Below are 1,153,433 nucleotides of genomic sequence, written 5' to 3'. Positions count from 1 at the left end.
CCAGTTCAGTCCACCCCACTCCAATCCAATTCACCCCGCTCCACACCAATCCAATCCACCGTACTCCACACCAATCTAATCCACCCACTCTGATCCAATTCATCCCACTCAGAACAATCCACCCACTCCACTCCTATCTACCCTATTCCAATCCAATCCACCCCAACTCAATCTACCCCAGCTCAATCCAGTCCACCCCAGTCAAACCAATCCACCACTCTACTCCAATCCACCCCACTCTACCCCAATCCACCCCAATCCAATCCAAAACACCACTGTTCAGTCCACCCCACCCCACCCACTCAATCCAATCCACTCTAGTCCATCCCATTTCAATTAAAATCATGTTAATCCATCCCACTCCAATTCAATACAATCCACCTTAATCCAAACCAATCCATACCACTTCAATCAATCAGTCAATCAATCAATCAATCAGTGATTTGTAAAGAGGGGCTAATCACCCGTAGGGTCTCAAGGCACTGTTTGCAGGTGTGCTGCTCAGTTGAAGAGCCAGGTCTTGAGGTCCTTCCGGAACTGCTTAAGTGATGTGGTCTGCCTGGGTTTATGAGGTAGCGTGTTCCACGTCCGGGCTGTGAGATAGAAGAAGGATCTTCCTCCTGCTGTGCTTTTCTGCATCTTAAGAACGGCTGCGAAGGTGAGCTGGTCTGTTGGGTACGTGGAATGCGAGGGGGTGGTTCAGGTATGCCGGTCCAATGCTGTGTAGTGCTTTGCAGGTGTGGATCAGGAGTTTTATGTGATGCGCTTGTTGACTGGGAGCCAGTGTAGGTCTCCGAGGTGGGAGGAGATGTGGCTCTGTTGCGGGGATATCCAGGATGAATCTGGCTGCTGTATTCTGGACTCTTTGTAATCTTGATTGTAGTTTCTTGGTGATGCTGGCATAGAGTGCATTGCCGTAGTCCAGTCTGCTAGTGACAAGTGCGTGGGTGACTGTCTTCTTTGTGTCAGAGAGGATGCACTTGAAGATCTTTCGAAGGAGTCAGAATGTGTGGAAGTGAATCTAGTCCACTCCTCTCCAGTTTGTCCCACCCCAATTCAATCCAGTCAGCCCCACTCCAATCCACCCCACTCCACTCCACTCTAGTCCAATCCACCCCACTCTAGTCCAATCCACCCACACTACCCAATCCACCCCACCACAATCCAGTTCATCCACACAACTCCAGGCCAATCAACTCCACAATCCACTCCTGTCCAATCCACACCCCTCCAGTGTGGACCACCCCACTCCCATCCAATAAATCTAATTCACCCTACCCCAGTCCACACCATTCCTCCCCACCCCAGTCTAGTCTACCCCTCTCCAATTCACCCCACTCAAAACCACCCCAATCCAATCCACCCCACCCTAGTGCTATCACTTCAGTCCAAATCACATGCCTAATCCAATCTAATCACCTCACTCCAATCCATCTCACCCCATTTCAATCCACCCCACTCCAATCCACCTGTCTCCATTCAATCCACCCCACTCTACTCCAATCCAATCCACCCCGCTCTACTCTAATCTACCCCACAATCTCAGTCCAATCCAACTCATTCCACCCAGTTCCAGTCCCTGCTACTCCACCCTACTACACTCTCTGCCACTGAACCATTAAATTCTACTCTCCTCCACTCAGTTCTATGACACTCTACTCACCCTACTCCACTCTACAACACTCTACTCCCAATCTCCCCTCTACCACACTCCATGTCACTAACTTTTAGCTATACTGAACAGCAGCCACACTGATGAACAACATGGCAAAAACACATTGCCAAAGCCAATTGCTCTTGTATAGGTGAGACCTACTGGCCTTGCCAATGCTTGTTTCTTTTTTTCAAGATGGTCTTTGCCTGGCAACTGTGTGTGTCTTTCCTCTTTGCTTTTGTTTGAACCTCAGTTCCCGTCTGTGTCTTCTTTGTTGTTTCCTTGCTTACTGGCAGCAAATTCCATAAGACATCAATTTTTATTTTCTGTTGCTACTTACTTTTCAATCTTTCTCACTTACCTCTAATAGCATGTTATGTTATGGTATGTTATGTTATGTTATGTTATGTTACGTTATGTAATGTGGATTCCCAAAGAGTGCTTATCACCTGAGGGGTAGCCAGGCGCTGGAGTAGATGAGCAGGCTGATCGGGCTCCCAGTTGAACAGCCCCATCCTTAGTTTCTTTCAGAACTCGAGTAGCGATGGGGAGGTCATGATGTGATGTGGAAGGTTGATCCAGGATTTGGTGACAATGTAGGTAAAAGAGAGTCCTCCTGAATTGCTTCTGTCGGTGCATCGTGTCTGCTGAAGATAGAGTGTGGTTAAGCACAGTTGCCTGGTGGTTTGGTGGAAGTTAAGCAGTGGTTGATGTAGGCAGGTCTGGAGTTGTGGAGGGTTTTGTTTGCATGGCTGGAGCAGTTTGAATTGGCAGCGCTTCTGAATTGGTATCCAGTGTAGCAGTCTGAGATAGGGTGCGATGTGAGTGCTGTGGAGGATGTTGAGGATGCTGGTGGCTGCGTTCTGAGTGATTTGAAGTCTGTGTATGAGTTGATTTATGATGCCTATGTAGAGTGTGTTGCCATAGTCCATTCTGCTGGCCTGGGTGACCTTGTGTCTGGTGTTAGTAGGTAGCCATTTGAATATCTTCCAGGGCATGCACGGGATGAACACACAGAAGATGATGGTGTTCACCTGTTGAATATCATCAGTCTGTTGTCCAAGATGATCCGAAGGTTTTTAGTGGGGTCAGTGGGACTGGGAGTGGGCTTGGGACACAGGTTGGTTGGCCACCAGCAGGAGAGCCATGGATATCTCTTGTTCCTGAAGATCAGGACTTTTATTAGTGTTGAGTTTTAGGAAGTTGTGTTTCATCCTGTTTGCTACGTCTGACATGCAGGGGTGTATTTGGTCCTTGTGGTGTGGCTGCTGTCGCTCCATTAATCATGCAACCAGTATATTCACCAGTTTGGCTAAGCAAACCCTTAGCCTCCAGGCGATGAGATGCAATAAATACAGTGAATGTCAGATAATATGAAGCTATCTAGATTTCTAATTCCAGTAGAAGGTATTGAAATATGGTTGTCTAATGCCTTTGAACTACAGGTCGTGAACGAGGGCGCAGAGGATCACGTTTCCAATGTTTTTCCATTGCTCTTTATTTCCTCTGTTTCCGCAAGGCCTGATTCCTGGTGCTTGTCAAATATACAAGTTCTAATACACCTAGGATTCAGAGAGGGTTGGGCCTATCTGCTTGGTTGACAATCATATCTAGGGTCTTGAGACCCTACTGGTTCTAATTATAGAGTTAATGGCTGGTATTGTAAAAGCATGCCCACTCATATAAATGTGCAGAACTCAAAATGTGTTGCCTTTGTTTTCAAAGATGTGCATTAAAAGAGCTAGTTTTTACACCAAAGTTTCCTTTTAAGGAATCCTGTCTTGCTGAGCTATGTGAGTGGACTTGGCTCGGCTGGATAACCGTGGAGTCACTTGGCAATATGATGACAATACACAAGCAGGTGGGCAGGGTCTGTGTGGTTTAGCCTGTGTGTTCAACCCCTCTGAGACCCATTAGCCAGTGTTGATTGAGTAAGTACTTCCAAAGAGCTCCTGGACATGATGTGGCTGTCACTTTCACTGTAACTGAGTATTCAATTTTAATTATAGGCTAGAAGGTAATCACCCAAAGTAAACAGGATCAGGTGTCAAATGTAAATAATGTCAAAGAAAATGTAACACAGAAAAGTGACTGTGCAAAACGGCAAATGTTTTTTTCCCCTTAAGTTCCTGATTTTTTTGAAACCATACCAACCTCCGTGAACTTCACAAAATGTGTAAAGCAAAGCAACTAGCAGGAGGAAGCACCTGTTACAAACAGATTTGCAGGAGATTGCAGCAAACAACAGCTTTAAGTGGTAATTGTTCACGAAACTTCAATAAAATGTCTTGTAAAAGCTTTTTTGTACTTCTTTCACAAGTGATAAGTATACTTTGCAAAGTGCATGACATTTGAAATTTAACAACCATTGCCATGCTTGTGGGGGAAGTTTAAACAACCTTTGCCCATCCCTAGTGGCCAGACAGACATTTGCTTGCAATGTCTTCGTATTCAGTTCTTGAGGATACAGAAAGCTGCCATGAATCTCCTTATCCAAAGCCGATCACCAATCCTGAGTTGTGCGCAGCAGAATCAGGGCAGTAAGTGGAGTGGACATTTCACAGGTTTCTCCCCTGCACAAGTGTCACCAGGTAAGACATTGCAGAACTTGTGTGGGAACTACATCAAGTATTCTGACTTGTGCAATTCAGACTGGGGAAAAACTATGTATTAACCGGTTAGCTCCCATTCCGAGGGGCAGAACTGTGAATGTAATACCACAGCTTGTGAGTACTGAACCCTGGGCGCCTTGTTACCACCACAATAAAGGGCCACATGTAAGGAGGCCCAAAAAACTAGAACGGGCAGCTTTCCATCCAGCTGAGGTAAGCGCTTCATGCCTTCTTGAGTAAGGTTGCAATGAGGGGTTTCTGGAAGCTGTAAGGTTAGAATAAAACACAGGGTGCTTTCTGCTCTGAGGCTGAACCCAGAGAAGTGAATTAAAACCAGCAGAGACAATGCGGTGGGAACGCTGCTCCCTTTGAGCATGGTGGAAGCCACCCCTTGCCGGTCTGCTCCTGTGTTTTTCCATAAATCCTCTCCCAGCAGGAGAGAGGGTGATGGGAGCTACAATTTGAGCAACACCAGGATCCCGTCAAGGAGGAGAGATGCTGTGTCAACGTTGAGCAACTCTGGGTAAATAAACTGCAAAGGGAAAAGCACAAACAATTGAAAATCAACACAAAATGAGCCCTGCTGCCAGGACCGCCGCCATGCATCAGAGAAGGCCTGAGTTTGAGAGCAGCTCACATGCTTTCCCATCAAGCACTGGTATGTAATGAAAGATTACAGAAGCATACGTAATTCTTTGTTAGTGGATATAGCTGCGTTTTGCCAGATGTAAATTAAATCCTAAACATGACTGTGGGCCAGCAGAGTCTTGGCACTCATTCCCAGAGCAATGATGTATGGGTCCCAAGAGAAAAGTAATTTGGCTAATGCTTCGGTTCCCCTTCCTCCCTTTAGTGTGTTTTAAGGGACTGCAAACTAGTACCATTTGGTTGATGACAATCTTTGCAAAGGTTAACCAGATCATTCAGTTTTTCTAAGGTGGGTTAGGCCAGTTGGATCAGCTGAAGTGAACTAAGACCACAAATCCCAGAATTCACACACGTTTATCAAATGGAAGGTCAGGATTTGAAAACTGATCTAATACCAATATGGATCCTGGCCGGCAGCCCTATAAGAGGCATTTACCATAAACTAACTGATATAAAGCCAAATGGTCACCTTACAATATTCGTAAAACCTGACAATGTAGCCGGGCAGTGACCTCTGCGGCTTTGAGCTGGAATGGCTACTCATTCATATGATTTCAAGTTAATGTGAGTACTCCTAAACTGTTAGAGTGGATTTAAGAAAGCATCAAATGTCCGCAATCCGAGTAAATACCAAACTGTCTGGAAATATAATATAATCATCTCAAGGAATAATTAACCATAATGACAAGAAGGGTACATTTAATTTCTGAATCATTCATTCCTGTACCTGACCGGTTTAAATTGCACTAAATATACTTGTTATACTATGTATCATTGTGGGACAGACACCCCACTTGACGAACAACTAATTCAGATCATTGTTAAGAGTTCACTATAAAGGGGTCTTTCCCCCAAAAGTCCACGCACGTATGTATACCAAGACTCATATGTATGGCTATGTGATTGATACAAGCCATCCTGCATTAACTGAACTGTGCCCAGAAGGAGGGAAGTGCGTCACTTCCTTCTTCAGTCCACACAGAGGGTGTGTCTTGGAGTGGATTTTCTCGGCGCGGGTATGATTGACGTGCCTGCAGGAGGATGATTGGATGTGTCTCATAGAGGAAGCACTTGCATATGGAAGACCAGAGTCCAAGGTCCAGCAGGTTGCTATAGAAAGGACTTGTGTTGCACTCGAGGGACATCTAGTATTAGCCTAAAAACCTGCATCTTTCACCGGGAAGGATTAATTGCGCTTTTTAAGAGCATGCACATGTGATTGCCAATGTTTCTTCAAAGAAAGCGAGCCCTATTGCGGTTTTTAGAAATACCAACTTTGGATGTGTTTTCTAATCATGTTCCATGATCTCATACAACAAAAGGTAGTTATTTATTTTGAAAGAAGTATAACAGTTTTGAATACTTATAATACCCATGTTAAGGATAATAGTTATATTCCAGTTCAGAGTTCCTTCAGAACTTCAAGAGCTGGCAACAGAGGTGCTCTGAAGGTATATCGTGTAATTGAAGGCATTATACTCTGTAGCAAGATTGATACGATATTTAAATATCTTTAGATGTCAGCACTCAACCAGATGAAGTCAGTGCCCAGGTGAATTTTGAGTCAGAGTGGTGGTATCCAATGTCTTCGGTTTCTCTCTCCTCCTGTCCCCGTTTCCCCATGTCCTGAACTAACCAACATATTTTCTTGTGTGTGGTTGACTGTGGATTTGGAGAGACAGGGAAGCATCCATCTCTAAACAGGATTAGCGCTTTCTGAAAAAAAATGCAGGTTACTAGGGAGCTGATCACTTTTCATTGACTAGGGATGGCACATACTTTACAAGTAAACAGGTGGTTTGCTTTACTAATTCTCAGTAAACTCTCTGCTCCAGTTTCACATTTGGATGTAAATTAACCAGTAGGAGTTAAGACATGAAATGTACAGGGCAACTGGCCACTGCGGAGCAGGGCCCAGCAGGGCTGATTGAAATGCCAAGCTGGTGGCAATGTCACAGGGCCCACGCTGGGCATACCTCGTGAGCAGAAAGTACCTGTACGCGTTGCTAAGCGGACTTGGCATGAGTCTGCCAGATCACCTTGGCGCCAATTTAAAGAACACACTTTTTCCTACTACAAGCTGTATACACTTTTGTAATACGGCACAGATGGTGTTTCACAGGCAGCACATCACCTCCTTGCACTGAGAACAAACACGCACACACGCACACACGCACACCCGCACACATTCGCGTTCCACCCATCCCCCCGGGCTCTCAGGGTCTAAAGATAGAAAGCCAGCAAACGAGCCTGTCCAGGGAGACGGGGTGATGTGCCAAAAAGCATGAATGAGTGCAGAGGGGCCCCGCTGCAGATGAGGAATGCAGAAGGAATGCTGTTTTAGCATCCACTGTCAGCCCCTGAAGCGGATGTGGGCAGCAGACCTGCTGTAATCTGCAACAGCTGGAAGTGTTCTTTATGGGCTTTTTTTTTTTACAAAACAGCTGAAAGCATTGCCTAATTTTGCTTCTTTTTTTTGTTGAAAAAGTGAGAAATGCAGTCCAGGAAGTTTGGCAGCAGAAAATGTCACGAACATTGGCCGCAAAGACCACCAGCAGCATGGCGGTGCAAGAAGACAACTTTACCTATGTCCTGGTTAGTTATGACATGATACTCATATTTTGATGTCCTAATTTATAGCATTTTTTTGCTAAAAAAATTATATCCACACAGGCCAGCTATCAAAAATAAGGCGATCAAAGGCTCCACTCTTTTAGGGCAGACATGAGTTGCAGTGTCAAGGACAAGGGCTTAGCTATCATTTGTGCAGCAGGTGCAGTGGCACCAGAGCCCAGAGATTACAGGGGCACATTTCACTTAAATTTGGCTACTTTAACATACCCAAACAGAAGTCAGAAGAAGAAGGGTGATGTCCTTTGTTTGTGTGTCAGCTCCAGCCTCTCTTCTTACACCACTGGCAAGCGGACTGACTAAGCAGTGCCCCCACCACCAAGACATTTGTAATCAAATTTCAAGGTGTGTAATGTTTTACGTACAGAGTTCAACATACTTCAACTTCTAAGGCTGATAAAAGTAGTTTCAAGGGGACATAAATACAATGGTAAGGGTTAGCAGGAGGGGAACAAGTGCCTTCCAATCAGAAAGGTTAGCCTGAGACACTGTGACCAGCCTTTAAGTAGTAGACGCTAGTTAGGCTTTCCCCTAAAAAGTTACTACAGGGCCCCCAGGCCAGACCAATTCTACATGATCTCTGCTTGCATCAAAGCCCTTTCAGACCTTTCCCGACCCTAAAATCCTATCACCCTGCATTAAGTTCCTCTGATATCAAGCAATTATACAAGCAACTCTGCTAGTCTTGACATCCAGAGCTTCTTTGCTGGCATTCAAACACTTCTGCCGCACATACACCTCATCTGCCCTTCAACTTGCCTTCAAAGCTTCACAGACCATTTATCTGGCACGGAAGCTAACACGTCTGACCTCGGTTCTCAGTGCTAACACAGTTGGAAATCACAGTCCTTTGTTACTCACAGTCCCACTGTAGGGAATCCCAGCCAATCTATTAGCACCTTCCCTGATTTCTGCTTCTCATTGTCTTCTTCTGATCCTGTGCTCCACTTTGCTCACTACTACATCCCTATAAGACATTGATTATCTTTGCTGAATTCAGTCCTTTGAGATTCTCAACTCCTTTAGACCATCCATCATAGATCACAACTCTTTCACTTATTCACCTTCGGACTCCTCTGCCAGGTGTCAATCCTCCTGACCCTATCCACCGTTATACCTCTGTGCTTGCATCAGACAGCATCTGCTGTCGCTCAGAGCGCAGAGTGTGACAGTATTGGCCTTTTATCTATGCTCTGATTTTTCAGTCCATACTTACCATCAGCCCTTTAAGTAGGCTGAAAAGGTGGGGTTACCAGGGTTGGACTCCTAAACGGTATTACTAAGAACCATTTACATGAGGGACATTCTAGATCATGTGTCGGAAAATTGATCAGGTCATCTCCTCCTCATGATCTTCTCCCTGGTCCTCCTGATCCCTCTATGTTTCCTGGTCTTGGTCCTCCTCCTGGTCCTCCTTTTCTGGGTTGTTCAGGTCCTCTTGGTCCTCTACCCAATGTGCTGGTTTCTTGAATCTAGTGCCCCGAGCTCTAGCCCTTCAGGCCCGGGTCTTCCTTGCCCCCCTCGTTCCTAGCACTCCTTGGTCCTGACCTTTCCTTGTAATTATCCATCCTGGTCCTCCTGGTCACATTTCACTTTGTACTAACACTATTTGTTTACCCTCCTCATCCTGGTCCTGCTGGTCTGCTGGGTCCTCCTCTACATGGCCATTTCTTGTATTGGACATCCTGGGTCTGGCAATACTAACCTTCTTTGTCTGGGCCACCCTGAGTCTCTTGGTCCTTTTTCTTGTCCTCCAGGTCCACCTGGTACTTCACTTGTCCCATTGAGCATGGTCAGCCTGGTAGTGGCCTTCTCCTCTGTCCTTCCTGCTGTAGTTGTCTTGGTCCTCCTGAGTCTCCTCACCCTAGTCCTGATACACCAGGTCCTAGTTGTCTGCTCCACTCGGTACGGAGGTCTTTGTCCCCTTGGTTATGATCCTCCTAGACCTCTTCTAGTCTTGCTTATCAATATAGTTCTTCTACTTCTTCTCATTTTGGTCCTTGGTCCTAATGGCCCTAGTCTACCTGCTTTACACAGTCCTATAAAGACCATCTAGTCATGATACTCCTGGCCCAGTAATTGCAAGCCTTCTTGCTACTTGTCATCCTGTTTCTGTGCTGTTTCCTTAGACCTGATCTTCCCTGTTCCAGTTATCCTGTTCCTCCTCTCATCTATCCTGGTGTTAAATACTCAGCTTGGTCCTCCTGGCTCCTACCATACTAGTCCTTCCCCCCTTGTCCAGGTCCTCATTTTCCTCCTCACCCTAGTCCTCCTTATCCTGCCTGCTATTGGTCTTGAACCTCCTGGGCTCCTTAGCTATGGTCCCACAGGAGCTCCTTACCATGATCCTCTTAGCTCTTGACCTTCTTGCGCTCGTTGTTTGGGCCTCTGTTCTTGATCTTCAAGGTTGTGCTCTCTTAGTCTTCCTCACCCTGGTTCTGGACTACCTAGCCCAGGGCCCAGATTTTTCATACTTTCACACAATGCAACTCAGCAAGACACCTTGCTACACTGGGGAGATAAAGAGGGCAGGAATGCGCCATATTTAACATTATATGACACATTCTTGTCCTCTCCTTGCGCTGCTATACAATGTGCTACCTAGCACCAATAAAGGCACTAGTGCACCTTTGGCTTAAGGGGGACTGCGTTGTAGGCAGAATTGTTTTTTATGCAGGAAGGGGCAGCTTCCTGCACATAATCAATTCTCAGAGGAATTTTCCTTTTTGTAAGTGTGCTGCAGAAAGCAGCACACCTAGAAAGAGAAAACGATGAAGAGAAATAAAAGTATTTAAAAAAAAAAAAAAGTATTTCTCCTTGTTGCGCCTCCCTGGGAAGACGTTGCATTGTAACGCATTCCAACGTTTACCTGTGTTGGTAAATCTGGGAATGCAACAAAGTCCATGGTTGGATGCATGGGAACACCCACATTCCCAGCGTTCCCAGGGCAGAGTAACGCAAGGCAACAACTTGCAATGACTTGCACTACTCGAAATATACCAAACCACGCATTTTCATTATGGTTCTCCTGATACTGGCCATCTTGGGTCTGTCTGATTTGCTACTCCTGGCTCTGGTCCTTCTTGTCGCCCAGGTCAGAGCTCTCAGACCCACTTAGCCCTTATCAGCCTGCTGGTCCAAGGCCTCCTGGACTTCCTGGCCCTGGTCCTTCTGGCACTGGTCCTCCATGTCCTGATTCCCCTTTTCCACATCCTCCTGATCCTCCTCACCCTGGTCTAGTACCCCTTGTTCTGTTTCTCCTGCTCCTGCTCCATCTCCGTTTGTTCCTGGTTGTTAGAAATGGGTCTCTAGTTGGCAGTAGGTTTACACACTGTCCAAGTAGGGACCCTCACTCTGGCCAGGGTAAGGGAGACATACACCTAGGATAACTCCTGCTCACCCCCTTGGTAGCTTGGCACAAGCAGTCAGGCTTCTCTCAGAAGCAAATTGTAAAGTGTTTGTACACATACACACACACACACAGAGTAACACAGTGAAAACAGCACAAAAGTAATTCACACCAGTTTAGAAAAATAGCCAATATTTATCTAAGTTAAACAAGACCAAAATGACAAAAATCTAACATACACAAGAACAGATATCAATGTTTAATGTTAAAAGAGTCTTAATCAATAGGAATTAATGGTTGTGTTGTTTTAGCACAAAGTACCTGGTATGCACAAAAATAAAGCCGCAGGAGAGGTGATGCATCAGAAAAGCAAGTAATGCATTGATTCCTTACTCGCAAGTGAGGATGTGTTGATTCTTTCCCCGCTGGGTAGGAGATGCGTCGATTCTTTCCCTGCAGGACAACAATGTGTTGCTTTCCAACAATGTAGCCTCGGTTCCTTACTCTGATGTGAAAATTTGATGATGTGTGAAAAACCCAGCCGCACAGCAACCATGGATCTTCGCTCAAGCAGGCGATGCGTCTATTTCACCAGTTCTGCGTCTAATTTTCAGCTGCAGTGTAGGCGCTGCATCCAGTTTTCTGCCACAACGGCCGTGGTGTGTGAATTTTTCTGTAGGTCACCAGCTCCCACTTCCAAGGGCCCAGGGACTGGATTTGGCACCACTTGGCAAGTCAGGACTCTCAGCATGAGAGCACATGAAGTCTTTGATGTCCCTGACTTCACAACAGGGGACATGCTCATTCAAGTCCTTGGAGAACCTTGGAAAACAGGAGGTCGAAAGCAAATTCCAGTTCTTTCACTCCCAGGGCAGAACTAGCAGAAGGAGTTATTAAGGCAGCCATAGAACACACTTCAAAGTGTTTCTTCGTAAATTTACTGTTATGCTATTTACTATACTGATAAGAGGAGAGTATACCTGCTCTGTTATTTTCCTAATTTTGTTACCAGCAGGGACAATAAAATACTGTCATGCCTGTATAAATCCGGACAGATGGGAAATCAATGTTCAATAGAAGCATTAGTGTTTCTCTACCTAGTTTACTTCCTGCACATGCCCTACAGCACTGTGCTCCGTAACACCAATTACCTTACGGTAGTGCCACTTCCACAATAGCTCAGACACCACATTTCTCTCTGTACTCTATCAGGCCTGGACTGGCCATTAATCTCATCGGGACCTTCCCTGGTGGACTGGGGCTTTTGGAAGATGTTACTTTAAGTCCTATTTTGCAGTCCCCCCACTGCAAAATAGCCACCAACCTGCTATTGCCTGGAGTCCATTTTTTGTTCATGTCTCGCTAAATAAAAAACTTTCCCATTCATCTGGCTGGTGGTTAAGTAGTACATAATCTAAATAGTAGAGGTTATGTACTATTTTGCCGGCCGCTGAGTAAATAGCACATACTTCGTACTATTTAGCTAACGGGCAGACAAACAGCCACTTCCTCTGTAAATAGTCTTTCTCTTACATCAGTGGTCCTTGTCTGTGCCACCTGAAACTGGTGGTCTCTAGTGTCTTGAGGTCACCTCAACTTCAAACAAGCACTATGCACTTCTCATACTTGCATTTCATTCTACTTTTGACTACCAGGGTATGCCCACTTTTGGTTTGAACCTTAGCAGGATATGCATTGGTTGAACCAGTGCTGCTGAACGTCAGGCACTCCCATGATGTCATTTTTTCTTTTATTAGCTCCTAAATACAAAGGTGCCTCCTAATTTTGAAAAGCACTATAGATGTGACTGGAACCCCAGCAGAAGTGAAAACATCAATAGGAAGAAACAATATATTTTAGTTTTGAAAAAAGTGTGCGTCCCCTTTATCACTTGGACATTTAAAGATTGTAAAGTGGCAGGCAGTGATCTTGTGCAGATATTGCTTAGCCTTGGACGGAAATGCTTGCATAACACAAGCCAGATTTATTTCCATGTCGGTTGTCAAAATGAAACTTTGAGGCGATTCATAAAGCAAAACAGACATATTCATTGCCAGCGAAGTCACAAGGCAGTTTACCAAGAAAGGAGGTTCTGTTACCACTTTACGATCACGCTGGCAGCCTCACAAAATCTAATTTTTTTAGTGGCTTTAGCAGCGCTAGCTTCGAGGAAGTGACTCAGCGTGAATCTTCACACAGGTTCGTGTTAAAAAATCACACCACTAGTTTATGTAACAAAGTTTAGCTAGAGTTCTGGCTGTTATGCTCATGCGTGGCCCTTATATGTTTGGGCTACTTACGTAATTAAAGACACTGAATTAAAAGAAAGTATAGTCCGGCACATAGCCACTGAAGAGAAACTGTGTGGCCTTTTTCTTTGGGCACCTGTCCAGGTTAATGCCTACCCTTTCTCTAAGTCATTTCTGGAGAGTGGCTTGTTAGTGTGCAGCAAAGATGCCCAAAATTCAGTCTTTCTCACACTGCTGTACCTACACATTGTGCCTTGATTAGTCTGTTGCAAGCCAGCTCGCCTTGGGCAACTGGGGAGTGCACAGTTCCTGATGGTGTGTCGTCCTGCCAGGAGTACAGGGCAAAGTTAAGTAGACTCGGTCCACCCTGGGTGGCATGGCAGGCTTGCCTGAAGAAGCCTGGTGGTGTGAGCACAGACCATACTCTACCAGGGCAGCTAAGTGTCAGGTGGTGATTTGTGGGTTTCTCTTCCTTAAACATAACACAAAAGCCATCAACCAAGCAAAGTGAAGAGCCCACCTTGGGTCATGGCTGTGATCCAACAGAGGTCATGGTGATTCTCCGATCCCGAATGCAAACTTGTGGTAGGGTCCAACTTTGCATGGTACTTTTGGCTTCTGTGTGACCACCAAATGACGGTCCAGGTTCTTTAGGCAAAACACTATCACAGAGTCCCCTGGGACTGGTATCAAGCAGTTCACGCCCTTTGCATACTGCTCCCAAACAGATCCAACCACAGTCTTTCTCTTGCAGCCCTGACAGGTTTCCCAGGTACCTGCATGAAGTGCTGCTCCGGTCCAGGGTTGGGCCTTGACTTCTGGGACTTGTGATCTTGGTTATTACAGTATAAAAGAAGACTACATGTCCCAGAATTCAGAGGGAAAACTTGAAGCGGAGCAGCACATCACCTGGGAAACTTGGCAGCTGTTCTCCTGCATGTAGAGGTGGAAGTGTCTAGTTAGGAGAGACAAAAAAACAAAAGCACAGAACTGGGAGAGGTGGCTCTCCTTACCTACCACTTAACTTGGTTTTAGTAATACCTTTGGGAAAGAATGGAACAGGAATGGGACAGGGATATTCCCTACACTGCTCTTTCCTATCCGATCAAATCTGGTGCTGATCAAAGGACCTCAGAAGTCCTAAGGAAAAGGCTTGCAATTTATAATGCTGCCTGGACTGCTTTACAATCTTGCATTCTAGGTTCCACTTTTTTGAAGAAGCTCAAAATGGCTTACTGTTTGGCCACAGCCACATTTAACAAACACACTCCATGCACAGTCTTCTGCACACATAACGGTCATACACATGTATAATCTATGTACCAAATAATTGGTTTGACTGGCAGAGCTGCAGCTGACTGGTAGATCAATTTAAAAACATAAGAAGCTTGTAGGTGACTCTTTTTGCCAATAAACAGGTAAAAAGGCCAGTCCTTCCATTATAATCTGGAGGAGGGCAATGTACATGATGTGCGGCTTCAGACCAGAGAATCCTGCTCTTGCTCGCATCCTGTATCATAAGGAATCTTCAACGCACACACAGTTGTTCCGTGGGCTGAAGCAAAAAGTGACATAAACTGCTATGGGGAAATTGAGGCAAGATTGCATGCTCTCCAGAGCTGTGCATGGGAACTTTCAATCCCACCAAAAGCAGACAACTCCAAGTCAGAAAGTACCACATCTGTGTTCATGTAGGACAGAGTTAGTGTTGATCTTAAATAATGTGGAGGGGGAGCCTTTATATATACACAGTCCTTAGCAGTTGGGTAGCCACCCATTGCAAATGAGTACAAGTGCTTAATATTTTCAACTAAGAGTGTCTCACCTTAGATGGGTTTCTGGGAAGAGCAGGTCTTACCCACCAATCAGAATGCCCCATGGGAGCTGATGAATGAGGCTGAAACAAAGTCTACTGGGTGTATTATACATTGTGCTCCGGGGGTGCAAAGGGCATGTGCACCTGCATTGTGCCCCAGGGCCCAATTACAGAAGGGGTCACAGATACTTAAGAAACTCCTTCTGTAATACTGATAGCACTCATGCACATGTAGCACCAGAGCAATCCTTAAAGGACATTCCCTCATTTTCATGTGAGCTTGGCCCAAAGCAAATGAGGGAATCTCTTTGTCTCTGCACTCGTAAGCGCAAAGGCGATCAGGCCCTTAGGAGACACACTCAAAGTGTGCCACAAAAGGGTTCTGCTCTGTCTGTGCACCTCATAAAGGCAGACCTCTGGTGGCATAAAAGGGAGTCCCACAAGAAATCCAACTGCAGGCTGGTGAACTCTCTCTCTCCACCTTTCTACAGGGGAATATCTGTCCCCTCTTTAAAGGGCAGAAGGGTGCCGCCTGCACAGTGAAACATGGAGTGGCTAATTGAAGCAGCTGTTTCATATCTTGCTGAAGATGCTGCCTTTAGCGCTGCCCCAAGTTTGTGCATTCATTGTAATCGGGCTCACTGTCCAGTTTTTCGTCCAGCATACCTGCTTAAAGGTGTACTATGGGCAAATATGAGTAATGCGGCCAAAACATAATTCATCCCCAGATGTCTGCCAATGTGGGAAAACTTGTGTATAACCCTCAGACAGCACCTGCAGTCACTTGAAGCAGGGGGTTTGTGATTATTTTTAAATTTTATTTTTAACCAGAGGTGCAACAAAAGTGATTACAAAAAGATTTTATTCTGCACTTTTTCCAATTCTAAAGATCATGGTTACAAAACCTATGCACATAATATTGCCAAACATCCATGGTCATAAGAAACCAGGTCCCTGGAGTTAATTTGGATGTCTTCAGGTATCACCCAGAGTGCAGCCACTTCACGCCAACAAACTGATTTCTTACACAAGATAGGATATGGGCAAAGGAATTGAGGGGGTTACTATCTTGACAATACAAGATGGGGGGGACAAATTGAGGTTCTCTTCAATCTTAGGGTACACCATGGGGTATTAGCAGTAGATTTGCAGTTTGGGCATCACTTGGAATCTGGTTTGCTGAAACTGTGCTAAAATAGGAAGCCTTTGAAGGAACCTCCAAATAAAAGGGAAAACTGTGGGTCTGAGACAGGTAGACAAATGGTTTGGCATTTTTTCACTTACTGTAGGGATAGTGTTCTGATACCCAAAACAGTTCTTGCAGCTTCTGTGGTGACAATAGAAGGAACTGTGTTCTTACTGGATTTATGAACTGTTACCATGGTTCAGTAGACACATGCTTTAGAGAGGGAGAGAGAAGAGAGAGTTAAAGCTCTACTGGTTTGGTCCCTGTAGACATAACAATAGATTTAATTACATATGAAGTCTTCTTGAAGTGCTGTACACAGTTATAGTCTAATTCACCAAATGCTAGTCACAAGGCTGAGATTCATAATGTGTATACCCCAAGAATGTGACTTGGACCACAGAAAACTCTATTTTCCAGTTCACATTGACAACTAGAGTTTTGTTGAGAGCCAGTAGGGAGATGCAAGGGCTTTGATAATGCTGAGCTCATCATACTCACCAATAATTCATTTTTAAGTGCACTCATTTAGTGTTTGGGAGAACCACTAACAAACGTACAGTTCATCTCCCTCATTTACAGTTAAGGATTCTGGTAAAGGAGCTTCAGTGGACAAAAATGACCATTGGACTGGTGATTGGACTACTAAAGGAACAACAGGGTCACAGTGGTTTCAATGTTTCTTCCTACCTAGTTTTACCATGCAAGACATGGCAGTCTTGGGTAGAGATGATAAACCAAGGCCAAGGCACAACGGTAGAAAGCTCCTGGAGCATCAGGGCCTCCTGCAATGCACCTGCCTCGCTTGCAGATGCACTGTAGTTATAGAGGTCATAGCCAGACAGGTGGGCATCTCTGAATACAACTTGAGATAATTCGCCAGAAGCTAAATGAGCCCCTTAGTTCTTATTTACTTCTCACCTTGAGCCTGGCGATGCCAGTAGACCCCTCACTATCTGGATAATAGAACACCATGTAAGAGAAAAGACCTTTAGGGTTCAACCCCCTAACATGCATGTTCTTCTTTTCTACCCATAATTAAAGGGTGGTAAAGGCAGAATGAATAATTCTGCAAATGCACTGACATAGAAGATCAGTGATAGTAGACCTCTAACTCACCCACTTGTGGGTACTGAGGAACATATAAGATGAAAAACCTTTAAGGAGCCATCCTCAGAAATGCATGAGGAATATATCAAAGTATCAGTCCACCCACATACTGGGCCTTGCAGTGATGAGAGGGGTCTAACGTGACCTTCCTCGGCTTTGTACATTTCCTACACATGGCCACACCAGGCATAGAAGAATGATGGGCTCATGTGTACATGTTTGTGAGCATATATGTTTTTAGCGGCACAGTCGAACTGACCGATTATAGAGAGAAGTAAAGAAGTGATCGCTGCTATGTTAGAGTTAATCTTAGGTACTGATAATTACACTGGACCCCATTCCACGCCATTGTCAGCCACTACCGACGTACCAACTTTATGCCAATTTGCCTTTGTTCTTCTGCATTGTCCAACTATAACTGCCAGGCTTCATCCACTGAACAGGAACAAGAGCAACTGGTTCCAGCCTTGTTGGGCTTCATCAGTAAGGAGCAGTATGATCTAATTACACTAAGCATGGAACCCACATCTGGACTGCTGCAGCAACATCTTTCAATTGTCTCACCCAGAAAAAGGCCTTCATGCATGTTGGAAGTGTCTTTGGTAGACGATGAAGCAGATTTCTGGATAGAATGTGGGTTTGGAAATGGGATCTCAGTGGCAGACTACTAAAGTTGTCAGCATGATAGTTACACTATAAATTACAACTAGGCTAGCTTCAGATAGCAAGGAGAACCAGTAATCATGGACACGTCAAAGAATGCAGTAACCTCATCTATACTAAGTCGCTCAATAGGAGACAACCAATGAATGGGATTTACCCCTTTAAGAACCAAAAAGAGAAACAAACCTTATTCAATGTCATCAATCAATCTACTTAATCTGTTAGGGAAGAACAATCAAAGCACTCAAGAAGTGCAATATCAGGCATAAATTACCACAATACTGAGGGGAAGAGAGCACACATCTTGGGACAGTGGTGTGCCCCTAAAATTATATACCTCCAACATAACAAACAGGACCAGTTAAGCCACAGCTACGTTCACAGCTTTAGCGCGGCACCTGTAAACCACATGAAAAAAAAGACACCAGCTTCATCAACCTACATTAAATAATTTATGTAATTTCTGAGATCCTGACATGGGATGTTTGGGGTCACTATGGCACAATCTTAAATCATCTGCATGAATAATGCCTACCTAGACTTCCTGCATTAGTAAATTTAACGAGCCAGCGCCCATGATACCTTGTGCCCTGATCTCCACTGTGCTTCAACTGGCCTGGCCATGTTTTCCCACCCTTAAATACCCCATGAACCTCATTTTGGCCTCTAGACAAAGCAACTGCTCCCTTCGGCTATCCATTGTCTACACCTTGGTCAGGAGGATGAAAGCCAAAGGCTAAATGCACTCCTCTTGAGCACTAGCCATTTTCTGCGGTTACTACTTGGACCTGGAACATCAGTTCAGGGTCGGACTCCCCAAAAGGGCAATCAGGCAATGCCTGATGGGCTGGTCTGAAAGGTCGGTGGGCGGGTTGTTTTTTGGCTGTTTGTGGGCCTTTCTATCGCCTGCTGGGCCAATTTTTATCATTGATTTCCCTGATAGTACAACAAAACATTGCCTGCAGCAATATCACAGCAATGCAGACTCCTATACACTTATACCTTTACAAGGTCAGAACTGCCCCAAAACATGGATCAATTTTTAGCTGTCTGATTTATTAACGAGGGCTACTTTTATTTTGATCCCCGGGCCTATTTTCTGTCCTAGTCCGACCCTGACCATTTTGTAAAACGAATATATATTCAGCGATGCAATTCACACTCTGCCCTTGCAAATAAATATAAAACAATATTACCGTCCAGCAACCTAAAATTTGAACAAATGTACGCAGACCCCCCAGTTGGTTATCAATGTAAACTTACAGTTAGATTACAAAACTCACGGCAAGAAAAAGAGGATACAATAGTTTAGAATCCCACACTGGCGTTTGCCATATCTTCTTACTCATTTGTCTTTTTATTGTGTCTTTATTCGATACATCTTTTCAGAGTGAAAAACATACATTTTTTAAAACTTGTTGCCATGATTTTGTATATTTGAAAAATAAACCTTCACTGATGTTCCTCATAAAAAGAGATACAGCCTTACAAATGAAAACATATTAAGAATGATTGATAATACTGCAAGTCGATAATATAGTTCTTATTTAAGACACTAGTTATGATGTCGCAGGTCGAACAGTATGAAGACCACTGAAGCGTTATTTCGTTAATGGTAAGTGGTTTATTTTTAGTTATACGGGAAGTATGGTATATTTAACACAACCACAAGTCTTATTGTCCTTCTACGTCGCTTTTGTTCTTCTTTCGTGTCTTTTCCCCCAGGTTCGTGACTGTTTGTTCTTGCTTCTTATTTTACAGGTGACTCATCTGCCTTGCTCGCTCGTCGGAGTCCAGGGTGGTGCCGGAAATAGAAGGGAAAAACGCTAAGGTAAGTATTGAGGGTTTAATAGGGGTTCTTCCCTTCCTCTTATCACTGGACTGGGAGGTGGTACACACAACAGGAGGGGGTTGGTTCCGGTGGGGAGTGGTTTAGGGAATAGTGTGAACACATCTATCCTTAGTGTAGGAATAAGTGACCCTGGTGAGCTAATGATAGTGCCCTTCCCTCTACCTCCCTTTCCAACCCTCCTCTATGACCCCTCCCCAGTCCCCTTTCCTCCAATTTCCCTCCTTTTTGTCCAAAAGGACCGTACCTTGTTTAGCCACGACCCTCCAGGGTCGTGGCTGGCTTGGTCGTGTTCCTCCTGCTGGTCTCCTGGTTCCAGGCTCTGGAGCTCTTCTGTTCTCGCTCCCTCCTCCAGCTCCTCTTCTACTTCTCTCCGGGTCCTCTGTCCCTCCTCGTTCTTCTTGTGCCTCCTTGTCTCCGGGTTCCTCTCTCCCTCCTCTCGTCCCAGCGCGTCTCCCTCTTGTGTGTCGGCAACCCGGGAAACTGACGTCGTTTCCCGGGCAACGCTGTCCCGCCTGCCGCTCTCGGGCCGCGTCTCCCTGGCAACGGGAGAACTCGGAAATGACGTATCGGCATCGGCCGATACGTCATCCGCCTCGCTCGTAGCCGGGATCGCCCGGCTACATACCTCTCCCCATGAAAGGTCCTGCTCGAGGACCGTAGCAGCGTCTGGGAAGCGAGATAAATAGTCAGCCGGGGCCTGTAGGCGACCTGGGATGTGACGGACCTGAAAGGAAAATGGTTGCAGTTCAAGGAACCATCGTAAAATCCGAGCATTGGTATCCTTATGGGCAGATAACCACGTGAGGGGAGCATGATCCGTAAAAAGTATGAAGGGTCGGCCTAGAAGGTAATATTGTAAGGTATCCACAGCCCATTTTATGGCCAGACATTCTTTTTCAATGGTCGGATAGTGTTGTTCCCGGGGAAACAGCTTCCTACTGACGTAGACAACCGGATGATCCCTACCTTCCCCGTCGGGTTGGGCCAATACTCCCCCTAAACCCACATCCGAGGCATCAGTATAGAGATGGAAAGGTTTCGAAAAATCCGGGCACCGGAGTATCGGGTCTTTGGTCAGGAAGGATTTTAGTTGGTCAAAGCTGGTTTTCTGTTGCTCCGAAAAGGGGGCTAGCCTATTAGGATGGGATTTAGACAGAAGGTCCGTGAGAGGGGCGGCCAATGTAGAATAATCAGGTATGAATCTTCTATAGTAGCCTACTAATCCTAAGAAGGATCGCAACTCTTTCTTTGTTGTCGGTTTAGGTGCATTTAGTATGGCCTCTACTTTTTTTGTTTGAGGTTTGAGGTTCCCTTGACTAATTTTGTAGCCCAAGTATGATATGTCGGGTGTTCCTATGACGCACTTTTTAGGATTGGCAGTTAATCCTGCGGTGATAAGAGTGTGGAAAACCTGGTGTAAATGTTTTAGATGATCATTCCAGGTTTCACTAAAAATCACTACATCGTCTAGGTAGGCTGCTGCAAAAGACTGGAAGGGATTTAGGAGTTTATCCATTAACCTCTGGAATGTAGCTGGTGCTCCATGGAGACCAAATGGTAGCACAGTGAACTGATAGAGACCGGACTGGGTGGCGAACGCTGTTTTCTCTTTATCCTCTGTGGCTAAGGGAATCTGCCAATACCCTTTTGTCAAATCTACGGTAGTCATATATTTGGCTTTTCCTAGTTTCCCTAATACGTCATCAACTCTGGGTATAGGATATGTGTCGAACATGGAGTTTTCGTTAAGCTTCCTGAAATCAATACAGAATCTAATAGTACCATTGGGTTTTGGCACCAAAACAACCGGGGAGCACCAGGGACTATTTGACGGTTCAATCACCCCTTGTGCTAACATTTTCTGTATTTCAGCCTCCATAATCTGCTTCCTCGCCTTAGGAATACGATACGGCCGTAACCTCACAATTTTCCCTGGTATGGTTCTTATTTTATGGGTTGTCAAGGTGGTTTTACCTGGCAATGCTGAAAACAACTCTCGGAAGTGATCTAGTAAGCCGCATACCTGCTCCTGTTCTGCTTTTGTTAAGGTTTCGTTTACTGGGGGTAGATCTTCCCCGCTGCTGTGTTCGGTTGGACAGAACTCAATATTTGGCTTATTATTTGGACATAGGAATCCTGCCAACACGCTGGCAGTGTTCGAGGGGTTTGGTTCTTCCCATTTTTTAAGGAGATTTATGTGATAAATCTGTGATTTCTGGTGAGTGTTCGATAATTCAACCAGGTAGGTAACCGGAGATACTGCTCTTATTATCTTATAGGGACCCTGCCATTTGGCGATTAGTTTTTGTTCTGTGGTTGGACGCATTATTAAAACCTGATCTCCTGGTTGTAAAACCCTTAACTTGCTCCCTCGGTCATAATATTGTTTTTGAATGCTTTGAGCTTGTTCCATATTTACTTTGACCGTGTCCCATAGACCTTGTAGCTGTGACCTTAAATTGTGGGCATACTCTAGAAGGGGCCTTCCCCCTTCTTCTGCCTCTTCTTCCCATGTTTCGATGGCCATGTCAAGAAGAGATCTCGGCTGTCTTCCGAACACCAGCTCGAATGGGCTGTGACCTGTAGAGGACTGTTCATGTGTTCGAATAGCGTATAATACTAAGGGTAATTTTTGATCCCAGTCTCTCCCTGACTCTTCCATCACTTTTTTCAATAGGGTTTTTATTGTTCGGTTATACCGTTCCACTAGTCCATCCGTCTGTGGATGATATACCGAGGTACGTATTTGGGAAATACCTAAGGTCTTACATATTTGCTTCATGAGAGTGGACATAAAAGGAGTCCCCTGGTCGGTGAGTATTTCATGCGGGAACCCGACTCGGGAAAAAATGTTTATCATTGCCTGGGCCACTGTCTTAGTTGTCATACTTTTTAAGGGAACGGCCTCAGGGTATCGTGTGGCATAGTCAACCATGACTAGGATATACGTACGGCCCTTTGTGGATGGTACTAGAGGTCCAATCAGGTCCATTCCTATCCTACTGAAGGGGATGTCTATGATGGGTAGGGGCATCAGAGGTGCTTTCTTAGGTCTGCCGGGTTCAGTGAGTTGGCATCTGGGACATTGGGAACAATATTTACGTATGTGAGCAAACACCCCCGGCCAATAGAACCGTCTAAGAAGATATTCTTCTGTTTTTTCCCTCCCATAATGACCTCCCCCGGGTTGACAATGTGCCATCGTTAGGACCTGATTTCTATAATGCTCGGGTACCACTAATTGTTGTTTATGTTCTCCGGTAGCAGTAGTGGTTATCCGATATAAGAGGTTTTTCTTAATGAGGAAGTAGGGACCCACCTCTTCGGTTTCTTCTTCTCTGGCCGACTTCCAGGCGTGGGCGAGAGAAGGATCTATTCTTTGCTGATGGGGGAAACTGACAGGGACTTCATGTGTTTCTGCAATAACGCCTGTGTTCGATCCTGATCTCTCTTTTCCCAAGTAATTCAACTTTTCCATTCGTTTCTCCCTGCGTGATAACTTCCTTCGGATTGTGGGGCTTTCTATACTGCTTTCGGAAAAAGGAGCGTCTCTCCACCAATCCTGTGTCAGTTTAGGCTGTCGAACATAATCTAGTATGTCTTGGAAATGTTCATAATCAGTTCCAATGATACACTCCTCAATCAGATTGGATATTATACCCATCGGTAAGACATCCTGATGTTTTCCCCATTCTACTGTGACGTCATATAAAGGGTATTGTTCCTTATCTCCGTGTATGCAACATATATTCACCCATTGTTCTGTTCGGTCATTTACTATGGGGACTATGTCTTTTCTCACCACCGACTGGCTACACCCTGAGTCAATAAGGGCCCATAATGGTTTCCCGTTGACTTTCAGAAGCTGTTTAAACTTCTGGTGACCTCTTCCGCTACACAATACCCGTCGCCTAGTAACTCCGATTTCCATTGGCTCACTACTATCCTGTTTCCTGGGACACATCCGGGCAATGTGGCCCCATTCCCCACAACTGTAACATTGGGGTCCTGCTACCGGTGGAGGGTTAGGAAACTGGGGAGGTGCTGGTTCCTCCGAAAAGGTTCTTGGCGTAATTTTAGGATTGGAAGGTCCTGGCTTTAGGCTGGGTCGGGTTGGCATATTTCTCACATCGGTGGAGCGATGATAAGCACAAGCTAGATCGATTGCCATGTCAGTAGTCACCTTTGGGTGTTGACGGATCCAGTGCTTAGTGGTGGTAGGCAGGGACTCTAAATATTGTTCAAGGACAATTGTTCGAATCACTTCCTCCCTACTATTTCCGGAAGAACCCAACCATTTTACGGTCAAATCCTTTACCCGATAATAAAAGGTTCGGGGATCTTCATTCGGTCCCCATTTGATTTTTCTAAATTTAACCCTATAGTATTCCGTGTCATGTCCCACACGTTCTAAGATACTAGTCTTTATCTCTTGGTATGGCGTGGTTCCACCCGGGTTTGCTGCTTGATATGCTGCTTGTAATATCCCCGTAAGTAAGGGGGCGACATACTGACCCCATCTATCCTCTGGCCATTGGGCGGATGATGCGACTCTCTCAAAATTAGTAAAAAAGGCTTCGGGGTCTTCTCCGTCTTGATATTTCTGTAACACGGAGCTTGGGACATTGGGATGCACTTTACTACTAGCAATAGTCTCAGTCAATTTTTTCATGGCCGTCTCATGGACCAGTTGATTATTCGCAAGGATGGTCGCCTGACTTTTCAGAGCCGACTGTAATGCTTCCCTGTCCTCTTTAGCTTCTCGCTGGTGGGCCTCCCACACTAATTGGAGATGACGTTGGCCCTCGGCCAATTGCTTTATCATATCCTCCAATGATGGTTTGTCACTCATTGTGATACTGTTCGATTACTGCGAGGAGGCCACACAGGTAATATCCCACATCTGACACCACTGTCGCAGGTCGAACAGTATGAAGACCACTGAAGCGTTATTTTGTTAATGGTAAGTGGTTTATTTTTAGTTATACAGGAAGTATGGTATATTTAACACAACCACAAGTCTTATTGTCCTTCTACGTCGCTTTTGTTCTTCTTTCGTGTCTTTTCCCCCAGGTTCGTGACTGTATGTTCTTGCTTCTTATTTTACAGGTGACTCATCTGCCTTGCTCGCTCGTCGGAGTCCAGGGTGGTGCCGGAAATAGAAGGGAAAAACGCTAAGGTAAGTATTGAGGGTTTAATAGGGGTTCTTCCCTTCCTCTTATCACTGGACTGGGTGGTGGTACACACAACAGGAGGGGGTTGGTGCCGGTGGGGAGTGGTTTAGGGAATAGTGTGAACACATCTATCCTTAGTGTAGGAATAAGTGACCCTGGTGAGCTAATGATAGTGCCCTTTCCTCTATCTCCCTTTCCAACCCTCCTCTATGACCCCTCCCCAGTCCCCTTTCCTCCAATTTCCCTCCTTTTTGTCCAAAAGGACCGTACCTTGTTTAGCCACGACCCTCCAGGGTCGTGGCTGGCTTGGTCGTGTTCCTCCTGCTGGTCTCCTGGTTCCAGGCTCTGGAGCTCTTCTGTTCTCGCTCCCTCCTCCAGCTCCTCTTCTACTTCTCTCTGGGTCCTCTGTCCCTCCTCGTACTTCTTGTGCCTCCTTGTCTCCGTGTTCCTCTCTCCCTCCTCTCGTCCCAGCGCGTCTCCCTCTTGTGTGTCGGCAGCCCGGGAAACTGACGTCGTTTCCCGGGCAACGCTGTCCCGCCTGCCGCTCTCGGGCCGCGTCTCCCTGGCAACGGGAGAACGCCGAAATGACGTATCGGCCTCGGCCGATACGTCATCCGCCTCGCTCGTAGCCGGGATCGCCCGGCTACATATGATTTAATAGAAAGTGGGTTAACTATTATTATTTTTTGTATTTTTCACATCACTCTGTGGCTTATCAATACATTTTCCTTATGATGTGTGTGAGAAATTAAGTTGTTGGTTGACTGGGAGTTAGCACTGGTCAAGCAGCAACCTTAATCCTTTTCTCAACCCCTGGTAGCTTGGCACAGAGCAGTCAGGCCTAACATAGAAGCAAGGTGTAAAGTAGTTGTGCAAGACTTCAAACAGTGATAAAGTGAAAACACCACACAAAGTTTCCCACACCAAGTTGGATAAATAAAACTTTCTTTAATAAATAAAACAAGACCAAAATTACAAACATCCAATCAGTAGAACCGGAAATATTCAAATTGAAAGATTTTAGAAAAACAGCACTAAAAACCACCAAGCGTCAAATATGGTTATCTAATTGCGCTAGACCGGGACAAAGGCACATGTTCAGCCCGACTGCTATGGAGTGTGAGCCCGATACAGGGATCCAGTTAGGCCCCCTCAATAGAGTAACTTAAATCCTGGTTTGCGAAGCATTTCAAGTATCCACATCGAAGATGCGTCGCACAGCTGAAGTGATGCTTTGGCTCCGAGATGCAGCAAGGCTGTGATACGAGGGCCTGCATCATTGTCAAGGATCTTGTCGACAAGGCTTTTAATGCAAAGTCTGGCGTCGTGGATGAGACATGCAGTCAGGGTGAAGTGTCGGCTTCGATTAGCTGGGAGGCTGCAATGTGGAGTCCAGCGTCATCGCTGAGGCTGACATTGATGAGGAATGCAAGCGCCAGCACCAAGGATGCATAGCGTAGCGGCAGATCTGATGGAGCTGCAATGGCATTGCGGGTCTTTGCAACGGGTGCCTCTGAAGTAGATAGAAGCGTCTAGAGACATGCCTTTGAAGTGCACAGGTGTCCTGCCTTCCTAGACCTGGCTCCTGACTAACTACAACGTGTATACAGCCCTTTGTGTAGCAAGAGAACACAGCCTACTTGTGTAAGTGGGGCTGGGCCCAGATCCTCTCTCCCATCCTGCCAGAGACAGCCCATCCAGTCACACCTAAGCTCCCCGTAGTGTGTGGCTGTCTAGGAGGAATACACAAAACCCAACTGTCAGCTGCACCCAGTCATGTAACACAGAGACAGGCTGCAGGCACTAAATGGCTAAGGCAAGAAAATATCAACTTTCTACAAGTGCAAAAAGACAGATGATTGACAGAATGCTGAATAAAGTCAAACAGCCACCCCAAGTCAGAGATCTGGGCCTGAATCCAGCATTTTTGTGGTCACCAGTCATTCTAGTTTTCACCCAGCCATATGTAAATCAGTCTTTATCCTGCTCATGGATGAGCAATGCATGAGGAGCTAGTGGGTGTAGTACAGCAACATTGACTCAGAGACAAAATGACAGACAAACCTCTTTTTGCCCATTATCGGGCCGAATATGGGAATTAGTGCAATAACATTGAATATATTCATTAAGCAGGGAGCAGCATGGTCATACGTCTACAGAGGAGGGCAGTTTGCATCAAGGCTGATATTTGTTTTTGCATCCAGACTGGCAAAGCAGGAGATTGTTAACCTTATCTAACTGCCAATGAGCCTTATAAAAATAATATGGGAAGCTGTTGTGAATAAATCATCGTTTGTGTTCAGTGGACGTCAGAGGGTAGCAATCCTGCTGAGTCATGACTGCCCCTCGGTCCATCCAATGTCATGTGTCAATATGTGCAACGTCCTCGCCCTTGAGCTCAGGACTCCTTTAACTGGTCCTTGCTTACCACATGTTCACCGAACCCCTTAAAAGATCCACAGAAAGTGCCCCCCAATTCTCATTTTCAGCGAGTGAGGTACAGTAGCCAGCTAAAAAGAGGTCTTCGTTTCCACTGACTCGTTTCCCAAAAGAGCCATGAGCCCCGACCGCTATTCATCCACAACCACAAGATGTTTCTGACTTGATCACGCAGACATCAGATCGGCGCGTGGAACCGCGTCATGCTTTCTGCTCGTGCAGATGGAACTCGTTATGCAGAGGCCAATCTCTCATTGTATCAGCGCAGCAACATAACAAGCATTAAGCACACAAACCACGCATATACAAGCAGGCCTGGCTATTGGCTGGGCCCTCTCCCTGGAAAAGCTTTTTAAATAACCTTATCTCAGGGCCTCTTTTGAAGGAGAACAGACGTTCGAGTTGGCACCCAGACAGTGCAAGTAAACTGCTACAGTAGATGCACATCATGCAATAACTATAAATATTGCATTACCATAAGGGATAAAAATACTACAATTCACGGGGAAAAATACAGAGGCAGAGAGCAAAGCGCTCAGCAACAGAGACAGTGTGCTTAGCTGAACACATTACAACACAAATTGCCCGGAGGTCCATCTTTTAGGCGAATGGCCCGTTTTGTAGAGGAAAACTAATAGTTTGTGGTTCCCTCCCTTATTTCATCTCCATCGCCTTATTGCTGTTTTTAGTGTTCTCAGGAGTTAGTTGTTGTTTCATATTGGTGGTTTATCAAAGGACCGAGTTGTCCCAAGTCAGTTGACTGTAGACATCTACAGACAGCAGCATGGGTTACAGAGGCATCCTTCATTCACCCTGAAAGATGTCCACAGTATCATGGTTCATCCACCAGTGGAAAACAAACACAGCACTTCAGGCAAGCCTAAAAGTCTGGCATGCTTTTAATGCAAAAACAGAGAGTACACACGCAAAACAAGCTGCAACAACTGCTATTTCAATGGAGCTTCCAACCTCAGTGTAATTGGAGCCTATAATACTAAAATCGATACATTCTGAACACACTTTTATGAATTTTGTTTCTCAATACAAGTGAATAGAACCTAGAGCATGTGATTGAAACTGTTACAATAAGAAACTACATGATGAATAGAAAGCAGTACCTTCTCACTAGCACTGACTCCACCACTTTCCACAATTCACATTTTGTGATGCCAATCCTCAAAATTAGGTGATGCTTATTACATGGTGCATTAAGTGTGCAGTAGTAAAATAGTGAATAAAATGGCTACTGCATACTGGAATTATATGAACCTTAGCAGACATACTACACTTAAGGCCTTATTACGAGTCTGGCGGTCCAAGGACTGCCAGACTTGCGGTGGTGGTCAGACCACCGAACTCCAGGCGGTCTGACCCCCACATTATAATCCTGCCCATAGGACCACCAGGGGAACACCATCACAGCAGGTACATGGTATATGACGGGGTGACAGAAGTCGGCAGTCAGACTTGTGGTCAGCCACGGCGGAGCTGAACTAAGTGCCACTGTGCTGATCATGACTCCTGTTTTCACCAGCTTTTCCATGTAAACGACAAAAAGAGGGGAAATATTGTGTCAAGAACTAACTAGAAAAGACTGTTGAATAACACCAATACGTTTTTTTAAATGCACCAAGTAATATATGGTTACTTTGATGTTATTGTCAATGCATCGTTCAGTAAATATGACATTAAACAAGCAACCACATTTAGATCCAAAATCACCCTTAGTAAAACAGGAGTGTGAAAAAGACCTATAAGGCCAAATATCATGTTATGTCCAAAAAACACACTTAGGTGCAAAATGATTCTTGATATAACATCAACAGGAATGTGGCAACATTTTTAGTGGTGAAAATCACAATTCATTGCACAAATGCTGTTAAATGCAAAGATGTAACATCAATAAGAGTGTTTAGTTATTTAAAGTTCCCAAAACACATTTATGATCAAAAATTAAATTTAGGTGCACAAACATGTGAAACGTCCGGAGGTCAGGAGAAGTGGACCATTGTCAGGATTTTATGATTACTTGGACGGACCATGATGCTCTAAAATGCTCGTCTTCTAGCTAACTCTGACTCTGCTTGCTTCAATAGTACAGAGTTTTGCAATAACTAGTGAACAGGAGGGAGATCTGAAATCACAGAGAAGGGTATGGTTAATAAATGCTGAGCTGTTAACAAGTGATTTAAAGTTCAAGTTTTTCACTCAAATACTCTGTTATCTCTGACTGATGGACCGAGTAGATATGGTTTGCAGCTTGCTGAACTAGTTTTTTCTGCAAAGGAACATAAACAACATCAAGTATTGAACAGTTCACTAAATAGAAGTTGGAAACACCAATCATACTTAGGTAACATAACCTACCACCCAGTAACTTTGGCTTGTTGATGTCACAAGCCACTTATCATTACCATCACACTGATGTACTCTGAGTTGAAATGTACCACATATTAGACTGTTCTTTTTTCATTCATGGGTCTGTAACTGACCTCTAAATGTGTACTCTGTTCTTTCAGTCACAGGTGTTGTTGATTACACATTCACACATTGATTGCTGTTGTATCTTTCTCAGAGTACTTTAAATAACTCTCAAATGTTCACTGGTCATTATCTTCATCCTATTTTCGCAATTCATGACGTATGTCCCAAAGATCAATGATCTTTAACCTTCATGTTAGTTCTCTCTTTTAGCATTAAATATCCAGGGAATGCTCCAGGTATCTTTTTTGCTATCTGCAGCTCAGAGTTTCATAACACAACAAAGATGTTTGTCCTAGATGCTCCTGCCACGATTTGATTGAATTCTGTGCAGGGAAACATGCTGTGGGCACACCAATGGAGTACTGAAGGCATGACTGAGCCAAGTTTGTCAGTGGCCATCTGCCCCACCCACTGTGGCACCACAGCCCCCTACTTTGCACAAACACTCCTCTACCTCATACTGCGCCAGGGCCTTCCCGGGATGGATGACTCAACCTTTCTTCTGCCCCTTGTGCCATTTCTCCTGCACCTCCCCAAACAACACACACAACACACACAACACAACCTGAAGACCCCTAGTCACACCCCTTACTCACATGGTCCTGCTCAACACCCACTTTCTGGTCAAGCCATTAAAGTTTCGGCCATCATGGACTACCTCTTCCCTGACGCGCTCTTTCTTCCAAAAACCTGACTCAACACCACTACTGCACTGGACATGCCTATCACCAAAGCCCCTGGCTACAAAACAATCAAACACATCAGAGCTAAAAAACCCAGAGGTGGCATAGTCATCTTTTACAGCGAAAGCATCACCTGCACTGCCACCTCGGCTGAATTCAACAGCTGACTGGAATATTTGACCATCAAGATCAACATTCTGCTTCGAGACACAACTTTTCACCTAGAGGACCATTCAGACACCAGTTCTGCCATCCTGCTATTTCATTTCAGGAATCTTGGTGGGCACCCCAACCCCTTTGTTCTTGACTGATGACCACCTAATCAAATTCAACATCCACCTACTCAATCAGACTAAGCCCTCTACAATTCAAAGCTCTTGATGGCAATGGAAGAGGATCAATGGCAACAACTGGAACTCTAAACTCCTTGCTCACAGCACACCCCAGCCACCAACCTCACCCTTGCTATCTCCAGCTTCAGTGATTGGATAACCACCTTCACAGACTCCCTGGCCCAATCCAAACCAAATCTAAACCCTGGACAATGCCTGATGCTAGCTGGTACACCAAAGACCTCCAACTCACAAACCAGACGCACCCTCGGTATCTCTAACTTCACAGACTCATCTATAACTCCACTATAACCATTTTCACGAACTCATCTCTCTTCTACCTAGCCTGCTATAGTCCTAGAAAAATAGTCCTCTCACCTTTCCTGCTATAGTAAGAATAGCTTTACCCTTGACTTCTCTCAGTCAGCATTCAGAGTCAACCACAGTACTGAGACAGCACTTATCACCATTGCAGCTAACTACACCTCTTCACCAACAAGGGAGACAAGGCTGTTCTCATCCTTCTGGACCCCTCTGTAGCCTTTGACACCTTCTCCGACTTATCCTCATTCAGAGTCGTCAGGAGGCTGGAATCCAGTCAGCCTCACTCTCTTCCATTCTGATGCTACCAAGCTGGTCTGCGGAGTTTCACTGAGTTTCTCCCTATGCACCAGCCTATTCAATGTCTACATGGCTCTACTCGCTTCAATTGTTAGAGCCTGCAGCCTCAGCATCATCTCATACCCAGATGACACACAGCTCATACTCTCTCTCTCTCCCTCTCAGAAGATACTCCCACCTAAAAATCCAACTTCATAACATGCATATCTGGCATTGGAGACTGAATGAAAAGTAGCTGGGTCAAGGTGAACAGCAATAAAAAAGGTATGGTACTGTTCGGGAACCACACCTCTCTATGGGCCCTGGCATTTTTTCCCTGCACCCTATGACCACCACTCATCCCACCTGTGCTGCGAGGAACCTGGGTATCATATTCAACAGCCAAATCTGCATGGTCACCCAACTCAACATAATAGAAGCAACATCCTTCCACACCGTCAAAATGCTCAGAAAATCTTGAAATAGGTTTCACTGGAAAACCCCTTGACAGTAACTCAATCTCTCATCAACAGCAAACTACACTATGGCAACATCCTTTACGTATGCATCTGTGCCAAACTCACTAACAGACTTCAAGTAGTTCATAGCAGCTGATAGACTCATATTCAAGCTTCTGCTACGAGCCCACATCTCCAAACACCTCATAAATCTTCACTAGCTCCCCATCTAGAAACATGCTACCTTCAAACTACTCACCCTCACCTACAAGGCACTTCACAACGTAGGCCCTGCCTACCTCAACAACTGCATCCAGTTCCACACCCCAGCCAGGCACCCCAGATTGACTGGACGGCTCCCAGTTCACACCTCCAGCATCCAACGCACTAAAATGGGAGGACATGACTTTCCCACATCATCCCTAACACCTGGAGCATGCTCGCCTTCATCATCTGAGCAGCCTACTCCCTCCTAGAATTCAGAAGAAAGCTAAGGGCCTGGCCTTTCAACAAAGCTACTCTCAGACACCTTAGTTTTCATCTTGCAGGGCACCTAGATACCCTACCAGGTGGATAATACGCCATACAAATCGCTAAAACGTAACATAACATAACCATCCTAGAAGAATTCCTTTTCCAGTCACCGATTTCATAATGTATAACTGCGCAATACACCAGCGGGGCTGCTACAAAGTGAGAAAGGCACTTCGAGCAAGAATGGCTGAATGAGGCTGACCCAAAGACCACTCACTGCACCTTTGTGTATTTATAACATGAGGGCTGGCAAAATCTATAGCTGCCTGGAGCCAGACCTAAACAACATTTGGTTTCCCGTGAAAAACGCTTCAAACTCGTTGAAGTCTCCAAACTAAATAATAACGAAACCTGTGATGGGAACCCTGTCATATTCCAGCAAACACGACGCAATGCACATATCAAATGTAACTACTTTGTTTGCAAACATGTTTGCTGAATATTAATGTGGAATATATTAGCATTGTTTTATCAGTAGTATTTTCGCTTGTTATTTTTTTTAGAGCTAGTAAATTATCCCCAGGCAGCTCTTCTTCCAAATCCACGGTGCACTTGGGCCACGACTTGAAACACTTTGGGTCACTAATGTTCTTCCCTCGCCCTTTCTTCCTGAGAATCCTGCTAAAACTGGCTTGCGAAGACCACATGACCCATCAATCAACCTGCGGGGATTGTCTGGCATGTAAATTGCAAAATTATCAACACCCCATCACCAGAACATTCCATTAAGTGCACAGTTCAATCCCCAAATACATTTCCCAAACACTCGAACCACCAACTTGCTTAATGTGGAAAAATGACTTGTTATAGACATGACCTGACTTAAGTACATGTGGCGAACATGTGTACTACTATGAGCCTGTGTGCCATGGGGATTGCGAAATTTGACAAATTAAGAAATTAAATGGTTAACGCGGTTCACTTTGATCCAAGCTGCCACAACACTTCATTCCAACCCTTTGAACGAATCTAAAAAAAGCAACAAGCAAACCCGAGACTCCAGTGTTTTTTAATGTCTTGGCGCACACTGGGGCTGTTTGCAAGATGTTTAGTGTGAATGTAACACATAGATCCTGTGATCTGTGTGGGCTGCCCGCAGCAGCCCAAAAGTCGCATCACACCAGAACCTCCAAAATAAACCAATTTACGTGTGTATTTATGGGAGGTTTGCGCCATGCTTGCACCATGCACTAAGTCATATTTTTGAAGCTACCCAGAGCCATTTTGCATGGCTTTGAACATTTTCAAAAATATGCAATAAGGCAAAGCAGCGCGAATTGCTGCGTTGCCTTACTCTGCACTAAGGAGGTATTCCATGGGCGAGGCGTGCATGTTCCCAGGAAACTCCCATGGGTTTGTATGCATTCCTAGATTTACCAACCCCGGTAAACCTGGAAGTGCACCAAAAACCTACGCCTCCTTCGGTCTGGTAAAAGAAGGAAAAATAATTGTTTTTCTCCTTGTTCTTTCCTCTTTCTGTGTGTGCTGCATTTTGCAGCACACATAGCGAAAAAGCCTCCCTGGATTGTTTTTGTGCAGGAAAGTGCCCTTTCTTGCACTAAAACAATCCTACATGCCCTGCAGGCATCCTTGCGCTATGGTGCACGGGTGCCTACGTTGGCACTAGGCCACCAAAAGGTATAGGGAGCATAGGGAGAAAGGACCGGTATGTGTGTATTGGATAAGTACAAACAAATACAAATGATGGACAGAATGTCGAACCAATCAAACATTCATCCCCAGTCACAGATCTGGGTTTAATCCATTAATTCTTTTGCTCACCATGCCACCCCAGTTTGGACCCAGCCATATGCAAATCAGTCTTGACCCTGTTCTCCATGGGAACAGTCCAGACACATCTTCCCTGGACTGGAAACAAGCATCCTGAGACCTGTTTCATGGTATCACCCTTCATCAGCCAAGCTAGTTCGAATCCAGTGGCATAGTGAGCCCGGGACCCACGTCTGGGCATACCCGGCGCATATAAGGAGACAAACGCAAACAAACGCAAATGATGGATGGAATGTGGAACCAATCAAACATTCACCCCAGTCCCAAATCGCTATGTATGAATGTTTTGCAACTGAATTACGGTTGCAATACTTTACTTTTTTTTTACAGCCATCTCAAAGGAGTAGGTAACCATTTGAAAATGGAAGCAGTTCCATGAGACCCTTTCCTCTTTGAGAATATTCAACAAAATATTTTTTCAGAGCAGTAAGTGGTCCCCTGGACCACTGCCTACTCTTAAAAATGAAACAGAAAAGTTCTGGTTTTTAAACGCATCCTGTTTTCCTTATAGGAAAACAGGCTCAATTTGTTTTAATCAAAGGATATTGCTTTATTTAACAGCAATCACAGTCATGCTGGTCTGCCGGCCCCAGCATTCCGCCATCCCTGTGAAGGCTGAGATTCCTAATGGGTTGCAAACTGTGACCTACCTCATTAATATTAATGAGGTAGGTCGATTTGTGACCCATTAGAAATCGCTATTTACGACATGCACATTTTTGTACATTAAGAACTGCAATTTTCTAATTGCGAATCAGTAACAATTCTCAATTAGTAACTCACAATTCCTACATTTTGTACATATGACCCTTGGTATCAAATCACCACTTTCCTCTGCTACTAGTCACTTAAAGCAACAACTATTGGCCAAGTCACTACGCCGGGTCTTGTGTGCCAGCCTTTTGACTTTGTCAATGCTTGAGTAGGCATGTTTTTTGGAAAACTTCATTTTTGGGGTAGCTGCTGGACACTCACCATTATATAAAAAAATAAAAACATTGGTGAAAAGCAAAAAATATCTTTTTGTTTTCAAAATTTAAGCATTGCCATGATTGCTCGTGGCACTGAATTGAACTGCATTGGGTGTGGTGCTCCTTGAGAAACAGTGTGTTGTCATGACTTACACTGAATTTAACCATATGACACAATGCCATATGCTATAGGGTGTAGAAGAAAAAGTGAATGGCCGAAAAAGAGGCCAATGGATGAAAATGGTTGGTCTCAAACCCCTATAAGTAGATGTATTATATGTCATCATTTTAGTAAAGTCAAAATGTCTTGGCCAATGAGAGCCTTAACAAGCAGGGACATGGCAGAGGTATACCTAAATTGGACTGGTGCCATGAGATGACATCCCACGCACAACATGGTGACTTTACTACGATAATGCATGTGTGATTACCTATAGTAGTAGCAAGCTGGCCCTATCCTGGTGCCTGCTCACAGAGGGTGAATTCATTTTTCCTTACAGTGTGTATGTTGTGTGGCAGAGGTGACAGCATGTATGAGTTGAAGGACACAATGACTGATGCAAAGAATACAGAAAGTTTCTTCTCATCTCTCTCCTGAAGAACAAAGGCCACTCAGCTGTGTTATCACAGTCGCATTGCAGCTGTCACTTTGCAGGTGATTATATGTATCGAGGGCTCCTTGCCTTAAAGTAGTCAAGAGTCAGATGCACACCAGGGCTTGTACACAACATCACATCAGACCCCAAAACTAATCTGTTAGAGTGCCAAATATACAAAATAATAAATAATAATAATATTATTCACACCTTTGTTTTCCATCATACCAATGTCATAGGGCCATCCTGCATCCAATACACTCCTAAGGGTCTCTAGGCACACTATCATACCCTGAATGGGCACTTCAAAAGGTGTGTCCTAGTGGCCTCTACATTACATGTACCACAACCTCTCCAGAGTATATCCAATATGTGTCCATAATTCCTCTTCCCTATTCAGACCTATGGGTATCTAAGTGGGCAATTCAATAATAAAACTGACTAATTGTCTGAGCTTTTTAATTCTGTCCCCTCCTCTTTCATCTCTGCCGATTTGATTTAGGAAAAAAAATCGAAGTAGATTTCTATTGCTATTGTGCTCTGTCTGAAAATGCCTTGCCACTGGGCAAGTCATATTGTGGTTGATTATTGAACATATGTGCTCCAGCACCCTTTTCTTAGCTGGATGCACTGTGCTCCCTGTGTATTTGTTGTTACAAGGACAGATCAAGCTGTAAATCACATACTCTGATGTACAGTTTGGTGATAGGTTTCTTCACCCTTCTTCCTGGGACATCATAGTCTTTCACTTTTACATCTTTCTTATGTGCTTTACAGTGTGTTCATGGAATGCTCTTGAAGAAATACTCCACTGCCTTCAGTCTCAAGTCATGAAAGATGCATGTATAGAGACTTGTTATGTCTAAGGTATTCAGAAGGAAATTGCATTCCTATTGAATTACCTCAAAGATTCTCATGAAGTCAGTTGTGCCCTTGACATATGAGCTTAAGTATTTTACAAAATGAAAGAGAAAAGAGTCAACAAAATTAGAGGCATTTTCCAATAGACTTCCTTGAGAAGATACAATGGGACGCCCTGGTGGAGCTCTTGCATTCTTATGAATTTTGGGTATATGGTAAAAGGAAGAAATACGTTGATACCCTACCCTCAAGAACTGATACTCTCAGAATCGAAAGTTCCTCAGTTTCTCCAGTAATTTAACAAATCATAGAAGACTGTTACACTTTCTGGTCCCTGGTAATGGGTTGATAACATGTTGTATCGCCAAGCTGTCTTAGTTTTTTTTTTTAAATATTGTTCCTTAGTTTGCAGTACAATGTTGCCCCCCCCCTTGTCTGACGGCTTGATAACTATTGCCTTGTTGTTTTTGAGGGACAGTACTGCTTGCCACTGTTCTGTCGTAATTCTGTGTTTCTGTTTGCCCCCTTTTCCCGTTTTGCTGATTCATTAGTCTTTCCACGACCTGTATGACTGCCTCATGGAAGCAGTCAATAGCGTTGTGGAGTGTTTTAGGGATTCATTGGGAGTTCACTTTGAAGTTGTTTTTTCCACCCCACTGTGAATTACCAACATTCTCCATAATGTTCATAGTTTCATCCATGGTTTCTCCCATTTCTTATAGTGCTAACTCCTCCAATTCCAGAAGTGTTCGCAAAGCCTGTAAATCCTCCCTGGTCAAAATGTCTGTAGGTTCAGACGTATTGCCCTCTATTCCAGAGACCCTCTTGGGATGTAAGGCATGTACCTTCATGAACTTCAATTTTCTCACATATCAATATACATCAATTCATGTTTGGGTACTGTTCAATTCCTAGACGCCCTCAGATCACATGTAATGGGGTGCCCATTCAGGGCAGAATAGTAGATGTCAAATCGTGATTATGGGTGATTTGGATGATATGAATGGAAGAGATCTAGAATGTAATGTATGATTTCCAATGACGCCCTAGGATGCTTGGCAGTGCATCGGATGTAGGATGGCCTTATGACATAGGCATTACGCACAATTTGCGAGATATCTATTAATTGGATATTTATCTTTTTTTTTTGGTCACCCATAGAAATATTGAACAGAAGAATTAAATTGTATTTGTTGCAAATTGCATTTCTGGGGTAGCCCAGCTGGTTAATGAAAAAAAGAAGCATAGGTATGGGACGGAGGTAGGCATTGTCTTCATGTTCTTTGAGCGAATGTGCACACTGGTCCAACTCAAATCTAGCCATACATGTGAATAAATAATGGGGGCTGGTTAAGTCAGACACTAAGCGTATGATGTTCCTCTAGCTTTAGCCATTTTTTTCTGCAAAGCATGACGATAATGTGAAAGTTCTATTGTGGCCTACTCAGTCAGGGAAGTAGGGTTTGTCCTCAAACTCAGGGGGTTTGCTCAGAAGTTGGTCAGCTCACGCACTTGAGTCTGAATGTTGTTGTGTCCCTCCTCCTCCTCCTGTGCTTTTTTAAGGAACAGTGTGTCATGACTCCATCTTGTGCCCTATGTGCTTTAGGTTTTACTCATCGGGCTCATGTCATCCTTCCCCTGTGGTGCTTCCCTGCCCTGAGCACTTCAAGCCGTCCTTTCCTTGTGGCGCCTTCCTGTCTTGAGCACTCCATGGTCACCTTCCCAGGAAGCTTGAAACATTGACCCTCCTGTTCTGTTGCTCAGCACGTTTAGTCTGGTTTGCACCTGCAGATTATCACATTTTTTTTAGAACAAGTTACGCTAGCCACTGTGACCCACTGAACTGTACTATCATGCACTTGGGGTTCTGTTATACTTGTTAATTGTTTCCAATTACCGTTTGCACCTGCAAGGCCGCATATCCGTTGTATATAAACATGTGATGTTACCCTAGGTTCCATGCTTACACGTGGGATATGTGCCTTCTGGGACACTCTTTTCTTCCAGCATGAATACCCCAACTGAACCTGCATCGGAGCTTGGTCTTGTTCCAGTCCTGCAGAAGCAACGTCACTGCATTCACCTCCTGAGTTGCCAGGAACGTACAGAGCTCTAGCCTTCAAAGCCTTCTTGATGATCCTGTGATCCTGGCTTCTCTGATGCTTCTAGTGTCTTCCTTCATGATTTATAATTCCACCTCCTCTTGATTGTCTTGCACCGAGACTCCTGTCATCTTCGGATTTCAGTTAAAGTATTAGACAAGGCTAAGTACTTTCCACTCAGGTTAGTGCATACTAATCCACAGCTTAGCATAAATTTCAAAGACTGATTCCTAAGAAGGTGTGAGTACATTTTTGGACATTCGACATTGTTTCAGTAACCCCCATAAAAGGCGCTCTGGGCATTATTGTATTAAAACTCAAAGTTTGCCACTGTGTTTCTTGGCAAATTGTATCTATACTCCCCAGTATTTTGGAAGAAACTGCGAGAGCTTAAAGTTGTATTCAAGTTTGAATCAGAACCTGAACCTTATATGTTCCGGAGTGCCAGAAAATCACCGGTTTATTCTTTAAATGGTTTCTGCTCTCTCTCATGTAATACTTATGATGTTTTCTGTAAGTGTACATATAGTATAAACAATTGATAGATCATCTGGAATCGAGAACCTATGGGTAACTTTGCCTTTTGTTGTTTTTAGTGTTACATGCCTGTATAAAGATACCAAGGACCACTGAGTCCTGATCCTACTCAGCAGTGTATAAGACAACTGCCCAGTCCCCTTCAAGGAAGCAAGTTAATCTTTTCTTGTTTATCCCTTCCCCCTTCGCTTTGGAGGCAGTGGGTGAATAAGGGGTGATCTTCCCTTTGTTCAGTCCCTGTCTCAGTGGGATTTCAGTCCCATCATTGTCTCCACGATTGGAACCAAGTGAGTGCATGACACAGTGTAATCTTGTGGTATGAAGTGTTTGTTCATTTTATTCATGGTCAATCCCTCCCTATTTGAGGCAAAAGACTCGTCCTTCTGAGTGTGAAAACTCTTCCAGCTACACAGAACACACAATCCGCAGACATACTGGCTCCTGGACAAGCCAGATACTTTATTGCCTGCCTCTGAGCTCTGGCCATTGGCACATTTTCCCCTCCCAATAGACCAATGGGTTTTGATCCTTGTAGACCTCTTTTGGGTCATCCAGATAGACTTCAACCATCTTCTGACTAGTCACTTGTGCTGCCAATGCTCTGCTTCTGTTGCCTCCGCCTCTACACTTAACATAGGCGATGCCGCTTGAAACCAAGCCATTGCAGAAGTTGAGCATGAGTCTTCTGTTTCCGGTGTTGTTGTTTCCGGTGGTGTTGTTGCTGGTGTTCCTGATGTTGGCTTTGTGAGACAACAGGACTTTCCCTCCTGGAGGTTTTAGGCTGCATGTCAGACCTTCTCCCTGGGCCTCTAGCTTCCAGCCATTCTTCTTCCAGGTCTCTCACTTTCTCCACAATCCACGTCTTGTATACTAAAACATCCCCTTCTGAGAAAGGAATGAAAGTGGCTAGTATTTTTTTGTACCATGGATCAATTATTGTGGCACAGTTGTATTCTTTGGAGGACACAATGGGGGTGATTCTAACCCTGACGGGCGGCGGAGGCCGCCCGCCAGAGTTCCCCCCTCCAGAACACCGCTCCGCGGTCATAAGACCGCTGCAGTGATTCTGGCTTTTGCACTGGGCTGGCGGGCGGCCCCCAAAAGGCCGCCCGCCCGCCCGCCCAGTGCAAAAGAGCCTTCCCACGAGGACGCCGGCTCAGAATTGAGCCGGCGGAGTGGGAAGGTGCGACGGGTGCAGTGGCACCCGTCGCGTATTTCAGTGTCTGCAATGCAGACACTGAAATACAATGTGGGGCCCTCTTACGGGGGCCCCTGCAGTGCCCATGCCATTGGCACTGCAGGGGCCCCCAGGGGCCCCACGACAACCCATACCGCCATCCTGTTCCTGGCGGGAGAACCGCCAGGAACAGGATGGCGGTGTGAGCTGTCAGAATCCCCCATGGCGGCGCAGCAAGCTGCGCCGCCATGGGGGATTCCCAGGGCAGCGGAAAACCGGCGGGAGACCGCCGGTTTTCCACTTCTGACCACGGCAAAACCGCCGCGGTCAGAATGCCCTGCGGGGCACCGCCAGCCTGTTGGCGGTGCTCCCGCCGACCCTGGCCTCGGCGGTAAGGAACCGCCGGGGTCAGAATCAGGCCCAATATCTCTTTGCAGCCTTGGATTAACAGCAAAGTGAAGGATTAAGCTCTCATCCAACTCATACATTTCTTCATTCACACTGATGAACTTTTGTGACACCTTCACCTATTTTAACTGGTCCTGATGCAACAACAGGATAGTTTGACTCATCGTACTGTCCTCTGTGCTGACTTCCCATGTGAAAACCTCAAAAGGAAGTAGCATGTGCGTCCCTACTCTTTGAAGGGCATAGTCAGTGATTGGTCTACACTGATCAATCAGACGCTGCAACATGTAGTAGGTCAAGTTCCAATGCATTGGCATCTTGTGTGTGAGGATTTTAACCAGTACTTTATTAGCACCCTGAATGGTCCTCAACCTCTTCTGGGTTTTAAAACAATGACTGAAATGAGTGCAGATTACTCTGCAAGTGGCCAGTATGTTGCTGACTATGTCTTCCTTCAGGTTAATGCAATGTGCCAAACACAGGACCCTGGAATATCCACCATATGCCATGGCCTTGAGTTTATTATTGCCATTGTCTGCGGCAACAAATCCATTTCTGAGACCCCAGGGTCGCAGCCATTCAACCATCTTGCTGTTAAAGTCTTCCAAGATGTTTGCAGCTTTACGGGATTTCTTCATGGCGAACATTGCTGCTGTTGCATGCCGCCGAATACTGTTAAAAGTTTCTTCAGTGCCAAGACCTATAGCTAGCTTTTTGCTTAACCCCAACAAAAGAGAACCAGTGTGCAGTGATACACATGTAATCAGTTGTTTGACAACTGGTCTACATGTCTGTTGTCAGGTGGGTAGTGTGAAAAGTACTCTGTTGTAAAGCTTGTCCAGCCAATTGTAGCACATCGTGATGGAGCACTGGAAAAGCAACTTCCACAAAAAAAGGTAGGAGGTCCAGCACTAACATTTTACCCAGATTCCTGCTGTACAATTGTGCCATTGGGTGGTTGCGTTCGTAGGACCCCTCCTGCCTAAACATGCCCTTAATAGTAGCTTGGATTGTTTTTTTGTGTGGTGTTACTGATGTAGGAGACTTCCGGAGAGAACCAGGAGGTTGGAGACTCAATGTGTGTCTTGGGGGAATCACTGCATGCGGTGGTGTCTCCATCTGAGTCTTGTACAATTTGGAGGTTGCTGATGTGGGTGATGCTGGCACACTGCTGGGGATAGGGCTGCCTTGTGTGAAGCTGTCACCCTCTTCTTCCTCATCACCTCCCACAATGATCGGAGCTGATTCCCCTCTTTCATCGCCACCACATGCTATTTTTTTAAGGTGCTTTTCCCAGAGGATTGCGTAATGTTTTTTCATATGGGTCATTTGGCTTCCAGTAGTTTAGTCTATAGTGTGAACCAGGTCTATCACAAACACTAGCATAGCAAATGGAGCATATTGCAATGTTATCCACCTGCTTGCTAATCATAAAGAAGTCCCAAACTAGGGAAGAGAATATTTTCAATGTGTCACTGCCAATGCCTGGAGAACTATAGGTAGGTGGGTGTGTCGATTGCACCTGTTCAGTGCTACTTCCACTGAGGTAGTGGTGAATGCAGGTCTCAGCAGGAGACTTGCAAATATGGAAGCTGGCAGTGGTGGTGGTAGTGCAACCAGTGTCACATCACTGAGATGGTTGAATAGGGGAGTGGACAATCTCAGTTTCCTCTGAGCCAGCTTCCATACTGACATTCACTTTCCAAAATTCCAAATCTTTCAGAATTTTAGCTTTTCCCTCGTCTTTTGTGCCAGGTTTCAGACTCGCCCAGGCTCCAGTCCTTGTCCAGGTCATCAGAAGGGCGGTTTGGAAATGATGCTGGAGTACCCTTTCTTTTTGTTGCTGGAGATCGTGAAGCCAGTGGCTCATGAACAGCTACATCTTGCTTAGCAGGAAGCTCAAACTCCTGTTCTGCTCCTACTTCAGGAAGAACTGTGGCTGGCTGCAGCTCCTGCTGTCTACTTTGCTCAGTTTCCCGTGACAATTGGGTACTTTGCGGCTGAGACAAATCCAATTCCGACTCACTGCTCGTCACCAAGAATGCAATGGCTGCCTGGCTGAGAAATATGGGCTTGGGCTTAGGTTGGGGTGGTCATGCTGTTGATGCGGGAGTGCTGCTCCAAACTTGCTGTCCAGAGAATGGTGCAGCAAGCACACCACATGTCCTGAGAAAGGTGGAGGGCGGCACACCAGTGTTGGCAATCTGCTTCTTCTCCACCTCACTGGCCACTTTCTTGGCAAGAAAACCGTTCTTTGTGGTCATCTTCAAGCTCTGTCAGTTGGCACAGCAGAAGCAGGTAGAGAAGGACTGAGGTGGTGTGGTGCTGGCCTTCTGTCAAGCACTACTGTGGGTGATGATGTCTCTTGTGCACCTAAGAGCATTTAAACAAGAAAATAATTAGTGAAATGTGGCATTTTTGCAGTTTGAATTATTCATACAGACAATATAATTTAGTGAGATTTTTCCAAATAATTAACAATTGTGTATCATTGACCGTTGTAATTCAAACTACAACATAATGTTTCACATTAAAAAATGAGTTTATTGTGCATCTACTTTGACCCCTGCAGCAGCAAATGGAATAATCCTTAAAAAAGTGAATACCGGAGTTCGCATATGGCCTGGGACACCTATGGCAGGCTGGCTGGGGGCACAGGCCAGAGAAAAATGGAATAATCCTTAAAAAGGTGAATGCTGGTGTGCGCCTATGGCCTGAGAGACCTATGGCAGGCTTGGGGTGGATACCTGGGTTAAATGGAATAATCCTTAAAAAGGTGAATGCTGATGAGTATGCCTATGGCCTAACAGACCTATAGTAGGCTGAGGTGTAGGCAGGGAAAATTGAATAATCCTTAAAAAAAAGTGAATGTTGGTGTGCGCCTATGGGCTAAGACACCTATGGCAGGTTGTGGGTGCAGGCCAGGAAAAATTGAATAATCCTTAAAAAGTTGAATGCTGGTGAGGGCGCCTATGGCCTAAGAGACCTATAGCAGGTTGTGGGAGCAGGCCAGGAAAAAATGGAATAATCCTTAAAAAGGTGAATGCTGGTGTGTGCCTATTGCCTAAGAAACCTATGGCAGGCAGGGCTGCAGGCCAGGAAAAAATGGAATAATCCTTAAAAAGGTGAATGCTGGTGTGTGCCTATTGCCTAAGAGACCTATGGCAGGCAGGGCTGCAGGCCAGGAAAAAATTGAATAATCCTTAAAAAGTTGAAAGCTGGTTTGCGCCTGTAGCCTAAGAGACCTATGGCAGACTTGGGGTGCTGGGGAAATTTGAATAATATAAAAAAAGTAATGGATGGTGTCTCGCTAGGGACTATGAGAAATCATTTGGGAGGCAAGGAGGTGCAGGGGAAAAATGCACATAATATTATAATATTATATTAAAACTGTACATACATACTGCAATGATCCTCAAGCAGGTTAAACTGATATCAGGGAAGAAAGTAAAAGAATGAATATAAAACAAAAACACATGTCACTCTTCAATGTACCTGGCACATGGATTTGAAAGCTGGAAAGAAAGGATTTAGCAGACTTGCCACATGTTCAAAGTTCAAACACCAACAAGCAAGGAGGCATGAACAACAAAGGACACATTCTGGCCTATGGCAAAAGCACACTGGCACACAAAATGGCCCCTGGCCACATGGTCAAACAACAAGCAAAGAGACATGGATAACAAAGAACACACGCAGGCCTATGGCTGACTATTCAAAATGGCAACCGGCCATATTGTCAAACAACAAGCAAGGAGACAACAAAGAACACACCCAGGTCTATGACTACATAAAAAGACCACCTATGCAAACACAGACACAGTCTTACACACACATACACACACACACAAAAACACACACACTGGCCAGGAAAAGGAGGCATGCAAACAACGACTAAAACACTGCCATTAATTTAGCAATACCCAAAAATAAAAATAAGTCAGCTCTAAACATTTTACAACACACATTCTCCCAAGGCATCAATTAAAAAAATGTGACTTCACCAAAATAAAATATACATTTTGCAGAAAGTACATGATTTATTCCAATGCCATCCCTGGCCTAAATCATAAATGTTTTAAAACAACATATACCACAGACACAGTTGTTTCATTTACACAATGGTATTCCCATATACCTACTGGTGATGTCACAAAAACAAAGTCCTTAAAAATCCAATAGTATATATGCAGCAGGAATTGCAGACAAAGAGAGTGGTCCTTTCACCTCGAAATCCAAATAAAAAATGACCAGGAGATGGACAAAGCAGTGGGAGGAGCAGTCTGGTCAGTAAGAGGAAGTTTGTTCCAGTAGAATATCAACTTCAAAAGGTATATTTGAGTTGATTTAGCTGCTTCCTGAGTAGAAATTCTACTCGAGAAGCAGCTATGGCTACTCGTGATCACAGTGTCACAAAATGGCGCCAGAAGGCTCCATGGCAACTGAAAATTGTGCTAGCCGCTGACAAATCTCACATGCAAACGCGCAATACAGTAGCCTCGCTTTGCTCATGTGGCCTACATATGGGTGATAACTGTAAGACAAATAGCAGCAATTTAATTTTCCTCATAAGTGTAATTCCACTGGAAGATTCTCTAATGAAGAAATGACTCCTGTCTTGCTGTCCTGTACTTATAAGTTTAGTGTATAGGAAGTGCATTTGTTATAGCGCTTCTGTTGATACATAGCTAACTTTTTCTTCTTTTGTACTGTTGTCACAAAGAAAATAACTTGGTGTTAATGGACATCTCTCCATATTGAATGGATGTCTCAAATGCCTTAGGAGGTGTAGTGGTTGCATGTCTTCAAAGGTGGTAATTTAAGTCTATACTGCTCTGAGTCTGGGTCAGGGAAAAGGCTTCCGTGTTAATGTGTGCATTCATTTTCAAACTGTGGATTTGCACGGAGCAGTGAGGCTAAGATAAGTTAAATAAAAAGCCTTTTGAGATTATAAAAGCCTTTCACCAGTCCTATATTTGACATTGCACCACCTTTTGTCACTTGTTTTGCCTGATTTGGGCAGACTTACGTCACTACGTGAACCCTGTGCCACATGAGCTCTGCAAACCCTTGTGAAATAATGTGCAGTTTCAGTAGGAAAGCAAGTTTGCAGGGCACAGTCCTGCATGCAAGAAAGGACTTTCCGAACTTCCAAGGTGCTTTTTTAACTCTCTTCTTCTCCTGCTTTGCCTCTTCTCTTTGGTTCAATTCATATGTGCAGGCAGACCTGTTCCCAGTTTAATGGCCATCTTTTGCCTCAAAAGAGACACCTCTCTTATTAGCCAGTTCATACATCCTGTTGTTCTTCAAGATTCCTAATAAGGGCAAAGCTTGTTCTCTCAGCACTCATCTCTATACTTTTGCAGATATAGTATCTCAGTGCTTAATTTGAGCAAGTGGTTTCCGGTGTTCGGCGCTGGCACTTAATTATGACAGCCCACCGCATGGTGGAGCTGTTTGTCTAATTTTGTGATTAGCACAACAGTTCTCTAATTACTCAATATGCAATAGAAGTGACTAACACCTGCCACCCAAAGCTATAAAGAATAGCTTGGGCCACAGGTATTAGTTATGTTTAATGTATATTAAAAGTTTGAATTGTCATACTTGTAGAAGTGTGATGGTTAGTACTTGTGTTGGTTCTGTCACTGGCAGTGCTGGCAAGGGAAATGGGTGGTGCAAGCAGCAATGGCCTCCTGACAAGGGACCCGGCACTTACTGTTTTACAAATTAAGCACTTATCTTCATCATATATCTCAGGCTGCGCATACTCACCAATAACACAAGCTGCTATTGAGAATGTTAACTGAATAATATTAGCCCTGCTTGATGCTGCACAGTGTAAATCCCTCACAGTAGGTGTTCATGTGGGGGCAAAATGGACTGCAGCTGCTTCAGAATACTTATTTCTATTACTGATGTTGAAATTGATTTCAAGATTCTGATACCTGTTTACCGTTGCACAACATGAGTCACAGCCTCTTCGGTGCCAAGTAGCTCTCTTTAGTGGCAAGAAAATAATTTATGAAACGCCCTAACCAGAGAGTCTACCAGAGGCCCAACAATGATATGGCTGCATGCACCAGTAATGCAGGCATCACTGTAAGTGATGAGTCTCCATTAAAGCTTGGTGTGCAACAATGTTGCTTAGGAAAGATGTGGGATGGGGCTCCCTTGTTACTTATTGTTAAGTTGTGTAGAGTAGTTGAGGGCACATGTTGGTAAGAATAGAAAATTTGCTAGCAGTTGCAACTAGAATTTTAGATTCTATAAAGGACACGAGGGGAGGATTATGCTTTTCAAACTTTTCTACTCCAAATATAGCAGCCAATGAAACAACAATATAACAGTAAACACACTACATTTCCCACGAGGCTTTGAACCACCATACCATCACATACAAAATAGAGAGGCACCATCTTAACTGCCTCTCTCTTTTTGCGAAAAAACACAGTCCAAGGAAGAAGAAAATCATGTCCAATAAATTAAAGAGCGGAAAGCGAGCAGTTGCCGAACGGCTGCGTCAGCTGGTGGCTGGAACTCTGCAGACAACCTGAAAAGGAAACCTGCAATAGAACATAGACTCACACCAACATTAAGCAGCTCAAATCGCACATTCTGTATTACATGCATTACATGCATAAAAACAGTGTGGCTATAATAAGTATATACATAAGTGAGGCACTATAGACAGGCACTTATCTTGACTGCGGAGCAGCTAAGAAAGAGGCAGTTAAGATGGTGCCTCTCTATTTTGGATGTCATGCCAACAGACTATTGGTGGGTTGATTAGAGGCATAGTTCAAAGCCTGATGGGAAATGTAGTGTGTTTACAGTTTTACTATTTTTTCATTGCCTGCTATATTTAGAGAAGTAAAGTTTGAGAAGTATAATCGGAGTCTCTGGTCCTGACAAAGAATCTATAATGAAAGATGCAAGTCAGTGAGCAGGATGTTCAGCCTGCATGTGTGCTAGGCAGGTTAATTTCCTTATGTATATTGAAAGCCGACAGACCTTAAAGGGGTAAGATGTCAGATAAGCAAAGAGCACTTCAAAGTGTGTCCTTGTGTGATTGTCCATGTGTGCACATGTGTGTGAGTGTGAATGCTTGTTGAAAAGCCATATTCAGTCTTTAAAATCACACGTGTACAAATACTGTCATTTTCCTGCCAGTTATAAACAAGTGAGGGGGGTTTCATCCAACATCAGAAGAGGCCCTTCAATAAAAATTGAATGTTGCATCACATGCATTGGGAGTGGACCAGCACGGTGTCAAGAACCAAGCCTGTGATCTTGCTGCAATGGTCAAAAATCATAAAGAGTCTTGTAGTAGCAGCACCAATTGCTTCGTGAGAGTTATCTTGAAAAACACAACTAACAGATGCTTCTGTGTCCGAAATAACAGCCACCATCCATCCCAGACCATACACCTGACTCGTTCTAGAAATCCCCTTGCAACTTTTATTTTTGGAAGAACTTTGGATTACAAAACAAGGGAGCATCCTTGGATGGTGTCAACTTTTGAGCCCGAGGTTGGTGCAGTCCAAGTTAGCACCTCATAACATCACCACATCCACACACTCCATTGTGAACTGTAGTGTGGACAGCAGGTTGCTTACCCAACTGTGTTCATCTCTATTATTTTGTTGGTATCATGTGTATGTGACTCATTTTTTGCTCTACCATTTCTTGTCTTCACCCTCTGATTTTATCATGTCACCAAAGTCATGCCCAACTTTTGTCTGAGGTTGAACACATTTTTTCAGAAAGATTCTACCTTCTTTCCTGCTCTTTAGAGAGTGACAGAGACAGGAGTCTGTGTTCTCTCTGGGTTGAACTATGATAACACCCATCTACCAAGGTCTGCCAGAGGTTTCGATGAAAACAAATGCAGCAGATTCAGACCTTGGCTGTGAAACAAGTGCTGATGCTTCCGAACTCTGACTATGTATCTGAGGTAAGACAGTCCCTGCACTCACAGTCCCCATACAACGAGCTAGTTAAATATGAAGACCCACTTTTATGTCTAAATTGGTGGTTTCTTTTGCTGCTTCTATACTTCTGCATCCTAGTTCTTGGGAAATCCATGTGCTGGGACCCATCTCTGGCCCTAGTTAGTTCCAGAAAGACCTGATGACTGTTGATACGTTGCCCCTGTTGGGGCTACTCACTCTTTACTCCTTGGCTACTATTTAGTATCACCTCTCTGTTTTAATCTGGCCGAGTGTGTTTTGTTTCTCTAGAGCAACACACACTTTAAAATGAAAGAAACAAACAAACAAACTAAGAATGAAAGAAAGAAGAAGAATGATGAATAAAATGATCAATGAAATATTAAATATTGATATATTTGGCCCTCTGTTTTGTTTTCTACAACAATAGTGCATTTTAAAACGAAAGAAAGAAGAAATAAAGAAATATAAAGAAAGAAAAATAATGATGGAGAAAGTCAACAACTCTCTTAAACCACGACTGATCAGTCTCCAGTGGATATTGAAATGGTATTGTAAAAATAAAAATGCAACCAATCAGGAAAGTGGAAAGCGATCCCATCTGTGCAATAAACTGATACAGCGAAAGACTAGATTTTATCATTTAACTAACTTTAAACATTGTAGGGGCATCAGGGACATTTACTCAGTTCTAAGTGTTTGTGATGTCAGAGGTTGTTATGTGCTGTCAAAGTACTGTTATAAAAATAGTTGCACTTAATGAACGCAGAAGTAATTGTATATACCAGGAAATAATGCCAATAAGTGAAGCAGCGCTGTAGTCCAGAGTATGTAGACAGCCGGTGTAAGGAAATGCCTCCTTGGCATGGTTACCCCCTGACTTTTTGCCTTTGCTGATGCTATGTTTTGAATTGAAAGTGTGCTGAGGCCTGCTAACCAGGCCCCAGCACCAGTGTTCTTTCCCTAACCTGTACTTTTGATTCCACAATTGGCACACCCTGGCATCCAGATAAGCCCCTTGTAAGTGGTACCCCTGGTACCAAGGGCCCTGATGCCAAGGAAGGTCTCTAAGGGCTGCAGCATATCTTATGCCACCCTGGAGACCCCTCACTCAGCACAGACACCCTGCTTGCCAGCTTGTGTGTGCTGGTGAGAACAAAACGAGTAAGTCGACATGGCATTCCCCTCAGGGTGCCATGCCAGCCTCTCACTGCCTATGCAGGTATAGATAAGTCACCCCTCTAGCAGGCCTTACAGCCCTAAGGCAGGGTGCACTATACCATAGGTGAGGGCACCAGTGCATGAGCACTGTGCCCCTACAGTGTCTAAGCAATACCTTCGACATTGTAAGTGCAGGGTAGCCATAAGAGTATATGGTCTGGGAGTCTGTTTTACACGAACTCCACAGCACCATAATGGCTACACTGAAAACTGGGAAGTTTGGTATCAAACTTCTCAGCACAATAAATGCACACGGATACCAGTGTACATTTTATTGTAAAATACACCCCAGAGGGCACCTTAGAGGTGCCCCCTGAAACCTTAACCAACTATCTGTGTAGGCTGACTGGTTCCAACAGCCTGCCACACTAGAGACATGTTGCTGGCCCCATGGGGAGAGTGCCTTTGTCACTCTGAGGCCAGTAACAAAGCCTGCACTGGGTGGAGATGCTAACACCTCCCCAAGGCAGGATCTGTCACACCTGGCGGTGAGCCTCAAAGGCTCACCCCTTTGTGCCAGCACCGCAGGACACTCCAGCTAGTGGAGTTGCCCGTCCCCTCCGGCCCCGGCCCCCACTTTTGGCGGCAAGGCCGGAGAAAATAATGAGAAAAACAAGGAGGAGTCACTGGCCAGTCAGGACAGCCCCTAAGGTGTCCTGAGCTGAAGTGACTCCAACTTTTAGAAATCCTCCATCTTGCAGATGGAGGATTCCACCAATAGGATTAGGGATGTGACCCCCTCCCCTTGGGAGGAGGCACAAAGAGGGTGTACTCACCCTCAGGGCTAGTAGCCATTGGCTACTAACCCCCCAGACCTAAACACGCCCTTAAATTTAGTATTTAAGGGCTCCCCTGAACCTAAGAATTTAGATTCCTGCAACTTACCGAAGAAGAAGACTGCTGAGCTGAAAACCCCTGCAGAAGAAGAAAGAAGACACCAACTGCTTTGGCCCCAGTCCTACCGGCCTGTCTCCTGCCTTCTAAAGAACCCTGCTCCAGCGACGCTTTCTCCAGGACCAGCGACCTCTGAATCCTCAGAGGACTGCCCTGCTTCCAAGAGACCAAGAAACTCCCGAGGACAGCGGCACTGCTCCAAAAGAACTGCGACTTTGTTTCAAGGAGCAGATTTAAAGACCCCTGCAACTCCCCGCAAGAAGCGTGAGACTTGCAACACTGCACCTGGCGACCCCGACTCGACTGGTGGAGAACCAACACCTCAGGGAGGACCCTCCGGCGACTCCGAGTCCGTGAGTAACCAAAGTTGTCCCCCCTGAGCCCCCACAGCGACGCCTGCAGAGGGAATCCCGAGGCTCCCCCTGACCGCGACTGCCTGAACTCCATTTCCCGACGGCTGGAAACGACCCTGCACCGCAGCCCCCAGCACCTAAAGGAACGGAACTCCTGTGCAGGAGTGACCCCCAGGAAGCCCTCTCCCTTGCCCAGGTGGTGGCTACCCCGAGGAGCCCCCCCCTTGCCTGCCTGCAACGCTGAAGAGATCCCTTGATCTCTCTTTGATTTCCATTGAAAACCCGACGCTTGTTTCTACACTGCACCCGGCCGCCCCAGTGCCGCTGAGGGTGTACTTTTTGTGTGGACTTGTGTCCCCCCCGGTGCCCTACAAAACCCCCCTGGTCTGCCCTCCGAAGACGCGGGTATTTACCTGCTGGCAGACCGGAACCGGGGCACCCCCTTCTCTCCATTGAAGCCTATGCGTTTTGGGCACCTCTTTGACCTCTGCACCTGACCGGCCCTGAGCTGCTGGTGTGATAACTTTGGGGTTGCTCTGAACCCCCAACGGTGGGCTACTTTGGACCCAAACCTGAGACTTGTAAGTGATTTACTTACCTGACAAAAACTAACAAAAACTTACCTCCCCAGGAACTGTGAAAATTGCAGTGTCCACTTTTAAAACAGCATATTGTGTTGTATGTGAAAAGTATACATGCTAATGCAATGATTCAAAGTTCCTAAAGTACTTACCTGCAATACCTTTCAAATGAGATATTACATGTAGAATTTGAACCTGTGGTTCTTAAAATAAACTAAGAAAAGATATTTTTCAATAACAAAACCTATTGGCTGGATTTGTCTCTGAGTGTGTGTTCCTCATTTATTGCCTGTGTGTATGTACAACAAATGCTTAACACTACTCCTTTGATAAGCCTACTGCTCGACCACACTACCACAAAATAGAGCATTAGTATTATCTCTTTTTGCCACTATCTTACCTCTAAGGGGAACCCTTGGACTCTGTGCATGCTATTCCTTACTTTGAAATAGCACATACAGAGCCAACTTCCTACAGCCGGCACCAATGCCGCTGATCCAGCATCAAACTCCTCACTGCATGAACTGGTGAGTGGAGGTATACAAAACCTACACAGGGCTCCGCTGCCTTTGGCTAGGTCTGTGCTTTACAAATACCACCTACATACAAATACAAGCCAAGTAAGCCTCATGCAGTGCACCTGGTTCACCTCTGGGTGCAAGGAGAGGGAGCTGGGTAAGCTTTTTATAGCTGGAGAACGTCCATTAATACAAAGTAATTCACACTAGGGAATGTGCATGTGCAAAAGGAACAAGGTCATGTAGGCATGTGTCGGTGGTATGAATTTACTATTTCTGTTCCTTATTCAAATTGTGCTGTTTCAGACTTGGCTTGTGGTTTAGCTGTTGAAGCCAAGATGCAAGTTCTGATTTGTTTTTGTCATATTATAGTTCATCTTGCCCACCTCTACTGATGAGTGTCTTTGCTGTCAGGAAAGAGAAAGAGTCGATAAGGTCTGGTGAAGGAATTAGAACTAAACCGATCAATGGGTTTGTTCTAATTTGCTTAATAAATGTGTTTTCCAATTGGTCAACAGTCAACCTGTTCGAGTGCTTCCTGTATGAAACAGGCACTTTAAAGGCAAAGGTGGAGCAGAGAGGATACCTGCCAACGTGGTATGCATTACGATTTGTACTCTGTAAGTTTTACAATTGTGGAATATCTGCGCCAGTTACAGTTTTAACAGAAGCGTAGCCTGCATGCCTCGGGTCTTGGAACAAGAAAGGACAGTTGCCCCTTTGACTGTTTTGGGGTAGTAAAACAGAGCAAAGACAGGGTTCAGTGGGTCCCTTGGGGCACAAGGCCCCAGTGCTACTGCAGCTGCTGCACCAATGAAACCTATGCTCCTGTTTATTAAAATTGTACAATCTGTTGTTGCTCAGTTACACCAAGAAAAAAACTAAAACACAATGACTTAGATTTGCTAGCCAGAAAATGAGCTACGCCGTCATGGGCAAATGCCAAATGTCATGACTGCATCCTAAAAAAAGTCAGACTATGTTGCCAATCAGAGGAAAATCTGTTTTGGAATGATTAACTTGGCAAAATGCATCAACATTGAGTCACCAAAGGATCTCAGTTGGAGCATGAGAAGGAAGATATCTGCTGGTTATATCTTTGTCAATCAACACATCAGAGAGGCAGCTTCGATATGACTGCATGTAATAAGGTTTCTGTTGGTCAAATCTGAAAAGCTGGTGAAACCGAGCTCCCTGCGGCTCCACCTCCAATTTGAACAGCAGTGAGGATAAGATCACTTCTTGCAGAGCGCTAAAGGGTAAGTGGGCAGCGTAAGGATGAACCGTCCCATGATTGTATGGCAACGTCGTACCCAATGGCGAATGTAGCAGGGACAACTTAATATCGGTCACACGTAATATGTAAGTATGTATTTATATATGGACTTTTACACCATAAATCTTGCTATAAAGCAACGAAGAACTGCACATTGGTGGAACTGGTTACAATGGTAAAGGGTTGAACATAATCTTGTCACACTTGCCCTTAAGGATCTGTGTTGGTTTCCTATTTAAGGAATACCTCAGTTCAGACTTTGGGTCTTGCCACAAGGCATTTATTGTGATGCACCACAACAGCTATCCAAGATTTTCCAGCCCTTCCAGCCACTAGGGGTCTGTGGTTATCCAACTGCAACCTCCTTGTGAGCCAGATGTATAGATACAAATGATTTAGAGGCAGATCATGAGTAATGGTCCTGACTGAAAGACGACCTTCCAATACTCCTGAGAAACAAAAAATATTTGTTGATGTTTCAAAGAGTCTTGAAAACTAGAAACTATCCCTGCCGCTACCAAGTGAGCCAGTAGTGGATCCTCGGGAAGGTCAGTTGGCTAAATCCAAACCCACCATTGATGCCAAACCCAGTTCACTGCATGCCTTTCTTCATCTATGGCAAGTCTTTTCCATCTAATCCTCAGTGGTCCCTTGGAATATCTCATTGTAATAGGACAAATTCCCATCTTATTTTTACATAATATGGGTCTTGTCGCTGAATGGGATATTCCATCACCAACGTGGTGGATGTCCCATCATCTGTATTAAAGGTACATTATACGCCATGGCCTTACTTCTTGTCATTGCAACATTTTTTTATTCTCATCCAAAATGTTTTGAGTCTACCCTCAGCTGTCTGACATGTTATTAACACTTTTGCAACACTCACAGGCGAATCACTATGAACAATCATTCTGCTGGCTAAAAATGGAATTAAATATTACTTAAAAAAATAACTGCTATACAAGTAGACCAACCAAGCAATGGGGTGGAGGGTAGAACTTTGCAGCAACATGAAGACAACCAATAATTCCATGTTCTCTGAACTGACTTGAGGTGAATTGAGTTGCTACTTGTAAAGTGCAATAAACACCCAAAAGCATCTTGGCACTTACTCAATAAGAGAGAGGTAAAAAAGGGAAAACCATCCCAATAAATGAGTCTTAAGTGCCTTTCTAAAGATGAGATGGTCTACAATTTTATGTATGCAAAGCAGAGTGCGGTCCAAAGAAAGAAAGCAATAAAGGTGAATGAATATCTCCAATATCAATATATTTTAATACGAGGAAACAACAGAATGAGGGAGGACTTAAAATTGAGTGATAACTTAAGCAAGTGTCTTGGAAGCAGACACTGCATCTGCATGAGGACTATATCATAATAAACTCTGCGGCCTAGATACAATGCCCTATTTTGGATCCTTTTCGTAACTGGCAACCAGTATGGTGAGCCTCTGAAACCCTATCAAATTTCCTGAAATTCATGACGTCATACTGCCACACCATGCTCACCTTGAAGTTTGCTTGTATTAGATTCTAGCTGAGATAATATGCATTTGCATAGTCTAACAAGGAGATGATGCTTGAACTGACAACACAGGTTTTCAAGTGGCAAGGAAATACAGCAAGGGCTTTCTTCAATATTTTCATTTGAAAGTAATAGGGTAACACACAGGCACAGACTTGAGGGGTCCAGACAAAAACGAGTCTCCTTTACCTTATCTGCAGGAGTGGTCAGCTCTCCCAAACAGGTAGGCTAAAGGTCAGTCGACAACAGAGATTCCTTATCTGAACTGTAATTGAGAGTTACATAGAGTGGTATTTATATTGAGAGACTGATGCATATGCCTGAAGACAGATAAGGAGTGAGGACAGACAGGCAGTCAGAAAATTGGATGGATGGATGGATGGATGCACGGGCAAATGGATGGGGGGACAGACAGGTGATTACAAGAGATATTTCATGACGAATTATTTTTATTCATTTATGCCTCCATAAAACCCTGCTTTAGGTTATAGTATGAAATACAAATATGTAGATTTTTTTTACCTCATTACTATATTGTTGTCGTTGCCTACCTACATAGTATTTTAAGTAGAGTTCCCCTATCCTTACACCATCCTATTCATAAAATAAATGCTAAATAAACATGACTGAAGAAGATGGAATAGGTTTGAAGTGTCCTAGGTGAAAACGTGGGCAAAGAGGGGGTGTTCAGACTCAACTGTGGCCCTGAAATGATCCAAAATACATAATTAGCATTTCCAACAAGCAATTTAGAAAAAAAACGCAATACACTTCTACACTTCTTTTCTTTGAGCAGCTGGATCCGGACTGCGAGCAAAAGAACGCAGTGCCATAAATAGTTATACTGAATGGATTAATCAGTACGTACAACAACATCCTGCACACCTAGGGCAGCATGCCTTCAGCATTTAAAAGTGTTGTCTGCCACAGCAATGAAGAATGGCCTTGGACTTTATAAAAAGAGCTAGAGAAAATGTTTTCGCAACTTGATGTAATCCCTCTGCTTATCTGAAGTTTAAAAACGCTTACAGTGTCACCCAGAAAAACTCCCCTGGCCTCCTGGTACACATCAGTGAATAAAAAACTGGGATAACAAAATGGAGTGCTTGGAGCAACTCGCCTCCATCTTGGATGGCTCAAATTTGTTAAGTCAGCTTAATATGCAAGAGTGAATTAATTCAGTACTACACTGCCCCATGTGATCTGCAGTTTAGGTTGACTTCCTTGGAACTCAGAAATTGGTGTTGGTGTACATACTTGGCCCAATGACATGAACCTTGATGGCCTCAAACCCAACTTTCACCAAATGCCAAGTCACTTGGATTCACCCTGGACACCAGCCTCACCCGCAAGGAACACATTGCCAAAAAACAAAAACACAGCCTGGTGCCGTCTCTCTCCAGTAAAGAAAGTCACACCATTTCTTCCAGAACACATCTTCAGAACTGATGTTCAAGCTCCTATATTCTCGCAGCTGGATGGTGGTAATGCCCTACTATGGCCTACCACACTGGCACCCTTTAGAGGCATCCTACATGCCGCACCATGTCTCATTCAGGGCCTGAAAAACTATGATCATATCTCCCTCATCCTGATAGAACTCTATTTGCCCCATTTGCTTTCCAGTTCATCTTCAAAACCAGTTGCATTATTTATAAAGCTATCACAACCAGGACCCTGTTTATTTTACAGGCATTTATCAATCAATCAATCACATTTATAAAGCGCGCTACTCACCCGTAAGGGTCTCAAGGCGCTGGGAGGGGGGGGGGGGGGTCAGTGCTCGAAGAGCCAGGTCTTGAGCTGCCTTCTGAAGTGGAAGTGGTCTTGTATGGCGCGAAGGTGGCTGGGAAGAGAGTTCCAGGTCTTCGCTGCTAGGTAAGAGAAGGACCTACCTCCGGCGGTGGCTTTGCGAATGCGAGGTACGGCTGCCAGGGCTTGTCCGGTCGAGCGTAGGGTGCGAGGAGGAGTGTAGAAGGAGATGCGGTGGTTGATGAGTTTTGGTCCGAGGTTGTGCAGGGCTTTGTGTGCGTGAGTGAGGAGTCTGAAGGTGATCCTCTTGTTGACTGGGAGCCAGTGGAGTTTCTTCAGGTGTCCGGAGATGTGGTGGTGGCGGGGTATGTTCAGGATGAGTCGTGCGGCAGCGTTCTGGATTCGTTGAAGTTTCCTCTGCAGCTTGATGGTGATGCCGGCGTGCAGAGCGTTCCCATAGTCCAAGCGACTGGTGACGAGGGCGTGGGTGACGGTCTTCCTGGTGTCGGTGGGGATCCAGCGGAAGATCTTGCGGAGCATGCGGAGGGTGTTGAAGCATGCTGAGGTCACCGAGTTGACCTGTCTGGTCATGGAGAGGGAAGAGTCCAGGATGAAACCGAGGTTGCGTGCGTGGTCGGTGGGTTGGGGAGTGCTGCCTAGGGCGGGAGGCCACCAGGAGTCGTCCCAGGCGGTAGGTGTAGGGCCGAGGATGAGGACCTCCGTCTTCTCTGTATTCAGTTTAAGCCGGCTGTCTGTCATCCAGTTCGCTACCTCCTTCATGCCTTCGTGTAGTCTGGTTCTTGCTGAGGTGGGGTTGTTGGTGAGGGATAGGATGAGCTGGGTGTCGTCTGCGTAGGATATGAGGTCGAGTCCGTGTTTGCGTGCGATGTTCGCCAGGGGGGTCATGTAGATGTTGAAGAGGGTGGGGCTGAGGGAGGATCCCTGGGGGACGCCGCAGATGATCTCCGTAGCTGTGGATCTGAAGGGGGGGAGGCGGACTCTCTGAGTTCTTCCGGAGAGGAAGGAGGTGATCCATTCCAGGGCCTTGCCTCTGATGCCGGCGTTGCTGAGGCGACGTATCAGGGTACGGTGGCAGACCGTGTCGAATGCTGCAGAGAGGTCCAGGAGTATGAGGGCCACGGTTTCTCCTTTGTCGGTCAGGGATCTGATGTTGTCCGTGGCTGCGATGAGGGCGGTCTCGGTGCTGTGGTTAGCTCTGAAGCCGAACTGTGAGGGGTCGAGTGAGTCGTTGGTTTCCAGGGCGGTGGTGAGTTGAGCGTTGACGATTTTCTCAATCACTTTGGCGGGGAACGGTAGGAGCGAGATGGGCCGGAAGTTTTTGAGTTCGGTGGGGTCTGCTGTTGGTTTCTTTAGGAGGGCATTCAGTTCGGCGTGCTTCCAGTTCTCCGGGAAGGTGGCGGTGGAAAAAGATGTGTTGATGACGTCTCGGAGGTGGGGTGCGATGATGTTGTCGGCTTTGTTGAAGATGTGGTGCGGGCAGGGGTCGGATGGTGATCCTGAGTGGATGGAGTTCATGACGCGGGTGGTTTCCTCAGTGGAGGTTGGGTTCCAGGTGTGGATGGTGGTGTTGTCGGTGGCGGGTTCCGGTGGAGGGCTCGTGTTGGTTGTGGTGAAGCTGTTGTAGATGTCGGTGATCTTGTGGTGGAAGAAGGCTGCGAGGGAGTCGCAGAGGTCCTGTGAGGGAGGGATGGAGTTGTTTTCGGCGTCGGGGTTGGAGAGCTCTTTGACGATGCCAAATAGTTCCTTGCTGTTGTGGGCATTGCTGTCTAGTCTGTTCTGGAAGGCTGATTTTCGTGCTGCGCGGAGGAGTTGGTGGTGTTTGCGGGTGGCGTTTTTGAGGGCAGACATGTTCTCGTCGGTCTGGTTGAGGCGCCAAGTCTTCTCGAGGGTGCGGCATTCTTTTTTTGAGTCCTTGAGGTCGGGGGTAAACCAGGAGTTTTTCTTGTGGCTGTTTCTGTTTGCTTGGGTCTTCAGGGGGGCCAGGAGGTTGGCGCAGTCCGAGATCCAGCTCGTGAGGTTGTTGGCGGCTTCGTTGGGGTCTGTAGTGCTGGTGGGTGGGTTCTGAGAGAGGGTCGATGCGAGTTGTTCCGAGGAGATTCGGTTCCACTGTCTTCTTGGTGGTTGTTGGGCGTGGTGGTGTACGTTGGTCTTCTTGAAACTGAAGTGGACACAGCTGTGGTCTGTCCAGGGGAGTACGGTGGTGTGGCTGAAAGAGATGTGTTTGCTGGAGGAGAAGATGGGGTCGAGCGTGTGTCCGGTGTAGTGGGTGGGGGTGTTGACTAGTTGTTTCAGTCCCAGGTTGGCGAGGTTGTCCAATAAGGCGGTGGTGTTGTTGTCGGTGCGATTCTCCAGGTGGAAGTTGAGGTCCCCTAGGAGGATGTAGTTGGTGGACGGGAGTGCGTGTGGGCTGATGAAGTCTGCGATGTCTTCGCTGAACTTTGTGCGTGGTCCTGGTGGTCTGTATATGAGGGTGCCTCTGAGGGTGGTCTTGGGGTCGCTGTTGATTGAGAAGTGGAGGTGCTCGGCGTCGGGCAGTGAGTTGTCGGTGTAGGTTGCGATGCTGATGGAGCTCTTGTGGGCGATGGCGATGCCTCCTCCGGTGCGGTTGGTGCGGTCTTTCCTGATGATTTTGTAGCCGTCGGGGATGGCTATGGCGATGTCGGGTGCCGAGGAGGGGTTCATCCAGGTCTCGGTGAGGAAGGCGATGTCCGGGTTTGTAGAGTCGATGAGGTTCCACAGTTCGATGGCGTGCCTGTGGACGGATCTGGTGTTGACCAGGATGCAGTCGAGGTTGTTTCCGGGCGAGTCGTTCCTGTTGGGTGTGGTGTGAGTTCGTAGGCAGGTGAAATGGCAGTTGTGGCAGGTGAAGGGTCCGTGGGTCCGCTTCGGGGTGGCGCGGCAGCAGCCCGGCGTGCGGCCGGGGTTGAGAGCGGTGAGGACGGCGGAGTTGTGGGTCAGGCGGGGGAGGTGGGTGTCGCGGGGGCCAGGTGTTGTGGCGCTAGGCGCGGTCCAGGCGTGGATGGGCGCAAACGGGCTTGCCTTAGGCGCGCCCGCTGCGCGCGTCCGCTGCGCGGCCTCGCAGCGGCCGCCATTTAAGGGTAGCCGGGGAGGAGGGGTCAGCTGGGAGGTGGGAGGCGGGTGGGCAGGGGAAACTGGAGGCGGGAAAAGGAGCGGCGAGGAGGCCTGGAGGCCTGGGGATAAGAAAAGGCGGCAAAAAAAGGCGGCAAAAGAACGGCGAGAAGGCCTAGTAAAACTCTAAAAGGGAGGGGCTGAGAGTGAGGAAGAACGGCGGGAGGGGGCACACGGCACTCAGGGGGACTCGGGGCACTCAGGGGCACACGCACGGGATACACGGGAAAAAAGAGGATTCCAGTCAGTCCGTCAACACAAGCACTCGGGGTACACGGGTAAAGAAGGAGCACACTCACACACACTCACAGGAGGAGAGACGGTGAGGAGGGCAGTCGGGGACTGGTGGCGCTGCGTGAGCAGGGGAGCGACCTACCCGAGGGTCAGTGGTCGCTACCTCTGCCTCGCAGCGGCCGCCATTTAAGGGTAGCCGGGGAGGAGGGGTCAGCTGGGAGGCGGGAGGCGGGCGGGCGGGGGAAACTGGAGGCGGGAAAAGGAGCGGCGAGGAGGCCTGGAGGCCTGGGGATAAGAAAAGGCGGCAAAAAAGGCGGCAAAAGAACGGCGAGAAGGCCTAGTAAAACTCTAAAAGGGAGGGGCTGAGAGTGAGGAAGAACGGCGAGAGGGGGCACACGGCACTCAGGGGGACTCAGGGGCACTCAGGGGCACACGCACGGGATACACGGGAAAAAACAGGATTCCAGTCAGTCCGTCAACACAAGCACTCGGGGTACACGGGTAAAGAAGGAGCACACTCACAGGAGGAGAGACGGTGAGGATGGCAGTCGGGGACTGGTGGCGCTGCGTGAGCAGGGGAGCGACCTACCCGAGGGTCAGTGGTCGCTACCTCTGCCTCGCAGCGGCCGCCATTTAAGGGTAGCCGGGGAGGAGGGGTCAGCTGGGAGGCGGGAGGCGGGTGGGCGGGGGAAACTGGAGGCGGGAAAAGGAGCGGCGAGGAGGCCTGGAGGCCTGGGGATAAGAAAAGGCGGCAAAAAAAGGCGGCAAAAGAACGGCGAGAAGGCCTAGTAAAACTCTAAAAGGGAGGGGCTGAGAGTGAGGAAGAACGGCGGGAGGGGGCACACGGCACTCATGGGGACTCAGGGGCACTCAGGGGCACACGCACGGGATACACGGGGAAAAAGAGGATTCCAGTCAGTCCGTCAACACAAGCACTCAGGGTACACGGGTAAAGAAGGAGCACACTCACACACACTCACAGGAGGAGAGACGGTGAGGAGGGCAGTCGGGGACTGGTGGCGCTGTGTGAGCAGGGGAGCGACCTACCCGAGGGTCACTGGTCGCTACCTCTGCCTCGCAGCGGCCGCCATTTAAGGGTAGCCGGGGAGGAGGGGTCAGCTGGGAGGCGGGAGGCGGGAGGCGGGGGTCGGGGGAAACTGGAGGCGGGAAAAGGAGCGGCGAGGAGGCCTGGAGGCCTGGGGATAAGAAAAGGCGGCAAAAAAGGCGGCAAAAGAACGGCGAGAAGGCCTAGTAAAACTCTAAAAGGGAGGGGCTGAGAGTGAGGAAGAACGGCGGGAGGGGGCACACGGCACTCAGGGGGACTCAGGGGCACTCAGGGGCACACGCACGGGATAAACGGGAAAAAAGAGGATTCCAGTCAGTCCGTCAACACAGGCACTCGGGGTACACGGGTAAAGAAGGAGCACACTCACAAAAACTCACAGGAGGAGAGACGGTGAGGAGGGCAGTCGGGGACTGGTGGCGCTGCGTGAGCAGGGGATCGACCTACCCGAGGGTCAGTGGTCGCTACCTCTGCCTCGCAGCGGCCGCCATTTAAGGGTAGCCGGGGAGGAGGGGTCAGCTGGGAGGCAGGAGGCGGGCGGGCGGGAGAAACTGGAGGCGGGAAAAGGAGCGGCGAGGAGGCCTGGAGGCCTGGGGATAAGAAAAGGCGGCAAAAAAAGGCGGCAAAAGAACGGCGAGAAGGCCTAGTAAAACTCTAAAAGGGAGGGGCTGAGAGTGAGGAAGAACGGCGGGAGGGGGCACACGGCACTCAGGGGGACTCGGGGGCACTCAGGGGCACACGCACGGGATACACGGGAAAAAAGAGGATTCCAGTCAGTCCGTCAACACAAGCACTCGGGGTACACGGGTAAAGAAGGAGCACACTCACACACACTCACAGGAGGAGAGACGGTGAGGAGGGCAGTCGGGGACTGGTGGCGCTGCGTGAGCAGGGGAGCGACCTACCCGAGGGTCAGTGGTCGCTACCTCTGCCTCGCAGCGGCCGCCATTTAAGGGTAGCCGGGGAGGAGGGGTCAGCTGGGAGGCGGGAGGCGGGCGGGCGGGGGAAACTGGAGGCGGGAAAAGGAGCGGCGAGGAGGCCTGGAGGCCTGGGGATAAGAAAAGGCGGCAAAAAAAGGCGGCAAAAGAACGGCGAGAAGGCCTAGTAAAACTCTAAAAGGGAGGGGCTGAGAGTGAGGAAGAACGGCGAGAGGGGGCACACAGCACTCAGGGGGACTCAGGGGCACTCAGGGGCACACGCACGGGATACACGGGAAAAAAGAGGATTCCAGTCACTCTGTCAACACAAGCACTCGGGGTACACGGGTAAAGAAGGAGCACACTCACAGGAGGAGAGACGGTGAGGATGGCAGTCGGGGACTGGTGGCGCTGCGTGAGCAGGGGAGCGACCTACCCGAGGGTCAGTGGTCGCTACCTCTGCCTCGCAGCGGCCGCCATTTAAGGGTAGCCGGGGAGGAGGGGTCAGCTGGGAGGCGGGAGGCGGGAGGCGGGCGGGCGGGGGAAACTGGAGGCGGGAAAAGGAGCGACGAGGAGGCCTGGAGGCCTGGGGATAAGAAAAGGCGGCAAAAAAAGGCGGCAAAAGAACGGCGAGAAGGCCTAGTAAAACTCTAAAAGGGAGGGGCTGAGAGTGAGGAAGAACGGCGGGAGGGGGCACACGGCACTCAGGGGGACTCAGGGGCACTCAGGGGCACACGCACGGGATACACGGGGAAAAAGAGGATTCCAGTCAGTCCGTCAACACAAGCACTCAGGGTACACGGGTAAAGAAGGAGCACACTCACACACACTCACAGGAGGAGAGACGGTGAGGAGGGCAGTCGGGGACTGGTGGCGCTGTGTGAGCAGGGGAGCGACCTACCCGAGGGTCAGTGGTCGCTACCTCTGCCTCGCAGCGGCCGCCATTTAAGGGTAGCCGGGGAGGAGGGGTCAGCTGGGAGGCAGGAGGCGGGCGGGCGGGGGAAACTGGAGGCGGAAAAGGAGCGGCGAGGAGGCCTGGAGGCCTGGGGATAAGAAAAGGCGGCAAAAAAAGGCGGCTAAAGAACGGCGAGAAGGCCTAGTAAAACTCTAAAAGGGAGGGGCTGAGAGTGAGGAAGAACGGCGGGAGGGGGCACACGGCACTCAGGGGGACTCAGGGGCACTCAGGGGCACACGCACGGGATACACGGGAAAAAGGAGGATTCCAGTCAGTCCGTCAACACAAGCACTCCGGGTACACGGGTAAAGAAGGAGCACACTCACACACACTCACAGGAGGAGAGACGGTGAGGAGGGCAGTCGGGGACTAGTGGCGCTGCGTGAGCAGGGGAGCGACCTACCCGAGGGTCAGTGGTCACTACCTCTGCCTCGCAGCGGCTGCCATTTAAGGGTAGCCGGGGAGGAGGGGTCAGCTGGGAGGCGGGAGGCGGGCGGGCGGGGGAAACTGGAGGCGGGAAAAGGAGCGGCGAGGAGGCCTGGAGGCTTGGGGATAAGAAAAGGCGGCAAAAAAAGGCGGCAAAAGAACGGCGAGAAGGCCTAGTAAAACTCTAAAAGGGAGGGGCTGAGAGTGAGGAAGAACGGCGGGAGGGGGCACACGGCACTCAGGGGGACTCAGGGGCACTCAGGGGCACACGCACGGGATACACGGGAAAAAAGAGGATTCCAGTCAGTCCGTCAACACAAGCACTCGGGGTACACGGGTAAAGAAGGAGCACACTCACACACACTCACAGGAGGAGAGACGGTGAGGAGGGCAGTCGGGGACTGGTGGCGCTGCGTGAGCAGGGGAGCGAACTACCCTTGCATACATACCTAATCTTGCAGACAATCGCACCACCTCAGACCGCAGATTAAGAAATAAAAAAAATAAAAAAACAGGGCAGCAGGCCTTTTCCACCTATGCACCTAGAACCTGAAACAACATCTCCATTCCCCAAAGACTGCCCTAACGCTGAGCCAATTAAGGAAAGGGTTAAAGAATCACCTCTTTAAAGAACACTACATCACGATGCATTAGCTGTCCACTATCCAGCTTCCTCTCCTCTTACTCGTTGCCCTTATGCCTGTCTTTAATGATGTACGGTGCTCCACTGCCTTTTGGCTAGGTTCACGCTTTAGAAATACCAAACACATATGTTAATGTACAAAGCTGCAAAGTCCTAGACCTCACAAATACATTTTAAAACTTTGCAAACCACAAAGCAGGTGAAGTGCCAAAAACAGGACAGGTAAAGGACCCTGCAACTGTAGGGGGAACATTCCTCCTGCTGCGTAAGCCCTCAGGTGTGCTACTCGGAAGTTGACTACCTTTGTATGGAAACAGCGCCATGAATCCTGCCTCTCCCTGCTCTCCAGTGCCCTTTCCAGCTGAACCCATGAGTCAGGGTTTTCAGTAGCATTCAAAAGACATGACATAGTGGGCAAGTGGCACCAGCCTTGAGCGACTGCAGGCACACACAAAAGCCCTAAGTGACAGCAGACAAACACAAAAGTCCTGAGTGACAACAGGCAAACACAATTCCTTGCAGTCTCATATTTCCCCCCGCCCACCATGTTTGATGGGAGATCCAGCTGCAGGGAACATGAGGGACGCAAGTCGGACAATGCCTCGAGAAGCATCGATGAACCTTGCACCTCTTTGTGAAATGCTAAATTCACCTCCTCGCCAGACTTTGGAGGTTACTCCGTCCACCCATGGTTCTAACGCAAGATTTGTGACTAAAGCAAACAACACATCGTGGTTCTTGACTAATCTTTTCATATTCCTGTGCAGGAAAGTTCAAACATGCATAGCTTATGCAGTACTGTGTAGCACTGTCCCAAAAACAATCACATACTCCTTCATACCCTAGTTTCTGTGATCGGTCTCAATTGGACCCCATGCATCAGGCAGTTCTAAATAATGCACCCGATGTTCCAGACCGTCTTACTACAGTGAAAAGCAAACACTGCAAGCCAATGGGTTTGACTTTTGCATCTGGAAAATGTTTTCCTAATACCCACTGTCACACACAAAACAAGTTCAGCATGGGCAGCAATACAGACAGCAGTCGGTACAAAGGCGAAGGCTAGAAACTGTACATGGCTATCTGCTGGTGTGTTTGCACAAGTGCCTGTATGCCCGTCAGTCTGTGCAGTTGCTACCTGCTTTTCAGAATGCTTACTTGCCTGCAAATCTGTTTGTCTTTGTGCCAGGATGTCCCCATGGCTGTCATGTGCATTACCTGTAGGTGTGTTAGTCTGTTTGTTCATGGATGCCAACAAAGAGAGGGATAGGGAGGTTAAAGGTCCAGTGTACGTTCTCCCAGTAAGACTAGTCAATAACAACAGGGTACACTGTTCCATGCATCTAGGGGGACATTAAATGTTCAGGAGCAAGAGCCCTCACACATCCAGATGGATGTCATGCTTCATCATCGGGAAGCTCCTCATCAGAACGGCGGTGCAATATCTGACGGGCTCCCCTTTCGGGGGCTCTTTACTGGAGATCTTTTAGAGGTGGCTGCCGTTGTGGTCGTAATGGTCAGACACTCGTTATAGCAGGAGAGTAGATAGATTAAAATTGATTAGCAACCCCACAGCAATCTGCTTTAATAGCTATATCAAGAGGTTGCGACCAAGATTAAAAAACGTACAGAAAGTGGAGAATGAGGTTCATGCTCAACCACTTTAGCAAGGCCTGGAGATCTGGGAAATTGTCACCTGACCCCTAAGGTCTGGTCAACATATTTCGCGTAATGTGGTCGTGAAAGATCCTCTAACGCTTCATCAGGACCTACAATCAAAAAAACTTCTCCTGACTGTATGGTAAATGAAGGAGAGACTATCTATTGTATATATGAAATTATATAACAGTCACTTACATTTGAGTAAACTGTCTTGTCAAAAAATGAATCAAAAAAGGTCGCCCTAGAAGATAATAAATACACAGTAAGAAAACAAAATACACGGTTAAATGACCATAACACCCGTGGTAAATCCGTGAGCTATGTGGTGATCAACTGGTGAGTAAAACATCTGCTTACCATCCCTCTTCTTGTGGGGGGGCCCTTGGGGAATAACATGGTCCAGGAAGTCACTTCTAATGGAGATTAGACATCACATATAGAGTTAGTGCAGTATGTGTTGTAATTAGACTCAAGGTGGTATTCTATATACTGTTCCAGTCTGCAGTACTGTGTGAGTAATGGCAATCTACCTGATTACATAATGCCCAAAACTAACAAACTCCTAATAGCCTTTGCACATACATCATATCCAAAACGCATCAGTAATATACACTCGGCTGTCAGAGCCCGTGTGTCTGGGTGGATAATACCAAACCCCTGCCCCCAAGCGTATATAAAGATGACTAAAAAGAAGTCTGAGGGAGATAACCTAAATGCCGCCATCTACAGGATAGTGAAAAGAAGCCCTGTATTGGGAAGACATGTGAGTGCGGCACAGGCGCTGTCGGGCATCTAAAAATTAGCATAGGACCGAATAATTTAAAGTATAAACAAACGGAATGTTGGTTGCAGCGACCTAATATTAAGGTACTGAAACCAACATTCAAAATTTCAGTACAACCCCTCGTCACTTACTTGAGACTCGGCGGTGGTGGTCGCTGCAACCTACCCGCGACGTGCTCTCCCCGAACAACAAAGTTCGGGAAAGCACTCAAAATATTTAAAGCGCGACGCGGGGGCTACGTTCCTCCGCGTCACATGGTGACTTTGTAGTCGAAATAGAGAGAGGACTAGGCATCCCAGCATCGACAAAGTATGGGAAGCAGCCATGTCACATAGTGCGGGCGGCCATATTGGAGTATGTAACAGTAATTATGTATACAAGAAAACAAGTGAAAAAATAAGTCAAAAGGATCAAAATAAGGATAATAGCCTGACAGTCATAAAAAGAATTTATCTATGTCATGGTAAAAAATATATATTTCCATGATGTGGCTAAGAATATGGCTAACAGTAGACATAAAGTAACAAGTTTAAGGAGACTCGAGATTAAAATGAAAGTGAGGTAATACTGTCATGAGGGGTATTACCGGGACAGTGACACCCATGGAATATCATCGTTCAAACTATTAATATTAGTGTGGAGTTTAAATACCCACCGTTGTTCTAGTATGAACAGCGAGTGAGAGGAATTGTTAACAAATCTAGGGGACTCCAAAATCACCCAGCGTAAGTCGTCTGGTCTGTGGGGTATCTCCAAGAAGTGGGCACATAATTTTGTAGTGACACGTCCACATCTGATGTTGCTTCTATGTTCATTAATCCGTATTTTGACGAGTCTGGAGGTCATCCCAATGTACCGAAGACCACAAGGGCATGTAATCATGTAAATGCAGTTCTTAGTGTTACAATTAGAGTGTTTCGTCAGGTTCCATTGACCTATCGGGCCAAGTCAAGAGTCTTGACAAGGCCAGTCAAAGAACAAACAATACACTGTCCACAAGGATAATGCCCTGCCACAGGGGGAAGTTTCCAGAGCGTCGACTGTGTCTGGACTGTGTTTTTGGGACGTGTGCGTATTATCAAGTCCTTAATGTTCTGGGATCGTCTAAAAGCAAATAAAGGTCTGGGGATTGAATACCCCCCGCTAGTGAGGATTGTCCATCTCTTCATAATGAGACTTTTGATCTTATTTGATAGAGGAGTGAAGGTGGTCACACATGTCAACATCTTATTGGTGTCCCTTGTATTTGGTGAGAGTAAGGCTTCACGATTATTATTCCTCGCTCTCTTGCGGGCTCGTTTGACAACGTCCTGGGGATAGTTGCGTGCTAACAATTTGGTTTGGAGATCGTTAGCTTGTGTATTGTACACATGTGCTGAACTACAATTGCGTCGTAATCTCAAAAATTGGCCAAATGGCAAATTATCGCGTAAAGATTTAGGGTGATGACTGTCATATGTCAAAAGGCTATTACGATCAGTAGGTTTGTGATATGTGCTAGTGGTTAGTTTGCCATTCTGAATAGTGATCAATAGATCCAAGAAACTGATCTCCTTGGTCGACACTGTAGATGTAAATTTCAGAAAGGGGTTGAGAGTGTTAACCCAATCTGTAAAAATTGCAGCAGTAGTAAGCGAGCCGTGCCATACTACCAGAATGTCATCGATGTAACGACGCCATAGTTTGATGTTGGCAGAAAACGGATTGGTAGTTGGTAAAATGAATTGTTTCTCAAAATTGTACATATACAGGCATGCCAAACTGGGAGAAAAAGTGCTTCCCATGCAGGTACCCCTAATCTGGTGGTAAAATTGCTCTTCAAACTGAAAGAAATGTTCTGTCATTGCCAAAGTGGCACACTACATAATAAATGGGACAGGTGATGTGAGATTATCACTATTGTCCTGGAGTGTAGTTTCCACTACCTGCAGTGTCGCGTCCTGTGGTATGTTTGTGTACAGTGCCTCGACATCCAGAGTAATTAAACCATGAACATCAACTGTGTCATTGATCAATTCAATCAAATTTAATACATCCTTGGTATCTTGTAAGTAGGTGGAAGATTTCTTCACCAACGGTTGTAGGAAATGATCTCAGAAAACGGACAATGGTTCTAATAAAGATCCAATGCCAGACACAATCGGCCGTCCCGGAGGTGGCAAGATACCCTTGTGGATCTTGGGGAGGCAGTAAAAGTATGGAACTTTGGGGTGAGGAGTGTCCAGAAAGGCCGCCTCTTTTGGAGAGATCCACGCGTTGTTGGTCGCTTCTATAATCATTGACCTAATCTGGGATTGGAATCTAGGAGTAGGGTCCCTAGTGATTTTAGCGTAATAGGTATTATCGCTCAACAACCGTAGACACTCCCGCCGGTAGTCTTCGTGTTAATTATCACTATGGCCCCTCCCTTGTCTGCCTGTTTAATAACAATAGAAGTATACTCAGCCAACGTCCCTAAAGCTTTCCTTTCGGTTGTGGAAATATTTAGAAAGGGGCGTTTCGGATGTACCGTTGCCAGGTCAGTTAAGACCGCTTTCTCAAAGGCTAGAACTTCGCATGGGATGGCTGAGGGAGGTGGAATGAACGTCGATTTAGGTCTTAGTCCGGAGTCTGTCTGGATACTGTCAGATGATGTGTCTGAAAAGTAAAATTGTAACCTTATTTTACGGAAAAATTGTGAGAGTTCACAATTAAGTCTGAAAAAATCTTCAGTCGGTGTAGGAACAAATCCAAGACCTCGGTTGAGCACCCTGGTTTCAATCTCTGTGAGATGTGTAGTAGAAAGATTTAATACTAGGTCCTCAGAGGTTGGTTTTTGCCCTGACTTCTGGTAATCATCTGAGGTTCCTCTGTGGCCCATTGTACTCGTCTGCCTCTGCCTCTTCTTCTGCCTCTTCCTCTGCCCCGGCCTCTGCCTAAAAAAGGCATATAAGGCATCATAGGGTGAGGTTGGTAGAAGGGGTAGGGTGGCTGCCAGGGCATGTGTTGGTTAACGGGAAAAGGGGGGTAGTTATAGAACGGTTGGACGGGTGTATTCTCGTCTGTGCTCCATCCATCTGAGGACGAGCTATTACTATTCTTCTGTGATTTTTTGAAAGAGGATTGAGATTCATCTGAAGAGCGGGACTGCACATCTGTCTCAAAATCCTCTTGGATGTAGGGATACACTTTTTCTCTACTGAATCTGGTGATATCCTTCTGAAGTTTCGAAATCTTCTGGTTGGTCAAAAAGTCTTTGGTTTCATTGAGTTCTGAGTTAATCTCAGCCAACCGACTTTTGAACGCAGCCAGAGTCACAGTGGTTTTCAAAGTGCCCTCCAGGGAGTTAATTTGAATGGAAATAGAATCCGCCAGACGTCTGGAAGTGTTCATAATAAGGACTAGCCAGTCTCTTGTACATTTCCAGGCCATCTGTGCCCAGTCTTTCCTAAACGCTAGGTCTTGAAGAGCCAGTCTCTTGTACATTTCCAGGCGATCTGTGCCCAGTCTTTCCTAAACGCTAGGTCTTGAAGAATGGATGCCTTCAGGGCTACTTTCATTAGGACACCTGTTTGCGACCATCCAGTCTTTATCCATCTTCAGTACATGTGTACCTATATGAATGTTCCCCGTGGCGCACATGAGTATGTGTGTTTTCTGTGTAAATTATCTGTTTATCTGTGGGTTGCCTATGTTCTTCAATGCCTGCATGTGCAATGTCTCAGGATGCAGAGTGCTTGGTATCTGGGCAGACATTGGAGCTGGCAAATGAACATGTGCCTGGCAGCACACAATCTATTCGAGAGCCAGTGTAAGGAACATGTCTCAGAACTACTGATTCCACACTAGTAAGGTCGTCAGACTCTGTAAGTTTTATTTTGGGTCAATCATTAAACACTTTTCTAAATTTAAATACAGCATTCACAATAGTAGAAAATAAATGTGAAAGCTTGTTTAGCATTTTATCAGAGGTTCTTGACTTTATTAACAGTGCATGCAAACAATGTGCTGGAACCTGCCCAAAGCCACGTGGATGAAATGGAGTTGCTGGCTGATACCCTTCTCAAGCAGCAACCACAATTCTTTTCAGGGAGAAATCACAAGCAATCTCTAAATTAACCTATGCTTACTCCTCGGGTAGCTTGGCACAGACCAAAGGCAATGTGTAAGGTATTTGTTCAATAATTAGCAGTAACACAAACCAAACACGCCACAAACAGATCCCAAACCAGTTCAGAAAAATAGAGACATTTTTAATAAATAAAACAAGGCAAAAAATATACAAATCCAATCAGTAGAAAGATTTTAGTAAAAATAGTGCCAAAAGGTGTAAAGACAGGACAGGGACAAACTCATAAGTTCACGCTGACTTTGATGGAGCATGGGCCGACTAGGAGGATGTAGTTAGGCCTGTTGAACGGAGTACCTTATATCCAGGTTTGTAGTGTGTTGTGAGAATCCGCATCAAAGAAGCATTGTGCAGCTGAAGTGATGTGCTGATTCTGTGATGTGGCAAGGCTGCAGTGCGAGGTCCTGTGGTGTCATGGAGGATCCCATTGATGAGGGTTTGTGATGCAAAGTTTGGTGTTGAGGATACATCACGCAGTCGCGTCCAAGGAACAGCACTGCTGCGAGGCGGAGTCAGGTGTTGTCGTCGGGTCTGCCGTTGATGAGACATGCGAGGTCCTGCACTGAGGATGTGTTGCGCAGCGATGGTTCTGATGTGGTGATGTGCTGTGATTAGGATCATGGTGACTATTCTGATCCACACAGCAGCGGAGATGCACCGGTTCTGCTTGAGGTTGCACCGTGCAGTAGACGAGATGTGTTGGTTCTGCTGGATCCACAGAGGCTGGCAGAGGACATTAAGTCCACTTCTGAGGGTCCAGAACTGGGGTGGCACCACTTGGCATGGTAGACTCACAGATAAGAGAGTCCAGGTGCAAATGCAAGGTTGTTGGAAGCCTCTTGTGTCCCTGAGGCTTCAGATCAGGAGGCCAGCCAACTAGCCTTAGGAATCACTTTGTGGTACTGGGTCCTTTTCACCCAGCCAAGAGGGCAGCAGGCAGCAGATCAGCACAGCCCAGCAGCAGCACAGCAAGGCAGTAGTCCAACAGGGCAGCAGTCCAGCAAAGTGTCAGTCTTTCAGCAGGACAGCAGTCCTTCTTTCTGGCAGAGTATTCACTGGTCCCGAGTGTGTACTGAAGAGTTGGTGTGTGAGAACAAGTATTTATGTCCAGTTGTGCTTTTGAAATCCCCAGATATCTGGCCTTCCCTGTCCTGGTTCCAGACTACAGGGGGTGTCCAGGACACAGCATAGTCAATCAATCAACGCATTTGTATAGCACAGCACTATCACGCCTAAGGGAATCTGGGCGCTGAGGGTGCCATGTCTCCATCGAAGAGCCATGTCCTGAGTCTCCTTCTGAAATCCACCAAGGAGGGAGCTTGCCTGAGGTGGAGGTGCAGGGTGTTCCAGAACTGGACTGTCATGTAGGAGAAGGAGAGGTTCCCACTGCAGGTGCGATGGATGCGGGGAATGTGTGCTAGGTTGAGCGTGGAGGAGCGCAGTTGTATTTCAGGGATGTGGAAGCTCAGTCGGTGATTGATGTAGGTTGCCCCTTGGTTATATAGAGCCTTGTACACTAGTGCAAGGATCTTGAACTGGCATCTCTTTTGGATCAGGAGCCAGTGGAGGTCTCTGAGGAGAGGGATGATGCTGGAGCATTTGGGAGGTGAGGGCTGAGTCTGTCTGCGGTGTTCTGTAAAGTCTGGAGTCTTTTGAACAGTTGGATAGAAGTTCTGACATACATAGCATTGCCGTAGTTGAGATGGCTGGTGACCAGTGTTTGCGTGCCAATATTTCTGGTGTCGGTAGGATTCCATTTGAAAATTCAGGGGAACATTCGGAGGATATGGAAGCAGGAGGAGGCGACTGAGTTTATTTGTTGATTCATGTACAGTTGTCTGTTGATGATGCAGAGGTTTTGTGCATGGTCTGATGGAGTGGGTATTGGACTGAGTTCTGCTGGCCACCAGCTACGGACCCATATGGAGGTGTTCCTCCTGAATATCAAGACTTCCATTCTGTCAGTATTTAGGCCCTGATTTATACTTTTTTTGCGCTGCATTTGCGTAATTTGTTGACGCAAAAAGGGCGCAAAATTATAAAATACAATTATATTTTGTAAGTTTGTGCCACTTTTGCATCAAAAAATTATGCAAATGCAAAAAAAAGTAGAAATCAGGGCCTTAGTTAGAGGCAGCTGTCTTTCATCCATGTTGCTACGGTGGTCATGCTGTGTATTCAGGAGTAAGTGGGAATCTTCCCAGCTCCTCCCTCCCATGCAGCCAGTGATGGCCAATCCAGGCACACCTAAGCTCCCTATTGTGTGTGACTGTCTAGGAAGACCATCAAAGCCCACCTGTCAACAACAACCAGCCATGTGACCCAGGGACAGGCAAAAGGCACTAAATGGCTAAGGCATGAAAATGAAAGTGGCATTTCCAAAATTGTAATTTAAAATCCAACTTCAACATAAGTTAGGATTTTTCATTATAATTCTAAAAACATCAATTATGAACTGTTTGCCTGTTCCCATTCGGAACTTACAGCTTATTAAATGTAATAAGGTAACTCCAATGTTTTCCTATGGGAGAGGTAAGCCATGTAGTAGTGTAAAATAACTTTGAGTATTTCACTATCAGGACATATAAAAAATAAAAATACATGTCCTATTTTTAAGTGCACTGCACCCTGACCTCTGGGCTGTCCACAGTCTACCATAGGGGTAACTTATATGTATTACGAAAGAAGGTTTGGGCCTGGCAAAAGGATTAAGTTTAAAACTGCATACACAGGCTCCAGTGGCAGCCTGGAACATGTTTAAAGGGCTACGTAAGTGGTTGGCACAATCAGTACTGCAGGACCACTAGTAGAATTTAATTTACAGGCTGGGAGACTACAACGGTTTGGCATGGTGCAGAGGAAGAGAGTAAGGAATACGTAGGGCATAATAGATGTTGTAGCAGGGGTTGGGGGGGAGGCAACAAAGCTCTTGATATAAGATGAATTTGTGGCTTGAAGATAGCTCATGAGATCATTATTGACTACTTAATAGAAACCAAAGAGGGTTGGTGTCCCAGATTTTTCTCCACCTGCACAGACAGGTGTGCATTTGGAACCTGAAGGAGAGGATGGTAGAAGAGGTCCATGCTCCCAGCAGTATGCAGCAGGAGGGAAAGAGCGGAGTAGGTAGAGGGAATGAAAGGCTGACTGGATGGTGTTACTGAAAAGGTAAAATGAGCTGGAGCTGGGAGGCGATGCTAGGTCATAGTAAGTTTGGTAAAGTTGTGCTTGGATTGAAATAAATGACTCTTTATTTTTGTATAAGTGTGTTCAAGGTATTTCAGTTTATTTGGAGTTTTTGTAAACTGCTGGTAAAAGTGGCCTCAGACCACTTTCAAGGGAGATTAAATGAGTGGTCATTGCAAAACAGTCCTAGAGGAGTAAGTTTATAACCAAATATACCATATCAGTGTTAAAACCTTGAAGAGTCCAAGAGCTCAAGTGAGAAGGATATAGGAAAAATCTAACATAGTTAGAAGAAATGGAAAGGATCATCCAGAAGCCAAAGTGAAAAGAGTACTTTTTTCAGTATATTCTTAGTTTGAGGTAATCATTTTATAGTTTTTGCTGGGCAGTGAGTTCCAGAGGGAGGAAAGTTGAGACCTGGAAGTGGAAGGATCGACCATCAAACATCCTATATTAGAATGGTCTGATCAAGAGTGAGTCCACGTTGGCAAGGGGGATATAAAACCTCTGGTTGGTTGGTAGGGAAGGATTTATGGTATGCTTTACCACAAAGGACGCAGGTGAGTATAAAGTATAAAGGGATGTTTATTGTACAAGCACACTGTAATGCAAGGAGCCACCTCTCGTACAGATGCTTCCAACTGACACTAGCGGAACACCTGCTGTGTGGATCAGAGGTGGAACCTGGTAAATACATTCTGTTACAACATTCTACTGATAACTCGAATACAGAACATAACATATTACCTCTTTTTTTCAAACACAACAAAAAACAGAATAATAAGCTAAACTAATACCATAATAATTGCAAAGACTAATATAGAGAAAATAGAACCATACCCTAATTCAGTGTCCCCGATACTGAAATGAAATATAATACATTGAGAAAACTCTTGCATATCATGTGTAGACCAACGTAGACCCATATCAATTAGCTCACCTTCTGACTCCTCAATAGGTTGGATAGTACGCTCCATTCCTTTACCGGTGTGTATAGGGGTCTTTCCCTGGACTTTTACTACCTTGGCTATGTTCCACCAATGCCCACCCTCCACATATTTTCTTCACCAGCACTGGGTCACCATAACTGTCATCTCCTTTATTTACAAAAGTACTGTTCTTCACATGTACCAAATCACCGGGGCAGATGCACATTATTCTTGTGGACTTTTTGATGTCACACATTCTCTTCATTAACTCTTCTCCACACAACACCTTATTCAACATATTTGATTTTATCTACACAATTTGTTCTTTCTCTCTTTACTGATTTGGATAGCCAGGCCAGTTATAGAATAGAAGTGGATTTATATCCTCTTGGTGGTTCAAATAGGGCTACCTTTGTGAGAGATTGTGGTTGTGTGCAGTAAAACTATAACATGTATTTCACTACTTCTTTTGTGTCATAGTTGCTTTCTCATCCACTACCTTCCAATGTGCCTCATTGCATGCTTTGTTTACCATTATTTCTACTAGTGCTATAAAACAACTCTCTTTATCTTCTTCCTGTTCTCTAGTATACATGTCACTGACCAGTAATCTTGACAATAAATCTGCCCTCACATTATCTTTACCAGAGATGTGTTTAACCTGTACATCACACTGTAATATTGTAGTTAGACAAGCAATCCGTGGTGTGGTGTACTTAATTTTGTCTCCACTCAATATATACACAAGTGGTTTGTGAACTTTTTGTATAACAAACCTTCTTCCCCACACATAACTTCTGAATTTTTCACTTGCCCTGTGACATGCTAACAACTCTTTTTCAATGACAGAATAATTCAGTTCTGAATCACGGAGCACCCTTGATGCATAGCTGATAGTAACTTCTCCGTCCAAGGTATTGTGAGTCAGGATGGCTCCCAACCCATATTTCCCAGCGTCTACAGTGATGGTGCACATTAAATGTGGATCATAGGCACTCAAAGCGCTGGCGTCTGTCATCTTTGTCTTAACTAAGTTAATGTGACCTGGCAGCTTTTATCCCACACAAATGAAAACTTGTTTTTTGAAATATTGGTCAAATTTCTCATTTTCTTGGCATACCCAGGAATAAATCTGGCATAAGGTTTGCATAGACCAATAAAATAATGAAATTCATCTTTGTTTTTTAGGGCTGGTGCACTTCACCACTGCCTTGACTAGACCAGGTCTGCGGCTAATACCATTACTAAAAATATTATGAACCGAAAATTCAATATTTCTTTTTCAGGATTCACATTTTTCCTTTTTCAAAACTACATTTTTCTCAAAGATGTTAAGTACTGATCTGAGAACTTTATCATGATTTCCCAAATGTTTGGCGAAAATCACGACATCATCTAGAAATACAAGAACACCCAGAATCTTTTCCAACAATTGCTGCATGATACGCTGAAACACTGAGGACTCTAATGCCGATCCAAACGGCATTCTGAAGAACTGAAAAGTTCCGAAAGGTAAATTGAATGCTATGCAATGCCTTGATCCCATCCTCATCGCCAATCTATGGTGTACTTTACCACAAAGGACCGGGATGAGTAGTAAGCATAAAGAGAGGTACAGGATAACGCAAGGAGCCATCTCTGCTGTCGTCCAGACGCTTCCAACTCACACTAGTGAGCATCAAAGGTGCAACCTGATATCTACAGTCTCTTACAACATTCTACCAGTAACCCCAATACATAACAGAACAATTAGCTATGAAAGGTTGTTTGCTGCATGGCCATGTAGAGCCTTTTGAATTATGTGAGGGTTTTGAAGGACTCAAAACTGAGTGCTGGGGCGATGCGGATCTGCCGTTTCAGGGCATACTGTGAGTGAACTGCAACATTTTGAAAACTCTGGAGGTCCATGAGCAGCCCTGCTCTGCTTAGTTTCTCAGGTTCATGCGGGACGTGCTGCTGCTCCAGTCCAAGTTTTTTCTTTGAATTCTGGGCCTGGATCTTTTTCATAAAACAGGACTATAAGTCCCGGAATTGAAAGAACCTGGGGCTGAAGCAGCATGGAAAACCTGATAGCTATGCAGGAGAAAAGTGAGTATGCCTATTTACAGGCCGTAGCAGTATTTAAAGTGAGACATCATCATAACGAGGATGATGGTGACTGGCTGGCAGCAGTGCTGCAGGACCCTTTTCAGCAGCTGACGGGAGTGGGCATCCAGCTTAGATACTGCATTGATCCGGAGGATGAAGGATATTTCCACCGAAAATCATGCCCAGATTGAGGGAAGTGCAGATGATCCCTGTCGAAAAGTAAATGGAATAGCTCGATTCCCTGAGCCCAGGAGTAGGATTTCAGTTTCGTTGCACTGAAAGCAAAGCCAATTGTTGTGCATCTACCTGTGATCCTAGGGAGAGGCGGAAGTGAGTGACACCCGCATACACCAATGGAGTGACGAGACGTCGTGTTTATTCTCATGGGTTGAAATGGGTGGTTGAAAGGGGGTTTCAATCATCTGATAAGGAGGCCAAATATTGTTGAAAGATTTTGGACATAAGCCAGTTTGCTTAAGCAATTACCCTGGGCAGTGCAAACCAGCATTAGATCAAATAAGAGCGGATCGGCTCATGTTTTCAAGAAATATCGTAAAGCATTGTCAGTGCTAAATAAATCATGAATACACACAAAATTTTGAAACCATCTGTAACACTTATGCTCTATTGTTTGAATACTCCCCCAAATTAGTGGTGCTTTTGAAATTTTTTATTTCTTCCTAGAAAATGCCCATGACCTCACCACCTCTTTGACTTGCTGTTGGATAAAGAACAATTTTACAGTAATTGGAACTAGGGCTTACTCATAAAGGCTGCCTTCTGTTATGTACATTAAATATATGTGATGCTGGCAGGTTACCCAGCATCATGCAGGCTAATATTCAGAGGTGAATACGAAAGCCCGTCAACAAAAGGAAAGCGCAGACAGGCAATCTCCCCATTATTCTTTTTTGATGTGGATGCCTAAGTACAGTACTCATTCCGTGGACTAAAATCATCTCTTGGGAGCTCACGTTCCCAAAACCTGAACAAACTGTAGTAGCAGAACTTCAGGCAAAATATAACTTTATCAAGGAAGTCCTCACTTCCCTGCTAATCAACAAAACATTTTTGGACTTTTATTGTAATTTGCTACCACCTTATGGTGGTTTCACACAGTTCCTGCCTTAACCTGCATTGTAGAAGATTTGGCCATGAGCGTCAAGGATGAGTAGTTTATTCTGTCCTGGTTTCTCCTCTTCATTATGAAATGTGTAGTATTGCTTTCCCCCACTTTAACTGCAGGATTACAAGTAGCAGAATGCAAAGATATAAACAGACAGAATTTGGCAACTTGAGAGCTCTGTTGGCCTTGGAAGGTAATAGTCAGCTTTTCTCCATTATAAAGGATGGCAGAAGCCACTCAGGTTTATGAAGGGCTTTCACAACTTTTTGAATTTTTTGCCACTAAGATTTCGATTCTAGGACCAGACATATATTGTGGCGCCCCGTTGCTGGCAGACTCACCCTGAGCTCTAGTCAGATTTACCACATTACCCTGATCCTCAGGGAATTCCACGGTTTCCCTTAAAGGTCAGACTGATTTTCAAGCTAACCTGCATCACTCCCAAGGCTGTCCCACTCACAAGCCTCTGGAGATTGCCGGTGGGCCTTCCACCTCTGTTGGTCCAGGAGGACCCAGAAGACAAACATTGTTGAGATTGGAAAGGCCCAGCTCCAACACTAAACAAGTTCGCAGTCAATCCATCCGAGGTGGGGAGACTACAATCTGGAAAAGTCTGCCTCTCGATCTTCGTGGTGAACCTAAAACGCTCCTCTTCTGGGTATGGGTTCTCTCTCTTTTTCCCATCGTCTTTCCTGTATGAGGGGAGATGGGATGGTTCCTCGCACTTGCTACCCCAGACTCTTTTTATACAGTGACACATAGTGACACCGAGATCCAGTCTTACTAAGGGAACGAGAATAAGAGGAAATTTTTGCTATTCCCGCTTTCCCAGTTGGAGCACAGCTGTCCACCAAACCCATTTTAGAGGTGTCTAAAAGGTGGACATCACTACCCCTTTGCCCTTCGTTCATTAGCTGGGAAGTCTGATAAATTTATTAGACCATCTTAAGGCAGAACTGTGGCACTATCCGGCAAGGCCATATACTTGGCTTAAAGTCTTTAGATGGATATTGTTTTCTCCAGGCAAAGGTTGTAATTTATGCATTTGCAAAACACCTATTTTCACAAATAGGTTCTTCTTGGTCACTGAGTCCTACCTTTTGCCTTCTTCAAACAAACTTTTCTACTTGCATAAGATGTCCGAACCTTGACCGCTCAGCCGACAAGATGCTTTAGCAAGTTAAGCTCTTTCTGTGTGTAACCTAAAAATCAATTCTCCAAGGCCAGCTGAGTCTTTCTTTCTTCCAAGGTCAATATATTGACTACCACGAACACAGGTAGTAAGAAAGCCTGTTACTTGCGTTGCTTACAAATGGTAAACCTCCTGCATTAATTGCTACAAAGCATGTTTTATTATTATCAATGTGTCCCATCTGGAATCAGTCAGTGTAGTTGGCTGGTCAATCACCAAATCAATTAACAATGTCTGCAACTCAGACTTTTCCATTGAGGTGGCTTGAGGTAAATACATGCTTTTAAAATAGGTTGGCCTTTTTAATTTTTGAAAATGTGAGGTATCTCCTTTAAGGCATTCCCCTCTATTGAAAGATTTGTCTTTCAGATACACTAGCACTGATTTTCGCTAATTTAAGGCTGTCATAAACCAGCAAGATGTACCTGATTTACATAAGGTTTTGTCATGGTTTAAGACAGTCTTAAAACTATTCTGCCTGGCTCAAGCAAATTTTAAGTCAATGATTTTCTTGCTTAAAACAGCTTAACACTCTGTTAAACTTGGTAAAATCCAGCCTAATTAAATGTGTTTCCTGGAGTAAGACTGTCTTAAGACAGTCTTACATCAAGGAAAATATTCAGCAAATCTGACCCAAAGGGCCTCATTACAACTTCGGAGGAGGGTGTTAATCCGTCCCAAATGTGACAGAAATACCACCCGCCGAATTACGAGTCCATTATATCCTATGGAACTCGTAATACGGTGGGCAGGATACCTGTCACATTTGGGACGGATTAACAGCCTCCTCCAAAGTTGTAATCAGGCCCTTAGTGTTTTCACTGCCAAAGGCATCTTCAGTCCAACACTAATGGTTCCAGAAGGTACTGGCTCCAACGGTCCCCAGGATGTGCACCTCAGAACTCAAGGTTGATGAAGCGAGATCATCAGCCCTTTCAGATGACTTGCCGTAAAAAGCACTTTGTAATTGTTTTCAATCTTTTCTCCAATCAACTGTCTCCAGAAGGCCGCTCATGAAGATGGGCAGAGGTGTGAGCATTAAGGCAGTTCTGCCATCACACTGTCCTCACGACACCAAGTTACAAGTCTTGGTCTCTGTTTAGAGAAACAAATGCGCTCCAGTAATATTTTTACTTACCTTCCATTGATCAAGGGGACTTAGTTTATTAGTGATCATAATTTGTAACTAAAATTCAGTTCAATTTAAAACATTAGTTTATTGAAATCATAGTCATTTAAACTTACAACAGAAAGATACATAAAAGCTTCATTCATACAATGTCACTTAGCAAAAACACCCTAACTAATATCATTTTTAATAGCTAATACAAAAACCCTGCTGAACATATGACACCTAAAAACTGCATAGAGAATCAAAAGTTCATTGCTTCCCATGTTTTATCTACGCCATATTTCATTAAATCTACATCTATCGCTATACAAAAGTAAACAATCTAATAACGTGGAAACTCAGGTCGGGCATGGAATGGATTCAGGCCTAGATGGAATTTCAAAACTGTCTGCCTCATTTCAGGATTTGGGAAAGCAGAAGTATACTAGAAGACTATTTCTCTCCTCCATAGATCCCACAACGGAGTTGCAGATAGCTTCAAAAATAAATAGCTAGAATTCCTTTCTTTGGAGACTTCTTCACTCCTTCTTTGTATTTCTGGATTTATGGATTAAATCTGTTTATTATATTTTAAACGTAGAAACATACAAAAACAGCACATCGTAGGACAGAAGATAAAATGTATCACCGTAAAAAAGACTCAAAATCCACAAACAGAAGTCCCATCAATAAACCTCAACGCCTTGCCCACAGGGACCTCAGCACCAGCCCACTCTGTGGGGTCCAGTGATCAGGCTGACCAAGCCCAGAAGTCTTTCAGATTGCAAGTCCCGCAGATGAGAACCATGCTAACCCAGAAATAAAACAAACCAACAATGCTTCCCCTCCAGCGCCCATGTCGTTCTCCTGTCACGCCCCTCCTCTACCCCTCCCCACACCCAGTCCCAGCCCCCCAAAGTATCTCTCCACACAGCACTCTGAGCAAAATCAAATCAGTCTCAAAACTCTCAAATAAGCCGGGCATGTCACCTCAGTGAATTCTGCAGATAGGATCTGAAGGAATGGCTTCCATAATCCACTCACTTCTCCCATCCGCTGCTGGGAGGCCAGGGTGAGTTTCTCCATAACAAGGATAAACCACAGCTTCTGGAACCATGAGAGGCGCGTCGGGATCCTGTCTGTACCCCACAGAGCTAAAATCAGCTGCAAGGCTGCGTTAAGTGCCAAGGCCATCTGTCTCCCTTTTAGCGATCTCAAGGGAAAAACAAGAGGATTGGGCAACCCCAACAAGATATACAATGGGAATCTAGGGATCCTAGTATGGAATGCCTTATCAATGTCATCTATGTTTTCCCAATACCAATGAAGCTTGGGACAATACCAAAGTAAAGGCACTAGTGTGCCTGTGGTTCCACACCCCCTCCAGCGGAGGTCAGACTTAACATGGTCTCATGTTTGTATCCGCGCTGGAGTGTAATACCAGTAGGAGGCCACTTTATATGCTGTCTCAGTCCCTGCAGCATTATAGGCTGTGTGGTGTATTCTATAGAATATGCTATCCCACTCCTCATCTGAAATTTCCCTCTCCAGCTCCCTCTCCCATCTCAACTGTCCCCGTGACTTAGGCGGACGCTTCTCCCCCTGCAGGAGCCTATAAAGTATTAAATAACTCTTTTACCATCCTTCTTTAGCAACAGCCATTTCTCGATCAGTGTAAGTGGCCTATCTATTAATGCTCTGTTTGCTGGCAGGAGAGCCCAGTGCCGTATCTGCTAATACATCAGCCTATCTGCCTCCAGCAAACCATACGTCTCCCGCATCTGATCAAAGGACAACACCCCTTGTTCATCAAAAAGGCATCCCACCCTCTTGCAACCCCCCCTCATGCCAGCGCCTCAGGCCTTCCAGACGAAGTCCGGGCTCAAAGTCAGGATTCGCGCCTATGGGGGTCATCGGGGACGGAAAAGACGTCAGCCCCAACCGACAGGCCACCGCGTCCCATATGCGTAATGTTGCACCCGTAATCGGGGAAGAATACAGACCTCCGGCCATGTGCCGACGTTAGAGCCAGGGCTCCTTCCATGTATGAGAGCCCGCCACCGCCTGGTCCATAAAGCACCAGTGTTTCTCAGTGAGTGGGCGACTCCACTCTAAAAGAAAGTGCAGCTGCGTCACCTGAAAATATCGCAAAAGACAGGGAATCGCCAGCCCCCCGCTCTTAGGACGATATAACACCTGTTGTGGAAGACGCGCCGGACGACCCTCCCATACAAATCTCAAAACCGCCGCTTGAAGAGTGGCTATCGTCCGAGGAGGTGGAGTCAACAGAAGCACCTGAAACACATACAGTATACACGGCAGGATGGTCATCTTCACCGCCGCCACCCTACCCAGCCAAGACAGCTTGTGTCTCCCCCACGACTCCAGATCCCGTTGCACCTCACGGACCAACTTTGTGTAATTCAAGCTCGCCGTCTTTGCAGCAGAAGTCGCTAATTCAACCCCTAGACGTGAAGACGACCAAAGGAAGGGATATCTAGCTCTCAAGTCTTCCTCATGATCCGAGCTTACCGACAAACTAAGGACCTGAGATTTCTGCATGTTCACCCGAAATCCCGAAACCTGGCTAAACTCGGTTAATATCTCCATAAGCGCTGGTAACGAAGTCGCAGGCTCCGCAAGAGTAAGGATCACATCATCTGCATACAGGGTAATGAGATGGTGGTCTCTGCCAAATTTCACACCAAAAACCAAGGGGCTGTCCCACAAACGCTGTGCGAGGGGCTCCATATATAGCGCAAACAAAAGGGGAGAGAGCGGGCATCCCTGTCTAGTCCCGCGCCTGACCAGAAACGGCAAGGAAAGCACCCCATTAACTCGAACCGCCGCCCTGGGAGACCGATAGGCGCATCGGATCCAAGACCTAAAACCAGGGCCCAACCCGAAACGCCCCAGCACCCGAAAGAGGTATGGCCAGTGAACCCTGTCAAACGCCTTTTCCGCATCAATAGAGAGAAAAAGCGCTTCCCTTCGAGAACGATCCATTTTATCTAACAAATGCAGAAGCCACTTCGTGTTGTCACTACATTGACGGTTTGGGATAAAACCTGACTGATCCGGGTCAAAAAGACCCGGCATGTAAAAATTAAGACGGCAAGCTAAGATCCCAGTGAATAACTTGGCGTCTATATTCAAGAGCGAGATCGGCCTATATGAAGCACACTCCTCCGGGTCCTTACCCGGCTTATGGATAACAGCAATGGTGGCGTCCAACATACTAGGCGTCAGTGCTCCCAATGCCTTGAAGGAATTGAAGAGCTGCACCAGGAGCGGGGCGAGTTCCACACAGAAAGTCTTATAGAATAGTGCCGTAAACCCATTGGGGCCAGGGGACTTCCCGACCTTTAGGCGAGAAATCGCCGATAGAACCTCTTTCAACCGTATCGGTTGGTCCAGCAGCGACGCCCCTTTCTCACAAAGAGGGGTAATTGCTACACCCTCTAAAAAAGAATCCGGGGCTACACTGTCCCCCTCATCCGCCGTGTATAACCCCCGATAAAACTCCGCAAAAGCCTCTGCGATCTGGTCACTCGGGCTGGCCTCCTTTCCGGAAGAGGAACGGATCAATTTTATCGCCGACGCCGCATGTTGCACTCGCAGCCGGTGCGCCAAGAGCTTTCCGCACCTATTGCTCCCAATGGAATATTTATGCTTAAGTCGTACTACCGCGTATTCCGCCCTATCCCAATCCAGCCGCCTCAACTGTTGCCTCACCCTCTCTAGTTCCCGCCAGATTCTAGGCACACCTGTAGATTTATGGGAACGCTCCAGTACAGCCACCTTCTGCTCCAGCTCCTCCCTTATCTCTCTCCTTGCCTTATTCTCCCTCGCAGACAGCGCTATCATCTCGCCCCGTACTACCGCCTTCAAAGCTTCCCACACAGTTGCCAAAGCAGTGCTACCATTGTCATTAAAGCTAAAATAATCCATGATCGCGCGCCGGACCGACTCCACCACCGTCTCGCTCTGGAGCAAAGAATCCCTAAAGCGCCAGCTCGGGAACCCACCCGACCCACCTCAGTAGTAACTTCTACAGTAATCGGAGCATGATCAGTCAAGACCCTAGGGGGCATATTTATACTCCGTTTGCGCCGAATTTGCGTCGTTTTTTTCGACGCAAATTAGACGCAAAACTAACTCCATATTTATACTTTGGCGTTAGACGCATCTAGCGCCAAAGTTCATGGAGTTAGCGTCATTTTTTTGCGTGAACACCTTCCTTGCGTTAATGATATGCAAGGTAGGCGTTCCCGTCTTAAAAAATGACTCCGATGCTATTGCGTCGGATTTATACTCCCGGGCAAAAATGATGCCCGGGAGTTGGCGGGACTAAAAAACCCGCATTTGCGCCGGATTTTAGCGCCTGGGTCAGGGCAGGCGTTAAGGGACCTGTGGGCTCAGAATGAGCCCAGTGGTGCCCTCCCAAGCCCCCAGGGACACCCCCTGCCACCCTTGCCCACCCCAGGAGGACACCCAAGGATGGAGGGACCCACCCCAGGGAAGAAAAGGTAAGTTGTGGTAAGTATTATATATTTTTTTTTTGGGGCATAGGGGGGCCTGATTTGTGCCCCCCTACATACCACTATGCCCAATGACCATGCCCAGGGGACAGAAGTCCCCTGGGCATGGCCATTGGGCAAGGGGGCATGACTCCTGTCTTTGCTAAGACAGGAGTCATGTTAATGGGGGTTGGGCGGCAAAAAAAAATGGCGCAAATCGGGTTAAGACGGTTATTTTGCCTCAGCCTGACTTACCCCATTTTAGGACGCCCAAATGCCATTTTTCCCTACGCCGGCGCTGCCTGGTGTACGTGGTTTTTTTTCACGTACACCAGGCAGCGCCGGTCTGCTAACGCCGGCTAACGCCATTCAATAAATACGGCGCCCACATTGCGCTTCAGAATGGCGTTAGCCGCCGCTAATTTTTTTGGCGCAAAACTGCGTTAGCGCAGTTTTGCATCAAAAAGTATAAATATGGACCTAGGTTCCATCGTGGCTTCCCTAACCCGGGACAGGAACTCCTGTGATGCCAGAAAGAGATCAAGCTGTGCGTAAGTCTTGGTCGCCGCTGAGTAAAAGGAGTAATCCCGAAGCGTGGGATGCGACTTCCTCCACACATCCTCCAACCCACATTCAGACAGCCACTGACGCCCCAACTCCGATAGCGCCCCTGCCTGCCCATAGCGTTGCCCCGAACGGTCGAGCTTGTTATCCATTACCAGGTTAAAATCCCCAGAATAGCACTACCCGGTGAGCTAAGTATCGGGGAACCCGCCTGTCTCAGGAAGGCCTCCTGTTGAGCGTTCGGAGCAGAAAGCGAAGCAATAGTAAAAGAGAAGGCTCCAAGTCTAAACCTAATAGCCAGAAACCTGCCTTGCACTTCATGCACTTTCCCCACTACCTCCTCAGCAAAGGTCCTCGAAAGCAATATTGCCACCCCTGCGCGCTTCGTAGTTGCTGCTGACTAAAATTGTATAGGGAACCCCCCGAACGCATGCGAAATATGTCTTTATGCAATAAGTGTGTCTCTTTTAGCAAACAAATGTGACTCCCAGACACCTCTAAAGCCGACAGTATCGCTAAGCGCTTGGTCAGACTGTTAAGCCCACGGACATTCAAACTAAAACACTTGACTGTCATACATCACAGAGGAAAGGCTACCCGGAGGGGGGAGTTCCACGGGGGGACCGCGACCTAGAGCAGCATCCCAGCCACCCCAAATCACATGACCCTCCCATTTTGACCTCTAGTAACCAGACAAGGAGGGAAGCATACCAACATATAACCAGTACGCACAACAGGTGCTCATAACAAAACAGTCCTCTCACACACATCCCAAAGAGGAAAAGTTTCAGCAGGGCCGTAGTACCACTCCAATCCATCCACCAAGTCCATCGACTCCGCCGCCCAGGCCCCACACAAACAGTCGTAGGCCCGTGATATGTGACCCTTATCTGTCCAGCAATATTCGCCGCTCCTCGCTTAGGCACTTGTCCCAGCTGCCACGCTGCTCACAGCCGATTGACGTTCCGAGATCTGCTCCAACGCAGTAGGACACTGCTGTCTCCTCCCTCTTTCCTTCCGTCTACAGCACGGACGACTCCTGCCACCCGGGACCAGCTTCGAGTCCGGATCCAGGAAATCCCCCTCCAATCCCAGGATCCGGCCCACCTCCGATATAGACTTCGACTGGTGAAGCTGGTCCTCCCAGTGGAAAACAAGGCGAAACGGGTGACCCCAGCAGTAGGACACAGCATGTGCGCGCAAGTACTCTGTAATAGGCTTAAACTTGCGCCGACGTTGCAGAGTCCGAACCGAGAGGTCCTGGTATACTTGGAGCTGATGACCTCTAAAGTGAATCTGCGGGAGATTGCGTGCCCGTTGCAATATGTTTTCTTTCAGCCCAAAGTTATGGACACATGCCAAGATATCCGGAGGGCGATCTCCAGCTCCACCAGCTCGGCCCACACGATGGACTCTATCCAGGACGATCTCCCGGGACTCCTCCAGGCCAAGGACCGAGCGGAACAACGCTACTACAAAGTCTCCAATGTCCTCCTTCTCGGCCCCGATTGGCGCCCCTCGAATGCGAATATTATGTCTGCACGACTGATTCTCCAAGTCCTACACCGCGATCTGAAGGAGGTCCTGCTGCTCCCGCAAGTGTATAACCTCCTGCTGCAGATCTGCCACCTCCTCACCGCGGGCAGTTTCTCCATCCTCCACCTGCGCCACCCACTCACCCAGGGATGCATGCTTGTTCCGCAATTCCTTCACCTCATGAGAGATATCTTTGCGGAGTTCCTGCAGGTCGCTGCGAAGCGATTCAAACAAGGAGGTAAGGAAGCCTTTCGTAACTGGGGCTGTCTCGTCCTCTGCTCTCTCCCTCCCTACCTCGGGAGACCTCACGGACGGCAGCTCCTCAGGGGCCCCTCCCGGGCCCGGAAGCCCCCCAGTCAGCATGTCTCTTACCATCCGGTCCCGTTTGGGTTTGGACGCCGCCATCATCTCAGCTCTCTTGCTGCAGATGCTCAAATGTCTCAACCAGGCCTTTTCACGTCGTCGACGGGGGCCTTACTCTCCTGTCTTCCGACCCCTACCATCAGCCGTTAGCCTTTCACTGTTGGGCCCCTTGTGGGCTTCCTCCAACGCACGGCCCACTTCCTCTAGAAATGAAGGGTACCGCAGGCCGCCCGATCCACAGTCCAGTGGCCCAGAATCACTATGCCACTGCAGGCTCCTCCGCAGTAGCACCCAGCGGCCCGAAAGCGTCCTCGCCCGCTCCCTGTCACCTCTGGGACCCGGTCCGCAGTCCAGGCAAGTATAGGATAGCTGCCGCCCAGGCCCCAGCACTCGGCTCACCACCGGGCTCGCGCCGCGGGCCCCTCCTCCTCGCAGAGCTGCTTCTCCCTCCACTGGCACTGCCGCGGCCCCGCACCTCGGCACGGACCGCGGCCCTCCGCACCCAGCAACGGCACGGCTCCTCGTGGTCCCGGCCTCTGGTGCCTCCAGTCCTCTCGGGACCCCTGTTCCCCAGAACACTGGGCGACGCAGCAGGGCTCCATCGGGCCTTCAAATCGGGGGCCGTAAATCAGCTTCAGGGGCCTGGGCGGTGAAGCTCGGACCAACGCGTTTGCTCACGCCGCCATCTTGGCTCGTATTTCTGGATTTAAAAGCTGTTCTGGAAATGTTAAAATTAAACAATCTTGAGAGAGATTCTCTGCAATTCTTTCAAAACTCTTACGAGCCCATTTTAACTAACTTTCTTGAACCTTCTATCTACAATAAAATGTAATCTTATCATCTACTGACATTAGTAGTCTATTCTAAAATCGTAATGTTAACCTCATTGAAATATGATACCAAGATGTCAGTCCTTTTCCCATTTGTATCGCCTGAAATATATAAGCTTTAGGCAAATTCAATACATTTTTCGAGAACTCTCTTTCAATACCTTCCCAATTCAGCATCCTAAATTTTGGTCCGATATATAAGAGTTTTGTTTGAACCATTGCTTCAAAAGTAGTAGACAGCGGCACTAAATCAGGAGCCTGGTTATTGCTGGCAAAGCACTTGACCTCATCATATCAAGCTGGCATTTCCAGCTTAACTTTTCTGTAAATTGCATACCTAAATCTCAGTAGGAGTTATCCAATCAACCTTTGTCTTACCAAGATAACAGTTTAAACCAATCTTCCTATATTCAAAACCATTATGTTTTTTTTCTCCATAATAACCTTTAGCTGTTTCAATTCACAATACATATGGAGGCATCCAACTTTCTCTGCAGACCTATTTGTGTCATGTTCGTTATTGCGAGATCGCCTGCACAGAGTAGACATGGGACCCTGGATACTTCCCATCTTAGGAGAAAAATAGGTGGCCCATGGCAAGACTGTTGTCAGATCTCTTATATAAAGTGTAAAAAAACATTGGAGCCAACACACAGCCTTGCCACAACCCATTTCTTATCTCTATCTTCTCAGATGGGGTGCAGTTGAGATCCAGCTTCACTCTCCCCACTTTCTCCTATGCAGCTCCTTCATCATACTTAATAAGCCACTAATTATTGTATCTAAAATGTCCATGGCTGGAAATATGGTGTCCTGATGAGATGGAGCTACCCGACAGCCCTAATAAATAGACCATTTTCTTTCCTTGATTCCTCCACTCCTCATTTGCTTGGCATACTTCAGAAGGCTCTGACCGCCCTCAGGTCTATGGCTTCTTAATTTAGCAGGGACACATTTTGCACATAATGAAATTGAAACTTGGGAGCCAGCTGAGAAAATCATAGAAGAGTTTTACACAGAAAATAATAATACGTGTCTCACTTAAAATATATCCACCAGGAACATCAAGTGCCTAGAATAATTTGACCACTCCAAGAAAAGAAGACAGACGTACTGTTTCATCTCTGTGGAAGGAAGCATCTGATTGAGGAAGAGACCTTAAGCAAGTGCAAATTAATTTTTGAACCTGCTGTCAAATTCTAACTTCTTGCATGGATGAGCTGGTGGACAAAGCGGTTGTTAGCCAATTACAAACATTCAATTCAATAAATGATTAGACAGCATGTAATTGAGCTTTAGGTCTAATCATAGCATCCCCCAAGGTCCAGCTTTGTCACCTATGTTATTTAACTGGTAGATCTTACAGTGGCCTCATTATTAATATCTGTTGGATAGTTTTTGGAGTTACAACAGCAACACCAATTTGGCTATCAAACTATTTCCAGATGATCAGAATATTTCTTGCATGAACTCAATGGATGAAAGGAAGGGCAACACCATTCTTAAATGTGTTCATTCAAAAAAAGAGACTGAGAATGTGGTGGTCAAAGTACACTGTGTTTCTTGGCCCAATGAGATCTGCTTTATTGTCCTGGGAGATTTCCCAAAGCCTACCTCATTAGTAAAATATAAACTAAGTGAGTAGAAATAGATCAGGTTCTGGGCTCGGAAATGCAAGTGACAAAAGAAGTACAAGTAAAGAGTTTTTTTAATCCTAAAATTATCTGCCATTTTTTAAACTTCCATCACAGATTTCAGGTGGTCTTTGGTGATGTCTAGATTAGATTACTCAAGCTGTGGCTTTTGATCTGCCATAATATCTGTCATAGACTGCAAAATACAGCAACCTGTATTGTGTGGATGCTGGGGGGTAGAAATGTGTGCGCCCAGCGCTAGTGTTATTTCATTGGCTCTCTGAACAAAGATGATCATGTTCAAGTTCCTTCTTTGCAGAGAAGTATAATTGGCATTACCTTCAGGAGATCTCTGAGATCAGTGAATACAGTGCTAGAGGTTGTACTCTGAAATATAAGACAAAGACGGTGTGGCCGTGTCATCTAAGACCTAGATTGATTTTGTGGATACTAAGGCCTAGATTGGTTTTATACTGAATCAGATAATAGATAGGAATAATTTCTATCACTTGTATAGACTTCTACTTCATTTTGTGTCATACATGTGTGTGGATTTGCTCCTACAGACAAGAAGCACCTTTAGGATCATGGTTGTGCTATACAGATTAGTCTAATGTAACATCACAGAACAGAATAGAAAATAATGTTTGCAGTCACCCACCATCATGGCTTAGTGAGTTAAGATCTGTCTTCTGATATTTGTGTACGCTGTGAAATCAAATCATTAACATTTATAAAGCGCGCTACTCACCCGTGCGGGTCTCAAGGCCCTAGGGGAAAGAGGGGGTTACTGCTGCTCGAAAAGCCAGATTTTTAGGAGTCTCCGGAAAGCGGAGTGGTCCTGGGTGGTCCTGAGGCTGGTGGGGAGGGAGTTCCAGGTCTTGGCCGCCAGGAAGGAGAAAGATCTCCCACCCGCCGTGGAGTGGCGGATGCGAGGGACGGCAGCGAGAGCGAGGCCAGAGGGACGGAGGAGGTGGGTGGGGACGTAGAAGCTGAGGTGTCGGTTGAGGTATTCCGGTCCCTTGTTGTGGAGGGCTTTGTGTGCGTGGGTGAGAAGTCGAAAGGTGATCCTTTTGCTGACTGGGAGCCAATGCAGGTGTCTCAGGTGTGCGGAGATGTGGCTGTTGCAGGGTACGTCGAGGATGAGGCGGGCCGAGGCGTTTTGAATGCGTTGCAGGCGATTTTGGAGTTTGGCTGTGGTCCCAGCGTAGAGGGTGTTGCCGTAGTCCAGGCGGCTCGTGACGAGGGAATGGGTCACGGTTTTTCTAATGTCGGCGGGGATCCAGCGGAAGATCTTGCGGAGCATGCAGAGGGTGAGGAAGCAGGCGGAGGACACGGCGTTGACTTGCTTGGTCATGGTGAGAAGAGGGTCCAAGATGAAGCCGAGGTTGCGGGCGTGGTCTGTGGGGGTCGGTGCGGTGCCGAGGGCCGTGGTCCACCAGGAGTCGTCCCAGGCGGACGGGGTGTTGCCGCGGATGAGGACTTCCGTTTTTTCAGAGTTCAGCTTTAGGCGGCTGAGCCTCATCCAATCTGCGACGACCTTCATACCCTCTTGTAGGTTGGTCTTGGCGCTGGCGGGGTCCTTGGTGAGGGAGAGTATAAGTTGGGTGTCGTCGGCGTAGCAGGTGATGATGATGTTGTGCTTGCGTACGATGTTGGCGAGGGGGCTCATGTAGACATTGAAGAGTGTCGGGCTGAGTGATGAGCCTTGAGGTACGCCGCAGATAATCTCGGTGGGTTCTGAGCGAAACGGAGGGAGGTAAACTCTTTGGGAACGGTTTGAGAGGAAGGAGGCGATCCAGTCCAGGGCCTGGCCTTGGATCCCGATGGAGCGGAGGCAGGTGATTAGGGTGCGGTGACAGACGGTGTCGAAGGCAGCCGAGAGGTCGAGGAGAATGAGGGCGACTGTTTCACGTTGTCCATCAGGGATATGATGTCGTCTGTGACTGAGATGAGGGCGGTTTCCGTGCTGTGGTTGGTTCGGAATCCGGTTTGTGAAGGGTCAAGCAGGTTGTTGTTTTCCAGGAAGGTGGTCAGCTGTTTGTTGACGGTCTTCTCTATTACCTTGGCTGGGAAAGGCAGGAGAGAGATGGGGCGGAAGTTTTTCAGGTCGCTCGGGTCAGCCGTAGGTTTCTTTAGTAGGGCGTTGACTTCGGCGTGTTTCCAGCATTCGGGGAAGGTAGCAGAAGAAAAAGAAGAGTTGATGACGGCCTGGAGGTGCGGGGCGATGATGTCGTCGGCTTTGTCAAAGATGAAGTGAGGGCAGGGGTCCGAAGGGGCGTCGGAATGGATAGAGTTCATGGTGGATTTGGTTTCTTCAGTGTTGATGTGGGTCCAGTTGTTGAGGGTGATGGCCGGGGGTGCGGGTTCGGTGGTGTTAGGTTGGGTCTGGTGTCCGAAGCTGCCGTGGAGGTCGCTGATCTTGCGATGGAAGAAGGTGGCGAGGGATTCGCACAAATCCTGTGAGGGCGTGACGGCGTTGGCGTTGGGGTTGGAGAACTCCTTGACGATGCTGAAGAGTTCTCTGCTGTTGTGGCTGTTTTTGTCCAGTCTGTCGGTGAAAAAGTTCCTTTTAGCTGCGCGGATCAGGTGGTGGTGTTCACGGGTAGCGTTCTTGAGGGCGGTCATGTTGTCAGCGGTGTGGTCCTTGCGCCAGGCCTTCTCGAGGGCGCGACAGGTTTTCTTTGATTCTTTGAGGGTGTCAGAGAACCAGAGAGGTTTTTTGGTGTTGGTCTGTCGATGCGTGCGTTTGAGGGGAGCAAGGTTGTCTGCGCAGTTGGAGATCCAGTTTGTGAGGCTGAGGGCTGCGTCGTTGGGGTCGGTGGTGAGGGTGGGTTGGTTGGCGGAGAGTGCGGAGAAGAGTTGCTCTTCGGGGATCTTGTTCCACTGTCGACGAGGGATGGCTTGAGTGCAGAGGTGGCGGGTCTCGCGTCGGAATGTGAAGTGGACACAGCTGTGGTCGGTCCAGTGTAGAGCGGAGGTGTGGCTGAAGAAGATGTGTTTGCTGGCGGAGAAGATAGGGTCGAGCGTGTGTCCGGCTATGTGTGTGGCGGTGTTCACCAGTTGTTTGAAGCCGAGGTTGGCGAGGTTGTCGAGCAGGGTGGTGGTGTTGGGGTCGTTGTTTTGTTCCAGATGAAAGTTGAGGTCGCCTAGAAGGATGTAGTCCGGTGAGGCGAGGGCGTGCGGGGAGATGAAGTCAGCGATGGCGTCGCTGAAAGGGGCGCGCGGTCCGGGAGGACGGTAGACGAGGGATCCTCTGAGGGTGGTCCTCGGTTCGGTGCGAATCTGAAAATGCAGGTGTTCAGCGTCGAGGGGGGTGTCTTCGGTGGAGGTGGTGACGCTGATGGAGTCTTTGAAGACGATGGCGATACCTCCTCCAACTTGGTTGGTGCAGTCTTTTCTGGAGATCTTGTAGCCTTCGGGGATGGCGGTGAGAATGTCTGGAGCAGAGGAGGCGTTCATCCAGGTCTCCGTGATGAAGGCGACGTCCGGTGCTGTGGAGTCCAGGAGGTCCCAGAGTTCAACGGCGTGCTTGTGGACGGAACGAGCGTTGACCAGGATGCACTTGATGTGGTTGATGGCGCGTGGGCTTGTAGTCGTGGTAGTTGCGTGGTGGAAGATGCGTTTGCAGGAGTTGCAGGCGAAGGGTCCACGGGTGCGTTTGGGGTGAGCTTGGAAGCAGGTGTTGGAGCGCCCTGGGTTGAGGGCGTGGAGGGTGGTGGGGTCGTAGCGGATCAGCGGGGCTTGGGAGAGCTGGGGACCAGGGGTCGTGGCGCTGGGCGCGGGCCAGGTGCGGACGGGCGCAGACGGGCTTGCCTCTGGCGCACCTCCGGCGTGCCAGCGGCGCGGTCGCGCAGCGGCCGCCATATGAGGTAGGAGGGGGAGGGAGGGGTCAGCTGGGGGCGAATGGGAGCTGGGGGGCGGGGGCGTGCAGGAGGTCGCGGCGGGAAAGCGCGAGGGAGGGGGGACAGGTAGAGTGAGAAGAGCTGGGGGAGGGGGGTTTAAGGGTGGAGGGGGGTGAGTGTTAGGAGGTTTAGGAGATTAGGGAGAGAGATAGGGTTGTGAAGATAGGGGAGGGGGGGTTGTAGAGGTGGGTGAGGGTGAGAGGTAGAGTGAGAGGATAGGAAGATAGGTAATAGAGGGGGTGGCGGGAAGGGGGGGAGAGATAGAGAAATAGATAGAGAAAAATAGATAGATAGAGAAAACGATAGAGAAATAGATAGATAGAGAGATAGGTAGATAGGAAGAGGTGGAGAGTGAGGGAGTTAGATAGTGGGATAGAGAGACAGAGAGATAGGTAGATAGGAGGAGTGAGGGAGGTAGATAGCGAACGGGTTAGATAGGGGTGATAGAGAGGGGGAGGCGAGTGAGGGAGGGGGATGAGGCAGGAGCAGGAGGGCAGGCGCGGGGAGAAGAAGACGGAGGAGGCAGAAGAGCCGAAGGCAGAAGATAGAAGACAGAAGACAGAAGACAGAAGAGCAGAAGACCAGAAGAACAGAAGAACCGAAGACCGGAAGAACAGAAGAACAGAAGAACAGAAGAACAGAGGACCGGAAGAACAGAAGAGCAGGAGACCAGAAGATCACAGAAGAGCAGAAGATCACAGAAGAGCAGAAGATCACAGATGAAGATACGGAAGACGAGGAACAGAAGGCAGAAGACAGGCAGAAGACCTCAGAAGAAGATGAAGAAGAAGAAAGGCGACAGGAGAGGCAGAGAAGCACACAGAAGAAGAGAGAAGACGGGGAGAAGAGTACAGAAGAAGATTACAGACGAGGAGCAAGGAGGAAGAACAGAGAAGAGGAAAAGAAGAAAAGAAGCAGGAGCAGGAGAGAGGGTGAGTAGCGCGGGGCAGGGCGAGGGGCTGGGAGGTAGGGGGTACTTACTGTGCGGTGGGTCTCAGGAACCTGGAGGAGCTGGAGGAGCTGCAGCGGCAGGGGGAGCGAACTACCCCAGCAAGGGCATCTCAGCACCTCACGTTTCTGAAATCAATAGACTGACTACCCAAATTAAGTTGGATAGCATACCTCTTCTATAAAAATACCAGGTTATGTTAAGTCTGTTGTTATCATGGATTTTCAAAGTATGCAAGAGACACTGCCATTCATATCTGCAGCCTGCATGTTACCCAAAAGTCTCTGCAGAAGAGGACAAACCCACTATACCAGTCCAGCATCATGGAAGGTCATTATATTATCCATACTCCACTTCTGTTACCATGGTCTGGATCTCAGCCATTAAATAAATTCCTGGGCTCCTATCTTCTGCAACCTCCCCTTGATTGTCCAGTTTACAAACGTGATCTCCAGCTGATATTGCCCCAGAACTACTGAAGTTTTAAAGACACCAGCGTTTAGGTATATGTATTGAATTCCAACCAGACAGAACATAATCATAGAGAATACACAGATGGGTAGTAAGGGTGAAAGGCGCCGCACATCTGAGCAATAAAACAGTTGTACCGAGACAAGTAGTCAAAGTGAAAGCAGGGTCTGGTGCAGCCTGGCCCAGTGCCTTACTACCCGGTAGGCACAAAGAAGGGTAACAAAATACCCATAGACAAATTAGAACGAGATGGCCACAGCACACAGAGTATAAAGTTCAATGGTGTGACAGGGAAAATCTTCCTGAAAGTATATTTGTTGAAATGTAAAGTAGACTGGAGTCCAAGTTCTTGTTTTGCAGATGTAGCCTTTAATTGTAGATATCAAAGATCATTGTGTCATCAACGAGATACAGCCAACTCGTGTTTCGTCACACAAGTGACTTCCTCAAGGCTGGGCCGTCAGGCCAAAGTGGAAAGTAACAAAGGTAAGTGGAGCGGGAGCCTCGTGTTCAGTTAGCTGGGCTAATTACTAATTACTAATTACTACCCCATTACTACGTTCCGCTTACTTCGTGCCACGTTCCTCGAACTTCAGGTTTCTTTGACCAGAGACTTATCAGGGTCCATTACTACCATTGTCCTCCTCTTACTTATTCACTACCTACCCAGGTACACTAGTGACAGATCGACTCATAGAAGCTACAATTGACCTCTGGAGCCCAGCTAACTGAACACGAGGCTCCCGCTCCACTTACCTTTGTTACTTTCCACTTTGGCCTGACGGCCCAGCCTTGAGGAAGTCACTTGTGTGACGAAACACGTGTTGGCTGTATCTCGTTGATGACACAATGATCTTTGATGTCTACAATTAAAGGCTACATCTGCAAAACAAGAACTTGGACTCCAGTCTACTTTACATTTCAACAAATATACTTTCAGGAAGATTTTCCCTGTCACACCATTGAACTTTATACTCTGTGTGCTGTGGCCATCTCGTTCTAATTTGGCTATGAATTCCAACCAGGGCAGTCTATCCTGAACACCTATTGTTGTTTCGTCATTCCATGTCTTCAAGCAAATTTGGCTCCAGTTAATTCCTTTTCTTTCAAACATTATTGTTATCAGGTATGTCTGATCAACTAGTTGAATGGAAGCAGACCAATCCTACAACCCAACAGTGCATCACATTGTCAAATGAAAGCTCCGTACTAGAAACGTGGTGTATTTATCAAACCAATGAGGGACTGACAATGACCATTTTAAGAGGAAGCACTACGCCCTCCCTGTAATACAGTGTGAAAAACAAAAGATATGGCTCACTCAAGACAAATGATGCTTAAGGACCCAAGAGTATCCATTAGGCTTCCTGACATAACATTACAGTTAAGTGGTGTTGATTATCAGTTAAACGAACATGGAGCCCACATTCACAATTAGTGGTATGGTTCATCATTGGGCCTGCTCCCACATGGGAATGGACATCCACATCAAGTGTATTAGGTGACTGACAAGCGTGGATCCTTATCCATCTGGCTCAACTATCTATTCGCTTACTGCTTATGACTGTAGCCATTGACCTATAGTACCCACAATGCTTGTGAAAAAAGACCTTTAACACCTAAATTGTGTGTGAGTGCGTAATCTAATCTACACCCCTTCCTTCAAAGTAAATATTGTAGGCCATGGCACTGTGCTCTGCAAAAGTGACAATATGTTTTTGCCATGTTTTTAAAAAAGATTGCTTAAAACGTTTCTGAAGCGCGCTGATCCCCCCAAGAGGGGGCTTCCAGGCATCTATGTTATGTTATGCCAAGTAGGTTATATGCATTCATCAATCCTTATGAATAGTCAGATGATTATTCTACCTCAGCATGTAAAGTAACTATGTTTTTGGAAAAAAAAGTTTATTGCTTGATTCTGGAAACCTGGTTGTGCAGATTGTGTCATATTCTTCAACCTCTGTCCTTTTGATGGGATAGTGCTCCCGCTCCTTTGGACAGATAGAAGTTTCAAGGTGTCACCCACCCCCATACACCCCAGTACCATTGCTGAGCACTTCAGTCTTCTTGCTGCCCAAGGACTGCTTTTAAGACTTCAGGATCTGAGAATTCCAGCCCTTGAAGCAGCCTTCCTAGCACTGCCAAACTCCCTTCCATCCCAAAAGGAGCCTGCATGGATTTCCCAGTGTCCTGATTGGCCAATTTGTCACAGCAGAGATCCCAACAAGCAGTAATAAGAAAGAAGTATTGGATAAAGTCCCTCCTATTCTGAATCCTAAGGATATTGCAAGCAATGGAGGTGTTCTGTGACTATATACAGGAATGTGACAGATGGTCTGGTTCATTTATAAGGTCGTGGAACTCCAAGGTAACATGTAGTATCCATATAATGTACAGCGGGCTGCACTTTATTCCTTATAATACATTGACAAGTAATAACCCTTCCCAAAAATCACTTAAATTCTTAATGTGGTGATCTTTCATATAAAAGAGATAGGATGTTTGTAAGTATGAAAAATAGAATTAGAATCTCTATTGGAAAATTAAACACACCAAAAAGAAGTTAGATAATGGCTGCGAAAAATATTTGACTCTGTTTTATATGTCACATTTCAAAAAATCCTGTAGAACATAATGTGCAAAAACAAACGTAAAGCTTATCACTGTTCATGTAGAAAAATAGAGCAGAATAAGGAATGCAACCTTGTGGTTTGTGTTCGTAAAGGGCAGCTTTAATGTTGCTCCTTGTCCTGGCTGCTGACTCTGTCAGCAGGCATTGTGACGTCACAACTCAACTGTAATAATGTATTACAGTTGAGCAGCTATGTCATTTCTTTATTACATGGGACTAGAGAAGGCACAAGCCTCATGTAATGCTTAAATTAGAGAAGGGCATTTATACAGGGATTGCAGGCTCCCATTTAATATAATGGTAATTATGAGAGGATGCCACGGCCAACTCTGAATCAGCCTGAGTCGCCACTTTCAATTACCATTCTCCTTAGCCCGTCGACGTAGACAGTGAATCAGCTGGCCGGTTAGGCTACCACACCTGCAGCCATTGGATAGAAAGGAAATTGTAAATTTATGAACATAAGCAAGATAAATCAAATATTTTAACTACGTTTAGACCAAAGCGAAAGCCTCCCGTGTAAACACGCACATGCTGCACCATTTTCATTTATTCCGTTTTTATGTTTGCCCAGGGACAGGCTGAATTACGTTTCAATATTGGTCTGAAGCTGGTCCCGCTCCAGACCTTCCTATTTAGTGCGTAATCATTTTTATCTGCGTGTCCCACTCGTTCCTGTTTCTACTTACTTTCCAGTGGTTCAATTTCTCTCAAATTAAAGTCTGTCCAGACACTTCATCAGAAGAGATGATTACACTTTGCACTAACCACGAGGGACCGCAGTTCCTCGTCGGAGTGAGAAGGGGAGGCGGCCTGCCAACTCCGACAGCTGCATGTGTGCACCCCCGGAGGGAGCTGAGCGATGCAGCGCGAGGCCTGCCCGGTGCTCGGTCATGCTGTGTCTTGCCCATTGAGATAACTGTATTTTCCTGTTGAACGTTCCAGTAGACTAGTACACAATGGTTTGGTTGGATTCAGTTGTTGGCATGTGAGTTTTGGGATCATTTATTTTTATTGTAGCAATTAATTTACAATTTATTTTTCTGATATTAAACACTATAGTGGGTTTAGCAAAGAACCAAATTAGATGTCTGTGGACAATCTGGTCATGCTTTCAGCATTTTGGGCCTCGCAAGGGGTGTGGAAAGCATTATACAAGTGACCATACGATATCTTCCAAGATGCTTGATGGGTTTTGCACCCCTGTTGAATGCAATCTCTTAGAGTTGAGTGGGACCGTGAGAAGGGTCGCCCTGTGAGCAGTGTGTGGCCTCAGTCCACATGGGATGCTATTAAAGTATGCCCAGTGCACACTTTTTCTGAAGGCAGGTAGAGAGAAGTGCCCAAAAAACAAAAATGAGCCTGTCTGTTTTTTATGGACTAACCCTCTATACTACAAAGAAAACCCTAATTGTTCTTGTATAACCCTCACCTACCGGGTTTCCTCTTGGTGGACCGCTTGACCATTGGGTCTATCCCGCTCCGCTATGGAACGAGGTGTGCTACACCCTACAAATTGCATTGGAGCACTTATCAAGGTTTTCTACAGAAGAGAGATAAGAGCGGGAGGGCTTGTGTGGATAGCCTCCAACCTCGCCTTTGGGACCTTATAAGTGTTTAGCTTGAGCTATTGGTTTTGCCAATGTTTGTAAGATATATTTTACAGCATTGTGCCTGGTATGCAGCAATGCAGTAATGAAACACCTATTTTTGACGACTAAAGAAATATCACTGTAAGCGCAATAAAAACATTCCTCATCTTGTAATAAGAGTTTAACTCATGTTAGCGCGTCAGAACCTTGGTAAGTAAACTTACAAGGGGACACGGCTAGGCCCATGAACCTTTTGACCATGTTCGGGGACTTCCCAGCACAAGATATCTTTTGACATCACTAATCAATATGTCAATAACTCAATCAATGTTCGCAATACCTAATCAACAAGTTAGTCAATAACATTTAATAAGGATCAATGAAGCGAACACACCATGACCTTTCAGTCATGAATAACCACACCAATTTAGTTAAGAGTTAGAATATTTGTTTCCCTCTTAGTTACAATCTGATATCACCTCCGTTAATCTCATTAGCAACTCATATCATTAGTAACTCTTCAAACCTTGTAATTAGAACACAATTTATCGAATGTATAGAGAATATACGCTCAGCATTAACATATCATTAGTAAGAAACTGCTTAACAAAGTCTCAGTTGTGTAAGGTTCAACAAAGCAAGAATTCAGTCATTTGTCTATTTGCGTCAGATATTAGTGAACACCTTAAGTAAACTCGAATTAGCATCAGCATGTTGGGCTTCATGCAAAATAATTTAGAAAACACAAATTTGGAAAACATCTAACTATGGCTTCTATCAAAAGAGCAGTTGGTACCTAGAAAGGAAAGGCAAACAGACAATTACAATCATCATCAGATAGTTACCCCTCCAGCGAATCAGCAAGCAGCGTTGGTCTTCGTCCTCAGGACATCAGTCGATTCACCATCAGCAAGGATAGGGCGGGGCAAAGTCTCAGTATGCCATAGTTAAAGAATAAGGCTCTTCCCTCGTGAGGAGGACAAGTAAGCATCAGGTAAAGATTCGATAGAAGATAGCTAAAGTATCAGAAGGATAAACAGCAAAGTCTCAAAAGAATAATGGCAAAGTATGGCTAATAATGGCTCGGTGGAATGGCAAGGAATGGCGAAGAATGGCTGATTTCTCCTCGGGTCATGCGGTTATATAAAAACTGTCAAACTAGCCCTAAATTCCCCATTGGATAATATTTGGTGCATCATTATTACTGTCCAATAATTCTCCACGCACCTCACTAGAATTTCCCACAAAACACAGTTCCCATGTAGTTGATTGGCTCCTGTAATTGACGTCTTCATCGGTTGGAATGTCAGGTAAGAAAAGTTACACTTTACGCTCCAGTAAGTAGTCCCATTGTTTTCTCTTATTTCAGGCAGCCTTGCACCTGTTACGAATTACACTGTTGCATTCAGCAAGAATGTCTCCTTGAGCAAGTCGGGACCCATGAGAAAGAATTTACTACAGATACACACACATCTCTAGCTTCTGGAAAAGTACAGCATCGTGTCCTTCAAGAAAGCAGCACATCGCACGGTAGAAAAACACAATTTAATATGAGACCAGGCAGCTAGGCCCAGACCCTCGCTAACTAAGGCCTAGTGATTAATTTAACAAAACCCTAATACATGACTCTAATTATAATATGCTAATACAAATCCATACATTAGTACATTATTAATTCATCATTAATAAGTTTCATTAGTCTTCGTATACATTGGTGGCCACTCCCCATGGGCACATTTCAGACGGGTGCATTATTTTCTACGTTAACACAGTTTCTATGTAACTTCATTCCACAATATATTGCAAGCTTTTCATGTTAATATTAATTTTAAAGGTCACACTCCAACAATCCCTCCTCTGATGACTCTTGTCATCACACAAACCTTTCCCCTCGAATTTTACATTCTAAAATTCCTTCATTTCAATTTCCTCTCTGAATCGTTCCCCCTGTGATTTTGCCCTGAATAATTTTTCCCTTCGTTTTTCCTCCCTCCTCTTATTATTTTTCGCCATTTTCAATTTTATTCTTTTACTAATTTTACATGACACCCATAATCCAAATGAGCAAGCTATAACAATCAATATTCCCTGTATTATTTTCGCCAATATACCATGCCAAATACTACTAAACCAACTCCCCACTGAATCAAGTCCTTTCCCAACCTTTTCCCAAACACCTGGCTCTTTCAGTTCCTTCAAATCCGTACTATCCCTAGTTAAGTTAGTAAGCATACTTCTAATCTCATTACTATTGTCCGGTGTGTAAGCACAGCAATGTCGCTCATTAAGCATCCTACAACCTCCGTCATTTTTCGCTAAAAGAATTTCTAAAGCAAGCCTGTTCTGAAGCGTCATAGCCCTCTCCGCAGCAAGTTCAGTATCCATCAGGAGTATAGCCCCTGAAAAGTTTGTCAGTATGTTGTCCACAATAGTAGACAACTTTTGAATCTTTATGGAGTTTAAGTTAACTCCCACTGAAGGAATTATCTCCCCAAATATGTCTACTACTACACCAGCAGCAGTCTCTCTCTTTTGTCTCGTACGATGTAATTCAGACAATTTCTGAAACCTTTTCAAATCCTCAAGTTGATATATCTTTGGGAAAACTATCCCCAAATAACATGTCCCATACCATCCCTTTGGAAGACGGTAATAAGCATTAAGTCCACATATATAATAGATCCCAGGGACCGCTGGATCCTGTCCATTTAACATGAACGGCCACTTACTCTGAAACAAAAACACATGCTTACACTCACTCTTTCCCACAAACACATTGTCATAATATGACTTTGGCCTAGATATGCAAAGCTTACCTACGTGTAGTGCATCTAAAGCTAACTTCCCTTGTTCCCTGATTGCACTGTAACCCTCACTACTAGCAAAAGCTCGCTGCTGCAATCCTTTCTCCAAGTTACCCTTCAATGGCCTTCTTCTGTCTTCCGTGTGATCTAGAAAGCTTTTCTCTACAGGTGTAAGCAAACATGTCAAATTATTGCTGTGTGCATAAGATGTACTAATTGTTAATGTCGCCTCAAGGAATCCCTTAACTAACTTTATGCTATAATATTTAGCTACACTACTTAAATCCTCTATGACAGGCACATAAGAAAACACGAGGTCATGGTTGGAGTAAAAATACTGAATCTCTTCCTGGTTATAGAATTGTGTTAGTAACAGACTACAACTTATCCCATATGTTAATGGCAGACTATGATAGGTAACCCACTCTTGTACTGAAACAGGAATCTGTGGACACACATAACAATCTTTCGCTTCCATTGTGTCAACATACTCACTCAGCAAGCGATAGAAAACATTAGTTGATAATTCCCCTTTTGCGTTAGTTCCCTCATGCAAATATTTTGTATCCTGTTCGAACCTCTCCCAAGCGATCATCTTGCAACTCTCCCTCACTTAGATCTTCTCTCCTTGTTGTATCAACCTCTTCCTCTATTGCATCTTAGATGACCACTTTTACCTTCTTCACTTGCAATTCTGGCCACTTATCTCCCTTCAGTGTCTCTCTGGCCTTTGATCTTTCCAGTGTCATCCCTTTGCCCTCCTCTGACTCTATGGTGTTTTCTCTTGATGGACCTGCAATTTGCTCAGGAGGAGTTTGGACACTCTGACTCTCTTCCGCCTCAACTCCTTTGACTTCTGGGTCTGTCAGGGGCACTAGCTCATTTCCATATTCGTCTGTTTCTGGGAGAACATGTTGAGATAGGCTCACCATCACCCCTCTGGGTCTCTTCTCCTTCGTCTCTTACTGGAGTGACCAAGCCGTCCTCAAAGGGCTCTCCTTCTGTCTCAGTTCCCCTTCGATCACTCGCCGGCCCTGAGACTTCCTTCTTTGTTGTTGGTACTTCAACAACTCAACTTCCTCATCAGTTGGACAAGTCACCTTTTTTGTGTGACTAGCTTGGATCCAATTTGGAATTCCTGCACACTTTACAGCAGTAGTAGTAGTTAGTATTACTTGATATGGCCCCTTCCAGCGTGGCTCCAAACACGAGTTCCTTACGTGTTTCTTGATGACAACCCAGTCACCAGCTTTCAGGTTGTGTCCTGGATCATTTATCGGTGGCAGGGTGGTAGCTTCCACCTGGTGAGAAAAAGAGCGGACCACGTCAACCAGACCCTTGTAGTAGTCCAACACCATATCATCCGTGATATTCACAAGCGCATTCGCAGGCACTGCGGGCAGTCTCATAGCTCGGCCCATGAGAATCTCATGAGGAGACAGTCCTGTTTTCTTGTTAGGTGTATTTCTCATTGACATTAGCACCAAAGGCAACGCATCGAGCCATTTCAAATTCGTGGCTGCACACATCTTTGCCATTCTCGACTTCAGGGTACCATTCATCTGCTCCACTAGTCCTGATGCTTCAGGGCGGTAACTGCAATGCAACTTCTGCTCAATGTTCATTGCTGCACACCATAGCTTAACCACCTTGTTGTTGAAGTGACTTCCTCTATCAGATTCTAAAGAGATCGGAAACCCGAAACGTGGTATTAATTCCCTAAGCAGCATCTTCGCTACCGTGAGACTGTCATTACTACGTGTAGGGTATGCTTCAATCCAGTGACTAAAGATACACACAATCACCAACACGTATCTCAAACCTCCACACACAGGCATCTCAATAAAATCCAGTTGCATTCTGCTAAATGGACCTCCTGCTCTCCCAATGTGGCTCAAATTCACCACTTTCCCTTTCCCCGCATTCATCTGTTGACAGATGATACACCTGTGACAAATCACTTCTGCAGCTTGTCTGAACTTCGGGTTAAACCAGTCAATTTTGAACAACCTGATCATGGCATCTCTCCCAATATGTGCTTGACCATGGTAAAACCTTGCAAATTGTGACAGGAGACTGTTTGGCAAAACCATTTTCCCTTCATCTGAAACCTACAAGTCATCAGGTCTTTGTACACATTGCATCCTAACCCACGAACGCTTCTCATCTTTGCTGGCACGTCCCTGCAACAATCTTAATTCTTCTAACGTGTCATTCACCCTTAATGCGTAACCTGTACATGTCTCATTTTCTGTATCAGGTAACAATTCCCACTGATCCTTAAACGATATACAGTTCAGTGCGCAAAACCTTGCGACTTGATTGGCATATCCATTTCCCATTGAAACAAAGTCTTGTGATTTCAAATGAGCACTGCATTTCACCACGGCAATTTCATGAGGTAACTGAATCGCGCGCAACAACTCCTTAATCCTTTCACCATTTTTCACGGGAGAACCAGAGGAAGTCAAGAAACCCCTCTGTGACCATAGTTGGCCAAAATCATGGACAATTCCGAATCCGTATCTGCTATCAGTATAGATAGTAACTCTCAGCTGGGCAGAAGCATGGCAGGCTCTAGTAAGAGCAACCAATTCAGCCACTTGAGCAGAATACACTCTCTCAAGCCAAGGCGCTTCCAGGATACCAGAGATCGTACATACAGCGTATCCGGCTCTCAGCACTCCTACTGAGTCTCTTAAGCATGAGCCATCGACAAAGATAATTTGGTCATTTTCTTCCAATTGGGTATCTTCAATATCAGGCCTCAGTTTGGTGCACATTTCTGTTACCTCAAGACAATCATGTTCTACATCTTCAACACCTTCAACCTCTGTGTTTTCATTTGGAAGCAAAGTTGCCGGGTTCAACACTGTACATCTTTTCAACGTTACATTTGGTGACCCCAGAATAATCGTTTCATATTTCGTCAATCTTGCATTTGTCATGTGTTGCGTTTTGATGCGGGTTAACAGGGTCTCAACTGAGTGAGGGACCATGACTGTTAAAGGATGTCCCATCACTTTGCCTTCACACTGTGTAAGGCTTTGACCAACTGCTGCTACTGCACGCAGACAAACCGGTAATGCTGCTGCAACTGGGTCCAAAGTAGCTGACAAATATGCTACTGGTCGGTTTACACCTCCATGGACCTGTGTGAGGACAGACAAAGAACATCCATCACGTTCATGACAAAACAGAACAAAAGGATTCATGTAATCAGGCATACCTAAAGCTGGAGCCCTGCACATGCTCTCCCTCAATTCAGTAAACGCCTTCATTTCCTTTTCTGACAGCGTTATGACATCTGGCCCGTCCTTAACTGTCAGTCTCACCAATGGCTTGGAGATGACTGAGAAATTCGGGATCCACTGACGACAGTAGCCCACCATTCCCAGAAACATCCTAACATCTCTCCGTGTTGTTGGGGGATTCATCTGTAACAATGCGGTTACTCTTTCCCTGGATAACTTCCTCATGCCTTTCTCAATTTGATGACCCAAGTACTTCACCTCTTTCTGGCAATATTGCAACTTCTTTGGGGACACCTTGTCCCGTTCTTTCCTAGATGATTCAGCAAGGCAATCGAATCATACTTGCACTCATCCCTTGTTTTGGATGTGATCAACAGATCATCAATGTACTGCACTAGAGTCGACTGAAAAGGCAATTCCACTGACTCCAAATCCTTTTTCAGTATCTAATTGAATATGGAGGGTTATTCCGAAAACCCTTGAGGAATTCGACACCAATTGTAGACCTTGTCCAAGAATTTGAAACTGAAGAGAAATTGACTGTCCTCATGAAGAGGCACAGAAAAGAATGCTTGGGACAAATCAATTAGTGTGAACCACTCTGCATCAAATGGAAACTGGAACATAATGACAGCTGGATTTGACACCACTGGGCAACATTTCACCACTATGTCATTAATCTTTCTCAAGTCTTGAACAATGCGAACCTTCCCACAAGGCTTTCTCAGCCCCATTATTGGTGAGTTACATGGACTGCTCATCACCTCCTTCAAGACTCCCTGTTTCACAAAATCTGCAATTAATTGCGCCACATTTATAACAACATCTTGCGCCATGTGGTACTGCGAAACCTGGGGGAACACAGCATTTGGCTTTACATTGACTTTAACTGGTTCTACTCCTTTTATCAGTCCTACTTCTTTTCCTGTCAAGTCCCACACTTTCCCTTGGACTGTCCCCTGCAAGTCTGCTGGAAGATCAGTCACTGTGAACATTGGGAAGAAGTTAATCAGAGGATACTCCTCATCTGTGGTCTCCGTTTCAGGGTCTGAAATCTGCTCCTCATCTCCTTCATCGTCACTATTTGTCTGAACCTCAATCCCCTCATTGGAACATGTGATCGAACACCTTGTCTTGCACAGTAAATCTCTTCCCATTAGGGACACGGCACTCGAATCGTAAACCACAAACCTGTGCAAACCCTGGAAAGTGCCAAGCTTAACCTGTACCGGATCTGTAATCGGGTTAGTCAGGAGATGGTTTGCCACTCCTACTACCTTGACTGTACGTACCTAAAGAGGCAGTTTCGGAACCTCTGCGCTTTTGACTGTAGAGCGTGTAGCTCCTGTGTCAACCAAGAATGAAACCTTGTGACCCATTACCTTCCCCTGAACATAGGGCCCCTTCTGATCTACTTCTAGGGATGCTGCCAGCCTACACTCCTCACTATCTGAACCCTCATCCGACCATTCATCGTTTATTCCATTCTCACCACGCAATGGGAACTGTTGCACTGTGTTATTTTGACCCATTCTTTGACCTGTGACCTGTTTAGGAAGCATCGCCTGTTGCTGTTCCATTGGCGCTAAGGGCACTTGCATTTGCTGTCTAGGTACCATGGGAACCTGCTGTTGCATTTGTTGCATCTGCATCGGCTGTACGCGTGGCATCTGTATCTGCTGCATGGGCTGGAGACCAATCATCTGAATCATGTTATTCTGAAAGTTCGGATTAGGACCTCTCAGCCTTGGTCCCTTCACATTTTGAAATGCACTGACATCATTGCTTTGTTGAGCAACACCCTCCTGCACCATCATCGAGCACTCCCTCTTCCAATGTCTGACGCCCCAGCCAGCATGACAGGGGGTGACATCTTCTTCATCCCCTGTACATCGTTTTGAACTACTATAGTGCTTAAGTCTGTGCTCCTGTTCACAAAACCTCCTTGACCTCTGCCCCTCACTTGTGCCTGAAACGTCCCATTTCCTTGCAGCTGTTGCACCATCTGTTGTAGACAACCTCCCTGCATCCCTGACTGTGCTGCCTTAATTTGCATCACCATCACTTTCTCCTTCAGCTTCCTCTGCTTCAACTCAATCTCTTCACTACAGTACTTTGCGTACTGCAACACCTCATCAATCAGCTTTGCTTACCAACAGATCAAGTGATTTTTAATCATCTGACTAATCTCAGGTCTCAACCCTTCAACAAATCTGAACACAAGGTGATTCATGTCCTTCGCCTCAACAACCTCTGTACCGCTGTAGTGCTTGAACGCTTTCAACGCTTTCAACAACCTCTCATAATAGGCATGTATCGACTCCTTGGCTTCCTGTGCTGTCTGATCAATCTTTTGCCAATCAATATTCTGCAGCGAAACTCTCTGTATCAAGAACTCAATCACCTTATAGTAGTATTTCATCACCTCAGGAGACGGTGCTCCTGTGACTCTATCTCTTGCCGATTCCGCAGCCAGTCAATCCACACTTCTCTTGCGTTCGAGCCACAAATCAGCTGGAACTATGATCTCAAAGACAGTATTCAGGTCTTCTCCGAGACATTTCGCAAGCTTCATAAACCTGTCTGTCTGCTGATACCATTCTATTAGTTTCTCCCTCAGCCTGGGAAAGTCATTTGTGAATGACAGATTATCACCGCTTGTTCACGGCACATGGACAAGAACCCCTCCGGCTGTTTCTCTCATTGGTAACATTTTTACCGCACCCGCATCCTGTGGGGCTTTTGCTGGCTGCTCTACACAGTCACTCTTCCTCTTGTTTCTTTTCTTCGCCCATATACCTTCCCACTTCTCTAAGACTCCCCAAACTTGTGCACTCTGCAGTATCTCCTTGAGGTGTGCCTTCATCCCAGTAGACCTCATGTGTTCAAAATCCTTAGGCTCAAAGTCTAACCTGTAACTCCTCTTCAGATGTTTAGTACTTTCTAAGTCTATTCCATATTTATCGGCCAAATTTGCCAACCTCTGGTGCACCCTGCTCACTTCTTTGGTTAATTTTGGACACAAATACCTAAATTCTGCTTCCGTGTATGATTCTAACCTGTTTACTCCCATGCTCCCTTCGACAAGTTCATTTGCCTCCATGCCCAACCTCACAAAATTGAGGTACTCTCCCCCTTCTGACCTTCCTGCCGCTTCAGGATTAGACTGTGGTGAATTTAACTTGTCTAACCAATCGTTCAGCTGTTGCTCAGTTAAACCTTATAAGGAGATATTCCCAGCCTGCACTATCGGTGTTTGCGGTATATTTGTACTCAAGATCTGCGGAGTCAGCAGTCCCAAACCTGATTGTCTCATGGTACCTGGAGGAGCCCCAATCGGACTGAAGTCTAACAGAGACCTAGATCTTTTGAATGTCGATTCCACTGGAGTCATCCCTTGGGAGCTCCCTACGAACCCTCCTCTTGTCATCTCTTGAGTCATTACCCCTTGATCACATACACTGGGCTTCGCCTGCGCATACAATGGTACTGGTGGACCAACTGTAATGGCCAAAGATATGGCGGCTGGCGTCTGCCTGTTTGCCAAAACCTGTGGAGCATTAACTCCCATATTCTGGTTCATTACTGGTGCCATGGCAGACTGCGGTCCTGTGGCCGAAGTGTAATTCGGAATCATTTGCTGCTGCACCTGGGGCAGTAAAGGTGGAGTTGGATCAGTCTGATTCAGCTTTGGTCTCACATGTGCCGGATCTGACTGTTCCATCAGATTCGTCGTAGTCTCTAATATTGGGACATCAGGGTAAAGTCTCTGAACCTGTGGTGGCTGTAGCTGAATCAGAACTGGTGTTGAGACAGGAGTAACCTGTACCGGATTCATTGTCACCTTGTTCTGAGTCGAACTTGCAGGACATGTACTAGTACTCGGTCTATTGTCATCTATTGCATATGGCGGCGGTCGGTCATTTAGTAACTGATTGAGGAACTAAATGATTGAGCCCTGGTCATCCATCTCTGACCAGGGCTTCTTAGCCTCTTTGTCTTTTGAGGAACTTTTGTCAGTCTTACAAGTTGCTTTTCCCCCTTTGTTTCCACCTTCTTGCGCTATTGCTGGGAACATCCTAATTCCATCTATTGTTTCTCTCCTCCAAAATCTCTGTGCCCTATCCCACCTAGCCTCGCTAGTGTTTTTTCTGCTTTCCTCATTCTCCTCTCAAATTTCTGTTGCTGTTGTCGTATTGCCATCAGTTCCCAAATTGCTAGCGCCTCAAACTGTGCTGGCCTCGGAGGTGGCTTTAGCTCATTTAGCACCCTCCACAAATTTTCCAAAACCCTTATATTGAACGTTCCGTGCTCCGGAAACGCCAAACACCCCTCTTTCTCTATCGCTTTGCACCATTGCTTTAGCGAAAGGCATGGCGCGACACCCCTCTCCTCCATTACGGCATAAGCCGGTGTATCCTCTGGCAATGTAGCCTCCCCTACACTCGCAGTAATGTATGTATCTCCCCTCAAGGCGCTCTTTAAAGCCTTGAAAAAGTTCATTTTTGCGTCTTTTATTTTGTTCACAATCGAATCAAGAAGTTACTTTGATTCCCAGAACTCTCTTCACCTACCTTCTCAACCAATTGCCTCTCACGGAAGGCTGCCAATCTGTGCGCGACCCTTCTCACTAACCGACCTATCCCAGCGCGGCTCCAATGACGTCACACACACACTGCGGCTAACAAAGTCTTGCGGCTTGACTTCCTCACTCTCTCGATTCACACAAAAACTAATGCAATATATTGCGAGCACCAACAAAACTCAAATTTGCCGGTTTACTACAGGAAAGGGTAACACAATCGCTTCAGAACTTTGGAGAGATTTTGCTTAGCCTTGGCCGCTACTCTCTCCTTCTCAGATCCTGCACTCGCAAGCAAAATTTGACCCGCAAATTCTACTCTCGACTTGTCAATGGGTCGTTCTAGTGCACTTTAGAACTCACCAAATCTCCATCGAAGTTTTCATTCACTCACTTTGACTCACACTCGACTCGTCAATTCCACCACGACCTATTAAACCGCGCAAATTGCAACATAAACCAAGTGTCTCATACACTTTTCAATATACTCCGGAGTCTTAGACCACGCAGGGTCCGTACATCACTGTAGGAAGTTGACTCTGTATGTGCTATTTCAAAGTAAGGAATAGCATGCACAGAGTCCAAGGGTTCCCCTTAGAGGTAAAATAGTGGTAAAAAGAGATAATACTAATGCTCTATTTTGTAGTAGTGTGGTCGAGCAGTAGGCTTATCCAAGGAGTAGTGTTAAGCATTTGTTGTACATACACAAGACAATAAATGAGGTACACACACTCAGAGACAAATCCAGCCAATAGGTTTTGTATAGAAAAAATATCTTTTCTTAGTTTATTTTAAGAACCACAGGTTCAAATTTAACATGTAATATCTTGTTTGAAAGGTATTGCAGGTAAGTACATTAGGAACTTTGAATCATTTCAATTGCATGTATACTTTTCAAGTTATTCACAAATAGCTATTTTAAAAGTGGACACAGTGCAATTTTCACAGTTCCTGGGGGAGGTAAGTTTTTGTTAGTTTTACCAGGTAAGTAGGACACTTACAGGGTTCAGTTCTTGGTCCAAGGTAGCCCACCGTTGGGGGTTCAGAGCAACCCCAAAGTTACCACACCAGCAGCTCAGGGCCGGTCAGGTGCAGAGTTCAAAGTGGTGCCCAAAACGCATAGGCTTCAATGGAGAGAAGGGGGTGCCCCGGTTCCAGTCTGCCAGCAGGTAAGTACCCGCGTCTTCGGAGGGCAGACCAGGGGGGTTTTGTAGGGCACCGGGGGGGACACAAGCCCACACAGAAATTTCACCCTCAGCGGCGCGGGGGCGGCCGGGTGCAGTGTTAGAACAAGCGTCGGGTTTGCAATGGAAGTCAATGAGAGATCAAGGGATCTCTTCAGCGTTGCAGGCAGGTAAGGGGGGGCTTCCTCGGGGAAACCTCCACTTGGGCAATGGAGAGGGACTCCTGGGGGTCACTTCTGCAGTGAAAGTCCGGTCCTTCAGGTCCTGGGGGCTGCGGGTACAGGGTCTTTTCCAGGCGTCGGGACTTAGGTTTCAGAGAGTTGCGGTCAGGGGAAGCCTCGGGATTCCCTCTGCAGGCGGCGCTGTGGGGGCTCAGGGGGGACAGGTTTTGGTACTCACAGTCGTAGAGTAGTCAGGGGGTCCTCCCTGAGGTGTTGGTTCTCCACCAGCCGAGTCAGGGTCGCCGGGTGCAGTGTTGCAAGTCTCACGCTTCTTGCGGGGAGATTGCAGGGTTCTTTAAAGCTGCTCCTTTGGATAAAGTTGCAGTCTTTTTGGAGCAGGTCCGCTGTCCTCGGGAGTTTCTTGTCGTCGTCGAAGCAGGGCAGTCCTCAGAGGATTTAGAGGTCGCTGGTCCCTTTGGAAGGCGTCGCTGGAGCAGAGTTCTTTGGAAGGCAGGAGACAGGCCGGTGAGTTTCTGGAGCCAAGGCAGTTGTTGTCTTCTGGTCTTCCTCTGCAGGGGTTTTCAGCTAGGCAGTCCTTCTTCTTGTTGTTGCAGGAATCTCAATTCTTAGGTTCAGGGAAGCCCTTAAATACTAAATTTAAGGGCGTGTTTAGGTCTGGGGGGTTAGTAGCCAATGGCTACTAGCCCTGAGGGTGAGTACACCCTCTTTGTGCCTCCTCCCAAGGGGAGGGGGTCACATCCCTAATCCTATTGGGGGAATCCTCCATCTGCAAGATGGAGGATTTCTAAAAGTTAGAGTCACCTCAGCTCAGGACACCTTAGGGGCTGTCCTGACTGGCCAGTGACTCCTCCTTGTTATTCTCATTATTTTCTCCGGCCTTGCCGCCAAAAGTGGGGGCCGGAGGGGGCGGGCAACTCCACTAGCTGGAGTGTCCTGCGGGGCTGTGACAAAGGGGTGAGCCTTTGAGGCTCACCGCCAGGTGTTACAGCTCCTGCCTGGGGGAGGTGTTAGCATCCCCACCCAGTGCAGGCTTTGTTACTGGCCTCAGAGTGACAAAGGCACTCTCCCCATGGGGCCAGTAACATGTCTCTAGTGTGGCAGGCTGCTGGAACCAGTCAGCCTACACAGATAGTCGGTTAAGTTTCAGGGGGCACCTCTAAGGTGCCCTCTGTGGTGTATTTTACAATAAAATGTACACTGGCATCAGTGTGCATTTATTGTGCTGAGAAGTTTGATACCAAACTTCCCAGTTTTCAGTGTAGCCATTATGGTGCTGTGGAGTTCGTGTAAAACAGACTCCCAGACCATATACTCTTATGGCTACCCTGCACTTACAATGTCTAAGGTTTTGCTTAGACACTGTAGGGGCACAGTGCTCATGCACTGGTACCCTCACCTATGGTATAGTGCACCCTGCCTTAGGGCTGTAAGGCCTGCTAGAGGGGTGTCTTACTTATACTGCATAGGCAGTGAGAGGCTGGCATGGCACCCTGAGGGGAGTGCCATGTTGACTTACTCATTTTGCTCTCACTAGCACACACAAGCTGGTAGGCAGTGTGTCTGTGCTGAGTGAGGGGTCTCCTAGGGTGGCATAATACATGCTGCAGCCCTTAGAGACCTTCCCTGGCATCAGGGCCCTTGGTACCAGAGGTACCAGTTATAAGGGACTTATCTGGATGCCAGGGTGTGCCAATTGTGGAATCAATGGTACATTTTAGGTGAAAGAACACTGGTGCTGGGGCCTAGTTAGCAGGGTCCCAGCACACTTCTCAGTCAAGCCAGCATCAGTATCCGGCAAAAAGTGGGGGGTAACTGCCACAGGGAGCCATTTCTTTACAATCACCAACAACCATGTGGACAATTTTTTAGCACAAAGCGCCACATTCACATGAAGTTCGCCGGGTTCCCTACTCTCATACTGTGGAGTACGCAAACTCCTACTAAAACATCATCATTTGGCCTAAATCCTCACAAACTTCACAATTCACCTGCGGTATGCATAAGCTGTGCAAGCGCAACTCTACTTAACTCACACTATCACTAGAACGCCGAGAAAACACCCAAATTCACTTCAGCAGGCTCCGAGATTCCGGGAAAGTCATTCGGGACTCAGGGGCACATCATCTCTCCAATTTGCATCATCGAAAAACAATAATTTTCCCAACACCCAATTTTCTGATACACCTTGCTTACTTCCAAACTACGCTTATCAATTTCTACCAGACCTTCAGACCTTTTGAACCAACAATCTTATCAAACAGTGGTCCCTTGTCGTAGGGCCCAAAAGGGCCAAACCATTACCTCTGCTACCAAAAACTGTTAGCGCGTCAGAACCTTGATAAGTAAACTTACAAGGGGACACGCCTAGGCCGATGAACCTTTTGACCATGTTCAGGGACTTCCCAGCACGAGATATGTTTTGACATCACAAATCAATATATCAATGACTCAATCAATACTCGCAATACCTAATCAACAAGTTAGTCAATAACATTTAATAAGGATCAATGAAGCTAACACACCATGACCTTTCAGTCATGAATAACCACACCAATTTAGTTGAGTTAGAATATTTATTTTCCTATTAGTTACAATCTAATATCATCTCCGTAAATCTCATTAGCAACTCATCTCATTAGTAACTCTTCAAACCTGGTAATAAGAACACAATTTATCAAATGTATAGAGAATATACGCTCAGCATTAACATATCATTAGTAAGAAACAGTTTAGCAAAGTCTCAGTTGTGTAGGATTCAACAAACCAAGAATTCAGTCATTTGTCTATTTGCGTCAGATGTTAGTGAACACCTTAACTAACCTCGAATTAGCATCAGCATGTTGGGCTTCATGCAAAACAATTTAGCAAACACAAATTTGGAAAACATCTAACTATGGCTTCTATTAAAAGAGCAGTTGGTACCTAGAAAGGAAAGGCAAACAGACAATTACCATCAGATAGTTACCCCTCCAGCGAATCAGCAAGCAGCGTCGGTCTTCGTCCTCAGGACATCAGTCGATTCACCATCAGCAAGGATAGGACGGGGCAAAGTCTCAGCATGGCATAGCTAAAGAATAAGGCCCTTCCCTCATAAGGAGGAGAAGTAAGCATCAGGTAAAGATTCGATAGAAGATGGCTAAAGTATCAGAAGGATAAACAGCAAAGTCTCAAAAGAATAATGGCAAAGTATGGCTAATAATGGCTCGGTGGAATGGCAAGGAATGGCGAAGAATGGCTGATTTCTCCTCGGGTCATGCGGTTATATCAAAACTGTTGAACTAGCCCTAAATTCCACATTGGATAATATTTGGTGCATCATTATCTCTGTCCAATAATTCTCCAAGCATCTCACTAGAATTTCCCACAAAACACAGTTCTCATGTAGTTGATTGGCTCCTGTAATTGACGTCTTCACCGGTTGGAATGTCAGGTAAGAAAAGTTACACTTTACGCTCCAGTCAGTAGTCCCCTTGTTTTCCCTGATTTCAGTCAGCCTTGCACCTGTTACGAATTACACTGTTGCATTCATCAAGAATGTCTCCTTGGGCAAGTCGGGTCCCATGAAAAATAATTTACTACGGCTACACACACATCTCTAGCTTCTGGAAACGTACAGCGTTGTGTCCTTCAGGAAAGCAGCACATCGCACGTTAGAAAAACACAGTTTAATATGAGACCAGGCAGCTAGGCCCAGACCCTCGCTAACTAAGGCCTAGTGATTAATTTAACAAAACCCTAACACATGACTCTAATTATAATATGCTAATACAAATCCATACATTAGTACATTATTAATTCATCATTAATAAGTTTCATTAATCTTCGTATACATTGATGGCCACTCCCCGTGGGCACATTTCAGACGTGTGCAATATTTTCTACGTTAACACAGTTTCTATGTAACTTCATTACACAATATATTGCAAGCTTTTCATGTTAATATTAATTTTAAAGGTCACACTCCAACACTCACCACCAGCCTCGGCCTCTGAATCACCATGGGCCAGAAAGAAATGAAGGTCCCAACAACGTGGGGTCTGAATGGCCAGGAAGAGACCGAATCACACCTGTCACTGACAGGGAGTTAAACTATGTTCCAACCCACTACGCTTAACAGTCACAGACCAGACACGGAATCAAGATGTTCATTGCTGGCACTGCAGGATTTGAAAACCTTTGATCAAGGCTTGTATCGATTAATCCAAGCCTAACTACCTACTGTTGACAGACGCTAACATGCATGTTCCCCTCTCACCTTCTGAGAAAGTGACCTGTTACTAAGTCTTTTTCTGAGGATGGAGAAGTAAAGATCTATGGGCATGCAGATTGCAATTCTCATCTGGACACCGCCGACCAATCAGGAAAACTCCTTAAAGTAAAGTGATTTTTGCCTGATTGGACAGAATCACTTTATAGCAGGGGCACTCTACTCCACATCTTAAATCTCGTAACAAAGCAATCTTGCCAAGTGTCTGCAGTATGGAAAAAAACACATAACCTAAACACCACTCACCTGCCCCTTGAATGCTTCCAGACCTTTCTCTGTGTTCCTACAACTGCCGCAGCAGCCCACCTTGACTCCATCTTTCTTCAGGACTCCTCCACGCCCCTGCCACCTACCCCCATCACAGCCTGGCCTCAACTACACAAAGCACACACCTATTGGTCCACACCAGCCAGCTGACTCGCGGGATAAGCGCATGTGGATGACTGCTTTCTTTTTCACAAGACCTTGACGTCACTTCCTCATTTCACAGATATGGGAAGCATGGCAATAAAAGAGAAAAGAGACACAGGCCATATTTATTACCTGTCTAAACAATTTACTCTGTCACTGTTTCGAACACATAGAATAAAACTGCTTCTACCGCAGCGGTCATCTTCAGAAAGGCATGCATTTAGTTATCCACTTAGTAGAAAGCAATTAACCTTGTGTCGATGATGTCTAGGAGCGAATTGGATATGCCAGTGCCCATCTTAGAAATAATAATCAGCTGACGTATTGAAGAATGGACCTCATTAAGTATACACACATGCTGACATGATGAGGTGATATGTCAGAGCCTATTACAGACATTTTGGAGAGAAATGTTGTGTTTATGTTTCATGCAACATCCATAAAAATGGTTCTTTTAGATCCAAACAGGACCTAACATACGAGAAATGGGAGGATGTCACAGAGATTATTTGCAGCAATATTAGTGAGTTGCTGCTGTGTTACAATATTAAAAACACATGTAACTATCCCTGGATATTAGATGTAAATACATTTAGAATCTGGATGAGTGCACCTGTATACTGTGAGTGACTTGGCCATAGAAGGCCAGGTGAAATTTGATCATAAATTTAAAGCTGTTCTGAACAAAGGGCCCCAAAATACATTTGGTCCAGGTCCACGAAAATTCTTTAGATGTCCCTGAACCAGGGACGCATTCCTAAGAAAAATATTGGGTTCCTGCACTTGCCTTATTTTTTTATATGCATTCGGTACTGAATGTATGCCGTATTCCACTGAAAATGCACACATACATCGCATCACTAACAGAATTTAAATTATAATCATGTTTAGTACCAAATTCCATGGTATTCCTTTAGTCTAGGATGTGTGAAACGCTGAGTTTCAACCTGTAATTTGCAAGATACAGAGACACCTTAACAAGAGGCACAAACTGCAACCCGATAAGCTATCTAACCCTGATTTATCTAATTGGATTACTTCCACAAGCTGGCCGATCGATGTCTAATAGAAAAGCAGTGATTACTGTATTTCTGTGCTTTAAGGTAAGCGTAGGTCTGCATTTGACCTACAGCGAGAACCAGAATTTAAAAAAATCATAACAGACTCGGGAGAGAAGCGCAGGATATGAGACACTGTTGGATAAGTGCAACTATAAGCAGCGTGGGCTCTCTCAAGGCCTTAACAATCTTTGTTTAACGTGATCTCTATTAGTAACACTCCGGGAACAGAAATGGTGGAGCTCAGCTGACATGATGAACATTCATGCACAAGTGCTTTGCAACAGCTTCCCTACATGTGTATTGCCAATGCATTTGTCTATAGCAACAGTTTTGTTTTCAGCATTCCTGTATTTAATACAAAACACCCTCACTCCAAAACGAACATGAAGCATGGCACCGAGCCGCGAGGAGAAAGGATCGCGGATCAGATTAAAGGGAAAACTGAAACCAGAGGGGAAGAGGGAGGCAGACCCATCACATGCTGGAACAGGAGGAAGTGTGACATAGTGTGATGGCCAACAAAAAATGTTCTCTTAGTGAAAGCTCCTTGGGCGGGAACTTAGCACGCAAAGGAGCGACATTCAGCACAATGCATCAATAAAAGTGAAGCATTTAAGACAAGCACAACAAAGAACGAATGGCAAGATTGGGTGTGATTAAAGCCCCTATACTGAACACAGCATGTCTTGCAGAGACACCGCATGCGCTGCTTAGGCTCAACCTAAAAATAGGGTAAAAGAAAAGTGTAAGTGTAAGTGTTAATGTACCTGCCTTTTTAGTGTCTGGTCAACATGTTTCAAGCCACCCCTTGGCTTTCAGTCAGGGCAGTAGTTCTGACTCCCTTATACCACTCCATTCAAAGTAACACATAGCCGCACAGCCTCTGCATGCTGATGGATATCAAAATGTATACCACACCTACTTGGTATTACTCTTTAATAACCTGAAATGTAAAAGGGGAGAGTTAGTCTGTCAGAGCATTTCGCAAAGCTTTAAAATCTACTCACTTTTTATACTTATAAATTTTTTAAAGATACCTCAATGTGAACGATGCAGTGGGAAAAAGTGCATAAAGTGGGCACTTCTAATGAAACCTATAAATGTCAACAAACACACAACACAGAGCACAAAACATTACATACATAAATAGTGCAAAATTCTTAAGTCATGACATCCCAATTATGGCGACATGGTAGTAGGAGCATAAGGCACCTCAACAGCTGTGTGAATGAGCAACAGGGACCTGGGCCACGCTGCGAAAAGGCAATGACATTGGGGCAAAATGATGTGAGCTTTATGGAAGCCATTTCACCTGATAAAAATTTCTAAGCATTTGTTGTCAGGATTTTAGAGAGGTATTTGCAGCAACATTGTGCAGAAAGAGCTTGCAAGCGCATTCATCGAGACAGCTTGCATCATTTCAGCAAGCTGGCTTTCCTATAAAAAGAAGCGTCCGACAATGTGGAAAGCAGACATCTTGGAAGGGTGAGATGACAATGTTTGTCACAGAGCCCAAACGCGTGTAGAAAGAAAAGGCGATGCAGGCGATGGACATCTTGCAATGCTGTTCACCCAAGGTAGTGGAACTTGTGTTGCTCCAGTGAACACATTAGTAATAGACACACTGGTGTGTCTGCCAGGAATAGTTGCAACCTTTTAAGGAAAAGATGAAGCAACATTGGCAATGGGAAGACCTTGATGCATGTCAGAAATAAGTGCAATGTTTTTAATAGCAGAAGAAGCAGAGGTGATGAACACAACTACTAGCCTGTTGTGAAGACCTAATTAAAAAATATATTGTTGCATGTCCTGGACACAGTGATGGGCACACTGTAGAGCTTATTTCAGTATAATTTTCAGGTGTGTACAACAGTGATAGGCACACTGCAGAGCCTATCTCAGTATACTTTTCAGGTGCCTTCAACAGTGATAGGCACACTTTAGAGGTTTTTCTACAGACTAGTCCTTTTGCAGTTGTGAACTTTAATTTAAACATTTTGAAATGCCATTTAAAACATCTGTGGATAACTGGAATATTTGGGTGGAAGTCACTTGGTGTAGCAAAGTTTTATTGGTTCTAGAATGCAGAATATGACACCACTGGTGTTTTTTTTTAAATACAGCTGGCAAATCTGTTCTTAGGTGGAGCGAGTGAAAGAATGTTTTTGGAGATGATGGCAGGGTTTATGAGACAAAGGGAGAGCTGAACGAAAATATTCATCATTATTACATAGTTTAGGTGCCAAAGGGCAAGATGTTCTAGAAAATTTACCAGAATCGAGTAAAGATGAAATAAGGAACTTGAATGAATTTGAGATCTGTATATGTAAATTAGATTTATATTATCTTCCTGAAGTAAGCACAATGCTGGAGAGTTTTCACTTTGGGCTCAGGGGAGTAATGAAACTGTGGAGGAATACATAACGAGTTTGAGGAAGTTAGCTTGTTCTTGTAAATTTGAGAATGCCACCGAAGAAAGGATTTGTCTAATAGGGAGAAAATAAGAGAAGAACTGTGATCAAAAGGCAAACCACCTCTAGAAGTTATAGTGGTTGCAAAGAGGGTTGAGCACATGATCAAGTGTGTTAGTGAGTTGCAAAAGGATAAAAACAATATGTGTATTGATGGGAGGAAAGTTAATAAAGTTGTGGGTGGAGATAAGGAAAAAAGTAGAAGCGGGACAGAAGGACAATTTTAAAGGTGTATGTTTTAGATGTGGAAACCAAAGGCACATGACTGATGCAAAGGAATGCCCTGCTATTCTGGGAATTTTCAATGGATGGAAAGAAAAATATATTCTTTAATACGTTGTATAATCAAAATGAGGAGGGAGCCCAACAAGGAGATGAAAGGAATGGGTGTCTGATGAGGCAATTTTTCACTTCAAATATGAGAATGAGGTCACCCAAGCCAAAAGGTGTTGATTGATAGACGAGAACTTTCAATAAACTTTAATGAATCTTCTGATTTGTCTATCATTACCAAGGATACTTTTGAAAGTATTTCAGCAAATACGTCAAGATGAATAACATAGATGTTAGACCAGAGGGTTTTGGAGAGACACCAATAAAAATGTTGGGTTACTTTAAATCATGTGTAGAGTTGCACGACAGGTATTTGGTGGGAAAAATGTATGCGTTTACTAAACCAAATGATTTGTTTATGTGCCTGCACCAAAAACGATTAGATGTTACCATAATCCTAATCCTTATCCTTAGGTGCAAGTGCAAGAAATATGTGATACAAAATGAATTTTCGAAAAGGATTTCTCACATATTTTCAGAAAAGGATCGGATTGCTTGAAGGGGTAAAAGTGTAAGCTAAGACTGTGTAACAATGTGCAACCTTTAGTAGATGAGATGTGTACTGCTAAGTGTACCAAAGACTGCGTGTAGTGAGTTGAAGCGATTGCAGGACAACGGTGTAATTGAGCCAGAGTGTTGATTTAGGAGCTCTGAATTGCGAAGTGATTGCGGATAAGCAGCCCCTGCCAAATATTGATGAAATTATTACAATTCTTGCCAGAGTAAAGTATTTTACAACACTGGATTTGACTTCAGCATAACACCAAATCAACCTGAAGGAGAGTAGCCAAAATTTAACAGGATTCATAAAAACCATGGGCGTATTGAAATTTAAGAGAATGTCTCTTGGGCTAATATCAGCTTCTTCTATATTTCAGAGAGTGATGACTCATCTGTTGGGTGATATCTGCGAGGTGAGGTGTTATCAAGATGGCATGTTATTTTATGATGAGAATGGGTTAGTACAGGATATAAGAGTGAAGAGACTTCTGGAGAGGTTGTCGTGGAGAGGTTGTCTAATGCGGGGTTGACTTTGAAAATAGAAAAATGCTAATTTGATGTGGAGGAAGTGAACTATTTAGGTAATTAGGTTTCAGGGGCTCACATCCTACTAAAAAAAGAACTGATGGATACAATCTCAAGGATGAAGGTACCCAGAAACAAAAAACAATTAATGTTGTTCCTAGGCTCAGTAGAATTCTATGGAAATGTATAATATATTATGGGCCTATGTTGAGTAGTTTAAGAAGATTACTATGGAAAAAAAAGGACTTCAAATGAGAAGATGCATGTCAATGTGAGTTTGAAAAGTTAAGAGAAGAAGTAAAGGTTGCTCCTTGTTTACAACTTTTGTGCCTGGAAAGGACACCAATATTTTAACAGATGCTAGGGGAAAAGGGTTAGGGGCAGTGTCATTGCAACGTAAAAATGGGACATAAAGACTTGTGCATCATAGATTGTACATCAAGATGCCCAAAAGGTTCAGAGACAAATTACTTTGTTACAGAAGAAAAAGCTTTGGCCATTAATTGGCCGTTGAAAAAGTTCAGGAATTTGATTTGAGAAATACATTTTAAAGTGTGCTCGGATCACAAGCTTTTGAAAGAGGTGTTTATGAGAAAGGGTTTGGATACTACCTCCACAAGAACAAATAGGTGGGTGATTTCTCTACACGATTTCTGTTTCATTGTGGAGTATATTCCAGGAATTAATAATAACCCAGCAGATTGTTTATCTAGGGTGGTGAATGTGGGTGACGAATGAGGATTGTGAAGATAATGAGAAGAATAAAGATGAGTGTGTAAATGTATGTGAGGTTACGCTTGGTGTCATTAGTGCAGAGGATTGGAGAACAGAGGATTGTATAAGGTAATGGAATTGGTAAAACTGGGAAAGTTGCAATGATATATAAAACATGGAGCATGGTAAAGAATAAATTGGCAATGCATATAGCTCTGTTAGTGAGAGGCTGAAACTGGCTCCCTTACATGGGAGGATGTTTGTTTTGGCACAGGAAGGCCAGATGGGTATTGGTAAACCTAAAGGGAGAATTTGGATGGATTTTTGTTGGAATGGTATTGATTCAGAAGCTGAGTGTTTAATAAAAGATTGGGTAGTTTGTAATAGTTGTGACAAAAATATGCAAACCAGATATGTGCCAGTGTGTGTTGTGCTTTACCTACTTTTCTGTGGCAAGAATTAGCAGTAGATCTGGTAGGGCCAATGGGAGACGAGTATAAATGCTATATTAATTTGTGTTGGTTGACCTGTTTTCTAGGTAAGTTGAAGCTGCAAGTGTAAGGGATGTCATGTCTAGTACAATAATTAGGTTTTTGTGACCCTTTATTCCTGATCCATACGACCGACAATTTTAACGACCTCCTCCTCTTTCTGTGGATGGCCATCCTGAATATGAAGCACAGGAAATCTGTGATTCTCGATATACTCGGAACAAACTGCAGCTTTTGATCCACTGGAAGGGTTATCGCCTCAGTGACTGCTCTTGGGAGGATGCCTCCTCCATTCATGCCCCCCGATTGGTTCGCCTTTTTTATTCCCATCACCCTGACAAGCCTGGGGCCCCAGGGAGGGGACCTACTGTGACGCTGTGCTTAATCGCAGCGTCTCTGTTTACTACCGTAGTCGGACTGCGCCTCCGGTTGTCCTGCTTTTGCGATACGTGCCAGGAAGCATTTTTTTATGCTCCTGGTCGCGTCATTCTTACCTGTCCTTGGAATAATTTTCTTTCCTGTCGGTGGTGGACTCCTTCCTTTTTTCTTTTTCTTCTTTTCTTCTGTTTTTTCTGTGCTCTTGTCTTTTTCTTATTTTTGGTCTCAATGCTGTTTTCTTGCAGGGATCCATGTTGTCTTGTTCTGTTCCTTTTTCCCAGCATGCCTTTTTTCTCTTATACTGCTACTTTTTTCCATTCTTTTCTATAAGCCTTTTCCCAATCCAAGATGGTGTTGTTTCCTTTTCCTGTATTGTCACTTCCTGTCTTCCTGTATACAGGTCACTCAGTCCTGATCTGCTTTGCGTTGCAAACACTTCCTCTTGGTGGGGATCTTCGCTCCTGTTCGTCGTTTGTTTTCCAGTTCCTGCTCCTCTGATTGTGAATTTTTCTTCTTTTTTCCAGCATTCATTCCTGTTATTTTCCTCTGTTTCAGTAGTTCCTGTTTTAGAGGTTTTTTCCTCTGGGACTCCTTCTGGAGGGTAAGGTCTGCCTTGGTGTTTCTCTGTCAAGCAGCATTGTGGCTACTAGAAAGGGTCTCCCCTATCTTGGTCTATCCAGAACCAGCAGAAGACCGGGTGCTCTTTCAAACCCTTCCATCAAAGGTGAGAAGAATTGTGCAGATGTGACAGTTTTTGGGTGAGGTTTTTAAAACGGAGAGCTAGCCATTAAGTATTTTGTTGGACAATGGTCCACAGTTTTGTTTGAGCACAATGTATTTCAAACAGTGTGTTATCATGCATAAGAGAAGCTTCATCTATCAACCAGAGACAAATGGTTTGGTGGAGAGAATGAATAAGTCAGCAAAGGCTAATAATCTAAGTTGGAGTACATGTTACAAGAGCACATTATGGTGTGTTGTGTGTCACTTCTCTCGACAACAGAAAAATCTAATTTTGAGATATTTAAATTGAGGTCTCCCTGTACTAAAATGTGTCTAGGTTGGGTGAAGTAGAACAAGGTGTTAAAAGAAAGGGACTTAGAGGAGGGGGAGAGGAATGAACAAGATAAACAAGTTAAAACTTTGATAGAATTCAAATGTGACCAATGTGGAAATAGATTAGGGTGATTGCATTAAGGTGAAAGCTCCAATGATATGTCACAACTAGCCAAAATTCACGAAGGGTATGAAATTGATTAAAGTTTTTAAATGTGTCATAAAGTTGAGTGATAGTTGAATATGTAACAAAAACCAGGTAGGAAAATCTATCTCTCTCTCTCTGGAAAGGAAAGTGCAGAGAATTAGGCAAAGAAAATATGGGAAAGAAAGGAGAAGGAACTTGTTGATTCTTATGAGGGATTTGATGATTGGCAGAACAAAAATCTCCTGTTTTCTCAAGTGTCTATTTTAAAGATTAAAGTGTTTATTGTCTCATCATAAATCCCTTGCCTGATTGTTGCATTTTCCAATCAGAATTTGGTGTTGTAAGTTTATGTTCTACAAGGCTTTGCCTTCTGTGTTTGTTATAATGAGGCAGAAGTGTGAGGTTCTGCTCCTATGTTCTGGCAGTCATGGAATGTCTGTAATAGAATGTATAGGAATGAGATGTTGAGAGTTGATTGCCAGTGGCAGGGTACACTGAAGGCAAATTGGATGAGATGGCACAATACATCATGCTGACAAAGCTGTTTGTGTTGTGGTTTATGATGAAAACTCAGCATCACAATGAGGGTACTACTAAAGGTAAAAGCCCATCATTTTATGCATGTGGCATAACTGTCAGTTTGGACAATTTGGCTATCTTTTAACTAACTTTGTTTCATTTTCAGAAGTGACTAAAACAAAGCTACAGAAGTCATGTTAGGTCATTATATGATGCAGTTAGGTTTTGGAATTTTTTTTGTGAGGTACAATGGGTTGGAAATGAGCCCTTGTGCCATGTATGGAAAACAATACAAAAGTGCTAAAGATTTTTGGCATGGGAGAGGCATGTAATAAATATATCAAATGTAAATGTGAGGGAGGATAGGGGTTGGTCATCATTGAGATGCACACAGACGTTAACCCATAATGTATCAATTACTTGACAAGATGATTTAGTGAGTCACATACTATAAGGTGATTTGTACATCATGAGTTAGGAGCCCACAAACTCATTCTCCTGAGAATGGTAATTTGATTACTATTGAATTGGGTAATTAGAACATCTGCTAGTTAAAGAACTTAGGGCCTGATTTATATCTTGGGGAAGGGAAATACTGTATTACGGTCTGATTATATCCTATAGAGATCGTAATACAGCAGACACGATATCCGTCATGTTTGTGACAGAGTTTTCCATCTACCAAGATCTAAATCAGGCCCTTAGAAATGACAGAATGGCTATATAAAAAGCAAAGCTACTATTATGGAAGACATAGCAAAGATCAGGGTAAAATATGAATTAGACATTAGGGCTTCCTGACAATGCTAAATGGCAGGGAGCCTCTAAACCTAGTAATACAGTCTCCCACAATGGATATTCCAAATTAGTGTGCTAGAAGTACCATCACCAATCATGGATGACTCCCCATTTCATGTAACTGATGTAATAATTTGGAAAGAAACAGTACTATAGAAGTTGTAGCAATTTTTTTTGCACACAGGGCACTAGTGACCACTTTTATAGAATAACAGAGTGAAAATGAATGAGCGCAAAGTGTGCTATTTAGGTTATAGCTAGGTAGTGCCTACTTGCAGTTTATTAAAATGATAACTTGTTTCTATATTGGCCTTAATACCACAGTTTATCATAGTATAAGCACCGTCATTAGTTCTCAATTTATCTACCTCAGAAGGATATGGCGCTAAGTTAGCCTTGCTAGAATTGGACTTTGTGATTGGTAAGCAAATAAAGTAATAACAGCAAGCACTTAACTCACTGAGCTGCCCAGGTGGATGGAACCTCCAAGTACTCAGCCTTCACCTGGTCTGGGATGTGCTCTTTGATATAGTAGATCAGAGATCTGATCTCATTCCACCTTAAATGTTTAGATACACAGCCGACTAATCGGAATATGTTGGCTGAGTTGAGATTAATTTAAACATAGAGATTAATTTTAATGCTACTCCATTGAATACGGAAAACATTATCACACATTCTTGTCAGAACTTAAAGATGAGCTGTAGGAGATGTTAACACGGAACAGTAGGTGACTTAAAAATATTATAAATTATATCAAAAAGCCAAAAGGCTTGATTTGAGAGGTAGTGTCTTCGAGAAGGTAGCCATTGGAACTCTAGGGTGTTGCCAAGTCCGCCTCACACTGTGAAAGTGAGGGAGCGACTGAATTTCTACATAGATCAGTGAACTCTACTAGACGTCTGGAGCTCAATCAGTTTCCTGCTGTCAGGAAACACCATCTTTATCCCAGACGGATTTGTGCGGTATGAATGTGGTCTTCAAAAACAATGATTACTAAGGATTCGATAAGAAATCAACTTTATCATTATGATTGGTCAAATGGATGGTCAAGGCCTTTAAAATTTAGAATACTGCAGGTTCTGGTGCATATTGGTAATCAGAGAGAACAGTAAAACAATACACCCTGTGCATTGCAGTATGACACACACAGTGATAGTTGACAACAGGTGTGTCAGTCGTCAATGAAACAAGAAATAGCACCCCAGTTGTTTGGTGGTTCAGTGTCAGTACCCCTCGGGGGGCCTTGGATGGGGGGGAAGATGGGAATGTGGCATAACGGCCTGAGTTGCCGACCTCGGAGCAGGGGTGGCAGCTTGTCTCGGCGTCAGCCCAACATCCTGTGATTCTGAGCAAATCACTCAAGATCCCTGTACCCACACTGCAGAGCCTTCAGACCCTCGCGGGGGATTTGCCACACCTTACAAATTCTAGATTTACTCAAGGCAAACATTTTCAAAGAACATGTCGGCAGGTCCTATGAGTTCAGCCCACTGGAGGTAAGTTCAGCCTGTGGCATCAGTGTACAGGTCTTCATCAGAACAAAGGGGAATGTGGAAAAGCAGGCCTCCAACGTGCTTGAAAATGTTAAGCTCTAATTTTAAGCCCAAATAAAAAGCGATTGCATATCAGGCCACACAAATAAATGTAATCCTCCTGCAACACCACTTTTCCCAGCGTCTGGAAATCAATTCAAAGAGAGGAACCATGCATGAGTCAGGTGGAAGAATCTAACTTATCTTCAAGAAAACACGTTTTTTGAATGGCAGCATGGTTATTTTCTGATATGACAAAATAAGACACAGACCACATCACATATCACATTAGCAGTTACAGCAGGGATTTTATGTATTTTTTAAGAGGTAGAGCCAGTGCTCCTCACACATGAGGCAAGAGCTTGTGGAGTGTAAAATCCACTTTTATTCCTTGTACATGCGGATGGACGCATAGATGACTGGGTGTGTTGATGTGACTTTGAATCAACAACATCCATCATGTCATCCATACGGCCCCTGATAGAGCAAACCGTACTAATAATTTACCTGTGTTCGGACGCTCTTTAGGCCGATGAATCTTTTGACTTAGTGGGAACTCTCTGTACTCTTAATCGATCAATCTCATCAAATCGATAATCAATAACGAACATAAGCAACCCCTTGGACGACATAACACTTTACAATTAATCCAGAATACATTTCGGCGAACCCTGACCTTTCAGTCAGGAATAACCACACCAGTTTATTGCGAAGTTAGTGAATTTATTTCCCTATATTAACAAAGCTAGCACAATATAAATGTGTCTCAACACCAAATGATAAACATATATGAACATTAATAGCTGTCCATAACGTCGAAACAAGTGCAATCTATGTAGCATTTGAATCACAAGGCATTCGATAATGGCAATGCAAAGCACTAATACGATAATCTGTAATGGGCTAATTGCGTACATTTAGTCAGCATAACAAGATCTCAAATTGCATCGTACGACATATGGAATCCTCGTCTAACCTCAAATTAGCATCGGCATGTGGGACTTCATGCAAAAACAATTTAGCAACATTAATTTAGAAAACTCCTAGCTAGGGCCCTTATCAAAATCAGCAGTTGGTTACCTAAAAGAAACACAATGCAATTTTACAATTTTCCTTTCATATTTACCAATTACGATCAGCATACAAGGAAGTCTTCGTCTCACAGGTACCGTTCTTCGGTCCTCATAGGACAGGACAAAGGGGCGGGGTGGACGGGGCAACTGCCTCACGGCGGCAAGGTAAAACTACTACTTCATGCAAAGGGATCAAATCAAAGTTAAAGTCCCTAGGGCAAGAATCATTAAAGTCTCTTTCTCTCGATTAGAGAAAGCATCAAAGTCTCTTTCAAAATGGCGTCGCAGCAAAGTGGGCCATAATAGCTACGAAGTCTGCAAAATGGCGGGTATCGAGCTGGTAATGGCTACCTTCTTCTCGTGCACCTGGTTTTTATAGACAACAGTTCGAATCCAGTAGGGTCTCCATTGGAGGGTTCATAGGTTAGCTTCAAATTGTCCAATCAAAAACGACAGTTCTCAAGCTTTTACTTAAGCATACATTATCCTTGGAGATGGGTACGCAAATCGCAACATTGTCTCCCAATTAGCTCACTTTCAGAGCCTCCATTGTCCGCACCTGCAAGTCGACCTTGAATTAAAGAGAAAATATGCCAAGCTGGCACTAACTTTAAGATAAGCATGTGAACAGCTTCTGTGGAAAAGTACAGCTTCAAGCAGAAATACACGTTTATTAGCACAGTGGAAAAATACGAGCATCTAAACCGTGAGACCGGGCAACTAGGCCAAAGCCTCCGCTAAAGTAATGCTAAGCTAAAGCATTTCAAACAAGCAAATCGTAGCACACGTTTATGATTATATCGGATTAGTGCAATTCTAATACACCACGTTATATAAAGCACGCGTATAAATGATGGCAAACTACTCTGAGGGCACATTTTGTCCCCGTACAATCTTAATTAGTTCGGTTAATGTCACACATGATTATTTCAGCACTATGTTTAAGCGTTAATAAATCAAAACCTTCATTTTCTGCTTCATCAATCCCTCCTCTGATGACTACTTGTCATCACACAAATTTAGCTCACAAATTTTATTCCATTAAAATTCTGTCAGTTCCCTCTTCCTTTTAGTTCCCCTAGTTTGCGCTTTGTATTCTTCTGCCATTCTTTTCATAATTTTCTCCTCCTTTCTTCTTTTTATTCTTTCCATAATCATTATTATTCCCCTTTTTATTCCCCATATTCCAAATACACAAATTATTAATATTAATATTCCTTCTATTATTTTCAATAATATTCCATTCCAAATTCCCCCAATCCAATGTCCCACTGAAGCTATTCCCTTTCCAACCTTCTCCCACACTCCTGGTTCTTTCAGTTCTTTCAAATCTGCACTTTCTTTTGTTAGATTAGCAAGCATAGTTTTAATCTTCACACTATTATCCGGTATATAGGTACAACAATGACGTGCACCAATCATTTTGCAAACGCCTCCATCCTTTGCTAAAAGAATGTCTAAAGCAAGCCTATTTTGAAGAGTCATAGCTCTTTCCGCTGCAAGTTCAGCATCTATCAGGATTATAGCACCTGAAAACTTTGTCAACATGTTATCCACTATAGTAGACAACTTTCTTATTTTGATGGAATTCAACACAACTCCTAATGAAGGAATCATGGCTCCAAATATATCACCTACCACAGCAGCTGCGGTCTCTCTTTTCTGGATACGATGGGATCCAGATGTCTTTTGAATCATCGATACGTCGTCCAGTTGATAAACCTTTGGGAACACTATACCCAAATAACATCTTCCCCACCATCCCTTTGGAAGACGATAATAGGCGTTATGCCCACAAATGTAATATACCCCTGGAATGACAGGGTCAAGTCCGTTCATCATGAATGTCCATTTGGCCTTAAAAATAAACGTATGTTTGCATTCACTCGCTCCTACAAAAATGTTGTCATAATAAGATTCTCCTCGGTATATACAAAATTTCCCTACATGCCAAGCATCTAAAGCAATTTTCCCCTGTGTCTTTATAGCAGCAAAATCATAGTTATCTACTGAAGTCCTCTTATGTAGCTCCTTCTCTAATTTCGCCTTCATCTGTGCCCTTCTATCATCTGTGCGATCTAAAAAGCTTATTTCTACAGCAGAAACTGAGCAAGTAAGGTTCCCCCTATGAGCATGAGCCGTCTCAAAGGGTAGCATTGGCTCGAAAAATTCCCTCATAATTTTATAATCCCAATATTTTGCAGTCTGGCTTAGCTGCGCTATTATAGGAACATAAGCAAAGGTAACATCATAATTCGAGTAAAAATACTGTATGTTAGATTGACCATAAAACCTAGACATTACTATACTACATGTAATCCCATATGTAAGAGGCATGTGGTGATAAGTCACCCCTTCCTTTACTGATGTCGGTATCTGTGTACACACATAACAATCTTTCGCATCCATAGTTTCAACATACTCTGTTAGTAAGCGATAGAAAACGTTATACGAAAGCTCTTTCTTATCATGCAAGAGTCTCTCATCCAGTGCCAGCCTTTTCAATGCGGTTAGTTCAGTGACAGTAACAGGAGCAATAGTAGAAGCAGCAATAGTCTCATTCTCATCCTTTCCATGCATTCCAAACACAATTGCCATTATTATTATTACACATGTAATTACCAAGCCTATACACACATATTTACAATATTTCTTTCTATTGTTTTGCGTCATGATCTGTATAGAATCAGAGAGCTAGAAGCACTTATAAATGAAACTATTTTAGCAATTCAGTTACAAAGCTGAGCGAGCACAATGTTCACACCGTTTTCTTCAAAAGGCCAGTCACTTATCGGTTAGCAGCATTTGTCTCAATTCGGCAATAACTCAATCTTTATCAGTTTAGCAAATGTCTCATCCGGTTTAGCAATGTCTCAGCTGGTTGTTTCTTTCACGTTATATTGTAGCGAGCATTTATTACCCTTTCAATCAACAGAGTCTATGAAACTTTTCTTTTCTATTGGTATCTCTTCTTCTTCTTCGTTCTCGATGCTTAGAGATACAAACTCGTCTGTCCAATCATCATTGACTGCATATGCCCATTCGGGACCGGAATACCTTCTGTTCGGTATCCTTTTCCTTTTCAATTTTGCTTCTCTTCTCGACTCTGCTTCGCTGGTACTTTCCTCTTTTGTCAAGTCCTTTTCTTCACTTGACGATTGTTCCACAACAGTCACTTCCTTTCTTTTCTCTTTCACTTTTGGTCTCCCTCCTTCGTTCGAACTTTCTTTACCCTTTTCTTTTATTGGTGAGATACTTAGTCTCCTCTTTGCACCATGTCCATTTGATGGACCTGCGATCTTTTCTGTAGAGGTTTGAACTCTTTCGTTCTGCTCTTCCTTGTCCCCACCTTCAGGGTAATCGGTCACGTTTTCTTTTTCTTTTTCTGTATCGTCTGTTTCTGGGAAAGCCCTCCTCTGATCCGGCTCTCCTGCCTTTTCACCTTTTTCGAGCCCTTCGTCACCGTTACTTTCGTCAGGCTCTGTATCACTTTCAGCTGCTTCAGGTTCTTTGTCACCTTCAGCTGCTTCAGGCTTTTTGCTACCCTCAGCTGCTTCAGGCTCTTTGTCACCTGCAGCTTCTTCGTCGCTGTCTGAACTTTCTCCTTGGTCTTCCCCAAGTGAGTCAGACTCTTCGTTCTCCAATAATATCTCCTTTTCTCCTGCTGCTGCTTGTTCGCTTTCAGTTCGCTTTTGTTCTGTCTCAGCACTCGGCACTGTTTTATCAGGCACTGGCACTTTCAGCGCTTCAACTTCCTCATCGGTGGGACACAACACCTTCTTTGTGTGACTGGCGTGAATCCAGTTGGGAACCCCCGCACACTTCACAGCGGTAGTTGTCGTCAGGATCACTTGGAAAGGGCCTTTCCAACGGGGTTCCAGACACGACTTTCTCACGTGCTTCTTTACCACGACCCAGTCATCTGCTTTCAGTGCGTGTCCTGGACCTTGGATCGGTGGCAAGGTGGTTGCTTCCACCTGGTGAGAGAAAGAGCGACCCACGTCAGCCAGACCTTTGCAGTAGTCTAACACCATATCATCTGTAATATTCAAAAGCATGTTTGCGGGAACTGCAGGAAGTCTCATAGCCCTGCCCATGAGAATTTCGTGCGGAGACAATCCAGTTTTTCTATCAGGAGTATTTCTCATTGACATTAGCACTAAGGGCAATGCGTCAGGCCATTTCAAATTTGTCGATGCACATATTTTTGCCATTCTCGATTTCAGCGTACCATTCATCTGCTCCACCAGTCCTGATGCTTCAGGGCGATAGCTACAATGCAGCTTTTGTTCAATGTTCAGTGCTTCGCAGAGTAACTTTATCACCTCGTTATTGAAGTGACTTCCCCTATCTGATTCTAAAGAGATCGGGAATCCGAAACGTGGTATTAACTCCCTCAACAATAGCTTGGCAACTGTAAGGCTGTCATTTCTACGTGTGGAGTATGCCTCAATCCAGTGACTAAAAATGCACACGATCACCAACACATATCTTAAACCTCCATGCACAGGCATCTCAATGAAGTCCATCTGCATACGGCTAAAAGGTCCGCTTGCCCTACCAATGTGACTCACGTTCACAACTGTTCCCTTTCCTGGGTTCATCTGCTGGCAAGTGACACATCGATGGCAAACTGCTTCTGCAGCTTGACGAAATCTGGGGTTAAACCAATCAGTTTTGAACAATCTTATCATGGCATCTCTCCCTAGGTGAGCTTGCCCATGATAGAACCGCGCAAGCTGTGATAAGAGACTATTTGGCAAAACAAATTTTCCCTCATGTGAAACCCATAACTCATCTTGTCTCTTTATACATTGTGATTTAATCCAGGAATCTCTTTCATCCTCCCTGACATTATTTTGTAATGCTTTTAGTTCCTCTATTGTATCTACGACCTTCAAGGCAAATGCTTCAGCTGGTTCCAGTTCTGGCTCACTTATTGTATTCCAATCATCCCTTAGTAATATACAGTTCAAGGCGCAGAATCTTGCGACTTGATCCGCATATGCATTTCCTAGAGACACATAGTCCTGTCCTTTCGTGTGAGCACTACACTTTACCACTGCAACTTCGGCTGGCACTTGAATGGCATGTAACAATTCCCTTATTCTTTCCCCGTTCTTCACTGGGGATCCTGAAGAAGTCAGGAAACCTCTCTGTGACCATAGTTGTCCAAAGTCATGCACAATCCCAAACCTGTACTGACTATCAGTGTAAATGGTGACTTTCATCAATGCAGACAGTTGACATGCTCTTGTAAGGGCTACAAGTTCTGCTACTTGGGCAGAATAGACTCCTTGAAGCCATCCCGCTTCCAAGACACCTGTTACAGTACATACAGCATATCCTGCTTTCAAAATCCCCATCCCATCTCTTAGACATGAACCATCAACAAAAAGAATTTGGTCATTTTCATCAAGCTTGGTATCCTTGATGTCCGGTCGGGGTTTTGTGCAAAATTCAGTCACCTGAAGGCAGTCATGCTCGACGTCTTCAACGTTCTCAATTTCAGCATTTTCTCCAGGAAGCAAGGTAGCTGGATTCAACGTAGTGCACCTTTTCAGCTGCACATTCGGTGAGCCCAGAATTATCGTTTCATACCTTGTGAGTCTTGCTCCAGTCATGTGCTGCGTTCGGGAGCGGGTCAAAAGTATCTCAACTGAGTGAGGGACCATGACTGTTACTGGGTGTCCCATCACTATTCCTTCACTCTGAGTGAGGCTAATACCAACTGCTGCTACGGCGCGCAAACACCCTGGGAGTGCTCCTGCAACCGGATCCAAAGTAGCTGAAAAATACGCTACTGGTCTGTTTACGCCACCATGGGCTTGGGTCAAGACAGACAAAGAACATGCATCACGTTCATGACAAAACAGTGTGAAAGGCTTCGTGTAATCAGGCATACCTAAAGCTGGAGCCCTGCACATGCATTCCTTCAGTTCAACAAAAGCATCCATCTCATCTCCTTTCAGCTCAATTTCATCCAAGGCATCCTTCTGGGTCAATTTCAGTAGGGGCTTTGCTAGAGACGAGAAGTTGGGAATCCACTGGCGACAATATCCCACCATTCCCAAAAACTTCCTCACCTCCTTCCTTGTCTTAGGTGGACTCATTTGGAGTATACTTGTAATTCTTTCCTTCATTATTCTCCGTGACCCTTTCTCTATTTGGTGACCCAAGTATTTCACTTTCTTCTGACAGAACTGTAACTTGGAAGGAGACACTTTATGTCCATTCCTTCCCAAATGATTCAACAGAGCAATGGTATCAGCTGTGCAGTTGCTTTCTGTCTTTGATGCAACCAGTAAGTCATCAATGTACTGTACTAGGGTTGACTCGAATGGCAATTCTAGTTCTTCCAAATCTTTCTTTAGAATTTGATTGAATATTGACGGTGACTCAGAAAACCCTTGAGGAATTCGACACCAACTGTATACTCTGTCTAGGAATTTGAAACAAAAGAGGAATTGGCTGTCCTCATGAAGAGGCACAGAAAAGAATGCTTGTGACAAGTCGATGACTGAAAACCATTCAGCATCGCAAGGAACTTGAAACATTATCACAGCTGGATTCGGTACTACTGGGCAGCACTTTATTATGATGTCATTTATTTTCCTCAAATCCTGCACGAGTCGGACTTTCCCACTTGGCTTTATTAGTCCCATTATCGGTGAATTACATGGGCTGCTTAACACTTCTTTCAGTACCCCTTGTTTTACAAATTCGTCAATGAGTTGAGCAACTTTCATGAGGGTATCTTGTGGCATGTGGTATTGTGGGGTCTGGGGAAAGATCGCATTGGGGTTTACCATCACTTTTACTGGTTCCACTCCTTTCATCAATCCCACCTCTTTCCCTGTCATGTCCCACACTTCCTTTCCGACTGTTTCCCGTAATTCTGCTGGGATATCTTCTTCAGTTATCATCGGGAAGAGACAAATTAGAGGATACTCTTCGTCAACCGTTTCCATCTCATCCCCCTCTACACTGTCCTCTTCTTCCCCATCACTGCTCGTCTGTATTGTTATCCCTTCGTTTGAACACATGATCGAACAACCCAATTTGCACAACAGGTCTCTCCCTAACAGTGCTATCGGGCTTGAGTCACATACCACAAACTGATGTACCCCTTGATAGTTACCGATGCTGACTGGTACCGGATCTGTGATTGGGTTCGTCAGATGTCTGTTTGCTACTCCCACCACTTGAACTGTCCTCCCTGAGAGTGGCAAATTTGGTACTTCACTGCTCTTAACAGTTGAACGCGTGGCTCCCGTGTCAACCAAGAATGAGACACGGTGACCCATTACTCTTCCCTCTACGTACGGACCCCTTTGATCAACTTCCAAGGATGCCGCAAGCACACAATCTCCTTCTTCTCCTGAACTTTCACTCTCCCATACGTTGTTTATTCCACTCTCACTGTGTAATGGGAACTGTTGTACGGTACCATTTGTACTCATTACCTGACCCGTTACCTGCGGAGGAACCATCACTTGCTGCTGACTCATTGGTGCCAAGGGTATTTGCATTTGCTGATTAGGTACCATAGGTAACTGCTGTTGCATCGGCTGCATTTGCGTCATCTGCATACGGGGCATCTGCACCTGCTGCGGCTGCATAGGTTGTAATCCCTGCAATTGATTTACAGTCTGAAAATTTGGGTTTGGACCTCTCAATTTCGGTCCCCTCATTGTCTGAAATGCATTGACATCGTTGTTTTGCTGACCAACACCTACACCTGCACCTGCACCTACACCTGCACCTACACCTGCACCTTCCTGCACCACCATCGGGCACTCGCGTTTCCAATGACCGACGATTCCGCACACGTGACACGGCATCACCTTCTTCATTGCCTGCACACCCGTCACAACAGTGTTCAAATCCGGACCATTATTCACAAAACCTCCTCTGCCTCTACCTCTGGCCTGTGGCTGAAACGCCATGTTTCCCTGCAACTGCAACTGCTGTTGCGGTATCTGCTGTGGGAATCCTTGCATCCCTTGCAAACCTTGCAAACCTGTTTGAGCTGCCTTAAGCTGCATCATCATCACCTTCTCTTTCAGCTTTTTCTGTTTTACTTCAATTTCGTCGCTACAGTATTTCGCATAAGTCAAGACCTCATCAATCGGTTTAGACTGCCAACAAATCAAATGCGACTTTATCATTTGGCTTATTTCTGGTCTCAGCCCTTCCACAAATCTGAACACAAAATGGAGCATGTCCTTCGCCTCTATTGTTTCCGTGCCACTGTAATTCTTGAACGCCTTCAACAACCTCTCATAGTAACTATGAATCGATTCTTTAGCCTCTTGGGCAGTTCGATCAATTTTCTGCCAATCCACATTTTTCGCGGCAACCTTCGTCTTCAAATGCTCAATCACCTTATAGTACAAGCTCATCACCAAAGGTGATGGTGCACCTGTCTCCCTGTCTCTCTCTGGTTCACTTGTCGGCCAACCTACAGCTCTTTTGCAATCCTCCCACAAATCTGCCGGAACCACAATCTCAAACAGAGTGTTCAGGTCTTCCCAGAGACATTTTGCAAGCTTCACAAACCTATCAGTCTGCTGATACCATTCAATTGGTTTCTCTCTTAATTTGGGAAAGTCGTCCGTAAAGGACTGAATGTCGCTTCTGTGCCATGGTACATGTACTAATTTTCCTCCTGCTGTCTCCCTCATTGGTAACATTGTTACTGTATGACTACTCTGCGGTCTTTTCTCATTGTGTTCTGTAGCACTGTCCCTCCTCTTGTCCTTCCTCTTTACCCACCTGCTTTCCCATTTGTCTAAGCACCTCCACACTTGTGCACTCTGCAATAATTCTCTAAGGTGTGCCTTCATGCCTGCTGATCTCATGTGTTCAAAATCTGTAGTCCCAAAATCCAACCTATAGCTCCTGCTCAAGTGTTTCGTCTTGCCTATGTCAATCCCGTTTCTGTCCGCTACTTCCTGCAAACTTTTATGTACCTTGTTTACTTCTTTCGTGATCTTTGGACATAGATACCTCAGCTCCTCTTCCGTGTAGGACTCTAACCTGTTCACACCCATATTCCCTTCCACCAATTCTTGTGCTTCCATGTTCAGCCTCATCCTATTCAGGTACTCTTCTCCTTTCCCACTGCCTGAACTTTGTGTGGAATTTAGACTGTTGAACCACTGGGTTAGCTGTTGCGCATTTACTCCCATCAGTGTAGCATTCACATCGACTGCCATCGATGGCTGCGGCAGCTTTTCAGTGTTCGATGTGAGAGGTATTATCAGTGGGGGGCTCGACCTCACCAGTGTTGACTGAGCACATATGGGACTAAACTCCATCAAGGATCCAGACCCATTTGGCTGAGTCGCTATCGGAGTTATCCCTGGAGTGTTTTCTATGCACCTTCTTTCTGTCCCATTCTGCAGCATTGATCCCTGACTGCTCAGACCCGAATTAGGCTGACTATACAGAGGTACCGCTGGACCTACGGTAATGGGCAAGGATATCGCGTCTGGGTTCTGTCCATTCCCCATGTTCTGTGGCATGTTCATTCCCACACCATGGGTCATCACTGCCGGCATGCCCATCTGGCTCCCCGTCATTTGAACATGTGCATTTCCTCCCTGCATCTGCTTTTGAGGCATCAAAAACTGAGTTGATTCAGCTTGTGCCATTGTTTGGTCGTAACCATTCTGTACTCCCCTTACGGTTGAATCTAGAATCATTCCTGCGCTATTGTCACTGCTGTAGTACCCTGGCATCTGCGGCTGATAATTTTCTGCTGGTTTCAACACGGGCACATCTGGATATATTCTCCTAACCTGCGGTATCTGCGGGGTGAACAGCAGACTCGGGTCCTTTGGTCCCGATGATGCTCCTGAACTCTGAGTTTCATTGTTCTGTACCGGTGCCGGAGGGGCAGAACTGGTACTCGGACCTTGTCCATTCTCTGCATAAGGCGGTGGACGGTCGTTCAGCAATTCCATTATTAACTCCTCATCTTCTAACTCCTCTTCTCTTCTCAACTTTTCCTCGTCCTCTCTATCCTTGGGACACTTTCTGTCTGTCTTGCAGGTAGCTTTCTTCCCTGTCTCCTCTCCTTCCTTAGTAATTGCGGGAAACAATTTTATCCCCTGCAATACATCTGACCTCCACACCTTCTGTGCATTATCCCACCTAGCATCCGCTAGTGTCTTCTCTACCTTCCTCATTCTGGTCTCGAACTTCTTCTGCTGTTGCTGTCTGGCCATTAGTTCCCAAATTGCTAGAGCCTCAAACTGTGCTGGCCTTGGAGGCACCTTCATGTCGTACATCGTAAATCTCAAATTCTCTAAAATCTTTATATTGAAAGTCCCATATATTGGGAACGCTACGCTCCCATGTTTCTCTGTCAACTTGTGCCATTGCTTTAGCCAAAGACACGGAGCTACCCCTTTCTCTTCCATCACAATGTAAGCTGGTGTACCCTCGGGCGGCGTCTCTTCTCCTACGCTCGCTTTAATGTAAGACTCCCCCTTCATCGCGCTCCTAAATGCTTTAAGGAATTTCATTTTCTCGTCTTTTATTTCACAAAGTTTATAATCAATAGGTAACTTTAATTCCACACAATTTGTAATCAATAGGTGACTTTAATTCCCGGAATACTCTTCACCTGCCTTTCCCCTTCCAATCGAGTCCCACGGACTGCGTCCAATCCGTGCGCGACCCTTCTCTCCAACCAACCTATCCCAGCGCGGCTCTTAGTGACGTCACACTCACACACACTGCGGCTGACAAAGCCTCGCGACTAGTCTTCCTTCACCCACCTCCTCTCGTAACAACTTCTTGCATATATTGCGAGCTACCAAAAAAATAAAACAGATCTGTCGGTTTACTACAGGAAGGGTAACACAATCGCTTCAGGACCTTAGGGACCTTTCACTAGCCTCGGGACTTTTCACTAGCCTCTGGCCGCTATTCCGTCTTTCTCAGTCCCCACATTCGCAAGCAAATCTGACACGCAGACCTACTCTCAACTTGTCAATGATCTGTTCTAGTGCACTTAGAATCTTGTCAAAGCCCGAAGTCGAAGTTTCTTTCACTCCTTAACACACGTACCGACTTGTTGACCACGCCCGATCAACCTACTAAACCGCCCAGACCACAACATGGATCAACATACTCCGGAGTCTCTTGACCTCGCAGGGCCCGTCTCAACAACAACAACCACGTGGACCTTTTTATGCACAAAGCACCAGACGCACATGAAGTTCGACGACTTCCCTACTCTCACACTCGGAGCCGCACCTCCGATATCTCTATGAAGTTCGACGACTTCACTACTTCTACACTCGGAGTCGCACCTCCGCTATCCTCAAAAAGAAAATCCTCACAACCTTTTCACACACCCTGCGGCGATAAGCTGTGCAAGCGCAAAACCCTAACTTCACTCATACCATCACTAATACCGCCAACGCTGATTCCACACCTCCGTTCTCTCCATTCGCAAGCTCCGAGATCCCGGGAAAGTCGCGGTGGACCTAGCCCATCATCATCTTGTCAATCAGTTTTATCCAAGAAAAATCTAATTCAACTTCTCGAATGGGGTCTCAAGATGCGTAACCGTTAATTCGACACCATGTACTTTAATAGTACAGGGTCCCAAAAGACGGAACCGTCCTCTGCTACCATCTACTGTTAGAGCGAACCGTACTAATAATTTACCTGTGTTCGGACGCTCTTTAGGCCGATGAATCTTTTGACTTAGTGGGAACTCTCTGTACTCTTAATCGATCAATCTCATCAAATCGATAATCAATAACGAACATAAGCAACCCCTTGGACGACATAACACTTTACAATTAATCCAGAATACATTTCGGCGAACCCTGACCTTTCAGTCAGGAATAACCACACCAGTTTATTGCGAAGTTAGTGAATTTATTTCCCTATATTAACAAAGCTAGCACAATATAAATGTGTCTCAACACCAAATGATAAACATATATGAACATTAATAGCTGTCCATAACGTCGAAACAAGTGCAATCTATGTAGCATTTGAATCACAAGGCATTCGATAATGGCAATGCAAAGCACTAATACGATAATCTGTAATGGGCTAATTGCGTACATTTAGTCAGCATAACAAGATCTCAAATTGCATCGTGCGACATATGGAATCCTCGTCTAACCTCAAATTAGCATCGGCATGTGGGACTTCATGCAAAAACAATTTAGCAACATTAATTTAGAAAACTCCTAGCTAGGGCCCTTATCAAAATCAGCAGTTGGTTACCTAAAAGAAACACAATGCAATTTTACAATTTTCCTTTCATATTTACCAATTACGATCAGCATACAAGGAAGTCTTCGTCTCACAGGTACCGTTCTTCGGTCCTCATAGGACGGGACAAAGGGGCGGGGTGGACGGGGCAACTGCCTCACGGCGGCAAGGTAAAACTACTACTTCATGCAAAGGGATCAAATCAAAGTTAAAGTCCCTAGGGCAAGAATCATTAAAGTCTCTTTCTCTCGATTAGAGAAAGCATCAAAGTCTCTTTCAAAATGGCGTCGCAGCAAAGTGGGCCATAATAGCTACGAAGTCTGCAAAATGGCGGGTATCGAGCTGGTAATGGCTACCTTCTTCTCGTGCACCTGGTTTTTATAGACAACAGTTCGAATCCAGTAGGGTCTCCATTGGAGGGTTCATAGGTGAGCTTCAAATTGTCCAATCAAAAACGACAGTTCTCAAGCTTTTACTTAAGCATACATTATCCTTGGAGATGGGTACGCAAATCGCAACATTGTCTCCCAATTAGCTCACTTTCAGAGCCTCCATTGTCCGCACCTGCAAGTCGACCTTGAATTAAAGAGAAAATATGCCAAGCTGGCACTAACTTTAAGATAAGCATGTGAACAGCTTCTGTGGAAAAGTACAGCTTCAAGCAGAAATACACGTTTATTAGCACAGTGGAAAAATACGAGCATCTAAACCGTGAGACCGGGCAACTAGGCCAAAGCCTCCGCTAAAGTAATGCTAAGCTAAAGCATTTCAAACAAGCAAATCGTAGCACACGTTTATGATTATATCGGATTAGTGCAATTCTAATACACCACGTTATATAAAGCACGCGTATAAATGATGGCAAACTACTCTGAGGGCACATTTTGTCCCCGTACAATCTTAATTAGTTCGGTTAATGTCACACATGATTATTTCAGCACTACGTTTAAGCGTTAATAAATCAAAACCTTCATTTTCTGCTTCATCACCCCCCACACAGGTTTTGTATTGACATTTCCCTGCACTTTACTGGGACAGCACATCTGTAGCAACCACTCCCCGGAGCCCTTTAGCTACTTTAGCTGCCCCATCCACCCAGCTATGAGCAATAGATTGGACCTGGAAACTAACAGCTGCCTGCCCCGCCTGTCAGCATCAGAGGGAAGCTTGTCTGGACCAGTGAAGAGTTGGCAGGAAGCCCAAGACATTTTCACAGAATCATTTTTGGAGCATCTCATGATACATAGGTGATGCTGATTGGACATGTAGGTGAACGCGCGACAAGATCTTACCTAGAATCCATCAGTACCTCACTGAATAGAAACACCACTGAGTTTTGGTTTTCCCTTCATACATTAATTTCAATAGGAAAATACACACTTTGATTCTGGAGCAGTATTAAAATGCCTGGAGGTTAGATTATGCACTCGATCTTCTATTATTTAAAACATAGCAATCTCTGTGCACTCTTCACTCTGACACGATTCAGTATGTTCCGGATTTTTTCAGGCAGACTCAAATGAGTGGGTTGAAAAAGTCCTAAGTTTGATGGCTGGCCCAGGACAAGCCTTTTAGGGATGGCAGACTTCCACAGAGAAGGTGGGGTCAAGGAGCCTGCCAGTCAGGGGTGCCAAAATGCAAACCCAGTGATCAGGCAGCCACTGAGTTCAATCGAGCAGTTCCTGCAGGCAGTGTCATCTAAGTTCCCATCCTAGGTTGCCCTGAAACCTTAAAAAATACCCCTCACTAGACGGTCTGAAAGGGTAATAAGGAAATGTCAGTGACTCATTGCACTGGCTGTAATTTTTCTCTTCTATAGAGAAGTTTAACTTGCTGCTACCCACCCACACTGACTAAAAAGCAGGACAACTGGAATTATGGCGCAGGAGAGGGACAAATTATGTGGCGAGGGTCAGTAAATTATGTGGCAAGAAAAGGCAAATTATGCAGGATAATGCGGCAAAATGTGTAATAGTATTACTTAATGATTTCAGCATTTTTAAACTTGGTAATACTGTCTGGGAATTGGTTGCACCTCATTAGTACCAGTTTAACACCTAAATATAGCAATAAGCAACAGGAAGGTAACCAGCCCAGCTATACAAAGGACCTTACATGACGCGGCAAGATGTGTCGCCATATTTTTAGTAACTTTTGAACTGTTTGATTTAGAAACATTTTTTGGGGTAAAATCAGCAGAAATGCAGCAGATGATGGCTTATGTGGCAAATGTGGCAAATCTCTAATTAGGTGAAAATCGCCGCTGACGCACAATCACATAATTCCAGTGGCCCGGCTAACAAGTCCCAAAGCTGGCAGAATGACGTGTGCTGGACAGCACTTGAGATGCGGGAATTTGAGTAAAGTGGAAAGTCAGTGTATGTGAGTACAGGCCCTGATGCATGGCAGTACGTCCGTGAGGCTTCATTTAAACCCCATAGGCTGGTAAAACAACTCTCCAGGTGAAAGCCACAGCCTGTAAAAACAACCATTAGACGTCATACCACACACTTTGGGAAGGATAAAACCATGAGCGTGCTGTGATGAGGGCACATTCTGAACCAGTTCCCGGAAGATTCCGTCCGTGTTTTCGGGCAGTAGACATGCGTGGGTCAGTACGTGTCCACTGGTGGGTTTTATTCACCAATAAAGAGCGCCACGGTCTGTGGGGTGCACAGCGATTGCATTTATTTGCCCCTAATATAGCTTCTGGGGCGCCTGCTCTTCCGAGGTTTCTTTACGCCTTTCCATGCCCCCTGATTAAGCGTGGGCAGCAGCAGCTGTTAAAGTTCTGTGCTTTGCTTTTTACGACAGCAAATCCCCCTCCATGAAAAAAGGCATTTTTTGAACACTGCACAGTGTAATAGGACCACGCTGGGAATTCACGGCTAACTGTAACATTTTCCCACCCTCCCTCCCTGAAAGTCTTCCTTGATATGATAAACTGGGTTCTTGAGACAACTGTTTAGACAAAGTGAGGGTCCCGGTAAATCGGGAATGCACCAGTGACCATCTACAGAAACCATCTATGCAGACTGGGCAGGTTTGAATTTCCATTGAAAATGCATTTTTGCGTTTGGTTAAATGTTTGCAGCAGTTGTATTAATCTGCATAACATTTGACACTTGCTCACCACATTTTCCTACATGTCTGCATGTCAAGTTTCCAGCAAATCCCACCAGAAGGGGAAAAGTTCAGAAGTCCTACACTAATGGGATTGCCTTGCTGTGTAGTTAAGTATCAAGCTAGAACACATTTGTAAAGTGAAATGTGGGGGTCATATATATAATTCACTTCTTTCCATTCATCTACGTGAAATATTTCCCCAAAAATGTGGCCACCAAAGAAAATGCATGCTTAATTTAGTGAACAATGTCAGGATGGTTTCGAGTTTTAAGGGGGATGAGTAATAATACAATAGGGTAAGTTAACATTGTACTTGGCCTTAAGTTAGACTCTGGGCCGTAGAGAAACCTTCTTGTAATGTTGCAAATCAATGGAGTCGTTTTTGGAAAATCCTTAAAAGTAGGATAAATATGTGTAAAGATGTATTGTCCTCATCTCAGCTTTGATGAGCCACATCCAAAATTCACAGGTTAAATGAAGCTTCTGATTAAAAGTTACTAGTGGAACCTCTACTGATACCTGAGGCTAGGAGGACCTCTTTGGTGACCACATCTTTGGTTTCTCTTGATCAGTCATCCCCACATTTTATGAAAATACTTTTGAGCAACGAAGAATGCACTTGCACAGACGGAGAAGATTGGAGGGGAAAAGCTTCAGAGAAGCACCAACAGTATTATGACGGACGTGCCACCTACTTGTACCCTTAATATGAACTTACTAGTCAGTGTCCTGTGCCTATGTGCTTGATGCACCTAGAGCACAGGCTGTGATAAATGTATACTGTGCATAGGGCTTGCGTGTATGTTATCTGCAGGGTAATATACAGCTAGAGTATACCTAATTATGCAGATAATACCTGTAATTTCCCAGTACACATAGTGAAAGGCCACAGGCGCAGTCCTGTGGGAACCACTTAGATACTGCGGATGGGGCCTACTCCAAGCAATTGGTGCACACAGTGAGCACTACTGCTGTATTTGTGTTTGATATGTTTCTGTTGCAATTAAAATCCTTTTCAGTAAAGTGCTCCCCTTTAACTTGAAGCTAAATTTGTGCTATACCAAAAAAGTCACATCAGACACCATAACAAAGATGGTTGCAGTCATGTTATAAGAGATCAATAGGGAATAAACACACATCTTCCTTTCACGCCAATATGAGATAGCAGACTTTCCCTCGAGAGATTAATCAAATGAAAACATCTTTTTGCCTAGGGCAAAAAAAATCCTTTCATCTCAAACAAAAGAACAGCCAAACTTTGTTTCTGTGCCAGGAGCCTCGTTTTTCTTGTTCGTATTCGGGCAGATCAGGAGGTGGCTTCTTGGGATGAGGCCAAAGAGTTGATGGACCAATAATCTTGATCTTCAGCAACAGGGTCATTACATAAGTTGCAATAACACCTCGATGCTCCTCATTTGCTGTAGGGCTTTGATTGGGCCACATAGCATTCAGATTGCCACATTTTAGGTCTGGCTACAGATAGCTTTGTAAAGACAGGTGTAGCAGCCTCTCACGCCCCTTAGAATAGCTTTCTGCCAAAGATCATGTTTTCAACGCAAATAAGACATGAAGCAGGGCATTAATTCAATACTTCCCCATCAGCCGGTGCTCGCTTTGGTTCAGCCACCGTCAGCCATTGCTCCCTGGATTGTTCGCAGAGGAGTGTTGCACAGCTGTACATTCTGTATTGGTAATCGGTAAAGATTCTGTCTCAGTATCGCAGACGGTAGAAGTGCCGCTAGTTGAGCAATCTCTTGGCCAGTGGGGCAGGTCATGGAGACCAAATGCCAGCATTTATTTGTTTTATAAAAATGAGAAATTTCCTCAGGGTCCTGCTCACTAAACTCTGAGTCTCCAGAGATCATGAAAGGGAGCCTTTTTTTCTTCAAATTACCAGACTCTAATCACCCATCTACTTCCTGTCTGCTCTGCCACTAGTGAATTGAAAATGATCATTGACCAAAGGTGTTGATCTTTTATTGTACTTGCTCCAAAGGGAGTGAGCCTTGACCTTGTTTGAGCAGCCTGGTTCCAGTTTAACAGCTTGTGTTCAGGGTCCCATTGGTTTGGGTCAACTGAGCAGAATCCAATCTCACCTGTGCTTGCTTCTGGGCCCCATAAACCACAGGCTAAGAGGAGCGGGTGGGGTAATGTTAAAGGGGGCCCTATTCATTCCAAGGTCAATGAATATCTTGGCTGATTTCACGGTTGCAATTTACTTCCCTCAGGTTGCAATTTTACTTTTACTGTCTTTTGTGCAAGTTGATGGCTTACTAGGTCTGTTGCTGAGTTAGCACCAGGATGCTCTTTTCTGAGGGGCAGTGTGCTGTATAACTATCTCTTATCATCACATATACGTAGGTTGATCTTGAACTTTAAATAAAAGAAAACCCTCATATGTGGATGTTCAAGACTGTTGTCTCTGCCATTCTCCAGTTCTACCCTTAAATTTGAATTTTAGTTGACCTGCCAATCATTGGACGGAAATGCTACACCTGGGCTAAGCTGGCCTTGTGTATAGTGCACCGGCCTTGCATAGCCACCCTAACCCCAACCCCAGGGGCTGCCATCACCTCTTCTAGTGCTTTGGGTGGATGCTACAGTGGTTCTGCCTATGCTGTGTACCTGCACTTGGTAGTGTGAGAAACTTGAAATGGTTTAATTTGTGGTTGGTAGAGGGAAGCTTGCACAGCAGCTGTTTGGTCTACGCTTCTAACACTATGAGAAACTTGAAATGATTTAGTTTTGAAGTAACATCTTCGTCAAATGAAGCTTTCCCTAATTCAAGAGTATCTTACATCCCTGCTGCCCATGCATAACAGAAGTGCACCTGTATGTGAGAAACTGTCTCTCATAATGTACATAGTGTGCATGTTATGTTTGTGAGCAAAGCTTTCAATGCTCACATACAATGGACATGTCCACTTGGGCTCTAAGTTCCTGCATCTTTCATTAGAAATGGGGACAGCACTTTTTAGGTCTTGCCTACCAGACAGTGCAAGCTGTCTACTGGTGAAAAGACATATCAGCAGCTGACAGTGGACTTAGAATCCATTCATTGCTTACAACTGGTTATCTTTACTGTCATGCTCATTTTCTTGCTTTCAGTCATGAGCTTCTATGGCATTTCCTTCCTCTTCTTTTGTTTGTCCCTACCTGTATCATTCCACTGTTTGTTTTTGAAGGACAATTTTTTTCTTTTGGGTTAAGCACTCCATGAGACTGCACGTTTCTAGCTGTCTCCCTCATGTACTTCTCTCCCCCGCCAGCACTTAACGTTGGCTTATGTCACCCATGTCCTTCTTGACTGTTCCATCCATGTTGTGTGTCTTGTGTACCCCCATTACTGTCTCATCTCTGTGCTTCTTTCTCCCCTCTCCACATTGCTCTTTTACCTGTTGATGTGCCCATCACCTTCACAGTGTTGCGTCTGCCCCCCACTCTTCATGTTGCTTCCCACCACAACACCCTGCATGTTGTTTCTCCCCACCCACGCCCTTCATTTTCTTCTCCCAACCATATTCTTTCCGATGCATCTCCCACAGTATTCTTTGTTATGCTTCTTCCACCTGTGCCCTCTGTGTTGCTCTTCCCACCTGCATTAAAGAAAAGCTACATAGTTTTTTTTTTATTTACTGATCCAACTCAGTTAATAAAAAAGTGCTTCCATGACTTTGTAGGTGCAAGCATGTGTAGTGCACGTGCCTGAAAAATGATGCAGCTGCCCATCATACCTCCTTTGCTTTGTTTGATTTCCCTAGCAATGCTGCTCATCATCAGTCATGCTGCACAGCATGCCTAAAAAACATTAGCAATGCCAATAGGTTCCAAAGGCAAAACCTATTAACTTTGCAAATGCTTTTTATTAGAAAGTGGGAGGCAAGTATTTCTTGACAGGACTGGAACACTTTTTTTCAATAAGAGTATTGGCACGTGTGGCCTGCAGGCTGTTTTTTGCGAGCGAGGGCCTGTTTGCTGCTGTCTGTGCTGTACACATATGCCCTTAGTGCAGCTTGGCAGGCGCTGTTCTGTGTATGTACATTCCGATGCTGCATCTGTCAGTGCCAAGAAGCTTGCGTGGTGTGTAGCCTTTTTCTATGTGGGGGAGCTTGCACAGCTGTTGCATAACTGTATGAAGTCCGCGTGTGTGCGTGCGTCCCTCCGTGTCGGCGTGCGTGCGTCAGTGTCCATCTGTGTGCCTCCGTGCGTGAGTGTGTGTGTTACTTGCGCTCTGAATTCAATGTGGCTACATTCATGATTTGTATTGTAACTGATTTGAACACACATGTTTCGTCTTCCGTAACCTGCAGTTTATAGGTGTATGCGAAAGTTTGCCTTACTTCTGCCTATATTCACTTGTTTTTTTATTGTATGTGATGTTGGAGATGATTCAAAACTTCTTCCACGTATATTAAATTCTGTACGGGTTTATGTAGCGAACAAGGAAAAAATGCAATATCACCATGGAAAGCCACATTCTATAGCACTGAGCACTTTATGCTAGCCCAGAAATCAAAACTCAGATTTCTATTGAGAAGAGTATACAATGGCTTTGAAAATGATATAAAAAAATACACTTCCAGGCGCTGAGTTAGTCATTTGTGAATTTTCGCTTAGCAGTGCCAAACCAGAGAGTGAGACTAAATACATCAGAAGCAAGGGAGCCATACAGTTTCTGTATGACATTGGACAACATGGAACAGCAAAATTCCAATAAAACATGGGATTTGCTGGTACAGTGCTTTTAAAGCAAATTTCATGCAAGTCCAAAGTGAGCTGCTGAATACTGCATATGTGCATGTGTGCTTCAGATGTGTTTGCACTGACCCAGGCATTCCTGTTCTGTTAGCTATACCTGCTGCTAGCTGCCACTGCGGTGCCTGTTTTGTGAAGGAGTGAAATGTGCACTTCTGTGCCTGTTCTCTGTGTCAGGGAAGCTTGCAGCGCTGCTACCCTCCATCTGTTAGGGGGAAGCATGAATTGCTTCTTACTGTATGTGTGCCACATATAATAGAAGCTAGCTTTGCCAGTACTCAGGCTGTACTTCTTATGTCTGGCAGATGCTAGAATTGCTGCCCACCCTTCTTCTTCTGTATGCACAGACAGGTTTGCCGGGATGCTGACTACTCTGTACAGTGAGCGTTGTAAGCTGCACTTGCTGTTTTTGTACACTAGGAGCATGACACCCGGCCTCTATGCGCTGTGCTGTATCTGTATTGTGAAGGAGAGAAGGATGCACTGCTGTACCTGTCCTGTGTCATGGACACTTCTGCTGTGCTCCTCTACTTGTGTGTGAGGTTTGCATTGTTAATTCCTGATCTATACATTCAGCACAGATGCCACACGCTCTGCCGTTCTCATGCTGTACATGCTGTGTGAGAAGGGGCTCTGCGCTACAGCTGCCTGGTCTCTATGGGGTAGGCTTGAGCTGTTGTTGATGCGCACCTGTTCTGTGTTAAATGTTCTTCACTACCATACAGCAGCTGGACTGAGAAAGTTCTTTCTCTTGCTTCAAGTCCCCTTGCTTTCTGTGCACAGACTTGGCTCACATCCTTCACTCCAAGCCTCACCCCTGCTGGTCCCGTTGTGATGTCACCGCTGCAGAAGGGTCACGACTGTCGCTCATCCTGGATGCTCTATGCTCTATTCTGCAGGCTGGTGGTTGGTGGGGAATGATGTGAAGCCTTTGACCTGGCCCCTATCCATCCAACATTTGAAGCAGCCAAGAAGCATCTCTGAGATGGCGATCTGCTGATACTGGTTACTCTGCCTTCATTGATGTGCACCCTGAATAGCAACACCAGCATATAAATGGTGTTAGACCTGACAGGCTTAGAGTGGTCATCCTCCAACTTTTTGCCTGCCTCCCTCCACTTTTCTGACACTGTTTTTGCTGGTTTTAGGACTCTGAGCACTTTACCATTGCTAACCAGTGCTAAAGTACATAAGCTCTCAACCTTAAACATGGTAACATTGGTTTATTCCCAATTGGCATATGTGATGTATTTGTAAGTCCCTCGTAAAGTGCACTACATGTGCCCAGGGCCTGTAAACGGAATGCTACTAGTGGGTCTGCTGCACTGGTTGTGCCACCCACATAAGAAGCCCCTTAACCATTCCTCAGGCCTGCCATTGCAAGGCCTGTGTGTGCACTTTCACTGTCACTTCAACTTGGCATTTAAAAGTTCTTGCCAAGCCTTAATCTCCCCTTGTTCTACATATAAGTCACCCTAAGGTAGGCCCTAGGTAACCCATAGGGCAGGGTGCTATGTAGATATAAGGCAGGATATGTACATGTGTGTTTTATATGTCCTGGTAGCGAAAAACTCCTAAATTCGTTTTCCACTACTGTGAGGCTTCCTCCTTTCATAGGATCACATTGGGACTACCCTCACATACTGTTTGAGTAGTAGATTCTGATCAGAAAGGGGTAGCCAGTCAAATTTAGTATGGCCAGAATGTTAATAAAAATCCTGCTTAGTGGTGAGGTTGGATTTTATATTACTATTTTAGAAATGCCACTTTTAGAAAGTGAGCATTTCTTTGCACTTAAAATCCATCTGTAGCTTACAGCCTGTCTCTAATCAACGTCTGGGCTGGGCTGGTTGACAGCTTCCTCGTGCATTTCACCCAGACAACCACAAACACAGGACACTCAGTCACACCTGCACTCATCTGCATACTGAATGGGCCTTGCTGGGCTGGAAGGATGCAGGGCCTGACACTTACATTTCAAAGGCTAGTGGCCTGCCCTCACACAATCGACTGCAAACCCCCTACTGGGACCCTGGCAGACAGACCTGTACTGAAAGGGGACCTTGTGCACTTCAAAACCACTCTTTGAAGTCTCCCCTACTTCAAAGCATTTTTGGGTATGTAAACTGGGTCCCTGTCCCCACCAACTCAGACACTTCTGGACCTGAACCTGCAACCTGTAAAGAGGAACTGCCTGGCTGCCCAAAGGACTCATCTGGACTGCTTTGCTGAGGAGGACTGCTGCCCTGCTGTTGCCCTGTTGCCCTGTTGCCCTCTAAATTAGCTGAAAAGTGCTCTCCAAGGTCTTGGATTGAGCTTGCCTCCTGTTTTCTGAAGTCTCAGGGCCAAAAAGACTTAATCTCTTCAGGAAGCTCCTTGAGTGCTGAAAATCGACACACAGCCTGCCGGAAACGAGGCACAGCCGTCTTACGACCGAGAAATCGCTGCACAGCCGAACCAGAACAACACAGCCTGGCTTCCCGAGTGAAGATTCGACGCAGCGCCTGACTTGCAACAGAAAATTTGAAACACAGCTCTACCGGATCGACGCAAAGCCAAACCGGAACTGACACAGCTGTCTCCCCGAGTGGAAAATTGAGGCAGTGCCTGCCGTACAACAGAAAATTCAACGCATCGCCTTTCTGGCTTGACATCTTCCAGGGCACCCAGGATATCCCTGCATCGTCCCTAGGCATCAAAAGGATCCCCGCATCGCCGTGAGGAACCAAGACTACGCGCCAAAAAAACATGCAAGCCTCTTGCAGCATGGAAGAAACAATGCATCATCTGTGCTGCATCGGGAAATCCGATGCACACCCTATTTTTCCACGCATCTCCTCCTCTGGGTTCTCTGTGCATATTATTTTTGATGCAAACCAGGTACTTTCTGTAATCAAGAGACAACTGTTGATTTCAAAGATTTATAACTCTTTTTAAACCTGCAAAAGTGATAGTTCAACTTTGCTTATTGAATCTTTATCATTTTGACCCTATTTTAACCAGATAAATATCCTATATTTTTCTAAACCTGTGTGGTGTATTTTTGTGGTGTTTTCACTGTGTTACTGTAGGATTTATTTCACAAATACTTTGCAGATTGCCTTCTAAGTTAAACCTGACTGCTCAGTGCCAAGCTACCAGAGGGTGGGCACAGGATAATTTGGAAAATGTGTGACTTATCCTGACTAGGTTTGTGGTCCCTACTTGGACAAGGGTGTATACCTCTGCCAACTAGAGACCCCATTTCCTACAGATGGCACACAATACTGACGACAGAATATCAAAAATAGAATATTTGAGAGGTTAGTCTGGACTTTCTATACATAAGTTCACATATAAGTACCTTGGCAATATATATATTTTCAGGTTATGCAGATGTGAAGTTAGGAATACTAAATCTATACTTCCAGTATGCACTCACTTTTCAATATTTTATCCCTCAATATTCTGCCATCGAAATTCTTGTACCACAATATTCTGGAGTTGATAGTGAGTAGTGCAATCCCCCCCATGATTTACCATGGTCTAATCGCTGCACTTTCGTGAGGTTGTCAAAAGGACCTCTTTTTTCTGAAAAAATCTACAAAAGAACAAAGACCACTGTTGTGAGTGTATTTTCCAAACCTGTTTTGTAATTAAGTCGACTGAAGTGAGGAGAGGGAGAAGTAACAGAATCCCGAGATGCCTCCAAAGATGAAATAGACCTGTTGCAGTGGACTATCCAGTGTGTGCAGGCCCTTCTTTCTTTTGGTTATGGACAGTCAAGTCGGGCAGTAACCCCATATTCTGGGTGACCTCATCACTTTAATAATTCCCTCTTGTACCCCAGACTCCCTGGCTCCTGTAACCACTAAATTCTGGTGTCTTTCTCCTCTGCCGCTCCTAGGTGTGTACTCAAGAGTCTGTTCCTGGCTGACTCTAGCAAGACAATTGTTGGAGTCAATAGGCCTGCCTTTAGTGTGCTAATGTATGCAAACTACATTTGTGCATGACCGTGTTTCATTGAATTTAAGCATAAATGCCAGAACTGGTGGCTTTGTCAGGGCTTATTGGAAGCACATTCACATTAGGCAGCCACTGTCACAGAATTCCTGATTTTACAAGTGTGTTAAGTAGGGAATATTGATGAAGCAGATGTGTCTTCAAATATCGTTGCTCCAATTCCCGGACCAAGATCTTCATGACCATGGAAGGAAATGCTTCACTGAGTACTTGTAGGTTATGTGTGACGGTCTTGTCTCTGCATGACAGCCAGTCTCTCACAAGTGAGAGGACATCACTTCAAGTCTGCACTTTCTGCTAGAGGAGTTGATGCTCCGCCTAGAGCTTAGAAACCAAAATGTCTGCTGAGAGAGGAAAAAGTGTGCCTGGCCTCTATGGAAAAAAGACTATCCGCTGGAGAAGCCGAGCATGTTCCTGGCATGGTAAATAGCAGAGAGAGACAGAAAGACTGCCAGGAGGTGGAGCCACAAGTGAACAGAGTGTGGGAGATGTCCACCCAGTCTCCTTAAATGGTTCCCAGCATGAACTGCATCACAACGACTACAGAAAGCAAGCAACAAATAGGACTAGCAGTCTGCTATGACTGAAAGATTGGTACTGCACCTGCCGCTGGCACAGCCTGATGTGCACACCATCATCAGCCCTGGAGCCTGCAACTGCCGAACTGATCTGGGAGGACGCGGTGTAGCCCGAAGGCCACACCTGCCCTTCTGTTCCCAGCCAAGGGAGGTGGCAACTGCTGAAGTCAAGAAGCTGTCAGGGAATGGCACTGAAATGAAACCTCCAGAAGTCTTAAAGTTCCCAGCAAGACCACAGACATGGCCCTGACAATTCTGGAGGAGGCACCGCTGGACGAGGACCGCTGCACTTATCTGCTCCGTAGCTGCCGGGACACCAGCTAGTGCAAGCATGTAACATAAGAACATACGTGCAAACGAGAGACTGGAAAGTATCCACATCCAACCACTTTCCAGTCTCTTGTTTGCACTTATGTCCAGTATCAATATTTTTAAATGCACAAGATATACTACCAGTATTCCTTGTGAGATTAGAAAGTACTCTGATTTATGGTTATCTAGGAAAAATAAACGATTAAATGTACATTGTATGTTTGTGCAATGTAAAAGTGCAAGTGCAGTGTACTAAGTATGATATCTTCTCATATTTTGTATCTGCTGTTCAAAACATTTGCTCCACACCCGCTACTAATTTTGTCGGTCTTCCCTCTCCATCTCCTCCTCTTAAGAGGAAAACATCTCAGATTGTATCCAGGGTAGAAATGTGTCTTGGAAATTTTGGGATTGCCATAACAATCTATGGCACAATTGGCTTAGAACGCCCAATGTCTGCATCTGGGAACAGTTTATTTTAAAGTCTTTATATACCAAACTGACGTAACATTACATCTATCTGTGAGTAAATCGATTTGTGAATTTAAAGTGATGGTCTGTAAATACATAACATGAAGTTGTATTACAAATCAACACATTTGTCTCTTTGAGCTAAACTTAGGGGAGTAAGTTGCTTTGGAAATCTGGTCCCAAGTCTTTCGTTTCTTCCCACACCAGGTTGCCCTTTATGTGTCTGAGCAGGATCCCAGTGGAGACCAAGCCCTAGGAGGCTTCTGTCCGGTGAGCCCTGGCTCCTTGCAAGGCTAAGGCTAGAGAGCTTCTTAAGGAAGTACCTGACTAGGCCTTACCCTGATTAATGCAGATGCTTTCTCGCACCTGCTCTTATAGTCACTCTCCAAGTACAAAATCTTTGCACTCCCATTGGCCTTGTAGGAAAATGATGCTACTAGTTCTCCCCGCTAAGCCCATGGGTGGCCTAGGAAACTGTCAAGTTGAAGAACGTAAAAATAAAAGATAATTGCAATGAGTTGCCTTTGAAAAGCAACCAAGCTCCTTTAGAGTGTCCTAACAAAGGGCTTCATTTAAAGTCTGGCGGGCCCCGGCCAGCTTGACGCGATGGTCTCCTCTTCCGTGGTACAGGAACCCCTTCCGTATTTGGAGATTCCCTGCTGCCTGGCGGAGATCTCTGTGCCTTCAGTGGAATCATCGCTGCGCTGGCTCCTTCGAAGGCACTGATACGGCACACACTGGGCAAAGTTTTTTGTTCTGCAATATGACGTGAAAAACAATGGAATAGAATGCTGCCTAAAATAATTCTCATAGATTGATTCAAGCACATCCATCCGTCACTTCTTTCTGTTTGAGGAAATATACTACTCCGTCGTGAATACCTTTGGAGTACGCGTGTGTTATGGTTTTGATTAGATACCCTATGAAATAATTATATAACAGGAACGACCGGGGTTTGTTGATATTATTGGGGATCGTAATCAAGCTACAGCTGTACGCCTGATGCGAGAGCTTCGCCTCTTAGAAGGTGTGACTGTACTTCACAGGCTTTCTGAAATAATTTGGTCTGTGCCTGGCACTTGGGGAACTCCACGCTTGACTTTTCGGAGTGTGATCCGCATTTCAGAAGTGCTTCCTGAATGTCAGAGTTTCGTTTTGAAATGCCGAGAACTTCACAGAGATCTGGGCTTGTGAGACTCTTAAGGGTAATTACCGATGTCAGATTCCCAGCAGTTCCCGCCATTTGCATCTTTGCCTGTTGTGGGAAGGACTTCTGTAGTAGCACTGCAAAGAACTTTAAAAGGAGGAGCCATGTTGAGCATCTTTTCGACTTTTCATCCTTACAATCTGTTTGGCTTGAACTCAGGCACCACTTTTCATACCTGTCACGCTGTTTGAAGAATAGAGCCTCTTTTCTGGCGTTAAATCGGGTGTAACAGCTGATGGCTTGTTTACATCAGGCTGCAGAATCTCATGATGCAATGCATGTGATAATGTTTGAGTGTCTGTTTCTATGTACGGGGCACAGCTTGCGATCCACAGTGTTCACTTCTGGGAAGCCTCAGCTACAAAGTCGTCAACTGTGTTTATAAGTACAGACTCACATACTCGTGACCTATGGAACCCAAGGCCACGTAATATTTTTACCCTAAACCATGTAATTGTGTACTATTTAATAGCAATCTCGCTCCTCCCTAAGCGACATTATTTCTCCTGTGAGCAGACCCGCCAAGTATCACGCATCTCACGTTAGAATAACGCATTTCCGGTCATTACCTCAATGGTTGAGATTGTCACACAAGTCCTGAAGTGCGGCAAAATCTTCTTGTTCCAGTTTCTCACTTTGCTTGGTAAGCTCTGAGTAGTGTTTATCAAAGGCCACAAGATGGTGCTAATGTACAATGGGATGTATAGGATTCTTGATATATTACAATATTTATATGGTTCCCGATTCATCGCTTGATTTTGCTTGCAAGAAAGTGTCACTCATAGTCGTTGAAATGTCACTCAGATTTACACTGAAATTATGAAAATGTCACACATAGCAATCTGAAATCTTGGTGGCTATGTGTGAGCTTCAGTGCAGTCATATTTCAGTTTTTAGGGGCAATGTCCCCCTCCCCCTTAGTTGTGGCACCCAAAATGGCTGCCTAGCTTACAGCTGAACCGCTTTGATAGACACAACATAACTGAGAGTGTTTGCAAGTTGTATAACTGAATCACTTAGAAATATAAAGGCATGTAGAAATATAGATCCCCCAACAGAAACATAAAGCCACAGTGGGCATATGAGCATGGTATGTACCCCCAATGCATCAGTCGTGGCATCACTCCACTCTTATACTGACTTGAATATCTTTGGCGTAGGGTGGGAACTGCCTGTATGCATCCACAAAACGAGTCATACACTCAATTTTCCATATAGATCTAACTGCAAACAACACTCTTTCAACTGTGCACCCGAGGGAACTTAGGAACTCTGTAAGTTGTAGCGCTTCAGTGACCGCCTTTGAAATGAAGCGCTATGCAAGTGATATAGAGGGAGTAGGGCCCAGATTTACTAACAAGTGGCGCAGCACAGTAAGCAAGGTTGCTGCTCTGCATCACCCGGAGAGAGCAGTAATATCTTCAAAGAAATGGCACCGTTCTGCTCAGTCCATGTGCTGGCATACTTTGTTCTAACCAGCGCCAACACAGGCACCCTTGCTCCATAGTACAAGGGTGTCTACGATGTTGTCACAAGGGAGTTTTTGCAGAGGAAGGAGGAGTACCTACCTGCACAAAAACTATCCTTTGAGGCTATTTCCTCTTTGCATGTGTGCTGCGCAATGCAGCACACATGCAAAGAGGATATTACAATGATTTATAAAGATATACCTCCTCATTACGCCAACCTCAGACAGGCACATCATTTTGGCGAACATCCAAGTCTTTGTAGATTTGAGTTTGCATTGGAATCCATAGGTGAATGCACAGGGACACCCAGGAACCTCTTATAGAATGCCTACTCGACGCATAGTAAGGCAAAGCAGCGCAATGGACTGTGTTGCATTACATTTTATTTTTACACAACAATGCAAATTGCCCTTTGTGTTGCTTTGTAAATACAAAAAGGACTTTGCATCGGGTCTGCAATAAAATCCTGATGCAAAACCTTTGTAAATTTGGGTCTAGGTGCTTAGCAATCGGAAAGCATATTAGGCCTTGTAAAAGGCATGGAAACCGCAGTATCAAAAGCCATATAATATAAAAGCAAAATCCAAAAACTATGCAGACTCTGCTTTATGGGTGCTACTGCCACCTTAGTCAACTTATTTGTGGATGAAAGGGTTTGAACACTCTGGCAGCAGGCGCATCTCATGCACATGTAATTTTAACTTTAAGAAACTGCCCAGAGGGAAAAAGTCACCGTCGCATGAGCTCTTACTTGGCACTCAACAAGCATATCAGGTGCTTTTCGGAATGCATCCACAGACCCTACTGGCTCTGGCAGCAAGCTCCAAGGATCTCTGCAGACTGTCTCGAATCTTCCTTGGTCACATACAAGTAACTTAATGATGCCATGAGTAAGGCTCTAAATTCTCAAGATGAATCGTGTTCAATGGCATGTGACTAATGGCTGTGGCATTTTTATGTGGTTTCTTACCACGTATAGTGAACTAAGGGCCAAATTTACTAACCTTCAGCACAACACAGCACAGCAACCAAAATTACTGCAGTGCACTGCATTTCATCAAAGGGAGAGAGGAACAACTGCACCATATCTACTAAGATATGGCACTGTTGTCCTCTCTCTTGGAGCTGCCACACTTCAGGCTGCCATGCGCTAATGCAGGCATCCTTGTATCATACTGAAGGGTATGTCTGTCATGTTGAGTATACGTTTTGTACTGGAAGGCTACCTTGTAATATTGATGTCAGCAGACCCCCACTGGGGAAATTATTCTAACACGACTGGTGCAAAGGTGCTAAACTATGTCCTTAAATCCAGTTTTAAAAACAAATCTTTGCAGGTATTCCCAAGCAAGAATTCGGGTGAACCTTCCAGTATTTTCGCTGCTGTTTTTTTAACTTCACAAAGCCATTTCAATAGAGAATGTGCTCACTATACAGGATTGTTCACAATAAACCCACGTGTGTATGTCTTTCCCACATACATTGAGGAATATGGACATGGCCTATTGGCCAGAGCTGGCAACTTTGGAAGTAGGGAAATAGTTTTGAGTTCCCACGTTGGCTCAAGATCCTTTGATTTTAGACAAATCATTAATTATTCTGTGCTTAAAAAAAATGAACCTGCTGTTGTGTAATGTAATCTCGTGCTCATATATTGTTATTAAGGAGAAGGGAGGGCACGCAGGCCCCCCTCCCTGACCCCATCCCATGGTCTTTGTTTGAAAATAGTGGGGGCGCAAGGCCACCTTCCCCTTATTTTTAAATAAAGGTCTCATGGGATGGGGTCCCTGGGGCCCCTGCTGGCTCGAGAAGGGAATCACGAGCCCCCTCTCCTTCATTTTTTTTAAAACTCCCCAGCGGAAGGGGTCCTGTGGGCCACTTGTGGCTCGGGACCAGGGCTGCATGCCTTCCTTCACTTATTTAAAAAATATATCCTTGGGGGTTGGGGTGCATGTGGCCTGGATAGGCTCAGGGAAGGAGGCTGCACCTGGGGTATATATGAGCGTCCTGGGTGGGCACCGGGACACCTACAGTAAACACTGAAAAAAAAGTGAATACTAAATGACAGGCAGGAGCCAATCAATTATAATCCATTGCTCCTAGGAAGGAGTGCCTCATAATGCCCTGCAGGGACTTTATTTTTTTATATTTTTTTGAGCCTGGTGGTGCCCCTAAGATAGAGAGGGGAATCACCAAGCCTTTTTTATATGTTGATGAGGGCTGCAGGGAGTCCAGCACCATTTAAAAAAAGAATAGTAAATCTCCTGGGTCACTAAATCCATGTCCCAAGGAGAACTTATCATATTTTTTAAAAGCACTCCTAGCTGGAGCTTTGTGCTCCTCAGTTGGAGCGCAAGGTCTTCTTGTGCTTGTGCTTATAATTATATTTTGGGCCTAAAAAGTTTAAAAGAAAAACTTAGAGACATTAAAAAAAGTCTCTATTTCATTATTACTTTTTTTCACTCACAAAATGTAGTACTGGAAATTATGTAAAAAGATAAAAACTTAAACAAAATATTAAACATGTTTATAATAAACACTATTAATAAACATTTCATTGAGTGAATTATTAAAATACACATTTGATTACAAATATTGGTGATTTTTGCAGAAGGATGATAGATCTGCTTTATATATATTGATATTCTCAGCCTTCCATAAAACCAGTAGGCCCTCTTTTATATTTTAGGGCCTGATTATGACCTTGGTGGGATACTCCGTCACAACGTTGTGACGGATATCCCGCCCACCAAACTACAGGTTCCATTATATCCTATGGAACTTGTAAAACGGCGGGCGGGACATCCGTCACATTTGTAACGGAGTATCCCATCCGCCAAGTTCGTAATCAGGGCCTTAGTGTTGCAGGAGACTGTGCGAAGCGGGGGTTGGCTTTATGTATGGTAATAAACCATTACTTTAGGTTTTTTTTAAAACACACAAAAAGAAACAAAAGTTAAGGGACATTATCGTTAGGTGAAAATTTCAGTGACAAAGTAAGGTTTTAAACTCAAAAAGTCACTGAAATTCACCAATTATAGTAATTTCTAGTACCTATTACTTGTGCCCTAATATAACTATAAATGGCGTCCTCACCATGCACAGCTAAGTACCCCACATGTTAAATCACTCATGATATGTTCATCATTGATAAAATCGCTGCAACATTTGAAATGACATCATTGATGACAAGACTGCATGGCAGAGGCTCAAGCCATACTTACCTAAGGGCACGAGTTATAGTTACTAGGGATATCTATTATTTGTGAATTTTAGTGTATATTTTTTAATTTAAAATATTACGCTGTCACTGAAATTTTCACCTAACTATAACACCACTTTAACCTTTGCTTTTTTCTGTTGAATATGTACACATGGTAAAGCTAGGTGGCTCGCGAAAGTTCATCGCTCTAAAAATTGGGTCTTGACTTGCACTGATCTAGAGGGTTTGCACTCTGCAAAAAACTTGAGAGTAGGCTGCAAACTTCCTGTGTTCTGCTGGAGATCTGTCGTGCATCATACCAACATGTCCCCTGAGCGCAGCAGTGTCTGTTACAGATACGATTATGAAGTATCAGAGTAAATGAAATACCCCGAGGCTGCGTTTTCTGGGCCAGAAGAGGTCTCGAAAGTAAAACACGGGATTTGCAGCTACATCTGGGCCCAGTTTATGCTCCATCCCGAGGGATTTTAACACCCAATCACTAAGAATATGAGCCTTGTATATCCAGTATAAGGCTTTCTCCTCATGCTATAACGAGATGTGATATGGCTGTATGATATAATTAAAAGCAGAAAGTGCCAGGGGGTCTGACAGAACACAGCACACATACATTAGAGTATTTATTTATCTGGAATTTTTATGGAGCGCGAACTCAGCCCTTGTGGACCTCGCAGAACTTTCTAGTCCCCGCAAATGTTTCCAAAGAACCACAATTTACAAAAAAATGCTTGAAGACATAGCAATGCTACAGAGGAAGGGGATTACAATAATGCAGCAATGCCACAACAGAATCAAATGTGTTTTTTTTCGCCTGATGTGGGCTAGTAAGGCATTCCATGGGCTCAGCAGACATGGGCAGGAGTGGAATGGAGAGTGATTGTGAAAGGGATGGTGTACAACGGTGCACAATGCACAACAGGAACTAGATGTGAAGGGGATTACAATAATGCAGCAATGCCACAACAGAATCAAATGTGTTTTTTTTCGCCTGATGTGGGCTAGTAAGGCATTCTACGGGTTCAGCAGACATGGGCAGACGTGGAATGGAGCGTGATTGTGAAAGGGATGGTGTACAACGGTGCACAATGCACAACAAGAACTAGATGTAAATCTAAATCAAAGAGACACTGCCCCATGTCAGGAGTCTCAGGTATCGTTTCCTTTGTTTTTTGCTCATAGGACATCTTATGATAGTGATGTGACTTTTGTTTTTTGTTCATCTAGTGCTACAAAGGTGCAGTGCAAGCAGTTTCACGGCGCCCTTAGTTACTGTCGAAGTATGTAGAAATGATAAAACCAAGAAGTGTTTTGATAGTCATAGTAAACAAAGTGAGCATCGTGCCCTAACAAATATATATGCGCTAGTGGCACATAAAGGACGCAAACGGCCATGAAAGGCATCTCCCATATGTAGCTGAGGTGCAGAGCATCTCTATATAGGTGAGGTACATAGGACTAGGGACTCACTGAGGGGAGGGTGAGCTTCAGACCGAAGGTCCTCTGAGTGCAAAATGCTTAACCTGGAGTCTTGTGAGCGCACAAGTGCTGCGAGGTATGGCCGATTACGGGAACTAGACTCATTTTAGGACAGAGTTAGGCTCTAATGGAAGTTATCTGCGGAAACCATGCATTTCCCCCTCCCTACATGTGCTTTAGTTCTGACCTTCTGCTAAGAGGCCTCAGAATGATTCCCTAAAATTAGGATGACGATGTCACTTCAGGTCATTATATACACCCCTTCCAGTCCTGAGCGCTTCACCTAAAAAACATTATTTTCAGTTGTGTCAGTCAAATTTTTTCAATGGAAGGAAAACAAGACAAAAAAGTCCAGAATGCATGAGATTGTCCAATGAAAGTCTTGAAATGAAAACTTTGGGCCTTATTACGATTTCAGCGAACGGAAAAGCCCATCCCCTGAAATCCCGACGGGGAGGTTGCTGCCATTATGGCTGCCTCCCCACCGGGCCAATTATGAGCTTCCCGCTGGGTCAGCAGGCGGAAATCTCAGTTTCTGCCCGCTGGCCCAGTGGGAAAAAGCCTACAGCATTGTCTCCGGCTCATAATAGAGCCGGGGGCAATGCTGTAGTGCGAGGGATGCATCAGCATCCTCACAATGTTCACTGCCTGCAAAGGAGACAGTGAACTTTGTAAAGGTGCTGGCCGGGGGGGCCTGCACTGCCCATGCTAAGTGCATGGGTAGTGCAGGGGCCCCCATGGGGCCGCTTGCACCTGTTCTCCACCAGCCTTTTCCATGACAGTGCTATCACCATGAAATGGCTGGTGGAGAACAAAGTCGTAATCCATAGGGCAATGCTGCTTACAGCGCTGCCCTGGCAGATTAGGACCGCCAAGACCACCAGATCACCGGAACGACTAATCCTGGCGGTGCTGGCAGTCCGACCACGGTGCAACCGCCACAGTTGTAATATGGGGCTCAGACCGCTGCGTCCAACTGCCACCGTGAACCTGGCGGTCATGACCGCCAGATTCGTAATGAGGCCCAGTGTCTGCAATGACTCTGAGTGACGTGTTCGTCTTACTCTAAACTTATCAGTTGATAAATCAGCCTTCTAAGGAACCATGGTACAAGTTGTTAGGAATTCTGTCTGTGGCAATTTGTAATAACCGGAAACAAAAAGAGAAAAATGCTGTCCACTAGTAAAATCTAAACTACCAGGTTACAGCTGATGAAAAGATGACCACACCTGGTAAGGAACCTTTACATATGCTAAAGCCCGGTTGGATTTTATTTACCCTTGCAAAGATTTTCACTTGAAAGCAATTATGCAAGCATCTATTTTATGCAAAGCCCATGCCAAGAAAAGTGTGCCAAGTGCATAGCGGTAACTAGGTCACAGGAACACACCAAACACATGTTCATGCAGGTGTACTCATGTTCCCTCATTGTTCACAGTTACCCTTGTTTTGGATTACTTTTGAGTCCACCTTGTGGTATTGTAGTGTCTTCTGTAGTTGAGGTGCTGATGTCAAGATGAAGAATAATTTTTCACTGATCAATCTCAATATTTTATTAAATATCTTTACAAGTAGTAACCAAAACCAAGTAGGTCGAATCCAAATTCTGCACTCATTAGTGTGGTGCATGGAATGAATGCTATATAGGCAGGGATACTCACCTGAGTGAAGCCCTGATGAAGGCCCATGATCTGACTGGGCATGAAATAAGGCAGAAGCATTTTGGCGAGACAAAGGTGGATGGATAATTCATTGTAATTCAACCAACAGCAATGTTTAATGGTTTTATGCAGATCTAGGGTACCCAACTATTAAAAGGGATTCCTGAAGGGCATTCCTTAAGAAGTTTTTTTTTTTTTTATAGATAACTCTGGATACCTGCGATTATCCAGTGCAATTTATCTGAAATCCCGACAAGTGGTTGCGTCTGCCAAGATGATATTCACCTCCCATGGCTTGTGGAGGTAGTGGGGAAGCATGCCACAGTAATCGGTGGGTGAGGTGACTGGGGTAATCATTTACTTCTTTCATTGACCCTTGCACCTTTGACATGGTATGTTTTAAAGGGGAGGTTGTGCTTGGGTCCTTTATCCTCTCGCTCTAGTGCTTAGTTTGAATGCACACGCGACAACGCAATACTCCTGAACACCTAGAATTTAGATGCAATGTGCCCTTTTTTATTTGTTGAATGCAAGACTATAGGTGGTCAGATGCAAATGAAGTTCAGGTGTCTTTGGTTTTGTATTTATAAACCTAAAGTGACTTTAATCCATTAGTTGGACATAGGACTACAGAGAACCATTTAAAAACAATTAAATATAATACATTTATTTTGTGTATTTGTTTTAGCCAAGTGTGGCTGGTGATCTTCCATTTAAAAACAATTAAATATAATACATTTATTTTGTGTATTTGTTTTAGCCAAGTGTGGCTGGTGATCTTCAATTGTGGTGGGAAGTAATACGCCAATTTCCAGCGAGCCACCCACTCTTGTTTTAGGTGGGTTTGAAGGAAGGCCTGCAGGTTTCACACTTTGAGGACAATTTGAAATCAGCTTAGTCTCATATTATATTTTAAAGTAAACTTTTCATATACATTTGCTAAAAAGGCATGGGCTCTGAATGTGCCCTGATGCAATAATTTAGTAACTTCATGGTGTTCCATGGAAGCTTCCCACTTCTTAGGAGCTGATCCCATTTTTGTGAGTTTGCTGTGTGATGCTGTATACGTTCAGAATCACTTTCAGTGAGCTGTTGCCAGCATTTTGTCATGGTTGCTAAGCATATGCCATAGGGATCCCCCTTATGCCAATAATTACATACAATAGGCCATCGCAAGAATTTTTCTATTGATGATGTCCATATACAATAGGTGCATCATGTGTCAAAAATGCCTCCAATATGAAAGAACCATCATTTTCTCGTGGGGCCTTCAATTCTTTTATATGCCATAGTTGCCCTCTTTTATACCAATCATTTTCTCTGACATGCCAGAAGCAACATTTTGCATCAGTATCAGTATGCCGAGACCTGCTTATTTCTATGGGTATATCTAACCTACCCTTTGCCTCAAGCATACATTCTTATGCAACAAATTATCCCCAATATGCCAGGACTAGTATGTTGCTGGGGGTAGCTCCATTAGCCAAGAATTACCTCAAGTATAGCATTACCTGCAGCAGACTTGCAAGCATGACACACACTCACAGACATACTCCCATTCATACTCAGTCACTTACCTTCACTAGCACATTCAAGCCTGCTCACTCTCCCTTCATCACTCTCACTCTTACACACACACTCTGTCACTCATTGGTATACACATGCCCCACTCCACAAACATGCCTACATACCTAGACTCTCTCCTTCTCTCACACTCACGCTCTCAAATGCTCATACTTTCTCACACACTGTCTCTCATTCTTGCTCTCTCTCATACACTCATTGATTCTCACTCAAACAGCACAAACTCACTCTTTCTCACACCACCTAATTCACTCAAACTCACTCACACTACCTCACTCATTCTCACTCCCTCCCTCTTAATCACCCTCTCCTACACTGTGACTCAATTATTCTCACTCACACTCACTTTCATTCATCCTCTCACTCTCACTTACACACTCACTCTCAATAAGTGTCACTGATAAAAACTTCACTCACTCAGTCTCACTCATTCTCACTCACTCTAACATTCTCACAGACACTCACTCACACACTCACTGTTCGTCTCTTGCTCATGTCTTCTAAGCCGCTCACATGCACCCTCACTCACTCCCTCTTACTCACTCCCTCCCACTGTCTCACTCAACCTCTAATTCTCAACCCCATACACTTTCACTCATTCTCTCTCTCTTGCTATCAGTGACTAAAACTCACTCTCACAAGCACAGTAAATCACACGCACTCATTCATTCTCAGTTATTCTCACCCAATTTCACATTAAAGAAAACTCACACACAGTCTCATAAACTCATTCACACTTACACCGAGCAAATCATGTTTTTGCTTGCTTTGATCCTTCTAATGGTGACGCCTCCATTTTAGGTGCAGGACAGGAATCCAGTGCTTGGCATAAGAACCAGCAAGACACGAGTTGCTTGCTGCAGAGGAGGAGCCAGACACCAAAGCAGGGGTAGGGGGTAAGGGTGCCAGCTTCTGATAGGGGCTGGAAGCACAGCCCCCATCAGGAGGTGGGACACGGATTGGGACCCCATCCCTTCTGCTCTGGGTGGATTCACTTTGGACATAATGATGAATTTATGAGCCCTCGGACGGTCCATTGCTAATAGATATGCTGCACTGTCTGCTGCATGCATCATACGTCTGCTAAGTAATATAGCCTTTGCCCGTTAGAGGGGATGTAAGTTTAGTACACCCCCACCACTTGCAGTGTGTTGCTTTTTTAAACAGATGAACTGTGACTGTGCTCCCTCAGCACCCTCCTTCTGTGGCTTTCATCAGGATCTTGGAGAGCGGAGAGACCAAGAGAGCTGTGTTTGTCAAAATAACAAATATTGTGGTTTTGTGAACACATTCAAATGAGCAGTTCGGGCGGAGCCTATGGGAAATAATGGGCAGCTCGCAGGGCACTGCCCTAACGCCCCTGTTGATAAGTGGCCACTGGTTCCAGCATAAATCCAGCTCCTGGGAAAAGTGGAGCATTATTTAAGCCGTATTTATACTTTTTTAGCGCCGCTTTTTGACGCAAAAACGGCGCAAACTTACAAAAGACAATTGTATTTTGCAAGTTTGCGCCGTTTTTGCGTCAAAAAGTGACGCAAATGCGGCGCTAAAAAAGTATTACATTGATGCAGAAAAATCTCAAACATGTGGTGCGCAACATACAACTTTGGGTTGTGAAAACAAAGTCATAGAAGGGCCCCCAAAAGGCTTAAGGTACCACTGCATGAATAATACCACCCGGCGGGAATGAAAGGAAGCCAATACCCTGAATACATCAGGAGAATAAGTTCCTGGTTTTCTTCAAGGGGAAATGTGAAGACTAAAGTAGTCCATTTACAAGCTTACCATCCAAAAGAGGACAACCCCTCATCCGTCTGACCCAAGAGTGCCTACGTCAACAGACCCTAACTTTAGGACTCGTCTCCATTCCTGTTGCTCTCTACCTGAGGTTCCAATAGCCAGAACACTAGAGGAATGTTGACCCAGGTCCCTGGTCCCTGGTGCTGCTCTCCAACAAAACCACAGTCAGCCTTCTACTTATATCTAAGGCATCAACGTACATGCCCATGAACGTAAAGACCTAATGTATCATCCACATTCCTCAAATCAATCCCTCTATTTTCACAGCAAATGCCTTGCCACCTAAGAATATTTTTGTGTTTCGAGGAATGTATTAATCTGTCACAAAGTAAAATGACCATTTGGTTTGATTTTTGGAATCCTGTCCTATTATTGTTAGAGTAGTGGGATTCTGTTTGCGACTCCTACCAAAAAGGCTGGGAATATAGTGGTAAAGGCCTGCGGTGGAAGCAGATCTCATGTATGCATTCACGTTCACAAAACTTGTTATTTCTTATTGCAGCTGTCGTCCCTTAAAAGGGAAAGGGCCGCAATAAAAAAAAAGCTGGCAAAAAGGGAAGGGCATTGGAGAGAGCATGTGGTGGTCTTCTGGACCGCTTTGTGTTCACCCTCAAAGCCCAAACCCACATCCACAAAGCAGAAGCTGTCCCTCTACTACTGATTCCACTTTATGAATGTCCTACCACATCCTTTGGTATCTGCAGTGACAGCCAAAAAATATGAGTACTTTCCCATTTCACATCCCTTCTGCTTCTGAATTGCAAGTTGTTGCAACACAGGGTCTCACATGATCTGAAAATAGGCCCGGGCACCAACATAAAAGTGGCCCCACCTTAGCAAATCTAGTAATTAAAGAAAGTGGCCCATGTTTGTGAATCAGTGCAGGTATGAACTTGTGCTGTACTGGTGTTTTGTAAGGTATGCAACCCTGCATGCGTTTGTGATTGCTGCAGGCAATGTTTGTGGTAACATCAGGGAAATCAACAGTAAAAAACTGTCCCAAGAGATCATGAAACAGACCCACAAACAGCCCAAAAAAATGCCCACACACTAATGTGACAGACCAACCCTTTGGGCACTGCCAGATTGCCCTATCATCCACTCCGACCCTGTTTGAATGACAATAGTGCGAGGGGCACAGACATTTGTCACTTGAAATGTACCTTTTCACTAGGCCTGACTGACCATTTATTCCATTGGGCATTTTTCCAGGGGGCTCGAGCCATTGGAGACAGGTTATTAATGGCCTGTGGGCGCTGCTGGTGCTTCTGTTACTTTGTCTTCAGCCAGCCAAGGCAGTGCTTAATTTGTGCTTGTTGTTTCTGGTGCAGAGCACCAGCACTTATTTTTGAGGACCAGCACTTATTTTTCTGCCTCAAGCATTTACTGCGAGCAAAAGACTCATGGGAAAAACAGAGGAAGAGTAAAACGAAAAAGCATCACAGTGGGAGAAAGAAGAAAGCTTGAGCTGAAGGGGCAGGGAGTGGCTGTAAATGGATTGAAGAGGCCCTAGATGGCTTTGGGATTACTCTGCCTCAGTATTCCGTGCTCGCACATTTAATTGCAGCAGCCGCTTGTTCAGGAGGAGGGCCTTGGGCACTGGCACATTTTTATTTACAAATTAAGCACTGAGACAAGGATAGTTATAGCAGGTAGGGGCGCTGAGAGAGAGAAAGAGGGAGAATGAGAGAGATAGAGAGAAAGGAATGGATGGAATGGGTGGAGTTGCAGGGGAAGCAAGCAGGGCAGGTTTGAACATTTTTGCCAGGGCTGCTTTTGGTTCACTATCTGGCGCCACTTTTGGACACTGAAGCTTGGGGTTTTACGTCAGCAAATCTATGACTTTGCAAATCACCCCGTAGCATCCCCAGCTCCGAAGGCACCAATCAAAAGCATGGGATACTCTAACAAAACACTGAATACAAAACGTTCAACACGTTGCATGTCCACAGGTTAAGCGTGCTCACAGGCTCCTCAAACATTTTATGGAATATCATTTTTGTAAGCAAATTGCAGGTAGGGTGAAGTTGACAGGCTGCACCACTGACAAGTTTGCCTGCTTGCAGAAGCTTAAAGCATATTAAGGTAGTAACTTCGGCCCTATGAAGACCACATGGTCACGAATATTAACTTTGATTAGTTGTATTTTTAAGGTTTAAGGCGAAAACTTATTTCCTTTTTGTGTATGTGGAACTGAGACGTGGGTGCAGTTTCAATCACTAGATACACGAGTTTTGAAAGAGGAAACTCCAGACAGTGAAATGCAGAGTTAATGCAGTTTGCAACTGCAGAAAGTAGCTCGTTGATTGCCCTTGCTCCATCATCACCCAATGAAAAAATAAAACAAGCACTTTTTAATGTGTAACCCAAATCTATACATGTAAAAATTGAAGGAAATCGATATCCTACAGCCATCCTTTAGTCAGTCACAATGATGTCGCAAAAATGAATCTGTTCCCCGTCCCACTGGTTAAAATATGTATGAATCCAGCCACAAATATGTTCTATCCTCTGGTTCCCAGGACTGTAGACAGGAGCCACAACAGCTGGCGCACCCTCCCCCCATCTTACGGGACTCTGAGAGTTAATCGGAGCAGCAGCTGAATGTCTCAACTCCATTCCTCCATTTAAGAAACAGAAAGAAAAAAATGATTTTCCCAAGTGCTGCTTGAAACGGCAGCAGGTGAAACAGCTGGAGGGCTAACACGGCCAAGTTGAGGCCACCGTGAACTCTGATGGGCGCCTTGCAGCATCCTACTGAATACTGGAGACATGGTGAACCCTGGTGCTGGGCTGTGTGGGGGCTGCCTCAGGATCAGGGGGGCCTTGCAGCATCCTACTGAATACTGGAGACATGGTGAACCCTGGTGCTGGGCGGTGTGGGGGCTGCCTCAGGATCAGGGGGGCCTTGCAGCATCCTAATGAATACTGGAGACATGGTGAACCCTGGTGCTGGACAGCGTGGGGGCTGCCTCAGGATCAGGGGGGCCTTGCAGCATCCTAATGAATACTGGAGACATGATGAACTCTGGTGCTGGGCGGCGTGGGGGCTGCCTCGGGGTCAGGGGGCCTTGCAGCATCCTAATGAATACTGGAGACATGATGAACTCTGGTGCTGGGCGGCGTGGGGGTTGCCTCGGGGTCAGGGGGGCCTTGCAGCATCCTACTGAATACTGGAGACATAGTGAACTCTGGTGCTGGGCGGCGTGGGGGCTGCCTCGGGGTCAGGGGGGCCTTGCAGCATCCTACTGAATACTGGAGACATGGTGAACCCTGGTGCTGGGCTGTGTGGGGGCTGCCTCTGGGTGAGGGGGCCTTGCAGCATCCTAATGAATACTGGAGACATGATGAACTCTGATGCTGGGCGGCGTGGGGGCTGCCTCGGGGTCAGGGGGGCCTTGCAGCATCCTACTGAATACTGGAGACATGGTGAACCCTGGTGCTGGGCTGTGTGGGGGCTGCCTCTGGGTGAGGGGGTCCTTGCAGCATCCTAATGAATACTGGAGACATGATGAACTCTGGTGCTGGGCGGCGTGGGGGCTGCCTCGGGGTGAGGGGGGCCTTGCAGCATCCTACTGAATACTGGAGACATGGTGAACTCTGGTGCTGGACAGCGTGGGGGCTGCCTCGGGGTGAGGGGGGCCTTGCAGCATCCTACTGAATACTGGAGACATGGTGAACTCTGGTGCTGGGCGGCGTGGGGGCTGCCTCGGGGTCAGGGGGGCCTTGCAGCATCCTAATGAATACTGGAGACATGATGAACTCTGGTGCTGGGCTGCGTAGGGGCTGCCTCGGGGTCAGGGGGGCCTTGCACCATCCTACTGAATACTGGAGACATGGTGAACTCTGGTGCTGGGCTGTGTGGGGGCTGCCTCGGGGGTGAGGGGGCCTTGCAGCATCCTAATGAATACTGGAGACTTGGTGAACTCTGGTGCTGGGCTGTGTGGGGGCTGCCTCAGGATCAGGGGGGCCTTGCAGCATCCTACTGAATACTGGAGACATGGTGAACTCTGGTGCTGGGCTGTGTGGGGGCTGCCTCAGGATCAGGGGGGCCTTGCAGCATCCTAATGAATACTGGAGACATGGAGAACTCTGATGCTGGGCGGCGTGGGGGCTGCCTCGGGGTGTGGGGGGCCTTGCAGCACCCTACTGAATACTGGAGACATGGTGAACTCTGGTGCTGGGCGGTGTGGGGGCTGCCTCGGGGTGAGGGGTGCCCCGCAGCATCCTAATGAATACTGGAGACTTGGTGAACTCTGGTGCTGGGCGGCGTGGGGGCTGCCTCGGGGTGAGGGGGGCCCCGCAGCATCCTCCTGAATACCGGAGACTTGGTGAACCCTAGTGCTGGGCTGTCTGGGGGCTGCCTCGGGGTGAGGGGGGCCTTGCAGAATGACTTGCAGGCTGTGTTTAAGACTGGGAGGAGGCTGAAGAGAACAAGAAGAGAAACAAAAATAAGGAAATGTGTTTGCTGAAAAGTGGTCTCTAACCCCCTTTTTTAAATGATTTTAACAAACCAGCAAATATGTGAGAAACATTTGGCGAGACTTGCGGGAGCTACACGAGGTGATATGAGTGACCGGTCCTCCATCTGTCCCCGGAATATTTTCTTTGTATGACTCGTAAGACTGAAATCCCCCTTGTGCACGGATCTCTTTTGGCAAATCGGGCAAGATTAGTAACTAAACTGAAAGCTTGAATCTAATAAAAAGGACATTTGATGGCCAATCAGAATTCCTTAATGCCAGCAATACAGTGCAGGAACCCTGGCATGTGACAAAATAAACATGCTTTCATTTGATGCTTTCCTTCTAGGTATGGCTTGGTAGCTGGACGGTCAGCCATGGCCCTTCCACCTGGTGAAGGGAGGTTAGAAAGCGAGGAAGAGAAGGGAGAGAGGGGCTCCTGTTTAGACTCGTGAAGACATACAAAAGTCCAAAGACCAAAGACCCTGTTTCTCATATTCCAGATAAGCCTTCACAACACGCACTCCCCACAAATAATCAGTGTAGACATGCTCAAGCAGCACAGCCACATACACTACATTCACATGTGAACTATATCTTTCAATTTCCTTTACCATCACTCCCACACCTCGCACAGGACGGATGTTATACATTATGGTGATTAAGGCTCGCATATTGCGGACTCCATCACCACACATCATCCAGGTGCAGTCTTTGTTTAAAAAAACATGGCTCGTCACACCTCTGCACACATCCTTGACATCCTAATCCACAGAGACAGTAAATTGATCTCTACGGAACTACTCTCCAGCCATGTATCCGCCCGGCCTACCCCATAGGAGTGGTTCATTGAGCAGGTCTTTACTTGCAAACGTTTCCAGTGGTTAGTGGTGTAGGACATCTAGAATCCTTACTATGCACATTACCTGGAATTGCTTGCTGAGTAACACCCACGCTTTCAAAAGGGCTTACTAATGTATTAAAACAAGAGCCTACCAGGTGCATGACAGAACTTAACATTCTAGTGTTTGCTGATTCTTCGAGTTGCACTGGTCACGTCACTCCAGCTTGTAATGACAGAGCCTGTGAAAATGTTATGTTATGTTTTGTTAAGTCATGTTATGTTGTGGTATGTTATCCGTGTTTTAATAGCATGCTAATCACCAGTGAGGGTTTCCAGGTGCACTGGAGCAGATGTGTTAGGCAAGCCCTGGGGGTTTACTTGAAAAGCCAGGTCTTCAGCTTCTTGTGAAAGTCAAGAAGAGAGAAGGAGGCTTTGATGTGCTTTGGTAGGTCATTCCTGGCTTTACTGGCCAGGCACGAGAAGGCGTAGCCCCCTGCTCTGGTGTATGCATGGTGTGTGTGCTAGTAGAGGTGTCTGGAAGGTTGGTGGAAGTAAATGTGGCTGTCCTGGTAGGCAGGGCCACAGTTGTGGAGAACTTTGTAGGTGGGGTGAGGAGTTTAAAGTGTGCACGTGTGTGTATCGGGAGCCATCAGAGTTCCCTAAAGTGTGGTGTGATGTGGACTCAGTGTGGGAGGCTGAGAATTAATCTGGTTTTGTGTTTTAGACAGTCTGCAGTCTTCTGGTGAGTTGGTTTATAATACTAGTTTATAAAGTGTGTTTCCATAGTCTAATCTGCAGGTAATGAGGGTTTGGGATAGAGTTTTTCTGGTGTTTCCTGGTAGCCACGTGAAGTTTCCTTCAGCATCCACAGTGTGTTTAATTAGGCCGAGACCACTGTGTTGACTTGGGTGGTCATGTCCAATTTGTTATCTATGATGATTCCTACAGTTTATTGCTAACAAGGAGGGCGTGGGGTGTGTACAAGGTCTGTGGGCCATCAGGTGGGTTTCAATGGCAAGGCATTCATCCCAAAGACTACCCATTAGGTCTTGTCCAAGTTCAATTGGAGGAAATTGGATTTCATTCAGGTGGCTACTTCTGTCATGCATGTACTGAACTTGTTCCTGATGTTGGATGCTTTGTCCAAGAGGAACAGCATCAGCAGCAGTTTGCTCCTCAGCGCAAATTAATTTTCTTGCTTCAAGTTTATATTTCCTCCATCATGAAAATATGTGTGCTTATGAGTGACATCACGATGGAATGCTGGGTGTGGAATCACTGAATTTTGAGAAAGAGACAGGTGGTTTTTTTACTGGAAAGCAGAAAGGCTGCCCTGCTATATGATCTGTTGAGACCTTCTTACCTATAAGATACCAGTGTAACCCTTTTTAAAAGTATTTAAAAACGGTTTTTTAAGTATGATCTTTGGTCCACCTTATGCCTATCGTCACCCTAGGTGCCCACTCTTATATGCTGAGTTGGTCCAGGGAAGTGCTATGTCAGCAAAACACCTGGTGGAGAGGGGAACTCTACAATTATCGCATTGTGGATAGGTAATAGGGATTCATTTTGGTGTTACTGACAAGTTTCCCACTGCTGACAAAAGACTGGCAGTGAGGTACAATGGATGAAACTTAGAATGAATAAGGTGACTGAATAAGCTACAAAAGTTTAAAGGCCCTACACATTAGCTAAAGTATGATAGGGACATACAAGAGTCTTAAAAATAGCCTTCAGTTTTGGGAGGATCAATCTGTCACTAAAAGGGTATTTTTTCTATTAAAAATTACACCTAATTAGGAAATCTCCAACAATACCATTGGGATATTTGGCAGATGTTATTAAGAACAAGGAATTAATCCTGACTTTCTGCTTCGGGGCAGAAAGTCTATTTTCTGTTGTGTTACAGAATGTGCAACACACAGTGCTTAATTTGTGCTTGTTTGCGGTGCAGGGCACTGGTACTTATTTTTGAGGGCTGGCACTTATTTTTCTGCCTCAAGCATTTACTGTGAGCAAAAGACACATATGGGAAAGATGGAGCAAGGGAAAAACAAAAAAAGTCACAATCGGAGAAAGCATAAAGCTGCAAGAGTGAGCTGAAGGGGCAGGGAGTGGCTGTAAATTGATTGAAGAGGCCCGAGATGGCTTCAGAATTACGGTACCTGAGTATTCTGTATTCGCACATTTAATTGCAGCAGCCGCATGTTTAAGAGAGGGCTTTGGGCACCAGCATGTTTCTATTTTACAAATTAAGCACTGGTAACACAACAGTAAGGCCCTTATTCTTGTGATTTTTAGTTATTACGGAGTTCCAAAATGGGGTGTCCTCTTAACCCCCATTGATTGACTAGGTAAGCAACTTGCATATTATGGTTTCGGGAGGTATTTACTACAGTAACAAAAGAACGATTTCTGAAGTGTATTTATAATTTCTTAATTGCTTTTCGAAGTAGACCTCAAAAGGTAAATCATACCTCATCACAACAAGACCAATCATCCACTTCTATAACATATTCTTCTGTGAACTTAACATCTCAAGGGTTGCCTTTTCCATGTCCGAAATAATTGTCCTTGATCACCCGGATACCATACATTTCAAGAAATCATTCTAAAGACAACAATATAGATCTTGCCTTCGTCACCAATACAAACTATTGCATGCATAAATGTACTATTTCATAAGAACTACCAGGTAAGATCTCTGCATCATATTCTCCACAACTACTCCGTAGAAACTCCTCAACATGATCTCTGACATCTTTTTGGCCCCACGGCGATGCTGACACTCTCCAAATCATGTTCAGCCCTGAAATCCAACATCACTCTCACAACCACATTACATTGTTCACCTTAAAACCTAAGCTTTAGACTCTGCATATAGTAAAGAACAAACCAACAGCAAACAAAACATCCTCAACTAGTAAGAGATGGCACAAAACCCAAACTCTTGATGACTTCTGAAAACTGAAACTCAGTGGCTCTCTCTTTCTCTGTGTGTGTATATATATATATATATATATATATATATCACACACGTACAGAGAAAGCACAAAGATACACACCCACACATGAATCTCATCACCACAGCCAAAGTTGTAGTCTACTGTTAAAGAAACATCTGACTTTATTAAACAGGCAGATATCAAAAAATATATTTGCCACAGGGAAATAAGAAAATCCAATCAATAAAACGTCAACTTTAATATAATAATCCTGTAACACCTCATGTTATAATACACTCGCCTGATGCAAGACACCCTCCTTTCCTGATGCTGAAGATAGAAATAAGGGCCAGATGTACAAAGGCCTTTTGTGTTTCTTAACAGGCTGAATCGCAATTGTGGCCCATTAAGAAATATAAAACAGCCTTTTCCTAAATACACAAAGCCCTTAAGGGAATTGCAAAATGTGATTTCGACCATATAGAAATCACATTTTGTGATTCCCTAAATAGGAAATCTCAAATAAGGATTTCCTATTTGTGATTTCTTGGAGCATGTACTAAGGATTTACTAAATGCAAATTGGACATTTAGGAAAAGCAATTGCCATCGACTTCAAGTCGATAGTAACCATTTGCAATTTAAAAAAAAGCATTCAAAAATGCTTTTTTTAAAGTGCAATAAAGCGTGTGCTTTACATGTACACCACTTGTTTCGGGATACAGCAAGGAGGGCCTCAGGCTGAACTTCACTCTTCCTTTAGAAACTATTCATTCGTATGGGTACCAAAGGTATAGTATTTCCTAATTTGCGATTTCCCACTAGGAAATCGCAAATTATGTATTTCCTAATTTGCGATTTCCTGCTAGGAAATCGCAAATTAGGAAATGCTAAACCTTTGGTACCCATAAGAATGAATAGTTTGGTATTACCTAAATAACGATGTCCTAATAGCGATTCCTGCACTGTAGGGCTCGCTATTAGGGAATCTTTATTTTTTATATATCATTTTGTGTTTCCTAAATAACGATTTCTAAGGAGTCGCTATTTAGGAAATGCAAAATAAGTATTTCGTACATCTGTCCCCAAGTCTTTTCAGTCTTTATTGGTTGTAGAGGTGATCCCCATTCATCATGAATGTGATGGTCCCTGGTCTTAGTATGAGTAAGACTGAAGCATTATCCACGTGTTTTTGTAATAGGGCGAACCAAGTTACTTTGTCATTGCTCAAGACACGCTTGTTCCTCCTCCCAACAATGCACCCCAGGATTGTGGGACTTGAATGGGGTGGCCGTGTACAGATAGACACAGCAGCAAGGGAGTTTGGCTGAACATGTAGATCCAATCCAACATTTTCCCCGATGCCCATTACCTTTTGTGCTGCTGCTCCTAAAAGCGCAGCCGGGTACTAAGGAAATTAAACAGAATTGTCTGCACAGGTAGAATCCCAAGGGAGAGTGTTGGGTTGGACATAGAAGTATTTAAAGAGTGGCTAGAAAGGCTGTGGCCTTGTAACCGTTGACCTAAGCACCCACATCATCCATGTACCCGTCCGCCCACAAGCTGGTCTCATTTTGTTTCCGATGTAAGATTAAAACAATTTATATTAAGAGGTGTTAGCAAAATAAATTTTCATCATGAACCGGTTGACATGAATATGGCCCTTTTGTGGACTGGAATTATTGCAAGACACCTTCAATATGAATCTGGGGTTGGCTTGAGGAGATGGTTGATGTGTCATCCTTCCCCTACTAGGTCTACCCTGGATTTGTTTACAAAGCTCAGATACTGGTTGGTAAAGATACGGTTGTGGTTGGCCGCTGGGAGGTTATCAACTAACAGCAAGGATCTGGTGTGATTGTTGCTGGAGTAATTTTGTGTTTTGTTTGAATTATGCCACGGTGATGTGAAACAATGTGTAGTGTCCCAATATTAATTCGAATCTGGTGTCTTAACATGTACAAAAATGTTTTTTTTTCTTGCCACTTGTCATTGAAGGGTATTAAAGACAGCTAAGGCATTAATAATTGCGTGTTAGGTATGCTTTGTATTTGTAAAATCATGCCTGCGTGCACATACCAGAGGTGATAAGTGTTTTCTATCCATACTGCCCACTTTGCTTGCTGCTTATTTTGTGGCATCATTGTTTCTTTGCCAGAGGACCTGATTCTTCAGGGGTTTGCTCCGTTTAAAAAGATAGAGAAAAATGGCTTTATTTTGTCACAGCTGGGTAAAGCTGACAAAGAATCTAGGGTGCTAGAAATTGCCCAGGGCCATACAATGTCCTTTATTCGTTTTCTGATAAATCTCGTCCCCCAGTATACTTAGATTTTCTAAGGAAGATCATCAACTAATTCATGAGTCAGTATGACATCTAATTTTCATAGAAGCTGTAGAATCCGCCTCTAAGTGCCCACTGGGTTTTCTCACTAGTGACAGAATAAAGTCATAGAGTTGAGGGATTTCAACATTTCTGTCTGCATCAACAGTTGAAAATGGAGACAGCACATCTTCCTTTGAACACTCTGTTTCCAAACCTATACCCCTACATGTGGTCCCATTCTCTCAATGTTGGGCAAATGCATAACGCAGAGCATTAGCATTGATATTAATACATTTGGTACACCTTTTAGGTGGGAGCATATTTGAAAGACCTGATCAGATCATAGACATTATGTTGTAAACCTCTGACTCATGCTCTTGGGAAGTTATTAATTTGCTTTGTTATACTTGGGTTTGCCTTAAATTGAACATTGTGTTGCCCATACCATAGCAAATCCTGATTTGGATAAAGACGTGGAGGCGAGTGTTATCCTGCCGAGGCATCCCCCAGTAACCCGAAGCCCCCTGGTTATATTTGTTATGGTTTTCTTTCAGGCCTGTCAGTGGCTACTTCTGTTTGGAGCGATTTGTAGCGGTGGGAAGAAGTCAGCTGTTTGCTGTTACATATTGACTGATCTTTCTTCATGCTTCTGGTTTTTGTTTCCTTTGATTGCCGAGCACTTTGGAACGATGACTTGCTCACTGCAGGGGAGCATATTATATATAACCTGGGACTGCATAGCTTTGGATCAGTACAATTTAGGTTTCATTGATGCATTTCTCACATAACCCGAAGAAAGCGTACTTTTTCTTCTTGCTGGATTAATAAAAGCATAAAGAGAGAGAGAGCATAACATTCACCGCGGTGTCTTTAACAAAACCAGAACTTGAATTTGCAAAAAGTAAAAAAATATGCAGTAAGATTTTTTTTTTAAAAAAGTGTTTGATAAAAATCAGCATTAAAAGAGCAGAGGTGCCAAATGCCATATTTATTTCTCACAAGCACGTGATCGGGAAAAGATCAATAAAAATGAAACTGTCTCGAAGACAAAGTTTGGCCCTAACTATTCAACATTTTCGGGGACGGGGCATTCATATTGCTGCCAGTTGCAACCACGATTTTGTGACTTACAACCCAATAAAAACTCGTGAAGGGTTATTTTCCTGTCCAACCTATTCGGGGGAATTTTGGAAAACTGATACAGACTGCAGTCTTATTTGAGTCAGGCATTTTTGCGGTTTGCAGCCGTCAGACCTCATGAGTGGCTGCGGATCACAAATTATAACCAAGATGTGAGATTGTGCTTTATATCTGGATGACAATTGAGACCAGCAGGCCTGGAACAGCTTCCTCTACAGTGTGTTACGCTGTCGCCGTTACCGGTGGCATTGCCTGGACCAGCCTCCAGCTGTGATTCACTAGCAGGTGGAATGGGGGGCTGTGAGCCTCAGATTTTCTGACAATCAAGTTGGCATATGTTGTTTAAATAAATTATATGACAAGCAAGGTGCATGAGAGGGGCCAATGGGGCATTGGAAAGGAGAGGAATGCGGATTGGTAGGAGTACCAAGAGAGAAAACACAATATGTTGAAAAATAACTGATATTTTTTGCCTTTAAAAACAGATGGGATGTGTGGGCGTAGTTGTCTGTGTATGTAAAAATTCCTGGTGAAATACGACTGACATCTCACAATAACGGAATGAAAGCATCTGTATCCAACTATTAACAAAAAATACATTTGTTAGGAGGGGTGTTACACCCCACACACCCCTCTGAAGCCACGCCTCTGTTCACTGGGGCTGGTAGCGCGGGGCCTGGTAGCGCGCAGGTGATAGAGCGGTCCGTACTAGTAATTTTTACCTGTATTCGGACGCTCTTTAGGCCGATGAATCTTTTGACTAAGTGGGACTCTCCGTACTCTTAATCGGTCACCTTAATCAAATCAATAATCAATAACGAACATAAGCAATACCTTGATCAACATAACACTTAACAATTAATCCAGAATACATTTCGGCGAACCCTGACCTTTCAGTCAGGAATAACCACACCAGTTTATTGCAAACTTAGTAAATTTATTTCCCTATATTAACAAAGCTAGCACAATATAAATGTGTCTCAACACCAAATGATAAACGTAAATGAACATTAATAGCTGTCCATAGCGGCGAAACAAGTGCAATCTATGCAGCATTTGAATCACAAGGCATTCGATAATAGCAATGCAAATCACTAATACTATAATCTGTAATGAACTAATTGCATACATTTAGTCAGCATAACAAGGTCTCAAATTGCATCGTGCAACAAAAGGAATCCTCGTCTAACCTCAAATTAGCATCGGCATGTGGGGCTTCATGCGAAAACAATTTAGCAACATTAATTTAGAAAAACTCCTAACTAGGGATCTTGTCAAAAATCAGCAGTTGGTTACCTAAAAGAAACACAATGCAATTTTACAATTTTCCTTTCATATTTACCAATTACGATCAGCATATAAGGAAGTCTTCGTCTCACAGGTACCGTTTCTCGATCAGCATGGGTACCGTTTCGATCGGCATGGGACGGGGCAAAGGGGCAGGGGTGGATGGGGCAATTGCCTCACGGCGGCAAGGTAAAACTACTACTTCATGCAAAGGATCAAATCAAAGTTAAAGTCTCTAGGGCAAGAATCATTTAAAGTCTCTTTCTCTCGATTAGAGAAAGCATCAAAGTCTCTTTCAAAATGGCGTCGCAGCAAAGTGGGCCATAATAGCTACGAAGTCTGCAAAATGGCGGGTATCGAGCTGGTAATGGCTACTTTCTTCTCGTGCACCTGATTTTTATAGACAACAGTTCAAATCCAGTAGGGTCTTCCATTGGAGGGTTCATAGGTTAGCTTCAAATTGTCCAATCAAAAACGACAGTTCTCAAGCTTTTACTTAAGCATACATTATCCTTGGAGATGGGTACGCAAGTTGCAACATTTTATACCAATTAGCTCACTTTCAGAGCCTCCATTGTCCGCACCTGCAAATCGACCTTGGAGTAGAGAGAAAATATGCCAGGCTGGCACGAAACTTTAAGATAAGCATGTGAACGATCTCAGTGGAAAAGTACAGCTTCAAGCAGAAATACACGTTTAATAGCACATTGGAAAAATACGAGCATCTAAACCGTGAGACCAGGCAACTAGGCCAAAGCCTCCGCTAAAGTAATGCTAAGCTAAAGCATTTCAAACAGGCAAATCGTAGCACACGTTTATGATTATGTCGGATTAGTGCAATTCTAATACATCACGTTATATAAAGCACGCTTATAAATGTTGGCGAACTACTCTAAGGGCACATTTGGTCCCCGTACAATCTTTATTAGTTCGGTTAAAGTCACACATGATTATTGCAGTACTACGTTTAAGCGCTAATAAATCAAAACCTTCATTTTCTGCTTCATCAATCCCTCCTCTGATGACTACTTGTCATCACACCAAATCATGCCCACAAATTTTATTCCATTAAAATTCTGTCAGTTCTCTTTTCCTTTTAATTCCCCTAGTTTGCGCTTTGTATTCTTCTGCCATTCTTTTCATTATTTTCTCCTCCTTCCTTCTTTTAATTCTTTCCATAATCATTATTATTCCCCTTTTTATTCCCCAAATTCCAAATACACAAATTATAACTATTAAAATTCCCTCTATTATTTTTAGCAATATTCCATTCCAAATTCCCCCAATCCAATGTCCCACTGAAGCAAGTCCTTTTCCAACCTTCTCCCACACTCCTGGTTCTTTCAATTCCTTCAAATCTGCACTTTCTTTTGTTAGATTAGCAAGCATAGTTTTAATTTTCACACTATTGTCGGGAATATAAGTACAACAGTGTCATGCACCAAGCATTTTGCAAACGCCACCATCCTTTGCTAAAAGAATGTCTAAAGCAAGCCTATTTTGAAGAGTCATAGCTCTTTCCGCTGCAAGTTCAGCATCTATCAGGATTATAGCACCTGAAAACTTTGTCAACATGTTATCCACTATAGTAGACAACTTTCTTATTTTGATGGAATTCAGCACAACTCCCAATGAAGGAATCATGGCTCCAAATATATCTCCTACCACAGCAGCTGCGGTCTCTCTTTTCTGGATACAATGGGATCCAGATGTCTTTTGAATTATCGATAGGTCATCCAGCTGATAAACCTTTGGGAACACTATACCCAAATAACATCTCCCCCACCATCCCTTTGGAAGACGATAATAGGCATTATACCCACAAATGTAATATACACCTGGAATGACAGGGTCAAGTCCGTTCATCATGAATGTCCATTTGGCCTTAAAAATAAACGTGTGTTTACACTCACTCGCTCCTACAAAAATGTTGTCATAATAAGATTCACCTCGATATACTGTATACAAAATTTCCCTACATGCCAAGCATCTAAAGCTATTCTCCCTTGTGTCTTTATTGCAGCAAAATCATAATTATCTACTGAAGTCCTCTTATGTAGTTCTTTCTCTAATTTCGCATTCATTTGTGCCCTTCTATCATCTGTGCGATCTAAAAAGCTTATTTCTACTGCAGAGAGCGAGCAGGTAAGGTTTTCCCTATGAGCGTGAGCCGTTTCAAAAGGTAACATTGGCTCGAAAAATTCCCTCATTATTTTAGCATCCCAATCTTTAGCAATCTGACTTAGCTGCGCTATTATAGGAACATATGCAAAGGTAACATCATAATTTGAGTAAAAATACTGTATGTTAGTTTGACCATAAATCTAGACATTACTATACTACATGTAATCCCGTATGTAAGAGGCATGTGGTGATAAGTCACCCCTTCCTTTACTGATGTCGGTATCTGTGTACACACATAACAATCCTTCGCATCCATAGTCTCAACATATTCTGTTAATAAGCGATAGAAAACATTATACGAAAGCTCCTTCTTATCATGCAAGAGCCTCTCATCTATTTCTAGTCTTTTCAATGCAGTTAGTTCAGTGACAGTGACAGGAGCAAAAGTAGAAGCATCAATCCTCTCATTCTCACCCTTACCATGCATTCCGAGTACAATTGCCATTATTATTAGTACACATGCAATTATTAAGCCTATACACACATATTTACAATATTTCTTTCTACTGTTTTGCGTCATGATCTGTATAGAATCAGAGAGCTAGAAGCACCTATAAAGAAACTGTTTAGCAATTCAGTTACAAAGCTGAACGAGCGCAATGTTCACACCGTCTTCTTCAAGAGGCCAGTCACTTATCGGTTAGCAGCATTTGTCTCAATTCGGCAATAACTCAGTCTTTATCAGTTTAGCAAATGTCTCATCCGGTTTAGCAATGTCTTAGCTGGTTTTAGCACTTTATATTGTAGCAGGCAATGTCATTTATCACCCTTTCAATCAACACTGTCCATAAAACTTTTCTTTTCTATTGGTATCTCTTCCTCTTCGTTCTCGATGCTTAGAGATACAAACTCGTCAGTCCAATCGTCATTGACTACATATGCCCATTCAGGACCGGAATATCTTCTGTTCGGTATCCTTTTCCTTTTCAATTTTGCTTCTCTTTTCGATTCTGCCTCGCTGGTACTTTCCTCTTTTGTCAAGTCTTTTTCGTCGCTTGAGGTTGGTACCACGACAGACACTTCCTTTCTTTTCTCTTTCACTTTTGGCCTTTCTCCGTCGTTCAAACCTTCTCCAGTCCTTTGTTTTACTGGTGATATACTTAGTCTCCTCTTTGCACCATGTCCATTCGTTGGACCTGCGACCTTTTCTGTAGAAGTTTGAACTGTTTCGCTCTGTTCTGCCTTGTCCCCTCCTTCTGGGGAATCAATCACGTTCTCCCTTTCTTTTTCGGTATCGTCTGCTTCTGGGAAAGCCCTCCTCTGATCAGGCTCTCCTGCTTTTTCACCTTTTTCGAGCCCTTCGTCACCGTTACTTTCGTCAGGCTCTGTATCACTTTCAGCTGCTTCAGGTTCCTTGTCACTCTCAGCTGCTTCAGGCTTTTTGCTACCCTCAGCTGCTTCAGGCTCTTTGTCACCTTCAGCTTCTTCGTCGCTGTCTGAACTTTCTCCTTGGTCTTCCCCAAGTGAGTCGGACTCTTCGTCCTCCAATAATATCCCTCTCTCTCCTGCTTCTGCCTGTTCGCTTTCAGTTCGGTTTTGTTCTGTTTCAGCACTCAGCACTGTTTTATCAGGCACTGGCAGTTTTAGCGCTTCAACTTCCTCATCTGTGGGACACAACACCTTCTTTGTGTGACTGGCGTGGATCCAGTTGGGAACCCCCGCACACTTCACAGCGGTAGTTGTCGTCAGGATCACTTGGAAAGGGCCTTTCCAACAGGGTTCCAGACACGACTTCCTCACGTGCTTCTTTACCACGACCCAGTCACCTGCATTCTGTGCGTGTCCTGGACCTTGGATCGGTGGCAAGGTGGTTGCTTCCACCTGGTGAGAGAAAGAGCGAACCACGTCAGCCAGACCCTTGCAGTAGTCTAACACCATATCATCTGTAATATTCAAAAGTGCGTTTGCGGGAACTGCAGGAAGCCTCATAGCCCTGCCCATGAGAATTTCGTGCGGAGACAATCCAGTCTTTCTATCAGGGGTGTTTCTCATTGACATTAGCACCAAGGGCAATGCGTCAGGCCATTTCAAATTTGTCGATGCACATATTTTCGCCATTCTTGATTTCAGTGTACCATTCATCTGCTCCACCAATCCTGATGCTTCAGGGCGATAGCTACAATGCAGTTTTTGCTCAATGTTCAGCGCTTCGCAAAGTAACTTTATCACCTCGTTATTGAAGTGACTTCCCCTATCTGATTCTAAAGAGATCGGGAATCCGAAACGTGGTATCAACTCTCTCAACAATAGCTTTGCAACTGTAAGGCTGTCATTTCTACGTGTGGGGTATGCCTCAATCCAATGACTAAAAATGCACACAATCACCAACACGTACTTCAGACCTCCATGCACAGGCATCTCAATGAAGTCCATCTGCATACGACTAAAAGGCCCGCTTGCCCTACCAATGTGGCTCGCGTTCACAACTGTTCCCTTTCCTGGGTTCATCTGCTGGCAAGTGACACATCGATGGCAAACTGCTTCTGCAGCTTGACGAAATCTGGGGTTAAACCAATCAGTTTTGAACAATCTTATCATGGCATCTCTCCCTAGGTGAGCTTGCCCATGATAGAACCGCGCAAGCTGTGATAAGAGACTGTTTGGCAAAACAAATTTTCCCTCATTTGAAACCCATAACTCATCTGGTCTCTTCATACATTGTGATTTAATCCAGGAATCTCTTTCGTCCTCCCTGACGTTATTCTGCAATGCTTTTAGTTCATCTATTGTATCTACGACCTTTAAGGCAAATGCTTCAGCTGGTTCGAGTTCTGGTTCACTTATCGAATTCCATTCATCCCTGAGCAATATACAGTTCAAGGCACAAAATCTTGCGACTTGATCCGCATATGCATTTCCCAGAGAAACATAGTCCTGTCCTTTCGTATGAGCACTACACTTTACCACAGCAACTTCGGCTGGCACTTGAATGGCGTGTAACAATTCCCTTATTCTCTCCCCGTTTTTCACTGGGGATCCTGAAGAAGTCAGGAAACCTCTCTGTGACCATAGTTGTCCAAAGTCATGCACAATCCCAAACCCGTATTGACTATCAGTGTAAATGGTGACTTTCATCAATGCAGACAGTTGACATGCTCTTGTAAGGGCTACAAGTTCTGCTACCTGTGCAGAATAGACTCCTTGAAGCCATCCCGCTTCCAAGACACCTGTTACAGTACATACAGCATATCCTGCTTTCAAAATCCCCATCCCGTCTCTTAGACATGAACCATCAACAAAAAGAATTTGGTCATTTTCATCAAGTTTAGTATCCTTAATGTCCGGTCAAGGTTTTGTGCAAAATTCAGTCACCTGAAGGCAGTCATGCTCGACGTCTTCAGCGTTCTCAATTTCAGCATTTTCTCCAGGGAGCAAGGTTGCTGGATTCAACGTAGTGCACCTTTTCAGCTGCACGTTCGGTGAGCCCAGAATTATCGTTTCATACCTTGTGAGTCTTGCTCCGGTCATGTGTTGCGTTCGGGAGCGGGTCAAAAGTATCTCAACTGAGTGAGGGACCATGACTGTTACTGGGTGTCCCATCACTATTCCTTCACTCTGAGTAAGGCTGATACCAACTGCTGCTACGGCGCGCAAACACCCTGGGAGTGCTGCTGCGACCGGATCCAAAGTGGCTGAAAAATACGCTACTGGTCTGTTTACGCCACCATGGGCTTGAGTCAAGACAAAGAACATGCATCACTTTCATGACAAAACAATGTGAAAGGCTTTGTGTAGTCAGGCATACCTAAAGCTGGAGCCCTGCACATGCACTCTTTCAATTCAACAAAACCATCCATCTCATCTCCTTTCAGTTCAATTTGATCCAAGGCATCCTTCTGGGTCAGTTTCAGTAAAGGCTTTGCTAGGGTCGAGAAGTTGGGAATCCACTGGCGACAGTAGCCCACCATTCCCAAAAACTTCCTCACCTCCCTCCTTGTCTTTGGTGGACTCATTTGAAGTACACTTGTTATTCTTTCCTTCATAATTCTCCTTGACCCTTTCTCTATCTGGTGACCCAAGTATTTCACTTTCTTCTGACAGCCACTTTCTGTCTTTGATGCAACCAGTAAGTCATCAATGTACTGTACTAGGGTTGACTCGAATGGCAATTCTAATGCTTCCAAATCTTTCTTTAGAATCTGATTGAAGATTGACGGTGACTCAGAAAACCCTTGAGGAATTCGACACCAACTGTATACTCTGTCTAGGAATTTGAAACAAAAGAGAAATTGGCTGTCCTCATGAAGAGGCACCGAGAAGAACGCTTGTGACAAATCGATGACTGAGAACCATTCGGCATCGCAAGGGACTTGAAACATTATCACAGCTGGATTTGGTACGACAGGGCAGCACTTGACTATGATGTCATTTATTTTTCTCAAGTCCTGCACAAGTCGGACCTTTCCACTTGGCTTTATTAGTCCCATTATTGGTGAATTACATGGACTGTTTAACACTTCTTTCAGTACTCCCTGCTTTACAAATTCGTCAATAAGTTGAGCAACTTTCATGAGGGTATCTTGTGCCATGTGGTATTGTGGGGTCTGGGGAAAGATTGCATTGGGCTTTACAGTCACTTTCACTGGTTCCACTCCTTTCATCAATCCCACCTCTTTCCCTGTCATATCCCACACTTCCTTTCCGACTGTTTCCCGTAATTCAGCTGGAATATCTTCTTCAGTTATCATCGGGAAAAGACAAATCAGAGGATATTCTTCATCGACAGTTTCCATCTCATCCCCCTCTACACTGTCCTCTTCTTCCCCATCACTGCTCGTCTGGATTGTTATTCCCTCGTTCGAACACATGATCGAACAACCCAATTTGCACAATAGGTCTCTTCCTAACAGTGCTATCGGGCTTGAGTCACATATCACAAACTGATGCACCCCTTGATAGTTACCGATGCTAACTGGTACCGGATCTGTTATGGGGTTCGTCAGGTGCCTGTTTGCTACTCCCACCACTTGAACTGTCCTCCCTGAGAGTGGCAAATTTGGTACTTCACTGCTCTTAACAGTTGAACGTGTGGCTCCTGTGTCAACCAAGAATGAGACACGATGACCCATTACTCTTCCCTCTACGTACGGACCCTTTTGATCAACTTCCAAGGATGCTGAAAGCACACAATCTCCTTCTTCTTCTGAACTTTCACTCTCCCATACATTGTTTATTCCACTCTCACTGTGTAATGGGAACTGTTGTACTGTGCCATTTGTACTCATTACCTGACCCGAGACCTGTGGAGGAACCATCACTTGCTGCTGACTCATTGGTGCCAAAGGTATTTGCATTTGCTGATTAGGTACCATGGGTAACTGCTGTTGCATCGGCTGCATTTGCGTCATCTGCATACGGGGCATCTGCATCTGCTGCGGCTGCATGGGCTGTAACCCCTGCAACTGATTTACGGTCTGGAAATTTGGGTTTGGACTTCTCATTTTCGGTCCCCTCATTGTCTGAAATGCATTGACATCATTGTTTTGCTGACCAACACCTGCACCTGCACCTGCACCTTCCTGCACCACCATCGGGCACTCGCGTTTCCAATGACCTACAATTCCGCACACGTGACACGGCATCACCTTCTTCATTGCCTGCACACCCGTCACAACAGTGTTCAAATCCGGACCATTATTCACAAAACCTCCTCTGCCTCTGCCTCTGGCCTGTGGCTGAAACGCCATGTTTCCCTGCAACTGCGGCTGCGGTTGCGGTACCTGCTGTTGGAACCCTTGCATCCCTTGCAAACCCTGCAGACCTGTCTGAGCTGCTTTAAGTTGCATCATCATCACCTTCTCTTTCAGCTTTTTCTGTTTCACCTCAATTTCGTCGCTACAGTATTTCGCATAATTCAACACCTCATCAATCGGTTTCGACTGCCAACAAATCAAATGCGACTTTATCATCTGGCTTATCTCTGGTCTCAGCCCTTCCACAAATCTAAATACAAAATGAAGCATGTCCTTCGCCTCTATTGTCTCTGTGCCACTGTAGTTCTTAAACGCCTTCAACAACCTCTCATAGTAACTATGAATCGACTCTTTAGCCTCTTGGGCAGTTCGATCGATCTTCTGCCAATCCACATTTTTCGCGGCAACCTTCGTCTTCAGGTGCTCAATCACCTTATAGTACAGGCTCATCACCATAGGTGATGGTGCACCCGTCTCCCTGTCTCTTTCTGGTTCACTTGTCGGCCAACCTACAGCTCTTTTGCAATCCTCCCACAAATCTGCTGGAACTACAATCTCAAAGAGAGTGTTCAGGTCTTCCCAGAGACATTTTGCAAGCTTCACAAACCTATCAGTCTGCTGATACCATTCGATCGGCTTCTCTCTCAGTTTGGGAAAATCATCCGTAAATGACTGAATGTCGCTTCTGTGCCATGGTACATGTATTAATTTTCCCCCTGCTGTCTCCCTCATTGGCAACATAGTTACTGCCTCGCTACTCTGTGGTCTTTTCTCGTTGAGCTCTGTAGCACTGTCCCTCCTCTTTTCCTTCCTCTTTACCCATCTGCTTTCCCACTTGTCTAAGCACCTCCACACTTGTGCACTCTGCAGCAGTTCTCTAAGGTGCGCCTTCATGCCTGCTGACCTCATGTGTTCAAAATCTGTAGTCCCAAAATCCAACCTATAGCTCCTGCTCAAGTGTTTCATCTTGTCTATATCAACCCCGTTTTTGTCAGCTACCTCCTGCAAGCTTTTGTGTACCTTGTTCACTTCTTTTGTTATCCTGGGACATAGATACCTCAGCTCTTCTTCCGAGTAGGACTCTAACCTATTCACACCCATAGTCCCTTCCACCAATTCCTGTGCTTCCATGTTCAACCTCATCCTATTCATATAATCTTCTCCCTTCCCACTGTCTGAGCTTTGTGTGGAATTCAAACTGTTGAACCACTGTGTCAGCTGTTGCGCATTCAACCCCATCAGTGTAGCGTTCACATCGACTGCCATTGATGGTTGCGGCAACTTTTCAGTATTCGATGTTAGAGGTATTATCAGTGGGGGACTCGACCTCACCAGTGTCGACTGAGCACATATGGGACTAAACTCCATCAAGGTCCCAGATCCTGTTGGCTGAGCCGCTATCGGAGTTATCCCTGGAGTGTTTTCTATGCACCTCCTCTCTGTCCCATTCTGCAGCATTGATCCCTGACCGCTCATACCTAGATTAGGCTGACTGTACAAAGGTACCGGCGGACCTACAGTAATGGGTAGGGATATCGCATCTGGGTTCTGTCCATTTCCCATGTTCTGAGGCATGTTCATTCCCACACCATGGGTCATCATTGCCGGCATGCCCATCTGACTCCCCGTCATTTGAGCATGTGCGTTTCCCCCCTGCATCTGCTTCTGAGGCATCAAAAACTGAGTTGATTCAGCTTGTGTCAATGTCTGGTTGTGACCATTCCGTACTCCCATTGCGGCTGGATCTAGAATCATTCCCGTACTATTGTCGCTGCTGTAGTACCCTGGCATCTGCAGCTGATAATTTTCTGCTGGTTTCAACATGGGCACATCTGGATATATTCTCCTAACCTGCGGTATCTGCGGGGTGAACAGTAAACTCGGGTCCTTAGATCCCGATGATGCTCCTGAACTCTGGGTTTCACTGTTCTGTACCGGTGCCGGAGGGGCAGAACTGGTACTTGGACCTTGTCCATTCTCCGCATAAGGTGGTGGACGTCGTTCAGCAATTGCATTATTAACTCCTCATCCTCTAACTCCTCTTCTCTTCTCAACTTTTCCTCGTCCTCTCTATCCTTGGGACACCTTCTGTTTGTCTTACAGGTAGCTTTCTTACCTGTCTCCTCTTCTTCCTTAGTAATTGCGGGAAACAATTTTATCCCCTGCAATACATCTGACCTCCACACCTTCTGTGCATTATCCCACCTAGCGTCCGCTAGTGTCTTTTCTACCTTCCTTATCCTGTTCTCGAACTTATTTTGCTGCTGCTGTCTAGCCATTAGTTCCCAAATCGCTAGAGCCTCAAACTGTGCTGGCCTTGGAGGCACCCTCATGTCGTACATCGTGAATCTCAAATTCTCTAGAATCCTTATATTGAATGTCCCGTGGATCGGGAATGCTACGCTCCCATGTTTCTCTGTCAACTTGTGCCATTGCTTTAGCCAAAGGCACGGAGCTACCCCCTTTTCCTCCATTACAATGTAAGCTGGTGTGCCTTCGGGCGGCGTTTCCTCTCCTACGCTCGCTTTAATGTAAGACTCCCCCTTCATCGCACTCCTAAATGCTTTAAAGAATTTCATTTTCTCGTCTTTTATTTCACAAAGTTTGTAATCAATAGGTGACTTTAATTCCCGGAATACTCTTCGCTTGCCTTTCCCCTTCCAATCGAGTCCCACGGACTGCGTCCAATCCGTGCGCGACCCTTCTCTGCAACCAACCTATCCCAGCGCGGCTCCTAGTGACGTCACACTCACACACACTGCGGCTGACAAAGCCTCGCGGCTAGTCCTCCTTCACTCACCTCTTTTCGTAACAACTTTTTGCATGTATCGCGAGCTACCAAAAATAAAACAGATCTGTCGGTTTACTACAGGAAGGGTAACACAGTCGCTTCAGGACCTTAGGGACTTTTCACTAGCCTCGGCCGCTATTCCGTCTTTCTCGGTCCCCACGTTCGCAAGCAAATCTGACCCGCAGACTGCTCTCAACTTGTCAATGATCTATTCTAGTGCACTTAGAATCTTGTCAAAGCCCGAAGTCGAAGTTTCTTTCACTCCCTTAACACACGTACCGACTCGTTGACCACGCCCGATCAACCTACTAAACCGCCCAGACCACAACATAGATCAACATACTCCGGAGTCTCTTGACCTCGCAGGGCCCGTCTCAACAACAACAACCACGTGGACCTTTTTATGCACAAAGCGCCACACGCACATGAAGTTCGACGACTTCCCTACTCTCACACTCGGAGCCGCACCTCCGCTATTTCTATGAAGTTTGACGACTTCTCTACTTCTACACTCGGAGTCGCACCTCCGCTATCCTCTAAAAAAAGAAAAATCCTCGCAACCTTTTCACACACCCTGCGGCAATAAGCTGTGCAAGCGCAAAACCCTAACTTCACTCATACCATCACTAATACCGCCAACGCTGATTCCACACCTCCATTCTGTTCATTCGCAAGCTCCGAGATCCCGGGAAAGTCGCGGTGGACCTAGCCCATCATCATTCTGTCATTCTATTTTATCCCAAAAAAAAAAAAATCTAATTCAACTTCTCGAGTGGGGTCTCAAAATGCGTAACCGTTAATTCAACACCATGTACTTTAAGAGTACAGGGTCCCAAAAGACGAAACCGTCCTCTGCTACCATCTACTGATAGAGCGGTCCGTACTAGTAATTTTTACCTGTATTCGGACGCTCTTTAGGCCGATGAATCTTTTGACTAAGTGGGACTCTCCGTACTCTTAATCGGTCACCTTAATCAAATCAATAATCAATAACGAACATAAGCAATACCTTGATCAACATAACACTTAACAATTAATCCAGAATACATTTCGGCGAACCCTGACCTTTCAGTCAGGAATAACCACACCAGTTTATTGCAAACTTAGTAAATTTATTTCCCTATATTAACAAAGCTAGCACAATATAAATGTGTCTCAACACCAAATGATAAACGTAAATGAACATTAATAGCTGTCCATAGCGGCGAAACAAGTGCAATCTATGCAGCATTTGAATCACAAGGCATTCGATAATAGCAATGCAAATCACTAATACTATAATCTGTAATGAACTAATTGCATACATTTAGTCAGCATAACAAGGTCTCAAATTGCATCATGCAACAAAAGGAATCCTCGTCTAACCTCAAATTAGCATCGGCATGTGGGGCTTCATGCGAAAACAATTTAGCAACATTAATTTAGAAAAACTCCTAACTAGGGATCTTGTCAAAAATCAGCAGTTGGTTACCTAAAAGAAACACAATGCAATTTTACAATTTTCCTTTCATATTTACCAATTACGATCAGCATATAAGGAAGTCTTCGTCTCACAGGTACCGTTTCTCGATCAGCATGGGTACCGTTTCGATCGGCATGGGACGGGGCAAAGGGGCAGGGGTGGACGGGGCAATTGCCTCACGGCGGCAAGGTAAAACTACTACTTCATGCAAAGGATCAAATCAAAGTTAAAGTCTCTAGGGCAAGAATCATTTAAAGTCTCTTTCTCTCGATTAGAGAAAGCATCAAAGTCTCTTTCAAAATGGCGTCGCAGCAAAGTGGGCCATAATAGCTACGAAGTCTGCAAAATGGCGGGTATCGAGCTGGTAATGGCTACTTTCTTCTCGTGCACCTGATTTTTATAGACAACAGTTCAAATCCAGTAGGGTCTTCCATTGGAGGGTTCATAGGTTAGCTTCAAATTGTCCAATCAAAAACGACAGTTCTCAAGCTTTTACTTAAGCATACATTATCCTTGGAGATGGGTACGCAAGTTGCAACATTTTATACCAATTAGCTCACTTTCAGAGCCTCCATTGTCCGCACCTGCAAATCGACCTTGGAGTAAAGAGAAAATATGCCAGGCTGGCACGAAACTTTAGGATAAGCATGTGAACGATCTCAGTGGAAAAGTACAGCTTCAAGCAGAAATACACGTTTAATAGCACATTGGAAAAATACGAGCATCTAAACCGTGAGACCAGGCAACTAGGCCAAAGCCTCCGCTAAAGTAATGCTAAGCTAAAGCATTTCAAACAGGCAAATCGTAGCACACATTTATGATTATGTCGGATTAGTGCAATTCTAATACATCACGTTATATAAAGCACGCTTATAAATGTTGGCGAACTACTGTAAGGGCACATTTGGTCCCCGTACAATCTTTATTAGTTCGGTTAAAGTCACACATGATTATTGCAGTACTACGTTTAAGCGCTAATAAATCAAAACCTTCATTTTCTGCTTCATCACAGGCTTCTTGTTAGTGCTGGAAGGTACGGGAATACCACCAAATCTCAGTTCCAAATGCTAGGCCGCCAGGGAAACACGCTGAATCTGTCCTGGAACATATAAACTGAACGGGAGCACCCCAAATGTCCTGCGAATTTGGGATTAATAAGGACAAATACTAACAATTGTTCACATGAAAATCATTTCAGTGAATTAAGCCGTGAGACAGCATAGTTACTGCAGTATAATATCATAATAATAATGATCATTTGGTTTTCCTTAAGAATTGTGAATTTATTCAAGTTACAAAACACATCTTTGAACACATATTGGGAAGTGCAAGGTTACTCCCATGTGAGCAACAACCATAACCAATAAAAAGTGAGACAATGAGTGACATGGTATATTGGTAAGCAAAATAACCCTATGATTTTTTTAAACAAATATTTATGTAGTTTCAGGTTTACAACCATAAGAAACAGAGCAGCACTTATAACTTCAGTTACACTGCACACTGAGCTCTTGGAGGCCCATATCCTTAGAAGAACAATTAATGCATAGGAGACAAACAACCTGGAACATCCAAGGCACTCCGATTTTCTTCGTCAATCACTCTAGGTACATCGGACCTCAGTCAGTTACGCCCATACTCTCATCACTCGATGACATGTCTCCGTTGGCCACAAATCTTTCTGCTAGGGCCTCCCAAACTACCAGGTCATCCCACAACTTGTCATCCCTCCAGCCGTATTTCATATGAAGCTCCTCAGCTAAAGACAATTCCATCACATCCCTAACTTAGTACTCCCCTGATGGAGCAAGTCTCCCTATCCATGTTATTGCCAGTATTTCTCAAGTATTTATAAGCATCCTATGTCCCTTAGATCTGCTAACAGACTAATCCTATGTCCTTTAGGCTCGCCTTGATCGCCACAACAGCCGACATCAGAACCCTTCTCGACCGCGGAGAAAAAGTAACCCTAATCCTCCTCGACCTCTCAGAGGCTTTCGACACCGTATCCCACCACACACTCATACCAGGCTCCACCACCTCAGAATTCAGAATAATGCACTCAAATGGATCCACTCCTTCCTCACAGGTTGCACCCAAAGAATCCACCTTCCTCCTTTTACCTCAGAACATAAGAACATAATCTGCAGCATTCCCCAGGGATCCTCGTTCAGCGTTACCCTTTTTAACACCTGCATGGTGCCTCTGCAGACATCGTATGTAGCCACACACTCAAAATCATCTCATACATCGATGAGGCACAACTCATCCTATCACGCCACCCAGAGAGCCAACTTCCACAATGCCATGAGCAACGTGGCCGAGTGGATGAGAACCAACTGACTGAAACTGAACGTGGACAAGACTGAAGTAATCATCTTCAGAAACAACCCATCCCACTGGCACAACATTTGGTGGCCCACCGCCCTAGGACAACCCATCTACCCTGAGGGACTGTGCCTGCAACCTAGGCATCATCATCAACAGCAAATGCATCTTCAAGAGACAGATAAACACAGTAGCCGCCTCCTGTTTCCTCTTCCTCATGCTACAAAAGATTTTCAGATGGATACCCGTGGACACTCGAAGAACAGTAACCCAAGCCCTAATCACCAGCATACTTGACTACGGAAACACATTCTACGTCAGAACCACCACCCACCTCTTCAACTGTCACCAAACTGGACAGAACTCCACAGCAAGACTCATCCTGTATCTTCCTAAATGCACCAGCGTCACTCCAAACTTCATAAGTCTAAACTGGCTGCCAGTACACAAGAGATGTCAATTCAAGGCCCTGACCCTCACCTTCAAAGCACTCCATAACATCAAACACAAATATATTAACCACCAGCTGACCTTCCTTCAACTTACCAGAAAACTCTGATCAACCTCCCTTGCCTTCGCACACATCCCACCAAAGGTTGGAACGATTTTGCCCTCCACCTTCGAACAACACACTCCCTTCCCGATTTCAGGAAGTATCTCAAGACTTTGTTCTACAATGAGAGGCAATCAGTATGCAGCATCACCCCCCAGCACCTGGATACCCTCGGGGTGATAAGTTGCGCTCAGCAAATACTGATTGACTGATTGATTGGTAACATTCCCCAACAACTAATACTCGGGTCAAGGGTACCCTGCAGTCCGGTGGCTTGTGGGAGCCTATCAACCACCCATACCCAGAAGTCCTGAACCAGTGGGCAAGCCCAAGCCATATGCAGGAATCCGGCCCCTCCAGAAAACTCATAGGGTGGCCATGCATCCAATCGGGTCAGTGACACCCAAAGTAAAGCTGGGGTCATCAAGTAGGTGAGATGAAGGAAGTTATAATGAACCTTTGTGAAGCAGGCGTTACTTGATACATTTCTCGCCAGGATACTCACCTAAGCCCAATCTGCATCCATCAGGGAAGCACCTAAGCATTCTCCCAGTGTAGACAAGCGCATGCAGGACTGGTGGCACCATCCGTAACCACACCTTTATTCAGCTGTGACATCAAATGATGGCCGACCCACAAGTCAGCAAGGTCCCCAATGTGTCCGATGCCACAGAAGTGGTGGAAAACATCATCCAAGTCTGCCTGGCAAGGTCAGCCAGACCAACATAGTGTAGAAAGTAACCAGGCCACACCTCAAACTCTGCATGGGCATCCTCAAAGGAAATAAAATGTTCAGTAGGGTACAAATCCTTCAGTAATCTACAGCCCCCATCCCACAAGGCCTGGAAGGCCAAGCTGGCCTCCATGCATCAGACCTAGACAAGAATCCACACCGGCAAATGCAGATGGAAGGGCACCCTCTAAAGTACAATCATCACCAGCCTCTGCCACATACAAGCAGTCTGTCTGACCATGTATGGTAAGGCATTTGATATGCCTACCCCCTCCCACAACAACACTGGCAGCTCAGCACTGTTCACCAACCTCACTAGTAGTCTTTTTTCTCAGTTGTTGCTGTCCACCATCCAGTGGGCTGTGTGCTGCATCAGAGCAGCAAAATAATAATACTCCAAGCGTGGCACCTCCAAGCAACCATCCTTGTACCTACCCTTCATGGTGTCCAGGGCCACCCTAGGGCATCTGTTGGCACAGACAAGCGATTGAGTTTTGTGTCCAGTTCCCTGAACACTTTTGAGGGTAAAAGGCACAATGAGTTTTGAATGGTATACAGACACCTCAACCGGAGCACCATCTTAAAAATGGCTATTCTGCCCATTAATGACAGCATGTTCCAAAAGGACATGACAAGCGCATCGAGCTGATCACCCTTCTGACACTAAGCCGTAATAGTTTCTCCTTCATGTGTGAGACCAGTCCTCCCAGATATCAGAAGTGGTCCAACTCCCAGCTGAGCCCATTGCGGGCAGGCGCTCCACAGGGGTTCTGACCAGCGCAAGCAGTGGGCAAAGTAGAGATTTCTTACAATTAACTGGTAGGCCCGACACTTCCCTAAACTCATCCAGCAGATGCAGCAGAATACTAAGAGATTCCCTGAGCGTTCTAATATAAAACATGACATTGTCTGCGTATAGCAATAGAATGTGCTAAGTCGCTCCCAGTTCTATGCCCCACCCATGCAATTCCCAGGGACCCCAGCATGCAAAGGGCTCAATTGCCAGGGCACATAAAAAAGGGCACAGCGGACAACCCTGCCAAGTCACCCTGCACAATTACTGGCTGTCAAATAGAGACTTCCCCAGCAGAACCCTTGCACTAGTGTCAGTGTAAAGTAGTTGGATCCAAGCATGAAACCGTGCCCCAAACCACATGGCCTGCAGAATTTCAAGTAGGTACCCCAAATCCACAGTGTTGAAAACCTTCTCTAGGGCTACAGATACTAGTGCTATTTCCTCGCAACTCCCTTCAACCTCACAGAGAACGTGTCAGGCATTGCAGGTTCATCTTGGTACTATGACTTGGTATGAACCCCCCACGTGTCCTTATGTACCAGCCCATTCATCACAGGGTTCATACGGTTGACAAATAGCATACATAAGATTTTGACATTAGAAATGATCATGGTGGGAAGCCAATATGCATTCGGGTCAACCCTATCCCCTTCCGGTTTGGGCAACATACAGATGATTTCCCCTCTCATAGTGGGTGGCAGCACTCTTTTCTCCTGTGTTCAAGGATGACCTTGATCAGGCCCTGTGTAAGGGCAGCCGAAAACTCTTGATAGGACTCTGACTGGAATCTGTCACGCTACGGGTCTTAGACAGAGGGAGCATCTGCAGGACAAAGCCCAGCTCTTCCAGTATAAGATCCGAGTTCAACTCTGCTCCTAATTAGCTATAACTGGGCAAGAAATACTCATGTCCGGTCTATCATGAGCCTTGGGTCCCCACTAAACACTACCTCCAGGTACTGCTGAAATGTAGCCACAATGGCTATCCCCAAGCACACAATTAAGCCTTCAGCTGTAACCAAATGGGATATCGGGTAGCAGAAACTTCCCTGCGCAATATCTAAGCCAACAACTTGTCCGACATGTCACCCTCTCAATGCAACCTATGACAATACCGTGTGTACTTGTCAAGCCTATCCCAGGTTTCTGTTATAAGCTGTCTCGCCTCCGCCTCTTCCCTGCATGGTATCGGGTCAACCAAATCCTGCACCTGGTCCAGCAAGACCGGCCTCCTCCACCTGAAGTTCCATCTGCAACTGCTGTCACACCCCACAGGTCAGCTCCCTGTTACTGATAAAATGGTCTCTTCAGGACTGAGGATTGCCAGGGAAAACCAATGAGGTAGATATGGAAAGAATAAGACTGGGAAGCCTGCCAAGATATATGTCAAGAAAGAGGGAAAAGGAATAATACCTACTTAAACCATGAAATTAATTTAGAGTTAGGGTAGAAGTAAAATAATATGAGATAAGTGATGGCACCCACCAAGTGAAAGCACCAATAACAACACAGACTGTGTTTTATAAGTAGAATAATCTCACAATTCCTACAGCAAACGAATGGTCGTTATTATTATGTTATAATACTACAACAACTCTGTTGTCTCACTGCATAATTCATTGAAATGAATTTGTCTTGGTGTCATTTTCCGCACAAGGACATAATTCAGTACTGCCCGCATGTTGTCTTCCTTCCATTTTGAGCAGCACCTGCAGGCAGCAAGGGGGCTTTCTTATTTTAACATCCAGCAGGGCCCAAAACAAAGGCCTAATTAAACAAGCATTTGCAATGCAATGGGTCTCGTGTTTGCTCAAGATAGACCTATTAGCATTGTAAACTCCTAACCAGACTTTTCTTACCACATAAATTGAAAATGAAAAGTAAAACAGTTTCACATAACTAACCAGACTTTTCTTCTCATATAAACTAAAAAGTAAACATTTCACATAAGCGAGCCAATGGCCACCTTCAGCACAAAGCAGACACACAAAGGGAAATAAAAGTTCGCTTGCAGCGAAACCTATCGGCAAAAGTGCAATTATCCACGTAACCGTCAAAAGTGTAATTACCTATGTAACAGGAACAATGTGATGCAAGGTGCTCGACTACTGCCCAGTGAGATCGCACTGCAAAATAAAGAGAAAAATTAGTCCAGAAACCAGACTGAAAACATTGAGCCTTGTATGTTTTCAGTAGTTGGTTAATGCGCTGGAGGAGGGCTAAACACCAGAAAAGGCATGACGTATGCATGCCTTTCACTAATGAAAGCAAGCGAATTTTAAAAGGCAAGCTCATGAACCAATGAAAGTGACTGACGTGACATGGGTGTGGTTAGAAGCCCAAAGAGAGATAACAACAGGGGACGGAGCGCTTTGCGCTAGCCCCTAAAAAGCAATCAGCCCTCTCTTTGTTCGAGTTTCATCCTGGCTGGAAGCCATCTGGGGCCTAACACCTAGGCGCCAAAGCAATGAAAGGAAATAAAGGCTCACAGCTTGTTATCACTTCACAAGCACTTAACCAAAACTTTAGAGTTTATTAGGGTTTTATTAAAGTTTTTTACTTTGTTCATCTCTCTATATATAAGAGATATGCTTGCAATGTAAGAATGCAAGATTTGTCTGTATGAGTAATTATACCAATAATCTTTTAAAAATACTTTTATAACGCTACTGATTCCAGTGTACTGAGAGAAACGCATAGCCAGGGTATAAAACGTAAAGCAGTGTTTGTGGTTGTCTCTACTAATAAAACTATGGACCTGATCTAGATCTTGGCGGGTATACCGCCATCCTGCTGCGGCAGCGGTCCATGTATTCCATCAAGTCGGCAGAGTTCCGGCAGCCGTATTTAGATGTATTGCAGATGAACTACCAACTGCCACGATGGAGTGCTCTTCCTAGCCGTAAGGCTGGCGGGCTCTTGCTGACCATATTTAGATGTTACAGTTCTGCAGGCGGTGTACTTTCAGCATATTGCTAACGGAGTGAGCCTTTAGCAGGAGCCAATGTACAGTGTACAATGGCAGTGGCTATGGAAAAGAGGGAAGTTACACACACCCCATGTATTTTAACCATATGTGTCTACCTGCATAAAACACTACACAACACACTACATACACACCATGATCCTTTGTAATTCCACCACAACACAACATTTACATGCAGGAAATACACAATGTCATACATTCTAAACACAATATGCACACACTATTGATACTGCACCCACATACAAGACAACCACATCTACCAACACAATGACACACTCATCTACACAAAAGCAGAACTACACACATTACAAAAATGACCACAACTAAGCACTCACATGAATGTTGCACACAGCAACACAACACACAAGCAAACATAGACAGCAAACATCAGAATCACATGCATGTGGCACACATACAGGCACAACAACATCACCCTCTCCACCCTCTCCAGCTACTGCTACCTCAACAAGCCAGTCAAACCCCACCACTCTCAAGTAAAAGCTTAAAGCTGCCAGATATGTGCCGAATGAGTTCCTATTCACGAGGAGAACACCTCTGGACTATAAATGTAAGACATGTGAAGGGCAACAGAGCCAGGGGAAATTGTACCATCCAAACATTCTTCACTGTCACATCTGAGCTACATTGCCAAAATAATATGCAAAAGAGTAGGAGTTCATGTCTGATGACCTGAGTCCAGCTTTCACACAGTGTGTTCCACATTGTTTATTGCAGTACAATTAGCTGTGTAATTGGAATAAGATTGTTGTTCCAGTGATATGAATATACTGACTCGCACTCACAATTGGAAGCACAACATTCACTCACAGATCCAATTTCAAAGTGCACACCTATACATAGTTTACAATTGTGATGTTATTTTTATTTTGGCACAAGTATTCATTTGATAATTGTAGGAGGCTGGCCTGGCTTACAGTGGGTACCTTGTGGTACTTACACCCTGTGCCAGGTCCATTTATCGCTTATTAGTAGAATAGAGGTAACAGCATAGGCTGTTAGAGGTATCTATGGCAAAGCAGCTTAGGCTGAACTAGGAGACATGCAAAGCTCCTACTATACCACTTATATCATATAGCACAATGTCATAAGAAAACACAATACTCAGAGTTACTAAAAATAAAGGTGCTTTATTTTAATGACAATATGCCAAACGTATCTCAGAGGATACCCTCACTTAGGAGGTAAGTAATATACACAAATTATATGTACACAAACCCAAAACAGGTAAGTAACAGTAAGACAAGTAGTACAAACAATGTAGAATCACAATAGGATGCAATAGGTAGACATAGGTCTAGGGGCAACACAAACCATATACTACAAAAGTGGAATGTGAATCACAAATGGACCCCAGACCTATGGGAGGTTGTAGAGGGTCGCTGGGACTGTAAGAAAACAGTAAGGGTGTCCAAAATACCCCACCCCAAGACCCTGAAAAGTAGGAGTAAAGTTACCCTACTACCCCAGAAAGACAGAATAGTCGTGATAGGGGATTCTGCAAGAACCACAAGCACCAGCAAAACACTGAAGACGGATTCCTGGACCTGAGGACCTGTAAAGGAAGGGGGCCAAGTCCAAGAGTCACAAAAGTGTCCGGGGGGGCAGGAGCCCACTAAACCCCAGATGAAGGTGCAAAGGGGCTGCCTCTGGGTGGAAGAAGCCAAAGATTCTGTAACCACGAAAAGGGCTAGGAACTTCTCCTTTGGAAGGGAGATGTCTTACGGCGTGTTGGAGGTTGCAGAAGTGTATCCAGGCAGAAATACCGCAAACAGGCCTTGCTAGCTGCAAGAGTTGTGGTTGAGGATTTTGGGTGCTGCTGGGGACCAGGGAGGACCAGGATGTCGCCCCTTGGAGGAGGAGACAGAGGGGGCACTCAGCAACTCAGAGAGCCCCCACAGAAGCAGGCAGCACCCGCAGAAGTACCAGAACAGGCACTTAGAAGATCTGAGGACAGTGGTTGACTCAGAGTCACAAAGGAGGGTCCCACGATGTCAGAGTCCAACTCAGAAAGTTGGACAATGCAGGACAAAGTGCTGGGGACCCAGGCTAGGCTGTGCACAAAGGAAGTCCTGGAAAAGTGCACAGAAGCCGGAGCAGCTGCAAATCACGCAGTACACAGGTTTGCTGTCTGGCGTTAGAGGTAAGGACTTACCTCCACCAAATTTGGACAGAAGGGCCACTGGACTGTGGGAGACACTTGGACCCAGCTCCTGTGTTCCAGGGACCACGCCTGTCAGGATGAGAGGGGACCCAGAGGACCGGTGATGCAGATGTTTGGTGCCTGCATTGGCAGGGGGAAGATTCCATTGACCCACAGGAGATTTCTTCTTGGCTTCCAGTGCAGGGTGAAGGCAGACAGCCCTCAGAGCATGCACCACCAGGAAACAGTCGAGAAAGCCGGCAGGATGAGGCGCTATAATGTTGCTGGTAGTCGTCTTGCTACTTTCTCTCTCAGAGGAAATCCTTTGTTCTGCCTTCCTGGGACTGGGCTGCCCAGGCCCCAGGGGGGCAGAAACCTGTCTGAGGGGTTGGCAGCAGCAGCAGCTGCAGTGGAGACCCCAGAAAGGCAGTTTGGCAGTACCCAGGTTCTGTGCTAGAGACCTGGGGATGCATGGAATTGTCCCCCCAATACCAGAATGGTATTGGGGGGCACAATTCCTTGATCCTAGACATGTTACATGGCCATGTTCAGAGTTACCATGGTAACGCTACATATAAGTATTGACCTATATGTAGTGCACGCGTGTAATGGTGTCCCTGCACTCACAAAGTCTGGGGAATTTGCCCTGAACAATGTGGGGGCACCTTGGATAGTGCCAGGGTGCCCTCACACTTAGTAACTTTGCACCTAACCTTCACTAAGTGAGGGTTAGACATATAGGTAACTTATAAGTTACTTAAGTGCAGTGTAAAATGGCTGTGAAATAACGTGGACGTCATTTCACTCAGGCTGCAGTAGCATTCCTGTGTAAGAACTGTCTGAGCTCCCTATGGGTGGCAAAAGAAATGCTGCAGCCCATAGGGATTTCCTGGAACCCCAATACCCTGGGTACCTAGGTACCATATACTAGGGAATTATAAGGGTGTTCCAGTCTGCCAATCAGAATTGGTAAAATTAGTCACTAGCCTGCAGTGACAATTTTAAAAGTAAAGAGAGAGCATAAACACTGAGGTTATGGTTAGCAGAGCCTCAGTGATACAGTTAGGAACCACACAGGGAACACATATAGGCCACAAACTTATGAGCACTGGGGTCCTGGCTAGCAGGATCCCAGTGAGACAGTAAAAACACCCTGACATATACTCACAAACTGGCCAAAAGTGGGTGTAACAAGGCTAGAAAGAGGCTACCTTCCTACAGTAATAAATACAGCAAAATAAAAATTGTGTATGTCATCAAATTATTTAAGGTGCGTCTCTAATAATGTCTGGCACGCGTTTTACAGATATATGCATGGCACAATTCGTTTTTAAAAAAATATAACTGTGACATGTACATTACTGCACTGCTTCCAAGCTATTGTTACGTGACCAAACAATGTTCACTAGTGATATGATATGCTGACCTTCGAGTTCGGCAATGAGAGATTCCTGTTTCCTTTGTGGTCCATTGGCAGCAGCAACAGCAGTTCTTGTTTAGTCAGGTCCAGTCAAAAACAGAAATAGAAATGGAAAAAAGTTGTTTTTTAGCTCATTCCCCTTCCAATCTGACAGCTCAGGTGTGGCGGTAACACAGCCACAGTTGCCTTGGCGGGCACGCACATTTGCTTGATGAGAAAAGTGGCTAAGGTCCTGCCACTATATTAATTTGCACCGTCGACGCAGGTGGAGATTTTTGGTGAAGTCGGCAGGACGCAGGCACGAAATTGCCTATGGCACAAAAACATCTAAATACGATAAGGAGATCTGCCAAGACAGCTTACGGGAAATCCAACAAAAAAGCAACAGCGGAATTGATTTCACCAAGATCTTAGTCAAGCCGTATATAGCTTCCCAAAGAAGCAATCCTTCATCTCAATCTGAGAATGACAACAGATTGAGAAGTAAGCAATAAGGATCTCGACCCATGATTTACAGTTTTTATCGAGCTCCCTGAAGCTGATAAATAGATGACTGTGCTATATCAGAAGGCTTGACATTTATGAACTGGAAGTTTTATGATCTCAGGGTCAAAAGAAGGAGCCCACTTACCTATGTAAAAAAAAAAAAAAACATACAAATCTATGATCTGCATTTTAAACGATGTTCTTTGCAGTAGGCATATTAACCTTCTATGCCACTTTACGAGTCAAAACGTTGGCTAGACAAAGCACAGAACTCTCCCAGAACAGTGTGAACCTCTCGACTTATCTTACCGCTAGTAAAATCCCCTGAAAATTGCTAGGTACACAATGGTCTCACCAACAGGTCACTTAACCCTGTAAGATATTTTAAAATACGTCCTCTTTTTGGCTAATTAAGTTATCTAGAAAAGATCTACTGACACATATGTCCTTGTTGCCGAATTGTTTGCAACCTACAAGTAGACTGTCAGACTCGGCTTTCCAAGGTCCGTACCTCGTGACCCCACCCCCTTTCCTCTGCCACACCTTGACCCTCAATTAATGGTTTTCTGGAGTACGTTTTTTCCAGTTCCAGCATGGCTTCTTGTGGTTACCGGCCCCACAATACCATTGACAGCGTGTGCAATGGGCAAAAGGAGCAATGTCCGTATTAAACTGTTGACCATTTCCAAATCTTCCCTTATCCTTGGAAAGTATGGATAAATACAGCAATGCTTGGGCTACATTTTTTGGAGTTTTAAAGAGCATTGTTCCATAACAAAATCGTGATAAATTTTCTGGAGAAACACTTTACAGTGAGTTATTTAGATTTAGCCTGCTATTACAGATGTTACAACGGATATAACTTTGAATTAATAAATTACATTTATGAAATATTCCCTCACACTGTCCTAGCATGAAAACAAACAGTTGTTCCACCTGTCTCTTTATTATGTGTTCCCTTTATAATTCACCGACATGTATAGAGAAAAAAACATATATTATACTGGTCTAATCTTCTATGAATTTTATCTCAAGGACCTTTCCAAGTGAGAGCCCGTATCATGTTAATGACTGATGTCTTTGATATTTTGCTGTGGGACCTGTTATTTTGCATTAAAAGCTAGTTGGACTTTAGGCTTCCAGGTGTGTTGTATTTTATTTTTAGCAATATAATTATTTGCGCAAGACCCTCGGGATAGGGTATAGCAAATGGTTACAGGATGTCACTCCTGTCATGGTATTCAGTATTTCTTTTGCAGATAAAGTGTCACAATTCAGTCATTGCCTCTTAGATTTGCTCCTTTAGAGTCAGGGAAGTGTGGTAGTGATAATCCAATGAAGCTCACTTTTTCAAAGAACTTGTCAAATTCCTCCTCATTTATTGCAGACTTATCACATTTAATCAAGTGAAAGGGGCGTTTGGCACTCTAATGAAAGAGTTGTTTAGCGTGATTTTTGGAAGCACTGATGAGCCATTTGTGTTTTTCCTAATGAATCAGAGTTACTAGTGAGTTTAAATACCAAATGCTTGGTGTCATACGTAAAGATGTCCTGTCAAAACAGGTGGAAAGATGCAGCATTGTCGGCATGACAACATGAAACAAAACTATACTAAAATATGAGCGAGAATCCCTCACAGTGAGTGGCACTTGGCAGGTGTGGAATGTCCGTGGCGTCAGAAAGCGGTGATTGCAACCCAGGAAAGGGAAGTGGTTAATCAAACCGTGAACTGGCTCAAGGCCACAGTTCAAAACAGCAAGCAGTTCTGATGTCCAGAAATTGAACCACTAGATAACACGGTGGAAATGTCAAGGACGAATGGTTTGCGTGCTGATGTAAGGGGCAAGGCACTATTTATTAAAGTATTTTGTGAGTGTGGCCTGACATAAAAGGTATTACAGTGGTGTACATTTTACCACAACAAGGCAAAACAGCGAGGACTAGGTATCAAGTAAGAGAGGAACGTAAAAGAACAAGTCCTTCAGAGTAACTCCTCAAAAGAGTGCAAACACTTTGTAGTAGGTAAAAAGTGAGAGTAAGAGGCTGCTGTCTTACTATAGTGAATTTCAATGTGTTTGGATGTTGGAGGAAAAAACCTAGGGCTAGATTTACAAGGTCCTAGCGCCTCCTTGAGCCACATTATTGTCACTATTTTACGCTACTGTGGCTCAACGAGGCAAAAATCGCTCCCCCATATTTTCAAAGTGGTGCAATGCATGCATTGCATCACTTTGCAACCCCTTGCACACATTATGCCTGTGCCACGCATAATCTATGCGAGGGGGTGTTCCAGCATTAGGAGACCTACATACATGGCACAATCAAATCTGCAAGATTTCATTGCATCATTTTTGGCGTCATTTTTAAAGCCTGCTCAAAGCCGCGTTAAAAGGAAGCACCCATTGAAATCAATGGGCCTCATTGCACTTTGCTGCACTAGCATAATAAATGTTGACACTAGTGTAGCAAAGTGCCACAATAGCATCAGAAATGTAGACGTTATTGGCCTAACCTGCACCAATGTGCACTGTATTGTGAATACGCGCACCCATGGTGTCATTAGGTGGCTTGGGGGGGGTGCAAGAAATCTGGAGCATCAGTACTGATGCGCCAGATTCCTGTAAATCTGGGCCACAATTTGGAGGTTTGGATTTAATAGTTTTTGAGAAACATACAACCTTTGGTGTTTGTTGAGCAATTACATCATTGTATGGTCACAACTTGGTAAAGGTACTTTATTTTTAATGTATGCATTTGAAATGTATGTTGAAGAACGTGTACAGCCATGTTCAGAGTGCGCTGTGAAAAAAACATAATTTCACTGCAAAGCACACTTCCTTGAACTTCAAAGAGTAAAAATATTTGTGGCCTTTGCTCAATCTCATTCGGCAGCAACATTTAAACATTTAAAAGTGTATAAAGTATTTGCTGGAGAATTCTCTAGACAAGCAGGATTTTGTTTGTAAGTTATATTCCTCCAGTAGGGGCAGCTGGAGATTTATCCAGCAAATATTAACAGATGTACTTAACCCGCCTTTCATAAACTTTGCAAACTTAGTGAAGTTGAAAAAGTTTGTATAACTTAAAAAAGAACCAAATTGTCGGAGTAGTTAATTTTTTACATCTTCACACTCCCTGGGGCTTATTAACAAGCTCCGTGGGCAGGGCAGCGATGTGCCACAAGGAAAGGGCAAAAATGCACCACAGCTACAAGATAGGGCACATATCTGTCCTCACCCCCGTGCAAGGATGCCTGCGTAGCACACAAGATTGTTTTTGTGCAAGAAGGGACATCGCCCTGCACAAAAACAATCCATGGAGACATTCTCCCCTTTCTATGTGTACTGCAGAATGCAGAACACATAGAAAGAAAATAAAATATATTTCTCCTTCTTGTGCCTCCCCTGGCGAGGCGTAAGACCAGATACACAGATCCTTTTAAATCCTTGTAAATCTGGGAATGAGTCAAAACCCATGGGTGTTGCATGGGAAACCCCATCGCAACACCCATGGGACACTGACACAGCATTAGGCAATGCAGCAATAGCGCTGCGTTTCCTTGCACCAATATCTACAAGACCATGAAAAGCCATGCAAAGTGGCTTTGCATGGCATTGTACATATAGGCCTGCACTATGGGCTGCCAGTGAGCTGCAAAAAGTGACGCACTGGTGGCGCACAGGGCGTGTAAATAAGCTCCCCATATGTAAGTGACTTAAAGGATTTTGAGGTAAATACTTGAAGTCAGAGTAGACACAATTAGTCTTTTTTTGTTTTTACTAGTCACGCGGCACACCAGATGACTAATTTAAGGGGCAATGGGCCAACCTAACAAGAAGAGAGTTACCACTATTTAGATGCAAGTGACAGAGAAAGTGTAGTCATGCAGCTGTAGACATGATGTTGAGCTCAGGTTTTTTAAGACATTGGAGGTGGCATGAGGTTTTTTGGTGATTCTGGCTGCATGAGCTTGTATATTCAGATTTTCATCGGTTTTATAGGTCAGGGTCTTGGCTTAAGATGCAAGAGTTGGTATACTTCCAAAACATTTACATTCTTGAATCCACAGCAACAATTTTGTTTTCTGGGATTTAATTTAACACAAAGATTTACCACCCGATTTTCTATGCTGGAAAGGAAAAATGTTAGTTCATCAATGTTAGACAGGGATGACTCATGGGCCCAGATTTAGTAAATCGTCATGAGCTCAGTGCTGCAGCGAAAAATGCTGAGCTGAGCTGCGCTGCGCGAGAAGGAGAGGGCAGGAGAGTGCCATACAGGAATATAGAACTCTCCTCCTCCCTCCCCAGTGCTGGCAAGGAAATCTGCAGCCTTGAGCGACGAACACGCCTTTGCACCATAGTGCAGGAGTGTCTGTCTGAATCTAGCATAGGTTTTGTACTGAAAGGATAGCCTTCCATAACACAGTACCATGCTTAGACTAACTTTAAAACTTTTCCAACTTTGTATGTGTGGTGTACAGTGAAGCACACATGCAAAGTCAGAAAAGAAAGGAGAAATAAAACCATTTCTCCATGATAGCGCCTAGTTGGAATGGGCGCTGTTTTTTGATGCAAAACCCTGTCTCCTTTTTTTAGTAAACAGGGTTTTGAGTCAAAAACCTTGGGTGGTTGCTCAGGAACACCCATGCACTACCTGTGCAATGCCCTCTTGGCTCTAAGTAATGGAAAGCAGTGCACAAATTTTACAGTGCAAAACAAGTAAATCGATAAGAAAAGATTTTGCATTAATTTGTGTCACTTTTGTGACGCAAACACGGTGCAAAATCTTAGTAAATATACCATTTGGAGCTCTAACTAGGAACCATCTGCATATTGATGAACAGTCTGTGGACTCCATAACTGAAGTCAGAAAAAACATTAAAAAGCAGACATCAGCAGTGACCTTTCTTGCAAACCTTTTGTCATTATCAGAACTTTCCCCCACCTGCTTCACCCAGTATCCGCCAATTTCAAAATTGAACGCACTATTGGCCCTTCCATCATGATATTCAGTTAATTGTTTCAAAATGGATAATATTTATTAATTTATGTATTTATTCATTTATATTTTTGTATTTGAATTTTATTTTTTGCATTCAAACAGGGCCCAGGACAGTTGAGGGGCAAAATCACTTTATAAAGTCAAGTCGACATAACCATCTAATTAGAGGAGCTGGGGTGCATAACTAAAGGAACAAGTCAACACACTGGTGTAAATTAACAAGATAAGGCATAGCTAGATGGTAACATATGAGCGATGCACAGCAGACAGAAGGAGACAGATATTGTAAATACACCAGTGTCACTAGATAGTCACAGGGCTGAAAGTATTCAGCCGAGTGAAAGCTGTACGGAGGAAAGCCAACACTACAGTCCAGATAACTTAAATGACAGCTGAGTGAGGTGGTAGACTGTAAGTGATGCATTATATGTGTGAGAAGAGCACAAAAACAAATCAGCACAATAATCTTAGCTAAACAGAATAACTGCAAAGTTACATGCCAGTAGGTGAGCAATGAATTCTGAAGGTGGTATATTGTGCACAATTAATAGGTGGCTCAGACACAAGGAAATATGAAATTAAAAGACACACATTGATGCATTTTTCTTAGTCAGGGAGACATGGGGAAGAGCCCAGGGCTGGCCCCTCCATTAGGGAAGAGGAGCGCCACCCACACTGCTGCCAGCACTGCCGCAAAGGTGACAAATGAGATGGTAATAAAATACATTTATTACTACTTTATTTTTCCCTTTCCCCAGACAAGCCCTGTATGGGGGGTGGGGCCACTACTGCTAACTGGCAGCAGGGGAGTGGTGCTCACTCCCCCACTTCACAATGCGCATGTCATTTTGGCCTGCTGTCTTGCGATGGCCCGCCTGGCATGCACAGTCTAAACCTCTCCACCCAGCTGTCTAAGCTGTGTGGAGAGCAGGCAGAGGCCCCCCATTGCCTCCAGAAGCGTCAAGGCAGTCAGCTCCAGCCAATCCCGGCACTGCTATCATGCAGCTGAACATTATCAATAGCCTGGGAGCAGTATCTGGATTGGTGTGAAGAATTCTATTACAGAAGTCAGAGCACTGAGGGATTCACAAGGACCAGAGGAGGCGAGGCAGCGGAGGTAAGTGCATATTTATTTTTCATCTTTATTTTCCAATTTTATTTTGTTATCAGCCTCACACTCAATGCCAGAGCCGTCAGTCGTGGTTCCACATGTGGGATGTACCCTAAGTATTTGGTTTGTTGCCGTCACTGGAAGAGCCTCTGTTAGCTGGGAGGTGATGGAGGACACAGTCTTGGTCAGACTGGCAACAAAATAACCAAAATAAAAGTGGGCCCTATTATTGAATTAGGTAGCTAAAAAGTGGTCCGTGTTTGCCAATTCGAGCAGTTTTGAACTCATGAAGACACGCTCTAGCAGTATTTATAAAGATATGGAAGACTGCATGGATTTCAGCTTGCTGCAGGCAGTGTTTGTGTTTTAATATCTGGGAAATAAACAGTAAAAACAAGTTTTTCTATTCTCCCATGGAGACAACCTCGCAATAGGAACTGAGGAAATTAGAATCTCCTTACATAGTTGATCTAGAAACTTGTGAACCACATGCAATGAATAGTGGAGAATAATGAATTGTGCACATTCTTCAATGACTTTCTTTTTTACCCAAAGATGGTTTGCGCTTGACTCCACAACAGTGTGGGTCTAGGTTACCAAATGGTATTCACCTGGTCATTGACATAAGGAGACATACCGTGCATGTGAGGTTGAAACATGTTGTCAATGCCACCCAGGGGCCAAGACCACCCGAGGCACAATCAGGGGGGCTCCGTTAAGGAGTCCAATAAATTGGTTCCGTGCACCATTATTACCTCTAGGGTTTCCATTCCTCCGTCACACCCCAAAAATACCAGGAACCAAAATAACTTGCTTTAAAATAACTCCTCCTGATTTTATCTCCACCATATCTGTGGACTGGTGCTTTTTTTCAACCAAATCCCTCCCTTCTAGACAAAAGGAACTATATTATTGGTAACTAGGGAGGTACTTTTTCTTGGCTTTTCTGCGTACTGTGGTCCAACCTCCCTTAGTTTCATTGACCCAACCCCTTTCCTTGACTTTTCATTTATCTCATCTACTGGGGATCACTTTGAGTAGCATTTAAGCCCATCATTTCCTCTCACTTGAGCCATTCTAGATAGAGACTAGCCATATGCAAATCAGTCTTGCTCATGCTGCAATAGTAGCAGTCCAGCCTCGCAGGCCCAGTCCCCTCTTTATGGGAATGCAATCAACAATTGGGAACGGAACGAGTTTGGAGCTATCTTCATCGCATAAACCCTTTACTATATCTGCTTCAAACAGGAACAGGCATCACCGGAGGGTGGCATTGTGTGGCCTTTTAGGGGCCTATGGGTATTTGGTGCCATATTCAGCATATTGCTTGAGTTTCATAGGTAAACAATATCTGTGTGTTTGGATGATAACTCATAGAGTAAGGACTGGTAGAGGAAGGCAGACAAGGAGGTAATGAGCGTTCCTGCCACCCACAGGTTTTTCAGGATCGCGCCACAGACAGCATGAGCGAACCTATGTCCTCAGTTCTGTAGCTGGCAGTGATATGCTCTCTAAAAAATTCCACTTTCTACATACACTCCAAAAAAAGTAAATCAGTCAATATGCATTAGTGCCCATGCCTCTTGTTTAAATCATAACATAACAACAAAGTGGGGTCTGTTGGCTTAGTGGACTAAGGCATCCACTGTAGGAAGCTGTGTTCACCTCATAGTCACAGGTTCAAATCCTGCCCCCCTCAGCCTTTCATCCAAAATTCTGAGGTCGATAAAATGGATTGAGTTGGGTAACAATAAATATCTGTTATTCAGCGCCTAGATACCTAAGGGTTATGTGTGCTTTACAAATAAGCATGATATGTTATAACATGTTACTCTGTTTAGGACGTATTGTTTGGTTTGCACCGGTGCATCATAAGGCTTGCCCTTAGCATGGCATACACTATACTAGCTGAAGGATGGCAGAGCTACTTAAAAACAAGTTATTATTACTAAAGGGGCAAAACAGAATGCAGTGGAGCTCGGCTAACAAGCACCCTGTCACTGTTGAAACTCTGAAGGACACAAACTGCACTTATACCAGCCAGTGTGGGAGGAGTTGGAAGTGTAGTGCATCCTTAAGTGAAGAAATCAACCACAGTGTGTTGCTTTGGGCGAACCGGATGTTTTCGTGGTAAGCTTGCTTACTTCCGCCACAGCACTTGGCTTATGTTGGTCAGCACAAATCGCAGAGTATAGCAGTCTCAAGCCATACCCAGTAACCCATATTCTGAATGTTAATTCCACAAACAGCTATTTTGGTTCAGACCTCCATAAAAGCCGCATGCCACTCCTGGGAAAAAACATTCCGGAGCCATGCAACCTTCAGGTGACAACATAACCAAGCCCCCTCGTAATTGAATCTGGGCCTGCCCCTCAGTGCCGGGAAGTTGTAAAGGTCAGGCCCCCACAAGGCTGCTTTGAAAACAGCTAGAAATACAGGCATATATTTAAGTGAAAGAAAAAAAATAAGTGAGTTTGAGGCAAACAAGCTTCATTTCCCGGTAGTTGGCTGCACTGGCCACAAAAGCCCGTGCTGCATGAGAACTTACAGGAATACAGCTCATATGTTGCCTATTAAAACTTTTTAGAAAGCTAACTCACTCTGCCTGTCCCATTTTGTTTAAATTCTGGGATTTCTGAGTATTTATTATTTTTTTATATGAAATGAGACCAGCTCATCCTGTCTCCCGTGACAGGGTGTTTTGGCTTGGTAGGCAACATGATTCTGTGGTTATGATATCCAGGCCATATAAAATTAGACGGAAATATTTCCATGGCTGTTAGTGAGGAATAAAAGCAAATTCAAACCGTATGTTTTGCTGCTTGGCACTCTTTTCTACTTCTTCCTAAGTTGTGAAAGGAATAGTTTCACTGTTTCTTACTCGCAGAGCGGGAAGTTGCAAAGGTCATTCCTCTAGAAAGTGTTATTTAGTTTAGAGAATATGAAAATAGTGAGCAAAAACTTTGTAAAAAATACCTTTAGAAGAATTCTTTCTTAGAACATTTTATCCAAGGAAATTCTTGCAGATGTCTCTTGGAAGTGACGATGGACACATTTGAGAAATTCATCAAACTTTGTGAAATGTAACCAACCCTTAGGATTATGCTCCTGACTCCTCCCAGACTGCTGGGGCCTGGTCAGTTGTAGATGATGAGAGATGTTATGTTATGTCTCCTTCTATGGCGCTATAACCACCCGTGAGGGTATCCACCATCATCGTAAATGGAAGCTGCAAGGATAAATTGGACCATATTGGGTATTCACTGTGCTCCCAGTTTGGGAGGATGGTGAAGTTTTGGGGACAGTTTTGCAGATGAGGTGGGACACCAGCAAGGGGACCACATTGGAGGCACTTGAGGAGGGATCGAGGGGGTGCAGTTTGCCTGTGGGTACTCTGTGGATATGTGGAAGAACAGTGAGGCGTAGTGTATATGTGGAAGAACAGTGGGGCATCTGTTTGGCAGGGGCCATGTTTTCTGCAGGCCAAGTGTGCTTCTTTCCCAATTGTGGGTGGGAGTCTACTATTTTTTCCATGCTGTCGGGATCTCGCCCACCCCTTTGGAATATGTTGTTCCCTCAAGGCTGTAAAGGCTGAGGCCAGCCTCTTCACTATCTTGTGGAGCTCTGGTGGGGGAGAAGACTGGATTGGGTGGGGCTCTGGTTGAAGGATTGGGGATATGGTGATGCGGAGAGAGTGGCACCTGTGTCTTGCAGGGAGAGAAGGATTACGGAACTGCCAACACTCAGTGGCGAAAGCCAGTCGAACATTTTTGAGTTCTTGAATAGCACAATGACAGCGTCACTGGAAAGTATGTGGCATGTCCTGTGGCCCAATAGTTACATTATTGCTTGGGGAAACTAAGAGCCTGTGAAGCGTAGCAATGGGCATGATCTGGAGGTCCTGTTGATCTCACTTCACTTCTTCTGAAATGAAAGATAGCATGGATCCCCTGAAAGGCCTCAGGTGGCTCATTGGGGGGTTGCTGGCACTAGTGTTTTACATTTCTTGCTGTTGGCGCCCCCAGGGCTTCAGTTTGGTACCAACAGATCTTTAAAAGTTATAATGCACCCAACACCCCTCCTCTTCATTTACTGGATCTGGGTGGATTTACACGCTCTGCATGTTTTCATGCTATGATATCCCCTCTGGTATATATTTGGTATCCTAGGGAGTTACAGACAGGGTGTTAAGTCGATATTTGGGATTTGATATCCCCATATTGCTGCAGGAAAGTATTAACAGCTTTACTTTGGAGGGAAGAAAACAAACCAAGGGAAAAGTCGGAAAAAGAGAAGCAGAGGTGCTTTGTGGATCAAGCGATCACAGGGATGAGCATCTGCAAGATGGTTGGTGATAGAGGTGACATTGAATGGGGGCTGTAGTCATCAGCCCATCTCCATGTCTCCATGAGGGGGGTCTGGGATCGAGTTGCCACAAAGACAGACTTGACATCCTTTTTATTACCCTTCACCCCTATATTAGGGAACCCCTAAACTTCAGTTTCACAGTTGAAGAAAATTGAGTTGAAGCACACAGAGAGATGAGGATGGGCGATCTTTTTGTAGGGAATAGCATTTAATCATTTGCTACGTTAAGGAGGGAATGGGGTCTAGCCGAGACAGAGAGCTTTCAATATTGCCTGATACACCACTGGGTTATACACCGTTCCATTAGACCTCATGCTAGGCACCGACTTACAGAATTAAAAAAATGGCTGCTTTTGAAAGAAAGAAATACAAGACTAGTCAGAACTCAGAAATGCATGATTTCTTAGTGAGCCTCACCAAGATGAAGAAAACCACAGGTTAAAAAACGGTGGAAGTTGATTTTGAATGTTCGTTAATGAAAGGCGACATAGAGGAAGTATTTCTTAATGGATACCAGAAGCGTTTCGTGGACAGAGGCAATGGTTAACATGACCACACTGTGGGCAAGTTTCAAGGGTAGTATCTACAGAAACCAGAGGAATGCTTTAGGGGTTGTGGGAATCCAGGCACTTTAGTGTACTCCCTTTGGCGCTGTTCAAAACGTCACAATTACAGGACAGCAGTTATTACGCAATGGATTATATGATTCTTGTAGACATGGTCCACTCTTGAGCCTACAGAGCAGTTCAACATTTCCTCTATTTTCTGTATGAGGAAAACATGTGTTCTTGGCTTCATCTGTGGCTCAACAGACTATCACGAATCTCTGGGGGAAAACCAGGGTTCTGGATTTAAGACATTGGATATAAAGCCTATCTCTTCTCAGAAAATAAGAACATTTCTTACTACTCACTTGATTGCAAACCAGAGGCCTATTTAAACACCTGGACGCCTTTTCGCAACCATCTATCTCCAACATTTTAGGCACTTACATCCCCCCTTACTTAATTAACTAAGAACCAGACTGCCAGAGCGTGTTGAGCTACTATCAAGTGGGTTCAGGGCACAGGACAACATTGAACTATAAGAAAACATGGGGGGGATGCCTTTCAGTATAGCCCTGGTTCTTTTTTTGTTCTTTTATGTTAAGCTTCCCTCTGGTTTTGAAACTTGAAGAGGAGAAGACTGGGGTAATTTAAGTAGGGTTGTTACCTTATAGATATTCAGATTGTTCCTCGCTGGCCTCTGGAAGAAAGCATGCATTAAATTTAAATATAAAAAGATTTGATCCAAACTCCCAGGGAGATTAACTTTCACCTTCTCTCAGACTCAATTCACCACATGCTTCGCTGGGGTTGTTACCCCAACAGGGTAGACTGGGACAGAAAATAGGGTTTGGCTGGGACAGAACTAAGCCCACCAAAATAAAAAAGATAAAAGTGTCCCTCTTAGTGAATCAGAGACCTAAAAACGTGGCCCAACACCTGCAAATCAGCTTAGTTTTGAACTTGTAAAGTCAGGCTGTATATGCTTTTTGCAATATAAAGGAAACTGCACGCTTATGTGCTTGCTGCAAGCAATATTTATGGTGATATCATGGGAAAACTGTCCCATTAGACCATAACACAGGCCTACAAAAAGCCATGAACCCAGCCCACATACTGATCAGTTATAACAGCCCCTTGCCACTGTCAGAATGCTTTATACATGTCAAGGTGCCCAAATCTTCAACGAAAGAAGATCCTTGCAAGCTCATCTGCCACCTGGCTCTCGGAAACCATTCCATTAATTTCTGGAGTAGCTAAGGAAGGTCAGGGGGAAAGGGGAAGGAGATAGAGACGAGACTGCTCTTGGTCCTCTGCGGGTATTCCTTCTTGTCTGGTCTGTTTTTGCTCTGCTTGAAACATTCTGTCCTTCTGTCCTTCTTCTCATAAGAATTCTCTATTTTCTTTGAAGAGTACTATTATAATGCACACACACACATAGATATATATATATTTATTTATATAATGCTGATGTATACATACACATATCACCTCTTACTAAAATAACTTTCAATTGCTTAACAAATACTCCAAGACCAAAGAGACTTTGCCCCTCTTCTGGAAATGTGCCTGGTGACCATAACTATTTACAGTTAAATATTTCAGTCTTTCAAGTTCAGGAATTCCAGTACTAAATAATTTGACTGGGTGTTGGAGTATTATCATGTCCAACTGCTGAGACAAGTCCAAAGGAACTGGATGCTCTCACCTTCTGAATAACTGCACATAAGCACGCTTTCCAAAAAGCCTTGACCAAGAGGGCTTACCTTGTACCAGAAGCAAAGGACTCGAGACAAAGAAATTTGAAACAACAGATATGCAAGACTGAATGAGGATTGACTTTAAAAACTCTGAAATGATTTTGTGTGACCAAGAGATGTTGCTCATTCCGACGCAGAACTTAATGAAAGTGCATAGTAATTAGCTTGAACAAAGTATAACGAAATGTTGCTCCTAACCCATGGTTCTTTTAGAAGCAATCCATTGGTCATCTTGGGGGGTTTCTGATCTATATCTCTTCCATAGGGACGTCCATGGAACCAGGCCAACATATTTTCAGATTTCATAGACTTTTTTACCTTGTTTTCCATACGTAGAGGCAAAACTATACATACAATTTTTGTTTCTGGAATTATGAGTTGTGCCTCGACTGGATGAACTCATGATTCAGTCTGGATGCACGACAAGGCTTCAGCTTTTCCGTTCTTATTTCTGGAATAATACGTTGCAACAAAGTCGAAGAGAGTGAAATAAATTGACTATTGTAGTTATCATGGAGTTAATGTTTTAGCAGATTTGAGGAATAAAAGATTTTTATCACCACTGATGACTGTGACTACATGCGTTCCTCTTAATAGTGAATGTCTCTATTCTTGAAAGGCATTCCTGATGGTCAATAATTATTTTCTGCTATTTTATAATTCATTTCTGTGGAGGTTAACTTTCTTGATTGGCAGGATATTGAACGCAGTTAGCCTGTTACTTTATGACATAGGGATAGTACTCCCACATTTGTTTGGTCTGAAACACCTTCTTCTAGAAAAATGATGCTACTTGATCTGGATGGAGTAATATTGGTGTGGTGGTAGGGGCCATTTTCCAAAAATGAAAAGCTTGCTCTGCCTAGCCTGACCATTCAAAATTAACACCTTTCTTGAGGAGCCTAGTGATTGGCACAATTCAATTCACTGAGAAAATGATTGAATGTATGGTCTATAGATATTGACAAGGCCATTAAAACTCTGGACTTCCTTTATGTTTGTAAGTGATGACCATTCTACAAAATTCTACAACTGCCTTGACCTTATCCACATCCATAGTGACACCCTTCATAGACAGGACAAACCACTGGAGCTCAAAAGTTCTCATACTTAAGGAACACTTGTCCATTTTTACATATGCACTATTTGTATGCAGTCTTTCCAATATAATTTTAACATGTTCCATATTGGCTTTGGAGAGATCAAGAAAATCAAGATATCGTTTAAGTACATGACTGCTATTTTATCAGTCAGATCACCCATGATGTCATTGATGAAATGCTGAAAAGCAGCTGGCACATTACAAGGTCATAGTACATCACTTGATATTTAAACGAACCATATTACATCTGGAAGGCTGTCATCCATTCATTCCCTCACTCTTATGAGATGATAAGTACCTCTTAGGTAGAGTCTCACATAAATCTGAGGCATTCCTAATTTGGTTGAGCAATACTGAAATCAAGGATATGGGAAATTGGGGCCAGATGTAGCAAAGGTTTTACCCATTCTGTGTCTATGGGAAAAACTGTTCGTACATATGGCCCTTGAATCTTGACTGTTACTTGGTTGGATAATCTATACTCTTCCTCAACTCACCTTTCTCCTTGAGTATGAAACATAGTGGTCAAGAAACTAGTGACTAGGAGGGTCTTATGATTCCATTTGCCATGTATTTGTCAAAGATTTACTTCATATACTGATTCTCGGCTTTAGTTAAAGTGCAAATTCTACTACAGGGCAATTTTGCTCCTGACTCCAATTCGATCTTGAAATCATAGGTGAGATGTGGATACAGCATTTCAGCTTCCACTTCACTAAAAACGTATTGGTACAATTGTACTCTGAGGGTAACTCAGCAGTATTAATCATACCAACCAAAGAATGTCCTTTAGAAAGTAGAGCAGCTGGAGAAGGCACTGATCATACTTATCAACACAGACTTGTGTGGACACTTCCTACTTGTTATTAATGATGATCCCCAGATCCCTGCTGTAGTAGGTTGGGATAGGTTAGCTGGTCACCAGGTGAAGTCCCAGGGTGAAGTGGTTTTCCCAAAGATTACTACTTCTGGTTTGTCTTTGTTGAGCTTGAGATAGTTGGACTTAATCGAAGTAGTGACCTTGGTCATGCAGGCAGTAAACTTGTTTGTTGTTTTGAGTGATCTGTCCGAGAAGCACAGTATAAGTTGTGTGTCATCAGTGTATGAGAGGATGTTCATGTTGTGAGTGTGGATTATGTTGTGGAGTCATATATGTCTTGAAGAGGATAATGCTTCCATTCAGAGGTGTAAGGAGTTAGGCTGACCATTTGAGTGCTTTCTGTGAAAAAGAAGCAGATCAAGCAGAGAGTGGGTCATGGAATACCGATCTCATGTAGACATCTGCTGAGAATGGGGTTTGATACGTGTCAATGGCCACTGAAGGTCCAAAAGGATGAGAGCCACTGTCTCGCCTCTGTCCAGGATTATGTGGATTTTGTCTTTTGCAGCGATGACTGCTGTTTCCATGCTTCAGTTTGGGTTTGTATATGGACTGTGTGACGTCTAGGAGCTAGTGGTTGACAAGGTGGTTAGTGAGGTGTCTGTTGAAGGGTTTCTCTAAATCCTTGGCTGTTTATGGTAGTAGGGAGATGGCTGCGTAGTTGTTAAGCTTGATTAGGTCTGCCAAGAGTTTCTTGGCAAGGGTGGTTACTGTGGTGTGATCCAATCTTCTGGGAAGGTGGCTGAGCCGATGGAGGGGAGTCCTTTGATGAAGGTGTGTTGGGGCAGTGATCTGACGGGGGCTCTGGAGTGGATGGACACATTGGTACTGTCAGTTTCATCAGTGGTGATGGCAGGCCACGTGGTCACAGCCCGTTCTTTGTTTGAGACACGGAAACCTTCTGCAAGGTCAAAGAAGTCTGGTTGCAAGTCGAAGTTGCTGTATGTGGTTGTAATCTTGTCGCAGAAGAAGTCTGATAGATTTTTGGAGAGGTCTTGATAGAGGTGATGTTGTTGGACGTGACTAGAGGCATGGTGTACTCTTTCACGATGGTCAATATTTCCTTGCTGTTGTTGATGTGAGTGTTGATGCGGTCTTTGAGGGCTGTGTACTTGGTCTTCCAGATTTTGCTGCTTGCAGAGCCTCAGGGCGTATTTGAACATGTCTTTGTCTGTGTGGCTCACTGTCACCTTGTGCACCAGTTTCTTACAGTGTCATTACATTAGCCTGAGTTCTTCTGTGTATCAGCTGGCTTGTATTTATGCTCTTGCTGTTTTGCCACATCTGGGGGTGGTGGGTGGACAGGGAGCGGCCTGGAAGAAGGGCACAGGTGAGGAGAGGAGAGGAGTGTGGAGGAGGGAAGTGGTAGCTGAGGAGTAGGGGAGCAGAAACAGTGGGGAAACGCCACCTAAGGTTAAGGAAAATAGCAGAAAAGAAGTGAATAATAGAAGAAAGTCAAAAAACAATAAGGAGACAAATAAGGCAGAGAGAATAGCACAAAAAGAGAAGGCGATGACAATGAAATTAAAAAGACAAAGAGAAGGGCACAAAAACAAATAGTAATAGCAATGAAATGGCAAAACAGATAATGGCAGAACGAACACTGAGAAAATAAACAGTGGCAAAGACAGATAATTAGGTGGCAGAACAAGCAATGCAGAATGAACAAAAAACAAATGTTGGTACAGACAAACAGTGAAATGGCAAAAACAGATAAGCCTGAATGAGAGAGAATTAGAGAAAGAGCGAGAGCTAGAGAGAAACAGGAATGAAAGGAGTTGGTCCGAAAGGGCTTTACTTAGACAGAGGTCAAGGCACACATAAATTGTAAGGGGTTCAGACATTCACCTGCTTTTAGGGCCAGATGTATCAAGCGTTTTTGCATTCGCAAGTGGTGCGAATGGCCGTTTGCGAATGCGAAAATGCCTTTCAGTATGTATGAAAGGCATTCGCTATGCAATTTTAAGGAATCGCTAAAATAGCGATTCCTTAAAGTTGCGAGCCCGTTTAGAGAATCGCAAACTGCGATTCGCTAAATAAGAAATTGCAAATAAGGAATCCTTATTGGTGATTTCTTAAGCACATGTATCAAGCTTTTCCTTAATGCAAATTGGGCTTTAAGGAATCGCAATTACCACCAAGTATAACTTGATTGTAACCATGTGCAAATTTTAAAAATGCATTAAGAAATATTTTTTGGGGGTGCAGCAGAGGGGGCCTTAGGCCCCTAGCACCCTGGGTTTTTGCACTTCTAACTGGAATTCGCAATTTGGGAAATGAAAAAAATTCGCAAATATGGGCCTACAGGCCCATCGGTGCGAATGTGCTCAGAATCGCTATTTGCCATTCTATAATAGCATTTGCGATTTTTAAGAAATCGCTACTACCGAATCGCAAATATGATGCATAACATTTTGCAAATCAGAAATAGTGATTTCTTAAAAATCGCTATTAGAGAATTGCAAAGTGGTTTCTTCATACATCTGGCCCTTAGTCTCTCTCTAAAAACCAGATATATTAGAGCCAAAATCTTTGTAGGTCTGTTGGGTACTTGGACTAAGGCATTTTTAATTCAGCACATAATCCCCTGTAGAAAAGTGCTATTCTGTTGGTCTCTGGCAAATCAGTTTCAGCTATTAGTTTATTGACTTACCAAATAAGCAACTACAGGGAAAACGGTCGGGAAGAATAAATGGAGAATGACAGAAAAGTCAATTGAATGAGGATTAATGTTCAAAACTGCTTGCTTTCACACAGAACCATCTGAAGGGCGCAGTGGTTCCCATGCATGCTGACGATATTGTTGGGAAGAAATATTGCAAGAAGGATCTTCCAGAGGCAAGCCACTTGAAGTGCTACTGATGCTCACGTCTTTCATCTGCACCTCCCTGGATTTCTAGTAGGATTCAATTCTTTCTTTTTATAATCTAGTCTATGGCTGAGCACATTACATCTAAACACCACTGAAAGCCAGCTACATTTCCTCATGACAGAAGGGCAGTTCGATGTGATTCCCCCAGGCTGGGCAGGAATTGCTTTCCTGTCAGCCTCCATCAGGAACGGTTGTATAGTTTTTACCTGAGCGTGTGTTGCACATTATACAGATTTCAGGGAGAGTAATAGTCGGTGAGGGGGCGAGTGCTGAAGATTGGGAGCCTCATGTTCTCAAGTTCACCTTATCTTTACTACTCAATCTGTAGCTGTCCATAATTCCTTTAAATGAAAACATAATGTAGGACAGGCTGAAGCTGCAAATGGTATTGCTTGTACTGTAACAAGCTCATCAAGGGGGCTAGGGGTGCTTTCTGTTCCCCTGACCTGGAAGGCAATCTCTGATAGCAGAGCAAAACAAAGAACCTGGATCCTTGACCCCTCTCTACTGAGAAGGCCACACACTCTCAATTTAAATCAATTATGAATGGCCGTCCACCTTCATTTTAACCCCATAGCTTGAGGAACTTCTCTATGTTTTATTTGTTAAGTATTTGCACATTTAATGTTGTGACTTATGCAAAAGAGCAGTTTCTGCTTCACAGCAAAGTGAAATTATAGGATTTAGTTTCAGGGCATGATCAAATGGTAACAGTATGTGGCATAATGATGTTTAGAATGGAACAGCGTCACACCGTTGGAACAGGCTTCATTTCTTGCACCGCAGTTGGCAGATTAAGGGTTGGTGGAATTCAATATTTTCTGTGTTTTGGCAAACAGCGCTTTTTTAACACATTTAATTTATGAAGCTTTAATTGGAAAGTGTTGCTGAGGAATATCAAATGTCCGATCCAATACAAATTTGCAAAGCTGTGTAACAGTGTGCGAGGGCTTTAGTTGAAAGGTGTTTATTAGTTTTTGTGTGTGTTTGTTTGAGTCTTTGCTGGCTGCAAGCGGTGCCATGAAAGTAATCTCTTTTCGCTTGCCTCCAATCCCTAAACTCTGTTCCTGCGGTCCGCATAGACGTCATAGAGGGGTCGCCAGTGATTGCAGCTGCGACCCCTGACTTGCTCCCTGCGACCATTGGGGATTACTTTGCGTCCCCTGGCCTCGGGGTGGCAAAATCAGTGCCTTAACAGTGAATAATTGTATATAATTCACTATTAATGTACTAAAAACTGGAGGTAAGTAAAAATATTGTTAAACGTGTGTTGTGTGCTTGCTTGCGGGTGAGATTGTTGGAGTGTGACCTTTAGAATTAATATTAACATGAAAAGCTTGCAATATAATGTATAATGAAGCTGCATGGAAAATGCATCAACGTAGAAAATAATACACATGTTTGAAATGTGCCCACGGGGAGTGGCCACCAATGTATATGAAGACTAATGAAATTTATTAATGATGAATTAATAATGTACTAATGTATGAATTTGTATTAACATATCATAATTAGAGATAGGTATTTGGGTTTTGTTAACAAAGTTACTAGGCCTTAGTTAGCAAGGGTCTGGGCCTAGCTGCCTGGTCTCATATTAAATTGTGTTTTTCTAACGTGCAATGTGCTTTTTTTCCTGAAGGACACAAAGCTGTACTTTTCCAGAAGCTAGATATGTGTGTGTAGCCGTAGTAAATTCTTTCTCAGGGGACCCGACTTGCTCAAGGAGACATTCTTGCTGAATGCAACAGTGTAATTCGTAACAGGTGCAAGGCCCCCTAGACTAGGAGAAGACAATGGGACTACTGACTGGAGCGTAAAGTGTAACTCTTCTTACCTGACATTCCACCCGATGAAGATGTCAATTACAGGAGCCAATCAACTCTATGAGAACTGTGTTTTGTGGAAAATTCTAGTAAGGTGCGTGGAGAATTATTGGACAGAGACAATGATGCACCAAAATTGATCCAATAGGGAACTAAGGGCTAGTTCGACTGTTTTGACATAACCGCAGGACCCGAGAAGACATCAGCCATTATTAGCCATATTCAGCCATTATTGTGACACTTTTGCCATTATTCTGACATTATGTCTTAAGCCATTCTTTGCCATTAATCTTTGAGACTTTGCTGTTCTGATACTTTAACCATCCTCAACCCATTCCTTACCTGATACTTACTTCTCCTCCATATGAGGGAGGTGCCTTATTCTTAGCTATGCCATACTGAGACTTTGCCATGTCCTATCTTTGCTGACGGTGAATCGACTGATGTCCTGAGGACGAAGACTGATGCTGCTTGCTGATTCGTTGGAGGGGTAACTATCTGATGATAATTGTAATTGTCTGCTTGCCTTTTCTTTCTAGGTACCAACTGCTCTTTTGATAGAGGCCATAGTTAGATGTCTTCCAAATTTGTGTTTGCTAAATTGTTTTGCATGAAGTCCAACATGCTGATGCTAATTTGAGGTTAGTTAAGGCGTTCACTAAAATCTGACGCAAATAGACAAATGACTGAAATCTTGCTTTGTTGAATCACGTATCATTGCAACTCGCTAAACTGTTTCTTACTAATGACATGTTAATGCAGGTCGTATACTTCGATTAATTGTGTTTTACTTACAAGTCTGAAGAGTTACTAATGAGATTGATTGCTAATGAGATTAACGGAGATGATATTAGATTGTAACAAATAGGGAAATAAATATTCTGATTCTTAACTAAACTGGTGTGGTTATTCATGACTGAAAGGTCATGGTGTGTTCACTTTATTGACTTATATTAAATATTATTGATTATCTAGTTGGTTAGTTACTAAGAGATTGATTAGGTTATTGAGATATTGATTGTGATACCAGAAAGATACCTCGTACTGGGAAGTCTCCGAACGTGGTCAAAAGGTTCATTGGCCTAGGCGTGTCTCCTTGTAAGTTTACTTATCAAGGTTCTGACGCGCTATCAAGAGTGTCCTTGTGAGACAGAGGGAGTATTTATATTCAAGCATCTGTGTATGTGAGCATGTGTGTGTGAGTGAAAGTGACAGGCACTGATAAGAGTGAAATTAAATGTCAGTGAGTATGAGTGAATCAGAGTGAATAAAAATGAAGGAGTAATGGTAAGAGTAAGTGCAAGTCAGTGTGAGTGAGTAGCTGTGAGTTAATCAGTGTAAGAATGAGAGACACTGAGAAAGTGTATGACTGAGTGAAGAGGATGAAAATGAAAGAGTGCAGGTGAGTGAGAATGATGGAGTAATAATGAGTAGGTGAAAATGAGTGTGAGTTATTAAACCAGCATGAGTGAGAATGTGGTGGGCTTGCAAGTCTGCTTGTAGCCTTTGTAAAATACTGGTGATGGCAAACTGGAGGCAATTATTAACAGACAGGGTCTGGACATACTAGAGATAATATAGCCTTTTAGATCACGCTCGCGTCGAAGGCGAGGGCCTTTAACAAGGGAGCAGGACTTTAATGCCAGTATAGTCCAGATATGGACAGCTATAAGGCTAGGAGAACATTCTGCCATTAGAGGGCAGACTGTTCTAATAAATAAAAAAAAGTTCTCACATAGTCCGGGGAATTGAAATTCCCTTGGGCTCTGTGAGGCCTTTGTTCACAGCAACAGTTGTGAACGAAAACATTGGAATATTGGAGCTCCTGGCTTCTTCCGCCCTTTAGAAGGCCGGAGCACTTCATTGTTTTCAATGGAGCTCCCAACAGTCCAATTTTCTAATATTTAATATATGGGACATCCATGACAAAAGGCTGGAGAAGGCATACTGATGGTAATTCTGGAAATGGGACACCCATGGCAAAATGCTTGCACTAGCACACTGGAAATAATTCTTAGCTTAAAGGATGACAGCTGTGGCATAAAGGATGGGGACACACATGAAAAAATGACGGTCCCATCATACTAGAGGTAAATTGTGACATAGGGGTCAACCATTGTACAGGGATAGCATTAATAGCAAAATTCCAGAACTGGCATATTATTTGTGATTGTAGGCATATGGGGGCACCCATGGTAAATTTGGGGAAAAAAGGGCTCAACTTCAGTGGTAAGTCAGGTTTTACTGACTTGACACACTATGAAAGGACGTATATATTTACCAAGTGCACTTTCATAGCAACATTTGCTTTAAAATGTGCTATTTGACCCATCTTTTCAAAATGTTCTTGGGATGAGAACTCCTTACTCCTGAACCTATTCAAAAGAGCTCTAGGTCGTTTGCTTGGCTCAGTACAATTTAGGGCAAGTATTGTATTACACATATAGGTATATCCAAAACAGATTTTTTTTTGTATTTTTATATTAATTATACAGTTATAATGTAACTTCAGTGAATGTCAATTATTGTGATGTCATCCGGGTCAAGGTTAAGTCACATCATTTCCTGGGAAGATTCAGGGACATAGGTCATATGATGTCACTTCCTTTGATGCCAATAAGGTCAAAGGGTGTGTGATGTCACTTCCGCTATAACTTGCATTTTGGTGATTCAACGTCTATGGCCATTTGTTGTGTCTCCCCAACACCTACATCCTGCAACACCACCAAGTTGTTATTTGTCGCTCACATCCATTTGTCTTTGTAGTGATCGTAGTGATTGTGTAATTCGTCCAGAAAGTGTATGGGCCTTTTTTAAAGTTTGGTGAACAGGGTACTCCATCAAAACATGGTGGATGGCCCATCCCCACCCATAGTTTAACTGCCATTGATCATAGTGTATTTGCAATACGGAGACATCCTACACATTTTTGATGTAGTGCTCTGTACACCAAACTCTGAATAAGGTGTTATAGTATTCCCTTAAGAAAATAATTGGAATGGAGAATGCCCATTCTCTGGTGCATTGACAAAGTCTGTGAGGGCCTGATTCATAAACTGGACTTTGCAGTATGTTTCGTTTTACTATAATACGTGCTACAAAGTGCAAATCACAAACAATGTGTAGAGGTTTACATCTCTGCACTCCCTATACTTATTTGCGCAGATTTCCCCACCCTAATTGCAGAGTCTCCAGGTGTGGAAAACTCTGCACACATTAGTTAAACTGCACATGTAGTTTGTCAATACCTAACAGTAGTAAATTTTAATCGTGTAAGTTTACGTTTGTGAGTCAGGACCCGAGTGTTTGCTGACTGTGTTAGACATCTATGTTTTTTCTCCATTGCGCTCTATTGTGCTCTTGTAATTGTGAAATGGATATTCTTTTTTGGTCAATGCTGTTGGGAGAGATCTATTATTGGTTACCCGGAGTATCTGTGCTGTGTTGGATGGATGTTGGATGGATGTGAGCCAGACCTATCTTCAACCTCCCACATAGGACTCACATCATACCACACCTCAGGGAACTACACTGGCTTCCGATACACAACCATTTCCAATTCAAATTCCTCAGACACACTTTCAAAGAAGTACAAAACTCAAGCCCCATCTACCTGAACAGTTGCATCTTCTTGCACCAACCACCCAGACACCTGCGCTCCTCAGGACTGCTGCTCACACACATTCCCCATATACACAGAACCAGATTAAGAGGACGTGGGTTCTCTTACATCGCTCCAATAGTGCATAAGACCTCCCACACCACATCAGAGCCCCTCCTCTCTTATTGAAATCCATAAGAAGCTAAAGAGCTGGCTTTTCAATGAACCGTTTCATCCCTCTCCAACTATATGCACAAGTTATACCAAGGCTCTGCCACACTACTAACCCTCCTTGTGGACCCCCGATATGAGAACCTCACAAACACATTGAATGCTATTATGCGAAAAGACTTGCATTTGCACTTTACTTTAAAACTGCACCTCTCAATCTTTGAGGAGGTGAAGGCCTAAAATCTCCTGCAGGCCTAAAATATCCTGCAGGGAGTTGGTGTACAGAGAGGACCTATTGCCCTGGTTCATATGTGCAGTAGATAAGTGCACTACAGAGCCGTAGGCAATTTACCTGGGAAGCGTGAGCTATGTTGGCCAAAGGGACAAAGGTTGGCTACACTTCCAACTGATTATTATATTGTTACCTGCACCCCATATTTAAAAAACAAAGTGAGAATATCAAGACCCTAATTTAAATATGCACAACAAAAGAAAATTCAAAATGTGAAAGGTTTGGCAAATTAATCTTGAGGCGGTAGCAAATTGCACAATAATGAATTACTTTAAACAACTTAATGCCTTTGAAATTTTGTTACTGAGAGACCCATCTTTACATTGTGATACATTTATCAGAGCAATAGTTTTCTTGCCCGTAGTGGCACTTCGAATATGAAATGCTTTTTAATGTTACGTTTATCTGATCCATTAACAACAGAGTTGATCAAGGGCACTTACTAGTGCATGGGGAGCATAAAGACTAAATACAACTAACCCCTGGTTCTGATGCATCTGTCAACTCAATCTGTCGTGTGGATTCTTCAACTAAAGTTGGGGCAAACACTTCTGCTAGTCAGACGCTTGTAAGAACTTCTTAGGGAAATCATTACGGGGTCCTCAAAAGGTTGGGAGCTAAGGGGGTGATTCTAACTTTGGCGGGCGGCGGAGGCCGCCCGCCAAAGTTCCCCCAACAGAATACCGCTACGCGGTCAGAAGACCGCCGCGGTTATTCTGTGTTTCCCGCTGGGCAGAAGGCCGCCCGCCAGCCCAGCGGGAAACCCCTTCCCACGAGGAAGCCGGCTCCGAATGGAGCCGGCGGAGTGGGAAGGGTGCGACAGGTGCAGTAGCACCCGTCGCGATTTTCAGTGTCTGCTATGCAGACACTGAAAATCCTTTGGGGGCCCTCTTACGGGGGCCCCTGCAGTGCCCATGCCATTGGCATGGGCACTGCAGGGGCCCCCAGGGGCCCCAGGACACCCCTCACCGCCATCCTGTTCCTGGTGGTCACGACCGCCAGGAACAGGATGGCGGTGAGGGGGTCGGAATCCCCATGGCGGCGCAGGAGGATTCCTCAGGGCAGCGGAAAACCGTCGGGAGACCGCCGGTTTTCCGTTTCTGACTGCGGCCATACCGCCGCGGTCAGAATGCCCTTGGGAGCACCGCCAGCCTGTTGGCGGTGCTCCCGCGGTCGTTGACCCTGGCGGTCAATGACCGCCAGGGTCAGAATGACCCCCTAAGTGTTTTTTCTCCCTCTTGACTGACCTTTCTCGAAAGTTCAGATAGTAAACTTCCATTACTGTACCCATCAAAATTACAAAGACGTCCATTATAATTTTGATGGGTCAGTAATGGAAGTTTGCTATCTGCACTTTCAAAAAAAGTCAGTCAAAAGAGAGAAAATCCAATTAGCAAACAACCTCTTGACTGTATCACGGCTTGATGATTTACCATTTCAAAGGAGCCTGAAACATCAAATGAAATCAGTTACCTGACCTTAGCCCCTGATGCTTCACTCACTCAAAGATGTCCAATAGTTTTTGATCAGTATTATTTCTTTGATGTGAGCAAAACTGACTCTGTCTATATCAGGTGTTTTATTCAGTAATGTTAATTCAAGCACCACACACCGTTCACAATATCCACAAAATTAAATATTTATTTGGTGGATAGTATGTTTATTCAGTGGTTTGAAAAGGTTCCTTTTAAACATAGACAACGATTATATAAAGTACAAAATAAATAAAATCGGTATAGCAGCAGTGATAAGAATGTGGAAAACATAAAAAGATTTCCTATCTCATACAAAGTATCCTTAAATCTTTTTTATAACACAAAAAAATAATAAGGTACAAAAACTTTCCCTTTTTTATGCAAAATATAAATGTCCCCCGGCAGCGAATCAGATAGTTAAAAAAGTGGCCCACATTTGTAAACTGGGTGTAGTAATGATCCTGTATAGACATGCTGTATAGGTGTTTTGCAAGGTATGCAAAACTGAATGCATTTGTGCTTGATATAAGGAAGGTTTGTAGTAATATCTCGGAAAATAAACAGTAAAAATCCGTTAAAAAAACCACAAAACAATCCCACAAACAGCCACAAATGGTCCGCACATTGACCTGTCCGGCTCATGGCCTGTTGGGAAATGTAGGTTGTTGTCTCAGTGTCATCACATAGTGTGTTCTCCACATGCACAAATCATCTCTCAAGATAGCATTAATACTCTGCTTGGAGAAGTAGCCTCTCTCCTCCTTAAACAGACACAGTACGAGCAGATTTGGAGTATTGCTGCCCATGCGCACCCAGTCTTAAGCATGAAGAATAGACGCAAGTTCCCATGATCCCTACCTTTGGCCAAACCCCTTCCAATTAATCAAAAATAATTGCAAGTTTTGTTTTCAAAGTCTTCCATCTAAAATTTACTGTACATCATACTCATTTTCGACAATCACCTGAACTGCCATAGGATGTGAATCAAGACATGTTTTTGCAGAACAGTGTTTCAAAAAAGATACTTGAAAAAACAGGTGGATTTTCATTGACTGAGGCCATTTTAATCTGGCAGTGGCTGGATTCACAATCTGTTAAATTATAAATGGACACCTAAATTTAAGTTGCCACTTAAAGATTCTTTCAAATGCAAATGTGTTGTGAGTTGCCATGCCTTCTCGCCTACAACTTACTGAGGTGCTAGACTTCTTATTCTATCAGCGTATAATTTATAGGCATCCTTAGCTTAACAAATGCTTTCTGTGCTGATTTCTGAATGTCTATCTACTCAGGTAATTGTTCTTGAATGGTAAAAACTGATGTAGCCAGGGACAGATCCAAAGGAAATATGTAGGGATGATGGTAATATATACAAAAGATAGGTAATATTTCATTACATGAATGTTGCATGTTCTTGTATGTTAACTCTTTTAATCACTAAGTTTTGCTCTAGTCCTATTCTAATAGCAAAGCTTCATACGTCAAATGCTATGCAACACGCTGATTCAATGTTTTAGTTTGCACATTCATCTGAGGATGGTAAATGATGAACAGATGAACTTCCATATCTAGCTCTTTGCGCATGGCAGACCAGGATTTTGACATTAATTGAGAGTGTCTGTCAGGCAATCTAATAATGTATTGTCCAAAAATCTGTGCTGACTCCATAGAAGTAGATACCCCAGGCGAGAATATGAAATGATCAATCTTAGTAAGATAGTCTGCAAGTGCTAGAATTACTGTGCAACCTTTGTGTTTAGGCACCTCTATAATAAAATGCATTGACACTCTGTTAGAAATGGGGTCTTTGGTTGACAGTCAGGTTACCCCCTGCTCAAGCAAGGACCCTCACTCTAGTCAGGGTAAAAAAGAATCACCCTCAGCTAACCCCTGCTTACCCCCTTGGTAGCTTGGCAGAGTAGTAGGCTTAACTTCAGAGCGCTAGGTGTAAAGTATTTGTACCAACACACACAGTAACTTAATGAAAACACTACAAAATGACACAACACCGGTTTAGAAAAATAGGAAATATTTATCTAAACGAAACAAGACCAAAACGACAAAAATCCGACATACACAAGTCAAGTTATGAATTTTTAAAGATTAAACTCAAAAATAGCGCTGAGAAACAAAAATGCTTCGATGAGATGTTAACACGGCGTCGTGACGGAGTCGTTCCCAACAAGCCGACACCAGCGGCGCCGGACACGGAGTCGCGTAGACCCCCAAGTACAGTACCTTTGGTGAAGAATGAAAACAAGCCGATGCGCAAAATCGTGGATCGCTGCGTCTGTGCGAAACGTTGAATCCGTGCACTTCGAGCGGCGTCGGTCACGACGTGGTGCGGCGACTTCCACGGAGTCGCGGACTTCAGTGGGGCTGCAGCGGCGTCGGGCCTGGGAAGAGCGTCGCGTTCCAGCGAAGGAGTGCGGTGTCGGGTACAGGCGGCGTTACCGGATTCAGCAGCGGCGTCGGTCCGGAGTCGTCCAAAGTCGATTTCCTTGGATTTCCACCAGCTTTTATTTCAAGGACCCAGGGACTGGATAGGGCACCACTTGTCAGAGCAGGAGTCTCTCCAGAGACTCCAGGTGCTGGCAGAGAGAAGTCTTTGCTGTCCCTGAGACTTCAAACAACAGGAGGCAAGCTCTAACTCAAGCCCTTGGAGATTTCTTCACAAGATGGAAGGCACACAAAGTCCAGTCTTTGCCCTCTTACTCTGGCAGAAGCAGCACTGCAGGAAAGCTCCACAAAGCACAGTCACAGGCAGGGCAGCACTTCTTCCTCAGCTATCAGCTCTTCTCCAGGCAGAGGTTCCTCTTGGTTCCAGAAGTGTTTCTAAAGTCTGTAGATTTGGGTGCCCTTCTTATACCCATTTTAGTCTTTGAAGTCACCTTTCTTCAAAGGGGACTCACACCTACTTGTGAAATCCTGCCTTGCCCAGGCATGGCCTCAGACACACACCAGGAGGTTGGAGCCGGCATTGTCAGAGGCAGGCACAGTCCTTTCAGATGAGAGTGACCATTCCACCCCTCCCTCCTAGCAGAGATGGCTAATCAGGAAATGCAGGTTACACCCCAGCCCCCTTTGTGTCACTGTCTAGTGTGAGATGAAAAACAACCCAACTGTCAAACTGACCCAGACAGGGAATCCACAAACAAGGCAGAGTCACAGAATGGTTTAAGCAAGAAAATGCTCACTTTCTAAAAGTGGCATTTTCAAACGCACAATCTTAAAATCAACTTTACTAAAAGATGTATTTTTAAATTGTGAGTTCAGGGACCCCAAACTCCACATGTCCAACTACTCTCTAGGGGAATCTACACTTTAATCATATTTAAAGGTAGCCCCCATGTTATCCTAGGAGAGAGACAGGCCTTGCAACAGTGAAAAACGAAGTTGGCAGTATTTCACTGTCAGGACATATAAACCACATTACTATATGTCCTACCTTATCCATACACTGCACCCTGCTCTTGGGGCTACATAGGGCCTACCTTAGGGGTGCCTTACATGTAAGAAAAGGTAAGGTTTAGGCCTGGCAAGTGGGTACACTTGCCAAGTCGAATTTACAGTGTACAAATACACACACAGACACTGCAGTGGCAGGTCTGAGACATGATTACAGGGTTACTTGTGTGGGTGGCACAACCAGTGCTGCAGGCCCACTAGTAACATTTGATTTACAGGCCCTGGGCACCTCTAGTGCACTTTACTAGGGACTTACTAGTAAATCAAATATGCCAATCATGGATAAACCAATCACATACAATTTTACACAGAGAGCATATGCACTTTAGCACTGGTTAGCAGTGGTAAAGTGCTCAGAGCTAAAAAAACAACAGCAACAGGTCAGACAAAATAGGAGGCAGGAGGCAAAAAGATTGGGGATGACCCTGCATAAGCAAAAAAGTCCAACACGACCCCCTACCAGCCTAAAGCCAGGGGAGAACAATCAATACCTTGATGTACTTCCCTGATTGGGGCGATAGAACAAGGATACAGGCCCACAACAGCAGGGACATGTTCCAGTTCTACGCCTTCCTGACTCCAGTTGGATCCCTCTGTCCATACTCTCAGGGCCCACTAAGCCAAACCATGGGGAACCCTTCTCCACATCTGCAGACACCATCTGTGCAGCACCTAACTTTACTTTGCTCACAGATGTATCCCAATGGGCAGATAGTACCACCAGGGCCAACACATTGGTATTGCCCACTCCACCCCCGGGGTGTGACTCTCGTCCCCCCCCCAGGGGCAACTCTGTCCACCAGGACAGCAAGCCACGGTGACCCCCGGACAACTATCAGGGATGAGAGCCCGACCTCAGGCCTCTCCAACCACTGTGACTGCTGAGAGTGGGGGGCGGTAGCCCCAGGTGCCTGGCACCCTTTGACCACTCTCTCTTCCACCAGGTCAGTGATGACAACCTGACCCTGGTCCTCCCCTCTGGGGCTCTGTACCCTCCCTGCAGAAGCGTCACCCCCAGAGTCAAAAACTGTCAGGGTTCTTGTAGAAGCAGTCCTGCACAATTCTTCCACCAGTGCAGGGCTGTTAACCTGCAACTGGTCCGCCAACCTGGGGTCTGTACCTTCAGGTTGGACTAGGGCCAGGGGTGAGGCTTCCCTCCCCCTGCCCTCCCTTCTGGGGTCCTGCAACCCCCAACTAGGAGTGGCCCCCTCAGAAGACAACATGGGATGGGCACTGTTAGCGGTAGCACCTTCCTCCAGGTCAGGGGGGACACCCTGAACCTGATCCTCCAGTCCAGGGTCTGTACCCACAGACTGGACCACCGCCTGGCAACCCAGGACTTTCTGGGGGGAATACCTACCCACCACCAGGTCAGAGTTTACCCTCTGAACCTGGTCATCCAACCCAGAGTCACCACCCTGCAGTTGAACCATTGCCTGGCACACCAGGACTTCTAGGGGGGCACACTTACCACCCTTAAGGGACACACCGTCCCCAAGGGCCACACAAGAGTCTGGCTGGCGCAGGTCTCCTGACCTCTGCCCATCTGACAGAGTCTGGATTCCCCCCAACCCAGAAATGGTCTCACCAAGGTCATTCATGGGGGGCTCTGCTCTCAGAGCTGACCCCTGACCCTCCAGGTTATCCACTGGGGTCCGCAACCCCCTCTCAACCCTCTGTCTGGACTTCTGCACCCCCTCACTAGGAGTGGTACTGCCAGACACCTGAACTGGTGGGACGCTGGCTACAGCCGCCCCCCCAAGTTCTCTTGACACTGTGGGGTCTCCCCCAACAGATGGCCCTATGGTACAGGCTAGGCTTCCCTCCTGGTGTTCCCTCATGGAACCCTCCAGGACCTGGGACCAGATCTCGGGCACCTTGGGCCTCAACCCATCCCCATTCCCTCTCCTCTGGGACTGGACATGGGGTCCCTCACCCATCCCACTACACTGGGACATACCTGGGACACTACAATCCTTCCCTACCTCACCTGGTTGGGAACTACCTAGACCACTCCTCTCAGGAGCACCCCCAAATGCCTCTTCAGACTCTCTGGTACTCACCCAGAAGTCTACCTCCATTGTAAGCTCCCTGGGGTCAGAGAACTCACACTCCACCTGGTGTTGGCGTAGCTCTGGAAAATAAGAACTAGACATATGCTCTCCAGCAATTACATCACTCAGCCCCACACATGAATTAACCAAAGTACCCTTCACCCAACCATCCAGTGACTCTGCTTTGAAAAAGCACCCCACATCACCCTCCTGAGACTGGTGAGACAGTACCTGACTGTCCCTGACACTCAACCCACACTCTTCTGGGATGTCTTCACACTCCATAACCAGGACTTCTACCTGGGGGGAACCCCGCTCCCTGTCACTCTCACCTAGAGTCAGTAGTAGAGTGTCCCTCCCACTAGTAGGAATATGACTCCCCATGCCAGTTCCCCAATCCACCTCAGGGACCCTGTGCATCACTGGAGCTACCTCATACCCCTGAACCTCCTGGCGTGTGCTAACTTCCTCCTTCAAGTAGGGCACCACATCTCTGGGCATGTGCACTTCTTCAGCAGCACTGGATATAAAATTGTTGCTGCCACCATTCCAGCTGGACTCAGCCCTTATGACTTCCAGCTCCTTCATTTTGAGCTCATAAGCCCAAATCCTCTTTTTGATCTCTAAGTCCCTCCTCCTTTCTTCCAACTCCTTCTCCCTTTGCATCCTCAACTCCTTGAACTTCAACCGGCGAGCCCTCTCTGCCTGTCTGTCCTGTAACTCTTCAGGAGTCAGACCCTTGGATGACACCCTGCTACCCCTCCAGGGGACCCTCCCCCCAGGCGTAACAGGTACCTCCACTACACCACTGTGTATCCTCTGCACTTCCCCACCCACATTCTCCTCCTCTGTGTGCCCTCCAGCCTCCTTGACTGTCTCCCAGGCCCTCTGTGCCTTTTGCAGCTCCCCCTCCCTGGTGGAGCTCTCAGTGGGACAGTCAAGATCTTTAAGGAACTGTTTCAATTGAGCAACTGAGTACTCCTTCAGTTTCTCTATTTCAAACACAGCTCCAGCTGTTGCATCTCCATATTGAGACATGATGGTCACAAGTGCAAAGTTCCAAAGGCAGAAAATAAGTTCCCAATGAAGTAAAAAGAATCCGTCAAGGGATCAGCAAAATCATGGAAGTAGAACAAAAAGGAGTTCTTAAGAGAAAAAGCAAAAGATCACCAAACAAGTAGTATGTGGTCACGTAGTGGTCTGCACTCAAAATAGTAGTGTACACTTATTTACTGTATGTCAAGTACAAATACAAGTCCAAATCCCACCGCTGCCACCAATGTTAGAAATGGGGTCTTTGGTTGACAGTCAGGTTACCCCCTGTTCAAGCAAGGACCCTCACTCTAGTCAGGGTAAAAGAGAATCACCCTCAGCTAACCCCTGCTTACCCCCTTGGTAGCTTGGCAGAGCAGTAGGCTTAACTTCAGAGCTCTAGGTGTAAAGTATTTGTACCAAAACACAGTAACTTAATGAAAACACTACAAAATGACACAACACTGGCTTAGAAAAATAGGAAATATTTATCTAAACAAAACAAGACCAAAACGACAAAAATCCGACATACACAAGTCAAGTTATGAATTTTTAAAGATTAAACTCAAAAATAGCGCTTAGAAACAAAAATGCTTCGATGAGATGTTAACACGGCGTCGTGACGGAGTCGTTCCCAACAAGCCGACACCAGCGGCGCCGGACATGGTGTCGCGTAGACCCCCAAGTACAGAACCTTTGGTGAAGAATGAAAACAAGCTGATGCGCAAAGTCGGGGATCGCGGCGTCTGTGCGAAACGTTGAATCCGTGCACTGCGAGCGGCGTCGGGCCTGCGAAGAGCGTCGCGTTCCAGCGAAAGAGTGCGGCATCGGGTACAGGCGGCGTCACCGGATTCAGCAGCGGCGTCGGTCCGAAGTCGATTTCCTTGGATTTCCACCAGCTTTTCTTTCAAGGGCCCAGGGACTGGATAGGGCACCACTTGTCAGAGCAGGAGTCTCTCCAGAGACTCCAGGTGCTGGCAGAGAGAAGTCTTTGCTGTCCCTGAGACTTCAAACTACAGGAGGCAAGCTCTAACTCAAGCCCTTAGAGATTTCTTCACAAGATGGAAGGCACACAAAGTCCAGTCTTTGCCCTCTTACTCTGGCAGAAGCAGCACTGAAGGAAAGCTCCACAAAGCACAGTCACAGGCAGGGCAGCACTTCTTCCTCAGCTATCAGCTCTTCTCCAGGCAGAGATTCCTCTTGGTTCCAGAAGTGTTTCTAAAGTCTGTAGATTTCTGTGCCCTTCTTATACCCATTTTAGTCTTTGAAGTCACCTTTCTTCAAAGGGGACTCACACCTACTTGTGAACTCCTGCCTTGCCCAGGCAATGCCTCAGACACACACCAGGGGGTTGGAGCCGGCATTGTCAGAGGCAGGCACAGTCCTTTCAGATGAGAGTGACCACTCCACCCCTCCCTCCTAGCAGAGATGGCTAATCAGGAAATGCAGGTTACACCCCAGCCCCCTTTGTGTCACTGTCTAGTTTGAGATGAAAAACAACCCAACTGTCAAACTGACCCACACATGGAATCCACAAACAAGGCAGAGTCACAGAATGGTTTAAGCAAGAAAATGCTCACTTTCTAAAAGTGGCATTTTCAAACGCACAATCTTAAAATCAACTTTACTAAAAGATGTATTTTTAAATTGTGAGTTCAGGGACCCCAAACTCCACATGTCCATCTACTCTCTAGGGGAATCTACACTTTAATCATATTTAAAGTTAGCCCCCATGTTATCCTATGAGAGAGACAGGCCTTGCAACAGTGAAAAACGAAGTTGGCAGTATTTCACTGTCAGGACATATAAACCACATTACTATATGTCCTACCTTATCCATACACTGCACCCTGCCCTTGGGGCTACCTAGGGCCTACCTTAGGGGTGCCTTACATGTAAGAAAAGGGAAGGTTTAGGCCTGGCAAGTGGGTACACTTGCCAAGTCGAATTTACAGTGTAAAAATACACACACAGACACTGCAGTGGCAGGTCTGAGACATGATTGCAGGGTTACTTGTGTGGGTGGCACAACCAATGCTGCAGGCCCACTAGTAGCATTTGATTTACAGGCCCTGGGCACCTCTAGTGCACTTTACTAGGGACTTACTAGTAAATCAAATATGCCAATCATGGATAAACCAATCACATACAATTTTACACAGAGAGCATATGCACTTTAGCACTGGTTAGCAGTGGTAAAGTGCTCAGAGCTAAAAAACCAACAGCAACAGGTCAGACAAAATAGGAGGCAGGAGGCAAAAAGATTGGGGATAGCCCTGCATAAGCAAAAAAGTCCAACACACTCTATATCAAACTTCTGGTGGAACAGGCAAGGGCCTCGACAAACACTCTGCTGTACTAAGCAATACTTAATCTGAGCACAAATTGAACATGTTTGTACATACCTCTTAACCTCAGTGTGAACAGACTTTGCCACAGAAAAATACCTCCTTAGTTCTATAATTTTAGCTATTCCAGAACATCCTAAAACCTTCAAATTATAAAGCCAATTCACAAATAGTTGTCTGCCCTGAACTCAAGGTAAGTATATCGCTTTCTCATGGTACAAGATTTGATATTTTTCATTATAAAGGTTCATTTCTATCTATCAGCACTCCAATTTGCCTCATTTACACTTAAATATTACAAAACAAAACTAAAGTCACCTCAGACTGATCTTCAGTCATAGGTTAGCTGAAAAAGTGTAACTGATTAAGAAATAATGCAAACTTCTTTGGGTGTCGAGAAACCTTCCTGCAAGTGCTACTGGTAAGATTGAAGTTACTACTGAACAGCGATGTGTAAAATACTTGCACCCCTGCAAAGTCACACAAAGTGTTGTAAAATGCATTGGTAGTTACATTTCAGCTCAAAAGATATGTTGCGCTGGAAAGGTTCCATTTCTTTCAGTGCAAAAAGTGCTTTCAACAGCTTTGTGTCACTCTTCTTTTGCCTTTACAGAGTAAAAATTCAAATTCATGCAAGCAGAGCCAAATGTACTTAAATAGTCAGTCCACACTTTGCTAAAAAACCAATGGCTTCTCAAAGCAGAAACTAAAAAGTAGAAACTTTTTCATTTCTTTAAAAACACATTAATTGCATCAGTTCATGGTAGCGCTCTATGTTTGTCTAGAAATATGAATTTTTACTTGAAGGGTATGATTCCAAAACAAATCAACAGTTAGAAAGTGCCCATTACTTTGTGAGGCTGCCTGTCACACAACACACCTTTAAGGCGGCCAGATAACAGCAGCAGCAAGCCAGTCTTTATAGAAACAGCTCTGTTCTGTGATCGTCCGAAAGCACAACACAGAGCAGAAAATGTGGTTGTTGCACTCCATTGTGTTAAAAACTTAGTACAACTGCCCCTTGCTGTATCTTAAAGGATTTGCTCAGAATGCTCAAGAAGCAGTGTTCTTGGAGTCTGTGGGCAAAGGCACTTGGCTAGCGTCTTCCTTCTCTGGTTTTAACACAGTACATATCTTTTATTTCACTGCAGGTTAATTCTGAGTTTATCACCTTTTTCTCTGCCTATACTAAACTGACCTCCTGTTGTAATTTAGGGTCTCATTTAGAGATTGCCAGGTGGCCCGCCGTCTGCCAGGGTGGGGAAGGTCATTACTTTTCACCACCATAGCAGACTACCGCCGGCCATGGTCTATCTATCGCCTTGAGGCTTCTTACAAGTTGTGGTTGTAATTTTACTTTTTTCTGTTAGTGTCTGGCAGTCCCAAACAGAAAAAAACATCTGACCATCTGCTCAAAATAGTGGAGCCACCGGTGTACACTTTTCACCTGTGGGGGGCACTGCAAAGAGACACGAGAGTCTGCATAACTCTCAGTTAGAGAGTGGAGAGACCATCAGTTTGGAAGACAGGGTACTTCACCACATTTGTGGAAAAGTATCCTGTCTACCAAATTGTCGATAACTTCTAACATATGAGACTGAGGCCCTCATTTTGACCTCGCCAGTGCAGGCGGTTTTCCACGCAGCGTATTATGACTGCTGGCAGCCCTCCGTCCTTTTTCGGAAAGAGAGTCACCAGCAGCCATACTGGCGGTCGGCGGGGAATTGGAGGCTGCTCCACCTCCACCGCCCCGTCATCAGAACACCACCCACCGAATCACGTCGCATGATTCGGTGTGGCGGTTTCTGGTGATGGGTGCTGGCGGCGGAGCAGCCCCCATGGATCCCGTTCCCTCCCGGAGGATCAACGGACAAGGAAAGTTGATCGTCTGTTAGGGGAGGGAGGTGGGGGGGGTGTTGTGTGTTGTGTGTGTGCATGGGGGTGTGCGTGTGAGTATGTAGAGGAGGTGTGTGAGTGCGTGTATGCATGCGGGGGTGTTGTGTGTATGGGAAATGTGTGCGGGTCAGTATGTGTGCATGTCTGTCTGCATGTGTGCGGGTATGTGTTGTAGTGTATGTGTGCATGTAGGGGTGTGTGTATGTGCATGTTGGAGGTGGGGAGGGGGTGTGCGTATGTGCATGTTGGGGGCGGGGGTGGGGAGGTGGGTCCTGCCACCTTTGGGGGGTGGCAGGGGAGTGGGGGTTGGAGGAGACCACTTTCAGTGCCAGGGAAGGAATTCCCTGGCACTTATAGTGCCTACCGCCATGGATTTCATGGCGGTTCCAAACCACCCGAAATCCATGGCGGTATGCAGGGTCCTGATACCGCCGGCGGTCTGGTGATGGCCGCCGGGCTAGAGACTGAAGTCTCCAGCCCAGCGGTCCTCACCGCCCTGGCGGTCGGAGTGGAGAAGTGGCGAATGACCATGGCGGTAACCGCCATGGTCATAATTCCATGTTTTTTTCCCGCCGGCCTGTTGGCGGTAATACCGCCACTGCTCCCCCATCCGCCAGGGTCATAATGAGGGCCTTAGTAATATCAGAAAGCATCAATTTGTCAGACAGCACTAACCATGTACTCGAGATCCAAAAGAAGTGATGCATTATTCTGTTTCTTACTACATCCACCACTGACCACATACACATGAATATGAGGGCCAGTGCTAGAAATGGGGAAGGGGAGATGGAATAAAAAAGAAAACAGAGAAACCAGAATTTGTCGCTCTTACTTGACACTTCTTCTGGGTACTGAACTCTGAAAGATGCAGTGGGTTGTCTAAAGGCAGTTAGAGATATATTTCATCACCCCAGGTCCAGTTAGGTGCTACTCAAACCTCTACTGAATTCATAATGCACGTCCAGCTAAGGTTTGAGAACACATTAACTTGGTCAGTGGCTTCGTAACTGTGTACAGTGCTGTATTCAAATATTAATGGAACTGATGACCCCACCTTGTCCAGTCAGTAACTAACACTAGACAACAATTAGTGAGTTACAGGTTATGTGGCTAAAAGACAGATGTATGTCAGATAGTTAATCACCGGGCTAAGCAACCTGCTTCAGGCTTCCTTAGACCTGTGCCATTTATCTAAATCTATAAGAAGCAGCAATATCACTCCCAAAATAAAATGTGCACCATCTAAGAGTTGGTACCAGCATCTTCAATATTTTTTTTTACAATCCGATCATTATCACAAGCATTGCTTGACCAAGCTACCTTTGCTGGACATTGCATCCACGTTGCAAATCATCCATAAAGTACATGTTTACAGCATTTGGGAGAGCTGGATACATTTCACAGCATGTGATGTACTAGTTTGACCCGAGAGAAAAGGGCTTCTCTACAAACAATCTTGATGAGCTAAGCAAACACCGGAACACAATGCAAAACCAAAGCCTGACTGGACAAAGGTAAACACTGTAAAGATTCTTTGATGGCAGGCAAGAGAAAGAAAGAACTTCATCAAAGACCGCAAATGGAAGATCTCCAACGGGATTGCCCCAGTTTCAGACTTGAGCGATAGGAGTTGGTCATCACCCCAGATCTGGTGACCACACTTTGTAATATTGTAGCCAATCACCACAATTACATTTGTAGACAGGCTTCTTTTCAATCTATAATTTTTTCAAATGCTTAAGAAACATTGTAACAAAATGCATTTTTTGTTGCAACCATAAGAAGATGTGTCACAGACCGAGAAACAATTTAGAGAATCGGGTTCAGACCCTTGCACACTAATTTGCCTTGAAGGGGCACTGTGATATGCCAAACTAGTATAATGAGAAAGATTACCATTTCTACAGTAATTATTCCACCTTGGCTGATTCTTAGAGTCTATCTAGTTGAAATGAGGTGGGATTCTAGTCCTCCCACCCCCAGAATGCAGCTTGGAATGCCGCCGTGTTGGTACCAGTGATACATTGCAGGTGTAAAATCCCCAAACATCAGGGCACGGCAACACCAGATTCTATATTTGGCCTTTTCTAGTGAAGCTCTTGTAGGCTATAATAACAGACCTGTACATGTGTTTCTGCAGGTATGATCTAGCAATTTATTAGCATGTCACCAATCTCCAAATCAGACTGCGCCTAAGGACAGAGACAAAAACACATAACATAGACAGTAAATTGGAAAGCCACAAACCCCAACATGATCTCTACTACAGGATGAACAAATGCTGTATTTAGTCAAATTCGTGCAACTGTGAATGCTCTCCTCAAAATCATTCATTAGCAATCTTTGCTGAGGTTTTCAAAGGGCTGTGTTTGCCAATGATAGGCTATCCTGACCTTGACTGCACATAAGAGGCAGCAGTCCTTAGGCTGTATATAGAATACAAGCCCACACTACACAGAGTATGGTGCAGGAAGTGACCAGTGTTTCCTGTGTCCTTCAGCACCAGATACAGGGTCCTGTGCCAGATCTGATATCAGGCAAGTAATCAGAGGGGCTCTTGCAGCACCTGGGTCAATCTCACACAGCTGACTCTGGTGGAGGACAGATAGGGGGGTGGGGAAGGTAAAACCTAGTTAACAAGCTTTATTATAGCATCACCCACCCTAACATGTTACCTCCCTGAGCTAACCAAGATCTGGAAAAGAGTTTGGATTGCAGATCATACCTGTGAAAATGCTGTCAACAATGTTACTTGTGACCTTTTTTGCTGTGACCTAAAATGCACCAGGAAGCATGCATGTCATTTGCTGATTACGACCACACACAGCGCAAAGCCCTCCTGCCGCGGGCCCGCCACCAGTACTGAAGGCGGGATCACAACTAAGGATTTCTTGCTTCCAGTTTGCTAACCTCAAGACCACGCCTAACGCAAACAATTCAATTATTTTCAATTAAATGAGAGATTTGGATCAGATTTAGATCCCTTATTTCTGTGCGGCTTCTAGGTGTATAATTCAGCGCGCCTCGCCCAGGCATGGGCTTAGCTCTCAAAAACGGAGAAAGCAGCTTTGTGTGTGTCCATAAAGACTGCATTGTGTTGTAAGCACCTTCTAATTTCAGACACTTTCTGCACTGGAGTGGAGGATCTAGGGCTGTGTATGTTTGCACTAATTCGTACCCATTTGCAGTATCCTCCTCCTGTGAGTCAGAGCCTGCTTCCCTTCCTCCTGCCCAGGCCCCCATCCTCTCTCTGCTTGCCCTGTGATTACCACCCTGCAGAGGGACTGTTAGCATTCCACCAAGGGTGCCATTTACTCTAAGCACAACACTGATTAACGGTTTGTGATGTCCAAAGGAAGCCTGCAATTAGGCCTTGGCACAGTTGCGATGGGCTGCATGTCAACACAGCCATGATGCAAAGGAGGACAGAAGCAGAAGCTTAACGCGCCCATTCAGGAGCCACCAGAAGGAGCTGAGGTCTGAGCACTGAAGCCAGGAGACCTCTGGGAAACCAAGCAGTACAAACTGGAACACACAGTACGTCATCGTGGCTTCTTCAGAAAGGTCACGGGCTTCAGTGCTGCGGCTGCACATTCCTCTCCACAGCAGATCACCAAGAAAAGAGAATGAATGTGAGCTACAGATCACATGGGTGGGAAGTTCTGGCTTCCCTCTGTATGCCTTAGTTCACATAATTATTTTATAATTGTATTTGTCTATGTTTTTTATATCGTGTTGACCGATGGTCCCATCAAAGCACTAAAGGGTCGGGGCAGAGGGGAGGCAGAGCAGTTTTGATGCATGTACATCAATAAAAAAGAGTCTGTATTCATTGTGTCAGAAAGGAAGCAGATCAAAGTCCTGCCCACTACATACCCCACGAAGACATGCATTGTTTTGTGTTGTTCATCTTATTAATTAGGTGTATTTCGTATGCAACATTAAAGCATCTGATTAGCTAGTCAGATATTTACTTTGCAAAGACAGAGATTGATATAATCAAACAAATGATGTACATTCATTGCTTAATTTGTAAAATTAATAAATAAATAATGAACTGTGCCCATTTTCCACCACTGCAGCTATTCAGAACCACCTCAAGAGCTGAGAATGCCTTCTACTGCCAGGGTCTATTAGACCACAGTAGCTGTCCACATCCACCTCTGAAGCAACCCACTCCCACCGCTGGGCGCTTCAGACCCTCAAACCGACTCTATTGGCACCAGGTGTCGACATCGTTGCTGCAGGCAATTCCAAGCCATCACCACCCTCCCTATGATGAAGGGTACCTTACCATTGCTCTCAAGGACTGATCGCCCCACTGAGCCTCATTCACTGTGTACAATCGTTGGCAGAAGACAGCTTACCCAGCACATCATCAGCATCATTATGAAGATAAGCTTCATACCTCTTTTTCTCATCCTAAGGTGGCAGGAATGGCATGGCAATCAACAGGATTTTTAGGTCTTGCGTGCTCAGCACGTGCTGTGAGATGTATTGTTTACTATTCAGTGGACTTACAACCCGCCCAAAGCATACCATTGGTTGATTTAATTGTCAGCCACATCTGCAATTTTTCAGTTGCTTAGCTCCCGTAAGCTTACCGTCCTTTCTTGTGTTAGCTCCTCCCTGCAGCATGGACTAAGTGTGTGTGTTCTTCCTTGTCGTTTTTGCAACATGCTGTTTTACAAAGTGCTCTGTTTTTTAAAATAAGTGTTTCAGTATTGTTCCTGGATGTGCAATATACTTCCTACTACCGGCATACATCTTCCTATTTATGTTGAGTTCTGCTGTCTCTTCCAACTCTTTAGTAATCAACACTTACAGCTGTATTACTCTACACCAATTTACTATATGATACTCAAATCTATGCCTCTCCACTCCCCTCTACGCCACTCCACTCTAAACCACTCCTCTCTATGCCACTCTGAGTCACTCTACTCCACATCACTCTATGCCACTCCACACCACACTACTCTCTGCAACTCTACACCACTCTATACCACTCCACTCTACTCAACGCAACTCCACTCTATGCCATACCACTCTACACCACTCTATGCCACTCCACTCTACGTCAGTCTACTCTATGCCACTCAACGCTACTTTAATCCACTCTATGCCACTCCACTGTACTGTATGCCACACCACTCTACACCATACTACTCGATTCTACACTACTCCACTCCATACCACTCCTATCTATGTCACTCCAAACTATGTCTCTCTACTCTACATCACTGTATATCATGCCACTCCAGCCCACACAATCCCACTGTATGGCACTCTATGCCACCCCACTCCACTCCATCTCATTCTACTCTATGCCCCTTTTCTTTACGCTGCTGTACTCTACGTCACGTTATGCTATGTCACTCCCCTATGCTCTAGGACACTCTACTCTATGCCACTCTACTATATGCCACTCCACTCTATGCTACTCCACTCTATGCCACTCCACCCTATGCCACTCTATTTCACTATGTGCCACTCCATGGCACTCTACTCCACTCTACTCTGCTCTGCTCCACTCCACTCCACTATGCTCTACGCCACTCCACCCCACTCTATGCCACTCCACTCTACAGCATTGCATTTTACTCTAGGCCAATATACTCTATGTAACTCTCCATCACTCTACTCTACACCTCTACACTCTACACAATGCCATCCCACTCAACTCTATGCCACTCTACTGAATGCAGCTCTATGCAACTGCACTCTACACCACTCCATTTCATGACACTTGCGTGCCATTCCACTATACGCTGCTCCACTCTGTGCCACCCTACTCTACACTACTCCACTCCACACAATGCCATTCTACAACACTACACTCAAAACTACTCTATTCTACTCTATGCCACAGCATGCCACTCGACGCCACTCTGCTCTACATCACGCTACTCTACGCTCTACTCTATGCTACTCTACTCTACACCACTCCACTCTATGTCACTCTACTCTACACCACTCCACTCTATGCCACTCTACGTCACATTATACAGTTCTACACTATGCCACTCTACTCCATTCCACTCCATTTAACACTACTCCACTAAATGCCACACCACTCTGCGTCACTCCATGCCACTCTGCGCCACTCTACTCTACACCACTCTACTCTATGCCACTTTACTCCATTCCACTCCAATACATGCATTTTACTCTAGACCACTCCACTCTATGCCACTCTTCTATATGCTACTATATGCCACTCCACTCCAGCTTATGTCAATCTACTACACTCTACTCAACTCCACTCTATGCCACTCCATGTCACTAGATGCCACTTCACTCCACTTTACGCCACTCCACCATAAGCCACTCTACAGCACTCTATGCCACTATACATCACTCATCTCTACACCAGCCAAATGTATCCCACTGTACTCCAGGGTACTCCACACTATACCACTCCACTCTATGTTACTCCAATCTACAGCAATCTACTCCTGCCACTCTATGTCACTCCAATCTATGCCATGCCACTTCACGCTAAGCACTCTACTGTACTCAACACCAATCCCCTCTATGCCACTCCACTCTATGGCACTCTTGTCTATGCCACTCTGCTCTACACAAGTTCACTCCACTCAACTCAATGCCACTCCTCTCTATGCCACTCTACTCTACGTCACTCAACTCTATGCCACTCTACTGTACATTACTCTACTCTATGCCACTCTATTCTACACCACCCTATGCCACCCCACTCTATTCCATACTACCCAACACCACTCTACTCCACGCCACTTCCCTCTACGCCACTCTACACCATTCTACACCATTCTACCCTACTATTTTCTAGGCCACTCTCCTCCATGCCAACCTAGTCTATGCCACACTACTGACTTTTAACTATGTTAACAGCAGCCACACTGCTTACAACGTGGCTAAAAGGCTTTGGCAAAGTCAATAACTTCAACACCTGTGAGAGCTACTGGCTTTGCTAATGGTTGTTCATTCATACAGAGATTCTATTAATGACAATGATGTATTTATTGTGTAGTTAGTTAATATGAATTCAACAAACAAAATCAATAATACATATCATTTTGAATACTAGAACCATAAAACATGAAGTCCCAATGGAGCATCTATTGATGTGGGGCCAAAGCATGGAGGCCGCTCATCGTGAAAGAAGTCTCACCCACCTAAAGGAAGACTGCAGTCCACAAAGGTGATGCAGAGAAGTCAGGATCCTGGCAGAAATCAATGACTACCCAGAACTGAACAACCTCTGACCTCATTGCCAGCTTTAGGGCAGTGCCACTGGTACGGCCGCACTGGGAGCTGACCTAGAGGGCGGTACTGACGGAGGAAGTTGAGGGGGTTGCATTTAGCACAAAGTTACTATTTAAAAGCACCTGATGGTGAAAAGTCCTTGTGTCCAGCTTTCAGGCAGCAATACCAGTGCCAAGTTAACTCTTGTGGGTAAAGTTCTTGCTAAAAAGAGAGATCTGAATTTTGTCCAGTGGTAGTTTTAACTCAACATAAAGGAGCATAGAAGGTTACCATGTCTGCCGAAAAGAACAGATCTGTATTTTATGTGAATAGCTGAGTTGATTAGCCTTTACCAGAGCTGTAAAACAAATAAAATGTATGTGAGAGAGGGGCTATGGGGAGATGAGGGCCCCTTTTGCCGGTAGATAGTGAGTGAATTAGAGGCAGAGTTTATGGGGGAGATCGCCAAAAAACACTGTCGCACTGGGCTCCACCAGTGCTAAAGCCAACCCTGCTCTTATCCATTTTTACATTTAATTGAAAGAAAGTTAATATATCAAAATACAAATAGGTTAATTGCATTACGTAATTGCATTACAACTACATATAATTTTTAAATAGTTATAATTTAAATCCCACTTCTTGATCTTCATTTTCACTGCAGTGGGTCACTGTCAGTCTTAGGCAGCAGGTGGCAGAGAGGGGGTCTGCAGCTGGTGCTTGTAGGCTGTACTGCTAAGTCGGGGCAATGTCTGCATATTTTACCAGGTGTGGTGAGGTCCCCTCCCCTGACTGCGGCCAATTGCCGATGCTGGCACATTAATGCTTGTTTTAATGATCATTCTTAATGTGCTGGGCAGTACTACCCGTGTAGACAGTCCTCTTCACCCATCTATCTGCTTTGCTGAGCTGTGCATGCACAATCAGTGGGAACATTTGCAGTGGTTGGGACTGTTCTGTCAGGGTCTTGAGTCCAAACAGAATCCAGCCCCCAGTCTGAAGAAAGGTGGGGCAGGCTAATCTCCAGCCACTTGGATGGGCTGTTGGCTCAGATAGACCAGTCACATGGCAGCTGGTTGCAAGTGGGTTGCATAGGTCAGGTCATCATGGTAGCCAGGACAAGAGGGCAACTGAACAGCTGGCAGAGAAGTACCACAGCACGGTCTGCGTCCTAAAGGCAATACTATGCATGGGCTGCGCCCAGAACCCAGCCCACTGAACATACATTAACAGTGCGATGAGCCCTTACAGCCAATGCAAACCATCATGGGATGAGCAACAACTATGTGTCATTTCACAATGGTGAAGTGAGGTTACATAAAGTCATTTGCAGTGGTGCATCAACAAGAATGGCACTGGGTGTGGCAGGACAAACCCAGTGCCCAGTGCTTGATTTGTAAATAAAAACGTGCCGGTGCTCAAAGCTCTCCTCTGAAAAACGCGGTTGCTGCAATTAAATGTGCGAGCACGGAATACTGAGGCAGAGTAAACCTGAAGACATCTCGGGCCTCTTTAATCTATTTACAGACACTCCCTGCCACTCCAGCTCACTCTCGCAGCTTTCTGCTTTCTAACTTTGTGACGTTTTTTCGCTTTTCTCTTCCTCTGTCTTTCCCGTATGTGTCTTTTTCTACAAGAGCTCACAGCAAATGCTTGAGGCAGAAGGACAAGCCCCGGCCCGCAAAAATAAGTGCCGGTGCTCAGCAACAAGCACAAATTAAGCACTGCCAGTGCCAAGAAATAAATGGCCACAATTATGCACTAATGTTAATAACGATGCGCTCAGATGATGGGAGGAAGTGCCTGTGGCAGTGGTTAAGAAGAGACACAAAGCTGCTTTCTCTATGGTTGATTTACATGCTGGGTCATTCTTGTGCTTTATCATCAATCCTCTGGAGGCTGCCCACTAACTTTCTTGAAATGTTTCTGGATAAGCCGGGAGTCATACTACAAAACATTCTGCGCAGTGAAACACTACTATGCGGAATACATTTCACATGATTTTATATTTGTTTCTTTCCCAGATTACAGCAGTTCATGAGCCCAAATATCACCACAAGCAGTGTACGATACTCACGTGGTAGACGCAGAAAACACTTTTAGCTGAATTGTGGTTTCCGTGTGGTGGGGTTGGCCGGTCATTGCTTTGGGCATTCCCGTCCCTAACCACAGTGTCGTCCCTCTCATTTATAGAGCTTGGGATTCCCCCCAAGTGGCTTGCAAAAGTGCATCAGGGGCCTCCATTTCTGGGCAAACCCAGCTCAACTGGCGTTTACCATACTTAGGGGCATATTTATACTCAGCGCTGAATTAGCGTCATTTATTTACACTAATTCACTGCAAAGTTAACTCTATATGTATATTTTGACACTAGACACATCTAACATCAAAATATTGGAGTGAAAGTCTTTTTTTGGATGCATGAAACCACCTTGTGTCAATGAGATGCAAGGTGGGCATTCCCGTCCAAAAAATGACTCAAAGCCCCTAGCACCTTATTTATCCTCCTGTGCAAAAAAGGTGCACAAGGGCAGGTGGTCCTAAATAATGGTGCTAAGCCTGGTTAGCGCCATTATTTAAAGTCTGGGTCAGGGCAGGCATTAAGGGACCTGTGGACCCATTTCCATGGTCAAACACCATGGAATGGGTCCACAGGTGCCCACCCCAAGCCCCAGGAACACCCCCACCCACATCAGAGGGACTTAACAGGACACAACACAACAGGATGGGGGACCCCATCCCAGGTGAGTAAGGTAAGTATAGGTAGGTATATCTTCAAAATGTTTCAAAGTGCCATTGGGGGCCCTGACTTGGGGCCCCCTGCATGGCACTGTGTGCAATGTGCATGAAATACTGCCACCTCCACCCGGCTAGCGTCTTTTTTTATGATGCTAGCCCAAGCTTAGTGCTGGCTTGCACCATTCCTTAAATATGGCCCCCAGCTGGCGCTGTAGAATGGCACCAGCTGGTGCTAAACTTTTTAATGCAAAACTGTGTTAGTGCAGTTTTTAATCAAAAAAGTATGAATATGAACCTTAATGTTTTCTTAACTGGCCTCCAGCCAGGGCATCCTGGTGAAGGGGAGATAGGATAAGGGAATCTTACTATGGTGTTTTCCCTGTTTAGGCATCTTAGGGCCATAAATTGCCCACGGTAAAACTACTTCTTCACTCACCTGTAGCCATCCTTCCATTCGCTCCTCTTCATGTTCTATCCCATAGCAGCATCCACATTCCCAGCAAAGGTTATCGAGAAAACCGTCAACACTCAACTGACAACCTTCCTCGAAACCAACGAATCACTCAACCCCTCGCAGTTCGGTTTCAGGGCCAACCACAGCACCGAGACCGCCCTCATCGCAGCCACGGACGACATCAGTTCCTTGACCGACAAGGGAGAGACTGTGGCCCTCATACTCCTTGACCTCTCCGCAGCCTTCGACACGGTATGCCACCGCACCCTGATACAGCGCCTCAACAACGCCGGCATCCGAGGCAAGGCCTTGGACTGGATCATCTCGTTCCTCACCGGAAGAACTCAGAGAGTCCGCCTCCCCCCCTTCAGATCAACAGCTACCGAGGTCATCTGCAGCGTTCCACAAGGATCCTTCCTCAGCCCCACCCTCTTCAACATCTACATGACGCCCCTGGCAAACATCACACGCAAACACGGACTCAACCTCATCTCCTACACAGACGACACTCAACTCATCCTCTCCCTCACCAACGACCCTTCCTCTGCTAGAACCAGACTACACGAAGGAATTAAGGAAGTAGCGGACTGGATGACGGACAGCCGGCTTAAACTCAACACCGACAAGACAGAAGTCCTCATCCTAGGCCCTACTCCCACCGCATGGGACGACTCCTGGTGGCCCCCGCCCTAGGCAGCACTCCCCAACCCACCGACCACGCCCGCAACCTGGGCTTCATCCTGGACTCCTCCCTCTCCATGACCAGACAAGTCAACGCGGTCACATCGGCATGCTTCAACACCCTTCGCATGCTCCGCAAGATCTTCCGCTGGATCCCCACCGACACAAGGAAGACCGTCACCCACGCCCTCGCCACCAGCCGCCTGGACTACGGCAACTCCCTCTACGCCGGCACCACGATCAAACTACAGAAGAAACTCCAACGAATCCAGAACGCCGCTGCACGCCTCATCCTGGACGTCCCGAGCCACCACCACATCTCCGGACACCTGAAAAAGCTTCACTGGCTCCCAGTCAGCAAGAGGATCACGTTCAGACTCCTCACCCACGCACACAAAGCCCTTCACAACCAAGGACCCAAACTCATCAACCACCGGGTCTCCTTCTACGTACCCACCCGCACCCTGCGATCGACCGGACAAGCCCTGGCAGCCGTCCCCCGCATCCGCAAAGCCACCGCCAGAGGCAAATCTTTTTCTTACCTCGCAGCGAAGACCTGGAACTCTCTCCCCATCCATCTCCGCTCAACACAGGACCACCTCTCCTTCAGAAGGCAGCTCAAGACCTGGTTGTTCGAGCAATAACCCCCTCCCCCCCAGCGTCTTGAGACCCTTTCGGGTGAGTAGCGCGCTTTATAAATGCCAATGATTGACATTGATAGATTAAGCCTGATTGCCTCTGGGTGAATTTACTGATCCCTAGGCCCACTACTGTGATGTCTGCGGTTATTCCTGGGTCATGCCATCTCTGCATCTGGGTTGGTCCCACAGACCAACTAATGTGGGGTCTCTGGATTGTGCCATTTCTGTTAGAACTGATAGCCTTAAGGGGGTCTTCCCCAACCTTTTGCCTGCCTCCCTCCCTTTTTCTCTCGCCTTAACATGAAAAAATGGCTCATACCCAATTGGCATATTTAATTTACTGATAAGTCCTGAGCAAAGAGCACTACATGTGCCAAAGGCCTGTAAATTAAATGCCATTACTGGGCCTGCTGCACTGGTTGTGCCACTCCAATTAGTAGCCCTTAACCATGTCTCAGGCTTGCCATTGTAGAGCCTGTGTGGGTCACTTTGACTTGGTATTTAAAACCTCTTGCCAAACCTTAAACTCCCCTTTTATTACATATCATTCACCCCTTAGGCTCTGGGTAGCCCACAGGGCAAGGTGCTATGAAAGTAAAAGGCAGGACATGTACTTGTAAGTTTTACTTGTCCTGGTAGTGAAAGACACCCTAAGTAATTTTTCACTACTGTAAGGCCTGCTCCCCTCCTAGGCCAGCATTGGGAATTCATTAATATACTTTTAAGCTGTAATTCCTGATTAGAAAGGAGTAGCTGCATCATGTTTCCTACCTATGGAAGGGCAATGATCAATCCTCTTTACTGGTAAAGTCAAATTTAACATTACTATTTTCGAAATGCCATTTTTAAAAAGTGGGCATTTTCCTACTGTCTGTGCCTTACAGCCTGTCTCCAATCCACGTTTGGGCTGGATGACTGTTACACTTTGTGGATTCCCTCCAGACAGCCACAAGCACAGGAAGGCTAGGTGTGGCTGAGTACCCATCTACATACATCTGCATTCTTTTGGCTCTTCCTGGGCAGGAAGGAGGAAGGGGCTCACAATTACACTTCAAAGGGAAGTAGCCTGACCCCACACAAAGGACTGATTATCCCCCACAGATAGCCTGGCAGATAGGACTGGGTAGAAAGAGATACTGGTGCACTTCAAAGTTCAAACTTTTGTTAGGTCTACCCCACTTCACAATCATATTTGGGTATACTTAAGAAACTCTATGTGCCTTTGGAGCGGGCGGTCTTTCAGCGCCCAACCTGGATCATTATTATTTGGCCTCCAAGCTCCAGTGGGTGTCCAGATGGCTGGCTGGACTGCATGTTTCCGACACAGCAACTACAGCAGGTCTCTTATGCGATTGATGCACCTGTTCCACCCGCTCACCCACTCGGCTCCTCTGGAGGAGCTCCTCCTCCAAGTGGCCCACCGCTGTTACCGCAGGTCCCTGCAGCTCACAAAGGGGTTTATCCCGTTTGCCCCGGCCTTGGCATTATTGGGCACACCTCGTGGCCTTGGAGCCACGTCTGAGGCCGAACTCCGGGCGTGGCAGGCTGTGGATCTGCACACACTGGGAGATCTGTACAGTGATGGTACGCTAATTGCGTTTCCCACCCTGGTTGCTGATGCGGGCCTCCCGGTTGGACAGTTTCTGTTGTATAACTCACAATTGCGATCTTTATCGAGCAGGTGGGGAGACCTAACGACTGCTCCCCCAACCCATCTATTAATACAATATATACAGGTTATGGGAAGGAGCAGACATCTGATCAGGTGGTTCACGGAAGCACTCCGAACTCACATGTTACAAGAGCATGGTACTCTGCGTACTGCTTGGGAGAGAGAATCGAACACGCCCTTCACGGACCTGCAATGGAGGTCTGTCCTCTTCAGCCACACCACCATCCCCAGCAATGCCAGATTTCAACTCATACAATTCTACATTATTTATAGGGCATACCTTACGCCAGCTCGCATTAACAGGTACTTCCTCCGTTGTGATGCAGCCTGTCCTCGATGTAAACTGTTAGACGTGGATATATTACACATGCTATGGTCCTGCCCTTCCCTGCACAACTATTGGGGAGCTGTAGTCGCTTGTTTACCAACATGCACATAATGCACACTACCACCCACCTGGGAGACCTGCGTGCTGGGCTTATTTCCTAGAGGTCCGCGTCACAGGGTTACCGCATGATTTTTAGATCTGGGATTTATAACAGCCAAGCGACTGATAACTCGCAGATGGAGGGCTGTTGAGGCACCGTCTGTATCAGCCTGGAAGCAATTCATTTTTTATTTGGGCGGGAGCCTAGGGAGTGGCGCTGGGGCGGGAGGACATGCTTGGTCTGTGCAAATACCCTCTTTCAGGTGGCTGGAAAGTGATGTTGTCACTCTTACAAACCCCTGAGACTGACCCGACCCAGCCGGGACGGCCTAGCGTTTCAGGTGACCTAGCGACTATTGAAAACTGGTGGCAGCATGAAAGGGTCACTGACACGCACACCATTTAGTGCACTAGAATTCTCAACTAATCACCTGGAACAGAGTAGACACTAGGCACCAGGATTTCAACCACGGCTCACAGCATGCAATTATACCCCCATAATATTGAGGGAACCCCATGCACGCGCAGGCACAGTAATACTGCCATTGAATATTTACAGATAAGGTACTCCATTGTTTAAGACTGTTACTGTTCTTTATTTGTTATTATTCCAGGATTAGCATTTATATGTGAATGTGCCATTGTCAGTACAGTTAACCGGAAAGGCAAAAGAGCGATGGGATGACTGGTGCCTTGTGTTCAGTCCCAGAGGCCCATTTAACTTCTGTGCGACTCGCTGACTCAGTTTGCTTTTGCTGATGGTACAATGTGGTATACGAGTCCGGATGAATAATACATTCTCCTTGTTGTGATCGTTATATATCTACTAATCACTGTTGGTAAGCCTCGCAAGTCGGTACATTGTATAACAGCTATATTTGTCAACTGCGTTACTGTAGGAAGGTAGCCTCTTTTTAGCCTTGTTACCCCCACTTTTGGCCTGTTTATGAGTATATGTCAGGGTGTTTTTACTGTCTCCCTGGGATCCTGCTAGCCAGGGCCCAGTGCTCATAGTGAAAACCCTATGTTGTCAGTGTGTTTGATATGTGTCACTGGAATCCTGCTAGCCAGGACCCCAATGCACATAAGATTGTGGCCTATATGTGTTCTCTGTGTGGTGCCTAACTGTATCACTGAGGCTCTGCTAACCAGAACCCCAGTATTTATGCTCTCTCTGCTTTCTAAAATTGTCACTGCAGGCTAGTGACTAATTTGACCAATTCTCATTTGGCACACTGGTACACCCATATAATTCCCTTGTATATGGTACCTAGGTACCCAGGGTATTGGGGTTCCAGGAGATCCCTATGGGCTGCAGCATTTCTTTTGCCACCCATAGGGAGCTCAGACAATTCTTACACTGGACTGCTCTGAGTGGCCAGTGCCAGCAGGTGTCGTCAGAGACCCCCTCTGATAGGTTCTTACCTCTCTTGGTAGCCAAACCTCCTTTCTTGGTAGCCAAACCTCCTTTTCTGGCTATTTAGGGTCTCTCCCCTGGGGTATTCTTCAGATAACGAATGCAAGAGCTCACCAGAGTTCCTCTCCACTTCCCTCTTCGACTTCTGCCAAGGATCAACCGCTGACTGCTCGAGGACACCTGCAAAACCGCAACAAAGTAGCAAGACGACTACCAGCAACATTGTAGCGCCTCATCCTGCCGGCTTTCTCGACTGTTTCCTGGTGGTGCATGCTCTGGGGGCTGTCTACCTTCACCCTGCACTGGAAGCCAAGAAGAAATCTCTGGTGGGTCGACGGAATCTTCCCCCTGCTAACGCAGGCACCAAAAGACTGCATCATTGGTCCTCTGGGTCCCCTCTCATCCTGATGAGCATGATCCCTGGAACACAGGAGCTGGATCCAAGTGACCCCAGAGTCCAGTGATCCTTCAGTCCAAGTTTGGTGGAGGTAAGTCCTTGCCTCCCCAAGCTAGACTGCAAATCTGTGTACTGCGTGATTTGCAGCTGCTCCGGCTTCTGTGCACTTCTCCAAGGATTCCTTTGTGCACAGCTTAGCCTGGGTCCCCAGCACTCCGTCCTGCAGTGCTCAACCCTCTGAGTTGGACTCTGACGTCGTGGGACCCTCCTTTTGTGACTCCAGTTAGAGCAATCTTCTAAGTGCCTGCTCCAGTATTTCTGCGGGTGCTGCCTGCTTCTGCGGGGGCTCTCTGAGTTGCTGAGTGCCCCCTCTGTCTCCTCCCCCAAGGGGCGACATCCTGGTCCTTCCTGGTCCCCAGCAGCACCCAAAAACCTCCACTGCGACCCTTGCAGCTAGCAAGGCTTGTTGGCGGTATTTCTGCGTAGAAATACTTCTGCAACACCCAGCACGCAGTGGGACATCTTCCATCCAAAGGAGAAGTTCCTAGCCCTTTTTGTTGTTGCAGAATCTTTGGCTTCTTCCACCAGAGGCAGCCCTTTTGCATCTTCATCTGGGGTTTCCGGGGCTCTGCCCCCCCTGGACACTATCGCGACTCTTGGACTTGGTCCCCTTGCCTTGCAGGTCCTCAGGTCCAGGAATCCGTCTTCAGTGCTTTGCTGGTGTTTGTGGTTCTTGCAGAATCCCTCTATCACAACTATTGTGTCCTTTTGTGGTAGAAGGGGAACTTTATTCCTACTTTTCTGGGTCTTGGGGTGGGGTATCTTGGACACCCTGACTGTTTTCTTACACTTCCAGCGACCCTCTACAAGCTCCCATAGGTCTGGGGTCCATTAGTGATTCGCATTCCACTTTTGGAGCATATGGTTTATGTTGCCCCTAGACCTATGATCACCTATTGCATCCTTTTGTGATTCTACATTGTTTGCACTACTTTTCTCACTGTTACTTACATGTTTTGGGTTTGTGTACATAGAACTTGTGTATATTACTAACCGTCTAACTGAGGGTACTCACTGAGATACTTTTGGTATATTGTCATAAAAATAAAGTACCTTTATTTTTAGTAACTCTGAGTATTGTGCTTTCTTATGATAGTTGTGCTATATGATATAAGTGGTGTAGTAGGAGCTTTGCATGTCTCCTAGTTCAGCCTAAGCTGCTTTGCCATAGCTACCTTCTATCAGCCTAAGCTGCTAGAAACACCTCTATTCCACTAATAAGGGATAACTGGACCTGGCACAGGGTGTAAGTACCACAAGGTACCCACTATAAGCCAGGCCAGCCTCCTACAGTTACTATTAGAATTGAATTAAATTGTTCTGGTGTATTTGAAAAGATAATAATAAAAAGATTCCTGAAAAAAAAAAACATATTTGGGTATACGTACTGGGTCTCTGGCCCCACCAAATCAAACACTTCTGGACCCACAACTGGACTCTGTCAGTAGAACTGCTGTGCTGTTACAAGGGCTATTACTTTGTTGATCTGCTGAACTGGAAGGACTGCTTTTATGTTATTCTACCCTGATGCATGCTGCTCTCTGACCCTGCTGAGGAAGAGTTGGACTCTGCCTTGCATCACAAGTCATCTCCAAGAGCTTGTTGGCTTACCTCCTGTTGCTTGAGACTCAGGGACATCAAAGTCTCTATCCCTGCTCCTGTACCTGGTTCCCTGGAAGTGGACCCAGAGACTTGCATCACAGAAATCAACACATCTCTTGTCCACGTGGTGCAGAACCAGTGCATCAACCCAGTTGCAGGAGAAAATCAACGCACAGCTCTCTGAACCCCTGCATAGCCTTGAGAGCCCGATGCATCGGATGTGCTTCACCGCCGCAGTAGTCTCCAGAGACCGACACATCCTTCGACTGCGTAGGAAAACCTGGTGTATCACACCTTGGAACCAACACATCTCGGTTACAGCACTTGTCTTTAGAACCAATGCATCGTCATCACAGAGTGGCACAGATTGAGGCATCTCATCGCAGATCTCGCTGATACAACCAGGAAAGGTACTTTGTTCCTCTGACTTGCATGGATCCTGTAGCAGGTCTGTGCTCCATTGCAGTCAGCCCAAACTTTGACTTTGCGCCCGTCCAGCGTGACCTAAAGTAACCCCCTAGAGAACTATTTGATTCCAAAATCTATTCTGCATTTATTCTTTAAAAATTCATACTTGGCATCTACCCAATGGATTTTTGACATTCTAGTCTTAATTTATTGATAAAGTCATAACCTATGTTTCTAACCTAGTGTGGAGCCTTTCTGTGGTGTGTTCACTGTATTACTGTATGAGTTATTGAACAAATACTTTACACATTGCCTTCTGAGTTAAGCCTGTCTGCTCTGTGCCGAGCTACCCGATGGCAAACACAGGATAATTTAGACTGTGATGTGACTTACCATGACTAGGATTGTGGTCCTTACTTGGAGAGGGTGCATACCTCTGCTGACCAGAGCCCCAATTTCTAACATTGGTGATCAGCGGTAAGGATAGGACTTGTGTTTGTGCAGTGCCATACAACAGCTAGGTATACACTAACCATCTACATTTAAGACCATTTCGATTTGTTCTTCTGCATTTTTCCCTGCTTTCCCTGCTTTGCATTTTTGATATAGCAAGTCTCTGGTTGGCCCTGCAAATGGAGCTGGCCAAGCTGGAGGGTTATGCAGTTAACCAGTTGAAAGACTTTTGTAAGGAGATGGGGGTACCTGCCCAAGGAACCACCAAGAAGATGGAATTTCAAATGGCGCTGAGGGTCTGGGCAAAGGCCCGTTCCCAAGAGAATGATGAGTTGGAGGAGCCTGTGGATGGCTCTTCCGAGGAGTTACCTGCAGCAGTTGAAGGGGGCACCCCTGGATTTGTGCTTCCTGTGAGAGCAGGAAGCAATATCTCCAATCATAGCCTGTCCCCAGAGGAGTGGAGAGAGAATTTGAGCTGCAGTTGGGAAAATTGAGAATGGAGGCTGAGGACGGTAAGGCTGAGGCTGTAAGAGCCTTAGGTGAGAAGAAACTCATGAACTGAGTCTAAAAGAGCTAGAACTCAAGGCCAGGCAGGCAGAATCCAGCAGTGATGGTGGCAACATACATGCATTACCTGAAGGAGATAAGAAGGTTTGTATGTCAAAGGATTTGGTGCCCCATTATGTGATGGGAGATGACAGTGATAAGTGGTTTTCTGCTAATGAACTTGTACTGAAGGTACACAGGGTTCCTAAGGAACACTAGGGAGTGGGTGTGTAAACACATGCTGGGTTAGAAAATGTAATCATGAGAGAGCACATGCTCAGTATATGTTTTACAAAGTTGAGCCAGCATCTAGTTGCCAGTAAGCCGACTGACCCTAGGAAGCTTGCTGAGGCCTCTGGGCTAGCACCAGAGTGTCCAAAAAGATATCTGGGTGGGCACCCACAAAGGTAGGCAGAGTTCTCAACAGAAAAAGAGGGGGAGAAAAACATAGAAATAAAGAGTTCTCTAAAGGCCCCAAGAATAGTTCTTAAGGGAGTAATGGTAAGCAGTCCCAGTCCGACTCTAAGAAACAAAAGTTCTTTGACCATAAGACAGGGAGGATTGTACCCCAATGCACAGAGTGCTATAAGTTTGGTCGGACTCCAAATGTCTCAAGAGGGCACAGCCCCCCACTGTTGGGCAGACACTGGGGTTGGAGAGTGTAGCGCTCGGGGAGGAGGTATTCCCAGCTTGTTTTGGGGAACAGATAGAGGAAAATCTAGTGTCCCTGGGGGATAGAGAAATGATGCCAAAACTTAACATGCATGCAAATACTTCCAAGTATAGGCTGTGCATTACCATTAATGGGCAATGTGGGACACAGGAGGGAGCATGGCAACTGCCAAATGTCATCTGGTGTCTGCAAACACATTCCACCAAGTCATAGTCACCAACAATCATGAGAGCCATCTACTGGTGGCTCTTGTTCCCTTTCAGTAGTGGTTGGGGCCTCAGGTTCTCTGAAAGGTGCTGTGAGCCCTGTCATACCTGTAAATTATCTGTTAGGCAATGACCTGAAGCACACTACCTGGAGGGAGGTAGAGCTCAGGTCTCATTTGGAGATGGTGGGATTGCCTGAGTGGTTCTGCATGACCACACAAGCCATGGCTGGAAGTCTGGAACAATGGCCCAGACAGCTGCCAAGGAGAAGGGTAAGGGGCGCAGGAAGTTCCAGCAGTAGAAGTTGATGAGTTCCCTAAGAAGGAGGCTCACGAGCCAACTGGGGAAGACACTGCAGCCCCTGGAGACTTTACTCAGCTTGCCAGCTGGCAGGTTGAAGTGGGCCTACCAGGAAGGAATTCTGCCAAGCGGAGAAGGAGTGTCTCACTCTTAAGGGCTTGAGGCACCAGGCTGCAGCCCATGCAGCAGGTGAAGCATCAGGAGCTCGCCTAATCTACTGGGAGAACAATCTCCTTTACAGTGAGCCTAAGGTTCCTGGTGCTGGGACAGCCCATGTTCTGGTGGTCCCTCAATGCTACCAATCCTTCCTACTAGGTCTGGCTCACAACACACACCTGGCAGGACATTTAGAGCAAGGCAAGACCTTCGCCAGGTTTATCTCCCACTTTTACTGGCCCCAAATGAAGACAGCTTCAGATGCCTTCTGCATGTCCTATCTCACCTGCCAGGCCAGTGGTAAATCAGGGAAAAAGCACTAAGCTCCCTGATCCCACTACCTGTCATTACCCTCCCCCCCCTTTGTAAGGGTGGGCATCAACATAATTGGATCTTTAGACCCCAAGACAGCTCTAGGCAACAGGGTTGTCTTGGTCTTGAGGGACCATGCCAACAGCTACCCAGAAGCAATCCCTCTGAAGTCAGTGACGGCACTTCTTGCAGCAAGAGCTCTAATGGGGATCTTTACCCGTGTTGGGCTCCCCCAGGAGGTAGTTTCAGATAAAGGCACTAACTTCCTGTCAGCGTACATGAAGTTCATGTAAGAAGAGTGTGGTGTAACTTAACAAGTTCACCACCACTTATTACCCCCATACCAAAGGTCTGGTTGAAAGATTAAACAAGATCTTGAATGGCATAATTACAGGCCTGCCTGAGCCCATGAGGCGTACATGGGACTTCCTCTTGCCATTCCTTCTCTTTGCATACAGGGAGGTGCCACAAAAAGGAGTAGGGTTCAGGCCCTTTGAACTCCTCTATGGACACCCTGTTAGGGGACCTCTTATCCTTGTCAAGGAGAGGGGGGGGGGAATGCCCCAAGAAACCCCCCAGGACATGGTCTGCTACATGCTGGCTTTTTGCAACCAGATGCACCGCTTCCGGTAAAAGCCTAAAAGCAACCTAGAAGCCAGCCAAGAGGTGAAACTCTGGTACAACCAGAAGACCACACTGGTGGAGTTTCAGCCTGGCCAGAAGGTGTGGCTCATTGAACCAGTAGGACTCTGAGCTCTCCCGGACCTCTGGACTGGCCCATATGAGATCAAGGAGCAGAAGGGGGAGGCCACCTACCCGGCGGACCTCCAGACCTCTAGGATCTCCCTAAGGGTGCTCCACATGAACAGATTGAAGACTCACTTTGAGAGGTCAGAAGTGAACATTTTCATAGAGGCAGATGAGGGAGTGGAAGAGTAGTGTAAACCTCTCCCCGACCTCCTCTCTGCACAGGAATACAATGGGTCAATGGAGGGTGTCCACCTCTCTATCGCCCTAACCCCAGAGCAGCAAGGTGACTGTAACCACTTGTTGGGGCAGTTTACCTCACAGTTCTCACTCATCCCTAGACTCACACATCTGTGCTTCCATTGCATTAATACAGGAGACAGTCTGTTGGGGAAAACATTTACAACCCTCCCCGGAGAGATGAGAGAAAAACACCAGATACAGCAGCTATGTGGCAACAGATGAAATGTATTTGTAGGTGTCAGGGCTTGCTGGCCAGCAAGGATGAAGGCAGTGGGCACAATGATGCTCTCCTTAAGCTGCCAGAGTGCAGCCTTTTTATACAAAAAGCAGCAGCATCGGAAACCAAAGGAGGCTCACTGCCAAACATGGGCAAACATATGGAATTTGATTTGTAGGTGAAGCAAAATTAGCAGCAGGCACAGTGCTAAATATAACATATAGAAAATGTCATACAAGCAAAACATAAGAAACAGGTGTACAGTTTACCCAGGAAAAGGAAGTTATGACCTTGCTTGTGGAGTTTCCCTATCTAGCTCGGCGTGGATAGCACTGTCTGGTTGAAAGATTCAACAAGATTTTGAATGGCATAATTATGGGCCTGCCTGAGCCCAAGAGGCGTACATGGGACTTCCTCTTGCCATTCTTTCTCTTTGCATACAGGGAGGTGCCACAAAAAGGAGTAGGGTTCAGTCCCTTTAAACTCCACTATGGACACCCTGTTAGGGGACCTCTTAGCCTTGTCAAGTAGAGGAGGGAGAAAGCCCCCAAGAAACCCCATGGTCCTATACTTAAAAACCTTGCTAGATAAACAGACATTTGCGGTGAGCAAATCTAGAGCGTTGCTGGTGTTGCAGGATGCTCCTTACTAGAGCTGCTCTCCACCTAAACTTGGGAACTACCCAGAGTTCTGTTTTCTTTTTTGCATAATGTATGTGTCACTCTAATCGCTTTGTTTTGAAGATTATGAGCACTAATGGGTTCATTTTGAAAACTGACAACATTTTAGACAAATATATATGTGATACTCCTCAGATAACTTTTAGAAGGAGTAGATCGTTGAAGGGCAGTCAGTGTCATAATATGATTACTACTGATTGTAAGGTGGATGATCAGTGCAAACGTTTTTTCTGTTGCATGCAGTGCAAGACATTCGTGAGCAGTTATAAATGTACCTCGGTTAAGATCCCAGGATATGAAAGAACTTTCAATATAAAGGGTCTTTACAATTGCAATACCATGTTTTATATATATTCTCTGGTTTGCCCGTGTGATAAATGGTATGTTGGGAGTACGATTCATAGGGCTAAGAAGCGTATGCTTGAACACAAGCGAGCAATACGCAACAATAACCAACAATATCCGGTGGCCAGACATTTTGTTGAGATATATTTTAAAAAGGACAAATTTCAGAAATTTGTGGTACTAGATGATATTACCTCTGCTATTCGAGGGGGAGACAAGGAATGGATATTGAGAACCCTAGAATCCAAATATATTTTGAATTTCAATATTTTACGGCCTAGGGCTTTGAATTCAAGCGAAGAGTTAAGTGTGCATACTGGTTAAATTAAGTAAACTACAACTCCTTGAACAAGTTTTAAATTTTTACTCATGGAGATAATCAGTGTGAGTTTTTAACTGTCACATTTTTTTACGTTAACATTTGGTGAATGGCACGCATAGTTTATTTAGCACTTTTATTGATTGCTGTCCCATGCTTGTATGATGTGGATATGAACATTTCTCTGAGTGACATTATCATCTATTTAAACATGGGGCAGTTTGCTAGCAGAGATGCGAACATGCAGGCTACCTGACCAGTGGAAATACAATTGGCCTTGGAAACTTAATTTATGTGGGAAATATTAATGAGGAGTTAATAATGAAGTTGTGCATTACTAGAACGTGGTTAATTATGGTAACTATGAGTGGAAAATAGGATCCACTGGGGCAGTGATAACATTTTCTAGTTGTAATTGTATGCACGCAATACTTCATTATAATATGCCTATATATATTATATATAATATTGTTTGTATTGTAAACATTTTGTTGGGATTGAGGTTGCAAATACTCTGCAGCAGAAAGCGTGATAGCCATCAACGGGTTGGAGTATGTGTTCAGATAGAGCAAATATGTGAATTTTATATTGTTTTGGATATTGCTTTGGACAGAAAATAATCATGTGGTGAAGTTGATGATGATTATAATATTTGTATATATTTATTGGTTCATGCATATATGAACTTAATGAGTAGGATAATTAGATAACCATGTTAACTAGTACATGTCCAAAATCCGCTCCAAGATGGCAACCATGTTCTCAGGGATTTTCAAGGCGATTAATATTGTTGCCCTTCTTTTATGTTTAACGTACTTTGGGTCACTATTTGGTTAAAAAAATTGTGGCGAAATTTCCCCCTTACCGTGATAAGGCTACTGCTGAAACACATTGGTTGAGGATCGTCTGTGTGGAATAAAATCCTGTTCATTCTGCACCACGAGTGTCCGGGAAGTTCTTTGTTAAGGATAAGGACTATTGGTGGATACGAGGGCTGGTGGATACTATTGGTGTCCGGTGATGAAAAAAGGCCTCCGAAACTGTGGACTGGGTATTGGATATATATATATATTCACTTATAAAAGTGAAAAGGTTACAGGGAGGTTATAGTTAGGCTCACATTTTAAACGTGTGAAACCATAGACTCGTGCCCTAAGGTAAGTATAACTCACGCCCCGCCATGCACAGTTTTTTCAACAAACATTTTACTGCAAATATTGATATTATGAATGATGTCACGTGACCAAGGCTGCTGTGTCAGTCGAAACGCGTTGTGTGTAGATTAAACTGATCTTTTTTTGTTCCTGAAACCCGAGTGTGCGAGTATTATATCTTTTTTCCTTTTGCTTAACTAATTACCGGCTTGCTCGTACCGGTTCTCGCACCACCCCTTTGGGCTGATTGAGATCTTATTTCGAGCATTTTTGAAGTTATATATATATATATATAAAATAAAAGAATATGGAAATTTAATTATGATTGTATTTTCACCATGAATAGATTGTTTGTAAAATCACGTAATTCTGAAAATCTGTATTTAATTTAACATTTGTTTAACTACAACTCCCAGCATGCACTATATGAGCTTAATATATTCCACTATAAAAGGAACTTGCTTTGTTAATTGTTTGTTGAACTTGACAAAGACCATCCGGTCGAAACGCGTTGTTCTGTTCTTTTTTGTTTCAAATAAAATTCAAGAATTATTTTCACCCTGGTGGAGTGCACGGCTAAATTTTTGATGCAACATTTACTTTTGGGCTGGTTCACCCAGAGCTGTAGCACCGGTACTCGTTGAGCGCGGCGCCTTTCATCGAACCGCGTTGCAGTCTGACATTGTTGATTTATGGCGGTACGCGCCCGGCAATTGTAATTGAAGGAGAAAAACAAAGGAATTCAACACAAGCGCGGCACGGCGCGGAAGCCAGCGTTCCGATTCGGAGTCGGAGGACGCCGGAAAGGGGATTGCTGAGCCGAAGGTAAGCCCGAGCATTGTGTTGTTGTCTCAAAGAAAAGTGAAGTATTGCCGTTACAGCCCCGAGCTAACGCTATTCAATTAAACGGGGCCACCGAGGTTTGGTTAACAATTCTATTGAAAAGCTTTGAAACATTAAGATAAAGATCTCTGTATCCTGCTCACGATAATGGAGGAGAGGAAAGTAAAAAGAGCTGCGACTGCAGCTAAAATGTTTGACACGACTATAACGGAAGAACAATCGATATTAGGTGATGTAAATTCAAGAAAGGAGCCTTCTTTAAAACACCAATTTTTTGAACTGGAAAAATATTACAAAAAGGAAATCAACAAAAGTTGGGAAATGTTATCGTTAGAAAAATATATCGAGGTTAAAAGGATTCCAAGGGGCTTACGCATATTTTTAATGCCAACTTATACTGGAATCAAACCTGAACTGTTGACAGAGTGGGCAGAAAATAACACACGATGTTCCCTCAACATGATGAGAATATTAATTAGGCATGCCAAATTGGACTTGGAAGAAACAAATGTTAAGATCAAAGAACTGGAGGATGTGTTGAATAATCAAAATGAAAAAAAATGGGCAAACCACCTTGCAACAAGCGATGGAAACTCGCTTGAATAATTATGAAGATGAAATCCAGCAGAGAAAAAAGAGTAAATTTTTAAGAGATGAAAAGGATTATAAGTTTGGAAGAGTATATACATTTGCGAAAAGATTTGATAAATTGAAACAAGAATCAAGGGTCACTAGAGGACAATCAAACTACAGTGGAGAGGAAACCTCGACTGAATCCGAAGTAGAACTCAGTGAAGGGGAGGGCACAGATAACAGTAATACCACTTTTTTAGAGGAAATGCAGGTACTTTACCTGGATCAAAAGTTATTAAGAGGAAGAGGCAGAATCAGAGGACGGGGGTATGGAAACAAACAAAATCTGGCAAGATCAGTAAAAGACAAACAAGAAGAGCCAAAAGAAACAGGCAAAAGACAATACTCTCTCAGAAGTTGGAGAAAATAACAAAACTCCCGAATCTAGTAGTCAATCTTTCGAACTATGAACTAACGTATCTTGAGTTACAAACATTAAACAAAGGTTTATCTTTCTGCCCTGAAATTCATCATAACTTGGTGGACACTCGTATTGATATTTACAAATTCATTAGGAAACTAAAATTACTAAAATTCCACACACAACAAAGGAAGAAAGTACCACCTGCTCCTGAAGACAGTACTACTAAGGAATTGGAGGAACCCCCACTTAAAATTGATCAAGTAATAGATCTTAAAACTCTATTTGATTTGACACATAACTTACAAGATGAGGACTACACGGAAATGGAAGTATTACAGCACTTAGATATAAATACTAAATGTCATAAACCATCTGGCTTAAAAGAAAAATCAAAGTTTTGTCCTATACTTTCACCAGGCAATAAAATTGACTTATATTTGGAATTAGTTGTAGAAGATTTGGAACGCCTTCAAAACAAAAGTTCATTGAATAAAATAGAAAATCTGACTAAGAAAGAGCGGCTGGCATTAAAAAATTTGAAGGCTAATAACAAAATTATAATAAAACCAGCAGACAAAGGAGGTAATATTGTTATTTTAAATACATCTGATTATATGAGGGAAGCTTATAGACAATTGAAGAATCCAGCTGAATACAAGAAATTGATGAAAAATCCTATAAAGAATATGACTAATATGTTACATACAAAATTAGGCAGATGGCATCAACAATTGCTACTTGAACAGGAAGAATATATGTATTTGAAAAAGGAGAATCCAACAATACCCACAATATACTTTTTGCCGAAAATTCACAAATCTTTGACATTGCCACCTGGCAGGCCGATAGTATCGGCATGCGATTCATTATTTGAAAGAGTCTCTAATTATGTAGATGTTTATTTAGCTCCAATTGTTAAGACACTTAGCTCTTACATTAAGGACTCTGGAGATCTTTTGAAAATATTATTAGATCTAGATTGGCATGAAAGTTATCTCTTGGTGACAATTGATGTGATCTCACTTTATACTTCCATCAATCATACAACTGGTTTAAATGCTTGTGAATATTTTTTGAATCAGCGTAATATCTCAGAATTGGAACATTCAAAAATGCTACTTGATATGATCGAGATGTGCTTAAAGAATAATATTTTCATATTTAACCATGAGATATACCATCAATTATGCGGTACAGCCATGGGCATCTCCTTTTCTCCGAATTATGCCAACCTAGTGATGGGTTGGTGGGAAAGGGAAATAGCATGGAACAAACAAAATGAGGAATTTGCTGAGAAAGCATTACTATGGGTTCGTTTCATAGATGACCTTTTTATAATTTGGAATGGATCAAAAGGTGAATTTATGCAGTATTTCAATATTCTGAATAACAATGAAGTTGGTCTAAAATTCACTTATGAAACTAGTAAAACATCTATAAATTTTTTAGATATTACTATCTACGTTGAGAATAACAAGATTGAAACTACGGTGTACCGGAAGGAGACCGCTTGTAATAGTGTACTACATGGTAAAAGCTTTCATCCCAAACATTTAGTAAATAGTATCCCCTTTGGGGAATTTATTAGAATGAAGAGAAATTGTTCTCATGATAGAGATCTACTAACAAAATTGGATGAAACATATGAGAGATTTAAAACTCGAGGATATAATGAGAAGATCCTTAAGAGTAATATGAGTATTATTCAATCTAAAAAACGTGAGGAATTTTTATTTAACAAAAGAAAAGGAGAATCTGAAGAAAAAGTGCGAATGATTATGCAATACACCAAGGAAAGCACATTAATTAAAAATATTCTGTGCAAACATTGGGGAATAATAGGCAAGGATTCGGATTTGGGACCCATAATAGGTTCGAAACCCTTGTTCTCATACAAAAAGGCACCCAGCATTAAGGATATATTGGTTAAAAGTCATTTTGTGTTAGAAAAAGATAGTAATTGGCTTGAGGTAGAGAACAAGGGCTTCGTCAAATGTAATTCATGTAAAGCATGCAAAATAGGGCAATCAATGAAAAAAATCAATTTACCGAATGGGCAGGAATGGTCTATAAAACATAAAATTACATGTGAAACGAAATATGTAATTTACATAATAGAATGTCATTGTGGTCTAAAGTATATAGGAAGTACAATTTGTGCACTTAAAAAAAGAATCCTTGAACATATTAGAGCTATTACCCATAAGGATTATACATATGCGACAGCCAGACATTTACAGACACATACATCGAATGATTGGAGGACACTGAGATATTATGGTATAGATCACATCCCAGATCATGAAAGAGGAGGGGACCGAGTTAGAAAGTTAAGACAATTAGAATCGAAGTTCATAATTCGAATGAAAACTAAGGCCCCTTTAGGGATGAATAATGATGAGGAACTTTATGTTCATTTATGAATACATAACTTAAGCAGCTTACATGAACTGTGACAGTGAAATCTCTGATCGGCTAAACTCCTAAATAACAACTATCCGAAATCATCATTGTGAGCATTGGATACAAATTAAATTTGATCTCTTTTGTTTTTAGAGCAAGTTCTAATTTATATGAAACTAGTTAAACAATAATAAAACATTTTTATAATAGTATTACTGGAACAATTGAGTTAAAATATCAGTATAGAGTTAATGAAGGTAACAGGGGAAATATGAGATTGAAATTATATATAAATGAAGTAAGTTTGCAAGATATTTAACTTTAAAAATAAAAATAAAAGAATATGGAAATTTAATTATGATTGTATTTTCACCATGAATAGATTGTTTGTAAAATCACGTAATTCTGAAAATCTGTATTTAATTTAACATTTGTTTAACTACAACTCCCAGCATGCACTATATGAGCTTAATATATTCCACTATAAAAGGAACTTGCTTTGTTAATTGTTTGTTGAACTTGACAAAGACCATCCGGTCAAAACGCGTTGTTCTGTTCTTTTTTGCTTCAAATAAAATTCAAGAATTATTTTCACCCTGGTGGAGTGCACGGCTAAATTTTTGATGCAACATTTACTTTTGGGCTGGTTCACCCAGAGCTGTAGCACCGGTACTCGTTGAGCACGGCACCTTTCATCGAACCGCGTTGCTGTCTGATATATATAGATATATATATATACATATAGCATGAAACCTAACAATAAAGAGCACAGCTTTGGATGGTCTTCCATGGTGCTGAGATAAAATGCTTATAGTGGCACACCGATACACAATACGATGGAATCAATATTCAAACAATACATAATGATATAGTAGTATTGAATGCATCTATATGCTATATGTCAATAGCCATTAACTCAAAAATCTCTCTGTCCTTCCTCTACTTCCTGCTGTATTCTACAATATCTGTGTGCTAATTCCTGCACCGTTGGAGGTAGAACTTTAACTTCAGAAATTCAAAGGGTGCCCTTATTACAGAATTGTTGTCCCATGGAACAACAGCACTGAAGACAACACAGAAGTATGGCTATGGTTATAAAGATACCTAATGATAGAAGTAGGCTGTTCAACCATCCTGTTGGTAGCCAGGACCATAGCCAGGACCAATCCCCTGAATCAGTCATTTCCTCTGCTCCTCTGAATATTTGAACTGCCTGCTTAATTTGTGCTACATCCCTTGCTATATTTTTGCTTCTATTCACAAAATGGCAGGAAGAAGAATTCAGTAGAACACACAGTCCTCCATGTTGAAATGTTAGAAGGTTAAGTGCAATTCTATGTTGAATAGTCATGGTCGCTACAGAATTAATTTCCACCTGCAACTCTTGAAGTGCATCTTTTTTGGCACTAAATGCTATGGCTAACTCAGAAGACATGTTAACAAGGGGCAGTTCTAAATCATATCCAGGAATTAATATGCTCATTAGCTCAAAAAATAAACCTTGCCTAGTCTACAGAATAGGGGCATGTATATCTCTTTTATACCTATGAGCGAAACTTCCCACATGTCATGGCTCATTTTCTACAATGCTCTATATGATCGAAACGTTTGATGTAAGATAAGAAATAGCACACATACCTTCCCAGTGTCAAGGAAGCACCGTGTATGCTGTTGTGCCACAAATAAAACACATACATCCCTGTAATTGTGTGTCCAGTGTGTGATATTTACCAAGGTGAAGGCCTAACCCTCTCAGGGAAAGTGTTTTGAAGTTGGCCGCACCATTTGTAGTCAACCTAAGCTGAATTTATAAGTGTAACATTAGCCTATGGTGCCATGTAAGAGCAGCGAGCAGACCATAAGGGATGTTCTAATAATTTAGAAATCATCTTTGGTGCTATAGCGTAATCATTCTCCATCTCAATCATTGGGTCATATATGAGATCATAAGGTGTTATCAACAATGTCTCCCCTTCTATAATGATGTTCCAGGAATGTAAAATATAATTGACTTGTTTCCCGTGCACCTCAGCAGTCCAGTTCCTACTCATTAACTGTCTGTCCCTCATATTCCATTTACCCATAGTATTATCAAATTCCAATATGTTAGGACGCTTGCTACTTGATATATATCCTAAGTATATCCTCCAATTGGTTCAGAACTCCACCGCCAGAGTGGTTCTCATTCTCCCACGGCGGATATCAGTTAGAGAGAGCCTCAAGCATTTACATTGGCTGCCGGTGGCTCAGCGCATTCTTTTAAATTGCTCTGTTTAACATATAAGGCAGCTCATGGGATTGGACCACGTTATCTTACTACCAGGCTTCGCTGGTATGTGCCTAAGAGAAACTTGAGGTCTTCTCAAGCTTATCGGATTCAGGTCCCTCGAACCTTTAAAGCCAAATGGGGTGACAAAGCCTTTACTGTGGCTGCAGCCAGAAGTTGGAACCTGCTCCCTTTGAACATCGGGCAAGAACCCTGTTATTTGAAATTTAGGAAATTGGTAAAAACATGGATCTTTCCTCGATAATATTATTCCCTGGTATCTTATGGCCTGTGTTCGGTATTTCCTTTTCCTTTCTTTTGTTTACTCTTTAATTCTTATCTGTTTTCTAGGTAGTGTCCCTATATTGCAGCTTTCCTTTTATGCTCTCTCCTCCTAGCGCTTCGATGCTCTATTGAGTAGGAATGCGCTTTATAAATTATGGCATACATACATACAGACATACATACAAGTATCAGGAAGCTGCGTTACACCCTGAAACCTGATGCTTAATACATACAGGAAATGCATTGTCCTGGGATTGTGTTCCATCACAGGTGACACTTGGTATTGGGCCTGAATATTTGGCAGTAAGGTACATCATGGGTGCCATCCTATCCTTCCTTCTCAACAATCCCATGTTACATTCAATATAAGGCATACTCACCCTTGCTTGTATTTTTGTATAGGCAAAGGTGCATCATAATGTCCAAAAGGGTCGCTGGGGTGTCTGGATAGCCCTCTACAGACCCAGCAATCTCCAAGACTTAAAACTTGGGCTACTTTCTCATGGACTGCTATGCAGGGATGGTCTGGTGGAGGTCATTACACAGATAGCACACACATAAATAAGGGACTAAAAAATATTGTTTGTACTACACAGTGCATTCTTTTCCGAATGTGATATATATTGATATGGAATGTCTTTTCATCCCTCAGTTTTAGGACACTCTCTCTAAGTGTCAGCAATGGAAAGGCACGCAGTGTGCTGTTATCTGCTTCTCCTGGTCCGCAGTCGTTTTGTTTAGGGGTGATTTCATGGACCTGCCCTGCAATGTCCTCATCAGACTATTTTTCTGCAGGTGCAGACCAAACACCTTTCTTTGAGACTTTTTTGCATGCTTCACTCAAAAGCATCAGTTGGTGTCACCATCCCTGGGACACTGGATGACAGGCCCTCAGCATGGCTCCTGGAAGTGGTCAAGTCTGTGTTCCTCTTTTCTGATACGTCGTGCAGCTCCTCCAGTGGCAGATGTTCATCAGTTACTGGAGCTTCTGTCTCCTGGCACAGCACTGCATCTTGTCCCATGAATCCACTCAGGACATCCCTCTATTTTGAGTCCACATTGCCAGGAGCACTAGGTGTGGTCCCATCCACCTAGAAGTAAGAGAAACATCTTATATTTTTCTCACCATTACCATGTCTTCAGCTTTAAAAAGATGTGTGGGCTCTGAGGACGAATGGGGCAAAGCTTCCTTCACCTGGAGATGATGACGCCTCAAGACTGCTGGCAACTGTACAGCATACTCAGAAATGTTTTCATCAGTCCACAGTAGTGAGTTTTGGGACAGTGTGAGAGGTGATCTCACCCTCACCGACATAGGCCACCCCATCAGTACCTCCTGGGGGGACACTAAAAGTAGAGTATCAGGCCATTTAAGGCCAGTTGCATCAGTTGTCTTTGCTAATCGAATTTTTTACTGTGGAGTTCATCTGTTCCACATGGCCTCAGCTTTGGGGGTGGTAAGGTGCATGCAGTTTCCACTCTATTCCCAGACAGTCACACCTCTTTTGCATAACTGCAGCCACAAACTCACCCCCTCAGTCGCTATTTATGCCCTGGGGGATCCCAAACTTGGGAATGATGTCTCTCACTAAGCACACACAACAGTTGCTCCATCATTCTTCCTTGTGGTAAATGCTTCCACCCATTTCCACACACACAAGCAAATATTTCAATCTATTCACTGGGAGCATATATGCAAAGTCAACCTGCAAGTTGGTGAAGAAACCCTGTAGTACTGGCAAATGATCATGTATGGCAGGGGATCGACTCTTAGAATGTTGGGCACAGACAGGACATTGGGAAGAGAATTGATGCATGATTCTTCCTTGTGGAAAACGCTTCCACCCATTTTGAAAACCGATGCACACAAACAAGCAAATATTTCAATCTATTCACTGGGGGCATATATGCAAAGTCAACCTGCATGTTGGTAAAGAGATCCTGTAGTACTGGCAAGTGATCATGTGTGGCAGGGGATCGACTCTTAGAATGTTGGGCACAGACAAGATATTGGGAAACGAATTGTGCAGTGAATGCTGTTATCCCCGGTGCAAACCATTGCTGTATAATTTTATCCCTCCTTGTGCTATATGTGTGGGTCCATGCACAAAACCTGGTAAGAGGAAAGAACATACTGTGTGGAGCCACAGGCCTTCCATCCCGGTGAACCCACAATCCCTCTTCATTTTGTTTAAATCCAGCATCAATCCACACTCTTTCCTCATCTGGTGGTGCAGACCATTGTGCTTCCTTCACACCAGCTAGCAACAATTGTCTTTGAATGAACTGAATTTTCGGTATATATTTGGCCACTGAAGGCACTCTCTGCACTGGCTGTAACATACTCTCTCTTCCTGCAGTGTCAGCCATGGCATAACTGCTGGCTATCTCAGGATTCATTCCTATATGGCCTTAGCATTTTATTACCACTATCCTCAGGGGTAGTAGTATTGCTTTTAACAAGTTCTTTACTAAAGGACCATTTTGAATGGGACTCCCTGCTGCTGTATAACACCACGATATTGCCACAGTTGACCAAAATCATGAACAACTCCAAAAGTATAACCCGAATCAGTGTAAATGTTAACAGTTTACCCTTTGGCTAGGATGCATGCTCTTGTTAGAGCATGCAGCTCCGCTTGCTGGGCAGACACGTCAGGTGGCAGAACTGCACTTTCGACTATGGTGTCAACTGTTGTAATAGCATAACCTGCTCTGCAATCAGTGTCAGTTAGTCTGCTGGAGGAGCCATCAGTGTACCACTCATAGTCTAACTTTTCTAATGGTGTTTGATGTAAATCTGGTCTTGGTGTGGTGCATGTATCTACAACCTCAACACAGTCACGGTCTAGGGTCTCATCAGAATCACCTATTGCAGCTGCTGTGGCCACCACTCTCAAACAAGCCAGATGTCCAGTCACTGCTGAAGGAAAAGTCACAGACTAGTATGCCACTGGTCTTTTTCCAGAGCCATGCTGCTGTGTCAGCACATTCCATTTACAATGCCATTTTGCACTGACACATAGAGATGGAAGGGCAGTTTGTAACCAGACAGTCCCAATGCTGGTTCAATACATAATGGCTCTCATGACATTGGCGGTAAGTCCTGCTTACCACCATGCCGACTGCCACCAACATACCGCCGCTGCGGCGGTTTACCGCTACCCATATCATGACCCACACATAGCAATCCGTCACTATAAAGACACACACACAAGTCCACCAGCCCAAAGGTCTGTGATAAACTGGCGATATCCAAACCCACACCGTTACGCCAACAGAACTAAGCCCATCACATTATGACCCATGAATCATCAAAATACACACACTCAAACAAAATAACACTACATTGAACAATTCAAACTACACACACCCCTGCCCCTGAAGAAGTAGAACCACCCCGCAACGGTCTCTGCGATCCAGGCAGAATTGGGAGAATCTGCCTGCCATGTACAATGTCAAATACAAAACTGTCACTGCAAAGTGAAGTTACAGTGTCTTACCTGTGTGTCACTGGAAGTACTGTCTTATAATAGCTGTTCTGTTGTCCTCATCCTCATCCTCTGCCTCCTCATCTTCACTGTCCACAAGGTCCACTACTGCCACACGCCCATCTCCAGCCTCATCCTCCTGCAGAAAAGGCACCTGGCGTCTCAAGACAAGGTTTTGCAACACGCAGCATGCCACGATTATCTGGCACACCTTCTTGGGTGAGCAGTACAGGGACCCACTTGTTAGATGGAGGCAACAAAACCTGGCCTTCAGGGGGCCAAATGTCCCCTCTATTATTCTCCTTTTTCACCCATGTGCCTCATTGTAACGTTCCTCTGCCCTTGTCCTGGGATTCCTCACAGGGGTCAGGAGCCATGAGAGGTTGGGGTAACCAGAGTCACCTGCAAATATCGAAGGACAACTGTTAGACACACACTAACCCGTAGGGCCCACACCATACCCATAGACCAACATACACTGGGTGGGAACCAGGGATCACCTATTATTCACACCCGGTGCCTCTGGAGTTGAGCCATTACATATGGGATGCTGCTATCCCTCAGGATATAGGCATAATGCACAGAGCCAGGATACTTTGCATTGACATGGGAGATGTACTGGTCCGCAAGTCGCACTATCTGCACATTCATCGAGTGAAAGCTCTTTCGATTTCTGAACACTTGTTCATTTCTCTGGGGGGGGGGGGCAAATGCAATATGTGCGCCATCAATAGCCCCAATAATGTTGGGGATATGTCCCATTGCATAGAAGTCACCTTTAACTGTGGCCAAATCCTCCACCTGGGGGAAAACAATGCAGCTGCGCATGTGTTTAATCAGGGCAGACAACACTCTGGTCAGCACTATTGAGAACATTGGCTGAGACATCCCCGCTGCCAAGCCCACTGTCACTTGGAAGGAGCCACTTGCCAAGAAATGGAGTTCCGATAGAACTTGCACAAGAGGGGGGATCCCGGTGGTCTGACAGATAGCAGATATCAGGTAAGGCTCCAATTGGGCACACAGCTCTGTGATTGTGGCCCTTTCCAGTCTATAGGTAAGGATGATGTGCCTGTCCTCCATTGTTGCCAAGTCCACCAGGGGTCTATACACAGGGGTTGTCTCCATCTCCTACTCATCCGCAGTGGTTGTAATCTAGGGGGACAAAACGGGGAGCAGCTGGTCAGTACACCACATTTACAAACACTACACTGCATTGCATGTTGTGACTGTGACAGTATGTTGTTGTTGTATAGGTCCAAATGGGGCCTATGTGTACTGTGACACAGTTAGGTGCCCTAGCCTGCCCCCCCTGAAATGGCGTCCACCTCTCCTGTGTGGATGGACATGTGGAAATGATGTAAGGCCGCTGACGTTGAGCGCCGTTGCGGGAGGCGATCGAGTACCGGTGTGCAACTCCTCATTGGTTGTCATTAGTCCCTTTGGGTTACAGTGGCCAATGGTGATGAACGCCCGTGGTGATGGTACGCACCGCCGCGGACGGGACCGCCATTTTCTATCTGTTCACTCACTTGCTACCTGACCTTCAACAGGAGAGGACCTACACTGCAAGTGCAGCTGTGACCTGTGTCTGCAACCGACTATGGCTCGTGTCACTGGGGAAAGGGCCCCTGTGTTCACCGCTGTGGTGTTGGAGAGACTGGTGGATGGGGTCCTACCCCAGTACCGAATGCTTTATGGGTCTCCAGACCAACAGATGAGTACACTGTGAGCACGATGCAAGGGGCATGGATGCATGGAGTGCTGTGTGTGAGGGCCTCATGTGGGGGGGTTGGTGGAAGGGTTTTGGGCAGCGTGCTGCATGTATGGTGTGCAATGTCTGTGCGTAAGGGGATGTGAGGGCTATGGTGGGCCATGAGTGTAACAGACCGGACGGTATGACTGATACCTTTTTCTCTGTTTCTTCTTCTGCAGGTCAGCGCCCATCAGAAAAAGGGTATATGGCGTGCCATCGCCAAGGACGTGCGGACCCTGGGGGTCTACAGCAGACAGAGCACCCACTGTCGGAAACAGTGGGAGGACCTGAGACGCTGGGCAAGGAAGACGACAGAGGCCCAGCTGCGGATGGCCTCCCAACGAGGAAGGGGTGTCCGTCGAACCCTGACCCCCCTGATGGCCCACATACTAGCGGTGGCCTATCCGGAGCTACATGGGTGCTTGAGGGCATCACAGCAGCCACAAGGGGGTGAGTACAGTTTCCCAATATACTACTTGCGCGTGGTGGGGTGGTCTCCAGGTGGGGGATGTGGGCCTGTGGGTGCCCCTAGGCTAAGCCGGACATTGCAGGGTAGGTCCCATGTTGGGCAGGGTATGATGTGAACCACCTCCAACCAAGCTAGTAGGCATCCACTACTGGGCAAGTGTCTGTGAGTGTCAGGTATGCGGCTATTGCCGTTAGGTATTCCTGTCCATGGGCTGGTGACTAGCATTGTGACTGGGAGTTCATTGCCTAGTGCGTAGGGCTGCTTCCTGTGTGTGTGTGTGTGTGTGTGTTGTGTACACCAACGGTGGTGTTGTTGCTGCCATTGACCAAGTGTTTTCTTTGTCTCTTCCCCCCCTTTTTGTTTTGTGACCCTGTTCTTGTGTGTGTTAGCATCATCTGGTGGAGGAGCAGAGGCACCGGCGACAGAGGGAGCTGCATCCCACAGGGCCCATGAGGCCGAATCCACCGACGATGAGTGCACCAGTGGGATGGAGGGCGAGGGGAGCACCACATTGGAGACAGGAGGGGACAGTTCTGACAGAGATAGCTCCTCCGATAGAAGCTACCTGCTGGTGGCGGACACCTGTGTGCCCACCCCAACTACAGGTACAGCCGCCACCCCCATACCAGCACTGCCCTCCCAGCAGCTCCTCAGCGAGTTTCCCGTGCCCGCTCACCCAGGAGGGTGGGCATCTCCTTCACCACAGGCACCTGAGGCCCTGACTAGTCAGCCCTGCTGCCCTGAGTGAGGAGGCCATTGACCTCCTGCGATCCATCTCTGTTGGGAAGTCAACCATAGTGAATGCCATCCAGGGGATGGCAGGCCATTTGCAACAACAAATGCATTCCTTGAGGGCCTTCACTCTGGCATGGTGGCCCAAGAGAGATCAATCCAGGCTCTGGCCTCCTCCCTGATGGCAGCCATTGTCCATGTCTTTAGCCTCCCCCGATCCAACTCCCTCTACCCAGTCCCATTCCCCTCAACCCCAACCTATCCCAAGCACACATTCAGACCAGCATGCACCCAAGCAACACACAGGAGTGGCTCAGGCAAACACAAGCACCACACATCACCCCACAGGCACTCACACAAACACCATCTAGATGCAGACATACCAACATTCACTGCCTCCACTGTGTCCCACTCCTCCTTCATCACCCTCCCAGTAGTGTCTCCACTCACACCTGCATGCACTACATCCTCATCCACCACCCCATCACCATCACGCCTCTCACTAAACACCCCTCACTGACAGTCACCACCCCCACATCCATGCACACATCCCCTCTGTCCTCTCCCACCGTGTCTGTGCCCCCTCCTCCCAAAGTACACAAACGTAAGCACTCAGACACCCAACAGCCATCCACCTCACAACAGTATCCAGCCCATGCACCTGCACCCAAACACAGCAGACAGACACCTCCTACAACCACACCCTCTTCCTCCACTCCCAAACCTTCACCCTCTTCCCGCCCCAGTGTCCCTAAGAACTTTTCCTCTCCACCATTCCCTACCCATCCCCCCGTCCTTCACGTCGGACCAGGGTGGTCAGAACCCAGGCGAGCACCTCATCCACCCAGTCCACGGCCACAGTAGTGTCGGCAGCTACGGCAGCTACTGCAGGTGTGAGAGTCTCCAGGGAACCAGCCATCAGCACTGACAGTGTGCCTGCACCAGCTGCCAAGGGGAAGGGCAAGGAGGCACCACCAGCTGACAAGGGGAAGGGCAAGGAGGCACCACCAGCTGGGAAAGTGAAGGGCAAGGGGCCTGCACCTGCAGGCAGGAAGGACAGGAGGCCTGGTGCTGGGACCAATTCTGAGCCCCCACCACCAACCATGGCGGTTCAGCCATCCAAGGCTGCAGGGGAAGGGCTGGAGCCTCCCCCACCACTCCCTGCACCGCCACCAGCACCACTGCCAGCAGCAGCAGCCCTAGTGGGTAGCCGTCTGAGGCTGCAGGGGAACGGCTGAAGCCTCCCCCCACCACTGGCTTCCCCGACACCAGCACCACCATCAGCACCGCCACCATCACTGCCACCAGCACCACTTCCAGCAGCAGCAGCCCCAGTGGGCAGCTGTCCAAGGCTGCAGGGGAAGGGCTGGAGCTTCCCCCCACCACTGCCTGCACTGCCACCAGCACCCCTGCCAGTAGCAGAAGCCCCAGTGGGAAGCCGTCCGAGGCTGCAGGGGAAGGGCTGGAACCTCCCCCACCACTGGCATCCCCGACACCAGCACTGCCACCAGCACCACCACCAGCACCACTGCCAGCAGCAGCCCCTGTGGGCAGCCAACCGAGGCTGCAGGGCAAGGGCTGGAGCCTCCCCCTACCATTGGCATCCCCGACACCAACACCACCACTGCCACTACTGAGCAGCTGTCACCGCCGGCGGGCAGTGTGTAGTCCTGCCTCCATGAGCTGTAGTACGTCCTGGATCCTGCAAATCCTGTAAGTGTGACACCCAGGTGAGAGACTGTGACCTTGCACTCCCCAAGTGCTGCATCACAGGGCACAAGGCCTCCTCCAGAACCAGTGGAGAAGCCATCCACTCACCCCCTACTTGCCAGGATGAAGCACACTGGGTACAAGGCCCCCTCCAGAACCAGTGGAGAAGCCATTCACTCACCCCCTCCTTGCCAGGATGAAGCACACTGGGCACAATGCCCCCTCCAGAACCGCCCAGAGACTGTGGCTTTGCACTCCCCAGGACCAAGCAGTGGGCAAACCACCCACTTGAGAGACTGTGGCTTTGCACTCCCCAGGACCAAGCAGTGGGCAAACCACCCACTTGAGAGACTGTGGCTTTGCACTCCCCAGGACATCGCACAGGGCATGTAGCCCCCTCCAGGACCAGTTGTGATGTACCATCTTCCGGCTGAGGTGCCCCCCAATTCCCCGTTCCCCTGAGGAGCCTGTGTATTTTCGACCTGATGCCCTGCAGTGTTCTCTCTGTGTTGTAGCAGCAGTAAAGTGGGGCCTTGGCCTATGTGATGTGGCCCTGTGGCCCGCGTACATTGAGGACTGGGCAGTGTCCCTCCATTTGTATATATGTATATACTGTTTTGATTTTGAAGCACGATTTTCTAGTATTTTATCTTATTACACTCACTTTAATCAATTCCGTTTGTCCTTGCATTATTCCTGAGGGGTATGGGGTGTATATGTAATATTACTGCATCTGTTTGTGTGTATGGTGTTGGGGGTGGGGGTGGGGGTGTTGCGTGTGTGTCACTCTCTTTTTCTACCCCCTCCCTTGCGTGCTAGGCGGCAGTACTCACCGTGGTCGTCTTCACCAGCGTTGCTGTTCGTACTGCATGAGGAGGTATACAAGCATGGGGAAGAGGTGTAACTCGGGCTGCATGGCGTTGTGGTTCTTCCTTGAGTCTCCAGAGTTGAGTCCTTTGCCTTCTGTGTACTGTTTCCACTGTGCTTTTGATGTCGTTGGTACCGCACCGGAAAAGGTGGTGGAAAGGCTTGTTGTAATACAGTGGGCGGTACATTATCTTTTGCCTGGCTATTGGCAGTTACCGCCGCGGTGCTTGTTGCTACTGCCATGGCTGTCTGTGTGTTAAAGTGGCTGTCTGTGTGGGTGGTTTCTGCCGTGGTCATAATTCCATTTTTTTTACCGCCGGCCTGTTGGCGGTATTACCGCTGCTTTATCACTGACCGCCAGGATTGTAATGAGGGACGATGTCTCTTTCAGTTTCTTGATACAGTCTGCCAGTTCATTAGTCCATACAATGTTGTTGGATTAATCTTTTAGTGTACATTGTCTCAGGATGGCATCATAGGATTTGTACTCAGATATCCACTGACGGCAGTAGTTCATTATCCTTAGGAAGGCAATCATTCCTTTCTTGGTGGAAAGGAGCTGCATTCTCTGAATCATTTCTATTCTGTCAGGTGATATACGGTGTGTACATTTGGATATCACATAACCCAGGTAAGTAACCTCTTTTTGGCAGCACTTGAATTTGGACAATGAGCTTTGTGTCCTCTGTCCTGGAGGTGGTTTAGCAGAGCTACAGTGTCTTTTCCACAGACTTCAAGTGTCTGCGCATAGACCGTGTGACTCTCTGTGAAGCCTTGAGATAATCATGTGAAATTGTACCAGGTATCCTTTAGCATGAAGGCAAAGAGGAGCTCACTCTCTGGTTGGACTCTAATGCTGAAAAATGCAGAGGAGAGATCTATGATCAAAAAGTACTCTGCCTTTATAGGTATAGAAGATAATATAGTATTGGAGTCAGGCACAACAGGTGCTAAAGGAACCACAATGTTGTTCATCTGGCATAAATCCTGTACAAACCTATATTGTCCAGTATTGACCTTGGGCAGTAGGATAATAGGACTATTACAGGGGCTAGTGGCAATGCTGATTTTTCCACCTTAATGAAGAGAGCTGCCAAGATGTTGGATTTGCATTTATTCTTTAAAAATTCATACTTCGAGCCAAGATGGCGGCGGTGTATTAGCGCCTCTGCAGAGCTCCGTCGTTGGCTGCAGGCCAAAAGCAGCCACAGAGACGGTCGGATCTTGCGGTTCCACGCTGAGCCACGGGAGACTCCAGAGAAGCTGGTGTGGTTCTTTGAGGTCCCACGGGGGACAAGTGGAAGGCCTGGTGGACCCGGACGGAGCTGCTGCGCCATAAACAAGATGGTGGCCACGGCTCCGAGGTGCGGATAGTCATAGACGGACTCGTGTGGAGAAGAGCGGCGCTCTGACCCAGTGAGGCGGGGAGACCCCCAGATGAGGGGAGATAAGAGCTGTGGTTGGCCCCAGAGGGCTGAAAGGAAGTGGTGGAAAGCCCCGACCCACCTTCCCTCCCCCGGATCGGAACCAACGAGCGGCGTGAGCAGTTGGGTGTGGCCTGCATCCTTTCAGAGACGAAGAGGATCGAGATCGGCGGGGTACCCCAGGGAGACGGAGTGGTCCTGCATATTGCAACAGTCAGGTCGGGGTGTGATTTGGCCCATAGAGGGAGCGGACAACTGGAAGTGGAGACCCTGCAGATATGCAGGATGGCGTGAGCTGAGTGAGGATCAGGCCGGTTGGTGCAGAAAGCAGCTGTACCTTGCGAGACCAGGTGTGCGTAGGGAGAGAGGCCCTATTTCTTAGGGTTGACACTGCAGAACACGCAGATGAGAGCTGGGCCTCCCTGGATGTCGGTTGGGAAAGGAGAGACCGTGGTTGGCAGCTGGACCTTGGAGGCCCGGGGAAGGGAGCTGGAGCCTTGGCACTGATGGCAGGGCCCTGGGCCAACACAGATGGGGTGCCCAACACGGCCGATCGAGCGGTGGGCTGGGACGGGAGAATGTGGCAACCCAAAAGCAGAGCAAGAAGGACAGCAACTTGAGAGATCTCTTCGCTAAAACCCTGGCGAAGAAGCAGGATCTCACACGCGAGCTGGGCTTAGATCCCAGAGGTAGCAGCAGTGAAGGGACGGTAGATGAGAATGCCAACCCAGTGACAAAAGCCTTTATGGAACAACTATTTGGGACTCTTCGAGAGGATCTTGCTGCCCTCAGGAAGGAGCTAGCTATGACACCTAAGTAACTGAAGGGAGAGGTGACGCAGCTGGGCCAAAGAGTGGATAAAGTGGAAAGCACCTGCGATAGACAGGAGAAAGACCTGGACCTCTACCGGCAGGAGATCAACACTTTAGAAGACAGCAACCGGGACCTGCAGCATAGGCTTGAGGACTTGGAGAATAGGTCCGGACAGGCCAACGTTTGAATACGAGGAGTTCCGTCTCAGGCTATCGTGGGCCCTTTGGAGAGATTTGTAATCCGTCTGTTTAAACATGTGGCGCCGGCACTCGATGACCAAGATATAATATTGGATCGTACACATCGAACTGGGCATCCCTCTCAGTCTCCAGGCCAGCTGCAAGATATTCTCAACTGCCTTCACTATTATAAGCAGAAGGAAAAAATTCTGACTGCGGACCGGGACAAGAATGCCATAGACTTTGAGGGTCTTAAGTTATATCTGTTTCAAGATCTCTCATCACAGACACTGCAGCGCTGACGCGCCTTACGGCCTGTCGGGATCCTACTTCAGGGATAGGGTACACGCTATAAATGAAGCCACCCTTTCCGTTTCCAATTTGTGTGGTAGAACGAGCTGTGCAATATACGTTCAGGTACAGAGGTGAAAGCCCTCCTGGGCATGGACTTGAGTTTGAGAGATAGCCCATCTGGGGAAACAACGGACTCCTTGCGGGGGTATCAAGAGCACCAGGGGCAAGCAGTTCGACAACAGAAGAAGAAACCCCCTAAACCATCGGAGAGAGAGAGTAAGAAAGAATGAGAGGACTTGCTCCGTCGGTTGTGTCACCAGGAGGGCCCACCGGACACAGGACATGGAACCTAGCAGTTCGTCAGTGCTGGCCAGTGAGGAGCCCATAATGACACCGACTGAGGCCACCCTGTCTTAGGGTTGAGATTTCTGAGTGTGCTTTACATTCTGAGAGGGGGTGCCACGTGAAAGCTGCAATAATGGTGACTAAAGGGAGACGGCGGAGCTCCTAAGGCGGAAATGATGTCTGGGACAGTGAAGACTTGGTACACACGAGTGTATCCTCCTGATGGTCTCTACATAGTTCCCAGGCGGGGAACGAACTGTGTTTACTGTGTTTTAATATGTTGGTTAGTTGTTAGTTTGACTTTGATTCCCGTGCCTTAGTTTCTAATGCTAGGCGAAGCAGCGTTAAAGGCAGGATCATTGGGTAATAGAAGAGTGCTTCATAGGCGCACAGGAGCTATCTCCTCAGCCACATATATCGGTTAAAGTACCTAGGTGGTCATTACAACCCTGGCGGACGGTGTTAAAGCTGCGGTAAGACCACCAACAGGCCGGCGGTAAACAAATTGGAATTACGACCGTGGCAGAAATCGCGACTGCCACGGCGGTACAAACAAACAGCTTGGCGGTCACCACCAACAGACAGGCGGAGGACAAAGTACCACCCATAGTATCACAACCTACCAATCCGCCACCTTTTCCGGGGCGGATTCACCGCAGACAAAAACACGGCGGAAACAGGACCTCGAAGGGAAAACGCTCACCTCTACACACCCCACGAGGAATCAGGACACCATGGAACCAGAGCTGCAGATCCTGCCAGCCCTTATCTTCTTGCTCCTCTACCAGGAGCACGAACGCCGGCGGCGAAGACCACGGTTAGTACTGCACCTACGACACAGGGGAGGGAAAAAACAGGGACACACACATGCAACACGCAACACCCCCACCCTCACCCACGACAACACACACACAAATACATCATGATACATTATAGTTACACCCCCCAACCCCCCCCGGAAGAATGCAAAGACCAAAGAAAATGAGTGTAATATATTAAAATGCAGTACGCAAAAATATACATATACATATATCACTATAAATGAAATATACACCAAGAATAGTAGTCCAGGTAGTGCTCCATTGAAGTCCGTGGAACACTGGGCCCACACGGTATGGGCGAGGCCCACACAAGATCCCCGATCATGACAGAGAGAACACTGCAGGGGCATCAGATAGCAATAAAACAGGCACCTCAGGGGGAGGGAAAGGGGGGGCACCTCAGCCGGTTGAGTGCACGACACCAAATCCACGATGGGGCCACATGCCCTCTGTTCAATCCTGGGGAGTGCAAAGCCACAGTCTCTCAAGTCTCTACAGTGGGTGGTTTGCCCACTGTTCAATCCTGGAGAGTGCAAAGCCACAGCACTCAAGACTCTACAGTGGGTGGGTTGCCCACTCTTCAATCCTGGGGAGTGCAAAGCCACAGTCTCTTAAGTGGTTGACCGTCTCCACTGGTTCTGGAGGGGGCTTGGTGCCCAGAGTGCTTCATCCTGCCAAGGACTGAGGTAGTGGATGGATCTCCCCACTGGTTCTGGAGGGGGCTCGGTGCCCAGAGTGCTTCATCCTGCTCGTGACGGACTCAGTAGCGTCTTCCCCTTGGTGCTCTTGGGCCAGCGGTGCAGGTGGCGGCGGTGCCCTGTTCAGCGATGCTTGTGGCGGCGGTGCCCTGTTCAGCGGTGCTTGTGGCGGCGGTGCCCTGTTCAGCGGTGCTTGTGGTGGCGGGGTCCTTTGCAGTGACTCAGCTGCTGGTGGTCCTTCATGGCCCACCGGTGCTGGCGGTCCTGTCTGGCCCAGCGGGGCTGGTGCTGGCGGTCCTGTCTGACGTCCTCTGGCCCAGCAGGGCTGGTGCTGGTGGTCCTCTCTGGCCCAGCGGGGCTGGTGCTGGCAGTCCTGTCTGGCCCAGCGGGTCCTGTCTGGCCCAGCGGGCTGGTGCTGGAGATCCTGTCTGGCCCAGCAGGGCTGGTGCTGGCGGTCCTGTCTGGCCCAGCAGGGCTGGTGCTGGCAGTCCTGTCTGGCCCAGCGGGGCTGGTGCTGGCAGTCCTGTCTGGTCCAGCGGGGCTGGTGGTGGTGGCCTCTTGGGCAGCAGGGCAGGTGCTGGCGGTGTCCTCTTGGGCAGCAGGGCAGGTGCTGGTGGTGGCCTCTTGGGCAGCAGGGCAGGTGCTGGCGGTGGCCTCTTGGGCAGCAGGGCGGGTGCTGGCGGTGGCCTCTTGGGCAGCAGGGCAGGTGCTGGCAGTGGTCTCTTGGGCAGCAGGGCAGGTGCTGGCCTCCTGGGCAGCGGGGATGATGGCGGTGGCCTCCTGGGCAGCGGGGATGATGGCGGTGGGCTCCTGGGCAGCGGGGAGGATGGCAGAGGCCTCCTGGGCAGCGGGGATGATGGCGGTCTTCTCCACCGTGCTGCTCTTCCCAGACCTGCTGACTTTCTTGTGGCCCTTCCCCACCTTGGAAGGTGTCGCAGCTGACTCCACATTCCCACCTGTACTCCTAGGAGCGGCTTTGGTGGCTGGAGTCTTCCTCCTCTCCCCCGGGCACTGGCCAACTTTTGATGCTTCACAGGTGGGGGACTGTCCATGCTGTGGCTCCGTGCCACACTGGCTGCCCTGGTGGCCGGTGCACTCCAGATTCCGGTGACTACAGGCAACACTGGTCCCGGAGATGTTGTGGCTGAGGTGCTAGGTTGGGACCTGGAGAGTCGGGCCCTAGGAGACGGTCGGGGTGGGGGAGGTGTGGGAAAGAGGTCAAGGTTGGACAGGAAAAGTTTTTGGGAAACACTGGGACGGGTAGCTGGAGGGGGTTTGGGAGTGAAGGAAGAGGTTGTGGTTGTAGGAGGTGTTCGTTTGGTGACTTTGGGTGAAGGTGCATGCGCTGGAGGCTGTTGTGAGGTGGATGGCTGTTGGGTGGGTGTGTGCCTGCATTTGTGTATCATGGGAGGTGGCATCACAGACACACTGGGAGAGGACACAGGGGACGTGTGAATGGCAGTGGGGTGGGGGTGGGGGTGGTGACTGCACGTGAGCGGGGTGTGGTGGTGTGTGTGCTGGTGATGGCAGTAGTGGCTGTAGAAGTAGTGCATGCAGGTGTGAGTGTAGACGAGACTGGGAGGGAGGAGGGAGACGAGGAGGAGGGGGACACAGTGGAGGCAGTGGATGTTGGTGTGTCTGCATGTGTGTGATGCTTGCGTGAGTGCCTGTGGGATGTGTGGTGCTTATGTTTGCCTGAGCTTCCCTTGTGTGTTGAGGTGTGTGTATGCTGGTCTGAAGGTGTGCTTGGGATAGGCTGAGGTAGAGGGGATTGGGTCTGGGTGGAGGAAGTTGGAGGGGGAGGCTAGACACAGGGACAATGGCTGCCATCAGTGCTGAGGCCAGAGTCTGAAAAGCTCGCTGGAGGGCCGCCTGACCAGAATGAATGCCCTCCAGGAATGTAATTGTTTGCTGCAACTGCCTTTCTACACCCTGGATGGCATTCAAAATGGTAGACTGCCCAACAGTGAGGGACCTGAGGAGGTCAATGGCCTCCTCACTGAGGGCAGCAGGGTTGACTGGGACAGGGCCTGAGGTGCCTGGAGCAAAGGTGATGCCCACCCTCCTGGGTGAGCGGGCACGGGGCAAAGGCTGAGGGGCTGCTGGGAGGGCGCTCACTGGTAGGGGGGGTGGCGGCTGTACCTGTAGATGCGGGGGGCACAGATGTTGCCGCCACCACAAGGGAGCTCCCATCAGAGGACGAGTCTGTGTCACTGTTGTCAGCTCCTGCCCCCGCCGTGGAGCTCCCCTCACCCTCCATCCCACTGGTGAACTCTGAGTCCGTAGTGTCACCCCCCAGGGCCATGTGGGATGCAGCTCCCTCCTGCTCCAGTGCCACTGCTCCTCCGCCTGATGATGCTAATGCACACAAGAACAGGGAGACCACAAAAAGGGGGGGACAACAGAAGACAGACATGTTGAGTGCATGCATTACCGCTACCGTTGGCGGACACGACAGACACAGAAGCCCCCTGCACTACGCCGTGCACTTGGCCTCCACTGTTCAATCCCTGGGACATGGCCTACCAGGCTATGGACGACATCTGCGCACATGGATGACACAGGAGCCTGACTAGGTGTACTTGGCACTGTACACCGGTGGGGTGGGGTGCCACAGGCTCTGCCAGAACAAGGGGACCTTGCCTCCTAAACTCACCCTGGCCTAGGGAAACCCGCAGCCCACCTCCCCCACCTCAGACACCTCCACTGCGCACAAAATCAGCAGAATGAGAGTGTACTCACCCCCATGTGGCTGCTGTGATGCCCCCAAGCGCCCATCCAACTCCGGGTAGGCCACCACCAGGATCCTGAACATCAGGGGGGGTCATGGTGCGACGGGCATCCCTCCCAGGTTGGGAGGCCATCCCCAGCTGGGCCTCCGCCAACTTCTTGCTCCAGCGGCAAATGTCCTCCCATCTCTTACGGCAGTGGGTGCTCCGTCTGTGGTAGACCCCCAGGGTCCGGACGTCCTTGGCGATGGCACGCCAAATATCTTTTTTCTGGTGGGCGCTGACCGACATGAATTGTACAGGAGGAAAAGAAAAGTTATTACCAAATGCAGCGTCACAGTCATTGGCTCCCATCCCTACCCTTGCCATGATGCACATGCACTCACCGTCGTTTCATGCACGCCTCAATCTCCCCCCCCCATCTTTCATCCACCCCACTCCACACAGGCATAGCCCATACAGCATGCTCCCAGTGTATTTACCTGTTTGTCTGGAGGACCGTAGAGTAGCGTGTACTGGGGGAGGACCCCATCTATGAGTTTCTCCAACTCCTCCGATGTAAGGGCAGGGGCCCTTTCCCCAGTCGCACGAGCCATTGTCTCTTCCAGACCGAGGTCACAGCAGCACTTGCAGTGCAGGTCCTCCCCTATCGAAGATCAGGTATCGAGTGATTAAACAGATAGAAAATGGCGGTCACGTCCGCGGCGGTGCGTACCGTCACCACTGGCGTACATCGTCATTGGCTCCTGGGACCCATAGGGTCCAATGTTAACCAATGCACCATTGCGCTGCAGTCTTTGACCGCCTACCGCGACGGTGTACAACGCCAGTGCAGTTACCTCACATCTCATTGTCCCACTTTACAAGTCAGGCAGCCGCCATTTCAGGGGTCCACATAGCTTAATTTTTAACTGCGTCACACATACCTAGGCCTAGCCTCAACACACATACAGGCCAATTTTCGGATTATGATTCGTGTTCTGTGTAAGCAGTGGGTACGTACCTCTGAGTTGTTTGACTCTGTGCTCGCTGTTGTCCTTCATAGGCACCGTCCGCTGGGACATGTGAGGAGATGGCGGCATCATCCGGTGTACAGACCGCTGGTGGACCTGTCGACAATGGAGGAAAGACATGTGATCATCACCTACAGGCTTGACCGTGCCACAATCCAGGAACTGTGTGCCCAGCTGGAGCCAGACCTGATGTCAGCTATCCGCCATCCCACAGGAATGCCCCCTCAAGTGCAGGTGCTGTAAGTACTCCATTTCCTTGCAAGTGGGTCATTTCAAACAACAGTTGCCATAGCATCAGGGATGTCCCAGCCTATGTTTTCTAACGTGTTGTCCAGAGTGTTGTCTGCCCTGCTGAAACACATACGGAGCTACATTGTTTTCCCTCAGGTGGAGGATTTGCCTACAGTGAAAGGAGACTTCTATGCCCTGGGACATATCCCAAACATCATAGGTGCCATTGATAGGACCCATGTGGCTTTGGTACCCCCCGCAGGAGTGAACAGGTATACAGAAACCGGAAGAGTTATCATTCCATGAATGTGAGATTGGTGTGTTTGGCACACCAGTACACATCCCATGTTAATGCCAAGTTCCCTGGCTCAGTGCATGACGCCTACATCCTGCGGAATAGCAGCATCCCTTATGTGATGGGTCAACTCCAGAGGCACCGTGTGTGGCTAATAGGTGAGCACCTGGAAGCAATTCAGTGGGAATGGTTGTCTGGTTCTGGGGATATCCCTACAGGTTAGTGTGTGTCTAACAGGTGTCCCTTGCCATTTGCAGGGGACTCTGGTTACCCCAACCTGTCATGGCTACTGACCCCAGTGAGGAATCCCAGGACAAGGGCAGAGGAACGCTACAATGAGGCCCATGGGCGAACTCGGTGGATAATAGAGCATACCTTCGGGCTCCTGAAGGCCAGGTTCAGGTGCCTCCATATGACAGGTGGATCCCTATTCTACTCACCAAAGAAGGTGTGCCAGATCATCGTGGCCTGCTGTATGTGTCACAACTTAGCTTTGCGACGACAGGTGCCTTTTCTGCAGGAGCATCGTCCAGATGGCGGTGTTGTTGCAGCTGTGGAGCCTGTGGACAGTGAAGACGAGGAAGCAGAAGAAGAGGACATGGACAACAGGAACTCTGTGATCCTGCAATATTTCTAGTGAGACACAGGTAATACAAACCTGCCTACTACATGTACTTTAACACTACTACCTCTCTACTGTCTGTCGTTTTCACCCAGTGTATGGTCACTGAGTTTTCACTTTCCCTTACGATTTCACAGATGTGTGTCCCACAGTGTGACATCTGCTTTGTTTCCTCATACACTGGAGCTGTGTGACATAGGTATGTTGACTTTACAATTGAAAGAGCATTTTGCCACTTTAATTGCTAATACACTATTCCAAAATCACAGACTGACTCCAGATTGTTTTGTGCTTCAAGGGTGTTTATTTAAGTGCTCAATATTGGAGGGGGTTGTAAAATGGTGAGGGGTGATGGTGGAGGAATGTCCATGGCAGAGTCCAGTCTATTAGTCTCACAGGTGCATTGCCCAAATGGGCATAGGAAGTGGAGCTGGGGCAGTTTGAGTATGGACATGGTGACAAAGTGGGACAGAAGGATGACATTCAGGGTGGTCTCATTTCTTGGCGGGGGTCTTGGCATCGTTCTCTGTCTTAGTCCTGGATCTCTGGGACCGTTTGCGGGGTGGTTCTCCCTCTGTAGGGGGTGGGGTGCCGGTGTGGTGGTCCTGTAGCGGTGCCGTTCATCGTCCATGCTAGTGTCGGGGGCCCCTTGTTGTGCCACAGTGTCCCTCCTGGTGTTGAGTACTTCCTTCAGCACCCCTATGATGGTGCCGAGGGTGAAATTAATGGCTCTGAGTTCCTCCCTGAAGCCCAAATACTGTTACTCCTGCAGGCGCTGGGTCTCCTGAAACTTGGCCAGTACCGTTGCCATCGTCTCCTGGGAGTGGTGGTAGGCTCCCATGATGGAGGAGAGGGCCTCGTGGAGAGTGGGTTCCCTTGGCATGTCCTCCCCTTGTTGCACACCAGCCCTCCCAGTTCCCCTGTGTTCCTGGACCTCCGTACCCTGGACCGTGTGCCCACTACCACTGCCCCCAGGTCCCTGTTGTTGTTGGGGTGGTGGATTAGCCTGGGTTCCCTGTAGTGGTGGACCCACTGCTGGTTGACGTGTCCTGGGGACAGAGGCATGGGCCCGCTGGGTGGGTGCTGTGCTGGTGTTTCCAGAGGGGGGAAGCTCTGTAGTGGCCTGTGACTGTGTAAGGGGAACCGACTGTCCCGAGATCCCCGATGGGCCGGGCTGGTCATCTAGATCCAGTTGGACAGAGCTGCTGTCATCAATGTGGGCCTCTTCTGTTGGTGGTGTGGACATGTGTGGACCCTCCTGTCACGGTGACGTTGGGTAGGGGTCCTGCAGGGGTATAGAAGGATGTTTATTACATCTGTGTGTGCCATGGTGTGCAATAGGTGAGTGTCCGTGTACCCCAGTGCTTGCATTCCTGTGTAGGACCTTGTGTGATGATGGTTTAGGGGGGTGTATGGGTATGTGCAGTGGGCATCCTTTGGTGATGGGTGTCCATGCTTTGTTGTTGCATGAAGGGCTTGGTGTTGGGATGGGTGGGTTGTGATAGTGGGACATTTGTGTGGAGTAGGAGTGATGGGGGTGAGGGTGGGGGTATGTGATGGCATGCAAGTAGGGTGGGGGATGTAATAGTAAAGCTTTGACTTACCAGAGTCCATTCCTCCATCTACTCCTGCGAGGCCCTCAGGATGCAGAATCGCCAAGACCTGCTCCTCCCATGTTGTTAGTTGTGGGGGAGGAGGTGGGGGTCCGCCGCCAGTCCGCTGAACCGCAAGGTGGTGTCTTGAGACCACGGAACGCACCTTCCCCCGTAGGTCGTTCCACTTCTTCCTGATGTCATCCCTATTTCTTGGGTGCTGTCCCACTGCGTTCACCCTGTCCACGATTCTTCGCCATAGCTCCATCTTCCTAGTTATGGAGGTGTGCTGCACCTGTGATCCGAATAGCTGTGGCTCTACCCGGACGATTTCCTCCACCATGACCCTGAGCTCCTCCTCAGAGAACCTGGGGTGTCTTTGCCGTGCCATGGTGTGGTGTGGGTGATGTGTGGGATCGTGTGTATAGTGATAAGTGGGGTGATATTTAGTGGTGTGTTGTGTGAGGTGCGTGGAAGTTCTGTGGGTGATGGTATTGTGTGCCTGTGGATGCTTGGTAGTTGTTTGTGGTGTCTCTCTCTGGCCTTCGTTCGGGATTTTGGTCATAGGGGTTTGTGGGTGATGTGGGTGTGTGTTTTATATTGTATTGGGTGTGTGGGAGTGGTGTGTATATGTGTATCAGGTGTGTGTATTTTGAATTGTCCAATTTGGCTATGTTTTGTAGATGTTTGTGTATTTTGAGCGCAGCGGTGTGTACCCCCAATGGAATACCGCGGTTGAAAGACCGCCGCGTGGATTCGTGTGTCGTGATAGTGTGGGTGTATTTCTGTTGGTGTGACAGTGGAGGTTTTGTTTTCGCCAGTTTATCACTGACCTTTGGTGTGGGGGACTTGTGTGGGTGTCTGAATTTTGGTGGATTCCGTGCTGTGGGTCATAATAGCTGTGGCAGAATTCCGCGGCCGCGGCAGTGTGTTGGCGGTCTTCTGCACGGCGGTATGCTGCTTTTATCGCCAATGTTGTAATGAGGGCCTTAGTCTTAATGTCAGGGGTCTCAACTCCCCGGTGAAGCGGCAGGCACTAGTAGCGATGCTGAGGGAGGCCAAGGGGGACATATTCTTGCTCCAAGAGGTACACTTGCTGAGATCAGATTGGTAGAAGCTGAGAACACAATGGTTTGATAGACAATATCATTCTTCTGGGCCGGGGAGAAGGGCGGGAGTGGCCATCCTGCTAGCTACACATTTCCCAGGGAAGCTATTAGGCGTGCAGGCTGAGATGAATGGACGACTCATTTCCTTGTGCATAAATATCAATGGGAGTGCTATTACTATTGCCTGCATACACGGCCCTAATGAACACCAAGAGGAGTTTTTGAGGGAGGCCATTGGGCGGGTGCTGGCTACGACGGATGCGGATGCTCTCATAGAAGGGGATTTTAACTTAGTCCCTGACACCCATGTAGATAGGTCAGCGCAGCGAAGTGGACAGGTGGGGCTTTCTCTGTGGGTTTTCAAAAGTGGTTGGAGGAAGGGGGAATGACGGATGTTTGGCGTGCATAGAATCCAACCCTGCCGGTGTATACGTTTTTTTCGGCTGCACACCAGACCTTTGCGAGACTTGACCTCTTTTTGGCCTCCCGGGGCCTGCTGCATGCAATTACACACTTAGGGACTGGGGTGGCGTCTTTGTTCGATCACGCTCCGATCACAGAAAGCCTTACACTTGCGGGCCCGGGTATAAGACTGGCTATGGTGGCTAAATACAAAGCTCCTTGCTGATGAGGGAATACATAAAAAAATAAGGGATACAATTGCATCATATTTAAGCATTAATGATACACTGGAGATTGCGGTGGGGACGGTCTGGGAGGCGCTGAAGACGGTGGTCAGGGGGCAGTGTATAGCTATTGCAGCTCGTGCCAATGCTTTGCGGAAGGATAAGAGGCGGCAGCTAGAGGATCAGATAAGAGAGCTGGAAGGGCAGCATGGGGCTATTGGTGCACAGAGAATGAAGCGTCAGTTGATGGTGTTGCGTAAACAGTTGAAAGCAATAGATATGGATGGGTGGAATTCGCTCTTCTGCGCACTAAACAGATTTACTATGCTGGGGCAATTATGCAGGGTGGCTTCTGGCTCACCGGCTTAGCGCTCAGATGTCACATCGCCGGATAAACTCAATACAGACAAGAGAGGGAGTGATCACTACAGATGAAGAGCTGATCTTGAAAGAATTTGAGATATTCTATGCCTCTTTATATACTGCAGAGATCCCAGATGAGAGGGCAATAGCGAGATACTTAGATGAGATACCCTTGCCCCAAGTGCCTAATATGCTAGCCAGTGAGTTAGACAAGGATATTACTCCCTGCGACGGTCCTAGAGGCTATCAGGTGGCTTCGAGTGGGGAAGGCGCCAGGACAGGACGGGTTCAAATTCTACAAGATTTTTGGTGAGCTCCTTCCTCCGGTGCTGGTGAGGCTGTTCAAGGGCTTTGCCTCTGCCGGATTGATGTCCCAGTCAATGCGTACGGGAACTATTGCGGTTGTCTGGAAGCCTGGCAAAGACCCAACTCTGTGCATCGTACCAACCGATCACATTATTGAATGTGGATGCTAAACTCTTTTCTGGCATCTTGGCGCACAGGCTGGGCCCCTATATGCAGGGCCTAATAGACCAGAATCAAACCGGGTTCATTCCAGAGAGGCACTGTCACTTTCTACATAAGGTACAAAGGGCCTGTAGCCCCTCGATATTGCTTCCTATCGATGCAGAGAAGACCTTCGACCAGGTGCATTGGAGTTTTTTATTTTCTGTACTACCTCAGTACAGTTTGGGCCCGAGATTTTGTGACTGGGTGCGGAGCAATTATCGTCTCCCCCAGGCCCAGGTGAGTGTGAATGGTGGACTTTCAGAGATTTTCTCTATTGCCAGGGGGACTAAGCAGGGCTGCCCTCTCTCGCTAATGTTGTATGCGCTGTATATGGATCCCTTCGCGGAGGGAATCATCCTGAACAACTAGGTCTAAACCACTACTTGCCTGAACCACTACTGCTAAACAACTAAAAAGTCTCTACAACTAAGTACTGAACAACTACTGTCTAAACAACAATTGTGCCTGAATAACAATTGCCTGAACAACTAATTTTAAGGTAAGGTTTTCTCTTTGGTTTTTATAGTTTATTAGTTGTTTAGAATATATATCAAAGTTAGTTGTTCAGGCTATTGTTATTCAGGCACAATTGTTGTTTAGACAGTAGTTGTTCAGTACTTAGTTGTAGAGACTTTTTAGTTGTTTAGCAGTAGTGGTTTAGGCTATAGTTGTTTAGGACCTAGTTGTTCTGTCACATATTCCTTCGCGGAACATATTCGGCAAAATCAGGACATCAGGGGCATCCCAATGGGGGGCAGATCCCATAAAACAGAGTTGTACGCTGATGATGTGCTGCTTTATCTGACGGAACCGAGGACTTCCCTTGTGACAGTGGTGAATGAGTTGCAGGCTTTTGGAGAGGTGGCAGGCTTTAAAACTAACCTGTGTAAATCCTCCATTCTTAATTTGACGGTGTCAGAGAAGGACGTCAAGGACGTGAGACTCCTCTTGCCTTTTGTTTGGGCCTTGCAGGAAATGGAATACTTGGGCTTGCAGATACGTCCCACGCCGGTGGCTATAACGTAACGTAACTATACTGCCCTGCTTGGCGAGGCGCCGGAGGCTCTGGCCCGGTGGAGGGGATTTGGCCTTTCGTGGCTGGGGCGTACTGCAGAGGTGAAGATGACTCTTTTGGCTAAAGTGCTATACATCATGCGAGTTGTAGCACTACAGCCCCCCCTGGGCGTCTTAGAGGCAATGCAAAGGTTGATATGGGATTTCATATGGGCAGGCAAGAAAGCGCAAATGTCAAAGGAACAGGCCTACCTGCCGCAGTCAGAGGGGGGGGCTGAGAGTTCCATATTTATTGGGGTACTATCAGACTGCCCAACTGTGATACTTGGTGGAATGGTCTCGTACAAGTACTGAAAAATACTGGTGTTTCATTGACCAGGCAGTTGCGGGGATTCATATTTGGAAGGTCCCCTGGCTGACGAGGGTGTGTCATCCGAGACAAGAATATGTTCCCCTGGTCCTGCGAGCAACTATGGAAGTGTGGGATAAAGTACTAACGCGTAAGGCCCCGTCCTCACCCATGTCCCCGCAAACACCAATTATTGGACCCCCAGACTTCCCCCCTGCACTCATGTGGTCTGCCTACCAATCGTGACATAACTCCAATTGTAAAAGGGTGGGGGATCTATTTGAAACGCACGGGATCTTGGAGTTTCCCCAACTAAAGGAGACTTACGGTCTTTCAAAGGAGGCCTACTGGCAGTACTTGGCTATCAGACACTGGGTATTATCCCTGGTGGTAAGACCCCACAAGGCTCGGCCCCTCTTTCCCTTTGAGCGCTGGCTGTTGACGCGCTCGTCAGATAAGAAACTTATCTCAGATATTTATGGCTTCCTATTGGAGCAACCAGATCTCCTCCGGACTTCGGCGAGGCAGCGGTGGGAGGTCGAATGTGGGCGGGCCTTTACTGATAAGGAATGGCAGGATGTACTGCACTGAGCGCACGTAATGGCCTGTAATATGAATACTAAGGAATTTCTTTTGAAAATAGTGCACTACTGGTATTACACTCCGGCGTGGGTGGCTGGCTGGCGGACAGTCACCACAGACATTTGCTGGTGGGGGTGTGGCCTAAGGGGCAAAGTCCACATTTGGCTGCCTTCTAGGAGACCGTACTGGACGCTATCGACAGAATGTATGACACTGAAGTGCCCCGTTTCCCCAGGTATGTTTTACTGGGGCTTCCAAACCCACAGGCCTACCCTCTCAAGGGTAGGGCCATTACACTTGCGATTGGAGCTGCCACACAGCTACTTTTAGCTAGATGGGGCTCAGAGTTAGTGCCCGTCCTGGGGATGGAAAAATTGACGGGAATGGCCATGGGATCCCTACCCCAGTTTGATAAGGTATGGGGGCCCTGTCTCTCCTACCTTTCAGATGAGTTCAGGGAGCTGACGTGCCCGCGCTATTTGCAAGTGCTGCGTTTGATGAGCTTTGCCACAGCCCCGGGGAGAGGGAAAGTTGCGACTTGAGTTGGAGAAGGCCAGTGTGAAGGGGGAGAGAGTGAACAGGTGATAATGCAGGATATGGGAATGGTACGGGGAGGCATGGTATCTTGTTATGAGTTTTTATTCAATTTAATCCACCGGCCAGTAGTTGTAGGTGGAAATGTTGTACATGATAAAATGTCTATAAAACAGATGCAATCCTAAAAAGTCATACTTGAATTCTACACAATGGAGTTTTGTTGTTCTGGTCTTAATTTATTAATAAAATCATAACCTATTTTTCTAACCTGGTGTGGAGTCTTTGTGAGCTGTTTTTTAACTGTCTTACTGTGTGTATGAGGTATTGCACAAATACTTTACACATTGCCTTCTAATTTAAGCCTACCTGCTCTATGCCAAGCTACCCAATGGCCAGTACAGGATAATTTAAATTGTGTTGAGATGTACCCTGACTACTTGGAAAGGGTGCATACCTCTGCCAACTAGAGACCCACATTCTAACAATATCCATTTCTGGGTTGACCTCATAGAACCATTACTGTAGTTTTTCTACCTTTCCTTGGAGTGTGCCATTTCCGCTTTTTGGTGAACAACATAGGCCTCTCCGTGTGCAGTAGGGTTGGCCCCACAAGCCACTACTTTTGTGTCTCTGATTATCCTTGAGTCATACCTTCCCTGCTTTTGGGATGGGCTCACAGACCCAGTACTGGAGATTCTCTTGTTATCTTTGGATTGTGCCATTTACATTTCTGCAGAACAAAAGAAATAAACAGCTCTTGCCCAACCATGCACAACAGAGTGCCTTCTGACACAACCATTCACAAAGCACCCAAGGCCTTGCAAGACGTATGAAAGGTGAAATACAAATACATTAAATTATGTTTTATTCATCTATGCTAGATAAGGTGGATTTATCCACTCCGAAGTCACAGCTTTGAACACCTCCATCACGTCAAGGCTGTTCTTTGGAAATAATATGTACTTGGACCTACTTATTTGGACCAGAACCATTTACAGGAGTGCCAGATCGCTGCCACTCACTCTTGACTCAAACTGAGAAGATTATCTCCTATCACTCCCCTTTCCTTAGCTGGCTCCCCATTTATAAGCTTGTTTCCTTAAAGTCCTTAAGTAGTGTTTATAGAGCTTCCGCTGCGATGGCCCATCCTTTTGGAGAACTAAATATGAAACATGTCCCTTCATGTCACTTGTGTTCTTATACTGATTTATTGCTCAAAATTTCCATCTTCTCAAGAGCTACATTCGCAGTCAACTCTTTGGGCCTCCAGACCAACAGGTGAGTACATCATGGGCACGATGGAGGTTGCATGGAGTTGTGTGTGCTAGCAGCGTGTCAGCTGGGTGGAGGTATGCCTGGTGGTAGTGTACATGGTGGGTGCCGGGTGATGTGTGTGCGCCAATGGAGATGGAAATGGTATTTGTGGGCCATATGTGTGACAGGCTGCATTGTATGGTTAATGGTGTCCTCCTGTCTGTATTACCTCTGCAGTGCAGCGCCCATCAGAAGAAGGGATTGTCGTGTGCCATCTCCAAGGACGTGCAGACCCTGGGGGTCTATTGCAGGCAGAGCACACACTGTAGGAAAAGGTGGGAAGATCTGAGACGCTGAGCCCCGAAGACTGCAGAAGCCCAGCTGGGGACGGCCTCCCAACAAGGGCAGGGTGCCCGTCGAAACCTACCCCCCCCGATGGCCCACATACTGGCGGTGGCCTACCCAGAGCTGGATGGGCACTTGAGGGCAACACAACAGCCAATAGGGTGTGAGTACAGTGAGTATGACAACAATAATTGTTGGCTGGCAATGCCAGCTCAGCTATTGTTGTGTGCTCCAGCTCAAGGTAAATGGGTTTATAGCAAAATTTGGTAACCTAGATAGCTTGCATTCCATGTCGGACAGGGCTTAGTGGGTCCCAGGAGGAGTGCAGTTGGCGGTGGTTGGCTCTAATCTTGCTGTGGAACCTAGCCAATGGAATGCCAGTGCAATGCATAGTGTACAATCCTGATCCCTGTGTGTGATGGTAATCTGTACGCCAACTGTGGTGTTGGTTCTGTAATTGATCTAGTGCTCCCTTTCTCCCCCACCCCCCCCTATTTTCTTCTGTCATCCTGCCCAGGTGTGCATTAGCATCATCAGCAGAGGATCAGGGGCCCCAGCGACTAAGGGAGCTGGATCCCACAGGACCCAGGAGGCAGAGTCCATCGACGCCGAGGGGACCAGTGGGACAGAGGATGAGGGGAACACCACGACGGAGACAAGAGGGGACAACACTGACTCCGATCCTTTCTCTGATGGAAGCTCCCTGGTGGTGGCGGACACCTCTGGAACCACCTCAGCTAAAGGTACAGCCGCCACCCCCCGTACCAGCACCGCCCTCCCAGTATTCCCCCACTGAGTTGCCCGTGCCCGCTCACCCAGGAGGGTGGGCATCTACTTCGCCCCGGGCACCTCAGGCCTTGCCCCAGTGAGCCATGCGGCCCTCAGTGAGGAGGCTATTGATCTCCTGCGATCCATCTCTATGGGGCAGTCTACCATTGTGAATGCCATCCAGGGGCTGGCATCCCAGATGCAGCAATGCGATGCATACCTGGAGGGCATCCACAGTGGTTTGGTGGCCCTACAGAGGTCGTTTCAGGCTCTGGCCCCCTCTCTGATGGCAGCCAGTGCCCCTGTTCCTACCGTCCCCACTCCAACTACCACTTCCCAGTCCCAGTCCCAGTCTCCTCAAACCCATCCCAGGCACAGATACAGACAAGCATGCACACAAAACATCACACAAGAGTAGCACAGTCAAACACAGGCAGCACACTTCAGGCCACAAGCACTCACACAAACAACAGACAGTTGCACACACAAGCACATCCACTGCCTCCACTGTCACCCCTCCTCCTCCTCCCTCACAGTCAAAGCCGCACTCAAACTTGCATGCACTGCATCAACAGCTACCATCACCATCACCACATCAAGCAGCAAACACACCTTACTTGCAGACACCTCCACAACACACATCCACGAGTCCCCTTTGTCCTCTCCCACCCTCTCCGCCCACCTCCTAAGGGACACAAACGCATGCACTCAGACACCCACCTCACACATGCACACTGTCCATTCAACTGCACCCAAGTCCAGCAGACGTACACCTCCGACAACAACTGCTCCACTCCCATCCCACATCCCTCCCCAACACCCCTAAGAAGCTTTTCCTTGCACGTCTTGACCTCTTCCCTTCCCCTCCCCCCCGACCTGTCCGTAAAAGCAGGGTCCCAGCCCAGCACCTCAGCCAAACAATCTGCCACTGCTCCCATCAAATCATCAGCTGCTGGCACAAAGGGGCCCCAGAGTGTGACGGCTGCCACTCCTAATGAGAGCACACCTTCGGCTCAGAAAGGGAGGACTAGGGTGGTGAAAAGCAAGGGACAGGAAACGGGACAGTGGAGGCAACTTCTAGTCCTGGAGACAAGGACACAAGTGACATGTCAAAGGCCAAGGAGACCGGTCACAAAAGGGAACAGATGGATCCCTCTCCACCACCAAAGATTGCCAAAGATCCCCCTCCAACAGCAAAGAAAGGGAAGGTTCCCACTCAACCACCAATGAAAGGAAAGATTCCCACTCAACCACCAACGAAAAGGAAGGTTTCCACTCAACCAATTAAAGGAAGGGTTCCCACTCAACCACTAATGAAAGGGAAGGTTCCCACTCAAACACCAATGAAAGGCAAGAGGCCCACTCCACCAGCAGAGGGCAAGGAGCCCTCACCTCCAGCACAGGCACAGCAGCCCACACCTCCAGCACAGGAGCCCTCACCTCCAGCACAGGCACAACAGTCCTCACCTCCAGCAGAGGCACAGGAGCTCTCACCTACAGCACAGGCACAGCAGCCCTCACCTCCAGCTGAGGCACATGAGCCCTCACCTCCAGCAGAGGGCATGTAGGCCACCCTACAAGGACTGTTGTACAAGGAGCCACCTCCTGAACCAGTGGGCAAGTTTCCCACTTCAGAGACTGTAGCCGTGCACTCCCCATCAAAGACAGATGGGCATGGAGCCCCCTCCAGAACCAGTAGGCAAGTTCCCCACTTCAGAGACTGTGGCCTTGCACTCCCCACCAAAGACCGATGGGCATGGAGCCCCCACTTCAGCTGAGGTTACCTCCGCCCCTCCCCCTGAGGTGCCTGCCTATTTCCAACATGATGCCCCTGAACAGTGGATTCCGGAGTGTGTCAGGAGTCAAGTTGGGCGTTGGACTGTGCCCTGTGCCCATGTGGCCCTTTTGTACTTTGGACTGGCCATTGGCCCATTCTGAACATTGTTGCCTGCATTTATATTCGAATGGACAATATGGTGGCTGTTTGCATCACATTACAGTGTTTGTTGATAATCATTGTGGTCCTTGTTTCATTTTGACTTGTGTCCTGTGACACTGGTTTAACTCTGCAGCTGGTTCTGTGTATGGTGTGTGTGAATGGTGTGTGTTGTGCGTGTGTGTTTGTCACTCTCCTTTTCCTCCCTCCCTCCCTTGTGTGCTAGGTGGCTGTACTCACCGTCATCGTCTTCGTCGATGTTGGTGTTCCAGGAGGGCCATGGCGTAGAAGAGCATTGGGAAGAGTTGACGTTCCTGTTCCATGGCAGCGGCGGAATCCTTTGGGTACTTGTTGATGAGTCTTTCCTTTTCTGTGTTCTGTTTCCGCCAGACTTTTGATGGCGTTGGTACCGCCCCAGAAATCCTGGCGGTTTGCTGTGTCATAATATGGTGGGCGGTACCTTGTCTTCCGCCTGGCTGTTGATGGCTACCCCCATGGTCAGTGGTGTTAACGCCCTGGCGGTTGCTGTGGTACATTGGCTATCTATGCGAGGGATCACTCCCATGGTCATAATTTGGCCATAATTACTGCCAGCCTTTTGGCTGTATTACCGCCACTTTAACAGTCATCGCCAATGTCATAATGACCACCTATATGTCTCATTGGTTCACTGGGAAAAGTTAAGTCCAAAGCCTTAGGTCTGACCTGTTGATTATAAAACGTTATGGCAAAGGCAGTAGGCCTGGTTTATGTATTGGAAAAAGCATTTGTTAAAGCCAAGGTTTTAGACCAGCATTTTGTTACATGGAATCCACAGATTGTAGTAGCAGGCAATAATTTTAGTGTTGGCCTTCCCATTGACAACCCTGCAAATCAGAGCTTTTCAGTGTGATAATCCTTATAGCCCTTTTTAAGAGGAGGTATGCAGTGTCAGCCAGTTGCAATTTTGTCTGTAGTTGTAGTTTTGTAACTGTAAGTGTAATGGTTGCCAGCTAATGTGCATTTCGGTAGGCCTATGTAGGTTATGTTGTGAAAAGTATGTGCTAAAGGCGAAATGCTTTTAGGGTGGATAGTCATTACATTGTGTCAAAGCCTGTAATCAGGAGTTTTGTCATAGAGCATCTCCCAGTTTACCATAGTAAAGCAGGGTTTCTGGTGTTGGTGACAGACTCCAACAAACAATCGGGACAGAAGATGTACACTGCAAATTAGGCAATTTAGGAAGGATTTTATATTGATTTTCCAGCAGTAATTTTGGAAATATTAGTTACTTCACTTTAGTAAACCTAATGGCTGCACTGTCGGAAAGCTTAGGGCCTGATTTAGAGTTTGGCAGACAGGTTACTCCATCACAAATGTGACGGATATCATGTCCGCTGTATTACGATCTCCATCGGCTATTATGGGATCGTAATACGGCAGACAGGATATCCGTCACATTTGTGACAGCGCAATCCCCTCTGCCGAACTCTAAATCAGGCACTTACACTCCCAAGAGTAGGTCTTAGTTAGTTATGCCGACAAGCTATGATGAAGGCCGCAGGACTGACTGTTCATAGGGAAAAGGCATTTGAGATGGCATTGGTATGATCTGTTTATTATGAAAAGTGACAACAAAGGCAGTAAGTCTGATTTGTTTAACATAAAGTGCATATGTTATAAGACCACTGGCCTTTAAGGGTGGTTTGCTGCTACTCAATGTTAATGCCAGGAGATGGCTCGATTTACATGAAATCTCACAGAAAACCTATGTAGACAGGGATGTTGATTAACCCCATCCACAAGCCCTAGGGGTAGAAGAGGTACACTGTAATAATTCTTGCTGGAATCTCTTTCAAAGGCCTAGCAGGCTTATTTGGCTGTTGTTAGAAATGGGGTCTCTAGTCGACAGTCAGTTTACACCCTGTTCAAGTAGGGACCCTCACTCTAGTCAGGGTAAGGGAGTCACACACCAAAGGTAATCCCTGCCAACCCCCTCAGTGACTTGGCACAAGCAGTCAGGCTTATCTCAAAGGCAATGTTTAAAGTATTTGAGCAAACACAGACAGTAACACAGTGAACACACCACAAAAAGACTTCACACCAGTTTAGAAAAATAGCCAATATCTAGCTAAATCAAACAAGACAAAAATGACAAAAATCCAACATACTCAATTAAAGATATCAATCTTTAAAGTTAAAATAGAGTCTTAGGCCCATATTTATACTTTTTTACCGCTGCATTTGCCAAATTTTTTGATGCAAAAGGGCGCAAAATTACAAAATACAACTGTATTTTGTAAGTTTGCGCCACTTTTGCGTCAAAAAATTATGCAAATGTGGCGGTAAAAAAGTATAGCTATGGGCCTTAATCCATAGAATCAATGGACATGTTGCTTTTGTATATAATACCTGGTATGTGTCAAAAATAAAGCTGCAAGCGAGGGGATGCGTCAGAAAAGCAAGAGATGTGTTGATTCCTTACTTGCAAGTGATGCCGTGCATCGATTCTTTCCTCGCCAGGTTGGTGATGCGACGATTCTTTACCCACAGGAGAACGATGGGTCAATTTCCGGACAAGCAGCCTCGGGTCCGTGAGGTGATGTTGAAGATTTGACGCCCAGAGACGATGCATGAAAAATCCAGATGCACTGCAGCAAATGATACATGCAGGCGATGTGTCAATTTCGCAGCCGCTAGACAGCTGGTGTGTCGATTTTTCATCAGCAGTGCAGGCGCTGCATGGACTTTTCTGTTGCAACCGCTCTGGTGCATGGATTTTCTCTCAGATTACCAGCTACCACTTCTGAAGCCCAGGGACTGGATTTGGCACCACTTAGCAAGTCAGGACTCTCAGCAGAATCAATCAATCAGCATTTATAAATCACTGCTTATAACCTCGGGTTCTCAAGGCGCTAGCTGGGGGACGCGGTTCAGAGCCAGGTCTTGAGGTCCTTCCTGAACTGACCCAACAAAGGGGACTGACTGAGGTGGAGAGGTATTGTGTTCCAGGCCTGTACGGCAAGGTAGGAGAAAGATCTTCCTCCGGCTGTGTTCTTCCTGATCCTGGGGATGGTGGCGAGGGCCAGTTGAACAGAGGGGAGTTGCCAGGAGGGTGTGTAGAAGGAGAGGCGGTGGTTGAGGTAGGCAGGTCCGATGTTGTGAAGGGCCTTGTATGCATGTGTCAGGAGCTTGAAAGTGATGGGTTTGTTGACGGGGAGCCAGTGTAGGTCTCTCAGGTGGGTGGAGATGTGGCTGTGGCGGGGGATGTCCAGAATCAGTCTGACCATGGCGTTCTGTATTCTCTGCAGTCTAGTTTGGAGTTTTTTGTTGATTCCTGCACAGAGAGGGTTGCCGTAGTCAAGTTTACTGCTGACGAATGCGTGAGTGACTGTCCGTCTTGCGGCAATGGGTATCCACTTGAAGATCTTCCGGAGTAGGCGGAGAGTGTGAAAGCATGCGGATGAGACAGTGCTGACTTGGCAGATCATGGAAAGTGACGAGTCGAGAATGATGCTGAGGTTGTGTGCACAGTCGAAAGGAGAGGGGGCAGTTTCGAGGGTGCTAGGCCAGCAGGAGTCATCCCATGCAGTGGTGGTGAGGTCCAGGATGAGGATCTCTGTCTTGTCCGAATTGAGCTTGAGGTAGCTGTCTCTCATCCAGTTGGCGAATGCCTTCATTCCATTGAGAAAGTTCTCTTTGGCTGGTAATGGTTTGTTGGTGAGGAGGAGAATGAGCTGTGTGTCGTCAGCGTATAAGACAATGTTGAGCCTGTGGTGTCTGAAAAATTTTGGTGAGTGGGGTCATACAGAGGATGAAGAGTGTGGGGCTCAGGGAGGATCCCTGGGACACTCCGCATCTGGTTCCTGTTGCATCGAAGTGAAGGGTGAAGTCTGACTCTCTGGGTTCGGCTGGTGAGGAAGGATCAGATCCACTCCAGGGCTTTGACGCAGATGCCAGCGTCATGTAGTCAGGTGCACAAGGTGGTGTGGGAGATTGTGTTGAAGGCGGCGGAGAGGTCGAGGTGGATGAGGGCTGCTGTCATGCCATGGTCCAGTAGAGAGTGGATGTCATCCATTGCTGCTAGGAGTGCGGTTTCAATGCCGTGGTCACTCCTGAATCTGGTCTGGGAGGGGTCGAGGATGTGGTTGGTCTCAATGAAGTCAGTGAGCTGTATGTTAATCGCTTTCTCAATTACCTTGACTGGAAAAGAGAGCAGTGAGATCGGCCTATAGTTTTTCAGATCCATTTGGCGTGCGGGGGGCTTCTTTAGAAGGGGATTTATCTCTGCGTGTTTCCAGGTGTCAGGGAAGGTGGCGGTCTCAATGGAGCGGTTGATGGTGCGCATAGTTCGAGTGCGACAGTGGTGACGGCTTGATTAAAGATGTGGTGGGGCATGGGTCCGAGGATGCCCCAGAGTGGATGGTGTTCATGAGCTTCAGGGTACCTTCCAGGGTAAGGAGGGTCCAGTGGTTCATGATTGGTTGGTGGCTGGAGTCCATGGTGTTGCTGGTTTCCTTTGGTAGCAAATCCCTCATAGATGTCTTGTATCTTCCAATGGAAGAAGGTGGCAAGGCGGTTGCAGAGGTCTTGGGAGGGTGGGATGTTGGTGGAGTTTCTGCCAGGTTTTGTGAATTCCTTGACTATGGTGAAGAGTTTCTAGCTGCTCTGATGAGTCGCTGGTGTGTTGTGACACTGCCCTTTAAGGCTTTGTGGTCTGTTGGGCTTTTACTGCTTCTCCACTTTCTCTCAAGTCGTCTGCATGTGATCTTGGATTCTTGGAGGTCAGGGAGAACCAGTTGAGTCTCTTGTTGTGTTGCTTGCAGGCGGGTTTCCTTAGGGGGGGCTAGGGTGTTGGCGCAGTCGGTGATCCATTGATGGAGGTTGTGGGCTGAGGCGTTGGTGTCTGTGGTGTCAGGTGGTGGGGAGTGGCTAAGAGTGGTGGTAAGCTGGGCTTCGTTGACTTTGGTCCAGTTCCTGCGAGGGGGGCAGTGTGCGTGGTGCCGTTCGACTGTCTGAGTGACGGCGAAGTGGACACAGTGGTGATCGGTCCAGTGGAGTTCGGAGGTGTGTGAGAAGGCGTTGTGGTTTCCAGCAGAGAAGATGGGGTCGAGAGTGCGTCCTGCTGAGTGCATAGGGAGGTTGACCAGTTGCTAGAGTCCGAGGGTAGCAAGGTTGTCCTTTAGGGTTGAGGTGTTTGAGTCGCTGTGGTTGTTGAGGCTGAAGTTGAGGTCGCTGAGGAGTACGAAGTCCGGTGAGGTGAGGGCATGGGGAGCGATGAAATCGGCCAGGGCTTCGCAGAAGGGTGGGCGGGGTACACAGGGTTTGTAGATCAGAATGCCATGGAGTGTGGTATTTGGATGTGTCTGGATCTGAAAGTGCAGGTGTTTGACGACAGGGGTCTAGACACCGACCCTGGTCGTGAGGTGGAGTGAGTGTTTGTGTACGATGGAGACACCTCCTCCTGGTTGGTTCACGCGGTCTTGATGTATGATTTTATACCAGTCAGGGATGGCAGTGGTGATGCCCAGTACTGAGGAGGTGATGATCCAGGTCTCAGTAAAGAAGGCAGCGTAGGGGCCGTGGAGTTGAGGAGGTCCCAAACTTCTATTGGGTACTTGATGAGGAAGCGGGTGTTGAGTAGTATGCATCTGAGGTGTCCGGGTGGTCCAGCGAAGGGGAGGTTTAGAGTGCATGTACAGGTGAAGGTACAGTTGCGGCAGGAGAATGGGGCGAGGCACAATGGCAGGCAGCGAAGCCTCCAGAGTTCAGAACGTGCAGGGTGCGTGCGTTGTAATGATGGGTGGTGCGAGAACCAGGGTCCATGGTGCTGGGCGCGGTCCGGGCACAGACGGGCTTGCCTTTGGTGCACCAGTGGCGCAGCCGCACAGCAGCCACCATTAAAAAGGAGAGGGAGGGGTTGCTCAGTTGGAAGGCAGAGTGCGGGAAACCCAGCTCTGTGAGGGGGGCAGTGTTGCAGGGGCAGCAGTGGCAGGGGAGCGCAGGGATTGCCAAGGGTGGTGAGAAAGGGGAAAAACAATGGAAAAAGCACAAAAAGAAAGTAATGTAAAAAGAAAGGCAAAAAGAGCAAAAGTGAAAATAGAGAAAGGCAAAAAGGCAGAAGGCAGCAGACAGACAGAAGGTCACAACTGGCCAGCAGGAGAGAGGCAAAGGCGGGTGCCTGCAGGTGGAGGAGGGCCTCGAACACCTCAGAGCCGCCCCATCACCGCGCAGCGGCCACCATTAAGAAGGGGGAGGGAGGTGGGAGATGTCTCTCAGCTGGAAGATGGTGCTGGGAAGGGGGCAGGCCACAGAGGCAGCAGTGGCAGGAAAGCACTGGTATCACCGATGGCAGCGAGAAAGGGGAAAATCAATGGAAAGAGAGTGGAAAGACGCACAAAAAGGTAAGTAAAGTGGCATTTTCAAACTTACAATCTAAAAATCAACTTCACAAAAAGACGTATTTTTAAATTGTGAGTTCAGAGACCCCCAAACTCCATATCTGTATCTGCTCCAAATTGGAAATTATACTTAAAGGATATTTTAAGGCAATCTCAATGTTATCCTATGGGAGAGATTGGCCTTGCAATGGTGAAAATCGAATTTGGCAGTATTTCAGTATCAGGACATGTAAAACACACCAGTACTTGTCCTACCTTTTAAATACACTGTGCCCCACCCATGGGGCTACCTTGGGCCTACCTTAGGGGTGCCTTACATGTACCAAAAGGGACGGTTTGGGCCTGGCAAGGTCGACATGGCAGTTTAAAACTGCACACACAGACACTGCAATTGCAGGTCTGAGACATGTTTACAGGGCTACTCATGTGGGAGGCACAATCAGTGCTGCAGGCCCACTAGTAGCATTTGGTTTACAGGCCCTGTCCACACATAGTGCACTTTACTAGGGGCTTAATGGTAAATCAAATATACCAATCATTATAAACCAATCACCAATACAATCTTAGACAGAGAGGATATGCACTTTAACACTGGTTTGCAGTGGTAAAGTGCCCAGAGTCCTAAAGCCAACATAAATAGGTCAGAAAAAATAGGAGGAAGGAGGCAAAAGGTTTGGGGATGACCCTGCATCCATCAATGGATCCTCGACTGCGCCAACACCTTAGCCCCACTCAAGAAACCCACCGCCAACCAAGGAAAGAAAAAACCAGCCTGGTTCACAGACGAACTGACCGCCTCCAAAAGCCTCTGCCAGAAGCTCAAGAAGAAGTGGATCTTAGAGCGACACCCGACAACCTCGCCTCCCTCAAAAACGCCAACCGTGAACACCACCAACGGATCCGAGTCGCCAAGCGCGCCCACTTCACTGAACGCATCAACAACAACGCCCACGACTGCAAAGAACTCTTCGGCATCGTGAAGGAACTCTCAAACCCCAACGCCAACTCCAACGACATCCCGCCCTCCCAGAAACTCTGCGACGACCTCTCCACCTTCTTCCACCAGAAAATCACAACCATCCACGACAGCTTCAACGCAACTCCGCCGCCAGACCCCACCCCTGACATCTCCACAGACACCTGCCGCCTCACCGCCTGGACCCACGTGGACGACACCGAAACAATAACAACCATGAACACCATCCACTCATGCTCCCCCACGGACCCATGCCCTCATCACGTGTTCAACAAAGCCAACGCCATCATCCCCCCTAAACTCCGCGAGATCATCAACCTCTCCTTCGACTCCGCCACCTTCCAAGGCAGCTGGAAACACGCAGAAATCCAACCCCTCCTCAAGAAACCCAAGGCTGACCCCAACGACCTCAAAAACTTCCGACCGATCTCTCTCCTCCCTTTTCCAGCAAAAGTCATCAAGAAGATCGTCAACACACAGCTCGCCCACTTCCTCGAAGACAACTCCATCCTAGACCCCTCTCAATCCGGTTTCAGACGAAACCACAGCACCAAGACTGCTCTCCTCGCCGCCACAGATGACATCAGAACCCAAATGGACAATGGCGAAACCTCGGCCCTCATCCTCCTCGACCTATCAGCCGCTTTTGACACAGTCTGCCACTGCACCCTACTGACCCGCCTCCATGGAGCCGGCATCCAGGATAAAGCCCTCAACTGGATCTCATCCTTCCTCACCGACAGAACCCAGAGAGTCCGACTCTCCTCTTTCCGCTCCAAAGCCACCAACCTCATCTGCGGCGTCCCCCAAGGATCCTCCCTCAGCCCTACGTTGTTCAACGTCTACATGACCCCCCTCGCCAATCTGGCCCGCCAACATCACCTCAGCATCATCTCCTACGCCGACGACACCCAGCTCGTCCTCTCCCTGACCAAAGACCCACTCACCGCCAAAACCAACCTCCACGAGGGACTGAAAGCCATCGCCGAGTGGATGAACGACAGCCGCCTGAAGCTCAACTCCGACAAGACGGAAGTCCTCATCCTCGGGCGCACCCCTTCGGCCTGGAACGACTCCTGGTGGCCCACCGATTTCGGACCCCCACCCACCCCAGCCAGCCACGCAAGAAACCTCGGCTTCATCCTGGACTCAGCCCTCACCATGTCCAAACAGGTCAGCGCCATCTCCTCTTCCTGCTTCAACACCCTTCGAATGCTCCGCAGAATTTTCAAGTGGATCCCAACAGGAACCAGAAAGACGGTGACCCAAGCCCTCGTCAGTAGCAGACTTGACTACGGCAACGCACTCTACACAGGCATCCCAACAAAAGACATCAAACGACTCCAGCGTATCCAAAATGCATCCGCCCGCCTGATCCTTGACATACCCCGCCGATGTCACATCTCCCCTCACCTGAAGGACCTCCACTGGCTCCCCGTGGACAAGAGGATCACCTTTAAACTCCTCACCCACGCTCACAAGGCTCTACACAACACCGGACCTACCTACCTCAACTCCAGACTCAACTTTTACGCCCCCACTCGTCAACTCCGCTCTGCCAATCTCGCCCTCGCCATCGTCCCCAGGATCCAGCGCAAGACCGCCGGCGGCAGATCCTTCTCCTTCCTCGCCGCCAAGACCTGGAACTCTCTCCCCACCTCACTGCGCCAAACCCAGGACCTCCTCGCCTTCAGGAGACTCCTCAAGACCTGGCTCTTCGACCGCTAACAGCTCACCCTCCCCCCCCCCCCACCAGCGCCTCGAAACCCTGACGGGTACATAGTGCGCTTTACAAATGTTATGATTGATTGATTGATTGATTGCAAAAAGGGTCTGGTCCAAAAGCTGCCATTTACACTCTGCTTCAATCCATGAAAGCATGGATAGAGAAATGGGCGAGTCCACTTCATCCATTGGCTCTCTTGCCATGTGAGTGACAACATTTGTCTGATTGCATGTGCACGCGCTTCTGAAAATGTTGGTGCTTCAATGTAGATCTGTTAGGCCTCCTTTAATAGCTCACCATCCATTTTTTTCACTTCTTTTCTTCTCCTCTTTTTATTTTCAATTTTAGAGCATGCTACTGTTCCTTAGACATTGCTAACAACATCAATGCTTCCCAAATCTCAGAAGAGACTCAACTTTGCATCAAGATCTTAGCTCTACATACACCACCTAAAACCTGCCTCACTACCTTCTCAAGTCAACAAAAATTGAATTTCTTTATCATAGTCACTGCAATCAAACAACAGCAAATCAAAGGCTAGATGTACTTATCCTCAACAGCTTCTCAATTCAATTTACCAGCAGACCGAAGACATCAAGTTTTCTATTAAACAACAACCTCAGCTTCTGAAACATCAACCATAAGACTAAGATCAGATGGTACCACCTGATCTTGCTCCACACATTTGAGACCATCCAAATCGAAGCCATCTTCAAAATAGCCAGTCAGCCTCTGGCTCTAACATACTTCTCTGTACAGCTGACTAACATACCAGAATACCACTAACCGCTTTGAAGCATTTTGTGTACAGTAGCTCTTCTAATCAAGGAACAGGATCACGCCCACCCAAAATGAGATTTACTGGCTCTCACTTTCAGTCTGCATTACCTTCAAGACCTGCTTCATCCTCCATAAGGCAGTCTGAGGGAGGAGCCAAAATAATGCAATACCGACTACTTTGAATAATGTCTTAAATGGCAATAAGCAAGTGAAGTATGAGGTCACTCCAAGGAATATTGAAAAACAATTCCAGGCAATGCCTTTTTTATTTAATAGGCGTTTAATATGCTTTATGGCCTTCTTTACATCTTTCCATCACCTTCTATTGATCCATCCTTCTAACCTGCAAACTTTACTTCAAACTTCCCTTGCTTCCTCATTACTTTCAATCCATCCACTCTTGAATACTTCCTTCTATTCTTCTCCATCGTTCCATCAATCCTTACTTCCATTGTGGCATCTTTCCTGTCATCTTTCCATTGTAACATCCTTTCTTCCACCTCTTCTTCCATGCTGTCATGTATCCTATTGTCTTTCCTTATATTGGTCTGTCTTTCTTTACATTCCCTTCCTTCCCACTTAACTTTCATTTTTTATCCCATCCTGCCACCTCTACTTTCATCTCGTTTCTATCCTACTTCTATCCTTGTATCTTTCCTGCCATCCTTACTTCCTTCTGTCTTTGCCTTCATCCCCCTCGTTCCCTCCATGGCCCTTATATTGTGTTCACTCCATTCGCCTCTGTCACTTTTTTCTTTACCAGTTTTATAATTTTCCAATCTTTCTTCACTGTGCTTAACTTTTCTGGAAAATCTCATCCCACAGGGCTGCAATTCTGTCTATAATGTAATTTTGTATTTATTAGCTTGTGAGTGAGACCTGTGATCAATTATCAAAGTCAAGAACATCCATAAATAATATTTCAGTGGACTCATAGTTAACCCCCGCTGCAGCTGTGGAAGCGGGTGGTTGAAAATGCCCTTGAGGCAGTCCACAATGGGACTACACTCTAAGTGCCCTCCAAGATTAAATGTTTCCGTGCATCAAGCATCTCCCACATTGCTAATGAATAAGGGATTGCACCCCAGTAGATATCAGACAGGCATTCACCCATCTCCACTTCCTTGAGGTCCAGAAGCCTTGTCTCTTTAGACAACAACTCATCAATCGCTGACTGTTGAGCATCCTTAGTACATTCCTCTCTCCACCCACTACCTCCTGTAAACTGCCCTGTTCTGCGACCTGTGTGCTTCCTCTGTTCAGCACTTTGTTGGTTTTTAGGTTTGTGCTATAAAAATCTCACAACTAATGATAGGTCTGACAGAAGGAGCAGTTCAAGTGGCTGGTGGCCCTGACTGTGGAAAGGATTGCCGGTAGGACAGGAAGGTTACTAGCAATGTTTGGGTAGGCACCTTCAGGGCCAAAGGAGTTGTTTGGTTTTCTCTACACAGTGGGTGAGGTATATATACGTATTTGTTTGCTGTTTACGATGTTTTATAGTTTTTATGGCAACATACCTAGGCTGTTATATGTTGTAAATTATGTTCAGCATCAGATATACCAGCAGACTTTGCTCAATGTTAGGGAGTATCTATGAGTTCCTAACCACCTTTTTAATGACGAGATAGTTTATGTATCAGAGAGAGAAGGTTGAAAGAGAAAGAGAAAGAGAATGGGCGAGAGAGAGAAGGTCTGCATGGAAGAGGAGACAGGCAGAAAACATGGGTGCTTTCCAGTCTTATTGCCGCAGTTTTGTTTTTGGACTTTAGCTTTATCATAAAACTGTGTTGCCAGCTGGGCTGTGTCCATTCGCATTAGCCTTGGGCACCTGTTGCTGGATCGCCTGACTTTGGACGACATTAATTAATGTTGCTTCTCTTGGCAGCACTCGAAGGGGTTTCCCAACTCTATTGTAGCCAGTTATCTAAAGGGAAAAGAGCTGTAGACATTGCTTGTTCTCAGTGTACTTGTGGGATGTGGGCAGCACTTGCATGAGGGTGCCCTCTACTGAGATGAAATTATACTTCCAAAGGACATCTGATCAAGGACAAGTTACAGGGTAACCAATACCACAAAGTAATGTTTGATTGGTGGGACTCATGGGTTTACAGAGAGTGCAGTGCCTTTATAACCATAGGGCTGAAAAAAATGTATGCACAGATGTTGCAATTCTTTCTATGCATGCTGTCCCTTCTAATGGAGTCACAAGCTCACAAGTACTGCGCCAACTTTTCTTACATCTCTACCATTACACTGACTTAAATGACCCAGAATCTAAATTAGCTTGGGAAAGTTAGTTGTTGCATTTGTTCCATTTAATATGTAAGCAGTAGAAATGCAAAAGTGGTTAACAGCCATCCATGTGATGATGTGATGATGTATATCATAGCGAAACTCTCTGCTGCACAAGTTTGCTATTGAAATAGGAAAATGCAATAAAAAGGATTTAAAAAACTTTTTTCCCATCTCCGACATTACCCCCAAGCAGAATTTACAGCGCCTATTTGGCGTCAAGCCTTGCGAAAACAGTGATTTTCAGGCCAATTTCTGATAGATGTTGTATGTTTCTGTATACCTGTGGAAGTGTATGATGAAACGTCTTGGAGTGTTTAGATATGGGTAAGAGGATAAGTCATCTTCCCAGAACAGAGAGTTTTTTAGGGTCGAGCGAATTGCTCTGTCCCTGGTGTAATCTCTCTATGGGCTTTTAACCATGCTTATCAGTTTAGTTGGTTCGTGGGCTTCCCTTTTAAACTTAGCTTCATTTCATTAGTGAAAGACATGCATACATCATGCCTTTTCCGGTGTTTAGCCCTCCTCGAGCGCACTGGCCAACTACTGAAAACATACGAGGCTCCATGTTTTCTGTATTGTTTCTGGACTACTTTTTCTCTTTATTTCGCAGGCAGCGTGATCTCGCTGGGCAGTAGTCGCACACTTTGCATGACATCGACCCTGTTACATGGATAATTGCAGTTTTGCCAGTTACATGGATAATTGCACTTCTGCCGATACGTTTCACTGCGAGCGAACTTCTGTTTCCTTTTGTGTGTCTTCATCACGCTTCATGGTGGCCGTGGGCTCACTTATCTGAAACTGTTTTACTTTTCAGTTTATGTGGCAAGAAAAGTAGGAGTTTAAAACGCGAATAGCTCTAACTCGAGCAAACGTGAGATCCGTTGCACTGCAAATGCTTGTTTACCTTGCATTGAGAGGCCAGAAGTTGTTTTTTTCTTTAATGGTGACTCTGAGGCCATTTATCTATATGTCAAATAGAGTTTGCCAGAAGAGGTCCCTCGTCTCTCACCTTGTTCCTGTTTAAAGAAACCTGTCTTGGTGTTATTTATTTATTTTCACTCTTTATCCTCTTTTGTTGAGTATTCCTTTTATTATATCGTATATTTGGCCTCGATGTATCTTCAAAGAGTTGTCCTACAAGTCCTCAACTGAATAGACCTCATAAGAAATGGCTTGGTAACTGGCGCAAATGTTTGTTTGCTCTGCTGCTGAGTCAAAATTTATTGGGTTCGATAGATACCACCCAATTACAAGTTTTTGAAAATGTTGTTGATTTCCACACCAAAATCCCAATGCTCCTGTAAATATCAGGCATTTATCCACCCATACCTACCAGCAGGTATTATAACTCAATAGTGCGATGTGTGCGGTAACACCAGTTACCGCACACATCACGGTTAACCGCGGTGCTCATAATGAGGGCCAAAGTCTTTTTGCAAGTCAATAAGGCATTTATTATTCTGTATTCAATAGTTGGAAGGCCTACAGTTGGAAAAGCATCCAATTTGACTTTGGTGGAAAAATCTCTTTATCATTGATATTTGGCATTATTATTTTATTTACAAAGCCACAAAGCAGATTTTCGCAGGGTGCTGTTTAAGTGGATAGCACCTATTTTCAAGTTGCTGCTTATGTGGATACATTTGCAACCTTTGGGGCCAGGGCTCCTTGTTTTTGTGTATCAGTGCAATAAGCACCTAGACCATCAGCTGGGAATTGACCTGAGCTGAGTACCAGATTGAATCAATTAAATATTGCTGAATGTAGTGTGGGAGCTAATGTGTTTGACCGTTGTGTTGAATATGGGTTGGCAAGGTGTCTTTCTTCCTACGTTCTGCGAGTGGGTGTTGTCTGTCTGACATTCTACAATCTTTCATTTTGCTTTTCTTCTGTATCTGAGCTTAGCAGTAGGTTGTGTGCATTTGCACAGCTTCATTTGCTTGCAGATTCAAATGAAGTGATTCTGGTTCCGATTCTGCACAATTTAATTGTCCCAGGTCGTTTTCTCTGGAGATGTTTTCCCAATATCAAGGGGTTTGCTGTCTCATTTTGCTCAGCTGTCAGGATGTTGAAGTGAAACGATTAGCAGCTTTTGTCTGAAGGGGTATGGAGTGTTGATGTTCAATTTTCTATATTGATGAATAATGAGTGTTGCTATCGTTCTGTAGTACAAGCCTTATTGGGGACATTCTTGTGCACTTTCAGTGCTTGTTTATGGAATGGCAACAGCATGTTTTCTACTAGTCTACTGTTCCATTTGGTGTGGCCCAGGATCTTGGAAAGGCTCCAATTATGTTCTTGCTGCATCCGTCCAGACTGGAGACTGCCTGGCTTGTAATGCTTCAGAAACCCACTCTGCCTCCTAACCCCTGTGCTGTCCATCACTTCCTCCTGAGGCCTCAATCTAGCTGAGACTGGACATCACCTGGCTGCAGCTCACCATTCAGGCTGTCCTTGCTGCATCCGTCCAGACTGGAGACTGCCTGGCTTGTAATGATTCACAAACCCACTCTGTCTCCTAACCCCTGTGCTGTCCATCACTTCCTCCTGAGGCGTCAATCTAGCTGAGACTGGACATCACCCGGCTGCAGATCCCCAGGCAGGCTTGTTCTTGCTGCATCCGTCCAGACTGGAGACTGCCTGGCTTGTAATACTTCACAAACCCACTCTGTCTCCTAACCCCTGTGCTGTCCATCACTTCCTCCTGAGACGTCACTCTAGCTGAGACTGGACATCACCAGGCTGCAGCTCACCATTCAGGCTGTTCTTGCTGCATCAGCCCATGCTGGAGACTGTCTGGCTTGGGATGCTTCAGAATCCCTCCCTGTGTCTCTATACCCATATAGTTTGTCGCTTCCGCACACCAACCCAGCTGAGACCTGGGCATCACCTGGCTGCAGCTCACCAGGCAGGCTGTTCTTGCTGCATCAGCCAATGCTGGCGACTATCTGACTTGGGATGCTTCAGAATACCTCTGTGTCTTCATCCTCGTGTCTATCGGTTCCTATTGCTGAGATATGGGCATCACCTGGCTGCAGCTCACCAGTGGAATCAGAGCAGTGAGGCTTGAGGCGCATATTCAAAGGTGTCGTCACCTGGCAAGGGCCCACAAGCAAAGCCTGGGTCTTCTAAAGATCGTATTCTTTATACAGTTCCTCTTCTTACTAAATACAGCCCCTATTTGCCTTGTTGGGCAGGTCCGCCCTATATAATTAAGCTAAGGCCCATATCTATACTCTTTTTGCGCCGCATTTGCGCCATTTTTTGACGCAAAAGCGGCGTAAGTTACAAATTGTAGGTGTACTTTGTAAGTTTGCGCCGAATTTGCGTCAAAAAATGACGCAAATGCGGCGCAAAAAAAGTATAAATATTGGCCTAAGGGCCATATGTACTAAAGCATTTTCCCATAGACACAGAATGTATAAAATCCTTTGGTACATCTGACCCTAAGTCCCTTAAGCAACTCACAATATATTTCCTCGGCCTCAAATAGCGGCCATTTTTATGAGATCCCAGGTTCCACCTACGAAATGTCCCCTTGTCGCAAAATAGCGCTTAAGTAGGTAGACCGACTAGAGTGAGGCCTTTTCGTAACACTCCCGTGTCTGCAGCCCGCGCGCCAGCAGACTATCTCACGTCCCAGCACTGAAACATCATCGCATATCGAGTTCCAGAAGGGGATTTTTTCTTGAGACCTGCCCTAGAGGGTGAAAACAAAGTCATTGCTATGAACAAAGCAAATAACAAGGCAAATTGATAGAACCTGGTTCAGAAAGATCCTTATCAGTGCAAAGGCACGTTTACTGGAAGGAGAGCACGCACGCCACCAGAAGAAAGACTGCTGTGATTTGTGTGCGTTACTGCATGAATACCAGGGAGGGCGCACTCTTTCTGGGAGGAGAATGGATGTCTCCATTCAGAGCACTAACTGGCTTATGTTACATTAGGAACTAGTTAGGAATGTACCTACTTATTTACTTTTGTAAAAACACACTTCTTACGTATGGACTGCTTATGAATGTACTTCTGTATATACTTCTTATGTATGTATCCATATTTGTATGCACTTGTCTCATGGATGTACATATGCATATAGGTGTATTTACTTCCCATAGATGTATTTTGTACGTGTGTACATATGTATACTCTTCTTATGTATGTATGTATGTCTAAACATATATGTCTAGGTGCTTATATATGCACACGAACATGTTTTTTTACTGACGCACTGATTTTTCGCATTTGCATGTACTTTTTATGTATTCCACATCGAAGTACTGACTTATGTACATACAGATATCCTTAGGTGCATAGTTCTTATGATGTGATTCGTATATGTGCACGCATGTGTGCCCATTTTCTTCTATATGTGTATTTATATGTATGGAGGCATTTTAGGGTATTTATAAATATGTTTGGACTTCATATGGATGTAACGGTTTCATATGTAGCTAATAATTCGTTCGCGTGCTTGTATGTAAGTGTGCATTTGATGTGTCGGCAATTTTTATAGGCAGTGTAAATTAACTAGTGCTCCCTTGGCCCTGGCGGTAAAAGCGTATATTTTCTGTTATGAAATATGTATGCATGTATGTACTACGCACTGTTTATATATGTATGTACTTCCTATGCAAGTAGCTTTCATGCACAATGTTCAACCATGAGTAGAATGATGGCTCTGCGACAGAAAGCTATAACCTGATACACAAACTGTTCTTGCTGGTGATAGAGCGGAACGTGGTAACAATTTACCTGCGTTCGGACGCTCTCTAGGTCGATGAATCTTTTGACTAAGTGGGAACTCTCTGTAGTCTTGATCGATCAATCACCTTATATCGATAATCAATAACGAACATAAGCAACACCTTGAACAACATAACACTTAACAATTAGTCCAGAATACATTTCGGCGAACCCTGACCTTTCAGCCAGGAATAACCACACCAGTTTATTGCAAAGTTAGTGAATTTATTTCCCTATATTAACAAAGCTAGCACAATATAAATGTGTCTCAACACCAAATGATAAACATAAATGAACATTAATAGCTGTCCATATCGTCGAAACAAGTGTAATCTATGTAGCATTTGAATCACAAGGCATTCGATAGTGGCAATGCAAAGCACTAATACGATAATCTGTAATGGGCTAATTGCGTACATTTAGTCAGCATAACAAGATCTCCAATTGCATCGTGCGACATATGGAATCCTCATCTAACCTCAAATTAGCATCAGCATGTGGGACTTCATGCAAAAACAATTTGGCAACATCAATTTAGTAAACTCCTAGCTAGGGTCCTTATCAAAATCAGCAGTTGGTTACCTAAAAGAAACACAATGCAATTTTACAATTTCCTTTCATAATTACCAATTCTAATCAGCAATCAATGAAGTCTTCGTCTCACAGGTATCGTTTCTCGATCAGCATGGGTCGGGACAAAGGGGCAGGGGTGAACGGGGCAATTGCCTCACGGCGGCAAGATAGGAATACTACTTCATGCAAAGGGCAAATCAAAGTTAAAGTCTCTAGGGCAAGAATCATTAAAGTCTCTTTCTCTCGACTAGAGAAAGCATCAAAATCTCTCAAAATGGCGTCGCAGCAAAATGGGTCATAGTAGCTACGAAGTCAAAATGGCGGGATGTCCGAAGATAGAGAGAGAGCTCCCCTCTCGTGCACCTGGGTTTTATAGACAACAGTTCAAGTCCAGTAGGGTCTCCATTGGAGGGTTCATAGGTTAGCTTCAAATTGACCAATCAAAAACGACAGTTCTCAAGCTTTTACTTAAGCATACATTATCCTTGGAGATGGGTACACAAGTTGCAACATTGTTTCTCGATTAGCTTACTCTCAGAGGCTCCATTGTCCGCACCTGCAAGCCGACCTTGAATTTAAGAGAAAATATGCCATGCTGGCACCAACTTTAAGATAAGCATGTGAGCAGTTTCTGTGGAAAAATACAGCTTCAAGCAGAAATACACGTTTAATAGCACAGTGGAAAAATACGAACATCTAAACCGTGAGACCAGGCAACTAGGCCAAAGCCTCTGCTAAAGTAATGCTAAGCTAAGGCATTTCAAATAAGCAAATCGTAGCACACGTTTATGATTATGTCGGATTAGTGCAATTCTAATACACCACGTTATATAAAGCACGCATATAAATGATGGCAAACTACTCTGAGGGCACATTTTGTCCCCGTACAATCTTTATTAGTTCGGTTAATATCACACATGATTGTTTCACACTACGTTTATGTGTTAATAAATCAAAACCTTCATTTTCTGCTTCATCAATTCCTCCTCTGATGACTACTTGTCATCACACAAATTTAGCCCACAAATTTTATCCCATTAAAATTCTGTCAGCTCCCTTTTCCTTTTAGTTCCCCTAGTTTGCGCTTTGTATTCTTCTGCCATCCTTTTCATTATTTTCTCCTCCTTTCTTCTTTTAATTTTCTCCATAATCATTATTATTCCCCTTTTTATTCCCCAAATTCCAAATACACAAATTATCACTATTAATATTCCCTCTATTATTTTCAATAATATTCCATTCCAAATTCCCCCAATCCAATGCCCCACTGAAGCAAGTCCCTTTCCAACCCAACCTTCTCCCACACTCCTGGTTCCTTCAGTTCTTTCAAATCTGCACTTTCTTTTGTTAGATTAGCAAGCATAGTTTTAATCTTCACACTATTATCAGGTATATAGGTGCAGCAGTGACGTGCACCAATCATTTTGCAAACGCCTCCATCCTTTGCTAAAAGAATGTCGAAAGCAAGCCTATTTTGAAGAGTCATAGCTCTTTCCGCTGCAAGTTCAGCATCCATCAGGATTATAGCACCTGAAAATTTTGTCAACATGTTATCCACTATAGTAGACAACTTTCTTATTTTGATGGAATTCAGCACAACTCCCAATGAAGGAATCATGGCTCCAAATATATCACCTACCACAGCAGCTGCGGTCTCTCTTTTCTGGATACGATGGGATCCAGATGTCTTTTGAATCATCGATACGTCATCCAGCTGATAAACCTTTGGAAACACTATACCCAAATAACATCTTCCCCACCATCCCTTTGGAAGACGATAATAGGCATTATGCCCACAAATGTAATACAATCCCTGGAATGACAGGGTCAAGTCCGTCCATCATGAATGTCCATTTGGCCTTAAAGATAAACGTATGTTTGCATTCACTCGCTCCTACAAAAATGTTGTCATAGTAAGATTCACCTCGATATATACAAAATTTCCCTACATGCCAAGCATCTAAAGCAATTTTTCCTTGTGTCTTTATAGCAGCAAAGTCATAATTATCTACTGAAGTCCTCTTATGCAGTTCTTTTTCTAATTTCGCCTTCATTTGAGCCCTTCTATCATCTGTGCGATCTAAAAAGCTTATTTCTACAGCAGAGACGGAGCACGTAAGGTTCTCCCTATGAGCATGAGCCGTTTCAAAAGGTTGCATTGGCTCAAAAAAATCCCTCATAATTTTGTAATCCCAATATTTTGCAGTCTCGCTTAGCTGCGCTATTATAGGAACATAAGCAAAGGTAACATCATAATTTGAGAAAAAATACTGTATGTTAGCTTGACCATAAAACCTAGACATTACTATATTACATGTAATCCCGTATGTAAGAGGCATGTGGTGATAAGTCACCCCTTCCTTTACTGATGTCGGTATCTGTGTACACACATAACAATCTTTCGCATCCATAGTCTCAACATATTCTGTTAGTAAGCGATAGAAAACGTTATACGAAAGCTCTTTCTTATCATGCAAGAGCCTCTCATCCATTGCTAGTCTTTTCAATGGTGTTAGTTCAGTGACAGTAACAGGAACAATAGTAGAAGCAGCAATAGTCTCATTCTCACCCTTTCCATGCATCCCAAACACAATTGCCATTATTATTAGTACACATGTTAGTACCAAGCCTATACAAACGTATTTACAATACTTCTTTCTATTGTTTTGCATCATGATCTGTATAGAATCAGAGAGCTAGAAGCACTTATAAATGAAACTACTTAGCAATTCAGTTACAAAGCTTGAACGAGCACAATGTTCACACCGTCTTCTTCAAAAAGGCCAGTCACTTATCGGTTAGCAGCATTTGTCTCAATTCGGTTTAGCAATGTCTCATCTGGTTGTTTGTCTCACGTTAGATTGCAGCAAGCAATACCATTCACTACCTTTTCAATCAACAGAGTCTATGAAACTTTTCTTTTCTATTGGTATCTCTTCTTCTTCTTCGTTCTCGATGCTTAGAGATACAAACTCATCAGTCCAATCATCATTTACCGCATATGCCCATTCAGGACCGGAATACCTCTTGTTTGGTATCCTTTTCCTCTTCAATTTTGCTTCTCTCTTTGATTCTGCTTCGCTGGCACTCTCCTCCATCGCCAAGTCCTTTTCCTCACTTGACGATTGTTCCACGACAGTCACTTCTTTTCTTTTCTCTTTCACTTTCGGCCTTCCTCCTTCGTTCAAACCTTCTTTACCCTTTTCTTTTATCGGTGAGATACTTAGTCTTCTTTTTGCACCGTGTCCGTTTGATGGACCTGCGATCCTTTCTGTAGAGGTTTGAGCTTTTTCGTTCTGCTCTTCTTTGTCCCCACCTTCAGGGGAATCAGTCACGTTTTCCTTCTCTTTTTCTGTATCGTCTGTTTCTGGGAAAGCCACCTTCTGCTCAGGCTCTCCTGCCTTCTCACTCTCTTCGAGCCCTTCGTCACCGTTACTTTCTTCAGGCTCTGTATCACTTTCAGCTGCTTCAGGTTCCTTGTCACCTTCAGCTGCTTCAGGCTTTTTGCTACCCTCGGCTGCCTCAGGTTCTTTGTCACCTGCAGCTTCGTCGTCGCTGTCTGAACTTTCTCCTTGGTCTTCCCCAAGTGAGTCGGACTCTTCGTTCTCCAATAATATCTCTTTTTCTCCTGCTGTTGCTTGTTCGCTTTCAGTTCGCTTTTGTTCTGTCCCAGCACTCGGCACCGTTTTATCAGGCACTGGTAGTTTCAGCGCTTCAACTTCCTCATCTGTGGGACACAGCACCTTCTTTGTATGACTGCCGTGAATCCAGTTGGGAACCCCCGCGCACTTCACAGCGGTAGTTGTCATCAGGATCACTTGGAAAGGGCCTTTCCAACGGGGTTCCAGACACGACTTCCTCACGTGCTTCTTTATCACGACCCAGTCACCTGCTTTCAGGGCGTGTCCTGGACCTTGGATCGGTGGCAAGGTGGTCGCTTCCACCTGGTGAGAGAAAGAGCGAACCACGTCAGCCAGACCTTTGCAGTAGTCTAACACCATATCATCTGTAATATTCAAAAGCATGTTTGCGGGAACTGCAGGAAGTCTCATAGCCCTGCCCATGAGAATTTCGTGCGGAGACAATCCAGTTTTTCTATCCGGAGTGTTTCTCATTGACATTAGCACTAAGGGCAATGCGTCAGGCCATTTCAAATTTGTTGATGCACATATTTTTGCCATTCTCGATTTCAGCGTACCATTCATCTGCTCCACCAGTCCTGATGCTTCAGGGCGATAGCTACAGTGCAGCTTTTGCTCAATGTTCAGTGCTTCGCAAAGTAACTTCATCACCTCGTTATTGAAGTGACTTCCCCTATCTGATTCTAAAGAGATCGGGAATCCGAAACGTGGTATTAACTCCCTCAATAATAGCTTGGCAACTGTAAGACTGTCATTTCTACGTGTGGGGTATGCCTCAATCCAATGACTAAAAATGCACACAATCACCAACATATATCTTAAACCTCCATGTACAGGCATCTCAATGAAGTCCATCTGCATACGGCTAAAAGGACCACTAGCCCTACCAATGTGGCTCGCGTTCACAACTGTTCCCTTTCCTGGGTTCATCTGTTGGCAAGTGACACATCGATGGCAAACTGCTTCCGCAGCTTGGCGAAATCTGGGGTTAAACCAATCAGTTTTGAACAATCTTATCATGGCATCTCTCCCTAGGTGAGCTTGCCCATGATAGAACCGCGCAAGCTGTGATAAGAGACTATTTGGCAGAACAAATTTTCCCTCATGTGAAACCCATAGCTCGTCTTGTTTCTTTATACATTGTGATTTAATCCAGGAATCTCTTTCATCCTCCCTGACATTATTCTGTAGTGCTTTTAGTTCTTCTATTGTATCTACGACCTTCAAGGCAAATGCTTCAGCTGGTTCGAGTTCTGGTTCACTTATTGTATTCCAATCATCCCTTAACAATATACAGTTCAAGGCACAAAATCTTGCGACTTGATCTGCATAGGCATTTCCCAGAGACACATAATCCTGTCCTTTCGTGTGAGCACTGCACTTTACCACTGCAACTTCAGCTGGCACTTGAATGGCATGTAACAACTCCCTTATTCTCTCCCCATTTTTCACTGGGGATCCTGAAGAAGTCAGGAAACCTCTCTGTGACCATAGTTGTCCAAAGTCATGCACAATCCCAAACCCGTATTGGCTATCAGTGTAAATGGTGACTTTCATCAATGCAGACAATTGACATGCTCTAGTAAGGGCTACAAGTTCTGCTACTTGTGCAGAATAGACTCCTTGAAGCCATCCCGCTTCCAAGACCCCTGTTACAGTACATACAGCATATCCTGCTTTCAAAATTCCCACCCCATCTCTTAGACATGAACCATCAACAAAAAGAATTTGGTCATTTTCATCAAGTTTTGTATCCTTGATGTCTGGTCGGGGTTTTGTGCAAAATTCAGTCACCTGAAGGCAGTCATGCTCGACGTCTTCAGCGTTCTCAATTTCAGCATGTTCTCCAGGAAGCAAGGTAGCTGGGTTCAATGTGGTGCACCTTTTCAGCTGCACATTCGGTGAGCCCAGAATAGTCGTTTCATACCTTGTGAGTCTTGCTCCAGTCATGTGCTGCGTTCGGGAGCGGGTCAAAAGTATCTCAACTGAGTGAGGGACCATGACTGTTACTGGGTGTCCCATCACTATTCCTTCACTCTGAGTGAGGCTGATACCAACTGCTGCTACGGCGCGCAAACACCCTGGGAGTGCTGCTGCAACCGGATCCAGAGTAGCTGAAAAATACGCTACTGGTCTGTTTACGCCACCATGGGCTTGAGTCAAGACAGACAAAGAACATGCATCACGTTCATGACAAAACAATGTGAAAGGCTTCGTGTAATCAGGCATACCTAAAGCTGGAGCCCTACACATGCACTCCTTTAATTCAACAAAAGCATCCATCTCATCCCCTTTCAGTTCGATCTGATCCAAGGCATCCTTCTGGGTCAATTTCAGTAAAGGCTTTGCTAGAGACGAGAAGTTGGGAATCCACTGGCGACAGTATCCCACCATTCCCAAAAACTTCCTCACCTCCTTCCTTGTCTTTGGTGGACTCATTTGAAGTACACTTGTAATTCTTTCCTTCATTATTTTCCGTGACCCTTTCTCTATCTGGTGACCCAAGTATTTCACTTTCTTCTGACAGAACTGCAGTTTGGAAGGAGACACTTTATGTCCATTCTCTCCCAAATGGTTCAACAGAGCAATGGTATCGGCTGTGCAGCCACTTTCTGTCTTTGATGCAACCAGTAAGTCATCAATGTACTGTACTAGGGTTGACTTGAATGGCAACTCTAACTCTTCCAAATCTTTCTTTAGGACTTGATTGAATATCGACGGTGACTCAGAGAACCCTTGAGGAATTCGACACCAACTATATACTCTGTCTAGGAATTTGAAACAAAAGAGGAATTGGCTATCCTCATGAAGAGGCACAGAAAAGAATGCTTGTGACAAATCGATGACTGAGAACCACTCAGCTTCGCAAGGGATCTGAAACATTATCACAGCCGGATTCGGTACGACAGGGCAGCACTTGATTATGATGTCATTTATTTTTCTCAAATCTTGTACAAGTCGGACTTTCCCACTTGGCTTCATTAGTCCCATTATCGGTGAATTACATGGGCTGCTCAATACTTCTTTCAGTACTCCCTGCTTCACGAATTCGTCGATAAGTTGGGCAACTTTCATGAGGGTATCTTGTGGCATGTGGTATTGTGGGGTCTGGGGAAAGATCGCATTGGGCTTTACCATCACTTTTACTGGTTCTACTCCTTTCATCAATCCCACCTCTTTCCCTGTCATGTCCCACACTTCCTTTCCGACTGTTTCCCGTAATTCTGCTGGGATATCTTCTTCAGTTATCATTGGTAAGAGACAGATCAGAGGATACTCTTCGTCAACTGTTTCTATTTCATCGCCCTCTACACTGTCCTCTTCTTCCCCATCACTGCTCGTCTGTATTGTTATTCCCTCGTTCGAGCACATTATCGAACAACCCAATTTGCACAATAGGTCTCTTCCTAACAGTGCAATCGGGCTTGAGTCACATACCACAAACTGATGTACCCCTTGATAGTTACCAATGTTGACTGGTATCGGATCTGTTATTGGGTTCGTCAGATGCCTGTTTGCTACTCCCACCACTTGAACTGTCCTCCCTGAGAGTGGCAAATTTGGTACTTCACTGCTCTTAACAGTTGAACGTGTGGCTCCCGTGTCAACCAGAAATGAGACGCGATGACCCATTACTCTTCCCTCTATGTACGGACCCCTTTGATCAACTTCTAGAGATGCCGCAAGCACACAATCTCCTTCCTCTTCTGAGCTTTCACTCTCCCATACATTGTTTATTCCACTCTCACTGTGTAATGGGAACTGTTGTACTGTGCCGTTCGTACTCATTACCTGACCCGTTACCTGTGGAGGAACCATCACTTGCTGCTGACTCATTGGTGCCAAAGGTATTTGCATTTGCTGATTAGGTACCAAAGGTAACTGCTGTTGCATCGGCTGCATTTGCGTCATCTGCACACGGGGCATCTGCATCTGCTGCGGCTGCATAGGTTGTAATCCCTGCAATTGATTTATGGTCTGAAAATTTGAGTTTGGACCTCTCATTTTCGGTCCTCTCATTGTCTGAAATGCATTGACATCATTGTTTTGCTGACCAACACCTACACCTGCACCTGCACCTTCCTGCACCACCATCGGGCACTCGCGTTTCCAATGACCTACGTTTCCGCACGCATGACACGGCATCACTTTCTTCATTGCCTGCACACCTGTCACAACAGTGTTCAAATCCGGACCATTATTCACAAAACCTCCTCTACCTCTGCCTCTGCCCTGTGGCTGAAACGCCATGTTTCCTTGCAACTGCGGCTGCTGTTGCTGAAACACCATGCCTCCCTGCAACTGCGGCTGCTGTTGCGGTACCTGCTGTTGGAACCCTTGCATCCCTGGCAACCATTGCAGTCCTTGCAGACCTTGTAAGCCTGTCTGAGCCGCCTTAAGCTGCATCATCATCACCTTCTCTTTCAGCTTTTTCTGTTTCACCTCAATTTCGTCGCTACAGTATTTCGCATAAGTCAAGACTTCATCAATCGGTTTCGACTGCCAGCAGATCAAATGTGATTTTATCATCTGACTTATCTCTGGTCTCAGCCCTTCCACAAATCTGAACACAAAATGAAGCATATCTTTCGCCTCGATTGCTTCCGTGCCACTGTAATTCTTGAACGCCTTCAACAACCTCTCATAGTAACTATGAATCGATTCTTTAGCCTCTTGGGCAGTTCGATCAATTTTCTGCCAATCCACATTTTTCGCGGCAACCTTCGTCTTCAAATGTTCAATCACCTTATAGTACAGACACATCACCATAGGTGATGGTGCACCTGTCTCTCTGTCTCTCTCTGGTTCACTTGTCGGCCAACCTACAGCTCTTTTGCAATCCTCCCACAAATCTGCCGGAACCACAATCTCGAATAAAGTGTTCAGGTCTTCCCAGAGACATTTTGCAAGCTTCACAAACCTATCAGTCTGTTGATACCATTCGATCGGCTTCTCCCTCAGTTTGGGAAAATCATTCGTAAATGACTGAATATCGCTCCTGTGCCATGGTACATGTACTAATTTTCCCCCTGCTGTCTCCCTCATTGGTAACATGGTTACTGTTTCGCTGCTCTGCGGTCTTTTCTCATTGTGCTCTGTGGCACTGTCCCTCCTCTTATCCTTCCTCTTTACCCATCTGCTTTCCCACTTGTCTAAGCACCTCCACACTTGGGCACTCTGCAACAATTCTCTAAGGTGTGCCTTCATGCCTGCTGATCTCATGTGTTCAAAATCTGTGGTCCCAAAATCCAACCTATAGCTCCTGCTCAAGTGTTTCGTCTTGCCTATGTCAATTCCGTTCCTGTCTGCTACTTCCTGTAAACTTTTATGCACCTTGTTTACTTCTTTCGTGATCTTTGGACATAGATACCTCAACTCCTCTTCCGTGTAGGATTCTAACCTGTTCACACCCATATTCCCTTCCACCAATTCTTGTGCTTCCATGTTCAGCCTCATCCTGCTCAAGTAATCGTCTCCCTTCCCACTGTCTGAACTTCGTGTGGAATTTAGGCTGTTGAACCACTGTGTCAGCTGTTGCGCATTTACCCCCATCAGTGTAGCATTCACATCGACTGCCATCGATGGTTGCGGCAACTTTTCAGTGTTCGATGTTAATGGTATTATCAGTGGGGGGCTCGACCTCACCAGTGTTGATTGAGCGCATACGGGACTAAACTCCATCAAGGATCCGGGTCCAGTTTGCTGAGCCGCTATCGGAGTTATCCCTGGAGTATTTTCTATGCACCTTCTTTCTGTCCCATTCTGCAGCATTGGTCCCTGACTGCTCATACCTAAGTTAGGCTGACTATACAAAGGTACCACTGGACCTACGGTAATGGGCAGTGATATCGCATCTGGATTTTGTCCATTTCCCATATTCTGAGGCATGTTCATCCCCATATTATGGGCCATCATTGCTGGCATGCCCATCTGACTCCCCGTCATTTGAGCATGAACATTTCCTCCCTGCATCTGCTTTTGAGGCATCATAAACTGAGTTGATTCAGCTTGTGCCATTGTTGGGTTGTAACCATTCTGTACGCCCCTTACGGTTGGATCTAGAATCATTCCTCCACTATTATCACTGTTGTAGTACCCTGGCATCTGCGGCTGATAATTTTCTGCTGGTTTCAACACGGGCACATCTGGATACATTCTCCTGACCTGTGGTATCTGTGGGGTGAGCAGTAAGCTCGGATCCTTAGATCCCGATGGTGCTCCTGGATTCTGCGTTTCACTGTTCTGTACCGATGCCGGAGGGGCAGAACTGGTACTTGGACCTTGTCCGTTCTCTGCATAAGGTGGTGGACGGTCGTTCAGCAATTGCATTATCAACTCCTCATCCTCTAACTCCTCTTCTCTTCTCAACTTTTCCTCGTTCTCTCTATCCTTGGAACATTTCCTGTCTGTCTTACAGGTAGCTTTCTTACCTGTCTCCTCTTCATCCTTAGTAATTGCTGGGAACAATTTTATTCCCTGCAATACATCTGACCTCCACACCTTCTGCGCATTATCCCACCTAGCATCCGCTAGTGTCTTTTCTACCTTCCTCATCCTTGTTTCGAACTTGTTTTTCTGTTGCTGTCTAGCCATGAGTTCCCAAATGGCTAGAGCCTCAAACTGTGCTGGCCTTGGAGGCACCTTCATGTCATACATCGTGAATCTCAAATTCTCTAGGACCCTTATATTGAATGTCCCATGTATCGGGAATGCTACGCTCCCATGTTTCTCTGTCCACTTGTGCCATTGCTTTAGCCAAAGGCACGGAGCTACCCCCTTTTCTTCCATCACAATGTAAGCTGGTGTACCCTCGGGCGGCGTCTCCTCTCCTACGCTCGCTTTGATGTAAGACTCCCCTTTCATCGCGCTCCTAAATGCTTTAAGGAATTTCATTTTCTCGTCTTTTAATTCACAAATTTTACAATCAATAGTTCACTGTTATTCCACAAAATTTGTAATCAATAGCTTACTTTAATTCCCGGAATACTCTTTGCTTGCCTTTCCCCTTCCAATCGAGTCCCACGGACTGCGTCCAATCCGTGCGCGACCCTTCTCTCCAACCAACCTATCCCAGCGCGGCTCTTAGTGACGTCACACCCACACACACTGCGGCTGACAAAGCCTCGCGGCTAGTCCTCCTTCACTCAGTTCCTCCCGTAACAACTTTTTGCATGTATCGCGAGCTACCAAAAATTAAAACAGACCTGTCGGTTTACTACAGGAAGGGTAACGTAATCGCTTCAGGACCTTAGGGACTTTTCACTAACCTCGGCCACTATTCGATCTCTTTCACCAGCCTCGGCCGCTATTCCGTCTTTCTCAGTCCCCACATTCGCAAGCAAATCTGACCCGCAGACCTACTCTCAACTTGTCAATGATCTGTTCTAGTGCACTTAGAATCTTGTCAAAGCCCGAAGTCGAAGTTTCTTTCACTCCCTAACACACGTACCCACTCGTTGACCACGCCCGATCAACCTACTAAACCGCCCAGACCACAACATGGATCAACATACTCCGGAGTCTCTTGACCTCGCAGGGCCCGTCTCAACAACAACAACCACGTGGACCTTTTTATGCACAAAGCGCCAGACGCACAGGAAGTTCGACGACTTCCCTACTCTCACACTCGGAGCCGCACCTCCGCTAACTCTATGAAGTTCGACGACTTCTCTAGTTCTACACTCGGAGTCGCACCTCCGCTATCCTTAAAAGAAAATCCTCGCAACCTTTTCACACACCCTGCGGCAATAAGCTGTGCAAGCGCAAAACCCTAACTTCACTCATACCATCACTAGTACCGCCAACGCTGTTTCCACATCTCCTTTCTCTCCATTCGCAAGCTTCGAGATCCCGGGAAAGTCGCGGTGGACCTAGCCCATCATCATCTTGTCAATTATTTTCATCCAAGAAAAATCTAATTCAACTTCCCGAATGAGGCCTCAAAATGCGTAACCGTTAATTCAACACCATGTACTCTACTGATACAGGGTCCCAAAAGACAAAACCGTCCTCTGCTACCATCTACTGATAGAGCGGAACGTGGTAACAATTTACCTGCGTTCGGACGCTCTCTAGGTCGATGAATCTTTTGACTAAGTGGGAACTCTCTGTAGTCTTGATCGATCAATCACCTTATATCGATAATCAATAACGAACATAAGCAACACCTTGAACAACATAACACTTAACAATTAATCCAGAATACATTTCGGCGAACCCTGACCTTTCAGCCAGGAATAACCACACCAGTTTATTGCAAAGTTAGTGAATTTATTTCCCTAGATTAACAAAGCTAGCACAATATAAATGTGTCTCAACACCAAATGATAAACATAAATGAACATTAATAGCTGTCCATATCGTCGAAACAAGTGTAATCTATGTAGCATTTGAATCACAAGGCATTCGATAGTGGCAATGCAAAGCACTAATACGATAATCTGTAATGGGCTAATTGCGTACATTTAGTCAGCATAACAAGATCTCCAATTGCATCGTGCGACATATGGAATCCTCATCTAACCTCAAATTAGCATCAGCATGTGGGACTTCATGCAAAAACAATTTGGCAACATCAATTTAGTAAACTCCTAGCTAGGGTCCTTATCAAAATCAGCAGTTGGTTACCTAAAAGAAACACAATGCAATTTTACAATTTCCTTTCATAATTACCAATTCTAATCAGCAATCAATGAAGTCTTCGTCTCACAGGTATCGTTTCTCGATCAGCATGGGTCGGGACAAAGGGGCAGGGGTGAACGGGGCAATTGCCTCACGGCGGCAAGATAGGAATACTACTTCATGCAAAGGGCAAATCAAAGTTAAAGTCTCTAGGGCAAGAATCATTAAAGTCTCTTTCTCTCGACTAGAGAAAGCATCAAAATCTCTCAAAATGGCGTCGCAGCAAAATGGGTCATAGTAGCTACGAAGTCAAAATGGCGGGATGTCCGAAGATAGAGAGAGAGCTCCCCTCTCGTGCACCTGGGCTTTATAGACAACAGTTCAAGTCCAGTAGGGTCTCCATTGGAGGGTTCATAGGTTAGCTTCAAATTGACCAATCAAAAACGACAGTTCTCAAGCTTTTACTTAAGCATACATTATCCTTGGAGATGGGTACACAAGTTGCAACATTGTTTCTCGATTAGCTTACTCTCAGAGGCTCCATTGTCCGCACCTGCAAGCCGACCTTGAATTTAAGAGAAAATATGCCATGCTGGCACCAACTTTAAGATAAGCATGTGAGCAGTTTCTGTGGAAAAATACAGCTTCAAGCAGAAATACACGTTTAATAGCACAGTGGAAAAATACGAACATCTAAACCGTGAGACCAGGCAACTAGGCCAAAGCCTCTGCTAAAGTAATGCTAAGCTAAGGCATTTCAAATAAGCAAATCGTAGCACACGTTTATGATTATGTCGGATTAGTGCAATTCTAATACACCACGTTATATAAAGCACGCATATAAATGATGGCAAACTACTCTGAGGGCACATTTTGTCCCCGTACAATCTTTATTAGTTCGGTTAATATCACACATGATTGTTTCACACTACGTTTATGTGTTAATAAATCAAAACCTTCATTTTCTGCTTCATCACTGGCAAGCTCTTCTTAGCACTAAAAGCTAACTGGTCAAACCAAGAGGGGCACATAACACTTGCTAGAATGAGCAGACCGTCATCAGCTTACATTTGACAAAAGTTTTCTACTATTTTTTTGTATCACAGTTCCTTATTAATATTTTTTTTCAAAATTACATAACTAATGAATAACCTTCAAAAACCTTCACAAAAACAGAAACTTTTTTTGTCAAGAATAAAACATGCAATAGAAGTAAATAAAGTACAGTGAAAAAAAAAAAAAACAAGGAAAAAAAAAAAAAAAAAAAAGAAATTTAGTACCAATATCATAGTTTCATACATTGACAGATGAGTGACAAAACATGAAAATATGTTTAAAAAGACTATACGATGCCATGCTGGGGTGCTATTCAAGGTCACAGCGTGCTCATACTCTACAAGACTAAGCTACCAGGGGTCTGGTTCCAGTGGGGAGAACTCTGGGTTAGAGAAGGAGGAGGAAACTCAGTCGCATTTATTTTCTTGTAAAATATAAACAAGGAGTCAATAAACGCACTATCTCCGCACACGTATAGTATGCTGAATAAATTATAGAAAATAAAGAAAGGAACTCTGGCATGTTTCCACTTTGGGTGCAATTCACCCAAAGTGGAAACATCACATATTCACCATAAAACACATTTATAATATACCATATGAATTAGCGTTCTTACCACTAGCATTTCAGGAAAAATATTTAATGTGTATGGCTGAGATAAACATATGTGCCTACCTGGAATGGAGAAACTTGGGTAGAAAAGTTACGTGTCCCTCTCATAGGTCAGGAAGTTGGTCAACGTAGATTTCTACTGGGTGGGTCTTCTCGAGTTTGACATTCTTGAGCTGAATCTTTAGGACAGGGGTAGACTTTTGTTGGCTTTTACTCACAGTGAGAACTACAATACCTGGGGATGTGTGTACGTAAAACTCAGCATCGATGAATAATAGCTTTTAGTTCATATAGGATGGAAGAGAACCAGAGGAGATGATAGACAACACAGACCAGGCTGCAAGAGGTGGCTGCTGGCAGGAAGGGCTGGTGGGGCAGCGTGCGGAGAGCGTGGGGGGGGGGGGCAAATTAAAAAAAACAAAAAAAAAATGCTGCGCTGCTTGGGTGCTTCTGCCTTCTTCTCCTCTCCACCCATTTCAGACGTTTCATTCATGCTGTTACACAGCATGAAAGACGTGCCAGAATTGGCCTGAGCGGGCTGAAATGCTGCTCAGGTACGGAGTGGGAGTCTGCACTTGGTCTCCACCCAGCTGTGAAACACAGCTGGGTGGAGAGATCTAAGTGCGCATGTTAGTTTGGCAGGCTTCGTACAGGCAGCAAAACCAACATGCGCACTTGGAATGCACCTAGCACTCCTTCAATCCCCTCCGACCCCCTGTGACGTGGAGAATGCTGGCCCGCGACACCCTCCCTAAGAGGAAAATTAAAATGATAATAAAATTGCTTTTATTATCATTTTATTTTTCTGCTCCCTGCTTCCTCCTTTCAGCAGGGGGGGCGCCGCTCCTCTGCCGTAATGAGGGGACACCCCTGCAGACTGCATCCCTGAGTCCCTGCATTTGCAGCTCAGCTTTATGAAGTCAAGGCATAGATGGTGAAGGAAGTTGACTTGGGACATTGGGCTAGTGGTAATATTCTTGCAGAGGAGCCTATTTTTGTGTTAGGCGGACATGTTACTCTGTCATAACCCGCCTGCCAAACTCTAAATCGGGCCCTAAGTAAGAGAAATAAGCATGCAGATCATGAACGATAAAACATTTATTATTTGACTTATAGGACAAATGCCCGCTTATATACACAATCTAAAATCTTTTCCTACCCCTGATACTATATACAGCGTCCCTCTCAATAGCTGGGTGTGACCTTCATACATACCATGACACACAGCTTTAAACTACCTCCAGTGGCAACTGAGCCTTAAAATTATCACCCAGACTCAAAATTCCAGCTGACCAATTACTAAATTGTTTCTACTGGATCCAGTTGATGGCATGTGGATTTTGGTCACCTAATGAACTCATATGTACAAAATGCCAACTAAACCTACTTGCTTCCACAGTGGTTATGGGGTCTAATGCCGGTCCTAGATTTAGTTTGAATAGTCTGCTTAGCTAGTAAATGGTCCCTAATTTTCTCGCAGGAGACACTTATTTCAGTATACAAAGACTCACATGCTGTAGTCTGATTCAGAGGAAGCAATTGGTGAAATTAACTTTTCTCCATGGTCCTCGCAGTTAAACTCACAAGCACATTTTCCATTCATCAATCACCCAATTCAAGTTCATTCAGACAGGCATCATTCACTCAAACCCACAGAAAACACATCTGATTCACAAACTTTTTTGCATTCAGGCAGTGCCTGATGGTCTGATCTGACAAGTCAGTGTATGTGCTGGGCTTTTTTGGTTATTTGTGGGCCTTTGTATCGCCTTCGGTTTTTACTGTTGATTTCCCTGATATTAAAACAAAAATTGCCTTCAGCAAGTTCAAATCCATGCAGTCTTCCATACCTTGCAAAACACCTACACAGTGTGCTGTTACACGTTCAAAACTGCCACGCTTTGCAGACATGGGCCACTTTTTTACCTTTCTAATTCACTAATGGGGGCCACTTTTAATATGGTGCTCAGGCATATTTTCTGTCCCATTCCGACCCTGTTTGTACCATTTAATTATTAAAACAAATTGCCTTTTTATTCGAGAAAAAACACTTTCGTAAATGACTAAAGGTAGTTTTCACACTTGTGAAAAGATGACCCTAGGATTCTCTTGTGAAGTAAATGTACTCTCAAGGGTGGGGCGCGGATTTCAAGGCTGGGAATGCACTGAAAGTCTGTCTCTAATCACAAATGTACATGGTTTATAGTATTCACAAACGTTTTACTGACCCCGTTCACAACACAGAAAAGGTTAGAGATTCACTCCAGGCAGAAGTAAATCTCTTTATAAAAGAGCACAAGAGTGTATGTGAGATGAACACAGCAGCTGGCGATGCGAGTTTCCGACACCCATCTGCACACATGCAGATGCTCATGGCCTCCTGCCCTCCTACATCACTGCCACCAAACATAGCCCCTGCTCGCGCAGCCTCCTGCTCGTCTCTGCCGCTTGGCCCTTTACAACAAACTGCTGAACACTGCTCCTTCATCACCTGGCCCTGTGACAACCCCACCTCAGCTCAGCCTCATGCAGAAATGCCCCAGGCGCATCTACACTACCGGCCGCTATCTGCACATCGGACTGTTTGCGTGGTGCCCCAGCCACTAAGGGCCGGCCTGGCTGTCTTATTACACGGGGTGCACTGCGGGGAAACACGCGCGCCTCCTATTCCTCCCCCTCCCAAAAGCCAGCAGGACCTCCAGATGAGAGTGCTTTCCACAGGCTAGAGGGATGGGTAGAAAAGGAAAGGATTGCTCTTCATGCTCATGGGGCCACAAAGTGCTCTTCACGCGCTGCACTGAAAAGTGAGAGTGGAGCACTCTTCACGCTCCTGAGCCAAAATCAAGCGCTCTTCACGTGCCGAGGCCCCGAGAGAGCTCTCCACATGCTCCATCCGAGCCAGGGGCAATCTCCTTCTGCCCAGCTGTAGGACACAGCCCAAGGGCAGCGTAAGTGGAGGGGAGACCGGGGGCACTCAAGCCAGCTCCTGAGGATCAATGGGGGAACTCAGGGCAGAGGTTAAGAATAAGTGACTGTCCCTCTGGGGCTTTTCAGACCCCAGGTCAGCACATCCTAAGTCAGTCCAGTGGCGGTTCCTTGCAGTGTCCCAGTCGCCCTCCAGCAGCATCTGGTTCCAAGTCCATCAGTGTCCTAAAAAGTGTACTTATACTCATTTTGCACAGTCTCCATAAAGGGGGTTTGGAGGTTCTGATAACGCGTCCAGCCCTTATAAATTACCTGTACCTGGACACGTTGGAGGTCGGTGAATCTTTTAACCAAGTCGGGCTCTCCTCATCCTCAATAGTCGAGTCACTCAAATCAATAATCAATAACTGTTGTAATCGGTAGTCAGTACTCAATTAATAGATCAATACAACACATCAGAAATCAATAACAGTTGGTATTTCGGCGCACCATGACCTTTCAGTCATGAATAACCACACCAGTTTATTAAAAGTTCGTGAATTTATTTCCCTATATTAACAAAGCTAGCACGATATATATATGTCTCAAGACCAATTGATATATGTATATGAACATTACTAGCTGTCCATAACGGCGGAAGAAACGCAATCTACGCAAAATCTGAATGATGATACACTCTGTTATAGCAATGCAAATCACCAATGTGACTAACTGTATTTGACTAATTGCATACATTCGGTCAGCATAACAAGATTTAAATTCTTCATGATACATTGAATGAAAACCTCGACTAACCTCTAATTAGCATTGGCATGTGGGACTTCATGCAAAACGAATTTAGTCAACACAAATTTGGAAAACTTCTAGCTAGGATCCTATCAAAATTAGCAGTTGGTACCTAAAAGGAAAAACACAATGCATAATACATTTATCCTTTCATATTTACCAAATACAATCAGCATTCAAGAAAAGTCTTCGTCCTTCAGGTACCGGTTGATCAGCATGGGGCAAATTTCAAAGGGGCAAAGTTAAGGGCAAAGTTCCTTGCAGCGGCAAGGAGAATAGGGCAAAGTTACTGCATGGGCAAGACGGGGGCAAATCAAAGTTAAAGTCTCTAGGGTGAGAATTCTTAAAGTCTCTTTCTCTCAGATAGAGAAAAGGGCATCAGGGTGTCGTCCAAAATGGAGTCTGGCATCAGGCTTCAAACTGGCATCGAAGAAAATGGCTGACTTCTCTTTGTCCGGTGGGTTTAAGTAAGAAAACATTCCAAATTCTGTAGGGTCTTCCATTGGAGGGTTCATAGGTTGGCTTCAAATTGTCCAATCAAAATTGTCTTTTACTAGCGCCCATTTATGCATACACTGTCCTTGGCGCCTTGGAACACAAATTGTATCATGGTTTGCTAATTATTTTACTATCTGTACCTTCATTGTCCGCACCTGCAGAGACTGACCTTGTATCAAAGGGGATGTAACCGGCCTAGCACGAAACCTTGGAGATAAGTGTACCAGCCAGTTTCTACTGGAAAAATACAACTTCAAGCAAGAATATATGTTTCATTAGTTCAAGGAAAAATCACGCAGTTAGAATTTGAAACCAAGCAACTAGGCCAAAGCCTGTACTAAATTTAAGCTAAGCAAAACGGTTTTCAAACAGGAAATCATGGCATACATTTGCGATTATGACGGATTAGTACATTTTTAATACTTCATGATTAATAAAGCTCGTTTATAATGATGGCGAACTACCCCGAGGGCACAATTTCCCTCGTACATTATTTCGTTAATTCAAAATCACACTTCAATATATATGTCGGTTACACGGTGTACATGAATATATGTCGAACCTTCTTTTTCTGCGTCATCAATCCCTCCTCTGATGACTAATTATGTCATCACATCAAATCTACCCACAAATTTTATTCCATTAAAATTCTGTATAGTAATTTGGCACTTCAGTCAATTCCCTTTTTCTTTTAGTCCCTTTTGACTTCTCCCTATAAATTTCCACCATTTTGTTCTCTATTTTCTCTTCTCTTTTTCTTTTGTTCCTTGCTTTTAACATTTTGAAAGCTTTCCATGTTCCCCAAGAACCTAATAGACAAATTAATATTATCAATATTCCCTTTACTATTTTTAGTAACAATCCGTTCCAAACGTTGCTGAGCCAATTTCCCACAGAAGCAAATCCTTTTCCAACTTTCTCCCAAACTCCGGGTTCTTTCAATTCCTTTAAATCTACACTTTCTCTAGTTAAATTTGTAAGCATCGTTCTAATTTTTCCACTGTTGTCGGGTATATATGTACAACAGTGACGCGTGCCAAGCATTTTGCAAACGCCGCCATCCTTTGCTAAAAGAATGTCTAAGGCAAGCCGATTTTGAAGAGTCATAGCTCTTTCTGCAGCGAGTTCAGCATCCATCAGGATTATAGCTCCCGAAAACTTTGTCAACATGTTATCCACAATAGTAGACAACTTTCGTATTTTGATTGAATTCAATATGACTCCTACTGAAGGAATCATAGCTCCAAATATATCTCCTACCACACCAGCAGCTGTCTCCCTTTTCTGAATACGATGTGATTCAGACAGCCTTGGAAATTTCTTTAAGTCATCTAGTTGGTAAACCTTTGGGAACAATATTCCCAAATAACACCTCCCATACCATCCTTTAGGAAGACGATAATAAGCGTTGAGTCCACAAATATAATATACTCCAGGAATAACTGGGTCTTGTCCATTCAGCATGAACGTCCATTTTTGTTGAAATGCGTATGTGTGTTTACATTCACTCGTTCCCACAAAAACTGTGTCATAATATGATGGAAATCTATGTATACAAAATCTTCCCACATGCAATGTATCTAAAGCTATTTTCCCTTGTGTCTTTATTGCGGCAAAAGCATAATTATCTACAGACGTCCTTTCGTGCAATTCCTTCTCTAACTTCTCCTTCATTTAGTTCTTTCTGTCGTCAGTGCGGTCTAAAAATTCTATTTCTACAGGTGAAAGCAAGCATGTAAGGTTCTCCCTATGTGCGTGAGTTGTGTGGAAAGGTGACATTGGTTCGAAAAATTCCCTCATTAATGTGGCAGACCAATCTCTAGCTATCTTACTTAAGTACCCTACTATGGGGACATATGCAAAAGTAACATCGTAATTAGTATAGAAATAATGAATGTCTCTTTGAGCATAAAATCTGGAAGCTACTATACTACATGTAATTCCATACGTAAGAGGCATGCTGTGATACGTTACCCCTTCCACTACTGAGGTAGGTATTTGTGTACACACATAACAATCTTTCGCATCCATGGTCTCAACATACTCACTCAATAAGCGATAGAAAACGTTAGATGAAAGTTCCTTCTTATCATGCAAGTGTCTCTCGTCTTGCTCGAGTCTCTTCAGAGCTGTTAGTTCAGTAATGATAATAGGTTTAGAAGTAGAAGCATCATTCGTCTCACTCTCGCTTTTACCATGCATTCCAAGAACTATTGCTACAATTATTAGTATGCATGAGGTCAGTAAGCCTATACACATGTATTTACAATACTTCATTTTACGCCCCTGTGTAGTGAAGCTAGTCATGATCTGTATAGAATCAGAAAGCTGAAGACACTTTATCAAAGCGTTTTTTTTTTTTTTTTTTTTTCTTAGTTGCAGGTATTTACAAAGCTGAACGAGTTCAATGTTCACACAGTTTCTTTAGCAGCTTAGTCTCTTATCGGTTAGCAGCGTTGTCTCAAAATCGGTTTCAAAGTCAATCAAGTTAGCAATGTCTTAGCCGGTTGAAAAGTCAATCAGGTTAGCAATGTCAAGTTAGCAATGTCTTAGCCGGTTAAAAAAATCAATCAAGCGATCAATGGTTTCAATCAACAGAGTCCATAAAGTTTTTATTTCCAAAATTAAGTTCTGCCTCTTCGTTCTCAAGGCTGAGGGATACGAATTCGTCTGACCAATCGTTATTGGCTACGTATGCCCACTCCGGACCGGAATACCTCCTGCTCGGTTTCCTTTTTCTTTTCAGTTTTGCATCTCTCTTTGATTCTTTCTCACTGGTACTTTCCTCTTTGGCCAAGTCCTTTTCTTCACTTGGTGTTGGTACCACGACAGACACTTCCTTTCTTTTCTCTTTCACTCTTGGCCCTTCACTGTCGTTCAACGTTTCTCTAGTTCTTAGTTTTACTGGTGATATGCTCGGTCTTCTCTTTGCACTGTGTCCACTTGATGGACCTGCGATCTCTTCTGAAGAAGTTTGAACAGTTTCGTTCTGTTCTGCCTTGTCCCCTCCTTCTGGGGAGTCAATCAGGTTTTTCTTTTCCTTTTCTGTATCGTCTGCTTCTGGGAAAGCCCTCCTCTGATCAGGCTCTCCTGCTTCTTCACCTCTTTCGAGCCCTTTGTCACCGTTACTTTCTTCAGGCTCTTTGTCACTTTCGGCTGCTTCAGGCTCTTTGTCACCTTCAGCTGCTTTGTCGCTGTCTGAGGCTCCTCCTTGGTCTTCCCCAAGTGAATCAGTTGCTTCGTCCTCAGAGAATATTTCTCCCTCCTCTATTTCTGCCTGTTCGCTTCTAGTTCTGGTTTGCTCTGCCTCAGCGCTCGGTACTTTGTTATCAGGCACTGGTAACTTCAGCGCTTCAACTTCCTCATCTGTGGGACACAACACCCTCTTTGTGTGACTGGCGTGAATCCAGTTGGGAACTCCCGCACACTTCACAGCGGTGGTAGTCGTCAGATTCACTTGGAAAGGTCCTTTCCAACGGGGTTCCAAACACGACTTCCTCACGTGCTTCTTTATCACGACCCAGTCACCTGCTTTCAGGGTGTGTCCTGGACCTTGGATCGGTGGCAAGGTGGTTGCCTCCACCTGGTGAGAGAAAGATCAAACCACATCAGCTAGACCTTTGCAGTAGTCTAACACCATATCATCTGTAATATTCAAAAGCGCATTTGCAGGAACTGCTGGAAGTCTCATAGCTCTGCCCATGAGAATCTCGTGTGGGGACAGTCCAGTCTTTCTGTCAGGGGTGTTTCTCATTGACATTAGTACCAAAGGCAATGCGTCAGGCCATTTCAAATTTGTTGATGCACATATTTTCGCCATTCTCGATTTCAATGTGCCATTCATTTGCTCCACTAGACCTGATGCTTCAGGGCGGTAGCTACAATGCAGCTTTTGCTCAATGTTCAGTGCTGCACAAAGCAATTTTATTACTTCATTATTGAAGTGACTTCCCCTATCTGATTCTAAAGAGATCGGGAATCCGAAACGTGGTATTAACTCTCTCAAGAGTAGTTTTGCAAATGTGAGACTGTCATTTCTGCGTGTAGGGTATGCTTCAATCCAGTGACTAAAAATGCACACAACCACCAACACATACTTCAAGCCTCCATGCACAGGCATCTCAATGAAGTCCATTTGCATCCTGCTGAATGGACCCCCTGCTCTTCCAATGTGGCTCAAATTTACTACTGTTCCCTTCCCTGCGTTCATCTGTTGGCAAATAACGCAACGGTGGCAAACTGCTTCAGCAACTTGACGGAATTTAGGGTTAAACCAATCAGTTTTGAACAACCTAATCATGGCATCCCTCCCAAGATGAGCTTGTCCATGGTAAAATCTGGCTATCTGTGTCAAAAGGCTATTTGGAAGAACGAATTTCCCTTCACTTGAAACCCATAATTCATCTAGTCTCTTTACACATTGTGATTTGGTCCAAGAAAGTTTCTCATCCTCACTAACATCATTCTGTAGGGATTTCAATTCGTCCATCGTATCTATCACCTTTAGGGCAAATATTTCGCTTGGTTCGAGTTCTGGTTCACTTATCAAATTCCATTCATCCCTAAGCAATATACAGTTCAATGCGCAAAACCTTGCGACTTGATCCGCATATCCATTTCCCAGAGAAACATAATCTTGTCCCTTCGAATGTGCACTGCATTTTACCACTGCTACTTCTCCTGGTAATTGAATGGCATGTAACAATTCTTTTATTCTTTTGCCATTTTTCACTGGCGACCCTGAAGAGGTCATGAAGCCTCTCTGTGACCACAATTGTCCGAAATCATGCACTATTCCAAACCCGTACTGGCTGTCAGTGTAAATGGTACCTTTCATCAATGCAGAAAGTTGGCAAGCTCTAGTAAGGACTACCAATTCTGCTACCTGTGCAGAGTAAACTCCTTGAAGCCAAGATGCTTCCAAAACACCTGTTACTGTGCATACAGCGTATCCTGCTTTCAATACACCCAGTGCATCTCTTAAACATGAACCATCAACAAAAATAATTTGATCATTTTCTTCCAATCGGGTATCTTTGATATCAGGTCTTGGTTTGGTGCAAAATTCGGTCACCTGAAGACAGTCGTGCTCGATGTCTTCAGCGTTCTCAATTTCAGCATTTTCACTGGGAAATAAGGTTGCTGGATTCAACGTAGTGCACCTTTTCAGCTGCACATTAGGTGATCCCAGAATTATGGTTTTGTACCTTGCGAGTCTAGCACCAGTCATGTGCTGTGTTCGGGAACGTGTCAAAAGTATCTCAACTGAGTGAGGGACCATGACTGTTAAAGGGTGTCCCATCACTATTCCTTCACTCTGAGTGAGGCTGATACCAACTGCGGCTACGGCGCGCAAGCACCCTGGCAGTGCTGCTGCGACCGGATCCAAAGTAGCTGAAAAATATGCTATTGGTCTGTTTACGCCACCATGGGCTTGGGTCAAGACAGACAAGGAACATGCATCACGTTCATGACAAAACAATGTGAAAGGCTTTGTGTAGTCAGGCATACCTAAAGCTGGAGCCCTGCACATGCATTCCTTCAATTCAATAAAAGCATCCATCTCTTCTCCTTTCAGCTCAATTTCATCCAATGCATCCTTCTGGGTCAGTTTCAGCAAAGGTTTTGCTAGGGTTGAGAAGTTGGGAATCCATTGGCGACAGTAGCTCACCATTCCCAAAATCTTCCTCACCTCCCTCCTCGTCTTTGGGGGACTCATTTGAAGTACACTTGTTATTCTTTCCTTCATAATTTTTCGTGACCCTTTTTCTATTTGGTGACCCAAATATTTCACTTTCTTCTGACAGAACTGTAATTTTGAAGGAGACACCTTGTGTCCGTTCCTTCCCAAATGGTTCAATAGAGCAATGGTGTCGGCTGTGCAGTCACTTTCTGTCTTGGATGCAATCAGTAAGTCGTCAATGTACTGTACTAGGGTTGACTCGAATGGCAACTCTAACGCTTCCAAGTCTTTCTTTAGAATCTGATTGAAAATTGACGGTGACTCCGAAAACCCTTGAGGAATTCGACACCAACTGTAGACTCTGTCTAAAAATTTGAAACAAAAGAGAAATTGGCTGTCCTCATGAAGAGGTACCGAAAAGAATGCTTGTGACAAGTCGATGACTGAGAACCACTCGGCATCGCAAGGGACTTGAAACATTATCACAGCTGGATTTGGCACTACAGGGCAGCATTTAATTATGATGTCATTTATTTTCCTCAAGTCCTGCACAATTCAGACCTTTCCACTTGGCTTTATTAGTCCCATGATTGGTGAATTACATGGACTGCTTAACACTTCTTTCAGTACTCCCTGTTTTACAAACTCGTCAATGAGTTGGGCGACTTTCATGAGGGTGTCTTGTGCCATATGGTACTGTGGGATCTGGGGAAAGGTCACATTGGGTTTTACAGTCACTTTCACTGGTTCCACTCCTTTCACCAATCCCACCTCTTTTCCTGTAATATCCCACACTTCTTTTCCGACTGTTTCCTGTAACTCAGCTGGAATATCTGCTTCAGTGATCATCGGAAAAAGGGTAATCAGAGGATACTCTTCATCGACAGTTTCCATCTCATCCCCTTCTATACTGTCCTCTTCTTCCCCATCACTGCTCGTCTGAATTCTAATTCCATCGTTCGAACACATAATCGAACATCCCAATTTGCACAATAGGTCTCTCCCTAACAGTGATATCGGGCTTGAGTCACATACCACAAAATTATGTGACCCTTGATAATTACCAATTCTGACTTGTACTGGGTCTGTGATTGGGTTCGTCAGGTACCTGTTTGCTACTCCCACTACTTGAACTGTTCTCCCTGAAAGCGGCAAATTTGGCACTTCAATGCTCCTAACAGTGGAACGTGTAGCTCCTGTGTCAACCAAAAATAAAACGCGATGGCCCATAACTCTTCCCTCCACATACGGACCCTTTTGATCAACTTCCAAGGATGCTGCAAGCACACAATTTCCCTCCTCATCTGAACTTTCACTCTCCCATGCATCGTTTATTCCATTCTCGCTGTGTAGTGGGAATTGGTGTACTGTGTCATTTTGACTCATTCCCTGACCCGTGACCTGTTGAGGAAGCATTGCTTGCTGCTGATTCATTGGTGCTAAGGGTATTTGCATTTGCTGATTAGGTACCATAGGAAACTGCTGTTGCATTGGCTGCAATTGTGTCATTTGCACACGAGGCATTTGCACCTGTTGCGGTTGCATGGGTTGTAGACCCTGCATCTGGTTCATATTGTTTTGAAAATTTGGGTTCGGACCTCTCAGTTTCGGTCCTCTCATAGTCTGAAATGCATTGACATCATTGTTTTGCTGACCTACACCTTCCTGCACCATCATTGGGCACTCCCGTTTCCAATGCCCGACAATTCCGCACGTGTGACATGGCATCACCTTCTTCATTGCCTGTATACCATTTGGAATCATAGCGGTATTCAAATCAGGACCATTATTCACAAAACCTCCTCGACCTCTGCCTCTCATCTGCGGCTGAAACATAGCATTTCCCTGTTGCTGCTGCTGCGGCATCTGTTGTTGAAAACCTTGCAAACCTTGTAAACCTGTCTGAGCTGCTCTGAGCTGCATCACCATCACCTTTTCCTTCAATCTTTTCTGCTTTGTCTCAATCTCATCACTGCAGTATTTTGCATAATTCAACACTTCATCGATCGACTTTGACTGCCAACAAATCAAATGCGATTTAATCATCTGGCTAATTTCGGGTCTCAGCTCTTCCACAAACCTGAACACAAAGTGGAGCATGTCTTTTGGCTCAATCGTTTCCGTGCCACTGTAATTTTTAAACGCTTTCAACAACCTCTCATAATACGCGTGTATAGATTCTTTAACCTCTTGAGCGGTCCTGTCAATCCTTTGCCAATCCACATTTTTCGACGCAACCTTGGTTTTCAAGTGCTCGATCACCTTGTGGTACAAACTCATTACCATAGGTGATGGCGCACCTGTGTCCCTATCTCTCTCTGGTTCACTCGTCGGCCAACCTACAGCCCTTTTACAATCTTCCCACAAATCAGCCGGAACCACAATTTCAAATAAGGTATTCAGGTCTTCCCAGAGACACTTCGCGAGCTTCACAAATCTATCCGTTTGTTGATACCACTCAATCGGCTTCTCTCTCAATTTGGGAAAGTCATCCGTAAAGGATTGAATATCGCACCTGTGCCATGGTACATGCACAAGTTTTCCCCCTGCTGTCTCTCTCATTGGTAGCATGGTTATCAGATCGTCATTCTGTTGTTTTTTTCTCACTTCGTTCTGAAGTGTTTTCCTTCTTTTTATCCTTTTTCTTGACCCACCTGCTTTCCCACTTGTCTAAACATCTCCAAACCTGTGCACTCTGCAGTATCTCTTTAAGGTGTGTTTTCATCCCTGCGGATCTCATGTGTTCAAAATCTTTTGTCTCAAAGTCTAACCTGTAGCTTCTGCTTAGATGTTTGGTCTTACCTATATCAATCCCGTTTCTGTCTGCAATTTCTTGTAATTTCTTATGTATGTTGCTCACTTCTCTTGTAATCCTAGGGCACATGTATCTTAGTTCTTCCTCTGTGTATGATTCTAATCTGTTCAAACCCATTGTCCCTTCTACCAGTTCATCTGCCTCCATCCCCAACCTTATTTTATTCAGGTATTCTTCTCCCTTCCCGCTTGATGTACTCTGTGGGGAGTTCAGGCTGTTGAACCATTGTGTCAACTGTTGCGCGTTCAGTCCCATCAATGTAGCAGTTACATCAACTGCCGTCGACGGTTTCTGTAATGCTTCAGTCTGTGAGGTTAACGGTACTAATAGTGGTGGATGTGACCTTACCACGGTTGACGGAGCGCAAATTGGAATTGGACTAAATTCCGACAAAGACCCAGATCCATTTGGCAGTGCCGCTGTCGGAGTTGTCTCTGGAGTGGTTTCTATGCATCTTCTCCCTGTCCCATTCTGTATCATTAACCCTTGGTCGCTGGTGCTTGAATTTGCCTGTATGTACAGTGGTACTGGTGGACCTACAGTGATAGGTAGAGATATTGCATCTGGATTCTGTCTGTTCCCCGAATTCTGTGGCATGTTAATCCCCACATTGTGGTTCATCATTGCTGGCATACCTAACTGGCTTTCTACCACTCGCACTTCTGGTGTCTGCTTTTGGGGCATCGAGAACTGTGTTGATTCAGCTTGAATCAATGTCGGTCTCTGATAGTTTTGTCCTCCCTGCGCCATTGAATCGGAAGTCATTCCCACATTATGCTCATCGCAATAGTGCCTTTGAACCTGTGGCTGATAGTTATCAGCAGGTTTTAATGTTGGCACGTCTGGGTACATTCTCTGAATCCGTGGTATTCGTGGTGAGAAAGGCATGTCAGAGCTGCTCGGTCTCTGAGATACTCTCAAATTTGGTGTTACATTACCCTCTATTGGTTCAGGAGGGGCAGTACTAATGCTCAAGCCTTTTTCGCTTTCCACATATGGTGGTGGGCGATCATTCAGCAATTGTATAATGAACTCCTCATCATCTGACTCGTCTCCCCTTTTCGAGTTCCTATTGCTCTCTCCCTCCCTGGACTGACTCCTGTTTGTCTTACAGGTGGCTTTCCTTCCTTCCATCTCCGCTTCCTCGGTAATCGCTGGAAACAATTTAATTCCCTGTAATACGTCTGATCTCCAAACCTTTTGTGTGCTGTCCCATCTAGCATCCGCTAGTGTCTTTTCTACTTTTCTTATTCTTGTCTCAAATTTCTTTTGTTGTTGGTTTCTAGCTATTAGCTCCCAAATTGCTAATGCCTCAAACTGTGCTGGTCTTGGAGGTACTTTCATGTCGTATAGCGCAAACCTCAGGTTTTCTAAAACCCTTAGGTTAAACGACCCATGGATAGGGAACGCTACACTTCCATGTTTTTCTGTTAATTTGCACCATTGTTTTAGCCAAAGACACGGCGCTACACCCTTTTCTTCAATGACGATGTAAGCTGGTGTACCCTCAGGCGGTGTTTCTTCACCTACATTTGCTGTAATATAAACTTCTCCCCTCATGGCACTCTTAAATGCTTTGAAAAATTTCATCTTTCCGTCTTTTGTTTTTCTAAAATATGTAATCAATAAGCGACTTTAATTCCCGGAATACTCTTCGCTTGCCTTTCCCCTTCCAATTGCGCTTCACGGACTGCGTCCAATCCGTGCGCGACCCTTCTCACCAACTGACCTATCCCAGCGCGGCTCCTAGTGACGTCACACTCACACACTGCGGCTGACAAAGTCCCGCGGCTTGTCCTCTTTTCATTCGGCTTCACTCATAAACTAATTTCTGCACTATAACGCGAGCACTTAACCAAAAGAATAAAACAGATCTGTCGGTTTACTACAGGAAAGGTAATACAATCGCTTCAGAAACCTTAGGGATTTTTCACTAGCCTCGGCAGTTATTCCATCTTTCTCGGTTTCCCACTTTCGCAAGCAAAATTTGACCCGCAAACTTTACTCTCAACTGATCAATGAACTATTCTAGTGCACTTTAGAATTCGTCAAATCTCAAAGTCAAAGTTTTCTTTCACTCTGCAACATTCATACCGACTTGTTGACCACGCCCGATCAACCTATTAAACCTGACCAGATCACAACATCAAACAAGTGTCACATACACTTTTCAACATACTCCGGAGTCTCTTGACCTCGCAGGGCCCGTCTCAACATCAACAACCACGTGGACAATTTTTCTGCTCAAAGCGCCACACACACGTGAAGTTCGACGACTTCCCTACTCTCACACCTTTGGAGTAACACTCCTCTAATATCTTTTAACCCCCCTTAAAATCCTCACAAACTTCTCAATTAATCTGCGGCGATAAGCTGTGCAAGCGCGAAACCCTAACTTCACTCATACCGTCACTAGAAACGCTGAGACCGTTCTCATACCTGCATGTTCCTCATTCGCAAGCTCCGAGATCCCGGGAAAGTCATCGGAGACTTAGGGCATCATCATCTCTCCAACTTGTTTTATCAAAGAAAATTCTAACCTGACTCTGTCTATTGTTCGGATGGGGTCCCAAAGGGCTAAACCATCAATCTCTGCTACCATCTACTGATAACGCGTCCAGCCCTTATAAATTACCTGTACCTGGACACGTTGGAGGTCGGTGAATCTTTTAACCAAGTCGGGCTCTCCTCATCCTCAATAGTCGAGTCACTCAAATCAATAATCAATAACTGTTGTAATCGGTAGTCAGTACTCAATTAATAGATCAATACAACACATCAGAAATCAATAACAGTTGGTATTTCGGCGCACCATGACCTTTCAGTCATGAATAACCACACCAGTTTATTAAAAGTTAGTGAATTTATTTCCCTATATTAACAAAGCTAGCACGATATATATATGTCTCAAGACCAATTGATATATGTATATGAACATTACTAGCTGTCCATAACGGCGGAAGAAACGCAATCTACGCAAAATCTGAATGATGATACACTCTGTTATAGCAATGCAAATCACCAATGTGACTAACTGTATTTGACTAATTGCATACATTCGGTCAGCATAACAAGATTTCAATTCTTCATGATACATTGAATGAAAACCTCGACTAACCTCTAATTAGCATTGGCATGTGGAACTTCATGCAAAACGAATTTAGTCAACACAAATTTGGAAAACTTCTAGCTAGGATCCTATCAAAATTAGCAGTTGGTACCTAAAAGGAAAAACACAATGCATAATACATTTATCCTTTCATATTTACCAAATACAATCAGCATTCAAGAAAAGTCTTCGTCCTTCAGGTACCGGTTGATCAGCATGGGGCATATTTCAAAGGGGCAAAGTTAAGGGCAAAGTTCCTTGCAGCGGCAAGGAGAATAGGGCAAAGTTACTGCATGGGCAAGACAGGGGTAAATCAAAGTTAAAGTCTCTAGGGTGAGAATTCTTAAAGTCTCTTTCTCTCAGATAGAGAAAAGGGCATCAGGGTGTCGTCCAAAATGGAGTCTGGCATCAGGCTTCAAACTGGCATCGAGGAAAATGGCTGACTTCTCTTTGTCCGGTGGGTTTAAGTAAGAAAACATTCCAAATTCTGTAGGGTCTTCCATTGGAGGGTTCATAGGTTGGCTTCAAATTGTCCAATCAAAATTGTCTTTTACTAGCGCCCATTTATGCATACACTGTCCTTGGCGCCTTGGAACACAAATTGTATCATGGTTTGCCAATTATTTTACTATCTGTACCTTCATTGTCCGCACCTGCAGAGACTGACCTTGTATCAAAGGGGATGTAACCGGCCTAGCACGAAACCTTGGAGATAAGTGTACCAGCCAGTTTCTACTGGAAAAATACAACTTCAAGCAAGAATATATGTTTCATTAGTTCAAGGAAAAATCACGCAGTTAGAATTTGAAACCAAGCAACTAGGCCAAAGCCTGTACTAAATTTAAGCTAAGCAAAACGGTTTTCAAACAGGAAATCATGGCATACATTTGCGATTATGACGGATTAGTACATTTTTAATACTTCATGATTAATAAAGCTCGTTTATAATGATGGCGAACTACCCCGAGGGCACAATTTCCCTTGTACATTATTTTGTTAATTCAAAATCACACTTCAATATATATGTCGGTTACACGGTGTACATGAATATATGTCGAACCTTCTTTTTCTGCGTCATCAGTTCCAACCAGCACTAACCGGTTCCAGGAATGTCCCCTTTCTCCTCCAGCACTGGCTCCAGGCATCAGTAGGGGACAGCCTTCACAAATACAGGTGTGCCCCCCCACCTCTCCCAGCCCAGGAAGACCATTCAATCTGCAGATGCACTCTAGTGACACCTCCACTCTCTCTGTGTACAGGCTGTCTGAAAAGTATGCACAAAGCCCAGCTGTCACTCTGCCCCAGAGTGGATTGGAGGCAAGCTGCAAAACACCAGTCATAAGCACAGAGAAATGCTCACTTGCTAGAAGTGGCATTTCTATAAAGGTAATAAAAAATCCACCCACACCAGTAAGCGGCATTTCTCGCTAACATTAAAATCATACCAAACACGCCACCCCTCAAAGATTAGACAATACCACTTAGACACATGTTAGTGCATTTCCAATGCAATCCTATGAGGGAGGCAGCACCACAGTAGTCAGAAACCAAATAGGCTGTTTGTCACTACTAGGACAGGCCACACAACCAGGCAAATGTCCTGCCTTTTAACCACACAGCACCCTGCCCATAGGGCTACCTAGGGCCTACCTTAATGGTGACTTTTATGTAGTACAATGGGAGTTCCAGGCCTGGCAAGTAAATGTAGATACCAGGTCCCTGTGGCAGTAAACTGCACACGCAGGCTCTGTGGTAGAGGCTTGAGACAGGTTTGAAAGGCTACTTCTGTGGGTGGCACAGATACGCTGCACGCCCACTAGTAATATTTCATTTACAGGCCCTGAGTATAGGGATACCACTATACAAGGGACTTATAGGTAAATTAAATGTGCCAATCTGGTGTTGGCAAATCATACCAAGTTTAGAGGGAAAAGCACATGCACATTAGCACTGATCAGCAGTGGTAAAGTGCCCAGAGTCCTAATGTCAACAAAAAAGGTCAGAAAAATAGAAGAAGGAAGCCAAAACATTTGGGGATGACCCTCTAAAAAGGGCCAGGTTTAACAATGTCCCATGATTCTCTACCTGAGAGGTGCTGCAATACACAAGATTGCCAAATCATTAACATTGGTGAGACCACATTTCACCTACAGCACCTTGGATAACACACAGACGCCTATTTTGAACTGCTTGCTAACTCAGACTAGGAGCCTTTTCTACTGCAGCATGCCAGACAACAACCTGATGAATCAGTTGATGCTTTTTATGCCTGTCTCAAGGAGCTAACCAGTACGCACATCCTGCATGACATCGAGAATGAAGTCAGAGCACAGTTTATCCAAGACTGTTCATCTGCAAAGTTAAGAGAAAACAAACTCCATGTACCGTGGATGTCCATGGTCATCATAATAACCCTCAGCCATTCCAAAGAACCATCCAAGGCACGCGCTGCACACATGGAGGCAGCCCTGCAACGGTCAATAAAACCTGAGCCAGTTAACGCTATAGCCACTTCTAACAAGGACAAGAATTAAAACCGTACTAAAACTCCAAAAGCTCCGAAAGTCTGTCACTGATGTGGAGGCCAGTACCCACCTCAAGGTGCATGTCCAGCGAAAGGCAAAAGATGTCCCTCATCTAATAAGCTGAATCACTTTACAAAGGTTTGCCGGTCCTTTACCAACAGGGGATCGCAAAGACCTAAGTCTGTGAATACCACAGAAGTGCTGGGGACATCAGATAAAGAAGAAGACAGAGATGACGATGATGTTTAAGGTACAGTACATGTCATACATACCATGAAAACAGATGAATGCCAAAGGTGCAGCATTCTCAAATGTACTGTCACAGTCGCTGGTCATTCCCTCTCTGCATTAATTGACACAAGTGCCTCCATCAATATCATGGCATGAAGTATATTTCAAACTCTCCCATATCAACCGGCATAAAGTCCCACTGCAACGCAAATGTATGCATTTGGTTCAACATCCCCTCTACCGCTAGCAGATGTCTTCACAACTGACATCACCCACGAATATCTCACGACTGGAGCCAAGGTGTACGTCACTTGAGCGGGATCTGGAATGCTGCTGAGCACAAGATGGTTGAGCAACTCCAGTTGGCTACATTTGCATTCAGTGTACACCTATCAGCTGTTGATGCCCTGGTGGGTAAATTTGCAACACTGTTTGAATGGATCAGATGTCTAATGTTTTGCATTGTTCACCTTCATATAAATGAGTCCATTCAGCCTGTTGCCCTCCGTCATCGCCAAGTGGCGTTCCAACTTCACCAGAAAGTAGAAGAGGAGCTCAGAAAACTACAAGCAGCCGACATCATGGAGAAGGTTGACAGTCTGACCCCTAGGTGTCACCAATAGTGGTTGCTCTGAAGCCCAAGCAATCAGTGGAAGTTTGGATCTGAGTGGACATGCGCCTCCCAAACATGGTGATATGGTGAAAAAGACACTCAACACCCACCGTCGACAGCCTAGTGGCAGAAGTGAGCGGCTTCAATTGGTTCTCGAAGGTAGACCTCCGAGCGGGTTACCACGAGCCGATGCTAGCGCCGGAATCAAGGGTGATCACAACATTATCCACTCACATGGGTCTAAGAAGGTACAAGTAACTCAGTTTTGGAGTATCCAGCACTGCTGAAGTATTCCAAGATACCATCCGGGGAGTCATGTCAGGACATTCTGGCATCATCAACGTTGGTGATGATATCCTCATACATGCTTCATCCCTAGAAGAAGATCTTGAAAGATTGCAAATTATGTTTCAGCACCCTCTGTCTAACGGACTTACCTTCCACAAGGAAAAGTGTGTGTTCCTCCAAAAAGGAATCAGTTTCTTTCAATATTGATTCTCAGAGAGTAGAGTCAGCCCGATCCGGCCAAGGTCAGAGACTTTCGGTCATCCCATGCTTTTATCATTGTCAGTTTCCTGGGGATGGTGCCCTACTGTGGCTGTTTCATTCCAAACCTCACGGCCCTCACAGCTCCTCTTTGTGTACTGACCAATGCCAAAGCCATGTAGGAGTGGGGCTCCTACCAAGAAGAAGCCTTCCAAGCAACCAAGCAAGCACTCGTGGAGCATGCTATGCTAGAGTATTTTGACCCTCGTTGTTAGTCAGATTTGTCAATAGATGCAAGCCCCACAGGCCTCAGGGATGTACTGTCTCCAAAGCTAGACAGTGGAGAATGAGCCCAAATAGCCTACACCAGCAGGGCGTTGACAGAAACAGAACAAAGGCATTCCCACATTGAGAAGGAGGCTATTACAATTCAATTGGGGATGTCGTCCCTTCCATCTTTACTTCAATGACCACCATTTCACGATCCAACCCGATCACAAGCAACTTTTTCCACTCTTTGCCAGCTCTTCCTCCAAGCCACCACAGAAATTCGAAAAGTGGATTCTCCAATTACAGGAATATGACTTCTTTGTGGTTTACAGGCTGGGACCCTAAAACCGGGTGAACTATCTATCCAGGCATGCAAGACCTTCCACCATCTGTGAAGAGTCCGAAGCGGGGGAAGAATACGTAAAACTGACTAGTGTTTGAGAGATTGCGGCTGCTAACCATCTTTCTCTCAGATGTTCTGGAAGCAACAAAAGAAGACGAGTGCCTCCAACTGGCAGTGTCTGCTGTAACATCAGGAAATTGGGACAAGATGAAAAGAAATCTGTCCTTCCGCACAACCGAAGCAGAGCAAACCCTGTTGTTCTTGCAGCATGCTCGAAATGAGCTGGCTACTTCACTGGGAGGGTGTTTGCTGCAAGGGTCTTCTTTGATGATCCCCAGAGAACTCCAACAATGAATAGTGGACCTGGAGCACTCACCTCGCGAAGGTATGGTCAAGACGAAAGCCAGATTCCAGTGCACAGTGTGGTTCCTTGGATTACACAGAATGGTGGAAAGGACTGTTAGCCAATGTTCTATGTGTCAAGTGACTGGCCCTGCTGAGCCACCAGCTCCCATTATCACTGCGGCCATCACTTCCATTCCATGGCGTCAAGCCAGTGCAGATTTTGGTAGTCTTCCAGATGGCAGACACATGTTGATCATGATCGACAATTTCTCAGAACACCCAGAGGTGGAAATTGTGGACTCCACAACAACCAACCAGGTCACTCTTCGATTGGAGAAGATTATGGCCACTCATGGCCTCCTGCACAAACTGCGTACCAACAATGGACCAACCAGGTCACTCCTCGATTGGAGAAGATTATGGCCACTCATGGCCTCCTGCGCATACTGCGTATGAACAACGGACCTCCTTTCTGCAGTCAGGAGTTTGCAGAATACCTGAAATCCAGAGGTATTTACCATCAGAAGGCCTCGCCCAGGTGGCCCCAGGCAAATGGACCGGTGAAAGCTTCGTGAGGACTATCAACAAAGTACTTTGCATTGTGCTGGCCGATGGCCAAAACCAGGACTGTGCATTGTATGCTTTCTTGCAGCAGTACAGACTCACTCTACACACCACCACAAGAGTCACTCCAAATGAACTGTGCTTCAACCACCAACTCGTGGATACCATGCCTCATGTGGAAACGCATTCTGCAATCTGAAACAAAGTGTCTGACACCCTGAGTTGACAAAAAATAAAGAATGGCTGGGTGTCCTCCAAATGAAGAGCAGATCACCGTCAATTGAGAGGATATGATGCACTTCTTTTAAGAGATCGACACCGGGAGAGAAAACTTTGCCTCCCTTTTGAACTGTATTCATGGAAAGTTGCAAGAGTGCAAGGGACAATGATCACTGCCTCCAGGGGTGAGAAGACAATTACCTGAAAAGTTGCTTTCTTTAAGAGCAACACGCCCTCCAATTAGGGTGGCCACCCGTCCGTAAATTTCACGGACTGTCCGTAATTTCGCCCTGCTGTCCGTTGTCCGTGATGAAAGCTTTAACGGACGGCATTTGTGCGTAATTTTAGCCTTTAACCTAAAGGGCAACGGAGGCAGGGCGAAATTACAGGCAGAGGAGTTTCCCCAGCTGAGCTGGAAGGCAGGGGTTCTCCTGTGCTCTGAGGGAGGGAGGGGCAGACAGATAAGAAAAGGCCTTCTTGCCAGGGGGTCTCCTTCCCTAAACACATGCAAATGTGGGCAACTGGTAAATCTGCAAATACAAAGGTGCTTGAAAACCTGCATTGAATTTACTAAAAGGAGCCACTTGAAGTTTTCTGGTGGCAAAGATATTTCTTTCAGAGAGGTATTGTAATGGTTTTCCAAGGTGAGCTGTGGAGTGTGTGGTATTAATGGAGTGTTCTAACATTTTCTAGCACTAGGTAGAAACTGTATATTATTCAAATCTGTATTTGAGAAGCGCTTTTTTTTTTAATTTAACCGAAATGTATTTGCGCATTTTGTAGCGGCCTTTATTATGGTGTAATTGTATTTTTTACAGTTCTTTCAGGTACCTCAGTACCTCATAGTACTAACAAAAATTGGCAAAGCCAGTAGGTCTCATCTACGAAAGAGTTATTGGCTTTGCAAATGTGTTTTAGCCATTAGCCATGTTATACACCAGAGTAGCTGCTGTTCAACATGGCTTAAAGCTAGTGGCATAGTGGTGTGGTGTGGAGTAGAGTAGCATAGGAGCAGTGGCGTAGAGCCCAGTGGTGCAAAGTACAGTGCAGTGGGGTACAGTGCAGTTGTTTAGAGTGCGTTAGCATAGAGTGCAGTGGTTTAGAGTGCAGTGGCATGGGACAGAGTAGAGTGGCATAGAGTGCAGTGGAGTAGAGTGGCAGAGAGAGCAGTAGTGTAGAGTGGTGCAGTGGCATAGATTGCAGAGTAGACTCACGTTGCAGGGAGTGCAGTGGTGTAGTGTAGAGTGGTGCAGAGTAGGGCGAAGTGCTGTAGAGTGGAGTGATGCAGAGTAGAGTGGCATAGAGTGCAGTGGCATAGAATGCAGTAGTACATAATACATTGGTGTATAGTACGGCGGTGGAGAGTGCAACACTGCAGAGTAGAGTGTCAGTGCAGTGATGTTTTGTGGAGTAGAGTGGCACAGAGCAGTGGCGTAGAGTACAGTGGTACAGAGTAGAGGGCAATGGCGTGCAGTTGTTTAGAGTGCATTGGCGCAGAGTGCAGTGGCATAGAGTGGCATGGGGTAGAGTTACATAGAGTGCAGTGGAGTAGAGTGGCATACAATAGAGTAGCAGAGAGTGCAGTAATGCAGAGTGGTGCAGTGTCATAGAGTGCAGAGTAGACTCATGTGGCATATGGTGTAGTGGTGTAGAGTGGTGTAGAGTGGAGTATTGTAGAGAGGTGTAGAGTAGAGTATAGTGCCTAGAGTGCAGTGGCATAGAGTAGAGTGGTGTAGAGTGCAGAGTTGCAGAGTAGAGTGTCAGTGCAGTGGTGTAGAGTGGTACAGAGAACAGTGGCATAAAGTACAGTGGTGCAGAGTAAAGGGCAGTGCAGTTGTTTAGAGTACACTGGTGTAGAGTGCAGTTGCATAGAGTGGCATTGGGCAGAGTAGAGTGGCATAGAATGCAGTGGAATAGAGTATATTGGTGCAAAATGCAGTATTACAGAGCAGAGTGGTGTAGAGAATAGTGGCGGCCAGAGCAGTGTTGCAGAGTGTCAGCTTGCAGTGGTGTAGAGTGCATTGAACTAGAGTGCAGTGGTCAGAGTGGTATAGAGTACAGTGGCGTAGAATAGATTGTTTCAGAGTATAGTGTAGTTGCATAGAGTGGAGAGGTGCAGGGTAGAGTGCAGTGGCATAGAACGCAGTGGCATAAAGTAGATTATTTCACAGTAGAGTGAGGTGGCTTAGAGTGGAGAAGTGCAGGTTAGAGTGGAGTTGCATAAAGTGGCATAGAGTGTGACAGCATAGAGTAAAGTAGTGTAGAGTGCCGGGGCATAGAGTGCAGAGGTGCAGAGTAGATTAGAATGATGTACAGTGTATTGATGTAGAGTGCAGGGGCATAGAGTTGAGTGTTACAGAGTAAAGTGCATTAGAATAGAGTGTATTAGCTTAGAGTGCAGTGGCGTACAGTGCAGCGTTGCAGAGTGGCAGAGAGTGGAGTTGTGCGGATTAGATTGGTGTTGCCTAGACTGGAGTGGTATGGCGTGCAGACGAGCAGAGCGCAGTGGTGTAGAGAGGCGTAAAGTGCAGTGGCTTAGAGTAGAGTAGTACAGGGTAGAGTAGAGAGGCATAGTGTGAAGTAGCATAGAGAGCAGTGGCATAATGTGGAGTGGTTCAGAATGGAGAAGAGTGCAGTGGCATGGAGTGGCGTAAAGTCGAGTGATACAGAGTAGGGTTCAGTGGTGTAGAGTGGTGCAGAGCAGAGTGGAGTGGAGCATGCATGGTGTAGTAACACACTGCCATTACAGACAACACATTTTTGATTGAAATGACCATTACATTTGCACAGATATACAGTTTTTCAAATCAAACTATACTGTGCAGAGACGATGATGTGTGGAAATTGAATCACCTAATGCAATGATTTGTTTTAATCATGTAAAGGTATTTGTTTCCAGCACAGTTCAGAATTAACAAAAATGTGCTTGATTTGTACTTCGAATTCTGATATATTCTGAAGTCTATTTAAATGTTGTCATGTGATAGAAAAAACTCTTTCCTAACCCCAGTATCCAGCAAGATTGTTTCATAAATCCTCTCACTTTGAAGTCAGAGAAAGGAAAGTAAACACTAAGGGCCATATGTATGAACACATTTTCCCATAGACACAGAATGGGCAAAACTGCTTGCTACATCTGGCCCTAAGTTCCCACCTAAGACAGAGCCTGACATTTGACTTTGTTCTTTGAATGCACAGCAAATATGATAAGATAAGAACAAGATTTACAGGCCTGTTTACAGAAAGGGAGCACTCAGCAGGATTCTGTAAATAAGGTTTTGGCAAGGGAAGGGAGGAATTCAAGCTGCATAGCCTAAAACAAATAAAGCCAGCAAATTGAAAGCAACAAATTGTGAGTTACAAACCACAAGGCCAATGGCAAGCAACGGGCAGAATGCATTCACAAGGAAGCACTATGAATTTACTTAAAGTGGCAGCTGTGGGATACTTTGTGGGGAAAGTCCAGTATTTTAGTCCATATCTTGCAGAGGTTTGGTACATCAATCACCCAGGCAGTATGACAAGAATACCTGGAGTGGTTTCCATGTTGCAGGATAGGTCTGTACACCCATTCCATCAGTTTGCCACCATTTCCTATGGTACAGAGCTTCTGGCACACCTCTTGTAGGGTTAGTGCTAGGTAGAAGACATGAAATAGGGCATTTAATGATTATTTAAGGTGGTTGTAAGTAAGGAGTTGACCGGGGTGAAGATGGTAGACTGCCACAAGGGTTTGGAAATTCAGTAGCTCACTGTTCAGAAACAAAGTCCCCAATTTTAAGACACCTGCAACATGTCACTGATGGAGTTGCTCTGAGCACAGCCATCCTGTGCGAGTGGAAAGGCTTAGCAAAGGTAGTGCAGGAGCATAGGGTTTCTTCGTGTCAGTGAGTTTACAGGTTCTGGCAAGGCAAGAGAAAGCCATGCATGATAACCCCGGATGGTGATCCATAGAATGGTCAGTAGGAAACGATGAGCAGTGCATTAAGCCTTCCTTAAAAGTCTTTACTGGTAAACCCCATCTCATGAAGGGAGGTGGGCAGAAAGCCAGTGAGCCACCCATTGGACATCTGCAGCTGAATAAAAGCATTCTAAGTCCAGAAGATCTAATCCACCCGCAGTCACAGTTAGCTTTAGAGTGGAAAGAGCTCCTGATGGCGCAGCAGTGACCAAATCAGATGTGTGGCCTGTCTGAAGAAGGAATGAAGGATGAGCAGGGGAAGGTTTGCAAAATAATACTATCATTGTGGTAGCACACCATCTTCGCTAGTGCCACATGGCCTCTACAGAAAGCAGAAGAGAAGACCAAAAAGCAAACTGGGCTTGGAGGGACCGTTCGCTCTGCCGAAATTTTCATCCTGGAAATCAGTGTAAGAATGATAGATATTAATCATTAGGTGTCGAAAGGTAACTGGTTCCCAGTTCAATCTGAGATCTAATTGTGTTTGAAGGTGAAAACAGTGCCATATGTTAAAGAAACACTAATTAAATTTTAAATTTGTAAATTTTGTTTGTGCAATTTACATCCCAAATATTTTGAAGATTCTATGTGTACTTGACACTTAGGGATAACCCAGATCTCTAGTTTGGCTTTTGCTCAATTTCAAAACCATATAAAGACATGGACTAAGTGGGCAATTGCCTTGCACAACCTTGCAAGGGGTCTGGCCCCTGCTCACCCTTCACAAGCACTAACAGCAAACCATTGCACCAGAAGAGTTTGCCAAGGTGGATCGGTGTTGATTGTTCAACCACTTGACAGTGCCCCTTCTGTTTAGCTCCTGTGTGCAGACAACTCCCCAGGTACCCAATACCTTCAAATAGTCTTGGTGGACCCATCTTGTCTGATTTTAGGAATTGTCCCACCTTGTTCTTCTCTTCTTTATCCAGTTGTTAGCAACAACCCTTTGAATTACTTGCTGTGGATCTCCCATTTGATCTCGATTTCATCCTACTCTTTTATTATCTTTGATTGGTAGTCCGGGCTCCCATTTCTGAGATAAATGTAGAGCCCCAAACATACACTCTAGTGCAGTGAGACTACAGACTAGTTATGGGTACATCACATCCTGTCATTAGGTGTGAGACTGTCACCCACACCATCTGCCCTGCCTCTTTAAAAAAAATTAGGTTGAAAGTCCATGGGCGGTTGGGGTAAGCCAGATGTTTTTGTTCAATTTGTTTAAACTAGCATAAGGTTAATTACCTTAATGTTTCCCAAACTGTTTGCCAGGGGTTTTGAAATGTTCAGAAACATAATCAAAATGTTGCTGTTACTTTCTCTTCAGGAAAGATCAGGTAGATTTGGGTAGGGGTGATGGCCTTGCCGTGAAGGGCATTAATTTACTACTGAACAAGGACGTAATGTGACACCTGAATGTAGCACACCAGGAGGCAATCACAAAAGGTCCACAGTGAATTAATAGTGCTATGTTAAAAAAGAGTAAATAAATGCACTGACAACATAGTGATGCATGGCCTCTCTTGCGTGTGTCTGTAAAACTGACGTTTGTTCTTGAATTTTTGTCCTGAATTTTGACCCTTTGTCCTGAATTTTTGTCCTGAATTTTGACCTTTTGTCCTGAATTTTTTACAGTCCTGTCCAGAATTTGCCTCAGTGACAGGTGGTCACCCTACCTCCAATCGTCATACAGGAGAGAATTTGTCAGCATCATGGGAGGGAAATCCCGAGCCGGGCATTTTCAGCCCTGAGGAAATCCCCTGGATGACGACAGTCTTCCCGGAAGTCTGCAAGGAGATCCCAACGTGGCTGAACAAGAGCAACAACCACCCAGCCTGGGTGGACCGGACGTCAGCCCTTGAACTGCAGACAGAAATCCCCAAGACAATGCCCTCAGTCTTCGCAATTGAGTATCCAGATACAATCTCAGGTCATATCCAGCAGTTTCCACAAGGCTAAAAGATTTTGTTGTGACACAATATGTGTGCAATTTTATACCGGTGTCGTGTCATGTTGGACTTTTTTTTCTTTCACCTGGGTGCAGCTGTGCATCTAGTTTTTTCTTACGCTTTTTTCTTTTCTTTTTTTCCTATCTTTCATTTAACCTATCATGTAAATATTTTTTTCATTTCATATGGGAAGGAATGTTATGTCGTGGGAGTGGTCAGCCCACACTAGCAGACTCAGGGAGGGGGATTTACAAGGGACCCCTCCTAATCCCAAGGTTGTGGTTTGGAGTATCACGTCGGTGATAGTGTTCAATAAACAGGACCGGGGACTCTCCCCCGCAGGTTGCAAAACAATTACAATGTGCGGGTATTACATTAAGCGGCCCGACCACTTCTAGGGCACCGGCGTGGCCTACCTGAGCCCCAGAGCCTATGTGAGACAACACAACATATGGGTTTTACATTCCAGCGAAAAAAGTGCCCTTTCCTCAGCTGCAAAACAGTTTACTCTGAACTGCATTGCTGTGGTCAAGGATGTACAACCTGGTACCTAGGGGTGCTCAGCTCAAGCACCCCTAGGCTTTGAAACAATACCCAATCTACAAAGACTTTGCACCATTATCTAACGCCGGCTGGAAGCAGGCCCAAATGAGGGGAAATGTGTTTATTTCTATAAACAAAAAAAATGAATGCATGTCATATATGTTGAAGTGCGTAGTACCCATCCAATGCCTTCGGAATATGCACAGGCGTAGGGATCTGTAATGCAAGGGTATGCCTCCAGTTCAAATCCTATGCTAAACAGCACAGGCTGACCTCTGAACCTTGCTGGAAGGCTGTGCGTCACCCAAGGCAGCCCTATTTGACTGCCAGGTGACAACTGCAGGCCAATCTGTGCGTGTCTTCCCGTTTGCTCAAAACAGCACAGCAAATGTTGTTGCTGTGCTGCATTGCATGACACATTAATACATCTGTGACTTCAACTGCGGCTGTACTACCAGACCATCAAGAGTTTCTAAGGCTGGGAGCCATGCTGCCAGCAGTGTCTTTTCTAGCTCCACCATCGGCTCCAAAATGGCTAAAGACAACAACGTGCAGGATGTCCGTTCTGCCCCAACATCTGGGGGAGTAAACCTCATGAAATGCTTCCATAGAATGGTTGGGACTTGCATTGAAAGCCAAGGATGGAATCTCTAACACGCTGAGAATATTCCTCCACACAGTAGGGAGACCAAGTACAGTGTGGGTGCAGTGGAATTGCATCCTCATGTTGGACCAACAATTGGTGCCAGAAATTCGAGCTGCAGTGATGGGCACTGAGGGGATACCAGAGAAAGTTTCTGACTTAAGTTCATTCCTGCTGGGCAGATGTAGCTACTTTGGTGGGTAAACCCCCAGAGCCCTTCTGGAATACCCAGAATTATGAAGCTAGACAGAATTCTTGTGGACACGTGGCATGCTATATAGGTGATTTATTTATTTATTCAGAATACTTCTTTTGTGAGCAGAACGTTATGAATTAATTCCTCTTTAGATGTAACCAAAGTTCTCTATTGCTTTCATGAAATGAGACCTGGGACAGAAACAGGGAAGCAACAGTTCAGAGGAAGCTAAAGTAATTTAGTCATTCAAGCTCTGCGGCTATGGGGTTGTTCCTGGCAGAAAATGGGTCGATTGGGGGGTGGATTGCACAGACTGCATCATCATTATTTGATTATGTATATTTCAATGCTGCTGTTGCAATTTTCCCCTGGCACTTTACCCAATATAAAGTGAAACAAGGAGCTACAAAGGCAATAGGTCCCGTTCTAAAATGCCAAGCTCTTGCTTTGCCAATGCTTTCTTTTGCAATTGCATGCATGCACACACCTGTGGACACATCACACACGTCTATACCAATTTTTGGATTAGGTTTTCTAATAAAGAATACTCATTCCCAAAGTGCTCTCTGCTTCACAACCCATGTGCACACATGGCAGACGACCATGTTAAATCGGTAAATTAAAATATTTTTAAAATGATATAAAAAAATCATAGAGGCTGTGAGCAACTCAGCCATGTTAAAAAAAAAGAATATGAAAATATAAGGAACACAGGGAATGGGTGCGAAGTGGAATGTACGACCAGCATCTGGAAACGAGAGGAAGGGGATGAAAAGAGAGCGTGGACAGAAGAGTAGGGGCTATTAAAAAAAAAGAAAGGGTGGGGACAGGTGGGGTGAGGGAGCAGAACAGAGATGGAGGGGTTAAGAGAAAGTGAGGAGGGAAACCTCACAAGGCGGACGAACACAGATCCACTCCCTGAGAATATTTAAAGTAAAAAAATAAGTAGTTCCTTGAAAGCAAGCAGCATTAGCAGTGGAATGATACAAGTCAAAGGGTCAGAACACTGTGAGACTAAAATGCTTCTGGGAGGAACAAAGACATGAATAGTCAGCAAAGCCATTGAATTAAGAGGAGTCAACTGAGATAGACAACAGAGTCATCCTATCAGGAGCAAGGGGTTGACCCATAGCCCATTACTTGCGTCCTGGAAACAACAGGTGTAGCCACCAGACAGCTTAAGCTGGCTATAGCTTGGGCCTAAAAATGACACTTATGTTAACTATCCAGTGAAAATGATAATCTGTGGTGATTGGTCAGTTGCAAATGATATGGCCACCAATACAATCTGTGTGATGGGGAACTCTAAACTCCAGCCTTCAAGCTTTGCCCACAGCTCCAACATGACAGGCATAACTCTCAAAAGATGAGACGGCGCAAACCAAAAGCAGAAGTTCACTCTTCACTCCCTTTCCAGAAGGCACCTTCTTCAGACTTTAGTAAGTGAATTATTTGTTCTGTGAAGAAAGTGTTGTGACTGATGGAAACAGTTAATCACAGATCAAACAGTCACTTTGAACTATTTTATATATCTGTGGTGTGCCGTAATAAATCTTGGAGACATGCACACTTTACGAAAACAGAAAGGAAAAGAACATGTCGTTTAGGTTTCAGTGGCAATGCTGCATGCCATTTCTTGGCACTGCAAGCACACACTGTTTTCTCATTCAGGTTATGAGCTTTCCACCAAAGCTCTGTTGGTATTACACGTGGTACACACCACCTAAACAACAAGCAACACTTTGTGATAGTACGTATTCTCCAGCAAAAATGTAAATTTCAAAGTGCTGCAACAAAGGTGCATGTGATTTTCCACCAGCCTGGCAGTTAAAGGTATTGCAACAAGCATTCATGTTTATGAGAGGAATTTTTTAACTAACCGCTGGCAATTGCTCTGGGTAGCAATCCAATCCACCGTTCTTTTGCTCTCCATGTCAGTTTAGAACCTGCCATATGCACATTGTTGGACCTGGCTTTTTGACAGGGACATCCCCAAACCTTTTGCCTCCTTCCTCCTGTTTTTTCTGACCTGTTGTTGTTGGCTTTTGACCTCTGGGCACTTTACCACTGCTAACCAGTGCTAAAGTGCATATGCTCTCTGTGTAAATTGTACTACTGATTGGTTTATCCATGATTGACTATTTAATTTACTTGTAAGTCCCTGGTAGAGTGCACTACATGTGCCTAGGGCAGGTAGATTAAATGCTACTAGTGGGCCTGCAGCACTGGTTGTGCCACCCACCTCAGTAGCCCCTTAACCTTGTCTCAGGCCTGCCATTGCAAGGCCTGTGTGTGCAGTTTCACTGCCACCTCAACTTGGCATTTAAAGGTACTTGCCAAGCCTAGAACTCCCCTTTTTCTATACATAAGTCACCCCTAATGTGTGCCCTAGGTAACCCCTAGAGCAGGGTGCTGTGTGGGTAAAAGGCAGGACATGTACTTGTGTGGTTATATGTCCTGGTAGTGTAAAACTCCTAAATTCGTTTTTACACTACTGTGAGGCCTGCTCCCTTCATAGGCTAACATTGGGGCTGCTCTCATACATTGTTGAAGTGGCAGCTGCTGATCTGAAAGGAGCAGGAAGGTCATATTTAGTATGGCCAGAATGGTAATATAAAATCCTGCTGACTGGTGAAGTCGGATTTAATATTACTATTCTAGAAATGCCACTGTTAGAAAGTGAGCATTTCTTTGCACTAAAATCTTGTTGTGCCCTTCAATCCACGTCTGGCTAGGTTTAGTTGACAGCTCCTTGTGCATTCACTCAGACACACCCCAAACACAGGGTACTCAGCCTCACTTGCATACATCTGCATTTTGAATGGGTCTTCCTGGGTTGGGAGGGTGGAGGGCCTGCCCTCACACAAAGGACTGCCACACCCCCTACTGGGACTCTGGCAGACAGGATTGAACAGAAAGGGGGCTTGGTGCATTTCTTAGAGACTCTTTGAAGTCACCCCCACTTCAAAGGCACAACTTAGTATAAAACAGGGCCTCTGCCCTACCTCATCAGACACTTGCTGGAGAAGAAACCTGAACCAGAAACTACATCCTGCCAAGAAGAACTGCCTGGCTGCTCAAAGGACTCACCTGTCTGCTTTACTACAAAGGACTGCTGCCTTGCTGTTGGCCTGCTGCCTTGCTGAACTCTTGTCTGGCTGTAAAAGTGCTCTCCAAGGGCTTGGATAGAGCTTGCCTCCTGTTCCCTGAAGTCTCAGGACCAAAAAGACTTCTCTCTTCCTCTTGGACGCTCCGTGCGCCGAACTTTTCGACGCACAGCTTGTTCCGCGGCAAGAAAAACACGGCACACCGACGCTGATCAACGCGACGTCTTCGGGACGACCAAAACTTTGACGCACGGCCTCGCAAGGACAACGCCGCCCGACTTCCCGGGAGAAATCGACGCAACGCCTGCCGTGAGATCAAAACTTTGACGTACGGCCTCGCAAGGACAACGCCGCCCGACTCCGCAGGAGAAATCGACGCGACGCCTGCCGTGAGATCGAAACTTTGACGCACAGCCTCGCAAGGACAACGCCGCCCGACTTTCCAGGAGAAATCGACACGACGCCTGCCGTGAGATCAAAACTTCGACGCGCAGCCCCGCAGAACGACGCGCAGCCGGAAAACAAGCAGGAAAATCCACGCACAGACCCGGGACATCTGGTACTCCCCACAAACCACAGTAAGAGACTGTCCGCACGCCGGAAGACGACGCCCGACTCCCCACGTGGAAAATAACGACGCAAGTCCGTGTGTGCTGAGGAGAAATCGACGCACACACCAGTTTTCCACGCACCTCTTCTCCTGTGGCCCTCTGAGGAGATTTTCCACCAGAAACCAGGCACTTTGTGTTTGAAAGAGACTTTGTTTACTTTCTAAAGACTTAAGACACTCTCTATCACTTTTCAGTGATACCTTTACAAATTCGTATTGCAACTTTGATCGTTTTGACCTGAAGATACCCAGATAAATATTATATATTTTTCTAAACACTGTGTGGTGTATTTTTGTGGTGTTATGCTATGGTGTTGTATGATTTATTGCACAAATGCTTTACACATTGCCTTCTAAGTTAAGCCTGACTGCTCGTGCCAAGCTACCGGAGGGTGAGCACAGGCTGATTTTGGATTGTGTGTGACTTACCCTGACTAGAGTGAGGGTTCTTGCTTGGACAGAGGGCAACCTGACTGCCAACCAAAAACCCAATTTCTAACACACATCAATCTCAATCCTGCTCCAATAGGAAAAGTCCAGCCCGAACTGTCAGGCCATGTCCTCCCTGATCCAGAACACAGGAAACCCAAGACCGGTTTCACACTAACTGGGGCTCTTCAGTCCAATGTATCTTGGTTACAGTGGCACAGGGAGCATGGGACCCACATCTGGGCATACCCTTGGCCACTCACAGCATTACAGCAAACTCACAAACGTGATGGGAGAAATGCATTACAATAAGCCTAATCACTGGCAATTGCTCGGTCAGCATTCCAACCCATCATGCTTTTGCCTAGCATACAACCTCAGTTTGAACCCACCAAATGCAAATCAGAATTTATCATGTTTTAATAGGAACAGTTCAGCCTGAACTGCTAGGCCTGCATTCTGCCCATCTTCTTTTGTGACCACTCAGAAAAGTCCTTACATCAACAAAAGAACTGTAACACTTCCTGCCAAGACAAGCATACAATGGCTGTACAAAGTTGCACTGGAGCATGTTCAGAACCTTTGAGATGATCCTTGAAAATCTTCAAAACCTAGTGAAACTTGCAAAATGTTCACTTCCACATATCAATGCAAAAAATGTGACTTTTGAAAAAGGTATGTGGCACACATCTTTATTCAAAAGACTGATAGCTCAGCCCAAAATCTGATGAAATGGCTGAAGGCCTGAGAAAAGTGGCTAGACCGGGCAGAGATAGGAAAAAGCTGAACCAGATAAAGGAACTTGGGCAGAAGCCTCTGAAGCTGGGTCCTGTTAATACACCCATGCCTTTGGAGGCCTAGATCAGGAGAGGGGAGGATGTTTAAGGGACCCACTTTATCCCTAATCCTCTGATTTGTGGCAAGATTTTGGTCACACCAGGTTGAATACTCTTGACCCCCAAAACCAATGTTTATATAGCGCAGGTGCCTGCAGAACAGGGTTAATGAGCAGGTGCCCCACACTCCCTCCCTCATACTGTACCAAATAAAAGGTCTACATAGGAACTTAAATTTAGAGACTCTAGTACTTTGTAGATGCCCCCTCTCCAACTAGCCCCCTGAATCTGCCACATTGCATTTTCTACAGACTGTAGTAGCCTATTACAAAATAGGTGCAAAGAAGTAATAGCAATGATTATAGTTATGTAGGCAAAGCAAAAAGGTGAATAAAAGGGATATCCCAAACATTATACATGAAGGTTTATATTGTAAAGGGATGTTCTGCCACAGAGATAGGTGTGATAACAGAGGCCCATGCATGTTTTAGCCTGACAACAGCCACTCTCTGAGCAGCCTGTGAGATCTCTGATGATGATAGGCTGGTGCCCTTAGCAGCCTATCCCCTTGTTTTGCAGACTTTCTCAAGAGGCAACAAATATATGGAGAAGGGCATCTCTTTTTCCCTTGATATGCATGAGATTTGGTGGAAAATGAAAATATATTTTTTTATCAGTTACCTAAACCTTAGGTATTATTACACCTTGTAGAAGCAACATTATTCTTTCTTGGGCATGTAAAATATTTACACACTAAAATACATAGGACACTATCGTAGGTAACGTAAAGAATGAAACAGCATGATATTAGGTTATTTGTTTAGAGGGCATCAGTGAATTAGGACATTGGTTGTGGGATAATGTAGGCTTAAGGGCTATGGGACCGTGACACATCCCTCGCGAAGGATAAAGGACCCAATTCAAATTTATTGACATATCACAATATTGAGCCAAAGTTGTTGCAAATCACCTTGTTAATTAAAATATAGCTGAACCCAAAACCTATTTCAGATATTTGGGGAAATCAACATTCAATAGACAGAGAAAAAACAAATGTGCCAGCCACCTGGATGGAAAACACTCGATGCCAAAGACCCCGTTTAGATGGAACTCTGAAGACCTACGGCTCCGAGCCAACTCTTCCAAGAGCCTTGAATGCTCTGCGGCGAATAGACCAAGCAGCACAAATAAATTTGGAAATAGCTGTTACTACCACCAGTGAAGGATCGCTTTTACAAATCCTATAGGCATTGGCGTGATCAAAAAGAGATAGATTTTTACATAGTGGCATGATCCATTTTCTCCTTCGGACTACATAATTAGGGTAGAAGAAGAGAAAAGGTTCATCTCTTTCTTCACCTGCCAAATATGGTTTACTTTTACCATCATCATGACCCCTATGGAACCACTGGGCAGTACAAGCGTCCACTGGTAGAGTGCCATATCTAAACCGTAGGAACAAAGAACGGGTGCAGGCTGGTCTGATCAAGCGCACAAAAAGGTTCAGCTAGCAGTTCCTGCTTATCAAGCAGAAATTAACTTGTCAGACAGCCTTTTACACTCACTTGAAGAACTCGGGCAGTAGGGCTCTCCCGTAATTTCTGCTTAACTAGAGAAACAGTATTAGCTGGGATCGTTTCGGGATCATCCCAAAACTGGGGGAGACCAAGCTCTGCCCATGTTATTTCATCTTCCACAACCAGATAACCTTCTCCAAGAAATGTACTCACCTCATTATGTCCCTCATACCTCCCTGTAAGGCTCCAATTCTGCCCTCTTCCACAGGCGGATCCAATAGAGTGAGGGCTTTAGAGCTGCAAGATCTGTAATATGCAGCCCAATATCTAACCTTAAAGGCACCAACGGGGTGCCCCTCCACATCCCCACGATGTTTCTTAAAAAAAGATTTTCCTTAACTGCGAGAATATTCAGGTTACTGGATCTCCACAGTTCTGCACCATACAGGGCCGCTCCCCTGACCTGGGACTTATATATTTCCATTACAGGGTTTAATGGGGACACTGGGCAGCTTTAGCCCTACGGCCTACGACCGCCCCCATGACATACTATAAGAGAACCTTTCCTAATATGGGCATCGCACTGGCTAGAATACATGAATCTTACCCCTAGGTAGAAAATCTCAGTGACTCTTTCCAGGTCGACAGAATTCATGGATATTTAGGCTTTCACCTTTTTCTTCACATGGCCACAGACCATCAGTTTCTTTTTTCCTGCATTAGCCTCAAGCCCATAGTCTTTACAAGACAAACAGAAACTAAATTCTGGAGGCCCCTCAAAGTTTTCACCAGGATAAGAGTATCATCTGCGTAGAACACCTGCTGTATTTTCCGACTAGCCAGGCTAGGAGAATCATTCACGCAATTAGTTGGATACTCACTGCAGTTGTTGATGTGCAGGAGGAAGAGGGTAGGGGCCAAAGAAAAACCTTGCCGCACCCCCCTCTCAACGTTAACTGGGTCAGTCAGTGCACCATTGTTGACACATCTAATTCAAGCATATGTACCTTCATGTAGACTAATAATCAGACTTAGAAGATCGGATGGAACACCCAATCTCTTCAACGTGCTCCACAGCTTCCCCGTGGGAACTTAGTCGAAAAGCTGCTTGGAGGTCAATAAAAGCAACATACAAATTCCCTACACCAATGTCCACAGTCTTCGATCTTATTGGCAAAAATCTCAAAACCTGATCTATTGCACTAACTGTGGTCTGAATCCAGCCTGAGAGCTATAAATAGCCCCACTCTCCTCAATCCACTCCATCAGCCGCTCCAAGATCACCTTAGCAAAAATCTTTTGCAAATTGTCCATCAGACTTAGCAGATGGAAATTGACTGGGTTACTGGGATTACCCTTTTTGAACAGAGGGAATATTTCTTCCCTCTTCCAGGTGTGGGGAATAGGTGCACCAGCAGCACCTGCATTACAGACCATGCTGATATAGGGTACTCAGATATCAGGATTAGACTTATAAAGGTCACCCGGTATTTTATCAAAACCTGGAGCTTTGCCCCATTTAATTGAGTTTACAATCACAGATGTTTCACTTACAGTGAACTCAAGTAAAGGAACGCTCTCACCCCAAAGACACTCGCCACTTTGGGTCTAGGCTCTTCCCCGCCAGAGTGGAGTGTGCTAAAATGTTTGACCGATTCCTCAGGTAGAATTGAAGACCGCATCAAAGGCTGGGATGCACCACTATCTTTTGATACCAGCTTCCAGAACCTTTCATGATCATTGCATTTCACTGCTTCCAAAGGGCTTCCCAGCATTTCATCTCTCAGTGTCTCCGAGCCTGAATCATTTCCAGCCTATAGCTCATTCTAGATTGCTTTATCATCCATCTGTTCCCACCTTTGAGAGCCCTTAATAACCTATGTTTATCTCCCCTACATGATTTAGTACACCACCCACAAATTCGCTTTTACCTCATTTTACCTGCTGAGTATTTGACAAAAAGTACTTTGAGAAGATCATATAATTTCAAGTGCTCACCCACTATCTTCTCATGACAGAACCCATACTGAAGCATAGTTTCCATGTAATTGGCCAACGAATGGTACAATGTAGCAATAATAAGGGGGGAAGAATCAGCCACTTCCCACTTAACAGTTTGTCTGTTGTTTGTCACTACTAAATGTTGGTCAGAATCCCCAGAAACAGATGCCTCAATACAGGGAAACACATTTCTGACAGAGAGTAACAATCGATCACGGTCACTTTCAACGTGCTCCAGGACCACCATATCTTCAATATGGCCCCACAGGCGTATATCTAGGAACAAATAATCTAAGCGGCTTCTACACATCCCTCATCTAAATGTTGGGGCCAAATTGTCATCTGAATGAGAATATCCATTGCATGCCTGGAGGCAATATGAGAGTGTAATATAAGCAATCTGTAGCGCAGCCCAGGTCAATCTACACCTACTAAACTTGGCCAGTTTTGGGATACCCCACAGGTGGTCCTCTTCCCAGTAAACCTCCTGAGCCACTGGATAAGGCTCAAAAGTGGCATTAAAGTCCCCAGCTATCAACACTATGTAAGTTCTATCACATCTCGCAAGCAAATTATCTAAAACTCCAAGAGTTTCAGATTCACTGTTCTTTCCACGCTTCGGTGGTAATATGGTGGAAAGTACTGCCAACAGGCTGGCGGTACTTTAAGCCAAACCGCCAATGTACCACACCAACCGCCACAGCGGTAATAGCCCCCGGGCTGGAGATATCAATGTCCAGCCCGGCGGCCGTCACTGTACTGCCTGCGGGATAATGACCCCTCCTACCACCATAGTTTCCGTGGCTTCCTTACCGCCATGAAAACTACGGCGGTAGGCACTATCAGTGACAGGGAATCACTTCCCTGTCACTAATAGAGGTCTTCCCCACCCCCCTCTCCAGATGCCCCCTCAACTCCCCTTCCTCTCCAAACCTCCCCACAGTCATGCCCCCTTGACACAAACACACACACATGCATACATACACCCATTCCCACATGCATCCAAGCATGCATACATCCATTCACAAACACATCCGCAAACAATTTCATACATACACGCAGACACGCATTCACACAACATACACGCACTTACACCTCCATGCATGCACACATTCAACACGAAACACACACCCGCATACACGCTTGCACAAACATTCACACACACCCCCACACACACAACACCCCCTTCCCTGTCAGAGTACCCACTTACCTGTGTTAAGGGGGTCCTCTGGCAGGAACCGGGACAGGGCGCTGCTGCCACCAACAGCGTCCACCAGCAGAACACCGCCAGGACGTATTATGGGTCATGATACGGCTGGCGGCGGTCTACTGGCATGGCGCTGCTGGTGGCCACCTTACCACCATCCGCTGGCATGGCCACAGCTGGATTACTGCCATTCTTCTGGTGGAAATCCATCAGTGGTCATGATACGGCGGACGGCTAGTAGCCGCGGCAAATGTATTTATGCGGAGGTAGGCGGTTTTTACCACCAATATCATAATGGGGGCCACACTCATTTGCAGTCTCCCAGGATTCATTCTCAACATACTCATGGTTCAGCCATAAAGTGAGTCAGAGTTGCAAACTATGCAAATAGGGTTGATAGAAACTGAAGGCACTCCAACACTTAGACTTTGACCCAGACATATATCTAGGCGGGCAACCCACCATTCTGCAATGGGAAACTGAGTAAATTATTCCATCTCCATGGTAGAAAGGCTGCCCACCTAATTTATAAATGACTGCCAGATAGGCAGTCATTTATACAGGCATTCGCTGGACCGACTTCTGTCAATGCATCTTACTCTTTGCTACAGGCCTGCTCACGGAAGGACATCCAGCATCCAACTTTCAGGCAGCAATAAAAATGTCAAGATAACTTTTGAGATAAATGTTCCTGCTAGAGAGAGTTTGGAGTTTTGTCCAGTGCCAGTTTTGACTTGCCATAAAGTAGGGCAGAGGATTAATATGCCTGCTGCAAAGAACAGATCTGTATTTTATGTGGCTAGCTGATAGGAGTAGTAAAGCCAGCCTTTACCAATGCTTTAAAACAAATGAAACGTATGTGAGCGAGGGGCTGAGGAGAGATGAGGGGTACTTTCGCCCTGTGGTAGTGCAGGAATCTGAGGAGTAGGTTTTGGGATTCGGGTGCCAAAAAGATTCTTGCACCAGGCACCACCAGTGCAGCCTAGGTATGCAGTTGAGGACTGCCATTTCGACCTGGCAAAATAAAACTTTTCCCAGGCCTAAACCTTCCTTTATTTTACTTATAGGTGGCCCTTGAGGAAGGCCTTAATGGTCTACAGGACAGAGTGCATGGATTTTAAAAAAATGGACATGTATATTTAATGTTTTACATGTCCTGGCAGTGAAAAACCTCCAAAGTCATTTTTAACTGTGACAAGCCTTCCCATAGGTTAGTACTGGTTTATACTTTTAGGTTTAATGAGTGCTAAATTCAATTGGAGAGAAGCTAGAACAAATATTTGCAATGCAATAGGATTTGCATTTGCATGAGTTAGAGCTATTGGTGTTGTAAATTCATAACTGGACTTTTCTTCCCACACATATTGGCCAACACTGCCTCATAATTTGGTCTTTTCCTGCCACATAATTCCAGTGACCCTGCATATAACTAAAGCACTTCCATTTACATCCTTCCTCTAACTGCAGCCAAAAATAAAAATGTTGTCATTTAGCATCTTATTTTAAATCTGCCATGCTAATTCCAATAGAATATCACTTTCACCACCCCACCATCAGAGCTGCTGGCTGGCTAACACAGTTCCAAAAAAAGACACAAGACAGCCAGGGAGGATTAACTAGAGAAATAAACTAAAAGGGCCACTCAAACATATCAAGAGTATTCAACCAGTCATAGTGTAATACGGATGTTAAATTGGCCTGAATCATGGCCTTAATTGCAACAAGGAGAGATTAATAAAACATATACAATTATCATATAAACCTAATAAAATCCTTTATTAGGAATAAATGTTTGGCTTTAGACTGTAATGTTCAGAACAGCCCCTAGAAGCCACCACAATGAAAATAGGATTTTGTAAGAAACATGGTCATGTTACCATGTAGTTAGTCCCTACAGAGCATAACCACAGGAAAAGAAAATGACTGAAAGTTCTGCAGTATTACCATATATTTAGCCCCAAGTTTTCAGGACTAGTAGGCTTACTGCAATGATATTACAAACAAGAACCCTGAAACACAAACTACTCTCAGCTGTAAAACAAAAGTTCCAGCTATGTGAAAGTTTAAAAAGATACTTGATGGAGGGAGGGATTATTATTTTGGCGTCCCCAGTAACCCAGTGTGGGGACTCAGAGATGATCTAGACAGAAAGAGCAGGCTGTGGTGAAGATTTTTAAGGTGTTCCCATTGCCCTAGGACCACCACAGGCTGGGCATGAGCAAAAATGCTTTGTAAAAGGATGTCCTGCAAAGCAATATGGGATGACCAAGTGCAGAAAATATTGTAGTATGTTGACTGTAATGCTCAGAACAGCCGCTAGAGAACACCACAATAAAAATATAATTTGTAAGAAACATGGTCAAGTAACCATATAATTAGCCCCTAGAGGGCATAACCATATGAAAATAGAATAACACAAAGTAGTGTAGTGCAACCATATAGTTAGCCCCTAGAGTATGAAGTGACATACACATTTTCAGGCCTAGCAGGCCTACTGCAATACTAAGGCCCATAGAACACAAACTACTACAAGCTGTAAAACAAATGTTCCCATCCATAAGAAAGCTTAAAAAAAAGACTGAATGGTGCCTGAGGTTATTATTTTGGGATCCCCACTAACCTAGTTTGGGGACCCATAGATGACCTAAACAGAAAGGGTGTGTCATGCTGAATGTTTTGGTGGTGATCCCGTTGTTCTAGGACCACCACAGGATTAGAGAGCGACTTTTGCCAAGAGCAGTGAATGTTGAAGTATTGGCTCTCCTGCTGTGCCGGGAGAGCCGTGTTGTGGGTTTCTGTTTTTTTACATAAAGCATATTATCAATTCTAAGTGTTTTTGGGAAAGCTATGGAGCATGAATGGGAGAACCAAAAGAAATGACTGATTACGTAACAGTGTTAACAATGTGACCAGTGCTCCAATACCGCAATGGAGTTTGCACTGTGAGCGCTGTGAGAGTCATGGCTGCCATTGAGCACGAAGGGCAGTGGAAAAGGAAAAAATTGTTCACCCACATTGAAGTATATCAGCAATCGTGCAATTATCCATGTAACGGGGTCAGTCTGCAAGGCGGTAACAAAAACCACCCCAACAGGACAAACGTAAAGCACTTACCAATGACAGCAAGGGATTTTTGAAAGGCAAGCCCATGAATGAGTGAAAGTGATGGGCGTGAGGTGGGCGTAGTTAAAAGCCCACAATACTTATGACAGGTCAAAGCGCTTGCACGCTCAACCTAAAAATGGTTCAAGGGCTCATTTCAATTGTAATTTAAAATCCAACTTAATGATCAAGTCAGATATTATGTTACTATTTTGGAAATGAAACTTATAAAGTTGTCATTTCCCAGCCTAAAACCAAAAGGCTTCCCTGCCAGTGTCCAACAGTCAACTAACCACTGATGCCTCCCTTTGGTGAGATGTGTATTGCTCTAATACTGTAGACAAAGGACTTTGGTGTGAGGTGGGTTTTTTCTTCCTTCAGCAGGATGGCCTGGTGGCTCTGCCCGCCTGTTTCTAAACCTTCAAAAGATGCCTGCGTTGTCCCTGACAGATGAAGTTCACACCTAGGCCTGCCTATCCTGCCTCTCTACTCATGCTGGCGCCAAACACAGTGGGAGGAGAGGAACTGACCACAATTGGTTTAGGTGGTGGACAAAGTCTTACCGTCCACCTACAGGCTCACACTTGGCATGAAAGTGGTCCCCACAGGTCACTCTTCAGAACACTCCTTGATTGGTGAAAAATAAGAAGAACTGCTCTGCTGTTTGAAGAACCTGAGGGAAGACTGGATCAGTTTACCTGGACCAAAGAAGTGACTCCAAGTGTCAGTTGCCTGACATCATGTTTAGCTACAGGGAAACAACAAGCTCCAGAGGACCTCTCCCTACAACTGCACAGCTAGTGAGTACCAACTGGACCTGCACTGTACCTTGCAGCTGGACTCTGTTGGAGTGAATCAACACCTCTAAGAGGTTCCCTCCAGGTCCTGGATGCTTGGCCGGTGTTAGAGTGTATTCCTGTTGTCTCCAAACTGCAAGAAGTGGGAATTAAAAATCTTTGCCAATTTCCTGCCTGGAGAAATGAAGTAAACCAGGATCGTTGTTGAAACCGTAGTCATCAAAGTCGAATCACCAGTCAGACTCAACTTGCCAGTTTGCCTCGCTGAAGGAGATCTGACTTCCAGTCTGAACATAAAGGGCTTCATCAGGACATATGCTGTGAAGCATCCAATCAATGTTGAGGCCCTCCTGGGCATGGGCTTCAGACTTTTTTTGCTCAAAGCTTTCCTGCCTTTATAGTCGACCGCACAGGACCTGCTCTTCAGCAACCCACATTTGTCAAACCCCAGGTCGGGTCCGGCTTGCAGCATGTCTATCCATGACTCGTTGATGACCACTTTTTCCTCCAAAAATATTTCTAAGCCAGAAGGTAAGCTTCCCACCAGAACAAACCTGGTCTCTGTATCTGACCCACCTACCATCGCGCTTGTCCCTAACTTCTGACTTTGAGGCAGTCAAGTGTGACAGCTACCCACAGTTGGTGCTTTGTGCTTTTTGGTGCTATTTTTATTTAACATTTTTAAAATTCATATCTCTGGTTCTACTCATTGGATTGTCTGTTGCTTTGGTGTCATTTTATTTATTACAATGTTCTCTATTTTCCTAAATTAGTTTGGAAGTTTTCTTGTGTTGTTGTTTTACTTTATTACTGTTCAAGGGCTGCATAAATACTTTAGATATTACCTTTAAACTAAGCCTGACTGCATTGTGCCAGGCTACCAGAGGGTTAAGCACAGGTGTATTTAGTTACTTTAGTGTTTCACCCAGACAAGGATTGCAATTATTGTTTGAGGTGGGTTCTCACCCCTTTCAACTAATATTTCAATTTCTTACAGTCAACATAACCTATATTGTGTAAACTAGTCCATTGGTACCTCACTGCATCGTCTCTTCAGAGGGCGATGCTCTTATAATTGGAAAGGGCCAAACTTGCATGCGTCCAGCCATCCATCACAACTTGAAATGCCCATACTTATAAATACATTGCAATTAATCAACAACAAAAAAAATAATAAACATTGAGACAGTGTGGCGTATAAAGGCTGCAACCATATTCAATATTCATACAAGGATGCATGACACTAAAATAAGTAATTAAGGCAATTGCTTATAGTTATATTCCCAGAGGTATAGCTGACTAACAACTTAAAAGGTTTTGAACTCCCCATCCAAGGACGGCAAAGGGATTGTTAGCCTGTGCTGGCTGGAATTCTCAGATATTTCATCAGCCACCACTTCTCTCCTTACTTGAGGAGAATCCTCCACACCAGGGTGGCGCTGATGATAGCTGCCCTCTCAAAATATTAGATGGTGCCACCAATTAAACGATTTTACCATTAACCCAGGATGCCATAAAGCTAGCTTTGTAGCCTTGTGCTTTTTAAGCTTGGATGGTGGGTATTACTGAGTGGCTGTGCTACCTGGAGAGCACGTGGCAGGCAGAGCACAGACCAGCAGCATGACACTTATGGAGCACCGCAATTTAGACTCCATCCTTCAAACGTCATCATTGCACAATTACGCATTCATAACTGACATTATATTCACTGTGTGCCTTAATAACATTAACATGTGTGAAACACCTAAACGCATTAATGAAATGTAACTATTTTAAAGACTGAGGGGGTCATTCTGACCCCGGCGGGCGGCGGTCGCTACCCAAGGTAGCGCCCGCCGGCCCAGCGGGAAGGAGGCCTGCAACACAGAAGCCGGCTCCGAATGGAGCCGGCGGTGTTGCTGGCGCGCTTTTCACTGTCTGCTAAGCAGACAGTGAAAAGCCGCCCTGAGCCCTGTTAGGGGACCCCTGCACTGCCCATGCCAGTGGCATGGGCAGTGCAGGGGCCCTCAGGGGCCCCAGGACACCCGTTCCCGCCAGCCTCTTCCTGGCGGTGAACACCGCCAGAAACAGGTTGGCGGGAAGGGGGTCAGAATCCCCAAGGCAGCGCTGCTTGCAGCGCTGCCCTGGCGGATTCGCCCAGCCGGGGGAAAACCGGCGGGAAACCGCCGGCCCCGGTTTTCTGACCGCGGCTTTACCGCCGCAGTCAGAATGGGCTAGGAAGCACCGCCAGCCTGTTGGCGGTGCTTCCGTCATTCACGGCCCTGGCGGTCTTTGACCGCCAGGGTCGGAATGACCCCCTGCATACCTCTAGTGTGCACTAATGTTCATTTAAAATGCTTACATGTTTTCATTAGTCACGTTTTATACCTTCAATGAAAGTTTATTTGCATAAGTAACAAGCATCCTTTTATTCATGTTTGGTGTGCATTTATTCTGAAAGCTATACGTGTGCATGTATAATCATGTATTTAAAATGCACATTAAATGTTTAGTTAAAGATAGCCTGATTTAAGGTCTTATTTAAAATGTATTTTGCTTGGTCACCATGTTCCTTCCTTTGCAGGAGCATTCTCATGATTTTCAGTAGTTAGAGAAAGGAGTATTGTTGCATGTATTAGTCTAAGAAGAGAAATCTTAGCAAGGAGTGTGGAGCCCTAATGAGCAAATGAAGCCTCCTATTCATTGTGTACCAGGAACAAGAGATGTTCAAGTTTACGGTAACTCTCTAAGTTTCTGTGGAATGAGAAACTCAGGTGATGTTGCAAATGCACATTACAAGAAGTGACTTGATAGGTTCCTAGTAGGCTGAAAATAGACACCAATGTTGCTGAAGCTACTGCTTGTTTTAACTAATGTTCAGACTGATAGGAGTTAGAACAGATCCCCTTAGACTTTAAGAGGCACAGACATCTCTGTTTCCTTCTTTCTTGCAAGTGTGAGGCTTTATGCTAAACACATTCTTTTTTTTTCAAGACTTCTACTGAAGTCTTCCTTATGCTAACACCTTCTCACATATTGGAATTTCTGTGAGACCCTATCCTACAAACCATCCTTATTCCTAATTTAGAACTCTGATTAGATGACTTTAGAACTATTTCATGGTTAGGAGACAGAACTATAGTTTCTTTGTGGAACACCTATTTTTAATTTTCAGTTTCTATATTGCAGTGGATGTCACTGTTTTGTATCTAATTCTACTGGGGCAGGACCTACTGTGATATTTCAACTTGCGAGCTGTATTATTGTATTTTTTGAATATATTCTTGCAATGTCTATATACTGGACTGATTAATAATTTGAAATAAATCTTTTAATTACAGCCACTGATTCCTGGTCCTTTTTGGTTGAATTCGCTTCACAGGACCTGAAATGTATGTTTGTTGTTAACTCCCTGTCACAAATTTTGTCAACTTCAAAAAGTCCATCAGGCTGAGAGGTTCTGAAATATGCTCTTGTGTGCTCTCAGATGGTGACATGTTGGATGATTCAGTTACTTGAGCAATGGTAGTTACATTATCTCTTTAAGAGCCCCGCATTTGCCCAAGCCTATTCCTGATCCCAAAGCCCAGGTCTTGATTTGGAGGATCAGGGATGTTCCAACAATTTGGAATGGAGTTGTAGCAGCAGAGGAGTAAATATTAATAAGGTCGATCGGTGCATTTGCTTATCTGTAGCTTGCTGTATTTTGCTGAGATTAAGTGGTATGATGGGGTGATTTTTTAAGTTGCTGTGCAGATGTGTAAGAGCTTAATGCTAAGAGGTTGCAGTGGTTGTCGAGCTGAACGTAGCCTAACGTCCCGTGATAGCAATAGGTTATCAATGTAGAATACACTGAGTTGTAATTGCTTGCTAAGTTTGGTGGTGTTAGTCATGAGGTACCGCCAGCTTCACAACTGAGACAGAGACAAATACCTTTGTTTGAGAGTAAGGTGTGGTTGGTGTGGTAGATGCTTTTGCACAGGGGTGAAGCTGCACTAGGGTGATTCCCTGCTGGTCGGGGTTTCACCCAAGTATGAGTCAGTCTGTCAAAAAAATATTTATTTAGACGTATGTCCATTAAACCAATTACATATATGCATATAAAACAATGCATATATTGAAAAGGATTTTACACAACAACACTAAGAACAGGTTTAATAAATACATCTATAATAAAACCTATTATCCATATACACATAAAACCATTTTTTTACTGCAATCATAAACCTCTTAGTATCACAAGCAGTATCCACGGAACACACTTCCAGTAATAGTTTGACAGCTTGCACGTAGTGTTTAATATCATAATGTAAAAACATTTGGCATAAGATCATTTTACATAAAGTTAAAAACTTTGAACAATCCAATAAAATGTGCAAGATGTTCCATTTCGTAATTAGTCCACATATGTAAATCGCCCCTGACTCTATCATCATCATTTACATTTTCTCATTCATATAACAGGGGTTATTCCGATCCTTTAACCGTAACAGTTCACTTCTAAACAGACGATTCAGCAATATATCTATATATGGAAACCAAGCTTTATTCTGCCATGATGTACCCTTAAAATTAACAGATTGTTTCACTTCAAGATATTGTAAGTCGCATTTTCGAGACAGTTCCCTACTCATTAACATGAGCTCACTTATAGCAACCTGTATACATAACGTCTGCGAATGGCACTTGGCTCCCATATCCCTACTAACTTCCTCTAAGCTGTTCCTAACTCTATTGACCCATTTCTGGTCACGTTTCTCAAATTCATTTTTGCACTATTGAGACACCTTACTCTCCTTCCCATTGTTTAGCCATTGCCAAAATCTAATTGCCGCTATTTTGGCCAATACATTCCATGACACCAAGCCGTTCTCCATTGTTATGGCGTGGGCCATGGAAGACCTAGATAGGGAAAGTAAACATTTTAAACATTTTCTCTCCCCCACATCCTATAAAAAAAATTCCACTTTTATATACCAGTTCCACTCCATATGGGAATTGAGGTGGTACCATAGCCACGTAAGCTTTCAGGACAGGCCTATGTGACATCTCACGATAATCCTTGTTAAATCTTTTCAAGTCACCAACTGATGTGAAGGCCCTTACCTCAATGCCTCTAGGCGAGTATTCCATTTCAGGGACCGCTCAAATCAAATTCTTAAATATTTGAATTCTTTCACAATTTCTACCTTTGAGGCCCCTAAATCCCAGCTAAAATTTACAGCTTTTGTCTCAAAGCACAACACTTTTGTTTTTCCATATTTACCAACATCTATTTGTGGCTACAATACTCCCTAAATGCGTTCAACTTCCTTTGCAGGCCTATCACAGTTTGGTCTAATATTACTAAATCATCTGCATACAAATGACACGTAACCTGCTTCCCATCCCTTTTAGGACTGGCACAACGATCTACCACCAAAACTGATGGTAGATCTGCTATATATAAGGAAAACAAATGGGGTGCCAATGTACACCCCTGTCTCAACCTGTTTTTGATATTTATTTTGTGTGAATCAAAATAGGGCAGGAACCTTCCCTCCGGATCACTTTGTGTGTGACTGAATGCTATCAACTCTTTAGTGGAGAAGACAAGGATTGTTTAATTTGCGCGGGATTTTTTTTTTGTACCTATACCGCAATGCTCGTAAAAAAAAAATTGGCGCGCCTCTGCAAAGAGTAAGAAAGATGTCACAGTGTGCCGCATTGAGATTGGACAGTTAGCATTAATGCTGCGCTGTTATTGGTTGACTATGTCATAGAGTGTCGCGCTGCTATTGGGTGTTAACATTGTTAACATCAGACGAGGATTGTGGGCAAAAAGAAATGATTTCCTGTTTTGAAATGAAATCCTATTTGTGATTATTAACAATGTTGAAAAATGAAATTCTTTAAGCTAGTCAAGTTTTGATTAGAGGAGATGTGAGAACACCTGTTCGAAAGGGAGAAGAGGTGCCTCCATAAGACAAGCCAGGTATTATATGGCCATACATGTGGGGTTTCACACATTTATTTGGCTGAGTCAATGACATAAGATCACTGAGAAAGAAGATGCATTGATGCTTCCACCAAAAGGCACATTTAATTTGAGAATTATTGAAAATCTGAGAAGGGTATTGTACAAAATGAAGCCAACTCCTAGACCTGTACAGTCTGAAGCACTTAATGCTTGGAATCATACAGCTCATGTTAGGCAAAAGAAGAGATATCAGGAAAGAGTTTTGAAAGGCAATGTGTAACTATACTGGAGCTAGGTGGGATGCAGAACAGTAGTAACGGAAAACTGATGTAACGGAGAAAACTAGACCATATTCTACATTACCAAGTGAAGAACTCAAGAAAAAGAAATTAAAAAATGGAAGAAGATGGATAAGACAGATAACCCAGAAAGTATAGGTGAAGACAGTGATAGTGATTCTAACGATGATTTCCTAGATGTGTTGTTGTCAACACTTCCACCTCCATATAATGTGGCCCAACCTGAAGGAATGAATGGTGCAGTTAATGGTGGAAACTCTGGAATAACCACTGCACCAGTAAATATGAATCAGCACTTGATGGGAGAGAGATTTTTGGTCTTCATTGGAGCCCTTCACTTTCAGGAGACTTCTGAAGTTGTACTGACCTGCTCAGTAAGTACAACCCTTGTGCTTCTTCTTGGGTCACTTCGCCACCGCTGAGGTCGCAAAGCTCTTCTGCTCAAGGTTCCACTTAGTGTAATCACAGAATGCTTTGTTACCAATTGTTCTGTCAGCTAGCACTCTTTCATGTACCTTTTTGTGACTGCCTTTATTGTTATTACTTCATTCACTGTATAGCTTTATATTGCATAGTGGTACAGTACCTTTCTGTACGGCCTTGCTAGCAGGTTCTGGGCCACCAATGCACAGACTTCTCAGCTGGAGTTGCGCTTTGACTCCACATAAGCCAACTGTCTGCATTTTGGCAAAGACACACATAGCGCGCACAAGCAGTTTGCTTTGACCACAGCAAACTCTCTGGGAGAGTACTGTCAATTTACGGGTTACTTATCCCCTATCTCGTTACCAGTTGTAGCATCCTCCCCAACCTGGATACATGACAACGAATATGCCACACACATTGCTGCATATTACATGTCTTTATTCGCCTACGTGTAACTGCGAGCTCCATATTCTAAACCTGCATTCACTTCACAACATTCTAACATGTATGTCACAGCCCTACTGAGTCCTTTAGGAGCCAAAAAGGTTCCGTTGTTCATACTCACACAACACTACACTGAGTATCCGAGAACCCTACAGTGCAATCTGACTCTTGAAGCAATTGCTGGGATCACTCCAGTGATTTAGTCAATGATACAGCAAAGCATTCTGAAAGGGAGCATAATGGTGAGTCCGTGTAACTCAACCATTATGAGCCTGCAGATGCCTAGCAGAAAGTATTACATAATACAGGACCTGAGAAAGATTTACAGTATTGTTGTTTTCTGTTGTCCTGTGATATCGAATCCAGCTGTGATTTTGTTTCAAATTCCACGGTAGGCTGAGTGGTTCACTGTCATCGAGTTATGTCAGGCATTGTTCTCTGTTCCCTTGCATAAGGACAGCCAGTACCTTTTCGACTTCCAGTACCAGAACTCTGTTTTTGCATGGTGCTGAGTCCAAAAAAGATATACAGAGAGTCTCTCAGTCTTTAATCAAATCCTTAAACAGAATCTTGAGGCTCTAACAATGTCCTGTAGGTCTGTCCTGATAATATACATTGACAACCTGTTGGGGCATCTGACACTCAAGAAACTTGAGACACCATTGCATTGCTGAACCACATAGCTGAGAATGGACATGAAGAGTGCAAATAAGTATCTCAGTCATCACATTGAGAAAGGAGCAAGGAAGGTGTTGCAAGAAAGAATCTCAGCGATTCTTAAGATGAATCTACCAACCACTCAGAGAGAAGTCAGGATGTTTTTAGGAATGGTGGGCTACTGTCACCAGTTGATACCAAACGTTACCCTAGTGGCCAAGCCTTTACAGAGACTAACACACAAGGATGTGTGTGATCTGATACCATGGGATAATGATTGCTTGATTGCCTTCCTAGAGCTGAGAGAGTCTCTGTTGTGTCCCAGCACTGGGAATGCCTGGCTACAATAAAGCTTGAGCTCTTTTCTGCAGTGAAAGGGATGGCTGCATTCTCTCTATGCTTACACAGATGCACAGAAATGCAAGACAACCTGAGGCTTGCTTCTCTTCCACACTTGATCCTGTATCTGCAGGACTGCCCGGATGCCTTAAAGCCATGTCAGCGGTAGGTATTAGCATAGAACAAAGTGAAAGTATTGTGATGAGACATCACTAACTGTTCTTGTGCCCTAGTCAGTTGAGATTTTATTGACATGAACCTGTGCTCAGGACTTGACAAAACAGTCACTTCCCAAAATATGAACAAATTATACTTGCAGCGAGAACGTTGAGCATGATTGTCTCAATGTCATTGAACTATGCAACAAGCTGAGACTAGATATACGAGATGAGATCTAACAAATTCTGATTACATACTGTTTGTGGATGGGTCTTGTCTAAGAGACAATGAAGGAGTCGAGAGAACTGCTAATGCAGGCTGCACAATCTCAAGGGTAGTCAAAGCCTCTTGGCTTTGACAGGTGTTTTCTGCACAAGTGTCTAAATTGATAGCTCTTACTAGAGCTTGCAGCTGACAGTGACTAAATTTACAGATAGTCAGTATGGTTTTGGTGTTGTTCATGACTTTAGCAGTTATGGTCACAAAGATGATTTATGACATAATCTGAATAATGGGGAACTTGTCATGAGACTGTTTGAAGCACTACAGCTGCTGCAAAAATTGCAGTTGTGAAAGGTTCAGCTCACCGAATTAGTGATGATTATGTGACAGTGGGCAACAGTTGTGCTGATTAGGTCGCACGTTATTGTGCTCATAGTTCCCAAGCATTCAGTGGTGAATATGTAAATGAGTCTGAAGGTGAGACCAACTATCACCTTTTGTTGTCAACAGCTTATACTTGGGAAGAAGTGAAGAGGTTGCAAGGGGAAGTGCCAGAGGCAGAACAGCAAGTGTGGATCAGAGCAGGTTGTGTGAGGAGAGATGATGCAATGTGGGTCTCTGTAGAAGGTAGACCCGTGTTACCAGATAGCATGTTGTCCTCAATGGCCAGACACTTCCATAAACCCACACACAATGGGAAAGATTCCTTGGCCAGGTTGCTTATTGGTTTAACCCATGATTTAGACTAGTGACTGAATAATTATGTCACAAATGTGTTGTGTGTCAACAGATTAATGTAGCAAGAACTCCAGTGACATTGAGTCACACTGGAAGATCAGGAGTTCCATTTAACAGATGAGCTTCATTGAAATGCTTGTGTGCAATGGGTTGCAATATATCCTGGTGCCTGGATGCATCTTCTTGCTTGGAGTCGAAGCCTACCCAACCAGGAGAAATGACAGTCTCACTGTAAGGAAGTGCATCGTTTTCCTTGCTCACCCCCACTTTTGGGACTGATGCTGCCGGTGTTTCGACTTTGAGAGTGCACTGAGGCCTGCTAGCCAGATCTCAGTGCCAGAGTTTAATCATATGCAAAAGTATCTTTAATTGGCTATCCCCAATTGACAAACACTGCCTTACTTATAAGTCCCTAGTAATTGGTACCCAGGGCTTGTATGGCAAAGTGTCCATGCAGGGCTGAAGCACTGTTTGTGCCATCTTGCATGTACAAAATGTGAAAGGCGCCTCAGCCTGCCACTGCAGACTGAAAGGGCAGCATTCACACAGCTAACTAGACGTTGCCATTACCCGATATGGCAAATGGACCACTTCCCTTAAGTATACATGTCAGACTCCCTTAAAGCAAGCCTACCAAGTCCTATGGCCAGGAAGCTATATATACTTAAGTTAGACATATGTTTTTATATGCTTTTCTAGCAACACATCCAAATTGTTGTTTTGCTGGGGAAGGTTAGGAACCCCATTGGCTAACACAGGGTTAAACGGTTTACACTTAAATGTGTTTAACTCCTGGATGGGACCACCTAACCAGGTCAAGCAATGTTTCAAACTGATGGGAAAATTAAACCCAATCTGATGGTCGGATCAGGTTTAATGTCACTATTAATTTTAAGCAAATTTTTAAAGTTGCTACCGTGCACACCAACTAGTACAGCAGCTTCACAAAAGCCCATTCATACATAGACGGGTTTATGGCTGCATGGAGAGATGTGTGAATGACTCCCAGGCCCGAAAACAAAAGCATTAGCCATGGAACAAGATGTGACCTCCTCCCCCAGGAAAGCTGTAAAGGGTGTTGGCACAATAGGCGAGCTTCAAAGCTGAAGCTGCCTTTGAAGACCCACTAGTAACAACACTCCTGGGCAGAATGCTTTTTTTCCTGCAGACATCTATGGGTCAGGGCCAAGAGAGGGAAACTACTGTTGGAACTGGTTTTCTCATTGGCGTATAGTCCAGTGGTAGCCTGAACCAGAGAATTGACTACTCTGCTCCTCACGACTAAGGAAGAGACATGCCATTTTGGAAGGGGCAAGAATAGGGCACTCTGGGATAGCCAACTGCCACGCATCACAGGGCCTGCCTCACTAGAGAGGAGGGGACCCATTAGCCCATTGGCTAGTACCCGGATGGACCCGTTGGGACATTTTTCTGATATAAAATGTGCACCACAGGCACCCTTACACTTTATTCACGATTGGAGAAGAAGAGAGGAACAAAGAAGGTTTGTCCTGCTGGCTTCCGATTGCACAAAGAGAGGCTGCACCGCTGAGAGGACTGCATCTGCTGCCCTTTTTGACTAGTGAGCTGGGACCCTACCTGTGGCTCCTGACCTCTATAAAACTTGATTTCCTACTTCACCAACTCCAGTGACTTCAAGGATCAGGTTGCCGATCCCCTGGAACCCGCTACAGGGACACAAGAGCAGAAAGAGCTCAACTCAACAAAGTTGTAGCCATCATAGAAGTTTCCATTCTACCAGTCACCAGGCACACCAGCAAAGGAATCTGAGAAAACTGAGTCTGTCGGATGCAGGAGAGCTGTCAGTGACCAGATTGGTTGGACTACGAGGGAACAAGCCCCCACCAAAGGTTTTGCCTCCAACCCCAGTGTATCGTCGCCAGTTGTACAGCCGGAGCTCTGCAACTACTACAACAAAGAGGACGTTGAGGGATGTTGAACTACGTGACCAGCTTTGCCTCACATCACCTGTGGGCCGAGGAACCACAAAGGGACACCCCGTTGATCGCACCACTATTGGAGCATCCTTGTGAGCATCTTTGCCTGTATCCCTTGGCATCAGGGCCACTCTGTTGTTTCCTAAGGTGGTCTTGTGCTAAATTTGGGAACTTGCTTTAAAACCATTCTGGTGGCCAGCTAACTGTGCAAAGTATCTTTTCAAGCCTCTTAGACCTCATCCCTTTTGGATTTGGTAAGCCAAGCCGCCGGAATACTCAAACAAACGTATTCAAACTTTCGAAATGTTTTCAAACTTTACGTTTACCAGTGCTGGTTTGTGGTTGCATTTACAAGTATGTAAAAAATTTCTGTAACTCCGGAACCCTCTGGATGATTTTATTTTTATAAATTGTTATTGTGTCTTTTTATTGAGTTGTGATCTTCTTATTTCATTATATGGTGCTGATAATTGCTTCACAACATTGGCGGCCGCACCCCCGCCGTGGCCATTTGGAGATCCCCGCCGGGCCGGCGGGCGGAAACCTGGTTTCCGCCCGCCGGCCCAGCGGGGATCACGGCTGCAACATAGGAGCCGGCTCCAAATGGAGCCGACGGTGTTGCGGCCGTGCGACAGGTGCAGTTGCACCCGTCGCACTTTTCACTGTCTGCACAGCAGACAGTGAAAAGCCGCATGGGGCCCCCAGGGGCCCCACGACTCCCCTTACCGCCAGCCTTTTCCTGGCGGTTCAGACCAGCAGAAAAAGGCTGGCGGTCGGGGAGTCGTAATCCCCTGGGCAGCGCTGCAAGCAGCGCTGCCCTTGCGGATTACATCCGCCGGGGCCATTGTGGCGGTAAATCGCCAGCCCCGGCGGTTCGACCGCGGCACAACCGCCGCGGTCATAATACGCCAGGAGGCACCGCCAGCCTGTTGGCGGTGCTCCCGTCGTTTTGGCCATGCGGTAGTAATACCGCCAGGGTCATAATGACCACCTAAGTTCCTTTACTGAGCTGTACTGCTTGAAGCTACACCTACCCAGGGTTCAGCTAGAGGGTAAGGGAACAATACTGTTCTTTCCCAAAAAGGTCTCTGTGAGTGTACTCCACACTAAGGCTACCTAGCCCTATCGTATATTACACCCAGATCCTCACAGTAGCCAATTTGTTTTTGAGGAAGTTAATACCCAGGTTCAGTTTCCCGACTTCACTGGATTCAGACTGAGGGACACATTCAATAATGACGTCCTGAAAATTTGTGTGTAGCATTACAATTGGAGCAAAGACTGCATTGCAGCTATCAGACAGAAGGGTGTGGCATTGTCCAGCAGGCGAATGGAACATTGAAAGCCAGATTGGCCAAAGTGTATGCGTCAACATCTCTGAAGTGGCCTGACAATTTGCCTCTTGTGTTGATGAGTCTCCGCAGTGTTCCTGACCAAAAACAGGATTGTCATGGGGAGAGCAATGAGACTGCCTGCAGTGCCCACAAATGTGCTCATGTACATTGTGGATGACATAGTTCTTGACTATTGCAAGGGACTAGCTGATATGTCCCATTCTGTGACCCATCAGGTCGAAGCTGCTGCCACCTCTCCCCATTTTGAGCAGTGCCATGACCTCAGCCATGGTGACTGTGTCTTGGTGAAGAGACATGTTTGAAAGATATGTCTGGAGCCTAGGTGGCGTGGACTGTGCCAATTGTCCTTGTGGCATAGAATGCCATTAAGTGTTTGGGCCATCCCAACTGGATTCATGCAGCCAACACTCAAAGAGTGGAGTGTCCTCTTGATATTGTGACAGTGCCTCTACCTGAAGTGCAACCCACCACTGAGAGACAGCAAGAAGAGGGTGCTCATGGTACTGAGACTCAGCAAGAGTCTGTGACAGCACATCCTCAGCCTGAAGGGGGTCTTAATGAACTCACATTTAAAGAGTTTTGGCCTGAACCACTACTTGAGCCAGACTCTAACAAAGGGTCTAGTGCTGTGTCACACCAAGTAGAGACTGAAAGCTGTTGGCCACGAAGGAAAGAAAGTGAGAGGCCAAGATTGCCCGTGGAGCAAGGACTGAGTACTGACAAAGAGGATACTGAGAATTCTGCCCTGAGTGACAGTGAATACGAGCAACCTGTACTCAGGAGATCAAAGACAGCCAGGTGGCATGTCAGAGGTACTCTTCCCCTAAATGGGCATCCATTGCTGAAAACAACGGTGAAAGGGAATCTGTGAGAACAAACGTGAGATCCCCGATGAGCCTTCACGAAGGTGAGTTACAATTTTAACTGAGTTAGAACTTCCACTCTCATTGAACAAAGTGTTTTGAAATGCTATTGACATGATCATTTGATTTGAACTTTGACCTGTGCTGTGTTAGAGATAGTAAAAAGGATATTGCTTAAAAAGAATTAAGGAGAGTCCCCATTCGGGAGGCTGCAGAAGGAGCATACTGGCGTAATTTGTAAGAAGACGGAGTAGGGCTACGGAAGACTCACAAAGACTGTAAATAATTTTGTTGCACATCACATTAACTTTGTTTTCCCAATTGCACAAGTAGAAACGTGCAGAGAAGACTCTGTTTTCTGCTGATTTCTACTTAACTGTCTGATTCTACAGAAGCCATGGAAACCAATAACACTAATAGATGAAGATTTATATTGGTGGGAGAGTTGTTTGCCACTCCTCTATTACTGTTTTCTTGTAGGATTATCTTCACCTACATTTTTCACAGTAGCCGAGCTTAAGCTTAACATTACACCTAAAACCTAGAGTCCTACAAATGATAGCTTGCAAGCATTAGATTCTAAGACTTTGCATGTAGATTCATCTAGTGGAGATTATTCTTCAAATATGTATTTTAAATTGCTTTACGAATACATTCACAATATGGATGCTAAGGACTGCTATATCTGCATTAAGTTACCTGCGTCAGTGGCAGACGGGATTACCAATCACCATATTCTTCTTACATATGGTGTTCATGTAGCCTTCTGTTGAGTCTTTTGTATGGAAAGGCCATTTTCAACATTACTATTTGAATTATGATTTGGTACTTTCTGAAGTTCACTTGTTTAGGCATTTGAATCGTCCGCCCAGTGCTAAGACAATGGAAACAGCTGACAGTTTATTTAAACGGCTAATTACACTAGCTAGGTTGAGAAGAAATTTCTAGATATGACAGAAGAGAAGATAAGAGCAATGGATGCATGAGAGAAAACATGGTGGGATCAGGGATATAAAGGACAGTGGGCTAAGGAAGATGTGAATCACAGAGACTTAAGAGTTATGCCTCCTCTACTTTTAGAATGGTAACACAAGGGAAAATTATGTCTGCGTACAGCCAAATCTGTTGTTCACACTAAAAACATGGGTAGGAGTGATTGAGACACATTTTTTAATACAGAGGAAATTGGCCTTTATTCATGGGAAGAGAATATCCTGTCACTCCTTGAGTCTGTTACGTTTGTGGGAAATATTCATAATCACATTGCCCCAGGGATGGTATGGTACATGTTATTTAGGTGTAGTCTTCCCACAGATTTATCATGTAGACCATTTAAATGATCCTGTGTGGGAAACAAAAGGTAGAATTAAACAAAGTAGTAGTGGTGCTGAAATAGTGGGCAACATCTTTGGTGCTGTGATTCCATCTGTGGGAGTAGTCAAAATGAGAAAGCTGTCCGCTTTCATGGCTAGGGTATCCACAAGTACAGCAAGTTCCTTATTAGCTGTACATAAGGAAATAATAGCTATGAAATCCATGGTTTTGCAGAATTGCCTTGCATTAGACATCCTTCTTGCATAAGGTAAAGCTGTACTGATATCCCCGACAAGAGTGAGGACATAAAGAATTACATTAAGAACATTAGTGACCTAAAGGAAGATTTTAAGGGAGTAGAAGCTGCAGGTTTCTGGAAAGCAGCTGGAAATGGATTTTGTAGAACTGGCAAATGGTTTGGAAGCCTGGGAATTGGAACGGTGGGTTGAGACAGCTTATCGTCATGGTCATCTGTGTTGTATGTCTGCTCATTATCTTTAAGGAACATAACTGTATAAAAGGGAGGAAAGAGAACAAGCAAGGGGATTGAAAAGAACTAGAAGTGCCATGGAGGAGAGCCAGTGTAGATTGTATGATGACATGAAACATCTTCAAAATATGAGACAAAAGTTGTTGAGAACCACAAGGCTTTGACCTGATCTGACCTGATAAGAATCATATGGGAGGTATTGTGATGGCTAACATTGGATCTGAGAGGGCATTAGAGCAGCACAATTTGGACTCCATTCTTCACACATCATCATTGCACAATTACACATTTATATTTGACATTATATGGACTGTGTGCCTTAATAATATTGTGTGTGAAACATTCAAATGCATTAATGAAATGTAACCACTGTAAAGACTAAAGATCCCTACAAGTGTGTACTAATGTCCATTTTTTTTTAGTTGTATTCATTATTCATGTTTTATATATGCACTTTACGTTTATTCGCATAAGTAAACATGCATTATTTTATTCACTTGTGTGCATTTATTCTAAAAGCTATACGTGTGCAAGTATAATTGTGTATTCAAAATGCACTTTAAAAGCTCAGTTAAAGTTAGCCTGACTGCAGGCCTTATTTGAAATTTATTTTGCTTGTCCAGCATGTTTTTTCCTTTGCATTAGCGTTCTCATGGTTTTCATCAGCTAGAGAAAGGAGTATTGTCTTATGTATTACTCTACTCATAGTAAGGCCTGAGAAGAGAAATCTTGGCAAGGAGCGTGGAGACATAACGAGCAGAGAAGCCTCTTATTCATCGTGTACCAAGAACAAGAGATGCTCAATGTTGCAGTAACTGTCTAAGTTTCTGAGGGATGGGAAACTGAGGTGATGTTTCAAATGCACGTCACAAGAAGTGACTTGATTGGTTCCTGGTGAGGTGGGAAGAGTTGCTGAAGTTTCTGCTTGTTTTAACTAATGTTCACACTGATAGGAGTTAGACCAGATCTCCTTAGACTTTGAGGGTGCAGACCTCTCTGTTTCCTTCATTCTTGCAAGTGTGAGGCTTGATGCTGAACACTTATTCCTTTTTTGTCTGTAAGACTTCTACCGTAGTCTATGTTATGCTGACACTTTCTCTCAATTCTGAATTTCCTTAAGACCCCATTCTACACACCAAACTTGTTCCTAATTTGGGGCTCTGATTAGATAACTATAGAATAATTTCATGTTTAGGAGGGAGAAGCGTAATTTCTTTATGGAACACCTATTCTAATTATAAGTTTCTGTATTGCAGTGGATGTTACTGTTTTGTATCTAATTCTACTGAGACTGAACATACTGCGATATTTAAGCTTGCCTGCTGTATTATTGTATCTTTTTAATATATTCCTGGCTTGTCTATATACTGGGCCAAATAATAATTTGAAATAAATCTTTTAACTTAAGTCACTGATTCCTGGCCCTTACTGTGGAGTCCAATAGGCTTCACAAGATTTGAGATGTATGATTGCTGTTAACTCCCTTTCACAATTTATGTCAACTTTAAAAGGTCCCTCAGACTGAGAGACTGCCAATTACGCATCTGTGCGCTCTCAGTCCTATTGGTACATAGACACTGTAGCTCCATATTGAGATTGGAAGCAAAGTGAAAGGGAGCGACTAAATGCTGCTCCATTCTTTACCCATTCACCTTAGAGCAACTCAACCTTCTCACTAGATTTTTTTTTTAAATACTGTCATTGCTAAACCATCTTATTCAATGGATGATGAAATGGCCAAGTACTCAAGTGGGTTCCATATATGTTTTCTAGGTTTAAAAGCAACAGCTAGCAACAATACACAAAAAATATTGACACTTTGGTCAAGAGTACAGAGCAGAAAATGATACTATGAAACCAAAAGGAGCTGGAAATAAATATTACAAAGCACTTTAAAGAAAGATAGACAGAAGGCAAAATAAGGAAATTCATTGAAGAGAAGTGAGGAAGTGTAATTAAGACACAAAGGGGGTTATTCTAACTTTGGAGGAGTGTTAATCCGTCCCAAAAGTGACGGTAAAGTGACGGATATACCACCAGCCGTATTACGAGTTCCATAGGATATAATGGACTCGTAATACGGCTGGTGGTAAATCCGTCACTTTTCCGTCACTTTTGGGACGGATTAACACCTCCTCCAAAGTTAGAATAACCCCCAAACTCTTTAAAATGAAGGAAAATAAAAACAAGCATTGCCCATACCAATAGGTTTCGCCTATGGGATACATATTGGCATTGTCAATTTTTTGCTGCACATTTTGCATATATTGCCCTGATAAGAGAAAAATCAGGCTGGCAGACAGTTGCTGAAGATATTTGCAGCTTTACTGCACTGCGTGCTGCTGTAGCCAGGAGGGAGCATAGGAAGTTTAGTTGGGAGCGGGGGCTGCAAGTCCACATACACAAGTGAATTGGAAATTAGATGCAGCTTGTTAAGAAAAAAGCTCTATGACGCAGCCAACGCTGTGTCATTTTACTTGTTTTAAATGTTAAGCCATATTAAACAGCAGCCTGTACTGCTGTGTAATATGTCTTACAAAAATTGACCAAGCCAATAGATCTTGCATGTGTGAAACCTATTGGCTTTGCCAATGCTTTTTTTTTTTCTTTCCAAGAGAAACCTAACTAATAAAAATGTACCAAATTGCACAGAAAATTATAAGTATCAGCTCCTGACTCATGGACATGAGTGGACTAAAGGGCTCGCCCGTCAGAATGAGTTCAGAGAAGAGTGCAAATGAAAACTGAGACCACGTATTCTTGTGTTAAGGGTGTAGTTTCCAGTTCTCCCTTTGCTTTCTGGTACATGTAGTTTAGCCGTCCATGTGGTACGAGAAATGTAAAACAAGAAACATGCAACAATGCAAAGGCACTTACTCTGCTTTAGAAAAGCTGTTCTTTGATTTGACACAATGGGCTAGATGTGGGTACCTATTTTCATGTGGCAAACTACCCGATTTGCAGAACGGGCCGTTTGCGACATGAAAATAGCATTTTAGCATGTACCAATGCTATTTTGTGATTCTGTAATATATTTACCAAATCACCAAATAGGTTTGCGAGTCACTATTTGGAAGGGAGTGCAGAGGGCGTTCCTTCCAAATAGCGAGTCGCAGAGGTATGTACGATTGTTTTGCAACCGTGAATGTGGTTGCAATCTTACTTCAGGTTGGTGGTAACCCATTCACAAACAGGAAGGGGTTCCCAAGGTACCTCTTCCCCTTTGTGAATGGGGCACCAACATTTTTTCAGAGCAGGCAGTGGTCTCACTCTGAAAAATGAAAAGGAAACTTTGCATTTTTTTGTTTGTAATATATCCCACTTTCTATTAAGAAAAACAGGCTACATTTTTTTTTAAACTGCTTTATTTAAAAAGCAAACAAACACATATGCTAAGTGCGCAGGGTATGCCCATATGTGGGTCCCGGGCTCACTATGCCACTGGATTCAAGCTAGCCTTGCTGATGGAGGGTGATACCCTGAAACCGGTCCCAGGATGCTTGTTTCTGGTCTGGGGAGGACCTGGCCTGGCAGTACGGGCTGGACTGCTCCCATGGGGAACAGGGTGAAGACTGATTTGCATATGGCTGGGTCCAAACTTAGGTGGTGTGGTGAGCAAAAGAATTGATAGATTAAACCCAGATCTGTGACTGAGGTGCATGTTTGATTGATTCCGCATTCCATCCATCATTTGTGTTTGCTTGCTTTTGTTGCCCTAAGTGCACCAGGTACGTCCAGATGTGGGTCCTGGGCTCACTATGCCACTGGATTCAAGCTAATCTGGCCGATGAAGGGTGATACCCTGAAACCAATCCCAGGATGCTTGTTTCCGGTCCAGGGAAGACCTGGCCTGGCAGTTCAGACTGGACTGTTCCCATGGGAAAGGGGGTCAAGACTGATTTGCATATGGCTGGGTCCAAACTTGGGTGGTGTGGTGAGCAAAAGAATTGATGGATTAAACCCAGATCTGTGACTGGGATGAATGTTTGATTGGTTCCGCATTCCATCCATCATTTGTGTTTGTTTTATTTAAAAAAGCAGTCACTGACATGGCGATCTGCTGTCCCCAGCAGGACACCATCCATGTGAGTGCTGGCCATTCTCAAAGGGGTCACAAATTGCGACTTACCTCATGAATATTGATGAGCTAAATAATTTGCGGCCACGTTGGGAGTTGTTAAGTGTGTCTGAGACACATTCGTACATTTCATTTTGCGAGTCTCTAATTGTGAGATGCAAAAAAATCAAAATTAGAGACGTGCAAAATGAAATGGTTGTACGTCTGGCACAATATAACATCTCGGATGCTGTTCTAAAACAAGCTGTGAAGCACGAGACATGGGTGTGGTACCCGAGCTGCACATGAAATAACTGTGGATAACTCAATGAATTTGCAGTTCTAGGGTTCACACCCATATCATTCGATTACTGTTAAGGGCAGTTCTGCTGTCCCATCCCTTTAGCCTGAAGGGGAACTTGGCTATTTGAGGTTAGTAGCGTCTGTGCAACCGGAGCAGTGGTGCAGCTTACAGGCATTTTACTTCTCTGGTGCTGAAGATAGTGCTGCTTTATAATGCACACCTGTAACACCTGCATCACCCAGGGAACAGACAGCTGTACTCTACATTTACATCATGTGATATGAAAGCTATCTCTGCTGTCTGAAGCACATTCACAAACACTGCTCGCCGGACATGCATTGAAATGAACATGTGCACCGGGCATCATTTGACAGTTTAAGGCTTCTGTGAAATCTCTGCCTGAGAACTGTCAAGTAGCTCCACAATTCCCGCCAAGACAGACATTTCCTTTAGGCACATTTAGCATATGGAAAAACATGGCAGCAGAGTCACATTAAGGCAGTGGTTTGCATCATGTGGACAAGCCAGCGTGCCAAGCAATGGATGCAATAGTTTGTAAAGTAGTGCCTACAGGAACTGACCATGTTTAGTTAGCATCTCACCAAATCTCTATCAATTGGGTTGAATCATGTATGTGTGCCCTACAGCACGTCAGTGTTTGGGTGCCATCCTGCTCTGCTGGCACCAGAATGGGAACTGCAGCCCTGATGTCTGCTTCCCACTGCTTATTTATTCACCCCCAAGACCAAGCACCGATCCCACATTCAATAAAAACATGCCTTGTGGAAGAAATGTTAGCAACAGAATGCAAATGTGCAGTGGTGATTGACAGCCTGAGACGCCTGCAGTCAGAGAGGTGATTCTGACTCACAAGGTAAATAGACTGAGCTGGAGTTACCTTAATGCTGCCTAGCACCCCAGGGGCAGAGGTACACAATCAATCCCAGATTACCAAACAACTGATCACCAGGGGGGCCAGTGGAGAGAGGGCAGGAATGGTAGTTCTGGGTTTAGCGATCTGGAGACAGAGGAACCCATGTGCAGCCATCACTCTCCAAAAGAACCTTAACCAAGGATTTTACCCACATTCTTCTGCAAAAACAGTACCTTTTGGGAATGTTTTTTCACACCTGTGGGGGACGGGGGCAGAGAGGGGTTGATCACCAGGGGTAGCAGGTGTTACCCCATGCTACTGCTTGTAACAACTCGACTGCTGCAAATCAATCAATATTTCCCTCTACCAGGGAAATGTTAAGCACATAATCGATCAGCACAACAATGCAGAGCCACTTTATTCTGTCAGCCTCTGACACCTCTGAGAGTTGAGCTGCAGGGGTGGATGTGGGAAATGGCCTGCTCTTACAAATGCTTCCAGTGGATGGCTGTGGGGTGATCTTGGAGCCTACCTGCCTACTGTGCAGCCCCGGGCCAGAATTGCAGTACAAAAAAGAAGCAGACGATCTGTTCTGCAGCATAAAGCTTGACAAAAGTAAAACAAAATGGTTGTCAAAAGCACATGGCTAGTGGAAGGACACTAGTGGCCAGCCACTAGCCACCACCAGAAACAGTACTTTGTTTAAACTCCACAGAACAGCTGAAGTTGAGGAAAGAAGGAACAAAATGGCATGAGAAACTGCTCCTGACCAGTGACAAGAAAACAAGAGTGACCAGTGTTGGAGTGTAAATTTTAGTAATGCTTTTAGTGACCCAGACATCAGCAGAATTTGACAAATTATGCCTTATGTCTGACAGCTTAACTTAAAGAAGCTGCACTGACATGTATTTTAAAAGTGCTCATGTTTCATTTGTGGTTGTCACAATTGTGCCCACCAGATTTAACAATGTGCTAATAAGATTAAAATAGTGCCAAAGTATATTTTGCCCTCTAGATTAACTGCTAGTATCAAAATGAATTTGTTTTTTAATGTCTAATGTGTGATTTATGAGTTTAAAGTTACATGTGCATAAACTAAAATGCACTGTTCTTTTTATCTAATGTGATGCATTAACAAACTTTTACAATTTATAATGAAATGATTTACTTATTCTGATGATATATTATTAATGCTGAATTTACAAGTGTGCACATTATGTGTGTTTTATTAACAAACATATTAATGCATTTATATTCCTTGTGTTGGCATGACTAGGCTTGCAGAGCTGGTATTTGCAGTAATGTAAAAGTGATGAATCATTGTCATTTCTAACAGGAAAGTTTCCTCTAGGTCCTGTTCCCATGAGATGCTTTGCAGTAGCAAAAGGTTATTTGCTGGTTTACAAAGAAACTTTTAGTTTAGTAATCTTGAAAAAGAAACATTCAGGCCTCTGGACATAATGTGAAATAATTTGGTTCAACTAACATATGGATTCACATGGGACTGAGACAAGTCAATTCTACACCCTGAGTGGAAACTAGATTGTTGCAAGTGAAAATAAATTGTTACTGAACTGTTTGAATTCACACAGAAAGAGGAGTTGTTCCCATACCAAACCTGAGAAAATACTGGACTGATGCAACCTGACAGCTTATTGATTTTTTGATTGGATGATGCCTCTTTTGCATGATGTGAGGCCACTGAACTGACAAATCAGAGCCATTTTTGTGCTTTTCTATAGGGATGGACTTCATAAGTTTCAGTCAGTCTTTCCTTGGCTCTTTAGAACTCTTGACTCTGCTGTGCAGTTCTCTCTCTGCACTTTCCTGATGATGCCTGACTGGACTTTGCTGATGAGCTAATGCTTTGCTGATGAAAAACCCTTAAATGCTGTCCCTCGGAGAGGTATCTCTCCCTGCTGATTGCCATTTTCCTTGACATCTTTCTTTATCTAGAATAGAATCTAGCATGCGGACACCCATTCTTTTTTTTCTAGTTAGTAATCAATAGCACTAGATAAATTTGTTTCAAATTATTGTTGTCTTCTTTTGTATATTGCCCACATGTGTGTGTCCCCAAACATGCATTTCCTAATTTGGTTAGCTGTAGGAACAACCTATGTCCAACTCAAACTTTGCAGACTCTGCTTAATGGAACATAACAAATGTTGATACAGTCTGATCTGAGATTTGTTTCTGTGTTTCAGATTATCTCGTTAATGATATGTATTGCTCTTCTTCAATGCTTAATTGTGTTAATGCTAATTTGATTAAATTTGTTTCATCGCTGTCGGTAGCCAATGGTGTTCATATATATCTTTATAATTTGATTTCACGCAGGATTATTGTTTTTTTTGTTCTTTTTTTTTTTTTTTAGATGTGGGGAGCAAGGGCCACTCCCTTGGGGGCAAATTTGTTTTAGGCCATTTCTGTCCCCCTTGGGGCAGATTGGTCTATTGTAATTAGGCCGATCTGTCCCCATGGTGGGCAGAAACCTCTAGGCATCAGGGGTCATTTTTGTTTTTGTTTTATTTTTTAGACGTGGGGAGCGACCCATTAGGCAAGGGGGAAAAATAGCCGATGGGGGCAGAAACCACTAGACACCAGGGAGCTTTTGTGCCAATTTCACGCAAGCGGAGCGCCCCCTTAGGCAAGGGTCGCTCCACTGGGGGAGCCAATTTCTTTTAGGTCATTTCTGCCCCCCCGGGGCAGATCAGTCTATTGTAATTAGGCCTATCTGCCCCCGGGGGGAGGGGGTGCAGAAACCTCTAGGCACCAGGAATCTTGTTTTTGTTTTATTTTTTTAGACGTGGGGAGTGACCGCTTAGGCAAGGGTCGTTCCCCTGGAGGGAAAAATATTTTTAGGCCATATCGGCCAATTTTTTTGAGGCCGATCGGTCCCCAAAGGACGGCAGAAACCACTATGCACCAGGGTTTTTTCTTCCACGAATTTCACGCACGGGGAGCGACCCCTTAGGCAAGGGTCGCTCCCCTGGCGGGGGTAAATTTATCTTAGGCCATTTCTGGCCCTCTTGGGGGCAGATCGGCCTATTTCTATTAGGCCAATGGGCAGAAACCACTTAGGCAACAGGGATTGGTGTGTGTGTGTGTGTGTATGTGTGTGTTTTGTTTGGGGCGGCAGCCCCTTGGTCAAGGGTAACTCCCCATGGGGGTACATTACTATTGGCTGGGCAGATCAGCCTATTTTTGGAAGGACCATCTGCCCCCAAGGGGGGCAGAAAGTCCACCAGAGACCAAGGAAGATTTTCTTTTTTTTTTTTTTTAAAAGAGGGTGGGGGTATGGCCATACCTCCACCCCAAATAAATGCCAAAGAAAGCCTTCTAGATCCAAGGGAATTCCCCCCAAAAATAGTGGGGTGGTGGCTACTAACCAATATGGGCATGGTTATGTCCCCACCCCAACTGAATGGGGTAACAGTTTTTCAGCTCTTCCCTGCACACTAAAACATTTTATCCCTCGGCAAGCAAGAGGACATATGATTACTTGGGATTTTGGTTTTACATTTGGGCCATGAGAGCTTGTCTAACTCTCAAAATTGTCCCACTTGGAATGGTAAGAGCTGCACTTTTTGGACTTTGGCACGCTGCCATGTAGAAAAATCCACAAGACCTAGACACATCTGAAAACTAAACATCTGGGTGAGTCCAGGGTGGTGTGCTTCACATGCATCCTGCACCATTTTCTTACTCACAATGCCCTGCAAACTTTAATCTTTGCTGGAAATCACACATTTTCCCACATTTTTGTGATGGAACCTTCTGGAATCTGCAGGAATCCACAAAATTCCTACCTCCCAGCATTGTCGCATGCATATCGATAAAAGCAATACCCGCTTTGGTTCCCCCTCATTTATGCCATGTTTTTGGCTCTTCTCTGTCACAGGCACTTGGCCCACTTACACAAGTGAGGTATCATTTTTACTGGGAGACTGAGGGGAACGTTGAGTGGTAGGAAATGTGCGCCGGTGCGGTGATGCTACACAGAAATGTGGGAAAAAAGTATTTTTGTTTAGCTAAATTAGAGGTTTGCTGAGGATTCTGGGTAAGAAAACAGTAGGGGATCCATGCAAGTCACACCTCCCTAGATTCCCTCGGGTGTCTAGTTTTCAGAAATGTTTGGGTTCGGTAGGTTTCCCTAGATGGCTACTGAGAACAGAACCAAAAACGCAGCTGCCCCCCACAAAAACAGGTAGTTTTGTATTTGATCATTTTGATGTGTCCACATAGTGTTTTGGGGCATTTCCTGTTGCGGGCACTAGGCCTACCCACACAAGTGTGGTACCATTTTTTATTGGGAGACCTGGGGGCACACTCAGGAGAAGGAAATGTGTGGCTCCTCTGAGATTCCAGAACTTTCTGTCACCAAAATGTGAGGAAAAATTTGGTTTTTTTGCCAAGTTTTGAGGTTTGCTAAGCATTCTGGGTAACAGAACCTGGTGAGAGCACCACAAGTTACCCCCATCCTGGGTTCCCCTAGGTGTTTAGTTTTCAGAAATGTCCAGGTTTGCTAGGTTTTCTTGGGTGCTAGATGAGCTAGAGGCCAAAATCCACAGCTAGGCACTTTGCAAAAAACAGGTCTGTTTTCTTTGGGAAAATGTGATGTGTCCATGTTGCGTTTCCTGTCGCAGGCATTAGGCCTACCCATCTAAGTGAGGTACCATTTTTATTGGGAGACTTGGGGGAACACAGAGTAGAAGAGCAAGTGTTATTGACCCTTTTCTTTCTCTACATTTTTGCCTTCCAAATGTAAGACAGTGTGTAAAAAAGACGTCTATTTGAGAAATGCACTGTAATTCCATGCTAGCATGGGGACTCTGGAATTCAGAGATATGTAAATAACCACTGCTTCTCAACACCTTATCTTGTGCCCATTTTAGAAATACAAAGGTTTTCTTGATACATATATTTGAGCAAATGAATTGCTGTATACCCGGTATAGAATGAAAACCCATTGCAAGGTGCAGCTCATTTATTGGCTCTGGGTACCTAGGGTTCTTGATGAACTCACAAGCGCTATATATCCCCGCAAACAGAAGAGTCTAGCAGACGTACCGGTATATTGCTTTCAAATATCTGACATGGTAGGAAAAAGTTACAGAGTAAAACGTGGAGAGAAATGGCTGTTTTTTTTCACCTCAATTTCAATATTGTTTTTATTTTAGCTGTTATTTTCTGTAGGGAAACCTTGTAGGGCCTACACAAATGACCCTTTGGTGAATTCAGAATTTTGTCTACTTTTCAGAAATGTTTAGCTTTCCAGGATCTAGCATTGGTTTCACACCCATTTCTGTCACTAACTGGAAGGAGGCTAAAAGCACACAAAAAAATAAAAATGGGGTATGTCCCAGTAAAATTCCAAAATTGTGTTTTCAAAATGTCATTTTCCGATGCAAGTCTGCCTGTTCCTGAAAGCTGGGTTGACTGCGATTTTTAGCACTGCAATCCCTTTGTTGATGCCATTTTCAGGGAAAAACCACAAGCCTTCTTCTGCAGCCCATTTTTCCCATTTTTGTTTTTTTTTTAAACAAATTTTTCCCTGCATTTTGGCTAATTTCTTGGTCTCCTTTAGGGGAACCCACAAACTTTGGGTAACTCTAGAATCTCTAGGATGTTGGTAAAAAAGTATTCAAATTTGGCGTGGGTAGCTTATGTAGACAAAAAGTTATGCGGGCCTAAGCGCAAACTGCCCCAAATAGCCAAAAAAAGGCCTGGCACCTGAGGGGGGGAAGGCCTGGCAGCGAAAGGGTTAATGTAAATTTGTGTATGGTTCACCTCACTCTTTCTGGCTCAAAAGGTGCGCCAACGTCTGTGAAGCGTTTGATTCCTGTGGAGGCTGAACAAGGTGCTTGCTTCAGTGTAGCTACCAATGGTCAGAAATGTGTGGGCTGTGGGTGGGCTGTAAATCCCTCCTAAAATTGTTTGTTTGTGACAAAAGATTTCATAAGCGTGTGCCTGCAAGCGAAACTTTAACGGGAAATACTTTGTTCTCAATAAAACAATGTTAATTTGATTTGCACTTTTTTAAGTTTTAGAGATACATTTGAATTGATGTGAATTTCTCATATATAGCTGTTACTATTTACATCATGGGTCATTCATTGCGCTGTAGCTGAGAATACGCGTCTACACCGGGAAGCTGTGATTGTGGCAAGGAAGTCCTTTTCTGCTAACAGTTATACCAACTTACTCCAAGCTCCAACAAACAATAACTGACACAAGTTACTTATATTAAAATGTGCCTCGCACATGTGCCAAACGTCAGCTAAATATATAACTACAGTGCAACTGGAAACTCGCGCGGCTAGCCAAGTGAAGCATCTGTGTGTCTCCGCTGTAACTAATGTGAACAATGTTCTTGGAGAAGTGAAAGGTCCTCAAACGGTCTCCCGTCATCCTTCACATTCCCAGGCTAAGCAGCGCCGCGTTGGCATGGAGACAATTTCCTTTCGGAGTTGGTGAACACCTCCATTTTAAGTAGGGACTTTTCTTTCCGTCCAAACTATGCTTTGAATAACATAATGTATCGTGGGGGGAGGAAGGACTTGGGCTGAATGTGCAGCACTGGGAAGTCACCTTTAATGAAACATCCGTTTCAGGTAACAAGGTCCCGCTATTTTTTTATTCACAGCAGCTAGTAAGGTCTAGTCATTATGAATAACTAGATGGTCTGGCTACTGGGGATCACTAGAAGCAACAAGTCCTACACGTTATTGACAGATGCCAGAAAGGAGGAGAGAGTGCATGTAGGAACAGGTCAAGCCATTAGAAGAAGTCTTTGCAAGGTCCAATGAGCAGCGGCCAGGGCTCATTCAGATGACTCCCTGTACCCAATGGCAGTAAGCTGATGCACATGTTGTTTTGTTCAGAATTACAAAGAAAGCCCAGAACCAAAGACGCAGGTGCCCCCTCAAAAACAGGTACTTTTGTATTTGATCATTTTGATGTGTCCACATAGTGTTTTGGGGCATTTCCTGTTGCGGGAACTAAGCCTACCCTCACAAGTGAGGGACCATTTTTATTGGGAGACCTGGGGAAACACTGGGTAGAAGGACGTTTGTGGCTCCCCTCAGATTCCAGAACTTTGCAGCACCAAAATGTGAGGAAAAAGTGTTTTTTTTGTCAAATTTTGAGGTTTGCTAAGGATTCTGGGTAACAGAACCTGGTGAGAAAGGATGGATGGAATGTTAGCCACTGGCAATTTATGTGCCCGGCATTCCAGTCCATCGTTTTTTGTTCACTATGCCTCTTCAGTTAGAGAATACCAATACACAAATCAGATTTGGTCTTACTCCAGTAGGTTCTTCCCAGCTATAAATGCCAGGTCAGGTCCCTTTCCATAATAGAACTGAATAGCAGTGGCATGTTCCCTTGGCCCTGAGTCATGCGAGGGAAGTTAACGCGCCTTTGATTTTTGTGTTGGGAAGTTTCCTCTTTGTCCACATGTCTGGCATCAAAATCTCTATGGTTGCCACACCTAACCATGGTGCTGTGTGGGGTTGTGGCTGGGTACTGGAGTCGGAGGGCCCAATGTGAAGGTAGGAGGGACATCAAACAGACAAAAGGTAATGGGAGGAAAGTGTGCAACCTGTTTAGCCTCTGATAATCGCTCAGGCAGCATCCCAAACCATTGTTCTTTTGACCACCATGCCTCTTCAGTTTGGACCCAACCATATGGAAATCAGCCTTCACCCTTTTCCTCATGGGGACAGTCCAGCCCAAACTGCCAGGCTAGGTCCTCACTCAAAGGGAACACAAGCAACCTATGAACGGTTTTGCCCTGGTCAGACAGGTATAGCTTGGTTCCAGTGGCGCACTGAGCACAGGACACTCATCTGGGCATACAGTTGCCTCTTAGGGTGGTACATCAAACACACAAGAGGTGATGGGAGAAATGCTTGCAATTTGTCTAACTACTGGGAATCGCAGGACAAATATGGGGTTTTCTTTTCTTCGTCATTTTGGTGACAAGCCATTCTCCTTCCCGGTTAGACATGACTAGACTTATGGTGATGTCATCCAAGATAGTTGCCTCACCAGTGTTTGCTGTCTAAATTTCCAATTCTAATTTGGTGTCAGTCTTTTTTGTTGTGAAATCATTTCTTGCTTAGGCCCTACAGAAGAATGCTTAACTAGAGAACAATGTGCCACATCACATTTGTTCACATGATTTTTTGTCACGTTAATTTTCCACTCAGTTACCTTTCTTATCCCTAATTTTTGGCTCTCCGGCTTAGATAATTCAGATACAGGCTGGGGGTAGAGAATGAGGCACCGCAAAGCATTAATTCCCTCGATTGATTTTCCACCATGCTCACCATCCACTCACTTACCTTGTTGCTCCTGATTTTTGGCTCTCTTTCTCTGCAGTGGAATTTCTTTGGGATTTTTTATTCTGGAAACCTTTCACAGAGCAGCTGCTCAAACCTGATTTCAGGGTGGTTTCAGTGCCTTGCATCTCAACCTATACATCAAATACAATAAACAATTGCCATTATTTCCAAGGTGTTTTCTTCTGCCCTTTGTAGTTTTTCCCTCATAACTGGGACTTTCTTAAAGAGACACTTGAAACATTTCATGTGTATATTACTAAGCATAGTGGATTAAAAAAAAATGTTTCCCATTTTGGGAAGCAAGTACAGTCTGCAGTAGCTTGCAGGACTCCTTAGCTGTATCAGCAGCCATTAACAAGGGGTCTCAAAGTGCAACCGGCTGAATTAATCCGTCCCTTCCTGGGGTTAATGAATACCGCTCTCCTTCTCCTCCACTCCTGCACAAGTCCAGTGTATACAAATCTGATTGATCACCCAAACTCAAACTTAATATCTAGCACTCTGTGTCAGATAGCATGGCAAGAAACCATGCAATAGCTACATCTTAGGAAGATTCCAAGAACTAAATATTGTCTTAATGGAAGGGTTCAGATTTCTAAAAGCTAGCTAATGGAGCCTCTAAACAGTCTCTAGGTAAAAATGTATAAATGTATGAAAAATGTATTAAATTCAATCTTTCAATTCTGCAAAGAATGCACCCAACAAATTCTTCGGCAAGCACATAAGCAAGGAGTAGCAAAGAAAATAAAATTGACATCTCAAACAGAGTCACTCATTATCTCACTATATCAGAATATGCAGATGCCACTACCAGAGACAGCATGTGTGTACAGATGATGTAGCACATTAAGAATACAAGCACAGTGCAACAAATATCTTCCTTTGTTGTACCAGCTCATGCCCTTCCTGCATCCAACTTCCCAGGATCAAAAGAAGTCCAAAAGGTCACACATACGCACATGAACCATCAGTAAATGCACTTATGGGGTTATTGCACTTCCAATGTTTGGATTGTAGCACGGGCACTGAAGTACACCATAGACAGTAGTAGTCAGTTGCATGTTGGACAACATTACCATGCAATGGGCTTATATTTCTTCATAAACTCTAATCTGCGGTGTGGTCCGGGTTCCACGGCTGGGGCATAAATCAGAGGCCAGGATGTGTCAACTAGTCACCTCATTTTTCACCTCAGCTGCTAATTTGGCTACTGCTTTATGGTGGTTGGACAGTGTCCTCTCAGTGACCAATGTTAAACTGTTACAGCGTTCACATATACCACCCTGAGACAATACTGTTGCACTCCCATAATGTCACAATCAAACATGCAATGTTCAACTTACTAATACCCTTGCACTCTCTCACTCATTCTATAGTATTTGTAATGGTTGTCAGTCGCAAAATCATTGGCATATCTTACAGAAGTATGCAGATCTAAATGTTTTATCATTTAAACGGTGTTCCATAAATTTGAAAAACAACTCCCTTCCACATTTAACTGCCTCTGCTATGTGTATAAGACCTCTGTTCCCACGAAAAAGATCTCCGTGTCTGGAACAGAGGTGGGGAAGTCTGGCTATTGCTACAAAGCGGAAATGACGTACAGGAGATCAGACATTTTATGAGCCATTCTGATCCATCATTTCACCGCAACAGCATCCCCCTCCATCTTGCTGCTGCTTTGCCACTCTCAGCCTTCAAAATGGCTGAGGAGCAAGAAGAGAGGTTACTCTGCTTTATTCATGAATAAGAGATTATTTGTGAGGGTTTGTGTAGGTCCAAAGCCCCAGTTGGGCAATGCAATGTGGGCCCAGAATTTCGGATGCATTGCCACACTCACCAGCGAAGGGAAAGAGTGCTGCACGCGTTAAAAGGACCGGTGGTGCTGGGCACACCTTTAGAAAGAAGATGTGTTGAAGTTATCTTCCCAGACACATTCATGGCACCCCTAATTGACACCACTGCCCAGCATGGTGGTTCAAACAGCCCCCATTCATAGATGGTAGCATTCAGCCGCAGCTTGTCGGTAAGTCTAACATGTATCCAAAATCAAAATATTGTTTATTGAGTGAAAGTGTTGTCCAGTCATGTCGCCAGTTTACTGTTTTATTATTATGTCATTACTGCATGTACCATGTGTGGCCTTATCAAACACATGGATTCAATGATAGTTTCAAAATGTTGGTCGTGTAAACTTAATGTTTTTTGTTACACAACTAATATTATTTTGGCGCAATCGAAATGTGAATTGACAAAACTCAATTATAAGTTTTAATAATTGTATTTATGCAAAATGAAATGCGTCATATCTAGTTACATTAACGTTATCCGTTTTTTGTAATGTATCTTTGAGATCTGTCTACTGCCCGTAATGGTATTAGAAGAGCTTACATTTTGTACTAAACATTTCTCAGTCTTATAGACATTAAGTGATACCTACAATCATCATCACCAAATTATACACCATGAATTGACTATTTACATTAATGAACCAACACATCAGAAATGTGTCTCTGATTACACATACCATCAGTGAACACAGCTTCAGCACCCTCTCTTGTACAATTTATTTCTTACTAACATAAGTTCATTATGGTTGACATTGTATTTATTCTCCCTGTCCCACATCCAGTGGTGTTCTTTTGCCGGACAAGCTGCTGGGAGAGGCAACACGTATAGGTAGCACTTAGCAATGTACCCTTTGACGAATGTGTGACTACAAGGGGCATTGCCCCTTTCCCAGACATGAGACCGGTTACCTATTAATCCTGGGTTTGAAAAGACTGTTACACTCTCAGGTAGGCCCTGAGTGGATTCTTTGTCCATAGCTCGGACTTCTAATACACTCAGGCCCATATTTATGGTTGGTTTGCGTCATGTTAGCGTCATTTCTTTTATGCTAAAATGGCGCAAATTTAACTCCATATTTATATTTTGATGCCAGACCCGTCTAGCGTCAAAATATAGGAGCTGCCATCACATTGTGGATGCGACAAACTACCTTGCGCTAATTAGATGCAAGGTAGGTGTTCCCATCCACAATATCATGCTAAACCCCTACCCCCATATTTATACTCCGGCATAGAAACGACACGCACGAAGTGGGCAAACCCAAATAATGGTGCTAAGCCTGCTTAGCGCCATTATTTAATGCCTAGGTCAGACCATGCATTAGGGTACCTGTGAACCCATTTTCATGGCCACACACCATGGAATGGGTCCACAGATGCCCACCTTAAGCCCCAGGAACATCCCTACCCACACCAGAGGGACACCATAGGTTGGGGGACCCCCATCCTGGGTAAGTATGGGTAAGTATTTTAAATTTTTATTAATTTATTTTTTTATTTTATTTCTATTTAAATATTTGTTTTAATGTGCCAGTGGGGGCCCCTTGCACGGAGCCCCCTTCCTGGCACTGGGTCTTATGGCCATGCCCAGGGGACACTGGTCCCCTGTGCTGCCCATTCGGGTAGTGGGCATGACTCATGTTTTTACTAAGACAGAAGTAATTTTTGGGTGCTAGTGCATTAGAAAATTACGCTAGGCTGGTTAGGCATATTTATTGCCACTTACCACCCTAGCGTAATTTCGGACCCAGTAGCACCTTTTTTCCTACCGCCACCCCCGCTAGCATCTCTGTTTTAGATGCCAGCCTATCCTTAGCGCCGGTGTGCGCAATTCCATAGATATGACGCACGTCTGCCGCTATGGCATGGCGCTAGGGGACGCTAAGGATTTTGCCGCAAAATTGTGTTAGTGCAGTTTTGCGTCAAAAATCATAAATATGCCCCTAACTGTCCTACACTTTTCAGTTCTGACTTTGATAGGGATCCACAGCCCTGATGAATGTCCTAGAGCAGTTGAGGCTTTAAAACTGAGCAGAAACATGTTAGCTTACTTGCAGATCAGTCGTTATACTCAAGCTCATCATTCCTCCTTCGTTTTTAACCATATCAGTAGACACCATAATAAAGGGAAATCATAGGTAGGCCACTTGGTATTTATAGATATCTGGAACCCCAATTTGTCCAGCGAGCTTAGTGTAAGAACTCCCTCTGGTAGGTCTGAACCAGAAGGTCGAGTTCACCCTGGCAACATTGTTCCACCTGGGTAGGTAGAGGCAGTCTATGATGAAGCATAACTCTATTAAGTGTGTGAGACCAACTCTTCCATAAAGGAAACTTTCTTGTTAGTCTTATTCACAGAGGGATACTCAGGGAACCATGAGTATATCCAAAGTGGGGTTGAGCTTGAATTAAGCAACCCCACTTTTTGGAACTACAGGTTCAGGTTTACGTTGGGTTTGCCTCAATCAGAGGCACCCATCTGAAATTAGTTCCCACTCCACTCCTTTTGTGTGCATAGCTTTATTTTCAGGAGGAAGTGTGGTGGGTTATGCTCTTCTCTCCTCTCTCTTTGTGATAATCGTTTTGCCATGTCAAAAAGTATTTTTAACATTTTTGGGGTACAATAATCTGCCTTTCAACTGTATATTCCTTTATAATATTCGTTATCAATGCCTCCCTCACTCAAAGGATCTTCCTAGAAGCTCTAAAAACAGGCCAGATCCACACACTTCTAAAGAAAACTAAACTAGACCTAAACTAGGACCTGATGACCTTGCCATTTTCCGGCACATCACTCACCTAACATTCATTAGCAGGACCATTGAAAAAGCAGACCATAATCAACTCCAGCATTACAATAAAGCTAACCATCTCCTACACAACTACCAGTCTAGCTTCACATCACGCTGCAGCATGGATATTGCTACCATATACATTACAGACAATTCCCTACTGACTACAGATGAAGATAATCCTGTGATTCCACTGCATCTATCAGCAGTCTTTAACACAGTCAACTATCCTGGCCATACTGAATTTGCAGTTCTGATAATGAATATGCATAAAATGTGAATAAAACCCTTGGTTTTGAAGGGTAGAAGAAACTTCTCGTTTTCCTACTGAGACTCTGTACATTTATATTAAGATTTTGCTTCTCATTAGGACACTGTCAATATTCTTCATGAGCTTGACTCCTAGAATTTGAAGGCATTTTTAAAAACTAAGATTCTACAGTGATGTATGATTCTGTATTGTGAGTCATTATGACAAATCATGTATTACTTTGTAATGTTTTATTAACAATTCTATATTAAAACTTAAAGAAATAATTTTGATCTAGAACTCAATTAATGAATGGTCCAAGTTTATAATTATGAATTTACCCTGCTAAATGTGAAGGTTTGATGGGGAGAGGAGGCTTCTACCGCTAACCCAATGAGAAGAACTGTTGAACTGAACTGTGTAAGGTAAATCTGGAGTTTACTCGATATTGGGGTTGAGATTATTGTTCTCCTCCTACCTTTCCAACCACCACCAGTTTATTCACATGTTCATTTCCAGGTCCCCAAAGATCCCTGTCACCTGCGCTGTAGTGTCCCCCAGGATTGTGGAGAAGTGTGGCTCAATGGTTAGAGGGGCAGATCCTGAAGCAGAGATCTGGCTCAAGACCAGGGTTCAAGTCCCGCTTCGGCAGGTCTTGGGCTCAATTCCCCTTGACCAGATAATTCTCGCCTCGGTGCCTAATCTAATTCATGGGTCCCACTCTGCAACTCTGGGCAATAGCTTGCTTAATCTCCACAACGGCCCCAACAGTGCTTGGATGCCTGGCTTCACCCTGGGGGTGCTCAGGAGTGGGCGCCTCACAGGGAAAAGCCAGGAGGGGTTCCATAGCGGTATGAGTACAGCCTCTTGAGACCCTAACGGGTGAGTAGTGCACTATACAAGTGCTAATTTACATTTTTACAGGATTCCATATTGTTCCCTGTCATCTTCAACTTCTACATAGAGCGGCTTGGTACTCTACAAATAACAGCATCAAGATAACCTATATTCTGATGATACATGGTTATACTTGAAAGTCTCCTCTGCTCCGGACAACCAGTGTCTCAAACACTGCCTGCACATCATCCACACCTGGATGTTCAGTGCGTACCTGAAGCTCAACCCAACCAAGGCAGATTGACTGTTATTTACCAATAACAACACAAAAGCTATTGTACAAACCTGGCTCAATGACATGCACATTGATAGATTCGAACCCCAACATTTACTAAAAGTTGAGTCACTTGGATTCACCCTAGACATCACCCTCATTGATAAGAAACATATTGCCAAAAAACATAAAAACATGGCTTGGTACCAGCTCTCACTTCTAAAGAAAGTGAAACCATTCTTTCAGAAAGTGACTTCACAACTGCTGTTCAAACCCTAATACATTTGCATCTTTTGATGGTAGTAATGTCTTGCTTCATGGACTCCAGTTTTCCACATTGCCTTCACTCAAGGCCATCCTACTTACTGCAGCACAGCTCCACAGTATGAAGAAATTTGATGACATTTTCTCCATCCCGATGGAACTCTATTGGCTTCCCTTGCAAGCCTATCCCACCTAAAAAACCATCCTGCATCATTTACAAAGCCATCAAAAATAGCAGCCTGCTTATCTTGCAGACAAGGTCACCATCTCTGGTGGTTCTCAAACACCAGCTGACATCAGACTGCAAACTATGAAGTATAAAAAAGCAAGATTACAGACCTTTTCCATGTTGGTTCCCAGGATCTGAAACAACATCCCTGTAACTATCAGGACCACCCCAAATATTATTCCAAATTAGGAAAGAGCTCAAGACACACCTCTTTCAATCACACTATTTCCGAAAATAGTCCATAAAACTGCTACTTGTCTCATTGTCTGTTGACTTAATGCTTTTCTTTGACTCTGTTTGGTGCTCTGCTACACTTTGGTTAGGTTTGTTCAATAGACCAGCATGCACGCACACATACATACAGAACTACGCAGCTAATTCATCCACTCTAACATTACCATGGTATTTTGCATGCAAGGTAAGGTGGCTGTAGAGTGAGGTGGGAAGTCTATCAGGACCTAATTACATTTATGTGTATCAATTGTAAAGCAGATGTCCTGCACTGAAGGTCTGTTATTAAGTTTTGTAAATCATGGCTGAAATTGTTTTCACCTGCAGGACTACAGTGACAAACTGATGGGTTTTATTGCACATTATTGCAAATTAGCATGGCAAAGGGCAGTTGAATGGTTGATATTGGCATACTTTATTTAATATAAAACTTTACAGCACATGAGAAGGAGGCTCCTTCCATCAACAGGAAGAGTGAAATCACCCAAAAAGTAAATCACTCAACAACCAAAAGACTCCTGCTGGAGGCTTTAGAACCACTGAGGGATTGATTTGAGATGTTGTCAGATTATTTGTGAGGTCATAAACAGCGAGAGTGCAAGTTATTGTTAGCTCAGTAAACTATAACTGGTGAATTTGAGTATTTTTAGGTTTAGTTGTTATCTTATATCAACACGTGACTATACCGTCACTTTAACATTGTGTTTTTTTTTTCAGTGAACCTATATAGACATATATCTGGTATCCCTGCCCTTGAGAGGTCTATTATGTAGCTTTAAGTAAGAATACTTATTTTGCCTTTCTCCTTACACATGTACGGAATGGGTCCTAGTATAGTAGTGGGGAGGGTTAGAATTGTGCAAATGGCGTAGGTGTGCTTTGGTGACATGGGTGTCAGCTCTGCAGTGTTTTGTAATCGGTGCTGACTGAATAAGTCTGCATAGAGTGAGCTCCTCACCCCGTGGCCTCTGTTTCCAGGCCATGGCGTCTATGTAAAATTCTAATGCATTCTGGGTATTATAGGCTTCATTTGCATTCGTTGATCTATTTAGACTAACTCAGCAGTTATTTTAAAGTGAAAGCCACAAGACTGGAAAGAGCGTTCACAATGGCATGGAATAAGGTGGTCCTCGTGGTTTAGCAAGTTAAGAGATTAGCAGGCTCGGGACAAGATCTAGGGGGTCTCTGGGGGGCTGGCTTCACCATTGATCGGCCGAGCCAGCTTGGTGGGGGAGCTCTTAGGACGAGTTGGCACATTCGAGGCTCTGTGAAAGAGGAAGAACATGCAGAGTAGCAAGTACTTAGGAACTTTGGGTTAACAGAAAGTTTGGGAAAGTTGACATCAGGACAATTGAAGGATAATTTAGGGAGGATGGGCCGGTTATAGATTTAAGAATATTTGGGAATTTGCTTATGTGCAGGAGGATTGACGTTGGCTGCTCACAGACCTGTTTAAAGTATTATTGGGGTGGAAATGTAGGTTTTAAGGTTATTTGGCTCCTTAGTGCCTTCACATAGCTCTGTGCCATATGTCACACCTTCTCTTGAATTCCATCCAGGAGATGTTTGCATTCTGGGATATATAGTTGTACTTTATTCATTGAGCATACTTGATCAAAAGTGTCAGCATGCAACATGTGGGTAACTAAAAAACCAGAAATAGCTAATCAGACATTACATGGGCTCACTTGGCAGCTATATCTGGCCAGGCAAAGAGTACCTGACCTTTTAATAAAAACACACTACATAGCAACTAAGTTGGTGGTCTATGGTTCAATTCTAAAATGATATACTTAGCAGGGATTTGTGCATCCCACGCCCATCTGAAGGTCGTTCGGCCCCAATGGCGTGGAAGGCCTCCCTTCTGAGAGTTTTCCAGCCAAACGCGAGCAAAGACAAACGCAGAGCGGACTCTGAGCACGCACAGACAGACTCGGGTTTAAAAAGCGCCTAGTGCGTGGCAAACTGGCGACTTTCTGTTTTCCTGTTGCTCTGACTCACAAGAGCTCTCTCTGGTTTCGGGTCCCCAGAGACTGTCCTCACCGCTCAGGCATCTTACTCTCTCAGCTGTCACCACTTCCTGCATACCTCCCGGATGCGCAGCCATTCAGTCCGATGCAAATAATTAACTTTTCCTCGGTTAAACATACAGCATGACTTAAGACCCTGGCCTCTGCGCCAACACAAAATAAAGTTAGAGCTATTGATGACGCAGAAAAGAAGGTTCGACATATATTCATGTACACCGTGTAACCGACATATATATTGAAGTGTGATTTTAAAGTAACGAAATAATGTACGAGGGAAATTGTGCCCTCGGGGTAGTTCGCCATCATTATAAGCGAGTTTTATTAATCACGAAGTATTAAAAATGTACTAATCCGTCATAATCGCAAATGTATGCCATGATTTCTTGTTTGAAAACTGTTTTGCTTAGCTTAAATTTAGTACAGGCTTTGGCCTAGTTGCTTGGTTTCAAATTTTAACTGCGTGATTTTTTTTCTTGAACTAATGAAACATATATTCTTGCTTGAAGTTGTATTTTTCCAGTAGAAACTGGCTGGTACACTTATCTCCAAGGTTTCGTGCTAGGCCGGTTACATCCCCTTTGATACAAGGTCAGTCTCTGCAGGTGCGGACAATGAAGGTACAGATAGTAAAATAATTGGCAAACCATGATACAATTTGTGTTCCAAGGCGCCAAGGACAGTGTATGCATAAATGAGCGCTAGTAAAAGACAATTTTTGATTGGACAATTTGAAGCCAACCTATGAACCCTCCAATGGAAGACCCTACAGAATTTGGAATGTTTCTTACTTAAACCCACCGGACCAAGAGAAGTCAGCCATTTTCCTCGATGCCAGTTTGAAGCCTGATGCCAGACTCCATTTTGGACGACACCCTGATGCCCTTTTCTCTATCTGAGAGAAAGAGACTTTAAGAATTCTCACCCTAGAGACTTTAACTTTGATTTGCTCCCGCCTTGCCCATGCAGTAACTTTGCCCCATTCTCCTTGCCGCTGCAGGGAAACTTGCCCTTAACTTTGCCCCTTTGAAATTTGTCCCATGCTGATCAACCGGTACCTGAAGGACGAAGATTTTCCTTGAATGCTGATAGTATTTGGTAAATATGAAAGGATAAATGTATTATGCATTGTGTTTTTCCTTTTAGGTACCAACTGCTATTTTGAGCGAGTCCCAGCTAGAAGTTTTCCAAATTTGTGTTGACTAAATTCGTTTTGCATGAAGTCCCACATGCCAATGCTAATTAGAGGTTAGTCGAGGTATTCATTCAATGTATCATGAAGAATTGAAATCTTGTTATGCTGACCGAATGTATGCAATTAGTCAAATACAGTTAGTCACATTGGTGATTTGCATTGCTATAACAGAGTGTATCATCATTCAGATTTTGCGTAGATTGCGTTTCTTCCGCCGTTATGGACAGCTAGTAATGTTCATATACATATATCAATTGGTTTTTAGACATATATACAGTATATCGTGCTAGCTTTGTTAATATAGGGAAATAAATTCACTAACTTTTAATAAACTGGTGTGGTTATTCATGACTGAAAGGTCATGGTGCGCCGAAATACCAACTGTTATTGATTTCTGATGTGCTATATTGATCTATTAATTGAGTATTGATTACCGATTTACAACAGTTATTGATTATTGATCTGAGTGACTCGACTATTTTAGGATGAGGAGAGCCCGACTCGGTTAAAAGATTCACCGACCTCCAACGTGTCCAGGTACAGGTAATTTATAAGGGCTGGACGCGTTATCACTGTCACGTGTTTAAGTGTTTAACAGGTTTGAGGAGTAACCACTGACTCGTTTTCGGTGTAATTTATTTGCTAATGTCTCTTGATCCTAGGGACGACGAGCCCCCCTCTCACCCTTGCCCCCCGAGGAACCACCCCGCCCCCGAGTCCAGAAAGCAGGTGCATTTATGCCCACAGCTGTCGTCTGACACCATATCAGATGACGTCAAAGGATGACTCCATGTCATTGTGGCCACCATCTACTACTCCATAATTTATGTCTACAAACAATTGCAATCCAGAGCGTTATTCCGGCTGTTTTACTTAAATAACCCCGCACTACAGCTCCCAGAATGCACTGGATTGGTAAATTAAAACTCAGAACTAACCAGAGAAACCCAGTTCCTGATGACAGAGATTTATCATAGGGTGAGGTTCAGCTACGTCACTGAACAAGCCGGGACTTTTGTTCCTCTTTTCCCAATGTAAGTGTGTGTACGTTTGCAATTCCGAACATGCGCAATGCCTGTTTCTGCAAAAGTAGAACTGGCTTTCACCTTCATGACGTGGAGCCACTTGACAGTTGTGTCTAGCTTCCAAGAGTACCAGTGGTACAAGCGACATCTCCAGCCTGCTGTGGTGCCTTACCCCAAAGAAAGTTGCATTCTGGGGGCTGTAGTTTCATTCTAACTCTGCAATGTTAGGCTCTAATCTTACAAAGAGCTGTTGGCTAAAAAGCAAGAACTGGCAGAAGGTATGAGACACGATGGGCCTGTCTGGCTGTTATAGCTACAGATGTCTCTGTGCAGTGAGTGGCTAGTCCTGTACGTTGCAGGACAAAAAATAACTCATAATCCTACTTTTTATTTTAGTAGTTCATGGTTTTTAACAACGAATAAAAGTAATTGAGGTCAGTTCCTGCCAAACTGCCGACCTATCATGTCAAATACATTAACCAGTTGTTTAGATATTCTATTCTTGTTAAGAGCCAACTATGCCCAGCATGCTGCCTGGGTTTCATATTTCCACATGCCATGAGTATGGCCTAGCTTTTTTCACAAAGGCTTACAGCAATGCCGGGGATCTGTAGTTTCACGTATTCCTCTATGGGCGTGGGCCTACATTTCACAGCATGCTCAGAGCTCTTGGATCAAAAGACAGAACTGGTGAAAGTCACCCTCATGGCACAGGGTCAGTTTCCAGTTTGGCCCACAACCAGGCCAGGGTAACGTTATCCCATATTGCAGAAGAATGGGAATTATGTAGCTCATAATGGCATTGAAGCCAAAGTGTGACCATTTCTTTAGCCCCCTTATATAAATATTTAATAATGCCAATCGTATAGTCATTGATTCAAAAGGGACCCCTAATGTTCTAGAAAACGTAGAAGTTTCTCGAGAAGGAAAACTATATATATTTAGCATATCCTATTCAAAACGCTATACTCCAAAAATTAAATAATTTGGTTGGAACTCAGATTTATAAGATGTGTTATTAACATTGTCCTTTCTACATTCCAGAGTGTAATAGTTTGTGTAAAACATGCCAAAAACATGTGTTCATAAAGTGTATATAATAAACAAAAATTGTGCCTCTTTTATTTTGCACATCCCAGCTACATTTTAAATCTTGTCTTTATGAAAGCATTGTTAGGTTTATTTTCTGTTCACTCTGTTGGGCCTCTAGAAATTCCCTTTCTACCAGGAAATAGCCCAATAAATGGCTTCCCTCCAAATGTACTATTATGCACCACACTTTACTTGTAATAAATTTGTCTGCCACATTCTCAAAGCTGATGCATGCATTCTGTAAGCAATTGGGTTACTGCTTGGGGGGTGGGGTAAAACCCTACACATGCCAGAACCACAATCCTTGCCAGGGTAAAGTCACAAGCAAACCCCAAATTAACCTGTGCTCAACCCTCTGGTAGCTTGCCACTGAACAGTCAGGCTCAACTGATGGGCAATGTGTAAAGTATTTGTGCAACACTTCAAATAGTGATAAAATGAACACACTTACAGAAAGGAGACCACACTAGATTAGAAAAATAGAGAACGTTTTAATGAATAAAACAAGACCAAAATGACAAAAATCCAATCAGTTGAACCAGACCAATGCAATTGTGAAGATTTAAGTGAAAAATAGCACCAAAAAGCACAAAGCACCAGCCATGGATATCTGATCATGCTAGAACAGGACACAAGTTCAAGCCAAACACAATGCACTGACTGGGTACAGGGACCCTCTGAGGCCCACTGAACAAGAGTGTAACACAGAAGGTAGGGTGGCCAATGGGAATTCTAAGAGCTTTAGCATGTGTAAATCCAGCAGAGGAAAGGATCTAAAAAATATGTCCACTGCTTAATTTGAGCCAGCATTTGCAGGTGGAGCCCACTGTCACTCATATTTGGGGACCAGCAGGCATTTTTCTTCAACAGACTTTGATCAAGAGCAGCAAAGCCTCAAAAATACAAAGATGTAAAGAAGGGGAAAGAAAAAGAGGAAAAACATTGACAAAAGGAGAAAGCAGGGACGAACATGAGCTGGAAAACGATCAAATGTAAGTCTGCTCAAGAGAGGGATTGGGTGAGACTTCACATGTCGTCCGTTCCTTTTCGATTTTCCTTTTTACAAGAAAAAAACCCACAAGGTGCTGAAGGAGAGAATGTCTGGAATTGGGATATTCTATAATTATTGTTCCACTGGGAAGAGTTATGATGGTCGCAACACTGAAACATCACAAGGTGGTTTTTAGCTCTGGGTTTGATAGTGCAGACGTCAAAACGATTTACTGCTAACATTATTCTTAGAGTGGGCTCTGTGTCTGTCCCTTTCCTCCATTGGCTTTCTACGATCAGATTCTTTCAGCCACTGGCTGGAACTTTTGTCAATCATGTCTTGATACAGCTACTGGATTACTTACTTGCTATTGGCTGTTTCTTTACACCCTTCCACTTCCTTTCGGCATTGGCATTGATTTGCAAGAGGAACACCTTTACAGCTGTAGCCTTCTCAATCCTCTCCTGCTGGCTCTCTCGCTAGGTCCTCACTTTAATCTACTAATGCAATATGTGTTAGCTTATCAAATCCAGCCCTATTGGCTTTGCCAGTGCTTGTTTAAATATTTCCATCTGTCTTTGTCTCAGAAAAGGTCTTGAAGGGCAAGAGATGAGTGAAGATAAAAAGGAGGTTCAGCTTTCCCACCTTTAAAAGCACTGAGAAAGCCAAGAGGTCTTGTCTATATGAAAGCTACTGGCTGTTGGAGAGGAGTGGCATGGTGTGGTGAGGAAGGAGTGGAGTGAAGTGGCATTGTGTGGTGTGGACTAGCACTGTGTGGTGTGGAGTGGCAATGTGTGGTGTCAGTGTCATTTTGTGGTTTGGAATGGAGTGGAATTGTATGCTGTGGAGTGAAATGGCATTGTGTGGTGTGGAGTGGCATTGTGAGGTGTGGAGTGGAGTGCCATTGTGTGGAGTGGAGTGGAGTGGAGTAGAGTAGAGTAACATTGGGTGATGTAGAGTGGAATGGCACTGTGTAGCCTGGAGCGCAGTGGGGGCGAGTTGAATTGGAGTAAAGTAGAATTGTGTGGAGTGGAGTGCAATTGTGTGTGGAATGAAATGGAGTGGAGCAGAATTGTGTGGTGTGCAGTGAAGTGGAATTGTGTGGTGTGGTGTGGAGTGAAGTGGCATTGGGTGTGTTGGAGTGAAATTGTGCTGATTGGAGTGGAATTTGTGTGTTGTGGAGGGGATTGAAATTGTGTGTCTTGTGTGTCTTGGAGTGGAGTGGAACTGTATAATGTGGAATTGTGTGGCAAGGAATCCTGTGACAAGAGGTAGAGTGGAACTGTGTGGCGGGAAGTGGAATTCTGTGGTACTGAATCGTGCAGCATGGAGTGGAATTCTGTGACCTGGAGTGGAGTGTAATTCAGTGGTGTGACTTGGAGTAGAGTGGAATTAAGTGGCATGGGGGGTAAGTAAACGGGGACTTTTAGGTATGCTTTAATTGTCAACTCATTTAAGTGAATCTGTGCAGCCACTGAAACCCAGGAGCATATTTGCCATTCTTTAAGGATTCCTAAAAGTCAGAAATTCACTAAATTTTAAGGGAACAATTTCTCTCTTGCTTTTTGTCCGTTTGTCGAGCAGTATGAATTAAAATCTGTATTCAAGTTTTTTAGAGATGTTTCTATTTTTTTCTCCAGAATACATCTTTGTTACAACTCTTTCGTGTCCTGCTTTGATCAATGTGATGCAGGCAGAACAGGGCCACACTGCAATTTGTATTTGTCCTCTTGGGACAGTTAGGCAATGCTCTATTGTGAATATCAACTAAGTGATTGTGAGGAGAGCACAATCTTTACGAGGTGATTACAGGCTTATTTATGCCCTGTTTACAGTTTGATACAGGGCACTGTTTATTACTCTTTTCGGGCAATCTTCTGCCGAAGTGCAACAAACAATCACAGGTGGGCAGTAAGTCTAAATCTTCTAACGCTAGCGGCACGAGGAGGACACTGTACCCTTCCGCGGCACTGGTGGCGCTGGACTTTAGTTCCTATTGGCTTTCTTTATCTACAGTCGGGCGCCCACCGAATGCACCTGCTTACACACGCAGACGTGCCGGTAGGTCAAAGGTCGTGCCTGCTGCATAGTAGACTTGAAGGATTATAAGCATAGACTTTTATAGGCCCTGCTGTCAGAACAGAGTCTGCAATGAGCCAAAGCCAGAAAGTAAGGGTGGGAGCGGAAGGAAGGGGAAGAGGGTTTTGCTGAGCCCTTTAGGTCCTGATTCTGTGGTTTAAAAATACCGTAATTAGAATGTATATATTTTTTAAAAGGCTACATTGACCACACTCCCGAGCACTGGATCTGGTGACACAATGGAGTAATAGACACGCTTCAGAAACCTGCGTTTGACCTCATGGTCACACTTTGAATCTCAGTGGGTTCACACAGTCTTTCACCCACCTGAGGTCGACAAACGCAGTGCCACTGAGATGGGGAACAGTAAATATCTGTCAATCAGCAGCAAGATGTCCCAGGTGGGGACTTTGGGCCATTTTTTCCTTAGGAATTTAGATTCCAGCGGACGGGATATCCGGCACCGTCGTGACAGAGTGTAGGGCCCCTTGGAGAGCAGGACGCAGTCCAGTCTCTCCACGGGACCATTTGAGCCAGAAGGAGACAGCCAAGCTCAGGATAGGCTGGGGTTTAGAAAGGGATGGTCTAGGGGGTGGGGTATATAGGGAGGGGTTTGGGGGCAGGATCGGCCTCTTCTGCGCCAGCCTGTAGCGCTGCGCAGAGGTTGCCGATGCTGTAAGGAAAGTTTCTCGAGGTTAATTTCATTGCATCATGGCAGCGGGCCACAATGCCGAAGCCGTGAGGGCCGCACTTCGTGTGCTACGCGAAGCCGGCTGCAGTGACCTACTACGGCCTGGCATGCTTGACCAGGCCTGGGTAGGGATGGCACGCACAATGCACGTGGCAGGTCACGGTGTCCAAGGGGCAAGGAGAAAGCCGGGGGCGGCAGGGGCGCAGAGCATCCACCCCTCCACCACACAACGCGACAGAGGAGGTGCTGCGGGGGCCTGAAAAAGAATCAGTGCAGGGGGAGAGCCAGAAAGGGAGGAACTGGCTGGCGGTAGGGCAGGGTCCTTTGTGCAGGGCCTGCCAACTGGGCAAGAAAAGCAGCAGGCAGGGCGGATGCCCAGGGGACCTGGGGGGTTGGAGCAGCCCCTGGACCTCTCTGTGGCAGGGCAGACAGCCACGGTTGGCAGAAAAGGCAAGGTGCATGGGTAAGGTGGGAGCAAGGGGAAGGCCAAGGGGAAGAAGCCACAAGCACCAGCAGGGGGGACCCCATGGGGAACACAGGTTGATAGTGTGGGGGGGAGCAGCATTGAGGCATGCTGGGGAGCAGTTAGAGACACGTGGCCAAGGGCAAGGTGGGAAGGGGACCCAACAGCAACCCTCCCCTGACTCGTCAGCAGTGGATATTGAAGACAGGATTCAGGAGCAGAGGAGGCTGGTGGCCGAGACAGAGGAAAGGTGGGCCCTGTTATGCAAAGAGAGGGGGAGGTGGAAGGGAGATACAGACAGGCAAAACGGAAGTCATTGGGGGCCAGTGGGCTGCACAAGGAGGGGCGTAGTTTGGGGCAGGGCCAGGGGATAAGGACCAGGAGGCTGGTGCGGCTGGTGGGCCAGGCAGCGTGATTAGCCCACAGAGCGCACACGGCCAGGTGGGGTGCGGCTAGTCAATGCCAGCATCAGAGGTTGGCAGAAAGGTGGTGAAGCCATAGAGGGGTCTTCAGCGGCCTTCTCTACACCGCATGAGTGAATGAAGCACACGCATGGCATACGCCACTGGGGACACAGGATGCAAGAAGAGCGTGACGTTTGGATGCAGTGGGAGCTGATGAGGAGTGGGGTATGAATGAAGAGGATGTGGTTGAGCTGGATTATGAGGAAGACTTGGAAGAATGGGAAGATGGGGAAAATCAAAAAGAGATGAGCGGGGAGCATGGGAGAGGGAAGGGGCGCAAGAGCGGTGCACCCCCTCTCTTCTCTTAATGTTTTGCAGGCATCGAAGACTGGCATACAAGGGCACAAGGGTTCACGTAAGGAAGGTTGCGGGCACAAGTCACTGTTGGAAGCTGGTACTTACATCCAAGGTGTCCAAGGTAACGTGGAATGGTGGGGTGATCGGAAGGGCAAGGCCGGCACAGCTCAATATAAGTCTATTGGAGTGGGGGAGGACTTGATACACAGCATGCCCAGTACAGGTGCAGTACAAGTAGGCAGCAAGGTCTAGGTGGGGGACAAAGTGCTGACACCCCAGAGTGGGGAAGGGGAGACAGAGGCAAGCGGGGACAAGGAGGGAAACGCTAAGGAAGGGGATGGCCATAAGAAGCGACTCCCATATATGGGACTAGCTATGCCAATGGGGTCTCATGTAGCAGGCAAGACAAAAGTAAGGATCTGGAGACACGAGTACGTTGACGTATTCAAGGTCTTCCATAGAGATACTCAGGCGAAGGAAGGCTCTAAGGTGGAGGAGTGGGAACTGGCACGTAGGCCTTGGGTCTCCATAGCTATGGCCAATTGGACCTCTGTATTTTTGATTTATGCTAGTATCTACTGCGAAAAATATTTGGACAGGGCCATTGCCATGTTTAAGTACATGGACATTATCTGCAAGGCCCAAATGCATTTTGGGGGTTTTGCATGGCTGAGCTACGACGAGGAGCTTAGGGCCAGAGTGAGTGTTAATCCTGAAAAGCCATGGGGTGATGTGGACTCAGAGTTATGGATGCAGTGGATGGACTCTTTGCATTCTGCGGCAACCACCCACACAGCTAGTGGTCTCTGAGTGGTCTATAAGCCTTTTCAGCAGCGCTCTGCTCAAGGAGGGGCAGGTACGGCATAAAGGGCCCCAGTGCCTAACTCAGGAGCATGTTGGAACTTCAACAAGGGGTTTTGCTCTAGACACTCCTGCAAATTTAAACATGGATGTTCCAAATGTGGGGGGAGAAACTCAGTTATGCAATGTTTTTCCCTTGCCAATCTGGCGGAACAGTGGAGATCTACCAGGGTCAGAGGAGGGCAAGGCACTCCTGGGCTGAAAGGCACCTACTCCAATTAAGTTGGTTAGGTTACTGCCCTTGTTGCGCCTGTACCCGGATTCGGACATGGAGCGCAAATTGGAATGGGGTTTCAGAGAGGGGTTTCGGGTAGGATACCAAGGGCCGCGTGCAAGGAGATGGGCTGACAATTTGCAGTCAGCAAAAGCCATGCTTGATGTGGTAGCGACTAAATTGAGTAAGGAAGTGGCAGAAGGCAGAATCGCAGGCCCCAGTTACAGGTGGCCCATGGACGATCTGATGATTTCACCTTTGGGTGTGGTCCCTAAGAGGAGTAAGGGGGATTTCCGGCTGATACACCACTTGCATTGGCCAGAAGGGGCATTGGTGAATGACTTTATGTCGCAAGCGGCTACACGGGTAGTGTACACCTCAGTGGACGATGCCATTCGGCTCATACAGGGGTGTGGCAGGGGTGCTGAGTTGGCTAAGTGCGACATCAAGGCTGATTTTCAGATGTTCCCCATTCACCCTCTTTCTCTTTCTGGGGATGAAATTGGGAGGGGCTATTTACATGGACAGAGTGCTGCCCATGGGGTGCGCGATTTCTTGTGCAGCGTTCGAGGCATTCAGTACCTTCCTGCAGAAGGTTTTTGTTCAGGCGAGTGGACATTAGACGGTGTCACACTAATTGGATGATTTCCTTTTTGTGGGTACACCACGCTCTGACTCGTGTGGTAGGGCGTTGCAGTATTTTGAGTGATTGGCGCTGGACTTTGGGGTGGCCTTGGCTCCAGAGAAAATGGAGGGCCCTAGCTATTGCAGATTCCCTGTCTTGTTCGCAGTGGCAGCATTTCCTCACATTGGCACCAGACGCAGAAGAGCACAAGACAGCAGTCCCAGCAGACATTTGGGAGTGGGGGGGCGTGATGATCATGAGACTGGTGGATATGTCACTAGCGCCCGCCCTACATGAGGAAGGGGGTGCGCTTGGGTATTGGAGTATGCGTATGGGGGTAATGTGTGGGGGAGTAGTATGGCAGTGTTAGGGCAGGTTGCTCAGTGCTGGCTGTAGATGGGGGAGGACGGAGAGTCAGATGCCGGCCTGGCCACCCTTCCAGGGAGGGGAAAAAGAAGCAGGTGAAGGATGACAGAGTGGGGGATGCCTGATTCAGACTGGAGACAAAAGGAAAAGGGGGCTGTATGGGAGAATGGAAGTGGAGGCTGGGTGAACGGAGGAAAAAGAGGGGGAATGAAGTGAGAATGGAAGACAGGGGAGTTCCAAAGGTTAAAGATGAAAAGTTGTTCATTTAAAGCTCCAGTTATGTTGATGTTATATTGTGATGAGCAAGCCTGTCCTAATAACTGGCCTTTTACACTAGTCAAATGGGTGTCGAAGTCTATGTCCCAATACCCCTTTGCCGAAATCTAGCCCTAAGTCCTCTCGCAATATTGTCACGTGCAGCTTTGAGGCTTTATCCAGCATCACAAATTCATGCTGCATTTCCTAGCCCTTCATTCTCATTGGTTTTACAACTTTTACAGCTTGTGCAAAATTCCCACACAGACCTAGTGGTTTGGGAAGCACACATGTTGCCAGGTAAAACCTGATGAAATTTGTATGGGAAAAAACTGACATATTATGATGGTGCATGTGATAATACCGCATCCGGGAAAAAAGGAACCCAATGGTATGAGTATTTTCCTGTGTAGGAGCACTTGGGACGAGTTCCAAGAAATAAAATGCCTTTAGAGAAAGATACTTCTAAAATAACCTTTTAAAAATGCATTGTACAGCTCTTCAAAACAGTAACTAAAGCGGCATCTCAGTATCTCATTAATAAAATGCAAGTTGCTGGAAATGTATATGATGCTTTCGAGGGAGACACCATGCCCAACTGATATTTTCAGAACAATAAATTTCCACTGAGCAACTAATCAATGTGGTAATAAACAACATATTACTACATTCGAGACCACCTCTAACAACATCTGCCCCTGAGTCCTCCCTGACAAGGTTCCAACCTGTGGCATCATTCTCCTGCGGTGCCCACAATTCATGCCTATGTCACTGCATTAAATAGCAAGGGGCCCAGTCACAAGGGTACATATGCCCAGGCGTATTTACTCATGAATACATCTACTACTGAACCTAGGTGTAAATCTACGGTTGGAAATGGTGGAGAACACTTCACAGCACCACAACTGGCTTTCATTTTAATGTAAAACACCCACATAATTTATTAAGTATTATTTACTAACTGTTCTACTTATGGGCAAAGAGTAAATCTCCAACCTTCACAGGATGAGGGAAGTGGGAGAAGGCGCAGAAGGTGTGTGTCAGTGGGTGTCTGTTTGTGTCTGTGCATGTGTGTGAGTATGTGTCCCTCCTGGGCAAAGGTTAGTGAAAACAACAGCAATAACACAGAGAACTGAATGCATGCATGCCAGTATTAAAATTGCTTTATTTTTGCTTCTCTCTGTAAGTTAATGTTGTATTTAAATGCCCTGACTTATTTTTCTAAATACGCCTCTTGTCTGCTCTCAAATGTTGGGATGTAGGAGACTGTGACTTGTCAAGGCACAGGTGCAGTAGCCCACATACGTACTTGCCAGTAACAACAGGAGCATCTCTTTCTTAGCTAACCTATTCCTCAGGGCAGACTGCACACCTACCTCACACCAGTTAGAGAAGAAATGCTCCTTACTTGCCATAGGTAGTTTATCTTTTCTTTACTTGCCAAAGATAACTGAGCCATCCTACACCTCCCCTTTGGCATATCATTTCATTGATCTGCTAGTTTGTATGTCTCTAAGTGTAGACAGCAAAGCTATTCCTCACCTGTCTCAGGCAGCAGCATTACTGCCCACATGTCACAGGAAACATCTTGTCCAATAAAACAAGAATATTCCTCCCAAGAACAACAGAAAAATTGCACAGTAGGGACAAGTTACAAGGAGACAGGAAAAAAGGAACCCAGCTCTACATGACTCCATTTAAACGTAGATCAGCAACAATAAACCATTGATGAGAAACACAAGATGCACAAACACAATACTAGAATCACTCTCACATACAACTACAATGGACATTTAGCAAGGACACCAAAATCATTGCCTTAACATGGTAGCACAGCCAAAGCTGAGACAGACTATATGGAGGCCATCACGATCCAAACCTGCACTGAAAACCACCCTGCAGAGGCACCCTACTGTGTGCTTGATGGAAAGTCACAAGTCCCACCGTACTTTTCAGAACACCTCATTGGTGTAACCAACACTCCCCAAACCATGTCAATCTGATACAGGAACAAATTCCCTGAGTGGAGAGCCTCCACTGAGTAAGTCACAACTGAAGGCTGACGTCTACACAAAGTGGCAAGAGACGAAAGCGGAGGTTTTACAGTACCCAGTACCCTAACATATTTAGCAACCCTCACCAATGCAGCAGGCATTACAGTGTCTTGTGCCATGATCCACATTGCCGGCTACCTTATCACTGCATTGAGGAGCATGTGCTATTGCCCCAGGGCAGCTTCAGGAAACGGCTGTCCTCCATTGCACACTCACCCACCAACCCTCCTTGTTGCACCACCCTGGTGCTAACGGGAAAAGCTCCCTGTTGGGCCGCGCCCTGTGCCTTTCTCTGCTGGTGTGCTAGTCTGCATTAATGCTTGTGTCTGAGAGACTCTGCAAGTGATCTGGAAAGAGTTTAGCTTCATTTACCTTTGAAGACAAGTAGCAGGTTTCATTGGTGTGAGTTAGTGGCTGCTCCGGGTGCCAGATGTCATGGGTCACACTGCTGACTTCAAGATGACTTGTAATTGGCTTGCTTGGGCGATCATTTCTGTTGCCATTACACTGACAGTTCTTTTAACATTAGTTTGTAGTACACCCTTGTCTTGTCATGTTAAATAGTATTTAAATCTCTAACACGCACCCACATTCTGCTACTCATTGTTAACTGTGGGGACAAGTGATGAAGAAGCTTCTTTTGTGCTTTATATTGCCCTTTGTTTATACCGCACCCACCCATTTGAGTATTTTCAGCCATTTTTTTTTTTCCAATTATTTCTGTATAGCGCTGTGATGCGTAGCAGCACCACTTATTAAATTTCCACGGTGGTGGACAGATTATAATGTACTATAGTTACAGGCGCACACGGTGATCTGAATCAGCTCTTGGCGCGTGAGTTTTGAATCCATGGAAGCAGATTGGCTCTGGAGACCCCGTATCAATCCCAGCTCTTCACACTACCTGCTTACATGTTCCTTGTACTCAGATCATATGTGAAAGTACATGTCTAGGTACCTGCATGTTGTATAAGCTCTTCAAAATGGCAGTCTATTTCTTTCAAGCTAGCCATTCTGCTTGTCCCATTGATGCAGGCTACTTACAGTGCACGTCTTTGTGCCCCTCCAACATCTACTCCATAGGGCATTTCCATGTGTTCCAACCACTCAATCTGTACGTGTCCCAAACTCTTCCAATTCCCTCCATGGCCCTCAGTTTCCTCACAGAGTCTGTGTGACTCAAGACCCTCACACTGGTGGCTTCAAGTGCCGAAGAGCCTCCCACACTCCACACAGTCAGGCTACTTGTCGCCACATTGCTGGACACGTTCTCTGTGCCCCATGCTCTTAAGGAGCTATGTAACTCAAGCTCTTCCCAGCCTCAGCTTCTGTCCCTCATGCTGTGCACAGTGCATATTCCCATGCCCCAAAAGCCATAAAGTGCCCAAGTGCCTATCTTCATGCAGTCATTGTGCCTGTGTTGCTATGCCCAAGCTCCTTACGGATCTGCCTACGTATCTCAAGCTCCTCCCAGGCTCAGTCTACGTGCCTCATGCTCTTTATACTGCTTGTTTCTATGTCCTAAACTATATAACATACATAATGGCACCTAAGTAATTTTGTGCCGAAACTGGAGAAATAAACAAATAGATGTGAAATAGGGACCTGAAATAGTTTAGTGAATGATATAGCAGCATGACACCGCACAACAAGGATGGCTAGCTGACCTGGGTGGTTGATGCCAAATCAAGAAACACATAATACAAATGCTCATATAATCAGCCAAAATATGGGAGAACAACAAAAGGAGCTGAGTGAAGAACCAATCTTAACTGGATAGAATTCCATTCAAGCGACCAGTCTATGTGGGGTGTGGTGACTGTGTCTTAGACCTGTGTAGATGGAGCCTCTTTTGTATGTGGAGGGGTTGGGGCGTGGGGAACTCCATTCAGTCCAGCTTACGTTGGGCAGGCAATGGACCCAACTCTGACAACACAGAGGAGGCTGTGATAACAATAGAGGACCCAGAAGGACCTCCTTGAACTGGGCTGCTTACATGGACATGGAATGCACATAAATTACCATGTCATAATCTTAATATAAGCGTCAAATGCTCGAACCCCCGGAGGTGACCTTCACGGTGGGTGAGCTCTGCCATGACTAGATCTTGCTCCTCTGAAGCATCGCATGAAGCAAAGGGTCATCGTGAAAGAGCCTTCTGGTTACATGTCAGTCAGTCACCATTATAAAGCATTATTTGGGATAGACATGGTACACAAAAGGTAACATGTACATCAGATAGAGACAGGAAGCTGTAAAGTTGTAAGGCAGGTTAAAGAAACAAAAATATATATTTAGCAGACATCTGAAAAATGAAGACCTGGCAGGCTCAATGTGCATCAATGCAATGATAAAGTTTACCTCTTTGAGCGCCTTCCTACCAGACCTTGCTTCCTGCTTTCACGTGATACAAGGTATCAGAAAAGCAATAGGGGCCTACTCCGTCTCTGCGTAATGCGGGCGCCTAGAACATCTTCATAGCTCTGATCAGGCTCTTGCACTTCATTTTCCTCTGCATCATAAAGCTGATCATTTCCAATGCCCTCCTTGACCAGGGTTCCATCTTCTTCTGAAAGTAACAATGTTCCAGTTTGGCATCATCCACCCAAATCTGGACAGTCCTAGGGAACTTGTAATACGGCGGACGAGATATCCGTCACGTTTGTGATGGAGTAATCCCCTCCGCCAAGGTCGTAATCAGGTCCACAATCCCCCACCCTCAATCACTGATTATTTAAAATCTCAATAATACATTATTCATGATTTTTTTCTTTTTATCAACACAAGGGGCAATACCACATGCAGCCATGGCTTTGCCCAGTTTTTAAAAAATGGTTTACAATAGCAGCGTACCCCAAGGGCGGCATCACTGCCTGAGGTTCCTTAGCTGTGAAACTCTTGCACGTGGCCTCCATCCAACTGGCCTCAAACAACAAAGAAAGCCACCCATCTGTGACATGGAGAATTGTTCGAACAAAAAACGGCTCAGCTGCAGAAATGGAAGACAAACAAGGGAATGAACACTGCACATGCCAGATTGAAGGAACTATATCAAGCAGGGGTTCATCCGGTACTGCACATGCCCTCCAAGTACTTGTGCACGTTATCCTTGCTGTGAAGTCGCAAGCAGCCCTTCAAGTCCAAGATGGTCCCCAACTTGCTGCTGGTGTTTCTGGAGCAGCCTTGCGCTGAGTCAGTGCCACTTACCCTGCTCTAGCTGGTGGTTGTATCTCACACCTATCAAATAGTCCTCAAAGTCTATGCAAACAAATTGATGACTACCGTCTGTAATCATTTCTTTAGGAAAACGTTCTCTTCCAAGCACTTCATTACAATATTCAACCAAAATGCTGGATTTCACCTCAATAACAAAACTCACCTCTGACCATTTGGAATAATAACCTATTAGTATAATGGAATATTTTTTATTTGATGTCAAAGTCTTAAAGTGCCTATAAATATCCATGCCAAGCTTCTGCCAAGCTCAATCAAGAAACGTTATTGATGTAGGGCTTTCCTTCACAGTGTGTGACTTATCACTACAAGCACAAAACACACGTTGTCACGTTGTCTTAGATATTTCTCAACATCACAATCTACCCCAGGCCACCAAAAGTCTCCACATACCTTCCTCTTCATGGCAGTCATGTTTCATGCCCCTCATGTAATACCTCCAACATTTCTTCTTGTGGGTTCAAATGACCCACAAGCACGTCATCTCTTTTGAAAACTCCATTCTGAAACGAATATTTCGGACCAAATGGATTTATAATTAGCAAACTGAAGTACATTATCCAATGTGCTTGTCTAGTGTGTGGTTAACACGTGAAGAACCTTTTGTAATGTTCAATTCTTCTTTCCACTTCTGAAATTGCTTTTAAGCCCTTCAATTCAACATCTTCAACCAAAAACTCATCTTCCATTCCATCACTATCACTATCTACAAGCAAATGAGATAGGCAATCGCATTTACATTTTTTGTACCAGGTACATATTAAATAGTAAACATGTTTTCCTGTAATTGGAACAACTATTTAGGAATGATGTTTTGCTTTTCCTTTCCCTTTAGTTGTGAACAAATCAATCAACAATTTGTGATCTGTGCTGAGTTTAAAATTTATACCCCACACAGAAGTTCTGAAATGTTGAACATTCAACCAACCAGCCAAATATTCCTTTTCTATGGTGGAATAAGGTTCTTCAGCACCTTTAATGTCCTGGACACAGTTGCTGCAACGCTTTCATGACCATTCTTTGACACCATTAACACTGCACCCAAACTATACATGCTTGCATCCATCATGATGACAATTGGATTGTTGATGTCTAACGGCTTCAGCTCCACTGCATCTACAATACATTTCCTTATGTCTTTACAAGCTTCCTGGCAAGCGTGTGCCCATTAAAACGTTTGAGCCTTCTTCATCAATTCTCTCTTAGGATTTACCCTACCTTATCTGAGAAATGATCCACAAACTTGGCATAATGTTCTGCCATTCCCAAGAATGATTTTAATGTATCTTTATCTTGAAGACAAGGAGTCTCTTTTATAGTCTTCACCAATTTTAGTTTGGGCTTAATCCCATTGAATGGTATTGTGTGTCTCAAGTATTAGAAGCTCTCTGCTACATTATCTGGAATCCACTTGTATTAAATACCAGAGGCCATGATTGGGACATATTAGAGATGTGATCTTAGTAAGTGCTCTAGTTTATTTCGGGTCACGCCATAAAATGAACACTGGGGTACGAACGCACTGAAGGCATACCAAAGGCAAGACCATCTGCACCCATCCATGTACGGCAAGGGCCATGGGCCAGAACCCCTAGTCGTGTGTCATCAAGTAGCATATGGTACACCCCAGAGCAGCTTCATGCGTTGAATAGGATTTGAATGCTAGTTGTCATTATTCCATAGACCCCATAAGTGTATTCTTGTGTTGTGATGCCTGCAGCAGTCACTGTGGGTTAGGACATACATTTATTCAGCAGGGCCCCTGGGAACTCATTTCCAGGAGGAATGAGATGTGGCATCACATCCAAGATAAAAATTAGACTAGTATGCATTCCTCAATGAGTGTCACCTGTAGGCCCTCTTTCTTACTGAAGCTTGGCTCCATGAGAATTCTATGCTGGATGTAGTTCAGACTTTACCTATAGGATACAATATAGATAGATGTGAATGGCCAGATAAAATGGGGTGGGGGGTTGCTATAATTTATAAGGAGACGTTGAGTCACCTCACGGTCATTCTCACCTCACATCATACAAGTTTGTGAGAGTCTCTCCTTTGCCATCAACCTCACCTCGACTTTACTTTTTTAGAAGTTTTGGTTTACCACCTGCCTGGTCCAGCTGTACAATTCTTACAGGCCCCACCAGACGTTTTAGTGGACTTGGCTTTACAGAAGGCCAATTTAATTCTCTCTTAGGAGACTTAAATATACATATCCATAATCACTGTTGCAAGAGTGCAAGAGACATACTTCAGAATTTACCTGTCATTCAACTTGTTCACTTGGTGAAGGATCCAATGCATAAAAAGGCAATTTTCTTGCCCCTATTTTAAGAAAAGTCTCAAACATGTCAGTAAGGACCCCAATCGGGTATTGTGGTCAGATCATTTTATTTTCCCTCTTCTTCGTACTGGCCATATGGGGAGTAACTCCACCCCATCACCCCCGGATGTTAGATCGTTGTTGATCAACACTGGACTCAGCCAACTGAGGAAATACTCTCAAACTTTAACGCTGAATAAAAAGGTGAAATAACAGAGGTGATTCCAGTTTTCAATGACTGGATTCAGTTCTCATTGAACAGGCTTATACCACTCAGGACCCACAAAAAGGGCCATCTAGACACCAATATTTTGTAGTAAATAAAAGGACAGAAAGAAAGTAAAGGAAAGCATATGTCGCAAGTAGCAAAATAACTTATAAGAAAGCAGTGAAAAAATATCACCAGGCTAAGAGAGAAACTTGTGCTACTTGTTATGCCTTTTATTTTTGCAGCTAGACCACATATCATCAGCGGCACAAGTCAGCCCCGCAACTGGAAATCGCGAACATACCAAGATCAAATGACACAGCTCTGCAAAATAAATATCCCCGGAGCAGGATCCGTGGTCAATTAGTTAGGGTTGGCAAAAATCTGATCCTATATAAAGTATTGACATAAGAAAGAGATGCACAACTTTAAGGAAAATGCGCCGTACCAGAACGGAGAATGATATCCAGTCTTGGTCCTGAAGAGACCCCTGAATCACCGGGTCGAAACGCGTTGACTGATAGAGTACAGGGAGTTGTGTAATTCAGCCATCAGATCGAGGCAACAGAATCAAAATAAGGAGGTGCCTTGTGTATAAAATAATGGGCAATGCAACCCCCAATATGCATTGAAATAAGGAGTCTTCAAGGAGTGGGAAGAACAGGACTCTGTTCTCATGGAAAACAGGACTGGTTAAATTAATTTAATACAAGACTTTTAGCAGGGTATTTCTACATTTTTCAGTGTTGGTATAGGGACAAGGATCTTTGTTAAATGTGAAAAGCTTAATTTCGGGGTTTTGTTTTACACATGTATGATTTGAACCTTACAAGCTTCTTATCATAACTCTATGGTGTTGTTTAAGGTATGTATGTATTCACTTTTGCAACTTTTGGGGTTGTCTACCTGATGTTTTTGATAGGATACCTGAAAATGAAATAATTAGAAATGTTTTCAAATATAATTAAAATGATTTAAGGTAGTCAAAATAATTAAGTTGCTTGCTCGATACTAGGAATATAACATTGGAATTGAATCCAGCGAAGGCAATAATTATGCTTGCTTTATTCAAATTGATAAGGCATCCAACTCAGCTAAGGAGGTATTGAAAATAGTTACATTTTTATGAGCCCTACAAGCATGTGAATCACACCTCCCCAATCTGAATCCCTCTGCAATGAGCTGGACGAATTATTTCTAAATAAAGTCACATAGATTTATGCAACGTTTGTAGACAAAGCAGAACAGTTTTAGGGCTCGGCGCTGCCTTGGTCTGCCAATCTGCTTCCCCCAAGGTATAGAAGACTTAGAAGAACTAATGAAGGTACTCAAATTGGGCTCCCCATTGGACCCCAACCAGCTCTTTGTATTCAGTCAAGGGGAAAGTACAATTTATCCTGTTCTGATTGACATATTTAATTTATTACTCTAAAGTGGCACAGTGCCACTTTCTTAAAAGCATGCAGTAGTGACACATTACAAAAGAAGCCATCTTTGGACCCCATATTAACCAAAATCTATAGGCCAATATCCTTGCTGCTGGGGTCAAGTACAGTGCTCGAAAAATTTGTCAATCAACAGTGATCGTCTTTTCTTGAAAAACACAATAGGCTTCACTTTACTCAAACAGGCTTTCACTCCGAATGTGGCACGTAATCAGCACTTTTAGCTGTTATGGAAGATCTGAAAGAAATCCTTGATCAAGATGGATCGGCTGCAGTAATATTGTTAGATCTTAGAGCAGCATTTGACACCATACCACATCCAACCTTATTGCAGAGATTGGAAAAGAGAGTAGTTGTTAGCGTGGTCCTGAAATGGTTTTCATCATTTTTAGATGGCAGGAGCCATCACGAGTCTGCCAGTCCAAGGACACCAGACTCGTAATGAGGCCACAAACGTTTTACCAAAATACTCTTCCAGTGTATTTATGGTCGCTACATATTCATCTTTACTTTTTTCCTCCAAGCCTGAACCACTATCCATCTATTGACTTGATTCCTGCAACAAGGTAATGTTTTGAGTATCTTCCCTCTTTCCACACCTAAACTGTACTTAAAAGCATGTCTAACTTTCTTCTAGCAACAAGTCTATCACCATCAATTGCCTCAAAATACGTCTCAAATGCTTCACGCCAATCCTTTCAAGGCATACTAGCTTCACCTGCAGAAGCAAGGAAAGTAGGTGGTGGTGATACAAATGCAGCTTGCACTTTCGGTGTTTTTTGCACAAGTTCACACAATACTATATTGTACTAATGCAATTGTCACAATAAGCAAAAAATGTAATAACATTCAATACCCAACCCCACTTTTTTTAAAACAAAAACTAAGATAACAAAGTTAGTCACCATTGTCTCCCATATTGTTCCAAGCCAACCTCCACCACCCAACATATTACTTGAAACAGTAAGGTTTCTGTGAAATTAACTATCTACATTCTGGGGACTCAGTGCGCTCATAATTTCCATCAACCCGCTCCCTCAATAATGCTCAAAAATATGTATAGGACACAGTTATCAAGATGGCCTACTCAGCTTGCAGAATACACCTCCTTCCTCCAATCAGTATACAGATCGTTATATCAATCTACACACTTGATGCCGTGTCTTCCACAATGTGAGTAATGATTTTCTTCTTTTATTTACTTTTCTTAACTAGCATTCTACTCCTAACGTGGTTCCTCGCTGCCAGGTCATTTTAAACAGCGCTGTTCATCCGACCTCAAGCGCAAATGGCGTATTCTTCGTATTCCAAGCCGTACACAGTCATTTGAGCCAGTGCTTTCCACAACGAAAAAGCGCCACAAAGGGAGAAAGCAAAAAGCTGTAAGAGTGAGCTGAAGGGGCAGGGAGAGGCTGTAAATGTATTAAAGAGGCCCGAGATGGCTTCAGGATTATGCTGTCTCAGCATTCCATGCTCGCACATTTGAATGCAGCAGCCGTGAGTTTCAAAGGAGAGCTTTGGGCACCGGCACTTTTTTATTTACAAATTAAGCACTGGCACAGACAGGTTCAGCTGTACTTGCGCTCGATGCACCCGCACATCATAAATAAGAATCGGGCATACTCCACTCACAGCTACCCACGCACAGTTTCCTTTTTAATGAATAGTACTCAGAGCTCCTTGACATATGCCTTCTCTCTTACCAAGGGGTCTAAGAATAGAACCTTTAGGCTCCTCTGGCAGTATCATCCTCCTGGCACCTCACATCTGGCTGTAGGTTTTTTCCTTTCGCTGTTCGACACTTGGTAACACCAGAGCTGGTCCCGGTGCTGCCTAAAAGGAACATCCCATCCTCGTTGCCAATCAAAATTTATCTATCTTCAACTAAATAGGATACCCCCTTATCAACAGTCTACACCTTCGAGTTCCAGAGAACATCAGCACTTTTGATATACAACGCTGAATATGACAGTAGTGCAGAGCACCTGCCTCTGGTGCATTGATCTGATGTTGCCTCATCTCCTCCCTCCTGCGTCACCACTGTGTGCTCTCTTGCTTCCAGCAATCTCTAGCTCTGCTCCTGTACCCAATTCCATATTCCGCTCCCCCACCCAGAACACCCGCTTCCACTCATCACTCTGGCACTTTTACATTTGGCTCTCATGCAGCAGGTTTGAGGCACCAAGTAAATTCAAGACCTCATATTCCTAAAGAGGGAGTTCCTTTGGAATCAAGTTTCAACATCCCCTGCTGACACTGAAGCCTGATCTCTGCATGAACAGCTTGTGGCTGAAGGATAGCCCATGGGAATGCAATTAGATTCTCAGTTGATTTAATGCAGATTAATGGGAATGTTGAAGCCCTCTTTTTCTCTAAAAGCATGGGATTCCTGCGCTACTTGTTACAGTATTGATCTTCCTTGGGGGCAGATGATTGTAGACAGGGGTTGGAGTGCTGAGGGCAGAATGCAGGTGAGCCACTGACTGGCTCTCAGGCCTTTAAACATAATTTTTGCAGCAACAAGCCCAACAATTTCTGCCTTAGCCATTTAGTGCCTGTAGCCTGGCTCTGGGTCACATGACTGGGTGCAGTTGGTCTTTGTGTATTCCTCCTAGACAGCCACATGCAATAGAGAGCTTAGGTGTGCCTGGCTGGGTCATCACTGGCAGGATGGGAGGGTGGAGTTAGGCACAGCTCCACTCATACCTGAATAGGTTGTGTCCTGCCTTCACACAAAGGACTGCATGGATCCTGCAGTTAGTCTGGAGCTAAGGCAGGGGAAGTAGGAAACCTCCATACTTCAAAAAGAAATCTCTAGAAGTTTATCCCACTTCCAAGGAGGCATCATGTATACATATTGGACCTCAAACACCAATTCTTTAGTGCACTTCATGATCTGTGATAGAGTCTGCCAGGAAGAAGGACTGCTGTGCTGCAGAAAGGACTGCCACCCTGCTGGACTTCTGACATGAAGGACTTCTAACTGCTGTGCTTACTTGTTACCTGCTGCCCTCTTGCTTGGGTGAGAAGTACTGGACCCGCAACCTGTACCCACAACCACCAGAGTAATTCCAAGGGCTAGTCTCTTGTAAACAACACCTGGAGTCTGCAAAAGTGAGTCTTACTCTGCCAAGTGGTGCTGACCCAGTCCTGAACTCTTGGACATGGGCCTGCAGGTGCTCTGCCAGACCATATGTGGAGCTAGCAGAACCAAAGCATCACCTCTGCTGTGCGGTGCAACCCTGAGCAGAACCGATGCATCGCCTTTGCTGCAAGGTTTCTTGTAGCGCAAGGACTCAGCATCAACCTTGCATCCCGCAGCTTCATTTAAACAGCTGCTGCACAATGCAGCCCCTATGCAGGCCCTCGCATCACAAGCCTTTCGTTGACGGCAGCCTCAATGACTAACCAGGATTTTGCATCACAAGCCCCAGAGCCTCCTTGGTGCGCGATGCATCCACAATGCAGAAATTCATATCTTAAGCTTCTGTCGTGGACGGCCTCCTTGACAATGACACAGGATCTTACATCACAGCCTCACAGCTCCCTAAAACAGTTCCTGCATGATGCATCTCCGAACTGTTCCTTGCATTGCCTCGGCTATGTGATGCATTTTCAATGAAGGACCTTGCAATGCATCACAACAGAGATTTAAGGTACTCTTGTTCAGTGGGCCTAAATAGGTCCCTGTAGCCAGCCTGCACTCCATCACGGTCGGCCTGAACTTGTGACTTTGTTCCGTTCCAGTGCAACCAGATGTCCGCAACTGCCGCTTTGTGGTTTTTGGAGCTATTTTCATGGAAACATTTGAACATGCATATCTCCTGTTTTACTGATTGGATTTTTGTTGTTTTGGTCTTGTCTTATTTTTTTTAAGTTACTCTATTTTTCGTGTGTTGTTTTCACGTTATTACTGTTTGAAGTGTTGCACAAATACTTTTCACATTTCCTTTAAGTTAAGCCTCACTTCTCTGTGCCAAGCTCCTCGAGGGTTGCATACAGGTTAATTTAGGGTTTGATTGTGACTTCACCCTGATAGAGATTGTGGTTGCTGCTTGAGTAACATTCACCCCCTCAACCAGTAACTCAATTGTTTACACCAATTTTCCCCGGGCTCTCCTACATTTACTGCAAAAACTCTAGGCATATGTGTATGAAGATCTCCACAATCGGGCAGCGTTGTTACATAGAAAAGATAGGTGAGGCGGAGGCAGAGGACCCCACATGTAGGTTTGTGTGTGGCATTTAGCAGCATTAGTAGCAGTAATACTGTAATAATACCAAATGTACTACAAATTGCAGTTTGTGGCCTATGCCCTTTAGTCTGTGCGTGTGAATGCAAGTCATCCTAACACACTCATGATGGCGTATTATAGCATTCATAATAATGCCTCACTTCTCAGGAGGGGAGGGCATTTGAATGTCTCATATGCTTGTGAGGATAGAAAGCCAGACAATGCTACTGTTTGCCCACAACAAACCTCAGTGTGAAATCATGTCAGTATGAAGAGCCCTGAAAGTACCTACAGTTCTCCTCTGGAGAGTGGTGGAACATTCAGTGTATACTTCAGCCTCAAACACAATCTACTAGATGTAACCATTTCACATATTTGTATGTACACAACTCAAAATAAATACAGAGAAATACAAATGTGAACTGTGGTGGGCATAACCCCAAATTCACTGTGTATAAAACATCATCCTGAATTGTGATTTTTTCCTCTTCGATCCATTACATTGGTGGTGCAAAGACCATTTTTAAAGATATTCAGCACAAATGTGACCTCCTAAGGGACTCATTACGAGTTTGGCAGTCAGATGAGCCGACCGCCAAATTCGCAGGGATGAGACCACTGTCAACCCGGCAGCCTCACCCACAGTCATTTTACAATGACCGGCAGGAACATCGTATTATGATCTTCCCACCGGTCAGCCCGGCAGCCGAGGCCATTACCGTAGCACAACAGCACCCTCGGAACGTGCACAGTGTGCATTCTGAGGGTGCTGGGCAGAAGGGACCCTGCACTGCTCACGACATGGTCCAGGGCAGTGCAGGGGCCCCCTGTGGCCGCCAGTACTTCCTTTCCACCAGCCTTTTAATTGCGGTCAAACTGCCAGGAAAAGGCTGGAACGCTGAACTCAGCGCCGCCGTGGCTGACTACAAGTCTGGCCCCCGTCAGCCCATCCGGAACCATGTTTCAGGTGGGGACGGCGATGTCCTGGTGGTCCAACCGCCAGGATCGTAATGTAGGTGTCGGACCGCCTAGAGCGTGGCGGTTTAACCGCCACCCTCGTTATGAGGTACTAAGATTGGAAAGTAATTTTTCACCAGTTTCCATACTTCTGTGTCTAGCATGAACACAATGTGCTCATCACTTAAGTCTGTTTGACAAGTGAAACCACAGTATTGCTAGTCTGTGATACTCTTTTTTATCTATGTTAAATTCAGCAGTACTCTCTAGAAGTCTGTGAAACACCTCCCTTCCATTAACTAGAATCCTATAAATAAATATGGCACAAGCACCATTGCGTGAGTATGGGACTCCATTAGGGAGTATCATAAGGGACTTTTTCCAGAAGGTCAGTACATGTTTAAGCAAACCACGCCATCTGTTTCTTCATGTCAGAGAAAACACATTTCTTAGAGTTAAACATTTAAACCACTACTTATACAATTTTCCACACCACTAGTTACATAATTTTTTAAACCAATCTTTCCAATGGAAACAGTGGTGTTAACTTTTTTAACCTTTTTTTTCTTTAAGGTAGAAAAAGCTTATAGAAAAAAATTGAAAATGTATCACCACATATTTACAATCAATACATATGTATTGTATTTCATTAAAGATACTTCTGTACTTTAAATAATTTCACACCTATTGATTCTCAAGCATGTAAGGATTATAATGTCATTTCTTTATGCATCTTTGTGTACCAATCATTAAATGTGGGTATTCTAATTGACTTCCAGTTTTGCATCACCAAAGACAGCCCTAGTGACATTGAAATAAAAAAAAATCTTCTTTTATATGGATTAAGACCCTGTAAACGCAAAGATGATACCAGCAAAATAATATATGGATCTGGCCTAATATAAAAATCTAATGACAAATAAAGATGAATAATTCATCCCAGAGGGGAGTCAATTTGGCTCAAGCACTGATCATTTGCATCACGTCACATACTGTCTAAAATGGGCAGCACAAAAGAATTCATATCACAACTGAGAGATTTCAGTCCATATTTTGTGTGTTAACTTAACCCCATTCTCTTTTTCTCCATCCACTGAAGATTAGTGTTAATAAAATCTCATGGGTATCTTGAATACAAGTTCTACACCAAAAGCCTATACATTTCCCTGATGTCTGATATAATGGTTGAACCATGTTATGAGAGTTACAAATATGATTTTATAATGTATTTAATCTTGGAGAAAAAAGCCAAATAGCAAGACATATTCTCAGAGCAACAATACTGAATTTGTTCCCAAATTTTCCAAATCTCATTTGAGAGGAAGTCAAAATTAACCTAAATTCAAACTTTTGCCATTTTCTAAATAATTTTGGTATTGAGAATAAGGCACAGAAGTTTACAATCTTCTATTGAGGTGTATTTCTAGATCTCAGGAATTATTAAATAAGTTACAGAACTCACTTTTCCTGAAGGCTTGGATTGTCTTACATCATAGAGGCTTTCTTTAGTCTCGGAAGGTTATCAGAGGTGTAATCAATCATTAATTTATTTTTCGAGTTATGAAAACCAGAGGAACATGCTGTGCCCTGACACTGAGACACAGCATTTGCTAATGCAGCAAAACAATACAAATGTAGAACAATCCTCCCTGTTGCTTGTGGATCTGGATCTTAGATGGTTTGATTCGATGACGTTGACACTGTAGTGAATCCTAGTTTGTTTTCAAGGGATAACAGGAGTTAGCTTAGCCATTGGCTTGCGGACTGGTGCCCCCGTCACCTAGTGACTTTTAACCTACTTAGCTTGCTCTGTCTTAGCCCATTTAATTATTTAATTCTTCTAAGAGGGCTGCCTTGTTTATAATTAGGCCACTTGTTATGATTTGCATTATCAGTGCCACCACGTTAAGGCGTCAAAATCAAGCGACAAAGACAAACAAACTGTAGGTGTTCACATTTAGGGACTTTCCCTCTTCATGCTTTAGAGGGAAATGTTTATATTAATTGCTGCCCAAAGCATGCCGTTATCTATTGTTTGGGAACACACCTACGTCAGGGGTCCAAGTAGATCTGTATAAATACATCATACTTTAGACAGATAATCAGAGGGTTTCCGACCACAGGGCATCGCCACCATCGCTGATATCGATGCTGCATGCCGTCTTGACGCTGACTCAGTCCTCGTGTTCCTGCGGAATCTGAGATAGAAACCTCATTCCAAGGTAACAAGGGTTGGGGGCTCCTCTCATGGACATGGCAATGGCAGATTAGGTTTAACATACCCAGCTCTCCTTTAGGTAGGAGGTTAGGCCTATCATGATAGGGTATTAGGACATATTATACACTTCATGTCTTTTCATGTTATTGCAAGATGGTGGGGTCTTTGTAATAATGACTCTTGTCTTTACAATTCTGTTTCTTGCACTGTTAATTATCCTAATCATTGCAGCCCATGCAACTTATCGCAGATTGCAGTTGTGTTAAATAAAAACTATTGAAACTTTACTGCATCTTTGTTATTGCCTGTGTTTGGATGAGACATGATATATCTGTGAGAAAGGGGTAATCGCCGTTTAACCACAACACTCCCTGAGATGTCATACTCTTGAGTCCATGCGTAGAGGCTGCCACAAATCACCTTTTACTATTTGGGTTTTTGGTGAGGTGCTGCTAGTGAGCCGGAAGGGTTGGGACGACAGCTGCGACTTGTTGTAGGATAGGCATAGTCACCTACAAACATAAGTACTGTCATCCTTAACCCAGCAGAGTCCAAACTACGACAACACTTCCACATGAATTTAGCAAATAAATGATCAAATTGGCTAAGAATTTACTTTGCAATCAGCATGGAATATTTAGAACACGCATTGGTAAAGCCAATAGGTCTCACCCAAAAGAATTATTGGCTTTGCTATTTTTTTTTTGCCATGCTCTACAGCATCACAACTGCTGTGCAGCATAGTTAGAAAAAAATGAGATTGCACAGGAGCTATGCTATTTTTTAGAAAAGACAGCTTGTTGAAGGCCACCAACAGTAACTCAATTTGATTGTTTGAAGTCAGTCTATCTAATTCCTCCTCCCAGGAGGATGCCAAGATTTTCATCAGACTGGCATTTGAAGGCAAATGCACTTCCCATTTCCACTCTCCATCTTATAAGGAGCCTGTGATCTGGGCCAAGGTGATATCCTTTAAAATTTCAAGATCTAATAAGTAAAAGTAATTTGGTTAGACTGTGTAGACCAGGTTGGAGTGAAGAAACTTGTTTTTTCCTGCAGTTGTTGAAGTGCCTCAAATAGAAAATGTGTCAGGGGCTTCTAGCCCAACTAGTCAGAAAGCACAGAGGACCAGTGCAAGATGTATTGCAGAACACTCATCTTTTCTTGTAAGTGATATATGGAGGGAGCATAACATTTTCGGTTATTTGAACTCATTCACAAAGGTAAATATACATATGCAGGTTTACTACTAGTAAGTTTACTCTTAATCTATGAGTAACTTTACTGCCTTTGGCTATTCACCATTTATGAGTGTAAAGTTACTCAAAAGTGTATACTTACATGTTCCAACTTCCTGAGATAGGCTGTGGAGTCAGTATAACTAAGTATATCCATGACATCGCTACAGAAAGTTACTTTACAATTTAATTTGACATTCTACACACTTGGTGGACCATGAAGTTGCTGTTAGAAGTTACTTCAATACCTTATTTGACGTTCCACACACTTGGAGGGGGAAACAGCATTTACAACGCAGACATTAACATGCAATGCTTTTACCATGCATCATTTACTATGCATTGCCTTTACAACACAATGCCTTTACCCGGCATTCCTTCACCGCACATATACCTTTATCACGCATGCCTTTACAAGGCAAGATAAGTGTATTTAAAGTAAGTAAATATATATATATATATATATATATATATATATATTTTTTTTTTTTTTTTTATGTATATATATATATATGTGTGTGTGTGTGTGTATTAGGGTGTTATGGGGGGGTAATGTTATAGGGAGGTAAGGGTACTTTAAGGGTTTAGGGTTGGGTAGGAGTATAGAGAAGCAAGGGTATTTTTAGGGTTTTGGGGTGGGTAGGGGTATAAAGTGGTACGGGTGTCTTTAGGGCTTAAGGGTGGATGGAGGTATTGGTTAGTAAACATGTTTTTAGGGTTTAGGGGTGGTTAGGGGTATTGACTGGTAAGGATGTTTTCAGTGTGGAGTGGTGGGTAGGGGTATAGGGTGGTAAGAGTATTTTTAGGGTTTAGAGGTGCGTAGAGGTATAGGGTGGAAAGGAACTTCTAAGGTTTAGGGGTAGGTAGGGGTATAAGGTGGTAAGTTTATTTTTAGGGTTTAGCGGTGGGGAGGGGTATTTGGTGGTAAGAATGTTTTAGGGCTCCAGGGTGGGCAGGGGTATAGGATGATAAGGGTATTTTTAGGCGTTAGCAGTGGGAAGAGTTTCAGGGTGGTAAGGGATTTTTAGGGTTTAAGGGTGGGTAGGGGTATATAGTGGAAAGGCCTTTTTAGGGTTTAAAAGTGGGTAGGGGTATTGGGTGGTATGGGTATCCTTAGAGTTATGTGTTGGGTAAGGGTATAGGGTGATAAGGGTGTTTTATGATATGCAGTGGGTAGGGGTATAGGATGATAAGGGCATTTTGGGGGTTGGTGGTGGGTATGGGTAAGGTAGTTTTTATACTTCAGAGTTGGGTAGGAGCATTGGGTGGAAAGGGTTTTTAAAGGTTTAGGTGTGGGTAAGGGCATAGAGTGGTAAGGTTAAAAAAGGGAGAATATAAATAATTTAAAAAGGGGAGAGTAAAATGGTCTGCCCCAATAAAGTGGGGAAAGGCATGCATAGTAAAGGCATTGCATTGTAAAGGCATGTGTGGAAAAGCAAGTGCATCCACTTGGAGATGATCTCTCTATGGTAAAGTATAGGGAAAATTATAAAAGTCTATTGAACTTTTTTTTTTAAATTAAAAAACTAGTTTTAAGTAAAATTTTAATGTTAATTTGATATATTTATTTTAAATATAAACCAACATAAAATAGATAAAGCCTTAATAACTTGATTTTAAATTAAAAATTGAATAATTTTAAATATATTAAATTAAAATACGTTTTCACACGTTTGAATGAAAAAGCAAATTCCTTCAAAATTAATACAATGATATTGTATGTACTAAAATTACTACAACTAATGTATGCAACTAGTTAAAAGTAATTTCTTGATTTTTGCTAAATATTTTTAAATGTAAAAAGATTAATAAAATATTAAAAAAGAAAGTAAAAAGATTAATAAAATATTAAAAAAGAAAATAATCCTTTTTTTTATTTATATGCAATTTTTAACATTAAATAACATGTATTTATACTTTTAAATAGTTTAAGCCATTTATTTTAACATTAGTTCCTATGGGGTTTTATTTTAAGTTTCCTATTTTCTATATGAGGGTATTGCGGTACCTGTGGTTGGCCATGTGTGGTGCTGGACTTACTCCTTCTCTGAAGTGGAATACAGTTATAATTGTTTTGGCCCTTTTTGGCTGCATTAACTGTAGCAGGGCAGTTTGTGAATAGCAATGGGCTTACTCTTTTTTGTGTGGGTAGCTGTTTGTCCCTCCCCCAAACCCTCCATAATCCCCTTCTGACTACTGCCTTAACCTCCTGTTTCAGTAATAAGTACTCCCCTTTTCCACCTACTCCTCTCTGTCCTTGCAAAGTTTACTATTTACATGTGCAGAGATTTCCACAGTCAAGGTTGGGATCTCTGCACAAAAAAGATAGGAGATTTAGAGGCGGAGATCCCCGCACGTAGGTATGTGAATAGAATTTTGTAATGCATTTACTAGTACTGTTGCAGTACTACTAAAAGTATTACAAAATACACCCACTTTATAAATAGACCGCTTGGTCCATAAAAGAAGCAGTGAAGGCGTGTTTGGGCTTCTTCCTCTACAAAATGACACTGATTCAGGAAGTCGTATCCTTTTTTGGTGCCTGAGCTGATGTTGCAGTGGGCTTCCTCCTATAACCCCAGACGTTACTATTGTATTTCTGGAGATTCTGTCTCCTGGTGATGCATTACTGGGTTTTCCTCTAAAGATAAGTAACCATTGACTATCCCCAAAGGATCCTGGGCTGCCTATCAAATTCAGGTGCTGTCATAGTTTTGTATACGACAAACAAATTGCTTGGGATTTTCGAATATTTGTAGGTCACTCTAAAGTAGCAAATTGAGTTTTATAAGTATGGTATTGGTAAAATAGTAAGTCCAATATACAAAAATCGTAATTTTCTACAAAGATTAATGTTGGTGATTAACTGACTCAGCCAATGTCCCCAACAATGCTCCTTTGGAGATTGGGTACCCAGAAGAGAGTCTGGGAACTTGGAAATGATGGTAAGGCTTGGGCTGATTCCATCACCTGCCACTTCATTCAACCAGGATAGGACCTGCCGGTGTTATTTCATAAAAGCTAGTTCAGAGAACGATTATGTTGGTGGGATCTAGCGTTAAGAAAGCTGTAAGTCATGCACTGCCTAGTAGATAACATGCATAGAAAGCTGATTGTCCCCTGCATGCTCTGCACAGAGATGATTACCCCTGTAATGAGATCATCGAGTGGCATCTACATAGAGGTTGCATAACTTGGAAACGCGATTAACCCTGTGAAATTGGACTATGTGCTAATTTAGTGTATCCATTCGAGTCAGACATTCAAATGGGAATGGAAAGGGGTTGATGGACGAAAATTTGCACTTTGACTTTCAACTTTGAATGGTTGTTCTTCGACATAGGTTTCGCTTGAGGCTGATATAGTGAGGCAATAGCTCTGCAGTGGGCAGGTATGTTTGCAAAGGCAATGGTACTGGAGTTCATTTATACACCGACAAAGATCATTACCCCAGGCAACAAGCAGGCCTGACGGGTGACTATTCACAGCAATTCAGGAAGCTTGCTTAACTAAGAGGAAGGAGGTATTCATTTGCCAAGGGATAGACTTATTGTAACTTCAATGACCTTTTTGCACATCTAAGTGTACCATGGGTATGTATGTATATTTGTATGTACATATGTGTTTGTATAACATGGGCCTAGCCACAAGGCAGAGGATGCTGGACAAGGTGAAAGAGAATGATACAGGTAATGGATGACTGGTGAGCTTGAGGTGTTCTGAGTGGAGATCAGCTGTTACTTCATCAAAGAGGTGTGTCTTCAGTGGCGTCCTAAATGGGGTCCAGGCAAAGTGATTTCTCAAAGGGGAAAATGTTTCTCTGCCGAGAAAGACAAGCTTTAAACAAAAAAAACTAAATACGGAAAAGCACATTTCCACTATACTTTAATCATGTGGATTGTCTACATGGCATGCCCTAAGTGCAGAGGTGAAAGAAAACTCCTGTAACTCTGACTATACTGGAGTTTAAAGAGTTTTAATTTTTATGACTCCTATAAGCTCCTGAACCCTAGCCCAAACAGAGGGTGGAACCTATGGGAGTAGATTCCTGACTTCTGCATAGCTTTCTGAAACTGCCCTCCCATTTGCTATAGGCATTGGCAAGAGGAATCCCAAGCAGTCTGTGAGCAGATGGTTCAAGCTGAAAGTGCTCAAGAGACAGAATCAATGAATGCAGGATCAATGAAGGGCAAAGTACAGAGATCTGAATCCTGCAGGAACTACACACACTGAATACAGACCTCCGGTGCTTTTGGAGGTCCTCCCAAAGGAGGTTTCCTTGCATGGCTTCACCCTATTAAGTGTGCCAGATACAACAGCATCCATGTGCAGTGTTTAAACTCCGTACGCATCGTGTCATTGTTGTTTTATATTTAAAAAAATATATATATATGTTTCTTTATTTAAATGAAATAGAAAAAATACAGTGCTGGCTGAAGCAACATGTGCTTGACTCACTCGTTATTGAGTTTTGGAAAAAGTGCTTTCACCACAGTAGCGGGAGCACTTTGATTGACAAGATATCCCCAAGGCAGGTGGGGGTTGCTCCCTTTAGTGGGACGTTCTTCTCTGGAAACTGAGAGCTGAGGGTCTCTGTCGATATGGACCACTTGCCATGGTTTGCTCTAAATGTCTCTCTTGGTTTATCTCTCAGTAGAATGAATGAAATCAGGGACCAGGACTGTTAGGAGATACATAACATGGGGATGGAGGGCATGGAAGGATGGCCCGTGTTTGCTTTTTGGCCCACTGTGTTGTAACTTTAGCAAATATTTTCGTTTCTCTCCAATAGGTGGCGGTGTTACTATGTGTTGTTGAGAGTGATGTGAATGTAACAACATCTACGCATGGTCGGTCTGTGGACTGCTTGAGAACGGTACGTAAACGGGCTCCATCTATTATACTGGCGAATCATGCGTTGTAACAGAAATGATGCAATGGAGTCTGTACTCTAAACTTGAAATATTTACAAAAGTGAAAAGTAAAGTGAGTGTTTTTCCACGACGTTACCCTGGAGCTAAAACAATGACAGCGGTACACTTTTACACAGTTTTGTCATTTAACCAGTACTTGTTAAAATTTAAGCTTCGAGATGAGAACTAAAAACATCATTTTTTAACTAAAGCGAACAAATCTATTTTGGAAACAAAAATCATAAATAGTTGGATGAAAATCGATTTCTATCCTAGAGTCTAAACATGCAGAAGCAGCTGTAACTTCAAGGTTCACTGGCGCGCATTTTAGACAGGAAACGACGTCATCGTTATAAAACGAGCGACCCTCAAAGACACAGGAAACCAAACCGACAGGCCTACGACGAAGTGGCAAGAAACGCTCATTGTTCGAACTAAAACCTGTCACAAGACAAATGAGATGTTGATAAAAATAGGAAGCAGCAGAGAGTGGAAACTCCTAGTTTCAAAAGTATTTATTAGTTTACAAAGATTTAAAAAGCAGAAGCTGACGCGGGTGAGTGAAGGTATCAGGAGCACAGTGCGTCACACTTGTAAGATTTACAGAGTAAGATAGTTATGATGCATACTTTCTGAACAACATACACCATACACCTTTCCGTTGCATTGCAGGGAGCTATAGCAATGGTCTGGTAAATAGGATTTTACCAAACTCTCCAGCATATTAATTCCACTAGCTGACAACAGTGGTATGTAAAAATTTAAAACAAATGCATAAACACAGATAGGAAAATGCTGGTTGCACATGTATCTGCTACCACATTTTATGGTTGGGACATGGCCTTTAGTGATCTTGTTTGCCTGTGGCTGCGCGTGTCGTCTTGAACTGAGTGTTTCGCTATCTTTGTTCACTCTTTAGTGGATCTCTGTTATGGTGAACACTGGTTTTCGCTTTGTGGTGGTGGTGTTTGCATAACCGTTTTGGTGTCTGTGCTTGGTGTCACAGTTCACTAGGAAGCTGGTTGTCCTACTCATGTTAGGGCATCTACACCATGGCCTCACACTAACAGGGACACTGCATACCTGTAGAGCGCTGCAGCCTGGAGGAATCGAGCAGTTGGGCACTCTGTTCTTGCTTTTCCTCACCTGGGGTCTCGTAATGGTGGTATGTTCTGGTAGCTGTTGAGATATCTGTGTTTTGGATCCTGGTTGGTGGGGTGGTGGTGGTGTTTCATCTCCTGTTTCCTGGTAAACTGTGAAAAATGAGGTCTCTCTCATAGGCTTGCAAATGGTTTATGTATTCAGGAGCTCCTTTTCCAAACCATCTAAGTCTCCTTTCGGCTTACACTTTCTTGTCAGGTGCTTCCTGTCTTAATGCTGTGTAGCCCATGTCGAGCCATCACTGCTGGGATGCAGCACTTCCAGTTTGCATGCCTTGATCTGTCTGCTTTTTTGGTCCTTGAGTTCAGTCCTTGCTTTCCTGAATGTCTTGCTACCTCCAGGTACAGCCCAGCTACTCCTGACGGCTTAGTTTTTGAACACCATGCCGTTCAGAAGCTGCGAGCACAGAGATTCAGCAGCTTCTCAGCTACATCAGTCAAGTATGCTCAGGTCTAAGGACTCTGATTCCATTCTGCATATTCAATTGAGAGGTTGCAAGTAAACAAATGTGAACACTGCTGGTCCTAAGCTGACCATGGAATAAAAGGACACAATCCGCAATTAATCACAATCTTCGATGCATTGCACACAGCTAGAGGGCGAGGACTTGTCTGCCTCCATAGCCATGACCAGAATAATGGGGATAAAAAGGAGAAACCCCAGCTGGGGGCTTCTGCGGAAGCTCAGTAAGATCCTCGATTTAATGAACCACCTGCCTCTTGAAAGGATGCAGAGTAGCTCTGAGGGGGTAAGTAGACCTGTGGATCCAGTTCATGTCTTTTCTTAGATTGGCAAAAGATTTCTTCTGCTATATCTAGTTACGGAAAATAAAAAATGCATGAAGGAAGCCTTCCTGGCTGGTAATCTGAGGAGCCCCATTGGCAGGCCTCACTTTTGGCAGGATAGAGTTGTCAGTGTTACTGAGGTGGTGTGGATTGGAAATCTACGCGACAGGGGTCCCTGTCATCTGTGGATCACTGTAGATGAGCGTGCCTTAAGTGGAATTCAGGATCACTGGTGCAGGCAAGCAAACGCTTTAGGACCAGGCACATCACCCACAGAAGAGCGAGAGAGCACATTCTAGACGTGTAACCAAGAGCATGAACTTTACTACAGAACAGGAAGCAATCCAGAGCAGGGGCAGACACCTGCCCTTGAAAGCTTTAGCTTACACGTTGCTATGGATTTAAAGGATAGAATATATTTGCTTTTCAGGTCAAATTTGCCAGTGAGGTCTCAGAGTGTGAACCATTATCTCTGCCTATGTGGATGTAAGATATATACCCTGACAGTGATATAGACAGGGCTGCCCTGCGGCCATTCTACTATATAACATGCACCCATATTTTCAATTACCTGGTTCGTCTCTGTCACAGTCCCCCCAGCCGCTGCTCACGCTACATTTTCACTAGAAGCATAAACTGGAGAAGTCGAATGTTTGATTCAAAGTTCATGTTGATCTGCCCTCAGGTAGACAACATCTGCACTGAACATATTTATGTTGCTACAGATTTAATAGCTTTAGGCACGGATGAAATATATTGCCTACGAAAAGAGAACTACTTCATGATGATGTTCTGTGAAAAATGTCATTGAAAAAGTTTACTTTTCTGTTGTAATTAAAGATCTAGGTGTAAATGTTTAGATATGGGTTAAAAAAGGTAATTTCTAAAAAACATACTTGAACTTCACTCCAACAAAGGTTAAAAAGGATAGCGGTCCTGCCAGAGCCACTGCTGGGGAGGGATGGAATATGAGGAATCTCAGGAACACAGGTATTGAGCAGCAGCGGCTGCCACAAGTCCCGTGGGGAGGGGAGGGCAGACAGGCAGGGGGGGAACAGGGACAATACATTTTTAAAAAAATGAATATTAAGACTTTAAAAAAATTAAGAAATGTACCTGTTCCAATGCTGCCGGTCGCCTCACACTCCTCTTCTGATGGTGTCTCAGCATTCCCTGGGACACCAGCACAGGCTCCCCACGCAATCCTGCTGCTACTCTCATGCTATATCTAGTATGAGAGCAGCAGCAGGATTGATCTGACCGGCTTGGTCTGCAGCTCAGTCATAGGAGTTTGTGCAGTTTCTCCAACACAGCTGTGTTGCACAGCCGTGTTGGAGAAACCTAAGTGCGCATGTCAGTTTGGCCGGCCTAAGATGACCGACCAAACTCACATGCACACTTAGTGCACTCACTCCACTCCTCCCCCCTCCTATGGCCCAGCATCGCCCATCCTTTCACACACTGGCTCAGCGGAGCCAGCAGCTGGAAAATAAAATGAAATAGCATTTTTATTTTTCAGCTGCTGGCTCTTTGCCAGTGGGGTGATGCTCCTTCGCCATTGCGAAGGAGCCACCCTTGGTATTGAGCCTGAGTGAAACTTGGAAACCCTTTCCGTACTGTGTGATCTCATCACAAGGGTGACTGGCCATAGTCCAATAAAGTTGACGCACATCTGTGTGGTGTGGTGATTAACCACTGTTTGCATTTCTAGTACGTCTGGTAATTCCCATGCTACAGTCAAGGCCAGGTGAACAAGCAAATCCCCCCTCACAGATATAAGGCAATTTACTGACCTAAAGGCTCCCAATCTTGCACAGAATAACAGACATCATAAGGAGCTACCGATCCCTGCTGTTTTGGACCTAATGTTGCTCCTCAGAAGTGACAGTCGTACAAGTTAGCATGTGGCTCTATCAGGGACTATCTGGCCAACTTTGATAAACTAATTGCAAACGTTTCCCCTTTTCAGGCTAATGAAGCTAGGGAAGTTGTTAATAACATATTCTTGGCATTTTTAGGTCTAGCTAGAGACAGCTTCAGCTCATTATTTCATATGTTGATTAGCCTCTTTACAGGAGCTGATCATTTAATTGTCCAGTAATGGTTTGCATTTGCTCTTATGTTAGTTCCAGCTAAAAGCGCCTTTAGCTGTATGCCAACAGTCATGTCATAAACAAAAAATAAATATGAAAAGAATGGATTTGAGTGAGTTTCTTGCACCACTACAGCATCAACAACAACAAGCATACCAGGGGCTAAAGCAGGGACCACAGCCTACAATACATGAGGGTGAAGGGCAGCCAACAAAGCTGCAACAACAGGGGGAACCACCACTGCCTCTCCAGCAGGAACTGCAGCAGACAAAACTGCCACCAAGGCCACAACAGCAGCTGAAACAAAAGCAATGACTGCAACTTTCAAAGCAACACTGCCCAATTCTGAAATCTCAACATGTGTAACAGTATCAAAACACCTGCCACATGGCAGCAACAACAGCACCAGAAATACCTTCTAAAACAGCAAGCACCACCGCAGCAACAACAGCGGTGAACACAGTAGTAAACTCAATAGAGAACAGAGAAGTTGCCAACACTTCAACCATGACAGGAGCAACAGCAGAGATGACAGCTGTAAATCACAGCTAATACTGCAGCAGTAACGACAACTGCAACCACAGCAATAATCACAAGTATCTCATAAACGGTGTCTACAGCAGTGACCACAGCTACAACCTCAGAAGGATAAATTGCATCAACAACAACTAACAGCATGACAGCAACACCATTAGTAACACTGGCCTCACCCACATCAGAAACCACAGAAGCAGCAACAGGAGCCACAATGCTTACAACAACTGCAGCAATAACAGCTTTACCAACAGCTATGAGCAAAGAACTAGTGACAATGGCTTCTGCCACACGTATTACACAATAGGAACCACAGTAGAGACAACAACAAAAGGCCACAGCTACCACCATAGTAGGTGCCACAACAGCAGGGACCACAAAACCAACCACTTCTGTAACAATGGGAAGGACAATGAAAATAATTACACCAGCCCCCAAAGAAAGGACCACAGCAAAAGAAACAGCTGCTCCAACAACCACATCAGCAACAACATGAACTACAGCAGGGTTCTGAACAGTGACCACAGAAGCCACTTAGGCATGAACCACAGCAGCAACAGTAGCCACCAAGATGTGGATAACAGCAATGACCACTGTACCATCTGTGAGAAAAGCAAAAAATTGATTAGTGAAATATTTGAATTAACCTCAGTCACTGGTAATTACTCTGGTCTGCACTTCAGTCCACCTGTTTTTGCTTATTGTGCCAATATAGACAGGGAACAACCATATGCAAGAACACTTAGGGCCTGATTTAGAGTTTGGTGGAAGGGTTACTCCATCAAAAATGTGACAGATTTTCTGTTCGCTGTATTACGATCTCCATAAGCTATAATGAGATCGTAATATGCCACACAGTATATCTGTCAAGTCTGTGACGGAGTAACCCCCTCCACCAAACTCTAAATTAGGACCTTATTCCTGCTAAAAAGGCTGCATGCCAATCTGAACTGCTAAGCCATGTCCCCTCTGGACCACAACAAAAGCAACATCCAACTCTTGCCTCGATTGGCTAAAGCACTTAAGGTATGGCTAAAGTTCAACTGAATTTAACCCTGGCAGAGTGCCTGTTACTCAGTTTGCCCAATTGGCAGTGTGGAGACATAAAGCTTTTGCCTGGAAAAGTAAGTCATTTTGGCAATGTGGGTAGCTGTAGTATCTGGGATTGGGCAGTGCCGGGGCCACTAAGCTCCAAGGGGCCCCCTCAGCACAGTGTGCATGGGTGACAGGCCCCTGAGTGGGTCCAGGGGGCAGGTGACCCCCTCAAGGTACTTTGCAGAGGGTCCCCTCAAGTGTCCTTACACTACTGATTAGGCAAGGTCACAATCATAGGAAACCTACCGAACCCAAGCATTCCTGGAAACTAGACATTTAGACAACCCCAGGATGGTGTGACATTCATGTATCCCACTATGTTTCATATCCAGAATGCACTGCAAACTTTAAACTTTGGCTAAAAGCATCCATTTACCTCATATTTCTTTGAGGGAAAGTTCAGAATACTTTGGAGACTCACACACATCCCTCAACCCAACATTTCTACACTTCTCTCTATAAAGACAGTATTCCACTTGTGTGGCTAGGCCTAATACCCATGACAGGAACAGATGTAAACAGTGTCTATAAAAAGTCAATGTGGTCTCCCGATTGTGCCTAGGAGCCTAAAAGACAGCTGACACAGTTGAGGGGGGGGCTGTAAGGGGGTCATGACTCTGCATGTATAGACCATGCTCCCTGCTTTCTTTTTTTTAACCATTTTTTCCCTGGTATACAGTGAGCTTTCTATTCACCACAGAGGATCAGGCTGAGGGTGGAACCTCCCAATTTGACCTCTGGGGTGGGTGAAAGTCTCTTCTTTTATTTAAAATAATATTCCTAGTGTCTTGCGTCCATCATGGGGTGAGGGCATGCCTCCACCTCTTCTTTTATTTAAAATAATAGTCCTGCTGTCTAGTGAGCTTTCTGTTCCTCTGGGGTGTGTGGGAGGGGGCAGAATACCTGCTCAGGCCATTCTGTGGTGGGAAGCACAGCCCAATTCCTAGGGGGCTGTCACCACTCCTTAGGTTTTGGTTACCATAGTGTCCAGAGTGGCCCATTATGTTTGCCTTGTTATGGGTGTGGGGACATGGTCCAATGTCTGGGGAGGCTACCCCCACCTTTTCTTTTTTTGTAACACTCTTTCTAGTGTTTAGAGGGGTTTCTGCTTTGGGAACAATGGGGAAACGCAACCAATCTGCACGGGGAGGGGGTAGATTGCTGTCCTCTTTGGAAAGTGGTATCACGGCCTGACCCCATTTGGCCAAAACGAATTATCCTTAGTGTCTGCCCAAGCTAAGGGGGTAAAAATATTGATGTTTCCTTAGGGGAGGGCACTTGCCCATTGCCTAGGGTGATGCTCCTTCCCCCAAAAATTCCTTGGGTCACATTATGTAAAGGGTGCACTGTCCCTGTTTACAGGGTGCTCTGAGCCAAACAAGGACAGTGCATCTTATTGTAGATAATGCACTACCTCATGGCAAATGCAACCTCTCAGATGCCCTGAAAATAGTGCATTAATAAAAGGTGGATCAGCTGCTTGAAGCATCACCTCTTCCACTTTGCAGATGGCACCCTGCCTGCGACTCAAAGAGAGTCCGCTACAGACAGGTGCAGTAAATGACTTCTTCTGCTTGCAAGGGGATTTCTGAGAGAATCTATCTGGCCCACTTTACTCCCCTTGCATCTCTCACAATTACTTAGGGGATCACTGACTGGATGCGGTCTCTTTATGGCTCAGTCAGCACACCTCATGATGGCCTCTCTGTCTCTGCGTCTTCATCCATAATAGGGCGCAGGTGCCAAGGCAAATTGCATAAGCCAGGAAGAACGTTTCCATCCCATACCCTAGTAAAAGGCTCATTACAATAAACAAGATTTCAGCCCTGTTACACTTGATGTGTGAGAATGGTGGCAGGGGAAAAGGGCCTAAGGCTCGGCCGGCTCTGTGACTGAACTAGGGCCCAGTCAGTGCTTGGACAGGCGCAGATGAGCTTACCTTTGGCGTGCAGCCGGCATCCCTGCTGTGTACTTCAGCTGACTTGCTACGCCGCATTACATAGGCGGTCTATGTTCATCACCAGAGCCAGGGTAGGGTAGGGGTCTCCCAAGACGCATACCGCTCCCTGTCTTCAAAAGGAAACAGCGGGGAAAAGTAAACTGGAGAATGGTCCAGATGTTCTTACAGCTGTCCAGCAGTGCAGCTCTGGGACGAGGAAATAAAACAAACAAAAAGTGATAAACATAACTCAGGGAAATGAACACTAACCAAAATAAGAAACAGGACCCAAGCACTTTGAATTTAAATGAGAAGTAAAAATAAAAATGGGTAGAAGTTGGGGGCCCATAGATCCCAAAATGTAGAGGGAAACCAATAAGTGAAAGTGGTAAAAAGACAAAAAGCAGTGACAGTGTTCTAGGAACACATCAGTCAGTGAGGCAGACATACCACATTACAGAGGTCCGTTATGCTCGTCATTGGAGTGATGTGCCAGTCTCCCAAAGGGAGAAGGACTGGTGAAGTGGCCCTACAATGATGACCAAACACAGGTTCCAACGGTAAACAATGTTCTTCTTTATTTAAGTTAATCTGTAACAGGAAACAGGTCCATCGGCAATGACCCCCCAGGCTCAACTGATATGAATCAGGTCTACACGTCACAGACGCAATAGAACTCATCCATGTCATAATGCCCCAACACTCTACCATACCAAGCACAAGCACACACAACACATCCCTCCCCTTTATCTTAAAAAAAAACCGAACTACATTAAAGAAGAACAACACACAAATACACACAAGCAATACAAAAGCAACCAACCACCGTTGCTGTTTCTAAATACCCTGGGAGCTTGCTATATACCCCAACACAAAATCCTTCAACCAACAAGGAGGTATCACCTTACTCTTTCCCTCTCTGCTTCAAGTTCCCATCTCAGAATCCGATACTTGCCCCTTACCTCCTGTCCATCCTTCATAATCATTAACACAGTCATCACCATTAACACCGTCTTCACACTCATTAACACCATCCTCACAACCATCCACTACATTCGCCCGACCAAGATTAGAAGAACAACCAAAATTAGAAGAACCATCCTCCACAGACGGTAAAAACGTCTATTTTCCTCATCCTCCAACCAATCAAAAGTCTCCCTCTCATCCACTTTTCCACCCTCACTACTCCTAAGGTTCTGTCCATTATTATGCAGTGCAACATGTTTAAGATTCCAGGTTCTACCGTCACTCAATCTAACGGACTCTCACCCTTCCTGACCTTATAGGATTTTTTCACACACACCCAATCACCCACACTGATCTTGAAAGGTATCACACAGTGCAGTTTGTCATAATAAGATTTCTTCTTTTCCTGTGATCTGTCCAAACAATCCTTCACCAACTCTGGTGAACAATGTCTAATTCCAGTATCCACCAACCAATCAGGATTATATTTTCCTCTAGGATTCCTTCCTCTCATAATCACAAAGGGACTCAATCCAGTAGTACTGTTCTCAGTAACTCTGTATGCCCAAACGGCCTTAAAAACAGCAGTATGCCAATTTTTTTCCACAGCCCCCTGAATAACACCCTTAATAACTCTATTAAACCTTTCCACAGTGCCATTATCACTGGTATTATACAGAGATGTAGTTTTGTGCTTGATACCTACTCTCTCAAAATACGTCATTGCTGCATTAGAAACGAATTGGACACCATTGTTGCTCAACAAACTTGCCGGAATGCCCTCCGACAAAAACATTCTATCAAGAAATTCCAAGACTGTAGTAGTGTTAGCTTTTTCCATTATTCCAACCTCCGGCCACTTAGAATACAATTCCATTAGCACAATTACATACTCCTGTGCTTCACCTACCGGACCAAACAAATCCACAGCTACACACTCCCATGGCTGTTTAGGTAAAAGCATTTGCTCCATAGGCAGTCTCAAAGTACGTAAACTCTTATCAGCTGTAGAACACACTCCACGAGACCTGACAAATCTTTCCACAGTCTTATCCACACCCGGCCACCAAAAATAAATCCTTAACAATAGCCTTGGTCCTGACAATACCAAAATTACCTTCATGACACAGTTCCAAAATCATCTCCCTCACCCCACATGGAAGAATAATTTTATATCCACTCAAGATAACATCCTCATCCACCGAAAGCTAAGATCTAATTTCCCAAAAGTACCTACAAGATTCTGTCAACTGATCCTTTTTAGGCCCCCTTCCAAAACATACTTCAAAACAGACTGCAACACCGCATCTCCTTCCATTTCTTTCCCCCCAAATTAATTTTTCACAGCAGGTCTACCAGAGTCATGTACTAGGGCAATACTGAAATCATTCCATGGATCATCCATACATTTTTCTAATGGACTAGGCAACCTAGACAAACAATCAGCCACCAGATTATTGTTACCAGGTACATACACCATGCGGTACATAAAGTCCTTCATGCGCATGGAAAACCTTGAAATTCTCACTGAAGCCAATACACTACCCTCGCACGTGAGTAACTTGATTAAGGGTTTATGATCACATTGAACTGTCACATCCTTACCCCACACAAACGCATGGAAATGTTCCAATGCCCAAGCACCGGCCAAGACCTCCTTTTCAATGACCGGATACTTCTCCTCAGAAGGTGACAAAGATCTGGAAGGAAACATAATTACCCTTTCCTTTCTGTCTTTTTGAGATAAAACTACGCCTAGTCCTTTGTTACTAGCGTCCGTAGTTACAAAAGTATCTATCTCCGGGTCAAAATTTCCCAAATTAGCCACTTTGCTTAACTCACTCTTGACCCTGATAAATTCTTGTTCACAAAGTTCATTCCACACAAACCGTGTATTTCTTTTGAGCAAAAGCCTCATATTGTAAACCTTCTCTGCGAAATTCAAAACAAATTTTGTGCAAAACTCCGCCATCCCCAGGAACGATCTCACATCATCCTTGCTTGTAGGAGTTGGTGCATTAACAACAGCATCAACCAACGATGATTTAGGTTTCACTTCTTCACCACTGATCTCATGTCCTAAATAACCCACACTCTTCTTTGCAAACTTGCATTTACTCAACTCCACTGTCAACCCCTTGCTTCCCAACACTTCCAACACATGCCACAACCTTCCATCATGCACATTCCTATCCTCCCCAAACACCAAAATGTCATCCTGAAACACATCAACTCAGCACTTTTCAAACAACTTGTACATCAAACGCTGAAAAACAACAGCAGCTAACATCAGTCCAAATGGCATTCTCTTATACTGGAAACATCCAAAAGGTGTTATGAAAGCTGTAAGCTTCTTTGACTTGGCAGAAAGTGGAATCTGATGATAGGCCACAGACAGGTCTATTGTCGAAAACCAATGAGCCCCCTTAACCCCTTTGCTGCCAGGCCTTTTCCCCCTCCTGTGCCGAGCCTTATTTTGGCTATTTGGGGCAGTTTGCGCTTAGGCCCTCATAACTTTTTGTTCACATAAGCTACCCACGCCAAATTTGCGTCCTTTTTTTCCAACATCCTAGGGATTCTAGAGGTACCCAGACTTTGTGGGTTCCCCAGAAGGAGGCCAAGAAATTAGCCAAAATACAGTGAAAATTTTGTTTTTTTTTAAAAAATGGGAAAAAGGGGCTGCAGTAGAAGGCTTGTGGTTTTTTCCCTGAAAATGGCACCAACAAAGGATTTGCGGTGCTAAAATCACTAGCTTCCCAGCTTTCAGGAACAGGCAGACTTGAATCAGAAAACCCAATTTTTCAACACAATTTTGGCATTTTACTGGGACATACCCCATTTTTACGATTTTTTGTGCTTTCAGCCTCCTTCTAGTCAGTAACAGAAATGGGTGTGAAACCAATGCTGGATCCCAGAAACCGAAACCAACTGAAAAGTAGACAAAATTCTGAATTCAGCAAGGGGTAATTTGTGTAGATCCTACAAGGGTTTCCTACAGAAAATAACAACTGAAAAAACAAATATTGAAATTGAGGTGAAAAAAACTAAAATTGTTCTCTACGTTTTACTCTGTAACTTTTTCCTGCAATGTCAGATTTTTTAAAGCAATATACCGTTACGTCTGCTGGACTCTTTTGGTTGCAGGGATATATAGGGCTTGTAGGTTCATCAAGAACTCTAGGTACCCAGAGCCAATAAATGACCTGCACCCTGCAGTGGGTTTTCATTCTATACCGGGTATACAGCAATTCATTTTCTGAAATATAAAGAGTAAAAAATAGCTATCAAGAAAACCTTTGTGTTTCCAAAATGGGCACAAGATAAGGTGTTGAGGAGCAGTGGTTATTTGCACATCTCTGAATTCCGGGGTGCCCATACTAGCATGTGAATTACAGGCCATTTCTCAAATAGACGTCTTTTTTACACACTCTCTTATATTTGGAAGGAAAAAATTTAGAGAAAGACAAGGGGCAATAACACTTGTTTTGCTATTCTATGTTCCCCCAAGTCTCCCGATAAAAATGATACCTCACTTGTGTGGGTAGGCCTAGCGCCCGCGACAGGAAATGCCCCAAAACACAACATGGACACATCCCATTTTTTGACAGAAAACAGAGGTGTTATTTTGCAAAGTGCCTACCTGTAGATTTTGGCCTCTAGCTCAGCCGGCACCTAGGGAAACCTACCACACCTGTGCATTTTTTTAAACTAGAGACCTCGGGGAATCCAAGATGGGGTGACTTGTGCAGCTCTGACCAGGTTCTGTTACCCAGAATCCTTTTCAAACCTCAGAATTTGGCTAAAAAAACAAATTTTCCTCACATTTCGGTGACAGTAAGTTCTGGAATCTGAGAGGAGCCACAAATGTCCTTCCACCCAGCGTTCCCCCATGTCTCCTGATAAAAATGGTACCTCACTTGTGTGGGTAGGCCTAGCGCCCACACGTGGACACATCACATTTTTTCCACAGAAAACAGAGGTGTTTTTTGCAAAGTGCCTACCTGTAGATTTTGGCCTCTAGATCAGCCGGCACCTAGGGAAACCTACCAAACCTGTGCATTTTTGAAAACTAGAGAACTAGGGGAATCCAAGATGGGATGACTTGTGGGGCTCTGACCAGGTTCTGTTACCCAGAATCCTTCGCAAACCTCAAAATTTGGCTAAAAAAACACATTTTCCTCACATTTCAGTGACAGAAAGTTCTGGAATCTGAGAGGAGCCACACATTTCCTTCCACCCAGCGTTTCCCCAAGTCTCCCGATAAAAATGATACCTCACTTGTGTGGGTTGGCCTAGCGACCGCAACAGGAAATGCCCCAAAACACAACGTGGACACATCCCATTTTTTTACAGAAAACAGAGGTGTTTTTTGCAAAGTGCCTACCTGGAGATTTTGGCCTCTAGCTCAGCCGGCACCTAGGGAAACCCACCAAACCTGTGCATTTTTGAAAACTAGAGACCTAGGGGAATCCAAGATGGGGTGACTTGTGGGGCTCTGACCAGGTTCTGTTACCCAGAATCCTTTGCAAACCTCACAATTTGGCTAAAAAACAAATTTTCCTCACATTTCGGTGACAGACAGTTCTGGAATCTGAGAGGAGACACAAATGTCCTTCCACCCAGCATTTCCCCAAGTCTCCCGATAAAAATGGTACCTCACTTGTGTGGGTAGGCCTAGTGCCCACGAAAGGAAATGGCCCAAAACACAACATGGACACATCACATTTTTTCACAGAAAACAGTGCCTACCTGTGGATTTTGGGCTCTAGCTCAGCCGGCACCTGGGGAAACCTAGCAAACCAGCACATTTCTGAAAACTAGACACCGAGGGGAATCCAATAAGGCATGACTTGTGGAGCTCTGAACAGGTTCTGTTACCCAGAATCCTTTGCAAACCTCAAAAGTTTGCCAAAAAAACACTTTTTCCTCTCATTTCGGTGACAGAAAGTTCTGGAATCTGAGAGGAGCCACAAATGTCCTTCCACCCAGCGTTCCCCCAAGTCTCGCAATAAAAATGGTACCTCACTTGTGTGGGTGGGCCTAGCACCCACGAAAGAAAATGGCCCAAAACACAACGTGGACACATCACATTTTTTCACAGAAAACAGAGGTGTTTTTTGCAAAGTGCCTACCTGTGGATTTTGGCCTCTAGCTCAGCCGGCCCCCGGGGGGGCATAAATGGCCTAAATTTGACACCCCAAACCCCCCGGGGAGCGACCCTTGCCTACGAGGTCGCTTCCCTTGCGTGACAGCACAAAAAAAATAGATCCCCGGTGCCTAGTGGTTTCTGCCCCCCTTGGGGGCAGATTCACCTAAAATCGGCTGATTTGCCCCAAAGGGGGCAGAAATGGTCTAAATACAATTTGCCCCTCCTGTGGAGCGACCCTGGCCAAAGGGGTCACTCCCCATCTCTTGAAAAACAAACACAAAAAAAAAAACACAATTTTTTTTTTGCCCTGGCGCCTAGAGGTTTCTGCCCCCCTGGGGGCAGATTGGCCTAATAACAATAGGCCGATCTGCCCCCAGGGGGGCCAGAAATTGCCTAAAATGAATTTGCCCCCCCCACCCCTCCGTGGAACAACCCTTGCCTACGGGGTCACTCCCCTTGCGTGACGTAGCAAAAAAAAAGATCCCTGGTGCCTAGTGGTTTCTGCCCCCTTTGGGGCCAGATTGACCTAAAATCGGCTGATCTGCCCCCAAAGCGGGCAGAAATGGCCTAAATACAATTTGCCCCTCCAGGGGAGCGACCCTTGCCTAAGGGGTCGCTTCCCATCTCGAAAAAAAACAAACAAACAAAACAAAAAAACACAAAACAAAATTAGCCCTGGCACCTAGAGGTTTTTGCCCCCCGTGGGGGCAGATCGGCCTAATAACAATAGGCTGATCTGCCACCGGGGGGGCAGAAATGGCCTAAAATAAATTTGCCCCCCCACCCCTCCCCGGGGAGCGACCCTTGCCTACGGGGTCGCTCCCCTTGCGTGACGGCGCAAAAAAAAGATCCCTGGTGCCTAGTGGTTTCTGCCCCCCTTGGGGGCAGATTGCTCTAAAATCGGCCGATCTGCCCCCAAAGTGGGCAGAAATGGCCTAAATACAATTTGCCCCTCCAGGGGGGCGACCCTTGCTTAAGGGCCCTCTAATTGCTACATACAATTTCCCTCTGGCACCCCTGTTTTTGAATGAAAATAGTAGCCATCTCCATCCTAATAAATCAATCTTCCCTCCAGTATAACTTTCAGGTTGTATATCCGGTTGCAATAAATGTGTGCCAATTTTGTCCACAAATGTATTTTTCCATACCTCCTCATTAATTATGGTAAATGGTGAACCAGAGTCCGCATATATCACAATAGGAATGCCTCCTATTTCCATTTCGCACACTGGTTTTCCCTTTGTATTTTCATCGATTAAGTTCAAAACAAAATTTCCTTCGTCCACAGCACCTCTGGATTCAACATTGCTTTCCTCCATATCACTTCCCATTTGGTCACTGCCTTCATATATGCACTTAATTATCTTCTTTTGACTTCTGCATACTCTTGCAAAGTGGCCCACAATGCCACACTTGCTACACTTCAGTTTTAAAGCTGGATATGTTTTAGCATACGCCAGATGCTCCTTACTATCGCACCTGTAACATCTCCGTTCACCATTTCCGCTCTGTGGAGTTTTCTGCTCCTTCGCAAGTTTTCGGTTCATCACTTTATAAACAAAGTCAACACCAGCACCTTTCTCAGATGACTTTAATTCGGAAGCACACCTTTCAGAAATGTCCGCCTTCCGTACTATAGCCGAAACAGTCTTTGATCCACAACCTTTCTTGGATGGATTAATTGTTACAATGCATAACAAGTTGGTCTGTCATTAGATTATCATGGATCGCACCAAATTTGCAGCCAATTGCCAATTTCTTTAAATCCGCAAAATAGTCATCCACAGACTCCCCTTTCTCTTGTTTCCGTTGAAAAAATGTATATCTAACAATACCTATGCAAACTTTAGGTGCAAAGCACGTATCAAGTGCGTCGCTGCTCCAAAAACACATATATCACCATTCGCAGAACATTTCGGCATTTTATTGTATGTCTTTAATCCAATTGGACCTAACGAGTGTAATAAAAGTCTCTTCTTTTGTTCTGCAGTCATTTTATTGTCTTCATCAATTGCACCAAGGTAGTTAATAAAATAGTCCTTCCATTCCACCCACCTGATGGTTGGCATACTTCCCACAGACCAAAACGCTTGTGGCTGTACTGCCCCAGTGATCAATTCCAAAGTAAACGTATTGCTGCTGTTCCAACTGAAGCCTTTGCTTTATTCAGTTCCTTTTATTCTGACACTGTTTATGATGCTTGACCTATTTCCGAACTGATACAGATACTGTGTGCCCCCCCCAAAAAAAATAAACGCAAACTACGCGTATCACAGACACAAAAGCAGTGTTGTTGCTAAGGACTGTACAGAATGAAGGAATGTTGCTAAGGTCAACGCAACCAACATGCCAGTACACAAGGGGGAAAAAAACATCAGCCCAGCACAACGGCTTCCGCTCATGCATCCTCCATTTCACAGGGCGCGCGCGTGCGCGCGGCTAACCATTATAAAAAAAATACAAAAGGAAATTAATGCTCGCAATATTTCTCACCGACTCCAACAGCAGTCAATGTCGCAGCAATCAATAATACCCGTTGTGTTCAGTGAGACGCTTTGTCGGCTTCCCACACGCTTCCGTCCTTTGCATGTTGCCAAGCTTAGCTTGACGCGTCATCAAGGTAAAGTTCAACACAACGGTTTCTGCTTGCGCGTTCACCATGGCACAGCGCGCGGCTTCACCGTAAAAAAAAATAATTACAGTAATGCTGGGCTGGCAGCACTTCTCACCAACTACAGTCCCGGTAATAATTTTCTGTCAATCCAAAGGTAAACAGTATGCACCCTATCTGATGGCATGCGTCGTCAGTTTCCCCGACCCTTCAGTCTTTTCCACAAGGAAGAGAGAGACGCCTTCTCCACCTTCAACCACCTCATCGCCAAATTGAAGTGGCCCTGCAGTGATGACCAAACACAGGTTCCAACGGTAAACAATGTTCTTCTTTATTTAAGTTAATCTGTGACAGGAAACAGATCCATCAGAAATGACCCCCCAGGCTCAACTGACATGAATCAGTTCTACACGTCACAGATGCAATAGAACTCATCCATGTCATAATGCTCCAACACTCTACCATACCAAGCACAAGCACACACAACAACTGGGTTGGAGATTCCCGACAAACTGACTATACCAGCTGGGAGAACTTACTCCATTTGGTTTGGGACAGACATCTTCAAAGACCACACCCTGCAAAACAAGAGTGCAACATTTCAAATTATTTGTATCTATTTATTTTTGTTTTCTGTAAAATTCTTAAGCATTATGATGCTGCTTGAAAGCACTTATTCTGCTAACACTTAGTATTGATAAACATAAATTAGAATGAGTGTTTCGTGAGAGACGGTGTATCGCCAACAGAGGTTTTTGAAGCCTTATCTACATAAGAAGGTTGCCTGCGAAGGACCAAACGTCGTGGCACAGTAGTGATGGGCCATATTAACATAGTAGTAATGGTATTTTTTCAGCTAAAAGTGGACATACTTCTCTATACAGAGTCAAACTCTGCAATCTCTTCTACAGAATGCCTAAAGAATAAACATGGTAAGTACAGTGACATTTTCAGAGGTATATGCTTCATCCAATATCCTATTCACCCGGATGTACACTGTGAAGATACGGCCCTCACCCTACAACAGCAAGCAGTCTATGTCCTAAGCAAAGAAGAGTTCTGCAACATGAAGCCAGAGATTGGTTGATGGTCCTTGGGCAAAAATGCTTCACTTGAAGCCTGGGCCCAGGATTTCTGAAGATCAATGGAAACAAGGTGCAGGGAATTGGACTTGTCACGGAAATTTCCATATCCAAGAACACACAGGGCATCCGTTAGAATACTGAGGTGGCTGCCAAACTACTGGGGTGGCAGAGGTCCTGCCTCCACTAGCCCTTTTTTGAAATGCCACTAAATTTACAATCCCCTGTTCTAATACTGGGTAAGGTTCACCAGGAGAGAGTCTGCCAACATGGCAGGAGTACGTTTGGCATACTGAGATGTCAGCTGAGCTACAATGCCGTGGTAGTTCACTTGCTATTAATTTTTCAGAAACAACCACCCAACATGTTTTTGTGTGGAGAACTAGTTAGCCATCTCTATAGTTTCTACCTTTCTACACCAGTTAAGTCCTGCATCAGGCTGTTATAATATCTAGCAGAACCATTGTTTAGTACAGTGGTTCCCAATCTTTTGACTTCTGTGGACCCCCACTTTATCAATACTGGAACCCAGGGACCCCCAGTGAATCAATATTGGGATCCGGGGTCCTTCCCCCCCCCATAGAGGTATTAATAAAACCTGGTGACCTAATCTGTTAATATTATTTAATTTTCTGAGCAGTTGTGGACCCCCTAGTGACGCTTTGCGGACTCCCAGGGATCCCCCGACCACAGGTTGGGAACCACTGGTTTAATATATTTTACAGTGCCTATGAGTGAAAGAGAAAAATTTTGAGTTTTTTTACATTATTTCTGGCTCACGATTACAGCGCAGATCAGCTGCCAAGTTGTTGTCTGCATGAGATAAGGTTTTGAAACTGAGTGCATTGGATGCTTTGCTTATAATACGAACATTTTTCTGGAGATGGCTGAATAATACGAACTGAACCAATGGCCCTGAAGAAGTCCTGTTGCATGGACAAAACGCGTTGGCTGTTTCTGCTGTGAATGTTTGTCTATTGCAAAAAGAAAAGAAGAATAAAGAGAAGACTTGAAATGGACTGATACTGATGAATGTGACTTTCTAACATTGTTTAGGGTGGTGCACCTTAGTAATTGATTTGTTAATATTTCCTCATTAGGACTGCACCTTGGCAGCTGGTGTTGCAATGTGTGCACACATTATCAAATTGTCAATTTCTATTGAATTTCAAATATATGTTAGGTGATAGTGGTTAGGTGCATGGAAATATAGCCCGCTGCACCTTATCTAGATAATATTAGAAAATTGGTGAGAGTAGGAAAGGAAAAACATTTTTATATCCTTGATTCATTTATTCCCATTGTTTAATACAAAGTGAAAATGCATGTTTAGTGAAACAGGGCACGTTCATTTCTGTTGTTGCATTTATTCTACATTGCATGTTACAATGTGTGGGTTGAAAATGGAGCTTTACTAAGCAGAGAAAAGGACCAACATGATAATTAGAGGGTTGCATTCAGCTCTCCTTAAGAGTCAGGGACTACAACACAAAGAGAATGCTTCACAGATGGTCCTAATATGAGTTCTCCTGCATAATAATAGTCAAGCTCCACTTAAAATTGTTGTACCTGTAGAGAGTCCATAAGCCTGAAGAACAGGTTTGGCATTCACTATTGTAGGGTCAGTAGGGAAGTCCATTTTTAGGTATGGATTGCCAGCGAGGCTGAGTGCAGCCTATTGTTACTAATACTTTATAATTTATAGAAACTGGGCTTACTAGCTCTTTAGTATTTTATTGCACGTCCTATGGATTGATTTGTAGTTCATGAGGGACAATATTACATCACGAATGTACGATGAACCACCTTGTTAATTTTTTTAATAGGTGCATTTTATACAGAAAGTAATTGCTATTGTTTTTTTTATTTCACTGGAACAGGGCTTTGTAACTGTTTTAGTCAGGTATCAAAGTCCAAGCCTGTCCTAGTTGCTTTGCTAGTGCTTGTTGTTAGTCTTATGTTCATTGCAGATTGTCAGAAAGTAGGGAGCACTCAGGAAGAAAGGCGGTGTGTTTTCCTTTATAACCCACCTTGCAAAGCCCCAAATCTTGGCATGATTTTGAATGCATGTGGTTCTTTTGTCCTCTGTTGTCTCAAAGTCGTCTTTAAGGATTGTCAAACTCTTGTCCTTACTGTTGTGTTTTTTTGCCACACAATGTTCCCTAACAGATGCGTCTTTCTTTACATCAATGACCTAGGGGTGCACGGTTATTTCTTTATGTGAGTACATGTCCTGTATCAGCAAGTGGGACTCTATATGTGAACTAGAGAGCCACTCAGAGGTCTGTACCTGTAGAAGAGTGAAGGAATGCAGGAAGCAGGGTAAAGGATACAGACACTGACACACATGAAGGGAACACACACTATGGGACTGATTACAACTTTGGAGAAGGTGTTAATCCGTCCCAAAAGTGACGGATATACCACCAGCCGTATTACGAGGTCATTATATCCTATGGAACTCGTAATACGGCTGGTGGTATATCCGTCACATTTGGGACGGATTAACACCTCCTCCAAAGTTGTAATCAGGCCCTATGTTCGAAAGAGACATGATCAGTGCTGGAGTGACTCAAGGCATTGGGGCTGTCACATATGTGCACCGTGTAGAACTTTTTTCAGAAAAATGAATGGTATTTAGTGCATGTCTCTGTCTCCTAGAATTTATGGTGAAAACATTTCAGCTACAAGCTGATTAAACAAAACAAGCAAAAGCAACAACATGGCAATGGTGGCTGGAAAGAAAGGGCAAGCTGAGGCCGAGTTAGGGCTGACAGCTTCAGAGTAGATTTAGAAATGTTCAGAAAGTTTGCGGTTGAGGGACCTCACCCTGCTAACGCTTTGTTTCTGTTTCTGGCACTTCTGCCACAAGAGCTCTCTGCTCTAACAGGATGTGGGCGCCCACACGCGCCCCCTCCAGGCACTAACACTGCTGTGTGCCGTCTCTGCCCTGATAGGATGCCATCTGTAATGAATCGCCTGTTTATGACTCTTTTTGGCCAACCCTGCCTCTTAATGTGTTTGTTCTGTTAGGTGCCCTGGCAGGCAGACTGAAGCGTAAATGTGCTGAAAATGTAAATATTGAACCATGCATTAGTTGGATCTTTGACCTGTGCCAGTGCCATCCTGCTGAACTAGCCCAAGCCCGCCTTGAAGGCACACACTTCACCCAAGGTCAGAGGTCAGTGACCAAGAGGAGAGGTGCACTGAGTGAGCCCAGTGTACTCATTCACAGGTTGTATGCACTGCCTCGTGTGTAATGATGCAGGAGATCAGGGTTTGCCTATTAAAGTGTCAAGTTCGCAGACAGGACACGAGTTAAGAAAAAATGAAATACAATTCCGAAGCATCATAAATACAATACCAGCATTCCAAACTGAAAACTCCTGGTGTCAATAACATGTAATTAAGCTCATTATGTTTAAGTAAATATTTGCTGCGGGTCCGTCAAAGCTGCCTTACACGTTTTACTCTTGAAGATTGTCTCGCTGGCCCAAGAAAACACGCGAACGGGGTCATTTTCGTTTTTTTTAACATGGTGGTCTCAGACTGGGGATAGAATTCTGCATTTAATACCCCAGCCTGCCTGGTGGGGACCTCTGTGCCCTCTGCGCATCATCCGTGCAGAAGCGCAATCTAGGCACACCTGGCATTTCATTTACCTTATCAGAAATAATGACTGTTAAAAAAAAGTCATAATTTTTCAGTGGGACAGAAAGCCTGGCTCTGCTTTAAGTTACTTTTACGAAGAATAATTAAACATTGTTGAGTATTGTATCTTCTGTACTCCAACATTTAGAATTTATTTTCTTCCTTTTTAGCAGAATTAAAATATCCCTCACACTCAGTGTATTTGCACACATGATCACTGTCATATCTCACCTTCTCTCCTTCCGCATATGCAAACACAAGCCCAGTTTTTAATAACCCTACATATACGATTGCAGAGCTGTCTGCCAAATATGACTTAATGCTCCCGTGATGTGCTAGAGTTCGCCAACTACTGCCTTAAATAAACGAGCCCGCCACGACAATCGCCCGCCTGCTGCCAAGAGAAACACATTCCGAGCGATACCCGCTCATAAATTTAAGCACGTGGATCTTTTTCCCAGTATTGGTTTTAGATTATGTTTACCTTCCATGTTAATGTTTTCGAGATGAAAGTCGTTTAAGTAATAGCACTGGAAAGCGATTGCCAATGATCAACTCTCCAGCATCTAGTGGCAGCCTAGATGTGGGATGTCAGTTTCCCAGGATTGGATCACTCATAGATTCACATGCCTTTGAATCAACCTTTCTAGATGACAGATGTTAGTTCCACAGCACTGGATCACTCATACATCCACATGCCTTTGAATCAATCCGTATAGGTGTCAGATGTTAGTTCCCAATCATTGGCTCACTCATAAATTCACATGCCTTTGAATCAATCTTTCTAGATTTCAGATGTTAGTTCCCAAGCATTGAATCACTCATAGATTCATTTACCTTTGATTCAATCTGCCTAGATGTCAGATCTCCAGCATTGGATTGTTCATAGATTCACATTCTTTGAGTCTATCCCCGTTGCCAGTTTGGGGTGCCTCACTAAGTTTGTCATTGCTGTGTTAAAGGCACTGTTTAATGCATAGATTTAGGTAGCCTGTTTTCTAATGTATTCTCACAAGAATATGTATAACAAAGTAGATGTTTTAAATATTACAAAGTTTATGCTAATTAATGGTATGTTACCGATTTTTTTTGTAAAGCACATCTTTCACCACGGACATGGTTTCTTGGCACTAAAAGACGGAATCAATAAATTTTCTGTTTTATGTGCTGGCTCCTAAATCATTGATTGTACTGTGCATTTGTACCAATTGCAAATGCCTAAAGCTCTGAGGGGAAGGGATAAGTCAGTAGCTACTTCAATTGTTGTGTATGGTTGGATGAAGGTGTTTATTGGGGAGCCAACTAAGAGGGACGTGTTGTGACATTGTTTGAGAAGCAAAAGAGTTAACCTTTATTTATCACTGAGGCTTGAAATGGTCAAATAAACATGTTAACTTGTGAACAAGGAAGGACAATATCTTTAGGTTCGATTAGCAGCTTAATTAATATACAAAGAAAACTATTTGATTCTCCCCACATGCTGGAACCATGGCCTTCATGGAGGTAAAGAAAAGACTCATCCTACTGCCAGATCAAGAAGAAAATGAAAACAAACTCCGTTTCAGAAGTCTAGGCTACAGGAGCAGTTATGTTCTGAGCACTAGTTGCCCTCAATTTGGAGTGAACAGTGACTAGTGGTGGGACGAGCAGAAACGTAGCTTCAGAGAGGGGGAAAGAGGGGATGGTATGTGTGGTGCTACACTTCCATTATAAATGTATTTTCTGATAAACAGTTGGATATAGGTGCTTTTCAGTCGGGTATGGTGAGATGTCTGCCGGATTTTAGCAGGAATTTGTAAATACGGTCAGACAAAAACGCACGCACACTCTCTCCCTCTTTTAGAGTCGTCAAAAATATTGGTAATTTCACAAAATATTGTGATTTCCCTCATTTGGTACCCCTACCAATCCACATTCCTCTCGCTTTCCACTGCCCCTTAGCCTCTCCCATGCGCCCTGCTTGTCGTATAATGTGTTTAAACATTACATGCCAGTCTGATTGTTGGAAAATCTGAAGCTCCTCCCCACCCCAACCTCACTGACCAAGCTACCCACCTGGGGACGAGGGCCCAGAAAAGATAAATAGAGCTGCCTGAGGAGCGAAGGTGGCCAGTCGGAGACAAGTGGACAAGAGAAACCTATGAGTGGTGTGACAGTACACATGCTACAGGCCAAGATAGTAGAAGGATGAGAGGGAAACAGGTTAGCAGCTGCAAAGAATATCTCTTCTTGAATTCTATAGAAAGTATTTTTTCCAGACATATTAGGTCCTTCTGTTTTCATTTGTGTTGAATGTTTTGCAAGCTATGTCCTGGGTTACGGAAGTTTGAGACCTTTCATATAACTCATAATAATAATAATAATAATTATATGACTTCTCATAACAGAAGAATGTAGACATTTTGATCACAACTGTTGCCACTGCATTTTGTCAACCCCAGAAGGATGAGAGGTTGGTGTAATGTCCTGCTTCATGGCCTCCCAGATCTGCTGAGATTCCAATAAGCAACCATAACGCTCATGGAGGTCTCTGAAGTTTATGCATTATTCCACTGCGCTACAATACAAGGACTGTGATTTCAAAATTGAACAAACCTGATATTGTAAATAAAGCTATGTATGTCTACCATTCTTTTAAAGGCAGATCCGACTCAAGCCTTCAAGACTCCTCAGGTTAGGTAGGGTATGCCCCTACCACCAAGTAGGGAAGGAAGGAAGGAGCTTCTTGAGAGGACTACATACTACCTACATTTTGCTTCCCTTGATGCCAATCCCAGAATGCAGTCATGAAAATAAATAGAAGAGCGATCCACCATTAGGGAAAATGATCAAAAATCCTTGCCACATTTTGCATTAGCCATACAGCAACTAGTCTTGTTAAATACATGCTTCCTGTTGGAGCATATAACAGAACAGGCTCACACAGTAGTCCTACAACAAGGAAGCCTTAGTACTCATGAGCTGGTGGTCACAGAAAACAAACCTGTGGACTACATTTCGCTTTGTAGCTCATGAATGTGGAATTTGGCTACTGCAAGAACTTAAAAATTAGACTTATTTTCAGAGTAATCTCAAGGGTTCAACTGACTAGTAGATGCTAGTAAACCAGACCCATAATCAACGGAAAATAAGGTCACCTAAGCTGAACTTACACATGTAATTTTCTCTCTGAATCATCACTTATTATTTATGTCGTATTTATGGGATCTTATAGTACAATTGCTATTCTATGTTTATTTATTTGGATCAAGCACCCCAAAGGCATAGCTTGCCTTGCCTGCAAGTATGCCTGGGGGTGAGGTTTAAAGGAAGTGTTTTGTCGAGCCAGCCTCCGTGTGAGGAAAACCTCAACACCTCCTCCCTGCCCACAGTTGTAACTTGTTAATTCGATTTTTTACAGAGAAATAGCATCAGTTTGTTCTTAAGGCTTCTAATTGAATCACTTCAAAATATGAGTATGTTCCATTGAAATGAATGAAGTGCACTGTTAATAATTCATGTTTTTTTTCCAGTACAGGATGGCTAAAAACACGCCTTTAAATAAACACATTTACAACTGTAATACCGAACTAATGTAAACCTGCCTTAACGTATAAAACCTACAGCCAAAAGCCTTAGCCCGATACCCAAACTTTGAACCCTATAAGCCTAACTTTAACCATAACCCAATAATTTATACCCATAACATTTAACCATATACTTCTAACCACAATATCTTCAAATCTATATCAATTAACTTAACCTATAACCACTAACCACCACAAATCAAGCCTCAAACATATGCCCTCAATCCTAAACCCTTATCCATACCCTTAGCCCTAAACCCTTAACTCCATTCCCTAACCCCATATTCCTAACCCTTATAATGCAAACCTCTTTGGACGTGCCATCTTCTTCTCTGCTGTTGTTGCCAGTGGAGCGGGGTAACCCCCTCACCATCTTCCTTGACCTCTTGGATTGTTAGCAGGTGGTGTGGCTCCCTGAAGACCCTGACTGCCTGTCTCATAGATCCCGTTCAGCCTATGCCCTGGAGCGAGACTTGCTGTGGTGCTTCCCCCTTCCAGCCCTGGTCTGCTGGGTGGCGGTGAACACAGCAATCGTTTCCTTACATTGTAGGTGGTGGCAAGGTGCCCTCAGAGATTTATTTTTTGGGGCCTGGTGGCTGGACTGGGCCCCTTGGTTCTGTGGGGAGGAAGCACAAAACCATTCAAGGCCTGACTTAGCTCTCCCTGTCACCAGCCTTTAACATCCCCTGCACTCCTGATCCAGGCCTCTGGTCGCCAGCCCCCAAATTAACTTTGGGATCACTACATTCAACTGTACTACATGGCAGCCCATGAAGGACATTGAAAAAAAGAGTCCAGTGTGAGAGATGTGCTCACCAAAATGGCAACTAAGAAACTCGACTCTTGTAGAGAGGCACCTGAGAATGACTCCAATTGGCCTGAATTGGCACCCACTGGCCACACAACAGGTGACATGGAGGACCCCAACACCAGGTCCTTCATGGAGACTCTATTCAGGACTTTGACAATGACTTTGCGGGTCTCCACCAGGATGACCTCAGACAGATGCATCAGGACCTCGCCGATCAGCGACACAGGATTTACTTCTTGGAGGATGGTGGGGATGCACATGATGAGGAACTCAACAATCTGCACCAGGAGGTTTTGGACCTGAAAGATCAAAACACAGATCTTCAGACACATCTTGAGGATTTAGAAAACCGTTCCTGTCATTCCAACATTCACGTTTGTGGGGCCTCAGAGGGGGACTAGAATGGAGATACTGAAGGCTCTGTTACTCGGCTCTTCTGTCATCTCCTTCCAGATCTTTCATACTCTAACATCCACCTTAATTGCACACGCCGCACCAGGAGACAAAGAGGCCCCACTGGGATTGGAGCCGACATCCTAACTTGTGTCCATCAATTTCAGCAAATGGAGGACATTAAGGCAACGGCTTAGGTGGCCCACCTCATTGACTATGAGGATGCCAAACTGTGGTTTTACCAAGACCTGTCCCCGATAGCCCTCTACAAATGATGCCTCTTTCGCCCAGCCACAACATTTCTCCATTCTAAAGGTGTCAATTACAAATGGGGCCATCCGTTCTGCCTGACCTTTCAATGGAATGGCAACACCTACTCGGTGCACACATTGGCAGAAGCAGAATCTGGGGGTCATTACGACCTCGGCGGTCTTTTCAAAAGACCGCCGAGGCCGCGGGAGACAGAATACCGACATTGCCGGCGGTATTTCTGTCTCCCTATTATGACACTTCCGCTGGGCCAGCGGACGGTAACAGTGTTACCGTCCGCTGGCCCAGCGGAAATGTCACATCAACATTGCTGCCGGCTCGTAATAGAGCCGGTGGCAATGCTGATGTGCAGCGGGTGCAGTAGCACCCGTCGCGCATTTCACTGCCCGAAATTCGGGCAGTGAAATGCATGACGGGGCTATGCCTGGGGGCCCCTGCACTGCCCATGCCAAGTGCATGGGCAGGGCACGGGCCCCCAGGGGCACCCCAAGTCCCCTTACCGCCAGCCTTTCAATGGCGGTGTTTACTGGCACGGACAGGCTGGCGGTCGGGGACTCATAATCCCCAGGGCAGCGGTGCTTGTACCGCTGCCCTGGGGATTATGACCGCCAGGCGGAAACCTGGCGGGAAAGTGGAGGGGCCGGCGGTATGGCCGTGGCTTTTCCGCCACGGTCATAATTGCTGGCGGAACACCGCCAGCCTGTTGGCGGTGTTACCAGGGTCGTAATGACCCCCTCTATTCCATGCTTAGAAAAGCCGGCAGATGGCCCAACGGAGGTGCCCAAAGATAACAAACTGACCTCTGCCAAGAAATACTGGCAATGGACCCGGCAGGAAGCTAAGAACTCAGGCCATAAACCCTCCCCAGGGAACAGTCGGCCATCTTACACCAGCTCCAATCTCAGATCCCGCTGAGGATCACCTTGGGAGTGCAGGTGATGCCTCCTGAGAGGAATGTCTTAGGATGTAAGAGGCTTCCCAGGGGCAAACCCATGGCTCCCCTATACTCAGATCCATTGAGGGGGCCTAACAGGACTTTTGAGCAATATCTCTCTTGCAGCAGGTCCCGGAGAAGCCTTGACTGCTTTGGGATATGAGATGGTCCTGGAAGGATCCTATTGTCTTGATGACTATATATTATTACTTACAGTTCTTTCCGCTGTTCGGAACATGGTTCCTGTTGCTAGTTTGCCCACCTGCTGATAACACAGGCAGACAACATGAGTATCATCTAATAATAATAATTTATAATCTAGGTCCTGCTACTCAGTGCCCTCTGAGGGAACACTCACACTCGCTGCACACACATTGCACAATCTCCATTTCGGATTGTCATGCTTGATATCCTCAGTTGAAACATCCAGGCTCTCAGTGCCCCTATCAAGCATCTGGCAACACTGACAATGCTCTGGGATGCCAGGGTGAATATATGTCTCCTTTAGGAGCCTCACCTCCTCAGAAAAGACTGGCCCCATCTCATGTCTAAAGCATACACATGCTAATTTCACTCCTCCAGGCTCAATAAATCTGCAGGGTAGCAATCTTATTGGGCAACAAGTTCCCGGGTTGGCTCTTACACACAGTCGCTGAGATCCCAGGGCAACTTTGGGCCTTACAAATTCAGCTGGTGGGTGTCAGCCTTGCCAAGGTGACAATATAAGCTCCCAACGAATAAGAATCTTTTTTGTGACATGCAATTGCTCTGGTAGCAGCATCGTCTGCTACATACATACTGGTAGGGGGGACTACAACTTAGTTCTGCTTTCTCTGCTGAGGGGCTACGGTGGCATTCCGAAGTGGGCTTGTCAGATGCCTGGAGGATGTGGAACCCCTCCACCTGGGACTATACTCATTACTCTGCCAAGCAGCAATCTTATGCATGTTTATACTATTTTTGTCTCCTCCTCCCTACAACCTTAGTTCTGGGAATGTGTCCAACAGGGTTTCTGTTATCTCCCTCATGCTTCCCTATTCCCATCCCCACAACCGCTTGCAGCAAATTAATGATGCCATACTACAGCATCAATTGATTCAGGCTGGGTTGTGAGAGCAAATCACCCTTTTTCTTCAGACCAATGATACGCCTGACATCCCCCTTCCATGCTGTGGGAGACACTCAAATCGGTCCTCTGGGGTTCCCTCATCGCTATCTCGGTTCGGTTCAACACCCTTAAGCAAGAAAAGTGATTGGAGCTTGAGAACCGTCTGAAGGAGCTGGAGGCCTGTCAAAAGCAAAGTGGGGCACTCTTAGTTTGGAAACAATTGTTGGCTGCCCGCAAGGAGCTGAAAGTCTTCGACTATGATAGAACTGAATATACATTGCTGCGAGTGTGGCAAAAGTACTACACCAGAGGTAATAAAGCTGGCCGGCTTCTTTGTGCAAACTCCTGGCCAAGCGTCATAGGGCACGTGTGACACGAATCCTCAGTCGGAGCAGGGAGGAGACTCAGACTGACGTATTTGAGCACTTTTACTCAACTCTCTACTCCTCCAAACAGTGCAAGCAGTCAGCTATAACTCAATACCTTTCTAAGACTCCCATTACACTGCTTAGCTCCCAAGATGCCACTTGCCTTGAGGAGCACATCACTTTGATGGAGATCGTCTCTTGTATCTCTTGCCTTAAAGTTGGGAAAGCACTGGGCCCAGATGGCTTCACCCCAGCTCTCTACAAAACATTCTTCCCACAACTGGCCCCACTTCTTCTCCACCTCTTTAAGTTTATCAGCAACTCTGGCCATCTACCACCCACTATGTGTGACACAGTGTTCTTACTTATCCCTAAGCTAGAGAAGGACCCAGTCCATTGCTCATTAGCCTATTTCCCTTGTGAACATTGAGGCCAAATTGTTCACTGGGGTATTGGCAAGCTTCATTCCAGAGAGGAGTTGTAGTGACAACACTAAATCCATCTTACACCTACGACTCTCCGACGCATCTTTGCACAGGATATTACAATCAGGCTTATGATGGCCTATACCTCCAGCAACAGTTTTTGAGAGGTCTCCCAGGACAAGTTCTGAATTTTGAACTGCGATTTCAAAACCTGCCTTGATAAACTCTACGTGACGAAACACGTGTCGGCTGTATTTTGGACTCACCATTTCTCGACAAGAATAAATCTTCATCAACCTCAATATTGTGACTCTGTTTGTACTGTTCCATTTGGATGAACACTCTTTGGACAACTTTGGTGTGCCCTGGTATTTAAAGTTGTATCCATTTTACACCTTATTGATAAGGCCCTCGCTCCCACAGTTCCAAGCTACTAGTTTCTCTTGATGCTGCGAAGGTGTTTAAATCTTTGCACTTGCCTTTCTGCAAGCAACCTCAGAAACATTTGGGGGAGGTCATGTCTGCCCCTAGGCCTGAGTAAAGGTTAAAGGCTTTCTTCCACAACCCTTTCTTGTCCTCCAGGGCACAAGGTAGGGTTGCCCATTATCACACCTCCTTTTTGCTCTTTACATGGAGCCCCTTGCTGAACAAATCAGGATAAACCAGCAGATCACTGGGAACACGATGGGGGAGCTTGACTACAAATTAGCACTTTAAGCAGATGGTGTTTTGCTCTCTCTTATGGGCCCCTTAACATTTGTCCCAGGCCCTCTTCATGAACTCCGCCTCTCCGGGAATGCTCAGGCTTTAAATTCAATATTAAAAAATCCCAAGTTCTTAAACTCTCTACCTCAGCCAACAAACACCTCACTTTGCTAGACATGTTCCTCCTTACATGGCCACCTCATGTTGTCTCCTATCTAGTTGTGCTCCTCAGTAGCTGGCACACTGAAGCACAACTACAAAGTACTGGTAACAGCCAGCTCTGGATCAATAGACTTGGTGCTCTGGGGGGATCTCTCCTGGCTGGGCCGTCTAGTGGCTGCTAAAATTACCCTCTTGCCCAAAATTCCTTTTGTCATGCAGACCCTCCAGGCTCAGCCTCAGCCTCTTCTCCTTTCCATATTACAACATACCAACAAATAATTGAGTCCTTTATATGGAAGGGTAAAACACCCTGGGTGGGTCAGCACCGAGCATACCTCCCACAGGCGGATGGCAGTCTTGCATACCGCACCTAACTACTTAACATCTCGCCTTCCAGTTGCACTACATTTTGGAGTGCACAGGCCCACCTCTAAAAAAAAAAAACTGGTTCTTCATCGATGAGGCCATTGCCGGAATGCATATTTGGAAGGTTCCTTGACTGGCCAAACACCATTGACCATTAGGAGTCTATTCTTCAGAATCATCCTGGACTCCAACCTCAGCATGAACCATCAAAATAATTCAGTCACCTCCACCAGCTTCTGCACACTCTGCCTCCTATGCAAGTCCTTCAAGTGGATCCCCCTCAAACATAGAAAGATCATCCCACAAGCCCTCATCACCAGCAGACTGGACTATGGCTACGCACTCTATGCCGGAATCAACAAGAAACTCACCCACAAACTACAAAACATCCAGATCGCCACCGCCAGACTGTTCCTCGACCTACCTCGACATTGCCACATCTCGCAATACCTGCGTATGCTGCACTGGCTTCCCATAGAGAAAAGAATCACCTTCAAGATCCTCACTCATGCACACAAAGCCCTCCACAACATTGGACCAGCCTACCTGAACCAGCGACTCAACCTCCATGTACCCCATAGGACCCTACGCTCAGCCCAGCTATCTCTCGCTGAAGTACCCTGCACCAGGAAAACCAGAACAGGAGGACGCTCCTTTTCCTACCTCACACCCACCGCCTAGTGCGCCCTCCCTCTCCACATCAGACAAACCACCTCCCTCTTCAGCTTCACGAAGGAACTGAAGACATGGCTTTTTTAAGAACCACCTCACTGGTAAATGCTACACTCCCCCCACCTCGCCTTGAGACCGTAACGGGTGAGCTATAAAAGCACTGATTGATTGATTGATTGATTCTTCACTGGTACTTCGGACCACCTAAGAGGCCTGGCATAGGGTTTCTATCTCCAGGGGCCTAAACACTCCGCTTTTGCCCCTTACACCTGTGATTGGCTACTGCCTCCCCTCACATACCCTCTCCATTCCCCTAGAGACAAAGCAATAGCTCTAGCACGAAGAGCTGCCCAGGAAGTGCTCATGGACGATTGGAGCAGAGACAACGTGCCGGAACACACTGACTGGCTTCATAAGTTGTTGGAAACTCTGGGTATGGGAAATAATTCAGCCACCATCAACCACCAACAGTGACAATTTGAGAAGCAATGGGGCCCTTGGTTGAACTTTCTTGCCAATGAATTTTGAGGACTCTCTTGTCCCAAATACCTATGAGTACTGTATCTCACAGACCTAGATTAGTGTGCAGTGGTGTATTAGACCTGTGCCTTAGGGACTATCTGCGACCTTTTTGTCTTCTGCTTTATTTTCACTCTGGTGAGTGAATAGGATGTTTGGCTTCTTGTTCTTTTCCCCTAATGAAGCCCTTTCTCTTTCTGTCATTATAAAAGGGCTTTTGTAAGTAGTAAAGGTATTTTGTTGTCACAAATCATGTGATTTGCAGGCTTTGTGACTGCAAAATACTTTTGTACATCAGGTCCAGTGTAGGGTAAACCTAGACTAAGTAAAAACATGACCTCATGGACACGGTGGTCCACTAATCCCATCAGGCCACCATCCCCGTAATTGTGGTCAATCGTAGTGAGCTGCAACTCAACTCGAAACCTACCTCATGTATATTTATAAGATAGGTCGAATTGTTACCCACTACAATTCGGTATTTTGCGATGCACCCTTCTTAGGACCAGATGCATCAAAGGGTTTCACCCATTCTGTGTATATTGGAAAATGTGCTGGTACATATGGCCCTTGATTCTTTAATTTACTGTATTTCATTGCGGTAGATCGTTCCATTATCCTTCGCAGGGTTCACCTTGAGTTTGGTCCATGCTTCATGGGGTAGCCAAGGGTGTTTCAAAGACCACTTACTTTACCTACTCCTGCTAGTAGGTGTATTTAGGGTTTCTTGTAAGTTCAGCTAGCATGCCTTGAACCTATAGCCACTGCTCTAACATTACTAGTTGGAAAATCTGTCTGTTGTGTGCTTAAAACTAGACAGCAAACAATGTCACGTGCAGGGTCTTATACCTTAGCAATGCACAATGGGTTTGCTCAAGAGCTTATCAACGGGAGATGTTTTACAGCCCAAAAGGAAATTACTCCGCCAGCCGGCCACCTCACAGCACCTCACTACAGGCGGTAATGTTACCAACTCGTGTCAGTGACTCACAGGCTTGGATTCTAGTCGCTCCTTTTCTCACACACACAAGGATGTGTTTGTAGCGCCAAACCGGTTTTGTTACAGGAGAGCAAACAAGACGGGAAAGTTTCAGCCGCAGCGAAAAAATGACAATATGTTTCTTTAGTGATGATGTGGAAAAAAGCAACCTGCCAAACGTTATGCTAGAGTTTGCTCAAGGGATAGGGAGTGGGTGTTGCAGTTTACAGGTAAATAATCCACTCAAGGTGATGTCAGCTCGAAAGAGGAAAATAACCGGAGGTGATTACATAACCCATTAATTACACGCTTAATTGCAGCTCCTGGTTGATGATCGTCTTTTGAGCATGTTTAGTAGGCTAGTGGTACTTTCCAGTTACCATGAAAGGCGCTAGGGGCCCCATCGGTCACCTGGTGAGCGCCAGCAGGTCCGGACTAGGAACCCAAAGCAGCCCTGTCAAAAATGTTCAAACTAGCCTGGCTCCCTTCCTCCTCTCCTTTCTCACCTCTCCGTCTCTCCTGAAGCCACCCTGTGCATGATGTAGCTACCTATGCTGGAGAAAGGCCTCCAAAGGCTTCAGCCCATTGGGGAAATGCCTGGGGGAAAGAATGAACAGAACATGGGGTAATGAAAAGTGAGGGAGTCGTGCGGAGGGCTGCTCCTGGCAGAGGCACTTCTGCCTTCTCCACCCTCGATTGTCCCCTATTCCAAAAAGTAAAAAAAAAAAAAAAAAAAAAATACTTGCCTTGCCTGCTGCTGCTAATGTCTTGGGGTATTTCCACACTCCTTTATCCTTACTCAGGCCCCTAAAAACAGCTGAAAACCCACTATACTGCAGTAGCTTTCACCTGTTTTCCCTCCCACCATGTGATATCAACTCATGTGGCACACGGTGGCATGTGTGGGAGTTTGCAAGTTTGGAGTCACCCTATAACCCTGGGAACCTGGGCAATGCATCAAAAGTACAACAAGCATTTGCAATGCAATGGGTATCGTGTTTGCTCGAGTTAGAGCTGTTAACGTTCCTAGCTGGAATTTTCTTGCCACTTAAATTGAAATGAAAAGAAAGACAGTCAAACTAAGCGAGCCGATTCAAAGCCCCACAGCCGCCATGAGCATGAGTGCGAATGATAGACACAAAAGGAAAAAGAAGTTCGCTTGTAGTCAAACGTATCGGCAATGGTGCAATTATCCATGTAACAGGGTTGATGTCCAAGGCACTAACCAAATCGCCCTAAGGAGGGACAAATGTAAAGCATTTACCAATGATAGCTAAGGATTTTTGAAAGGCAAGCCCATGAACGAGTGATAGTGATGGAGACGCGGTGGGCGTGGTTAAAAGCCCACAGATAGATTACAACAGGTCAAAGTGCTTGCACACTCAGCCTAACAACAAGTCTCCTTCGGGGAGAGTTTACACCCTGTGCTCCCTTGGGATTTACTTAAAAAAGAGAGATTACATTTGCCACTTTTGTGTGTTAAATCCACAGTTTTTACTGACTTATAAACATGAAAGTTTTTATAGGTGCTCCAAAAAAACGGCGTGGTTCAAGTGGTTTGTAACAAGAAGTGAAACACAGGTGTGAAAGAAATATTTACAATAGATTGGCTACTGTGAGTAATAAATACATTACTACAAGCACAGAACTCATATGAATATATCACAAATCACTTTCGTTGGAAAAAATGGGCAGTCCAGGCATGATTTCCAGGCCCACAGGAACATTCCTCGGATATGTCACCTGCTGTCAAAAGAGTCACCAACATGATACTTAAACAATGGGCCTGCAGATTCTAAAAGTTCTTCCAAAGCTGTCCTATATCAAGACTTTAGGTTCAAAATAAAAGTGAACATTTTAAAAAGTTCTTTAAGTAAGAAGCTGGAAAGGATGTAGAAATGCCAAGGCTATTTGAGATCACTAAACAAGATACTCTTCTCTTTTTGTAGAACCTCTTGGCTAAAGACACAAAACCTTTTGCTTTCACTCTTTCACACCATACCTATGATATGATGTAAATGGAATTTATAAAGGACAATAGTTACTTCAAAGAAGTGTCCCAGCACTACAGTCAATAACTCTCAAGGACAATTACTGTAAGCTAACCAGAGATGACAGCCTATCTAAAAAGCCATATCTTCAGATGTTTGCGGAACAAGGCCTCCGTCTCCAAATGCCTAAGACCGAGAGTTCCTTAACTTGGGAGCCAAAAACTGAAGGAAATGCCCCTAAAGCAGATCTTCTGGGTATTAGAGCCAGCAGCGTCCCAGAGGACCCGAGACACCTCAACACCTCGCAGGAGAATAAGGCCTGATAAAGGGGTGTAAATTACTAGCCCCTGTATTCCTAGGGACTCGAAAGCAGAAACACAGAGCCTTAAAGGTGAGATGTTTCTTAATTGGGAGTCAGTGCAAATCTTCTCAGAGCTGAACCCATAGAGACCCACTTAGGAAGATTGGATAAAAGCCAGGCTGCAAAGTTTTGCACGCGCTGGAGTCTCATCAGCAGACATTGAGAGACTCCCAAGTAAAGTAAGTTACAGTAGTCCAACAGGGAGATCACAAGTGCCTGAATCACTGTTTTTTGGGCAGACTCAGGAAAAAGACAAATGATGTTCTTCAGGGATTTTAGAGTCCCAAAGCATTTGCCTGTCAAGACCATGATTTGATTGTCAAAGGTAAGGTTTTCATCAAACTAAATCCCTGGGTATTTGACTACAGGTATAGGTAAAGGGGGAAGGTCTCAGGTGAGTGGCCACCAATCCGGAGACCAGATTGATGGCTACTTACCAAAAATAAGGACCTTGGTCTTGCCCATGTTAAATTTTAAGCAATTGTGGTCCATTCATTGGGCTACCTCTGACAAGCAAGAGCTCAAAGAAACCGCCACAGCAGCAGTGTCCTGAGATAGGGTGACAATCAGCTGCGCATCATTGGCTTATGATATGTGAAACCTGTGACACCCGATGATATCAGCCAAGCAGCGCAAATAAAGATTGAAAAGGGTGGGGCTCCACGAGGAACCCTGGGTCACCCCGTACTGCAGTGGCAGGACCCAAGAGCGAAAAGGTTTCAGTACAACCTCAAAAGAAGGGCCCTGCAGAAAAGATGCAAGCCACTGCAGTGCTTTATATCCAACACCACAATTCCACAACCTATCAAAAAGGAGGACGTGGAATACGGTGTCAAAACTTGCACTCAGGTCGAATAGCAGAAGTGCTGCCATGTCACCCCGGTCTCAAATCTGTTGCTTAGGCTCCAAGTTGAGAAAAAGAGCTGACTCATTGCTATAACAGGAACGAAAGCCCTATTGAGTTCTGTAGAATAGGTTCTTAGCTTCAATGAAAGTTGAAAGCTTTAGATTCACACATTGTTCTGCCACTTTCGAGAGACAAGGGAGCTGCGAGATTGGCCTATAATTCTCAGCTTTAGTGGGATCAAGAGAAGGCGTTTTTAGCAATGGCACTACAGAAGTATGCTTCCACTTTGCAGGAACTAGCGCTGTAACATACGTTATTAATAAGCTCTCTATAAACTGGGAGAAGCTCATCCAATCCACGCTCCAGAATAGCTGGAGTGGCCAAGTTGGATGGGGAGCCAGATTTAACAGATAGAAAAAGCGACTGTAACTCATCAAGGTCCATAGGTTTAAACTGTAATAATCTGCCAAGCTTCTAAGACAATTCGAACCATGTTTCTGAACAAGATGCATTTCTGATGGCCTCTGGGAAGGAAGAATAGATGGACACTACTTTGTCCGACAACAAATTAGTAAGATCATTACATCTGTCCTCCGAAGGAGGAATAACCAAAGAATAAGTGGGGAAACCATGTCCAATGAATTTAGAGACTTAATAGAAAACAATTCTCTGGAAGAGTTTTAAGCCGGCTCAATTTTATTACACTGAAAAGTTACAGCTTTCTTCCCCCCCCGGGTATCCAGCTGCCCTAAACTCATCCAGAGTACCACTTCCCATTTCCAACTAGCCCCATGCTTTGACACACTCCCGCACTTTCTTTCACTGAAGAACATTAATCATCTGGGATTCATCACCTGAAGGACAGCAAAGTGAAGTAGGCGGTAAGAAGGTAATTCTCACATGCAGTGCTTCCATCAGTATATGCGGCATAAGGTCCAATGAGAAATGAGACTCATAATACATTTATCAAGTGACGTTCAGTACTTCCAGGTGAGCTTGACAAGATGTTCTGCCTTAGTGTTGGATATGTGGGTGTATCTTGCCTGAGGAATCAGGTCCTCATTGAGGCAGAGGCAATGTAATAGACATAACACATACCAGCAGCAGGAGAAATAATTAACAATGGGACCTGATTTGTCTATGGCTGGTATTTGTCAAGAATGGCACTGTGGGAAAATAAAAAGAAGTAGAACGTGTTCCCAAGTACTCAACCTTCACACCCATCTGTTTTTTGTTTCTCTCTGTAGGTGAAACGGACAAAACCTTGGCAATATATGGTGCATTAAATAACAAATATGTGTCATTATAAAGTAACCAAACACTCCGTTACGGAGGGCTTGATTAGATCTTGGCAGTATTACTCCCAATCCTCCACATGGAGGACCGAGTACACCATTAAGTAGACAGCGTTCCGATTGCTGTATTTAGATAAACTGCAGCTGAACCACTGACCGCCATGACGGAGTGCTCTTCCGAGCCTCCAGGCTAGCAGGTTCTCGCCAACCATATTTAGATGTCACAGTCTTGCAGGTGTTGTACTGGCGACGGATTGCTGACAGAGGAGGCCGTCGTGGGACCCAATGAACATCATACAATAGCAGTGGCTAAGGATGAGAGGTGAGTCACACGCACACTGTACCTTAGCCATATCTGTCCCCCTGCACTACACACCACAACACACCACGTACACATTATTATCCAGGGCAATTCTACCACAACACAACTAGTACATGCCGAAAACACACATAGCCATACATCCATGATGCACCATACACACACTATTGACACAACACTCACATAGGATAACCAACAAACTACAAACTCATCTACACAAAAACAATCACACAAAAGCACAACTACATACATCACAATGACCACAGCACAGCAGCACTCACCTGAATGTTACATGCAGCAACATAACACACCCATACATACACAACAACATCAGACCCACATGAAAGTGCCACACGATCTGACACAACCACACCACCCACTCCAGCTCCCTCTTCCTCAACCATCCAATTCGATAGCAAACACACACATACATGTTCTGACTTACATACACAACTGGAACTATAACATCACAGGTACCGGCCCCCTTGCCATGTGCACACATGGATATACTTGGCAAGTGTGAATGTTACGTCATTGTGATGCCAACATCCATTTGGCAATGAATATCGACACCAAAATGACATCTGTATATGTGTGCGATATGTGCCTTGTACCAGTATCTCCCTAGCCATGTCTGAAACAATTGTGTCACAGTAATTTTGAAAAATTACTGTGACATATATATGATTGCAGTGGTCCTGAGCTCATGTGCAGGGACCACACAATGTGGATTGGCAATGCGAGTCCCAACCTTCGAGTCTGACAACGGGGGTTATTTATTCTCCGTGGTCCAGTGGCAGGCGTAACGGAAGGTCTTGTCCAGTCGTAACCAGTCAAAAATGGAAGTGGAATCAGGAAATGGGATAGGTTTTCACCTCATCCCTCCCCAATCCACCAACTCAGGTGTGGAGGTAGCACATCACAGTTGGTTTGGCAGCAAGGCACATCCAAATCTACTCAGTGGGAAGGTTGGCTCGAGTCCCACCATCAGCTGCTGTGTCCTATGGTGGCATCAACGCGGTTGAGAAGGTCTGGCAGAGTTGGCAGGACTCGGGTGGATAATCAGCTATGGGACCGCCAATATCTAAATAGGGCGGTGGACCACTAAGGCAGCAGACGGGTTTTCAGTTGGAAAACCGATGGCGGGACCATTACCGCCAAGATGTAAATCAGGCCCTAGGTATCCTTGAGAGGAAAGGATGGGTTGGAGTAGGCAAGCAGATAGTAAAGATATTTGCAGTTGCAGAGCCGTGTTACTGGTCTGACCCATGACAGAACTCCAGCTCAAATGTCTAATCCTGTTTTTGCGCAAGTTGGGTCCCTTTAACAAGGTAATTATGTCCTTAAAGGACTTAGGCCCATATTTATACATTTTTTAGTGCCGCAATTGCGTAATTTTTTGATGCAAAAGCAGCGAAAACGTACAAAATATAATTGTATTTTGTAAGTTTGCGCCACTTTTGCGTAAAAAAATGACGCAAATGCGGTGCCCAAAAAGTATAAATATTGGCCTTAGTGGCTGGTAGGTCTAGATGTTCCTGCAGTGGCAGATGACATGAATAACAGGACTGCACAGTAATGGCTGGAGATTGCTGAGTAGCCCGTGCCCCCAGTTCCATTGGCTACTGGAACCTAGATGGATCCGCAATGGGTGGATGTGCAGGGTTTAAACCAATGAAATGAGATTGCTGGCTGAAGCCCTCTGGCACACTTGGTTCTAGCAAGAAAGAAGAAAAGTAATATGGTATATATTTACCATCCAAATAAAGTTTAGAGCAAACACAATAGTCTGGTCACTAGTGCAGTAGAGCCATTCTTCTCGAGGATAAAGGCCTGCCTCCCACTAACAGAGAACATACAGATTGACCTCAGAGTCTTACAAAAACAATGAAACCAAAAACAAGTTTTTTATAGGCCACTCTTTACGATGGCACTTGCCCTAGAGGAAAAGTCCAATTGCACCAATAAGTAATGTTATCTGGATACACACAGTGATGCTTTAAAGTTAGCTGTAAAACAGCAGACCATTCATTCTATTGCTTAAATAATAATTCTCATGGTACCCCTTCCGATAAAACACTGTCTGCATCCTGGAGTGTGACATAATTCTGTACAACTAGCAGGGAACCCTCACTACAGATGTCAGGTGTGCTATATGACAGTACAATGTGGGCCTTGGGCTCTCTCTGCGACTTTGCCAGTGAAGTGGGAGTTGCATTGGCAGTTTAGGAGTAGGGTCCAGAGGCGTACGATGGCCCAGAATTAACAATCAGCTACATCTATTGATGATGAGAAACAACAGACTATTTCTTAGTTTCAGTTTGCTCCACAAACCGGGTTAGTGGAAGCGAAGATGCCAGTGCCACATCGGTGGGAAATACATTCCGCAGTTTCTTATCTGATTTCTGAACTCGGATGTCTCATGTTTAGAGATGGGGTACTTTTGCATTTCATTCACTTCTTGTGGGGGTCTACATTAGGCTGCTGATAATTAACTATTTTGCCTTTGCCTGGTTTTTCGGCTTTGTGAACTTAATCAGGTATTTCGCAAGTATGAGCCGAAGTAGAGAAAACCTTGATGCTCCAGGGTCTATTCTCCATACAAAGTTTGAACACTGGCATGGCTTACAGCTTGTATGCCGCAATGCAGAGGGAGACCAGAGTCCCATAAATTCCAATTTCTTGTTACTCCACAAACAGAAACATTTAAGGCATGGGCAAAGTGGACAATTGCACAGGACCACCCACTTTCTAAAGGCCCCAGGAGAACGTGAATTCTCTCTTTAGCTCACTTCTGTGTATGTCTGTAACATTTATCTTAATTCAATATTGTTAGGCAACATAGGGCTTGAACCACCAGAAAATGGTCATAAAATTTAGAGTTGTTCTAAACAGGGGCCTTCAAAATATTTCTTGCCAGGAGCCCCCTAAATCCTTAAATGTTGTGGGGCTGGGCGTGATCGTCAAGCAGGAGCTCCAATTCACCAACAGGGTGGTCACATCAAACTATGTTCATTTTGGAGATCTTGCTTGTGGCATCGGAGGCCAAACTGTATGCCCTATATCTCTTCAACTCCATCGTGTGTTCTCGACTGATTCAATGACTAATAATACAGTAAGAGTTGTCCACAGGACGACTTATATTCCTCCCAAAATGAGATTACAGGCAGTGGATTCTTGTGCACTTGTAGACACAAAGGAACGTGTAACCCCATAATCACGGTGTTTCATTGGCGCATAGATTCGTACATTGTGTCCTTGATTCAGGCGTGCTTATTCAACCAAGTGACCCACAAGTTAATTCAATAAATAAACAGAAATGTTTTCATTTACATTAAATCTTTTTATTGCATAGAGTTTCTTATCTAACTACTTTACTGTCTACATAGCGCTTCTTAGTGCTGGGAAGCCAAGTTGGGTTGCAATGCGCTATACAAGTACAATTGAATTTAACTGAATTGAATGCATGAGATAAATCCTATCAAATTGGTGGCCCAACGCACTTAGGAGCCACTCTTCATCAGGTGGGAGGATTCAAGCTATATACATCACTCCCACAACGTAAACAAAAACTTTAATTCAGAATACCATTTTGGGAATGAGCATAAACTAAAGAAACAAATTAAAAGAACACGGGAATGCTCCAGTCAGCATAAGTACGTCTTGAAAACTGAAATACTTTAAGAAAAATTGATTTACCACAGTAAACATGAATTATGTGTGGAGAGATAGTGCATATAATGCTAATGTTAGAAATACACACCACATTAATCATACATTGCCCAATAGGGCGGTGATTGGCAGTGGTGGAGAACATATACTTCAAATCTTACTCAGTATGTTTATGAATATATAGAAGGCCTTGCCTTTATTTTTTTAATATAACACTCAGCAGTCACTGGTCTTTACAACGCTGTGCCTCAGTTGTCCAACTGGTGCATTTTGTATCAATAACGGCAATAACAATAATATCTATAAACCCTTTTAAAAAGAGGTCAAGATGCACGCATGAGAGAGTCTTTAGAATGATTTAATACATTTTAAACACATTTAACAACAAATGCTTAGCAACCTACAAAGGGTCTGGGTCATGGACACTGATAGTCTGTTTTCACTGTCCGTTTATTTCCCAAGAAGCACACCTAGTGATTAACCTTCACCCAATGTGTTAGGTCAGTTTTGGGAAATAATTTTTCACATGAACATTTTTCAGCAATTGTATGCTTGGAAGTGGGTATAAAGTGCTGCAACTGCAAATTCCATGCATCTCCCCTCGACGCAACGCATCTCTGCTGCGGCTGAGGACAATAATGGCAATAACAATCATTTCTATGAACACTTTTAAAAAGAGGTGAAGGTGCACTCATGAGAGAGTCTCTAGAATTATTTATTACATTTTAAGCACATTTAACAACAAATGCTTAGTAATCTACAAACGGTCTGGGTCATGGCCATTGATAGTTTGTTTTCACTGTCTGTTTATTTCCCAAGAAGTATATCTAATGATAAACCTTCACCCAACCTGTTAGGTCAGTTATGGGAAATTAAGGGAAATTATTTTTTACATAAACATTTTTCAGCAATTTTATGCTTGGAAGTGGGCATAAAGTGCTGCAACTGCAAAATCCATGCAACTTCCCTCGACACAACGCATTGCCGCTGCGGACAAAGACATTACATTGCTGGCTGCGCGGTTCGACGATGACGCATTGCCTACCTTGCTAAGAAACCGCAAATACATTGCAGATTGCACAGCTCAGAACGGAAGCTTCGCCTACGTCCAGCGGGATTGACAGCAAAGCATTACCTCATCTGCTCCAAGCATAGGGCCCCATCAGAGGCACAACAAGGTACTTTTTCAGTGGGACAAGGTTGGTTCATGTATCCGACACATACTCCATCGCAGTTGGCCTGCTTTTTCAGATTTCACCCAGTCTAGCGCGTCCAATAGCCACGGTTGGCGCTTTACGCTTTTAAGCGCTATAATAACAGCTTGTCTTTAAAAATTCTTATCTTGACATTTACTAAATGGATTATTGTTGTTTTAGTCTTGTTTTGTTCATTAAATTAAGCTCTTTACGTCTAACTAGGTGTGGTACCTTTTTGTGTTTTACTGTTTCAAGTGTTGCACAAATACTTTACACGTTGCATCCTAGGTTAAGCCTGCCTGCTTTGTGCCCAGCTACCAGAGGGTGAGCACAGGTTCATTTGTTGTGAATAAATGACTTACCTTGACTAGGGATGTGGCCCTTACTTGGACAGGGTGCATACCTTTGCCGACTATAGACCCAATTTCTAACACAAATAGTATTTATTATTTTAATTGCCACCAGAGAAGCCATTGAGAACTTGAAGTTAAGCACACATCCCAGATTTTTAAAACTTTAGAACAGGGTTAGTCAGATCCCTTTTTATCTAGCCATAAAATTCCACTTACCAGGCATCTGGCTATGCTTCCACCACTACTGTCTTGGTCTTTGCCAGAATCGTACGTTGGGAGTTGGTAATTATAAAATTATTAACATGAGCAAGACAATGGCTACCTTCTTGTCAGGTCGTTTTTGAGTTTGAAGGTCAGATAAACACTAATGTTGTGTCATCACCAGAGTTGTAAAAGTTAACTCCAAAGTCTCAAAGGAAAATTACAAAATCAGGCAACTGACCAGGCTCAATATATGTTTTCTTAACCTTATAAGGTCTTGTATGATAACTTGTGAATGGTATGTCAGGAAAGGTGCTTTCCACTCTGTCGAGTATGCTCACTTCCTGAGATTGAAGAAGAAGAATTTCACTGTTCATGGAGCTGAAGCTGCTGAGAGCTGCAACAGAATTTAAGCTATAGAAATGCTATCATCCACCTAGGAACACCGATGATTGCTACCACAACTGATTCTGTGTGATACTTGTGACAGAATCCTGTGTTCCCTGGTCCACATCATTTTGAGTCCCAAAGATGAGCCCAAGTTGACTAGTGACAACTTTTTTAATGAGTTATAACAGATTGTGCAGGTTCAAAGCTGGCTGGAAATTTGCAATATTTGATTTGCAGTTTTGGCACCTGTTTAAGAGATGTGTTAGTGTGTCAAATTCCTTATTGTTGTGATTTTAACACATGTTCGAGAGAGATTGATGAAAGCTCTAAGGGTTCGTTTATCACAGACACTCCGCCGCCCGCCAAAGTACCGCCGTCAGAATACCGCTGCGCGGTCAAAAGACCGCCGCGGTAATTCTGAGTTTCCCGCTGGGCTGGCGGGCGACCGCCAGAAGGCTGCCCGCCAGCCCAGCGGGAAACCCCCTTCCACAAGGATGCCGGCTCCGAATGGAGCCGGCGGAGTGGAAAGGGTGCGACGGGTGCTATGCAGACACTGAAAATCTTGGTGGGGCCCTGTTAGGGGGCCCCACGACACCCGTTACCGCCAACCAGGTTCTGGCGGTCAAATCCGCCAGAACCAGGCTGGCGGTAAGGGGGTCGGAATCCCCATGGCGGCGCTGCCTGCAGCGCCGCCATGGAGGATTCCTCAGGCCAGGGGAAAACCGGCGGGAAACCGCTGGTTTCCCTTTTCTGACCGCGGCTTTACCGCCGCGGTCAGAATTGGCCTGGATGCACCGCCAGCCTGTTGGCGGTGCATCCGCGGACCGCCAGGGTCGTAATGACCCCCTATATCCTTGTAGATTTCTGCTAGAAACAATTCTTCAAGGGAAAAGCTCTTTGCTGTGTATATCTGACCCAGTGAGGATCGGTGGCCTGTACCCTCAGAGAAATATCTAAAGCACTCCCCATCCTGGTGTTGGATGTGTGCCAGCACTGTACTTCACCTTTCGGATCACAGACTCTCTGGGGCAGGAAAGGAACCTGCAGTAGGAGAATCTGACAGTATCCAGCCTGTTAAGGCAGAAGGTGAAGAGGTAGGAGGTCTCATGTTGGAAAATAGAAATTAGCATATAGATGACATCTCAGCAAATTATATCACATGCTATGTGACAAATTTCAGATCAGGAAATCAAAGTGCGCAAACAGACAGGTGCATTAACCCCAAAAATAGGTGCCAATTATCCTTATGTCATGTGTGACACCTTCAGACAGCCCTATTTTGCTATTCAACATCACTGTGCATTCGAAGAGTTTTGCTTTTGCCATTCATAGGTATGGTTGTATAGGTCCAAGTACCCAATTAAGATGTCACATATGACATGAGGCCTCCAGGCAGCTTTACAAATAAGCAGGTGTTTCTTTCCAGAACAGTTGCAAAACAGTTTTCTCAGATGTCCATTGACTATTGTTCATTGTCACCAACACATATAACATTATCTGTGCAAAGAGTCAACAGATAGTTATGTATGACAAGCCTAGAATTAATATGGAGGGCTCACCTGTCATTTTCGTTGTCATCACTAAAATCCATCAACGTGATCTCCATGGCAGTATACACCTTTGCCCTTGTGGGAGGGGGGAGACAAGATGGAACGAGGCAGATGTGGAGAGCCCCCTCTCTTTTTGGGAAAGCAACTGTAAGGGATTGACTGACCTCTCAAATTTGAAAACCAATAGATAAAAGGTAAGAAAAAAACTATGCAACAAATCAAAACTCATCAGTGAAGAATTAGTGCTTCTGCTACTAAAAAGTGCCATTAGATTGGTATGCTTACTTTTCTCTTCCGAAACTAAGTAATTAAAATACCTGTATATTTGTAAGTAGTGCTTAACTCTACAGGAGCCTGAACAGATATGTAACAGTGTGCAGAAAATAGCCTCGAGCGCCTGCTCTAGCCATTGCTCTTGGGGACGATTCACAAAGGTAAACTTAGACCAAAAGTCTAAATTAAACCAAAAGTGAAGTTAGATTTTTGCTCTAAGTTTAGACTTAGATCTGTGCAATTTTATAGACAAGTGATGGTACGATAAAGCACCTATTAGACAGGATAAGATATATATTAGGAGTTGGGCAAGCATTTATGAGCAAAATTATTCAGTATGCAACTAAAACTTTTTATTAAAAATTATGCCTAATTTTCACTCCAAAATAAACTCCAGAAAATTTATGTAAACATGTCTGCAGTAGGTTTTCAGCAGCAGCTTGAACAGATACATAAGGAGTGCAGAAAACAGCTTTGATGAGTCTGGTCTACCGATTACTCTTTTTTTTTAGCAAAAATATTTGTGAGATTTTATAGACAAGCGCTGGTAGAATAAAGCACCTATTGGACAGGATGAAATTTAGGAAGTTATTGATCAACAAAAATATTTCCTATGAATTAGTGCTTTCTAAGCTGAGTCCTTGTGTATGACCTTGTTAACAATGGCAAGATACAATTGTCCAGGAAGCATTTGAAATCAAAGAAATTCATATTTTTTGCGCTTTTGGATTTGCTTGCTGCAGTGGGTCAGTGAAGCAGATAAATTATGCCTAGACCTAAATTAGATTTGTTTTTCAATTGAGTCTCCTGTAGAAAAGCTGAGGTTTAGCCAGACAGGCGGCCTCATTTAAAGTTTGGGGCATTATGTCCTATGGGATTTAGATTTCGGCAGACGGGATATCAGTCAGCGTTGTGATGGAGTAACTCCTTCGCAAAACTCTAAATCAGGCCCAGAATCAATTGGAGATGGAAATGTTGTACAAGTGGTGCCACATGCAAGAAATAGTAGTGATTACAGGTATGGGTACAATGTAACATAAATATAAAAGTCCTAACCAGGGGTATACTCCAACTCAGGCTTGTGCAATGTAACTCTCTTGGTGTGCAAGTTGGGGCCCTTAAAAATTATGATTGCTCTTGTATGCTGTGCTCAGGAGTATGCTGCACTCAGGATGGCCAGCAGTGATGGTAACTGATTCTGGAGGAAGGTGGACTGCTTGAACCATTGCCCAGCAAGGTCACCTAAGACAGCCCCACTCATCTGTATATTGTGTTCTCCTGTGTTTCTGTCATGCTCATCAGTACACTTAAAATTGCGAACCAATCAGTGCTTGTGCACTGTCTGGTTTCTGAGCGCATTATCTTCTTAAGCAAGGTCTTCTCTGAATAGTGGCCTTTCTAAGGCCAGGACTTCTCACATCCATCCAAACAAAAAACGATCTGGGCATCTGTGACTTTTCATTCCGAGAGGTAACCAGAGCACCGGCAGACCCTCTCCAATACCCGAGGCTTTGCAGACATTCACCTAATGAGGAGGAGTGGAGATTTGGCCTTATGACTAGGTTTATGTGTGGGAAAGGGTCACTGGGTGCACAAGTGAGCCATCAACTCCTGCCCTCAAACAGCCCGATCCAGGGTGTAAAGTTGTGTGGCACTCTCCGGATAGATGGCAGAGTTCACAGTCCCAGGGAACGATGACAGCTCCACGGAATGGAACAGGTGGATGAAGCTGGTGGATTGGAGTTAGGATTTCACCCTGGGAAGGTAGCACATAATTGCACCTTCATCATCTTTACCACTTTGCTGACTGCTTCTAGCTCAACACCTGCAGGATCCAACTGCACTTCCCTTTCCACTCCTCAAACACCCCAAGCAACTCTGTCATATTAAATTTGACAGTGGCGGTCCATGAGGTCCACTGCCCCCTTAGCCTAAGTGTTATGCTTCCCTTACCAATCTAGAAGTTGTGTATCGTACAGATGAATTTGAATGACCAAAGTCAAAATCAGCCATTACTCTATAGATCTTGAAGGGTGCCCTAACAATTATAAAAGAGGAATTTTCCTGCTAAAAAGAGCTTGTTAATATAATCTTTTTTCAGACAGAACAATATTTCCCCACAGGTAACCCCTTTCAACATCCAGGGTTATTTAACATAAAAGATCAGGATAATCTCTTTAGGAAAGAGGTTGACAAGTTTCTTCACATCTGCCAAGACTGACATTGAAGATGCCATCAAATGTAGGAAACAACTCACTCCATGCTTACTGAATGTGTAGCCCTTGCAGCAACTGGTTTTAAAGGAACATGCAGATTACTACTGCTAAAGGGTCGTATTAGCTCATTAAATATGATATGCCGGAGGGAATTGCCAAATTAAGTTCTATATTATTCCAGATATCCTCCACCCCATCAATTTATAGAAAATACTGGATTAGCCTGTTTGACAACAGATACAAGGAGATTTAAAGATAGCTTATCCAGAACAGTAATTTCACTAGGCACCCACACTGAACTTTCTGTCCAATTCCTGTGACAAAACTATGCGAAAGTGATTCCGAAACTGATTCTAACCAGAGCACAAAACGTTATCGACCTAGTAGAGTTTGAAAAAAACTGATTAAAATTGACAGAGATGACTCTTGTAGTACTTACTCCCTGGGGGGAGACTGTGTGAAACTCTGTTCTTGCAGTTCCCTGGATCCAGCAATTTAGTGCACTCTGCGCATTGCTACTCTCCTAACCTGTACTCATGGACGTCAATTAGGTACTGTGCCTTTTGGTACCCCTGAGACTCCCCTTGCTACCCTTGGTGAAGGGAGTGGGAGAAACCGGAAGTAAACAGGGCTCTCGCAGACCTCTTTGCTTTGTGCAGGTTCCACTCGTAGGCCTTCCCCTCAGACGTCACAAGAGCCTGCTGAAGGGCAATCCTACGACGTCATCGGGCAGTCAAATGAAGTATGTCGTCATTTCCCCTCCCTCTGGTATTTTTGACGACTCGAAGTCCATAACTACTCTAAATAAGCACAAATTGCCAAAGTGGCTATAGCTGCAAAGGTTCTAAAAAATGACCTCTGTTTTTTTGGGGAGGTGGCGAGTGGCGCAAAGTGCTTTTGTTCAGTTCCTCAGAGTCTATGACGTTAAACAGCGTCTTCATGTGGAAATACAGCTGTGATGGCAACAAACCTTCCGTGCCATTAAACTGCATTAAATATCCCCTTTCACACCAAATCAATCTCTACCATCATTTCACCACAAGCAATATTTAAAAAAACTGATTTCGAGTAGGACAGGGAGAGGAAGCACAACCTGTGCTCGTCTGAAAGACTTTGCATTTTCACATGCGGGTACTTGTATTCAAATCTCGAGGGCCTGATGGGCAGTTTATTTTGCAAAGCCCATGCATGACATGCTTTAGGGAAAGTTTAGCTTCAGCTTCGGTCCACCGGTTTCCTCCACACCTTCTCTCTAGGGGAAATATGTAGCTATAATGAGCGCATATGCCGAGTCTATTATGTAGTATTTGCACGATTTCCTGTATCGTGTTCTTTGTGGCAGACCAGAAACATTTGCAGCCAGTCCTAGGATCGCCTCGCAGCAGCAAGCTGTTTTTGTCAATAAAATCACAGTATCAGATCTCTCAATTATAAGCCAGTTAACCACCCATGTACAATAAGTAGTCGATATCTCTACAAATGTTGCCCGTTTCACCATCCAAACCACAGAGATTGTTAAAGGGGTGAACTAAAGGCCCTGTGATTGATTCACAAGCATGTGCTATGATGGCTCGCAGCAATGGACAAACTGGGGAAAACTTAGTTTAAAATTGTATTTTAACATTTTAGAAAGGCAACCCTGCGTCCACTGGCCGTTTTTTAAATTCATATGTAACGAATAAATAGAATCTTTCATTTTAGCAGAAAATATGTAAACATATGTGTTGGGCTTGGCCCCTTCTACAGGGTTGTTAGACCTTAGACCTGTCGGCTCTCGGTGTGGGTTCCCTTGTATTTTTGCTTCCGACCTCCTGTTTTTGATCCTGTGCTGAATTTCCTTTTTGCTGGCTTTAGGACTCTGGGCACTCTATTACTCTGGTCAGTAGTGGTAGAGTGCAAGTGCTCCCTGTGTAAATGTTATTGGTAATTGTTTTCTTCATGATTGGCATATTTGATTTGCTAGTTAGGCCATAGTAAAGTGCACTGTGTGTTCAGGGCCTGTACGCCAATTGGTACTGGTGGGCCTACAGCACTGATTGTGCCACCCACATAGCCCTGCAAACATGTCAGGCCTGTCCTAGCAGTGCATATGTGTGCAGTTTTAAACTGCCATGTCAACCTGGCAAGTGCGCCCACTTGCCAGGCCCAAACCTTCCCTTTTACTACATGTAAGTCACCCCTAAAGCAGGCCCAAGGTAGCCCCAGGGGCAGGGTGCAGTGTATCTAAAAAGTAGGACATGTACTGGTCTGTTTTACATGTCCTGATAGTGAAATATTGCAAAATGCCGGTTTTCACAATTGGAAGACCTGTATCTCCCATTGAGTAACATGGGGATTGCCTTTTAAGTGTAACTTCTCATTGGGAGCAGACTGAGATTTGGAGTTTGGGGTCTCTGAACTCACAATTTAAAAATATATATTTTGGTGAAGTAGTTTTTTGAATGGTAGGTTTGAAAATGTCAGTTTTAGAAACTGGGCATTTTTTTGCTTAACCGTACTGCGCCTCTGCCTGTCTGAGGCTGTTTGTGCATTGGCTGTTGACAGCCACACAAAGGGAGCTGAGGGGTGCCCTACATATCCTGATGGCCCATCACCAGGCTGATGGGCCTTCCTAAGCTAGAGTGGTGGGAGGAGCTGGCACTTGCACCCGAATAGGGCTGTTCCTGCCCTTGCACAAAGCTGTCTTCAACCCCCTGAAGTGTGCCTGGGGCAGCGAAAGGCAGGGTCTTGTGCACTACAAAACCTTCTCTTTGAAGTTTACCTACTTCAAAGACAGAAATGGGTATAAGTACTGGACCTCTGACACCACAGTTAGAATACACACTTCTTGAGGACATTCTGCCAGGAAGAAGAGCTAGATGCTGTAGGAGGGACTTCCATTCTGCATGCTGCTTTGCTGTGCTGGCCTGCTGCTTGCTGCTTCTGTCCTGGGAGTGAAAGGACTGAATTTGGCTTTCTACATCCTGCTTTCCAAGGTTCTTCAAGGGCTTGAACTGAGCTTGCCTCCTGTTAAGAAGTCCCAGGGCCATCAAAGACTTGACCTTCCAGTGCCTGGGCTCTCCTGCTGAGAGTCCTCACTTGCCAAGTGGTGCCAAATCCAGTTCCTGAGCCCTTGGAAGGGAAATCTGGTGCAACCAAGAAGAAACTAAGCACATCGACTCCAGAGCGACTTTGCAACCGGCTCCACTCTGACTCTGCACTGCTGCCTGCACCGGAGATGGGGTCCCTGTTGAGTTCAATGACTGTGACCTGCAACACAAGCAGAATGCCACTGCAGTGCCTCCAAATTCCCACCACAGCTGAATCCCGAGTGCCGTATCGCTGACGTCTGTGACACCCGACTCCAACTCTGCCGCAGCACCTGTGTTCGCTGTGGTGTGATTGAGACATCTCAAAGTCAACGCCTTCTATCTTAACCTGCAGGATTCATCAATCCCGTCTTGTAACGAACCGATGACTCGCCACCAACTCTGTATCACCTCCCCTGCAATGGTAAGGAACTGGCATCTCACTTTCCCTGCAGTAAGTAACCAATGCCTCACCTTCCCGTTAGCAGTGAGGAACAGGCTCCTGCCACGCTTCACCTCTCCGACTCCGTGCAATGTCTTTGTTTCCTCATCGTTTTCCAAGGGACTGTACTCGGATTCCAAGCTACTCCATGACCGGCCTGCACTCCCTCCATGTGGCGTGGGACTGTTGGAAGTGATTCCGTCAAGAAGCCGTGATAGCTCCAGCTGGAGCGACTGTGTATCTAAGCACTATACTAAGATGTAATCTTTGAAAATTCGTATCTTTACTTGTGGTTGTTGGATTTTTGTCGTTTTGGTCTTACTTTTACTCAGATAAATATTGGCTATTTCTCTAAACTGGAGTGGGGTACTTTTGTGGTGCTTTCGCTGTGTTAGTGTGTGTGTGTTTGTACAAATACTTTACACATTGCTTCTGAGATAAGCCTAACTGCTTGAGCCAAGCTATCAAGGGGTGAGCAGGGGCTGTCTTAGCTGTGTGACTCCCTTACCCTGACTAGAGTGAGGGTCCCTGCTTGGACAGGGTGAAAACCACTGCCAACTAGAGACCCCATCTCTAACAAGGGTCACCCTCAAAACGTTTTCCCTCCACCCTCCTGTTTTCTGAATCCATTTGTGTTGGCTTTTAGGGCTCTGCACTCTTTATGACTGCTAACCAGTGCTGGAGTGCTTCTGACCTCTCCTTAAACATGGTAGGATTGGCTTACACTCAATTGGCATATTTAATTTACTTGTAAGACCCTAGTAAAGTGGCACTACCTGCGCCAAGGGCCTGTAAATTAAATGCTATTAGGGGGTCTGCTGCACTGGTTGTGCCACCTACTTAAGAAGCAATTTAAACATGTCTAAGGGCTTGTATGATGGAACAACGCAGGCCTTTACAACACATTTTGTTTCCCAGCATTTTTTTAGCACGGATATGCTTTTACCTTGCATTCCAGTACCACACATTATTAGTCTAAGGTAAGTATTAGTAAGGTATGTTAAAACATATGTATTTATGTATATTTAATGGTCTTGTTTTATTTATTAAAATCACTATTTTTCTAACTTGGTGTGGGAACCTTTTTGTGTGGTGTTTGTCCCTTTAACACAGTTTGAAGTGTTGCACAAATACTTTATACATTGCTTCTAAGTTAAGCCTAACTGTTCTGTGTTAAACTACAAGAGGGTTGAGCACAGGTTAATCTAGTGTTGGTCTGTGCCTCACCCTGGCAAGGACTATGGTTGCTGCTTAATCAGGGCTCGCACCCCAGTCACCCCAGTCAACCGATAACCCAGTTTCTTACATTATGTCATCGGTCATCTAGACACTTGAGGCTACAGAGTTTTATTACCAGTAATGAGCCAGATGTTGCCAAGGCTTGTAATGCTGATGTTCTGTACCTGGTAACCAAATGCTTCTTGTCGTCTAGAACTAGTGATCAACCATTCAAACCATTTGGGTGAACTAGAGATTTTGCCAGTGGGTCAACTGTCTCTTTTTTTGGGAGAAGCAGGTGACTCCTAATTGTCATATTGAGGTCTTGACTTTTTGGTGATGCACAAGAATCACTGTTATCACCAATGTATGATCTTATCTGATAGGAAAGTGTACAAAAAATTATGGATGGAATGCTTGAATTAATCTCAGCTATTGGTAATTACTCGGACCGTGACATGTTGTGGATCGTTATTTTGCACACCATGTCACCTCCGTTTGGACTGAGCCATGTGTATTAGACCCTGCTCCATTGCGTACCGTCTAGCTCAAACTGCCAGGTCACTGGAACACAAGCAATCCAGGAATGGTCTGAACTTGTTTGGGTTCAACACAAAGGTATAGCTTGGTTCCAGTGGCACAGCGTACACAGGACCTATGTCTGGAGATACTCGTCACATGTATGCCGTCAAAAACAAAGTGATGGATGGAATGCTTAAATTAATGTCAGCAGCCTGCAATTGTGGGTTGCTGTATCCCAATCCATTGTTTATCACTCACCATGCCACCTCAGGCTTGGACTCAGACATGTGCAAATTAGTCTTGACCCTGCTCCAATGGGAACAGTCAAGCATGCACTGCCAGGTCAGGTCCTCCCTGAACCAGATCACAAGCACTCTAGGACCAGTTTCACCCTTGTTAGGGCTCATCAGCCAGGTATAGCTGAGTTCCAGTTGATTGTTGAATGCATTCATCATCCCTCTCGCCAGCATCATCCACCCTCAACATCAACGCTCTCTCCTATGCCAACACCACTCAAACGTTCTCTTCCTCACAGGCAAGACACCCAGTATTGGCGTTAAGTTCAATGACTGCATGACTGAAATCGCTGGGTTAATGAAAACCAGCTGACTGAAGCTGAACACCTACAAGACCGAAATCGTAATCTTCTGGAACAGCACTTCACCGGCGGTCTCCATGTGGTGGCCAACAGAGCAAGCACAGACACCCATTATCGCCACCCACACCACTGAAGATGCTTAGGAAGTATGTGTGCACAGAACATGTGGACATGCCAATGGATCCCGTAAAAAGATAGAAGTGAGCCATCTTTGAATAAGGTACAACATGTGGTAGCACTGGTAACAAGGGGGTGACAATGCACATTCTAAGAAACGAGTCATCTCAAAATGAGGTATAACATGTAATAGCACTGAAAATAATAAGGTGAAATGCACATTCCAAGAAGTGGGCCATCTCAGAATGAGGTACATCTCATGACATGCACATTAGAAGAAGTGAGCCAACTCAGAATGAGATATACCACGGAGTAGCACTGGTACCAAAGTTAGTGACATGCAAATTCTATGAAGTGAGGCACCTCCGAATGAAATATAACATCCAGTGGCACTGAAAATAGAGGTTGAAATGCACATTCCAAGAAGTGAGGCATCTCAGAATGAGGTATAGCATGGGGTAACACTGGTAACAAAGGAGGTGACATGCACATTTTAAGAAGTGAGCCATCTTAGAATAAAGTATAACCTGCAGTGGCACTTAACTAACTAACTAAAGGAGTGACATGAACATTTCAAGTAAGTCTTCTCAGAATGAGGTATTATGTGTTACCACTGACAATAAAGGGATGATGCACATTCCAAGAGATGAGTCATCTCAGAATGAGGTATACCATTCAGTGGCACTGAAAATAAAAGGGTGACATACACATTACAAGAAGTGAGCCATCTCAGAATGATATATAACATTTGCTAGCACTGACAATAGAGGGATGACCTTCACATTGCAAGATGTGAGCCATCTCAGAATGAGGTATAACATGACATAGCGTCGTAATAAAATGGGTGACATACACATTCCAAAAAGTGAGCCATCTGAAAATGAGGCATTGCATACGGTGGCACTGAAAATAAAGTGGTGACATGCAGATTCCAAGAAGTGAGCCCTCTCAGAGTGAAGTATAAGATGTGGTGGCACTTAAAATAAGGGAGTGGCATGCACATTCTAAGATGTGAGCCATTTCGGAGTGTGATAAAACATGCAGTGCCAATTAAATAGGGGGGGTTGACATGCACATTCCAAGACGTTAAATATCTCAGAGGTATAACATGTGGTACAGTGGAAAAAAAAAACGTTTTATGCCCGTTCCAAGGAGTGAGCCATCTTCGAATGAGGTACAAGATGCAGTGACAATGGTAACAAAGGATATGACACGCATGTTTTAAAAAGTGAGCCGTCTTGGAATGAAGTTTAACGGGCAGCAGTAGTGTAATACGGAGGTGGCATGCACATTCCTAGAAGCGAGCCATCTCAGAATGAGTTATAACATGCGAGGACAATGAAAATTAAGGGGTCAATGTACACATTCCAAGAAGTAAGCCGTCAATAAGAGGATTGACATGTACATTCTAGTTCTACTAAGTGTGTTAACCAAATGATCAGGTATCAGAACACTCTTTATTTACAGTTCTTAGAAATTACACTGCATTAAGCCCTATAAAAACTAACCGTCCGTATGGTAAGGAACTGTGAGTACTTGTACATTTTTGCACTGATTCTCAGCATAGGGCCCCATAGTGCACAGAACTGTAGACCCAACTTTAACTGCTATGGCATTATATCCCCTTGTGCGAACAATGCACCTCAGGCCTTGATAGAGCCATGTAGCTCCGACACTGTGCGAGAGCGTATCATCATCACAGGCAGACCACAGGAGTGGCATGAACGAGAGGAAGGGGCCTTCAGCACCAGTGCAAATTTCAAATCAAATCAGTGCCCTGGGCCCAGCCTGTAGGCACACTCCATCTTCATCTAAAATATGTGATGACAAGCTACAGGACACAACTTTACGTTGCTATGCAGCGTTGTGGGAGAGAAAGACAGCAGGAGAGTGCCATATCATTGAGATCACCATCTTGCTCTCTGCCTTTCACTGGCACACAATTCGGCTGCTGAACATTATGGACACACCTAGTCCATGGACGCACCATGGTGCAAAGGTGCCTGGGTGAGTCTAGTATAGGTTCTGTCCTGGAAGGGTGTCCTTCTAGCACAAAATACTATACCTAGACAAACTTTAAAAATGTTCCCACTTCGGATGTGCTCTGTACAGTGCTGCAGACAAACAAAATAGGAATTCAAAGCATTTCTTCTTTTTAACACCTGCTTTCAAGTGGCATTATTTTTTGGGATCAAAAACCTGTTACTTATTGTTAGTATGTCAGGATTTTCACCAAAACCCATGGTTGCATGGAAAACCTATCTACCACCCATGGAACGCCCCTTTGACGCAAAGTAATGCATAGCAGCACTATTCATTACTTCCAGGCAACTTTTTAGTGCAACACGTTTTGTGCTGGAGAGTAAATCCCCCAAAAACATTTTGTGCAGGTTTGTGTATCCAGTTCAAAATGTTTGTTAATGTGGGTGTCAGTGTTGTCAACCGCCAATTATAAATTAGGGCATTACAAACATGTAATGTTGCTATCAGATTCAAGCTAAAGAAATTAGGATGTGTCCTGAAATGGAAGACATTTTAAAAATGACTCAATATACTGGCCTTTAAAACAATTGCTGACACATCATACTTATACATTTGAGCTGTGGTGGGAGGGCATACACAAAATGTGACCATTGAACAGACCAATGGATCAACATTTATGGCTGAAAGCCCTTATACTGAAGTATACTATCACATACATTTTAGTGAAATGGCAGACCTTAAAAATGGCTTGTTAAATGCCAACGACTCAAAAGCCCTCCACGAATGATGAAAATAGGGCAAATATTAAGTTTCTGCATATCTGAAAAAGAAGATTTGTTAAAAAAATGAAGTTTATACATGAAGATTAATGATTAATAAGGCACTAGTTCCTCTTCTTACTCAAAATCATTTGCAAGATTATTTTATGATTAAGAACATCGTTTCAATTTTTCTTTTCCCATTCAACAATATACACATTCTTCTCCGTAGGTGTACTTTTATGAAGGTGTATATTTCATACACTCAGCCTGATTGTTTTTTTCCAAAGCTATTCATTAAACACGGATTGTGAAAGCCTCCTAAACCCTTACCATCCTTTTTTTCAACGTTTTCAAACTAATGCCTTTCCATGCACGCAGACGTGCACTAAAAGATAGTCATAATTTAACATTTTTGTAACAAACCTTTACCTACCTTAACCCCTTCGCTGCCAGGCCTTTTCCCCCTTGTGTGCCAGGCCTTTTTTTGGCTATTTGGGGCAGTTTGCGCATAGGCCCTCATAACTTTTTGTCCACATAAGCTACCCATGCCAAATTTGCGTCCTTTTTTTCCCAACATCCTAGGGATTCTAGAGGTACCCAGAGTTTGTGGGTTCCCCAGAATGAGACTAAGAAATTAGCCAAAATACAGTAAAAATTTTGGTTTTAAAAAAAAAATGGGAAAAAAACGCTGCAGAAGAAGGCTTGTGGTTTTTCCCTGAAAATGGCATCAACAAAAGGTTTGCGATGCTAAAATCACCATCTTCCCAGCTTTCAGGAACAGGCAGACTTGAATCAGCAAACCCCATTTTTCAACTCAATTTTGGCATTTTACTGGGACACACCCCATTTTTACTATTTTTGGTGCTTTTAGCCTCCTTCCATTTTGTGACAGAAATGGGTGTGAAGCCAATGCTGGATCCCAGAAAGCAAAAAAAGTCCGAAAAGTAGACAAAATTCCTAATTCAGCAAGGGGTAATTTGTGTAGATCCTCCAAGGTTTTCCTACAGAAATGAAACAAATATTGAAATTGAGGTGAACAAAACAGCCATTTTTTCCACGTTTTACTCTGTAACTTTTCCCTGTGATGTCAGATTTTTTAAAGCAATATATTGTTACGTCTGCTGGACTCTTCTGGTTACGAGGATATATAGGGCTTGTAGGTTCATCAAGAACCCTAGGTACCCAGAGCCAATAAATGAGCTTCACCTTGCAATGGGTTTTCATTCTATACTGGATATACAGCAATTCATTTGCTGTAATACAAAGAGTGAAAAATAGGTATCAAGAAAACCTTTGTATTTCCAAAATGGGCATGGTGTTGAGAAGTACTTTTTCCTCACATTTTGGTGAGAGGAAGTTCTGGAATCCGAGAGGAGCCACAAATTTCCTTCCACCCAGCATTCCCCCATGTCTCCTGATAAAAATGGTACCTCACTTGTGTGGGTAGGCCCAGTGCCAGCAACAGGAAATGCCACAAAACACAACATGGACACACCACATTTTCCCAAAGAAAACTGACCTGTTTTTTGCAAAGTGCCTAGCTGTGGATTTTGGCTTCTAGCTCACCTGGCACCTAAGGAAACCTAGCAATTCTGTGTATTTTTAAAAACTAGACTCCTAGGGGAATCCAAGATGGGGTGACTTGTGGGTCTCTCACCAGGTTCTGTTAGCCAGAATCTTTTGCAAACCTCAAACTTTGGCCAAAAAAACACTTTTTCCTCACATTTCGGTGACAGAAAGTTCTGGAAACTGGGAGGAGCCACAAATTTCCTTCCACCCAGCGTTCCCTCAAGTCTCCAGATAAAATGGTACTTCACTTGTGTGGGTAGGCCTAGTGCTCACGACAGGAAATGCCCCAAAACACAACATGGACAAATCACATTTTCCCAAAGAAAACAGAGCTGTTTTTTGCAAAGTGTAAAGCTGTGGATTTTGGCCTCTAGCTCAGCCGGCTCCCAGGGAAACCTACCAAACCTGTGCATTTTTTAAAACTAGACACCTAGGGGAATCTAGGATGGGGTGGCTTGTGAGGCTCTCACCAGGTTCCGTTACCCAGAATCCTTTGCAAACCTCAAAATTTGGCCAAAAAAACACCTTTTCCTCACATTTCGGTGACAGAAAGTTCTGGAATGTGAGAGAAGCCACAAATTTCCTTCCACTCCGCGTTCCCCCAAGTCTCCCGATATAAATGGTACCTCACTTGTGTGGGTAGGCCTAGTGCCCATGAAAGGAAATGCCCCAAAACACTATCTGAACATATCAAAATGATCAAATACAAAACGACCTAATTTTGCAGGGGAGAGGGGACCTGCGTTTTGGTCCTGGGCTCAGCAGCCATCTAGGGAAACCTAACAAACTCAAACATTTCTGAAAACTAGACACCGGAGGAATCCGCAGCAAACCTCATAATTTAGCTAAAAAAATCACATTTTTCCCACATTTGTGTGTGGGATCACCACGCCGGGTCAAATTTCATACCACCCAACATTCCCCCTCAGTCTCCCGGTAAAAATTATACCTCATTTGTGTAGGTGGGCCAAGTGCCTGTGACAGGGAAGAGCCAAAAACATGTCAAAATTGAGGGGGAACAAAAGCAGGTCCAAAAGGGCAGTTTGAAGAAGAAACATTTTTAGGATGACAAGTAGGGGAGAATTGTTATCGGTATAGATGAGACAATGCTGGGTGGTAGGAATTTTGTGGATTCCTGCAGATTCAGGAAGGTTCCATCACAAAAATGTGGAAAACATTTGTGATTTCCAGCAAAGTTGGAGGTTTGCAGGGCATTGTGGGTAAGAAAATTGTGCGAGGTGCATGTGAAGCACACCACCCAGGACTCGCCCAGATGTTTCGTTTTCAGATGTGCACCAGTCTTGTGGATTTTTCTACATGGCAGCATCCCAAATTCCAAAAGTGCAGCCCTCACCATTCCAAGTGGGACGCTTTTGAGAGTTAGCCAAGCTCTCATGGCTCAAATGTAAAACCAAAACCCAAAATAATCAAATGACCTCTTGCTTGCCATGGGATTAGATGTTTTAGTGTGTGGGGGGAGAGATCAAAGACTGTTACCCCCTTCAGTTGGGGTGGGGGCACCACCACACTATATATATATATTTTTTTTAATCCTCTGGCATCTAGTAGACTTTGTGCCCCCCGGGTGTGAATCGGGGGTAATTGCCCAATCTGCCTACTGGGGGCAGAACAACTTTGGCCCCATTTATTTGGGGTGGGGGTATGGCCATACCCCCCCACCCTCTTAATTTGAAAACAAAAATCTTCCCTGGTCTCTGGTGGGCTTTCTGCCCCTCTTGGGGCAGATATGGCCAACAGTAATATGCCCCCACAGGGAGCGACCCTTGCCCAAGGGGCTGCCCACCCCAAACAAAACACACACACATACACACACACCAATCCCTGGTGCCTAAGTGGTTTCTGCCCCCTGGGGGCAGATCGGCCTACTAGAAATAGGGGAGCAGAAATTGCCGAAATCCCTGGTGTCTAGTGGTTTCTGCCCCTTGGGGGCAGATTGGCCTAACAAAAATAGGACGATCTGCCCCCAAGGGGGGCAGAGCTGGCCTAAATACAATTTGCCCCGCAGGGGAGCGACCCTTGCCTAAGGGGTCGCTCCCCATATATAAAAAAAATTAAGTAAACAAAAAAAGTATATCCCTGGTGTCTAGGGGTTTCTGCCCCGGGGGAGGGGGCAGAAAAGGCCTAAACAGATTTTGCTCCCCCCCCCCCCCGGGAGTGGTCCTTGCCCAAAGGGCCGGTCCCCTTATGTATAAATATAAATAATAAAAAAAATCCCTGGGGAAATAGAAATAGGCTAATCTGCCCCCAAGGGGAGCAGAAATGGCCTAAAATAAATTCCGCCCCCCGCCCAGGGGAGTGACTCTTGCCCGAGGAGTCACTCACTTTGTGTGAAATGGGCACAAAAAAAAAATCCCTGGGGCCTAAAATAAATTCCCCCCCGAGGGGAACAACCCTTGCCTAAGGGGTCGCTCCCCTCGTGTGAAATTAACGCAAAAAAATAGAGATCAATGGTGTCTATTGGTTTCTGCCCCTAAGGGGGCAGAAATAGCCTAAAGAGAATTTGCCCCCCAGGGAGTAAACCTTGCCTAAGGGTTCGCTCCCCACATATAAAAAAATAAAGTAAACAAAATATATATATATATATCCCTGGTGTCAAGGGTTCCCCCTCCCCCCCCCAGGGGCAGATCGCCTAATTATAATAGGCTGATCTGCCCCCAGGGGAGGCAGAAAAGGCCTAAAAATATTTTGCCCCCTGGGGAGCGGCCCTCGCCCAAGTGGCTGCTCTCCTTATGTATGAATATAAATAATAAAAAAATTCCCTGGTGTCTAAATAAAAATAGGCAGATCTGCCCCCAAGTAGGGCAGAAACTGCCTAGAATAAATTTTGCCACCAGAGGAGCGACCCTTGCCTAAGGGGTTGCACCCCACATATAAAAAAAAAAGAAGATCCCTGGTGTCTAATTATATTAGGCCGGTCTCCCCCCGGGGAGGGGGGATGGGGATAGACACAGCCATAAAATAATTTGCCCCCCTGGGACAATCCCCTTATCCATAAACAAACAAAAAAACAAACTCCCTGGTGTTTAGTGGGCATTTCTGCTGCCCGATCACATCGCTATTGGATCTGTACTTCCAGCACGGAGGGGTAGGCCTCTGATGAGGTCCTGCACGATCGCGCACTGACGTTATCAGATGCCACGAGGGGGGGCGGGAGTGGAAGGGTAAGCGATTCCCCTTCCATCCCTGCCCTGGAGAGGGGGGGTGCGAGGCCCCCAGGGGAGCTTTAGCGCTTCCCCCGACGGCCCCCGTCTGCTGCCCAGGACATAACTGTTGGGCACCCGAGGGGTTAAGCAGTGGCAGCCCCATCTCTGAATGAGTCGAAATCCTATTTTAAAATGGCCTCCGGAGTGTGCCTGTGCATACACATGCACAACTGGCCATTTTAGAAAGGGTGTGAAACCCTTTCAAAGATGGCCACCCACACACGCACAGGCGTGTGGATACAAGGCAGATCATTTTAGAATGGGATTGAAGACCATCTTGAAATGGGCACAGTTTCAGTGTGGATGGATCATGTAGCATACTGAAATAAGTAGCCAGAGACTTTTAACAGTGTCTAGGGAGCAGGGTCCTAAGATATATGTTGGCAGTACTAAACTTCAAGCACATAAAAGAATACTCCAACATTTCAGGGCTATAGCTAACAAAGATGATTCGTACCCCGTGGCCAGACATGTACATGAGTTCCATGCAGGACGAATGGAAAGTATCAAATACAGTGTAATTGACGGAATAAGAAAAGATGTCCGTGGAGGTGATAGCGAGAAAAATTTGAGAAAGTTAGAATCTAGATACATTTTGACACTAGCCTCTAGAGAACCAGCAGGCTTAAATTCCAGTGAAGAATTATATATTCATTTGTGTTAATATATGTGGGTCCCCACCACTGTGTACACACTTTTACCTGTTGACTTTTTTCTCCCTGTAGGCACAGACTTTCCTTCAGAGATTTACCTTACCTTTCCACGAATAACAATATTCTTCTCACTTTTGTGAAAATAGATTTATAACAACGGTATCATATCATAGAATAGGTTTGATTTTATGGTCTTAGCAGTACATTGTTGTTGCAGTATTCATATGAGTTTCCAACAGGTCTTAAGGCTTGTCCATGGTATGTAGTTCAGTTTTGTTTCCTGCAGATCAATGATCTATTTAATTAATTAATTTTTGAAATTGGCACAGTTGATGACAAGAATGATAATTATATATTTTTTCACATTTATATTCTTTTCACATTCATTATTCATTTTTTTATACAAGGATTGGATTTATATAGATAAAAAATGTGATACATGAAATTCCATCTAAAGTTGTATATATATGTTTTTTCAATTGGTATAATGATGGACACTATAAGCACTTCATGTCTTATTATTACTATTTTTTGTTACTATGTTGCTTTAAGAAAATCACTTCTATATAAATGGGGCACAAATGGCGGCCCCCACAGGTTCAGAAAGGCGGAGACGCCGAAACGCGTTCCTGTTAGGTCGTATTAAACCTGATTTTGCATATTCACGGAGTGCTGGTTGCCTAATTGAGGAATAAGGTTTTGTTTTTATGTTAGACGCGGTGGCACGCGTCGTATCCAGGCACCATTGGCGGTCAGGAGCGGCAAGGGAATTGCCGAATTCAAGTGTTTTCATATACATACATGTGTACATATGTACATATGTGCGTACATACCTAGTGGGCTTTATTAATGACCAACAAGTAACTATGTTGCTCCATATCTCAAGACGGCTAAAGCTGCCTCCTTTCAACTCTTCCTACTCAGGAAAGTCAAACATGACATCCCTCCCCCCCCGACTTCAGCAGTGGTACAATCCATAATTTTATCACACTTAACGGTGGCAATACTTTGTGAGCCAGGCTTCCCAAAGCTACCACAGCACCTCTTAAAGTCAGTCTCCATACAATAATCAAAGGCATGAGCACACGTATGTTATCCTTAGGGTACCACCGGGTTCCCTTCGAAGACAGAATGCATTGCAAAAAGGCCTGCATCACACACAAAGCCCTTCACTACAGACTGCCTGCAAACATGAACAAGAAACCCCACACCATGAGAGGAGACACTAGCGGCAAACGCAGCATCCAACTAGACATCCCAAAGACACTCAGGCCACGCCCCTTCTCCCAGAATCTGGAATCACAATCCTGAAGAAAACAGAACTTCTTAGCTTTCTGGACTAAAAAAAAACACCCAAAGAAATTACCTCAAGAGATCAAAGAATGATGTGACCCGTCCAGATGCCCAACTTTCCGATGTTATCCTCATTATGCAAATAGCTCTGCTACCATGAGAGAGAGAAAGGAGTGAATTAAGGAAATAATAGAAGGGAAGGAAGGAAAAGATAGAAGGAATAGAGATAGGGAGGGACCCATCATGGTGAGCCCTGTATTTTAACATAGTGCCCTGCTTATGTACAAAATACACTGCTGGACCACGACCAACGTTTTAGAATGACAAAATTTCGCAACCCACCTACCTTTAACGGAAATGAGGTGGGCGATTGTTTAAGGTACCTAAAGCATCTTGTGGTCACCACTGTCATTTACAGACAGCACATTTTCCATTAAAATACCCCCTCAATTTGCACAGACACACAGTTTTACTGATAAAACTGCATAGCACACACATGACAAAGTATGGAAATGTGGCTTCTGTGAATATTTATAATTTGTGCATCTCCGAGTAAAGTGCCCTGATCTTTTGGATCCTAAAATTACCAGCACACTTCAGAAATTACAAACAATGCTTCATTTTTTGCTTTCCAAACTGCAGAATACATATAGTTAATTTACAGGTATTTAAATGTCGTTGTGTGTTGCAATAAGCCAGCATCCTAGGGTCTTTTCTTCACACTTCCTGTACTCCAGATTGCCACATAATTCACTATAAAAAGTAAAGTAAACAGCAATAGCCATGTTAAAATAATAACATTTAACCTCTGTCTTTGAAGCCCCAGCAGATATGACAAAGTAAACACAGAATTTAAAGGTATCTCTATGTATCGCTTAGACTTTCCCTCTCAACAAAAGCTGCTGGCGACCCACCAGTGCACCACGACCCACAGTTTGGGAAACCTGGTCTACAGGGACAGCCCTACTATGTGAGGTTTCCTTCCAGCATTAAACACCAAGGTGAAGGGAACAGTGCCACATCTGATGAGCAATCCCTTATCCAGGGTGAGTAGCAGATTGGGCACCATCCTGCTTACGCATTACATTTGCAGGGAACACATGAGTGTACAGAGGATCAGTTAATGATTACATAAGCAGAAGTGTGTGTTCTGCGCTCGTCTGATTGTGAAATCCAAGGACGGGCTGAAATCTAGAGTGCTTTGTTATATTTAGGCACTTAGCTTTGGAGTCATTGACTACTAGGTGTTTGTCAATGTATGCCCAGTGATCTCACCCTGAACCCAGTGAGTCATCTTGTCTCAACCAAAAACCACCTGGATGCCACTACATAGAACCATCACACTATAATAGATGTTGATTGGTAACATTGCCTTGTATTGTTTTCGATGAATGGGCAGCTAATGGCCTTTCTGCCCTCTAGAGCTACAGGAAGTAAATTAATGGCACATAGGTCTGAACTTGTCATTCCTTATTATGGACTCAGTGATAACATCTACAGCCTGTGAAAAGCAGGAGACCTCGAGTCCTACTAGTTATGAAATAGCTCTGACAAGGTTCAAGGAAGTAGGGTGGGAAAATATTTTTATTTTAATTAAAAAGGGAGAAAAAAACGTACGAATCACGAAGATGGTGCCTTCGTAGGGAAACGTATCACAGTTTTGGTTACTGGTTTTAAAAACCATAGTGATTTATTTTCCCAATGTGGATATGACCACTGATTTCTTGAATTTCAGCAACCAGAACACGCGGTGAACTAGTAAAGGTATCATTCTTTTAAAGTCATGTTTTTAAGTTTTTTGATTACCAAACTGTACACAGTAAAGATGACCAGCATGGAGCAGTGGCCGAACTTGATTGTATAACCATTTAGGTCAGGGCTGGGCTGCGGTCCGGCGCCCAAAAACTTTCAAAGGAAGAATGCAGAAAAAGCTCCCAACCACAAAAGACAAAAGGGGTCAATTAGGGATAAGCAGTAACTGGACGCCCACAAAAAAACTGTCCATCCCTTGTTTCCTTTGCCCTCAGAATCTCTTTTCCAGTTGATGAGCTACCAAAGACCACTGACGGTCTCCACCAAGGTAAAAAAAACTCCAGGGTCACTTTTGAAATGTCTCTCAATACCCCAGTCAGGACAACAATCTATGGACCTGATTCACAAACTGAACTTTGTAGTAGATTTTGTAGTATTACGCTTGTACTACAAAACCTACTACAAAGTTCCATTTAAAAAATGCACTTTTGTAGTAACATACATTTGTGTACTAAGCCTCTACCTCCATTATTTTCTATGGGAGTGTGGTGTAAGTAGTGGTTGGCCATGTGGCATGCTGGATGTACTTGAAAGTGTAAGTTACTACAAAAGTGAAGTTTGTGAATACCGAAAACTAGTCAGTTTACTCAAAAGTGTAAGTGACCTTTGTGAATCAGGACCGTGTCTGCTACCATAAACTTGCCAAATTGACACCAATCGTCCCTTCCTATCTGACCCACCCCCTTACTCCTGTTTGTGGAATGCCTTTTTATGCCAGACTAGATTACTGCAACTGCCTCTATGTACGCCTCACGTTCACCAAGATCAGTGGTCTACAGAGGGTGCAAAAAGCAGGTTCTAGGCCAACTGGGGAAGCAAGTGAACGTGTTACACGCCAGACAGTCTCTCGACTGGCTTATGGTATGGGGGAAATTAGCCTTTAAATTAGTCTCCTGGATGTACAAAGGCACAAATGACCTTGTCCCAAGTTCTTGACCAGGCATAATCTTTCTCTATGCCTACCTAGTAGTCATTCACACAATCTCTTGCAAGTCCCCCAAACACAATAAAAATCAAAAGGCTGACAAACTTTTTCTATGGTCTGTCTCTCTGCAATCTCTCCCAGACCACCTCAGGCACTGCCAGAAATACTCCTCATTCCATAAGGCTTGGAAAGCATACCTCTTCTAAGGAAACACAGTTCCAGGCACCAAGAGACCCTAATGGGTAGCGAGCGCCTTATAATTATAATTAGGCATACATACACACACACTTTACATTGGATGGGCTCCAATATTTAAGGAGGGTGACGGTGCTGTTTTTCCTGTTGATTCCCACCATACATGGCATAATGATCACAAGTAGTAAGAAACCAACAATGCTCTCCATGCACTGGGTGAAAACCTCATATGGTATGCCAGCCACCATACATTCTCTTCAAAAGTGGTCCCACCGTGTAGGCAAGAGCTCTTTTTCTTAAAACAATCCCTGCTACACATTGAGGTGGCAATAGCAGGGTAGTGATTGTGGGACTTCAATTGCTCCAGCAGTAACCCTACCGGGCTGCCAGGGAGTAAATGATGGCAAAATGCTTATACATTTATATCCTTTATTAAACATGGTGATCGTACAGTTTCTGAAGCCTTCCAATGGTGCAGGCAAGGGAATTAAGATGACCCCAGGGAGGAGGTGGTGATTGGATGTATCTTTGGTTAGAAGGACTCATTTGATCATCAGTTGTTTACCCAAGTGCCTGTGTCCTCCATCTTAGAGTGACAACAAAAGTTTCAACAGGAATTATACTCACAATGAGTTTAGAAGAATCCGATAGCTCGACTTCATCACTTGGCCAAGAAAATAAGATATATTTCCATATGATATTTATAGGAAGCAGTTTCTGACTTTCATTTGAACTCTCCCAGATTTGTCCATTTCACAATGTGATTTAGATGAGCCCCATTACTGATTAACTGAAATGTTTGCAAGTCAAAGGACAGCTTATGCCTCATACACTCATCTCTGATGCACGGTGCAGCGGTCCAACCACCCTTTGGAACACAGGTGGCAGAGTCCATGTAGTTTAATAAAGAAACTGTATCATTGAGCCAGAGAAATGGTGAAAGCCTAGAATGAGGTCTGGCATCTGGGTATCCATTAACCAATGATATTTCACTATTCATTGGTCTGGCAGGCCTACTCCCACCTCCCGTCACACATAGGTCAGTGTGTCACCAAGTTCTATGAAACTTCTATCAACAACCATCGACGGCATTGTTTTTGACCAAAAAACGTTTTCCGCTGACGAAGCATCTGTGCCACAAATCCGCAGCGTAGCAGCTGTGAGGGCAATATCCTGATGGCACCAGTTCCAAATCAATGCTGCCTTTTGCTGAGCTTGTGCAAAGTCTAATCTAAAAGTATCCAGCGCAAACAAAATGCATGTCATCGCCCAGCAGGTCGGCTGATGAGGTGGACCAAAAGCATACAGGCGCAAAGGTGGCTTGAAACTGAACGTAGAACGCGCCATGTCACTCTTAGACTTATAAAATATATTGATGACGTTTCCCTTTGGCTAATGAGCCCTGGTATTGACCTCTGTCCATTTAGCTAATACACATCAAGATCCATTTTAAACTCTTTGGATCACATCCCTTTACGAAGATTATCGTAAATGTGTCACAGGTTTGGATCTCAAATTCTACCCCCTGATGATTGGGCTCGCAGAGGTTTATTAATCGGTGAGATTCCCTGAAGAGGCCTCAACAGGCACAAACCAGAGGTGCTGGAAATGGATCTGCTTCATGGTTGGTGATACAAGTACACAAAATGATAATGATATAGATGCCCTTTCGACCACAGAAAGGAACTCAAGTCTGCAAACTGTTGGACAGGATCGCTGCAAGTATGATAGGGCCTGGTCCATTCAAGGGAGCGGTTGGGGCGGTGGAAGTCCCACTGCAGCAAGCTAAAGCACCACCTTAACATAAGGGATGCAGGATAGCCAGGTGTCAAAGATGCTGCCCATGTGGCTTTTCCCTCTATGACGGTATGGTCACATTGGGCCTGTGGGATAGAGCAAGGAGGACACAGCTGTTGGCCTGACACGTTATGAGGACTTACTAATTTTCGACCCGGCCACAGGGCTAGTGGAGCCCTTCACAATAACTTTACAATAACAAAGATACCAATATGCACAGTTAACAGCAAGCAAGATGCCAAGGAGGTGGAGTCAGCCCTATGTATTCCACTATAATGTCTCATCACTTGGAAGTCAAGCATGAAAAAGCACTATTAATGGTTTTCGTTCTCCTAGCTGAAGAGATCTCTAGTCTGCTTTCTCATTTTTGATCTTAGACAACCTGTTGACTGCTGTTTATATTTTAAATAAAGAAGGAAGGCTAGTATAACAGGCTTTGTGGGCTACGCATGCATTTTAAAAATTGGAAAGTTGGTTTCCAGAGTGAGCCAATGTATGTCTCTCATGTTGTGGTCCGATTTCTTGGCTACGATGGCTGCATTGGTGGCGGTATGAACGTAGCCTTGGGGGGAGCAGATGAGAAGTGAATGATTTGGTAAGACCCAAAAGTGCTGCATTTCCTCCACTTAAAAAGCACTGGACTTGAACCACTGACTATATGTCCGATGCTTGAATGGACGGTTCCAGTTTTCTCTGTAAGTGTAGAAGAAAGGAAGCAGTTTCTATTAGTTTGTGAAGTTATGTTCAGCCATATTAAGGTTTTGCTGAATGATGAGCTGGTGGGTTTTGGCACACGGAATTTGGGAAATAGGGTTTGAGCCTCAAACCATTTCTGGGCCGGGTGGGAGGAGTCATTGGAGTAGGAACGTTTTAGAGGAGTTCAATTTTAAGAATAATGTACTCACTGAATAGTTAAATTGGTGAGATGCCCATCAGAAACGATCCACTAATTGAGTTGTAAACTCCCAACTACAAAGGAGGTGTTCTGTCTGGTAGTACAGTACTAAGAGGCTCCATATGTACGTGGAATAGAGATGGTGACAGTATAGCGCCCTGGAGAACACAACATCTGAGTGGCACTGTAGGGGACCTGAATGAGTCCATTTTCAGAAACTGATATCTTGCAGGAAGGAATGACTGGAAGCATTTTGGGATTTCAATGTGAGACCCCATCCTGGGTGATTTAAGATGTAGCAGGATAATGTGGTTGATGGTCAACTGGTTTAATTACGAATCGTTTAGGTATGATTCATTCTGATATAATATAATGGAGAGACTTTATGGAATTGTTCAATAGTTGTTTGTTAGTATTTTTTTTTAGAATAAGAGGGCTAAACTGCTGGCAGGAGTGGACATTTTTGTGACATTGAATCGACATACCTTTTCATCTAAACCGCTGCCACTGCCTTGCCACAAGACAACTTTGTGCTATTGCAGGCTCACGCGCATGATGTTAGAAACTTGTGCCAAAGTACAATTTCTCCAAATATCTCTGCGATTTAGAGCATGTACTGTAGGCTGAATGAGTGTAAAATCATCAGAAGCATGACTCGGTACACTAGGCCATCACGTGTGCATCTCCATACTAGGAGAATGTTGTCTGACCTCCTCTGTAGTCAATGTCTTTGCTGGGCTTTTGCAGTTATTGGTCTCCTTCTTGTCATTTTGTGGTCTTCAATTCTTGACTCCTGAAAATCCAGTGCTGCTGCTCTCTTTTGAAGACTTGCGTTCCTTGGCCGTATATAAGTGACAGCTGCTAATAATCTGTTTAGTAGGGGCTGGACTTCCTTTGACCTTTTTATTGTTGACAAGAAAATAGTTTACTTCGACTTTTGCTCTGGTCCCAAGCCTGCTTAGATGGAATTTGGAAAAACTCGGCAAAAATTGCGACTGTAAAAACGAACCTAATATTTATCCTGTGAATTAACAAGGAAACCCTGATGGCATTTCTGCATTAACTTTGATTAGTCTTCAACTCTTAAGGGACTCGCGCCAAGGACCAAGGACTGATATAAAAAGCAGAGAGATATCTCACTACAATGTGAAATAATTTGTTTAAGAATGTGGGTGGTCATGAGTTGAGAGAGGACCCTTATGGGCAACTCGAGACCTCTAATTCCAACAGTTTTATCTCCTAAAACAGCAATGTGTGATCATTCAAGAATCAATAAACTCATGGTGAGACAGGGAATAATCTCTGCAGAGGTAACTGGAAAGATAATCTCTACTTTAACCTAAATCCAGAAGCTATTACAAGTGCATTACAGCCTATGGCACTTGTAATAAGGCAGAAAGCATATCTGTCAAGTTTGTGATGAAGTAACCGACCCAACAAACTCTAAATCAGGCCCAAAGTCTCTACAGAACTAACCCGATGGAACTAACTTTCATGCCATTCCCTAAGAACTAGTTAACCTGGAACTAATTTTAAACAATTGTTTAATATATTGAAAGCATTAGAAATTTGTTCAGAATAAAACTTCTCTTATTATTAGTGTGTTTTTTTTAATTTATTGGCCTTGGCTACCAGGTTAATACCATCATACTTGCTTCTGCACACGTCAGATTACCCATTTACAGGAAAACATTGATATGATATGATTCCACATTTTATTGTGGGGAATGACCTGGTATACAGATACACTTAAGACCAAGCTCCTGACCTAGTGCCATAAAAAGGATACTGGTAAATACCTTTCGCCGACATGCAGCAGTGGCATTGGCAAGTGTGTCGCACCACCTGGAACACGGCCCAAAATGTCCGCCAGTCCCGTAAAATCTGCTAATCTTGCAAATCTGCGGTGCACCTTGGAGATCTGGCCTATGACGACCAATTGGAATAGTATTGCTCCTATGAATGTGCACCATTGGGCCCACCACCCACAACATTACTTCATGGATATCATGAGTGACTCTCGGATTACTAGAGACTACTTGGAGGACACCGGAACCAATTGAGCTCCACAGGGAAGCTCGGACACTATGAGTGCTGCAAAGGGATAACGCAAGGGGGCATTACTAATTTAATATCTTTCTCCCTCTCACCTCTTCCTTCACTTGCTGCATTTTTACATTATTTTTCAAATTTCTTCTTTACTTTTTTGTCTTCATTGTTTACTTATTTTTTTACTTACCCGTTTCTTTCTTCCTACTTAATTTATCTTTATGTCCTTCTTTCTTCACCATCTTCAATATTTTCCTTTTCTCTCCTTCCATTTGTCTTTTTCTCTCTTCTTTCCCAATTTGAGGAGTTTTGTTTCTCGCTCGCTATACGTAACCCTCTAACCTTCCAGTACTGTGACATTTATCAATGTCTAAATTAAACTAACCAGTCCCGAAAGGCGTCCAGGCAGGTCTAGTGGCCACCCCGATACCAGTAGTTATGGGTTTGGGGGATTTCAACGCACCAGTAAGACCACCATCCAGTTGCTGTAGGATTTGTCACTAACCTCACTCCATTAAGTTGTGTACTAGTTGACAAATGTTGTCTTACTGGATGCACCATTCTCGCGTGCACATCAGTGACCTAGTTGATTAATTCATATAATCACTCATTCTGTAGAGGGTCTGTAGCAATTGTTTATGAACCCATACTTGAGTGTGGTATAATTTACAATCAGGAGTTTTAAAGTTCTGCATACTGAAGATGATGGAATGGAACATACTGGAAAGTTTATATCTGTGACTAGATCGGTGTTGTGCCTTTTGGCAGGGGTGTGGCTTAGAAGACACAGTGAAACCCTCCGTTATGCTTTTGATTTTGTCTTGAATGAAAGAACCACTTTGTTATGCAGCTCTGGAGATGACAGATGATTAGTCTTGGTTGAGGACATCAATCATGTCCTCTGTGAAAGAGAAATATGTTCTGAGAGCATTTGATACAGTGGGATTATTTTAGAGCCAAAGACCCATTTCGCATCAGTAGCAGCTTCATGGAGAATTTAGAGTTATCACTGTACTCTTTATCCTCTGATAAGCTGGGTTGGTACCACTTCCATTCTGTACTCTTCCATGTCCTTTTTGTAGCGCTGCTGAGATCCACACATCGCGGTCTGCCTACTCTCAAGGTACGTGAAGGAAGATCTCCTGAAGCGTTTGTGAGAATCAGCGAAAATATGTACAACCGTAAAGAGTAGAGACATTTGTCAGGCAACATACCATAATAGCATTTTTTAACTAAGTCTGAAAAAATAGGAATCTGGTGTTTCCGTTTTATATAGTAGGAGAGCTGGTCCCTATAACAATTTGTGCTTAAAACCAACAGGGGGCAGAATGGCTGCATCTGTGATATTTTGACACGTACAGTATCCAGAAACTAAAATGTGATGCAGAAAAGGAGCAAGTTCCCACAGAAATTCCTGGGTATTTGCCCAAGGTCCCAAATAGGGGTTGGTTGGAGTGAAATCCACTACCTGAAAAATCGCGGCACCCTCTCACAAATGGCCCAGTGTTCCTTCACCCACATTTTGTGGGTGCGGGAACACTAGACTTGATTTTACCAGCTGGAAAATCAAGCCAGCAAAACCTTACAATTACTGAGTGGAAAGAGCAGCCCGGCCTTCGCCCGGCCTTCGCCCGACTCCCTCCTATGGCAGAGGAGAGCATACAATGCTTCCCTCTACCTGGCCTACCCAGTCTTGCTAACTTACATGGTCCCACTGTGTGACACACACAATATCAGCTCCCTTATCACAGTCACCCAGTGAGAAGCCGATATCACACTTTGGGAGACTAAGTGAGCTGAAAACCCATACTGAGAGTGGGTTCACAGCTCATGTGAGGAGGCTTTGCGTAGCCGATGTCCTCTGCAAGCATTTGTTTTCTTTTTTGTTTGAGAGCAGGATATGTGTGACTCCTGAGCAGTGCTGACACACAGCAACGCCCCTATCTGTAGGTCTGCCACAACCGGTCATGCATTAACTGGCTTGAGGCCCCGCCGCTGAAGCAGGCCACGCCTCCTCCTCTTACACAACACGTTATTTTTTCACGGTAACAGGTCTGCCTATCCACCCCCATCACCCAGCCTGCACGACAACCCCAATGCTGCCAGTCAAGCCTTCCTGCAGAGGGTCATGTGCAGGGAGGCACTAACATGGTGATGTCCAGCTATGGGAGTTTGTCTATCCAACTGCAGGGTCCCCTCAGGTAAACAATGAGCGCATGTTTGGTGAAATTCGTTACATTTAGCTACTCTGCTCCGCAGAGCAGCGGTGTGCTATTCCAGCCAACCGGTCTCCTGGATTCATCACAGGCCCCTTCTTGGGGGTCACTCAGACCCATAAGTTAGGAAGATTGTCACACATCTAACATTGTAGAATGGGTCTCCTTCATTGTGCAGGTCCCAGAAATGGCAATCATTTTTCAGACTTTCATATTTCATAAAGCTCACTTTGGCCAGTATCTCCGATAGTAGCTTCTCTCTTTCACCTGGCGTTAAGAAGGGAAACCATACATCCACAATGTTAAAACCATGAGGTTCTTTTTTTGGTGTAAGGAACTTCTGTTATATATGATTATTTTCGGTTTTTCTATTTTTTTTTCCAGTGATCAATCGCAAAATCATATCTGAATGTCCCAGTAAAATGTTCTTGCGTGATACCATTTCACAGTATAGCCACAGCAGTAGAAGCCACCAGCAGGACTTTGCATGATTTCAGTATTTTAGGGCTAACAGGGCTATTTCACATCGAAAGAGGTCCTGTCTACCTGTGGGGTGCCACTAGGCTCATCTCTCTCACATATGCTTTTTAACATTTAGCTAATATACCTCCCACCCGCTCTTTTACGTATTTCAGGGTGAAATGGTATCTGTCCAATCATACACTGACGATCCACAGGTCTATGTTAGATTTTTCGATAATCATGGACCTCTACAGCCATGCAGAAAATTAGGGAGGAGGTTAAAATCTAAAAGGATTAATATTCAAAACGACAGCTTTGTTCAAAGCAGAGAAATTCATCTTTAGTGCCGAAAACAGCCATCTTTGAGAAAATTACTACCGCCTGAGATGTTGGGCAAATGCCCGACAAGGTAAAAAAACTTTGAGTAACCGCATTCACATTATATTCCGCAACTAATTATTCCACTTTAGTAAACTGAGGCAGATTAGCCTATGCTTTCCATTTCCAACAGGGCATGTGTGGCAAGAGAATGTGTAAATGTACAGGTATGTACACCTCATAGGCTGGTCAGATTTATCATCCCACAGGGCACAGAATATACTTACATGGCTTGCTTTGTGATTAAAAAAGAATGACAAAGCATCCACCAAGAAAATCTTCACTTTGGCTGCCAGTGACAGACAGAATCCTGTTTAAGATATGATTCCTGATTTTTAAATGCCTACATAGGTTCACTGCATCATTCCTTTGTGCAGCGTAATAATTGGTATGTTCCTGTAAGAAACTTGAGGAGTGCTCATGTGCTCCTGGTAGAGACAACCAAGTTTAAACTCTACTCTAAAACAGAAAACACTGCCTTTTATCGCGGCCCACCTTCTGGAATTCACTCCCTCTATGATTGTGGCAGATTATATCCTTCAAAAACTTAAAGACTTACTTCTTCCAGGATCCCCATGGTTGCTATGATTAAGACTGCTGGGAAACCTATTAGTAGTGTGCATGCTACAAATGTCCCTTATGCAGTAGTGGGTTTCCGATCCCACAAGCACCATCGATGAGCACCATCACAAGCAAATCCTCCTGAGAAATTTGGGAAATGGCTCCGAGGTGGCAACTGGCTTTCATTCACTCAACAAATTGACAAACAGACAAAGGCAAAATTGTTAATTAAATTAAGCTAGCCACTGCCATGAAGGTTCTGAAAAAAATAAGCTCATTTAAAAAGAAGTTAGTTCTTGTGTAAGTACACTAGCTGCCCCTCCAGTAGCGATCTCCCTATAGTAAAGTATAATGAAAAGTAAAAGAAGTTTATTAAAATTGAAAAATATCGTAAAAATATTGTAATGTTAAATATCAATGTAAGTTCATTTTATATATTTATTTTAAGTGTAGTACAAAATAAAAAAGGGTTAAGGGGCAATCACCCTAATTTGGGATCAAATATTTTATATTATGCTAAATTAAATAAAAATATTTGTCAGATGTTTAAATTAAAAACAAAAACAAATGTATTAATATTACTAAAAGTGAATATAGGTTCAATTAGCAGTAATTTAAATATTTGTTAATGAAAATGATTCATTTTAAATTAAAGTTTATTAAAATCTTTCACAATTAAATAATAATTATGTTTTATAGTTAGATAATTGTTTTAACATTAAACTACGTTTAGTGACATTTTTGAATAAGTTACATAATTGAATTTAACATTATTTCTTAGTAGGTTTTGTTTTAAGTTCCTTCCTCTACAGCAGAGGTCTTGAAACTGGGGGGCGCCATACTCCAGCCAAAAGAAGCATTATAAAGATAACAGGCCTTTGTTTTAAGCAAAAGCATGTTACTGCATTTTTTTAAATGTAACAGTATTTAACTGCAATATTTAAATAGGTCTGGACATATTTAAATATTGCCATCTTTATAAAACAGTTGTGAAAAATTCTGCGGAGGCCCAATGATTTTTATTTTTCAACTCGGGGGCGCAGCATTAAAAAAGTTTGGAGACCACTGCTCTACAGATTTCAATGCAAGAGCGTTGCAGTACCAGTGGTTGGCTATGTGTGGTGCTGGCCTTACTCGAGCTATGAGCTGGAGTACATTTACTACTGTTTTGAGTACTTTCTGGCTGCAGTAACTTTAGAAGAGCAGTTTGTGAATATCAATAGGCTTACTCTTTTGGTGGTGGGTGTCTATCCACCCTTAAAGCCCTCCTTCACCTATCTTTACTCCTCCTAAAACTTTTCTCATTTATGAGAAAATACGACTCTTTTTCCGGCCACTCCCCCGGTGCTTCCCATATTTATTTATATGTGTGAGGATCTCGCCATAGAAAAGGTAGGAGAAATGGAGATTTACACTCGTAAGTTTGTGAATAACATTTAGTAATACTTTAGTAGTACTATTGTAGTGCAAATAAACGTACAATAAAATGCAATTTAAGAATACGGCCCTATATGTTCTGTGCTGAGAAACAACAAAAGAAAAGGTGGATAATTACTTTTTTCTTAACTACCAATACGTGATACATATTCCAAATGCAAAAGCACAGCTAAGTTACAATAATCAGCTTTGAGCTTGTGGTGTGAAAGACAAAGGCCACTTGTGTTAAATTAAAATAGGAACTGATAAGAGTAGGCATTGGGCACATGATCTATCCATGAGAACTTAACAGTCAACACCTACATATTCACTTCTAAGAGCACTTGTTTATTGCAAACAACATATTTACGCCTGTTGCTTGCTTTTGGGAAAAGGCTGTTGGTCCAACCAGGACTGTACAGTCGTACAAACCCACCAGCAAAAAGCTCTCTTCATGGGGATTATTTTCATTGATGGCAGCTATGTATTGGCTTTGAGGCACTATGTCATAAAATGTCTCCTTGCTCAGATGTGGTGCTGTGTGAAGCAGATTGATGCTTAAGAGTGCCAGGCTTGCCAGCCCAAGCTCAAGTGGCATCTCTAGAAAACACCAGCAGAGTGCTGGACAAGAACATGTCACCTGCATTATTCCTGTCCTTGGCTCCTTGGCTACTCAGCTTTGATAGGACCTGCTCCGAACTTGTAGCAAGCCTGAAAGCTTCACCACATCACCCAAAATGCTTGAAACTTGATGACTCCACAAAAAGCCTCTCCTGTGCCTCATTTCTCAGCTCGGTACTTTTCCCCAGAGCAACTTGACCAACTCTCATTCACATTTTTCAATAGAGACATTCCTACAATCAGTTTTCTTGTGGCTCATTCTCTTGCCTTCTTTATTTTTCTAGGTTGTTGACAACTACGTCTTTCTTCTAGCTTGCATCAAGTTTGGCTTACATCTTCCCATGCTTGTCTTACTGGTTTGTCAATGGGTGAAGCTTATCAGTGCCTTCTGTTAAGTAATTGCCTCTATTAAAAGGTGGCAATAGGTGTACAGAGAAGGATTTGCTTATGTGTATATGGTGCTGCATATATGTACAATACAGTGTATATTACATCACTGTTAATTAGCCCTCCGAAGTTGTTAAATAGGACAATGGAACCTTTAAATCAGTTCAGCACTCTTCGGACCATGACACCTCCAGAAACCCAGTTGTACCATATTGCTGCTAACCAAACGAGTCGCATGTGTGTTACGTTTAGATTGCTGACACTTACAATCACATTAAAAGGTTGTTTGCAAACAGCAATGGGCTCTGCGAGCCTCTGTAGTGGTTTGCTGGAGTGGGAATTACTGTAATTGTAAATTGTATTCATATAGCACTTACTAGCTCTGAGGAAAGAGTGGAAGACAACTAAATCTGTTTTGGTACTTACCTACATGAACCCTGAGGACAGTGAAGTAAAGGAGACTAGAGTCTCACTTAGAATTTTATGGACGAGGAACTGCGGCACATATGCGGCAAAGTACCCTGTCCACCAAACTTACGTTGCACTCACTCTGTGTAGGATCTGGCAGGCCATCATAGCTGGCTTTGCCGATGAAAATCTTATACCGACAGTCCAACGGATTTGGGGGCGCCGACGTAACTATCCTACACCATCTGTCCTATTTAGCATAGACATTCTTATGTGCTTTTTTCTGTTCTGGACTGCCAGGAAAAGCTTGTAAATCTCTTCTCTGCCATGGTGGACCGGACCATATCCCACTAGGGTCTAAACACCCACATACCCTGTAGACTCCTATCAAACCCCCACATGAATGAGAGGTGAAAGGTGAGATACTACAAGTGGATCTTCAGCAGTGAGGGTTTCCCCAGACAGATCTCTTTGGCAGCTCACAAGTCTAGGGACCAGTTGTCTGGGTCTTGCATAATAACTGTTCGCCACTTCCTCCGGGACGCATTCCTTATCCGCTGTTTGTGGAGGCTCCGCTGAGCATATAATACATTTCCAGTAATCCACACAATCATTCTTACACCTTCATCCTGTCAGCTGTGCACATATTAAATGTTTCTTGCATTTGACTGACATTAACATGTAAACACGCAAATGTAACTGTGTATTGTTCACATGTAGATTGACCATAGCTAATGTAGGCCTGCATTTTAAAATGGCTATCGCCAGTTGCCATCTTGCTTCAGGATGCATGAACTTTTATTTATAAACAAGCTGAATTTCAATGCTGTAGAATACACTGACCAGTTTCCTACTTTGTCAAGAGAACACATATTTTCTTTTTCTGTACTCATTGTGGAACGTTATATTTGTTATAGAATCCAAGAAGACACCTACAGAGTACAGGCTGGTCTAACATATCACGTTTTGTAGCAGATAAATGTAAGTTTGAAGGACGCAAAGAGAAGCTGTATAGTGGAGGATCCTGAGAAGCTAATGAGCTCAAGATTTTACCTTTTTACTCTAACCCGATTGGATTGTTTTATGGGGCCGATGTATAGGTGTAGCATGTTAGAATAGTGTGATTTAAGCTAGTGCGGAGTAGATTATGGACAGAATTGCTTTGTCCACTTACAAGACAGCTTAGAGCATGGGAGAACTGACTTGCTAAGCTTTTTGATGAGGTGAATCTATGCTAATTTTTCCTCTTCCCTTTATGATTTGACTTGATTTGAACTTTATATTGATATTAATTTGCTGATTTTGCTTTCTGTAAACATTTTAACCTTTAATAAACCTCTATGCTTTAAAAATGTAATAACCTTTATTATGAAGCAGAATGTGTTTCACATTAATTAAATGTTCTGATTTATTGACCAGCATCAAATGCAAACTTCCATTCATCAGATAGCGTGTTATGGGCCCAAAATCTGCATATGGAAAAGTGCTAAGAAATCAAGCTTTCTAAGGCAGCGGAGAGGGCTCACCACCCTTCCATGTAAGGGGCAATTCCAAAACGTGTGCTCCACAAGACGCCTTTAAAACATCTAAGCCTCCTTGCTCCAAATTTAAATATTCTGAGGACAGCCTGGGATGACTCTCTACGATTGTTGTACTGAACAAAATAACTCAGTTAAAGCCACTAACAGTTTAAGATGAAGTTAAAAACTCCCATTTGGCCAGTATCAAATGTTAGGCCTTAAAACCCCGAAATGGCTCATAAATAGAATCAATTTAACCGACATAAGAGATATCTATCTGCTATGAGGAGTTGCTCAGATATTATTTTGTGATCATGGAAGAAGTTATCAAGTAGTAAATCAAGAGAAATCAAAGATCACATTGACAAAATAAGGGCAGAGAGGAAGTCAATTGTTTCTTGAAATATTTTAGTGATTGTTTCGTGCTGGAGGATCTGACATTAAAAGATGGTAATAGAGTTAGACCAAGGTTAAGGTACACCCAAAATGCTTGACATAAAAAAAAACACTGAACAACTTTGAGGGAGGAGCGCAAACTAATTACGCATCCCATCACCCATTCTGACCACTTAACTGTGACCCTCCACTCGCTGCACCGAAAATAGTTGTGTTGAGATGGGCCCAAAATACATTGTGTGCTGTTCCAAAGTTTAAAGATGTAGACATGGATTTATTATTTTCAAAGAGGAATAAATGAACTGTGACAAAACAATTTTAAACACTGAAACCATACTCTGTCTTTCTTTCCCTAAATAGGAAGTAGAAGAGAGAAGTGAACTGCTTGAAGTAAAAGCAAAGTTAATAATCAGACAGTTTTAACTTCTTGTCATGTCTTGTGTGTACTCTGATCACTGTTTATAGCTTGTCAGCATCCCTCCAGATATTATTCAGTTTAACTCTTTAGCAGTCAGAATACAAAGGCGTGGAACTTTCAAGGCAAATGCACACATGATTCTTATTTTCTAAAAGTGAATTAACAGCATAGGCCTCCTTACCTCAAGTGCTGCACTCCTGGTTTTCAGGCATGAGGGAAAAGTGTTCCACTGAAACTGGGATTTCAGCCAAGAACCTCTTGATGTCTATGCCGAACCATCTAAGAGGAGGGGTAATGGCCTGTGTAGGACAATATCACAAGAGTGAAAGTGTCTAGCCTCCCAGCAAAGCTGTGCACAGCTGAATGCATGAAGCAATTATTTTTACCCTTAGCTACTGACTTCACAAACCTAATAAATGTGTCATTTACTGCGGGTGTGGTTTCAAACATACTAACACATGCAATCAACACCACTTGAGTGGAACTGGCAACAGACCCTCAAATCCTAGTTTGCTACCAACCACTTTCAAATCTACCCACCCTCCCCTAGGAACACGTTAGAAAGGAGGTAAAAAGACAAATACAGGACAACATTCAGCAAAAAAAGATTTCCTCTAAGGCCAATAGTCGGGTTTCGTACTTAAGAGCTGAACTGAAACTACCCTTGTCAATATGAGAGAAACATGCCTTATCACAGTGGACGAAGACAAACAGGGCACCCTTATAGTCGGGGACCACAAAGATCGGCAATCCTGCCTTGAATTAGATTTCATCCTTTCTGTCAGACCACACTCAACAGATGTAGATCAGGTTCTCATCCATCTGCCAAGTGCCCAGTGGGGTACTTTACTTCCATCTCTTCGTTTGTTCATGCTCCCTTTTTAGCAAGGTGCTGTGGAAATACTGGATACATTTCCCAATGTTTGCAGATGTAAAGCAAATAGTGATCAATCTGGAAATCAGCTCAAGTAGTCAATCAATTGTCACCAAACTCTTTGCTCACATTCACCAATGAATGAATGGCTGTTTCCTCTACCTTAATGGCTCAGAAACTGAAACCTGGGCATTTGTAGGAACCACTCCAGGCTTAAGCCCCTCTTGCCATCATTGAAAAGAATCAAACCTCACTGAGAATGTAAGAAGTTTAGTTGTCACATTTGACACTGATCTTTCATTTACACACATTTGACAACACAATGGTAAAAGGCATCAATTTCCGACAGTCCATGATGCAGGAAATTCTCATTTTCCTTCAAACTCAACAAAAAGAGTGCAGTTAACCTGGGTCTTGGTAATAGAGTGGATTGATTACTGTAACACCAACACCTTGTTCTAAACCAGCCCACAAAACTCTATCTCAATATTAGAAAACATGACCACGTGACACTAGTGCAAACATTACTGATACTGGATTGCTGTGTTCACGACAATATTACTGAGGTCACAGTCGAGGATCCCTTCAGCCCCAAAATTAAATGTACCCTTTTCAGAGAAAAGCAGAACTAGCAAGTGTCTTTCCCCCCTTCTCTAGCGAGTTATGCTCCGCTGGGCAGTGTTAAGACTCAGATATACCCGTCACATCATCTCTTATCCGCAGCTGATGATGAAGAGCCCGGGTACCACAAATCAATACTCATACTCAGTGATTGGTATTTCACAGTTATATGGTTATTTATTGTGCAGTAAATGTTTATGTAAAAAGTGCATCAGAATGAAGGGGGTTATTATCAATTGCTCCGCAGATAAAATGCGCAATGGTGCGAAGGTTAAGAAAGTCCCAATCATAATTCATCTCATATCCCTAACCTGTTAGCCTGTTCTCCAATCAATGGATCTATAATGGTTTCAGCCACCCTACCTAACTGGCCGTAATAATTCAATGATCTTTATTAAGTCGAGTCATGTATAGGTTACATTATACTGTCACCAGGTAAGCAGTCGGAAATCAGCTCTTTGGCATCACCCAGAAGCAAGCACTCAGTGGGTCTGCGTTCATGCACCATTATCTTGCCTTCCTTGGTAATGTTGTCTAATGGACAAAGAAGGGACCACACAGGCTCAGCTCCTGCTGTGCTACAAAAACGAGCAAAACAGTGTCCCGTTACCAAACCATAAGGAAAATATGGACTTGAATGGAATAGTTTTCTTATTAGTTCTAAAATGGATTGCTCCAAGGTCATCTTTCCATGCAGCCGCAGTTACAGGACACGCACCAGAGAAGTGGAACGTTTCCCTTCTCTGCCTGATTAGTTTGAATTAGGTCAGAAAAAAAAGACATTTCTTACGTGCAAACACGGCAATCAAGCCTGTACATTTAGCCTCTGATATTAAATGCAGTGATGTTTAAATCAGTGCTTAATTTGTAAATAAAAACGTGCGCGGACCCAAAGCCCTCCTCTTAAACACGCGGCTGCTGCAGTTAAATGTGCGAACAGGGCATACTGAGGCAGCATAATCCTGAAGCCATCTCGGGCCTCTTCAATCCATTTACAGCCACTCCCTGCCCTTTCAGCTCACTCTTGCAGATTTCTGCTTTCTCCCCTTGCATCGCTTTTTCGTTTTTCTCCTCCTCTGTCTTTCCCATAAGTGTCTTTTGCTCGCAGTAAATGTTTGAGGCAGAAAAATAAGTGCCGGCCCTCAAAAATAAGAGCCGGTGCCAACACCAGAAACAACAAGCACAAATTAAGCTTTGGTTTACATGCAATCCGTCTCGTATTGCATGCAACATGCATTATTATCATATGAAAGTCCTATCAGATACGACTAATAACAGCTTGACCCATTACATTTAGCGTTTTATCCCCCACTCACAAGTCCTGCTACATAATAGGTAAGACCTACTTTCAAATATGTGCCACCTCATTGCATCTCCGTAAGAGTCTTCCAGTCAGCCACATCCAACCAAAAAGTGTTAAACTATACAACATGGTAGGCTGTACTTAACCCCACGTTCTGGAACAAAGTGAGCCTCCACCTTAGGGCCTAATCCAGTCACTCACACTACAGAATACTACTGAAGACATAAGTGTTTAACTGGACTTCAACGAAGCACACTTGCATGGGTAACAGTCGAAGAATGTTGAATAGGCCTAACCCACATCCTACTAGACTCTAATTACCCTGGACGTTTTGCTTTTCAGAATAGCATTTCTGCATTGTACAAAGTATGCCCAACAGTCTGTTCAGCACTCAGAAAGGACCAAAAGGTGACAATGCAAATCTTCACAAAAGTCTATATAAAATGAAATCGAGAACTTTCTCAAGGTAGAGAAAGCAACATACCCAACAGAAGTTTTAAATCTATTTCTAGCAGCAAAAGGAGTTACTGAACCTCTTAAGACTTGCATGATGCTCATTACAGGAGACCCCTAAAAGGTCCAATGCTGAAGTTCAAAGAAATCTGAAGATATTTTAGGAGCTTTCAAAGGACTCCTTTTCAAAAGACGGGCCATGTCTCAACGTAGAAGACTATGTGCTGTAAGAATTGCAAGTAACATAAAACAAAAATAAAAGAAAAAATATATCTGATATTAGCATAATTGATTATGCTACATCCAGGTTAAAATGAATGAGAAGCTGTAGATTGTGTTGAAAGGTATCACTACATGTAGGTAACTATGTCATTTCACAGAAGTATTTTGGGCAGTTTTGGAGAACAACTCTAACTTCATGAAGTTCCATTGATTTGATCTTCTAGTGACCTCTTGGCACTGCCACATTTAGACAATACTCCACAAACGTAGGATCAGTGTTTTCACGAGATCTTTACTATATGGAGATCTTACACATATTGCTGTGAGAAAATATACCATGAGGGTGTGAAACTTGATCCAAAAGGTGAGTCTTTCTTATAAGGTTGATGGCATCCTTCTGGCCCTTGTAAAGCTTATATGCACAAGGCACAGAAAACAACAGAGGTAAATATTTCTGAAGAGTGCTCTAAGACTCTATCTATACCTACTCAAACACATCTGTACCCAAATTCCCGTCAATACCACAACCGAACAAATCTGCAAGCCCGCTACAAATGATGGATGCGATTTTGACTTTATTTCTCGTCACCATGAAGAACAAATATGCTGCTTCTCGCAGAATATTTTCTGAAGACACTGCAGTCTGCTTCCCTTACCACCAAATGGTAAAGAAATGCTGGCAGGAAGAAATCTGCTGAGTACCCTCCCTGTACTTTTCAGGCGTAGAATTTTCTAGGCGCTTATGGAAAGTTATCAACATTGGATACAACTAGGGCTATGCTTTCTGTGGGTTCTAAGATAACCTGTACCTGAAGTATACCTTTCTTCTGAAACCTGCTGCTTTTACCACAAGCTTCAATACATTTAAAGCCAATATTCTCTGGCCATTTACAATCCACCAGAGCAAGTCTAAAACAGTACCAGTACTCCTATTTACCAACTATTTTCTGTTGGCTACTAAGCCTGTTAAAGCTCTGCTGTCAACAGAAGCAAGGTGTCATTGCTATTAATGATCTACTTTAAAAATCTTTTGATTAACTAAGCTATCAAGGGCCTGCTTACTTTACAAAATAGTTGAGTTACAAGCACGGAAAATGTCTTCATGCCTTTTCTCCCTTGTTTCTTCATCAAGTGCACTGAAAGAGAAAATCACCAATTGGATGCTCACTTGTCTTGACTGGATTACCACAGCACCCAGTTTGTTTTCTAAAACAAATCCCTAACCTCTTCATTAGTAGGCTGTTTTCACACTCCGGTGCGAGTTCCCTTTTCCAAAGTTTGCACTGACTTACTGTAGATACATTTAGAACAGTGTCCATTACATTGGGAGTATATGACCGTGATATATACACAGTAGTTGTGAGATTATATGGAAAACAACTTTTTGTGATATATATATATATATATATGGATTTAAACTTTAAAAAACAGAGGTTACAGGGATGCTTTAGTTAGGTTCTGAATTCACATGCACAAAACCATAGAAATTCAGCATAGTTATAGTTATGGTTATCTCAAGTAACTATAACTCATGCCCTAAGGTAGCTATAACTCACACCCCCGGCATTCACAGTTATCTCATCAAATATGTGACTGCTAATGTTACATTGATATTTTAAATGATGTTATAAAAGCTGTCATGAGTGCTGTAATGAGGTAATTTGCAGTGCATGGAGAGGGGTGGAGTTATAGTTACCTTACCTTTTGAATCTTATTTATTGTAACTTTGTTTTTTGTTTTTTTAATAGCACTTACTCACACCTTAACTAGGCCGCCAGGGGGCTTCACCTGAAGCCTGTTGTGCCATACAGGAGCACAGAAAAGTGCTTACATTGTGCTACATGTTGCAATCATATTTATAGTCAAACTACGTCAAGTTGGAAAGTGAGCAGTTAAAGGCAGTTATAAAACATGACCGGATTATAGGCTGACAGGTGAATATCTGATGTCTCTGTAGGTTTTCTGAAAATTCTGAGAAGGTGGCAGTGATGAAAATGTTGGGATGGACATATTTGGAGCCAGCGCCAACTTTAGAGCAGAGCGACTGGTGCAGCTGCACCTGGCGCTGACCTCAGAGGTGGGGGAGTGTTGTGTTTAGAAATAACTTATGGGTTTAAAAACACCTGCTGCATAGTTCCTTGTGTGTCCAGCAGTTTTCAGGAAACAAGAAAAATGTCAAGATAACTCTGTTGATTAATGTATCTGCAAGAGAGAAACTGAGGTTTGTCTAATGCCGGTTTTGACTCATAAAATAGCACAGAGGATTAATATGCCTACTGAAAAGAATGTATTACCATGCAAATCACAGAACTGTATTTTATGTGGCTAGCTCAGTGAGTGACTGTTTTGTCGCAGAGATCATTTTGTTATTTGTTGTTCATAAGTTAAATCCTAATGTAAATTGCCAAAGAGCTGCATGCAAACTGCATGGTATAGGTTAGAACGTGATTTTTTTCTACAGTCTTTTATTACTCTAATGTTGCTAAAAAAGAGTTACTTTGGGTAAAAATACATTCTTATTATCAAAGCCGATTCCAACGCTTCTACAGACCACACACTCTTCAAATATATTGCCTACTAGTATGGATGGCATATGATTTCTAGACTGCTCATTGTTTTATGTAACATTTCCTATACAATGATTTACACTTGTATGATTCATTTTCTCTGTACAACGTGTGAAATATAAAGTCCTCAGACACCCTACACTGGCATGAGTAGCACTATAAAACAAATTAAATGTATGTGAAAGAGGGACTATAGAGGAATGAGGGACACTGTTGTCGGGTGGTAGTGAGGGAATCTGTGGAGAAGGAGGTAACTGGGGTGGGAGGTCATCAAAAGAAATTGTTGCACAGGGTGCTGTAGTGTCATGCAAGAAGACCACAGCACACGAATGTAAGTTCCAAGTTTCTTTATTTGCGTGAGCTATACACGCATCGTTCCCAAACTTCCCTTCTTCCGCACTGTCCCTCCCTTTCTGGCGCTCAGCCCTCGCTGTACCTCTTATAGTCTGAAACGTCCTAGCGCATTGGTCGCTGGTCTTGCTGCAACACTACATCTACCCCCCCCTTCTCGTGAAGAAGCCCACGGCACACAAAGGTAAGTTCCAAATTTCTTTATTCATGCAAGCTATATGCGCATCCGTTCCCAAACTTTCCATCCTCTGGACTGTCCCTCCCTTTCCATTTCCGGGGCTCGGTCCTCGCTTGACCTCTTATCGTCTGCGAGGTCCTAGTGCTCTCTGGTCTCGCTCCAACACTACATCTCACTTGCACAGCTGAGTTTGTTTTGGAAATGCGTCCAATATATTTCTTCGATGAGCCACGTAAGACTGCGACCAGCATGCTGTGGTCGACTTGCTGAGGTGGGCGGTGCATGTTCCTCAACAGCCGAGGAGAGAGACTTGATCTCTCGGCTGGTGTGGGAGCGTCCTCTGTGGCATCGCTGTTCCCTCCTGACATTGCTTCTTTGGGTGGTGCGTTGCACTTCTAGAAGTGGGCGATGTTCCAAGTCACCCTCTTGTCATCTGATGCAGCTGTAACCATTGTGCCTTCTCGGTCTATTGCTTGCAGTGTGTGCTTATGATGCAGACTGTCAAATTTTCTCTTTTGTTCTCGACTGACAAGTACCCAGTCTCCTTCACAGGCTGTGAAAGGCTGGGCCCTCCGACGCATGTCCACGTATTCCTTCATTTTTGCTTTCTTGGCCCTGTCCATCTCCGCTAGCTCTTCGTGGTCAGTGGTTGGCTGTACATGGCGAGCTAAGTTTCCCCAGGTGGGTATATTCTCTTATAATTAGGAACTGCCAGTCTTACTGAAGTTTTTTTTCCAAATAAGTTCTGCTTCTTCCATAAATGATAAATTACTGGAGTGGAGGATGAAGTGTTGGGCACTACACATAATGCATACAATCCTATGTATATGTTTCTAGTTTAAAGTGGCAGATATTTCAGCGAATCCAAAAACTGGTTGATATGATAGACTTCATTTGTCTTGGCGATCAGTCAGATGGCTGAGTGTATGTATGACGTGTCTTCGTGAGTAGAGCAGTGTCTTAGTCAATTTTCTATATGACCATGATCTGAACTAAGCTTCTGAGGTCATCTTTGGGAAGAAACAGTCTAATGTTAAGTTTGTCTCTCAGATTTGGAAGTACAGGATCAATGTAGAGTCTAGGGAGAAGCCCAGACGTTTTGCTGAAATTAAAAGCCCTGGTGAAATGCATAAACTGCTCAGTCTTTCAGCCAGGAGGGTCAGACTGGAACAGAAAATAGGCCTGCGCACTTTCATAAAAGTGAGCCCCATTACTGGATCAGATAGCTAAAATGGAGTTCCACATTTGCAGATCGGGCAGTTTTGAACTTGTAAAATCACTCTGTGTAAGTGCTTTGCACGTTTTGGGAGACTGCGTGCACTCGCGCTTGGTTCAGGCAGCGTTTGTCCTAATATCAGGGAAATCAACAATAACAATAAAAATTGGCCCAGTAAAACATAAAACAAACCCACAAACAGCCAAAAATCCAGTCCACACACTGACCTGTCAGACCATCCCTTTGGGCATTGCCAGACTGCCCTATAGTGAGGCCCTATAGTAAGGTCCACCCTGTGGCCAGATACTGCCATTGACAGTTTAGTTGGATCACCATCTGCTTTCTTTAGATGAGGACTGACACGACCCTTTTTAAGAGACTCGGGGACAATAACACTTTGCGGCGTTAGTGCATATTAGTCAGAATGGGGTGTGGGCGTCTCTGTGCCGTTTTTTGGCTGTTACCAGGTGAAAAGTATCAGAGTTTGACCCAATCACGGTATTTTTCTGTGCCTTGAGGCATCTAAACGGCAAAGCAATCATCAGTACATGCACAACAGTTAATGAAAATTCCCATTACTTCCTACTTACCAGAAGCAGACTTCTTTCATTTATTTGCCAACGGATATGGAAATAATTTAAAACATCCTTAACATTTTAACTTGCAGTGTTGAGTTTTGCTTCGACTTACCAAATTCTGCATTTTGCATACTTTTTAAATGGTGTATGTCTATTAATTAGAAATAATAACATTCGAGTTGGTAACAGAAGCTAGGATGCCGCACTTGCCCTTTTGCATTGCATTGTAGCTACATTTATTTATTCCCCTGACAAGGTGTCAAAGCGCATTCGCTTGCTACTTCACGGGAGCGCTCCGATTGGTTTGCTTTGTGACTCAGGTGATGGATTGACGTCATGCACGAGGACCAGAGTTGTGCTCTGTCCTGACTGGTCATCTCGCAGTAAATTAGCCAAACGTGCCTTGGAGGGGGGGGGGGGGGGGGGGTTATTCATTCTCCATACGCACCGCATATTGAATTGCACTACAAGCATCAGCATGAATCACGGGGAAGTTTTCTCTGCTTTGACAACTCAAACCATTTGTAATTCTCTGTTGTGGCGGCGCACTCCTGGTTGATATTATATTTCAGCTTGTTACCTGCTGTCTACAGCTATAGAGACCTCCTCATAAGACATCCTGGCAATACAACAGTGGTCAAGTTTTCTTTCAGGAAAGCCAATTACCTGTTCTTTTGGAGCTCGGCATGTCACTTTGTCACTTGGGCCAGACAATTCTTATATTTTGAGAGCCATGTTATTCTGTACTGCGCAATGAATATGGAGTACACCTGCGGTTGTGCATCATCCCCACCGCAGAAGCTAATGAATAACTCTGGCATTCATTCTGTGATACAATAAATGATGTTAGAGACACCACCCTTGGTAACTAGGAGTTACGAATGTGCCCCTTATGACAATGACCTGTCGTTTATCAGAACTTACTATTGTAATGTTTGCTGCATAACTTTGACAAGAAAACGATAATAAACTATGGGCCACAGGCAATGACAGGGCCTGAGGGGGACTGCACAGCACTCGCCCCTCAGTGCGCATGTATGTTTGGCCAGCCTCCTTGAGCCGGCCAAACATACATGCGCAGTAGGCTCTCTCCAACCCGGCAACGCACACAATGCGTAGCTGGGTTGGAGACAGCAGGCAGAGACATTCACTCTGCCTCGGAGCGCCATGGCTGGGCGGTCCATCCAATCCTAACGCTGCTTTCATGCTGTCAGCAGCATGAAAGCAGCGTCAGGATTGGACACAGGGCAGGCTAAAAGCCTGTGCCTCTGCCTGTAGTGAAAGAGAGGAGTGATGCGGATTGAGAGGGAAGTTCTCACTGGCACTCACTTTTGGAGACCAGGATTTATTTTTTATAATCATATTTTCAGCAAGAGCAAGACAGAGGAAAGGGAAAATAGCAAAACAGTGAGAAAGGGCGAGAGCAGGGGCTAAAAAAAACCTGCAACAGTGAGATAAAAAGAAACAGTGTTGGGTGGTGGAAGAAAGAGACATGAGGTGAAATCAAAACTAGGCAGCCTCGCTATTCAGGAGCCCGGGATTCGGCAGTTCTGGCAACAGGTTTCCAATAAATTAATGAATGAAGCACTGCTTACCTGAACCTGGCACTTCGGACTCCCCACAGCAGCTGACGTGCACAGGATATGTTGTATGCCTCTCAGTGAGTAAGGCGGAGAGGCGAGGTACAGCAGTTACACACAGTGACACATACATGTTCTTACTCCTGAGTGCCCATCCGACCAGTTGACTATCGTTTCATTAGAAGGCCCACAATCAGATCATGTACATCACTGGTTCCCACCCTGTGGTCCGGGGACCCTCGGGGATCCTCAAAGCCACCTCATGGGGTCCGTGACTGTTTAGAAAATAAAATAATATTAACAGATTACGTCCCCAGCTTTCATTAATCACTCAGAAAGGTTACCCGGATTCCAATAATGATTCAGTGGGGGGTCCCCTGGTTGCAGTAATGATAAAGTGGGGGTCCAGAGAAGTCAGAAGGTTGGGCACCACAGATGTACATGGTACATGTGAAAGAGGGTGGTCCTCCTTGAGAGGACTGCAATGTTGTGTGAAAGCATGGCAAAATATCCTGCCAACACAAAAATGGGTCTGTAAACCGAAACAGGTGTACTGCTCTTTTTTAGTGCTGTCAGGCATGAATGATGCACCAGAAGCTACAGAGACTCTTAAACCCTTTTAGAGACTAATCAAATTTACTGGCATTGCCCCTTATGTCCTCTTTGTACTGGACACCCGCTGGACTGTAGATGCATGTACCAGTGTTCTTACCTGTTCCCAGCTCGGCTTCACCCTCTCTTCCTGGCCCAAGCTGTCTTGAAACATGTTTTCTGAGGGGTCAAACCTTCCAGCGTCCATCATGTTTCTCCTTGAAGAGGGACTTATTGTAGCATCGCCTAGAACAGCTGTCACTACTCTCTTTTTTGGACACGTCCAAGGTGTCGCCTTCCAAAGATATTTGGAATGCCTCACCTAGATGTCAGGCACAGCAATGTCACCAGCGACTGTATCAGAGAGACAAGAACAATGGCCACTGCTTATTCTCTTTTCAATATGTTAGTTGCATATTGGGTGTTGTCCATGTTGCATTATTTGAAACTATGCCAGATATTCAGCTCTCTATGATCAGGATGGCAGACATGCAGCCCATCGAGGTATAGGGTGCTTCAAAATGGTGTCAAAAAGCAAAGGATGACTAGTTTGGTGCGCCTCATCCATCCATTGTTCTTCAATTTAAAGTGTGCGCCTTAGCATCCGAATAGGGCACTCCTTCATGTTTAATGGTACTTATGCCTGATACCTTGATGCCCACCGCTGCACATTATAATTGAAATTCAATTACTTGATATGGAAGTTGGTTATCTAATTTGTGAATGGTCTTAACAGATGTAGGTTGGCTTATTTCTACTTCTGGGCACTTTGAAAATGTTTCCACCACCACCAAGAGTTGAAGTCCATCTTGAGTGCTGCTAAAAGCCGCATTCAATTTCTCCTCCAGCACCTAGTTATGTTCCACCAATTTATTTAGCCCTACTATTCACCTTGACTCACTGCATGGTAAATAAAAACTTCTCCCTTCCCCCTACCTTACTTTGCATTGTTCTCCTCTGCATCATACGAACCAACCAAACACTCCTTTGGCCAGAAGGTACGGCATGACTACTCGTCTGCTTCTGAGTTGCCCATCCATTGAGAATGGACAGCTTCTGATGGAGGCTCATGGGTTTCCACGAGTCCTTGCTTGCCATTCAATGTCTGGTGTTGGCTTGTTTACAGAGGATTGCTGCACTTATTTTTAAGCATGCTTCCATAACCACAATGAAGCATTCAATAGTGTGCAACGATGCTGCCTTACTGAGTGTGTGCAGGGCAGTGACTGGGTCAAAATCCCAAGAGCTAACCTCAGGTGTGTGAACCTGGTGCATGCTCCTCAAAGACCATCAGATGGCAGTGCTAGCCATGGCTAAATGCCATAAGTCATGCTGGGTATCTCCTAGCAACAGAAGGAAGGACCGATTGGTCTTCCTGGACATGTCTCATTTGGAATGTATCTGTTGAACGTGATTCCTCTGATAGGTGAAGGGAAGTGTCTGATGCCTGCTTCAACTATAATGTTTTGTAGCAAATGTGTTATTTTGGAAGCTGGTCATGTCATGTAGGATGGGGAAGCTGACTCTATCGAGCCGCTTAAGCAGAATTCTATGGTGGACTCTGGGAAAGGCTGGCTTTCAAAGTCCCTCTTCTCCCCGTACGTCAGAATGGCACAGAGCTTGAGGACGATCTTATGAGTAAGACAGGCAAGCACTAGCCCTGCCTGGAGCCACTGGTGGTACCTCAGTATGGCCTCATGTCCACATCTCTGATCTACCTTTAAGGATACAATGGCTTCTGGCCTGGCAGGGCGTCTCAGGAAGAGCAGAGAACAGTTAGTGGGCCAGACATGCAGACCTTCACTAGCTCCACCAACCAGTGGGTGAGCTGGAAACTTTGGGTGGGCAAGCTGGCCAACAATGTCAGCCTCCTACCTTCTAGCCATTGGTAGGTCATTGTCTGTTCAGTATGTTTGCCAGGAGACAGCTCAATTGTCCTGGGTAGAGTCTTGGGCAGCCTAAATCCTGTGCTTGTACCTTTAAAGAAGGGAAGGGAGGGAGTATTCCCTCAATACAACCCACAGGATAGCATTGCATCTACTGCAGGTTTGTGCCCACTGCCTGTATCTAATGGGTGATCCCCTGTGGTAGAGAAGGAACAGGGACAAGAAAGATGGCAGCCAAGAGGGCCTAGCATGAGACATACCCAGGAGTCAGGTGAGATCCTGCTGCTACTATCCCAACCCTCTTGTGTTCTGGTCTGGAGTCACTAGCACTATGTGATACCTCATGATCTTCCATGAACGAGTCTCTTTGGTTAGATTGGGTTGAGCATCGTTGCCCTAAGAATGAGTCCTTCATCATAACCTCATGGGTTGCAGATTGCACTCACAGAATGTATTCTTCTGCCAAAGAAGAGGGTTTGCATCGCTGGTCACCAAGAGATTGGTATATATGGTGACCCTGTGAACTGGCACAACAGTGAGTGGAAGCTTTTTGTGAGATTGCGATGGGATTCGGACGGTATTGGGGGCACACTGTTTTGTACTTGCTCATGCTCAGGACTGGCCACCTAGTCCTCTCAAGACATCACAGCTTGCGTCAATCCAGCTCCTATCCCAATTGCTTCACTTGTGAAAATTGTGAAATGCTTGATACCCCTCGCCGCATCTTTTACCTGTCAGGGACAGTGGCACCTCTTTCTCTCTCATGCGCTTCGACCTCTGACCTGGGGGCTGAAGTGTTGGCTGTAGGTATCACATGCTTGTGAAGATGGGCACCACCTTCTGTGGAGCTCAGGGGTGCAGTGATCAGCACCACTTGAGTTGAGCGGCTCCATCTTGCAGCACTATAAGCGGCACCAAAGCCTGGGCTTGGCTTGGGAACTGGGGGTCCTCTATGGATGTTTTACTCTTGAGCAATACGTCCAGCTGCTGCTTCTCCACAATGTGCCCAGTTGGGGGTAGAGAAGGCTGCAGGTGGTGCTATAAAGTAGATAGTTCCTAGTGTTTAAAATAATAAGTGCCGGCGCCCAAACTTCTGCTCAGAAGCCCGCATCCAGTGCTATTGAAGCCCTGGGTGTCAAATACCAAGGCTGCCTAATCTTGATTCTACCTCACGCCTCTTTACCTCTTTAAAGACCAAGGACCTCCTTACCTTCAGCAGACTTCTCACGACTTGACTGTTCGAGCAGTAGCAGTGCCCCCCCCGATCACCTTGAAACCCTCACGGTGATTAGTACTCTTTAGAAATTCCTTGATTGATTGATTGAAGTAAGTGCCTGTCCCTAAAATAGAGTGCCTGTGGGTTCCACCTGCAACCACCACTTCAAGTTAAGCACTGAATGTGCGACCTACACTGCGCGGGAGCTAGCATTATGATGGGCTGTAAAGTTTCTAGCAAGTTCCATTGTTTCAGAGGAGTCTGAAAGCTTTATTGGCACTGGAAAACTAACATCTTCATTTAAATGCAGCTTGTGCTCTTTCACCGCTTCACTCATTAATCTCTGATTGCCTTCAAAATTAGAGGCCTATAATCCCAACCTGAAACTTGTCTTTTTTCATTGTACACATGGTTGCTGTGCGGTCCATTGTCATGCATGACTTCTTCAGCCAGTCCGGGCTTCTCAGGTACCAGCATGAAGCATTCTGAAACTTGTAGTAGTTTTGAAATTGGAGCTGAAAATTCAAACATGCAAATGGTTGCTGGCTAAAAAGCCAGAGCTTGCTCAAGCAGTCAGGTTGATGTGGGATCTGTTGGATGCTATGTGTTTACTTACATTTTACAAAGCGGTCTAGATCATTTTCAATACATTGCTTCTTGTTCTGTGTGTGAAGTCAAATATAACCACCTAACTTATTGACTGACAATTTAATCCGCATCAGGCATGAAAACATGTATTGCTAATGCCCAGTGCTTAATTTGTGCTTGCTGTTTCTAGTGCTGAGCACCAGCACTTATTATTGAGGACCGGCGCTTATTCTTCTGCCTCAAGCATTTACTGCGAGCAAAAGACCCATATGAGGAAGATGGAGGAAGAGAAAAACGAAAAAGCGTCACAATGGGAGAAAGCAGAAAGCTGCAAAAGTGAGCTGGAGGGGCAGGAAGTGGCTTTCGATGGATTGATGCGGCCCGAGATGGCTTCTGGATTACACTGCCTTAGTATTCCCTGTTCGCACATTTAATTGCAGCAGCTGCGTGTTTAAGAGGAGGACTTTGGGCACCAACACGTTTTTATTTACAAATTAACCACTGCTAATGCCATATGACTTGAAAAGTGTAGTGAAATTGTCTTACCTAGCTTCGGCTGTCTGCAGAATGGAGCTGGCTTCACTAACAGGCAAAACGTGTAATGGAGGGGCAACAGCAGTGTAACCATTTCTGACAGACAGGATAGGTGATGGCTGCTAGGCCTGGGCATTTTTTTCGTCCTGTGGGACCAAATGGCAGTGCAAATCAGTGAAACTTTGCTCATCCACTCCCGCCTGCCATGGTTGAAAAATGGAAAGGGAGACAGCAAACAAATTGCAAATGAACTGTGAAATGCCTCTTTCACGGGAAGTTTGTTCAGTGGGTGTCTTTCGGGCAGTAATCCCTGTGGTTCTGCCTGGGACACGTTCTGCTGCCAGGAAGAACTACACAAACTGCACGAACATAAAACACCTGAAATCTGCCCAGTCCTCTGGTTCTTCTACAGAGGGGATGTGGGTATTTCTATAGCCAAATCCCACAGTGCAAGGGAATGTGAGAATATGGCAGCTTTCACCCATTTAGAGTTTGGTCAAGGAAGAATCATTGGTGTGCTTCTTTCCATTGGCGCTCCCATTTGCACAATTCACTAATGCACACTTCCCAAAAAGTGGAAAATCCACGAATGATGTAGAATTGTGACTTTGATTTTTTTTTATTTCTTCACCTATGCCTCCATTGGATATGTGAGTGTCCCATTCCACCCTGAAAAGGGGCTTATCACTACCTATCACTGGAGTAAAACTGTGACCAGTCCCTGAGTGGACGACTGTAGGTAAGAGATGTATTGATACAAACAAATGTGCGTTTCTGGGTGATAACCCACTCCTATAGGGGACACCAGGCTGAACCCCATCCTGTGAATAACCTACATTTACAAAATTGTACAAGCTGTCATCCTAGAAATGTCCACTAAGTAAGTGCGCGTTACCACTAATAGATACTACAAATCCTTATTCTTTTAAATATGATGCGGTATTTATAAAAAGTATTTCTTTTCAACATCGAAATGCCATCCACACAGGCGAGCAAACTGTTTTAGAAGGGACAGCCTGCAGGAAGAAAGAATGGGGGAAACAGTATGGCCCAGATTCTGGTAGGTGATGGGCAACGCAATGGAGCGCCCAAAGTTGCTGACTGCGCTGCGTTGCGTGACATGGGGAGAGCAGAAGAGCGCCATATTCTAATAGAAATGACACTCTCCTTGCCTTTACCTAATGCCGGTGCTATTTTCAGCTGCCGCGTGCCACGCACACACCTTAGCGCTATAGTGCTAGGGTGTGTGCGTGAGTCTAGCATAGTATTTTGTGCAGGAAGGATAGCCTTCCTGTACAAAACCTATGCCTAGCCAGGGGCAAATGATCGTCCCACGTTGCATGTGTGCTGTGCAGGGCAGCACACATGCAAAGTCGGAAAAGCAGGGAGAAATAAAAACATTTCTCCCTTTTGCGCCTGCTTCTAAAAAGGTGTTGATTTTTTGGCACTAAACCCTTTATTCTGACCTTTCAGAAAAGGGTTTGGCATCAAAAAGCATGGGCGTGGGATGGGTATGCCCATGTACCACCCATGTACCACCCATGTAACGCTCCCTTGAAGCAAAGTAACGCAAAGCAGCGTGTTGCTCTGCTTTACATTGCTTTGCCACACAAACCAACGCAAATACCTATTTGCGTTGGTTTGTGAATTCCCAAAAAATTATTAGCATCGGTTTAGCGTTAAAAAAGTAAAGCTAACCCGACGCTAAATCTTTGAGAATCTGGGCCTATGTGTTCAGACAGCAAACAGCAGGGGGAGCAATGGGTGTGCAAAAGGGATAGAGGGGGCAGTCCATAGACTCAAGGGACAGTGCATGTGCAGAAGGAGCAGGGGGCAGAGAGGGCAGTCCGTAGGCACAAGGGACAGTGTGTGTGCAGAAGCGAGCAGATGGGGCAGTCCGTAGGCACAAGGGACAGAGCGTGTGCAGAAGGAGCAGGGAGCAGAGGGGGCAGTCCGTAGGCACAAGGGACAGTGTGTGTGCAGAAGGAGCAGGGGGCAGAGGGGGCAGTCCGTAGGCACAAGGGACAGTGCGTGTGCAGAAGGAGCAGGGGGCAGTCCGTAGGCACAAGGGACAGTGTGTGTGCAGAAGGAGCAGGGGGCAGAGGGGGCAGTCTGTAGGCACAAGGGACAGTACATGAGCAGAATGGGGGAGCAGAGGGGGCAGTCCGTAGGCACAAGGGACTTGTGCAGAAGGGAGCAGATGGGGCAGTCCGTAGCTACAAGGGACAGAGCGTCTGCAGAAGGAGCAGGGAGCAGAGGGGGCAGTCCGTAGGCACAAGGGACAGTATGTGTGCAGAAGCGAGCAGATGGGGCAGTCCGTAGGCACAAGGGACAGTGTGTGTGCAGAAGCGAGCAGATGGGGCAGTCCGTAGGCACAAGGGACAGTGTGTGTGCAGAAGCGAGCAGATGGGGCAGTCCGTAGGCACAAGGGACAGTGCGTGTGCAGAAGGAGCAGGGGGCAGAGGGGGCAGTCCGAAGGCACAAGGGACAGTGCGTGTGCAGAAGGAGCAGGGGGCAGAGGGGGCAGTCCGAAGGCACAAGGGACAGTGCGTGAGCAGAATGGAGGAGCAGAGGGGGCAGTCCGTAGGCACAAGGGACAGTGCGTGTGCAGAAGGAGCAGGGGGCAGAGGGGGCAGTCCGAAGGCACAAGGGACAGTGCGTGAGCAGAATGGGGGAGCAGAGGGGGCAGTCCGTACACATAAGGGACAGTGCATGAGCAGAATGGGCAGGGAGCGGAGAGTGCAGTCCGAAGGTTCAAGGGACAGTGCATGTGCAGAAGGAAGCAGAGGGGGCAGTCCGTAGGCACAAGGGACAGAGCGTGTGCAGAAGGAGCAGGGAGCAGAGGGGGCAGTCCGTAGGCACAAGGGACAGTGTGTGTGCAGAAGGAGCAGGGGGCAGAGGGGGCAGTCTGTAGGCACAAGGGACAGTACATGAGCAGAATGGGGGAGCAGAGGGGGCAGTCCGTAGGCACAAGGGACTTGTGCAGAATGGAGCAGATGGGGCAGTCCGTAGCTACAAGGGACAGAGCGTCTGCAGAAGGAGCAGGGAGCAGAGGGGGCAGTCCGTAGGCACAAGGGACAGTATGTGTGCAGAAGGAGCAGGGGGCAGAGGGGGAAGTCCGTAGGCACAAGGGACAGTGCATGAGCAGAATGGGGGAGCAGAGGGGGCAGTCCGTAGGCACAAGGGACGTGTGTAGAAGGGAGCAGATGGGGCAGTCCGTAGGCACAAGGGACAGTGCGTGTGCAGAAGGAGCAGGGGGCAGAGGGGGCAGTCCGAAGGCACAAGGGACAGTGCGTGAGCAGAATGGGGGAGCAGAGGGGGCAGTCCGTACACATAAGGGACAGTGCATGAGCAGAATGGGCAGGGAGCCGAGAGTGCAGTCCGAAGGTTCAAGGGACAGTGCATGTGCAGAAGGAAGCAGAGGGGGCAGTCCGTAGGCACAAGGGACAGTGTGTGAGCAGAATGGGCAGGGAGCAGAGAGTGCAGTCCATAGGCACACGGGACAGTGTGTGTGCAGAAGGGCGCAGGGAGGGCAGACGTAGGCACAAGGGACAGTGCGTGTGCAGAAGGGGCAGGGAGCAGTGTGCAGAAGGGGCAGGGAGCAGCGGGGCAGTCCGTAGGCACAAGGGACAGTGTGTGTGTGCAGAAGGGAGCTGAGGGGGCAGTCCGTAGGCACAAGGGACAGTGCGTGTGCAGAAGGAGCAGGGGGCAGTCCGTAGGCACAAGGGACAGTGCGTGTGCAGAAGGAGCAGGGGGCAGAGAGGGCAGTCCATAGACACAAGGGACAGTACGTGAGCAGAATGAGGGAGCAGAGGGGGCAGTCCATAGGCACAAGGGACAGTGCTTGTGCAGAAGGGCGCAGGGAGCAGTGTGCAGAAGGTGCAGGGAGAAGAGGGGCAGTCCGTAGGCACATGGGACAGTTCGTGTGCAGAAGGGAGCAGAGGGGGCAGTCCGTAGGCACAAGGGACAGTGCGTGTGCAGAACGAGCAGGGATCAGAGGGGGCAGTCTGTAGGCACAAGGGACAGTGCATGAGCAGAATGGGCAGGGAGCGGAGAGTGCAGTCCGAAGGCACAAGGGACAGTGCGTGTGCAGAAGGAAGCAGAGAGGGCAGTCCGTAGGCACAAGGGACAGTGTGTGAGCAGAATGGGCAGGGAGCAGAGAGTGCAGTCCATAGGCACAAGGGACAGTGCGTGTGCAGAAGGGCGCAGGGAGGGCAGACGTAGGCACAAGGGACAGTGCGTGTTCAGAAGGGGCAGGGAGCAGTGTGCAGAAGGGGCAGGGAGCAGAGGGGCAGTCCGTAGGCACAAGGGACAGTGTGTGTGTGCAGAAGGGAGCAGAGGGGGCAGTCCGTAGGCACAAGGGACAGTGCGTGTGCAGAAGGAGCAGGGGGCAGTCCGTAGGCACAAGGGACAGTGCGTGTGCAGAAGGAGCAGGGGGCAAAGAGGGCAGTCCATAGACACAAGGGACAGTACGTGAGCAGAATGAGGGAGCAGAAGGGGCAGTCCATAGGCACAAGGGACAGTGCGTGTGCAGAAGGGCGCAGGGAGGGCAGACGTAGGCACAAGGGACAGTGCATGTGCAGAAGGGGCAGGGAGCAGTGTGCAGAAGGTGCAGGGAGCAGAGGGGCAGTCCGTAGGCACATGGGACAGTGCGTGTGCAGAAGGGAGCAGAGGGGGCAGTCCGTAGGCACATGGGACAGTGCGTGTGCAGAACGAGCAGGGATCAGAGGGGGCAGTCTGTAGGCACAAGGGACAGTGCGTGGGCAGAATGGGCAGGGAGCAGAGAGTGCAGTCCGTAGGCACAAGGGACAGTGCGTGTGCAGAAGGGGCAGGAAGCAGTGTGCAGAAGGGGAAGGGAGCAGAGAGGCAGTCCGTAGGCCCAAGGGACAGTGTGTGTGCAGAAGGGAGCAGAGGAGGCAGTCCGTAGGCGCAAGGGACAGTGCGTGTGCAGAAGGAGCAGGGAGCAGAGGGGGCAGTCCCTAGGCACAAGGGACAGTCCGTGAGCAGAATGGGCAGGGAGCAGAGAGTGCAGTCTGTAGGCACAAGGGACAGTGCATGTGCAGGAGTGGCAGGGAGCAGTGTGCAGAAGGGGCAGGGAGCAGAGGGGCAGTCCGTAGGCACAAGGGACAGTGTGTGTGCAGAAGGGAGCAGAGGGAGCAGTCCGTAGGTAGAAGGGACAGTGCATGTGCAGAAGGAGCAGGGAGCAGAGGGGGCAGTCCGTAGGCACAAGGGACAGTGCGTGTGCAGAAGGAGCAGGGAGCAGTCCGTAGCCACAAGGGACAGTGCAGGTGCAGAAGGGGCAGGGAGCAGAGGGGCAGTCCGTAGGCACAAGGGACAGTGTGTGTGCAGAAGGGAGCCGAGGGGGCAGTCCGTAAGCACAAGCGACAGTGTGTGTGCAGAAGGAGCAGGGAGCAGAGGGGGCAGTCCGTAGGCACAAGGGACAGTGCATGTGCAGAAGGAGCAGGGGAGGCAGTCCGTAGGCACAAGGGACAGTGCGTGTACAGAAGTAGCAGAGAGCAGAGGGGGCAGTCCGTAGGCACAAGGGACAGTGCGTGTGCAGAAGGAGCAGGGGGGGCAGTCCGTAGGCACAAGGGACAGTGCGTGTGCAGAAGGAGCAGGGAGCAGAGGGGGCAGTACGTAGGCACAAGGGACAGTGTGTGTGCAGAGGGGCAGTCCGTAGGCACAAGGGACAGTGTGTGTGCAGAAGGGAGCAGAGGGGGCAGTCGGTAGGCACAAGGGACAGTGCGTGTGCAGAAGGAGCGGGGCAGAGAGTGCAGTATATGTATGGGGGATCATGTGTGTCTAAAAGGGGCAAGGAGCACAGAGGGCTGTGTGTGAATAGATGGGGCAGGAGGAGACAGGGCAGTGAGCATTCCGAGGGGACAGGGACTAGAGGGGCAATGCGTGTTCAGATGGAACAGGGAGTAAATGATCCGTGTATGAGCAGAGGAAGTAGGGAGAAGAGGTTCTATCAGAAGTGGCAGAGAGCACGAGAAAATAGTGTATGAGTAAAGGGGCAGTGAGTGTTCCGATAGGCAAGAAGCAGATCAGGCAGTGTCTGAGGAGAAAGGGCAGGAAGCGGAAAGGACTGTGAGAGTTCAGAGAGAGGGAAGCAAAGATGCATTGTGTAAGGAGATGGGACAGGGATCAGAGAGGTGGCAGTGTATGAGTAAAGCCAAGAGAGAGCATAGAGAGCAGCTAGTGTTCATGGGAGACAGGGGGACAGTGTATGAGTAAAGGGGACATGGAGCATAGAGAGCAGCTACTGTTCATGGGAGACAGAGGGGCAGTGTATGAGTAAAGCGGGCAGGGGGCATAGAAAGTAGCTACTATTCATGGGATACAGGGGGGCAGTGTATGAGTAAAGCTGAGAGGGAGCATAGAGAGCAGCTAGTGTTCATGGGAGACAGGGGGGCAGTGTATGAGTAAAGGGGACAGGGAGCATAGAGAGCAGCTACTGTTTATGGGAGACAGGGGGCAGTGTATGAGTAAAGCAGACAGGGGGCATAGAGAGCAGCTAGTGTTCATGGGAGACTGAGGGGGCAGCGTATGAGTAAAGCCGACAGAGAGCATAGAGAGCAACTACTGTTCATGGGAGACAGGGGGCAGTGTATGAGTAAAGCCGAGAGGGAGCATAGAGAGCAGCTAGTGTTCATGGGAGACAGGGGGCAGTGTATGAGTAAAGGGGACAGGGAGCATAGAGAGCAGTTACTGTTCATGGGAGACAGGGGGGCAGTGTATGAGTAAAGCAGACAGGGGGCATAGAGAGCAGCTAGTGTTCATGGGAGACTGAGGGGGCAGCATATGAGTAAAGCCGACAGAGAGCATAGAGTGAGACCAGTGTTCATGGTAGACAGGGAGGCAGTGAATGAGTAAAACCGACAGGGATCAAAGAGAGCATAGGCAGTGTATAAGTAAAGGTGACAGGGAGCATGGTAAGTAACTAGTGTTCACGGGAGACGAAGGAGGGAGTGTATGAGTAAAGCAGACAGTGACCATAGAGAGCAGCTAGTGTTCTTGGGAGACAGGGGGCATTGTATGAGTGAAAAGGACAAGGAACATAGAAAGCAGCTAGTGGTAATGGGAGACAAAGCGGGCAGTGTATGAGTAAAGCGGACAGGGAGCATAGAGAGCAGCTAGTGTCAATGGGAGACAGGGGGGCAGTGTATGAGTAAAGCAAATAGGGAGCATAGAGAGCAGCTAGTGTTCATGGGAGATAGATGGGACAGTGTATGAGTAAAGCGGACAGGGGGCATAGAGAGCAGCTAGTGTTCATGGGAGACAGATGGGGCAGTGCATGAGCAAAGCAGACACTGAGAATAGAGAGCAGCTAGTGTTTATAGTAGACAGGGGGCAGTGCATGAGTAAAGCAGACAGAGAGCATACAGAGCAGCTAGTGTTCATGGGAGACAGAGGGGGCAGTGCATGAGTAAAGCAGACAGAGAGCACAGAGAGCAGCTAGTGTTCATGGGAGATGGAGGGGTAGTGTATGAGTAAAGCGGACACGAACCATAGAGCAGGTAGTGTTCATGGGAGACAGCGGGGCAGTGTATGAGTAAAGCAGATAGGGAGCACAGAGAGCAGCTAGTGTTCATGGGAGTCGGAGGTGGCAGTGAGTGAGTAAAGCGGACAGGGGGCATAGAGAGCAGCCAGCGTTCATGGGAGATGGAGGGGCAGTCTGTGTGTAAAGGTGACAGGGGGCACAGCGAGCAGCTAGTGATGATGGGAGCAGTGTATGAGTAAAGCGGACAGGGCATAAAGAGCAGCTAGTGTTCATGGGAGACCGAGGGGAGAGTGTATGAGTAAAGCAAACAAGGAGCACAAAGAGCAGCTAGTGTTCATGGGAGACAGCGGGGGCAGTGTATGAGTAAAGCAGACAGGGGGCATAGAGAGCAACTAGTCTTCAAGGGACACAGAGGTGGCAATGCATGAGTAAAGTAGAGAGGAAGCACAGAGAGCAGCTAGTGTTCACGAGAGTCAGAGGGGGCAGTGCGTGAGTAAAGCAGACAGAGCAGCTATTGTTCATGGGAGATGGAGGGGCAGTGCATGAGTAAAGCGGACAGGGGGCATAGAGAGCAGCTAGTGTTCATGGGAGACAGAGGTTAGAGTGGATGAGTAAAGCAGACAGGGAGCATAGAGAGCAGCTAGTGTTCACGGGAGACAGAGGGGGCAGTGCATGAGTAAAGCGGAGAGGGAGCACAGAGAGAAGCTAGTGTTCACGAGAGTCAGAGGGGGCAGTGTGTGAGTAAAGCAGCACATAGCAGCTATTGTTCATGGGAGATGGAGGGGCAGTGCATGAGTAAAGCAGACAGGGGGCATAGAGAGCAGCTAGTGTTCATGGGAGACCGAGGGGGCAGTGTATGAGTAAAGCGGACAGGGGGCATAGAGAGCAGCTAGTGTTCACGGGAGACAGAGGGGGCGGTGCATGAGTAAAGCAGAGAGGGAGCACAGAGAGCAGCTAGTGTTCACGAGAGTCAGAAGGGGCAGTGCGTGAGTAAAGCAGACAGAGCAGCTATTGTTCATGGGAGATGGAGGGGCAGTGCATGAGTAAAGCAGACAGGGAGCACAGAGAGCAGCTAGTGTTCAAGGGAGACAGAGGGGGCAGTGTATGAGTAAAGCAGACAGAGCTGCTAGTGTTCATGGGAGACCGAGGGGGCAGTGTATGAGTAAAGCGGACAAGGGGCACAGAGAGCAGCTAGTGTTCAAGGGACACAGAGGGGGCAGTGCATGAGTAAAGCGGAGAGGGAGCACAGAGAGCAGCTAGTGTTCACGAGAGTCAGAGGGGGCAGTGCGTGAGTAAAGCAGACAGAGCAGCTATTGTTCATTGGAGATGGAGGGGCAGTGCATGAGTAAAGTTGACAGGGAGCACAGAGAGCAGGTAGTGTTCATGGGAGGCCGAGGGGGCAGTGTATGAGTAAAGCAGACAGGGAGCACAGAGAGCAGCTATTGTTCATGGGAGGCCGAGGGGGCAGTGTGCAGCAGGGAGACCAGACAGCAGAGAGGACAGTGCATGAGCAGAAGGGGGGGTAGGGGAGGGGTCAGTGAGTGTCTCAGAGCAAGGAGCAGACAGGGAGTTTATAACATAAGGAGAACAAAGAACAGGAGGAGAAGAGTAAGTGCAGAGAAGCCTGAGCAGAGATCTGACAATAAAAGTAACCGCACTGCTCAATGTTAAAAACGATCAAAGTGCATACATTTCACAGGTGGATGCGCTCCCACACTCAGAGACGTTTTAAGGCAGGGGCAAAGTGGGCTCTGGCCTAGGACCCCAGCACTTCGGGGGGTGGGGGAGCTGACAGAACCAGCTCCATTCTACAGACTCTTGCCCTGATGACCTTGAATGACTATTGAACAGATTGTTTTAGATTTCGTTTCCCTAACTGCTTAAATTATTTTCATGTGGGTGATGTGTTATGGTATATTACAGACATTTTGCAGTGAAATGAATTTGTGTGTCATGCCACATCCATCAAAAAGTTTCTTCTAGAGCAAAATAGGATCTCACATTTGAAAAATGTGTGGGTGTCACAGAGCTGCTGCTGCTGTGTTACAATATTGAAAACACAGGTCACTATCCCTGAATATTAGATGCAAACACATTTAGAATTTGGAGGAGTGTGTCTCTGCACTGTCAGTGACCTGCCCAAAGAGGACATTGAAGAGCTGAAATTGGTTGATAAATGTAAAGCTGTTCTGAACATGGGCCCCCCAAATCCTTAAGATATCCCTGCCCAGACTTAGGTACCACCTGCAAGGCTTATTCACAACTTATCTTCAAAATCGGGTCGTCGTGTGACCCAGGCTCCACTCATAGTTGTATGAAACTGGCTTTCAAATTTGTGAAAGTCAACTGCGAAGCAGGGGCAGGAAGTGCTTTGCTAACCTCTAAGCATATTCTGTGGCAAGAAAATAGCTGGACAGCCTCGCCATCCATAAAACTGGGTTGATTGGCACCAGACAGAGCGCTCTGAGCTGGGCTTGCACCCTTGAGCCGATATGTGCCCCAGTGGCCCGGATCTCCCACCTTACAGTTGGGCGGGCAGCCATTCACTCAGGGTCGGACTCCAGGGTGCCCGCTTATTAACTCACTTTGCTACTGGGCAGCAATTCGGATCTGCGGCCCTTGAACACGGTTCTGCTATGGAACTGGAAGCTGAAAGTGGAGGTGGCATCCATCTTAACTTTTGTGCTGAGCATGTTGCCCCGTGCTGCCAGCTCAGAAGGATTGATAAGCTTCCTAACTCTAAGATCTGGCAAAAAGAAACACCGAGAGTGTCTATGCCTAGACAATATGCAAATACAGCTCCCGAATATAACCACATTTTACTCTGCCGAGCATCACAACTTGTACATTGCTTTTATGAGGACGGTGCCACAGGCACGCAGCTCATTTACCTACTAAATGGTTCAGATGGAGTGAAGAATGACCCTACCTTTGCTAACTCAATTTAGATTTGGTACAAAGTTCATTAACACCTTCCTCAAGGCGGGTTTTTCCAACTTCATGCTTCTCTCTGGAACTATGAGAGATCCGGATTGCAGGCCAAGTGCTTAACTGGCTCTTATGCAAACTTTGAGGCCTATATAAGATAGCTCAGGTTCACTCGGACGGCACAGTGACACCCTTTATGGATTTACATGACAAATCCCAACTGGATGGGAATAGCTTCTACAATGTTATTAACTATGGAGCTACTTGAACGCTATCCTACAGCAAAAGAAGACAGTGACAAAGGACTCCAAGGTGCATATTTATTCATTGGAGTGGGGTAGATAGAGAAAACTCATCTCAGGCTCATATGGCATCCTGATTGAGGACGTGTTCTCAAAACCAAAGGATAAGTCCTGCAAAAGCAGTGGCAACCACATCTACACCCCCTTCCGCTCCACCTCAGAAGAACTACCCCCCTCCTCAACTTCACAAAGAAGCTGAAGACATGGCTTTTCGAAGAACCACCTCACTGATGGACGCTACACGCCCCCCGCCCGAAGCCTTGGGACCCTTTGTGGGTGAGTAGTAGTGCTTAAAAATGCCCGATTGATTGATTGACCTACAGATCTGGGGGCAGATCTAGCAACACCCCCCACCCCCACCTATGTAGCCTTCATGATTCAAGAATGAAGTTTCATATTTTAAGATAATTCACAATTGGCATTGGTCACCCTACAAGCTACAAAAGTGCGACTAGCAGCGGGCGCCCCACCCTAGAGGTGTAAGGGGCAGCGAGGCGGTATGAGCTGCACCTCATGGTCCGGTGGAGTGATACAGGATTTCTGGTCTTTGGTATGAAGGCAGCTGCCCCACATGAGCGGCCTTCTCTTACAAGCCTCACCAGAGCTCGCTGTACTCTGCTATGCACAAGGAATTCCGGAAATGACCAGCCACAAGAAACCCTGGTTGCACTCGGCTCTAGCCACAGCAAAGATCTGTATCCTCGTAGATGGAAGACAACTGTACCCTGGTCCATGAAAAACTGGGATGAGGCGATGGCGACGCCAGCTTCCCACAAGAATCTGGTACATTGTTATAGTTAGAGCCTCTTAGTGCTTCTTCAACGAGAAGTGACGTAACTTGCTACCAATACTGACCAATGTAAACTGTGTTAAACGAAAATTATTATGTCTCTCACTATACCAGGTGTAATCCCAATATAAAAGGAAGCTTACATTGCCAGGGGACATTAAGTTCAGCACAGAATCTCTTCTGCCTTGCAGTCTACTGTGCATTGACATTTACACAGTGCTTTATGGTCCCGGCGAGGCGCTGCAGCACTTGGCTAACAGGCAGAAAACTACTACATCTGATTCTTACGACATTACAGTTTGTCATACTGCTTATTACATGGGAGAATGAATCTACAGCCTCGCGCACATCATTAATCTACACCTGTGATACTTATTACATGCTTGAAGCTGCTGTATTTCAGCACTGTGCGTGACCGGTTTCTATTGCCGAATGTAATGCTGCTCAATTTATCAACGTCGTAAGTATGGACGTCTGGCATGGTCCTGCCAGGATTCAAACCATCGAGTCACCTGTGTTATACAAAGCACTGCACAACACCGGACCAGACTACCTCCACAGACAGCTCTCCTTCTACATCCCAACCCGGCTTCTCCGCTCACCTCGCAACCATCCCACGCGTCCACAGAACTACAACCAGCGGTAGATCATTCTCACACCTCACCGCCAAAACGTGGAACACTCTTCCCACCCACCGGCGCCAGACCAAAGACCTCCTTACCTTCAGGAAACTTCTCAAGACATGGCTGTTCGAGCAGTAGCAGCACCTCACCCCCAATGTCCCCTCCACCCCATTCAGCGACTTGAGACCCTGAGGAGTGAGTTGTGCGCTTTACAAATTTCTGATTGATTGACTGATTGATTGACAGATACCAGTAGGGAGCGCCTAATCACTGTAATATCACGTGTTGCGTTTTATCCTGTGTACCACTTACAATGTATTCGACTCCATAGAAAGAGCAGTTAGAAACTGACCCTCCCTACCTGGGGCACAATCTCCTTAGTTTCAAAGTTATACTTAAAGGAGGAGTGGGACTGGGTATCGCTTCAGAAGCGCCTTTGAAATTCAGTCATGGAGAGAACATTTCATGAACCACGTTAAACAGTACACGGGGACAAATTATCTGAAAATTTAGTATATTGTCCAGATAATTGTGGAGCAAATTATTTGCACCATTGTCTCTGATGACCCTTCTGTAAATGGAATATGCTCAGATCTCATACACAGCCTCGTATTCTGGAAGAACATTTTCAGATGAGCATTGGCTCCCTCTTGTGGGCGCAACGTTGATTTGCAATGCTTATCTGCAAAAGTAAGGGCCTCATCTGGAGTTCGCGCACGATTCTCCGTCACAAACGTGAAGTGTACCTGATTACATCTGTGGTAGGATATAATGTCCAATCTTGAGGCAGTGTCACGTGACTGCCATCAAAGGCACACATCGCTCAAAGATGCTGTACAATAACGTGTCTCGAGTGGTTTGGGGCTCGTCGGCAGGAGGTCGATGGTGGAGGGATTCTTTTAAGGCGATAAAACTCTGGGTGGCTAGGTATAGGCGCCACTTCTTCCAACCAGTGCATCTCGACGTGGTACCCATGTCTTCTCCGAAAAGACACCCGTACTTTGTGCAAAGCCCGGAAGTGATTCTTAAGTATGTTTAAAAACGCACGTGCACCTGTCCCAAACAATTCATGCATTTCACAATTGCTGTTTATTTTACTATAATAACTATTACTCGTTTTATATCTCTTCAAAGAGATTAACTGTTGTTTCTAAGAGCTTCAAAAGTACAGAAGTTGTCATCACCGATTTTACTGTTACTCAGTCACCCAATCTTTATGGAAGGAAGTCCGGCTTGGCCTTGCTATGGCTCAACTCGTGATCCGTTTATCACCAGACATCAGCAGTACGCATTTACTCAGCGGACCAGTTTGACGGCTATCATGTGCAATCACATAGTGCCAAAAGTTCACTGCAACAAACTGGAGTTTTTTTAGTGGAGGCGCCGGGACTGTGATATTGTGGTATCAGTCAGTGCTTTAAATGGGCCGGTACTGTCCGGTACTGAGTAGCGGCACTTTTTTATTTTGAGAGGGAGAGTGCCTGCTCTTCTCAAGAAAAACGTAATACTTTTAATTGGAGAGTACCGGTACTTCTCAGAAACAAGCAGGTACTCTGACACAGAGTACCTGCACTTCTATTTTTCCATTTCAAGCACTGGGTAACAGGCGATTCTTGGGTTGTTTGTCAAGTGTGTGGGCAGGAGACACTACAACACGCATGGATGTGTTCTCATCTGTGTGCCACCTGGGCTGCCAGTGTGTGCCTAGAAGCCACAGCTACCTGGGGTAGCATTAAGCTCCAAGCACAAAACATAAAGTGCATGGAGGGGGTCAACCTGACCGCACGCGCTTTCCAATGACCACTAGTGCCAGTGGCACACGTGTGGATGCAACCAACATGTGCACATGTAAGTAAACAGATTGTCTTGTGCGCTGCAGTGCGGTCTACAAAAGCCTGGCGTAATGCTAACTTACACGATAGTACTACGGCCTAATTATGAATTCCTTGGTACCTCTGCGGGTAAATACTGGGGCCGGTGTCTCACCTTGAGAAACCCGGGCTGATAACTTTTTCCAGGAAATGGGGAATAACATGCAGACCTGGCAATACTAGGTCCAATTCCACATGTTTTTCACTCTTCCAGGGGCATAACGAATAAATCCGCAATCATTTACTTCTTTGCAGAAGATGGTCTGGGCCCTTAGGACAAATATAATTTCCCTTCAACTGGGGGAATCTTTTTCTGCAACCCACCCCAGTAGAAGTATGAATGAGGTGGGCGGGAGGCGAGGAGACCCCGAATTATTAAGCATCAGGTCCGGAGTTTGAGGACCCTGCATTGCCCCAGAGACCCCACCACATTTGTAGTTGCTCGGAGGGTTATTACCCCAGGGATGCCGCTTATGGCAACTTTTAAAGAAGGTCAAAATGGCAATTCTGATAGCCAGGCAATTTTCAGAGCCACGAACAAGGCATTTTGGAACATTACAGCACCCGCTGTCACTGTTGTGAGTTTTTTTCTAATAACATCTAATCTAATAACATCAGTTTATAGCAGATCAAGGGGCCCAAATACGGAGGCGTACCTGCCAGGACCTATTTTAACATTCCTACAGGCAAATTTGTGCCCTGAAATGTGTTCTCATCTTGCAAACACATGAATGATCTAGTCTTCAGGTAACTCCTGAAAACGTAACTACTTAAAAAAACATTTTGCCTAAGCACGAGGACCTCAAGACATGGAGGTGGATGACTCACCAAGATTGGCAAACCCTACTGCGCCCCCAGCACAAACCACTACAAGAGCTATTAGCCAGTTTATCTTTATACTCACTGCTACTATCAATGTTGCAGGGTTATATTCTTTATCAAAAATATAGCAAATTGTAGAATAAAAGAAAGCCAGCTCATAAAAACTCACCCCAAAAGATCCCCTCCATACTACCCGGAACTTCAGTCAATCAGAGTCGAATCAGTCATCATCAGGCCGTACTAGCTAGCCCAAAATGCTCAGGGGAGACCGGGGTTTCCCCATCTCCCTCTAAGCCTCCATCTAACCGAGAACTTTTGTACCCACGTCCATGCCTGATGTGCTGCTATAGTCCAGTTTTTTTTCTCTCTGACTCCTGGAAGATGTAGTCCTGTTTTATAATGGGATGCGCAAAACTACATGTCCCAGAATTCAAAGAAAAAAACCTGGGCTGCAGCACCACGTCATGCATGGACCTAAGACACTTGGCAGGGCTGTTTGTATTAAATTATACGAATCACTCAGAGGGTGGCAGACATCTTGCCCAGGAGAGTACCAATCATAAATCGGCAAACAAAACGTTTCTGGGCAGCGTGCTTTGAATAATTAGCACTCAGGGGCTAAGCACCTCTTTAGGAGTATGTCACGAAGATGAGTTCCTTGAGGCAGTCACCAGGACGTGCCCTTATAGGCCCTCCTCACGACACTGGCGCGTTTCAGGGAGGCGAGGCCTGCTGACCCAGGCAGACCTTTGCCCCCGCCGTGCCCGTCAGCAGCAGATAAACGCAGAAGCAAGGTGAGGGTCCAGGTTACTCCTGGTCATCAGAGCGCCGACTGCCCAGCACGCGCCGCGTGGACAGCCTGTAGCGGGCACATCCTCTCTTCTGGGCGCGTGGCAAGGCGCTCTGTACAAAACAGTCAGGTGCAGCGCTGTACGCACTGTCCTTATGCATGTGAGCCCTGGAAGGTAGGTATTCAATCAGTCACACTGAAGATTCCGAGCCAATTATTGGACTGTCATGAACACAGTTTTCTGGGTCGTAAATATGTTTTATGTTCACTGATACAGATTTTGGGACCACGCCCACTGCTATTTAAAAACACAGAATGTTGACAGCCACAAATGGTTTCAATTGAAATCCGTACCTGCACATCTATTTTGTTGTGCCTCAGCTATATATTTTCAAAAGAAAAATGACAAATTAAATGTAATTCTCTGATCAAATGGCAGCTATAATTAACATCACAATCAGCCTTTACAGAGAATAACATCGACAGGCGTTAAAAAGATACTTGCCAGGAAGCTGACCATCCACAGTGTCCCTAGAAGCTGTGTCCCTCAAATGGCATCCATTCTCAACCGGGTTTAGGAATAGTCCAGAAAGTGCATGGATTAGCGCCCTCTAGCGGCAGAAAAAAAAACCTGGCGCCGCCAATTTAGGACGTGTATTCAAGTGTCGACCCAGTCGCTAGTTCTTTCTCAGATTCCCGTGACAACAATTACCATTTGTGACAGCTCGACGTGAAAGGCCTATGAGAAGAGTTAAGATCTAGCAGATATGAATTACACAGTACGCAGCCATGAGCCCTGTGAGCCTTACACAGAAAAGTTCCAATATTCAACCTAAGCAAAGTTTGTCCAGTACCACAATTCCACTTAGCAATCAAACTAACATTTTCAAAATTAGGGAAGTCACCTGGGGAATAAAATCACAAAAGATCTCGGACTCCAAATCGGTTGCCTAGTCCCTGGATGGCTCCATAAGGGACAATGGAATTGTAAACTTTTGCTGCTTCAGACTCTCACTGCAGCACCTGGTTGGACATTAGGAGTAGGTCTTGTACCACCACGAGCAGCTAAAAGGTGGCTGATTGTATTTTCAACTGTAACTGGCTATTTTTAGATTTATCCTTGATCACCGCAGTCTCAAAACCTTTGTATTGTAATTTCTGTAATTTAAATAGTTACTAAATTAAATGCATCTACGGAAAAAAACACATAGAGAAGACAATTTAGAAATTCATCAGCGATTATCCAATACCGACCCCATAATACCTGCTTACTTCTTTAGTTAGTGTTTACAACAGGTGTTTACAATCATACATATCAATGCAGAAGGGACCAGAGATTGTCAGAATGAACATACTATGCTGATTTAAAGCAGCGTTCTCAAGGGTGAGAGCAGGAAGGTCGCTCCATCCTTGATTTACAAGAAATCCTCATAACAGAAAATGAGTGACATTAGTGAAATGAAAGCTGCCGATGGATAAGGAGGTCCAGGGGCCCTGGTTTTGTACCTTATTGTCTGGCAGCCAGCCACAGTGGGGGTGTTTACTGCTTAGAAAAGTGTCACTGCTAAGTCTGACTATATTTCTGAACAGCAATGGGACGGCCACTTGCAGTTTTTTTTCCCAGCACATTTACTGCCAAATATCTTCGAATCATAGTAAGCACCACTCTAGGCTTTTTGAAGCGAAGTCTGAAAAAAAGTTATACAATTACTCCTGAGACCTAGACACGGAAAACTGTCTTTACGATTTATTAATTTGTTATTCACTAAAGTTTGAGAAGAGAAACACCTCATCACTGATCTGTACATCTTGCTGGGTAAGGGGATCTCACCATCCCGAAGAGCAGGTCAGGCTAGATGGGAGGCTGAGGTTGGTAGGACTTCATCCGACAAAGAGTGGGAAGACATCTTTTACAGAACCCATCACTCCGCTGTCAACATCACAAGCGTCGAAACAGCTTACAAAATACTGTCATTGCAGTACCTAACCCCAGCACGACTACAGGCATGGAACTCTGCCCATTCCATAGAGTGCTGGAGAGGCTGCGCGAACACCAGCACCTTGCTCCACAGCTTATGGCACTGTCCAATGCTGGAACACTACTGGGACCGTATAGTCAATGGACCAAGTGTTTGACATCACAAACCCTTGGTTTCTGGCCTACACTATCCTATGGCTTCCTAATCCAATGACCTTCCCACTTCGCTCCCTAAGAAGGAAGCAAATGGCTCTGACACCATGGGCAGCCCATCAAGTGATCCTGTCCTTTTGGGGCACTCAGAAGACACATGATCATTACGCAGCCGGCCCTCTCGATTGTAGGCAACCAGCCGTTTCTTGCAACTTGCTGAGACATTAATAAACAGAATTGATCCATAAAGTTTGAGAGGAGTACTTTTTCCACCCTACTTCTGTAAACTCTTGTGAATTCTTGAAAGTAGATAATCTGGGAGAATGTGCACATACACTTTCAGGTGCACTTTTGTGACTTTCTTTAAGAATCAGAACCCTGGTTGTCATGTTGCCAGTAAAGGCTTTAGAGTGGCTGTCCACTAAAAATCTTTTCTGTGATAATACATACATATATATCAGTTTGTAAGTATGATTAAAGCGAAGTCATGAGTGCATCAATTTATTTAGATAAAAAATATATATTTATAAACGGCACATATGGTAATGTCTGAGCATTTAAATATTACTACATGTGTATACTTATGAGTGTTTATATATTGGGATGTGTGCCTTACATATAAAAGTGCATAATTATAATGTATTTATGTGTGGACACATATTACTATATACCTATGTGTGTCAGTAGGTCTCTATATGTGTATATACTTACTGAGGAGGGGCAGGGAATATTCCTTCAACCTTTGCCCCTGCCTACACTCTCCGACTCATCCCAAACGTCTCCAACTAGCATAGACTTCCAAACACCCTTTCCAAACACTTCCCTCCTTTACCCTATTCATCCAACTAAAAGGCACACATATCCACTACTCCCAATAACACCTCACATCCTCCCTTTACTAATCTGCATCAATTAATCCATCCCTTTCAACACAATACAGTGAATGCATGATAGCTCAATAAGCACTAGCATAACACTCACCCCACCCACTCCACAAGAAAAGAAGACAAAATAAAAAAAACATGTTTTACTACTCTACTAGCTTCTCAACACTAACTTTGGGTTCCAGAGTAGCGCACTACTTGTTGTAAAGCACTTTAAAGCCTAGTCAGGGTTAGTAAGTGCTATGTAAATACAGTTACAATAAAGAGTTACAATAAGATACATTTACTTACATTGGATATATATGGAAACAAATTACATATTCACTGATTATCTTGAAAATCTAGCAAGGATCAGGCCACTGAGAGGACCTGTAGTGGGCATAAAAGACGTCACGTCTCATTCAAGAAGAAGCATTTCTGCTTGTTTTGTGTGAGACAATGAGTTAGAAGTCAGAAGCCGCCCGAGGGCAAAATCCTGAACTCTAGTAATCTTGGGCAACAATTACCTTCAAATCACCTGAACTCTGGGAGGAAAATCATGATTAATTTGTGGCTGTTTTATCTTACACAATGGGGGTTACACCTCAACAATCATAAGACAGAAATACCAGATAGTTTATCTGAGGCCATTATCTATTTCCCTGTATTGGCTTTCATCACTGTAACACATTTTTATGTGACAAATTTCTAATAATTTCTCTTCAGTTTCAAGACGGTCTACAGCTAAGGACACACTTTAGTAAATCAGGCTCACAATGCCTGTTTGAGATGGGTTATCCTATACTTAGAACCATGTTAACCATTGTCGAGCACTTTCCCTGCCCAGCCTTTCAATTTTAATAAATAGTTATTTCTTTCTATATCCCATTAGCAACATTTCTGCAATTTCCTTTCCATCTACCTTCAAACAATACATTTTTGTAAAGCGTGGCTACTCTCCCGTAAGGGTCTCATGGCGCTGGGAGGGGAGGGGCCTCATCTGAAGAGCCACATCTTGAGGTTCTTCCTGAAGATGGTGAGCGATGGGCTTTGTCTGAGGTGCGGGGGGAGATTGTTCCAGCTCTTTGCTGTGATGTGGGTGAAGGATCGTCCTCCGGCTGTGGATTGCGAATGTGAGGGATGGTGGCCAGGGCCAGCTGGGTGGAGCGGAGGGATCTGGAGGGGTGTGGAAGAAGACGCAGTGGTTCAGGTAAGCTGGTCCTGCATTGTGTTTGGTCTTGTACGTGTGGGTGAGTAGTTTGAAGGTGATTTGTTTCTCGACCAGGAGCCAGTGGAGGGTCCTCAGGTGTTGGGGATATGTTTTTGGTGTGGGAGGTCCAGGATGAGTCTGGCGGCGGCGTTCTGGATGAGTAGTGTTTTGATGTTTCTAGTCGAGGTGCCAGCGTAGACGGCGTTGCCATAGTCGAGCTTGCTTGTGACTAAGGCGTGGGTGACTGTCCTGCGTCAGTCTGCTGGGATCCATCTGAAGATCTTCTGAAGTTTGCGGAGTGTGTGCCAGCAGGAGGAGGAGACTGAGTTTATCGGGCAGGTCATGGATAGGGAGGAGTCGAGCATGATGCCTAGGTTGCGGGTGTGCTCAGTCGGTGCGGGGGGCATTGAGGGATGTGAGCCACCAGGAGTCGTCCCAAGCTGAGGTGGCATTTCCAAAGATAATGAGCTCAGTCTTGTCGGAGTTGAGCTTGAGGCAGCTTTCTCTCATCCAGGTCGCGACGGATTCCATTCCTGAGTGGAAGTTCCTTTTGGCCACGTCCGGGTCTTTGGTGATGTTAATGATGAGTTGTGTCATCAGCATATGGCACAATGTTCATACCGTGGCTTCTGACGATGGCTGCGAGAGGGGCCATGTATATATGTTGAACAGTGTGGGACTCAGTGAGGATCCTTGGGGAACTCTGCAGTTGACTCCTGTGGGTCTGGATTTGTAGGGTGGGAGTCTGACCCTCTGAGTCCTCCCAGAGAGGAAAGAGTGGATCCATTCCAGGGCTCGTCCCCAGATTCCTATGTTGCTGAGTCTGGTGTGTAGAGTGCTGTGGGAGACCGTGTCAAAGGCTGCTGAGGGGTCAAGGAGTATGAGCGCTGCGGTGTGGCCACGGTCTAGGAGCAATCAGCTGTTATCGGTGGTTGCCAGGAGGGCTGTCTCCGTGCTGTGGTTGCTGCGGAAACCGGACTGGGAGCTGTCCAGGGAGCTGTTGGCCTCGATGAAATTCCGCAGTTGTGCGTTGATTGCCTTCTTTAGTACTTTGGTGGGGGAGAGTAGCAGCGAGATTGGCCAGAAATTCTTTAGTTCTGATGGGTCGGCTGAAGATTTCTTCAGGAGAAGGCATATTTCAACGTGTTTCCAGTCCTCGGGGAAGGTGCCAGTGTTGATGGAGCAGTTCATTGTGTCTTTGTTGTCTTGAGACAAGGAAATCCATCTTTCAACATGGAGGTATTTTTCTATCCCCCTCTTTTGTGACCCAAACCAGGCCCTTCCAAGTGAAGCTCTAAATGGGATGCCAGGGTGGAAGATAAGCAATACTGTCCGTCAACCAAGCACTCAAGAACCACCAAGAGGACTTTGGAGGGTGATGAACAATACAACTTGGGAAGTGCCATCAAAAGAGCTATCAGACCTGGCCACTGATTGGGGGCCTGAAAGGACTCTGTCCATTCTCTCTTTATGGCCTGTTTGACCAAAGTCACCTGTCAGGTTCCTCACTCCTTACTATGGCAGCGATCTGGTGTACAAATCAGCTTCCTTAATAATTTCCTTATGAGCTCTTAGGGTGGGAACTATCTAATACAGAAGACGGGCTGGTGGCTGGAATGAGCAGAAGCAGTTTGGGCAGATGGTCTGATTGGGAGGGGATGAAAAGTTGCTAAGGGTGGGGTATTGAGGGGATTTTGAGATGGGTCAGTCAACAAAATGTTTTTGTTTTTTTGCCTGTCTGCAGTGCTGCTACAAGCCATGAATATAGACGAAAGAAACAGAAAGGAATATGTTGGCCAATATAGGGGGTTTTAACAGCAGTGTTACCACCAGAATGGTTTAAAGATGGGTAAAAAGATGTGGGATTTCTACAGAAGAAAAGGACTGGAATGCAAACAAATGACCAGAGTGGATTCAAAGCACTTGCTTTGTTTAGATGTTATCAGTCTATATGATGAGGTCCATATCTGGGATTCTAATGATGAAATATGCTTATCAAAATGAGAGTCAATGCAAGGTTGAGTGGCAAGGAAGAAATGTTTAGCATAAGAAATACAGAAAATGGGAGAAGTGGAGCAGAACAACATCAGCTGATGATGGCTCGAGTGCAGTAATGTGGTTAAGATGTTCAGCGTGCAAGTGGGTTAATGGGAAAGTGATGTCAAAGGAGGGAGGGCTAGAAAGACAGTGAGGAAAACCGCTGGGTGATAATACAATTCAGGAGACTGATGCCAATATGATGCTGAGGTGAGTGGAGACTGTCGGGTTGAAGGAAGTGATCAAATGGAGAAAAGAGGAGCGTGGATGGAGCGGGCACAAACGGTTGTTTTTTATTTAGGGTTCGGTGAATGGCGGTAGTACAAACTAAAAGTCGATTTGCGCTGTGAATCTATAAGCCAGGGTGTTATTAGAAAATTTGCCTTATTGTTAAAATTACCTTTTCTAGAAAGTATGTGGTGTGTTGCATCTTAGTCATGAAGGTATAAACGAAGAGAACTTTACTTAATTTCTTCCTCCAGTTGTTTCATACTTACTATTTACAAATCACTGTGTATGGAGCTATACCAAGCCATGATGGTCATGGTGGGTCCCTCCACAATATTTTGATGGCAAAGCTGACAGCAATAAGAAGCAGTCGGACAGAAGCAGTAGCAGGTCAACCAGCAGACTGGCTCAGAGGTCAGGATGCCCCTGCTATGGGTACTGCATGATATGCCGAAGCATTTATTTTCAGGGTCTTCTTGTGTGAGACCCTCCTTTACAAAGATGGCATTAGACAAGATGCGGGCTGACCTATCATCCCACATAGGAACCTGGGTGATGTATGTATAAAACAGTAGTTTCTTTAAAATAGATTGCAGGGAATTCTGCTTAAGTGGAGTTGCAGAAACACAGGCTGGAGTGGACAAACATGTTCGGCATCATGGTCTTTTACATGTGATTCAAAAAGCAAACCACTAGGCTCAGAATTCTCAGATGGTAACCACAAGCTTCTAATACCAATGAGATTGGAGGACCTGGTGAGATATCAGAACTGAGAAGGCCCACAGATCCTGCCTAGTCTGAGGCAGCATTTCCAACTCAGTGCCACAAATGAAAGCTAGACATTTAAAGGTCATAGAGGGGCAAACAAGGCCTTAAAAAGGATTGCAGTATAAGACAGATGGCTTATACTGAATGACATGGTTTTGTCCATCAGGTGACTCTTAATGGGAAAACTTCAAGTGGATCCAGTTCCATCCTGAAGCTGTCTGTTGGTGTTTATTTCTTTTTTTTATCTTACTTATGCAGCAGAATATTCCTTGGTTTTCTCGCAGCATTTATTTAGTCCTAGGTGCATTTACAACACCCAGTAGAAACCATTTGCAACTAGTCAGTGGAAATTCCCTCTTGGGTGACGGTCATAAAATGGACCATCTGAGTTGGAGAATAAACACAAGTACACAGGACGGCAGGCTCAGGTCTGTTTTAGCACAGTAGCAGAAAGGGTTACCTGCAGATGATTCAGCTAACCCGCCCTGGTTATCTCAGTGCAGTCCACACACATGCAACTCAAACAACTCAGCTGTACGGCGGCTTATCATTGGAAGGACTTTTACACCGAGGGACAAGGTCTGGGTTGCGCAAGGGTACACAAGAGAGATGTCAACATAGCATCCCACCTGCCAAGTCTGTCTTATCTCCACTTCCATGGACTGCCTTTCAGATGCTCTAATGTCAGTAAGAAAACATTGCCAGTTCTGTATTGCTCATTCCTAAAACTCGGAAACTTTTGGTGCACCTCGAACAATGACTCTAAGTCACCAGCAAACCTCATTTCCTGCCTTGGACTTTCATTTAACAAATCAGATCCAACGAACAAAGACACCTGAAACAATGATTTGTAAAAGAGAAGCCTACGTATTAAAAGGCTATCTCCCAGCGACCTGCATCTCTTTCTCTAGTATGTAAAAAAATGTCAGACTCTCCTGACCCTCAGACCTGGAGTCAGTAGGGATCCAAAGTCATTTCATCTACATGACTTCCATTTAAGCAATCCACTCACTTCCTAAACTGTCTTCTTTTAAGATGCTCTAGATCCACATCGTAGTGATATTTTGATCACAAGAAATGTGTGAACAAACGCAAGAATTTGTGATTAGTTGATGCATTGGAGTTTCATGCTATTTAGCGTTCAAGATATATCTTTTGCCTACCAATTGACACGCCCCTTGACTGTTTCTTCTTGAATCTGCAGCAGTGCTGTGAACCACCATCATGTCTCAATAGAGGTTATCTAACAGGCAATTAAACACAGCTGCCCAGGTTTGAGAAGAAATATTCATGCACAGCTTTATGTCCCACAGCCTTCCTTGGCACCTGCGTGGTCACACCCACCTGCACGAACAGAACACAAGTAGAGGACCACATACAATAGGTAACAGAATGGGATTACACTCTAAATATATATTTTGTAGGAAAAAACAAACTGTAGGACCCCTGGATAAATTTGTCCAAAGGCAACACATTTTCAAGAGGAACAATTGCATATGGGTCTTGTTGTTACTCCCTAGGGTTTCCCCTTGCCTCCCTGACACAAAGAGCACTACGCTTCCTTCCTGCCCAGGGTTTATCTTTCCTTTCTTAAACCATTGGTATCTGTGTAACTTTACTTCAGAACCAGTGAAGTTGGACAAAACCACAACTCCCAGGACGCACTGGGCTGCTAATGAAAGCCCAGAAACTAGTGACAAAGAATCGTCTTATGACATCATCACCTATACCCTCAAATTCAGAGTTCTCTAGTGTCCCAGGACCACGTGTGAGTAGGTGGTCCAGTCAATGTTTATTCTTTGCCTCCTGGGACTTGTAGTGCAGGACCCACAATGCAAAGGAAGAGAAAACATGAATGATCAAATCATGCATGGACCACGGCGACTTGAGAACTCTGCGAATTGTTTTCATAGTAAAAACGAGAATTTGTGTATTTTAATGTAATTCATTCCCATCTGTTTCTCAAAGAGGATACATTACTGAGGCAAAATATATTAGACAAGGAAGGATTTTCAAGTATAAAATGTAGGTGTTTCCTCAATTTCAGTCATGAAAAAATGGTTCACTGCTTCTCTACCCGTTCTGACACGTCTCGCTAAATTTAATTTCTGTCAGCAGTTCCCTCTCTGCCCTCCAGCAAACAGTTTATGTGGGTCATACAATATCTTAAAAAAAAAAATCCTAGCCAGTTCAGTCGCGGTGGGTAACAAACCTGACTCGCCTGGATGCATTTGCAATCTCACTCAAGGAAGATGTCACGCAGACTGGCAGCCCTGCAGCAAACATCTTCAGTGAACCAGCTGGAGGGGGAGGTAATTTAAACTAAAAACAACAGCCTACTTCCTTGACTGGGAATGCTGAAAACAGACAAGTCCCTCGGCACAGCTGCAGGCAATGGCTTCTTAAAGCAACAGTGCCCACAACATAGTGAAGCGGATGGATTCTATTCACCAAAGCATTTATGAGATTTACGAGAAAGCAGTGCTACGGTAGGAGAACTCTTTTGTGTATTCTTGCATGCCTGTGTGAAAGGTTTGTAAAAGCACAAAAGGGCACAGTCTTTTCTATCTGTACTGTAATTCAGAGTGTCCGTACGGAATCACGGGGCCAGGAAGCATTTGGGGAAGAGGGGTGCATTACCGACCACTGTCACCAGGTTTTTGTGTGAAAAGGCCGCTTTATCGAAACAGGTGCACATCACATAGAAACATCCTGGTCCTTTGCATTACAAAACTACCAACCTCACTATACAACTAGCTCACCTATGTTGCATATCTCTTCACCCCCAATTAACCTCCCTCAAAACTTTAATATTGCACTACAAATTTTTCCTCCATGCTGATGTACCAGTCCTGGCTTTAAACTCCCTTCGATCCTAGTATAACTAATAACCTCTAATCAATTTAACTTCCTAACGAACCTTAAACTTCCTGACTCGTCCAGGTTTGATCTTGACTACCAGTTCCCTTTCAGCCTGAACAACCACTGTCAACAACCATAGACTTCTCTATACCATGGCAACTTAACAGCCAACTGCCACCCAAAAAAGGCCCTTCAGACTTTTTCTGCCCCCCCCCCCCCCCCCATCACCTAATTCTTCCTAGTGGACCCATAGGACATGCGCTAACACTTCTCTAATCTGTAGCAAATATAGGGCTAGATGTAGCAAGGGGTTTTATCCATTCTGTGTCTATGGGAAAATGTGTTCGTACATATGGCCCATAGTTCCATACCTATGAAGCATAAATGGACCCCATCACTCTGAAAGAACTCTGAATCCTCATACCGCAAGTCCATGTGCACCACCCTGCCAAAGATTCTGTCTACAGAACGCGCACATTTCTTTATTAACCTTATGCCTGGCCCATCTGATAGACAAAGGCTTGATTGCCCCACACCAGACTCTTTGAGGAGCAAACTCTGTCCATATGATTTGGCAACCTGCCCATTGTTTCTGTATCTCTCTCAAACCCACTTTCAGCGCCTTCAATAAAGCCAAACTTTTATTTGCCACCGTATCATTCTCCCTCAAGTAATATGTACTATGTCCGGGCACTGGCCCCTCACTAGAAGCCTATTCAAACTCAGACACAGCTCCCACCATCGGATACCCCCTTTTCCATCCCATCACATATTGTAAAGTGTCAGATCAAAAACAAGATTAACGCTGTGATAGATCTATCTGGACTGCCGCTCAGCCTGTTTTTATAAAAGAGTGCCAAATGATCCACAGGGACAAAGCAGCGGAATCTGGATCCAGAACCGAGCCCGCAAAACACAAACAGAACCCATTGGCAACCAGAAATACTTCATAATTTAATCTCTTGCTTAATATATCACACGAAAAAGTCTGAGGCCCATCTGCCCGTGCCCATGATGCAATCCCTGCTCCAACCCCTCTGTCCCGCTTCTGTGGCCATGCCAATAACTGGCCTGCCATCCTCATGTTGGAACGCTTGCCCTGGCCTCACTCTCCTCCTAGATTTCAAATACAAACCCCAATGTACTGGGCAGATCCAATCTCGGGGGTACACCCAGAGCTGGATGGATTGCACCTGCCCTCTCTGATCTGTTTTGAACGTATGCAGCCACACTTGTACCCCCTCTGTGGTGTATAGAGTATCTTCCCAAAGCAGTCCTCACCCCCACCCCCACCCCTAAGGAGTTCTGACACCCTGAACGCCCCGAAAAACATCCATGACATCAATGTGCTATATAGCACTGCCTTGTCTTTTCCCTTGCAAACCTTTAACAATGCCAAAATTACATCATGCAATGTCCCCAGTGTCATGCGTCTTCTCCTCGGACCTCGCTTCCCCACTCCCTGGCCCACCCCTCCAACATTCTCCTCCTGAGTTCCCCCGCATACGGGGCATCTCCCCACCACAGTTTTCCCATGAATGCTATCCCAGCCAGTTTGCCATCTAGCATCACCCTCAACTGCCCTCATTGAATCAGCTGTAAAATGTACTGCATCATGTCTTCAAACCTGGCCCAAGCCTCCCGTCACATACGCGCCCCACTATCCTCAAATTCCACCCAGGCCTGGGTATAACCTTGCCTCGTAGAAACTGCCAACAAGTTCACCACAAGCTCAAGTCTCCTATGTCTCCTATGCTCTACAGTTCCTGAGGCATCTGTGACCTTTCCTGTTCTGCATCCGTAGCCAGACGATGGACTCTCTGCCACTTTGAATGAGACAAAGCATCCGCATTGTCATTGTCCATACAAGGCACGTCTAGCCCTGAAGGCAATGTCATATCGTAGGCAGCCCAAAACAAACACTCGCAGCAACATCCACACCTGTGGGCCCTTTGCTGACTGTCTGCTTACTACTTGTACCACTGTCATATAATCAGTCCAGAAGAGGAACTTCCTATGGGCCAGCTCCTTTCCCCAGAGAGTCACTGCAACTTCAAAGGGTAAAAACTCCAGGAATGCAATACTATGTCCACTCCTCTTCCAGTTCAGTGGCCATACCTCTGCACACCACCTGCCAGTATAAGCCAAAACCCCTGCCTCATCTGAGAATATCTGTGCATCCCATTCTACCTCTTGCCATGTCATCAATAGTATGCCTTTGAAGGACTCCAGGAAAAAGCACCACATCCTCAAGTTTACTCCTGCCGACAGCCTCACATGATGGTATGGCAGACCAGATAATGACAAACCCAGTCCCCTACAAAAAGTCCTCCCTGCCCTCACTACTCGACAAGCAAAATTGAAGTGTCCCAGAAGCACCTGTACTTCTTTAACTTTAACCTTTTGTTTGCTCAACATGTCATCCAATAGCAGCTGAATAGTCAGTTTCATGTCCTCAGCGAGTCAGGCCATCATTGCTACCAAGTCAATTTCAATACCCAGGAAAGCAAGGCTGTACTGGGTCCCACTGTTTTCTCAGGTGCCAAAGGCATTCCTAACTCTTTCATAAGTTCCTGGAAGTCCCCCATCTGCGTTTGAGATTCTGAGGAACCGGGTGCGCCCACAAAGAATGTGCTAAAGAACTCAAACAGAGCGCAGGATATAGAACAGACTATGGGTAGCATCTTGTCCACATACCAGTGCCGCTCAAATTGGATTCCAAGCAACTCAAAGTCATCAGGGACTACTGCCACCAAATGGAAAGCTGACTTGATGTCGCTCCAGGTCTTGAGTTCCCCCTGTCCAACCTCCACTACCAAAGCAAGGGCAACATCAACTAATGAATATGACACCGAAACCTGCTCTTCCAAAATAAAGTCATTGACCGAGCTCCCCTCCAGCCAGGACAAGTGCTTAATGAGTCAAAACTGTCCCTTTTCTTTCTTTGAGACTATTCCAATTAGAGACACTATCGAGGAATCATCAACCAATCATCGAAAGGACCCACCATTCTACCCTCCTGCACTTACTTCCTCAGTTTATCCCTGACATCCTGTGTGTGTGAGTGTGCACCTCCTTGGTCCCCCATAGCCCATTCAAAATCTTCACGGAAAACCATTTAACAGTAGTTTAGGCTTGTCCTGTCTTTCATAAGATGTCAACCAAAACCTCAACCTGTCCATGTCAATTGGAGCAAGAGCTCTTCCCCCCTAGGTCCTAGTGCTCCCCTATCTGACCTGAAGTTAGTGGCCTGGGTGGCTTGCTGAGTTCCTGTTTGTAGCTTCCAGTGACCGGACCAACTCCCGGAGGTCCCTCCAGCCCTGTAGCATGCCACCAGCACGTACTTGCCCACACATTTTGAGCATTCATGCCGAAATTTGCAGTATTTCCTAGTGTAGAGGCCTTTGTTGAAATCCCAACAGGCTCCTGACTGGCTACTGCTGGCCCCAGGGGTACTGCTCTGGTTCTGTCCCGTAGATCCCACCGATCACTGAGTGGAACGCCCCTGAAAGGGGCAATAAACTATCTCTAATCAACTCGCCTTGAATATGGTTTTACCAAATTCTGCATGGCCCACTGTGTGTTGCCATAAGTCTGTGTCTATTTCCCCCCACTGTACCCCGGAGTCCACTGCCATTCTCGCACAGAACTCCCTGTTGTACTGACTACAGGCGCAGGCCTTTCTAACCATGTCCATGTACTTAAAAAGGGACACTGAGAGTTCAAGGTATACTTCTCGCAGTATACACTGGCGTACCTGAGGAATGCCGTTGTCCAATTTTAAATGGTTACTGGCACCTTTTTCCTCTTGGCCAATTCGTATGTCTCCTCTTTTGACCCTTCTTTCGAACTCAGCTCCCTATGGAGTAGCTTCCGCATTTCTTCACTCTCCCCTTTCCAGATTTTAATTTCTGTTGCTAACATGAGGTGTGCCACTAAAGGTATAGAAGGCCCCATGTAGGGTAACTTTCAAATCCTTGCTCACTACTGAACTTGTCTTTGACTCCCCACCTGATGTTCCCTGGCTGTCCACTGACATCTTTCCACTTACTGACTTACAAGTCCCTTTGTCCTCCTGTGTCACCAACACCCCATCCGCCCTGATGCCCCTCTCTTCTGTGTGTGGATCCTCTGTTTGTCCTTGCCAATAGCCGGCCCACCATGTGCCTGGTCCACTTCATACATTCCTACATCTGAATCCCTCAATTAAACGCCTTTATTTAAATGAGCCTCCCTACATTCCTGATGCTCCTTTGCCTCAACACCAACGGACAACACTGTGGAGGTAAGCAGTGCACCCCAAGTATGCTTCCTGGCACCAAGGTCTGGGCCCGTTCTGGAGCCCGCTGTTTTGCCGTTGGACCTGGTTGTGTTGCCACCAATTGGCGGTTCTGGATTTGTGCCATTGCTGACCCCTACAACACAAGATGCACAAGCTCATGTTGCACCCCACTTGCCACAAGCGTGACTTCTCTTCCTGTTCCACTTGCTCTTCCCCCACCGCTCCATCCTCCCATCTGTCGTCATCATAATCTAACATGGATATGGCCAGCACCTCAGACACCCCTGCCTGTGAGTGTTCAACATGCGCCCCCCTCATGCATATACCTCAGGGTGCACCAAACTGGTGTTGTTTGAAGATGTTTGAGGGGCCGTCCTCTGCCCTCTCAGATGTTCAACTGATGCAGGACTCCGCATCTCATGACCTCCCCACAACCGCACTGGGTCCACAAGAGACATCCGCTGCAATGTCAAGCCACTCAGCCTCATCCATACACATGTGGGGCCACTGACCCCCAACCCCTCGTGAGCAACATTGCTGTCCACAGCCTCCCAAGTAGCGCCTCCTGTCAACAATAACCGGGGGTCCATCTCTATAATACTGTCCAAGGTCTTATTAGCAGTACCTCCTGTAATCAGTAACTGGGGGTTCATTCCTATATTACCCCCTTCCAAGTAAAGTACATCCTCCTCTTCTACATGGTACCCACACTTCCCAGCTCGTGCCTGCTATGGGTTGCTGAAGTCCCCTCTTTCTATCCTGTGTCAATTCATCTTCAGGGGAAAGGACGCTCCCTCCAGCCGATGAGCACGTGTTGCCCTCGGCCTTGCCCCTCACCCGCATATTCGAGGCCTCTTCTTTATTTAACAGAAGCCTCGCTTCCCTGCACCTAGATCCTGGCCTTCGCTGCTACGCAGTCCCTGATAGATGGCCAATTTCTGCCCCACCAATGCCGCACCAGCATGCCTGGAGCCGGATGTGGACCCCTTCCCTCTACTACTCACATTTGGGGCCGCTCACCTAACTTTGCTGCAACACGGGGGTCTGGCGCAGCGCTGAGCAGGCAGTTATCGCGGCCGCAACCCCCTCCGAACTGGCCAGCTCTCACTCTGTGCCACGGATGCCAGAAGGTCCATCTGACCCGCCTCCCACAAAAGCCTGATCACCCTGTCTTCCGCCAGCATGTTGATGTAAGTATTTAATGAATTATTGATTCTACTGTTAGAACCACCTAGCTAGGTACCAGTCACCATGATAAAATGGTGGCTGGACCAACACAATAATGAGATATATGCCCCTAGCCTAAATAGCCCAAAAACCATGTGCAGTCACCGGACTGCACCACTTTGCCAATCATCCTGGGGGGTCGGGTGCCTCGTCCCAGATCCCAAAAGACTGAAAATTAGAGCTGCCAGGTGGTCCCCTGCTATGTGCAGCACCTGCAGATACTCCCAGATCTTTACTCAACAATACTTTGAATACTGGGGCTTTAAGGTATGTAACAAAGAAGAAACTAGAGACAGACCAACACCTACTTTAGGACAGGTAAGGCTTCTACCTTAAGGTGCAAGGTGACACTAAATTAGAATGATAAGCCTGACTGCCCTTTTAATTGTGGGTGCTCCAATAGAAACAATTTTGCCTGGAGCACTGCACATCTCTGAACCGTTCTTAGAGCTCTCAAATTTCCCAGGTCCATGAGTGAGTAGTTCATCCAGCCCCGTTTATTTCTTTGCATTCTTGACACCTGTAGCTCTGATTTGTACATGGGTTAAAAAGGACCACAAATCCCAGCATGCTACAGATAAAACCTGGACTGGATGAGCTACTCGTGCATAGAGGTGGTTATCATGAGACCTCTGCATTCCAGATTACAAACCCTACAATGCAGGACCCTGTTGGCTAAAAACAAGCTCAGGTGAAGATGTCACACATGCCATGGGCGACAGATGACAGCTGCGTTTACTTCTTGTTGTTCAACCTGACAATTGCTGGCAGCTCTTCCTGACTAGCAACGAGTCACAAAGTTGAGAAGCACTTTTCAGTCCTCACCCTGTGCAAAACATTAAACAAAATGCGTTTAAAGTGCCTTAGCGGATAATCCCAACGTGAGTTTTCATTTTTTTTAGCTATTTGGCTTAAGAGACAGATTTATGTAAAAATAGGCAGCAAAGTCCCAAAGATTGAATTTTCGGGTCATGTCGGTTGACTCCCACTCTAGAAAAAGCTATTAATTTAATTGCTGTACATTCATCATTGTGTACCTAGCCAATTTCCATTCTATACAGTTCATTATTGACTCCCTGTAGGGCTTCACTTACTAAATTCTATACTCACAGCCCTGTTTACTAAGTATAAACGTTGATCTGTAGCTAGTTCACTGCCAAGGGCCACTTACAGCAAGTCCAGGACTTTCATCCAACATAAATGCAGTTTCCGGCACTTGTTTACCATTATACGTATGGTCACCAGATCACTCTGTCATTCAGAACACCATGTACCAGACCATTTTTTTCTGCTGCAAACAATAGTAATCTCAAACTTCATTCCAATTAGTTCAGTTGAGGTGAAGCCGAATTGCAAGCTTGGTGAAACTTTTTTGGCTTATTTAACTGCTTATAGAATATCGTTCAAGTTCCCTTAGCCTGTAAATCTGCACTCATTTTATCCAATCACAGGCATTTGTATATGGGGAAGACAGGGGTGTGGGTTTTTATAAAATATCAACTTAAACTTAAGTAATTAAATTATTAATGCTTACATTATTAAATGCTTAAATAATCCCATTATATATATATATATATATATATATATATATATGTGTGTGCTTTGAAAAAAATATGGACATTCACTCCTGACAAATAAGAGTAACACATTTTCAAGGTTGGGAAGGGATCACCCTCTCCAGAATTGTAAGGAGGGCCTGATGAGAAAGAAGTATTTCAATGCTTCTTCAAAAATATAATTCACAAAAGTGTGCTTAGAGTATAGTTTCCACACCTACTACTGTTACCTCTTGTTAAATATGGAAAGTCGTAAATCAGAAACTGTGAATGCACTTTTGTGACTTTCTTTACAAATTATCCAAATAATTTAGTTTTTTTAATGTTGCCCTAAATGGGATCACACTGAATCTTCACCATTATTTTGTTTAACACATTAGCATACATCAAACATGTTTATTAGATGACACCTTAGAGAATTGGTCTTTAAAGTTTCCATTAACAAGTGCAGAATAATTCAGCAAAACTGCTTGCAACTTTCCTCCTTTTCCATATCAAGTTGCAAATAATATTCGGATACATTTTATTTTGAAAGCAATCATGAATCTTGCTTCTAGTCTTCTGAGTATATTTTTATAGAGTCAAGGAGTGTTGTTTGACCATTATAGTCACAAATTCATACATTAAGAAAAGTTGTGTATATGTTTTATTTTATCGCAGCAGCCAGTTAGTAATGCGAGCTGACCTTAAAGCTCAATATATTTCATTACAGACCTTGTCCTAATAATAAAGGGTTTGCTTTTATGAATCATATACACAACGTTTAATATCGTATTCATAAGAATGTACATTTTGCCTCAGTAGCAGACTATTCTCTTTTCCATACTGCACACAGTAAACTGGCAGCCAAAAGATTTGAGCTGATGGAGGTTAGGTCTAGTTGTCCAGTGGACACAATAACAATGACAACATGTTGTCCTGAAACCTACAAAATATGTTCTGGTTTTTGGGTGACACAAAACTTGGTGTACCTGCACGTTCCCCTGCTCAGAGTGCCCGACTGCATGCATATCTGGTACCCTAACATTTATTCTGACGGTGGACTCATGCTAATCTAAGCATTTGCGCGGAGGCCTAGGCCTGACCCTATGCGAGATTCTTGACTGGTCCTGTGACGTGTAGGGGTACACCAAACATCCCCATATTGTGGTCACGGGACTACTATCATTGTTTTTTTAAAGGAGTGGTGGCAGCATACCATTTTTTGGAAGAACTAAGAGTGTGAGTGGGCTTTTTGCTTATTGTCGAGTGTATCAAAGCCTTTTGGCCCAATCATTTAAAGTTTTGCTGTTATGTGCATGCCAAAAACCTTGTGCTGGTTTCTCGCATCTATTTGATTCCATCCTATGTGTAGTTCATGTAGCGCATGTCTAGCAGTAGTGCTGTGTGTGAGTGAACCTCAGTACTGAAGCCAGTGGAATTCATTTTGGATGCCCATGGTCAGGCGCAGCTCATGATGGAGGGTAAAGAATGTTCACCTGCAATGAAGAGGATCTCTCTAATCTCTCACCAACAGTCCCCGTGAGGAAACGCCTTAAGATGCCTTTTGCGCTTATGGGGCTAAATTTATCTTGATCATTGCATTGACCCAATCGAGGCTGCAATTGCCTTTGGTGCGCTCCAGCCTACATCTGCCACAATCATAATTTTGGCTCCTAAGGTTACGTGATGACTTCATGTCATCAAGATGCAGCGCTTCTGTCCAGGGATTTTGTTAACAACCTAATGTAACTGGGAGTCATGCGTAAACTAAAATATGTGTAAAGGAAAAGCCCAAAAGCATGTACACGTTTGTGACACGGAGTCTTCTAGTGACCTTAAACTTCCTATCCCAATAGGAGACATCTGAGGTAGTGCAACCTGCAGATGTGAACAGGCGAGGTACGTCACTGCATGCAGTGTGAACTACAGTGTGCTACATATGTGGTGTCTCTTGCGAAGAAATCACCCAGCCCTTTATATAGTGCCTTCATCTAACATGAGACAGTACATGAACTGTCTGTCCCTACCCAATAAGCACAGGCTCCACCTCATGTATGCCACACACCTTTATTTGGTAAGGTTATCAAATTCATTATTTTAAAGGAAACTGTGCTTAAATCGTGGGCTTCTGTTTAACAAGCTAATGCATCTGGTGGCTGAAAACTTGATTATCATTAATTAAACCAAATCTGACTGCTACCACGTTAACATTGTTTGTAAATGGGAAGCCCAGAACTGTAACATTGTGTTACTGGTGACATGGGCCCATCAGATAACCAAGATATTTGGGCAACATACATTTTTGCTGTGAAAATTTGTCAGATGGGGAAGAATCAGGCCATGCCTTTTGGGGATTTCGGGCCACCTTGGACAGCTGGAATAGCAAATACTCTAACCCACCTACATGGTTGGAGGTCCTTCGTGGTGGCCTTCAAACACTCGCTCACAAATTTCCCTTCTGGATTCGGTTGCTTGGTGTCACCACCTAGAACAAGGCCACTTTAATCTACTCAAGTGTCATCCTCCAGCAAGTTCACGATTCTCCTAGAATCCACGTGTCCGACTGTCGGACTAGCTCTCATTCTAGTTCCAGTCCTTGGTAACACCTTCTCCATCTCTCCCCAAAGGGATACAAGTCCTGGGTTTCCAGGAGAATTGGTAACTGTCCTGCCCAGCCACCTCATTCGCACCAGAATATTCTCTCAACAGGCAGACTCCAGCCACAGCCTTTCACTAACCGAGTCAATCACACGCTTGTATCATGGATACTAATAATCTGGTCCAGGTCAGTTCAGACGGTCTGGCCGTGTGTCAGGCTATTGCCTGCTTTTAGAAAAAAATTTAACACTCCCCCATCTCTGTCAGGTATGACTCTGCCACTAGAACGGGGCAACAGCAGGCACCAACCCACCAGTCAAAGGTTTGTTACAAATGATTTAAACAAATATCAGGCAACAATCAATTTGGGGAGCCCTCACTAACCAGTGGAATGCCTAAGTTTAGCTCACTGCATCTTAGTCAAGCATTTGTAGGGGCCTTTCATCTAACATATAACTCACAGACGTATAGTGGCAAGTAACCAGTAACAGGAGAGGTGCCCCTCAAATCACACACTGCTTCATTATGTGAGATGAACAAGTTATTCCACATCCCAGTTTCCCATCTCTATGACAGGAATGTAGGGCTGTGAAGCCAAAGCAGCCCTCCGCTAATTAACCAAATAACTCACAACAAAGAGCACAGCGCCTCCACCTTAATGTTGTGATGAGGAACATTCAGGTGAAATCACACACTCAGAAATGTGAGATTGTCTAAGTTGAATCACACTAGCAGCTTATTATGCATAAAAAATGAAGTGTCTTTATTAATAATAAAAAAAAACACGTACCATGGGCCTGCGCTCCTCACCCACACTACGACAGGGCAAGCATATGTTTGGCTGATGTGCCATTGATGTATCAAACTCAATAAGGACCTCAATTCCAATTAGATTCAGGTTGCCTTCTAGTCAAGTGCTTTCCACCTCCCACCACTGTTGCTGGGGAACTTAGCCAAGCCCCTAACTCCAGTCTAGCTCCCAATACAGACAGGGATGCCTCGGGACACTGCTGAACCTGTTATGGGGGCATTCATTCACATAGTCGTCGCTGCAGACAGAATACAGCATATATTATAACATAACAGAATCGTCAAGCAGTTATTCTCACAGATTTGTAGGAAAAGGGCTTCCATTTCATCTGTTTTTGGCAGAACAAGTTTTAAGATTATATATATCTATTTTGTCTGTCTTAAAAATCCAATCCATCTAATATATTTCATATTGTAATTAAAACGTAGACAACACTATCCTCCAAGTTACCTCTCTCTTCAACTTTTTATTGTTGGGGGCAAAGTTGCATTTTTTGGAGAAAAAAAACAGGAAAATTATGTGGAGCACATATGAATATTGCACTCTCTCCTTGAGCAAACCCCTTCTGCTTATTCTAATGAAAAGAAAAAATAAGAAAATTTCTGTTTTTTTAAGGTGAATAACAAATATTTAACAGCCCCTAGTGGTTCTCAGTAAATTGGCACGTGGGAGGGGAGTCAGGATGGCATCCGTCCTGGGTTTTTCAGGTGAGTGAAGCTAACATCATAATGGTAGGCCAGAGGGGTGGTGGGGGTTATAGTGGAAACTTCCTGTGCGGTCATGGTGAAGGTCTGTCTGCCTTTCCTGTTGGATCCTTCACTCCTGTCAGGTAACGTGGCTTACCTGCTCTCCTGCTTCCTGCCCTGCAGGCGTTTTGCTTTTGGGTATTTTAGGGTATGGGTGATGTGGTGGAGGGCCAGTGATGTGTAGGGGCAGTTTCATGCTTTGTGGTCTGGCCTTTAGGCACTAGCTGTGGCAGGTTGCTTGGGAGCAGAGTTTGGTAGGCCCTTATTTTCTTTTTGCTGCTGGAGGACAGGCTGTTGCTAGAGGGGGAACTGATGTTTCATCGTTTCAAGAAGGTCTGATCATTACATTTCACGGTGGGCGTATCCAGTTTGGGTGGGCAAAGAGCTGTTGATTAGGTGTTTGCGTGCAATACATGGAGGAAAGATGGTCAGGGTCAAAGAGTAGGAGTGGGGGGGAGAGCAGTCAGTTTCAAAAGGATAAAAACTGTATGGAAGAGTTACAAAAGTTGGTGGCGGTTGTGAGTTGATTGTTCCGGGAATGCTTGGGTCACATGGAGGATACTTTGAGAAGTGTTGGAGGTAATAAGAATGTTATCTATATTAGAGAAGTAACTTTTATATGGTTATCTAATACTGATGGGGTGGCTTATGACATTGTCCTACTAAAGCTGTGTTTTGTACTTTAATAGCCTATGTTGTGGTACTTAGCACCATCTATCCTGAGGCGATGTGCCTGGAAAAGTAACATAAATTGCTGGATTTTGTCTGGAGACTTCACTGAATGCTTGTACAAAAATTACAGAGAAGCAATGGAAGAGAAATATGGATTACAATTAATTGGCCTATTTATTACCCCAGACTGCTTGAGGATGTGAAATTGACTACAGCCAAGTACCACAACCAAAAATCAGCATTGATAGTCTAATGACATTATGGCATGGACTTATGTCACCACATGTATTTAAATCAAGGCATTTGTATAAAACAACCAGAACGGAAGCTAGAGAGACACAATCAAAGGGACAGAGTGATCGCTGTGAGAGTAAACAGACTATTAGTCAGCGCTGCATTTTTGCAATGCATCAGAAGGAAAATGTCTTCAAATGGCAATTCAAGACATATATTTATGTATTAGTAGTGCAAAACTAGCCACAAGAGTAGTGAAGCACTTTGTACACAACTAAGAGAGAATATATCTAACTTCCATTGTTGCGAAAGATGGAAAAGAGAACAAGGAAACAATGTTGGTTAGACCGATATACTGTGAAGAGATGGGTTTTTAGATTCTTCTGTAAGGTTAGGAGATTGATATTTAGTCTAATCTGCAGTGTAGGAATTAGGCAGGAGAAACCCAGTTTGGATGATTTGACTGTTGTCCAATTTGGGATTTTAAAGATTAGTCAGATTCTGTTCCTCTTGTTTCTGTGGCTTCTGCTGAAGTTGAGATTGTCATTCAGGTAGTATGTTCCACAAGCAATGGTTGGTAGGTATACAATGCTTTATGAGTAATGCAGGCAATCTAGAAGTCAATTCTTGCTTTCAGGGAGAGCTAGTGAAGGTGTTGTGAAGTCAAACATAGCAGAAAGCTGAGATTTCAGGTTTAACTATGGTACGCGTGAGAAGTAGTTTGCACAGCAACATACACCAGAATCCAACAACTTCTTGAAGATCACTAACAATGGAATGCCTGGTTATCGATGCATAATAGCACACGAAGAGCACATGCTACCAACCAGTAGCATGCATAATATCCTGAATTTATATACATAAAAAACATAACATACAAATACACTACAAATTTGTCTCTTAGAATAGGTGTGATATGATCCGATTTTCTGGTTCCTGTGACTAACGCACAACTGCATATAAGATATATTTTAGAGATGTCAATGAGGATTAGGTAGATATGTCAAGATTGTCTTTCCTCCACCCAGATGACTTAGGACCTGGGCCTCAGGGGTGGATTGATGTCGGAGTGTTGAATGTTAAGTTTACGTTTTCTCTGAAAGTGGAGCCGATGGGACAATGTTGTCCTTTTGGTGGTGTGGTCTTCAGGTTGAGATGTTGGTCTATAAGAAAGGCAAAGGTTTTGGCATTAGGCAGCATGGGCGCTGTATGAGCACTGAAACCTGCAGACAGATTCCCAAGTGCTGAAGATATGTTTTAGTGTTAGATTTCCATAAATCTTCCCCCTGAACTACCATGTGTTGAAAGTGAATGATTGCCTTGCTACTGAAAGTTTAAATATGAATGCTTTGTGTAATCCATGTAGTAGGCTGTCTCTATGAAATCAGTGTACCCTAACTAATGATAAGACTAACCCCTCTGTTCAACTAGGGACAAATTGGGAATTGGAAGCAGCCCCACAAAATGCTCTGATAGGCCCCGTTGCTTCCTCTGTTCTAAATTTCTCTTTCCATTTTCTTGGATGGGAATGTCCCCTACATGGTGTACAGTCATGTCCCTCTGCGAGTGCCTGACTGCATATATCTGGTATTGTGTTTTTTTGTTATTTTGGCCCTAGCCTCACACTGGATAGGCGCAGAGGCCTAGGCCTGACCGTTAACATAAGTGGACCTGCCCTGTGACCTGGAGGGCTGCACCAGTGGTGTACTCATTGTACAGACAGTGGATTACTGTCCATATTGTGAGTTTAGTGCAGAAAGCTGCAGTGGCAGCATATTGTGTTTTGTGAATCCACAGCAGTGACCAGGCTCTTTTATCTGCATCACTAAAATGGAGACCTGCTGGCCCACTTGGTTAAAGTTCCGCTTGTATATGCTAAACCCGATTCTAGTTCTGAAATCCCATGTGTAATTTGGGTGTGCTTGTGTATATGGCATGTGTAACACATGCGTAGTTTAAAAGAGTAAACCAGAGGAATGGAGGCACGTGAGATCCATTTTGGGTACTGCAAGTCTGTCCTTGTGCGGAAGACGTAGATGAGGTTGTTTTCTCAGGCAGTGGAAGTGTATTGCTGATAATCCTGGAGATGCAGCGAAGTTTGGAAAGATAAGACAAAGCTCCCTTCGAATATGATCAGGCATTTTGGCGAGAGGAGCTGCTGAAAAGTCTTCCTGAAGCATTGACATTTGGTAGATTCTTGGAGTGAAGGGTGGGACTGCAGTCTGTTCTTTTCAAGGGGAACGAGACCCCCTTAGGTGAAGCCTTATGTCTTTACCCTAATTGCTCTTCAGTATGGCCGATGACACCCAGGAGCAGGTCGCTGACATCTCTTTGTCTCTATATTATTGGCACTCTAGACTGGAGACTCCCCTCCAGTGAGAAGCATTGCTCGACACAAAAGCAGTGTCTGGAGAGCAGCCTGGTGAGGTCACTTGTAAGGATAACCACCCCAAACCGCTTCTGAAAGTGCAGACAATGGATCCATAACTCCCGTGTTTTTTGACTATATAAATTTGGGACCAACAGTAACCACGGAAGAGAGTGCTTCATAGAGTACTCCAAGAAGCGCTATGCAATTACAGCTTGTGTCTGCCTGACTGCCAGCTTCCTTAGGGTGATGGACATCACCTAAGTCAACCCCTTGTGCAAGTGCAGATTATCTATCAAGAGGCAGCTACAAGTCGGTCTCCTAAGAAAGAAAAGAAGAAGCCTGCTCACCCTGCAAGAGGAGTGACTGTAGCAAGCTGCAGAAATATCCTGGTGCTGTGGGTCCACAGACGTGGAGGACTGTGTAGAGTGATCCGTGTGCTCTGGTGTCAGCGGGCCTCATTCTCTCCAGTGTGATTCCTGGTAGGAATCATAAAGTTGTGGCATGACCCGAGTTTCAAACCCCCAAGATGTGAAGCTGCGTTGTGGCTGATCCGCTGCCCCTGAATTACAAAACCATAGCGTACCATAAAGCCAAAGCACCTGCATCAAATCACAGCTTGACCGAGCGCTGATGTGGGACCTGAGACCTCAATATGCCTGAAGCCAAGGTCTATTAGCCATCCAGCGAGGCATCAGCATCTGCTCTAGCACAACTGTGCATGGCAACAATGGTCTGGGCTCAAACAGCCCAAATAGGGCTGTGCTGAGCACCAGTCAGAACAGCCATAAAAAGATCCAGCACTCCCATGAGCAGCCGCTCTCATCCACAGCCGTGAATACTTAGAAGGCCAAGATGAACTGCAAGTTCACACACAAGCCAGAAGAAGATGAGCAAGCGAGCATCAGAGGAACCAGGTGAGCTGACAAACAAGTGCTGGCTTGTTTATGGACTAAAAGAGATTTGTCAGGTGAGAACCAGTGTACTGAATTGTGCTAACACGAGTACAAGGGTAATCTAAACCTGAACCTAATCATGCTAGATCCAGACTTGGGGAGGGAACTGCCTGTACCTTAGAGCAGGAAGAGGCGCTGACCTACTACGGCTTCAGGACACATAGGCCCTCATTACGAGCCTGGCGGTCTGTGACCGCCAGGCTCGCGGTTGGCGGGAGCACCGGCGACAGTCTGGCGGTGCCCCTTAGGGCATTCTGACCGCGGCGTTTTGGCCGCGGTCAGTGCAGGAAAACCGGCGATCTCCCGCCGGTTTTCCGCTGCCCGTCAGAATCCTCCAAGGCGGCGCAGCATGCTGCGCCGCCTTGGGGATTCTGACACCCCCTACCGCCATCCTGTTCCTGGCGGTTCGCCCGCCAGGAACAGGATGGCGGTAGGGGGTGTCGCGGGGCCCCTGGGGGCCCCTGCAGTGCCCATGCCAATGGCATGGGCACTGCAGGGGCCCCCGTAAGAGGGCCCCGCTTGTATTTCACTGTCTGCATAGCAGACAGTGAAATACGCGACGGGTGCAGTAGCACCCGTCGCACCTTCCCACTCCGCCGGCTCGATTACGAGCCGGCTTCATGGTGGGAAGGTCGTTTTCCCCTGGGCTGGCGGGCGGCCTTTTGAAGGCCGCCCGCCAGCCCAGGGGAAAACTCAAAATACCCGCCGCGGTCTTGCGACCGCGGTACGGTATTTTGGCGACTCCCGCCAGGCGCGCGGTCACCGCGTCCGGCAGGAGTCGTAATGACCCCCATAGTTCTACTGTGTAATTTGATGTGAATTAAGTTACTTCCCTACTTCAAAGTTAAGGACTGGGATGGACCATCAGTTATTATGCTGCTGTGTGATTGCTGAGGTCTGAGCTCTCCCTGAGCAGCCTCTCCACCACCACCAACGCAACCACTGAGTCAAGTGCTGATGGGGTTGAACTTGGCCCAGTTTGCACATCACAGACCACAGCCCAGGGTACATCAGAGGCAAACAAACTCAAACCGCACAGCTGATGCCCATCAGCCACTGCTTACCCTGCATCCCCCCAAACCAGGTATGGCATCATTCATCCATTCAGTCACCCAGTTTCGCTTCTTTCTCTCTGTCCACTCCTTTTCTCTCATCTTAATCTCCGCTGTGGCCCTGCGTTCACTGCCCAAAAGGTGGGCATCAGGCATCAGCACAAAGCAGGGGCACTATTACACTGTAAATTCCTTTAAAGGATTGTTTGACTCTACCTTGGTATGCTGGCTCTGTAATTATTGTTTACATGGCAATGCATCGCCTATATAATTATAAGTACTCAGTGTATTTGTTATGTGCATTAACAAACTGCCAGGGGGACGAATAAAACCAAGCAGAGGCTAAGTACTTCACTTTAACAAAGAAGTCTCTGCTCCTGTGTTGCCAAGAAGCAAGTACATTTTGCGTTGCGTGTGGTGCACATCAGGAGTCAGCAAAGTTTTAATTCCGACAGCGAATACATGTGAAGTCGGGGAAATGCTGACATGTGTAAAAACATGCAAGTGTCCTAGCTTTGCATGTTTTGCTGTTGTGGAGTAAATCTCACATGGAAGGGCCATAATGATGATTCAGGCAAGATGTTGCAAGTCAGGTACTCACACTACTTAATTTTGTGTGAAAAAGGCTGCTTTAATGAAATAGGTTATATATCAGCAATTATAACTCTCATCCACTGTCTTACGGTGTAACATTAAGGCCTCACTATACACAACAATAGCTCCAAGCAAGACATACCTCTGCAAACTTTGGTGCCGACTTTGGAGCTGGGGAACCAGGTTGGAGTCCTGTCACCGGCTCAACAATCTCTAATTCTGGGTACACCACTTAATCCCATGCCAACAAAAAATAAACATGTCCTTGTGTAATGTAACTGGTGCTCGCATAAAGTGCTCCAATACCTTTAGTCCAGTTTGTGCTGTACATAAGTGCAAATATATATGAACGGAATTACACCAAATTTGTCAGAAAGCTACATTTTGTTACACAGATTGTGCTTTTTGTTATTTGGTGTAAATTTATTCAGCAATTATCGAGAAATTAAAGGAAATCCAAATTTGTATATCTAGGAAAGTGGATCCTTTGCTGCAAATTCACAAATACGCACGCCAATACAAATGCAGTGATTGGCTGTCCGCAACCTGAGCAGAAAGTTGCGACCACTGTTTTAGTTGATCTGGACAGTCCCCAAGGCTCAAATGAAATGGCAGAAAGATGCATAAGGAGTCAGGTTGAATGTAACCTGACCCATGTCTGTAAAATACGGTGTTTGAGGGAGCGCAGATGGGTAGAATGTGTTGAGAAAAAGGGTTTTCCCCAAGTGCGATATATTCACGAAGTTGGTGCGACCTTCAGCAGGCCCCCCTCATATAATGTTGCAACAAATTCACAAATAACGCTGGAAGAAAAAAAAAACATTCACAGACTTATTCAGACACTAATTTGTTTACTCATAGATGCACTCAGAGACTCACACACCCACTCAGACACTCATGCACCCACTCACAGACCCACTCGGACACTCATGCACCCACTCACACACCCACTTTCAGACCCTGTCAGATACTTGGGCACCCACTCACAGACCCACTCTGACCCTTACGCATCCACTCACAGACCCTCATGCACCATTCACAGACCCACTCAGACAGTCATGCATCAACTCACAGACCCAGTCATGCACCCACTCAGAGACCTATGCACCCACTGACAGACCCACTGAGGTAGGCATGCACACACTCACAGAACCACTCAGAGACTTATGCATGCAGAGTTGGGAGGTTATAGGTGGGTTTGTTGCTGGCCAGGCCCTACGGCCAACCCCCGCTTTACACAGCCAAATGCCATGCGTGCTGCGGGGTTGGGTGGTATAGGGGGTTGGCTGCAGGGCCTGGCTGAGGGCCATGCCTTGTGACCAACACCTGCTGTGCACGGCAATAGGGTAGTTGTTGCGAGTTGGTCATGCACGGGTGAAGACCATGTGCGGTGGTGGTTGCATTAGCAAATACTAATTAAAATTACTTTACGTTAAAAAAACATGGCAATTCACTAAAAAAAAAAAAAAAAGGTTACAGGGACGTTATAGTTGGTGAATAGAATTATAAAAACACGGAAACTCACTTAAAAAAACCCAAAGGTTATAGGGACATTATAGTTAGGGTCCGAATTCATTCAAACAAAACCATAGAAATTCAGCAGTTATAGTTATGGTTAGCTCAAGTAACTATAACTCGTGCCCTAAGGTAACTATACTTTGTGCCCTCGCCATGCACTGCTAATTACCCTTCATACTACATCACCCATGACATCTTTGATACCATCATTGTTAATATCAATGTAACATTTGCAGTAAAATGAAGAAGAAAAAAAACAAGCATGGTCTCCCTTGCTTATTTTAATCAAGTCCCCGGGCGGGCCAGGTCCCAGGGGCATGCAGAGCCTTAATATATAATGGAGGTGGTTGCACGTGCCCCCCCTCTAAGTGCTTATTTATGCCTCGGGAACCACCTCCTCCCCAGGGCTATTGTAAAGATTAATGCAGGGGGGCGGCGCGGAACCCCTCGGGCCCGGCACCACCCCTTCCCCAGGGCTATAGTAAAAAAATATTATGGGGGGGCCTTGTGGACCCTCCCCCCATGCCCTACCACCTCCTCAGGGCTATATTAAAAAAATTGGATGATGGAGCCAAACTGACCCTCGCCCCAAATCCCAGGCCCCAACACCTCTCCGGGGCTTAATCTTCTTTGTTTTTTGTTTTTTAGAAGGAGGGAGGCCCCTGTCCCTGGGCTGTTCTCAGATCCGGGGACCACCACCTACGCGGGGCAGGCCCTTGAAAAATAAAGGAGGGGGCCGCTTGGTCCCCCTCTTGGAGCGAATAATGGTACCGGGGACCGCCACCCCTCAGGGCCAGCTCCTGCTATGTCCCGGGGTGCCCATCCCCGGGACATACCTATTTGCTTTTGCGTGGCGGGAGCTTTGACAGTTCCCACCAAGCCAAAGTAAAAACTCAACTTCCAGTGGGCAGGACCTGTCAAAGTACTCCCGCCCGTTGGAAGCAGAGGTTTCATCTCTTTCCCTGCCTGAAAGAGATGAAACCATTGCTACTGCGCGGAGGAAGAAGCTTTTCCAGCAACCGCCTCCCACAGGAGGCAGGGAGCCCTCTGGGACTGTGAGGGCCTTGAGGCATCCCCGCGGTCCCGATCCTGCACACTGGGTGCCCTGAGTGAGCTTCAGGGCACCCAGGAGACTTGGTCAGGACCTGCAGAATGGGGTCCCTGGGGCCAAATCAGCCCAGAGAGGGGGCCAAGCACCCCCTCCCCCATTTGTTTTTGGCTGCGCCCAGGGGGGTGGGTTCCCCAGAACTGAAATTGGCCTGGGCAGGGAGCTGCGCAGCCCCACACCCCATTAAGTTGTGGCCAGGCTCTAAGAGATTGGGGCCCCTGGGGCCTTTCTGGCCCTGATGCTCATTTTAAAGAAATTAAACCTCAGCAAGAAGCACTTACAAATATAAACATAGGAGGTGCCCCAGCGGAAGCTCCAATTCTGTAAAGGACAAATGATTCCAACTCCTGGGTTGGCAAAGGCAAAGCAAGTGTGTTTTCTCAGCAATTCCATATCGAAAAACAATTTGAAATCCTTTGTGGAGGTGAAGGCTTTGTTGATCTACTGGAGTGCAATCTGTATGACTGTGACAAGTTGGTTCTTTCTTGTCCTCTCTGCAACTCTCTTCGTTTTACTAACAGCAGCCAAGTATCACAACAACAGACTTCATTTCCCATATCAACGAGGGAAAAGGGGTTATTGCAACAAGAATAATTAGCCAATCACAGTCACTGTATGCTTATAGTCCTATGCCCCTTTTGCCACCTCCTCTTTCTTCAGTGCTCCGCAGCCGGGTTAAGTGTCTGTTTTATTGCGCCTCTTCTATTGTTTAAAAGTGCGTTATTGTACTCTCATTTATTGTTGTCGGGGACCGTGAGAATGCTTTTCATTCTTGTAGCACCCTTTTTGATTGCCTTGCACTTTGAGTTGAGTGGGAGATGATTGCGGGAGCAGTGATGGAGTGAAAGTCATCTCCCATAGTCTCTCAGTCTTAGACTCCTACACTGAGAGGCGAGAGTTTTTATTCCAGGTTTCTGTGGACATCCCTTTTACTTAATACGACTCGGCAGCCGCTCCTTCGTGGCCGCTGTCAGCTGATTCTGTTGACACGCTTCAGAGCCTGGGGCAGTGTGGCAGTGGCCTCTGGCCACTAGAGGGAGCCGCTTCAACGCACCTAGCAGGTAATTAAATTCCCAACCGGCGTGCCCATCTTGATTATTTTTTTTTCTTTTTATTGTTCTACACTCGCTGCTACGCACACAGAAAAGAACTGGACCAAACTAATACGCCTTGGCCACCAGGTCACCTTCTGCAAAAGGTGCCTGTAGCCACAAAATGTCCGGTTTTATTTACAGCCCACCCACTCCAACTGGCACCCCGGACGCCCAACCGCGTTGCGGGCCGTACCACCTCTCCCAATAAACCCCGGGGGAACTCCTCGTTCCTCCTCCTCTCCCCTGGGACCCCATTAGCCCAGAAACATCCAGAGTCCCTGGAAACAGAGCCTGGCCTGTCAGCCTTCAGTGGCTCCCCGTGACTTAGGATTACATTCACCCACTCATGACCTACAGTCTCCTTCGGGCTCGGACTGTGTGAAAGAGCCAAACGCTCACCCCTGGCGCCTTTCTCCTGGTCACGCTGAGGAAAAGGCAGCACAAGAGTCCGCCCCAGGGCTCTTGCACATGCTTGATACGGACACCCTCTTCACCCTCGTTTTGTGGAATGGTCTCCTGCGGAAAAAGTGGCAACTTATGACACAGCATGCCTCTGGAAACCTCTGGACAAAAGAGGTTCATAACCGCCTTCGGGCGGAGTGCGCCACCCCTCTTCACTCCCGACACTGATGAGCGCATGGCCCCATTTTTGGGGAAATATATCAGAGACCCAACAAAAAGTATAGACCATTTCTGGAGGGCCTGCCATGACAAAATCTTGGATTTGGTGGGGCCCCTTACAAAGATATTAGACATAGTAGAGGACACCAAAGCGTCAGGAAATCTCATCTTCCTGGAAGTCATCTCGGGGTGGGCTCAGCACGCGGGCATCCTGTTGGGAAATGCAAATTGCACCATCTCCACGGAGAGGAGGCGATTGCTTCTCATTAAGGTCGATCCCAAGCTGGGGGACTTAAGCACATCGAAGGAAGGCCCAGTGGCCCAAAGGGGCCTGTTCCGGGATCCCTTCATCCGTGAGCTGGGAAAATTTGTTCAGACCTTCAACTCTCTGGACAAAGCCCAGACGTATATCAAACAAATGTTCATGCCTCTGGTTTTTGCCGGGGCTGGTCGAGGAAGGGGGCGTTTGGCCGGCCATGTTAATGACACAGCCTCATACAGGGCCAGAGATCCCAAGAAAGTCCAATACCAGGACGTCTCCAGGATCAGCAATTGTAACCCCACCAGTGGATACCTTAGGCATCGAGAGGCAAGAGGCGGACGACGCGGTGGAGCTCTCCAGGGAGCCAATTCAGGTTAGTGTTCACACTCCATCTCTCTGGGGACTAGAGGGCAGACTCTGTCTCTTCCTCCACAATTGGTGAGCTCTAACTTCCAATGCCTGGGTCATTTAAACTGTCCAACGTTTCCACTTAGAGTTTTATGGCTCCACCTGACAAGACACAACCCCAAGCACTTTGGTTTTTTCCAAGGCTCGCACATCTCTGGTGGACAAGGAGATTGCCGATCTCCTTCAAAAAAGGGCCATTGTGAGGACTGCTCCCCACCCCAAGAGTTTTCTCAGCAATATCTTCATTGTGGAAAAGAGGGACAGTGGTCACAGACCAGTAATCAATCTAAAGGAGTTCAACGAGTGGGTGGTTTATTGCCATTTAAAAATGGAGGGCATCCACCTACTTCGGGATCTCCTCCTGCCCAAGGACTGGATGGCACGTCTGGACCTCAAGGAAGCCTACCTCACAGTCCCTATTCTGCCCCCCATCATTAGTTGCTTCAGTTCTCTTGGCAAGGGGAGACCTTCAAATTCACCTCCCTTCCGTACAGGCTGTCTTCCACTCCTTGGTGCTTCACAAAGGTGATGCGCCCAGTTGTGGAGTTCCTCGGAGCACGTGGCATTTGCCTCAAATTTACTTAAATGACATCCTCTTCATGGACCAATGCCCTCGTTGTCACTCACTTCATTTGCAGAGAGTGGTTTTGCTGGGTTCCCTGGGTTTCATCATCAATCAACACAAGTCTTCCTGCACCCCGGCTTAGTCGTTGCTTTTCCTAGAGTTCGTGGTGGACTCAGTGTAGACCACCCCCAGCCTCCTGTCCAGGAAGATGACCAAGATCAGGCACGAACTTCACCGTTTGGCAGCTTGGCCTTCCACCTCCTTTCGGGAGCTGGCAAGGGTGGTAGGCCTGCTGTCCTCCTCGAAACAGGCAATCTTTCCAGGCTCCCTGCACTCTGGTGGAGAGTTCTTAAATCCGAGGAATATGAGGACATCTCCACAAAAAGAAAGCACTTATGTCATATAGATAACAAAAAAAGCACTTATGTCATATAGATAACAGGAAGGATCCTGGTTTGGTGGAGATTTAAGTCTTTGTAGTCCTGTTGGCCTCTCTATAGAAGGATTCATGTTATCACACATTTCTGGATAAAGGCGCACCAGGAACAATCATATTGCCAAAATGATTACAAGGTCGCTGGTGACATTTCCTTGTGCTCCATTACACAGCTGTAGTGTAGAATACGTATTGGACATTTACCCAAGGAGACAAAAAGAACTCCACTTCGGTGGATATTTTGTGCAAAACTGTGGACTTTTGTTGGATAAAAGGGCAGGCGAAGTTCCTTTGTGGCTGAGTCACTCACAAAGGTACTGACACCCCCTTACAGACACTCACACACCCATTCACACTCACTCAGACACTCAAGCACCCACTCACAGACCCTCTCAGACATTCAGGGACCACTCAAGCTCATGCATCCACTCAGAGACCTAATGCACTTACTGAGACACATTCATAAACTCATGCACTCGCTCACGGACACACTCAAAGACTCAAGTACCGACTCACAGACCTACTAGGACACTCATGCACCCATTTACAGACCCACTCAAACTCATGCACCCATTCACAGACCCACTCGGACTCACACACTCACTCACAGACCTATTCAGACACTCACACACATACCCACAGACACGTATGCACCCACTCACAGACCCATGGAAACATTCAGGCACCCACTCAGGCTCACCCACTGACTCACAGACCCACTAAGACACCTATTCACTGACTCACAGACCCACTTACATACTCACGCAACCACTCACAGACCCACTCAGAGACTCATGCACCCACTCATAGCCCTACTCAGCCACTCTCACCCACTCACAGACCTACTGAGACACTTATGCATTCACTCACTCACTGTCAAAGCTTAGTGGTTACAGTTAAGAAATAAAATTCATAAAAACCTTAGATATTCACCTAAAAATCAAAGGTTACAGGGATGTCATAGTTAGAAAACAAAATTAACAAAAAAACATAGAAATTCACTGAAAAAAAACAAATGTTACAGGGATGTTATAGTAAGGAAATAGAATTAAAAAATAAGCTTAGAAATTCACTGAAAACAAAAAAGGCTACATGGATGTTATAGTTAGGCTCACATTTCACTCGTACAAAACCAGTGAATTCAGCAGTAATCCTTACCTGTGGTGACTATAACTTACTCGCCTGCAATGCACTGCTTATGACCTCACACATTACATCATGACATGGTCAGTGACATCGCTGAAGACATCTCAAATGAAATTTGTCTTCCAGCCATCAAACAATAGTATACCATTTGGAGTGCTCATGCGCGCAAAAAGGTTTTGTAGTACAGAAGAAGGTTTTGAAAAAATACAGTTTGAAATGGTGACCAAATTGAGAGTGAGGTATTACTTAGAATAATTTTTATCTATAGCAAAAAGTAGAATAGCCAAGTGCAAAACATAAGATGTTCTCTTTAAAAAGGAGAGGGCTAAGAAAGGAGAGGGGTAAGTATGTACATTCATCACAATTTATCATAGCCAACTCGACAGATTAAGGGGTGTTTTACAAAAACATTAGTATATCAATAGAAATTGCCCATTATAGGTAAAGAGGTGGCAGGAAGCCACAGATTATTTTCAGCAAGGCACCATCTGTGAGGAATAAGCTAGTGAAAACTGAAATGATAACAAGAAAGAACAGAGGCTCAAACCAAATAATGGGTTCACAAATTGTAAGAAATGCAAAGCTTGTGTTAATGGCATTAACACAACAGAGATTATCTCCAGTTTTAACACAAATATCAAGATAAAAAACAGCCCTAAACAGCAAGGCCGAGTTTGCAGTTTATGCCTTGTTCTGCCTGTGGCCCAAAACATATGCAGGCAGCACTAATCTGCTGATACATAAAAGTGTCCGTCAACATCTTATGGCAATTAAAAACAAAGATGTCAACTATCCAACGCCCCTCACCTCAAAGAATTCCATGAGAGTGACTTTAGTAAACTTAAGTATAGTGTGATAGACTATGTACCAAATACAGCAAGAGGAGGGGAGAGGGAGAAACAACTTTGGAGGCTGGAATCTAGATACATATTGGATATATACACTAGATAACCCCAAGGATTGAATAGTGACAATGCAATGTTTATACATCTATAAAGTTGCCTTAGTCTGACCTGTCTGCAGCAATATGAGACTGATATATTTCAGTGCAATTTAAATCTCCTTTATATTTTCAGGAATGAAACCTAGGAGAAGAAAGTAGGCAAGAATACATACTGATGGAAATTTGTTGATTTTAACTGATTGGCAGGAGGCGTGCCAGGATAGGTTTTTGAACAATTGTACACGGAATCTGTTCACTTGGGCTTAATGAGAGAGAGAATGTGTATTTCATGTACATAAACAATGAAAATGGAAGGACAAGAGGCATGCCATCCCAAGTGTTGGTTTAATAATATTCCATATATTTTTATAGTGCTCACTGTGTACGTACTATTTCAACCAATATTACTTTTTAGAAAATGCATGAGGTATTCTATATTGGAGTTGTAATGTATTATAATACATCTCATTGTGCGATAGTGGCGCACATTTGAAAACCAGACCATCCCATTTAGGCATTATGGGAGAGGAAAGTGTTAGATTATAAATACACAGAAAGAGAGCAAGGGAAGCAAGGCTAACCCACACCGCCTCCCAAGAGAAACTATATAATCACAAAAGGTGTGGGGTAGTAGGAACCGGGAGTAAGACTGGGTTAGTCTTTAACCAGTGCCTGGTTACATTAGGTTGCTTGATAGGGGGTGCTGTGTTGCCCTACAGGAGTAGCGGGGATTTTCCTTTACGGACTAGGTGGTCTCACACACATAATAGTGTCTTGCTTCATCATATGACCACCTAGCCCCACCTAAGTAAGATGATACTACTCAGGCGGACTCGACCTCTGGTTAAAAGAACCAGAGGGAGTGCTGAAATTAAATTGACTGGATAGTTACAGTGATCCAGAGGGGGTGAATAATAAAATTACCTAACATGTCACCGGTGGCTCTTGTTAGTTTTTAATGGTGGTGCATGTTGGTAAGACTAAAACTAAGGGCGAAGGCTCGTTAGAGGATAATGTCTCTTGGAGTCTAAAAGGGGTTGAACAAGACCAACATGTTTCTGCCCTCACTAAGTGCTGGTAGGTCAGGGGCATTCGTCAGGGTCGGAGCACGTGTAATAAGTACGGTGCTCAAAGTGAAAGTGTGTGTCCTACCTCAACAGGTAGTTCACGGTGGGGTAGGCCCCGGAGCTGGGGGCGTATTGCCTCTGGTCTGGCTAGAACCGGGGGGGGGGTTTTCCCTTGTAGTCACACTCACGCCAAAGGGAATACCATGGGGGGTACCTACGTGCCGGAGCCCCCGCTACTCCTGTAGGGCAACACAGCACCCCCTATCAAGCAACCTAATGTAACCAGGCACTGGTTAAAGACTAACCCAGTCTTACTCCCGGTTCCTACTACCCCACACCTTTTGTGATTATATAGTGTTAGATTATAAACATACAATACGCATAGACAGAAGTGTTGTTTTCCATGTAATGAATATTTCCGTTTAATGACATTAAACTATTTGCCATAATCTGACAGTGTGCAAAAAGTGTGCAAGTTTAACTACAGCTTTAATTATTGAATACATATGTTTTGTAAATTGCTTTGCTTCCTAATCATTAATCATTATTTGAAACATATAAGTGATGATTCTCATGACGTTTGTAAGGTTTTATGAAGGAGCATTCTATTTAAAAATGGCACCATATTTTTAACAATGAGATTAGTCCATTGTTTGTGTCAGTGCTTGTAATGTGCATAAAAGTATGAGAAAAATTGCGGCCAGCGTTGTGAACAAGACTGTTATTGCCAAAACGTGTTGACACGTTTGTTAATTTCCCCATTTGCTAAAATAATATAGTACATTTCAACACTACCCTTGAGTGCCGTGTTCGCCCTGTACCATGGGAGGAAGGAGTTGCAGAGATTGTTGCTCGGGTGCAAACTTCTACATGTGCACCCGGTGATCTAGAGCTGGCCGACATATGCGCTGCATTCAGGAAAAAAAAAAAAATGTAAACAATAACATATATATATATATATATATATATATATATATATATATATATATATATAAAAAACCACACACACCTATATATAGACCATCCTTAAACATTATGAAGCAACACCCAATGAACTCTCCCTTGTAAAATTCTGTCATGAACCACTCAAACAACCTGTTTCTTGACTAACTTGACTCTGAAAACTCGCAACCCCACCCTCCTGCTGACCCACGCCTCCCCCAGTATCGTAACCAATCTCATTGTGGTCTTCAATCCATCGCTATACTTGTGCACTACACTTACCGCCTGCTGATCAGGGACAATTTAACAACTAACCCTAGGCACTAGTGTCACCATGTTAAGCTTTCCACACATCCCTGACCCATCAACCCTAACTACAATAAAGTATGCAACTAACTCTGCCCGATTACCTAAAGTAATCGCAGTGCCACCTACTTACCCTAAGGAGGGATTCCTTCCTACACCCCCTACCACTTAACCATTTAAACTTCATCCCTTACCCCTAGGCCAGTAGGTCATTTGTGGTTCTTAGACTGGACCACTCACCCAAAAAGGCTGGGGGCAAGGCTCCCCTCTCACCTGACCCCCAACCTCCCATTCCTACTCCAAGGTATCCACAAGTAGGTCATCCTCGAGCAGGAAAGTCATTATAACTAATGCTTGCTCACATTTTTTTTCTTACCCTACTTGTACTATGATGCTGCAGGCCACTCTGTGAGTAGGTATATCAGATACAGTTGCTGGGATTATACTAGCAGGGTGGTGAGTGTGGAGGTTTGGGTAACCAACTGAACTTTGCTTTACGGAGCAACAAGCCTTTGCCTTAAGCCAGGGCCACTGGAGTTATTATTGTGTGACTGCTGTGTTTTTCGCGTAATTATCGATTTGCTGAATTTGCCACGTAATCATCTGCTGCATAATCTACAGATTTTAACAAAAAAAATGCTTCTAGCTCAAATATGTCAGACGTTACTAAAAAAACAATGACACGTGGCTGGGCAGTGGAAGGCCCTTTTGGAAAAGTTGACTTTCTGTTGTTTACTGCTGTAGTTGCTGTAACACTGGTACCAAAATGACAAAATTGTAAACTAATACTATCACAAAATGATTTATTTTAAAGACTCCCCTGCGGTGCTGCAGTGTCTTACTAAAGCAGCACAGCAGAATGTAAAGAGGAGCTAAGTATCAAAGATAATACCCAAGCTCGTGAGCTCTCCCATTAACTTTATTATAAGTGAGAGAAGAGAGAGGGTATTTAATGAAAACCCAGCCCTATTTTCATTTACTATGTGAAAAATTCTGATTTTCCTAGATTTAGTAAAGAAAATTCTAGATTTTATTAAAGACACATAGTTGTTGAACATTTTTAGATTGATTACTGGCCGAAATTTTTTGTGTTTCTTTTACACTACAAAAATGGTACTGAGAAATCCTGATAAATGAAAGAGTGCTTTCTCTATCACATTCTTTGAGATCAAAGAAAGAATCTCCAGATTGATTAAGTGGGTTTGTTCCCGGGAAAACTTTAAAGGAGATTGAGGGTGAGTTTGTCGAGGGGTTTGGTAAAGGTCTATGCAATACCCCTAAACCGTCTGAAGAACCCATGGGACTGCGGTAATTTGGTACCAACTTTGAAAAAAGTGTGCCAAACGCCCTTCTACAGGAAGAGGGACAGAACTGAAATTTCTTACCTGAGATTTGGCCTCCTTTTTGACGGAAACCTCTGCTCCTGAATTCTCTCCCCCTTTGAGGGTAGAACTGGGGTTTTTACTCATGTAAGAAGGAAGAGGAGCTTCTGAGGTAGTTGCCAACACCGGAGGCATAACGGCCCTGCCAAAAACTCTGGAGCTGAAGATCTTTTTCAGGGAGAACTGAGCTTTGTCCACAGTGGCGAAAGTAGTTACATACTTGCTCAGCTCTTTAATAAATGAGTCTCCAAAAAGAAGTCCACTGGCTTGTTGCCCTTCTTCCCTGGTAGCCAAGTTGCCCAACTTAGGGTCCATCTTTAAAAAAAGACTTTTACGTCTTTCTAGAATAATGGCCTTGTTCGCATTGCCCAAAATGCAGATCACCCTTTAAGCCCAGTTTGATAGGACTTCTAGATCTATTTGTGAGCCTTCCAGCCTAGCCTCCTCTGCTAAATCTAGGATTCTAGTCAGAGGACCTACTAAAAGCAGAAGCCTGTCTTGACAAACTGACTAGGCCCTATCCTCCCTTTTTTTAGGGTCCTGCCATACTTAGAGAAAAATAGGACCATATTAGGAACAATAGTAGGAGTGGAAGTGATGTGAGGAAGAGAGGGACAGGGGCATTTGGAACATAATTTTTTTCTAGTGGTTTTATCCAATGAATATCTCAAGTGGAGAGAAACATATTCAGCCACATGGTCAGACGGGAACCATTCTGAAGAATTTGGGTGATGTATTAAGGTAGGATCAACATTGGTTCCCCCATACAATCCAGAACAGTAAAACTTGCATTATTGGATGAGTTATCCAAATCCGATAGAGAACTTTTGCACCTTTTCTCCAGAGGCCCTTGCCAGGGATTGTCAGAATCCTTGTCATTATCCTCATCTACATCATCAACTCCATATCATCATCGGTATCCCTCAACCGGGTAACATTCAGGTGTGAGGGACCCTTGTCCACCATATTATCCTCCTTGCCGGAGGAGGGACCGGAATTTCAGGAAGAACTTGTAGTCAATGGGAAAGATTGACCCTTAGAAAGGTACGTTTCTTCCCTTTATTTAAATCAGAAATATTAGAATTTTGGGAAGCAAATTTGTCAAAAGAGATTTCTAATTTTTGTTGACACCTGCAACATGAAAATGAAACAGCTTCTTGGACAGAGTCCTGGATAAAAGCGTTCAAATTCGGACGAAATTCTTGAGCTTCATCATTATTAACTGCCTCAGAGCAGTCCTTTGACATTTAAAAAAAAAAAAAATAGTTATATATGCCGGAATACTCACAAATATAACCCCAATATAACTAATTATATAGTTAAATAAAATTAATTATATATAAATATGTGTAAAATAAAATAAAAAGTTGTGTAAAAAATTATTCAGGAGAAGGCTGTTAAGGTGTTAAGGAAAAAAAGAGACTGGGCAAGGGGAGTGTTCCAGAGAAAGACACTCCCATAAACCCACGAAAAAGGCCGAGAATAGGCGGAATGAACGAAGCAGAACTCTGCCCGGTGGGAGGGAAGGGCCAAGAACCAGACAAAACCGGGTGGAAGACGTGCTGAGAGACTCGTCTTCAACACAAAGGACGAAGCGGCAAGCGTGAGGGAGCTCCGGTGAGGCACATCTCCTCAGAAGACGGTGAGCGCAGAGAGGCGAACGCTCGAGAAGAGCGTTCGCTTCAGAAGTAACGGAAGGGTTGAAGCGCTTGTGCGTCTAACGGACAGCATGTTTATTAATTAAAGATTATAAACACATACATACAAAACGTTAACACAATCAATAAATAATTATTAAAGCATGCACATGAAACATAGAAACTTATCTTGACAACAAGCAGCAAGAAAAGAGGACTTGTTGCTTGAAGTTAAGACAGTTATCGCACATGGGCTCTCCCTACTGGTTGTTCCTTTGTGACTTCGTTTATGCCTTTTTCTTATATGGGTTCATGGGAAATGTAGTTTACATTTTAATATCTTGGCTGCTATTTAAATTAAAGCAAGAAAAGAAAGCATAATAGGAGCCTCCAGTCTTGTAATAAAATTGTCACATCTTAAATAAATACTAAGTCACCTTTGAAAAAGAGGTCCCCTACGTTTTATTTTCCACCCATATTGTAGGAAAGGCAAACATATTTTATGGATCATTGTGCATCTCTCCACATTCTATCACCAAAATGTCTCAGCACGTCTTCAAACGAGAGGGTAGACTCAGTACGGAGAGAGGCAAGTTTTTTTAAAGTATTTTGTTGAAAAAATGATCATTAGCTTATATGAAAGCACTTTATTTAACACAGCTAATACTGTGAATAAACGTTTCATTTAATTCACTATAGTGCCATATTGTCTGTCTGTCCTATGTTGGACAGCACTGTCAAGTCTTTCTGTGCACCTCAATCAATAAAAAATTGTAGTCCTACTTCTGTGTTCGTGGACCTTCCCGGTTTTTTGTTTACAAAATCTGGCCACCCTAATTTAGAGGCAACGGCTGCTAAAGCTGCCATATTTCTTCAACACATGTATCCAGGTTGCCAACATCACACATTGGAAACTTCCAAAGGTCCTGTCTCGGCAATACAACTTGGTAAGCACAGAAATGTAAACAGAAACTACTACCAGAAAAAAAGTTTCAAGAACTTTCTATGCCTATAAAATATATAGCTCGTACTAAAAGAGCGGAAACACATCCGACATGGTGTTCTAGATTAATTGCAACGAAGATATATAACAATTATAGTCTTTCTTCTTCTGCATGCATGATGCATGGACTACATGGCAGTCTGTCTTCAATGTTTATGTAATTTATAAAACAACTCTGAAGGCTAAATTTGTAATTAGGCGTCCTAGATAGTTGTATCTACCCCGTAATTCCTTAAAATGGCTGTCAGGAGGCGCGAAGGGCTGGGGTGGAATCTAGCATTTGGAGCTCGGTTAAACAGGTAAGACAAGCTCAGAAGCTGTGCCGGGCTTGAGAGGGAGAGAGTCGTCGAGGTTTGTATGATCTGGAGGAGGAAGGGAGGGGACACGTTAGTAAACGGGGTTGGAAAAGAAGGGCGAAGGGGGTTGAAAGGCGAGTGCTGGTCCGGGAGTACGGGGGCGAAGCAAGAGGAAGTTCCTGGCTCGGAGGAGGGCAGGGTAAGGATTGTGGTGGAGCGCCGGCCCGGGCTCGTGCGGGCCCTCTGCACGCCGCCGCTTGCCCGGGTCCGCCCTGCGCGCGGCTCGGCCCCGCCTGCGGCGCTGCACGGGTTAAACAGGCCGGGCCATGCTCCGGCAACTCTTGGAAAGTCCCTGGAGTGATGCGTCCGAGCTGATAATTAAAAGAGGGTTAATTATAGAGGCGAGGTGGCCCGGGAAGAGCGGGCGTGCAGGCCCGGGGCAGCGGAGGGGGCAGGAAGCGGGCATACCTTCAATACACCCACACCCCACAGCAGGACCCGGGGCTCGTGCACCCGATAAGATCCCGCGTGCCCCTCCGTAGCCAGAGCATCCTTTGCAGGCAGGGCCCTGGGTAAACTCCGGCTGCCTCCTGCGTGTGGAGGGCACTTGGGCATGCATGGGGTGGTCGGGCTGGTTCTGCACCAAGGGCACCCGTCCCTGGTAGCTGCAACATGCTAAGCCTTCGAGAACCTTCTGTACCGCAGGTTGGGGGACGCGCGCGTCAGGCATGCCCGCTACAGGCTGGCACTTGCCACTGTGATGGGTGAGGCGCTCCCAGGTTGCCAGCTGCGCGGCGTGTGTTCTGTTACAGTAAACACATAAACTTGATTTGAGGCTTGGGGTAAAGCCGAGGATAGACCCTCGCTGCAAAGCAGCCCGGGCCGGTCACTGGCATGATACTTATCGGCTGCGATGAACTTAAACGGGCCCCCTACAGTGAGGGGCGGTGTTCGGTAAACTGGGGCAGGGCAGAGTTCTAAGATCAGCAGACATATGTGTGAGTAGCGCACGCAGTCCATATTTTTTATGCGTTCGTTGCTCTAGAGTGGTACAAAACACTACAAGTCTCAGAATGCTGGGTTAAAATCTGGCCTGGATGGGCTACTAAACCGTGGACTTGTGAAACGTAAGAGTCCACCACGTGGTTGGGTGCGATAGCTTAGGGCACTGTTTACTCAAGAAGTCACAAGGGCGTGTACCAGAATGTAAACTTTAAAACCAGCACTGGATCTCCTGCTTGCCTATCGACGTGCAATTCTTAAATGCTACGTGTCCCAGTCTAGTGAATCCAGTGCCGTGACTTCGCATCTACTGCCTCCTCGCAGCGCACAATAGTACAAGATGGTTCCGTGTCATTGGGACACTGCTTTAACGTTCCTATACTTTTTCTACGTAGCAGTGCATTTTGGGAGTTGTAGTCTTGGTTATTTTAAGTGAGCCAATTGCATCAACATCTGTAGAAGCAGTCTGGGAGCAGAAAAGTTGTGTCCTGGTAACATAGAGCCATCTGGATATCCTAACGGAAAAGCGTAACCCAGTAGAAAACTGGGCATCAGTTGGGCGCTCTTGGGCATCGCTGGGGACTGCTGAGCAATAAAAAGCTCTAGTGCCTTGGGAGTTTCCCGTGTATGGCCTAGTGGCCCCTGGTAGTAATTCACACAATCCTGGCAGATAAGGCCATGTCATCAATACGCGAAGGCCAATTCTGTGACTTCTGTAAGAAAATAATCTGCCTTAGAGGGCCCAATTTAGCTCACAGAAGTTTGTAGAAGGAAAAAATGGACTGGTAGGCTAATTCCTTGATGAGTCATCTGTTTTTATTACTGGTGAAAGCGAGGCCCAGTTCGCACAAGAGTCGTGTTTACTGGGCCACTGCATGATAGGTTTAATAAAAAAAAAAAACTGCTGCTGTGGAGCTACGAATCACTAACATCACCTTCAGATGCACTCTCTCTTCTGACACACTCTGGGGCTCTTGTCATGGACGCAGTTGGTAACGGCGCTGTCCTCGTGTTATGCGCTGGTGCACAATGGGTATAGGTGATGGACTTGGACAAAAAGAATTGCTCCAACCCGTACTGGCCAAGCAGCATAGTGCAGAACGGGTTTGGCTTCACTCTCACCAGTGCATGGCTTGTCTCATAGGCCTCGGCTGGCTGCGATGCTCCGGGGGTGATAATGCACAGTATGATGCTGTGCACTGGGAGACCGGATTACCGCATGAGGTGCGTTGTGGACAGCACGGGAAGTTCGCTGGGGTCACTAGAGCGCTGCATTAACAGCAGAGGCGCACAGAAGCACATGGCGGCCCACTGGAGTAAGCTGGGCCTTTTCACGTGCTCGGCTGCTGTACTCCCAAGTGAACTGTGGTGTGTGTTGTTGTGAAGGGGCTCTAGTCCGTACTTCTTGGGAGGACGCTTTCCGCGAAAAGAGGGGCGGGTCAAACTGCCATTGGGTCGGGGGAGGCCGGATCAGATTGCCACCAATCTGACTGTCCAGGGCCAACCCCTTCTTGTTCGTAAAAATGCTTACGTTTTGCTAGCCAGGCCCTTCATTCTTAGTGCATTACTTCAGAAAAGTGTTTCGAAATATCCATAGCCTTTGGTATTAGTTATTTGGTGGGGGGGGGGGGCACCTTTGTCTTCGATCTGCCCACCTGTCTGCATTGTCCCACACCTCGCGTGTGCATAACTCTCCAGATGCCTTATTAACAAGGCTTCTAGGCACAGAAGAGGAAACCGCAGCAGCGAGCATTATCGGCGAGCACGCGCCCACGTGCATAGATTCCGAGTGGCCCCAGTGCGCTAGGTCTCGAAGCATATATATGAAACCACAAGAGACGTTTTAGCCCGCAGAGAACCGCATCATGGGGCATATAGTTTTGCAGTTACCATTATCTATCCGGAAGGAGTTTCACGCGTACCTAGTAGTGCTCACAGGTGGTGCCGCTTAAACCATAGAAACATGGGTCTCCACTCCTTAATTTGTGTTCTGTGCAAATTTCCCGTTTACAATAAACCTACTAAAAACAGTCTTGGGCGCCAAAAGGTTGCACACGAGAGATGGCTACATGTGTTTACATAGGGCACTGCCAGATGAAGTCAATAAACATCGTGCGGATTACTACAGAGTGCAAATCCCTGAGCCCGTGCCCTAATAGGTCATCAACCTACCGGCGGGAAATAAATCCATAATTTTCCAGATGGTCACAACAGGGAGTCAATAACCCCAAAGGGTGGCGTTGAGTACGAGCCTATGTCCCTTAATCCGCACAATACAGAATTAAATTGAACGACGGCATATGTGCCTCCCCTTCAAAAGGTCCTGCTGGAAAGACGACACACATTTAGGGTGTGCAACCTTAATGCCGCTTTCAGAGGACACATTACTTTTGCAAACTCTATTGGGTCCGACACGTACCCCGCCGCTCCCCACTCCCTCTTATTTCATCGAGCGCATGTTTCTAGGCACCCCAGGGGATTTAAGAGGGGGAGGGGCTAAACCACAGAGCATAGACCTCACGACATGAAAATCCGGCGGCAGGGGCCGAACAATGAAGTCCGGTCGATAGCCATTTAGTACCCAAACCAGTGCTGCGCCCGACACGTTTCTGCACACAGCTCCTGGAAGCCGGCTCTGCAGCCACAACCCACCACCAGGCTGCAACACCCGCAGCGCATTGAAGGCGCTGTAAAGCGAAGGTCACCTCAGGGGCAGGAGGCCGGCCAGCGAAGTGTCTTGCAAAGACTGATAACCGCAGTGTATGTCGTGAGATTTCAGATTTTAGTGAGCCCGATTCCTGCCGCGGATTGGGGGTTGGCGTTTTTCTGCCGTGCAATCGTTTGAACTACGATGTTTGTGTGCGACTTTAAAATCAGTGAACTAGTGTTCCCTGGCAGTACGATATCTAGGCGCGGGTGTGCCCCACGGCTTCCGTGCAAAGTTGTGTTAACAGTGCTTCTGTTGTGCAGACGCCATGCCTGTGCTGCAGTACCCCCCCCTCCCTGTAGTGCCTGCAAACAGGAAAAACAAACTCGTATTTTTTATGTTTATGAACTAAAAGCGAAAGCCCAAGTATATACGTTTGCACGTAAGTGTGTCACGAGGGGGCTCTTTTTTCCGGTAACACTCAGCTTGCATCGCTCTGGTGTTTTTTCTTTACAAAACAACTTCAGGCCGCCCTCCCCTAAGTATTAAAGAGAAGCCGCCCACGGAAACGTGCCGGGACGGAGAGAGAGAACTCTAGTATTTTCGTTTGAGTACCTAGGAGGAAATATATAACTTTTTTCCCCCCCAGAAATGTAGCCAAAAGCGAGTGGGAACGAGAAATAATGCAGCGGCAATGGCATTCCCCATCTCTTCCCTCTTCCCTCCCTATATATAGAGGAGAGGGCTTAAACTCCCCCTCTCCTCCCACACTTGTTACTTTCTGATGCAAATTAGGGCGATCCGGGGGATATGTATTTAAACCAAACAGACTCACTGGCACGTTTCCACTCCATGTGTTCAGGGAGGCGTTTCCCTAGCTGCAAATCCCGCCAAAAAAAGAGACGAAGAGGGAGGGGCGGGCGAGAGAGCAGGAAAATAAGAAAAAAAAATCTTAATAGGTTTCCAGAAAAAAAAGTAAAGACATCTGCTGCAGACTTGGGAGGAAGCAGTGTGAGAGCGCAAAAAAAGTTGTGAAGCACACAAAGTTAAGGTTTCTTTTCATAAAGAAAAATAAGGGGGTGGGGGGAGGGTGCGGCAACCAGTCTGTGGTTGCAACAAGGTGTGAAAATAATTTAGAACGTTTAGAGGAGGAGATATACTTGGCCTTTACTGCAAACAGGAAAAGGGGGGACCAGCTCTACAAGTGTACACCCCCTCAAAGGAATTAAAAACAATAAACAAGCCCTCCTTCCCGGAAAGGGGGTTGGGTTGAAAGACTGCAAACAGTCGTGCAAGGGGACATCTGCTTCTTGGGATCGCAGCCGAGCCACGGGTCCCCACGACAAAAAACCGAACACGCGAGAACACCTTAAAGGCGCAAAGCGCGCAAACCCAGTTGAGAACATTAACTGCAGACCCACCGAAGTCCACACTTTAGTTGTTAAGCTTCCACGCCCTCTGACCCCATAAACCGAGACGCTAAAGCGTGGGGATTCCTACGAATTTACCAAACTTCCATTAAAAGACGGGGTGTCGACTTGAAAGGGTCCAGCTGGTCGACCTCAAGGAAATCGTGCATGCGTTTTACCTAACTGCTGCAAAAAAATTAAAAAAAGTTGCGGATATTTCCGTGAAAAGAACAGAGTAAGATTTCTCGAATCTCCCTGCCCGTTCAACCAGGAAACCTAGCTCATTGAAAAAAAGTTAAAGCACGGTGAAACTTATTGTTAGTAAACTTCAGTATAAAACAAATGAGGAAAAGGAAAATTAAGAAGCCTTGAGAAGTGGGCTTAAAACTCGAAATAAATTCGCATTCGGCACATCCTCTTCTGCCGGAACTCACACTTAAAAACAACTTCCAAAGGAAAAAATAACCAAAAACGCTGAAAGAAACGTCCAGTTTCAGTAATTTGATGACTTTTGTGCTTTCTGTAGATAGAAAAATAAATTAGCCGTAGTAATGCAGTCAAATGGCGGTCGAGAAAACCATGTCCAAAAACTGAGAAAATAAGAGTAAAAATAGAACAACGATATACGATGGGACAAGAGAAAGAGAGACCTGGCAAGGTCTGTGAGGAAAGCAAATGTGAATTAAAGGGCACAGCAAAAGCAGAACTCTCTTCCTTTTTTTTTTTTTTTTCCGAGCAGCAAAAAAAAGTTCCCGCCTTCTCCCCAAGACAGTGGGTGGAATAAATTAAAAATCCACAACTTGTATTTGCAACCCTTTCACAATGTGGACGCAACTTCTTTAGGAGGAAGGGGAAAAAAAGTTTTCAAAGTTAAAAACAGTCGTGCCAATTGCTAATTTTTGTTTTTTTTAAATGCAGGCGTGTGTGTGTTTTTTTTTTTTTTTCTGAGTGCGGTGGGTGATTCAGCCCTCTGGTGTCAATCACTTTTTTTTCTCTCCCACCCTCTGCCTCCTTCCTCATTTGAATGAGTTAAAGCCCCGCCCAACGCCAAGACTCGAAACTTTATAAGTTGGCATTTAAGCACGGAGCTTTGCTAAGAGTCCCAGGCAATCGCCGGAGCGAGGGGGAGGAATTTACAAAAAATAAAGCACCGGAGGAAAAGGGGAGGCTGGAGCCTGTGCCCGTCATCCCTCCGCTCCCCAACACTGTGATTTTCTTATTTTTATATATATATATATTGTATTTTTTAAGTTATTGTTTCGAGACTAAAAACCAACGCAGACATGTCCACGGCCTTGATGTCGCCCACTATCTTCGACCTCAGCGAAGTTTTATGCAAGGTAAACAAAACTTTCAATGCACTTTGATCCCCAAACTTAGGACTTTTGTTTTATTTTAAACTGGACTGGTGGATTTAACGTTCTGTTTTTGATGTCTGGTGCGTCGACGGTTCAGTCCATGACAAGTCTGTTGCATGATAAGTGTTTATATACAACTAATGTCGCATTTCTGCCGTTTCTAAGCACTGTTAACGATTTGGTATTCTTAACCCATGAAGGTGCAGGAGGTTGATTTTTTTTTTTGTTATACACAAAATATTTAAAAGTATCTCGAAGATGTAGAGATAAACGGTCTGTCGTACATAGGATGGATGGGGCCTTCTTTTCAATGTTTAATATAGTTTTTTAAACTTTAATTGTGTTAATCACTAGCACCTAAATTATCACGTGGGGTGTTAAATCTTTCAAAGAGAACACAGTCGCCCCCCTCAATACCTGCTATGTCTTCGAGAAAGTGTTTGGGGTGGGAGAAAAAAGGCGTTTTACAGCTTTTCACGCTGTTTTTTTTTCATCCGTTTCACCTTCTTTGGTGATAATGGTATCGTTGATCTAATGTTAGTAACATTTTACCTGGAACTTGTAGGCTATTTATCACTGGTTTGTAATTTCGTTTTTTGAACGACAGGCCCGGTCAAGGTGATAAAGTGTGCAAGAGTTATGTCTCTGCATAACACTGTTTCATTGAAGTTGTTAGCAAATGTTTAAATTTCTGATATAACTTTTTTAATCTTGTACGGGGATGCTGAGTGTGTTGTTGTACAGGAGCACTGTTGCTATTACTTTTGCTACTGAATCTTTGGACAGGCCTCAAGTTTGTGCAGCTTTGGTGGGTGATTGGGAACTTCTGATATACGGGAAGAAGTTTAGTGGTTCATTTTACCAGCAGCTTCTTGTCTGTTCGCAAACTTTGCGAACTCGTTTTTACAGCTAAATGTCGCTGTTTTTTTCCACTCAGCATATTTTACTCTAAACTTGGCCGAGTGTTCATTTAGGTGTGTGTTTTTTTTTGTGTTTATGTAGAGTGCAGTTTCCACAAAAGCGCAAAGTGTACTATATCTAAAGGTATTAGCAAGTTGTGTTTTTTAGGATGTCTTTGGAGAGGGGCCTGTTAACTTTAAACAGTAAAGATTGTATAAGAATCCACGGTAATGTACAGAAAGGTGGACCTTCTCTGAAAAAGTGCACTTTGCCATATCCGTGACATAACTATATTGTACCCGTGTGCAAGCACTCTTACCCCAGGCACCATTGCATTTTGTGGAGTTTAGTGTGAAATGTCACAGGGACTGCTAACTGGCCCCAGGAAGTGACACTTTCCATTAAGAACGGCGACAGTCTCGGTTCATGCTGACGACTGGAACGCATTCTTGATAGATGGATCCAGTCTTTTTAGAGTTCGTGTTTTTTGTTTTTACTCATTTTTTTTTTTCTTCAAATGTTGGTAGAAATAAACACAGGCTATTCAGAAATCTAAAGGCTAGTTTTCTTAAGCACACTGCTGCTAAACGTGGTTTACAATGTATATTCTGCTGTTGCTCTAGGAGACTGGTGACCATTTAGAGTTTTTTTTTTTTTTTTTTAAGTTCCAGTTTTTATGTGGTGGCATGTACACTGCACCACTCTGTTAGCTTGCAGTGACAGCTAATGTGTGTGTGTGTGTCTCTCTCGCTCACACAACCCCTCCCCCACCCCCAGCACTGCTTCCTGCTCGATCACTCGCAGGCCCTTTGTTCTAGTAGCAGTCTGACTTATCTCGGTAACTTTATTTGGCCTTTCTTTCGTCCTGGCTGCTGGGTTGCTTGCACAAGGAGTCGTTTCTCTCTTTTTGAATGGAGTGAGGTGGGGTTTGGCAGTGCCATTGATCTAAATATCGAGGAACAATCTATTTTCACGATTAAGGGCTGGGGAGCTTGGGGTTGTGTTTAATTAGGATCGATTGTGATTTTGTTTACATGCATGGCCAGACTACAATGTGAACACAGTCGTGCAAAAAACTCCTCAACCATTCACTCTTTGGTTAGGTGGAAATTCGAAATGACCTATGGGAGGGGGGGGGGGGTTCTGACAGAAGATGTGTCAAATTGGGGGTTGAATGTTATATTGAGTACATTTCAGCAAAACAGTCCTAACATTTTAAAATTTTCTGTATAGTTTTTCATTGTATGTCGCCGGGCTTTTCTCGGTCTGGAAACAGTTTTTATAAAGATAAACAAAATGTCAAATGAATACATTAGACAAAGCTAGAAATGATAGTGCTGTTAACGGAGTGTTAATAGAAGCTTATTAAATGTCGCCAGATCTCCACCCTGACAAGTAGATCTTGTGGAAACAATTTTATCTGTGATTTTTCTCTATATTGTCGTGGAAAAATGGACGTTTTCGTTCTGTGATTTATAAACCAGGTCCCTACTGTACAAGTAATGTGATCCTCCAAATCAACAATTCCTTCAATGACTTGAATAGGGTAACTATCATCCCAACTGTGACCCCCTTAAACTGTCCAATCTCGGTTCACTTCCCTAAACCTTTCCTTAAAGGATAATGGAGCTCACTTGTGTGCTGCACCAGCAGACTGCTGACGTTAATACAGTGTAGAAGCATCTTTGCTTATGAGTGGTTCCCACCTTGATGTGATGCGCTGGTTTGATTTAAGTGGCATCTTGATTTTAGGTACCATTTGGTTTGTGCATGGTCTGAGGTGTGTTGGGTGTTGCTGGCTCGAGTTGTTTCTTACTCTTGTGTACTTTTTTTTTCTCTCCCCTCTCCTGCAGAGCAATAAAATGATCAACTATAACAACAACATCCTGAACCCCACGAACAACAACGTCTCTCTGCTGGACAGGAAGGCTGTGGGGACGCCGGCCATGGTGGGCTTCCCGAGGAGGCACTCGGTCACGCTGCCCAAGTTCAACCAGAACCAGTTCCTCAACAGCCTGAAGATGGATCCCTGCTCCACCGCCCTGGGCAACAAGGAGAACAAGTTCCGCGACCGCTCCTTCTCGGAGAACGGCGAGCGGCTGCTGCAGAAGCCCGGGGGCCAGGTCAACTCCAGCCGCTACAAGACGGAGCTGTGCCGGCCCTTCGAGGAGAACGGCGCCTGCAAGTACGGCGACAAGTGCCAGTTCGCCCACGGCATCCACGAGCTGCGCAGCCTGACCCGCCACCCCAAGTACAAGACGGAGCTGTGCCGCACCTTCCACACCATCGGCTTCTGCCCCTACGGGCCCAGGTGCCACTTCATCCACAACGCCGAGGAGCGGCGCCAGGTGTCGGGCCGCGACCAGATGCCCTTCTCCATCTCCAACTCCAAGCTGGACCGGCCCCGGCTGCAGCACAGCTTCAGCTTCGCCGGCTTCCCCACCGCCAACGGGCTGCTGGACAGCCCCACCTCCATCACCCCGCCGCCGGCCCTGAGCAGCGAAGACCTGCTGCACTCCCCCAGCTGCGCCAGCAACCCCTTCACCTTCTCCAGCCAGGAGCTGGCCAGCCTCTTCGCCCCCAGCATGGGCATGCAGCTGCCCCTGGGCTCCTCCAACGCGCCCGGCTCCCCGACCTCCTTCCTCTTCCGGCCCATGTCGCAGTCCCCCCAGATGTTCGACTCTCCCCCCAGCCCCCAGGACTCCCTGTCCGACCAGGAAGGATACCTGAGCAGCGCCAGCAGCAACAGCGGCTCCGACTCGCCCACCCTCGATTCCAACAGGCGCCTTCCCATCTTCAGCAGACTCTCCATCTCTGACGACTAAAACTGCCCCCCTGTTACTCTTCCCGCCTTTTTTCCTTTTACAATGTTAGGCTGAACTGATGTTAGTCTGGGGGGTTAGAAGCTGAGATTGGTCCACCTGCCTGAGGCCTGAAACGCAAGTGCCAAAATATGTCAACACCAGCAACAAAAATGGTTTACAGAAGAAAAAAAAAACAATTAGTGCCTTTATGAGACTGTCTTGCTGGGACAATTTTACCTCTCCAGCTAGAGGACGCCAGCGTGCACTTAAGCATAAGAGTGCGAGGAAGTGCCTGAACAGCAGCGCCCTCCACTGGCCATGATGATACTGTGTCTCTTGCCACTTCCTCTCCCTCTTTTAGGCAATGTTTCTGCCAAGTCTAATGGTGGTGGTATGTGGACATCCCGCTCCCCCTCCACTTAATCTTCAACTCCCTGACTTTTGGACATGTCTTGCCTGGTCTGCAAGAGAGAAATCAAAGCTGTGGATGGATTTTGAATTGTTGACTTAAGTGTGGACTAAATGATGAATGTGGGGTGGGGGGGGAGGAAGGGAGACAGCCAGAATGGAGTAAAGACTCAAGACTTTTGGTGCTACAAAGATGCCCATGTAGACATGTGATCTCATTATGAAAAAAAGGTGGGAGGGGACGGGTGGATGGGCGGGCGGTTCATTCCATGTGAAAAATGTAAACAAGTTCCATTAGAAAGACAGCTTTAATGGTATGCTCTAGAATACTTTTAGGCCAATCTTTAGAGCACTCACGCCAACTTTTTTTTTTTTTTTTTTTTCTGGGTTTTTAATTTTGTATAACTTTCAAAAACAAAAATTGGAGAACAAATTTTGCTTGTCACTGCACAACAATATAAAAAAGCTTATTTAACTTATCAAAACGTATTTATTGCCGAACATATGCTTTTTTTTGTAATTGTGTTCATATTTATCGGGATTGATGAATCCATAGAATATATTCTTTTATGTTTAAATTATGATCTTCCATATTAATCTTAAGATTGTGAAGTGTCTTTTTTTTTTTTTTGTTTTTGTTTTTTTTTTTCCTCCCCTCCTCCCCACAGTTTAATATATTATACTACAATGACTTTTTTGTAACTACACTTTTGGTTATTTTATTTTAAAAAAAACAATGAAAATTAATTTAAAAAAATGCGTAAACCGTGTTGGATTTATTTATTTTTAGGTTTATTTTGTCGTCCCCCCTCACCCTATCCTGCCGCCATTGTGTTGGACTGCAAATTGAGTTAATGTGGTTACTGCCTTATATATAAAAATATATATTTTTCCTCCCTGTTGTTTGGCCCTAGGCCGCTTACCACAGGGCTGTAGAATGTATGTAAGCTGTGCTGTATAACAGTGCACGAGACATTAGGTTTTTTTTGTATAGCTTCTTTAGGGAAAAAAGCCTTGATGGACTGAAAGTGCCTAATTTTGAAGACATTCCAAACCGCAGTATCCTGTCTTTACGTTCCATTTTTTTCCAAGTTTGGAATTTCCCTGTAGAGGTGAACGTGACTGGCGCCATAAGAAGCAAACATGAATGTAATTTTTTTTCCCTGTTACTGTTCACTACATTTTTCCTTTGTGTGAGTTTAAGAAAAAGCTTTTTGTTACGACTGTTTGCAGTTTAAATCAATAAACCCCATGTTTTTCAAGAACGCTCGACAGTTGTTTTTTTCTAATTACTCTTTCACTGCTCGCTGATGTAGATTTTTGTACGAATGTTGCTCGTTAACTTGGATGGTAGATAAAGGTCTGTACCAGATAACTTACTAATTATCCCAAAGGCATGTTTTCATTCATCCTAAATTAATCTCTTCACTACATCCTACATTTATGTACATAATACCTAGATTATGCATTGCTGCAACTGCAGCCCTTTTTTGGGGGAACAAACTCCTTGTAATTTTACAATTTGTCCCAAATCTGCCCACGTCTGAGTGCTGCGAGCTACATTTAGTTGCAACGTACGGTTTAACTGGCCACTAAATTGGAAGTTCATTCTTTACAGATCTGGTTTGGTGCCAGGAGACCCCTTTACAAAACCCATGCTCTCTTCGCCCAAAAATGTTCAATGGATCCCTTTAACCAGTACATTTTTGCTTCAAAACTGGGAATGATTAGCCTGCCCCCCCTCCCCCCCCCCTCAAATGGAAGTTACCTGCGCACGCCACACACTTTTCTAAAGCTGTTCCTTTTAGAATTCAGTTCAAGTAAGCAGTTCACAAATTGCCCTCTCCACATGCACTTCTGTACAAATAGTGCATCGAATCCTCCCAAAGGGGAAAGTCCTAAATCCCATAAACATTTCAAAAGTAAAGGCGCGGGGATTGGACTCAGGCCATGGACGCTGGCTGAACAGAAAGGCTCATCTTGAGAGCGGGACCTCTGTTGGTCGAGAACGGTAATGCGGATGAAATCACTCATTTAAGGCTTGCACTACGGGTTTGAGTGTTATTGTTCGATAATAACCAATCAGTTTGTCACGGCCAAGCAATGCATTTCCTATAGGAACTCAAAGATCCAACTGCAGTTCTCGTTGATCATTCCTCCCCCCCCCCCCCCCAACCACCACACACCTTTCATGGAATCTCACGTGGTTCAAGGCATCAGGTTTTTGCTTTGTAGGAAACGGATTACACTGGAGGATCCAGGATACAGATGTGGCTTCTAGGCCAGAGTTCATTCAAACGGTGCAAGTTCTTTAAAAATTGACCTGCCATCACAAAAAAAAAAATCTGCTTTTCAAACGTGAAAGGGGCTACTTAGCTTAGAAAAAGAAAGTGTTGTCCTGTCAAACAACGCAGTCTCATAGCAGGCCTTCTCGCGGGGGAGAGTGACTGGAGATGTATATTTCCACTGTGTTCAGTCTTCGCTGCATTATGCAACATCACAAAACAAAATGATGGGCGGAGTGTTGAAACTTTTCAAACACTCGCCCCCGTTCACAGATCTGGGTTTAATCCATCATTACTTTGCTCCCCTCGTCACCCCAGTTTAGACCCAGCCATATGCAAATCAGTCTTGACCCTGTTCCCCATGGGAACAGTCCAGCCTGAACGGCTAGGCCAGGTCCTCCCTGGACAGGAAACCAACATCCTGGGACCGGTTTCAGGGTATCACCCTTCATCAGCCAGGCTAGCTTGAATCCAGAGGCGCAGTGAGCAAGGGACCCACGTCTGGGCATACCCCTGCCACATAGGGCGCACAAGGCAACATCACAAAATAAAATGATTTTGACGGAGTGTTAAAACTTTTCAAACACCTACCCCCAATCACAGATCTGGATTTAATCCATTGTTCTTTTGCTCTCCAGGTCACTGCAGTATGATCCGGTAAAAATCTTATGAGAAGTTTGTGTGACCTCTGAAGGTTAATGTAACGACTACTAGTGTGCCCTGTGGCATTGGGAAAAGCACTTGGCCTGGGTGCCAGTCTGCATGCTTGCTGCTTCACCTGCCCCTGAATGTGCCACTGCAGATGTCGCTCTGTTGACCAGATAACTCTAGGTTTAAGGCAGGGACTAAACCTGCAGCAGTGTGACTGGTGGTGAGGGGCCCGCCATGCTGTGTACACACGTTTTAATGGGGGACAGTGGATACTCATGGCCCATTAGTCAGTGGGGCGTGTCTGCCACTGAGGTAAGCTACCAGGAGAGCCTGATTTCGACAAGCAGAGTAAAGAGCATGCCTTCTAGAGCGGTCCCCAGGCTAGTGCCCATTGGCGCAAGCTGGGTGCCCACACGGAAGTACTGGTGAGTGTCTGGCAGCAGGACACCAATGTTTATGGAGATGTCATCCTAAGAAGTGCGGGCAATCTGCCAGGGGGGGGGATCAGCAGTAGAATCTAGCATGATGCCTCCTGTCCTTCCATCTGCAGCCATCCTGTGCCAGTCGGGGCAACTGGGCGAGAAAATGCATGCCAAAGCGATATTTCTATTGTATCACTGAGGCAATGCCCCAGTCTTAGCTTAGTATGCTTCGGTACACACCTTGATAATTGTGGGTTTGGTAATGTGATGTGATTAAAATAAAACATTTTTTGGGCCTTTGTCATACATGTGCACATGGACGGCCTTTAACTATTGGTGACTGCCACAATGAAGTCGGTGTTCACGTTTTGTATTAAGGGCGCAGGCCACGAGTTGCCACAACTCAATATCTGGGACAATTTCAATTTTTTTTTTTTTTTTAAATTCTCGCGCGGGTATTTCCATTTCCCAGTTGTTTTATCAACCTGCAAGCCAACTGGCACGCACGTTGTGAACCTATAGTGATTCAGCCAACTCCGCCCCAAAAACTTGATGTTGAGTTCATAAACTAGATTTCTTTGGCTTGCATAGCGTCTCTCACGCTAGGGCTACTTACACTCGTGTGTGTGTGTGTGTTTTTTATGCAGGTTGGGGTGGTTCTATTTAATTGAGGATTAGTAAACTTCTAACGATTCCGGGAGATTTGTAGTAGGTTTTGGGCATTAACTGTTCTGGAAGTCTCCATTGTATTCAGGGAGGAGAAGTTGGGACGCTGCTCCCCGGTCCGCCGCACCTCGCTCGGTGTGTGGCAGAACCGCTCAGAGCGCGATAATTACACGCAATTGCAGTGCAATTAGGCAAGACTTGTGCGCGCAGGCGTGCCTTTGTTAAGCTGCCGTGGTACAACAGAAGACTGGCTCTGTGGTTAGAAAAATGGATACATGGCCTACTTACGTTTAAGTATTCCAACTTGGGTTTCTAAATTCACAGGTGTTTAAAATCCCATTATCTCTTCACCGCCCCCCCCCCCACACACACACAATAGCTCACCTCCAAACACACATCTCCATTGAAATACGTTTGTTAGTGCAGAAATGCACTTTTCCGCCGAGCCAACTTCTTCCCAGTTAAGTTGTTAATTAGACTTTTGGATGATATGGACAATGCCAGTATAAATGTAAATTAGAGTGTACAGGGGCGGTCGCTGTGAGGCACTTTGTGTGGGGTCCAGCATAGCAGGCCTGAGGGGCTTTAGTTGTGTAACCAGTCCACATTTTCAGCATAAAAGACCATGTAAAGGTAACTTCTACAGGTTCAGTGTATGTGCATCCTTAAAACGTGGTCTGCACCCGGCTCTCTTGGACCTATGTTGGACCTGCCACGAATGGTCACGACTATGTGAATATTTGCAATGGCTTTCCCAGGCACCTCCCTTCTGTACTCGCACCTAAATGTAAGGCGCATCGGAAAACACCGATGCCCTTGTTCAAGGGGTGTGTGAGAAGGACGATTTCACAGGAACACGTTTGTCACCTAGAGGAAAACAAAATGTGCAGAAGAAATTGGGGGAGAAAAAAACAAAATGTTAACTTGGCAGGGTATACTGTACCCCCAGGAAGTTTCGAAAATCGCAAAACATTTCCCCGATAGGGCTTTCATGAATCGAGATGTCGTAAATGTCTGAAAAGTAAATGTTTTGTGGCTCCAGATGTATTATTTTTATTTTATCTGGGGTGTGAGGACGGATAAGTCGAGGCCTTGCTTTGGCTCAATCTTTTTGCCCCAGTTTGTAGTTTTCGCTTGCTTGCTAATGAGCTCGACAGCCATTAAGATCGCCTACCTGCTTCGCAACGATGCGTAATGTAGGTGTCACTTGTTACTTAATGGTGAGGACCAACGTGTCTCGAGTTGTGAAACACTTCTAGCCAGGGCAGAAGCCACGTCGAGCAGCAGTGACCTACATTCATTTCTCTACTCTTACCACCAGCTCGGCAGAATCTGGAGTAAACCGGCTGTTCCAGTTTCCCCGCAGACGCATGTTGTCATCTTAATTAAATTAGCTTGTTTGTCACGGCGTATAAGAATGTATTTTAGTTCACACCAATACCCACACCATGACGTTAAATACGACGCTCTATAACCACACCTCTAGCCCCCCTCCCCCAAATTAGTGGGGTTTTACACTATTTAGAATTGGCACCTGGGCGCCTTCTGTATAATTGCAACGACCTCTAAATGGTCGCAGAGCACCAGAGTGCAAAAGCATAATTCGGTTAGTCCTTCTGCACAGGACTTCTAGATCTCAGTTTCTAGAAAAGAATTGTTTTGAGGCCTTTCCGCCTTCATACTTTTTAGCCGAAAAGGTTCTTTGCATATATTGACAGCTGCTCGGTATTAAAATAATATATTTAGATATTTACAAGTCTAGGGATGTTCACTACAGATGTATGAGGACATTAAAACAAATTCAAAAAGTAAGTTAATTCCTAAAATAATGTACATTTCACGAAGTAAGTTAAATGAGAATAGGTAAGAGTAGCATCTTAATTTTACTTACAATGCAATAAAGTATATGGGTAACTAGCTTGTATCAAACATACTTTTCAGATTTATAGGCCGACCATCATTCCATTAAGGCCTCTAAAAGACTTGAACAGCTTGGCTGCAAGCCAGAAAGAAAAGTCAACACCCTATCAGTCTAGTCTGAAAACACCAACATTTCAGGTTGGCCTGTTTACCACTGCCACCCAAAAGCAGGTGTGTCACTCTAAATCGTAGCGCGTTGTGCCATCTCTGGGCTTTTTTTTTTTTTGCCAAGTACCCTTAAGAAGTTTCAGAACCGAGAGGGTTTGGATGAGGTGGTTACTTAAGTGGAGTTTGATATTCCTGGATGTTGGTGATGTTAAATATCAATTAGTGTAATCTCATGCAGTGAAAAAGGAGATACTTTGTGATTATGCCCCCCCCCCCCCCCCCAAAAAAAAAGATATGCACCTTTTTTGAGGCGGGGCAGATTCTGTCTTTCAACTCCCCTTATAGCTAACTGGTAACCTGCCATATGGTGGCACGGACTGTTATTGAAAGTAAGGTGCCCGTTTTGGACAAAAGTTCTATATCTACAGGCGGAGCACACTCCCACCCCCGCTCTTCCACCAATCGAGTGGGAACCTTGTATAAATTGTCCAGGTGGCACTCATCACATCGGTCTCTGCATACCCCCGGTCAGCTCCATCTCCTGCTATCACCAGTTGTCTGCTTTTCCCTATTAAACAAAATGCCACATTATGTATAATTGTAGATGAAAAAAGTACCCTATTTGCGGCTAGTTTACAACCGGTAGATAAACGTCTGTTTTGGTATGTCCATGCACTATCATTCATTGTTGGTGAATGAGCAGTAGCTTTCCCCACATTCTCCTAAAGGATCTCTCATCCTCTGGCATCCCTCAGAATGTGATTAAAATGGCTTTACAAAGTTGGCTCTCCTTGGAATGCCAAATATTAGCACTTGGTATCGGTATGACTACGGATGGCAATGAAATGTACTCATCTGTGCCTGCTGGTTGGCTGACATGTGTCCAGTGGCATATAAGTCGGGAAGTTTTAGCTGAACCCACATCTTTCTTGCATGTTCAACACTGACCAAAACGTAGACTGAAAGCTAGATTTGTCTGTATAATGTCCAGCAAGGTCACAGATCTGTAAGCGGAGTCTGTTTTTAAAAGGAATTTCACCTTCTCTACGGGACCCCTAAAGTCCTTGTGCTGGTTGCTGTGGCATAAGGCCGCGTCGTAGAGCCTTTCCTTTCTTAGGTCTTCATGTGGCTCGTGGGCTGGCATTATCTGGAACAAAAGGATCAAGTCTTGTGCTCCCCCAAGCCTTGTGCACTGGAACAAAGAGCCATAAATGTTGGCTCTACCCCCTTGCAACTTCCAAGTAAATGCAGAATTTTCTCTGCCACCTTGTCAATATTTCAAAAGGTAGTTAAGGCCATCAATGGCTTGGTAGATTATTTACCCTTGGCTTTGTCATATCTATTGCACAGATAGCTGTGCCAATTACAAGTCAAAAGCAGAAATGGAATAAAATAGACGAGCTATATGAGCTGACTTGTGACAGGCTGATTAGGAAGTTATGTAATTGGAGATGCACTGCCCACAGCATGTTGCACTCCAAGTTCACAGTGTTTTTTTTTTTTTCCCACCTCAACATACCTGCAGCAAGTACATATGAATGTCAGGCACGTAAAAAAAATGTATAGTGTACGCACCTCCCAAGCAGGAAAATCCACATTGGCTCACTGTGGACCTTTTAAGAGCAGGTTACTTAAACCTTAAAATTTCCCTTTCCCCTGTAAGTTAATTTTCTCTTTATATATTTCCTGGTACATAACATTTGAATTGTGGACCTCGACCAAACACGCCAATGCCCCCCACACTCCCTAAGAATATGAATCCCCAAAGCAGGATTGTCCAACACCGGTCTAGGAGGGCTGAATCCATGCCGGAATTTAGGGATGTTCAGATAAGATACATTCATCCAATTCCTATAATTTAAAATCATTTCCACAGTCTGTGGTCATCTGGCCTTCTGCTGGAAATCCCTGCTCGAAAATAACTTGGGGCAAGTTCAAGTTACTCTTTCCCGCACAATTCCACATTTGCTTGCTTGGCAAGAAGAGTATCATTTATTTTTATATACGTAGTCATTCTTGGAGTACGTTTTGATAATTGTAATCATGCAAAACGTCTAGGCCATGGGGGGGGGGGGGCGAGAGAGAGAAAAAAAAGGTTTTGTACAATCATCAGTTCCGTAGTAGGTTAGGATAGACGTGTTTCTGCAATGCCACTCCAACGTCTTGCTCTTTCACAGAAGCTTCATTTGAATAGTTTTATTATAAACCCTACCAGAGAAGTCTGCGCTAAACACATTCCAATATAGCATTTTCTGTAGGCCTCTTCCTGTTACTGCATCAGTTCTGCGTGCAGCGCCCTTTGCCCCATCTGAACCTCTGCCCAGAAGCAAATTGACCAAACAGGCTATTTCAGTATTGAACAAACAACATTATGATTGTGCTGCCATAAGTGCAGCGTCAGGAACACTGTGGGATGAAAAGCAAACTGGAATAGGAAAACCAAATGTTGAACAAAAACAAACACTGCATATGACCGTAGAGACTTTGGCATTTCAGGCTTGCAGCTTAGCAAGGGTGACTTTGAAAATGAGTGTGAGATAATTTGCCTGCCTCTGTACCATTATACTGTTTCAGAGGTCACATGTTAAAGCTTATTGTGGTGCATTGTGCAGCTGTACGTTATTACTAATTATGGGGCATATTTAAAACCCCCTAGCGCTATTTAAGCATCATTCTTTTTGCGCTAATGTGGCCCAACAAGGCCAAAATCACAGCATCATATTTACAAAGTGTGCACAATGCATGCATTGTGCCATTTGTAACCCCTTGCGCCACATTATGCTTGTGCCAGGGATAATGTATGCAAGGGGGGGTGTCGTTGCCCCCCCCCCCCCCCCTGTTAAGGGAGGCTGAAAAAATGGTGCAAAGAAATATAACCGATTTCTTTGCATAATTTATTTGGGCATTTTTAACGCCTGCTCAGAGCAGGGGTTAACAAGGTGCATGCCAATGTTTTCCATAGGTCCCTATGCACTGTTCAGGGTTAGCGCCAACATTTCGGCACTAACCCTGAACAGTACATAAATGGCATCAGAAACTCTGATGCTATTGCCCCCTGCCCTGTGCTATGGTGCGCTTTATTTTAAACACATGGTGGAGGGGCGCAAGTGGCTGCAGAAAAGCGACGCTACATGTAATGTAGCGCCGCTTTTCTTAAGTCTGGCTCCAAAAGAACAGTGGCGATCTCCTTTTTTTTCTTTAGGAAAAAAGCTGTGATAAACCTACGAGTGCCCAGCTTAGATCCAGGCTAGCTGGCTTCAGGTAGGATTTTCTGGAAAGCTATTGGCTGTGTAAATGGCTTCTTTTCAGATGCATTGTATGTAAACTTAGGACTGGTGGCTGTTCTGAAAATCTGGATGGATCTTGCCTTTCTGTACCTGTGTTTGGCACCTTTGAGACAACCTCACCTGGCTTAATATGAAGTTTACTAACAATATTTCGAGCATTAGCTCATTTTCATATTCAAAGAGGTGTCATGTGCTTCTGAAAATGAAAACAATGCTGGTGCTCGAGTGTGTTAAAGCAATGAAAGGTTGTAGGAACCATATGGCCACAGGCGGCATATACTGCAATGTAGATTACTGGACTAACAATGTGACTAAGCAACCACATACTAGCCTATATACAGACAAGTCTAGTATTACACAAAAACGTTTACAAAATACAAATGCTTGTAGGGACTACCCTCTAAAAGTGGAAGAGACCGGGAAGTGCTTACATTGTTAAGGATTGCCTGCTCCCTTGTAGAGCTGACGCTCCAGATAGCAACACCAGAGTCTGGGCACCAGCCAGGGGGAATAAAAGGCACATGGTGCACATCACTGGTAGGAGACTGGTGCAATAGATCTGAAACACTGCACATTATCCAGGCCTGGATGTCCAGTGCCTACATGAAGCTGAAACCAACCAAGACTAAATTCCTATTAGTAGCCAAGAACAAACAAGAAATAATACAATCCTGTGTCAATGACAAGGACTATGTGACAGCTTTGACCCCCACTTTCACTGAATGCCAGGTCACTTGGATTCATTCTGGACCCCTCAAGGAACATGTTGCCAAAAAAGCCACAAAAACAGCCTGGTGCCAGCTCTCTCTCTCTCTCTCTCTCTTCTAGAGAAAATGAAGCTTCTATAAAGTGGCTTCAGAATTGCTCTCTTGCATCTAGATGATGGCAATGCCCTGCTCCATGACCTCCCAGACTCCTCACTGGCACCCCTTAAGGATATCTTACATGCTTCTTCATGTCTCACCCAGGGCCAGAAGAAATACGATCACATCCTCCCCATCCTGGTTGAATTTCATGGGCTACATGTTAAATTCCATTGACTACACTTGTCTGCTTGCACCATCTTCAAAACAGGCCCATCATTTACAAAGCCATCATGACCAGAACTCCCACTTATCTTGCTGACAGGTTCACCATCTCTGGTGGTTCTTTGCACACTACCAGCCAGGGCACCATCAGACTTCAGACTAAGAAATGTCAAAAACAAAGTTAGCAGGTCTTTTCCATGGATGCACCCAGGATCTGGAACAACATCTCCTTATCCAAAGACACCCCAAAGCTGCTCCACTTTAGGAAAGAGTTGAAGATGCCCCTATTAATAGACCACTACATCACAATGCATTAACTGTCCACAAACCCAGCTACCTGGGTAGGGATAAGAGTATCACTTGTTGACTTTATGCTTGTCTTTTACCCTGTAGAGCACTCCTCTGCCTTTAAACTAGATTCAGACTATAGACATATTCTACACATGCATAGAAACTGCTGTATTGTCAGTGCTTAGAGGCAGATAATTTGCCTAGAATCCATACCCCATGCTCCAGTAGCAAACCAAGGAACCACTGACCAGAATCTTTGGAAAGTTAGGACCACTCTGGTAGGGCTCCAAAAGGAAATGTCCATCTTTTTTTTTAATCCAGATCCTTCATAGCCATCCACTGAGTGGATGCCTTCTATTCCATTTCTGATCCGCTGCTTAGGCTGCACACAATGACAAGGCAAAGTGAACACTGTTTGGTCGACTTGGATCTTGTTACTAGAAAACCGAGAGCTAAACACCATAGAACAGTACTTCCCAAAATTTTAGAACCATGGCCCTGTTTTTCAGAACCACAAACGTTTGCGACCAGTATTGCTACTTAAACTGCAAATGTGCGATTTGCAAGAAATATTGTACACATTTTCAAATCCTATCTGTTCGCGGGTTGGTGATTTTAACACACATATGAGTGTGGTGGGTTTGCTGACCTGAACTCCTGTTGGGGCTTTGTCATTCTGAAACTTTTTAATACAAGATGTGATGGTTGGGGGGTATTGTATGCTTAATGCTATAAGTTCTGGAAATGAATCTAGCTTTGAAAAATGGTTGTTTTACAAGTGCTGTCTCAGGCAACCTCACATGCAGTAAAAGAGGAGCTTCTTCGCTTATAGTCTATGGGCCTAATTTAGAGGGAAGTTGGAAGTCTAGTAAACATGAGTCAGGTAGGCCAGCAGTGGTGCCTGGACTTTTGAGGACAGTGGTAGTTTATCTGTCAAAGCAAACCCCCTTGAGATTTTCTTGCTCCATTTTTTTAGGCACTTTTAACGCCTGCTCAAAGGGGGCTTCCATTATTTAGAATGGGCCCCTATGTACTCTGCAGGAGTAGCGCCAACATTTTGGCGTTACTCATGCAGAGTACATAAATAGTGTCACATAGAATGACGCTGTTGCCCCGTACCCTACGCCATGGTGAACCTTATTTTAAATATGGGGCACACATGGTGGCAGTAGAGGGGCACTAAGGGGCTCAGTCAAAGTGGCGCTGCACTCAGTGCAGCGCCACCTTCTATAAATCTGCCCCTTTATCTCTTATAGGTAGATAGAAAAGAAGTGTCTAAGATACTGGGCCCTATCGCCGAAGCAAACTGGTGTTTATGTAATGTATTACTTGGCAAACTGAGTAGTTTACTGCAGGCTGGTGATGCACACATTGTCAATAATACAACAAAAGCAACAATAAGTGAACATTTGGTAGAACTGTTCAACATATCACAATTGATCAAATACTGTGCTAAGCGGAGAGAGTTTATCGAGAGCCCAAGGCCCTGAGTGGTAAATATATTTAAGCCAAATACACTTCTTTGGGCCTCAGGTTTTTGGTTGAATATTGCATCATAAATGGCAAAACACCTGATCCGTGGAGAGAGACATAATGCTCCAACATATAAGAAGGAAAAGAGTTTAAATGCATAAAATTATCACCCCATTGGATGTAGCCGGAAAAAATGTACTCTGAGGTTCTTCTAAATTATTTGGAATCTTGGATTGCCTTCAGAGCTCTTAGCTTTTCACCCATTGTGCTCTTGCGGAAAGAGTTATGACCATGATTTGTGACATGTATTATGGTTTAAGAGAGTAGCTTATAGTTTCTGTTTTGTATTGTTGGGTCTTCCTCATCTTATAGCCAGACAAAGCAATCCAGGTTTGAGGCAATCTTTTACCAATTTCAAGGTTGGTGGCTGCCATTTAGAGATATTTGGTTAATTGAAATTCTGGCAATAAACATGCTAGCTTTAAAATTTGCAGTTGTGCTAGACAAGGTTTGAGTCATGTGCTACTTTTTGTCCTGCGTAACTAAATTTTCAACTTAGGCATGTAACTCCAAACTAGACTCAAAATATCTGTTGATGCTCTGATGCATTAGAACTATTGCATTTCCCAGGTTTAGTTAATGTTTGCTATCGTATACTTCCTTTTTCAAAATCTTTTTTTTTTTTAGTTATGGCTTGACAGTACCGTTTTTGCCAGACCCTATGTGAGCAACATCAAGAAAGCTTTCAGGTGCACCATAAACAGAGAATTTGGATCCATCCACATGTTAATGGAGCTGACCACAAGTTTTGATTGGGCAGAAGTTATGTGCTTCCAAAGAAAAAGTTATTTCCCTCCACGCAGCTGTGATTTTTTTGTTTGTTTATCTAACTGAATAAGCCAGCAGCAGTATGGCTGCCTACAAAGGCTTACTAACATGCAAAAAGTATCAAGATTATCGTAGGGTGGAGCTAGAGGTTTCAGGGCATGCAAATGGCATTGTTAACATGTCTCAAATAAGTAAATAATATATAGTATTTGTTTTTGTCTGCAGCAGCACAGAACCCCTTCTCTTTCCAACATTAACTTCAGAATGGAGTGATGTGTTTAAGAGCACTGTGGGATGCCCAGGACGACAGTAACCCACGTACATTTTTTAGGTCTGCCTTCACAGCACCGTGTTTACGAACCTTATGTAATCAACAAAAAAGAGCTTTCAGAGTACTTCCAGCGAGGCTTAGGCTCCACCCACATGCCGGTTTCCCTGAATAGAGAATTTGATTGAGCTGAACTTGTGTGTTGTAACTAAAAAGAGTTATTATATTGCACATGTTGTCTTGTTGCAAAGGTTATACTCAACAAAGCAGGACTGAGTTGGTTGTGGTGGCAAACCTTTGATCAATGCTACTGGCCTGGCTATTATGATATGTTACAATAAAGGACATAGGCCTGACGTAATGATTGTTAAAAGCATATTTTAAAGTCAATAGGCATCTGAGTGGATTATCACTCCGTATATAAGGGTACATATAGGTATATTGTTAAAAGGACTCTCACAGATTACTGTAGTAGGCATGGGGTTTAGTGTTAGTTACCCCGACTGAAAAACTATGGGTATAGAAAATTTGCTTTGTGAGAATCTTTGATAAGCCCTCTTAGGAGAGATAATATTTTGCTTTGCTGATTGTGACTTTGTATACGTTTATGCCTGATGATTGCCTTGTGGAAAAAGCTTACACTCAGTACAATAAGCCTCAGTTGCTCATGGTGATAAGTTGATGATAACACCTATAGGCCTGATTGGTGTGCACGGAAAAAGTATGCCTTGTATCACAGGTCCTGTATTTTCATCATGAAAAGCTATGACAAAAGCAGTAGGCCTGGTTTATTTATTGTGAAAAGCATTTAGTAAAGCCAATACTGGATTGTTATCCCACCATGGCAAGGGCTGTGGACGGATATTTGGTTAAATGTAATCTCACAGAATACCATAGTAGGCAAGTGTTTTGGTTATTCCCTTGGGGTTAAGGATTCCCACTGAAACAATTCTTGCTAGAATCCCTTGAAGGACTAACACGCTTAGCTGCCTTCTAAGATAATGTAATAAAAAATGTATTAAATAATACAAAAATCCATATGTATAAATATATATCCATATAAATGCGTACAGGGCTTTCGGGTCAGCCTTCTGAATTTGATCTGTCTGAGTGTCATTTTCGCCCTGCTTCCATTCATGCTAGTGTACTGCTGAGAGTAATGGTTCAATCCACACAAGTCATTAGATGGCTTGCTCTGTGAATGACTGCAGTTTCAGATCACAAGTGCACACCCACCTTAACATTAATGAGCTTCAGTGTCAGGGGTGGTAGGCTAGTCCTTTGGTTTTCAGTTTTCTCCTTTTATAGAGCCCCTGTCTGTCCTTGATTTTTCCTTTCTTATCTGATTATTTCTTAAGAGGATACTACAACTATCTGCTTACAGTGTTCTGCATCTCACAAGGCCACTTCCTCTAAACCAGAAAAACATTATTGAATGCTGGAGTCCATAGTGTGTAATTGTTTTACCATTCCAAAATGACCAACACGTTTGGCTCTAAACTTGGCGGCTGTGCTGAATCTTTAAAACATTAATGATAGACTGTGTACAATACCTCTTAATACTTTCCGAAGCCGGGCGCCTGCTGCTATATTTAGTTTCATTATTGCAAATACAGGCCTTCTATGTTTACACTGCAGCATGTTTTATTTTTCCTAGTTGTATTCTTTTAATTTTTCTTGCATATGTTTTTGAGTGTGTTTTATAATGTTTGTATGAGATGGTGAATGTAAACATAAGTCAGTGGTCGGATGCATGAGTGCAAATTCGAATGGCAGGGTGAATGTATGGGGTGAATGTACTTTTTGAGTGTCTAAACCCATCAAGAACACAAAAGGCACTTTCATTCATAACCCAGACCTATTGGTATTGTCAATGCTTGTTGTTTAAAAGCTATTGGATGCTTCCTGTGTGTGTCTGTGGAAATATTACCTAATTGAAAATTAAAACTAAATGAAATATCAGAGATTACATCTGAAACTTTTACAGTAGTGATATAAGTATCTAAATATGAAAAATATAGTGCCACAAAAACCTGCCAATCACAATTCGTGGTTTGCACTTTCCCTTATTTAGTTACACTGTCGGAAAAGGGTCCATTAATTCAAAATCCATATGTGTATATCTGATGAGCTTTCTAATTGTTCCCAAGTAAGGCCTGCAGGTGTCATTTCCATGGTGGCTTTTGTATAGTGCTTTTGCCCCCAAGTGGAAAATTCAGAGTGCTGTAGGGGAACAAAGGAGGCATGGAGACATGGAATGAAGAAGGAAAGGAATGGATACAATACTATTAATAGTAGGAGGGAAATGAAATGAGGGAAACAAAAGGGTGACAAGGGTAACTAGAACTAAATATTATACGGTGCTTGTGATTGGAGTGTTAGCAGTTCGACAGCACAATGACTGCACATAACAGTTGGGGAAAAGGGGGAGCATAACTGAGACTGATTACGGGCTGTATGAAAAAGGCCGCTTTATTGAAAACAAGTGCACCTAACAATACCAGCACCTTGGCCGTCAAAAACTAACAACCTCACTATACATATGATTTACCTGTAACACTCCCCCACACTCCTTCCCTACCCTACCCCTGCTTCCATTATTGCAATCCTGAACTTCCTTTTCTAGCTGAGTGATTGCTGTCTTAAAAACTCCTTTCCAGATGATAGTAACTCTTCAGTTGTAACTAGGATAACTTCATACAGAACATTGAACAACCTTGCTCGTCCAGGCGTAGCCCCATTTGCCCTTTTCTATTCCACCTGTACTGCCGCTTTTAAGCCTAAAACTCTGAAAACCAAGGCAATTTGACCTGCCCCCATCAGTGCTACTGCTTCCCAGCGACAACTAGCTAACATCAGCCCTAGCCGGTGCACATCTAAACAACAAAGAATCCCAAATGACCGATCTAAGGATTTGCCCCACCTGATGAATTAGCCCAGGAGGCTGGGAGGGAGGGGAACAAATTATTACCCCCTGACTGCACCTTTTCACGCAGGCTGCAATGGCAAGCCTGCAGTCACATTTTGCATGGGCTCCCATGGGTGGCATAATACATGCTTCAGCCCCTGGAGGGCCCCTGGTGTCCCAGTGCCCTGGCTACCTAAGTACCATATACTAGGGACTTATAAAGGGACACTAGTATACCAATTGTGGAGTGCACAAAGGTCCTAGGTAACAAAATTTGGAGGGAGAGTTCACAATCACTGGGGTCCTCGTTAGCAGGATCCCAGTGAAGGCAGTCTAAGTACACTGATAGCAGGCAAAACGTGGGGGGGTAACCATGCCAAAAAGAGGGTACTTTCCTGCCCCTATTCCTTCTTTGGCACCACACCAATAGTAGATATGATCAAATTTTGTATCGGCCAATTGAGAAAGGGCCTGCCATAAGACCTTCCGTAATCTCCAGTAGCTTGTCCTGCACTACTTGTCTGTGAGCCCCAACTGATTTTAAGTTGTCAACCCAGTGTCACCCCCCAGGTCCAGTGTACCGCAGTCAGAAACTCCAAGTAAAGCCATCCCGAAGAAGAGCTGCGTTTGTCATACTGTGCCAACCAAAAAAAGCAACCTTTCCAGATTAACTGGCGTAGGAGCTCCCCCCCCCCCCCCCCCCAAGTACCATGGGAACCCCTACACCCTCCCAACCCCACCCAGGTGACGGTTGAACTACTGAGCCCCGGCTTTGCCCTGTGGTGACTGGCCCCTGTCTCTCCTTGCCTCCTGCATTATTTTTCTCTCCTTAACAGTTGACAAGCGCATGCTAACCTGAACATCTAGAACATTCATGCTGGAAACTGCAGTATTCCCTTGTGCAGAGACCCCCTGTTGAAATCCCAGCGGTAAACTGTCTGATGAGCACTGTCAACTTTTACTGTCGTCTTACCTGTCTCTTCCTGACTCACTTCCTCCGTCCCCACTCCTACATCAGCCATGTACACCCCTTTCCAAAGGTGAGCTTCGCACAGAGTACCGGGCTCCATGGCCTCCACTGCCACTTATACCATATCTTTGCAGGTCCCCCATGAGAGCTTACTTGGCGTCGAGGTCGGGCCACTCTTGACTCTGCCGCCTTGCCAGTTGCGCCTTCTTGGATGCGCCCAGTGACTGTCGGGTCTCCTTACAGCACTCGACACTTGCAGTACATGATCAACAATGTCAGGTTTCCCCCGGCCCCTACCATTAGTCACTGTGCTACCATGCCCCTTCGCTGCCACGTCGTGCCGATTCTTCCTCATGCATCTCACCCTCCTCTAGTCTTTCCTCATCATAATCGAGCAGTGTATGCCTGCTCAACTCAGAAACCGCTGTCCTTGAGGGCCCAGCCTGTTCTTCGGTATAACTGCACATTCCTGATTGATTCTGTCCTGCGGCTGCCGGTGGGCGGTGAGGGGCCGTAACCTGCCCTCTCTCCCACCTGCTGCTGAACGATGTTACTGTAGCTGACCTGGGACACTGGAGGTTGCCCGAAATCTGCCTTCCCTCTGTGCCTCCCAGCTGTCACTCCGCCTCAGTGCCAACAGAAGAACAGCTCCTCTAGTGCTCCAGCAGACCACCCAGAGCCCTGCCTTTTCTTCATCCCAGGGGTAGTGAGCCTCACTGAGCTCCCCTGCGTCGCTCTTGCTACTATACTCTGGAACCTATACAAAACAGACCAGAGGCCCGTGTGCTAGACAAGTTCCTACCTGCCCTCCCCCCAATCACCAAACCTTGATCTGACCTCTTGTGCCGAGCAGCACTCGCCCCACGTGTCTGAGATCCATCCCCACGTGCACAGGGAGTCCCCATGCTGCCCACCCTATGCTGAATCCCAGGAACCACCCCTACTGCTGACCCACTCCCACCCTGCCTACCATATCCTCTGGTTGGGGGCAACACTGCAAAACTCCTCCGCTTCTGTGCTCACAATATCCCCTGCATCTACCTCTGTGTCCCCTGGTTCCTCTTCATCACTCCATTGAAAATTGCGGCCACTAATGAAGAAGTGGGGCCCAATTCTCCCTCCTTAACAATGTCCCTCTGACCCACTGCCCTCTGCTCCTAGGCCTCTTTCTTAAGGGTGCCTGTCAATGAGCCTCCCACTGCCCCCAATCGCCTGACTCCGTGGTGACAGATCCCTCCCCTACCATCTATGGCCCTGTGTATCCTCTCTGTGATCCTTGCTGCTTGTGTTTTTTTTCCCCCCACATTTGCTGCCGCCTTCCCACTCAGGGGCCTCCCCCCTTCATACTCGCCCAATCCGACAATCCCCGTGCGGCCTTCCCTGCCACTCTCCCACCCCACCCTCCTCCCCGTTCTCTGCCTTGTGTAAGCCCCTGACTGATGTCCAGCCACTGCCTCACCTCAATAAAATGGTAGCTAATGACACAAAATATCTGGTGAAATACCCTTAACCGCAGCAAATAGCCCAAGGAGCCCAGAGTAGCCCAAGCAGTCCTGGACTGCTCCATTCCCCCAATGATCCCGGGGCGCACATCCCTGGGGTCAGCAACCCCCTGCCCTGCCCATAGCCCCATTCGGCTTATTATATAAAAATGTATCTACAATCTAAAATGTAATCCTTTAACCCTCGCCGTAAGCAACCTGATTTAAAATAGGTTCACACGGTCCATGGTCCAGGTGAACGGTGCTGAGGAGACTCACAGGACGGGGACGAAGTGGATGTTGTTATTTTTTACTAGTTTTTTAGTGAGTTAAACGAGGTGCTCGAGGAGAGAGAGAGAATATCCAAGGCACCCTTGAGTGTTCAAAAAGGGCAAACAAGGAATAATATTATGACAGCTATTTATGATTGCAGGAGCACACAGTAAAATCCACGTGCTTGTGTCTATAAAAAGAAATGGTGAAAAGTGCATCTTAGAGTCAACATGCCTGGTATTTGTTGTGCTGTCATATGATGGTGAAGTGATGTTGTGTTTGTATTCTTAGTTTATCAGTTTCAGTTCCCGACTCCTGGCTGTGTGACCTTATTTATGTAATTTCTCGTCGTTATGTCTCAAAGTGCCTAGACAGGAACGTTTTAACAATAAATTGTGCCCCAATCTTGACCTAACAAAGACTGAGTTCAGTGTCAACCAACCTTTTATATAACACCCATTTTTTCCTCTCATGAATGAAGAATTGAGAACCATTAAATAAAGAAATCCTAAGACATAGGCCCTCTTTATGACCCTTTATGACCCTGGCGGTGCAGACCACCATATTACGACTGATGTGGTTTGGCCATTGCCAAACCGCAGTGTCCCCGCCCGTCCCACTGCTTTACCGCAGCCCTCTGCGCTGGAGGTTTCTACTTGCAGCCCGGTGGGAGTCGGATAACGACGAGGTTATTTCGAATCGGGACACAGCCAAAATTTTCCTGGTGCTCTCATCACCACAAAATGTTGGTGGTAAGGTATCCCGATGACAGGAACTTGTGTTCCTGTCACCAGAATACCCCCCCCCCCACAAACATCTCTGCACGCATGCACCCATACACACAATCATGCACAGACACCCCCCACTCACACACACTCAAAACATTCACCCCATAGACACGCATACATACCCATACACATCACACCCATTCATACACTCACCACCCCACCCCCTCCCTTCAACTACATGCATACATACATGCACCTGCATGCACTCACTCACACCCCCTTACACATTCACCCATGCACACACCCCCACTCCCTGTCCACATACATACACATGCATCACCTTTGCCACATTTACACACAGGCAAACATGCACACATGCAGAGTCACTCCCCCTACCCCTCACATTCATGACATGTATACACACACTCATACACACCCATTCACTCCCCTCTCCCCTTGCGGACGACACTTACCTCGTCTGATGAGGTGCTCCTCCGTGAGGGGATGGGATCCGGCACTCTCACCGCCAGTCTGCCACGCCACCAGAAGATCGCCACACAGAATTACTGGTTGTATTTCTGTGGACAGTCTTTTTTCTGGCGTGGCGGTGCCAGCAGTGGAACCGCCTAAGCGCTGCCGACCGCCGTGATGAATGCCGCTGGATATCCGACCGCCGCAGTGCAGATATCCGGTGGCAGTCATAATATGGCGGTCTTCCGGTGGCTGCGGTGGCCTTGGCAAAAGACCGCCACAGTCATAATGAGGGCCAAAGTCTGTTCATGCCAAAAAAATCTACTTGGTTTGTGACCGGCGCTATTAAGTGCCCAGTGTGTTTTGTTTTCATCATAAGAGGTCTGACTCTCTTAGTCCAGGCTCTTGTAAAGCTGGTAGTTTGCCAACACAGACCAAGAGATACTCAAATCCTTCTGGGAAATCCTAGGTTCCAGGCCTGGCTTCCTGGCTTTGTTTACTATAGGTTGCTTTGCACCACACTTGGAAATGCCGGTGATCTAGACTATCCGACTACTTTTGAAACAGATCTGCTTCCTCCACTGTGGATGTCTCGGGTGTAGAACCAGCTTATCTCTGCTTTTCCTTTGTGTCTGTGCATTGTGTTGGCTTTTGAGCCTGATGGTGGATTTAAGGATGCTACGCAGGGGGCAGTTCTGCCATCGTGGACCATCGCTGCATCCAGTGCTACGGAAGCAGCACGCTGTACCTAGCTGCAATCGTTTCCTGGGTCTGCTGCTGCACCACTTTTTCCCAATTATTGTAGTATTTGTATTATATTACAGCATCTATAAAATACCCATGTGGATAACTGAAGCACTTTACTAAATGGGCAGCAAGCTGTGTTGTGTAGGGTGTGTGGCTGGAAGTGTGTTGACATTGTTTTTTGACCCTGTGTGGGAAGTGTGTCCATGCTGTTTGTGATCACTACCAGGGTGCGAATATCGTGTGGTGGGTTGCAATTCTTAGCAATGTAGTGGATAAAGTGGAGTTATGGTCTTTAGTAGGTTAACAGCTTTGAGTACCTCTTTAGGTCCAATTATGGTATTTCTTTTGATAATAGCCTACTTAGCTGGTTAATGCACTGAGTTGTCCAACCTGATGTTTTGTTAAAAAAGCTTGGTCCTTGCAGGCATGGTTGGAGAAAAAGTGGTGATGGAGACCTGCTGGAGTGGTCTTTGTTACCATCATCCCATGTCTGAATGTCACTGTGGGATGTAAAGAAGCAGTGATAGTGTGTGGCTAGTTGGGGCCTGTAGTGGTGGACTAAATTAGAGTCCTCCAGTTGGACAGCAGTATGTGACAAGTCTCTTAATACCTGTTCAGTTGGTGATGGCTGGTTTATTGGCTGATACAGTACTGGGTGATGAACAAGACATGTAGCATGCATGTTTTGCATGAATTTAAGATGAATAACTATAGTTGGCTGCCATGCCCAACTTACCTTCATAAAGAAAGTAGTGTGCTGAGTTGGAAACTGTAGATTGTACTTGAAGGTGCGATCCTATATCCTGGAAATAGCCATTATTTCAACTGTCTTCTTAAGTGTATCTGCTGCTGCATGCTTTAGATCATGGCTTAGTTGTATTTTGCGTATGATGAACCTGGATGCTCCGAGATGCAGACTGTTGGCATAGTCAAGCTTGGAGATTGCAGGTGTGAGGATGGCTTGTATTTTAATTTGGTATACAAGGTATGGGAAGATGCAACATAGAGTTTTAATTGTGTAAGAGATGCTTCTTGTGATCTTGTTGACATAGTGTTTTAATTGTGTAGCAACGCTCTTTGTGATCTTGTTGACGTGGTAGCAAGGATAGATCTGAATCCATGGTTATCCCTGAATTTCTGGCTTCTTTTGATGTTGTTGGAGGGGCCTCGAGTTCATAGGGCCATGGGGCTCTATGTTGATATTTGTGCCATTGCCCACAGGTCATGATTTATATGTTTGTGATGTTGAGCTTTAAGTGGTTACTCATCATCCATGTGTTTATGGCACAGAGACTGTTGTCAAGTTTTCATTTGTAGAGGTCTTCCAGGCCATCCATTTTTAGAAGGATGTGTGTATAGTTTCCATGTTATCACAGACAAGGTTGAATAATTTAACAGTCTGTGGTAAGGGTGTTAGGTTGATGTTGAATAATACAGGAGATATGGTGGACCACAGATGGATGCCACAGCGTTGGGTGTGAGGAGCTGGTGTGATACATGGTAGGTAAACTAAACTTTGTCTGTTTCTGATGTCAGAAGCAATCCATTTTAGAGCATTTTTACATATTTTGAGATAATGAAGTCTTTGTAGTAGCATGTGGTGGTGAACAGTGTCAAAGGCAGCTGAGAAATCTAGAAGCATTAGGGTAGACACTCCATTCTTGTCCACTGTGAATATGAGGTCATCCGAATTGGGCAAAATGGCTGACTCTGTCTCTGCCTGGTCTGAAGCTGGACTCTTGGTCTAACAGTAAATCGTTTTCTTCTGTAAATTTAGAAAGTTGAGTAAACATTGCTTTTTCAAATATTTTTCCTAAGATTTAGGCCTGTTGTTTGCTGGGTCGGATGGCTGTAGGGTTTTCTTTTTGAGGAGAGGTCTAATGCATGAGAACTTCAGCTTGTATGGGAATGAATCTATTTTGAGGGACCTACTCTTACCGAGTAAGCATCTAGCCACCTCCCCCGCACAGATTGTTTAAAGGCTTTCTTTAAAGGTTTTTGGAGGCACTGGGTCTGAAGGTGATCCTGGTAGTCTGCTTGTGATGATAATGTCAAGGGATTATTTTTCTGCGAGAGTATTGACAGTACATGTGCTGGAAAGGTGACTTTAAGTGTCTCATAGCCACCTCATGGCCTTTGACCCCACAAACACGCTATGGAAAGACAAATCTCCTAATGATGATGGTAACGCGATACTGCAGGATGTAGCCTGGTAATAAGAACCCGTATGTGGGGTATCTTATATTCACAGAAACTGAAAGTCGCAGGAAAAAGATAAAATACCATGCATGCCCTTACTTGTGATTAAGATAATTTCATGTGGAGGCTCAACCTCTTGGAACACCTGGCAGATGTACTAAGGGCTCTTGCTGTTTAGCATTTCCAATGTATCAAAACTTGCACTTGTCAGGTTCTTGTACAGACCGATGCAAGTTTTCTTTTGTTTTTAGATTTGTTACACAAATCTAAAGATATTCTGTACTGTAATTGTACTCTGCCATAGAAGGAACTAAAAACTAAACTGCCATAATACTTCTAATTGGAATATTGTAAGTGCTAGTCAGGTGCAGCCATGCAGGATGGACTCAGACACCATCAAAGGAAAAATTCTAGCCCTGTGCCTCGCAGAAAATGGTAGCTCTATCCAGAATCTTCACAATTTCACAGAGTCCAAGTGTTGACATCTGGCGCCCATATTGTGAATCACCTACTCTGGTTGGTTACCTTGATATCCAATTATCTTAACCAATTTCCTGTACAGTTCATGATGCAAGCAGTACATGGAGATCACTGTGCAGAATTAAGAATGGAGCAAACACCCCTAGTATATTTAGAGCCTGCCAAGGTTCATGCTGAAGCAAAGCATGTGGAACAAGATCTCCCTAACATCCTACTCATGGTCCCAGTATTTGTGGGCGATGTTTCTGGTTGCTGTGAGTGTTCTACCCCATCGTCGCTTGGGATTCAAGAGCAGGAAGTGGATTGGTTTACCATTGCATCCTGTACCCCTTGGAGCCCATGGCTCACCAGTCTTATAGTAATAGAGCACATTCCCAGTGTTAGGTAGGCAGTAGATGCTGTGCCTTTTTACATGATCAGTGGTGAATTCCATCTTATCTTCTGGGTTGAGAAAAGCGTCATATGACTGAAAGTAGAGGACACCTGGCAAAGGGCTGTCAAGAATTAGTTTTCTAATATATTGTACTCTGAAGAAACTTGAACTAGAAAGTTGCACAAGTACTGCAATGGAAAAGGTTGTAATTGTCAGGCTGAAATATAATTTATTCCTTGTTTAAGTAATACTTTATAATTTCCCCAATTAAAAAAATTGGGTCCTCACTGCTTCCCACACACAGCTACTACCAAGGGTGACCAACTCCCTCCAGGAAATTACAGACACATTTTCTAGTTCTGGAGTTTTGTGTGTTGGCTGAATTCTTGACATTGTAGTATTTTGCATCTGTCGAACTAATTAGACTAACACACCTGAAATCAGTGGCTTGTAAGTGAAAGGTTCAGGACTAGAGACAGGGACCCGAATACCACTGTCGTCACAGTGGAGAACAGCAACACATCACAGAGGAGAACAGCACATCACAGTGGAGAACAGCAACACATCCCAGAGGAGAACAGCACACCACATGGAGAACAGGAGCCCATCACAGGAGAACGGCACACCACAGTGGAGAACAGCAACACGTCACAGTGGAGAACAGCACACCGCCGTGGAGAACAGCACATCACAGAGGAGAACAGCAACACATCCCAGAGGAGAACAGCACACCACATGGAGAACAGGAGCACATCACAGGAGAACAGCACACCACAGTGGAGAACAGCAACACGTCACAGTGGAGAACAGGAACACATCACAGAGGAGAACAACACACCGCCGTGGAGAACAGCACATCACAGAGGAGAACAACACACCACAGTGGAGAACAGCAGCACATCACAGAGGAGATCAGCACATCACAGTGGAGAACAGCAACACATCCCAGAGGAGAACAGCACACCACCGTGGAGAACAGCAACACGTCGCAGTGGAGAACAACACACCGCCGTGAAGAACAGCACATCACAGAGGAGATCAGCACATCACAGTGGAGTACAGCAACACATCACAGAGGAGATCAGCACATCACAGTGGAGTACAGCAACACATCACAGAGGAGAACAACACACCACCGTGAAGAACAGCACATCACAGAGGAGAACAGCACACCACAGTGGAGAACAGCAGCACATCAGAGAGGAGATCAGCACATAACAGTGGAGAACAGCAACACATCACAGAGGAGATCAGCACATAACAGTGGAGAACAGCAACACATCACAGAGGAGAATAGCAACACATCACAGAGGAGAACCGCAGATCACAGTGGAGAACAGCAACACATCACAGAGGAGAACAGCACACCACATGGAGAACAGGAACACATCACAGAGGAGAACAGCACACCACAGAGGAGAACAGCAACACGTCACAGAGGAGAACAGCAACACGTCACAGATGAGAACCGGAACACATTGCTTCAGTTCACAAAGTCCGACCCTCACTCTTTGGATGTGTAGGCGGTTTCAGTGCCAGCGATGGCTGATCTTTCTATAATTTCTTTTATCTCTACATTTTCATGAATGTCTTTCACACAATTGAGAGACTGCACTAAACAGGGGTGTGGGTGGTAGCTGTGTGCACCCAGTAAATCGTATCATACTTCAGTAACTTGCAGAACTGAGTAAAGAGCCATTCTCTTGGGCGCCCCACCCAGCATTATGTACACAGTCTAGAATCGTGTCCCAGCCCTTCACCAAACAAAGGCAGTGCTGACCAAGCGTCCTGACACACAAAGGAAGGGTAATGGCTCACAGCAACCAGATCAGATTTCTGATTTGCCCTCCTTGTAGACTGAAACCATTGCCAAGCAGGTGAGCACAGCACCACGCGCCTGCGTACTCTGAGCCTTAGAAACAAAGAGGAGGATCAGCGAGTTGACAGTCAGTGCTGGCATCTTTAGTGCAGTAAAGTTCACACATTCTGATCCTAGCAAGACAAACTCAGGCTTCTACCCTTCCGTGGTCAGTAAATGGACCGAGGTTAAAATGGGGATGTGTAGCATGCACTGCTAATAGTGTTTAGAAATGGCAGGAGTATAATATGAAGCGCTACGTGAAAACAAATTGTTGTTATTGTTGGCTTTCTTGCTGTCGCACGGCCGGAGCTAGGTGTGGGCAGATGCCCAGGGCCCCGCGCTCAGTTCGAAAACATGGCGCCTCATACCCCTGTGAAAGGCCATGTTATCAGTAAGCCCACCTGCTCCTCCAGTGCACACAACCCCCACCTGATCAACATCACATGTATTTTTTAAAGCGAGGTGCATTGACCACTCTGGTCCAAGGGCATGGTGGCATTGCTGGCGGTGCAGGGGTGGGCAGAAGGAAACAGTGGGTGGGGAAATGGGCAGCAGCAAAGCAAACAATTGTCTTGGCTCACAAGGTCAGGGGCAGGACACCACCTCTCCTAAAAATCTGCCCTGAAGCATTTGTCTGCCCTTTCTGTTTTCGGTTGCCCGGCAATAGAAGGCACCTCTGTCCAAAAGACCAGCCGGACATTATCAGGTGAGGAGAGGTGGTCGGTGGTGAGGAGGAGGGAGCTGCCAGATCAGACTGGCATGACAGCAGTGTTTAGCAAAGCGCACTCCCCTGGGCCTTGAAGCACTGGATCAATCTGTAGGGTCCAGGTATGGGGCCCCTTCCCTGGGCCTTGCAGACATTATCCAGTGCTGGTCCCATGGCACTTCATGCCCTCCAAAGGCCATTCATTTTTTAAATGTACTTCAATGTTTGTTCCACGTCCCGGTTTCTGTTTTCCAAAAACCAGGGCACTGCAGTAATGCTGCACATAACCTCTGTGTAACAAGAGTTTACCTTGCTACCATAGCTGTACCTGTTTTGCAAGCAAAGGAGGCTTGCACTAGAATACACGTGCTCTAGCAAGTGTTAATTCCTGCTGCCCATGTTTATTTATCTTTGCACTACTAGTGGTCATAAGGAAGCACCCTGTGTTGTGTGCATGCGCCAAGATTGCGACAGTATTTTTAATATACCACAGTTAAAATGTGTCCTTTGTTGATGTTGTCTCTCTTGTCATGTACTCGCCCCCTTTAACTAGGTAAACGTGATTTTTGTCACCTCTGCCAGGGCAGTGCAGTGAACAGCCCTGGATCAGTCTGCAAGGTCCAGATTTGGTCCCCCCTTCCCTGGGCCTTCCATCCAGTATGCATTGCTGCAAGGCTCAGGACAGGAGGCCCTCTCTCCTTGGCCATCACAGCACTACACAATGGCTGTGAGGTCCAGGGGATGAAACCCCCTTCCCTTGTCCTCGCAGCACATGAGGTAGTTTAATTGAACAAAGGGACCAAGTACCAGTCCTGGCGTCAGCTCTAAATCCTGTGATTCTGGCAAATTACTTAAGTCTTCTCATGCCTATATGCAAATCTGACCTTTTGTAATGTAAGCAGCAACAGGGGTTTGGAGTTCTTTGTGGGCCTCTTCTGTCTGCAACTAGACAACGGCTCTTAATTAATGTGAATGGGTGGATGATTGAGTGAAAAGCTGGATGGGTGGATAGAAAATGAGAAAAAGGTTGCCTGAATGAGTGGAATGATGGATAGATGAGTGAAAGACTAAATGGATGGACTGATAAATAAATAGGTGGAGAGGCTGATGGGTAGCAGGGTGAATGGATGAGTGAAAGGGTGGATGATAAACGAAAGGAAGGATGTATGCATGGATGAATAGATTGGGTGGATGGTGGATAGATAAATGGATGAATGAGTGAAAGGCTGAATAGATGGACAGATAAGTGGCTGGGTGGGTGTAAGGATGGATTAGTGAAGAATGTGAAAGGATGGATGAATGAGAGGATGGATTGATGAGTTAAAGGGTGAATAGATAGATGAGTGAAAAGGTCATTGAATGGATTGATGAGTGGAGGAATGGGTGGAAGGGTGGATGGATTAGTGAAAGGATGGATGGGCAAAGTGAAAGGGTGGATGGATGAGTGAAAGGGAGGATGGATGAGCAAAAGTATGGATGGATGATTGACAGGATGGGTGAATGGATGAGTGAAAGGGTGAATGTAAGGGTGAATGAGTGAAAGAATGGATAGTTGAGTGAAAGGGATGGAGCGGTGGAAGAAAGGATGGATGGGTGAGTGAACATATGATGGATGGACAGACAGATGAGTGAAAGACAGGATGGATGAGTAAGTGAAAGGATGACTGGATGGGTGAAAGGGTAAATGAATGGGTGGATGGAGTGAAATGGTGGATGGAGGAGAGAAACGGTGGATAGACAAGTGGAAGGAAGGAAGGATCGATACATTTGGAGATGGATGGATGGATAGGATTGGACATGGATGAACACATGGGAGGATGGGCGGATTGACTGGTTCAAGACTAAATGATGGATCAAAGACTGAATAGATGGCAGAATATAAAGGCTGAAATTGTGGATATCAGGTGGTGGATGGAGGCCCGAGTGGATAGATGCTTGGATGGAAAAGACCAGAGTTATTTTGGGGAAAGTCGCAATCACTTCACGACAGATTCCAGTTTTCTAGCTAAGAAACTGAGCTGTTCTGCAGCAGTCTTGAGGCAGGCCCTAATTGCTGATATTATTTCTCTGTCCAGATTCTATAAAGGCCTAAACTCTCTCTCACAGTGGCAGGAATAAGCAGCGCTGGTATACTGCTGGACAAGCACACACACTCACACCAAAGCTGTCAAGTGCCTAATCCTTACAACTGGCTTCTGTAATGGTTCCAAAATAAGAGTATCATCAAACTTTCTTTTCCAGTCACAGTAAAAGAGATTTATATGGCAACTGAAAACCAGCAGAGGAGGTTTCAAGAGCTTCTTTATACCATATGTAAGTAGTTCATTCTGCTGTTATTTATTTTGCATTTTGGAACTTGCCTTTTCTGCTGCAGTGCACGATTCAAATGAAAGGACTAGGTCCCATCAGCGATACCAAGGAAGATTAATAGACCTGTGATGCATCTTTCTGTGAGGTCCCTTTCTGTGATGGCACAAGCAAATTGGAAGGGCATTGCATCTTCCCTTCTGTCCATGGACCCAAAAGTCCTAGTACGGCCCTGTGTTGTCGACAGGCCCAAGGTCCTTAGGGTCACCATCAGCCTGTCCTGGGCTTTTAGATGACAGCACTTTGTTTTTCACTTATAGTTTTGCATTTACATTAATTAGTCGGAATATCGAAGTCCCAGGATGCAAAGATGGTTCGGCTAAGCGGCCAGGACTGGCTGCAGGTGATCTTCGTGAGTTGGGACCAGTGGGTATCAGTATCCATGCCTCTTAAAATATCTGATTTTTTAACCGAAATATAGATAAAAGGGATATGACCAAGTTACAACATGCCTCCCGCTATTGTGAGTCAGAACTTTTTTGGCCAGAAGATCTCATCATCATAATACCAAGCAATCAAACAGCACAGAGCAGGTCAGCTCGAAAGTAACCTTCACCTCACTTTAATCTTTTTTTTTTTTTTTTTTTGAGGGAACTTTAAAGTTGTATTTTTTTAAATGTAAAGTAAGATATTATTTCCTTAACTGTAAAGTCATTTTAACCTTTGTATTTTTTTCAGTGAAGTAATATTTTATTACCATATGTAACTTGGCATTGGTTTGCTGCACTGCGTGCCCTGGGGCCAGGCCTCGCACCTAAGCCCCCAAAGATGGACACCCACTGCTGTGCACAGCCTTCGGCCCTGCCCTAGATGGCTTGGGTAGGGTCAACCGCCCATTCATGGCTAGCTCACCACAGACACTCCCTTTTTTAATGGTTTTTCAATCCTGGTGGACTGTTGCAAGCGTCAGTCAGCCTGTCCCCTGTGCTCCCGCTGCAGTAGGAGGATTGTGTTATTGTACACGACCCCCACCCCTCAAAAAGTTCAATAATTAGGCTGGGCCCTAGGGGACGGGGCCCCCGGGGCCAAGAGCAGCCTGGGCAGTGGGGCTGCAAAGCCTCCCCTCTCCAAAAGCAAATTTAAATTATTATGCTGGGCCCCGAGGAATGGGGTCCCCGGGGCCGAGATCAGCCTGTGGAGGGGGCCGCGTGCCTCCCCTCCTCCCCAAACAAATTCAGTAATTAGGCCGGGCCTCTGGGAATGGGATCCCTGGGACCAAGTTCGGGATGGGGAGTGGGCCTTGTGGCCTCCCTTCCCCAAAACAATGTAAATATATATGCCAGGCCCTGGGGAATGGGGTCCCCGGGCCTGAGATCGGATTGGGATGGGGTGCTGTGTGCCCCCCCCCAACAAAATTCAATAATTAGGCTGGGCCTCCAGGAATGGGGTCCCTGGGGCCAAGATCGACCTGGAGAGGGAGGCCTCGTGTCCAACCTCCCAAAAAAAAAAAAAAGTAACTATTTAAGCCAGACCTTGGGGAATGGGGTACCCGGGCCCGAGATTGGTCTGGGGAGGGTAGCGGCTCCCCAAAAAAATTAATTTTAGAAGGCCAGGCCCCGGGACATGTGGTCCCTGGGGCCGAAATAGGCCGGGGAGAGGGGGCATGCAGACCTGTGGCCAACTACCGCTGTGCATGGCCAAAGGCTGTGCGCAGCATGTGGTGAGTGGTTAGGGGTATTGGCTGCAGGGCCTATGGCCAACGCCCGCTGCTCACGGCCAAAGGCCGTGCGCAGGGTTGGGTGATTCTAGGGGTTGGCCGCAGGGTCAGGCCGCATGTGGCCATTCGCGGCAGTGGTTGGATTAACATATAGTAATGAAAATTACATTTAAAAAAACATAGAAATTCACTTAAAAAAACAAAGGTTACATGGACGTTATAATTAGGGTTACATTTTAAACGTACAAAACTATTGCAATTCACCTGTTATAGTTATAGTTATCTCAACTAACTATAACTCGTGCCTTAAGGAAACTATAATTTGCGCCTTCACCATGCACTGCTAATTATGCCACAAATTATGGCACTCATGACATCATTGATAATATCAATGTAATGTTTGCAGTAAAATGTCTGACGAAAAAACTGTGCATGGTGGGGACGCAAGCTATAGTTATCTTAGGGCACGAGTTACAGTTACTTGAGGTAATTCTAACTATAACAGGTAAATTTCTATGGTTTTGTACGTTTAAAATGTGAGCCTATAACGTCCCTGTAACCTTTAGTTTTTAAAGTGAATATATATATATATATATATATATATATATATATATATATATATATATATATATATATATATTCCAGTCATATATCTCTTTCCTTCTATCCTAATGTGATATTTCTATTTAATTTGTATGGTTTCTAAAAAAAAAAAAAAAAATCATAAATACAAAACCCTGATCTTCTGTAAGTTAGAAATGAAAAGTAGAAAACTATAAACTACATTTCAGACTAAACCACTGTTTGGTAACGCAGGAGCCCATCACAGATATTATTATTTCTTAAACAAGTGCCACATTATTCTTCAGATCTGCAATTGGATAATTTTGTTAGCAAAAACACACAACAAGAAAATTATTAGTTGTCTCTATTACCAAACAAGGAGCCATCTGTACTTTAAAAAGTCTAACTTTCACCCATAATTAAATGCTGTTAGTATAAGCAGGGTTTGCAATATATGTTAAAAATACACTGAAGGGGGAAAATATGCTAGAACTTGATGTGAAGTAAATGTAAAGGCCCAGATTTACTAAAGGTTTGTGCAGGTATTCACAAGAGGCAAAGCTGTGCCAAGTGCAACATCAATTCCTGCCCTGAAAATTTTCAGCAGTGAAAGTTGGCCATCCTACATTATCAAAATTGGTTTGTGTTGTAACTTGCCATCTCCTTTTAACTTATGTGAAGGGGGCATGTCCGTGACAGCCCACCTAAATGCCCAATGAATGTGACCCAACTAAAATAGCTCACCCAGATCTTTATGTCAAGTTAAACCAAGTGAAAACAGAGGAAAAGCAATATATTGGTGTGATAACCACTCATAGCATATGTCAATTACGGCAGGGTTAGTCTGGCCTATAGGGCAATCAGGCAGTGCCCAATGGGCTGGTCTGACATGTCACTGTGTTGGTTGTTTTTGGCTGTCTGTGAGATTGTTTTATGGTCTGTTGGGCCGGTTTTTACTGTTGATTTCCCCAGTATGAAAACAAACATTGCCTGCAGCAAGCTCAAATCCGTGTAGTCTTTGATATCTTGCAAAATACTTATACAGCGAGTCTTTACAGGTTCAAAACTGCTCCAATTTGCAACATAAGCAACTTTTTAAAGTAACTAATTCACTTTTATATTGTGGTGCCCAGGCCTATTTTCCGTCCCAGTTCGACACTGATTACAGTAAATCCCTGTGACATGGCTTAATCTTCTGCAGGCATCTGTACTCTGAATGTGTACTAGAGAGTACATCTCAAATAAAAATCTCATGCTAAGCAAACTGTCTTACCTTTTGCCTCATAATCTGGGCCACTGGAATTATGCAATTGCACGGCGTTTTTTTACATCATTTTATAGTTGCCACATAATCCATCATTTACTGCATAATCTGCTGATATTAACAAAAAATGTGTCTCTAGCTCAAACGGTTCAAAAGTTATGTAAAATGCAGCAACAAGTGTTGCTGTGCAGTGGAAAGCCTCTTGCAAAGCTTGAGTGGTCACCTTTCTGTTGCTCATTGCTAGATTTGGGTGTTAAACTGTTCCTAATAAGGTGCGACCAATGCCCAGTGTCAACAATTGTGAAGATGACTAAATAATGAAGTATTACTATCACAAAATGCGTCACATTACGCCGCATAATTTTCCTTTTCTTGCTGCATAATTTACTCAACCCTGCTGCATTATTAGGCCTTCCCCTGCTGCATAATTCCGGTGGCCCTGCTCATAATGCAAGGCGGAGCGTTGATCAAAGCTACATGGTTTTACTAGGACTGCCGATGACGTCATCAACGTGCGACCATTTGTAGGACTGGTGCTGCATACTTTGTTATTGTTGATGCAGTGCCACGCAACAGTTTATTATGATGTACTCTGTTATGGTAAGGATGATAACCTTAGACCAAATTGCCTAAAATAGCACAGTTGAAAAAGCACAAATGACTGCCGGTGTCAGACATGAGACGTAGCTAACTGGCAACTCTTCAGGTAGATTTTTACCAGTTTATATGTACTTACTTACTTGGAAATGTACAGGAAAAATGCAAACTCTGCTTTCTCCTTGATTTCCCCTGTCCTGCAGCTGCCAGCCTCCAGTTGGTCAATTCGCCTGTTTGTGGATTGTATCCAGCAGAAAACATGTGTAACTTGTCACTGGGGATTTTCCCCAATAGTATCCTTCTAAAGCAACATAGAGTACATTGGCGCAAATTTCAGAGGTACTTGCATTAACTTTATAGAAACTTGGGTTACTGGTCAACACGCAGGTGCCTCTGAAGGGCCAGTAGGACTGGGGAAGCCAATTTGTCAGGTTGATATCTCACCTATGGCTGACCAAGAATCAATCACAAGTCAGTCTGGGTGACTACTGACGGCCGGTAGAGCCAGGATAGAGTCAGTCATCTCTTAGGCCCTTGTCTGTGATAGGCTGCCAGGACTGGGCAACTGAGTCACCAGCCAGATCCGTCCTCTGAAAGGTTAGTAGGGCTGGCAGGCAGTCACTCCCATACCATTTAGGACCTGCCACGAGACTGGCTCCCCACAGCCATTCTAGCCTTCTGGAAGAGCCAGTCTATTAGGAAATCTCTCCGTTTATCCACCAGACCTCCAAGCTTCGCTAGATATATCTCCAGACTTTGAATGACTGGCTTTTTTAATGGAGTGTTTCTGCCTTCGCAGCGCAGTAAACATTTTTCTCTACTACTCAGCTCACTGATAGAAGTGGAGAAGTGTGGCTCAATGGTTATAGCGGCAGACCCTGAAGCAGAGATCTGGCTCAAGACCAGGGTTCAAGTCCCGCTTCGGCAGGTCTTGGGCTCAATTCCCCTTGACCAGATAATTCTCGCCTCGGTGCCTAATCTAATTCATGGGTCCCACTCTGCAACTCTGGGCAATAGCTTGCTTAATCTCCACAACGGCCCCAACAGCGCTTGGATGCCTGGCTTCACCCTGGGGGTGCTCAGGAGTGGGTGCCTCACAGGGAAAAGCCAGGAGGGGTTCCATAGCGGTATGAGTACAGCACCTTGAGACCTTAACGGGTGAGTAGTGCGCTATACAAGTGCTAATTTACATTTACTGATAGATAAGGCTGCAGTTCTGAGCACTGAAGGGGCACAGCGTGTGAGTTTTTTTGCACTGATGCTGTTCTGGCCACTAATAAAATCACTCGTTAGCTGAGCAGAGGGTTCGTCAGCACCTCTTTTAATCTGAACCGTTCTTGCCACTTTGGTTAAACTTTATGTTCAGACACGTCCCACTAGCAAAATGTGCCCAGAAACATACTTTTATTCATTGAAATTTACCCACAATCCCTTTGAGGAAAACCATCAGCCCCTGGTGTAAAATAGTTTGAAAACCCTGAGAAGATTTGAAAATGGTACTAGTCTAAAAGTGTTTGTAAATGCACAATGTGTGACCAGGTCTGTAACGTCCATTGCACAGGCCCACCTTTCCCTGGTAGCCGACCCCATGGAAATGAAGATACACCCTAAAACCGATGCGGGCACAGAGGGCCTAGGAAGTGGTGCAAGGTTAGCGTGGCCCACAATGGGCCATTTGGAAATAGCAGGGGGATCACTCTCCCGCGCACCCCCAGCAAGGAACGCCTCCCACTGAAGTAGGGTGTGGTGGCCCTCCGACACTCATGGGCTCCGGCTTCACTGCACCTGCTGCACTGCTGGGAGGTACTACGCCCATGTGAATGGACCTGGTTTGGGGCAGGCTCGCTGTACCCGGTTCAGACACTCTTGCGCCCATAAATACAGTACAGCGCCAGTATAACACCCACGCCCCCCTTGCCCCCACCCCAAAACACATACACATACTCTCTCTTGCACACTCTCTCGACTGCGCTCCTGCCGCCCTCCGCTCAGGCTGTCGGTTTATTTCTGAAATGCAGCAGCGAAATTGCCAGGCATGTTTGGAAGCTTCCTGTGTGTTTGGGCACCGATCAGTCAGCCAAAGGTACTGTACAGATGTGGGGAAGCATTACAAAAGGTATCTGTCTGAACACGTTTCTGGGTTAACGTGCCTGCCCTCCCTGCTCATTGTATTTTTTCTACTAGCCTTGAGCTATTGGGTAATTTCCTTCCCCCCCATGTTTAGACAGAGTCTTTTTGCTGTTAGCTGTACTGCGTAAATTGGCCAAAAATGCTTCAGGTGCAAAGAAATCCATTAAAACATAAAAGGATCCCGTCCCCTGCTTTGCTAGTTACAGGCAAGCTGACACGTCAGGAGCTGAGAAGTAGCAGCTGCCTGTTGGCATACAAGCAGGAGGCATTAGAGGCCTGTCCGATAAGGCCTAGTGACGCAGGCACGCACATATCAACCTCTCGCGGTTCATTAACGATAGCCCCATGATTCTCGGCGAAATACCGCAGATTCTTTCAGCCTGCTTCCAGATACACTTAACATCTGCCTTTCAGCAGTTGCAACATATGAAATTATACAAAAGTCAGCTAATTTTGCATGTTCCAGGAAAAGGAAAAGCTTTCTACTTGCCCTAGAGTTCCTTTTTTGTAATCATGTGTTTTCTTTATAATTGCTCTTCGCTGTGAAGTGGGTTGTAGGCTGTCATTAACTCTCGCGTGGGATGGCGCTTTGAATAGTTGAAATTAAAAACCGTGCGCCCTGCTTTCTGGGAAATGTGTAGATTAAATTAAAACATCTGAAGTCTAGGCATTATCCTGGTGTGTGGGGGGGGGGAGAGCGTGGGGGGGGATTGTGGAGAAGGTGCATATATGGTGGTGGGAGCAATGGGTTCAAGGAGTGGGTGATAGTGATGAAGGGGTGGGATTGAAGAACCCACCCAACGAGGAGTGACCCTACCCACCCGGAAGTGCTCAAGCACCCTGAAAGGACTCACCTACGCACAGAAGGGCCCACCCAACAACAGAGTCCCCTCATTTAATCATACTACAAAATGTTTATTTTGTTGGTAAATTGGCAGATAAATGTGCCAGTAAGGGACCCTATCCACATCTGTACTGCCCTCCCTGTACTAGGACCAAAAGTAACAAAGGTTCCTCTGGTCTTGTCACGAAACTAGGCCTGGAAAGGTATTTAAACATTTTTCCTTTTATAAAAGTAAGAAAGAACACAAAGGAGCCACAGGTGTATTACTATAAAGTTATCCTTAGAAGCGCTCATTGCCAATGTATGCACTAACCTGGAAAACCCCAAACCAGCCTCCTCTTCTTCACAGGGAACCTGAACACTTGGCAGACCTCATTCCTGAAAGAGCTCACCACTACCAAGATGTCAGAAACCCAAGAGGCAACAGAATTGATACAGCTTTCAAATTCTGCAGTTTTAAGAGCCTTTCCAGAAAATCTGCAGGCATAACAAAAAAACTATCTCCACCTCAAAGCCCTTATCCACTGATCTTCTTTTCAGCTTCGATCACCTCAAAGTTTACCCACCTGGATCCTCTGCCTACCTTATTTCAGATCACCGCAACAATGATGCTCACTGCAACAAGCCCAGTCCAACAGCTGCACCTACTCTTCCCTCACATCTTGCATGCTTCTGAGGGGCAAACCCTTCCTAAAGTAGACAATGACCTTGTATTACTCTTAGGCCTCTGCTGATCACCACCTTGGAACGATGTGTACGCCACAACCTCCTCATGCTGAGATCTATAACTGACTTTAACGCCATCCTAAAAATTGGTCTCATTGCCACTCATTCAGCATAAAAGCAGAAGTGGATACCAAGAACCTCCCGTCCGAAACCAAATGTCAAGCTGGTGGTTTCACAGAGACTTGGCTTGACAACAGCTCCCTGACTTTCTAAACAACATTCAGGATAGCTACCCAGTGACTTATCCACCCAACAGTTTACTCACCATTGTAGTGGTGGTCTGATTCCCCATCCTAACAATATTCAATGATTTTCTTCCAATGTCTCTTTTCCCGAAAAACTTAGCCAATGAAAATGTGATCATGGACAATTCAATCTTTGGGCAGACTGACCAGACTGTAAATTTACCAGAGACTTCCTCAACAACACAGAGACCCTATGCTTCACCAAGGCAGTCAGCGACGCTATGCACAGAACAGGACGCACACTCTCATCTTTGAGTTTACTCACAACCTTGTTACCTCCGACAACTCAGTCCACCTGAAATCACCCCTTCATCTCTATCCAGTTCTCAGTCCTGAAATACAGCTACAACCACCAAATCAGAAACACCACACCCATTATTCTAACTGGCCACTACAAAAAGTGTCAGCAGACAACAGTTTAAGGAAAGCAATGTAACCACCCCTAAACTCCTTTGTGACCCTGCTGCCAACTTGCACCATAACACATCCACTGCCCTCAACAAGCTGGTCCCAGCCAAGGCAAGGAAATTTAGAGTGGGAAATAAATCGACCAACAAATAGATCAGATCTGAGCTAGTGGAAATTAAGCAAACTAGTCACAATACAGAGCACAAATTGTGCAAATATACATCAACAGAAAATACGTTCATATACAAGATGCACCCGGGAGGCTTCTGCAAAGTCTTTAAGAGAGCCAAAATAGCCTGTTACAAAAAGCATTAGTGAGGCCTCCAACCAATGGAAGGAGATCCTCATCACTTTGTAAGAATTGCTCCTTTAAATTAAATGAAAATCATCAACGTCCGAGTCTATCTCTAGTAAAATTTCAATATCCTTCAACATTTACTCTGCTGCCTCAATTCCCTTCAACTATTTTCAGGCTTCTGGAAACCAAGATGTACTGAAACTGTCCACTAAACCTAAAGCTGCTTTCCTAGCTATGGAGCCCTTCCAAGCAGAATTCATAAACCTCCATTTCCTCGTTAGGTACATCTTGGTTGTGATAAATGCTTCCATTTCCAGGGCAGTTGTTTCTGGTAAATGGCGACATGCCATCATTACATCACTTCTGAGATGGACATCAGTAGTTCTGATGATATTGGCAAGTTAGCAACCAATTTTGAACCTAGCTTACCCCAGCAAGCTCATGGAATGTGAAGTCATGACACTCCTTCAGAAACATATGGAATGGTACCATCTACTCCACAATCATCAGTCAGCATAAGTCGGTATCCAGGCCAACCAGTGACAGAGAATCCACCATAACCAACATCAGAGAATCTACTGTACCTTAACCAAAAGCGGAGAATCTACTACATGTCAACCAACACCAGAGAATCTTCTCTCTAAGGACGAAGAGAAGCGATCAGCTATAATTCTCCTTGACCTCATCACAGCCTTTGACATGGTGGATCATTGGAATCCTGCAGAAAAGGATGGAATTTTAAGCAGGTTAGTCTGGAATTGCCTGGGATAGGATATAGTTGTTTCTTTCTTTTTAAATATTTCTATTTGGATTTTGCAAGTAAAAGCAGCACATTAGGCGAATTATGTACAAAATGACACTCAAGTCCAGAAGGTCAAAAAGCAGTATTACAATAAAACAGTAGCAAAGTATAATGCGACATGCATAAGGTACAATGAACGCAAGCAACAGTGATAATAAATTCATGAGTTACAGAGGAAAAGCTTTTACTACCTCAGTATCTAGAGCGCTGAATGTAAGAAGAAGCAGGTTTAGAGCTAAAAGGAGTAGGGGCTTGAATTCTTGGTGTTTAGAAACAATTATATGTCAATTTCTGATACTGTTAACAAGTATTACCCCGCACAGCGTTGAGAAACCTATATTTAATTACCACAGACTTCAGGCAGAGGACATCATGCAGACACATTCTTACACCAATCCAAAAACTGGCTTTTTTGCATCTCCTAGCATACAAAACCATTTCCAGGTTAAAATTAGCCAATAGCCGAGCAAACCACTGCTGGAAGGTTGGGGGATCTTTGTACAGCCAGAGTGATGCAATGCGCATACGAGCCAATGCCATAGAAATGAATACGTCCTGCTGGGGGGCACCAGTGACCACATTGTTATGTACTCCCATCAGAATAAGTTAAAGGGGTTAATTCAATATTAATACAAATTAATCAAAGACTTTTGAGATCCCTCATCACAATGGTTCGAGGCTCTGACAACTACCAAGCATATGAATTGCGTCGACCTTGGGGTATTGGCAGTGAGGTCATGTAGTGACTGCTGTCCCTCCCCAACTGGTAATTTTCTGGGGGGTATAATACAAATAAAATTTAGTCTTATATTGTTATGCCTGCAAATTAGCAAACAGTAATATAGTGTGTGCCAGTTCTAGTGATTCAAGAAAAGAGCACAACGTTGCCCCAAGCTTATTTTGCCATTCTTCGCATTGCTTTTCAAGATCATCCTTAGTGATCTTGGCAGGTTGGGACACCAAAGTGCTTGCCTACATGGTCAATGTGGCCATAGTGACACCGCTCCCTACGGAGGCTTTAGCACAAAGAGAGTAAATAGTGCAGGCCTTGGAGCAGTTCTCAGGCTATTCGCTTAACCTAAGTAAAACACTGGTAGCCACTAACCGCTATACAGGGTTTAGTGACAGTAGGGTAGTGGAGAGAGCTGTGTATATGGGGATCACCATGACGGTAGAACTGGACAGCTAGACAAATTCAATTTAGCTCTGGTCGTTGCAAAAGCAGATAAAGATTTGCACAGACTGGATACTTTGCATTTTACTATTGTGGACCACTGCAACATTATTGAGATGATTTTCTTGCCAAAAATCCTATATTTTTTTCAGGCTATTCCTTTCGAGTACAGTACCCGTTGGTTCAAAGCCATGAATAATATGATTATATGGTTCATCTGGGCCTACTCTAAGACAAGAAGAGCTCTCAAGTTCTTAACCCTATCCAAAGGCAGAGGTGGCTGGGCAGTACTAGATCTACAACTTTATTAGTGGGCAGCCGCTCATCAATGTATGTATCCACCTTTCAGGAGTCAGGATCAGAGGGCGGGCAGCCGGGCGGCGGGATCCCACCCATATACTAGGCCTTGCTGGGTAAAGAAGCCAGAGGCAGTTTTCTGCGACAAGTCAAACCCAGCTACTTTTAAAAACTTTGGTTCAAGATATGGTGCTTACAGGGTCTGGACTCCGCTTAAAAAAAACTAAGGCTGGGGCAGCATCATCATTAAACTCTCTTCCAAATAAATCCTCTTCTCCCAAACATCTTTTGGGGCTCCCCTGTAACGGACTGGGATTGCCGCAGGATTAAGAGATTGGGTGATGTTTTGTCTCTGGATGGAATAATGTCATTCGAAGATCTGCAGGACGGGTTTGAGAGCCCACAGAAAGATTCTTTTAAGTACTTGCACATTAGGGATTTTTTAAGTCGTAAATGAGTGGGGGTGCCCGGGGTTTCCAGACAGAGTCACTAGATCATCTGGTTGAGTCGGATCTTTGCTATATAGTTGTTTCTTTATATCGACTCACAGAATTTACAGCATCTTGATTGCTGTTATGCAGTGTACCTTAAGGATTGCCACTCTCATGCTTGCTTGTCAACGTCTACAGGCGCCCACTTCCAAAAAATGTTCAACAATCACACCTAAATCTACTGGAAGAGTGATCCTGATAACTGGGGTAGGACACTTCCCGCACCACTTTTCTATTTTTATTAACCAAAATTTGGCTGCTAGATCCAGAGGCTGTGCCTCCATTAAGGTGCAGGAGTATCGCCCACCCTATTGCCAGCGCAGCAAAAATGAAAAATAAAACAGTAATAAAATTATTTTACTACCAATTTATTTTTCAGTGCAGTCAGCCAGCTCAAGCGAAGTGCTTTGGCAGGGACATCACTACTGACTGGCAGCAGGGGAATGCTGCTCACAAAGTTTAGAATGCGCATGTCACCTTTGCCGGCTGTCATGCGACGGCCAGCCAGACATGAGCTTTTTAAACCTCTGCACCCAAGCTGTCTTAGACAGCTGGGTGGAGAGCAGGCACAGGCCTCCAGTGCTCTTGTGAGTGCTGGGAGAGGCCGCTACCTCCAATCCTGGTGCTTCTCTCATGCTAGTTAATAGCATGAGAGCACCATCTGGATTGCTTAGGGGAGTTGGCTCAGAGACCCCTTGCTGTTGAACTTCGGGACCAGAGAGGACTGGAGATGTTAAGTGCATTTTTTTTTATTTTAATTAGGTTTGCTGTTTAATTTATTTTTTTAGACTCAGTCTGCCTTCAGGCTCAATTCCAGAGCTCTATAACGGACCACGATTGAGAGCTTTAGGGTTGCACCTAAAGGCATTCCTGAAGTGCCCCCTGGGTCGCCCCAAAATTATAATAAGGAAACAACTGCCACTGGCTGGATCATCAGCTGAAATGGTCACCTGAGTATATTACATTTTTGTCACAGCAGGAGCTATCCAGTGCACATCCAAACCCTGTGCAAAGCCATGACATAACCCTTTCTTGATAAGTACTTTCCCTCAACTCCACCCGGACCCCCTGCCCCTACTCAGTATTGTGTAAGAACAGGGATCCTTAAAAATATCTAGGTAACTACTAATGATACTAGTGATGTTAATTTCTTTATATTGCTGCATTTGGCTGGATAGCGCTCCACTGCCTTTCGCTTAGATTCCCCCACACAAATAACATATACAAATGTGGCTACGTGCACTAGATTACATATGTTACCATTACCCAAGGTAATGTTACTCAGATAGTAAAAGTAAACTTTAGTGAAAATTGTAAATTCTGCCATCAAAAACGTACCCCAGTTCAAAATTTGATGCTCACGAATTTCGGTGTACTTTTTTAACTTTTTAGTAATTGTTGTAGTCCAAACCTTTCTGATATAAATAAAACATTCATATATCTTTAACAGTGATAGCTATACACTTGTATAGTGCAAAAAAATAAGGCCTGCAATGCTAAAAGGAGGGCTAGAGGTCCAGGGTCGGATTGGTAAAGCTGGCAGTCAGTCACTGGCTGATGGGCCAGTGCCTGAAGGTGACCTGTGGGCCGTTTTTCAGGGCCTCAGTGAACAGGCCCACAGCATGCCCCTTCATTCATTGTTCCCTTGCTAGGCTATCTCCCTGAGGCTATGACAAAGTAGGGGGGGCGGGGGGAGGCATTGAGTCTGAGATGCAGCCTTGCTGGGGGCCACACACTGCTCTGGCTCTTGGGCCATTCTCACCTCTGCCACCTGTGGGGCCGGCCCTGCCCAGAAGCAGTGTCTCCCCCCCTCCCTCCCGCCAATCCCCCCCCCACGCCCCGCTAGGGAATTACATTCAGGACATGGTGGACGAGGAGGAGGATTGAGTATGCAGGGCTTTGCGGGGCAGGGTGGAATGGTTCAGGTCAGAGCTGTGACTTTCAAACTGGGAACTATGTTTGACGAGTCCCGGCGTCAGCTCAACATCTTGTGCTTCTAGGCAAATCCAGTGCTTGAAATGGAAAAATTAAAGTGCAGGTACTCTGTGCCAGAGTACCAGCTTGTTTCCGAGAAGTGCCGGTACTCTCCACTTAAAAGTATTACGTATCTCTTGAGATGTGCCAGTACTCTCCCTCTTAAAATAAAAAAGTGCCGGTACTCAGTAGCGGACAGTACCGGCCCATTTAAAGCACTGGGCAAATCACTCTAAGATTTAAAAAAATTATCTATTGTAATTTAACTGGTCAATTGCTTTGGTGCCCTTGGGGTGCATTCAAGCCATATACAACTACAAAAAATAAATAAACTGCTTTTTGACCATGTTTTAAGATTCTGTAAAGGCCAGAGCACGATAATTTAAGAGGGCTCTTTATATAAAAGCATCCTTCTTTCTTTATAAAAATGGATTTTATGCATTTGTTTAGTTTAACTAAGTCATAAAGCAGCTTCAGAATACATTTGTGAGTGCTTCTGCCTTTTGTCTACTGTTTAAAGTACACAATGATCAGAGGAACAAAATTCCAGCTGTGGGTGCTTTTCTGTATTTTTCTACCGTCTCGCCAGATGGCAACCCTAGACATATCTTGTGTTGTGGCTCTTCAGCCGCTTTTTTCACCTCTTCCACAAAGCCGAAGTTCAGTGCTTCTAGTTTACGCCAATGTTACTTTCTCTGTAAGCTTTAAGATGCTTATTTTAAAAAAAATTCTCAAAAAATTAGTCCAATAACAATAAGCAAATATTGTTTCATGGAAGGGCGCCATCTAGCAATGTACTTTTTTTGCCACTGCCCGGGCCTAATTATGATCCCAATCCGACCCTGTAGAGGTCACGTGGGCAGGCAAGGCGCGCTTCGGAAGTACTGATGGAAAAACACGGATGTGGCTCCGATACGACCCTGATAGTTATTGTGCTGTAGCAGCCGCAAGATACGGGAGATGCCGGAGCATGGCCTAACAAAAGAAGACGTGTTGGATGGTAGGTAAAAACTCTAGCTGGCGGAGCTTTTTAAGAGGGTCGCTTTAGATTCACTACGTACAGATAAGTAAAACACCACACAACGCTGACCACTATCTGCCCGTCACATGCAGAAGCAGAGGGCTTATCTGACCAAAACTAAAAAGTAACAGCAGAAGGGAGGCTGTAAGCGTCATTCGGAAACCTAAAGTTGTCGTCAGCATAATGCACCCCGAGCGCACAAGTGTCAAGGGGATATGAAAGATGAGCCGACTCACCTTTGGTCAGCAGGGCCTCATGTGATTGCGGTAAAAAGTAAATAAGTTATCTGTTTCTTTTAACTTAATATTGCATAGATTTGGACAAAACTGCACGTGGTGCAGGAATAAACGCATCCCTGAGTGGGAGTGGAGAGATGAATCAAATGATACCAGATAACTCCGTGTTATCCACAGCGCGATGGAAGTGCTTCAAGAAAAGTATAGGAACTGTGATCCTGGGCATTAGGGGAACGCGATCAGCGAGTGTGGAGGGGTGGAGTCAGTGACATGGCTAAAAAGAGCAAAATATACTGCAAACTTTTTGTTGGACTTTCGCCTTCAGGTAACTGTATATCACTCTTACACCCATATTTATACTTTTTTAGCGCCGCATTTGCGCCGCTTTTTGATGCAAAAACGGCGCTAACTTACAAAATACAATTGTATTTTGCAAGTTTGCGCCGCTTTTGCGTCAAAAAAATGAAGCAAATGCGGCGCTAAAAAAGTATAAATATGGGCATTAGTCCTCCTCATGTTCGACCCAGTCCTTAACCGTGAGGTTTAGTTTATCAGTCCCAGGACAGGAAACAAAACAGGAAATGCTACAAGCCCCATCCCCCTCCACTGGGCACTACAAAAGCATAGCCCTCCCCCAGCACATCCTGTAATACCAAGCCTTTATCAAAAGGCCACCATCACAGGGAGGGAGGGAGGAAGGGACAAAGGACTGGGTCTAGGGTGAGTAGGCCTAAGAGTAATGAAGATTACCGGTGAGTAGTCGGGACATCACCTCTACATCCCTCGTCCTCGCCCAGTCCTTAACAGAGGGCAGCCTTTTTGAGAAATCCGGAAAGCCAGACATGATGCCACACCAAGTGATTTGATGTCTCCTATACAGTAAGAAGCAACATACAGTACTCAACCATTAAGTGACCACTTACTGTAAAACATCAGAACCAAAATTCTTGCATCCCTGTAACAGTTCATGCAACCTGTAATGCTTAACATAAGTGTGCTCTGAAGCTCAAGTTTCAGCTGTACAAATCTCTATCAAAGGGACCCCATGCAGCTCAGCCCAAGAAGCAGTCACCCCACTGGTGGAACTTCCCTGCAGACCAACAGGTGGCGTCAGACCAGAACCGAAATAAGCCAAAATAATAGTCTCCTTGATCCAGTGGCTCAGTGTGATCTTGGATGTCTTCTCCTTACCTACAATGCCAAACATGACAAACAAATAATTAAATTTCCTGTTGTGTTTGGATCTGTCAAGGTAAATCAAGAGAGCGCATTTAACATCCAGCAAATGCAATAGAAATTCCTCAGCAGAAGAGGGGTTAGGATAGAAAGTGGGAAGAATCAAATCTTGAGAAACATGAAACTTCGACAGCACCTTAGGAAGAAAGGAGGGATCAGGACGAAGGATCACAGAGTCATCAAGAAAAGACAGGAAGGGAGGATGACAGAGAAAAGCAGAGAGTTCAACGAGTCGGTGGGCTGAAGTGACATCTACTAAGAATAAAACCTTAAAGGAAAGGCATTTTAGAGCCACTGAAACCAAAGGTTCAAAATGTGGGTTTTGCAAGGCTTTCAAAACCAAGGGAAGATCCCAAAAAGGGAAAGTAGAGTTCACCAAAGGGCAAGCAATAGCAAAGCTCTTGAATAACCTAGTAACTAGTGGAACTGCCTCGTTGACCAGATCATGCCTCCCATGGAACATCTTTATTGCATACCATTGAGACTTCAAGGTTGATAAAGAAAATTTCTTTTGAAACCCATCCAACAGAAACTGAAGAAAAGAAGAGACAGAACAGTCCGCTGATGAAACCCCTTGAGCAGAACACCAGGAATCTAAGACCTTCCAGTTTTTGGAATAGGAGACAGGAGTAGAAGATCTCCTAGGTCTCTGAACAACATCAATAACATGAGGCGGGAGACCATGATCCAGTCTCATTCTTTGAACCTACAAACCGAGAGGGAAAGATGCCGAAGCTGAGACTTGTGCAAGTTAGAGGAACTGGGGAGAGAGGAAGGAAACATGGAATTCCCTGTGCCAAGTGTGGTAACAGTGAAAACCAACTGCGCCTGGGCCAGTAAGGCACCATCACAATCACTTGGGCCTTCTCCTGCTGAATCCGGCACAAGAGCCTCTGGATCACAGGAATGAAAGGAAAGGCAAACAGAAGTTCCGGGCCAACCCAGTGTCAGTGCTTCCATACCACAAGTGCCCTCCTCCTAGGACCTGGTGCAAAGCCTCTGAAGAAGCACACTGTGCCTGGAGGCAAAAAGATCCAGAAATGAGAGGCCATATCTCCTGCAAATGCCCCTAAAAACGGCCCTTGTCAACTGCAAATGCTGGGAAGAGGAGAACTTCTGATTTAATGTGCCTGCCACCACATTGTCCAGACCCTTGATGTGAACTTCTGTTAATGAGAGAAGATGAGTTTTTACCCACCGGTTCAGACTACAGGCCAACTCGTTCAGTGATCGGCAACGTGTACCCCCCTGATGATTATTATAAGCCAGCATCTCTGTGTTGACTGATTGCTCCAACACATGCCGGTGGAGCAGATAAGGAGTTAAGTGAGGCAGAGCATGGAAACCTGCCATCAGTTCTTTCCAGTTCGATGGCCTCCTTGTTTCTGCAGGAGACCATTTCACCTGAGCTGAGAGGGACCCCAATAATGCTTTCCAGCCCAAAGCACTTGCATCCATTGTCACCACTATTGGCGGGTCTGGGCGCATCACCATCCCCTTGCAAAGGTTGTCCTTGACCATCCACCACTGCAGAAATAGTTTGACATCCATCAGGACAGGAATCGGGCAATTCAGGTCCGTTGAAGACAGGGCTTCCTGGTAATCAGATGGAACAGGAACGGCCTCATATGAAGTCTCGCCCATGGAACTGTAAACACAGTTGCCGCCATACAACCCTGTCTGTTCAGTCAGTGAAGCTGACTTCCTGACTCAGCAGCCCCTAGAGCAGGGGTCTTCAAACTGAAGGGGCTTCAAATGATCCCTTTCAAGTGATAAAGGGTGCCAGGATCTGCCAAAGAGAAGCATCATGCTGATAAGAGGGCTTTGTTTTAAGCTGAAAAAAATAAGTAGCAGTAAACCGCCTTGTAATGGGCTATCACTAACATGTTTTGTCATTTACATCCAAGCTAGGAATATGTCTCAAAAGGGAAAGGACTACAAATCCTCTTCAAAACCCCTACCCCACTTCTAATAATCACACTGTGTATACTTTTTCACTTTAGCAAGGCCGGCCTGGCCAGAATAGCATGTTTTGCGTTATGTATTTGATTGTATTTTTAAAACAGTAACAGAACTTAATTGCAATGTTTAAATAAGCCTAGACATATTTAAACCTTGCCAATTTAATAGAATTGTGAAAAATTCAAAGTGGGGCCCGATAATATTTCTTTTCCCCGTGGGTGGCGTAACATTTCAAAGTTTGAAGACCACTGCCCTAGAGTCTAACCATCCTGTCTGTTGGGAGAAACACCTTGCCCCGCTGAGTGTCGAATCATGCACCAATGTACTGACTGTCCCTGGAGGGGAGAAGATTACATTTCGGAAAGTTCAGGATGAATCCGTGATGGCTTAGCGTAGGAATGATCAAAGACAAGTGATACTTGAGGAGCGTCAGAGATGGAGCTTGGACCAACCAATCATCCTTGTAAGGGAATAATGAGACCCCCTTGAGTTGAAGTTGCGCCTGCTCTCCAGCCATATAGAGGTGGACCTCAAACCTACGTACAGTTGCTGCCATATCAAGTGTGATTGCCGAATGTGCGGTTTTGATTATTTATCAACATCTGTGTGGAGTTGACGTGGGTCGGAGAGGGAGCGCTTGACATCCAGGTATCCCGGAGAAGTGTCACACATTCATTCCAGCTTGAAACAGTGTCAATTTGCAAGCCGTCAAAGTCGAATGAAGAAGACGCTTACCTGATCCTGTGGTGAGCGGTAGTAATCCATAGCTTCCAGGATGGCGAATAGGAACTGGGAGAGCACCAACTGGTAACTGTCTGTTTGTGAGGAAGGTACATTTGGTAACGCACATTAAGCTGTTGGTCAACAAGCGCTGTCATGTCTTTGTTGATGACGCCTGTCATCCTGTGTGTTGGAGTACGAGCTCCATCTTGAGCATATCGCCATGGTGAGCACACCTGATATTGCATTACAGTGCATTACCTTAAAATGGTGATATGCACACCTCTAATGAACAGTTTTGATCAAAGGCAGGAATTGCAGAGCAGCATATTACTTTCAAACGGTGATACGCACACCATGTATAATTAACAGAATAACAGCTTTGACCAAAGGGACCAATACCAGTATCAGTACCAGTGAACTAGGTAACTGTGCATCAGCATAATTAATACTTAATACAGTGATACGCTCACTAGATGTATTTTAAGTAAATATCAGCTGGGTACTAACTGGTGTACACCACAGATGTACAGAGATACGTACATCACGTTTAAACCTGACATACGGCAGCAGGTGGAGTACATATTTGCATGGTTGTGTATGTTATTTTGTTTGGGAAAATGTTATTGATATTTGTAATACAGTAATTTCACACTGTACTTTGGAAATATATAGTAAATACTGTGTAAATACAGAAAGCATGGATACACATGGTGTAGTTGCACCACCTATGTTTTTAGAACACAGAGGTTCACCACAAATTGAATGGGAGGAATGGACTGTAAATTTTGAAAACTATTTAGAGGAGATAGATGGACAAAATTTCTGTCCAGCAAGGAAAAGGGCCTAATTGGTAAATGCTTTAGGAAAGGAGGGACAACAAAATTTTAAGTATCTACCAGCAGCAACGGGCGCAGATAATGAAATAATAGAACATTTGTATATGGAAGCGACGAAAAGACTAGAAAATTATTTTGGGAAGCAAGTTAATATTGTAATGCAAAGATGTAAGTTTTATACTTACCCACAGAGGGAGAGTGAATCGATAGACCAATTTGTAACATGATTAAGGGGACTTGTGCTAAAATGTGATTTCAGGATTATGACCGATAAGATGATAAGAGACCATTTAATAGCGCAATGTGAAAATAAATGCATGCTGGAGAGACTATGGGCAGCAAGGAATCCAACATTACAGGAGGCTATTAGTATAACTAAAATTGTCAAGGAAGCGGATATATGTATGAAGGAGACGCAACAGATGGAACAAAAACAGTCAACTCACAGTGACTATGTTAATCTGGTTACATAGACAGAACTACATGTGAAGTCATCAAAGGAAGTGAGTAGCAGAGAAAAATATAGTATTGATAACAGAAAGGAGAGAATTAACAAGAAGTCAGAATTTAAAGTGTGTTATAGGTGTGTCAGTTTATCCCATGCTGCTGACTTCAAAGGATGCTTTGCTCGAGACAAAGATTGCAGAACGTGTGGAAGGAAGGGTCACTTAGAAAGGGTATGTATGGACTTGTCAAGTAGTAAGGTGGCATGTGTAGAAGAGCAGGAGACTGTCCCCGGTAGAGTGTTGTGCGTGAGTGCAAGGGAAATGCGAAAATTAACAGATCAAAGGCAGTATTCAGAGTCAATGGGAAAGAAATTGAGTTGATGGTGGATCCCAGGTCAAGGTACACTATTGTTCCATGCAATGCATTTAATAGAGTGTGGTGTGGAATTCAATTACAGACGTGACGTGAGATTGAAAGGTTATGGTGAAGCAGACATTAATATAATGGGCCTTATGTATGCAACGTTTGAGTTTTAGAGGGAGGAAATCAGAAGGGAAATTGTGTGTACTAAGTGACGGCCTGTTGATACTGGGCGGATGCAGCCATACGATTTGCATGTGATACTAGATCGTAGATCAAGTGAGCAGGTGCTGGTGCTGGTGGTGCAGAAGGAAGAGGGTGTTGACAGAGTACTGGAAAAGTTTTCGGAAATCGTGTAGGTACTCTGAGAGGATATGTGCTTGAGATTAGGTTAAAGAAAGGGGCAGTACGGATGAGGCATAGTGTATGAAAGGTGCCAATAGCAATAAGACATGAAGTCGAAGAAACATTAATGGAGATGCATAAAGATGGCATAATCAAATCGGTGGAGGTGTCGGAGTGGTTATCACCAGTAGTATTAACTAAGAAACCGGATGGGTGTTTGAGAGTCTGCATGGATTTGAGGTCACTGCACCAGAGTATAACATTGGACAGCTTTCCTTTACTAAATATTTCAGAGATGGTGTTGCAGTTGAGTGGCACTAGGTATTTCACTAGACTGGACTTGAAGGCCACGTATCACTAGATCAGATTGCATGAAAATTCAAAAAATGTAACTGCCTTCATAACTATGAAAGGGGTTTTTCAATTTACAAAATTACCGTTCGGGCAGGAATCGGCTTTGTCTTTCTTTCAGCGAATGATGAACATCTTATTTGAGGGCGTTCCATGTGTGAGATTTTTCCAAGATGATATTTTGATGAATGTGGCTACAAGGAAGAACACAACAGTACTTTGGTGAGGGTGTTAGAAATTTTGAGAGAGGCAGGATTGACCCTGCGCAAGGAGAAATGTCATTTTCTGGTAGAGGAAGTAGTAAAAAGACCAGCTCATGTCATTTATGGGGCTAGTCGAGTATTATTCAAAATTTGTAAGTAACTTTGTGGAAAAGACAGAGCCTTTGAGAGAGTTACTAAGAAAGGTCAAGAAATTCCAATGGGTTATAGGCGGGAACAGGCATTTAGAAGAGTTAAGGGAGAGATTGTGAATGCTAAGATATTAACCCCTATTGAACCAAAGTGTAGGATGGTAGTAACGGTGAATGCAAGCGCACATGGATTGGGTGCAGTGTTATTTCAATACAAAGAGGGGGTGTAGAAGCCAATGGCATTTGCATCAAGGTATTCGAGTCGAATGGAGCTCAACTATGCCGTGATTAAAAGGGAGGTCTTAACTGTGGCATGGGGTGTGGAGCATTGCCGCACATTTGTGTGGGGCATTTATTTCACTCTGCGCACAGATTACTAACTGTTGTTTAGGGTGTTGAGACCTGGGAATACAAACAAGGTGTCTGCAAGACTATCTAGACTAACAGCTCATCTTCAAGAGTATTGCTGTGAGCTAGAATATGTGGCTGGCTGGAAAAATGTGCAGGCCGACTGCATGTCAAGGTTTTCTGTGGAGACGATGAGCGAACAGCGAAGGGATGATTAAATCGTTTGTGTTGTAGTGGGAGTGAAAAGTGCTTTGGAGGGAAATTATAAAGCCATTGCACATGAGGAATGGGAGGCAGCCGTGCATAGTGATGGAGTATACCAGGAGGTGAGGAAAATCATTTGTGAAGAGTGGAAATAGGAAGATGATCTAAAGGTGGATGTGCAACTTTTTGTGAAACTGCATGAAGAATTGCAGCTGGGGAAGATGAGAACATGATAATGCGTAGAGACAGGTTTATACCTCCTAATGGTGTGAGAAAAAAATTGGTGATGTTAGCGCATGAAGGCCATCTAAGTCTAACGCTTACACAGAAAAAACTGAAAGAGAAGTTTTGGTGGCCAAGGACGGGGCACTGAAGTGAAAGAGTGGGTGGGAAAATGTAAATTGTGTAAGGAAAACGAAAAGAGATTAAAGGTAACGAGTGACAGCATGGGTTCTATTAGCGAAGGGGAAGGTCCTTGGAGGAAATTGTGTTTGGACATAATTGGGCCCATGGATTATTTGAGTGGAGGAGAGCATTTTGCTGTAGTTATGGTGGATGTTTATTCAAGGTGGGTGATGGTGGAATTTATGAGAAGCATAACAATGGAAAGTGTGATTAAAATACTGAAAGCAGTTTTTCAGAGAGAGGGAACCCCTAATTTACCTGTGACGGACAATGGAACACAACTCACATCGGTGGTACTGAGAGACTTCTCCATGGTTTGCAACAGTTCTGGGCAAGGTACCCCTTCTTGCATAGATCAGTAAAGTTTTTCAAAGTTTGACAATAATGATTGCCCTGTGAAGGCACCATATATTCCACTGCGAAGAGCCAAGTGGGAACCAGAGTAGACCTTCTTAAGGGCTCAATCCACTTTCTTTTCTATCTGCGGGATCCCTGAGAGCACTCTCATCTGACATTGAGGAACGACCCACAAGACTCACCACCAAAGGGTCCACATGAGCAGTGTCAGGAAGTGCCTCCTCCATCCGTTCCAAAGGATAAAGTTTGGACATAAAGCGAGGAACAATAATTTTGTCCGGGTCTTTCCACTCATTAAGAACCACATCCATGACAAGCTGATATATAGGAACTCTCACATTCAATGGCTTTTTAAATTGGTACAAGACAGCATATTTTGAGGTCTCTGCCACTTCTTTAGAAGAAAGCCCCTTGTTTGTCTTGATGTGGTCAAGCAACTCAGGCAACATCTCGTTCGAAAGATGCTTCCTCTTGTGATCAGGAGGAGGAGGAGGAGGAGGGGAAGAACCAGGTCAGAGTACAAACTTTCAACATCTGCAGAATGCCTGGTCTCCTTTTTCTGCTGAAAAAAACAGTGTCCCAACCACAAGTTTCTGGATGAATTCTGCATCTGTTGAGAATTTTCTCTTCTTAGGAGGCGAAGTAGAAATCGACCCAATGGATGAAGAAGCCATAGGAGGAGGAGACACATTCCTCCTTTTTAACAAATGTTTAACCATAATGAAAAGGAAACAGCACCTCTACTACAGAACACACCACAACACTGAGCTCCTACTTACCAAGTGTCTAGGTACAGGTAAGTGACCAGAAGCACTGCACTTGCCTCAGGCAAACTGATACCCAAAACACTAGAGCGCAAACTGCTTTTGTCAGCCAAGTGGACAGCGTGCATGCACCAAACTTCGCCACCATGACCAGCATCAACATATAAGAAAGCGCAGTGATTACCTGGCAAACCTGAAGAAACAATAAAGGTTGCCAGTGAGACGCGCAAGTCCTCACGGGGCCCTGCACACAGCCCCACACCCTGAACAAGTAAGTGCAAGAAAGAAAAAGCCTCAAAGGGCCATACCTGCAAAAAATACATCACGGATCATGGCCCGGGGATCCATTCCAACACTCTAGAACAGCGCTGCTCCCGCGTTGGTAGGGCGAACTACTGCAAGCCCAGCAGAGAGAGAGAAACATCCTACAATGTAGGACGGAGATGCCCAGCAACCACTTTATAGCATTCCCTATCCTATTCCGCTGGACAGGAAACAAAACAGGATGTGCTGGGGGAGGGCTAGGCTCTTGAAGTTCCCAGTGGTGGGGGGTGGGGCTTGTAGCATTTCCTGTTATGTTTTCTGTCCTGGGATAGATTAACTAAACCTCATGGTTAAGGACAGGGGCAAGGATGAGGGACATAAAGTTAATAATGTCTTATTTATTGTGCATAAAGTTATAAGCTTGTGACAGAAAACTGTGATTAAATAACAGTTTAAACAGCGTATTATATAGAGTATAAGATAAGTTTCACTAGTGTAATTAGGCTGTCGCAAAATGTGCAGACAGATTTCCTTTAAATGTTTATGCTCCCTTCAAAAGTTATGTTTTTAGTAATATGCTGATTGTACCTTGTGCTACCTTTTTTATTGGCTTCCTTTAAAAGGACAAATTCCAGATACTTTAAGGGAAATCCTTTACTGGCTCCCAAGGATCCTTTAGATTTGCTGACTAACAAATTACATATATTTACATTTCTTTCAGGTAGCAGGCACTTTGGAGAGTTAGCTTATTTCTTCTTTAGATGCCTCTCTCTTCTCTCACTTCACGCAGAGGAGTCATTCTTCCCCCTTTCATCCCCCTCAATTCAACCATCCAGGCCTACTTCAGTCCCTGGTTATCAAGGACATCATATTCAATCCCATTGGTTCCTTTCACAAACCTTTGTGATCTAGAATTTTAGGCCCTCATTATGTACGTGGCAGTTCAGACCGCCATGCCGGCGATGGCGGAAAAGACCGCCACTGGCATGGCGGTCTGAACCGCCATATAAACAACACAGGGAGGGCCGTCTGTGGCGGCCCTCCGCCACCGCCAGGCTACCGCCAACAGACAGCCTGACGATGGCGGATAACATTATCCGACAAGGCAGCGCTGCCCTCCGGATAATGTACCCTGATTCCCCCAGCCTTTCCATGGCGGGTTCCCCCGCCAGGAAAAGGCTGGTGGAAGGGGTGCACTTGGCATGGGCAGTGTAGGGGCCCCGTGCAGTGCCCCGTCGCACAGGTCACTGCCCGATTTAGGGGCATTGATCTGTGCAACCGGTGCTTCAGCACCAGCCGCACAGCGGCATTGAAGGCAGCTCCATGTGGAGCTGCTGGCAATGTCCCAGCCCGGCAATGTTTCCGCCCACCGGGCCAGCAGAATGTTCATTATGCGGCCGGCAGGGTCCCAGGGGGGCTGGCGGTCAGTGAAATGACCGCTAGAATGAACACAGCGGGTTGTGTTCATAACGACCCCCTTAGTCCCATTAGGGGAGGCAGAACAACAAGTCCCAGAATGCACTAGTAACCTTAACAGATTAACGTTTCAGCACCATTGTTTGAGGCAGTCATGAACAAGAGCTGATTAGAAGTTAATCACAGACATGATTTATTTTCTTTTTACGAACTCAGTAGTGCTTATTTTATCACATTCAGAAGGATGGAAGTCTGAGTAGATTAAATAAGGTTTGAACCTGTGGCCAGGGCTCAAACACCTTTCTCTGTTGTTAAGTATTAATACATTGAGCCCACAGACTCAGTTTCAGAGAACAAAAGTTTTATCGCTGTGCATGCATTTTATCTTTAATGTTTAGCTTCTCATTTTTAATGACCATTTAGCAACTATATGGGAACATGTAGTGTTGCAATGTATAAGCGATGTCTTTTATTTTAGAGCTCTGACTCTCCTGTGTTCTGTGGGAGTCCGTTGCTCTGTGTCTTGTGAGTTGTCCTTCATGTTGTGGGCTCCTGTCATTAAACTTTCCTGCTCCCCGTCTGTTGTTTTGCTGCTTTATCGATATACCACATATTGGCCATGACCATCTTCACAATTTTCTCAGCATTGCGATTGGGAGCCTACTGACCTCGAAACAATGCTGTAATCCTGGAAAGTGTTTTTTCACTTAGAGAAACTGACTGCTCGATGGTGGTCAAGCAAGTTTTGCTGAAAGAAGAATTAACTATAATTCAAAGTTGAGGTAAGTACTGTTTTGGCAAGCTCTCGTGACTCATAATGGGCAGTCCGACGTGCCCTATGCTTAGTCTGTAAGCATGTGACAAGTTAAGTCAACATGCTTAGCCACTATATTGGTTTGGGCTATAACTCGAGTTAGAGCACATTGGCCACCATTTTTAATTTGCCAAATATTACAGGAAGAAAATCCATTTAGAAATTGAACAGAGTTAACCTCAATAAGTTGAATTGTGTTTTGCCAACATATTTATGTCTGGATTGGCATGGGTGGGGCATTACATTATTTACATTAAAAGAGTGAGAATAATCACCATTATTTACAACATAAACACTAAGCATATTCAAAGTAATTTTAGGATACTTCAACATGAGTCTAATTCATCAAGTTATGCAACCACCTCCTTTTGTATCTATTCCTGGGAAACCATCTGTCAAATGAAAACCGTGGTTGCCTATCTTTGAAAACTATCTTGTAGCAATCAATGTGGTAAAATATGATCCTTCAAGGAAAGCTGTGCTTTTATTCAGCCATCTGGGCAGTGCTGATCAAGACATTATTGACATCTTGCCAGAAGACGTAGAACCTCGGGTAAAATGCATTGCTTGAGACAAATACTCTAAAACCAAGACTAGAATGGTAAACAGTTTCTGAGTTGAAGTCACAACATTTTTTCATTAGAAAACAACGAAGTGATGAATCGGTCAAAGAGTTAATTGCAGCATTTCGCATTCTAGCAGTCACATGTGAATTTACTCCTGGATGTAACATTTACATCAGAGACAAACTTTTTTAAGTGCTTCTCAAAGAAAATACAAGAAGGTCTACTGACATGTAGAAATGCAGCTCTTCAGGAAGTTGTGAATTTAGCCAAACGTATACAGAGATAGCAAGTGTCCTCCCAAGCACTTGCCTCTGATTAATGAATTTCATCTCAAAAGTCAATTTAGTGACTTTATTTCTAAAAAAACTGCTAATTTTTGTTTCAGATGTGCTTCAAGAAATCACATAGGCAACAATCATAACTGTTCTACACAAGGAAAGTGTTGCAGCAATTTCAAAACATTTGGCCATTTCTAAAACGTTTGCAAATTTAACACATCTGATGCGGAGAATGAGTGTATAGAGCAGTTGGTTAATGTGGTACTTACAATTGAGGTTAACTCAGTCTCTGATAGTTGTAAGCTGGTAAAAGCTCCAGTATGTGATGTTTGGTTAAATGATGTGAAATTAAGTGTTATGGCAGATTCAGGGTCTCCAATAACATACTTTTTGAAATATTGGGACTGCAAAACACATACACAAGAATCTAGTTCCATGGTGTTTGGTGAATTCGACATAAGCATCATTGGATTCCTTTATGGTACATTAGAGTGTTTTGGTAAGATCATCAAAACAAAACTATATGTTGCCATCACATGGAGAGATATGTTTGGGTGGCAAAATTTAGCAACATTAGATTTGTTTTTGAAACCAGGATCTGATGTGTCCACTGTCTTGGGCGATCTTTCCATGCCATCTCTTCAGCTCAATGTAAAAACATTTTTTTTTGGAGAAACCATGATCACTAAGTATCCTGAAGATTTTGACAATAAAGTATGATCTGTTCTTGTTTTAGAATAATCAGTTAATTTAAAAGGGGTATGCTGTACGTATCACACATAAAGTAAGACTGGTATCAATAGTAAATATTAGGGATGATTTGAAAATATTGTTTAACAACGTTTGCAAGGGGTGATGGGGATGATTGTTCCATTACAGCCTTCTGAATGGGTTTCCCCTGTTGTGCTAACAAAACAGAAATTTGGTGATTTTCTTCTGTGTGTTGAACTTTGTTCTTTAAATAAGAACATTATTGTGGATTGCCATCCTCTACCTCATATTCATGACATGCTGGGAACTTTGGAAAAGGCAAAACATCTTTCTATGATCGATCTTCAGTCAGCATATCACCAAATTCCTTTCAGTAAAAACTGTCTAGAACTCACCACTTTTGTAACACCTTTAAGACCATACAAATATTTAAGTTTGCCTTTTGGGTTAGCCTCAGCTACCAGTGTTTTCCAGTGAATGATGTACTGTCTATTTCCTGATATGGAGAATGTATAAGATTTTCAGGATGACATCTTAATGTTTCAGAAGATCCTAATGAGCTCCTTGCTTTTTTAGATAAGTATTCAGTCATCTTAATAACATGGTATGACAAACCCCAGAATATTTTTATTTTTTCCAATGAGGTAGGATGTTGTAGACACATAGGGCCTGATTTTTAAACAGTTAGCGCCGCCTTTACATCATTTTGTGACACAAAAGCGGCGCAAACTTAATTATATTTTGGCCAGTATAATTATATTTTGTAAGTTTGCGCTGCTTTTGCGTCGAAAAATGACGTAAAGACGGTGCTAACTTTTTATAAATCAGGCCCAGAGTTTGTGTTGAAGGTACTAAACCTAAATTCAGTTTTATCAAACTTATTAAGGATGCTCCAATTCCAAAAGACAAGGGTGCTTTAAAGTCGTTTTTATGACTTTGCAAATATTACATGATATTTGTCCATGATTATCCTGTAATTAAACAACCACTTAGCTCTCTGCTGAAAAAGTGAACAGAGGTTGAGTGGTCTTCTAACCTAGCAGAAGTGTTTGAGAAAATCAAAAACATGCTTATTGATTCTGCCTGGCATCCTTTTGTTAGTGATGAAAAATGTTTTATTAGTGTGAATGTAAAACTAGGTTTAGGGGCAGTATTATGTCAGTATATTGGTAAGAATGAGCATACTATCACTTTTGTTTCCAGAATAATTGCAGCACTATAGAGCAGGAACCACTAGCTTGTTTGTGGGCAGTGGAGAAATTTAAAGAAATGTAAAGATTTCAGTTGGGGTACTCCATTTGATATATTTACTGATCACAAACCACATGTTTATTTATTGAGTGGCAGTGGCACGGGTACAGGTATAGCTAGGCTAGTCAGGTTCAAAAATATAATCTCAATGAAAAGTACATTCCTGGGTCAAAAAGCTTAACTCATATGTCAGTAGCTGCTGATTCTTGCACTGACATTTTAAAGAAACCCAACAGTCCAAAGGACTGAGACAGAGGCAGTGCTCTTGCAGCTTAGGGGTGCCCGGTGATGACCTCCAACCTCAGAGACTTGAAGGTCATATAGAAGGTGGTCCATCTGGAGGTGGAGATGGTGGGTCTGGGTATCCATGAATGAAACCCTTGGGTTCCTGAGGTTTTTCTTTTGCTTTGAGCCTGAGCGAGGACAGAGGGGAATCCCATGGGTTGGCTTGAGCGGAGGGATGATGGAGGGAATAGAGGGTTTCATAGAATACAATTGGCTTGTTCATGCCCTGATCCTGGAAAGGGAGGGATGTTTAGTGAGGTTACTTTAGATATTACACAGACTCGTTATTTTAGCCTAGAGCGTTAGCTTGTGCCCTTTCACTCCGATACATGCAATTTTATTAATCTTAAAACTTTATTTTAGTGGAGATGTTTTTATTGTTTTTTCAGCTTGTCCTTTCGCACAGAATTCTGTTATTCTTTTCAGTGCACGACATCTTCATTCTGTGCTTCATTCAAGGATGAACGTGATAAGTTACGAGTTATAGCCGGTACAAAGCGTTCTTCATGTCCCCAACTCTCATACACAGACATATACGTGTTGTCACGTCAGGCCAGTTTTCTCAGAACACCATATGTTTTATTATAAAACACCTCACTGCCCCCCACACGATAGATGGGATTCCAACCACTTGCCATCGTATGCTGCACTTCGCCTTTGCAGTTTTTCCTGAGACCTGACGCCTTTTCTCCCTCCATGTGGGAGAACTCTTAGTAGACCAACTGACTTACAAACACAGGTATGGGGTATGAGTTCCTTCCAGGGGGGCCTGATGGGCAGATTAAGGCTTACACTGCCATGCTCTTTTATAGAATCTTAGCAGTGAAGGTAGGGATTCTAAAACCATTGTTGTGACAGTATGGTGGGACTTTTGCTACGTTTCACTTTCAGTGCCCTGTTTTTATTATGTTTTATCATCCTTATAAACACAATACATGCTTTTTTTTACACAGAATGCAGTTGATTCAATAATTTTTAACCTAGTGCTGCTACTGTTTTGCTTTTGTATATGTGAGACATATGTGACTGAGGGGAAGGGGTAAGATCTGTTCTACCACGGTTTCCCCTTGGAAATCTAGATGTCATGCGAAGGGCTGCCATAAATCACCTTTACTCTCGGGTACTGGTGAGGTGCTGCTAGCTGGCCGGAAGGGTTAGGCCGACAGCTGTCAGACTCAGTCCCCCACGCTCGGTGGTACTGCCGCCTAAATCCAGCAGTCTTGTTACTATAACGGAAGTCTCTACAACATGGCATCTCCAAAGTTGGTTAGGCACTGAATTACGGATGTCCCACGTATCTCTGTCTCACTACGTGTTAAAGACACCCTAATGACCTTATATGGAGAAGTCTGTGGTATTAGGCATATCCTCCTCAGCTAAGATAGGTAGCACCTATTTTCCGCTGTAGGTTGTTCAAGCTTGAAACTTTAAAAGGATTAAATCCATATCTGGTGTCCCTATTTCTGAACTGTACAACTTTGAAATATTGAAACATAGCGGAACCCCAATTACAACAGGTTGTAATTGCAGCAAACATGAGGCTCCCCTCACCAATCATTTAATAAATAATGTCCTCATGGAGGAGAGAGAGTAGCGGCAGTTACATTTGTAGTTGATGTAGTTGGGGTAAATCCAGCATATAGAACTGAACATTTTTACTCTTGGGTCACTTTTCCAGCAGTGGATGAGAACAGACATGCATTTCATCACTAACTCCTGCTAACACACCTGCACAATATAGAGCATATGCATACTTAAAAATACTTCTATCTTATCAAGAACACCAAAATTGGCTTGATGGTGCCTTACCACACATTGCACAAAATGTTAGACTAGGTCCTTTAATTAATGACGGTCCTATGCGGCCACAGCTGACTACATATACACCACACCCTAATGCTAACACCATAGTGGTAGCAGAAGTGCACCGCCTATATAATGGTTTAGTTCAAGTATATAGACGTGTAATACAATTTGTGATGCAAACGTTAAATACTGCCCCAGCAAGGGCTGCTCCATTGCGACCACATATGGTCATGGCAGGCATTAATCCTGCAACAGTGCATTCGATCATACGTAAGGTACCCACCAATCATGAAGAAATTCCGTTTTGCTTAACACAAAAAATAAGTACGTTGGAAACAGTGTTTCCCCATACTGGACCCCAAGATAAACATAGAATTCTCACAATGTGCTTGCCATTCAGGATGGTTCCCTAGGAGAGCAACTGGGCCACGTGGGGTGCAGTATTTGCTGCACTCTATACTACCGCACACAATACGACAGCACTTGTGAGTCTTCCGGAAGTGTTAAAACCAATTCAAAATGAATATGTGGCTGCCACGGCCCTAGACCTGGGGATGCAATTAATGGGCAACCTTACCACGGTATCCTCAATAATATTAAGTAACCCTAAAGGGGAAGCAGTAGCTCTGGAAGTCCACCAGCAGCTCCAGGATGTTCCTGTACAGGATCAAGAGCACGAGCTGTCAAAGATTATCGCCAAGACCTATTCTACTATAGGTCAGGATAGTCTGGGATCCAGACCGAGTAAACCACAACTACAACGTAAATCTAATAAGGATTCTACCAAGCAAGCAATGGAGGGTTCTAAAAAACCCTGGGATAAAAAAAAACAAAATAAAAATAATGTAAAACAGAGAGGAGAATCTCCACATCTGGAGACCTCTGAGAAACGATAAAATTTAAGAAATAGAGTTAGTTTGAAAACTCCCAATAGATATCAGTACATTGATACACGCCAATCTCGTTCCTTTCAGGACTGAGTGGATATAAAAAGTGAGAGAGGTGGGCGTGCCAAACAACAAAACGAATGCGTGAAATTGAGAAAAGATTCACAAAGTTCTTCTGAACCTTCTATAAATGAGGAAGAGGAACCACCCCAACAGAAATAACAATTTGAAAAGGAAAGGTGGCAGCTATTTTGGGCAGAAATGACACATATGTTGAGAGCCTTAATGAAGAACAGGAAGTGGGCACTGATTTTGCTAGACAACGCGGCAGAGGTCACAATGGTTTGCTAGAATCTTCAAGAGCTTCTGGTTGTGACAGCCACTAGTGATAATTTAATAGTCAAAAAGGCAGATACGTGAGTCTTCCCTCATCCCCCCGACAGAGTTTACAAATTGAAACCCCATATGAAGTTCTGTTCAGCATACCTGAGTATGTCCCAGATCTTGAAGGCTCTTGCACAGTGACGGGAGACACCACTTTTGACATACATTACCATGTACTGTTTTGCAAGAATTGCAGCAGTTCTGTGATGAAAACTCATCGGCATGTGCCACCACCTTGGGAATAAAGGATGCACCAATATCACAGATTGGCTGGATTCCAAAAGTTGATGATGTGGTGCAAGAAACAATTGCTGTGAAAAAAGAATTGCACAGTTTGTTTTTCTGTTTTGGGGTTATATGTTGGGTGGGATCCCAAACAGATCCACCTCACTTAGCGAGGTACATAGAAACAATCCACTTTGTGTGGGACACCATAGACGCGCTGCTTTCTCCTATTATATTAGCACATCTGCATCAGCCAGTAATCTTTTCAGAAGTGGACACTGATATGGCTTCTCCACTTAGAAACTTGAGCCTTAATGTCAGAGGCCTTAACGCCACTGACCACTGCCTGCTCTGAAAAAATTAAAAGCAAACGTTTCATTTTTGTTTTTGAAATGCATCCCTTTTTCCTTTAAGGAAAATTGGCTGCATTTTAAATAAAAATGCTTTATTTAAAAGCAGTCACAGACATGGTGGTCTGCTGTCCTCACAAAACTCTGGGTCATACATCTGGCACTAGATCTACTTCGGATCACGCTACAATGTATCTGAGCATGAATCTCCCCGATCCTGGGTAATGTGGTGAAAGATGGCAACTGCGAGACTCCTATCTGCCAAATAAACAATACGATGAACAAACGGTCAGTGCTCTGGCCACGTTTCTTACAATCAATGATGGGGTGGAAGTGAGGGTTCATAATCTGTGAGAGTCTCAAAGCTTAAATTAGAAACCACTTTATCTTTATGGCAGCTAAATCCAAGAGGGATAGAAGGCAGAAACAAGCCAAACTGGAGGTGTGGGTCAAGCAACTGGAGGAACTACATAAACAAACGTGTGCTAGATGGGATGTATCCTTGACAACTAGAGAATGTCAATGCCCAAATCTAATTGCTAGATGCAGATCGGATGGAATACTGTCTCCTGCGGGTGAAACAAACATATTCCAGTGAGGAAAATAAAGCTAGGAAGCATCTTACTGCTAAACTGCTTGCTTTGACCCATCAAGAAAGGAATGATCTCATGTATGAGGTCCAGTGCAGGGGCTCTCCATACTGATGATACATGCTGGAGCAAGTAGGGGAAGTTGAGGTACTGGACTATGTTAGAGATGCCGCATTTACATTTCTCCTAAAACCCCACAGGGAGGCCGTAGAGAGCCCAATAGTTGCAACAGAAGTAAGTTTGGCAATTGTACAATTAAAATTGCAAAAGACCCCTGGCTCTGACTGCCTTACAATCCTTTTTTATAAATCCTTCTGTAACATACCGGTCCTGATACTCACCAGCCTTTACCAATCTTGCTACGTCATCCACTGACACTATTCATGAAGCCTGTATTGTAATTATCCTCAAACCCGGCAAGGTCCCCACATTGAGCTCCGCATTTAGATTTATATCCCTGCTCAATATTGACACTGAATCTTTTCTGGGATCCTAGCAAATTGCTTGGACACACTAATGCAGGGTCCCAGTGACAATGCTAAAGCTGGGTTCATACCAAGAAGCAGCATGGCTGATAATATTAAACGTGCCCTAGATTTAATTGCTCAGCTCTGAAGATGCCACGCTCACACAATGTTTTTGCCTCTTGATGCTGAAAAAGTGTTTGACAGTGTGCCATTTTTGTGATCAAATTTCATGGAGTATGGGTTGGGACCTAGATTGAGGACATGGTTTGCCAGTATTTATGCAAATCCAGTAGCCAAAAATGTGGTCAATGCAAAGGCTTCTAACCCTCTTTATGTGGGGAGAGGAATGAGAGAAGGTTGCCCGCTGCCCCTCCCCCCTCCATATTTACCCTTTATGTTAAGCATTAGTCAGACAAGATCAGGACAAACAAGATATTAGAGGGGTACTCATAGGTAAGGAGGAGCATAAAATCTCTTTATACTGATGAGGCATTTTATTAACGCTAACAGATCCAATTCATTCACTTCTACCACATCTAGAGGAGTTGACCAGAATTGGTTGGGATGTGGGTTTTAAAATCAACCTCCAGAAGTCACTGTTTCTGAATTTTTAACTCCCGACCGGGTATGTGGTGGAATTACAAGCCTGATTTCCCTTGGCATGGACTAAAGCATTTATTAAGTACCAAGGCGCTAAGATCTACCTCTCCTTGAATGATACAGCCTGAACTAATTGTATGGATCTGCTGTAAGCTCTCTGTACAAAAATCCAAAAGTGGGACAATGGAGGCCTCTTGTGGCTAAGCCACATAGCCAGAATCAAAATGTCAGCCCTGCCTAGATTTCTACACCAGGCACTCTCTTTCCCCTTATGTCCGCCGAATGGGGCTTTAAAACATTTACAACGTATAAGGAACAATTTTACTTGGGGGAGCAAGAGAGCTAGCTTCCCCAAGAGAACTGTAAATGTCCCCACTTCTGAAAGAAGGTCTTGGAGTCTTACATATAATTCACTACCATGTAGGCCATCTTTGATATATGGTGGAATGGAGGAGGGCAGCCAATGAAAAAAATGGTGTTTTGTAGATCAGATAATCGCAGGTGATCATATTTGAAAGGTCCCCTGGAGTCCTAGGTGATCTGGTTCCTAGGGCCTTTACTCTTCCTCCATCAGCAGTCATCCTTAGAAAAGGACTTTCATCTGAACCTTCCACCCTTACACCCATCAAGAGAATATAGATTTCACGCCAGGTTTGGATAGTGGCCAGTTTTTAAGAGTTGACGAAAGCTAACTGTAAATGATTGGATAATTTGTTCGATCTTTAAGGCCTCTAGAGGTCTGACCAAGTTAGACAGGACTCTGGCTTCCCGGAATCTGAAAGTCTGCATTACGCTCAGATGCAACACCTCATGATAAGTAAATATGTTACGCCTACGGGTTCTATATCTATGATCTCTTTGAAAAATGGATCATTTTTAAAGTGATGACAGACAATTGGTTTCCAAAAGCTATGAAGCCCTTAATATGGAACCTTCTAAGACACAGACGGTGGCCATCTGCGATGGAAAGCAGAAATTGTGAGGTTGATGACAAGAAATGGGTGAATTTCTTTTTTGCAAGGCCCTGGTTCAGGACTTCTAGAAGGTCAATGAGGGAGTGTGACCTATTAATACTATACCCCTAGTTGGATCTATATATGTAATCCCAACAGGAGGGATCTTTGTTGGAGGAACTGCGGCAGCTCTGGGCCTCTTCTCCGTCTACTTTGGAACCGTCACAAACTTCAAAGGTGTTGGGCAGAAGTCCTGGATGAGATTGATCACATTTACGTGATCCAATTGTTAAGATTCCTAGCATATGATATTTTGGGTGTGGATGATCTTTTATCTTATCCCCTGAAATCACATAGAGGCTGCCAAATCACTATTGTTAGGGGTTGCTGAACAAGCTATCCTGAGTTAATGGGCACAGAGGATGTACCTACAATCAGAACCTGACTATATTGAGTTTGGGACATGCTTTGGTTGAAAAAGATTTAGATGAGGATAGTGGGCCAATGAGATAGCTTCAACTCTCTTTAGAAAACTTGTCTAAGCACGCTGTCCACAGAATTACTTGAGGTTACATGCTCTGTGGTGCATAAGAGTCCCTCAGCAAGCATAAGCATTGACCTACTGAGTGATTCAATAATAGTACTTATTACTGGTCATCATGTACTTGCCATTTGCGGGAAGGGAAGGCGGGACGTCCGGGATAGAGTGTTGGAGAGGTGGGAGACGGGGTTGAGTTGCTATTGTTTTTCCGTTAATCTTTCTTGTAAATTTGCATTATCTGATACACTCTGCAAAACACGAGGGGGATACTCTTTGCATATTGTTCCTTAGGCATCCCTACAAACAATGAGCAGTCCCGGCTACAATAAAAACCTTGAATCCTAAAAATAACTTGGTACTTTATGTAGTAAGCACTGTATTGGTTCTGATCACTCTATGGGCAATATATGTCTTTGAACAGTAGCAACAGGGGTTCTAAGAGTACAAACCTGTAGATATCATAGTTTTTAAAAACTTTACTTTGAGAATCCTAAATGATAGGAAGGAAATACTTCTTTGAATTCCCTTGTTAACAAGCCATTACTTCCAGTGGGAGATAATACCAGACAGTTGTTGTTTGTACTGTTTCTTTTATTGTTAAGGGATTCAGGCATGTTAATCAACTAATACATTGCACTGTACACCGAAAAAAGTTAAAATAGCCTCTATATCTAATGCAAAAATCTTTGTTCCCTCCCTAACGAAATTCCTGCTACTGACTCTTTTTAAAGCCACTAAAATAACATCTAACCATTTATACTCTTAAAGAAAGGTTTAACATCTGTCTCTGAAGAATGTTGCTATAGATGGTGTGGGTGGTTTGTCCAGGCAGGGGTTAAACGCCTGCATATACTCATAAACAAATGTATTCCTACTTATGATGTAGCTATTACTTTTAAATGCAGATATATTTTAGGAGGCACCAGAGTAATTAAGAGAACTTGAAGGAGATGATTGTTTTGATAGCATCGTGGGTGATCTAGACACTCCCAAATAAATATGAGCCAGGTGCTTCAGGTGGGTGATAGAAATAATTTTCACCACCCATGTAGCCTATTAGTGGGCAGTAAGAAGAAATATATATGCTAACAGAAGCATGCTCCCCAGGCCAAACAATTGCATGGTGAACTTGAAACAAGTACCCCAGATATGTAATGAAGGGCTGACATATGTCAAGACTGGTTATCATATCTTAATTGTAATTTATAAATAACGTTCCTGGTCTGCACTAATACCATAACATTTAGGCATTACATAGCCAGTTGTAGTTCAAACTGGCTATATAATAACACCCTTATACTGCCTGTCCCTCTTACATACAGCAGAATCCCATGAGCCATGTTCTTCACCCATTCCACAACAATAAGCCACCCATCAATCATCAACACTTTTCCAACCATACGCTGTATATGATGCAGCATGCCGCCCGTTTAGGCAAGCACTCCAGCACTCCACATAGGGTGTTAAAAACACTACATAAATGTTGCAATAGTATGCAATGCTATATATCTCTGGTGCAATGTGACACCTTATAGCACCAGAGTGCAGACCTCCATTCACATTGCACATACATTTGCATAAGGTATAAGAAGAAGAGATGGAGAAAGGATGTGTTGGACCACTCATCTCCCCTTCCCTGCCAAAGTCCTTGAAAAGGCCATCAACTGCCAACTCACAGAACACCTAGAGATCAGCAATCTTCTGGACTCTTCCCAACTCATTTTTGCACTAACGACAGCACCAAAACCGCCCAGATTGCTACCACTTATGTCATCAGAACCCTTCTTGACCAGGGATAAACAACGGCCCTGATTCTCCTCGACCTCTCAGCCGCATTTGACACTGTATCCCACCACACCCTTATCAAAAGGATTCATCACATTGGATACCAAGGAGACACCCTGAAATGGATCACTGCATTCCTCACTGGAAGAACCAGGAGAATCCGACTACTACCTTTTACCTCGGAACCCAAAAACATAATTTGTGGCGTCCTTCAAGACTCATCCCTCAGACATACACAGGTCAACATCTACATCACCCCCTAGGCCAACATTGTCTGAACCAAAAGAATGAATATACGCAAATAATACCCTTCTCAGCACCTCACTCTCAGAAGGCCCCTTCACCGCAAGGGCCAACTCCTGCAGGTGCATGACGGGAATCGCCAACTGGTTGAAAACAACTCCCTAAAATTCAACACAGATAAAACGGAAGTGCTCATCTTCAGGAGCCACACCTCCCAGTGGACGACTCCTCGTGGCCTTCCGAACTAGGACTCGCACCCTCTCTGACAGACCAAACTTGCAACCTTAAGGTAATCCTGTACAGCAAGCTCACCATAAAAAAACAGATCAACACAGTCTCTTCCGCCTGCTTCCTCATGCTTTGCATGTCCTGAAGGACTTCAAATGGCCCCCCGTCAACACCAGACGAACCGTCACTCAAGCCTTAATCACTAGCCAATGCACTCTAAGTAAGAATCACCAAACACCTCCTAAAGAGATTACAGACCACAGAGAATTCAGTGGCCAGACTCATCCTTGACCTCTTCAAATGGACCCACACCACCCCCCACCTCAAGAAGCTCACTGGCTTCCCAGAGATGTCAGTTTAAGATGCTCATCCACACCTACAAAGCCCTTCACAATCAAGGACCAGCATACATCAAGCACCGCCTGAACTTCCACCAACCCTCCAGACACCTGCCCTCCGCTTTCCTCTCCCTCGAATACACCCCCGTGTCCACCAAAGCAACAGTGGAGGATGCTCCTTCCCTTACCTCACAGCGAAGTCATGGAACAACCTCCTCCTTTACCTACAGACCTCATCCTCTTCTGGAATTCAGTAAAAGACTCAAGACCTAGCTGTTCAATTAAGCTCCTAAGCAGCAATGTTCTCAGCGCCTGGACACCTTCATGGGTGATTAGTTGAACTCTATAAATCCTGATTGATTGATTGACCCATCAGAACACAAGTCTCCACCTACGCCTATTTTCAGAGGCTTCTCACATGTATTCTGGCCTTTGATATGCCATCGCAGGTCAAGGAAAAGTTGGTTTCATTCCTTCTACGACAAATGTTTTTTGGAAGTCTGTATTCGATAGACATGTGGGTGCCTACACTTGTCAGCCTTGTGGGTGTCTGCATTTGGTCCAGCTGACAGCTAATACCTACAGATGTCCCACATTTTCTAAATAATTATTTTGTGCTTTTTAGATCTGGCTTGAAAGCACAGCTGTTACCAGACACTAGGTGATCAGCCTAAAAAAGGGTTTTAAGGAGCGTTGCAAGGAGAAGGGCTTTGACCTACATGTTGGTTGCCATGAGTAAATATTTTGGTTGTGCAGAAGTTGTGTGCTTCCACAGAAAAAAGTACTTCCCTTTCACACAGCTGTGACTACTTTATTTATCCAGCTGTCTGAGCTTGAACTTTCAGGGGCACACACCTGACATTGTAATACTATTAAAGTGTGTTAAATAATTAGATAATTTACACTGTTTTCTTTGGCAGTAGCACAGATGGGAAGAGGGCAGCCGTGAGGAATTTATTGAAGTCCCAGAACCTTCACCCTCCATCATTAACATTAGACTTCGGAGAGCAGTTTTATATTTGAGAGCAGTATGGGATGTCTAGGGCCACACTAATCTACAAGCATCTTTTTTTGGTCTGGCTTGACAATGCAACTGTTTGACCTTATGTGATCAACAAAAAAAGAGCTTTCATTATACTACTAAGAGGGGAGCTTAGGCTCTACTACCCATACTGGATTTGATTGGGCCATATTTGTGGGCTTCCACTAAATAGATTTTTTGTATTGCACTTTATGACTTATGGGAAAGCCCCAACTGGATACAGCAGGGCTGAATTGGACAAGCCAGTGACCATGGCTTTATGGTCAGATCTATTTATGATGAAATGTTATGATAAAGGCACTAGGCCTGACATATTTATTGTGAAAAGCATAGGTTAAAGTCAATAAATATTAAGGTGTGGATTGTTATTACTCTATATGAAAACCTAAAGGTTTTTGGTGCTAGCTACCCCTTTTGACAAACTAGGGACAGAGAAGTTTTGCTGTGTGAGAATCCTTGTGAGACCTTCTTATGAGAAAGTTTATTTTGCTTAGCCAACTGCAATTTTGTATACCTTTTTAATTGTATGACTGGTTGACTATGGAAAAGGTTATGCTGTAAACTGTCATCGTTAGTTGGTTATGGTGCACTGCAAAAAGCTATGTCCAAGGCCTTAGGTCTAGTATGCCTCATATGAAACACTATGACAAAGGCTGTTGGTCTAGCTTATTAATTGTGAAAAACATTTATCAGAGCCAGTAAGCCTTTAACAGTTGGTTATCATCAAATTGTATTGCAGGCTCTAGACAGGTATTTATTACATGTAATCTCACAGATTACGGTGGTAAGTAAAGGTTTGGCGTTAGCTGCCCACTCTGACAAACCCTGTTGGTTTTCTGTGTAATGATTCCTAGACCCTGTTGAGAGGGGTTGTATATTTTTTGCAAGATGTATTTTTCTACGTATTTGTAATTTTATAACTGTATGTGTGACGGTTACGTAGCAACACAATAAGATGATGGAGGGAGTGCTGAAACTTTTCAGACACTCACCCCCAGTCAGAGATCTGGGTTAAATCTATCATTCTTTTGCTCACCACGCCACCCCAGATTGGGCTCAGCCATTTACAAATCAGTCTTGACCCTGCTCCCCATGGGAACAGTCCAACTCTAACTGCCAGGTCAGGTTCTCCCTGGACCAGAAACTCTGGTACCCACAACAAGCCAGGCCAGCCTCTACTTACCACTTTGTCATTGTGTACTTTGCATTGGAGAATAATATACAAAACAGTTCAGTGTATCTAGTTACAAGTACTTATCCCACCGCTGCCACCAATGTAGGAGGCTGGCCTGGCTTGTAGTGGGTACCAGAGGTACTTACACATTGTGCCAGGTCCAGTTATCCCTTATTAGTGTAGAAGAGGTGTTTCCAGCAGCTTAGGCTGATAGAAGGTAGCTATGGCAAAGCAGCTTAGGCTGAACTAGGAGACATGTAAAGCTCATACTATACCACTGGTGTTATATGCACAATATCATAAGAAAACACAATACACAGAAGTACTAAAAATAAAGGTACTTTATTTTTATGACAATATGCCAAAAGTATCTCAGTGAGTACCCTCAGTATGAGGATAAGATATATACACAAGATATATGTACACAAACCAAAATTATGCAGATAATAGCAAGAAAAGTAATGCACGCAGTGTAAAATTACAGTAGATTGCAATAGGAGCACATAGGTATAGGGGCAACGCAAACCATATACTCCAAAAGTGGAATGCGAACCACGAATGGACCCCAAACCTATGTGAGCTTGTAGAGGGTCGCTGGGACTGTAAGAAAACAGTGAGGGTTAGAAAAATAGCCCACCCCAAGACCCTGAAAGGTAGGTGTAAAGTACACCTACTACCCCCAGAGAGCACAGAAGTTGTGATAGGGGGATTCTGCAGGAAGAACAAACACCAGCAATGCAACAACAGTGGATTCCCGGACCTAAGTACCTGTAAGACAAGGGGACTAAGTCCAATAGTCGCGACGGTGTCGAGAGTGGGCAGGAGCCCAGGAAATGCCAGCTGAGGGTGCAAGGAAGCTGCAACCGGATGGAAGAAGCTTGGAGTTCTGCAAGAAAGAAGAGAGCTAGGAACTTCTCCTTCGGAGGATGGATGTCCCACGTCGCGATGAAGCTTGCAGAGGTGTTCCTATGCAGAAAAGACCGCAAACAAGCCTTGCTAGCTGCAAGGGTCGCAGTAGAGGTTTTTGGGTGCTGCTGTGGCCCAGGAGGGACCAGGATGTCGCCACTTGGGGGAGGAGACAGAGGTGGCGCCCAGCAAGTCAGGGAGCCCTCACAGAAGCAGGCAGCACCCTCAGAAGTACCTCAACGGCACTTGGAAGAAGAGTGAACCGGAGTCCACGCAAAGTCACAAAAGGGAGTCCCACGACGCCGGAGGACAACTCAGAAGGTTGTGCACTGCAGGTTAGAGTGTCGGGGACCCAGGCTTGGCTGTGCACGAAGGAGATCCTGGAAGAGTGCACAGGAGCCGGAGCAGCTGCAAATCACACCGTACCCAGCAATGCAGTCTAGCGTGGGGAGGCAAGGACTTACCTCAACCAAACTTGGACTGTAGAGTCACTGGACTGTGGGAGTCACTTGGACAGAGTTGCTGAGTTCCAGGGGCCATGCTCGTCGTGCTGAGAGGGGACCCAGAGGACCAGTGATGCAGTCTTTTGGTGCCTGCGGTTGCAGGGGGAAAATTCCGTCGACCCACAGGAGATTTCTTCAGAGCTCCTGGTGCAGAGAGGAGGCAGGCTACCCCCAGAGCATGCACCACCTGGAAACAGTCGAGAAAGCCGGCAGGATGAAGCGATACAAGGTTCCTAGTAGTCATCTTGCTACTTTGTTGCGGTTTTGCAGGCGTCCTGAGCAGTCAGTGGTCGATCCTTTGGTAGAAGGTGAAGAGGGAGATGCAGAGGAACTCTGATGAGCTCTTGCATTCGTTATCTGAAGAATTCCCCAAAGCAGAGACCCTAAATAGCCAGAAAAGGAGGTTTGGCTACCAAGGAAGGAGGATTGGCTACCAAGAGAGGTAAGAGCCTATCAGAAGGAGCCTCTGACGTCACCTGCTGGCAGTCCAGTGTGCCACAAACACCTCTGTTTCCAAGATGACAGAGGTCTGGGACACACTGGAGGAGCTCTGGGCACCTCCCCTGTGAGGTGCAGGTCAGGGGAGTGGCCCCTTTCCTTTGTCCAGTTTCGCGCCAGAGCAGGGCTGGGGGATCCCTGAACCGGTGTAGACTGGCTTATGCAGAGATGGGCACCATCTGTGCCCATCAAAGCATTTCCAGAGGCTGGGGGAGGCTACTCCTCCCCAGCCTTCACCTATTTCCAAAGGGAGAGGGTGTTACACCCTCTCTCAGAGGAAGTCCTTTGTTCTGCCTTCCTGGGCTAGGGCTGCCTGGACCCCAGGAGGGCAGAAACCTGTCTGAGGGGTTGGCAGCAGCAGCAGCTGCAGTGGAGACCCCGGGAAGGCAGTTTGGCAGTACCCGGGTTCTGTGCTAGAGACCCGGGGGATCATGGAATTGTCCTCCCAATGCCAGAATGGCATTGGGGAGATAATTCCATGATCTTAGACATGTTACATGGACTTGTTCGGAGTTACCATTGTGACGCTATACATAGGTAGTGACCTCTATATAGTGCACGCGTGTAATGGTGTCCCGCACTCACAAAGTCCGGGGAATTTGCCCTGAACGATGTGGGGGCACCTTGGCTAGTGCCAGGGTGCCCACACACTAAGTAACTTTGCACCCAACCTTATCCAGGTGAAGGTTAGACATATAGGTGACTTATAAGTTACTTAAGTGCAGTGGTAAATGGCTGTGAAATAACGTGGACGTTATTTCACTCAGGCTGCAGTGGCAGGCCTGTGTACGAATTGTCAGAGCTCCCTATGGGTGGCAAAAGAAATGCTGCAGCCCACAGGGATCTCCTGGATCCCCAATACCCTGGGTACCTCAGTACCATATACTAGGGAATGATATGGGTGTACCAGTATGCCAATGTGAATTGGTAAATTTAATCACTAGCCTGTTAGTGACAAATTTGGAAAGCAGAGAGAGCATAAACACTGAGGTTCTGGTTAGGAGAGCCTCAGTGAGACAGTTAGGCATCACACAGGGAACACATGCAGGGCACATATGTATGAGCACTGGGGCCCTGCCTGGCAGGGTCCCAGTGACACATAGACTAAAACAACACATATACAGTGAAATATGGGGGTAACATGCCAGGCAAGATGTTACTTTCCTACTGACCAGTTTAAAGGTATCACCCCTCATGAGCCAGGCTAGCTTGAATCCAGTGGCACAGTGATGAAGGGACACACATCTGGGTATATCCTGGCCACTTAGAGCAAACATAGCACCACAACAAAGATGATGGATGGAGTGCAGAAACCTTTCAAACACTCACCCCCAGTCACAAATCTGGATTAAATCCACTGTTCCTTTGCTCACATTGCACCCCAGTTTGGACCCACCCATATGCAAATCAGTCTTGTCCCTGATCCCCATGGGAACAGTCCAGCCCAGACGGCCAGGCCAGGTCCTCCCTCGACCGGAAACAAGCAACCTGAGACCAGTTTTGGGCTATCACCCCCATTAGCCAGCATAGCTTAAATCTAGTGGCACAGTGAGCAAGAGCATACCCTGGGCACTTAGGGCAATGCACTTAAATAGGGCGATGTTGTGTAAGATTTAAAGCCAATTTTTAAGAGGGAAGGCTTTATCAGTTCCTAGGGAAAAGTCTTCCTAGATATCATAGGTTTTATCTGTTTATTATGAAACATTATGACAAAGCCAGTAGGCCTCATCTACTTATTGTGAAAAGCATGTGTTAAGGACAATAGGCTTTTTAAGGATACATGGATTCTTCTTATTCTTGTGTATTTTAGGCAACAACAAAAAAATAGTGAGCATCACCGGGTGATTGTTCTTCAAGTATGCAAGTTCTTGGTCATCAAGGAGACCTCTCTAATGCAATCTCCTCAACTTCTGATGATAACGTTTGGGATCTTCAAATCTTGGATCTGTATCTAGTAGTATGTAATTTTCTTTGCCTCATTGCCTCCTTAATGTATTTCTTACGATCCATAATAACTATATTACCACCTTTGTCAGATGGCTTGATTATTATTTGATCATCCTAAAGTTCTTTCACAGCCTTCCACTTCTCCTGTGTCATGTACACTCCGTGAGCTTCTCCCTGTCCTCCCTGTCACTTTTTCCTACAGATCTTGTTTAATTCTTCAGTCATAATTTTTTGGGAATATATACATTTTATTCAATTGTTTGGAGGATAGATTGATAACCAGACTTTCATCTTGCATTCCTAGTTCTTTTTATTGTCACTTCTTCTGCCTCTTCCTCTTCCTTTAGGATCTTCTGGTGCATTTCTGTTTGTCTCAGCTTTGTTAAACTTTTCTCTGTTTTCTCCCCTTGTCTGCACCTGGAGCAGGTGTATTTCCCCATGGAAAGCTAATCTTTACACTCCCACTAAGGGTTTCTCGTCCCCCAAACTTGCACCCGAGCTGCCCATGCTTGAAAATGTTACTTCTCTATCCAAGGCTTTATCCACTGTATGTTTTTTATACAAGGCATCATACTTCTTTGCAAATGTATAGTCTCTCCCAGTCTCATAATCCACTGTATCACAACCCTTGATTCTATCTCCATATATATAAATATATATATATATATTATATATATATAACTATATATTGTATATATATAATATATATGTATCTATATATATAAAAAGAAATATATATATATATATATATACATATATATATATATAATAATAATAGAAATAAGTCATAAGAAATATGCAAGCACTTGTTCATCTGGGGCATAAAAGTAACATCTAACTCAGTTGTCCATTTCAAAAATATCCATCCTTTATTTGTTGTAGAGCATCATAACCAAAAATAGCTTGAATAGGTGATGACCATCAAATGACATTTGCAGGGAATTATTACGGTTAAAGAGGGTAGAACATCAATCTAGTATTTGCATAACAGAACACAACAACCAACACGTGTTTCAAGACTCCGTCTCTTCTTCAGAGCTGCATTGCACTTGATCTCTTTCAATTCTAATCTGGTCTTCCTAAACATTCACTGCTCCAAGTTCAATTAGCGGTCCAACTGCATACTTAAACTATGAAAGACTCGTAACCCAAAATGACATCAATCCAAAATCTTACTTCTGTGGAACCGTCAAACAAACCCCATGACACTGTGCACCCTCTCTCTCACGGCATTTCCATATGTATGTCTTTTATACAAGGTGTCAACTGTCATTGCAAATGTATAGACTCTTCCAGTCTCATAATCCACTTTAAGGTGAGCAAATGTCTTAGACTTTTAACCTGTACTTCAATAGCTATGTAGCAGAAACTCTAGTGCTGTCCCTCATGTCACAGAAGTCATCTATATGTGACAGTTTGTACATTATGTTAACCAAAGTACTCATGGTTTAACTGTAGAATGATTCACTGAGAACTCATTTTAAATGTGTATCTATTTAGATTGTAGACCTTGACGTAAGTGGTATTGACTTTTAAATGTTCAAAGGATTTAACTAATATTATGGTGTAATTTAGACTTTATACTAATAGTATGTGATGAAATGATATTGAATTTCTAAGGATTACTGATTTAAAAACAATTGTGCAAAAAATAGAGAAAAGTTGTTTCACATAATACTGACTGGAAAGTATTAGCAGAGTTATTTTGTTTAAAGCTATTGTAATTTGAATGCTAATGGAGAATTATTAATGAAGAATTAACACTTTGCTTATTAAAATGTGATTTATTTGATGTACTGATATGCAGTATTAACTCTCTTGCATTAGCCTAAGTCAAGCCTGCTAGGCCCTGTTTTTCATGATTGTGCAGAAAACTTTCATAACGTAAATTTTCTTTCAGATTTCGTTCCCATGAGAAGACTGGTTTTGGTACTAGACGTCTATTGTTTTACACATAGAGAGTTTTACAAATTTGACTTGGGTGTGGAACATCCTGGACTGTGAACTAGCAATTTAAACGTTTGTTTTAATCTCGAATAGAGCAACATGGATGGAGGCTATTCTCATGACAGACCTGGGAAGAAACGAGGATGTTACAACTTGGAACTGTGTGATCGATTTCTATTCCCTATTCCAGGACACATTGTACAGGAAAAAAATATTCTCAAGACAAACCTCAGCATATCTAACAACATCATGGAATGATCATATAAATAAATTATTATTATTATTCTTATTTGTAATGATCATATAAATACATTGGCATAGGCAGTAAGTCGGAACTGCAATGGGCAGTTGCGTTGCTCCCAGTTTTGCAGGAATTATTATGGGCTGGTGGGAGGAGCAGCATGTCTGGACGGACCAGAATGCCAGGTGGACCAAGCACATTACATTTTGGACGAGATATATTGATGACCTCTTTTTGGTTTGGGATGACCCCAGAAATCTCTTACAAGAATGTTTGATATAGATCAACAGGAATGAGCTCAGTCTAGCCTTTACACACAAAATCCATGAGAGAGAGTTGGATTTCCTAGATGTAGATGTGGATATTAAGGAGTGAGGGTCGGTACACACATCCCTTTCCTAGAAGGAGATGGCGGGCAATAACATCTTTCATGCCCTCAGCCACCACCCAACTAAACTGACATGGAGCATCCCTTGTGGGGAATTTTTAAAGGCCAAACGGAACTGCAGTGATGTGCAGTTGTATCAAATAGAACAGGATATGATGTCAAGGATGACTCAGGGCTAGAGTTTACCCCCTTAAAGTCCTTAAAACTGGAAAAGAGAAAGCTGCTTCCCATTCTAGGGAAGCTCTCCTAGTTAAGAAGGTTTGGACAGAGAGTGACAGCCAGCAAGTGAGATTGGTTACTACCTATAATTCAGAATCAGCCAATATTATGAGTATGATTTCCAGGCATTGGCATTTAGTCAAGTCAGATCCTATCATAGGCCAGAAAATGCCAAGTCACCTACTAGTCACCTACAGGAAGTCCAGGCCCGTGAGGGACATTGTAGTGCACAGCTCTATAAACACACAATTGAAGCAAGGGGGTTGGCTGAGCAAAATGTTTGTTTTATAAATGCGGGAGTTGTAAAACCTGCAAAGGAAGGAAAAACATTAAGACCTATCCATGACCAATGGGCATACAAAGACGTAGCAACAGATTTATCACATGTGGTAGTGACTATTGTGTCTATGTACTGGTTTGTCCCTGTGGCTTACTTTACATAGGGAGTACTATATTCCCTGTAAGGAAGAGGATTCTTGAGCATCTCTGGGCAATCAGGAATTGTGATCAGGCTTATCCGGTGGCAAGACACTGGGTAAGGAACACTCTCACAATCCTGACACCCTCTCTTTCTTTGGGATTGACAGGGTAATTATGACAGCAGGAGGAGGTGACAGAGAGAAGAGACTACCGATCCTGGAGTCTGATTATATTATCCGTCTCAATACCAAGCAGCCAGGAGGTTTGAACATGGATGAAGAACTCTTTGTGCACATTGGATAGTATTACGTCATGAGCTAAGAACCTTTATTGTTGATCGTTTTGGTCTCCTATTTTTCAAATATTCTGCTGATTATTTGTCCAAAAGATAGGTGTAATTGCTATTTTGTCTAACAACATTACATTTAGTTTCATTGCTCCCACTATCTGTTTCTTTGAAGCACAAAGAACTTGGTATAATCATTTTAAGCCATTTGGTACCTGTTTTGTACTACAGAGTCTCATTGTGTTTTTGGATTCATTTGTCCACTGATTGTTTATTTATTTTTCTGTGTGGCACTGGAAACACATTTGTTTTCATAAGATGTTTCCCCAGCCCATGGAAAAATGAATTGCAAACATGACTGGCCACTTGGCCATAATTGTGAGTGTATTGGGAATTATCACCAAGTCGTTCAACGGGACATTTTATCTTAAAATGGTCTAACAGGGTCCTTTAATGTTGTGCATAAGAATTGTACCCTTGCCTTTATAATTTCTTTTGAACTGTGATTTAACACATTTTTATTGTACTTCTTGTCAAAACCTGACAATTTGGTTACTTTTTCTGGTTGCACTGACTTGTTGCTATTCCTTGGTGGCATGCCTTTTTCAATATTTAATCTTAACTTCATCACCACGTTATTCATGACGAACGCTCGGTTGCCTAAACATGAGTCCTGTTTTTTAGGTATTGAATACATAAGAAAAATGCGACTTGCACAGTATGTAATATGAGATTATTATGGAGTCTGTCTTCCACATTATGGGGCGACTAGGTAAACAAAGAGTCTTGTCTTTATTATCATTGTGGGTTCTGATGCACTTTTTGAAGGGAGTGGTGCACAATTTTGCTTGTATTAGGCCACGAGGAAGATCTCTTGTAGGTCAAAATGCATTGACATTAAATTAACTTGAACCTGACTTTGAAGTGCAAGTTTTCAGTGTTGTCTGGAGGTCTTGACACTCATTTTGTGTGTGTGTGTGTGTGTGTGAAGATATATATATCTATACAAACACACACACACATATATATCCATATTGCTCCATAGAGGCCTTCAGGTCAGCTCTGTTCCTTCCATTATTCTGACAGTTACTATCTTTTTTCTTCTGTGCTAGCGTATTGCATGAGATAATGGATCAGCCCACATCAGTCAATGGCTCTCTTATCCTATAATCACATGGGTATAGCCACCAGGGCTGGTTGACCAGCCCTTTAATATTCACATTTCTCCTTTTATAGTTCCCCTTTGTTTTTTTTGCTTCTTCTCTCAAGGGAGTGCTACCGGTGTTGTTTGCTTACCACTGATTATATCTGCAGTCAGTGCATCACATCTGCATGTGGCTCCTTCTTCTAAACCAAGAGACCATTATAGAATGCTGGTGCCCATTGTGTATCATTGTTGCTCCATTGCAAGATACCAAGGCACTGGTTCTAAATGCCATGCATGGAACTTTAAAACATAGACTATTTACAATTACACTGCATGATGGAAACCTGCTGTTATGTTCAGTTTAATTACTGCAAACATATGCCTTTTTATATAGTATTACTCTTTCATCCTATCTTGTATATGTTGTTAATTGTGTGTGTCTTTTATTGCAGTTGGGTCAGAAGGTGAATACAAGAATGAGTTGGTGGAGGAATGAATGTGTGAAAGCTAAATTAATTAATAATAAATTTGCATTGATAAGTAGTTAAAGAATTTACGTGAATTGGGCTTACATAGAGAAATCAAGTGTTTTGCAAAAGTGCCCACCTAAGTGGCCACCATCCCATGTACGATATTAATAAAGAAATTACATTAACTGTTAAAATAATGTGAACATATAGAATAAAATGTATTAGTGCACCCTACTAATGTATAAATGATATGTACTTGCTTAAACTTATTATGCATAGAGTAATTGTAAAATTTTGGGCCTAGTCGATAAAGCTTCATGTTAAGTTTCATGGCATTAATAAATGTTCGTAAATGTTTTTTCTGCTGCAAGAAAGAAGCTTCAGTTGTTCATTGTACACACAGTGTTGATCAAATAGTTTGTAATGTTGCAACATTAAATTAGGTGATGTCTTAAACTTTCTTGTGAGAACTGTCTGCTGTAATACTTTGTACTAACTACTGTTACATTTGTATCATTGGTGCATGAGAAGCTAATGTTCCCAGGATGTGACAATGGTTTCACTGATGAGACTGTTAATAGCAACTATAAGTTACCTAACGAAAACTGGTGACAGGAACAGAAGAGGAGCCAATCATCGACGTGCGAAAGACTGTCTAACTATATCACAGATTTGAGAATTAATGATTATTGGTTCAACTTAAAACAGCCGATATCCTGACCAATGACAATGTGAGAAAATACTTTAGGAATTTTTAATTTACCCCGACTACACTTAGCAGGAGAGTTAGTTCGAGTTTGAGTTAAATCAAGTCTTAGTTGCAGACCAGAAGAACCCAGAGGTGTTCCAGGAGAGATCCTGAACAGTCTTAGATACCTTTTCTTAGTCTCATTAATTAGCTATTAGATATTAATGCTAGTGATATTTTCTTAGGTGATGTCCTTCTAATTTGGTTCAGCTATTTTAGAGCCCACCATGGCTGAGCAGTCCCCTTCACTTTCCCTACTGCGAATGCTGACCAGACGGGTGTCCAGCTGATGAAGAAGTCTCTGCTTGCTGATCCATTCAGGAGAGGTTTAATATGATGAAATTGTATTTTATCATAGATTTTTATTTTCCTTTTCTAGGTACCAACTGCTATATTTTTGCTAGCGCCATAGCTAGATGTTTTCCAAATTAACTTTTTGTCTAACTTTTCCTTTTTGCATGAAGGCCAATCATGCCATTCGAATTAGAGCGTTAGTTGGTGTGTCCAGGTTCATCAATTGTTATAACCAAGGATTGATTTTGTTCAACTGTGAATATCTAAATGTATGCTACCTCATTAGTTCAGTTGTTGTTGATTATTAATTTGCACGGTATCTCCTGAATGTTTGATGCTAAATGCTTTGGTAAAATTAAGCTTCTTCTGATGAGTTGGTCAACCTGTGATGTTTATATATGTCTATCAGCTGATATTGAGATTGTTTTACGTGACTCTAGCGTTGTTAATCTAGGGAAATAAATATTCTAACTTTTACTAAAGGTGTGGTTATTCATGGTCACATGGGCCATGGTGCGTGAACCTTACTCAAAATTTTGACATATGTTAATTGTATCTTGTTGTCTTATTGTTAATTGGGCTATGAGTAAGTGCTGTGCCCATGTTGGAACCCTCTTAACTGAGTCAAAAGGTGCATAGAACCTGTAACGCGTCCCCTTATGAATAAATTATAAAAGGACAAATAAGGTCAGACACGCTCACAAATGCAAGAGTGCAATGATGGGTGACAGAGTGCGCATATGATGACTTATTCAGTATCTAAAATTATCAGTGACAACAAATGCACTTTCATTCATACCATTGGCATTGGTTCTGTCTTTTTTAAGTCCCCCCCCCTGTACCACCAAACATGTGTGGGTTAAAGTGTAAATTGATGTTACATTAGTGCACTTGTTATTACTTTCCCATCCTTGGCTTTCTCTCCCATTAGGAAATGGCAATAACTGTGATGCTGAAGTCAGATCAAATCCCAGTTTATGAGATCTGAGGCCTCCTCCCACCATGGCTCTTCACCGCCCTTTTCTCAGATAATGTGGGTCACATGAGGAACGCGGTATCCGTAATAAGAGGCTGATTAAAACAGATCCATTCTTCCTTGATAGACCCTAAATTACTGCTCTCCCAGCCTATACTCAACCTGGTGAAATGTGAGGAAGAGGCTAAAATCAGCATTTAGTTTTCTTTTTAATGCTGCTTCTGGCTATGCCAAAAATCAATTATTATAGATGTTGTCTGTTTTATACGGACATATATGATTGGCAGATTAATGTATTGCCTATGCTGAGATTGGTTACGGTCTTCTTGGCATTACGGTTGATTTTTGTAAAGCCGACGCTTGAGACCTTTTGCTCTCTTGCCTTTAGTTACAAACCAATTGTAAAATCACTCCCTTCATTGTGTTGTCGTGTTGTAATGTGCAGCTTAGATTCATTGCCACAGTAGGTTTCCTATTGTCTCAGTAATTTCGTCCAATATGATTGATAGAATCGAAAGCAGTATCTACTGTTGCTAGAGAGCAACCCAGCAATTATATATGCTTTCTCTTACTCTAGGTAATGTTATATTGGACATAACTGAATGTCTCAATTTGGATGTTTTTTATCTGAGAAATATATGTGGCAAAATAGTTAGGATTTCTTAGTCTGTTCTAAATTATGCCTCAATCATCAGCGAGCGCGTAGGATAATAAATGCCCAACATCTCATTGGTTCTTCTATAAATGCACAAGAGAGAAACACAAGCAGCTAGATCATTGATACAAAACTGGTCAGCCAGTCATTCAAAACATACATCGAACGGTTATATTTTATTTTAATTTATAAATTGGAAAGAATATATGCTTTTAAGCGGGGCGTTATAGCCTCTATTCTTCCATAAATTATGGATTACACCCAATAGGAAGGCCAGAAAAGAAGCTCCCCAGTCTCATCTGCTCATTCCATTAGTTGAATGTTGTGGTGAATGCCATTGGTAAATCGGCATTATGCAAATGACCTATTAATTTCATATGAACCACTGGCGGCCAAATAATAGGCACAATGTTCTTGTGTTTATTGTAAGATTCTTGTTTCTATTGGAAAGTTATATAATTTATCCTGTAAAGTGAAAAAATATATGTACGTCTTGAACCAGAAAGCTGCGCTCATACATCTGTGGTACGCTGTCTGCAGCCCAAAAACGAGCTGACACGGTATACGGTTTCTTAGCTGATTGACCTGGGGGGTGGGGTTGTGTGTAAGGGTTGAAAGAGCGTATGTTATTGAGAGGCTTTCCATCTTGCACCCATGTCGATGAAGTCACATTTACATATAGGAGCTATAGGAAATTGGTTCCACCCTTTAATCCTCCTGGATTTTGCTTTTGGGCTACCTGGTTTTAGAATTTTATTGTAAGGGAATGGAACAGAAGGGAATTTACATGTGCTAATTAAATCTTCACACTGCATTTGGCCTGGGCAAGCCCAAACCCACAGAAACAAAGGAGGAATGCCAGACATGTGGAGCCAAACACAGGAGGGACTCCTTTTTGAACTTTTGGTGGAAGAGGTCAGGCAGCTCTGTTAGGTGAGGGTTAGGGCTCGGCTCCCAGGAAGACCCTTGCATAGGCCACTTGAAGTCGCCATCTTTAATGTCTCAGAATGTTATACCGGAGGGCTGGGGTAGGGGTGGAGTTATGATGTGGCACCCTAGGATTGGGCAGAGGCGCTTACCTTCCAGAACTTTCCAACTTCACTTAAAAAACCCTGCATGCGGGAGACTCTGGGGCTGCAGTGCTGGAAGAAGGAAGAAGCCCCTGAACCTCTGCAAGGATGGACTTTTGTACTCTGGAATTTCAGCTGGAACCAAGCACTAGGGGCCAGATGTAGAAAGCATTTTGCATGGTGCAAACTGCGAAAATTGCAGTTTGTGCCATGCAAAATGCCTTTTGCGATGCACATTCACAATTTGTGAGTCGGTACGACTCGCAAATTGTGAATGCGACTCGCAAATATGAAGAAGTGTTCCCTTCCTATTTGCGACTCGCATCGCTATGCTAAATTGCTTTGTGACCGCGAATGCGGTCGCAAAGCAATTCGCAGTTACCACCAGTGTCACACTGGTGGTAACCCATTCGCAAAAGGGAAGGGGTCCCAATGGACCCCTTCCCCTGTGTGAATGTTGCCAATAAGGGTTTTTCAGAGCAGGCAGTGGTCCAATGGAAAAACTCTGAAAAACCGAAACCAAAAGGTTTTGTTATTTTTTTTATTTTGCAACTCGTTTTCCCTTAAGGAAAACGGGCTGCAAAATAAAAAAAAATACTGCTTTATTTAAAAAGCAGTCACAGACATGGAGGTCTGCTGACTTCCGCAGGCCACCATCCCTGTGAGTGCAGGGAATCGCTATGGGGTCGCAAAATGCGACCCACCTCATTAATATTAATGAGGTGGGTCTTTGCGACCCCATAACGACTCGCAGTCGGTGTCTGAGATACCGTACTGCATCCGATTTTGCAAATCGGAAATTGTGAGTCGCACCGACTTGCAGTTTCCGATTCGCAAAATCGGAAATTGCTACATCTGGCCCTAGGAGTGATCTCTCCAGAGCTATTGACGCTCACCTCTTCATTCTCCCCTGAGGAAGAGTAAGGGGGATGGGCTTGCTGGGGGGACCGTGGAAGGATCCCCTGGGACTTCTGTGGACTGGGCCCAGAGAAGTGCGTCCTTCCCAGGAGGGTCCTCTCTGACTCTGCAGCTGACATATAGGTGCCCTGCAAGATGGCCAAAGCTATGGGGCTGAGGAGTGCAATGGGGGAGACTGTTCTTATTGTTCGCCATGGAGGGGCTGTGGAAGATAACCCCCCAAGCAGGAGAGAGCATCACTAGACCAGACAGAGGACACGTCTGGTAAAGGGAGCCTTAAAAAGCAAGTACATCTAGAGATCAGAAAGCCAGAAGGGCTATAACTGGTCTCCAGATGCAAAACAGGGCCAAACTCGTGAATCTACAACACAAGGCTAGAGAAATTCACAGGAAAGCCTTAGCCTTCATGAGGACCTAGTGAAAAGTGGAGTGAATAGCGCTGTGCAAGAATTTCCCTTGTAGAGGGCTAAGCCCTAGGGGTAGGTGCATCCTCATTGGTTAAACTTTTAACAGGGAGAAGGTGTGCATGGAGGTCCCTCCCCCAAGTTCCTCTGTGACCCAGGTGACCCTATTACCTGGTGCCTGATGCGATCTTCTGGTCCTAAGAGCCCGAGAACAGAGATGAGCATCACTGTGCTCCTTTGCTGATCATGTTTCATGCGGCGTTTCCCATGCCTGTATCTGGGGTGAGCAGGACGCACACCACACCACATCCACCTACCTGCGTAGACGCGGGCATTAGAAACAAGGTGCCGGCTCACATGCCAGCATAATGTAGAGTCTGCTGGCAGGGAGCTAGCGAGGCCTTGTAGGAGTGTGCTCTCCCCACAAAGTAAAAATGCTGTGTGCACCATTAAAGGAGCTGGGGCACCTAGCAGTTAAAAAAATGGCAGATGCAGAGCAAGCCACCATTGGAAAAATAAGCAGATACGCCGCATTTATGAAAAGAAGGTGCGGCTAGTGGCCTCTTATTCATTATTAATTCCTAGGCCAATGGAGTTCCATGTAGGCCCTTGCAATTGCCCTAAAACTTGCATATGCATCCTTGTGGTGCCCCGGGAAGGGCTGGGGTACCGTCAACAGTGCTAGAGAGTGTTGTGTTTTCCAGAACTCCTGGATCTTGTGCGTTTTGTATGTTGGTTCTGGAGTTCGCAGAACTCTATTAATTGGTTCTAAAGCTTCAGAGGCAGCAGCGTAAAAGGTAAAAATAAGACTCTGAGACACTTTATTTAATATAATGTTTTGTTGGTAATGCTGATTGTTGATGAATGACAATTCAAAATTTTATATTATAATGAATTGTGTTCAATGTTGGTATTGTCCCCATTAAGTTCAGTAGTTTTGCAATGGTGGATTGTCACATGTTTCTGCTTTTACTAATGTGGTGACAACCTGGCAAAACCAGTAGGCCAACCTTATTATGGCACCCCTTTACATTGTGATAGTGCATCAAGCATAGGTGGGAGCAGGAGGATTGTAATTATGGGTTCAGGGTTTCCTGAGGGTGTGAACTGTTATGAATGTGTCACCAAAGTTATAACCATCTACCTGATTGTATACATTTGTAATTAATGCATAGTGTTTGCGTATATGTGTGTTTTCCTTTTTATAAGAAAAAGCACCGACACTGATTTATTAAGTGTTCTTGTTGTGTACCAGCGTGATGGGTACTAGAAAAACATGGTAATAAAAACCTATCTCTGTGCCTAGAGGAACATGCTCTCCTTAGCCCTACCCATACTGGATTCTGTCTAAGACACAGCACGGAATCTGCACTACTAGCAACAACAGAGGAGCTAAAAATATTATTGGCTAAAAGAGGCTCTGTGACCATTATCCTCCTCGACCTGAGCACAGCATTTAACACGGCTGACCATGAGACCCTTGTACTCAGGATGAGGGAAATTGGAATAAGAAACGGTCCTTTAAATTGGCTTTCTTTATTCTTTAAAGATGGGTCCTTTTAAATCTGTGAACCTCCCTGCTATTCAGAGATTGTCCCCTTGAAGTGTGGGGTTCCTTGGGGATCTGAACATTGCCCCACACTTTTTAACATTTATGTGCGGCCACTGGCAGACATCGTCATAAAATTTGGGGTGTTGATTGTTTCCTATGCCAGTGACACACACCTGGTCGTTTCCCTTGCCCCAGAAACAGATTTGCAACAGCAACTGGCCCCTTGCCTAGACAAAGTGGCTTGGTAGATGGCAAATTGTGTGCGGAAATCCAATGGAGATAAAACTGAGCTGATGCTTTTAGGGAACAATCCAACGCCACAACTAATGCTCGGCTGGCCAGAGTGCTTGGGAACTCCGCCAACTCCCTCCTCCGCTATAAAAAGCTTGGGTGTGTGGCTGGATAGTTCTCTAATTATGGAAGCCCAAGCAAAAAAATTTATGACATCATGTTTTGCCATGTTGAGAACTAGATGCAACATCCTTGACCTGCTACTTACACAATCCAGGAGAATAGTGGTGCAGGTGCTTATTCTTTCTCACCTGGCCTAAGGGAATTCCCTATATATGGGATCACCCCAATCTATGATCAAGAGACGCCAGGTAGTCCAAAACGCAGAAGCAAGAACCATCTTCAAGCTACAGAAATACACTGCAGCAAAAAACACCCTGGCCACCCGCACTGGCTTCCAGTGGAGGAAAGAATAAAATGTAACACGCTGTGTCCAGCACACAGGGGAATCAACCATAAGGGACCCTCTTTGATCAGGGCCTTTTTGTCTCCCAACTCCCCCAGTAGGATTTTTAAGATCCTCCAACGCTAGACTCCTGAGGGTCCCGTGATTCCAAAGGGCCAGACGTGGGAAAGATCCTTCTCTTATCTGACCCCCAAACTATGGAACTCAATGCCAGCAGAGCTAAGAAATTAACCCAACAAAACCTTCTTCAGAAAGTTACTTAAAACTTGCCTGTACCCCACTAGCCGGGAAGCCTTCAGCTAGCCACACGCTTTATAAATCTGCAATACATTACACTAGAGGTAACAGCCAACCCCACCTTCCCTTTGCTACCTGACACAGTCAAGTGCTACAATGGGGTACTTGGTTCCCAGTAAGGAGAAAGTTGCGGACTTGTTACTTGTGACGTTCTCACATCTTTTGCAAATAATGACATTCATTTCATATAGGGACCTAGCTAGACTTTAACATATCTACGTTTACAACCCTAGGTTAGGGGGTGGGATTGCAATTCTGAACTACACTTCCCATGCAGTGCAGGGTGAATGGACGTTGCAATGCAGATATTGGGCATTTCTATCCCTTGCTTGCATTGCACCTTTTCCTGCGGCACCCAAGTGGTTGGTCTCGCTTGGTGATAGGGGTTAAGGAACTGCGCTAAGCGTGGATTCAAGTGAATACCTACATGAATGAGGGATTCGCTGGAATCTGCACTTGCAAACGCTACTGAGCTCACATTTTGCAGAAGGTAAGACGTGTGGGCAAGTAAGTTTAAGGTTAAATAGTCCATTTTCCATATGAGCATATTTTCTGGGAAAATTAGTACAGTAAAGTTTTATTTAGTACATTCTGCCATTGGTGTGGTTTTGCAGCAGGACAGTGGAAGATTCAAGATGTTTCTTTGAACAGCTCATCCTTCAGAGAGGGGTGCAGAAGAGTTGATGGTGTGCAACCCTCATCTTCCACCACTTAGGTTAAGGCTAATTATTGAAAGCACAGATATGCAGGCTCGGTCTCCAGCATGTTCAGTCCGATGCATTCTGCAAATATTGCAGTTAACAAAATGAAGCTACAGGGCCAATTGTAGCATCCTTGTCTTCGGCACACCTATTAATTTTAATCTCCCTCATAATTTAACGTTCATATTGCTTATGTGTCCTACTTAAACTGTTCCCTATCTTGTACATCCGGATTTTCATGGCCAGCTTCAAACTAGATAATCTATTAATCATTTGCTGCTAGAGCGTGACAAAGTGATGACCCACCTTATACTCTAAATTAAGGATGATATAAAATATATGACCAGTGGATGAGTCAGAAGCTCAGTATAGTGCACACACTATTGTAAAGAGGAACTCTTTGACAATAGAAAGTGCTGAGCCAACTCTGTGCAGGAGGAGAATAAGAGAAAAAAGTGTCCGGATCTAGCCAATGAAATGGCAGAAAGCCCTCTTTAGGTGAACGTGCACAATTCAATTTTAGGTGCATCAACAAAAAAATGCCTGTTGTGCTAAGTGAACTGAAGGGTCTATGCTAGATTGGCTCCTATTTTGTGGCTGACTGACTCAAAAACTCAAAAAGTTGTCCAGGCTTGGGACATAGATCTGGTCTTACATTTTTAAGCAGTTCTTTCATGGATCATGCATTGATAAGGAGACATCTCAGTTAGGGAGATTTAGGGTGGGGAGGGTGAGAGGTTGAGGTGGTTAGTAGGAAGTACTGTTGAGGTTCAGAAATGGGAGTAGAGGTAGAGATGGAATGCTTATCCTCTGGCTTTAGCAGCACCAAATAGTCCATCTACTGGGTTAAATTGATAGGAGAAAAGATGGGGAGAGGTTGGCTTTTGACATAACACAGATGAGAGATATTAGAAAATGTGGAAGGAATATAAAATGCATGGTGAAAAGAGGGGAGTGGGCAAATATTTAGAGAATTGGGCATGGAGGAGTAAGTAGAGGAAGAGGAGTGGGCGAAGGCGTGCACGAGTGGTGGGTGTTATGTTCATAGGTAGGAAACAGGTGACGGGTATGGACTGAGATGGCCAAAAGGAGACAATAGGTCTGTGGGTGTGGAGGAGGCAGAGGAGGGTTATTGACTAGGGTAGAAGGAGGTGGTATATTGAAGAGCGGGATAGGAGTTCGATGAAAGAGGAAGGTTATGGGAAAAAGATAGGTAACAAGGAAAAAGAGTAGAAGTAAATGCGGAATGTAGAATGGGGCCGAGGAAATTAGTGGAGAGTGAGAACTTATATGAGAAGTAGGGTTTGGTAGAATACAAAGTAGCAGTGTGGGTGAGGTCTGAATGGTATATCGTGCTTTGGCACTGTTAAAGAATCCTTGCTCTTTGGTGCTATCAGCGACTTGTGGTGTCCCCATCGAGTTCATCGATTAAAGCCAGTCCTGCACTTGATTGGATATGCTAACGCTGAGCGCACACTATGGGGGCTATTTACTAATAGTTTCTCTGGCGCTCACGAGGCACTGCACAATACTGCATCTTCATGCTGCTACAATGTGGAGTGACTCAACACTATGCCCTGCATTGCTTTGCACCACAAGAGTGCAGACACAAATTGTTAGTAAATAAACACCTGTCTATTCTATGGGCTGAGCATCAAATAGGCCATCAGCATCCAGACCTTTGAATGCCAGACCCCTACCTATTTGACCCACCGTAAATTCTTTAGATAGGCCGCTGGAACTTTTTTGGAAGGATTGCTGATTTGGTGAAGGACGATCTGCTTTCGTGTTGTCTATATTTGATATGATCACGATCCAGGACAAATGACCTTAGTCTGCTTCCCTGTGAGTCGGGTGTGTGCAGAACATGGGTGTGTTCCTTCTCCAATTTGCCATAAATTTAAATATCCGTAACTCTAGCACTTGTACCCCCACTTGTAACATGGTAACCGGGGAGAAATCTCACACCAAAAAAAGCACTTTTTACATCAGAATAGGTAAATCAGCAGCTTATTTATATGAAACAAAATCCACAAAAGAAAGGATGATCTCCCGGACCAGAATTTAGTACTTTTATTGCAATTTGTTGCATGAATGTAGACGTCCGTGGCCTGGCCTCCTAAAGACAGTCACTACAACCAATGCTTCTGCAAAGCCTTGCTCCAGTCTTCATAATTCAATCTCTGCCTAAGTAATCCAAGTGTGCTGTATCTCTTGTTATCAGGTAAAATGTGGGCTTAACAAGCTATATTGATGGTGGTGTCAATGGTAGTTCTGCCATTGGCAAAGGTACCTTCCCCCTCCATTTCCTGGGTAAGGAAAAGCCAAGATACGCAGATAGGTCTTCCATCTTTTTTAAACAGCTGCTCTGCTTCTGCTCAATAGGACCCTTAATCCACCCTAGGCCTAGTGGATGGCACTTGGATATCTTGTCAAACGCAAAGTCCCATAAAATGCACCACATTTACACTTCATCTTGAAGCTAGTACGTCAGTGCACTCCATGCCAATCCAATCTACACCACTCTAATCTACTCTGCCGCACTGCACTCTATGTCACTGCACCCTACCCTGCACTACTCCACTCTACTGCGCAGCACTCCATTCTACTTCACTTCACTGTACTCTGAAACAATCTCCACTGTGCACCACTCCACACCACTACAATCTATGAGGTACCACTCCACTTCATGCCACTTGACTCTGCTCTGCACCCCATATACTCTAAGCCACTGTACTTTACTCTAACCACTGCACTATATGCCACTGCTCTCCACGCCAATGCATTCTACACCACTTTACTCAATGCAAATGCACTCTATGCCACTGCACTCTATGCCAGTCTACTCTGCACCACTGCACTCTACACTATTATGCTCTACTCAGCAACACTCTAATCTGTGCCTCTGCACTCTACACCACTCTACACCCTTGTACCTTGTCCCTGCACTCTACTCCACACTATTCTACTCATCATCTCTGTACTCTATGCTGTTGCTCTATACTCCACTCTACACCCCTGCGTTCTACAACCCTATACTCTGCAACACTCCACTGTCCACCACTGAACTCTCTGCCACTCTACTCTGCACCACTACACTCTATGCCACTGCACACTTCTCTGCACTACTCTACTGCACCCAACACCAATGCACGTTATACCACTACACTGTACACCTCTACACTCTGCTCTGCACCACGCTACTCTATGCCAGTGCACTCTGCACCACTCTACTCTGCTATGCACCACTGCACTCTTTGCCACTTCAGTCCAGGCCACTCCACTGTACTCTACACCACTCCACTCTAGGACACTTCACTCTTTGCCACTGCACTCTACGCCACTCAACCCACTTCACACCACTCTACTCTATGTCACTGCACTCTGCGCTTCTCCATTCTACTTTGCACCATTCTACTCTACACCACTGTGCTCTACGCCACTTTACTCTAAACCATGGCACTCTCCACTAATGCACTCTACACCACTTTACTCAAAACCAGTGCACTCTACGACACTGCACTTTACTCCAACTACTCTGCACCACTGCTCTCTATGCCATTATACTCTATTCTGCTACTGCAAGCCACACCACTCTATACCATTACACTCTACATCACTGGCTCTACGCCACTCTTTCCTACTCTTCACTGCTGTGCTCTATGCCATTGCTGTCTGTACCTCTCTACTCTGCACCACTCTACGGTACACCACTGCAGTCTACGCCATTTCACTCGACACCACATCACTATACTCTGTGGCTCTCTACTCTGCAAGACTGCACTCTCTGCACCTGAACACTAGGTCACTCTACTCATCACCACTGCGCTCTATGCCTCTACACTCTACTCTGCCCCACTCAACTCTATGTCACTCTGCTGCACTCAATGCCAATGCACTCTATGCCATTACACTCTACCCCACTCTACTCTACATCTCTGCACTGTACCCCACACCACTCCACTCTACGCCAGTTCACTACAATCTGAAACATTCTACTCTACACCAGTGCACTCTACGCCATTCTACTCCACCCTGTGCCTCTCCACTCTGTGCCACTGCACTCTATGCTGCGGCACTCAGCTCTACGCCACTCTACTGCGCTCAATGCCAATGCACTGTGTGCCTCTACACTTTATGCCACTCTGCTCCGCATCACTCCACTCTGCAGCACTCCACTCACTCTAATGTACTCTGCACAACAGCACTCTACTGCACTCCATGCCACTCTACTCTACACCTCTGCACTGCACCCTGCACGACTCCACTCTACGCCACTTCACTACACTCTGAAACAATCTACTCTACACCAGAGCACTCTGTGCCACTCCACTCCACTGCACTTTACAGTGCAGCACTCCATTCTATGCCACTCTACACCACTCTGTGCCACTGCACACTCTACATCAATGCACTCCATGCCAATGAGCTCAACCTCACTTAACCAAAACCAGTGCACACTATGCCCCTGCACTTTATGCCAATCAACTCTGTACTTTACCCCATGTCACTGTTAGCCACTCTACTTCACTCTATGACACTACACGCTACAATACTCCACTATATGACACTCTACACTATTAAACTCTACTCCACTCTGTGACAGTAATCCACGCTATGCCACTCCACAACACTCTACTCCACTCTGTGCTACTCTCCCACACTACTCCACTCTGAAATTCTAAAGCAACTCCCTTTACCACTCCATGCCACTTTACTCCACTCTATTCTATGACATAGTACTGTATTCAGCTAGTCCACTCTATGCTACTCCACTCTATGCCGCTCCATGAGACTCTACAACACTCTACTCCACTCTATGCTGTTGCACCTTTCTACCCTACTCCACTCTGACACTCTACTCCGCTCTATGCCACTCTACTCTACAACACTCTACTCCACTCTACACCGCTCTTAACAACACTCTACTCCACTCTGTGCAACACTCTCTACTCAACTCAGTTCTACCCCACTGCACTCTACAACACTTTGCCACTCCACTCTATGATATTGTGCTCCACAATGACACCCTACTCCACTCATCTCTACAGTACTCCACTCATCTCTACACCCTTCCACTCTATGACACTCTACTTCCTCCATGGCACTCCACAACACTATGCAACTCAATTCTACCCCACTGTGTGCCACTCTGCGCCACTCCTTAACACTCCAATCTACTCTGTGCCACTCTCCTTTACGCCACTAACCTTTAGCCATGCTAAACAGCAGCCAAGTTGGTGTACAACATGGCTAAAACATATTGGCAAAATCAAAAGCTCTTCCATAGGCAAGACCTATTGGCTCTGCAAATGCTTGTTATTTTCTGGTGTGATGAAATTGTCTCTCATTTCTCTTCCAGTTCAAGGAAATGCTTTGTCAGCTCACCTGGCAATAGGATTTAGATTTGGAGACTCTTTCATCATTGTGTTTTTGAAGTTTCATTTTGTTTCTAAAGAACATACCATCTGGTCGAATGTCAAGCATTTTTAATATATCTTCTAACTTCAGAGTGCAATTTGGATGGAGACTTTTAATTCAGGATGCATCTATTTGACAATCTAAGGCCCATATTTATACGTTTTTAGCGCCACATTTGCGCCGCTTTTTGACGCAAAAGCGGCGCAAACTTGCAAAATGCAATTGTACTTTGTTAGTTTGCGCCGCTTTTGCGTCAAAAAGCGGCGCAAATGCGGCGCTAAAAAATGTATAAAAATGGGCCTAAATGTTTGTCCTTTGTTTGTCACATGTTGATGAGTGAGTGCAACAAAAGATCTTATGCTTATGCTAATTTGGGTGAATGTTTTAGTGCTATTCAAATCTTAATGAAGGACAACTTCTTGAAGCTCGGTGTACACAAGACCAAGACACTGATCAGTGGTACGTATCATTTTGTGTTGATGTGTCAGGCGCTAACCAGACCACCTTGGACGTCTTTGTGGTCATGGTGCCTTACACCAAAAATCTTGGTGTGTTGTTAACCAGAATCTCGCTTTCATGGTATGGGTGCAGAAAGTGTGGTCTGTTGGTATTCTGCAAAGTGAAACTTGCTTCCCTTTCTTGTATCCCCTCAGTATCTGGTCAGTAAACTGCAATAATTCGGCAGTCAGGGTGGTCTGAGAACTTTGCAAGAGCGACCATGAGTCTTCTGCCCACCTTTCGTTTCCTGACTGCTGGTGTAGCAGCAGATACAAATCCTGTCCCTAATTCATCAGGCATTCAACAGAATGGGCCTTGACCTTTTGTCTAACCTAGCACCTTACGCATCTGGAGGGTTCTTCAGCTCAGCATCTCACTTCTTTAGTGTATCTAGATTTGAAAGGGGATTGGTGTGGGCTGGAACTTTAAAGTCTTGGGTTCTCAGCTATGAAGGTGGCCTGTCTCTATGTAAGTATGGTGTATTGCTGACTTATATCTCTCAAATCCTAGAAGATTTTTACATTTTGCAAATTCTCTTTTCTTGTTTTATGTACTCCCAGATCTAAGATGCCTTCAGGTGCCACGCAACCCTGATTGACAATGAGGGGCGTGGGGTGTGGAAGGTGCCTGTGACCCATGCTGTATCGATGGGGAGTGTGCCGAAGCTTGCCCTGCTGCTTTATGCGCTTTACTTGTTAATACTGCAAGTGTTAATGTGGCTGTTATGCAGGTGACAGAGAAGCTTGAAATATTGCAGAATGTCCTGTACCTGTTCTGCACGTGTCAAGGAGGACACCACTGCTGATGTACTTGCTTGGGCATGTTCTGTCAGTGAGGGCATCTTACTGGGCTCTCATGGTGCAATCTTCTGTATGTGCGGACATTTACCTTGCTGCTGTGCATATGTGTGTGTTTGTGCGTGCAATTAGGTGTGTTTGTGCTGAGGTAGCTAGCACTGCTGCTGGCTGGTGCATCTGTATTGTGTGTGTGCTTGTGCGTGCAATTAGGTGTGTTTGTGCTGAGGTAGCTAGCACTGCTGCTGGCTGGTGCATCTGTATTGTGTGTGTGCTTGTGCGTGCAATTAGGTGTGTTTGTGCTGAGGTAGCTAGCACTGCTGCTGGCTGGTGCATCTGTATTGTGTGTGTGCTTGTGCGTGCAATTAGGTGTGTTTGTGCTGAGGTAGCTAGCACTGCTGCTGGCTGGTGCATCTGTATTGTGTGTGTGCTTGTGCGTGCAATTAGGTGTGTTTGTGCTGAGGTAGCTAGCAATGCTGCTGCCTGGCGCATCTGTTTTGTGTGTGTGTTTGGGGGTCCCGCACAGCTGCTACCCGTGCCATGCTTATTCTGTGTGTAAGAAAAGTTTGCATGGGTGCTGGCAGCCTCCCCTTTCCTGCGTGTGCCAGGGGTACTATTGTTGCAGCTATCTGAACCGCGCCTGCTGTGTGTGTCGAAGAATCTTACAGGTCTGTTGCCTGTGTGTAGCTGGTGTCTGTGTTAAGGGGTGTGCACTCTTGTGGCTTATGAGGTAAGCCTGCACTGTCGCAGCTGCACTTCACTGTTCAGTGTGTGTTAGTGAATCTTGTGAAAACATTTTACTAATAAAAAAAATGTTGTTGAAGAAATTCGTTTTTTTACAGTCTGTCACGCCCTTTTAGAGTTCACTTCTGGTTAATTAACTGCTGGTTGCTGAGTATTTGCTGTTTCCAAACGAAGTAACAACATGCTTGTTTACAACGTGTTTGCCTGGCTATTGGTTTTAAATATGGATTTTTCTGCCTGGTTTTTGAATGCATCTTGCTGTTTTGTTTGTTCTCAACCCTCTTTAAACACCATGGTGACTGTGGCCTGAATTGCGCTTTTTGTCATTTAAATAAACGTCCGACCTGTGGGTGTCAGCAGTGGTTCGTCTCAGTATGGGAAAATGTGGCGTGTGCAGCTTGCAGGATGGTTACACAGGCAAACGATGGCTTATACCACTTAAGTACTTCTAGGTATGCCACTTAAGTACTTATAGTTTGCCTTGTTTTAAATATTTAAAACATCTTTGCCTTGTGGTATTTTATTCTACCTAAGTTTGGTTTGTCGTTGGAAGTAAACAGTACTTTAGGTAGGTTACAGCTACACCTTCCTGAGGAGATCCAAGGACATCCAAGCCCCACGCCAAGTCTTTGCATGCCATCTCTTGTGTAGGGCGTTGACCAGAATTCGGGACCTCAGTACCTTGTGCTCAAAGACAGCTTGACATGCAAATAGGATGGCCAGGTAATGGTGCGGATAAACGCAGAAGGCATGTCCAGTTCTGCCAGTGCGTGCCCCGGGACATAAGTAAATGCTCCTAACTGTGATGTAGCATCCAAGAAAAGTAGGTATAAACAGGATTTCAACATGCCAGTAATGTTCCCTTCGGCTTCTCTTGTTCTTGTTTACTGTGTATGGTGCTTTCGTTACGCTCTTATGTTTAGCTGGTGATGAACTATAAGGGGTGAGTAAACTGAATGTATGGACCTCATGTAGTCAACACCAGCACCACTCCCACTTCCTGAAAGCCATGCTTTGCCCCATGGCCCATCTTCAAGCTTGCCCCAGAGTATGTGGCTTTCAAGGGTTGGTGCTCCTTGGCGGTGTTTACCCGGTTTATGAAGTTGTTGACATTGCAGGCATGCTTGGTGTGGGTGAAGTCCCCCCCTTATAGTTTGTACAAATGTCTTTGTATGTGATTGCAGAACCAGGCGTTTTGCATATTAGAAATAAGAGCAAGGTCGGACAGGCATTGACTTGCCGAAGGAGGAATACCAGGAAATTAATCTGTTTAGTACACGCTCTGGAAGCGTAGAATTCCCACAGAGTGATGTTGTACTACACCCCAGCTGTTGTGAATTGATTTTCTTCCAGGGTTCTCCAGGATCCCTCATGACTGGAAGCATTTGTCCTGGGAGTGTTCTTTATTAATAAACTTTTGGCAATCCATGTTTTCGTATGTCAGCAATGAAGTAGGTGGAGTGCTGTTACCCAACCAAAAAGGTGTATATCTGGGTATTATGCATCACGAGATAGTATATCCAAGGAAAGGTAATGAAAAAACTGGGGTTCACCTCAGTGCTCCCTGCCTGTTTCGTTATATCCACTCGCTGGAGAAGGCTAAAGAGCCTACACACAAAGGGATTTTTGTGCGACTTCTTCCTTTTTCTTACGCATCCCAAAGTGCACTTGTGAATTAGCACCAAAACATCTACAATGGGAATAAAACAGGAATATTCAGGGAATATTCATATACAATCGGGAACCAATAGACAGGATTGTTCCTCTCATGGCCAATTCACTGAGGTATGTTAAGAGTATGTTAAAGAGTGTAAAAGAGTACTCTTGTACTTCCTGGCCTCTTAAATGCCTCTCTAACTTCTTCGTCTATCACACTGCTATGTGCTGTGTTCCACATCATGATAACCGCATCTTGGTGGTCCCCACACACAACATGGAAACACTTCCCACACAGGATCAGAACAATGGCAACATACTTTTAACCAACCACCCTACACGTGGTGTAGCATGGTACCCATGTAGGCAAGCGCTTCAGCACCCCACATAGAGGTAGTAAACTAGATAGATGTTACAGTACCATACAATACAGTTTTGTAAATCACCCCCAGAATGGCCCCACGTTAATCAAATGGCACTACAATGTGCCACAAGTGTGTTGGCAGGAATATTGGTATATATTAAAATTAGTATCTTTAAAAAAAACACTTCTGTTGGCGGAAATATGGGCAAGATGCTATGATATAAATACCCGAGTTCCAAGACCTCCATTTCAAAAATGAGCTCAGTCTCGAAATGTTGGGCACAAGTGAACTGAAAGCGAAATTGTTGAGGTTAATTTATTTTTTCTATGGCTAATTACTGTATTTAAAAAGGAGATGCAATTACATGCTAATTGAGTGTACATATTACGTAAATATTTGTTTTTTATTTTCTGTATCTTTTTTTGATAATAACTTACACCCATGGTGGTTTGAGTGCTATTGTTAAAATTGAATGCTTCACTTTTCAGTGGTGGAATTTGAAGAGTTTGGTCATTTGAATGCATCTTTTCTGGTTCTGGTTCGGGTTCTGTTGGCATTGATGACTTGAATGAAGCCTTACTAGACACTGGTTAGGATACTCCTGCCCTAAGTACAACACTGTTAGACATGTCCCCATCACCATCAGTGTAGCATGAGTATGGCCTATCTACTGGGATGCTTTTCTCCGCATGACAGTTTATGTTATCATTCTCCAACTTACTTACGATTTGTGGTAGAGCCTCTCTATCACTGTCTAAACAAATCCAAGTTAAGGCCCATATTTATACTTTTTTAGCGCCGCATGTGTGTCATTTTTTTACGCAAAAGCGGCGCAAACTTGCAAAATACAATTGTATTTTGTAATTTTGCGCCATTTTTGCGTCAAAAAGCGGTGCAAACGCAGTGCTAAAAAAGTATAAATATGGGCCTGAGTGAGTTTGGCTATTTTGATTTTGCATCCTCTTGTTTACTGCAGCCCTGGCCACACAATCTCTGTCCTACTGACGTATTGTGCAGTTGCCTTGTCTGCAGCTGTTCTAGTTACTTCAGCTGAAATGTCACTTGCTCCTGGTACATCCTTGTTAGGGTCAGGCTGGGACAGAAAAAAGGCCCAGGCAGCATCAAGCTAAAAGTGGACCTCATTCGTGAATCAGATAGCTAAAAAGGGCCATACTCTATGACTGGAGCGATTTTGGATTTGTATAGTTCCAACAGTGAAGAAAGCAAGATTGGGGGGGGAAGGTCTTTGTCATATCAAGGTGCTATACTCTGGAATAGCCTCCCTCTTAATATCAGAGTAAATTCACAAGAGATTCCCTTTAGGAAGGCTTTAAAATCCTGGCTATTTAAAGCTTAATTCTTATACGACTATGAACAGTGACAAGTCTGTGTTGCAGTATAAGCGCTACGAGGTCTCTGGGCAGTTTAGGCGCTATATAAGCAATTATAACATACCATAGCATAACATAAAGACAAGATGTTTAGGTGTTTTGAAAAGTATAGGAAGCTCCATGCTTGTGCTTGCTGCAGGCAATGTTTGTGGTAACATCATGAAAATCAGTAGCAAAATACCGGCACACCATACCACAAAACAGACCCACAAACAGCCAGAAATCCAGCCCACGTTCTGACCTGTCAGACCAGCCCTCTGAGCACTGCCACTTTGCCCTACAGCCCAGTGTGACGCTGATCCTTGTTTCAAGCCAAGTTGGTCTGTTCTCTTGATATTTTTTCATTGCTTCTTACTCAGTACGTCCTTTCCATCGTGACAGGAGTATGTGTGTTGTGTGTACATATTGAGGGATCGTTTGCCAGACAAACTGGAAAACATTCTGTGCATGACGTTATCTGCAGTTTGACTCCTGTGTAATTGGCACATCAGAAACTGGACAGCTATGCCAGCACATTTACTTCTGCATGTCTGCACTTCTTTATCGAGTGCGGCCCATCCAGTTTGGGAACTGATCCAGGCAAGTTGGAATGGGCCAACCTCCTGGAAGGGCACCAGGATCTGAATGTAGACATAGTGCTTAGCCACTCAGCCATGGACCTAAGTTTTTAGTGTTTAATCAAGAAGATTGGGAAGTGGTCACCTAATGGTTGTTATATTAATCAGTCCTTGAATGGCACACAGGTTTACCTTTGTATGGCATAAATCCCCTTTCCGTATTTCAGGTTTGATTTCACAAAAGTTTGCAGTGTAGACCAGAAAAGTAATTGGAAAAACTTTCTAGCCTTAAATATCAAACATATTGATTCACAAACTGCACTTTGTAGTATGTTTTGTAGTACAACAAAATGTAAGTTTTGCCTATGCTTATATGTGCCAAGACTCCACACATGTAACTATAGATTTTATTAGTAATTGTGGGAGGGACACAAGGGAGTGAGTGGGCAAAGGGGAAGGCTTACTTCCAAAGGGGATGGGATCAGGGAGGAGTAAGAGAGGTTTAGGGAAGGTCAGGGAAGGGTTTAGGGAGGTACGTCACCCACACATTTTGACTCTGCCCCAGATTTATGAGAAATTGTAAACCTGCGGCAGCCCCAAAAACTAATGCCACCCCAGGGATGGCGTTAGGGTGACGCAACAAGGATAATTTTTTTTATTACTTCTTGTTTTTGCTTTTTCTATGTGTACTGCATTCTGCAGCACACATAGAAAGAGCAGAACACCATTAATAATTGTTTATGTGCAAGAAGGTGTCCCTTCCCACACATAAACAATCATTAAATCATGATGATTTGCTACTTCTATGTGTGCTGCAGAATGCAGCACACATAGAAGTAACAAATCGCCATTATTGATTATTTATGTGCAGGAAGGGACACCTTCCTGCACACAAACAATCATTCCCTGCAACGCAGGCACCCTTGCACTGTAGTGCAAGGGTGTCTGCATTGGCGCTAGGCAGCTAATTTAGTGCCGGTGCAGGGGAGAACACAGGGATGGACCATATTCTAGTAAATACGGCGCATCCCTGCGTTCTGGAAATGACGCAGCTCGGCGCAGCAAAATTGCTTCAAGCACCGAGCTGCACCATTTCCTAGTAAATGAGGCCCAATGTGAGCAGACAAATGCCAATCACATAGGTCTAAAGCGGAAGAAAAGAGGAACTTACAGGAGATGTCAGTCAAAATTGGAATATGCACAAGAAAATTACCTTATTGGCACAATTCTTTCCCACTTTAAGGCACTCATCAGGTGTATTTGTAACTAGTAAGCACTTGATAGAGTAACAATCAACCCTTTCTACTGACATGACTTTTTTTCTGAGGGCCAGCTACTGATAGTTTGGCACTTTGATGTCAAAGAGTATTTGATTTACTTTGCTTTGCTTTTAACCATTATGACAAGTTTCTACGTGCTCTTCTAATGTAGTCTGTGGGGTGGAGTTATTGTGACTGGACTGGTGGTCTGCGCCTGGTTAGCACTGGTCAGCCCTTCCTGTTTTATATTTAAAAGATTGGAGCCCTTTTCATAATTGTTTATGAGATTCCTTTCAAGCACGTGATAGTAGGGAGTGTTTTCTTGGCTGCTTTCTATAGTGGAAATGGATAAAAAGTGTTCTCTTTTCTCGGCTGTACATTACTTGTAAAAAACAACAGTATGGGTTCTAGGACGTCCCTTTGTTTGTTGACGTTAAGTTGGATGTTGAAACCTGAAGACGTCATCATTGGCTGCCACTCTAAGCTCATTTGAGCAGAACCAACAAAAACTTACTTTTTTATTGTTTACTGTTTAAATATATATATATTTTTTTAGAAACTAAAATTGAAAAGTATGTCTGCCAGCAGGACACACCGACTGTAACTTCTTCAGAAATACACTCCACCAGTCTTGCAAAGCTGTATCAATATATGTTCTCACGTTTTTTGCTTTCTTGGCTGTTTCCACTGTTGATGTAAATGAAATATGATGCTTATTCGACCTGTTGCCACAGGACTTATTTTTTTACGACGAGACATTTCCCGACCCATTGCGGCTCGAACCCTTGTGCAAGGCTGGTGACTAATAAGCCAGACTTCTCAGGCTCCCTGTATGTCATAATGTTCCCAAGAGGGACTCAGGTTTCCTCCAAGCGATGGAGCAGGACAGCGAGTTGTAATTAAAGGTAGGAGCAGCCATCCAAGTCCGCCCTCACTTTGGCATGCACACCGCTGCTGCTTGACTTTTCCTGCAGGGTACTAGGGTACCAGGATTGCTTTTCCATCTGCTGTGTCAGTTTCCCAGGATATTACTCAGCGACAAGCTCACTACCTGATTACACCTCTGTGAATGGCCTCTAGCAGACATAGGAGCTAAGTCAGGGGGACACTTGAATCCCAGGTGTCAATGTGGACTCAATCGCAGCTGCTCATGTTTGCCAACAGTAGCACATCCATCAGCGAGCGCCATGGGCCTTGAAGTCAGTGAGCGGAACTTGGATAGACCTAGGTGTCTCTAGTTAGCTAGCATGCCCACTCTTCCATGACTTTCTGAAGCAGTATTTTCAGAATTGGTTTACCTGCTGGTAAAGTCATTGAAGGAAAGAAACCTATTGCTGGTGGAAAGCAAGAGTGGTGTATATTACTTGCTTTATAACAGGACTTTTCCACCATCCTTTGAAACGATGAATCATTAGTAGGTAAGAAGAAACATTTGACCATGCTCTTTAGCTGAGAAAATATGGGGCTCATAGAAAGACCTTGAGCCTGTTGACCATGTCCGCGATTAAATTGTTGGTTTAAAGTTTGCAGGCTATTTTCTATTTCAGTTTATCGGGGAAGCTTCAGATTCAGATTTTGGTTGTTTAGGTTGCTACTAAATGGGTGCGTAATGATAGGACTATCTATTGAGTTTCCATGGATGTAGAATTGATTTATTTGCTGCTAAATCCTTTGTATGTAAAGTTGTCCCTCCTTAAAAATCCTACACAGATTGAATGGGCATCATACCTATAGTGCTTGTCTACTGGATTGTTGAGACAGTAATGATGCCCCAGCGCGATTCTTCTGCCAGTCATCGTGCCCTCAAGTAGGTTGTTTCACCATTATATGTACCAGGAAAAATTATTTAATTAAGTAATCATTTTCCGTGCATAAATACTTTGTTAGCAATTATGCTTCTTCGCAGATGTGTAATGCATCTATTCATGACCCACTGGCAGTGTTATGACTGTTTTAACAGTATCACTGCATAGGTTGTATGAATGCAGTGCAGACAATATGTCTGAAATTATAGTTCCCAGTTGACAATGCACAATAAGAGTCATTGTCCAATTCAGAGTCTCTGTGGCAGTGATCTATGTGTCCAAGAGAGGGTTTAAGTTCGTAATCACTATGTTCATTACTGACTTACTATTCTATCAGCTTTAATCACTGTCTTGTAAGAATTTAAGGCAATATTCACTTCCTGATCAAGTTTTCTAGCAACATATATTGCCCTATCGGTAAGAATTACTGTATTCGCCGGACAGTGAACTTCATAAGCATTCTTCCTAATCCATTTATCATGTGATGCAACACTTGAGTTTCATCAGTGTCTACTGGTCCAGTTATGGATATGCACCAGCATTCATTGGCACATTTGGAGAAGGTACGCATATTTTCACTTGTTACATCAGTGATGAACGAAGATATTAAATTACTGTATCAAAAGATCTGCAACAATTTTCCCTTTGCTAAAAATGCATACACACTAGTGTTCATTTGTGTATTCTAATTACTCATGTGATCATGCACTGCCCAACCATGATGTATGCTAATATTCAGTTTCCTGCCTTTATTTGCGTGTGACACTAACAAGTATAAGGAAGATATCATATTAATCCCTGAAGGGTTTATGGCAATAATCACATGACTGCCAGTTCCCTTTTGTGAAGGAAAACAGGTTGTGCCAACAACCAGCTTTTCTGATGGATATATCTACCTGCAGATTGTTCTCCTCATAAATCTCCCTCAGGTGCCAGACTTCTTCAGGAAAAGTTGACATAGCTTTCCTACACTGGCAAGTCTTGCCAAGGCTCCATTTCTACCCTAGTAACCCCATGGATGTGACATAATGAAGCCTTATATGGCACCTCACCAGTACTTGAGTGCCCGCTCCCTTTCTTCTGCATCCTTCCATGCAGATCTGAAGTTTACTTTTAATAAACTTGTATTTGCAGTGCCTTCACATAATGCCACCTTCGAAAAGGTCAGAATTTCATAGATGTTGATCCTGTGACTCTCAGGGATCTTTTTCAGATCCCCATGTTGTCTGGCTCTGGAGTATGGATCCTGCACATGGCTCCAAGTATATTTCTGATCATGGCTCCAAGTGTTTTATTGCTATTGAGTACCTGTGCAAATTCCTCATATGTCTCAAATCTGCAATGAGCAATGGAGTCGCCTGTTTATTTTCTGTTCTCTGTGACTGACACATTAGGGAAGGATAAATCTTTGAAAAAGTCCTCCTGCATCAAGTATAGGAAGTATCTCAAGGAGGACTCTTCTTTCTTTCAACACTGCTCCTGGTCACACAGCAGGTTGTCTGCTCCTCGACGTCAACCTCAATGTGGTCTTCAGATCCATTTCCTGCTCTGGAAGACATGAGCATGCCATGTGTGCTTGGCTTCACTCTGGTTCTGCAGCTCATCTGCTTTAGGCTTTCCAGCTCCTCATAGGTACCCTATTCAAGTGCTGGCTTTCACCCTGGCATTGCTTACTATCTTCCAGACTCATCCATGTCCCTTTGTGTGCTAAAGGGCCCCATAGTGCCGGCAAAATCTTCGGCCATGCCTTCCCCAAAAAGCTGTGCCCTGGTGCCAGTCAACTTCATTGTTGCTACTTATGTCTACTCAGTTCTGACATCGTTTCTCTGCCACCACAGGCCTTGCTAATTAAACTGGCATAGACACTGTATAACCATCATCCCCTGGGTTAATTTTGAATTCAATTTCAAAGTAACCTAAGGCCAGGACAGTTTTGGCCAAAGTGATAAGCTCAAGAAAGCCTAGTCTTGAATTTCCTGCTCGGCAATGCGATCTTCAGATAAGGGGTTTCATGCTGACGAGGACAGTAGCCAGGTGGACACCCTTATTGCTTAGTTCAACTGTGATAAAGGTCCCCATTGGGGTGTCCAAAAAAACAGTGACAGGTTGGCATTGATTGGCCCTCAGTGGTCGTTTGGGAGGAGGCTCTGGGCCAGATTTAGATGTTGGCGGAGGGAAATACTCCATCACAAATGTGACGGATATCCCTGCCACCGTATTACGATCTCATTATATCCTAAGGAGATTGTAAATACTGTGAACGAGATATCCATCGCGTTTGTGACGGAGTATTCCCTCTACCAAGATCTAAATCAGACCCTCTGTCTCTTAAGGTGGTCTTATGCACAACAACAGTAGTACTACAATGGCCTTCATCACTTGCAGAAATACAGGCTATCGTAGATGTGGGGGATGATACAAAAACCCAGGCAAAACAGGCCTAACAGATTGGTGCACATATTTTTAAAGAGCACCTATGTACAAGAATTTCCCTGAGAGTACTGCGCATTTGTGTTAGAGAGTAAATAATTCTCAGGCTATGTTTATTACAAACGTGCATCAAAAACAAATCTTGGCATCTTTCTACATACATATTGCCCATCATTTATTTTCATTACAGTGAATATGAAATATTAAGGGATTGACAGCAAGCTAGACATTGGATCGCTAATCAACATTTGTATGGAGGGTTAGTTGACCACCTCACTGGCCCTTAAAGCACAGACTAATTGACTTGGGCCCGAACAAAAGCCCCCCCGCCCGGGTCCCCGAAATGTAACTCTCACAAGGTGAACTCATCTGCTCCCTCACAAGAAGCCTGGGCCACCACTTAAGCTGAGCACATAATAGCCATGCCAGAGCCAATCCAAAAAGCAGGATCCTCTCAGTCGTCCTTCGGGAGATACTCCAGGGCAACTGGGTCATACCTTCGGCCCCTGTTACAAGCACCAACTTCAAAAATCCCCAGGGCAGTGCAATATAATATACAGGAGGCCTAAAGCTCTACCCTACACACAGCAGTAAAACTGTCCTAACTTGAGATAAGATTTCAAAGCCAAATCAGTGCAGAGTTTGCCTGCTTTTTGTTCCTGATGCTAAGATGGCTATGCAAACACCGCCTCCACCACAAGCCTGGATGGTTAACCTCCCCCTCTTGTTGACCTCTTATGATTGCAAAATGCTGCACCCCAATAGACAACAAGGATTCCACAAGCATCTTACTACCCTCAGTGGGTAGATGAACGCCATCCCTAGGAAAAAAGGGCTCACCGCTGAGGCAACCATGAGGCATTGTCTTATAGAAAGATGTGTTCAGAAGCCGTGTTAGACAACTGTTCAAGCACCTCACTGATTCATTAAGTCTCCTTTTGGGAGGACCAACCTTCCACATCCCTTGTGGGATAGATATTATGAGGCTAGGCAACCATAGTTCCTGGAACCTCTTTGATATCCAAATATCTCCACCTCCAAGTTCTGAAAGAGGCCTCTTCTCCCCAAAAATGGCAAGTTGCTAGATGCCCTTTTTCCTGAAGAGCCCAGATGACCAGTTCCAACTGGATCTTCCTTAGAGCATGTTGGTGGCTTCTGATGGATTGAGTCTTGACCCCTGGGTGCTGTTGGAGGGACCATTGTCATTCCAACGAGGGTCCCTCTGTCCCTCTGTGTCAAAGTGTACTCCTCCCATCAGTAATCCCAACGAGCTGAGTCATACCATAGATCATGTTTGGGGACACATAGGCCCTCATTACAAACCTGGTGGTCGGTGTTAAAGCAGAGGTAATACCGCCAACAGGCCGGTGGAAAAACATTTTGAATTACGACCATGGCGGAAACCGCCAACATAGACAGCCACTTTAATACTCCGACCGCCATGGTGATAGAAACAAACACTGCGGCGGTAACCGCCAACAGACAGGCGGAACACAAGGTTCCGCCCACTGTATTACAAGAGACCTATCTGCCACCTTTTCCGGGGATGTACCAACGCTATCAAAAGCATGTCGGAAACAGGACTTGGAACGGAAAACACTCACCTTTCCACACTCAAGAACAACCAGGACGCCATGGAGCCCGAACTACAGGTCCTGCCCATGCTGATCTACCTCCTCATGTTTCAGGAGCAGGAAAGACTCCGGCGACAACCACGGTGAGTACTCCACCTAGCACACAAGGGAGGGGGGAGGGAAAAGAGAGTGACACACACCCGCAACACGCAACACCCCCACCCCACACCCCCCACCCTCACCCACAACACCATACACACAAATACATGCAGCAACATTACATATACACCCCGTCACCCCCTGGAAGAACGCAAGGACAAAAGGAAATGATTGTAACAAGTGTAATCAATTAAATATCAGATAGGCCAAATTAAAAAATTAGTATATACAAATATGTACACCAACTGCACAAGTCCGGATAAAAATTAAATCATTGTCCGTGGATCAGTGTCCCAAAATGCATGGGTGAAGCCCACACAAGATACCTGACTCGAAACGGAGAGAACACTGCAGGGGCATCAGATGGAAAATAAACAGGCACCTCAGGGGGATGCGGAGGGGGGGGCAACCCAGCCGGATGAACGAACGACGCCACTGCTCCATGAGGGGGCTCCATGCCCACTGCTGTATCCTGGGTAGTGCAAAGCCACAGTCTCACAAATCTTTCCATTGGGTGGTTTGCCCACTGCTTTATCCTGGGGAGTGCAAAGCCACAGTCTCTCAAGTCTTTTCAGTGGGTGGTTTGCCCACTGCTTTATCCTGGGGAGTGCAAAGCCATAGTCTCTCAAGTGGATAACAGTCTCCACTGGTTCTGGAGGGGGCTTTGTGCCCAGAGTGCTTCATCCTGCCAAGGACTGAGGTAGTGGATGTGAATCTCCACTGGTTCTGGAGGGGGCTTGGTGCCCAGAGTGCTTCATCCTGCCAAGGACTGAGGTAGTCAATGTGAATCTCCACTGGTTCTGGAGGGGGCTTTGTGCCCAGTGTGCTTCATCCTGCCAAGGACTGAGGTAGTGGATGTGAATCTCCACTGGTTCTGGAGGGGGCTTGGTGCCCAGAGTGCTTCATCCTGCCAAGGACTGAGGTAGTGGATGTGAATCTCCACTGGTTCTGGAGGGGGCTTGGTGCCCAGAGTGCTTTACCCTGCCAAGGACTGAGGTAGTGGATGTGCATCTCCACTGGTTCTGGAGGTAGCTTGGTGCCTAGAGTGCTTCACATGCAGTGTGGCAGGTCCGATTCCCTCACCTGGATGTGTGTGCCACGAGATTGCCTGGGAACAGGTAGCATGATACTCCATGGAGGCAGAGACACACTCCATCCTGCTGCGACTTTGCCTGCCACCTGCAGGTACAAACAGTGCTGGGAGTCATGCCTCATGTACGCTGGGCAGGGTCCAGGACATCTCCTGCAACCTCAGACTGCTGCCCACTGGAGATGATTGCCATGTCAGCTGTGGTGGGACTGTGTGAGCACGTCGCGGGGGTGGTGGCGGTGCTTGCGGCTGTGTCTGTGGCGGAGGTGCTGGCGGTGGTGCATGTGCCTGCACCGGTTGAGGGACAAAGCAGGACGTCTCCTGCAGTCTCGGACAGCTGCCCACTGGGAATGATGCTGGGGACTGTTGCTGAGGCAGCAGACGTGCAGGTGGAGGGGCTGGTGGCGGGGCAGGTGGCGGTGTCCACCGCCGTACAGGTTGATGTTGTGGTTGACAGAAGGGGTGACTCTGGTCCCTCATCCAGAGGCACCGTGCCCTGTCCTGACCTGCTGTTTGGCTTGTGTCCCTTCCCCACCTTTGATGTCACTGCTGGTGCCTTGCCACTGTCCCCTTTTGGCTTGGAGGAGCCCTTGCTTGCTGGTAGGTGTGGCTTTTCCCTCTGGCATGTGGGCACCTTCTTCACCTTGGCAGGTGGCGGAATGGCCTGCTCCTTGGCCTCGCTAGGTGGCACACTGCTAGCCCTGATGGGTAGTGCCTGCGATGAGACTGGACTTGCTGGGACCACTGTGCTGGAGGATTTGGTGGCTGAGGTGCTGGGCTGGGACCTGGAAAGCCTGGCCCTAGGGGAAGGACGGGGGGGAGGTGTAGGGAAGAGGTCAAAGTTTGCGAGGAAGAGCTTCTTAGACACACTGGAACGGGAAGATGGAGGGGGTTTGGGAGTGGAGGAAGAGGTAGTGGTTGTAGGAGGTGTACGTTTGCTGAATTTGGGTGAAGGTGCATGGGCCAGAGGCTGTTGTGAGGTGGATGGCTGTTGGGTGGGTGTGTGCCTGCATTTGTGTACTTTTGGAGGAGGGCTCACAGACACACCTGGAGAGGACACAGGGGATGTGTGAATGGTAGTGGGGGTGGTGATTGCATGTGAGCGGTGTGTGGCGATGGGCGTGCTGGTGATGGAGGTAGTGGATGAAAATGTAGTGAATGCAGGTGTGAGTGGAAACAAGACAGGGAGGGAGGAGGAGGACGTGGAGGAGGGGGACACAGTGGAGGCAGTGGATGTTGGTGTGTCTGCATGGGGATGGTGCTTGTGTGAGTGCCAGTGGGATGTGTGGTGCTTATGTTTGCCATGTCCACTCTTATGTGTTGATGAGTGTGCATGTTGGTCTGATGGTGTGCTTGGGATAGGCTGAGGTACAGGGGATTGGGTCTGGGTGAAGGAAGTTGGAGGGGGGAGGCTGCACACTGGGACAATGGCTGCCATCAGTGCTGAGGCCAGAGCCTGAAATGGTCTGTTGGGCCGCCTGGCAATAAATGAATGCCCTCCAGGTATGCATTTGTTTGCTGCAAATGCCTCTCAACACCCTGTATGGCATTCAAAATGGTAGATTGTCCAACAGTGAGGGATGTCAGGAGGTCAATAGCCTCCTCACTGAGGGCAGCAGGGCTGACTGGGGCAGGGCCTGAGGTGCCTGGGGCGAAGGAGATGCCCACCCTCCTCGGTGAGCGGGCATGGGAAACTCGATGAGGGGATGCTGGGAGGGAGGTGCTGGTAGGGGGGGTGGCGGCTGTACCTGTTGATGCGGTGGGCACAGAGGTGCCCACCACCGCAAGGGAGCTCCCATCAGAGGAGGAGTCGCTGTCGCTGGTGTTCGCGCCTGTCCCTGTCGTGGAGCTCCCCTCACCCTCCGTCTCAGTGGTGCCTTCTGACTCCGTTACTACACCCTCCAGGGCCATGTGGGATGCAGCTCCCGCCTGCTCCGGTGCCACTGCTCCTCCGCCAGATGATGCTAATGCACGCAAGGACAGGGTGACAAAACAAAAGGGGGGGGGAGGACAGAGGGGAAACATGGTCAATGCATGCAACAACACCACCGTTGGCGGACACAACACACAGGGAGCAGCCCTATGCACTAAGCCATGCACTGACTGGGCAGGGGAAAAGCACATGCCCAAGGGGGACTCTGTCTAGACCCATTTCATGCACAGCAAGAACCCATGGGAGCCTGACTAGGTGTAGAGGGCAAATACCACCTGTGGGGTTGGAGTGGGAATGAGCCTGCAAATCAATGCATCTACCTTTGTGCGTCTGCCCTGGCCTAGGGCAACCCACAGCCCACCTCCCCCACACAGACACCTCGTCAAGCGCGCAGTCAGCTGAATGAGAGTGTACTCACCCCCTTGTGGCTGCTGTGATGCCCTCAGGCGCCCATCCATCTCAGGATATGCCACCGCCAGGATCCGGTACATCGGGGGGGGTCATGGTGCGACGGGCACCCCTTCCACGTTGGGAGGCCATCCTCAGCTGGGCCTCTGCCGTCTTCTTTCTCCAGCGGCGCAGGTCCTCCCATCTTTTACGGCAGTGGGTGCTCCATCTATGGTAGACCCCCAGGGTCTGCACTCCCTTGGCGATGGCACGCCAAATACCCTTCTTCTGGTGGGCGCTGACCTAGAGGAAAAGTGAAGTTATAATGGATGTTACTCTCCCGTACAGTTCTTCTCACACATTACCCACAAACCTCCCACCCTGGCCCAGACATACAAACACACAACATCCTCACAAGCTGGCCTGTCCCCCCCCTTTCCATCCACGGCACTCCATACAATCATATGCCATCCACCATGCACACAGATGACTCACTTGTTTGTCTGGAGGACCCTACAGTTGTGTGTACTGGGGGAGGGCCCCATCCATCAGTTTCTCTAACTCCTCCGCAGTGAAGGCAGGAGCCCTTTCCCCAGACACTGTAGCCATTGTCGCTTCCAGACACAGGTCGCAGCAGCACTTGCAGTGTAGGTCCTCTCCTGTAGAAGGTCAGGCATCAAGTGAGGGAACTGATAGAAAATGGCGGTCACGTCCACGGCGGTGCGTGCCGTCACTGCCGGCATACATCGTCATTGGCTCCTGGAACCCATAGGGCCCAATGATAACCAATGCTGAATTACGCCGCAGTCTTCGACCGCCTACCACGACGGTGTACAACACCAGCGCAGTTACCTCATTTCCCCTTGTCCCACCTTACAGGTCAGGCAGCCGCCATTTCAGGGGGGCACATGGCAGGCCAAATAACTGCGTCACACCTATTTAGGCCAGGAATAGGGACAGACAAAGGTACATAGAGACAATTTAACGTTTGTGCTAAACAGCCTTGTGAAAACTACGTGTTGTATGACCCTCTGCTCACCGTTCTCCTCCATAGGACACGTCCGCTGGGGCAGGTGATGAGATGGCGGCACCCTCCGGTGTACAGACCCCTGGTGGACCTGTCGACAATGGAACACAGACACATAATTATCACTTACAGACTTGATCGTGCCACATTCCAGGAACTATGTGCCCAGTTGGAGCCTGACCTGATGTCAGCTATCTGCCATCCCACAGGAATACCCCCTCTAGTGCAGATCCGGTCTGAACTTCATTTCCTGGCCAGTGGGTCTTTTCAAACAACAGCAGCCATGGCATCATGGATGTCCCAGCCAATGTTATCTAACGTGTTGTCCAGAGTGTTATCTGCCCTGCTGAAACACATGCGCAGCTACATCGTTTTCCCTCAGGTGGAGGATTTGCCCACAGTGAAAGGTGACTTTTGTGCCCTGGGACATATCCCCAACATCATTGGTGCCATTGATGGTACACATGTGGCAGTTGTCCCCCCCCCACCCCCCCTTCTGCAGGAATGAACAGGTGTACAGAAACCGGAAAAGCTACCATTCTATGAATGTGCAGATGGTGTGTTTGGCAGACCAGGACATCTCCCATGTGAATGCCAAGTATCCTGGCTCAGTGCATGACGCCTACATTTTGAGGAATAGCAGCATCCCTTAGGTGATGGGGCAACTCCAGAGGCACCGTGTGTGGCTAATAGGTGAGCCTAAAGTCCCCACACAGTTTCATTTGCTGTCTGGGTATGTGAGATTCTCTAATGTTTGGAGGATGTCTAACAGTTTTCCCTCGATATTTGCAGGTGACTCTGGTTACCCCAACCTGTCATGGCTACTGACCCCAGTGAGGAATTCCAGGACAAGGGCAGAGGAACCCTACAATGAGGCACATGGGCGAACTAGGAGGATAATAGAGTGCACCTTCGGCCTCCTGAAGGCCAGATTCCGGTGCCTCCGTCTGACAGGTGGATCCCTATACTACTCACCGAAGAAGGTGTGCCAGATCATCGTGGCCTGCTGTATGTTGCACAACCTGGCTTTGCGACACCAGGTGCCTTTTCTGCAGGAGGATGGGCCTGATGGTGGTCGTGTGGAGCCTGTGGACAGTGAAGAAGAGGAGGCAGAAGAAGAAAATGTAGACAACCGAAACAACATCATCATGCAATACTTCCAGTGAGACACAGGTAATAGGATGGAACTGCTTCCCACATCTCATACTATTGTAGGACCTAGCATAAGTCTGCCTTTTTAACTCTGTGTAAGGACCCTGACTTTTCACTTTGGCTTTCCATTTCACAGATCTGGGTCCCAATTTGTGCCCTCTGCTATATTTACTCCTGGCCTACAGCTGTGTAACATTGTTATGTGAACATTACATTGACATTGCTATATTTCAGAGATTTTGCAATTACACATTTGTGAAACCACAGACTGACTCCAGATTTTTGGGTGATTCAAGTGTGTTTATTTCTGTGCTAATAAGTGGAGGGGGGTATGCAATGGGTTGGGGTGATGGTGGAGGAATGTCCATGGCAGAGTCCAGTCTCTTGGTCTCACAGGTGCATTGTCCAATGGGGCATAGGAAGGGGAGCAATGGCAGTTTAAGGTGGACAGGGTGACAAAGTGGGACAGAAGGGTGACATTCAGGAGGGTCTTATTTCCTGGCGGGGGTCTTGGCAATTTTCTCTGTCTGGTTCCTGGACCTCAGGGACCATTTGAGGGGTGGTTCTCCTTCTGCAGGGGGTGGTGCTGGTGGCCTGTTGGTCCTGTGGTGGTGCCTCCTGTCCACTAGCGCCGGCGGAGTTGGAGGGCTGTTCATCGTCCAGGCTAGTGTCAGGGGCCCATTTTTGTCCCAATGTGTCCCTTATGATGTTGAGAAGGTCTGCCAGCACCCCTGCAATGGTGACCAGGGTGTTGTTAATGGACTTCAAGTCCTCCCTGATCCCAAGGTAGTGTTCCTCCTGCAGCCGCTAGGTCTCCTGAAACTTGGCCAGTACCGTGCCCATGGTCTCCTGGGAATGGTGGTAAGGTCCCATGATGTTGGAGGGTGCCTCGTGGAGTGTCGATTCCCTGGGCCTGTCCTCCCCCTGTCGCACAGCAGTCCTCCCAGCTTCCCTGTTATCCTGTGCCTCTGTCCCCTGAACCGTGTGCCCATTGCCACTGACCCCAGGTCCCTGATTTTCTTGGATTGGTGGGTTTGCCTGGGTTCCCTGTAGTGGTGGACACACTGCTGATTTACGTGTCCTGGGGACAGAGGGATGGGCCTGCTGGGTGGGTGCTGTGGTGGTGTTTCCTGAGGGAGGAGGCTCTGTGGTGGCTAGTGACAGTGGCACGGGAACGACTGTCCAGAGGTCCCAGATGGGCGGGACTGGTCATCTTGATCCAGGCGTGCAGAGCTGCTGTCATCACTGTGGGCCTCTTCTGTGGGGGTACTGGATATGTCTGGCACCTCCTGTCCGGTTACGTTGGGTATGGGTCCTGTTGGGGTGTAAAAGCATAGTTTTAGTATCTGTGTGTGCCATCTTGTGCTTTGGGTGAGGTACCCTCTACTCCTGTGCTTGCATCATAGTGTTTGCCCTTTTGTGGTAGTTGGTTTGTGGTCTGTGTGGGTATCTGTACCGGACATGCTTTGGTGACGGTGGTCCATGCGTAGGTGTTGCATGCAGGGCCTTGGTATTGAGATGTGTGGGTTGTGATAGTGGGACATATGTGAAATGATGGGGTGATGGGAGTGAGGGTAAGGGTGGGGGTATGTGATGGCATGCAGGTGGGGTGTGGTGGATATGGTAATAAAGATATGACTTACCAGAGTCCAGTCCTCCTGCTACTCCTGCGAGGCCCTCAGGATACAGTATTGCCAAGACTTGCTCCTCCCATGCTGTTAGTTGTGGGGGATGAGGGGGCGTCCACCGCCAGTCCTCTGTACAGCAATCTGGTGTCTTGAACCACAGAACGCACCTTGCCCCGTAGGTCGTTCCACCTCTTCCTGATGTCATCCCGTGTGCTTGGATGCTGTCCCACTGCGTTGACCCTGTCGACGATTCTCCGCCATAGCTCCATCTTCCTCGCAATGGAGGTGTGCTACACCTGTGATCCGAAAAGCTGTGGCTCTGTCTGGATGATTTCCTCCACTATGACCCTGAGCTCCTCCTCAGAAAACCTGGGGTGTCGTTGAGGTGCCATGATGTGGTGTGGGTGATGTGTGAGGTGCAGTCTGTTGTGATGTGTAGCGGGATGTGTTGGTGTGTGTTGTTTGAGGTGCGTGGATGTTGTATGGGTGATGGTGGTGTGTGTCTGTGGATGCTGGTGTTGTGTTTGCTAATCTCTGTCTCTCTCAGCTTTTTCAAAAAAATGTAATTGTAACGGTTTGTGGGTAATGTGGGTGTGTGTTTTATAGTGTTCTGGATGTGTGGGTGTAGTGTGTGTATTTTGAATTGTCCAATGTGGTTGTGTTTTGTAAATGTGTGTGTATTTTGAGCGCGGCGGTCTGTACCGCCAATGGATTACCGCGGTTGAAAGACTGCCGTGTTGATTCGTGATAGTGTGGGCGTATTCTTGTTGGTGTGACGGTGTAGGTTTTGGTATCGCCAGTTTATCACTGATCATTGGTGTGGCGGACTTGTGTGGGTGTCTGTATTGTGGCGGAGTCCGAGATGTGGGTCGTAATACCTGTAGCGGGATTCCGCCACCGCAACGGTATGTTGGCGGTCTTCAGCATGGCAGAAAGCGGGATTTACCGCCAGGGTTGTAATGAGGGCCATAGTGTTTATAGCCATTGGATTTCCATCTCCTTCTTCTTTAAACTGTCTCAGCACTCCTGCTACTGATGTTGCAGCACCTATCCTGAAAGAATGGGGGCTGTGTTCCCTACTGTCTATGCTCGATACATGGGTGCGGGGGGACTTGTGGATTATCTGACTGAACTCATTCTTTGTAAGAGAGATACCTGTGTTGTTAACGAACAGGGAGATGGAAGCAGAGCAAGGCTGCATGTGTAAAAATTTAGTCAGGGTGGTAGCTGGATGCCCATGGTAACCACCCGCCCTTCTCAGAATCACTTGCTCACCTTTTTCTAGATGATCGGTCATAGAGCGAGGTAACATGATCAACAAACCTCCTTCTAGCCAGGAAACGTGGGTGAATAACACACCATAGAAAGTCAGGGAAAGGCTGCTAAAAAGGTCTCATAACTGGAACTACACACAGGCCCTCATTCTGATTTTGGCTGGCGGCAGTAGCCGCCATCCAAACGGGAACCGCCACTTGGCCGCTCCGCGGTCAAAAGACCGCAGAGGCCATTTTGGCTTTCCCCAGCGGGAAAGGCCCTGCAACAATGAAGCTGGCTCCGAATGGAGCCGGCGGAGTTGCAGGGGTGCGACGGGTGCAGTTGCACCCGTCGCGAATTTCACTGTCTGCAATGCAGACAGTGAAAATCTTTCTGGGGCCCTGTTAGGGGGCCCCACGACACCCGTTCCCGCCATCCTGGTTCTGGCGGTGAAAACCGCCAGAAACAGGCTGGCGGAAAGGGGGTCGGAATCCCCATGGCGGAGCTGCAAGCAGGGCCGCCATGGAGGATTCTCCCAGCCGGGGGTAATCCGGTGGGAAACCGCCGGACCCGGCTGGGCGACCGCGGCTTCACAGCCGCGGTCGGAATACAAAAGGAAGCACCGCCAGCCTGTTGGCGGTGCTTCCGTGGTCATCGGTCGATGACCGCCAGGGTCAGAATGACCCCCACAGTGTGTAGATCCTTACCAGTTTGTCCATGTGTATGGGACATCACTTATCCGAGGCTGTGTCCCTCAATCTTTCCAAGCCCTATAAAGCTTTCTTAACTAAGAAAAATGGGAGTGATCGCAAGCCTCACTCAGAAAAAGACCAATGCTGAGATATGACTCCTGGAGAATGCTGTTGATCTCCCTTTGCACAGCATGTGTTCGAGTAAACCCAGCCAGCTTCTTAAGGAGAAACGCTGCGGTTGTGTACGGCATGCAGAGTATGTGAGATAAAATTGAAAAGCCGTCACACAAGCTCTTTTAGTCTTAAGTGCAAGACTGGCCACAATTAGGTTTGATAGGGCTGGGCTCCAAGATTCCATAGTAGTCCCAGGAAATGAGTGGGCTGCACCTCTGCCTCAGATGCTAATGCCAGAAATCCTGCAACTTGAGAAGAGGCAATGCATCAGCTGTGTTATTCAAAAAATAGATACATGCTTATCCTTCAACAAAATACTATTCTGTATGCAGACCAGTATCTGTTTTTCTCAAAAAACCAAGTGCCCTTTAACATTTTGCTTGTTGTAAGTTAATAGACTTGACCACTGACATGCTGTCTGACAAAAAAGGTGACTGGTTGGTTATGGAATTGATCCACTCAGATATTCAAGGCAACTACTCTGGAAAACAGTTCTAAAAAAGTGACATTCTGTACCAAACCGAAATCAAACCAACCTGCAAGACTGGGTACACCCTTTGTGGCACAAAATATAGGCCCTCATTATGACATTGGCGGTAAATCCCGCTTACTGCCGCTGTGACACCTGTCATCATACCGTCGCAAAGGCGAACATCCGTTTGCCATATTATGACACACACACACACTAAACCAACAGAATACTGCCACACACACATATCCGCCAGATCAAACGTTAGTGTTAAAATGTCAGTACGAACACCCATACCGTTACGCCAACAAAACAATGCCGTCCACATTAAAACCCACGAATCACCACAGTGGACATTCAACGGTGATAAACCATTGATGGTATACACCCGCACGGTCAGGATGGCTCCCCAAATATAAAACAACACAACTTTGGCCAATACTAAAAACACATACCTAACACTGATACACACACCACACTCACCCACCCACAGCACTACCACATTACCCACAACCCTTTCCTAACACGAAAAATAACAAAGAGATAGCAACGCAAATCATAGACACATTTACACACACACACCACAAACACCCATTCATCTGTGAAGCACCCCACACCCCACCACATTATTCAACACCCACTGCGCAACACACACAGCACCCATGTTCCCACAAAGGCACCCCCGTTTCACTGATGAGGAGTTGCAGGTCATGGTGGAGGAATTAGTCAGGGTAGAGCCGCCGCTGTTTGTAGCACAGGTACAGCAAATTTCTGTTGCAAGGAAGATGGAGCTATGGCGGAGAATCGTGGACTGGGTGAACGCCGTGGGACAGCATCCACGAGCATGGGATAACATCAGGAAGAGGTGGAATGACCTACAGGGGAAGGTACGTTCCATGCCAGTAAGGCACAAGCTCGCCATTCAGAGAACTGGCAGTGGACCCCCACCTCCTCCCCCACAGCTGACAGCATGGGAGGAGCAAGACTTGGCAATACTGCATCCTGAGGGACTCACTGGAGTTGCCGGAGGTCTGGACACTGATGAGTCAGTATTTACTACCTCTCCCCCCATACCTGCATGCCACCACCACTCCTCTCCCTGACACCTATCACTCCACTCCATCCCACACAAACAATAATCCCAAATGCCAAGCCCTGCATGCCATACTCACTGCATGCACATCCCTCCCAGCCCTGCATGTACACCCACCACCAATGCATGCACAGCATGGAGAAATAACTAGCCCACAATGCATCACCATACACAAACAAAGGTGGCAGGGCAATAGCAACAATATAGGGGACGCTAGGGATGTAGAATATGTCACAGACATGTGGCATAATACAACACTTATGTCACCACTGGTGCCCCAGCCAATCCCAGTGGCAAGGAGGTGCCACGGCTACCCAGTCCCTCATCAGAAGATGTCCCCAGTGATGACAGCAACTTTGGACTACTGGATCTGGATGAACTCCTTAGCCCATCAGGAACCACTGGTCAGTCGGATACCCCAGCCCACACCCATTCCACAACAGAGCCTCCACCATCAGTATCCAACACCACTGCAGCCACCCAACAACCCCATGCCTCTGTCCCCAGGACACGTCAATCAGCAGTGTGCCCACCTGTACAGGGACCCCAGTCCACACCTCACAGCCAAGACAATCAGGGTCCTAGGGTCAGTGGGTACACCGTTCAGGGGACACAGGCACAGGGGACCAGGAACACTCGGAGGACAGCTGTTCGTCAGGGGGAGGACAGGACTAGGGAACTGATTGCCCAAGAGGCACTCACCCATGTCCTGGGGGCTTACCAACAATCCCAGGATAAGATGGGTCAGGTAATAGACATCATGCAGGATAACCCACAGCTGCAGAAGGAACACTACCGGGAGATCAGGAAAGAACTGCAGGCCCTAAACACCACCATGGTTTCCATAGCAGGGGTGCTGGGTGATATGGCCAACATAATGAGGGACTACACAGAACACCAGTGGGTCCTTACCACTAGCCAATCAACTGAACAGCCCTCCACATCTGCTGCAGCCAGTGGACAGGAGGTCCCACAGGCCACCAGCACCCCTCCCCCTGCAGAAAGTGAACCACCCCGCAAATGGTCCCTGCGACCCAGAAAGATACCAGAGACACTTGCCAAGACCAAGACCACCGCCAGGAAATGATACCCTTCCGAATGTCCCCTTAGTATTCCACTCTGAAACCTTGTCCACTTTGAACTGCCATTGCTCCCCTTCCTATGGCCCCTTGGACACTGGACCTGTGCTACAAACAGACTAGACCAATGCCCTGGACTTACCTCTACCATACCCCCATTCCATTGCACTATTCCTTCTAAATTTTCCACTTCAATAAACAACCTTGAACAACACCTTGAGTGATAGTGCTTTATCTGACAAAAATTGTGCAATGTTTTGAACTGTTTCACCTTGTGCAATTGTCCCAAACTTTGTGATTCCATCCAAAAAGTAGTAGTAGCAGTTTGTAGTCAGCAAATCAGTACACAGTTGTAACAACACCAACATCTGCAAAATGGGAAGGCATAGGTGACAGTCAGCTGGGATACTAAGGAAGTGACTGCCATCATTCTACAGCCACACAGAAAAATAAATAATCAGAGGACTGGTCAGTTCCACTGTCTTACCTGTGTGTCATTGGAAGTACTGCCGTATAACTGATGTCTTGCTGTCCACATCCTTACCCTCTGCCTCCTCATCCTCACTGTCCTCGGGGTCCAATGTTGCCACTGGAGCATTTTCACTCTCCTTCTACTGCAGAGAGGGCACATGTCGTCTGATAGCCAGGTTGTGCAACATGCAGCATACAACAACTATCTGGCAGACCTTCTCAGGGGAGTAGCAGAGGGATTCGCCTGTCAGATGGAGGCATCCGAACCTGGCCTTCAAGAGATCGAAGGTCCTCTCAATTATTCTACTGGTTAGCCCATGATCATCATTATACCTATTCTCAGCCACTTTCCTGGGATTCCTTACAGGGGTCAAGAGCCAGGACAGGTTTGGGTAGCAAGAGTCACCTGCAAGAAATGAGGGACAAACATTAGCCTTGCACTGTGGCATGGGAGATGACTCCTGAAGCCATACACTGACATGCACTGGGTGGGGACTCAGGCTCACCTATAAGCCACACCCTGTGCCTCTGTAGTTGTGCCATCACATGTGAGATGCTGCTATTCCTCAAGACGAAGGCATCATGCACCGACCCGGGATACTTGGCAGTGACGTGGGAGATGTACTGGTCAGTCAGGCACACAATTTGCACATTGAGTGAGTGGAAACACTTCCGATTCCTTAACACATGTTCATTGGCCGGGGGCAGATGCTATATGTGTTCCATCAATGGCCCCAATAACATTTGGAATTTGTCCCATTGCATAGAAACCAGTCTTCACATCGGCCAATTCATCCACTTGGTGGATAGCGATGTAGCTGCACATGTGTTTGAGCAGGGCAGCCAAAACCCTTGCCAGCACTATTGAGAACACTGGCTGTGACATTCCTGAAGCCAAGCCCACTGTCACTTGGAAAGAGCCAGCACTGAAAGGACCTGCACAAGAGGGGAAATCCCAGTGAGTTGACGGATAGCAGATATCAGATCAGGCTCCAATTGTCCACACAGCCCTGTGATTGTGGCCCTGTCCAGTCTATAGGTGAGTATAATGTGCCTGTCCTCCAGTGTAGTCAAGTCCACAAGGGGTCTGTACACGGGGGCTTGCCTCCTCCTCCTATTCCTCTGTAGTGGTAGGTACCTAAGGGACACAAGAGTGAGAAGGGAGTGACAAACTGAACAATGGAATCACCACTTCAGTGTACATTAACCATGTATGTAACTAGACTATGTATATGGCAATGTATGTACAAGCGACAGCAATGACACAATTTTCAATATGATAAAGTTGACCGGCACCATGAAATGGCAATTGACGGTCCTATATGAAGGGACAGGTGGAAGTGATGTAACTCAGCCGGTGTTGGGCGTCATGGCGGAAGGCGATCTTGTACCGCTGTGCTATTCATTGGCTAAAATGGGGCTCTATGGAGTACAATGTCCAGTGATGATCACAGGTGGGGGTGACAGTGTACACTGCCAAGGACGTGACCACCATTTTCTGACTATAACCTCACTTGATTCCTGACTTTCCACAGGACAACACCTTCACTGCATGGGCTGCTGTGACCTGAGTCTGGAACCTGCCATGGCCCGTGTGACAGGAGTAAGGGCCCCTGTCTTCACTTCAGGGGAGTTGGGGCGCCTGGTGGATGGGGTCCTACCCCTGTATGGACAGCAGTATGGTGCTCCAGACCAACAGGTGAGTACACCATGGGGATGATGCATGCGACAAGGTTGCATGGAGATGTGTGTGTGCTGGCAGTGTGTCATTTGGGTGGGGTGTCTGGCTGGTGGTAGTGTACATTCAGGGCTCCAGGTGATGTGTGTCCCTGATGAGGGGAAATATTTTAGTAGGCCATATGTGTGAGAGGCTGGATTGTATGGTTAATGGTGTACTCCTGTCTGCGTTTCCTCTGCAGGTCAGCACCCATCAGAAGAAGGGATTGTGGCGTGCTATCACCAAGGACGTGCAGACCCTGGGGGTCTATAGCAGGCAGAGCACCCACTGTAGGAATCGGTGGGAGGACCTTGGACGCTGGGCACGGAAGACTGCAGAGGCCCAGCTGGGGATGGCCTCCCAACGATGGAGGGGTACCTGTTGAAACCTGACCCCCGATGGCCCGCATACTGGCGGTGGCCTACCCAGAGCTGGATGGGTGCTTGAGGGCAGCAAAGCAGCCAGAAGGAGGTGAGTATAGTGTGTGTAACACCCATCTTTGTTGCCTGTCAAGAATGCTGGTGGCGGGTTTCTGTCAGTGGGTGCCCCTTAATGCCATCTCATACATTGCTGCATGGTTCAGTTCAGGGTAAATGGGTGAATAGCAAAATCATGTTAGCTAGCTAGGTGACATTCCATGTCAGACAGGGCTTAGTAGGTCCAAGGAGGGGTGCAGATGGTGGGGGTGGGCTCTCATCTTGCTGTGGTTCCTAGCCAATGGAATGCCAGTGCAGTGCATATTGCTCAATCTTGGTCCCTGTGTGGGATCGTAATGTGTATGCCATCTGTGGTGTTGGTGCTGTATTTGACCCAGTGCTCCCTTTCTCACCCCCCTATTTTCTTCTGTCATCCTGTCCATGTGTGCATTAGCATCATCTGGCGTAGGAGCAGGGGCACCAGTGAGTGAGGAAGCTGCAGCCCATGGGACCCAGGAGCCAGAGTCCACCGACACCGAGGGGACCAGTGAGACAGAGGGTGAGGGGAGCCCCACGGCGGGGACAGGAGGTGACAACACTGCCTCTGAATCCTCCTCCAATGGGACTCCCTGGTGGTGGCAGACACCTCTAGAACCACCCCAGCTACAGCTGCCACCCCTGTACTAGCACCGCCCTCCCAGTAGCCCCCCCACCGAGTTGCTCGTGCCCACTCACCCAGGAGGGTGGGCATCTCCTTTGCCCCAGGCATCTCAGGCCCTGCCCCAGTGAGCCTTGCTGCCCTCAGTGAGGAGGCTATTGACCTCCTGAGATCCACCTCTGTAGGGCAGTCAACCATAGTGAATGCCATCCAGGGGCTGGAATCCCAGATGCAGCAATACAATGCCTACCTGGAGGGCATCCACAGTTGGTTGGCGGCCCTACAGAGATTGTTTCAGGCTCTGGCCTCCTCTCTGATAGCAGCCAGTGTTCCTGGTCCTACAGTCCCCCCTCCTACTACCACTTCCCAGTCCCAGTCTCCTCAACCCCATTCCATCCCATGCACCCATACAGACAAGCATGCACACAAAACATCACACAAGAGTGGCACAGACAAACACAGTCAGCAAACTTCAAGCCACAAGCACTCACACAAACAACAGACTGTTGCACACTCAACAACATCCACTGCCTCCACTGTCTCCCCTCCGCCTCCTCGTCCCTCACAGTCACATCCACACTCACTCCATCACCACATCATGCAGAACGCTCACCTCACTTGCAGATACCTCCACAACATCCATCCACACATCCTGTTTGTCCTCTCTCACCCTGTCTGCCCCCTCTCCTAAGAGAGAAACGCTCGCACTCAGACACCCAACAGCCATCCACCTCACACACACACTGTCCATGCACCTGCACTCAAGTCCAGGATACATACACCCTATACAACCACTACCTCTACCTTCACTCCCATCCCTCCTCCCACTTCCCACCCCAACGTCCCTAAGAAGCTTTTCCTTGCCCATCTTGACCTCTCTCCTCCCCCCGTCCTGCCCATAAGTGCAGGGTCCCAATGACCCAGCCCAGCATCTCAGCCAACCAGTCTGCCACTGTTCCCGAGAAGAAATCTGCTGCTGGCACTAAGGGGACCCTGAGTGTGACGGCAGCCACTCCCAGTAAGTCCACACCTCCACCTCAGAAACAGAGGACTAGGGCGACGAAACCTAAGGGACAGAGGACAGGGTCAGTGGAGGCACCTCCTAGACCTGGAGGCAAGGACACAAGTCACATGGCAAAGCCCAAGGGGGCCCGTCACAAGAGGGAACCCAAGGAGCCCTCTCCACCACCAAAGGAACCCAAGAAGCCCTCCCCACCACCAAAAAAACCCACGGAGCTCCCTCACCAGCAAAGGAACCCAAGGAGCCCCCTCCACCATCTGAGGGCAAGGAGCCCCCTCCATCATCTGAGGGCAAAGAGCCCCCTCCACCAGATGAGGACAAGGAGCCCCCTCCAACATCTGAGAGCAAGGAGCCCCCCTCCACCATCAAAGGAAAACAAGGAGCCTCCTTCACCATCTGAGGGCAAGGAGCCCCCTCCACCAGAAAAGGAACCTAAGGAGCCCCCTCCACCGTCTGAGGGAAAGAAGCCCCCTCCACCAGATGAGGGCATGTAGCCCACCCTCCTGAGACCTGAGACTGTGGCCTTACACTCCCCTTCAGAGACTGTTGGGCAAGGAGCCCCCTCCAGAACCAGTGGGCATGATACCCACTCCTGCGACTGTGGCCTTACACTCCCCTCCAGAGACTGTTGGGCAAGAAACCCCCTCCAGAACCAGTGGGCATGAAACCCACTCCTGAGACTGGCCTTTCACTCCCCTCCAGAGACTGTCGAGCAAGGAGCCCTCTCGAGAATCAGTGGGCATGAAACCAACTCTAGCTGAGGTGCCCTCCCAAACCCCCTTCCCCCGAGGTACCTGCCCATTTCCAAGATGATGCCCCTAAGCAGTAGAGTCCGGACATTGACAGGAGTCAAGTTGGGGCTTGGACTATGCCCTGTGGCTATGTGGCCTTTGGTACTTTGGACTGGCGATTGGCCCTATCTGTACATTGAGGTCTGCATTTTGATTTCATGATTCACTATGGTGGCTGTTGGCAGCAAATTACAGTGTTGGTACTTCATAATTGTTGTCCTTGAATTATTTTCTTGTGAGTCCTGTGACAGTCGTTTTACTCTGCAGCAGGTTCTGTGTATGTGGTGTGTGTATGGTGTGTGTTGTGCGTGTGTGTCACTCTCCTTTTCCTCCCTCGCTCCCTTGTGTACTAGGCGGCTGTACTCACCGTCATAATCTTTGTCGGCATTGGTGCTCCAGGGCGGTCACGGCGTGGTAGAGCATTGGGAAGACTTAGAGTTCCGGTTCCATGGCGGCCACGGGGTCCTCTGAGTCGCTGAGGGTGAGTCTTTCGTTTTCTGTACTGTGTTTCTGGCAGGCTTTTGATGGCGTTCGTACCGCCCCGGAAGTCCTGGCAGTTTACCATGTCATAATATGGTGGGCTGTACCTTGACTTCCGTCTGGCTGTAGGTGGCTACAGCAGTGGTCAGTGGTGTTAACGCCCTGGTGGTTGGTGTGGTACATTGGCTATCTATGGGAGGTATCACAGCCATGGTCATAATTTGACGGTAATTACCACCAGGCTGTTGGCGGTATTACTGCCACTTTAACAGTGGCGGTCAGTACACCCCCAATGTCATAATGATTTCCATAATACTGCCTGCAGCATCAGTAAAAAACACAAAATCATATCTTGAACTTAAAGACCAAAGCCACACCAGCGACTCATTGAAATTCTAAAGGAGTGACAGTCAAATCCTCATGCAGTGTTTCAGACGCACGGATAGGCAAGTTATATGGTGTTTCTCCTTGAAGCCTGACATGGCCTGTGCTATGGAAGAAACAAGAGGGGATGAAGCACTTGGATGATCCCAAAAGGTGTAATGAAGTTGGTCTGTTAGTACCTATGTGTAAGCACTTGTATTAATAATTGAGTGGGTGACTACCCATCTCAAGAAATAACCACAACCCTTGCCAGGATGAACTCTTAAGGCCGCAAGATTACCTGAGCTAATTTGGGTATGTGGGCTGAGTTTAACCATGGGTTCAAAGTTAGTAAGGACACAGGAGACAGGTTTTTACCAAGTAGGGATTCTTGGGGCTCACTTCTGATTGCCTTTTTCTCTGGATTTCTTCCAACATTTGAGCTCTGGGTGGCCTCCGGTTCCACAGAATGAATTACTATGCTTGAACTTCAGGTCCCCTGTGGTCTAGTATATTATTTTCTTGTTGAAGGACGAACATGCCCCCAGTCACCAGCCAAAAGGGACATCCATCCCATAGTTTCACTTTCTTCAGTATCGTACAATGCAACCATGCATTATTGACAGTCTGGGCTGAGAACATACTGAGGTTGGTAGTTTTTTTCAACCTGAAGGCTTTATCACAGTCTTTCCAACAAATTCCCCCATTATAAGCTCCCATTCTGTTTCTCAGATAAAAGGACAGTTGTGAACCCAATCCTGGAGCCTTTTCTAGGAGTTAAAGCTTGTAGATGGCAAAACCCTTGATCCAGTTGATCAGAGCTTTTTCAACCTTGGATTTTTAAATTTTAGAGCACACTCTTTGGATTCTTCGGTGTCCTTTGAGACTGGCTTGACTACAGTGAGTTAAAAAAGAACTACAGAGGCACAATTTTTAATCTTGGCCTTCATTTCTTCAAACAAATCTAAACCTACCTGGTCCCGTTGGGTCCACACCCGGTCATGTTATAAATCATAGTGGCTACTTCCTCACCTCTGCTTCCTTTCGACCCATACCCGGTTTTGGTCACCATTGGCGCTGGTTGGTCTTTGTTTGCCACCACGGATGTAGTTGATGAGGCTTTAATCTTGGGTAATACCTAGGGCTGGGGTGAGCTGCCCTTTGTCACTGCACTGCTGATAACACTCTCTGTGGGACTTTTCTATTCAACACAGCTGCTATTTTATTTCACACACTCATCTGTAACGTAGCTTCCCACATCCACAAAGCCATGCCAACACATGGGCCAAACTAGTCACAAGGTCACTCCTGATAACCTCACCTGCCCCCGGTGTGCAGTGCCCATCTCACCTTGGTAGGCCTAGGAGCCTGGGCTTCGGTTGTGTATGAGACTGTGGCCTTTGCCCCCTTCTCCCTCATATGCTCCTTTTTTGCCCACTTAGGCAAAGTGGGAAACTCCACCCTTGGTGGAACATCCTTTTGTCTGGTATGTACCTCTAAGCCCCCAGTGTTAGAGGATGGGGGTCCCTTTATTAAAAGGAATGTGAAAGGGAATATGAGACATTGTTAGCCAATAGGCTGCCATCCAAAGACATAGTAAAGAAAATTGGCACTGTACCTTCAAGAACCTCACAAGTACCTCTTGTATCCCATCATGTCCAACATGTGACAGTTAGGTCAGTTCATTTTTCTGGCTCCTACTGTTAGGATCCAGGAACAGTGAGCTCTGCTTTTTGTCAATTTAGTCAGAAACATCCTTTTCAAATCATTAAAATGCAACATCTTTTGACATTTCTCAGTACCTTGAATACAGATAACCTTTTTTCTGACAGAAAAGATTTTATTTTTCTGTTAAGAATGCATTCAGTTTTTGTGAAGTGCCCTACCTGTTGGAAGAAAAAGTATCAGACTGAATCTCATTCAGTTTATATTATTTGCCTACCGGAGTCCCAACATCCTGAGGCCTGTGTTCACTGGCAGAAGTTATCCAGGCTCACTCTCAAGGACAGAGAGAAGATCAGGCTTCATGAACTCCAAGAGAGACAAACAGCTGGATTATCACAAGGGCTTGGGGAACATCAGTCTTCCTTTAAAGAGCCCTCCTCTCATTCTAAGGTCTAGACCCTCCCACCACAGAGGAAGATTTAGTAAAAGACATAAAAAAATTAGACGATCCCAGTGGACGTCGAGAGGTATGACGTCAAGGACGGAGAAAATCCCAGTATGGTCACTGTCAACATTGAAAACACCGTCAAAGGTGGGGTGGATTCATCGTTCGACGTCGAAACACACTTGGCATTCGATGTCAAACCTCACATCACCGTCAGGTCACTGTCGATGGCTAAGAAACATTATTTGTCAGCATCGAAGTCACAGGAATCGACAACAAGGTCAGTTCAGAAGATTCTGTCAATAGCAGGAGAGAAGCATTTAATGTTGCATACAGATGCATCGACTTCGAAAGAAAAACATTCAACGCCTCACACTGTAGAAAGGCCACAGTCTATGTTAAGAGAGGGTCAGCCTTTACCAACAGACTTGGCTGACTTAAGGACTCGCTCTCCATCTAAGGCCAGGTCTCCAGCTTCACTAAACATTTCACCTCGACTAGAAAGTCTACTATGGAGACCTGTGCTTCATATTTTTGACTCTGAGTATTCACAGACTTACTCCCCTTCAAGAGTCGCACAATACACACTATCTCCTAGAGGGGCACCATCTCCTAGATTCTCGCCAGACACACCGTCTTTACCTCCTACAAATCTTTCAGAGCTTTTAAGGAGTCTGCAACTACTACCTGTGACACATAAGTCTTCCCAGAGATTAAGAAGCCCACTGCGCCATTGCTCTAGATCCAAAGCTACATCTATGAACCAGGTCTGCATCAAGATCCAGAAGGTCCCATGGTTTTAGATCTAGACAAAGGAGAAGATCATCTCTATCCTGGTCTATGATGACTCCCTCCTCAGTCAGAGACTACTTAACTACACTGACAGACACACCTCCTGCAGTAGTGTTTCCACTAGATAATCTCCTGACATTTAACAATGTTTTGATAATGGGGCAGCCAACCTAAACATAGACATCCATATTACTCTTCATCTGTTCATCTGTTATCCTTGAGACCCTGCATCACAGAGCAGTATCAGGACCACTCCTTTCTCTGGTTTCGGATCTTCTGGGGCCTGCAATGCAAACATTTCTGACTCCAGCATTGTTCAAGTCTGTCCCATCTTGGCTCCTTAAAAAATACAAAGCTCCTGATGAAGGCCCATTATTTCTCAGGGCTGATCCCCCTCCTAATTTAGTAATAGTGGCTGCGGCAAGAAAATCCTACATTGTGGCTTTGTCCTCTTCTGTCCCAGCAGATACAGTAAGCAAGCAAATGGACACAATTGACAAAAAGATGTGTGGAACATCTGCATCATACATGAAAGTAGCAAGTGATCTGCCTTGATGGGGAGGTATGAAAGGCCCCTATGGGATTCACTCTGCAGATTTCCTGAGATACTGCTGAAGGAGGACAGGCAAGATTTCCAGGAAATCTCGAATGAAGGTGGCCTGGTACCTAATCAATTCATAAGTGCAGCAGCAGATCCAGTAGACCTGACTGTGCATGGTTCTTCTCATGGCATTTGTGCACAAAGGGCATCTCAGTTATGACTCACTGGCCTTAAACCAGAGGCACAACATCAAAACATGAATTTACCTTTCTCAAGTAATACCATTTTTGGCACTTATGCAGACAAGGAGATGTCCAGAATGAAGACAGAAGTGAACACACACAAGGCTGGTGGTGTGGAAAATAAAAAAGGTGTTGTAAGAGGTACAGATCTTATGACAGATTATTTTTTCCTCCAAGAGTTCAAGCCCCTCAGTGGACGCAACATCAACAGCAAGCAAGGCAACACTACTATCCTTACAAACCATCTAGAGGAAGAGGATCACAACAACAGCCTGCATCCACAGGAAAGCCTCCAGCTAAGCAGTGAGTCTTCCTTTCCTCTTCTCCGTTACCCACTCCAGTGGAGGGAAGTACATCCATTCATCTACAAGAGAGGCACTCAATAACAAAAGACAAATGGTTCTTAAATATTGTTCTGAATTTATATTCTCTTTGATTCAGGTCCCCTCCTCCTTCTGTTCCACTGTCAAAAACATCACTGTATCAACAAGACCTGTTACAGAAAGAATCCAAGATTCTGTTAACAATCGAGGCTGTAGAGTAGGTTCCATGTCACCAAAAAGGACTGGGGATTTACTCCCCATATTTTCTGGTGAGAAGGAAATACTGAAAGGAAAATTCAGACCTGTTTTCGATCTTCAAGTACTGAACAAATACATACAAAAATAACAGTTCAGGATATTAGCATTGCTTCAGATCTACCCACCGCTGCATTAAGGAGACCAGGTGTGCTTGGTAGACCTCCAAGGTGCCTACTTTCACATCCTAATGTCCACAAAAATCAGAATGTTCTCTGTTTTAAAGTAGGATCTTGACGCTATCAATACAAGGTCCTAACCTTCAGCCTAAAAGCAGCTCCACAAACATTTGCCAAATGTACGGCCAGAGCAACAGCTCACTCAAGGAAACAAAAAATCTTTGTTTATCTTACCTAGACGATTAGCTGATAAAGAGTTTCTCACCGGCAGAGACAAAGAAACATTACTAGATTTGTATCAAGACATTAACCAATCTTGTTCTCCAGGTCAATATCAGAAAGACTACGCTCTATCCAGTCCAAAGGTTACAGTACCTGGGACCAATACTGGATACACAATCTGCAAAAGTATAACCTTCAGTGTAGAGACTATTATCAATCAGCGTGAAGTGTAGCAATCTTGTACAGGCTTGCCACCCATCAGCAAGACAAATGGCAACCCCATTAGGGTCAATGGCCTCTTGCATCTTCTAGCTCCTCATCCCAGATTACACATGAGACTTCTGCAACAATATCTAGAAGATCAGTGGAATCAGCTCTCAAACTGCTGCAAAATAAAGCTGATTCTATTGCAGGCTGCAATTTAATCTCTCCCATGGTGGTCACAGCAGAAGAACCTGTTGGTAGGGGTACCACTCCAATAGGATGTACCATCTCAGATACTGATCACAGACGGTTCTCTACAAGGATGGGGTGCTCATATGGGCTCCCCGCAGACTCAGGGAAATTGAATAGACAAGTAAAGGACTTGTCACATCAATATGCTGGAATTGAGAGAAGTTAATTTGGATATCAAATCTTTCTTCCTTTTGATAACAATGAGTTCTCTCCTTGTTCAAACCAACAACACAACAAAAATGCATTACCTGAACAAGCATGTAGGGGATCGCTCTTGTCCTCTATCTCTCAAGGCCCAAGCCATTTGGAAATGGTTAATAGCCAGGAATTTAACCATGGCAGCCAGTCATCTTCCAGGGGTCTAAAATACCCAAGCAGATTTTCTCAGTTGTTTTTTCATGAAAATCAAAACTGAATCTTAAACAAGGTCTTACAAGGCACTTTTCAAGACTGGGGATACCCGCAAATAGACTTGTTCACAGATGCAAACACCAAAACATGCTAAGTATACACATCCAAATTCATCCAATCAGGGTTGAAAAGGAGCGCCCTTTTGATAAATTGGTCAGGGAAATTTCTTTACGCATTTCCCTTAATTCCTCTCATATCAACAGTGATTGTCAAACTGTATAGGCCCAGGACCAGGATGATACTAATAGCACCAAGATGGCCTCCTCAGTGGTGGTTCACGAACCTTTTACACCTGTCAGAACAACCACACATGAGATGGCCCTGCAGACATGATCTCCTGTACAAGTTCATAGGACAGATAATGCATCCCAACCTTCCATCACTGAAATTGACAGAATGGCTCCTGAATGCCTCTAATATGTGCATTTAGGTCTTCCTCAAGACTGCATGAACTTTTAAGAGAGGCTAAAAAACTTTCTACTTGGAAATCACACAGCTACAAGTGGAAGAGGTTTGATTTATGGTGTATTCAAAAACAGCACAATCCAATCTTGTGCCAAGAAGATGTTGGGATACTTTATCTTCTTCATTTTGCTAAATCTGGCCTAGACTTTTTTTTCTATCAAGGTACATCTTGCAGTCATTACAGCCTATAGAGAATCTCCATCACAGACATTTTTCTTTAAAATGCCAGTGATCTGAGACTTCTTAGAAGGGCTTCAGAAGGTGTTCTCTCCAATTAGATTAACTCCCCTCCGTAGGAAGTTAACATTGTTCTCTGCAAATTAATGGGTCCCCCATTTGAACCTATCCATAAAGCCTATTTGCAGCATCTGTCATTGAAAGTGGCTTTTCTTGTGGCCATCACTTCAGCATGCAGAGTTAGCAATTCACTCATTGTGCTCTGAGGAACCATACACGTTTTTTTCATGCCAATACAGTGGTGATGACAGGTTATCCCAGCTTTCTTCCGAAAGTAGTTTCAGACTTCCATACTAATCAAAATATGTCACTACCAACTGTTTTCCCTTGCTTTTCTACGCCAGCTGAAAAGTCTTTTTAGACTCTCTTGATGTTGAAAGAGTTCTGAAGTTCTGCCTAGATAACCCTGAAGCTATAAGAAAATCAGATCACCTCTTTATCAATTATGGCACAGTGAGAACCGATTTAGCATCATCAAAACAGACTATCTCTAGGTGGATAGTTTCCTGTCTACTTCTGTCTTGCCAGCTAGCTAAACAATCTTTGCCTGCTAGACCTAAAGCATATTTTACAAGGGGAATGGTGGCAACTGCAGCCCTCCCAGGAAATGTTTCTATTGCAGAAATACGCAAAGCTACATGGAGATCTGTGCATACCTTTACTGGCATTACTGTCTAGACTAGATGCCAAAACAGATACTCCAGTAGGAAAGGCTTCTTTTAGGAATCTCTTTGGGTAATTGGTGGAGCTGTTCTTATTTCAAGCCATTTTGTGGGATGGGCTTGCTATTCTATTCAATGCTTATGACTATTGTTGAGGATCCCAGAGAACAGAAGGAAAGGATGTTACCTGTAATCCTAGTTCTCTTTCAGGGGAATGCCCCCTGAGTTGTAAGCAACACTCCCATCTCCTCAGACAGAAATTGTTAAAGTTCTCAACAAATACTTCACCCAGGATTCCTGATCACCGTAAAAATGACATGCCCTAACTGTCAACTCTAGATGGAATACAGGTGGTACTGTGGGGTTCTTAAAGGCTTCAATTTCTTTGCTATTGCCTTGAATGGCAGCCTATTGGCCACCGATGTCTCATATTACCTTTCCTTTTCCTTTTAATAAAAGTTTGTGAAAGAATTCCTATAGTAATTTTTTATTAATGCCATAAGGCCTGATTTAGATGTCGGTAGGGGGAATAAAATATGATGGATATCCCGTCCTCGGTATTATGAGCTAATTTTATCCTATGGGAATAGTAATACGGCGGATGGGCTATCCGTCAGATTTGTGACAGGGTATTCCCTCCACCAACATCTAAATTAGGCCCATAGTTTTCTATGAGTGGGTATCTTTTAAAAAGGAAAACTCAATGTAATATGGCCATTTTTAGTCTCTCTTATGTGTGTGTGTAAAAGTTATATGTCCATAACTTAAAAATATATATATATATTATATATACATATTGAGAAGTGCTCTGGAGTCGCTGCACGTGGGAAGGACTATTCAATGCTTATAACGTTGAGGAGGATTCCCACAAAGAGAATTAGGATTACAGGTAAGGAACTTTTCCTTTTGTCACCTATCCACACGCCGATGGTGCCTTCTCTCTCTCACTGTTCTCTCAATCAGTAATTTACACAGTGATTTCAGTCATTAGCAAAAGGAATGTGCAGTTGGTGAGAACGTCTGTAGGGACAAAAAACACACAGATATACACACAGAAAAAAGTGAGTCCAAGGCAGTCAATCCCCCGTTTCCACCCATAGTGCCAATGCTAGGACCTTGACAAATCTCAAGCAAATTCTCAGCTTACCAGCAGACAATAGCCTAAAAGTATGCTGTGCCTGGCAGTTTCACAATTCAAATAGATGTGACTAGAGTTTTAACCATAGAAGCATCGCACTTTTGGAACAGGACTCTAGTAAACATTTTGAATACAATTAAACCACCTGAAGTGTAGGAGGCTCTGAAATCAACGCTTTTGGTGCCTTGGTCTGCCTGTAAGTGCTATAGTTGAATACTGTGCAAAAAGCCTTCAGGCAAACAATGTACTAAATAACTTTTATAAATGCAATAAATAGAAAGAATAGTGCAAGACCAGCTCCTGGTTGGACTGACTCCAATGGCTGTCCCTCCCTTACTGTCACAGCACACAATGCGAATAAAGAAAAGTACACTGTTCCAGATAGAGAGAGAGACAGTAGCAAAAGGAGGGTCCTATTTTCAGGAGCAAAAACCTCACACACCCAAATGGGTGTCATGCTTCATCATTGGAGTTGCTCCTCGTCAGACTGGCGCTGCAATGTCTGACGGGCACCACCCCAAATGGGGGGGCTCTTTGCCGGAGTTCTTATCTGAGATGATGCCAAGACCCTAAGTGTGTGTGTAAAGTTAGGAGATCAGAAGAAAGGAATCTAAAATTGACTCACTGAATCTAAAGAAAAAATCTATTTAATAGTCAAGATATAGGTCAGAGGCCAAGATTAAAAATAATCATGAGAGTGAAACAGAGTTAATGGTCAATCACTCTAGGACAAAAGGGTGGGGAATTTCCACGCCATCCCTCATAAAGGTCAACATGTTTCGCGTCTCCCAGAGGCCCAAACGGGTCCAGTGACGCTTCTTCAGGACCACAAATAGACTAGATGTATCTCCTATTTGTGAAAAGTATGAAAAAACTAATACCTGAAATTGTCAGGACAATGTATCCAGTCACTCACACTAGTATGGGATTGCTAATCCTATCTGTCGCCCGTCCCCATTAAGGAGCGTGCTACATGGGACTGAGCGGACCAATGGTCAGGTGTATACCTCCTTGTTAAGGTTCCTCCTGCTGGCGGGTGACCTACCTGGGTCCACTTCTCCCGAAACAGCACACAATGGCCTTCTAAAGTGGCTAATGGTATGTGCATCAGGCACAATGGTCCTGGATGTGCTAATTGGCCCCATGTTGTGTCACCTTTCGAAAACAGTACTGTTAATGCTGGGACTTATTCTGATGCTTGATGTAAGTAGGCGGCTACTAATTGTGGTATAGAAAGAACTATTTGGTTAAAAAAACGGGGCCAGCTGAAGGTGACCCTCGTGGCTCCAAGCAGATTAGGCTTTCACCCTGGGAGGTTGCAGTTGGGAATACATGGACAAACAAGACCTCTGATTTGTTATCAGCATCGTCATTCTCCCCTTCTGCACACCTCCATGGAACGCCCACTTAAGATACTTTTATAAATAATTGGGGATTTAGCGAGGAGACCGCCTAACACAGAAAGACAGTGTTCCAGGGATAATTTGGTGTTTTAAACAAAGTGAAAACTCCTTGTAATCTGGCCATTTGTTGCCTCTCTTTGGGGTGCAGATGTAGATATGTGTGTGTGTATATATCACCACACAACTTTGACACTCGGTCAACGACGCAGCACTTACAGGATTGTCGATTCTTCTTTTTAATGTGCAAAAGTGATACCTCCAACAAACATCAACGCGTTTCAACCTATAAGGTCTTGATCACTAGCATCGTGATCAAGACCTTGTAGGTTGAAACACGTTGGTGTTTGTTGGAGGTATCACTTTTGCACATTAAAAAGAAGAATTGACAATCCTGTGGGTGCCGCGTCGTTAACCGAGTGTCAAAGTTGTGGGTTGATTAATGCAGGGAAAAGGTGCTTCCCTGGCGTGGGCACCGACGGAAAGAGCGCGCCTCGATTGGACCTTTCAGAAGAAAAAGAAGATATATATATATATATATATATATATATGCACACACCACCCACACATAGATATTGAGAAGCAGTCTGGGATCCAAAAAGTCACAATCAAATGAAGGTCCCTGCTGTGCGATTGCTGGCCAGATACATACGAGCAGGCGCTGAGCGACAGAATGCGCTTCGATGCCCTAACTGTGGTAGGAACGAAGGCAATGCCAGGTGAAGATAAAACGACATGCTTCCTGGGTGCCTGCTTACTAAAATGGCAGGGGTGGATAGGGTTATAATATTGCGCATGCTTTGACCCCCACTGACTTCACTGACTCCCTGCCCCAACACCTCAGAACACAGCATCAAACCAAATTAGCAGAGTACTGCCCGATTAATAGCACTGTCAGGGCCCCACACTAACACACACTAGAAAGAAACATGTAAAACTAGGATGGATACAACATACCCTCAGATGCACAACAGTGCATGTGCCACACTTAACTGGTTTGTGATGAGGCGCTGTACTCTAGCCGACCAAAGGGTAATGAATGCCCCCAAAATAAGAGAAATCGGAAAGTCGTTTGAGATTATCAAAAATCACTAAACTCTTCCACGCTCAAACTCGCTTTACATTCACACAGTTTCGAATTTTAACACTGTACAAACTTCCCACTAACCACACGCAACTAAAGAGTAACAACAAAAAGCCACAATCAAACGAAGGTTCCTCCAGTGCGATTCATGGCCACAGTCAGGGAACGCGCTTCGATGCCCTAACAGTGATGACAACTGAACTGACGTGCTATGAAAAGGGAGTAACATCACCTTCCACGTCTCAGACGCCTCTAGTTCCACGCTAAAGGGGTAGAGGAAGCGGAAAGAGTGAAAATGCAGAAAATAAACAGGGCTCCAAGACCTGTCAGCACTTTTATTGTTCTCTTGCTAGCGCCTTCGTGACTCAGGATCATGGGTAGTGCCACAGGTAGAAAATATGGAAGCTAGGGGTAGCAGCTGGCTAGTCGTAACCGGAACCCACGGCCTGAACCCTCAGAGTTCCTCAAGGAACCCTCAAGTTTCCGTCCCATTTCGGCTTGTGAGTCACTGAGCAGCAGATCTCTCACTGGTTACGTTACTGAGAACCTGGAAAAACACGTGTAGGTGGCTGGCATGTGAGCTCGGCGTGGCACAGGTGCCCGCTGGGCACGGCAGCCCTGTACAGGGTGCTCAGGCTGCAGCACGCCCCGTTCCCACAGTTTGGGCAACAAAGTCCTCCTTCCCTTGCAGGGATGGGCTGCAGGGGCTGCTGGGAACGGCCAAGCGCTTGCCAAGCACCTCTTTCCATTTTAATTTTGCCACATCTAACGCATGACGTAAGGTTATGTGTTGCCATCCGAATATTGTTTTACCAGCGTGACAAAAACGGTTAGCTATCATTCCAGCACATCAAAACTATTTTTTTAATTTTATTTAAAAACACATTTCAAAACAGAATTCTTCCAAACAGTAAGTCTGGCTTGGACTCTGGGGTTTTCCGCAGTGTCACGTTGGCTCTTGAGCCTCTGCCAAATTAAACTGAGTCAAAATACAAATCAAGCCAATTAATAAGACACGTGTGTGCCAGTTATTGTGCAAATATCTCTGCCAGTAATGCCCGCTTCTCACAGATAAGCACCACACTCTGCTCTTGAAACGGTGACACAGGCATGATTGAGCTTGCACTTGTAGGCGGAGCAGGTCTGCAGCTCACTGTGTGGCACAGGGGAAGATCCTTTGACTGGAAGTACAAATCCCAGAAATATAATACAAAGATGTCTAACACGGTAAAGAATTTCAAGATTTATTATCGGAAGTTAATCCTTACATGAGAACTGGCAGGGACGCTGCTCCAAAAAAACACCTTTCAAATCCAAACCATCACAGTCCAACACCGCACCCTACCAATGCGCCACAACATTCCTTGAAGGAAATCACCTAAGATCCAAAAGATTTTTCCTTCATAAATAAGAAGTACAACAATAACAAATGCATTTAGCTATAAAATTAACACCTTTCAAATATAGGGTGAAAAACACTGAATCATAATCTAAAATTATAAATTCAAGCTCTTACAGAAAATGAAGGTCCCAGAAAAACAACCTTTGACAGAAAGTGAAGGCCTCAGAAATGTAACCCTTAATGGAAAATAGAGGCTCCCTGAAATGTAGCCCCTGTTAGAAGACCCTGGAAATATAATCTTTGAGGGATAATGACAGCCCCTGAAACATACAGGACGAAGATCCCAAAATGGAGGTTTCCGGGGGTGGCAGCCCAGCGGACATCCATCCCCGGTATGCTTTGGGCAGATGGCATGGTCGAGGCAGGGAGGTAGGTTGTTTGTCATTTCAGGTGAAGTGTTGGGGTTTAGGTAACAGGGACGCTGTAGTCCTGTCAGGCAGAGCAGGTAGTGGCTTCATTGGCACCGACCTCCTTTTCTGTGATCCGGCAGGGGCATGATGCGGGGGGATGGGCTGGCACATCGAAAAGACGAGCGGAGCAATCAATACGTCGCAGAACCCACAAGACTAAATGGAGGCACAAGAACACACAGAGCCTATAATGATAAACTGTGGTTATTTTTTTTGCTTTCATTAATGTGTTGCCCTAGGTGAGTTGGGTATGCCCAGGTGTGGGTCCCATGCGCAGTGTGTCACTGGAATCAAGCTGTTCCTGGCTGATGAGTCCTAACTAGGATGAAACCAGTCCCAGTTTGTATTTTTTCTGGTTCAGGGAGGGAGGACTTGGCCTGGCAATTCAGGTTGAACACTTCCCATTGGAGCAGGGTTTAAGATCAAGGGTCAAGAGTGATTTGCATATGGCTGGGTTCAAACCGAGGTGGCATGGTATGCAAAATAACTATGGACTGTGACCCAAATTAATCACTAGTGGCTGAGGTTAATTCATGCTTTCCATCCATCGCTTGTTTGTATACCTTGCTGTGGCAGGGTTGTGGTTCACCGGATGTTTGTCTCCATGGTGCCATAATATGCTCTCACAAGGAGAGCTAACCTATCTTAGCAAGATCCCTAGCAACACAGGGAAAAAGGAGTCTGGGTGAGATCTACACCAAGCCTCCAAAACCCCAGGATTCCAAGTTTAAAAAATAGACTGAACATACCAAGCTTGGAAGCAGGAGTAGCGCCACAAATGCAGAAAGGTGGACATCCAGGGACTGCCTAGTTTTGGTCTCAAGGAAGACTGGGCACCCAGTGAACCTGTTTTGCTTTTATTGTTTCTTTGAAGTTATAAAGCCTGGAACCCCTACATACGGATGAGGGAAATAACCCAAAAGGAGCCACAGTGAGTTTCATGACAAAACCCTGGAGACAAAGGGATAAGAAAATGCTTCTATTTTGGCATTTTTGCTTTTCTTTCCGTTTACTGATACTTATCATCTTCTTTTGCAAGGTCCCTTTGGTTAGAGGAAGTCCTTGAGATGCCATACTGGCACCAACAGGGAAGAAGAGGGAATCATTTAGGGTATACAGACTTGGAGCAGGAGATTTATCCCAAACTCAAAACTTCTGCAAAGCTTTTAAATAGAGGAGCACCTTTTGATCTGAACTGTTTTCATCACACCTTGGCTACAATCACCCCTTCTTCTTTGAATAGTCGATTTCGGCTGTACTGTCTTGACCTATGTCTTACACAGAGAATATACCCCAGGAATATAACCTATGATGAAAGATGGAAACGCCAGAAATATAACCCTCGACACATGATATACCTGAGGGATATAACTTGTAATGAAATATAAAGACCCCATAAATATAAACTGTGACCGAAAATGAAGGCTCTAGATACATAACCCTGAACACAATATAGACGCAAAGAAAATAATATTTGGCAGAAGATGAAGCTTTCAGAAATATAACCTATGACAGAAGATTAAGGCCTCTAAAGTGAAAAACTTCATAGATGATAGACCTAAAAAATATAGACTAAGATGGAAAATAGAGCCCCCCAGAAATATAAACCAATGACCAGAAGCGGCTCGCACAAAGCAGAAGGGGCGGGGCAGCACACATGAGGGGGGAATTAAGTTAAATTTAAACATTTTAAAAAACACTTACCTTACCGCAGTGCGCCACTCCGCTCCTCCGTCCCCTCGCTGCAGGCAGGCACAGGCTTTCATCCTGCCCTGCGCCATTCCGGACTCTGCTTAGAGCAGCGTTAGGAGTGGCTGGGAGCACTCAGGCAGGGCACTTCCAGGCAGACTGGGAGCCTGTGCAGGCTCTCTCCAGCCCAGAAACTGTGTTGCTGGGCTGTAAAGAGCCCTGAGACGGCCGGCCAAACACACATGCGCTCTGAGGGGGAGTGCTGTGCATGCCCCCTTATTGCTTGTCACCCTTGTGACCCCACCCCTTTTCCCAAAAAACGATAATAAACACAGTTTATTATTGTTTTTTGAGAAAAGGTTTGCAGCTGCTGGCTCCTTATGGAGGAGCCACCCCTGCCAATGACAGAGGATGAAGTTCCTAGAAATATAACATGTGAAAGACAATAGGCCCCACGAATATTGCCAATGATACAAGATTAAAACCCTAGTAATATAAACTGTGATAGAACATGAAGACCCGAGAAATATGAAGCCCCTGGAAATATAATACTTGACAGAGGATAGACTCCAGGAATATAAACTATGATGGAAGATGGAAAACGGAAATGACAGATTACGTAAATAGATCATATGCCGGAAGATGAAGGCCCCAAAAATATAACTCCTAACAGATGATATACTCAAAGAACATAACCTGTGACAGAAGATGAAGGCCACAGCAATATAAACATTAGTATATGGTAGACCACAGAAATATAAACTATGAAAGAAGATGACGCCACCAGAAATATAACCTGTTACAGAAAATTAAGGCCCCCAAAAATATAACCCAGCAATATAACCTCTGATGGAAGGGAAACTTGAGCGATATTCTCCTTGGCATATGATGTACCAGATGGCAGACAATAAAGGTCCCAGAAATATAACTTTTGAGAGATGATAGACCAAAGGAATATAGCCTATGATGGAAGATGTAGGCCATGGCAATATAACCTATGACAGAAAATGAAGGCACCAGAAATATGACAGATGATAGACCCCATGAATATAACCTTTGACTGAAGATGGAAACCGCAGAAATACAACACATGACAGATGATTTACTTCAAGAATAGATCTTATGACAGAAGATAAAGGCCACAGAAATACAGCTCTTGACAGATGACAGATTCCAGAAATATCTATTATCACAGAAGGTGAAGGCCTAACAAATATAATCATTTACAGACAAGCAGACTCCGGGAATGTAACCCACGGAAAAAGATGAAGGCTCCAGTAGTGCATCCCTTGGCACAGAAATAGTGACAGATGTTAGACCCCAGAATCTAACCTGAAGATGAAGTCCCAGAAATATCCACTATCACTAAAGATGAAGGCCCCAGAAATATAATCCTTGACATATGATCGACCTCAGGTATACAGTGTATGATGGAAGATGAAGCCCCCACGAGTGTAAGCTATAACAGAAAATGAAGGCCCCAGAAATGCTAGACCCCAGGAATATAAAATATGATGGAAAATGGAAACCTGAGAAATATAACAATTGACCGATGGTAGAGTCCTAGAATATAACTTAGGATGTAAGAGAAAGGTCTTAAAAATATAACCGTTGACAGATGAAAGACATAGTAATATATCCTAGGACTGAAGATGAAGGCTCAAGAAATATAAACTATGAATAAAGATAAATGCCCCAGATTGGTAGGTGGTAAATCTGAAAAATATAGGCTCTCAGAAATATAACCTATAACAGAAGATGAAGGCCTCAGAAATATACGCCTTGACAGATGATAGTCCACAGGAATAAATTCCATGACATACGATTAAAGCCCCAGAAATGTAATCCTTTACAGATGATAGACCCTAGGAAAGTAATCTATGACAGATGGCAATTTTGGCACAGACATATTGACTGATGATATACCCCTGAATCTAACCTATGACAGAAGATGAAGTCCCAGAAATATCAACTATGACAGAAGATAAAGGCTCCTGAAATATGTAGCCTGTGTCAGACAATCAAGGTCCCAGGAATATAACCTATGATGTAAAATGAGGATCCTAGAAACATAACCTTTGGTGGAAGGAGAAGACACCAGAAATACAGTTTTTGACAGCAGGTGACATTGGCTCAGAATTATACATTTTGATGGAAAATGTAGACCCCCATACATATAACCTTCTATGGAAAATGAAGACTCAATAATTATGCATTTTAGTGGCTGAGAGACCCCAAACAATACAACCTATGACAAAAGATGAAGACTCTCCAGGATATGCCTGAGCCATGTCCACCGAATCTCCTGGTGTTGATTGCTGTGAAACCACATAGCCAGATCGGTTGCCTGTTTCTGCCCTATCTATAGCACAATTGGTTGTTTTCCTTTTCAGTTTTTTAATAAAGGCAGGACAAAGCAGAAGCTTGCAACAACCTTGTATAGATAGCATCATATCCTGTTCTCATGACTGCATTATGGAATCCTACTCCGGTTTCACTTCATTAGAACAATATACAAGTAGATTTTTTCATGCTCGACTTAGCCACTGACAAAATTTCACGAAAATTAAAAAGTACAAAACATTTTGTCAAATAAATGCAAATTCTGAGATAGCTGCATGGCGTATCTAATGATCGGGTTGTGCACAGATTTAATTACACGAGCAAAGTCTTGTATGTATCATACTTTTTGGGCAACCTAGAGATAGTGGAGTTCCTCCAGTGGAGTTCCTCCTTGTTTTGTTTCAGCCTAGCATATTTTGTTCCTTCAAAGTGGCAGTACTTCCTCGTGAATTCTAGTTGACGCTGAAAACGTAAGCCATTCCCTCGCAATCCAGTGGTAATACATTTTCCCGTGAGACTTTGAAACTGTATGGAATATTTCTTCTTTCAACAACTAAAAAAGGGACTCAAGATTTTCTTGTGAAAAAGCACATGTACTTTGCAACCTAGTGGTAAGAATAATAGTATTCACAACAATTCTCAAATGTTTGGGAGGAAAAAATATTTCAGATGTTGCACACCCTTAACATGACACCCTCGGGCTGGAGGAAGAGGGTGATGATTGGCTGAAGAGGAGGCTGTGTGTGGCACAGGGGTAGAAGAGCTTTCATCTCTAGGCCTGTAGTTTATGATCAGCCCAGCTCTAGAGTGGCATAAACTTAGCATCATGCGTTGGCTTTTTTTTCAGACAGTACACTGTTACATATTTGTATTTGGGTGTAAATATGTGGGTAAAGCCAATTAAATAGCACAACCCATTTCGAAAGCAACGCAGTGCTGCGAAGCAGAGGTGCGCTATATGGCATGCATGATGGAATGGATGTAACTACCAGAGTTTGGGGCGCTTTGTGGTCAATGGAATGCCACCCGGTTGCATCCATGTCCTGTGAAGGCATTTACTAATGAGGCTGGTTCTTCTCCTTCGATTCTGGTAGATTTCAAATTGTTCAAGTTGAAGTTCTTTAGACCCTCTTCTACCACTACTACTGTAGGTACCCTTTAAGTAAGTAAAGCCTTCAACACCATATTTATTTTGACCCAGTAAGGTCCCTGCTTACCGGTAAAGATATGTTAAATGCTCACGGTCCCTACAAGGGTGTACTCCGCTGTTGAGGTGTGTAACCAGGAACACTACCTCGACTGTTTAGTAAACTAGACTAGTAACTGTTGATTTTTCTACAAGGTTTGCGTGGATCCTTTTCTCCTGTACCCCTTTCCCTTCCCAAATACTGAGGACAGGTGATGGTTCACTTATGTTTTTTGGGTGTGGCTTGATAGCGTAGCTGTCAAATGACGCTATGTGATCACAATTGGACTTATTGCCTTATACTCAGTACATTATTACTAAATTGAGTATGGTGGCAAGACAATGATCATGGTTGTAGTCCTGATCTGTTTAATATTTATTTTTACCTAAAGGTAGGAGGCCTGACACACTTATTGTGAAAATCATCCACTAACATCACTCAACTTAATAGTGCGTTATTATTATTCTGTATCCCACAGAGAAGGATTTTGTTACATGGAATCTCACCGATTACTGTAGTAGGCAAGGGCTTTGGTGTTGCTTACCACTATGACAAACCTGGATGTTAGATGTGAGCGAGCACTGAAAGCTCAAGCGAGGCACAAACTCTACCCCAGATGTGGCATTATGGCCAGAGCTGCCAACTTCAGAACTAGGGAACCAGGTTTGAGTCTCTGTGTTGTTTCAACATACTGTAATTCTGGACACATCACTTAGGGCCTGATTTAGATTTTGGCGGATGTCACAATAGTGATGAATAACCTATCTGCTGAAATGTAAATCCCATAAGGTATAATGGGATTCATATTTCAGTGTACGGGCTATTCATCACTGTTGTGACTGAGTAACTCCTTCACCAAAATCTAAATCAGGCCCTTAATCTCCAGGTGCCTAGAGACGTTATTGTGACCTTGCTTAATGTAATTGGTGTTCAGATTACATGGTGCAATACCTTTGGTCGAGATCATGCTATACAAAAACTGCAGAAAAATGCACAAGGAGGTCAAAACAAAGCATTAGAACAAAAATTAGAGGAAAGTAGATACCTATTTAATGGTTGATTCCTACAAAATAAAAATAAAAATCTGGATAAAAGAATGCTTCCTCGCTTAAATTGTGCAATCCTACTCATATATTTCATTTCACCAAAAATACTTTTTCATCAGAATTGTGTATGCAAGCAGTTTCAAATAGGTGAGTTAAAAATACCAGCTGTGCAAAAACCTACTGTGTTGAACAGACTATTATGTTGCTCTAAAATGAAATGGGCCACATGCAGGGTTTATGTGACAACTGTTCTGCCTCTTGGTTCACTAATGACACTGTCGCCAGTGTGAGGTCAGGGTCAGGAATGGTTCTAAGTTAATGTTTCAAAAGTTCATGTTTAAAAACTCTTTAATAAGTACTTCCCAGTGGGGTGCTATAATGTCACGCATTAATGTCAAAGCTCCCACGTGTTAAATAAATACACTTATTGAATTTTAAAGAGAGTATGATATCTTATGTGATGTTTGTTATATGATTTGCATAGCAAACATTTTCAGGGCTCGGCTCCTGCATGGGCTTTAAAAGCCAAGCCAGACAATTAGCTTAGTTCTCCCTATTAATTTGTTGGCTCGCCCACCAGTAGTGGATATAGAAGATTTGCGATCTGTTAGAATCATTGCCAGGCCCTCTTAGGAGAAATAGTATTTTGCTTAGTGACTGGAATCTTTTATGACTTTGTAATTTTATGATTGTGTGCCTGACGGTTGCCTTGTGGGAATGATTATGCTCAAAACGGTAGGCTTGAGATGGTTATTGTGACAAGCTGCAGGCCTGACTGGTGCATTGGGAAAAGTTATGTCCGAGGTCTGATGTACCTATTTTGAAAAGTTATAACAAAGGCAGTAGACTAAGCTTATTTATTGTGAAAAGCATTTGTTAAAAGTCAGTAGCAGTGGGTTGTTATCACATTGTGTTACAGGCTGAAGCTAGGTATTTTGCTACGGGTAATCTGACTGATTACCATGGCAGGCAAGGGATTTGGTGTTGACCAGCAACTCTGACAAAACCTGGGGGTTTTCACTGTGATGATACTTGTTAGGCCATTTTCAGAGGGGTTGAATATTATTTTTTAAACTGTATTTTTCTGTATATCTGCCATTTCATAACTGGATGCATGATGGCACTTAAATAGGCCTATGTGGGTTATGGTGTCTAGCCATTAGTAAAGGGTAAAGGCTTCATCAGTTCATTAGGAAAATTGAAGCCAGAGTCCATGGGTTTGATCTTTGTATTATTACTCGTTACTGAAAAGCCAGTAGGCCTGGCTTTCTTGACGAAGGCAATAGGCTTTATAGGGTTGATTGTTATTACAATGTGTTTAAGCCTGTAAGCAGGTGTTACATGGAACCACACGGATTAGAGTAGTAGGCAAGGACCTTAATGATGGAGAGCCCAATGAAAAGAAATGTGTTGATAGAAGATGTGCACTACCACAATACTTATTATTATCTCTTAGGAGGGATTTTATATTGTTATGATAATTTTAATTTTGTGCATATTTGTAATTTTAGTATGGTATACCTAACATGCCATGTTGGAAACGTGATACCTAACACAGTAGGTCCGAATAGGTTATACTGACAACCCAATGATAAAGGCCATAGGCCTGATTGTTTTGAAAAGTTACGATAAAGGCTTGAGGTGTTTATTGGGAAAGCTATAGGTTGAAATCAAGTGGCCTGATTCACAAACTTACACTTTTGAGTGAATTACAATTTTGAGTCAGTTTACTACCTTTTGTCTATTCACAAAATCTGAGTGCAAATTTACAACAAAACTGCATCTTACAGATGTAACTATCTTACAACGCTACTGCCAAAGTAGCAGTAATTCCAGCACCAAACATTGCCACCACTAATTCTGCAACACCATCCCATATCAAATAATTGAGTTGAGGGCTTTTACTAAAACCCAGTAGGAATTAATGTAAAATTAAATCATATAAAATAGTTACAACTATATATAGATTGAATACAATATTACAAAATATAAAAATAGTGCATATTTATTATTTATTTTGATTTTTTAACAAGCATTTCAATATAAAATAAACATATTTTCAAATTGAATTAAATTACTTATAATTAATTCAGTACATCACTTTTAATAGTCATTAAAACATATTAAAAAAAAGTTTTTCTTTATGGGGAATTATTATGTAGTTTAAAATTGGGGAAAACAAATTTTAATTTAATTTAATATATGTAAATTAGTTAAAGAATTATTAAAGGTAATAGTGCTGTAGCATATTTCTGTCCTGTATTAACATATATTTTTTTAAATTAAATAAACTTTTTTATTTTTCCCTTTTCCACACATACATCTCCACCTCGACTGTGGAGTCCCCTATGCTAAAGTACAGGCAGGGAAAATGAACCATGTTTATTTAACTTGAAAGATATATTAAAAATATTGTATGATAAATTTTAATTTAAGATAATTGTATTAGTTTATTTTAAATGTAGAACAAAAGAAAGAAAACATGTTACAACACTGTTCCCTTTATTTTTAATTCAGTTTTTAAATAATGTAAATATATTAAAATAAATTCAAATTATTTTTCTAAAGTTTAATAAATATTAAATTCCCCACAAACAAAAAATATTTTGACATGCTTCAATAGCTATTAACAAGTTATATACATAAATAAGTATAAGCAATTTAATTATATTTAAAAATCTTACATTCATGTTTACATTCAGAAATGGTTAAAATATTTGAAGATAAAAGATATGTTAAAAATTTAATTTGAATTTTTAACACACATTTTAATATAAAAATAAACATATTTTCAAATCAAATTAAATAACTTATAATTAATTCAGTACATCACTTTTAATAGTTATTAAAACATATTTTTAAAAAACCATTTTCCTTTATGGGGAATTATTATGTAATTTAAAACTGAGTAAAGTGAATTTTAATTTAATTTAATATATGTAAATCACTTAAAGAATTAATAAAGCTAATAGTGCTGTAGCATATTTCTGTTCTGTATTAACATATTATTTTCAAATTGAATAAACTTTTTTATTTATCCCTTTTCCACACATACATCTCCACCTCGACTGTGGTGTCCCCTATGCTAAATTACAAGGTAGGGAAAATTAAACATGTTTATTTAACTTGAAAGATATATACAAAATATTGGGGGTCATTCTAACCCTGGCGGTCCAAGACCGCCAGGGCTAAAATGACGGGGGCACCGCCAACAGGCTGGCGGTGCCCCGCTGGGCATTATGACCGCGGCGGTTCGGCCACGGTCAGAAGTGGAAAACCGGCGGTCTCCCGCCGGTTTTCCGCTGCCCAAATGAATCCTCCATGGCGGCGCAGGAACAGGATGGCGGTATGGGGTGTCGCGGGGCCCCTGGGCCAATGGCATGGGCACTGCAGGGGCCCCCGTAAGAGGGCCCCAAAAAGAATTTCAGTGTCTGCTATGCAGACACTGAAATTCGCGACGGGTGCAACTGCACCTGTCGCACCTTCCCACTCTGCCGGCTCAATTCTGAGCCGGCGTCCTCGTGGGAAAGGTGTTTTGCACTGGGCTGGCGGGCGGCCTTTTGGCGGTCGCCCGCCAGCCCAGTGCAAAACCCAAAATACCCTCAGCGGTCTTTCGACCGCGGAGCGGTATTTTGGAGGGGGAAGTCTGGCAGACTTAGAATGACCCCCATTGTATGTTAAATTTTAATGTAAGATAATTGTATAGATTTATTTTAAATGTAGAACAAAAGAAAGAAAACATGTTACAACACTGTTACCTTCATTTTTAATTCAGTCTTTAAATAATGTAAATATATTAAAATAAATTCAAATTATTTTTCTAAATTTATAAATATTAAATTCCCCACAAACAAAAAATATTTTTGACATGCTTCAATAACTATTACCAAGTTATATACATAAATAATTATAAGCAATTTAATTATTTTTTAAAATCTTACGTTCATGTTTACATTCAGAAATGGTTAGAATATTACAAAATTAAATATGTACTATTTTTATAAAGATACATGTGTGTGTTTATCTATATATAGCCCTCTCCTCATTTAAACCCCTTCCCGCAAACACCAGGTAAAACACATTTTTTTTTACTTTTGAGTACTGTACACACAGAAAATTCTGACACTTAAAAGTTTACTATCTTAGACGATTTTAACAATTTAAGTTCTGAATCAAAATTTTAGCTGCTGATCAGACTTAAAGAGTGCTGTGTTCGGAGACATTTTAAGTACATGTTAATCTTCTCCCAGTAGTCGATAAGTGAGCTCTTTATGGCACCATATTTACTTCCTATCTCATTCAAGCCCCATGTTACATTTTTATATAGATGTTGGAATATGAGGACATAAACAGCAATTCTGAAGTCGCTTTCTTGGAGGAATGGTTTCAGTTTCTTTAATAGAGACAGCTGTACAAGGTTGTCTTGGTTTTCTGGATGGTGGGTTCTTTGAGGGTGAGGTTGGTTTCCAGGATCAATCTGAGTGAGTTGCCATTAAGGGAAAGTAAGGTTTAGAATGCATCTTTGAATGCATTCAGGTTCATGCCACTGAGCCAGGTCTGGACTTTATTACTTGCGTTTGATTTTTCTTTCATTTTTCTTTCATTTTCCTCAAAACTGTATTTCTAGTTATATGTTTTGGTTTCTCGAAAAAGTGTCGTTTTTCTTTGCTAATATAGTTACATATTGCATTTGGCTGTAAACCCTTAAGTCTGCACACCTGGTTCAGTGAGTACTGGAGCCAAATGTAGGTCTCAATATGGGACCAAACAAAAGCAGAGATAACTAGTTTTTGGATTATTTTTTTTATTTTAAATCTCTGCGTTTTTGTCTTTTGATTCTGAAGAATATTAATATAAATATAAATATATATATATATATATTCACTTAAACAAAACCAAAAGCTACAGGAATATTGCAGTTCATTTCACATTTTACTCGCACAAAACCATAGAATTTATAGTTACGGTAATCTCAAGTAACTATAACTTTTACCCTAAGGAAACTATAACTCGCGCCCCCGCCATGCACAGTTATCTTATCAATAATTTTACTGCAAATGTTACATTGATATGATCAATGATGTTATAAAAGATGTCATGAGTGATGTAATATCTAGGGTAATTAGCAGTGCTTGGCGAGGGCGCAAGTCATAGTTACCTTAGGGCATGAGTTATAGATACTTTAAATAACCAAAGCAATAGCTGCTGAATTTCTGTGGTTTTGTGCGAGTAAAATGTGAACCTGACTATAGTGTCCCTGTAACCTTTGGCTTTTTAAGTACATTTCTATGTTTTTTTAAATTCTATTTCCTAACTTTAATGTCCCTTTAACCTTTTGCTTTTTTCAGTGAATTTCTATGGTTTATTTAATGTTAAGTAATTTTAATTACTTTACATTAATCCAACCACCGCCTGTGTGCAGTAGGGCTTGGCTGCAGAGCCTGCAGCCCACCCCCTAGAAGCACCAGACTCTGGCTGTGTGCTGCAGGGGTCGGCTGCTTGCCAAAACTTAAATAAGCAGGCAATCCCGTGCCATTCAAGGCCTTGGCAAAGAAAAGAAAAGGGGGCAGGGTTAGCATACCCAGAACCCCCTAGCCTGGCTACAGAGGTGTCCCCGGAAACCGCCAGGGCAAAAAAGCACTTTTTAAAAATAATGTTTGCAGTGAAATCACAATGGATTTGTGAATCAGCGGCAACAATTAAAACTAAAAATCAAGCACGGTCTCCAGCACATGTTAAAAATTTAGCCCTGTGTGGGCCAGTTTTCAAGGCATACAAAAAAAAAAAAAAAAGAGGGGGGGCACATGGCCCCTCCCCTTCTTCCAGGCTTTTGAGCCATGGGGAACACCATCTCTCTGTATCTTTTTTTAATAAAAAGGAGGGGTGCAGCACGGACCGCCTCCTAGGGCTTTGATATGCCCAGGGATCACCATCTCACTGGGGCTAAAAAAAAAATAAACATCGTGTCGCAGGACCCCCAGGCTCCGGGTACCACCATCTCTCCAGGGTCAAAGATGTAATTTAAATTGGGAGGTGGGCTGCATGGCCCCTCTTCCAAGGGCCGATTTTGGCCCAATGGACCCCATCCTCTGGGGCCCAGCCACTAGGGCCTGGGTGCCCTGACCCCACCCAGGGCACCCAGTGAGCTTTGATAAGGACCACGGGGGAAGCCTGAAGGCCTCTGCGTTCCAGCTGACTCCCCGCCCAGTGTGGGAGCTGGCAATACTCTCATTGAAGGAAATGTCTGGAAATGCAGCTCCCTGCATGCAGGAGAAATTGCAGCATGTTGGGAAAATAAAACTCGGCTTCCAGGAAGCTGGAGCAGTTTGACAGCTCCTGCTTGCTGGAAGCGGCGTTAGTGTTTGCTCTCGCTTGGCAGGAGCGGTCACAGCTCCTATCAAGTGAAAGCAAACAGGTATCTCCCAAGGGTTGGCACCTCAGGAGATAGCCCCTGGCTCTGGAGGGTGGGGGCCCCTAAGGCCATTAATGGGTCCAGGAGGGGGTCTGTGAGTCCCCCCTCCTTTAATTGGCATGGGACAGCCCTAGGAAGGTGGTGGTCCCCAGGGCTGTATTGTCGCGTAGGCTCTCATTATTCTAATGAGACTACTGGATTTTGAGCAGCAAGATCATCCACGGTGTGGGAGACTGAGTCTGACCCACTATGGGTGACACTTGTCGCTCTAAATCCGGGTTTCGGTCCGGCTAACTAGCAGTGCCTCGTCTCTCCCAAGAGCTAGAGATGATTAGGCAGCCGAGCGCATGACATATCATACTTCTCAGGGAAGTAGTGGTCACTCAGGTCGCATCCGGTTCTCTCATTCCCAATTCGGTCTCCTAAATAAATGACAATATGAAGCAGTAAGAGTTTTAAAGACTGATTTAATAAAACAACAGCATTTTAGATGGCAAAGCGTGAGCTGCAATAACCAGGACGACACAACATGACAATATTAAAATGGTGACAAGGAGAGTGAAGCATAAGAATAACGCTATCATATTGTCACTAGAATCTATGGACTGTTTCCTATCGAAGTCATAATCTGAGCACAGCATGTTAAACTCTAATTCTGCCTTTCAGGTTCCCCCGGGAGGACATCAACCCTCATACCTGAGCAAAAGCCTGTAGTCTGCGTTAGCATCTGCAGCGAAGCATTCAGCAATCAGCATACAGTCGTGGTTTCCTGGCTGGAATCTCCCTATTAACGTGTAATGGGACTAAGAAGTGTTTTTATAATAACACAGCTGATGTTCTAAGAAAATGTCCCTATGTAAGGATGTGTATTTTCTATGAATGTCGGAGATTAAACTTCTACCACGTTCACCGGCAATGTACCAAACTGTAGCCTTGACTGAAGCACAAAGTGATCAAGAATGTCTTGTTTGAGAACACAGTGCTGGGCTAAGCAAAAACAGTTAGATAGATGAAATTAAAACAAGACCGTAAAACTGGTTATTGTAAAAATAACAATGCGAAGCCGAATAAAATATATCTAGGTCAAAGTGCACAGCGCCCTAGTGTGTTTAGCTAACGTGCATGAAGCTATAACTAAAATGGCTACAAAACAGTATGTGGCCTGGGTAAGGGGCTGCCTGGCCCCCTCTCTCTTTTAATTAAATAATTGTCCCTGAGGAGGTGGTGGTCTCTGGGGCACGGGTGATCGGCACAGCCTCCCTTTTAATGTTTCACTTTAACCTCAGGGCTTCAAACAGCCTCAGGAGCGGGGTCTGCACGGCCACCCTTCCATTTAATAAATCAGGCCCCGTGGAGGTAGTGGCTACTGGAGCCCATAGAGGGGGGGCACATGGCTCCTCTCTAATATTGTTATAAAGCCCCAGGGAGGTTGGGGTCCCTGGGCTAAATAGAACCTTAGGAGGGAGCCCTGTGTGCCTCCCTCTGTTTTCTTTATATCTCCTCATGCCCTCTGGGCCGGGCCCACCCAGGGGCAACATTTTAAATACGCACTTGAATTTTCAGTGGATTAACTGATCCTCTGCAAAAAAATAGTTAATGCTTTTTAGCCCTGGCTGGCTCTCAGGGGGACCCCGGCACCAAGTGTAGGGGTCAGGATGTTCTTACCCTGTCCCCTTTTAAAAATAAAAATTGGGGGGGGGAACTCGCCTGAAGCCGAGTCCCAAAATAGCTGCCAACACTTCCTGGTTGAAGTGTTGGCAGCCAATTAGATCTCACCATGAGATCTCTGGGATCTGCGGATCCTCTGCGTCCCTATGGAGCTATATTTCCTTTCCCTATAATATCTCTAAAACTACTGGACAGATTTATACCAAATCACAAAAGGCAGGGTCTGTGTACCAAAATCTACCTTCCTGCCGAATTTGGTGTAATTCTATTCAGCTGTTTTGGCTGTAGTCATGTCTAAAGACCCTATGGGAAAATGCATGGGTAAAATGCATTTTGGGACCCCTCTTTTTCTGGGCCACCACTTGACGAATCACCCCAAAACTTTCAAGACAGCAGTTGACCTGACTTTCTTATCAGTCTTGACAATTTTGTGAAAATTTGTCAAACGGCAACAAAGTTATTAGTAAAACGAAAAACACTTTTCCTATGGAAACTAGGTCCTAACTATATCTACCTACTGCGTACTGATAAATATGTACATATATATGTGGGTGTTAAAACCAGAGTATCAGAACTGAACTGGCAGAGGGATTTACATGTGTGTATTCAGTACTTACTCCTTTGCGGCTGCTGTGCTGTCTTAAAATGCCCATCCAATTCAGGGTAGGTCATCGTCAAAATGTGGGTTATTGGGGGGTCATGGTCCGACGGGCCCCCCTCCCTCGTTGGGGGGACATCCCAACTGGACCTCTGTAGTCTTCTGTGCCCAGCCTCTCAGGTCCTCTCACCGCTTCCTGCAGTGGGTGCTCTGCCGGCTGTGGACCCCCAGGGTCCGCACTTGCTTGGCGATGACACGCCAGATTCCCTATTTGTGATGGGCATTGACCTGCATGGATCACACAGACAAAAGGAGAAAGTTATGTCTACATGCACCATCCCAACACAAGTTGTCAGAACGTTTCAGTCACAGCAACTAGGCAAACATTCTCTTCCTCTCAGTCCAAACTCTTTCCCAATTTACCATCTGGAGGCAGCCCATGTGTGAAGTGGAGTCTCCCATACAACATGCAAGATCAGTACCAGGTATTGACTAGACACATATGGCCAGGCCACATGATTGTCCATAACATGGTAGGTGTCTATTACCATTTCTCACACCATTATTGTTGTACATGCTGTAATCTACGTTGTGTATAAAGGAAGTTAGATTACACACTATCTACCATGTATCACTAATGTATGTCTGCCTATGCACATGTACACATTTCCATATACCCAGACATGAGAGTCCAATCCTTCACTACTTCCACATCTTATGTGCACCATCATACACTCCACCTTTCACACATTGGTATAGCATTGGACTCACCTGCTCCTCTGGTGCACCATATAGCTGTTTATACAGGGGTAGGACCTCATCCACAAGCTTTTCCAGCTCTTCTGGAGTGAAGGCTGCGGCCATATCACCTGCAGACATTACATGATAGCTCCTAGAGCCAGTACACAGCAGCTCAGATAGTGGAGGTCTTGCTAGCAGTAGTGTCAGGAGTCAAGTGAGCAGTACTGCAGAAGATGACGGTCACGTCTGCCACGGACATGACCGTCACCACCGGCAGATGTCGCCGTTGGCCCAAGCCAATCAAAGGCAGCAATGAGTTCAAATAGCAATGTGCACTGCAGTTGTGACTGCCTTCCGCCATGACAATATCCGCCACCAACTTTAGGTCACTTCCACATGTCCAGTACCATAGGTCAGCCAGCTGCCATTTTGAGGCAATTATATGTATGGGCCAGTAATGGAAGGTGCGTCATTTACAATTACCTATATTGTGCAAACAATTGTTAAGTACTGCCTTCATGTTTAGTAGTCTCATTGTGCATGTGTGTAGTAAAAGCTGTGTAACAGAGGTATGGTTGTTAATGGAAATGATTACCTATTCTCAACATTCTATGTGCAACGTTAGAGGAGTATAGGTGTAACAAATATGTTTCACATGTAAACTAGGTAGGACCATCAAACACTGGCAGTCACAGATATATATGCATGTAAAGTACATCAGAGGGTTTAGGGCCTCTGAATCAAGGGGACTGTCGTAGGATGCATAGCAATATGATGTACATCAAATGTCATATTTTGCATCTGACATGATATGGAAATGTGTGTGACTTGCATATGTACATATTCATTATGTGTACATTGTACATTTCACCTACAATCTATTTTTGTCCCATGTAGTTACCCTGGCATGAGGAGAGAAAGACAACGTCCAGTGTACTGCCCACCATGGAGGAGAGACACATTATACAGATCCAGCGCCTGAATAGGCAGAAAATCATGGCTCTTTGTGACCAGTTGGAGCCAGATCTGATGCCTGTCAGTCACAATCCCAATAGCAAACCTCACATTGTTCAAGTCATGACAGTGCTGCACTTCCTGGCCAATGGGTCCTTTCAGAATTCAGTGGCCCTAACTGCAGGGATGTCTCAGCCCATGTTCAGTCTGGTTTTGAAGGATGTACTGGGTGCATTATTGACACACCTGGACAGCTACATCAGGCTTCCTGAATGTGCAGATTTGGGCTATGTGAAGGCAGAGTTTTATGCTATGGGACACATTCCACATGTGGTTGGAGCTATAGATGGCACCCATGTAGATTTGGTTTCCCCAGTGCCAACAAACAGGTATACAGGAACAGGAAAAACTACCACTCCATCAGCGTCCAAGTGGTGTGTTTGGCAGACCAGTGCATTTCACAAGTTTGTGCAAAGTATCTAGGATCAGTCCATGATTTCTTCATCATGTGGAACAACAATATCCCACTGCTGATGACACGTCTCGACACAGACAGGGCCTGGCTAGTTGGTAAGTCCCATTTGACATGTGTGTTTGCAAGTTTATCTCCTGCTAATACAAATGTGTATGCCCAAGATATATGTTTGTGCTGTTGTAACTATTCTTACATGGGACATTGGCTACCCAAACAGTCCTTGGTTGTTGACACCAGTGAGGTACCCAACTAACCCAGGGGGAGTCCGGTACAATGAGTGTCATAATGGTTTCTGTTTTATGTGACCTACCTTGAACATAGCTGTCAGTGTGTTACTACTTTGCAGATCAATGTGCATGTCTCTGTGGACTCACATAGGTGAGTGGCAAGCCTACAGGTATGTGACCAATGTAAGTGAAAGATCCCTGATTGGGGACATCAGTACTGATCTCTGTCTGTATCATGGGGTATGATTTTTAGGAAGCTAAGGTATGGGTATGTGATAAGGCTTTACCTGGTGATACAAAGGACCAATTCAGGCTTGTAGGAAGACTGACATGTCCCTAACTTCTGTATCCTATAGGTTAGTTGTGTAAGACACCCAAGCTGACAATCTGACGTCACTAGCAATACTACTCTATCTGCTCTTTTGAAAACTAAAAATAAATGTGTGGAGATGTCAAATACAGCTGTTTAGGCCTATCTCTATGTCACAATCCCAATGTAATGAGTCTCCTGGTGATACAGTACACGTGTGACGTCAATAACAATGGTTGTACAATACAGAGTGACATACTGATAATAGAGTTGTCATACATGACAGTTGTACATGGTTGATAAATGACACTTACACAGGACCTGTGTTATTTATTGAGGAATGCAAAACAATATGTGTGAATAGTAACAAACAAAAACCAAAGTAAACAGTGAATGGTTCCGTCATGGTGGCTAAATCATCAGGGTAGCTGCTACACCATTTGGAAACACAAGTTCAGGGTGTATCTGTGGCACACAAGGGGAACCACTCAGGAGAGGCTCACTTCCTGGCCGTGGGTTGGTCTTGGTATCTGCTTCTCCTGGATGTCTGGGTGGGCGTCCACATTTGCGGGAGGGTTCCTCTGCTACAGAGGTTGGGGTGTCTGAGGCATGTCCTTCCCCTGGCAAGGCCTCAATTCCACTAGCAACCACAGATGTTGAAGGGCCTGAAGAGTTATTACTAATGGAAGAGGCCTGATGTTATGTGGCAGACCTACTCAGGGTAGTGTTGATGTCCCTCAGCACCCCAGCAATGGAAGCCAGGATGGCATTTTGTGCGTGCCACTGCTGCATGACTTCCTGGTGGTTCTCCCTCTGCAGCTATTGGATTTCCCCTATCATGGTGACTACCTGGCCCATCATGCCTTGGGAATTTTGATAGGCTCCTAAGTCTTGGGAGATGGCTTCCTGGTCAGTATTGTCCCTTTGAGCCCCTGTCCTCTGGCCCACACCATCCCTGCCCCCACATGACTGTACTCCAGGCACAGTGTGCCCTCTCCCACTGGAGGCAGGACCATCATTGTCAGGGGTGAAAAGGAGAGACTCGGGTACCTGTCCTGGGGGAACACAATGGATGGAACAGTTCTTGGGACACAGGTTTGGGGGTGAAAGGCTGCTTGTCATGTGGATGCTACAGAGTTGGGAGGAGTCACTGTGGGGAGGGGGAGGCTGACAGTTGTTGACTGACCAGGTGTCCTAGATGGGCCAACTTCGCCCTCAGGGTCCACACATCCAGAGATGTTGTCCTCACTGGGGCCTTCATCCTGAGGGGTAGTGGCAGCCTCTGGTATCCTCTCCATGGTGACAATGGCAAGATTACCGGTGAGAGAAGTGGAATACAGAGTTGCTGTAGTTGGTACAACAAGTGATGTTTCAGTTAGAGTGTTAGTGAAGTAGTGTGATATGCACACAGTGCCTTAACATGATTGGCTGCAGCGACCCAGTTAGGCCGCTGAACAAGAGTATTTTAAATCCTGGTTGCAGAGCATTGCAAGATCCTGTGTGGTGGATGCATTGTGCAGCCGCGGTGATGTGAGGTCAGGTTGGAGATGCATCACGCAGTGATGGTTGCGGAGAGCTCAGAGGCTCCAATGCGACATCCTGCATCATTATAAAGGAGGCTGTTGAAGAGGTAAGCTTGCAATGCAAAGTCCTGAATTGAGGCTGTGTCACACACTATCTGGTTCTGTCAACAAGAGTCTTGTGATGTGAGGGCAATGCATTGCACAGCGCTGGTTCCAATGAGGCTGGGGGCTGCAAGGTCAATGTGGAGTCCCTGCGATTGAAGAATCTTTACAACAGAGGCGATTTGTTAGTTCTGGGTGGGGTGTGCAGCAAAGAAGAGATGTGTCAGTTCTGCTAGATCCACAGATGGGCTGGCTGAGCATCTTCAGGCCCACTTTCAAGGTTCCAGGAATGGGTTATACAACTCTGCAGGGTATAATTCACAGTTGCAGATTCCAGGTGCTGGTAGCAAGAGGCTAGCCATTGGTGTCACTCTGGAAGTCATGGGTACAGGTTGCAGGCCCAGTCATTCTCACCCAGGAAAGAGGACAGTAGGCTGCAAGTGAGCACAGCAGGGCACTAGTCCTTCAGGTCAGCAGTCCAGCAGAGTGGCAGTCTTTTCAGCAACACAACAGTCCTTCTTCCTCACAAAGTCTTCCAAAGGTGCAGAAGTGTGTTGAATAGTTGGTGTTTGAGGTCCAATATTTGTACCTGGTGCCTTCTTTGAAGTGGGGGAAACTTCTAGAGGTTTTAATTTGAAGTACACAGGTTTCTGCCTCACCTGCCCTATCTCTAGACTAACTACTCGGTATCTTCTGTGTGTAGGTATGTAGGAAGGACACATCCTATTTAGGTGTAAGTGGGGCTGTGCCTAGCTCTGCTCTCCCATCCTGCCAGTGATGGCCCATCCAGGAACACATTAGTTCCCTATTGTGTGTGGCAGTCTAGGAGGACTACAGAAAGACCAGCTTCCAACTACATCCAGTCACGTGACACAGAGACAAGCTGCAGGCACTAAATGGATAAGGCAGGAAAATAAACACTTTCTAAATATGGCATTTTCAAAATTGCAAGTCAAAATCTGACTTTACCTTAAAAGAGAATTTTACATTACAATTCCAAATATACCAAATATGAACTGGTTACCTGTTCCCATTTGGAAGTTATCCTTAATAAATGTGATAAGGTAACCCCAATGTTATCCTATGGGAGAGGTAGGCTTTGCAATAGTGAAAAACAAATGTATGAGTTTTTCACTATCAGGTCATGTAAAGCGTAAAATAAAATATGCATTGCACCTTGCCCAAGGGCTGTTTAGGGCCTACCCTAGGGGTGACATATCTATTAAAAAGGAAGGTTTGGGACTGGCAAAAGGTTTATTTTACCAGGTCGACATGACAGTTAAAAACTGCATCCACAAGCTGCAATGGCAGGTCTGAGGCATGTTTAAAGGGCTACTTAAGTGGGTAGGAGACTCAGTGCTGCAAGCACACTCATAGCTTTTAACTTAGAGGCCCGTGGGCACATGTAGTCGCTTTACTAGAGACTTACAAGTAAATTAAATATGCCAAATGGGGAGAAAACAATGTTACCATGTTTTAAGGAGTGAGCACAAGCACTTTAGCACTGGTTAGCAGTGGTAAAGTGTACAGAGTCCCAAGGTAAACAAAAACACAATCAGAAAAATATGGAGGAGTAAGACAAAACGCCTGGTGGAAGACTACCCGAAGGCTGACAAGTTTAACATCCATCATGCAGTCAAGGAAATGGAGGCAATTCACTCCCACATTCTGGGGAAACTGTCATCCTCTTCAATCTTGTGCCATGGCAAGCAAGAGGCATCCAACATGGATCCCACTGGCCTTTGTACTCAGACAGACACACACATACCCTCTCATATGCTCACTGTACACAGAGGCTTGACATACATACTGGATGTCAGCACAAGTTTATGTGACATTCAGAATAGTGGAACTTTAGTTAAGAGTAGACAGTAGGCCACGCTACCCTGACATAGATACAAAAGTCTAATAAGACTATGAATTGCAGATTTTTGTTGGTAGCAGGAACTCTATGTCACCAAGTAATACCATAGATGGAAGCTTCAAAATTCTATGTGCTATAGAGCCTGGACATAATGCACCCTTCCTCAAGACAGGAAGAGAGTTGCCCTGTTCAGCAAATAATGCAAACATATTGGGCCTGATTCACAAAGGTAAACTTAAACGTTTGTGTAAGTTTGCGATTGTTCGCTATTAACAAAGGGATTTACGAGTAGTATCTTCTATGAGTGGAGACCCCACACTCATAAAGATATAAGTCGTAAATCCCTAGTGTGCTTACAAATGTACTACTGGCCACTGGCCAAAAAAGTCTCCACAAGGTATGTAGTTACCAACAAACCAAATGAAAGCCTCTCCAAGTAATTTTGACTCAGGTTTTCAAAATGCCTCTGCCACCAGGGTTAGCCTTTCCCGAAGTTTGCGTCTAGTTGCTCCCCTGAAACAGATCACACATAGTGGCATATTTATACTCCGCTTGCGCCGAATTTGCGTCGTTTTTTTCTACGCTAATTCGACGCAAAACTAACTCCATATTTATACTTTGGCGTTAGACGCGTCTAGCGCCAAAGTTCCTGGAACTAGCGTCATTTTTTTGCGTGAACACCTTCCTTGCGTTAATGATATGCAAGGTAGGCGTTCCCGTCTTAAAAAATGACTCCGATGCTATTGCGTCGTATTTATACTCCCGGGCAAAAATGACGCCCGGGAGTGGGCGGGTCTAAAAAACCTGCATTTGCGCCGGATTTTAGCGCCTGGGTCAGAGCAGGCGTTAAGGGACCTGTGGGCTCAGAATGAGCCCAGAGGTGCCCTCCCCTGCCCCCAGGGACACCCCCTGCCACCCTTGCCCACCCCAGGAGGACACCCAAGGATGGAGGGACCCACCCCAGGGACATTAAGGTAAGTCCAGGTAAGTATTTTTTTATATCTTTTTTTGTGGCATAGGGGGGCCTGATTTGTGCCCCCCTACAAGCCACTATGCCCAATGACCATGCCCAGGGGACAGAAGTCCCCTGGGCATGGCCATTGGGCAAGGGGGCATGACTCCTGTCTTTGCTAAGACAGGAGTCATTTCAATGGGGGATGGGCGTCGTAAAAAAATGGCGCAAATCGGGTTAAGATGATTTTTTTGCCTCAGCCTGACTTGCCCCATTTTTAGACGCCCAAACGCCATTTTTCCCTACGCCGGCGCTGCCTGGTGTACGTGGTTTTTTTTCACGCACACCAGGCAGCGCCGGTCGGCTAACGCCGGCTAACGCCATTCAATAAATACGGCGCCCGCATGGCGCTTCAGAATGGCGTTAGCCGGCGCTAATTTTTTTGACGCAAAACTGCGTTAGCGCAGTTTTGCGTCAAAAAGTATAAATATGGGCCATAGTGTCAGTCTGAGGCTGTGATTATCTCCTATGCATTTTTCTCTGACCACAAGGAAAATCTGTGCTTATTTACGGAACCCTTCACCAGTATTTCTACAACATACTTGCACGTTAATAGTAAAATACTATAATATTAAAAATCCTTGTTTGCCCTGGAAGCACTTAAGTAGTATGCAGTAATTATGATGCCACCCCTCTTGGTTTAATTGAATCCCTACTCTCAGACTATGAGTGTCATATAACGTGCTATGGGTTTTTTTTTGTGGTGGGGGAAGGGGAAAGAAGGGAAGTTTCCTTTACGGACTAGGTGGTCTCACACACTATATAGTGTCATGCTTCATCATATGACCACCTAGCCCCACCCAGGTAGGACAGTGCCACATACTCCTTGTGATTTAGATTTTAGTAAGATAGTATGGGGTGGTCTTCTTCCTCTCCCCGACTCTCTTTCTGTGATTAGACTTTATAATTCTAAACAATTTTTCCCAGGTGACACAGTTGTCAAAATCTAGAAAATGTTGTTAAGCTCTTTGTACAGTTCTGCAACAGGCTTCCCTATTTTAATTCTTTTACATCTGGTAAATGTAATCATAATATCCATTTACTCATTAAAAGTGGTGTCAGAACCGGAGTCAGGACACTGCAAAATGAGCACTCGCTGCTGAAGCATGTGGATCTGCATTTCCGCTGATCCACTCATGCAATATCGGAGGGCGACAGCACCTGAAGACAATTGAGCATACACTGTATCCTTGCTGCGCCGGTTAAGGGGCCCCTCTGTGCTCCAATCCAGAGGCGTAATGAAACTTGAGGGGAGGCCCTGCAAAGTACATGGAGGAGACCCCCTTCTCCTCGGCCCACCACCGGCCAGTTTTGCTGAGAGGGCCACTTGGAGCTCCGGGGCCACCCTGTACCACGGCTGCTGCAAGGGATTTTGTTATGCCACTGCTCCGATCGCTCAAAAGCTTCCCATCAATTATTGCACACTTTGGCCCTGATTTATACTTTTTTTACACCGCATTTGCGTCATTTTTTGACGCAAATGGGCGCAAACTTACAAAATTCAATTGTATTTTTTAAGTTCATGCTGTTTTTGCATCAAAAATAACGCAAATGTGGCGCAAAAAAAAGTATAAATCCGGGCCTTTCTTCTGGATGCCTACAGCAGTATTTTGCTGTCCTTTTCCATGCTACCTGGACAACCCATTAAGCAGAATTGCTTAATTTAACTGTACCTTCAAAACACAATTTTGTCAAAACTTGTTTAAGGTCCACTCTTGCACTAAGTAGAATAAGGACAAACCTTGTGCATTACCAGCTGCACATTGTGTTTGACTTTGATGTGTAGTCCAAAACCTTTTACCTTTCCCACCTGCTCACGAAACATGTCACAAAATTAATTCACAGGTGTCTTTTGTAACATTGTCTAAGTATGCTAGTGGTATATCACCAACAACTACAAGTTTTTAGCACCTGGCTTAAGGTACAAACCCATTTTGGCTAAATCCTGCCACCTGATGATGTTTCTACCTTTTACAGCTACATACATTTTCTTAGATGTAAATCTACCCAAACATTCCAGTTTTGAAACAAAATACCCTAGAATGTCAATATCTTTCTCACCAAAAGCTTTTGGATTCACGTCAGATTTTATGAGTGTAACCTTACCTTTCCAATTGTCATAGAAAGTTGAGTCTGCTAGAATAGCAATTGGAGAGCCTAAATCCGACATGACCTGCGGCTCACAACACCAATCATTGCCTCACACAGAGGACTTTTCATTGAACTTGCATTAGCAATTGAATTGCATTCAATGGTTAAAGTCACAATAGGTACTAACATCTGGACTACTGTTTTTACATGAACTTTACTGCTTTTGCAAACAGTTTGAAAATAAACAGTGTTTGTTGCAAAATACACAATGGTTTCCAGTGGCTGGACAGCTGGGATTGTTTCTTAGATGATTCTTCCACCAGCATCTATAGCAAATGTAGATAGATTTATTTGCAGAGTTTTTCCTTGTCTTACTACACACATTGACCATACACACAGACTCACGTCTTAAATCAGAAGTGGACAAAGTTTTAACAGAAAAGAATAATCTGTTTTCAGTGCTTTGAATGACACTATAGATTGTTCAATCCCTATGGCTAAATCAGTAACTTCTGAGAGAGTTTGGTTTCTGCAGCTTAAGTTTCCCTTGACTTTTCTTAGAATGACAGTTAAAACAAACTGTTCCTGTATGTATGTCTCTAAATTGATGCCAAATTCACAAGGTGCAACCAACACCCTCAAAGCTGTGACATTTCTCCCATACTTCCTGCTGTGTTTTGCTTGCATTTGAGAAAATTATGTCTCTCAGACATATTTGCCTCCTCTCAATACTGCTTAGGCAGCCGCTCAAGAGCTTCCTCATACTGATCCCAGTCATTATCACCAGCTTTCCAGTGCTTTAAATGGGACGGTACTGTCCGGTACTGAGTAGCAGCTCTTTTTTTTATTTTGAGAGGGAGAGTGCCTGTAATACTTTTAACTGGTGAGTACCAGCACTTCTCAGAAACAAGCAGGTACACTGATACAGACTACCTGCACTTCTAATTTTCCATTTCAAGCACTAAAGCTTTCCTATGTAGAGCAGGCACAACAAGCTGATTGCGACCATGTAATTTTCATATCTCGTCAACAACTGTTTCCTCTTAATTTGAGGCTTCCCAGTAGGTGGAAGCAGAGGGGGTGGTACTTCAATTTGTTGTGAAGAAGCCATGTCAAATATGTAAACTGCGTAATATGAAATTCCCACGTGGCATAGAAAAATCAAACTTAGAAGGCAAAACAAATACTTGTACACATTCTGTGCCACCTGAATTCTTTGCTATCAGCTTGAGAGGAGGAGCACATCACTTACAGACCTGTGAAAGCCCCCCAATGCCGTAACATTATGCTGATGAGGGCCGCGCCGGGAAATAGGGAACAGTTCCTGAAAAGGCCGCCAATGTACGTGATGACGTTCCGTTGTGCGCTGCATCAACGTCTGAAGCGTCGGAAGAGAAGCTTCGCATGCAGGCTCGTGCAGAAGGTGTGATCCGCACGCTTGAGCTCAGGGCAAGCTCATGCTGCACGGCTATAAACCGACTGTTTCCGTGGAAAAGTCAAAGACATTCACCAAAAGTAAAGACAATTAATTTAGCCGTCCTTACTCCTTACTTCTTGTCATCCTGCTGATCAAATTTCAGACGAAAATGCTCCTTTTCAACTTCAGTGAGGCACACAGTGTCCTTAAATTATTTCCTGTTTGGTGGGGCGGATTCCTGTGTCTCTTGCTCATCGCCAATATGTAGTGGAAAGATGAGGAGCCCAGGGCTGGTTAAAAAGTGATTTTATTCACACAGAAGCAGCCCACAACTGGAAAGCATCTGGCAAGTCTCTGATCTTCAATGCAACTAAACTACCCGTCAGTCTAGAGCTCGAAAATACTGTTCCATTCCAGAACGTGAGGGAACATGTTAGTAAGAAAGGCAAGTACATATTATTAGATACATACATATGAACACAATAAAAGTGAAACAGGGTTCTGGAGTCCTCAACACATGAATGCATGAATGAGAGGGTCTTCCATAGCTCACAGTTACTCAAAAAGAGTGCACCAGCACTTTTAGGTACTGAGAATAGTAGAAACTGAGGGCCGACCAGATTCGCTCATCCCTAATGCTTGAACAAGAGTGTTTTCAGCTCCTCTTTACATTTTTCTTCCTATGTTATGAATCTCAATTGTTCAGGCAATTGGTTCCACAAACTTGCAGCTTCAACAGTAAAGGAGGAGCCTCCTTTACTCTGTGTTTTGCAACGGGGAAACACAATCAGACCGGCATTACTAGACGGCAAGGGTCCTTGATCCTCTCATTGAGGTACTTGGGGCATTTATTGTGAAAAGCATGATGTGTCACAGTCAGAGCCATATACACTATGCGTTGCCGCACAGGCAACCAACTTAGTTTTTACCGAAATGAGAACCCCGTGGAACACCCTGTGGAACAGTAGGCGGACTGCCATGTTCTGTATAACTTGTAACAGTGGGGTAAAAAATTGTGGAAGACCTAAGTATAAAACATTGCCATAATCCAACCTAGAAAGACTCAATGTTCTTATCACTGTCACCTGAGCACAATGTGGGAAAAAGTCAACACATTTCCGGAGTATGCGAAAAATCCCAAAGCATGACTTTATAACTGCTAACACCTGAGTCCCAAACGAAAGTTGGCCGTCAAACATATTGACCATGCTTCTAGCCACTTGCCACTTCCATTTGGGGGGGCAGACTCAGGCTTCCCCTGATAGATCATTTGTCCTGGTTAGATTTTGAGAATTTTATCCTAAAAAAATAACTACGGTGGACCCAGAGATCCTGGCTAGTCTCTAACGTTAGAGATGTAGTTTTAGGGTCAATACAATTGGTAACAATTTTGAAAATCTCCTTCCCATCATTATCCGCCTCCTCAATGCACCATGTATAAAAGATGCTGCAGACTCTCTTAGCATTCTTATGATAATTTTTCAAGGCCATTTTCTATCAAGCCTTATCTTGGTCTAGGTAGTGCCTCTGCCACATTCTTTCCAGTTTTTCAAATGGTGCTCTTTGCCGAGCTAGGTTGTATGAAAACCAACGAGCGAAGCGAGTTTTATAGCCTTCTTATTAACTCTGAATGGGGCTACTGCATCAGCTGCCCTCCTACGGCACGTCTTGAAGGCAATGTCCCTCTCCATCACTGATCCTGATATTACTGGTTTTGACTCTCTCAATAGAATGTTCCTGAGATCTATGAAGGATACCCTACCCCAACACCTACCAACACTTAGGGTAGAGTGCGGTTGAGGTTCCTTAACACAGTCGAGCTGCCAAGAAAAAGGCAGTGCAAAATGGTCAGACCAAGACACTGGGAGGGTGGGCTCCCATTTTATTGATACATTTGATAGTATGCCATAACATGGCCAGCTCTGTGTGTGGGACCTGTGGCAACTTGGGCCAGATTAAAGGAGGCCCGAGTTTCCACCATACATATGGCAGAGGGGTCCTCGGTCTTATCTAAATCGATATTGAGATCACCAAGCATGGTAAAATTTGCATACAAAATACATTTTGGGGCTAGCGCCTGGTCAAGGGATGCTAAAAAATGTCCTGAATGAGCTGGGGGATAATAAACTAGTACCCCCGAGAAGGAGTGTAGCCCACTAGTAGAAATACTAAAGCCCAGAGATTCTGGTCCAATCAGCTCATCCATTTTAAAAGTATTAAACTTGAAAGTCTTTTTATAAATGATATCTACTCCACCACCCTTTTCCCCCACCCTATCTAGATGAACACTGATGTATGCCTTGGGAAAGGAGAGATGCAAAACCGGGCATGAGGGCTTGTTCAACCAGGTTTCTGTTAAGAAAAGCAAATCAATGGTCTCATCCTTTAAAAGGTCTTAAATATTCAGATCGTGTTGATGCAGAGAGCGGATGTTCAACAATGTTGCCGTCGCCTCCCTCAAGCTCCTACTAGGTCCAACCTTCCTGTTAACTGGCTGGTATGGGGATAAAAACTCCCATACAGATGGGGCCCATACAGTCTACTAAAAGCAGAATCATTTTGAGACTTCCCCCTCCCCTTATACATTTTAAATCTGCTGCAGTATAGGACCTTGTTACTGCTCCCTCAGACCAATAACCCAGATAATGGCTGGCACTGACCATGGTCAGGACGCAGACAGGCTCAGATGGGCATGACCCTGCTGTGACTCTCACCATGACTGCAATGGAGGTGTGCGTGACTGAACTTGTCAGGTATATTATCAGCAGGTCATCATGCATGCTCCTTAAATGCTATGACGTTGGAGCTCACACTGGCTCTGCATGGTGGCTTGCACCCTTGCCTCCCAGAGATATCAGAACCTTTGGAAAAGGGTTTGACTACCACTCTGCAGAACTCTATGAAGAGATGGCCTCATCGCAATATCAACAGAGAAGGGAGAGCTGTGTCAATACTCTTTTGTTCATTCCAGGCTTCCTGTACTACCAGAGCTACTGGGGAGAAGGGCTTGACAGCTACACGTTGGAACTCTGTTGAGAGGTGGGTATACTAGTCTGATAGTGATGTGTACAGTCTGAGCCCCGCTATGACAACATGCCCTTCTGCCTTGTAGGTCTACTGACTCCACATGTTCTGCTGATGCCATACTATCTGCTTGGCCACACACTGGGTGCCCTAACAACTTTCCAATCAGTGTTTCAACTAAACAGATTAGAGGCTAAATGATCTAGAAAACCGACACGATCAGCTACCTGACTGGGGACAAGACATGTAGATCCTTTGCCCTGAAATTGAAAAGAGACCGAATGGGTTCCATTGTTAGTCGCAGCTGCATGGTCTCTTCCCAAGGTATGCCAACTTGCGATAGAGTTGCTCAAAAAAATCTAGTGTTGCTGAAAATCCCTGCCCCACACCATCCTGAAAACATTGGCAAATCTAGAGGAAAGATTCCCTTTTGTAAAGCTGAAGACACTGGACAGGACTCAAATCATGGGCGAGTTTATGTGTTAAATGCTTATAAGTCACAGCATTTCTCCAAAATCTCAAGACTGTTACAGAGTTGAGCTCAGAACTGATTGTAATGAGCGGGAATTAGAACCTGGTTCCATATGCCCTGCTTGCAAAATCTGACCATCTGGACATGCGTAATAGAGATAGAGCGATACTGTGTGACTTTTTGGAGGATCATAATATGCTAAACATCTGGTGATCGCTACATCCAGAAAATAGAGGGCGACCTTGCTTTCCTGAACTCATGGGACATCGCTACAAGTCAACTACTTCCTATTGCCCACTGCTTCATACTATATGGTCGGATTACAGATCAATTTCAGGTACAGCTGGACTTGGAACTTGATCATAACGTATCTGCACCTGCAACATGATGCATGTGGGTCACAGCAAACAGGTACCCATAGGACAAAAGTATTTCTGATGCTATGTCAGGACTTGTGTAGAGAAGAATGCAGACTCAACCGCATTTGCTCAGGATTTATAGGAGGCGGCTAAGGTCACCCCAAGGGGTTTTGTAATGAGGTACCGACCCATGATGAAGAAGAAATTCATTTTCCAATTGGAACAATTAGTTAAAGAATAGACTTTGTATGATGCTGACCATTTCCTGATAGCATACATAAACCACTTCTCTAAATATGCCAAGAAAGCCATCAAACCACTTGTAGCACACTTACATCAGAGGGACGCACAGTTACCTATAGCGGCCATCCACGGTGCACAAGGCAAATTACAGAGTCATATTCTAAATTTCCCATAGGCATTTGACTCTTTCTGTGAAATTATTTTTAGCCTGGAGTGGACTGACATGGAGACTGCCCAAGAAGATTTTGTGCGTACCATTAAACAGCTTGCATTATCAGATAAAGGCAGAGTGCTAATAAAAGGTAAAATCTCACCTTTAAATCTAAACGGAAGTCATTTAGATCTGTCTACTTGTAATCCTGCAGGAAGGATGGCTTTATAGGAGAATTTCACAAAACATGTAAACTGCTCCTGGCCCCTTTTTTATGGGCAGCCTTTTGAGATGTGTAATCCCCAGGGTGCATTGGCCCCATCTATAACAGAGCCATCATAACTCTCATCCCAAAGAGGGAAATGTCCCACTTGACTGAGCCTGTTACTGTCCCATATACCTTGTTAATTTGGAAGTGAAGATCCTGGCAAAGATCTTGGCAACCAGGCTCTGTAGGTTTTTACCATGAATCACAGGTGGAGTTTGTACCTGGATGTTCATACAGGAATCAACTTGGGACACTGGCACAACTTCTATGACATTCTAGGAATACCCAACTTTAGGTCCTGCCAATTTCCTTCAATGCCAAAAATGCATTTAACCAAGTGGACCTTTTTTCCAGACTTTGGAAATGGTTAGCCTAGGAGGGGTTTCTTTATAAAACCTCAGTGGCTGTATGACACAGCTTCGGCCTCTTCTGTCTAGGCTGATAGACATCAGGAGAGCATTCAGCAGTGATGTGTTTTTTCCTCACTCTTGTTTCTTCTTGCACTGGAACCTCTTTTAGTTGGGTTAAGTCAGCTGGATGATGTGAAGAGGATATTTTGCCAGCCTGCCAGGTAAGAGCATTTCCCTAAACTGATGACATCTTACTCACCCTCTCCAAACCAGATTCCTTTGTTCTGGTAGGAATTTCTTTAATTCACTCATCTCTAATGTTTCTGGATATAAGGTTAACTGTAGCAAATGTGAGGTGCTGCACATGTCCGGTTACAATGCTATGGTAGTCTTAGTGAGTTTTACATGCAGATTTAATATTTAGATACCCGTGTCAATTCGGGGATAACCTAACTTCCGTAACCCTTGATGTCTGAGACCAAGAATGATTTTGCAAACTGGACACATCTTAATCTGTCGAGGTAGGGCAGGGTCCAAATATCGAGATGACGGTGGGATCATTATTTAAGTATGTCTTTGGTATGTTAACTGTTGTAATAGAAAGGACCCTCTTATCTGGCACTGATTCGGATATTAAATCATATCAATGAAATGCGCATAGATAAGGCTAAAACTCTTGACGGTATGGGCCTTCACTTTCTCCAGTGGTTTGTGATTGCTCCATATGGCAACAGACTACTTGGCTCATCAGCTGTGCCAATTGCCCTTCTTTTTTCTAGTGCGGTGTGAACTTCCACTATGGGTGACCGTAGAGCAGCAGTCACTGCACTGTCCAAAATCTACTCTTGTGATCTACTACCCTAGCCCACTCAGCCATTACTGTGTAACCCAATTATTACTGTTTGCCCCAAAAGTTCCCAGGCAACTGAAAGTGAACCCTCTTCTTCACAGATCCACTGTAGTACTGATGGGTGGTACAACTCCACGTTGGCATGTTAGGTCAGATAACGAGATTTCTTCCCTTTAGTACTTGTTCCTCGAAGGCCGACCTAAATCATTTGCTGCTTTTGGGAAATTACTATGGTTTGGGTGTCTCTGATACGAATGTGCTATTTTGGCAGGCGATTTAAGCTGTTTCTGGACACATTATTGACATCTCCAATTGTACGTTATCTTAGAATTTGAGGACTTCCTTGAAGGGTGGCGTCTGGACTGTATTGCACCCTTATTACAACCTTTATTCAAAATCCGTGCAGTGCAGCCCGGTTGCATTGGCAGGTGGTACTGCAGAGGAAATATTCCTCGAAAGACTGATCTTCCATGCTTTATGATAGAATGGTCATAGAGGCTAAGCTGACATTTCAAAACTTTAAAGCGCTTCATGATTGGTACTGGTCTTCATGGTTGCTATATTGGGCAGAACTCCTCAACCATTCTTACTGGTGGAAGTGTGATCCAAAGAAATATGATCTATTCACATTCCTTGTGTTGTAAATGGCCCTTTTGCAGGGTTATCCCCAAACATTTTGCCTTCTTCTTCCTATTTCTTTAGGTCTGTTTTTGCTGGTTTATTGTCTCTGCGCACTTTACCACTGCTAATCAGTGCTAAAGTGCAAGTGCTCCCTATAGAAATTGTACTGTTGATTGGTTTATCCATGAACGGCATATTTGATTTACTAGTAAAGTGCACTAGAGGTGCCCAGGGGCTGTACATCAACTGCTACTAGTGGGCCTGCAGCACTGGTTATGCCACCCACATTAGTAGCCCTGTAAACATGGCTCAGACCTGCCACTGCAGTGTCTGTGTGTGCAGTTTTAAACTGCCAATTCGACTTGGCAAGTGTACCCACTTGCCAGGCCTCAACCTTCCCTTTTACTACATGTAAGGCACCCCTAAGTTAGGCCCTAGGTAGCCCCATGGGCAGGGTGCAGTGTATGTTTAAGGTAGGACATATACTAGTGTGTTTTATATGTCCTAACAGTGAACTACTGCCCAGTTCGGTTTTCACTGTGCAAGGCCTATCTCTCTCATAGGTTAACATGGGGGCTACCTTTAAATATCCTTAAAGTGCAGATTCCCTTTGAGAGTAGATAAAAATGTGGAGTTTAGGGTCTCTGAACTAACAATTTAAAAATACATCTTTTAGTGAAGTTGGTTTTTAAATTGTCTGTTTGTAAATACCACTTTTAGAAAGCAGGCATTTTCTTGCTTATACCATTCTGTGACTCTGCCTGTTTGTGGATTGTCTGTCTGGGTCAGTTTGACAATTGGGCTGTTTTGCACCTCTCTAGACAGTGAAACAAAAGGGGGCGAGGTGTAGCCTGCATATCCTGATGAGCCATCTGAGCTAGAGAGGAGGGAGGAGTGGTCATTCACACCTGAAAGGACTGTGCCTGCCCTCACACAATGCAGTCTCTGACCCCCCCCTGGTGTGCGTCTGGGGCCTGGCCTGGACAAGGAAGGATCCTGAAAACACTTGAGACTTTGCTTTGTAGTTTTCCAACTTCAAAGGCAGAACTGGGTATAAGAAGAAGACCCAAAACCCAAGAGTTTTAGAATCTTTCTGGAATCAAGAGGAACCTCTGCCCAGGAGAAGAGCTGAAGAGCTGAAGGAGGAGTACTGTCCCTTTGCTGTGTTGCTTTGCTGGACTGGCCTGCAGTTGCTGCTTCTGCCTGAAAAGAGTGCAAAGGGTGAACTTTGCTGTGTGTCCTGCTTGAGAAAATTCTCCAAGGGCTTGGAGTAGAGCTTGCCTCCTTTTGAAAGTCTCACAGACACCAAAGACCTCAGTTTCCTTGACCTGCAGCATGGGGAACTGTGTGTTTTGTGCTGTTCAAGAGGAGAAACCACTGCGACGCTGCTAACGACGCCGCTAGCCTGCACCGTAACCTGCCAACGCCACATGGAGTCGCATTGCCCTGCTTCGCACCGTGACCCTGGTCTCCCCGACGCCGCCATCGGACGACTTCACTGAGCCACTGCTCGCACCGCGACCTGTGAGCCCCGCACTCCGGCATCGTCTGCTCACATCGCAGCCTGGGCATCCCCGCCGCCGCTGCTCCTGTTGACACTGGCACCGCTGCCTGCACCTTGGCCTGTGGACACCGCTTGTGAGATACACAAAGCACCGTCCCATCCGGCACTGCAGCCCCAGTCCACCGACGCCAGCACCAACTCCTGTGTCGTCACCAAGCATCCTGCCTGCACCGTGGCCTGTGGACACTGCTCGTGAGGGTCACGAAGCACCATCCCATCCCGCACCGCTGGCTTGGGCCTACCGACAACAGCGCTTCAGCAACGACGATGCAGCTGCTGCACCGTGACCTGTGGACAACGCACATCGCACTGCCCTGCTTCACACCGCAGCCCTGGTCTCACCGACGCTGCTGGACGGCGTCACCGAGCCGCTGCCTGCACCATGACCTGTGGACACCGCACGTCTCATCGTCCCACTTCACACTGCAGCCCCGGCCATACACGCCGGCGCACCTGACTTCATCAGGCTGGAGTTCGATCTGCAACGCGTGTGACCTCAAGGGCCCGGCCACTCCTGCACCGACTCCGGAACCGACACTGCGACGTCAGTGACACCGCTCTCCGGAGCTCACCGCGAGGATTACAACGCCCTGCAAATCCAATGTACTGTTTGCTGGTCTTCCCGACACCGTAGCTGGCCCGCAACACCGCGGCCGGCCTGAACTGTTGGTTTTGTTTATCACGACGCCATGATAGCCCCAGGTGGAGCTATTGACTTCAAGGAACTGCAGTTTTGAGTAAATCTTGCAGAATTCATATTTTTCTTACTGTATGTTGGATTTTTATCATATTTGGTCTTGTTTTATTTAGATAAATATTGGCTATTTTTCTAAAGCTGGTGTGGTGTCCTTTTATAATGTTTTCACTTATTATTGTGTGTTATGTGCAAATGCTTTACACATTGCTTCTGAGTTAAGCCTGATTGCTCGTGCCAAGCTACCAAGGGGGTGAGCAGGGGTTATCTGAGTGGGTATCTCCCTTATCCTGACTAGAGTGAGGGCCCCTACTTGGACAGGGTGCAAACCGACTGCCAACTAGAGACCCCATTTCTAACACTGGTTGTCAGCGGTGAGGATAGGACTTGCATTTGCACTTGATCTACAGTGATTGGTGTATACTATTACCATCGCACACCATTACGTGCCACATACATTTTTTTTTTTTTTTTTTGTTTTCTCTTCGACCTATTTTTGATCTTGAGTTCAAGTGAACCCCAACGACATCATGTCTCAATCAAGAGCATCTTCAGTTGCATCCCAGGATTTGTTTTTTGAGGAGGATATGTTGGAAACGTATTCCATGAAGGAACTGAAGGCAGTTTGTAAAAACCTCAAAGTTCAGATAAGAGGCCTCACCAAAAAGGAGGAGATACGGAAGGCGCTGAGGGCCTGGGTAGCAGCCAGTACTGCCAGTGGGCAGTCTGAGGATCCAAATGGAAAGTCTGCTGACACAAATTCAAGGGAAGATGTACTGAGGGTGCAGGAGCTGCCAGGGGGGAGGTACCCCCTATGCCAAGCAGCAGTGGTGAATTAAAAGGACTGACTCCAGAGGAGCTGGAGGACAGGAGAGAAGCCAGGAGGCATCAGATTGAGTTGGAGAGATTAAAAATGGAGGCTCAGAGTAAACAGCGAGCCATGGAGGAAAGAAAGATGCTTTTGGACCATGAACTTAAAGTAAAAGAGCTGGATGTGAGGAGCAGGTCCAGCCAGGATGGTGGCAGCAATTCCTCCGTGCAGTCAGACAGAATTGTGTACATTCCTAAAAATGTAGGGAAAAAGTACAAGAGGGGAGATGACATACAGAAGTGGTTTCAGGGATATGAGGCATCCATCCACATGAATGGGGTTCCTGAGAAGAATTGGGGAGCAGGATTGTAGAACCACTTTACAGAGAGACACTTTGCTAGCTTTGGGTAAGGCGTACAACCTCACCTACGCTGACATGAAGAAAGCCCTTCTCACTCGGTATGGTCTCACTCCTGACAAGTACAGGGATCAGTTTAGGCAGAGTATGAAAACTGAGTCCCAGACCTGGTTAGAGTGTGTAGATTTGTTTTGCAGAGCACTGGATGGTTGGGTGAAGGGCAGTAATGTGACAGATTTTCAGGGGCTGTACAACTTAATTATGTGGGAGCACTTGTCTAGTCTGTGTTTTACAGAGCTGCGCCAGCACTTGACTGATAGTAAGCTGACTGACCCCAGGAAGCTTGCTATGGAGGCAGACCACTGGGTGAGTACCAGGGTCCACAAGAATGTTTAAGGCGGAGACTCTGCCAAAGGTGGGCAGGGTTATCAGAAGAAGGAGAGGGAAGTCAAGGGAGACGCAGACAGGTCTCAGGATAAGGAGGGAGAAAAAGAGTCCCAGGCCCCTTCTGACTGGAAGGAGGGAGGTTCTGGTAGGCAGTGGCCCAGGGCACCCCATTTTCAACCCCAGTGCTTTGAGTGTTCCCAGTTAGGACACATGAAAGAGGACTCTGTCTGTCCTAAGACAACCCACATTGGTGGCCCCTCTACCGAGGTGGCTAATGTGGCCTTAGGGGGAGATAGCCCCCAGGGGCAGGTCATAGACCATGCCATGATATCCCTTAGTTGGGAGGTTGACTCAGAGGGTGAGTGGTGATCCCTGAGGGTGGGAGTCGTCACTTCCACCAGGTAACAGTGAATGGGGTCCCGGTCACTGCTCTGAGGGACAGTGGGGCTAGCCATACAATGATGGTGGAAAGGCTTGTCTCCCCAGAACAGTACACCGGCCAGGTGTGTGGGGTGACACCAGCCCATGGGCAGGACTTCTTCTGTCCTATGGCCCTGGTATCCCTAGAGTGAGGTGGGGAGGTGACCCAGAGGCGGGTCATAGTCAGTCCCCAGATGCCCATAGACTGCCTTCTGGGGAATGAGTTGCCCCAGGTGTCAGGGGAACTGGGAGGGGTGGCCCCCAGAGGCACCCTCACATTTCAGTTGTCTGGGAGTACCACTCCAAGGCAGAGGGTACCGGATCCCAGCACGAGGGACAGGAGGAGGGAGAGCCCACCCCTGTCCCTTGCTCAGCCTGAGGGTACAGACCCAAGGGTGAGTGACCAGTCACAGGACACCACTCCTGAACTGGTGGGAAGGGAAGTGGAAAAAGGGTGCAAGTCACCTGGGATTACTGCTCCCCACTTTTTAAAACCACAGAGGCTAGACACCCTAGCATGGCCTGGGTCCTGGCTCTTGACACTGACAGCTGTCAGCGTCCTCTGTTGGTTGTTATCCTTGTGGTCAGAGTTTTCCCTGGGACGGGGACTGAAGTCAGACCCCAGGGGTGGAATGGGCCACATCACACTGTTGGCCCTGGTGGTGCTGTCTGCCTACTGGGATGCATCTGTGAGCAAGGTAAGGTTAGGTGCTGCACAGATGGAGTTCTCAGATGAGGAGAAGAGGTCCCCCAAGGTTAGTTCAGTGGGCCCTGAGAGTGTTGACCGAGGGATCAACCTGGGTTCAGAGAGGCGTAGAACTGGCAAGAGCTCCTGCAGTAGTGGGCCATTGTCCAGGTTCTATCGCCCTGAGCAGGGAAGTCCAGCAAGGTATTGATTGGTCTACCCTGGATTTAGGCTGGGAGGGGGTTGTGTTGGAAATGGCCCTTTTTGCAGGGTTATCCCCAAACTTTTTGCCTTCTTCCTCCTATTTTTTTAGGTCTGTTTTTGCTGGTTTACTGTCTCTGCGCACTTTACCACTGCTAATCAGTGCTAAAGTGCAAGTCCTTCCTATAGAAATTGTACTGTTGATTGGTTTATCCATGATTGGCATATTTTATTTATTAGTAAAGTGCACTAGAGTTGCCTAGGGCCTGTACATCAAATGCTACTAGTGGGCCTGCAGCACTGGTTATGCCACCCACATTAGTAGCCCTGTGAACATGGCTCAGACCTGCCACTGCAGTGTCTGTGTGTGCAGTTTTAAACTGCCAGTTCGACTTGGCAAGTGTACCCACTTGCCAGGCCTCAACCTTCGCTTTTAGTACATGTAAGGCACCCCTAAGTTAGGCCCTAGGTAGCCCCATGGGCAGGGTGCAGTGTATGTTTAAGGTAGAACATATACTAGTGTGTTTTATATGTCCAAACAGTGAAATACTGCCAAGTTCCGTTTTCACTGTGCAAGGCCTATAGCTCTTACAGGTTAACATTGGGGCTGCCTTTAAATATCCTTAAAGCGCAGATTCCCTTTGAGAGTAGATAAAAATGTGGAGTTTAGGGTCTCTGAACTCACAATTTAAAAATACATCTTTTAGTGAAGTTGGTTTTTAAATTCTCTGTTTGAAAATACCACTTTTAGAAAGTAGGAATTTTCTTGCTTATACTATTCTGTGACTCTGCCTGTTTGTGGATTGTCTGTCTGGGTCAGTTTGACAATTGGGCTGTTTTGCACCTCTCTAGACAGTGAAACAAAAGGGGGCGGGGTGTAGCCTGCATATCCTGATGAGCCATCTGAGCTAGAGAGGAGGGAGGAGTGGTCATTCACACCTGAAAGGACTGTGCCTGCCCTCACACAATGCAGTCTCTGACCCCCCCCTGGTGTGCGTCTGGGGCCTGGCCTGGACAAGGAAGGATCCTGAAAACACTTGAGACTTTGCTTTGAATTTTTCCAACTTCAAAGGCAGAACTGGGTATAAGAAGAAGACCCAAAACCCAAGAGTTTTAGATTCTTTCTGGAATCAAGAGGAACCTCTGCCCATGAGAAGAGCTGAAGAGCTGAAGGAGGAGTACTGTCCCTTTGCTGTGTTGCTTCGCTGGACTGGCCTGCAGTTGCTGCTTCTGCCTGAAAAGAGTGCAAAGGGTGAACTTTGCTGTGTGTCCTGCTTGAGAAAATTCTCCAAGGGCTTGGAGTAGAGCTTGCTTCCTGTTGAAAGTCTCACGGACACCAAAGACCTCAGTTTCCTCGACCTGCAGCACGGGGAACTGTGTGTTTTGTGCTGTTCAAGTGGAGAAACCACTGCGACGCTGCTAACGATGCCGCTAGCCTGCACCGTAACCTGCCGACGCCACATGGAGTCGCATTGCCCCGCTTCGCACCGTGACCCTGGTCTCCCCGACGCCGTCATCGGACGACTTCACCGAGCCACTGCTCGCACCGCGACCTGTGAGCCCCGCACTCCGGCATCGTCTGCTCACATCGCAGCCTGGGCATCCCCGCCGCCGCTGCTCCTGTTGACACTGGCACCGCTGCCTTCACCTTGGCCTGTGGACACCACTTGTGAGATACACGAAGCACCGTCCCATCCGGCACTGCAGCCCCAGTCCACCGACGCCAGCACCAACTCCTGTGTCGTCACCAAGCATCCTGCCTGCACCGTGGCCTGTGGACACTGCTCGTGAGGGTCACAAAGCACCATCCCATCCCGCACCGCTGGCTTGGGCCTACCGACAACAGCGCTTCAGCAACGACGACGCAGCTGCTGCACCGTGACCTGTGGACAACGCACATCGCACCGCCCTGCTTCACACCGCAGCCCTGGTCTCACCGACGCTGCTGGACGCCGTCACCGAGCCGCTGCCTGCACCATAACCTGTGGACACCGCACGTCTCATCGTCCCACTTCACACTGCAGCCCCGGCCATACACGCCGGCGCACCTGACTTCATCAGGCTGGAGTTCGATATGCAACGCGTGTGACCTCAAGGGCCCGGCCACTCCTGCACCGACTCCGGAACCGACACTGCAACGTCAGTGACACCGCCAACAGCGCTTCAGCAAAGACGACGACGCTGCCTGCACTGTGACCTGTGGACACCGCACGTCGCACCGCCCTGATTCACACCGCAGCCCTGGTCTCACCGACCCCGCTGGATGCCGTCACAGAGCGGCTGCCTACACCGTGACCTGTGGACACCGCAAGTCGCATCGTCCCACTTGGCATCGCAGCCCGTAACCATCCACGCCCGCGCACCTGACTTCATCAGCCTGGAGTTCGATCTGCAACGCGTGTGACCTCAAGGGCCCGATGACTCCTGCACCGACTCCGGAACCAACACCGCAACGTCAGTGACGCCGCTCTCCGGAGCTCACCGCAAGGATCACAACGCCCTGCAAATCCAAGGTACTGTTTGTGGGTCTTCCTGACACCGTAGCTGGCCTGCAACGCCGAGGCCGGCCTGAACTGTTGGCTTTGTTGATCACGACGCCATGATCGCCCCAGGTGGAGCTAATGACTTCAAGGAACTGTAGTTTTCAGTAAATCTATCAGAATTCATATTTTTCTTACTGTATGTTGGATTTTTATCATATTTGGTCTTGTTTTATATAGATATATATTGGCTATTTTTCTAAAACTGGTGGGGTGTCCGTTAGTAGTGTTTTCACTTATTATTGTGTGTTATGTGCAAATGCTTTACACATTGCTTCCGAGATAAGCCTGACTGCTCGTGCCAAGCTACCAAGGGGGTGAGCAGGGGTTATCTGAGTGGGTATCTCCCTTATTCTGACTAGAGTGAGGGTCCCTATTTGGACAGGGTGCAAACCGAATGCCAACTAGAAACCCCATTTCTAACACCTTGTCTCAATGCTTTCCAAATCTATGGGCAAAGCTTTCTTGTGTCAGTGTCATGACCATTGGTCTATCCATGTAGTTGGCCATTTTGCATAGCACGAAGGATACCATGGTCTTGTCTGTCCAGGCATGATCATAAGTGGGTAGCAACCATTCCTGCAGGGGCCAAGATCTGTGTGCTGCAGCACTGGTTACAACCTTACGTTCTTCTGCAGATGTGTGGCTCACTGAACATTTGCACATGGTGCACTTAATGAGAATGGTATATTAAGTAAATCATAGGTTGCTGAAATATGAGGTCCTTGTCTGATGGTTCTCAACTAGGTATGACTCCCCCCTTGCGCCTTAGACCAGGCAGACACCCTTATTACCGACCATGGACATCGACTGGGTGGTCCCACCAGGATGGGTGGGTGGTTTCTGCTTTGCATACACTTTTCTGTGATGGCTGACCTTGGACGGAACCACCTAACGAATAACTTTTTCCCTTTCCTGTCTGAGGGTTGTCCTTGAGTTAATACTTAACTGTGAAGTGGTGTCCTGTCTGAATCGTGGTTCTGGTAACTCTTCTAATCAGTACACCACTGCTCCCTGCTTCAGACAGTTATGCCAGTGCACAGCATACCATAATGTTTCACCAGTAAGTATGCTTGAGGCAATGTATCTCATTGGTGCAGACGTGGTTAGACCTCCGTCACCTGTAGGGTGGTGTGCCCCATGTTTAGCCCCGGTGCATTACCCCACTGCCCTCCCACTTGCCTTCATTCTCCTCCCATGCTGACTGAGGATGGCTTACACCTGGAGACGTCTTGGTAATTTTGCTTGTTTCTGAGTATTTACGTCTGTGTGGCTCTAGGCTACCCCTCAGCTTACACCCCCCAAACCATGGACGTCATTTAGGGGTCGCCAGAGGTCGCAGCTGCGACCCCTAGCTTTCCTCTTGCGACCCTTGGCACTGCCTCTGTGACCCCTGGCCTCATAGGTGGCAAAATCATTGAAGGAACACAGGGGTAGCTGGTCCTTATGGACATTGCCTCGGGCTACACTTCCTTGTTGCCAATCATTTTTTTTTATTACAGAAATAGTGAATAACATGACCCTCCTAGGCACCTGAGGTAAGTTAAAAAACACTATTAAATGTATGTTGTGTGCGTGCTTGCAGGTGAGAGTGTGCTTATGTCAAAGAGAGCGTGTGTATGAGTGAATGCGTGTTTGTGCAAGCATGTGTGTGTGAGTGAAAGTCACTTCCGCTACCCTTGGAATTTTGGTGATGTGACGTCAATGCCCCCGACCTTCACCATTTATTTGATTTTGGTTTATTTCACCTTTCCTTCTCACCTGGTAGAGGCCACCAGACCTCACACCCCTACACAGACTAGTGGTTGTTAATTGTGATTGCCACTGTTCATTGCTCCCTAGCTGCTGTGTATTTTGATGTGTACGGCCATGCCCTACCGAAGTTGGCTTTTGACGTCAGCTACTTAAGGTCCCTTTCTAGCGTGACGTGTTCTCTAATGCGCTCTGGCCCTTTAATTTGACTTCAGTCTCACCTGGTGGTGTCGCTTTGTACAATTTGTTTCTCGTAAACGAGTAAATAAATGAATTTTGCAAAAAAGTGGTGTCAATTCACCAAAATAACAACGGTTGCGAAAGTGACATTACACACATTTCGATTACCATTACCACTTCGAATAGAATCTTTATTGAGGAACATGTCCGGCTACATGCAAATAAACAGTAACAGGCAACAACTACAGGCAAGCAGCTACTAAAAGTAGCAAAACACAACAACATACTTTTTAAAACTAGAGTTGTTAAGTTGCAAAGCTGACTTCATGGGTTGGGGGAAGCAGTGTTTGACTGGAAGTTCCTTAAATGGCTCCCCTGACAAATAAATGACTAGGGGCCATATGTACGAACACTTTTTCCCATAGACACAGAATGGGTAAAAACCTTTGCTACATGTGGCCCTAGGTGTATTGTTGTGTTAAATTGCTGTACTTTGTTTGTTTGCACTTGTGATGCAGAATATACTATCAGGAATGTTTTGCAAAATGGGACCACCCTAGGACTCAAGAAATTCTCGGTAGTTTTGCGTTTTGGTAGTCTGGGGTGCGGCTGCATTGTTTATTTTCCTTCATGAAGAGACATTTTATGATTTTGGGAGAGAGCCAGCATGTATTGGCTCGTCCTTTCTGGGTTTCCGAGAAAGTGTTTGCATTCCAAATAACATACACATGAAAATACGGCGGTGGCCAGTGTACGGAGGCGTTTGGTGCAACCGGACAGTATCTGATGGGAGACATTCTCGTCTGGTCTCTGAGCTCGCCATAGGCAGGTATGGGTTAATTTCTTGGCTCCAATCACAATAAAGTTTACAAACGCCCGAAAAGCAAATATTTTGTTCTAGAACAGGAGGAGCACGTGAAAAAAAACGCACACAACGTGTGATAGATTAAATATGCGAAGAATGAGGCGTTGACGATTCAACGTGAGAAGTATAGTTTCGAAAACGCACTGTAATCAGGTAGGAGACGGACATGTACCTCATTGGTTGAGGTATAATGAATGAGGTACCTTTGTGAGTGTAAATGAGTGCAGATTGAGGGTGCGTAGGAATCTATGCTTCCACTGTGGCTTGCTTTAGCACTGGTCGATAAAACAAGAAGATTCCCAGATATGGCTCTAGGAGGCTGTCGGACTCACACTTGAACTTGTAAATATTCCTTGGAAATCCCTATTCTCTGTTAGTAGAACTGCTGCCAAGCTTTAAAACACCAAGGGGGCATGGGATGAGGGACTGTCTATTGTTCCTACTTCAAGGTCATCATGTCATGTCCTTACCCCTGTCTGATAACTGAACTGTGGAACATGAAAGAGACACTGGCCCTCATTACGACCGCCGCCCGCCAAGATCGGACTGCCGGGCGGCCGCCAATGCTGCCGCACCCCCGCCGCAGCCATTTGGAGATCCCCGCTGGGCCAGCGGGCGGAAACCTAGTTTCCGCCTGCCGGCCCAGGGTGATCTCGGCCGCAACACTGGAGCCGGCTCCAAATGGAGCCGGCGGTGTTGCGGCCGTGCAACGGGTGCAGTTGCACCCGTCGCGCTTTTCACTGTCTGCATAGCAGACAGTGAAAAGCTGCACGGGGCCCTGTCAGGGGGCCCCTGCCCTGCCCATGCAAGTGGCATGGGCAGGGCAGGGGCCCCCAGATGCCCGCAACTCCCCGTACCGCCAGCCTTTTCCTGACGGTTCAAACCGCCAGAAAAAGGCTGGCGGTAGGGGACTTGTAATCCCCTGGGCGGCACTGCAAGCAGCGCTGCCCTGGCGGATTACAACCGCCGGGGCCATTAGGCGGGAAACCGGTCGTAATGCCATGGGAAGCACTGCCAGCCTGTTGGCGGTGCTTCCTCCGAAACAGCCCTGGCGGTCTTGGACCGACAGGGTTGTAATGAGGGCCACTTTTTGGTGGAAGGCCATGCTCTGGGCAGCTGCGCTAGATATGGGATTCAATCATGTATCCCCACCCTCAGAGGTCACTGTTGTAGTCCCTACATCGGAGAACGGTTGGGCTTTCGTCAGTTTGCTGTTGATGGTGCATGATTTGGCCTGGAATGGAGTGTGGTTCCACCAGTGGAAGACTGGCGTTCTGCCAAGATTTTACCTAGGAGGAATAGGGAAAGCCATGCAGTCTGGAACATTGACCATCAAGGAGAATTATGCAATCATGTGACACCTCTCATATGCGCGTACTGAGAGGGGGTCTTCTTATGAGGCCTACGATATGAGTTCCTAACAAAAAATCTGACAGTGAGCGTAGGAAGTGATACCCTTGGTAGGGCTCTGAAAGTAAATAGCGCATGATGATCGATTCCCAACAAATGTAAGCTCGTCCCTGCTTTAATGTTTCAGGTTCTTACACATTGTATGAACGCAGCACAAGGTCGCTGCCGAGAATTTGCTGTTTGCATGCACCTATTCTGCCACCCTTTAATAAACACTTCACATGCAAGACCTAACATGAACTTTTGAGAGCTGCCTTGATGGGACGATAAGAACCGTCAATAAATGAATGATAACCAACTGTTCTCTGAGTTCTTCCTCTTTGCTCTTTCCTGGCCCTGCAGCGTGCCTGCCTTTTCTGTGTGACATTTGTTCCCATGAACTATTAGCACTTATCTGTGCCACCACACCAGGTGTGTTGCACCTCTCTCTACTATATTCCACGTGAACACATATGGCTTCCTTCTAGTATCCACCCTGTTTCCCCACCCAATTTTCATCTCCCCTCACAAGCAGATTAATACCTTATCATTGGAAACCGGAGCTCTTGTGCATATCACACAATAATAATCCTGTTAAAAGGGGCCACTTTAAAACACTTTTGTTATGGGAAGTATTTATTTCAAGTTTATTGATTACATAATTTGGCTCAATTTCCTGGCACTCCGGATAGCAGCAGTAAGTTCAGGTAAACAGCTAACACCCATCCAGAGAAAGCATTAACAGTTCTATTGAGAACCAGTATCTACCATTTTAATTTAAATCTCAAGTCCATAAAATGTAAAGGGCCCACACTTTTCCAGCATTTTAATTTACAGGGTGATCTAAGGTCAGTGTCAACAGTTGCTGTAGATTCCAACTATCCATTGAAGAATAAAAGAGTGCTGTCACTCCCATTTCAGGCCCTGCTGTAATGACTCCTTGTGACCTGAGGAATACCTTTGTGCTCTCCTAATCCACTATCTAGAGGCACTTTTTATTTCATGTAGCTTCAGAATCACTCTATAAGTCAAGTCAAACGACCAACATCCTTCAGCGTTAGTTGGGTAAGCTGGTGGGGAAATGCAGAGTGATAAAGACGTGAGGGCCCTTATGCTGGGCCCTTTCACACCTTTTGGCTTCAGCCTGCACCTCACAGTGCCATCATCTCTGGGCAGGGCACCCTCTGCCTGCTACTGCTGTCGTACTTGCAGAGGACTGAATTGCCACCTTCACTATTGTCAACGCTGGTGAAGGGGCGAGCAGCCTCTTGAACTGCTCATCTGCTCCTCCCACACTCTCTTATATTTTGCTCACAACAGTCCTTCAAACATCCTTGCATTACCTGTCACCCTGGCCACCTTCCAGTAAGGAATGTGTTAACTTTTAATTACATGTGCATAGCTGTTGTTAATCTGGAGCTTTGCATCGCGCAGTAGGGGAAATCGGGAAGACTCCCTCTACTACCTATAGATGGAGTTTTCCTGATTTTCACCTGCTGCGTTAACCATAGTTACACTTTTGTTTAGAATACCCATCCACCACTTGCTGTTCTACAGTGTAACTGGGTGAGGTGTCTGAAAGTATTAAATGATGGTTGGCCAGGTGGAACATTCCCCTGAACATGGGAAGGTGCTGGGCAGGGCAGTAGCCGAGAAAATGTGTTGAGTGTCACCTTGAAGGAAGCGGTAGGAGTTGGCAGACAGGCCAGTGTGCAGGGCATCAGCGAACTAAGCCAAGGCGTGAAACACTTTTGTGTGGGCAGGCAGCACGGGGTGGCTAATCTGCCCAGGGGGCAGAGGGCTCTGAGCATGAGATGAGGAGCAGCTCCAATTCCCATTTGTATCTCCTGGCCCCTTGGGGCAGAAAGAAGAGCTTCCTACTGCAGAAAAGACCAGTTAATGCTGCCCTTCATTTTAGTTTTTCCTCTAAAGGTAGCGATGCACTTTGCATAACTACCCACAGTTTAAAAAAGAAATATGTGGAGTTGCAAGTCATCATGCTATGCGTCTTCACACACCACATCCACCCTGACATTTACTCCCAGAAACTGATAGCTTGCCTTCCAGTTCTCTAATTCATCTGGACTGCTGCATTGATCAAGATGCATCACCTCGAGAATGCCTATGGATTAGTCTCCAATCTACACTGAAGTCTCAACTGCTTGTGAGTGCTTATGTTGTGTAGACTGTAAACAAAAATGCTCACTCTGGGGCACTTTAGTGAAAATTTACTGTTGGGTAGATGGTCTGGAACCCAACAGGGAAGCAGAAGTTATGACTTCTGCTGTCCAGGCAGACTACCGCCTGCTAAATTGAGATCTCTCTACCCGCGTAGCTGCAGCCTCTATTCCATCAGACGAACCGCTTCTAAAAGCATTCAAAGTTTTCTAAAAGGCGTTCATGTTTTATGTGGTTGCTAAGCAAACTTGTTTGTTTAACAAACAAAAAAGTCCCAAAGTAGTAGCTTGTTTTTGTAAAATAAAAAGAAACTGATCCTGACGAGCTGGGAGTTCCTACCAGCTTACGGGGGACATTTTTCTTTTTAGTTCGAAGCTGTCTAGTTTGCTAACAACGTTTGGCAAGCTTCACTAGGAACATATTTCCCATTTCTTACCATTGGCTTTGTGCTCTGTAACTCACATTTGCTTGCTTTCCATTTGCTGGCTCTATTTGTTTTAGGCTGTCCAGCTTGAGTTAGTCCCTTCCATTGCTCAAACCCTATTTGCTGTATTCTTCCACCAGTGACAGATTTCTGCAAACAGGCCATTACATTTTGTTCTTATCTTGTCACATTTGCTGTGCATTCAAAGATAGAGATCAAGGGCCATATGTACAAACACTTTTTCCCATAGACACAGAATGGGTAAACACCTTTGCTACATCTGGCCCCAAATGTCAGGATGTGTCTTCCAAGCGAACTTGTTGTTTACTTTTCTTTCTCTGACTTCAAAAGTGAGAGGATTTATGTGTCAATCATGCTGCCTACTGGGGATGTGCTTGAGGAAGGCTGTAAAATGTTACTTTTTTCTAGCACACAATAAAAGTTAAATGCCTGTAAATGAACTGTGCAGATATTTAAGAATATATCACAATTAAAAAACACACAATGACGCACATGTAATTCTAAAGTGTGGTGGAAACAAACATTTTCATATGATCAAAAGAAATCAATACACTATGTGATGACTTTTCCACACATTACCATTTGTACGCTGTATACTTTTATCAGTAAAACTGTATGTCTGTGCAAATGTAATTGCCATTTCAAGTGAAGATGTGTTATCTGTAAAGGCAGTACACTGCCAAACAATGCAAATTTTACCATACCCCACTTCACTCTACTCTGCACCAATCCACTCTAAAGCAGTCTATTCTGCACCATTCCAACCCATGCAACTCTAGTTCACACTGCGTCACTGCACTGAACTCTGCACCACTCCACTCTATGCCTCTCTGCTCTACACCACTCTAGTCAATGGCAGTGCACTCTTCCACATACTTCTACTATGCATTGCTGCACCCTTACCCACTGCACTCTACAGCACTCCACACTGTGCCACTCCACTCTATGCCACTCTACTGTGTAACACTGAACTCTATGCCACTGCACTCTACTCTGTACCACTCTACTCTACATGAGTGCACTGTATGCCACTTTATTGTAATCTGCACTCCACACACTCTACTCTACTCCACTGTAGTCCACTGTGAACCATTCCACTCTACTCTGAAGCAATCAACTCTAGCCACTGCACTTAGTGCCACGGCATTCAGCACAAATCCACTCCACTCTGCGCCACTCTACTCTGCACTACTCCACTCTACACCAATGCGCTTTACACAACTTTACTCAAAACTGATGCACTCAACCCCAGACGACTCTGCACTACTGCACTCTACTTTGGTCTGCCACTCTGACCTACTGTGCACCACACTGTACTCTACGCTTTTCTGCTCTGCACCACTCCACCCTATGGTAGTGCACTCAATTCCACTCTACTATGTACCACTGCACTCAGCCCCACTCCAATTTAGGCCACTCCACTCACATCTGCACCACTCCAGTGTATGCTACTTCACTCTATGCCACTCTACTCTGCAGCACTGCACTCTGTGCCACTGTATTCTACACCAATGCACTCTACGCCACTGCTCTATGCCACTCCACTCTACCCTGCACCACTCCACTCTATGCCACTTCACTCTAATCTGAAAACAATCTACTGTATGCCACTTCACTTTATGCCACTCTACTCTACTCTGCACTTTTGCACTCTATGCCACTCTACTCTACGCCACTGCACTCAACCCCGCACCACTCCACTCTATGCCAGTTCACTCTACTCTACTGTGAAACAGTCTACTCTATACCACTGCACTCTACGCCACTCTTCACTCTGTGCCACTCCACTGTTCACCACAGCACTCTATGCCACTGCACTCTATGCCATTGCACTCCACACCACTCTACTCTAAACCACTGTGCTCTATGTCACTCTACACTAAACCACTTCACTCTATGCCAGTGCACTCAACACCACTTTACTGAAATTCAGTGCACTCAGGACCACTGCACTCTACACCACTGCACTCTACGCCAACTTCTCTGCACCACTGCACTCTACACCACTATACATTATTCTACAACACTCTTCTCCACTGAACGCTACTCTATTGTACACCATTGTGCTGTATGTCACTGCAGTCAATGCCACTCTATTCTACACTGCACCATTGTAATCTATGCCACTGCTTTTAGCACCACTCTACTCTACACTAATACAGTCTCTACCACGCACCCTAATCTGCACCACTCCACTGCGCTCTATACCAGTGCACCCTATGCCACTAAACTCTGCATCAATCTGCGGCACCCTGCCCTGTACCAAGTCAGTCTAAAACAATCCACTCTACACCACCGTACTTGATGCCACTGCAAAATATGCCACTGTAATCAACCCTGCACCACTCTACTTACACCACTTAACTCTAAACCATTGCACTCTCTGCCACTGCACTGTACAGCAGTCTACTCTGCACCAGTGTACGTTACGCCGCTTCACTCTATCCCATTCTAGTCCTCTCTACAACATTACACTCTACAATACTCTACTCTATGACACTCTGCTCCATTAAAGTCTACTCCACCCCATGAGGCTCTACTCCACTCTATGCCACTCCACTCTATATAACTCTTCTCCACTCCGTGCCACTCCACTTTATAACACTCTGCTCCACTTTGTGCCACTCTACAACACTACTCCACTTTATGGTGCTCTATGCAGCTATCCCTATGTGACTCCATGTCACTTTGCTCCACCCTGTACTGCAATACACTATCCACTCATTGTCACTTCATTCCATTCTGTGCCACTCTACTCTATGACAATCTACTCCACTCTACGCCACTCTACACAACACCCCATGCCGCTCTACCACTTCTCGACTCTTCATGCCACTCCACTCCACGACAGTCTACTCCACTCCACTCCCTTCCACGCTACAACACTCTGCCCCCTCCCCGACACTCTGTGCCATTCCACTCTAAGCTAGTCCATGACCCTCCACTTCACTCCACTCAAATCTACACTACTCCTAGACTCTCTACGCCACTCCATAACACTCCACTCCATGACACTCTACTTTATGACACTCCACTCCACGCCACTCTCCTTTAATCCACTAATGTTTAGCTATGCTGAACAGCAGCCATGCTGATGTACAACATGTCTAAACCATATTGACAAAGCTAATAGTTCTTGCATCAGCAAGAACTATTGGATTAACCAATGCTTGTTTCTCTTTGGGAGCATATGAAAAGAACCGATATCGTGAGCCACATGGTGGCACTGTGTGGATTGTCAGGTCTTTTGTAGTTCAGAGGGAAATTTAAATTACGGCAGCATCATTCTTGTAATTTTTAGGAATTTCACGTTACCCTCATTACACAAAATTACGTCATAACCCGTAATTCTGTGCTTTTTGCTGCAAAGGTTTACAGACAGCGCTCAGGAATAATGCGAACAGCCAGAGTACGAACAGCTGTCGCTCCCTCCACTTGAGTTTTCGTGCCACGTTGTTACCGCAAAATATTTTCTCATGGCACAAATATACCCCGGAATGATGGATTTGAATTTTGTGTATGATGGGTGTTTTCCCAAAAGTTTGCGTAATTACTCAAAAACAACGTATGCAAAATGCTCACAGCGCTAGCGTGGTGATCTTAGCACTTACTGCCGATATTGGTTGAATGAATACCGTTGATTTGGGTAATAGTAACATTTGTTATTTACAGTGCAGCGCAGCAGCGTCTGTGATACAAGTCACTCTACAAACAACTGTTGACGACTTTAACATGCTAACACAGAGGAACATGTCCATGTACCAATGCTGTTTCCACGTATTGCATGTTTAACTACTAGTTTACCATGTTAAAACCAGGCCTAATGATTTTTCAAAAGCTGAGTAAAAAGTAGCAAAAAAGATTGTTTTCTGTATAGAATGCATACAGGAGATAAAGAACTGAATGTGACCAACAGTGGGATGCTCGAGGGTACTCAGTCATTGAGAGAGGAACTATGCACCAGCCAGTCAATAGCATGTATTGAGGGAGACATGCTTCTCTCTATGGAGCCAAAGCATTCTGGCATGATCAGCACCTCAACAGGGCCTTGTCAGTGATCCAGGGGTATGGCCACAATACAGCAGAGTAAAGCGGAAATATCTCTCCTGCTGCTTAAAAAGAGCCTACAAAGTGTAGGGTTGTGGACAGATTCTGGGGTTGATGATGCTCTGCGAATCTCTGCATCAGAGAGCCATAACTGTTATTTATTTGTCCTTCAGTGCAAACTTTTCCTTGTTAGCTTCATTAGTGACACTTTTTGCACCTTTGAAAATCCCAAATGTTGTAGTAATCCACCCGCTGAGCTCTATGGATCAAACACAGCACAGAGGCGATTGATAGCAAACTGCAGTCATGTTAATTATATTTTTATTTAGTGCTAATCATTTGAGCAATCAAACAAAGATTCTAACTTGCGAGCTCGAAATCTTTTGAACTATTTGCCTGTATTATTTCAGTGAAACTACTGTCTGATTAATATTTGAAGAGGCAAGCTCAATGAAAATGCTTTGTCTGATTGATCTGTTAACAAAATGTCTACTTTCAATGAGTAAAGCCATTTTGATGTCACCAGGATCTTGCTTTCTAAAGGGATACTGAGAATGCTGCAAGTGGAGAAAGAGCGGAGGACGCCGACGTCTTGGTAGATCAGTATCTCCTTCGCTATATACTGGCTAAATATAAACAAGCAATAGCAAAGCCAATAGATCCATTTGGAGTACTTACTAATACATTTAAAGACACCTGCAGCACTGAAAAAAATCTGTATACGTTCATCAATGAGATAAATAATTTAATTTGTGAGAATTCAGAGTACTTTTGAGATGTCAAGATGTCCCAAATTCACTGCAATGCACTACTTCATATGGGGCGGAATCTTATATCAGACAGCCAATAGCAAGTGGTAAATTACCATTACTCATCAGGGCAGAGCCAAAGCTCACTTTGGCCCTCATTCCCAATTTATCGGAAAAAAGTGCTGTTTATTGCAATAACTATACCCTGGGACACATTATGTACCAGGTGTGATATACAGACTCTATTATGACTTTTCACCTGGTACATTTTGACAGTTTTGGCCTGCCGAAATTTAACAAAGGGTGAGAGATATAACACACCCAGTAATTTCCAGATGCAGTAACTAGCACCGAGCTTAGAATTGTGAAGCCTGCGCAAACAGTGGCTTACATAGGGGTCAGAAAATTCTGACTAACTTGTAATCAGGGCCTTTCTCTATATTTTAAAGAAGTGGTAACATTAGGTCTTGGAGACTGTTACTCCATCAAGCTAGACCTAAAAATAAATTGCTTCACTGTTTAGAAATGAACAGTCCTTCAAGTACGTCAGGCATCACTAAGGGTCCATTATTTATATAATTACATTTATTTTCTCAAATAATTCACCCTTCATTCTAAACTAGTACAACCACCACAATTTGCCATCATAGAATTTAGTTGCAAAAGAAAAATATATCCCTAAAAATTGATTTCTCCAATTAAAATTTTCCCGACCATTGCATAGAATTATATACAGTTAACTAATCATCTACATGCACAAAACATTAGTATCTTCAGTACTGGACAAATGTACTCGTTTAAGAAGATAGCGCCCTTCCTTTAGTAGGGTAAGTATAGTGTGCACGGGTGGATACTGATGTAGTGTTTTGTTGGGTCAGATTTATTTTAGGGCTCAGGGGTGGGTTATGATTTGAAGTGTAAGGAGGTAGCCTTTTGTGAGTAACTTGATTTTAGGTTTACAGGGTGGTTAGTGATTTGGGATTAAGGTGTATTAGGGTTCCGGGATGCATAGTGTTAACGGGGAGTCAAAGGATTCAGGGGTGAATAGTGATTTGGGTTGGAAAATGTTTAGAGTTCGGAGGTTGGCACTGACTTGGAGTGTATAGTTTTTTCATGGTATTTTAAAAGGATAGATTTGAAAAGTAAAAGGTTGATAGGGCAATGTTAAATAATAGTTATATGTTGCCTATTTAGAATGAGGAAAACTTCACTAATAATTTAATCAAATGTAAATTGGTGAATTATTTGCTTCACAATTATTTGAAATAAATTAATTATTTAATTAATTAAAAGATGTAATTAATTAATCTATTAACATTATTAATTAATTCAACTAATTAATTAAGTAATTTCTTTAAATATTTGAAAGGGTAGCAGTATTTACCTTCAATAAAGTATCAGTTGTGCAATTAACCTTGAAAATAAAATTATACTGTAAAATAACTTAAATATTAAATATTACATTTATTGGTTTTAAAAACAGAATTATACATTAGTCTTTCACACACACACAGAGATATGCATGCATGTGTTAGTCATTATTAGGCACTAGTTGGAATGAATTAAAACATAGATACATTAAAACAGTAATTAAAATGATTACATTAATGTTGTGTGTGTATATTACCTAGTGGTGGTCGTCAGTAGGCAGTTATAGTTAGGATAATGTTTCCATAGAAAAAGCGTTTTTTGACTTGCCTCTATCTTTGGCATAATTTGATGAATCTTCACGAAATACGTATAGGATTTGTTGTCGCTGGTGGTTAAGATGCATTAGTGCTTTCTTTCAAATAGAAGTTCACACTTCTTGGTTTGACAGTTTCTTTTTTTAGCATTTTCACACCACAGAGATAACAATCATGTGGGAATGTTGAGTAATACATTGCTGGCTTTACCTCAAAAATGAACAATTTACTGGTTGAGGTCTTCTCTTGTTGGTTTGGGAACTTCTTAAGAATCTAAAGGTAACTAGTTGCACATACTTTGTCAGTGGTGTATATTGTATTTCCCCAGGTCACACAGAAGCATCACCATCTTTTTGGGGGTCATATGTATTTTTGCCAGTACGGGGAGTGTTGCATTTCTTCTGGGCAGCACCGTGGGACTGAAGATCATGCGTTATAAGGCAGATAATTCATTGCCACTGGTGCAGAGAGAAGGCCATTAAAGACCCCGTGACACTTGGGTAACATGATACCCGGATGGGATATTTTATTCAGTTACCCATTGGGGGCTTGGGGGGAGCAGAGGGCTTGCCCGGTCTCCCCCGGGCTTATCGGGCATCAGTGGTACAATCCACACCCTGAGTTTAGTTATTGGTCTAGGTGCCGGATGGGGCGGGGAATAAAGCACGGGGATAAAAGGCAGGGGCAGGGTGTGGGCGGCCTCTTTGGCCGTTGTCACACCCAGTAGGCGTGTTGTCTTCGTGTTCAAAGGTTAGGATATTGTTGGTTGAGGTGTGTCTTAGGCTTTGTAGTAGGCGTTTCTTGTACTTGTTGGGAGGAGTTTTCTTGGAGTATAGTATTGTGTTTAGGTATTTTAGGTTTGGTATGGAGCCAAATAAGGTGGTGCAGGCTCTTAAGGTCTTACAGGATGAGGGCAGGGAAGATCTTATTGAGGAGAGAGTTCTGGAGGAGGCTTGGGTTGGTTTGAGGAGGCCGAAAAGGCTCTCCTCAGGAGGTGTGATGGCCGCGGTGATCGCGTGCTCATCGCCTCAGAAAAAGTAAAAAAAAAAATCAATATAAGAGTGTTGAAGGTCGCAAGGTGACGCGCTCACCTGATTTGTCACAGGAGGTTTTGCCCCAGACATTGGAGTTGATTGAGCCCATGATGGTTCGTAGATGGGGTGCCGGGTGCTGTTCGCAGCGTTCTGGGGTCTCCTTAGCTAGGAGAGTGGCCGCGGGAGGGAGAGGGGCGGGCCCTCTTAATGCGGTGGCAGTTGTTGGGCAAAAGGGGGTGGGGCGTTTTAAGGGGCATGCGCAGGATTCGGCGCGAGTCAGGCATTCTGACAAACAAGCCCAACCGCCGCGTGAAAGCGGCATGGAGCGTCATGCGGCCATTTTAGAAGAAGGGGAGTTAGGAGGTGCAGTTAAAATGGCTGCGCCCTCCAAGAGGATAATTCCTGCTCCGGGGAATTTAGAGGAAAGGCAGTTGGACGCAGCAGCCAAGATGGCCACGCGCAAGGAATTAGTTGTTGAGGAGGTGATTGTCATTTCGGATGAGGAGATGGAGAGGCAGGATAGCGGCAGAATGGAGTGGTATGATGATAAGTTACAGTTGGTGGGCCAGCTTGGTAAAAGGGTGAGTAGGAGTATACGAGGGTCACAGAGTTTGGATGGTTCATTGTGTCAGGAGGTGCGAGATGGGAGTTTTGGGTCCCAATCTGTTTTTAAAGTGGGTGAGCAGGTGGAGTTCATAGATAAGGCTGGTGTGGTTATTAGGGGTGTAATTTGTGGGGAGACAAGTGGAGATGGCTCCATAGGTAGGGCTCAGGTTTTAATGGATTTTTGGCAAGCAGGTGTAGATGAGGTCAATTCTGAGTGTGATGCTCCTCGGTTTCCGGGCGGACAGAGTGAGAGGACGGTGCATCGGGAGGCTGGGCGGCCTTCTGGTGGTCAGAGTTTGTCGGTAAAGGTCAGGGCACCTTTAGGACACGGACGTGAAGTGAGGGTAAAATCCGGAGTGGTCTATCTGACAGCGAGGGAGCCGGTCCCGTCTGGATCACTGGGTCATGGCACGGGCTCGGTTTTTGAGGAACAGCCTTCCACTAGCCGGGGCGCTAGTGCAAGGTTTGAAAGCCCGGATGAAGAATGGTTGGACTTCGAGGAAGACGTGGAAGAACGAGTTATTCCAGCATTGAAGGGCGTTGTCAGGCAGGCAACCCAATCGGTCCCAGAGGTGGTCTGGGGCGATCGCTCTGGGAATCGTCATCGGGAAGTGGCTGTTGGCAATTTGCCCAGAGGTGAGGTTGGGGTTGGGATTGGTACGAATGTGGGGGGTGTCGTTGGGGGGCTAGTATTCCGGAAAGGTGGGGTTGATGTATCGATTCAAGTGGATTCGGATTCTGGAACTGGGGCAGGTAAGTCGGAGGTGGGTTTGGATATGGTTGCTGGTGGGGTGCCTAAGGAGGATGAGGCTATTGAAGTACAGGATTCTGCCAAAAGCGTAGGGGTGGTAAGCTCAGGGGGTACGGCTAAAGGTAAGAAGTTGCCTTATATGGGAGTGGTGATGCCTTTGGGGGCGCATCTCACTCAAAGTCTAAAGGAGAAGAGTTGGAAGGGTGAGTTTGTGGATGTATTTAAATTATTGCACAGAGAAGTTCAGGCCAAGGAAGGGTCAAAAGAAGAAGAATGGGAGTTAGCAAGGAGGCCTAGGGTGCCTACAAACATTGAGAACTGGACGTCAGCCTTTTTGATCTATGCTAGTGTTTACTGCGAGCGTCATGCGGATTCTTGTGTGGCTTTGCTTAAGTACATGGATGTGGTGCGTCGGGCACAAAGGGATTATGGTGGTTTTGGTTGGTTTCGTTACAACGAGGAATTTTGTGCACGAAAGGCTATGGATCCATCTAAGGTTTGGGGTGAAATAGATAATGAGCTTTGGATGCAATGGTTACGGACGGCCAGGTAGGCTCCTACTACGCATACGGCTAGTAGGTTGCCTGTGCAATACAAGCCCTTCCAGGGGCGTCCCACACATTCTGGGGTGGGGTTTGGACAGCAAGGTCAGTTACAGGGGAATGGGTCTTGTTGGTCATTCAACAGTGGGTTTTGTAACAGACAGCCATGCACAATTAGGGACGATTGCTCCCATTGCAGTGGCAGGCACCCAGCATATCAGTGTTTCGGAGGGATGCAGTGGGGTTTGTAAGGTCAGCAGCCAAGAGGTGGTGAGAGGGGTAGGGGTCAGATGCAGCATGTTACTGGAAAAGGGCCCTACACCTATTAATTGGGAGGTCATTTCACATTGGTTACAGTTTTATCCTCATTTTGAAGAAGCAAAGATTTTGCTTTATGGTTTCATGGAGGGTTTTCGTTTATGTTATCAAGGTCCCAGAGTGCGCAGATGGGCTAACAATTTGAAGTGTGCGAGAAGTTATCCAGAGGTGGTTAAGGCTAAATTGAAGAAAGAATTGGATTTGGGGAGAATTGTAGGCCCTTTTTTGGAGTGGCCGTTGCCAAATTTGACGATTTTACCCCTGGGGGTTGTACCTAAGAAACAGGCTGGCTAATTTCGTCTGATACATCACCCGTCTTGGCCGGCGGGTTGTTCGGTTAATGATTTCATTGCAGTTGAGGACACTGTGGTGCATTATGCGTCCGTGGATGAAGCTATTGCATTGGTGAAGAGATGTGGTCAGTGTGCGGAAATGGCCAAATCAGACATTCAGTCGGATTTTCGACTATTGCCCATGCATCCAGAGGATTTTTCTCTGTTGAGCATTCAGTTTGAGGGCGCGATTTATGTGGATTGGATGCTAACAATGGGTTGTTCGGTTTCTTGTTCATTGTTTGAGATGTTTAGTACCTTTTTGCAGTGGTGTTTTCAGTCTCAAAAGGGTGCTAGGTTGGTGACGCATTATTTAGATGATTTCTTCTTTGTAGGAAGGGCGGAGTCAGGTACATGTGGCAGGTCTCTGTCTGAGTTTGAGAAGTTGATGTCGGAGTTTGGTGTTCCGCTGGTGAAGGAGAAGACAGAAGGTCCATCGACATGTCTTAGTTTTTTAGGCATTGAGCTTGACTCGGTGAGAATGGAGGTGAGGTTACCTCAAGGAAAGGTGCAGCAGTTAATTTCCATGTTGGAGAAGGCTGTCAGGAAAACCAAGTTGGAATTGCGGCAGGTTCAGGCTTTACTTGGCCATTTGAATTTTGCTTGTAAAGTCGTGAGAGTGGGAAGAGCTTTCTGTAGAAGGCTTGGTTTTGCGATGCAGGTTGCGATTTTGCTGCATCATCATATTCAGGTCAAGGCACAAGTCAGAGAGGATTTGAAAATGTGGATTGTTTTTTTGCAAGAGTTTAATGGTGTTTTAATGTTGGTGGAGGATGCTGATTGGTTTTGGCAGGTTCAGATATTTTCTGATGCGTCTGGAGCTAATGGTTTCGGGCTGTTTTGGGATGGACATTGGGCGGCGGAAGCTTGGCCAGCCGGGTGGAAAGAGGCAAATCATAGTATTGCTTTTCTAGAGTTTTTTCCATTGGTGGTTGCCCTGGTTGTTTGGGGCCCTTATTTGGCTAACCGGAATGTGGTTTTTCATGTGGATAATCAGACTGTTGTGGCTTTGGTTAAGTCGCAAAAAGCAAAAGATGAGAGAGTGCTGTAGTTATTGCGCATTTTCCTGTTGCATTGCTTGAAATTCAATGTCATGTTTAATGCAAGATATATTCCAGGCATTAATAATGATATTGCTGATGCCCTATCTCGTTTTCAGTGGCAGAGCTTCCGTGGTCTGGCACCGGGAGTGGATTTTCAGAAGACTGTCGTACCGGGGGAGTTGTGGGAGATAGGAGGTTGAGGATGTTGGAGCTGGTACAGCAGTCTATAGCTCCGTCAACGAGGAAGTGTTATTTTCAGGCCTGGTTGGAGTTCTTGAATGCAGGTGCTGTGAAAATGGTTGGGGGTAGTGATGTCATTTCTAAGAGAAGGGATGAGGCAGTTCGTTTTATAATGCACCTTATTGATAAAGGTTTGTCTGCGGTTACGATTGCGGGTAAGTTGTCAGGGATTTCATTTTATGGTAAGTATTTTTGGGGTTATGATCCAGTTGAAGGGGAAATTTGTAGAAGTATTTTAGCAGGATGGGCTAGGTCAGGGGGCGCAAGATGGGATAGCAGGCGTCCGATTACATCTCAGCTTTTACGGGCCATTTTGCAGGTTTTGGAGGAGGTTTGCTTTTCGGATTGGGAAATTTGTTTGTTCTCGTTATGTATGGCTTGGCTATTCCATGGGGTTTTTCGCATTTCAGAGCTGCTGGGGTTGAGGGGGAGAGAGGGCTTATCGCTTTTGGATGTACAGGTAAGATGTGGGGACATTGTTATATGGTTGGGTAAATCAAAAGTGGATCAGTTGGGTAGGGGTCAGGAGGTGTTTTTTGCAACGCACGGGTTTACGAGACTGTCCTGTTGGGCTTTGGAGGGTTTTTGCGGGTAAATTGCCGGAGTCTGCAAGGTTGGAATTTTTACATCAGGATGGCTCTGATTTAACAGCATCCCAGGTTTTGTCTGTTTGAAAATGTCCATTAGAAGGTTGGGGTTAGATCTGAGCTGTTATGGGACTCATTCTTTTAGAATCGGTGCTGCGACAGAGGCAAGAAGGTTGGGTAGGAGCGATCAGGTAATTCAGGATTTGGGTAGGTGGAGATCACAGTGTTTTCAGCGTTACTTTAGGCTGTTTAAGTAGTTGGGTTTTCTGTGGGTTTTTTCCTTGGATGTGCTTATATGCTGTCTTTTTATTCTACCTTCTACTTTTTTTTCACCTCATTTTCTTTTTCCTTTCTTGTACTCTGCTGTTGGCTTTCGTTTTTTTCGGTTGGGACAATGGGCAAGCTGTGTATGTAAAAATCTAACATCTTTTTCTTTGTAGGTTGTGTTGGGGGCCCGGATGGAGCATGTGCGGTTTGGATTGTTGGGCATTCCTTTGTTCGCTGGACCGAAAAACAGGCAACTACGAGGCATTTTGGTCGCCAAATGGGTTTGGATGGGACAAGGATTAAAGTTAGTTGGGTGGGTAAGAGTGGGATGAGGTAGGGAGAATTGTTGTATGTTCTTTCTCAGAGGTTGAGGCAGGGGGTTTGCCCTGATTTATTGATTCTTCATTTAGGGGAGAATGACTTAGTTGCTCTTTCGGGTACTGGCTTATTGAAGTCGATGAAAGTGGATTTATTAAGGATTAAAGAGAGGTGGTCGGGGACACATATTGTCTGGACTAGTTTGGTACCTAGGAGGTTTTGGAGGGGGGCTAATTCCTTTAAGGGTATTGAAAAGCAGCGTAGGAAGGTGAATAGGGAGATGAAGAATATTTGTAGGATGCATGGTTTTTCAGTTTTAAGTCATGACAACATTATTGGCTCAGAGGTATAACTATTTCAGCAGGATGGTGTTCATCTATCTTTTTTGGGCAACAAACATTATTTGTTGGAGCTGCGCTTGGTTATTTCTGAATTGTTGGGGGAGAAACTCTGGAATAGGTAGAAGGGGTTGGGTGGGGCAGGAAAACGCCTACCAGGTTTTCCTGTGTGGCAGGGGTTTTGGTCAATGAAAGCATTTCGGGTGGGGAAGGGGACCGATCTAAAGATGAGAGGACAGTGAGTTTTCACAGGCAAGGGTAATTTTAGAAGGGATGGATAATGGGTAGGTCAGGTCAAGGTGGGGATGGGATAAGGGGTAGTGCTGAAGGGTTATTTAGAGGGAGGGGGAGGGGATAGGAGGAAATTTATGTATTAGTGAGGATTTGGTAGTTTTGTGAGGCTTTATGCCAAGGTTATGTTTTGCCAGACCTGTTCTATTAAAGCGGCCTTTTACCCCTTGAAAACAAGTTTGTGGTCTGTTCACTGTTATGCCCAATGGGGGCTTAGGGGGAGCAGAGGGCTTGCCCGGTCTCCCCCGGGCTTATCGGGCGTCAGTGGTACAATCCACACCCCAAGTTTAGTTATTGGTCTAGGTGCCGGATGGGGCGGGGAATAAAGCACAGGGATAAAAGGCAGGGGCAGGGTGTGGGCGGCCTCTTTGGCCGTTGTCACACCCAGTAGGCGTGTTGTCTTCGTGCCCTCCCGAGTACTTGGGTGTCTTTTCCCTTTGGTCATGTTTTCGCTTATTGGGGTTGGGGGGGGGGTTAAGGTTTTTTAATTCGTTTAGTTCTCTGTGGGGTTTTTCAGGTGGGTTCATGGCCAAGTGGTTAACTTTAAAAGGGCAGGTCTGTTGTTGGTTGCGGGGAAATCGATGTTTGATGGGGGGTGGGGGGTGTTTATTATTTTTGCTGGTGGTAGTCAGGTCTGGCTGCAGGGGTTTTGGTCAATGAAAGCATTTCGGGTGGGGAAGGGAATCGATCTAAAGATGAGAGGACAGGGAGTTTTCACAGGCAAGGGTAATTTCAGAAGGGATGGGTAATGAGTAGGTCAGGTCAAGGTGGGGATGGGATAAGGGGTAGTGCTGAAGGGTTATTTAGAGGGAGGGGGAGGGAATAGGAGGAAATGTATGTATTAGTGAGGATTTCGTAGTTTTGTGAGGCTTTATGCCAAGGTTATGTTTTGCCAGACCTGTTCTATTAAAGCGGCCTTTTACCCCTTGAAAACTAGTTTGTGGTCTGTTCACTGTTATGCCCGCATACCATTTCTACCAGACGTGCAAATATTAATCATAAAAAACACGGAAAGTACATTTTAATTGTAAGAGGTGCTTTGAGATGTGTAAATAAGTGGTAATCAACTCATGCCTTGCCCAGAGACATCGGTGTTCCAGGAACACTGCTGATTCATAAGATTAAAAAACCTCTTGGGCTGATGCAAGTAAATTAGCGTTTATTTAGTTACAACCTCGGCAACCCTACAGATCGTCTGCCCTAATGCATTCCAGTCCATTGCGTTTGTTCATGGACACGTAGTGGCACGAACAGCACATGGGTGCAGTCAGCTACCCCAGCCACGAAATGTGGCAGCCAATAACAGTTTAACTACAAACAATTCTGTCACCCCTGCTAGGAAACACATGGACCCCTTTGTCTGTTTGAATCACGTCACACACAGAAGTAAAGTATTGAACGTTAGCTGCCATATACAAGCTGCCAGTACACTGCCACCCGAAATGTGCCAGCGGCACCGAAGGACATCATTGCCTGGACCTTTTCCCCTGGCGGTATTGCGTTTTAAATAGTACTGCTCAGTTTAATTTGGTCGTTCATGGTGTCTAAAGGATTCACACTTGTTTCGTGGTGCAGTCTGAACAATTAGAGCTCTTGTGATTTTGCCACGTTGAATACTTTGGCCGTTGATCACTAGGTTTTCGTCATTTTTAGGTCGAGCATAGCAGTTGCAAGCGCTGCTTTTCCGACATGTTAGTATCTATGTGGGTTTTTAACCACCCCCAGCGCACGCCCATCACTTTCACTCGTTCTTGGGCTTGACTTTCAAAAATCCTCTGATGATGTTGGTAAATGCTTTACACTTGTTCCTACTTGGGCGGTTTTGTTACCGCTTTGGGGACCGACCCTGTTACATGGATAATTGCACGTTTGTCGATACGTTTGACTGCCAGTGAACTTCTTCTTCCTTTTGTGTCTCTCCTTCACGCTCATGGCAGCCGTGGTGCTTTTGAATCAGCTCGCTTATGTCAACTTTTTTACCTTACATTTTCAATTTAGGTGGCAATAAAAGTCCAGTTAGGAATTTACAAGGCTAATAGCTCTAACTCGAGCAAACGCGAGACCCATTGCATTGCAAATGCTAGTTAATTTTACCTCTCTTTTTTTTTGTTCATGTGAGACAGCCCTATGCCGTATCTTAGCAAGTGCGCCAACTTTACCTCCATGTCTATGTTTTTATGTATAGAAGCAGTGATGCTGCAAATGCCCTTCCAGGTCTACCTGTTCCGTCAGAATCCCACGTACCATCTTTTCTCTGTATTTTACTTATTGTGGTAATATTATAAACAGACCCACACAGACCAGCACTTCCTATAAAAAGCCCTTTTTAAAAAAAACTTCAATTAGCCCGCCACAGTGTAAAAACACGCCAGCTCCTTCTCCTAAACCGCTCGCTGTTCACCTCTATTTTCAGCATTTTTTAGCTGCTCTACAAATGTGGTTCTGTTCAGCATCGCGATCTCATTAACATATTTTGATTCCAAATTGAGTATTAAGTGGTAGCACACATGTTAGTAACCTGTTGCTTAGGACAGATGTGCTGTGAAGATTAAAAGTGTCAAATTTCGTGTTGTTAAGATGCCAAAAATACCACTTTAGTAACCTTTCAAATTGTCCTCTCTTTTGGAAAATGACGCTCATGCATTCAATACTTAAATTAGGTGTACTCTCTTTTGGAAAATGACGCTCATGCATTCAATACTTAAATTAGTTTCTGGTAATCCCATCACTCCAATTTCTCTTCCTCGTCCCATTACACAAATAATGATGTATGTCCACATCCTGGAGACAGGTACTCCACTGCCTCTTTAAAGGGAAATAACTCCTCCCCATCTGGGTGTGCCTATAAAAGACCGCACCTATCCAGGAACCTCCTGAGTCCAAAGCAGCTCAGCAGACAGTGATCAAAGCTAGGCACACAGCAGGGACAGTGGGAGGTTCATAAGGACCGACACATGGAAGTAGAATGGGATAACAGGGATTACCGGAAAGTAATGGCAGTACTACCGCTATATCATGTCCTTTTCCCAGTCTTCACATCAGGAGGATACACCAAAGCAAGCATAACTGGCATCAAATGCCCAACAAGGTAGGTAGCCACAAAGGGCAAATTTCATACACAGGGATGAAGCCCTAAACCCAGAAGGTCATCAAAGCTCCAAGAGCAGGTGCCAAAACAAGTCAACATGCGATAGAAGCCCAAAAGCAGAGGGCACAACATGTGTGCCTAGAGGAGCAAGGACCTCAACTAGGGAGCCTCTGTAATAGCAAACCAAAAGAGGCAACAAGAGAGCCAATTAACCCAAAGACAGCAGCACAAGCCCAAAGCCACCGAAGCAGGGCAAGAGCGAGAAAAAATCCAAAACACCAGCATGAAGACACTTCTGCAGAGTGTCACTCTCCTGCTCAATGCAAACAAACGAGTACCCATGGAGGAGAATGCCACTATACCCCACCGCCAAGTAAGAGGTAGGAACAGTGTAGCAAGACACTATGCAAATAAAGGTATTCAAGCATCTTTATTATGCAACCAAGCCACGCTGTCTCCTCACAGATTCTCCCAACTGTCACTCTCTTTGGCACTCTACATTCTTTAGATACCATTACATTTGCATTGACATCATATTTATGTTGACATCACAAATACACATCTAGCACTTTTCAAACACAAAATAACTTTCCCTCTTATCAATAACATAACAAATAATGTAAAGCTAACACATAAACTAATAAATAACAAGTGTTCCATATTCATTTAACATCAGTAATTGTGTTTAAAATATAATTAATAAAGTTACAAGAAGAACTAGGAACATAAAAGCAAATTGATCTCATCGATCACAAACATAATTCCGAGTTTGGCAGTCTTGGGACTGCCACGGCGGCAGCGATGCTCAACCCGCTGCAGTGTTAGCAGCCCGACTGCTGTATTACGATGTATTCTGCTACATAGACGAAAGACCTCTGCCGTTCCGCCAATACTGCCAGCCAAACTAGACTGCTACGTTGGCGAGGTAAGCCAATGTATTTGTCGGAGGGCGGACCGCCAGTGCAACCACCATACCAATTATGAGGTGGATTTCCACTGGCGTGACTGTGGCGGTCCAACCACCACATCTGAGCTGGTGGAAAGGGAGTCATATAAGGCTGAAACTCACCTGTACTCAGCTTCACACATCCTGTGCCACTGTGGAGCTAATCGTACATGCACTTCCGCTGCTTGTGCTGCTAGATAACAGCCAAAAGCAAAGCCATTGTGGACGAAACCAACAGTAAGCCAAACACTTACCTGTTACCAACAACTCCATAGCAAATCGATGTCCTGCCATGGACCTGGCATGGGTATGTGGTCCAAACATATGTTGTGTGTCCCTGTTCAGAGTTGAACTCAATGTGGGACCCAATCAGTCCCCTATGAAGCCCTCTTTGGCCAGGTCACTGAAACTGCACAGGCACACTCTTCTATATTTTAAATGTGGGCACAACCAATATTCCGGATTAGTGATGTGTCCCTAACATTGTGTCACACAACAGCAACTCCTCATCAGTATTCCACCTACAAATCTAAGTGACACCCTCACATTGTTCACATGCCATGGCCTGTTGTGATATCAAAGATACATCTATATGGATGTGTCATGGAACTGAAGCACACCTTCTCTGCTAAATCTCTGTAATGGACATCCTCATATCACCCACATTTCAAGATAATGCAAGGTAAATGGGATGCAAAATAATCAGTGTGAGAAACATTCAATGGTCACAATGTAAAGAATCTCTGCAGAATAGGTATGCCTGTACCCGGGGGCCCCCTGGAAGGCTGGCGCCCTGGGCCACATACCACTTTGCACATGCCTCAAAACCACTATTTGCACAGGAGCTGTGGCTTGATGTATATCAGGGATAACCAAATAGTATAACCAAGTGCCATGCATATGTTGGAAATGTATAAGTACAAGTCATGAAAGCAAATACAGCAGTAACAGCATGGGTCACACATATAGTTAAAGTAGGTGGAAGGCACACACATGAAAACGGACACATGTCCATTAAAATGTATACAAAGGTATGTCAGTTGAACACACTACACATGTGGAGAACAACCTACTAGCTTGCACACATTAAACAAATGTCCAAAGTACATCACAGGGAGAAAGGGAACCCAATTGATGTTGACATTGGCCAAGCCAAGATGAAATACTTACCATATGAAACTCCACCCAATGCAATGTCGGCCCCAATAAGATTACATCCCACATATCCATCCATTGAACATTCCCCCTTGTCAATCAATCAATCAATCAATCAGTGAATTTATAAAGCGCGCTAGGTACCCGACAGGGTTTCGAGGCGCTGGGGAGGGGGGGGGGGGTGCTGCTAGCGTTCGAAGAGCCATGAGGAGTCTCCTGAAGGTGAGGAGGTCCTGGGTCTGGCGTAGTGAGGTGGGGAGAGAGTTCCAGGTCTTGGCGGCGAGGAAGGAGAAGGATCTGCCGCCAGAGGTCGTGCGCTGGATTCGGGGGACGATGGCGAGGGCGAGGTTGGCAGAGCGGAGTTGACGTGTGGGGACGTAGAAGTTGAGTCTGGTGTTCAGGTAGGTGGGTCTGGTGTTGTGTAGTGCCTTGTGTGCGTGGGTGAGGAGTTTGAAGGTGATCCTTTTTTCCACGGGGAGCCAGTGGAGGTCCTTCAGGTGGGGGGAGATGTGACATCGGCGGGGTATGTCGAGGATCAGGCGGGCGGATGCGTTCTGGATGCGTTGGAGTCGTTTGATGTCTTTCGTTGGGATGCCTGTGTAGAGTGCGTTGCCGTAGTCAAGTCTGCTACTGACGAGGGCTTGAGTCACCGTCTTCCTGGTTCCTGTTGGAATCCACTTGAAGATCCTGCGGAGCATGCGGAGGGTGTTGAAACAAGAAGAGGAGACGGCGTTGATCTGTTTGGACATGGTGAGAGCAGAGTCGAGGACGAAGCCGAGGTTTCGTGAGTGGCTGGCTGGGGTGGGTGGGGGTCCGAGGGCGGTGGGCCACCAGGAGTCGTTCCAGGCCGAGGGGGTGCGTCCGAGGATGAGGACTTCCGTCTTGTCGGAGTTGAGCTTCAGGCGGCTGTTGCTCATCCACACGGCGATGGATTTTAGTCCCTCGTGGAGGTTGGTTTTGGCGGTGAGCGGATCTTTGGTCAGGGAGAGGACAAGCTGGGTGTCGTCGGCGTAGGAGATGATGCTAATGTTGTGTTGACGGGCCAGTTGTGCGAGGGGGGCCATGTAGACGTTGAACAACGTTGGGCTAAGAGAGGAGCCTTGTCCTGGGTGACTCCAGCACTGGTTCCAAGGTCATAGCATACCAACCACATCAAATGGATCATCAATCAGGGTAAAGCAAACACAAATGTAGTCATACATCTCAAACTATCCATGCACTTCAAAATGGTAGAAGAGTAATGGCAGGACTAATGTGTAAGTAAACTAGCAATTTTGTGTTATTCCAAACAGTTCAGAACTGACGTAAAGGCCCATGGCCAGTCCAAGCAAACAATGTGTGGTCCAGCATACCTCTGTGCCACTAAACGTGCCTCTCAAAACACTGCCATGGGAACCTCACCAGGAAGGGGCATCTAGTGGGCAGTCCAGGCACCTCAATGATGTCCTTGGGAGGGGTGGGGTCAGTTTTGAGGTGGGTGGGTTTGGGTTTGGGAGTGGTGGGCCTGACATTGGGAAGGGTGTTCTTTTTTGGGTTTATTTGGGGTATGGCTGGCTTCAGTGTGGCGGATGGGAGATCATGTGTCACAGAGGAGGACTTGGATGTGAAGAGATGGGTTGGGGTGTGGATGTGGTCCCTTTGGCTTTGGGAGGGGAGTAGTTTTTACAGGGGTATGGACAAGGGAAAACATTAAACTTTCTTTTGGGAAATGGGTAAAGTGTCCAGGAGGGGTTAGGGGCTGGGTGTCTGAGGAAGTGACAGGTGTGGGTGTGTGCTGTTGGTGCTGCTGTCTGTGTGTCGGAAGTATGACGTTTGTGTTTTGTAGGTGTCTGCTGTGTGGGTGAGTGTGGGCATTTGCCTTTCTTTGTGGTGTTTGATGTGGATGTGCTGGGTATGCTGGGAGTTGGGGATGTGTCTGTTGGTGGGTGTGGGTGTTGTGTCTGGAGATATGGTGGGAGTGGTGGATGTGTCTGTTGGTGTGGTGTCTGGGGTATGGTGGGAGTGGTGCCAGGGTATGTGGGGGTGCAGTGTGGGATACGGTGAGGGTGGTTTCTGTGGGTGTGGGTATGATGGGGTGGGGTGGGGGTGGGTTTGGTGGGGTGGTTGTGAGTGGCGTGAGTGTCTGCTCAGTGTTTGCATGCTTGTGTTTTTTGTGCTGTTTCTGTTTATGTGCGTTGCTTGGAGCTGTTGAGGTGTGTGAGTGCTTATGTGTAAGTGTGCTTGGGACAGGTATGGGAATAGGGAATTTGGAGGGGGAAGAGGCAGGTGGTGGGGTGGAAATATGGAATGGGTGGAAGGCTGCCATGAGGCAGGCAGCCTGAGCCTGAAAAGATCTTTGTAGGGCAGACATAGAACTGTGAATGCCTTCCAGGTAGGTCACCATCTGCTGCAGATGGCTGCTCTCATCCTGGATGGCATTCAGAGGATGGCATTCAGTCATGCCATCTGACCCATAGATATGTTCCTCAGGAGGTCAGTAGCCTCCTCACTCAGGGCAGCAAGGGGAACAGGGGCAGGGGCTGAGGTGCCTGTAGCAAAGGAGACAGCTCCTCTCTTGAGTGAGTAGGCCCAGCCAACTGGGTGGGGAGCAACGGGAGGGTGGAGATGGTAGTGGGGGTAGTGGACAAGGATGGTGTAGGAACTGGTCCTGTATGTCCTGCCACCACTAGGGAGTTTCCACTGGAGTTGGATTGGGATGACAAAGATTTAGGCCCATATTTATACTTTTTTAGCGCCGCATTTGCGTCATTTTGCGCAAATGCGGCGCTAAAAAAGTATAAATATGGACCTTAGAGTCTGTGTCCTCCATGGCACTCCCCTCACCCTCTGGCCACTGGGTCCCTCCATGTCTGTAGTTTCACGACCAGAGCTACCATGGCAAGCTGCTTCCCCATAGATGTATCTGTTTGTTTTATGGTTCCAGCTCCTTGAATCAATAGTTTTGATTTCTCTTTATGCCTGCCCAGTGTTGGGCACTGTCTCTTCCATATGCCTGAGATGATGCTTAAATGACAAATACAAATAGGGTCATTGCATGTGCCAGAACACACTTGACCAACAGTTTAGATCACAGAACATTACTATAATGTACAGTAGACCCCAGTTAAAAGGTCCATCAAAGTGGCTCCAACAATTGCAAGGGCCCATGCATGCATGCTACATGAACTGTAAACAGTTGCCCGCAGTGAAGTCAGAATCACAGACAGCTCCAATTGCATTAGTGAAGTTGTGCAATCACAATACCCATGTATCAAGTAGGAGAACTTGTCACCTTGAATGGTTTGGCTCTTGTAGCATACCTCAGTAACCAATTGTCATCATATTGAATGGCAACGCCAAATTTATTCCTACAGCTTCCACACAAGGCCCTGCAATCAGCAAATGTTTATATACCTAATACCACATCATGATGCAATGATAGTCAACTAATACAGCTATGTTGCAGCAAGATGTACAGTAGCTGGAAGAAGGTGGCATGAAAAACCTTGTGTGAAACTTCTCAAATGTAACTTCCTAATATGCCCATTGTCAAAATAGTCTCATGAGAGTTGTACTAATGTAGCTTCGCTATATAAAGCATGTTGCAAAGAAAAGTAACTGGAGACAATCTGGTCAAACTGTCTGGGAGATTTGTCAACAAATATCCACAGCACAATGAACCAGCTAGGCCTAGGCAAATCACAATTTGCTATTGGTACTGGCGGGAACTTCATTCTAACATTGCATAACTAAAAGCCAATAGTCCATTGAATGTTTTTAGGCTCAGGAAAACTCCATTACCTGAAGAGGTGGTTTAATTAGGAGTGGGCAGAGCTCACAGAGTTCCACTCTACAGAATTCCGCGGAGTTGATTAAAACCTCTGTGGAATTTCACAGATTTCCGTGAATTGCAGAGTAGCACCCTGAATGTGCCCGATCTCAGAAGCGCTAAGCAGGGTCAGGCCTGGTTAGGGTCGAGCCTGCTTAGAGCTTCCGAGATTTGGCACATTCAGGACAGGGCCATAGGCAGCAAAAGCTGCCATTTCAGGGCTCTTGTGCACTTGCCTGCCCGGTGTGCAGTCAGTGCACACAGGGCAGGCCAATACACAAGAGGCCTGAAATGGCAGCTTTCACTGCCTAAGGCCCTGGTCTTGTTTTGGATTATAGAAACAGGGCCTTATGATAGTTGTAGTCATGTCACTTTCTAACTCCCAACACTAGACAAATGGTAAACTCCATGGTAAGTGAACATCAGTTGTAACATGGCTCACAAGTGTCTTTGTGCAAGAGCACAATGGCCTATTGTTTTGAGTTACAGAAACAGGGCCTCAGGGTAGTTGTAGTCATGTCACTCTCTACTTCCCAATATTTGACAAATGGTTAGTCTGACATATCTGTTGCCACACTGCAGTTAGGTTGGACCATACATTTATCTGTTGACACACACCATGGGTCCTGGCATGATCTTTTGATATTAAAACACTTACAGACCCCATTTAAACATATGGCCTGTAATAGAGATGAATATATGTGATGTTATGTACGACAGTACACATTTACAATCTACCATCTCTGATTCTTTGGGTATTGCATGTTAGGAAAGTAGATGACCAACACAATGGCAAGAGCTGAGATGTGAGGATACAAGACACTGCATGTTAGGCAAGTAGATGACCAACACAATGGCAAGAGCTGAGATGTGAGGATAGAAGACACTGAAGTTTTGTGACAGTGTTTGTGGGGTGAGATACCAAACTCCACTCCCCCAGCTATTCCTGTCAATCCCTCAGGATGCAGGATGGCTAACATCTTCTCCTCCCCCGGAAAGAACTGTAATAGGGCTTTGGGAGGACCACCACCAATCTTCTGGGATTCTAGGTGTTTCCTGGAAGGCAGAGAACGCACCTGCCCCCTCAGGCCGTTCCACCGCTTCCTAATATCCTCCTTTGTGCGCAAAGTGGTGACTACAGCATTCAAACTGTCAACTAACCTTTGCCACATTCACAGTTTCCTCCTGAGAGGAGTCTGTTGGAATTGGGCTCCAAACAATTGTAGCTCTACTCTTATGATTTCGTCCACCATGACTCTCAATTCTCTGAACAACGTGTATTTTTGGGCCGTGACATGACTGTAAATTAAAGTGGGTGACAGTGACTAACTGAACAAGACAAGTGATATTGGGGATGGGAAAAAAGGGCTGCCTTATGTAACAAAAAATAAAACAATGATGTGTGGCCATTGGATGTTAGCTGTGTTGTTTTTTAATTCATCCAATGGGCCCTTTTCTGGTGCTTTGCTGAGAGTGTACTGTGACGGCCAACCTCCGCTAGCTAACCGTTGCAAGGGGGCCACCATGTAATCTGTGTTTTTGTAATAAGCTCAGCGGTTGGCCACGGTCATGATGGCAATGGAGTCCCTACCGCCAACATTGCAGCCTGCCGCACACCTGGCAGGCAGCATACAATGTAATATGGTGGCTGGGAGACTGGCAGCGCAGTGGTTTTCTTTGGACCACCACAGCGGCAGACTGGCGGTCTGACTGCCAAACTCGTTATCAGGCTCATAATCGTTTAAAATCTTCGTGCGCTTAATTAATCTCTTTAGGATTACAGAAGGTTCTTAAGCGAAAGGCACAGAAGCAGTTTTGAAATCTATTCTATTGCTTTCACTACCCTCTTCCTGCTCCGTCACCTCTGTCATTTCATCAGGAACTTTATACACTACATTTTCATTACATCCTCCCTCTTCCCTATTTGAACTCCCAGTCCCTTAATTAGTTTTGTTTACACCATTACTCTCAAAACTCTCCTGCCATTCTAAAATGGTGGTAACTTCATCCAAACCATTTTCCAATTTTTAGACTTCTCTGGTATTCCCACTCCGCTCTTTTCAGCACATACATCTAAACTCTTTAAGTCCCATACCTTACCTTCCTCTAATTGTACAGCATTATTTAATATTTGTTTAATGCATTTGCATTCAAAATAAGCATTAACTCCCTTTGGATTGGGATGCTTGTTGTGGGCAGACAAGGGAACTACCTGTCCCAGAATCCTAGGGGGCCTTAAAAATTTTGACGCTAGTGCAGAGCTTTGCAGGATTAGTGTGAAAAATGTTGACACTAATCCTGCAAAGCCCATTGAGCCCCATTGTAAACAATGGTGTGCCTCCTTTTATCGCCCGTTTTGAGCAGGTGTTAAAAGTGGCGAAACAAATTATGCAAAGAAATCTCTTAGATTTCTTTGTGCCATTTTTTCAGTCCTCCCTAATGGAGGAACACCCTCTTTGCATACATTATGCATGGCGTATGCATGATGTAGCACAAAGGGTTACAAAGTGGCACAATTCATGCATTGTGCCACTTTGTAAATCTGGTGTGGCATTTTTGGCCATCTAAAGCCACATTAGCATAATAAAAATGACACAAATGTGTTGTTAGAAGGTGCAAAGGGCTCTTAAATCAGCCCCTAGGTTTCATAGAGGGTGGGCAGAAGTGGCAGGTCATATCGTTCATGGGCTGCCCCAGCTTTACCATTACTCAGGTGGCTCCCAACACTGGGCAGGCATAAAGAGAAATCAAAACTATGGATTCCAGGAGCTGGAACCATAAAACAAACCGATACCTAGACCACAAACAACACTTAATTGGTTACACAAGCAATCATAAATCCAATTTTGTGGACTTCGAAGAGTTTATGACCAATGTCCCCAAGCTAAAATCAACGGGCAGGGAAGATGAAGACTCGCTTAAAAACAAGGCGATACATTGGATTAGACTCACCACCAGTGCTTGTCAATAGTATGTTACAACATAAACAGGGCAGAACGCTTGCAGAACGAAGATGGAACCCTTGGGAATCATGCCCAGCTTCTTAGTCCTCACCGATTGTCCAGTTTTTGTCACTGTGATTTAACCCCATTTTTCTTGTCATAATATTTTTTATGTTTCTCACGTTTGCTCAAAACTTTCTCTCTTACTATTTCTTAAGAACATGCCACATCCTTGGGATTGGGCAACCATCCCAGATTAAATTCCGATATTGGTTTCCGTCTTCTCATTATTTCAAAAGGCAAAAACCCTGTGCATTTGTTGTCTTGTATGATCAACGAGTTTTATGCACTTGTGCTACCCAACAGGAATTAATTTTCAGAGCTAACTGGACAGGCCCCTCAAGAACTCCATTAAAGTGTTCTACCATCCCATTTCCACCTGGATTATAAAGGGATCTTGTTCTGTGGCACAAGCTACAACTTTGAAAATATTCCTTAGCTTTATATAAGACAAATTGTACCCCATTGTAATTTAACAAAACCATGGCTATCCCGTCATTTGGAAAAATGTCATCAACAAACCCAAGTACAATCTTAGCATTTATTTTGTTAACAATTCTGATGTAAGGCCACCGGGACAAAACATCCATTAATACTATCATATATCTTTTGTTGTTCCCAGTTGTCCCCATAATGTCAACCGCCACTCTTTCCCAAGGAACCTTTGGGCAATCAAATGCACTGCACATCGGTGGTCTCAAAGTCATCTAAGACTTATCTGCTGACAGATATTGGTTGCATTCTCTAAACCTTTTCCACATCCTTGTCAGTGCCTGGACACCAGTACAGGTTTTTCACAGCAAGTTTAGGCCCTCATTACAACTTCAGCGGTCTTTCTCACAGACCAACGAAGCTGCGGGTGCCAGTATACCGCCAGTGCTGGCGGTATATCTGGCTCCCTATTATGACTTTTCCGCTGGGCCAGCGGATGGTAACAATGTTTCCGTCCACTGGCCCAGCGGAAAAGTCACATTAACATTATAGCCGGCTCGTAATAGAGCCGGCGGCAATGTTGATGTGCAGCGGGAGCAGTAGCACTCGTCGAGCATTGCGCAATGGGGCTGTGCCTGGGGGCCCCTGCACTGCCCATGCCGAGTGCATGGGCAGTGCAGGGGCCCCCAGGGGCACCCCAAGTCCCCCTTACCACCAGCCTTTCCATGGCGTTGTTTACCGCCGTGGACAGGCTGGTGGTTGGGGACTCACTGAAGCCCTGGGGATTATGACCACCAGGAAGAAGCCTGGCGGTATAGTGGAGGGTCTGGCGGTATGGCCGTGGCTATTGCGCCACGGTCATAATAGCTGGTGGAACACCACCAGCCTGTTGGCACTGTTACCGCCAGCTTACTGCCGGCCACCAGGGTTGTAATGAGGCCCTTAGTGTTTATTATACCAAGGTGTCGTTCATGGCACATAGAAATAATTTTTTCCCTCATGGAAAGTGGAGGAATTGCTTTTTCCCCCGACTAAGAATTCCTCAATACATGCCAATTCACTGCGGAATTCCCAGAATGCTCTGAGTCCCCCAATTCACTTTTATTTGGCCATCCATCCCTCATAAAGTCTCTGACTTTACTTAACACTTGATCTTTAGCACATTCTACATGCCACTTGTCTATATTTAGTGAGTGTTCTCCCGTATCAACAACAATGCAATTTCTTCGCTTTCCAAAAGCTCATCTTAATTCTCTAGTAATGCTTTAGGAATGCTGGATAAAAAGTCCTCAACTGCATTTTTTCCTGGTAAATACAAAACCTTGTCCACAAAATGTAACAATCACATGGATAATTGGGCTAATCTTAATGACACTCTTGACATCCCAATTGTAGCCAAAATCTTCACGAGAGGTTTATGATCACACCTGACAATTATTTCTTTACCCCATACGAAAGAGCGAAAATGCTCCAAGGCCCACACACATGCTCTCTATCACTGCATAATAGTGATAAGGCCGTTCAAGCAAAAGCAATTATAACTTCAACTCCTTCACTATAGCTTTGGGACAATACCCCTAAACCTTTGCTACTAGCATCTGTTGTTATAATGCTGGTACACTGGAGATCAAACCCGTGTAATGCAGGTGCTCAACAAATAGCTTCTTTAATGTTAGCAAATGCTTGATTACATTCATTGGACCACACACATTTTCCACCTACCTTAAAAACTTCCCTCTCTCAAAAGTTTTCATGGAGACATTTCTTACAAATTTCAAAAACAAATCCACCAGACGCCAAAAATGACGTTTAGTCCTCTTTGTTCTGTAGCGACAGTGCATACTTAGTAACATGCAACAACCCTTTCTTAGGTTCCACACTAACTAATCTCATGACCCAGGTAAGTCACATGCCCCTTTGCAAACTTACACTCTGCTTTTTCCACGTAACACCATGGTTGTCTAATACTTTTAATACTTCATTCAGTTTCCTGCCATGTTCTTTCTTATCTCTTCCCATAACCAGAATATCATCTTAACAGAACCCTATTAATTTTTTCAAATAAATGGGACATAAGATGATGCAACACTGCTGCAGCAGATGCTAAATTGAAGGGTGTCCTTTTAAATTGGAAGAACCCTATTTCTGTGACAAATGTTGTGTTTCTTGCTTTTGTCATGAAGAGGAATCTGGTGGTAAGCGGCAGATAGTTCTAGGGTAGAGAACACTTCCATACTTTTTGTCATGGTCAGCATCTCATTTGTCCTTGGTAAAGGAAACTAATCCATGACAGTATTATTATTTAGATCACAAAAGTCAGTGCACAGCCTCACTTTACTGTTGGCCTTAGGCGCAACCACTAATGGCGCTAACCATTCTGCCGAATCTACTGCTTCTATGATTCCTGTATTAACTAAACATGTCAGTTCCTCAATGACTTCATCTCTGATCAACAGTTTTTGCTAACCTCTAAATGACATGTGCTATCAAATCTGTAGCATCTCAAATTTTCTTTGTCTTATCACTTTGGCACACGTTCCTGATATTTCTGCCTTATGCACTATAGACATCACATCTTTCAATTCTACATCCTTATTAATCCATAGTCTCTCCTGGATTGCAGAATCATGGGCATGCATCACATACCTGTTGACATATTAATTCTTCAACTAGCCCTCTAAATTTGCAATCTAATGACAAGTTCCTCAATGCCATGATATATTCAACTATTGTTTCTTCCTTTTGTTGTTTCCTGTGAAAAGATTTGTACATAGTAACGCCTGTACACACCTAGGGGGAAAGGTACCTGTCGAATGGTGCAATAGCTTCAAGAAAAACATTTCCATCCCCCTCGACCATATCTTTAGATAATTTGCTGTAGATCCTTAAACCTTGAGGCCCCAATGAGTGCAACAACTGATTTTTTTTCCTTTCAGGTGATAATTTGTTGTCAAAATCCATTGTCACTTTGTAATTTAGGAAATACTCTTTCCATTGTAGTCAATGTACAGGAGGTTCTCTCGGGCTACACAAAAATTATCTTGGTGACTATTGGCCATATTGGAAGTGGCCTAGTTCTAGGATGAGTATCCTTAGTCCTTTCTTCACCACCATCACCACCAGCTCTCTTGGTTATGATAAATACACTCATCAAGTAAAGAGTAAGTAAAACTCACCGTAGGATGAGGAATCTCTGACCGATGCTTGTGTTGACACCACATAATAGTACTTAATATTGTGCACATACTCAAACATAGAGTACTTTACAAGTGCGGTCTAAAAAACAGAATATCTTGTTTAAATGTGTTTAGAATATGTGATTTAATCGTTTTGGATAGGCTGTAAGGATATGGTCTGGAAGTTGCTGATTTGCCTTAAATGCACGCTATAGATGCGGCCTAGATTCCATAAGATGGCGCTACGTATGCATCTTGACATAATTAGCGCACTCTCCATAAAGCCTACTAGCTCCGATCCTGAAGCAGTCATGCACGTGCTGAGGCGAAAGATGCCTCACGTGCACCTACTGTGATCTTCCAGTGTTTCTGATCCTCCCAAAAAAGTGACCTATTTGCTATCCACACAATGTACATGTGTAGAAGACACTAACATCGGCTTCTGAGCAACCGTTCCCATTTTCTTCAACAGATCGCTGCTTGCAGTCTGCTGCTAGCAGCCCACTCACAACCTCTGTTGCACACATGCGTTGGTTTGTCATCCTTCAAGGCTTGGCTGCAACTCTTCGCAGTATTGTGTAGTAAGATGCTACACAAATAAAGGTATGCAAGCACCTTTATTATGTGACCAAGCCGCTTTGTCTCCTTACAGCTTCTCACGACCGTCACTTTGCTTGGCATTCTACACTTTTTACATGCTATTTGCATTGATATCACAATTATCTTGATATCACCACTACAAACAGTAATGTCAAAGTAGAATGCCCAGATCCGACACAGGAAATAGAGACTTGCAAGCCCAACTAATCCTCAAGCACCCTCAACTTTACAGTTGAAAGCCACAAACAGCACTAGGTCACACTCAACACAGGGCACAAGAGCACATCATCCGTACAAGACTCCAAAGGGAAAGCCAGAAGCAGGGCTCGTGGTCGCCAACAAGACAGCAGCTCAATGCCAAACATGCATATGGTGGAAATACAACCCAAAGAACACATGTGTCAGGGTAAAAAAATTAAGAAGGAACAGAAGAAAGGCTAGAATTCAGCATGCCACTGAAGGTGATAAGAGTAGAGAAAAAGCCCAAATATGGCTGACATTAAAAGCAGTAACTAGTATCCAGAGACAGGAAACACAGGGTAACTGCTTCATAAAGGAGACAGACAAAACAAGAGGTTTCTGGGTAAAAGATCACCTGGAAGGGGGAAGGTCCATTTGTTTTCTTTTTTGTTAGGTAATGTGATGCCTGTCTTAAGGGTACAGCGAAACCTGATGATGTACAGCCTGGGACGAAGAAGTGATGAAGAAATAATGACATTATTTACTATTATGACCAGGCTGCATAATATAGCCAATGAGATCAAAAGTAATCTGCTGTACAGTCTTGCCTCTCTTCTATTTCTAGCAGATTAATTGCATTACACATTTTGTGATTGTCTTCTCATATATAGTCCCCATCACATAAATGGCAGGAAGGAGAAATGGTGAGGTGATTTAACCACTCAAATAGAAGCCTTCTGGAGAATCTGCTACAAAAATTGGATGCAAAGACTCCCTGTGTTTTGTGAATATTGGGCCAGATGTGCAAACATTAGGAATACCGATTTCCTATTTGCGATTCTCTTTGAATCGCAATCAGGAAATCGGAATTCCTAATGTATGAAATTCATTGAGATTCATTTAGGGACTCCTTGTGGGTTTGCGACCCATTAGGAATCGCAGCCATCACAGAGATCGTGACCTGCAGAGGTCAACAGACCACCATGACTGTGATTGCTATTTAATAAAGCAATCTTTTTTTTTATATGCAGCCTGTTTTCCTTAATGGAAAATGGGATGTTTTTAAAAAGAAAAAAAATCAAACCTCGAAATTAAATTTTTTAAGAGCAGGCAGTGGCCCCCAAGACCATTGTCTACTCTTAAAAAAATATTGTTATTTACATTCTCTATGGCAAAGAGGTCCCTGGGGAACCCCTTTCCCTTTGAGAATTGGTTACCACCAATTTTAAACTGGACCTAAATTATCACTGCTTTGCGACTGGAATTCTGTCTCTAAACAGTAATACATACCATACCGATTCGGTATTTGGAAAGGACGCCCTAAACAAGTTTTCTAAATACCGAAGGCAAATGCACAATGCGATTCGATAACGAGTTACAGAATCGCATTTATCATTTTGTACATTTGATAAAGCATTTTTACAGTCACAAACGGACCATTTCTGTGAGTGCAGTGAATGGAGATAACACATAATTTACACCTTTTTCCTGATTTATACTCACAAGTTACTGCCAGCTGACACTATTAAATGAAACTCATTCATTCTTAGGAATTGTTCTGCTATATCTGAGTTACCCTTTGCTCTACTCTCATCTTTCCCAAAAATACTTTAAATAAAAAAAAATGATATTTTTTTTTTAATTAACACTAATGCTAAAATGAGCACAAATCATTAGCACCTCCATTTTTATCCTGCCCTCAGGGTCTAAATGACAGCCTTGACTTTCAACATTTGGGTGCACGTTTTGATAATGGGAAGAGGAAAGATAATTTTATTTTGCCCAATGTGTGAAGCACCAAGGCCATCAATATAAGCTTTGGTGCCGACTCGCGGAAAATCTGTTTCCACTATTTGTCTTACTGCAGATTAAAAAATAAACGTGAATAACATGCCGACACCATGTTTGTGCATATTTTTACCAAATCTATTGGTTCGCAAATAGCAAAAACATTTTGCTGTTGCTAATAGACAAAGATATCCTGTGCATTTTTGATGCATTAATTGCACTTTCCTTCAAGTACAACCAGTGCTTAATTTGTAAATAAAAAGATGCCGGTGGTCAGAGCTCTCCTCTGAAACACGCGGCTGCTGCAGTTAAATGTGCGAGCACAGAATACTGTGGCAGCGTAATCCTGGAGCCATCTCGGGCCCCTTATAGCCACTCCCTGCCCCTTCAGCTCACTCTTGCAGCTTTCTGCTTTCTCCCATTGTGACGCTTTTTCGTTTTTCTCTTCCTCTGTCTTTCCCAAATGCGTATTTTGCTAGCAGCAAATGGTTGAGGCAGTAGAATAAGCGCCGGCCTTCAAAAATAAGTACCGGTGCTCAGCACCGGAAACAACAAACACAAATTAAGCACTGAGTACAACGTTTCTCTCAAATGCACGAAACCATTTTCCATGCATTTAACAAGATATTTCGCTTCTTCTTCTTCTGACATTGCCCACATTTCCTCCTTATTACAAGAAGACACATATCAGACAGCCTCCTCGGCCAGTTAGGAGCGAGAACATATATCTATCTCAAGTCTAGACTAATGGACATAATTTAGAGTTGGTAGCATAGACATCAATTTATCGAAATGCCAGGGGTAGCGGAAGTGACATCACACGCCCTTTCACTCGCACACATACTCACACACAAATTCACTCTTATATACATTCTTTCTCACATAAACACACTCTCACCCGCAGGCACGCACGCAACATACATTTAAAAGCATTTTTTACTTACCTTAGCTGCCATGGAAGGGCATATGCCAGCTATTTGTACTCCATTTTTATTACACTAATATTGAATAACATTCAATATTAGTGTAATAAAAAATGACACAATAAAAAGAGTGGGTCCCCAACTGACGAGCTACCTCTGTGTTCCAATCCTAGCACCTTATCTTCCACCTCTGAGGCCAGGGGTCGCAAAGGCAGTGCCAAGGGCAGCAAAGAAAATAGAAAATCTTCGGATTTCTGGATGAAGTGCTAAATTCGGAGGGCAATTTCTGGTGGAATTGCCAGCACTTTCTGATACATAGGTGGATTTTCGTAAGAAATTCGCACTTTCTCCAGAAATTGTAGGATTTTCAGCAGTACCACTGAGCTCTAAATCAGCTCCCAAGATTTTGGGGGGAGGAGGGGGGGAGGAAGTTCAAAAGTGGCAGAAGGGAGGACCAGGTTATAATTTTAGACAAGGCCGAATTGTCACATGAGTCTGACATCACTGTTGGAAAAAGGCGCATGCCAAGCCAAGCAAAGATATTTCATTCGATAGGTCCGGTGGCCTCAGCTCCCGCCTGTGTCCTCGGCTCCCTGCTTAAGTTTTGTGCCAGGAGCTGTAACTAATCTCTCTAGTCTGCCCTGTGCTTGAAGCCGTGCAATCATGAAGTAAGTACAATGAAGGATCTTGGCCCAAATGCTGCCTCCCCACGTGAGTGGCTGAGGCAACAATCCTACATTCAGCAGTTTCAGCTCTGCACATTATGTAATGTTAGCTCAAGGGAAAGCACACATTTCCACCTTTGTTTGAGAACAAGCAGAGCAAATGGGCCATGTTTACATGCTGCAAAGTCTGTTATCAGCAGGTATGGCTGGATGAAAACTATAAGCAGCCACGTCCTCCCGGCATGTGACTCTTGCATCAGAAGGGGCAGGCTTAACTACACAAAGGCCTGCTACATTGGCTGCTCATGAATGCATGCTGAGCAGGAAGACGTTCATTTGCAGCAGCTGTCCCCATCACTGGTACTCTTGCTGTATCTTTGGTAATACTACACATCGGTAATATTGCATAGTGTGGATACTCTCACTGTGGATAACCTTACTACATTCTAAAAATGTGGTATAACCACAAATTTAGGTTAACATTTAGGTTTAATTTCGCAATAAGACCTCAATACAATTTCTACAACTTTTTCAGCGTGTGTAAGTGGGTGGTTACCGCCAGCAAACAGCGCTTTGCTTGGTGAGAAGAGGTGTTACCTCATTTGTATTGCTGTGATAATAGTGCATGTTTCTATTCTGTGACCGGTACTTTCGCTGACGATGGTCCTGTATTTGGGTCCTTGCTGCAACTCCATAATTCCTTTTGTGGATTATACATACGTTAACCTGCTGAATGAAATACTTTTGAAGTAATCCAATTCATGGACTATGCACCAGTTTTCTCTGAATAAGGACTATTTCTTTCCTTAGCTGGTTCACAACTATAATTGTAACCTACACAGTAAGCATTCCGGGTCTAAACTCCAACTGGAACAGGTGAAGAAGGGAATTTGTTTCTACAAAATCCTGGAGCCAATAACTAAGCTGGAAAAGTAGGGACATGGGTTAGTTGAAAGTCTGCAGGATCATCCTCCTTCATAGTAGGATTCCAATAGGGACCAGATGATAGAAGCTTTTGCACCCTTTGGTATTTTCCTCCCATAAGGGAACTATTAACAAATCACAGCAAGCATTTGCAATGTGATGGGTCTCGCGTTTGCTTGAGTTAGCGCTATTAGCGCTGTAAATTCCTAACTGGACTCTTCTTGACAGATAAATTGAAAATGAAAAGAAAAAACAGTTGACGTAAGCAAGATGATTCAAACTGACAGAGCCGCCATGAGCATGAGTGTGAAGGAGAGACACAAAAGGAAAAAGAAGTTTGCTCACAGTCAAATGTATCGGCAAACGTGCAATTATCCTTGTAACAGGGTCGATGGCCAAGGCTTGAACAAAACCGCTCCAAGGAGGGACAAACGTTAAGATTTCCCAATGATAACAAAGGAATTTTGAAAGGCAAGCCAATGAACAAGTGATTGTGATGGGTGTGCGGTGGGCGTGGTTAAAAGCCCACAGAGATTACAACACGTCAGATCGCTTGCTTTCGTGGTAGTCAGCATCTTAGAGCAGTTGATTTCAATAGTACTTTTAATAGTTTGTAGGAAATGGTGTCTCTAGTTGGCAGTGGTTGCATTCTGTGCAAGTACGGACCTTCTCTCTACTTAGTGTAAGGGATCACACAGCTAAAATAACCTCTGCTCACCCCCTTGGTCGCTTGGCACAAGCAGTTAGGCTTATCTCAGAGGCAATGTGTAAACTATTTGTACACACACACACAGTAACACAGTGAAAACACCACAAAAGTACCCCACACCAGTATTTATCTGAGTAAAACAAGATGAAAACTAAAAAAATCCAACATACACAATTAAAGATACAAACTTTCAAAGATTAGAATCAGTATGGTGCATAGACACACAATACCTCCAACTGGGGCTATCAAAATGGCTTGACAAAGTCGCTTACCACAGTCCAGCACCATCTGTGAGGGAACACGGTAGGCCATGGAGTGGTAAAGAGCCTGGTTACAGTACGTTGGAAAACAATGAGGAAACAAAGATTTTACAAGGAGATGGGGAGATGAGGCGTCGCTGAAGCCGCTGTGGCGTCGGTTCCTTACTGCCAGCGGGGAGATGAGGCATTGGTTGATTACTGCTAAGCAGGGGAGGAGTCGGTTCCTTACGGTTGCAAAAGAGGTGATGCGGTGTTGACGATGAGGCACTGGTTCCTTACGACAAGGCGGGGGTCTATGAATTCAACAGGTCAAGACGAGAGGCGTCAAGTTTGCTGTGTCGCGATCACACCACAGGTACTGTGGCAGAGCTGGGTGCCACAGACATCGGTGACATGGCACTTAGAACACATGCTGTTTTGGGACTGTGGAGGTTCTTCGTTGGTGTCAGGCCAGCATTGTAGGTCACGGTGATTGCACTCAGCGGGGATCACGGCTCCGGTGCAGGCAGCGGCGCAGGGTCAGAGAGCGGCATCGATTCCAAAGTCGTTCTGGAAGTCAATGTAGTAGCCTCTTCCTTGTTGCACTAAAACTCACTCCCAAGGGCTAAGGAGCTACATTTGGCACCACTTGGCAAGTCAAGACTCTCAGCAAGAGAGCCCAGGCGCTGGCAGGTGAAGTCTTTGATGTTCCCTGAGACTTCCTACCAGAAGGCAAGCTCAGTTAAAGCCCTTGGAGAACCTTTGGAAGCAGGATGTAGAAAGCCAAGTCCAGTCCTTTCACTCCCAGGACAGAAGCAGCAGGCCAGCACACCAAAGCAACAGGCAGAGTGGTACTCCCTCCTACAGCATCCAGCTCTTTTTCCTGGCAGAATGTACACAGTCCAGAAAAATTCTAACAATGTGGTGTCAAAGGTCCAGTATATATACCCATCTCTGTCTTTGAATTAGGTACTCTTCAAAAAGAAGTCTTTGTAGTGCATAAGACCCTGCCATTCCCTGCCCTGGCCCCAGCCATACTCCAGGGGGCCGAAGACTGCTTTCTGTGAGGACAGGCACAACCCTATTCAGGTGCAAGTGTCAGCTCCTTCCACCACTCTCTCAGGAAGAACCATCAGCCTGGTGATGGAGCCATCAGGATGTGCAAGGCACACCTCAGTTCCCTTTGTGTGACTGTCTAGAACAGGGATATTCAAACGGGGGGGAGGGCCCTCTAGGGGGCTCCTCAAGTGATCCCAGGGAGGGTGCCAGGCTCTGGCCAACAGAAGCATTATGTTGCTAACAGGGCTTTGTTTAAAGCTTAAAAAATGAACAGTAGTAAACCGCTCTTTAATGGGCCATCAATAACATGTTTTGTCATTTATATCCAAGTTGGGAGTATGTATACAGGGAGTGCAGAATTATTAGGCAAATGAGTATTTTGACCACATCATCCTCTTTATGCATGTTGTCTTACTCCAAGCTGTATAGGCTCGAAAGCCTACTACCAATTAAGCATATTAGGTGATGTGCATCTCTGTAATGAGAAGGGGTGTGGTCTAATGACATCATCACCCTATATCAGGTGTGCAGAATTATTAGGCAACTTAACAAAAAACAAATATATACCCATTTCAATTATTTATTATTACCAGTGAAACCAATATAACATCTCAACATTCACAAATATACATTTCTGACATTCAAAAACAAAACAAAAACAAATCAGTGACCAATATAGCCACCTTTCTTTGCAAGGACACTCAAAAGCCTGCCATCCATGGATTCTGTCAGTGTTTTGATCTGTTCACCATCAACATTGCGTGCAGCAGCAACCACAGCCTCCCAGACACTGTTCAGAGAGGTGTACTGTTTTCCCTCCTTGTAAATCTCACATTTGATGATGGACCACAGGTTCTCAATGGGGTTCAGATCAGGTGAACAAGGAGGCCATGTCATTAGATTTCCTTCTTTTATACCCTTTCTTGCCAGCCACGCTGTGGAGTACTTGGACGCGTGTGATGGAGCATTGTCCTGCATGAAAATCATGTTTTTCTTGAAGGATGCAGACTTCTTCCTGTACCACTGCTTGAAGAAGGTGTCTTCCAGGAACTGGCAGTAGGACTGGGAGTTGAGCTTGACTCCATCCTCAACCCGAAAAGGCCCCACAAGCTCATCTTTGATGATACCAGCCCAAACCAGTACTCCACCTCCACCTTGCTGGCGTCTGAGTCGGACTGGAGCTCTCTGCCCTTTACCAATCCAGCCACGGGCCCATCCATCTGGCCCATCAAGACTCACTCTCATTTCATCAGTCCATAAAACCTTAGAAAAATCAGTCTTGAGATATTTCTTGGCCCAGTCTTGACGTTTCAGCTTGTGTGTCTTGTTCAGTGGTGGTCGTCTTTCAGCCTTTCTTACCTTGGCCATGTCTCTGAGTATTGCACACCTTGTGCTTTTGGGCACTCCAGTGATGTTGCAGCTCTGAAATATGGCCAAACTGGTGGCAAGTGGCATCGTGGCAGCTGCACGCTTGACTTTTCTCAGTTCATGGGCAGTTATTTTGCGCCTTGGTTTTTCCACACGCTTCTTGCGACCCTGTTGACTATTTTGAATGAAACGCTTGATTGTTCGATGATCACGCTTCAGAAGCTTTGCAATTTTAAGAGTGTTGCATCCCTCTGCAAGATATCTCACTATTTTTGACTTTTCTGAGCCTGTCAAGTCCTTCTTTTGACCCATTTTGCCAAAGGAAAGGAAGTTGCCTAATAATTCTGCACACCTGATATAGGGTGTTGATGTCATTAGACCACACCCCTTCTCATTACAGAGATGCACATCACCTAATATGCTTAATTGGTAGTAGGCTTTCGAGCCTATACAGCTTGGAGTAAGACAACATGCATAAAGAGGATGATGTGGTCAAAATACTAATTTGCCTAATAATTCTGCACTCCCTGTATAAAGGGGAGGGTCTCCAAATACTTAAAAAAAAAAACACCCCACTTCTAATATTCACACTGTGGATACTTGTACATGTTAGTGAGGCCTGCCTGACTGGAATAGTATGTTTGGTATCATGTATTTGATTGCATTTTTAAAACAGTATCATAACTTAATGCAATGTTTAAATAAGTCTATTCATATTTAAACATTGCCAATTTTATACAGTAGAATAATTATGAAAAATTTGGAGGGGGTCCCCAGTGCTATTTTTGGCACTTGGGGGGCACAACATTAAAACGTTTGAAGACCACTGGTCTAGAGTGATTGCACAAACAGCCCAACTGTCCTCCTAACCCAGACAAGTATTCATCAGACAAGCAGAGGCACAGAATGGTTAAGCAAGAACATGCCCACTATCTAAAAGTGGCATTTTCAAATCTACAATTCAAAAACCATCTTCACCAAAAGATGTATTTTTAAATCGTGAAGAAGAATTTCTCTAATCCAAATTTTGGAACCAGCTGAATTTCGTTATTCATCATCTGTTTTGGTCTTCTTTCTTCTTTTCCTTCTATTATTTTAGACCAACATTATTTTCTCTACTGCACATGTGTCTTGCCAGCATCAGGATGTCCTTCATGGTTTCTCTTTATGGTGAATAAATCATACCCATATCAGTGAAAATCAGCATTTTCACGCTAGTGGCAAGGACTATACCAGATCCTGCCCATCACCAATACTGCTATGAAGTGCAGTGGGATCATGCATTGCACTGCAAGAAGACTACAGAACCTAGCGCTCAAGCATTAGCAAACTGAGCTGCTCTTGCACAGACATCACCAATATCCAGTCCTTCCACCTGCCCATGGCTCTGACCTATGACCCCGGTGTTGACAAGCTTGCAAACCATCTGAACCCTCAATGGCTAGCCTTCTATGGAGCAAGCCTGTTTGATTGGATTATTGTGAGGTTGTAACAGGTTGGGTCTCCTGCCCATCCTTGGAAGAGACAACCAGTCCACAAAAACAATACTTTCCAGCAAGTTCTAAGCCATGATGTGAGCCTTTCTTCATGTCAATGTGTACCCATGTTTCGATCAGTCCCAATGGCAGACTGCCTATGATCAAATCCTGATTGTTTAGAAGGACCAATGCAACGGCTTACAAGTGCATGAGCATCACCACCGAATGTACCAATTATATTAATCATCTCTGCTTTACGGGTCATGCCCTACCTGACCATTACATTTTGACCCCTGCTGTTCATTTATCCTCTACTGCCAACAACTAATTTGTGAACGTAGAAATGGCGGTATCTACACAGTGCATACCAAATGCAACATGCATTCCTAAATGCAACAAACCCATTCCTTACCCCAGCTTGTGGTAAGTTGATCGATGGTTCACAAATCATCTATCTCTCCAGCTGTTAGCAGCAGCACTACTGACCTAGCTGGTGCCTTCCTCCTGTGTGGAAACAGAGCCTATGTTTGGCTGCCAAAAGACTGGTCTGGATCGTGTAGCCCAGTTTATATTTTACCTCCGGTTTTCCAACCTCTCCTATACTGAGAGCTACTTCTGCTCAAGGAAAATGTTGCTGGGCTGATAACAAATTTTATCCAAGTACAATAGTGACTGCATCTTTTAACAATACATTATTGACCATCCATACATTACAGGTGGGGTTATCTGCAGGAATGCCAGGAAAAGGTTATGAAAATGAAATGCTTCCACATGCCCAGTGAATTAACAGATGAAGCAGCACACATCCTGTGGCACAAAGGAAGTGAGCTAGGAATACCATTCAGCTGTCAGCTTTAGGTGTTTTGGGGAACGCAACCATTTTGTCTTCATCAACAAACAAGTTTCTGAAAAGAAACATATTTTTCTATGAAACATCTCTCCGTTTTGGGCAAGCAAGCTCAACTTCCCAAATTTACTTTCTGAAAGAAACTAGGGGCATATTTATACTCCGTTTGCGCCGAATTAGCGTCGTTTTTTTCGACGCAAATTCGGCGCAAAACTAACGCCATATTTATACTTTGGCGTTAGACGCGTCTAGCGCCAAAGTATGAGGAAAGAGCGTCATTTTTTTGCGTGAACGCCTTCCTTGCGTTAATGAGATGCAAGGTAGGCGTTCCCGTCTAAAAAAATGACTGCGACGCAAATGCGTCGTATTTATACTCCCGGGCAAAAATGACGCCCGGGAGTGGGCGGGGCAAAAGACCCCGCATTTGCGCCAGATTTTAGCGCCTGGGTCAGGGCAGGCGTTAAGGGACCTGTGGGCTCAAAATGAGCCCACAGCTGCCCTCCCATGCCCCCAGGGACCCCCCCCTGCCACCCTTGCCCACCCCAGGAGGACACCCAAGGATGGAGGGACCCACCCCAGGGACATTCAGGTAAGTTCAGGTAAGTATAATTTTTTTTTTTTTTTATTATTTTTTTTGGCATAGGGGGGCCTGATTTGTGCCCCCCTACATGCCTCAATGCCCAATGACCATGCCCAGGGGACATAAGTCCCCTGGGCATGGCCATTGGGCAAGGGGGCATGACTCCTGTCTTTACTAAGACAGGAGTCATGTAAATGGCGTCTGGGCGTCGTTAAAAATGGCGCAAATCGGGTGGAGGCGATTTTTTGCGTCAACCTGACTTGCACCATTTTTAAGACGCCCTAGCGCCATTTTTCCCAACGCCGGCGCTGCCTGGTGTACGTGGTTTTTTTCCACGCACACTAGGCAGCGCCGGTCTGCTTGCGCCGGCTAACGCCATTCAATAAATACGGCGCCCGCATGGCGCTTCAGAATGGCGTTAGCCGGCGCAAAACTTTTTGACGCTAAACTGCGTTAGCGCAGTTTAGCGTCAAAAAGTATAAATACGGGCCCTAATATTTACCTTCTAAAGAACCTGTTTTCGTTTTAGTAAGTACACAGTCCCGAAGCCTCAGCTTATTTTCATCTAGTACTCACATGTAAAGATGCCTCACAGGGACATAACCTGCTTCAAATGTTCAGATTTTGCAGTTACATGCTATGGATGCTCTGCAAAATGCCAAAAGTGCCTCTAATATGCTAATAATGCTCACCATTATACCAGAGGCACCACTGTGCCAACGGTGGACATCATAACAGCTAGGAAGCTCACAATATGCCAGCCATTGCCATTACTGTGCCAGGGGTGGCCATGTTTAGCTCGTTCTTGCTCACAGTATTTCAATGATGGCTGCCAGTATGCACAACTAGACCATGAATGACCAAAATATGTCAAGGTTGACAGTTGCTTTGCCAGGGCCACTACTATGCCAAGAATGGACATAATTGTGCCAGAGATTAACCCTGTATGATGGGAAACCACATATTCATTTGGTGGACCTGCACACATCAGACATAGCCGCCAGTGAGCGACCATGTTTTCAGAGAGACACAATGCTGGACACACATGCAGACTGATGCAGACTGACACACAAATGCAAGTGCACTTAAGTATACACACTCAAGGATCCATGCACAGTGACTCTTTGAAGGAGCTCCGAGCTCTGGACCTCACCCTTGTTTACCTCAGCTTCTGGGAGATCACGCACCTAAAACACACAATTATTATCTGGCTCCTGGTGGCCCACACATTGACAATGCCTCTCTAGCTTCTGCTGCAGCTACTTCTGGAACTTTTCTTTCTTGGCCCGTTGTTCACATTGAGGGTGACGGATAGAGTGGGCAACAACAATACAATCTCCCTGTGACTTTCTTAGCTTGAGAATGGATACAGACGGTCATGCAGCAGGGCTCATAGGCCAACACATTGTGTGTTTGTGTGTTAGGATGAGGCCCTGCCATTGGTTTGGCTGTCTGCCTGTCTTAGTGCCTGAAGAACCTTTCATGTGCATAAATCCACTAAATTAAGAACTGGGGTTAGCTTAACTTTGGAGAGCTAGTTCAAGGGTGTTGGTGAGCTACCAGTAGCTCCTGAGCTATTCATTGAAGACCCATATTGTACCTGCATTCAGACATTTCTCATCTCGACTACCCTATCTGGACATGAGACAGACCAAAGACATTTCAAAGACTGCCTGAGTCTTCTCCACTTTGATCGCCAGGTACAAGACAGGGTTGACAATCTCAAAATACGCTGAGTTGCCAAGGTAATGAAGGTGATAGTGAACTCAACTGCAACTGTCCTAGAGTTAGTTACGATCTAATTAGTTGCTCAAAATGTTATTTTGCAAAATTAGAATCGTTCTTGATTTTTTCTTGGCTTCCAAGGGGGGCTTCTGTGCCGTAGTTGATGTTGAATGCTGCACCCTCATCCTGCACATTTATGTTGGGATATACAAATTGATAAAATAAGTGACAGTGTCAATGGACTACAATGGATGATGGGATGGATCTTGAAGGATGAATCCTTTGGTCATGGGTGATTGGCATTTTTAGAGGCTGGGGTATGAAAATATTCAAAATTACAAACTTACACTGATCCTTTTGTTGTTCTCGCGCTGATTTACATCCTTGTTTGAGTTTGTAAGGCCTCGATCTCAAATCTCACCAGAAGCAAGGTACTTCCCCATCATACCTACTGACTACCCAAGTCGATGACAATGACTATGATGACTGGAAGTGTGATTATGGAAGTCTAAAATGTAGTGAAAGTAATGTAAAATGTGAAGTTAGTCGATTATTGAACATCAAAGAATTCTAAAATGTGCAAATGAAAAGGAGAAGATGGAGTGATTGTGACATCGTAAAACCATATGTATTCGCGGTAGTTTAACAGTTACTTCTTCAGCCATGATGTGTTGTTCATGGTAACACTGTGCAAAGGAAGTGCCCGGAGTTTGCTCAGACGAAACTGTTTACTTAATCTGCAACAATCTAAGATCATCTTTTCCCGTTCCTATGTTGGTAGACGAGACATGTGCTAGAGCTTTTTAAAAAAAAAAGAAATAGACTTAAAACCTGGGCGGCTTAGGGTATACATGTTCATCTAGTCGTCTGTCTACGAGCTTGACCCACTGGCATGTGCCAGGGGAGCTTTTGCCGGTCGAATCATAAATGGTATCATGTAACCATGCCGGTTTACTAGGGAGGCACCATTGTTTGACACTAGGCATTTTTAGACGTATATAATACAATTGCAATCAAAAGTTTTTATGACCAAAAAAATAATTGCATGAACAAATGGTCAGACCGCCTTCACATTAGAGGACCCTCTATGTAAGTGCAAACGAGGTATATTGTGCGTGGTGGCTTGGCCATCGACACCCTGTGTAAAGCTAGGAGCCTGCATAGTTCAGAATAAAGTTATTACTGAAACAAACATGAGTAGAGCTCTGCACACACATTAAAATAACTCACGACAATAAGGTCTTTACGTAACGATGCTGAGTACGCAACAAAGTTAATCGGCGAAGGAAAAAACTAGATGAAGGGTTTACTGGTGGGTAGACTAACAGTATCCCATGCAGCGTGTCTTTGGAGATACCAAGAGTAAATAGAAGACAGTGCCCCAGCCCCCTAGCCTGCATGATAGTTTCTGTTTAAATACCCTATATTTATTCAGCTGCCCACGGGCTGTCTGTTATAGTAAGGAAATGCAGATTGTTAGTAAGGATTAACTTGTACATAAACTTAATTTGTGCTTTTTTTCTCCACTTTCAAAATAGTTTTCCCTCTGGCGAAACTCCTTCCCCAAGACCTCTATAAATGTTGTGGGTATAATCTCACAACTTACATCCTCCAGTAGGATGTGAATTTGGGCTTTCACGTTTAAATCTCTTACAATATGTAGGCTGTGAATGTGCCCTAGAAATGTTTGTGAGTATTCACAAACTCACAACTTTGTGTGTGTTGACCACATTTCAGGTGTATTCTCCCATTACAGAATGCTCACTCCTCGAAGTAGACCTACCGTAATGGTGTAAAACTGCCTTTGAGTACATGGATTTAAAAGTGTATGAGGCTGTCTTGTGAATAAAGCCATTTATCACACCGAAGTGGAATTTAGGTCCGTAAATTCCATAAATTACCACAGTAAGTCGAACACAGTTATGTCAGATATGGGAATAGTTATGCCAGGGAGAATCATACTGTGCATTGGATGGCAATCTTTATGCTAGGGAGGGATACCATAATTCCACAGGTGGCCACCATGTTCCTTTGGCTATTCACAATACTCCAGGGGTGTCCGCATTATACTGGTTAAACTGTGATACCAGAAGATGGCACCATTATGCCAAAGAGGGCTATCCTTATGTTGAGGGAAATCCTATTACACCAGCCAAAGCATCATGCTGTCATACTTTACCTCTAACACGTTATGTTTGCACTTTCAGTGCATGTACAGCAGTTCTATTAGTAGGACTTCCAAGTTCATAATAAATGCAGTTATATAATATAACTATAAATATGGTCAAGGTAGCTATAATTATGCCAAGGCTGCACAAAATGTACCATGGATAACCACAATTGGCAGTATCACCATTTTGCCAGAAAAGGTAGCTACTGTGCACATTTAATCACCTCCATGACTATGGTATAGACATCTTTATGCAAGGAATTGCCAAGATAAGCTTGGATCCACACAATACTTCAAGGACGTCCACAACATTCAAGGGCCAACGGTATGAAGAGTTTGTGAAAATATGCCAACAATGGCCCCTTATTCCAGAACCACCATCATGATGAACCGTTATGCGAAGGGTGCTCAAAATCTGCCCGTATGGCAGGGATATCAACCAGCATGCCAAGGATATATAACATTAGGCCATGGAAGGCAAAAATATGCCAAGGATGCAAGCAATATTTTACTGCCAGCATTATCACATAACCATCTCTATGCTCAGGAACACTGCATTATGCCATGGGTTCCTACCTTATGCCAGAGCCACTACCATGTTCCACCAAGGTACTAGGATGGGTGTCCACCCTATAAGGAGAAGACATTATTTCCACATACATATACATTACAACAAGCCAGGTGCACACATACAAGCACATGACAACACATACATGTATGCATACTTGCACACACCTGCGTGCACACAAAACACATAATACCTACTTCCACAAAACATCTCTTCTGCTCCCCATGTTTGTGGTATTCTGTGTCCCCAGGACAGGAACACATCTGCACCTCCCACAAAGGCAAATGCCTTAATGTTGGGCATCACCTTGGTTCATGAGACCTAACCAGTGCTTAATTTGGGCCGGTGGTTGACGGTGGGGAGCACCGGCACTTATTTTTGGGGACCAGTACTTTTTTTTTCTCTATCAGATATTTACCAGTTGCAAGAGAGGGACAGAAAACACAGGTTGGAAAGATGGAGGAAGAAAATGACGGCAAAACCTGTCACAAACAAAAATCAGGAACACGGAAGTGTGAGAAAAAGGAGCAGGGAATGTCTGGTAGAGGACTGATAACTGATGGCCTTGGTATTCGGCATACCGACATTTAACTGCATCAGCCGTAGGCTTCTGAAGAGAGCTTTGGGCACCAGCACTCTTTCTTTCACAAATTAACCAGTGGACCTAATCTCTGCTGCTTGTGATGGAGCGTTTCGACCGGCTTCCAGAAATGCTTAGATGAGGGGTCTTGTTTCGTCTAAGGGAAAGATGTTAGGAGTCTGCTCTCAACCAAATCAACATTTATATACAGCGTAACCAATTCGGCCACACAATAAGAACCCAAATCCGAAATAAAGTTTTTATTACAAGTTAACAGTTAGATTAATATAAACAAATCTCAAAAACATGCTAATTAGGATAACCAAACCTCCTGAAGAAGTTTAGACAAATTAGCATAAGACAGAGCAAGATTTCTGTTACAGCAATACAAAATATCAGCAATAAAATTTGATGTTCAGAGAAAAGTCTTTGGTCTTCTTTCCTATAGATGGGTGTGATTTAGGATCATCTACCTAAATTAATCCATAAAAATGATGGGGAAAAAAATTCAAAAAGTCGGGAAGCTATTGCAAAAAGGGAAAACATATGTGTGAGAATATAGGGAGGAAGGTGTCAGCATTTCAGATGCTCATCAAGAGTCTTCTAAAGAGAGTTAAGTGTTGGCCTAAGCCACACTCTGCAAATCATAGGAGCAAGGGTAAAGTCAGAGGTCTGTACCTCTCAAGGTCTAAAGGGATAGTGTCTGAAATCAATCTGTGAGAACACTAATTAATATTACACAAATCCTCCTAAGCAACGCCCCTTGTTCGCACCATGAGAGGCTCCATTGTCTTCTCCAGTCTCACGCTGGAAGCTGCAGCAGCTATAGTTTCACCCAGCGCAGTCGTGAGCATGATATCGACCTTGATCGTCCAGACATCGCCGGTAACAAATTGCAGAATAAGGGACTGTCAGCTCACAGTTGGTTTCTCCATGTTCTTTCATTAAGGTCTGTTCCCTAAGCTCGCTATTATTAACCCAATAGTACACCTATTTCCAAACTGACATTTCACGTGAATGCACCTGGAAAGAAAAGACACGCAAGCAAAAATGAAAAACTGTTTCTCATGTTGAAAGAAATACAGGCCTAGTTAGGCCAACTTTAGGATATTATTCACTAATGCACATTTAACTCTGTTATTTATGCGCATCTTAATTTCAAATAATAAATGCACATGTCAGCTACACAATCTCAAATAAAACTCCTTGTTACAGTTAGAACAAAGGCAATACATTTAAATATGTGAACATAAATGCAACTGAGAAGTACAATTTTTCACTGAACTGTAAAACAATAGTGCACACGGTTACAGAAATTTCTCTAGTTGTTAAAGTAAATGCATTTCACTAAAGCGAGCATGGTTTATAATTCACTTCAAATGATTACATTTCATTTAATAAGGTTAAGGCACACAATGTATATGATCCCCCTAGTCCTACAATTAATGCACTTCATTAATGAATTACAGTGCAACACCATATATTAATAACGTTAGAACACACATTATAATTCATGTTATGTTTACATAGAGGATGAAGTTGTGACATCAGGGGTAGAGCTAAAATTTACACTGCACCAGTCGCAGAAAAGTAGTATGTGAGGTCTGAGGGGTGGGTGTCCTGGGCTTCTTTTACAGATCTCTCTCTCACACATACTATGTTTCTCTAAAGTTCTCTGGAGGGAGGAGTGGCTCGGAAGTACAGGATATAGTATAATCAGGGCCACTGAAATTATGCAACTCTCCGGCCGCAGCATTTTTCACATATTATTGATATGACGCATTTGTCATAGAATCCATCATCTGCTGCATAATTTGCATATTTTAACAAAGAAATATTTCTAGCTCATATGGATCAAAAGTTCATAAAAATATTGCAACACGTGTTGCTGCGCAACGGAAGCACTTCACAAAGGTTGACTGTTCCCCTTTCACTTGCATATTGCTCTATTTTGGTGTTACAATAGTACTAAAGAGGGGAAAACCCTGTCCAGATAGTGTCAAAATGTGTAAAAAGGACAAAATAATGAACTGGTAGTATGACAAAATGTCCTTGCACTCTCTTGCTAAATAATTTAGTAAACCCTGCCGCATAATCTGGTGACCCCTTTGCCGCATAATTCAGTGGCCCTGATTATAATGTGATACTTTGATGGGAAAAGGAATGTTTTTCATGGGCGCTATTGATGGGGAATAGACAGCATATGTTTTATAATATTCATCATAAGGTAACACACTGCTATCTGTGAGGTAATAAGATGAATAAGGAAGGAGAATGTTCAGAAGATTTGGATGTCATCAGTCAACACATTAAAGAGGATCCAAATGAGGAAAGGGCAGGATGTGAACAGGTACATTTTTGTCAGTAAAGCATGTGTTGGGACATTATCATTACCCTTCTGCATCATGCCTTTCAGTTTTAAAAGCAAGTGTACTTTAGTGAAGTAACTTACTACAGGACAAGGCTATACAGAAACGACTGGAAGGGGCAGATATGTTTTGCAGCAGCAGTCAACTGGTAAATTTAGTATTAATGATAATTAACAATATATTGAAAAGTTATGCAAATGCATTTGAAGATTTCTTGTAGTGTTGTCTTAAGGATTTCAGAGACCAAAAGCAAGAAGTATTTTGGGGCCCATGTTTGGAATCACTTTGGATTTGATTACACATGTTCACTAATTCAAAGCCTAGCTTGTCCAATAATATTGAATTATAGTTAAGGTTAAGATGGAGAAATACACATAAGTGAGCTAGAGAGAAAGTTTACTTTCCCAGGGAGCCCCTTGGAAGGTTGGAGCCAGGGGAAATTCCCCACTTTGCCCATGGGTTAAAACATCTCTGGTTATTTGAATAAGTGGTCTGCCACCAGCGACAAATTAGAGTAAGAATGTGCAGGTGGTGGCACCGCGAATGATTTCTCATCATTACATTTTGACACAAAACAAGAGAGAAGCAGGAAAGACAAGGGAAAAGAAATATAGAAAGAAATACAAGAAAAAAGGAAAAGGGAGAAAGCAGGGGCGTATTGGAAGCCCCCGGTGGTGAGGTTGGCCCCCCACAGTTCCTTGTTTTAAAGGGGGCTCCCCTCACCCTCTAAGCCATGCCATAGCATGCTTTACAAAATGCGTGCAGTGGTGTATAGTAAGAAATAGTTAAACATGCGGGAAAGCCATTATACTCTCAACAGCAAGCCCCTGGAGTGGTGGTGGGAGTGGGGGCAGCCATTTAGGGGTCCCCATTGAACCCAAGATCAATGAATATCTGTGCAGTCTGTGAGACGCCGGGGTCCCTCATCACATTCTGCAGGGGGGGGGGCTTATTTGTGTTACGTCACTGGGAGAAAGGGATGAAAAAGATTTGAGAGAGAAAGTGCTGGATGGTGGTAGACAGACGCATGAGGTAGAATCAAGACAACACAGTCTTGGGATTTGCAACCCCGGCATGTGCCGGCACCCAGGTGGGCTCTTAAGTGTAACTTTGGATCACTGCACTCATTTCTCTTTTTAACAAATTAAACCCTGGTTCACACTGAAAACATGGTAAATGTTATGCACAGAAGAAACACCAAGCGATTGCATTAGTGCTGCGCCATAGTTTCTCGGTCTGACCGATGAGCTACTACAAAAATGACAGGTCAGCTATAAATGACAAGGTTGCCCAGGTATTATGGTACTAGGATGATTTTCATTAAGAACGTGCACATTCAGGACTTTCTTCAACAGACTTATATGTCACAGCTCTCTTGTTAATTTACTACAGGAAATGATGTGGTTCCGTATAGCTCATGAAAATAACCAGCATGGAATTATTGCTAGAACAAAATACTGGCTGGTGAAGGTGACAAGCCAGAATTTTGAAAAGCAGCTCTTCAGTGCATCTGTGTAACATTCTGTTTCCACAACACTTGTTTATGCTCCTGGAAATAATGCAGTCAACTGTTTTCCAACTATTCCAAAAGTGGCTAGAGATAAGGAATCTGTGCATTTTCATCCAGTTTTCAGAAGTGCAATATGCCCACTGTAACTCAGATCTCTCCTATATGACTGTAAGAAACTAGATTAATATTTGGTGGGTGACTACCCACCTTAAGGAATAATCAAAGTAATTAAATAAACCTGTGCTTAAATCCCCGGTAGCTATGGCACAGAGTAGACAGCTTAACTTGGGGGCTAGGTATAGAGTAGTTATGCAGTACCAAAATAATAATACATTTGAAATGCATACCAATAAAAATCCAAAATTGAATTAGAAAAACAGAGTAAAATGTAATAAACAAAATGACATGAAAACGACTAAAATCCATTAAGGGGAACTGTATATATGATTTTTTAAAAGTTTTAAGTAGCCAAATGCCAAGAAGTGTCAATCATAATGAATGATCACAGTAGTGGGACATAGGCACAGTTTCACGCTGATCATGATAAAGCGCAGGTCGGATACACCAACCAGGTTTGTCCTGGTCAAAGATTTTACTTTCTCACTTTAGTCCTTTAAGTCCCAATGCACCACAGAAGTACACTTCAAAAGCCCCATGGAGGACGTTGGAGATTCATAGGGTATCAAGCAGAGACCAACCAGCAGTCTCCAGTCAAGGTCCAGTTACCACTGGTCAGCTTAGTAGTTGCAGGAAAAGGCTTCTTGTAGGTTGCTGTGTCTCTGTAGCTTTAACAGGAGGTCTTCTTCTGATCTTCCTCAGATGCTGCTTCCTTAGATCCAAGATTGTTCTAAAGTGGCTCTCTTGAGGTGGCACCTTTATGCCTCGCACAAGGGAATGACTCCTTGGCACTCTCTAACCGATGGCATAAAACTTCCAGAGAATTCTCATACCCATTTTGGGCATTTCCAAGATGGAGAGAAACTTAAGCCTCACTAAATGTAGGCTATGGTGGCCTGGTGTGTGTGTGTGTCTGGAGTGTATTAGGGTAACTGCTGTGTATTCCCTCATCGAACATCAAAATCCAGTTTGGGGCAGTCACTGTCCCTCAGAGTTCTTGTAGAGCAAAATAGGGTTTTTCGGAGATCAGGCAGTGAATACACAAGAATTACTTTGGAATTCTGTTTCCCTTCCTTTCAAATGTGCCCCCAGTGTGGTATGTAAACCCAGAGACGAACGTCTGACAGGACAAAGCAGGTCCTTAGGCAACCTGGCAGTGGATACATAAGACTTGTTTTGTCATCCTGTTTTCCTTTCTTTCAAGTGTGACGTCAGTGGTATATGAAAACCAGCCGACCTGTCAAAGAGGATTTGATGTTGAAGCAGGATCTGACACTGCAATGTCAAAAAGAATGCTCAAAGTCTTACCCTGCATATTTTGTCAGGCTTAGAGGTGACATATCTGCCCAATCAGGTCAGCCTATTGTTTGCTCTTGGGAGGCACCTTTGCACACCTATTCAAATGCTAATTACTGGCTGGCAGAATTGCAAATTTAGGCTCCAGGAACTTCAGGAATGGGAAGGTTAACTATCTAAAAGTTACTTTTCCTTTATAATTATTAAAAAGTTGATTTCACCATTGAATTTCATACCTACCAACTCACATGGTGCCACTGTGTGTCACACGGTATCGGCTCCCTTCACACAGTCACCGGTGAGGAGCCGAAATCACACAGTGGCAGGAAACATGAACTGAAAACCACTACTGGTGGTTCTGAACTGCTGATGTCTATTAAAGGGTGTGAAAACACCTAGGACATTGGTTGCAGCCTCAACAAGCTTTTGTTTTTTCTATTTTTTGTAAAGGGGGTGTTGGAGCAAGGGAGCAGATTGTCTCTTAAGTGGGTGTCAGCACAAGGCCCCGCCCCTACAAGGCTATGCTGCCGTAAAATAGTTTTCGGATTTGGCAGGTCTGGAACTGTGTTTGAATAGCTATTAAAAATAGGTGCTTGAATGTATTTCCAGTTGTTCCATTTCAGACATATGGCATTACGATTTTAATCTGTTCGATGGTTTTCTGCATACCTTTTGTGTGCTAATCACCATAAATACATGTTAACATTAAATCTGTCCTACTTTTAAATACCATGCATCCTTCCTTGTGGACTACAAGACCTGCATAAGGGTGACATATTAATACTTCAAAAAAAGGTTTTGACCTGTGAAAACGATTGAAAACTGAATTGCAATTTGTACACTGCTACCATCAGGCTACATAGGGTAGGCCTGAAACCATGCTTGCACCACAACTGCAGTGGATGGCACAATAGGTGATGTGGTCCACTAGTGGCATTTAACTTCCAGGTCCAGGATACATCTTGTACCATATGCAATGGAGTTATAGGTAAACCCACCAGCTGGAAGTATGACAGTTCGACCATGTGAGAAGGGTGAGCACAGGCACTTTACTAGTCGTTAGCAGTGGTAAAGCACAGAGAGTCTTAAAACAAGCAAAATATAAGGTTCAGGAAAAGAAAAAAATATCTGGAGTGGCCATGCAGAAAAGACAGATTTCCTCTGCTGACCAAACTTTGGTTGGTGTTGTGTGAGAGGCAGCATTTCCAGACTTTGCCTCTGCTGCTCTCCTGACATTGAAGAGAAGCACTGTCTTGGGGCACAAGGCCTTATTTAGAGTTTGGCAGATGGAGGACTCAGTTGAAACATGAAAGATTTCCCATCTGACCTGTTACATGTGTCATGGGCTTTAGTGCATTTGTAATATGGTAAACAAGATATTTGCGATATTTGTGACAGAGTATCCTGTTCACCAAAGTCTAAATATGACTAGTTGTTTCTTAACAAAGAAGTTGACTGGTTTTCATTGGAGGTTGGTGTGGAAGAGGCACAGTTAAGCGATTAAAACACATGCCTCAAAACCAGGAGACCCATATTTGAATCAGGCTTCTGTAAAGAGACTTAAGGGCATATTTAAGAGCCCCTAGTGTCATTCCAATGCCACATTATTGCCATTTTTTATGCTAATGTGGCGTTAGAAGGCCAAAAACGCTGTGCCATATTTACAAAGTGGCACAAGGCATGCATTGTGCCACTTTGTAACTCTTTGGGCTACATTATGCCTTCGTCAGGCATAATGTATAAAAAGGGGGTGTATCCCCCCGGGGGGCAAATAAATTGCGCAAGGAAATCTAAGAGCTTTCCTTACACCATTTTTTCTGGCACTTTTAACGCCTACTCAGAAGAGGCGTTAAAAAGAGACTTCCATTGCTTACAATGGGTCTCTGGGAGCTTTGTCGGATTAGCGGCAATATTGTTTACGCTAATCCTTCAAACCACCAGATTAGTGTAAAAAATGTTGGCGCTTGTCCCCTAACTACGGCCATGGGTGCCGTATTTTAAATATTGCACACACATGATTACATTAGGGGGGCGCCAAGGGGTGCAAGAAAAATTGGCACAGCACTATGTGCAGCGGCACTTTTCTTAAATATACTCCTAAGTGGCGTGAAATGTTGCCAGCCCCTTTCCCTGGTCTTTGGATTTTACTTGATACTTCTAGGAGAATGCAGAGTCTCCTTACATGTGTTGCCTAAGGCCACCGTTATGTTTTGCATTATTGTGGAACCAGGTGCAGATGTTTAACAAAACAACACATTAAAATGGAAACCAGCAGGGTGTAGGTGTTCTATCGGGGAATGCTGGGAGACAGTTGGTCAAAGGAATTTTTTTAATGCCATAAGTATACCAGACACACAACTGAAAAATGAATCACCGAAGAGCCCCAGGTATAAATGTAAACTAAATATAAGTGTACTTATTGTTCCCAGTGTAACGTTTGTGAAAAGTAGTGGAACTCAGTGCCGGTTAGTACCCGCTCACTTTGACCTCTGACCAGCTTGTTTCTAATGTAACTTACCCCGTTAAATACAATGGACCCAATTCACAAAGATTTTTCTGTGACTAAGGGCCTAATTACAATCTTGGTGGATGGAATACTCAGTCGCAAACATGAAGGATATTCCGTCTGCCGTATTACAATCTCCATAGGATATAATGGGATCGTAATATGACATACAGGATATCCAACACCTTTGTGGTGGAATAACCCCGTCTGTCAAGATCGTAATCAGGCCCCTACTGTTGTAGTATTGTAATCAAGAAGTAAGCCTGGAGGAATCCTGGGTTACTCCTGAAATTAATGAGCAAGGCATGTTTACTACAAGAGTAAGTCGCAATTACTCACACAACATTCTGAATTGAATCCTATATGTTCCTCTGTAAATTACCTCACAGTAAATTGTTTAGTGCCTGGAAACAAGACATTCTTCAAATTAAACTCTACAGCACTACAAAAGGTAACATTCAGAATAAAAGTAGAGAAACTGAGGGTGGCTGGTTAAAGAAGCTATACATCTTGTAAATCAGTGAGTTGAAATTTGCATTTATTACAACTGGCCATACTGCAAAAACATATTACCGACCAGGCATTAATAAAATGTCACTATGGATAGTAGCAAGGGTTACACCATGTAACCTTTAACACTGATAACATCTCTATGCTGACAGCTTACCCCATCTTGAGCAACCTTCTGTGATGTACTGAGAAAGAGCAAGATGTGTATTTACAGGAAAGAAGAGGGTTCTAAGAACTTATGGGGTCATTATGACCCCGGCGATAGGCGATAATGTGGCGGTAGTACCGCCAACAAGCTGGCGGTACATACCGCCACATTATGACATTGGCGGGTTGGCTGTAGCCTACCTGCAAATTTTCCACTCCAACCGCCATGGCGGTAGCAGCCGCCAAGCCGGAGATAACAATCCCTGTCACTAGTACGAGGCTCACCCACTCCCCCAAACACTCCCCATATTCCCCCCTCCATCCACGCTCCCCCCTTCCAATTCCCCACTCCCCATTCACGCACACTTGCAGACGCCCACCACGCATACACACTCTCACTCACATTGGCATACACACATTCACACTGACACGCAGACACGCATTCACATATCCATTCTCAAACGCATTCTCACACATGCATACACCCACGCAAACAACACTACACACACAGTCGCATTCATGCACACACTCGCGCCTTCATGCACACAACCACACACACACACACACACACTACACCCCCCGCTCCTGCCAGAAGCCCAACTTACCTGCATCCATTGGGTTTTCCGTCAGGGAATGGGATGGGGCGCTGCTACTGCCAGCAGCACCCGCCAGCAGAACACCGCCAGGTCGTATTATTTGTCATAATAGGGCTGGCGGCCGTCTACTGGCATGGCGCTGCTGGTGGTAGCTTTTTTGCTCCTGCACCCAAGAATTGATCTCCCTTGTTGGCTCATTTCCCCTTCTTTGCCCTGTGCATTCTCCACTCCTCCACACCCGCTCTCCTCTGCTGCCCCAAGCCCCCACTCCCACCATCTTTTTTTTTTTAAAGAAATAAATATATTTTTTTGGGGGGAAAGGGATAGGACCAGGGAGCAAAGTGCAAACCACTCACCCTTAAAAATAGTGCAGTTGCTCTACCTCTTTTCAGATAACTTCGTCAGTAAACTGGGCTCACATATTTTCTGGCTGATCTTGCTTATGTTTCTTGACATCCGATGTAAGTATCTAAACAAATTTATTTAGGGTAATGGGCCTATAAACACAGCATCCTAATACCAACACCAGTCGTTGAAATACAGCACATATAATATCTTTGGTAATTAATAATAGCATTTCAAGAAGGCCTTCTTGACACTACAGCACTCATTATTCTGATACCTTCTTGCAGATCATTGTGTGTTACGATGCAATAATTCAAATAATTAAATTCTTTAACATCTCTAAAATTTGCGCAACTTAAATAGTTTAATCTTTTGATATTATCCTAGTTGTGCACCCCTTTTCATAAAACTAAGAATGCAGTACAGTGCCTAAACTACTGAGGAAGGCGTAATGCGTAACCCTAATAAAAACATCGTGGTAGTCAAGTGAAATACTATTAGTCGTCTATTAGGTCTTGTATTTCCCTTTCTAGTTTTCTTTATACATTATCGCCCCTTCATTTACACAGATTTCCTACTTTGCTCCATTTCCTCTCCTTGATCAGCAGAGCATGCGCATTGCAGTGGCTGCCTTTTGACAATGGTGGGGAACTTCAAGATTACTGCAGGTAATTCGAAGCCATTTCTACAGGGCAACCAGAAAGTACCCTACGATCCCTCCTGTGTCTCGTGCACAAGAGATCTTCCATATAGTGGGCGAGAATTGACAAGATGAAGATATCCTAGCAAAAGGACTGCACTCTGTCACACAACTGGATAACGTCATACGTATTCCCACACACGAAAGTACCAATAGCACGGGTATTTTAACTTACAGGTTGCAGGAAAATGTACTTATTACAAGATTTGTCCCTGAGTGATAGGAAATAAACCATTCTAAACAAAACCTTGCGCCTGCCCTGAGCACATGAAGGGCCATATTTATACTTTTCGACGCACAACTGCGCCAACGCAGTTGTGCGTCAAAAAATCTAACGCTGTCTAACGCCATTCTGAAGCGCCATGCGGGCGCCGTATTTATTCAATGACGTTAGCCGGCGTTAGCCGGCGGAGCTGCCTGGTGTGCGTCAAAAAAAATGACTTACACCAGGCAGCGCTTGCGTAGGGGAATATGGAGCTTGGGCGTCAAAAAATGGGGCAAGTCAGGCTGAGGCAAAATTTTCGCCTCAACCCGATTTGCGCCATTTTTTTGACTCCCAACCCCCATTGAAATGACTCCTGTCTTAGCAAAGACAGGAGTCATGCCCCCTTGCCCAATGGCCATGCTCAGGGGACTTGTGTCCCCTGGGCATGGTCATTGGGCATAGTGGCATGTAGGGGGGCACAAATCAGGCCCCCCTATACCACAAAAAATAAATACTTACCTGAACTTACCTTAAGTTCCCTGGGATGGGTCCCTCCATCCTTGGGCGTCCTCCTGGGGTGGGCAAGGGTGGCAGGGGGTGTCCCTGGGGGCATGGGAGGGCACCTCTGGGCTCCTTCCGAGCCCACAGGTCCCTTAACGCCTGCCCTGACCAGGCGCTAAAAAACGACGCAAAAGCGGCTGGACGTCATTTTTTTTGACCCGCCCACTCCCGGGCGTCATTTTTGCCCGGGAGTGTAAATACGGCGCACATGCCTCGGAGTCATTTTTTAGAAGGGAACGCCTAACTTGCATATCATTAACGCAAAGTAGGTGTCCACGCAAAAAAATGACGCAAACTCCATGAACTTTGGCGCTAGACGCGTCTAACGCCAGAGTATAAATATGGAGTTCGTTTTGCGTCGAATTTGCGTAAAAAAACCCGACGCAAATCTGGCGCAAACAGAGTATAAATATGGCCCTCAATGTTTGGGTGAAAAAAATACAAGGCACTATGGGCCTCATTTCCGAGGCCTGTGGCGCAGGAAGTGCCTTGCTGCGCTGCCCTGCGCCACCAGGAAAGGGCAGAAATGCGTGGAATCTACAAGGTATGGTGCATTTCTGTCCTCTCCCCCTGCACTGGTTGACAAATTGCTGCCTAGCGCCAAAGTGCAAGAGTGCCTGCATTGTGTGAATGATTGTATACCTGACTCCAAGTTGCTACATGAAACACCAAGCTGTGGTTTTTGTTAAAGAAATGATTATCGGCCACTTCGAACAAATTATGTTCAATGTCTGTGTCAAGGATGCAATCCCAAAAATGTGTGGCAGGGACTTTGCCCAGCATACTTTTAAGACTGCATCGATTGAGCAACTGCCCATTTGTTCATGGGAATAAGTAAGTTCTCTGATTGCATGAGAGACTTGAAGTGTGATCTTAGCTAGGTGTGGTCCCTAGTTATGTGCTGATGGAAATCTAGTACCTAAGTATTCATAATGATTTTTCCTTTCTAGCATGCCATTTAGAAGGCCTGGCTTCTTGTCCTTGTTTCCATAGTCATATCCTCTGATGAAAGAGTAGCATCGAAAGCGCGTTAGGAGTTGAAAACCTATTTATTTAACCTTTACTGTTGCGCAATATGTATTAGTGCGCTTTACATAGAAAAAGAGGTATGAATTAAAAAAAACTCAGATAGGGTGTGAGCAGTGCAGGCTGCACATAAAAAGAGAAGAATAATTGGATATGTTAAAGTAAATGAAGGAGGACTATAGGCAAATTTATGGGTGTGATGGAACAGATGTGTTTTAGCACATATTTGAATGAGAGGTTGTGTTATCTCTGAAAAGCCCCCTTTTCTACATCATCTAGGTTGACCACTTAGCAGACATGCAAATTCTGATCAGTGGCTGTGAAGGTTCAGGACAAAGAGTTTTATAGACAAATTTGGATAGGTCAAACAATAATGAAATAGTAAATAAATAGGTGGCTGACACAAGCACGATTTAAAGTAGATTTATGGTCTTTGGTTTATATAATACATAGGAGTATTGTGTAATATTCGTGGGTAAGGGGACTTATTTAAAGATGAACAAATAGTAAACATATGCACAGTAAGATAACATAAAGGACAGTTGTCACATAATATTCTGTCCCTTACCAGAAGCAATGCTTTGTTGATGAATTTCAACGTTCAGCTCACAGGTAAAATTAGCACTATCCCTAGAGACAAAGAGAAATGTAGAGGAAGTGGGTATAGAACATTTAAGTAAGACTGTGCTTGTATGTGTGTGAGTGTGAATATTTCTGTGAGTTTGTGTCTGACAAAACTAGTGGAGCATTTTAGTCAACCTCACCATTGTGCTATTTGCTCTACGGCTGGCTCCATCAGCCTAGAAAGGATTCAGCCTCAGGTGGTAGGTTCAAGGTTGTACCCGAAGAAATTAAACACTGCAACTTTAAAATAAAACACAAGCGCTAGCAAAGCCAATAGGTTTGACAATTGCAGTTGAGTGTTGACAAAAGCAATTATAACAACATGCCTGCTGCAGTATAGAACACTTAAAATAGGATTGATTTGTGCATAAAATGAATGAATGAGATAAATAATTGTGTCAGGACAGTGTGTACTTTTCAGAAGTAAAATATTGCCTCAAGAGTACCAGTGAAAGCACTAGGATGCTCTCAAACAGCCAATAAAAAGACGATAAGGCTATAATAATCTTGAGGGTAGATCAGAAATGTGATTAACAAAGCCTCAAGACAATGGCTGAAGGTTCCTGAGCAAGAGAAGGTAATGGCTTAAGGAGACTGAACAAACGTTCCTCAGAGTAAGCATAGAATATGTTTTGTTCTCATAAAACATCAATGAGAGATAGAAAGGGAGCACATACAACGTATTAAAGAATCCCACCATGGACTCCTTGACTATCATACCAGGGATGTGCTACACAGTGCACCACCATCCTCTGTACAGTGCACCATTCCTTACTGCAAAGTGTGCCCCCATCAATGACAGAGTGCACCACCAGGAGTAGCACAGGGCAATACTTCTCACAAAACACTGCACTGCCATCCTCAGCACATTCCAATACAACCTGAGGTACACTGCACCACAAACCCCACAACAGGGCACCACCATCTGCAGCAAAGGGCACTATCACTGCATAATGTAACCGCCCCACCTCCCCGAATGGGATAGAAAGTCATGCTATTTTTTGGTGTGTACAGGTGATCACCATACCTCAGGAGGGAATTCAAGAAAGCCACACTTGCTGCCTGGATGTCATTCTACAGCAGTACGCACAAATGTTGACACAATGCAATCTATGGAAGTCTTTTACTTCTTCTTAGCTAAACTGGCAATTTTTAATAATGTTTTTAACTAAAGTCTACCCATTTTCCTGAGATGCTGAGAAAACTATTGAAGCTGGTGCAGGAGCACTTTAAAGGGAAGGAAAGTGGTGTCATTAACTTGTGTAGCACTAGGCAAACATTAAGGAGCATATTTATGAGCCCCTAGTGCGTCACCGGAGCGCCACTTTTTGTGACGCTCCGGTGGCGCTATGCCCTGCGCCGTATTTATAAGGTGGTGTTAAGCCACTATTTGTGGCTTAACGCCACATTGTAAATACAACCCCTTCACACGTATCCCTTTGTGTGGAAGGGGCATGCAATGGGTGTTGCTATGGGTGTTCCAAAGCAACACCCTTTGCATTTTGACGCTGCCTCAGATTTATGAGTTTTCTTAAACCTGAGGCAGTGCCAAAATCTAACCCCACGCCAGGGATGGCATTAGCAAAGTGCAACGAGGAGGAATACTTTTATTCCTCCTCGTTATTTGCTTTTTCTATGTGTACTGCGTTCTGCAGCAGGCATAGAAAGAGCAAAATGCCAGACATGATTGTTTATGTGCAGGAAGGTTTCCCTTCCTGCACATAAACAATCATTTGAAAATGACGCTTTGGCACTTCTGTGTGTGCTGCATTGTGCAGAAGTGCCAAATTGTCATTAGTGATTGTTTATGTGCAGGAAGGGACACTTTCCCACACATAAACACTCAAACCCCTCAACGCAGACATCCTTGCACGATGGTGCAAGGATGCCTGCCTCAGCGCTGGCAGCTAAATTTAGCGCCAGCGCATGGGACAACACAGGGGGCTGCGTGCTATTCAATTAAATACGGCGCATCCCTGAGTTGTGAAAATGACGGAGTGTGGCACTGCCAATTTTGGCGCAGCATGGCGCTCTGTCATTTTTTTCCTATAATTATAGGCCTAACTCTGCAAACTTTAACAATGTTCTAGAACTGTGCATAGAGGATTAACAGCTTGTTGGATGTTCTCTTGGATTTGACCACAAGAAAGCAAGAGAGCACAGTGCCTGCTTGAAGATCTCCAAGGCTCTGAAACTAAGGCCCATATTTACAGTATTTTAGCACCGCATTTGTGTCATTTTTTGACACAAAAGAAGCGCAAAATTACAAAATACAATTATATTTTGTACGTTTATGACGCTTTTGTGTAAAAAAATGACGCAAATGCAGCACTACAAAAGTATAAATATGGTGTTTGCGGAAGATTTTTCTTGTATGTGTATGCTTGAGAGCAGCAACTTTATATCATCTTTGAATCAAAGCCCAAGCCAGAACCCCTTGGCCTCTGGATAATAAAACAAGTTGCAGTTTTGTTCATATCCATTAGTCCATCCATCCATCATCCACCTCTTCTTCCAACCAACCACCCATCTAAGTACCGTTTAACAACTTGCTCAAGAAAAACGAAAACTAGCTATGTGCATAAAAACCTAAATGCCACATTATATGAGAGGACATCAGTAAGCAATGCGCAGTAATTAAAGCATAAATACAGCAGATTAGAGCTTTTTAAATGTTCCACAATGCTATTGTGTACGGTTGAAAATATCCCCCATCCATTCAGTGCCCATTAACAGGGAGATGTGGGTTTTTTACTGCGCCATAATGAATTGGGCAAAGTTGGGTACTGCGGATTTTCGTGAAAGGCCAAAGTTTTCGACTTTGCCTGCCTACGTGGGCCTAATACAACTTCACCTAGCCCGAGGTCAAAGTGGTGACATAAATGTGTTAGGAGGTGTAAATGTGAAAGTGTATTTGTCAGAAGGTGAATAGTAGTGCCAGAACACGTGCATAGGCTTGAACATGTGTTATGTTGTGTGCTTGTGTGTATATGTGAGCATGCATGCACGCGATGCATGTGTGGGTAAGTGTGCGAGCACGTGTGTGCGTGTGTGTAAGTGAATATCAACATATTTCCTTTATGGGAATGGTAATATGGTCTAGAGCAATCTTGACAAAGACAATGGTGGCCTTCTTGCAGTGGTAATTCTGCCCACAGGCAGTTCTTCCATGATTAAAACCAGTGGAAGACGTCCCCGGAAGCATTAAGCAAAGGGTGGTGCTTCTCTAACACACAGTTGAAAGGTGCTTGTAAGCAGAACATTGGACAAGGCTAGTAGAGGCTAGACTGCTGCACCGGCCTGCGCCTTACACAAAGCGAACCTGTCAACAAATTTGCAGAAGGCCTTGCAGTTGTCATCATTTACAATTTTATATAGGATGCACATGGCCCGACGGCATTATAGCGCTTTACGACAGTAGGAGGATACATGGGTTACAGCGAGTTACAGTTACAGTAATCAGACTCAGAAGTTTACATCGGTTCGTGCATGCAGGAGTTACCACATGAGACAATTGCAAAAGTTGGATAAAGGTCGTTCACAGTTAAAGCATCGATTTAGATGGTGGGGGCACATAACGAAGGTGGTTCAGATTCTGGTGGAGGGAGTACTTACATATGGTCGAGATTGTTTAACCAAGGTGTCTGTCAAACAGGAGGAGCTTGAGGTCGTCTTTAAAGGTGGCTAGGCAGGTGATTAGGTGGAGGGAGGGAGGCAGAGAGTTCCAGATTCTTGTGGCCCTACCAGAGAATGACTGGCTCATGTATCATTCTCGAGTGAAGGTGGGGGGTTCCAGGACCAAGGATTCAGCATTTTTTTAACCGCTGTTTGCTCCAGAGATTTTCAGTTTCTCGTTTAGATGGGAGGGTGAAGAGGAGTGCAGCACCCTGTGGAGAATGCAGGTGGTTTTGAATTGGGTCCACACTTCAATGGGAAGCCTTTTGAGGGATAGAAGGACAGGGGAAATGTGGTCAAATTTCTTGAGACCTAAAAAAAGTGCTGCTGCATGTAGTGTTGCTCTCAGTGGGTCTAGGTGCATTTGGGAATGCCTGAGAGAAGGGCAATTCCATAAGCTAGTCTGGAGAGAACGACAGACTGCACATTTTGTTTTGAGGTCTTGTTTGGGATCAATTGTTTGATGTCCCAAAACTAAGTTGGTGTTGTGCACCTTTGGCCAGGCTGCGATGTGGCTGTAAAGATTGAGATGATTGTCCAAGGTAATACCAAGTGAACTGGCACTCTGGACAATGGCTTTGCAGCCATCTAGGGTGGGAAGGGGATCCATCCTTTTTTGTCCTGGAGTATATGCTTTCAAAGGCGAAATCAAAAGAAATTATGTGGTTAGACATCCGGTTTTGGATCTTTAAGAGCTTGTTTGAAAGCAGGGCAACGTCTTCTGGGGATACGATTTTCATGTGTATTTAGGTGTCATCAGTGTAGAGGTGGATTGGAATCCGGCATAGTGATTCTAGATAGTAGTTAAGGGGGGTTGGGGAGAGGATCAAGTCTAGAGGGACCCCTTCATGTACACTGGCTGGTCTTAAGAACGAGTTACCCATTTTCACAAATTGGGAATGGTTGGTTAGGTATGAGGAGAATCAGTTGAGGACTGTGCCTCCCCATCCCCTGCATTGTTCTAAAGTGCAAAGGAGGTCCAGATTGTTAGCAGTGTTGAATGCAACGGATATATCCAGGAGGCAGGAGTTCCTGGAGTCAATTTCTGTACTATGGTCCTGGCAGAAACCTGATTGGAAAGTGTCTAGGAGGTTGTGTGTTTAAATGTGTGAAGCAAGTTAGGATGCTACGCAACTTTCAATGATTTTGCCTAAAAATGGGAGTGTGGCGACTGAGCGGTAGTTGTTCATGCTCTCTGGATCAAGAGGTTGTTTTTTCAAGAGGAGAGACTTGACCCACTTTTAGTTGTTCTGGAAATAGCCCGTTTGAGGGAGGACTTGACCATGGTGGTTCATATGAGGAGTAGGTGTGTGGCAAGAGATTTGTTAATAGAACCCAAAATGGTGTCCTGACGTGGTTTAAGGGTTTTACTTTGGATCTTGTTTACTGTATCCAGCAGTAGTTGCTGTTCAGAAACTGGGGAGAAAGATGACCATTATTGCAGCGCCTTGCATGATAGAATCTCAACCATTTCTATGGAGTCACTGGTGGGTAGCGAGATAAGGATGCTCTAACTTTTTTCTCAAAGGAATCCATGCAATTGTTGCAGCGGGCCACAGATGACTTAGGAGCTAAAGTGGTGGAGGGGTTTGTAGTCTGCACCAAAACCTTGAACAGGAGCTTCGGTCTGTTCTTTGCAGAATTTACAAGGGCTCTGATATGGGATGATTTGGCTCTGAGGATCTGGTCTCTGTATTGTTTTCTCGCTTTGCAAAGCTTAATCATATTAAGGTGAGAGGGCGCCACTCTCCATTCTTTCTCACCTTTTCTGATAAGCTTTCTCTCTTCATAAAGAATTTTGGAGAACCATGGACTGGAGGGTTTTGGTCTGGATAATTTGCACTTCTGATATACACATTTGTTAATAAGGGATTCCAAGCAGGAGTTATACTTGGCGATGGCCTTGTTAATGTCAAGTTGAGGTTTGATTGGAATTAGGGTAGGAAAGGCCATGATGGTCACAGCTTCTGATTATCAGCTCCAGAAAGGCACCTTTGAGGTGTTTTGGTTTATGGTAGTGTTAGAGATTGCTGTCTTTGAGAAATAAGGCGAAAGTGCCCACATAGCTGTTACCCCCACCTCTCCAGTGGATTTGGAAGTCACCAAGGAAGATAGTGTTGTCGAAACTGATAAGTAGAGAGATGAAGAGATATATCCACCTCGTCTAATTTCCAGGTCACAATGCAGAATTGATTAATTGGGAGGAAGTAGAAGATCTAGAGCATGGTTAGATGAATCATGGAGCCACATTTACTCAGGATCTTTGGTGTTGAGGTTATGGGCCAAGATTGAGTCCACTACCTCTAGACAGTGTGTGACTACAGACCAACAACAGTGTAGCATGCAGTTCAGGGAGAAGCTGTTGTCTTTCTGAATTGGCTGTTTAGGGAGGATAGTTGGGATTTGTATCAAGTTAAGTGGAGATGATCATACACCGGGATGGGGTGTGTGAGTTTGACTGTGGTCTAAAATGATGGTGGAAATCGGGCAGCCCACTGCGGGATGAGAGGAGGAGGGGTAGCAGAATTTGAAGCAGGGAAACTGTCTATGAGATAGAGTAGGTCTGAGTTGTCTAGGGGAGATTGTATCTGTTTGGGTTTGGATAGACAGCTATCAATATGCTGGAAGGTTGGTGGGACGGTCCACAGGGGTGATGAGGGGAGCAACAAGAAGGGGAAAGAGAGTCACTTAAATGGAATAGCTCCAATGTGAGGATGCCCATTCTTTGAGAGAGGTGTGAGAACAAGCAAAAGAGCTTGTTGAACTGAGGCCAATTATGTTGAGCTGTTATGGGGGATTGGGTTCATCTATCAGGGACAAACTCTGAGGGGTTGAGGTGCAGGTTGGGGGATCATCGTATGCTGGAGAGACTCCTGTACTCCCGAATGTTCAGAGACATCACATAACTCTGGCTGAATCTCAGAGATGGAACACTACTGACACCGTTGGTGCATGAGTAACAGACAAAGGATATTAGGACATATGGACAGTCCTTGTATTTAGCAAACAGGTGGTAACACTAACGTAATAACCATGGACTCTTTTCCCTTTTTCTGGACCCTATATTTCTTAGTAATATACTCCAAGGCCTGTGACACTGCAGATCAGTGCCACATCGGATATGCTCTGCCCCAAAAAGGTACCAAGGCAATTGTAAATTGGTGCAATGACATGGAAGTTAAATGTCATATGTGACTTCAGTGTGTATTTACACTATCAACCAATGATACAAATGTATAGACCCATGTAGCATCATATGCTCTGGCAGGCTTCAGTTTAAAAGCACTGCAGTGACACACAGCAGGTAAAAGTGCCTTTATCTTGTAGAAAAACTGATTTTTTATAAATATAATAAGTTACAGCTAAAGAGCTGGAGGGCTGGGTGTTTTATTTTCAAAAACATGGCATACTATGTAGCGGGAATAGTAATCCCTCAAAGTGATTGTCAGGAAACATGTCTGGAGATGTGGCTTACCATTTAAGAGTTGGCAAGTATGGCAGAACAGTATTTCAAATCCACTCTTGCTTAGACCATCTCAGCCAAGAACAGGCTGCCAGCCCTTGCAGACTGCCTGCCCTATGTGGAGAGATGTTTGGCACGTGAGCAGAGTGCATTGCGTGTCAGTGCTCCAACAATAAACTGCATCACTTTGCCTCTCAGCCCTCCTCTATATGCTCAGTGCACATTCCTGGCTTTGTGCTAACAACTGTGCTCCTAGAGGGCAATGACTTGCATGAAAGCAGGGCTTTTGTCAACACTTTTGTCAACAACTGGTCATTTAACAGGGATTAGAACATTTTCCGGGGGCTAAGAAAAGGGGGCCAAACGAAGGACAGCCTTATTACTTATCTTGATTTGGTGATGCCAAATTGTGCTGGCAGGAACCGCTTACATTCATTCCTTGGGCCATCCCAAACTTTCTGGCTCCAACCCTAGCAGGAGCAAGAACCATTTTGGACCCCGACAGAGGTGAGGTCACCTCATCTAGATGGGGAGTGGCTTGAGAAGAAACAGAGGTCCTCCTGGTGTCAAGTGGGGCAATCATTTTGGTTTTTAGGTTTTCTGGGATTTGTTGCAGTGCAGGAAGTGCTGCAAAAAGAAGTGGGGATTGCATGAATGTATTTATCAGGACAAAAGTGGGACCTCACCACTACCTCCTCAGAACATTCCTGGGCCTTTTAGAAAGACAACAGACTGTCTGACTACTGGAAGAAGAGGACCCAATGACCCCTGCCCTGCTGGTATCCATTTGTACTATTTTTTCCTTTTTTTCCCCCAATCAGCGCTTGCTCACAGAGCACCGCCTTGAAGGCATCCAATAATACACAGTTGGAGGCCACTGTTCCCATGTTCTCCTGGAAGTAGAGGTCTTTCCCATCTCCAAGTTTCTTCCTAATGTCCGGGTCTTTCAGATGCCATGTGTCAAACCTAAGTGGAAGTACATGGCTTCGTAACGTCCCTCTCAGTGTTACCCTCACCGGTGAGTGGTCAGAGATACCCCATGCTCCGTGGCTCACCTCGCCGAACTGGCCGGCATAGACTTGTTGCGTGTATATCTGATGAATACGGGAGAAACTTCCATGGGGGGGCGGAGTACTATCTGTAGTCCCAAGCATGCAGGTGTTATGCCCTCCATATGTCTGCCAGACCCCTGGCATCTATAAAGGACCCCAGTTGGCCTCCCTTCTTTGAGATTGGCTAAGCCTTAGTCTGCCTACCTCTGGATCGCACACTGCATTCATGTCACCACCCCCAAAACCAGTATCCCCGGCGGCAGATCAAGTAATAGGTCACCGAATTTTGGCAATGTCATTCCGTGCAGGCATGGGGGAATGTATAGAGAGCAAACGCTGAGGGTGAGGCCCTCCCATTGTCCCGAGATTGCCACATATCTGCTTAGGTGGTCTGAGCATGTATGGAAGGGATTTTTTGATGAGCATTTCCACTCCCCTCGCGTCCGACGAGTATCCTGCGTGGGCCACTAGGTTGTACCCAAATCGATCTAGGGCTTTACAGCAGTTCCCACGGAGGTGGTTCTCCTGCAACAGGATGACATCTGGGGACATCCACCGGAGGTACTGCAGAACAATTGTCCTTTTGATCTTACTCCCCAGCCCATTCTCATTCCAAGACATGATGTTCACTGCCTTTTGCTTCTGGGTTGACATGGTATGGGCTGGGGGTGAAATGTCTGCCCTGCCCCCCTCAGGTTCCCAACCCCCAGTGGCTGTGTTGTTGTAAGTCTCTCTAATCCATCAGTACCTGTACCACACCCTACATGCACACCAGCATCAATCAACCACTGCAAACTGCGCAGTTTAACCAAACCACCCAACTTACCCTCTCCCCTTCTCCTTGCTACCCTGCTGCGTGGGTCCCCAACTACACATTGCTCAACTTGGTAGAGCGTCTGTCACCCCATAACTTTCAAATACAACTTTGGGTGAGCTAGTGTCGCCATAGCAAGTGAACCTATTTACGTAAGGTAATATTCTCGTCCCTTGTATGTTCAAAATTGTTGAGCCAGACTGTCAGCGAGTACTGGTACCCTTCTTTAAGTATTGGTCTGGTGGGTTCCACTTGCCCCCATGTTCTCAGGGCTTCTCCTCTCCCTCAACGCGATCCAGACCCAGCTCTTCCAGACTTGTCTCCGTCTCCGCACAGGATGGGGACGGTCTCTCTTGTCTCTCACTCAGTGACAATTGCTCCACTGCATTTTCTCCAGCCCACAAGTCCCTTGCCGGGGAGAAACGTGGGCCGCTCTAGCTCCCGGCACACGTTGCCACTCCCAGACACCGGGGTCAGCCCAGCCCACTATGTGCCAGGCCTTCAGCCAGTACTATGTCTTTTCTGGGGACTGGAAGAGCCAGGATTTGCCATCCGCCATTGTCCGCAGCTTGGCCAGGAAGAGCATCATATACTTGATGTCCCTGGCCCGGAGTGCCTTTTTTACTTTCTCAACGTGGCAGCATTGTCATTGGACATGCATAGTAAAATCAGTGAAGAAGCGAACAATCGTATTTTCGTATCACAAGTCACCTTTTGTGTGAGCCATCTGCGGGATTGCATTGTGGTCCCTAAAGTTGAAGACCCTGGCGATAGTCGTGCGGGAAGGCGCCCCCACTGGAGGAGGCCAGGCCGGTACCCTATGGGCACGTTCGAAGGTGAAGTTGCTTAATAGTGGGGCACAGTTTGTTCAGGATAAAATCCTCAATGAAAAGTTTGATACTGGGCCCCATTGCTCCTTCTGGAATGCCTGCATATCGTATGTTGTTATGGCTGTCCTTCCCTCTTGGTCCTCCAGCTTAGCCACCAATGCTGCGTTTTGCCTTGTGAGTTCCTGCACTTGATTTTCCAGCCTTTTAGTAACTGCTTGAAGTCAGTTTATTTGGCTCTCTGCTGTGGTGACCTTGTCTGTCAACTTGCGAAGGTCAGCTCTGAGATTGTGACCACGTCTATATTTGGCTCAATGGTGCTCCTGAGAGATTGTATGGCTTCCATTATCTCTCGCACTGAGGGATCAGGATCCCCCTGGCTCGTCGGGGCTTCTGTTGCCAAGACAGACATGTCCCTCTCTGCCCATGCTACCCTTGACCGGAATGGTATATTTGTCCAGGCTGTTTGTCTGTGTAGTCTGCTGGCCTCAGTTGCATCCCATCTATCTGGTCACCCCTCCTGTAGTGCGCTCAGGGGGAGCAGCCCCAGGTCGTCACTCCATTCCGGATTCAGGGATCCATCACACCAGGCGCGTCGGCTCGCTACCTCTTTTCCTGTTCTGGGCCTCTTCTGGCCTTCGTCTGCAGGGGAGTTTCTGACTGGCTGGCCGAAGCCACAAATCTCTGCACCCTGGCATTGTTAGGTCAGCACTGCCCCGGCATGTACTGCCACAGGCCCTTTCTCCAGGGGAACCACACCATCTATGTTGCGGCTTCCAGTCCCCTCTGGGCCACAAGTCTCCTCTCTGCCAACCACCAAGCTGCAGCCTGTCTCCTGCGTGGCCAGCACCACTGGTGTCAGTCTTGTGTTGTATATCCAGTCATCCTCCTGCTTGACTGTAGTCCAGCTGGGCCGCTCTGCCTCCCATGGCCCCTGGGCGCCTCCCCCTAGACCTGCCAGGCTGCCCATGCCTCCATGGGTTAGTCTTGTACTGGGTCCACAGGGCTCCTGCAACTTACCGCTCTCTGGTGCTTCATCTTATGCCTTGTTAGCAGGCCCCCCACCGACCTGCGTGTCTCCTCTCCTCTCCTGTCTGCTGCAGGGAAGCCGGCCCTGCTGCCGAGTCAACCCAGGTGCTTGGTTCTCCACTAGGCAGCAGTCTGCTGGGCCCCCCACAAGCGCACCTGTGTTGCCTAGCGTGTGGCGCTTTTGGCCTTGCCATGTTATACCGGTGGGTCCCGCTCACACAGCCGAGGTCCCCACTAGACACTGATAATGCGGGCCTCTGCTCCTCTTCCGCCTTTCATGGGCCGACACGTCTTAAGGGCCCCTCACCACAGCGCTGCTGCCTTGGTCCTGGGGCAGATCGTGCTGACGGGCCACTTATTGAGTCTCTCTCTCTCTCTCCTCAGTCGCAGGTCAGTCCGGAGGGCTGCTTTTACCCACGTGCAGTTCCTGCTCCGCGCCTGGAGCCGGGCTGCACCTTTCAGTCTTATGGGCTGCTCGGGCCTCCTCAGCTCTCCGGCCTGCCATTTTGGAGCATGTCGTTCTGGCACCCCGGCATCCTCAGCCGCTTCGATTCACTCACATCCGAGCCCCCAGGAGTGCACTGGCCACTGCTATCAGTTTACCCGCGACTCATGGCAGGATTTATGAGTAGATTTCAGGGCAATTTAGCTGGGGGTCCTGGTACCGCTCGGTTATGCGGCCATCTTGCTTGGCGCCAAGCCATGCCCCCTGCAACACAGCAAATCTATACCAGCAGAAAAGCCAACTCTGTGGCACCAATATCAGAGTTTGTCCCACTCTGAGCTTTTGGTGAGAAAACCAATGGTTTCAGAGGGAGCTTGAAAATGACAGGCCCTACTCACAAAGGTACATTATCACAATACTGTTTTACTTACTCCAAAATGCAATTCACAAACCTCCAGCCTCTGATCTCTGCCACTGTTATCTTCTCAACCCCGGTGACAGAAATCTGCGCAAACATGGTTATAAGGTTTAATGGTAAAAGTGAGAGTGGTTGAAAAATGGAGCATAATTACTATAAAATGGGTGGGGTTAAGGGAAATTAAAGGAAGATTTAGGTAGAGACATACTAATACTTAATAGATACCTGAATGGGACAAAACAATTACAATCCACAATATATAAATCTATGACAGTGGAACTACTAAAAACAAGCTGAAATGTGCTCCAGCCTTGAACTATGTCCAGCACCACAGATCCCCAACCTCTGATACAACAACACCCTCCCATAGAAATATAAAAATCAAAGGAGACAGGCAATAACACTAATACATAGGGAAACATAAAACAAATTAAATTAAATTAAAACTTAGACGGTATATTCATTATTTGAAAGTTTCTTAAATGATTTTAAGTAAAATATAAATGTTAATGTTATATATATATTATTTTAATAAAATATATTGGAAATGATTACTTATTGTTTTAAAAGATTTTAAATTAAATAATACAAATCGTGCATCTGGGAGTGTGACATATTCTACACATATCATATTGCTGGAGGGAGGAAAATTACCATTTCATTTAGGTTCATTTAGGTTAATAAATCATAATTTAAATAAATAAAGATGAAAAATGATATTGAAATGTAATAGTATGTTATGTTTTGGTGCATGGGTACTGGGCTCTTGTTATTGTGGAATTCCTAGGTGAAAAGCAGGAAAGTGTGTTTTATTATTTTTTTTATTAAAATATAGACAATCTTTATTTTTTTAACCTTTTAACCTACAATTTATTTTCTTAAAATACCTTATTAGCTTCTATAGGAAGATTTTTGTCCTGGTACCCGAGATCTCCACAAACAGGTTGTAAGTTACTAATAGTAATGTTTAGGTAGGATTTTCAGTTGTAAGAGATTCCACCCCCTACTTTGAGGGGTAGAGATACATAAATCTACACCTAGGTGTAAATTAGCAAACAGAAGTGGCAAACTCCATGAGGAGATTTTTCACCTCGGTCTAGGTGTAGAGCTACATGCAGAAAATTGCCTTTGTGAATAGGACCTATCACATGTAAATAGATCCCATCCCAGAATAGTCTACTTCATACAAAAAGCAGACCATCCAATTGAAAACAACCCTGTGCATGCAGAACAAAAATACACATTTTGATTTTTGCATGTTTTGTCCTGATATATTTCATTTTTCTACGTCACAAAAATATTTAATCAACACCATCAAATCCTTAAGGTCAGTCTAAGGCTTCACAGAGCCTCAGAATGAGTAATTAATTTCCTGCTTAAGGAAAAGTTATCAGATAGATTTCAGTCCAGTTCAAGAGACTAAGGGCCATATGTACGAACACATTTTCCCATTGACACAGAATGGGAAAAGCCCTTTGCTACATCTGGCCCTAAGGTCCTGATTACAAGTTTGGCGGACGGGAATACCGTCTGGTAAACTCCCGACAGGGTGGCCGCCACAGTAGTGGTGATTTCTCCGCAGGCCCCATTATGAATTTCCCACTGGGCTGATGGGCGGAAACCAAGGTTGCCACCCGTCAGCCCAACAGGAAAGTGGGGGCAGCATTGTCACAGGCTTTTAATTGAGCCGGCGGCAATGCACAGCAGACAGTGCACATTACTAGAGTGCTGGGCTGGGACCCCCCTGTGGTCCACTGCACCTGTTCGCCGCCAGCCTTTTCATGGCAGTGAAACCACCAATAAACAGCTGGTGGAGAATAAGGTTGTAATCAGCAGTGCGGTAATCCTGCACCTGCCGTGAGCCTGTTGGGATCACCGATCCCGGCGGAGACGGCGGTCCCCTGGCGGTCAGACCGCCAAGGTCGTAATGTGGCGGACGAACTGCCACAGCATCAGCAGTCCGACCGCCACTGCGCTCTGGCAGCCCTAGGACCGCCAGACTTATAATTAGGCCCCAAGTGTTGGGTGGTTTCTTTTGATTTGACTTAAAGTAGTACATTGCGCTGCTTTTATGGCTACAGCCATGGGTGAGTTGACATTTGTTAAGAATTTCATAAGAACCATACAATAGTTCAAACCGCAAGGGTTTTTACTTTCGAGAAAGTGTAGTCCTGAATTTAAAATTGGACAAATAAGAATACAGATATCAGAAAGCAGTGAGAAGACCTTGAATAGATGATATAGTTTCACATGAGAGAGCTCTGCTAATGGGATTTGTATTTTAAAAAATACAGCTGAAGTGAGTGTACGAAGATAGTTCTATCACTGATACTAAGCTATGAAGATAGTTCTATCAAATACTAAGCTGTGAAGATGGTTCTGTCAGATACTAACCTGTGAAGATAGTTTTAATAGATACTACGGTTTTTGCTTGTTTTTCAGACCAGTGAAATGGTGGTGATTGGGAGGTGGAGTCTTTCTAGAAATAATATTTTTGCTCATAATTTACTGCTTAGCAGAGGGTGTGTAACGGTGACCTCATCACTTCATCTTTTAATGGAAATAAAACTTTTATACCCTTAGACTTTCCTTTTACTAATCCCTATTTTCATGTGAAATTTTCCAATTGAATCAAATACACAATACGTGTCCCAGAATGCATTGATGTGGCAAATAAATTAAAGCTTAAGAATAGAAACATGTGCCTTCACCATAGGGAATGACTGATTTGGTAACCCTATTCAAACTTCAAATATCAGTTTCCCTAAAAGTGCACATTGGCTGAATTAAATATTTCCTGCAGACCAAAAAAGCACAATTTAGCTAAGAAACTTTCTTAACTGAACGTTTGGCTCTAGCGCAGCTAGAGGTATTTATGTGCTTTACAAGTTGTCTATGATAACAAGAAGACAGGGAATGCAATAAATATAACAAACATGGTGTAAACGGTAAACTAAAAAAACAGGAAGTGCACGTCCAAATAGGTCGGAATGGACTTCTCGGTCTCGAGAAGGTGTGTCAACAGCAGATTCAACACGTCGGTACAATGTTAGGGAGACGAATGTGGGAGATAGAGGGTTGAATTTTCAGTTGAATGGGAAAAGAGTTCGAAAGTTCGATGACTGAACAAGAGACAAGATATTTTTGGATCTCAGTGTCTCCAGGCGGAGTGAGTCCTTTCTCCTCAGTTTTCTTCAACCTGCTGCAACAGGAGATTTGAAAAGTAAGAGGGCTCTTCTATGGACAGTCAAGTTCACTTCTGGGCTGGTGTTGCCTAGCAACGTAGTGACCTTGCTTCAGCCTGCAGTGGGGAGACAATGACACAACAGCTACCCCAGATGCCGTAGGTATGTCCAGGAAGCACCTGAGAACTGTGGCCGGAGCAATCGCCGGCTAATCAGTGACTTGCAGCACAGCTGACTGGAAACAGCTCCCGGATTTGGACCACAAGGCCATAAGCAAGGCCAGCCTCCCTGAAACCTCAGGAAGCCCCAGCTCATTAATCCACGTCATTGCCAAAGGCTTTCACAGTTCAAGTATCCTAAATTAAAATTATTAGCTAATTGTGAGTAAACAGGATCTTTCTCCCTTCGTTCGGGCTTTCTCTTAGCAGAGGGAGAGGGAAGCCGTAACTACAAGCTAAAACAAGCATTGGCAAAGGCAACAGGTCCGGACTTTGCAAGGAGGTGGAGTGGTAAATTTGTTTTTAATTTATAGCCAGCAAATGCCATGAAAAATAAAGGAAAGAGAAAAAAGCCAATGCTTAAGCATGGCTGGTTTATGCTTACAATAAAATTGAAAAATTGAAAAAAGATTCCACAACGTGGCTACTTTACTAGTGATGGTTTTAAACAACACGCCTTTCAGTTGTGCCATTTATCATATTATTATTTGTGAAAGAGACAATAATAAATCACCACCTAACCAAGTACTTAAATTGCATACAGCTAGAATGTTACAATTATGCAATATCAATTACAACATAAAGTTTAAAAAGAGGAGTGCAGGTAAAGTAAATAGACGACATTTACAGTTAATATGAACAATACATTGAATAAAAAGGCACACTTTGAACCAGCTTTGCAACTGAAGAGAAGGAACTATTTTCAGGTGCATGTGTATAACGTGCACAGGCTTTGTACAGTCACTCAGAGTCACGGCAGCCAATGGAAGGGTACCCTTGCTAGACATCACTAAGGTAAAAGGATGGGCCAATGGCACTAGGCAGCCTGAGTGAGTGCCAGAGAGAGCAGCACAGCGCCACATCTCTGTAGATATAGCGCTTTCTTACTTTCTCCCTCTCTCGCAACGAAACACAGCAACTTTGCTTGCTGGGCTGCGCTGCAATACATTTTCCTGTTCCTCCCCTCCCTTCTAAGGTATTCTGTGGCATATATTGTATTGTAATATTTATATAGCGCTTACCCCATGTGGTTTGCCATAGTGCTTAACAGTACGGATTCCAAGCTGCACCTGCGCGGTATGTGCTTGGAAGTGTGTTGTTTTTGTTTTGAGCGTACATAGGAAGTGCTTAGCCCCTGTGTATGGTCGTTGCCACAATATTATTTCATTAACGTTTGCATAGAAGACACAAGGTGAACGACCAGGTTAATTCTCCATTTAAAATGTGCTCTTTCTCAATTTTGTTTCCCTTCTTTTTTTAATGCTCAAAAGTACTGTTGACATTCTCAAGATTGGAATAAATAAACAGATAAACAAATAGGTAGGTGCAGTGGCCCAAGGGTATTGTAGGGAGCAGCCACCTGCCCCGCCCAGAGCTAGGTGTGCCAGATACCAGTGCTGCCAAGACTACTAGGCCTTTCACCAGAGTCAGTGGGAAGCTGCCTTCTCACTGGTGTGAGAAACGTGTAGTTTTTGTGTCTCAGCAGCAGTGGCGTAGTGTGGGGGTGCAGGGGGGGCCGGCCGCACCGGGCGCAACATCTGGGGGGGGCGCGCTCGCACTCGCGAGTGCTAAAATCCACGGGTTAGGGGGCGCAAATTATTTGCCTTGCCCCGGGTGCTGACAACCCACGCTACGCCACTGCTCAGCAGTAAGCCTGGCCGTAGGTGAGGAGAGTTGGACGCAGATGTGGATTCTCATCCCGTTTCCGAGAGGATGTGAAGCGAACAGCAACCCCTGCTGAATGTCGCATTGTCCTGGTAGCAATCCAGGCTACACGGGTATGTCCTGCGGAAAGTAAGGTTAATAGTCGCAGAAGGATGTTACCCCTGACTTTTTAATACTGCTGATAGCAGGACCAGTACCCGCAGCTGAATATTCATTCCTGGAGGTGTCGAGCTGGAGTTACAGCTCTGAGCAGTACCAGGATTTAGCATGTAGGACTGGGGGTTGCTCTCCAGAGCCAATAGAGTTGGAGTATCAATACTGAAGTTTTCAGATCTGGATTTCGTACTAAGACTCAAAAACAAAGGCCATGATGGCAGGATTCATACTGTGTGTGTATACTGATATGGCTTCAAGTTTTCAATCAGCTGGAAAAGGACTAGTAAGCCGCCACGATGGATTGGTCGAAGTCAAAACTAGGTTTGGGCAAGTTGCCTTTATCGAGCAGTAGACCAGTGAGGAGTGCTGGAAGAAACAGCAGCGTGTACAGCCATCTTGTTGAACGGCCAGTGCTTAATTTGTGCTTGTTGTTTCCAGTGCTGAGCACCAGCACTTATTTTTGAGAACACTTGTGGGAAAGACGGAGGAAGAGAAAAACAAAAAAGTGTCACAAAGGGAGAAAGCAGAAAGCTGCTAGAGTGAGCTAAAGGGGCAGGGAGTGGCTTTAAATGGATTGAAGAGGCCAGAGATGGCTTCAGGATTATGCTGTCTCAGTATTCGGTGCTGACACATTTAAGTGCAGCAGCCGCATGTTTAAGCGGAGGGCTTTGGGCACCAGCACGTTTATATTTATAAATAAATTAAGCAGTGAACGGCCAATCAGCTCACTCATTAGATTCCACAATCATCCTAAGGAAGTGGTTGAGCTGAAGAAAACCCAGGTACCGTGCTTTAGAATGTGTCTTCACATATATTCATTAAAAAACAGTGACCACAGAAAAACTGGGCAGAAGGGTCCCTGGAATCCACCAAGAAGAGGAGGTCTCTGTGAGACTATAGGTTATATGTGAAAACATTACCATAACCGTGTATTTACAGTAGCAGCATTGGGAATACCCCATGGTGAGTATGGATGGAGATAAGAGAGACATGAAGCTGTTTGATAACCTTAGGGAAGGCAGGAGCTAGGGTGGGGGTGATTAAAGCGCTGGCTGGAGCATGTGTAGTAATAGTGCAAGTGTACGCAGGGATCTTGGTTGGGTAGAACCACAAGTAAGCGCAGTTTTTTGCAAAAGCATAAGCAGTGCAAGACCTTCATGAAACTGATTCTCTGCACTACTGCCAAGATATTATGATCCATGTTTCGTTTGGCAGAAAAGTTTTGGGAACTTACCACTTCCCATCCAGAATGTGTCCTTGCCCCCTTATTAGGGGCAAGCGCAAAGCGCTCCGTCCCTATTCTAATCTCTCTTTAGGGGTATTTTAACTAAGCCCATGTTATGTCAGTCACTCTCATTGGTTTGTGGGCTTGCCTTTTAAAATCCACTTGTTTTCATTCCTGAAAGGCATGCGTACATCATGCCTTTTCCGGTGTTTAGCACTCCTCGAGAGCGGGGATAAACTACTGGAAACATATGAGGCTCAATGTTTTCCATATGGTTTCTTGACTACTTTTCTCTTTAATTCGCAGCGTGATCGTGCTCTTCTTTTTTTTTTTTTCATTTAATACAGCAAGAAAAGTACGGTTAGGAGTTTACAACGCTAATAGCTCTAACTCGACGTAATGCAAGACCCATTGCATTGTAAATGCTTGTTTTTACATTGGTTGTAAATGAAGTTTGTGCCATAACTCATGCCAGAAAGTCATATGTTCAAACAGAAGGTGGTATAACTCTGTATCCTACTCTTTGGACATGCTCTCTCTTAGCTGCTAAAACTTCAAATGTTCGGCAAAGGTTAATATGATCTTTTTGCACTTTTATTCGGACAGGACTTGAAGATCAATTTCACAACTGAAGATGATGACCATGGCATGAAGTGCATTAATTCTGAGGCCTTTATGTACTTACGGTTTAGATGGTTGCAAAGCCACTGGGTGACAAACTGAAACTGGAGGATTTGTGATTGCAAAAAACAAAATCACAATGCGCTAATAATACATTACAAGTTGGAAATGGATTTTCGACTCACAAAGTACACGTTGCAATTTCGTGAGGTTCACAAGACAAGAATGCATTAAAGGCAAGATCACATCCTTACTTGGAAATTGCAAGGATATGTACCAATAGATCACAACCCCAAAAGTAATTGCAAATCACTGTTTGAATATTGGCACCTCAAATGGAGTGGTATCCATTTACAAAAGGGAAGATGGCTGTAATGGACAGTTTCAACTTTGTGAATGTCACATGCTCGAATTGGGGAAGCAGACAGACGTCATGCTCCCTCTACAGTATGTCTTTTTGAGAGCCAGGGACTGCCATGTTGGCATTCTGTGAATGTGAATGCAGAAATTGAGTTCTGCTGTCCCTCACACTCCCCCATCACTACTTTATCTGCCCTTCAGTAGGATCCATAAAGGAAATCGTGCCTCCTTGTTATGCATGAAACAGGCTTTTGCAAATCCTACCAAATATATATATGTTGCAATGTGACGGATTATTACATCTATTGCAATGCAGAATAAGGTTCGGGTGACAAAGCAGTTGTGCTAAACCTGCAACTGATTTGCGACCCTATCTTTAGTACATCAAATCCCGAAAGCTTTAATTTAACAATGGCGTAGTTCAAAACATGGTACATTACGATAATCTGGGGAGCATATTTATAGCAAAAGAACATATCTGAAAAACGTGTCAGTCCAAGGGGGGAAATTTTGTGATTCACTATGGGATAATAAATTCCTCTGTAGTAGCCTCTTAGTGGGTGTGTAAATCCAAAACAGTGGCTGACATGAATTGTGGGGGTGGGGTGGTGAAATTGAGGACACATGTTGCATATTATACCCAATGCTATAGTAAAAAGCTTTCTTAAGAGGATTCTGGGTTCCCCATAGGGGGCAAATAATGGAGTGACACATTGGGATGTGGGTACGAAGGATTTAAAATACATCTTTAAATTGACTCACAATAAAACACAGAACTCCTCATATTTTATAATCAAAGTATTTCTTTTTCAAATCCTTGAGCATCATGAGACCCTCAAGTGACTTCGTTTTTGTAAGTAGTGATCAGCTAAGTGGAGAAAATACAGCCATGAGAGGGAGAAGGAATGGTACTTAACATAGCCTTTTTGGTTAATAATAATTGTAGGTAGGAAGGCCCTGTGTTCCGTGTAGTGAGTGAACTATAAATTGAAACATATTCTGTATGGAGTAAAGGTTTGTTTTAAAAGTGGTCTTACCTTGTGATCAAACTACTGGAGTGTGTGTCACACAGCTGTGTTAAAAATTCCACTGTTGTTTTTCTTTAGAAAACAAACACACTTGCTGTCAGAAATTTCTTCTCACCCATTTTTGCAGTTAAATTCCGGGAATTTATCTCCGAAAATGACTGGTCAAAATTGAAAGCTAGAGCAAACATTGTTGATGAGAGATGTGTCCTGTTCATAGAGGCGGCCCTAGGATGGTGCAACAACTGTTTCTCTAGTTAACCACTACCATCAGCATCTCCACCATGGCTTTTTACCTCAGATTTGGTGCCCCCCTCAAGTTCTTGCCCTATTTCGCCCATTTAGATGGGCCACCCTGATCTGTGAAGCCTTATGGGCCCTTGCCCCATCCGTTATTAGTCAGTAACAATAAACTACCGCCCACTTTTTCTGTTTACAAAAGAGCTGGTAAATACCCCGCCCTTCGACACCAACATTGGCCACATTTTGAAGACAACCTTGTGACTGAGATCAACATTACAGATAGCAAATGATATAAATGAGTGTTAAAACTTTTTAGGTAAATTCTCTTCCACAAATAGGCTGTACTTTGCTTGTTGATATGTACACAAAGTCTACTATTTGTGCTCGAAATGTGGATTCATCTCTCCATCACCTGGCGTCTTCCTCCCAGGCCTCCTTTCTTTCTCATGAGTTTGTCACCTCTCCTCCCTCGTCCTTCCCTATCTACTCTTCAGTCATCCAAGACTGGCCATCAACGTTGAGCCATCCTTCCATCTATTGAGTCAAACGCTCTTTCCTCATTCCTGATATCTTCTTGAGCCCTCCTCCCTCCTCTGCTGATGCCCCTTCCCATCTCTCCTCAGACCTGTCAACCTTCAGGAGACATAAAACAAAAATTAAAATGAATGAAGCAATGGAGTTACTGGTAAACAATTTATACATTACCTTTTTGCCAGTGCTTAATTTGTAAATAAAAATGTGCGGTGCCCAAAGACCTCATCTGAAACGTGCGGCATCTGCAATTAAATGTGCGAACACAGAATACTGAGGCAGCGTAACCTTGAAGCCATCTTGGGCCTCTTCAATTCATTTACAGCCACTCCTTGCCCCTTTAGCTCACTCTTGCAGCTTTCTGCTGTCTCCCTTTGTGACACTTTTTCGTCCTCCTCCGTCTTTCCCACTTGTCTTTCGCTCTCAGTAAACGCTTGAGGCAGAAAAATAAGTGCCGGTGCCCCGCACCGGAAACCATGGAACAAATTAAAAACTGCTTTTCGCCCCCTTCTTCGTTTAAGCCATCACGTATGTGATGGTTGAAATGATGAATAATAGACTCAGAGCAATGGAATTACCAGTAAGTGATCTAAACACTACCTCTTTGTTTCCGTCTTCGTATCGGTCATAACACGCATGATGGTTGAAACCAGGAAGAATGAACGCAGGGCAATGGGATTACTGCTAAGTAACTTAATAACTACTGTTCTGATCCCTGCTTTGATTGACAGCTCAGGTCCTTATAGGCTGATGGACCTGTAGGTACCAGGCCGAGAGGAGGCGACAGAACACACAACTAGTAATACGAATATAACGTCTTTTTATTTTTTTTAATTGTGGTTATTTCCAAAATAAAAATCCTACCTTCGGTCTCATACAAAATTAGAAGCACAATCAACACGGAGTGTGGGCCCTGTTTGTGGCAATTGGGTTTGCATCAAAAAATTACGAGTGCAGGTATTTTCGGCACAGTAGCCAAAAAAGATTTTTGTCTTTTGAGCACACTCTATTTTCTTATAGAGACGCTTCTTTCCTTTGCCTTTTGTGTAATTTGGTACCCTCTGTTTGCGGCACATTAAGGCTGCTGCTTTGCCTCTGGGAGCGCCAGCCCTGGGACCAGCCAAATGTGCTCGGTAATTCGGCCTTAATTCACTTCTCCACCCCTAGATCCTTTAAGTAGACACTTCGGAGGGGCAGTGCAAACATTTCAAAACCGAGGCACACCTGAAAAAGAATTGTGGGCAACACTGCCAGCAGTAATTAATACTTGCCCTTTCAAACCAGGTGTTTGTTTGCAGGCACCTGTGTGTAATCTTCCCTACTCAGATAAACAAGCATTCTCAAACCAGCTAGTGATTATGCTGACATTTCGTCGTCAATTCGTTTATCTTTGTGTGTGTTTTATCTGTGTTTGAATCACACACACAACAGCCATTTAGTTAAACCTGTAAATTATCAAGGATCAGGGGAAGAAAAAAGCTTAAGAGGTTGCAGAAGTAGGAGTTGCTAGTCACCAGCAGAGCTGGCTTCAGAGGCACGAGAAAGCCGATTCATTTACAATTCCCTGATTTGATAGGGGCAAAAGAATAGCCACTGATGTCGCAATTCCATGATTTCCTTCTGAATATAGAAGTACTTAGGGGCAGATTTATGGAATGTGGCGCTGCACTGAGTGCAGCGCCACTTTCCGTGCACCCCCTAGCACTCCCCTACCGCCACCATGTGTGCACTGTATTTAAAATACGGCGCACCATGGCGCAGTGTGGGGGGCAATAGCATAATTTCACATGACACTATTAATGTACTCTGCAGGAGTAACGCCAAAATATTGGTGCTACTCCTACAGAATACATAGGGCTCCATTCTAAAGAATGGAAGCCCCCTTTTACGCCTGCTCTTGAGCAGGCGTTAAAAGTGCCGTAAAAAATTGCGCCATTTTTCTGGCTCCCCTATCGGGAGTACACCCCCTTTGCATACATTATGCCTGATGCAGGAAAAATGTAGCGCAAAGGGTTATAGGGTGGCGCAATGCATGCATTGCGCCACCCTGTAAATACGGCGTGGGGATTTCGGCCTTGTTGCACCACATTAGTGTCAAAAACATTGAGGGCTGGGCAGGGTCCCTACATTTGTAAATATGTATATACGTTTGTATTTTGATGCACTTATTCAACACCCCGTCCGCCTGGGACGACTCCTGGTGGCCCACGGCCCTCGGCACCGCACCGACCCCCACAGACCACGCCCGCAACCTCGGCTTCATCTTGGACCCCCTTCTCACCATGACCAAGCAAGTCAACGCCGTGTCCTCCGCCTGCTTCCTCACCCTCCGCATGCTCCATAAGATCTTCCCCTGGATCCCCGCCGACACTAGAAAAACCATGACCCACGCCCTCGTCACGAGCCGCCTGGACTACGGCAACACCCTCTACGCTGGGACCACCGCCAAACTCCAAAATCGCCTGCAACGCATTCAAAACGCCTCAGCCCGCCTCATCCTCGACATACCCCGCAACAGCCACATCTCCGCACACCTGAGACACCCGCATTGGCTCCCAGTCAGCAAAAGGATCACCTTTCGACTTCTCACCAACGCACACAAAGCCCTCCACAACAAGGGACCGGAATACCTCAACCGACGCCTCAGCTTCTACGTCCCCACCCGCCTCCTCCGTTCCTCTGGCCTCGCGCTCGCTGCCGTCCCTCGCATCCGCCGCTCCACGGCGGGTGGGAGGTCTTTCTCCTTCCTGGCAGCCAAGACCTGGAACTCCATCCCCACCAGCCTCAGGACCATCCAGGACCACTCCGCATTCCGGAGACTCCTAAAAACCTGGCTTTTCGAGCAGCAGTAACCCCCCCCCCCCTTTTCCCTAGCGCCTTGAGACCCGCACGGGTGAGTAGCACGCTTTATAAATGTTAATGATTTGATTTGATTTGATGTTATATTATCGTATTACACTCACTTTCTTCACATCATTTTGTCCTTGCATTATTCCTGAGGGGTACGGGGTGAATATGCAATGTTTGTTCATCTGGTTGTGTGTACGTTGTTGTGGGTGGGGGTGTTGCATGTGTGTCACTCTCTTTTTCCTCCTCCCTCCCTTGTGTGCCAGGTGGCAGTACTCACTGCGGTCGTCTTCGCCAGCGTTGATGTTCATAATGCAGAAAAAGGTAGACGAGCATCAGATATATGTGCAGCTCAGGCTCCATGGCTTCGTGATTGTTCCCTGAGTCTCTGGAGGTGAGTCGTTTCCCTTCTGTGCAGAGTTTCCGCCATGCTTTTGATGTTGTTGGTACCGCCCGGAAAAGGTGGCGGATAGGCCTGTCGTAATAGTGTGGGCGGAAGATAATCTTCCGCCTGGCTGTTGGCGGTTACCGCCGTGGTGATTGTTGATATCGCCGTGGTGGTCGGTGTGTTAAAGTGGCTGTCTGTGTGAGTGGTTTCCGCCGTGGTCATAATTCCATTTTTGTTACCGCCGGCCTGTTGGCGGTATTACCGCCGCTTTATCACCGACAGCCAGGGTTGTAATGAGGGCCTTAGTCTTGATCATGATATGCCTACATTTTGTGACTAAAAAGAGGTAGGCTATTTTAGGTCCTAGAGGAACTTTTCACCAAGATAGGGACATCATAGGAAGCGACGTCAGTTGACCATATGCCTGACAATTTTGTACTGTACTGATGAGGTAAAATTTTTGCCTAGGTAGTAAATTCATGTGTAAAAATGACAAAATAATGAACTAATTTTATCCCAAAACGTGTCACATAAATTGCAATCTCTTGCTGCATAATTTAGTCAGTGCTGCTGCATAATTTAATCTTTTCTTGCCACACAATTCCATTTCCGGTCTGTTTTTCCAGAAATGGTAACCAACTCTAATTAGTATTTTGCATTGAAACACTCCACCACAGTGCCTACATGTTTCGATCTCTCTAAGGACTCATTTTACTGAGATCTTCCCCAGGGCCATCAGTTTCTGAAAACTTTTTTAGCCGACTATTCAGACCAAGTCATTAGGTTGCATTCTGTGTTGGAACCAAATGAAGGAATTGATTCAGTGGTTGTAAATTCACCATTGTGATCCATCACCTTTAAGTGATATTTATTTGCTCTCCTACCTTATTCTTCAGAAGTGAATAAAACTGTGGATCACTGTGACACTGAGAATGAATATATTTAGATCAGTCTACTAAGTGCTTTTCTATGTGCAAAACATCTCTAATATCATTTAGTTGTACGTGCTTACTTTTTGTCTTGAATTCAGCTGTGCATGCTCTATCAATCTGCAGGTATCACATCTTCTTGTGGCTTCGGCACCTTCAATTTTTGGGCCGATATAGTGTAGTCCCATATCTTAAATAAATGTAAGTCGGTTTCCTAAGTGCTAGTTCTATTTGCAATACATCTCTGATCACGTTTAGAAACAGGTGCTTACCTTGTTTAAATTCAGTGACTCCAATTCTGTCATCCTGCAAGTATCACAGCTCCTTCGTCGTTGGGTTGAACCTCTTGCTCTGTCAATCTGGCAGTATCGACATTAATCAATTCCTTCTTTTGATTCCCACACAGAATGCAACCTAACAACTTGGTCTAATACCCTGCTAAAATGTTTTTCAGAAACTGCTGGCCTGAGGAAGATCTCAGTAATATGAATCCCCAGAGAGATTGAAACGTGTAGGCACTGTGGTGAAGTGTGTTGGGGCAAAATACTAATGGGAGTTGGTTACCAGTGCTGGAATATGTAAAACCGATTAGCATTCACACAAGAGGAAATCATACAGGCGTTCAAATAGAATCGAAGTTCAGGAATAATTAATGATATCAGATGAGAATATTGCTCAGGACTGGTTAGTATTAGTCTTGTGTTCGTTTTTTATCTGCACTATTGACTAGGATTTATTTTTCAATTAAAGTAGAACAAACTATGATATACTATGCTACTGATTAATAATGAATGTTTAGGTTCTGTGTGTGTGTGTGTGTGTTACTGGTTAGAAAATATTTTGATTATTTGGAATTGATTAGGCACGATGTATATTTGATGCTAATGAATCTTTAGAAGATTATGAAAATATTGTACGAACAAATGATATAGCCTGATTTTGAAAATGCAATTAAAGATAAAAAGGAATTCTTAGTAAAATAAATGAACTAAAGGCATGGGGGACAATGAAGCAGAGGATGTGTGTTGGTGGTGAGTACATGTGTCCCAGCTAGACTATCCAAAAGGTGTAAAGGTCACCTGTTCATATTTTCTTATGTAGGAATTGACTTCTGCTGGCTCTTTTGTCTTGGTTTGTGAAATCTGAGCATTTTACCCCAGTAGTGTGATTGTGTAGTGTCTTTATTTGTACAGTCTTCCTCGTTTCGTCCCTGGCCGTTTCTTGATACTGTGATTGTGGGCGTATAAGTGGCAAACGTAGATTAAATTGTTGTAAAGCAGCTGGCAGGATAACATCATGCTCCTGGATGGGTGTCGTTTTCTCCTTGTAGCTCTGACCTGAACGTGCCTGTTACTGCGGAATAAAGAAATAACTCATGTAAGGCTATCATCATCTTAGGAACTATCAAAGCATGTCAGGCCCTTTGGCAGCTGCCCCAAATCTCAAGGGGAGGGATGGGGGTGGGGGGTGGGTGTGTGTGTGTGGGGGCGGGGAAAAAAAATAATATATATATATATGTATATATATATATATATATATATATATATATATATATATATATATATACCTTTCCAACACTGCAGTCTGCCACGTTGTTCCTCTTTTCTCCTGGTGTCCCAGCAGTCCCTGGGACAACAGCATAGGCTCCCCATGCAATTTTGGTGCAGCTCTCATGCTATGCCTAGCATGAGAGCAACACCAGGATTGGTCTGAGCAGCTTGTTCTGCCACTCAGACAGGGTGTGGGAGTCTGTGCAGTTTCTCCAACTTAGATGTGCAACACAGCCGGGTTGGAGAAATCTAAGTGCGTATGTCAGTTTGGCCGGCCTGAGCCGGCCAGCTAAACTGGCATGCACACTTAGGCCCATAATTATACTTTTTTAGCGCAGCATTTGCGTAATTTTTTTATGCAAAAGCGGCACAAACTTACAAAATATAATGCTGTTTTGTAAGTTTGCCCCTCTTTTGCGTCAAAAAATGACACAAATGCAGCGCTAAAAAAGTATAAATTTGGGCCTTAGTGCACTGACTCCTCTTCCCCTCCTCCACCTGCTGGCTGAGCCGCCGCTGAAAAATAAAAGGATATTATAAGATGGTTTTATTTTTCATCTGCTGGCTCTTAGCCGTGGGGGGGGGGGGGGGGGGGGCGGAGACGCTCCTCGCTGCTCTTTAGTCAGGCCTAGGTACATCATGCACATCTGGCTGGGAATAGCTCACCCGCTGTTAGAATTTATCTTTTTCCTGTTCTTGTTCCTTTTTGTTGCCGCGCTCAGCAGTGGCCTAGGTAACAGAAAGCGATTTATTAAACTCCTAAATAAATACGCACATCGTGAGCCTTGCTAGGTCCAGTCTACCAGAAAAACATTTTCTTCTACTGTATATTAGAGGTCGGGCAAAGCCAGCGCCGCAGGGTGACGTCATGGCCACGCTGCCCACACGGTCGCAAGGCATTCTGGGAAGTTTGTGGGCACTGAAAGAACAGAAGCTATTTTTGTGCGTATGAAACTAGACACAGAAGTGAGACATAGTTGAAGCGAGGGCAGGAGCAGAGCGGGCCGGAGAATACGAAGCAACGAATGAGCGTGGGAGGCGAGGGGTACGGTGGACGGTGAAGATGCAGCGCCAACAAAATGTGCCACATCAGAAAAATGTAGTGAATCTAGGATAGTAAAAAGAAGTTGCAAGACTAAAATATAGACACATGGTCAGTAAACAAAGTAACAAGAGCACCCAGCTGGAGAGACGGGCTCATGTGAAAGAAAAAACAGCCATTGATAAGATAAGTGCTCAAACAAGTCCGATAACTTGGTGAGTTGGAGGCAGCAAACAAGAATAAGTTAAGTTGCCGCTGATCGTAAAAAAGAAAAGAAAAATGCTACGTAGGACAAATGCAAGAACAAACAAAAGGGTGACTTTAAAAACTCCCCTTTACACTTCTGTTGGTGATGGACAAGTCTATTGCCTACGTAGGAGGCAGCAACCCGGCTTTGACCCATAGATATTTCAATCAAAAGACATGGCCTAGGGCGTAGCAGGCAGTAGTGCATCGAGTGCAGTGGCATCGGGGCACATATGTGTGAGGAGACCATTGCACTAAAACTGTAGCCATATTTTTGTACTACAAAACCCGGGAACGGGCGCCCGCTTTCCTTGCTCACATTAGGACCCCTGGCTTCCTTGCTACACCACTGCCAGTGGCAGAATGTGCTACATATTAAAAACATAGCAAATATGACTAGGCAATGTTAACTGGGTGTGTCACTTATTGGTGTTGCAATAAGAGCACTTCATTCGTGCAAAAAGTGCGTTATGGTTCCGTTCCTATGCTGTGCCTTCACATATTAGTTCTTTCTGCCACTCGCAGTCTTAGGGCCTGATTTAGAACTCTGGGATGGGTTACTTCATCATAACAGTAACTGATATCCAGTCTGCAGAAATCTAAATCTCATTATATCCAATGGGATTTAGATTTCGGCAAGCGGATATCCGCCACCGTTGTGATGGAGTAAAACCTTCTGCCGAGTTCTAGAGGAGGCCCATAGTTGGCTTCAATTCGGACAATTGCACTAGCACAACTACTGCAAACTAGTATTATTAGAGCCCCGGTCTGGCATCTCTACACACCAGAGCATTCTCATGGCTGATGTGCAATGATCGCACAGTATGGTCTGAGTTTAGGAAAGTACCATCCTTCTCGGCATGTTACACCCAATTTCTACCTGTTTGCCAGTGTGTTGTTACTGTCTCACTGGAATCCTGCTAGTCAGGACCCCAGTGCTCATAGTTTGTGGCCTATTTGTCAGTATGTTTTACTAGTTGTCACTATGCTTGACTGTTTCACTGGAGTCCTGGCAATCAGAACTCCAGTGCTTATGCTCGCTCTGTTTCCAAATTTGTCACTAAAGTCTAGTGACCACTTACTTCACTCCAGAGTGGCATACTGGACCCCCCTTATAAGTCCCTAGTATATGGTACCTACGTACCCAGGGCATTCGTATGGGCCACAGCATGAGTTCATACAAACACTCTTTCAGGTCTGCCACGCAGACTGAGTGAAATAGTGCAAGCACTATTTCACAGCCATTTTCACTGCACCAGGTAACTTATAAGTCACCTATATGTCTAACCTTCAGTCACTGAAGGCTAGGTGCAAAGTTACTGTGTGTGAGGGCACCCCTGCACTAGCAGAGGTACCCCCATATTGTCCAGGGCCAATTTCCCAGACTTCGTGAGTGCGGGACCACCATTATAAGCATGCACTACAATATGTCAAATCTCATATGTAGCTTCACAGAGATAACTCCGAATATGGCCATGTGAGGTGTCTAAGACTGATAAATTGTACTCCCAATTCAATGCTGGTATTGGGGGGCCAATTCCATGCACCCTAGGGGCTCCATCATGGACCGCAGTACTGCCAAATCAGCTCTCTGAGGTTTTCACTGCGGCACCAGCTGCTGCCACCTCACAGACAGGTTTCTGTCCTCCTGGGGCTTGAGCAGCTCAATCCCAGGAAGGCAGAACAATGAATTTCCTTTAGGAGAAGGGTGTTACACCTTCTCCCATTGAAAATAGGTGTTACAGGCATGGGAAGGGTATCCTTCCAGAGCCCCTGAAAATTCTTTGAAGGGCACAAAAGGTGCCCTTCTTGCATAATCCTGTCTACACCGGTTCAGGGACCCCCAGTCCTAGCTCTGGCGTGAAACTGGAAAAAGGAAAGGGGAGTGACCACTCCCCTTTCAATCACCAGCCCAGGGGTGGTACCCAGAGCTCCTCCAGAGTGTCCCTTGGTTCTGCCATCTTGTTTTCAGGATGGTCAGGGAACTCTGAGAGCATCTGAGTGGCCAGTGCCAGCAGGTGACATCAGAGACACCTCCTGATAGGTGCTTACCTGGTTAGGTGACCAATCCCCCTCTCAGTACTATTTAGGGTCTCTCCTCTGGGTGTTTCCTCAGATTCAGTTTTGCAAGACTCCAGCAGAACTCCTCTGCAACCTCTGCTTCACCTTCTCCGTCGGATCAACCGCAGAATTGCTCTAGGAATTCTACAACTGCGACAAAGTATCCAAGAAGGCTACTGCAACTCTGTAACTCCAGCTCCTGCCAGCAACTGCAACAGTTTCCAGGTTGTGAACACTCTGAGGACTGCCTGTCTTCATCCTGCACTAGAAGGAACAAAGAAATCTCTTGTGGAGTGACGTAGTCACTTCCCTGCTTCAGAAGGCACTTCTCTGCAGCAACAACCGGTACTCTGGGACTCCTCTCCCCCCAAAGAGCGTGATCCCTGGAACACAAGTGGTGAACCGAAGTGATCCTGACTGTCCAAAGGTCCAGCTGTCCAAAGTTAGTGGCGGTAAGGGCTTGCCTCCCTGAGCCAGACAGTACCCCTTTGCACCGCATGTTTTGCAGCTCCTAGGGCTTCTGTGCGCTTCTCTTAGGATTCCCTTGTGCACAGCATAACCCGGGTCCCCAGCACTCTATTGTGCGATGCCCAGCTCCCCGAGTTGTTCTCCGGAGGGGTGGGATCCCTTTGGGTAGTGCTGCGATGACTGCTATTTGCAACTCCTTTATGCCCGTGTCCTGGGATTCCTGTGGGTGCTGCCTGGTCTTCTGAGGGCTCTCTGAAGTGCTGAGAGCCCCCTCTGTCTCCTCAGTCTGAGTTGAGGCCCCCAGGTCCCTCCTGGGCCTAGGTAGCGTCTTTTCCCGCTAACCGCAACATTTGCGTGAGCCAAGGCTTGTTGGCGGAATCCAATGAAGAAAACCAGCCTGCATCCACCGACTCGACGTGGGACATCTCTGGCAACAAGTAGGAATCCGTAGCTGTCTTCTTTGGTGCATTTCTGACTTTTTCTACTAACCGGAGAATCCACTTTTGCATCTTCATCCGGGTTAGCAGGGGCTCCTGTTCTTCCTGGACTCTTCATCTGTTCTTGGACTTGGTCGTCTCTCTCCACAGGTCTTCAGGTCCAGGAATCCATCGTTGGTGTCTTGCAGTCTTGCTTGGTTTTTGCATAATCCTTTACCACAACTCCTAGTGTGTTCTGAGGAAACTTGATGTACTTTACTCCTGTTTGCCTGGGCTCTGGGGTGGGGTACTTTATTTACCTTTGGTGTTTTCCTATACTCCCAGCGGCACTCTACACACTTCTCTTGCCTAGGTGGGGAACCGATTTTTGCATTCCACTATTTTAGTAGAAGGTTCGTGTTTCCCCTAGGCCCATTCTAGCCTATGGTGATTTTCACTATTTGCACTATTTGTGGCTGTGTACTTACCTGATTTTGCTTACTAGTGTATATTTTGAGTATTACTTACCTCCTAAGGGAGTATAGCCATTAAGATATTTTTGCCCTTGTGTCACTAAAATAAAGTACCTTTATTTTTGGTAACACTGAGTATTGTCTTTCTTGTGTGTGAGTACTGTGTGACTACAGAGGTATTGCAAGAGCTTTGCATGTTTCCTAGTTCAGCCGTGGCTGCTCTGCCTACAGTTACCTCTAGACAGCCTGGCTTCTAGACACTGCCTACATTTCACTAAAAAGGGATAACTGGACCTGGTATAAGGTACCTTAGGACCCACTACAAACTAGGCCAGCCTCCTACACTGAGCTGGTGGCGGGAGGCTGCTAGGCAGGAATCTTGTAGTGTGACAATGGAAAGTTCTTTCTGTGTAGCACTCACACAGGCAGTTTCTCATAAGGTCATTAAACAGAGGTGTGCAAGATGGGAATTCTAAAATGGGGTGGTGGGGCAAAATGTACCTCACTAGAGTGCAACCTTGTGGGCAGGTGGGGGTGGTTTGACTGCTCAAAATAATGAAGACCACAGGGACCACCATGACGCCAGCCTGCAGTATACTGGGAGCTCAAAGTCCAAATGATCTGCAATTCTTTTGGTGTTGAAAAAATATCTACTGTGAAAAAGTCCCACAGCGTCTAATCACAGTTCCAAGCAAATCACGTTGCAATTCCCCACTGCCTTCGTCTTGATTGGGTAAATTTGTATCATCATGATGGAAAATTGAGTTTGAAAACAAGGATTCTGACTGGCTAGACCTGATGTAGAATTTCCACTAATGGTAAACATCTTAATAACATATCTTGTTATCATGATAAATTCTACTTCACCTGGGTATTCTCAAGTTTTGTGCTTACTGCTGTCCACCCAAAAATGATCCCTAGGCTGCGGGGACCACCAACATGGTTGAGGTTTCCATTGCATTGAGAGCCATTTATATCAATGTGTGTCAAAGTGTCTACATGGCTAAATAATAATACACAGTGTACCACATGTTGCCCTCATTCATATGTTATGCGGTATACTTTGCATTTTCTTGCCACATAATTTACCTTTCTTTTGCTGTATAATTTAATGAAGCCTGCCGCATAAAGCCAGTGGCACAACTAATGTCATTGTTTAGCCAGGCTTGAGCCCATCCATCTCATTGTTGGTGCTCAGACAGGTCCATGTCTGACATGTATTCATCACTAGGGCAGAGACGTTGGGGGGATGTATCATTACTGATATTCCTTAACATGCCTGGTGTCACATTGACCCCTTACTTGATGGGCCCCAAGAGGGCCAGTGAACAGGAACTCTTATTACTCACCTGAGTCAATCAGTCAGAATTTATAAAGCACAGCAAATCATTAGTGAGGGTCTCAATGCGCTGTAAGAAACTTCCCTAAGATCACACATTGCCATCAAGTGGAAACCCCAGGTTTCTTGCAACCAAAGTCTTCAAGACATCTTCTGGACTGCACCTCTTGCTTACATTTGATAGGCCCACTTGTCCAGAGTTAACCCTATAGTTGATAGAAGGAGCGTAACATTTGACCTTGCATTTCCTAAGGACCACCTCCTGCAGTAGGTCTGACTGGGCCACACCTCATCCTATTCCCTTGGGACAGGCGCTGGCTGCAGTCTAGGATGCTACACTCATTAAAAGTGAGGCTCCTATCCTCTAGTAAAACACCATAATCCGCTTGCTGTTAAAGTGACGGACCTTAAATACTGACATCCTGCCATACACTGGCAGCATGCCCAAGACACACTTTCATTAGAACTGTGGGCCATAAACTATGCAGCAGGCTAGAACCACACTGTGATTAATGGTGGAGAGCCCCAGACAATGGAAGCTGGACAGGACACCACTTTCATTAATCTTGGAGTGCTGTATAGCTATTTTAGCCATGTTTTAAACATGTTGTTTTATGCTAACTAGACCTGCTGCTGTGCACTTTAACCCTGTTACATTTTATTCAACATTGCTTTATTTTTCTAGCTATAGCAATATTTGCAGTGCTGTTTTATTTTCTTTATCTCATTGTACTTTCGCCTAGGAAAGCAATACGTTCTTCATAGGACATTTATTTCACTCTGTGGTTTCTCCAAGGCTACATACAGTCAGATAGGGTTGCTGACAAACGTGGTATTTTGTGTCTCCAACATTCACAGAAAACACATACTCATACGTGGGGACCATTTCTTAGAATGTTAGCTGTCTTATTATAAAAACACCTCTTCGTCTCAGACATGTTAGAGGGAGATTCCAGCCAGATGACTACAACTGTATGCTGATTGCTGATTGCTTCACTGCAGCTACTTGCCTAGACGGCCGAACCCCTGATCCACATGGGGACAGTGTCTCTCTAGTCTACAGGCTTCTTCCCCCAGGTATGAGGGATGGTGTACCCCCAGGAGGAAAACCCGAAGGGCAGACTAGGCTTATTACGCTGTGCTCAGACATAGTGTAGGTGGGAGAAATATATACATCAGTCCTAGTGACAGTATGGTATGACTGTTCTTGTGTTTTACTCTGTTAGTCACCTGTTTGTTTTTAATTGTGTTTTATCATCTTAGTTATTGCAATACATGCCTTTTTATCTAAGATGCAGTTGCTTCAATAAATCCTTATTGAACTATATTTTGCCTCTGTTGTCTTTGCCTGTATGATACTTTTTGGTAACTGAGAGAAAGGGATGGGATTTGATCGCTCACAAATCCCCTGGGGAGTCTTCCAGTCATACGCCCGGTTGCTACAATCATCTCGGCCAGAGATGAGGCGCTGCTAGAACCCGGATTAGGCCGATAGGCGTCATATGGTGTGGAATTCATGTGATCCTGTCTCCCAAATCCAGTAGCCTCATTAGCATAATGAGAACCTAAGCGACATGGAGCCACCAACGTTTGGTCAGGCACTAATATTCAGATGCTCCTAAGTATCTTTGTCTCATTTAAGACAAAAAGACACCTCAATACTATATACAGAGACATCTGTGGTATTGAGGATTTCCTCCTCAGCTAAATAGGTAGTACCTATCTTGAGCTGTAAGATGTTCAAGCTTGAACCTTAAAAGGGCAAATCCCCACTAGGTGTCCTTATCTCTGGACATCCATCTACCATTAAAATGGCGAACCCACAACGGGTAGCAATTGCAGTAAATATGCGACCACCCCTTACTGCACATTTATTGGCAAATGGCCTAGCGGCCCAGGGGAGTCCAGTTATATTTGTTGTTGAGGCTCATCCAGCTTATAGAACAGAAATATTTTATTCTTGTGTCACCTTTGCGGCAGTAGATGGGAACACAAATACATTTCACCACTATACACCTGCAAACATACCAGCACAATGCAGACCTTATGCATATTTAGAAAGACCTTTATATTATCAAGACCATAACAATTAGCTTGATGGTGCCCTACCACATACAATATTACATGTTAGTTAGGTCCTCTAAGCAATGGTGGCCCGACCTGGCCTTTATTGGCCACATATACACCACACCCTGATGCAACAACCTTAGAAGCAGTTTTTCCTCATACAGGACCGCAGGATAAACATAGAATTCTCACTATGTGCTTGCCATTCGGGATGGTTCTCACAGTAGATAACTGCAACACATGGGGCACGGTATATGCCATGCTCTATACTACCGCACACGGTACACCAACCCTTGCCAACCTTCCGGAGATGTTAAAACAAATTGAAGATGAATGTGGGGCTGCCCCAGCCCAGGATTTAGGGATGCAATTGATGGGCAATTTTGCCACAGTATCTTCAATCATATTAAGTAACCTTAAAGGGGAAGCAGATGCACTAGCAGTGTGCATGCAGCTCCCTGATGTTCCTCCAAAGGATGAAGAACTGGAGCTACCAAAGCTATTCAAGTATTGGTTGAGACAGTCTGGGGTCCAGACCGATTAAGATACTGCCAAGCAAGCTCCTGAAGGTTAAAAAAATGCTGGAATAAAAAACAACAAACACCCAAAAAAAGAAAGGGGAAAATCTCTGCATGCAGAGACCCCACAAAATAGGTATAACCTTAGAAATAGGGATAATATAAAAATGCCTGACATATCAATATACTGATACATGTCAATGTCGGTCCTTTCAGGAGTCACTGTAAAAAACGCAGTGAGAGAGGTGGGCGGTCAGAGCAGCAAACGAGTACGTGAAATCGAGAAAGGACTCACAACGCTTGTCTGAAGTTTCAGTTAAAAAAGAAGAGAAATTTCCCCAACAAAAATTCCAGTTTAAAAAGAAAAAAGTGGCAGCAGTTACAATTTGACATGCCACTTAAGAAGAGGGCTTTACTGAAGAACAAGAAGTGGGCATTGGCACTGCTCAACAGTGCAGCAGAGGTCACAATAGTTCGCCAGGATCTCCAAGAGCATCTGGAGGTGAAAGCAACTGATTACTTCTTACAAGTTGAGACTGCGGGCATGAGTGTCTCCGCACCCGATACAGTGTACAGAGTACCTATTCAATTAGAAGGGGACACTGAATGCATAATTGATGCTATCTTTTGGAACTGCGTCGTCTCTATTTACGATATTTTGCTGGCTGTAAAAGATTGGCTGCCAGAATTCATCCGCAATCTCCCTCATGGAGAGGATGTGATTGAAAAATCTTTCTTGCCCCTTGATCCCAGAAAGCTTGTTGAAATGCATGCCATTGATTGGGCATTGGCACAGGCACCTGTGTTATATCGCAACAACGTAGAATGGGACAAAGAATCCCCCTACCACGTAATACCAATAAAATCCCAACCCCAACCTCAATATCCTACAAAATATGATGCTAAAACACCTGTGAGGGAAATCCTCAACCAATTGGAGTACCAGGGTGTTATTGAACCCTGAGACTCATCCATGAATAATCCATTATTTCCAGACGTTATACCTGAACATTCATATAGAATAGTCTTAGACTACAGACATTTAAATAGTCACACAAAAACATTTGCTATTCAAAATGTGCACAGCACAGCACTTATGAACAATATAGTGCACAGAAAATAGAAGACCACCCTGGATATATCCAATGGGTTTTTCTGCCAAAACATAGCACCTGAAAGTAGGAACCTAACAAGTTTTAGCGCCTTTGGCTCTCAGAAAAAATCCTGCAGACTCCCACAGCGGTTTAAGAACGGCCCAGGACTGTTATCAGCTTGTGTAACATCTATTTTATACTACATTGACCGTGAAGCGTTGTCATATATGGATGACATTTATCTCACAGACGACAACCTCATGTAACATTTAAGATGGTTAGCCCGCATTGTTGTAGGATTTGCAGAAATCGACTACAAATTAAACTTTAAAAAAAAAAATATATCTTTCCTTAGTGTCCTGATCCTGGGATACGAATTGTCAGATGAAGGCAGGAGCCTGGTGCCCCAAGTTTTACAGAAATGTGCACAACTACAACCTCCAAACAAAATAAAAAAGCTCCAGTCAGTGTTGGGCTTTTTACATTTTGGAAGAACATACATTCCAGATTATGCACAACGCATCAAACCATTGTACTACTTAATACATCCTGATTTTACTGTTAAATTTTGGACAGTCGAACACACACACATTCTAAAAGCTTTGCAAAAAGATATGCTTGAAGCAAAACACTTGTATAAAAGGGACAACAAAAAGCATCTGGTCATCAGAGTAATTGCTGGTGTCATTGGTTTCACCTATGTGACATTTAATGAGAGTGAGACCGTCCCGAATTGAAATAAATCACACTTATATTCCACAGCTAACCAATGTTTTGCTCCCACTGAGAAAATCCTCACTGCTGTCCAGATGGCGGTCCTTAAAGAGAGACCTCTGGCCCAGGGGAAGTGCATTATTGTCATCTCCCCGTTCCAGCCTTAGACGCTGTTACCAAAGCAAGCATTCCTAACACTAAAGCACTACATCCACGTTGGATTCAATAAGCAACGTCTCTGACTGCCACTGATGTTGATTATGTCTTTTACTCCAAATTACAAACCAAGAATTCTTCCATTATGAACTTGAGTATCCAGTTCCAGCAAATACGTTGCCTATCAAACAATACCATAAAATTCTGTATATGTCAACACCAGAGCAGTACGCGCTCTATTGGCGACAAAAATGCAAAAACCCAGCACTCTCAAAACAACGTAATTTATGCATTGTGCTAATATGTTGTGGTTTAACCTATTGCATTGCAGAGTTCAATCCTGAAAACTTATTTTTAATATGCCTACAAATACTGTTCCTTTGCAATGTATTGCTGCAGGTTTTCAGAGTGTTTAGGGTGTGGCCCCTTTCCAGGGCCTTCCAGAGACTTTCCCTGCAACATGCCTGGGTGTGGTTCTGGGCTGGGCCAAGACTCTATAAAAGAGAGCCAGCCCAACTCCCAGTGCTCACTATTCAGAGGTCCCGGTGCAGAGCAGCAGCTTCTTCCTGAGCTCCTGTCCCAGCGGCCTATTTGGATCTTCCAGTCTTCTGCCCTTCATCCTTCATTGGTGATCATTGTTCCAGGCGCTAAGGCGGTGGTTGGACTGTTCCGACACCGTTATTGAGAATTTTCATATTCTTGGTTTAATTCTTAAACGAGTAACAGATTACTTGCGTGCTACCATTTCTTGACATTTATATGGTAGTTTACAAATAGGCAATTTGTTTCATAAAGGTTTGACTTTGTTATTCATTGCGTGCTACCATTTCTTGACATTGGCATGGTGGCTTAAGAATCGGCAAGACGCGCGATTCGTTTTATGGTGTTTAAACATTGTTGTCCATTGCGCGCTACTATTTCTTGACATTTACATGATGTTTTACGAATTGGCAAGACGCGCAACTCGTTTCATGAGGATTTAACTTTGTTGTTCATTGCGCGCTACCATTTCTTGACATTTACATGGTGGCTTAAGAATTGGCAAAAGAAGCGCGATTCGTTTCATTGTACTTTGATCTTGTTATTTATTGTGAGCTGTTATTTCTTGACATTTACATCGTGTTTTACGAATCGGCAAGATGTGCGATTCGATTAATGATGATTTGACTTTGATATTCATTGTGTGCTACCATTTCTTGGTATTTTACATGGTGACACTCGAATCGGCAAGATGCACGATTCTCTCCTCGAGTTTATTTCATGTTGTTTATTGTATGCCACTATTCTAAGATATTTATTATGTAATATTTGAGTTGACAAGTTATGTGATTTGTTTCCTGAATCCATATTGTGTTATTCATGATACACAATCCTTTTATGGTGTTTACTATATATATATATCTGCAATATGCGCAATTTGTGTTGAAACATTTTAAGAGTACACAGAAGTCCAGATTTTCTAGATGCAATATTGTATGGTCCTAGTATACATTCTCAAAACAGGATTTATATGACTGGTTTAAAATTTAGTCAGAATGTTTTTTCTGATTCTCATGTAAAGGAAAGTACTTGAATAAGAAAGTTTTCATTTAATTCATCTTGATTCCCTTACAGGTATCCGGCCATCTTGAAACTTAGTCATTTTAAACTTAACTCTTAGATTGTTCATGTTTTCAGAGTGACTAGGCTTAGAATCATAGTCTAGTATTGATTTCAGGAGATATAATTTTCATATCGTGTGTTCTAACCTTTTTCTTACTACAGGTCTCCTTCCCAGCTGTTCCCTTCCTAATCCCCTCTTCCACTCTTGAACTCTCTCAGTCTCTGTGATTTGTCTATCAGAGTCTTGGAGCTGTTCAGTGGTGGACGTGTTGGGAACGTGCACAGACCTCGAGGATCTGGTGACTCTGACAGTATACTGATGGTTCAGCCCAACCAGTGATAGGAACAAAACATCAATACTCTGCTGCTTGTGCAGTAGTGAGTGGTTACATGAAGGATGGAAAGTTCCATCCACAAAATACTTACACACAGACTCTAGGAGATTGTACTGCACAACTTGCAGAACTCAGGGATCTGGTGACAGCACTGGAACATACGGATTCTGAGCAGATGACGTTGATTATCTGTGATTCGTACTATTGTGCCCAGTCCTTCAATGAATATCTGCATTATTGGTGCCAAAACTGTTTCAGGGATTCAAAAGGCAACACCGTTAAACACAGACTTCTGTGAGGGAACGTAGTGGAGCTGAAAGAAACGCTACCTGATGTCCATGTTGTGCATACATTAGGACATCAGCGTGTTAGAATACACGTTGAAGGCAACGCTCTGGCTGAATAAGCAGCCAAATCAGCAGTAGCTATGGCTTCTGTTGCTGCAGTAACTCGTTCTAACCTAAAAGTGGATGTTGAAACACTGGCAGCCATGGCAGCTTTGACTGATGTCACACCTTTTCCCAAAGCATATCCTGCTAAATATTCCTACCGGATGGCAGGCATGTTTGATGCACAAGTAATGATACCAGGCGTGGGAGTTCGAATAATTCCCAATAAAGAACTAAGACCTGCATAAGTAAAAAACAGCACATGAGGGAGTTGCTTCTGCCCTTGCTGGTGTGGCGGCTACAATTTCAATATTATAATCACGATATTGGCGGCAAGGTCTATACAAACAGACCAAGTAGTATGTCCTTTGTTGTGACATCTGCCAGCAAATAAAAGGGTCCTCTGTGAAACGCCCACCACAGACACCCCTCTTAATTTCCAACAAACCATTACAATGTGTGTACTTGGACCACTGTGTTCCCCTGTCACATATAGTGCATACAAATACGTTCTACTTGCTGTCGAATCATACTGCAGATTTCTGTGGGTTTGGCCACAACGCTCAGCTGTCGCTCGGACTGTTATTAAAGATTTGCGAGCCTTTATCAGTACATATGCTGTTGCGGCTTTCCACTCGGACCGGGGCCCTGCTTTTGCCTCAAGGGCTTACAGGGATGCCATGGCTTCGTTATGGGTCCTACTGCATTACTCGTCTCCATTTCATACCGAGGGAAATAATGTCGTAGAGCAACGAAACCGCGATTTAAAGCAATCCTTAACAGCTAGGGTATTAGGCACGGGTCATAGCTGGCTTACACACCTATATGGTGTCCAGAAATCACTTAACAATGTGCCTAGAAGGTCCCTGGGGGTGGGCGTACATCATACAAATGCCTTTTTGGAGCTAAAATGTATGTTCCAGATATTGATGGTCCTGGCAAGGAGGTGGCAGATACACCTTTTGACATGAATGAACGTTTCACTGTCTTGCAGTACTTACAACAGTTCCATGATGACAATGCATCTGCCAATGCTGCCTCCTTTGGAATCAGGGATGTACCTGTAACATCTACTGGCCGAAAAGATTGCTGTGAAAAAGGAATTCAGTCCTCCTTTAATGCACCGGTTCCAGTACTGGGAATACATTGTACCAGAACTGTGATTCTACCACCACTGCCTGGCTCTAAAGAAAATCTCTTTGTCTCCATCGACAATGTCAAGGTACACCATGTGGCCGATCCTGCACAGCAGACCAAGAGGACTCCTGAGTAGTACCCAGATCCCTCCCACTACAGACCAGGATGTTCCCGCACAACTTTTCAACAGTAATGGTGATACCTCTCTGAGCTTGGGGAGGGTGAAAATGAGCTTCCATTAGTTCCACTTACAACTACTTCTACAATCAGTAATTAAAATAATGAGCAATTTCTTACAAATTCTACACAAACTGATGTCGTATTTTATTATGAACCACCAAGGGAGTCCTCAGCAAGCTCTCCTCTTCAAAACACAGCTCTAGTTTTTGCACAAACAGAATCTGGTTATTTAATCGACACTGACGACACCTTGAGTGACTCATCTGCCTTTACTGCAACACAACTGTCCAGAGCATGTAAGCTGAAACATTGGCTTAAAATTAACTATTTCACTCGACCATGGATTTATCTATGGCTCTTATTGACTGTGCTTAGCTTTATCCTATGGTTTAGGTTTGCTATTGTTTTCTTCCTTCTGATGCATGCTCATTTTCTTCCTGAATGCTCTACAGTTGAATTGGTGGATGAGGCCCTAAAACCACATTTTTCTTCGCATAAAAATTCACAGAGACTTGTCTCTGGTGAACATTACAGCCATACCAATTCCCGATTGGATTGTTTGGGGCAAAGTATTATTCGATATATATGGTTCTATTGAGGTCCTTCAAATACCATATGTCTTTAAACTTTCTATGACAGATGTGATCACACCCGGAGTAGTTTCTGATGACTGGGATGTGAAAATTGTTAATGCTATGATGTCTGATCTAAAGTATTATACTGTATTTGAAAATGAATATGTGTACCAGTTTAAAAGAAATTATGGTGATACGTTCCGTTGTAATTACTATGGACCTAATTTCATTCCCAGAGCAAGTACCCCAAACACTGGGGCATATTTATACTCTGTTTGCGCCGGAATTGCGTTGTTTTTTTTGACGCAATTCCGACGCAAAACTAACTCCATATTTATACTTTGTTGTTAGACGCGTCTAGCGCCAAAGTCCATGGAGTTTGCGTCATTTTTTAGCGTGGACACCTACTTTGCGTTAATGATATGCAAGGTAGGCGTTCCCGTCTAAAAAATTGACTCCGAGGCATGTGCGCCGTATTTACACTCCCGGGCAAAATTCACGGCCGGGAGTGGGCGGGTAAAAAAAAATGACGTACGGCCGCTTTTGCGCCGTTTTTTAGCGCCTGGAAAAGGCAGGCGTTAAGGGACCTGTGGGCTCGGAAGGAGCCCAGAGGTGCCCTCCCATGCCCCCAGGGACACCCCCTGTCACCCTTGCCCACCCCAGGAGGACACCCAAGGCTGGAGGGACCCATCCCAGGGACATTAAGGTAAGTTCCGGTAAGTATTATTATTTTTTTTTTTGTGGCATAGGGGGGCCTGATTTGTGCCCCCCTACATGCCACTATGCCCAATGACCATGCCCAGGGGACAGAAGTCCCCTGGGCATGGCCATTGGGCAAGGGGGCATGACTCCTGTCTTTGCTAAGACAGGAGTCATTTCTATGGGGGTTGGGAGTCGAAAAAAATGGCGCAAATCGGGTTGAGGCGAAAAATTTGCCTCAGCCTGACTTGCCCCATTTTTTGACGCCCAAGCTCCATATCCCCCTACGCCGGTGCTGCCTGGTGTACGTCGTTTTTTTCCACACACACCAGGCAGCGCCGGCAGCTAACGCCGGCTAACGTCATTGATTAAATACGGCGCCCGCATGGTGCTTCAGAATGGCGTTAGCCAGCGCTAATTTTTGGACGCAAAACTGCGTTAGCGCAGTTTTGCGTCAAAAAGTATAAATATGGCCCACTATTTTTAAATATACACAACGGGAACACTGCCCGACTCCACCAGTAGGCAGTTCTAAAACATATAAATTTGCATATTTGTGTGGGCACAATGTCAAGAATGCTGAGTCATATTATTTTAAATTGCCAGAAATGAAAAGTCAACATGTTTTATTGACAGATATAAAACCAATTTACTCTGGTTCCTTTCTTTCCCAATTGGCAATAGAAGCCTATCAGTACTGGCTGAAGTCAAGACACAGGAACCAGAGCAGGGCACTACTACAATGAGTCCTGGGGCCCGGATACTGGAAGCAGGAGAGAACCACTACAGTCATTAATCTTAATCCTATAAGGTGCCACTTACCAGAAGCATTAAACATGGAGGGCCCAGATACTGGAACCAGCAGGACCGGACACTCTGGCCCTCATTACGAGTGTGGCGGTATTAAGACCACCACACTCGCCGTCACTCTGCGGTCCCAGTGGTAAAGACCACCGTATTACGAGTTCGAAGCCAAACCGCCACAACGCCGCCAGTACCGCCGGTGTGGTCGGACCACCAGGCCGGAGGTGAGCTTCTCTGGCCCAGCGGCAGCTCTAAGACCTCTGTGGTATTACGAGTCGGCAAACTACCAGGCTCTTCACGGTGGTCACACCACCACAAAAACCCTGGCGATAACGAACCCGGCAACTGGTATCCCCATTCCTGTCGCCAGCACATGCACCCCCACATGTCTACACACGTCTGGGCATACACCCCCCACTAGCCCACGCACTTCCAGACACACACCGCCACCTGACCTGCACGCATACACACATGCACCCCCACTCAACCGCACGCATACATCCAAACACCCCCACACAACCAAACACAAACAGCCGCGCACCCCCACCCAAATGAACGCAAACATCCATGTACCCCACCCAACTGAACACAAACATCCACACACCCCTACTCGCTCGCACACAAACAGACAACCACCCCCACTCGCTCACACAGACATGCACCCCCACTCACTCGCACACACCCCCACTTGCTCTCACACAGACACCCCCCACTCGCTCTCACAGACACGCACCCCCACTCGCTCGCATGCATATGCACCACCCGCCACATTCATGCACACCCCAACCCCCACCCTCCGCATACATTCACACACAAACACACCCTCCCCATTTATGCACACACACACCCACCCTCCACATACATTTACACACACACACCCTCCGCATTCGTACACACCCCAACCTCCGCATACATTCACACACACACACACCCTCTGCATTCATACACCCTCCACATACATTCACACACCCCTTCCACATTCATACACACCCCCAGCCCCAATAGCCGCATACATTCACACACACACCACCACGCACGCATATAGCCACACACTCACACCCATTCTAACACATACACACACACAGCACAAACATGCACCTATCACCCCACCTCCCCCTTCCAGTCGGTCCACCTACCTGTCTGGGCCACACAGCACCCCACTGCGAGGTGGTTGTCTGGGAGGGGGTGGATGTTGGCGGTTCCATTGCCAATGGCGCACCACCGTGCAAGGACCGCCGTGCCATATTACTGTCCGTAATATGGCGGGTGGAGTACTTACGGCGTGGCGGTGCTGGCGGTGGACCTGCCTTCCACCGGCCGCCAGTCAGGCCTACGGTGTTGGATTTCTGCCTGTATATGGGCGAAATCCGTTGGTGTCTCATAATACGGCGGTCTTTGGACTGTCAACACTGGCAGTCTTTTGGCACCTGCTTTGATGGCGGTTTTGGCAAAAGACTGTCATAGTCAAAATGAGGGCCTCTGTCTTTAAACCTGGAGGACCGCAGATGCTGGAAGCAGGACAGGATACCATTGCCATTAACCCAGGAGGATCCAGATCGAGGAAGCAGGGCAGGACCTCACTGCTCATAATCTTGGGGGGCCCAAATACTGGCAGCAGTATAGGCCACCACTGTCATTAATCCTGGAAGGACTCAGCCACAAAGAATCATGCTAGGACACCACTGTCATTAATCTTGGAGGACCTAGATTCTGGATGCATCACAGAACCCCCACTGTCATTAGTCCTAACGCTATAAAGTCACGCTCACCGGAAACAGCAAAATACACCACTATCATTAATACTGGAGAGACGCACTCAAGCACAAAGAGTCAAGATAGGACCCGCTGTCATTTATCATGGCGGGGCCCAGACACAAAGAATCACGATAGGATGCCGCTGTCAGTAATCCTGGCGAGGAACAGACACAAAGAATCAGGATAGGACACTGCTGTGATTTATCATGGCGGGGCCCAGAGACAAAGAATCAGGATAGGACGCCACTGTCAGTAATCCTGGTGGGTCCCAGTCACAAACAATCAGGATAGGATGCTGCTGTCAGTAATCCTGAAGGGACTTGGACAAAAGAATCAGGATAGGACATCGCTGTTATTAATCCTGATGGGCTCCAGACACGGGAAGCACCACAGAACCCCCACTGCCATTATTCTTAATCCTGGCAGGTTCCACACCCGAGAAGCAGAAAAAAAACACTACTGCCATTAATCTCCAAGGGACACAGACACAAGATAGCAGGACACAACCCCACTATCATTCATCGTGGAGAACTATTATCAGTCCTAGAGAGTCCAATTTTTGGAAGCAGGGAAGGAAACCACTGTCATTTTTCGTAGATACCCGGAACCTGGAAGCAGGACAGAATCCGTTTTCATTGATCCTGGATGGAGCCGGACACAAGGAAGCAAGTGTGAACTCCGCTGTTATTAATCTTGGAGTGACCCAGACACAAGGAAGCAAGAAAGGACACCACTGTCATTAATCCTGGAATGATCCAGACACAAGGAAGCAAGAGAGAACTCCACTGTCAGTAATCCTGGAGGAATCTAGACACAAGGATGCAGGATGAACCCCACTGCCATTAGTCCTGCACGGTTGCAAATACAAGGAAGCAGGAAAGGACACCACTGTCATTAATCTAGGAGGGACCCAGACACAAAGAAGAGGGTCAAAACACAGCAAAGAATGAGAGAACTAATCAGCCATTACCCTGGGGGGATGTAGACACATGGAAGCAGGAGAGAACTCCACTGTCAATCATCCTGGAAAAATCTAGACACAAGGATGCAGGAGTGGACCCACTGACATTAATCCTGGAGGGACTCAGACACAAGGATGCAAGAATGAACCCCACTGTCATTAATCCTGGAGGGACTCAGACACAAGGATGCATGACAAAACCTCAGAGAATTACAAGTTGAACAGTGGCAGCTCACAGGAACCCACTATTATTGCTCCCTAAGTCACAAGGCTGCTAACAGAAAACCAAACTCCATTGTCTTTAAACTAGAGAGTTTCATGATTGGAGTGTGGCGGTTCGCATCAGAAGGGCAAGTTACAATGCAAGAGACATCGCTTTCATGGGTCCTCGGAACATTTTGCAAAGGCCTCTCCGAAGTTTGGGTCAAGATACTATGGACATGAGATTTGCCATCCCATTTAGCTCCCGATTGGGGGCAGCAAAGCAGCTAGATTTTTTGGCCAGTGAAGCGCATATGTGGTTTGGCCAACAAATCGCGTAGAAGGCTTGGCCAGTGAGGTGCATAGATGGTTTGGCTGGTGAAGCACGTACATGGTTCGGCCATTGAAGCATGTAGATTGTTTGGCCTGGCAAAGAGTGCACATGGGACCAGATTTAAGTGAAAATGCCGGTGCACGCCGCTGCACCAAATTTGGCAGCGTTGCACACCGTCATTTTCAAAACACAGGGATGCGTCATATTTACAATAATACTGCACACCCCTGTGTTTCCCTCTGCGCCGGCGAAAAATCTGCTGCCACGCGCCAACACAACCACCCTTGCACCATAGTGCAAGGATGGCTGCGTTGAGGGGGAGATTGTTTTTGTGCACAAAGAGACACCTTACTCCACAAAAACAATCTTCAATGGCGATTTGCTCCTTCTATGCGTGCTGCAGAATGCAGCACACATAGAAAGAGCAAAAAACGAGGAGAAATTAAAGCATTTCTCCTCGTTGCACCACTCTAACGCCTCCCCTTGGGGGGGAGTTAGATTTTGGCACTGCCACAGGTTTACGAAAACTCGTAAATCTGGGGTAGCGTCAAAATGCAATTGGTGTTGCTGTGGCACGACCACAGCAACACCCATTGCATGCCCCTTAAACGCAAAGTGCTGCAGGTGAAGGGGCCGTATTTACAAGGTGGCATCAAGCCACAAAAAGTGTCTTAACGCCACCTTGTAAATACGGTGCAGTGCATAGGGCGCTCGGTGGAGCTAGGTGCTCTTAAATATGCCGCACAGTTTGGCCAGCTCTTGCGGATTTTCTTAAACTTTCCCTAAGTCCTCACCTGTTTCCGTTTTGCAAGTTACAGCTCTTGCTGCATTATCCCACAGGCAACTGCCTTTGTTTATGGCTATCATATCTTTAAGATTTAACTGTTCTGCCCAAGTCCTGTCTGGGCATTTCCTTTCCTTGTGGTTATGTGTTTTTACATCACATGATATAGATCAGGCAGCTGTTACGGGCAGCTGCGGTGAGTCACCTATGGAGCTTATCTTAATGAAAAGGTCTGCTACGCACAGTTATGGGTAGGCACACCTGCAATTAAACAAATCTGATCCTATAAACAAACAGCACACACTTACAAAAGGTGTTAGGTTCCACGGCACGATGTATTGTTCTTACCACAGCTTTTCTCCAGTACTTTGGCGGCATTCTGTTTACTTGTGTGTCAGGAGCACACAGATCAGTGCACCCATGTGCACAGCTGTTATGTGACCTAAATGTGCATTTTCATTGAGCGAAGGTGCCTACTAGAAACACTGGTAGACAAAGCGACATGGTGATCCCTGAGAAAACTGCCAGGGGGGATGGGTACATTGACATCAATTGACCAAAATGCCATAGGTAAAGGAAGTGACGTCATGCACCCTTTGGGCATCTGTGACATCAGAAGGTTCATCCAATGACCCAGCCTAAGATCCTCCACGGCCTTCTGTTTCTGCGGAAGCTCGAAGAGGGAGGGTAAGAACTGGGAACTACAGAAAGTGAACATGGCTTTTCTGTACCTCCTGTTGCCTTCATAGCTCCTGCAGCCTTGTATAGCAAGGGCAGTGTCTTGGGTACCAAAGATCAAGAGAGGAGTAGCAGCTGCTACTCCTGGGAACCCTTTGTTGACATCCACAGAGGTAAATGGAGGAATCACACAGGATGCCAATAGCCCCAGAGTTTGAGAGCGTGACAGACCTTCCCAAGGATGACTTTGACGAGCACCAGAGATAGGGTGGAGACGGCGCTCACTTCCCATTCAGGAACCATTTGTGAAATGGGGATAGATAGGCATTGCAGACACATTATCAAAAATATGGTTCCTAAAAGACTGTAGATTTTAAAACCCCAAAGGGAATCCGAAAGGGAATCATATAAAATAATACAACAGCTGTGATCATCATATTATTAAAGTGCAGCCAAAAGCAGGTGTATGATTCAGTAAACAAAGGGGCAGATTTAAAACAAAGTGGTACATCAGTCCTGATGCGCAACTTTTCTTGCATCATCCTGCGCCCCTCCCCTAATGACACCACGTGTGTGACGTATTTACAAAATGGAGGACCATGGCGAACCTTAGGACAATAGCGTCAAACATTTTGATGCTATTGTGGCGATTTGCAGGCTTATCGCCAAACATTATAGTGCTGATTCTTCAAAGTAAGGGAAGGCCCATTGAAAACAATGGCAGTGTCACTTTAACACCTGCCTCAGGCATAATGTGGCACAAATGGTTACAAAGTGGCACAATGCATGCATTGCACAACTTTGTAAATATGGCGCGGGGAATTGGCCTCCTTAACGCCACATTAGCGTAAAACAAATTATGCTAGTGTGGCGCAAGGGGCCTGTAAATATGCCCCACAGTGTGTGACTGATAGAATAGGAGTAAGAGCAAGAAAGACAAGAGCCTCATATGGTGGACTGGTAAGCATCGCCGGTGGAATGGAGAATATGGGACTTTCTGCTATGATTCCGCATGCCTCTAAATGTCATGTCTTTTACCCCAACGACAGGCGCTCCCAGACTGGATAAAAAGTAAAGTGCTTAGAGGCAACAATTTGCATGTGTGATCCTTAATGCCAATATCTAACTACTCGTTCAGGAAGCAGACAACTACATCCCTGCTTGTGAAAAACAATGCACATTTTGAAGAGGTGGAGAAAGGTTGGGCTATGACCTCCAGAGGGCCTCAGAAATTGACTGATCTTTTAAGATACATGTTTTCAGTTTCGGAAGAAACACAATTCTTAAATATTTTACTTATTTTTTTGCAGTCAATTTATACTAATTTAATCATGAGTTACAAATACAATGTCAGTGTACAATTTGTGGCCTTCGTGGGGTCTTTATAAAAACACAATACATTATACAAAAAATATTCTAACGGTAGACGAGGTGACGGGATGGGACGCAAGAGGACGGAAACATGATGGATTATCTTTTATTTCAGACTAGTTATAACACGCTTTTTGAACAACTTGGCAGTATCAAAATATGAGTAAAATGGTGACAAGAAACATGTATGGCTATAAAGGATACTGAACAGCCTAGTGTAAGAGGCTGGCCCTTTCTGTAGTGTGCAAATGTTGTACACTTTACGGAGGGTCTAGGCAACCACACGTTGGTTTACAGAGGTAAAAACTAGACCGCCGAATGCTCTAATTTTTATGGTAACTTGTTCGAGCAGAAACTCCTTGGCTCTCTGGTGCCTTTTCTTTTGCTTTTTGTTTTTCGTTTTGGGCCTGCCTGCACTCACTGCAGGGGCAGCACCTCCAGAATCCTTGGAGAGGTCAAGCACTGGACCAGTCCATTTCTTGGGCTCTGACCAGCCTGTGGGTGATAATTTCCAAGGAGATAGACAAAGGGGAGGTCTGTACTGACTACCACCCTTCTCCAGCTAAGTGACCCAGCTATCTCTATAGGCATGACAGCTACTGGCTTATCAGTGACTTTCCCTGCAACAACCCTTACCCTCGCAGTCTCTCCAGGGATATACTGGTTTGGGAGCACCAGCCTGTCATGCACAACTGTGTGACTGGCACAGGTGTCTTTCAGGGCAGTTACTGGGATTCCATTCACCAGTGGGTGGTGGAAGTGTCTACTTCCCTCTGGAATCTCCAACTCACCTGTGGGGTCCGCTTTCCAGGTAAAGGGTATGAGGACCTCCTCATCCAATGAGTCACCCCAAATAGGTACCCTAGGTCCCCCTGGGCGTTTAATAGTAAGTTTGATTTTAGGACAAGAAGTGTCCTTGGTGTGATGCCCTGTCTGTTGACAGTTATGGCACGATGCCTTAGTGGCATCCCAGTTTTTAACCTGGTACCCACCTTTGTTTTGTGAGGGGTCTTTTGGCCCACCCTTCTGGACAGATTGTTGGGGGCCTAAGGACTCTTTTTTTTTATTTCTAGGGTGATCTATCTTTTCCTCTTTGGGACTTCCCTGACTCTTTCTTTTGGTCACCCCCTCCAGTTCTGTTTTTGAACACTCTAGTTCTCACCCAATGATCAGCCTTCCTCCCAAACCCTTGGGGGAGACTGGCCCTAAGTCTACTAGGTACTGGTGCAACATTTCATGGACACAATTACTCAATAGGTGTTCTTTCATCATCAAATTATATAGCCCTTCATAATCATATATCTTGTTGCACTCCAATCAGCCATTTAGCATCTTTGCTGAGAAGTCCCCAAATTCTACACTGGAATGACTCTGGGATTTTTGAGTCCCCCTGAATTTTATGTGGTATTACTCAGTGGTAAATCCAAAGCCCTCAATCGGGGTACCCTTCATGAGGTCATAGGATTTCGGCGTCAGGAGCCTATCCCTGCACTTTCCTGAGAATAATTCCCATAACAGAGTGTCACAGTGCTTCTTTTGAATTTCCCACCTAATGCAGGCTCTTTCAAAGGCAATGAACAATTTCCGGATACCATCGCCTTCTTGGTGGTGGGTGGGGGGGGGACAACTCCATTTGGGAACCTTAGTTTGTAAGGCCTTTCTTCCTCCCTATTTATTAGTAAGTTGCCACCAAGGATGGGTGTTAAGCCTAGCTCTCTTCTTTTCATTTCTATTTCCAAAAGTTGAGCCTCTAAGGCCAACCTTTGGGATAACTTGCTTAGAGCCACATCCTCCTCTGAGGGGGCTCTTGGACTTGGGGCAGAGGAGCTACCTTCTCCCCTACTGCCCACATCCTCGCCCTCTCCACCAGAAGCTTCACCATCTACCTCTTCTGTGGAGTGATCATTCTCATACTGGGCCAGCAGACACCTAAGCTTGCGTGTGTTGGCATTTGTCCCAGTAAAAATCTGGGTTTACTTAACTCATCATAGCTATATTCCTGGTAAGGGGCCATGTCGCGGTCCTGGCTCTCATTTGTTATATATACTTTAGCTAGGACCTTTTTATAAATTTAGAACCCCTTTTTGTATAAGATCAACCAAAGCAAGGACTTTAAAATTCTAACTATTGTTGTAGGGACTTAACCAGGGCCCTAGCCATTATTTTATAAATTTGCCAAAAAAATTGAAAAAATTGAAAAAAATGCAATTAAGCTCTTTTGGAGAGTAATTCATGTGCTCACAAATTGACAAAGTGGTATCAGCAAATGCAAAGTCTTCATCCCACTGCTGAGACACCATGGGCCTGATTATGATTTCGGAAGACGGAAAGGCCCGTCCACTGAAATCCCGACGGGTATGTTGCCGCCAGTGTGGCAGCCTCCACGCTGAGCCCATTGCGAGCTGGGTCAGTGGGTGGAACTTCAGCTCATCATGCCTCTCCCACCCTCCTGTGCCGTCAGCCTTCTGTTGGGGGATAGTAGTGAAAGAGGAATGCTGGGTGAATACAGCTTATGTACTACCAGAGGGAGGGGATATCCCAGCATTCCTCATGTTCTTTTTTTCTGTTGTGGAGATAGTTATCTCCACGTAGTGATGAATGGGACGAGGACAACAGGACCAGGAGTAATGAAGATTACCGGTAAGTAATAGAACATCACTAGGCTCCAGAGCGTAATTCTCTCAGCAGAACTGCACTCCTTTACTCACTGTTCACACATTTTGTTGATTACATGGTGGTTCTTGCCATGTAGACTATGGCCCTCATTCTGACCTTGGCGGGCGGCGGAGGCCGCCCGCCAAAGTCCCGCCGTCAGGTTACCGTCGAAAGACCGCGGCGGTAATTCTGACTTTCCCGCTGGGCTGGCGGGCGGTCGCCTTCAGACCGCCAGCCAGCCCAGCGGGAAAGAGGCTTCCACGATGAAGCCGGCTCGGAATCGAGCCGGCGGAGTGGAAGCTGTGCGACGGGTGCAGTTGCACCCGTCGCGTATTTCACTGTCTGCACAGCAGACAGTGAAATACATGTAGGGGCCCTCTTACGGGGGCCCCTGCAATGCCCATGCCCCGAGACCCCCCCTACCGCCATCCGGATCTCGGCGGTCCAACCGCCGGGATCTGGATGGCGGTAGGGGGGGTCGGAATCCCCGCGGCGGTGCAGCAAGCTGCGCCGCCGCAGAGGATTCAATGGGGCCGCGGTACACTGGCGGGACCCCGCCAGTGGTGCCGGTCCGACCGCGGCTTTACCGCCGCGGTCGGAATCCCCATTGGAGCACCGCCGGCCTGTCGGCGGTGCTCCCGCGGTCCTCCGCCCTGGCGGTCAAAGACCGCCAGGGTCAGAATGACCACCTATGTTGCTTGTTGACATTGTTGAACTTGTTGCTGTTGATCCGAGTGCAAGTGGCAATAAAATTGAAAATTGGGCCCATGTGATAATTGCTTTTGTGCACCACAATGCACTTTACTTTCTTGTATCCTTTTTTTTTAATGCCCTAAATATATTAAGCATTTAGGGCCTGATTACAACTTTGGAGGAAGGTGTTAATCCGTCCCAAATGTGACGGATATACCACCAGCCGTATTACGAGTCCATTATATCCTATGGAACTCGTAATACGGCTGGTGGTATATCCGTCACATTTGGGACGGATTAACACCTCCTCCAAAGTTGTAATCAGGCCCTTAATGTTGGAAAGGGATTTTAGAAACGGTAGACCTGCTCTCCTATTTCTAGTTATGTTGCACTCCTCGTTAGTAGTTGCTGTAATGAAGGTGTTTTTAATACCAGTAATCAAACAAAAGGTGGCACTGAGTAAAGGTCAAATATCAAGATATATGGGATAGAGTACCCCCTGCTTTACATTAGAAGGATATTGCAAGTTACTGAGGAGATCCATATTCATTGAGAGGAAGAGGGCCAAAGGCTACATTTCTTGATCAGGCCGATCCTAGGTAACTACAATATCCTTTTAATGTATGCAGAGGGTATTTTATTCCGTATAAAACAAGGTCACACCCTCACACTTGCTTAGGACAAACCACTTAAATCCCTGGTGTCAAGTTCATTGCAGACTTGAACAATCAATGCCAAATCCTTACTGCAAAATCTAAACATGCCAAAGAGAAGCTAGCACTTTTTTGCAATAAGTTTAATGTAAATCAGATTTAAAAACTGATGTGGCTTAGAAACATGCAGAGATTCTATCTTTCCAGTAACAAACTATAGCATAGAAAATAAATAAACATGTTGCCATAAATATCTTCTTACTATTGATCATTGTTTTAGTAAACATATCATAAAGAAGAAAAAGTCTGTCTCTCTCTAGTTGTTGTTTAGTTGTTCAAATTGCAGCTCTACTTCTACTGAGCACCCACGACACCCCTCACCGCCATCCTGTTCCTGGCGGTCGGAACCGCCAGGAACAGGATGGCGGTGAGGAGGTCGGAATCCCCCATGGGGGATTCCCAGGGCAGCGGAAAACCGGCGGGAGACCGCCGGTTTTCCTGGTCTGACCGCGGCCAAACCGCCGCAGTCAGAATGCCCTGCGGGGCACCGCCAGCCTGTTGGCGGTGCTCCCGCATCCCCGGCCCCGGCGGTCCTTGACCGCCGGGGTCGGAATGACCCCCAGAATGTCACTTAAGCCTTTTCATATTGGTACAAAAAATTAATAAACTGTAACTGGCCCTATATAACTAGGGATTGATCTTCTTTAGGATCAAATAGACCACGGATCTCCGACCTAATCTGTCATGGAACATCTACTGGATCTCTGAATAGCATCTTGAGCTACAAAATCACAAACTGAAAATATAATGATTCGTTTTTGGTATATAAAGACTAGGCAACTCCACTGCTGGCTCAGGAGAAACATCAAATCACCAGTTTTCAAAGACCTCAATTCACTTACTTGAACAGAATACTAACTTCAGAATCAAACACTTGTAAGAAATCTAACAATAGCAATAATAATAGCAATAGACCCAAATGGGACTATTAGACTTTTCATCCTTGGCGTGGTCTCCCTTACCCGTTTGCCTATGCTCCCCAGGTTGTTGATGTGTGGTGGACTCTGATTTTGCTGTTTTTGGTAATCTGGGCACTTTACCACTGCTTACCAGTGCTAAAGTGCAAGTGCCCCTTTACAAAATGTGTATGTAATTGGTAAATACATATTTTAGTAAAGTTGATTTTAAGATTGTGTGTTTGAAAATGCCACTTTTAGAAAGTGAGCATTTTCTTGCTTATACCATTTCTGTGACTCTGCCTATTTGTGGATTGCCTGTCTGGGTCAGTTTGACAGTTGGGCTGGTTGCACCTCACCCTAGACAGTGACACAAAGGGAGCTGGGGTGTAGCCTGCATATCCTAATGAGCCATCTGTGCTAGGAGGGAAGGGAGGAGTGGTCACTCACACCTGAAAGGGCTGTGCCTGCTCACACAAAATGCAGTCTCCAACCCCCTGGTGAGTGTCTGGGGCTTGGCCTTGGCAAAGCAGGATTTCTCATTCAAAAGAGACTTTACTTTGAAGTAGGCCTACTTAAAAGGAGAAATTGGGTATAAGAAGGGCACCCAAAACCACAGAATTAGAAACCCTTCTGGAAACAAGAGGAACCACGGGCTCGAGAATAGCTGAGGAAGAAGAGCTGCCCTGCCTGTGACTGTGCTTTGTGGAGTGCTCCTGCAGTTGCTGCTTCTGCCAGAGTAAGAGGGCAAAGACTGGACTCTGTGTGCCTTCCATCTTGAGAAGAAATCTCCAAGTGCTTGATTTAGAGCTTGCCTCCTGTTGTTGGAAGTCTCAGGGACAGCAAAGACTTCTCTCTGCCAGCACCTGGAGTCTCTGGAGAGACTCCTACTCTGCCCTGTGGTGCCCATCCAGTTCCTGGGACCCTGAAAGGAGAAGCTGGCAGCCTAAAGAAAAGAAAATCCACTCACAGAGTGCCGTGCTGGGAAAAAATTGACGCGCCTCCGATCTGTGGCTGAAGAAACAACGCGTCGCCGGCTCCGCGGCAGAAAATCGATGCTCGACGAAAACGCAACAGAGGAATCGATGCATGGAGCAGGAGAAACGACACGGAGCATCGCTGACGGAGGCTGGGAGATCGCAACCCGCGCTGCAGGGTTTTCGGATCCTCGTGCGGCTGGATTTCCAACGCAAGTACCGGTGGGCATGTCAAAACAGTGCAAGGCCCGTCTGGACCTGAGAGTACTGACCAGATCGACGCATCGCTCTCCTGCAGAGAGAAGAAATGACGTGCCCTGACCCGGCAGAAGGAGAAACGACGCAAAGTCCCACTCGTGAGTAGAACCAACGCATCGCAAGCCCTTTTTGACACGCATTTGCCCCTGCAGGGTTATTTTTGATGCACCCAAGGTACATTTTTCTAACAGTGTTAGTGTGTGTTTGAAACTACTTAAAGACTCTTTTTAATTTTCAATTGATAACTGGACTTGCGTATTGTGGATATTTGTCATTTTGGTCTTGTTTAGTTTAGATAAATATTTCCTATTTTTCTAAACCTGTGTTGTGTCATTTTGTAGTGTTTTCATTAAGTTACTGTGTGTGTTGGTACAAATACTTTACACCTAGCACTCTGAAGTTAAACCTACTGGTCTGCCAAGCTACCAAGGGGGTAAGCAGGGGTTAGCTGAGGGTGATTCTCTTTTAACCTGATTAGAGTGAGGGTCCTTGCTTGAACAGGGGGTGACCTGACTGTCAACCAAAGACCCCATTTCTAACAGGGACTTATCTACAGAGGCTGATATAAGTTGCTACTCTCCACAGGCATTTTCTGCATCGCACCATGGGAATTAGACAGTGTGGCCGGGCGTGGGCAGGGAAGTATAAAAACAGGGTGCAGAATTTCTCTGTACTCTGGTTTATACCTGGAGAGGGCATACCGGTTGACATTCTTGTGTTGTTCATTTGCATTACTTTTTACCATGCACAATAATCCAGAAATTAGTAGATGATTGCTTTGTTTTTAAGGGCTGGCAATCTCCAATTTCATATAGACAAAGTCGGGACTAATGAACACACACTTGTTTAGAAATTGCCTCTTTTTTGCTCTTTGAATTCACATCTATTTCCGGATGTTTATTTTCTATGTCGCATCTATGAAAAATTATAAACCAATAAGCATTACAATTGGGCAATATTTCCATGTTTTGATTTGCAGCAGAAGTGAAAGAAACGTACATGATATTTTTAAATGCCTACCCAACAAATGCGAGTATTCACCAAGAGACTAACATACTCATCTGAACATTCATCCAGAAGCTCAAAATTGAAGCCCATCGAAGTTGGACTTTTCATCAAAGATATTAATTTTAACAATATCTGACATAACATGATCACTTGACACAAAATATCTATTACAGGAGTATGAGAAAATTGCTCTAGAATCAACTTGACACACTGTGCACATATTTAGCAATCTTTAATGAAGGTTCACATTCCACTATTGTTATGAGATTAGATATCATGCCACAAAACCCAATAAAGACATTCTGATTTAAAAAATTGCTCTACAATTTAAGGGAATTTGGGTCTACGAATATCACTTTGTCTTTTATACATAATTATTGACCTCCTTAGAGTGATCACCTTCCTAGAATGTGTGTTAGTAAATGTATGAATTCCTTTTTTTGGTGAATTCTTCAGTTATTTTAAGAACAAACTTACGAGCTTGTATCTATTGGGTCATTGCATTGCATGGTCCATCACGCTGCCTAATACTCAAGATAAGCTTCCTGCTACAGGATTTGTTCCTGCTGCAAATATCAGTAGGCGGACATAATTTTGGCGCAGCTTTTGAAATCAGTGATTAAAAACTCATCCTTCTACTACTTACCTTAATTAAGGGCTTAATTTAGGGGGGTAATTTGACACGTGTAGCTCTACTTGAGAGATCTAATCCTACACCTAGGGTGGAACCGCCTCAGACTGAAATTACAAGTGTGAAATTACTATTAGATAGTAAATAGGTTCAATTAATTTATGCATATCCATTTTAAGCAATCTTTTAAGTTTAACATTATGCATGCAATTGATTTAAATATATTTTAGATTTCAGAGTGTGTTGCAGAAACAGACATTGACCATGTGCGATTCTTGTCTTACTCCAAAGCTGGGCTGGAGTACATGTAAGCCTGGTTTGACCCCCATTAGGCTGGTGGTAACTTTAGGTTTCATTGTACTTGTTTTGCTTTCGGCAACATATACTACCTCCTCTACAACTATCCCGCTGTTGAGCAGCTGTCACTATAAAGAGCTCCAACAGTCTATTTAACTTGGAGACATCCTCTCTCCACTCTCCAAGGACAAGATATCTTAACTTATGTAGAGCGGAACAGAGCATAAACATATGGAGGCACACAAAAAAACAAATGCTGACAAACAGGCCTTATCCATTTCAGTCCAACGTGGCCTTCAGTGAAGTCTATGATCTATTCTGAGGCAGAACCTGGGACATCTCTTCTGGAATGAGACGCAGTAGATTAAGATATTTTGGGGATGTCAATTCTCTATACTCAGAGGCCCACTCTTCTTTGTAGGTTAAAATTATATTCTTCGCTGACAGGGTGATCTCGCCATCGCCAAGATAAACTATAATTTATTACATGAAGCTTGAATTGTTGAGGTGGACGAGATAGTCCATAGTGCTAGTATGACTTGTAACTGTTGGCACCAAGGCCATTGTCAGTTTTTTCTTCTCAGCGACTTAGGGGAAGGCCCAGGAGTAGCAGGTTCATTGGAACTTGAACCCAAAACATTCTGCTGATCTTCGAAATCTTCCTCCAAGAACTTACCACATTTAGGGCATTTCCACAAGGGATAAACGGAGAGGCCGTAGCCCCGAACTCTTGCCAGCATGAATTACTTTTAGATATGTCCCACTGGGCTATTTTTTGAGGTGTGCTATATCAGTGTTTTAGAATTTTATACTGTTTATCTCATTTGGACACAATGCAGAACAGCAACTTGCCTTCCTGCAATGCGTTGCGAGAATGTTAGTAAATCTGTCAAGTAGTGGGCTACCACAATAATCCCTTTATTTTGGGTGGCACTGGTAAGGGTAAATATGAGACAATATGGATCATATGTATGCAATCATCCAAGCATCCTGCATGTTGACATGTTTCAGCCACCCAATTCAAGGGCACTAATGGGCCATGACTTTCATCAGGACTGAGTAATGATCTCTATCAGTTATAATATCTGTCATTTCCCAAACAGTCTGTTATGTGAATAGGATAATGCTAAATCCATAATATGCTGTTTTAGTTAGCTGGATGGTATGAACATTTAATCACGGCAGGTGGGTAAAAACAAGTGACATTTAATAATACGGGCACACCATACTGTTCGTTTCATTGTTTCTGTAAAATATGAACAAGGGAAATGATAGGTAACTTGCAACATATAATACATACAGACACCACACATAGCATGCAAACTAGTAAAGTGAGGCACACAGCACTGCAAACGAAGGTGATAGAGAATGTGATACACTTGTGCTAACTATAACTCAGGCTGAGCCTACAAATACAAGGTCTCAATGTAGTATGGGGGGGCTTGCTCCTGTAGTCAAACACTGGAAACTGAAATATATGTACAATGAGTAAACACACAAAATGAGATGATCTTCTCCTTTGAGCAGTAAAATGACCACAAAGGTTCCTGCCTAGAACCAACCATCAATCTTACCTACATTATCACAGGTGACATGCAGTAACCCACCTGTGCTGTGACCCCATCTCCTGCATTGGTGGTCTGAATTATGGTTCGCTTCTTGATAAACTTACCACCTCTGAAGCTGAAACATGTCAACATTTTGGATGTACATAAAGCACATACTGTTTTTTTGTTTGGCAGACCAAGGTAGATGGGCTAAATCAAGCTGATTGAATATGAGCACTGGTGACTGTAATTATATGGAGGAAGTCTAGGAAAAGAAAAACATCTTCAGTATCCTTAGGTGGTAAAAGCAGGGTTTACAGGGAGAAGCAGCTCGGGACTCAAAGGATATGTTGGGGTATATCATTATGCCCGAATTATGGACTGCAAGAGATGCCATTGGTAAGTTGCCCATGGAAGAGGCAAGAGAGAGTTGTCCCATCTGAATATTTTCTTATTGGTTGCAAGGATCTTGAATTTAATGGGATCCGGATCAAAAGGTTAAGGTCATATATATTTGAGAAGTAGTAAGAATTGAATTGAGAGTAGCCTCAACATCATTACATTTGGAAGGTAACAAATGCAAATATAGTTTGTCTGCATTATGCTGAGTAGTCATTTGGAAAATTTGCAGCAAGTAAGTTAATGGTCAGGGGTAGGGGTTGAGGGTGGCTGGTGGGGGGGGGGGGTTGATAAATGTAATACTTCCCCAGAAAAGAGTTCTCAGCTGAGGGGTGAAGTTTTGCATATATGCAGATTCAGACCTAACAGTCAAAAAGGAGGTAATCCATTGTAAAATACCTTCTCCTGCGGATAAACGTTCTAGCCGTTATAGGAGGATTGAGATGTTAATAATATCAAAGGCAGCAGAGGAGTGCAGGAGAATCAGGACCCCCCTTCTGCCCTTATCAGCCATCCATCCTTAGGTCATCTGCAGGACATCAGATACTGATGCAACCACACCTTCAGTACTATGTTCCGGCCTAGAACTGGCTTCATGGGATGTAGAATTTTGTTAAACTTCACACATTATTGAAGCTGTGAGTTAACCTCCTTTTCTGTAAGTTTAGCTGCTAAGTATGGCTGGAGTGAGACAGGCCTGTACTTAGTTGGATTGGTAGACTCCTTGGAACATTGGTGGGCAATGGAGAACAGGAAGATAGTTAGAAGATGGATCCATAGAATTCTGTAAAACCGATATGCAATGCATATAGCTAAGATTATCCACACAAATGTGATCTGTGTCACCCATCCTTCGCTGGTGAATCTGGTGGCATTTATCCAGGGACAGTCATCTAGATATAATCTCTGAATGCTGCACTCCCAGTTATGACAAATCAGAAATTATAAAGACAACAAAACCATCCTTTTTGTAGAAACATAGAAAGCATACGGTCATGTGGAATGGCCCTATCTTTTTATGGCGATGGAAAGAGATGACATTGGTCCAGATTTTATTGCAAAGTTGAAACAGCTGTATTCACAACCAACATCAGAAGTGGAGTGAGGGGGTTTCTTAACAGGACTGATAAAAATCAAAATGGGGACCTGTGCCTTATCACTGCTACTATTTTTGCTAGCAAAGAAGCCACTGTCTGAAGCCCTCACAAGATTGGACAGCATTGCAGGATTCAACCTATGAGCAAGAATTCTTCTGTCCTCATGTGACAGTCTATGACTGTGATCTCTGAATTCTCAGCTTTCTAGGGATGTAAAGTGAAATGGGAAAAAGGTGAGGCCCTTCCCATGGCTAACACATGACACCTAACATCAACCATCTGTTCCCATGGGTGATAACCATCCTTTAACCGCTGTGTATCCTGTTTAACTGAGGACTGAAAGTTATGGTGAAATGTAATATTCAGTCACTTCTTGCAGAATGCAGCATGCTTAGAAAGAGGATATATATAGATATTTCTCCTTGCTTTATCTCCCCATGGGAGGCATAGCATTTTAATGCATTTCCAGGTTTACCAGCTTTGGTAAAGCTAGGAATGCATCAGAATCCATGGGCGGATGCGTGGGACCACCCATTCTCCACCCATGGAACATCTCCCTGGGGCAGCGATTTGCGTTACCTTGCATTACTCCAGATTTAGCAAGGCGCTCAGGGCCATGCAAAGTGGCCTTGCGTCTCTTGATAATTCTCACTTAGGTTTTGCGTCACCCTTGCACCCCCTTGCGTGCCACAAGGGCAATGCGAAACAATGATAAATATGCACTCCACACGAGTTTCTTAACAGACTCTACACACCTGTCCCAGCCCACCAAAAACAATTAAGAATAAACTGCACCTGCTGGCTGTACATGCGCTCAGTGCAAGGCAGTGCGCGTGCAGTGTTTTACCCGTACTTTGCAGTGCACTATGAAGACTGAATAATCTGAATGGTTAATTACTGCTGCAGCAATAGTGCTTGTTACAATAGACTATCTCTACTAAAGTAGAACTCTTTAGTATGTAATTTTTAAAAGAACCTTAATTGGACATAGGATTAGTGTTCTCCATGCCGAACTGTGACTCTTTTCACAATTCAAACACTGAAAACGTTATAGACCAGCACTGTCACTTTTTTCAGTTTTTAAATCGTAAGACGAGTGCAAATGGGTCTGGAGTTTGCTTGCTGACTCCTGTTGCACTATTCAGGTGGCTGCGGTTGGCGTCACAGACACATGTGGCATGTCTCTCTCTTCATCCGCACCTCACGGGGTCTGAGCCTGGCCAGGTAGGCCTTCTGGATCCCTTGATCGAGTCCATATGAAGGTATCCGCAGCGCAGACCCGGAGCTGCACAGCGCGAGGCTGGCTTCCTATCTATGCTTGGCAGAGAGCAGAGCCTTGCAGAGGATGGCGGCCGCCCTGAGAGCCCGCGGAGAGGAAAGGAGCCAACAGGACCGAGGGAACGTGGACCGGCTCCAAAGTTCCAAGCGGGAGAGATGAAAAGGGAGAACTGAGGCGGCATTGATTCATGGGTGCCTTCTGCCCAGGAATGGCTGAGCCCAGGAAGAAGCACAGCCCGGCTGATAAAGCTATCTCCTCCAGAAGGACGGTTGGGGAGGCCGGCCGCTTGAAGTGCACCACCTGCCTTTTACACACAATAACTCCATGCAGGCAGTATCTCCCCGTTTATCTTTATGTGACTTGGAAATGTGATTTCAAATCTCACTAATCAATTCTTCTCTTTATATGTCTCCGTTTGGCAGGCTTTAACGTTTTTTTTTTCTTCTCTCATTTACTTCCGTTCCCTTCATGTTGTTTTTGGGATGCGGGGGAGGTCAGCTGCCCAGTTATCTCGGTAAATGGTCAATGTAGAGGGAACCATGCAAAGCTGATGCTTTCAGCTCTGGTTCTTCTTACCAGCCCTCAGTCTCAGAAGCCAGCAGTCAGTGCGCAGAAGGATGTGGACTTTCTGAGGGAGGTCGAGGTGCTACTCTGGGAGTTGGCGTATACTGTATTGGGAATAGTCCACTGTGGAATTAATACAATTGCCCATGACTGGAGTCTGGTGTAGTTTGTGAGTTTCAATATGTAGTGGGCAGTGTTCTAAGATTGTGGGCCGTATTTATACTCTGGTTGCGCCGAATTTGCGTCGTTTTTTTCGACGCAAATTCGACGCTAAACTAACGCCAACTAACGCCATATTTATACTATGGCGTTAGACGCTTCGGGCGCCAAAGTGCCCGGAGTGTGCGTCATTTTTTTGCGTGAACCCCTTCCTTGCGTTAATGATATGCAAGGGAGGCGTTCCCGTCTTAAAAAATGACTCCCAGGCCTTTACGTGGTATTTATACTCCCGGGCAAAAATGACGCCCGGGAGTGGGCGTGGCCAAAAACGGCGCATTTGCGCCGCTTTTTAACGCCTGGGTCAGGGATGGCGTTAAGGGACAAGTGGGCTCAAAATGAGCCCGGAGTGCCCTCCCCTGCCCCCAGGGACCCCCCCTGCCACCCTTGCCCACCCCAGGAGGACACCCAAGGACGGAGGGACCCATCCCATGGACATTAAGGTAAGTTCAGGTAAGTATTTATTTTTTTATTTTTTGTGGCATAGGGGGGCCTGATTTGTGCCCCCCTACATGCCACTATGCCCAATGACCATGCCCAGGGGACATAAGTCCCCTGGGCATGGCCATTGGGCAAGGGGGCATGACTCCTATCTTTACAATGATAGGAGTCATGTTGATGGGGGATGGGCGTCGAAAAAAAATGGCGCAAGTCGGGTTACGACGATTTTTTAGCGTCAACCTGACTTGCGCCATTTTAAGACGCCCTAACGTCATTTTTTCCCAACGCCGGAGCTGCCTGGTCTACGTGGTTTTTTTCCACGCACACCAGGCAGCGCCGGTCTGATTGCGCCGTCTAACGCCATTCCATAAATACGGCGCCCGCATGGCGCTTCAGAATGGCGTTAGACGGCGCAAAATTTTTTGACGCTAAACTGCGTTAGCGCAGTTTAGCGTCAAAAAGTATAAATATGGGCCTGTATTCTTTGATGTTGAGAATTACATGTGTTACAAGCTTGTTGGCTAAGGGCAAGGAAAGATGCTTACATGATAACTCTATTGTTTCGCTTGCGGACATCCAAGCAAGCTTGTATCTGTGTGAATTGACTGGAGGTATTGTGTGGAGATACGGGTACTGACATCCATCTGATGGCTTATTTGACTGTGTTGAGTGGGTGCTCTGAGTTTTGTTTTCACCTACTCTTTTGCATGTTGGCGTGTGGTGATGCTGTGAGTAAATGCTGTTATAGCTACACTGTTATCCACCCACATGGTACACCTGTGCAGTGTTAGATATGTGTGAGGTATTCTGCCTAATATGTTTTGTTAGAAATTAGTGGGTGTTGTTGTTTAGTGATAAGTGATGTTGTCAGAATATTCACATCCAACTACATGGCGCCTTTGCACTGTGTTTTTTTGTTAATACAGAGCTTGTGCACAAAACAATGTAAATAATATGCAGGTTATCAGGAACTGTTAAGTGATTAGCTAATAATTTGTTATATAACTTTGTTAGACCTGTCAGCTCTTGGCATGGGCTCCCCTGTCTTTTTGCTTCCAACCTCCTGTTTTAACCCGGTGCTGAATCTCGTCTTTGCTGGCTTTAGGAATCCGGGCACTTTAGTACTGCTGACCAGTGCCAAAGTGCAAGTTGGTCCCTGTATAAGTTGTATTGGTAATTGGTTTATCCATGATTAGCATATTTGATTTGCTAGTACGTCCCTAATATGGTGAACCATGTGTGCACAGGGCCTGTACATCAAATGCTACGAGTGGGCCTGCAGCACTGATTGTGCCACCCACATGTGTAGCCCTGAAAACATGCCTCAGGCCTGCCATTGCAGTGCCTGTGTGTGCAGTTTTTAACTACCATGTCGACCTGGTAAGTGCACTCACTTGCCAGGCCCAAACCATCCCTTTTATTACCTGTAAGTAACCCCTAATGTAGGCCCAAGGAGTGTGTCTGGGGCCAGGGCAGCGAAAGGCAGGGTCCTTTGTACTACAAAGACTTCTTCTGAAGCCTGCCTACTTCAAAGACAGAAATGGGTATAAGTTCTGGAACTCTGACACCACATAGTTAGAACACTCTCAACTGAGGACATTCTGTCAGGAAGAAGAGCTGGATGCTGTAGGAGGGAATGCCACTCTGCCAGTTGCTTTGTTGTGCTGGCCTACAACTTGCTCCGTCTGTCCTTGGTGTTAAAGCACTGGACTTGGTGTTCTACATCCTGCTTTCCAAGGTTCTCCAAGGGCTTGAACTGAGCTTGCCTCCTGTTAAGAAGTCTCAGGGCCATCAAAGACTTCACCTGCCAACTCTTGGGCTCTCCTGCTGAGAGTCCTGACTTGCAAAGTGGTGCCAAATCCAGTTCCTGGGCCATTGAAAGTGAGCTCTGTGGTGCAACCAAGAATAAATTAAGCATGATTCCAGAGCGACTTCAGAACTAGTGCCGCTTTCTGATGCCATGCTGCTGCCTGCACCGGAGCCATGGTCCTCAATGAGTGCAACAGCCCCAACCTGCAATACAAGCCCAACGCCACAGCTGCGCCTCTAAAGTCCTGCCAAAGCACGGGTTTCGAGTGCCGTGTCACTGACGTCCATGACATCCGACTCCGCCACAGGACCTGTGGCCCCGTGGTGTGATTGCGACACAGCAGAGTCGACGCCTCACATCTTGACCTGCTGGATTTATCGACCCCGCCAGGTCGTAAGTAACCGATACCTTGCAACTGATGCTGCATCACCTTCCCTGCAACAGTAAGAAACCGATGCCTCATCTCCCCTGCCTAAAGGTAAGGAACCAACGCCTCACCTCCCTGGTAGCAGTAAGGAAAAGATGCCACACTGGCTCTTGTGACGCCTCACCTCCCCAACTCCATGCAACGTTTTTGTTTTCTCATCGGTTTCCAAGGTACTGTACCCAGGGTTCGTGTGACTCGATGACTGGCCCACACTCCCTCTCAAGTAATGTTGGACTGTTGGAAGCAACTCCATCAAGATGCCGCAATAGCCCCATTGTGTTTATAAGCGCTATACTAAGATTTCATCTCTGAAAATTCATATCTTTGCTTGTGTGTGTTGGATTTTTGTCATTTCGATCTTGTTTTACTCAGATAAATATTGGTTATTTTTCTAAACTGGTGTGGAGTACCTTCTGTGGTGTTTTCACTGTGTTACTGTGTGTGTGTGTGTGTGTATACAAATACTTTACACCTTGCCTCTGAGATACGCCTAACTGCTTGAGCCAGGCTACCAAGGGAGTGAGCAGGGGTAATCTTAGCTGTGTGACTTTCTTACCCTGACTAGAGTGAGGGCCTCTACTTGGACAGGGTCAAACCACAGCCAACTAGAGACCCCATTTCTAACAAACTTTATCAATATATATGATCAGAAAGCTACATCATACTTACTATTGCTACCTTTACATTTCAGGTTGTCACAATAATTAGACATTTCAGATAATTATGTAAAAAACTGAAATTTACTAGATAATTTAATATGGTAGTTATTAATACTTCACATATATTTGAAGAATAATTTTAATTATTTTTCAGCACTAATAAAGTGACATATGGTCGCGAAACACTTGTTAGATTAATTTATTATTTTGATGGATCAATAAATGTATTGAAGATACACTAGTAGTCAGATTTGTATTAGATAATTATTAACTGGTTTGAATTTCCTACATTGGATGAAGCTTGTCAAAAGAAAATCGAGGATAATGCCATTAAACTCAATATTTTAGATCAAAGAATGGAGAGTGAAGCTCTTTTCAATTTCTTTAGATTTTCAATAACATTTATATCTCATTGCTGTGGGAAACAAAATGTCAGCCAAGTGTCAGTCTAACCCAGGAGAGCACTATTTCTCACAATAGTTGGGCCTGTAGGCACGTACGGTTGAAGCTTGGTAATGGGATAGCGTCATGGGAGGGTTGCAGTGGAGATTTGAAGGGCTATAAAACCTGAGGCCTCTATAAGGACCAATGAGGTACGTAGGTCTGCACAATTTTTAAAAATGGCAGATGCATCCTGGAGGGAAGGTATGTTGTGGAATGAGCAGGCAGTCTCTTTTTAAAAGATTGCTGATGTGGTTGCAGGTGTTGGCTGGAACCAAGGAACTGTTGAGATCATGAAGGGTTGTCTGGGTGCAGTGAACCTTACAAATATGCATTGTGTAAGCTCCAGTTTTACAGTTTGTGTTCCTACATGGTAAGAAGGCTTTTTCCAACGTTTGAATCGGTCTTAGTGAAGTACCATGTGAGCCATCCCTGTGACTTATTAATGAAAAGTAAGTTCTCACTACCTCTCTGACAAGCAACAACAGGAAGCACGTCAAAAAGCAATGATTGGCTGCTTCAATACACAGGCTAAGTAAGTAGGCAGCCTGGCCCCTTGTTTCCAGAGCTGAAGAGGGTGCAGAGGCCAACAACTCACCAAAGTCCCAGGGAGGTGATGTCCTTGCAGATGGCAGCAGTTTCTCAAGAGATAGCTTAAGATGCCCAAAGTCCCTGACCTGAGCACTTGATGCACTATGGAGTCTCTGTGGTAATAGTGATAATCATCAGCTAGTCCACCATGAAGACAGACACTCAGACCAATGTGTTCCAAGGTCACCAAATGGAGTGCACAGCGATGGGTGGAGTGTCCCGTATGATATCTGCCCAATGATGTGGATCAATCAGACCCTTATGTCCTGTTCTATTTCCTTACCCCAGCCTGTCAAAATGACTTCTGAGCAGAGTGACAAGAGCATCTGTGTATCACCGTTTAGTAGATTAGAGATTGGACTCCAGTGATTAATATTTTGGGGCGGTTATGGCAACTCACAAAAGAATGGCACGTGTTTGTCCCTTATGTTTAGGGTGTGTTTTGGGGAACACTGTGCCCATGGAAGGGGGCTATTTAGTGAGGGGTTGCAATCGTGAAGGCTTTTAGACTACAGGGGGAGCACCCACTGTACTTCTTCAGAGGTTGTGTGGATTTTACGCGGGTTCATTAGAAAATTTGTCATTAAAAGTGAGTGTCTCCAGCCACTCATAAAGAAGGATGCAGTGTAGAAGTTGTCTTTGTTGATTAAGACACGTTCCAGCTTCAAAGAAAAAGACATTGTGATTGCCGTAAGTCATCTACAATACCGTGGAGGTTGGGGGTACATGTAGTATACAGTTATTGCTAGCATATACAGTCTGGATGCTGTCCTTGCACAAGTGGAGGATGCCCAAGAGCTTTTGCTGGGCTTTGCTTCATGCACATTGTGCTCAAGAAAGTGACAATATTCTGTGTTTGAGATGGAGACTTTAGTATGTGCATGGACAGACAAAAAATTCAGATAGTTTTTCTTGGGGATACAGTTTGTTCATTTCGTGCATCACACGCATTAATGTAAACTGTTAATGGGTACAGAAGATAAAGGACATCAGTAAGGGGTCACATGGTATGTCGCCAAATTGGTAGAGGTTTAGCTCAAGCCTCATTTTATGCTCAATAATAGACACAATGAGGCAAGAAAGGGTGAGCAGACTTAGCTCCGAGAGGCCCAGTCCGATTTTCGGTGCTTTAAAAATGCAGCTTGTCAGTAACTCATCTCGTTTGTCAAGATTATTGATGGGAGAAAGTGCACAGGAGAGGAAGAGGTGATAGCAGTGTGTTTGAAGTGGCGATGGATGTTGACGTTGGTTCATTTGTACGAGTTTCAGCAAATGTTTGGTTAGGGAGTGACATGTATGATGATGATGAGGTAAAAAAAGCCATGGATTTTGTGGTTACTGCATTACTGTAGTGCGAAGAATATGCCATGAGTTGTCCAAGTTGCCTGCATTATTGTAGTGTGAAGAATATGCCACGAGTTTTCCTAGTTGCCTGCATTATTTTACTTGCCTGCATTATTGTAGTGTGAAGAATATGCCACGAGTTTTCCTAGTTGCCTGCATTATTGTAGTGTGAAGAATATGCCATGAATTGTCCTAGTTGCCTGCATTATTGTAGTGTGAAGAATATGCCACGAGTTTTCCTAGTTGCCTGCATTATTTTGGTTGCCTGCATTATTGTAGTGTGAAGAATATGCCATGAGTTTTCCTAGTTGCCTGCATTATTGCAGTGTGAAGAATATGCCATGAATTGTCCTAGTTGCCTGCATTATTGTAGTGTGAAGAATATGCCACAAGTTTTCCTAGTTGCCTGCATTATTTTAGTTGCCTGCATTATTGTAGTGTGAAGAATATGCCACGAGTTTTCCTAGTTGCCTGCATTATTGTAGTGTGAAGAATATGCCATGAATTGTCCTAGTTGCCTGCATTATTGTAGTGTGGAGAATATGCCATGAGTTTTCGTAGTTGCCTGCATTATTGTAGTGTGAAGAATATGCCATGAATTGTCCTAGTTGCCTGCATTATTGTAGTGTGAAGAATATGCCACGAGTTTTCCTAGTTGCCTGCATTATTTTAGTTGCCTGCATTATTGTAGTGTGAAGAATATGCCACGAGTTTTCCTAGTTGCCTGCATTATTGTAGTGTGAAGAATATGCCATGAATTGTCCTAGTTGCCTGCATTATTGTAGTGTGAAGAATATGCCACGAGTTTTCCTAGTTGCCTGCATTATTTTAGTTGCCTGCATTATTGTAGTGTGAAGAATATGCCACGAGTTTTCCTAGTTGCCTACATTATTGTAGTGTGAAGAATATGCCATGAATTGTCCTAGTTGCCTGCATTATTGTAGTGTGAAGAATATGCCACGAGTTTTCCTAGTTACCTGCATTATTTTAGTTGCCTGCATTATTGTAGTGTGAAGAATATGCCACGAGTTTTCCTAGTTGCCTGCATTATTTTAGTTGCCTGCATTATTGTAGTGTGAAGAATATGCCACGAGTTGTCCTAGTTGCCTGCATTATTGTAGTGTGAAGAATATGCCACGAGTTTTCCTAGTTGCCTGCGTTATTTTAGTTGCCTGCATTATTGTAGTGTGAAGAATATGCCATGTGTTTTCCTAGGAGGTGGTAATACTGTTGACGAGCAACATGCTGGTCCCGTTAGGACTCGTGCTCCCACTTGGCGGGTTAGCCCTCGGTGGTCATTTTGGTATGACTTTAATCGAAAGGTTGTGTGTAATCACTGGCGGATGCACTTGGGTGCTGATGTAGAAAAGGGAATAAGAAGATGTGTGTGCATGAATGTGTACGTGGGGTGGAAGTAGCGATTGAGTTCATTTTGCCCAGTTAGAACATCAGTGCCCGAGTGGGTGAGGGTGAGACATTTTTCAGATCCTGATGCATGTGGTGTGTTGGATTTTTAAAAATGTTTTCTGAGAGCACTCCTCTTACCACATAGCGTCACAATCACAGGATTACATTGTAACACATCCATGCAAATTGTTTTGTTCAACATATGAACCAGTTGGTTATGGAACGTGTGTTTTTCACAGTTTGCGGATTGTTGGTGGAACCCATGCACACCCATCCTGTGACTATGCTGTGGGACACTCAGTCCTGTCTCTGGCAGAACTTCTATTGAGCTGGTGCGGGAAAAGAATAAAGTTCTTCTTTGAGGAATGAATGGAGAAGTGGGAGGACCACCAAGAGCAAGTTAAAACATGAGGAGATGAGTAAGGTGATGGAAAAAGACACCGAGTACAGAGAGCAGTCCAATAACAAACAGAAGTGTTGTATAATTGTAGATTTATTTCTGGAATTGTGTGAAGAAGCTTTGTGTAGTCAGGAAAGGTTCCTGTGTGTTTGCGTGTGTGTGTGGGCTTCTGTGGCTGTGTATCTTTGGATTGAGAGAAGGTCCTATTTGTGGTGGATACTGGACAGTGTGGGAAAGGCGAAGCTTAGACGAGTATTGCAGAGGAGGAGGATGAAAGGGGGCCTGCATAAGTATGCCACAACGCAATAGTCAGTGTCACAGGAATCACGCTGCATATAGCACTTAGACAGATCACTGTCTCTTAGGGCTTATAGTTCTACACGACATTCCAGAACTACCATTTCTGCAAGTTGTTGTGCTTCCCTGATTTTCTATGGGTGCTCTTGGGCATTGTCTTATCTCCAAGGGAAAATGATTGGGTCACGCATATCATTGATGGGACATTACGCTGTGAGTATTTGTACAGGGCATATCTGCCCATAGCATGGTCTTGTAGTGCTGCGAGCTGTACAGTATGCGTGATTCCACATGTGTCAGGGTTGCGTCTTGCAGAGTGGGAACTCAGTGGTCACAAGATGATGTGTTTTATGGTTCATACCATGGACTGTATTGTGTGCATATTAGAACTGAAGATTAAGCATTAGGGTAGTAACTATAATTGGTCAAGTTAATTGATTTTGTATCAATACCTTGTTCACTAAGCTGCTAGAATATGTTCATATTGTTGGAGAGGTGTTGCTGGAGGTCTTGCTTAGGCTGGAAGAACATCCCTTATCTGGTGATTAGTATTATTTCGTCCTTGGTGTTGATGGCTGTATGTCAAACAGGCATGTGTTCTGTTGTGGTTGTGATGTGTATGTCTGCTTAGTTTGAGCCGTTGGAACTGATGGGATGGTCAGCTGGCTTATCTTCGGTTAGATGTGTGTAGGTGGTTATGTCATCAGTGTTCTGTTTCCATAGACCAGTGAAGAACGTATTAACTTCAGTTAAGCTTTTGTGTGCCATGCTCTACACACCAGTGATGTGTCCACAGGTTAGGGATACGCATGAATTAGCACTTCTGGGCTTTGTTGGGTTTAAGTGAGATATTCTGTTGTGTTCCTGTGGCATAGCTTACTAGCTGTCGCTGTCAGGTGCAACAAGCAAACAACCAGGCTTGTCTGTGATGTATATATGTGTGTCATTTGCAGTTGAGATGTTTAGTGCAAAATGCTGTTGGGAGCCAAATGGCTTATAGTCATAAGGCAACCCTGTGCTCTTATGAATGTGTGTGAGATGTTCTATCCAGTATGCTGTGTAGCATTTGTGAGTGTGCATTCTAAGAGCATAATGCTGTTGAGACAACAAGAGTGCAGGCTACATTACAAATCAGGGCTGAGATAGATGGATTTTACAATGTCTATTTGATCACGTGGTATGTTCCATTTGTATGTAGGGGCTTCAGTGGATAGTGCTGCTGGGAGGAAAATCCTTCCTGACTTCATGACCTCTCTCTGCTATGTTCAATGGCTGTAATATTTTCTTTCTTATGTGTTCTCTTGAACGTTAGTGTGTCCTATTGGGTCAATTCATATATCACATTTCGGACCCTCACTTCCAGTGGCCCAGTTTCCTGGGTGATAATTCCTATGATAAAATGTGCCCGTAGAAAAGTTGCAGAACAGGGGAGTTTCTGTGCTTATTGCACCAAAATCCACAAACCCAGTGTTTATTGAGCATTATTCCGGAGTAATCATTTGTTTGTCACGCCAAAATGTAACCGGGTGCAATGATATCTGCACAACTCATAATTCCAATATGTGCAGCAATAGGAGTTACCGCACACATGAGAACTGAACGGGCCACGTGTAATGAGGACCTTAGATGGGGCATATTTATGTTAGCTATGACAGTCATTGAATATAGCCAGTAATTTGTGACTGACTCACTCGATGAAAGAGCTAGAGGTCCATGTCTTGTGTGCTCGCTCACAGTCGCGGATGTACTGTAATGGGATGTGACCTTAGCATGGCTCCCATCCTGGAACAGTAATTGCAAAGACAGGTTACAATGTTATGTTATGTAATCTGGATGTGACTTATTACCTGACAGTGTATACAGGTGCTGATGCTGATGACAATAATGTGGATGTGGTAGCCAAGGGGCTCAGGAGACAGCTGTGGTGGTCTCAGGTGACCATCACAGAACATCCTCTAGACTCTTCTGCCAAAGAGCCCCCCTTGGTGCTTGATGGCATGGAGATAGAAGTATAGCTCTCTTACTGAATAAACTGGAGCACCTAGTTCTGTTTTTCACACTAAGGAGCATATTTATGCGCCCCTAGCACCACAGGAGCGTTACTCTCCGTGACGCTCTGGTGGCACAATGCCCTGCGCCGTATTTACAAGGTGGCATTAAGCCACTTTTTGTGGTTTAACGCCACCATGTAAATACGACCCCTTCACATGCAGCCCTTTGTGTGCAAGGGTGTTGCTGTGGGCGTGCCACAGCAACACCCATTGCATTTTGACGCTGCCTCAGGTTTACAAGTTTTCGTAAACCTAAGACAGTGCAAAAATCTTATGCCACCCCAGGGGTGGTGTTAGCAAAGCGCAACGAGGAGAAATACTCTTATTCCTCCTTGTTTTTTACTTTTTTTGTGTGTGCTGTATTCTGCAGCACACATAGAAAGAGCAACATGCCAGACATGATTGTTTATGTGCTGGGAAGGTGTCCCATCCTGCACATAAACAATCATTTGAAAATTACGCTTTGACACTTCTGTGTGTGCTGCATTGTGCAGCACACACAGAAGTGCCAAAGCGCCATTAGTGATTGTTTATGTGCAGGAAGGGACACCTTCCCACACATAAACAATCAAACCTCTCAACACAGACATCCTTGCACGATGGTGCAAGGATGTCTGCGTTGACAAGGCAGCTCAATTTAGCGCCAGTGCAGGGGACAACACAGGGATGCACCCTATTCAATTAAATACGGCGCATCCCTGCGTTGTGAAAATGGCTGAGTATGGCACTGCCAATTTTGGCACAGCGTTGAGCTCCATCCTTTTCCTTCAAATATGGGCCTTAGTTCTTCCAGTGGTGTTCATTTAAAAAGTTTCTGTTGTAAATATCCAGCAATGCTCACCAAGTAGGTACCTTGCTTGGTTTTGGCCCTTCGCTTGACATTTTTACTAGGCTCCCTTTAATTTGTTCACCACGCTTACATCTCACTTTTGAACGTCCCTCTGACTTTTTATAACTATTTTTCTGTTTTTTTCCCAATATTGTTTTAATTGATGGTCCTCTTCCAACTCCTGCTTTAATCTTTTATTAGTTTCTTCTTGTTCCAGTGCTTTTACTGTTTGAGCTTTTATCCACTCCTTCCCTCTGTTGTGTCTAATTTTGAAGGCTGCTTTGAAACGTTTGTGTGAATTTGTGTGTGTCCAGACCTTTAGGACCAAGGGCCCTTGGCATAAATGTGACTTTTAAATGCTTTCCTTCACTGGGTCATGTTATTAAAGGATAGTATGTTTCTGTGATGTTTCGTGTCTGCAAGTTGTGTTACTAAAAGATGTAAAAAATCAAGACTTTCTTGTGTACCAACAACAGGTGGAAAACGTGCAACAACCAGCTGGCAGTAGCATCTTCATTGTATTGCACGAGAATGCCCTTTGCAGGTCTTTCTAGACAGGCACTTGCAGTGGTGTTTACAATGCCATTGATATATATTTTAGGACTTGCCTACAGACAGCTTTAGCTCATGTTCCGAATACACACATACATACAGTACAAGAAAAGTGGGCTTTTTGGTCAGTCCCCTTCAACAACTGGCTATTTTCATTTTTTGTAAGCTTCCATTGGCTCTGTGGGGTGTCCCAAAATCATTGGATTTTATGTTTGGTTAAATGTGTGGTTAAATAGTCCACACTGTGACCTCCCCAGAAAGTCTACTATCCCGATCTCACACCCCAAACCCCCAACGCCCCACCATTCTAGAGCAGTATGATGCCCCTGCTGCCTCCCACTCCTCCAGCGGGGCCCATAATTGGGTCAACACGCTCATAGCTTGCCTTTGACAATGTTTCTTTCCTTTGCAGGACCTACACATGTGGCCCTGTGAATATGTATAATTAATTAGTTACAATTAATGTATGTAAATGACCTATTTATTAGTGTGTATTACGATATGCTTGGAAGAGCAAAATTTTAGGAAGGGCTCATCACTGTAACACATTGAAAATGAAGTTATTTAGAGATCTGACGATTAAGCTAAACGAGGTGAATGCGCGCTTATCTCAAACCTGCTTTATGTAGATGACGTAATCCTTCTAAATCAAACCAAGGTAGGATTACGGCGACTCATTGCTAGTCTATCTGAATTTGCTGAGGCGAATGGAATGAAAATAAATTAGAAAAAAACGAAAGTTATGGAAGTAAGTAAAAAAATACAGAAACTGCAAGGGAAAGAATTAGAACAAGTTACGTTTTATAGAAATCTGGGCGTATTATTTGATGAGAAGGGATCCTTTCTCCCTCAAAAGTTGGACTTACAGTGGAAAGGAAATTCGCTGTTGCTTGCTTTCCGTACTTGGCAAGGATCGCTAGATGGCCCTAGTTATCGACCTCTGTTACAAGTAATTGCTGCTAAATTAATGTCAAGTATTAGTTAAGGAAGTGAAGCTCTATGAGGAACAGATGCTAGTACTTTGAACAGGATAATTGGAAAACTATTTAGGTCCCTGTTCCATCTTCTCGGTAACTCCTCTCAGACTTAGATTAGGCTAAAGTTTGGATATTTGAACCAAACCATAGCAAGAAAGGGTAGTTATATTAAGATTTGGAAACATTTACAACAAAGAAATGGGATTCATCTTTGACAGGCACTTTAGAAGAAGATGAGTTTGAATCCCTCGGCTTCATCCCAGCAGTATCTGGATCAGGCCCTGGATGATTTCGGGGCTCGGACATTGTGGGATAAAAGTCTCCATTATGATTCTTTAAAAAAAAAATCATAAACCGTACAGTGAAGAGCAAATCTTTAATTATGGATAACAGTTTTCTCGTGGACAGATCCCATTCATGGATTTAGAGTTATTCGATTGTGTACGCAAGCGGTAATTACCAGTTTCAAATCATCTGATATTATTCTGAATGCTAGATTAACAAAATTTTTATGCTTGACATCAAAAAACTGAACACACAAAGCAAAATGAATTTAAATGGGGCAGTTGAATGAGGTCTTTTAAGGTTAGATAAATGTTTTTTAAAACTGTTTGAAATGATTATTTTTTATCTTTTATTCTGAATATTTTAGGTGGGTGAATATGGCTGTTAATATGTGATGAGTACACAGTCTCTTTAGGCTAATACCTTACTTTGCACTCTATTGCTATATTGGTGGGTTTATAAGGTTATACCCTATGAAACATTTGGGGGTATAATCCCTGGAAATTAAAGTATATATGGACAACGTTTTAAATACTGGTACACTTTAAAACTGTGTACCTTGTTTGTCATAAGCTGTATGGTCCTAGAAGAATGCTTCTTGTTGTTATATATGCTTTTGCTGTACTCAGTTTTAATGTGGTGTATTCATTTTTTTATGGGTTTACAATAAAAATGTACTTAAGTGTATCAAATCCTTTTACTTGTATGGTGTATTGGTGTTGATTAACTATCCACTTTAATAAAAAATAAAAAAAAAGTTATTTAGACTTCAAAGAGTGACTTTCTTGCCAACCAAGCCCAACAGGGGAAACGTATGTAGGTATTGCACCACATGACCCTCTTGTAATACTGAAATCCTCAAATGTCAGATGCTAGCAAACCTGTCAATGAGTCAGTATGAGATAACATGATTCTTAGGGGTCTTGTTAGGCTAGCTGAGATGGCGGTCGCTTTTTGCTAGACTTCCACACCACTGGGCCTAAAATCTGTCACAATCTGATTCCTGGGATTAGGGGTCTGGAAACCTGCTGCCAGAAGATGCCTGTGACAAGGGGGTCCTTAATTACCCCCCCAACCCTTGAGGTCAACAGCGCAACCTAACTGTGATTGTGGGGACTGCTGTAACTACAGCCCATTTGTGGGCCCTGGCTCAAGAGGACCTTTACTGAGCACAGGGGAGGCTTTTCCCCTTCTGTTTCCCCATCTTGGGGCAGTGCTGGAACCGCCGCCGGTGCAGCAGGAAATCGGCAGGAGAAGGGATCATAGCAGAGTCCCAAGGTGCCACGCCCATGGGCACTGAGAACCCGTGCTTTTGGCAGCGGGCCTGGGAGATCTTGGCCCTGGGCGACTCATTGGCGGTATGCCTGCAGTGGCCACCATGACATGACCTATTTCCCGATGGGTGCCGAAGATGCCTGGTATGGGGGAGTGACAGACCTACTTACGTTCCCCCCATTGTGCCCCGTGCCACCCTCCCTTCAAATTCCCATCTTCCAGCAGCTCTGGGAAGCAAGAACTAAGGGCACACAACAATCCGTCCTGTTGTGCTGGACCAGAGTGGATCAGGCCCTAGCTGGCACCGTGATAGGCGCACCCAGGCAGGAAGCATTGCACGATGCCACAGTGAAGACCCGGTGATCTGCAGGCCAAGGGGAGAGCCCAGATGCCGGACCTAGGGCTGGTATTGGACAGTCCAATGGAGGGGTCTACAATGAGGACGGGCCTGCGGTGAGTATTTCCACTTTCATCCTCCCTCCTGCTTCTAGACATAACTGTGGCCTTTCAGGGAGGTCCCGGGGCCAACAAACTCTGGGGAACATAACAGTGCTGATGACGCACTGGGGCTTCTGAGCCCACTGCGATGAGCTGCTTGAGATCAACCACAATGACGCAAGCACACAGAGCAACCGACCCACCGATATTGGAGCCAGACACTCCCTTGCAAGAGGATTCTCTGCGTTTTTCCCACATATTCTTCTCTGATGATGACTCAGCCCTGATGGATGGCTCACCACGGGACTCTCAGTCCCTGCCACTGGTAACTCCACAGACAGCTTATGACATGATATAACTTTGCCCACCAGAGAACAACCGTAAGACACTGTTGCACTTGATTCTGCGGTTCGACGCTGCTCTATCACAGTCCGCTGCCTACAGGCTATGATATTTTGAACCACCAATGTCAGGGGGTGGGAACGCTGACTTGTCCCTGCCGCTCCGCGGCTCAGCACAGTTCCATCAGATGTTATCATACAGGGCTGCCTTTTACTTCCCTGTGCCTTCACTGCTCATGCACAGCCCAATTCTCTGCAATGATTTGACGCTCTAGTCATTTTGGCCATGTCGCCCATTGCAGCAGGCTCTACATGTTGCTGTTTTCACCTGTTTCTATGTTCTAGTTTTTCAATAATTCACAATTCGGCCTGTCAGACAGGTTTTTCTTACTTCACAGGGGGTAGATGGTGGTGCTATGGTGTGTGCTATTTACCCTATGGCTCCACACACTAAAACTAGGTTTCTTACTCTAAGGCTCAGCTTTATGAGGTTTGTGGTGCAGGGCATCACAGCAAGTGACCTTGCTTCTCTGTGTCACACAGAAAAAGAAGGAATGCACTGTATTTATCCAATATGGTGCATTACGGTCCTTTCCTCCTGTGCTGGCGCCATTTTGAATGATTAGAGTCAATGCAGGTGCCATGGCACCAAGGTGGTGCCAGGGTGCCTGCGTTGCATGCAAGATTTTTTTCGTGCAGGAAGGTGCACCTTCCTGCACAAAACAATCCTGAGAGCCTTTTCCTCTTTCTATGTGTGCTGCAGAATGCAGCACACATAGAAAGAGGAAAAAACTATGAGAAAAAAAAGATACTTTTTCTTGTTACGCTTCACCTGAGGAGGCGGAGGATTCTGGAGCATTTCCAGATTTCCCAGGGCTGGTAAATCTGGAAATGCATCAAATACCATGGAATTTTTGTGTGCAACACCCATGGAAAGCCTCCCTATGGAATTTGATTTGCGGTACGTTGCCTTACTCCATATTTTGGTAGACATTCAAAGCCACGCAAAGTGGCTTTATGTGGCTTCCAAAATATGACTTTGTGGTTTCTGCCACAATTGTACCACGTTGCGTGGGGCAAGCATGGCACAAGCCCATGATAAATATGCCTCTAAATGTATGCAGCATGCTCACAGCAAGAAAACGCTACTCCATCTACTCCTACCTCAGACACTAAGGGGGTGATTCTAACCCTGGCGGTCGGTGTTAAAGTGGCGGCCAACCCGCCAACAGGCTGGCGGTCCAAAAAATGGAATTCTGACCCTGGCGGGAACCGCCAAACAGCCCGCCAACTTAACACTCCGACCGCCGCGGCGGTACAGACAAACAGCGCGGCGGTCACCGCCAACAGGCAGGCGGCAGACAATGTACCGCCCACACTATCATAACTCACCAATCCGCCACCTTTTCCGGGGCGGGAGCACCGCCGATAAAAACACGGCGGAAACAGACTACGAACGGGAAAACGCTCACCAAAACACACTCCACGAGTACGGAGGACAGCATGGAACCCGAATTAAACATCCTACCTGCTCTCGTCTACCTTCTCATCTACCACGAGTACGAAGTCCGGCGCAGACGACAACGGTGAGTACTGCACCTACGACACACGGGAGGGGGAGGACGAAAGGTTACGGGCACACACATATGCGACCCCCCCCCCCCAATCATGTACTCACCAATGCAGAGCACCAAGTCACAGTGACACCACCCAAACACCCCTGAAAAATGCTAGGACATAATCATATTTGGAATAAATATTTATGTACCAAAAAGCTCCAGAAAATTAGCGTACAACCATGAAAGATATCCACAACAAAACAAATGACATACACATCAGTGTATAACTGAAGTACCAAGTCCTGCACATCCTACGAATTCAGCATGTCCGTGGGCCAAAGTCTTGAGAAACAAGGGCAAAGCCCACACAGGAAACCTGAGTCCTTTGGAGAGAACACTGCAGGGGCATCAGATGTAAAAACTACAGGCACCTCAGGGGGAAGGGAAGGGGGGGGCACCACAGCCACATGAGTCCACGACGCCAGATCCACGAGGAGCCACCATGCCCACGGGACCATCCTGGGGAGTGCAAAGCCACAGTCTTTCAAGTCTCTGCAGTGGGTGGATTGCCCACTGGACCATCCTGGGGAGTGCAAAGCCACAGTCTCTCAATGTCTCTACAGTGGGTGGGCTGCCCACTGGGCCATCCTGGGGAGTGCAAAGCCACAGTCTCTCAAGTCTCTGCAGTGGGTGGATTGCCCACTGGACCATCCTGGGGAGTGCAAAGCCACAGTCTTTCAATGTCTCTACAGTGGGTGGGCTGCCCACTGGGCCATCCTGGGGAGTGCAAAGCCACAGTCTCTCAAGTCTCTGCAGTGGGTGGATTGCCCACTGGACCATCCTGGGGAGTGCAAAGCCACAGTCCATCAGGTGGATGACAGTCTCCACTGGTCAAGGAGGAGGCATGGTGGGCACAATGAACCATCAACGGTGCTTGAGACGGCGGTGCCCTGTTCAGCGGTGCTTGAGACGGCGGGGCCCAGCGGAGCGGTGCTTGAGAGGAAGGGCCCAGCGGAGCGGTGCTTAAGAGGAAGGGCCCAGCGGAGCGGTGCTTGAGACGGCGGGGCCCAGCGGAGCGGTGCTTGACAGGAAGGGCCCAGCGGAGCGGTGCTTTAGACGGCAGGGCCCAGCGGAGCGGTGCTTGACAGGAAGGGCCCAGCGGAGCGGTGCTTGAGACGGCGGGGCCCAGCGGAGCGGTGCTTGACAGGAAGGGCCCAGCGGAGCGGTGCATGCGACGGCGTGGCCCAGCGGAGCGGTGCTTGACAGGAAGGGCCCAGCGGAGCGGTGCTTGAGACGGCGGGGCCCAGCAGAGCGGTGCTTGACAGGAAGGGCCCAGCGGAGCGGTGCTTGAGACGGCGGGGCCCAGCGGAGCGGTGCTTGACAGGAAGGGCCCAGCGGAGCGGTGCATGAGACGGCGGGGCCCAGCGGAGCGGTGCTTGAGACGGCGGGGCCCAGCGGAGCGGTGCTTGACAGGAAGGGCCCAGCGGAGCGGTGCTTGAGACGGCGGGGCCCAGCGGAGCGGTGCTTGAGAGGAAGGGCCCAGCGGAGCGGTGCTTGACAGGAAGGGCCCAGCGGAGCGGTGCTTGAGAGGAAGGGCCCAGCGGAGCGGTGCTTGAGAGGAAGGGCCCAGCGGAGCGGTGCTTGAGAGGAAGGGCCCAGCGGAGCGGTGCTTGAGAGGAAGGGCCCAGCGGAGCGGTGCTTGAGACGGCGGGGCCCAGCGGAGCGGTGCTTGACAGGAAGGGCCCAGCGGAGCGGTGCTTGAGACGGCGGGGCCCAGCGGAGCGGTGCTTGACAGGAAGGGCCCAGCGGAGCGGTGCTTGAGAGGAAGGGCCCAGCGGAGCGGTGCTTGAGACGGCGGGGCCCAGCGGAGCGGTGCTTGACAGGAAGGGCCCAGCGGAGCGGTGCTTGAAATGAAGGGCCCAGCGGAGCGGTGCTTGAGACGGCGGGGCCCAGCGGAGCGGTGCTTGACAGGAAGGGCCCAGCGGAGCGGTGCTTGAAATGAAGGGCCCAGCGGAGCGGTGCTTGAGACGGCGGGGCCCAGCGGAGCGGTGCTTGACAGGAAGGGCCCAGCGGAGCGGTGCTTGAAATGAAGGGCCCAGCGGAGCGGTGCTTGAGACGGCGGGGCCCTGTTCAGCGGTACTCTTCTGCACCGCGGGCCCTGTTCAGCGGTGCCTATCTCCACGGCGGGGCCCTGTTCAGCGGTGCTCTTCTGCACCGCGGGCCCTGTTCAGCGGTGCCTATCTCCACGGCGGGGCCCTGTTCAGCGGTGCTCTTCTGCACCGCGGGCCCTGTTCAGCGGTGCCTATCTCCACGGCGGGGCCCTGTTCAGCGGTGCTCTTCTGCACCGCGGGCCCTGTTCAGCGGTGCCCATCCAGCAGGTCAAGGGAGCCAGACCTGGCCTGGACTCCCTGTTCAGTCGCCCTCGGACCGTGACGTTTCTGGACCCTTCGGGGACGGACTCCTGGCCTCCTTAGTGTCCTCCTTCCCAGCTGAGATGTGGCATGTGGGGTCCACCTTCTCCGCGCTCCTGCTGCCCTTCCGCTCCTTTGATGGGGCTCTCGGGCCCTTGCCTCCCCCAGATGGTGTGGGTGGTGAAGTGGCCGCACATTGCTCCTTGGGGGCAGCCCTGTCGGTCCTCGCACGGCGGTCCTTGGTTTTGCGGGTCCTCTTGCCGGGGGGGGGGCTGGACGTGTCCTTGCTGCTGATCGATGTGTCACTGCTGGCAAAGGGTGGGCTCCAGAACCCAGGCACAACAGTGACACCCGAAGCTGGGCTGGTGGTGGCTGCGGTGCTCTTGGGACTCTTTGAAGATGGATGGGGGAGGTCATCGGGGGGAAAGAGGTTAAGGTTAGCCAGGAAAAGTTTTTTAGGGCCAAGGTAAAGGGTAGGAGAAGTGGAGATGGAAGTGGAGGTAGAGGAGGTGGTTGTAGGAGAGTCAGGTGTGCTGTCATTGGGTGAAGGTGCTGGTGCTGTAGGCTGTCGTGAGGTGGATGGCTGTTGGGTGGGTGGCTGCCTGCGTTTGTGTGTCTTGGATGAGGGGGTGACAGACACAGTGGGAGAGGACACAGGGGACGTGTACATGGCAGTGGGGGTGGTGACTGCACGAGTGTGGACTGTACTGGAGGGTGAGGTGGTGATGGAAGCACTGGCTGATGTTGGGGTGCATGCAGGTGTGAGTGTAGACGTCACAGGGAGGGAGGAGGGAGACGAGGAGGAGGGGGACACAGGGGTGGCAGTGGCTGTTGGCATGTCTGCATCTGGGTGTTGCTCTGGTGAGTGTTTGCGGGATCTGTGGTGCTTGTGTTTGGATGAGCTGCTCTTGGGTGTTGAGGTGTGTGCAGGCTGGTCTGATGGTGTGGATGGGATAGGCTGAGGAACAGGAGACAGAGACAGGCTGGAGGCAGTCAGAAGAGGGAGGCTGGAAACAGGGACAATGGCTGCCGTCAGTGCTGAGGCCAGAGCAGTGAACGCTCGTTGATGGGCAGCCTGACCCGAATGAATGCCCTCCAGGTACGCATTGCTCTGTTGCACCTCCCTTTGCACACCCTGGATGGCATTCAGAAGGGTCGTCTGCCCAACAATGAGCGTCCTTACCAGGTCAATGAGCTCCGCACTGAGGGCAGCAGGGGCAACAGGGGCAGGGGCTGAGGTGCCTGGGGCGAAGGAGACGCGCGCCTTCCTGGGCGAACCGGCACGGAGCGAAGACTGAGGGGCTGCTGGGAGGGCGGGGCTGGTGCGCTGGGTGGCGGCTGTACCTGTAGAGGCGGGGGGCACGGATGTTGCCGCCACCCCTAGGGAGCTCCCATCCGAGGACGTGTCGCTTTCGCTGCTCTCACCAGCGGTCCCCGTCGTGGTGCTCCCCTCGCTCTCCGGATCACTGGTGCCCTCGGTGTCTGTTCCTGGGCCCACCGGGGCCTTGTGTCCTGCAGCTCCCTCGTGCTCCGATGCCATATCTCCTCCGCCTGATGATGCTAATGCACACATGCACAAGAAGATGAAGAGAAAGGGTGGGGGGAGAAAAAAGAAGACCAGGTTGAGTGCATGCAATGTCAACACCGTTGGCGGAGAGGACAGACACAGGTGCCTAATGCACTAAGCCGCGCATTCGGGGTACACTACTCAGTACTACTGACTAAGACAACAGGCCAAGAGACGTCAAACGCGCACATGGGAGATGCTGGACCTTCAATGGCTGTACTTGTCACCCTACAGAGGTGGGGGCCGGGGGCACAGGGCCATGCCTAAGGGAGAGGACTACACTACAGAAAGCGCCCTGGCCTAATGTCACCCACAGCCCTCCTCCCCCACCCAGACGCCTCCACTGCGCAGAAAGATAGGAGAATGTGCTGATACTCACCCCCTTGTGTCTGCTGTGATGTCTTAAAGCGCCCATCCAATTCAGGGTAGGCCACCGCCAGGATCCGGGACATCAGGGGGGTCATGGTGCGACTGGCACCCCTCCTAGGTTGGGAGGCCATCCCCAGCAGTGTTTCTGCGGTCTTCCTTGTTCCGCGGTGGATGTCCTCCCACCTCTTGCGGCAGTGGGTGCCCCGTCTGTTGTGGACCCCCAAGGTCCGGACTTCCTTGGCGATGGCACGCCAAATCTCGATCTTCTGATGGGCGCTGACCTATTAGACATGTACAGGGTGGAAAGGAGGAAATCATCAATGGCCTGCATGTTAGATGTAATTGGCCCCCCCCCACCCACTTTGCCATATGGCACATGCTCTCATCTGTCGGGCGTTGCACTCCTCATTCGCCCCCCACCCCACCAACTTACATCCACCCCAATCCACACAGGCATAGCCCATTCCATTAGCACCCGGGGTACTCACTTGTTGGTCTGGAGGACCGTAGAGTAGCGCATACTGGGGGAGGACCCCATCCACGAGCTTGTCCAATTCTTCAGACGTGAAGGCAGGGGCCCTTTCCCCAGTCACAGCAGCCATTGTATCTTCCAGACCGAGGTCACAGCAGCACTTGCAGTATAGGTCCTCTCCTGTGGATGATCAGGTCTCGAGTGATTAAGCAGATAGAAAATGGCGGTCACGTCCGCGGCGGTGCGTACCGCGGCGGTGCGTACCGCGACCGCCGGCGCACTTCGTTATTGGCTCCTGAAACCCATAGGCTTCAATGTTAACCAATGCGGCTTTGCGCCGTGGTCTTCGACCGCCTACCGCCACGGTGTGCCCCACCAGCGCAGTGACCTCACATCCCATTGTCCCACTTCACAGGTCAGGCAGCCGCCATTTCAAGGGCCCACATGGCTTAATTTTGACTGCGACACACAGGCCTAGGCCTTGCATTGCCACACATACACGCCTTTCAACCCATTGCCATTCTTTAACTGTGCAAGCTGTCTGTACGTACCTGTGGTTTGGCTGACTCTGTGCTCCATGTTGTCCTTCCTAGGCACCGTCCGCTGGGACTTGGGATGAGAAGGAGGAATCCTCGCGTGTACCGACCGCTGGTGGACCTGTCGACAATGGAAGAACGCCATATAATCCTTCGATACCGACTTGACCGTGCCACTATCCATGAACTGTGTGCCCAGCTGGAGCCAGCCCTGATGTCCCCCATCCGCCAACCCACAGGGATTCCCCCTCTGGTGCAGGTTTTGTCAGTCCTCCATTTTTTGGCCAGTGGGTCATTCCAGACCACAGTGGCCATGTCATCTGGAATGTCTCAGCCTATGTTTTCAAAGATTTTGAGCAGAGTGTTGTCTGCCCTGATGAAACTCATGCGGAGCTACATCATTTTCCCCGAGGAGGGTGACTTGCCCACAGTGAAGGGTGATTTCTATGCCCTTGGACATATCCCCAACATCATTGGTGCCATTGATGGGACCCATGTGGCTTTGGTACCCCCAAAAGACGATGAGCAGGTGTACCGAAACAGAAAGAATTATCATTCGATGAATGTCCAGGTGGTCTGTTTGGCTGACCAGTACATCTCCCATGTAAATGCCAAGTTCCCAGGGTCAGTGCATGACGCGTATGTGATGCGAAATAGCAGCATCCCCTATGTGATGGAGCAGCTACAGAGACAACGTGTGTGGCTAATAGGTGACTCTGGTTACCCCAACCTGCCGTGGCTACTGACCCCAGTAAGGAATCCCCGGACAAGGGCAGAGGAACGCTACAATGAGGCCCATGGGCGTACAAGGAGGGTGATTGAGCGAACCTTTGGCCTCCTGAAGGCCAGGTTTAGGTGCCTGCATATGACTGGTGGATCCCTAATGTACTCACCAAAGAAGGTGTGCCATATCATCGTGGCGTGCTGTATGCTTCACAACCTGGCTTTGCGACGCCAGGTGCCTTTCCTGCAGGAGGATGGTCCAGATGGTGGTGTTGTAGAAGCCGTGGAGCCTGTGGAGAGTGAAGAGGAGGAAGACTCTGAGGACGACACAGACAATAGGGACAGAGTGATACAACAGTATTTCCAGTAACACCCAGGTAAGAATCACCCACGCCATTTCACAATTGCTTCTAGCCTCCTGCATCTGTACTTTCTGTAGTTCCCCACAGATGTTTTTTATTAATTTATGCCTTTCCCTTCCCTTCTCAGTGCTGTCTGACTCAGTACCTGACTTCTGCTTGGTTCGCCCATGAAATACAGCGTATTGACATTGGTATGTTGTCATGACTAATTGACAGAACAGAAATTGAACAGTAATATGTTATCCCTTTGTTAATAATACAGCATGACTCAAAACAGGTTTGTGTGCAAAATGTGATTTATTTACAGTGCTAGATACCGGTACATGTGATTCTAAGGGTGATGGGTGGGGGTGGAGGAATATCCATGGCAGAGTCCAGTTCTCAGTCTCACAGGTGCATTGTTCTTTTGCCTGTGGAAGGATGGAGCATAGGCAGTTCATGGTTGGACAGGGTGGCAATGTGGGACAGTGGGAAGACTTGAGGGGGTATGTCCTGCTGGCGGGGGTCTTGACATCCTACTCTGTCTTTTTCTTTGGTCTCAGGCTCCTCTTACGGGGTGGTTGTTCTTCAGCAGGAGGTGGGGTTCTGGGGGGCTGTCGAGGTGTTGGGACCTCCTGTCCACTAGCGCCGGCGGAGGTGGTAGGCTGTTCCTGGTCCGGCCTAGTGACAGGGGCCCTGTGTGGTGCACCATGGTCCCGCAACGCGTCATCTATCCTGTGGAGGGCCAGGACGATGGTCCCCATTGCGGTCCCGATGATTCTCAGCTCCTCCCTGAACCCCATGTAGCGTTCCTCCTGCTGTGCCTGGATCTCAGTGAACCTGGCCAGTACCGTCGCCATCGTTTCTTGGGAGTGGTGGTAGGCCCCCATGAGGGTGGTGAGGGCCTCTTGGAGAGTGGGTTCCCTGGGCCTCTCCTCCCCCCCCGTCGCACAGCAGCCCTCCGAGCTGCCCGGTTTCCCCCGGCCTCTGTGCCCTGGCCGGTGTGCCCGCTCCCACTGCCCCCAGGTCCCTGTTGTTGTTGGGGTGTCGGGTTAGCCTGGGTGCCCTGTAGTGGCAGACACACCGCTGATTGAGCTGTCCTAGAGACAGAGGCATGGGCCCGCTGGGTGGGAGCTGTGCTGGTGTCGGCAGAGGGGGTCGGGTCTGGTGTGGCCTGTGTCTGGGTGAGGGGAACCGACTGCCCAGAGGTCCCCGATGGTCCGGGCTGGTCATCAGGTTCACTGTCGACAGAGCTGCTATCCTCAGTGTGGGCCTGTTCCGGTGGTGGGATGGACACTTCTGGACCCTCCTGGCTGGTGTGTTGTCGTTCGGGTCCTGCATGGGGTAAGAGAGTTTGGTTATTGTTTCTGTGTGTGCAATAGCATGCGTGTTGTGGGTGCCCTTGTCCCCCAGTGCAGGCATTCCCTGGAGGGAGGTGTTGTGAGGGTATTTAGTGGGGGGGAGGGGTTAGTGCAGTGGTCATGCTTAGGTGATGGGTGCCCATGGTTTGTGTTGGCATGCAGGAGTTGGTGTTGGGATGGGTGGGTTGTGCTGGTGAGACATTGTCAGGAAGGATGTGTGCTGGGGGGTTGGGGGTGAGGGTGGGGGTGTGGGTTGGCATGCTGGTGGGGTGTGGGGGATATAGTAGTTGAGATGGGACTTACCAGAGTCCATTCCTCCGGCTACTCCTGCGAGGCCCTGAGGATGCAGGATGGTCAAGACCTCTTGCTCCCACGATGTAAATTCGGGAGGGGTGGGTGGGGGTCCGCCGCCAGTCTTCTGGACCGCGATGTTGTGCCTGGAGACCATCGACCGGACCTTCCCCCGTAGGTCGTTCCATCTTTTGCGGATGTCCTCCCTATTCCTGGGATGCTGTCCCACCGCGTTGACCCTGTCCACGATCCGCTGCCATAGCTCCGCCTTCCTGGCTATACTGGTGTGCTGCACCTGCGAGCCGAAGAGCTGGGGTTCCACTCTTAGGATTTCCTCCACCATGACCCGGAGTTCTTGGTCCGAAAATCGTGGATGCCTTTGGGGTGCCATGGGGTGGTGTGGGTGAGGTGTGGGGTGGTGTATGTGATGAGGAGTGTGTTGGTGAGTGGTGCTTTGTGCTACTATGTGGTGTGTGTGATGGTGTAGTGTGCCTCAGTGTGTCTTGCTTTGGATTGTCTGCTGTGTCTCTCTCTCCTTCTCTCAGTAATTGGGGTCGCAGGGGTTTGTGGGTGATGTGGGTGTGTGTTTTATAGTTGGTTGATTGTGTGGGAGTGGTGTGTGTATGTGTATCAGGTGTGTGTTTTTCAAATTGTCCAATGTGGCTGTGTTTTGGTGATGTGTGTGTATTCTGACCGCGGCGGTGTGTAGCGCCAATGGAATACCGCGTTTGAATGACCGCCGTGTGGATTCGTGGGTCGTAATGGCATGGGCGTATTTCTGTTGGCGTGACGGTGGAGGTTTGGTCATCTCCAGTTTATCGCTGCCCGCCGATGTGGCGGGCTGCAGTGGAGGACGGATTTTTGGAGGTTTGGCCGTTGTGGGTCAGAATGACCGTGGCGGTTGGCCGCGGCGGTGTTATGGCGGTCTTCTGACCGGCGGTAAGGGCATTTTACCGCCGAGGTCAGAATCACCCCCTAAGTGGGCCCTATCATGGAGATAACCCTATCCCTGGTGATAGCCTTTACATGTAACAGGATATCCTGCAAGCGTTTCTTGAGTACTACTCCACCATCTATGAAGTGTTCTCACCCCTCTGCTACAGACACAGTCCGATTTCTGGTAGGGCTTACCTTCCCCCACATTCTTGAGGAAGCCAGAGAAAGCATGGGCACTCTCATCAAGCCCGCCGACATCAAGCAAGCCATTCAAGATCTGGCCAGAAACCAAACAACACCATTCTTGACCGGCTGCCAGTGGAGTACTACAGCATCATTGCTCCGAGTCTGGCTCCCCAGCTGGCTGAGGTGTTCAATGAAGCCCTGGGGAATGGGGAGTTGCCCCAGTCTCTCCGGGAGTCCCTCCTGGTGCCTCTTCCAAAACATGTCAAAGACTGGCCCATCTTTCCTCATAAATGCTAATAGCCACCCTTGATGCAAATTACAAGATTTTAGGGAAGATCCTGACTGACAGGTACACCGAGATCCTACCCGAGCTCATCTACCCAGACCAAAATGGTTTTGCACCAGGTCACAGCACGTCTCAAAACATCTGGCTACTGCCCCCCACTGTGAAAAAGCATCAGAGGTCAGAGAGCCCTGGATGGCCGGTGGCCTGGCTCTTGACACTGACAGCTGTCAGTGGCTTCTGTTGGTTATTGTGGACAGAGTTTTCCCTGGGTAGGGAACAGAAGTCAGACCCAAAGGGTGGAATGGGCCACATCACTTTGTAAGCCATTTTGTTACTGACTGCCTTCTGGGGTGCATCTGTGAGCACATTAAGGTTAGGTGCTGCACAGATGGGGTCCACAGATGAGGAGAAGGGTTCCCCATGGGTCAGTTTAGTGGGACCGAGAGTATAAACAGAGGGATCCAAGTGGGTTCAGAGAGGCATGGAACTGACAAGTGCCCTTGAAGTAGTGGGCCATTGTCCATGTTCTATCGCCCTAAGCAGAGAAGCCTGTCAAAGTATTGATTAGACTATCCTGGTTTTAGGCTGGAGGGGCGTTGTATTGGAAATGGCCCTTTCTGCAGTGTCATCCTCAGACGTTTTGCTTTCCTCCTTCTCTTTTTCTGACACTGTTTGTGTTTGCTTTAGGACTCAGGGCACTTTATCCCTGCTATCCAGTGCTGAAGTGAATGTGCTCAGTGTCTAAAACATGGTAACATTGGTGTCCCCATGACTGACATATTTGATTTACTGGTAAGTCCCTAGTAGAGTGCACTATGTGTGCCCAGGGTCGGTAAATCGAAAGATACTAGTCGGCTTGCAGCACTGGTTGTGCCACCTACCACAGTAGCCTTTCAAGCATGTCTCAGGCCTGCCATTGCAGAGCCTTTGTGTGGAGTTTAAACTACCATTTTGACTTGGCATGTGTACCCACTTGCCAGGCCCAAACCTTCATTTTTATTAGATGTAAGTCACCCCTCTGGTAAGCCCTGGTTGGCGCCAAAGACAGGGTGCAATGTATTTAAAAAGTTGGACATGTACTTTTAAGTTTAATATGGTCAGGTACTGAAAAACTCTTACATTTGTTTTTAATTGTTGCAAGGACTATCTCTCCCACAGGCTAACGTTAGGGTTACCTTGGAATATCTTCTGCTTGTGATTTCTAATTTTGAAAAGATAGAAAAATGGAGTTTGGTATCTCTGGACTCACAATTTAAAAACGCATCTTTTGGTAAAGTTGAATTTTAAACCACAGATCTGAAACTGCCACTTTTAGAACGATGGCATGTTCTTACTTTAACCAGTCTTTTCCTTAGCTTGTCTAAAATACACGTTTGAGTTTAGGTAACAGCTACACTGGTGCATTCTCTCCAGACAGCCACAAACAGGAAGGGCTGACTGTGACAGAAGATACATCTGCATTTGTCTGCATACTGATAGTCATCCTGGGCTAGGAGAGAAAGAGGCAGTTCACACTTACATCTCAATAGGCTGTTACCTGCCCCCACACAAAGGGCTATTTACCCCCTACTGGTAGTCTGGAGCCAGGGCTGGTTGAAAAGGAACCTTGTGCACTTCAGAGAATTCTTTTGAAGACACCTCCACATCAAGGCCTTTTGGGTACAAGTACTGGGCCTCTGACACCATATACTCACAACACTTCTGGACTGAGGACGTCTACCAAGAAGAAGGACCTCTCTGCTGTCAGGAGGGACTGCCACTTTGCTGTTTGCTCTCATGTGTTGGCCTGCTGCCTGCTACTTCTTGCATGGGAGTGAGAGGACTGGATCTAACTCTTTACATCCTTCAAACTAAAATTTCTCCAGGGGCTTGACTAAGCTTCCCTCCTGTTCCTGAAACTTCAGGGATATCAAATACTTCAAGTGCATCTTGTTACCAGCACCCGGGCTCCTCTGCTGCGAATCGTGCTCTGCCAAGTGGTGCCAAATCAACTCCTGGGCCCTTGGAGGTCACTGTGGTGCTGCAACACAAGAACTGATGCAACAATAAAGGCGTGTCACCTTGGAACTGATGCATCCCACTGCAGAAACACTGCTTTGCCGCTGCCTGCACAAAAGCCATGGACACAGCTTGCTAACTGCGTGACTCAACAATCCCGACTTACAACACAGCCTTGGCTTGGTCGATGTAGCACCGACACATTGGAACCAGTATTCATCGCTTCTTGACATTGACACATCATCGACTCTGCCCAGTCAAGAAATGATGCATCGCCTGCCAGAGTGACGCATTCCCTCCTCCGGATCAATGCATTGTCAACTAGCATTGATGCAACAAAGGTTCTGTCAGCGGGTCTGCGTGACTCCTGTACTCAGCCCACACTCCATCTTGGTCGGACTCCACTTTTGAATTTGCCCCTGTCCAGCGTGACCAGAAAGCTCCGGTTGGAGCTCTTGTCTTCTAAGCACTGCATTTTGATTTAATCTTTGAAAATTCATAACTTGACTTATGTATGTTGGATTTTTGTTGTTTTGGTCTTGTTTGACTCAGATTAATATTGGCTATTTTTCTAACCTGGTGGGGAGTCATTTTGCAGTGCTTTCAGTGTGATACTGTGTGTGTGTGTGTGTGCACAATTACTTTACACACAGCCTCTTTAGTTTAGCCTGACTGCTCCGGGCCAAGCTACCAGAGGGTGAGCACAGGATAAACTTTTAGACTAGGACTGTGGTCCCTACTTGGACAGAGTGCAAACCTCTGCCAACTAGAGACCCAGTTTCTAACAATCAATCAATCAAGCTGATCCACAGCTAGGGTACAGGAGTTTCATCCAAGAAATTTTGAGAAAATCATGCATTTACTACACAAATTGTATTTTTTTCAAGGGCCCAGTAGCTGCACCTTGATTTCTGGAATCTCACTTCCTTTTTCATGCTCCCACACACTTTATTTTAGCTTTCTTGTTCTGAAGTGGTAGCTGCTGCTATCGGCCAAGTGGATAAAGCCAAAATGCCTGAAAGAGCATCACTTTAGATGTCTGCACATCTTAGCATGCAATGTGCATGGGATGTCCATCTTACACCTTTTTCTTAAAAGAAACACACGGCAGCCACTTTGCCTTAGTTTAGTTTGCGATTCCAACATAGCTTTGCCAGTGTTTGTTTGTCTATGTTCTGTGTGGCTGTAACATGCCAATTTATGGCCACTTCCCAGCACTTTAAGGCCCTGAACATCACAGGAGGAAAGTAAACAGGATAGCTAAGGAAGTTGCACACAGAAGGTTGAAGGGATATAAATGAGTCACAGGAAAGCAGGAGGAGGCGAGATAGGGTCACAGAGGTAGAGGTGCTTTGAGCATGAGAAAGCCCATGAGAGGGATAGAAGGTGGAAGTAGCACAGACTCTTAGGCCCATATTTATACTTTTATTTAGTTCCACATTTGTGTCATTTTTTGACGCAAAAGCTGTACAAACTTACAAAATACAATTGTATTTTGTACGTTTGCGCCGCATTTACGTCAAAAAGCGACGCAAATGCGGTGCTAAAAAAGTATAAATATGGGCCTTTATCTCTCTTCTCATATTTTCTCTCCCGCGCTGTCTTCTTATCTATGAATCCGTTTCTCCTCCCTTCAATTTTTTTAACATATTTTCCGATTGATTTCTTATGTGACGTTTCACAACTTAAAACAGAGTCGGGCACTGGGCCGGTAGAAATGGTTGTACGATTTTCAAACACAATAAAGGCAACAAAAGCAGCACATCAGGTTCACAATTCTTCTAAAAATACATTGAGACAACTTTGAGATCATATTCAACCCATTTCTCTCTTCCATCTGGCTCCTTATTTCTCTACTCGCTCTCCCTCACTCGCCCTTTCTCTTTCTCCTTTTCCCTTTTCTTTCCAGTTTCTCCTCTGTGAAGTAGATTCACCAAAATGTTAGGAGTAGAGGAAGTGATGTCATACACCATTTGACCTTAATGACATCCCTGGAAGTAACATCAGAATAGTTTTGACCCTTAATCTAACCAGGAAGTGTGACATATGACCTCTTCCGTGATGACATCACAATAGTTAACATCACTTACGTTTCATAAAACTGCATGGTTAGTATCGCACCCATGTTTCTATTTTAGATACCCCCGTTTTAGGGTGCTCACATGAAATGCCAGGGGAGCACTACTCTTTGTTGTACACAAAATATTTGGTGTTCCTCTGAAAGGGATATAGTGCCACAAAACATAGAACAGCACTGGGAACCTAAATTATGTATGCCACAAACTTTCATGATGTAATAGTCCCCCTCGTATATATCACGACGATAAATGTATAGATAATACGTAGGGAGAGGAAAAAAGAGGTTTTTAAAAGCACACAATTTTTAACTCTCTCTTTCTTACCGTGTTTCTTTCCCCGTCTTTGTCACTCACTCTTTACTGCTCTTGCATTCTCTCCTTTTAACGTTTTGGATATTATGGCCCAGATTTATACTTTTTTAGCGCTGCATTTGCGCCACTTTTTGACGTAAAAACGGCACAAACGTACAAAATACAACCGCATTTTGTAAGTTTTCACGTTAAAAAGCGGTGCAAATGCGGCACTCAAAAAGTATAAATATGGGCCATAATTGTATTTTGTAAGTTTGCGCCGCTTTTGCGTCAAAAATTGGGCAAATGCGGCGCAAAACAAGTTTAAATCTGGGCTTATGTCTCTTAGGGACTGCTTAATTTGCGGCACTGTTTCCTCGTACTTAGCATCAGCACTTATTTTCAAACAGACTCCCATGAGAGTCCACCACATTGTTGCGCTGTGTCTTGCTTTTAGCACAATTCTTCAGTCGTTTGTGTATTTAATTTAGTTTAAAAAAATATATATAATACCAGCACTTCCAAGTCATCCCTATAGTTTTAGGTGGCTTGGAGTTTTCAAGCACTTGTTTGAGTGGGATTGTTAGTATGTAATGCTGGCACAGCCATTCAACTAAAGTGGCAGGAGGTATGGGTGGTGCCAATATGGTGAAATATTTTGGGCAGTGGCACTTTTTGACAAATTAAGCACTGCTTTCACGGTCTCTAATGCTATGTCATTCATAATGTTTGCTCAAATCGGAGGTTAGGATGTTCACCCAGGAGACAGATCAGACAATCAATCAATCAATCAATCAAAGATTTATAGAGCGCACTAGTCACCCGTTAGGGTCTCAAAGCGCTGGGGGGGGAAGCTACTGGTCGTAGAGCCATGTCTTGAGGCGTTTGCTGAATGTCAAGAGGTCTTGGGTCTGGCGAAGGTGGAGCGGCAGGGAGTTCCAAGTCCTGGCGGCTAGGTGAGAGAAGGATCTTCCTCCGGCGGTGGTGCGGCTGATGCGAGGGACGGAGGGAGAGGCTGGCGGAGCGAAGATTGCGGGTGGGGTTGTGGAAGGTGAGTCTGTCGTTGAGGTAGGCAGGGCCTGTGTCTCGGAGGGCCTTGTGTGCGTGGATGAGGAGTTTGAAGGTGATCCTCTTTGATATTGGTAGCTAGTGTAGGTCTCTGAGGTGGGGTGAAATGTGGTCGCGGCGTGGGATGTCCAGAGTGAGCCGGGCGGATGCGTTCTGGATTCTTTGCAGCTTTGTTAGAAGTTTGGTTGATATTCCTGCATATAGGGCATTTCCGTAGTCGAATCGGCTGCTGACCAGGGCGTGGGTGACAGTTTTCCTGGTTTCAAAGGGAATCCATTTGAAGATTTTGCGGAGCATACGGAGAGTGTTGTAGCAGGAAGAGGAGATGGCATTGACCTGCTGAGTCATGCTGAGTAAGGAGTCAGACAGACAGTAAAATGCTATCTTTCCAGTTAAAAAAAAAACCCAAGCATGCCATGTCCGCAGTGGATGGGCACTGGAGTGGAGGGTTGTCAAATTAAAGCAACCAAACAGCACCCTTTATTACGTGGATGTGTCAGGGCCTTCTTCTTCCTGCTTAGTCTCTATGTGGCCTCTCCTCCGGGGCATCCCTCATGCACATCCAGGAGGAGGGCTGAGACTTTAGGATGCCTCCGTGCTTGCCCCAAGGACCTTTTAGAGTCTGGGAGGGCTTAGGGCCAGAAACCCTAGCCATCTCTTAGCCCCTTACATCCCTCCTTCACCCACACTCCCTCACCTTTCCTAAATGCATTTCTTCCACAAATTGCTTTTTGCAGGCTCACAGCAGTTTATATTTTTGCACCTACCTGAGGCTCCGGAAGAGACTCATCCGAGCATTTACTACATCTGAATGTATGACAGCTTCTTCTCCACTCTTGTCAAACCCCATATAGTGTGCTGTGGTCACTTAGCAGCGCCTCCACTTTTTGGCTTCATTGCTTTAGGTGGACCTAGTTTTCTGTAGTTACCTAATAATGTTTCCAGGTACTAGGATTTGATCCCTCCTGAGAGGGTTAAATAGAGTATCGCCAGTGCTTAATTTGTAAAATAATAAGTGCCAGGGCCTTTGTTAGGAGCCCACTGGAGCTTGCACCACCCATTGCCCCTGCCAGGCCTGACAATTACAGTACTAACACAACTGTTAACCATCACACTCTTGCAAGTGTGAAAACCCAGACTATTGCAGGCCCCTAAAGCTATAAGAATAGCTTGGGCGGCAGGTATTAGCCATTTTAATGTGTATTGAATTTGTAAACAACTGTTGTTGTGTTCACCTCTAAATTAGATAGACGGCACACTGTGAGGCACAATGTCATAAATGCCAGTGTTGAGAATTATGTGCTGGTGCCAAGCACAGGAAATCACTGGCTCAACTTAAACACTAAGGCCCATATTTATGAAAAATGGCGCACAACTGTGCTAACGCAGTTGTGCATCTTTTTTTTAACGCCGGCTAACGCCATTCCTTAAAGACAATCCATATTTATGAACTGACGCATGATGGCGCTAAGGAATCGCTACCATCACAAAAAAAGATGCTAGCCTGTGGGGGTGACATTAGGTGAAATGGTGCTAGTGGGTCAGAAATTACGTTAGGCTGGTTAGCGGCAACATTTCTGCCGCTAATCAGCCTAGCGTCATTTTTTGACGCACAAGCAGCCAAAAAATTACTCATGTCTAAGTATAGACAGGAGTCATTACCACCACCCCAATGCCCACCACAGGGGACCAGTGTCCCCTGAGCAAGACCTACATACCCAGTGCCAGGCAGGGGGCCCCATGTAAGGGCCCCCCAGGGGCACACCATGCACATACACAAACACTTACCTGCAACTTACCTAGGATGGGCTCCCTCCTCCTTTAGTGTCCCTGTGGTGTGGATGGTGGTGTTGTTGGGAGTTGTGGTGGGCATCTTTGTGCCCATTTCATGGTGATTACCCATGGAAATGGGCCTACCTGCACCTTAACGCCTGGTCTGACCAGACATTAAATAATGACGCTAAGAGGGCTTAGCGCCATTATTTTGGTCAGCCTCCCACCCGCGCGTTGTTTTCTGTGCCGGGAGTTAATTATGGCGCTGGGGGGGCGAGCGTAATTTCTAGGAAGGGAACACCTACCTTGCATCTCATTGACGCAAGGTGGGATGGCGCTTCCTAGAAATTGCCGTTTTAGCGTCAAAATAAATTACCCTAAGGCAGTGCTAACCTTCCATAAATATGGGTCTAAATATTCCCTGACTACTTAACAGTACCGTCCTTGAAACGACTTTCTTGAGTGTTATCTCGGTTACCTTCAAACAGTAATTACCACCAGCAGTCTGAGGACTGATAATGAGTCCGTACAGCATCACCCCATCTGAGTTTAACCTTCCCCCATTCCTCTTTTCCTTAAAATTCTCTTTTACCTCAAAGAAGGTAATTTTAGATTTTCACTTATTTCCACACAGATCCCAGCAGTATATTTATTCCAGACAAATCCCACTCCTCATGACGATGTTACTCACCTGCAAAAGCGAGTACCCAGGTGCGGAACCTGATGATGATGATGTTACCCAGTAAATCACCCCAGTGGAGATTAAATGCACCGCTGGTTGTAATTACTGGTTGAGCGCTACCGAGATAACACTTGAGGAACTCTGGTATCCAGACCGGCGAGGTTCACTCTCTTAGGTTTAGGATAGTATGGTAAATGGGAGCTGAGAGAACCTGTTTCACCTCCTATCTACCCTCTCGATTGTTGATGCTTAACAGTGCCTCCAGGACCTGGGCTTTGCTCGCTCTTGTGTATTTCATTGTAGGATATTACATATAACGTGGACCACGATGATCCACGAGTGATGGCACACACATCTCTGAGCAGGACACCCAAAGGTTATATGTTTCTGTCTCTGCTTCTATTTTCACAATTCTACAATTCAATGATGCTGCAAGACCTTTAGAGCACATCTCCAAACTTCATTCACATCACTCAACATCTCTTCACAGGCCATAAAACTGCCAACACAGTTTACACCGTATGCTCTGAAGGGGTGCCCAGGAGCCTCGTGCTTTGCAAGTCTGTCAGGGATATGAAGCACTATATAAGTACTACAATCTAAGTTGTCAAAGTCTGCAATGGACCATGGATGAAAGCACATGGCTGCAGGACAGCTTGCTCCACGCAGATAAACACATGCTAGTAGAAAAATATTTACAATAAAATAATAATGGACCCCTGAATCTGTCTGTCTTCCTTACAAGAGTACACAATCATAGAACATAGGGTGGGGTGAAATAAAAGATGAGGGATCCGACCCACAAAGACATTTAGACTTCTATGTTCAAATTACACAGACAAATACCTTGATTGACGAATGAAAATTCAATTTGTATTTTAAGTTTTTTTTCTAACAAGGGTTTTAGTTTTCTGCGAGAGGATATGCAATGAATGAAGTGGATAGTAACTCAAAGAAAGAGCCGCCTGATCATGTCTCTGAATCGTGTCTTGTATTTTATTGTATTTAATGTGTTGACCCAAACCATGGACAACAGAGCCCTTCTTTCTGCCCTGTTAACTTTCTTCCTGTGCCCAAAGCGTCCTGCGCCATCAGATGTTTCTTGGCCTTTCATAAAATATCCTTTTATAGGGGTTCCAAGGTTTTTCCAGCCCGCCAAAGCCTAATTTGCAGATGCTGATAAAAACAACAGGCTGTCTGGGAATGCACACATAACAGAAAGACATTTATTTTTTTTAATTGCTAGCATGTCTGTTTAGGCCATGCCGCAAAGCTGGCTGTTCTGAAAACAAGCCTTTCAAGCGATTAGAACTCCAGCAGTACTAAGGAGTTGCGGCTGGTGACTGGGCAAAGTGGAGGGGCGGGGGAATAAAACAAACAAACAAAAATGTACCTGCATCTCACTGCCGCTCTCCAGCCACAGACTCCCAGCCTGCCCTGCTCCAATCATGACGCTGCTCAGAGCAGCGTTATGATTGGCTGGGGCACCCTGGCTGGGAGCGCCAAAGCAGACTGGGAGCGCCAAAGCAGACTAGGAGCCTAGGCCTGCTCTCTCCAACCTGGCAACACAGTGCCGAGTTCGAGAGAGCTCTTGTGCGGAATTGTGTTTCGCCGGCCCGAGACAGCCGGCCAAATATACATGCCCATTGAGGGGAGTGCTCTGTGAACTCCCCTCAGTGCTCGTCACCCCCATTGCCCCGCCTCCTTAAAAATAAAATGATAATAAACATTGTATATCACCTATTCCCCCTTTACTCTGTTTCCTCTGCTCCTTGTACTATCAGGTACAAATGTGCCACAGAGTAAAATAAAATGCTGGGTAACACGTGGAATGGTGTGTCCGACTTAAATGTACATATAAAATCATGCGCAGAGAGAAAGAAGACCTCTTTTAAAGACTGTATCAGGGCATAATGCCCATTACTGTCTATGTGCCTGTGAACAGACAACGTTTACGTTAGTTCAGCCAATAATATGAAGAAACATGCCAGCCGGGTGCGGGTGCCGCTAAAGTATGGCAAAGTAGTTCTCCCAGCCCATCAGGAAACATTGATGATGCTCAAACATGCATTGGCAAAGCCAATAGTTCTTGCCTATGGAAGATCTACTGGCTTTGCCAATGTTTATTAGCCATATTGTACACCAGCAATTGCAGAGTAGAGTGTTGTAGAGTAGAGGGGCATAGAGTGCACAGGTGTAGAGTGCATTGGCATAGAGTAGAGTGCTGCAGCGTAGAGTAGAGATGCGCAGAATAGAATACAGTGGCATAGAGTGCAGTGATGTAGAGAGCAGTGCGTACAGTAGAGTGGCACAGAGTGCAGTGGGGTATAGTATAGTGTTGCAGAGTAGAGTAAGGTGGCATAGAGTGCAGTGGTGCAGAGCAGATTGGCATAAAGTGCATTGGTTTTTGAGTAGAATGGCAAAAAGTGCAGCAAATTAGAATAGAATGGCATAAAGTGCAGTGGTATAGAGTAGAGTGGTGTACAGTAGAGTAGAATGGTGTATAGTGGAGTGACGTGGAGCGGAGTGCAGGAACAGTGGAGTGGCGTAGAGTACAATGGAGTGCAGTGGAATAGAGTGCAGTAGTATTGGGTGGTTTCGGAGCAGAGTAAAGTGGCATAGGGTGGAGTGGTAAAGGGTAGACTGCAGTGGTATAGAGTGGAGTGGTATGGAGAATGTGGCTTAGAGTAGAGTAGAGTGGCAGAGAGTGCAGGTATGCACAATGCAGGGACCTAGGGTGGAGTGGTACAGACTACAGAGTAGAATGAATTGGCATAGAGTGCAGTGTTGCAAAGTAGAGTGGCGTGGAGTAGCATAAACTAGAGTGGTGAAGAGTGGAGTAGAGAGCAGTGGAAGAGAGTTGTGCACCATAGCTTGCAGTGGCCTAGAGTGCGGTGGCATAGACATGCATGATAGAGAACAGAGTGGAGTAGAGTAGCGTAGAGCACAATGGGGACAAATGTAGCGGCAGAGAGTGGGTTGTTTCAGAATAGAGTAAGGTTTTGTTGAGTGGTATGGAGCAGGGTGGAGTAAAGGTGCTGGGTAGCGTGCAGTGAAAGAGAGTAGAGTGGTGTAGAATGCAGTGGTGTAGAGTAGAGTGGCGTAGAGTGCAGTGGTGCAGTGATGCAGAGTAGAGTAGAGTGGCATTGAGTCCAGTGGCATAGAGTGCCATGTTGCAGAGTAGAGTGGCATAGAGTGGAACAGCATTAATTGGAGTGGTGCACAGAAGAGTGGGGCAGCCTAGAAATGACTGGTGTAGAGTGCAGAAGCAAATAATGTAATAGTGCAAAGTAGAGTGGAGTGGAGTGGAGTGGAGAATAGTGTATTGGCATAAAGTAGAGTTGTGCACAGTAGAGTAGAGAGGAATAGAGTGGAGTGGTGTAGAGTGGAGTGATAGAGTGGAGTGAGTTAGAGTGGCATAGAGTACAGTTGTGAAGAGTAGAGTGGCGTAGAGTGCAGTAGTGCAGAGTAGATTGGAGTGACATAGAGTCCAGTGGCATAGAATGCAGTGTTGCAGAGTGGAGTGGCATAGAGCGGAGTGGCATAGAGTGGCCTGGAGCACTGAAGAGTGGAGTGGCCTGGAAATGAATGGTGTAGAGTGCAGAGGCAAACAGTGCAATGGTGCAGAGAAGGGTAGAGTGGTGTAAAGTGTACTGGCATAACGTAGAGGGGTGTGCAGTAGAGTAGAGAGGCATAAAGTGACGTGGCATAGAATGGAAGGGTGTAGAGTGGAGTGACAGAGTGGAGTAACGTAAAATGCCTTAGAGTGAAGTGGTGCAGAGTTGAGTGCAGTGGCATAGTTCGGTGTAGAGTAGAGTGACGTAAAGTGAAACAAGCATAGTGTGGCAGTGACCTGCCATACACATTTGCAATTGAAATGACCTTCATATTTGCACAGACATATCGTTTTACTGCTAAAAGTATACAGCGCGCAAAAAATAACGTTGGGAAATGTCATCACCTAGTGTATTGATTTGTTTTAATCGTATTAAGATATTTGTTTCCAGCACACTTCAGAACTACAAAAAACATATGCTTTGTTTGTGCTATCCTAATTCTGATATATTCTGAAATATCAGCACAGTTTATTTACAAACATTTAGATTTTTTTGTGTGCTAGAAAAAAACCTTTCTTTCACAGCAAGATTGTCACATGACTCTTCTAGATATTCTGTATAGATCTGGTTGCAGTGTTCGATTCTATTCACTAGAACAGACAGGATCAAAATGACTGAAAAAATTGTGCTAAAAGAGCAGCCCTCACTACAGGACAAGGATTAGGGAACACATATTTGATGACTCCATTTCCTTGATGTGTGAAGCAAAGGTCATGGTGGAATGGTACACTCAAGATGGGATCCTTATGTAAGGGAATGTGAGGCTAACCATTTCCATAGTACTTTTGAGCCACGGGTGAGGTACTCCTTAGAGCTCTCTGCAGACCTGCAGAAGAATACGGCAGAGGGTGTGGTGCCAACCAACAAAAGGAATGCTAATAATGGCCAACCTTTGTGGCCTGAGTATATAAATGGCCTTGGAGTGACAGGATCTCAACTTTTCTGCACAGTCAAAAAGGAAAGGTGTTGGATCTATGCGACCCGTAGACACAATTTTTCTTTTCAGACCACAAAGACACAGCTAGTTTACATGTATCACGTGGTGATTGTGCTTTAGCCAGACCCCCATGCTCTATATTAATCCCTGGATCCATACTTAGATTCAGATGGATCTACATACATGTGACAGCCAATGTTGTACGCTGCAATGATGGCAGCCAGTACGACCAGGTAGCTTTAAAAACGATGAGCTAGAGAAACGATTGTTCAGTAATGCCAGATGTGCGACTGAATGAAGTAAAGTTGTGCAGCTCAAAGTGCTTTTGCAGGATAGTCGTGAAGCATGCTAGGGCTGCGCCACTGATCCCTGGTGCAAGTGCTAAACTTTAGGTCAGTAAGGTCTACTTAATAAGAATGCTTATGAATGTGTGCATAAGTAGTTGTCATTATCTGAAGCTCTTCCCTGATCTTTTAAAGAGCTGTTTATTTGCTACTGTGTGCAGGACTGGATTGGAAACCAAAAGGTGCCCTGGCAACTAAATGGTGCCCCGGAAAACATGTTCAAAGTGGTCCCCACTGCAAGAGGATGCAACAGAATGAAGCATGGGGGGCATAAGCCACTCAAGCTCCACTGGGCTGATGAGCCCATAACAAGGACAAAACCGGTCGTGGCTTGATTGTGTTCAGGTAGGACCTGGTTTGACAGTCCGTGCTGGACTTTTCCCATCGGAGCATGGTCAAGACTGATTTTCATATAGCTGTGTCCAAACTGAGGTGGCATGGTGTGCAAAATAACAATTGGCTTGGGCGAGGCCCCAGTAATTACCAGTGGATGATATTAATTAAAGCATTCCATCCGTCACTTTTTGTATTCTTTAGTATTTCACCCTAAGTGAGACATGTACGCCCCGACATGGGTCCTGTGCACATGGTGTCATTAGAGCTACGCCCTACCTGGCTGATGAGCCCATCACAAGGCTGAAACCGGTCCAGGGTTGCTAGTGTTCCCATTCAGGGAGGACCTGGCTCGGCATTTTTCTATTCCCGCTGGAGAAGGATCAAGACTGATTTGCATATAGCTGGTATCAAACTGAGGTGGCACTTGTGCAATTACCAGTGGCTGAGATTAATTCCAGCATTCCATCCATCCAGCACTGTTTCTAAACTTTTGGAAAATGCTGTCACAGGGGCCAGTCTGAGCCTGAATGTGAGGGAAGACGCCTCACTTGTGGTCATTAGGAGGCTGCTAATCTCCACGTTTTCACAGACTGCAAAGCTCTCATTATTCCTGATGCCATGTCCATTTCACCCAGTCCAGTGTTCTGCACTGCATCCTGGTATTTGTAATACTGACTGTGTAACTGGATAAACATGGATATAAATGATAAAACAGAAGGAAAAGTTGGACTGGGCGAGCTTCTAAAGCACAGAATGCTGGAAAATTGAGAGTTGTGATTTGAGCATTTTTCAAATGCTGAGTAAGCCTAAAAACACCTATTGCTGGCCAAGAGCTGACTTTTGTTTAGAAAGTTAATGACAACCAATGAAATCTTGCTGGCAGATGGAGCAATATTAGTGAGCAGCAAGTGGAGCCTCTCTACGCATTCTTACATTGCAGCCAAGTTGCCTTATACCACATGACATCTATAGACATTCAAAACTGTTTAGTACTTTGCATGCTGAGATAGTTCAGTTGATTGATAAAATTGGAAATGTGAAACAACAAGTCCCATATTAAACTAGTGTGTTGTTGGCTAGAGGGCCTAGACTGGTTGAAGGTGCCCCACGTTAAATGGAGTGACTCGGCAACTATGTTCTTGCTTCAAGACAGCATGATTTATAATTTGTTTTAGTTATTGTTGGTATATTTCTGGACGTCTGTCCAAGTAATAAGCCTTGGGGAGCTTGTCTATTATCTCGGGAGTCTACAAAGTTCCCTACGTCCATGAAAGCTCATTCAGACCTATGCCTAGATTACTTCTACAGCCACTCAAAGTCAATACACTCCAGTTAACTTATTAAGTACCGCAAACATCATTATTTCAACACTGGTGCCACAAATATTATTCGTCCTGGGCCAATAACATTTGTGTTAGGCGTTGGTTCTACTTTAGTGCCAATTTACGTACTTGTGACAATGAAATGGGGAAGGAAGAAAGTGCACAAATGATCTTTGATGTGATAGTACCCATTTGTTTACTTTTTGTGCGAGCAACTAGCACCAGTTAATTGCTGCTGGTAAGTTCCGGTGCAGATACTACACAACATCACGCTCAGTATTTAATGGTCTGAGAGTAACCCGCAGATTTGTAAAAAAAAAAAAAATTGTGTATTTTTTAAGCTTTATTTTGTTTTTATACCATTGAAGTACTTAATCATGACTTCACAACCATTCTGGAGGAAAGTGTACAGTGCAGCTATGTACACTATCAACATACAAGAGTGGAAGTCAAGACAAGCATAGTTTCACATGTCCTGGTAGCAAATAAGAAGGTAGTAACATTTACATCAGTCTTGCATGCCATTTAAGAGCATGATGAGTACAACATTGCAGGTGAGGACCAAACCAGAAGGAGCCATAGGCGCTACATTCCAGGAAGTAAGTCATCTAGGGTGAGTAAGTAGTCCATCAACGTTTGCCAAATGTCCTCAGGCCCAGAAAAGGGCAGTTGGAGAGATGCACAAAGTTAGCTGTAGATGAGGCTCTTCAACCACATCTGCATTGTGGGTAGGTGCCTACTACCCCAGTATGGTGCTATCTCCCTCTTAGCCAGGAGCAGGGCCATGGCAGTGAAGTGCCTCACACCTTTACGGACATCTCCCATATAGCCCAGTAGAGCCAGGAGAAAGTCTTGTTGAAGTTCAGTGCTCAGCATCAGTGGTAGTCGAGTAAACACATCAGTCCAAAATGAGGCAATGCCGCTGCATGTCCAGGTCACATGTGGGAAGTTGGCCATATGCGTGTGACATTTAGGGCAGTGTGAAGATCTGGAAGGGTCAATACATGCCAGTGCAGTGAGCATGGTGTAGGCCCTAAGGAGGAATTTAGGCCCATATTTATACTTTTCTAGCGCCGCGTTTGCGCCGCTTTTTGACGCAAAAGTGGAGCAATCTTACAAAATAAAATTGTATTTTGTAAGTTTGCGCCACTTTTGCGTCAAAAAGCGGCGCAAATGCGCCGCTAAAAAGATATAAATATGGGCCTTAGTATCTATAAGCTTGTGTCAGTGGTTAAAGGAAACTAACCGGGTTTGGGCACAACAAGCTAGCCAAATTTTTATCGGATACCGGGTGCCCAAGGGCTGCCTCCCAGGCTGTCCTGAATTTCAGGTCGGACACAGGGATGAGGTCAATGCATGTGCAATAGAGTTTGGAGGTAAACCTAGCCCCTGAATCCACAGCAATAACCACAGTTAAGCGTTCATCTTCATTGCAGGAGAATACATGGGCATCTGGATATACATCACGTTCTGGAATGGCATAGGTGAGGCGTTCATCAGGGCTATACCAGTGGTAGGAAATTTGACATTGTGCTGCGAGATAATAGAGCTGAAAATGTGGGCCTCCAAATCCACTGCGCTCATACGGGAAAACCAAAACCTCCCATCAGCGCGGGGAGCCTATCCACCCATCTGAGCCTCAGTCATAATCCACAAAGGCTGTTGAAGAAAGAATTTGTAAGTGGAATGGGTTCATTTAAAAACAGATAGAAGAATTGGGGCAGCACCACCATTTTGATTAGGGGGATGCGGCCTGCCATTGACAGAGGAAGGCGTATCCAGCGGTTCACTTGTGCAGTTAGTTTATCGATCGCCTGCCCGTAGTTCCGCCATATAACTTGTTCTTTGTCGCAGTGTATGTTTTTGCCTAGGTACCTGGTGGATTTACTACACCACTTTAAGAGAGAATCCGTTTGCACCGCATGGTGACATCTGTAAGTGGGAAAAGTGCAGATTTTTCCTAGTTGATAAGCAAGCCTGAGAACATGCTGAAGCTGACAATCTCCCCAAGTACATGTGTTGGCTTTTCACTAGAACGACGGATGAACAGTAGGATATCATCTGAGCATAGGGACATCAAAAATAGACAGGTAGCAAATTGCAAGCCCCTGTGTATATGATTTTCCTGCAGATGACTCACTAAAGAGTCCATTGTTATAATAAAGACCAGGGGCGACAGTGGACACCCCTGACTAGTGCCTCTCTCAATACAGAAGGGTGGAGACAGCGATCTATTCAGCCGTATAGTAGCTGTCAGCACGTATAAAAGCATGACCAGGGATGTGAATCCAAGAGGAAGCCCCAGTTTACGAAGTGAGGTGTGGAAGAAGGACCAATCAAGGGAATCAAAAGCTTTCTCCTTGTCTAGTAGTATGATCACTGCCGGGGTTGGGAAGACTCTGTTCAGCACAGAAAACACATTGCAGAGGTTTAGAGATGTAAAATGATGAGGGATAAAACCCGATAGGGCAGGGGAGATGATTTTGTCCATCAGGAGGGAGAGGCGTGTGGCTAGTAACTTAGCTAGTTTCTTTTTGTCAAAATTGAGGAGAGACGTGGGGCAGTAGGAGCCACACAGGGGTGGGTCTTTGCCTTGCTGGGGTAGGAGAGTGATAACTGTCTCCCGCAACGTCGGCGGGAGTTTGCCAATTTCAAGAGCTTCTACGTATATGGCAAGGAGGTGTGGTGCTAGTGTCTGTTTGTAGGTTTTATAGAACACTCCTGTGAACCTGTCAAAGCTGGGAGCTTTAGATCCATCCAGGGCGTCAGTGGCCTGCACTATCTCCTCCATGGTGAAAGGCTCATTAAGGAATTGTTGTTGGGCCGTGGTCAGCCAGACCATTACTACTTCTGCAAGGTATTGTTTCAACTCGACCGATGGTGGGGTAGGGCATGCCGAGGTAAGGTGAGTATAGTAGTTGAAAAACTATGTCTATACCTCCGCCGTACCCACAGCGGAAATACCACCATCCCTGTGCGGTTAAAGTAAATAGGCAGAGGATCTGGGCAGGCGCAGCAGTCTGGCCAGTGTGTGGCCTGGCCGCTGTCCCTCACCATACTTGCGGGCTTTACCATATTTCCCCATATAATTCACCTTGTGTTATGCGAGTTCACAATATGTATTTCAAGGAGCTGCCAGCTGATGGAGTTGGGAGCCAGTGACCTGGTGCACCACAGACTTCTCAAGTACCATCAGCTGGGCTTCTACGCAGGCCAAACTGCATCATATGACACGTAAGACCTTAGAGTGCTTGGCTATACAGACAGACTGCCCCTAATGTAGGCCTTGAAGGACTCCCTCAAGGTTGCGTAGGTGCTGACCGAACCATTATTTATAGTAAAATATTCCATGATTGCACTGTGGAGCTCGGTGCTGAAGAGCGCATCATGCAGTGCCTTTTCTGGGAAGTACCATGGTCTCTCCAGACCATTTTGTCTAGAAATGCAGAGTAACAGCAGCTTGGGGGAGTGATGAGATACCATGCGGGTAAGGTGTGTAATGGAGACAAGCCATTGGGAAATGGTGGTGGAGAGCAACCAGTAGTCAGTATGTGTCCATGTGCCATGGGGAGCGGAATGCAAAGTATAGGCCGGGGCACCCGCGTCGTGTGGAAGCGCCAGGGGTCTAATAATGTATAGGTGTCACAGAAACCTATAAGGATTTGCAGCGCACGGGGTTTGAAAGTGGGAGCTGTAGCTGAGGTGTTGATCGTGTTGTAATCCGCCACCAGGATGATATGATCAACATCAAAGTGGTCATTATGGGATTGTAGGGCCTGGAAAAACTCTGGTGTATCTGTGTTAGGGGCATATACATTCGCGAGTATGACTTTTTTGTCTTGCGAGCACCCCTGTGACCAGTACGTATCTGCCCCCTCACCAATGAAGTCAGTGTCTGGTTGTAACGGGAGGTTTTTTTGTATTAGAAAGTATATGCCATGGGAGTATATGCTATAACTAGAAAAATAACAGTGCGGTCCCCATGCATTGGCAAAACAGTGTGTGGGACCCGAGGGGAGGTGCGTTTCCTGCAGAAAGGCCACCTGGACACTATCTATGGTCAAATACTTCAGGGTCTGTCTGCCTTTACAGTGATTGTTAAGGCCCCGTATGTTCCATGACATAAAGACTATTGGCCTGATCATAACATAGGCGGAGGGGATTACGCCATCCCAAATGTGACGGATATCCCGCCCGCCGTATTTCGAGTTCCATAGGATATAACGGACTCGTAATTCGGTGGGTGGGATATCTGTCACATTTGGGACGGTGTAATCCCCTCTGCCGAAGTCGTAATCAGGCCCTATGTCTTCAGCTTGCTTCCTATTGTGAGTGTTGCCCGTCAGCTGTATATGAGTGTTATCAAAAGTAGTGATTGGTATGAGAAGTGTAGCCAGCACTGAAGAGGATTAGGAGAGCAAAGACGAACATCCCAACTAGTAACTATTCCCCACCCCATCCACACATGATGAGAACCTGCCGAGTGGAGCCCATATATGACAATGAAACAACAACATAAACCCAACATTTAGCAATTTGGTATCAATCATGTAAGTGTGACAACACAAGGGCAGAGAACCCCTACCACTAAAGGGTTATGAGTCACAAAAGAGAATGTGGATTGCTAAATTACAGGAGGAAGCAATAAGCTGGCAGCATGGGACAACACAGCACAGTCAACATTGTAGGTTGGAAAAGTGGGGTCTTGAGGGAGCAATGCACATCCTCAGGTCGTGAGGGACATGTTCAGTCTGGGGAGAATAAATCCATGGTGGTGGAAGCTGCTGTATCTGGGGGCGTGCGGTCTGGGGTCGTCCGCCCGGGCCAGTGCATTTCTTGGAATGTTGCTTAAAGAAAGCCAGAGCAGCTGCTGGGTTGTCAAAGAAGCGGGGTCTGCCATTCACATCCACCCATAACCTGGCTGGATAAAGCATGCCATGGAGAAAACCTAATTTGTGAAGGGCATTCTTGGCACCTAATAATTTGCGTCTGGCCTCCTCGGCCACCGGTGTAAAGTCTGGAAATAGTGAGACCACAGTTCCCTGGTAGCGGAGTGGGCCCAGCTCCCTGGCAAGTCTGAGCACCGTGTCACCGTCCCTATAGTTAAGCAGCTTCGCGATTATGGGATGAGCAGGGGCTCCTGTTGCAGGTCGTAGACCTAGAGAGTGGTGTGCACTCTCCACCACAAAAGTAGAAAGTAGAAAGTTCTAATGCCCCAACTGTTCTGCAAGAAGCCTTTCTACAAATACCTCCACGCAGGCAGTATTGGTAGATTCTGCAATCTCAGAAAAGGGCAGATTATTACTGCGGCCCCTGGCCTCCTGGTCTTTGTTCTTTATTGCTACCATCTTGAGTCTGGATTCTAATTTCTTAAGTCGCTTTTCCTTTCTAGTGGAGCTGATTTCTAGTCTAGAAATGCGCTCCTCTGCGCTCTCCAGGCAGGTCTGTTGCTGGTCCAAGCGCCTCCCCATTTTGTCCAGTGAGGTAGTGAGGGTATCAATCTGGGTGTCTATGGCACAGAAGCCCGCACAGAGCTCCGCCATTATTGCATCCGTACCAACCAGATGCCCAAGTGCAGCGCCTCCTGCTGCACCCCCCTCCATGTTTGGTGCAGAGGCACTTGAGTCTGTAGCTTTAGGTTTTGTCAAAGAGGAGTTTGCGATGTTTCAGGTCACCCCGTACAATGTCCGCCATAGGAGCCTATAGCCGGTACCCACACAGGTGCGATGAGATGGGGTGCAATCACCCAGGGCACTTCAGTAGGAGCCCAAAACATCCCATGGCCACACAGGAAGTCAAAAACAATCAAGTGGGGGGGAGCGGAGGGGCATAGTTTCTCCCCCAAGCAGATGCAATCGAGGAAGCAGTGCCAGGGCCGGCGAAGACGAGTCCAGGTGTGCCAGGGGAGGAGAGGAGGGACCCCTATGACTGCTATTGAGCATGGAAGAGTTGGTGGCCCTTTATACCCCATCCCCCCATGGCAGGAGGGAAGATCTGGCACACATTGCCCCCAGCAAGTGAGTGCTTATCGCGTGGGATGCCACCCGCACTGAAGCAGCGGACTCTGGCAGTAGAAAGGCAGGGAGGAACAGGCCTGCCGAATTCAACAGTGTCCCATAAGGCCCCACGTAGGTGTGGGGGTCACATGCGTATGTGTGGGCAGCGTCACAGAGGGCACATTGTAGAAAGGGGAAAAAAAAACTACCTCGTTCTCCGTTATGAAAGTCTCCCGCTGCTTCACATTTGGGTGGTGACATCTGCAGTAATCTGGCCCAGACATGCCCGGGACCTCCAGGCCGCAACATGAGGCGTGCAGGTCCAATCAGGCCACATACACACACAGCAGGATCACCGCTGTTGTCTATGGTCCCAGCCAGTGGTGAACGGGAGGAGGGGGGAGGCAGGGAACATCCACTTGTTACTCGGGCAGCACTGCGCTGCCCAGCTACTGCGCGCCTCAGGTTCACCCATGCCCCTGTTGCTGCGGCCCTCCGAGGCGGGTTGGCTGAGGTAGAGTCGGCCGCAACACAGCTGGAGTGTGACAACAGGCTTAAAAGTGCTTGTTTGTTGCCTCTGCCTCCCCCACAGGTGTCAGTTACCCACCCAGCCGCATTCCTCTCACCTTAATTCCGTGGTGGTTGCCCGTCCAGCAGGTTTTTGGGGGCCTTATTGTCAGAGCTTCAGCACCACACCGCCTTCACAGTCGTCGCGTGGCCAAGCACCCTAAGGCCCTTATTTTATGCTAGTGGTTATATGCTAGAGCCCTGTTCTATGGTAGCGCTATATGTTAGAGGTCCTTGTTATATGCTTGCGTTATATGCTCAAGGTCCTTCTTATAAGATAGCAGTTATATGCCAGACCCCCTTATTATAAGCTAGAGAGAGCCCTTGTTATATGCTACTGTTATAGCTAGAGGCCCTTGCATTATGCTATCAGTTATATGCTCGAGCCCTTGTTTTATGCTAGCAGGTATATGCTATAGCCCTTGTTTTTTTGCTAGCAGTTATATGCTATAGCCCTTGTTTTATGCTAGCAGTTATATGCTATAGCCCTTGTTTTATGCTAGCTGTTATATGATAAAGCCTTTGTTGTATTGCTTGTAGTTATAAGCTAGAGCCATTGTTGTACACTAGTGGTATATGCTAGAGGGCCTTGTTATATGCTAACGTCATATGGTAGACATGGTAGACGTCCTTGCAGTACGCTAGCAGTTATAAACTAGAGCCCTTGTTATAGCAGTCATATGCTAGAGCCCTGGTTTTATTCTAGCAGTAACATACGATGGTCCTAGTAACCGTCCCAATACTTACATGACTGAATACACACTGATAAAACGTTTTTTTGTTTTTTTTTAACAAAAAAGTATTTAATAAGCGCGGGGGGGGGGGGGGGGCTAGGTGCTGGGGGTTGGTTTGGGATATATTTCTTTTTGAAAGTTTCACCATATATTTATTGTTCAAAGAGGCCTTGCAGGCTTCAAAGAGAATTCCAATATTGGCTTTGAGAGAAGGCCTTTCAATCCGTTCTACAACGCCACCCCGTCTTCATTCGCTCTTGTTGGGCTTCCATGTGGCTTGAGACGTGGAGGTACTTCCTGCAGATTAAGCCGATGGGGTGAGGTCCTTGCGTGCAGTGAAAAGGGCGGAAGACGAGCTTGGGAGGCACGCTGTGCTCCGAGAGCTGTGAATCCTTTACGGCTAATTGCCCGGGGCTTCCAGCATCAGCGCGGGGCCTAATCTCCGTTGCCAGGGCGCGCTGACAGGCGCTGGGCCCAGGTACAAGCTACGGCGAGAGGCAAGCTCGCAGAGCAAACACGGATCACACACCCTCGCATGAGAAGCCCGATAAGGCCTCTCGGCGAGGCTTAGGGAAGAAGACGAAAATAAACCTCACAAAAGGGAGCCGCCAGCGATAAGGCCTCGAGGACTTCATTAAAACATGCTGGCTCCGCCCCGGTGGATTTTCTTATCGTGCCCACAGCGAGGGGCTTTCTTTCACCTGAGTGGGGAACCGAGGCGGGCTCAGGCCCCATGACGGCATTCTTTTCAGTTATTGTTCTATATTCCTTTTATTTTATTTTTTTCCGAGAAAAGTTCTTTTTTTGCTTGTGCGCATGTGCAGCAGGTGTCTACAGTGACGTGGCAATGGTGCCATGGGCCCTCGTGCAAATAATATTGACAGAAATAGGAGAGCCACATTAAGCATACCTGTCGTCATGTCCAGAACAGATATTTGATCGAGTTGCTATTGCTAGCCTGTCGAGTATTTCAATCCAGTGGTGCAAGCTAAAATGATTGCCCTCAACCCCCGCCCGCACAATGTGAAGAGGGGCTCCTGAGCCTCCCGCATCTCACAGGTATCCACGGTCTTAAGTGAAATTTGGCCACTCTGAAATCTTTTTGGGGCCCTAAAGAGTTGGAGGGGGGGTCTGCATCAATGGGGCTGCAGGGGCCTGTGTTACACCCCTGTTTCAGTCCAGAAACTTCCTCCATTGGGGTTTGTGTACCATTTTAAAGTCCTGGCAGATATATTTTACTGTAAGCATGAGAGATTTTGTTTCGATATATGCAGTTTCTTTCTCCTATATGGATGCCATCTGCAATACCACGTGACGTGACTCTAATCACGGAGAACTTTTTTTTTTAATAGAAATCGCAAATTCTAAGATTCACCGGGGGCCTTCCTGCACATCACGTTTGAGAATGAAGCAATAATCGGTAGCTCCTACCAGGCTATCCATAGTGTCTGCAAGGCCTCAACCTATTGCTTGGTCATGCTGTACGTCATTGTGTCATCTCAGAGATTGGCATTATACTGAGGCATCCATTAGAAGATGGCAGTAGATTGGTCCAGTATCCTTGCCACACCCAGAGTTACTGATACATGGGACATCTGTAACTCCTGGATATGAACATGAATTGATCCCTGCGGTCCCCTGAGAAACGGGAAATTATTAGGGGATTTGGGAATACCACTAATACCGAACCCAATTCCTGTGGTTATTTTCCATTTCTATAGGAATTTTAACTTTTGTTAAAATGTAATTAGCATGTAGTCTGATAGCTGGGTGCATGACCCAGTGACGTATTTGAAAAAAAATGAAATCTCTCTGTTTCAGATACTTCATGCACTCACTTAAATGTCTCAAAACATTCAATTAGGTCCCCTATTCTAGTGCAGCCCTTAGTTTTCCGCAGACCAAAGGTATTTTCATTAGTCGTAGCTGAAAAGTCAGGGTTACCCCATGTAGGCATGCATATGTGGTGATGGGAATGTGGACAGGCCTAGCTCTACAGAGAGATACTTGATTCCAAATCACTAATGTACCTCCGGTGATTGGGCGTGAAAATAACCCCCAGGAGCTGTGTTTCCACAGGGATCTTTACAGATTTATATCTTGGTTATGGCCTGATCATTGAAACAGCATTGCTTTGCTGATTCTAAACTCCGCCACTCCACCATACATCACAGTTGGGCTGACTGATAGTAGCTAATGAAATTAGGATGAACCAGTCCTCTGTTATGGGGAGACATACTTACTCAGTGTCTCGTAATTTTGGGTTTCTTCTCTGTCCATACAAAATCATCCACTGTTTTCTGCAATTCTGTAGTGAAGAAGGGACAAGCAGAGGCAATGTCTGAAATAAGAAGAGAATGTTGGGGAGGGTCGACATTTTCGCCATTCAAAGTCCGTACTTTCGTCTTCAAAGAAGACTTGACCTGAACCCCCAATTTACATAAGGAAACTCTTACCCACAGGCTACCTGGATCTGTGGTACAGTAATATTTAATGCCTAGGATTTCTTTAGGTTGACCTTAATCCCAATACTTTACAGTATTGCTCCAGCGCTCTCATCAAGGGTGGAATATATTGTGCTTGGTTTGCCACCAAAATTAACTAGTTGTCCAACTACATTGTCTATATGAACTTGTCCTTTCCAATCTTAATCCCTTTAGTATCAACATTATTACAAACGGTTTCATCTAACGGCTGCGAGGTAAGTTTAAGCAACAAAGGCAAGAGTTGACATCCTTTTCTAGTCTTCGGTTCTTACACACACAGAGAATATGCGCTTCCGTTAACCTTAATTCTTCTTTTGGGGTTTTATACCGACTCAGTACCCTCTTCTGTAATCTAGAACAAAAACTGAAAGATTCCAAAATTCCAGTCCTCCCAGTCGAATGCTTGTCTGCATTGAGAGAAACCAACACATCATTCTTACAGTTCTATGGATGTTGTCAATTGTATGGAGCATCTTTTGTGTTGTCTCCACAACTTCTTCCTGATATCAAGCTCGACTGATCCATGTCAGTCAGACCTGGAAGTAAAGAGTTCAGCATTGTTGCCTGCACCCCTGCACAGCGTTTTGCTTCAGTATTCAAAAGGGCAATCAGTCAACACGAGCTGCAAAGAGAGGGGACTCTTTGACTGGTTTGGGAATAACTGTGACGGGGTCTTGCATCATAGATGGTGCTACTGATCCTATATATTTTAGAATGAATTGAATAAGCATGTCAGAAATGGGACAAGGATTACGCAAAATGTCTTTTAAAATAACGCTGAGAAGCTGTGTCTGCTTGGAGACTTACCCAACTTAAGTGATCAGAAATCAACTCTTCTCTCTTAATAGGCTAAATCAGGTGGTCTGCCTTTTCAGGTGATATCTTCTGTATCCCCAAGCCTTCTATCTATGTGGTCACGGTGTGCGTCTTCTGCCTTGCTATAGCTTAATATAAAAAATGCATACGTTTTTGACTATCTTGAAATTGTTTCTTCTTAGCATCCTACCCTCATCTTTTATAGATGTAATACATGTTGTCTTTTTTGCTCTTAAATTTAAAAGCCAATAATTTCCTTGCTTTGTTGCCTCTAGGATAATGCGGTTTCATCCTGACCAGGGTGTTTTCTAGTTTTTCACGATTGACCAGTGCTCTAAGACAATCATTATTATCCTTTCGAGTTCTGAGGACCCCCATTTAATCATTACTGAAATCCTGGGACTAAATAATTATTGGAATCCGGAGACCAACCACTGAGCCATACTGGAAGCCGGGGACCCCGGCCTAAGCAATTCTGTGTAAATAGTGGCAACAGTGCACTTGTGTGAACCAAGTTTAATCAGCAAGATCAAGGTTCTACCTTCCATATCTGGAACCACTTTTGCCACCTCAAATCGGTATCCCTGTAAAATGAATATAAACACTCCCCCATTTTGTGCTGCTTGGAAAATCATTTGGATTTCAGAGAGAGGCAAACTTTTTTTTAACATATGTTTTCCTTGCATTAGGCATGTGTCACCCTTATTGTGCAGTTTGCTAAGCACTGCCAGTCATTTTGTGGGACTATTTATATATTCTGACTTGAAAATAACTATCTTGATCGTGATATGACCTTGAACCCAAGGGCGATTAAAAAAAAAACAGATTGTCATATCTAACTCTGCGCCTGCCTTTAGGATTGCCATTAAATGTTCCCCCAAATTAGAGGCTTCCATTCAAATCCTTGTAAAAACCAAAACCACAAATCAACAATCCAGCTACTTCTGGTGTAAATGATTCCTATCTCCTCCTGAATACACTGTTTGAAAACATTTGGACTTGGTCAGTAGAGTTGTTCCCACCCTATTTCACAGGCCCCCAGAGTGATTAAGGATCAGGAACATTGATCATTGCCTTTTGATCCTACTGGGATTTATTTGAGTCCTGTGGATAAAACTGCATGCTTGCAGGCATAGAAGAACAGCTTTAGTTGCTGCACTGTCCCTCATTGATGGCTTCTTTCATCTCTCTTTTGGCTTCAGCATTTGGCCAAATTAGCAAGATCGAGCTTCATCACCATGAAAACTCTGCAATGCATCTTTCCCCACATGGTATTTTCCCCACAAGGTTTAGGCTACTATCCCTCTTGTACTGTCTAAACTGGATTACGCCAATGGCCTCTAACATGGTTCATCTCCATCTAATACGAAACAACTACAATGGATTCAGTTTGCTGCATACCTACTCCTACATGTAAAACCACAAGCACATATCTCCCCTCACTTGAGGGCCCTACATTGTTTACTGGTTGCCAGAAGATCCACCTTCAAGCTGCTTTGTATCAACCACAAAGCAATACATGGAACAGGACTGTTTTTCATCAGAAATAAATCACCAAATATATTCAACAAAGGAACCTCCACTCATAATTGGCACCTCGCCTCAAAACCCCACCATACAAGAAAAATACAGAATGTGGTATATCTTTTTTTGTTCAAGCGGCCAAACTATGGAATTCATTACCCCAAATATACGATCCACAGATAACTATCTTAAGTTTAGAAGACTACTCAAGTTGGTTCTTTTCTACATACCCACTATACAGCAATTCGCTGCATATCCCAGTGTATGTAAACATTTATAATTTGATTATATGTATATATCTAGATATGTGTATTTCTTTGTACAAATATGTATAATAACTATGGCATAACTCTTTAGGCCGGCTTAACAAATGTATATATTACTCATGTTTTTTTTATATATATATATATATATATATATATATATATATATATATATATATATATATATAATTATTCTACGCTTAACATGCTCATAGGCCATTGTATAGTTTCTATATAAGTTGTTTGATTAGATGCTTATGAATCGCTGTTTTATTTATCTATCACAATAGGTATATATTATCTTCACTATTTATCTACAAGTATTGAACCATTGAAACTTTGATGAAAAGATAAAAATAATGTTATGAAAAGTACACAAATTAACTCAAAATGCTGAAACACTTGAAAGTCTGTGTTTGTACGATACAAATTTCAATCTCAATATATTATCTTCTGTATACATATATTTTCTTTCTATGTAATCATGTATCTATCCATTTGTTACTTTAGTCCTACTGTACAAAGGAAAAAAACACTCTCTATAGCAAACCTTTCTTTCTCACACTATACCTCTATCAGTCTATCCTCTATTTCTCTTCTGACTTATCCCAAAACTCATTCTACTACTATGATCTCCAAAATAATCCTTCTTAGATTCTTCCCTCCGCTATTCCTCCTGGCTCACCCCAAACCTCAGTTTACTATTATGATCTCCCAAACAACCCTCCTAAAACCTCCCTCATGTATCTCTTCTTTGACTCCTCCAAAACCTAATTTTACTACTATGATCTCCCTAATCCCTTTCTACAGACACTTACTTCCTCCATCTCTCCTTTACTCATCCCAAACCTCATCGTACTACTATGTTTTCCCAATTAACACTTTCTGGATTCTTTCCTCTTCTATCCCTTTGTTATTCTAGTTAATCCAACTAACAGACTAATATGTCCACCCCTCAAGTTAACTCACATTTCCTATACTGATACTGATACTGCACTCATATTTCCCAATACTAATCCGCCACTAATCCTTTTGAGTTCCAGTGTTGTGTGCTACTCTCCAAAAAGCCCTTCAATGCCTCATCACCGGTAGTAAGCGCTATATAAATACAATTACAATTTGCTACACCGGCTGCAACTAAAGCTGATTTAGCTCCTGAGATCCCTATCACCATCGTAGGGAAAACCCAAAGGTTTTTTTTGCCATCTTTGACCAAAACTTTCATCCCATTATATGTAAAAAAAAATAATTAAAAAGGATGTCACAATTGACAAGTGGTGCAGCCGGATTGGATAAACTTAGATATAAGTCTATCCTCTGCAGCGTTGAACTCGTCAAATCGTTGAGCATCTGCATTCTCTGTCTTTGAGATATGAGGTCTTCATTTGCTCTGGCCAAGAGAATCAGCTCTTTCTTCTTTACAAAAATTTACTCTTGTGTGTATCTGGAGGGGTCTCCTTGCTCGGTCTTCCCAGGCTTACTCTTGATGTGCGGTCTGGTTACACTGAATAGTCATCAGGTTTGCCCATTAATAAAGTGTGTACACATACATAGTTTCGTATAACTTGCCACTCCACACCTCACTGTTTCTCTCTTATACAGATATTATGAATCCACACAACTACTGTTGTTCTTCTGAGCGCCCATCAACAATTTTCTTTAGGTTGTCTATTGTCAGTCCGAATGAAGCCAGGTCTCCCTTAAGTTATCCAAAACTGCTTTTAAAGCCTGGCTTTATTGTGCCAATCTCCAGTTTGATTTCATTTAGTAATGGCTGCACAAATTATTATGTAATTTCAGTTTTTGCAACTCAACTATTGTGTCATCTATTGAACTGTTAAGTGGAGGTGATTTAGGAGGTGTGTTGTCTTCTTTGTTCAGTTTTGATGACAGAAGTCCTCTGACTTAGGTTCTCTCTCCTATTCCAGCTTGAGGCCATCTTCTTGAACACCAGCCAGCCTAGGAAACCTTTATCAACTAGCCACAGTCCTTGACACAGTATGGTAAATAGTTGGTACAAAGTCAGCAGTCTTGTTAGGTCCAGAGAGACTCTCCTTGACCGAGAAAATCAGAGTTTTTGCCAGATCATGCATATAGACTCTCCATATGGCATGACCCTGGGTTGAACCTTCAAAGGCACACAATTAGGTGGTCATTACAACCCTGGCGGTCGGTGTTAAAGCGGCGGTAAAACTGCCAACAGGCCGGCGGTCAATAAAATGGAATCACGACCGTGGCGGAAACCGCCAACTTAGACAGCCACTTTAACACTCTGACCGCCAAGGCGGTAGAAACAAACACCGCGGCGGTAACCGCCAACAGACAGGCGGAAGACAATGTACCGCCCACATTATTACAAGGCACCAATCCGCCACCTTTTCCGGGGCGGATTCACCGCGAACAAAAACACGGCGGAAACAGGACTTGGAAGGGAAAACGCTCACCTCTGCACACCCCACGAGGAATCAGGACATCATGGAACCCAAGTTCCAGATTCTTCCAGCCTTTATCTTCCTGCTCCTCTACCAGGAACAACAAAGATGGCGGCGAAGACCACAGTGAGTACTGCACCTATGACACAGGGGAGGGGGGAGGGAAAAAAGATTGACACTCACCGCAACACGCAACAGTCCCACCCCCACCCTCCCCCACTACAACACACACACAAGTACATGTTGATACATTACATTAACAACCTCCAACCCCCCCTGGAAGAATGCAAGGACAAAAGGAAATGAGTCGAACAATTGTAATATATTCAAATACATTAATCAAAAACATATATATATATAAAGATATTCACACTCTAAACAAATATATACAGCAAGAATACAAGTCCAAGGTATTCCACCATCATAGTCCGTGGACCACTGGGCCCAAAATGCATGGGCGAGGCCCACACTCAATACCCGAACAAGACGGAGAGAACACTGCTGGGGCATCAGATAGAAATAAAAGAGGCACCTCAGGGGGAAGGGGGGGGCACCTCAGGCGGATGAGTGCACGACGCCAGATCCACGAGGGGGCTCCATGCCAATTGATGTATCCAGGGGAGTGCAAAGCCACAGTCTCTCAAGTCTCTCCAGTGGGTGGGTTGCCCACTGCTTTATCCTGGGGAGTGCAAAGCCACAGTCTCACAAGTCTCTCCAGTGGGTGGTTTGCCCACTGCTTTATCCTGGGGAGTGCAAAGCCACAGTCTCTCAAGTCTCTCCAGTGGGTGGGTTGCCCACTGCTTTATCCTGGGGAGTGCAAAGCCACAGTCTCTCAAGTCTCTCCAGTGGGTGGTTTGCCCACTGCTTTATCCTGGGGAGTGCAAAGCCACAGTCTCTCAAGTGGATAACAGTCTCCACTAGTTCTAGAGGGGGCTTGGTGCCCAGAGCGCTTCATCCTGCCGAGGACAGAGGTAGTGGATGTATCTCTCCACTGGTTCTGGAGGGGGCTTTGTGTCCAGAGTGCTTCATCCTGCCAAGGTCTGAGGTAGTGGATGCCTTTCTCCACAGGTTCTGGAGGGGGCTTGGTGCCCAGAGTGCTTCATCCTGCCAAGGACTGAGGTAGTGGATGTGATACTCCACTGGTTCTGGGGGGGGCTTTGTGCCCAGAGTGCTTCATTCTGCCAAGGACAGAGGTAGTGGATGCCTTTCTCCACTGGTTCTGGAGGGGGCTTGGTGCCCAGAGTGCTTCATCCTGCCAAGGACAGAGGTAGTGGATGCCTTTCTCCACTGGTTCTGGAGGGGGCTTGTGCCCAGTTTGTGCCCAGAGTGCTTCATCCTGCCAAGGACAGAGGTAGTGGATGTGATACTCCACTAGTTCTGGAGGGGTCTTTGTGCCCAGAGTGCTTCATACTGCCAAGGACAGAGGTAGTGGATGCCTTTCTCCAGTGGTTCTGGAGGGGGCTTGGTGCCCAGAGTGCTTTATCCTGCCAAGGACTGAGGTAGTGGATGTGATACTCCACTGGTTCTGGAGGGGGCTTGGTGCCCAGAGTGCTTCATCCTGCCAAAGACTGAGGTAGTGGATGCCTTTCTTCACTGGTTCTGGAGGGGGCATGGTGCCCAGAGTGCTTCATCCGGCCAAGGACTGAGGTAGTGGATGTGATACTCCACTGGTTCTGGATGGGGCTTGGTGCCCAGAGTGCTTCATCCTGCTCGTGGCGGCCTTAGTAGCATCAGAATCTTTGGCGCTCACTGGCCTGCAGTGCTTGTTGCGGCGGTGTCCTTGGCAGCGGTGCTTGTGGCGGTGGTGTCCTTGGCAGCGGTGCTTGTGGCGGCGGTGTCCTGTTCAGTGGTGCTGGTGGCGGCGGTGTCCTGTTCAGCGGTGCTGGTGGCGGCGGTGTCCTTGGCAGCGGTGCTTGTGGCGGCGGTGTCCTTGGCAGCGGTGCTTGTGGCGGCGGTGTCCTTGGCAGCAGTGTCCTTGGCAGCGGTGCTTGGTGCGGTCTTGTCCGCCGTGCAGGTTTTCCCAGACTTGCCTGTTTTACTGTGCCCTTTCCCCACCTTGGATGGTGGCGCAGCTGGCTCCACACTCCCAACTGTACCCCTGGGAGCGGCTTTGGTGGAAGATTTTTTTCCTCTCTCCCGCCGGGCACTGGCCAACTTTGTGTGCTTTTGAGGTGGGGGACTGTCTGTGCTCTGGCTCCTTGGCACACTGGCTGCCCTGCTGCCTGGCACACTCCAGAAGCCGGTTACTACTGGCACCACTGTTCCCGCAGATGTGGCTGAGGCGCTGGGTTGGGACCTGGAGAGGCGGGCCCTAGGAAACTTGAAGGGGTGAGGGAGCTGAGGGGAAGAGGTCAAGGTTGGACAGGAAAAGTTTTTTGGACACACTGGGATGGGTAGATGGAGGGGGCTTGGGAGTGGAGGAAGAGGTAGTGGTTGTAGGAGGTGTACGTTTGGTGACTTTGGGTGAAGGTGCATGGGCTGGAGGCTGTCGTGAGGTGGATGGCTGTTGGGTGGGTGTGTGGCTGCATTTGTGTACCTTGGGAGGTGGGCTCACAGACACACTGGGAGAGGACACAGGGGATGTGTGAATGGTAGTGGGGGTGGTGACTGCATGTGAGCGGGGTGTGGTGGTGAGTGTGCTGGTGATGGAGGTAGTGGCTGACGATGTAGTGCATGCAGGTGTGAGTGGAGACGAGACTGGGAGGGAGGAGGAAGACGAGGAGGAGGGGGACACAGTGGAGGCAGTGGCTGTTGGTATGTCTGCATGTGTATGATGCTTGCGTGAGTGCCTGTGGGTTGTGTGGTGCTTATGTTTGCCTGAGCTTCCCTTGTGTGTTGACATGTGTGCATGCTGGTCTGATGGTGTGCTTGGGATAGGCTGAGGTACAGGGGTTTGGGTCTGGGTGGAGGAAGTTGGAGAGGGGAGGCTAGAGACAGGGACAATGGCTGCCATCAGTGCTGAGGTCAGAGTCTGAAAAGCTCGCTGATGGGCTGCCTGACCAGAATGAATGCCCTCCAGGTATGCATTTGTCTGTTCCAACTGCCTCTCTACACCCTGGATGGCATTCATAATGGTAGACTGCCCAACAGTGAGGGGCCTGCTCACAGATGGCAGCAGAGGTGACAGGGGCAGGGGCTGAGGTGCCTGGGGCGAAGAAGATGCCCACTCTCCTGGGTGAGCGGCCACGGGGCAACCGCTGAGGGGCTGCTGGGAGGGCGGTGCTGGTAGGTCGGGTGGCGGCTGTACCTGTAGATGTGTGGGGCACAGAGGGGCCCGCCACCGCAAGGGAGCTCCCATCAGAGGAGGAGTCCGTGTCGCTGGTGTCTGCTCCTGTCCCCGCCGTGGAGCTCTCCTCGCCCTCCGTCCCACTGGTGGCTTCTGACTCCGTTGTGTTGCCCTCCAGGGCCATGTGGGATGCAGCTCCCTCCTGCTCTGGTGCCACTGCTCCTCCGCCTGATGATGCTAATGTACACAAGCACAGGGAGACCACAAAAAGGGCGGGGGGAGACAGAAGAAAGACATGTTGAGTGCATGCAATAGCCCTACCGTTGGCAGACACTACAGACACAGAAGCCCCCTGCACTACGCCGTGCACTTGGAGTTCCCTAATCAATCACAGGGACATGGGTTACAAGGCTATGCCCGATTGCTGCACATATGGATGTCACAGGAGCCTGACTAGGTGTAGTTGGCTCTGTACACAGGTGGGGTGGGGTGCCACAGGGCCTGCCTTAAGAAGGGACCTTGCCTATTAAACTCGCCCTGGCCTAGGGGAACCCACAGCCCACCTCCCCCACCCAGACACCAACAATGTGCACTGAATCAGCTGAATGAGAGTGTACTCACCCCCTTGTGGCTGCTTTGATGCCCTCAAGCGCCCATCCAACTCCGGGTACGCCACCGCCAGGATCCAGAACATCTGGGGGGGTCATGGTGCGACGGGCACCCCTCCCACGTTGGGAGGTCATTCCCAGCTGGGCCTCCGCCGTCTTCTTGCTCCAGCGGCGAATCTCCTCCCATCTTTTCCGGCAGTGGGTGCTCCGTCTGTGGTAGACCCCCAGGGTCCAGACTTCCTTGACGATGGCACGCCAAATATCCTTCTTCTGGTGGGCGCTGACCTACAGGAATAGTACAGGGGAAAAGGAAAAGATATAACCGTCCGCACTGTCACAGTCATTGGCCCGCATCCCTACCCTTGCCATGACACACATGCACTCACCGTTGTTTCATGCACGCCTCATTCTCCCCCCCCATCTGTCATCCACACCACTCCAAGCAGCCATTGCCCATACAGCATGCTCACAGTGTACTCACCTGTTTGTCTGGAGGACCGTAGAGTAGCGTGTACTGGGGGAGGACTCCATCCACTAGTTTCTCCAACTCCTCCGTGCTGAAGGCAGGGGCCCTTTCCCCAGGCACACGAGCCACTGTCTCTTCCAGACTGAGGTCACAGCAGCACTTGCAGTGTAGGTCCTCTCCTGTCGAAGATAAGGTATCAAGTGAGTGAACAGAGAGAAAATGGTGGTGACGTCCGCGGCAGTGTGTACCGTCACCGCCGGCGTACATCGTCAGTGGCTCCTTGGACCCATAGGGTCCAATGTTAACCAATGCAGGATTGCGCTGCGGTCTTTGACCGCCTACCGCAACGGTGTACAACGCCAGCGCAGTTACCTCATATCCCCTTGTCCCACATTACAGGTCAGGCAGATGCCATTTCAGGGGGCCACATGGCATTAATTTTGACTGCGTCACACATATCTAGGCCTTGCTTAAACACTAATACAGCCATATGTTGATTTCAAAACATTTTACGATTAAATTGTGTTTACGTACCTCAGAGTTGGTTGACTCTCTGATCGCTGTTCTCCTCCATAGGGCACGTCTGCTGGGGCAGGTGAGGAGATGGCGGCATCCTCCGGTGTACAGACCACTGGTGGACCTGTCGACAATGGAGGAGCGACATGTAATCATCACCTACAGACTTGATCGTACCACAATCCTGGAACTGTGTGCCCAGTTGGATCCAGACCTGATGTCAGCTATCCGCCATCCCACAGGAATCCCCCCTCAAGTGCAGGTGCTGTCAGTACTCCATTTCCTAGCAAGTGGGTCTTTTCAAACAACAGTGGCCATAGCATCAGGGATGTCCCAGCCTATGTTTTCCAACGTGTTGTCCAGAGTGTTGTCTGCCCTGCTGAAACACATGCGGAGCTACATCGTTTTCCCTCAGGTGGAGGATTTGCCTACAGTGAAAGGTGACTTCTATGCCCTGGGACATATTCCGAACATCATAGGTGCCATTGATGGGACACATGTGGCCTTGGTACCCCCCCACAGGAGTGAACAGATGTACAGAAACCGGAAGAGTTACCATTCGATGAATGTGCAGATGGTGTGTTTGGCAGACCAGTACATCTCCCATGTGAATTCCAAATTTCCTGGCTCAGTACATGACGCTTACATTCTGAGGAATAGCAGCATCCCTTATGTGATGGGGCAACTCCAGAGGCCCCGTGTGTGGCTATTAGGTGAGGACACGGACCCAATACAGTGTGACTAGGTGTCTGGGTCTGGGGATGTCCCTAAGAGTTAGTGTGTGTCTAACAGTTATCCCTCACCATTTGCAGGTGACTCTGGTTACCCCAACCTGTCATGGCTTCTGACCACAGTGAGGAATCCCAGGACAAGGGCAGAGGAACGCTACAATGAGGCCCATGGGCGAACTAAGAGGATTATAGAGAGGAGCTTCGGCCTCCTGATGGGCAGGTTCAGGTGCCTCCATATGACAGGTGGTTCCCTATTCTACTCACCAAAGAAGGTGTGCCAGATCATCGTGGCCTGCTGTATGCTTCACAACTTGCCTTTGCGACGCCAGGTGTCTTTTCTGCAGGAGGATGGTCCAGATGGAGGTCTTGTGGCAGCTGTGGAGCCTGTGGACAGTGAAGACGAGGAAGCAGAAGAAGAGGACATAGACAACAGGAACACAGTGATCCAGCAATACTTCCAGTGAGACACAGGTAAGAAGACAACACTGCCTGCTACATCTGATTTAATTCTTCTACCTATCATCTGTCTGTCACTTTCACCAAGTGTATGGACCCTGAATTGTCACTTTGCCTTTCCATTTCACAGATGTGGGTCCCACTGTGTGACCTCTGCTATGTTACCTCATCGACTAGAGCTGTGTGATATAGGTATGATGACAATAGAATGGACATTGCTATTTTCCTCAGTTATTGCAAATACACATTTGTGAAAGCACAGACTGACTCCAGATTGTTTTGTGATTCCAGGGTGTTTATTTAAATGCTAAATATTGGAGGGGGCTGTAAAATGGTCAGGGATGATGGTGGAGGAATGTCCATGGCAGAGTCCAGTCTATTAGTCTCACAGGTGCATTGTCCAAAGGGGCATAGGAAATGGAGCTGGGGCAGTTTAAGTATGGACAGGGTGACAAAGTGGGACAGAAGGATGACAATCGGGGGTCTCATTTTTTGGCAGGGGCCTTGGCATTGTTCTCTGTCTTTGTCCTGGATCTCAGGGACCGCTTGCGGGTGGTTCTCCATCTGCAGGGGGTGGGGTGCTGGTGTGGTGGTCCTGTGGCGGTGCCAACCTGTCCACTAGCGCCAGTGGAGGTGGTGGGCAGTTCATCGTCCAGGCTAGTGTCAGGGGGCCCTTGTTGTGCCACAGTGTCCCTCCTGGTGTTGACGAGTTCCTTCAGCACCCCTACAATGGTGCCCAGGGTGGAATTGATAGATTTGAGTTCCTCCCTGAACCCCAAATACTGTTCCTCCTGCAGCCGCTGGTTCTCCTGAAACTTGGCCAGTACCGTTGCCATTGTCTCCTGGGAATGGTGGTATGCTCCCATGATGTTGGAGAGGGCCTCGTGGAGAGTGGGTTCCCTGGGCCTGTCCTCCCCCTGTCGCACAGCAGCCCTCCGAGTTCCCCTGTTTTCCTGGGCCTCTGTCCCCTGAACCGTGTGCCCACTACCACTGCCCCCATGTCCCTGGTGTTGTTGGGTTGGTGGGTTAGCCTGGGTTCCCTGTAGTGGTGGACACACTGCTGCTTGACGTGTCGTGGGGACAGAGGTATGGGCTCGCTGAGTGGGTGCTGTGCTGGTGTTTCCAGAGGGGGGAAGCTCTGTAGTGGCCTGTGCCAGTGTGAGGGGAACCGACTGTCCCGAGGTCCCAGATGGGCCGGGCTGGTCATCTTGATCCAGTTGGACAGAGCTGCTGTCATCACTGTGGGCCTCTTCTGTGGGTGGAGTGGACATGTCTGGACCCTCCTGTCTGGTGATGTTGGGTAGGGTTACTGCAGGGGTGTAAAAACATGATTATTTCATCTGTGTGGGCCATGGTGTGCAATGGGTGGGTGACCCTGCACCCCAGTACTTGCATTCTTGAGTGGGACCTTGTGTGATAATGGTTTAGGGGGTGTATGGGTATGTGCAGTGGACATGCTTTGGTGATGGGTGTCCATGCTTTGGTGTTACATGCAGGGCTTGGGTTTGGGATGTGTGGTTTGTGATATTGGGACATATGTGAAGAGTTGGAATGATGGGGGTGAGGGCGAGGGTGGGGGTATGTGATAGTATGCAGGTGGGTGGGGGATGAAGTAGTGAAAGATTTGACTTACCAGAGTCCATTCCTCCAGCTACTCCTGCGAGGCCCTCACGATGCAGTATAGCCAAGACCTGCTCCTCCCATGTTGTGAGTTCTGGGGGAGGAGGTGGGGGTCCGCCGCCAGTCCTCTGAACCGCAATCTGGTGTCTTGAGACCACGGAATGCACCTTCCCCCGTAGGTCGTTCCACCTCTTCCTGATGTCATCCCTAGTTCTTGGGTGCTGTCCCACTGCGTTGACCCAGTCCACGATTCTTCGCGATAGCTCCATCTTCCTAGCTATGGTGGTGTGCTGCACCTGTGATCCGAATAGCTGTGGCTCTACCCGGATGATTTCCTCCACCATGACCCTGAGTTCCTCCTCAGAAAACCTGGGGTGTCTTTGCGGTGCCATGGGGTGGTGTGGGTGATGTGTGGGTTGGTGTGTGTTGTGGTGTGTGGGGTGATATTTAGAGGTGTGTTGTGTGAGGTGCGTGGATGTTGTGTGAGTGATGGTGTTGAGTGCCTGTGGATGCTATTGTTCTTTCTGGTGGTGTCTCTCTCTGGCCTTCTGTCGCAATTGTTGTCGTAAGGGTTTGTGGGTGATGTGGGTGTGTGTTTTATATTGTATTGGATATGTGGGAGTGGTGTGTGTATGTGTATCAGGTGTGTGTATTTGGAATTGCCCAATGTGGATGTGTTTTGTAAGAGTGTGTGTATTTTGAGCGCGGTGGTGTGTACTGCCAATGTAATACCGCGGTTGAAAGACTGCTGCGTGGATTCGTGGGTCGTGATAGTGTGGGCGTATTCCTGTTGGCGTGATGGTGGAGGTTTTGTTATCGCCAGTTTATCACTGACCTTTGGTGTGGCGGACTTGTGGGGGTGTCTGGATTTTGGCGGATTCCCAGCTGTGGGTCATAATGGCAGTGGCGGTATTCCGTGGCCGCGGCAGTGTGTTGGCGGTCTTCTGCACGGCGGTAAGCGGCTTTTACCGCCAATGTTGTTATGACCCCCATAGTAGTTAATTTTCTTAGATTCTTAGTTAAATTAATGTGTTTTTCTCTGGCAGAAGCACAGATAGGAGGGGGGCAGTCATTACCCTATAAGGATTATTAGGTTTTGAGAACTGTGCCGGTGGCTGCCACATACCTCTGGCCTCAGTGGAAAGCCATTATAGGATGATTAGGTTACATGTAAAATGCCCTACAGAAAAACTATTAAATATTAACTCATATGTCTCCTGTACTACGGTGATAGATTCTTCATTTCTGCACACAATTTTTTTGAATTTGCTGATTTCAGTGTTAACTGCTTTAATCTTTCACCAATATCTTAGTCTTTTGTAGCTAAGTATAGCACAACATACTCTTGTGACACAGAGTCATGTGGCAAACCACGGTGAGGACAGTATGCCATAGCGTGAGTACATCCATAGTGCTAGTGTCCCACCATCAGATGCATAGCTATCAGAAGGGCAGCAGGTGCAGTGACACTTGAGAGCAGTGGAGCGAGAGGTCCATGACACCCCAATTACTTACTGTTTTTTTACCATAAAACCAGGCCTTGAGAGCCAAATGTCCTTGTTTAAATTAGTGTCCTTCTATGCCACGGCCCACCTTAGTTAACTTCAGCAGGAAGCAGACAAAGGCTGCATTGACAAGTACTGACAAAGCCAATCGGTTTATCTTTAGTATAATGAGACTCTGTCACCAAACATCACAGACAAACTACATATGGGCGCCGTATGAAGCTGTGGTGTGTGATTCCCTATATGGTACATCAGTTCTGGCAGCCGTAGCAGGGCAAGCTTCCCCACCACTCCTCCTACACACACAAGAACTACAGCACAAGTAGCAGCACTGCACTTCCCACATTCACAAAACAGCTGTCACACAACTTACACACTGTTGTATGTCACAGTATTGCAGTCAAAATATCAACCTCTAGATTGATCTTGACTATACTATTAACTCCAAAAACATCATGAAGGTAAGTGTAGCTTTACTACTATGAACTCCACTGTGACAATATTTGGGAGACAATATGATGCTCAGAAAATATCTGATCACTGATATTTCAACTGTGATATAGTAGTACAGTATTCTGCAACACACATTTCATTTACAAATGCACAACATCAGAAGTGAAAGGTTCTCTTCAGCATTTCTGAGTTGCCCTGTTAGATATCCTCAAGATGGTTCAGAAAGAGATGATGTTGTGGTGCAGGGGAAGGAATAATAAAAGCGGGGGCAGGTGGAGATGTTTGCTCTTTACAGTATATGCTAGTGAGGCTTCACCTGGAGGGCTGTGTACAGTTCAGAAGGGTTCATCGGGAACGTCTTGATGAGTGACCAGGAGCATTCCTAATTCTCTGCCGTAGCATACTGCATCCATTTCAATCAGGGACCTTTTCTGTTGTGTTTGCTTCTGGTGGGTTCAGCCAAGTTGGTGTGCTAGTGTTTGAAGCTCCACCTGCTTTATTTTGTCCCTTTCTTGATGCCTTCCCTGAAGTAGCGCTTACCACATTGTGCATATTATGTTCTGATCTCTGGTCCATGTTCGGTGCATAGTGTAAGCAACTGAAGGCATTGGTTAACGTCTTGGGTCCAGGGCCAACAGCTCACCTCTGTAACATTATGCCCAGTCTAGAGGGATCAAAGTTCATAGTGAAAAAATGGTGACTGGGCAGTGAACAGTGAAAGTGTGGTAAATGGTGAACAGATGGTGAATGGTGGAAGGACAGATGGTCTGGGTGGATGGTGAATGGATGGTTGATAAGTGGTGGCATGTGCCCAGGATCGAACATTTAAAGCTACTTGCCACAAACTTTAGAAATCCTCCCACATATTATTTAAAAAATAATATGGCCCACTTTAGAAGGTGGCCCTTTTTAGCACGTGTGGCCTGCTAACATCTGGGTGGACAGAGATCCAAAGGAGTTTAACTCCATACTAGGTAACTGGGTGGTAACTCCACCTTTTAGTGGCCGGGCCAGTTAAGTGACTCCACACTCATGGAAAGGGTGCATGGCCCTGGGTCACTTCACACAGTGTGGAGGGGGCTTAGGGAACCAATAAAACAACTAAAAAGGCTGCTTGTAATCTTGGTGGTGTTCTCTCTGATCTCCTGGCTGCAAAATAACAGTTCCTAAATCGGAAGCCCTATCTACAAAACAGGTGGTCGTGTGGGCACTGCTGCTCTCTCCACGATAAACTAATGTGTACCATATTTTATGGTTCTGTCTATCTGATTTCCGTGTGCTGTTTTGTATTCTCCAATACCTTTTTGTCCCTGGCACCCCTATTAACATGTATGTTCTGCGGCTGGTTTGTAATCTTGAACAATGCCTGTTAACCTTCTATCCAGTTGCCCCCCTTTGCAACAGCCTAAACTTCCTTTTATTGAAAAGCAAAACGACTTAACCTGGAGGAAATAAAGTGGAAAAGTGTCTAATTAAAAAATGCAAATGAACGGTCCCTCCGGGTCCTTTTGTAGTAGGGGAGCACCCGTTATTTCTGCATTTTTTTCACTGCCAATGTAAAGTTATTTAACAGATGTCTGGACTTGAGTTTTACAAATGTGCAAATCCTTTAATCCCTCTAGTAGATCCAGGCCTGCTCCGCTGTTGTGCAAACGCCCTCTCTCCCATGAGCTGCAGGAACAAACAGGCTCTCTTGTAGCAGGCAGCTTTTCCAGAGAGCTGCCCAGCCTGAGAACAGGCCCTGCTTGTTAGATCTCAGTCAGGTATGGGCCGCGTAAAACAATCCCTGGCACTTTAAGGCCCCCCTCTTCTGAGGGGAGATCAGGTGTTCCTACACCACAAAGAAGCACTTGGCTTTTAACTCTTTCAGACTTAGGGATACTATTTCCACTGATTCCAGGGTCTCCTAAAAATACCTCATCATAAATTAATAAACCTAGGGAAGCTGAAAGGGGTTACTTTCCAAAAAGACCGTAATCTTCTGCCTCGGGCTCTGTATCAGGGACAAAATGCAACCACAAAGCTGCTTCTTGGTGACTGTGTGGGCACGTACCAGTTAGTGCATATTGTGTGTTCATGAATGTTGCGCAAGGAAGGCTGCAAACAGGTGGTGACATTATCTCGTCCCAGCGCAGCAATACGGTGCACTGCAAACAGAGTTGGGCCACGGTGCGCCCTGATAAGGGGGTTATGAGAATTGTAATCAGCACTAAATTAGCGTAGGTCAACCCTTTTCAGAAGGCTTCCGCCTTGCCTTGCAAATAAGTTAAAACATTTTATTTGGAGCTCTTCAATGTCCTTATCCGTTGTAAGGTTTGTCGGAAGGATGAAAGGCGCAGCCCGCTCTGTAAACCGCGACCTTGGGCTCTCAGCAGATACCACAGTCGGTGCCTTAACCGCTCGTGCAGTCGTCCTAGCGCGGAAACTGGGACTACATCCGGCAGAGAAGCTTTCTCACCGTGACGCAAACCTCAGGACTGCCCCACTTCCACCTCTATCTCTGACCGGCAAGGGCGTAGTTCGATCAGTAGGATCTGGAAGGGGGGTGACTACAGATTTCCAACAATCCCGCTGGCATATCATTTATACGACAAGAAGGGTTTAAGTGGCAGTGGGATGGGAGAGGAATGCGGATTGGTAGGGATACTAAATGAGAGAAAACGCATTGTTTTGTTAAACAGCCAACATTTTTGAAGTTTTTCCAAACAGAGAGGGCCCCCTTGCTGACCAGGCTCTTCTTTTTGCAGAGATACCTGCTTCACTGTTATGAGGCTCCCAGCCTAGGGTGACCAGATTTTGCAGAGTGAAAACCGCGACAGGTCAGACATAAAAGAAGGACTAAATACTTTACACCCACTTTTATATCTGGTGTGTCAAGTTTTTTTTTGTAGCTTTGTGAATGTGTACCTATACATGTGTGTTTATATATATATATATATATACACATACACGCACATACATACACACACACAATTTACAAGACTACACATATAAAAATAGCTATGGCTTGACCTCCCACCCTGCACCCACAATCCGACCCTAGCCAACTCTCACTGCTCCCCACTCCATCTCTCAGCTGGGAGCACACAGAGGACTGTGTTGCCTCACAGTAACAGATAAATTACTTTAAATATTGCATACTTTGTAGGCGTCTGTTAAAAGAGAGCATACCTTTAACTTAAACTTCCCTAGATAATCTGACCTTTGTCCTAAAAACCGGGACATTTGTTTAAAATGAAGAGAAGTGTGGGGACACCGGGCCAGTCCTCTATTCGGTGAAATCCGGGACGTCTGGTCACCCTATCCCAGCCTCGCCCTCCTGCCTCTCTCCTCCTTCTGGTACTTCTCTCTTTTTCTTTTCTCAGCACTCTCTATGCCTCTTTGACCTTTTGTCCTCTCACTCTTGCTCTGCTTTCTTGCGTCTTTGATCTTTTTTCCTCTAATCTTTGTGCTCTGCCACTTGCTTTTTTGTGCCTTTTTGCTCTCCCACTCACATTCTTCTCTCTGCCACTTTGATCTTTCTCATCTCAATCCCGCTCTCTCACTCAGGGCCACATGTACGAAGCAGTTTTCTAGTCTAGAAAATGTTTTTTGGGATGTACAAAGCCCAAATTGCGATTCGGTAACTTGCTACAGAAGCACAATTTAGGTTTTGCGATTTGGTATTAGGAAGGGGCGTGTTCAGGGCATCCCCTCCAAATACCACTTCTGAATGGTCACGGTCGCAAAACAATCGCAGTTTACATCAGTTTCAAATTGGTGTTAACCCATTCGCAAACAGGAAGGATCCCCAGGAAACCCTTCCCCTTTGTGAATGGAAACAAAAATATTTATTGAGAGCAGTTTGTGGTCCCATGGACCACTGCCTACCCTGAAAAAATTAAAAGAAAACTCTTCATTTTTCTTTTTGAAATGCATCCCATTTTCCTTTAAGGAAGAGGAGCTGCATTAAAAGGAAAACTGCTTCATTTAAAAAGCAGTCACAGACATGGTGGTCTGCCGTCCCCAGCAGGCCACCATCCCTGTGAGTGCAGCCATTCCCAAAGGGGTCGCAAATTGCGACCTACCTCATGAATGTTAATGAAGCAGGTCTTTGTGACCACACTGGGAATCGCTAAGAGTGTGCTTAACATTGTTTTACACATTTTGTTTTGCGACTCGCAATTTCCAATTTCCAAAGAGATCGCAAATTGCGAGTCACAAAACAAAAATTTGTACATCAGGCCCTCGTCTCAGCTGGTTTGGTGTTCTCTGTTTTGCCTTCTCTTCCTTTTTTCCTCCTTTGCAGCTGCCTTTTTCCTCCTTTTGTCATCAGCTTTTGCCTCCTTTTCCCCCTGACGTTCAAGCCTTTTTTTCTCCTTTTTGTCACTCTCGCTCCTCCTTTGTGGCCTTTTTCTTTGTGGCGGCTTTCCCACCCTTTTTCCCTGCGCCATGCTCTCACCTGATTCCCGCTGCTTGCTCCAGCCCTGCACGCCTCTCCCACAATTCCCCTCACCTCACATTGCTACTTAATGGTGGCTGCAGCGTGGCCCAGCCATTAAATATCCAATGCCTGCCCTGCGTGTGCTGCCTACCTGTGCCTCGTTCTTTGACCGGGCCTGACCCTTGCGGTCCCAGCTCCTTCACTGTTATGAGACTCCTCGCTTCTCACTTCCGCCACTCTCCCCCTCCTGATACGTCTCTCTTTTACTTTTCCTCAGCACTCTATGTGCTGCTTTGACCTTTTGTCCTCTCGCCCTTGCTCTGTCACTCATATTCTGCTTTCTTGCCCCTTAAACACTTTTCCTCTCAACGTTTTGCTTCCCCACTCTCTTTTAGTTTTTTTGCTCTCACTCACTTTTTGTGCCTTTTTGCTGTTTGAATCTCATTCTGCTCTTTGCCACTTTGACCTTTCTCCTCCCACTCCTGCTCTTTTTCTGATCTCTTCTGATTGATCCCTAGCTGCTCCCCCACCAGCGATACGCCCCAGACGCAAGATTGTAAGGTAAGACTGAGCCACCAGACTTGAAGGAGGACTTGCCATCACCTTCAAAGAGAACATCTACTTCTCCACCATGTCCACAGACACCAGCAACTGCATGAAACAACTGACCTTTAAACTTTACACTTCCAGCAACTACAATCTGGACAGTGTCCTAATCTGCCTCCACCCCAATCCCCCCCATCCCGGATCACACACCATCTTCCGAAACACCATTGCAGACTTCTTGGCTCCAGTGGTACTCGATCCTAGCTCCTTCATCCTCCTCAGCGACCTCAACTAACACCTTGAGGACCTCATCAACCCCAAGGCAAACAATCTCCTCTAGGACCTGTTCATGCTTAGAATCACCCCGGTAACAACTCCACCCATGCTGCCGGACATCCACTTGACCTCATCTTCACTAACTTCAACACCAATACGGTAGATAAGTCCACATCACTCACCTGGACGGACTATAGCTTCGTCCATTTCAACCTGCCCATTCCACACCATCACAGAACTGCAACCAACAAACTGTCCCAACAGAAACTGGAATGGGATCCCAGAAGAAACATGGACCCTATAGCTCCTTGCCCCTAGCTGCAACACCACCACAATTTAGCATGATCCCTCATCAATTTCAGCGACTGGATATCCTCTTCCAGGACACCCTGGGACCTCTGTAAACCACCACAACCACCAGAACAAGGCCACAAGCAAGTTGGTACTTAAACCCTTTAAACACTACTGCAAACAACTCAATCGCAGATGGAGACAGGTTCACCCTGACAAAAGTACATACCAGTCAGCCCTCAGATTCTACAATCAGCAAATCAGATCCACCAAGTGATCAGCACTCACTAAATGCATCAAAAACAGCACAAATAGTGCCATCGTCAAGGCATTCACCACACCTACCAAAAGTTCCACAGCACTCTCCCCCTCACAGGACCTCCACACTCAGCTCTCTAACTTCTTTAGCAGAAAGATCAGCAATATCCATGCACACCATGACAGCTTTAAAAACCGCAACAGATATACAATCCATCCATTTCTGGAGCACCACAAGACCGCTGACCTCTTCACTAAAGAAATGGACCCATCAGCTTAGCTCTAACCCTTAATGCTGAACAACTCTTTTTGCACACCAGTTTACTGGATACCGGGAAGCATGCTACAATACTTCACCTCCTAAAGAAACCTTCAGCAGACCTGAAGACATTGGCCAACTACCGCCTCATCTTCTTGCTGCCTTACCCTGTGAAAGTACTGGAATAAATCATCAAGAAGAAACTAGCCAACCATCTTAATTGCAACCACCTCCTTGACCCCACTCAATCTGGATTCAGGCTCAACAAAGGCACTGAGACCACCCTAATTGATACAACAGACGATATCCCACTGATCACAGACAAAGGAGACACTGCTGTCATTATCCTACTTGACTTATCCATAATCTTTGACAGTGTCAAGAACCCCATCATTAACAAATACCTCTAAGAAGGACCTGCACTTCACTGGGTTTGCTCTTTCCTCAAAGGTAGCACCAAGTCTGGTTTCTCCACACTATGGGGGTCATTACAACCCTGGCAGACGGTGTTAAAGCTGCGGTAATACCGCAAACAGGCCGGCGGAAACAAAAAGGGAATTATGACCGTGGGGGAAACCGCCAACATAGACAGCCACTTTAACACTCCGACCACCACGGCGGTACAGACAAGCAGCGCGGCGGTCACCGCCAACAGACAGGCGGAAGACAATGTACCGCCCACAGTATCACAACCCGCCAATCCGCCACCTTTTCCGGGGCGGATTCACCGTGGATAAAAACACGGCGGAAACAGCTTTTGCAATGGGAAAACGCTCACCTGAACACACTCCACGAGGAAGGAGGCCACCTTGGAGCCCGAACTACAAATACTCCCTGCGCTTGTCTTTCTGCTCCTCTACGATCACCATCTACGTAGGCGCCGAAGACAACGGTGAGTACTGCACCTATGACATAGGGGAGGGGGGAGGCAAAAGTCAGGGGGACACACATGCAACACCCCCACCCCAATCCCACCCTCACCCACTACAACACACACACCAATGCATGTCCAAACAGCACAGTAACAACCCCTCCCCCCCCCCGGAAGAATGCAAAGACAAAAGGAAATCAGTTCAAACATTGTAATGTATCAAAATACAGAACTAATATATATAGATATATATACACATTCCAGAATTGATGCATTACGATTAGTAGTGCAGGTATGCACATAGCAATGTCCGTGCACCACTGGGCCCAAAATGCATGGGCGAGGCCCACACTAGATACCTGTCCACAAACGGAGAGAACACTGCAGGGGCATCAGATAGAAATACAACAGGCACCTCAGGGGAAAGGGAAGGGGGGGGCACCTCAGCCGGATTACAGCACCACGCCAGATCCAAGACCGGGATCCATGCCCATTGATGTATCCTGGGGAGTGCAAAGCCACAGTCTCTCAAGTCTCTACAGTGGGTGGGTTGCCCACTGTACCATCCTGGGGAGTGCAAAGCCACAGTCTCTCAAGTCTCTACAGTGGGTGGGTTGCCCACTGTTCCATCCTGGGGAGTGCAAAGCCACAGTCTCTCAAGTCTCTACAGTGGGTGGGTTGCCCACTGTTCCATCCTGGGGAGTGCAAAGCCACAGTCTCTCAAGTGGATAACAGTCTCCACTGGTTCTGGAGGGGGAGTGGTGCTCCCCGTGACAGTTCCTGTTCCGTCACTGTCCCAGCTGCACATGGGCTAACAATGCTTGATTTGGCGGTCTTTTCCCTGTTCAGCGGTGCTTTGCCATGTCGGTCTTTGCCCTGTTCAGCGGTAGCGGTCTTCACCATGGCGGTCTTTTCCCTAATCCGCGGTGCATTGCCCTGGCGGTCTGTGCCCTGTTCAGCGGTGCTTGACTTTGCAGTTTCTGACCTGTTCAGCGGTGCTTTGCCCTGTTCAGCGGTCTTCACCATGGCGGTCTTTTCCCTGTTCAGCGGTGCTTTGCCATGGCGGTCTGTGCCCTGTTCAGCTGTGCTTGACTTTGCAGTTTCTGACCTGTTCAGCGGTGCTTTGCCCTGTTCAGCGGTCTTCACCATGGCGGTCTTTTCCCTGTTCAGCGGTGCTTTGCCCTGTTCAGCGGTCTTCACCATGGCGGTCTTTTCCCTGTTCAGCGGTGCTTTGCCATGGCGGTCTGTGCCCTGTTCAGCGGTGCTTGACTTTGCAGTTTCTGACCTGTTCAGCGGTGCTTTGCCCTGTTCAGCGGTCTTCACCATGGCGGTCTTTTCCCTGTTCAGCGGTGCTTTGCCATGGCGGTCTGTGCCCTGTTCAGCTGTGCTTGACTTTGCAGTTTCTGACCTGTTCAGCGGTGCTTTGCCCTGTTCAGCGGTCTTCACCATGGCGGTCTTTTCCCTGTTCAGCGGTGCTTTGCCCTGTTCAGCGGTCTTCACCATGGCGGTCTTTTCCCTGTTCAGCGGTGCTTTGCCATGGCGGTCTGTGCTCTGTTCAGCGGTGCTTGACTTTGCCGTTTCTGACCTGTTCAGCGGTGCTTTGCCCTGTTCAGCAGTCTTCACCATTGCGGTCTTTTCCCTGTTCAGCGGTGCTTTGCCCTGTTCAGCGGTCTTCACCATGGCGGTCTCTGACCTGTTCAGCGGAGCTTGCCTTTGCTGTCTGACCTGTGCATTGGTGTGTGGCATGACGGTCCCTCATTGCCCAGCGGGGCTGTGGCTGCCGGGGCCCTCCAGGGCACTGACGCTGGTGGTGCTCTCCGGACCAGTGACTACAGTGCTGCCCTCCAGGGCACTGACTCTGGCGGTGGTCTCCGGACCAGTGACGATTGTGCTGCCCTCCTGGGCAATGACTCTGGCGGTGGTCTCCGGACCAGTGACGATTGTGCTGCCCTCCTGGACACTGACTCTGGCGGTGGTCTCCGGACCAGTGACGATTGTGCTGCCCTCCTGGGCACTGACTCTGGCGGTGGTCTCCGGACCAGTGACGATTGTGCTGCCCTCCTGGGCAATGACTCTGGCGGTGGTCTCCGGACCAGTGATGACAGTGCTGGCGGTGGCGTCCCGGCCGCCGGGGAGGATGGCGCCCTTTTCCTCCGTGCTGCTCTTCCCAGACTGTGCAGACTTCTTCTGGCCCTTCACCACCTTTGGAGGAGTCACAGCTGACTCGGCACTCTCCCTGGGACCCTTGTGAGCAGTTTTGCCGCCAGGAGTCTTCACCCTGTCCCGTCGGCCACTTTCCAACTTAAGGTGCTTTACAGGGGGTGGACTGGCAGTGCTTTGGCTCCGTTTCACACTGGCTGCCCTGGTGGCCGGTGCACTCCACACACCTTTAACACGCACCACTGGTACTGGACTTTTTTGGGCTGAGGTGCTACTACGGGACCTATGAATTGGAGGGGAGGGGGTGGTGGCAAAGAGGTCAACGTTGCTGAGGAAGACTGGGATGGGTAGCTGGAGGGGGCCTGGGAGTGGAGGAAGAGGAGGTGGTTGTAGGAGGTGTAACTTTAGGTGATTTGGGTGCAGGTGCAGGTACTGGAGGCTGTCGTGAGGTGGATGGATGTTGGGTGTGTGGGTGCCCGCGTTTGTGTACTTTGGGAGGGGGCGTCACAGACACACTGGGAGTGGACACAGGGGACGTGTAAATGGTAGTGGGGGTGGTGAGTGCAGGTGAGCGGGGTGTGGTGCTGGGTGTTCTGGTGCGAGTCCTAGTGCCTGTAGATGTAGTGCATGCAGGTGAGAGTGTAGACAACACTAGGAGGGAGGAGGGAGACGACGAGGAGGGGGACACAGTGGAGGCAGTGGATGTTGTTGTGTCTGTATGTGGGTGATGCTTGTTTGAGTGCCTGTGGGTTGTGTGGTGCTTATGTTTGCCTGAGCTACTTTTGTGTGTTGAGGTGTATGCATGCTTGTCTGATGGTGTGCTTGGGATAGGCTGGGGTACAGGGGACTGGGTCTGGGTGGAGGGAGTTGGAGGGGGGAGGCTAGACACAGGGACAATGTCTGCCATCAGTGCTGAGGCCAGAGATTGCAGGGTTCGAAGAAGGGCAGCCTGACCAGAATGAATGCCCTCCAGGAATGCATTACCCTGTTGCAACTCCCTTTCTACACCCTGGATGGCATTCACAATGGTAGACTGCCCAACAGTGAGTGACCTGAGGAGGTCAATGGCCTCCTCACTGAGGGCAGCAGGGGTGACTGGGGCAGGGGCTGAGGTGCCTGGGGCGAAGGTGATGCCCACCCTCCTGGGTGAGCGGGCACGGGGCGAAGGCTGAGGGGATGCTGGGAGGGCGGTGCTGGTAGGGGGGTGGCGGCTGTACCTGTAGAAGTGGGGGTCACAGATGGTACCGCCACCACAAGGGAGCTCCCATCGGCGGACGAGTCCGTGTCGCTGTTTGGTGATCCGGTGACCGACGTGAAGCTCCCCTCCCCCTCCGTCCCACTGGTGTATTCAGAGTCTGTGGTGTGGCCCTCCATGGCCATGTGGGATGCAGCTCCCTCGTGCTCCGGTGCCACTGTACCTCCGCCTGATGATGCTGATGCACACAAGAACAGGGAGAGCACAAAAAGGGGGGGGGGACGACAGAAGAAAGACAGGTTGAGTGCATGGCTTACCGCTACCGTTGGCGGACAATACAGACACAGCAGCCCCCTGCACTACGCCGTGCTCTTGGCCTCTACAGATGCAATTCCTGGGATCTGCCCTACATGGCTATGGTGGTCATCTGCACACATAGATGACACAGGGGCATGTATACCTGTACTTGGCACTCTACAGAGGTGGGGTGGAGTGACACATGGCCTGCATTACGGAGGGGCCTAGCCTACGGAACTCGCCCTGGCCTAGGGAAACCCACAACCCTCCTCCCCCACCCAGACCCCTCCACTGCGTGCAAAGTCTGCAGAATGAGAGTGTACTCACCCCCTTGTGTCTGCTGTGATGCCCTCAAGCGCCCATCCAACTCAGGGTAGGCCACCGCCAGGATCCGGAACATCAGGGGGGTCATGGTTCGACGGGCACCCATCCCACGTTGGGAGGCCACCCCCAGCTGAGCCTCCGCCGTCTTCTTGCTCCAGCGGCGAATGTCCTCCCATCTTTTCCGGCAGTGGGTGCCCCGTCTCTGGTGGACCCCCAGGGTCCGGACGTCCTTGGCGATGGCACGCCAAATGTCCTTTTTCTGGTGGGCGCTGACCTACATGACAGGTACAGGGGAAGAAGAGAAGTCATTAACAACAGCACCGTCGAAGTGGGTGGCCCCCATCCCTACCCTTGCCATGTGGCACATGCATTCACAGTCCTTCATGTTCCCTGACCTCTGCCCCCTTCCTACTGACATCCAGCCCTCTCCACCCAGGCATAGCCCATACAACGTGCTCCCTGTGTACTTACCTGTTGGTCTGGAGGACCGTGGAGTAGCGTGTACTGGGGGAGGACCCCGTCCACGAGCTTCTCCAACTCCTGAGCAGTGAAGGCAGGGGCCCTTTCCCCAGACGCAGCAGCCATTGTCTCTTCCAGACCGAGGTCACAGCAGCACTTGCAGTGCAGGTCCTCTCCTGTCGTAGATCAGGTATCGAGTGATTGAACAGATAGAAAATGGCGGTCACGTCCGCGGTGGTGACGTCCGCGGCGGTGCGTCTCATCACTGCCGGCGCACTTCATCATTGGCTCCTGGGACCCATAGGGTCCAATGTTAACCAATGCAGCATTGCGCCGCGGTCTACGACCGCCTACCGCGACGGTGTACAATGCCAGCGCAGATACCTCACATCCCATTGTCCCACTTTAGAGGTCAGGCAGCCGCCATTTCAGGGGCCCACATGGCTTCATTTACTACTGCGTCACACATACCTAGGCCTACACTCAACACACATACAGGAAGAGTTTTGTATTTGGTGTCGTGTTCTGTGTAGCTGTGGGTACATACCTGGGAATTAGTTGACTCTGTGGTCGCTGTTGTCCTTCCTAGGCACCATCAGCTGGGACATGTGAGGAGATGGCGGAATCCTCCGGTGTACCGACCGCTGGTGGACCTGTTGACAATGGAGGAGCGACATTTAATCATCACCTACAGGTTTGACCGTGCCACAATCCAGAAACTGTGTACCCAGTTGGAGCCAGACCTGATCTCACCAATCCGCCATCCCACAGGAATCCCCCCTCAAGTGCAGGTGCTATCAGTGCTCCATTTCCTTGCAAGTGGGTCTTTTCAGACATCAGTGGCCATGGCATCAGGGATGTCCCAGCCTATGTTTTCAAACGTATTGTCCAGAGTGTTGTCTGCCCTGCTGAAACACGTAAGGAGCTACATCGTTTTCCCTCAGGTGGAGGATTTGGCTACAGTGAAAGGTGACTTCTATGCCCTTGGACATATCCCCAACATCATAGGTGCTATTGATGGGACCCATGTAGCTCTGGTCCCCCCCGCAGGAGTGAACAGGTGTACAGGAACCGGAAGAGTTATCATTCCATGAATGTACAGATGGTATGTTTGGCAGACCAGTACATCTCCCAGGTAAATGCTATGTTCCCTGGCTCAGTGCATGACGCCTACATCCTGCGGAATAGCAGTATCCCGTATGTGATGGGTCAACTCCAGAGGCACCGGGTGTGGCTATTAGGGGACTCTGGTTACCCCAACCTGTCATGGCTATTGACCCCAGTGAGGAATCCCAGGACCAGGGCAGAGGAACGCTACAATGAGGCCCATGGGCGGACTAGGAGGGTGATCGAACGCACCTTCGGCCTCCTGAAGGCCAGGTTCAGGTACCTCCATATGACAGGTGGTTCCCTATTCTACTCACCAAAGAAGGTGTGCCAGATCATCATCGCCTGCTCGATGCTTCACAATCTTGCTTTGCGACGCCAGGTGCCTTTTCTGCAGGAGGATGGTCCAGATGGCGGTGTTGTGGCAGCTGTGGAGCCTGTGGACAGTGATGAGGAGGAAGCTGAGGAAGAAGACATAGACAACAGGGAGTCAGTCATACAGCAATATTTCCAGTGACACACAGGTGAGAACTTTTTTATTTACTATTACATTCACTTTCACACTTCTACCTCTATCTTGTCTGTCATTTAGTAGCAGTATTTGGTAACTGAGTTGTACCTTTCCATTATGGTTTCACAGGTGTGGTTACCAACTTGTGTCATCTGCTTGCATCCTTCATGGACCTGTGATGTGTGACATAGGTATGTTGTCATTACAATAGAAAACGCATTTTGACACTGTCATTGATAATACAAATTTACCAAATCACAGACTGACTCCAGATTGTTTTGTGCTTCAAGGGTGTTTATTTAAGTGCTCAAAAATGGAGGGGGGTTGTAAAATGGTGATGGGGGATGGTGGAGGAATGTCCATGGCAGAGTCCAGTCTATTCGTCTCACAGGTGCTTTGCCCATATGGGCATAGGAAGTGGAGCTGGGGCAGTTCCAATCTGGACAGGGTAATAAAGTGGGACAGTGGGAGGACAATCAGGGTGGTCTCATTTCCTGGCAGGGGTCTTGCCATCTTGCTCTGTCCTGTTCCTGGATCTCAGAGACTGCTTGCGGGGTGGTTGTCCGTCTGCAGGGGGTGGGGTGCTGGTGTGGTGGTCCTGTGGCGGGGCGTCCTGTCCACTAGCGCAAGCGGAGGTGGTGGGCAGTTCATCGTCCATGCTAGTGTCAGGGGCCCCTTGGAGTGCCACGGTGTCCCTCATGGTCTTTTGTATGTCCTTCAGCACCCCTACGATGGTGCCCAGGGCGGAGCTGATGGTTCTGAGCTCCTCCCTGAACCCCAAATACTGCTCCTCCTGCAGGCGCTGGGTCTCCTGAAACTTGGCCAGGACCGTCGCCATCGTCTCCTGGTGGTATGCTCCCATGATGGAGGAGAGGGCCTCGTGGAGGGTGGGTTCCCTTGGCCTGTCCGCCCCCTGTCGCACAGCAGCCCTCCCAGTTCCCCTGTGTTCCTGTGCCTCCGTCCCCTGGACCGTGTCCCCTCTACCACTGCCCCCAGGTCCCTGTTGTTGTTGGGGTGGTGGGTTATCCTGGGTTCCCTGTAGTGGTGGACACACCGCTGATTGACGTGTCCTGGGTACGGAGGTATGGGCCCGATGGGTGGGTGCTGTGCTGATGTTACCAGAGGGTGGAAGGTCAGTGTTGGGCTGTGCCTGTGCGAGGGGAACCGACTGTCCCGAGGCCCACGATTGTCCGGGCTGGTCATCTGGATCCAGTTGGCCAGAGCTGCTGTCGTCACTGTGGGCCTCTTCTGTGGGTGGAGTGGAGATGTCTGGACCCTCCTGTGTGGTGACGTTCCATAGTGGTCCTGCAGGGGTATAAGAGCATGATTATTGCATGTGTGTGTGTCATGGTGTGCAATGGGTGGGTGTGCGGGTACCCCAGTGCAAGCATTCCTGTGTGGGGGTTTGTGTCATGATGGTTAGGGGGTTGTTATGGGTATGTGCAGTGAGCATGCTTTAGTGAGGGGTGACCATGCTTAGTTGTGTCATGCAGGGCTTGGTGTTGGGATGGGTGGTTTGTGTTATTAGTACATTAGGGAGGAGTTGGAGTGATAGGGGAGGGGGTGAGGGTGGGGGTGTGTGATAGCATGCAGGTAGGGTGGGGGATATGATAGTTAAGATTTGACTTACCAGTGTCCATTTCTCCACCGACTCCTCCGAGGCCCTCTGGATGCATGATGGTCAAGACTTGCTCCTCCCATGTTGTTAGTTGTGGGGGAGGAGGTGGGGGTCCGCCGCTAGTCCGCTGTACCACGATGTTGTGCCTGGAGACCACAGAACGCACCTTCCCCCGTAGGTCATTCCACCTCTTCCTGATGTCCTCCCGATTTCTTGGATGCTGTCCCATAGCGTTGACCCTGTCCACGATTCTGCGCCATAGCTCCATCTTCCTGGCTATGGAGGTGTGCTGCACCTGTGAGCCAAATAGCTGTGGCTCTACCCGGAGGATTTCCTCTACCATGACCCTGAGCTCCTCCTCGGAAAACCTGGGGTGTCTTTGGCGTGACATGGGGTGGTGTGGGTGATGTGTGGGGTGGTGTATGTGTTGATGTGTGTGGTGATGTGTAGTGGTGTGTGGTGTTTTGTGCGTGGACTGTTGAATGGGTGATGGTGTTGTGTGCCTCTGTGTGGTGGGGTTCTCAATTGCTGTGCTCTCTGTCTCCCGGCTTCCTCAACATTTCTGGTTGTAGGGGTTTGTGGGTGATGTGGGTGTGTGTTTTATATTGTGTTGGGTGTGTGGGAGTGGTGTTTGTATGTGTATCAGGTGTGTGTATTTTGAATTGTCCAATGTGGCGGTGTTTTGGAGATGTGTGTGTATTTTGAGCGTAGCGGTGTGTACCGCCAATGGAATACCGCAGTTGAAAGACCGCCGCGTGGATTCGTGGGTCGTGATAGCATGGGTGTGTTTCTGTTGGCGTGACAGTGGAGGAATTGTGTTCGCCAGTTTATCACTGACCTTTGGTGTGGCGGACTTGTGTGGGTGTCTGAATTTTGGCGGATTCCGAGATGTGGGTCATAATAGCTGTGGCGGAATTCCGCAGCCGCAGCGGTTTATTGGCGGTCTTCTGCACGGCGGTAAGCGGCTTTTACCGCCAATGTTGTAATGACCCCCTATGTCCGCTGTCAGCCTCATCTGCGGGTGTACCCCAAGGATCATCTCTCTGCCCCACACAGTTCAACACCTACATGCCCCACTTGCAAACATAATTTTCACCCACAGAATCAACATCATCTCCTATGCTAACAACACCCAGCTCATCTTCCCCATCTCCAAAGCATCACCTACCACTTGGACCAACTTCACCACCTGCCTGTCTGAAGTAGCCTGATGGATCAAGAACAACAGTCTGACAAAACAGAAGTGATACCCTATGGCAGAAACACCGTGCTAGGGAACTCCTCTTGGTGGCCTACTGTTCTCGGTCCCTCCCCATGCCCGGCCTCCTAGCCCAAGAACCTAGACATAATATTTGACAACCAGCTTGCAATGACCAGCCAGTTCAACAAAGGTATTGCCTCCTCTTTCCATCCCTTTAACATCTTTCAGAAAATGTTCGAATCAACACATGCAGGACGTCAACCAAGCCATCATCATCAGCAAGATGGACTATGGCATCACACTCTATGTTGATATCACCACTCAACTGACCAGCAGATTTAAGGCCATCCAAAAAGCAAAGGCAAAACTCACACTCTGGTTTCTTCCCTGCACACACATTACCCTGCACCTCAAAAACCCTCACTCTGTTCACAAACATGCACTCTTCAAGCTCCTTACACACATATGCAAAGCCCTACCTAAGCCCTGTCTATAGCTGTATCAACCCTCACACACTGACCGGACACCTCCGCTTGGCCCGACTTCTGCATGCACACACCAACAGTCGCATATTCTCTTACCTTGCTCCCAAAGCCTGGAACAATCTGCCCCTTCACATAAGAGAACTTCATCAGTACTTGAGTTCAGCTGGAAAAAAAGACTGGGCCTACTGAATGACACAGGCGCCATGCTCTTTCTGTTTTTTATTTACCGACTTAAGGTGGTGGGCACTACTTAGATTGGTAAATTAATATGAAAATGAATTTTCACCCTCATGAAAGCCCTTTCCTAAAAGTGGAATGGCCTGGCAGCAAATGGCAACTAGGAATAAACAAAAATTGTTTTTTTCCGAGAATGAACGATGGGGATACATTGTAAGAACTGGTGGAGGAGGAAGCAAAGGAAAGCGGGCAATTGACTGCATCGAAGCTGGGGTAAAGGTAATTAACAAAAAACTGAAAATGTCAAGGAGGCTGGATTAATAGACAGGGTGGCGAGAGGGAAGAGCAGCACAGCACATATGGATATGGAACAAAAAGTAGCACACAAGAGAGAGCAAGTGGTGGAGAAGGGAGCAACATGGAAAGCGCAAGATGTATGAGGTAAGGAGCACACAAGGCGAAGCAACACAGTACATTCCTTCACATGGAGTGCTTCAAGAAAAATAAAAAAGTAGTTCTGTATATGTCAGCAGTAGGAGGATGCAATCCTGCCAATCATAAGGTTGGTAAAGAAGCTATGCTCTAGGGGAGAAGCAAACACAAGACAAAGGCAAGCCACTGAATTAGAAGCAAATAAATAAGGCTGACACTAAAGCTAATCAGTGGTAATTACTGGACGGGCTGCAGGCCAACTTTACATTTCTGGTATTTTCTTAAAAAGGTATTTGCAAACAAATTGCTAAAAATGCCTATAGGCAAGACCTAAAGCGAGGAGGTTAATTTGATAGAGCCATGTTTAAGCCGTCAGCTATGAAACATTGCATATTTGTATTGATATTCATATAGCATTAACGGATGCAGAACTACATACTAATTAAGAAGGTAATTAAATGATAAACGATTGTGCACACGTAAACTAAGGGTTTTACATGTTGCAATGGCACATTTTCTAACTGCGTTGCATTTAATTTGAACTTTTTGCCACAGAGAGACTCGATGTTGCTCAAATTCAGATATTGTCATTCAAGTGCAAAAGATGGGATCAGAACCCAGTACCAGGTTTGAAGATCAGCAGCAGATGCCCTGGAGCACATCTCCACCTGAGGGATATGTGGTTTGTGAGAACAGATGTATGCTTGATGGTTTATGCATTCTTCGTAAGCCATTGTGTATAGCATCCCTGCTAGATTGTTGTCTGCATCACGGTGGAGTATTTTGACTGGAAACTTCGCCATAGTAAGATAGTAGGGGGAGCCGAGTGGGTTAATAGATAAACAGATACAATTCAAACTAGCACAGAATAATCAGAACCATGAGGATTTGGTTAAAATATTGAAAGATGCCCCAGCAGTATAGCAGACCCAACATAATAATATATATATTTTTCTAAGAATAGCAGAGCTGTCACCCAGAGTACTTTTTACAGAGGGTGCTGTACCAAGGTGTGAGAATGCCACCCTCTGAAGCAGAGGTTTGGCATGAAGAAAAACTATAAGCAAGGTATAAAAGAGGGCAGTGTAAGTAATTTATGCTAACAGCATAGTAACAGGACAGTTTAAAGCTAGATAAAGGAGAGAAACAGAATTAAATACATAAAATAGTGAGGGATCATATGACCTTCAATCAACCTAAGTAGAGGTTACATTTTGTGCATGGAGTGACCCAAGAAGTACTGTTTATTACAGTGAACTAAGGTACAAAAAGAGGAGGGCATTTGCACTTAGAAATACTATTTCTTTATGTCAGCTGTACCAATTAGCATGAAAGAGGTCTGTTTACAGTGTGAATGGACAGGTATGAAACATATGGCAGGACTCTTTAGCAGCTACAAGCTTGAAGGCAGTATATATATATGTATTTTTTTGTTCATTGGTCAAATTTAACCTTGCTCCTAGGAGGCATGCTAAACACATACAACCATTAGACCTAATATTCAGACAATCTTCATACATGATAAAAATTACACAATATGTATATTTACAGCAAGATAAACATATTGAAAAGTATACAAGTTCTATAGCAAACATTAAGTGTCCCGGCATTAAATTGAAAACACAAAGGGGCATATTGGCAAGCCACGTGTGCCTCCGGTGCATTACGTTTTGTGACACACATTCTTCAAACCCATATCTACAAGGACACGCAAAGCCACTTTGCACGGATTTTCATTGCCTTGTAGATATGGTGTAAGGCAACGCAGCGCAAGTCGTTGCGTTGCCATACACTGCGTCAGGGAGGCATACCATGGGCATAGCATTGGGTGTTCCCAAGCAACACCTATGGGTTTTGACGCAGTTCCAGATTTTCAAGCATCTGTAAAGCTGGGAATGTGTCCAAACGACACGCCTCCCCAGGGCAGGTGCAACAGGGAGAAATATCTCTATTCTCCTTGTTTCATCTTTCCATGTGTGCTGCATTCTGCTGTACATTTATAGCAGCGTCATTTTTGTTTTGTGATCCTATGTGGGAAGTGTTTCAGTGTTTTGCGCGATGACCATTGAGGTGCAGCTATCATGTCATGGGATGCTGGGCTTGGCAGTGTGGTGGACGAAGAGTTCTAAAAGACGTGCAGTTTAAGGTTTTCAGTAACCTGGCAGCTTTGAGGAGTTCTTTATGGTATTTCTCATAATCAAAGTTTACTTAGCTGTTTACTTCACTAGGTTGTGCAACCTGATATATTTTTGGTTGGAGAGAGAAGTGGTGTGGATATCAGCTGGGATGTGCTTTGTTAATATCATCCCTTATCTGAATGTCATTGTGAAATGTACAGAAGCAGCCATAGTGTGTAGCTAGTTAGGACCTGCAGTGGCGAACGAGATTATTCCTGTTAGCATCAAAGGGCCATCCGTTGCCAGATGTCCTTACACAACTAATAAGTCAAACTAATACTGAAGTCTTCAGTTGCCCTAATTCCTGTTGTGCAGGATCGCTCTCATTCCAGCCTGTGGATCTCAAAGTCATGCAGTGATAGGGTTAAAAGCATATGTTGCAGAATCAGACTTAACCTGGAGCACAATTATTGGTCAGTATTACTACCAACCTCAAAATGAGGCTGATGTAGTGCATAGTTGGCTGGTCCACATGGTTGGGAAGTAGATGGAGATCTATTAACCTTCCTTAATGATCCTTCAGCTGTTGGCTTCTCTTAAGGGGCCGCGTGCCTTCACTCCACTATGATCTTACACTCATTTTTGCGTAAGTTTTGTGAGAACAGTTCTGCACTGCTCATAACAGAAAGGAAATGAAAACTATGAGAACATGCGTGTGTTTCCTTTCTTTCTCTTTATGTCTCCGTGTTTTGTATAAAGTCGCCCCATTGGGGTTTACCTCAGTGGAGAAGGAGGTGGGGAGGGGCACTAGCTTGAGGTCACAATCTGTATCTGCACACCACTGGACCCACCACTGTGGGAACTGATATCTAGGGCCTCGGGCAGAAACTGCCACGTGGAAACACACAACATGAGCCATTCACAGCTTTCATTTCCACCAACTACCCACAATGTGAACATTACTGCCTGAGAGAAATGCCCCGGGAGGCCACACTAAAGCTGTTAGGAAATAGAAACCTTTGAGACATTTTTGTTTTGTTTGCAATTATATGTTCATATCTTTGGGTAGCATCCGATTTATTTTTTTCAGCTCATCTGTGCCATTACAGAAGAGCATCACCCATTCGCAATTCATCCTTACCACTGCCATTTACCAGTCACACCCTCCTGAATAGCATACCATGTCCACATCTCCCCAGACAGGAGCAACTCCAGGCAAGTTTTAGGTCTCTTGGGCCTCATCAAGGAGTCAATGCAAGTACACAGAACAAGACCAACGCTTAGACTAATGGGAACCTGAGCAAATAATTTATTAACAAAAACAAGGGTTCACCTGGTTTATCTTAATGCATACAATTACCAATCAGCAAAGTTGCATTCAGAGCACTCATTAAATGCAATATCTGTAACAGATAAAACAGCACTCAATGTAAGAAATCACCTCGCCCAGTAATTATTTTTATGGATTTTATAATTCACCAATGGTACATGTAGTCCCTAAGAAAACAGGAAACAGCTAGCTTCGAAACAAAGACAAAAACAAAAGGACATATGAAATAAAGCTCTCACTGTCGCACTGAAGAGAAAATACATTGCAGTAAGTCGATCACGGTAGTAAAAACAACAATCTTTCAAATATGTATCTCCATAATGCACATATAAGCAATTTATATAGCAACAATTCACGGCAGCTCTTAGAAATTAGGCCCAGATATACAAGATGCACCAGATTTCTTGCGCACCTAATGACACCATGGGTGCGCCGTATTTACAGTATGGCGCACCATGGTGCATGTACGGCCAAAAGCGTCAACATTTTTTATTGTGGCACGTTGCTGCGCTAGCATCAAAAATGTTGACGCTAGTGCAAGGATGCCCACTGACTTCAATGGGTGCCTCCTTTTAACACCTGCTTTGAGCAGCCATTAAAAATGAAGCCAAAAATGGCGCAATGAAATCTTGTAGATTTAATTGCACCATTTTTGCGGGCCTCCTTATGCTGAAATGCCCCCTTTGCATTCATTATGCCTGGCGCAGGCATAATGTGGCGCAAGGGGTCGCAAAGTGGCACAGCGCACGCATTGTGCCTCTTTGTAAATATGGCGCAGCGATTTTAGCCTCATTGAGCTACATTAACGTAACAAAAATGATGCTAATGTAGCACTAGGGCCTTGTAAATCTGGCCCTTAGTGTGCTATGTTGTTGATGATGACAGTTCAATACTTGGGGCCTGGGATACAGAGGCCAGGCGGTCCAAGATAGTCCCTGAGTGGCATATAGTTAGCTTATTGTCAGGGTACCTAGTAGTAATAAAAACCTGGTATCGAGTGTAAACATTATCTCGCCATGTGCTCAAGAAAAACACCACAAAGTGAGGAATGGAAGGTTTATTCACTCAGTTAGGAGGATCACCAACCGAGCCTTGGAAGCAGGCCAGTTGTCTGCTCCAAAGATATGTGAGGAGGCAGAAAAGGCAGCCAAAACGGTCCGGCGTGCACTCAATGAGAAAAACAGTGCTTTTTAGCATCCCCAGTGGGGTGGGGAAGCATGATGGACTCTCGTCTTCAGCCAGCCTTCAAGGTCTGGTGTGCGGACTGACAGGGACTGGGGACCGTCACTGTCCGAACTCCTCTAGCGTCAGAGAGATGCAGCTTGATTTCTATAGTAAAGTGAGCATAGGATGGGACTAGCCCTGCCAAATTTCTCATACAGCACAAAAGCGACAGCTGGAAAAGGCTGAATTACTGTCAACCAGTGGAATTTCCTCTTAGTAGCGTTGTCTGGGGCTTAAACATGTTCTAATCTGTCATGGCCTTAAATGGCTTGGATGGGTCCCACAAGTACTCACGCTGCACTCATCGATGAGGCACACAGTGGGCTACACACATGCCTGGTTGCCAGTATTTTATTGAAGGGAAAACGTGGCCTAGCAGTTTGGGCTAAATAGCCACATTTGGAGTTGGTCAATAGCAGGGCTGTACTTGGAAACCAACAGAGCCCTGAAAAAAATGCTCAAACCAGCTGAGCTCCCTTCATCTCCTCATGCAATCTTTCTTGTTCCATCCATCCATTCCCTCCTCTTTTTCTTCTCTCGGATCGCTTTCTCTGTACCTTCCTCCTCCTGCCCTCTCTTTCTCTGTCGAAGGTCTCCCCGCCTGCTTCTATGAACCTTAGGGAGCTGAAAAAATTGACAAAAGGCACGAGGAGCAGCCTCCTGCCTTAAAAACGTGGGTTCCAAGGGCTCCACCCCACCGGGGAAATGCCTGGTGAAACAAAAGTCCTCTCCGGCCCTGGATCAACGGATAATGCATATGGTTGGTCCCACTCTGTAAGTGCACGGAGAAGCAATAACATGATGCAGTGTGCAGATAGAAATCACCAGTGGCCCTCACTGGTTCAAGCGTTGCAACCTTTGCCTTTTTGCTTTTCTGTAATTTCGTTACCACGGGCCACATGTACGAACACATTTTCCCATTGACACAGAATGGGAAAAACCCTTTGCTACATCTGGCCCCACTTTTCTTATGATTTGGGCCACACAAATCCTAGTGAAGAATCCCATGGTAGTGAGACGCCTATGATAGATGATACTGCTGTGCTATGGAGGACTTCACCTTCACTCAAAATGAAAAATACGCTGGTAAGAGTGCGAACGAGTTCCTTGCTCCTTTATGTGAGTACAGATTTTTTCAGAATCTTCTGATTAGTGTTCACACCCTCAACTCCTACCCTTTAACAGGCGCCCAACATATCCTGGACAGGTCATTCCCTGGTATATGTGGAAGCCAAGGTGAGTTGACCTCTGAGAGCCCCAAATGTGGATGGTCTTCTATTCTTCCTCGCTTATTTCATGCTGCAGGTGAATGCTTGTTCCGGCGTGTGGACATTTGCTGGTGTTGTACCTTTTTTTTTAATGAAAAAGCGTTTGTTTAGTCACATGTAAATGTCTCTTACTTGCACTGAAATCAAACCTTTTTTAAATATTTTTTTTCTTTTTAGTAAAAGTCGTTGGGCATCCCTTTAAATCGTTACCCATTTACTGTGCACTCTCTTTCTTGGGTTTTCTTGATTCTAAAAATAATATAGGAGTGACTAACTTTTCTTAATTCTTGCTTGTATTTGCCAGTTTTTATGGAGTTTTTATAGAGTTGTCTACGACGCTAGTACCAGCCACCTAGCAGCTACTTTAGCGCTATAGGTTGGAAAAGTGCTTTGGCGACTACTGGTGTTCTTTCATCTTTTTCAATGGTTGGTATTGGTTCTGGCTCCACTATAAATAGTGGTGAGTAGAATTATTCAGTGAATAGCCTGTGTATCGGTTGTGATTCCTCTGATCACTGACATCCAAAGGTCTACGTGAAACCGTTTGATTCTGAAGCCTGGGTGAGTGCCATCAATTCTCTGTCTAACTAGAACATGTTATATTCCAATCTGCACTGCAAACAAATTTATATGGAGCACTGCAACACCTCAACATATGAGTGAGGGGCCCTCCAATTTAGGGAACTTGCATTACTTTATGGGTACCAAGCACAGGGTAAGAATTTACACTGGTGTGAGCAACATCAACCAGAATGGAAAAACACGAGGTTTGAGAAAAAGGTGAGAACACCATGGAAATGAGTGCGTCATATCAGACTGTGTGAATAGCCTGATCTTGAGGAGGCGGCAGGTGTAAAACGCAGAAGGTGAAGGATTCAGCTCCAGGTGGAAGTCTCCTATTGAGATACCTTCTGTAGCATCACAAGGCCCCTGCGTACTCTCCAGCCTCACCCACCTTCTTGATGGTCACAAACGTCAATGAGTTACAGTCCAGGAGGCCCCACAGCGGGACGAGCTTTGCCAGTGCAAACTTATTCCATGCTCTGGTGACAATTCTATTGTTTGGAGATACAAAGGCTACGATTTGACCTCACATAACCTAAGTGTCCTCGGGGGTCTCTCTAGTGATGCAGAATAAAAGGCTTGCACTGAAGAATCAAGTGCACATGGGACTCACTTGCACAAACAAGAAGCTACTATTCTACAGTGGGACCAGAACAGGGGCTTGAGGTGGGCATCTGAAGGATGGTTAAGACTGGACATCAGTATGTTCAGGAAATCATTGTTTTTGCATTTAGTAGAGTTATAATGGTGTGAAGTTTGTGCAGGGCCTCCTCCAATGAAGTTGTTTCAGAATTAGTTTCAGCTCTCCTATCTGCTCTGTTGAGAAGGTGGGTGATACTACATAAGGCCCCATTTCACCTTCATTATACAGTCATTTAGCTAGCTCATGGCCATAATTGCTGCTGTGTGTCAAGGCATTCTCATAAAATATCTGTGAGAGTTGCTCTTTCAGAACTATTAGTACAGAGAAGCGAGTCCAGCCAGGGTTAGATTCGAATTTGTAACCTGGCGATCACTGCATATCTCAGTATTTACAGGTTATTTCACTGACCTCTCATGCCAAACAAGCATTGACGAAGCCAATAGGTCTGGGTTTAAAGTGATATCTAATGCAGAAGAGGGACGACAGAGCGAGACACATGGGAGGAGGGAGAAAGCTGGAGCAGAGACAAAGGTCTATAGTTGCAAAGTAGCTCCTCATACAGTTCAGTTCACTTGAGTGGAGGCGAAATCATAAACACTAAGAGCCTATAGCCAGAGGTGAGAGATGAATACTCCATAGGACTTAGCCAAGTCAAGGCTAACAGTCTCAAGTCAATAGCTGAATGAGGCGAGTTGAAGAAAGTCATTGGTTGAAAATACTCTGCGTAAATTGCAGCAATAGATCAGACAGCTGCACTATCAAACCCCAGGTTAAACAAAGGTGTCAGGGGAGTGAAAACAACATGTAGTATTTTGAAGTTCAAGCTGTGACAAGATAACTTTCAGACTGATATCTCTATGGCAGAATGGAGTCAACAAACTGACTTGCCATGACGCGGACTCCTGTAGCCACACACAGATACTCACTGCTTCTGTCAGAAGTGCTGACTCCGATGGTTTCAATAATAAAGAAGTGGTATGTCAGTACAGAATAAGAGCTCTGCCCTTGGACTGAAACCAGCTTTTTTTGCTCCTTTCTCAGACTTGAAAGTTCCTGGTTTCGTCGCCTCACAATCATCTGACTGACCAGCACGTGCACTGGTCCCACAGAACCTCCAGTGAACCAACTCTGCGATCACAGCACAATCTGAGACTTTTAATACCTCCCTCAGAGTGAAAAAATGCTGATTTCCGCCAAGGCTTGTTTCTTAACATAACAGTGAACACAAGCACGGGATTGAGGGAGATACCTCCAAATGTACAAAGCTCACACAACCAAGGTTAAACCCAAATGTGAAGGCTTACGTGAATCAAATTAGGATAACACTTGGGACTAGATTTACTAAGGGTTGCGCAGACCATGGTGTTGCACAATTTTTCGCTGCTCCTGTGTTTTGTTTGGGTAAAGTGAGTTGTGCAATATTTTCCTCACTTGCACTATGTGTGCGCCCAAGCAAAAACCTTAGTATTAAACCCCTAATGTGTGATTTGTAGAGTGCAACGGTCAACCTGAAAAAGGTTCTGTGGCACTATTGACAAATAACAGACCCTCAGTGAATGAAGCAACTCATATTCTGTGCTTCGAAAATAAAAGTATGCAGGCGGTGTTTGTCTGGACCAAGAGTAACAGGTCCCTCAAGGTAGTACATCTGGCCGTGTCCCATGTAAGAGAAAGGAGGTGCACAGCTGGGTGAGGTTAGGGAGTCAGAAGAGACTTTCAGGTGTTGGTTGAGTGGTGGAGGGCAGTATGGGTTTCCCTATGTACCTGTATATATAAACCTTCACATGGGCAAGGCTTGTCAGGAGCACGTCAACTGTTAACAATACCTACAGGATAGCGTTTGTAGTAATTGTCACACACATTTGAGTAGTAAAACAAAAAGCGCTGCTTATTACCTTTAGAACATGTATCAGGTATGATAGTACACTCTGTGAACGAGAGTGAGATCACTCCAAAAAGCAAATGTATAAGCAATGTTTTCGGTTATGTGCGGAAAAGGCATTTATGAGATAACGTGAGCCATTTTCAGATGGGATCAAGTGAAGCGAGCAGGTAACAGGTACAGACAGGTTATGTAGTCAGGCAGCAAATACAGCCGACACGTGTTGCGTCACAAGGACTTTTTCAAGGCTAGTCAAACTTATTGATGATAAAATATGTTTCTCTTATTGTTGAAAAAAGATCGAAATGGTCTGGTAGGATGCCAAGAGCTGAAAGGTCTCGTGTTGGCAGGCAGTAGCTGGAGTAGACGGTGGATCAAGGATTTCAAATAACATGTTTGTACCTATTCTGTATTGTGGTTTATTCCTTGGTCCACTGTTACAATGGACAGCCACTGCCAATGTGACACATTCACACTTTAAGACTTGTGGATGTCTATGAGTGCGTTGAAACCACAGTCCTTGCTGCAAGTTTCATCACATAGGAGTGGCGGGTCGTCTGCTGCTCGGGGTCCAACCCTTTGGCAGGGTTGTACTTTGTCTCTGTGTATCACATGTAACTCTCATCTGTTAGCCTGGTCTTGTTCTGTAATAGACTGCCTTAGACCCCTGTCCTTTACGTAGTGTCTCCCAGCCGAAAATTGGTTATGCATCTTTATGTGAATGAATGAGCTTTTAGTGGGTGCCCTGATAACTTAGTAAAAATGTGATAAGTGCTCCAGTTTATTACTTCCTTCTGGCTGCGGCATTAGTGAGTTGTGGCCAATGTTTTCACTGTTCAGTGCATTCAAATTGAAATTCCATGGCCTATAGGCATGCATAGTAAATACAAATGCTATGTATTGTATACCACGCACTCCAGCTACAAAATAGTACATTTGATTGCTTACTATGTCAGTCTGCATCCTTGATTACTATCATGCTAATAATTCAAAATTCAAGTGCTGACACGGGCACCATTTACAGGAGTAAGAGTGGTACCATAGATCCAAAACTAACCAGGCTCAAATTGTCCTTCTTCAACTACAGCCAATTACAGCCAATCAAAACTGTAGGACAACATAGTTAAACAAAACATCACAGCACAGATTTACTAATGCTTTGCACCAAGTTTGCCTTCACTTTTGTAACGGTAGCCAGACACAAAGTGGTAAGCTGGGATTTGCTTTCCAGCGCCAGTCAGAATTTATGTGGGATAGTTTCCCAAAGTAACACAAATTTGCTTTACGTTCTGCTGTGCATTACTTTGCTTCAAGAGGGTGTTGCATGGGTAGTCCCATGCAGTCTCCCATTGTAATTGATGCAAATCCCTAACTACAAGCAACCGTTGACAGGCATTTGTGCCAAAATCCTATTCCTCCTCGAGCCAGGCGCAACAAGGAGAAATGTTTACATTTGTCCTTGTTTTTCCTACTTTGCATGTATGCTGCATTGTACAACACACATACAAATCAGAAGTGTTAAAAAATAGTTTTTGTACTGGAATGGTTGCCTTCTAGTACAAAAATACATTCCTTACATAATGCACACACCACTGCAGTGTTGTGCAAGGGTGTGGGCATTAGCACGTGCCAGCCAAAACTGCGGCAGAGTGGGGACAGAGGAAAACAGTGCCACATTTTAGTAGATATACTGCTGTTCTGCTCTCTCCCCTTTATGCAGCTCAGGAACATCAGCTGCTATACTGCATTACCGCGTATCTGGGCCCAGATTCCCCATACTGCAGTTATTTCCCAGCACACCGCAGCTCTACGGGATGAACATGCCGCAAGGTAGAAACGGACGTGCCCATGAATCTCAGTGTAAGACGAGGTGGACCCAGTGACGAAAGACTCAACAGCTGTTTCGTACCTCATGTTGCTTCCTTGAGGCTATAGAAGAAGAAAGGATATCTCCGCTCTTGGCGGGAGTGGAATATCATAGCAGCTTCCAGTTAGGCCATTAACTTGAGACATGGGTGTGGCAAGTAAAAATGAGAACCTCTTGCCCTGGAGCTCCTGTGGCATAATACCCTGGATGGGATTAGTAAAATGAGGGGATTTCTCTTCTTTTCACCATTCATTAGCTGCAGTTGATAATCCGTCACACAGATTCCCACCAGAGATTTAAGCTTCCTGTGCTAAATAAAGCAGATAAATGCAAAGTGTACATCCAAAAATTAGTTTTCATCCAGGGCAACAAAAGAGATCCCAGGCGGCACTGGCCAGCAGCCACGGTAGTTCCAGCTAGGTGGGAGTATTCAGTACTGTCCTTCCCTTTTGTAGCTGATGACGCTTATACGAATGTGGACACCTCCTGATTCCCATTGAAAGACACTGAGCAGTACACTACTGAGCTCTCTAGGGCATGCAAGGCCATTAAAGGTGGCCATGCATGGCTTCATAAATCTCACTTAAGAATCTCATTGCTCTTGCACCACGGAGTATGGTGCAAGAGAGACGCAAACCAGTACATAAATATGGCACTAATTACATTGTAGTATTTGCATTTCAGTTAAGGACTAACCATTTTATGGTTTAGTTTTTAAAATTCTGCATGCATGTTGATATATTTATCAATAGATCCTAAGAGGCCAGGCTACTGGCAGCCTTCAACTATAAAACTGATCCTTCCATGAGTCCAGTTGACCTATTATTGGTTTTTGGATAAATTCACTGTACTTACAGGCACTTATCCCACTGTACAGCCTGGAATTAGACGTTTTATTATACAACTATGTTTATGTTTGTTATTAATATTTGAATAACGCCTCCTACCTTTAGTACCTGCAGTTGCACGTTCACGACGTTGGCGCTCTCGCACTAACGTTCTGGGGTTTCTATCAATCGGTTGTGAGTTGCAGTCTGGTGGTGTGTGGTTGTGGGTGTTTTCAACAATGGAACACTCGGGCTATAACCTGCAAATTGAGGTACAAGCCCACTGCCTCCATCCTCTTGTTACGGGTGAGCGCAAATCGCTCCATCACGTGTTGTAATCTCTCTTTGGGCTTCAACCCACGCCCATGTCTCGTCAGTTTCTTTCATTGGTTCGTGGGCCTGCCTTTTAAAATCTGCTTGCTTCATTAGTGAAAGGCATGCATAAGTCATGCCTTTTCCGGTGCTTAGCCCTTCTCAAGAGCAGCGACCAAGTACTGAAAACATACGAGGCTCCACATTTTCCGTCCGGTTCCTGGACTACTTTTTCTCTTTTTTCTCAGCGCAATCTCGCTGGGCAGAAGTCGAGGGCTTTGCATTACATAGACCCTGTTACATAGTTAACTGCACATTTGCCAGTTACGTAGATAATTGCACTTTTGATAGGTTTCACTAGGAGTGAACTTTTATTTCCCTTTGTGTGTTTGCTTTGCACTGATGGCAGCCGTCAGCTCGGTTATGTGAAACTTTTACTTTTCAGTTTATATGGCAAGAAAAGTCTAGTTCTTATGTGAAACTGTTTTATTTTCATTTTCAATTTATGTGGCAAGAAAAGTCCTGTTAGGAGTTTACAATACTAATTGCTCTAGTTCAAGCAAACGCGCGACCATGGGTTTCCTCCTCCCTTCAGCTCTGGGTGTGTTTGACCTCCTCACAGTCACAGCAGTGGATGCAACAGGTGTAACGTTTCGCATCCCTGACACAGGTTTCAGATCGTCGTAGAGCCCCGAATGAGGCTACACCGCCTCTCTTCCTGGACATCCACTTGTAAATAAACCAGCAGCTAGGAACAGAAGGTGGGGTATGCCCATTCAACACCCCCTGGGGCCCCAGGTAATGGGACATTTTTATTAGGACAGTCACAGAACATCTCAATACTTCTAGAGATTACTTGTGGTGTTTTATGTGCCACATCGTGTGCTTTCCTTCCACTTTACACGCGTTCACATACATCTGGAGTAAAAAGCCTTGTAAGCGGGTAACTATTGAGCTGTATACACATTAAAAGCACTTTTTGAAGCTGTGCTGAAAGCTGAAGTTTATAGGGAGAAAAGGCCACTGCAAAAAGGTTCAGAGTGGAGGGCCCCACGGGTCACAGGAAATCAGCCCCCTAAAAATGGGCCTCCACAGTGAAATGAAATAAACGTATGGAGGGGTGGGGGCTTAGGCCTTTGACTGGAAACACTGCGGGTGCATATTTTTGGGGTCGTTTGTGAGTACAGCGTGTGGATGTTAACTCCCCACAGCCCTCAAGCCTCCTGCAATCAAGGCGGCCCAGCGCGCGCGCAGAATCATTTACTCTGACTCAGCCAGAGAGCTTTATAGGTTATGTTTTTTTCCACTAATTTCTCGCGCTCAGCCTACAGCTGAAGATTTGGTTTGAATCCCTGCGGATTCTGTTTGCCCTCAGAAGCGGTTGCCTTTATCTGCCGCCTTCTTTCTAATATTGACTTTCTGCACTAAAACATGGAGTCCCGTGAGCCCCCGGGAGATGACATCATTTCCCTCCTTTCAATTAGAGCCCTTGTGCTTGTTTTTTCCCCTTCTTTTAACTCTGACACTTGACACGGCTGCCAAACCACCCAGCAGCTGGCTTTTCTGCTTTCAGTCTGAGCTGTGGGGTTTTTCACGTAAAAAGGGCAACGCGTGCAGAATGACGAACAGGCGTCCGTTCCTGTCAAGTTTAGGAGGGAAGCAGGGCAGACGAGGGTAAAAGAGCTGAGCGAGTCTAACAAACTTTCCGCATGTGAGAAAGTAGCCTCTTTCTAGCATGGGTACCCCCACTTTTGGCCTGTTTGTGAGTGTGTGTCAGTGTGTTTTGCTGTGTCACTGGGATCCTGCTAGCCAGCAACCTAGTGCTCATAGTTGTGGCCTAATGTGTGTGTTGTCAGTAGCGCTTAACTGTGTCACTGAGGCTCTGCTAACCAGAACCTCAGTGCTTATGCTCTCTCTGTTTTTAAATTTGTCACTATTGGCTAGTGACTTCCCTTACAAATTTCAATTGGCACACTCGCCCCCCTCTTTATAAGTCCCTAGTATATGGTACCCTGGTACCCAGGGCATTGGGGTTTCAGGAGATCCTTATGGGCTGCAGCATTTCTTTTGCCACCCATAAGGAGCTCAGACAAACCCTTCCACAGCCCTGCCATTGCAGCCTGCGTGAAATAGTGCACACACTAATTCACAGCCATTTTCACTGCACTTAAGTAACTTATAAGTCACCTATATGTCTAACCTTCATTTACTGAAGGCTAGGTGCAAAGTTACTAAGTGTGAGGGCACCCTTGCACTAGCAAAGGTGCCCCCACATACTTCAGGGCCAATTCCCAAGACTTTGTGAGTGCGGGAATGCCATTACACGTGTGCACTACATATAGGTCAAGACCTATATGTAGCTTCACAATGATAACTCTGAATATGGCCATGTAAGGTGTCTAAGATCATGGAATTGTCCCCTCTTTTCAAATATGGTACTGGGGAGCCAATTCCATGCATCCTGGGGGTTCCACCATGGACCCCCAGTACTGCCAAACCAGCTCTCTGAGGCTTGCAATGCAGCTACAGCTGCTGCCAGCTCACACACAGGGTTCTGCCCTCCTGGGGTCTGAGCAGCTCAGTCCCAGAAAGGCAGAACAAAGCATTTCCTTTGGGAGCAGGGTGTTACACCCTCTCCCTTTGGAAATAGGTATTACAGGCTGGGGAGGGGTAGCCTCCCCCAGCCTCTGGAAATGCTTTGAAGGGCACAGATGGTGCCCTTCTTGCATAAGCCAGTCTACACGGTTCAAGGACCCCAAGTCCCTGCTCTGGCACGAAACTGGACACAGGAAAGGGGAGTGACCACTTCCCTGTCCATCACCACCCCAGGGGTGGTGCCCAGAGCTGCTCCAGTGTGTCCCAGACTTCAGCCATCTTGTTTTCCAAGGCGTGGGGACATTCTGGAGGCCTCTGAGTGGCCAGTGCCAGAAGGTGACATCAGAGACCCTTCCTGATAGGTCCATTCCTGATAAGGTAGCCAATCCCCCTTTCAGGGCTATTTAGGGTCTCTCCTGTGGCTTCTCTGCAGATTCTACTTGCAAGTTTCCAGCAGGAATCCTCTGCAACTACTACTTCATCCTCTGACTTCGGATCAATCGCATACTGCTCCAGGAACTGCTGTAACAGCAACAAAGTATCCAGAAGGCCTACTTTACCTCAGCAACCTCAACTCCAGCCAGCAACTGCAACAGTTTCTATTGTGTGCACACTCTGGGGACTCCCTGTCTTCACCCTGCACCAGGAGGACTGAAAAAATCTCCTGTGGAGTGATGGAGTCACTCCCCTGCTCAAGCAGGCACCTTCTAAGTCGACGACCGGTTCTCTTGGAATCCTCTCCTGGCAACGAGCATGCTCCTTGGAACACAGAGGGTGGACCCCTGCGACACAGACTGTCCTGAGGTCCTGCTGCCAATTTGGAGGAGGTAAGACCTTGCCTTCCTCGAGCATGACAGTACCCCTGTGCACTGCATCTTTTTCACCTCCTGAGGTCTCTGTGCACTATTTGCAAAATTCCTTTGTGCACAGCCTGGCCCAGGTCCCCAGCACTCTATCCTGCAACACTCAACTCGCTGAGTTGACCTCCGGCGGCGTGGGACCCTCCTTTGTAGTGCTGCACCAACTGCATTTTGCACCTCCTTTGTCCCCGTGTCCTGGGACTTCTGTGGGTGCTGTCTGATCTTCTGAGGACTCTCTAAAGTGCTGAGAACCCCCTCTTCCTCCTCACACAGAATTTAGGCCCTCAGTCCCTCCTAGGTCCAGACAGCGCCTCTTTGATGCAAAACGTGATTTTGCCGGAAACAAGGCTTGTTGGAGGAATCGAGCACCAAAACATGCCCGCATCCAACTTCTTTTCGTGTGACATCTAGTGCATCATGGAGGAACCCACTGACATCTTCCTTCGGTGCATTTCTGCAGTCTTTGTCCAACTGGGGACTCTTCTTTTGCACCCTCTTCTGGATTGGCAGGGGCTTCTATCCTTCCTGGAACTTCTTCTGACTTCTGGAATTGGTCTCCTTCCTTTGCAGGTCTTCAGGTCCAGGAATCCACCATTAGTTGTTTGCAGTCGTGCTTGGTTCTTGCAATAACTCTAATCACGACTTGTAGTGTGACCTAAGGAAACTTGCAGTACTTTACTCCTGCTTTTCTGGGCTCTGGGGTGGGGTAATTTACTTACCTTTGCTGTATTCTTACTCTCCCAGCGATTCTCTACACACTACACTTGTCTAGGGGGGAATTCATGGTTCGCATTCCACTTTCTTAGTATATGGTTATTTTCTCCCATTGCATTCTATAGCATTTCCTATTGTTTGCACTATCCTATGTCTAATTACTTACCTTATTTGGTGTCTAGTGTATATATTGTGTATAATATGTACCTCCAGAAAGAGTATTGCCTCTAAGATATTTTTGGCCTTGTGTCACCCAAATAAACTACTTTTATTTTTGGTAACACTGAGTATTGTCTTTACTTGTGTATAAGTACTGTGTGACTATAAGTGGTATTGCAGAAGCTTTGCATGTCTCCTAGTTCAGCCTAAGCTGCTATAGCTACCTCTATCAGCCTAAACTTCTAGAACACTACTATATTTCACTAATAAGGGATAACTGGACCTGGTGTAAGGTGTAAGTACCCAAAGTACCCACTACAAACTAGGCCAGCCTCCTACACCGCAGTGCCATTATTGGCAGCCTTGTAGCTCTAGTCCTGGGTCCCCTATTCTGGGCACCCTTCCCCTTCATTGGGGTACCTGCCTTGACGTTAAACTTTACGCAGAGTTGTAGCAAGGATGCCTTGGACACTGGTGCAAGCAAGGAAAGTGCCCCTCTTGATTGTTGTTGGGGTAGTAAAATACAGCATTGTCAGGGTTCAGTGGCCTCTTAGTGCCAGTAGCGTAACAGAACTTGAAGGGGGGGGCCCTGCAAACTACATGGAGGGGCCCCCTGCCCCCACCCGGCACAGCAGGGGCTGCGGGGGCATGTGTTACACCACTGCTTAGTGCCCTGGTGCCACTACACCCGCTATACCAATGGTAACTGTGCGCCTGATTGCACAGGAGTGGGCACACATCCTAATTTTATGTGCAGATGATATAACATGTTTCCAAGCCCCTCACAGGTGTCTGCGTTACTCATATTATTTGGGCCCCCACCTGATTATTGAAGTCCAGATTTCCAACTTAAATACTCACATAAATTGTCTCCATTCTATACAAGCTCAAATCACAGGTGCATGGGTACCTGATACCTGTCTATATTCTCAAACAAGAGCTGGGGTTACCCCCTACAGAAAAGCCTTGTGGCCATCCCGCCATCTACTGTGAACAACTGCTTCACAACTGTGTTCGTTACACACCATGGCTCTCTTATGGTCCAGGATAAGGAATAAGACACATTTCATTCATACAGGTCGGCCGATCATGACTCCTCGTGGCCCTCTCACACTCAGGAGTATCTTACTGTTTTCATTTTAATTGCCTTGCAACAGGCGGACATCTGCCCTCCAGAGAGGTCAGCCAGGAGTGCATCCCACGTTGTCTGTGGGTAGCTTAAAAGGAGTGAGGGAGACTGGGGACATTAATGAGAGTTAGTGTCATTTCTCCTAAGATACCTAAGAATTTACTGCACGCTAGAACATCCCTGGCTGCAAACCTTGTGGCTTGCGCCTTAGCTGAGGACCAAGATGGGAATAGGACTCACCCCGTGGACAAATGAAACGAGGTCTAAACAGTGCCCTATCTCACTAACCTCAGTTGGCGCTACTATTCAGGCCCTCATTTTGAGTGTCGGAATTTCTCCTGAAGTGATAACTAGGTGGAGTCCCACCGCCTGAAATTCTGAGTACCACTGGGCCACTGTAGGAAAGTACCATCTTGCCTGGCATGTTACCCCCATTTTCACTGTATGCATGTTTGTTTTTGCCCTTGTGTCACTGGGATCCTGCCAGTCAGGACCCCAGTGCTCGTAGTATGTGCCCTGTATGTGTTCCCTGTGTGGTGCCTAACTGTATCACTGAGGATCTGCTAACCAGAACCTCAGTGTTTATGCTCTCTCTGCTTTCTAAATTTGTCACTGCAGGCTAGTGACTAAATTTACCAATTCTCATTGGCTCACTGGTACACCCATATAATCCCCTTGTATATGGTACTTAGGTACCCAGGGTATTGGGGTTCCAGAAGATCCCTATGGGCTGCAGCATTTCTTTTGCCACCCATAGGGAGCTCAGACAATTCTTACACAGGCCTGCCACTGCAGCCTGAGTGAAATAACGTCCACTTTATTTCACAGCCATTTTTCACTGCACATAAGTAACTTATAAGTCGCCTATATGTCTAACCCTCACTTGGTGAAGGTTGGGTGCCAAGTTACTTAGTGTGTGTGTACCCTGGCACTAGCCAAGGTTCCACCACATTGTTCAGGGCAAATTCCCGTACTTTGTGAGTGCAGGGACACCATTACACGCGTGCACTATACATAGGTCACTACCTATGTATAGCGTCACAATGGTAACTCCGAACATGGCCATGTAACATGTCTAAGATCATGGAATTGTCACCCCAATACCATTCTGGTATTGGGCGGACAATTCCATGATCCCCCGGGTCTCTAGCACAGAACCTGGGTGCTGCCAAACTGCCTTTCCGGGGTTTCCACTGCAGGTTCCAACCCCTCAGGCAGGATTCTGCCCTCCTGGGGTCTGGGCAGCCCCGGCCCAGGAAGGCAGAACAAAGGGTTTCCTCTGAGAGAGGGTGTTACACCCTCTCCCTTTGGAAATAGGTGTGAAGGGCTGGGGAGGAGTAGACTCCCCCAGCCTCTGGAAATGCTTTGATGGGCACAGATGGTGCCCATCTCTGCATAAGCCAGTCTACACCGGTTCAGGGATCCCCCAGCCCTGCTCTGGCGTGAAACTGGACAAAGGAAAGGGAAGTGACCACTCCCCTGATCAGTACTTCCCTGGGGAGGTGCCAGGAGCTCCTCCAGTGTGTCCCAGACCTCTGCAATCTTGGATTCAGAGGTGTTGGGGGCACACTGGACTGCTCTGAGTGGCCAGTGCCAGCAGGTGACGTCAGACACCCCCTCTGATAGGCTCTTACCTCTCTTGGTAGCCAATCCTCCTTTCTTGGTAGCCAAACCTCCTTTTCTGGCTATTTAGGGTCTCTCCTCTGGGGTATTCTTCAGATAACAAATGCAAGAGATCACCAGAGTTCCTCTGCACTTCCCTCTTTGACTTCTGCCAAGGATCGACCGCTGACTGCTCCAGGACACCTGCAAAACCGCAACAAAGTAGCAAGACGACTACCAGCAACATTGTAGTGCCTCATCCTGCCGGCTTTCTCGACTGTTTCCTGGTGGTGCATGCTCTGAGGGCTGTCTGCCTTCACCCTGCACTGAAGCCAAAAAGAAATCTCCAGTGGGTCGACGGACTCTTCCCCTTGCCAACACAGGCACCAAACCTCTGCATCACCAGTCCTCTGGGACCCCTCTCATCCTGACGAGTGTGGTCCCTGGAACACAGGAGCTGGGTCCAAGTGTCTCCCACAGTCCAGTGGCCCTTCTGTCCAAATTTGGTGGAGGTAAGTCCTTGCCTCCCCACGCCAGTCAGCAAACATGTGTACTGCGTGATTTGCAGCTGCTCCGGCTTTTGTGCACTTTTCTAGGACTTCCTTCGTGCACAGGCTAGCCTGGGTCCTCAGCACTCCGTCCTGCATTGCCCAACTCGCTGAGTTGAAATCCGACGTCGTGGGACCCCCCTTTGTGACTCTGAGTCGACCGCTGTCCTCAGATCTTCTAAGTGCCTGTTCTGGTACTTCTGCGGGTGCTGCCTGCTTCTGCGGGGGCTCTCTGAATTGCTGAGTGCCCCCTCTGTGTCTTCTTCCACGGGGTGACATCCTGGTCCTTCCTGGTCCCCAGCAGCACCTAAAATCCTCAACCGCAACTCTTGCAGCTAGCAAGGCTTGTTTGTGGTATTTCTGCATGGAAACACTTCTGAAACCTCCAGCACGCCGTGGGACATCTTCTCATCAAAGGGGAAGTTCCTGGCACCTTCCGTTCTTGCAGACTCTTCGGCTTCTTTCACCCAGAGGCAGCCCTTTTGCACCTTCATCCAGGGTTTTGTGGGCTCCTGCCCCTCCTGGACACTTGCGTGACTCTTGGACTTGGTCCCCTTCCTTTACAGGTCCTCAGGTCCAGGAATCCGTCTTCAGTGTTTTGCTGGTGCTTGTAGTTCTTGCAGAATCCCCTATCACGACTATTCTGTCTTTCTGGGGTAGTAGGGTAACTTTACTCCTACTTTTCAGGGTCTTGGGGTGGGGTATCTTGGACACCCTTACTGTTTTCTTACAGTCCCAGCGACCCTCTACAACCTCCCATAGGTCTGGGGTCCATTTGTGATTCGCATTCCACTTTTGGAGAATATGGTTTGTGTTGCCCCTAGACCTATGTTCACCTATTGCATCCTATTGTGATTCTACATTGTTTGCACTACTTTTCTTACTGTTACTTACCTGTTTTGGGTTTGTGTACATATGACTTGTGTATATTACTTACCTTCTAACTGAGGGTATTCACTGAGATACTTTTGGCACATTGTCATAAAAATAAAGTACCTTTATTTTTTAGTAACTCTGAGTATTGTGTTTTCTTATGATATTGTGCTATATGATATAAGTGGTATAGTAGAAGCTTTGCATGTCTCCTAGTTCAGCCTAAGCTGCTTTGCCATAGCTACCTTCTATCAGCCCAAGCTGCTGAAACATCATCTATTCTACTAATAAGGGATAACTGGACCTGGCACAGGGTGTAAGTACCACAAGGTACCCACTATAAGCCAGGCAAGCCTCCTACAGCCAGGAATTATTAGCTCTTCAAAATCCGGACCACTTAATTTTGAGCCTAAAGACAACTGACCTATTTACATGTTGTAGGGGCACTGGCTGCAGGCGGCCCTACAGCCTGGACCCTGCCTGAAATCCTTCAGCAGCACAGTGGAAGTAGACAGTGTTTCCCTGGAATAGTTTTAAGCATGAGTGGCTCCAACCCCCATCCTTCCAAACCGCTCCCACCACTGGCCCTCCCGCTGACACTTTCTGCCTCATCTATGCAAGCGGAATATATATGCAGTTTTCTCCCTGGAATTGGGAAGGAATGGATGGAAATGACTGAATATTCCTGGATCCCGTAAGTTATTACCCATTCCTGGGAGAAAAGATGTAATTGCCAGTTTGTTTGCTGGGATACTGTGCAGAATTGGAGAGGCCAGTCCCATGGTGTCCCAACACCAAATTCCAGCAACCTCATAATGAGGGCCTACATCATGACTCAAGGCATGTTTGCCAGTTTGCAGCTGCTATAGGTGGAACAGGGTCTGGACCCCCACCAAATCATCTTTGTTTTTCACATCTACCCACCTAGTGGAGACATATTTTCAGACTAGGAGGGTCCTATGGAATTTGTCAGCCAATGGCTCAACAGTAGTCTTGTAATATACTGTTCAGCTCTGGGGTCCCAGGTATCCTGTCCATCTTCGAGGGAAGACTGCTCCATTCTTGGGTACTTCCGGGGGTAATATGCCTTCTCTCATGCCTCCCCTACCCTAGAGAAAGACAATGCCACATACCTTTTGGGATGCCCTGCTGGACAGGCCCCTTGTATGCTCCTCCTCTCTTAGAAGACAGCTCTGGGCTAATTGTAATTTTCCAAACGCACCCTTGCTCATTTGTCCTTAGATATTCACTTACAGGCATATATTCAGTCTTACCCTTTTAGGCTTTATCACTCATCCAGATTGACCCCAGCTACAATCGATGACCTCACACTTCCTGGCAAAAAAGGTACACTATTCCCTCCTGTTTCCTGGGCGTGCTAGCTGTGGGAGCCATGCACATTGCATCCTTTTGCAGATATATTAGGCATCCTATATGCATAGTTTCTCTCATATCATGTTCGCATGTATCTCTTTGAGCAATTGAAACCATCTGGATGCTGGAATGACCCGTCCACTCTCACCAATCACCCTGCTACTCCTCTCTGCCCAGCCTTCCTTTTAAGCCTCACTCCATCAGCCTCCACTTTTCCACTGTAAGCTGTCACTTATGATACAGTGAACATATGCTCCCCTTCCCTCACAAACACTATCCATTGTAAAACCCTTACCACCTACAGGGCCCCAATGCATTGCGGGTAGGATGGAGCTACATAATTCATGAGCATGGACACCTTTGAGTCCTGTCCTCTGCTGATGACGTAACAGGACGGTACATGAAGCATCAAATGCACGCTCACCGATTGGCCCACACTGACTGTTAAAACAAAGCTCAGCCATAACTGAAATAAAGGGGCATGATGTTGTTGCTGCCGGGCAAGGTAAGGACCTACATCTCTACAGAGAATTACAAGGTACCCGAAGGTGGGCCTCTGTTTTTAGTCATGCCGGTGTTACCTACTCTGCAGATCCAAAGGCATCTATTGCAACTGCATCTAAACCCGCTGCTGTTTGGACGATGACACCAATTTTTGTTTGAGTGTAATATTGCTGTTGACATTAACAAACGCCAGTATTGTAGCCAATGTGGACAAACTGTGGCTCGATTGTTGTTTACTGAAACAGACTTATGCGTTTCATGCATATACATGGATATGTTTCCGTCTTGGTGGCCTAAAAAACCCACATTAAGCATGTTAACCACAGAGATATCAAAAATAGAGCACCCTTATCTATATTTGCGTATAATATTTATTTATGAGTTTTTTGTTCGCCCAGAGGAGCGGAAAAGAGGAAGGGAGGAAATATGCAAAAAATGTATCACGAAGGCGGCTGGTGCTGCAAATTAATTATTTTCTAGAGGGAACTCTGTCTTCTCCATGCTTACAGGGCCTAGGTCAGTGCTTAATTTCTGCTTGTTGTGCTGAACACCGGCACTTATTTTTGAGGGCCGGCACATATTCTTCTGCCTCAAGCATTTGCTGCGAGCAAAAGACCCATATGGGAAAGACGGAGAAAGAGAAAAATGAAAAAGCATCACAAAGGGAGAAAGGAGAATGCTACAAAAGTGAGCGGAAATGGAAGTAGCTTTAAATGGATTGAAGAGGCCCGAGATGGTTTCAGTGTCTGTGTTCCACATTTAGTTGCAGCAGCCGCATGTTTAAGAGGAGGGCTTTGGGCACCGGCATGTTTTTATTTACAAATGAAGCAGTGGCCTGGGTACGTGCCATTACGTAATGGCAGCAGTGTTGCCAGATTTTATAAGCCTTCTAAAGCCCAAAGCTGTTGAACGACCAGCCCAAAGTAAGCCCAAAATGAACCAGTCCTAGCCCAAAAAGTAGCCCAAATCTTTAACACTTAAATAATGCAATCGTAGGCTGAAGCAAACATTTTAAATCACATATGGAATGACCAACATATTGAATGACCAACTTTCATGTGATTCCATCCAGTGCTTAATTTGTGCTTGTTGTTTCTGGTGCAGAGCACAGACACTTTTTTTTTTAGGGCCTGCACTTATTTTTCTTCCTCAACATGGATGTGGAATTCCTATCGCCCGACACCCGGGACATATTGTTTAGGGTCAAAGGCAACACATTTTCATGTTTATTTTGTCCTTGGGACAAGTAGGCCCAACCCCCTGCAACACAAACCCTTTGGCTGCCAGTTTAAAGAGAAAGGAACAATATGCAATTGATGTAATATGTGTGTCCTTATGTTAATGTAACCATTTTTAACAAGCACTGGCCAAGCCAACCAATCTGACATTTTTTTGTGAGTCTTTTGGTTTCGTCAATGCATGTCTTGTTTTGACATGACTTTTGTAACACTTTATTGTTGTAGGAGCTGCCAGGCCCTCACCTTTGTAACAAACACTGGCAAAAAGAAAAAATGGTTTTGGTCTCAAAAAGCACACATTGCCAATAGTGGTGTAACAAAGGCCCGCAGCCCCCTCCAGGGGGCCCCCTGAGCACAGCACCTGCCCTGAGTGAGTCAGGAGGGGTTATCCCTCCTTGTTCTTTGCAGGGGGTCCACCCCTGATTGCCAGAGTAGTTCCTAGCACTGAACAAAACTACTTTGTGTGCAATATGCTCCTTGTAGAAGAGCAGAAAGCGATCACTCACAGTAAAGTCGGCCAAAAGATAGATAGAGAAACAGAAGTGTAATAAAAACAAAATGTCCCTGTTAATGCCAGACCTAATTACAGATCCAATTCTTAAAGAAAGTCACAAAAGTGCACCCATGGTTCATGTCTTTGAATTAATGGCTTTCTTGAATTCACAAGAACTTACAGAAGTAGACCAGGAAATCGTACTCCTAGAAAATATTTGTGAATTTTATTTTAGAATGAGCAAATATGCATATGTAGAGATTGCTCATGAAAAAGCTGTTGAACGCTTACAAGTTCACTTTCCCTCCAACCACTTTTTCCCCCAACCTTGGAAGCACTTCCACTTCTGCCCTTGTCGGGAGTACATTTCCAACCTTTGTCATTATGGAAAAAGATTAGAGAAGAGCTGGTGAAAATCCTTAAAACATGCAAGGTAGTAGGTTTGCAGACTCAAAGGCATTCCAGCCCTGGAACTATTGCTTACTGCATTCTCCAGCCCCAGTATGTAGATCTTTGCAAAGGTGGCAAAATAACAAAATTCCTATAGTAGGGATTGAAATTGCAACTCTTCAAGCCCTACTATAGTAGTAGCCCTGGCATAATCAGAGAGACTATGATCAGAGCTCTTCCATAATGTGATTGCTGCTGTAATTTGTCGCCGCACTACATGGTACAAATGGGGCAGGTAGATTTTTTTTTACAGAACAAGTAGATTTATGAGGCAACCTGTCCCATGGACAAGTAGATATTTTATTAAATTCCACACCCCTGCTCAAGAATTTACTATGAGCATTTTTATTGCCTCAATAGTGTGGGGCAATGGTGGGCAAATGGTCTTTTGTACAGTGCTTAATTTGTGCTTGTTGTTTCCGGTGCGGAGGACAGACACTTTTTTTTGAGGGCTGGCGCTTATTTTTCTTCCTCAAGAATTTACTGCGAGCAAAAAAGACACATATGGGAAAGACGGAGGAAGAGAAAAATGAAAAAGCATCATAAAGGGAGAAAGCAGAAAGCTGCTGGAGTGAGCTGAAGGAACAAATGATTTCTCACCTCTCCGATTATAGTGGCGGACAGTACAAAAGCAGTACACAATTTGTAAATAAAAATGTGCCGGTGGATAAAGCCCTTCTTTTAAACACGAGGCTGCTGCAATTAAATTTTCGAACACTTAATACTGAAGGGGCAGGGAGCGGCTGTAAATGGATTGAAGAGGCCCGAGATGGCTTCAGGATTACGCTGCCTCACTATTACGTGTTCGCACTTTGCACATTTAATTGCGGCAGCCGTGTGTTTAAGAGGTGGGCTGTGGGCACCGGCACCTTTTTATTTACAAATAATGCACTGCTTTTGCACTGTCACTGTAAGCAGAGAGGTGAGAGCGATCATTCGCTCCTGATTAACACTGTGGAGTGAAGGATCGATCGCTCACCTCTACTCTTACAGTGAGAATACAAAAGACCATTTGCCCACCATTGCCCTGCACTATTGAGGCAATAAAAATCAAATTTCAAGGCAGTGCAGAGAAGTGTGATCCACACTTCTCTGCACTGCCTTGAAACTCAGATTTTTATTGCCTCAATAGTGCGAGGAAATGGTGGGCAAATGGTCTTTTGTACAGTGCTTAATTTGTGCTTATTGTTTTCGGTGCGGACTCAAGCACAGACACTTTATTTTGAAGGCCTGCACTTATTTTTCTTCCTCAAGAATTTACTGCGAGCAAAAAAGACATATATGGGAAAGACAGAGGAAGAGAAAAATGAAAAAGCATGTGGATCACAATTGAGAGAAAGCAGAAAGCTGCAAGAGTGGGCGGAACTACGGGAAATGGGGAATTAAATTGTATTTGCAGCATGCCTACCTTACCTTGTGTTCTCCTGCGCCCTGACCGCACGTCAGGGTGGGGGGGCAGGCCAGGCAGCAGGTTGTTTGACTTCACTTGGCACTGGCACTTGGCCTGGGGGGGCGTAGCGCCCACACAACAGGAAGGGGCAAGGGGGGAGTATCCTGGCTGGGCCCCAATCTCACTCTGGGGCTGGAACCTGGCAGGGCAGTGACTGAGGGCACAGTCACAAACAAGTCAGCGACTCAGGCCATCAGCGAGTGCCACCCACAGCCGCACACAAGAAGAGAGGGCCCACGCGGCCCAGAGAAGCTTTTAAACTGCGCCGCGGGCCAGGCCAATAATTTTTGGCAGGGCCGTCAATTGGTAGCACTTTTGCGCCCTACTAGATTGACGGCCCTCTGCCCCAACACTATAGCCAGGAAGGACGGCGTGCGGTCCGGACACACGCACCACCAATTAGCAACATGAATCATGATGATGAATACATTACATCATGATTCATGATCTGATTCTTCACTCAGTGCTGCGGACAGTTCAGCCAAGCCAAGTCAGCCTCAGCCAGCCAGACGTGCTGCTGCACGCAGGGCTGGCTTTAGGGCGGTGCGACCACATCGGGTGGTGACCTCAGGGGGGCGCTGTCTTTAACAATAACTAAGAAGATTGCGGTTTAAAAGCACCTCCTGAAAAGTTTCTTATGCCTCCAGCCATCAGGAAGCAATTAAAATATCAAGATACCTCTTGTGATTAATGTTCCTGCTAGGGAGAGAGATATGGGAGTTTTGTCTGGTGGCAGCTTTGACTCGCCATAAAGTAGCGTAGATAGTTAATATGCAGAGGGTTAATATGCCTGCTGAAAAGAACAGAACTACATTGTATGTGGCTAGCTGAGTGGATTAGTAAAGCCAGCCTTTACACGCACTTTAAAATAAATGAATGTATGTGAAAGAGGCTATGAAGAGATAAGAGGCACATTTACTGGGCGGTAGTGAGGGAATCCGAGGAGGTGGTCATGGGGGTGGGGGACAAAGAGGGCATGCGGTGTTGAAATTGTAACAGACATTCAAAGCTGTTCTGAATAAGGGCCCCCAAAATATGTTTGGCCCCGGTTCTCCAAAATCCTTAAGATGTCCCTGCCCAGCCTCTGTTAGTGATGTCCACAATGAATCTCGGGTTGTGTGGATACAGTGCACTATGTACATCCAGCTTGTCTCTATGCTGTGCTCAGTGCACCTCCTCTAGCTTGTGTTTGTACTGTTTCCATGGCTTGTGTGGTTTGTGTTGCTGCTGTACACAGTGCACCCAGGCTTGTGTGAATATTGTCATCCATCCTTAACTTATCTCAGTTCTGTGCACAGTATCCCTTCAGCTTGTGTCATTGCTATGCACAGTTTGACTTGGGCATGTATACGTGTATGCACAATGCACAACTCGCCTGTCTCAGAGCTGTAGGCACCGCAGCTCCAGTTCATGTGGATGATGTGCACAATGGATCACTAACTTGTTTCCATGCTGTGTACAGTGCACCAATGGCTTAAGTCAGTGGCACAAACAATGCAGCTCTGGTTCGTGTGACTTTTGTACATAGTGCACCTCTGGATTGTTTGAGGGCTGGCCACAGTGTACCAGTGAATTGTGTCAGTATAGTGCACAATGCACCACTACTTCAAGCGTGCACTGCACGTGGTGAGTTTCTATTTGAATTGGTGCTGTGTCTGACCATACATTGTGCAAAACACACCCTTGGTGTGTGACACTGGTGTTCATGGCTTGAGTTAGTGCACTCTTGATTGTGTGAAGTGCATCCAATACATCTGTCTTTTCCCTGTACTGTTAAAAATGTGCCTCTGGCTTGGGTTTGTATTGTTCAGAATGCACATCTGACTTGTGTTAGTGCTCTAAACAATGCAGCCCGGCCTTGTGTGCATACTGCACATAGTGTACCTGAGGCTTGTCTCAATGTTCTGCACAGCTCCACTCTGGGATATGGCAGTGCTGTGCACAATGCATCACTAGCTTGTGTGAACACTGGTCACTTTGCATGCTGGACTTGTCTCTGTGAAGTGTAGCATTGTAATGGCAGTGCTGTGCAGAATGCATTGCTACTTTGTGGGTGCACTTTGCACGGGTAGTCGCTGTCCATGATGGTACTGTGCCAGTCTTGGCCCTAAATGGTGAGCATGCACCGTTGATTTGTGTCAGTGCTGTATAGAACGTAATGTTGGCATGTGTTAGTGGGGTTTGGGTGGCGCCAAAAAAAGACCTTCGCACAGAGCACCACCAGCGCTAAAGCTGGCCCTGGCTGCACGTCACATGTTGTGCACATTTTGTATCCCTCCCTCCCTTCCCTACATTCCACTGACAGGCTTGACAGCCCACCAGTGGAGATGAGATGACAAGGCTTAGGCAGGCTATGCTTAGAGTTCAGGTGATGTCTGCTGCCTGGTAGTAGCGTGGGGGCGCTGCCCCCAACCAGTTTTACACACAACAGGCCAATAATCACCCAACAATTAGGCACCCGCCATTGGGCTTTTTTCCCGCACAAATCGGAAAAATATCACCCATTTGTGTGGGAAATCGCCCAATCTGGCAACACCGTATGGCGGTGAGAGGTGCAGTAAGATGGGGACGTCATTTTACAGGCTTAGTTCTATGCTACATGGAAGGCATCAATTAAGCTTTTTTCTGGCATTAGTTTTGCGCCAGTTCCATTATTACCCACAGTGCTTGAGGGCTTCACACACTGCATAACATGTTCCAGAGGAATAGTACGTGTCCCACCAGAAGTCACCCTCAAGACTGAAGACCCACCACAACAGCGGTGTGTTGTGGAGGGTTCTGGTATTGCTAGTGGTAGGAGGGGGTCATGTGAAATCAGTAATAAATCAGAGCTATGTAAACATGTTGATGTAGCTTTCTAAAACTGGGGGCCTCCTTCAGGTTTTGGTGTAGGGCAGTGCTGCAAGGATTTATGCTGCACTGCCCGCATGAAAAGAAAAGGACAGGAGTGGGCTGTGAGATACAGCGCATTCCTGTCCTTTCCCACTGCGCTGGCGAACAATGGGCTGCCATGTGCCAACAAAGTCACCTTTGCACCATAGTGCAAGGGTGTCTGCGTTGTAGGGATGAATGTTTTTGTGCAGGAATGGGTACCTTTCTGCACAAAAACAATTAATGGAGGCAATTTCCTCTAGTTATGTGTTCTGCAGAATGCAGCACACATAGAAAGAGGAAAGAACGAGGAGAAACAGTTATTTTTCCTTGTTGTGCCTCCCTTACGCCTCCCCTGGGGAGGCTTTTTACGCATTCCCAGGTTTATGAAACCTTGTAAAACTTGGAATGTGTCAAAAGCCATGGGTGTTACATGGGAACACCCACTGTAACACCCATGGCACGCCTTCCTATCGCAGTATGAGGCAACGCAGCAACTTGCGATGCGTTGCCTCACTCCATATCTACATGGCCATGAAACGCTACGCTATGCCACGCCACATGACTTTATGTGGCCTTGTAGATATGGCTCTGCAGCGTGTGCCACAGGAGCGTCAAATAAGTGACGGTCCGGTGGTGCACTGGGCTTGTAAGTAAGCCCCTAGGACCTTAAGTAGATGCCTGCCCATGACAATGCCATGCGGGGTCAGCAGGTTTATTTTCTCTTTGGAAGGTGACTGGAGGTGGTGGACACTCTTGAATATGTGGCAAACCTCTGCTCCCTTCACGCCAGAGAAGAGTCAGGATGTTCCTTCCTGAAGAACCCTTTGGTCTGGAAGCTGCTATCACTAGTGAAACATAATTCCTTCTCCCCTGCCCTGCCCAAGGGCAGGAGATAAATGTGAGGTGCCTCCCGGAGCACTGGGTTCACAGTGGCAGACAGGAATGGGAGAGATGCGGTGAGAGGTGCAGTAAGATGGTGCCATGGTGCTGCAATACTTATCCTAACATCCACATCGTAAGGGGCATGGATCTGCATATATGTTGCCTGTGATATACATGCACAGGGAAAGGAGAATTGTGCAATTCTGCCTTTTAAAGCCTCAATTGTTACCGTCACAATCAACACTCAATTTTTTACTATGCTTTTCTTGCTTTCCAGCTCATACCCAGTGAGAGCAAGCATTTTGGTGCACTTCCTGAATGTTTCCCCACAACTTAACAGTGGCACTGCAGGTGTAAGTTATGTGTGTAGCCAAACGTGGAAATACATTAAAGGACTATTCTGACTACCCACAAATAGAGTAATAATAATTATATAGCGCTCTTATCCAAAACGCTCTGATAGATAGTATTGTGCATTGAAACTCTGAAAGGCATGACATACTCTTAGAAAAAACCTTTGTTTTCTTAGAAAGTCCTCAGGTGTCCATTTAATTCTTGCATTCCACTGACTGCATTCAAAACCTAAAGCACATTGTTTCTTGATAGGGGGATGAATCTTAACTTTATCTAAACTATTGAAGTGATCAAAGAGTCAGTATTGAAGATCATTAAGGTTCATCCAGCTAAAATGGACCGCTTCCTGTCTCACTGACCCCGACAAACAGCTAACAGGTCGCATTTGGATAAGGCGGCAAGTATAGCCATTGTAACCAGTACACCTTGTTCACCATACAAGGAGGAAAATTCTGGCTCAGGAAAAATTCGGAACCCTCTGAGACAAAGAGATATACATATTAATTGTATTATTTATGAGACGTATGCAGGGCTAACTGTCTCCGCGCACTTTTTTCAGAGCACTGTACGGGTTGAATTAAATATTCATGGTTATATGGTAATTGGGGTCCAACTGAATGTGAGGCATGGCGCCCATTCAGTATTTCTCATTCACCATCACCATATTAGTAATTAGTGAAGACCAGTTTGCTCTGAGTGGCCTCACTTTACTGCCCAGAGGTCACCATCAACATTGAGCCTTTTGAAGTTAATGTTAAAGACTAAGCCAGATTTATCCTTTCTATTCTTCTGGACACATGTATTACATAGAGTGCCCCAGGGATACACCGGGTATGTACACCAACTTTCTGAGCTCCCAGGGCACAGTGGTATTACAGAATGGGCCACAGATGCATAAGCAACCCTTTCTGTAATACCAACTACATGTTCACCTGCACAATCTCAAGGGGGAGCTTTTTCCCCCTCCCACTCCCCAATGTGAATGAGGGAACACTTTGCCTCTGTGCCTATACCGTATTCCAGGTGCAGGTGAAGAGTCAAAGGGGCTGTAAGGAGGCACACTGAATGCATGCTGGAAAGAGGGGGCACACAGTACTGTGTGTTCTCCTCAGTACTTCCCTTCAAAAGAGGGAAAAGGGAACCTGGGGACCTCCATGCACTCCACTGGAGACCTGTGTTGTCACTCACTATACCTCCCTGCAGGGAGATTTCTGCCCCATTTGCAATGTAGGCTGGTTGTCGCCTGTAAAATGAAAGGCAGATTGCCAGTGTCAAATAGCTGGTCCACCTATCACCAATGCACTGCCTCCAAGGCAGGTGAAAGTGTGCAGCTACAATGGAGGCAGCAAATTAATGAAATAGGGCACACTGATGAAGTCTGTGTCCGGTTCTCTCGTTTAAGGGTGTACCGTGGGCTAGATCGGACCATTGCATCCCATATTTAATACAGGCCAAAGGGTCAACCTTTGGCAAGTTTCAAGAAACCCCTTCGGAGGGAAAGAGGGGTTCCTAAAAGTTTTTCAGGCATAGACCCCTTTTGAGCAGTCACAAAGGTCTCTCTCAGGAGCCCTCCGAATTGACTCACAAGACGATCTCCTTGTAAACACAGAATGACCAGCATGATGAGTTTACCCATTACACACACACACACACACACACACACACACATACTCAAACAACACTGTTGTATCACTAATACATGCTTGTTTTCTCCTCTACGAATGCTCTTTTCACATTTGTGGGCATATAGCGGTATTGGAATACTGCATCCTAAAATTACGGCTACTCCACACTATCACAGGCATTTCAGCTTGAAAGGAATGGACATAACAAGGAGCAAGAGGGTTGGGGATGGGAGAGGGAGATACTTCAGAGGGAAAGGCAGTGAGAGATTATGAAGCAATGAGGTGCTGCTGGAAGGGATGATTGTTTAGCTCTTTTACGTAGTGAATTGCTGTGGGCTACAGGCTTGAAGTGGGAAGATGCTCCATTTTCTGGAAGCACCGCAGGAGAAGGCTTGGGGTGTTGCCTTTCCGTTCTTGCAAGTCTTGTGTTGTGATGCTACAGCCACATGTTTGTGTTTCCCTAGAGGTCTTGATCTTGGTTGCAAGGCATTGCTGTGCTGTTCAGCAGTGTCTGGATGGTCTCTCAGAAGCCAGCCATTACTACTTTTATAAAGGACAGCATACCCTGATGATTCTTGGTGGTAAGATACTTCATATTTCATATGACAATAACTTAGGAAACCAGAATCTACTTGTTAAAAAAGATTAGTTTTTAAAAAGCCTTTATCACTATCAATTGACTGGTGGGTATCACTTTGTACCAGACCCCCGTACAGCTCACATTTTAAGAATTGTGTGGATACAACTGGGCTGTGGTGTCCTTATGAAAATATAAACAACATTACTAGGTTAATCATGGGGCATTTTCTAAGGTATACACCCTGAATATCGAACCCCCTATATCAGTGGGAATGAATGTTGAGGACAAAATATCGGTAAAATAATATCGACAGGCAAGTAAGTCTAGATTTTCTATACCTAACTCCACACATATATACCCATGCAGCACATATATCTTCAAGGTGCATAAATGTTGAGTTAGGAATAGTAAATCTTTAAATTCACTTAGCTTTCATTATTTTGTCTCTCGATATTCTATCCGTGATATTCTTTTGTTGAGCCTGGCCCTTTCTGCAGGGCCATCCCCAAACTGTTTGCCTTCAATCTTTGCTGAATTCCCCTTTGTTGGCCTTAGAAGACTCTGCACACTTTCCCACTGCTAAGCAGTGCTGAAGTGCCTGTGCTCTCTTCTTAAAACATGGTAAAAATGGCATGTACCCAAGTGACATATTTAATTTACACGTAAGTCCCTGGTAAAGTGGCCCTAGCTCTGTCCAGAGACTGTAATTAAATGCTACTAGTGGGCCTGTAGCACTGATTGTGATACCCACTTAAGTAGTCCTTCAAATATGTATCGGGCCTGCCATTGTAGCATGTGTTTACAGTTTTCAACTCCCACTTACACCTGGCAAAATAAACCTTTTTGCCAGTTCAAAACCTTCCTTTTTAATACATATAAGTCACCCCTAAGGTAGTCCTTAAACAGTTCAGAGGACAAGGTGCAGAGTACTTAAAAAAGCTGGACTTGCACTTTAAAGTTTTACATGACCTGATAGTGAAAAACAGTTAAATTCATTGCAAGGCCTATCTGTCACATAGGATAACACTGGAGTAACCTGATTACGTTTTACAAGCTGTAACTTCCAATTGGGATCAGGTAACCCGTTCATGTTTGGAGTCTTTGGAATTTTAATAAGCAATCCTCCTTTATGGTAAAGTCGGATGTTAAATTTCAATTTTGAAAATGCCACTTTTAGAAAGTTTGCATTTTTCTGCTTTTGCCATTTAGTGCCTGAGGCCCGTCTCGAGGTCACCTTACTGGATGTAGCAGACAGTTGGGCTTTTTGTATTCCTTTTAGATAGTCACACACAATAGAGAGATCATGTGTTCCTGGATTGGCTATCACTGGCAGGATGGGAAGGTGGAACTGGGCACAGCGCTACTTACACTTCAATAGGCTGTATCATGGCTCCAAACAAAGGGCTTCATACCCCCAGTAGTTAATCTTGAGCCAGGGCAAGGGAGGCAGGAAACCTTTGCACTTCAAAGGGAAACCCTAGAAGCTTCTCCCAGGTCAGAGGAGGCACCTGGTATAAATATTGGACCTCAGACACCAACTCTTCAGTACACTTCTGGACCTGTGGAAGATTCTGTCAGGAAGAAGGACTGCTGTGCTGCTGAAAGGACTGCCACTCTGCTGGACTGCTGCCCTGGAGGACAGATGCCTCCTATGCTGACCTGCTGCCTGCTGCCCTGGGTAAGAATGACTGGAGCTGCAACCTGAACCCAGGACCACCAGAGTGACTCCAAGGGTTAGACTGTTGTAATCAGCAACTGGACTCTGTAACTGTGAGTTGTACCCTGCCAAGTGGTTCTACCCCAGTCCTTGGCTGTTGGAATTGGGACTGAGATGCTCTGCCAGCCCATCAGTGGATCCAGCACAACCGACTCATCACCTCTGCTGCAAGGCGCAAGCCTAAACAGAACCAGTCTATCTCCTCTGCTGCAGGGATTCTTCCGCATTAAAATCACCACTGCACGATGCATCCCGATGCAGGCCATCTCATCGCAGACCTTTTGTCTCGACAGCCTCAACAACGATGAAGGACTACACATAGCAAGACCTCACATTGCAGCCTGGCAGCTCCCCAGAACCGAAGTATCACCTCAGCTGTGCAATGCACCCCCAATTCATGACCTTGCAATACTCTCCAACCAGGTTTAAGGTACTCTTGCTCAGCGGGCCTAACTGGGTCCCTGTAGCCTACCTGTACTTCATGATGGTCGGCTTGAACTTGTGACTTTGTCCCTGCCCAGCACGGCCGTAGGTATTTTTTTGTTTTTACTTAAATCTTTAAAATTGCATATCTCCAGTCCTGCTGATTGGATTTGTGTTATCTTGGTCTTGTTTTTACTTTATTACCCTTTAAAACCCTGCATAAATACTTTACACATTGCCTCTTAGTTAAGCCTGACTGCTCTGTGCCAAGCTACCAGAGAGTTGAGCCCAGGTTAATCTGGGGTTTTGCTTGTGCCTCACCCTGACAAGGATTGTGGTTGTTGCTTGAGTAGGATTCCCCCAACCAGTAACCCGATTTCTCACATCTCAATATTGTTGGTTTCTATATGCATTAGTACAACCACATTCTAAACAGATTGATACTCTTAGCTGAAGTTGGAAATAATGCATTTATAATAACACATTGCCGCATATTTCTAGCTAGTGTGTAAAAGGGAGCCAAAAGTTTTTTGTTTTTTTTAAGACAAGGCATTGTTTAAGTGTTGGACTTTGATTGCTTCTTGTAGGAAAGTACCATCTTGCCTGGCATGTTACCCCCATATTTCACTGTATATATGTTGTTTTAGTTGTATGTGTCACTGGGACCCTGCCAGCCAGGGCCCCAGTGCTCATAAGTGTGTCCTGTATGTGTTACCTGTGTGATGACTAACTGTCTCACTGAGGCTCTACTAACCAGAACCTCAGTGGTTATGCTCTCTCATTTCTTTCCAAATTGTCACTAACAGGCTAGTGACCATTTTTACCAATTTACATTGGCATACTGGAACACCCTTATAATCCCCTAGTATATGGTACTGAGGTACCCAGGGTATTGAGGTTCCAGGAGATCCCTATGGGCTGCAGCATTTCTTTTGCCACCCATAGGGAGCTCTGACAATTCTTACACAGGCCTGCCACTGCAGCCTGAGTGAAATAACGTCCACGTTATTTCACAGCCATTTACCACTGCACTTAAGTAACTTATAAGTCACCTATATGTCTAACCTTTACCTGGTACAGGTTGGGTTCTAAGTTACTTAGTGTGTGGGCACCCTGGCACTAGCCAAGGTGCCCCCACATCATTCCCCGGACTTTGTGAGTGCGGGGACACCATTACACGCGTGCACTATACATAGGTCACTACCTATGTATAGCTTCACAATGGTAACTCCGAACATGGCCATGTAACATGTCTAAGATCATGGAATTGCCCCCCCAATGCCATCCTGGCATTGGTGAGACAATCCCATGATCCCCCGGGTCTCTAGCACAGACCCGGGTACTGCCAAACTTCCTTTCCCGGGGTTTCACTGCAGCTGCTGATGCTGCCAACCCCTCAGACAGGTTTCTGCCCTCCTGGGGTCCAGCCAGGCTTGGCCCAGGAAGGCAGAACAAAGGACTTGCTCAGAGAGAGGGTGTTACACCCTCTCCCTTTGGAAAAAGGTGTCAGGGCTGGGGAGGAGTAGCCTCCCCCAGCCTCTGGAAATGCTTTGATGGGCACAGATGGTGCCCATCTCTGCATAAGCCAGTCTACACCGGTTCAGGGATCCCCCAGCCCTGCTCTGGCGCGAAACTGGACAAAGGAAAGGGGAGTGACCACTCCCCTGACCTGCACCTCCCCTGGGAGGTGCCCAGAGCTCCTCCAGTGTGCTCCAGACCTCTGCCATCTTGGAAACAGAGGTGCTGCTGGCACACTGGACTGCTCTGAGTGGCCAGGGCCAGCAGGTGACGTCAGAGACTTCTTCTGATAGGCTCTTACCTGTGTTGCTAGCCTATCCTCCTTCCTAGGTAACCAAACCTCCTTTTCTGGCTATTTAGGGTCTCTGCTTTGGGGAATTCTTTAGATAACGAATGCAAGAGCTCATCAGAGTTCCTCTGCATCTCTCTCTTCACCTTCTGCCAAGGAATCGACTGCTGACCGCGCTGGAAGCCTGCAAAACCGCAACAAAGTAGCAAAGACGACTACTGCAACCTTGTATCGCTGATCCTGCCGCCTTCTCGACTGTTTTCCTGGTGGTGCATGCTGTGGGGGTAGTCTGCCTCCTCTCTGCACTAGAAGCTCCGAAGAAATCTCCTGTGGGTCGACAGAATCTTCCCCCTGCAACCGCAGGCACCAAAAGACTGCATCACCGGTCCTCTGGGTCCCCTCTCAGCACGACGAGCGTGGTCCCTGGAACTCAGCAACTCTGTCCAAGTGACTCCCACAGTCCAGTGACTCTTCAGTCCAAGTTTGGTGGAGGTAAGTCCTTGCCTCCCCACGCCAGACTGCATTGCTGGGTACCGCGTGATTTGCAGCTGCTCCGGCTCCTGTGCACTCTTCCAGGATTTCCTTTGTGCACAGCCAAGCCTGGATCCCCGACACTCTAACCTGTAGTGCACGACCTCCTGAGTTGTCCTCTGGCATCGTGGGACCTTCCTTTGTGACTTCGGGTGAGCTCCGGTTCACTCTTCTTCGTAGTGACTGTTCTGGCACTTCTGCGGGTGCTGCTTGCTTCTGAGTGGGCTCCTTGTCTTGCTGGACGCCCCCTCTGTCTCCTCACGCAATTGGCGACATCCTGGTCCCTCCTGGGCCATAGCAGCATCCAAAAACCCTAACCGCAACCCTTGCAGCTAGCAAGGCTTGTTTGCGGTCTTTCTGCACGGAAACACATCTGCAAGCTTCTCCACGACGTGGGACATCCATCCTCCAAAGGGGAAGTTTCTAGCCCTCTTCGTTCTTGCAGAATCCACAGCTTCTACCATCTGGTGGCAGCTTCTTTGCACCCACAGCTGGCATTTCCTGGGCATCTGCCCACTCCCGACTTGATTGTGACTCTTGGACTTGGTCCCCTTGTTCCACAGGTCCTATCATCTGGAAATCCATCGTTGTTGCATTGCTGGTGTTGGTCTTCCTTGCAGAATTCCCCTATCACGACTTCTGTGCTCTCTGGGGAACTTAGGTGCACTTTGCACCCACTTTTCAGGGTCTTGGGGTGGGCTATTTTTCTAACCCTCACTGTTTTCTTACAGTCCCAGCGACCCTCTACAAGCTCACATAGGTTTGGGGTCCATTTGTGGTGCGCATTCCACTTTTGGAGTATATGGTTTGTGTTGCCCCTGTACCTATGTGCTCCCATTGCAATCTATTGTGACTATACATTGCTTGCACTGTTTTCTATTGCTATTACTGCATAATTTTGGTATTGTGTACATATATTTTGTGTATATTTGCTATCCTCATACTGAGGAGATACTTTTGGCATATTGTCATAAAAATAAAGTACCTTTATTTTTAGTATATCTGTGTATTGTGTTTTCTTATGATATTGTGCATATGACACCAGTGGTATAGTGGGAGCTTTGCATGTCTCCTAGTTCAGCCTAAGCTGCTCTGCTAAGCTACCATTTTCTATCAGCCTAAGCTGCTAGACACCTCTTCTACACTAATAAGGGATAACTGGACCTGGTGCAGAGTGTAAGTACCCCTTGGTACCACTACAAACCAGGCCAGCCTCCTACACTTCTCTTTTCCAGTCAGTCTCTTGGAGTGCATTGGGGGAAATCTATGTTTTACATATTTTATTTCTGGCAAATAACATAAAGTAGAATAATATTTTCCTCTTCTGTATATCCAAATACATATCTTCACATTGTCAAGGATCAGTATCAAACATAATATATGTTGGGTTTACCTCTATGAGTTGATCAAACACTTTCAAAAGTATTTCTCTTGCTTCCTCTCAAAAAGATGTCACTGCAGTCCATCTTACAAACATCTGAGGATCACATACTGTTGCTGCCTCACATTTCTTACAGGAAAACATTTGTTTTTTTCCTCCACTTTAGGGAACTTCTGTGGTGTCCAATAAACTCTATGCAGTGTAGAAAGATGATTTTTTAATGTGGCAGAATTGACAGTGAAATATAAAATGCTCAAAGGTACCTGCCATAGATGCTGTAGCTCTTGACTTGGCCACATTGAGAAAGATGGTTTCACATCTGCCTTGCATACTGCCATGTATCATTTATCTACCTCCTTTTTTCCTCACATCAGAATCCTTTGGTTAGGATTGGCTGGGAGCCTGTGCCTGCTCTCTCCAGCCCGGCAACACTGTGCTGGGCTGGAGAGAGTACATGCGCATCTGTGTTTGGCCGGCCCAGATGGCTGGCCAAACATACATGGCCCTCCCCCTCCCGGCCCAGATGGCTGGCCAAACATACATGGCCTTCCCCCTCCGTGCTTGTCACAGCCCATGGCCCCTCCCCCATCACAAGAAAAAAATAATAAATACAGATTATTATCGTTTTCTTGTAAAGGTTTTGCAGCTGCTGCTGCTGGTGGGGGGAGGGGGCAATGCTCCCAATAACACCATCCATGGTTACAAACCTGTACTGTCTAATAAGTTGCCCAGTATGAAATGCCTGCTTCTGCTTTATAAAAGATTTTCAAGTATTCTGGGGTGCAAAGGGATTGCCACATAGGAGCCTTCTTATTGAACTATGCGATATCCCATCAAGAAGTGATTATGAACTATACTCCGGCACTTATGCATAGTACTTTTAATCCAATTTTCTTAAAGTATTTGGGTGCACCATATTTGTATGGGAAAGCCCTCTCTTGACCTATTTTTACATTGCGTGGAACATCAATCCACTATGAGTTTGGTCTGGGAGTGTTCTTAACTTTCTGCACTTCGAAAACTGAAAGGCACAATATTATAATTGTATTTTTAGAAGTTGTAATTCTCCTTTCTCTAACTTTCTTCTTAGTTTTTTCCAGCTTATCCTGATGCCTTTAGAAACCTAGGTGAAATTTGTTATGCTACTCTGAATTACAGCATTGTTGTTTCCATCGATCTCCAAGGGGATACATTTAAAAAGGAAAGTTTACTCTGGAAGTAAATACATCTTGATCAGATTGACCCACCCATATATAGTACAGACTCCCATTTTGTAAATAAAATATCATTTTCAGTTCTTTTAATACATTTTGCGATAGAACATATTCAATATTTTCTATAATGATAATACCGAATCTCCTATTTCCTGGGTTCTTTTCTTGCCCTTTAATCCCACATTCCATGTCATTATTTCAGTGTTATCTTCATTCAGCAGGTTTCCAGAAAAATACCAAAATACCAAAATTCTCTAGCTAGCTTCTCCATATGCGTGCTAGCCTTATTGGGATCAGTGATCCATATGGCTACATCATCTACGTAGAATGCTATTTTCTTTACATATCCATAGAATTGTTATGGAGCTCTATTAGGATGCTACCTGATTAGTGAAGCTAAGGGCTCTATAGTGTAGACATAGTAATTGTGGAATGGGGCACCCCTGCCTCGTACCCCGCCTTATGACATTCTTTACTGTTAAATTTCCAATGACCAAGATGTTTGCACAGGGAATGATAACTTGTAGTACCTGTATAAAACTCTGTGCTTATCCCAAAATATCTCCCATAGATATGACCAGTTTACCGGATCGTAAGCTTTAGCCACATTCAATGTAATCACAGCCAGAGTTTTTTATAGGTTTCCACCAAGTTAGGTGAAGCTACCAACAAATATGTGAGACCCTAATTGCATTTTTTAACCTTGTGACTTTGTTTTTTCATGCTAACAGCTAACCACATGTTTCTCCAGATGCAAGATGGTTCAACTTGCTAGTTTCCCATTTTATTCTGTGCTTGCTCTCTATTCTCAACACAAAATCATTTCTACAACATTTTCTCCAGATGCAAAATGATTCAGCTTGCTAGTTTACCATTTTATTCTCTGCTCTATTCTTCTCATCAAAATGATGCACGGTATCTGTTTAAAGTGATTCTTCTTCCTGCGCTCTACTAGCTACCCTTCTTTGTTACTAAGGGGTCAAATGTCACTAGTAAGACTTACATGCATCGCAGATAGTATGTTATTGCTGCTCACCAAATTAAAACAAAAAATTCTTCAAGTTAGCTTTTAATATCTATGTCAGGTGATCATTTCCTAACAATGGACGGTTCATTGCCCATCTAGAACTATTTCTAGGTAGAAAGTGATAACTCAAACCAAAGTGCAAAATGGTTGGATAGATATGTGGGTGAATGTTTTCTATTTTGAACTCTCTCCATCAGAGCAAGATCCAAAAACCAATAATTGATCCTAGAGAAATGGCCACATCACTTCCTATTCTTCTCTGCCTGCTCTCACTAATTATCACACAATCCGAGGTCCTGTATTATTTTTTTAAGCACCTTGACATCTTAGAAGAGTTCACATGGGGCATCTTGTGGATCTATCTAGATCATTTTGTAGAAATGTATTTAATTCACCCCCATAGTAATAGGGTTTTTTTATTCCACCAGCCCAGAAAAGAGGCATTTCAGAGGTTCTGGATCACCTGTATTAGAGCCATAGAATCCAGCAAAAATCAAGATTGTATTTTAACTTTTGTTTTTTACCAGGGTCCATCTACCAGTGTCACCGGCCGCAGATTCCAGTACCTCTATTATGTCATCATTACTTACCACTATAGCCACGCCCTTAATTAAACATGATTGATTCGTGCAAATCACAGGTCGAATCCATCTTTCTTTGTTAAATAGTACCTTACATTTCTGACTTGTCATAGAAGTTTCTTGTACTATTATCGCCTGGGATTCATTATGTTGTAAGTGCTTGTTAACAAGTCTTTGCTTTCGATTAAGACACAGCCCATTTTCTACAGTTTCCATGGCTTCCAGTAACACCACCAAGACTCGAATGACCCCCTTTTTGTTATCGTTTTAATGAAGTCATCAAGTAATTCCCTTCTTATGTTGTACATATTATTGTTCCACATCATTCTCAATATAACAGGGACTCTTAATAGCACTTTCTCCCCCTTCCTCTGCAACTCTTCTATCCTTTTTCCTAAGGTCCACTGCCTTTCCTCTGTATTATCATACATGTCGGATCTTATACAAAACATGTAATCATACATCACTGTTTAACTTTTTAAAGATGTGGCTAAAATTAGTTCCTTGACAGTGTATGTTAGAAAGTTCACATGTATTTTCATAGGCTTCTTATACTTCAGATTCAATTTAAAGGGGTCGCAGTGAAACCCTTGGAATTTCTGTTCCAGATTGTCCTCCAAGTCACTTCTAAACATCCCAGCTTTTGCAAGTTTTAAAACAACCGATATTATGTCTCCTGCTTCCACACCTTCTGGCACATTAAGGTTCATTATGGTTCTTGCCCCATCCTCATTTAACATTCAGCAGGCATTCAAGGACACACGGTTCCTCTGGATCTGCTCCTTTCTTACAGGCCTCACCTGTAAGGTGCCACCACAAATCTCATCTCCGGAGAACCACAAGGATCCTCGCTCAGCCTCACACTGTTCAACGCCTAAATGGCCCCGCTCAGCAGCATCATTTGTGCCCACAGCTTCAACATTAAAAACCTACCCTGACAACACCCAACTCATCATCTCCGGCAAAACACTGAGGTCCATATTTATACTTTTGAAGCGCCGCATTTGCGTTGTTTTTTGACGCAAAATCGGCGCAAACTCACAAAATCACTGACAATTGTATTTTGTGAGTTTGCGACGATTTTGCGTCAAAAAACGAAGCAAATGCGGCGCTAAAAAAGTATAAATATGGGCCTGAATACTCATACCAACTTCACTCCTTGCATGTCCAAAGTTATCAGATGGATGAAGAGTTACTGCCTCAAACTAAACACAGACAAGACTGTGTTGTCATATTCGCCAAATACCCCTTTGCATTGGGATTCCACCTGGTAGCCATCTGAACTCGGACCCACACCCAATCCCACCAGCAATGCAATGAACCTTGGAATAGTAGTCAATAATCAGCTTGCTATGACCAACTAAGTAAATCAAACAATCAATCAATAGATTTGTAGAGTGCTTCTTGTTACACATTCACACATGAGGGTATCCAGCCACTGGCAGAATCCTTTTGATTAGTTGACTAGCCAGGTCTTGAGGAACTTTCTGAACTCTGGAAGAGATGGGGTGGTCAGGAGATGAAAGGACAGCTCATTCCATGTCTTCACTGCTAGGCAGGAGAACGAGCAACCTCCGCATCTGCTACATCAGATGCAGGGGGTGAGGGTTAGAGAAAGGGAAGTGGAGCATGGGTGTCTGGTGGGCTAATGGAAGTTCAAGTAGGTGGGTCTGTAGTTGCGTAGGGCCTTGTATGCATGGGTCAGGAGCTTGAACTGACATCTTTTCTGTATAAGGAACCAGTGAAGTTCCCTGAGGTAGGGGGTGATGCGAGTTCATCTGGGGAGATTCAGGTCGAGTGGCTGCGTTGTCTTGTATGGTCTATAGTCATCAGAGGAGGTGAGCTGAGATCCCTGCATAGAGAGCCATGCCGTAGTCCAGCTGGCTAGAGATGAGGGCCTGGGTGATGTTGCGTTTCAGCTTAGGGGAAGCCATCTGAATACTTTACTAAGCATGCAGAGGATGAAGAGGCAGTCGGAGGAGACAGAGTTGATCTGAGTCGTCATGGTTAGCTTGTTGTCCAGAATGGTGCCTAGGTTCCTTGCGTGGTCAGTGGGGGTAGGGGTAGGTCCAAGTTCTAAGTGCCATCAGGATGCGTCCCATTGGGAGCTTTTGTTTCTGAAGATCAGTACCTCAGTCCTATCCGTATTGAGCTTCAGGCAGTTGCCCTTCCTCCAGTTGAAGTCTGTCATGTAGTTGTGGAAGTTGGTCTTGGTGTTTGTGGTTTCTTTAGAGAGGGAGTGGATGCGTTGTGTGTCGTCAGCATAGGATATGATGTTCAGTCCGTTGTTTTGACGATGCTGGCCAGTGCCATATAAGTGTCCAAGAAGGAGGGGCTAAGCGAGGATTCTTGGGGTACTCCACAGATGATTTGCTTTGTGTTAAACCTGTCAGCCATAGGGTGGTCTTGCCCCAAACCTTTTGCCTACTTGCCTCATATTTTTGCTTATTCTTTTTTGTTGGCCTTAGGACCCTGAGCACTATACCATTGCTGACCAGTGCTAAAGTGCATGTGCTTCTTCCATGAACATGGGAACATTGATATTTACACAATTGGCATATTTATTCTACTTGTAAGCCCTTTGTAAATTGGTATACCATATACCCAGGGCCTGTAACTTGAATGCTACTGGTTGGCCTGCAGCACTGATTGTGGCACCCACTTAATTAGACCTTTTTAACATGTCTCAGGCCTGCCATTGCAGATCCTGTGTGTGCAGTGTGACTGCCAAACTGACTTAGCATTTGAACCCCTTGCCACGCCTGAAACTCCACTTTTATTATATACAGGTCACCCCTAAGGTAGGTTCTAGATAGCCCATAGGGCAGGGTGCTATGTAACTGAAAGGTAGGACATGTACTTTTAAGCTTGCATTTCCTGGTAGTGAAAAACTCCCACATTTGTTTTTCACTACTGTGAGGCCTACTCCTCTCATAGCCTAGCATTGAGAATTCCTTAGTACACTTTTAAGATGTAATTCCTGATCAGAAAGGAGTAGCTGCATCATGTTTCATATCTTTGGAATGGTAATGATAAATCCTCTTTAATGGTAAAGTTGAATTTAACATTACTATTGTAGAAATACCACTTTTAGAATGCTGGCATTTCCCTGCCCATACTGCTCTGTGTGCCTTGCAGCCTGTCTCCAATACAAGTCTGTGGCTGGTGATAGCTACACTTTGTGCATTCCCTCTAATCAGCCACAAACACAGGAAGGGTGCGTGTGACAGAGAACTCATCTGCATTCATCTACATTCTAATAGCTCTTTCTGAGCAGGAAGAGGTTGGGGGAGCTGACACCCACACCTGAATAGGGAGTGTCTGTCACCACACAAAGGGATGATTCCCCTCTACTGATAATCTGGAGTCAGGGCTGAGGATGAAAGGATGCTTGTGCACTTCATAGACCCTTCTTTGAAGTCACTCCCATTTCGAAGGCACATTTTGGTATAAGTACTGAGTCTCTACCCCCCTCAAATCAGACACTTCTGGACCGACAACTGGACTCTGTCAGAGGAACTGCTGTGCTGCTTAAAAGACTCATCTGCTGAACTGCTGGACCTGGAAGGCCTCCTTTTTTCCTGTGTTGCCCTGCTGCCTGCTGAACTGTGACTTTGCTGAAGGAGTGCCGGACTGTGCCTTCTACCTGAAGTGTGCTCCAAGGGCTTGTTGGCTTGACTTCTGTTGTTTGAGACTCAGGGACATCAAAGTATCTACTCCTGCTCCTGTGCCTATTTCACTGGTGGTGGACTCAGATACTTGCAGCATGGAAATCGACACATCGCCTGTCTGTGTGTAGCAGAACCGGGACATCAACCCGGTTGCTGGGGTAATATGAGCACATCACTCTCTGAACCAACGCATTGACTTGAGAGCCTGACAAATCGGAACTGTGCTTCGCTGCTGCAGCAGTCTATGGAGATCGAAGCATCCCTTGACTGGTGGCAAAACTTGGTGCATCGCACTTCAGAACTAACAGTTCATGGTCCCAGCGCTTGTCCTCAGAACCGGCGCATCGCCTTCACTAAATGCAACTGATCGACGCAGTGCCATCCTTGCGACAACCCGATCAATGCATCTAACCACGGATCTTGCTGTTGTGACCAGGAAAGTTACCTTGTTTGCTAGGCCCTGCATGGCTCCTGTAGGCAGCAGGCGCTCCATCAAGGTGGGGCAGAACTTTGACTTTGCCCTGCTCCAGCGCTACCTAAAGTAACCCGTAAAGTGATATTTGCTTCTAAGCGTTAGACCTCTTTTATTCTTCCAAAATTCATAACTTGACTTCTACTTATTGGATTTTTGTCATTTTTGTCTTGAATTACTCATAACATTATTGTTTATTTTTCTATAACTGTGTATAGTTTTTTTGTGGTGTTTTCATTGTGTTACTGTGTGTGTGTTGCACAAATACTTTACACATTGCCTCTTTAGATAGGCCTGACTGCCCTGTGCCAAGCTACCAGAGGGTGTGCACAGGTTATTTCTAAGTGTGTATCTAGCTTTTACCTTACTGGAGTAGTAGATCCTTCATGTACAGGGTTCATACTCTGACAACCAGAAACCCATTTCTAACACCTGCGTTCGATAGTAAAGGGGGGAATGGGGACTTGTTATGTTCTTCCTGTGAGGAAAGAGGCGATCCATCTGAGAGGGACCCTTGGATTCCTGGTTTGTGTAGCCTTATGATGAGAGTGTGGTGGGAGACTGTATTAAAGGCTGCCGAGGGGTCAAGGAGGATCAGAGCTGCAGTCTCTCCTCAGTCGATGTAGGCTGTCTCATTGCTGTGGTAGCTGGGAATCCGGATTGGGAGGAGCCGAGAAGTAGGTTCTGTTCTAGATATGAGGAGATTTGTTAGTTGATAGCTTTTTCTAATACTTTGTCCCAGAATGGGAGCAGGGAGATCAGTCTGTAGTTGTTGAGTTCGGTGGGGTCTGCCGATGGTTCTTTAGTAGAGCGTTGACTTCTGCGTGTGTCCAGTCCTCGGGGAAGGTGGCTTGGGATTGAGTTGTTGAATAAGGTGGTGAGTATGTGGCTGATTCTTGCTTCGCCTAGGTTGAAGATGTGGTGCGGGCATGGGTAGGTTGGGACCCCTGAATCGACTGAATTCATGATGTAGGTGGTGTCCTGTGGGGTGAGCTGGCTGCATTTGGTTATTCGGATTTCTGTTCTGGTAGCGGGCTTGTTGTGTTGCTTGAAGAATGTGGTGACTTTGGGATGGAGTTTGAAGTGTCAGTAAGTGCTGGTGATCTTGTAGTTGAAGATGTTTGCACGGTTGTCACAGAATTCCTGTGAGGGGTAATGTTGTTTGTTGCAGCTGAGGGTTTGGTGAATTAATTGACAATGTTCAAGAGTTCTTTGCTGTTATTTGAGCTCGATTCGATGTGTAAAGCTAAGGCTTTTTTCTTTGATTCTCTCAACTGTCTGTGGTAGAGGATGAGGGTTGTCTTAAAGGTGGTCTTGTCAGTCGTGTCCTTGCTGGTGTGCCATCTCCTTTCTAGTTGTTTACAGTGTCGTTTAGTGGTTCTGGGGTTGTCAGTGTACCAATTAGCCTGCTTGGTGGACCTTGTGTGAGTGTTGTTGCCAATGGGAGCGCTGCTGTTGCCGCAGTAGGTAATCCAATTGTTGAAGTTTCTGATGTTCTGGTCTAGGTTGTTGGTCGAGATGGGGTGGGTGGTGTTGAGGGCTTTGATCCATGTGTCCTTTGAGACTTTGCTCCAGCTGTGGTGGGGGAACATGGGGCAGACTGGGGGTGGAGGTCTGTGAGCTGGTGATGTTGAAGTGGACGATGGAGTGGTTGGACGTAGGGTTGAGCCAGGTCTAAATGAGGAAGATGACTTTGGGTGGGAGCGTGGAGATGAGGTCTCAAATCTTGGTGGTGTGTTTGCATAGTGAGCGTGTGTTGAGAAGGGCGCATGCGAGTTGGTGTTTTTGTTCAGCTGGTGCCTGTGGTGTATGCGGGGTGAGGCTGGTCGGTTGGCGGTGTGTGTGCTGTGGTAGGTGAAGTGGCAGTGGGTGCAGGTGAAAGGTACTACCGTGGAGCATGGGTCGGTGCTGTGGCAGTGTTTGTTGCTGCATCTGGGGTCGAGTTTGTAGAGCTCAGCGGTGGTGTACCTGCAGGCAGCGAAAAGGCCATTACTTGTGGCACTGGGTGCAGTCCAGGCGTGGACGGGCGCTGATGGGCTTGCCTTTGGTGTGCGCAGTCACGCTTCGGCTGGCATTAAGTAGATCCTCGGCTGGGTGGGCAGGACTTCTGTTGGTGGGAAGAACGGTGAGCACAAAAGCCCAGGCGGAAAAACACAGGCAGCAGTGGTGTCATATAATCGAATAGTGGCAACTAGACCAGGTTAGAACAAGCAGGAACAGGAGGTCAAAGGCTGGTGGCAGGCTAGGCGCCCATGTGCAACGTAAAGGCAGTCTCCGCTTCCTGCTTCCACATACTCAAGATGCTCAAGCAGACTGTGGTGGTCGATGAAAGGATGGTGAGACTCAGTGAGGCTTCATTTCAACTATAAATATTTATTCTTAAGGAGCTACCACAGAGACGTTCTGCCAGTGCCGGCAGCCCGAGCAACTGACATAGAACATGACAGTTTTCATACATAAAGAAATGTTCCATTACCAACATTCTTTCTAATACATTAAATACTACATAGACTTTCAAGTGACTTCCTGTCAAAACTTACAGGACCATCACTCATGCCCTCATCACCAGCAAGTTGGCCTACGTTAACAAACACTACAAAGGAATCAACACACAACTTACCAGAAGACTTCAGGCCAAACAACTTTTCTGCCAAACTCACACTACTATTATCCCCCACACCTATATCACTCTGCACCTCAAAGACCTCCACTGACTCCCCATCCACAAATAGGCACTCTTCGAACTCTTCACACACTCATACAAAGTTTTGCAAAACATCAAGCCAACATACCTCAACAATCGCACTAACTTCCACAAACCCACTAGACACTTCCACTCAGCCGGACACCTACACATCCCCACATAAAGCAGAGCCAGATCTATTGAGTGCGCCTTCTCCCACTTCACTCCCAAAGAATGGGATGACCTGCCTCTGCACCTTAGAGCCACCTCTACAGTTCTTGAACTCTGCACGAGACAGAAGGCATTGCTCTTCGATTAGCTTCAGCCCACAAAACTCCTGCTATTAGCACCATGATACCCTCCTGAGTGAGTCTTGTGCATTACAAATGAAGATAATATACCATACATAACTTAATATAAGTTTTGTTCTACTGAAAAATGTTCACAGTGTCCTAAATTACTGCCCTCCCCCTCCTTCAAAGTCAATATCTCATATCTATTGAGCAAAGTTACATTTGGTGCTACCATGTAGCCTTCCCTGTCTATCTCCTATTGGTCAGTGCTCAACCTCTCAATATGAGCATTGGTTGCTATGTGTTTCTTTACAGATCCATCCTGGTGCCTTGCAGGCCTTGTTGCCCACATATCTCTTATGCCTTTGCCCACCAGTCTGCTCTTTCTCTAGTATCTCTTATCTCAAAGTCTGTTACTTTCTCCTGGGTAGTAGCAATAGTTGTGGTTCTACTTCTAAGCTTATTTTCATTACTTTCCTCCTCTGTTACAATACAATCTTGAAATATGACCTCAAAGAGAGTATAAGTCTGATTTAGCTTGGTCTTTAAGATTTCTGGAGTTCTGACTTCTGATACGGTGCCTTACTTATTGCCTTGAAATCTATTTTGTTACACATTTGTAATAACAGTACTATTATCAGTTATTCCACGAGACAAGGCCTTTTCCAGGGGTATTTTTATTTAAAATATTGTTGCTTTCTCTTCTTGAGCACACAGAATATCTGTTAGTTTTATCAGTAGTCCTTTCTTCTCTGCTCGTAGCACTGGGTACCTTTGTAATGGTATCGCCAGCCCTCCCCCTTCTTAAGTTTAATTCTCTTTGAAAGCTAGAGGAAAGCCCCTTACATTAGGTTTGAGTAAGCCCAAACACCCCCATTCTCTTGCAAATGTCCTCTTTATGTTAATCTGGGAGAGGTCAGCCATGGATTCCTCTATGCTCTGTGTTGACATTTGTGGCCTCCCCTTATTGAAAAACAGGGGGAATATGGTAGTAGGATGAGTAGCCTGTTGGGAACCCACGCTTCCCAATTCTAATAGCACTGACAGGATATCCACTATTTGGACATTTGTAAAACACCCTTTTTTACCAGATGGCAAGAACATTACACTACTTACCTGAGAAATTCATGCTTGCTTTGGCTGGGCAAACAGAAGACACCTCATGGCTGGCTCTGTCACAGCTCCCCTCCTGCGCCGAGAAAGAATGACAACATGCAGACCCTTATGATGGGGGAACCTGAGCAGACTCACCACAGTACGTGCTGACTGTGCATCGGAGTACTGAAAGCGGTGGCGTCCTTATATGTCGGAAAAAGGTAGGCTTTTCTTAATTTCTTGAACCATATGTGGTTAGATTCAGATCTTATTTGGAGAGGGAGTGTAGGAGGCTGGCCTGGCTTGTAGTGGATACCAGAGGTACTTACACCTTGTGCCAGGTCCAGTTATCCCTTATTAGTGTAGAAGAGGTGTTTCTAGCAGCTTAGACTGATAGAAGGTAGCTATGGCAAAGCAGCTTAGGCTTTCCTACTATACCACTGGTGTCATATGCACAATATCATAGGAAAACACAATACACAGAATTACTAAAAATAAAGGTACTTTATTTTTATGACAATATGCCAAAGGTATATCAGTGAGTACCCTCAGTATGAGGATAAGTTATATACACAAGATATATGTACACAAACCAAAATTATGCAGGTAATAGCAAGACAAGTTATGCAAGCAGTGTAAAATTACAATAGATTGCAATAGGAGCACGTAGGTATAGGGGCAACACAAACCATATACTCCAAAAGTGGAATGCGAACCACGAATGGACCCCAAACCTATGTGAGCTTGTAGAGGGTCGCTGGGACTGTAAGAAAACAGTGAGGGTTAGAAAAATAGCCCACTCCAAGACCCTGAAAAGTAGGTGTAAAGTGCACCTACTACCCTCAGAGAGCACAGAAGTCGTGATAGGGGGATTCTGCAGGAAGAACAAACACCAGCAATGCAACAACAGTGGATTTCCAGACCTGAGTACCTGTAAGACAAGGGGACCAAGTCCAATAGTCGCGACAGTGTCGAGAGTGGGCAGGAGCCCAGGAAATGCCAGCTGAGGGTGCAAGGAAGCTGCCACTGGATGGAAGAAGCTTGGAGTTCTGCAAGAAATAAGAGAGCTAGGGACTTCTCCTTTGGAACACGGATGTCCCACGTTGCGATGAAGCTTGCAGAGGTGTTCCCACACAGAAAGACTACAAGCAAACCTTGCTAGCTGCAAGGGTCGCGGTAGAGGTTTTTGGGTGCTGCTGTGGCCAGGAGGGACCAGGATGTCGCCACTTGGAGGAGGAGACAGAGGGGGCGCCCAGCAACTCAGGGAGCCCTCACAGAAGCAGGCAGCACCCGCAGAAGTACCTGAACAGGCACTTTGAAGAAAAGTGAACCAGAGTCCACCCGAAGTCACAAAAGGGAGTCCCACGACGCCGGAGGACAACTCAGAAGGTTACGCACTGCAGGAAGGAGTGTCGGGGACCCAGGCTTAGCTGTGCATGAAGGAAATCCTGGAAGAGTGCACAGGAGCCGGAGCAGCTGCAAATCACGCAGTACCCAGCAATGCAGTCTAGCGTGGGGAGGCAAGGACTTACCTCCACCAAACTTGGACTGAAGAGTCACTGGACTGTGGGAGTCACTTGGACAGAGTGGCTGAGTTCCAGGGACCACGCTCGTCGTGTTGAGAGAGCACCCAGAGGACCAGTGATGCAGTCTTTTGGTGCCTGCGGTTGCAGGAGAAAGATTCCGTCGACCCACTGGAGATTTCTTCAGAGCTCCTGGTGCAGGGAGGAGGCAGGCTACTCCCAGAGCATGCACCACCTGGAAACAGTCGAGAAAGCCGTCAGGATGAAGCGATACAAGGTTGCTAGTAGTCGTCCTGGTACTTTGTTGCGGTTTTGCAGGCGTCCTGAGCAGTCAGAGGTCGATCCTTTGGCAGAAGGTGAAGAGGGAGATGCAGAGGAACTCTGATGAGCTCTTGCATTCGTTATCTGGTGAGATCCCCAAAGCAGAGACCCTAAATAGCCAGAAAAGGAGGTTTGGCTACCTAGGAAGGAGGATTGGCTACCAAGAGAGGTAAGAGCCTATCAGAAGGAGCCTCTGACGGCACCTGCAGGCACTGGCCACTCAGTGCAGTCCAGTGTGCCACAAACACCTCTGTTTCCAAGATGGCAGAGGTCTGGGAGGTCACTCCCCTTTCCTTTGTCCAGTTTCGCGCCAGAGCAGGGCTGGGGGATCCCTGAACCGGTGTAGACTGGCTTATGCAGAGATGGGCACCATCTGTGCCCATCAAAGCATTTCCAGAGGTTGGGGGAGGCTACTCCTCCCCAGCCCTCACACCTATTTCCAAAGGGAGAGGGTGTTACACCCTCTCTCAGAGGAAGTCCTCTGTTCTGTCTTCCTGGGCCAGGGCTACCTGGACCCCAGGAGGGCAGAAACCTGTCTGAGGGGTTGGCAGCAGTACCCGGGTTCTGTGCTAGAGACCCGGGGGATCATGGAATTGTCCCCCCAATGCCACAATGGCATTGGGGTGACAATTCCATGATCTTAGACATGTTACATGGCCATGTTCGGAGTTACCATTGTGACACTGTACATAGGTAGTGACCTATGTACAGTGCACGCGTGTAATGGTGTCCCCGCACTCACAAAGTCCGGGGAATTTGCCCTGAACGATGTGGGGGCACCTTGACTAGTGCCAGGGTGACCACACACTAAGTAACTTTGCACCCAACCTTCACCAGGTGAAGGTTAGACATATAGGTGACTTATAAGTTACTTAAATGCAGTGGTAAATGGCTGTGAAATAACGTGGACGTTATTTCACACAGGCTGCAGTAGCAGGCCTGTGTAAGAATTGTCAGAGCTCCCTATGGGTGGCAAAAGAAATGCTGCAGCCCATAGGGATCTCCTGGAACCCCAGTACCCTGGGTACCTCAGTACCATATACTAGGGAATTATATGGGTGTACCAGTATGCCAATGCGAATTGGTAAATTTAGTCACTAGCCTGTTAGTGACAAATTTGGAAAGCAGAGAGAGCATAACCACTGAGGTTCTGGTTAGCAGAGCCTCAGTGAGACAGTTAGGCATCACACAGGGAACACATATAGGCCACAAACTTATGAGCACTGGGGTCCTGGCTAGCAGGGTCCCAGTGACACATAACAAACATACTGACAACACAGGGTTTTCACTATGAGCACTGGGCCCTGGCTAGCAGGATCCCAGTGAGACAGTGAAAACACTCTGACATATACTCACTAACAGGCCAAAAGTGGGGGTAACAAGGCTAGAAAGAGGCTACTTTCTCACAGGGAGGGCATTCCAAAGTCTGATTACTGCAGTCGAGAAAGCTCGTATTGCCTGAATTCACAGTACTGAGCGTAGTATTTACCATTAAAAAACTGAATGAAGTATGTGAGGGTTGGGGACCAAGAACATTTCTTTGCTAAGAATTCTGGCCCATGACAACAGAGAACTCTATGCATAACAGCCAGGGCTTCTGTACATAGAGTTCGAATAAGACCAACTTTTGTATCGCTGCTTTCCAGTCACTTCCTGTAACTAAAGGCTTCACTTTGCTAAGCAGAGTCAGGTAGTCTCAAAAGGCGTTTATTTTGTGTGCTACACTTATCTTGAAGCTGAGGTTGGTATCAATTTGGAAGCCCAAGGACCTTGTGCATTTAACAAGTTGTAACTTAAAACCTCCATATTCATCTTGGAGAGAAAATCTTGTACTATTTGTTGTCTGCTGTCAACGGTGATGGTTACAAATTCAGAGTTGTGCCGATTCAGCTTGAAGAAGCATTTGTATATCTGTAATTGAATGATGGTGTCTTCGTTTTTTAATCGGTCAGTGTCAAGAGCAAATGAAAATCTCAGATGCAGGAGGGTGGCTTTTGAGTAGGGCTTGGTTACTGATGTTCTGAAGGATTTACAGAGTTGAATGAGGTCTGGAAGACAGTGGTCATCATTGTTGAAGGTCAAAACTGTATCATCAACTACCTAGATGGTGGATGTCTCTTACTACACTGTGGCCTGTATTCTGACAGGTAATTTTAAAGGAAGAGTTGGCTTTGATCTTATCATGGAGCTGGGAGCTGGGAGACAACAGTCTTTTTGATGATCTTCCCTGGGAATGCTAGGTGGGTTATTGGGCTTTACTTAGCTTGGGCATCTGGATTTAGGGATGGTGTGTTCAACAGAGCCAGGATCCGATTGGTCTTGAGGTGTCCTGGAAGATGCCTTGCTTAAAAAACAATGATGATGTTTAGAAGGGATGCCCTTCCCTTCAGGGCTAAAATAAATCACAACCCTTAAGATGATGCTGCGGTACCTTCCATCTCACCCCGAGCCAAGGGGCCACCCTCCACAAAGGGACCTGGAACTATGGGTTACATGAAGCTCCACACACTAGAGCTATCAAAACCTTTCTTGAATCACTTTAAGCTGCTGCTGAGTGTATTGACTCAGAGCTCTACCTTCATTGTGGAACCAGAATACAGCAATAAAGGTAACTTGGAGGTCTGCAGTTTGCAGAGTTTTAATCACGGCGGTAGTACACATCATGAGAAAGCTTAACAGAGTTCCATTGTCCTGGAATTATAAACCCAGCTGCTGGTATTCCTGGCCCAATCATTTTATCAGCAAGCAGTTTTATCAACATAAATTGGGCAATTTCATTGCGCAACTATTGCGAAAACTAGGAAATTGCCAGAGTACAGCAATCATTAACTTAAACAAGTAATTTTCGTACTGTAACTAATCTCAAAAAAATGGAAAGCTCTTTAAAAGGCCTTTTGTTTTCATTTTTAATAGCTGTGTGCGGGCTCCTGTGGATCTTAAAAAATATTTTACTGTTTTCCATCCAGATGTCCTCAATCCTCTCCCAAAAGAACATCTTTTTGTTTGAGGGCTGAGATATCAAAAACATATGATCGTTTTTGGTCGAGTTTGCCTTAATCTGTTCTCCACAGGGCCACAGAGTCCAACTCAGTAATGATGGCAATGGCATCACACACGAGTGGGATCTGATTCACAAAATGTGAGCAAATGTCAAATTGCAGAGTTTGAACTCAAATGTGTAATTATTACTCTTAATAAAATGAGAGTTATAAACCTTTTTTTTCATGGAGTGAAACGTACGCATGGAATATTTTGTAAGCCATGCATGCTTCACAAAGGAAGAAAACATCCAAGTTCTACATGGAGAAGTGTCACCCACGTGTGAAGTGCATCTAGACGTCCATGAAGTCGTATGAGCTTTTTTATTATTATCCCCTAATAAGTTAATAATTGAGAAGAACACCAGAAGGGCATGTGTAACTTCCAGAAGGTGTTTGGAAGTGGGGATGCTCAAAGAATTGTCAGAGGAGTGGATAATAAGACACAATACATTGAGGTAGTGTACATTTCAGCAAAGCTTTTAGTGATCCAGATGTCAGCAGAAGGAGACAAATTGTGTCTCATGTCAATAGCCTAATGTAGAAAGATGGTGGTGGTCACAGTTGTGCCAATCTTATTGATTAACATGTTACTCAATTAAAATAGTGTTAAAGCATAATTTAGATTTCAGTTTAATCATGTATGGAAACTATTAGTTTGAGACGTTGGGCAAAAATAAAGACATGCACTTCTCTGTCATACTTACTATTATGCATTGACAAAGTTTTAAGTTTTTGTTTAAAGCAAAATGTATTGTTCTATTAATAAATTATTCACATCAATGACTTTATAAGTTTATATTTTACATACCTTATTATATTGCAATGAATACACTGTAATGCATTTTAATTTCTTATGTCAGCAGAACTCGTATTATTTGCAGTCATGTAAATGTGCTGCAATTATTTTTTTCCCCAATCTGAGATTTTTCTCCAGGTAGCAGTAGGTTCATTGTTTAATTCATAGAGACTTTTGGATCATGTCCTTGGAACAGGAACATCCTGACCTGTTGATTTAATATGGAATAAAATATTGCAACCCTGAATGGAGTCACATGACTGGAAGATGGTTCTTAGAAGAAGTCTGAGAATATTGTGGATTGTTGGAACTTTGGGATCACCTGATGCACGTAATTGGACAATGCCTCTTTTGTGTGATGTAGTGCCACCAAACTGACAAATGAAATACACATGTGTGATGGGTATTAGGGATGGACTTCTGCATTTTAGTTAGTTCTTAATCTTCTCGTTCCTCCTCACGCTCCTTTCCTGATGACGCTTGCTGACTGTACTTTTCTGAAGATTAAGATGCTTTCCTGATGAAGAATCTCTGAGACCTGTGTCCCTTGGAGAGGTATACCCTTTTGGCCGATACCCTTAGCCCCTCAACATTTCAATTTTTCTCGAATAGAATTACAAATTTGATATTCACTCTTTTTTAATTTCTAGTTAGTGTTCTGTAGCCTGAGAAATGTTTTTCTAAATTATTCTTGCCTTCTTTTGCATTTTGCCCACATGTGTTTGCCCTGCCCCACACATGCTTTTCCTACTTTGGTTTGCTGTAGGGACAACCCGTGCCACTTGCATACTCTGCTCAATTGAATTTGATCAATGTTGATAAAATCTGACCTAAGATATGTTTTTGTATCCCAGATATTGTCATTAATGATATGTAAGATTTTTCTCGAATGCCTAATTGTGTTAATGTTCGTTCGATTTAATTTATTTTGCCACATTGGCAACCTATAGTGATCATAAATCTTTATAATTTGGTTTTGCACAGTCTTTATGATACTAACTTTGTGGTTGTAATAAAGCTTTAAAACTTTAAAACTTGGCTATATGTCAGCAACTGCCAACATTCCGAAGAGGAGGAGTGACTAGAGAATAACTTTCAAGTACTAACCCTGGCGTCAGGAAGAAAAGAGGGGCCAACCTTGGAGATGATGTATTTGCAACGGCAACCGGAGGCAGAGCCAAGAGAGAACAATGCAGAGCGACCAGAAGAAGAACAGACACTAGGACATCTTCAAGGGTTGACTGGAGTTGAAGAAGACGGTGGGAACCGCCCCCTTCGCTGTGACCCAGAGCAAGAGATGACGAAAGGGAGGCAACCCGAAGCGTACCAGGAGACGACTCAGGAAGCCGTTTGCAGTGGAGCTGCATCTTCCCGCCATGCTTCAGGAGAACTGTGGGTTCGTCTGGTGTGTGGCTGGGTGCAGGGACTGTGAAAGATGCTTGCGGCTATCCGACCGCCCCAGTAGTTCTAACAAAGAGAAATCACGAGGTGGAGGGGGTGCTTTGTCTTGCATGTCGGGGGAGGGGTGAGTATAAGCCTTACTACCCTACGTTTCTTTATATTCTTCTTTTTTCTCCCATACCTAAAAGAGAAAGAAACATTTATTTTCCACCCATTCCACCCCTTTGAGTTTTCAGTTCGCATTCATGATGTTTACGGTGATGGTATCAAACTAAGAAGGAGAATCAAATACTCATTAATACTTACTGTGCTTCTCTTGAGGGAACGGAGGATGGACTTCCTCTTTGAAACCTAGAAGAGAGAAGAAAAAGAACAAGCATTAATCTACATCTGACGTTTATGTTGAAATAGCTTGAGAAAAATAACTATAAAAAGTGCAATCCCTAATTGGAGTGTGACTAATTCCTAAGAAGCGCTGCCAAAGCATCACACCATATTGGTCATGGTGTCTAAATTGATTGCAGTATTGATGTGAATTTGGGTAATGGTTTACTACACTTCTTTCTGGGTCAAAAGGTCCGCCGACCTCAGTGACTTGTTAGATTCCTCCGAAGGATGGAAACATGCTTATATGTGACATCTCATGCCTTTGAAAGAATTTACAAATGTTTTTGAAGTATTTTCCACACTTACCTACACTCCTACTCATAGACCTGAATGAACCAGTAGCAAGTGGTGCAGACAGTGTGGGAAAGTGCACCAACCTTATCCATTTGTGCAGGGGGCGTTAGGAAGGAAAGGTTTATCATGGATAAACAGTTGTCAAAGAAAGATAAAAAGCAACTAAAACATATTTTTAGATATCTGCTAGTTCCATAGCTATCTCCATGCGTAATCTCCACAATGCAAAGACAGTTCACATATAGGTTTAGGGTAAACAGGTACACAGATCTGTGCAAATCACATGCACTTTCAAGCACATCTACTACGAAATTTATGTTTACAGCAGAAAATTGCTCAATTTCCACTTTTAGGTTTCCACAAAAGGAAACCTAGCAGAAATTGTATTTATTGCTGCATAGTTACATGCCAGGACTGCATACAATTACTAGTAGGTAACCCCCACTTAAGGGATAGAGTGGGCAGGTCAAGGTGTGGTTTTCCGCCAGAGTTTGTGAGCACCCACAAACCTATGAGCATATGGGCAATCACAAACTCCATTTCTACTCTCTGCCGCCCTAGAAACAGTCAGAGATTTGTTCTAGTACATGGCTGAGTTAAATCCCTTTCTTGGTGGTGAAGAAGAATGGAACACCTCCTAACTTAAAGGGGTCTAGAGAAAGGGATATCTCCACAAGGAAAATTGTTTTTCCCATGGAGAAAGAAAATCCAAAGAAAACAAATGAGCAGTTGAACTGTTTTGCTGCCTTTCTCCAATGCGTAACTGTCCCTTGTGTAAAACGGTGCACTGGGGAAACAGAGACTAATAAAAATGCTGCATTCCCATTAGTATTCCAGGAAACTTACTTCTGGCATATTTTTCCAGGCGTACTATTGCCAGTGTTTGTGGATTCCAAAAGGTAGTAATTGTGCACCCATGCTAAGAAGTACTTTTGTGGGTGCAGGACTTATAACCTTTTCATTGATCGGGCCTAAGGAATTTACAAGATACGGCTGTGAAGTTAGTTTGGACGTTTTGGCTAGGGTGCATACTTCCTTCGAAATTATAGAAGAGGGGTCAATGTTTATGCTCTTTAAGCATCAGTAAAGATGTATATATGGCCAGGAAAAGGGCTGGCTGCAAGATTGAAACTTTGTGTAAAAAAATCTCATCAAGGATAAAACATTCTACAGAAGTATGGGCCAAGTGTATCAAAGTACTGTTTTGCATTTCTTAAATAGCAAATTTCAAGAAATCGCTATTTACTAAATGCAAAATTGTATGTAAGAAAATAGCGATTCCCTAATGGCGATTCCCAGAGAGTCGCAATCGCTATAAGCGAATCACTATTAACCCCTTGGGTGCCGCGGATGAGCTGATATCGTCCTCGGCTACAGTGCTCATGTGCTGAGGAAGAGATCAGCTCGTCCTGCACCCGGCTCACGCGGGGGGGGCGCTAGGGTCACCCATCCACACCCCCCAGGTCATGGATGGCAGGGGAAGGGTTTCCCCTGACACCCCAACCCCCCCACCAGCGATCTAATGAGGTCAGTGCACTCACAGCGCGCTGACGTCATCGAATGCTGCAGAGGACGCACTAGAAGCATTTGCTTCCAGCGTGTATTGGGGAGAGGATGCCATTTAGGTGAATCCTTCTCCTCTTCTCCTAGGGGGCGGGGTTGGAGAGAGGAAAACAGACACAGGGGGAAAGAAAAACGTTTTTCCTTTTTCCCTGTACCTGTTTTAAATGGATTCCTACTCCACGATCGCGGGCAAAACCCTCAATCGTGGAGCAGGAATCCACCCACTACACACCAGGGATGTTGTTTTGTTTATTTAGGGGAGCGACCCCTTAGGCAAGGGTAGCTACCCTGGGGGCAATATTCGATCTGTGTTTCGGCCCCCCCAGGAGGCTAGATCGGCCATTGTTTGGCTGACCTGCCCCCCCGGGGAGGGGTCAAAACCACTAGGCACCAGGGATTTGTGTTATTTTTATTTTAGGGCAGCAACGCCTTGGGCAAGGGTCGCTGCCCAGGGAGCAATATATTTTTCTGTTTCCGTCCCCCCCGGGGCTAGATCGGCCATTATTTCGGCCGATCTGGCCCCCGAGGGGTTGAAACCCACTAGGCACCTGGGATGATTGTGTGTGTGGGTGTCTTTGTTTTCTGGGGGCGGCCACATGGGCAAGGGTCTCTCCCCCAAGAGGGAACATAACTCTTGGCCATTTCTGCCCCCCGAGGAGGCTGATCGGCCTATTATTTTTAGGTCCATCTGCTTCCATGTGGGGCAGAAGTCACAAAGACACCTGGGATTTTCTTCAGTTTTTTTTTTGTGTTTGGGGGGGCGACCCCTTGGACAAGGTCACCCACAAAGGGGACACACAACTGTTGCCCATTTCTGCCCCACTTGGGGGCAGCTCGGCCTATTTGTTTAGGCCCATCTGCCCCCAAGGGGAGCAGAATCCACTAAGGCACTGGGGATTGTTTTGTTTTCATTTTTTTTGTGGGGGGTGACCTTTGGGCAAGGGTTTCCCCCTCCCAAGGGGGGGCACATAACTGTTGCCCGTTTCTGTCCCCTCTTGGGGGAAGATCGGCCTATTTTTGTAAGGCCCATGATCCTCCAAGGGGGGCAGAATGCCCACTAGACATCAGGGAAGATTTTTTTTTTTTTTAAAGAGGGAGCATATGGCCATACCCCCACCCCAAATAAATAGGGACAAAGTTGTTCTGCCCACCTGTGGGCAGATGGGGCAATTACCCCCGATCCACTCCCCAGCAGGGCAGAAAGCCTACTAGATGCCAGGGAATCAAAAAAGAATATAGCGGGGTGGGGGCTGCCAACCAGTATGGGCATGGTTATCCCAACCACACCAACTGAATGGTGTAACAGTCTTTTAGCCGCCCTTGCAAACTAAAGGGCCTTATCCCAACGGCAAGCAAGAGGACATTTGATTATTTTGGGGTTTGATTTTATATTTGGGATAAGAGAGATTGGCTAACTCTCAATATTGTCCCACTTAGAAAGGTGAGCAGCTGCACTTTTTGGACTTTGGGACGCCGCCCCTTAGAAAAATCTACCAGACCTAGACACATCTAAAAACTAAACATCTGGGTGAGCCCAGGGTGGTGTGCTTCACATGCACCCCACACCATTGTCTTACCCACAATGCCCTGCAAACCTCCAACATTGCTTGAAATCACGCATTTCCCTTACATTTTTGTGATGGAACCTTCCGGAATCCACAGGAATCCACAAACTTCCTACCACCCAGCATAGTTGCATCTATACCGATAAAAATTCTGCCCCACTTGTCAGCCTAAAAACTTTTTTTTTCAAACTGCCCTTTTGGACCCACTTTGGTTCCCTCTCAATTTCGACATGTTTTTGGCCCTTCCCTGTCACAGGCACTTGGCCCACCTACACAAGAGAGATATCATTTTTATCGGGAGACTGATGGGAACATTGGATGTTGGGAAATTTGTCCCGGTGCGGTGATCCAACACAGAAATGTGAGGAAAATGTGATTTTTTTTTAGCTACATTTGAGGTTTGCTGAGGATTCTGGGTAAGAAAACACTGGGGGATCCACGCAAGTCACACCTCCTTGGACTCCCTCTGTTGTATAGTTTTCAGAAATGTCTGGGTTTGGGAGGTTTATCTAGATGGCTGCTGAGCTCAGGACCAAAAACGCGGGTGCCCCTTTGTATAAACAGGTAGTTTTGTAATAGATCATTTTGATGTGTCCATGTTGTGTTTTGGACCCTTCCCTATTGCGGGAACTAGGCCTATCCACACAAATGAGGTACAATTTTAACAGAGAGATGTGGGGGAATGCATGGTGGAAGGAAGTTTGTGGCTCCCCTCAGATTTCAGAACTTCGCAGCACCGAAATGTGAGGAAAAAGTGTTTTTTTAGCCACATTTTGAGGTTTGCAAAGGATTCAGGGTAACAGAACCCAGTGAGAGCCCCAAAAGTCACCCCATCCTGGATTCCCCTAGGTGTCTAGTTTTAAAAAATTGATTAGTTTGAAAGGGTTCCCTACTTGCCGGAAAAGCTAGAGGCCAAAAGCCACAGCTAGGCACTTTGCAAAAAACAGGTCCGTTTTCATTAGGAAAATGTGATGTGTCCTCATTGTGTTTTGGGGCATTTTCTGTTGCGGGCACTAGGCCTACCCACACAAGTGAGGTACCATTTTTATCGGGAGACTTGGGGGAACGCTGGGTGGAAGGAAATTTGTGGCTCCTCTCAGATTCCTGACCTTTCCATCACCGAAATGTGAGGAAAGGTGTTTTTTTGCCAGATTTTGAGGTTTGCAAAGGATTTTGGGTAACAGAACCTGGTGAGAGTGCCACAAGTTATCCCATCCTGGGTTCCCCTAGGTGCCTAGTTTTCAAAAATGCATAGGTTTGGTAAGTTTTCCTAAATGCCAGCTGAGCTAGAGACCAAAATCCACAGCTAGGCACTTAAAAAAAAAACATGTCAGTTTTCAATGTAAAAATGTGATGTGTCCATGTTGCATTTTGGGGCATTTCCTGTCGCCGGCACTAGGCCTACTAACACAAGTGAGGTACGATTTTTATCGGGAGACTTGGGGGAATGCTGGGTTGAAGAACGGTTGTGGCTCCTTTCAGATTCCAGAACTTTGCAGCACCGAAATGTGAGGGAAAAATGTTTTTTTAGACATATTTTGAGGTTTGCAAAGGATTCTGGGTGCCAGAACCTGGTGAGAGCCTCACAATTCAGCCCATTCTGGATTCCCCAAGGTGTCTAGCTTTAAAAAATGTCTAAGTTTGGTAGGTTTCTTGGGGTGCCGGCTGAGCTAGAGGCCAAAATCCACAGCCAGGTACTTTGCAAAAAACATGTTAGCTGGGAAAATGTGATGTGTCCACATTGTGTTTAGGGGCATTTCCTGTTGCAGGCACGAGGCCTACCCACACAAGTGAGGTACCATTTTTATGGGGGAAACGTGCCGGAATGTTGGGTGGAAGGGAGTTTGTGGCTTCCCTCAGATTTCAGAACTTTCCATCAATGAAATGTGAGGAAAAAGTGTTTTATTTGCCAGATTTTGAGGTTTGCAGAAGATTCTGGTTAACAGAACCTGGTGGGAGCCCCACAAGTCACCCCGTTCTGGATTCCCCAAGGTGTCTAGTTTTAAAAAATGCACAGGTTTGGTAGGTTTTCCTAGGTGCCAGCTGAGCTAGAGGCCAAAAGCCACATCTAGGCACTTTAAAAAAAAAATGTCAGTTTTCAATGTAAAAATGTGATGTATCCATGTTACATTTTGGGGCATTTCCTGTCGCCGGTAGTAGGCCTAGCAACACAAGTGAGGTACGATTTTTATCGGTAGACTTGGGGGAATGCTGGGAGGAAGGAAGTTTGAGCTAGAGGTCAAAATCCACAGCCAGGTACTTTGCAAAAAACATGTTAGCTGGGAAAATGTGATGTGTCCATATTGTGTTTAGGGGCATTTCCTGTTGCAGGCACGAGGCCTACCCACACAAGTGAGGTACCATTTTTATGGGGGAAACGTGCCGGAATGTTGGGTGGAAGGGAGTTTTTGGCTTCCCTCAGATTTCAGAACTTTCCATCAATGAAATGTGAGGAAAAAGTGTTTTATTTGCCAGATTTTGAGGTTTGCAGAAGATTCTGGTTAACAGAACCTGGTGGGAGCCCCACAAGTCACCCCGTTCTGGATTCCCCAAGGTGTCTAGTTTTAAAAAATGCACAGGTTTGGTAGGTTTTCCTAGGTGCCAGCTGAGCTAGAGGCCAAAATCCACATCTAGGCACTTTAAAAAAAAAGGTTAGTTTTCAATGTAAAAATGTGATGTATCCATGTTACATTTTGGGGCATTTCCTGTCGCCGGCAGTAGGCCTAGCAACACAAGTGAGGTACGATTTTATCGGTAGACTTGGGAGAATGCTGGGTGGAAGGAAGTTTGTGGCTCATTTCAGATTCCAGAATTCTACAGCACCAAAATGTGAGGGAAACATGTTTTTTAGACATATTTTTAGGTTTGCAAAGGATTCTGGGTGCCAGAACCTGGTGAGAGCACCACAAGTCACCCCGTTCTGGATTCCCCAAGGTGTCTAGTTTAAAAAAATGTATATGTTTGGTAGGTTTTTCTAGGTGCCAGCTGATCTAGAGGCCAAAATCCACAGCTAGGCACTTTGCAAAAAACAAGTTCATTGGGAAAATGTGATGTGTTCACGTTGTGTTTAGGGGCATTTCCAGTTGCAGGCACTAGGCCTACCCACACAAGTGAGGTACCATTTTTATCGGGAGACTTGGTGGAATATTGGGTGGAAGGAAGTTTGTGGCTTCCCTCAGATTTCAGACCTTTCCATCAATGAAATGTGAGGAAAAAGGGTTTTATTTGCCAGATTTTGAGGTTTGCAGAAGATTCTGGTTAACAGAACCTGGTGGGAGCCCCACAAGTCACCCCGTTCTGGGTTCCCCTGGGTGTCTAGTTTTAAAAAATGCACAGGTTTGGTAGGTTTTCCTAAGTGCCAGATGAGCTAGAGGCCAAAATCCACAGCTAGGCACTTTAAGAAAACATGTCAGTTTTCAATGTAAAAATGTGATGCATCCATGTAACATTTTGGGGCATTTCCTGTCGCCGGCACTAGGCCTACCAACACAAGTGAGGTATGATTTTTATCGGTAGACTTGGGGGAATGCTGGGTGGAAGGAAGTTTGTGTCTCCTTTCAGATTCCAGAATTTTGCAGCACCGAAATGTGAGGGAAAAATGTTTTTTAGACATATTTTTAGGTTTCCAAAGGATTCTGGGCGCCAGAACCTGGTGAGAGCCCCACAAGTCACCCCGTTCTGGATTCCCCAAGGTGTCTAGTTTAAAAAAATGTATAAGTTTGGTAGGTTTCTCTAGGTGCCAGCTGATCTAGAGGCCAAAATCCACAGCTAGGCACTTTGCAAAAAACATGTTCATTGGGTAAATGTGATGTGTTCAACTTGTGTTAAGAGGCATTTCCAGTTGCAGGCACTAGGCCTACCCACACAAGTGAGGTACCATTTTTATCGGGAAACTTGGCGGAATGTTGGGTGGAAGGAAGTTTGTGTCTCCACTCAGATTTCAGAACTTTCCTTCAATGAAATATGAGGAAAAAGTGTTTTATTTGCCAGAATTTGAGGTTTGCAAACGATTCTGGGTAACAGAACCTGGTGAGAGCCCTACAAGTCACCCCGTTCTGGATTCCTCAAGGTGTCTAGTTTTCAAAAATGTATAAGTTTGGTAGGTTTCTCTAGGTGCCGGCTAAGCTAGAGGCCAAACTTCACAGCTTGGCACTTTCCAAAAAACATGTCAGATTTCAATGTAAAAATGTGATGTGTCCATGTTGTGTTTTGGGGCGTTTCCTGACGAAGGCACTAGGCCTACCCACACAAGTGAGGTACCATTTTTATCAGAAGACTTGGGGGAACACAGAATAGAAGAACAAATGTTATTGCCCATTGTCTTTCTCTACATTGTTTCCTTCCAAATGTAAGACTGTGTAAGAAAGAAGTCTATTTGAGAAATGCCCAGTAATTCACATGCTAGTATAGGGACCCCCGAGTTCAGAAATGTGCAAATAACCACTGCTTCTCAACTCCTTATCTTGTGTCCATTTTGGAAAAACAAAGGTTTTCTTGATACCTATTTTTCACTCTTTATATTTTACCAAATTAATTGCGGTATACCTGGTATACAATGAAAACCCATTGCAAGGTGAAGCTCATTTATTGGCTCTGGGTCCTAAGGTTCTTGATGAACCTACAAGCCCTTTATAGCCCCACAACCAGAAGAACCCAGCAGACGTAACAGTATATTGCTTTAAAAAATCTGCCATAGCCGGAAAAAGTTACGGAAGAAAACGTGGACAGAGTGGCTGTTTTTTCAACTCAATTTCAATATCTTTTTATTTCAGATGATACGTTCTGTAGGAAAATCTTGAAGGATGTACACAAATGACCCCTTGCTGAATTCAGAATTTTGTCTACTTTTTAGAAGTGTTTAGTTGTCCGGGATACAGCATTGGTTTCACACTAATTTCTGTAACTGAAAGCACAAAAAAATAAAAAAAATGGGGTATGTCTCAGTAAAATGCCAAAATTGTGTTGGACAATGTGTTTTTCTGATTCACATGGTTTCTTCTGCAGCAATTTTTCCCATTTTCCCCCCAAAAACAAATGTTAGCTGTATTTTGGCTAATTTCTTGGTCTCGTTCTATGGCACAAACTCAGGGTACCTTTAGAATCCCTAGGACATTGGGAAAAAAGGACGCAAATTTGGCGTAGTTAGCTTACATGGACATAAAGTTATGAGGGCCTAAGTGCAAACTACCCCCAAATAGCTGAAAAAGGGCTTGCATAGGAGGAGGGGGGGGGGGAAGGCCTGGCAGCAAAGGAGTTAAGTAATGCAAATCCATTTGTTGCTATCGGCCATAGGTGCGAATGTTTTTGTACTTCCTAATTTGCGATTCCTTATTAGGGAATCGCAAATTAGGAAATGCAAAACCACCTCAAAATGTAATTGTGCACATGTGAAGTGCACACATGCACAATGGGCATGTGTGTGCTACATGGCACTTTTAAAAATGCATTTTTAAAAATTGCACAACGTGCTGTTGGTGGTAATTGCATTTACTAAATACCCAGTTTGCATTTAGGAAATGCTTGATACATGTGCATCGGGAATCACAAATAGGAATTCACCTATTTACAATTTCTTAACTGCACTTTTGCCAATACATTTGACTGTGAGCGAAATTCTTTTTCCTTTTGTGTGTCTCTTTCATGCTGATGCTCATGGCGCCCGTGGTGCCGTGAATCGCTTCGCTTATGTGAAACTGTTTTACTTCTCATTTTCAATTAAGTGACAAGAAAAGTCCGGTTAGGAGTTTACAACGCTAATAACTCTAACTGGAGCAAATGCAAGACCTACTGCATTGCAAATGCTTGTTTCAATTGTAGTAGATGCATCAAGACAATTGTTTCTAAGGAAAACCACATATGACCAACATATTTTACACCACTTTTGATTTTTCTGGATCGTTATAATCTATACATGTATTGATACTTGTGGACTCATTTAGAGGTTGATAGATGCCCTGAATCTTCCCCCGAAAATGTCAGATGATGTCAGAAGCAATTCAGGTGTGCCAGCATACAAGCCACGCCAATGCAGTTTATGTGGGTTTACCATTGCTATCTCAGGGCTTTACATACTATAGCCATGCAAATCGAGCACCAATTAAGCTCTTTGGCACTTGACTCTCAAAGGTAAACATAGGCGAGCGGTCCAAGGTGTATTCAGTCAGATCCTGTGAGGTTAGAGACTCAGAACTCAACAATGCACACAATAACCCACCAATAATTACAATGTCCAGGCAAAACTTGATCTTGATTCTTACAATAATCCAATACTGCTTAAGACCTTAATGCATTACATGCAGAACCCAGTATGAAAGGCTACTGTACAGCAGTATCAGTAGCGTAAACTGCTGTAATCCCTTGGGAGTCTCTATCTCACAAATGAGGAATAACAGAGTCAAGCTTCACAAAGAATGGCAGGTGCTTAGGTTGTCTGCCCCCTCACCACACACCAAGTTGCTGACCACTGAGCCAGTGTCTGGCATAAGCTCTCAAAATATTCTGTCCTCACCTTCCCCTGTTTAGCTTACTCCACCTACAGAGCAGTTACAGCTCAGTCTCCACTGGTGCGTCTGCCGGTCTTCACTAGTGCTTTTACTGGCGTCTGAGGTCTCACTTTCAGTCTTTGCCTCTTCCTTGGAAACTTCATGAGAGCAGATACTAGAGCGGTCAGTCCCAGTAAGTGGTGGAGGGCATAGGTCGGGTTTGCGTGCATGCAGATGTGTATGGACAAGATACTTAGGACTCTTAGGGTTGCGGCGTCTGGCCACATGCAGGATCATGGTGAAGTGAGGATCCACCCTCAATCACTCACAGAATGAAGTGGGACCATCACGCTGGGTCCCACCAATATCCACAGCGCAGGTAGTCGCACAATAACGTTGCACTGAATTGGCACTGCCGCACTTTGGCACACAAATATAGGCCGTATAGGTTGGTACACAATGAATTGGCACAACAGTGTCAACAGCACAGCCAGGTATACGAAGAAGCAGCGTAGCCATTCTCGGCATAATGCTAGTGCACACCTCGGCTTCCCTGAGCAGCCTTCTGGGGTGGTGCCTCAAGCACTCCATGGTATAGTTCATAGGTACCGTAGAATCCACAGTAAGCAACTCTCACTGGAGTTCTCCTCTCACCAGATGCTTTGCAGGGACAACCCTAGTGCCCCTCTCTCAACCTTCAGCCCCCTTTCCAAGGGAGATAGGCGGCAGGAGGCTGCAGTCTTCACCATCACCCACTGGGGAAACTGGCAGTCAGCACCAACAGCACTAGAGCACAGATGGTCTCCTATACCATGGTGGGTGCATCCTCCCTTGAACCAGGTCAAATGCTGTAAGAATGAGTGGAAGCTCCAGCCACTCTTTATTCAATCCTTCTAGAGCTCCTTTGTTGATTCCGCATCTAAACCCACAAAAGATGTCACTATTTGGTGTATTCGCTCCAACCAAGCCAGACAAAGGCCCTCATTCTGACCTTGGCGGGCGGCGGAGGCCGCCCGCCAAAGTCCCGCCGTCAGGTTACCGTTCCGCGGTCGAAAGACCGCGGCGGTAATTCTGACATTCCCGCTGGGCTGGCGGGCGGCCGCCTTCAGGCCGCCCGCCAGCCCAGCGGGAAAGAGGCTTCCACGATGAAGCCCGCTCGGAATCGAGCCGGCGGAATGAAAGCTGTGCGACGGGTGCAGTTGCACCCGTCGCGTATTTCACTGTCTGCGCAGCAGACAGTGAAATACTTGTAGGGGCCCTCTTACGGGGGCCCCTGCAGTGCCCATGCCAGTGGCATGGGCACTGCAGGGGCCCCCAGGGGCCCCGCGACCCCCCCTACCGCCATCCGGTTCCCGGCGGTCGTACCGCCGGGATCTGGATGGCGGTAGGGGGGGTCGGAATCCCCTCGGCGGCGCAGCAAGCTGCGCCGCCTTGGAGGATTCAATGGGGCGGCGGGACACTGGCGGGAGACCGCCAGTGTTGCCGGTCCGACCGCGGCTTTACCGCCGCGGTCGGAATCCCCATTGGAGCACCGCCGGCCTGTCGGCGGTGCTCCCGCGGTCCTCCGCCCTGGCGGTCTTTGACCGCCAGGGTCAGAATGACCGCCAAAGTCTTTATTCTTCAAGTGATAACAGTACGGTGGGTGAGCTTGGGAAGAGCTCTTTGAGGGATACCAAAGTACTGGCAGAAAAAGTTGGAGCGGCCTACGCTCTAGCCAGTCAGCTAGCTTTTGTCTGTAGCATGTCTGGGGGAGCAAAAGAAGGGGCATGCCCAGAGAGCACCCTTGCAGTTCAGTACAGCCTGTCCTCTGTCCTCCAACACTGACTGATGTCATTAACTATGAAAAGGCTGGGTTTTTGCACGGTGTTTGCAATTCACATAGCACATTCTGTGTATAGTATCCACACATTGGAATCGAAATGGATTCTGCAGTTTCCATAGGTTAACATGCAACACATACTCCTTGCCTCCTTCTTCCACACAATGAAGGCATGCACGCATGTAAACACTGACATATTACCCTCACACACAGAGATGTAGTGTACTAAACTAAACAGACAATATACATTGTGGAGCTGGTAGGCCAATCACCTCTGTAGGAGTCAGAACAAAATCTGTTCTACTACTAATAATTTATGCTGTTACCTCTGTCAGTATCTTACAGTCCAGGAGTGTTAACACGCTCCATCCAGACCACAGAGACACACTCCGGGCCACAGCTCTTTAACATACTATACAGTACCTTGCTACAGCATCTCTCAGTGCAAATGCATGATTGTCATGTATTCTCAGACCAAAACACAAATGCAAAATTGGACAGAGCCTCTTGCGAGTTCTCTCAGTGCAGAGGCTGAAGACGGTAAAGGGGGCATTCTTGTCCCAATAGATGCCGTATCTGCCAAACCCAAAGTTCACCTCATTTATTTGGACAGTGTAGACACATTAATCTGTCAACCAAAGAACCGCCAGGTCACTAAATTTCCGGGCTTGGCTCTGTTATGCGAAGCACTGTGGTCCCAGGTGCTGAAAACAATTAGTGGCCCTAACGTGCAAGGAGAAAACTCCATACACATCAAGGAGATATAGGGGGTCATTCCGACCCCGGCGGTCAAGGACCGCCGGGGCCGGGGATGCGGGAGCACCGCCAACAGGCTGGCGGTGCCCCGCCGGGCATTCTGACCGCGGCGGTTTGGCCGCAGTCAGACAAGGAAAACCGGCGGTCTCCCGCCGGTTTTCCGCTGCCCTTGGAATCCCGCATGGCGGCGCAGCCATGGGGGATTCTGACACCCCCTACCGCCATCCTGTTCCTGGCGGTTCGCCCGCCAGGAACAGGATGGCGGTAGGGGGTGCCGCGGGGCCCCTGGGGGCACCTGCAGTGCCCATGCCAATGGCATGGGCACTGCAGGGGCCCCCGTAAGAGGGCCCCACTGTGTATTTCAGTGTCTGCAATGCAGACACTGAAATACGCGACGGGTGCAAACTGCACCCGTCGCACATACCCACTCCGCCGGCTCCATTCGGAGCCGGCTTCCTCGTGGGGAGGGGTTTCCCGCTGGGCTGGCCAGCGGGAAAGCCTGAATGGCCTCCGCGGTCTTTCGACCGCGGAGCGGCCATATGGCGGTTCCCGCTGTCGGAATCACCCCCATAATGTTTGTTTTTCCAAAACAACCTTCCATTGGAGTTAGCCAGGAAACACAACAAAAAAAAACAGAAATTCTGAGCAAAGTAAAAAAAGACAGTGCCATCGCCAAGATTGCAGTGACGGGGTAGGTCTCCCGGATCTGCCACTTGCTAGGCCAAACCGCACATTGAGTGGTTACTTGAACCCCGTAATCCCTAGGGGACCCGATGCTGTTATCAGTAGGGTCGAAAGCTTTTATTTTTCTTCGTGGCAGTATTTACTTAAAAATTAAGAGATACCTGTTTCCCCACACTGTATTGGTAGGTACTTTACCATTTCCGATTCCTTTGTCCCGATCTAGTGTAGATTAGGAAATTAACAGATCCTGACGAATTGCCACAGATCATTTTGACTTCCTCTTCTACGGCAAGAAACAGGTTTACCAGATATTGAGTTTAACTATATTAAGAGAACAAGAGGGAACATCACTTCCCTTCAAGTTCCATTTTGTTTCATCTCTTAACAAGGATCACCACTAAAATAAACTAGTAACGTGGAGGCCCTTAGTTCATTTTAATATTACACCCACTTTCACTCCAGTCTACACCGCTCCTAAACCTTCATCACAGGCTTGCAACCGCAAGCCAATCAAAAGAACTCTAACAAACAGCCCCTGTGAGGGGCCATTGGGCATTGCACCACCAGCACAACAAGGAGCTGCCTGATGAAGAAGCATGCCACAGAGCTCTTGAATTTAAATATTCAACGACCTCACTTCCCTGAGGGTACACTAGTGGTGCTTTACCCTTAGGTAATATTCTTAACTGCATACTCTTTGTTTAATAGTCATTTACAATAGCAGTGGCCGGCAATATATGACAGTGGTGAGGCGAGCAAAGTGCCCCACTGCATCAAAAAATAGTGAAAACAGTGCAGAAACATACCAAAAGCATGCACAATAAAAAAACTCACATGCATTATATTAAAATTACAAATAAAATAAATGTACTTACCCGAGCTGCTTCATCCTCTTTGTCTTTTGCAATCTCCGACCAGCACTAGTGGAAAAGGAAATTTCCCTCAGCAATCCTGGTGCTGCTCTTATGATGCACGCCAGAATTGGATGGAGCTGTCTTGCCAGATGCTCTTTCAGTCTCTTTAGGCCTGTGCTTGGTCTCCACCCAGCTGTTCAAGGCAGCCGGGTTGAGAGCTTCCAAGTGCGCATGTCAGTTTGGCCAGCGCACGTCTGTGAGCCAAGCTGACATGTGTACTTTGCAGTGTCTGCCAGCACTGCTCTAGTCCTCCGTTCAAAGGAGGACAAGCCCCTTATTTCTCCTGGCTGCTGCAGCGTGCCTCGTGAAAAATAAAATGCAATGAAATTGTTTTACTGCCATTTTATTGTTCATGTTTAGCGTGGCTCGCAGCGGGGGGGGAGGGGGGACGCTCCCCCACCCTCAAGGACAAACAGATGCTGATATACAAGAGAATTTGTATGCTGGACCTGAACTGCTCCCGGTGCCTTTCTTGTTGACGGCCACGTGGCATTCTCCTCTGCCTTCAATGCATCCACCACATCATTTACTGAAGGTACAGAAATCCCTGGCAGGCAGGCGGTGATCTCTACATATGATGGGCAGTCTTTCCATAGGTGAGCGGACACGAAGGCTGACCTGTCAGGCTGGCGGGTTACCCACAAGCATCTAACTGACCCTCTTATTTTAACTACATTTCTGTAACTTTCTTCAGGAATACAACACAACAATATATCTGGAAAGTATAGTGGGCTTTTGATGTGCTCCACTTTCCTCTTCCTTGTAAATGACTGATCACAAGGAAAGGTCAACAGACCCACCCTGAACATGAGATCATTTTTTCATCTGTGGACAGACGATTGCTGGAAGTGTCTATGTGTCTTCTCATTTTGGATCTTGGTTGGGCTGGCCTGAGGAGTTCCATAAATATTTCCTATGCTGTTCAAGTTTCTTCTTTGACTCTATGGCTCTGCTGAGTATTAGCCCAGCACATATCTTTAGGCTGCCAGTCCCTTTTGATCTTCCCACTGTCATCTTTAAGTGCCTCGCTGCCTTCATTCCGTAGACAACGGAAGAGCTGCCATTTATAAAAAAAACAAATATACACAGACCAGGAGCAGCTACCTGCTGCTCCGAGTTGGTCTGCAGATGCCCCATTGTGGGGGGTCCGGAGGCTTGCACTCAGCCCTATCCAGACCTTCAGGCCCTCCCTCTCAATAGTCACCGTGCTCCAGCACATATACTAATGGCCTCTGCAGCATTGTGAATGTCTTTAGAGGGCCCTCTCTGAGGGAGGGTGGTCTGTAACTTCATCCCACTGTGGCTGATGATCTATGTCCCTTCCAAAAAGATGCTGAGAATCTTTTCCATCTACTGGGTGCAGTCTGAACATACCCCTCCACTCATGTGACCAGCACATGCCCCCAAGCAAAGGATGGCTCACACTCTTGACATTGCGTGAGAACTGACCCTGCGCTCTCACAATCACTGTCACAGAAGGGGCCATAGGTACAGCTGCAACCCCTAATGTAATCTAAGGTGCCTTGGGGTGCTAGTGCCATTACTTAAAAAATGTAAGTGTCCCTCAATGTAAAGTTCAAAACCCATAAGTAAGAGTTCACACTTACAGTCCACCGCTAGCTATGCTTTTTAGTTGAAGCAAAACCTGAAGCCATGCTACTGTGCTGGCAAAGACTAGAGGAAGTTCTGGAGTGAGGAATGATTCAGGCTTCAGATCAAGGTACACCAGTGTAGCAAAGCAAGATAGCTAATTGTACAGAGTTTCTGAACAGTAGTTGACAAGGGTGAAGAGGTGCTTGGTGGACTTGGAAGGTTTCCAATACATACGCATGATATGTATCAATGCTTTACAGAGCACTTGATCACTAACTAAGGCTGTGTGGATACTTTTCTCTGTCAGATTCACAGTTTGCTGGTGTTTCCAAAAAGCATAGAAATTATCCAGACTACCGTGCATAGCACCTTGGCTAAAAAAACACAAAGAAAGTACTTACGAGTATGCTTTATCTTTCATAGAAAACTTGGAAAACTATGTTACCCCTCCAAACTCATTCAGGCAAAGAGAGCACACAATTTGGCCGGACTAAGGCCCATATTTATACTTTTTTAGCGCCGCATTTGCGCCGCTTTTTGACGCAAAATCGGCGCAAACTTACAAAATACAATTGTACGTTTTCGCCGATTTTGCGTCCAAAAACTACGCAAATGTGGCGAAAAAAAATATATAAATATGGGCCTAAATGTGTTTAGGAAGGGTAGAATATACGTAAATCCGGTTCAAAAGTGGGTTTACTTACAAGTCCCCAATTGCTACTCCATTTTATTCTTGGAAAAAGAACGGAAACTGTTTGGGAAATGCAGCTAATGTGAGACTTCAACATGGCTGTTCTACACATAACTTCTCAAGCGCTATAGAATGGATCACTGAATGTCCACAGGAAGGCCAAACAAACACACACACACGATTATCTCTATTTACTCTGCCTGAGGTATCACAGTTCCTCAACTGAGTTACTGATTGAGAGTGAATGTGTTATTGATTATCTCTGACATGCCATGTGCACCTGGTACACTCATTTTACACAATCTGTTATCCTCGGCCCAAACCCCACTTCTTTTGTATTTGAAACACATTACATTTAACACATGATTGACAAAATTCCACAAGATATTGGGTTCTTTGAAATTCTGTTGTTAAGAAATAAACCAAGGCTTCTATTTATTAAATTCTCATGGAATGCAGCGTGAGAAAGAGAGAGCAGCACAGCATCATATCTACAGAGATATGGCCTTCTCCTCCTCTCTCCCTAGCGCCAGCGCACAATCAGGCTGCTGAGCCCCATGCACACCCCTTTGCACAAACAGTGCTTCCAGTACAACATACTGTGCTTACAGTAACTTCAAAAGGCTTTCTACTTTGTATGTGTGTGTAACAGTGCAGTACCCATGCAAGGTCAGCAAGGAAAGGAGAAATAAAAACATTTTCCTTGATAGCGCCTTTTTCAGAAGGACATTATTTATGATGCAAAACCATGTCTACTTTTTTTTAGTAGATAGGGTTTTGTGTCAAAAACTAACGGTGGTGGAAATGGAACTCCATGCAACACCCATGGTACGACCCCTTGGCGCTAAGTACCGCAAGGAAGCACTAGGTGCTGCTTCACATTACTTTTAAGTGAATTTCCACTACAATGCCTGTTTTGCGATAGAAAGTAAATTGGAAAACAAAAGATTTTGCATTGATTTGTGTCACATTGTTAAGCAAACACAGTGCACACTTTTACTTAAAAGACCCTAAAGGTAAGCTACAGATGTGTATTGACTGTACCATGGACGAAGTGTGTGTGAGAGAGAGAGAAAAAGAGAGAGAAAGAGAGGGCGAGGAAAAGAGAGAGAGAGCGAAAAAGAGTGAAGAAACGATAGACAGAGAGAGGTGATTGGACAGTCATGAAATATATTAAGGCAAGAAAATATTGCTGGAAAAATAGTGGGTTTGTTTTAAGAATGTTGTCAATAGATGGGGATCCACAGTCTTTCACAATCCTAGACAACACAAATTTTGGAACACCATTCTAGTTAATATTTGTAAAACTCTGAACTTTGCTTATTTCCCTAAAAAATATACTCCTGTGATATATCAGCTAGCCGTTTTATCTCTCCCTCTAACGATGAACTTTAGACAGGTGTATGTGTGCTTAACAAATAGATTTCTATATAGTAACAGACTCTTGTAGTGTCATGAGACTATGGGGCATATTTATACTCTGTTTGCGCCGGAATTGCGTAGTTTTTTTTTACGCAATTCCGACGCAAAACTAACTCCATATTTATACTTTGGCGTTAGACGCGTCTAGCGCCAAAGTCCATGGAGTTTGCGTCATTTTTTAGCGTGGACACCTACTTTGCGTTAATGATATGCAAGGTAGGCGTTCCCGTCTAAAAAAGTGACTCTGAGGCATGTGCGCCGTATTTACACTCCCGGGCAAAACTCACGCCCGGGAGTGGGCGGGTCAAAAAAAATGACGTCCAGCCGCTTTTGCGCCGTTTTTTAGCGCCTGGACAAGGCAGGCGTTAAGGGACCTGTGGGCTCGGAAGGAGCCCAGAGGTGCCCTCCCATGCCCCCAGGGACCCCCCCTGTCACCCTTGCCCACCCCAGGAGGACACCCAAGGATGGAGGGACCCATCCCAGGGACATTAAGGTAAGTTCAGGTAAGTATTTTATTTTTATTTTTTTGTGGCATAGGGGGGCCTGATTTGTGCCCCCCTACATGCCACTATGCCCAATGACCATGCCCAGGGGACAGAAGTCCCCTGGGCATGGCCATTGGGCAAGGGGGCATGACTCCTGTCTTTGCTAAGACAGGAGTCATTTTAATGGGGGTTGGGAGTCGAAATAAATGGCGCAAATCGGGTTGAGGTGATAATTTTGCCTCAGCCTGACTTGCCCCATTTTTTGGCGTCCAAGCTCCATATTCCCCTACGCCGGCGCTGCCTGGTGTACGTCATTTTTTTTCACGCACACCAGGCAGCGCCGGCGGCTAACGCCGGCTAACGTCATTGAATAAATACGGCGCCCGCATGGCGCTTCAGAATGGCGTTAGCCGGTGCTAATATTTTTGACGCAAAACTGCGTTAGCGCAGTTTTGCAGCCAAAAGTATAAATATGGCCCTATGTGCATTAGGACCCTTGCGGTTCTAGGCAGCTTTAACAGAGGGATTATGTAACTTGCTGGGAGGTGTTAAGATGTGGTTATTAATGGTTATGAAGTAATCAGAGTGCAGTGTGTGATCGTATGCTGAGGAATATTGATGCTACAGAACTCCGTGTGTGGCGAGGTCATTTGTATGCTCCCATGTTGGGTAGGATGCTAAGCCTCTAAGTATGTCTATGAGATGTAGATATTGCCTTTGGCCTGTGCTTCCATTCTTCCTTAGGGGTGAGATTTGTCAGCATCTCCTGCCTCACCTGGTTCCTTTTCCTCTTGAGGGAAGGATCACATAGCTGACCCTTTCTAGAAGATTTCAAGATGTACCCGGAAATGATGAAGAGGCACAGAGCAAGTTGCCCAATTGTGGAAGATCTTCTGGTGGAAGGTGATAAAACGAAATTTGCACCAACGTACAACCTACAAAAAAAAAAGTGGATGAAGCAGAAGGATTAAAAATCTCACAAGAAGAGCAACCAGAGCAATCCAGGACAAATTGTACTCCAACTAAACAAATAGAAGATCAGAGTGAAATAATAAATAAGGGAGAGCCATGAGGACGGTGAAATATATGATGAAGACAGAGTAACCACAAAGCACTGTGATGCAGGAATGACTCACCTTTTGTAGAGTCCCCCTCCAGGGGAGTAGCTTAGGCAATAATGTCAGGGGGTGAAAGTCTGAGATTTACCATCAAGCAGCGTGGTGTATCCAACTCAAATATGTTGGGTTGGGGTCTCTGGACAGGTAAATGGGCAGGTTTAGGGAGATTAGTTTTCATGTATTTAGAATAATAGTTATAGTCAGCACAGGGCCACAGTGAGTTAGACTGGACTTCTTGATGTGCTCCAGTCCAGTTCCTGTGGACAGTAATGTAGTTGCAGGAGGCAAAGAGGAGCAGGTGTGGCACCAGCACAGACCTAACATGAGCAGATTAGGCTTGGGGAGGACAGTGAGAGCTGGCCTAGCAGTAGCCATGAGTCCAGTATTACATATCTTCAAAGGAGATGGGGACATGCACTGGATGCTCAGAGTCAAAGTCACCTGCTTAGAACCATAACCAGAAACGCCCCATACGCACCGACAGACAGGCATCTATGCCCAGTGTTCCTGAAACAATGGAAGGGCAGTTGCAAGCTTTCCTACCTCACATAACAGATACAGCACACCATCAGCCTTGTAAGGATCCTTCACATAACAGGTACATCTGAGCACAAACAGTGCAAGATTCCCTCCTTCACAGAACAAGAACACCACAGCAGCTTGGGTGCAAGATTCACTCTCTCAAAGAAAAGGTACAGAGTAACCAATTCTCACAAAATAGGTACAACACAACAGCAAATGTGCAAGCATCTGCCTCGGAACAGAGACAGTTCACCAGCATCAGTGCATGTCGGCCTCACAGAACATGTACAACTGGACATCAGCAATGCAAACCTCTCTCCCTCTTACAAAGAGGTACAGAATGATAACAGCAGTGCTCCCTAACAGATAAGTTGTAGCATATTATCAGCAAAATGAATTTCCTAACTATATTGTGTAGAGCACTGTCTGCCTCAAAAGTAATAACGCCCTTGCTCATTTGATGTGTGTGCTTCAGTATGCTTGTGTGGACTGGTAAATGTATGGATGGCTGGGTGAGTAAATGGTTAAATGTGAATGGGTAAGGCAGGGGTGAATGGCTGTATTTCTTTGTGTGTGGATGGAGGAGTGGGTGGCAGGACGGTGGAGTGAGTTGGTGGGCTTTGGAGAAGTCAGCGGTGTGACGGCTCATAAATTTATATCTGGATGACTGTTGAATTTGTGTGGATTGATGGATGAGTAGATGCTTGTAGATGCATAATGTATGTGAAAAGAGGATGTCTATTGATTGATGGGTATTTGTGCAAAGGTGATCAGTGCACAGTTTGTGTGTTTATGGGTGGATTAACAGTAACTTTATGTATGAGGTATATGTGTATGCCCATGGTGTGTGAAATGATGTATGCATGGACAGATCATGTGGGCTTACAGATGGACGATGTACCTTGATGTGGCTATACATAACTGCTCTCCTTGGCACATGGTGGGCTGTGAAAAGGGCTGGTGGCCTTGCAGGGCACTTATGCATGCTGGGCAACAAAGCACAGCGACTCACTGTCGTAGGAAAGCACCTCAATCTAATACCATAGAGAATCCTGACAGGTGTGGCTCACAGGAGGGAAAAGGGGTGGGGGGCACATGGCAGGGAGGGGGGGGGATAAAAAAAATAATAATAAAAAAAGGAAACTTACCATTTTTCTGCGCCGCTCCATCCGCTCCGATCCGCTCCAAACCGGTCCCTCTTGCATTGCAAACACAGGCTCACAGACTGCCCTCCATCCAATCCTACCGCTCCATGAAAGCAGCAGTAGGATTGGACGGCACCCCCAGCCAGTGTGCTCTGAAGCAGAGTGGGAGCCTCTGCCTGCTCTCTCCAGCCCTGCAACGCAGTAACGGCTTGGAGAGAGCTTAGTGCGCATGTATGTTTGGCCGGCCCAATACATACGCACTGAGGGGGAGTGCTGTGCACTCCCCCTCCGTCCCTGTCACGCCAATGGCAGTGCCCCTTTTATAGTAAAAACAAATTTATTATGTTTTTACTATAAAACGTTTGCAGCTACTGCTGCTTGTGGGGGCGACACTCCTCTGCCAAAGCGGAGGAGCCGGCCATGAATCCTGATATTACAAAATGTCTGTGGTGCTGGCTTTTGTGCACTTATGTGTCAGTGTTGGAAGATACTGAAAGCGACAAACATATCTTTAATATGACGCTGTGATCCTGAAACTGCTGACTGTAAGACAGAGACATTACAAAAAAACTCATAACAAATAATAGAAGTGGGTCATCGCAGAATGAGGTGAAACATGCAGTAGCACTGAAAGAAAGGGGTGACGTACATTCCAAAAAGTAAGCCATCTCAGAATGAGGTGTAATATGAAAAGCTACAGGAAACAATGGGGGTGACATGCACATTCCAAGATGTGAGTCATCTCAAAATGAAATGAGGAATAGCATGTGGTAACACCAAAAATAAAGAGGTGACATGCACATTCCATGAAGTGAGCCTTCTCAGAATGAGATATGATACATGGTAGCACTGGTAACAAAGTGGGTGACGTACATCTGAAGAAGTGAGCCATCCCACAATGAGCTAAAGCATGTGGTAGCACTAATATAAAGGGGTGATGCACATTCCAAGAAGAGAGCCATCTCAGAATGAGGCACAAAATGGGGTGGCAGTGGTAACAAAAGGAGTGACGTACACGTTCCAAAAAGTGGGCCACCTCAGAATGAGGAACAGCAAGTGGTAGCACTGGTAAAAAAGGGGTGTCATGCACATTCCAAGAAATGAGCTGCCTCCAAATGAGGCACAACACGCGAAAACACTGGTAACAAAAGGGATGACTGCGCATTCCAAGAAGGGAGCCATCTCAGAATGAGGTATGACACGCGGTAGCACTGGTAACAGACAGGCTGACATGCACATTTTAAGAAGTGAGCCCTCTCAAAATTTGATATAACATACAGTAACACTGGTAACAAAGGGGGTGACATGCAGATTCCAAGAACTGAGCCATTTCAGAATGAGGTATAACATGCATGTTGCTCTGGAAATAAAGGGGTTGACATGCACTTTCCAAGAAGTAAGCTTTCTTGGAATGAGGTACAGTGTGGCAGCAAGGAAAATAAAGGGGTGACATGCTTGTTCCAATAAGTGATCCATCTCAGAAAGAGGTATAAAATGCGGTTTCACTGAAAATAAAGGGGTTGATATGCAAATCCAAGAAGTGAGCCATCTCGGAATGAAGCATAACATGTGGTGACACTGAAAATAAAGGGTTGAAATGCACATTTCTAGCAGTGATCTGTTTTAGAATGAGGTATAAAATGAGCTGCATTGGAAATAAAGTGGTTGTAATCCACATTCCAACAAGTATACCAGCTCAGAATGAGGTATAACATGTGGAAGGATTGGAAATAAAGGAGGTAGCATGTACATTCCAAGAAGTGTACCATCTGACAATGAAGTATAATATGCAGAAGCAGTGAAAATAAAGTGGTGGATAAGCACACTGCAAGAAGTGAGCCATATCAAAATGAGGTATAACATGCAGAGTACTAAAATATGGAGGTTGCATGTACATTCCGAGAAGTGAGCCATGTCAGGATGAAGTATAACGTGGTGGCACTGAAAATGGAGGCGTTGACATTCACATTCCAATGTTAAGATTGCATACTCACAACTGTGACTCCAACCATGGAATTAACCAAGTGACCAGTTTTCAGAGCACTCTTTATTTACAGTGCTTATTAATGACGTAGCAAGAAGAGCTCATATGGTGAGGAACTGTCAATACCTGCACGTTTGCTCTACTATTGTCAGCGTAGGGCAACAAAGGGCACAGAATTATAGACCAACATTTAGCTCCTACAGCACCTAAGGCCTGACAGGGGGTGGAGTGACAGGAAGGGACCCTTTGCCTCACTTAGACTGGCATCAGGACCCGACTGGCACTGCCAGGCCATGACCCGACAATGGAAATATTTGCGGGCGTTCCACCTCCATACACCCTCCCCAACTCCCCCATTGAAGCTGCGCCCCTGTCCCCCTGCTATCTTTTCCACCCAGATGCAATTCTCTATCACTAATCCAAAAACATTTAGGCCCTCATTACAACCCTGGCGGTCGGTGATAAAGTGGCAGTAATATTGCCAACAGGCCGGCGATAATTACTGTGAAATTATGACCACAGCAGAAACCGCTCAGACAGACAGCCACTTTAACACACCGACCGCCAGGGCGGAATCAACAGACACCAAGGCAGTAACCGCCTACAGCGAGGCTGAAGACAATGTCCCACCCACTGTATTATGAGACACCAATCTGCCACCTTTTCCGGGGCAGTACCAACGACATAAAAAGCCTGGCCGAAACACTGCACAGAAGGGAAACGACTCACCTCTAGCCTCTGGAGACTCTGGGAAGAACCACAATGCCATGGAGCCCGAGTTGCATGTATTCCCCATGCTCTTCTATGTGCTGCTCCACTACGAACACCAGCGCCGGTGAAGACGACCACGGTGAGTACTGCCGCCTATCACACAGGGGAGAGGGTGGGAGGAAAAGAAAGTGACACACACACACGCAACACGCAACATTCCCACCCCCAACACCATACACACAAACAGATGCAGTAACATAACATATTCACACCGTAACCCTCAGGAATAATGCAAGGACAACTACTTTAGAGTAAAAAGAGTGTAATAAAATAAATATACGGATATATTTGGATACGTGCATCCAAATCAAAAAGTATATACATATTTACAAATCAAGAGGCACTGCCCAGTCCTTATGGGCCACAGGACCACATCACAAAGTCCAAGGCCCCACCTCACTCCTGCAACAACACGGAGAGAACACTGCAGGGGTATCTGGTTGAAAATAGCCAGGCACCTCAGGGGGATGGGGAATGGGGGGGGCACCTTAGCCGGAAAATGAAACAACTCCACTGGTCCTGGAGGGGGCAACATGCCCTGTGCTCTGTCCTGAGGAGTGCAAGGCCCCAGTCTCTCAAGTGGGTGGCTTGCCCACATGCTCTGGAGGGGGAAACATGCCCTGTGATTGGCCCTGGGGAGTGCAAGGCCACAGTCCCTCAAGTATGTGACTTCCCCACATGCTCTGGAGGGGGCAAAATGCCCTGTGCTTGGTCCTGGGGAGTGCAAGGCCACAGTCTCTCAAGTGGGTGATTTGACCAAATGCTCTGGAGGGGGCAACATGCCATGTGCTTGGTCCTGGGGAGTGCAAGGCCACAGTCTCTCAAGTGGGTGACTTGCTCACATGCTCTGGAGGGGGCATTGTGCCTAGTGAGCTTCATCCTGGGGAGGATGGGCTGAGTGGATGTCTTCCCCACTGGTTCTGGAGGGGGCATAGTTCCCAGTGAGCTTCATCCTGGGGAGGACAGGGTGAGTGGATGTCTTCTCCACTGGTTCTGGAGGGGGCATCTTGCCTAGTGAGCTTCATCCTGGGGATGCTGGGGGGAGTGGATGACTTCTCCACTGGTTCTAGAGGGGGCATCATGCCCAGTGAGCTTCTTCCTGGGGAGGATGGGATGAGTGGATGTCTTCTCCACTGGTTCTGGAGGGGGCATTGTGCCCAGTGATGCAGATCTTTGGGAGTGCAAAGTCACAGTCTCTCAGCTGGGTGTCAGACCCACAGGTTTTGCAGGTGCCAGGCCGCACAACAGCCCATGGAAGCAGGACTACACACTGTCCGCCGGCGATGACGGCTGCTTAATGGTGGCAGTGTTGTTCCTGCTAGTGGAGCTGGCAGTGGTGGGGGAGGCTCTAGCCCATCCCCTGCAGCCTCGGACAGCTGCCAACTGGGGAAGGTGGTGGTGCTGCTGGTGGAGCTGGCAGTGGTGGGGGGAGGCTCCAGCCCATCCCCTGCAGCCTCGGACGGCTGCCCACTGGGGCAGGTGGCGGTGCCGGTGGCAGTGCTGCTGGTGGAGCGGGCAGTGGTGGGGGGGAGGCTCCAGCCCTGCCCCTGCAGCCTCTGACGGCTGCCCACTTGGGCAGGTGGTGGTGCTGGTGGAGGATCTGGCATTGGTGGGGGAAGGCTCCAGCCCATCCCCTGCAGCCTCGGACGGCTGCCCACTAGGGCAGGTGGCGGTGCTGCTTGTGGAGCTGGCAGTGGTGGGGGGAGGCTCCGGCCCATCCCCTGCAGGCTCGGACAGCTGCCCCCAGGGGCAGGTGGCAGTGCTGGTGGTGGTGCTGCTTGTGAAGCTGGCAGTGGTGGAGGGAGGCTCCAGCCCATCCCCTGCAGCCTCGGACGGCTGAAACACCATGGTTGGTGGTGGGGGCTCGGACTGAGTCCCAGCACCAGGCCCCTTGTCTCCACTGCCTTCTGTTGAAGGCCCCTTGCCCTTCCTTCCAGCAGCTGGGGCTGGCTCCTTGTCCTTCCTTACAGCAGCTGGGGCTGGCTCCTTGCCCTTCTTTCCTGCAGCTAGGGCTGACTCCTTGCCCTTGAAGCACATGGGGCAGGCACCCTTTACGTCTGGCTGGCTGGTGGCTGGGATCCTTTCCCACCTGGAGTTGCTGGGGATACTACTGTGCCCGTGGACTGGGTGGCTGAGGAGCTTGTCTGGGTTTTGACCACCCTGGCTTGATGTGAGGAATGAGGGTCAGGGCTTGGTCAATGGTGGAGAGGAAAAGCTTCTTAGGGACATTGGGGCGGGAAGAGGGAGATGGTATGGGAGTGGAGGAAGAGGGAGTGGTGGTAGGAGGTGTCAGTCTGCTGTGTTTGGGTTCAGGTGCATGGGCTGGATGCTGTTGTGAGGTGGATGGCTGTTGGGTGTCTGAGTGCTTGCGTTTGTGTACTTTGGGAGGAGGGGGCACAGACACAGTGGGAGAGGACACAGGGGACGTGGGGGAAGGTGACTGCCAGTGAGGGGTGTGTACTGATAGGTGTGCTGGTGATGGTGGTAGTGGATGAGGATGTAGTGCATGCCGGTGTGAGTGTAGACGCAACTGGGAGGGAGGTGGACAAGGAGGAGGAGGGGGCCACAGTGGAGGCAGTGGATGTTTGTATGTCTGCTTCTGGATGGTGTTTGTGTGAGTCCCTGTGGGATGAGGTGTGCTTGTGTTTGCCATGTCCTCTCTTGTGTGTTGTCCTGGATGCCTGCTCGTCTGACTGTGTGCTTGGGATAGGTTGGGGTTGAGGGGATTGGGAAGAGGAAGTTGGAGGGGGGAAAAGGTTGAAACAGGGACAATGGCTGCCATCAGAGAGGAGGCCAGAGTCTGGATTGATCTCTGTTGGGCCGCCAAGCCAGTGTGAATGCCCTCCAGAAATGCATTGGACTGTTGCATTTGGGCTGCCAGCCTCTGTGTGGCATTCACAATGGTTGACTGCCAAACAGAGATGGATGGCAGGAGGTCAATATTATCCTCAATCAGGGCAGCACGGCTAACTGGGGCAGGGCCTGAGGTGCCTGGGCGAAGGAGATGGCCACTCTCCTGGGTGAGCAGGCACGAGAAACTCGCTGAGGGGCTACTGGGAGGTCAGTGCTGTTACGGGGGTGGCGGCTGTACCTGTGGCTGGGGTGGGCACAGAGGTGTCCGCCACCACCAAGGAGCTTCCATCGGAGGAGGTATCTGTGTCCGAATTGTCCCCTCCAGTCTCTGCCATGGTGCTCCCCTCACCCTACATCCCACTGGTACCCTCACCGTCGGTGGTTTCAGCCTCCTGGGTCCTTTGGGATGCAGCTCCCTCCGTCGACAGGGTGACAAAACAAAAAGTGGGAGGGAAGAGACAAAGGATACACTTGATCAATGGCAGCAACAACAACACCATTGGCGTACACAACACACTCACACACAGGGAACAGCCCAACGCATTAGGTAATGCACTCCTTGTCACAATGCTTGTCACCAGCCCATAGATAAGGACACCTAACACAAATTGCAGCATACCTGAGAGCCACAGACCCCTGCCCAGTAGTGGATGCCTACTAGCTTGGTTGGAGGACTTTCACATCAGAACCCTGCCCAACATGGGTCCTACTCTGCAATGCCAGGCCTGGCCTAGGGTCACCCACAGGGCCCACACCCTCCACCCGGATACCACCCCACCAGGCGTAAGTTGTAAATTAGGGCACTGTACTCACCCCTTTGTGGCTGCTGTGAGGCCCTCAAGCGCCCATCTAGCTCCGGATAGGCCACTGCTAGTATGCGGGCCATCAGGAGGGTCAGGGTTCGATGGGCACCCCTTCCTTGTTGGGAGGCCATCCCCAGCTGGGCCTCTGCCGTCTTCCGTGCCCAGCGTCTCAGGTCCTCCCACCGGCGATGGCACGCCATATACTCTTCTTTTAATGGGCACTGACCTGCAATGAAATAGACATAGGGAAAGGTAATATTCTGACAGTTCTGCCTGTTACATCTATGGCCCACCATAGCCGTTCCCATCCCCATACGCACAGACATGGCCCAGCATACATGCTGCACGTTGCCCGGGGCCCGTCCAACATGAGGCCTTCACACACAGCACTCCATGCATTCATGCCCCATGCATCATGCTCACAGTGTACTCACCTGTTGGTCTGGAGGCCCATACAGCAGTCGGTACTGGTGTAGGACCCCATCAACCAGTCTCTCCAACTCCGCCAAGGTGAAGGCAGGGGCCCTTTCCCCAGCAACATGAGCCATGGTTGGTTCCAGACACAGGTCACAGCAGCACTTGTCCCTCCATACAGGACAGGAGCACGCCATTTCAGGGGGCGGGGGGGTGCAGGCCATGGATCCTAACTGATCACAGTACACATATTCACTATTTGGACATATCCCACCAAAATAATGTTACAATCACATTATGCATAGAACTGTAGTGGTTTGAATGTACAGATAATTACGAGCTGCTCACTCTTTTACCCCATAGATTGCAACCGCTGCAGATGAATAGGAGATGGAGAAAGACCCCCGTGTACAGACCCCTGGTGGACTTGGCAACAATGGAGGACAGGCACATTATGCTCACCTATAGGCTTGACAGGGCCACAATAACACAGCTGTGTGCCCAATTGGAGCCTGACCTAATATCTGCTATCCGTCACCCCACCTGGATCCCCCCTCTTGTGCAAGAGCTATCAGTGCTCCATTTCCTGGCAACTGGTTCCTTCCAAGTGACAGTGGGCTTGGCAGCAGGAATGGCACAGCCAATGTTCTCAATAGTGCTGACCAGAATGTTGTCTTCCCTGATTAAACACGTGTGCAGCTCCATCGTTTTCCCCCAGGTGGAGGAATTGGCCACAGTGAAAGCTGACTTCTATGCAATGGGACATTTCCCCAACATCATTGGGGCAATAGATGGAACACATATTGCATTTGCCCCTCCTCCCCCCGGTGAAATGAACAGGTGTTCAGAAATCAAAAGAGTTTTCACTCCATGAATGTCCAGATGGTGTGCCTGGCAGACCAGTACATCTCCCACACCAATGCTAAGTATCCTGGGTCTGTGCATGATGCCTTTATCCTGAGGAATAGCAGCATCCCAAATGTGATGGCCCAACTCCAGAGGCACCGGGTGTGGCTAATAGGTGAGCCCTGGTTCCCACCCAGTGGATGTTGGTGTATGGGTATGGTGTGGCCCCTAAGGGTGAGTGTGTGGCTAACTGTTGTCCCTCGATATTTGCAGGTGACTCTGGTTATCCCAGCCTCTCATGATATTGACCCCTGTGAGGAATGCCAGGACAAGGGCAGAGGAACGTTACAATGAGGCACATGGGTGAACAAGAAGGATTACAGAAAGGACCTTCAGCCTCCTGAAGGCCAGGTTTCGGTGGATCCATCTAACAGGTGGATCCCTGTGCTACTCACCCAAGAAGGTCTGCCAGATCATCGTGGCATGCTGTATGTTGTACAACCGTGCCTTGCACCACCATGTGCCTTTTCTGCAGGAGGAGGAGGCTGGAGATGGCCATGTGGCAGCAGTGGATCCTGTGGACAGTGAAGATGAGGAGGCAGAGGATGAGGATGAGGATGAGGACAACAGAAGTGCAATTATTCGTCAATACTTTCAATGAGACACAGGTAAGACAGTGTCAATACACATATAACTGACAGTTTGATGTGTGACATTGTCACTGGCAAGCTGTGTATTCCCACTTCTATGCCCACTCACTGTACCCTTTGGCATCTCTTTTTGCTCCTGGTATGTTCAGTGCAGCCAACTACAGGTCTTTCATATGTGAACATTACTGTACAGTTGAATTGCAATGTTTGAACCTGGTGAAACAAATATATTTTGAAATCATTTGACATGCACCATACTTGTATTTTCTCAAAGTCTGTTTATTGCAGTGCTCTGAAGAAGAGGGGGTAGTGCAATGGGCTAGGGCGATGATGGAGGAAAATCCAGATTAGTGTCCAGTCTATTTGTTTTACAGGTGCATTGTCCAAGGGGACATAGGAAGGGAAGAAATGGCAGTTCAAGGGGGACAGGGTGACAGAGTGGGACACAAGGGTGACAATCAGGAGTCTCATTTCCTGGTGGGGGTCTTGGCAATAGTCTCTGGCTTCTGCCTGGATCGCATAGAACATTTGCGGGGTGGTTCTCCTTCTGCAGGTGGACTGGTGCTGGTTGCCTGTTGGTCTTGTGGCGGGCCTCCTGTCCACTAGCTGCAGCGGAGGTGGAGGAATGTTCAGTGGTTTGGTTAGTGTCAGTGGTCATACTGTTGGCCATGTCTGCCACCACCCCTGCAATGGAGACCAGGGTGGTGTTGATGGTCCTCAAGTCCTCCCTGATTCCCAGGTACTGCCCCTCCTACAGCTGTATGTTCCCCTGCAACTTGCCCAGGATCTGGCCCCGCGTATTCTGGGAATGTTGGTATGCTCCCAGGATAGCAGTGAATGCCTCCTGGAGGGTCGGTTCCCTTGCCCTGTCCTCTCCCTGTCGCACAGCAGTCCCCCCAGCTTTCCTGTTGTCCTGTGCCTCTGTCCCCTGAACCGTGTGCCCACTGCCACTGACCCCAGGTCCTTGATTGTCCTATGTTTGTGGGGTGCCCTTGGATCCCTGTAGTGGTGGACACACTGCTGATTGACGTGTCCTGGGGACAGAGGTATGGGCCCGCTGGGTGGGTGCTGTGGTGGTGTTTCCTGAGGGGGGAGGCCCTGTGGTGGTGTGAGAGTGTGCCTGGGAAACCGACTGTCCGGAGGTCCCTGATGGGCCAGGTTGGTCATCCAGATCCAGGCGAGTCAACACTGTGGGCCTGTTCTGTGGGGGAACTGGATGTTGCTGGCACCTCTTCGCCGGTGACATTGGGTGGGTTACCTGTGGGGATGTGAATGCAGTGTTATTGTTTCCGCTTGTGACATATTGTGCATGGGTGGTTTGCCCTCTCTGGTTGTTATTGCCCTGGCAGCTTTGGCTTGTGTGAGTTGTTATTTGGTGGGCTAGCTGACTGTCTCTAGTGTGCATGCTGTGGTAATAGGTGTCCATGCAGTTCTGTGAGGGGTGTCCATGGATTGGTGTTGCATGCAGGGCTTGGCATTGGGATGAGTTTGTTGTGATGGTGGGGTATGTGGGAGGTGGTAGAGTGATGGGACTGAGGGTGAGGGTATGCAGGTAGGGGGGGGATAGTAATAGGGAATTGACTTACCAGAGTCCAGTCCTCCTGCTACTCCTGCCAGGCCCTCGGGATGCATGATTGCCAAGACATGCTCCTCCCATGTTGTTAGTTGTGGGGGAGAAGGTGGGGGTCCACCTCCAGTCCTCTGTACAGCGAATTGGTGTCTTGTTGCTATGGAACACACCTTCCCTCGTAGGTCGTTCCACCTCTTCCTGATGTCATTCCTTGTTCTGGGGTGCTGTGCCATGGCGTTGACCCTGTCCACAATCCTCTGCCATAGCCCCATCCTCCTAGCAATGGATATCTGCTGTACCTCTGATCCAAATAGCTGTGGCTCTACCCAGATGATTTCCTCCACCATGACTCTTAGCTCCTCCTCAGAGAATCTGGGGTGTCGTTGTGGTGCCATGAGTGTAATGTGAGTGGTATGTGTAAGGGTGTGTAGGGTGATGTGTTGGGGTGTGTATTGTAAGGTGCGTGGGTGGTGTATAGGTGATGGTGGTGTGTGGGTCTGGCTTTGTCAGTAGTCGCGATGTCAGTGTGTTGGCAATGGTTTGTAGTTGCAAAGTGTTGTGGGTAATGTGGGTATGTGTTTTATAGTGGTGACTTATGTTAGTGACTTATGTTAGTGACCAATGTAGTGTTGTTTTGTTAGTGTGTGTGTATTTTGTGCGCAGCGGTATGTACCGCCAATGGTTTACCACCATTGAATGTCCGCCATGGTGATTTGTGGGTCATAATGTGGGTGTAGCTCTGTTGGGGTAACATGGGGGTTTGGATACTGCCAGTTTATCACTGACCTTTGGGCTGGCGGACTTGTATGTGTGGCTGTATAGTGACGGATTCATATGTGTGTGTCATAATATGGTTGGCGGATATCCGCCGCGGCAGCAATATGTTGGCGGCAGTCAGCATGGTGGTAAGTGGGATTTACCACCAATGTCATAATGAGGGCCTTAATGTTTGCTGTGCTGAATCAGGAGAAGCTGTGTAGTCCTCTCACCAGGAGTTGGCGCAGTGCTTCAATCAATAATTATGTTTTACGACTGTGATTCGTCTTCTTAATATGTTTTCTAGTCATCTGAAAAACCCCACACAAAACAACCTAGTGGACCTCGGTAAGCTTTACCTTCTGCTGTGGACCCACCATCACCCTTAGGTAGGGGTTAAACCATGGAGAGTAGCAATAATAAAAACAACTGTGCTTCTTGTTTCTGGGAGTGCAAGCATGTGGACTGTCACCTGCCCACGCGTGTTTGAGCTGGGTCCAGGACATACAGCATCGAGCAGCCAAACACCTGCAATGACAGGGGCAAACGTGACATTAGGGCAAAAGGGAAGAGATTTATACATAACATAAATAATGTACATGATAGCATTATGTTGTTCATTATGTATGCGAGGGCTTAGGTCTCTAGGTCCAGCTTCTTTTGCACTTTCAAAGTGTTTTATTTCATTCTCTACAAGATACATATTTGCACTGTTAAAATACCCTTCCTCTACAGATGCCTTTAAATTTTGGGAGTCACTCCTCTCTATTCCCACCCTACAACAGAGTTGATTGACAAGAATTAATCTGCAAACCTTTTCCATGTGAGCAGCTATTGTGAACACCTGTAAACATGTTAGTTTGTGGACGTGTACCATCCTGTGAAGGTTTTCCTACCTTGAAATGCAGATTTGTTGGCATAGACATTCCACCAAATTGCTGACGTTTTTGTGTAAGCATATCTATTACAGCATTGGATCACATTTAGTAAATCTGATATGTGGATTTGTACTTGTATATTAAGATATTTGTGAATCTATGTGTACCTTTATGAGTGTGAATCAGGATGAATGCGTACTCCATCAATACTGTCACTTTTATTTGGGGATATTTGTCCAATTTAATTGTTACATGTTGGCCACTCACATGGACAGTACCCTCTTTTCATTATTTAGACAAATGAGCCTTTCATTTATCAATTGATGTGCACCCTTTAGGTACTTAGATTGTCTCACAATAGAAAACAAGGATTGGCAATGCCAATAGGTCTGACTTTGAAGGAATTGTGCACGGTAAAGTGAAGCATTACAAGTGAATAGTACAAGTGAATAGCCTGGGACTAGATATGTATTTCTGTGAAAGGAAAGGACTGTAGAATAATACTGGTGTAGGTTAAAAGGTTAGTTGACAGTGACCACCCTCCTCCCATCTGTGCTGCTGCAACAGAAAATACATAAATTATCCAGTTAACTAAAACGCTTTAATGACATTCCAGTGTCATGTATGTGCTCCTGAAAGTTCAGCCTTGGGCAGCTAGATAAATAAACCGGATGATCACAGCTCAGTGGAGGACAAGTATTTTTTTGTGGAAGGATACAACTTCTGCTCATTCAAAACATGTACTTCTGGCTCCCAACATACGGGAGTAGCCAAAACCCCTCTCTATTGACGATCACCTAATTGCCTGGCAACAGTTGAGCTGTCAGACCACACCGTAGAAAGTCGATTAAAAGCAAATGGAAGTGGAGTATTGTGTTGCTGAAATAGTGCTGAGAGCATGAGAGCATACATATTTGTTTCTTGTATCACATAATAGTTTACAATATGATGATCCAGCAGTCATAGCATTCCAAAGAAACAAATTTCAGCAATCGGTATGCTATCACAGTACTGTAGCCTTCTGTCGAGGGCTATAACGGTTGTTAAATACCAGGATTCTAAGTAAAAGGCCCGAGGTGCCTGCAAGCGCCCATAAAAAGAGTGAAGGCCTTTGACAACCAGTGTTCCCCAAGACAGCAGGGATATAGGTGGTCATTACAACCCTGGCGGACGGTGTTAAAGTGGCGGTAAGACCGCCAACAGGCCGGCGGTAAAAAAATGGGAATTATGACCGTGGCGGAAACCGCCAACAAAGACAGCCACTTTAACACTCCGACCGCCACGGCGGTACAGACAAACAGCGCTGGGTTCACCGCCAACAGACAGGCGGGAGACAAAGTACCGCCCACAGTATCAACACCTACCAATCCGCCACCTTTTCCGGGGCGGATTCACCGCGGATAAAAAAACACGGCGGAAACAGGAATTTCAAAGGGAAAACGCTCACCTCTACACACTCCACGAGGAACGACGATACCATTGAGCCGGAACTCCATATTCTTCCTGCACTAGTCTTCCTGCTCCTATACGACGATCATCAACGCCGGCGGCAAAGACAACGGTGAGTACTGCACCTACGACATAGGGGAGGGGGAGGCAAAAGACAGGGAGGCAGACACGCAAAACCCCCACCCCGACCCTCACCAACTACAACACACACACCAATGCATATCCAAACATTACAGTAACAACCCCCAACCCCCCCGGAAGAATGCAAAGACAAAAGGAAATGAGTGGAACCATTGTAATATATCAAAATACAGTAACCAAATAAATACATATATTTACACATATACACATTAAACAAAATATACACTACGATTAGTAGTGCAGGTAATGCACCATTCATTGTCCGTGGACCACTGGGCCCAAAATGCATGGGCGAGGCCCACACTAGATACCTGATCAAAACGGAGAGAACACTGCTGGGGCATCAGATAGAAATACAACAGGCACCTCAGTGGGAAGGGAAGGGGGGGCACCTCAGCCGGATGAGTGCACCACGCCAGATCCACGAGGGGGCTCCATGCCCATTGATGTATCCTGGGGAGTGCAAAGCTACAGTCTCTCAAGTCTCTACAGTGGGTGGTTTGCCCACTGTACCATCCTGGGGAGTGCAAAGCCACAGTCTCTCAAGTCTCTACAGTGGGTGGGTTGCCCACTGTACCATCCTGGGGAGTGCAAAGCCACAGTCTCTCAAGTCTCTACAGTGGGTGGGTTGCCCACTGTACCATCCTGGGGAGTGCAAAGCCACAGTCTCTCAAGTCTCTACATTGGGTGGGTTGCCCACTGTACCATCCTGGGGAGTGCTAAGCCACAGTCTCTCAAGTCTCTACATTGGGTGGGTTGCCCACTGTACCATCCTGGGGAGTGCAAAGCCACAGTCTCTCAAGTCTCTACAGTGGGTGGGTTGCCCACTGTACCATCCTGGGGAGTGCAAAGCCACAGTCTCTCAAGTCTCTAAAGTGGGTGGTTTGCCCACTGTACCATCCTGGGGAGTGCAAAGCCACAGTCTCTCAAGTATCTACAGTGGGTGGGTTGCCCACTGTTACATCCTGGGGAGTGCAAAGCCACACTCTCGCATGTCTCTACAGTGGGTGGTTTGCCCACTGTACCATCCTGGGGAGTGCAAAGCCACAGTCTCTCAAGTGGATAACAGTTTCCACAGGTTCTGGAGGGGGACTGGTGCCCAGAGTGCTTCATCCTGTGCAGGACAGATGGAGATGGATGCATGTCTCCACTGGTTCTGGAGGGGGACTGGTGCCCAGAGTGCTTCATCCTGTGAAGGACAGAGGTAGTGGATTCATGTCTCCACTGGTTCTGGAGGGGGACTGGTGCCCAGGGTGCTTCATCCTGTGAAGGACAGAGGTAGTGGATGCATGTCTCCACTGGTTCTGGAGGGGGACTGGTGCCCAGAGCGCTTCATCCTGTGAAGGACAGAGGTAGTGGATGCATGTCTCCACTGGTTCTGGAGGGGGACTGGTGCCCAGAGTGCATCACTCACCCCGTGACGGTCCCAGTTGCGTCACTGCCCCTGCCGTCCATGGGCTAGCGGGGCTTGAGTTGGCGGTCTTTGCCCTGTTCAGCGGAGCTTGCCATGGCGGTCTTTGCCCTGTTCAACGGTGCTTGAGTTTGCAGTTTCTGACCTGTTCAGCGGTGCTTGCCCTGTTCAGCGGTGCTTGCCATGGCGGTCTTTGCCCTGTTCAGCGGTGCTTGAGTTTGCAGTTTCTGACCTGTTCAGCGGTGCTTGCCCTGTTCAGCGGAGTTTGCCATGGCGGTCCTTCATTGCCCAGATGGGCTGGCGGTCCTTCATTGGGCAGCTGGGCTGTGGCTGCCGGGGCCCTCCTGGGCAGCTGGGCTGTGGCTGGCGGTGGGCACTGACTCTGGCGGTGGCCTCCTGGGCACTGACTCTGGCGGGGGCCTCCTGGCCAGTGACGATTGGGCTGGCGGTGGCCTCATGGGCAGCGGGATGATGGCGGTCTTCTCCGCCGTGCTGCTCCTCCCAGACTTTGGCGATTTCTTCTGCCCCTTCCCCACCTTGGGAGGAGTCACAGCTGAGTCGACACTCCCCCCGGGACCCTTGTCAGCGGCTTTGCTGGCTGGAGCCTTCACCCTCTCCCGCCGGGCACTGTCCAACTTCTGGTGCTTCACGGGGGGACTGGCTGTGCTGTTGCTCCGTGTCACACTGGCTGCCCTGGTGCCCCGTGCACTCCACATACCTGTAACAACAGGCACCACTGGTCCCGGAGATTTTTTGGCTGAGGTGCTAGTACGGGACCTATGAATTGGAGGGGGGGTGGGAAAGAGGTCAAGCTTGGTCAGGAAAAGTTTCTTATGAACACTGGGACGGGTAGCTGGAGGGGGTTTGGGAGTGGAGGAAGAGGTAGTGGTTGTAGGAGGTGTACGTTTGGTGACTTTGGGTGAAGGTGCATGCACTGGAGGCTGTCGTGAGGTGGATGGCTGTTGGGTGGGTGTGTGCCTGTGTTTGTGTACTTCAGGAGGGGGCGTCACAGACACACTGGGAGAGGACACAGGGGACGTGTAAATGGTAGCGGGGGTGGTGAGTGCACGTGAGTGGGGTGTGGTGGTGGGTGTGCTGGTGCAGGACGTAGTGGCTGTAGTGGTAGTGCATGCAGGTGAGAGTGTAGACGAGACTGGGAGGGAGGAGGGAGACGACGTGGAGGGGGACACAGTGGAGGCAGTGGATGTTGCTGTGTCTGTATGTGTGATGCTTGCGTGAGTGCCTGTGGGATGTGTGGTGCTTATGTTTGCCTGAGCTTCCCTTGTGTGTTGACGTGTGTGCATGCTGGTCTGATGGTGTGCTTGGGATAGGCTGGGGTACAGGGGATTGGGTCTGGGTGGAGGAAGTTGGAGGGGGGAGGCTAGACACAGGGACAATGGCTGCCAACAGTGCTGAGGCCAGAGTTTGCAGGGTTCGATGAAGGGCAGCCTGACCAGAATGAATGCCCTCCAGGAATGCATTTGTGTGTTGCAATTCCCTTTCTACACCCTGGATGGCATTCAAAATGGTAGACTGCCCAACAGTGAGTGACCTGAGGAGGGCAGCAGAGGTGGCAGGGGCTGAGGTGCCTGGGGCGAAGGTGATGCCCACCCTCCTGGGTGAGCGGACATGGGGCGAAGGCTGAGGGACTGCTGGGAGGGCGGTGCTAGTAGGGGGGGTGGCAGCTGTACCTGTAGAAGTGGGGGGCACAGATTTTGCCGCCACCACAAGGGAGCTCCCATCGGAGTACGAGTCTGTGTCGCTGGTTGCAGATCCTGTGACCGCCGTGAAGCTCCCCTCGCCCTCCGTCCCACTGGTGTATTCCGAGTCCGTGGTGTGGCACTCCATGGCCATGTGGGATGCAGCTCCCTCGTGCTCCGGTGCCACTGTACCTCCGCCTGATGATGCTGATGCACACAAGAACAGGGAGACCACAAAAAGGGGGGGGCGACAGAAGAAAGACAGGTTGAGTGCATGGCTTACCGCTACCGTTGGCGGACAATACAGACACAGCAGCCCCCTGCACTACGCCGCGCTGTTGGGCTCTACAGATGCAATTCCTGGGATATGGCCTACATGGCTATGGTCGACATCTGCACACATAGATGACACAGGGGTATGTATACCTGTACTTGGCACTCTACAGAGGTGGGGTGGGGTGCCACATGGCCTGCATTACGGAGGGGCCTAGCCTACGGAACTCGCCCTGGCCTAGGGAAACCCACAGCCCTCCTCCCTCACCCAGACACCTTCACTGCGTGCAAAGTCCGCTGAATGATGTTGTACTCACCCCCTTGTGTCTGCTGTGATGCCCTCAAGCGCCCATCCAACTCAGGGTAGACCACCGCCAGGATCCGGAACATCAGGAGGGTCATGGTTCGACGGGCACCCCTCCCACATTGGGAGGCCATCCCCAGCTGAGCCTCCGCCGTCTTCTTGCTCCAGAGGCGAATGTCCTCCCATCTTTTACGGCAGTGGGTGCTCCGTCTGTGGTGGACCCCCAGGGTCCGGACGTCCTTGGCGATGGCACGCCAAATATCCTTCTTCTGGTGGGCGCTGACCTACATGAAATGTACAGAGGAAGAAGAGAAGTCATTAGCAACTGCACCGTCGAAGTGAGTGGCCCACATCCCTAGCCTTGCCATGTGGCACATGCATTCACAGTCCTTCATGCACGCAGAACTGTGCCCCCTTCCTTCTTACAACCAGCCCTCTCCAAACAGGCATAGCCCATACAACGTGCTCCCTGTGTACTTACCTGTTGGTCTGGAGGACCGTAGAGTAGCTTGTACTGGGGGAGGACCCCGTCCACGAGCTTCTCCAACTCCTCTGCAGTGAAGGCAGGGGCCCTTTCCCCAGACGCACGAGCCATTGTCTCTTCCAGACCGAGGTCACAGCAGCACTTGCAGTGTAGGTCCTCTCCTGTTGAAAATCAGGTATCGAGTGATTGAACAGCTAGAAAATGGCAGTCACTTCCGCGGCGGTCACGCCAGCGGCGGTGCGTAGCATCACCGCCGGCGTACATCGGCATTGGCTCCTGGGACCCATAGGGTCCAATGTTAACCAATGCAGCATTGCGCCGCGGTCTTCGACCGCCTACCGCGACGGTGTACAACGCCAGCGCAGTTACCTCACATCCCATTGTCCCACTTTAGAGATCAGGCAGCTGCCATTTCAGGGGCCCACATGGCCTAATTACCAACGGTGTCACACAGACCTAGGCCTTGTCGCACAACACAAATACAGGCCAGATTCTGTGTATGAATGGTGTTCTGTGTAGACTGTGGGTACATACCTCTGAGTTGTTTGACTCTGTGGTCGCTGTTGTCCTTCCTAGGCACCGTCCGCTGGGACATGTGAGGAGATGGCGGAATCCTCCGGTGTACCGACCGCTGGTGGACCTGTTGACAATGAAGGAGCGACATTTGATCATCACCTACAGGTTTGACCGTGCCACAATCCAGGAACTGTGTACCCAGGTGGAGCCAGACCTGATGTCAGCAATCCGCCATCCCACAGGGGTCCCCCCTCAAGTGCAGGTGCTATCAGTGCTCCATTTCCTTGCAAGTGGGTCATTTCAAACAACAGTGGCCATGGCATCAGGGATGTCCCAGCCTATGTTTTCCAACGTATTGTCCAGAGTGTTGTCTGCCCTGCTGAAACACATGCGGAGCTACATCGTTTTCCCTCAGGTGGAGGATTTGCCTACAGTGAAAGGTGACTTCTATGCCCTTGGACATATCCCCAACATCATAGGTGCCATTGATGGGACCCATGTAGCTCTGGTCCCACCCCCACAGGAGTGAACAGGTGTACAGGAACCGGAAGAGTTATCATTCATGAATGTACAGATGGTATGTTTGGCAGACAAGTACATCTCACATGTAAATGCTATGTTCCCTGGCTCAGTGCATGACGCCTACATCCTGCGGAATAGCAGCATCCCTTATGTGATGGGTCAACTCCAGAGGCACCGGGTGTGGCTATTAGGGGACTCTGGTTACCCCAACCTGTCATGGCTACTGACCCCAGTGAGGAATCCCAGGACCATGGCAGAGGAACGCTACAATGAGGCCCCTGGGCGGAATAGGAGGGTGATCGAACGCACCTTCGGCCTCCTGAAGGCCAGGTGCCTCCATATGACAGGTGGTTCCCTATTCTACTCATCAAGGAAGGTGTGCCAGATCATCGTGGCCTGCTGTATACTTCACAATTTGGCTTTGCGACAACAGGTGCCTTTTCTGCAGGAGGATGGTCCAGATGACGGTGTTGTGGCAGCTGTGGAGCCTGTGGACAGTGATGAGGAGGAAGCAGAGGAAGAAGGCATTGACAACAGGGACTCAGTTATCCAGCAATATTTCCAGTGACACACAGGTGAGAATACATTCCTGCCTACTACAAGTACTTTCACACTTCTACCTCTATCCTGTCTGTCGATTTCAACCAGTATATGGTAACTGAGTTGTACATTTCCATTACAGTTTCACAGGTGTGGTTTCAAACATGTGTTATCTGCTTAGATTCCTCATGGACTTGAGATGTGTGACATAGGTATGTTGACATTACATTTGAGAACGCATTTTGTCACTGTCATTGCTAATACACATTTTCAAAATCACAGACTGACTCCAGATTGTTTTGTGCTTCAAGGGCGTTTATTGCAGTGCTAAATATTGGAGGGGGGTTGTAAAATGGTGAGGGGTGATGGTGGAGGAATGTCCATGGCAGAGTCCAGTCTATTAGTCTCACAGGTGCATTGCCCATATGGGCATAGTAAGTGGAGCTGGGGCAGTTCCAATATGGACAGGGTTACAAAGTGGGACAGTAGGATGACAATCAGGGTGGTCTCATTTCTTGGCGGGGGTCTTGGCATCGTGCTCTGTCTTGTTCCTGGATCTCAGGGACCGTTTGCGGGGTGGTCCTCCGTCTGCAGGGGGTGGGGTGCTGGTGTGGTGGTCCTGTCCACTAGCGCCGGCGGAGGTGGTGGTCAGTTCATCGTCCATGCTAGTGTCAGGGGCTCCTTGGAGTGCAACAGTGTCCCTCCTGGTGTTAAGTATCTCCTTCAGCACCCCTACGATGGTGCCCAGGGCGGTGCTGATGGTTCTGAGTTCCTCCCTGAAGCCCAAATACTGTTCCTCCTGCAGGCGCTGGGTCTCATGAAACTTGGCCATTACCATTGCCATCGTCTCCTGGGAGTGGTGGTATGCTCCCATGATGGAGGAGAGGGCCTCGTGGAGAGTGGGTTCCCTAGGCCTGTCCGCCCCCTGTCGCACAGCAGCCCTCCCAGTTCCCCTGTGTTCCTGGGCCTCCATCCCCTGGACCGTGTGCCCACTACCACTGCCCCCAGGTCCCTGTTGTTGTTGGGGTGGTGGGTTATCCTGGGTTCCCTGTAGTGGTGGACACACAGCTGATTGACGTGTCCTGGGTACGGAGGTATGGGCCCGCTGGGTGGGTGCTGTGCTGGTGTTACCAGAGGGTGGAAGGTCTGTGGTGGCCTGCGACTGGGTGTGGGGAACCGACTGTCCCGAGGCCCACGATGGTCCGGGCTGGTCATCTGGATCCAGCTGGACAGAGCTGCTGTCATCACTGTGAGCCTCTTCTGTGGGTGGGGTGGAGATGTCTGGACCCTCCTGTCTGGTGACGTTGGGTAGTGGTCCTGCAGGGGTGTAAAGGCATGATTATTGCATCTGTGTGTGTCATGGTGTGCAATGGGTGGGTGAGCATGTACCCCAGTGCTAGCATTCCTGTGTGGGGGCTTGTGTGATGATGGTTGAGGGGGGTGTTATGGGTATGTGCAGTGGGCATGCTTTAGTGATGGGTGTCCATGCTTTGGTGTGTCATGCAGGGCTTGGTGTTGGGATGGGTGGTTTGTGTGATTAGTACATTAGTGAGGAGTTGGAGTGATAGGGGAGGGGGCGAGGGTGGGGGTCTGTGATAGCATGCAGGTAGGGTGGGGGAAAAGATAGTTAAGATTTGACTTACCAGAGTCCATTCCTCCACCGACTCCTGCGAGGCCCTCAGGATGCAGAATAGTCAAGGCCTGCTCCTCCCATGTTGTTAGTTGTGGGGGAGGAGGTGGGGGTCCACCGCCAGTCCGCTGTACCGCGATGTTGTGTCTGGAGACCATGGAACGCACCTTCCCCGTAGGTCGTTCCACCTCTTCCTGATGTCGTCCCTATTTCTTGGGTGCTGTCCCACTGAGTTGACCCTGTCGACTATTCTTCGCCATAGCTCCATCTTCCTAGCTATGGAGGTGTGCTGCACCTGTGATCCAAATAGCTGTGGCTCTACCCGTACGATTTCCTCCACCATGACCCTGAGCTCCTCCTCCGAGAACCTGGGGTGTCTTTGCCGTGCCATGGGGCGGTGTAGGTGATGTGTGGGGTGGTGTATCTGGTGATAAGTGTGGTGATATGTAGTGGTGTGTGGTGTTTTGTGCGTGGAAGTAGTGTGGGTGATGGTGTTGAGTGCCTGTGGCTGCTAGTTTGTGGATGGTGGTGTCTCTCTCTGGCCTTCTTTCAGATTTTTTTGTTTAGGGGTTTGTGGGTGATGTGGGTGTGTGTTTTATATAGTATTGAGTGTGTGGGAGTGGTGTGTGTATGTGTATCAGGTGTGTGTCTTTCGAATTGTCCAATGTGGTGGTGTTTTGGAGATGTGTGTGTATTTTGAGCGCGGCGGTGTGTACCGCCAATGGAATACCGCGGTTGAAAGACCGCCGCGTGGATTCGTGGGTCATGATAGCATGGGCGTATTTCTGTTGGCGTGACGGTGTCGGTTTTGTTTTCGCCAGTTTATCACTTGGTGTGTCGGACTTGTGTGGGTCATAATAGCTGTGGCGGATTTCCGCGGCGGTGTGTTGGCGGTCTTCTGCACGGCGGTAAGCGGCTTTTACCGCCAATGTTGTAATGACCCCCATAATGTTATTAGACCATTCCACCCACTGAGATTGCAATAGAATGAAACCTAAAGACAAGTGCTGGAATATTGAAGCAGGAGGCCAAATTCCAGCCATTATTATCCCTGAGCCACTCCAGAGGAGCTCTCTGCATTCCTAGGATCTCATGAAGCATAGATCTGCCACAGTGACCCATTTGCATCCAAACATAAGAGTATAATGCATGCCTCACAAGCAGTCGTCCAATCAGTCACTAATCTGCGTAAACCATTTAAGGAAATTCCGTGCATTTACAAGCTTCCAGCCTTTGGAATTCCCTCCAATTGACAAAGACCTTTAAGACAGACTTCAGTGGATATTTTTTGTACCATCATAGTCAAAGGCACCATGAGTAGTAATTATAGGTACATAGTAACGCACAGATACTTAAATTCGGGTACCTGAAAGCTTTTATGACCAAGCAGCACTTCAATGAGGCTGTGAGCACACATGGCTCAGCAGGGTCTGAGATTACGTTTCCCACAGTACATCTCTTCTCTGTTCCTGTGCCCTTGGCAGCGAAACCGTTGTTAGGGATCTGGGGTCAGGTGACACTAGGCGGGGGAGTGTTTCAGCTAAACATTGCAAGGGAAAAACTTTCCAGGGACTCCTCACATTTACAAGTTTCAAGGCAAAATACTTTTAGCTCTACAGGTTCACCTTTTGAACTGAGAAAGATGTGAATCTTATGAATGGGGATAAAAAGGTGTCACAAAGTGGTGCAATTACGTGCTGCAGTATTTCTCTCATACCTTCTCTCATACGCTGTAAGATAGTGGTGGGAGGTCCCTGCAAGCAACATGTCTTCACAGGAATAATAAAAACTGATTAGACCAGGTGTCTGTTTGACCTTAACTGGCGACGGAAGTGCTTTAGATGCGGCAAACCTACCTAGAGGCTACTCAAGTAAGTTATTTTTTCAAATAATTCCAAGACAGACTGGAATCATCGGAAAAAGCCGTGACAAAGGATGCCGCCTGACACGTCTGCAAGCCGGGAACAGGAAAATTATGCTAGTGAACGGAAACCTTTCATCAATACTGCACTGATCTGTTCTTAACCAGACACATTTTTGTTTGAACATGAAAAAAAGCAAGAGCAAAGAGTTCGTCCGGTTGTAATTCACAAATTAAGAAGCATAAACTAGCAAATATTCTGTGATGTACGTTTTCTACTAACTAGGTTTGGCCAAAAACATTTTATTGATTTCGGGTTGTATATCAATTTTGAATTTGGCCACCTTTGTTTGCTAGGCAAGGAGAAAGCACAACTTTACAATCAACTTAGGGCTCTCTTGTTTTCTCAGAAACAGTTATGCCACTGGTGTTCCTAACCTGTGAAAAGAGATTCATCAGGGCTGTTGGTAACATTCAGGAAATACTGGGCCAAATGTGCCATTAACTTGGTCACAGCACCTGCGTGGTGCCTTACCAATTCATTATGCCGCGCTGTGCTGCATGAATCAATCTGGATGATCACAAAGGGCCTGATTTAATTTTTGGCACATGGCTTAGTCACCATTGGCCTGGTGGAGGGCTTCTCATCAACCAGGCCGTGACTACTCCATCTGCCAAATTTATAAAAGATCGCCTAGCAGGAGGTCATTTATAAAGGCATTTCTCCAATGGCCGTTCTCTCTGGGACTGTCGGAGGAGATCAATCACCGCGGAAACAAGAGTAGTCTCCATCATGATTAACCAGAAGATCCGCCTGCATATGAATGCGGCAGGGGGACCGCATTCTTGGCGATGAGGATACTCTATCACCATTGCAACAGACTATCCTTACTGCCAAGAATTAAATCGGCCCAAAAATCTTTACAGATAACCGGTTTCTCCAATAGTCAATATTCATGGGGCAAGTTTCCTTCTGCAATCATAGAGATCAGAGGTGAATGCAGCAATGGTGGTACAAAAGTGGGAGCAGACCTCAACCTCTGCATTTGCATCCACAAAGTTCTCATGTGAGTGACTGATTTACTAGTTAGTGTAAAGTTAAACAGTTGTAGTGCAGCATCTTGGTACCTGGAATGGAAAAAGAAAAAATACAGGTGTGCACACATCAACAGCTAACAAATTAAATGGGGTTTAAGAGCCTATCACACATTTCTATGATTTAAGTCTGCAAGGTGTTGGATTACCAATTTACTAATGTGACAGGGATCACAACAGCAAGATGGTGGAGCACACTAAAAATGTGGTAAGGGGGCTTAGACAGTGGTTCATGAAACCATTATCTGCTTTCTGTCTCCACCTATATTGAAATTGTCATTCAGCACAAAGGGGGTTATTACAACTTTGGAGGAGGTGTTAATCCGTCCCAAAAGTGACTGTAAAGTGACGGATATACCACCAGCCGTATTACGAGTTCCATAGGATATAATGGACTCGTAATACGGCTGGTGGTATATCCGTCACTTTACCGTCACTTTTGGGACGGATTAACACCTCCTCCAAAGTTGTAATAACCCCCAAAGTGTCCTTCTTGGACAGCTTCTCTGAGCAACATGTTATTTCAGATATATCTGCTCCTGAAACATAAATTCCAAATATTCCAATAATGTTATCATGTGTATGCTATCTGTAAGCAGCACCTCTGATTACAGAGTATCAAAGGTGAGATGACAGACCAATGGAGAGACTGGTGTATCCATAACCCTCCACCTCTCATTCACATCCAGCGACACACTAATGCAGTCTGAAACCTCCTACACTCAGAGTCGATATTAAGGGAGATTTCCAGCCACATTGTCTCAAAATATAGAACTCCTACCCTTCTTATTATGTGACCTGCAGGAATACCAGACTGGCGTCCGATCACACTGCAGCACAGAGACCGCTGTATTACTCATCATAGATGGCACTATCATGATCACACATGAAAATGACCCCTGCCTCCTAATATCTTGCGGACCGCTCAGCTGCTTTTAACTCACTTAACCATCCCATCTCATACACACCCTGACACTCAAATGAGATTCCCTGGTAACGGCCTTCGCTATTTCTCCTATCTTTCCAACCAAAACAAGTTGACTCGCTTGGGCTCCTCCTGGTCCCAAAAGATCCCTATCACCTGCAGAATTCTCCAGGGTCCCATACTGTCTCTGTCATCTTCAACCTCTACAAGGAGCTGCTTGGTACTCTTCTTACAGATAACAGCATCAAGATTCACCAATATGTTGATGGTACACAGCTCTGCCTGAAAGTCTCCCTTGCCTCAGACATCCAAATCCTCAAACACTGTCTGCACTTCATCTAGATATGGATGTCTATCAACTACCTGAAGCTCAACCTAACCAAGACAAAATTCCTGCTATCTGCCAAGAACAACAAGCAGGAAGTAGTACAAAACTGGCTCAGTGATATGAACCTTGAGGCATCAGAACTGCAAACTTCAAGTCACTTCAATTCACCTTGAATACCAACTTCACCGTCAAGGAAGAAAAACATCGCCAAAAAAGGGTGGTCTATTACCAGCTCTGCAAAGAAAGTGAAAGAGTTTCATCCAGAAGGCAACTTCAGAACTTCTGTTCAAGCCTTCATACTCTTGCATCTGGATGGTGGTAATGTCCTGGCTGTATATTGGCTCCACGTATGGGCATTGTACATGCCGCATCACACATCATCCAGGGCCTGAAGAAATAGAATTAAACCTTCTCCTCTTCTGATTGAACTTTATTGGCTTCATACTCAGCTGCATCATTTACAAAGGCATCATAATACCCAGTACTTCTACTTATATTGCGGATGTGCTCACCAACTCTAATAGCTCTCGACACACCCCCTGTGAGGACTCAGAGTGGAGACTAAGAAATGCAAAACATCGAAAGAGTTCAAGATGCACCTCTTTAGAAAAACAGTACATCATCATGCAGTAACAGTACACCTCTGCTCCCAGAATCCAGCTACCTCTCCTATCATTCACTGACTATATATTTGGCTTTGACACTGTGCAGTGATCCACCAATGGTTGGCTATGTGGATGCTCTACAAATGTCACAGACATACAGCATTTGTCCTTCAGAAAACCATTGATGTTTTCCTTCGTCTGCTAATCTTCAGTTTGGGTTGCAGTTCAACTTTTTTTCACTTTTCAAATGTTTAGCTCCAAAATGGTTATTTGGATTGAAGGTTGTGTGGTATCTGGCTCTTGCCTGTGTCATTGGAGGTTCTATGTTCTAGATTCTAGGATCTAGTGAGAGCTGGAGTGGGAGAGAAGAGACAGTTGGTTGGAGGCTGGAGTCCTTAAATGAGAATAAAGCTCTTTTACTTTTTACCACAACTTTTTCTGTGCATGTCTTTTGGAGATTACTACAAATTGGTGACGAGTTCCCTTTGTTGGGGATACCATACTAAGTTGGATTCATCAGACGTTGCTTGGCATAACAATAAATCCCAATGGCAATCCACAGGCCCAAATCCAAATTAACTGTCAACGAATTTCCTAAGGATCTTGAGACAGAGTTAACCTCTGTCTTTTCATCTTACATAGGGTGTTTGAAGAATTTCTTCCATGACAAAAATCTCAAAGCGTATTCTGTCCCCTTTTCACACAAGGACAGGAATATTTACTATAGTCTGAGGGAATCTGTCAAATTGGATCTGAATAGGCTAGGTGGAGAAGGGTTAATTGAACTGGTAAAACCAACAGCGTGGTTGACCCCCCATCATGGTAGCTTGCAAACCCAGTAATGTGATTAGGTTATGTATTGACTTAAGAGGGAGGATGAAGACAAATTTCCTCGTCCCAACATTACAGAGCTGGTCAGATATCTTTCTGGTGTAGGATAGTTCACTCACTTGGACCTCACCTCGGCATATCATCAGGCCAGACTCAGAGATCGGTCTAAAGACTTTATTTAATTTATCACGCCTTTTGGTATTTTTAGATTCAATTGGATGCCTCTTGGCTGGTGTTCTGCTGCCTCTGTATTACAGAGGCTGATGACAGGAATATTTGGTAATATGGAGAGAGTTCTGTTTTTTCAGGGTGATATTTTGATATTTGGATATGACAAAGAACAGCATTTGGGTAGAGTAAAGAAAGTACTTGAGAGCTTCAATGAGAAGGGTGTCACTTTCAAGGCTAAGAAGTGTAAGTCTGCCCAAGAAGAAATTGAGTATTTGGGACGTGTCAAAGGGGTTAAACCTGATGTAGCAGAAATCTTAGTACTGTTCCTCATGACACAGTGATCATCTATATGTGACAGTTTATGCATTATGTTAATCAAAGTATCAACAGACTGATTGTAAAGTGATGCACTGAGAATCCATATTAGTGAACGTTCACCTTAGACTAACCACTGAACTTTAGGTGTTATCAAGATTAAATTACATGTTTAGAGAATTAATCTGTCGTTATGTTACATTTTAGAGTCTAAACTCATAGTTTGCATTGAAACGATATTAGATTTCTGAAGTTAAGTGTTTTAAATTCATATGCAAAAATAGAGAAATATAGTTCTGTGTCACACTAATGGAAATGTATTGACAAAGTTATTTTAGGAAAGCTCATGTAGATGTATTAATGCTGAATTTCATAGTTTACAATTAAAATATGTATTTTTTTAATGTTTAATGTGCTGTTTTAAATCACTTGCATTAGCCTCAGGCCTGCTATTCAGAAAATGTCAGGTCATCTTGCTAATGTGTACTTTTCTTACAGAATTCATTCCCATGTGACTGCTAGCTTGGTAATAGATGCCTATTGTTCTACAAATAGAGAGTATGTGAAAACGTCCTTGAGGATGGAACACCCTGAACCGTGGACTGACAAGATACATAATTGTTTCAATCTTGCATGGAAGAGTACAGATTAAAACCCATTTCATAACAAACCTGGGAAACCATGCTAATGTTACAAGTTGTAGTTGCATGATCGATTTCTATTGGATGTTGCCCCTTTAACGTCAGGTGGACTGATAAACTGACAAATTATTTTGCACTATGAACTTTAATATGCCGATGCCCAGTTAGACTTTGATCAGATGCAGAATCCCTCAGATCAGATGAAGAACCCCTGCAGAACCAGAGAAGAAGAATCCTTTTGCCTTTTGTCCCATATGCTGCATCCCTGAGACTCTGAGAGGTACTGTCCTATCTGCCCTTGCACCTTTGAAATGCTTTGTTGAGACTTAGAGATTTCTCCCTAACACAAAAAAGAAGACTCTTGACCGAGCTTCTGACATGCTGACACATTCTCTTTATACATACTTTTTGCCTATCTTAGTTAGTAACCTGTTGCCCGAGATTACCTTTTTCCAAATTATTTTTGCCCTTTTTTGTCTTTTGCCCGCATGTGTTCCACTCAGCACGTGTTATTCCCTGATTGGTAATCTGTAGTGATTTCCCTTGCTCTAATCAACTGAACCTAGATGATTTGATTTGCTTTAATGCTTATTAAAACTCAGCAGTGTCTGTTTTCTTTCCATCAGATCATTTTATTGATGTTCAGTATCATATTTGTTGAGTGCCTAGTTCTCTTAATGTTAGTTTGCCTGAACTTATTTTGTCGCCTTGGTTACCCTTTGTTGATAGTTTATCTTTATAACTTTGTCTTGAGAATTGTCTATTTGCCTTTGAGCTTAAGTTTGTAATAAAACCCCTTAACTTTATTCCTGACTGGAGTTTTCAAGGTTGGAACGGAAGGAGGATGTACAAACAGCTTTAGGGATGGCAGAACGGTGTTCTTGTTTTGTGCCAAATTTTACAGTGGAACTTGTGCTTTGAGAGGATTGTTGAGAAAATGTGTGGATTTTGATTGGAGTGAACAAGGTGAGGATGAGTTTTCGGATGTTAAAGAAAGTTTGAAGGGAGCTCAGAATTTGAGTAGTTTTGTCCAGGTATGTTGTGTGCTGCCTTTATGGATCCCAGTAACAAGGGTGTTGGGGAGGCTCAAGGTGATTGTGAAGTCATCAAAGCGTTTGTATCCAGACCATTGAGAAGATCAGAGTCAAGACATTCCATTATTGAAAAAGAGGCTCTGGCAGTACATTGGTCTATAAGAAAACTTTAAAAGTTTTTATGGGCAAAATGTTTAATATGGACAGTGATCACAAACTTTTGCATTACATTTTTGAAAGAAAAGGATTAGATTCTGTATCCAGTTGATTTGGCAAGTGGGTTGTATCATTGCAGGATTTCCAAATTAATGTGGAGTATGTATCTGGAGTTTCAAATAAAGCAATAGATTGTCTTTCGAGATTGGCAATATCAGATGGAAGTAAAGCCAAGGTTGAAGACTTTTGGGTGAATGAGGACATCAAAGTTTGAAAAGTTACTGAAGGGTGCATTTTTGAAGTTGAATGGTTCTGTGAGTTGGGCAAGTGTGCGCGGGTGAGACTTTTTTCTGCAAGGTGTGGGACAAATTATCTGTTAACAAAGGGGTTATCATGAGAAATCTTAGATTAGTACCTCCAGAATTTTTAAGAATACGATTGATAGACTTAGTACATGTTAGACATCTCAGCATTGGTAAAATGAAAGAAAGATTGAGGAGTTATTATTGGTGTCCAGGGTTGGATGTGCAAATTGAGCAAATTTTAAGAGAGTGTGTTGAATGTTCTTTAAGTGACAAAACCAAGAAGGTGAGGACGCCTCCCATGGTATGTAGAGATGTTCTGTTTGTACTATGGGAGAAGAGTGCCTTAGACACTTTGGGTCCTATAGGTGTGGGGTCTAGGTTTGTTTGTTCACTTGTGCTAATAGATATGTGCTGTAGATGGCCTGAAGTGGCAGTTGTGTCAGAAATTACTACAACACTGGTGATTACATTTTTGGAAAACATTTTCGCAGAGAAAGCAACCCGGGAGCCATCATCACGGACAATGGAGTTCAATTCACATCACATGCTAAGGAAAAGTTCTTGAATAAGGGGGGATTTTGCACAATAAATGTTCACTTTATAAACCACAAACGAATGGAACAGTGGAGAAATTCAACAGAACTTTGAAAGAGATTTTGCAGCTAGTGAAAGAGTATGGGAAAGATTGGAAGGACTAATTGTGGAGAAAGGTTGAAGCTTACAGGTTCACTCTACATGCTACAACTGGTCAAACTCCTTTTGAGTTGTTTCATAGGGGACCAGCCCAATACTATGGCCTGTCCCTTTGAAAGGAAGAACTATGCTGGTCAGGATGAATTTGAGTGGTTAGAGTGTAACAAAAAGGTCATGGATGGTGTGTATTGAAGGAAAAAGGCAAGCAAGTTCAAAGTAAATTAATATATAACTCACGAAAAGGGGTTTTGAATATCAAGGTAGAAATTGGGGATCTGGTTGTGGTGAAGCTTCCAATCAATTGCCAATAACCATCCTAAATTCACCAAGCCTTCTAAAGTTGTGAAATTATAAAAAATGCTGTAAAATTGGAAGATGGACGCATTTGGAATTGCAAATGTATTCCTGTAATCAAATGATTAGATGTGTATTGTAACAATTTAAAGTTATGGACACATTTGGAATTTCAAACCTATTGCTGAAATTACTTGATCAGATGTGTTATGTAACAATTTATATTTATGGTTGCATATGGAATCTCAAACATATTGTTGAAGTTAACTTTTGAGATTGTGTTGGGTAACATTTTACAGTTCATATCTGTTATATGTGGTAATGTGTTGTTTTTTCTTCCTTTGTCCATTTTGGTATTTTTTTGTTGTGTCATGTGTGAGGGGAGGATGTGTGGTATCTGTCTCTTGCCTGTGTCATCATCTGTGTTCTAGGTTCTAGGATCAAGTGAGAGCTGAAGGAGAGGGAGAGAAGAGACAGTTGGTTGGAGGCTGGAGTCCTTAAATGAGAATAAAGCTGTTTTACCTTTTACCACTACTTTATCCGCTCATACCTTTTGGAAATTACTACAAATGTGTACTTTACATGTATTCAAAATACCAAAAGTAGGACAAATTAATTCCTTTTGGACAACATTTCATGTGCCATCACAGTGGAGGACTGTAGGTGTTTGCTAATCATATTTGTTACATAGTTAACATTTCAATGAATGGCAGATCTAGGGACACTCCATGATGGAGAGCATCCACCTATTAACAGGTACATTACCCGAGGAAAACTGGCTAGTAAGACTGGAATACAAAGACAATTACCCGTCAGTCCCCATTTTCAAGTTGCATCTATGAGTCCTTGGATTTGAATGGGAGGAGCAGGCTAGAGGTTTTGCTAGAATCCCATTCAGTCTGTCATCAGCCCCATGGTGCTTTATCAAACCTCTGTAGCCAGTAGATACGGTTATGCTTGCAAAGGGGTCTGCACATGCTTCAGGAGCAGAAGTATTTGAAAGAACGTGCAGCTGGCAATATGTATGTTGAAGAACGTAGATGTGCTCATCTGCAGTAACAAGTCGGGCCTGTTTTGAAGAGAAAGTTGGACTTCATTGGCTGCAGAAAAGATATTCTGGTAACAGACCTCAGGCACCTGTCTAGGAAACTGCTGCCAATTTGTACTGAGAGCATTTTAACTTCACGGTGGGCCATGCAATTTATTTGAGGGTTTTGTGTTGAGAGGATTTTTGGCCTCTTCAATGAGGCTATCTTTCCAGGCCTGCTGTACTGCAGGCTGCTGGACAGCTGGAAGATCAGTGTTGGACTATTAGCTGCGAAGAGCTTTGCTCATTGTAAGCAGATGCCCCTTGCAACAAATGCAACTGGAAAGGTGATTATTGACAGGGATCAAGACTTTGTTACGAAGTTGGATGCCAAATGGTTTGGCCAGGGTATAAAATGTGTTTACATGAAGAACTATGCTTACAAGTCAACTGCTTGGCACGTCGTGCAGGTTGTTTTCCTGTCCTGTATCTGGCTAAATGCAGAGCTCTGTTTTTTATACTCCTCTGTATGCACAAGGCCATAGAGTTAAATAACATTAATCAACTGGAGGGTTTAGCCGGGATGTCTAACATTACTTAGTTGATCACCAAATCTTTGCTGGTTGAACACTACACTTTATAGACACATACATGTATATTCCTTCAAATAGTAAATGTGTGGCCATTAAAATCCCTAGGTACCTTACTGTGCAAGTGACTGCATTCTGTGGTCTTTAATGGACAGGTGTGAACCCTGGAGTAAGGACTTGTTTACATCTCCCTTTGGTACCATCCTCTTATTCATTAACTATTTGAAAACTGATGACCATTGCTATGCTTTTTGACTTCACTAACTGATTTTAATCACCCTATAAAATACAATATGTACTTCTCTATAAAAGTGTTGTTAACTGTGGCAGTGGGTTTGGGAGATAATAAGGATATGTGATTTGTTAAAAAATATATGGGTGGGGTGCTCTTCATAATAGAATGTCTCTTCTCTCTTTTCCAGGTCCCCTCTTGACTGGCGAAGATTTTCTTCTCAGGCTCCCAGACGCCCCGGAAAAGAGGAATAGAGATAAAGGTAAGTCGGGGTGGTATAGAGGTAGAAGTCTTATTAAGAGTATAGGAGAGAGGGAGAGAGAGATAGAGAGAGAGAGAGAGAGAGAGAGAGAGAGAGAGAGAGATAGAGAGTAAACACCCCCTGGAACGTGTGCTGAGGTTTGAAAACAGCAGGTGCATAAACCGTCACCTCTTAGTGTCCTCTTAGAATTAGATTTCCATCCCCGAGTGCTCTTTATGTCTGGCTAAGTAGTGTCCTTTGGTTCTGTAATTGTACTCTTCTTTTTTCTTAGGGAAGTCTTAATTCCTCAGACTCCTCTTCACCTTAGTACTGCCCTTCTTCTCCCTGCCCTCCCCAGATTTCCCCCTCCCATCTCCCTGTACCATCCCTCCCCTCCCCTCTTCTGCCGTCCCTCTCCCCTTTCTGATAAAATTTGTCCTTTAGGAAGGACCGTACCTTGGTTAGCCACGTCCCTCCTGGGATGTGGCGGAGGTCGCGTCCTTCGGCTCTCCTCCCGGCCCGGGGTTGGCTGTTTGTCTCCTGGGTATCCTTGCTGTTCCCGTTACTTTTCAGGTTGTTCGTTTCTTCGTCCCCTTTCTTTTCGTCTCCGATGGCGTTTTCTTCTTCCTCTGCGCCCTGCGCGCAAAGTCCGTCCTCCTTTTCTTTTCTTTCGGGAACCCGGATATCCGGGTTCCCTAGGCGGTTTCTGGCATCACCGTTGCCATGGTACCTGAGCGAGTCGTCATCCCCGCAGCAGGAGCGGAACACCGTACCTGATTCTGGGACGCCAGGAGCCGGGTTATCAGATAGCCGGCTACATTAACCTTGCTAGTTCCTACTATGTTACAGCACTTTTATCGTGCTTCTTAATGTTTGCATATGAGTTTTTATAACAGTATTTTGACAAAGATGGTCCACCTCTTTCTAGGTTTAGAATTATATGGCTTCTTGAGAACTTAAAAGATGGTTATCTTGTGATCCAAAGCCACCAACGATACTTGGCAAATTGCAACTGATAGAGGGCCTTATTTACAAGAACTTTACACATCATTGAGTTGCTGCACCTGTCCTTTCCCCCTGTGCTGGCACACAAACTGCTGCCTGGCGCCAACACAGGCACTCTTCCACCATAATGCAACGGTGCCTGTGTAGTCAGCAGGATTGTGAGTTTTCCCATGCAACACACATGGTTTGTGACGCAGTCCCAGATTTACAAGAACCTATAAACCTCGGAATGCGTTAAAATCTTACCCCTCCGCAGGGGTGGCGCAACAAGGAGAAATATATTTATTTCATTCTGTGGCACACATAGAAAGAGGAAAAAGCTTCAATTGATACAACTGTCTGCGACGCTTGTATCCTTGCACTATGGTGCAAGGGCACCTGCTTTGGCGCTAGGTAGCCCATTGTGTGCCAGGAGGAAAAGGCAAAAATGAGCTGTAACTTGTAGATATGACACATTTCTGCCCTTTCCCTGTGGTGCAGGGCAGCAAAGCAAGACTGGTAAAAAAAAGTCCCCTGGTGCTTCCCTTCACTCTAAATAGAGCTGGAGGACTGCAAACTTTCACCGGCAGTTTATATTATTATTCCCCTCTGCCAAACTCTGAAGAATTTAAAGCATATTGCTCCCCGCCTTATACTTTGTAGAAAAATTACTTTCTGTCACTGCAGTTTGGAAAACCTGCATTATCTGTTGTGTGCCGTTTTTGGAAAGCTAATCCTTTTTCCATTTTTACATAAAACTGTTGATCCCAACTATGGTATTAATGGTGTGCTAATTGGAGGGAGTGATTCTACACTCCACAGTAAAGTATTGCTTGCTGAGCCAGGCAGCACAGTCGAAATCAGCCAGAATTACTTTATGTGTGCCAGGTTATAGGCAACAACACTCCAATTTATGGAGGGTAGCAGTGAAAAAAAACTTACATCTGTGCTTACTTTGACAGCTAACCACAATGTGGGTGACAGCAGTATCACTGCTCTTGACAAACACAACTACATAACTTACACCCAGGGCAGGCCTTTAAGTATTGTTGCTGTCGAAGCCAGTGTACGCATATATACACACACACAAGCATACACACACACGCACACACACACTACAAAATATCACTACATATGAGCAGCACAAATCATTTACTCAGCGACAGGACGCCAAGGACACCTTTTGAGGCACATAAAAGTGTGTCAAAAGCATACTTGAGTGAGCTGATTGTGTGTATCTGTTTTTTGAAAAACACTCACCCTGGCAGCAGTGCTTAATTTGTGCCGGTGATGTGCTCCAGCACTCATTTCCAGAGTGGAAACTTTTTTTGATCGTTATTGCCACAGAGCAAGAGAAAGAAAAGGGAGAAAGAGGAAGAAAGAGAAATATAGCAAAACAGTGGCAAAGGGTACAAGCATTGGTAAGTGCATTAAGTTTCGCCTATGTGATTAATATTTTTTTTTTTGTTGCAAGATTTAGCTTGGTGAGCAGTTGTGCAGTATAAAGTACTGAAACTCCATAATGGTTATAACCTGTTTATTGATACAGATATTTCTATAGCTGAGGTCTCACAGATTCTTGGCGTCCTCATGACTTCATTGCTATGTAAACGGGGCAAATAAGAAGCACTTGTCTCCCTGCCTTAAGCAGCGTGTTGTCATTTAACCCAGAATGTTCTGTACTAAGCCCATAGGGCCAGATTTATGGAGCCCTTGCATTGTTCCAACGCCACATTGGCGTCATTTTTTTATGCTAATGTGGCGTTGGAAGGGGAAAAACGCTGCACCATATTTACAAAGTGATGCAATGTATGCACAGCGCCACTTTGTAACCCCCTGCGCCACATTATGCCTGCGACAGGCACAAGGTATGCAGGGGGGGGGGCGTTCCGGCAATAGGTGAGCCAAAAAAAATGGCACAAAGGAATCTCTGAGATTCCTATGCGCCATTGTTATCAGCATTTGTTTATGCCTGCTAAGTGCAGGCGTTAAAAAGAGGCTCCCATTGATTACAATGTGCCTCTGGGTGCGTTGCAGGATTAGCATCATAATGTTTGACCCTAGTCCTGCAAAGTGCCAGACAAGTGCAAAAAATGAATATGTCATTATAAATACGGCGCTACCATGGTGGCGTTAGGGGGGGCACTAAAGGGGGCAAGAAAAGTGGCACTACACTAGGTGCTGTGTCACTTTTCATGAATATACCCCATAGTGTGGTCGCCCAGTGCTCTCCAGAAGAGTTATGGGTTAGCAATCTCAACGTTACGAAGTCTATCGGGCCATTCAAAGTTAGAGAAGCTGAGGTTTCCTCAATTTCAGATCTCTCTTTTCATCTTCTCATAAGTTAATATTTTTAAGAGACCTGTGATCCACGCTGTGGTGTTATACTTGTGGCGTTGTGGCCGAATGTTTGGATGCCATCAGGTTCTGAGAAGTTAGCACAATCAGTAGAATTCAAGTTGTTATGGAATTTAAATAAGTCGATTACTGAGAGTTAGTTGTGTCTAGACTTATATTGCAGAGCTGTGTTAATAAAGACGTGACATACGTACTAAAAGTGGCTTATGAATAACTTTACAAGTGGCCATGAGTACGGCTCTGCGGAGAACCCAGCATGGTAAGAGGAATTTTCGAATAGCGTGGACGCTTTCAAACTGAATAAGAGAAGTTAAATCAAGAGCAAAATTCAAGTGTGTCGGTACAGGCGGTAGAAGCTGTCATTCCGTTTGGAACATGAAACTGTGATGGGCCTGCCTGGAGAAACAAGACATCAGAACAGTGCCGCTGGTAAGGAAAGGGTGGTTGCATCGGCAAGACAGAACCAATGTGAAATGCACCAATCTGTGCGTCACAGCAACAGTGATCACGTATGATGAAGAATAAAGAGAGAAGATGAAGACTTCTGTGGCATGCACGGAGTGGAACCGTTCTAATAAAATTTGGCTTTAGTTATATTCAGAACGTTTGGATCAAGGCCTCAATCACTGTACGCATTCAAAAATAAAGTTACAGAGTAATAATGTAGTGCAGCTGCTGTTGAATTATTTGTTAAAATACTGATTGCCATGGTATTTATTAAAAGTGTAAAGCTTCAGCCAATGGTGATATGAATTGCCAAGAACTGCCACTGTATCACACAGACAGGGAGAAGCGGGGGTGAGGGTGAAATGTCACTTCGGGAGCAATGAACCCACAGAGGTTTGGAGTGGGATTCAGACGGGTGCCTGGGAAGAAACACTTCTTCCCCTGGTGAACGGGGGGGCTGACAGGTAAGCAATACAAAACAACAGTCCAATCGGAAGACCTTATGCTTAGAAATATAGCTGGAACACTCAGCGTACTCCACTCTTTTAAAATAGTAATCTAGCACCCTCATTTTCAATTGAGGTAAATGCAATTTTATGACAAGACCGGAGGCTCCTATTATGCTTTTCTTTTCTTGTTTAATTCAACAGCAGCTGCAGTCAAGAACTACAATTCCCATGAGGCCAGAGAAAATTGACCAATGGGAATAAACAAGTAGTCACCACTAATACACTAATCACTAACAGGCTGACCCTATAATACGTAACTTGAGTGAGAACACCCCTCTTTTCTTGCTGCTCGCAGTCAAGATAAGTATTTTTTCATTCATTATATTTAATATATCTGGATTGTTTCATCTTATTGGTCATTACACATTTCTGTATGTCTGGCTGCGCGCGTTAGTTTATTGTGCTTGATTTCATATATCGAGTCGGCTTGTAGCCGCACATTCTCCCCGCGGCGCGCGCGCTCTGCCAAAACGTTCGTTTCACCGTTTTCTCTTCAGCGCGACTGCCATTTTTCCTCTGCGGTCACCGTGAAGAGACAGCGTTTACTTTAGCCTCCTCACCTCAGTAATTAGTTTTTCACCCATTTCCTCTGTGCTGGCTCCGGTTTTCAGCCGTCGGACCTTCCGACAGCTTCTTCTGTGCTGCCAATTGCCCAGCCTTTGTTTCCTGGTGTTTTTTCCCTGCCCATAGGCGGAGACTAGTGCCTCTCCGGCTTGCCTAAAGCAATTTTAACCCTTTCCTCACCGTGCTCGGTCTCCTTCAGGTTTTTTCCATTAATACTCCATTATATTACAGATAGTTCACCATTTTCTCATGCTGCCACGAACGAGGAGGAGATGATTAAAGAAAATCTTAATGGTTTTAGTCAATCATCAGTGGAACAAGCAGTCTCTGCTTCTTTAGATAAATTATCTAAGACATTAGAAAATTCTGTTGTACAATTAATGTCCAAGACGATTTTGGCCCACTCTGCGGGGGAAAGCAGAGAGCGTCCGGGAATTTTAAAAAACAATAAAACTACGCTATTGAGTGGTGAGGATCCCTCACACAAGACAGAGGACGCAGTTCCACAAAGGCCTCCCGTAAGTGAGGGGATACTTTCAAAAAAATCGTTAAAAAAATGCGCATTCAAGACAAAGCATATTACTCCCATAGTATTTTCAAAGTTTTTGGACACTGATGACGATGATTTGCATGATAATTACCCGGATTCGGATCTTTCCGACAAAGATAATAGAGACTCCGTCTCTTCTCCTCCTCCTGAAAAAGCGAAAATGCAAAGCCTTTTGGGTTCCAAATCAAACAAAGTTATGGACACAGATGGAGAACCCATGTTTGATCCCAATGACATCCAGCATCCACACTCTACTGAGTGGCTACCTGCGGATCATGTGGCAGAATATTTGACCTCCAGATTACGTTCCCCCTTGACAAACAGGTCAGGGCAAAACTCAGATCAGAATGTCCCCGTCCTTCCCTTCCTTCTAAGATTACAATGACTCCTATTATTGACACTTCCCTCATTACCTTTTTCTCCATATTCGGAAAAGACCCATGAAAAGGAGTAGACAGGCCTGGTCTACCTGCCACAATAAGCTTTTGGATGGGGTGGGCCCCTTGTCCCGTATTTTTGATATGGCAGAAGCAGCCCATTTAGATAATGCTGTTCTGGACCCTGTTGAACTGTCACTGTGGGTGCAACGGGATGTTTGCTTATTGGGGAATGCTAATTGCGCTATAACCCACGAACGAAGAAAAGGATTGTTGCTTAAGCTGGATCCTAAGCTCGTCAGTTTGGCAACCTCAGATCCGGGGGTCAAAGTGGAAGGTTTCCTATTTGGGGACTCATTTATCAAAGAACTCAGCAAATACGTCGCCACGTTTGCATCTCTGGACAAAGCCCAGCAATCTTTAAAAAATATGTTTTCCAGTCGGGTTTTCTCCAGGGCAGGCAGAGGCAGGAACTGCTTTGCTAGCCGATCATACAGTAATCAAGGTTCCAGTGGTACCTACTCCAGCTCCTACCAAGAGTACAGACCTCAGTTTGATCCCCAAAAGAATAGAGGATTCAGGAACAGGAGCAACAGAGGCTCCAGATTCTCTTCCCAACCTGGTAAGTCATTCCATTATTCTTCCGGTGGGAGGTCGTCTTGCTTTGTTCCTTCCAAAGTGGCAGTCTCTCACAGCAGACCCTTGCGTTTTGAACACCGTTCAGGGATACACTATAGAGCTTTACTCAGAGCCTTTTCAGTCAAAGTTTCCTCATCCTCCCCAGTTCTCGTTGGAAATGGAAAACATGATTTCCACAGAAATTCGATTGCTTCTCCAAAAACAAGCTATTGTCCCTTGTTCCCTCGATCCTTGGGGCTTTGTCAGTTCAGTCTTTCTAGTCCAAAAGAAAAACTAGAAGATCGTCCTGTGATCAATCTCAAACTCTTCAACCAATTCGTAGTTTACTGTCACTTCAAGATGGAAACCATTTTACATCTCAGAGAATCTCTTCTACAAGGTGACTGGATGGTTTGTTTGGACCTCCAGGATGCTTATCTCAAAGTTCCTATGCATCCAACTTCAAGAAAGTATTTGCAATTCCAATGGCTTGGTCAAACGTATAATTTTTCATCCCTTCCTTTCGGTCTTTCTTCCGCCCCTTGGTGTTTCACAAAACTAATGAACCAGTGGTAGCCTCCCTCAGAGCTCGGGGAGTCAGACTAATTATCTACCTAGACGACATCCTCCTTATGAACCAGAATCATTCAACTCTTCTCGATCACGTTCATTTAACCTCTTCGCTTCTCTCAGATCTAGGCTTCATTATCAACGACAAGAAGTCTTCCCTGGTTCCAGTCCAAAGAATCGAGTTCTTAGGTTTCCTAGTGGATTCCGTTTCTGCCATCCTTCTTCTGCCATCAGCAAAAATAAAGTCTATCAAGTCAGAAATTCTTCAGACTTTACGCAGTTCTCGCCTTTCCATCAGATCCCTAGCAAGAATAGTAGGCCTTCTATCCTCTTCAGTCCAGGCCATTTTTCCAGGCCCATTACATTATCGAGCTCTTCAAAGACTAAAGATTTGTCATCTTCAAAGAGGGTTGGCTTATTTGGATTTCCTTATCCTAGATCAAGACTCTCGTACAGAGCTGCAATAGTGGATAGACCATTTAGACGCTTGGAACAGCAGGACTATCTTCACATCAGCCCCAGATCTTGTATTAGAATCAGATGCAAGTCTGCTGGGTTGGGGAGCCCGGTGTGGTCCAATCTCGACTGGAGGCACATGGTCTCTAGAGGAGTCCAAGTTGCACATAAATTGTTTAGAGATGCTTGCCGGGTCCTTTGCGATCAAAAGTCTCGCAAGAGACAGGGTTTGTTGTTCAGTCCTTCTCAGGATGGACAATATTTCAGCGGTTCGTTACATAAACCACTTAGGAGGAACAAAATTCAAACCTTTAGTGGAATTAGCTAAAGGGTTTGGGGATTTTTGTCTTCAAAACAAAATATCAGTCTAAGCAGAGAACCTACCATGCAATCTCAATACAGTGGCAGATTGGCAATCTCGTTATTTTCAAGACTCAAGCGACTGGAAACTTCATCACAAAGTCTTCCAATCCATCGTCTGCAAATGGGGGCTTTTTCGCATAGATCTTTTCGTTTCCCGCCTCAACTCGCAACTTCCGTAGTTTTTCAGTTGGTGTCCGGATCCCTCGGCGTTAGCCTTCGATGGTTTTTCTCAGGATTGGTCAACCTCCCTCAACTATGCCTTCCCTCCTTTCATAAAGATCGCGCATCTATTAGCGCAGGTTCATCGTCAACAAGCTACATTGGTCCTCATTGCTCCTTTTAGGCAGTCCCAAGTGTAGTTTCCCACTCTTCTGGAACTATCAATCGAACCACCATTTCTTATCACCTCCTTTCCGGATCTAATCTCCAGTCCCCTCGGTCTTCCTCACCCCCTCATCCTAGACAATCTCCTAACCCTTTCAGCATGGAAAATATCAGGGAATCCCGCTCTTTCCCTTCTATTTCGACAGAGGCTTCAAACCTCATCGAACTTTCCTGGGCTTCAGGAACAAAAAAGGTGTATAGATCAGCTTGGTCCCCCTGGCATAGCTGGTGTTTGGGAAAACACGTTGATCCTGTTACAGCAGATGTAACTTTCATAGTCAATTTTCTTGCAGCAGAAGCTAGTAAGGGTAAGACTTACCGTACTATTAATTCATATAGGTCTGCTATTTCTTCTTCACTCATATACAGCAACGGAAAACCAATCGGAGGACACCCGTTAGTGTGTCGCCTTTTAAAGGGAGTAAAATTTTCCAATCCTCCTAAACCTAAATACTGTTCTTTATGGGATGTAAATGTTGTCTTTAATTTGCTTATGTCTTGGCCGGACAATGCTTTGCTACCTCTCAAAAAATTATCGGCCAAGCTTACCATGTTGTTATGCCTTGTTTCTTTTAAACGTTTTTCTGATGTTAGAGCATTAGACATTACAGCACGCCATTTTACCCCAACAGGTGTTCTATTCAATGTTCACAGACGTTCAAAAACTGGTCGTTCCTCAGTCTTTTATCCTTACTTTCCAGAGCACCCTAAATTATGTGTGGGCCAATGTTTAAAAGCTTACGAACATCAGACAGCCGATTTGAGAACTTCCTCAGCATCCCAACTCCTTATCTCTTTCAGAAAACCTTTCAAACCTGTATCCTCTCCTACTCTGGCTTGTTGGGTCAGATGGATTACGAATTTGGCAGGTATTGATACTTCCGCTTTCGGGGCCCATTCCGCTAGGGGAGCTATGGCTTCCAAGGCCTTTTGGGCTGGTTCCCGTCTGGAGGACTTTCTCAGATCGGCTGACTGGTCTAATGATAATGTTTTCAAAGTGTTTTATTGTAAACCTGTTCAACATGCTTCTCTAGATGTTATTGATTCACTTTAAAATAGCATAATAGGAGCCTCCGGTCTTGTCATAAAATGTAGATTTTCCTAGTAAATTTATGAAGAAAAGTCTTAATTTTATTAAAGACACGGAGGCGAGTATTATCCCACCTCTACAAATTCTAATTTTTATTTTTGTTCCCTCCCAGCAACACCTTCAATGACTCCACAGACTTCCTCTTAAGGAATTCTACGTTCACCGACACGTTTCTGGTACCGCCTCGCCTGCAGCGTTTGAATACAACTTTCAGGATCCCAATGTTCAAGATCTACCATGTTCTATTTCTGGACTTTTGATCGTTATTCAAGAACTTTTGTTGGTGTTCATGGCATTATGTATATGTTGTTCCATTATTCCTTTGTTTATTACCTTGTAGGCTCGCATAAGAAAAGAGGGCTGTTCTCAGTCAAGATACGTATTATAGGGTCAGCCTGTTGATTGGTGTATTAGTGGTGACTACTTGTTTATTCCCATTGGTAAATTTTCTCTGGCCTCATGGGAATTGTAGTTCTTGACTGCAGCTGCTGTTGAATTAAACAAGAAAAGAAAGGCATAATACTCGCCTCCGTGTCTTTAATAAAATTAAGACTTTCCTTCATAAATTTACTAGGAGGAAAATCTACATTTTTCAATAGAACAAAATATATATTATATCCTAGTAACAATCGGGCACACACAGAAATATGTACATTTAAAGAAATGTTTTTGCTTTTATAAATTTATATTCCGACGTCGTGGGACCCTTCTTTGTAACTCTGCGTGGACTCCGGTTCACAAATCTTCCAAGTGCCTGTTTAGGTACTTCTGCGGGTGCTGCTTGCTTCTGTGAGGGCTCTCTGAGATGCTGACCGCCCCCTCTGTCTCCTCCTCCAAGGGGCGACATCCTTTTCCTTGCTGGTCCTCAGCAGCACACAAAAACCTCTACCACGACCCTTGCAGCTAGCAAGGCTTGTTTGCAGTATTTCGTAACCTTCATCACGACGTGGGACATCTTCCATCCAAAGGAGAAGTTCCTAGTCCTCTTCGTTCTTGCTGAATTCCAAGCTTCTTCTATCCGGAGGCAGCTTCCTTGCACCTTCATCCGGGGTTTCCTGGGCCCCTGCCCCCCCGGACACTGTCGCGACTATTGGACTTGGTCCCCTTGCTTTGCAGGTCCTTAGGTCCAGGAATACGTTGTCAGTGCACAGCTGGTGTTTGTGGTTCTTGCAGAATCCCCCTATCACGACTATTGTGCTCTTTTGGGGTAGTAGGTGTACTTTACTCCTCCTTTTCAGGGGGGACTTGGGGTGGGGTATCTTGGACACCCTGACTGTTTTCTTACAGTCCCAGAGACCCTCTACAAGCTCCCATAGGTCTGGGGTCCATTCGTGATTCGCATTCCACTTTTGAAGTATATGGTTTGTGTTGCCCCTAGACCTATGTTTGCCTATTGCATCCTATTGTAATTCTACACTGTTTGCATTACTTTTCTGACTCTTACTTACCTGTTTTGGGTTTGTGTAAATATAACTTGTATATATTACCTACCTTCTTACTGAGGGTACTCACTGAGATACTTGTGGCATATTGTCATAAAAATAAAGTACCTTTATTTTTAGTAACTCTGTGTATTGTGTTTTCTTATGATATTGTGCATATGATATAAGTGGTATAGTAGGAGCTTTGCATGTCTCCTAGTTCAGCCTAAGCGGCTTTGCCATAGCTACCTTCTATCAGCCTAAGCTGCTAGAAACACCTCTATTCTACTAATAAGGGATAACCGGACCTGGCACAAGGTGTAAGTACCTTTGGTACCCACTACAAGCCAGACCAGCCACCTACACACAGCTTATTTCTAAAAGTGGGGGACCCTGCCCATGTCTGGGGAGGGGCAGGATGTTCAGTGGAGCTGCATGGGTGTTTGTGCTAGAAAGTGGGGAGAAAATCCAATACTTTGGTGAAAAGAAGGTGGCACAATAAAACTCTTGCTAACATGAGCAGACTGTTTATGTGAGAATACACTGCATGCAGCAGGGAATGAAGGAAGGTCAAACCTGAGCACCTGGCCCGGGCCATAATCTCTAAAACCTGCCAGCTGAGATCTGCCATGCAAACCATGTCCAGGTACCAGGTAGTGTCCTGACACCGAAGGCCACAGTTAACAAGGACAATGAAGAAAGACTACATACACTGTACATTTCGGCAGTGTAACAACATGGCAGCCATCTTGAAATGGGATGCAGGAGGACTGCTGTGGGGTTGTGCGCTGACCATGGAGATGAGCACCCGGTGGTGCTGCTCGGTGTCCGGAGCCTCTGCTCTGTCACTGTCTTTGACCGGCTAGAGCACAAGCACAGGGGTGGCACGCGTGCGTAGCTTACAGCGCGCACCTTCTCTCCCCAGCTCACTTGTAAACGACGGGCAATGGTGATGCACGCTTGCGGTCTACCCCAGTTCAGTGGCATGTGGGGCAGCGGATGCTCAGGCGAATTGAGTTACACATGGGCAGGGCATACAAGCTGCTGCGCACAAGCCGCTGCACCTGGGGAACAACCACAAGGACATTACATAAAGAGCGGAAGACAAACAAAACAAGCACAGCGCAAGTGCTGTGCAGCCAAAACATTAAAAAAAAGTTTCCCAAAAGAGGATGTAAACAGTACTTGGACCTCAGGACACTGATAAGAGCAAGCACACGAACAAGCATTGGTAAAAGCAGGAAATAGTATGCTACAGCCCAAAAAAATGGAGGAATGGTAAGTGACAAACACAGGAACCAATGAAAAGCAAGGGCGGGATGTAAGTCCCTTTTAAGATTTATATTGAATAGAATACATTTCACAAGCACAGCGCAAGCGCTGTGCAGGCGAAATCTGAAAAGCAGGGATGAAAAAGGACCTTCACAAGTGCGTTAAAGAGAAAGGAAGTGCAGGAAGTGTAGAGACGGGGAAATACGAGGCACAATGTGGATTCAAGACTAAACATTTAGGTAGTTTGCTATTTATTAGCCTAAATTTACAGCGCTGATGATGGGCTCCTAAAAATACTTTGTGCCATTATTTTGGCGTTGTCAATGCTTGTTTTGTCATGGTATTTGTAAAACTTTGTTGTTAAGGAGCGTCCCAAAAAACAAACTAAGGACTGCTTGGCAATAAAAAAGAAATTGGGATGAAATTGTCTCCTTGGACAAAATATTGTTGCTATCCCTTATATTCTGCCACCTCAAATGTCTGGCTATGCCAGGTTACGAGGCTGCCCTGCTTATACCACATGCCGTTCATATTAAAGCCAAGTGCATACAGGTTTAATGAGTGAGTCTCCGGCATTGTCTAGTTTCTGCATCTACAATACATTACACGGTCACTGGTTTCCAGCTCCCCCTCGGTGCCTCACATTTACAGCTACAGATGTGTTCCCATCGAAAAAGCTGGATATTTTTACCACTGCAGATGTTTCCAGAATCAGATACAACTGGGAGCAGTTTTGGGGCTGCACTCACAATCTGTTTCTGCATCACAAGTCGTTTTACAATATGAAGATGGTATCTCCTCCATTCCCTGGGTTACAAAGCACAAATAAACAGACCAGAGCCCCTGGAGGTGGACGAAGGAAGTGGAGCTATCTGGAGAACAGATAGACATCTCCTGCTCCAATAATTCACTTGTTAAACCTAAAACGTGTATTTTTGTGTTAGGAAGGAAAAGCTTGTATAAAGCTTTTCACATCATTGTTTCTAGAGATAAGTGAAGTATAATAATTTACCATGACCGCCAAATTGACAGTTTTGTGATGCGAGTGCCATGTTCTGTGATGAGCATCACCATGTTCAATGCTATTGTGTGAATGTGCTAGGGGAAACAGGTAACTGAATGAAAAATATACATGAACATTGTACAATAATCTATTCATCACATACTGTACAAGCTGTCGCCATATTGAAACGGTAACAGGAAGAGTGGTGTGTGCCCGGGGCCTGAGAATTGTGACCATATCACTCTTTACTCGATGTAACCACAGGAAACTAGGCAGCAGTTCTTAATACAGACTCGTGATGACCAAAAACATCTGTCTATTTTACATAGTGGAGAGAGGTGTTATGGTTTTAATGACTGGAAACTGCTCACAACTGTACCTAACCTGTCAACGTAAGCACTTGAATGTGGGCGGCAAGGCTTGAAACTGGAAACCATATGTAGAAGGAGGCCATGACTAATAAAGGATAACACAGTAGTTGTCTCACACTGTGTACTGCTGTGTGAAAGCGATGCTACCTTTGAAGGTGCAAGCACAGCGATAAGTTACTTACATTAAAGCTGCGGTGGGTGGGCAGCGTTTCAGGCTACCTGGTTGGCGGAAGCTCTGCAGAGGACTGCCTGCCATAATTAGCCAGCCTGCCTGGCAGAGACCTTTAAGCCTACAGTTCATTCACTGGTGCAAGAGAAACACTGAAGGGATGGCAGAATTTCAAACCATCAATATTTTTGCTCCATTAAGCATTGTGCTTTAAAACAAACTTCCAAAGCAGGAATTTGTTTGCTAAAAACAATAAAACTTTAGTGGTTCTTTGGTGCAGTGAGATTTATCCCAGCGCATCAGAGCTTTCAATGATATTCCTTGCTTGGGACCACCATGCAATGAAAGTCAGTGACAGTCGTCAAGCTGGAAATAGTGTGGGGCATTGGCCACCGTGACCTGGTGGTCGAGTGGTAATGCTCATACAAGGTGAAGGTTTTCTGCAGGGAGAGTTGGCTGAGTGTGGTCTCCCTAGAAACTGCACACACGCTAATCACACGCTGCATACAACATTTAACAAAACTCTTTAGACAGAAAATTGCACACACACCCATCATAGCCCAATTTGTAAGATACAGTTGTGTCTGTAGTTTTTACGATTCACTCTCTGCACTCTTGTCAGCACCTCTGGCGGCCTACCTGTGGGACTTTCCAGTGTTCCGCTACATCTGCGGCATTCCATTTTATTCTGCGTTCATGCCACATTTTGTGGAAGCCAGTCTGCTTTTGTTGCTAAAAACTCCAATATCTGGTATTTCCTACTCACAGTTTTGTCTCCACCTCTGCAGGCCAAGGATTGGTCTTCCTTAGTGCCAGTTTCTGGTTTGCTACATTCTTTTCCCTCCTACGTTGACTTGCAGTTTCCTATTGTGCTTGTTTTCTTGCTGTCTGCCTAGTGTTTACTTTGTTTTCCCTTCTTTGCTGTTAGGAACTCTTCCTCTTCAGCTCCTTGTCTGTCGTGGCTGTGTATTGCAATTCTCCACCCTCGCTATTACCTCCTTGTGTGTCCCTGTGTGGTCGCAAGGATTCATAGGCATAGCTGATGACTTGGGTGGTGTTCCTCATCCCATTAAGCAGGTATCACCACAGACTTCATCAGGGCTACAATACAAGGTTACATCAATTAATGTATGACCCACTGGGTTACTACTCAACCATCCCCAACACCACCAAGGGTGAAAAAAAAGAAAAAGTTCAGAATTCCATATGCCCATGTTCAAAGAATATAGATTAAGTCCAAGACCAAAGTGTGCAGAGGTCACAAAAAGAGAACAAGTGGGAAAATCTTCCCAAGAAGCAAAAAGACCCAAGTCCCACAAGACTGTAAATTGTAAGAGTCTAAAACTCACCCAGATATATATGCGGTGTATAATCCATTCTATTAATCAAAAGCACCGATTTCTAAAATACCAAATCCTCATGCCATTTGTATTCATAAACACAGAGCCAATATAGGGGCATATGTACGAACACATTTTCCCATAGACACAAAATGGGTAAAACCCTTTGCTACATCTGGCCCATAGTCTCTAATTATTTTCAACTATATATGCGTACCAAAGTCGATCAGCAAACAGCATCAACGGTCCTTGTGAAACATCATAAATGCATGATCTGTGGAGAAACATAATCAGAGAATCCTATTGTATCTAAGCAAAATATCCGGTGTACCAGTCCAATATGGTAATGATTACTATCCCAGATACACAAATAGTCGTATCCAACTAAATTAAACACAAAATATGGGCATAGTACGTTGATAACGTAATCCCGTTCCAATATGAAATATAAGTTCTATTAAGTTCCATACAGTCAAGCTACCAAATATGATGCGCGTATTACTGTATCTGGCTTAGTATGTCACAAAATAATAATTGTGACCATGTTTGAAAGCCCAAGTAAAAAATGTACCTACCTAAGGTCAATTCGCAATCTCACCAAACCAACATAAAAAGAAATAAAACACTCAGGTGGTCATTACAAGTCTGGCGGTCCATGGACCGCCACGTTGGAGGTGGCGGTTGCACCGCCATGGCCCCGGTGGAGCGGACCGCCATATTATGATCACGGGATGGAACCAAGAGAACACAGCCAAGTCGCCGCCTGAACTGCCACTACGGACAGACCGCCGCGGCTGGCGGTAGTCATGTCCAGGCCGGCGGTGAGGCTGTTTCCCACGACCCTATTACGAGGCTGCACACCGCCACCAGGCCGGTGGAAACGAATCACTGTAAAGGGAACACTCACCTCCAGGAACACAGGCATGTCTGCAGGCACCATGGCATGCAAACTGCAAGTCTTCCCAATGCTCCTGCTGGCCACTGAACTCCAGGACCAGCGACGAAGACACCAACCGTAAGTTCACCCGCCTAGCACACAGTGCAGGGAAGGACATTAGTACACACACACACAACACACACATGGTAGAGAAAGCCACACCCACACACATGCAAACACCTGTACCAACATACACACACACATACACACACTCATACACGCTAAATCACATATTTTTAACATATACCTGTACCCGCCTAGCACACACTGGAGGGAAGGACATTAGTACACACATGGCAAGTCACACTCACACACACAAACACCCGTACCAACACACAAACATACACACACTCACACAAGCCAAATCCCATATTTACAACACATGCATGTGAAAGGAAAGCCGGGACAAGTTTGGTACCATCGATACCAACAGTGCATATATGTTAAAAAAGTGAAAACTGGAATACATAACTATGTACAAAGAGGCCCAAGGGCCAGTCCAAAATGTCTATAGTGCCCCTAGAACAATGGGCACAGAATGAGACCCCAACCTGAATCCTGAATGAAAACTGCTGGCCTCTACTGGGCAGGGGCATCAATGGAGCATGTAGGCACCTCAGGGGTGAGGGTGGGTATTGTGTTTGGAGGGGAGGGTCCTTTGGTTTGGAGAGGGGTTCTTGGTAGTGGATATGGAGGCGGGGTCCTTAGGCTGGGGGGGATTTGGGCTTTGACTTAGATTTTGGTGGAGTGGGCCTGAGTTTGGGAGGGGTGATAGTGGACTTGGTGGGGGTGGAAGTCTTAGGTGGAGGAGGGGCTTGGCATGACCGGGGAGGAATGGGAGGTGGAAGGCAGTGATGTGGGAAGGGTAACAAAGCACTTGGGGGGGCACAGACTACTTCACTGGTAGGGTACAGGGATAATTCACGTAGGAAATATTTCTTGGGGAAAAAGTGACTGTCATGGCACAGAGGTATGGGAGTGAAGGAAGAGGGAGTTGTTGAGAGGTGTGTATATGGAGGTGATTTGGGTGCAGATGCATGCTTGGATGCTATGTGTGTGCTGTGTGACTGTTGGGCGAGTGAGTGAGGGCGTTTAGATGTAGTGGGAGGGGGAGATGCAGGGAGATGGCAGGGGGATGTGTGAGTGAATGTTGTGGTGGTGTCTGCAGGAGGGTGGGTGTGCTGCATGTGGGGGTTTTGACAGTCATGTTGAGTGCGCATGTGTATGGGGTGCATGTATGCGGGTCTGATATTGTGGTGACTGTGGCAGTGAGGGCACTTGTGGCAGGATCTGGGACTGATGAGTTGGTGACTGAAGGTATGAGTAATGTAGTGCCTGTGAGGGGGGAGGTGGTGGGGGAGTCGGTGTAGGGAGTTGTCATGTCTGTAGCTGAATTCTGTGTGTGTGCATGGCGTTGGTGGTGTTTGTGGTGCTTATGTTTGTCCTTGCGTACCATGTCTGTTGATGTGGATGTATGTGGGTCAGAAAGTGTGTCTTGAATGGGTGAAGGAAGAGGGATGTGGAACTGGCAACAGGTAGCTGTAGAGGGGACGGAAGAAGAAGGGACACTGGTTGCCGTCAATGAGGAGGCTAAAGCCTGAAGGCCAGCCAGGGCACAGTAAATGCCAACCAGGAATGCACTGGTCTGCTGCATCTGCAACGCCAGTCCCTGGATGGCATTCACAATGATTGACTGTCACACAGAGATGGACCTCAGGAGGTAATTAGCCTCCTCATTGAGGGCAGCAGGACTGACTGGGCAGGAGCAGAGGTGCCTACGGCAAAGGAGATGCCCACCCTCCTGGGTGAGCGGGCATGGGCAAATCGGTGGGGAGCTACAGGGAGGGCGGTGCTGGAAAGGGGAATGTCAGACAAGGATGTTACTGGGGCGGTTCCAGATGGTGCGCCACTGCCAGGGAGCCGCCATCGGAGGAGGAATCTGAAGATGGTGTGGTTGATCCCGTCTCCCCCATGGCACTCCCCTCACCCCACTGGTGCCCTCGGCTCTGCTGGAATCAGCCTCCTGGGTCCTGTGGGCTGCAGCTTCCCCACTCGTCGGTGCCCCTTCTCCTTCACCAGATGATGCTGATGCACACAAAAACAGAGGAGGAGAGGGAGGGAAAGTGGGAGAGAGAGAGAGACAGGGTGCATTGAGTCAATGCCAGCACAACAGTCACTCAGAGTAACAACATCATTATCTGCTGTCATGCCATGGCACACCATGCCCTTACTTATACATGCTACAACAGTGGAACACCATGGGGGAAACTAAAAGGCTGATATGAACTGCTGATGGTGGTACAATTGCACCCCTGTACTTGATGTGAGACATACTAGTCACACTTGCCCAGTATTTGACAACTTCACATGGCCGTCTATGGAAACAATTCCTGTACTCCTGAAACAACTGGATCCTGCTTGGGAAGGTAGCATGCCTACTAAGCCATTTACAATTATCACAGTGACATCTTTGCCCACTCTGCTGAACTACACATACAGTACATGGCAGCAGACTGAGGACTCACTAATCTCCTCCCTCACAGTGGTAGGCCAATTCAGATGACAATGCCCTGACACCTCAGGTGTACTGATGACGTTGGCAGGAGATGGGTTTCCAAACTTGGTTGAGGGTGACCACACAAATTACACATTGGAAGTAACTACCCTCATTAGTCACTGTCTGCATGTATGGGTACACATCTGTGATACCAATCCTGCCAGGGTGGCTGATACTCGTAGTGGACAGGCACTTTCCTAGTGCCTAGGCTACAGCCTCTCACTAGTACTCAACCCAAACCCACCTAAGCAACACATTAATGAGGTGAGAGTGTGTATTTACCCACTTGTGGCTGCTGTGCTGCCCTCAAGCGCCTATCCACCTCAGGGAAGGTCACCGCCAAAATGCAAGATTATGTGGGGGGATCAGGGTCCGATGGGCACCCTTCCCTCGTTGGGAGGACGCCCCCAACTGGCCCTCCTAGGTCTTCCAGGCCTAGTGTCTCAGGTCCTTCCACCTCTTTCTCCAACTTAGGGTTCGCACTTGCTTGGCAATGGCCTGCCAAATCCCCTTCTTCTGATAGGTGCTGACCTGCATGGGTGACACAGACAGAAGGACAATGTCAAGTAGAGTGGCAACACAGGAACAGCAGTGATCAGCACACATCTCATGCCCACACTCACATGTCTTCACGCCACTTACGCTCAGACTCCTCACCGATCTCCATGCATCCACTCTATCTGCCTCGTCCCAAAGCCTTTCATCCCCATACACATCACTATCAGACAGGACGGTGACATTAGACTCACCTGTTGCTCCAATGTCCCATACAACAGTCCATACAGGGGTAGGACCCTGTCCACAAGCTTCCCGAGTTCTTCCTGTGTGAAGGCTGCAGCCCTATCGCCTGCAGGATATGGCATCTTGGCTACCAGAGTGAAAACACAGCAGCACACGCAGTGGAGGTCTTGTGTGCAGGAGTGTCAGAAGTCAAGTGAGCATAAAATGGCGATCACGTCTGCTGTGGACATCACCGTCACTGCCAGTGGCAATCACCATTGGCTCCAGTCTCCCACAGACAACCATGTTGTCCAATGAGGAGTTGCACAGTGGCTGCGATCGCCTCCAGCCATGACGACTAACGCCGGCGGTATGAGGTCACTTCCATCGGTCCTGTCTATGCAGAACATACTGCTGCCATTTTACATGGCTGAATGGTAGGTGCATCACTGGTGACATTTGGTGACTATTGCACAGCTTTACTGGGTCCACACAGTCAATGCAGCTTTTTGTGACTTCTCCCTCTCCTATTCCCATATACGGTGCAATGTTGAGGATGAGACATCCTCCTGTGTATCGGCCTCTAGTCGACCTTGCCACCCTGGAAGAGCAACACGCCATCTGAAGCGTCAGACCATCATGGAGCTGATGACCCAGTTGGAGCCTGATCTCTTGCCTGTCATGCGTCATCTCAATGCCATCCCTCCCACAGTACAGATGTTGTCAGTCATCCACTTCTTTGCCACAGGGTCGTTTCAGGTGACAGTGGCTTGGCAGCAGGGATGTCACAGCCAATGTTCAGTAACGTTTTGAGTGATGTATTGTGTGCCATTCTAAGACATCTGCACTGATACATCAGGTTCCCCCAATGTGCTCATTTAGCCACTTTCAAAGCTTCCTTCTACGATTTGGCACATGTCCCTCATGTGATAGGGGCCACAGATGGCATACACATTACCTTGGTACCACCCAGGAGAAATGAACATGTGTTCAGGAGCTGGAAAAGCTTTTATTCTATCAATGTGCAGGAGGTGTGTCTCTCTGACCAATGTATCTCCCTAGTGATGGACAAGTTCCCTGCATAACTCCTTCATTCTGCGGAACAACAACGTCCCACACATGATGGCACCACGACACCCCTGCACACTCAACTCTCTTCCCATCCTGCCCTATCTCCCTCCAGGTCTTGAAATGGGTCCTACCTCTGTGCACACAGGTGAATCTCTCTCTATCCCAACCTTCCCTGGCTACTGATACCTGTCAGACATCTGACTACAGATGCTGAAAACCATTTAAATGAGGCCCACGGTAGGCCAAGTTGTGTGATGAAGAGAACCTTTGGCCTGCTGAAGGCTGGATTTCAGTGCCTACACATCTCCGGAGGTGCCCTACTCTACAAACCACTGAAAGTGTGCCAGATCGTTGTTGCCTGCTGCATGCTACACAATCTGGCCCTGATACGTCACCTCCCATTGCTGGATGCAGAGGAGGTGGCATCTGGACCAGTGGCTGATGAAGGGGACATAGGGAGTGATGAGGTGGAAGATGATGAGGATGCAGCTGACTCCAGAGCAGAGTTGATTCGGCAATACTTCCACTGAGCTACAGGTATGTGTCAGATGTATGGTATGTGACCTGTACTCCTGGCTGCCTTGTAACATTGATCCTCTTGGTGTCTGTTAGCACTGGTGGTATTGGGTGCAGCTCTGCCTCTGGGTGTGTTTGGACAGGGGGGCCACATTTGCCCATCAATGGAGTTGTTACTGTATACATGTCAGTGCAATTCTCACCCTCCTGTTGTGTTGTTTCACTTGTGATATGTTTGTGCATTCCCATTGTTCCCTAAACTGCCATATCAACTGCAATAGGTGTGCTAAACATTGGTGTGTCAACAGTATTGCTACCTAGCCTAAGAGTCCACACTGTGAGGCAGTGCAACATTACTATCTCTGACTGTGGAACATGCCTTATATTTAGCTTTGTCTGCTGTGATGGAAGGGCCAATGGGGATGATTGTCTTGGGGATGTGGCTCTGACATGGGCATATGGTTAGAACTGACAATTGCCATCTCACCCTGGAGACTTTGTAACTATAGTGCATGTGTGTTGTATGGGCATATTTGACTCCTATATTGATTGTTGGACATCCTCGCTTGCGCGGGGGTACTCAGAAACAGGGGGAGGGATGCTGGTGGTCTGCATGTCCTCTGTAAGGGCCTCCATTCCAGTAACTGCCGCTGAAGTGGTGGGCTCTGTTGGGATGTGGTTAGTGGAAGGGGCCTGCTGGTGGGTGGAGGACTCACGCAGAATGCGGATCAGTTCCTTTAGCACCCCTGCAATGGAGGCTGTGGTGGCATTGAGGGCCTGTCATTGCTGCATGGTCTCCTGATGGTGTTCCCTCTGCAGCCTCTGGTTCTAATGCACGGTCGCGAGAATGTGGCTCATCATGTCCTGTGTTTTGTGGCATGCACCCAGGACTTGGGAGAGGGCCACCTGGCCAGTCTGTTGTTGTTCCTGCGCCGGCCCTTGGACCACAGGACCCGACCCACTACCCTTGGCCCCCTGTGCCTGTGCCCCTGGCACAGTGTGCCCACTCCCAGTAGCACCAGGACCTTCACTGTCTTTAGTGTGTGCCCTTGACTCTGTCCCCAGTACTGTGGGGCACACTTCTGATTGACCTGTCCCTGGGGCACTGGTTTGGGGCTGAAAGGCTGGCTGCGGTGTGGATGCCACATGGGAGGGGGAGTCCGGTCTGTCTAGGCTGGGGCTGCTGGGTGTGGTCTGACCAGTCATCCCAGATGGGCCAGGCAAGTAGTCACTGTCCTGACATCTACTGGGGCCTTTATCCTGGGCAAGGATGTCTGACCCTGGCACCTGCTGGCGGTTGGCAGTGGCAGCAGGACCGGTGGATGGAAAGTGAGAGAGTTCTATTTTGGAGATGTACTTGTTGGTCACATTGTGTGATGCATGGTGTAGCCTGACTTGCTTCCCAGTGATGGCAATGACATCTGCAGTACTGCAGACATTGTTTGGGAGATGCTGATTTGCCTTTGTTTCCATGTGTCATTGAGGATTGAGGATAGTGGATGGCATTGCTATCATTGCCATGTGTTGGAACGCAGTCGTGGCAACCAGTTGGTGTGGCATGTGGTATGGTTTTCCATGCAGGTGTTCCAATGTGATGTGGTACTATGGTCTTCTGATGTTTAGGGAGTGATGTATTGTAGGAGTTGTGGTGCTTTGTATTGTGCTTGGTAACCGCACATTAGGGGGTGACTGTGTGGGGATGGTGGCTGTGGGGTGGTGTGGCATGCAGGGGAGGTGTGTGTGGTACCTGGGGGGGGTGAAGAAGTGTAGAATGGAGTGCACTGGGGTATGATGGGTGGTGGGGACGTATGCTGGGCAGGAGTGGTTGGCTTACCAGAGTCGAGCCCTCATATGATCCCAGTCAGGCTCTCAGGATGCATGATGTCCAAGACCTTCTCCTCCCAGGATGTTAACTCAAGGGGTGGAGGGGGGGGGGAGCACCACCAGTCTTGTTCAGGGCGATCTGGTGCCTGGATGCCATGGAACGCATCTTCTCCCTTAGGTCATTCCACCTCTTCCTGATTTCCTCCCTTGTGCGTGGATGTGTGCCCAATGAGATGACCCTGTTAATGATCCTCTGCCAGAACTCCACTTTCCTTGCCAACGAAGTTTGCTGGACCTAGGCTCCAAAAAGGTGTGACTTTACCCTGCCGATTTCATATACCATGACCGTCAGTGAAATGTGGGTGCTTTTGACTTGCCATGTTGTGTGTGGGGTGGATTTAGTGCGTGTAGGATGCAGTGTGGGTCGAGTGGTGGGGTGGGGGTTTTTGGATGTGGGTGCAGGTGGGTTGTGGTGTTGGTATGTGAGTGTGATGTGTGCCTAGTGTAATACGTGCTGCTGTGTGGTGTGTGTTGAGTGTGCAGTGTAAAAGTGCCTGTGGTGTATGGGATCTGTGTGAATGGGTCATCGCTACGTGTGCTGTTTGTAGGAATCGCATGGTATTGTGGAAGGTGTTTTATAGTGCTGTGTGTGGTTTGTGTATGTGTCTCCGTGTGGGGTATTCAAACTGTGATGTTGCCTTCTATTGGCAGTACTATTTTGAACTGTGGCGGTGCGCACTGCCAATCGTGTTCTGCTGTGCATGGACCACTGGGCAGAAAACTGACGTGTAATAGGATGGACAGAATGGTGTCAGCGTGGCTGGTTGTCAGACAGTCATTCTTTCGCCATCGGTCGGCCTGGCGGTGTTGAATTCTTGGCTGTATTTGGTCGCTTTTCACTCTGTGACTCGTAATGCGTAAGGCATTTATTACAATTATAGTGAAAAAATATATAAAATGATTAACCAATGTCTCCATAAGAACTCCCCTGCCAGAGTAAACATTAGCATATTGCTTATACCTGGGGTTACAAATACCAACTTCATAATCAAAACTAAAGCACATTATCAAATAAGAGGCAACCATTAGCGGGAGAAAAAACGTATATCCCATCACTGACTAACCAAATAGCACTTACCACCGCCCAAGTAATCACAGAATTCACCATATACTCAAAGAGGCACAAATCCATCCTCATAACCATGATACAAACACATCACCTTGTCTTGACCTACCATTAATGGGAGGACTACACATCTCATCCAAATATGGGTATGTTCGCCAAAACCTCACCAGAGAACACAGTAACTTCTAATCCAGTTGAACTAAGTAACAACACTCATACTCGTCCAAAAATGGAATATATTACCTCAAATGTTGTCACTCAATAAACAAAAAAGCATGTCAGTGCACGATGGAGTTAAACAGTTATATGTGCAATATTATACACTGTTCATAGTGCATGCATTAGATTCAAGGACACAAAATGAGCATAAAAGGAATATCAACACAGAAGTGATATACACACGTGATAATACAGCATGGATGACATCTCGTACATTACAATGGTGCATAAGTCAACTTCTTTTGGTGAAATTCAAAAACATGTCATACGGACCAGTTTGTACAGCAACTGTGAAGCATATCCCATTAGTCCCCCCCAAGAAATAATGAAGTTCCTGGTCAATATTGAGTTCCATATCCACTGCCTTTAGTTACAAAATCCATAGTGCTTCCCGCCTCCTCAATTTCAACTCATGGTTGCCCTCTCTGACATCTGCAGCTACTGTCTCAAGTCCATAAAATAGAAAACTATGATGACGGTCCTGTCTCTGACATTGTAATGTATGTGATGCAATGGTTGACCTCAAGTCACCTTGCTTTACAGCCCTCCAGTGTTTCATTATTTGTTCACATGGTGTGCGGATAGTACTACCTACATAAATCTTGTCAAATTTGCAAACCAATACATAGATGACATATTCAGTTCGAAAGGTATATTGCCCTGAATCTGAGAAATCAGGCTTCCATTATAGTTGAAAGACCTGGTTTTGTCCCTTGTAACCTTGCAAACTCCAGAGTGCCCACATTTGTAAAAAAAACATCAGTTTCAGTCAACAGCCATGTAACTGCCTTGGAGTAAGATAGCTAGGACTGAGAACATTCCTAATGATTTGTCCCTTTCGAAAAGTGATGTAAGCTCTAGTACAGATGAATGGTTTGAGCTTGTCATCATCCTAGGGTAAGTACCAGCGCCTCTTAAATATCTTACCCAGTTTCTCTACCATACATCAAAACTGGTCTAATTTCCTCAGCCAGAGAAAATGTCCTAACTCTGCCCTCCTTCAGAGTGTCAATCCTATTAAGTTTAAATACCCTTTTCCTGGCATTTACTACCGTATACTTGTGTTTGCCCATGATCAAAAAACGTTTGGTAATATCATCTACATTATGTTTGAATTCTTCATCAACACTACAGTTTCTCATGGCATGAACCACCGTGCCATATGGGATAGCACTAATTTGACGTGTAGGGTGTGCACTTGAAGCGTGCAGTATAGCATTACATGATGTTTCTTTTCCATACATACGGCTAGACAAGGTGTTACCAGTCACAAAAAACTCCACATGTAGAAATTGTAGTTTATCTCTGGAATAATTCAGTGTAAATGACATGTTATAACTATTAGAGTTGAGATAATCCACAAACCCATGCAGATCATCTACAGTGCCAGTCAAAACCATCAAAATATCATCTATGAAACTCCCCCAATGGAGTATACGTTGTGTCCATGTAATCCCGTCAGGACCCTAGATCAGCACCTCTTCAAGCCAATCCATAAATAGGTTTGCGTAAGAAGAAGCGAACCTGGAGCCCATTGCTGTACTGCATATCTGTTGGTACCATTGGCCCTCAAACAGGAAAACACTGTTCTTGAGAATAAGTTGAATCATAATGAACAGCATTTCTGTATGTAAGTACAATTCAGCAGGTCTTTTGTTAAGAAATTGCCTGCCTCGATCGATACCAAATTCATGTAGAATATTTGTGTATAGGGCCACCAAATACATTAATTGATGTAACCTTGTTATTTTAGTCCTGATGAAGTCTATAATGATACCTGCTTAACAAACTAATAAGGTGTTGGCTTTGTGTAAAAATGCTGCTCATTAATTAAACCTGTAGAAAATATCAAGTGAAATAAACAAGAGAAACTTACCTGAGTGGAGGACTTACTTTGGTACTTTCCCATGACACAAGAGTGGAGTACTTGAAATTATTGGTTCATGTCTGGCAGATTTTGTGTCTCCAGAGGAATAGGTGGCTTCTTTGTTTCGAGCACCGATCAATATATTCGGAGACTGATGAATACATATGGACTAATGAATGGACGCTAGTAGTGTGTATGCCATTTTCCCAGGCACCTATCTCTCTTTGTGATTTAATTCTGTTAACTTGTCTACACTGCCACCAGTCCCCTCAGAGTCCCTGACGGTAGTGAAGGTTGACGCCTAACTTCACAGAAAAAAGAATTTTTTTACCTTTATTTGAATTTTGTCCTGTGAGTAAAGTGCACCATACATGGGGGAAAATATTTAAAATGTAATGCATGAGCATACCAAATGTCCAACTGATTGTTAAAAGAATTAAAACTTTACAAAAAAAATAAAAAGGGGATCTTATATTGTGTGTTTTCCAAAGAGACACCAAGCCTTAATGCCAAAAAGTCCTTTCTGTTATTTTGTAGCTTTCCTAATTTTGGCAAGTGTTCTTCCACATCTAAGCGGAAATATCAATGTGCACATGTTCTGTTAATATATTGCAACTTTCATGAAAATTAATAATTGTTCATGAATAACCGAAATTCATCACATTGAACGTAGCCTGACACAAGTGCACTACACACTAAACAGACCTTTCAAAAATGATCTCAAACATTTAGAAAAATGAAAAACAAATCAGCAGCACAGTGGAAGAGCTAAAGCTGCAATGTGCATATGTGGGCAGACCTTGTGCCAGTGGACAAAACACCCACAGCCAGTCGTAAGGTAGACATTTCAGGGGGGCAATAAGTGATGCACTGCACTACTCTTTGGAAATAGGGAGGTTTACTATCCCTAGTCCCTAACTACTACACCCTTGACCTCCCATCTCCTTTCCCCTAAATTAAGGCAGGATAGCAAGCACAATCAAAAACCCTCCATAGCTTATGTTTTCAATCTGCCTCTATATTCATAAGCATCGAGCAAGATTAACAAACCAAACTTTCATTACCTTGGGTATGGTGAACTATATATAACACTTTTATTAAAAGTGTAATACTTTGTCAACTTTTTCCATCTCTCAGTGTTAACGAACACTGTGAAATATGATAAAATACTTTTTACATTTATTTTACTGTTTCGCAATTGCGAACAAGGCACCTGACCAAGTGACAACTGTCCCAGGCCTGCCCCACACAAATAAATTGAGGGCGTAAAATGATCCGTGACTGCTGAGCCCTCCACCACCACCACCACCGTGCTCCCAATAGTGAACAGGGTGTCAGGGCAGGCCCCCCTTGGTCGTTGCCATTTTATATCTGAAAGACTCCAGAGACCCATTGCAATTTTAAACAGGACACTGGGTCAGTTGACAGTGGAGGTGGTAGCTTGGGTGTTGTTAGTAGAGCAGGGTGATATATAAAATTATGGTACAAAAAAAACATAAATGTTTTGACATTGAACATTCCCATTGTGCGCCATCCAATCTCAGAAAACAAAGGAAGTTGTTACATATCTTACATTTTTCAATGTACCACAGATACTTTCTACACCGGACCAGCATATGTGGCACAAGCAAGTATACAGAAATTAATACCACTGCACTGAGACACTACAGCATACATCACTGTACTCTATACCGCTCTACTGTACCCTGCACCACTACACTCTAACCTGCACAACTCCGGTCTACTTCACTTAGCTCTGAAACAATATGCTCTATGCCACTGCACTCTGCGTCATTCTACTCCACACTGCACTACTCAGATCGGCGCTACTCCACGTCACTCCACTCTATGCCACTGCAATTTATACCACTCTATTCTACACCAATCTACTCTGCTCCACTGCCTTTATGCCACTCTACTCTAAGCCAATAGACTCTACACAGCTTCACTTAAAACCAATCCACTCTATGCCATTGCACTCTATGCCAATCTACTGTGCTCCACTGCACTATACGCCGCTATAGTCCATGTCACTGCCCTCAACACTATTCTACATGATTGCACTCTACGTGCCACTCTAGTCTATTCTACACCACTCTATGCTAATGCACTCTACACAACACTACTCTACTATACACCGTACAACTCCACTATACCCTGCACCACACTACCCGACTTCACGCTAATCTGAAACAATCTACTCTATGCAACTCCATTCTGTGCCACTGCACTATGCCACTCTACTCCACTCTGAGCAACTCTACACCACTGCACTCTATGCCACTTTAATCTACCCTGCACCGCTCCACTTGGTGCCACTCTACTCTGCACCACTCTACAATTTACCACTATTCTCTAACCACTGCACTTGATGCTACTGAACTGTACAACAATGCACTCTACACCACTTTACTCAAAACCCAATGCACTCTAGGCTAATGCATTCTAAGCCAGTCTACTCTGCCCCACTGTACTCCACTCCACTGCTTTCTATCTTTCGATGTTACTCTACACCACTCTACTCTACACCAGTGCACTCTATGCCACTCTGCTATAAACAACTGCACTCAGTGCCAATGTACCTTACACTACTGCTCTTTACTCTCCACTACTCTACTCTATGTCACTCTACTGCACTCTACGCCAATGCACTGTACACCACTACACTGTATGCCACTCTACTCTGCTTCACTGCACTCCATGCCACTGCACTATACACCTTTCTGATCCACGCTGCACTACTGCACTCTATACTGCTCTACTCTATGCCACCGCACTCGACCCTGTACCACACAACTCTACCCTGCACCACTCCACTTCACACCACTCTACTCTACTTTGCAACACTGTACTTTACGCTCCTAAAGGCTGTGCCACTCTGCTCTGCACCACTGCACAATATGCCACTGCACTCTACTCCACTACACTGTACTCTGCATCACTCTACTCTACGCCACTCTCCTGCATTGTATGCCAATACAATTTATGCCAATACACTGTACACCACCACTCTATGCCCCTTTACTATGCATCATCGTACTCTACGCCACTGCACTGTCAGTCCACACTAAGCTACTTTTAATGTACTCTGCACCACTCCACACTACTCTACTGCACTCTACGCCACTCTGCTCTACTCCACTGCACTCTATGCTAATGCACTCTACCCTGCACTACTCTGCATTACCCCACACCACTCCACTCTACACCACTTCACTCTACTCTGAAAAAAATGTACTCTCTGTCACTATACTCTGCACCATTCTACTACACTCTATGCACTCCACTCTACACCACACCACCCTGTGTCCCTCCAATGTACCCTGTGCCACTCCACTATATGCCACTCTACAAAACTCTACTGTGTGCCAGTGCACTCTATGCCACTTCACTTAACACTACTGCACTCTACACCATTTTAATCAAAACAAATGCACTCAACGCCACTCTACTCTATTCTGCTCCACTCTACTCCAATGCACTGTATGCCACTGCACTCTGGACCACTCTACTCTATGCCACTGCACTCTACCCTGTGGTAGTCCACTCTACCTTGCAGCTCTGTATTCTACGCCACTTATCTTTACTCTGAAACAATCTACTCCACACGACTGCACTCTACACCTCTCTACCCCACTCTGTGCCACTCCATCCTGCGCCTCTCCACCCTATGCCACTTCACACCACTGCAGTTTGTGCTACGCCACTCCACTCTGTCATTCTACTCTACTCTGCACTTTTTGATGCTGTTTTACACACCTTCCACTCTACTATACTGTACTATGAAACAATCGACTTTATGCCACTGCACTCTATCTCACTTTACTCCAGTCTGGGCCACTCCACTCTATGCCACTGGACTTTATACCACTGCAGTCTACGCTATGTCACTCCACTGTGCGCCGCTCTACTCTTCAGCACTCTTTTCTACACTACTGTACTCTATTCTAAACGACTACACTCTATGTCACTTCACTCTACGCCATTGCACTCTATACCACTTTACACAAAATGAATGCACTCTGCACATCTCCACTCCACACCAATCTCCTTTATGTACTAACCTTCAGGCTTGCTGAGCAGCAGCCCCGCTGGTATGCAACATGGCTAAAATAATTTGGCAGAGCCAATAGCTCTTGCATAGGCAGGACCTGCTTGTTATAAAAGGTTTTTTTTTCTATCATAGAATGTGTAAGTATCAGGAAAGGGATTTTAGACAGAAGGCCTTATATTACGCAGGGTATTAATGGAAAATCTGCGTAAAAAGCATCAGATACACTGTCCGAGGTGATATGATGTCCTATCCAGAAGCCTTGACTGCAGAAATCCTCCGAGAAAAGGTAGACCAGTCTCCAGTAGTGGATACGGCAGGGTGCAGCGGTGACGACATCAAAATGGGGGCAGATCAGCCATTCAATATAGTCACATATAGGATCATACAGGTCTATGATAAAACATTGCTGGAAAAAGATTGGTGTCAGAATACACTGACATCTTTATACCCAGTGTTGTTTTTGGGCAGAGTTGTTTTGTTTACTCTTTGTGGTATTTAACAGAATAAATCATCGTAACTTTCCCTTTGCACCTGGGTGGTTTTCTGTAGGATGCATGAACTTTCCATACCTTCATGTTTTGCACTTTTTATTCTGTTTCACAAACCTTCCACTCCCCTCCATTCCTCTAGGCCCCACTGGATGCATACAAGCAATTTTTCTTTTCTACTACCAGGGTCTCCTGATTTTAAACAACAAATATTAAATCCAAGACCATCCATCAACAATGCAGAGCCTATGGTCTTGTTATCAATAAATGTGTTAAAGATGATTTCACCTGGGAGATATCCTTGCTTAAGACTGTAAGCTGGTCTTTGGATGTCCATAGAAGGAGCAAGCAGGTCAGGTTATTATATGTTGGCCATTCTTGGATCAGTTTTACTCCATCCTGCAGAGCTGTACCAGGGGATTAGGAAGCCTTCTATAGTCATTATCAGTACTGTGCTATTTTTCAGCAGTGGACTCTCAGTGGAAGGTCACCAAACTGGCTGAGTTTGTCTTCCAATTGTCTTCATTGGTAAATTGAATCAGGAAATAGTGCACTTTTTAAGCACCTACAGATAGGTTATGATATTTTTGATCTACGACTCAGTGCTTCTATTGGAAATGCCCTTTTTCTGGATCAGAGAACTGAGTAAAAAAAAAAAAGAGAAGGAAAACTCTTAGTGTGGTTTCTCTTGCTTTGCTATTGCTCAGATTTGCAGCATCATGTGATTCAAAGACTTTGGGGAATAGAAAAGCTGAATGAAGGGGCCTTAGTCTATAGAGTACCAAGATGGAATCACAAAATAATCCAAACGAGTTTCCCACCCTAACCAGGCTCATTATAAATGAAGGCCTCTCCACACAGGCACACTCAAATAAACACATAGGCCCTCATTATGAGTTGTCGGGAAGTCGGGTTGGGGACACATGGGGGCGGGGCCTGAATCTCCAGTTCCAGATGGTATCCCTTCACAAAAATCAAGCTATTTTGAGTTTTTTTCCCTATAATGGGGAATAGGAGGCAGACCAGACTGAGTAATGCATTTTTTCTTCATTCCGGGGAGAAAACCACTGACATTTTCTGCATGCTCTGAACAGCTGAAAGTGTCAGTAAGAGGCCACCTGAGGGTGTGTTGGGTTAGGTTGGATTGCGTGGGGACCCAGAGGGTTAGGGTAGGTGCCTGTCTGTCCTGTGGGGAGAACGGTCTAGACCCCTTGGTGCTGCATCGGTCAGGCAAGGGCCCGCAGCAGCAAAGTAAAGCCTGTGGTATTGGGCCAAAAACTGTAAGGTGCAGAGCTTGTGAGCCCGATAGTTTCGGGCCTGGAGACATTTGTAATTGTAAGTGGGATATATTTGACGCTGAGTTATCATTCCAGGTGAAACTGAGCAACTTGTAATAAGACCCAAAAAGGGGACTTACTCCAAATGTAGTCTGAAAGAAAACTGAGAAACATTACAGTCATCAAGTACAGGGAGTGCAGAATTATTAGGCAAATGAGTATTTTGACCACATCATCCTCTTTATGCATGTTGTCTGACTCCAAGCTGTATAGGCTCGAAAGCCTACTACCAATTAAGCATATTAGGTGATGTGCATCTCTGTAATGAGAAGGGGTGTGGTCTAATGACATCAACACCCTATATCAGGTGTGCATAATTATTAGGCAACTTCCTTTCCTTTGGCAAAATGGGTCAAAAGAAGGACTTCACAGGCTCAGAAAAGTCAAAAATAGTGAGATATCTTGCAGAGGGATGCAGCACTCTTAAAATTGCAAAGCTTCTGAAGCGTGATCATCGAACAATCAAGCGTTTCATTCAAAATAGTCAACAGGGTCGCAAGAAGCATGTGGAAAAACCAAGGCGCAAAATAACTGCCCATGAACTGAGAAAAGTCAAGCGTGCAGCTGCCACAATGCCACTTGCCACCAGTTTGGCTATATTTCAGAGCTGCAACATCACTGGAGTGCCCAAAAGCACAAGGTGTGCAATACTCAGAGACATGGCCAAGGTAAGAAAGGCTGAAAGACGACCACCACTGAACAAGACACACAAGCTGAAACGTCAAGACTGGGCCAAGAAATATCTCAAGACTGATTTTTCTAAGGTTTTATGGACTGATGAAATGAGAGTGAGTCTTGATGGGCCAGATGGATGGGCCCGTGGCTGGATTGGTAAAGGGCAGAGAGCTCCAGTCCGACTCAGACGCCAGCAAGGTGGAGGTGGAGTACTGGTTTGGGCTGGTATCATCAAAGATGAGCTTGTGGGGCCTTTTCGGGTTGAGGATGGAGTCAAGCTCAACTCCCAGTCCTACTGCCAGTTCCTGGAAGACACCTTCTTCAAGCAGTGGTACAGGAAGAAGTCTGCATCCTTCAAGAAAAACATGATTTTCATGCAGGACAATGCTCCATCACACGCGTCCAAGTACTCCACAGCGTGGCTGGCAAGAAAGGGTATAAAAGAAGGAAATCTAATGACATGGCCTCCTTGTTCACCTGATCTGAACCCCATTGAGAACCTGTGGTCCATCATCAAATGTGAGATTTACAAGGAGGGAAAACAGTACACCTCTCTGAACAGTGTCTGGGAGGCTGTGGTTGCTGCTGCACGCAATGTTGATGGTGAACAGATCAAAACACTGACAGAATCCATGGATGGCAGGCTTTTGAGTGTCCTTGCAAAGAAAGGTGGCTATATTGGTCACAGATTTGTTTTTGTTTTGTTTTTGAATGTCAGAAATGTATATTTGTGAATGTTGAGATGTTATATTGGTTTCACTGGTAATAATAAATCATTGAAATGGGTATATATTTTTTTTTGTTAAGTTGCCTAATAATTATGCACAGTAATAGTCACCTGCACACACAGATATCCCCCTAACATAGCTAAAACTAAAAACAAACTAAAAACTACTTCCAAAAATATTCAGCTTTGATATTAATGAGTTTTTTGGGTTCATTGAGAACATGGTTGTTGTTCAATAATAAAATTAATCCTCAAAAATACAACTTGCCTAATAATTCTGCACTCCCTGTAAGGCCCCCAGACCGTGAGCCAAAAAAATACTGATTCAGGACGCAAAGTGGATTCTGTAACCAAATCAGGACACCTAGCGTGCAAATTCTGCACTTTTAACTCTACAAATCTCCCCAGGTGATACTTGTCAGAATTTGTGCAAGAATGGAAAGGATGGAAACGTGTGTTTTACTGCCACATATCATCACCTTCCGAGGTACAGAAGTCAAAATCAGGTGATAATATCTCACATAGTAAATACTACTTGTGCAACATGCTGTTATCTTCCTAAATAATATGCACCTCACGAAGAGGGCCTTCAACCTGTCAACACATCATCAGGCTGCGACGTACCTTGGGGCACTACACGATCATAGATTCGTAGTTCCTAGTTAGGTAAAGGTGCCTCCTAAAAGTTCACAATATTTCGGCAAAATTGAGGGGGAAAAAGGTCAGTGTAGCTTATGCAATCCTTAGAAATAATCACTACGCATCGGAAGAATACCGAGCCATTTGCCCCTTTATTCTGCGCCTTGGTCAACTCGTGTGCTTCCATGTTGTGCTCGGCCACTGGGCAACGCGCAGAGATCCTTTTACATTCCAGCTCCCGAACATTCGATACGAAAAGTCAAAAGCGGAAGTAGCGGTGGCCACGTTCTGTGGCAGGAGACGGGCTGACGTCACCGCACTTGTGAAAGAGGAAGCGCTGTAGTTCTGTCTGAACATTTTGTTTTGAAACATGTGGGAGTTCTATTTTTGAATGGGGTAGGAAAATGCACATTCTGCAGCGGCAACTATTACTAAACTAAGTGCAAGACAGGCGAGAAAACATCACTGTGTCTAATCAGTTTTGTTTACCATCCCTGTAACATCAGTCATGTATATGAGCCAGCGAGGCCTTGCCCACTGTGAAATGACCGCATAATTCCCCATTATGATACTATTGTTACTTTCCTAGCTGATGTTTCAAAGTACTGTAAATAACAAATGTTATTATTACCGAATTTAGGAGTACTTAAGTTACTGACATTAGAAAGGCAGAAGGATGAGTCGGCCTTGCTGGGTAGCAAAGTTGTAACTTGCACATCGCCGCATATTTCAGAAAGCAGCCTTTAGCTCACTGAGCCATCATGCCATCTATTAAAATATGCTTTCAGCTAGGTTATCAGCTAAAATATGTATGCGCTACATGATACCATCACAGAGAACCTTGCAACGTCACATCACATTATCAGACAGCGAGTAATTAAAATGCGTCAAAAGGAGCTAGATTAGAAAAAAGCAGAGTTAGACACAAAGGCCCGATTCGAGGAACGTTTTTTGGGGACCTGTGTCTTGCTGGAGTGCGCAAAAATTAGATTTGTGTTCCTAAAGTGCAAATATTGATTCATAGAATAAGGGTTTACAGTTTTTTTGCACCGTAAGTTCCACTACTCCTGTAAAAAAATAAACGACAAAAACATTTTCTCATGAGTAAGTTTGGGAAACACACACAAACTTATTAAATTTATTGCATATTTACAGAAGATTTCCCTGCAAACAAAACGAAAAAATATATGTGTGGAAAGCAAGAGTGTCTTTTTAAGGTGTTTATACGAAAGGTAAACTTCTATGTGTATAGGATAAGGTTTTATGGAAAAGGGGGCTGTCCCACCAGGAACAATTGTTTTTTTATTGGAGGAAAAAAGGAAACAAAGTGGCATATGCTTATGCATTTTCCCCTTATACGTCCGTAGATTGTTGATGCTTGGAAGTGCATCCGTATCCTCGCACTTTCCCTGACATCTAGGATTTGGGATATGAGAGGGTCATAAAGATGAATGGGTTGTCCAGAGACTTCCAGGTGTCTGAGAGCTGGGTCTAGGCAGTTGGATGGTCTTGTACGGGTATGAACTGCTTACGCTACCTACTGCTGGGTTCTGTATACTAGTTCAGATTGAATATTTCTAGAGGTTTAAACCTATGGGCTTGATCTTTCTGCTCTCTCCACCTCACCCTACTTTCTTTTTGTCTCACCTTCCTCTCTCCTGACTTCACTGTCCTTTTTCTCTACTTCATCCTGCCACCCCACTCACCTCACCCTCTAATTCCTTCCACCTCACTCTCTTCATATCATTTTACTCTCTCTCCACCGTAGCCACCTGTTTCAGTTAAGCGCCCCTCTCTTTCTCTACTTCACCCTCGTTTTCCTCTCACCTTACCCTCCTCCCTTTCCAGCTCACCCTACTTTCTGTCTCCTGCCCTCGCCATCCTCTCACGGTGAATCAACTTACTCTCTCCAAGTCACCCTTCTATGTCCACTGCATCCTTCTTCTCCCTCTCACCCTTCCCTCCCCACCTCACCCTTCCCTCTTGTCCTCCCCCTTTTCTCTCTTCCGCCCTCTCCTCTCTGTCCATCACCCTGTTCTGTCTTTCTGACTCTTTCTCCCTCTCACCAACCTCCTATTTTCTTACTATTTTCCCTTCTGCCTCAGCCTCATCCATGTTACCATTCCATCCCGCTGCTTCACCTGTCACTCTCTGCTCCTCACCCTTCTCTCCCAGTTTCCGACCAAAGCAGCACTATAATCAGGGCCGCAGGAATTATGCAACACGAAAGGCCCAAGTTAAGCAGCAGGGTTGACTACATTTTGCAACGTAATGCAATATAGTTTTATTTTATTATTTTATCATTTTTTACACATTAACAATGTCTGGAAAAAAGTTTTACCTAATTAATACCAGATTAAAAGGTTCGGGGGGGGGGGGTGAAAATAAGAAAATAAAATAAAAAAAAAGAAGTTACCTGCCTCGTGAGGGATCGCCGCTCTTCTGCTCCTCTGGCTCCACGGCAGGCACCGGCTCCCAGCCTGCCCTACGGCCAATCGTAATGCTGCTCTCATGCTGCAGCAGCATGAGAGCAGCATCAAGACTGGCCTGAGCACCCTCGATTTGCGCTCCCAGCCAGACTGGGAGCCTGGCCTGCTGTCTCCAACCCAGCAACAAAGCTCGGGTTGGAGACAGCTCAGTGCCATGCTGGTTTGGCCGTCTTGAGACGGCCAGCCAAACCCGTATGCGCACTGAGGGGAGTGAACAGCACGCTCCCTCCATGGCTGTCTTCACGGTGATGACCCCACCCCAAGACTCTGCCAGTGACAAAAAAATTAAATGATAATAAACCTGGTTTATTATCATTTTATTTTTCAGGTTTTACCTCTGCTGGCAGGGGGGCGATGCTCCTCCGCCTTAACGGAGGAACCCCCCCTGCATAATCCACAATCTCCTGGATAATTTGCAGATTTTAACAAAAAAATTGTTTCTAGCTCAAATGGATCAACGTTTCCTAAAAGATTAATAACACAAGTTGCTGCATAGTGAAAGGCCCTTCACAAAGGTTGACTAATCTCCTTTCAGTTGCCTATTGCTGTATTTTGGCGTTAAACAGGTACTAACGAGGTGTAACCTTTGTCACGATAGTGGTAAAGTATAAACATTTAATAATAATTAATTAATACCATCAACAAAATGTACCGCTTTACGCAGCGAAATATGCCTTTTCTTGCCACGTAATTTAGACCATCCCTTAGCGTAATTTGAAGTTCTGTGGCCATATAATTCCAGACGCCCCAGCCATAAATTAGGAATAGCGTCACTGTAGAAATAAAATAAACCAATGCGAAGATATATATAGTGCTTGTATGCACATTTCTCTTACTTTTCTTGAAATTACCTTTGCAGCCCCTGGCCTAAAAGGTTATGCTAAAGACATCCACCGGAACAGAATTACATCTGGTTAAGAGACAGTGGTCTCCACTGCCCATGTCCCATGTGATGGAAACCTAGCCTTATGCTTAAGGGATATGTTTCCTTGCTTTTTTATTAGCAATGCATTCCACCCTCTACCAAACAATTGGAGATGTTTTCTTCTTTCAAGGAGATCGTTCTAGGCCGGCTTGACAATTTATTTCCTAAATGAAAGAACAGGAATTCCATTCTATTAACACTGTGTATTGTTTACAAAAATCAATTTACTCTGAGGTGCAAATGGCATTGTTGCACTCAGCACCAGCAAAAGAAGCATACGTGTTCCAACCTCTTGTATTAAAGTGTACGTTTTCATATTCTGTGAATTCCAGCTGACTTAAAATATGTTTAGTTTTCTGAATTATTATGCGGTGACACCTAATGGCCTCTTCAAGCTCATCTTTCTCTTAACATAGCAGATTTACAGACCAGCCTTTGCATTGCACATTTATTATTCTTTTAGTGGAAAGAATGTTACAATTCAAAAGATCAAAGCATAAAAAGCGATACAAAATGTGTGCAATTGTTCTATGCTCTGTTGCATACAGGACAATGTCTGATGTAAGCACCAACATGCACATGTAGTAAAACAAAACACTTTCTTGAAAAGGTTATATTGCTCTTTACCTCCTGCTTGATTTACATTTAAACACGAAGATTTTTTTAATCTGAAGTATTGAAAAAACCTCCACCAGCCCATCTGTTGTTTATATAAAGATCACCAACTGAAAAAATGTGTTAACTTTTGTCTGAGGCTGCGTTGCATGGGTACAGTTAATTTTTAGTATCTTTTGAAACGCTTGAGCAAGAAGTATTTTTTATTGAAATCCACACATTATGTGGCAGATGATGGATTAGGTGGCAAATGTTGCGAATCCATAATTATGTGGAAAATAGTACCACCACAGATTCACATAACTGTGGTGGCCCCGGCTATAACCACAGAACTATACGCAGTTTTGACAGACTTGTCTACACCATTTCGTCATCTCCTTCCTCAGTCCCTACATCATGAAGTAGGTCCACACCGTGGAGATTGTTTCTCTGCTGATTACCTAAAATAAAAACGTATTGGGATGTGCTTGTGGAGGGCCAGCTCTTCCAGGAAACCACTTGTTTGGTTGGTCTCCCTCTGGAGGCAATTTATATATCCTTCCATCTTAGCTTGTATGCCTTGTTGGGTCCTTTTATTCTTGCAGCTGTTAGTTTCTGATTTGGACTCTATTCCTGCTCTTTATGGCTCCCTTGGACCATACTGCGGTTGAGGTTAGGGATCTGCTGACTTTGTGTGCTTCCATTCCTCCTGCTGGCCTTATTTTGGCTGTGTGGTGTTCGTTCTAATTCTTGGCCAACCCTGCCCTGGCTCCTTTCTGGTCCTGGCGCTGGGACTGCGGTTGATTTCATTGAAGCTGCAGCCATCTGTAGATGGATGTGTATTGCCCCTCCGGCTAGTGGCGCGGATTGTGGCCTCTCCCCATGTGCTCCTTGGCATCCTGTCTTATATTTAGGTCTCTTGATATGGATTTTCTTTCCCTTTTCCCATCCCTCTGTGTTAGGAGTAGTGCCAGTCTCTTCCCCGTTCTCTTGATTTTGCTTGGGCAGGGCTGTGCAAGCTCTGGTGGGGGTCATCTGCTCATGCAATGTGTCCTTTTAGATTTCGTATCCTGTTTCATTAGATATCAGTTACTTGACTGGCAAATGCCGTTGGCATCCTTTGCTCCTTTCTTATCCCATGGGGTTCAACAAATGCGGGCATTCCCTCTTGTGGAGGCCTGCTCCTCTGGGTGCACTCATTCTGCCTTCTGAGCTTCTGGTGTTTGTGTGCTTGCTCTGGCACTTGGGTCTTTGTGGGCCCTCTGAATTGAGCCCTTCTTCCTTTGTGTGTGGACTTTGCCTCTATTCTTTATACTTTGGTATAGCAGTTGATGCTGTTCCCATTTACTTTGATGGATTCCCATGGTGTAAGGACGAGGACGTGACAATGAAAAAGAGGGTTGCTTCTATCAGTTACCAGTACTCTTACTTTGATTATAATTCCTTATCCCAGTCCCAATGATGCTGTGTCTCATCTCGACTGTGATCTATTGGGCTGGTTTGATAGTCGACTCAGACAGTTTATGGGAGAGGTGCTCCTTCAGGGGCAGACCTGGATGGTGTGGGCTTTCAATTGTATTCTTTTGGGTAGGCAGTGGAGAGTGGACACACCTCATTATTGCAAGGAATGGTAAAAGAGATAAATGAGCGTCATATACCTACTAGTGAGCAGTCAAAGCATTGAAAATCCCGGTTTTGTCAATATACCTTTCATGCAGTGGCGAACAAAACCGAACACATAGGAGGTAATTTCAACCTCAGCGGTCTTTTCGCAAGACCGCCGAGGGACTGCCGTGCTGAAGACCGCCAGTGCTGGCGGTTTTCCGCTCGGCGAATTATGACTGCTGGCAGCCCTCCGTCCTTTTCCGGACGGAGAGCCGCCAGCAGCCATACTGGCGGTCGGCGGGGAAGTGGAGGTTGCTCCACCTCCACCGCCCGTCAACAGAACACCGCCACCCGAATCACGTTACGTGATTCGGCATGGTGGTGTTCTGTTGACGGGGTGCTGGCGGCGGAGCAGCCCCCATGGATCCCGTCCCCTCCCGGAGGATCAACGGACCAGGTAAGTTAATCGTCCGTTAGGGGAGGGGAGTGGGGAGGTGTTGTGTGTTTTGTGCGTGCATGGGGGTGTGCGAGTGCGTGTATGCATGCGGGGGGTGTAGTGTGTTTGGGAAATGTGTGCGTGTCTGCCTGTTTGTATGTCTGTATGGATGTGTGCGTGTATGTCTGAATGTGGGTGTGCGTGTATGACTGTGTGTGTGTCTGTTGGCATGTTTGTTCGTGTGTGTGCGGGTATGTGTGTTGGTGGTGTCTGCATGCGTGTCGGGTGTGTGTCTGTGTAGTGATGTTGGGGGTAGGGGTGGGGAGGGGGGTCCTGCCACCTTTGGGCGGTGGCAGGGGGTGGGGGGTGTCCGGGAAGGACTCGGGGTGGGGAGACCCCTATCAGTGCTTTCCCTGGCACTGATAGTGCTTACCGCCATGGATTTCATGGCGGTGCCCAACCCCATGAAATCCATGGCAGTCAGCCGGGTCATGATACCGTCGGCGGTCTTGTGACGGCCGCAGGGCTGGAGACCTAAGTCTCCAGCCCAGAAGTCATCTCCGCCCTGGCGGTCGGTTCGGAGAAGTGGCAGATGACCATGGCGGTAACCGCCATGGTCATAATTCCAATTTTCTTACCACCAGCCTGTTAGTAGTAAGACCGCCACTTCTCCGCCAACCGCCTGTGTTGTAATGAGGGCCAATATTTTTAATTGTGGTTACACCAATGGAATAAAAGCAAAATCATTTCTTCTCTATCTTTCATCTTTTTACAGTGGCTCTATCAATTCAGTCTAGTTCTAGGTTTATTTATGTTTTTCCCACTGAAATATCTAGTTTACTGGCCTAAAGCAACACATCACTTTTCAGTATGCAAATTTATCTTCCTTCATGTTATGTGACATCAAAATGAACACCTACTCTTGTAGAGCCCTTTACCTTTTGATGTAAAGAATTGTCATATAACCTCTGCAGATATCTGTGTATTTGAAAGCACCCAGAGTTAGAGCAAACTGTGTTCTACCGCTGGGAATAACTGACTTGGTAGTTCTAGCAACACCTGTTGTTGACTTTTTTATGTTTCCATTTCAGATATGCCTGCCCACTAGTGCACTTTGTTCATGCTCTTATGCATTAGCATTCATTATTTGGTCCATAGTGTGTCTATGGTATTCTCCTCCTTTACCTTTTGATCTTTAATGCTGTTGGGTTGGCTTCCTCATACATAGGAAACCCTTCCCTTATATCTCAAGTGAACATAGCTGTTAAGATTGATTCCATTGTGTCCATCTGCTGCAGTGTGGGTTCATGTCTTACAACAACTAACATACAAGATCACCTTGATTGTCAGAGTGGAAACATGTGCTTGACCAAAGAATCCAGAATAACCTGAACTAGCTTATATTCGGTATGTGGTACACCAGGACTAAAGACATTCAACTGACTGGAGATGATAGAGTTATATGTCACACTACTGAATAACAAAATGTTGTCCTGCAATATTGTAGCCAGAACATCAATTACCACTATATCGACATGCAAAAATATTGTGACCAGAATATCAACTATAATAGATTTGATATTCTTAGCTCCACATCTGCCTACCGTGAAGATGTACATATATTGTCTAAATATACACAAGTGGATTTAAGGATGGTAAATTTATACTTACTTATATGCAGTGCTTTAAATGGAAAAATAGAAGTGCAGGTACTCTGTACCAGAGTACCTGCTTGTTTCTGAGAAGTGCCGGTACTCTCCAATTAAAAGTATTACGTTTTTCTTGAGAAATGCCGGTACTCACCCTCTCAAAATAAAAAAGTGCCGGTACTCAGTACCGGAGATTACCGGCCCATTTAAAGCACTGCTTATATGTACTTAACTTCATACATTTTTTTCGTAGTCGATATTTTGGCGGGACAATATTTAAACCTAAATGGTGTGGTAGAACATCACATGAAAGAAAGGCTTTTACTGCTTTTTATGAGGCTATCATGGTTACTCTCCATCTAATGTTTTATGCACTTCCTGCAGAAAACACACTTGTCTCTTGAGGGTGGCCTCCATCAATCTCCTCTCCATGACCAAGATCAGATACAGAAGATTTGGGGCCAGGTTGCTTCCAGTGGCAAAAGCAGAGACACGAGTGAAGTAAATATTTTAACCCAGTGACAAGCACTGTAAGAAACCAACAATACCATTAGGCTCAATGCCAAATCTCTCAATCATGGCTCATTAACAGTGGTTTGTTTATAACAGCCATGAGTGAGAGCTATGGAGTTGAGACTGAAGGCAATGTGAGTTTCTTGCAGTAGGTGTCAGTGGGTCAAAAAGATAAACACAACATGCAAGCAAAACGTTTACCTACCCACACATCCTCTGTGTTCTCTTCTTCTGCAGCCCGAGCGCGAGTCAGAAAGCCATCTCCCCTCTACCAATCCAGACACTGCTGTCATACCGCTGATATTAACTAGCTTGCGAGATGGGCCATGATTGGTTGGAGGCAACTGGCTTTGAGCTTCTTTTGGCAATGGGGGCCTGCATCTGCCCTCTACCCGGCTGTCTAACACAGCTCGGATTGGAGATGTTTAAAGGGCGCATGTCAGACTGGCTGTCGCAAGACAGATGGCAAACTGACATGTGTACCTTTAACTGGAGTGGGCACCACTTCTCCCCTGCTGCCAATCAGCAGCAATTGCTCCACCCTCACATACAGCTTGTACTGGGTGCAGTGAAAAATAATATGGTAATAAATGAATTTCATTTTGTTTACGTTTGCTGCACTAGCAGCAAGTGGGGGTGGGGGCGACATTCCCCAGCCCAAATGGGGGAACCTCTGCTGATTGCTTTAAGGCCTAAGGCTTTCCCCTAAGAAAACCTCTCGTACAACATTTATGACTTTAAGCAGGCAGCTGGAGATTTTGCTGAGCTTCACCCCATGTATAGACTCTGCCAAAAAGCACTAGGCCTGCTCAAAAATGTAACTTTGCGGAGTATCTGCTTATTAAGTGTGCTCAGTTGCTGTGATTTTCGTGAGTCAAACTATCAGTGTATAAGCCTGGCGGACATTTCTGGGGAATGCGAAATTGGAAGAGAGAGAAAAAGAGAGAGGGAGGGTGAGAGATAGAAAGAGAGGGAGAGAAAGAGAGAGAGAGTGAGAGAGAGAATGCTCTGTCTCTAAAGCTTGTGGTTACTTCAGGAAAGCTGGCTGCCAAATAGGGAGACATCTGAAACTTTCTATGAAAACACCTGGGGCCAGATGTACAAAACGTTTTGCATGGCTGTTTGTGCCATGCAAAACGCGCATCGCGATGGTCATTTCCATTTTGCGAGTCGGTAACTTGGTTACTGACTCGCAAAATGGGAATGAGACTCGCAAATAGGAAGGGCTATTCCCCTTCCTATTTGCGATTCGTATCGCGATGCAGAATTGCTTTGTGACCGCGAACGCGGTCGCAAAGCAATTCGCAGTTAGCACCCATTTGAAGTGGGTGCTAACCCATTCGCAAAAGGGAAGGGGTCCCCATGGGACCCCTACCCTTTGTGAATGGCTCTGAAAATATTTTTTCCTATGGACCACTGCCTACTCTGAAAAAATGAAACAAAAAAGTTTCATTTGCTCGAGTGTATTGCAACTCGTTTTCCTTTAAGGAAAACGGGCTGCAATACAAAAAGAAACTGCTTTATTGAAAAAGCAGTCACAGACATGGTGGTCTGCTGTCTCCAGCAGGCCACCATCCCTGTGAGTGCAGCGAATCGCAAGGGGGTCGCAAATTGCGACCCACCTCATTAAAATTAATGAGGTGGGTCTTTGCGACCCCCTTGCGATTCACAGATGGTGTCAGGGACACCATTCTGCATATGGGTTTGCGACTCGCAAATTGCGCGTCGCTCAGACTCGCAATTTGCGAGTCGCAAACCCGTACTTACCTACATCTGGCCCCTGGTTCGTGAACTGCATACTTTTCCCTGTAGTAATGAACAAGCTATTAACTTTGCCCTATGAGTTTTTCATGGGTATAGACAAACATTTCTTACAATCACTACTAACCACTGCCCTTTATTATTTATCAGCAGTAGGTATCGTTTATGTTTGGTCTCAGAAACTGCGAATTCAATGCACAAATGCTTATTCTCCATCTCTTTATTTTACAAACAATCTGCTAATTAAACTCTACCTTTTTATACCAAAGTGTTGTTACATCATGCTATCGGTATGTAAAAAATGCTGTTAATTTGATCCACATTTCACAGCTTTGTTATGTCACCAGCCATATTATTGAATAATTCTAGCATAACGTCTTCTGAAAACAATCTCACCAGACTCTTCGATGAGGCCATAAAGTATGTTGATTTCCAATACCACAAACCTCAGTGCAGAACTTCACAAAGCAAGCCTATTCATGCAAGCCTGGGAAAAACAAATGACTCCAAACGAATAAATTTAACAATTGAACAATCAAGTGAAGTCTTCAAAAAATCCACAACAGCTGTGAAGTTTAGGGAGTAAGAATGCTGGAAAGAGACCAACCTTTAAATCCATAATTTCTGCATCTGATGGCTTCCTTCCCTGAAGACAGCTGCTGTCCTGCGCCAGAGTTCATTTTTAGTATTTCCATGATCGAAACACAAGCAACCCATGACCGGTTTGCTATTAGATAGGACCTACCCAGGACTTTTGCAGATTTGAAGATAGAATAAGGGTGATAGGAAGCCATGCCTAATGGATCACTACCAGTCTACAGGCACATGGTCATCTCCATTTATGAACCTGAAAGCTCACCAGGATTCCAAGTGACAACATAAAGAATACACAATTTTTGAGAAAGGAATCGATTTAAAGGTTTTATAGAATTCTAAGGGAAATCCTTCACTGGGAGCTGTCATCCCAGTAGCTAGTTGGTCTATCTCTGAATTAATTTCAGCAAGTGAAATTGGTTTAGCCAGGTCTGGTAATCCAGCTATGCGTGAATATGACTCTTGAGATTGTGAATCAATGTTGTTTGCCTGTGTGTGTAACTGCTGATAGTAGAAAGTAAATGCTTGATTAATCTCTGAATGGATGTAAACGAGATAATTGTCAGAGTGGTGAAGAGCTGCAATTGGGGTGTGCTGTGTATCAGTGCAAATGCATCATATTATCCCCCTCTGAGTAGCATAATGCTACGTATTCATTATAGTCATGGGAGCCTAGATGGTGGCACAAGCCTTTGTGTAACAATCATTTCTTCACAAGATTTTGGTTTATACAGTCAGAGTGTAAACACTGAGGACCAGATTTACTAAGTGAGAAAGGAAGAATGCAGAAATGCACCATATTTATAGAGAAATGGCACATTTCTGCTGTCTTCCAGCTCTGGCGCACTGTGTTCTGCAAACGTAACTGTGTTATAGGAAGGATTGTTTTAGTTCTGAATGGGATACCTTCCAGCACAAAAAAAACAATACTTAGAGGCATTTTCCTATCTCAATGCATGCTGCATAATGCAGGACACATGGAAAGAGGAAGTAACAAGGAGAAAGAAAGCTATTTGTCCTCGTTATGCCTGGGTTAGGGAGGTGGTGCATTTTGGCACAATCCCAGGTTTTCTGACCTGAGTGAATCTGAGATTGCATTAACTTCCATGGGTGGATGCACATGAACATCATTGCTCCACCAAAGAAACGCCTATCTTAAGGAAATGTAACTCAATGAAGTGCATGCTGCTGCATTGCATTACATTCCTTTACAAAGCTACGCAAATCAACCCTTGTGTGGCTTTGCTAATCCCAGTTAAGGATTGCATTGTTTTGCGTTGACTTGTGTCACTTAAGGACAACACAAGTCCTGAGTGATCTGGGCCTTGTTTTCTATGTTCTGTATCTCTGCTTCTAAGACATGTAACTTAGCTTGTAATGCTCCTGGGACTTCTGTTCTGTTTTTAATACATAAACCCCTTATACACATTTTAAAGGCTTCCCATTCCGTGTGTACATTACCTGTGGACCCTTCACTGATATCAAAATAATTAACAATTTCTTGTGCTAATATATGTCCCTAAACTGCATTCTCTAGTGCTATAGGTCTCAAACATCATGTGGACCCACTGTATGTTTGGAACCACTGTATGTTTATTACTGAAGAGGTTTGGTCCGGTTGAGTTTTGGCCTGATATTTGGAGCCAGGTATTTTCCTACGGAGGTGAGGTGTGATGAAAATTGTATTAATCCAGGCATGGCAATTTTTTATGGATGAATGCAGACACACACGCACACTTACACAACCACTGTAGACACACATGCACACCTACACATTTTTTTATTCTCTGTGTTTTGCAAGGGATTGAATAATTTCTCCGGCTTCTTGAGACGACGGACAGATATATGAAGGCATGGATTTGGGGAGGGGGTTGAGATTAAGTTGTAGGATGGGTGGGTGAATGGATGATAGACAGATTGACCGGTTGCGACAAACATACCCCGCTACGCACTGACTTCCTGACATATATTGGTGAATGTACGTGTTGGCGGATGGACGACCAACCTGAGGGTGAGGTTGGACAGCACATCCCACTCAAGAACAATCAATAAGGCCTGCTCTTCAACTGTAATAATAAAGTCTGTGCTCTCTTGCAGAAAAAAATTGTGGTTTATTCTCTTAGTTGCACGTTTCATCTAAAGTCATGATGCAACAAACATACCCCGCTACGCGCTGACTTCCTGACACACTCAGCTATGACACGATCCATGCTGACCCCGTCATAGCGTTTTCTTATCTTTTTATTTTCAATCATGTTGCGCGATAATCCTGCTGCTGTCCAACATGTAAAAAAACATTGACAAAACCAATAGATTTTGAATAGGTAAAACCGACTGGCCTTGCCAATGTTTGTCCCACTTACGTTCTGTAGATTAGTCTCTTGCAAACATGCAAAGTGTGTCAACCTTCTGCTGATGTCATTCGGTGATGTTTCCCAACCCTTGGACGAATCACGTTAAGAGAGCGTATTTGCACAGATGGATCATAGTATTCTAATGTGTATGTCTGGTATAACAGAGGAGCCTGACTCCCCTCCCCCCCCCGACCAGTGCCAAGGAAAGGGAAGAGGCGATGCCCAATATTAGGCTAGTAGTGTTGGCAGTAGTATTAGTACTTTGGCAAGTGTGTGTGCCAATAATAGAAATATCACCAACTGTGGAGCCCCGTCCCCCCCATCAGGGCTGAGGTGGGAGCTGCTTTGAGCCCAGTGTTGCCAAACCAGTTAATTGAGTGAGCAGGGCGCCCTTCACCCCGAGACACGGGTGAAAGTGCTTCGTGATCCTAGGTAGAATAAGGGATAGGGAAGGCCCCTCTCCTACATTGAACTAAGGCGTGTACGATTATGAAAATCGTGTATAAATATGTAAAATTATAAAGCACTTTAGAAGGATATATGAAACAAAAAAATAACATTCAAAACTTAGATTTTAAGTATTGCCCAAAAATGTTAAAAAAATTTGCCTTCCAATCGCTTTGTTAAACCTCACAACACACTCTTAAAACGTTAACTAACAAATTAACATCCACAATACATCTTAGTATTAAAAAATGATACAACCAATTATTAAAATAGGAAATATAAACATTCAAAAATTATATTGTATATAATATTTAAAAACTGGCATCACAATATTAATGACTTACAGTACTTTTCACACAATATTAAAATCGGACAACCTAAAGGACCTATGTTATCTGGTAGGACATAATTTGAGTTCTATTTCTTTTGCTCCTACACCCTATTCTCATTTAACCTTTGATGCCTGTTTCTGGTTGTAGACATTATTAAAAAAAGAAGGCGTGTGTAGGGAAGAGGGGAGAAAGGGAGAAAGTGTGAGGTAAAGAGCAAGAGAAAGAAAGCGAAAACATTGTGAATGAAAGCCTGGACATAAGTTAAAATGCTAACTAGACACTTCCTGCTTTCCAGACTCACTAAAGTGTATGCTCAATGGCTAACCGTACCATCCATACGCTGACTGTCATGAGGAATGGCAGGGAGATCTATGCATGTAGTGGTCACTCCACAAAGGTAAACACACTCAAACTCTCACAGCACATTCATCCGAACCCTTAAGAGACACATTCATCCGAACCCTTAAAAATGGGCATGAAGCTGGAGAACCTACTAACTGCAGGATTACTAAACTACACAAAACTACTCTTTTGTGAGTTTGCACATGACATGAGATTGTTGAGTCTGTGTATCCCATTTGTCTTATTAATCATGTCATCTTTTGTATTTTTCATGAAGTGAGCCATGCAGTCCGGTGTCTCTGGTGATTTCCTTTACATGATCTGTGCTGTTGTGCAGCAAGTCATCAGTAAATCTTACTATCTTTGAGTTCTGTGAGTAGGCTGCCCAGCTGCTCAAAGTTTGGCACCAGTGCTTCAGATTGCTAGAGTCAGAGCTGATAACAACAAAATCAGCAATTAACTAGTGCAAACAGGAACAATAGGGGATACAGTTGGAGACCAGAACACAACACTAAAAGATTTCTTCATAAAGGGGATTGTCCACTTTCGTTTGAAATTCGGAATGTTCACGAAGAGTAAACATAGAGGTAGAGACTAAATAAGAATTTGATGTGTAGATAGATGTATATAAATATTAAATGTCGAAATCATTTTATTAATTTAATATGGGTGTTTATTTTATTTCCCTGCATTCATTGCTTTCTATGAAAGTGTAGTATTCTAGTCTTGAGCGGTTATGTGCGGTGCTTGACTTGCTCCAAGGCTGGGATACACTAGAGCCTGTTATAACACTTGTAGGATTGTATTAACTTTTGAAGTGTAGGCTTGGAGGAGATCTCTGTTCAGAAAAATAGGAGAGGCGAGGGTCTCCGGCCATCGATTTGTGCACTTTGTAGTATGCAAGGGGTACTACTGTATTGCTAGTTTATATACTCCAAAAAAGGCAATTTGTGACCCGGGTACCTATGTGCATGATTTTTACTCTTCTTCATGGGCTAATGTTGTTAGTAATCACTTCTGCTAATCATTACTGCGTGCTAAAAGAAAACAGATGATGCAAGAAATGGGGTGCTGAACACAGTAATTCGTGTTGGTCAAAGTTACTTTTAGAAAATTGCAGGTCATGAGATTTGTAAACTGGGCCTGAGAGTTATTTCTGCTTTCAAATGAAAGAACATAGTAATAGGTGTCCTCAGTCACATAGATACCTTAGTGAGGCCTTCTCCATGGTAAGTGAACCCAGGCAGAGCCAGCACAGGCTTTGTTCTCTTTCTGTATTTGAAGAGTAATTCCAGATAGTGATGACAGTGAATAAAATATCTCTATGTCTATTTTTAAAATGAACCTCAATTATTTACCCCTGAAAATGTTGCCTGTAAATCCTCCATCAATTCCATTACAACAAGGGATTTTGAGCGAATTAACATATATTACTAACAGCTTGACTCCCCTGTCTCTAACTCATTTCTGTTCTTTTCTCGCACAGTGTGTCTTGTCTGCCCAACTTCTCCATTACTTTGCATTTGTCTCCTGTTCTTCGATATTGGCAAATGCCCAGGATGTTAAATATTTACTAATGCGTCAACCAACACAAAACTACAATCAGTGTTCTTCAGACTTGGACTTAGACCCTGGCTCGGAGCAGGTCGGCGCTCACCCCTCCCTTTATTGCTACTCAATCGAATAAAACTTGGGCAATTCCGCGCCAAAAGCTTAGATCCCTCAAGCAAGTCATTGAACTCCCCGACCAATGACTTGCAAGGTTTATGGCACCTCTCTGAGGATGAAAAGATTATAATGCGCCTTCCCACCAAGAACAAATCAGATTGTTTATCTTGGTGGGTTGCGCAATGCGGGAAAATTACAGTATCATTGTACAGCACTCAACTTTTCAGCAGCGGCCTGGCCCGCCAGTGACCCTGTCCTAATGTAAATATTGGATTCTGCTTTCATTGGGAGGAAGTTTGACATAACATTCTCATTGGAAGGCAGCCAGAGGCGACAGGCTTCTCCTCCAACCGCTGGGGCGCTGTCCACATTGGAGGGGCTTGATTGCTGTAAATATATCCACTTGATGAGTTATTGCCAATGCTGGTAAATTTAGTGATCTTCAGGAAAAGATGTTTGCTTTGAATGACTTTAGTGCATTCCTGAATATAATTTCTATTGTTTTAAAGTATTCACAGGAGAGCTAATGTTCTTTTTCTTAAAGTTACACTATAGTTTCAGACTTCTGAGAAGCTTAAAGCCTAATTTAATCTTGAATGAAGGAAAGAAACATCAATACAAAAAGCATTAGTGAAGTCAGTCGGTCTTGCTTTGCCAAAGTTGAGCGACCAACACAACCGGGTTTGCCTGTGACCCACTAGCCATGTTAAAAGTATAGCAAGGAATGACATTATCGCTTTCCAAGCTAGCTGCTGCATTTCTTAATGCACATGCATTTGGTGGCCATGTGCATTACTGAGATATGATTACGCTAGCAACAACACAGTGGCCATCTTGAAAAAATAGAAAACTATGTTTTCATTGCTTTCTACACTTTTAACATGGCCAGTTGCGGCTATTGTCTTTGCCAATATCAATGGAGTTCAAAAACACCAGCATTTGCAAAGCCAGTAGCGTTTACCACCATGGAGAGGGACATCAATGGGTAGTACTGAGGGTTAGCTTATCAACAAGACTCCTATCTGTTGCCCGGTGCGCAGAGGAGGAGCATTGAGGGTGGAGGGGTGGGGTGGAACAGGATAGACAAGGTAAAGAGAACATCAGGGCAATTATGAAGGGCACCCTCTGGAGTCTGGGAAGCATCAGGAGAGAGGGAATGAGAGGAAGAGATGGGACGAGTCAGGGAGAGGTCCTGATAGAGAGCCCAAGTCTGCTTTGAATGCCAGGGCGTGCTCTCCCATGAAGTGCTAAACAGGTGATAAAAAAAAAAAAAAAAAAAAAAACTTAGTTCTGTCACGTTATCAATGAAAAGCTACATCCTAGCCAATCAAAAGCAAGGGTAAACAGCTATGCTCGAGAGGATGGATAACACAGAATAGGGAGAGAGGCAACCATTAAAAATCAGGGACCTGAGATTTACAAGTCATCTACTGATGACCAAAGGCTTGCTATTTCTAGAATTTCACACAATGTCTTCTAAGTCAGATAGCCGGAGCTGGCCGGAGCGGAACCACAAAAAGGGGCTTTAACAACAATTGTACAGTGCCACAATTACTTAGGCTTTGGTTGATATGACAGTCAACAAGGCTTGCTTGCTGGGCTTCAGTGGGCAAGTCAATTCTGAATGTTCCTTATTTACGAAGACGGGATCTATTTAACCAGTTACACTTGATGGAAAAAAACGAAGCAACAAACAAATTCTGCCAACTTACAGTGAAAGGTTTTGCTAGGAATAGCATAATACAAAAAAGTGGCAAAAAGGAGAACCCTGCTACAGTGTAAGTAAATTCTACATGGCTACCAAGTGAGCCACCAGCAGAGAGCTCCAGATTGCCATAACAAGCAGGAAATGTGACCCTTTTTCTAGGGAATGGGTGGCACAAAGTCACTTTGACTATGGTGCAAATATCCTAATGACCTCACATAAGCCCCATAGACTACTCACTTCAAGCCAAAACAGCAAAATGCAGCACATCCCGAAAAAAGAGAATTGGCCAAAGTAGCCCTGGTGATGTACTCCCTTTCTACAGGATAGGTTATTCACTTAGGATATTCTAGCCACAGATAGTCATGAAGACAGCCTAATGAGGATAACCTTTGAATGACTGTATGGTCACCAAACCTGACAGTAGTGTGAGCTCACATAAGAAAGCGTCATAAGAGGGCAACTCTTAAGGCATGACGATAAGGGTGGATTAAAGAACGTATGAAAAAACAGAGCACTGGAGGTGTTCACTTCCTATGGAACTTTCGAACAGAAGTTAAGAGTTATCACTAGTTTATGATTGGACACCAAGGGCCACAGTGGTCATTCTGTGGGGAATCTACTTGAATAGGAGTTAGTCCACACCAGTCCTGGAGTGACTGGCCCAGCGAGGCCCAGGGAAAGATCAGCTGAGGAATGCACAGGACAATGGGCGACAATAAATATCTTCTAAGGAAGCATGATCTCCAACACTGTTGCTGGATGTATGGAAGGAGTGCACTGCTCCTTGGGGCTCAAAGTTTATGTGGTGCAATCAATAGCGTGTATAGAGGACTCTAGATGGCACCTGGTGGAGAGAGCTCGGACAAATACTGGCAACACACTATAGTGCAGTAGTCATTGAGCTATACACATTGTGTCACAGAAACACTGTGAAGCAGGTAATGTAAAGTAACACATCCTTATTCCTTGCATCTATGGGAAAAAAGATTAGAGCGGGTCGGGGCCCTGGGATCTGATTATGGTGTAGTCAGAGGCTGAGGAAAGTTTGAACTACTCCAGTCCCTTTCTATCAAAGAGCTAAAAAATTCGAGGTTGCAGAGTGGTTGGCAAGGCTTGCAAAGAGCCCTTGGTACCAGTGAGGATGGAGATGACCTGGGTAGAGAGGGACAGAGACGAAGGAATGAGAGGGCTGGCATCCTGAAGTTAGAAAAGGAAGACTGGAGGTGGTAATGGAGGAGGTCCAGGAAAAAAACAACATATATTAACAGTCTGTAGAGGTGGTAAACCTTCATTCTCTAGGGTTTGCATTCTCTAGGGTTTGAAGATCACTTTCATTACTTTCCCTTTGATGAGAAAACAAGAGGTACCCATTGGGCTCCTTTTGGAGAGCAGAAGGAAGTCTGAAAGTTCCTATACTCTCGGATATGATCAGAACTGGATGCTGGATAGACTTACAGGGCATTTTATAAATCTCCAAGTTTCCCAACGGAAGAGAGTACATTATCAGTAGTCCCATTGCAATCCCATGGAGGTTCAGTTTTCTTAGGCACATTTCAGGCGTTGGTCTTCTGCATAAATGTTGTGTTTCTTTTAAATATTTATGTTAGTTTTTATTGTGAAACACGATACAAGTTATAAATGAACAAGCCCTAGCCCCCTCCTCACATATTCCAGCCGGTAAAGCATTAGGGTTACATACATATTCATATTAACACACCTAGATGTTGATTCATCATCATCCCTCCTATATTTTTAAGTAAAGTGTGAGTTGCTGTTTCTGCCAGAGGGTTTCATTGTTATGTTGCAGAGTTCTTTCAGGTTGCCTTGGCTTGCTGCTTCCTGGGCTTCTATGACAAGACCACTGATAAATCCCCGCATGTCTGCTGTTAAGCTTCTCTTTGCTTCCTTTTTGGTTTTGGTGTATTCGGCTTAAGCATTCAGCTTACTTCCTCTCGTCCAGCTGGTGTTTACTGTAGCTTTCTATTCCTTTCTTGCTTGAATTTTTCAGAGAGTCTTAGTGGAGATTTATTTGTAATCCTGGGGTTTCCTGGGGCCCAGTATCTCTTGGCAGGTTCACATCGCTGTTTCTTTGATCTTCTTCCACTGGCTTTTTACTGGGTCTCTGTCATCCTGTAGTTTTTGCAGGTCGAGAAACTTGTTACTGACGGTACCTGAGTACTCAATTTGTTTCTGTGTTTGAGGAGGGTGATGTTATGTTGCTGACATTGGTTTGTTAGTTTCATCCATGCTATCCATGCTTTTTCAGCTTTAGCTTTAACCTGGCCACAAGAAGGTGATTGTCTGATGCCATGTCTGCTGCTCTCATCACTCTCACATCCTGCAGAGACCTCAGGAACTTCTTGGTAATGCAGACATGGTCATTCTGATTTTTGTTGAATGGTCTGGTGACACCCATGTTGCCTTGTTTATTTTTTTGTGGAGAAATACACTATCGCCTATCACCAGACCATTCAGGGCACAGAGATACGTGAGCCTTTCACCATTCTCGTTCATGTCACTGAGGCCATGGTTGCTGATGACTTCACCGTAGCCAGTGTTGTTGCTTCCAATCTTGGCATTGGAGCCCCCCATCAGTATGGTGATTATCTCTCTCAAGGCATTTCTCCAGCATAGACTGGAGTCTGTTGTAAAAGTGTTATTTTTCTTCTTCTTTGCTGTCATTTGTAGGTGCATAGCACTAGATAACATTCATGTTGATGCTCTTTTCTTTCTGTAGAAGGTCGTTGTGACGATTCCGGTACTGTGGGCTTCCCATCTAATCAGAGCTCTGTTGCCTGCTGGAATTAGTATCAGTGCTACTCCCTGAGTATGTTGAGTCTGCGTGGTGTTCTCTTCCTTGTATACAGAATACAGCATCATTCCTCCTTGACCTAATCTTTTCTGTCCAGACAGTGTCTATCTGGCCTCCCTGATACCGAGCAGGGCAAGGTTGTGGTTTTTCATCTCTGCTGTCACTTGGGCTGTCATGCCTGTTTCTTACATGGTACTTATGGTCCATGTCGCAATGGTGATGGTCATGGTCAAAAGCAGGTGGATCATCTTTGTGGCTTTCAGGAATCTCTGGCTTTCAACACACGGTACAATAGCTCTCCGTGAAGAAGATTCCTCTCTCCACAAGGCCAGAATGTCTTTTTGTCTTTCGGTTTACAATTCTGTAGCTAGGATTTGTTTTACATGGTGGGGTAGCTAGCCCCCCCATAACCTTCCTACTTTCACAGCTGGGTCTGGGAGCAGCCATGGCAGAGTTCTTCAAACAAAATGGTTGAATGATATCTGCCAATGGACTCATTTAAACATTAAACAGTGTGGAACTGAGGGTAGAACCTTGTGAGACGCCCTGTCCCAGGAACTTGGCAGAAGACACAAATGGTGAAAGATAGATTGATAGCAATCAGATAAAAAAGACTTGAGCCAGAATAAGACAGACCCACAATTGTCACTGCTTGCTAAACGCTGCAGCAAAATCAGATGCAACACAGTGTAAAAAGCAGCAGAAAGAGCTAACAGTGTCACTTCTGCTGCATGACCTTTGTCTAAGTTTAACTTTATAAACTCAATAACTTTAACCAAAGATGATTCAGTATTGTGACAAGATCGATAACCGGACTGTGAGCCCTGCAAAAGATTATTTGTATTAACTATTTTCACAAGCATTTAAGACAGGTTCAAAATTTGCTAGAACCTCAGAGTCCACTGATTGCTTTCGAAAAATAAGCACCAATTGTGCATGTTTTAAGACTTTAGGAACCAAGGCTTGTTGCTGTGAGTGATTAAATAGGCCATTAATTACAGGATTTAAAATCTGAACAGTTCTGATAAAACTTGAAGTGGATAGGAACCCAATGGTGACCCAGAGTGACATTCCAAGATAGTTAGTACCCGCAAGGCCTGGAGGAAAAATCTTTCAAAAGCAGACAGAACAGGGCCCGAAAGTCTGCCACTCAGCAGAGAAAGATCAGGATCAGATAAAAATGCTGTGCCTAAATCAGAATCTGCATGGATTTTTTTTTACATTTTATCCTGAAAGTTTTTCACATAACTCAGCAGAGGGAATGATATGGTGTGTACAGGATTTTGGTGCGAAGAAATACTTGATTATTTTGAAAAGGTTCTTTATGAATATTGGAAGCAGAGGCAATCTGATCAGGAAATAGCCAGCTTGAGCCTTGCGGATTGCACAGTGCTGAAACTTTAGTGCAGATCTAAAGGTCTCTGGCCCTTATGACATTGGCAGTAAATCCCACTTACCGCCATGTGACTGCCGCCAACATACCGCCACCGCGGCAGATATCCGTTCACCATATTATGACACACACATACCAATCCGTCACTATTCAGCCACACACACAAGTCCACCAGCCCAAAGGTAAGTGATAAACTGGCGGAATCAAAACCCACACCATTATGCCAACAGAACAATGCCCTCAACATTATGACCCACGAATCACCACGGTGAACCTTCAATGGCGGTAAACCATTGGTGGTATATACCGCTGCGCTCAAAATACACACACACACACAAAACAACACCACATTGGACAATTCAAACTACACACACTTGACACCCATACACACACCAC

The 1,153,433-nt window shown here is 45.3% G+C and overlaps 1 protein-coding gene across 2 annotated transcripts; it reads left to right on the top strand.

The window, feature by feature from the left end:
- Nucleotides 1–594,317: 594,317 nt before the first annotated feature.
- ZFP36L1 (ZFP36 ring finger protein like 1) lies at nt 594,318–606,206 on the top strand. Of its 2 annotated transcripts, none has more exons than XM_069208836.1 (2): nt 594,318–594,416; nt 603,583–606,206. In XM_069208836.1, the coding sequence occupies exon 2, from the start codon at nt 603,592–603,594 to the stop codon at nt 604,552–604,554; it is 963 nt and encodes a 320-aa protein (XP_069064937.1). In that variant the 5' UTR covers nt 594,318–594,416; nt 603,583–603,591; the 3' UTR covers nt 604,555–606,206. The 2 variants fall into 2 exon arrangements, with proteins under 2 accessions (XP_069064937.1, XP_069064936.1); XM_069208835.1 differs by lacking the exon at nt 594,318–594,416 and adding an exon at nt 600,550–600,811.
- Nucleotides 606,207–1,153,433: the final 547,227 nt, after the last annotated feature.

Source organism: Pleurodeles waltl, chromosome 9, assembly GCF_031143425.1.
Source record: "Pleurodeles waltl isolate 20211129_DDA chromosome 9, aPleWal1.hap1.20221129, whole genome shotgun sequence".
Classification (NCBI taxonomy): Eukaryota; Metazoa; Chordata; class Amphibia; order Caudata; family Salamandridae; genus Pleurodeles; species Pleurodeles waltl.
This window is presented reverse-complemented; position numbering and strand designations above follow the sequence as displayed.

What these genes read in the sequence shown, in the direction of transcription:
- ZFP36L1 (XM_069208835.1), top strand. Translation starts at nt 600,755, where the DNA reads ATGTCCACGGCCTTGATGTCGCCCACTATCTTCGACCTCAGCGAAGTT. An exon ending in TCAGCGAAGTTTTATGCAAG is followed by an intron (nt 600,812 to 603,582) that starts GTAAACAAAACT and finishes CCTCTCCTGCAG; the next exon opens with AGCAATAAAATGATCAACTA.